The following is a 923,897-nucleotide window of genomic DNA, read 5'->3' on the forward strand; positions in this document are numbered from 1 at the left end:
GTTCCACCTAAATGTAACAGAACTTTTAAGTGTAGTTTTGAGTTACAGCAAGTTATTCAGTTATATATTTTCCTTTCTGTTTTTCTTTCTGTTAGATTTATGCAAAACAGAGAGGGGTAGTAAAGACTCCCATCATTTCTGTGTTACAGTCTGTTTTCTTACACCTCAGTTAATGTTTCCTTTATGAATTTAGATGCTAAAGGAAGGGGAATGTATGAGTGATTACTAATATTGGTTTGTTACTTATGGTTATTTTCAGCATAACAGTTTTTGTGTTTATTCCATTTTCTTTTTTGGGTGTTTTTTTGGGGGGGCTTTGTCAGAGAGCATGATTAGAACTCTTGTTTTTTTTAGATTCATTTGATACATGGTAAAATATTTCCATCTCTTCAGTTTAATTCTATATTTTTATTTTTAAAATACATTTCTTCTAAGCAACAGATTATAAGACTTTGTTTTCTTATCCAATATTCTACTTTTTTGTCTATTAGATTTTTAAAATTTTTTTTTATTTTTCATTTTTTTACACAGTTTATAATAGATAAAACAATTCAGACTTTTGGTCAGGTGATACTTCTTTTTAAAGCATTTACAATATGGACCACAAAAGAATTTTTTTTAAACATTGACCAACTGAGACACAAATAATATTTATGTTACTAACTTCACAAGCTCTTGACTTAATTGTCTCCACAGTATTATTAAGAATTAAAGGACCCTAATTTATTGTTGTTGGTCTAAAGTCCTAAGCCTAATGGCTTAATTTTAGACAACCTCAGATGTTCCCCTACCAACAATCTATAGTTTAAGAGATCTGGTATTAAACTTATAAACCTTTTGACTATAGGAAAATGCCACCAAGAGTAGGGACATTGCAGGGATACAATATCTCCCCAACTTCATGTCAATTCCAGGCAGGATTAGATTGTCCACTTGCATTCAGTCAGGCTTAAAGTCTGTCAGGTGTCAGTGGGGAAACTGAGTCAGGAAAATCCTACCTCAGCCCAGGCTGAACAGCCGCTCTTCCACCCTTCCCATGAGATCACGTTTGGCAGTTCATACCAGCATCTCACAGGCTTACTGGCATCATGGATTGGAGGCTCAGACTGCTTTTCTTGCTATCCATACCTGGAGCTAGACTCAGAAGAACAGTCACTTAATAGTCCCATAGCATCTAAAAATGGCAAGTTTCAATAACCAGGTTTCAAATATGATTATAGTTTCACTTTGGCTAAGGAACATCTTTTGAGGCAAGTCTTTGGTGGCCTGCATTCCTTTCTACACATGTTCTAGTTCCTGATTAAATAGCAATCATAAAATCAAATTTACCATTAAAACCTTAACTTCTCCATCAATGCCAAATTTTACCCGAGGTTACCTTCCTCCAGGAAATTTAGACTAAAATTGTTTTTCCCAAACTAAAGATGTCATTGATTTATTCTCAGTAATTAATTCAGTCAATTGTTGTAATATTAATTGCTTTTACCTTACTTTGTAACATGTCCAATTTTTCTCCCCATCACTCCACTCCCCCCACTTCCTAATACCTTGCATTCTGAATACTTCTTCCCTCAATGTACCCTCCTTTGTATCACACGCCGTTCCCTTATTCCCATCTTCTCTCTTTTCTTGTAGGGCAAGATAAATTTCTATACCCCATTCCCTGTATTTCTTATTTCCCGACTATATGCAATAAAAATTCTCAACATTCATTACTAATACTTTGAATTCCAACTTCTTTCCCTCCCCCCTCCTTCCCCAATCCCACCAAGAAGGCAAGCAATTCAATAAAGACTAAATATGTGTCATTTTGCAAAAGACTTCCATAATAATCATGTTGTATAATACTAATTATATTGCCCTCTGTCTTACTCTATCCCCCCTAATTTTTCCCCCCACAATTGACCTTGTCCCTTCTCGAAAGTGTTTATTTCTAGTAACTCCTTTCTCCCATTTGCCCTCCATTATATTATTTCCCTCATCCCACTTGTCACCACATCCTCTACTTTCCTGTGTCATGATATAAATGTTCACCTCAAATTTAGTGAGCACTTTATTCCCTCCTTCAGCCACATGCGGAGAGAGCAGTTTCATTTTTCCCCTCTCCCCTTCTCCCTTTTCTCCTCCATTGAACAAGATTTTTCTTATCTCTTTTATAAGTTATAGCCTGCCCCATTCCATTTCTCCCTTTCTCCTCCTGGTATTTTCCTCCCTCACCTCTTAATTTTTTTTTATTTTATTGTGTGTGTGTGTGTGTGTGTGTGTGTGTGTGTGTGTGTGTGTGTGGATATCATCTCTTCTGATTCAACACATCCTGTACTCTGTCTATATATGTGTATGTGTGTGTTTGTGTGTGTATATGTACAATCTCTCCATCTACCCAAATACTGAAAAAAGATTCAAGAGTTATAAATATTTTCTTTCCATGTAGTAATGCAAACAATTCAGCTTTAGAGAGTCTTTTATGATTTTTCTTTCCTGTTTACCTTTTCAAGTTTCTCTTGATTCTTGTATTGTGAAGTCAAATTTTCTATTCAGATCGGGTCTTTTCCTCAATATGAATGATTGAAAGTCCTCTATATCATTGAATGACCATTTATTCCTTTGAAGTATTATACTCACATTTGCTAGGTAGGTGATTCTTGGATTCAATCCCAGTTCCTTTGACCTCTGGAATATCCCATTCCAAGCCCTTCAATCCCTTAATGTTGAAGCTGCCAGATCCTATGTTATCTTGATTGTGTTTCCACAATACTCAAATTGTTTCTTTCTAGCTGCTTGCAGTATTTTCTTCTTGATCTGGGTACTCTGAAATTTGACCACAATATTCCTAGGAGTTTCTCTGTTCGGGTATCTTTCAGGAGGTTATCAGTGCATTCTTTCAATATTTATTTTCCCCTCTGGTTCCAGAATATCAGGGCAGCTTTCCTTGATAATTTCATGGAAGATAATGTCTAGGCTCTTTTTTTGATCATGACTTTCAGGTAGTCCCATAATTTTTAAATTGTTTCTCCTGGATCTGTTTTCCAGGTCAGTCATTTTTCCAGTGAGATGTTTCACATTATCTTCTATTTTTTCAGAACTTTGGTTTTGTTTACTAATTGCTTGGTTTATCTCATAGTCATTCATTTCCCTGAACTCAATTCTCTCTTTCAATGAATTATTTTGTTCAGTGAGTTTTTGAACCTTTTCCTCTATTTGGCTAATTCTGCTTTTTAAAGCCTCCTTCTCCTCACTGGCTTTTTGACCTCTTTTTCCAATTGAGCTGGCCTCTTTTTAAAGCTGTTATTTTCCTCAGCATTTTTTTTTTTTGCTTCTCCTTATGTAAGCTGTTGATTTGTTTTTTAAGGTCTTACATTGTCTGAGCCCAGTTTAAGTTCCCTTTGGAGGCCCTGGAGGCAGAGGCCTTGACTTCCTCTGACAGTATGCCTTGTTATTCCTCATTCAAAAGGATGGGGGAGACACCTGTTCCCCAAAAAAGTAACCTTCTATGGTCTTATGTTTTTTCCCTTTTTTGGGCATTTTCCCAGCCAGTTACTTGGCTTCTGAGTTTCCTCTCCACAACCACCTCGTCTCCAGTTCCACTAAGCCAGCACTGGGGGCTGAGATTCAGATAAACTGCTCCTATCCCTCAGGGGCTTTAGGCAGAGGCAGGGCTGCTATTCAGTGTGAGATTAAGATCAGCTGCTCAGGTGGGAGCAGAGCCACCACACAGGGCTCAGTTCCCTCAGGGGTTTTATGATGAGGCCTTCAACCATGGATTTGGGCTGCTGCCTGCCTTGGGAGCCCCCATCTGCTGCTGTCTCTGCTGCCACCACCTGAGGAGGCCTGAGTTATGGGGACACCCTACTCCCTTCTTGGTCAGCCAAAAAGACCCTCTCAGTGACCTTTGGTGCCTGTAGGTTGAGGGATCTGCACTGCGGCTGGAGATTCTATCCCTGAAGCCTGCTCACTTCTGCTCCTCTTGGTGCCATGTGGTGAAGGCTGGGCTGGGCTCTGCTCCATGTCCAATGCACGACAGACCTTTCTCGTCAGTCTTACAGGTCTCTCTGGGCTAGAAATCTCCTCTACTCTGTTGTTCTGTGGCTTCTGCTGCTCTAGAATTTGTTGAGAGTTCTTCTTTACAGGTATTTTATGGGCTGTGGGGTAAGAGCTAGTGCACGTGCATCTTTCTACTCTGCCATCTTGACTCCGCCCCCTCTTAGATTGTTTAAGTACATTCTAAATGATTAGTTAAGTTTCTATTTTCTTCCATTTATCTCTTAACACTTTTTCAGTTTATGATGTTTCCCCTCTCTTTCACTGTAAACCCAATGTTATGTCTCTTTATTTACTTTAATTTTGTTCATAGAATCCTATTCTCACTGCATCTCTTTCCCCCACTTCTGATGCTCCTCCCTTTATTTGTTACTCTTTTTCATTTAGAGTTTTGTTTATTTTGTTTATTTTACTTTTTTTGCTTTTATTTGTGTTTTTTTTCCTCAGTAAGGAAAGTTCTCTTCCCTTCCCTTCCTTTCCCCTCCCCTTCCTTCCCTTCCTTCCCTGCCCTACCCTCTCCCCAAACCTTAAACCTACTGCACTCTGAAGCTCAGAAGCCATTGGATACTTGATTAATAGAGCCTTTAGACCCTCCTACTTTTAGGGTGATTATCAATAGTAACTGTTGCTGTTTCCCTCCCAGCCTGATGTCTTTCTTTTCCTTAGTCTCATTAAAGGAGCCATGCCCTGGCTATTTCTTCAACAGGGCTATTCAATGAATGGGCATGTTGCCTCACCCTAAGTGAGTACTTACAAAGTCCTTGGTCTAAAGGGCCCAAGGTCTCCCAGCACATCCTGAATCATCTCCAGTCATCGTGATGAATATCTGGTCACTGGATTCAGATGGCTGTGGAGGAGAAGTGAAGCTGGTAACCTGCACAGCCCTCCCTCACTCAAAGCAAAGTCAAGTGCAAATCATGTCATCATTTCTCTAATGGCATGGTCTTCTTCAGCAATGAAGGATGAACACAATCCACCATCCTGGTGAAGATTCACATCAGTACTTGCACTATTGCTATAATCTGTTGCTCGGTCCCCCTAGGTTCAGCTGCTGAAGTGATTCTCCCAAAGTACAGGTCTGACCATGTCATGTCTTCTACTCATTAAATTCCAGTGTATACCTACAAACTCCTAGGTTCAATGTAAAATCCTCTGTCTTTTAAAGCTTTTTCACAACCTAATCCTTTCCTACTCTTCCTACTTCCTACTACAATCCAATGACACTGACTTCCTTGCTCTGTCTATTAACTGTATTTTCACTGGTCCTCCACACCTGAAGTGCACTCCCTCCTCAGCTCTACGTCCTGGCTTCCCTGGTTTCTTTCAAGTCTTACCTAAAATCCCCCCTTCACAAAATGGCTTTCTTGATCTCCACAAATGCTATTACTATATTCCCTGAAATTATTTACAATTCTCTCTGTCTTTCTGCACATCTGTCTGTCTCTGTCTCTATCTCTGTCTCTGTCTGTCTGCTATCTCTCTCTCTCTCTCTCTCTCTTTCTGTATGCATAGCTATTTGTATATTATCTCTCCCATTAGAATTGTAAGCTCCTTGAGAGAACTGTTTTTGTGTCTCTCTATATCCCTATAACCTAATGCAGTACCTACCAAATATAAGCTCTCAATAAATTAATATTGACTTGAGTTGATTAGTTATACTTTCACATAAGCTATTCCTCTATGTCATGTCCAAGAAAGATTCTGGCAAATGTCCTTCTGAAATGCAGATATACTATGCTTATAGCATTTCTTGGATCAGTCTTGCTATGCTTTAAAAAAAGAAAATAAGGCAAGTCTGCTATGATTCAAATATCATCACTACCTTTCTAAATATTTATAAGCTCTCATTTTTTAATAAGTTATAGAATTTTGTCAAGAATCAAAGTTAAGCTCCTATGTTAGATGTAGCCTGTCTGGACATGTTTACTTGAACTATTTGAGCATAGTATGATGTTCTATAATCTCAAATATGCACATATTTTTTCTAATATAATTTGCCATTAATTGCTCAACTTAGAAATCGTACTTTCTCTTCTGAAATTTGTTTTGTAATTAGAGGAAGAGGGAAGAAGGAAGAGCATTGTTTAGGTTTCAAAAACCTTGTTTCAAATGTGGTTCCAGACATTATAACCTTTGTGACACTAAGTAAGTCAACCACTTGAGCCTCTCCCTAGGACAAACATAGACAGTCCTATATTCATTGTTACAGAAAGATTTGATGGCAGGAGTTTCCCCACACAGATGAAATTACAAATTCTTTGAATGCTTGTTTAAGCACACACACATATATTTCCTTTCAAACAGATCTCATTTTAAAAGTACAACTTAAATTTGGACTCTATTAAGACCAATTGGGTATTTTGTTCATCTTTTAAAAATATGAAATTGGGTCATGAAGCTGTATCATTCAAAGTTGAGCATTTTGCACTACCTGCCTCAGGCAGTCTTTGCTGCATTCCAAGGGGTTACATATCCATGAATGGATATGTGATCTATAAAATAATTGTTGACTTTTCCATGTACTCACCAGAAGGGCCCAAGGAGCATAAAGGCAGGCTGGCTTTCTCTGGGTCTGTGCTGGCTTGTTTGCTTGTTATTAGAGAAGGAATAGGCATTGCAGTCTATAAGTAATCACAAAATTACTTCCAGATGATGAGTCCCACTCCTGATTATGAAATCAGACTTCATGTTTTTGGTGGACCTGGGAATTATATGGCTCACACCTGATCTCATTAGATGTATGCACCTGGATATATATAAATACATATGCCTTCTTTCCCTCTCTGTCCTCTCTATCCTTCCTTTTCCTTCCCCACTCTTCTTGGACTAATTCCCATTTAAGGCTAAAGTACAACAACAAATAACACTGATTAAGAAATAGTCAATACCGAGCTCCTAGAAAGATTTGGGTCATATTTATGTCTGGTCGTATTACTGATAATAGTGATCAGCAGGAGCTATAACAATCTTGGAGAACCAAGAGCTAGGAACAGATTGTTTTTCTTGAGAAGTTCCTTTGAGGTGCCCTTGCTGGTCCACTCAAAGGCAAGAGGAGGCCCCAGGGAAATGCTAAAATGTTCAGTCACTCAGTCAGCTTTTGTAGTGTTCTGAGTTTTCAAAGCTGCCTGGAGGAATTCTATTTATGTTCAGAGTTGTGTGCTTGAGAAAAGATTATCTCTTGTTGAAAGCAAGGAAGGTTAACAAAATTATCTCACATAAGGAAGCATAAGTAGAAGTCCATATAAATAAAGAGGAGGGAGTAGAGGGGACATTTCACTCAACAGAGAAATAGAGAAAGAAGAGAAGGAAGACATAGGAATTAAGGAGAGGTGAGACCAAGGGATCAACTGGTAAAGGACAGATTTGTTTGGAGTTTTAAAAGAAGGAAGAGAACAAAGCTGTTGAGTTAAAGGCTAATGAATTTTATTTTTTTCTGGATAAAATTCTAAAACACTGTGTAAGGGGACTTGCCCTACTTATGCCCAAATCACCTAACCTGGATACAACCAACATTCTATATTTCCCTACCTGTTCAAAGAGAGTTATGGTTCCTTCAATTCAGTTGTGTCTGACTCTTTGTGACCTCATTTGGAGTTTTCTTGGCCAACATGCTAGAATGGTTTGATATTTTCTTTTCCAGTCCATTTTACAGATGAGGAACTGAGGGCAAACAAGGTTAAGTGATTTGCATAGGGTCTGACAGCTAATAAATGTTTAACTAGATTTGAACTCAGATTCTCTTAACTCCAGGCAGAGCTGGCATTCTATCTCCTGTGCCACCTAGCTGCAGATAAATGGGTGTAACCTCTTTTTGTTGAATGTAGCTAGAACAGGCTGAACCTTTACCATTGCCTGGAGGAGTGCTTTACTGTCTTTCCTGTGTACTTTTTTCTACATACATCCATAAAGCAGAGATCAATCACAGTTCACGCACAGTGTGGGCAACACAAACTGAACCAGGACACGTGGATACATTCTTCTCCTTCTGTCTTTCTACTCTCTGACTCCAAATAATAAGTCTGGGTGTTTCTTTTTCTATTTTTTTCATTTGTCCTCAGTTTCAGGTGTTTGCAGTGAGTGTCATCTGACCAGGAGTTTGAGCCACAATATCTTCCCTGCCATCCTGTCTTCTTTAGGGTTAGGGTTAGGGTTAGAATCGGTTAAGGTTAGGGTTTAGGGTTAATGGCTAAATGGAACTAAGGCATAGGGGACCCCCCACCCCCACACTCATACTTGAGGGAAGTATGGTAACTGTGGGAACTGGAGCCATTTGCAGTCTCAGCACACATCTTTCCCTTAAAGGTACTCAAGAACCCTTGGCGAGAGAAGAAATGCAATATTCTTCACCTCCATTCAGAAGTCAGAAAGACCTGAGTCCAAATGTGATCTCAGACTCTTCATAGCTATATGACACAGGGCAAGTCACTAAAACCCTGTTTGACTCAGTTTTCCTCAATTGTAAAATGGAGATAATAATGACACCTTCCTCCAATGGTTGTTGTGAAGATCAAATAAAATAATATTTAGAAAATTCCAGCAAAATGTTGGTGCATAATAAGAACTATATAATGCTTGTTCCCTTTCTCTTCAGGTGGTGGAGTGAGGGTAGTCAGTACTACATTAGTATTAAAGAGAATAACTGGAAAATAACTAGAAAACACAGCAGGAATCTCAGAGACAACATGATTTTTTTGATGAAGTCATCAAGAAGTCATGCCAGACTCCCCTCATTTCCCTTTGCCTCACCTTTTTTTTGACATGATAATAAGCTGAAATCAGAGAAATGCTGCAAATACAGTTTACTTGCATTTTAACAGAGCATTTGATAAATTCATGTTACTTATTGGGACAAGACAGATATATGGTATAGATCATAATACAGTTAATGGATTGAGACTACTGTATGACTTTTCCGACTCAAAGATTAGTCACTAATGGTTAGATGTCGGCTTAGAAGGAGGTCTCCAGTGAAGTGTGAGATCTGTTCTTGGCTCTGTGCTAGTTGACATTTTATCAATACCTTGTTTAAGGGAGTAGGTGGGATATTATAGAATTTGCAAATGAGGGGAGAATTAATATTATATATAATGACAGAATAAAGCTCTTGACTCCCTAGAACATTGCGTTGAATCCAATAGCATAATAATAACTACTATATGCTAGAATTATGCTAAGTACTTTATATAAGATGGGTTTTAATAGGCAAAATATGTAAATTCTTATTCTCCTTCAATAAGTCAATTTCACCATATACAAGATGGGAGAAATATAATTAGACAACAGATCACCTGAAAAATAATTACAGTTTTTAGTGAACTGCAAGTTCAGTAGAAATCAATGGTATAATACAGAAGGTAGAAAAGCTATTTCAATTTTAGACTTTGTGGTAGAAGCAACATTTATTCCACATATATTGGGCTAGTTTTCCCCCCAAAAGATAATGAAAGATATTTGAAAGTCTTTGAAAATTAATGAGTTCAAAGAATAGTTCTCAGATAATTATACTTTATTGAGATTCTTTAGTGCAAGCACTGGGGAAAACCCTTGAAACAGTAATACTTAAGTGTCTCCAAGACCTCAGACAGATTTTCAGAATTGAGGTCATGTGCAAATAAGCCAAATTCATCCCAGTTGACTTGATAAAGATAGTAAATATTTAAGAGGGGAAAATGTAATGGACACAAAGAAATCACCACCACTCCCATCTCAGGATTTGGGACCACTTCCAGTGCACCCAGTTTAGGGTACAATACTGAAGGACCTGATACTTTTGGATGACGTAGCAAATCCTGTATAGGTCTTTGACTCCTTCACACTCAAGATAGCAGCTGACAATGAAGAGAGTAGAGTTGCTTCATTCGACTAAAAGGAGGAACAACTTCTGTTCTCACTTAGGATTTTTTGACTTATAACTCTGTTTTTCTCTGGGATTTCCAGTGAAGGGTTTGGAAGGATTGCTTATGGAAGCTTGAGCACTTGCACTGACCAAGGTGAGCCTGATGCTAGAGCTCAGGTCTCTGGCTGCCTCTTCTACATTGTTATTATGCTCTTTTCATATGCATACATGCCTGAAGAATGATCCTGAGAGATGGATTTTTGAAGAACAGTTCCTTTGGGGGTCCCTAGGTCCATCCAGTGTTGGCTCCTGTAGAAGAGTTAACTGCCCCTGCTACTACAGCATTTATTGGTAAAGATGTCTACACACAGGAGGAGGTCAACCCCTGTCCTAGTTTGCTAGAAGATATATAATTGGAAGATGCTATCTGGACACTGCAAAGAACATTCCATAGCTAGTGAAAAAAAAGTGTTTGGCATTTACAGGTGTGAAGTAAACCTCAGGGAGCTGATCAAATATTCCTTATTTTTGCCTTCTCAAACAGTAGACATCATAATTGATCAATAGAAGCCCTAGAATCATTGAAGTGCTAGAAAGCCTTCTAGGAGATTTCAAGAACCTTACCACCAAGAAGTGGAATGGAATAGGAACAATATCACCTTACATCATGCAAATTAGGCTACTTTTCCCTGCAAAGGTATTAAAGCTATGCTCAATATTTTATTGGCCTAGGTGGGCCTGTTGATTTTATTTCCTTGTCACCTGAATATAAGACAACCATGAAGAACTCCAGGTACTATCTGATGTTTGAATGGTGGACCATAATGCATAACTCAGTCAATGGAACTTTGTTTAGCTGAACCAGTTTTGGGTGTCCTTAATACATAACTTGGTTGCATATTCTTTTGCCTTACCTAAAAAAATCTTTTTTAAATTGCTAAATGCCCTATAAATGGCTCATTTTGTTCCTGTATTTAAAGTAAGGTGACTGGACTGAGTCAGGACCAGTCCATTTTCTTTTGGATGGCACAGTGCTAGAAAGCCAAGCATGAAGTCAGGAAGACTCATCTTCCTGAGTTCAAATTGGGCCTCAGACACTTACTAGCTGTGTGACCCTGAGCAAGTCACTTAACCCTGTTTGCCTCAGTTTCCTCCTAGGTAAAGTGAGCTAGAGAAGGAAATGGCAGATCACTGCAGTATCTTTGCCAAGGAAACCCCAAATGGGGGTCACAAAAAGTTGAACATGACTGAAAAATGACTGAACAACGTTTGAAGAGCTGAGGCAAGGAAAAGGAATTCGACTTTTTCCATTTGACCCCAAAGGACAGAATTAGGAGTAAAGAGTTGAAGTTGCAAAGAGATAACTTTAAGTCGTATGTCAAAAAAACAAAAACTCCAACAACTTTCTCATATTTAGAACTATCCAAAACTGAATGAAATAATGAGTTTCCTTTAAATAGAAATTTTCATTTGCAGTTAGAATGATCACCTGTAAGAAAAATCTTATTCTGGTGTGAGTTGAAGTTGGTAGCCCCTGTTGAGTAAGGTCCATTGAAACTCTGAGTTTATTACATCTTGGTGCAACTCCAGCTTACCTCACACTATGACAAAGCATCAGAATAGCATATATGTTTCTTTGTCCATATATTTAACTTTCTCATAAAATGGACAGTAAAGAATCAGACTTCCTCTTACTTCCAGAGAAGTAAAAAGACAGAATTTTTCATTAGTCCTCTGAATTATATAGTCCCCTCAACTGTTCCTCCATGAGCAAATGATATGAGCATTCACATGCAGAAAGGCACAAATGGAATATTGTCCCTTGACACATTATTTCTTTTTTTAAAAATTTTTAGCTTTTGCTTAGTTACTATTCACTTTAAATTATGGCTTCCCTCACAAATAATTCATTTAATTTTCAATGTTATACAAATGTAGTTCTTCACAGAATTAATTATACAAAGTAGGCCTGACTTTTGTCACTCGTTGTCACTCAACCATTTATTCCTACATGTGTATGTCAACTGGGACTTAGAACACTACAAAACCTAGAATAACAACACAAAGAAATATGTGCTTACAATATAAATGAGGATCATAATAAAACCAAATGGTTGTCAAATCCTTTTTTAACAGTATTTTATTTTTTCTAATTGCATGTAAAATCAGCTTAATTTTTAAAAAAATTTGAGTTCCAAATTTTCTCCCTTCCTTCTTCCCCACCCCTCCCTAAAGTGGTAAGCAGTTTGATATAAATTATATATGTACAATCATGTAAAACATATTTCTGTTAGTCATGTTGTGAAAAAAGAAAGATCAAAAGGGAAAAAAACATGAAAAAAATAAAGTGAAAAGCATACTATTGTATTCTTCAATCTGCATTCAGACTTCATAAATTCTTTCTCTGAATGTAGATAGCATTTTCCATCATTAGCCCTTTGGAATTGTTGTATTGATGAGAAGAGCTAAATCATTCAAAGCTGATCATTGCACAATGTTGCTGTTACTATGTGTAACGTTCTCCTGGTTCTAGTCACTTCACTTTGCATCAGTTCATGTAAGTTTTTCCAGGTTTTTTTCTGAAATCATCCTGCTCCTCATTTCTTAGAGCATAATAGTATTCCATTACATTCACATGCCACAACTTCATTACATTCCATTATATTCATATGTCATTCTCAAATTGTTGAACATCCCCTCAATTTCCAGTTTTTTTAACATGTGGGTCCTTTTCCCTTTTTATGATCCCTTTGGAACAAAGACCTACTAGTGGTATTGCTGGATCAAAGGGCATGCACAGTTTTAAAGCCCTTTGGGCATGGTTCCAAATTATTCCCTAGAATGGTTGAATCATTCACAACCCCACCAACAATAATGTCCCAATTTTCCCACATCTTCTCCTACATTTACCATTTTCCTTTTTCTGTTATGTTAGCCAGTTTGATAGGTGTAATGTGGTACCTCAGAGTTATTTTGATTTGCATTTTTCTAATCAATAGGTCAGAGTATTTTTTCATATGACTATAGATAGCTTTGATTTCTTCATCCGAAAATTGCCTCTTCATATTCTTTGACCATTTATCAATTAGGAAATGACTTGTATTCTAATAAATTTGATAATTTCTATATATTTAATAAATGAAACTTTAATTGCTATAAAAATTGCTTCCCAGCTTTCTACTTTCCTTCTAATCTTGCTTGTATTGGTTTTGTTTGTGTAAAATCTTTTTTTAATTTAACATAATCAAATCTCTCCATTTCACATCTCATAATGTTCTCTATTTCTTGTTTTGTCAAAAATTCTTCCTTTCTCTATAAATCTGACAGATAAACTATTCCTTGCTCTCCTAATTTGCTTGTGGTATCACCCCTTTATGTCTAAATCATGTACTCATTTAGACTTTAACTTGGGATACTGTATAAATGTGAATCCATACCTAGTTTCTGTCATACCATTTTTCAGTTTTCCCAACAGTTTTTGTCATATATTGAGTTCTTATTCTAGAAATTTGGGCATTTGAGTTTATCAAACATTAGATCACTGTGGTCATTACTATTATATTTTGTGTACCTAATCTATTCCACTGATTCTGCACTCTACTTTTTAGCCAGTACAAGATAGTTTTGATGATTGCCACTTTATAATATAGTCTGAGATCTTGTAAGGATAGGCCACCTTCCTTCGCATTTTCCTGCATTAATTCCCTTGATGTCCTTGACCTTTTGTCATTTGTATGAAAAATGTTTTGTAATTGTGTTCACATAGTTCCTGGATTTGTCTTGGCAAGTAAATTCCCAAGTATTTTATATTGTCAACATTTAATTTAAGTGGATTTTCTCTTTCTGTCCCTTGATGGTGGGTTTTGTTGGTAATATATAGAAATGCTGGTGATTTACATGGGTTTATCTTTTATATCCTGCAACTTTGCTAAAGTTGTTAATTATTTCAAGTAGTTTTTTTAGCTGATTGTCATATCAACAAAGAGTGATAGCCTTGTTTCTTCACCGTCTATTCTAATTTCTTCAATTTCTTTTCCTTTTCTTATTACTGTAGCTAACATTTCTAGTACAATAGTGAATAATAATGGTAATAATAGGCATCCTTGTTTCATCCCTAATCCTATTGGGATGGTTTCTACTTATTTCCATTATAGACAATGCTTGTTGATGCATTGAGATAGATGTTACTTATCATTTTAAGCAAAGCTCTGTTTTTTTCTCTGCTCTCTCATATTTTTTAATAGAAATGAGTAAGTGGGGGATTCTGGGAAGATGGTGGAGTAGGTCAGAGAATCCCAGCTCTCCAAATTATGGTTGCTCTTCAAAGTATGATAATGCTTTATCATCTTCCCATTTGGTTTTGTATCACGTAACATATCTAAAACCAACATTTAAACTACCTTTTTATCCTCTATAAAATATTTTTGGTAGTTTGATTGGTACAGCATTGAATAAGTAAGTTAATTTAGGTAGAATTGTTGTTTTTATTATGTTGACTCAGCCTACTCATGAGCAATTGATATTTTTCCAGTTATTTAAATCTGATTTCATTTGTGTGAAAAATGTTTTGTAATTGCGTTCTGTTAATTTAAATGAAATTTGTCTTTCTATTTGTTCATGCTGGGCTTTTTGTTCTGGGTAAATAATGAATGATGCCAAGCAAATAGCAAATGATACTAATTTCATTCAATTAGAACTATATTGAAAATACTGACATTAAATAATCAGTTAACAATACATGTCACTTCTTTCTGAGTCTAGAATACTATATAAGGTACTGGGGGATGTTGACAAAGAATCTCTAAGTTGTTTCCCTCAAGAAGTTTGCCAACTCAAAACAGAGCCAGGACAAACAGAATTCTATAATATGTAAACTGAGGTAGGAGAAAGTATGTGAAAATATATGCACAACTTAATTGCTATTTTATAGATGTAACCAGAGCTGTCTCTGGACATGCACAAAGCTCTCCATCCAGACTCTGGCTGATTTCATGTCTCACACTTAGTGAGCCTAAATATTTTGAGAGGATGAGGCACTCTCTTTATTTGCTACTGAGCAGGAAGAGCTAATGACTCATTGAATACGAAAAGAAAGTGATCCTATCTTTAGTGCTTTCTTCCCTTCCAGTTGTTTGTGAATCATATTTGCTGTTGTTCAGTCATTCAGTTGTGTCTGACTCTCCTCATGACCCCATGAAGAGAATCACACCAAGGCCTTATATTCTCCACTATCTCTTGAAGTCTGTTCATTTTTTCCATAACACTATCCATTTTTTTTCCTGCCCTCCCCTTTTCCTTTTGCTTTCAATCTTTACCACCTTCAGGGTCCTTCCACTGGGTAGTCCCATCTTTTCATGTGGCCAAAATGTTAAGTTTCAGCTTCAGTATTTGACTTTCCAGTGAATAATCTGACTTAATGTTTTTTAAGTATTGACTAATTTCATCTCCTTGCCACCAAGGATCTCTCAAGAGTCTTCTCTAGTACCATAATTTTAAACTGCCAATTCCACCCCTCAATTTTCCTTACAATCCAACTCTCACAGCCATACGTTGCTACTGGAAAATCTATAGCTTGGACTTTGATTGACAAGGCAACGTCTCTGTTTTTTAACGTTGTCCAGATTTTCCATAGCTTTCCTTCCAAGAAACAACTGTCTTTTAATTTCATGGGAATAGTGGCTATCTGCAGTGAAATTTGAGCCTAAGAATATAAAACCTGCCACCGCTTCCATTTCTTCTTCTATTTGCCAGGAAATGATGGCACCAGTTGCCAAGATTTTAGTATTTTTTTCCTTTTGGTTAAGCATCAAGTCAGTTTTTAAAGTCTTCTTTTTGCCCCTCATCAAGAGGTTTCTTAATTTCTCTTCACTTTCTACCATCAGAGTAGTCTCATATCTGAAATTGTTTATATTTCTTCTGGCAACCTTGATTCAGGCTTTTGGTTAATCCAGCTTGGCATTTCACATAATGTTCTCTGCATATGTTAAATAAATAGGGTGACAATATGCAGACTTGTCATGCTGCTTTTCCGATATTTAACCAGTTATTTACTCCATGTTCTGTTCTAACTGTTGCTTCTTGGCCAACATACAGGTTCCTCAGCAGACAAGTAAGATGTACTGGTAATCCCATCTGTTTAAGGACTTGCCAAATTTTGTTGTGATCCACATGGTCAAGAGCTTTAGTGTACTCAATAAAGCAGCAGTAGGTGCTTTTCTGAACTCACTTGCTTTTTCCATATATCAGTGAATGTTGGCAATTTGGTCTCTAGTACCTTTACCTCTTTGAAAATCAGCCTGCCCTTCTGGTAATTCTCACTTCATGTATTGCTGAAGTCTAGCTTGCAGAATCTTAAGCATGACCTTGTTGGCATGTAAAATGAGCACAATTGTTCTGTAATTTGAACAATCCTTGGCATTGCCCTTCTTTATGTTTGGGAGGTAACATAATTTCCACTATTGGTTTTCCAAATTTAGCAAGACTATTTTAAGCCACTTCCTGTCAGGGGAAGCAGAGGAGTTATTTGCCCCATTTCCCATCTTGGCCTTCAAGCAGCCATGAGCACATGACAGATAAAGTAGTTGATCATACTCTTCTCTTCTGATCTCAGGTATTTATCCTGACACTTGGGCCTAGAGACAACTTTATGAGTTCAAGAGGTCTGGAAATTCTAAGTAAATTTGGTTGGAATTGAATGGAATTTGAATTGCCAGAAAACCAGAGAGGAGAAAGATGGGTAAAGGTTCTAACCATTCTGGAAAGCAATTGAGATCTATGCTAGGACAATAATTAAAATGTCTATCTTCTTTGATAATAGCAATAACAGTTAACATTCACATAGTGCCTTTTAAGGTTTACAATTTGCTTTACAATTGTCATCTCAGTTGAATTTCATAATAGTCCTCCCTAGCAGGTGCTATTATTATCTCTATTTTACAAATGAGAAAAGTGAAGTTGATAGAGGTTAAGTGATTTGCTCAGGGTCACATAGCTAGTAAGTGTCTAAGGAAGAATTAGAACTCACATCTTCCTGACTCTGAGTCCAATATACTATCTACTGTGTCGCATACTGCCTGTGAACCAGAGATTCTATTGTGGATATATCTCAAGGAGATTAAAGACGGAATAAAAGACACTACATGTATATAAATACACACACACACACACACACACAGACACACACACACACAAACATTCATAAGGGTACTTTTGTGGTGATGATAAACTGAAAATAAAATAGAGGTCCATTAATTGGGGAATGGCTAAACAAATTGTGGTATATGGATATAATGGATAGTTGTGGTGCTCTATAAAGAAATTAATATGATGAAATCATTTATTACATATCACATGACTCCCATAATTTTCTGAAAACAATCACATAATGACTACAGTAAGATAAATGTAAAGTAAATATGACAAAATTTAACACTGTTGCAATGACCAAGTTTAGCCCTCTTGAGAGAGTTAAGAATGCACCTCTTTTCCCTGTTTCCAGGGGTGGGAGACAACGTGTGTAGAATATTTCAAGCACTATCATATATGTTTAATGCTTCGGTTTGTCTTATTGAACACTTTTTTCCTTTTCAATTTAAAATTTTTGGTACAAGTCATGTTTGTTGGCTCAGAGAGGAAGCATGTATTTGGAAATCAATGTAATATAAACAAAAGTTATTAAGAAAAGGAAAGTGGATGTTTAAAACACCAGCAGTTATAGAAAGACTTTTTGTAAGTTCAAATCTGAATTTTCCTAGAAACAACTTTCAAAATACCCTGACCTGAATTCTTTATCTGCCTTTTTTTGTGCTACTTCATAATCAAAACCAATATACTGTGAGAATGGGAGGAGATTACTCTATTATCTCATTTTGAGAAAGCAACCCTATACTAACATGGCAATATTCAACTCCAGAGGAGATGGGATACTGCTGCCTTGCAGCTAGCCCTTGACCCTCCTCTCCCAACTATTACAGTGGCATTATCTCCTTCCCTCTGTAATACTCTTGTAACTTCAGCTACACAGTCTTAGCAGTCCCTATAAGAGCACAGTGTTGTCTATATTGTGGAGTTTGAGGAAATCTTTCCAATACATGGCCTATAGTAGTTCTATCTACACAGAACAAAATTGTGTAGATCTTAGGCAATTTTCTAGTCTATTAGTTTCAATGTTAGTTAACAAACTAAATTCTCAATAGCCCAGCTCTTTACTTTGTGATGCCTAAAATCCCTTTTAAAGACTGTGTTAAAATGGGTAAGACTATTTCCCAACTGGGAATTAATAGTTAAGCTTCAAAACTAAATAAAATTATTTTGGCCTGCTCATTTGGGATGGTAGCAAAAGGCAAAATTTCAAGTAAAATGATTCAAACCCTTTGCTTTCTTGTGGCTCTGGAAATCTGGAAGTTTGATTGTTAACTGTGTAACAGGAACATCCATGGCGCCATAATAGCCCCATAAATATCTCCTAGCCAGAGCTGTGTGTCTTAGAAAGCTCTCTTTGAAGTTCTCAAGCAAGAAGTGTACACGTGGAGAAGGTATGTGACTTGTTATTGTCATTATTTGCTATAGCTTTAGAAGCTTTTAAGTAACACTATATTTATCAGATTTTTTAAAAGCAATTTTAGTTTCATCTTGTATTTCTTCTTCTGAAGCCTGAACCTATAAATGAACTCTTCTTTGTAGTTGATCTACTACAGTAGTTCCCACACTTTTCTGCCAAGGGCCCCCTTTGGAATCTGATTTACTGAGTAATACAACATTTATAGCCAAGGAGATCAGAACACCTGGAAGGGAGCCCAGAATTTTCCAATCTCCTAGGGACCTTCTAGAATAGGCCAGAATGGACATCACTGAGTGGCTGGACTGGGGACCTTCTAGAATAGACCAGAATGGACATCACTGAATGGTCTGCTAGAGCAGATGTACAGTTTGGCAGTAGGTAGGGGTCAAAATTAAAATAGGCTAAACTTCTTTGAGTTAGGTTTTGAGTGATTCACCTTCCAAATAAAGCTATAATTAGAGATTTAAACTATTTTTCAAATAAAACATATTTTTAAAAAAGGAAATTTCAATTAATATCAGTTCCACTTATTACTTACAATTTTTATTTCTCATGAAATCACAAAAATTACTTTGCTAAGTAGTACAAGTTTTAATATATTTTTCAGGTTTTCTTTACTGTTTACCTTTAGTTAATGGGATGTATTACACTTCTGGTCAGCAATGAGTTTATCATACTCAGGAATCATGTTAGAAATGGATTTCTTCAGAAATCTGAAGACTAATCTTAGTAGCTGACTCATTTTCTGAGTTTTTTTAAAAAACATTGTTCCCCACTGAGATTTTTCAACAATTCATATGCTTTAATTTGTTTTTCATTGGTGTCCCATTTTCATAAGTCAGGATGTTTTGATTCCAAATGGCAACAAATATTGTATACTTTCAGAGTAGCTATTATTTCTCAGCAAACAAGGTACGATATTTTGTCTCTCATGTAAGTAAACAAGCATCTATTTGTCCACTCTAAATTAAATACTCTATGTTCTGATTTGATATTCTGTTTCTTTTTATTACTCATTTTACAGTCACCCCAAAAACTTTAACGTTCAAACCAAAAAATCTCCACAAGTGCTCACATACAAAGAAATACCGAACTGAGCGTCTGACCCTTGCAGAGAGTGTCAGATACTCATGTAACTTGGAGGCAGCTACACAGCAAGAGAGGGTAGGAAGCCCTCCTGTTGCTGCTCGTTGCATAGCAGGCATCAGTTATGCTGGCGTGCAGCTGTACTCACTTTGTGCTGATCAATGACAGACTGAAAACACAGCAAAAAGATACAACTCTCACTCCTCTCAGACTAGAGACAGACTGAGGATGGTGGATTGCTGCAGGTCACATGCCAATTAGGAGAACGTTACATAACTCAGTGGCAACCCGCTGGCCAAGTTACGTGATGGACAAAAGAAAGGAGGTTATATGGAGCATGGACAAAGCACTCATTACATCTTTACTTTCTTTTATGTCTTCCACATTTTTCATGGGCTGCCTGAAATCCTTTGGCAGACCTTATATTGTGCAACCCTGGCCTAGAGTAAGCCTCCCTTTAATACCCACCTCTTTGATTCCACTCTGTTCTATAACTGCAACTTTGGGGTAAAGTTCCCAGCACTTCATACAGTATTTGTTCAATCACTACTTGATTTGGTTTGATGGAGGAATCCATTGTCCACTTGGCTTGCAGTTGTGGGATGGAAGCAGCACTGGAGCATTACAAAACTAGTTATGTGGTTTAATACAAGGGGTTAGAGTTATTGTGTCTACATCTTCATGAAATCTCCAAGCCCTTATTCTCTTAATCAATTATCACCAACACTCCCCCACTCTCAAGTTTCCAGGTGCCCTATTCTGTAGCTATTTAAGCTACCAACAAACGTTAGTTCCTTGGAAGAGTAATTAAATTATACTCAGCTAAAGTCAGCTGATTCAACAACAATGTCAAGAAAATCTTCCTCTTCCAGCATACCTACCCTTTGTCCATAAGATTACCTTCTTGAAGTATTTCCAGTCACCAATGGAGTGAAACAGAATTGTATACTTGCTCCCATGGTATTTAGGATGATGTTTTCAGCCATGTTGTCAAATGCTTTCAGTGAAGATGAACACCGAATCAAGGTCAACTACCATACTGATGGCAAGTTCTTCAATTTGAAAAGACCAAAGTGCAAGGAGTGTTGGTGCATGATGTTCTGTTTGCAGATGATTGTGTACTCAATGCAGCCTCTGAAGCTGAGATGCAACAAAGTATAGATCAATTCTCTGCTTCCTGTGCTAATTTTGACCTAATAATTAAAACCAAGAAAACACAGGTGTTCCATCAGCCACCACCACACCATCCATATGTGGAACCATTGGTTACAATAAATGGAGAAGTTTTGAAAGCTGTGTATAAGTTCACTTATCATGGTAGTGTATTTTGCAGGGATGTACACATTGACAATGAGGTTGACGCATGTATTGCCAGAGCTAGCTCAGTGTTTGGGAGGTTCCTAAGAAAGTTCGGCAGAGAAGAGGTATTAGATTGACTACCAAACTGAAGGTCTACAGAGCCATTGTGCTGACTTTTTCATTGTGTGCATGTGAAACATAAAGAATCTATCAGTGCCATGCCAGGAAACTCTAATCACTTCCATCTGAACTGTCTTAGGAAGATTCTGCAAATCATATGGCAAGATAAGGTACCAGACACTCAAGTCCTTGCTCAAGCTGAACTGCCAAGCATTCCAATTATGCTTCAGAGAGTGCAATTCAGATGGGCTGGCCATGCTGTTCGAATGCAAAATGTACACTTGCCCAAAACATTATTTTATGGAAAACTCAGATGGGGTAGGCAATCACATGGTGATCAGAAAAAGTGAAACAAGGACACTCTCAAGGTCTCTCTCAAGAACTTTGGATTTGACTGTGCGAGATGGGAGACACTGGCACCAAGACCACTCAGCATGGCATGCCCACATCAGAAAAGGTGCTGTGCTCTATGAGCAAAGCAGAATTGAGCCACTACAAAGTAAACATAGGATGCGCAAATTTGGGGTATCCATCCCAAATATTCACACAGACCGTCTGTGCCCAACCTGTGGTAGAGCATTCCTAGCTTGTATTGGTCTGATCAGCCACAGTCGGACACACTGAAATTTCACTTTATCATGGCGATGTCATTTTGATCGTCTTTGAGAATGAAGGACAACAACCAACCAATCTTCTTGAAGTGGCAGCCTTTGGCTATATATGAGCTCCAGGTGAATGACTGCTCTCCACCCCTTCAGTCCTCTACCCCTTCCATTTTCTATGGAATAAAATCAGTGGCATAAGAGGAACAGGAAAGAATATATTAGAATCTACAGCACAGATCTCACTGTCTTTCCCTAAAAATTCATCTCTATTCCATATTTCGTTATTTATGTCAAAAGCACCTCTATCATTTTGGATAACTAGGTTCACCTCAGTGTCATCTTTGATGATCTCTGACTCAGTCCTCATACCCAATGTCACTGAATCTTGTTGTTCCTACTTGTTCAGGTCCTCAGTAACTCTCCTCTGGGCTATTGCAATAGTCTCTTAATTGGTCTCCTCACCTCAAGAATGTCCCTTCTCCAATCCATTTTCCACGTTGCTGCCAGAACAATTTCCCTAATGTGAAGGAACTCTATTCAGTTAGCTCATGTCACTCCATGGTTCTACTTTACTCAATAAACTCCATTGATTTCCTGTTCCCTCTAGCATCACATGCACACACACACACACACACACACACACAAGTTTGTGTACATGTATTTCTATATATGTGGAGTATATATACTCACATACATACATATATATACGTATATGTACACACACACACACACATTCCTCTTTGGGGCATTTGAAATACTTCACATTCTGGTTCCAATCGATCTTTCAAGCCTTATTTACACTTTGCTCCCCTTTCTACATTCTACAATCCCTCCAAAGTGTCCTTGCTTTTCCTTCCAAACAAAATCCCATCTCCCAAATCCCAGATTCTTCATCGGCTATCTGCCTCTTGGAATTGATGTTTCCCTTCAAGGCTCAGCTCAAATACTGCCTTTTTACATGAAACCTTTCCTAATTCACCTCCACCACCTCCCTTTTAGCATCACCTCAAATTATTTTGTCTTCGTTTTACAAATATTTTATTTGTATGTATATATTTATATAAATATATATGTATATATATTATATATATAATACTATTTCTCTGACAGAAAAAACTCCTTAAGGGCAGGAACCATGTCATTTTTGTCTTTATACATGTCACATGCTACCAAAATAACCCTAGAAAAACCTTCAACCCCCCAAAAAGACCACATATTTCGAAATTTTCTATTTGAAGAGATTCACCAGTTATCTCCTAGTACCTTTACTTAAAAGTTTTCAAAATTAAATTTTACACATTTCCCTTTAACAAAAAGATGAGTGTCTCAAATTTGCTGAGGCACTTTTGGCTAAAGGAGGTGCTTTTGAGGGGCCTTTGAAACATATTCAGATTACCTAACATGGAAGCCTCTGTATCTGCTACCATATGTGTGGGAATAGCCTTCTTTGATTGGCTATCTGAGTCTATAAAACTCAGCTGCCACCCTCTTCTTTCCTTTTTTTTTTTCCTGCTCTTATTAGCTGCATCCAGAGGATGCAGTTCATAGTTCACTCACAACATAGGCACCATGAACTTAACCAGTGAGAGAGAATGGGCTTCTTTCTGCTCTCCCTCTTTTATTCTGGCTCTGTAAAATGAATCTGGGGGTGTCTGCTTCTATTCCATGGTGTTTGTCCTCTTCAGTTTCAGGTACAAGAGGTGATCCTCGTGGGACCTGAGAATTGTAGCCATGATGACTTAGGATTGCAGGCAAAATGGTACAGCCAGCCAACCCAGCATAGAAGCCCTGAAGAGCTAGCAGGTTCCCCAACCCCTGAAGGTGCCTGAGACTCAAACCCAGAGGAGGTTTGGATTTGGACCTGGGACTATCCTCTATAGGAACCAAATTGACCTATAAACAATATCCCCTTTTTCTCCCCAAAGACTGAAGTAGAATGAAGTGGGATGTTGGCATATGTTAGGAGAGTAAGTTTGCTTATTTTGATTATAATTTCTGAAGTCAATATTTCTGTCTAAAGGTTAATCTAATATCAGAGGCTAATATAACTGGAGTGCAGGGAGCTACCTTCTACAGCTAAAGGAACAGTGTCAGCAGAAGGTGAACTTAATTTCAGAGAATCTAGACATTCCTTTTAAAGGTACCAAAGAACTATAAGAGTGATAAGATGGTGAAAAACAACCTATCTGTCCTCCAGGCAGTAGGATCCCAGGTAGTCTATGTTACATATAGGCCTTATCTGAAATAAAAGTGGGCCCTTTGCTTTTGCAGGGACTCCTAGAGAGAATCTCTACCTGGGATTTTAATTTCAGATACCCAAGACAGTGAGATCCCAGAGAAATTTTGGAAAAAAAAAGAATTTAGATGGTAAATGTACAACTATTTTCTTCTGGTAAGTATTGCCTCAGAAGTCAGTTTCATTAGTGAAATTCAGCAAAATTTTCATTTTTTGACTGCTTGACTCTTTAAGATACTTCTTGTATTATTGAATATTGTGTAATGTTTGATGTGCTGATACCTTCTGTATTATTGAGTCCTGTATAAGCACTGGTTTTAGATTGTTGCAAGACATTTGGAATTACTAGATTGCTAGAAATGGGTTTTGCTTTTGGTTTTTGTATTTTAGCATAGAACTAGATTCCTTGCCTTTTGTGAAAGTAAAATGTCCTACAACTTCTTAGGATGAGAATGCCTGGGCCAAAAGTCCATAAGTAAGTGATCTTCTTTACTACTTCTCTAAATGAGCCTATTTGTCTTTTTGGCTAATGAGCGAGTTTGTAATTCCATTTTATTTGCCCTGGAAATAGCAAAGGTCCATGGGAGAATTTCCAAGGATTCATGGTGGATAAGGGACTCAGAAGAAATTAACTAAATCTCTATGATGATTGCCTTTGCTAGAAGAACCCCTAAAGAATTTTCATTTGTCTTGTGTAGAAAAGGAAATTTTTTTGTTGTTTTGGTATGCCCTGTGTGGAAAGGGATGCTTTTTTACCCAGGTCCCAGTTAGATGGCGTTATTGCACTCAAGGAATAATTGGAAAAGTTTTCACCCTAGATAGTTTCTTATTTGAGAAAGAGAAAGAGGCCCAGTTGATCCCAGGTCCCAAATCTTTGTAGGGAGAGTTCCATATAACTTAGAAGGTCAATTTCTATTGGAGAGAGAAGTCAATTTTCTTTGAATTTAATATTTCTTTTCATTGTGAATTTAGAAAGGCCCTGTAAGGCTAAAGCTAAGTAAACAGAGATATTTGGTAAGCTTTATAAAATATTTCTTATTTTGTTGGATTATTTGGAGAACTCTGTGACATATTCCTCATTCTATGAATCTGAAAAATTTGTGTTTGGAAATAACTGTTATTTTTAACTGCATGTGTAGAATTGCATAGGATATTTGAGATTCCTGTATAGCACTGAGGAATCAAGTGAAAGGACTTTGCTTATATCTTCTCAGAGAACATAGAGAACCATTCTGAATTTGGGATGCATCCCAAATGCATCTCTACCTATTTACTGGGGATGGAAACTTTCAAATAAGGGGAAATGTGTAACGCCCAGTTCACTGAACATGAAGAGCCTGGAGCTATTTGCAGAGAAGTTAGACACCCTTTAAGGGCAGCAGAGAGTCCTGGAAATAAGATGAAATCTAATTTATCTTGCCCTCAGGCAGTGGGGGCCAAGGTAGTGTGTGTTATAATTGTTTCCTGGTTCTATCTATTTTGCTTAAGTTTATACAAGTACTTAATTATTGCTGATTATTCGTATGTCACAATAAAAATCTGTAAAAAAAGAAAAACTGAGGAACAAAGTTCTGACAATGATTCATTTATTAACAAGATTAGCGAAATTTTCAATTTCAGAGGTTCTTCTCTGATTTTTTCAGTCATCATTTCTTATAACTCAGCAGTATTCCATTACATTCACATATCACTTTTTTATACATCCCTCTAATCAAATAGCCTCTATTTTGTTTCTTATAATTTCTTAATACAAAAAGTGCTTCCACAAATGTTTTGGTGTGTCTTCGAACTTTCTTTATGTCCTTTTCTTATTTGGTGCTATGTACCTGAAAGTGGGATTCCTGGATCAAAGGGTATGTACATTTTAGTTACTGTCAGCATTAATTCCTAACTGCTTTCCAGAGAATAGTTGAACTAATACACATTTCCACCAATGCTGTATTTAATGTGCCTATCCACAACCATTTCAGCATTGACTATTCCCATCTTTTATCATCTTTACCAATTGCTGGACATTGGGTAAAACCTCAGAGTTGCTTTTATTTGAATTTCTATCATTATTTGTGTTCTGGTGCCAGTCTTCAATGTCATTGTTACTCTTTGCATTTATCTTTTTTTCTAAAAACTATTTGTTTATATCCTTTGACAATTTATCCATTGAGGAATAATTTTTCATGTTTTATGTTTGTATTAGTTCTCTATAGCTTGGATATGAGAACAAAGTGATATTTTAATGAGTGAGAAAGGAACTGCTTTATTTTTAAATAATGGGATACTTTCAGAAGAGTGCTTTTAAATAGTTCCATCATTTTGTGATTTTGTTGCCCAAAATGATGTGTCACCTATTAAAACTCTTTTATCTGCATACTTTCAAAATTTCAAGATAGAATTTTCAAAGCTGTTATAAAAGTTCCAAAGAAAGAGTTTCAATGAGTTTTTAACACATTTGTTTAAAAAGTGTGAAAAATGGGCTTGTTCACAAAAATGACCTACTGACATCAGGGAAGACAGAAATTCACTGGTTGAATGTCAAACAAAACATGATCATAATCAGTGAATGTGATTCTAAAATGAGTGTCATTAATTTTTTTAATTTAAAATTAGAAAAGAAAAATGAATATCTTAATGCATTTCTACCATTTAAAGCTAAATAGCTTTGGGATGTCTCTTTTTTTAACTAAGATAATCATTAAAAACAAGTATAAAACTAAAATAACCTTAGAACCACATACACACATATTATATGTGTGTGTGTGTCATTTATTAAAAAAATATACATACGTAACAGAAATTAATTGGCCTATAGGGACTGTTCCTTGGAACACGTACAAATATTCTCTACCTAGTTCTATTTCACAGCATGAAAGCTTTGGGGGTGGTCTATTTTTAGTCATGTACAGGGGCTTGTAATATGTAATGATGAAGAGTCCTGTAATTGGCTGCTGAGCTGGAAGAATTTATGATTTGGGGGATAGACAAAGCAAGCCACTGTACTCTTCCATTTCCTCCTTTCTAGTTATGAAACATGAGGATTGCATAGAGCTTCATCATGAGAATGAAATCAGATCTAATATCCAGCCTCAGCTCCTCTGAGTGGAGCTCATGACCACGACTGCCCATTTTATGCTTATTTTTTCCTGATTGTAGGTAAATAAGTATACCATGGTAAATATGTGTAGGTCTAGCTGAGACCTTGGGAATTCTGAAAAGTTAGGGGGTTCTGGGAGGCCCAAGATTGTGACGACTGCTGCAATGTCCACTGGGGTAGGTGGCTGTTGATATGATAGTAACCACAATGGATTGAAGCAATGGAAGCAAATATCTGCATTAGAGAAACAGTCACCTGGAAGAGACTGCCCTAGTCTAACCAATTCACCAGCAGCCTTATAGCAGAAGTTACTCTGACATTGGCAAGCCAAAATGAGACATAAAATAATTCATTAACAGACTTTCAAAGTGTTTTATATCCTTCTGAAGTGTAACTATTCGACTTCCAGCAATATGTTGGAATCTTACAGCAACAGTAAGTTGACAAACAGCTGTTTGTCATTATGTATTAACATAATATCAGTTGTTTGTGTTTTGTGAGTCATCTTATCAATATAGAAGAAATTGTTTATCCCATACTTGATATATATTGTGCATTGGGTACCTCTTTTCTTTTCCCCTTTGGAGATACTCAAACATGGCTGATAAACTTTGCTAAACTAGTATTGTCCCCATTTTTTTTAGTAAATCCATGAGTGTAAGAAGATGGAACCTATTCTTAATTTGAAGTCAAGCTTTTCCAGGATTGAATCTAATACAAACAGTGACTGGATACAGAATAGGAAGTGGTTCAAGTCTTCAGTCCCTGGGAGTCCCAACAGATCTACTTTAAGCATATATTGGGAGGACATACTGAAAAACTACATGTGCTGATAAGCCTGTATAATCAAAAAAGTTTCAAAATCATTGTCATAAGCATAAAAATACCAGAGCCCAGTTGCCTTTTCATGTCTCATGTACTGTGGCTGACATTTGATTGAAACCTAAAATCTCTTTTAGGGGATTGGGGGGGGGGGGTCATACTTATAATTTCATTAGTGGAAAACACTCCTACTAAGGAAACTACCTCTAATAACATGGATTGGAAACTTTCTAGGCATGGTTGGTCTTGGAGAATCAGTATTAACACTGACTTGCACAACATCTCAGAAAAAGGACTCTGATGTTCAAGGTCAGTTCTTCATCCATTATGCCATCCTTCCTCTCTCATATCAGAGCAAACAATACTGAATGGCACGATTTAGGAATAGTCCCTTCTGGTAATGCAAATGATTATGAGCATCTCAAAACAGAATTTGACCCCAAAATATTCACAACATCAGGAATATTCAATGTACATTTTTTAGAATAGTAAGAGAATGAAAGTTGTATATGGAGAGTGACAGAATGATAAATGGAAGAAAGTAATGGTCCTTAGTAAATTGTACACTAGCCTTTCAAATTGTCCTAATAGTTGCTGGGCCTTGCCCATCATGGTTGGTTGGTTAGTTGGTTGTTGTCTTTTGTTCTTGAAGAGGACCAAAATGACATTACCACAATAAAGTGAAGTTTCAGTGTGTCTGCCTTGGCTGATCAGACCAATGTGAACTCGAAATGCCCTACCACAGATTGGAAACAGGTGGTCGGTGTGAATATTTGGGGTGAATATCCCAAATTTGCATATCCTGCATTGACTTTGTGCTGTCCCAATTCTGCTTTGCTCGTAGAGCACAACACCTTTTCTCATGTGGGCATGCCATGCTAAGCAGTCCTGTGCCAATCTCCCATGTCACTCAGTCAAATCCAAAGTTCTTGAGAGAGACCTTGAGAATGTATCGCTTGCATCACTTCTTCTGACCATCATGTGATCCTCGGAATCATTCTAAGATGGCTCCATATACCTTCAGTTTTGTTAGTCAGTCTAATACCTTTTGTCTCCCAAACTTATCTTTGGAACCTCCCAAACACTGAGCTAGCTCTGGCAATACATGCGCCATTCTCCTTGTCAATGTGTACAGCCCTGCAAAATACACTACCAAGGTAAGTGGACTTATACAGGGCATTCAAAACTTCTCCATTTGTTGTAACCAATGGTTCTACACATGGGTGGTGTGGTGGTGGCTGATGGAACACCTGTGTTTTCTTGATTTTAATTATTAGGTCAAAATTAGCACAGGGAGCAGAGAACTGATCTATACTTTGTTGTACCTCAGTTTCAGAGGCTGAACTGAGTGTACAATCATCTGCAAACAGAAAATCATGCACCAACATTCCCTCCACCTTGATCTTGGTTTGTAGCCTTTTCAGATTGAAGAACTTGCCATCATTATGGTAATTGACCTTGATGCCATGTACATCTTCATTGAAAGCATTTGTCAGCATGGCAGAAAGAATCGTGCTAAAAAGCATGGGAGCAAGCACACAGCCCTGTTTCACTCCATTGGTGACTGGGAAGGTATGAGAGCATTGCCCACTATCTAGAACCTGGACACACATGCCATCATGACATTGGCATACAATGCTGATGAACTTCTCTGGGTAACCAAATTTTTTCCATAAACCATCATGTCTAACAGTGTCAAAGGCCTTGGTCATATCTACAAACATTGTATACAGACCTCTGTTCAGTTCCTGGCATTTCTCCTAGAGTTGTCAGGCAGCAAACACCATGTTGACTGTTCCTTGGCCCTTTCTGAAGCCACACTGGACAATCTATTCCCTTTACCTTTATAGAGATGGACAATGGAGGCATCCTTGAACTCCTGGGGGATAATCTCCTCTCGTCATATAACCTGGAAAATTTCAGTCAACTTTTTTATGAGGAGTGGTCTCCCTACCTTGTAAATCTCAGCTGGAATAGAATCAGCGCCAGGTGTTTTGCCACATGAAAGGAGCCTAACTGCCCTCAACCTCTTCTTCAGCTGGAAGTTCGGCTAAGGAGGAATTAACTTCAATCTGAGGTAAATGGAAGGGTTCAGTCCATCTCTCTAAAATCATGTCCTTATCACTAATCAATGTGGCTCCATCAGCACTGAACAGATGTGATGCACCCTAGGGTTCTGGTCCATTAACAGCTCTTAGGGAATCATAAAAATGCTTTGGACTGTTAATATCAGCATAAAACTGAATTCTGTCTTCCTCGTTACTGAGCCAGGAATCCTGTATCTTTCTAAGCTTTGGTTGTACTTTGCTTTTGATGGAATAAAATGCTGCCTTCTTAGAGGTGGATGAACTTTCCTGCTGGTAAATGCTGTGGAGTTGTCATTTTTCGTTTAGCAGCTTCTGAATTTCCCCATCATTTTCATGTTTGTGAGTGTTCTGACCCAGATGAGCAAATGCAGTGCTCTACACCAAATCTCTGAAAGCTGCCAACTCATTTTCTGCTCCACTGTTGGCAACTGTGTGTTGGCTCAACTTTCCCTCCAAGTTAGCAACAAATTATTTATGCTCAGAGAAGAGCTCTAATTTGTTGACATTAATTCTTCTGGAAGTCATTTTGCCTTGGTGTGGCACTTTTTAAGAATGTGAATATTTATTTTGGAAAATATGTCTATGATCAGTTCAGCGCTCTGCACCACTCATTGCCTTTGTTACTCTCACATCTTTTCTTTCTCTTCTCCTTAAAATCACATAGTCTATTAGATACCAATGTTTGCTGAGAGGGTGCATCCATGATGTTTTATTGCGTTTAGTTAAATGGAAAACAGTGTCTGTACAAGTCCTCAGGAGTAAATGACCATTGCTGTTGCTGTTTCCAACTCTGTTTCTCCCTAGAACTCCCTGCCAAGTCTAATAGTCTGAGCCTACTCTAGCATGAAAGTCACTCAGAATTATAAGTTTGTCCTCTTTTGGCACATTGATGATAAAGGCCTCTAGATCTTCATAAAATTTTTCTTTGGCCTCATCAGGGTTCATCATGGTGGGAGGATAGGTACTGATGATGATAGTATGGCGTTTTCTTGCAAGTAGCAATCTCATTTTCATGAGCCTGTCATTCACTCCTCTTGGCAGGCATACCAACTTGCTGACTAGATTAGCTTTGATTGCAAAACCTACACCAGCTTCATGGCACTCCCCTCACTGTGACCACTCTGAAAAATGTATATTCAGCTCCAACTTCGGTAAGCTGACCTTCATTTGCCAGCCTTGTTTCACTCAGGGCTGCTCTTTGGATGTGATACCTGTTGAGTTCTCCTGCAACAAGAGCAGTTTGTCTTTCAGGTCTACTGGATTCTGTGTTGTCTATAAGTGTGCGCACATTATAGGTACCAATGGTGAGCAGAATCATCTTTGCAGATGTTTTTGTATATTTTGTACACTTTTTTGTATATAATGGGATTCCCCATGGTAATCAGGCCAGGGTTGGGTAAGTAGACAATTTTTAGGGCCCCTTTTCTAGCCCCCTTCCTCACAGCAGGAGGTGAGCAGTGCAATCCTTAAAAGGCTACTCAGACACCCAGGGGGCTGCCAAGTCCCTCTACTGCTTCCAGTAAGAAATGACTCTATGGCCTGGGCTGACTATGTGCAGGGTTGTGACTACAGTTCCCAGTGTATCCATACCTGCTGCTTCATCATTTGCCTTTCACCTTAGGACTTTGAGGTATAATGGTAAAATGGTATGGGTGATGTCTTTTGATCCGTGCGTAAATTGAATTTAATTGAGGCAGAGTTGCACGCAGTCATCAGCCTCACTCTCTCCTCCAGAGTCATCATAGACCAATGACAGGACAGAGTCAAGACAGCTGGTGGTGATTCAGGATGCAATAAATGACCTTAGTGTCTAACCAATCTCTAAGCACTCTACATTGCCTGCTTCAGCTGCCTTCATGGCCATTGAAATAAATTGTTCTCATCTGCCCATTCTACCAGGGGAAGTCTTCACATGCTTGGGGTAGACACCCCCCAACTCACCAATGGGTTTGAGATCCCTTGGTTACCCTCAACCTGATTTGGCCCATCTGCTTAAATGGTTTACTGGGGTGTGGCTGCTGCAATGCTGCAGCTTCTTGGAGCCACAGGAGAGAGTTGGGTGGAACAGGTGAGCACCAAAGGTGGAAAAAGCCCTGAAAAGGGCTCAACAGCCATCACACCAAAGGTACTGGTCCTCCCTGAAGACACCTTACACCTCTGTCCATCATAAAACTAGGTAGATGGATATGTTGGATGGTTGTGCAGCTATATAATTACTCAATGATAAAAAGCATGATAAAAATATAATATTTAGGAGTATGGGCAAAAAATGTTAGCCAAAGTCAAAGTTAGTGTTTTAGTTAGGGGAAATATGTCACTAATAAAGATCCATCTGCTAAAGAAGCCGTCTACTTGACTTTTTTGTTCCTCTGACATTTCTAGTAAGCAGTTACAGAGGTTATGTGATGGTAATTTGTTTAAAGTTCAGGCTCTTTGGCCTCCCACAGTCAGAGGCAACTGGTTTAGCAACTGACTGGATTTGAAGACTGAGGCCTCCATTTTATATGGTGCAAGTAAAGGATTTCAAAGCACTGGAAGTTTCTAATTCACTGTTACCAGTTCTTAGTTGAGACCATCTTACTCTGGGGACTTCATAGAGATATTTGAACTGAATTCCCCTCTCTCCCTCTTACAGGGTCATAGAATGTTAGAAGCAGAAGGACTTTAGAGAGAAGCCAGAAAAAAATTCACAGATGATAAACTCACATGTTATAAGGTTACGTGACTTGTCCAAAGTCATCGTTAGTTAGTGACAAAACCAAAACCAAGAAGGTTCAAGTGGTGGCGGCAGAATAGAAGCCCAGAGTGGGAGTCTGTCTGAGCTGAGTGAGTGAGAGCCGTGGAAGGAGTCCCAGGTATCAGCAGCCATTGTGCCTGAGATTTTCCACCCTCAAATTAAATGTCTGTAAGTCACGTACTTGAACTTCCAGGAGCCAAAATGGTGGAGTGATAAATAAATGCTTTCTCCCCCTCCCCTTGTTGACCTTTAAAGAACTATAAAATATTTTCCCAGAAAAATCCTGAATCAGTGGTATCAGCAAAAGGGGCAAGCAGTCTCATAGCACCTGAGACTAGGAAAATCGCTAAGGAGTATTCTTCTTACTGTGGTGGAGAACCAGAGCTCCACGGGGTGTGGATCCTCCCAACTAGGACTTCAGGCTTGCCTCAGAGATCCACAGAAAATGGGAAGACACTGTGGCAGCCAGGATCAGGAAGCATTGAGCTTGTCTTTGTTCTAGCTCAGTTGAGGAGATCTTTCATGACCATACCACACCTCCCCCATACTTAACAGGTTAGCTCCAGGACTAATCTGGGAAAACACAAACAGAATTCGCCTGGCCTTTGTTTTCTGGCGTCAGCCAGCTCAACACCAAGTTCTTTACCTTCTAACTGAAAGAACCAGAGGCCACAGCACACAAAGACTCACCACCATGAGTAAGAAGCAAAGGAGGAAGAAAAAGACCATAGAATCTTTCTATGGGGACAAGAATCAAAACACAAATACCAAAGAGGTCAGTATTGAGACTGTACTCCCATGTGAAACTTCAGAAGAGACTATGAACTGCTCATATACACAAAGGGCACTCTTGGAAGAGATGAAGAAGGAAATAGAAGAAAAAATGGCCAATGATTTTAAAAGTATGCAAAAAGAATTCGTTGAAGAGAACAGCTCTTTAAAAGTGAAAATTGGATAAATGGAAAAGGAGCACAAAACCTAACTAGGAAAATTGGACAAATGGAAAGAGAAGTACAAAAACTAACTGGAGAAAATAATTACTTAAAGAGAATAATTGGACAGATGAAAAAGGAGATGCAAAAGTTAACTGAAGAAAACAATTTGATGAAAATTAGAATTGGACAAGTAGAAGCTAATGACTCTATGAGACATCAAGAATCAGTCAAACAAAATCTAAAGAATGAAAAGATAAAAGAAAATGTAAAATATCTCATTGAAAAACAACTGACCTGGACAATAGATCTAGGAGAGAAAATTTAAGAATTATTGGCCCACCAGAAAGTCATGATGAAAAAAAAAAGACTCTGGACAATATCTTCCATTAAATCATCAAGAAAATCTGCCTAGAAGTCCTACATCCAGAGGGCAAAATAGTGATTGAAAGAATCCATTGTCCACCTCCCAAAAGAGATCCCAAACTAAAAATACCAAGAAATGTTGTTGCCAAATTCTAGAACTATCAAGTGAATGAGAAAATGCTTCAGTCAGTCAGAAAGAAACCATTCAAACATCAAGGAGCTACAGTCAGGGTCACACAGGACCTGGCAGCTTCTACATAAAAAGACTGAAGGAATTGGAATATGATATTCTGTAAGGCCAAAGAGCTGGGACTACAAGCAAGGATCAATTACCTAGCAAAGTTCACCATAACATTTTAGGCAAGGAGATGGACAATCAATGAAATAAGTGATTTCCTGACCTTCCTGATAAAAAGGCCAGAAGTCAATAGAAAATTCGATCTTCAAATGCTAGTCTCAAGAGAGGCATAAAAAGATAAATGGGGAAAAGAAAAATTTGTGACTCAATTTGGGCAAACTGTTTACCTCCCTATAAGGGAAGAAGATACTTGTTACTCCTGAGAATTGTATATCTATTATGAAATATAGAAAGGATATACATAGATGAAGGGAGCAGGTATAAAGTAAATGATGTGATAATAAACATGTGATTTAAGCTTGCAAAGGGATTGTATCAGGAGATGCAAAATGTAGGAAGCAGAAAGAGATAAATAATGTCACAGGAAGAAGTACAAAATTATATTACAGTAGAGGGAGATAAGGGAGGGAGATGAGCATTGTTTGAGAGGTACTCTCATCTGATTTGGTTCAAGGAGGGAACAACAAACTTAAGTACATAAATCTAACTAGCTCTATAGGCAGTAGGAGGGAAAGGGGGAAAGAAAGGAGAGGGGAGGCTAAAAGGGAGGGAAGAAGTAGTAAGGGTAAAGGGGAGTAAAAGGGAGGGGGGCTGAAAGAAGAAAGCAAAGACTATGGAAGGTAGTGGTCAAAAATTAAAACTTTATTTTGGAGGGGAAGAGAAAGCTAAAAACACAAATGGTGGGGAAGAGGATGGAGAGAAAGACACAGATTGTAATCATAACTGTGAATGTGAAAGGGATGAACTCTTCCATAAAATGGAGATGGATCACAGAATGGATTAAAAGCCATAATCCAACAATATGTTGTTTACAAGAAACACATTTGAAATGAGGAGATACACACAGGGTAAAGGTAAAAGGTTGGAGCAGAATATACTAAGCTTCTGCTGATGTAAAAAAAAACAGGAATAGCAATATTAATTTCAAACAAAGCAAAAGCAGAAATAGATCTAATCAAAAGAGATAAGAAAGGAAGCTATATATTACTAAAATGCACCATAGACAAGGAAGCAATATCATTACTAAACATATATATGCTCCTAGTGGCAAAGCATCCAAATTCTTAGAGGAAAAGTTAAGGGAGTTACAGGAAGAAATAGACAGCAAAACTATACTAGTGGGTGACCTCAACCTTCCCCTTTCTGAATTTGATAAATCTAACCTTAAAAATAAACAAGAAAGAAGTTAAGGAGGTAAATAAAACTCTGGATAAGGTAGATTTGATAGATCTCTGGAGAAAATTGAATGGGGATAAAAAGAAATATAACTTTTTCTCAACAGTACATGGAACATATACAAAAACTGACCACATACTAGGGCATAAAAACCTCACAATCCAGTCCAGAAAGACAGAGATAATCAATGCATCCTTCTCAGATCATAATGCAATAAAAATTATATGCAATAAAAGGCCATGGAAAGATAGATCAAAAATTAATTAGAAACTAAATAATCTAATCCTGAAGAAGGAGTGGGTTAAACAACAAATCGTAGAAATAATCGACAACTTAATTCAAGGGAAAGGCAATAATGAGACAACCTACCAAATCTTATGGGTTACTGCAAAAGCAATTCTTAGGGGAAGCTTTATATCTTTGAATGCCTACATAAATAAAATAGAGAAAGAGGAGATCAATAAATTGGGCATGCAGCTGAAAAAACTTGAAAAAGAACAAATTGAAAATCCCCAAGTAAATATCAAATTAGAAATACTGAAAACCAAAGGAGAAATTAAGAAAATTGAAATTAAGAAAACTATTGAACTAATATATAAAATTAAGAGTTGATTTTATGAAAAAACAATAAAATTGACAAACCTTTGGTCAATTTGACTAAAAAAAGAAAGAAAAAACCAAATTACCAATATCAAAAATGAAAAGGGTAAACTCACCTCCAAAGAGGAGGAAATTAAAGAAAGAATTAGAAATTACTTTGCCTAACTATATGCCTAGAAGTCTGACAATCTAAATGAAATGGGATGATTATTTTAAAAGATATGAATTGCCTAAATGAACAGAAGAGGAAGTTGAATCCTTAAATAACTCCATATCAGAAAAAGAAATTGAACAAGCCATCAATGAAATTCCTAGGAAAAAAATATCCAGGGCTAGATGGATGTACAAGTGAATTCTATCAAACATTTAAAGAACAGTTAATTCCAATACTGTATAGACAATTTGGGAAGAAGGAGTCCTTCTACATTCTTTTTATGATACAAATGTGGTTTTGATACCTAAGCTAGGAAGAGCCAAAACAGAGAAAGAAAATTATAGACCAATTTCCCTAATGAATATAGATGCAAAAATTTTAAACAAGATTTTAGCAAAAAGAATACAGCAGCTTATCACAAGAATAATACATTATGACCAGGTAGGATTCATAGTAGGAATGAAGGGCTGGTTCAATATAATGAAAACTATTAGCATTATCAATCACATCAACAACAAAACTAACAGAAACCACTTGATTGTCTCAATAGATACAGAAAAAGCTTTTGACAAAATACAACACCCATTCCTATTAAAAACACTGGAGAGCATAGGAATAAATGGAACTTTTCATAAATTAATAAGCAGTATCTATCTAAAACTTTGAGTAAACATTATATGCAATGGAGATAAGCTAGATGCACTTCCAATAAGATCAGGAGTGAAACAAGGATGTCCATTATCACCACTATTATTCAATTTGGTACTAGAAATGTTAGCTGTAACAATATGAGAAGAAAAAGAAATTGAAGGAATTAGAATAGGCAAAGAAGAAACAAAGTTATCACTCTTTGCAGATGATATAATGATATACTTAGAGAATCACAGAGATTCAAGTAAAAATCTACTTGAAATAATAAAGAACTTTGGCAAAGTTGCAGGTTACAAAATAAACCCACACAAATCATCCATATTTCTATATATTAGTAACAAAGCACAACAGCAAGAGCTAGAAAGAGAAATCCCATTTAAAGTTAGGGTAGACACTATAAAATATATGGGAGTCTATCTGCCAAAACAAACCCAGAGACTATATGAACACAACTACAAGATACTTTTCACACAAATAAAATCAGGTCTAAGTAAGCAGAAAAACATCAGTTGCTCGTTGATAGGTCAAGCCAATATAATAAAAATGACAATTCTACCTAAATTAATTTAGTTATTTATTTCCATACCAATCAAACTATCAGATAATTATTTTCTAGAGCTGGAAAAAATAATATCAAAATTCGTCTGGAAGAACAAAAGGTCCAGAATATCAAGGGAGCTAATGAAAAGAAATGGTAGGGAAGGTGGCCTTGCTCTATCAGATCTCAAGTTGTATTACAAAACAACAATTATCAAAACCACTTGGTACTGGCAAAGAAACAAAAGGGTACGCCAGTGGAATAGGCTAAGTACTCAAGACACTGTAGTCAATGAATATAGCTATCTACTGTTTGATAAACCCAAGGACCCCAGTTTCCGGGATAAGAATTCACTGTTCAACAAAAATTGCTGGGAAAAATGGACAACAGTATGGCAGAACACTGCACATAAGAATAAAGTCCAAATGGGTACATGATCTAGGTATAAAGATTGATACTATAAACAAATTAATGGAGCAAGGAATAGTGTATTTATCAGATTTATGGAGAAGGAAAGAATTTTTGACTAAGGAAGAGATAAAAAGCATTATGAAGTGCAAAATGGATAATTTTGATTACATTAAACTGAAAAGTTTTTGCACAACCAAACCCAATGCAACCAAGATTATGAGGGAAGCAGAAAACTGGGAAAAAATTTTTGCAACTAGAGTCTGTGATAAAGGTCTCATTTCTAATATATATAAAGAACTGAGTCAAATGTACAAGAATTCAAGTCATTCCTCAATTGATAAATGGTCAAAGATATGAGCAGGAAGTTTTCAAAAGACGAAATTAAAGATATCTATAATCATATGAAAAAATGGTCTAAACCACTATTGATTAGAGAGATGCAAATCAAAACAACTCTCAGATACCACATCACACCTATCAGATTGGCTAATACAACAGAACAGGAAGATGATATATGTTGGAGAAGATGTGGGAGAATTGGAACACTAATTCATTGATTGTTGGTGGAGTTGTGAGCTGATCCAACCATTCTGGAGAGCAATTTGGAACTATGCCCAAAGAGTTACAAAAATATGCATATTCTTTGACCCAGCCATATTGTTTCTAGGACTATATCCCCAAGAGATCATAAAAATTGGAAAGGTTCCCACATGTACTAAAACATTTATAGCAGCACTTTTTGTGGTGGCCAAAAACTGGAAATCAAGGGGATGATCATCATCTAGGGAATGGCTGAATAAATTGTGGTACATGAATGTAATGGAATACTGTTGTGCTAGAAGAAATGATGAATGGAAAGACTTCAGAGAAGCCTAGACTTACATGATCTGAGCAGAAGAAGGAGACCTTTGTACACAGCAACAGCTACAGTGTTGTTTTCTGGTAGAATTAGAACTTTCTTGTAATGCAAGGACCTTAAAAAATTCCCAATGATCTTTTAAGGCAAACTGCCTTCCACATCTAGAGAAAGAACTATTGAATTCAATTGCAGAATATAGCAGATCATCTTATTTTGTATTACGTTTTGGTTTGTTATATGATTTCTCTCATTCTTTTTATTTCTTCTATGCAACATGACTATGATGAAAATGTATTTAATAGGAATGTATATGTAGAACCTATATAAAATTGTATGCCATCTCAGGGAGGGAGGGGAGACAGAGGAAGGAAAGAGGGAGGGAAAGAGGGAGAGGGAGGGGAAATAGCCTAAGTTAATTAGTAGTGATTGTAGAACAGTGAAAATTAAAAAATAAAATAATTTTTAAAAGTAAATGTTAAAGCCATATTTAAAAAAACAAGAAGATTCAAGTGTCAGGATGTCTATTCTACACCTACTTTCAGATAGCAATAATCACATGCTAATGTGATCAGTCGATCAATAAGCATTTATTAAGTGTCTATTTTCCCCAAGGTACTATGTTAGGCACTGGGGATACAAACAAAAATGATGAAATAATCTCTGTTCTTAAGAAACTTATGCCATATGTCTCAAACTATATTTTTTTTCTTCCTGTCAGGGCAAAAATCTCAAGCAAACTCCTAAGAAGTTGCCATAGGTTAGTGCTTCAAAAGGCTACCATGATTAGTAGCATGATTCTTATACTAAGACTTATAAAGAGGTCTTATTTTTTAAAGACACACTCTTTCAAAGGACATCACCACCTTTGAGGTTTAGCCTGAGTATTCAATAGACTAGTGAATTAGCATAGTTAAATCTCTGTTTAACTTTTCCCTTACTTTTCCAATGAAGAAAAAAACAAAACAAAAGAAAGCCTGACTTTCTGCTCTGGAAAGAGGGAAGTGTCACATTTCATTTTACTCACTAGAAAGCAGTTTCCTTCAGTGTACTAACATCACCACCTGCTGGAATTTCACGTTTTTGTCTCTAAATATGGCTAAAGTCATGTCATTTTTAATAGAAATTTTCCACTGGTAGCAAATAAAATGCGTGAAACATTTATTTTCCACCTGAGAGTTTTCTCCAATTCTATGTATACATCTAAATAGCTACTCTGATTATGCCGTTGATTAAAGTATTTAGGGGAATTCACTAACTGGAAATTTCTGTTCCCCTAAGAAAAATCCTCTCTCTTCCCTCCTTCATGCTTAAAACGAAAACTTCAATCTATGCAAAGTTTTCACTGTGTCTAGATGATACCCTCCATGGGTCAGAGAATTAGGCATTTTGTTTTAAAAGGTTATTTAATGGAGTTTTTCTGAGCTTTCCCTTTTCTCCCTTTCTTTATTTTTTCTTTTTTCTACTTCCTTTCTTCTCTTTCCATTCGACCCCATTCTTCTTCAGTCTTAAGAGCTTACTTTCCAAGGACTCCAAGGCTCAAAATTTGACCAAAATAGATACACCAGAAGTTTCATTGTGTGGTTGTTTGGAAGGGAGGGAATGATGGGAGGCTAAGTGAATGAGGAGAAGTGCTTTCAGGATTCAAGGTGACTCAAGGCTAGAATGCATTTTCTTTCTTTTTTGATCACATTAATTTTTATTTTTGTCTTTCAATCCTTTAATAAAGTCAGGTAATTTTTTAATGTTATGCACTTTAAAAATAAAACAAAATATACATATTAGTATAACTATATTTATATCTTATTGGTTACCACCTCTTTATCCATGTTTGTTCATTTATCTCTATATTAATGTATATAATTTTCCTTTTAAGTAGTCATCATTATTTTGTTATTTTTTTGGTTCTAATTTCTTCATTTTCATTACATCATAAAACTTTCAAATTTTCTTGCGGTTTCTCATATTTATCATTTTAATGGTATTGTAGTATTCTACAACACTGAAATAGCATAGCATATAAAGCCATTTACCAATTGGTAGAAATTTAGATCATTTACAACTCGTTTTAATTACAAATATTTACTGCATTTATTTTTTTAGTTCATATTTTAAATTTAATTCTGAGTTTAAACACTATGGAGAGAGAGACAGAGATGGAGAGAGACAGATGGAGAGATTCCGTGTATAACAATGATCTCTATTTTTAAAAGTATTTAGTGAGTGCTACACATTAATTTCAAAGCTATTCTCCTCTGCGCTTTCTTTTGAACTTCCCTCTGTTCTTTTCTGTGAAGAAATAAATAAATGTTTCAATGACCTGATTTTGTTTTGGTATTACTATTATTTACGCTTTCAACCTCTCTCCCAATTAAAAGCTGAAAGAAAGAAAAAAAAAACATTGTAACAAATAAGCATAGTTAAACAAGACAGTTTACATAGTGGCGGTGTCTAACCTACATGCCTCTTTTATAATTTATGTCTTTTTTCTGTGTCAAGACATTAGTAGCTCACTTCATCACAGATCCTCATTGCATTAGTCAGAGTTCTTAAGGCTTTCTAAATTGTTTTCATTTACATTATCACTGGATTTATTGTTCTATTGGTTCTGCTCATTTCATTCTGTGTTACTTCATACTATTCAGGGTTCTCTGAAATAATCCCTTCATTTCTTATGGCACAATCACATACCAAAATTTATAAATCATTCTCAAATTGATGGGTACTTCCCTTAGATTCTAGTTCTTGTCTTTCCTTTTTTTTTCCTGCTTTTCATTTCCCTGCTCAGGATCAAGAAGTTAAATTTTGTTTGCCATTACTCCCTTCCTCTTATCCAGAGTTCCCTAAATTGGGGGTTCTGAAATGATCCAGGGTGGGTGGTAGTAGCCTCAGGTGCAATAAATAAAAATAAAGAGGCAGTGAAAGTATAAGGAAAGAAGAGAATTGTGAAAAACCGTTCATCGTTCATATATTTTTCATCTATTACGTAACAGACTTAAAGACATAGTGATTATATTATTTTCCAAATAAATACAAAAATGCAAAGTATAACCAATCAGTGGTCAAGTCTGCCTACAGGTCTTAAAAAGAAAGTGAGTATGAGTGTGTTGCCCATTGTCAGGAAGTCCAGCATGCATTGGCAGTAATATGTGTGTGTAATGATTTGTTTATGATATGATACTCTGTGGTTATATGATGCAATATTGCATCATGAAAACTTCAAAGCAGGAAAATAATATGATCACCACAGGGGGCAAAGCCATTCCCAAGCAGCCCCCATCCCTCCTCTGTGGGGGCCTCCTCAGAGGCAAACATTCAGGAGCCTAAGCTGTGCCCACCTGCCTGCCTCTTCTGTCCTCTGACCCCGATCACACTCACTTATTTCCTCCCAGCTCTGATCTACTCATCCTGTTCTACCCTTTCAGCAAACTCCTCCCACTACATGTGACATTTAATTTACATTGTTATAATTATATATTGCTTTCTTGGCTTCATTTACTTTACTCTGAATTATTTCATGTATATCTTTCCAAATTCATTATTTCTTACAGTATATTAATATTCCATTATATTCATGTACCACATTTTATTTAGTTATTCCCCAATTTATGGATACCTATTTTGTTTCTAATTCTTTATTATCGTGAAAGGTGTTGCTATATCTAGATCTAGATCTATATCTATATCTAATCTATATATATATATACATATATATATGTATATATATGTTTTGTTGTACGGGGGACTTTCTTATCAGTTGTCCCTTGAAAGTATAGGCATATTAATGAGATCCCTGGTTCAAAGGGCATCGACATCTTGATAATTTAATTTGCATAATTGTAAATTACTTTTCAGAATGGTTGTGCTGATTCACAACTCCACTAACAATGCATTAGTGTCTATCCACAATTCATCCAACATTAAATATTTCTACCTTTTGACATCTTTGTTAATTTGCAAAGGTTAAGATAGAGCCTCAGGGTTGTTTTTACTTACGCTTATCTTATTAGTTGTTCAGTGCATTCATGTGTGTCTGTATGTGCATATACATATGTATAAATTGTTTGTATATCTTAGATACAAGGACCTCTTTGGAGATATTTGGTGCAAAGATTTCTCCCCATCTAACCGCTTCCTTTTGTACTACAAATGAATTAATTTTGAGTGTGTAAAAGCCTTTCTGTCTCATGTAATTAATGTCCATCTATTTTATCTTTAATAATTGCTTCTATCTCCTTTTTTCATTAAGACTATATTTCCTACCCTTAGTCATAAGAGGTATATAAGATGCTTCTCTTCTAATTTTTTAAAAAATAATATGAACTTTAATATTAAGATCACATGTACCTTGTTGGATATAGTATAAAGCAGTGTTCTAAGCCTAGCTGGCTTCTACTGGGTGACTAGGTGATACAGGAGGTAAAGTGCAAGGTCTGAAGTCAGGAAGACTCATCTTCCTGATTTCAAATCTGGCTTCAGACATTTCTTATCTGTGTGACTCTGGGCAAGTCACTTAACCTATTTGTATTAGTCCCTCATCTGTAAAATGAGCTGGAGTAGGGAAAGGCAAACCACTCCAGTATCTTTGCCAAGAAATAGCCAAATGGGGTCCCAAAGAGTTGGACACAACTGAAATATGACTGAATGTTTTGTATGATGTTTTAAATCTGCTGACAAACTGCTTTCAAATTTTCCCAGGACTATTTATCAGATAGGATCCTTTCTGAAGTAATTTATGTTCTCTGTGTTGAAGGGAGAAGAAAATGCATTTTTTCAAAATTACATCTTATATATTTGCTCTCCTTTAATTTGACCTTTCTATCCCCTTTCAAATAATATTAGCAAAGGTTCATAAATCTTGTTATTCTTTTCAAAGAATAATGTTTTATTTTAATCTATAAGTTTATTGGTCAGTGGTTTATCTCTCTGTACTCTAATGTTTAATATCTCCTATTTAATACTTATATTGTTTATTTGTTGACTTTCTAACTTTTTTTAAGAAATGTATATTTAATTAATTATCTCTTTTTCTACTTTGTTAATGTTTATGAAAATATTATTTTCCCTTGAGGGCAAAGTTACCAGAAATTTTATGTTGTTTCATCTTAGCAATTTTCTTTCACATAATGAATCATTGTTTCAATTATTTGTTCTTTGACTCACTCATTTAGAAATTCATTGCTTGGTACTTACTTACATCTGTGTTTTTTGTTTGTAGTCCCTGAACTTATTACTGTTTTTATTTGATTATGGTCTTTAAATGATGTATTTATTTGTCCTGCCATTTTATATTTGTTTGCAATGTCTCCGTACTCGAATAAATGGTTAATTTTTATAAAAGTTTCATGTGGTACTGAGAAAAATTTATATTCTTTCACAGTACCATTTAGAACATAGCATCATAAGTCTTTTAGCTCTAATTTCTTCAGCATTGTGTAGAGCTCTTCATTGTCTCTTTTGTTTATAATTCTGTTATACTAATCCAAAATCTAAAGTGGGACACTGAAAATTACTGTCATTGTTTATTAATGTTTATATCTTATTATATTTCAATTAATGTTTTCTTTATAGATTTAGGCATTTAGAGCATGTTTTTGTTGTTCAGTCACTTTCAGTCATGTCTGACTCTTGTTTCTCCACTTGAGATTTTCTTGGCAAAGACACTGGAGTGGTTTGCCATTTCCTTTTCCAGCCCATTTTGCAGATGAAGATACTGAGTCAAAGGGGGTAAGTGACTTGCCCAGGATCACAGAGCTGGTAAGTATCTAAGGCCAGATTTGAAATCAGGAAGATAGAGTCAGAAATCAAAGCTATTTGTAGTCATGTGAAAAAATACTCTAAATCATTATTGATTAGAGAAATGCAAATTGAAACAACTTTGAGGTACAACCTCACACCTATCAGATGGCTAATACAGCAAAAGAGGAAAATGGTAAATGTTGGAAGACGTATGGGAAAACTGGGTCATTAATGCAATGTTGGTGGAATTGTGAACTGATCCAACCATTCTGCAGAGCAAGTTGAACTATGCCCAAAGATCATTAAAATTATGTGTAACCTTTGATGCAGCAATCCCACTACTAGGTCTGTATCCCAAAGAGACAGAAAGGTGGCAGAGAGGGAAAGAAGCTATATGAATAAAAATATTTATGCTTTTGTGGTGGCAAAGAATTAGAAACAGAGAGAATGTTCATTATTGGGGAATAGCTGAACAAGTTGTGACATATGAATACAATGGGATATTATTGTGCTATAAGAAATGATGGACAGGATGATTTCAAAGAAAAAAAATCTAGAAATACTTATATTAGTGGATACAAAGTTAAGCGAGCAGAACCAAGAGAGTATTGTATGCAGTAACCGCAATTTTGAATGGTGGTCAATGGTAAATGACTTAGCTCTTCTCAGCAATACAATGATTCAAGACAATTCCAAAGAACTCATGATGAAAAATGTTATTTATCTCCAGAGAAAGAACTGATGGAATATGAATTCAAATTGAAGCATACTATTTTAACTTTATTTTTTTGTGGTTTGTTTTTGGTCTCTGTTTTCTTTCACATGGCTAATATGGAAATTGTTGTTGTGTTCATCCTTCATTTTCGAAGAAGACCATGATATCAGAGAAATGATGACATGATTTGCACTTGACTTTGTTTTAAGTGAGAGAGGGCTGTGCAAGGTCACCAGCCTCACTTTGTTCTCCTGAGCCATCTGGATCCAGTGACCAGATATTCATCAGGATGACTGTGGGGGACCTTGACCTTTTCAGGTATTCACTTAGAGGGAGGTAATGCTCATTGAGTGAATAAGCCTCTTTAAGTAGTCAGGGAATGGCTCTTTTAATGACCAAAAGAAAAAAAAATAACTAAATCACTCTGGGAGGGAAAAAGAAACTGTTACTATTGATAATCACTCTAAGTCAGCCATTAAATGGAGCTTGGGCATTGAAAATGAAAAGCTTTTTCACCATTCACTCCATGGACTCTGCCTGAAATTGAGGCCTAGAGTATCTAATGAACATTGTATGTGCACCCACAAGTGTCCAAACACAAAAAGTGACAAGTCCTTCAGAGACTTTAGAGTCCAAACCCTTTATATGATTCGAAAGGAAACTGAGTCCTAGAAACTTGGAAAGCCCAGTGTAAAATCACAAATAAGATCCAAGGATTAAAAATGTCAAGGATTTCAAGAGCTTTTGAACCAAACCCCCTGCTCTGAGTGTAGGTGAAACAGAGGCCTAGGGAGCTTCAGAAATCTGTATGTGATCAAGGATAATTTCCTAAACCTAGAGGTAAGAAGGCCTTAAGTCCGCTTACACTACAAACCCCTCCCTGGTATCTTTCTGAAACTGAGGCCTAGTGAGTCAAATGACCATCGTATGATCAGCCAGCAGGCTCTGAGGAATAAACAAGACTAGTCCTTCAGAGGCCTCAGAGTCCAAACCCTTTATGTGACTCTAAAGGAACCTGAGTTCTAGAAAGTTGGACAGACAAGTGTAAGAACACTAATGAGATCCGGCATTTTTAATATTTTTATTATTTATAATAATTTGTAATTATTATAATTAAATTTATAAATTTATATATTTACACTTATAATATTTTTCATATGTTTTGTGTGATTGCACATGTTTTACCTATATCAAATTGCTTGCCATCTCAGAGAGAGGGGAGTGGAAGGATAGAAAGAGAAAATTTGAAACTTGAAATTGTTTTAAATGTTTAAAATTGTTTTTATATGCAATTGGGAAGAAATAAATATTATTTAAAAAAAGAAATGCTTATTCCTGCAAGCAATAGAAAAGTGATAGCCCTATGGCAGGAATTTTCCTACACCCTTGATTTTTCTGTTTGTTGTCAATTTTTGCCCTCCCTTTGGTAATTATCCACTTCCTCCTCCCCTCCATTTGCCTCAAAATCTCTGTCTAGGATCTGTGCCTTCCCACTCTTTTGAGTGTCAATTATTCATAGGAGGTCTGATTGCCCTACACCTTATCAAGCAATGCTAGTGGTCTTGCAACGCACCAAATCCTTGCAGATCATAACCGTTGTAAAGTCCCCTTCTTCTTCGATACAGCATGTGTCAGAGGTACCCCCTCCCACTCTTAAACCGAGATTTTCCCTATTTTTTTCTGCTTTTTTCAATTCCTCCCCTTTGCCTCCTTGACCATTTTCTCTCTTCCTGAGAGACTACAGAGATTATTTTCCCTTTATTCTTCATCTTTGACTTAATTAGGATATCTCACACACTGTCCACTTCTTCATATTTCTATTCTTTTCCACCCTCCCATTCTGTAATTTAGTCCCATTTTAAAATAGATTTATTTGTCAGGTGTATGTCGTATGGTTCAAACCACCTTTTTCTTAAACTGCTGCTTTCATCCTTGTCTCAAGTACATTCAAAAAGAAATCTCTTCGAGGCTTGTTGCTATTTTGTTGCTCTCATTGATGCGTTGGTTGTTGTATTTGTTATCTTTGCTGTATTTTTGTTCTTTTCTTACTCAAATAATGGATGAAAACTAGAATATACCAAATTTCTTTATTGTTTTTGCATAATGTTGATCCTGGAGAGGTTTGAGGTGTCATGAGGATCAGAGAAAATGTCTAGTGTTCTACCTTCTTGGTCACATTAACTATTCTATTATTTCCTGCCATATCATAGTCACATTGTATATTCTAGTTTTCATCTATTATTTGAATAAGATTTCACACTTCTTTTAAGCTATTCTTCTCCTTTATTTCTTTCCACCTGGTGTTAAAATTTATTTTCTATCTCTTGATTAATTCCTTCCAGCAATTTGTGTTGTCCTCATGGAAAGTCCATTATATCTTTAGAATTCCTACTTTCAGAATTATGCTTTTTGGAGATCTGTATACAGATTTGCAATAAACTTTGATCCTAATTTGATATGGATTTTCTTTGATTTACTCTTCTCTCTAGCTTTAATTCCTGAATTGGGGCTTTGTACCATGGCTAGCTTGATATCCTGCTCTGATTTTTGAGTAGAGTGACCAACTTGTTCAGTCTTGCTATAGCTAACCTGTAAGGACCTCAACTTCCAAGGTTTAGGCCTTTTTGATTTAGGCCCAATCTTTGAGTTTGAGAGTGCTAGATCTTCAGGACTCTATGCCATCTCAGAACAGAGTGGCAGGGACTAAATTTCCCCTTGGGCTATATATCACTCTGAGCACTATTTCACAATGCTGGTTGATACCAACCTTTTTTCCTAATACTTCTAATGTCCTCACCCTAGGACATTCTCTAAGGAAATCTCTATTTTTGTTATCACCAGACACAAAGCAACTCAGGCTAAATAAGTATCTCCCAGTTTCCAATTATATTTCAGACCACCTTGTCCTGGTGCTGGCCTTGTTGGAATTTTCTTTCCAATTGCCCCCAGATCACTTTTGACTTCTAGCTGACCACTTGTGCACTTATGGTGCAGCAAATGTTATTTGCTCTATCTTCTCATTTAAAAAAAATTATTCAGGCTCAGTAAAGCTTCAAGGTTTTCTGGAATAATATCTGTGACTGGGTGGTCTGTTTCCTGTTCAACAGTCAACTTGGACAGAAATCACTAGGATTTATTTTCACAGGCCTTCGCCATGTTGCACTTGTTTTGAGGGAGTGGATGAGGACAGCCCCAATTTTCTGAGTTATATAACTGCAAGACTCTCAAGCATTCTTTCCAGTGTCTTTTTGCATTTTGTTGATAGAATATTGTCATTTTTATGACTATATTATATGTGTATATATATATATTGTATGTACATATATATATATATATATATATGTGTATATATATATATATATATATATATATATATATATATATATATATATATATATATATATATATATATATATATATTATGACTGGTTCATAAAAGAAACTGGGAATTTTTTTGCAAAAATGTCCCTTAGCACAGACCTAATGTAAGCAAATATGGAAACTATCTTATAAACATGATAAACAGTTGTAAAAGTATTCTAGAGTTCATTACGATTCATGTGTATCCTACTTAGGGTGATCACTTCTTAGTCTGTTACTTTACTTGTTACCAAATCATTTCACACTATCTTGAGTTCTAAAGTAATCTAGGAGTATGTTTAGAAATTTCCTCATTAGTGAAATTGAAATATCTTTCTTAATTAAATAATTAGCTTAGAGTTCCTATATCAGTTTGTTAAATATTAGTTGTTTTACAAACTAAATAAACCTCTTTTCCTATTAACAGTTGCTAATCTGTGTGTGTATCTGTTTGTCTGTCTGTCTCTATCTACATGCACACACACACACACACACACACACACACACACACACACACACACACATACATCCCTAACCTCTTTCCTAGGCTTAAACAAATATCTAAGTTACTGTTCAAATAATTAATTACAATGTAGTTAATGCTATTACAAAGGCCTAAGTAATTATTTTTATTCTTCTATCTGTGAGGAAGATCAAACCTCAAGTTATTTCGATTACTTGTAGCTTCTCACATCTGGAACATAGTACTATAATTTAGTCTCCAGTAGTGTAATCTATATTTTTTAAGAATCCTCTTCATATTTGTTTTCAATATAAGAATTAAATAGTCCTTCCAAGGGATCAGTTTCTTCTCCCTGAGGATAGAGATATTCTCATGCAGTTTCTATCCTGTCACAATAGGCAGATCTTCAGAATGAAGGAAGAGGATGCTTAGGCTAGCTTGCCTCTTGGGTGGAGATAAAGGTCTTAAAAACTACTTGAAAACTACAGGATTTGTAGCTTTACAGAGAGTATTGCTTACAACTTAGAGAGAGAGGGACTTTTATGATCTGTCAGTCAAGAGGCAGGTAAGTCATGCCTGATAATTTTGAAAAAGGAGACATACAAACTCAATTTATGACAGAGCAGAAATGACACAGTACATAGATAGGCAGTCTGCCTAAAGAGAGTATGGGCATGGAAATAACATGGCATAGACAGTGACACTGACCAACAATCTTCCCCAATCTTCCTGAGCGTATAGATGGACATATGTTATATAATGAATATTTGTTTTGCATATCAGTATATAATTATTGTATTGTTGGAAGGAGAAATTGAAGAAGACTCTTTTTCTCCATGAAGAAAGAGAGAGAGAGAGAGAGGGAGGGAGGGAGGACTTCAATTCTGATCTAGGGTCGCAAGAGTGACATTTAATTTTTAAGTCCCCTGAAGCAGTAGAGAATGACATCTACATTGGATCATAAGACCATCTTATAAGGTTAAAAATTATCTCATTTTAGCAAGGTATGACAGTTCAAATGTCAGAGGCCTTGGACAAAACTTCAACCTTTGACACACAAAAAGTAAGGGAAGGAGGAATAGAAGTCAAGGGAATGTCATCCCTTTAAGAATATTCAGTGGGAAGAGTATAAAGAAATATCCATAACTCATCAGGCAAAATGCTATCCACCTTCAGAGAAACAATTGATGGAGTCTGAATGCAGATTGAAAAGTATTTTTTAGGGGGGAGGAGCCAAGATGGTGGAAGAGAAAGCACATATGCTAGCTCTGAACCCACAGCCCATAAAATGTCTGTAAAAAATAACTCCCAACAAATTCTGAAGCAGCAGAAGCCACAGAACAACAGAGCAGACAAGATTTCTGTTCCATAGGGACCTGAAAACCTGCCACAAAAGGTCCATCATGTCCCAGACCCAGAGCCAAGCCCAGCCCTGCCTTGGCCACACGGCACCAAGAGGAGCAGATCCGAGCAGGCTTCAGGGACGGAATCTCAAGCGAGCGCGAGGGTCCCTCCACCCACGGGTGCCAGGAGTGAGTGAGAGAGTCTTTTTGGCTTGCTGGGAGGGGAGCGGGGTGTCTCCATGACTCAGGCCCCCTCAGGAAGCAGCAACAGACAAGGGCTCCCCAAGCAGGCAGGAGCTTGGATCCATTGTTGAATGTCTCTGCATAAACCCCCTGAGGGAACTGAGCCCCCAAATGGTGGCCTTGCCCCCACCTGAGCACCTGAACTTAATCTCACACTGAATAACAGCCCTGCCCCCACCAAAAGCCCTGAGGCTGGGGAGCAACATTTGAATCTCAGATCCCAAGTGCTGGCTGGGCAGATCTGGAGGTGTGGTGGGGGTGAAGAGAATACTTAGAAGTCAAGTCACTGGCTGGGAAAATACCCAGAAAAGGGAAAAAAAATAAGACTATAGAAGGATACTTTCTTGGGAAACAGGTATTTCCTCCCTTCCTTTCTGATGAGGAAGAACAATGCTTACCATCAGGGAAAGACATAGAAATCAAGGCTTCTGTATCCCAGCCCACCCAACGGACTCAAGCCATGGAAGAGCTCAAAAAGGATTTTGAAAATCAAGTTAGAGAGGTGGAGGAAAAACTGGGAAGAGAAATGAGAGAGATGCAAGAAAAGCATGAAAAGCAGGTCAACGCCTTGCTAAAGGAGATCCAAAAAAATGCTAAAGAAAATAACACCTTGAAAAATAGGTTAACTCAATTGGCAAAAGAAGTTCAAAAAGCCAATGAGGGGAAGAATGCTTTCAAAAGTAGAATTAGCCAAATGGAAAAGGAGATTCAAAAGTTCACTGAAGAAAATAGTTCTTTCAAAATTAGAATGGAACAGATGGAGGCTAATGACTTTATGAGAAACCAAGAAATCACAAAACAAAACCAAAAGAATGAAAAGATGGAAGATCATGTGAAATATCTCATTGGAAAAACAACTCACCTGGAAAATAGATCCAGGAGAGACAATTTAAAAGTTATGGGCCTACCTGAAAGCCATGATCAAAAAAAAAGAGCCTAGACATCATCTTTCATGAAATTATCAAGGAAAACTGCCCTGAGATTCTAGAACCAGAGGGAAAAATAAATATTCCAGGAATCCACGAATGACTGCCTGAAAGAGATCCAAAAAGAGAAACTCCTAGGAACATTGTGGCCAAATTCCAGAGTTACCTGGTCAAGGAGAAAATATTGCAAGCAGCTAGAAAGAAACGATTCAAGTATTGTGGAAATACAATCAGGATAACACAAGACCTAGCAGCTTCTACATTAAGGGATTGAAGGAAGTGGAATATGATATTCCAGAAGTCAAAGGAACTAGGACTTAAACCAAGAATCACCTACCCAGCAAAACTGAATATAATACTTCAGGGGAAAAAATGGTCTTTCAATGAAATCAAGGTCTTTCAAGCATTCTTGATGAAAAGACCAGAGCTGAAAAGAAAATTTAACTTTCAAACACAAGAATGAAGAGAAGCATGAAAAGGTAAACAGCAAAGAGAAGTCATAAGGGACTTACTAAAGTTGAACTGTTTACATTCCTACATGGAGAGACAATATTTGTAACTCTTGAAACTATTCAGTATCTGGGTACTGGGTGGGATTACACACACATGCACACACAGAGAGAGACAGAGTGCACAGAGTGAATTGAAGAGGATGGGATCATATCTTCAAAAAATGAAATTAAGCAGTGAGAGAGAAATATATTGGGAGGAGAAAGGGAGAAATGGAATGGGGCAAATTATCTCTCATAAATGAGGCAAGTAAAAGACTTTTTAGTGGAGGCAAAAAAAGAGAGGTGAGAGAAAAACATGAAGTTTACTCTCATCACATCCCACTAAAGGAAGGAATAAAATGCACACTCATTTTGGTATGAAAACCTGTCTTACAATACAGGAAAGTGGGGGATAAGGAGATAAGCAGGGTGGGGGGGATGATGGAAGGGAGGGCATTGGGAGGAGGGAGCAATTTGAGGTCAACACTCATGGGGAGGGACAGGATCAAAAAAGAGAATAGAAGCAATGGGGGGCAGGATAGGATGGAGAGAAATATAGTTAGTCTTATACAACACAACTATTATGAAAGTCATTTGCAAAACTACACAGATATGGCCTATATTGAATTGCTTGCCTTCCAAAGGGAAGGGGTGGGGAGGGAGGAATGAAGAGAAGTTGGAACTCAAAGTTTTAGGAACAACTGTCGAGTACTGTTCTTGCTACTAGGAAATAAGAAATACAGGTAAAGGGGTATAGAAAGTTATTTGGCCCTACAGGACAAAAGAGAAGATGGGGACAAGGGCAGAGAGGGATGATAGAAGAGAGGGCAGATTGGTGATAGGGGCAATTAGAATGCTCAGTGTTTTGGGGTAGGGGGAGGGGACAAACGGGGAGAAAATGTGGAACCCAAAATTTTGTGAAAATGAATGTTAAAAGTTAAATAAATAAATTAAAATAAAATTAAAAATAAATAAATAAAAGGAAAGTGAAAAAAAGAAAAGTATTTTTTTAAATTTTCTTTATTTTTCTTAGGGTTTTTTTGGGAGGTGGAGTCTATGATTTGTTTTACAACATAACTAATATGGAGCTATACTTTTGCATGGCTGTGAATGTATAGCCTATATATTGCCTTCTCAGTGAGTGAGGGAGGGAAGAATTTGGAACTCAAAGTTTTTAAAAATGAATGTTAAAATTTTTTATATGTAATTGGAAATTTAAAAAAAATCCATAGCTCAGTCAGTTTTACTTGACAGCAAGAACTTGTGGCTACCATAATAATTTTATCATCTCTTCACAGATCACATTTAAAATGATTTGCATCCTCATTCTTCTCATACGTCTAAATTAAAATTCATATTCTCAGGCATTGACAGTTAAACTGTCCCTTTTCAAGATTCCAAAGCTTCAAAGAAAGTTGAATAATATCTAGTTTTGAAGCTACTATTACCTGATGAGAAGGAAATGGGGTATACTTCTTTGCCTTTCATTTTTACATAGGGACTTGTATAATTCTTATTTAGATAACATAGTATTAAAATAATTATTGGTAACATACAACACTGGAGCAAAAAGAGACTTTAGACACATTCTAGTCAGAAATAGAGTTTCAGTACTAGAGCTGTGTGACATCAGTGACCCTTGAGTCCAACCTGAAAAGGAATCTTCCCCACACCTTATTGTCCAAATTTAGACTAACACTAGTGCGGTGCTATACTGATCTGATTATCATTGGCTCAAGACTGCCAGTCACTTTTATTATCTCCTGTCATACAGACTAGGCTATCAATGTTTTCTGGGCATCACTTTCTCTCCAGCTATTCCAGTAGCCACTTCTTCAAGGGAATGGCTTTCTTCTCAAAATAGTCCTAGAAAATGAGAAAAGTGGTAGATGCCTATCTCAAAGTCAACCTAACCAATTAAGCAGCCATAGCTCCCATTCATGATCCATTTGCCTAGAAGAGTCCTTGAGAAAGTATTCTCTCCTGCCTGTGACAGATGAATCAACAACTCTTATAGCTTTGAGCCCTTAACCAGAGATAATATTTTGTCTAAATATAAAAGTTATGAATATATCTCTTTCCTCACCTTCATGTTCTCTGGGTATTCTTCTCTTTATCTGAACAGTAAATAACACAGTTTAGCATTGAAAATCATTAGCAGTAACACACACAGTTTAGCAGTTTGCAAGCATGAGAAAAATCATCTGTAAAAATGAGCTTGTTGCACTTCTTTTTCTCTCTCCCTTGGAATTTCAGGCCACAGTACATCAGGGTGACCTTCATTCTGGTCTTTATAGGTCTATTGAAAAAATAATGAAGTTCATAATTCATTTTTACAAGCCCAGGAAGGAGATATTTCACAATCACCAAACCAGTCATTTTCATTACTGTATTAATGGACATCCTAGTAGATGTCCCCAAATTTATTCAATGAGTTTTTCTATTGGTCATACTCTCTACACAGTGATATAATCAAAGTCCTAAATGAAAGTTCACCCCCAACAAGCTCACCAAGTTTATGACGGAACTCCTCTGATGAATCTCATAAATTTAGAGCTGAAACAGCAACAACAAAATATTTTAAATGAGTATTATTTGAGTGAGCAGTGATATTATGTACACATATACATATATATAGTTTATATATACATACATACACTATGAACATATTAAAATATATATATATAATAAAAATATATAGGTATATATCATTAATTAATTAGTGTCCATTAATAACTAACATTTATATAAAGCTTACTATGTGCCAGACACTATGCCAAGTGGTTTTATGTAGATAAGTTTGTACATCACTTTATTCTCTTACAAGATGGAGAAAAATATTCCTACCTAGTTGCAGTCTTATGTCTCAGTATAGTGTCTTTCAAAATGGAAAACAATAATCCTTATCTAATAACTGTATACATATGGGGAAAGACAGAGAAAGAAAAAAGAGAAGAGTAGGGGAGAGGAGGAGAGGAAGAGAGAGAAGAGAGTGAGGAAAAGGGATAAGAGTGGGGATGAGAGAGAGAATCTATACATAGCACATGTATACATGTATGTCTGTGTGTAAATGTTGATATATACATGAACAAAATACATAAGGTCAAGTATCTATATCAATTTCATTCAATAATCAAATATATATCACATTCAAGAGTAGAGCAAATGCACATACACCAATGTTAGGAGTACAAAATGGCATTTTAAATACAACAATAATTCATACATGACATTGCTTACTAGCAAAAGTAATAGTCATAAATGTGTGTATCTATCTATATATTTTATATATGTATATATATAAATATTTCAATGAAGCATGATACAATAGCAATAGTACTTTTAAGTGAAACAAAAAACACAAATCATGTTGCACAAAGCATGTATTTATTCCAGCAAAGAGCATTATCACTGAAATATTTATCATTTCATTTCTCTATTGAGAGAGATACAAATTCAGGCTTTTTTTTTCTAGGATAGAGACATTTTTATGTGCTTTGTTTCCTGGTCTGACATTCCTCCAAGCTTTCCCAATTTGGACACATTACTGACTTTTGTCGGCAAGATGGAGGATCTATTTTCAAAGTTTTGTGATTCACAGGAACTTCCTTTCAACTCCTTCCCTTTAACAGGGAACTTCATCTTTTTCTTAGCACAGAGAGAGACATTAGCCTCATTTCCCATTACTGATGATTCAGTGGGCACAAGTTAGTCAGACTGAGACATGAGAGTCCATTGACCAGTTTTGTTCTAGCACTCTGCCAAGGCCAGAAGGATCTACTGAGGATGAGGTAGAGAACTTTAAAATGGTGGAGAGATCTTTGGGATCTCATGGTCACACATCCCTTTATTGTAACATATCCAATGATTTTGCAGATTCATAGACACAAAACAAGCTGCCAACAAAGTGAAGAAAATACCAAATATTGCTTTTACTGAGTTCTGAAACAGAAAGCCACATGGTTGTGGAATTCCCAGAGCAGCTGGGAGCAATTAAGCTCCTGCTTATGCACTATGCCACTTTGCTAGGTGATTTGCTGCCCAGTTCTGCTGCCCAATGCTAAGGAGAAAGTAGAAGAGAGCCCCCGTCAAAGAATCACAAGTGGTCTGGTGCTGCTAAAATTGGTTTACTCTCTGACTTGAAAATTTATAACTGTTAAAGGAAGGGCTTATATCCATATGGTTTAAAGCTTACCATATGTAATAAATGCGTGAAGAAACTACATACACAAAAATGGACAGAGAAAGGCAAAAGTACCTGTTCCTATATGTCCAACAAACTTGGCCTTTCTTAATTAGTAAGATTCTGTGAGCCTGAGCAGCTAAGCTGGACAACATTGTTCCTGGTGGGGGGAGGATTCTAAAAATAATTTAAAAGATCCCTCATCTCTATCAGTTAACACAAGTTTCCAAATCTTTCAAAGGAAAGTGGTATTAGACCCATGCAAACTTCTATTAAACATTAGAATGCAAATTCAAGATGGCATTATTTAACTGTTAAAGATATATCTATAGCTATCTATCTGCACACACACACACACACACACACATATATATATATGCATATTATCTATATCTGTTTGGGTGTGTAGTTGTGCTCTCCACTTTAAATACAAGCCTGTTAGAAATAATTTAGTATTACTCTGAATCCAAGCCATTTTTAGCTTTGAGAAAGAAATATCCAGACTAGCAAAGGCCACCCATGTCCTCAGATATCTCTGTCCCCCAAGATAGTTTGAGGTCACATATGCTGGAATTTCAAATGAAGAGGTTTATTGCATGCTAGAATATAATTTGATGTTAATAGTTTAATATTTGTTATATCTTTCTATTAAAATTTCTCAAACTGTTTTATGTTCTTTGGTCATTCACCTCAAGGATTTAAAAGACTTCCTTCCTGTGATCAATATCTTAATTACTGAATGGAAAAGAGGATAATACTCGTAGACAGATGATGGTGCCTGGGTTTGTTTTGGCAGGTAGACTCCCAGATATTTTATAGTGTATACCATACCTTTAAATGGGATTTCTCTTTCTATCTCTTGCTGTTGGGCTTTGTTAGTAATATATAGAAATGAAGATGATTTATGTGGATTTATTTTGTAACCTGCAACTTTACCAAAGTTGTTTAATATATCAAGTAGTTTTTTCCTTGATTCTCTAGGATTATCTAAGTATACCAACATGTCATATGCAAAAAGTGATAACTTAGTTTCTTCTTTAGCTGTTCTAATTCCTTCCATTTCTTTTTTTTCTCTTATGGCTAAAGCTAACATTTCTAATACCATATTGAATAACAGTGGTGATAATGGACATCCTTGCTTCACCCCTGATCTTATTGGAAATGCGTCTAGCTATCACCATTGCATATAATGCTTGCTGATGGTTTTAGGTAGATACTGCTTATTATTTTAAGGAAGGCTCCATTTATTGCTATGCTTTCCAGTGTTTTCAATAGGAATGGGTGTTGTATTTTGTTAAAAGCTTTTTCTGTGTCTATTGAGATATTCATATGGTTTCTTTTATTTTGTTGTTGATATGATCAATAATGTTGATAGTTTTTCTAATATTGAACTAACCCTACATTCCTGGTATAAATCTTACCTGATCATAATGTGTTATTCTCATGATAAGTTGCTGTATTCTTTCTAATAGCTTCTTTAAAATTTTTGCATCTATGTTAATGAGAGAAATTGGTCTATAATTTTCTTTCTGTTTTGGCTTTTTCGGGTTTAGGTAACAGAACTATATTCCTATCACAAAAAGAATTTGGTAACACTCCTTTTTTGCCAATTTTTCCAAATAGTTTAGTATTGGAATTAACTGTCCTTTAAATGTGTGACAGAATTCACTTGCAAATTCATCTGGCTTTAGAGGATTTTTCCTAGGGAATTCACTGATGGTTTACTCAATTTCTTTTTCTGATATGGGATTATTTAAGTATTTAACTTCCTCTTCTGTTAATCTGGGCAATTTATATATTTTTAAATTTTCATCCATTTCACTTGGATTCTCAATTTTATGGGCATACAGTTGGGCAAAGTAATTTCTAATTATTGTTTTAATTTCCTCATCTTTGGAGGTGAGTTCACCCTTTTCATTTTTGATAATAGTAATTGGTTTTCTTCTTTTTTAATGAAATTGACCAAAAGCTTATCAATTTTATTGTTTTTTTCATAAATCAATTCTTAGTTTTATTTATTAGTTCAATATTTGTCTTAATTTCAGCTTTAGCTACCTTTCCTTCAGTTTTCAGTATGTTTAATTTGGTATGTACTAGGAAATTTGCAATTTGTTCTTTTTCTAGCTTTGTCAGCTGCATTCCCAATCCATTGATCTCTGCTTTATTTTAGTTATATAGGCATTCAATGATATAAAACTTCTGCTAGGAACTGCTTTTGCAGCATCCCGTAAGGTTTGATAGGTTGTCTCATTGTTGCCATTCTCTTGAATGAAGTTATTGATTGTTTCTATGATTTGTTCATTAAACCATTCGTTCTTTAGGATTAGATTATTTAGTTTCCAATTAATTTTTGGTCCATCTTTCCATGGCCCTTTATTACATACAATTTTTATTACATTATGATCTGAGAAGGATGCATTGACTATCTCTGCCTTTCTGCACTGGATTGTGAAGTTTTTATGCCCTAGTACAGGGTTAATTTTTGTACATGTGTCATGTACCACTGAGAAAAAGGTATATTCCTTTCTATTCCCATTCAGTTTTGTCCAGAGATCTATCATACCTACCTTATCCAGAGTTCTATTCACCTCCTTAACTTCTTTCTTGTTTATTTTGAGGTTATATTTATCAAATTCAGAGAGGGGGAGGTTGAGGTTCCCCACTAGTACAGTTTTGCTATCTATTTCTTCCTGTAACTCCCTTAACCTCATCTAAGAATTTGGCTGCTATACCACTTGGTGCATGTATATTTAATAATGATATTCCTTCATTGTCTGTGGTGCCTTTTAGCAGTACATAATTTCCTTCCTTATCTTTTCTGATTAGATCTTTTTCTGTTTTTGCTTTGTCTGAGATTAGAATTGCTATTCCTGTTTGCTTTTTTTACATCAGCTGAAGCATAATACATTCTGCTCCAACCTTTTACCTTTACCCTGTGTGCATCCCCCTGTTTCAAATGTGTTTCTTATGAACAACACATTGTTGGACTATGATTTTTAAACCATTCTGCTATCTGCTTCTGTTTTATGGGAGAAGTCATATCATTCACATTCACAGGAATGATTACTATCTGTTTCTTTCTCTTCATCCTATTTCCCCTTGTTTATGCTTTTAGTTCTCCCTTCTCCCTTCCCCTCCAAAATAGAGTTTTAATTTTTGACCACCACCTCCCTCAGTCTTCCCTCCCTTCTATCAGCCCCCCTCCTTTTTATTTCCCCTTTCCACTCCTACTGCCTATAAGGAAAGTTAGATTTCTATACTTAATTGACTTTGTAGTTCCCTCCTTGAACCAAATCAGATGAGAGTCTCAAACAGGGCTCATCTCCCTCCCCTCTTTCCCTGTACTATAATATATTTTTGTTCCTCGTTTTGCGTTGTGATTTGCCTTTTTCTTCCTCCTCTTTTTCATATCTCCTGTTACAATCTCTTCACAACCTTATATCACATTTTTTTTATCATCACATCTGTTAACTTATACTCACTCCTTCCAGCTATATATATCCCTCTTAAATATCATAATAAATATACAATTCTCAAGATTAACAAATACCGTGCTCCCTTATAGGGATATAAACAGTTTTACCATGTTGAATAACAAGTTCTTTCTTTCTCCTATTGACTTTTTTATGCCTCTCTTGAAACCTGTGTTTGAAGGTCGAATTTTCTATTGAACTCCAGTCTTTTCATCAGGAAGATCTGGAAATCCCCTATTTCATTGAATGTACAGCCCCTTGCCTTAAATATTTTGCTCAGTTTTGCTCTGCAATTGATCCTTCATTGCAGTCCAAACTCCTTTGCCTTATGGAATATCATCTTCCAGTCCCTTGGATCTTTTAATGTAGAAGCTCCAAGGTTCTGTGTGATTCTGACTGTAGTTTCTCGATATTTGAATTGTTTCTTTCTGGTTGTCTGCAGTATTCTCTCACTTGACAGTTCTGTATTTGGCAACAATATTCCTTAGTGTTTTCAGTTTGGGATCTCTTTCAGGAGGTGATCAGTGGATTCTTTTGATGTTCTAGGACTTCAGGGTAGTTTTCCTTGATGATTTCTTGGAAGATATTGTCCAAGGCTTTTTTTTTTTTTCATCAGTTTTCTGGTAGACCAATAATTCTTAGATTTTTCTCTATTGGATCTATTTTCTAGGTCAATTGTTTTTTCAATGAGATATTTTACATTTTAATCTATTTTTTCATTCTTTAGATTCTGTTTGGCTGATTCCTGATTTCTCGTAGAGTCATTAGCTTCTACTTGTCCAATTCTATTGTCAATAGATTGTTTTCTTCAGGTAACTTTTGCATTGTCTTATCCATTTGCCCAATTTTCCGTTTTATTTCTTCATTGATTTTTTTTCATATTTTTAAAATCATTGACCAAATTTTCTTCTACTTCTCTAATTTGGTTTTTAAAATCCTTCTTGAGCTCTCCTAAGAATGCTCTTTGTGCCTGAGACCAGTTCATATTCCTTTCTGAGGTTTCAGATGTGAGTACAATCTCAATGCTGACCTCTTCTGTATTTTTATTTTGTCTTTGTCCCCATGGTAAGATTCTATGGTATTTGGTTTTCTGGTTTGCTTCTTGCTCAAGATGATTACTTTTTCCTGGCTTTTAAAGTGCATTTCTGCTTCTGGGGCACAGGGAGCTCTATCCCATGGTTCTTGTGCTGAGAACTTGAGGCATTGTGTCTTGTGGCCTCTAGTTCTTTCAGCTAGAAGCTAGAATGCTGCAACTTACCTGGTACTGAGTTGGCTGGTGTGCCTGGCAGAGGCCAGGTGAAGTCTTTCTTAGTTTTCACAGAGTCACCCTGAAGCCTGCTGCATGAGGTGTGGGGAAGGGGTAATCTGGCTGAAAGAGGTCTCCTCCCTTTAGCGAGAGCACACATAGGTGCAGCAATTGGAGAACCCCTTTCTGTGTTGGTGTCTTTCCAATTCGCCTGGCTTTGCTAAGGTGTACCTGGGGTCCTGGTGTTAGCACTTATGGACTTCACAGCCCTATGGCTCAGGATCTCCTCCTGGTTTACTTAGGTGAGGCTGTCTGGAACAGCTCCAGTCCTGTACTGGTCCCCTTCAGCCACTGCAAGAGGGACTTTCCTCGCCTCTCAAGGTGAGAGACTGTTTACCCCTTTGGCTGATCCCACTATTCCAGGCTTTTTCCTGGGAAAATATTCTCTGAGTTTTTCAAGGTCAACAAACAGAGGGTACTAGCACTTACAGATCACTCTGTTATCTTGTCTCCTGTAAGTTCAAGTAGGTGACTTACAAACATTTAATCTGTGGTCTGACAGTCTCAGGAGTGACTGATGCTTTTACTAGGGGTCCTGTGCTTCTCTCTCACCCAGTTCCACTGGCCTCCCATCATGTGCTGATATGTTTGAGATTCCATACTGCTGCTTCTGCTTCAGTCCATCCTGGTGGTTCTGCTTGGCTTTGCTGTGGCGGGGTCTGCCTAGACATCTCCCCAGCTCATTTTTTCTAACATTGGCTACACACTTCTATACCCCTCTTCCAACTAACTGGTCCTGCTTTGGGAAGGGAAGGATTGAAATTCTACTTGCTATCCACTGATGCTTCCAGATTCAGCCCCTACCACCACCACTCAGAAGATTTCTACTCTTTTGAGGTTCATACTATTCAAATTCAAATAATCCAAAATGTAGTACCACCATCTACCAACCTCAAGGACATGTTCCCTCCTTTCTCAATGAGTTTAGTGCCTGGCTCACAGTTTTTATCTCCACCACAAATCTTTTCTAGGGCATTAGAAAAAGTACAGTAGGGCACTTTTCATGGACATTGATGTTCTCTCAAATATCTTAATTTCCCAGTACTTCAATCTACCCATCTCCCATGATCCACTCTTCCAATCTGCCTCAGTGACACTGAGAAATGGCAATATCTTTGATCTAGTTATCTTCCATAAATGATCTATTTTCATGTTCAAAGTTCTCTTTAAAGGATAAAATCCCTTTATATGAGTATGGTTTTTTTTTTCATTCCATCCTTCACATTTCCTAAAGTCCTACAGTCTTATCCTCCTTCTTCATCATGACTTCCATTCCCTCTACCCCTTAGTTATTTCCCAGACCAGGGCAGCTAGATGGTGCAGTGGATAGAGCACCAGTGCAGGAGTCAGGAGGACCTGAGTCCAAATCTCACCTCAGACACTTGATACTCACTAGCTGTGTGACTTTGGGCAAGTCACTTAACCACAATTGCCTCCTCCTGGTTCATCTCCAGTCATCCTGATGAATATCTGGTCACTGGATTCAGATGGCTCTGGAGAAGAAGTGAGGCTGGTGACCTACACAGCCCTCCTTCACTCAAAACAAATGGAGTCTGAGGAAATCATGACCATGATGATTGAGTTCGCTACAATTTTATGCTATCTGATCTCAAATCAGCCCTCCTGGCAAAAAGGCAATCCTCTTGCCAGAGTGTACTGCTGTGCCACTCTTCAAAGTGAGTTCCAAACATTCTAATCTCTTTTGTAGCTTTCCACTGTATTTTCTCCATTCACTGTCTCAGCTGAGTACCTGTACTCAAATTTCACTGAAAATGGAAATCATTTGTGAAAAGCTGTCCCTTCTCCCTTATTTCTGATCTCACATTCTTGGACTTCCCTCCCCCTGTTATTTCCTCCTTCCTTCTATTCTCTAAGGAAGAATTGTCCCCTACTGCCAAACCTAACCCCTCTGCATGAGTTGTTGATCCCAATTCCTTCCACCTTCTCTAGCAGATGCTCTCATTATCATTCCTAGTCTCTAATTCCCAAACTACACCTATCTTCTGGCTCCTTCCCTGCTACCTGAAAACTCACTCATGTCTCCAACTTTAAAAAAGCCATTCTTGATTATACTACCACTACCATCACTACTACCAACACTACCATCTCATCCTATAGCTTTCCTCCCCTTCTCAGTCAAACTCCTTGAAATAACCACTTGTATTCAGTGCTTGCGCTTCCTCTCCCCTTCTCTCCTCTCAATCCTCTTCATTCTGCTTTCTGACCTCATTTTTCAACTGAAACTACTCCCTACAAAGTTACCAATGAGCTATTTGTTGTCAAATCTAATGGCCTTTTATTAGTACTCACCCTTGACTTTTTTGCAGCATTTGCCACTGTTGATCACTTTCTCCTCCTAGATCTTTCTTTTCTTGGTTTTTGTAACACTGCTCCCTCTAGGATCTATTCTTACATGTCTAATCATTCTTTCTCAGGCTCTTTTGCTGGATTTTCATCCATACTATTTCTAATAATCATGGGTGACTTTGCTTTCCATTGTATCTGCAGCACCAATGCAATATTCACCACACTTATGGTGGCTATGAATATGACAGCGTAATTCTGAATTGCAAAATTAACTGACTTTCCACATGGTAGACAGAACCAAAGCATTTATTTAAGCATCAGAAAATTGAATCCCAAACCCAGAAAGCCAAATCTATACACAGTAACAATGTAGGGGGGCACTACCATCCCCAAACCTTCCCCCCTGCTAGAGCCTTCCCACAAATGAACACTCACAGTTCTCTGCCTGCTTCTTCTCTCTCCCTCAGCTCTAACTGCTGTAGCCAACTTCCTCTCAGCTCTTCACTCTTCATGTTCCAGCCATTCAACAAGCTCCTTCCACCACAGACTTATGTGACTCAGGCTTCCATGTGACTCAAGCAAGTCACGGGCTTATTAATGAATGGAAAAGATCTTCCCATTATGCAAAAGTACATTAACGATACAATATCTCACTTGGACATTTTATCAGCTTTCATGGACTCAATTATCATTTCTATGAAGATATACTAAAACCTATGAATCTTGCCCTGCTTTTTCTCCTGAGTCCTTTCATTGACAACTGCTTTTTGAACCTCTCAAACAGGACAGCCCATAGACTTCTCCAATTCAACACTTTAAAAATAAAACCCTTTGTCTTTTGCCTATAAACCTTCCACTCTTCCAAATTTCTCTGTTATTGCTGAGGATGCCATCATCTTCCCAGTCACCTGGGTTTGCAATGTAAGTGTCATCCTTGATTCATCCCTCTGACTCATGCTACATGTTCAACCTGTTGCTGTATTTTGTTATTTGTACCTTCACATCCCTCCCTTCTCAATATTCACACATCACAATTCTACTTCAGGTCCTCATCAACCTCACCTGGAGAATTGTAAAAGACTTCAAAATGGTCTCCCCACCTTAAATGCATCCTTACTTCAGATCATCTTCCAATCAACTGTCTAGATGATTATTTTAAAGTGTATGATTGATCATGTCTGCACACACACACACACACACACACACACACACACACACATGCATCCCTCCTTTTTCTCCTCCCACTATCCATTCTATTTCACTGGCTCCCTATTACCTCTAGGATTGAATAAAAAGTCTTCTATGAGACATTTAAAGCTCTTTAAAACCTGCCTCCTTCCTATCTGATCAATGCTTTTACACTTCATCCTTTAAACAAACTTTCTTATCCAGCTAAACTGACCTACTCACTCTTCTTCTTGCACAACATCTCCATCTCCATTATCATACCTTTGGATCAACTGTCCTCCCATGCCTGGAATGCTTTCCTTCCTTCCCCCTGCCTCTTCAAGTAGCTGGTTTCTTTTAAGGCTGGGTTCAAATGCCACTCTCTGCAGGAGGCCTTTCTATGTTTCACCACCTGCTAGTTCTTTCCTTTCTGAAGTGACATGACATCTAATCTGTATGTATCTCATATGTACCTACTTATATGTCATCTCTTCCACAAAAATGGAAGTTCCTTTAGGATAGGGACTATTTTTTGCCTTTCTTTGTAGCTCTGGTACTTATCACAGTCCTATGTATTTGTCTTAGATAAATAAGAAATAGAATAAGCAAATATAGATAGAAAGAGATAATTTATTGTTTACTATGTGCCATGAAGTATGTAAATATTTTAAAATTTTCCTTATTCACTGAGGATACAAATAAAAGCATGTCAGCAATCTCTGCTTTCAAAGAAGAAGACAACTTATAAAGGAAAGAGGGAAGAGGTTGGCACAGTTAGAGATGTCCTGGGACATGCTGTGAAGGACTGGAGGTCAGTGATAGCCTATCACATCCCATGGTGGTTCCAAGGATAGAGATAAATTTTCCTTTAGAGAGAGAATAAAAATTGATGGCCTGAGTAGAAACTAAATGGCTAGAGGTAACTGTGAAGACATGGTATGTGATAAATATTTAATAAATATTTGTTGCTTGATTATGTGGTCAGAAATTTTATTTCATGTTAGTTTTTACTTTTTGACTTTTATCTTAAAGTATATTTTAAAATTGAATTATAATTCAAAAATTTTTATTGCCAACTTTAATGACCAAAGACTTAAGAATACCAGGTGAAGGACAGATAGCAAAGAAGACTCATACCATGTGTTTGATCTTGCAGTTTTTACTCTAGGCATAGGGGACTGTCTTTACTTTTTTTTGTACTCTTAGTATTTAGTACAGTGCCTGGCACATGGTAAGTAGTTAAATATTTATTGTCTAACTGACTGACTGTCCCTTTTCAGGTGTATGAAATGAGGAATTCTGCATACTTGGCCCCATAAGGATGAATTCCCTTTGCAGTTAGTTTTGTAGTAAAATAAAGCAAGGAAAGACTAATCTTTTAGAAAGAAATGGTAAAATTTCAAAAAGAGATGAGTTTTAGGTATGCTCCCCGGAATTTACCCTCTGTCCTCCTCATAGTCAGCCTACTTCAAACCTATTTAGATATTGTCCCAGGTGAAGCCCCATCTAAAGAATCTCAGGCTTTAGCCATGAGACTTTTTGCTCAGACCACCAGTTACACTGGGGGAAATCAATTGGTAAAATTGGAGAAAGAGATTGGGACAACCTCAGCACCTGTCTAGGTGGTGCAAATAGGACCCCTGGGGATGATAGGAAGAGACTTAATACTATGTTGAGTTAATGGAAAGTAATAATTCTTGTAATGAGCTTTATGTATGGCTTTTGAAGCATAAGATGATTAACCGTCAGCCTCGGGGGGGGGGGGGTGTAAGTAAAATTATACCAGTGAATTACCAGAGCAATATAGGTCTTTTTGCCCCACCAATATCTAGAACATCTTTTAAAGCCCTTTCCTCATATGATCATTGCCCCACCACAACTGTTTATTCTGAGCCACCCAAAACTTTGCATTCAGATTTTAAGTACCTTGGAAGGAAGTTAAGAGTCAAGGTTCTCCCGAGACACTGGGTTCCAACTGCTGGATCTCAGGAAGATTTGAGGCTATATACTCAAATCATTGTGGCTTGGAAAGAGAAAGTGGTGCCAAATATATAAAGGATTAGAGGGCCCTGTCCATAAAGATTAGACTGAGTGAAGCCTTTGACAGACACCTAGAGGTTGCTAGATTAGACAACCATTAGATACCTTGAGACATAAAATTCCAAAGTAGACACTTTTTTTTTTTAAAGTAGTTATTTGCAGCTAGTTGCTACTTACTGAATGGATGACAAAGGGTCATAACAACCACTTCATCCACAGTTACCCATTTTGATTTGGTTTGATGCAACATGGTTCCTTTAATAGTATGAGTTGGGCATACTGAATCTATTATTAAATGCAGTTGATGCATTCAAGATTATAGGAGTCTGGATCACTTAGGCATTAGTGCCCTTCACAAATAGTTTATGATGTTACCAAAAGTTGACTTCCAATGTCAGCCCCAATCCTTTGTTTCCTCTATGGTACCAATGATCCTCTTGTCTGTGAAGATTTAGCTCTTGAGGAACATTGTTTTTCTTGGTTCACTGACAGCTCTGCCTGGCATGAGAGAAGTATACACAACTGTGTTGGGGGACAGCTCTGGACCGGGGTCCCCCGTGAGGACCATGAGATGCCTGAGGGTCCGAACCTGCCCCCTTGTGGGGTGCTGGGATGGCCCTGGTAACAGGCTGGCTCCACCCACGGGGAGGCACTTGGGAGGAGCTCGCCCGCCCATGGGAGGTACGGGGGAGGAGACAGGGGATAATAAAAGGGGATGACCACGAGAGCTGGGGGAGAAGAAATGCAATAAAGCTTGCTGACTGCAACTCCTTTCGGGTGCTCTGCCTGTTTATTGCCCTCCCCCAACCGGGAGAGGGACCGGAGATGTCCGAAGACCGGGGATAGGTAAGTAGAAGGCGAAGGCCCGGGAGTCGCCCCGGGCATCTGGCGCCCGAACAGGGACCGCCGTAGGAAGAGGAGAATCCGCCTTGCCCCGCAGTAGTAACCTTGCTCCGCTACTGCGGGAAGATTCAGGCAGCCTCAGTATTGAGAAGTGGCCTTGCCTCGCTACTGCGGGAAGATTCAGGCAGTCTTAATATTGGGAAGTGGCCAGGATGGGTCAGGGAAATAGTTTTCCCAGTTTAAAGCCCAAAGATAAAGGAGTACTTGCTTGTCAGCTGTATAAGCTTTGTAAGATCCATGGGCTTAAGCCCCACATTCGGGACTGTAGAACATTTGTGGAAAAGATCTGGGATGTCTCCCCTTGGCTAGAGCATTGTGGGTTACGCCCAGCTAAATGGGACATAGTGGGACAACAGATGGTTGCCTATGAGAGGGTGAACCGGGTGTATTAACAGAGGAGGACTTTACGTTCTTTCAAGTGGTCGCCGCACTTTTGTGCTCGGATCCCCGTCCCCCCTGGCGATCAAATGGCGAGACCCAGACAGGGCAGTCCCTTCAAGGGACGACAGAAGAAGAAGAGGAATCCGATGAGGATGATCCCAACCCCAAGCCTTTATATCCATGGGGTATGTTAAGAGAATGTGCAGGCAGGGACTCTAGAGCCCCAGGGGAAGAACAAAGGGAAAGTCTGATGAGGAGGGAACACCCAAGAGGGAGTGGAAGGTCCCCTGGAAAGCCCCCGAGACAAAGGGAAAGTCTGATGAGGAGGGAACACTCAAGAAGGAATGGGAAGTCCCTGAAACAGCAAGAGAGGGCTGGGGAACTCGCAGGAAGAAGTTTCAATGGAATTTGGGAACTCCCAGTCTTCCCGAGGTCGGGCTGAATGCCCTCTCCTTCTCCCCAGCCGCCACGTCCTTGTCACAATCATCACAAGGAGCGCGGTCATTTACCTACGGGCGGTCTGGGCCCTCGGAGCCTCTGAGTGTACTCACTCAGAGCCTATCCGCAGCTTTGGCGGAGGGACAGGAGATAGATTTAGAGGAGTGGGAGGGGGCCGGCGCTTACCCTGTCATTGTGGAGCGGGATCCGATGGGAAACGAGAACCGTTTCCATCGACCGGTGCCCTTCAAATTATTGAAAGAACTGAAGGAGGCCGTCTCCAAATACGGCCCTTCGTCACCTTATGTGAAACATCTCCTTGCGAATACCACAGCCACTTGGCCGTGGGCCCCAGCTGATTGGAAGGAAGTGTCGGGGGCCATTCTTACACCAGGGCAGGTAGTGGCTTATGGCGCCGCCGTTAGACAAGAGGCGCTCAGATATGTCAAGGAACACAATATTGCAGAGACAGAGGACGCTGTGAATATGATAACAGGGGCAGGGCCATACTCGCAGCTTATTGACCAGCTCCAATTCGATCCTCGGGTGATGGCTGCAGTTCAGTATTGTCATATTAGGGGTTTTGCCAAGATTGATGCCCCGGGGACTATGAGGGACAAGTTGGTAGGGCTAAAGCAGAGGGCTAGCGAGTCCCCCACTGATTTTGTGAGTCGGGTCCAGCTTGCGGTCCGGCGGTCTCTTGGCTCGGGACCAGGAACGGATTCCTTGATAGCTCAGCTGGTCCGAGATGGCTTGCGTCCTGAATGCTCCCAAGCCCTAGCGGGCTTGGGGCCTCTCGCCTCCCTTGAGGAGATAGTAGAGAGGCTGTTAGACATTCCACCTAAAGACACCCACCAGGCCATGGTGATGGCGGTGGCCCAAGGGGTGACCCAGGCCCTTCAGGGTGCCAAGGACCAGAGGTAATGCTATCGCTGTGGTCAGATGGGGCACTTTAAGAGCCAGTGCCCTGCCGCTAATGTGGGACCACTGCCCACTTGTTTTCGCTGTGGGAAACCAGGTCATATTGCCAGATATTGCCGCCCTAAGCCACAGCCTCAACCACCTCGGTCGGGAAACGGGAAAGGGGGCCTCCCTGGGCCCCCGAACCCAGAAACATGTCTTCCCAGTGGAGGCTGTAGGCCCTGTCCCTGCCCCCCAGCCGGGGATTCTGCACCCCTGTCGTATCCGCAGCAGTACCAACAAGCCCTCCAAAAATTACAACCTTAGTATGCACATCTGCCACTGATCCCTCAGACAATGATTTAGTTATAAGGCCTTGGCATACTGAAGGGATTGATGTGCCCCCCGCTCCCTTTCCCCGCTTGGTGGTGGGACCCTCCGGCTATGTGCCATTCATAGTCCATACTCAATTGTTGTCCAGCGGGTCCTCCACGATTTATTTGACTAACCCGCATTGTTATCCTATAAATATTGCCCCAGGGACTCCCGTTGGGAGGGGTATCTCCCTGCCTTGGATTGAAGAGCCTGAGCAGAACACCCATCAAATTAATTGGTGCTCTCCCATTGTAGGCGATCGCCCCATGATACAGATTCTGGTTGAAGGGCGTCCAATCATGGGTCTGCTTGATACTGGAGCAGATGTGTCAGTTATTAATGCATCCCAATGGGACCCCAGTTGGGCGGTGAACGATGGTGCTGCCCAGGTTGCTGGAGTAGGGGGTGCCAGTTTGGCACTACGGGCTGCTAAACATTTGAATTGGACCTTTGAGAATCATCAGGGGTATTTTAGGCCTTTGAAATTGACCCGCCTTGCCTACGCCCTTTGGGGGCGCAACCTTCTTCAGCAACTTGGGTTACACCTTACCACCCCAGAACACCTTCAATTAAACATTCCGGGGCCACTGTGACGGTGAGCAGCCCACCTATAACATGGAAAACCGAGACCCCTGTGTGGGTTGAGCAGTGGCCCCTAACCCCTCAAAAGCTCACCGCCTTACGCTTTATAGTTGCTTCCCTTTTGGAGCAGGACCGCATTGAGCCCACCACGAGCCCTTATAATTCTCCTGTTTTTGTTATAAAAAAGAAAAATGGATCTTGGCGCATGCTCATAGACCTTAGAGAGATTAATAAATGCATGCTGCCTATGGGGGCGCTACAACCTGGTCTCCCTAGCCCTGCTGCGATCCCCCGAGATTTTAGTATGACAATTATTGACATCAAAGATTGTTTCTATAGCATTCCCTTACATCCACAAGATAGAGTCAAATTTGCCTTTTCCATTCCCTCGGAAAATTGCCAGCAGCCATATGAAAGGTATCATTTTACCGTGCTCCCTCAAGGGATGGCAAATGTGCCAAATGTATGTCCACGCCATCCTCTTCCCACTCAGACAGTGCTTCCCCAAGGCCATTATCATTCATTATATGGATGACATTCTTATTGCCACACCTAGTCAGGATTCCACGATGGCGCTTACTCAACTTATGGTTGATACCTTAGCTGCCCACGGGCTAACTGTGGCTCCAGACAAGGTACAGACTACACCCCCTTTTCAGTATCTTGGCCATGAATTGAAACAAGGACGGATTGCTCGCCATCCTCCGAGCACTGATCTTTCTCAGCTCACCACTCTCAACGATTTTCAAAAGCTGATGGGCGCTATACAGTGGATGCGGGCAGTTACCCCTATCCCTGATGGTGAATTATACCCGTTGTATGATTTGCTGCGAGGGGATCCCGCTCTGCTTTCACCCAGACATTGGACATCCGAGGCCTTAATGGCAGCCAAGAGCATCCTCAACAGATGCTCCACAGCTGTTGTGCGGCAGGAACCCAACCAACCCATTTATGCCACTATATTAAAAGCCAGTACTTTCATTGGGTGCCTCTATCAATCACATGGCATTTTGGAGTGGCTGTACCCCCCTCGCAACAAAAAGGCCCTTCCACATAAATGGCGAATGGTCGCCCAATTTTTTCTTTTAGGTGCCGAGCGCTGCCTATTGGCTTTTGGCAGATTTCCCATTTTGAATTTAGAGGCATCAGAGGAAGCCTTAAGGTGCTTCTCCGATGAGATTTCAGAATGGGCCTCTCTTTTATGTATGTGTAATACCATAAAGCTTCCGCTCCCCCCAGCGCTTAGAGGATGGGAAGTTCTTCCTATCCATATGCCTTTTACTATTGTATCTCTACAGCCAGTTACGGGACCCACTGTTTTTACGGATGCTACTAAAAACCATAGGGCTGCGGTTTATATCCCTTCCAGGCAATTCTTTAAGGTGTACACCACCGAGCATTCCTCAGCCCAGAAAAATGAATTGCTGGCAATACAATATGCTCTCTCCATATTACCTAATGAGAGCTTTAATCTTGTTACTGATAGCTTGTATTGTGCAAATGCTATTGCTGCTTTACCTTTTGCCCTCATTAATCCCAGTGCTTCAACTATAGCTCAAATCCTATATGATATTCAAGAGTCCATGTTACAACGCTCTACTCTTTATGTATTGCATATTCGCTCACATATGTCCACCATAGGACCCATTTATCAGGGTAATGATATTGTAGATAAAGCCCTTATATTCCCTCTGCATTTAGAAGCACAGGCAGCCCATGATAAGTATCACCTATCTGCCCCATCTTTGCGACGCCTTTATGGATTGTCCAGAGAAAACGCTCGCCAAATAGTCAAACAGTGTATCAATTGTGCCCCATTTCACCCTCTTGCCCGAGACACCGCAATTAACCCCCGTGGTGATCTCCCTAACGATCTTTGGCAAATGGATGTAACACATTTTGGCAAAGTTCTTATATATGTTTGTATTGATACGGCCTCCAATTTTATTATGGCCTCTATACAGCCTAAGGAAACAGCCCGTGCAGTGATCGACCACCTCTATGGTTGCTTTGCCATGGTTGGGGTGCCTCGAGCCATAAAGACAGACAATGGGCCAGCTTATATTTCCTCTGCCTTTGCCGCCTTTTGTAGAGAATTTTCTATTATTCATATTACTGGCATCCCATATAATCCCACAGGTCAGGCCATTGTTGAGCGTGCTAACCGCACTATAAAAACTCTTCTGTTAAAACAAAAAGGGGGAGTAAGGGCGGCGGGGCGCCTCTCCTGAGGTGATCTGGCACAAGCCGTCTTCACTCACAATTTTTTGCAAATCCGAGACGATGGCACATGCCCCGCACAAAGATTTTATCTCCACGAGATGGGAGGCAGAAGGGAAAGGCCATTAAAGGCCCCTACTGCCTGCCTCACCGGAGCTCGAATCCGGTGGAGGGGCCAAGAAGGCAAATGGCATGGCCCTGGAGTAGTTATAGCGAGAGGTCAGGGGTATCTTTGTGTCCAACCAGATGGAGCCAACCCAGGGACGGAGATCTGGATCCCCACATGATGGGCAGTTGAGCTGCGAGAAGCCGAAAGCAAGGAGGAGACAAGGGTGGAGAGGAAGGCACCGTCCAAAGCGGGTGTGCAAACAGCGTGAGATAACCATGCTCACACTTCTGATGGCCTTACAACAGTTCCTTCCTGGGTCCGAGGCTGTCCAGTCCAAATGGTACAACGCCACCCTCGCAGAGCAGCGAGCCGTGGATCAAAGGGGCGACACCTACTGGGCATTAGCACAGAGACTCCCCGCCTTATGAAGAGTTTCAGATTCAACAACTAATAGAGGAAGGACAATTATTAGCTTCCACTCTCCAATCTTTCATGAAATCAGAGGTAGCGGCGTGGCACCGTCAGGACCACATAGACCATCTCCTCCAAAGCCAAATCACCGCCCTGCAAGACACAGTAATTTGGCTAGGAGACCAAATGGCGTTACATCAACGCTATGAGATGTTACAATGCCGTTATAAATATCACCCGCTTTGCGTGCTTAACCTCCCAATTGATTCCTCAACCTTCCCCAATCAATGGCCAGCGGTCGGCAAAGCCCTCCAGGGGGCTATGCTGGCTTACAATGCCACAGATGACATCCATCAGTTGGACTTGCTTATTGATCAGCTGAATAACCTTTCCAGAACGTTTGAGGAAAAGCGTGAACAAGAAGAGCGTTCCATCTTCGATTGGTTACAACGAATCCTGGACTTGCATTGGCTGCCAGGGGTGCTCTCCTCCGTTGCAGTTCTTGTCCTTATGTGTCTCGTCCTGCCGTGCCTCCTGAAGTGCCTCCTGCAATTATTGACACGGGCACTGGAGAGTCTTAAAGGCTATGTCTTGTCTCTGAGACACCGCGAGGGCAGGTCCCCATGGGGGGAATCGCCCAACCTACCCGTGTAAAACAAAAAGGGGGAGATGTTGGGGGACAGCTCTGGACCGGGGTCCCCAATGAGGACCGTGAGACACCTGAGGGTCCGAACCTGCCCCCTTGTGGGTACTGGGATGGCCCTGGTAACAGGCTGGCTCCACCCATGGGGAGGCACTTGGGAGGAGCTCGCCCGCCCATGGGAGGTACGGGGGAGGAGACAGGGGATAATAAAAGGGGATGACCACGAGAGCTGGAGGAGAAGAAATGCAATAAAGCTTGCTGACTGCAACTCCTTTCGGGTGCTCTGCCTGTTTATTGCCCTCCCCCAACCGGGAGAGGGACCGGAGATGTCCGAAGACCGGGGATAGGTAAGTAGAAGGCGAAGGCCCGGGAGTCGCCATGGGCACAACTGGAGTCCAGAGATCATTAACGTAGTAACGGAGCACACCTAGAGGGATGGGAAAAGTGTCTAGGCAAGTCCTCTAAGAGGCATCAATTGTATGGTTGGCATATATGAGGGCTTGAGGGAAAGACAAGAAATGTATTTTTTTATTGTTTTATTCTTGGGTCTAAGGTCTGGAGAAGATAGAATTGTACAAGTAAAGACTCTCCATTTTGGGATCAGGGCCAACATTAAAATTTTGCCAATGCTTCCCACTGCACACAGTTTTGTTTTTCTTTGTTTTTTTGTAAGGAATGTTTATGTTCATTATAGTCATTATATAGTTTCTGCTGAACTGAACAATCAGGTTGATGTTCTCATGAGAATTGCATATTTTGGGTTTGAGTCTAACATCAATCTATTTTGTAGTACACAAGGGACAACAAGATCCTCTTAACCAAGAGTTCAAAAAATGCTCATCATGCTAATCAAAACACCTGTCTTTTTAGGATCAGTGTGAATTATCCTATGTGGCTCTTGGCTTCCCTGGATTGGCAGATTAATTAGTTATATTAACCCTGTTCTTCTCTCTAAGGACAAGAAGTTTGGGTGTGGCTTGCAGTTTACAATTTCTGCTGGGGTGGGGGAGAGAACAAGTTGCTGCTTCCCCACCCTAAGTGAAAACCCAGAGAGAAAGAGATGCTTGGCACACATAAAGGCAGGAAAAAAATGTGTAAGGCAGAAGTTATCTGTCTTTTATAAAGCTGATACAGCCCCTTTTCCTTTTGTTTTCACAAGGCTAAGGCACCAGTATGGGGCTTGCTTTATCATTCCAAAGCACCATAGAATCAAGCACACATGGTTGCCCAGGAGGAGGCAGGGAAACTCTGTTCCAGCTTCATGAGATACAATCTTATTATAACTGAATAATGCATTATCTTGCGATCACTTCTAATTTGATCAATTAAAAGTATGAGAAGAATGAGATAACTATGATAAAAATATTATTTCTTAAGGAGGCCTGTTCACTGAATGGGCATTGCCTCACTCAAAGAGAGAACCTGAAAAGGCTGGTGACTTTGCACAACCTTCCCTCACTCAGATCGGAGTCAATTGCAAGTCATGCCATCATCTCCCTGAGGTCATGGTCCTCTTCGAGAATGAAGGAGAAGCCACAAAAAGAGAAAAGTATTGAAAATCTGAAGAAGGGCGCTCAAAAATTACATTAGCATGTACAGGCAAGAGAAAACATGAACATCATATTGTCCAATTAAAAGGCAGAAAAAAAGAAACACACAAAAAAAGGAATCTGGAAAACAAAATAACACTAGAACATTTTAAGAAACAAGAAAAATTTATTGTGGACTTGAGAGTTATCCTCAAGTCAGCTATCTCAATATAGTCAAACTGCAGACTCATCAAGATATGATCAAAATTTAAATAAACTAGGAAAACTAATAACTGAATATGATCTAGAGTACAATTAAATTTTTACCTTGTGTTAATAAACTATTGAAAATTAAAATTGGGTGATGAACAACACGAATAACATTGCTGTAAATTACAGTAATTCTACCTGGAAATTAAACAGATATAAATTAATTGCCACAAGAAAGAATCTTAGCAAATGATTGACTAATTCCACAATTGAAGAGGAGGACAAAGAAAATATTTTAGAATATAAATTTATCCATATAATCTTACAAAACATTGAAAATTGTGAACAGTATTTTATAAAGCAAAGAGACACAATAGAGAGTAAAATTAGTCTAAAGAAAGCTTAGCAAAATAGTCAACTAATAGTCATGCAAAAGGTATTAAAATATAAAATAGAATAAGGAATAGACATGGAAAGGAAATGGAAATGATTCACAAAATTTTTTCAGTAAATTATTTTCTCCTCAAAGACAGTGGAACCACCACATTTGGACACTAACATCATGGGAAATAAACACTGACTGCTGCTAATAGTGGTAATTCTAGGGAAAGAAATGCCACTAAAGAGAAAGACAGGAAAAGCAATTGAATTGGATAAAATACATAAGGAAAAGATACAGATTGGGGTCTATACTAATTGAAAGAAAGCTGAGGGATCAATATGCAAGGAGGAGAAGGTCTCTAATTTCATCAATATCCCTAAAAATTAATTAAGAAAACATCATTGTCTACTAACCTATATTTTTACTTTCACATCTATGCAGAATCTTTACAAGGATCACCTATGCAGCAATTGAGGTTATCCTTGATGAGATATCAGGCTTTTACAAATCATATTCAATAATTGACTACATTATTACCATATAACAACTGACTGAAAGGTGTAGAGAATATATGATCCAATTGTTATCTATTTATTATCAAAAAAATGCAAGTAAGTAGAATAAAAATTACACACTACAGGTTCTTTTACAAGATGTCTTCCGTCCTTATTTTACAATCCCTCAGGCTACCTTGGAAAATGTAACAATAGAAATAATAACCTTCTTCAATGACCATCTGATAACAAGCACTAGCATAAAACAAGGAGATGTATGCTCTACAAAGGTGTTATTAGGGGTGGAATAGTGAAGGCCTCGTCTTTCAAGAATATGAAAATTTGCTTTTACTGATGAGTTATACAGAATCTATACAATATTCCCTATCCAAAATGTGGAAGCTTGGTGAGTCTGCTTCTAACCATAAGTAAACTGACTGAGAGATCATTATTATCATGACAAAGAATATTCTAACTATGTGAAGATGTGGAACTAAGAGTGAGTACAAAAGGTTGACTCAGTCTCTCATTTTCTCCTTTGCTGGCTTTCCAGTAAAGAGGATCATTACTATGAGCTGCTGGGTGGGGGAAGAGCAATCAGTCCTATCTCCTACAAAACTATGTCCCTGAGTACGCAGAAGCTCTATTTCTTTTGTCTCTTTTTCATTTATTCTTTCCAGATCATGAAGGAATAAGTATCTGGAGATGTAATTGACCAGCTTATGACTATATGAGTTTTAAAAAAGGTAAGACTCCTCAGTAACTGGAGTCAATAACAGAGACTACCAGGAACTGATAGCAGCAGATCTGAGTTCAGTGAAAAATCAGTACAAAGAGCCACCTTTTCCCATTTTATTTTTTTCATATTTTTCTGAACTTAAGAAATAAAACAAGCATTTCCATAACATAGTAGAATAGAAATAAAGATGATTACTTTTGGACCTCCAAATTTATTATGTACGACCAGCTATTCCTTTTAAATATGTAATAAAATTATCATGTGACTTTAATTTTTCCTCCCCCTAAGAGACAGCTGTCATTAGACACAAATGTGTGTGTGTGTGTTTGTGTGTGTGTGTGTGTGTGTAAAACCATTCTATACATACATTTATTTATCAGTTCTTTCTCTGGATATAGGTAGCATCTTCCTTCATAGGTTGTTTGTTGTTAATTTGGGTGTTTACAATAGTCAAAACAACTCAACCACTCAGAGTTGCTCTTAAAATAATATTGCTGTTACTGTGTACAATGTTCTCTTAGTTCCGCTCATTCTTCTTTATTATTTTGTGCAAATCTATCCATGTTTTTCTAAGATCATAAAGCTCATTTCTTTTTTTCTTATTTTTTTGTAAATAGTATTTTATTTTTTCAAATACATGTAAAGATAATTTTTAACATCCATTTTTATAAGATGTGGAGTTCCAATTTTTCTCCCTCCCTCTTTGCCCTCTGCCCTCTCCAAATTGACAAACAATCTGATATATTATTCTCATTTTATAGGTAAGGAAACTGAGATCCAGAAGCGCATGTGTGTTTTTAACCCTTATTAGGTTTGTGGGGTTTTTTTTTTGCTCTAAAAAGTATTTTATTTTTTACACAACTACATATCAAAAACACTCTTAGCAGTCATCTTTACAAGATTTTGAGTTTCAGATTTTTCTCCTTAGTTCCCCTCCCTTCTTCTGAAATGGTAGGCAGCTTGGCATGGTTTATGCACATGCTATCATGTAAAACATATTTCTATATTCATCACATTGTGGAAGAAGAAACATGAAAAGGAAAAAAAGAAGCATGAGAAACAATAAAGAAAGTTAAAAAAATGTGCTTTGATCTGCATTCAGAGTCCATCGGTATTTTATTTGGATATGGATGGCATTTTCCTTCATGAATCCTTTGTATTTGCCTTGGATCGTTGTGCTGCTGAGGAAAGCTGAGTTATTCATAGTGTATCATCACAGATGTTGCTGATGCTATATATACAATATTTTCCTGATTCTGCTTTGAGTCAGTTTGTATAAGATCTTCCAGGTTTTTCTAAAGTGTGCTTGTTCATCATTTCTTTTTGCACAATAGTATTCCATTACATTCATATACCACAATGTGTTCAGCTATTCCACAATTGATGGGCATCCCCTCAATTTCCAATATTTAGCCACCACAAATAGGATTGCTATAAATATTTTTGCACATGTAAGTCCTTTTCCCTTTTTATGCTCTCTTTGGGATACAGACCTAGTGGTGGTATTGCTGGATCAAAGGTTATGCACAGTTTGGTTGCCTTTTGGCCATAGTTCCAAATTGCTCTCCAGAATGTTTGGATGAGTTCTCAACTGGATCAACACTGCATTAGAGTCCCAATTTTCCCACGTCCTCTCCAATATTTATCATTTTCCTTTTATATCATATTAGCCAATCTGACTGGTGTGAGATGGTATTTCAGAGTTGTTTTTAATTTGTATTTCTCTGATCAAAAGTGACAGAGCACTTTTCATAACTGGTTTTGATTTCTTCATCTGAAAATTGTCATCATTTCTTATAGCACAGTAGTATTCCATCACAATCATATACCACAATTTGTTGAGCCATTCCTCAATTGATAGGGTATCCCCACAATTTTCAGTTTTTTGCAACTACAAATACTTTTGCTAAAAAAAATTTTGCTCTTTGCTACAAATACTTTTGAATGTATAGTTTCTTTTCTTTTTGGTTTGATCACCTTGGGAAATAGACCTAGTAGTGGTATTGTTGGATCAAAGTGCATATGGCACAATTCCAACTTGCTCTCCAAAATGGCCAGATAAGTTCACAGTTCTAACAACAATGAATTAATTTTTTAATCTTTCCACATCCCCTCCAACATTTGTTGCTTTCCTCTTCTATCATTTTACTTGATTTGATAGGTATAAATTATCTCAAAGTTGTTTTAATTTGCATTCCTCTAATCAATAGTAATTTAGTGCATTTCTTCACGACTATAAATTGTTTTATTTCTTCAATAGAAAAACTGCCTTGTTCATATCTTTTGACCATATATCAATGAAGAATGCATTGTATTCTTATAGATTTGACAATTTTTTAAATATATTTGAGATATGAGAACTTCCTCCAAGAAACTGCTTATGAAAATTTTCCCCCAGTTTTCTTTTTTTCCTTCTGATCTTGGCTACATTGGTTTTATTTGCTTAAAAAAGCTTTCATTTATTGTAATTGAAATTATCCATTTTATACTTCACACTGCTCTCTAGTCTTTGTTAATTCATAAATTATTCACCTATCCATAAATCTGATAGGTAATGTGCTTCATGTTCTTCAAATTTTCTTGTAACATCTTCCTTTTATCTAGGTCATGTATCCATTTTGGCCTTATCTTGGTAAGTAGTATATCTGAGGCCCAATTTCTGCCAGACTGTTTTCTAGGTTTCTTAATGTATTTTTCTTTTTACCAAATAATGACTTCTTTTCCCCCAAACTTAAATCTTAACACTTGTCAAACACAAGGATATTGTAGTCATTTGCTACTGTAAATTGCATGTCTACTCTGTTCCACTGATCTACCTTTCTATTTCTTAGCCAGTAGCAGATAGTTTTTGATAACACTGTTTTATAACATAGTTTAAGATCTAGTACTGCCAAACCTCCTTCATTTACATTTTTCATTAGTTCCTTTGTAAACCTTGATCTTTTGCTATTCCAAATGAATTTTGGTTATTATTTTTTCTAATTCAGTAAAATAATGTTTGGGTAATTTAATTGGGATGTCATTGAATATATAGATTAATTTGGGTAAAATTGTCATTTTTGTTATATTGACCATGTCACCCATGAGCAATTAGTATTTCTCCAATTATTTAAGTACTATTTTATTTATATAAAAAGTCTTTTTTAATAATTTTGCATATGTAGTTCCTGGCAGCTCCTTGGCAAGTGTATTCCCAGATATTTTTATACTCTCTAGAAGTATTCTAAATGTTTATCTCTGGCTATCTCTTCTTGCAAAGTTTTGTTGGTGATATATAGAAATTCTGATGATTTGTGTGAGTTTACTTTATATCCTCTTATTTTACTAAAATTATCAATTGATTCAACTAACTTTTTAGCTGATTCTTTAGGATTTTTCTAAGTATATCATTACATCATCTGCAAAAGGAGATAGTTTTGTGATCTCACTCCCTATTCTGATTCCTTCTATTACTCGTTTATTTATTATTGCTATTGAGGATTTCCAAAACAACATTGAATAAAATTAGTGATAATGGGAATCCGTGTTTTATACCTGATCTTACTAGGAAGGCTTCTAGCTTATCCTCATTATAAATTATGCTTGATGATGGTTTTAGGTGAATGTTTTCTATCAATTTAAGGAAAAACCCATTTATACCTATACTTTCAAGTGTTTGTTATGGAAATGAGTGCTGTACTTTGTCAAAAGCTATTGATATAATATTCACATGATTTTTGCTACTTTTATTAAGTTTGCTAAGCCATCCTCATGTTCTTGCCATAAATCCAGCTTAGTCATACTGGATAATTTTTGTAACATATTGCTGTAATCTCCTAGTTAATATTTTATTTAAGAATTTTGAATCTATATTCATTAAAGAATTTCTCTATAATTTTCTTTCTCTGTTTTTACTCTTCCTGGTTTAGGTATCAGGATCATATTTGTTTCCCAAAAGTAGTTTACCCTTTGTTTGCCTATAATTACAAATTATTTATTTAATATTGGATTTATCTGGTGTTCACATGTTTGACTGAATTCACTTGTAAATCTCTTTGGTACTGGTGAATTTTTCTTAAGAAGTTCATTTATGGACTGTTCAATTTTTTTTCTAAAATAAATGTATTTAGATATTATACTTCCTCTTCTGCTAATCTAGTTTATTTTTTTTGTAAATGTTCCACCATTTCACTTAATTTATTAAATATATTTGCAAATAATTGGGCAAAATAACTCCTCATAATTGTTTTGAATTCATCTTTGTTAGTGTCATATTCACCCTTTTCATTTTAAATATTATTGATTTGATTTTCTCTATTTTAATCATATTAACCAATGACTTATCTGTTTTTTTCATAAAATCAACTCCTAATTTTATTTAGTAATTCTGTGATTTTCCTATGCTCAATTTTACTTATCTCCCCTTTAATTTTTATGTTTTCCAACTGAGTGTTTAATTGAAAATTTTAGAGTTTTTTGTTTTTCTAGCTTTTTAATTGCTTATCTAATTCATTGGTTTGTTCTTTCTCTATTTTATTGATGCAAACATTTAGAGATATACATTTTCCCTCTGATTACTGTGTTTGATGTATTCCATAGATTCTGTTATATTACTCATTATTATTATTCTCTTTAATGCAATTATTGATTGTTTCTATGATTTGTTCTTTAATGCACTAATTCTTTAAGATTAAATTGTTTAGGCTTTTTTTTCCCATTCTAGTAATGGATTGAGCCATTATCTGAGATAAGTGTTTTGCAAGGAGCTAACTTGACTAAAGCATCTGAACAACTTGCCTAATATAATGTCTAATCCAGAATTGAAGTTGATAGAAAAAAGAAAAAGAGAACAGAACAAAGAAAAAGAAAAAGAGAAGAAAGAGGTCAGACATCATCAGATACCCCACCAGCCACGTTATCCATATATGTATTTGTCTATCTTAGTTCTGGAAGTTTGAGCCACCTGGTCCAGAGACTAAGTGTGTACAGAGGATAATATGCACCCTTGACTTGAGGGTTGCTTTTGTAACTTCTGTCCTTAACCTTCTCAGTTAAGATCCTTTTGTAAAAGCTAATTAATGGCAGCTGGTTGATTTCTATTGAGAGGAGTTCAACAAGATGAGGTTGAATTACTCCTACTTCACCTTTACCCCTACTTTTACCTTAGAGGTAAAGCTACCCTTGAGGAAAGGAGTGGTCAAGTTGCTCTTTGGGAATCCATTCTTATAGAAAAAAGTGAGTTTGGAGAGTGAACCCAGAGGGGTTGCTACAAGAGTATGCACGTCTGTAATAGAGGAAATTGATCACAGTGTCTGAGTTGAGGAGGGTTTCCCTGTGAATAATAAGGTCCCTCACATGTTCCCATTTATAAATGACATTGTATTTGTTATAGCCATCCCAGGGTTGTTCTGGTAAACATTTAACAACCAGTTCTCCAGGGGAGAAGTTTACGTACAACATACTTTTAAGTTTATTTTGCATTGACATTTTCTCAAGTTCAATAATCAACAAAACAATAAGTAAAGATCTAATTTGTAGCATTTGCTTATTTCTGAGGTATAAATTTTCAAACTGAAAATTTAATAATTGACTCTAATGTGAACCAGTTTGAGTTGGCTCCAGTACAGTCCCAAGAAAACCCCATGACATTGCAAAGCCTTGTGGAAAATAAATGCAGTTACACAGAGAAGCATGACCTGTCCTTCAGAGTTGAAAAAGCAGGCTGGTTGTTTTCAGGAAAGAGGAAAGAAGAAAGCAAGGATTTACTAAGTGCTTATTGTGTTTGAGGTACTGTGCTAAGTACTAGGGATACAAATACAAGTGAAAAGGGCAACAGTTTCTGTCTTAAGGAGCTTACACTTTAATAGAGGAAGACAACATACAAAGAGGTCTGGAAAGCAGGTGAGGGAGGTAGAAAATGAAGGTAAGCTGTATGTGGGCATGGTTTCAAACATGAGGCTATGACAGGAATAGGACAAGGAAAGGAATGAAGGAAGGCAGGCCTGCTTCTTCCATAAAATGGAGGTTCCAGGAGGCAGTCACTAATGTAAGAAGTGGAAAGGTCTTACAGAGAGCTATTCTGTGGAGAGTGGGCCATAGATTCAGAAAGTTCTCCCAGGGAGAAAGTCCCCAAGCTTTGAGGGAAGTTCCCCCATGAACCAGCAGTGAGGCATTGACTTCCAGAGGGAGTCAAGAATGATCTATGGAAGGAAAAGGAATTTCACCAAGTTGAGAGCATAGTAACTGACCCCAACCTTTCCATAAAAGCTAAATTCCATATTTATAAAAGAAACATTTTGTTGGTGTTGTTCTATGGCAACGAGCCCTAGAAAAATATTTCTTCTCTGTTCAATTGCTTTTCAGTTGTCTGACTCTTCTTGACCCCATTTGGGGTTTTCTTGGCAAAGATACTGGAGCAGTTTTCCTGCTCATTTTACATGTGAGGTAAATGAGGCAAATAGAGTTAAGTTACTTGTTCAGAGTCACACAGCTAGGAAATGTCTGAGGCCAAATTTGAACTCAGGAAGATGAGTCTTGCTGACTCTGAGCCCCAGCACTCTATCCACTGCATCATCTAGCTGAACATGATGACAGCTAGTGAACTAAAGATGAATATCACATAGAGAACAATGGAAAGGCACGTTGTGATCTGATTGGGCCTCAACATATGTGTTACAAAGAAAATAAAACTATGCTACCATCACTGCAGGATTATAAACATTTAGCACCTACAAAACACCTATCAAGACGTAACCTGGTAGATAGATCATCAGAAGTTCCATATCTTTGAAGAACTTAGAGGCAACAAATCCCCATTCAGATTTTCAAACACCTGGAGAACTCATCCAATAAATTATACTGGAATCAGATTTATCACCGATGAAATGTTTGCCTGCAATAACCTAGACACAATATTGATGCATTGCTACTTGGGGCTCCAGAGATTCTGTTGTCCCATGGCAAGGAATGGGGCTGCCTTATCCACCAGACTGTGGCATAGGCCAAGTGCCAGGAGTTGTTTGGCTTATACCACTCAATCTGAGCCACAAGGTCTCCTGAAGAAGGGTTTATTTCTCTCTGGATAAATGGAGGCAAGGCAGAACTTGGGCAACTTCAAACTATCTTTTATACTTTTCTGCTTTTCAGCTAATTAATATGGGGGGGGAATCTTTATCATAAATATGCAGTGATCATTTTCTTGGAAACAACTGGTGTAGTTCATGCTTTAATAGAACACGAATAAAGTATGACAAGCGAGAGATAATGTTGTATAACTCCCTTCTTTTATTGATGAGGAGGACTGGGGCCCACAGATGGATCTAGCTTTATACTCGTTTGGTTAACACACAATCCTGGGAAGTAGACGCTATTATTATCTCCATTTTACAATTGAGGAATTTAAGGCAAGAAGAATTTATGCACCTTGCCCAGATCACACAGCTAGAAAGAGTCAGAGGCTGAATTTCAACAGCTCTTCTTGACTCCAGGTCCAGTGTTCTATCCACTAGTATCTAGGTGCTCCATGGAACAGAGAGATGAAGAAAAACCCTGCTATGTCTGTCACTTCATTCAGTCTCTTCATCACTTTCCAGCACTTTCCAGCAAGAAGGTCATCTTCTCCCACTTCACCCCCTACAAGTCTCTCTCCCCAGACAAAGGATATTTCTTGCCTTTTAAGGAATTACCCTAGACTATGGTTTCCAAATCCCTTCACACTCAAGCTAGAGATTCTGTGCCCTCTGCCCTCATCATTAGTTCAGACAATGAAAGCTCTTATTTTTTTCTTTAGTTGGAGGTCTGACTGATGCTCCAGTTAATACAGGTCTCACATATCTTCAGTGAAAGAAGAGTAACTTTGGCTACTTCCCAGGTAGTGATTTCTCTCAGCAAGATTTCTTCTCTAGCCCACTTAGTCATTGGACAGCACCACCCTGGCACAGGCACTGCCTCCTGCCCATCAGAAGGACTTCCCAAAAGATTTGGGTCAAGGCCAGGAGGCAGACTTCTCCCTTAGAGAAGTCATTCTGTACTTTCTAGAGCATGCATTCACAAAGGACAATGCAGCCTAAGAAAGGAGATTGTGCAAAGCATTTTGAAACTAGAAAGATTTTCTTGGAACATATTTATAGGTGTGGGGAGAGGATGGGAGGATGGGAGTGATGAGGAAGGAAGGAATAGGGCAGTGAAATTCTTACTCATGTGCTATGGGTACAAATGAACAGTGAAACTCCCCTGAGAAGTCATCAATGACAAGAGAACTATTTGACTCAATCTTGCTGGATGTGCCCTGGCTTTTCTTAAAGATATCAGGGAAGCAAAAAGCCCCGCTGGCCATTGATTTTCTATAAGCTTGCCCTCTGTCAAGTTGGATTTGAGGCAGCGTTAAAGAGCTTTCCTTCCCCATAACACATTTGCCTTCTTTCCACTTGTGTGCTGAAAGAATTCCTTTACTGTCCCCACCTCTCTCCTCAGAGAGAGAGGGAAGTTAAGTGAAAGGGGGAAATTAAGTGAAAGGCAGAAGATTAAGACACTGTCACAGTTGATCAAGGGGCAATGTTTTTTCTCTTTCATTTTGTCTTCCAATATTTCTCATGGGATAACGGGGCAGCAAAGAGTTCTCCATTGTGTTCAATAATTATTTAACTCAGTCTATGAAGGCTGTTGATTTTTTCCTGGGTAAGACACAATTGATCTTATCAAATCTAAGATTCAATCCAGGAAATTTTGTCTGTTAGGGTTCTACCCAAGGGAGTATTTCTTGGAATGGGTTTGAAGGGATCTTCAGAAATCTTTAAGGGAACTGACCTTCTGAGCAGATACTGAAAAATCTGACCAAACCCACTAAATGTTGATAATTTCTGAAGAGTAGATATGTACTTTGGTTGGGGGAAGGGAGGTAGAAGAGGAGACCTTTGTCTATCTTTCCTTCCTCTTCTGAGAGGACAGAGCAAGATATAGGAAGAGTAGGATGTAATTGACTTGAACTCCTTCCAAATAATTAAACTGAGTTTGAAAAATCATTCTGACAGATTTAGCTTCTAAAAGTAAGTTAGGTAGTTGTCAAATCCAAGAAATACTTTGAAAATTCACTTTAAGAAAATAAAACAAGTTCAATGAATTATTTTAAAGAAGCAAACCCAAAATCTAATTTTATTTAAAAAATTGAGCTTTATAATATTTTCCAATAAAAGCTCTCCCTATCCAACCTGATGGAAAATAGAACCAACACTTTTTCAGCCTTCAATGAAAACGAGGAAGGCTTTATGACTGAGGTTAAAAGGAGAGAGTTGGGTTAAGCCAAAGGGGCAGCAAGATTTTACTGTGTGCAAAAGCATTCAGACATTTGGCATTCCTTTTGCAATAAAACTTTATTGATGATCGTTTGAAAGTTATAGCAACTCCAAAGTTATAAAACTTGTCATAAAATACCAAGCAGTCATTAGCTTACCTGACCTCTTCTCAATATAAACATTTCCCTCCAAATGTATTTTGTTCTTACCTATAAGAGGGAAAGGAAAGGGGTTAGAGATTAAAAGTTCTACTCACTGTTGAAGACAAGATATATTAAGCCTCATGTTCTATTTTTATGTCTTTCATTGGACACAATGGAAGTTATACCTATGTATTTATATTTAGTGTTGATAAATCTTTTTGTGAAATCATTATATACTACCCTCCCTTCCACCCCCTTCCACAACATAATATATATTTGTCAGGACTTAAAATGGCTAGAATCATACAGGTTCTCATATATTATGTGTTCTTGGTGAACATGGGAAATAGGGATAGGAAATTAATCATATTTAGGGAACAGAAAGTCCCAGTATCTTTTTGTAAGAGCCCTCTTCGCTCCTTAAGTATGCTTTTATTTAGAAAGGGTGACATACTGCCTGCTATAAGCAGAGCTGTTCACAAAATGGAACTAGTTGCATGTACTTTATTATGTGACTGGAGAAGTAAATTATTTAAAATCTATGGAATATTGTTTTGAGCCACTTTAGATCTCTAGGTAGATTTCAGTCCAAGGAAAGATAAGTCCTCTGCATCTAAAGTAGCAACATGTAATTAATTCGTAATTCTATAACCTATAAAATATTAACGTCAATGGCAGTTTAAAATCTTTGACAAATATCTAAAAGGGTATTGCAGAAAATAACTGAATTTAACTTGATTTCAACAAATATCTAAAGGCTGTATTATATGCAAACTTTTATCATTTCCTATGTATGAGGTTATTAATCTACCTATATGTGTGTAGGTAGGAAATATACTACAGGAAAAAAAAAACACTTTTGAGTAATTCTCATCTCTCAGGTTCCACTTTAATTGGCTTATAGTTACCTAGGATTCTGAAATTAAGTCAATCTACCATTAAAAGGCACCATGAGATATAAAAATGGCTGACCCTTCTTAGCTTTATATTGATTTTTCCAAAGCACGTGAAACTCTGGATAAGTTCTTAAAACTCAAAACAAATAGATACATTTAAGCATTTGTAGAAATAAATTTCAAGAAAAATCAGAACTATATGTTCTTAGCAATCTAATGTTTAATTGATTTATGAACTTACTCAAATTCTTATTAAGCTAATGTCCTATTAAACTTTAAAATCTATCAAAAGATGACATGAGATTTCAACAAGAAAAGAAAGTTTTACCAAAATTGTGTGTAAAATGTTGTTCTTTTCTTTCTATCTTTTTAAAAGAGATAAATGTTGTATCATGAGGAAATATTAGAGGAAGGGAGGGTAAGGTTCTAAGTTGTTATAATCATAAACTAAATTCTCCTCAGTGCCCGAGTCTTTTTCTAGTTTTATGTTGGATGCTTCTTGCAGCAAAATAAATAGTATTTTTTATATAATTGCATTCATCTAATGCACTAATGACCTAAAGGACCAAATCTTCCAGCCCCCGGGCTCTAAGGAGAGTTAGAGAAGAATCCATAAACAATAGAGCACAAGTACAGACAGACACACACACACACACACGTACACACACACCAGACATATGCTGATCAGAATTTCTGTGAGTGTGTAGGACATTCTGAGGATAGTTTTTTTGATTCTAGGACAGTTTTGTCCTAGAAAAGCTTTGAAAAGCTTCTATATCACAAGGTAGACATTAATGAGAATTAAGTTAGTCATCATTACAACTTACTTAAATGAAATTGCCTATTGATATGACTTTTATAAAATGTATAAGGACTATCTATGCAATAACAAAAAAGGAAAATGGTTTGGCATAGAAAACAGCGTGAAAGTACTTGTAGTTCTTTAAATGCCTAGATGGCAGGCTGTAAAATGAAAGATAAAATTATTTCTTTTAAAATAAAATTTGTGTATTAAATCTACACCCATCTTCTCCTTAATTCTTTCAGTTCACTTTCAATAGATTTAATTTCTAAAAAAACAACAATTTGAACTTTCTGTGTATCTTTCCACTCTGTTCCAGTTTCACATATCACAAATGCTGCTGACCTACATTCATTGCTATTGAGCACCATCTTTACTTGGCTGTTGAGGATAATAATAAGTCAGAAGGAATTCGACGTGTTTTCAAATGCATTAGGAATGGCTTATAGAACAGTTATGGCCATGCAATTCATCTTTGTAAAAGCAATTTGATAACTATCCAAATGTAATTTCGGGGGGGGGGGGGGGGAGTTATGTGATAAACCATACTGATAATCTTCCTCCTCTTCTCTTTGTATATTCTGCTTTGTGCATTCTGTGTTCATGAGAAAGGATTGTTTGTTCAAATTATATACATATTTGCTTTCTGGGATGATTCCAGTGTGTCTTCAACTTAATTGTATTTGAAGCTTTCTGTGTACAGTTGGGTGGTAAGATTGTGAAATCAAAACCTGTGTCTTGGAGTTCTGGTGGCATGTACAGACAACAGAGTTCTGCCTTCATCATTTCTATTGACACAAGAAATCCTAAAGAAAAAAAATGCTGTATAAATCAGCACCATGCAATTGTAACTTATGCATTCCTTCCTTAAAATTTAATGTATATTTTACCCTAAGGGTGTTTGTTCCCTGATGAAACTAATTTTCCTCTAATAGTAATAATACCCTGCATGAATATAATCACTTTTTATCTTGGAAGATCCTCAAGTGCCCTAGGAGTTATATGTTAAAATGTAAAGTGTATGTGTGTGTGTATTTATGTATATATATATATATACACACATATATATATATATATACATATATATATGTGTGTATATATATATATATATATATATGGTAGAATTTCCACATATCCATGTTTAACCCTCTATGTTCTTATTTGCTTTCTTCATTTCTTTTGACACAAGAAAATTCTTGAGAAAAATGAAGGAACTTTGGAAAATCTGTTTGAGAGCTTAAGTCCTTTTATCCAAGTTAGTAAAAAGAGATTCATTAGAATATGCAAAGCTACATTAAAATTTGATGAGGGAAGGATGAAGGAGGGAATTCCCTCTGTTTATGCATTCCTTGGTTATTGTTAGCTTATAGATAAATTCCAAATATTTCAATTTTAAGTGCTTTGGATTTTTAGGGCCTGATCCCTTCTAATGGAGGAAAAATGCTTGGTTCTAAATTTTAAAAAATGAGAAAGAGGCAACTTAAATTAATAAGAAAAACTTTGAATAAATTCAGATTAAACCTTTTCAAGGTGCTCTAGGCTGTGTGAAGATGAGGGAAATGTGTAGTTAATTTTGAATGATGTAATTCTGTAAATGGAAATACTTCTATATGGAAATTATGTAAGACTTAGCAGCCTTCCATTGTTCTGCATTAGACACAGATAGAATATCTTGGCAGATAAGAAACTGTTCTTGGATTTTTACATTTTTCCCCTTAATTTTAGACCAATTTGTTTTCCAGTAACTTTAAATGCACATAGTTACACTGTGCAACCATCCTCCAAATAATTAAGCTCTGAAGTCAAGTGAAATAAAGCATTTAGGTTAGAAATAAAAAATCTAAGTCAAGCCATACCACAGTTTTCTCACGTGTAACATAATGACACTGAACATATGTTGTATTTTGGATCATAGGTTAGGCTTGTAAGTGTACCATTTACTATGCAATAGAAGCGAAGATGTGGAAAAGTCTAATGTTGCCATTTCCTGAGTTTCAAGGGTTGAAATTTTTAGCCTTAAAGTGGCATTATTGTAGGTTTTTACATTTAAATAGGGTAATTATTTCTCCTGCCACTGAAAGGTAGTTTCTCCTAGAGGACTGAACCGTGCAGCAGCCAGGGCATTGCAGCAGAACATAATTGTTTGGGACAGGAATTGAATATAAGTTCCGTAGCCAATAAAAGCTGTTAGAGGAATTTATGTAGGCAGAACCTCAGTTGTCAGTTCGCCAGAACATTAGACACAAGAACTCTAGTTCTCCAGAAAGGTGTCAGGGGACTTTTAATGGTCCCCTGTGGTCTAGACCTTTACTTTATCCATGTTCTAAGAGGTGGTTACAGCAAAGGGCCACTCCACTGGAGCTGTGCTTTAGGATAAACTGTAACTAAAGCACCAGATAACTAACTGTTACTGGTCTGCCCAGAAGAATTGCAACAAGCAAAACAGTTACAACAATAGTTGCACAGATTTAGTTAAAAGTCTAGGATCCTTTATGTTTTGTGTGTGTGTGTGTGTGTGTGTGTGTGTGTGTGTGTGTGTTGTGAGAGAACTTACCTCACTTCTGAAGCCTATTAAATGAACTTTCTGGTTAATAACTTATAAAATGCAAATAATTAACTATCCAAAGTAAAATAAAAACTTGTTATTAAATGAATGGATCTAGGAATGAGCAGACAATATGAAAGGTTTTGACTAGACCAAAATGTTTCAAGGTTTTACTTCTCCCTTAAGAACACACTGCTTCCATTCCTGATATCAAGGAGCTGAATTCACCTCTCTTTCTTCCTCAGGCATATTTATTAACAAAAATTAAAATGTGTAACATTTGAGCAAAATTTTGGATCATCTGAATTACAGTTCTAATCTAAATCTAATCTGATCTAAATTTGTGAGTCATTTGTTAATTTGCAAGTATGTTTACAAATTTATTTTCAAGCATAAACAAACCTATTCATTTTCATTGAAGATATAAGAACATTATTGGGCTGTATCAAAATGACAATTTTAGGGTCTTCCTAAGAAGATTTGGAAAAAAACTGTTCTTTAGATACTGTACATTGATTGAAATATGTGTTCTTTGAAGCCAATTGATTTTTTCTTGTTATTTTAGATAGAAGATTGATTATTGTGAGTGAAACTGTTTTATCTTGCATATTTCAGTGACTTCTTCCTTCCTCTTCACTCCCTTTGTAATTAGAAAAGATTATTCTTAATTGTTCCCTTTGATTACAGCATACTGCATTGCTATAATATTTTTCATTTTCACACACTCCAGCATCACACAGAATTCCCTATTTCCTGTAATAGTGGAATCATAGGATTCCAAGACCTCATCTTACTGAGGAAAAATCTGAAGTCCAGGGAATTTGAATGATTTGTCCAAGACATAAGACTTGAATGCAGATCCTCTAACTCCATAACTATTATGTCTTTCAGTTTACTATGCTGCCTCCCCTGATATTTGCCCTGTGCCTTCAAGCCTCATGTCATAGGTGCCCTGAGAGTTTGAATAACTCAGTATCATGTTCCTCTCCTTCAAGGCTTTAAGGAAAGCCCAAGACTGGGTAGCTGCTAGTTACTGCTCCCTGTATGGACTCAGAAAGAGTAGGATTTGACACAATGAGACGGCCTATAACTATTGGAGCTACTTGTAAAAGAAACACAAAGTTACTTGCTTGTAAGAGGGAAAAAGAAACTTAACAACAAAAGTCCCCTAGAGACCCCATGCAATGCTTGCTAGAAGGGACTAGAAAAATCTCGTTAATCTGCCAAAACTAGATGAACTCTTTCTGACAAAGAGAGGCCCTTTGTGACCTGGGGGATGACCCAAGGAATCATTTACCAGACTAGATCTGTCTGTATGAGACTTGAAAATTGAGGTTTAGAATGGCCTTGGGACCCTGGAAGTTTTTATTTTTACAGTTTTAGCTGCACTGGAATGCATCCATTGGACAAGGCTAGTTTCTTGGGAACTTAGCTAGGTGTGGCTCTGATCTCTTCTATCTACTCTCGCTTCCTGACTATACCCTTTCAGAAGATATACCCTAGAAAAAACATCCTTTGGCCTAGGAAAATAAAGATGCAGTTGTTAAATTCTCTTACCTTCACCCATGTCCCTCCAATGTTCTCTAAATTTGTTTTTTTTTTTTTGTTTTAGAAAAAGGAATTAAACCTACCTTCCATTGCTACATTGGTGTAAGTGGAAGAAGGCATTGTGCCAAGATGTAAGGATCGATGCTCTCTGAGACCTGATCTGCCTGGAGGAAGTCACCTCACCTTGACATGCGTTAATTATCCATTTTAATGTTATTGCTTCTCTGATCCTCCTCTGTCAGTTTCTACTTTAACTCTTTAAGAAAGAAAAAATAATAATAATGAAGAAAGGGGATTCTGTTTTTTATCCCTGCATTGGACAGGGTGTGAAGTGTATGGGGGAAGCTGAGGGAAGTTGATACTTAGAATTTTAATGAAAAATGAGAGAGGAACAATTTTGTTATAAGTAAATAATGCCCAATTCTCCCTAACCTCTTCCTTGGCACCCAGCCTCCAACTTGGAAAATTCAGAAGAATGGTTGGTGGATAGAAGAATCAGCTTCATTTGAGGGGAGAAGAGGTGGGCTTAATGCAGAGGTTTGTAACAGAAAGCTCCATAACAGACTTAAGAACTCAAATGGGCTCTTAAGCTCTGGAGAGAAGAATGAGACTATCTTTCACCTTCCCCTGGGGAGGCCACCTCAATATGTGAGAGTAGCCTTCTGTGCCTTCCTATCCTTCCCCCACTTCCACCCATCTAAAGTTTCAGTGTTTCCACTGCCTAGACTGTGAGACCTTTGAGGGAGGGGGAGTCCAGACACTCCGTTTGGTTTCAGTCAAGGCTGCATGAAGGTTTTGAGTCTGAACCTCCTCATTAAGCCCCAATCTAGATTTCTTCCAGGTGAAAGAGGTAGATAGATAGATAGATAGATAGATAGATAGATAGATAGAGGGATAGAGGGATGGATGGATGGATGGATGCTTACAACGTGCCAGGCACTGTACTAAGCACTAAATAGTGACAATAAAGTCTGAGGAAATTTGGAGTTCATTTGTGTGGTGGCTACAATTGAGCAGGGGAGCAAGTACATATTCATTTGAAATCCACGACACTCAACTTATCTCCTGCTTTAATTTCAAGCAAGTTTTAAATTTTGTAACTTGGCAGTATTCAGAATCTTTAAAAAAGCCTGTGACCAGGAGGATGGTCACATCCAGGGCAGGCTCAGGATTTTACAGATGAAGTAATTTGTGATTTCAGGGAATTTAGGAGATAGGTTAGGCCCCGGTAAAAACTGAGGGGAAAGGAGATTCTTAGGCAGATAACTTTAAAAAGTAGAAAGGAGATATACCAAGATGTATTCTGTTCCCCAGGTCCTTCTCAACCTTAATCTGAAGGAATATTTCTCCTATAGATGGCGCTTTGACAAGGTATTCCTTACAGAGCAAGAGAGAGATGAGACCCCGTACACCTACGGATCAGACAGCTCTGGGGTAATAAAGACTTGAGAAAGGGGAAATAATAACAATAATCAATAATAATAATGTGTGTCCCTGTCTCTCCTGGAAAGGCAGATTGTCCAAGTCCAGATCTTGGACATGGGTCTCAGGAATGGTTATGAACTTCTTAGCTACTTTAAGAATTTGACAGTGGTTAAGGGCAGTGGTCAGAAAAACTAGCCGATAGCGTCTTGGTACAATTCTCAGAAGAGACAAACTCAATTCATCAGCACACCTTGACCTTCTTCACCCAGGAGCTGGCGGGCAGATTCCCTCAGCGAAGTAAGGTCAAAGGACTTGGTGGCTATATCTATATTTCTAGAGGGAACCTCAACGCGCGAGGGCGCGGTCTTACCTGAACACATTGTTGCTGATTGTTCATCATTAACTTCACCTTTAAATCCAGACAGTAAAATTCTGGGATGATAGTGGGATTTTGGAGGTGCTGGTGGTCTTTGTCCCGAGGAGGAGCACGACCAGGGTCAGGAGATCTTCCTCAGATGGATTTGCATAAATTATTTCACTTAGTCCGGAGCTAGGTATGCTTGTTCCAACCACATTGACCTCCAGAGACAAGATCTCAGGGTTCTTAACATCTCTGCTCATCCTCAGAAATCCTCTGCTATCCGAGGAGCAAACAACAAACAAACAAAACAAACAAACAAACAAAACAAAACCAAAAACTCTTAGAGCCGTACTGAAAACATTAGTACAGAATCACTTTAACTAAAACGTGTGTCAATAACAAGGTTCCCATTTTCTTTTATTCTGAGAATGAGAGAGAATGCCTCTGAACACAGTGTCCCGACCTGGATTCCACAGAGGCGGGGGAGGTTTTGCTGTAAGATGAAAATGATGGTGGTGGGGAACTGTATTTTAGCAGATCTGCGCCAGTGTGTGTGTGTGTGTGAATGAATTTAATGATTTAATTATTTTAAATGAACCTAGTCTTTAATAAAAAAAGAAGAAAAAGTTTGCCTACTCTGCCCCGTGACGGAGTTCTATAGAGGAATTTGTTTCAGACATCAGTTCTTAGAATCATGAAATCCTTAGCTTTTGGACTTTTAACCGAAAAATCCTTGTAATTTAAGTGGCGTTAGTTAAGAAGTGCAAATGTTTTTAAGACTTCCAGGTACTTACCCTTCATCACAGATCTCCATTTCTGTGGTTGCCATGACACAATAGAAGAAAAAACTAATTTGTTTGGCAAAGCTAATTAAATGTTTGATTTAGATTCCCAGTGTTCCAAAGCCTGAGATCTCCCCTGGTCTATCAGCCCCTTTAAATAGGTATTCTTTTTCTTGTGTCAATCTTACGCTATCAAGACCAGAGGTTTTCCACGGGAGCATATTCGCTGCCATTTAAATATTTCATAAGGGGGAAAAAATTAACCACATAAAATCTGGACCTCAGCAATCCTTTTAAAAACTATTCGGCCTTCAACCAGTGAAAACTGAAATGGGGATGAAATTTAGGTTCAGAAAAGAGTTCTTAGGCATAAAGGCATTTTCCCCTTATGTTTTTAGGAAAAGGTTTACTAGATATTTGCAATCTTCAGAGTAAACCGAACTCAGTTCCCTCTCACCTCGGAATCCTGTTCTCTTGTGAAACACAAATGACGGGGAAGGCGGGGAAGAGAAATCGCAACACAAGTAGATGATGAAAACTCAAAATGAAATGTCCATTATTTTTCATTGGAAAAAGGGGACAGCTGAGGAAAAAAATGGGACGAAGGTTTGGGGAGATGGGGCACGTAATGACCGGAAAGAGAAGAAGAACTGAAAGCGAGTTTCTAGAATTAGTAGGCCCCACCCCTCAGAGAATGAAGCGGAAAGAACAATCCTAGATCAGATCGCAGAGCCGGCATCCAGTTGCACTCTAGATTAAGCGGCTTGTCCCTCCTGCGGCGCTGCTCAGAGTTAAAATTTCATCTCTTGTGGAAAAGGGCATCAGAAAGCACTGGCTCATTCTCTCAATACCGCAAGGCACTTTTCACTGGGAGGAGCTGTTGGGGGAAATGAAAAAGTCAAGAGGATTGGGAGGAAAAGGTGAAGGAGAGAGAAGGATGAGTGAAGTGCTGAGGCATTCCATATCCCATCCCTAAGCCTTTTTCATGAAGTGGCCTCTGTCTTCCTCTCTGGAGTGGAGCTGAGACTGTAGACGGGTAGTCCAGATTGCCTAGGATCTCCTGCATTCGGGTAGTGGGAATTACCTTAATCTATTGTCTATGAGTTGGTGTCTGAGAGAGCTTTGTGCATCCATCTACCTGTGTGTCTAGAGCTTCGTTCAATATTCCCTTTCCTTTTTCAAAGAAATTCATTGCCTGTTTTGCACTTCATCAAGATAATGAGACAGCTTTTTCCCCCCAGATTCCACAATCTCTTTACATTATTTCTTCTTCTTACCTTCCCCAAATCCATCCTCCCCCTAAACTCTTTCCTCTTCTCCCCCTCCCGAAGGCTCTTTGGTCTTTTTCTTGAGTCTGTGAAATTGAAATTGACCATACACACTCACTTTGTGAGCACCCTAACTTCTTCGTAAAAAAGTAATGGCTATTTGGAGTCGCCTCTCAATTTAGAGAAAGGGAGGAGTGGAACTCTGAATTGACCCATGCTAGAATTCGGGGTCATCTGTACGGAAGACCCGAGCTGCTCCCGGCAAGCGGCTCTCCCACACTGCTTCAGTTCTGCTCCTAGCTCACCTTTCATATCTGAAAGCTGCTCCACCGCACTCTAAGCTCCAGGTTGAGTCAAGTAGCTATTAGAGCACTGGGTTTTTTTGTTTGTTTTGTTTTTAGACAACCGTTTGGTTAACTGCAATCTCGAATTCTTGTAAGGCACAGATCACACACACCTGCTCGATTTCAATACAATCCTCTCTCCCCTTCCTCACCATCAATCCTCCCTCACCCCACATTCACTCACTAACAGTTAAAAAGGATCCTTGTTTCATTTTCTTTTTTTGTATTCCCGATAGATCCCCTCACAAACCACAGGAAAACTTTTCTACAGAAATTTACAAATAAGAAGGTCCTGTGAGGAGCTCAGCTTCGACTTAGTTGCTTCCAAAATCCTTCCATCTCCACTTCCAAAGGACTGGGGACAAGAGGTGTACTTAGGTGTTCCTTACAAAGACTTCTCCTAGACCCTGTCATTTGCTCAACAAAATTCACCTATCATAAGTGAGGAAAGATTGAGTATAATATTACCCTTTGGTAATTTTTCTCTGTGTTCTTTAAAAATTCAACTTGGAAACGTCTGGACAAATCATTCCATTCTCACTCCTTTCTCCTCCCCAGATCCAACACATTTTCAATTGGAAAACGCATAAACAAAAGGACTGCTCCAGCCTGAAGCCCGGGGTTTTTCAGACATTACCAGGCAATGTCCCTCTGTTTTGCTTCTCCAGTGTGGCGCCTGAAAAGAACAAACTTGGTGGTAGAGGCTGAAATGGGGAAGGGAGAACGGAGCCCACAGAGATATGAAGAGGCAAACACCTTCACGGGCCTACTCTGCCTAAAACCTTTCTAGAAACCACCAGAGAGTGATCTGGACACAAATGTCTTATCTGTTTCTCCTGAAAAGGTGGCTTGAGTAGGATCTATTGGACCTGGAAAATTTCAGGTAGTGAGGGGGCTTCTCCTCCAAGGCCTCCAGGGTAGTGTGGGGATGGGGTGCATTACAGGTGAAACCCCAGGGGTCTGAGTTTGGTGGCAGATTTATTGAGTTTTTATAGAGTCTCTAGTCAGCAGTGCTGTGGGGGGAGGGGAAGCCAAAGGAGTCACCCAGATTCAAGGCGCTATTAATTATAACTCAATTCTACAGCCGCGGTTTAAACTGGGGGAGGGGGAGGTGGTATTGTCTGTAGTTAAACTTGTCTCTGTGCGCTTCTTCCACCTTCTCCTCCCTAGTATGGCCGAACTTCTCCCCGGGTGAAGGTCTGTAGGCCTTGAGAAGACAGGATTAAGTGGGATGAGGTGAGAAGGCTTCTTGCTCCTGTCTCCCTTTGCCCCTTTCATACTCCTCTTCCTTTCAAGTTGGAGTTCTCCGAAGAGTAAATATTTACATTGAGAACTGAGAACAGGTCTCCCCTAAAAGAAAGCTATCAAGAGAGGAGGGAAAGGTTTTTCTGGCTTCTCTTCAGTTTGAAACTGTTGAGGACCCCTGTTCTGCTGCTTTTGATTTATCTGTAAATTTCTTTCTGGTCAAATTCTTTCAATCCAAGTATTATCTCCAGGACGAGGAGTCAGGCTCTACAAAGCAAGGCGTCAGACCCAAATTGACCCTTCTACCTCCTCACACTGACTTGGATCCCCACTCTCACCTATTTCTTCTGTCTTCCCCTAATAGCTCTCATTTTTTCCCACCCACCTCTCCCAGTCTCTTTTCGCGGTTTCTCACTCTCCGGGAAGTACACAGAGTCTCTTGAAGTAAATTTCTCCAGCCCCCTCATTCAGCTGCTCCAAGAAGGTAAACCTGGGAATTTAGTTCTCTCTGATGATTTGACATTTGAACTTAGGGTCTTTACCAGGCTAGTCAGCGAGAGCAGATTATATATACCTTTTGCCGTTGCCCTCTCCCAGGACTCTCCGCTCCTTGAAAAGTAGCAGAGCTGACCCTTACTCACTGCCTCACTAAGATGGAAACAAGTCAAACACGGTCGCTGCTAAAAAACCTTTTCTCTAAGCCACTTTTTACAAAACATATTGGGAACACTCATTCCGAGCTGGTGAAAGAGGGTCAGAACTTTTGTGTTAAGGTAGTGAGAGCGGTAAATTAGACACAAAAGAAGCTCGTAGCGTAGCGGGTGCACCCAAGGGTGGGAGAAGGGGGGAGGGGAAGGTAGGTAAGTGTGGAAAGGTGTGTAGTAGGCAAAGTTTAAAGCAAACTACAGGAGTAAATAAAAAGTAATAGACATATGGCAGAAAGCATTGGATATATTCTAGATTTCAGAAAGGGGAACCTGTGGTGTAGTCTGGGAACTCAGGGTAAACCCTGAGATTCCTTCTGAACCCCTCTCAAGAAATTTCGAATCCTTCAGTGTGATTCTTTAAGGACTCAACTCTCTATATTCTTTGGGGAAGCGGGAGAAGACTGAAAAACCTACTTGTCAAAGGTATTAAAAGGGAAACCATCCAAGCTGGTCCAGTCTCCCCAAATCATTTACTTTGCAGTCCGGAGAGAAAGGTACTACACTGTGAAGCTGACAATTGCAGTCAACACATGGGGGTGGTGATTTTATATATATATACACACACATAGAGAGAGAGATACATACATACAGTATATGTGTATATATATATATATACATTTGCAGACTAAGAACTTTAAGAATGACACGTTTTTAATATAAATTCTCATATAGTAAAATTTGTCATTTCTTATTAAACGGAAATTAAGTATTCCACTGAATTAAGCATAAGGCCCAAGAAGAAAACTTCTTTTTAAAAATATCTTTGTAAATGACTGAAACAAATTAGTATATTCTGAAAAGATGAGTGTCCTAGTTAGGCATTGGTATGAATACTATAAAGGCAGATTAAAAATCTAGACGACCTTAATAAAAGCAGAATATATCCCAGAATTACTCTAATTTTGGAATTTTTTGTGATATTTTGACTGTAAACCAATAAGCATCTAAATATATAAAAAGAGTCTCGGAATTTGTAGATAAATTTTTGTTTGTTTGTTTGTTTTGTTTTTGCCTTGAGCAGTTGGAGCTTTTGAAAAAAGTATTAAGGGAAACAGTTCTCCTGGGTCTTCTTATTGTATGGGTGATCTGGAGAAAGTCAATTTAAGGTCTCAGTCTCAGACTCTTCTCCTATAAAATGGGAATAACTATATACCTAATTTAACTACCAACTCCACAGGATTGTTGGGAGAACCAAATGATATCCTGGGTTTGGAAGTAATTTTTAAATTGCAAAATGTTTCAAATGTAAAGTACTTATATTATTGTGGTTGAGAATATGTACTCTCTCCGTCAGGTTCAAAAAGATATACTCAATCTTGTTTTCAATTTAGGTAACATCTTCGACAATCTACAAAAACATCAATATTTCAACTCAGTAATCTTGGCCATAAGTGGTCATAGTGACCTTTACAGTTTCTATGTTAACCGCAGAAGTATCCAAAAAGTTAGGTTGTTTGGCTTTATTTGTGCACACATACGCACACAAGAACACAGACACACACGAAAGAAAGCAGGCATGGCATTTTCATCTTCCTTTCACTGAATCTTTCTTATTTAAGTCAAAGCACTTGTGAACATTTGTACCTGAACACAATTATGTTGGTTAAAAATCGGTTACAAACAACAACAGTTCCATGGGAAACAATTTCCAAGTGGGGGAGTTCCACATGGCTGGTTTGTACCAGGTGAAGATTTCACCTAGAGAACTAACATAGCCAAACCCAGCTATCCCGCTACAGCTTTAGTATTGTGTTTCAGTATTGTAAAGACTACTTTCAGAAGCTGGATTCCACTTCCCTCGGACCTGGCCGTTCTTTCTAGCATCAGGTTCTATGTAGAGAAGATAGTCATTTGGTGCGGCCACTGAACTTCTTAAAGAAAAATCGTAAGGTGATGCCACCAGCTTGTCTTCTGAATTCGAACACTTAAACAGTCTCAGGTAAAGCTTTTCTGTGGTAAAGGATACTGGACCCTAACAGTCTTCTCCCGGACACTGAATTTGGGTGGTCTCACAGGGCCTACCTTTCTCTCGCTGCGACGGAGTTTGTAAAGGTGACTCAGTAGAGATTATATAATTCTAAATGCTTTCCTTCCCTCCCCCCCACCCCCAACCAGCACGTTCCAACTAAAGTCTTTTAACTACAGCTATATGATATTCGCCTAAAAAGGTACAGACAATGCTAATCACTCTGAGGTTTTGACCCAACATAGTTGTTCCCTTCTCTTCCCGGTCCCACTCCCCCATAGTGTGGTTTAATGTTTTAATTTGACTATTCGGTATATATTTAGTCCTGATTTTTACCTTCTCTTTGAGTTACAATTGGGCAGATGTTAAATATTCATTTCTATTGTTATTTAGTAATCCAGGTGCTGAGCACGCCTAAAAGAGAGAACGGAAGGAGTTTCCAGGATTACTCTGTCTGTTACCTTCTACAGCCAATCTCAAAGTCGTTTTCTACGAGACCCGCCTCCTTGGAGGTGGGTCACTGGTGATTGATAGGCAGAGACACCCAGCCCAACTCAGCCCAGCCCACTTTACTGCTTAGATTGAAATGCAGAACTCATACCTCTTTCATCGGGGCACAGACTTCCTTTATTCCTTTCCCCCTTTAAGTTCTTGCTGTCTGCTCCTGGGATCAACAGGAGGGACCCAGGTGGCCTGAGGTAGAAGAGACTGAAGCACTGAAGAGGTAGTGAAAGTTAGTTCTTGGGAGTCTGGAGCGGCTGTTCTTTGGTATACTGCTCAAAGCAATGGGTAAGTGGTTGCGTGTAGGATCGGTGAATTTTCTGTGCTGTCAGAATGGGTGGGAGGATAAGTGGCGGGGGGGGGGGGAAGAGAGAGAGAGAGAGAGAGAGAGAGAGAGAGAGAGAGAGAGAGAGAGAGAGAGAGAGAGAGAGAGAGAGAGAGAGAGCTGAGAGAGATACTGGGGAGTCACAACTTGCTTTTTGACTTTGCTCGTGTTTCTACAAGTTGTAACAATGAGTTAAAGGTCAGTAGTACAGAGGAATCTAATGGCTTGGCTGGGTTACTATTAAAGCCACTAAAGTAAAGGAACTTTTACATCATGGATCACTAGAGTAACGGTGGTGGCATTTTATTAGACTAGCACACAACATATTTGGCTTCCCCTCGAATCTGTCTATAGAGGTGGCTGGACAGACTATCAAGCTGAGTATAGAGTATTGAAACATAGGAAGCTTGTGAATCTGATGGAATAATTTAAACCCCAAGAAGTGTGTCCGACTTCCTCTAGTAAGTTTTGAGAACTCCAATGGTCCAACTGCCTCTTATTTTTAAATTGCTTGCGTCTGGAACAATTGGCGAGCTTGGACCGCCGGAGTAGGGTAGGGGATGAAGCAGTCAGACAGCTAATTTCAGTGAGGCTTCCGAACAGTGCGATTTGAAGGACCCTCTTAGGTCTGGGACTTGGAAGAGGAAGAAGTGTCAGTTGATAGACTCGTAGGGCTCTTAGAGCGACCCAAGCCTCCTTTTTTTTTTTTTAACCCGAGAGCTTCGGGAAGGAGGAAGACTGGTGCTCTGACAGTTGTCACAATACTCTGCATGTGTTCGTGTGCGCGCGCGAGCGCGCGCATTGTTTTCATGTATGTTGTTTTGCAGAGCCAGCCTTCGGGGAGGTCAACCAGCTGGGAGGGGTATTCGTGAACGGCAGGCCTCTACCCAACGCCATCAGACTCCGCATCGTGGAACTGGCCCAATTGGGCATCCGACCCTGTGACATCAGCCGACAGTTAAGGGTATCCCATGGCTGTGTCAGTAAGATACTGGCGCGCTACAATGAGACAGGCTCCATCCTACCTGGGGCGATTGGGGGAAGCAAACCTCGGGTCACTACCCCTACAGTGGTGAAACATATCCGGACCTACAAACAGAGGGACCCAGGAATCTTTGCCTGGGAGATTCGTGATCGTTTGCTAGCAGACGGTGTGTGTGACAAGTACAACGTGCCTTCGGTCAGTTCCATCAGCCGAATCCTACGCAACAAGATTGGAAACCTGTCTCAGCAGAGCCAGTACGACTCTTACAAACAGCATCAGCCACCGCCGCAACCCGCCTTGCCTTATAACCACATATACTCGTATCCGAGTCCTATTACTGCAGCTACAGCCAAAGTACCTACTCCTCCTGGAGTGCCTGGAATTCCTGGCAATATGGCCATGCCTCGAACCTGGCCCTCTTCGCACTCTGTCACAGATATCCTGGGAATCCGCTCCATCACAGACCAAGGTAAGTTCAGGCTACTGTGAGGACAGGGTCTGAGAGGGAGGGAATAGTGGAAGCGATGTTCATCTTTTCCTTGCCCCATCCTCACCTCTCCACACACTCCTCTTTAATAGCTTCAAATCTCTTCAGTGTTCTCCACTTGGGGAACTACTGTCTATGGATTGTCTCTTGACCCTTCTAACGGGAAGACCATTTTTATTAGGAAGTATAGCGAGTTTTCCCTCCCTCTGCCTTAGCAATTGCAATTTACCAATTTTAATATATATGTATATGTATATATACATATACATATATATTTGCTTCACCTCGAGCTGCCGAATCCAGATTCCTTACCCATCGAATTCGCGCTTCACATGCTCCTTTTATTTTTTCCTTCTTCCTCTCTTGCTTCGCGATACATTCTAGATTTTTGTTCTCTAGAATTTGGTTCAAATTACGAATTCAAGGCAATATAACTTCAGGTTTAAATAGTAGTGGAGAAGAGAAAACGATCCAGCTAACTCTTCGAAAGCCAAATATAGTCTACTTAACTCCCAGATCCGGACTCATGGAGCTGGGGCTTTGCATTGAAATTGCAGGGTTCCCCTTCTCGGATTCTCGCAATCAGGCCAAATTTGCTCAGACAGGAAGTTCAAATGTCACCTAATTGGTTTCATTCTTATACTTCACTTTATGAAACAGTGAGTGAGCCAAAAAGAAAACCATCGGTTACTTTGTGTGGCTGTCCCTTCCAGGGATTAATTTTCTGCTTTATTACTGTTCTTTCCTGCGTTCTACTTTTCATTTGGGGAGTGATGGAAGAGAGAGAAAGTGGGAGGGAGATAATGTCGGTCTTTACTTATAGCTGTTTCTCTTTACCTAAAATCTTGTTAATAGCTCTTTTAACCATTCATTTTGTCTAAAGCGAAATAAACTAAGGTTCCTTATAGTCAGCACCTTTTCTTTATTTTTTCTCCCCTTCGTATTTTTTGCCCTCCGCTTGTCTTTCTTTTATCTCAGCTTCCTTTGCACCTACATCAGTTCGGCAACCAGAGTAGAGGGCTGTGTTTTGATTTTGCACTTTTAGCCGCAGTAGAATTGTTCCCCTTTCTCTCCTTTTCCCTTTCTATGCCCTGCCCTGGCCCCCACCCCCACCCCCAACACACACACGTTCTTCCTCCCACGACTTTTTCTACATTGATAGACCAGGGAGCGTCTTTTCGGCCAGGCAGATTGGCTCCCCAAGGTCCAAGGCGATCAGTATTTCCGTAGGCGAAGTTTGTTTTCTTTTACTAAGCTGTTAAAACACCGTCAAGTCAAAGAACCGAAGAGGCAGATCTCAAATAATAGCTGAGGACTGAGAAGTGTAAGCCTTACTTGTCTAACAGCTCTCTATGCGTTTGAAAAGAACCGAGGGGCAATTCCTTTTTGGGAGGGGTAGATACCTGCAGTTATTTCCTCCTTTATTAACACCACATTGGCATAGTTGCCTCTCAGTAACCAAACAAGAGTCTTGGATTTTCATTCCCTTGTTGTCGATAATAGTATTTAAAAGACTCTTCTAAAAGCACAATTCTTACCCTCACCAGAGCCAGCCAGGTTAGGGTGAACAGAACACTGGAAGCAGCATTCTGAGGGTTGTTTGCCCTTGATTTATAGGATAAACTGACCTCGATGACATTTAAAGGAAGCTCCTATTCATGGGAAAGTGTGAGATCTGCAGGAATGGGGGCTCTCTGAGAGATCTCAATTTCTTAAGACATCTGCTGGCTGGTGCCCATCGACTACATTTTGCTACGGAAGACGAAGAGATATAGACAGCTCTGAGCTGGAACATAGCCTCAGTCCAAATGGGAACACGACTTAATTCATTTATGGGGAAAACTCATTCAACAGTAGACAAAGTTGAAAAGAAAACTGTTCTCCCACAAGAATCATAGTTAGAATAAGTGTCATTTGACAGTTTCTCTGATTAGTGGGTGAGGAGGGAAAAGTCTTCGTTGTGATGTGGAGTTTTTTGGGTTTTTTTTTTTATGTTCTAACACTGAAAATCTTGTTCGTGAAAAATCAATATTCCGCCTAATCGTTGCTCTTCAGCATTCCCTCGTTGTTACACACACGCACACACATATGCTTGTGTATGGAGGTTAAAAAAACCGCCTAACTCTTCAATCCATATCACTTCAAAATAAAATGTTTCGAAGTGTGCTTGTCTTTAACCTTGTGTCTCTTTTAAAAGAAGTATGCCAACATAAAAGTGCTGACGAATGAATAAGTATAGCTTAATAGGTTTTTAGAATTTTGTCGCTTACGTTTGTGTATGTCAGTTGGAAACCAAAAGAATTCATGAACCTTTGGCTCCTCTTCCTAAAATTTCCAATTATTGAACCTGGATTTATTTCTATTCTTTTTCTCTTCCTTGCATAACCTCTCTTTCTCTAATCCTTTCTATAAAGCCCAGCATTTTAGGGAGGCAGGCGACTTATTTTCACAGTTCCTCAATTTCTCAAAAATACTTCTACTGTTCATATCCGATAACTGACTGGTACACTGATCCCAACATTAACCCCCCTCCCCAATCTGTATAACTGTAACTGTATTAATTAGACAATGTAGTTAGACAATGTGGATCAGGAGTGCACTTGGAAGAAGTGGGCACTCATGTCAACAATTCTAAACATGTATAATTTCTATTATTTGTTTATATGCTTTCAAGGGACTTTGAGAGTATTTATTTATATCCGCAGTTAATATTTTCATGTGCTTTGGCAAGTCTACTGAAACACTTCTTTCTCAGGAGTAATGTTTTGTTTTTTTTTTTAATTCATAGTTGAAGGAAATGCTAAATTTCAGTTCTAGATTAGTGAAAATAAGGATTTTTAAAACTGAAATTCACGAATTCCCCTCCTCCCCAATGGATCGTGTACCCCAGTTTAAAACTCCTGTATTCCATCGATTTACACAATAAATGGGGGATATATTTAAACTCACATTTACTCTGAGACTGATATGTGGGCAGTCTTTTCATCTTCAGCACCAGCTTTCTTGATTTTGGTCAGCCCCCTACCAACTTTGGGTTTAAGATGGAAAAGAGGAGACAGGCTTTGCCTCTTGCCTCTTCGTTTTCTTTCCCTGATTCGGGAAAACGCGCTTTCTCAAGTTTCCTCGTCCAGTTTCTCCACTGAAGTCAGGCGGGAAAATGAAAGTCTTATTAAAAAAAAAATCTTACTGGAGGAGTTAAGGAAAAGGGCCATTCAAGACCCATTTAGAGTGGAGCATAACGCAGACTATACCTTTGATTCGAAAAAACCCAGAGACATGACTTGGCCCAGTGGTGGAGTTAGGTAGAAGACAAGGGAGGAATCTGACTGATTTCTGCGGACTCGGGATTTAGAGGCATTTACTTCGCTCCTTTCTGGGAATTCTATGCTATTGGGAGAAGAGGGTAGATACGCCCTGAGATCACAGAGTCGTCCACATGCAGCCCCAGCCAGGCTTCCAGCCTGCCTAACATTTCTGCCTTTCTCCTGTACTTCCACCGCAGTGAGCGACAGCTCCCCCTACCACAGTCCAAAGGTGGAAGAGTGGAGCAGTTTGGGCCGCAACAACTTCCCCACCCCTGCCCCGCACCCGGTCAACGGGCTGGAGAAAGGCTCTTTGGAACAGGAGGCCAAATATGGACAGGTAAGGAAAGGCTGAGGGACAAGGGGCACCCCTGAAGCTCGACTTTTATGAAGGGTTCAGATCTCCTCGCATACTTCTCAAAGGGGATGCTGGCACACTTGGAGACCGATGAGCCAGGAGCTCCTAGTGTGTATTTTTTAAGCCCAGTGGTACAATGAAAAGTCAGGAGACCTGAGTTTGAATCCTGACTCATTATTTGTGTGACTTTAGCAAGTTACTGTGTCTCAGCTTTCTCATCTGCAAAACGAGAGGGTTGAACTAGGTAATTACAATTATAATAACTGACAAGTTTTACCTTGTTCTTTACACACATTTAATCCTCAAAACTAGATACAATTATCTCCATTTTACAGACCAGGAAAATGAAAGTAGGAGAGATTAATTAAGTTACTTACCAGCAGATAATCTCTAAAGTTCCTTCCAACTCTGAATCCTATGATTATATGATATTTTGGATGGCGAACATTTTGACCCTAATTACTGTCAGGCCCCTATACTGAGTTGTTAGCGTTAAGAGCCAGGACATCCTGTTCCTATTCTTCCAAGGAGCAGAGGCTGAGAACTACCTAAACTCAAAGTTCCCTTTCTCTATTCTCACCTACTTGAACCTCTCCAGTTCCCTGAAGTTCATGTGGGTTAGCCTTAAGTGGGGAATCACGAATGGACCACTAACTCAGGAAATATTTTCTCCATATGACTCACCCCTGCTGGGATAAGAGCCCCAAGAGCCCCAGGATTCACTGAAGTCTTGAGGTTTCCATTCTGCCAAAGCGGGGGGAGGCCCTCTTGCAGCACAAAACTCCTCCACCCTCACCCTTACTCCTAAACCATACCTTCAGGAGGCCTGAGCCTCTATGCAAAGACTTGAGAAAAGACAGGGCTAGATTCAGGCTTTGAGAATTTCAGGATGGCATTTGATAAAGACAGGAGTCAGGCTGTCAGATCTGGGGCCCAGTATCTGGCATTCTCTAGTATTCAGTACTGAATCTAGGGGAGAGGAGAAGGAGGGGATAGAAGATGATACAAGTAATTCCTTCCTGGGGTGGGAAAAATGTTTAAGTCTTGCTCAGCAACCCCTTACATTCATCCCCTGCCAGTCAGAGCAGATGTTTCTGGTAGTTCAGAAGTGCACAAAGAGGAAAGGAAAGAAAGGTATAGAGAAGTCTATAGTTCTAGTTCCAAATTCGACTGGAGTTCTCTTTCCCAACTTGCTCTCCCATTGGTGGTTCTGCTGAAATCTTTAAATAGAGGTTTCTGATTAATGCCTACCCTGGCTGACTTGGGAGTCAAGACAACCAGTCTGCGGGTACTTTTTGGTTTAGGGATTATGCACTTTATTCTTAATTTTAAACACTTCCCGGAATTACTGTGGCCATCACAAACCAAAACCTGCCACACAGGGAAGTGGAGCAACTAGATAAACTTAATAAAATTAGCATTTGTCGATTAAAGGTCAAATCATAATCTCCCAAAAGAAAACCTCAAATTGTACTGAATGGCGGTGGACTGTTTAATTTTTTGTTTCCTTCCCTCCCCCAAAAGGAGGTATTAAGGCACTCATTTTTTCAAAGAAAACCGACCAACCACAACAACAACAACTACAACAAAACCCAAGCCAAATAAAGATTACCACCCTAGAGTTTTAAATCTAAATTCAACAGCTAAGTACACACTCAGCACTTAAGTACATACTCAGGCTTGTAAGTTACAAATATACTCAAATGTTTCTATATTATCCTTACCCCAAACATACCTCAAGTCAGAATTCTGAAAACTCCAAATACCTAGCTTTCACTGAATGCTTTTATTTTTGAGTTTTAAAGATTTCTCTTTCTAGAAAAAAAAATTTCTAATGTAAATTGAGCTTTTTGCTCAATTAAACTCTTGGAAATCCCAGATGACTCTTTCTTTTACAAAAACTTTCCTTCTCCCACTTTAATAACTTAAATATAGAAGAAGAAGAAGAAATTACATACATTATCTCATTATATTCTCCCTACAAACCAATGAGGTAAGCAAAGGCCAGAATATCAAGAGTTTGAGAATCGTCCAAAGTAACACCAATGTTAAATAGCCCAGTGAAGACTAGAAGATCTTTTTTTTAACTCCTTGGTGAGAATCAGAATATTTATTTTCCTTCTTCTGTAACACATAACTCTTACCAAAACATTTATTAACAAGGAAAGAGTTTTCTCTTTGAAGACTCTATTCCTGCTGAAAGTAATGTTGGTAAGCAAAAATTATGAAGAGGACTTTGATGTTATCTTTCTGAACAAGCAGGCTGCACACATATAGTATTAATGCTGATTTTTCAGCAATCGAATTCACTTTTTATGGATTCAATAGCATAACACATTATATCCTTGAGCTCAACCTTCAGGAGGTCTCCAAGGACTTTGATAGACTTTATTATGCATCCTCTGAATAACATGGAGAAATACACAGATGGAAAGGATTTTGTTGTTCTCTTGGGCTGCCTCTTTATAGCTGATGAAATCAGTTGCTATATAGGTAATTTCTCAATACAAAAAAAGACCTTGAGTCTCTTTTCCTGTCATTTAACCAAATTGTAAGTTCTCTTTTGAAATTCAAATAAATTTTATTCATATATGTTACATAAAGGTCATACAACTAAATCAATAAAAAGTATAGAAGTTTCAACTCTGAATTATTTGCTTCAAGATACATTCCAAACCTTTAATAAAATTGCTTACATTTGACAGATTGAATATTCAGATTCAGTAAATCTCAGAACTGAACCAGACATAGAACTGAAAGAAACAGCAAGTCAAATGATAAGTGATGTATGTGTTCAGGAGGAGAAAACTAAAGATGAAAACTGATTTTTTTCACCCCAAAGAAAAGTTGGTATATATCAAAGTAAACAATGGATATTCTTATTTACATTCTACTTTTGTACTGCTAAGGAACCAATTACTACATTATTCTATTTAGACAACTAAAAATAATGCAAATGTTTAAGAAATGAAAAAATGTCTAATCACTTTGAAGACTTTGAGTGCATTGTCATTAATTTTCTAAAGATCTGAGTACTTAAAATGTGCTGAACATTTGAATATTAACTTAAGCTTAATTTAAATATTAAACAATATATCACTTTAACTTTTGCAAAACACTTTATACACTTTATCTCATTTGCACCCATTTTGAGTGTCATACAAATACTTATGCTTAGAATTGTAAATGATTAGCTGATGGTTACGTTGTAAGTATCAGAGGCAGGATTTGAACCCAGCTTTTTCTTACTCAGGAGGAAATCCACTATCACCCACATGATTCTGTAGATCAAAAAGAATCTTATATGGATTTGGAGATTCAAACAACTTTTGAGTCTGGACATGTAATATATTTCCTTGGCTAAAAATTCATACATATATATTTATACACGTACTCGCATAAGTACATATGTCTTCATTATCCAACAAAGCATAACATAATTAATATTACTTTTGAAGATGTCATCAATATTTTCAATCTAAAATACAAAGCTTTTGGTAATATATTTGACCTCCAAGTATGCAACCTTTTGAGGTTGCATGGTAAAAAGGTCATACTTCATAGTATTTACACAATTTGTTACTCTTAAAAGGCATTTATGAACACAATAGATACCATTATTTAACTTCCTTATACTGTGCAGTAGTGGTGTATGTTACACATTTTCTCTCTCATTTTATAAATGAAGAAGTGTAACCTTGCAGGACCTGAGTCATTTATCCAAGGCTAGGCATCAGATCAAGGGAAAAATGTAGATTCTTGAGGCTCAAGTCATTAAACTCTACCAAGGTAACTTTCAAATTATAGTAAGTGCTAGGGAGAAGGGGGGAGTGGTGGTATGGGGAAGTTTCAAAGAGGCAAAATTAGATTTGATGTTAGGAAAAACTTCTGAACAATTAGAGCTATCCAAAAATGGAATAGCCTGCCTTAAGAAATGGAAGTCTCCAGGCAGATCTAGATGATGACTCACTGATATACTATAGTGTGGCGATTCCTTTTTTGTGTGAGTTGGACTACATGGTCACTAAAGTCTCTTCCAACTCTCAAATTCTATGATTCTATATGAGACTGCGGCAACAAAAAGCATAGATTTGATTGGCTCCTGTATGCTGGTGTTTTTGCTTTCCAATTTAAGCTCTAAAGAATGTCTGCTTGATTCCTCATAATTAGAGCCTTATGCACATTTCAGCTACATATTCACATGTGTGAGGGAAAGCTCAGCATAATGTTTTCAAGTGTTTTTTAACATTGCTGCACTGAATGATTGGCATTTTATGGTACCTTTTAGTAGTCCATGTCTCCCACCTCAGACAAATTGGAATGTATTTATTGCACATAAATACTAATAAAATCAGATTGTTTTATCCACAGATAAAAAATCAAAACATTATTACTAAGCTTAAAAAAGAAAAAGACAAACACTCTGCTTCTCACTCTATGAAGAAATTCTTTCTTTTATTCTTTCATGACTAGTTCTTTTCCAACTTTGGTTGGGAACACATAACCCTTGGTGACTATTGTAATATAATATATAAGATTTCACAAGGAATGATAGGAATTTGACTCATATATATATATATATACACATATATATGTATGAGTATAATATATATATATATACCCTTTTACATATTATTTAATGAATTTATTATACCTTATATTAGTTTACATTACTTTGTAAATTATTTGGAGACATTCCAAAGTTTCTTAGAAAAAAATTTTTTTAGTTATTTATTTACTACCTAACTGAAAAGAAACTAAAAGTTAGGTTTTCTGGCTTTGGGTCACAAGTATTATCTTCATTTTAGGATAAAAGAACACTTCTTCCTTAGAATTTGTGATCAACTCAATTATGAAAGTATTATTTAGACTGGTTGGTTTTAACCAACAGTATTAACAAGCAAAACTTTGATGAGGAAATGTCAGATATAATGCTTTCATAAAACTTAATATCTTTAAAAGGTGATGTCAATTCATACAATATTTTAAAGCTGATATGTCATAGTTTTAAATTATGAGATTAAAACACCAGTGCCTTATAGTTCTCAATTCCCCAGTGACATTTAGAGCTGCAACTTGATAACTAAACATAATTAAGATCCTTTTTGATGAATATTGAAATCATAATTAAAACTGTCATTTCATTTTATCAGATTTTTATTTTTAATCAACTCAGTATATACTGGATTAAAGGAGGTGATTGGCAGTCAGAAAAAAAATGACTACACAAAACATTTAGGGATCTTTGTTTATTAATATATCCCAATGCTTTTTCTTGTTTATGATTTTGAGATTGGAATTCTACGTAAAGCACATCTATACTTGCAGCCAAGTTTACTTTACAAAAGTGCCAACAAAAAGCAAACTCAAATGAGTTTGCGGGAATAGTCATTTGGAATTACTGAGTGGATAAAAGATTGGGTAAGGGATCTGTCTCTCTTCCTCTGGATTTTCTTTAAGAGAGACATTATTGGGTGGACAAACAAATCTCAAAATGTAAAGAATAGTCTGTAGCTTCCAGTGGCCAGACGATTGTCATACCACAGGCATCCATTTTTTCTCCCTGAGGCAGGAAAGAGACACAAAGATTTCAGGATCAAATAGGTAGGGCAGAATTTTTATTTGTCAATAGCTCTTATAATTTTGGTCACTCAGAAGATATTGCTTATTCTCTGACAAAGTATGCATACTAGTTCAAAGGCAAAATAGCATATCTTTGAACAAAAATTTCATACATTCAATAATTGTGGTTTTTTAAGGTGACAGAACCATATGAATCTCGGTAACTTTAATTACTTTCTACAATTGGCAACTTACTCCCTTTCATTTTAATAATGACTTTCCTCAACAACAGTGTGTTTTAAAATTTATTTCAAATATTATCCTCCAGCACTGTTGTTCAATCATTCAGTCATGTCCAAGTCTTCATGACCCCATGGACTATAGCATGTCACACTCTTCCATCTTCTACTATTTCCTTAAGTCTGTCCAAGTTCATATGTGTTCTTTCCTTTAACACTGGTGGGTTTTATTTTCTACTTTTTGAGAAATCTCAACAATTAGAAAAGTGCTCTTTCTAAAGGATTCTCTTTTGTCTGTTTCTATTAGGACTAGTAAGTATTGTTTCCAAAATCAGGCAGAAGACAGACTGGTTCTGGGGAGCCTTTTTTTAGGGAAGAGTTGTTGTGGGTCTTTATAGAATATACACATATAAAGAGACTAATGGATTGAGCTTTTATTTATAGCATCATTAGGTAAAGCCATTTTCAAAAATGAAATTTTCATTACTGATATTTCATTTCGCAGATTTGTTTACTCCTCCCTGGGGACTCCATATTATTGGTTGATTTATAAATTGTATTTACAATCTCATTAAATGGAATAATTTAGTGCATTTACTTCTATTATATTTATGATGTACATTTGGGAGTCTTTAGTTAACCTAAGTACAGCTTTTCAGATTGGTTATATACCCTGCATTGAAAACATTAAGTACATAGACCCATGTACTGATTGAGTGGGAAGAATAAAGAAATAGTGTGGCTACCTGTAGCATTGCTTTATTTGCTGTGGAAAATTTTACTCCTTCAGTTGCTGTTTCATAAATATCAATTGACTTTGTCTTATGGAGACCTGTGGTTTTCAGCAGTGGCACTTTCTAAATTAATAGTGAGAAAATGGAAGTGTTTATGGAGTGTCCAGAGTGAATGTATAATGAAGGTGGCAGGGGACAGGCTCACTTTAATGTTCAGAATCTGGGTCCTCATCTTTCCAAATCTAAGTTTATAAAGTTAAGAATGTGTTTAAAAAAACACACAACACTTTCTCAAAAGTGAGGTCATTTTTTAGCTTAACCAAAAAACAAAGACTTTCTGGAAAGCCATTTAAAGAAACATTTTATTATTTTGGGTGGTAGAGAAAGTCATTCAGCCTTTCTATGCTGTTGTTAAAAGAAGATGACAAGGTTAACCTCTCTTATGGGATTTTGGGAGGAGCATATAATAAAAATGACTCTAAAATCTCTAGCAAATTTTAAAGTGCTATAAAATGTTTAATAATAATGAGATTCTTAACAAACACCAAATTTGGGGCCCTGAAGATGCAGAAACTGAGTTGACATGAAAAAAGGAAGCAAATTAGCAGCATACCTACCCTGAGCTAGTAAATCTAGTCATGAAGGGAGGCACCTGAAGGGCAATGTTGGCTAGACTCCAGTGTTCCACATCCCCCTAGGTTCAGAAAGTATTATATGAAATAAGAATCTGATCCAGCATTGTTTCCCAGAGAAACTCAGAGTGAACTTTTTCTTCTGAGAGAAACCCTGGTGTATTTGGTGAGGTGTGGGCACTACAGCAAGATATTGCTTGAAAAGTTTAAATAGAGAACACAGGGAACACAGTGATGATAGGTAAGGAGACATAAGGCACAACGGAAAAGAATACCATTAAGAAAGTAGGGAGGATGCAATTTTTTTTTAAAAGCAGAAATTTCAGGAAAAAAGTTTGTCATGTAGCAGACAAACTAGTAGTAAAAAAAAAAAGCAATAGGCAGAAAATGGATGTTGTGAAGTGGGAACATAGGATTCGTCTGCCTACTTCTTTTTATTCACTGAAAAATTGAAAGGTTTGAAGATAACTGAAGCTTTCACCCTACAAAAGTGTTATACATAATGAATTTTAGCATATGCTAGCTATTTGATGCAGCTATTATTTCAAATGCAATGATAAGCCTTTTCATTTTATGAAAAAAAAAGCTATGCTAGCTTTGAATGTTGAGAGGGGTGCTATATGTTATTCATTTCCCCACAGGAAATAGGATTTCTTGTTTATTATCCGAATACAAAGCACCGATAGTATAAGTTTATATCTTTACTAAGAAATAACTGTAGAACTGAAAGGCGAAATTCAGAGCTTACTGTTCATAGTAGCCATGTAGAAGACCAGCAACAGATGTGAGAAACTTTCAAAAAGGGGAACTGAATTCACCTTAGCAACTAATTTCTCCTAGTCTATTGACAATTCTTCAAAAATATCTTTAAAAATCCTTCAATTTATTATTAGCTAGGTCAAGCCACTCAGCGATCTTTTTGCTCAGAAATTTTTATCCTGTGACTTTTCTCCTAAATCTCCCAGTACTTGTCCTCTTCAGCATAATAGGACTTTCTGGAGAGAGTCACCACGCCACTTCTGGAATAAGCATGAAGAATTAACATTATAGGTCCAGTTTTATGTGTTTCAATTATTAGACAAACAAGAAATTTTTAATGAGAAGCTCCATTTGAAATTTATTTTATTCTAACAGATACCTAAGAAAAGCACAAGGATCCACTTAGTAAAATTTCCTAGTTATACCTTAAGATAGAAAACCATAAGGTGTGTTTACATCAACAAAAGGAGCATAAATCGCTCAACAAGTGATAAATAAAAATTAAGGCAAATTGAATTAAATTATGAAAATTAAGCTAGAATATAGTGAGGATCCTTGGATTTTATCTTTCAGAAGGAATTTAGAGATTATCTAATGGGGAAAAAACTTTATTATTTAAACTTTACTTTTGAATTGATTTTTTTCTATTTAATATAGTATCTTGGACATGTGTGTGAATATGTATACATCCATATATACACATATTTCCATTCTGAAAGATAGATATGTTTGCCTGTATGTATGTATATATACCTAATGCACCCTACATACATTTATGTGTGGATCTTGAATAATAGAAAATTTTCCTGAAAAGCAAACTTCCTCAATTATGCTTTTGTTAGAAAAATATATCAAATTTTAGTTGATTCAAGTCACCATTAGGAAGCAAGATTTATTCTTTGCTTTTTAAACAATGTATGAAGTGATTTGAAGTAGAACTGATTTAAAGAGCACAAAAGAAGTCCTTGCCAGAGTCAGAATTATAATTTAGGATATCTTTTGTGGTGTTAGTAGTAACAATAACAATAGTATTCCAAAAGTGCACCATTTCCTAAGGAGCTATTTCTGACAAACTGCAATATTTTTGTTTTTTTTTTAATTATAATTTTAAATTTATTTCTAATAGTCCATTGATATAACATTAAAATTTATGATTGATTCAAGAACTTTTTGAACGAATTGTCCGAACAATTTAAAATGATCTGATAATTACTTATATTCTAAATGGGTAAATACTTATATTCTTCTTGAAAAAAATCCTGATAGAAAATTAATTTCTCATCTCTACGCCAGTTATGTCAAAGGTTCTTGATTGTTTTGCACGTAGTGGACCGCTTTAGCAATCTGGTGATGTTTATGGGTCCTTTCTGAGGATATTCTTCTTAACAGCATAAATTTACAAAAGAAACCAAAGGTTGTTGAAAATAAATATGTAATTTGTTTCCCGTCCCATCACAGGCCCCTGAACTGTATCCACAGACCATTCCCACTGGCCCTATCACTTGCCTCCAAGGTTAAGAATCTTCCAATTAATAACTCCTGAGCTGCGTAAAAAGCACTGACCAAGACAAAAACAAAAACAAAACAAAAACTCTGTTATTTTCTTGTCCTTTGTCAAGTAGGTATTCATGGTAAGAAAGCTAAAACACTTAACTATGCCATATTTAAGGAAGATCATATGCGTCATGACTTCCTACTGACAGCTATGCCCTGCTGTCTTCTTTATTAGAAGGAAAACATTCACTATGAACTTGTACAAACACTTCAAGGAAAGAGCCAGAGAAAATGAATGGAGGTTGACTTCTGTAGCCAAAATGCTAGGGAGCTTGATGCTAGGGAGCCAAAATGCTAGGGAGGGAAGATATATTTCTTCCCTCATTTCTTCCCTTTCATTTCTTCCCTCACCTAATATCTGCCCTAGACCAGAGGAGTGAAAAATAGTAAGACAGTATTCTTTGGGATTTGTGCTATGCCTTTTGTCTCAATAATATGAAACCAAATCTTCAGAGTGTGTAGTTAAATACTCAAGGCCAATCTCCTATTCATCCTAAGAACCCACTTTCTATTTTTCAAATATAATTATTTTTCTTCCCTCTACCTCTTTTCTTCTTCTGTCCATTTCAGGCACCAAATGGCCTCCCAGCCGTCAGCAGTTTTGTGTCAGCATCCAGCATGGCTCCTTACCCTACCCCTGCCCAAGTGCCACCTTATATGACATACAGTGCTGCTCCTTCTGGTTATGTTACTGGACATGGTTGGCAGCATGCTGGCAGCACTCCACTCTCCCCCCACAACTGTGACATCCCAGCATCGCTGACTTTCAAGGGCATGCAGACAGCCAGAGAAGGTAGTCACTCTGTTACAGCTTCTGCTCTCTGATATGAAGTTCAATTTCGAACAATTTCGTCCCAACCTGTCTCACTCTGCATCAGCCAGTCCTCTTCTTGCCCCCCAAGGCCATACTACCCTATCCCTTCTGTTCCCAAATCTTTCCCACCTCCTTTTCTAGATTCACATCCTTTGTGTTAATGACACGTAAATATTTCTTGCCCTAGCTTCTCTTCCACAGAAAAGCTGAAATAACCTTAGGATTTAAATAACAGAAGCAACATTAAGGAATGAAGACAATTTCTGTTGCCCACACAGTGTTTTTACTTGTGGAAGAAATCTGCATCCCTCAAAGGGCTCAAGAAACTTTTTTGATTTCATTGGTAAAACCACACGTGTATATTTATTCTAAATCAACCTGAACTTTTAAAATGTGCAATTTGTTGTTGAGGTTTGTGAAAATCAATAAAGGAAAATAAACAGAGAAAAATAGTTATGCTATACCTTCTAATCAACCAAGGTGACCGAGTAAACTTTGATTCACAATTTATTCATCTAGAGAACAAATCAACAACCAATCTGTTTGAGTGAACCAATTTGTTTTGACAAATGGCTTAATGGGGGTGTAGGTGGAATTGTATGTAGAACCAAGGCAATATCTCAATTGCTGTTCCTTCTGGCGTTTCAACCTGGTACCAAAGGCATGATTGTTTATATTTCTATCATTTTGTAAATATGGCTTTGGGTAGCGCTTGTGTTTTTGTGCCTTGGTACTTTGATATTCCTCCATGTCCCCATCATCTTCATACACTTTAGAAGAAATTTTTTTTTAAAAAAAAAAAAGGTGACTTTCTGGGAATCTCTGACTTTGGTGGTGGACTACTCAGGCTCTGGGAATATGGACTCCACACCCCACCAATTTTTGTGTATGCAGTGAAGGCTTCAACATCTCATGAAGGACATTTTTTTCCTACAGCAGAGGAATCAAAAGGCAAACAGAACAAGTCAATTTCCCCTACTGTACCTTAACTGAACTACACACATGCCAAGCCTAAAAAGGGAAGCAGGTGGAACATATCTGAACAGCAACAAAAAACTGTAGAGGAAGTCACTTAGAAGCTTAAGTTTAATGTGAAACAAAATGCAAAGACAATTTTTACAATGAACTTAAGTTAAAGAAAAACCACTGTGAAACAAAGTTGTACTTTTATTGTTGACTTACTTGTATGTTCAGCAATTTCAGCTCAAAATTGTGTTGTAATTTAAAGAAAATGGAAAGTTTGGCTCTAGTGAATGTAAAAATGGCTTGCTGTGAAGTTTACATTGTTGTACAGGAGCATGTTTCACTTACAGGTAAACTGGTGGTGGTACTAGATCTACAAATGCTACTTAATTTTTTTTTTTTTTAACAAATTCCCTTTACTAATTTCTGAATTCACAGGAAACTTTTAATTGCTAAATCATTCCATCTCAATTATTTTCCGATTTAATGTTAATTACAGAAAATGTGTGTGTGTGTGTGTGTGTGTGTGTGTGTGTGTGTGCTTGTATACATCTTAACTGCTTTTTTGGGCAAAATTCTACAGGAATTTTTTTCTGTTCTGTTTAGAAACTTATTCACATGCTTGAAAATAGAAGCATGGAAATGATTTGGTTTCTTTTTTGATTGGCAAAATTCATTTATTAGAATGTTAATATATTGTGGGTTTTTTTTTTTGACTTGTGCAATAACTAAAAGGGTATGTCACTAGATATGGATGTCAAAGATTACATTCATAAAATAATCTTGATTACTACATTTCTATGCTATACACAGCTTACATGGCAATCCAGTTCCTGCTACATCAATTTCATGGCCTCATCTTAAACTCAGATAGGTAGATTAGCTAATTTTCAAATTATTCCCACATAAACAATAACCAAACTCCCTACAAAAATTATAACCAAGGAAGTCCTTTCCCACCCCCACCCCATTCAAGCAGCTGTCTTATAGCAGCCAAAGCAACCTAATTTCTGTGCTATAAACAGGCTTATAACTTCAGGGGTACGAGTAAGCAAAAAGGAGCAGTCGAATTCTCAGGGCTTCCTTTGATCTTGTTAAATTCTTATTGACATCTAGGAGTTTCAAGTCTAGTGAAAAAGTAGACTATAAACCAAAAGAATGAGAGGTGCCAGTCCAATGTTTTGTGTACACTTTAAAAATTGTCCAAAGAGGGACTTTTCTGCCTGTCAGAGAAACTGATATAGGTAATAGAATTAATCATTGTCAAATGTTTTGCAGAGTTTTCCAGGTGACATAGGGTCTTTAAATAATGCGAATTGTTACTGGGCAGAAATGAAATCAAATATTTTTATTTCTCATTTTCTGTTCTCAAAAGTCTCTTATTGCGTTGTTTATATTTCTTCTGGTTCTTGTATTTTTTTAATATGGAAAACTTTTTTGTTGTTGTTGTTCAAGGGTTTAACACCAGAGAATTCACATGGTGTAAATTGAAAATGACAAAGCAAACTCCAAACATTATTTGCTAATGGAATGATCTCACAACTTGAAGTCACTCAAAAAACTAGAAAGGAAGGGGAATGCAGTGAAGTTTTTGGTTGATTATTTTTGTTCATTATCATTAACATATTCTCTCTGTTTCCCAGAGGGTAAAAGTATTCTTTTTAAACTGGCAGATATACTCTTTAGATGTATTTTTCCACATTGTCCATAAGGAGAAGCTAATGCTTCAAATACATGGCCTTTATGCAGGCAAAGTCCTCTTTGATATAATTTGGAAATATAACCTGTGTAGCTAGAATGCAATTGGATCTTACTGAAGGCACATTCTCATTTTTCTTTGCATTTCTGTTTTTAATCGTCCTTTTATTGAAAGATTGGGCTGAAATATAATTAAAAAATCATGTTGGAAAGGATGTACAACAGAAGGCTGTGTATGTATATAAGTATATTAAAAGCCTTTTATTTTTATATTTTGAATGCTCTAAATTAATAAAAATAATAATGACAATGTTATCTTTTACTTTTAATTTTTAAAATAATTCTAACCAAAATTTCCTCATGGTATTAGTTAACTAAGGTATGCATTGCCTAGAAGGGGAAAATCTCTTTACTGATTTAAGCTACTGGACTAATATCTTTATATCTATAACAACAAGGTATAGTTACAGAATCTGATGTGACTACACAAAAATCAAAGACATATTTTCACTAGTACATGTTAATGCAATAATCTTTGGAAATGCTAAGGTTGCTTACTGATTCTAAACATTTTCACCTTCATGATATATCATATACAACAGACTTCACACCTGAACTACAAAGCTAATGATCAAGAATGTAATTTTGCTTTGTGCATTTTTCCTAATAATCTCATAGAAATATTCAAAAACCTGGACTCTTATTTATGATTTAGAATACAAGAATTATCAAGAAAGTGTTTCCAAATACAGATTCAAGAAAGGAGAGTTTATTGTATTGAAAAGTAATGTTTCCCAGTCAAGAATTTCTGACATTATGATTTGTAAACTTGGTCCATTTCAAACAACAGTACAAAACAATGTGATAATCGGTTAAATTTATATATACATATATATGAACATATATATGCATATATATGAGAAGAACGTTCATATATATCACGGTATTTATGGCATCATATTCATTCAGATTATTTCAAATAGTGAAAGCGTTACTAATGGGAATAATTAAAACATTTAAAAATTAACTTTGGTATCACTATTCCAAAGGTTTTTGTACAATAAATGTCCATTTGTATGTGCTTGAAATATTTTCACAGTATCTTTAAAAATTAAACCACTTAAGAATTTAATCTTATAGGATATTTAAACAAATTTAAAAAACCTTGCTTTTCATCTAAGCATTTGAGCACTGTTAAAATACCAACAAAATAACTTAATTTTCTTGCACATATTTTTCTTTGACTTTGTACGATAAGGTAATTATTGTTATAGTGAAGATGAAATATGAATTGAGTCAACAAAATGCTATCGAATTCATTCAAGTCATTCCTATAAATGTGGTTTCTATATGAGTATTCTCCCATTCTGATTACATATTTGCTCTAGATTACTTTTCTCTCCATGGTCCAGATGACATGATCACAATTACAGTTTAAAATATATCCAGAGACATATTTAAATAATTTCTAAATGTGTATGTTCTTGAGGAAAGTTGCTTTCTCCTTTATAGTTTATCTGCCTGTCAACACTAATAATAGATTCTGCTCTGATCACTGTGTTATAGAGCAGATGTCCATTATCTCAAAGAAAAAAAGAGATTTTATAAGCAATGCTTGAATCACCAGTTTTCCTGAAGCCAACCATATACATATTCATAAGCCAAAAGCATCACTGCACCACCTAAAAAAAAGAAAAAAAGATTATTATTATTCAATTCTTGTGGTATCTGCAGTCTTTTCTTTACTGTCTTTCTGTGTCTTTCAATGCTCTGCTCAGTGTAATGGAGAAAAACTATAAATAATTATCGATGCGTGTGCATATACATATATGTATATATATACACTCACATGTGTATATTTATGTATATACATATGATATAATCATATATTATACATTATACATGTTATCATAGAAGTCTCATAAAAATCAAGACCACATCAATTTTCATGATTTCCCATCAGACTTTTCAAACCATTTTTAATTTTAAAAAGTAGATACAACCACATTTAATCATGTCAAGATATGGTCTGAATGCAAATACACATTTTTAGAATCTTCAAATGAAATCAAAAGACTTATATTTTTCTTAGTCCATAATTTAATTGTCTCAGTAGTATTCGGGAAAAAGCTTCCTCAAAAAAAGAAAAACATCAGAGACTTTCTCTTACAATGATGTCAAACAGAAGATCGCTTCAAATTGCATTGCAATGAATGCCAGGATTATTATCTAAAACTATAATGCAAAAATGACTGATGTAGTTTAGAAGGATAGTGTTTGACACTTTATTTTTTAATCCTAAGATTTAGACAGAAAGTGATGGAAACTATAAGGGTGGAGAGCTGGGGGTTGGTGATGATCCTGTATGAAGTAAGTCACAGACAGGACAGCTGCTTGAGCATTTTGAAGGGAGTATATTCTCTCTAATACTACTACAGTAATCTGAGGTGCTCAATGCTGTATTTACTCACACTCTATGTAGAACTGTATGAAAACTATCAGAAGCTTACACATACTTTATGCAGAATTTCTGTAACACTGGAGGAGGGAGAGAGAGATGAATGATTTACATTTTATGGGAGAATAGAACTAGACTCTAGTGCACTAGACGTGCACTGCCACAAACTTTTATAAAACTAAGGGCTTCACATGCTTCTGTAATCATATACATAAGATTTTTTCATTTTTAGCTTATGAATAAATTTTTTTCTACTAGATTCCACTCAACTGCAGCATCTCCTTTCTATCATCAGCAAGCTGAAATGATCACATTTCAAGAGGTTAGCAATCTGTAATCTCTTTTTCCTCTATTATAATTATATGTTCACAATGGAAGCCAAGAACATGCAGAATTAGATGGCTCAGATGATGTTATGAGATTAAACTATATACTACAAGATACTTTCTTTGAAAGAAGGACCGAGTCTCTTAGCTACACTGTACCAATAATTTTAAGTTGGGCAGGAGTTGGATTGGATCCTTAAGCAGCATTATAATAAAAATAAACACTGCCCTAGGAGTTACATAGAAAGCCCTAATGTTAAGTCCTGGTTTTTTCATTTACAAGTTGCCCTGAATGGGGACAAATCATTTAACCTTTCTGGGCCTAATTTTCTTTATCTATAAGATAAGGTTCTTCATTTAGGCAATACCTGAATGGTAGGTGATTCTTTAGCCTAGGAGTAATCATGTAAATCCTATGTCCTCCCTCTCTCTTCCTGAGGTAGCATGTTTATCATTACTTCCAAACTTTCACATACACCCCCTCTCATTTTAATTTTCTTTGAAATTGGTGAGGTTTGTGTAATGGGAACAAAAGAAGTCAGATCTTTCAATAGGTATCCAATCATTTAAAACTTTGCTTAGGCTGAATAGTAAGTTGAAAACAATCTTCCTAATTGGTTTTAACACCATAGCAATTGAGAATACCTCATGGGAAAAAAAAAATTCTAAAGCCAACCAAACATTTGCAAGCAAACTTGGGTTAAGATCATTTAAGAGTTTCAGATTAAGGTTCCACTCAATTACCACTTTAGCTAAATTCTCCCTGGTCACCACTGTCTTTAGACCCTTTCCCTACAGGAGTGACTATGATTTGCTCTAACATGAAATCTTTTACTGGGTGGTAAAGGAAAATGTACTTGCAAAACAATTTTTTTTTTTAAAGTCAACATTCTTTACTACTGTGTTAGTGTATGGCGTAATGAAAGTAAGGCAGGTGGACCATATCCTGGCCCAAATCCATCTTCAAAAGCCTGTCTGAAGAAAAAGTTTAAGTAGAGATTTGGGGTGGGGGAGGGGAAGAGGCAGAGAAAGATCATCCTGAATGGATGGAAATGCATCATGATTATTGATTACTAGCTTCTGGTCAGGTTTGGAGGTGGTGAAAAATCAGATTCATAAGTAGAGCCCCAAAGTTATTTCCCTTTTAATAGGGGTGAATGTTAAAAGTAGAAGACAAGTTAAGAATAGAAGAGGGTATTGGAGTAATTAATTTTATTACCAGGGTGGTTGAGTAAATGAGTGTGGGCCGGTAACTAATATGTGTGGTCTACTGCATACTTTTGCACTTATTCACAAGGTTGCATATAATCCGGAGTTATTTGCACAGGGTTGAATCTAGAAGAATATTATTGTCTATTTACATAGGGATAGCTGACTTTCCCTGTGAGATATAACTACCGGAGTGTGTGTGTGTGTGTGTGTGTGTGTGTGTGTGTGTGTGTGTGTGTGTGTGTGTGCTTCCCTCCTTAAGTAAAGAAAATCAAGAGTTTTCACACAGGTGTTTCTGTCTAAAGACAGAGGCAAGGAAAGGTCATGTACTGTATGTATCAACTGAGAAAATATATGTAAAGTGCTTAACTTAAGATGCAATATTATTATCATAAGGTGAATTATTATTATCATTATTATTTAGGACAATTGTAAGAAACAAAATTATCATCTTGCTTGGGTCTGTCCTTTTTCTGAAGTTATGGGGACAAACCAGACATCGGCTTATGAAGCTTTCTTGCAAAGAAAAGGAATACTTCTCTAAGGCAATTTGACATCTTTTCTCTTATTCCCCTCTTCATCCCAACACTTTTAGTGGTTGTTCTCTGAAAATGGAGGCAAGGCAGGATCCAAGAATAAACTGGGAGCAGAAGGATTTTTTGATGGGATGCTTGTTTTCTAATAGAAGATACTCCCTTCAGTATGAAGTTATGAAGTCACTAAGACAGCCCAAGTGTGTGGGTTTTTCTGAGTTGTTGTTTTTTTTCTTTGTATTTACTTAACTTGGTGTTCATCTTCTACTAGGATTTCAGTAAGGTTATAAATATGTTTTTTTGAAAAGGTATAGACAACTGTCTTAAAGATTCACTAATGAATTTAAATCCTCCAGGTTTCTCTTTTTTCTACTGTTTTGCTGTGTGGGGAATTTTTATTGTGTTGGTGATAGGTATGTTTTGTCTTGTTTTGTTTTTTTAAAGAAAGGACACCAGGAAAACAAAGAAGAAAGGATAGATATAATGGAGACATCGTTACCTGGTCCAAGTCTCATAATCTTGGGAAGTAAACCTTTGTACAAAGCAAAAAACCTACAATCAGAAGGATTGAGAAACATTTTTACTACGAAAACAAAATAGGATTGTCTCTAGATGCTAGCCCTGCACTTAAAAGTAATCATTTGAAATTACACATATTCAAAACCAGACAGTACCTGCCTAAGTGGCCTATGCAGTCAATTGGATGAGGAGAAAGAGTTAATCAATGCTCCATTACCAAATCTTTCCTGATCCTGTCCAATCAGAAACATGCCTTTCATCAGTAAGATGGTTTTTCCTTTCAGAGAGAGTCTTATTTTCAAGACAGCTGTTACATGGGCAAAATGACTTCTATAAGTGAATTTTTAAACCTCCAAGTCAATCCTGGCTTATGAGCAAAATATAGCACAGTCAAAATAAAAATGTTACTTTTTAGCTTGAGAGAGATATAAAAATTAGAAAGGCAAAGGAAAGGAAAGATTTCACAGTTCAAAGACATGATGCTCACACTTCTCATATTCACCCTCATAGAAGTATATGGTAAAGGTTATATTTCAATTTGATTTTCAGTCAAACATTTAAATTTTCTGGTCTTACATTTAAACAAAAATCCACTAATAAATATGATGTGAATTGATAAGTAAAAAACTCATCTTGGGCCTCTCAGCAAATATAGGCACTGGAGATGAATGAAGTGTACTGTAGTGTGGCAGAACATAAACTTTGATGGTGTCAGAACCCTTTGCAAACATCAGAGAATTCTCTCACTTTACAGTAAGTTTCTCAGATGTTGCATAGAGCTCCTCAGATGTATGCACAAAGCAAAGGGCTTTATAGCCCTAATAAAAAATGGAAGTAAAATACAGTTTTTACAATAGTTGAACAAAACCATAGGTTTTTGCCATTATTAAAATAGGAATGTTACCCTTCTTCCTGATAGATCATTGCCATTGTTTTAAAACAGGTTCTATACTTGATCTCTCCAGGAACTGGCTGTGGCCCTTGAATCCTACTTTTGGCAACATCAAAAGGAATGTTAATGATTGAAGCGATTATGCCAGAGAGAAGACCAATCCCAAATTTTCTCCAAAACTCCAAGGTTGGATCCTAAAAGAAAAGAAGAATTAACTAACAAAAAAAGGAAACAAAAGCCCCAAGTATGTTTAACACCAGAAAGGAATATGTATCTAAATGGAAAAGTCACACTGCCCAGCCCAAGCACATACTAGTCCAGAGGAACCCGTTAGGATTTCATCGGCTGGAACTTGTTTTCTTGACAATCCCATTGGCTATGTTTTTACACATGGTCTAAATTGCTGAAGTACACATTTCCTCACACAGGATTTATAAACACAGTTCATAAAGAAAGACTGGCATGGCATATGGGGATGATTTGTATAATTGGGCTTCACAATGTACTTAGTATTACTGTATCAAAACAGGAGAAATCCAAGCGCACTATTAGCTAATTGGCCAGAATATTTTACAAATGACAGCAACTTCCACCATGAAGCCTACTAAAATGCTCATTTGTGTGTTGGACCCCCAAATGTTAAATTAAATAAAGGCTAATCTCAGTCTGCTGCTATTCCCCTCCAGGTTTTTTGCATTTATTTTCACGTGTAGCTGATCCACTGTACTAGGAAGTGCTAGCTTCCTGTTATTAACAAACCAACTTGGGACCGCTGCAAAACAGCCTGTGACATTCTGTGCATTATAAACAGTAGTAGCAAGTCACTGAGGTAATTGGCTGAAGAATTTACAACACATTGTTTCTGAATCTATTCTTCCTTCATGGCAATGAAAAAGAAGAGAAAAAAGAAAGACTAGAACAAGAAAAGAAACAAGAAAAAAGAAAACAAATGTTTAAAAGTTCTTCCTCTATTTGAATTTTGGTCCTTCAAATTGGTTTGATTTGATTTCCTTTAACTTGCTTCCCTCCCCTGGTATGCTTTCTGACATCAAAGTACTTAATTAGGGCTTATGTGGGAGTCACTTTCCTTCAGACAAATTCTTAGCCTATTTTTATGCCCAGCAGAGCTCACATTAAGTTCCTTTATAATGAATTTGCTGGGAAGTTCTGATAAGTTTTTAAACTTTCGTTCTTGCACTGCAAGCTGGGTAACAATTTTTTCACAGCATACCCCATGCTGCTTGCCTACCTCCTCTGTAAAGCAATGGTTCAGAAGACTCTTTACATATCATCAGTAAACAGAGAAACAAATACACAGTTATGCTATGATATCACTCTATTCAAGAGAAAGCCCTCAAGGGGGCAAAGTACACCTGATTTCTACTTTAAAAGCAGAAACAAATAACAAAAGAGCTTAACCATTGCATGTTTCCATCTATAAAGGAGGATAATGCCAGTGTTTTCTAAAAAATTCAATTGAATCACTATTCCTACCCTATGAAAATTCCTAAGTGACTAGGAGTATAAAATGTGAAAGTTTCTATAAGACTTCTTGGACCTGGGCCATACAGGTGCCCTATAGGTTTAAAGGGATTTTAGAACCAACAGGGTGTTTCAACAGTGAAAAACAATGCAGCGACTGCAAAATGAGTGAAATGTGCTTACACAATGTCATTCTTTTCTTTTATAAGAAGAGAAAAATACTTTCACACTACCACTTTAAAATTTTGGCAGCATGACCTAATCAAAAAAGTACTAGATTCGGAGTCATCAGATCTGTGTTTGAGTTCCAGTCCTGTGGTTTACTTGCTGACTTGTGTGACCTTGAGCAAAACACAAGGTCTCTGAAGTTCAATTTGTTTCTCTTTAAAAAATACCTAAATACCTACTTGCCTACTTCCTAGGGTTATCGTGTAGATTAAATAAGATAATAAATATGAAATTGCTTTCAAAATTGTTGTCTAAAACCCATTATACTAAAATAGTTTGTGCAGTTATCCATTAACAATATTGTTTTGTAATAATATGAATTTTGTAACATTATATTAGCACTAGTCTTTCAAGACCCCCAAAGTATTAGTCGAATAATCACATAGCATTTGTATGACATTATAATAGCTAACATTTATATAGTGCTAGAAGAGACAGCAGAGTGAGATGAATTAGAGTTCTGGACTTGGAATAGAGTGGAACAATGGAAAGAAAATTGATTCTGGAATCAGAAGACCTAGGTTCAAATCATATCTCAGATGATTACTGTCTAGGTGATTGTGGGTAAGTAATCAACAACTAAACCATCAAAATACTCATTGTCTAGAAATAAAAGTAATGAAAATTTATATTTACAGTTGTACTTTATAGTTGCCAAGCCCTTATGTACTTTGACCCACACAATAACCTTTGAAGGACATAGCTTAAATTTTATTATCCCCATTTTACAGATGAAATTTGCATATTTGCTCATGATGCTTTCTTTAATTAAAACTTTTTTTTATTTGTTTCAGCTAGACTTCTCACCTTCCCATACCAAACACTTCCCCCTACTTGAAAACATAAGAAAAAACCATATAGAGTCAATCAAAATACATTTTCACAATGGTTATATTTATAAAAAATATACCATTAATTTGTTCATCTATTCCTCAATTTATAGGTACCTCCCAGATTACCATCATTTGACATTGCAAAAAGAACTACAAATAGATCTGTCCATCTCTGGTGTTTATTTTGCTTAGCACTAAACAGGGAAATAGGAGGGAAAGGGAAAAAGAGAGGAGGAAGAGGATTTAGCAGGAGGAAAGAATAAGAGTGGTGATGGAGATGAGGGAGGCCAAAGCCAGAGAAATTAAGGGTCACTGTATCCTTAATGTATATGCTTGCTGTGTTTGGACAAAGTAAACCTTCCTTTGCTCAATGAATCACAAATGCCTCATTTTATCCCGATATTGAATGTCAACTAAGAGAGAACTGGGGTAAGAGCACATACAGCAGTTTTTCTTTAAATACATGGTGGCTGCTAAATCATTTGCACTCCTGATTGTGGCTTCTCAGTACTTGAATTCTTTCTGACTGCATGTTTTTCTTTGACCTAAAAAGCTATGGGTTTCAGTTATGATGTTCCCAAGATTTTTCATTTTCAGGTTTCCCTCATGAGGTGACCACTGGATTCTGCCTATTTCCACTTTGCCCTCTGGTTCTAGGAGCTCTAGGCAGTATTCTTTTAAGATTTCTTGAAATAAGACGTCTAGACTCTTTTTCTGGTCATGGCATTCAGATAATTCAATGATTTTTCATATTTTTCTTCTTCATCTGTTTTCCAGGATGGTGGTTTTTGCTCTGTAACATCTTGATATTAGGGCTGGGCTCTTCCACACTTCTGAAAAGAAGACCTGGGCTGGTCTTGTTGCTTTTTTCTTGGGGTTTTGAGCGTTATGTTATTCCAGGATCTTCGGGACAAGCTAAGAACCTCAAAACGATCTGATTCAGTGTGAAGTCTGAGTGTTACTCTGCTGGTATGAGATATTCAAATTTCTGAACTGTGTTTGGGTCAGTGCAGGAATAGACTGCTGGAATCAGCCCTTGTCAGCCAGCTTGAAAGCTCTGTGGATTCAGTGCCACAGAACAGTAGGCTTAACTTTTAGCTGGGATTTCTACCTCAGTTATTTCTTTGTAGGCTGTAAGGAAGACCCTGCTCTGCACCTGGGATCTGAATCATACTGTTGCTGCTGCTGCTTGCTTCTAGACCTCCTCCTTTCTCAGTTCACCACCTACAGTCTCCCTCACCATGGACTCTACCCCTTTTTTTTCAGTCTGCCTTGAATATGTGACCTGTTACTAGGTAGTGTGTGGCAAAGCTGCCAGTTGGCACCTGTCTGGGACCTCTTCTTGCCCTGGTGTGAAGTCTCTCCTTGGATGTTAAAGTATTCCCAGTGTGCTTTGAGATGATCTTATCCCCAGTGTAGATAGACTTCCCTGTTTCCCTATGCTGAGTGGGGTCAAACAAATGATTCACTGGGACTTTTTCTGGATTTGCTCTTCAGGATTTGGTCTGGTGTATTTTCTATATCTTTCTGGAGTAGTTTGTGGAGCTGAGCTCACCACATTTTTTCCCCCCACTCTGCCATCTTAGCTCCAACTTCCCTGACCCCTCACAGTGTTTGGTTTTGTTTTTTATAATTATTGATGCCTTTTGTTTCTGACACCACAATCATTTCCTGTTATGTACCACTCTCATTCCCACTCCCATCCCTAAAGAACACTCCTGTATTAAAAAGAAAAAAAGGCAAACAAAACCAGATGAACATAATGATCACTCTATGAAAGTGTGCCATTTTCTATAATCTGCCTTAAGAAGAGGGAGATGATGAAATATTTTCACACAGCATCATAGTCAGATTAGGTAGATCAATCAATTAACTTCAATGCCTACTATGTTCCAGAAATGGAAGCAGATTGTCAGAGAGTCATTCCTATGGTGATGATAGGAGTTTGGAGGAGATAATTTATTTTTAGAAATTATTTTAAAAAGCCTAGAAAAGGGCTTCTACATCTAGGTCACTAATAGTCATTCCAAAAATTATGTTTTTTTCACTTGTTACCCATTACTTAATTTGTAACAAGGCATATCTGGATCTGTGACCAGAATGAAGAAGGTTTTGTAAACTTCGTTGTTCCTGAATTGTTTCAGTAGCATCTGACTCTACATGACACCATTTAGGGTTTTCTTGACAAAGATATTGGAGTGGTTTGCCATTTCTTTCTCCAGCTCATTTTACAAAAGAGGAAACTGAGCCAAAGGGTTAAGTGACTTACCCAATGTCACACAGTGTCTCAGCCAAATTTGGACACAGGAAGATGAATCTTCCTGACTCCAGGCCTGACATTCTATCCTTTGTGCCACCTAGTTACCTAAACAGTTTTTACACTTACCCCACCTCAAACTGGGCATATATCAAGGGAGATGAGGATAAGACTTGATTTCTTATCACTTTTCCTCTCAAAACAAATAATCTTCTTTGGAAATTAACACATCAAGTTAGAGGGAAATATCTAGTGAAATGCTCTTAGCCTTCAGGTGCCCTCAGCTTTCTGGTTTTCAACATTTTTGTTAACAGCTTTGATGAAGGTGTAGACAGTATGCTTATTGATTTTTTAGATAACACAAAGTAGAGAGATATCACAATAGATGAAAATGTCAGGATACAAGAACAGACATCAGTATACTTAACTGTCCAGTGTTGTACAGATATGGGTAGTCAACAGATAACATTAAAAATGTGGGGATTTTAGTAGACTACAAATATATTAGTCAAATGTGTGACCCAAAAAAGATAAGAAGTTATTGTGAGCTGATGTTAAATTATTAGAGATATAGAAGTAGGTTGTTGTCTTGCTATACCCTGTGTTGGTTAGAACAGGTGTTCTTTTATGGAAACTGTTATGGTTACTGTTTTCAGTTATGGGAATCACGTTTTAGGAAGGACATTGACAAACTGGAATGGATACAGAGGATGATGAAATTGTTTTCATTGTAGAACATGCCATACAAGGATGAATTGAACTAAATGGAGATGCATCTGGAGAAGAGATATTTTTAAAATGTACATGATAGCTACTTTCACATATTTCAAGGGTTGACACATACAAGAGGCACTACATTTATGCTTCTTAGCCCTAGAGGGAAGAAGAAGGACTAAAGAGTAGATGGGGAGGCATATTTAAGATCATTTTAAGGAGAAAAAAATTTCCTAACAACTAGAGCTGTTCAAAAGTAGAATGGACTGTCTTGGGAGGGACTCCAATATGTTCCCTCTCATTAGTGGTATTCAAGTAGGGGCTACGTGACCATTTGTCAGAAATATTTCAAAAGGGATTACTGTTCATATACAGGACAGAGTAGATAGCCTTTTAAATCAATTCTGTTGCTAATATTCTATGATTGTAAATCATTGCTGGCATTATGGCCTGTTCAGATAAATGCATTTTGAATTGAATTGGTACTCTGCATCTAGGAGTTTCAAGTTCTTCAACTTCGGAAAATAGAATATGCTAGAAAATGTGTCTTGAATCTTAGGAATGACCTAGTAGATATATGAGACTACTGTTGAATGATTCTTTGAATCCTAGCATAGTGCCTCTGGACCCTAAACCCAACATTCAGTAAATAACAGTCCAGTGGATCAGGTTCTTTGGTTTGAAAAGGATTCTTCCAATGTTTTCTAAGGGTTCTTCAAGAAATGGTCACAGTTACCATCTCAACATATTGAATCCAAAACAAACAAACAAACAAAAAAAATCAAATAAGCTGCATATTGAGTTTCACGATATTACTACCTTCACAGAGAAAGCAAATGGTAGTCAGAAAATAGAATCTTGTAAAATTGTTCTTTATCATTATTCTTATAAAAATATATAAGAAGGCAAAGATGGTTCAGGGATCGTCATTATGGGGAATATTTGGCAAGTATAAAAAATGTTTAGGTAAACTAGATATCAATGGATAGAATGCTGAGACTGATGTCAGGAAGATTCATCTTCCTGAGTCACTAACCCTGTTTGCCTCAGTTTCCTCATCTGTAAAATGAGCAGGATATAAGGAAATGGCAAACCACTCCAATATCTTTGCCAAGAAAACCCCAAATGGTGTCATGTAGAGTCAGACGCAACTGAAACAAATCAACAACAAAGTTTACAAAACCCTCTTTATTTTGGGTCACAGACCTAGGTGAAAAAGGAGGAAAATAGGAGGAAAAAAAATTAGGCAATTAATCTTATTGCAAATTATTCCTTTTATACATTTCTGGTGTCCTCACACTGACTCCTACCTTCTAAATAATTTGACATGATCTTTAAGCAATAATAAGAATATCCATGTAGTACCTTATAGTTGACAAACTGATTTACATGTTTTCCCATTTGATTCTCACAAAACTACTGTGAGGCTTATTCAGAATTAAAATATTTTGCCCAAAGCCAAATGAACTAAGAGGTTGACACTGGGACTTGAAACCAGGCCCTGTGATTCCAAACTGCTTTTTCAAGTGCCCTTTCCTTTATGTGCTGCTGCCTATTTGAAACAAGGAAAGACTTTCTTGCAGTGAAGATTGGAGTGCTAAGAGGATCAGAGTTGGAAAGAGACCTTAGAAATCATTTAGTCTAAATCCCTCATTTTAAGTATGAGGAAACAGGCTTAGAGAGGCAAAATGTGATTGCATGCTTGAGGAACTAGGGGGATGATACTGCCCTCTATAGTAATGAGAAATGTAGGAGGTTTTCTTTTCTCTCTCCTCCTTTTGTTTCTTCCCCATTGCTTACAATAGAGTTTCGTTTTAAGCAGATTCCCATTGTTTTGCATGTTATTCTTAGCATTTGAACTCATTAACTAACATCCCCAACATCCCTGGCCTATGGACCTCTCCTTATACATAAATGGGATACATAGTCAAGGACTTGACCTGTTGATAGTCTCATCTATGCTGAAGGGATGTGGCACTGTGAGCCAAGTTATAAAAGTCAAGGGTCAATATGGGAAACGTATGTCTTCCCAGAAGAGATTCCCTTGTGCCAGAGGATTGTCACAAAATAATATACATGCAAGACACATACACATATATGCATATATGTGAATATATGTGCACATGTGTATGCATATACACTCATGCATATACAATCTGAGCCCCAAAGACTACTGATTTCAGATTCTTGGTGAATATTAATGCTCTGTGCCTGCATAAGGGGTGGGTTGGATTTGGCAAGAGTGGGAGAGAAAAGCAATCTAATCTCTTCAGTGTCTTCTGGTTTCTAGCTTTGAGAGAGAAGATGTATAATGCCATTCTCTCTTCAACATCCTCCCTAAACCCCCAGTAAGGAAAAGGACTGGGAAGAAACTGACATGAGGAGAGCTGGCAACCTCCATATCTATCATTTAGTCTGCTAGAGACTTTGGGTAACTTCTGCTTGGTGAGAATTGAGACTCTCTCTTGATGGTGCTGCACTACCTCATTCTCACTGGAAGAGCTCCTTCAGTCTATGTTGTCCGGGATATATTCTCATATGTATATTTTCTCTGATTTCTGTTTTGATTTAATTTCTCTTTGCTATTTGCTAAGTATGTTTATTGTGGAACTGGTTTTAGTGGGAAAGGAGTCAAGCTTAGAACATAAAGCTTGGGGCTCCTTTTTTCCAGTAAGAAATAAGAATTTAACTTGAACCTAAAATTTAAATCCTTCAGACTAATAATATTTAAAGGAGCAAAAAGATCTAATTCTAGCCCAGTATCCCCTCTCCTTAAGCAGTAGCTTCTGGCTCTAAACACCTGTTTCCCCTTCTGGTAAGAATGAAAGTTTCCTTTGGAGAAGAGTAGGGGGAGATATCTGTTCTTGTCTCCCCCAAAACCACATGACACTACCCCCTGTTATATACACACAAATATGTACATATATATATGCAAAAGCATTTATGTATACATACTTGCATTACATATATATGCTGTACACATGTTACGTACACACTCATATACATGCCTCTTCACACACTGAATAATTCCTTCAATACAATTGAAAGATAATGTTAACATTCTAGGCACCTGCTCTGGTTTCCATTTTGTCTCTGTTGGGGTTTCTCATACTACCTCTCAACTGGCTGGCTATGTCCATATCTCAGTATGGGGCTGAAGACTGCTCACTTAGTTGTATTGTCATTTCCAAAAAGTCATTCTCTATCTCCACACATGAATATGACTCCTGCAAAGCTTAGAAGGAACCTGGACCTCTACTAAGGCAATTACATAATGATGACTGCTAGTAATACAAAGATGACCAGAAGCAGAAGCAGAATCTGTATTTTTTAATTTTAGGGGCTTTCAGTCCCTCAAAATTTAATCCGTCCTGATTGATTTGAAGATGAACTGAATTCTGACGAAATCCTCCAGTACACATGTTGAATAGTCAGTGCCAATTTATTCTCTAATAGGTCGGGACACCTCCCAGTAAAAAATTACTCTCACTAGTAATTAGTAATTACTAATAATCTAGTAATAATCTCACTAATGTGGTGCATTACCAAAGGCACCACAAGAAGCATGAAAACCAGCCTAGGTTCATAAATTTGTCTTCATTGCTCATTTTCTACTTCAGCAGGATCATCCTGTTCTGATCATGAAAGACCACAGTTGTTCTGGACTGGGTTGAATTTAAATCAGTTCCCTGGTAGTTTATGTTGAATTTTGAAACAAATTAAATCACTCATAGTCCATTCAACAGTCAACAGAAGGACATTTACTTGGACAGAACAAAAGGATAAACAAAGAGGGCAGGCACCAAGGATACCTCAAGATGAATTAGCCAAATAAAACTCCCTCATTTCCTAAGTTCCACTTTGTGGTCCAAAAGCCAAGCATCAGAGGGAACCTGGAAATCCTTGTCACTCTTTTGTCCTCAGGTGAATAGGACACAATGTCAGCAGCCTGAACTTTCAGTCTTCTGATACAACCAAGTCTCAGGAATGATTTCAATATCATGTAAGAAAAAAATTGCTCCAACTTACACTAGAGAAGACATTAAGATATTACTTCTAATATATCTTTGCCAGTGATTTATTACTTAAAATGGTGATAATTATATTTCTTCATTCTATATTATCAAAATGTTATGAAAGTGTGAAAATATATTGAAGTTCTACATGAGGCATGTGATTTGGTATAAAGAGTGATGAACTGAGAGATAAGAGGAACTTGTCTCCAAATCCTGTTTTTCACACATTTTCTGGTCACTAGTTGTGGACAAAGTTGTTGAAAGTATCAGATAAGATAATGTGCAATGCCATTTCTATGCTCATGACTCCAACATATGATGACATTGATAGATTGGTTACCCCAGAGAGGCAACTGTTACTACTTTAGAGGGTCTAGGGGTATGAATAGCTATCCACCTAAAATTATAGCTAATGAGTCCCTACAGCTGTGTTTTCCCTTAACATTAAATTCTTCACAAAGTAATTTATTTACTCAAACAGTATAGCAAGAATAGTATTTACAAAACATCCCACCCCTTCCCAAGCTAGGATATACTCTTCCACAAATACGTATAGAGTCTACAGGAGGAAGAGTAGGCAACAAACTTAAAGTATAATGGTACTGAGGCATGTGTAGGGAATAATCATGGCCAAGGAAACTGACAACTCAGGAATTATAGGACCTCAGTATTCTTTCTCCTGGGGATCCTATTGAAGTTTTCAGTGGGGTATGATGTTAGTGAGGAATAAGGATTGGCCGTACATCTCAAATAAAGTCTTAACTGGATACATTGGTCCATTACTCAGTCTTTCTGGGCAGCTGCAATGTTTAACCACTTTGACTTAGCTGGGTAGTATTGGGATCTCTTTAGCTCGAGTGTTACTCTGCCTTTTTCAGATGGATGGAATACTATTGTGTCCATTCATTTGTTTTTAATCATCCTTTAGAAATCTTCAGAATTTGATAATTAGACTGTCTCACAGGTTGAAAAATTGCATGTCCTTTACACATCTCATTTACTGGTCATTTTTTATTCTTTTCTTCTAAAATCTTTTCCCTTTTCTTTATAAAATGTGAAGGTCTCAAATAGACACATACCCATCAAATGTACAGGTCTCATGTGCACCCAGTCAGTGCTGAATATAACTGAATTTGAATGGCAATTATATATCCTAATTTCTTGCTACAAAACATGCTATTTGGGGGGAATGCAAGGTTGATTATAAATCCCTGTCATTTCTTCATCAAAGAGTACCATAAGTTTTCCTACCAGTGAATAATAAGGGGTCCCAAAAAGAAAAAGGGATTCAGAAAAGATTGTGGAGCCTGTGATAGTCCAAAAAAATCCAAGAGTTCAACCAAGACACCAGAAATGTGATCACAGGCCTCAGAAGAGTTAACAATCAGCACAAAGCAAATTATTTGACCTCAAAATCCCAACTAATTGGACCATGGCATCCAAAGTATATAGCCAGAAGCTAAAGACAGGATCAGTAATTTAATGCAAGTCCACAGAGTGGTTAACATCCATAGAGACAAAAATCTCTTTAGCAAAGCAGCATATTCCTTCTCTTTTCCCTTCCTTTGAATGGCATCTGACAGTACTGTTAGTTACTGGCCAGCTGGCTGAAAGTGTAAGCTTTTGCTTAAGCCTAGTCCCATTTCCCAGCCCTTTGTGATTAGGACTTGTTATCTGCTGAGAGCTATTATTCACAAAGATATGCCAGAAGAGAAGAATCCAGGGAGATATAAAGAAAAATCTCTTGGCAGTCAAATGAAGAATGAATTCAATGAAGAACTGGGGATCTTTTCTTTGCAGTGCACTGATACAAAGATGGGACTTTTCTTAAAGCAAGAGCAACACTAAGATATACATATATACATATACACAAAAATCTAGGCCCTAGAATCTTCTTCCTCATATATAACAGGCAGATGAAGTTTCCTGGTCCTGGGAATCCCTGATTCACACCACCACCACTACCACCACCCCGAATATTAGTTTTGGTTTCAGCTCCGAGCTATTATCACAGAATTCCGTAGATAATTTGTTTCAAGAAAATCCAGAAACCAAAGTTATGTCATCTGTTAACCTGTTTTCCTGGTTTGTATTTCTAAATCGTGGTCCTAAGCAACTAAGAAATATTATTTGAGAGATCCAAAGTTTCAAAAGCTCTGAACTTTTAGCACTCAATTAAGAGTTTTACGATTTCTATTATTATTATCCTTTGGAGACTATTTACTCATGAGACAAAAAGAAAGTTTTAGCAAACTTTTAAGAAAATAAATATATGTGTGTGCATGTGTCTGTACACACACACACACACACACACACACACACACACACACACGGAGAAAAACTTGATATCCATGACGTACATCAGATAACATTACATATAGTTAATTGGGGAGTGATTGAGCATATTTGTCATTCGTCTCAAATTCTGCATAGCCCTCTAGTGACTGCTTGTCTAACATATAAGATACATTACATTCACATGCTCCAACAATACATAAGTAAATATGCATAAAAAGCAATGCAATAAGAACAGTAGAGGGTCTACTTCATAACAGAACATGCATAAAATAGCATATGTGCAAATAGATAAACATAAAAGTGTACATTGTTAGGCAAATCTATGGTATGTAATACATTTATTATGAGCAATAATTTTCAACAATTACCACATATATCAATGAACATGTGCAGTTATATATCAGGTACATCTTATACTCCATCTACCATCTCTGTGCTTTTGCACCGACTGACTCCAGACCTGGAATTTCCTCTTTCCTCATCTTGACTTCTTAGGCTTCCTCAAGACTCAATTCAAATCCTACCTTCTAGAGGAAGCCTTTCCCGGTCTTCCTTAGCTGCTAGTGCCTTCTCTTTTCATACTGCTTTTCATATACTCTGAATTTATATCATATGTATCTGCTTGTTTATTTGTTACTCCCCCTCCCTCATTAAAAGGGGGTAACAAGTTCTGTTTTTGCCTTTTATTGTATCCCCAGTGTTTAGTACAGTGCCTGGCCCATAACCAGCTCTTAATAAATGCCTTTTGGTTGAGTAACCGATATAGGAAAACATTAGTATTTTCATCTGGCTACATGTGTAACCACTTCTACAGTTTCTCTTTTAAGAGCTTAGGTTAAAATAGTCAGAGATCCAACAGACCTAGGTTTTTTCTGACCCAGTTCCTCCTATATCTGAATTAGTTGGTGGTGTGGGTTGGTCATAGTCATCATCACCATAAAGAAACTTTTATTAAATGCAACTATGTAGCAGGCACTTTGCCAAGTGCTGGGGGTATAAACATAGGCAAACAATAATCCTTGCCCTCATGAATCTCACAATCTAATGTGAAAACATGCAAACAAATACCTACAAAGTAAGCTACATACAGGATAAAGAGAAAAACAATTAACAAAGTGAAGGTACTAGAATTGAGAGGGCTTGGAAAGTCTTTGATGTGATTTTAGTTGGGATTTAAAAGAAGCCAGGGGGGTCAGTAAGTAGAGCAGAAGAGGGAGAGTGTTCTGGGTATGGAGAACAGCCAGAGAAAATACCCAGAGTCAAGAGATGGAGTATCTTGTTCATGGAATAGTCAGGAGGCTACTGGATTAAAGAAGATATGGTGAAGAATAAAGTATAAGAATACTGGAGAGACTAAATTATAAAGGGTTTAAAATACCAGAGTATTTGATATTTGTATTTTTGATATATATTTGATCCTGAAGGTTATAAGCAGCTTTTGGAGTTTATTGAGTGGAGAGTTAGACCTATGCTTTAGGAAAATTGTATTTGTGGTTGAATGGAACATAGAATAGAGTGGGGAGAGACTTGAAGCAAGCAGATCCACAATCAGATTATTGCAATACCATGGGATTAAGGTGATGAGGGCCTGCACTACAGTGGTGGCCATGTTGAAGGACAGAAGAGGGGTGAGAGATAGTAAGGACTGAAGGATGACTCCTAGGTTGCATGCCTGAGGGATTAGGAGGATGATATTGCCATCTACAGTAATAGGAAAAGTAGGAAGGAAAAGCGTTTAAGGGAAAAGATAATGAATTCTGTTTTGGATACATTGACTTTAAGATGTTTTCTGAACCTCCAGTTAGAGATATTGCTAAGAGAGTTGAAAATGCAGGATTGGAAGTTGGCAGAGAGGCTTGGGTAAGATGAGATCGCCAAGTGGTACAGAAGGAAAAGAGAAGAAGGCCCAGAACAGAAGCCTGAGAGACACTGATGGTTGTAAAGGGATCTGGATGAGGACTCAGCAAAGAAGACTGAGGAGTGGCTGAATAGGTAGGAGGAGAACCAGGAGAAAGTAATGTCCTGAAAGCTTAGAGAGAAGAAAGTACTAAGGAAGACAGAGACATGGACAGGTGAAATTTGATCACAAAATTTAGACAACAGTGGCCATAAGGATAAATTCAGCTCAATGGCCCCCTGCTTATGATGACCTAGATAATAAGGAGTGTCATTTTGGCTGGTTCATTCCCACATGTCATCTCTTTTTGAGAGGATGAACTGCCTTGTTTTTCTATTTGTACCCCTCAATCTTAGCAAAATGCTTATGTATCATATGACAGGAACTACTATTCTAAGAATAGGGAATACAAAGAAAGCAAAAATCAGTCCCTGCTCTCAAAGATTTCATAGTCTAATGGGGGAGACAATGTTCATATAATTATGTACACATAAGATACGTAAAGGATAAATTGGGAACAGTCTCAGAGGGAAGAAACTAGGATTAAGGAGGACTGAGAGGTTTCTTGAAGAATGTGGGACTTTAGCTCTGACTTGAAGAACAAAGGAAGCCAAGAGTCAGAGATGACAAGGGAAAGATATGTTTATACATATACATATATATATATACATATATATATATGTGTGTGTGTGTGTATACATATATATGTGTGTATAATATATATACATATATGTATATATTTATATATATATTACAATTACTATATATGTTCAATACATATGTTTAATGAATATTTTTTCATTCATTCTTTTATTTTTAAAATACACTAGATGACATTGCAATGTGAATTTAAATTTGGTATGCAGAGAGTATTAGTTAATGATCTTTTGATCCAAAAATACGCCATGATTGATATGCCACAGGAATACCTTTTCAACATTTTTTATCAATAATTTACATAATTTAATGTAACATATTAAATATTTGGATAACACAAAAGTAGGAGTGAAAATGATATGAAAGATAACAGACTTAAGAAAAGGACAAGCTAAAATTATATACCTAAAGATAAATACAATCAAATATCATTATTTTAAAGAAATCAATCACCAAAGTACAGGTTTGACAGTAGTGAATATGAGACAATAATTGTTGCCAGTTAATGTTCCTTAGCAGTTTTAAGCAGAGACTATATGATAAATGGTCAAAGATACTCTAGAACAAATTCTTCCATTGGTTGGTCAGTAAGGTCTTTTTGAATCTAACAACCAATTAACACGCATTTATTTATTTATTTGTTTGTTTCTTTTAAATATATAATTTATTTATTTTTCAGTTCTCCATGTTCACTTACACAAGAATTTGAATTCTAAATTTTCTCCCCATCTCTCCCCACCCCCCACCCCAGGACAGCATGTACCCCATCCACCCTTTCCTCCAGTCTGTCCTCCCTTCCATTACTCACACTTATTCCATCCTCCTTTCCCTCTATTTTTCTGTAGAGCAAAATAGAGTCTATACTCCATTGCCTATATGTCTTAATTTCCAGTTGCATGCTGAAACAATTTTCAACATTCATTATTTAAGCTTTGAGTTCCACATTCTCCACCCTCATTGACAAAACAAGCAATTCAATATAGGTCATACCTGTGTAACAATGCAAAGCACTTCCATAATAGCTATGTTGTAAAAGACTAATCACATTTCCCTCTATCCTATCCTGCCCTCAATTTACTCCATTCTCTTCCTTGACCTGTCATCTCACAATAATGTTTGCTTCTGATTATCCCTTTCCCCAATTTGCAGTCCCTTCTGTTATCTTCTCTCTCCTGCCCCTTTCCCCTTTGCCTTCCTGCAGGGTAAAATAGATTTCCATATCCAATTGAGTGTGTGTTATTCCTCCTAAAGTCATATCCCAAGAGAGTAAGGTTCAATTATTTCCTTTCATCTCTCCCCTCTTCCCCCCCATTGCAAAACTCTTTCTTCCCTTTTTTATGTGAGATTTTTGCTATGTTCTATCTCACCCTTTCTCTTACTCCTAGTGCATTCCATTCCACAGAAAATTTTATTTTTTTAGATATTTTCCCTTCATATTCAGCTCACCCTGTGCTCTCTGTCTATGTGTATATATGTATATGTATACATATATACACACATATACCCACATATATATACATACCCACACATATATAATATACACATACATACAGACCCATATCCACCTATATCTATGCACGTATGTATGTTTGTATATTCCCTCTAACTTCTCTAATACTGAAAAAGGACTCATGAGTTACAAATAAGATCTTCCCATGTAGGAATGTAAATAGTTCAACTTTAATGAGTTTCTTAAGGTATCTCTTTCTTGTTTACATTTTCATGCTTCTCTTGATTCTTGCATTTGAAAGTCAGATTTTCTATTCAGTTCTGGGCTTTTCAACAAGAATGTTTGGAAGTCCTTTATTTTATTGAAATTTCATTTTTTCCCCTGAAGTATTATATTCAGTTTTTCTGAGTAGGTGATTCTTGATTTAATCCTATCTCCTTTAAACTCTGGAAAATTATATTCCAAGCACTTACTTTAGAAGCTGTTAAATTCTATGTTATCTTGATTGTGTTTCCACAATACTTGAATTATTTCTTTCTAACTGCTTGTAATATTTTCTCCTTGATCTGGGAACTCTGGAATTTGGCTACAATATTCCTAGGAGTTTTCCTTTTCAGATCTCTTTCAGGAGGTAATCTATGAATTCTTTCCATTTCTATTTTATCCTCTGGTTCTAGAATATCAGGTCAGTTTTCCTGGATAATTTCTTGGGAGATGATATGCCGGTTCTTCTTTTGATCATAATTTTCAGGAAGACCAATAATTTTTAAAGTATCTCTCCCGGATCTATTTTCCAGGTCAGTTGTTTTTTCCAATGAGATATTTCACGTTGTCTTCTATTTTTTCATTCTTTTGGTTTTGTTTTATAATTTCTTGGTTTCTCGTAAATTCACTAGCTTCCATCTGCTTCATTCTAATTTTTAAAGAAATATTTCCTTCAGTGAGCTTTTGAAATTCCTTTTCCATTTGGCCAATTCTGCCTTTTAAAGCATTCTTCTCCTCATTGTTTTTTGGACCTCTTTTATCATTTAGGTTAGTCTGTTTTTAAAGGTGTTATTTTCTTCAGAATTTCTTTGAGTCTCCTTAGCAAGCTGTTGACTCGCTTGTCATTATTTTCTTGCATTGCTCTCATTTCTCTACTCAATTTTTCCTCCACCTCTCTTACTTGATTTTGAAAATCCTTTTTGAGCTCTTCCATGGCCTGAGACCATTGCATATTTTTTTGGAGGTTTTTCATGTAGAAGTCTTGACCTTTCTGTCTTTCTCTGATGGTATGCTTTGTTCTTCCTCATCAGAAAAGATGGAAAAAAAATACCTTTTCACCTGGAAAGTAATCTTCTATAGTCTTATTTTTTCCCTTTTGGGGGCATTTTCCCAGCCAGTTACTTGACTTTTGAGTCTTTTATCAAGTGGAGGGTATACTACCCTAGGCTTCAGAGGTTTTGTGCAGCTGTTCTCTGAGATATTTCTAGGGACCTGTAAGTTCTCAGTTCCTCCAAGGTGGCACAATCAAGGGAGAGGAGTTTACTTCTTTTCTTGCCTGTGCTCTGGTCTATGAGTAACCACAAGCACTTTTTGCTGCCCTGGAGCTGTGAGTAGGCTTCCCTCTCCATATCTGCCACCAACTCCACCATGCCAGTGCTCCTCCTCACCCCAGGACTGCCACTCAGGACTGAGACCCAGATCAGCTGCTCAATTCCCTCAGTGTCTTTATGCCAAAGGCTCCAGAAGTGGAAGTTATTGCTGTAATGGCTGCTGCTGCTCTGGGGCCAGACCAGGTTTCCCTCTCCCCCAGGTGAAAGAGTTTTCTTACTGACCTCTGAAGCTGTATCAGGCATTTGTGGGTTGAGAAATCTGGGAACCACAGCTGCTACCAGTGATTCCTGTAGCCTGCTCCAGTCCTGTCCATCATGTGACCCAGGCTGGGCTGCATTCTCCCCTGAGCCCAGTGCAATAGACCTTTCCTGTTGGCCTTCCAGGCTGTGTTTGGCTGGAAATCTGTTTCACTCTGTCATTTTGTGGCTTCTGCTGCTCTATAATTTGCTTAGAGTCATTTTTACAGGTGTTTTGTGGGCTAAAGAGGGAGAGCTAGACTAGGTCTGTCCTTCTACTCTGACATCTTGGCTTCTCCCTCTAGACATTTATTTGTTTGTTTGTTGATTTATTTGCTTGCTTGTTTGTTTATTCGATCATTTATTTAATTATTTATTTAAATGCTATATATGTGTCAGGAAGTGTGAAAGGCATTATAGAAACAAAGACAGAAATGAAACAGTCCCTGTCTTCAAAACCCTTGCATTCAAATAAGGAAGATAACATGCTTGTATAGTAATGCACAAAACACATACAGAGAAGATGCAAAATTACTTCAGTGGGAAGGGCACTCAACTTGTGGGGTAAAAATGTCTTCATTCAGAAAGTGGTGTTTAAGCTAAGTCATGAAGAATGAAAATGAAATGAAAATCATGAAAACCAGGATGCCAAGAATCAGAAGTGAGGAGAGAATGCTTTCTAGGTGTGGGTTCAACCAACTCAGAGTAATGGAAATAAGAAATGGAGTTTCAAAGGACAGCAAAGTATTAAACATTTCCTTCTAATATCCTCTGTAGGTGCTCCAGCACTTGGTGGCATACCATTCCTCCAAATTCCTGTAGTACTTATCCGTAGAATCTTTTGTCATATAATATGTTATATAATATCTTATATTGCTATATATATATATGTATATGTAGATATGTATACATGAGTATATGTATATTTATATGTATATTCCCACACAATCTCCCAACTAGACAGAAAGTTCTGGCTTACTCTACCATGCTGGAAAGGCTTTAAGAATATTTTGGCATCAGATTGTCTGTTTTCTGAGGACCAATTTAGCTAAGGGGAGTTACCAGTAGACTGGCTATTTGGTGGTTTTGCTTTGGCTATGGTAACCTATGAAATAAAGAAATATAATGATGGCTCTCAGTTTTACGAGGCCTTAGCTTCCTTGAGATTCTATAATGACAGCGAGAGAGTACTGGAAAAGAAGGCAAAAGTTACTAATATTCACACAGTTTTTAGATCATCTCTAAATATTAACTACTGATACTTAAAATTACACTTAACTACTGTTTGGTGAAACTGTTTAAGCATACTAATGGAGGAAATGAACAAAATCAATCTTCATCTTCTAATCATAAATGAAATGAGAAGAGAGAAGAAAGGTGCAGTTCAAAGATTTTCCTTGGAGAGACAAATTAATGAATTGGCCAAGTTGTGTTTATCATGTATCCAGAGGCAACAGGAAATACAATTTCATGGATCATTTGGTCATTTCATATTGTAGCCCTTATGATATATTTTTTAAAAATAACCTATCAAGATATTTCTGGTTAGGATGATGATACAAACAGTCATAGAAAAACCTACATCTTCCACATAAAAATCAATCGAATATCTGAAAAGAAACCTAGAAAGACCAATAATAAAACTGACAGGAAACAGAATTAAGCTTGTTAACATGTAGCTACAAACCAGTAGAGGTTGACACAGGGATCACAACAGGCAAGCTTACACGAACTCAGGTAAACTTGGAAGGTGATGAAAAGAGCTAAACCAGGAAAGTCATCAAGCACACCTGCAAACAGACCTGAAGTCAGCTGGCCCTCTAAATGGGGAAGGGGGATTCACAAGCTAAGGTAAACTCTAATAATTGGGAACCTGAAATGTATGGAACATGGAAATAGAACATGGAACACTGGGCACAGGATATAGAAATATGCATTTTATAGCATTGTGTCAAGCGGAAGAAGGTCCAAATTGGTGCCTGAGATTCAGTACAAGAGGGACTTGTGAAGGGAACCTGAGACCAGAGTGATATCCAAAATCACACTGGTACCTGTCAGGAATATAGCAAAAGGCAGAACTAACTCCTGATTGTGGATGGCACAAGGAGAAAAAGAAAGAGACTTGCCAAGGCCAAGCTACACAATGAACTACAAGGAGACTGGGATGGAAATGAAGGAAGGAGTCAGAAGGTAGGATTTAATACCAGCCACTGATCAGATATAAAGAGGACAAGACCAAAAACAAGACCTACTTAATACATCCAAGATGAAATGCAAAATCCTAATCTAGGATCTGTGGATGAAAATATTAATAAATAGAAGAAAGCTCTGAACACAGTGAATATATGGTATGGATTAAAAGAAGCAGAAGAAAAGTAAAACCCAGAAGAAGAGAAACACAAGTATAGGCAAAACCTCAGAGGAACAAAATAGCTTGGCTATAAGAATTACAAGAGTAGCTGCATGAAAATTTTAAAAAGAGAGAGAGATAAAAACTAAAATTATAAATGAATATGGAATTTTGAAGAAAATTTTGAGAAGAGAATAAATAGTTTAGCACAGATGAAAGGAGACTTTTCCCAATTAGCAGGCACCTTGAAAACTAGAATAAAGCAAATGGTACTCAATGCTTCCATGAGAAAAAAAAAATATTAAAATAGTCAAAGGACTAAAAAAATGAAGAAAAATTTAAGATATCTATTACACATAAAAAAGAATGGGAAAAAGAATGAGGATAGAGAATTTAAGAATAATTTGGCTCTTTAAAAACTATAACTAAACAAAAAAGGTATGCACATTATAATTCAAGAAAGAAAATTTCCTAGATATATTTATTAGAAACCAAAGGCAAAAGGAAAATAGAAAGAATTCACTTATCACTTCCTAAAAGAAATTCCAAACTGAAAACACCAAGTAATGTCATACCAAAATCCTGAGCTTCAACATCAAAGAAAAAAGGAAGTACTGTAAGCAGTAAGAATTGGAGACTTTAAGCAGCAAGGAATTATAGTCTGTATAACACAATGATTGGCAGCAACCATTATAAAGGGGAAAAAAATCTTGGAATATATCTCCAAATACAAAAAATAAAGACTTACAATGAAAAATAACTTACCCTGAAAAACTAAATATAATCTTGGAGGGGATAAAATGGATTTTTGATAGGATAAAGGACTTTAAAGAATTCCAGATGAAAAGAAAAAAGCCATGTAGAAACTTTGAAATACAAAAATTGGAGTTAAAAGAAACCTTGAATGGTTTAACAATTGGAAAGTACTAAATAATTGCAAAGTACTAAGATTCTACCAGCAAAAGAAGAAAAAAATGAACCTTCATTATTCTTTTGTCTTCAAGGGCCATAAAGACAACTAAATAAGACAAACATATGACCTTAGAGTAGTTTTGTTCTATTTTGTTGGTTTTAACAGAGGAAAGAAAAAAGTGGGAAAGAGAAATACACTTGGAAAGAAATGAGGAAGAATGTAGAAAATCTTAACTAATACAAATACATGGGGGCCACAGAAAGATGATGGCATGTTAGGACTAAAAATGCCCAGATTCCCCACAAACTCTCTACTAAAGCTCTGCAAATGCATCAGAAGGAACAATGACAAAGAAAGCTGTGGATGGCACAAAGAGAAAAAGCAAAACACTTGCTGAGATCAAGCTACACAAAGAACTACCAGGAAACTGAGATTGTTGTTGTGTTCATCCTTCGTTGCTGAAGAAGACCATGCCATCAGAGGAATAATGACATGACTTGCACTTGACTTTGGTTTTGAGTGAAGGAGGGTTGTGCAAGGTCACCAGCCTTACTTCTCCTCCAGAGTCATCTGAATCCAGTGACCAGATATTCATCAGGATGACTGGAGATGACCCAGGATGATGCAACTGGGGTTAAGTGACTTGCGCAAGGTCATACAGCTAGTGAGTGTGAAGTGTCTGAGGCAAGATTTGAACTCAGCTTCTTCTGACTCTATTGGTACTCTATCCACTGTACCACCTAGCTGCCTGAGGATATTGAGATATAAGTGAAGGAAGGTGGCAGAAGGTGGGATTTAATACCAGTCAATGATCAGACATAGAGAAGACAGAACCAAAAACAAGACCTACCCAATCCAAGACTGATGAAGAGGACTTTCTGAAATGCAAAATCTCAATCTAAGATTTGAAGATGAAAATGTTAATAGATAGAAGAAAGCACTGAACACAAGAGCATCAGTTATAAACTGTTATCCAGTCTAGGGCTACTAGAATTTTGGATCTCAGACTATACTACAAAGTGGTAATCATCAAAACAATCTAGTACTGGATCAGAAATTGAATGGTTAATCAATGGCAATTAAATAAGGTACACAACAAAGAGAAGTAAAAGACCACAGTTTTGATAAACTCAAGACCACTAGTGATTGATAAACCCAAACATTCAAGCTATTGGGTAAAAATGTGCTATTCAACCAAAACTACCAGGAAAACTGGAAAGCAATCTGGCAGAAACAAGGCACAGACCAACATTACATACTATATAAAAGATAAGTTCAAAGTGAGTACGTGGTTTATACATTAAGGGTGATATAATAAGCAAATTAGGAGAGCATGTAAAAAAATTACTTGTTGGTTTATGGAGAGAGGAAGAGTTGTTGACCAAAGAAGAGACAGAGAGGATCATGAAAGATAAAATGGAACGTTTTGATTACATTAAGTTAAAGAGGCTTCACAAAAACAAAACCAAAAGCCAAAATATATTACAAAGCAGTAGTTATCAAAAGCATTTCTCAGCAGTTAAAAAATAGAAAAATTGACCAGTGGATGAATTAGGCACACAAGATAGAGAAGTATATGAACACAATAACATAGTCTTCAACAAACACAGTAAGGATGTCAATAAACACAGAAGCACTGTGGTAATAATAGTGATGACTAAAATTCACATGGCACTTTGTGATTTTGAATGTGCTTTGCATCGTATTCATTTGATACTAAGAAAATCCCTGTGAGGCAGGTGCTACTATTATTTCTATTTAATAGATGAGGAAACTGGGGTTGGTTAAGGTAAGTGATTTACTCAGGGTCAGTATTCAAATTCAAGGTCCAACATTGATGGATACTAAGCCTTTTAAATGACTCATTCAACAAAAACTGGAAAGCATTCTTGAAGAAATTAGGTCTATACGATTCTCTACATCCCCTCCATTCAATTAATGTAGTCATAGGACCAGAATGTAATTATAGTTGTTTTAATGAGGTGTTAAACTAATTGTAAAAGATGATTTATTCATTTATGAGGTAGGAACACCTCTGCAACTGAAGGGAAGAATTCAATTGATTGAACAAATTGATTCTTGATGCTTTACCTAATTACGCCCTGGAAGAATTTTAGCACTTCTGAAAAGTAGAAGAGCTTTCAGACCAATAGCTGCATGTGGAAAAGATATGTAGTGGTGGAGGAAAAAATGTCTGTCTTTCCCTCCTACTTCATTTAACATGGAACTTTGAAGGGATGTTGCTAGACTTGTAGGAGACTTTCTCCAGTAAGGAACAGAGATACACCACACTCAACGGACATAGGTTATTGCCTAAGGGAGTAAGCAGCTTCAAGGAGCATGGCTGGTAGCTGAGAAGTCAGGCCATGGAGAGAAGAAGATCCTAGGAAGCTACCTGATTTACCCTCCCAGAAGTGACTGAAAATGCAAGATGTGAAGCTGAATGTGAGCTGTGTGAAGACTATGAATATTGAAAAGTCTTTCAAGCTCTTTATTACCAAGAGTGTGAATTGCCAAAGATTCGTGTGTATCCTACATGTGTATTTGTTAGCATTGTATTCTAAGCTTAAGCTCATTCTTTTCGTGGACAGCATGTGCATTTCTGATACATTATGCCCTAAATATATAGTGGAGAAGTTTTTTTTTAAGACAATTCTTGCTGTCATAAGATAAATGCCTTTTTGTTGTTTAGTCTTTTTCAGTCATGTCTAACTCTTCATGACACCATTTGGGGTTTTCTTGGCAAAGATATTGAAGCTGTTTGCCATTTCCATCTCCAGCTCATTTATTAGATAAGAAAACTGAGATAAAAAGGGTTATGTGACTTGCCCAGGGTCACACAGCTAGTGAGTGTCTAAGGCCAGATTTGAACTCAGGCCCAGTGCTCTAACCACTGAACCACCCAGATGCCCTATGCAAATAACTTTGCTTGAAGCTAATTAGTCTATTGGATGTTTCTCAATATGATAGAGATAGTACTGGAAGGAAACTAAGGCCCAGTGTAGTTGAGTGGCTTGCTCAAGGTCAGAAAGAAAATAAGTATAATAGATTGGATTTAAACCTAGGTCCTTTATTGCCAGAGATAGTGTTCATTTTGTTGTATAATTTTTGTTGTTGTTAAGTAATTTTTCAGTTGTGTCTTACTCTATAGGATTTCTTTGGGGGTTTTCTTGGCAAAGATAAAAAGTGGTTTGCCATTTCCTTTCCCAGCTCATTTTACAGATGAGGAAACTGAAACAGATGGGTTTAAGTGATTTGCCCAGGGTCCCACAGCTAACAAGTATCTGAGGCTGGATTTGAACTCGGGAAGATGAGTCTTAGGGGCAGTGAGGTGGTCCAGTGGATAGAGCAGCAGCCCTGGAGGCAGAAGGATCTAAATTCAAATCTGGCCTCAGATACTTAGAAGCTGTGGAACCCTGGGCAAGTTACTTAACTCCAATTACCAGAAAAAATAAAAAGTCTTCCTAATTCCCGGCCTAGTGTTCCATACTGTGTCACCTAGTTGCCTGCTGTATAACCTTCCTATAACCTATGACTGTTAATGGGAAGTACACCAATGCAGTCTCATGTACTATATGTATTGTCAGGAGCACAGACCAACAGGGTGAGCCCAGAACCTTCCGCAGCACCTACTCTTACAAGCCCCTACCTGAGATGGGAAGTTTTAATTAGGGAAAACATCCTAGAAGAGGAAGAGCTCTAAATATATACATGGCCTAGATGTAAGATTATATACATAAATTATAGAAGCCTATAATGATGCATCTTTTACAATTTTGCATAGGGAAAACAAAGGAAATAAAGGATCATGGGAGAAAAATGGACAATTTTGAATATATGAAATCCAGAAGTTTTCCACAAACAAAATCAATGTAGATAGAAAAGATACATTTAACTATTGTAATTTTTTGTAGCAAATTTTTCTTATAAAGTTGCTAGATATACACAAGCATATGAGCCATTCCAAAACAGAAAGGTGAAGAGAATGTTTCTCAAAAGAAAAAAGGGCCAAGTATTAAAAACTCTGTTAAAAAGCTCAAAATCACTAATGATAAGAGAAATGCAAACTATTTCACATCCATCAGATTGATAGTTAAGAAAAAAATGATAGTTGCTGGAGAGGTCATGGTAGAATTGATGCACTAGTGCACTGTTGGTAAAGTTGTGACGTCATTAAACCATTCTAAAGATCAATTGGGAACTTTCTGAAAGTCACTAAAGTGTGAGCATCCTTTGACTCACTGATACCATTACCAGGCTTAAGTGCCAAAGAGAGCAAAGAAGGATCTTCGGGAATAAGGAAAAATTCATATACACAAATGTATTTATAGTAGCATTTTTTTTGTCATAGCAAAGGGATGGTTAACCAAGTGGGTGTTAATCATTCGGAGAATAGTTGAACAAATTATGGTAGATGAATGTAATGGAATATTACTTATCCATAAGAAATGACAAAAGGGGTGGATTCAGGAAAATTTGTATGAACTTATGCAAAATGAAGTATACAGAACCAGGAGAATAATTTGTACAGTTACTACAGCATCATGAAGAAAAAGAAATCTGGAAGGCTTAAGAACCCAGATAAGTGCAATGAAAAAAGTCCTGACTTCAAGAAACTGGAAATGAATTATATTTCCCACCTCTTGTTATAGATGTGATAGACTGGAATTGTAAAATGAGATACTTTTTGATACAATGTATGGGTTCATTTTCCTGGGATTATGGAGTTTTGGGGGAGAGAATTAGGAAGAAGGGTAAGGGAATAATATTAGTGGTACCAAATAAAACAGGAAGAAAAAAAAGAAACATATGAGTGAATTATTTTTTAAAAATTGGTAGAAGATAAAAAAGGAAGTTCAAAAGTACATACAAACAAGCAGAATGGTCATTGGAACTACCATATTCAATTTTAAATGTACAAATAAAAAAACCCTCAACTCTATAAAGTAGAAATTTGCTCTTTTTTATCCATTCCTCTTTTTCACTTCCTCTCTACATATGGGACTGTTCATGTTTGTTGATGTAAATTTGTTATTTGTAATAATAAAAAGAAAATTTAAAATAAAAACAAAGAAGACCACCATGAAAATATGTGTAGCTTAGGTACCAGCATGCATTTCAGAGAATAAAAAGGTAGATAAATTCTACAAAGAACTTAAAAAAACCTCTCTTAATTAAGTAAACATATGATTTATCTAGATTAATTCAAAATGACTATGATATCAAAGAGGTAATAAGTGAAGATATTAAAAAACTATTGGAAAATATAGGTCAGGAATGAGAGAGTTCGACAACTTGTAGACTACATAGAAACTTCATACATATTCCACATGAACACTTTTCTCTAAAAAAGAATTTGTAGGCACTGAACAAGCACAAAATTACATAAAAAAATTAACTTTGTTTTATTTTAATAGACAGTAAATAACTCAGTACTCATACGAGGATGATTAACAAGTCAGTTGAGTAAGTTCATTTAGAACAGTGTTAGGCAAAAATAAAATACAATACAAATCTAGAACAAAGAATAAAATTGAGAACAGTATATACCACTCAAAGTCACTCTAATATGTCCTATTAATAAAGTTATTGAAATGAGAAATGGGATATGGATGGACAAAGGGATTTTGTCACAATTAAAATAATTTCATTCAGAAATGTAGTTGGTATGTCAATTACCATAACAGGGAGATCTAAAAAACATGTTCATCAGCAATCTTAAAAAAATTGTCAAGCAGCGATATATGGTTGTTGAAGGGCATCATTGGTTTAAAATATATACTTATTTGTTAAAATTTTATGGAGAAAAATTCTGGGAGATTATGAATGATATTACCTTAAAAATTTGCTGGAGGAAATGGACAAGAGTCACACAGGATGGGCAAGAATACTTAGGTTGCAATCCACACCAATGGATAGAAAATACAGATCGATGCAATCACAAGTCATAATTTGAGAGGCATCACAATTTTCTTAACTAAGTCATAGCAACCTTCTATATATGTATAATTAAGATGAAATAATAATTAATAGTTATGTAACCTCTATTATATGAAAGTTTTATGCTATATCTCACGAACAGAAAGACAAAAATGAAACATACCTGCCCTTGAGGAGTTTACATTCTAGCTACATTAAATATTTATTGCAATTTAGTTTTAATATAGTGGTTTTCAGAAGACTTGTCTTAGAAAAAATCTGTCAGAGTGTTTGTTTTCTCTTTAAGTGAGATAATCTTGGGAAAATGCTAGAACCTCACTCCACAGAAGGTCACTAACTCAGAAATAAGATGGTTTAATTGATAAGCATTCTTTATGGAATGTGGAGTATTCCCAAGATTATATTCTGGCAGGGCTCTGGGCTTTGGAATTAAATCAAAGTCCTTTTTAAAAGCTACACATCAAAATGCAGCCATGCAGAAAATAAGCATGAAAATTCCACTTTTTTCTGTTCCTTAAGTTGTCTTTTTAAAAATGTTGTCAAACGTAAGATAGTCTTAAAAGCTTCACCAAAGTAGCACAAATAACAAAATGTTTTTGACATCAAAACAGTCAGAGTAGAATCCTAATAGTAACCATCTGATTTATTAAACCAAAAAATATACCAGACTTCTCACATGAGTGGATATAAATCACTAACATTTATACAATGCTTTAAGTTTGCAAAATGCTTCACATAATTTATCTCATTTGTTCCTCACAGTAACCCCTTGGAGGTAGGTTATTATCCCTATTCTACAGATGGGGAAACTGAGGCTAAGGACTTTGCCCAGGGTCACATAGCTAGTATCTGAATTTTGACCTTAAGTCTTTATGATTCTGAGTAGCGCATTCTAGTCACTGTGCCACTCAGCTGCCTTTTGGCACTACTTTGCAACTTTCCAAGAATGTCTAGTGTAATCTAGAACTTATTAAAAAATGAATGCAGAATTGGTGGTGGCAGGGGATTTGTATCATTCTGACTGAAGGAAGACTTTTATGAATTTCCTTTAGAAGTTTAGCATACTGTTCTAATGTAATATTCCACATCCCTGTCTTGTACAAAGGCTTTGAAAACTAACAATTTAGGATCTGAAGTAAAATAGTGTATGAAAGTCATCTTTTAAGCAAGTTTATTGCTTGACTTGAATCCCCCAATTCTCTCCTTTATTAAACCTTTTCATTCAACCAAAAAAAATCACTATCTTACTATTTTTACTTATATTATGTTTGGTATAGCTATCTACTTAATTAAATATCTTAGAAATGGTAAATTGCTTCCACATATAAATGCATAATAAACACTGAGAATTCAAAGCTATTCTCACCTCATTTCTATCTGCTTGTATAATATTCATCAAGAAATTCCTTTAGGAAAATGACCATTTTTTTCTTCTTTCTTCCTTGAGGTGAAATGAAGTCTATGCCAACTACAAAGTGAAGAGATAGATTTCGCTTCAATCGAAAAATGAGCATCTAACTCAGGATCTAATCTCACATATCTGAAAATTTTATGAATAATATGTAGATTCTCCTTTTAAGAGGAGAAATTTTGGTTCTCAGAAGTAATTTATTGCTAACGAAACCATAATGCCTTTATCTTAGTTTCACTCAATTACCTGTAAGACTTAGTTAAGACTAATTATTATTAGTCTTAGCTAAGACTAATGATATTAGTTAAGACTAATGATAACGAAAAAGGAAGTATATAGACAAGCTGTCATAAATTTAATCTTGCTAATGTCCAATTTTACTCATATTGTTTTCTTTCCAGATGTAAGCAGTTGGAGGTAAGTCCCCTCCTTAGACTGTTCAATTTCACTGAAATCAGTGTAGACTTTAGATAAGTGTACAAAAATGAAGTTCAAAAGTGAAGTTAAAATATTACATCTTCAGTTTGACTCAGCTGAAATGTGTAAAGAGATATTCTTAAACTAAAAAGTAACATGAAAAAATGGGCAAATCATTATTAAAACCAATAAGACACCTCCTAATTAGACATACTCCTAAAAGGCATATGTTACTATGTTAGTTACTAATAAAATGTCTTATTTAATGCTACTTGTACTAAGCTGAACATGTTGTTGGATTTAAATGCTCACCTAATCAAGATAGATTGATTATATAAAAACATTATTCATTATTTAAGTGCTTTTGATTCCTGCATATTGTTTTTATTGTGACAAAACAGTGCAAGAAATATCAGCAAAATAAAGTGAAAGCATCCTGAATTATTATGTATTTTATTTTATTCTCTGCTTAGCACAGTGGCTAGAATACAGCTGGCTCTAAATAAATACTTGTTGCTTATTACAAATGCAATGATCAATGGATGAACATAATGATAAGGACAACTAAATTCTTAATTTCTATTTGTTTTTTTCTACTTATAGTACACGAGGAAATCTGGGAATAAGAAGGCAGTCATTAAAATTATCAAGAAATCCTTATGCATGTCAACACCACAAAATCAATATGATTTGTGTCTCTTTAACTTAAAATAGAGGTTGTTTTTCCAGTGAAAACAAATTCAGAGCATTTGAAATAGATTTTCGTGGGGGTCTTTTGGTGGGTAGGGACTTAACTTTCTTTCCTTATATGCCTGATCCTGTGAAATAAATGACTCACTTTGGGGAGATACAGTAACTTTTTCAGCTGGTGGCTTGGCATTCCACTTAGGTCACTGGCAGATATAATTCAATAGATGGTCATTTGTGGCCTGAAGAAGTTAATTCCTTAAAATAGCCTATTTTCCACTGTAGTTAATTATTTACTGTTCAATACCCTCAAAATATGAACTAGAAAAATATTCATAATCAATAGACCACTTCCAAGTTGATATTTCCTCTGGGGTAATATACTTATAAACTCATATCACTTGCATGGAATTTCCACTAAGGAAGAAAGTTATCATAAAATAGAGTACAATGTGGATATATTTTCCCGGTTTTGATTCAGATGATGTTTTGATGATATTTTTACTGTCATTGTTGAAAAACTTGGTGATTTAGGCTATGTATCTTTGAAGTGAAATGATTTGGCATTTCATCTGCCTTCTAATATATGTGAAAAGGTTTTCAATTATACAAAAAAAAAACTGTGGAAACCCAAATTGGCACATTATAGACAGTTAGCCTGAAGAAATTCAGGTTAAATTTTGTTTTATTAGGGTTTTTTCAGTTTTGTTACCTACATTTTCTATGTTACTGTTTCATTTAACTTTAACATAATGTTGCAAAATGATTTATTGATTTTGAAATGGTTAAAGTACCTAAAATCATACCACAACAGTCAGATTTCGTTAAATAGCCAAATTTCCTTGAAATACCGTCAGTCAATTGCTAGATAAGTAGAAAAGTGACAAAGTAGAAAAGTGACAAAGTGACTCACTAAAGAGATACAACTGCTGTTCAGGTGAATAAATGATAGAAGATAATAGAGAAAAAGTATAATGACATATTTATTAAATTTACTTGTTTTTTAAATCAGAGTATAATCTTCAGACTGAGAAGGACAGAATGAGAAAAGTTGGAATCCCAGATAAATGAAGAGTTAGCAATAAGGCAGCTGGTTTCTTTTGTTGCGTTTGTCATCTGAACTAGAACTGCATTTGTGTTTGTCCTTCATTTTCAAAGAAGACCATGGCATCAGACAAATGATAACATGACTTGCACTTGACTTTATTTTGAGTGAGGGAGGGCTGTGCAAGGTCACTAACCTCAGGGTTTTGAAAGAACTAGTAGATATAATTACTTATTATTTTGTTCAATGATGTCCTGAACACCTATGTGAAAAAAGGGATCAAACTGGGCTCCACATGATCCTCAAAGATGTTCACCAGTACTTTGAATGTGCTGTGCAAAATCTAGATAAAAAAGTGATTCCTTATAGATGTGAGATTCTTCAGATACTTCTGTTTGTGTTGTATTGATTACATAAATCCCCAGAAAACTACAATACTTTTTCAATGAGACATGCAAAAGAGATTAAGCAATTCATGTGGGTAAAGAACCCACACCAAGCACTTTATGACATATAGTTGCAACGGAAATTTCTTTAGTTACTTCATTAGTACATACACTTTGGACCGACAATATATATGGACTTAGAATTAAAGGGAGAGATTAAGTGTGGACCACATTTGTTAAACTAGATCCCAAAGTACTCACTGCTGCAGTAAGTCATCTTTTAAGTACTCTCCAGCTGATGCTATATCGCACTGAATCATGGAAGATTGCTGTCTCAGAAAAATCAAAACTGTAGGTGACCCAAAAGGCAAGATGCATAGTAGGCATAAGTAGGTTGTAGCATGTTACCAATGATTACTTGAGTAGCAATGAATAACCCATAGTATATGTGTGGGGATGTTCCTGTATCCTGGTCCCTTCTAGGGAGCCACATTGGCTCTGGTTTTTTGTAAAGGGTATGCATGACCAGTGCATGGACCCCTGTTATCATGAAGGGTCAAGAGGATTCAGTAAAGGAAGAGCATCCCACTTTTGGAGAAAGGAGAGGTGGCTTCTAGGTTCTTTTGCTCTTTTGAGGTGGTGCCTTTATTGTGACACAGTCATTTATTTATCCTTTTGATTTCCAGGAAGGGGTAGAGAGATTTCTTCCCAATAGACATGGTAGATATATGTGCATGGCAGGAAGAACAGATGCTTGTCTAGGTGAGCTTGAGAATGGTGAAGCATGGTGACAGGGGCTTGTTTGAAGTAGTGGTATCAAAGAGTCAGGTGTTAATTAGGACAACAAAGAATCAGGGTATAAGATTTTGAAAACTTCTTTATGTGATTTTTGATAACATATTTCTTTTACCTCTTATGGCATTAGGAATGGTGATCTCTGAGGATCCTTTCATCTCTAGATGTTCTCTGCCTGAAAACATCTGATATGCTGTGTTTAGTTTGGAGTGTCACATTTAGAGGAGGCAACTGTAATGGTAAAGAGCCTTAGGTTCATGTCATATGAGAATCATTAAAAGAAAATTGGATATTTGGCTTTTAAATGAGAGAACTGAGTGGGGGAGGGAGGTGGAGTTATATAATCTTTTAGCATTTGAAGGACTATGCTATGGAAGATCCAATAGACTTTTTCTGTTTAGTCTTAGAGGACAGAACTAGGAAAAGTGGTTAGAATATATAAAGAGGGAAATTTAAGCTTAAAAAAATTTTAAAAAAAACCTTTTTAACAATTGTTGCTCAGTCATCCAGTCAAGTCTGACTCTTTGTGACCCCATGGATCATAGTATGCCAAGTCCTTCTGTCCTTCCACTATCTACACTATCTGTCCAAGCTAATACTGTACATGGGGTAAAGATGCTAGAGTGGTCTGACATTTCTTTCTCTAGTGGATCACCATTTGTCAAAACTTTTCACTATGACCTGTCCATCTTGGGTAACCCCACATGGAATAGCTCATAGTTTCACTGAGTTATACAAGCCCCTCTTCCATGAAAAGGCAGTGATCCAGGATGATCCAGTGATTCTAACAATTAGAGTAATCCAGAAGTAGTATGAACTGTTTCTCAAGGGGCATATTTCCTTTTTCTGAAGAAGCTAGATAAAAATTTATCAAGCTTGTCACAGATGACATGTTTGTCCAGGTATAGGTTTGATTAAATGGCTCCTGAGATCCCTCTAATTCTGTGATTCTCTCAGTAGAAAAATGTCTCATACATTCTCCTTAGAGAAACTAACAAAAGGGATTAGTGGGTTTGCTTCAATGTTGTGCCAAAAGGTAACAAGAAACATCATTTCCTGGGACATTTGGTCCTTGCATATTGCTGTGTTCATAAGCATGAGCGAAGAGATTATAATGAAGGTAATTGCAAATTGTGCTCCAGCAACTACAGCAAAGATATACTACAAAGAAGTCGACAATATCCTCCAAAGTAAGTCAACACATACTTTGATACTCAGTGAGTTAGATAAGAAGGTAGAAACAAAGAGAAATTATGAAAAAAATATGTTGGAAAATATGACTCAGATTTGGGAAAAAAAGAAAAAAACAAGAGTCCAATTACTTGCATATTACTCAAAAGTTTCACAGCTCTATTTCATGAATATCCTTTTTCCTGATGAAAATCAGAAGGTACAGGATGTGTCAAGCAATGAATAACTGCACAAAAAAAATAAAATTGACTAGATCTTATCACATAGAAAACAACTTGTTATTAATGTAAGAGTCCTATCAACATCACTTGTGTGTAAAACTAGACTACTTTGAGCAAGGAACAAAATCAACATCAAATTAGAAGAAAGGCTAAAGGTAGGAAGATGTTGTAAACAACTGCAGTGGTTCCAATTTGACTTAATCAAATCAATAAAATAATTATAAATAAATATTAATGAACGGGCAATGTGTTAGTACTGAAAATACAAAAGCAAAAATGAATGATCCCTGATCTCCAGGATCTTACAATTCAGTCAAGAAAGCCAATGTGTGTGTGTATCTATTTTTTGTGTGTATGTACATATATATATATATATATACACACACACACACACACACACACACACACACACATATGTGTCTATCTAAAGATATAGATAGATAGATAGATAGATAGATAGATAGATAGATAGATAGATAGATAGATAGATAGATAGATGATAGGTAGTTTCAAGTGTGGCTATGGATAAGAGATACTTAAGCAAGTACTGTCTGACAGTTTATGACATGTCTGAAACTTAGATTTCTGTGCCTGGGTTTTGAAGGAATCTGAGTCAAGTCAGAAGAGGAGAATTTGTTCTCCATATTGGAGCCAGGCAGGCAGGCAAGCAGGTAGTTTCAGAGTACCTGCTTACCTGCTCTTTCCTTCTGAGATTTTCATGGGCTGCTCTTGCTTCTGAATGGTGTATAAGTGCTAAAAAGTTACCAAAGAGACCTCAGAGTAAAGTTTTATGACCCTCACTCAGATGTGCCCACCTCTTCCCCTGTCTCCTTTCTATTTGGAGAAGGAAGGAGTCAATTCCCATGAACTGTCTACGTCCTTCCAGTTTCTGTCTCCAGTTTCTGACTTCCCACAAGGGAAAGAAGTTAAAGGGAGAAAGTGATTCACTTCTACAGAGGCAACCCTGAGTGCTGACTTCTTCCTAATGAAATGAATATTTGCCCCATTGCTTTTCATTCCTGTTGTTTTACTGACCCTTTATATAAAAGAAAATATGATGGCCAATAATGTTTCTGTGAATAATGCTGGTAAGGGTAGAGATTTGAAGAAAGGTTTGGATTTTTGTAAAGGCTGTAGTGAGGTTAAGGTGTGGGGAAGGAGGAGGAACAGACAGTGATTTGATTAGGAAGTGACAAACATAGTAGAGGCACATTGAAATCCTATCCCTAAGTAAGCACAAGTTTCCATAAACAGGAAAGTCTATAAGTAGAGAGAGATTAATAACATAGATGTAAATATACCCTTAGACCTAGTAGAGATAAGATCATGAGGCAAAAGCTAGCCAAGCTGGGGAAGGCAGGCGGGGGGCAGGGAGTGGGGGGAAAGGAATCTGTCTTACCAGTGGAGTTAGGCATAAACTCCTTGTGTTACTTGGTGGGACATCCCACTAAGTGCTACATGGGGGAAACAACCTACCTCTGTATTCCCGAAACATGATAGCTTTCCTTTCCTCTTTTCAAAGATTACAGGTCTTGGCCTGATAAAAATGTTAAATGTAGACCCCCTTTCCTTTTCTTTGCCATTAAAATTATATTCGTCAAGAAATTCTGTATGCAGAATAAATATAAGATAATTTGCATAGGAAGACATTAGCATCTGGGGCAATCAGGAAAGGTGGTTTTCAAGTTAAGCCTTGAGGGAGACTAAAGATTCTAAGTTACAGAGATGAATATGGAGTGAACTTTAGCCATGAGAGATACTCAGTGAAAAGGTATGCCAATTGGAGATGGAGTGTTGTAAATGAGAAGCAGTAAGGCCAATCTGGCTAGACTATAATGTGCTTGAAGGTTAATAATATGTAAGTTTGGAAAGATGTGGCCAGGCTTTAAATGCCAAACATAGGCCTTCATGTTTGATCCTGGAGGTAACAGGGAACCACTGAAGTTTATTGAGTAGGGAACACCATCCTTGTACTTTAAGAAACTCACTTTGGCAGCTATGTGAAGGATATACTGAAGATGAAAAGATGAGACAGGGAGACCAATTAGTAGGCTATTGTTAGATGAGAGGTGATGAAAGCTGAACTAGGGAAGTGTCTGTATGAGTTATTCAAATGAACTTTTGATTATGAAAAATTACTATAACCATATGCTGCAAAAGTTTAGCTAATACAAAAGTAACCACCATGAGTAACCTGAAAATATCTTAGGTAGCAAACATTTTTTTCTTCCCAAACAGAGAGAGATGGCAGCCAAGGTTAGCAATGGTTTAGAATACAAACTAATTTTTAAGTACAATGGAGGAAGATGATGAAAACTTAGAAGGAAAATTGTCTCATAAAACCCTGAAAAGCAGTGGAATCAAAAGGAAATATAAAAAAAAAGATTAGTATGAGAAACACCTGAGACATATCCTTAGAGCATTCATATATTAAACATGGACGTAACAATAAATAGATATAAAATGGAATACATCTGTTGGTGATTCTATGATAAACTCACATCGACCTTAATAATTCAGTTCCCAAGATGGTGTACAAAGAAATATTACTAACATCTAAAGATATTAAATGAGGAGGAGTGACGGGTGCAAAATATATTGAGGAAATTTAGCCTGGAAGTAATACAATCTTGAAAAAAATGGCATAATTACAAGATATCCCCATAAAAGGGAGGTAACAAAAGAATGGAAACAAAATCATGGATGACATTAATAGAGACAGTGTTTCACATACTGCATGCTGGTCATGGAGTCTGATAAACCAGAATTCAAATCTTTCCTCTGACACTTAATAGTTCTGTATTCCTTGGTAAGTGGCTTAGCCTTTATGTACCTTGGGCAACTCTTTAAGAATATCTTATAAATCATAGATGGATTAAAATCTGCTGCTTTGTATTGGTGGTGGGAGCTCCCACCCCAAGTTACTCAAGTCAAAGAAATCAGAGATTCTTTGCATGTTAGAAATTGACTGAGAGAACATCAGCAACTATTAATCCATATAACTTCTTCTCATTGTTAATAAAATCTTTATAAGAATGATGAACCATTCATATAGAGCGAGTATCTTTAATAAAGCTATAAGAATATAATGTGTAGTCTTCTGTGAATTTCTCTCTAGCAGACTGCATTTTCACCATTCAGCCCCAACTAATTTATCCCGTTCCCCATGGGATGGAGAGAATTTAGCCTCAAAAGGGCTTCAGGGATTCAGAGGAAAATTGTTGGGTGTAGGTGTAATTTGTTTTCTACACATGGGCAGAAGGGGAGTGAAACTTTTTACATAATTACAATGAATATAAATTCACCTGGTAGAAAGGGAATCTCTTAGCAGACTTGATGGAAACTCTGAGATCCTGGATAAAAGTGAGGGAGCTTAAGTCTCCACAGAAGAAGGGAATCAGCAGATCCCTCTAAATGGTGCAAACATTTAGTATAATTAGCTTGATGAGGATGAATCTAATTATGTAATAAATCATATTTGGATTCAATTACATTTGATCTAAGCCGGCAAGTATGACGCCTAGCATCAGTGAGTCAATCAAGGAACATGTAATTATTAAATACCAACAACCAATTATTAAGTATCTAATAACTACACTAGGTGCTCAAGGAAGACAATATGGACATATATACATAATTTTGTGGGAAAGGAATTAGCATCTCTTTAAGGGGTTAGGAAAGAGTTCATGTTGGAGGTAGCACTTTAGCTAAGCCTCAAAGGAATCTAGAAATCCTAAGAGGGAGAGGTGAGTGAAGGGGATGCATTCCTCATATGGAGCACAGCCAGCGAGAGGAGATAGAGAACCATTTATAATAAACACTAAGAAGGCCTGTTTGGTAAGAATACAGTAAAAGTGAATAATGACTAACAATAACAATGAGAGTAATAAACATGTATATGTCATTGTAAGGTTTTTACAGTGTTTTTTTTTTTTTTACATGCTATCTCATTTGATCCTCACAACAATCTGGAGACATAACTGCTATTATTATTTTACAGAGGAGGATATTGAGGCAGAATGAAGTGACTTGCCCAGCATTACACAGCTTATATTATGCACAGGCAGCATTTGAATTCAAGACTTCCTGATTGCAAGCCCAACACAATTTATTGTGACACCTAGCTGCCTAAAAGGACAATGTGTAATAAGCCTGAAAAGGTAGGTTGAGGAGAGAAAGTTTTTACATGCCAAATGCATAGTGACACAGTGGCAAGACCACTGGATTTAGAATCAAGAATTTCACCGTACACATTTACTAGTCATTTGACCAAGCATGTAGGTGAATCATTTAAAGCTCTCTGTCCTTCAGTTTACTTCATCTGTAAAATGAGGAGGTGAAGCTTGATTCAGTAGCCCTCTAGCTCTCAGTCTATTATCCTATGATCCTGTAATTGGAAATTGCTGAAGTTTATTGAGTAGTGGAGTGACATGGTCAGTACTGTACTTTAGGAAAATTACTTTGGGAGCTATGTGGAAGATAGATTAAAGAAGGAAGAGATTTATTGCAAGGAGGGTCTGAAATAAGGTAGTGAGTGTTTGAGGGAAGAGAAATGAGGAGATGTATGATATGTACAGATGAAAATGATAATATTTGGAAACTGGTTGGACATGTGGGATGAGTGATAATGAGGAGTTGAGAATAATGCAAAATTTTTGAACTTGGGCTACTAGCAGGAATCTGGTTGCAATAGAAATAGGGAATTTTGGAACAAGTATGTGTTGTGGGGAAAGAAAGTAGGTTTATTTTGAACATGTTAATTTTGAGATGTCCGTAGAACATGCAGAGTGTCCAATAGGCATTTTTTGATATAGAACTGGGGGTGGAGATAGAGAGAACTAGAGATAAAACGCCCAAAGAGAAACTAAAGCTGGATATATAGATCCTAAAGATGAGTTAAACCTATGGGAATTCATAAGTTTACTGAGATGTAGGATATATATGACAACAAAAGAAAGACATTGCATAGATTACCAAACTGTATTAGGGGTAATTTGGCCAATCCTTCTCCAAGGGAGACTGAGATTCCTAATTAGAAGGGATCAGAAGAGCTGGGCACCTGCTCTTTCCCTTTTCTGTGTCCAAAAAGTGTGTTGGGATAGGTTAAGATAGAAATAGATAGGTAGATAGATAAGTAGATGTGTATAGATAGATAGATGTCCGCTTATCTATACATAAATTATATATGTATGTACATTTGTATATGAATACCCCTAAATATTGCTGGTTAATAGATGCAAAAGGAGCTTCCCGGGTTGCTCTTAAAGGTCAGGGTAACTCCAACTTTGCACCAATTAGCGTGGCTCCTTCCCATCAAATGCTGATTACATAAAAGCCCATCACAAATAGCAGAGAGAAAACTCATTTATTCAGGCAAACAGCCAACAGAAAGAGAAGTTATACACATGCATATGTATATATATACATACATATGTATATATATATATACACACATGGATATATGCACATACATGCATACACACACATATATACATGTATATAAAATATATACATACATACATATATGCATATAAATATATAGTATATTACATGTACATATGTATATATATACATATACATACACATATATATTAAAGTATACTAAAAATGCACAAGAACCAATGTGCTCTTTAGGTGGAAGCAAGATGAGATTTTTGTTTAAATGAAGACAGAGGTTATTATATCACTTAACAGAAAGGTTCCAAAAGTCTCTAGGGAGGCAAACAGAAAATCAAGGACAAGTTAAAGAGACAACATTTTTTACATCTCTTCATCTTCCCTAGTCTTTCTGTCTCTCCACATCTCTCCCAAAGAGTTGCTGAAACTGCTCTGTCTTCATACAGTTTTAAAATGTTAGATTGTCCTCTTTTCACCAATTTGGAATTACCTCTCCTTCCACATACTTAGTCAAATCCAAAGCTCCCTAGATTTAGATGGAAATTCAGTTAACAGAAAGAAGTGTGTGCACAGTGATAGGAGTGGTAGGTACAGGGTTAGGCCATACTGACTGACTAGTAATTATCTCCTGAGTAACTTGATTTTTTTTTCAACTAAAACTGGAGTCAGACAGAACTCTGTGTTGGGTGTCCTATACTACCACATATATGACAAAGTGGAAAGACCACTGAATCTGGTGTCAGATCTGAGTTTAAATTCTGGCTCTGCAATCTGTGGTACTTTGGAAAACTTACTTCACCACTCTGTGTCTTGGTTTCCTCATCTGTTAAATGAGAGACTTGGACTATGACAAATCTAATTCAGGCCTCTTCCAATTCTAAATCCTATGAACCTTAATTTTAAAGAGTTAGGAATACAAATCAAACAAGCTAGTTTCAAATATTGACTATGGGAAGCTAGCCAGCACCTGCAAATACCATTCTTTCCAAGCTGCTATGCCCTAGTACCACTCATATTTATCAAGTCCAGTTTGGTGCTCTAGTTTCTCTGTTTGGCTACAAGAAGGAGAAGGGTTTTTGTTGGTGGAGGAATGGGGAGGTGCGGTGATGATGCAAAATTAATTATAGACATTTAGCTCTATTGCATACTATATATTGATTTTCTTTTTATAGAAGAAGCTGAAGGTACTTAGTAGTAATATCTTGCCCCCAAATCCTGTGATTAGAGTAGATTTAATATCTTTATTAACATAAATGATTTTATGCACAATTATGACACATTTACGTAGTACTTTAAGGTATATAAGGTTCTTTTCACATAATAAATCTATAAAATAAAGAATTATTTTATTTTACAGATGGGGAAGCAGAGGCTCAGAAAACTGAAATGACTTTCTCCAGAGTTACACACCTTTTAAGTGTTAGAGTTAGATTTTTGTGAAGGTTAAAATCTCAAGGTGAGAATTTTTCTTCACAGTCTCAAATTTTATCTAAAATATGAAATTCATGATTTGCATGAAGATAGCAACAGTTGTGAGGTAGAAAGACCACGCGGATTTTTATGCATATTTATGAAGTACTAACAGAAATATGTGAGGGGGGAGAAAAGACCATGTATAAAGAATAATGATAGTACTCTTAAACATGGCAGGAAGTAATTTAGGGTCACTTTTTACCCATCAGAAATACTCCTCTGAACTGAAATAAGTGAAAAGAGAGCCACATATCAAATACATTAGGAAATTGTTTTGGCTTTTGTTTGTTTGTTCGTTTTCACATTTCATTCATTAGATAGTTACCTTATTGACAGGAATTATGTTTTTAACATTGAAGTAGAATCCGAAATAAACCATGTTGAAAATGCCATGCCGTCCTAAAGTTGCTGTGAGTCCTTTGTTGAGTCCCTGGAGCCCCAGACCTTTCGTTTTAATGATGTGTCTTGCATAACTCAGAGTGGATGGTTGCTGCAGCAAGGAAATAAAGCAGAAAGAGTCACCTTTGAAGTTATGGAGAAGAGAAAAATTACCTTCTTAGCTTCTATTTAAGTCAGAGGCATTAGAGATTTTTCAACCATGTAACGTTAATAACAGAGTTAAAATAAATGAAAAGTCTAATAAAATCAACAAGGTTAGATTTATTATAATAGATTTTATGGAGGAGTTTGTTGGAAAATAAACAAAAATCATCCTCTAAAGAACTAAAGGACCTAATGTCATCTAATACCTACTACCACCTTTAACAGGTAAATAAATAGAATCAGCTCCAGTTTATCCTCACTAATGGAGGGGAGTGGCAAGGTGGATAATCCAAAGCAGTGGATAACACTTGAGGCATTTATATTTGATTATTGAGTGCATTGTGTGACTTCTCTTGCAGCAGATTTACCTTTATAATTGTGTTTCTTTAAGGTTAATACTAAAATTGCTTCATACTCTTTAATACTTTTCCATAGATAGAAGAAGAGAAGTAAGTGCTAGATTAAAAATTAGCCATGGAAAGTAGTGGTACTCAGCATATCTCATGCTGCAGCACTAAGTTGTAGTGTACTATACCTACCTCACTAGCCACAGATTATAGCTTTGGGCTCCTAAAATCTTCTCTGTGGTGCTTAAATTTCAGCTACTTCTAACATTCACCAGTGAGCTCCCCTTCACTAACACAGAGGCTTGCCTAGTGTTCATTTGACTATTTTTAAATGATCAGCAGGAGAAGGAACATAATTTTCCCTAGCAATAAACATGGGTGAAAAGGGTCCAACATTTGAATTTTTGTGAACTGACTGGGAGCATGAAAAACAGGGCCCCATGATGCAAACAATGGTATTTGTTTGAACCCATCATCTGGAGCAACGTTCATTAGAGAAAGTCATGGAAATATTGAGTTTTTCTAATTAAAGCAGTTTTCTTAAATGTGTAAATAAAGCCAAATCACCAGGATAAACAGAGCAAGTATTATATATAAAGTCCTTTTGAACATCTTACTTTCACAGTCATCTAATTAACATGATGCACAAGAATTAGTCTGGATGGTAAATTCCAACAGTTCCTGCTAATACATGTTGAATAAATTCATAAATCAACTAAAATTCTCTAGTATCACTCATCTCTTCATTTAGATGGATTAGATAGTTTAAATAGGACAAATAGTATTAAATTCAAGGAAATCTTTCTCTCCCTTATAAATCATTTAAAAACCACATGTGATAATCAATGAATGAATGAATAAATCAATGAATTATACCCTGAAATTTGGAGAGTAAAAAAAAAGTATTTTGAGGTTTAAAATTAATTTCATCTCTACAACTGAGACTTTTTTTTGATATGTGTGTATTCTAGTAATTGAATAATAACATCAATTACTTGTTTTTATTTTTAAAATAGTCCCATAACAAGCTGACTAGAGGTTAATTCCTTCAGGGAAGATCCTTGTGTCCTCAAGCAGTATAAACTGTCTATGCCCACTGCTGACTCCTCAGATCAAGGATGATCAAAGGGGAAGAATGAGAAGAGTGCAGTTGTCCTATGGAGAAGAGGTATGAAATAGAAGTAGAGTAAGTCACAGAGTCCCTTCTTTCCAATGCAAACGTTATCACAAATCCTCCTTATTTTGCTGTCAGCAGGATGCAAGGTGTACAAAATGCTTAGAACTTAACCAAAGGACATTAAGAAGACTTCTGCCCCTGGTGGAACTGGAAACTCTCTTGGGTCATAGTGTTCCTGGCTCTGATGATAAACAAATGTTCAACAAGTATTTGTCAAACACTTACCATGAGCTATCACTATGTTGCATTTTGCAGTGAATTCAAAGAAGTATATAGCACATAGTTCCTACTATGAAGGGGTTAATAATAGTTATATTAAAAAGAAACATCAACATTTCTATACTCTATTCTATCCAAAAGGAGGCATTTGCTCAATGGTAATCAATGGTTGGAAGAGATTTTCATGAGAGGGAGAGAAGCACATAGTAGGCACTCAGTAAATGTTGGTTAAATACATGAATTAGAAAATGAATGGGGGGAGGAGCCAAGATGGTGGAGTAGAAAAACACGCATATGCTAGCTCCAAACCCACAGCTCATAAAATATCTGTAAAGAAGAACTCCCAGCAAATTCTGGAGCAGCAGAAGCCACAGAACAACAGAGTGGAGGAGATTTCTGTTCCATAAAGACCTGAAAACCTGACATGAAAGGTCTATCGTGCACTGACCAGACCAGAGCCCAGCCCTGCCTTGGCCGTGGGGCACCAAGAGGAACAGATCCTAGCAGGCTTCAGGGACAGAATCTCCAGTGGCAGCACAGGTCCTTCCACCCACAGGTGAGAAGGGTCGGTGAGAGGGTCTCTTTGGCTGGTCAAGAGGGGAGTGGGGTGTCCCCATAACTCAGGCCCCCTCAGGAGGCAGCAGCGGGCTGGGGGGGGGGAGGGGCAGTGGACAGGGGCTCCCAAAGCAGGCAGGAGCTTGGATCCATTGTTGAAGGTCTCTGCATAAAACCCCTGAGGGAACTGAGCTGTGCGAGGCTGCCCTGCCCCCACCTGAGCACCTAAACTTAATTTCACACTGAATAGCAGCCCTGCCCCTGCCCAAAGCCCTGAGGCTGGGAAGCAGCATTTGAATCTCAGACCCCAAGCACTGGCTGGGCAGATCTGGAGGCAAAGTGGGTGTGGAAAGAAAACTCAGAAGTCAAGTCACTAGCTGGGAAAATGCCCAGAAAAGGGAAAAAAATAAGACTATAGAAGGTTACTTTCTGGGTGAACAGATAATTCCTCCCTTCCTTTCTAATGAGGAAGAAAAATGCTTACCATCAGGGAAAGACACAGAAGTCAAGGCTTCTGTATCCCACACATCCAAAATAAATATACCATGGGCTCAGACCATGGAAGAGCTCAAAAAGGATTTTGAAAATCAAGTAAGAGAGGTGGAGGAAAAACTGGGAAGAGAAATGACGCACATGAAAGAAAAGCATGAAAAGCAGGTCAACACCTTGCTAAAGGAGACCCAAAAAAATGCTAAAGAAAATAACACATTGAAAAATAGGTAACTCAATTGGCAAAAGAGGTTCAAAAAGCCAATAAGGAGAAGAATGCTTTAAAAAGCAGAATTAACCAAATGGAAAAGGAGGTTCAAAAGCTCCCTGAAGAAAATAGTTCTTTCAGGAGGCTAATGACTTTATGAGAAACCAAGAAATCACAAAACAAAACCAAAAGAATGAAAAAATGGAAGATAATGTGAATTATCTCATTGGAAAAACAACTGACCTGGAAAATAGATCCAGGAGAGACAATTTAAAAATTATGGGACTACCTGAAAGCCATGATCAAAAAAAGAGCCTAGACATCATCTTTCATGAAATTATCAAGGAAAATTAATGGTCTTTTTTTTTAATCCTGCTCCACTGAAGTATTCTTCCCATTTCCCATGAGGTATTCTTTTCATTTCCCTTTGTCCCTGAATACTTGTCACTAATCAAAATCTTACAGATCTAAGCTCCTTTGAGATTCAGTCAAGTTTAACCCTTGTTGTTGGCCATGATTTCTTCAGATATAAGAGCTTTTCAATAGGTACCATCCTTTCTGTAGTTCTAGTGTGTATCTTTATGTGGAGATATATATATCTAATTAACTATTTTTCTTCTCTTCTCTCCCAAGGAACAGTTTTTATGGTCAGCCCTGCTTCACCAGTCTTTCACTATAAAATTATATATAATATGTATTATGTATGACCAGAACTTCACAATAAAAATACAGTTGGATTCAGGTCACTGAAGTGCCTGGGATGGTGAGAAGTTAAATGATAGAGCCAGGATATTATGGAGGCAGAAATGGAACTCAGAACTTCCTGCTTCTAAGGTTAGGTTACCATCCACTAGGCTATTCTGCTTTTATATGCATATCTAGTACAACTATATATTCAGTCACTTCAGAGTTTTGGCAAAGAAGACAATTCAAAGAAATTCTTGTAAACTATCCTAACTTGAAGTACGAAAATTTGTCTTTATTTGTTTTGTTCTTAGATACTGAATCATCTACACATAAGCAAATATTTAATTAGAAAGGCAAAATATTACTTTTACTGGGATGCTAAACAGGAAAATATAGATCCATTTTTACTAGTTCTCTGTCAACATGGGTAATTTTACTAAACTTATTTGATTATTGAGCTTTCATTTCAAAACAAAAGATTGACTGATGATTCCAATAATATCCAACTAAAGAAGTCTTTCCTGAGGAGAAGACTGAGCTCAGTTTTCAATATTTATTTTCACTATCATTTTCATATTTGACTGCCAATTTTTGGTCAGGTTGTATTCCAGCTCTCTCACGTGTACCTTAAGAGGAAATGCATGTATAAAAGTGAAAATAAATGAACTACACCAGGCTAATGGTGGAATAAAATCTTCAATACATTGAGACTTGGGAAAATTATTAAAATTTTAAAGGCTCTCAAAGCCCTGGCAACAATGATTTTAGAACTACCAATTACAATAATACAGCAATGACCAGAACTCTTGTGTTTAGAGAACCTATCAGAGTGCTCCTTAATTGTTCATGAGATATGACAGTTTTTAACCTGAAGGTTAATGCACAGTTAATTAAGGCAACAAGTTAAGATGTATAATCTAATTATTGCCTGCCATTTATACAGGAGCTCAAAGTTAAAAGTACCCAGTTTTGTTTTTTTTAAAGCCTTAAGTGGTGTAATCTAATAGACAAGAACCTTTGGCTGAACAGTGCTCTCTGACACCACGCTGGGGCACTGATTCATTACAGACTGAGGGAACAGTCTTACCAATAAATCACTAAGACAATTTATGGCAACTTGCTATATTTTTTCTGGACTCCCTCCACTCAAATGGTGACCATGTCTGGCTCAGCTTAACAAGTGAGCTCACAGTAAGAGGTGTTAGGCTGCAGGCATTGTTCTTTGGGTAAATAACCACCCGAGCTTAGCCAACAAATAGAATCCTATATGATCTGCCAGTTCCAAGATAAGATGCCAGTGGTTTTCCTCCTTTAAGAAGAACCCCTTGGCTCAAGCAAGACCATGTCAAAAGATAGCATGGTTCATATATGTTCACATCCTCACTTCCTAAAAGCAAGGTGAATTTTATGGCAGTCCAAAGCCAATACATCGCATTAGATTTAATTGTGTTACTGAAAAGCAAATCAGATGAGACCTTTACACAACAGACTGAGTGTCCACCTGGAGGCTTTTAAAAATGCTCTTGTTTAAAAAAAAGAGAAAGGAAAGGAGAGGTGAGAACAGAGACAAGAAGAAAGGAAGAGAGAAGAGAGGAGTGAAAAAGAAAGAAGTAGAAAGGAGAGGAGAGAAGAGGAAAGGAGAAGAGAGGAGAGGAGAGGTGAAAGAGAGGAGAGGAGAGAAGAGAAGAGAAGAGGAGAGGAGAGGAGAGGAGAGGAGAGGAGAGGAGAGGAGAGGAGAGGAGAGGAGAGGACAGGAGAGGAGAGGACAGGAGAGGGGAGGAGAAGGGAGGAGAGAGGAGGAGAGGGGAGGAGAGGGGAGGAGAGGGGAGGGGAGGAGAGGGGAGGAGAGGGGAGGAGAGGAGAGGAGGGGATAGGAGGAAAATACTCTTGATTTTCAGCAGAAAGAAGATTATTAGTGTTTTTCTTTAGGTAGGTGAATCCTTAAAAATCTGAAAAAATAAAAATATTTCTTATTTTTAAAAGCAAAAAGAAAATGTAGCTACAGGAAACAAGCAAAAAAATTCTGTCTTTTTATATTTCCTTTAGTTTAGATTTGCATAATCAACTTTATTATATGAAATGTTAAAAATTAAAAAATGACATTATTAAAAGCAACTTTATTTGATAACATGTAAGAACATTTTAAACTAATTAATTAAATCCCATCCAAACTTCTATTATGTTGGCTGGGAGAACAGGTTTTCATAAACAACAACTCCTAAACACAGGGATTTAATACTGTTTAAACACAGGACTGTTGCCTATGCAAACTTGACTGGCTATCTACAAAGGACCACATGGGTCCAACATGCAGGTTGAGTGCTTTCCAAGATATGTAGCTACTATCACTGTTTCTCTGCTCCAGTAACTAGCTACTAAAATTATTTTTAAATGACTTTTTATTTATTTCATTAAATATTTCACAATCACATGTAAAAAATTAATAATAATTCTTTTCAAAATTTTGAGTTCCAAATTTTCTCCCTCCCTTCAGGCTCAATCCTCCTTGAGAAATCAAGCAATTTGATATCTATTATACATGTAAAGTCATGCAAAACATGCTTCCATATTAGTCATATTTCAAAAGAAACCACAAACAATATAAAACAATAAAGTTTTAAAAGTTTTCAAAAGTATAGCTCAATCTACAATGAGTTCATCGGTTCTCTGTCTGGAGGTAGATAAGCATTTTTCATTGTGGATCCTTTGGAACTGTCTTGTATCATTGTGTTGGTCAGAGTATCCGTCTTTCACATTTGGTCAACCATACAATATTGCTGTTATTGTGTACTATGTTCTCCTGGTTCTCCTCATTTCAAGCTGCATGAGTTCATATAAATCTTCCCAGGTTTTTCTGAAACCATCCTGTTTATCATTTCTTATAGCACAACTGAATTCCAGCACAATCATATTACAACAACTTGTTCAACCATTCAGCAGCTGAGGGACATTCCCTTGATTTCCAACTCTTTGCCATAACAAAAAGAGCTTCTATAAATATTTTTGTACATGTATATCCTTTTCTTTTTCCTTTGATCTCTTTGGGATCCAAATCTAGTATTGGTGGATCAAAGGGTATGCACAATTTTATAGCTCTTTGGGCATAGCTTCAAATTGCTTTCCAGAATGGTTGGATCAGTTCACAACTCCACCAACAGTGCATTAATGTGCTAATTTATCCACATCCCCTTCAACTTTTGCCATTTTCCTTTATTTTGTATTATTTTAGACAATCTGACAGGTATGAGGTAATATCTCAGAGCTGTTTTAATTTGCATTTCTCTAATCAGTACTTAGAAATTTTTTCAAGTCACTATTGATAGCTTTAATTTCTTCTTCTGAAAACTGCCAGTTCATATATTAGTGCTTTTGAACATTTATCAGTTGGAGAACGAGTCACATTTTTTCATCAATTTGGCATAGTTGAATACATAATGTAAGAATTGTAACTTTTATCAGAGAAACTTGCTACAACCCCCCCCCACACACACACACAATTTTCCTTCTAATTTTAGCTACATTAGCTTTATTTGTGTAAAAACTTCTTAACTTCACATAATTAAAATTAGCCATTTTGCTATCCAGTAATCCTCTCTGTCTCTTGTTTGGTCATAAACTCTTCCCTTATCCATAGATCTGACAAAGATATTTTCCCATACTCCTCTAATGTACTTGTGATGTCCTTTATATCCTTGTCATTTATCCATTTTGACCTTATTTTGATGATGTAAAATATTGGTTCATCCCTAGTTTCTGTCAAACTACTTTCCAATTTTCCCAGAAATTTTTATCAAATGTTGAATTCTTATCCCCAAAGTTCATATCTATGGGTTCATCAAACAGTAAGTTGCACTACTATGTATTGTGTACCTAATTTATTCCAGTGATCCACTACTCTATTTCTTAGCCAATATTGTCACTTTAATGGATACCAATTTGTAATATAGTTTGGGAGTTCCTGGGTAGTAGAGTAGATAGAACACCAGGCCTGGTGTCATGAAGACCTGAGTTAAAATCGATCCTCAGGCTGTATTAGCTGTGTGACTCTGGGCAAGTGATGCCCCTGTTTGCCTCAGTTTCTTCATCTGTAAAATGAACTGGAGAAGGGAATGACAAATCACTCCAGTATTTCACCAAGAAATTCCCAAATGGGATCAGGAAAAGTTGGACATGACTGAAACTACTAAACAACAACAAGAAAATTGTATTTTGAAATCCGGAACTACTAAGCCACCATCCTTAAATTTTTTTCATTGATTCCCTTGATATTCTGAACTCTTCATTATTTTGGAGGAATTTTATTATAATTTTTTTCTAGCTCTACAAAATAATTGTTTGGTAGTTTTATTGGAATAACAATGAATAAATAAACTTAAGGAGAATTGTCATTTTTACTATATTGACTTGGCATGCCCATGAGCAATTCATATTTCTCCAGTTGTTTAGATGCATCTTTATTTGTGTGAAAAGTGTTTTGTAATTGTGTTCACATAATCACTGGGTTTCTCTTGGCAGGTAAACTAAAGTATTTTCTATTATCTGCAGTTATTTTAAATGGAATTTTTCTTTCTATCTCTGCATTCTGGGTTTTGTTGGTAATATATCTAAATGCTGTTGATTTATGCAGGTTTATTTTATATCCTACAATTTTGAGGAAGCTGTTAATTATTTAAACTAGCTTTTTTAATGATTCTCTAGTACTCTCTAAGTATACCATCATATTGCATTTGTCCTTCATTTTTCAAGAGGACCATGACATCAGGGAAATGATGACAAGACTTGCAGTTGACTTTGATTTGAGGGAGGCAGGGTTGTGCAAGATCACCTGCCTCACTTTCTCCTCCAGAGCCATCTAGAGTCAGTGACCATATGTTCACCAAGATAACTGGAGATGGCCAAGGATGCAATGGGAGATCCTGGCCCTTTTGGGCTATGGCTTTTTCAGGTACCACTTAAGAGTCAGGTAATGCCCATGCCCATTATGTAAATAGGTCTAAGGAGAAAATACCATCATGACATCTGCAAAATATGCCAGTTTTATTTCCTCCTTACCTATTTCTATTTTTCAATTTATTTTTCTTTTCATTGCTTTAGTATTTTCTATATGATATTTCTAGTATAATATTGAAAAATGGTAATGGACATCCTTATTTCACTCCTGATTTTAGTGGGAAGGTTTCAAGTTTATTCTCATTACAGAGAATTGCTCTTGATTTTAGATAGATACTATTTATCATTTTAAGCAAGTCTCTACTGATTCCTACACTTTCTGGTACTTTTAATAGGATGGGTGTTGTATATTCTCAAAGACTTTTTTCTGCATCTATTGATATAATGCTATTATTTTTGTGGATTTTGCTATTGATATGGTCAATTATGTTGACAGTTTTGCTAACATTTAACCTGCCACACATTTCTGGTATAAATTCTACCTGGTTATAGTGTATGATCTTTTGTGATATATTATTTTAATCTTGCTAATATTTTATTAATTTTTTTGCATCAATATCATTAAGAAAATTGTTCTACAGTTTACTTTCTCTGTTTTGTCTCTCCTTAGTTTAGGTATTAAAACTGTGTGTTCATCCTTTGTTGCTGATGAAGACCATGCCATCAGAGAAATAATGACATGATTTACACTTGAACTTTGTTTTGAGTGGGAGGACTGTGCAGGTCACCAGCCTCACTTCTCCAGAGCCATCTGAATCCAGTGACCAGATATTCATCAGGATGACTGGAGATGACCCAGGATGAGGCAGTTGGGGTTAAGTGACTTGCCCAAGGTCACACAGCTAGTGAGTGTAAAGTGTCTGAAGTGAGATTTGAACTCAGGTCCTGCTGGCTCCTGCATTGGTGCTCTATCCACTGAACCACCTAGCTACTCCCTATATTTGTGTCAGAAGAGGAATTTGGTAGGACTTCTTCTTTACCTGTTTTTTCAAATTGTTTGTATAGTATTAGAATTACTTTTCCTTAAATGTTTGGTAGAATTAACTTGTAAATCTATTTGGTCTTGGAAATTTTTTCTTAGGGAGCTTATTGGTGGCTTGTTCAACTTAGTTTTCTAAGATAGGGTTATGCATTCTACTCACTCTTCTGTTAATCTGAGCAGTTTACGTTTTTGTAAATATTAATCCATTTTATTTGGATTGTCAGTTTTACTGGAATATCATTGAGTAAAATAACTCCTAATAATTGTTTTAATTTCATTCTCATTGCTTGTGCATTTATCCTTTTCATTTTTTATATTAGCTATTTGATTTACTTTTTTCTTTTGCTAAAATCAAATAAACCAAGTGGTTTATTTTCTTTTCTTTTAATAAAATCAGATTTTGGTTTTATTTATTAGCTGAATTTTTTTATATTTAAATTTATTTAAGTTTTCAACATTTATATCCGCAACATTTTGGGTTCCAAATTTTCTCCCCATTTCTCCCCTCCCCCACCCCAAAATGCCAAGCATTCTAATTACTCCTATTACCAATCTTCCCTCCCTTCTATCATTTCTCCCTTCCCTTATCCTCATCTTCCCTTTCGTCCTGTAGGACAAGATAACTTTCTATACCCCTTTACCTCTATTTCTTATTTCCTAGTTGCAAGAACAATACTCAACAGTTGTTCCTAAAACTTTGAGTTCCAACTACTCTTCATTCCCTCCTTCCCCACTCATTCCCTTTGGAAAGACAAGCAAATCAATATAGGCCATATCTGTGTAGTTTTGCAAATGACTTCCATGATAGTTGTGTTGTGTAAGACTAACTATATTTCCCTCCATCCTATCCTGCCCCCCATTGCTTCTATTCTCTCTTTTGATCCTGTCCCTCCTCAAGAGTGTTGACTTCAAATTGCTCAATCCTCCCACTGCCCTCCCTTCCATCATCCCCCCACCTGGCTTCTCCCCCACTTTCTTCTATTGTAAGACAGGTTTTCATACCAAAATGAGTGTGCATTTAATTCCTTCCGTTAGTGAATGTGATGAGAATAAGCTTCATGTTTTTTTTCTCTTACCTCCCCTCTTTTTCCCTCCACTGAAAAGTCTTTTACTTGCCTCTTTTATGAGAGATAATTTGCCCCATTCCATTTCTCCCTTTTTCCTCCCAATATATTTCTCTCTCACTGCTTAATTTCATTTTTTTAAGATATGATCCCATCCTATTCAATTCACCCTGTGCTCTCTGTCTCTCTGTGTGTATGTATGTGTGTGTATGTGTATGTGTGTGTGTGTGTGTGTGTGTGTGTGTGTGTGTGTGTGTGTGTGTAATCCCACCAACTACTCAGATACTGGAAAAAGTTTCAAGAGTTACAAATATTGTCTTTCCATGTAGGAATGTAAACAGTTCAACTTTAGTAAGTCCCTTATGACTTCTCTTTGCTGTTTACCCTTTCATGCTTCTCTTGATTCTTGTGTTTGAAAGTCAAATTTTCTATTCGGCTCTGGTCTTTTCATCAAGAATGCTTGAAAGTCCTCTATTTCACTGAAAGATCATTTTTTCCCCTGAAGTATTATACTCAGTTTTGCTGGGTAGGTAATTCTTGGTTTAAGTCCTAGTTCCTTTGACTTCTGGAATATCATATTCCATGCCCTTCGATCTCTTAATGTAGAAACTGCTAGATTTTGTGTTATCCTGATTGTATTTCCACAATACTTGAATTGTTTCTTTCTAGCTGTTTGCAATATTTTCTCCTTCACTTGGGAACTCTGGAATTAGGCCACAGTGTTCCTAGGAGTTTCTCTTTTTGCATCTCTTTCAAGAGGAGATTGGTGGATTCTTTCAATGTTTATTTTTCCCTCTGGTTCTAGAACATCAGGGCAGTTTTCCTTGATAATTTCATGAAAGATGATGTCTAGGCTCTTTTTTTGATCAAGGCTTTCACCTAGTCCCATAATTTTTAAATTGTTTCTCCTGGATCTATTTTCCAGGTGAGTTGTTTTTCCAATGAGATATTTCACATTATCTTCCATTTTTTTCAACCTTTTGGTTTTGTTTTATGATTTCTTGGTTTCTCATAAAGTCATTAGCCTCCATCTGTTCCATTCTAATTTTGAAAGAACTATTTTCTTCAGTGAGCTTTTGAACCTTCTTTTCCACTTGACTAATTCTGCTTTTTAAAGCATTCTTCCCCTCATTGGCTTTTTGAACCTCTTTTCCCAATTGAGATAACCTATTTTTAAAGGTGTTATTTTCTTCAGCATTTTTTGGGTCTCCTTTAGCAAGGTGTTGACCTGCTTTTCATGCTTTTCTTGCACCTCTATCATTTCTTTTCCCAATTTTTCCTCCACCTCTCTTACTTGATTTTCAGAATCCTTTTTAAGCTCTTCCATGCTTGAGACCACTGAATATTTATTTTGGCTGTTTGGGATACAGAAGCCTTTACTTTTATGTCTTTCCCTGATGGTAAGCACCGTTCTTTCTCATCCAAAAAGGATGGGAGGAGATATCTGTTCACCAAAAGAGTAACCTTCTATAGTCTTATTTTTTCCCTTTTTTGGGAATTTTCCCAACCAGTTACTAGGTTTTTGGGTCCTTTGTCAAGAGTAGGGTATACTCTGAGAATCTGTAAGATATCAGTTCCTCCAAGGCGGCACAGTCAAGCATGTACACTGGTCTGGGAGCAAACAGGGATTTTTGTGCCCAGAATCTTAGCAGAGTTTCCTCTCCATGGCCACCTGGCCTCCAGTTCCTCCAAGCCAGCACTGAGGGGCTGGGATTCAGTCAAGCTGTGGGGGCAGGGCTGCTATTCAATGGGAGACAAGGACCAGCTCCCTCAGGGCCTCTACTCAGGGCTGAGGTAATAATTAGCTCCTCAGTGCCCTCAGGGGTTTTTGCGATCCACCAATGGATGCAGGTGGCTGTACAGGGCTGCTGTGGCCTCTGCTGCTGCTGCCTAAGGTTGGAGCTATGGGAAGGCCCTTCTCCCTTCCTGGCCAGCTGAAAAAACCTCGTCACTGACCTTTGGTGCCTGTGGGTTGAGGGACCTGCGAACCTGCTGCTACTGAGACTGGGGATTCTGAGACTGGAGATTACTCCCCAGAGGGCTGTTCATGAGCTGTGTGCCACATGGCCAAGGCTGGGCTGGGCTCGGCTCCGCTTCCGTGCAAGAGATATTTCCCATGGTCCTTTCAGGTCACCCTGGGCTGGAAATCTCCCCCACTCTGTTGTCCTCCACTTCTGCTGCTCCAAAATTTGTTGAGAGTCCCTCTCTACAGGCATTTTATGGGCTGTGTGGGGAGAGCCTGCATATGTGTGCCTTTCTACTCCACCATCTTGGCTCTGCCTGAATTTTTTTAAAACTTTCAGTTTTATTAATCTCTCCTCTGACTATCAGGATTTCTATTCTGATGTTTAATGAGATTTTCAATTAGTTCTTTTTCTAGTTTTTTTTAGCTGATGCTCAATTCTTTGACTTGCTTTTTAACTTTTATATTGATGTATGCATTTAGAAATCAAAATTTTCCTTAAGTATTGCTTTGGTGACATCTCACAAATTTTTGAATGTTGTCTCATTGTTGTCATTTTCTTTAATGAAATTATTTATTATTTTTATGATTTGTTGTTTTTCTTATTAATTTTAGATTAGATTATTTAGTGTACAATCAATTTTTAATCTTTCTACAGCCTTTATTAAATATAATTTTTATTACATTATAATCTACAAGTAGTACATTTACTATTTCTGCTTCTTTGCATTTGATTGTGAGGTTTTTATGCCCTACTTAATAGTTAGTTTTTTGAAGGTGTCATGTACAGTTGACATTCAATTTCCTATTTCTATTCAATTTCCTGCAGAGGTCTATCATATCTAACTTTTCTGAGATGCTATTTATCTCATTATTTTTCTTATTTATTTTATAGTTAGATTTATCTAGTTCTGAGAGGAAAAACGTTAAGGTTCCCCACTAGTACAGTTTTACTCCCTATTTCTCCACTAATTCATTTAACATTTTGAAAAAAATAATTTGGATGCTATTCCATTTGGTACATATATCATTAGTATTGTTATTATTTCATTGTCTATGGTTCCTTTTAGCAAGCTCTGCTTTGTCTGACGTCACAATTGCTTGCCCTGACTTTTTTTACTTCAGCTGATTACTTTCAGCTGAAGCATAATCAATCCTGCTCTAGCCCCTTATTTGAACTCTATGTTTCAAATGTCTCTCTTGTAAACAATGTATTTTGGGGTTCTGCTTCCTACTCCATTCAGCCATTCACTGCCATTTTATTGATGAATTCATCCCTTTCACATTCACAGTTATGATTACTATGTATTTCCCTCTATCCCATTTTCTTCTCTATATCCTCTATTTTTATCCTGTTCCTCCTCTAAAGTTTGTTTTACTTCTGATCACTACTTCTTTTATCTCCCCTCCCTTTTAATGATCCTTCTCCCTTTCTCTTGTCCCCCTTCCTTCTACTTCTTTGTTGGGTAAGATAGATTTCTATTACCAATTGAATGTATATGTGTATGCACATATAGTTATCGATTTATAGATTAGGTTAGATATATAGATAGATATAAATTACATATGTATTATAAAATATAGATTATATATGTATATATTCCATCTTTGAACCAATTTAGATCCAAGCATTCCCCCCCTCTCCATTTCCCCCTTCATTGTAAAAACTTTTCCTAGTGTGCCTCTTTTATATAAGATAACTTCCCCCATTCTTCCTATTCCTTTCCCCCTTTTTACAGGCCATCCCTGTTTCTCACGTATACATTTTTGACATCATTCCAACATAATCAATTCTCTCACATAACCTCTTTTCATATAGGATCCTTTTAACTGCCCAATAGTGATGATATTTATAGAAGATGCATGTATCACCTTCCAACATAGAAAAAGTGAGCAGTTTAACTTCATTGAGGCCCTTATGATTTCTCATTTGTGTTTACTTTTTTAATGTTCCTCTTGAGTCTCATATTTGAAAGTCAAATTTCCAAGAGTCTCAGGTTTTTCATCATGAAAGCTTGAAAGTTCTTTATTTTGTTAAACATCCATTTTTTCCCTTGAAAGTTTATACTCAGTTTTGCAGCGTATGTTATTCTTGATTGCAATCCTAGCTCTTTTGCTTTCTTGAATATAATATTCCTAGTGCTCTGCTCCTTTAATGAGGTAGCTGCTAAATCTTGTATGATCCTGATTGTGGCACCACCATATTTGAATGTTTGTTTCTCTCAATGACTGAAGTAATTTCTCCTTGATCTAAGAGCTCTGGAATTTATTATGATATTTCTGGAAGTTTTTATTTCAAGATCTCCTTCAAATGGTGATTGGTGGATCCATTCAATTTTTATTTTGTCTTCTGATTTGAGGATATTGGGTCAGTTTTCCTTGATGATTTATTAAAGTGTGATGTCTAGGCTCTTTCTTTGATTGTGGCTTTCAGGAAATCCAATAAATCATAAATCATCTCTCCTCAATCTATTTTCTAGGTCAGTAGTTTTTTTTCTATGAGCTATTTCACATTTTCTTCAACTGTTTTCCTTCTTTAACTTTATTTTACTGTTTCTTGATGTCTCACAAGGTCATCAGCTTCCACTTGCCCAATTCTAATTTTTAACAAATTATTTTCTTCAGTGAGCTTTTGTACTTCTTTTTCAATTTGGCTAATTCTGCTGTTTAAGGAGTTTATTTTCATCAGTGAAGTTTTATAGCTCTTTTCTCATTTGGCCAACTCTTTTTTAAAGGTATTTTTCCTTTGATTTTTTTTAATCTCTTTTACCAAGCTTTTCATAATTTTTTCACTTCTTTTCATTTCTTTACCTAGCTTTCCCCCTATAACTCATATGATTTTAAAAATTATTTTTTCAGTTCTTCCAGGAATTCTTATTGGACTTGTGTCCAATTCACATTTTTCTTTGAGACTTTGCTTATAGCTGCAGGAAACAGTGTTTAATTCCAAACCACCAGAACTAGCCCTGAACACACATGCTTTTTTGAATATTTCCTGTCCTTTAATTTCCTGTCCAGACTCATGTGACCTGCTTTGACATTTGGCCCAGCCCACAGTTTGAGTCACATCTAGTCTATAGTGAGAGGAGCTTGCTAAACAGGTAGAGTAGGAAGGGTGGAGCAAGAAAAGAGAGTGAGGCAGAGCTGGGAGAGAGCAAGGCAGAGTTAAGGCAGAATAGCTAGCATGAGTGAGAGAGGGAGGCATTTTACTTAGGGGAGCTTGCTTAGGGGAGGCCTGACAGAGTTTCATGCAACGCTTGCACATGCCAGCCTGACTGGGACAGATACCTGGGAGGAAGACACATGGAAGGAAAATGAAACAAATTTAGATAGGGAGGCTTCTAGGAATGTGGGAACACATCCAATACTACGAAGAAATCAGGAGAATGGAGGAGGGGTGCACACAGTGTTTTAGGAAGTAAGTGAGGATTTTACTCAGCAGGTGGTCACCGATATTTTAAGTCGATTCATCCAAAAGTGGGAGAATCATTATTATTTTGAATGGTGAAAATCAGTGAGGAATGGACCAGAGAAGTTTGGGTAGATAACATATTGTTTGAAATTTATAGGTCAAAATCCTTTTGTACAACAAGCTTTTAAGGATTACCATATTCAAGGAGGTAACAATAGAATTAATTTGTTAGCTTTAACTGCTGGGGATGCAATAAACAGTATCACACTGACTCTATGTGGCCTAGTGTAGACGGACCCTGGTATTCACTTAGAGACCTTGTGAGAAAGTTAAAAGAGGAGTTAATGAAAATTGCAGTTATGATTGGAGATGCAGATGTATATCACAGTCCTCCCCTAACAGTTTCTCAAAGAACCATAATAGTATTTAATAGCTCCTCCTGCTTATAAATAGAGAATTCTGACTCTACTAATTGAGGGAACAGGGCACCCTCTTATGGAGGTGCTGAATAAGATTTCACAGTTATGTAACTCAGGGAAATGGGGAAAAGATCAATTTACTCAAGAGAGAAGAGCAAATAGCCAGTGGATTCAAAGTCAGAATAGACTAAGGAGGAAAGAATCCCTGCTTTATTAAGAACAGGGATACATTTTGGAAAAATAGATGGTATTCCAACTAACGAACTATGTAAGATGTACTAAGAAAAGGGACTTAATAATAGACAGAATAGAGAAGTAAGAAGTGTCCTTGCAGACCCTCCCAAATCATTGTATCCAAATTTGTCACACCTGTATGGAGAATAGGAAAGGGGTCAAGCTGCAGTTTAGATTAAAGAAATACAGTTAGGATTGCAGACCCCATATCAATTTAACCATATACTGGAAAAATGGATCAACTACTGTAACTAGAGCATTAATAGATACTGGGATGGAGGCCTCCATTACATATGGAAACTCTGATAAATTTAAACATGTAACTCCTGTTACCATCACAGGACTGGGAGGGGCTGAAATATCAACTAGAAAGAATGATGAAAATTGGACAATTACCTAACAAAGAATATACCATGGCAATACCCATTCCTGAATACATCATTGGAATAGATATATTGAGAGGTATAAATGGATTATTGAAAGAACAGTTAAGGAAGGTAAGTAATAACAACTATTATCAACATTGGAAAGATAATTTATTCACTGCTTTAAGTAATTTGAATAATAGACCATTGGGGGGAAGTATATCTCTAGCCAGAATGATGACCCCAAATCTGTACATTAGAAAACAACACATAAGATTCCAAATATCGAATATTGGACTATGAGGCGAGATCTCTTAGCACTCTATCCAGGAACATTGGGTTCAGCAGGATATGATTTACATTGTTTAGAAAACTTTGTTTGGATAGAAAAGAAATACAAGTGGAGCCAAGATGACAGAGTCAAAGCAGGGACTTGTTACAACTCATCTCCCAAGTCCAGTCAAATACCTGTAAAATTACTCTAAACAAATTCTGGAGCAGCAGAACCCACAGAATGACAGAGTGAAGCAAATCTCTAGCCCAAGACAGCCTGGAACGTAGAGGGGAAGCAACTATTACACCAAGCTGGAAGCAGAGTGGAGTCCAGCATGAACCACACCAACACAGACAGAACCTGAGCAGGTCTCAGGGGGGACTGATTCACTGGCAACTGTATCATTTTTCAGACTTCATGACCCCAATCCACCAAGGACAAATTGGAAAATCAGTGGAAAAAACCTGTCAGAACTGTGTCAGAGAGTAGAGTTGTCCAGCCCAGCCCCAGGGCTACAGAGAGGGTGGAGGAGCCTAGGGCAGCCATAACAGCCACAGCACCAGCAGAGACAGCAGGAGTAGTTATTTCAGGAGCTCTAGGTCCACATATTGACAGGACTGGGGGGTATAGAGCCACTGACAGTACACTTACCTCAACTAGAAGCAGAGATCTACCTTGACAAAGAGTTCAAAAGTCAAGTAAATGGCTGGGGAATGAGTAAAACAGGAAAAAGAATCAGACTATAAAATCTACCTTTCATGACAAGGAAGACCAAAATATACAAACAGAAGAAGTCAACAAGTCAAAATTCCTACATCTAAAGCCTCCAAAAAAAATATGAATTGAAGATGACAAAGTAGAAGGAGGGACCTACCCTTAGCTCTATTCCCAAATCCCACAAAATACCTGTAAAAATGACTCTAAACAAAATCTAGATCAGCAGAAGCCACAAAATGACAGAGTGAAAGAGATTTCCAGACCAAATCAGCCTGGAAGGCCAACAGGAAAGGTCTATCCCACCAAGTGCAGAGCAGAGCTCGGCTCAACATTGACCTGAGCAACACACCAGGGACAGGACTGGAGCACGCAGAATCCCAGGCAGCACTTGCAGTTCCAAGATTTCTTACCCCACAAACACCAAAGACAGCTTCAAAGGTAAGTGAGAAAGCTCTTTCACCTGGATGAGAAGGGAGCAGGGTCCAGACCTAGCCTCAGGCCCAGGGCTGGGAAATCACTGCAGCATAGCATTCACTTTTTGGAGTCCTCCACCTAAAGACCCTAAGGGAATTGAGCAGATGATCTGGATCTCAGCCCTGAGTGGTGGCCCTGGGGTGAGAAGGAACACTGGCTTAATGGAGCTGGAGGCAGTTGTGGAGAGGGAAACTTACTCACAGATCCTGGGCAGAAAACCTTGTGGTTGCTCCCAGGCCAGGAGAGAAGGAAACCTCTCCCTTGGTTGTGTCACCTTGGAGGAACTGAGAACTTACAGGTCCCTAGTGTATACCCTCCACTTAACAAAGGACTCAGAAGCTAAGTAACTGACTAGGAAAATGCTCAGAAAAGGGGAAAAAATAAGACTATGGAAGGTGAATTTCTTGGTGAACAGGTATTTTCCTCCACCCTTTCAGATGAGGAAGATCAAAGCATACCATTAGAGAAAGATACTAAAGTCAAGGCTTCTTCATCCAAAACATTCAAAATAAATTTGCAATGGTCTCAGGTCATGGAAGAGCTCTAAAGAGATTTTGAAAATCAAATAAGAGAGGTAGAGGAAAAACTGGGAAGAGAAATGAGAGTGATGCAAGAAAATTACAAAGAGTGAGTCAACAGCTTGCTAAAGGAGGCTCAAAAAATGCTGAAGAAAATAACACCTTTAAAAATAGACTAACTCAATTGGCAATAGAGGTACAATAGAGGTACAAAAAGCTAATGAGGAGAAGAATGCTTTAAAAAACAGAGTTAAACAAATGGAAAAGGAAGTTAAAAAGCTCACTGAAGAAAATATTTCTTTAAAAATTAGAATGGAACAGATGGACATGAAGGACTTTATGAGAAAACAAGAAACTACAAAACAAAACCAAAAGAATGGAAAAATAGAAGACAATGTGAAATATCTCGCTGGAAAAACAACTGACCCAGAAAATAGATCTAGGACAGATTATTTAACAATTATGGGGCTACCTGAAAGACATGATGAATAAAAGAGCCTAGACATTATCTTTCATGAAGTTATCAAGGAAAACTGCCCTGGTATTCTAGAACCATAGGGTAAAATAAATATTGGAAGAATCCACCGATCACCTCCTGAAAGAGATCTGAAAAGAAAAACTAGGAATATTGTAGTCAAATTCCAGAGTTCCCAGGTCAAGAAGAAAGTATTGCAAGCAGCCAGAAAGAAACAATTAGAGTATAGTGGAAATACAATCAGGATAACACAAGATCTAGCAGCTTCTACATTAAGGGATCAAACAACTTGGAATATGATATTCTAGAAGTCAAAGTAACTAGGATTAAAACCAAGAATTACCCAGAAAAACTGAGTATAATACTGTAGGGGAAAAAATGGTCATTCAATGAAATGGAGGACTTTCAAGCATTTTTTAATGAGAAGACCAGAGCTGAATAGAAAATTTGACTTTCAAACACAAGAATCAAGAGAAGCATGGAAAGGTAAATAGGAAAGAGAAATCATAAGGGACTTACAAAAGTTGAACTGTTTATATTCCTACATGAAAAGATAATATCTGTAAGTCTAGAGATTGTTCTGAGTATTTGGGTAGATGGGGGGATTATATACATATAGACCAAGGACACAGGGTGAGTTGAATAGGAAGGGGTGATATCTAAAAACATAAAATTAAGGGATGAGAGAGGAATATATTCCCTCCATATATAATTATATATATAATTCCCTCCATATATAAAATAGATCCAGGAGAAACAACTTAAAAATAATTGGACTACCTGAAAGCCATGATCAAATAAAGAACTTAGATAACCAGATAATGTTCCAAAGGCTTTGGAGATTATAGCACATGGAAAAGATAGTAGTGTAACTATTCTTTATTCAGGAGAAAATGATTACCAAATTGTGCCCTTAACTCATATATTTTTGCCATGAAAAAGGTTTTGATAGTGGATTCATGAACTCCAGAAGCACAGCTGATACTATATTTACCCTGCTTCTGGTTATTGTCTCTTTATTCTTTTTGACTTTTGTCTATTCATCTTGTTTGCTAGATTTGCCTCCTGCAGGCTTAGAGCCCTCTACTTGTAGATAACTAACTGCTTGAGCTTGATGTCATCCTTTGTCCAAGACTGAGATATGTCACTCCTGGCCCTGGCATCAACCAATTCTGGATGCTGACTAATGAACTGACCCCTTGAATGGGATCTCTTGATGCAGGCACAGCTCTACTTTCAGTCTCAGCAGGAAGTAGTTATAGAAGAGACTTTTGTCCCTTACCCCAAGGAATTTTGGGTCCCATTCATTTAAGGGGGGAATGATAGGGTGCCTATGTCAAAGTCCCCAGCTAAGATGATCTGTTTTAAGTGTTTTATGTGTTTATTTTGTGTTATCCTTGCTATTTTGTTGCAAATTTATGTTGATACCAGTTACCCCTAAACTCCCATTGACTTGTTAATGGACATGAAAGATCTCGGAGCCAAATGTAATGTTAAGGGAATTCGAAGATCTTCTCTGTCCCTTAATAGGCCCTTGTGACTTGCTTTGAGATTTGGTCCATCCCACAGCTTAAGTCATGTGGAGCCCACTTGCCAAACAGGTGGATCAGGAAGTGTAGAGCAGGAACAGAGAGTGGGGCAGAACTGGGAGAAAGTAAGCCAGAGATGAGGCAGAGCAACTATTATGAGTGAGAGAGGGAGGAATTTGCATTGGGGAGTTAGTTCGTAGAGAGGGAAGGCTTGAATATGTTCATGCTTCCTGGATGTGTATAAACTTCTTTGTTACCGTGGTGGAATTGGCTTTCTAATATCTGAATAAATATCTTGGTTTGTCCTTGAGGAAGAGAGTTATTTGTGTTTTGTGAATTTATCCTGAAAATACGCATGCATATTCATAGAAGCTGCTGTGGATATTGCACTGGCTACAGTATTCAACTCTCCTTTTTTCATCAGGAATTCCTGAAAGTCTTTTATTTCATTGAATAACTATTTTTTCCCCTGAAGGATTATACTCAGTTTTTCTTGGAAAGTGATTCTTGGTTGTAATGCTAACTCCTTTTCCCTCTGGAGGATTATATTCCAATTCCTGCCCTTCTACCCCCCCACCCCCACCCCTTCATCCTTTGATGTAGAAGCTACTAAATATTGTGTTATCCTGACTGTGGCTTCATAATATTTGAATTGTTTCTTTCTGCTTGATTGTAATATTTTCTCATTGTCATGGGAGCTCTGGAATTTGACAACAATATTTCTGTGAGTTTTCATTTTAGAATCTTTTTGAGGAGGTGATTGCTGAATTTTTTCAACTTTTATTTTACTTTCTGCTTCTAGAGTATCAGGGGAATTTTCTTTGTTATTTTTCGAAAGATTATATCTACACTTTTTTCTTGATCATGGCTTTCAAGGAGTCCAATTAATTCTCAAATTATCACTCCTCAATCTATTTTCAGGTTAGTTTTTTTTTCCAATGAGATATTTCATGTTTTCTCTTTATTCATTTTTTTGATTATTTTATTGTTTCTTAATGTCTAATGGAGTCATTAGCTTGCATTTGCCCAGTTCTAATCTTTAAGGAAAATTTTTTATTGAGCTTTTATACGTCCTCTTCCATTTGGTTAATTTTACTTCTTGAGGAGTTCTCTTCGGGGATTTTTGTGCTTCTTTTACCATTTGGCCTATCTTATCTTTTAAGGTTATTAAAGTATTAAGGTATTTTTTTTGCATGCTTAATCAAGCTGATTTTTTTATGCCATTTTGTCTCCTCCCTCACTGTAGTATTGTTTCAAAAGTAGCATGAAAAAGCTTCCTATGTTGGTAAAATACTCAAAAGTTTTGCTTCTGAGTGAAAAATTAGGGTTATTAATAGAGACATATGAAGGACTATAGTTTTGAGGAAATTTTAATGAGAAGTATATCTGGCTAATAACTTAGTTATCACTATGATTCATTTTAATGCCAGGAAAGATCATAGATGGGAGAAATTCATTTCATCTGCTGCTGAGTAATTCTCAGGCAACATTTCATGTACTAAATTTAAAAAATAATTCATCATATATACTTAACATGCTATTGATGCTGGCTACTCAAATTATCTCTAAACAGTATAATAGAATTTTTAAAATGAATAAAAAGTACTTCCAATATCTGCCTTTGTTCAATGTTTGGAGTATTCATGAAACAAAACAACTATTTTTTATTCCTTTTGTGCTGGGCCTATATAAGGTAATTCAAATAAGCAATTCAGATCAAACTTGACCAACAGAAAAGAGTAAATATTTTTCACATGCTTACCACACACAGGTGTTGTGCTATATCTATATGTTTATAGATATAGATAGAGAGATAGAGATAGATAATATGGATATAGATATATAGATATAGATATACACACATATACACAGACATTGATATAGATATAGATACAGATACACACACACACATTAGCTAGGCTGCTCAGTGGATAGAGTGATAGGATGCCTAGCCTCAAGTCAGGAAGACTTGAGCTCAAATCTGACCTCAAATACTCACTGCGACCCTGTTACAATAGGAACAGAGTTAGATATATAAGCATATGTGTGTATGTATGTATGTATGTATAGGTATATGTATGCACATATACACACATATATACCCACAAATACATATATATGCATATGTTTATAGATATAGCTACGTCTATCTTAGCCTTATTGCACATTACACAATTTCAGGTTCTCTTATTCCATCATACTTTCATGACTACATTTTACACCAGTTTTCTTATTTATTGTCCTCCATATGCAACATCTATCTCCTGTCTCTGCCTTTTTGAATAGACCATGTCTAGAATGCATTCCTTTCCTTATCTTAGATTTTTTGAATCCCTATTCATCTCCCAATCTTATGTCAAATGCCAACTCCTATATGAGGCCTTTCTGGAAAATTTCATTTTATTGGAGTACTAGTAGCCATATTCAAAAACACTTCCATCACTACTAATTAGAAATGTGCAAAACATGACTCTGGAGTTTGTATCTCATACCCATCAGATTGGCAAAGATGAGGGAAAAAAAAGGAGTCACTAAACTGACTTTGATCCAATTTTAGCACAACTAGGCCTAGAGATCAAAAAAAGAAGAAAAGGACCCATATACACGAAAGTATTTTAAGAAGCCATCTCAAAGAGGTTATATTCTATGGAAGGGATATAGCATCTAAACTGACAAGTACATAAATACAAAGTATATTTAAAATAATACAAAGTAGTTGGAAGTGGGAGACAGCACCGAAACCTTGTATAAATGAGCACCAGAAAGATCTTGTGAAGAAGATGGGGCATGAGTTGTGCTTGGACAGATGCATCCCAGGCATAGGGAACTACCCTTTAAAAGGCATGAATGTGGGAGATTTTTTCATAACTTACTAGAATTAAAACTTTCAGTAATTAATCAGTTAGTTTTTAGTCCTTCGCCATGCTTTATAAACTACATACACCTCTTTTCCCATAACCTTTCTCGCTCAATGCCCCATAATCTTATCATTTTAGACAAGCATCAGTGTCACTAGCTATACAACTTATTAATAGTGCCATAAATAATACAAAGACATGAAAGCATTTTAACAATGTGTCAGTTGTGAAAAAGATCACAGTCAGAGTCATCTGACATTTTCTAGATGAGTAGATTATGTACCAATGAAATGCAATTTACCTTAGAATGACAAAAGCAGAGAATTCTAGAACTTGTGTACATATAAGGAAAGTATGTACCTTGTCAGGAAACACAAAGAGCCTATGAAGACAATGAGCTAAAGGCACATTGTTTGCCATGACTGAGAATACAAATTTATAACTCCCTCTCCAAAAAAAATAATAAATGGACCAACCAAGCTAAAACCTCCAAAGATGCGAAAGCAAAATAGGATGTTGCTTAGGTTTAATACGAAAGATGGATGAAAATTTGGATCTATTCCAGTATTATTTGAACATTTTTTTCATACCCATTGAACCAAACCATGGCATGACAAAGCTGTGATTACTTTGCTCCAAGCAGAAGGTCAAGCAATATTTGATTTAGAAACTGGTTTTCTTTACTCCCGGTGATTTTTAATACACTAGCCAAGATGCTGGCACTGAAAATGAAGGAGGTGGGGCAGAGATTGTAAGACTGACTGAAATGGTGGTAATTTAAAGACTAGAGAGTTAGACATCTATTGAAATACTTTATTTAGAAATTGAAAGGGATTTTGGAAAGGTCTAGGAGTATCAGAAATTGTACTTACCTTATTTGTACACATTATTTCCAGTCCTTCTTGAGGATATTTTATGGCTAAAATAGTATATGATTTTATAGATACTTAGCTGCTTACTATCTGCCAGAAGTATCAATTTTAAATATATGGAGGAAAGTCATGATAATCAGTATGAGGGAGGGTACCCAAACTGTAGAACTATTAGCAATAGGTGGTAAACAAATCTCACATAGGTATCAAAATGTGATCAACTAAGTCAGTCAGCTACCCCACTCCAATTGAATTAACAGATAAGATTACATCCTAAGAGAGATCCCCACCCTGTGATTGTCACAGGACAATCTATTTCCTTTAGCTTTACAGAGATGGGGAATGGAGGCATCCATGAATTCCTGGAGGATAACTCTTCTTTCATATAACCTGGAAAATTTCAGTTGTCTTTTGTATGAGCAACAGACTCCCTACCTTGCAAATCTCAGCTGGAGTAGAACGCACACCAGGTGCTTCACCATACAAAAGCAACCTAATGGCATCAATTCTCTTCTGCTTGTGCCAATTTTGGTCTAACAATTAACACCAAGTACACACAAGTGCTCCATCAGTCAGCACCACACCATCTATATGTGAAACCATTGGTTGTAGCAAATGGAGAAGTTTTGAATGTTGTGGATAAGTTCACTTACCTTGGTAGTATACTTTTCAAGCATGTACACATTAATAATAAAACTGACACATACATTGCCAGAGTTAGTTCATTATTTGGGAGGATCTGAAGGAAAGTATGGGAGAGAAGAGGTATTAGACTGACTACAAATTGAAGGTTTACAGAACCATTGTGCTGACCTCATTGTTGTATGCCTCTGAAACAGTATACCAGCGCCATGCCAGGAAACTGAATCTCTTCCATTTGAATTGTCTTAGGAAGATTCTGAAGCTCACTTGGCAGAATAAGATACCAGACACTGAGATCCTTTCTTGAACTAAACTGTCAAGCATTCAAAGTTTGCTTTAGAGAACACAACTCCAATAGGCTGGCCATGTTGTTCTAATGCAAAATGTACACCTGCCAAAAAGACTATTTTATGGAGACCTCAAACAGGGCAAGCATTCACATGGTGGTCAGAAGAAGACTCTCAAGGTCTCTCTTAAGAAATTTGGGATTGGTTGTGTAACATGGGAGACACTGGAACAGGTCCTCTCAGCATAGAGTACCCACATTGAAAGCAGAATTGAAACAGCTCAGGAGAAGCACAAGATGTGCAAATTTAGAGAATGCACTTCAAATATTCACATGTGCCTGATATGTGGTAGAACATTCCAAGCTTGCTTTGGTCTGATCAGTCACAGTTGGACACACTGAAACTTGACTCTAGCATAGTGATGTCATTTTGGTTCTCTTCAAGAGGGAAGGACAACAAACCAAGATTATATCCTAATTACTTTATCAAGCAGAACACCTCTATGCTCTTACTACTTCTCCCAGAGGTTGTTTTACAGAGAAGGAAATTGAGTCTCCCAAGAGGAATGTAACTCAAGGTCACAAATGAAGAATTATAGGGTAATAGATTTAGAGGCTTAAGAGACCTCAAAAATGATAAATTCCAACCTTTTCATTTTACACATGAGGAAACTGAGACCCAGATAGAGTAAATAACAGATAGTAAGTGACTCAAGCAGGATACAAATCCAGTATTTTCTGAACTCCAAGTCCACCACTATATTTACTACTTTAGGATACCCTGTAGGCCTCATTTTATTCTTACTAACATTGAGGCTTAATTCTGATGGAGTCAAATAGATGCAAACTTCATAAACTCATTAATTGCTAGAGCTGGATAAAACCTTAGAAACCACCCCCTCATTTTCCAGAAGAAGAAATAGAACAGGGACTGTCAAAATAGGGACTGGAAAATAGGTCTATGACTTCTAACTCAGGGACCTTTAGAAAGGTTCTTGATATATGACTTCCTAAACTAAAACTTACTTTGTGTCACTGGCCTTTCCAAACCTTCAATCCATGGTCTCATGATTAGCAGCTCATCAGGAAGATCCTTGTATCGCTCCTAAGTGCACTCTGTCTTTAAGCTAATACATCCCTTGGAGAACAGCTCAGGAGCCTCCTGAGAACAGCAGGAGTCTTCTCTATAACACTGTTGGAATTCCTAGTGCTGGCACTACAGAAAAGTCTGAACTGATGAGGGGGTTAATTTAAAGGCCCTTTTCCTAAACTTGAACTAAACTGGAACTCAAGTTCTATCAGATGCCAGGGCTACTTCTGGTTTATCTCCATCTTTGTGCACTGAACTTCTTGAGACAGAACTTAAACCAAGGCACAAATAAGCCAACAACTCTGCTTCCCAAAAAGAAATTTCCCTGCATCTGTCCCAATCTCATCATGGCTCCAACCTTCCACAGCTCCTCTGGCTCTGTCTCAATTTCTTAAAGCAATTGAAAAATGGTTTATATCCCCTGACTTGGACAAAGCCTCCATCACCCTACCCTAGTTTTAGGTCTTAGTTAAGGTAGCTCACAAAAAAGGAGACTGCTTACTTGGGGCCTTACATACCAATAAAAATTCTGAGATCTAATCTCTGTTAAGATGGTGATATTTATATAAGGCTTTGTAACCTTCCCTCACTCATATTTATCTTAAGAGGCAAAAGTGAGTGTAAGAACTGATAGGATTTCTGATATTTGGAGAAAAACATTTCCTCTCGGTCATAAGAATTATTTGCCTTTTCTTTGAGTTGAAGGTGGTCTTGAGTCACTTATAAGAGTTGTGGAAGGGATCAGACAGAAAGGAAAGAGCTGGAACTGAATGAGTTGAAGGAGGGAGAAGGCAACCTTCATCCCCCACCAGGACTTAATAATATGAATTGGAAAGAAGTAATGACACAGAAGCAACAGGTGAAGAAAGGGAAAGGAAGGAAAGCTGAGCTCTCAGGGAAAGGAGAAATAGAGGTGAATATCTTGGAATAAAGAACTCACATTGTGGTTGATGGTTGTAAACTCCACTTCAAGGACTGAGGGAAGTTCATTTTCTGGCTTCCCCTTTTTGGGCCTGTCCAGTAAAAGATATTTTATGCTCTTCTCAATTATTTTACCTAAGGATTTCCTGCATGCCGACTTTGCTTCACATATGAAGAAACCTGGGGCCAATCATAAAGCCTTGTCTTACATATTTAGTCTAAGATGAGAAACATGGAATGGAAGAAGCCAGTGTTACCTGGAAATATACAGAATTTAAATTGGGACAAAGAGTCAGACTGCTGCCTGAATGTTAGGATAAGAAGTCCTAACTGGGGGCTTGGAGCTACTGTGATTGTTTTAATAGCTTAATTTGATTCAAATTCTATAAATAACCAGGGGAAGAGACTATGTGGCACCTTGGGTCATTGTAATGTCCCTAGGCTAAAAACAAGTTAATTTTATAACTGAGTATATCAGATTATCTTCAGGAGGGAGGGAAGCAAGGAGAAGGGTACAGGAATGAAGAAAAGATCTCTCCCTAAACTAAGCCATAGAGAGAGGACAGGTTATGCTTGGGAAGGATTTGGCTCCACTCTTTTTCAGAAGGGAGAATGGAGCAAAAAAGGATCAAGTATTGCCCAGTCAACTCTCTAATTATACCCAGCAGTATTACATAAATATCAATTTTTTTCTTGGGATGAAAATCAATAGCATGTAACTTTTGAAACTGTTTCACAATTTTAAAAAATTAAGTTCAACAATATTGTGTCTTTAATGACTTTTACCATAGATTGATCTAGTATACGCAGGCATTTTGCCAAAAACAGAGAAACTATTTCTAAAGAAGCCATAATCGATTATATCATAACTTTAAAAAAATCAATACACATAAATACATATGTTCATTAGAACTCACTGAATTTTGGTTAACTCTTTACTTGAAGAAAGATTTCATTCTTCTTTGAGCAACTTCCTTTACAATAATTCATAGGGACACTATCATTTCAAAAAAAGGAAGAAATAGATGTCACTATATAACATTTAAAAATTAGACCAGTATTTTCTAACAGTATTAAAAATTATTACCTGCGCAAATGTGTCCCGATTGGCCTGCAAACCAACTTTTACAACCTCAAAAGGGTTAACCACAATAGCTTCGGTTAGTCCAGATCCCAATCCTGCAACTGCAAATGCCTAAAAAATTAAATAAATCAATATTTTAAAACAAGTTTCTATTTGTACGATGTTAAATCACTATACTGTACAGCTGAACATTATCATGAATATGGAGAGATCTATACAAATAGACAGTATACCATTACTAAACAGTTTTAGTCCTGATTAGATACTGACAATTCATGACTAAGAAATTATTGAAGCCACAAACCACATTCTAAAAATTCAAAATAAAATATCAAGACTATCAACAGCAACCTCTTTCCCTTAGCCAAGAAAAAGGTCACATTACTGATTTAAGATTCATGTTAAAAATATACCCTTATATTCAATTTGAATAGACTTTGAAATTGTAAAGTGAGGACTTCATTTTTAACATTTATTTAAATGTACTTTTCAGGGCTAAAAGAGCAGAAGTAAAATAAAGTTTGTTTTTTTGCTTAGAATTCAGGTAATCTACAGATTAGTTTGAAATATTTAAGAATGTATTCATAGTGACAATATTTATACTTAAATTAAATATTGTTATAGCTAACATAACTTCCTAATTCAAAAAGAATGTCCATTTACATTTGACTGCCTTAGACTTTAAAACCCTGATAAAATACTAAATCAGGAATAGTTGGGTTTTCCAATGGCATGAAACAAAAAACTGGAAATTTTATGAAAGAATAGTTATAGGGGAGATAGCGATGTTAGTTGTTGATTTTTTCTGCCATAGGAAGGTAGAGTTCTTTGTATGAATATTTTCCATGCACAATATGCATTTGTTATTAAAAATCTTTGAAATTATATGTAATAAAACACATTCAAGAGACAGATTTAATAAGTAAATATATGTATCTTCATAATATTTCATTTCAGAAACATCAACAGAAACATTGCCAATTTTGCATTATATAAAATGAGCATTTATGGAAAATGAGAATTCACCCTAAGAATTGACTCCCTCTTGTGGCAATATAATATAGAAGGAAATGATGTAGATTGGTATCAAAGGTACTAGGTTCAAATCTTGAACCTGCCATTACCTGTGAAATCATGGGTAAATCATTCAACTTTTCTGGGTCTCAATTTTTTTCTAATCTATAAAGTGAAAGAGTTTTACTAGATGATCCTAAAGATCCTTCCACCTCCAAATTTATGACCTTAAATGTTATTTATTTTCTCATTTTCAGTAGCTATTTCTCTTTAGTGTCCATTATTATTGATTATCTCTCTCTCTCTCTCTCTCTCTCTCTCTCTCTCTCTCTCTCTCTCTCTCTGTCATTTTTATTATATCGACTTGACCTACCTGTGAGTGATTAAAATTTCTCCAATTGTTTTTTTTCAATTGATTCTCTGGGGTTGTCTAAGTATCCCTCATACTGTATTGACTACTTCTCTTAAACACAACTACCTCTAGGAATACTTACTGGAAGTTTGATCATCTTGGCTTGTCTTTGGTTGATACTTATGTTTCTGCCAGATTACATGTTTGTACATATAAAAATACCCATGTATACCCACCCATATGTATATATTTACATATGGGTATACATGTGTATGTATCAGAGGTATAACTGATAGCTAGCATTCAAATTAATGTTCTTAGACTTTAAATCCATCACTTTTTTCATTCTGTTCTGTTGCTTCTCACGTATTTGTGAGATTATTCCTTTAGGATCTGTGTGTGTGTGTGTATCAGTTACATTAAATTAATTTCATTTGTAGCAAAGACATCAAATCCCAAGAGAGCAAAAAGGGAACAGAGGGAGATGGAGGAAAAGAGGAAGGGAAGGAATACACATTTATATAGCACCTACTATGTGCCAGACACTATGGTAAATACTTTTTAAAAAATACTCTCATTTGGTCCTCATAGCAACCCTGGGGCGTAGATGCTATTACTATTCCAGTTTCACATTGAAGAAACTGAGGCAAACAAAACTATAAGATAACTTACCCAGCATCATATAAGTAGTAAGTATCTGAATATTAGAAGAGTTTAAATTACTATTCTAATTCAGTATTGAAGTAGTGTTCTAGTGATTCCTGCAAAAGCTTTTGTAATCATTATTTCACAAACTCATTTCACTCCAGAATCCCCAAACCCCAAAGTGCCACTTTCATTACGAGTGAAATAAAGGTTAAAAACAGTACCTGTTTATACATGATCATTCACACACATCTGGGTAATGTAAAGTACATGTGTTTTGTTTTTAAGGTTTTTACATAAATTCTGAATGTATTTTGCATTATTGAATCATATCCATGCAAGTTTTCATATCTAATTTATTATCACTGGTTTGCTTCTAGGATTGAAATTATAAGTTAATAGGAAGATGATTTTTAACAAATTACTCAACATTGAATTACTAGCCTTAATTTTTAGCAGCTAAATTTTAGGAATCAAAAAGACATCTTGTTTTAGATTTTACTTTATGAAATAACATTCATCAAAGTACAGTAAAGACTCTTACTTACCAATCCTGGTGACAATGACACATATCCAAGTAATTTCTTATACTGTTCAAAGGCAAAAAACTGTAAAATAAAATAATACTAGAGATTGGTAAATTTTTCCCCCAGTAAGACATCAAAATGTATCAAATTTCAGGTTGTACTTCTGGTAAAATATTAAATTAATCAGTATGTTAAAATGATGTGCTATTTCATATAAAACATGCCCCATGACTTATAATTTTTAGTCTCTTTTCAAGTAGCAGTCATTTGGATTTTACCCTAACATTTACATTTTCAAATTCTGTCATAACCTGCAAAATAACTGATGGAATCCTTTATGGCAGTAAATGAACCATGCAGCTTCCATTTACCATGACCATTTTCAGTTCAGACATCAATAGACTTCTTTTTATGGTAGTGATTCAAAATTACAGGCTTATAGACCCCAAACGTTTGGCTTTCTATGTTTTCTAAATGAACTGCTTTCTCTACAAATGCTCAAGTTTCTAACCAATGTATGTCAAAATAAATCCACCTCTCTGCCTTAGTTAAATAAATAAATTAAACAAATGAATAAACATTAATTAATTAAAAAATTAAGTTCACACTGCTTTTATTTCCCTACTACTCCATGTATATTGTCATGAATTCAGTGAATGTTTAGGGATGGTGAAGACTCAAATATGTAGATGGAGATCTAAGGTCTCACCTCCAAGCAAGATTTCCTTCAAAGTACATTACAAAGAAAACTATGTATTAATTGACTTAAGATCTTCAAAGGTGGAGACTCTACAAACCCTTATGAAGATGATAGAAATGATGGGTGTGACTTCAATAGAAAGTGAAGAATGTAATTTCATCCTAAATCAATTTCCACATGAAATAGTTCCAACCATCTGATTTAGTCCTTGAGTTTTCTATTTTGGGCAACACTCCTCAAATTTTTATACTCCCAACTTATAACATAGTTAGTTCTAGGGATCAGGGTAGAGATACTCAGGATGTCTGTTACCTTATGTACTATTCTTAGAAGATGTTTATTGGACCCTATTCAATTCATTTTCTAATGAGATCCTTAAAAGATGTATAACTTGATCTAAAAATATCTTACTTTATTATGTTTTAAACTACAGACAGAGCAAGAAACTATATATATATGCATATATATAAATACATTTGTGTGCATATACATACATGTGTGTATATGTGGAGGAGAGAGAGATTTCCATTTTGAGGTCTCATCAGGGTGTGGAAGTGGCCATGGGTTCTTGAACATTATGCCAGTGGACTGCAAGATCTGGAGGGTACTATCATACTAGAAATACTTCAAGTCTGTTCCCAGCAATAGTTTGTGTTTCCAAGGAGTGACTTAGCTAACCTCAAAGAGATGCATCATCAGTGAGTTGGGAACTTGGTATTTAACTCTTTGTCTCTGGATACCCATGAAACAAATACACACACACACAGAGATATATATATATAACTATATAGATGCACATATACATACAGGTATATATATACATATACATATTCATATTTATATATGTTTGAGAATCAAACATTGGATATCTCCTCCCATCCCCCATACACTTTATGTGCTGTCTTCCCTATTGGAATGTAAACTCGGCTCAGACAGGTACTGTCTTTCTGCTTGTATTTGGTGTATTCTAAGTACTTAGCACAGTATCTGTCACATAGTAATCACTTAATAAATTCTTGTTGACTTGACTTGACTCCAGAATAAAATTTGTCTACTAGCTTGTGAAGGAAGCTTTTTTTTTCTTCCTTGAAAATACTAATGCTAATTATTACCTCCTTGGAAAGCTAATCTGCAGAAGATAGAATCAATCAATACTAACAAAGAGAAAATGTAAAAATACTATCAATATATTTTTGTTATGAATTTATTTTCAACAACAGTAAAATAAGGCCTTCTAGTTTGAAAGCCATATGGACTAAAACGATGAATTCATTTATTACTATTTTCTGAGTGTCTACTATGTGAAAGGTATTATAGTAGGTATGAGACAAAAACATTCTTTAGTTTGCTATTTAGTTTTTATCAAGTTAGCACCTTATAATTTTTTTGAGGGGAAAAATGGAAAATTCTAGAAAGTTCTCATATGAGAGTATGGTTATTTAAAATTTTTAATTTTTTTTCTTTAGTTACACTATTCTCCTTTAATGACCATTTTTATTACCCAGTAAACTATGTCTAAATCTTGGGATTAGAATGGCTCTTATGTGAGATTGCTTAGATTTATACATGTTTTTCAAAGCTACCTAGATAGTTAAGGTTTTCATTTAGCACTTAACATGTGCTAGTCACTGTGCTATGGGCTAAGAATATAATCAGGACAGTCTTCGACCTCAAGGAGCTTACACGCTTCAGAAAAAAGTGTAAGGTGGAATTCACTCTCAATAGTAAAGCACAATTAATCATCATTTCCATTTCACACTGTTAATATTTTTTTCAAAACAATTGATAACAAAGGATTCTTAAAATTCAAACATGCCACATTGTTTTATTCAAGTTACATATGAGAATATTTAATGAAAAAATTTATGATTTTGTTATAATCAGGCAATCATTCCCCTCACAAATTCTAGAGTAAATAACTATAAAGTGAGTATTTTCATATATTGTGTCTAAAAACTAGTGCTGTCCATCTGGCAAGTAGGCAATTAAATTCAAGTTATGCTTAAAAAGCTTACCACATGCCTTAATAATTTTCAGGTAAAATGTACTTGAAGCAAGTTGTCTGGTGCCCAGACACAATGTACAGTTGCCCAAAAGTTCATCTGTTAATCATTGTTCTGGCAGCATGCTTTCCCCGCCATATCAGTAGAAACTAACTCAGTTTGGTAAACCTCAACTTTTTTTTTTTTTAACTAAAAAGAGTGCTCCACTTTGATAAATTTAAATCCCCTCAAAGTTCAAATTCTTTACCATATTTAGTATCTAGAAGAACTAGACCAAGAAAATAAATGTTACAATTTTATTTTATTTGTGTATGCAAATTTCTATAGAGATGAATACATTACTTTGCAGAGACAAAGCAATTTTTATTTTAAACAAGAACTCTGCCTTGTTTGATTATCTGGGTATCTTTTATCAGTGAAGCAGTTACATAATTCAATTCAGTCCTTTTGTTTACTTCAGCATACTTTTTCCCCAGATTTTCCACAGTAACTCAGATCATCATGATAAATGCCTCCTGAGGGAATAGTTAAAATATCACAAAAACCTCATAATTTATAATATGGAAAGACATATTAAAGTATTATTTGAATATTTTTATTAAGGTACAATCTTGAATCAAATGATATTGTTACTGTTTTAGTATAGTGCAAGATTTTTCAATAGGTTTATATATGTGTGCATGTGTATTTTCTGAAATGGATTTATTTAGACTTTATTTATTTCCTCTTCTGTTAATTTAAGTTTACATTTTTGTAAATATACTTCCATTTTTCTTATATTGTTAAATTGATTATCATATAATTGGCCAAATAATTCCTGATAGTTGCTTTGATTTCACCTTCATTAGTGGCATATTCACTCTTTTCAATTTTGATACGAGTGATTTGGTTTTCTTCTCTCTTAATTCTATATTCTCTTGTGTTTCAAATTTATATATTTTTCCTCTAATATTCAAGATTTCCTTATCTGGGCTTATTTTGGGCTTGTTTATTTGTTGGTCTTCTAATTGCATATTTAGTTCATAATACTTTTTTTTCTTTTTTAAATTTATTTATTTAACTTTTGACATTCATTTTCACAAAATTTTGGGTTCCAAATTTTCTCCCCATTTCTCCCCTCCCCCCACCCCAAAACGCTGAGCATTCTAATTGCACCTATCACCGATCTGCCCTCTCTGCTAACCTCTCCCTTCCCTTGTCCCCATCTTCTCTTTTGTCCTGTAAGGCCAGATAACTTTCTATACCCCATTACCTGTATTTCTTATTTCCTAGTAGTAAGAACAATACTCGACAGTTGTTCCTAAAACTTTGAGTTCCAACTTCTCTTCATCCCTCCCTCCCCACCCATTCCCTTTGGGAAGCAAGCAATTCAATATAGGCCATATCTGTGTAGTTTTGCAAATGACTTCCATAATAGTCGTGTTGTGTAAGACTAACTATATTTCCCTCCATCCTATCCTGCCCCCCATTGCTTCTATTCTCTCTTTGGATCCTGTCCATCCCCAAGAGTGTTGACTTCAAATTGCTCCCTCCTCCCACTGCCCTGCCTTCCATCATCCCCCCCCACCCTGCTTATCCCCTTCTCCCCCACTTTTCTGTATTGTGAGATAGGGTTTCATACCAAAATGAGTGTGCATTTTGTTCCTTCCTTTAGTCGAATGTGATGAGAGTAAGCTTCATATTTTTCCTCTCACCTCCCCTCTTTTTCCCTCCACTGAAAAGTCTTTTGCTCACTTCTTTTATGAGAGATAATTTGCCCCATTCCATTTCTCCCTTTCTCCTCCAAATATATTTCTCTCTCACCACTTAATTTCATTTTTTAAAGATATGATCCCATCTTATTCAATTCATCCTGTGCTCTCTGTCTGTGTGTATATGTGTGTGTGTGTGTGTGTGTGTGTGTGTGTGTGTGTGTGTAATCCTACCAACTACCCAGATACTGAAAAGTTTAAAGAGTTACAAATATTGTCTTTCCATGCAGGAATGTAAACAGTTCAACTTTAGTAAGTCCCTTATGACTTCTCTTTGCTGGTTACCTTTTCATGCTTCTCTTCATTCTTGGGTTTGAAGGTCAAATTTTCTTTTTAGCTCTGGTCTTTTCATCAAGAATGCTTGAAAGTCCTCAATTTCATTGAAAGACCATTTTTTTTTATTTAACTTTTAACATTTATTTTCACAAAATTTGGGGTTACAAATTTTCTCCCCTTTTATCCCCCCCCCAAACCCAAGCATTCTAATCGCCCCTGTGACCAATCTGCTCTCTCCTCTATCCTCTCTCCCTGTCCATGTCTCCGTCTTCTCTTTTGTCCTGTAGGGCCAGATAGCTTTCTTGACCCCTTAACCTGTATTTCTTGTTACCCAGTGGTAAGAACATTATATTTGGTCCTAACACTTTGAGTTCCATCTTCTTTAGCCCCCTCCCTCCCCAACCCTTCCCCTTGGAAGACAAGCAATTCAATATAAGCCAAATCTGTTTAGTTTTGCAAATGATTTCCATACTAATTGTGTTGTATAGGACTAACTATATTTCCCTCCATCCTATCCTGCCCCCCATTACTTCTATTTTCTTATGGTCCTTTCCCTCCCCATGAGTGTCGACCTCGGATTGCATTCTCCTCCCCATGCTCTCCCCTCCATCCTCCCCCCCACCCTGCTTGTGCCCCTGTCCCCCACTCTCCTGTATTATGAGATAGGTTTTCCTATCAAAATGAGTGTGCATTATATTCTTTCCTTTAGTGGAATGTGATGAGAGTAGACCTCATGTTTTTCTCTTGCCTCCCCTCTTTATCCCACCACTAATAAGTCTTTTGCTTGCCTCTTTTATGAGAGATAATTTGCCCCATATAACTTCTCCCTTTCTCCTCCCAATATTTCTCTCTCACTGCTTGATTTCATTTTTTTTTTAAGATATGATCCCATCCTTTTCAATTCACTCTGTGCACTCTGTCTCTATGTATGTGTGCGTGTGTGCATGTGTGTGTGTGTGTACTCCCACCCAGTACCCAGATACTGAAATGTTTCAAGAGTTACAAATATTGTCTTTCCATGTAGGAATGTAAACAGTTCAACTTTAGTAAGTCCCTTATGACTTCTCTTTGCTGTTCACCTTTTCATGGTTCTCTTCATTCTTATGTTAGAAAGTCAAATTTTCTTTCTAGCTCTGGTCTTTTCATCAGGAAAATTTGAAAATCCTCTATTTCATTGAAAGACCACTTTTTCTCCTGAAGTATTATACTCAGTTTTGCTGGGTAGGTGATTCTTGGTTTTAGTCCTAGTTCCTTTGACTTCTGGAATATCCTATTCCATTCCCTTCGATCCCTTAATGTAGAGGGAGCTAGATCTTGTGTTATCCTGATTGCATTTCCACAATACTTGAATTGTTTTTTTCTAGCTGCTTGCAATATTTTCTCTTTCACCTGGGAATTCTGTAATTTGGCCACAATGTTCCTAGGAGTTTCTCTTTTTGGATCTCTTTCATGCGGTGTTCTGTGGATGCCTTGAATATTTATTTTGCCCTCTGGTTCTAGAATCTCAGGGCAGTTTTCCTTGATAATTTCATGGAAGATAATGTCTAGGCTCTTCTTTTGATCATGGTTTTCAGGTAGTCCCAGAATTTTTACATTGTCTCTCCTGATTCTATTTTCCAGGTCAGTTGTTTTTCCAATAAGATATTTTACATTATCTTCCATTTTTTCATTCTTTTGATTTTGTTTTGTGATTTCATGACTTTATGATAAACCAAGAAATCACAAAACAAAACCAAAAGAATACTTTTTTTTCAATTTTGTTAATGTATATTTTAGGAATATAGTTTTTCCCCCACCTCTGAGGACTACTTTAGTTGCATTCCAAAAATTTTGATATATTGATTCATGATTATCCTTGTATTTAATGTTATTGTTTCAGTACTTTGCTCTTTTGTTTGTTCTAATTTGTTCAGGACTTCCTTATTAAGACACTTTTAGGCCTATGTTTTTCCTTTGTGCACCCTATAATGACTATTTTTATTACACTATGCTCTACAAAAGGTATGTTTGGAATTTCTGGTTTTTTAATGTATACTTACAATTTTTCTGTGCCCTAACATGGGATCTGTTCTTGTAAAGGTGCTTCATTTTGCTGAGAAATACATATACTCATAGACACACACATACACACACATGCATACACACACATATATATATGTCAAGCATATATGTTTGCATATACACATAAATATATACATATACACACATATCTTCCAAGTAGGAGAAAGAGACAGAGAAACAGAGACAGAGAGATAGAGAGAGGAAAAGAGAGGTCCCATACAGAAGATAGCATAATTCCTTTAGCTATAAATTCTCCAATAGCTTGTTCAATTCTATATTTTCTATTTTGTTGATATTTCTGTTAGATTGCTCTAACTCTAAGCAAGGAATATTAAAGTGTCCCACTATTATCATTTTACTATTTTTGTCTTTGTAAAATTCTTAATTTTTCTTTTCAGAATTTAGTGCTATGCCATTTGTTGCAATTTATGTTTAATACTGACAACAGTTTATTTAAGCATAATGTACTTTGCCTGTTTATCCCTTGTTATTAAAGGTTTTTATTTTTGCTTTCAGCAACCACTTTTTTGGGATTCATCCGATATATAGTAAATTTTGTTCCAGACTCTTGTTTTTGTTCCATGTATGTCTTTGCTTTTTAGATGTGTTTCTTTCAAACAACAAATTGTGCAGTTCAGGTTTTTTTTTTTAATTATCATTTATTGTCCGACTATTTCAGATAGGTCCCAGAGATGATTCACTTCATTCTCTACTCCCCGTTATCTTCTCTCCAGCCTCTTCTTTGTCAGAGGCAGTGACTATGCCCAGAAGGTTTTTAACTCTTTCATTACCAGAACTTTTCCCTAAGGCCTTATTGTATTGATTGGTGAGTGCTTACCTGGTCTATTATTTCAGTCAGGTCCTAGCCATACTTAGTTTACTCATGAATTACGAGCCATCTTTTCATTAGCCTCCTTTCTGCCAATGATTGTGTCATGGAAATTTTAACCATTTCATCTCTAAAAATTCTGCCTTGTGATCTGCTATGCTGATTAGTGAGTACAATTCTTGGCATATTATTAGAGGCATATTGCAGCCACACTTTACTTCATTATGTATTTCTGTTGATCTTCTCATCCTTTACCCTGTTGCCCAAATCAAAAATCATGTCCCAAAAAGAAGTTCTGGATTCAAGTGAAGCCTCAGAAAATTATTGTCACAAACTCACTGGGACTCAATTTCTTCAAGTCTAAAATGAGAGAGCTGGATTAGATAGCCTCTGAGGTCTCTTGTGGTTCTAAATCTACAGTCTTATAAACCAATATTCTCTTGATTGATGAGTGCTTCAGACCACTATTTTAGGCAGACTCCAGCTATATTTCCTTTTACTGCCTACTCCCTGGCTGTCTTTTTAATCAATTGAAAATATATTTATTTCTCTATGTTGCCTCCCCTCACATGTATTCTTTCCTTTCTCTCCAGCTCTGAAACCATGATCAAATGAAATCTATTATTTCTAGAAGGTATGTTTTACTCTCCTTTTATCCCTATTCATCATCTTTCCAGACCAAAATTTTTTCTCTAGTTAGATAAACAAGTAAGGAGTTATCTCTAAAAACCAAGGATAGAGAAAGAGTTCACCACCAACTCCCAAGTTTAGGGTTCAAAATTACATGAGTCTTATTCCAAGTTGGGAGATTTAGGACTCAGTGGCTTATATCCATGCCCTGAGTAGCTTTGAAAGAACAAAACTGTTGTGGGAAGGGTGTAATTAACTCCAGTTCCCTCTAGGTCTTGAAGTTCCTGTCTTGATCTTTCTCCTTTCCTTCTCTGGCTATATTGAACCAACATTTACTGTTTTTTTCAGGGTTGAGAGAGTATAAACGGTGTTTTAGACAGGATCTCTTCAGTCTGGGCATGAGGTCTCTATCTAAGGGGAAGCTCCAGAAAAAATGAAGGATGCTTTGATATACCCTTCCTCCTTTGTGACTATTCTGCCACTTGTATTATGGGGTCATGTAGTGGATGGGATTGCTTTCAAAGTCTTTGCAGCAAAAAAGGTTGTTAATATGGTCCCTAGGTACAAAGCCACTGGTGAATGGCTTTGAGTATCCCTGATAAGAGCATAAGGAATGGTAATTAGTATACAGTTTAAAGATTATCAGTCTCTAGTGTTACCACCTAAAGATATTTTTAACATACTGGAATTCTCTCTTTCTCTCCCTCTCCCTCCTTCCTTCCCTCTTGTCTTCTCTCTCTCTCTCTCTCTCTCTCTCTCTCTCTCTCTCTCTCTCTCTCTCTCTCTCTCTCCCCTCTCTCCCTCCTTCTCTTGTGAATTCAATTAGAATCATTTTATACCTGGAACATGATTCCTATTTTGATATTTTAAGGAGTTTTGAGAGTTAATGGGCACTGGAGAAAATGTCCAGTCTGTCATCTTGTCAAACTTTCTTTAAATTAGCTTTACTATCTACTACTTTTTCCACTACGAAATGAAACTAAAAATATTCTGTCTTCATCCCTAAAAGATTTAACAAGTAAGTTCACATTCTAAACTAGCATTACCCTTATTTGAGGTATTTCTCTATTTCTCAATCAAGTCAAATGTTTGTTAATTAAGCTTTTTTTAGACTTTTAAGTGACAGAACAAGCCTCTTTGGATAACTGCTTCAAACAGTTTGGCCTCCCATGCAGGGGGAAAAACAGAAGAAGAATGTTTACTGTTCAGATTATTACATGAAATTAATAGAGTTCATCCTTTTCTCTTTTTCTCTGCCTCTGTAGCTTTTCTTATAGGTCCCTAGTGGAGTCTTCATTACGCTTTTCCTTACTGAATTCAGTCTGTTCTTAGCTCCCTTTATAGATACTGCTATTAACTGCTGATATCTGGAAAATTGTTAGGACAATGATGAAAAATTCCAAATTCTTTTGCCCTCCAAAGTTCATTAGGTCTGTATCCAGTAAAGGGGTGGGGAGAAAGAGAATGAGGCTAAACCCAAGTTACTCACCTTTCCCCTAAGTGATTTGTTCCCTAAGACTTAGCTAGACTTATGCTCTTTCAGCCCAACACTCACTCTAATCTCTTAGGTTTTGAACTAGTTTCCAGTTTTATATAAGCTTCCCACAGCATAACCAAGTCCTAAACCAATTGGAACAAACTGTTTGTTGGCACAACTCCAGCTCATTTCATGACTTTCAAGGACTTTTTCCACTTAGTATAAAGTCTTTGATTGATTAGGACATAGTCTCACCTAAGCAATGTACCTGGACAAAGTATCTTAGATCTCAGAACTTTATCAGAGAAGCTGCTGCCAAAGGTTTTCCCCCTACTTAGTGGTTTCCCTTCTAATGTTAACAGCACTGTTTTTGTTTATCCAAAATCTTTCTTATTTTATTCAATTACGTGTCCATTTTATCTCCTGTGATCATTCCTATCTCTTCTTTGGTCAAGAACTCTTATGTTATCCAAGCTGCAAAAGTTATTTCCTTCCTTGTCTTCTAAATAGTTATGAGATACATATGAGTTACATATCTGTCTGTCTATGTCACACATTCATTTATATCTTGTGTGCTACATAATGTGGGATGTTGATCTAAAAACTTAATTTATGACAGATTGCTTTCAAGCTTTTAAATCAAACATTGAGTTCATACTTGAGTAGTTGAGGTCTTTTCATTTATCCTATGTCATGCTACTATTTTCAGCTGTCTCTGTATGATGTGTACCTAATCTATTTCATTGATCATTTTTTTTTCTATTTTAACTATAGTTTTTATGATCACCTCTTGGTAATACATTTAGAAATATGACACTTCAAGAACATTCCCTCTTTTAAACAAATATTTATACCAAACTCTAGTCTTTTCACCAGGAATGTGCAAAAGTCCTCTTTTCCATTAAAGATTCATTTTACTCCAGGATAATTATCTTCATTGTCATAGGGTAAATTATTCTTCATTGCAACTCTTTATCTACTGTTTTTAAATATTGTATTCCAAGAATTTCTCTCTTTTCTAGTCAAAGCTGCCAAGTATTGTATGATACTGACTGGGGTTCTTTGTTGCTTGAACTCTTTCTGGCTTCTAGTGTGTTTTTTTCTTTCTACTGGAAATATTTTAGCTATGAAAATCATAGTTTTCAATTGCAGTTTTGTTCAGGAGGGGATTATTTGATTCTTTTTATTTTCACGTTTGACTTTCTAATTGTTCCATTTTCATGGATTCATTCTTGAAATACGGTAGCCAAACATTTTTATTTTATTTTTATGTCATGTTTTTCATGTAATCCAATGATTCTTAGAAAAATCTGTCTCTGATCTGTTCTCCAAGCTGTTTTTGATAGTATGTACTTTATAATTACTTTGTGATTTTGTTCTAATGTGCTTCATTGTCTCCTGTATTATTTGTGTACAGTTTACTACTTTGTCTTAAGAGGTATTTATTATTCTTCTAATTCTTTCTGTCAGAGATTTTATTTCTAAATTTTAACCTCTCATTACGCCTTTATTTCATTTATTTATTTATTTATTCCATCATTATATTTTTAAAAAAATATTTTATAAGTATTTATTGACTCTTCCTTTTCACTGCTTCCCTCTTACCCTCCACATATCTATAGAACAGTAAATAAATCTCTCACAATAAATAAGCATAATCCAGAAAAACAAACTCCCACCTTGACTTTGTCCAAATATGCATTTACATTCTGGAAATGAAGCCATTTTTTATCCCAAACATTTAGCACAGTGTTTAACACAAAGTAAGCACTTAAAAAAGTGCTTGTTCATCCATCCTTTATAGATTCATTTATTCTAGCTCCAAATTCAGTTTGTTGTCATTTTAAAAAAATATTGATTATTTTTATGGATTCATTTTGTGTTCTTTACTGAAACTATATTTTTTTCCAGTTTATTTGTGTATTGATTCTCTAGGATTTTCTGGGAAACAGTCATGTCATGTAATAATAAGAATAATTTTGTCTCCTCTTTGCTGATATCTACGCCTTTATATTCTTTCTATTGTCACATTGCTATCACAAGTATTTTTAGTATTATGTTAAATAAAAATAGGAAGGAGTATCCCATATAACAATTAGTAAAATTACTAGTATTTCTGAGTTGTCATATAAGAAAACAGGACCCTGTCATGACTATGTTTTTTAAGTGTTTTCAGTGTAAATGACTACTCTTTTCCTGCATTCATTGACATAATTATGTAATCTTGCTTTTCAATATGATGAATAATGTTGACTATTTTCCTAATATTGAACCATTCCTTTAATCTTTGAGATAAATTAAATGAACTTCTTTATAACACGTCTGAATAGGATAAATGGTGGCAACCTGATACGTATGAAAGATGTTGTAATGATAGAAATTGCAATTAATTAAATTTGAAGGAGTAAAAATGAGTTGAGGATATAACTGTAGTTATAAGCCTGAGTGACTGGGGATATGATATTGCCCTTTGGCGGTACTAGGAAAGTTCAAAAGAAGAAAAAGTTTGGGGAAAATGTGTTTTCCCATTGTTTTTGGAGTATGTATAAATTTGATTCTTCCAAGATCATGGTATTCCATGATTTGCAGCCATATAGCATTGCTCAGAGAATATTAATTAATTAATTAATTATTAAATAAATTATTAAATAGTATTATATTTAATATTTATATACAATAATATTAAATATTAATTAATTCATTAAAGAAATGAATTGAGGATCATAAAAATTACTACACAAATTCTCAAACAGGATACAGCAAACATAACGATGAACCAAATTAATGTGCTAACTGCCTGTTTCATTTACTTTGCTTTCTGGTATGGATAATTAAGGATAATGTCTATCACAAAACCTCAGAGTTTTCAGCATTTAGAATGGTGCCTGACACATAGTTAAGTACTTACCAAATGCTGGTTGATTTGGGAGAAATAGTTGGGTGCCATGATTCAAGTTTAATCCAAGGGATAGATTGTGGGGAGGTGTGTTTGGAAGAAAATTATTCTAAGGGAAAATTGGGAAATCTAATATCTAAACTACTGCCTTATTAACTACTTATTAACAAATTAGTATAATTACTTGGAGAAAGAACCTAAGAGCTGCTAAATATACTTCAGAGAGAAAGGAATTATAATTCAAGGTCTGCTATAGATTTTCAGTGTTACTTTCAGGGCCTTGAAAATAGTTCAATATTTTACCTTTATGACTTTACCCATACACAGGATGTTGAGAATGACTCATATGCAGAATGTTGAGAAATACTATAAAATATTCTGATCTCATAAGTATCTCTATTATTATGAAACTTCTTTTCCAAAGGTAAGGTATATAATGCTCACCTTCACTGCTCTTTTTGGTGTTTCAGCCAAGATGGGTGGGAGAATTCCTTTGTAAAACCCAAACAATCTGTTAGGGATGAAAACAAAGAATTTTCTCTTAGTTATATGTAAGAGCATTATGGAAAAGGCAATTTTGCCTTTGCTTATGGACAAAAGCCCCTTCTCCTAAATCATTTCCAAGTATTCAGGTTACCATCAGAAATAATTAAGTTTCCTTTTGTATTAGTTGAGAAGTGTGTGTTCGTTCTTCTTTGCCAAAGAAAACCATGTCATCAGAGAAATAATGACATGACTTGCACTTGACTTTGTTTTTGAGTGAGGGAAGGCTGTGCAGGTCACCAGTCGCACTTTTCTTCCAGAGTCATCTGAATCCAGTGACCAGATATTCATCAGGATGACTGGAGATGACCCAGGATGATGCAACTGGGGTTAAGTGACTTGCCCAAGGTCATACAGCTAGTGAGTGTCAAGTGTCTGAGGTGAGATTTGAACTCAGGTCCTCCTGACTCCTGCACTGGTGCTCTATCCACTGCACCACCTAGGTGTCCCTAGTTGAGAAGTAGAAATGCTATGAATTCCTTTTACCAGGATCATGATACTTGTAAGGTGATGAATGTGACATTAAATTTGAAAACTTCTTACCAGTAAAATCTGATGAATATAAAACTTCATCTATCTTCCTTGAGCTATGAAGAAAACACTCCTGCTTATTAATTTGCTTTTCCAAGATGCATAGTATATATAAATAGGATCATAGCTTTAAATCTGGCACAGATCATCTAGCATGACCTACTTATTTTATAGGTTAGAACACTGAGAATCAGAGCAATTAAGTGAATTCCCCAAGATGAAACAAGTCATTCATTGTATAATCTTTTAAATATGTCTTTTTAATGAGAAAAGGTAATCTAAATATCTGATATTTATGACACTCTACAATTTATAAAACACTTTATATGCATTATTTCATTTGATCCTAAAACCCAGTAAGATAGGCAGTATAGATATTATTATCTCTGTTTTATAGATTAAGAAATTGATACACTGGTTAAATGGCTTACCAAAGGTCACATAGTCAATAAAGTTAGAGCTGGGATTTGAACCTAGCAGTCACTTGTCTTTAAATTTAGTGGTCTTATGCTGAATGGATGACCAAATAGTTCCCAGAAAACAGGCAATTATGTACTAATCACCTTCATTCTGCTCCTGTTCAAGGGCCTAATACACTGAAATCCGGGAGACTTCCTCATTAAATTCTCTCAGTCAACCTTATAAGGAGATAAAGAAGAAATCCATCCATCTACTAGGTTTGGTTTAAGGAGCTCAGGTCCAACAGGCTTGTTTTGGTATAGTTCTCTGGAAAATTGTGCTGACTGTTATTTTTCCAAATAATTTGGGTGTTGATCATTATTTTTTAAAATTTTATAACATAATTGTACACAATTATACAAACGTGTAACACATTCATCTATTTACTATCACTTAAACTTAAACATCAATTAATCTATTAAATCTTTCCCAACAAAATAGCCAGAAAAGATCAGTTTGTGATAGTGGGAAGAAGGAATCAAAGATCTCCTTGAAGGTGGATAGAATTGAAAAAGGGAGGTGAGAGTATACTGAACAAAATTTAATGTGGTAGTTTGGTATAAATATGAAATATATCTGAGATCACTGGTCTTTTAGAAAGTTATTGAGACCTTTTAGATGTAAATTTTTAGATGTAAATCTAGGGGCAGCTAGGTGGTGCAGTGGATAGAGCACCAGTGCAGGAGTCAGGAGGACCTGAGTTCAATCTTACGTCAGACACTTGATGCTCACTAACTGTGTGACCTTGGGCACTTGCCTCATCCTGGGTCATCTCCAGTCATCCTGAAGAATATTTGGTCACTGGATTCAGATATCTCTGGAGGAGAAATGAGGCTGGTGACTTGCACAGCCATCCCTCACTCAAAAGTCAAGTGCAAGTCATGTCATTATTTCTCTGATGGCATGGTCTTCTTTGGCAACAAAGGACAAACACACTGTTCCCTTTATATGTGAATGGTTTGGTTGCTGAAAAGGGTAGAAAAAGAATATTTGTGTAAGGAAAACTAATAAAATACACTTAGGAAAAGATAAAGTCTCACAGAAAAAAATGGGGGAAAAAACAAAACCTATTATGAGGACTAGCTAGAGAGCAGTCGCTCAGATGAACTGAAGGCAGAGAGAAATGACTGAGATAATGATGGTTTCTGGGAAATGTCTATCAGTTCATTTGCATGTGGATATTTTTAGGTCTTAAAAAGTTATAATTGACAAAAGCATTGATAGCTGTAAACTCTTTGGAAGAGAGTTGAATCTGTTCTATAGTGACATCTATAGAATGAAAGAGGGCAAAACTCTCATGGGTGTTGCTCTCTACAGTCTTACCTGGTTAGAGACAGAAACAAAATGGAAAAGAAGGCTTTGTATTTATTTGCAGTGAGACAAAGTTTAGAATTGACTACTGTTTGTAGATCTGAGAAACTGGAGTTTTGTGCCTATATATTTAATAGATATGAGTTTCTTGAGTTTCCTTTAAAATTACCCAGAAGGAGCCAAAGAAAATAATCACTGGGAGGAAAATATCACTGGGAAGATACTTCTAGTTTAACCCATCCACCCCAGAGGCTGAGTTCAAAGAAAAATGGGCAACTATTTTTTCCTTTCCTTTGGAAAGCAATGAGTGCTAGATAAGTTTAAACCACTCCATCCCCACAGTTTGATTTTTTGTTTTTTGATTAAATAGGCCATCCCTTGAGCAACTACCTAAAGAAGCCTACTCATTGAATGGGTGTATCCCACTCAAACTGAGAATGCCGTAAGACTTTAGCCTGAAAGGGCCAGGGTCTCACATTGCATCCTGGGCCATCTCCAGTTGTCCTGATGAATATCAGGCCACTGGATCCAGATGGCTCAGGAGAAGAAAGTGAGGCTGGGGACCTTGCACAGCCCTCCCTCATTCAAATCAAAGTCAACTGCAAGACATGTCATCATCTTGATGCCATGGTCCTCTTTGAGAACAAAGGACAAACACAACAACAACGCAACAAAGATAGAATATAATCTTCTCTATCTAGCACTTACTGCTCTTCATAAACTGACCCCTTCCTACTTCTCTTGTCTTACTATACCTTACTCCTTTCTACATATTCAGCAGTCTAACTATACTGGCTTTCTTGGACAAGACAATCTATTTTCTACCTCGATGGCTTTGCTCTGGCTGGCCTCCATTCCTAGAACACTTTACCCTTTCATCCTGCCTCTTAGATCCAATGGCTTCCTTTAAGACTCACCTTTAGCAAAAGGCCTTTCTTAATCCTTCCAGCTGCTAGTAGTGCCTCTTCTGAGATTACTTTCCATGTATTATTTACATGTTATCTTCCTCATTATAATGTGAGATTTTTTGAAGGCAGGGCCTGTTTTTGCCTTTCTAACAAAGCTCTTGGTACATAGCAAGTGTTTAATAAATGCTTGTTCTTGGCCTTGAAAGGAATGTCACACCCCAGAAGAGTAGTTGGCCAGTAGGGAATCCATTCTCATATGGAGATAGGGGAATGAGTTCTCCGGGATTGTGCAAATAGGACTCAGGCTCAGGGATGATTGATATCTTGCTTGCCAATGCTGTCTGATGCTTATGTTACATGTACACACTCCGGCTCATTATTCTAGCAATCAGGCAAAATCTGTCCATCAGGGTTCTAGGGCATCCCGAGGGATTTGGGGGTTCTCTTTTCTTTATCATCATCAGCTGGAGACCCTGCATGGTTGAGTCTCTCCCCCTAATTCCCATTGTTAGGTGTTGGTAACTAGCTTCTTATCTCTACTTAATCATGTTGCACTGATTAACATTTTAAAAATGAAATTCACCTTGAATATATAGCAAGAATAAAGTTAAAAAATATATTTTCTATAATACTTTGAGACATATTGTACACCATACCAGGAGTCTGAGGAGAAAGTAGTCTCAATTTACCTCAGTTCCTACACAGCACTGATCCAATAAATTCGTGTTTCTATGTGGCATGACTACCAGATGAGACTGAGTCTCAATTACCACCTGATTGGAGTCTCAAATGTCATTTTCAAAAGTTGCTTCTTTATGTATCAGTCCTCTGCTAGTTGCAAGACCTGGCCTGTACTCTGACTCCCAGATTTCTGTGACTCTCTTACCCAATCTTTCAAAATTCCCAAGGTAGACTCTCCCTTCACCTATAGTGGAAAAAAATAAAAACAACAACAAAAAACAAAGGACAGAGGTTCATTTCTCAAGGTCACATGACCTCTGAGGGGTGGTTTCATGATTTCAGCATGGCTTTTCACCAGAGACCACAAGCAAAACAATCCTCAATATCCCCAGAAGCAAATGAGACATAGAAGGATGATAGAAGCCAACCACGTCCTTTAAAATACTTCCATAATCAATCAAAAGCCTCCTCTTTACCATGTGGTTAGCCAATTGGAGCCAGTTGTAGAATGTCTGCCCATGTTCTGTAGCCTACTCAAAGCACTTTGCTCACCCATTATCTTGGTTTTCCCTAAAGTAAACCCCCTAGCCTCCCTGTGTGGAGAGACACCATCCCAAGACGATCTGTGCACAGTCCTCCATTATGGTTCCATGTACATTTCGCAAGGTACTTTTCTTTACAAAAAACCTTGTGCAAAAAAAAAACAAAACACCAAGGAAATAATTCTTATTTTACAAATGATGAAACTTCAGGTTAGAGTTTAGATTAATTACCTCAGATGACACTTGACTTAGAAAGTAGTGAGTAGAAATTCAAACTCAGTTTTTCTAACTCTACATCTGCAAGTAGCAATATATACATATATATACACACACATACATACATTCATACATATGCACACATGTGTACAGCTGAGCCTCTCCAATTCTATTTCCTCATTTGGAAAATAATGATAATAATGTTACTTACAAGGATCAAATTAGGTAACTGTACATATATGTATACACATACTTATATAAATATATACACAAACATATTTATAGCTTGATAAACTTCATACCAGCTACTATCATCTCCTTAATATCTATAAATCCATGAATGATCTTGATGCCACATGTTACCCTCCTAGTTGTACAGATGGAAAATAGAGTTCAGGACCAAAGTTCACCAGGGTCCTGCTGTCAGGATCTTTGTCATTTTCATATCATTATTAATAAGCAAGAGAGTCCTCACCATGTGCTACAGCCTGAATTCACATTTGTTCTCAATTGTATAACAAAAGCCAAAACCTTATAGTATTTATAACGTGTATAAAATTAAGATCAAAACGTTCATTGCACCCCTTCTCAAAGACACAGCTTGTATACAGCACACTTGAATACAGATTTGTGCCAAAGCCTACAAAATAAATGATTTTACTCCTCATTTCCGTCTCTGTGTGTATGTGTATTGAAACAAATTAACATGTTGGTGGCTCCAAGGTCTTGTCACAGTCAATGAAAAGATGTTGATTGTATGGATGCACAGAAATATGGAATTTCCTGTGATTAACAGCATATACTCAGTCTCAGTGGTTTATTTACAGTCAGCCAAATCTTCAAAGAAGCTTTAATGTTGTCACTCATTAATTGATTCATAGGTTCCCAAGATTTAAAGCACGAACCTAAGGACACTCAGTTCTTCAATATGTTCACTCAGACATCATGTGCCCAATTCATGTTCTTTTGTCTTTTGGGAAGACTGGAGTTGAGGGTATCTAAAAACTTAATTGTATAAATTTTTATAGCTATTTAGCCCAGTTTCAATGTATGGGAGGACAAATACAAAACATTCCAAAGGAATGGAATGATCCAATGTCTTATCTAATGCCTGTGAACCATTTGTTTATTATTTTGGTTCTTTAGTCATTTTTGTTGTTTCACCAATGTGTTCAAATACTATTATTGGTAGAGCAGAATCCCATTTAACCTCGTAGCTCAAATGAGTTAACAGGTTGGACACTTTGCAGTATGATATAAATGCTAGCTTGTTTTTTAAAGAGGCAAGTGTAGTGGATAGAGAACAGAACCTGACTTCAGATCTAGCCTCAGACATTTACCAGTATGACCCTGGGCAAATCACTCAACCTCTGTTTGCCTCAGTTTTCTCATTTATAAAAGGGGGATAATAATAATCCCTATCTACCAGAGCTGTTGTGGGGATCAAATGAGATAATATTTTTTAAAGCCCTTTATAAACCTTATTAAATGTGCTATATAAATGGTAGTAGTAGTAGTGGTGGTGATAGTAGTAGTAGTAGTAGTAGTAGTAGTAGTAGTAGTAGTAGTAATAGTAGTAGTAGTAATAGAAGTAGCAGGAGATTGACCAAGATTCTAAGCTGGTAAGCAGGATTCCAGAGATCAGTAACTACATGTTGCTTTTTTCTATCCTTCTTTTCATATTTGCCACTAAAAATATTGTGTCATTTTTCTAAGGGCTGTCTTTTTAGGAGGTTGATACCTATTGCATAATGGGGTGTTAGAGAAAAAAATGGTCTAAATATCATTTAATAAATCACTATATGGAATCTTAGGATCATAGATTTCTAAGTGAAATTGAAATGGAACTTAAAGTTCTTCCTGCCCAATCTTTCATTTTACTGATAATAAAGGCCCAGGGAGATTACTTGCTATAGTTATACAGCTTATGTGATGAGTAGTAAATGATAAAGCCAAGATTTGAACCCCCATTCTCCAACTCAAAATGCAGGACATGCCCATCTGAACCATCCTGTTTCTGTTTGGCAGAGAAGGGGAAGTGCAGATTTAAAGTGTTACCTATGAAAACCAAACCTTTGCCTAAATTAGGTGGCTTTGTCAAAGATAAAAGACCTTGGGTTCCTGTCCTATGAGATTAGTCAGATTGCTATGACCATTAGGATATGGCAGATTTCAAATGCTAGGGATGTCAGGATAGATCTAGATAGCATTTTAAGGCATGAAAAGGTCAATCAAAGAAATTATTTCCAAGTTCCAAAGCCACCTGTAGCAAACCACATCCAACACGAGAGGAATCCTATCACCTGGATCACAGCTTTTGCCAAAAAAACTGGCATTCAGCAAGAGTCCAGAGCAGCAATAACAATCACCAGTGAAGCATAAAATAGGAATGACAGGTAAAGTGACATCAGATCTCTAGTTGGGGAAATTGGAAAGCATTAACACATCCATATAGCTAACAGAGCACAATTACTACATTTTATTTCATTTCAATAGTCAGGACCTAAATGAACATCACCATTCAATTTTGTTCTGGGCAGTGGCCCAAGCTCATCTTTGGTGAGGTTGATTTTGAAACATTACAGTCAATCATATCTTCACAATTTGTTCTTCCTCCAGGCTTTAGGCATCCTTCTGGTTTCCATTTCTTGTTTGGAAGCCTTGAGTCATCTGTTCTGGCAATATGACCAAACCAAATCAGTCATTTTCTCCAAATTATATTGAAATTGGGAACTTGCTAGTTTGTTGTTTTCGTCCTCTTTCTTCCTTTCACATAATTTTCCCTTTAAGGATCTCCTAATACAAGGCTGATTGAAGGCATACAATATCCTCTTTCTTTTGCTGCTGTCAAATGCAAGTTTCTAACCCACACACTATAGCTCTATAATTAAAACAATGAGGGCCAAATTCAGCCCTGGGTTAAGAGTGAGCAGCTCCCATTGCTAGCTGAATGCATGCAACCCAGGGCAGAATTTTGGCCCTGATGTTCTACCTTGAGGGCATTATTCTGACTTCACTTACACTCCACAAGTCTCAGTGGTTCACAGAGTCTAAATGAAAGAGCTGGGTTTCACGGCTCTGTCATTTGAGTTATGTGGAATCTACAATTTGAAGTTCACAAAATTGCATGCATCTTGGGGTCATTTTCATTTAGGCCTAGGGAAGTGGGAAGATTAGCCAAAGGGAATGAAAAACATTTTTTAAAGTTACATCTATTCTTCTCCCGAAAGCAACAACTAAGTTTTAAGGGAGACAATAAAAGTGCAAACTTTAGCAAATACTTTTAACACAAACTTCCTGCCAATCAACCTATAGAAAGGCTTCAGATGTTAATGGAATAACAGAACTTTTTGTGTTTGCAGTACTAATATGGACTGAATAGTCACCAGTATTCATAGGATTTTAGGCTGGAAGCACCTTAGAGGTTATCTTGTCCAGTCCCTTCATTTTACAGATAAGGAAACTGAGGCTCAGAGAGGTTAAGTGACTTGACAAATTTAGCAAGTATCAGGGCTAGGATTTCCCTGACTCCAAATCCAGAAGGATAAGGACTATTTCATTTTTGTCTTTGTATCTCCAGAGTCTAACACTATTAATGGCATTTAGTAGGTAATAAATAAATGCTTAGTGGCTGATTAATACTTCATCATGTTACAGAGGTGAGTCTTAACTTGTGAAGGCCATGCCAATAGAGCACAAGTTCCGGCTTTTCTCCCAGTAGTATAAGATTTCTTCATCTGTCTTCTGACTTTGTCCTATGTGTCCCTTCTTTCATTAGTTACTTCTTCCTGAAATCTCCATTTTGGATCAAGGATGCAGACCAATCATCTCTGATATGAAAATGATTTGAAATATACATGGTCATTTCAGGGTGGGGGTTGGTACTAGAAGTAAAGACTTTATATAGGGAGATCAGTAAAAACTTCATATAGCATGTGTCAATGGAACTGAGCTTTCACTTAGCCACTATGCCACCATCCTTACCCCTCCTCCCTTCAGCTCCCTTTTATGCTATCTTCCTTCATTATAATTGTAAGCTCGTTGAGGGTAGGGATTATCTTCCTTTCTGTTTCCATTTCCATCTCTAGTGTTTAGCTCAAAGCCTGGCAGGTAATAAATAAATAAATGCTTCTTAACTAACTGATTTATCAGTTTACTGAACTGGAAAGACTTTGAGTATATGACCCAATGAGTGTATGTCTTTGTTCAAGTACCAGCTCAGCTAAGTTTGGAGAGATCCTGTAATTGAAGGTTAGCCAATAAGTTTTTTGTTTTGTTTTTTTTAAGAAGCTAGCATAACATATAAAGACAGTATATTGAGGTGTATAAAGACTGAGATCGCCAATAGTGGAAGGAGTAACTATACTAAGGAAACGTTAGATTCTTTAAGTGAAGAAATAAATACAGAAAAACAGTGAAATGTTTTACATTAAACTGAAATCTTCTTTCCTATGACTTCTTCCCATGGCTACCAGTTCTTCCTTCTGGAGTCAATTAGAATACAATTAGTCATACTTCTGCATGACTTTTAAATATTCAAAGATAATGCAGTACAATGAAAAGAGTAATGGCTCTTCAAAGTGGGGGATTCAGATCCTGCCTTTGATGCTTATTATCCAGGTCACCTTCAAAAAATAACCTTACTTCTCCAGGCCTCAGTTTCCTCAAATGTAGAATGAAAAATACAGTAGATGTCCCCTAAAGTGCCTTCTAAATCTCTTCTTTAAAGTCTCTAGATTCACATTTATGAATGAGAAGTTCCCCATTATAACTGAGCCTATGAAAGGTGGAACTCTAACTATAGGTCTAAAAACCCAAGTTCTGCCTTTCTAAATAAAAAAAAAAATCACCTCAGCTGCCAGTATAATTCACGAGGCAGCCTGATGACTACCTTTCCTGGAAAGTTAGCCAGGGGCAATGCTGCATAGTATGACTCAACAAAAGCATTAACATGGTACAAGAACCTAGACATTTAATGGAAATTTCTGAGAGAGAAGAAGCTACTGAAATGGTGAATAATAATTGTAAAATATGAATGCCAGCTACTAAACCAGGAAAGTACAAGTAGTGTCTAGCTCAACTCAATCCAAACCACAAGTTTCATAACAACCAGTATAACCAAGATAATCTTGCTTAATAACTGGTCAAGTATGACAATTTAATTCAGTAGGAGAAATAAAATCCAGGATATCCACTAAGAAATGTGGACCATTCATATAATTGAATGGGGGCTCTGCATAAATTAATTTTATGGCAGAAGTGATAAGTGATAGAAAGAAAGGAAAGGACTCTTGAAAATCTCAATTACCTCCTGGTTCATCCTGTTGGATCAAGAAGTAAGGATTAGGGACTAGAAACCAAGAGGTAAGGTTTAGTAGAAGTTGTCTTTGATTCTGGTCTCCTCTAAACAAGCACCATTCATTTCCTGCTTCTCCAGCCTATACTTAATCTATTTCTATTAAGCTAACCTAATATCTCCTTGCTAGCTGGTTTCTAGGCCTTTGCCTATCCCTTTCCAAGAGCCTACTTCTTTCTTTGTGTCAAGCTTTGATATCCTCATTCAATAAAGCCTAGTCCAGAGCCCACTTCCCACAGCATTTGCCTTGAGGAAGTAGACAATGACTCTTTTAACAAGTTTCAAATGATTTCTTTCACATCTTGCGTATAGGTTTCATATTATCTTGTATAAACATTCCTGGTTTAGACAATTTTATCACTTGTCTTCATAACTCATGCAATGAAGGAGGGGATTGGTGTTAAGGTATCAGTGAACTTGGCTAATGCAATCAGCCACATAGAAAAGGCTGTGGTATCTGCTACTAAAAAAGCATGATGAGTAATGAAAGTAACTCACTCCCAGAGAGGCAACATATACTGACATTCTTGAACCAGTTCTTGTTTCCACATGATGAAGAGGACTCTCTTTGATTCGTTATGTCTATCTACTATACGAGTTACTCAAAACTGGAGTGTACTCAAAAAACAATAGTCAGCCAGAGCAGTCTTTTGACAAGGACTACTTCTGGACTTTCTGATATTGGAAAAGTAGGATATGGTTTTGAGGGTCTCTATTTGGGAAAGGTACCTTGGGTCTTCTCCTACTGGGGAATAAGTTCATAGCTCAAATCTTTGCTGTTGTGCCTGTTTCTATCATCTCCATTCTTTCTTGCTTTAAGCAGCTGAGAAATAGCTATGTTATGAGTTTGGAAAGGTCAGAAGAGCAAGCCACTAGGAAGTACATAAATAGACTTCATGCTGGACTTAGTAAACAGAGTAGTATTGATGGTTTGAGAAACAGCCTTCAAGATGCAGCAGTAATAGTTAGGACATGTACACATCCAGTGGCAATGCTACATTTGGACATGAACTTGGTGGGATCAATCCTATGTAAAAAAAATATGTTAAGTATGCATTGTCTCCTAGGCTCTCTGATGGCATGAGGGAAAGTATATCCCCCAGCATTTAGGGGAATTTGTTGTACTTTTTGTTCTTGCTATTTCTTTGAAATAAAAGCCTATTTGTAATTGGTTAAATGGAACTGGACCATTACTAGTGGTTAACAAGGTGGTGTAACACATCTCAGAATGTGGGACTTGAGTTGATAGCATAAGGTACCCCTATAGTTCTGAGGGGATAATACACCCTTCCTGCTTCTGAGGGGAGGTTAAAGAATTGCTGCCCTCCAGAGAAAGGCAATATGGTGTAGTGATGGAAAGGCAGTCTTTGAGTCAGGAAGATACACACTAGCAGTGTGACTATGAAGCACTTACTGCCTTTGTCAGCTCTCCAAAATTGGAAGCTAGAGACAAATTGTTAATTTTTATAGATCAGTATAAGTGGGGAAGAGTTTCCACACTGAGAGTTCTTCACACAGATGAAATCATGGGTTTGAATCCTGCTTCCCTCTCCCTCAATTTTCCCCTCCCACAACCCTACCACTCCCACCTTATTTGATAGAGACTATGAGTTCACTGAGGACAGGGATCATGACCCTAATTGTCCTGCTTAACTAATTTTTATTTTTATATAATTATATTAGCCAGTATGCAGGACTAATAAGTATGTAAAATATTCGATTTTTGGTGAACTGTTTATGTCAATAAATTAAAGTAATACATAGTACATATAAATTAATGTTTTGAAGTTTATAGCTGTGACTCTAGCTAAAATTAATTTGCTAATTACAGAGGAAGCATGGCATAGTGAACAGAATTGTTCTCAAAACCAAGAATATCAGAGTTCAGTTCCCACCTCTGATGCCTAGTAACTATGTGACTCTAGGAAAGCTATTTAAGTTCTCAGTGCCCCAACAACTTTCTAAGGCTACAACTTGCAAACAAAGAGCCAACTTGCATCAGTACATAGAGTTCTTTCACTTGGGAGTTCCCCATACCAAAAAAATCATTATCTCACACACTATCCTCTATTTCATGATTCTTCTAAACCATTTCTTGTATTCTGGGGATTGTTCCATTGTCATTTCAGGATAAACGCAATGAATTTTTTCTATTATTTTCATCTTCCCTGGGGGAATTCAATTTCCTTTTCTACAAAGTACCTGTTAGTTTAGAAGGCATTTTCTTTCATTATTAATGTCTTCTTCTTAGCCAATTTTTATCTGTGTTAATTTGTTGCTATTTAGTAGTTTTCAATCTTGCAATGCTTCATGACCTTATCTGGGGTTTTCTTGACAAAGATACTGAAGTGGTTTGCCATTTTCTTCTCCAACTCATTTTATAGATTAAAATACTGAGAGAAACAGGGTTAAGTGTCTTGCCCAGGGTCACACAGATAGTAAATATCTGAGACAATATTTGAATCAGGAAGGTAAGTCATTCTGACTCCAGGATCAGTATTCAATCCACTGTGCCACCTAACTGCCTTTCTGTGTTAACATCATTCTGCTTTTTACTAACAATATTCTTCTTACTGTCAATCATTTCTGTTCTATAGGTCTGCCACTATTGTATCCCTGCACCATTCCTTGATGCCTGTTGTATGTTTCCTCAAGTCACTTGGGTTTAAGGAGATCTATGGTCTTCAGGGTATAAGGGTGACCCACTGAGACATGGAAACTCAAAGAAGCAACTCTAATTGAACCTATTTTCCACTTTTCCCAGTCTCTTCTAGATGCTAAACTCTACTAAACCAACTTTCTTCACTTTCTGGAGTAATCCATCTCAGAATTCTTTAATCTCCATTAAATTGGTATTTTCTTCAAATTTCAAAATAGAGAATATAAATGAGGAAATATAATATGGAGAGGAAGATAGGAAAAGAAAAGGGTGGGGTTGAGGGGATAAATCCCATACAGAGACAGAATGGAAGAGAAAGTCTCTACTCCTTCAAGAGCAGGAAGTCAAGAGAATGCATTAATTCTCTCAAGTCATATTAAAGAAAATAATTTAACAAATGGTATCTTTATGGAAAGAGGTCATATGGGACAGAATGTTGTATCAGAATGGTGAATCAATCAATCAAAGCAATGATTAATGACTACTCCATGTTAAGCAATGTGCTAGACACATTGAGGATACAAAGGAAAAAAAAGAAAAAAGTTTCTGCTTCAAGCAGTTCATATTCTATTGAGGGAGATATATAAATATATGCAAAAGATAAGAAAATAAATACAAGTGTAAAGGAGTTGGTCTTTCACAAAACTAACCACAAGAATGGGACCTGATAACAAGGTGCTAAACTAACCATAAAAATGCCATAAAATGATTCTTTTTGAATACAAATAATTCCTTTGAGGGAATCAGAGAGAAAGTGATGCTATAGCATGAAGAATTACAGCCCATGCCTCTGGATGACCTTTAAAAGTTAGTTTAGTGAGTCTAGAAGACAGACTCAAAGAGAAATCCAGATCCTCAAGAGGCAAGCAGAAGACACTTGGAAGCAAAAAATAAAAAATGAAAGAAGCCATGTAGAGTTCAAATAGTGGAAGCACAGGAAGAGAAAAATACTCCTAAGAAAGGGACACCATTCTGTGAATGAAGCCACTTGAAATAAATCAAGAGACAATAAATATAAAAATAATTCCATAGGAAAAAAAAGCAGGAAAATAATGGTTCATAATGAAACATAGTAAACCCTACCCAAGTAATGACCTTTGAAAGTTAAATTGAGGATAAGAACTTACTATTTGACAAAAGCTGCTGGGAAAACTGGAAAACAGTAGGGCAGAAACTGGGCATAGACCAACATCTTATACTGTATACCAAAATAAAGTCCAAATGGGTACGTGATTTACAAATAAAGGTTGATACCATAAGCAAACTGGGAGAGCAAGGAATGGTTTAGTTGTCAGATTTATGAAGAGTGGAAGAGTTTGTGGCCAAACAAGAGACAGAGAACATTATGAAATGCAAAATGGATAAATCTGATTGAAAAGTTTTTGCACAAAGCCAATGCACCCAAGACTAGGAAGGAAGCAGAAATTTGAGAAAGATTTCTTACAACCATTGTTGCTGATAAAGGCCTCATTTCTAAAACATATAGAGAACTGAATCAAATGTATAAGAATATGAATTATTCCCCAATGGGGAAATGGTCAAAGGACATTGACAGGCAATTTTCAGATGAAGAAATTAAAGCTATCTATAGTCATATGAAAAAATAGATGCTGAGTGGAAAAAAAAAGTGCTGAGTGAAAGAAGCTAAACCAGGACAACACTGCACAGAATAACAGTCACATTTTGTAATGACCAACTTTGATAGACTTAGCTCTTCTCAGCAATACAAGAATGTAAGACAACTCCAAAAGATGTAAAATGCTATCCATATCCAGAGAAAGAACTATAAAATCTGAATGCAGATCAAAGCACACTATTTGTTCTCTCTTTTATGTTTTGTTTTCTTTTGTCTTTCTTGTGGTTCCTCTCATTAGCTGGGATTCTTCTTTACTACATGACTAATGCAAATATATGTTTAATATGAATGTATATGTAGAGTCTATATCAGATTGTATGTGTTCTTGAGGAAAGAGAAGGGGAGGGAGGCAAAGAAAATTTAAAACTCAAAAGTTTATGGAAGTAAATATTGAAAAGTAAAAATAAATTAATTTTAAAAGAAAATTAGAATTGATTAAGACATAAAATCAATAACTCTAAGTGACAAAAAGAAATAGTATCATAAGATTGGAAAATTGATTTAAATAAAAAGTACCTTCTATTTAAAACACCTGGCATGCAAAAGAGATCAAGGAGAGATATTCTAAGAGGCATTGAACTCCATGAAAAATATAATGAAATAAAGGTGTAGATGCTACAATACAAGAAATCATAAATGAAAATAGCCCCGATATATTAAGACCAGAGTGAAAATAGAAATAATCCATTGATCACCTTCTAAAAGAAACCCATAAGAATGTCAGAGCCAAAATCCAGAGCTTTCAGGTGAAAAAAAAATGTCACAAGCAGTGATATCAGAGACATCAGAGAAGGAACCACAGTGAGGATCATAAAACTTCCCAGTTACCACCACAGAAGAGAGATTTTATAATATACTATCCCAAAAGTCAACAAAATGGTCGCAATCAAGAGTAACTTACTCTGAAAAACAGTATCAGCATAAAAAACTTTCAAACATTTGTAATGAAAATATCAGAAATGAGTCGAAAGAAGTAGATTTGCTCATTTTGGTGGACTTAAAAAAGAAAAGAAAAGATGGGGGCAGAGAAAAGAATAAATCAGGGAAGAAAAGAAGGGGGTACAACTTACTATTGTACTATTGGTACAACTTACTAACAGGAGGTAATACACAGATGAAGGAAAGGGTAAAGGTGTTGTCATGACATGACCCCTCACTCATATCTGAACCAGAAAAACAGAGTTAAACACATAAACATATACACACACACACACACACACACACACACACACACACACACACACACAAAGATACACTCAGGAGTAGAAATCCAATAACTATGGGAAGGTGAAGAGTGAAAGGACAAGTTTAGCGGGAGGGTAGTACAAGGGAGGGGAAAATCATGAATAAAATCAACTTCAACTTTAGAGAGTTGATAGTGAAGGGTATTAAAAGGAGTAAAGAAAGTGTGAGATCCAGGAGTCAAGGTCTAGTTAAGGAGAAGAAAGAAAGGGTTGTGAAACAGAAGCAAATTGCATCAATTACTCATGTATAGTGCACTCCTTATTTTTTGAAAAAAAAGATGGAGGATCAAGAGAGAAAAATGAGGTAGAGATGGAGGAGAATATATAGTTAATAGACATGACTATCAATTACCTCACCCACAAAATGGAAGAGAATAGCAGACTGTATTAGAAAGCAGAGACCAACAACATACTGTTTACAAGAAACACACTTGAAATATAAAGATCCACACAGAGTTAACTAATATAAGATGCTGGAACCAAATGTATTATGGGATGGATTTTTGAAAATATATTAAAGTCTAAAAATTATTAGCAAGTAGATTTTATAAAAAGCAAAAATATAAAATATACAGATTAATAAAATGAGAAATATAGACTATTAATAATACAATCGCTGTATAAGAAACTGAATATCAACAAATGAACACTTAAAAAAAGAAAATAAGCCCCATAACTGGATGGGTTGGAAGGGAATTCTATTGTAAACTAAAAAAAATGTAATTATAATATTATATAAGATGCTTACAAAAATAAGAAAAAATGGATTCTACCAAATTCCCTCTATTACAAAAATAGTTTTGATATCTAAACCAGGGAGGGACAAAATAATAAGAGACAAAGCAATAAAAAAGAAAACTAAAGACCAATATATTAATGTGATACTATTAAACATTTGCAAGACTGCTTTGGCAACATATTTAAAAGATTTTATACTATATCAGATTGGATTTACACCAGGAACATGGGGTTGGTTTAATATTAGGAAAACTACATGCATAATGGAACAGCTTGGTGGCACAGTGGATAGAGTGCTGGGCCTGGAGTCAGTAAAACTCATCTTCCTGAGTTCAAAACTGGCCTCAGGCACTTACTATCTGTGTGACCCTGGGTAAGTTTTCCCTATTTCCTCCAGTTTCCTAATATGAAAAATTAATTAGAGGAAGAAATAGTAGAAGACATAGATTGAAGATTAGTGACAGACCAGTGATGACAGAGATCTTTTGGAGAAGCTGGGATCATTCGTGCATGTAGAGAGAAGGAGGAAATAATGGAGTAAGGCATGTGAGTCATACGAGAAGAAGAGGGGAAAAAAGGGAGCTCTTGGAGAATATCCTCAGTTGTTTCAATGCAATATGAAGAAATGTTCTCAACTGAGAAGGTGGAGAGAGATGTTGTGTTTGTCCTTCGTTGCCGAAGAAGACTATGCCATCAGAGAAATGATGACATGACTTGCACTTGACTTTGTTTTAAGTGAACAAGGGCTGTGCAGGGCCACCAGTCTCACTTCTCCAGAGCCATCTGAAGTCAGTGACCAGATATTCATCAGGATGACTGGAGATAATCCAGGATGCAATGGGAGACTTTGACTCCTTTAGTCCAAGGTCTATTCAGGAACTCACTTAGGGTGGGGTAATGCCCATTCAGTGAATAGGCCATCTTAAGAAGTAGCCAAGGGATAGCCCCTTTAATGAGGCATAGAAAAAAAGGACACCAGGCTGGGAGGGAAACAGCAACAGTCACTATTGGTAATAACTCTTAAGCCAAGGGGGTCCAGAAGAGAGCCCTTAGACAGGAGCCTAGTGTTTTCCAATGTATAAGCTTCAGAGTGTAGTAGGTTTAAGATTTTGAGAAAGGAAAGGAGAGAAAAGGAAAGGAAAGGAAGGAGTCTAGACAGTAAAACCCTAATTAACTGGTCATCTTCTAGCCATCCAAATTTACCTTCCTTTGGAAAGAAGGAAGAGAAACAGCAGACAGACAGCAGAGAAGGAATTGAGTTGCCCAGCTAGCTGGGTCCCCATTCAGGCAGCTGTGTCTACTCACAGATGTTGTGTTCATCCTTCATTACCGAAGAAGACCATGCCATCAGAGAAATGATGACATGAGAGGGAGCTATAGAAAAGAGGGATGAAAAGGTTTGGAATGGAATACTGAATAAAATGGAGAGGTATCAAAGGATTGCATTGCTGCTGTGAGGGTCCAGTTGAGAATATGTGATGTAAATTTGTAGTTGGCCCAGTTAGCATCATATTATGATTTTTTGCCATCTCCTTTCAGTAGCCTATTAGGAGTGAAGGAAGAAAATGGCAAAAGTAATACCAGAGTGAGGCTTGGCATGGCAAGAATACTGAGAGGATAAGTGGGCAAGAGACTCAAGAGAAGACGATAACATCAAGTAGAACTGGGAGCATCTTCCCTCTGAGATAATCTTCAATTTATCCTACACGTCTTGTTCATACATAGATATTTGCTTATTGTCTCCTCAATTAAATTGTGAGCTCCTTGGAACAGGTACTACTCTAGCTTTTCTTTGAGTCCTCAGCCCTGAGCCCAGAACTAAGTAGGTGCTTAATAAAAGCTTGCCAATTTGACTTGACAGAATCAATATGAAGAAAGGAAAGTGAAATGTACAGGAAATTAAGTTTTCTGTTTAATGTAATATTCTATTTAACTCAAGTTACCATAGATGTCATACATGGACCACAAATTTTAAAATAGCAACACTAAATTATATTTAAAAGAAGTGAATCTTTCTTTAATAATTCAAGATTGGAGCCTTAGCAACATGAAAATGTCTGTCAATAAATATATCGCAATTCTCAAAGAATCCCAAGAAATCTCATGCTTTAATTTTTCTACCTATTTGAATTCCGTTTAAAAAGATTTCATGGTAAATGCATTCAATAAATGTTTATTAAGTACATATTATGTGCCAAGGCATTGTGTTAAGTACTCAGGATACAAAAAGAGTCAAAAGGGAGTCTCTGATTTCACAGAGTTTGCCAATAAATTATTATTATTCAAGAATTTTTCCACATTATGGGGTCAATAATCTCGGTTAAGTTATCATGTAAACTCAACAAGTGGCCTGTAAGACCAGGCAAAGGTTCGTAACATGATCCCAGGACCTGGGAATATATCTGCAATAGACATTTGCATCTGAAAATCTTAAATATTCTGTTTATAGGATCTTTTTTTTTTTCTCACAAATGACAAAATAAAAAATGCACAGGATCCAAATTCAAACTACCAGGATATATGTAAAACATAGTAATAACAAAGAATGTTACTAATGAGGGAACCTAAAGCTCTTTGATGATAAAATTGAGCCTGAGTTGGTCACTCATCTAGCTTTGGGGAAAGGTTGATCTATTGCCCTGAGCATAGGAAAGTCAATCGGCCTTTAGATTCTACTATTGAGTTATTAGATTTTTCTGTTCTCTTCACTCCCCTGGATTTCTCTATACATTGGAAAAACATATATATATATATATATATATATATATATACACATACATGTATGTATATATATATATAATTACGTGTGTATGTCTATATCTATGTATGAGTGTATATATGTATGTATATTTATATATTTCTATACATACACATATATACACACATACATATATATGCATACATATATCACACCTTTGCATTTGAGTCATTATGAGTTCTTTCAAAATTACAAAGACCTATACATAATATTAAATTACAACTTAAGTAAGAAGAGCAATGAATTGCAATTCTGCCATTCTATAGAAGAACTATAGTTCTTCCTAGTGGGTAGATAAACCTAAATAGATGAGGAATAGGAAAAGATTGCATTATGAAAATTTATCACAGGGATAGTCATAAATAGTCAGTTTTACAAATTGATTTAATTACCACATGTCAATGACAGTAATGAAAATTTATATATGACCTTTTGATTGTCTACTACTATAGTGGTGAAAACTTAATTGTAAAGCTGGATGCTTGGTCATTGAGATAAAAATAAGTTCAATAGATGAGTTATTCAATTGTTTAGTCATAAATCAACCTGGGTGCCTAACTCCATTTTTTTCTTCATTTGGATTGATACATTTATTATTAAGTACTGTTTCCCTGAGCATTTGAAAAATCCAATATTTGCTCTATTCCCTTCCAAGTATAATTACCTACCATGGAGTTTATATTCTGGGGATGATCCAGTTCAGTTGTGAATCTATTTAATTTCAGGCAGAACATTAGCCTTCATTGTAAACTTCAGCCCCTTCCAATATAAACTGCTTCCTTCCATTACCATTTCTCCCCTTTAGAAATCACAGGACTTCTCATTCTTTTGCTTTCCAAGTCTACCAATAACAGGTTCAAGAAGTCTCCACCATGGAAAGTCAACCTATGGCTATTTCTGATTTCTAAGCCAATGTAACTGCTAATTATTTCAGCTAGTTGAAGCCATAAGATGAACAGAACAGGCTGAAATGTCTCATCTCTCTAATAGTATGTAGGTTAGAGGTGCTTCCTTCCTCTGAGTGCTATGTCTCCATATCTACTAGTTTGGGGAAACAACTTTAACACTTGCCAAAAACATTTGCCTACAGGTTCACAAAAGAAATTAGTACTTCATTACATTCATATCTGGCAGAAATCTTTATTTGAAAAGAATGAGATTTTTTTTTTCTGTTTAAACACTAGAACAAAATTTAAATTAGAGTGTTTTCTCTCCTTCTACTGACAGTTGTGCATTCTGCAGAACAGGTGCAACAGGAAGTAGCCACTGCTGTAAAGCAAGCAGGACCACACCTAGGGCTGTTTAAGTAGAAGAATGGAGGAAAATACTTTTCTTATGCTTTTTGGAATGAACCAACCAAAAGTTAAATATCTTTAGTGATTCTTCCATTGATTTCATTTTAATTAACTAGCATTATTGCGGGAGGCTAGCCAAGAATTTTGTTTCCAAAATGATTATTTATACAAGGAAAATGGCCTCTTCTTTGTCCATATTTACATTGATCATGAAAGCCACTGTCTGGGATTTATTTGTGCCTGAAGAATTTTAAATACTTTACAAATGTATGTATAAATTTTTCAAGTCAGATACTTATTATGGTCATTATGATTCAATGGCAAATAAGCAATTGAGCACCAAATATTGGCAACTGACACAGATACTGACTCAGATATTTACGTGAGGAAGAAACATACAATTACAGCATGTCCATGGGACGTACTGCAAGGGAGAGAAGATAAATGCTATTTCTCCCATTTATCAAGTGAGGAAACTGAGGCACAGAAATAAAATGCTTTCCAAAATAAAAAAAAAATAGATAGATGACAGGTTAATTTATTTTCAGTGCTTGGAGTTCAAATTGATCTTACAGTAAAATGTCAATGTCTGAAAGAGAAGAAGACTCCTAGGAAATAACAGTTTTTTTCTGGTGTCTCAACAGGAAAAATGAAAAAGTCATTTTATCCACCTAAGCCTCATTTTTTCCATATGCAAAGGAAAAAATAATTATGTGATATGTGGTATCCTGGAATGCTTTGTGTTTTTAGGAAATGTTGTAAACTGTAGATTTTCTCTCTTTTCTAGAAAATTTAATACAGCAAAGCTTTTTAATACTTTGAAGCAAAATTAGCATTAAGTCCAATATTAAACATGAGTAGTTGCCCAAAGGACCAGTGGTTGGTCAGAGATAAATGTGTTCTATGCATAGAAAAAGGCATTAAATTACTTTCTACTAAATGCTTAGAATAGTAGAAAGTTGACAGTATAGAAAGAGACAGGAAGAGTAAGAGAGGGAAATAAAATTTAAAAAAAGAATAGAAAGAACTAGATAATCTCTGAAGTTCCTTTGTAGCCCCATGACAAGAAAAATAAAAGCAAATTTGCCATAAGATTCATGGCTATAGAGAGTAAGAACTGTTAGAGAAATGCTAGATTTGTGAAAATTACTAACTAGTGTGTCAAGAGGAATGGAATCATGAGGCAAAAGTTGAAAGTGGAAAAAATTGCTCTGATAAGTGTCGACAGGAAAGGAATACATAGTCATTGTGTTTCCACATGATTTTGACTTTTGTTAGATTCTGAAAAAAACATTTGTAATAAATTATAAATGCAGGGATAATGGTATCCACAAATCCAAATTTTAAATAAAAATATGCTCCTGACATTAAGTAAAAACTGCGATAATCAGGACAATAGGAAGAAAGGATTTGGTTTCTTTCTATACCACTCCCAATTATTTTTCTATATTCAAGCCTCCGTTCTAACTAAATAGTTTATATTGAGCAATAGGGGAGAAGGAGGAAGGTAAGGATTGGGAATAGTTATGGTGAAATATGAGAATGAGGCCCAATATGGTAATACATAAGAATGCATTTTGGGAAATTTGTAACCCCCAGTGGCAGCTAGTCAAGGTCATAAGACTTCCATGCCAAAGAAAAAAAGCCATTCTGGACACTGAAAAAGTAACCCCAGTAGTAACATCCAGGAAAAAAAAATATCCATGAAATCCAGGGATGTAGCATTTTTTGCTGAAAAGAAACACTTGCTAGAGGTTTCTTTTTCCCTCCCTATCAGAGCTCTATACACCCCCTTATTGCTTTCTGCTTGCTCTATACACCCATCTGGTTTGCAGCTCATTAATACTATGGCATATTAAGGCTGAGGTTTTAAGTGAAGGATTCAAAGACCTCACTCTCCCCCTTTGGGCTGAATAGACTGTCTCTACAGTGTGTCTTGCCAGCATAGGGAATGAGGGCCTCAGATCCAGAACTGAACCTGGATTTCCTGCATGGCAGGGCTATGTACTTCCAACTGTACAGCCAGATGTTTCTGTATAAGATACTGGCAGCTGTAACTCGGGTGAGTTCCATAGTTTGTCATTATGTTCTCATTGAAAGGTTTTGTGGCATGCCAAGGGGTTTGAGATGGGGGGAGGGGGAGGGTGTGCTGTCCTATAATAAAAGGTGGTTCGTCAGATCAACACATTGTTTTCATTTGTATTGAAAGAACCACCAAAAGGGGAGAGAAGTATGAGCAAAAATGGGTGTGACTATCTAACCATGCCATGGTGCTATCATGCTAGGAGAGGGAAAGGTAACCTGAGAAAAAGGATTTTGAGAGGAAGTTGGTGCCAGATGTTTCTGGAAAATCATGTGCTATTCAACATCTTCACATGTGTGATCACCAGGGAATTGCCTGGTTATGTATGTTGCTTTACATCTGTCAGCTAAATCAAAGATCCAAAGCTGAAGATAGGAAGAAAGGGATATTATGTTGTTTTGCAACACTCCCAGGAAGATTTGTGACCCATAAGGCAATGAATAGAATTTAATGAAACATGAGGACAGAATTTTCATCTGTGACAGATATCTTATTACTCCATCGTTAAAGAGAAATCGTTGTAAAGGGAAATGGTACCTATCCTCTTCGAACCAGTGCTAGAAACTTAAAAAAGAAGTGGAGAGGGGAATTACTTGATTGTGCATAGCATAATTTCTCTGTGCGCTCCACAGTCTTACTTCCTCTGAGAAGCTTCTTTGGAAACCTGTGGAATCCCTGAGATGCAATGAAAGCTACATCTGAAAGTGACTCTTCAGTGGGAATGAGCCAAGAAACATATTTGGTAGTTATGATCATTGATCTGGCACAACTTCTTATGGCTAAATCTCAATGGAAAGTTCTCCTAGAAGGGATTTGGACTAATTCTATGTTTTTTTTTCACTGTTGAGGAGATTGCTGAACACTTAATAAATGTTCACTGGGGTAAACCAGCCTTTTGAACAAACACAAAAACGTTTTCCAGCCCACAGGATTTATTTTAAACCCATCTGGCCTCTTCATAAGAGGCACACTAGTAGACAAATGAATGGAATGAACATTCATGCTACTTTCACCAGGTGTAAGGCATTACTTTTTCTAGGTGAGAGGGCTAGTTGCAATTTGTAAGACTGCTAGTAACAACAGGATGAGTACTTTCAGCAGAAGTTTTTGTCTTTTCATCCAACATCAGGGAAAAAAAATGAACAGTGGAAGTGGGCTGTCCAACATATCACAGAGACCTGACAGGCACTAAAAAAATCCTTTCTATACAGTAAGACTCATATCCTTGTGCAACAGAATCTTGCACAATCTATCTTCCTATTTTGAAGATGCTGGCTTTATGGCAGATTAGATCTTTGTCAGAAAGACAGAAGAAACTGTGTATGGAACATAGGAGAGGAACTAACCCATAAGCCAATTTCCTTATCTGCAGGTTCTTGTTAAAGAAATGAACTAGAGAGGCTGGGGAATTGCCCACATATTTTTAATTCCCCCAATTCATGGGTCTTTAGGTGCCCTATCATGATTACAGTTAGCTTTGTGTGTGCATAATCTGCATTGACAGAAAAAAAAAAAAGGGTAGAGAAGACTAGAATGAACATTGATCCTGGAATTCTAGTTCTAAACATAGAGTATGACCTAAACATAGGGGAAGAATGAGATGAGTATTTTGTCATGTTTATATCTGAGATTTCAATAATGAATCTAAATTTTCTACGGTTTCTGGGCAGTCGTGAAATACTCAGAATGCTCAACCAGGAAGACATGTTTTCTATTCATCCTAGGCTCGCAGGTCAGGAAGAAAAGAAAATTCTTGGGTCATACTTCTAATAATTATAATAATAAATGACATTTCCTTAGCACTTATTATGTGTCAGGCACTGTGCTGTGTGTTGGTCAGTGTAGATAACTGATGGGTTTGATCAGCCTAGACAGCAGAAGATAAAATGTAATAACCACCCTCATAAAATTAAACCTGAGAAAAATTTAAAAATCTTACTTCCTCAAAGATAATAATAGCAACTAATGTTTATATAGAACTTTAGGTTTTACAAAAGTTTATATCTGTTCATTTTCCCCCTCATAACAACTCTGTGAGGTTGGTGCTATTATTATCACCATTTTACAAACAAGAAAAATGAACCTGAGAGCAGGTAAGTGCCTTGCCTAGGGTCATATAGCTAGCAAGTGGTGGAGGCAGGATTTGACCTCCAGTCTTCCACACTCCACATCAAGCATTCTATCCACTATGCCATGTAAAGGTGCCTAAAGATGCTAATAATGTCTATGGTCCAAGCTCATGTATTCACATTATAACTGGAATTTTGAATTGGCACCAGGGTCCACAATCTCATTCATAATTGGCCAAGATTTCCAAGTTGATTTTTATGGGTATCTTTAAATAGAATAATCCAGACTAGAAATCAGAATTAGGATAACTGCAATGAGGTCCAATTTACTGACCCATTTTTTTTTCCAGTGTGAGTTGGAGAAGTTAAAGTTACACCAAGCCCTAATGATAAGGTCAGAAATGGGGTAGTGAACATAGCCCAGATTCCTGCCAAAGTTTTTACTGTTAGTCTGTTGTACAGTCTCTGTTTTTGCCACAGAGTCCCTGGCTATTTTTCTTGCAGAAGGTTTTCTCCCTGTCACCAGTGACATTGTTGGCCACTGATATAGAAGCTCCTGAAGAATTACTTTCTTTTTAAAACCCTGGAAAAAGTCCTTTGAGCAAGCAAACTTGCCTCAGCAGGTCTGCCTTACACATTCCCTTTGAAATGTTTTTTTTTCATTGAATGTATTTCTTTAAATAGGTATCCTTCCTGCTCTCAGAATTTTGTGTGGAAAAGCAATACTAGCAACTGAGTCTGTTAAAAAGTGAAACAATTGAAAATATATGTTTTTTATTATTATTAATTTATTTGTTTGCAATCTTCTACAATAACTTCCATAAGTCTGAGAGGGCATGCAGTCTTACATGGGTTCTACACATAAATTCTTATTAAACATATTTTCACATTAGTCATGTTACATAGAAGAATTAAAATGAATGGGAGACACTGAGAAAAATCTCCCCCCAAAACCCAAAACATGAAAATATATATTTTTTAATTTGACAATTATCTTTAGAAAACAAAGAGACACTCCCCATATTAGCACCACCAAAACAACTTTTAAATTTTTCTCAGGGCATTTTGTTCTCCTGATAAAGATATGAGTGGGCTTTTTTCTAAGATTATGAATCACATCTTAAGATGAGACAATTTCTTTGCTAGGAGCACCAATGAAATCATAAGTCCAGGTGCTACCACCATACTTTACCCTCAAAATGGTCCTACTTAAAATCTCTGATTTTTTAGAATGCCTCATACCAGAGCACTAAATTTCTGCAAAGATTTTTTTAAACAAAGAAGCCCTCATAGTCTTCAGCACCTCTTGTTGATATTTTTTTTACAACATTGCCTCATTTCTAACTTGCAACTGTGGAAATCAAGTCACATGGATTTGAATTGACTTGTTCATTCACCCAATAAACCAATTAATAGAACTAGGATAAGAACTCCTCCTCATTTCTCCTTCAAAGGATAGCTTGATCACATTGCCTTTTAAGAATAATAGTTTAAGGGGTGGAGCCAAGAGGGTGGAGTAACAGCACACACTTTCTAGAGTGCTGACCCCAAACCAGGCCAAATATCTTTGAAAAATGTCTCTAAACAAATTCTGGAGCTACAGAACCCACAGAATGATGGAGTAAGGCAAATCTCCAGTCCAAGATAGCCTGGAAGGTTGCTAGAAGTGTCCATGTTGCCACAGGCGTGGCAGGGTGCAGTCCAGCATGGGTCACACCTGAACAGACAGGACCTGAGTAGGCCTTGTGAAGACTGAATCTCTCACACCCATGGCAATTTCCAGACTTCAAGACCCCAAAATATTGGGGACTAATTGGAAGGTCAGTGAGAAAAGCCTGTGGGACCAGTGCAGGAGAGTGGAGTAGTCTGTCCCCAACCTCAGGGTGCCTGAGCTGGGAGGGGGCAGAGGAACCCAGGGCAGCTACAGCAGCAATGGCAGCTGCAGTCACTGTTTCTGGATCTCTAGACCCACAGTTTGTGAGGGAATCTAGTGAATGACAGTACATCCTCTCACCCCCACTGGAAGCAGAGATCTACCTTGACAAAGAGCTCAAAAGTCAAGTCGATGACTGGGGAAAAGAGCAAAAAACAAAAGAAGAATCAGACTATAGAATCCTACTTTGGTGACAAGGAAGACCAAAACATGCACACAGAAGATAACAGAATCAAAACTCCTCCATCCAAAGCCTCCAAGAAAAATATGAATTTCTCTCAGGTCATGAAGGAGCTCAAAATGATTTTGAAAATCAAGTAAGAGAAGTGGAATAAAAACTGGGAAGAGAAATGAGAGTGATGCAAGAAAATTATGAAAAATGAGTCAACTGCTTGCTAAAGAAGACCCAAAAAAATACTGAAGACAATAACACTGTAAAAACATAGACAAACCCAAATGACAAAAGAGATCCAAAAAGCCAATGAAGAGAAGAATGCTCTAAAAAACAAAATTAGACAGATAGAAAAGAAAGTCCAAAAGCTCATTCAAGAAAATAATTCCTTAAAGATTAGAATGTAGCAGATGGAAGCTAATGACTTTATGAGAAACCAGGAAATTATAAAACAAAACCAAAGGAATGACAAAATAGCAGACAATGGGAAATATCTCATTGAATAAACAACTGACCTGGAAAATAGATCCAGGAGAGACAATTTAAAAATTATGGGACAGCCTGAAAGCCATGATCAAAAAAGGAGCCTAGACATCATCTTTCAAGAAATTATCAAGGAAAATTGCCCTGACATTCTAGAATCAGAGGATAAAATAAATATTGAAAGAATCCACCAATCGCCTCCTAGAGAAGATCCCCAAAAGAAAACTCTAGGTATATTGCAGGCAAATTCCAGAGCTCCTAAGTCAAGGAGAAAATATTGCAAGTACCCAGAAATAAACAATTCGAGTATTGTGGAAATACAATCAGGATAACACAAGCACTAGCAGCTTCTATACTAAGGAATCACAGGGCTCAGAATATGATATTCCAGAAATCAAAGGAATTAGGATTAAAATTAAGAATCACCTACCCAGCAAAACTGAATATTTTGGGGGGGGGGGGTGGAATGGCCATTCAATGAAATAGAGGACTTTCAACATTCTTAATGAAAAGACCCCTCCCCCATCTCTCTCTCTCTCTCTCTCTCTCTCTCTCTCTCTCTCTATATATATATATATATATATATATATATATATATATATGTATATATATGTATATGTAGATAGATAGATATAGATATAGATATACACATATATGTAAAGTTTGAAAAATATTTTTTAAGATTAAACCATTGCTCTTTTTAAAAAATTTTTTCTAATTTATTTTTAGGTTTCAATACTCATTTTCACAAGATTTTGAGTTCCAAATTTTCTCCCCATCTCTCCCCTCCACCCACCCCAAGACAGTGTGCATTCTGATTACCCCTTTCCCCAATCTGCCCTCTCTTCTATCACACCCCTCCCTTCTCTTATCCCCATCCCCTCTATTTTCTTGGAGGGCAAGATAGATTTCTATACCCCATTGTGTATATCTTATTTCCTAGTTGGATGTAAAAACAATTTTTTTGAATAGAATAGAAAATTTGAATTTCAAACACAAGGATCAAGAGAAGCATGAAAAGGCAAACAGGAAAGAGAAATCAAAAAGGACTTATTAAAGTTGAACTGTTTACATTTCTACATGGGAAGACAATATTTATAACTCTTGAGACTTTCCTCAGTATTTGGGTAGATGGAGGGATTATATACATATAGACAGAGGGCAGTAGGTGAGTTGAATAGGAAGGGATTATATCTAAAAAAATAAAATTAAGGGATGAGAGAGGAATATATTGAGAGGACAAAGGGAAAAATAGAATGGGGAAAATTATCTCTCCCATAAATGAAGCAAGAAAAAGCTTTTTCAATGGAAAGGAAGAGAGGGGAGGTGAAAGGGAAAAAGTGAACTTTACTCTCATCACATTTGGCTTAAGGAGGGAATAATATACATATTCAATTTGTTCTTAAAATCTATCTGCACTACAGGAAAGTAGGGTAGAAGGGTATAAGTAGGGGGTGAGTGGGAGGATGATAAAAGGGAGGGCAAGTGGGAGGAGGGGTTAATTAGAAGTAAATGCTTTTGAGGAGGGATAGGGTCAAAAGAGAGAATAGAATAAATGGGAGCCCGGAGAGGATGGAGAGAAATATAGTTAGTCTTTCACATGACTTTTATGGAAGCCTTTTGCACAACTACATATGTATAACATATATCAAATTGCTTGCCTTGTCAGTGGGGACAGGTGGGGAAGGAGGAAGGGAGAGAAATTGCAACTCAAAAGTTTTAAAAATGAATGTTAAAAATTATTTCTATGTGCGACTAGAAAATAAGATATACAGGCAATGAGGTAGAGAAATCTATCTTGCCCTCCAAGAAAATAGAGGGGATGGGGATAAGAGAAGGGAGGGGTGTGATAGAAGGGAGGGCAGATTGGGGAAAGGGGTAATCAGAATGCACACTGTCTTGGGGTGGGTGGAGGGGAGAGATGGGGAGAAAATTTGAAACTCAAAATCTTGTGGAAATGAACAAATGAATGTTGAAACCTAAAAATAAATAAATAAATTAGAAAAAAATTTAAAAAGAATAATGGTTTAATATTAACAAATATTTTTCAAACTTTACATATATGTGTATATCTATATCTATCTATCTATCCATATAGAGAGAAACAGTGAGAGAAATATATCTATATATACATAATTATTGTGTCAGCCATTTCTGGGGCAGAGGGTGGAGGGAACAAAAAAAGAAATTTTCATAATAATTAGGAATAGCAAATTGTGTATAGTAGATTTGCAGTTTAATTTGCAATCAATTTTTTATTATACCATGTTCTACACATGCTTATTTTATTCCATAAATTGAAAAACAAATTTAATAATAAAAAAGAATGGTTGAAATACTGTCATATGATGATTATATTTTTCCTTTGCATTACTAAAAAAAAAACAACAACCCTGAATCCATGGAAATACAAATACAGGCTCTCTTTTTGTTTGTGAGAAAATTTGGCTGTTTGACAATACTACTAAACTCCAAATCAATACTAGTCCCTGGCTGTGCATTTCCATTTCCCTCTTAAACGGATTAGCATCCTCCCTAATATTTGCCATGATTTCAGAGGTGGCGAGTACCATTTCTCCTTGTCACCACAATACTGCTTCCTTGTTCTTCATCATCCCAGAGTATTGCAAAGCTACTACAAATAGCATTTCACTAAGCATGACTAAATGATTACCTGTTACATTATTACAATGTTGATTTATGGAACTGATTAAAAAGATTGTGTGTAGATGATAATTTATATTTAAATGGGAAAAAATATTTTTGTACTGTTTCACTCAGGCAAGGAGAGACTTTTGGCTGCAATTCCCCTGCTTGGCCAAAGTCTCTCAAAACTACTTAGAATAAAAAAGAAAACACAAAACCAAATTATCACTCAAAATTACCTGTCATGAAGATGGAAGATGGAAAATTTCTATTCATAAAGAATAAAGAACATGGGTTAGCCAGAGACATTTGAAAATAAATTGATGTTGCTTGGTACACCCTTCTGATCCACTTTTCCTGGAAATACCATGATATGTATGTATGCAGGTGCATGTGCATGTGCACATGCTTGTGTGTGTGTGTGTGTGTTCATGTGTTCCTGTGCTGGGACTGTCCCTGAAGATTAGTAGGCAAGCACGTGCTGAAGTGCTATTTAACCTTCCTCATTTGATTTGGGGTGGAGTGGAGAGAGGAAAGAAATAAAGGGAAAGAATAAATACAGAGAGAGAGAAATAGAGAGAAACAGAGACAGAGAACTAGAAAAAGACATAGAGACAGAGAAAGGTAAAGACATAAAGAGAGAGAAAACAAAGATTGAGAGTCAAACAGAAAGGGACTTGGAGAGAGGCAAGAAAACAGAAAAACCAAGAGAGGAAGGAGGAAAGAAAGTCAGGAAGGAAAAGAAAGGAAAAGAGGAAGCAAGGAAAAAGGATGGAAGAAAGGAAGAAAAAACAGAGAGGGACAGAAGGGAAAAACAGAGAGATGGGGAAGGGAGGAAAGAATGAAGGAAGGGTGGGGAAGAGGGAAGGTTGAAGGAGGGAAAGAAGGAGGGAATGGTGCTTAGATAAAGCTCATCTTTTTAACATCTCTGCTTTTTCATCTGTTGAATTTGCATGATTCAACTCTCAGTTTTTATGAAAGAATAAACACACTATATCATAATTCAGTTGAAGGATGGTAGGACTTGCCCTATCATGTAACTCTGCCATTCTAAGTGCCCACTGCTTTTCCATTTGTTTGCTGTATGAAAGCATCACATTAGTGTCCTATTCTGCGCCAGATATGTCCTTCACAGGGGCATTTAATTTAGGCAACTTCCTTTAAAGACCTTATTTCTGGCACCACTTTCTGCAAAGGCAGGAAGTTTTAAAAGTACTTGATTTTTATTCTTTTTTTTTTTTAAAGAGATGACACATTTAAAACCTGACCTGATTATGTCATAAGAGCCTTATTGGAAGTTAACTTTGAAAGAGACTAGGAAATAATTATTGAAAGTTGACTAATCTACACAACTTTTCTGTGAGGATTGTTAATAGTCTTTTGTACCTAAGGCAACACAAAGCTCAGTGATTTCTCCAAGGTCACATGCAAGTTGGTGGAAGAAAGGCAAATAAGACTTTGATATTTTCAAATTTCTACTTATTCTTATTCTACAACTGAAGCCTGGTCCCTTTGTGTCAGCAATAAGATACCAGATTGGAAAAGAAGATGGGCGATGGCAAGAAATGGTAAGTAAACAGAGTGTTCCATTGACCCTCTCAAGATATCGGAAGAAAAGGAGGAAAGTTTTCATCATGTTTGGTGGACCCCATGTAGTGAATTTATGTGAGGGTATGGACATCTGCATCACTGATACCTGAATCAATAAGGTAATAGATCCACTTGAATATTCTGAATATTTGAGTACATGGAGGAGTGTAACAATAGGTATACATGGGAGAGTCTCGGGATATAATGTCCTGTGCTAGTTATTTACCTTTAAATATTTGAAAATGTCCTTGATACTTAGTTGGCTGTGGGAACTTAAGGTTTGGTCTATTGATATTGCCTCTATTTGCCTAAGTACAAAAAATTCAATGCCAGAAAAGCTCCAGTCCTTCCCTAAGGCAGCAAAGCTACATGCAGGTATGTCGATACTGTATTCTCACTAAATATACTTCTTTTATGGTTAAGTGAACCTGGATAAATGTTAGATGGACTACAGTTGTCTCATTTCATTCCCATCTCAAAACTGAGGTACTAGAAAAGTCTTGGCTAGCTCTGTCTTACTACTCAGTTGGTCAGTCAGTCAACAAGCATTTATTAACCATTTATGATGGCATAGGACGCCTATGGGGATGAAGACAGAAAGAAAGGCAAAAACACTCTTCCTTTCCTTAAGGACTCAACATTCTAATTTAATAATTAAATACATTCAAGATATCGACAGAAAAGATGGCAGGTAATCTCAATGGGGAAGGCACTAGCAATTAGGAGGATCTGGAAAGGCTTCCTGTAAAATATGGGACTTGATCTGAGCTTTGAAAGAATCCAGAGAAATTACAAGGCAGAACTGCGGGATCAGAGCATTATAGACATGAGAGAGAGCCAGAATATTGGCATCAAGAAAAGAGGTGGAGTCATATGTAAAGATCATCAAATAAGCCAAAGTATTTGGATTGTAGGGTGCACAGGGGAATAAAAGTATGAGATGACTCAAAAGAGGGCCAGGCTATGAAGAATGTTAAATGCCAAACAGACGACTTTACATTTGATCCTGGAGGAAAAAGGGAACTATTGGACTTCACTGAGCAGGGGATGACATGATCAGACCTAAACTTAAGAAAAATTACCTTGGCAGCCAAGTGTATGGATTGGAGGTGGGATATATTTGAATCAGGGAGATCACTTAGAAAGCTATTGTACTATCCCTCAACACCAACTATAGGACCAACACTTCTAGCTTTAGGTTTAAGCTGATATCTTCGTTTTTCTGGGAGTTGTTAAAAGCCTCTTCAACTCCTCTTTGCAAGATTCTCTTACTCTTTATACATCTCTCAGGAACATACAGAGAAGTATCTTCTCTTTTCTTCTCAGAATAAAATTATAATAGAGATTAGAATATATTCTATCTATTTCTTTTTAATATTCATTTCATCATTATAGTTAGAAGCCTTTTTAGGTTAGTTCAGATGAGAGATGATGAGTGGCTGAGATAAGGGAATCATCGAATTGATCAACGGCTCTCTCAGCTTATTCACTACTGCATTTACTCCTCCTGTTACAAATGAAATGTCTATTTAAAAAAAAAACTAGGAAAAATCCTTTTGTCATTCTAATGAAATATTCCTATAGATGACCATTACAGTAATATATTCCCTTAAGAAATATTTTTTCAACAGAACATCAGTAGTTTAAGAAAATCTCCTAATATTTACTGGAAAAAAATCTAATTTTATCTCAACATTAGGCAAGCATGATTTTAAAATAATTTTAAGTGTGTAATTCTAAATTTTTGATAATCATTCATTGTAGTGACTCCTTGAAAGTCATATACTTATGAGGTTAAAATAATTGGAAGGAAGAAAGAAAATAAAGAAGGAAAGAAGGAAGGAAGGAATGAAGAGATGGAAGGAAGAAAAGAAAATAGCATTTATTAAGTGTTTACTATGTGCTAGACCTCATGCAAGCTGAATAAAGTTTGTAGTACTATTCCTTTAACATTTATTGCTGATTCAGAAAGGGTATGTTTGAATTGGTTGTCTGTAAATTGAGATATAAGTCACAGAATTTTAGAGTTAAAAGGTAACATTTATCTTTGTACAAGGAGATCATTGAGTCCCATAGGGACTGGGTGATTTGTCCAAGGTCCTGTAGCTAGTGATAGACGCACTACTATAACCCAAGTTTCCTGACTCCCATTCAAATGTTCTTTTTAATGTAGGAAATAAATAATGAATACTTATACTATAAAAATAGACTACCTATTCCTTTGGGGTATTTTGGAGAAAGCATTCTGCAAGTGTAAAGTAAGAATATGAAATGATGAATTATTATAGTGAGAAAAGTGAAGATCCAATCTTGAAAATTTTTAAAGCCAAAGGTGACAAAGATCATGAATAAATCTCAGGATGCCACTTATTAATTTCTTTCGGTATTTTTGGTATCTTTGAATTCATTATGCTAATATATACACATGAAGCAAAGGTGAAAATTAAGCAGGCTCTGTTGTAACTAAACCTGTTTAACTGACATGATATCAAAATGAAGTTTTTATTCTTGCAAAGCAGGTACCTGGGTAAGTGTTGGGAAGTGATGAATATCATGGTATTTGTCACTAGGTGGTAAAACAAAACTTGAATCTGATGGTTTAACCCTTTTTACTGAACATCTGGAGCTGTAAACTTCCATTGCCATGCTGTTGTAATTCTAAGACACATCTGGGCCAAGTTCTGCAGCACATTTCCATTGAATTTTGTAGTGTGGAAAAACATGTAACTGCCTGCTGTTCTATGATCCAACTGGCCTTTCACATTTCTGTGGCCCTGGAATCAGCCACTGGCAATAGCCTTTGTTTAATGTTTTCAATACATTTGGATGTATTTCATGTTGTAATCACTGGAGAAGGAAGGAGTCCAGGCTAGGGCCTATTTTCTGACCAAGATGGAATGGAATAGAAATGAGCCAGAAGCATTTTGAAAGAAGCAATGTGCTATAGTTCTCACCGTAGTGCGTCAATTAACTGGGGGGCAAAGTAAAATAATTAAATTTATTGACCTGCAATAAAGCTAACAACTTTTTACATCTTTAAAAACAGTTTAAGATGCAATATGGCCTTTTGCTTTAAGTGCTTATTTTACATGATTTGGCACTGCTTTCAGAGAATTTTGACTTATATTCTTTAATTCTTCATGATGAAACCACACTTAGTAATTTGTATATTAAGTATATGTTTAATGAATTGTCCATCTTGCCAAGTCTAACTTTGATTATAGCCAGAAGGTTTTCTTTTGTAATTTTCACTTTTTTTGGTTATTCTGTACTTGACAAACATCATCAGATATAAGCATTTCCACATACACAGAACAGAAAAAGATAATTGCACATGAAATCACAAATCTCTATTATGTATAGTTGATATTTTAAAAGTAACATACTAAATTTAATATTGATTTCAAAACTGTCTTGCTTGTCTGTATCTCCCTCTGAAGGGAAAATTGGTCTTGAGCTTAGAGAGCATATATGGAAAAAAAGGAATCCACAACTTCTAAATATTCTTTTTCTCCCCTTTGCAGGGTACTCAGAACATACCTCTTGGTCATAGTATTATTTTTCTGGTGGGATCCCTGTAGTCTTAAAGCTGCCTTTCCTTGCTGTATTTCATTTGTCCTTTTCTCTCAATATATGCATTCTCACCAGTTGCTGCTATTCCAGGGAAACTCTTAGGAAGTCAAAGCATAAGTCCAAATCACTCCATCCAACAAAAGGTCAGTCTTCCTCTTGTTAAATGAGAAGGGGCAGAAGTGGGGGTGTTCTTCCCTAAGCTGTTTGCTCTCAGGAACCTGGCTTAAATGCCTTCCATCAATAATCTACTAGATGTGCAAATGCTTGAATGTGAACTAGCTTTCTGGTTTTATAAAAAATGTAAGGTATGATGTAGTTCTCTCAGCTAACCTGTACAGACTTCTGTTGAGTTAGTTGTATTTATTTTTATTTATTGATAGATTGGATAGATTCCATGAGTATGACTAGGCTTTTTCTGTGCCTAGTTCATACCTCTACTTGATTCATATATTTCATCTAATAAAAAGTATCATGGATAGAGTATTTTGTTAGTTACTTTACAGGGTGAGGCAATTGATTAACCCATTCAACCTCCTCCTTTTGTGGGGCAAACAAATCAAATCCATACATTGACCATATGAAAAAATGTATATCTCAATCTGACCCCTTAGTGCCATACCTCTGTCTGTGGTATAAACAGTAAGTTTCAGTTTTTAATTTTTATTCTGTGCTTAATAAAGAAAAAATGAGCATTTCTACATGAAGAGAAAGAAGATAAGAATATGATTGCATATGTAACCATAAATCTCTATTATTTATAGTTTGTTTTCAAAAGAATATAGTAGACTTCTGGGTCTTGTGACCAACAAGATATAGGACTAACCATTTTCTCCAATCTTCATGATGTCTCAAACCTCTCCCAAATAAGAATTACATGTAAAAGTAAAGCTAGTGGCTGTCTCTACAGTTTAAGACATCAAGAACCCTAATGACATAACAACCTGATGAATTAATGGAAAGGTAAGCCCTGGTCTCTCATGTGCTCACTCATTTTCCACTCTTTCACCAGAACTCATGTTCTCTCAGTTCTGCAAAGAGAGTGCTCTAGGATCCATTCAACAAGTTCCTTGCTGCTCCTGAAGTCTCTGCCAGCAGACCCCCTCTGCCCCTGTACTCACTCCACTATTCTAAGGAAACAGGCAATACAATAGTTCAGTCTCTTCTGCTCTTGTATGGAGGGAGGAAGGGAGCAAAAGGGATCTGCCTGAAGTAGCAGCATAAATGATCTTCTGGAGCATTGGTCCTCCAGAAAACTATAAAACAGAAAGGACTGAGGTCCTTGATAAGAAGAAAGCACTGATAAGTGACATAATATTTATAACAGCACTTTTTGTGACAGCAAAGAGTTGGGAAAAGCTCATCATTTGGTGAATAGCTAAACAAAGTGTGGTACATGAATGTGATGGAGGATTACTGTGCTATAAAGAACAATGGGCAGAAAATTCATAAAATCATAAAAAGAGTTATATGATATGAGGTAGAGTGAAGTAAGTGAAGACAAGTCTTAATATACATGATAATGGCCACAGTCCAAATTAAATGAACACAAAATATTCAGAAATGAATTTTACAAAATTACAAAAAACAAACAAGTTTCCAAAGAAGAAATATAAGATGATCTCTCCCCACTCCTTTATAAAGTTGAGAGGTTCACAGATATGGTACGTTGCATATATTTTCAGACTTTTTCAATGCATTGATTGGTTTTGCCGATTTTTGTCTCCTCTGGTTTTTTTTTCACTTTCTTTTTTCTTTAAATATATTATTTGTTATATGGGATGGGTTCTCTGAGGTGTAGGAGTAGGGAAACTAGGAAAAACTGGTGATATAGAAAGCAAAATATATCATAAAATTTATTTTTAACTATATAATAAATTCAAGCTATCCTACTTGTCTGTGTGCCTCCTTCTGAGTTCCTGTTCGGTGTTTCCTTTTTCTTTTAACATTTTCTTTTAAATGCTTCAACTGCTCTTTTATTTATTTTTATTTATTTTGACAGCACCATCTTTCCCATATATCCCCTAAATCCTTCACCCACTGCAAAAGAAAAATATCTTGTAAAAATAACAATAGTTAAGCAAAACAAATCCACACAATGGACATATTTGAAGATGCATATCTAATCAATAATACCATTACTAAAATGCTTTAAGATGTGTGATACAGTTTACATACGTTATCTCATTTGGTCCATTTGACAACTGTTTGGGGTATACACTACTTTATCTGTGGCACCACCCAGCTGCCACATTGATGGATAGCTTGTTTTCTTCTTAAGTCCTTTAAAATTACATTTTCTTTGCAATGTTGACATTACTGCAGAAATATAACTTCTTCACTTAAGAAGCCTGTATGTGCCAGATAAAACAAATTACCACCCTAACTTTGACCATCATCTTCCCTAAAATCTTGAACACAAGAACCTTTGGAATAGCTAATCTTCCATCCCATTGCCTATAGCCATCATCCTGGGGGGGGGGGGGGACCCAATAAGATGCAATTTGGAGAATATTTCTGCAGGTGCTATTATGACATCTGTTAGAGACCCAGGAAAGAAAGTTCTTAGTACCAAAGGCCTTGGCACTGTCAAATAGTTCAATATCAGAAACTGATGATTTTATTAATGGAAATGACTTTAAAGAAATATTAACATGTGGTTGCCACTGCATTTCACCCTAAATGGCATGGTACCTTCCCATCTGACATGCAGTGGAAATTTGTATTATTTCCTTTATTAAAATGTGAGCTCTGTAGACTCACTCATGGATAGTCCAGGGACTATCTTACTTTTCTATTTGTATGCTTAACACTGCACTTTGCACATAGTAAGTGCTTAATAAATTCTTCATTAGTTCATTTCACAGTAAATTGGTTCACACATGTTTTCTCAGGTTTGTCTAAAATGATTCTTTTGTTCATTTCCTTTGGCAAAATAGTATGCCTATATATAATGTATATGTAATAATAAGAATATACATATATGATAATTTGTTCCAACCTTCTTTAATGTATGGGCATGCCTTCTGTTTGCTGTTCTTTTATAAAAATAGAGGCCAAAATACTTTTGCACATATGTATGCTTTTTCTCTTCATAAAATTTCCTTGGATTTTATGGGTAACAGTAGCATTGGGTATGCATAGTTGACTGACTTTGAAGGCATAAATAGAAATTGTTACATTTAATTGTAAATTGCTAAATGGGGAATAACAAATTGCAAGTTATTGATAATTCTGTCAATAATGTTTAACTGTGCTTGTCTTCATCAGAAGCCTCTCCAGCAACTGTCACTTTCTTTTTTCATTATCTTTGCCAATCTCATAAGTTTTAATAGGAACTTCAGAGTTGTTTTAATTTGCACTTCTGTAATCATTAGTGATATGGAGCTCTTTTTCTCACATAGCTATTGATACCTTGAATTTCTTCCTTTGAGAACTGCCCATTCATGTCCTTTGACAATTTATCCGAGACAACAAATCTTATTCTTACATACCTACGTCAGTTACTTTCATACATACACACACACACACACACACACACACACACACACACACGTATAATCTTTGATATGAGACCTTTAAGATCCCCTCCCCCATTTAATTCTGTTCCTTGTAATTGTTTTATTGAATTTGTTGGTGTAAAATGCCTTCAATTTTAAGTAATCAATACTGTCATTTTTATTTGCTGGAATCCTCTTGTTGAATCTATTATATCTTGAACATGAGAAATTTATCAGAGAAACTTGCTCACTTTTTCCTCCCCCACAACCCCAAGATGACTTGTTATCCCTTCTAATCTTAGCCTATTTTGATTTGTCTGTGCAAAAGCTTAAAATTTTAAATCAAAATTCTACATATTATCTTTTATGATTCTTTCTGTCCTCTGTATAGTCATGAATTCTTCCCCTATTCATAGATCTAAAAAGTAATTTGTTTCTCTTTTTGTGTGTGTACATGTGTGATATGACTGTTTATGTCAATGTCATGTACCTATTTGTATTCAACTTATCTTAGTATGTGGTATGAGATGTTAGCCTAAATCTAATTTCTGCCAGACTGCTGACCAGTTTTCTCAGTAGTTGTTATCTCAGTAGCTAGGGTCTTTGATTTGTCGAACACTAGACTAGTAAATTAATTTGCTTGAATATGTTTTGTACCTAATCTATTTCACTGTTTAACCTCTCTATTTTTTTTTGATTTTTACTAAAATGTTTTGATAATTAGTGCTTTGTTAAATATTTTGGATGTTCAGTCCCCTTCCTTCTCACTTTTTTTCCATTATTTCCCTTGAAATTGTTGATATTGTTCCTCAGATGAATTTCCTTATAATTTTTTTCTAGACCTATCCCCTTGTTAATTTGATTGGTATGGAACTGAATAAATAAATTAATTTAGCTAACATTGTCATTTTTATTATACTGGCTGAGCCTTCTCAAGAGGAATCAACATTTTTCTAATTATTTAGATGTTTTTGTTTAAAGGGTATTTTGTAACTGTGTTCATGTAGTTCCTGTGTAGAAATCCCAAGTATTTTATTCATTCTGTAGTTATTTTAAATTATTTTTTCTATTTATTCTCGTAGGGTATTGATGATTTGTGCAGATTTATTTTATATCCTACATCTTTACTGGCATTATGAATTATTTCAAGTAATGTTTTAATTGGCTCTGGTGTTTTCTAAGAACACTATCACATCATCTGAAAAAAAGTAATCATTTTGTTCATTTTTTGTCTGTTTACTTTAACTTATTTTTCTTGTCTTATTGCTATAGCTAGCATTTCTAGCAATATATCAGCTTATAGTTGTAGCTATGGGCATTCTTGCATTTACCGTTAATCTTATTGGAAACAATTCTGGTTTATTATTCTCATTGCATATAATATTGGTTCTATCTTTTATTTGTATGCATATGCATGCATATATATGTGTATATAGGGGTATTGTAAAATGTATTATGTTAAAGAAGAGTTCATTTTTCTCTAAGTTTTCTAGTGTTTTTAATAGTGAGATGGTGCAGTAGAAAAAGTCTTGGGCTCTAAGTCAGAAATACCTGAATTTAAATTCCAACGCAGATACTCTCTTCGCTTAAGTTTTATCATCTATCATATTATCATAGTGATAATAGTATGTTTTACCTAACAAGCGGTTGTGAGGATCAAATGGGGCAATATATGTAAAACACATTGCAAGCCTTAAAGTTCTACATAAATGCTAGTTATTAACAGAAATGGGTGCCATATTTTACCAAAGGCTTTTTCTGTATCAATTGATGGAATCACATTATTTTTCTTGTTTTTGTTATTAATATGGTCAATAATATGTATAGTTTTCCTAATACAAAAACTAGTATTTCCTTATATAAATACCATCCAGTCACAGTGGATAGGCTTTGTAAATATGTTTCTGTAGGCCACTTTCTAATATATATTTTTTTATTTGTCTGTAGCTCTTAGGATAACAAGATGTGATACAAAAGGGTGGGTACGGAAGATAGGGTCCTTTCTGTACCTTGGGGTCATGGGGATCCTGTGAGTTATATGGTATTTAGTACTCAATGACATCCCTAATCATGACAGTTTGTGCTGAGGGCCCCTGCCTGTCTTCCCTCTTTTTGGTTTCCTTTCCTTTAGTAAGTGTAAACTTGTAAACTTGAAATGTCTGAAGGTCACGTAATCTACCAAAGCAGCAACAGCAGCAGCAGCAACATCAGGAGGGGTTAGTACTAAAGGGAAGTATCAGGCAATGTCTACTGTAGAGGTGAAATGTAAATGCCTTCTTAGCAGCTGCATAGATAAAATTCTTCTGTATTCTGACTATTGGCTTTCTAGTTAACTGTTTTTACCCTGATATGGTTAAGTTACTGAACTCTGTTTATATTGTTCTGCTTGTTCATATTACATTTCTTCTAGGTTGTCCTTCTCTTCTGTGTAAGAGCATCTGATCTGTTCCACGCCAAATTTATTTTGTGTAGTAGGTATATGTCTCTCTCTCTCTCTCTCTCTCTCTCTCTCTCTTTCTCTGTATCTATGTCTCTGTCAGTCTCTTCCTCTCTTCTTTATTTTTTTCTGGGGAAACCCTTTGACTTTTAAGCCATAATTATTATTCTAATTGACAATTATCCCCAGGAACCCAGAATCATAGCGATAAGTCAAAGAATTTAAAAATGAGAAACCCGATCCCCCAGGGGAAAGGTTTCTCCTAGCACTGAACCAGATACAGGATTGCATGGTTGGGTACAGATCAGGATGGGGAAGGTTGCCAACCACTGTGGCCTTAGTTCAGTGGTGCCTGTATACCATATGCTAGAATAGTTTGAGAAATAGGAATACCCAATAAATAATTGATAAATAATTTAATGAATAAATTCAACAATAATAAAACCTCTTAGCAGGGTGTCATGATGCTTAGAAAGCTGGACTTGGATTCAGGAATATCTGGGGTCAAATACCAATCTAACATTTATGAGGCATGTGAGCTTGGGTACAATAAAATCTCAGTGCTTTTGCAATCTTCTTAGCATTTTTTTCCCACTGAGTCATTGATGGGGTTTAGTTTTGGTATGATAATAGTCCTGATTTTATCCATTCATTTAATATCTTTCTCTCTAGCATATCATCATTCAAATCAATCTAATTCCCTTAAAACTGTGCCCCTTGCCAGAAGGCACTCCTTGTGTTTGAGCTCTTTTTCCCATTTTTTTAAAGTAGCATTCCAATTACTCATGCATCGTATTGAAGTCTGTGATGTTAATGTCTAAATATCATGATTCCAGTAAAACTGATGAAGAAAATAGTTAATTTAGAAATACTGGCACGTCTTTTCTATTTCTTACTTCTTATCTTGACACTTTCTCTTAGAATGAGCTAGATCAGAGATCTGTAAATTATGGTCTGTCGGTCAAATTCTGCTTCCCTCCTGTTTTTGTATGGCCTAGGAGTTTTACATTTTTAAATTAAGTTTTATTGTAACCATTCCTAGATCATGGACAATACAAATGTAGGCAATGGACCAGACTGGGCCCTCAGGGTGTCGTTTGCCATACCAAAAGCTCAATTAGTTGAATCTCATGGCATGTATGGTAGTCTCTTAGCAAGGAAAGAAAGTATACTGCTGTCAACCAGGAGTGCCACTGATCCAGAACTCCACCGACATTCTAAAGGAGAAATCACTGATGGAGATGACTTTAGAGTAGAGCCAAAACAGAATTTTTTCTTAGACATTTAAGATGGGGATGGAATGGAAGCACTGGGAGCCTACTTCCTTTATTGAGGAGGAAACAGGTAACTCCAGAGCAATGAACCCAGGACAAACCACCATGAAAAGTTAAGGACAGGGACTGGTAGAAATTGCTAGTTTCTTTGATCTTTGTTTAGCAGCAATCAGTAAGACATTGGAGGGCTAATACAAGTGTTAGATATGGGAATTCTTCTGTTTTGAAGGACTAGTTCCAATCAATCTTTAATTCCTTTTGAGAGCTTCAGATGATCCTGAATGCTGTTTATTTTTTCCTCTTCTTTTTGAACCAAAGATACTGGTCCTAGTATTGTGGGCATTTGGAATTCCATTAGGATTGATTTGCAATAGCAAGGAAATTTTAAGCACCCTTTGGTATAAGAATTCAGAGGAAATTTGCCTATATATTTATGGGGATTGTCTATGGTATATGGGTTTCTACAGAAATCTTGGTGTGTTATATGTAGAAGGGGACACAGGGATTTTTGCATGCATTAATCAGGGAGAAGTTTTCAGCTAGCACAGTTTGAATTCTTATCTGAAGGTGAGGGAGTGAATTCCAACATATCTCAGTCATGAAAACCCTAATTATAGTCCACATTAGGGCAAGCTCCATGTGCTTTGGGAGGTCAGTTGAGATCAGAATTTCTCTATGAGGGGAAACTTGGCTTCTTATTTGCTCTTTTGCAAATTGCTTGTGGTTGGGATTTTTTCCTCTTCATCTCTATTTTTTTCCCTCTTTTACTATTTTCTTGGGTTGGGACAGGCACTTATTTAGTATTAAACACTCAGTTATTTTTGTTATGTTCCATAAAATGTCATTTGTTTGGTTGAATCTGTATGACTCCATATTGAGGAAAATTATGATTAATGCCTGTAAGGTTGGGATGATATGAAATCTATGTCATTCCAGCTGTTCTGAGATGCTTCAACTTTGCACTGGAAAAGGACAATGTTGAGCCTCTTTGGGATCCCTGAGGGCTGTTCTGGATTGAAGATATGGACAATAAAACTAATAAATGAAATTCTTTGGGATTTGTTGAGGATAGCAAATGACTTAACTATATGGAGGAGTGTAACACCCCTTGGGGAGTACATATTGGTGGGTCTTTCCTCTTAGCTTTAAGGACTTATTTAATTGGCTGTTGAGCCAGAACTCCATTGATTTACTAAAGAAATAATTCCTATCCCTTGGGTCTTTCCTTTCAGCTGTTCTTGAGGTATAAGGACCATTCTTTGAGTTCTAGAGGAACAGTGGGAGGAATTTGTATCTCCTTACCAGGCTGGCCTTGTGAGCACATGATCTTCTAGACAATTCTGTGGATGGTGCCACCTCTTATTTGTGTTGTCTTTCCATCAATGGATTCCTTCCCAAGGACCATGAGGATTCTTGAAGGGAACTGGTATCTTCACTATCCCAAGTCATTCTAACATCAGGGTTTTAGATACTTGAATAGTTGTGGTAGCCACAGCGGCAGAAGCAGAGGAAAAGGCAGACCAAGGAATAAGGAAAGAAGTACCCACACAGAGAGAAACTACCAGAAAGAAAAAAAGCCCACTCGGCATTGTTCGAGCTGTATTCAGTGGTGATAACAACCCTGTTACAAATGATACAATGAGCCTCTCATACTAAGTCTCTGTATCACAAATATTCCCCAATTTTTTAATATTCCCTTGCTGGGTGGAATTAAAACTGTCTGTTCCATACTTGATTGCTATTAGTACTTCAGGCAATTTTTTCTACTTCCTCTCCTGGAACTGCAAAGACTTCCATCATCTTCTTTGGTTGATGTGACCTCTCCATATGGAGGTTGCTTCCAGAATTGTCATAACATGTAAAGGAGGCACCTTGGAGAGACTGGAATAGGCATAGACATTCTGTGTAACTGGTTCTAGTTGTCTAATCACACAGCTGGGAACAACCTCTTTTGGCTGACAGACATAACTGCTGTCATCTTCAAAAAAGTTCTGATGATAATGGTGGCTAAAATTTACTTACAATTTTAAGAGTTGCAAGACATTTTTTACAAGTATTTTATGGTATTCTCATAGCCCTGTGAGAGACATGCTATTGTTATTTCCATTTTACTGAAAGGGAAATTGATGTATATGAATTAAATGACTTATCCAGGGTCCCACAGCTCGTAAGATGCTGGGTTTGAACTTGGGTCATACTGAGTCAGCTTAAGCTATCTCTCTCTCTGTCTCTGTCTCTGTCTCTGTCTCTCTCTCTCTCTCTCTGTCTGTCTCTGTCTCTGTCTCTCTCTGTCTCTCTCTCTCTCTCTCTCTCTCTCTCTCTCTCTCTCTCTCTCTCTCTCTCTCTCTCTCTGTTTTAATGATATCTTGGAGAACATAGTGACCCTCTTCAGCCATGGTGTCTGGTAAAAAACAATGTAATATGGGGAAAGGCCTTAAGGTCAATGAAAAACAGGCTTCGGTTCTTGGAATTTTTCATTGGTTCTTTTCCACTCTAGGTGGAGCAAGTAGAATCTTATGTGAAATCCATAAACTTTTGGATTCTTTTATTTCTTAATTCAGAGCCACACTTTCCATCAAAGAGGAAGAGATACAGGGTAGTATGTTTTACAGGATATTGGACCTAGAGTCAAGAAGGCTTGGGTTCACTGCCTGAATGGAAATTATTATGTGACCATGGACAATTTACTCAACTTATCAATTACAGGCCTGATACTCAGTAATCTAATCTGTCAAATAGGGATAAGAATTACAATTATTATATGTATCATGTTTGTATAAGACTTAATTATAAATTTGTTATGAGGCTCAAAAGCAATAAGGCACAAAAATGTTTTGCAAAATTTAAAACATTGCACAAATGTTAATTATAATTTATGTCATTCTCCTCTATTTCCACTTTATGACTGAAGTCACCAAGGTTTAAAGGATATTTAGTTGAAATAATTTGGAAGGTCCTTTCAAATTATTCATAGAATTTCTCAAACTTTTCATCCCCACAACAAATATTGATTGGCATATATGCTGTAATTATCTTCAAGAAGAAAGTTTTGTTTATGATTATCATGAGCATTCAAAAGAGAGATAATCAAATACAATGTGGGGGGTTTTTTTTGTTTCTTTTTTGCTTTAAGATGTATGATGAAACCAATTTGATCAATTCTTTTGTAAGCCAGTAGGTGGCTCAGTGGATAGAGCCAGGAAGACAAGTTCAAATTCAGCCTTAGACACAGAGGTGTGAGACACTAGGCAAATCACTTAACCTCTTAACCTCAGTTTCCTCATCCATAAATTGAGAGTGATAATAGAACCTAACTCCCAGTGTTGTTATGAAATTAAAATGTGATAATACTTGCAAAACATTTTGCAAATCTAAAGCATCATATAAATGCCAGCTATATTTATTATTTTTAGGATTATTATTATTACCTCTCAATGAAGAACATTTAGTAAATTCTTTCATTTAGCTGCATCTTCCTACATCCTTTTTGTTTTTTTTAATAACAAGATGTCAAAAATCAATCAATCAACAAGCATTTTATAAGCGCTTACTGTGTATCAGGTACAATGCTAAGTGCTAAGCAAAAATCAGTCCTGGTCCTCAATGAGTTTATCTTCTAAAATTGATGATTCAGTTCTTGTCATACACAGCATGTCATATCTTACTGATCATTACCAATGACTGGACAAGAATCTCACATTACTCTTTAGTTACATTTGTTTCTCTCCAGACTTTCTCTACCATTCCATAGAAACCTCTTTATCCTGGAAGCTTACTCTATACCTGCCTTTCTCACACTGGAAGCACTCCCTGCCTTACAGCCTTTCCCACTAAATGGCTGATTCTTCCCAAAATGTCCATTTTATGGAGGACACCCGGGCTAATGATGTCTCCATCCTCTCTAGGCTAATGCTTCAGATTTTCTCTTCCATACCCCAGTACCAAGTACCTTCATCTCTCATTTCATTAAGTATCTTTTTAATGTGTTGCTTTCCCTCATCAAGAACTGTCTTTCTGTCTGTATTTGTATAAAAAGAATTTAGCACAGTCCTTGGGACATAGTAAGTATTTAATAAATGCTTGTTAACTCACTGATTTAGAACTGGCAGCTAAGTTAATATTGACATATATTGTAAAAAAAAAAATAAAGGACTATTTTAAAAAATTGAATTGAATTGAAATATTCTGGGAAGTGGCTTTGATTTATCTACTCTATAATCTATTCAAAACCACTGTACATGCATGCAATTTCCAATCAAATCTCTTCCCAATCTGGCCCCCCCAATTCACAAGTGAGGTATATAAATAATCAAGTATTTAAAATAAGCAACACTCTTACCACTTTCCAAACTTCTTTGGAAAGAATGCTATGGGTCTCTCCTACTATATTTCCCTTACTTGATTTTCAGCACAATGGGAGGAAAAAATGGATACTTTCACCACCTTCCAATTAACCTTATCATTATTTCCTATGGAAGTTTAACTGATATAAAGTATTCACTACAAGAAAAATCCAAATGAGTTCAGAAGCAGTGTTGCTTACAAACAAATGCAATGCAACCAAGATTAGGGGGGAAGAAGAAAACTGGGAAAGAATTTTTGCAACTAGTGTCTGTGATACTGAGAACTGAATCAAATGCACAAGAATACAAATCATTCACCAACTGATAAGTAGTCAAAGGATATGAACAGGCAATTTTCAGAGGAAGAAATTAAAGATATCTATAGTCATATGAAAAAAAGCTCTAAATCACTATTGATTAGAGAGATGCAAATCAAAACAACTCTGAAATACCACATCACACCTATTAGATTGGCTAGCGTGACAAAACAGGATGATGATAAATATTGGAGAAGATGTGGGAAAGTGGGAACATTAATTCGTTGTTGGTAGAGCTGCAAGCTGATCCAGACATTCTGGAGTAATTTGAAACTATGCCCAAAAGGCTACAAAAATATGCATACCCTTTGACCCAGCAATACTGCTTCTAGGACTGTATCTTCAAGAGATCATAAAAATGGGAAAAGGTCCCACATGTACAAAAATATTTATAGCAGCACTCTTTGTGGTGGCCAAAAACTGGAAATCAAGGGGATGCCCATCAATTGGGGAATGGCTGAATAAATTGTGGTATATGAATGTAATGGCATGCTATTATGCTATTGTGCTTAAGAAATGATGAACGGGAAGACTTCAGAGAGGCCTGGAAAGACTTATATGAACTGATGTTGAGTGCAAGGAGCAGAACCAGGAGAACTTTATACACAGCAACAACTACAGTGTGCAAGGTTTTTTTCTGGTAGACTTAGAACTTCATTGCAATGCAAGGACTTAAAAAATTCCCATTGGTCTCTTAAAGCAAAATGCCTTCCATATCCAGAGAAAGAACTATGGAATTCAACCATAGAATGTAGCAGATCATTTTCTTTTGTATTACATTTTGGTTTGTTTTATGATTTCTCCCATTCATTTTAATTCTTCTATGCAACATAAGTAAGAAGAAAATGTATTTAATAGGAAGGTATGTGTAGAACCTATATAAAATTGTATGTGATCTCAGGGAAGGAGGGAGGAGGGAGGGGGGGAAGGAGGGGAAAGGAAGGTGGAAAATCTAAGTTATATGGAAGTGATTATAGAACACTGAAAAAATGAAATAATAATAAAAAAAGAAACTGTGTTGCCTAGAAATACTTAATCTCTGTCAAAAAAAGAAAATAGATATAGTGGCCAATAAAGTTAAATAGTGGCTTAGAATATAAATTTATTAGGAAAACCCTTTAAAAGAGATGAATGTAAGATGAGTCCAAGAGTGAGAGAATTAAGAGAACCTTGACTCTTCTCCCATCTCCCAAAAAAGAACAAATAGAAGAAAAGTGAAGATGAATTTTTTAAAAAGCGCAAGAAAATGAAAACCAGCCAAAAATTAAATTGTCAAAAAAGAATGCTAAATACCATAGAACAACTGAAGAAGCTAAAGCAAGGTCAGTGAATTATGCACACTACTCATTTTTGTCTGCCAAGTGAGCTACACCAGTGAGCTATAAAATTACATTTTACAATAAAGTTTCATAATTTTTTTGAATATAGAAATAGGCAGTGGGTTTAGATTTGGGCTCATGGGCAAAAAAATATTTTAAAAAAGCCATGTGATGTATCTTGAGAATCTTCCTCAGGTAAGCAACATATTTACAGAAATTAAGCAAAAACTGACAATAGTAAGAAAAAGTAAAGAACTTTAATAAATTCAGAAACAACTGTGAAATTCAGAATTAATATACAAAATAGAGTGAAAAGAGAAATTAAGAAAATGATTAACACCAAGAAAAATGTTTTTAAAATTCATAGAACAATACATAATCCATAGCAATACTGCTGAAAATAGCATTGAACACAATGTATATTATGGGGTTAAAAACCATCCAAACTATTGAAAAAACAACAACACAAAAACGAAAGCAAATTAGCAATTAAACATTGCAGGGAAAACTTAGAAATGCACAAGAATCTAAACGCTGTGTTTCAGGAAATAACCAAATAAAGTTCTCAGAATTGACCAAAACAGGCCCACCACAAGGATGAATCCAGAATTTTAAATGTCTAGACACATCATGGTTAGACTCCAGTGCCTTAGTAAGAGCAGGAAATATTATGGTTATAGAATGATTAATAAGAAATGATTTATTAAGGAATAATAAATAGGATCACAGTGGACTTTTTAATGAAGATAAGGATCACATAAAGTGGAATACATTATTTGAAAAACTAGGAAGTGTAGACAATGAACCCAAAATCATCTAATAAGACTGAACATGCTTAATGAAGATGTTTGAGAAGTAAATGCATTTTTATAAGTTTACAGAGACATACCTTCTTCAAGAAAACTTAACAACAAAATATTTAGGCAAAAAGAGAGATACTTAAAAGAGCAAGATAAAACAGTTGCAAATGTAGTACCTGTTCTGAGATGATGATCCTAATTCTTACACAGACTAGCAGATTGAGTCCCAACATTACAGATACTATATGTCCTCAGGACTCCAGGGATAGCTCTGAGGGGTAAGTGTAGGGGTATCTTTATTGGTACCATAATTCATAAGTGTGCATCCTATCACTATTATCAATTAATATTAGTCAGCCAAACTGATTAATGAAAGGAAAATTCTCTTTTAAATGAAATATTTGCTAAGAACAGTTGATATAACATATTCCTCACAAAAGTCTGTGACATACTCTCCCATTAGTATGTGCAGAGTCCAGTGAAAAAGCAGTTTAAACGTAAAGAGTACATGTTGCAGAGAGGTAACTTCACAGTTCCCAAAAGTGCTTTTGCTGGAGCCCCCAATATGTTTTCTTTTGGATTAGTATGTAGAGTGTTTCTGTCGAACTACTTGTAGAGTTGTGAATCTGCTTTCTTCATCTCATCCAATCTATCCTTGGTTCTTGATAAATGACATCAATTGTTACAGAGCTGTTGCTTGGATGCCAAATGGAAGTCCAAAATATTCCCAGTCTTTCAAAGTTTACAAGGTACTCCTCCAACAAATGCTGAGGCTAAGGGATTCTCTTCACACCCAGTGGTTCTTTGTCATGAGTTTGGCTTAAATTCTCTTTTGTGGCTCACTACTTCCTCAAATATGATTCCAACTAACTCAATTTTATAAAGGCCACAGAGGAATGACTAAGTCCTTCATACTCTCTAAATAGGTTTCTGGTGTACCTAGAAAGGTGTTCAGGCCTTGTACACACCTGTTGAGCAAGTATATGTTCTCACCTGATATAAATATTAAGAGGTGAATTCAACCCCACCTTTGCACAAATTAAATGTAAATTTTATAGAATATTATATTAGATAAATCAGAGATATTGGCCAAGATGGCGGAGTGAAAGCAACGACTCACCTAAGCTCCTGGACAAACTCTTCTGGATATCTCTGAAAGGAGAATCTGACCAGACTTTGGAGGTGTAGAATCCAGTGGGTGACAGACTTTGAAAGATTCGGAGCCCAGGTTGGACTGGAAGGTCCACGGGAAGGATCTGTTCCGCGGGGGTAAGCCCCCAGTGCACAGCACAGCGCGGTCAGCGCAGCAGGGCGGAAGGGACTTGAGAAGCCCGAGAGTGGCAGGTGAAACCAGTGGAGCAGGAGACAGGCCAAACCGAGCCGGTGAGAGCCGCTGAGCACCAGATATCAGCGCAGCAGCCCTTGAAACCTTAAGCCTGAAGACTAAACTTCGGTGAGTCACCTACTTGAACTTCCAGGAGCTAGGATGGCGGAGTGATCAGTAAATGCTCTCTCCTCCCCCCTGATGACCGTGAAAGAACCATAAAATTCTTCCCCAGATAAATCCTGGATCAGCGGGAACAGCAGAAGGGGGCAAATAGTCTCATAACACCAGAGGCTAGAAAAATAGCAAAGGGGGATTCTTCCTACTGTGGCGGAGGCGATCTGGAAGGACAGACGACCCAGGGCAGAGAAAATTCGCACTGAGACCCAGGCAAGCCTCAGAGCCGGGAGACAAGCCCCAGGAGGGGTGGGAACACGCATTAGCTTCTAGGCGTGCCCCAGCCCTCCAGGGGAAAAGGGAAGACAATAGGGAAGCTGGGATCACCATCCCCTGACCTTGCCTTTGCCTCAGGTCAGCTGAGGAGATCTCCTGAGACCAGACCACCCCTCCCACACACCTAACAAGCTAACCCCAGGGTTGATCTGGGAAACAAAAAAAAAAAAGGCCTGCTTTTAGCCTAGACACACATCAGCTCAACTTAAAGATCTGTACCTTCTGACTGAAAAAACCAGAAGCTACAACACTCAGCCAACATCATGAATCGGAAAAAGCAGACGAAAAATGAAAAAACCATAGAATCTTTCTATGGGGATAAGGACCAAAACACAAACACCAAAGAGGTCAGAGCTGAGACTGTACTTCCATCTGAAACCTCAGATGGGACTATGAATTTCTCGCAAGCACAACTAGATTACCTGGAACGTCTGAAGAAGGATATAAAAGAAAAACTGGCCAATGATTTTAAAATTATAAAAAAAGAATTCACTGATGAGAACATCACTCTGAAAAGGAAAATTGAACAAATGGAAAAGGATAAATCAGTAATGTTTTGAAAAGGTTTTTGAGAGAAATAAGGGGGAAGACACCTCAAGATATCTCCTCTTGTGTTGGAGGGGGACAAGTGGAATCCTTTATCTAAAAAGGGACAGCCCAAGGTAAAGCATAGGTAATATTGTCATGACAAAAAAGGGGCTTTTTTGGAGTAGTTCTGTTATATAATAATAAAAATAACAAAAACAAGAAAATGTATAATTTTTCTGTTAGAATAACTCAAGGAAAACTACCAATCATAATATCAAGTAAGAGTTTTCTATACATTCAAAATTAAAGGCTGTTCTAAATTTACCATGCTATTGCCAAATCACAAGAAGTAGGAGTAATACTTATGATATAAGATGTTTAATTCTAACCTTGAAATGTTAAAAAAGATAAAGAAAGGCATAATATTATACCAAATTCTATAAAAATTAAAGCTGATCTTAAATGCACACACATCTGATTCTGTAGCAAATTCAAAATTTATTCATATTCTCAGCCAATAGAACTAGGTAAAAAATTAATGCATATGGAACTGATATATATATATATATATATATAAAACAGAGAATACACATTCCACAATGTAGCCATGCTCAAACAACATGAAGGGACAATTTATTAAAGCAGAAGAACAAATGGATAATAACCATGTGAAAAGATAATCAAACTCCCTAGTGGAGGGTTATAATTAAAAATAATCTTATATAGCAAACTGCACTCACTAGAATATCAAAAAATATTTATTTGTAAAAAAAACTAACACTGAATTTACTCTTATTGGGTTGCTAGGCATATGATGATCCTGTGATACACTGTTAGTGTGATTGCAGAGTGGTCCAAATGTTTTAGATATTAATACTAAGGATCAATGATTAGGATAATAGTGCATTTTTCAGAAAGGATGAGAGGATTATAGAAGGAGATATACTATGTTAAAAAGTGTGGACCACAAAACATTGGAGATCATAGGAATAAATGGAGCCTTCCTTAAAATAAGTAGCATGTACCTAAAACCATCAGCAAACATTATATGTAATCGGAATAAGCAAGATGAATTTCCAATAAGGGGGTGAAACAAGAATTTCATTATCACCACTGTTATTCAATATTGTACTGGAAATGTTAGCTTTAGGAATAAGAGAAGAAAAAGAAATTGAAGGAATTAGAACAGACAAAGAAGAAACTAAGTTATCACTCTTTTCAGAGGATATGATGATGTACTTAGAGAATCCTAGAGAATAAAGTTAAAAAAAACTTCTTGAAATAATAAACAATCTTAGCAAAATTACAGGATATAAAATAAACTCACACAAATCATCTGCATTTCTGTGTATTACTAACAAAGCCCAATAGCAAGAGGTAGAAAGAGAAATACCATTTAAAATTATGGTAGACACTATAAAATATTTAAGAGTCTACTTGCCAAAACAAACCCAGGGACTAGGTGAACACAATTGCAAAACATTTTTTTGCACAAATAAAGTCAGATATAAGCAGTTGGAAAACCATCAGTTGCTGAAGGGTAGGCCAAGTTAATACAATAAATATGACAATTCTACCTAAATTAATTTCCTTATTCAGTGCCATGTCAAACTATAAAAAAAAAACTGTTTTATAGAGCTAGAAAAAATAATATCAAAATTCATCTGGAAGAACAAAAGGAATATCAAAGAAATTAGTGAAAAAATGCTAGCAAAGGTGAACTAGGTTTTAAATTGTATTATAAAGCAGCAATCATCAAAACCACTTGGTATTGGCTAAGAAAAAGATCAGTGGAGTAGGTTAGGTACACAAGTCAAGGATTATAGCAGTCTACTTTTTGACAAATCCAAGGACCCCAGCTTCTGTTATAAAAACTCACTGCTTGACAAAAGCTGCTGGGAAAACTGGAAAATACTGTGGTGGAAACTGTGCATAGATCAATGTCTGATATCATGTATGTCAGAATAAAGTCCAAATGGGTACAAGATCTACATATAAAGACTGATACTACGAACAAATTAAGGGAGTAAGGAATAGTTTATCTGTAGGATTTATGGAGAACGGAGGAATTTATGATCAAACAAGAGATAGAGAACATTCTATTGTGCTATAAGAATTAATGAACAGGCAGAATTCAGAAAAAAATGGAAAGATGAACTGATGCTGAGTGAAATGAGCAGAACCAGGAGAACATTATACACAGTAACAGCCACAGTGTGTGAAGATTGATTTTGATGAACTTAGCCCTTCTCAGCAATGAGGAGGACCTAAAACATTTCCAAAGGACTCATAATGGAAAATGCTGACTTCATTCAGAGGAAGAACTATGGAGTCAGAACACAGAATGAAACAGACTATTTCTCTTTTGTTATGTTTTGTTTTATTTTTCTCATGGTTTCTCCCATGCACTATAATTCTTCTATGCAACATGACAAATGTGAAAATCTGTTTAATGAGAATGTATGTACAGAGCTCATATAAGATTGCATGCCATCTTGGGGAGGAAGGGGGGGAGAAAATTTAAAACTTATGGAAGTGAATATTGAAACTAAAACCAAATAAATTAATATTTTTTAAAAGTATGGACCACAAACCTTAAATTATCTAATCAACAATGAATTAGAAATTTGATCATGCCTTTTGGCCTTAGCAAGTCTAGCAACAGCTAGAACTTCTACCTCCAAAAAAATCCTTAAAAAGGATCTAGCTGTACAAAAATAAGCATGGCTATTCCATTTTTCTATTTTAACAGTAAAAAAAGATAAAGGAAACATTTTAACTATCCAAAAACCGCATATGATAATCTATCAAGAGCAAGTATTAAGTGATGGACAGCCTGAAAGCCCCATTACACAGGTGGTATCTAGAAACCTAAAATATTGTCCCCAGAATCATGGGCTTACTCTTTAGAAAGGATTTATGGGGGGGGGGGGGGAAGCCAAGATGGCGGAGTAGAAAGACGCACATACACATAGCTCCGAACCCACAACCCATGGAACAACTACAAGGAGGTAACTCACGGCGAATTCTGCACCCAGAGGCCACAGAACATTGGAGCGAGGGAGATTTCTGTTCCAGAGAGACCAGCAAACCTCTCGCAAAAAGTCCTTCGCGCTGCGGACTAGGCGCCGGGACTGGGAGCTGAGTACAGCCCTGCCGCGGCCACAGCACCGAGAGGAACAGATCCGAGCAGGCTTCAGGGATGGGATCTCCAGCGGCCGCACAAGTCCCTCCACCCACAGGTGACGGGGGTTGGTGAGAGAGTCTCTTTGGCGGGTCGAGAGGGGAGTGGGGTGCCCCCATAACTCATGCCCCCTCGGGAGGCAGCAGCAGAGGTGGGAGCAGACCAGGGCTCCCTAAGCAGGCAGGAGCCTGGATCCATTGTTGAAGGTCTGTGCATAAACTCCCTGAGGGAACTGAGCCTGAAAGGCAGCCCTGCCCCGACCTGACCACCTGAACTTAATCTCACACTGAATAGCAGCCCTACCCCCGCCCAAAGCCCTGAGGCTGGAAGCAGCATTTGAATCTCAGACCCCAAGTGCTGGCTGGGAGGATCAGGAGGTGAGGTGGGTGTGAGGAAAATATTCAGAGGTCAAGTCACTGGCTGGGAAAATGCCCAGAAAAGGGAAAAGAAATAAGACTATAGAAGGCTACTTTCTTGGTGAACAGGCATTTCCTCCCTTCCTTTCTGATGAGGAAGAACAATGTTTACCATCAGGCAAAGACACAGAAATCAAGGCTTCTGTGTCCCAGCCCACCCAATGGGCTCAAGCCATGGAAGAGCTCAAAAAGAATTTTGAAAATCAAGTTACAGAGGTAGAGGAAAAGCTGGGAAGAGAAATGAGAGACATGAAGTCAAAGCATGAAAAGCAGATCAGCTCCCTGCTAAAGGAGACCCAAAAAAATGTTGAAGAAATTAACACCTTGAAAACTAGCCTAACTCAATTGGCAAAAGAGGTTCAAAAAGCCAATGAGGAGAAGAATGCTTTCAAAAGCAGAATTCGCCAAATGGAAAAGGAGATTCAAAAGCTCACTGAAGAAAATAGTTCTTTCAAAATTAGAATGGCACAGATAGAGGCTAAGGACTTTATGAGAAAGCAAGAAATCACAGAACAAAGCCAGAAGAATGGAAAAATGGAAGATAATGTGAAATATCTCATTGGAAAAACAACTGACCTGGAAAATAGATCCAGGAGAGACAATTTAAAAATTATGGGCCTACCTGAAAGCTATGATCAAAAGAAGAGCCTAGACATCATCTTTCATGAAATTATCAAGGAAAACTGCCCTGAGATTCTAGAACCAGAGGGCAAAATAAATATTCAAGGAATCCACAGAACACCGCATGAAAGAGATCCAAAAAGAGAAACTCCTAGGAACATTGTGGCCAAATTCCAGAGTTCCCTGGTCAAGGAGAAAATATTGCAAGCAGCTAGAAAGAAACAATTCAAGTATTGTGGAAATACAATCAGGATAACACAAGATCTAGCAGCTTCTACATTAAGGGATCGAAGGGCATGGAATAGGATATTCCAGAAGTCAAAGGAACTAGGACTAAAACCAAGAATCACCTACCCAGCAAAACTGAGTATAATACTTCAGGGGAAAAAAATGGTCTTTCAATGAAATAGAGGATTTTCAAGCATTCTTGATGAAAAGACCAGAGCTGAAAAGAAAATTTGACTTCCAAACACAAGAATGAAGAAAACCATGAAAAGGTGAACAGCAAGGAGAAGTCATAAGGGACTTACTAAAGTTGAACTGTTTACATTCCTACATGGAAAAACAATATTTGTAACTCTTGAAACATTTCAGTATCTGGGTACTGGGTGGGATTACACACACACATGCACACATACATAGAGACAGAGTGCACAGAGTGAATTGAAGAGGATGGCATCATATCTTTAAAAAAAAAATGAAATCAACCAGTGAGAGAGAAAGATATTGAGAGGAGAAAGGGAGAAATTGAATGGGGCAAATTATCTCTCATAAAAGAGGCAAGCAAAAGACTCATTAGTGGAGGGATAAAGAGGGGAGGTGAGAAAAAAACATGAAGTCTACTCTCATCACATTCCACTAAAGGAAGGAATAAAATGCACACTCATTTTGGTATGAAAACCTACCTTACAATACAGGAAAGTGGGGGATAAGGGGATAAGCAGGGTGGGGGGATGATAGAAGGGAGGGCATGGGGAGGAGAGTGCAATTCGAGGTCGACACTCATGGGGAGAGATAGGATCAAAAGAGAATAGAAGTAATGGGGGACAGGATAGGATGGAGGGAAATATAGTTAGTCCTATACAACACAACTATTATGGAAGTCATTGGCAAAACTACACAAATTTGGCCTATACTGAATTGCTTGCCTGCCAAAGGGAAGGGGTGGAGAGGGAGGGAGGTAAAGAAGTTGGAACTCAAAGTGTTAGGATCAACTGTCGAGTAATGTTCTTGCCACTAGGAAATAAGAAATACAGGTAAAGGGGTATAGAAAGCTATCTGGCCCTACAGGACAAAAGAGAACATGGAGACAAGGGCAGAGAGGGATGATAGAAGAGAGAGCAGATTGGTCATAGGGGCAATTAGAATGCTTGGTGTTTGGGGGGGGAGGGGAGAAAAGGGGAGAAAATTTGTAACCCAAAATTTTGTGAAAATGAATGTTAAAAGTTAAATTAAAAAAAAAGAAAGGATTTATGGGAGCACATGGAGAAGAATTACACTTATTAAGACATCATAAATGTGTTGTGGTACACTATTTGGAAGAAGTATACACATTGATAATATTAAAATAGTGGAATGTATCCCAGCATTTGTGCAGCCTTTCAAATTTTCTAGATACTTACTTAATATAAATTCTGAATGTTATTCACTAATACTAAATTTGACTATATCTTAATTCAATAAATTTCAAGGATTTAAAAATAGTGAAGACAGTACAATGCTCTAAACTTTCACCAGACAATAGCCACCAATATGTCAACAGTACTATGTGACAAACATGAGATTCAGCTTGTCATAATGAATTCAGTGTTGCATTTAGTGTTAGGAAGATCTGAGATCAGATCTCACCTCAAACACTTAATAACTGCATGATCCTGGGCCCTTAAAGGGACCTTATTCTCTTTCCTTTCATTTATAAAACAAGGGTAATAAAAACATATACCTAATAGGGTTGTTGTGAGAATCAAATGAAGTACATATGTAAAAACTACTTTACAAATTATAAAGTACCATATAAATGTTAGCTATTTTTAATATAAACAGCAGTTAGTGGAAGATATAAGCTTTCAAGAAGAATTCCATGATTATTTAAAGATCATCAGGTCTTCAATTTGACTTATATTTAAACCTTCAATATTTTCTTTATTGATTATTCCCCTAAATCTTTAAATCTTATCAGTTCCCAGGCACACCAAATAATTTACAAATTCAGAGCCAAGGCAAAAAAAAAAAAAAAAAAGACTTATTCAATCATGTTCTTGCCATTGTCAGTTTCTGGATTATAGCCAAGAAGAGATTTTCTGATAGTGCTTATAAATGCAAAGTACAACACACTCCATTGTTATCAGAACAAAGATCATTTACTTTGAAAGGCTCAAGATATGTAAACACAGCTGGTCCAATAACTTGCCTGGTAATGCAATGTGCCTACACATAAGGGAGCCTGAGTTAGGTATGACCTCAGGACTCTCATTCCACCCACTCAAAAAGGCTGGAGGCTTTACTGACAAAATGCATCTATTCCTTACTGGGAAGAGGGAAAGAACTTAGCTTACCATGAAAGATTCTTCTTTTCCCCTTTCCCTTCTTGCCTACTGAGCCTTCATAAAGAATCCTCAGTATGATGTGAAATACAATCTACCCAATATCTTCAAATTAAGAAAAAAAAGGAAATGATTATCAATTAATTGTCAGTCACTGTTTAAAGGAGATAGGTATCATTAACTAGCACAGATAAAGGTAGATCTCATAGGTATAAACATGTAAGAAGAACAAAGAGTGGAGCACACCATTTTCTTTGCTTCTTAAATATTTTTGAATGATTGGAGATATTGCCAGTCCATGAGATTTCCATGTGCCTCTCAATTCTGCCCTCCTAATCTTTAGGTGAACTTCATAGTATTGTATGTAAGATTAACAGTCTCTACACACAATTATAAGTGATGAGCTTGATAGATTAAGTCAATCCCAGAATAAACATTTATTAAGCAACTGGTATATGTAAGGCACTGTGCTAAACAATGGAGATACAAAGAAAACTAAAACACAGTACCTGTTCTCTAGGAGCTCATAACCTGATGAGGAAGACAACAGGCAAACCACTATGTACAAACAACATAGGTTGGAGAGAAAATAAATTGGAGATAATTAATAAAGAGAAGGCATTATCATTAAGGAGGATCAACTTCCTATAGAAAGTAAGATTTTAGCTAGGACTTGAAGGTGAAAATCCCCCTCTCATCTTTTTGAGAGATGGTACCAAAAAGCCGTATTTCATTCTCACACTACCCTTGAGAGGTACATGCTATTATATTCCACATTTTACAGATGAGGAAACTGAGGCAGATGGCAATTAAGTGACTAACTCAGAGTCCCACAGCTAGTAAGTAGCTGAGACTGGAATTGAACAGAAGTCTTCCTGATTTCTGGCTCTCCTAAGTAATTCTGACACATGCCTTCCTATACATACTACTTCACAGAGGGTCCATCCAAGTTACATGGATATTAGTCTATCAATCAGGCAGTGAATCAATAAGCATTTATTAATTACTTATATTTTGTCAATCACAAAGAAAGACAAAACACAATTCCAGTACCTTCAAGCTTACGTGATAATGGGAAAGACATGTTTATAACCATACATATAAGGCATATACAGAGTGTAGTAGAATAAGAAAGGCCTCCAAGTAGTAAGGATTTGAAATGAGCCTTGAAACTAGGGAAACCAAAACACAAGGTGAGGAGAAAGAGCATTCTAGGCATGAGGGATAGCCAGCAGAAAGGCCCAGAGGCAGTAGACTGTTCGGTGTGAACAAAAGTACATACCTGAATTACAGTTTGTGTGGAGTGGAGAAAAATGTAGAAAGTTAGAAAGGGACCAACCTATGAAAGGCTTTAAATCTCTAATGGAAGACTTTCATTTTTTTAAAGTTATATTTTATTTTTTTCTAATCAGCAAAAATTCTCCCTTTTTCCTATCCCATGCCAACATCTTCTACACCCTCCCTCCAAAAAAAGGCAATGAAAGAAAAGCAAAACTCCTGTTGCAAATATATGCAGTTAAGATGTCTACGTTGATTACATCCAAATACATGTATATGTATGTATTTATGTGTGTTTATATAGATGCATACACACACAGTCTTATTCTGCCTTCTGAGATCCTTACCTTTTTCTCTGGAGGTGGTTATCATGTTATGTTAGGCTTCTACAATTATAGTTAGCCATTACATTAATCAGAGTCCCAGACTCTCAGATTTTTGTCTTTACCATATTGTGGTCATTGTATAAATTGTTCCAGTTCTGTTCAAATAACTCTGCAGCAGTTCACATAGGTCTTCCCAGATTTCTCTGAAATTTCCCGCTTCATCATCTCTTATAGAACAATATTATTCCATCACATTTATACACCATAATTTATTTATCTATTCCTCAATTTATGGGCACTCCTTTAGACTTCCATTCTTTGCCACTTCAAAAAGAGCTATAAATACTTTTTGTAAACCTTAAAGTTTATTGTACTTAGGACTTTTCCCTCCTTTAACATGCCCTCCATCTAATTTTCCTTTCTCCTTCCTCCTTTTCCCTCTTATTCAGCAGTTTTGTTTATATGTTTGTATCCTTCCTTTCTTTGACCAGTTAAAATAAGAATAAGGTTTGAGTGACAGCATCTTCCCCCCACCTCTTGTTTACATTGGTGTCTACTTGCACACCTTGATTGTGAGATAATTTTCCTTAACCTTCCTTTACCTCTCCCTACTCCTGCTTTCCATTCTTCTCCCAAGTTAAAGGTGACATAACTAAGCCACTCACAGGACTCTTCTAATTGATGATGATGATGATGACAGAAATCAGAGGTGACACATATCATCTCTCCATATTAGAATGTAAGCAGTTTACCTTTAGTTCTTGATCATTGTTCATTCATGTTTACTTTTCTTTGTTCCTCTTAATTCCTGTGTTTGAACTTCAAAGTTTGTAGCCAGCTCTGTTCTTTTCATCAAGTATGTTTGGAATCTTCTATTTCTTTAAAGGTCCATCTCCTCCCCCTTTTGCCCTTCTCCTGCCCCCTCCCCCCACCATAGGATTATACTCAGTTTTGCTGGGTAAGATTTTTTTGGTTGTAAGCCTATATTCTTTGCCATCTTTAATATCGTTTTCTACACCTTTATAGTCATGGCTGCTAAATCATGTGTAATCCTGACTGTGGCTCCTCAGTACTTGACTTCTTTCTAGCTGCTTATAGAATTTTTTTTTTTCTTGACCCAAAAGCTCTATATTCCTGGGAGTTTTCATTTTGGGATGTCTTTCAGGAAATGACTAGTGTATTCTTTCTATGTCCACTTTGACCTCTGGTTCTAAAAGACCTGAACAGTTTTCTTTTAAGATTTCTAGAATTATGATCTTTAGGTTCATGGAGTTCAGGTAGTCCAATTATGCTTAAACTTTTTAGTCCTTTATCTGTTTTCCAGATTAGTTGTTTTTGCTATGATTAAATATATTTTCTTCTATTTTTTCAGTCTTTTAACTTTGTTTTAATATTTCTTGTTGTCTTATAGAATCATTGGCTTCTCTTTTGCCTAATTTTCAAGGCTTGTGTGTGAGTGCGTGTGTGCGTGTACACAAGGTTTTATAAGTCTTATGTCTTGCTGTTAATTCTCTTTCCAATTTTGCTTTCATAGTTCTCTTTTCTGATTTTTTCAAGTTTACCCATTTAATGTGTAAAAAACAGCTGTTAAAAACTCTTTTGCTTCATGTATAAAAATTCGGGTTGATTTTTTTCCCCAAGTAATATTTTTAGATTTTTTTTTTTACATATAATTTGAAAATATTCTTCTTTTTCTTTGTGTTTTGAGCATCTCCATCACCACAATGATGAGATTTTTAATTTTTGCTCATTTTTTCAATCTGTTCCTTGACCTCATTCTCCAAGTTTCTTGTGGGTATTAGGTCTGAGAAACAGTAGTCTCCTGCTCAGACACTATATCAGGTCGCTGGGAAGTTTTTTTGGTTCAAAATGACAAGATTCCAGGATCCCCTTAGTTGTGATTCCTGCTTTGGTTATTCCTATGCAGGCTTCAGGCCAGGCTAGAAGTTGGAAGTGAGATTTTGCTCCTCTCCTGGGATATGAGTCACATTGTTGCTCTTTGCACCTCGTAGGGTCATCATTTGGCTCCTTATCCCAGAATGACGCCTTTGGGAGTTGCTCCCCAACTTGGTCTGCCTTGTATCTGTGATTTGGAAGTGGGTAGTAGTCATGGCATCCTGGTATGATTTTTGGGGGGCGAACTGGTATGAATCACGCTTTCTCTTACCTAGGTGCACAGTTTCTCTTTACTCTGGAGTGCTCTGTGCAAGGCAAAATTCTGCTCAGATCCCATTATTTGTGTCTGCAGACCTCTCTAGCTATCTCTTTATGTCAACTTGACTTGGAAAAGTGGATCACTCTGATGTGTTTTTTTCCCATCAGTATTTGGTCTGATAAACTCACTCTGAGTTCTCTTTCTAGGCATTTTGGAACTAGATGGGCTCAGTGTTCTCTGGTCAGAAAATGAGTGCTAGCTCTGTCTTTGTATCCACATGAAACAGAAGGAGGCCAACACACCATTTTCAAAAATAGTTTTATGGGACACTTACTGGTTTCAGAAAAAGATTGAATTGTTCATGGCTGCTGAATCCACACCAGTCATTGTGGTATTGTGGTATTGTGGTAAGAAAGCTTAGCTTGACATTGGCAGTGTCCTTCCATTTGGCACTATGCCTAAAGGTATCACTGTATGCTGTCTAGAAAAAAAAAAGCCTAGTATCTGCGGAAATCTGGGCATCTTAAAACAATGTCAGATTTACTTTCTGTGATCCTGAAACCAAAAAATCATAGCTCTAACTTCATTTAGTACCTAAGAAAGTGATTTCCTTTGCAAACAGAGCTATGGTTAATATTGCTGCTTGAGAAGGCTAAGATGAGAACCCTGTCCTCAAGGTAGGTCATGCTTACTACCAATATAAACCCAAGAGAAACCACTGATTACATGTCTACAGTATAGCCATTAACTCTGAGGAAAATCCCAGTACAGAACGTAATCACCAGCATATTGAATTCTACCCAAAAACCATTCAAGGAGAAACCTTACTTGGATGTAAGGTTGTCCATCCATAGCACCAAGACTATACAGGGGAAGGAGTACTCTGGAAGGAAGGTAAGAGGTGAGCATTTATATGGTACCTATTATCTACTGGTCACTATGCTAAATGCTTTACAAATATTATCTCATTTGATCCTCACAGCAGCTGGGAGAGGTGCATGCTAGTACTATAACTATTTTACAGTTGAGTAACTGAAGCAGACAGAGATTAAGTGTCACCCAAAAGGGTCACACAACAGCTACCTGTTTCTGAATTTGTTCCTTTCTCAGTACACATTTTAGGGCCCTTAACTGCTCCTAGTTTCAGTGCTACATTTTTACATGACATACGTGAAAGCAATTGGAGGAACTATATTAAGTGGGCATTCTAAAAAAGACTTATGGAAAGTATAGACTGGAATGGAGGCAGCAAGGTGGCTCAATGGATAGAGCACAAGGTCTGGAGTCAGGAAGACCTAAGTTAAAATCTGGCATCAAATACTTACAAGCTATATGACCCTGGGCAAGTCACTCAACCTCTATTTGCCTCAATCCACTGAAGAAGGAAATGGCAAACCATTCTAGAATCTTTGCCAAGAAAAGCCCATGGACAGTATTGGTGTGCTATGATCTATGGTGTCATGGAAAATTGAACATGACTGAATGACTAACAACAATAACACAGACAGGAATTGCATAAGATAAAGGATATAAAGAAGCTGTGATCTCAATGGGCACAGGGAGAGAACCACAAAATCATCAGTTTGTAAAAATATCTTCCTTTAGACTTCAGAGAGGCCTGGAAAAACTTATATGAACTGAGCAAAAGGAGCAAAACCAGGAGAACGTTATACACAGCCACAACCACAATGTGCTAGGATTTTTTCTGGTAGACTTAGAACTACATTGCCATGCAAGGAATTAAAAAATTCCCAATGGTCTCTTAAGGCAAAATGCCTTCCACATCCCGAGAAACAACTATGAAATTCGATCACAGAATCTAACAGATCATTTTCTATTGTATTACATTTTGGTTTGCTTTATGATTTCTCCCATTCATTTTAATTCTTCTGTGCAACATAACTAAGGTGAAAATGGATTTAATAGGAATGTATGTGTAGAACCTATATAAAATTGTATGCTGTCTTGGGGAGGGAGGGAGGAGGGGAAAAGGAGGGGGAAAGCCTAAGTTATGTGGAAGTGATTGTAGAACACTGAAAACAAATAAAATAATAATTAAAAATATTTTCCTTTATTGTAATTAGAAGGAAATCTTAAGAGAAATAAGCTAATTTTAAAACAATATTCATCATCATCATTATTTGTTGATTTCCCATTATGTACATGGTGCTGTAGGTGGAGCACAAGTATTTTGAATCAAGTAACCAGCTATACAATTAATATTACTTTAATGGTAAAAAGTTGTTTCAAAGTTTTTACTTTTAACATGTCATACACCAGACATATAATACTTTTCAGCACACTTAAGAATTTTATGCTCTTTCTAAATAAACTGAAAATATGGTTCTCAGCTGCATATGTGATGACAGACTGAGGGGAAAAATGCTGCAGCAGACACAAGGATTGCTGAAAAAGTAATAAGGAATGTTTGAATCTTCTAAGTTATGAGTGATGACTTAGTCATTCCTTACAACTTTGTAATATAAGTAGTTCATCTGAAAGGGAGTAGTTAAATTTGGAATAGAATATATGGTGGTAAAACATGCTCAGTGATTGACTCATCTTAAATGAATTTCATCAATATTAAATAAAATATAACATTTCAAAGTCTATTCAACAAATACTTATTAAGCATCGTCCAACTCTGTGCCCAGAGCTATGAGGAAAATAAACAAAAGGAAAAGATGAGGTCCCGGGCTTCACTTTCTATCTCATTACAGAACACAAGAGCAAAACAGCTAGAGAACAATGCCTTGAGGAAGCTCGGGTTTCTAGATCCAGGATGTTTGCTGTTGCCTTGTGCAATCAACAATAATTTGAGCATTCCATCATTAAGTTTCCTAACTTCTAAGTGTCTTAAATGGAGAGCACATCTAATTCTTCACTGGCAGTTTAGGTTAATTCCTCTGATGCTGAGAGAATGTCTAAAGGCTACAGAAGTCCTGTGTGACAACTCATGATAAGACCTAAGCGAGGGTCATTCAATAACAAATTATTTGGTGCCACTTTCTTACCTCCCACTAGTGCCTCTAGAGATACCATGCATCTCTACACATAAAAAGGTAGATAAACATTTTATATTGTAGTCCAAATTTGACAGAATTGTAGTGATTTCATTCATTGCTATTTTTACATTTCTAATAATATTTAGATAGAACACCTTAAATATAGAATGAAATATGCACTGTTGTTACTTTATAATTCTAGATTCCATTGATTTTGCATTTTCCTTCTCTAGGGAAGCTAGGGAATGCAGTGGATGGAGTGCTGGGTTTGGAGTTAGGAAGACTCATCTTCCTGAATTCAAATCTGGCATCAGATGCTTACTAGCTATGTGATCCTGGGCAAGTCATTTACCACTTGTTTGCCTCAGTTTCCTCATATGCAAAATGAGCTGCAAAAGGAAATGGCAAACAATGTCAGTATCTTTGTCAAGAAACTCCAAATGAGGTCATAAAGTGGTGGACATAACCAAAATGACGGAACAACAAATATTTTTTTTTCTAAATGATGAATGGCCAGAGGCCATTTGGCCTTTATCTGAACTAATGAACACCTGCACACCAGGATGTTCTCAGAAAAGTGGACTGAACTGTTAAAATTCACAGATTCAAGCTTTAAGGCTTTAGGTATATTTAGCATTAACACAATTGAACCTCAAATTCATATAATAGTGGCATTATATGAAATGCAATTTGAGACATGGATCACAATCATGAAATTTTTGTTACTTATGCATAATACATATATTGCATATATTCATCAAGATGGTTAAGTACAACATTAACTAGATTATTTTCTATTTTTAACCAAAATAACTGTCTAGCTACAGTTTGGTATTTTATCACTTCCATAATCAATTCCTGGTTTTGTCTCATATTTTAATTAGAATGCTCCTTTGTGAGAGGCTCTACTATGTAGTGGAAAGAGAACTGGACTTCAGGAAGAAGGCCTGAGATCAAAGCCTAGCTCTGATACTAACTGTGTAACAGTAAAACCACCATTGATGCTCTTTAAGAAATCTTAGAGAACCAGAAAAGTGCTAGAGGAGTGTACAAGGACATATATTTTTCCATTTTTTTATAAAGAGAAGGGATTTTTTTTCCCCAGAACACCACTATCCCTTCCTTCACTATCTTTTTTTGATTTGATACTGGCCTATTCAATTGCTCTGAAAAAAAGGTTAATACCCCAAGCTCATTCTTAGCTAATCAAGAAGCTTTCTGACTATAGGTCGGATGCTTGTATTCTAACTTTACCTTCTTATATCCCTTCTTTGTGAGAAAGCATCATCTGACTCAGGGCAGAGCAGGACAGGAATGACAATATACAGTTACCAAAATACAGGCAATGTTCTCTTCAAGGGTTAAAAAAAATCTCCCTTTTGTATTACATAACCAATGGTTATTAAACAGTCAACAATAAATATATTTTTCAAAGTTGTTACATGTTCCAGTATAGATCTCCATATGGCATCCAAAGAAGAAAATTTAAGCAAAGTGAAAGTTTCCAATCATGGGAAGTGGAGTGAGAAAGGATAATATTGCAACCAGGGCTGCCTCTACTTTATTTAAAAGTTAAGTAACTCCTATGCTGGAGGGAATTGTAGGTGAGTTTTGGAGGAGGGGAGAAAGGGAAAAAGATGACTGCTAATAAACCACCTAGATAAAAGCACTGGAGACCCCTCCTTATAACTCCTGCCAGACTGTAATTGTTTAAGAATTTAGCATGGTGGCAGAGATCTACTAATAGGTTACATCTATAATTCCAATTTATCCTGATATGAATAATCGGTGATTATATGTCCTGGCCTCCTATTGATAATTAATCATTAATTATTAGGAAACAATTGAATAGATTTGGGAAGAGGAGTAACATGATCAGACCTATGGACAGGAGAGAATAATCTTCCCACAGTATAGTAAATAGACTGGACTGGTGGGAGATTAGAGGTTAGAATATTGGTGAATAACTATTGCTAGGATATAAATCAAAAAGCCTGAATGAGGCATTGAAAATATTTCAGAAACCATCTTTTCTTAGTCTACAAGCCCCTATAAGGAACTTATTCTCAATGTACAATCATCCTGATCATTATTAATGTTTTCAGACTGCTGACATTTGCTATGATTGCCAATTCATATTTCCATTGATTTTGCATCGCTCTATTTCCTTTTCTAATTGATGCATGGCCAGAGAGTCTATTCTTGGCCTTTATCTGAACTGATGAACACCTGCACACCAGGAGTAGGTTGATTGTCAAAAGTATTTGCATATACACAAAAGTGTATTTATAGAATGGCAATAGCACCACCGTTCATCAATAGATTTTGTTCAGTTCAAAATGTAATTCTGACTCCAGCATATGCATGTGTAGGTCTGTTAACCATTAAAGGAGAAAATAAAGTAATTAAGTAGTCTTATTTACTTTGGGACAAGGAAAGGATGCCCTCAATTGTTCTCAATTACTTTACATTAAATTAGGCATAAACTACAGTTAGGTAAATAATGAAACAAAACACTACCATTTTTTTAAAAAATCTAATTGTTCAAAATTATACCAGATTTGTTCAAGACCATATTCAAACAAATCCAAGAGGGAGTTCATCTCACCAAAGAGGAAAACTGAGGCAGAAAGAGTATGGAATTTGACCTAGGATTCAGAGAGAATCAATGTCAGATTTTGGATTAGAGCATTAAATTTTCTACTTAGAACACACATCCTGGGATCTTTAGACAGTGTAATCACATTCAAGTACTGCCCAAACTTGTATTATGTCCCCTGGGAGAAATAATAGACTAACTAAATGGAATATAGATGAATAATGTGAGAGCCTGTGCAACACGCTCTCCTACCTTTTTTTTTTTTTGCTTGCTGTTGAAAGGCTATATCTGTCCCACCCAGAAATGACCTCCCATTGCCTCAAATATTTTGCTGATGAAAGTTATTATTAGTTTTTAGTTTTTAGCCTAGGAGCAACAAAAATGGTAGATGAACTCCTAATGCTAAAAATGAGGGATGTCTAAATCAAATTTTCACCTGAGGCCTTTTTCCAGCATAGAACTGAGTTAAGTCTATTTAGGATCTATTGGTTATTAGTACTAGAAGTATAATTATTTTAAAATTAGGCCTGCTTGATAATCATACCACCTCAATCCTTGGAATCCAAGTTGGGCCATCTACTCTTGCCCAGAGCGTTCAATAATACGGTGCTAATTCTTTCCCAGACTTGACTTAGGTATGTCATTTCTTGGGTTCATATATGGGACTGTGTCTCTTTGAGAGTGAGATAAGATGTTGTTTCTGATCAGTACCATTAAGGCCAGTCTGATTTCATCTACATCCCAGAGTCAACCTCAGTAGCCCTGAAACAGACACAATCTCTGTCAGGGTCATTGATATAGATTCTGAACCAAAGTTAAATGAGATTACAATGGTTTGGAGCAGTTTTCTTCATTTAAATTTCAAGCCTAAGCCATTTCTGAAAACAATTCTACTTCTGGGAATGAAGTAGGCAGTAGAGAAAAGTTTTCACATCAAGTTTATTGTAGTCATGCTTCTCTACTTATGGGCAGGAAAAATCCAGTTTTGAAATTTAGCAGCTTATATAAAAGAATGATTGGGAATGATGCTGAACCTACTAATTAAAATGCTGTTTGGAGGTTGATATATGGTCATAATTTATACATACTCTTTTCTGATTACCATTGGGAAAAATTAGTTAATTCATTACTATCCATTCTGAGGTATGCATGTTTGGGAGGGTGCACTAATGGGATAAGATGAAGCTACTTAGGAGAGCCACAAGCTAATCCACTATAGATTATTGTCTAAGGTGCTTCTGTATGACTATCGTGACTAAGAAGTAATGGGACCAAAAAATTCAATCTAAATTACTATGTATCCTCCATGCCCCATGAGCAAGTTAAAAAGAAAGAAAGAAAAAAAAGCAGAAACAAAACAAACAAAACTTCCAAGCTCTAGCCTTAGAGCTTTGGATGTAGATAAATTTTAGTGAACTGCATGGATCAGATTTTCTCTCTCACAAACACACACTAGCATGCGAGCTCGCACACACACACACATACACACATACACATAAATCCTGGTGACAATCTTTTTATTGATGAAATGGGACTCCTTGAACACTTTGATGCTATCATGCTCCTATTATTATAACTTAGAGTATCAGACAAATCATAGCTACCGTGTATATCCAGCTTGAAGATTTTCAAAGTGCTGTATAGATGTTATATCATTTGATCCTCACAACAACCTTGTAAGGTAGGGGCTATTATTATCCTCATCTTACAACTGAGGAAACAGAGGCTGAGAGAAGTTACAAAAAGACTTTCTTGGAGTAAATGTGTGGCAGGATCCAAACTCAGGTTTTCCCAACTTCAAGCACTCTCACTTGACTCAAAACTCTCTTTGCTTATGGGTTTTTTATGTATGGAAAATGGAGATATTAATATTTTCTCCCCACCTACCCTAAGGGTATAGAATGAGGATTAATGGAGCAACATCCATAAAGTAATTTGAACTTCTTGCAAAAACATGCTCCTGAGATACAAATTAATAACATTATTGTCATTATCATATGGTTTAAGATATTTCCAAATTTAAAATGACAATTTGAAAAGTGATTACATAGAATTATATATATATATATTATATGTCAGTGCACTGCATAATTTAAATTCAATCTGAAGACAGTTGTCTTTGCATGCTTGAGGCCTCCATTAAAACATTCTTTTGACCAGAACATATTCGGTAGACCAGTTATATTCACCACTGCAAAGAATATAATGCAATTACAAGAACAGGCATGAATAGGTAACACCTGTGGAAAATAGATGTTTCAGGTACTCAGTTCTATAAGACATGTTTATATTGCAAAGTCCACCATAGTGACTGTGAGGGACACCAGTAAATTCACACTAAGTGCGGGATACATAGGATATGTGACCTGTTGACTTAAAATTGCACAGCCCAAGAATGGTTGACACCAGATACCATTCTTATTTTAAAAGGAAAAACCCTTTTATTTCTCCAGAATCATTTCTGTATACTACTACTCACACTGACTCTTCCAAACCTTCCTTTCTCTCCATAAGCCCAATCCCCCACTATCGCTTCTCCTACCTTCTTATAGATGAAAACCTCATCTTGTACTTTACTAATTGTAATGGGAGTTAAAAATCTTCCCTGCCATTGATAGGCCTCAAGTGGGGCTATTGAGAGAGGCTTGATTAGGGGAGACTTGTTTCCTAAGAAGGCCCACATACTTCTGCTGATTGCTAATGAGGCACTGGGTCACCAGGGGTTGTGTCCTTTGGCTCTGAAAAGATTTCATATATATATATATGTGTGTATATACATATATACACATACACATACATACATACATATATATATATATATACACTCTGAGGGGAGGTTTTGTTCTTGGAGCATAGTTTTGGAAGAAGCTTTGTGTGCCAGATGAGACTCTACAAAGCCACTAAGCAGCACCCTGGCTTTGAAAACTCAGATGTCATTGCTTCCCCTCTGGTAACTATGTATGTATTTATGTATGTATGTATGTAGTGGTCAGACAATTGAAGCCTCTCTGTTGGTCTTTATTTCTCTGCCTTTCCTTTTCTCTGTATATTGAATGTAATTAAAATGATTGTTGACCCCTCGGAAGTTGCCTTTCCTTTTATAAATCTGTGATAGCAGCCCTCCTGTGTATGTCGGGGTGTTTACTGATACACTAATGTAGCATCTCTCCCCAGGACTCAAACTCACAGACTGGATCCCCAGAGGGTGACTGCTATCTTGGGTTATTGTTCTAATGTAACAGTCCGTGAGGACCAACTGATATGCTTCTTTTTAACAGCCAACCAGCAAACACAATTATCCCTTAGCAAAAGCATTTATTGAAACAGCAGTATAAAACAGTCAGTGAATAAGCATTTATTAAGTGCCTACTATGTTCAGGGACTATGTTGAATGATTGGGATAAAAAGAAGGGCAAAAGATAATACCTACCCTTGAGGACTTCACACTGATGGGAGAGACAACAAGCAAACAACTACATACAAACAAGATATGTACTAGCTAAATTGGAAATAGTAAACACGGAAGACACTAGAATTAAGAGGTATTGGGGAAAGGTGGAGTTTTAGTTGGAACTTGAAAGGGAAGTCAGAAGACAGAGAGGAAGAGGAAGAACATTCCATCATGAGGAACAGCCAAAGTAAATGTCTGTGACTGAGATACATTCCATCTACAAAACACTCCCCCCACATACCTAGGAGACAATGCCCCAGACAGTACACATAATGTCAGTGAGAAGACTGGGCAAAAGAGGGCACAAGGCTAGAGTATGTGCATGCAAAGCATACATGTATGCCATGGCATCTCACAACTTCTGTTTCTGCAGGGCTTAGATATCCTTTCCTTCTATGTAGAGTATTTAAACAACTGACTTTTGGTGGAGTATCTACTCCAGGTAGCTTATTTAGTGTCGTTTCGAGAGTTTGCATCATTTTAGAGTTGGCTCTCTCCTCTGGAACCAGGGATCCTTTCCTCAGAAGTGATTCCTCTCTTAAGTGAATGACTTTCTGCATCTAAGTCTGGTGTGTGTGTGTGTTTTCTCAGTTGTACCCCAAATACTTTCAAACTGATAAACTCTCAAATTGTTTCTTGGGATGTCTTCCACTCCTCTACTACATCCATGGCTTTTGGGGAGGGAAGGAACAAGACTCCACTCCCTTCTCCAACAAGTCTCCACAAAGCAGTCCCAAGCTTGCTCTCTCTTGACTTGAAACTTCTTCCAGCCTTTAGTTTTATCTAAAGTCCTGCAAAAGATGTACCCATTTTTTCCTTATTCAGTGAGGTTGAACCTTTAATTATAGCAGGAAAAGGGCATAAACTTCATAAAGAAATCACTGCAATTTTGCGGATTTTTTAACATCTTGCTACTACCTTCAAATCTCATTTTCTGTGATTGTCTCAGTTGGACAGGGATGAGGATGAGGAATCACATCTCACTCTTTTACACTGAGAAAAAGGAGCCATTGCCATGTGTTTCATATTCTTCCCTTCTCTATATCTCACAAGCTCTTCATGTAATTCCTCCATTCTCTCCACTTTCACTACAATCTCGGAAGAAGTGGCTGTTTCTCCTCACAAAAGCCAACTTATCTACATTTATCCTTATTTCCATCCCCTCCTCTCTTCTTCAGAAGATTGACCCCACAATCATCCCCTATATCTCGCTTCTTTTCAATCTATTCCTGTCTGGTGAATCCTTCCCTGATTGCTACCTCATACCTCTCTTCTATCTTTAAAAAATTTTCCTTAGATTCTAGAATCCACCAAGTTACTTTTCTATCCCTCTTTCTCCTTTCCATAGCTAAACACCTGAGGAGAAGAAAGTGAAGTTGGTGACCTTGCACATCCCTCCCTCACTCAAATCAAAGTCAACTGCAAGTCATATCATTATCCTGATGTCATGTTCCTCTTCGAGAATGAGAGACTAACACAACCTGTGAGTAACAGCTTCTCTCCTCCTCCTCTAGTGTTCTATCCAGGCAAAGGTACGCTCCATGCCCAAAAGCTGCATTTTTTCCTCTGGGTTTACTGGCTACATTTCTTGCTCAAAGATCAAGTCTCAAATCCAATTCACTATGGAGTTCATAGACTGGACAACAAGTCTCCACCCACCTAACACAGAGTGGATGTAAATACTAAATCATAATTGTTTCTCCTTTACCCAGAAGCTCTGAGGGTCTTTCCCTCCTGGTTTGATTTTTTTTTTTTTTGATTAAAGGGTCATCCCTTGAATAACTACTTAAAGAAGCCTATTCATTGAATGGGTGTGTCTCACTCAAAGTGAGAATGCTATAAGACTTTAGCCTTAAAGGGCCAGGGTCTCACATTGCATCCTGGGCCATCTCCAGCCTATTCTGATGAACATCTGGCCACTGGATCTAGATGGCTCAGGAGAAGAAAGTGAGGTTAGTGTTGCTGCACGGCCCTACCTCACTCAAAGTCAATTGCAAGTCATGTCATCATCTTTATGTCATGGTCCTCTTCAAGAATGAAGGACAAACACAACAAGTTAAACACCTAAACAAAAGTCTGCATTCTCTGTCTGTGTTTATTCTCCCCTTAACTATTCAAGTCTTTGTAATTTGATTTCCTACCTCATCATTTAACTTAAACTGCTTTCTTTATTGTCAACCTGATGTCTTTTTCTTAATTCTCATCCTTCTTTACTTCTATGCATTGTTAACCACTCTCTCCAGGTTTCCCTTTTGTTTTGGGGTTTTGTGACACTGCTATCTCTTAGTTCTTCTACTGATCTGATCATTCCTTCTCAGTATTCTTTCCTCAAAGATCATCCAACTCCAAGGCTCTTCTATGTCTACATTCTCTCTTGGTGATTTCACTAGCTCTCATGGCTTTAGATATCATTTCTATGCTGATGACTGGAAAATTTATATATCCAGCTTTTGTCTCTCACCTTAATATCCAGTCACTAACTGCATATGGGGCATTTCACACTGGCAGTCATTAGGAATCTCAAACTCAATATATACAGAAAGGAATTCATAATCTTCCCCCTTTCCTCCAGTCCATCCTTCTTTCAAACTTCCTTATTTCTGTTAAGGACATCATCATTTTTCCAGTCACCTAGAGTGAGTTGCCTCCAAGTTGCCCTACCCTCTTTTTTTCTTTCCTCCCCAGGGCCTGGGCTGTGGCAGAATCTACCAGGATGGCAGGTGAGGAAGAAAATTACCAACAGGGCATCTTGAGCTCCTTACTTTCCCCTTGTCTGTGTTGCTTGACTTCTTACAGGGTTTGAATGAGATGCAAGTCTACAACTTTTGACAAGTGCCTCCCTCACTCTGCCTTACCTTCTATTCCCCCTCATCCCCTTTCTTTCCCCTTTCCCTGCCTACTGCCTAGAGAACAAATTAGATTCTATATCTGAGTATATTATTCCCTCCTTGAGTCAAATATGATGAGAGCAAAGTTCAAGCAATGTTCATCTTCCTCCCTTCTTTCTTTTGACTGTAATATGTCTTTGTACCACTTCATGTGATGTAATTTACCCTTTTCTGCCTCTTCCTTTTCTCCTCTCCCATTATAATCCATTTTCATAAGTTAATTAGGGTTTTTATAATCACGTCAAAGTCATCTTAAACTCACCTCCTTAGTCTATGTTTATCCCTTCTAGATGTCATAACAAAGGTACAGTTTTCAAGAGTTATAAGTATCATCATTCCATGTAGGGATGCAGACAGTTTGCCCTTATTGAATAACATGTTTTGGTTTTTTTCTTTTCCTGTTTACCATTGTATGACTCTCTTGAGTTTTGTATTTGAAGATCAAAAGTCTGGAAGTTCTCTATTTCATTGACTATCCATCTCCTCACCTGAAAGATTATGCTCAATTTTGCTGGGTAGTTGATCCTTTGTTGTAATCTAAGCTCCTTTGCTTTTTGGAATATCATACACCAAACCCTCCAATTTTTTAATGTAGAAGCTGCAAGGTCTTGCATAATCTCAACTGTGACTGCATGAATTATTTCTTTCTGGTTGCTTACAGTATTTTCTCCTTGACTTGATAATTTTTGAATTTGACTACAATATTCCTGGGAGTTTTAAATTTGGGATCTCTTTTGGGAAGAGACCTGTGGATTGCTTCAGTGACTGCTCTCTGGTTCTAGGACCTCAGGGAGGTTTTCCTTTATTTCTTGAAAGATGCTGTGCAGGCTCTTTTGTTGATCATGACTTTCAGGTAGAACAATAACTCAATAAATTATCTCTCCTGGATCTGTTTTCCAAGTCAATTTTTTTCCCCAATGAGGTATTTTATGTTTTCTTCTATTTTTTCATTCTTTTGATTTTCTTTGACTAATTCTTGATGACTCAGAGTCATTAGTTTCCACTTGCCCAATTTTAATTTTTAATTAATTGCTTTCATCAGTTAGCTTTTGTACCTCCTTTTCCAATTGGCCAGTTCTACTTTGTAAGGTGTATTTTTTTTATCATGTTGTCAATCGTATTTTTAAAAGAATTGTTCTTTTACCTCTCATTTGACTTTTAAAATCCTTCTTCAGCTCTTCCAAGAAGGCTTTTGGGACTTGAGACCAATTCATATTCCCCTTTGACATTTCAAATATGGGTATATTGACAATGGTGTCCTCTCCTGAATTTGTGTTTTGATCTTCCCTGTCAGCAAGATACTTCTCTTTGGTCATTGTTTTTCTTTGTTCCTTTTTGCATATGTTGTTTGCCTTTTCTTCTGGCTTTTAAAGTGGATCTCTGCTTCTGGGGCACAGAGGGCAGTGTCCCCTGTCCACAAGGCTTCTTCTGCTGGGGACTAGGTGCCTGGTTATTGGTTTTGTGTGCTGGGGCCCCAGGTACTGAAAGCTGGAGGCTGGTAGCTTACCTGGTACTGAGCTGGATCTGGTGGTGGCTGCTAGTGTGTGCCTGGTATTGCCACTTGCCTGCTTTACCACCCTTGGACTAAGGATCTCCCACTGGTTTGCTAAAATGGGGCTTGCCGGGACATTTCCAGTACTGCTCTTTTTCAGCCACAGCAAGAGGGATCTTTCCCTTAATCGCCTAGTCTCTTGATCTAAAAGACTGCTGCACCACATCTTTCTGTTGATTTCACTATTTTAGGAATTTTCCTAAGGCAATATTCTCTGAGTTTTTCATGGTCAATAAGGGAGGGTGAGAGCAACTCACTGCTTTTGCCACCATCTTGGCTCCCTGATGTCAAAATAGGTGAGTTTCACACATTCTATCTATGGGCTGATAGCTCCAGGAGTAGCTGCTGCTGCTGCTGCCGCCACCACCACTGTCACCACCAATTCAGTCTGCAAGTCTACAACTACATTCTATTTGACAAAATGGAAAAGTACTAGACTTTACCATCTGCTCTGTCTCTACAACTAAGAGTGTATTGGTACTGTCATCTTAGCTTCTTAAGTAATCCAAGGACCTGTGAGGCCTTGCCTTCCACCCTACTCCATGAACCCTTTGCTTTCTATTCACTTCACATTTGAATTTCCTTTTATGTGTTGTGTCCACTAATTAAAGGGTGAGTTACTTGAGAGCAGGAGATTTTCTAGCCTTTTCTATTTGTGTTCTCAATGTTTACCATGTGTTTAGCACACAGTAAGTGCTTAATTCATTCTTTTTTCATTCATTTATTTTCACCATATCAAATTCATCTCACATACCAAATCAGTTTCCACATCCTGTCATTTATACTTCTACAAATCCCTTCCATTTGTTCCTTTCTACTCACAGAAACTACTTTAGCTCAGGTCCTTCTCGTCTCTTGCCTGCCTAGATTATTGCAGTAGCTTTCCCATCAGTGTCCTAAATCTCTCTCTTTTCCAATCCATCCTTTGTTATGATGCCAAGGAAATTCTTAAAGTGCAGGTATGACATTGTTATTACTCTACTCAGTAAATTTTGGTGGTTTCCTATTATCCGTTGGAAAAATAAAAACTTTGTCATTTAAAGCCTTTCACAAATTGACCCAAACCTGTCTTCCCAACTTTATTACACATTATAGAACTTCATACATATTGTTGACTGGTATTCTTACTGTTTCATACACAGTGGATGTGATAAAGGAATACTATTCCAATTTGGCTATAACAAATTATACATAAGAGAATAATGTGATATAAAATAATAAAGGTATCATTAGAGCCAAACTATAGTCCATCCTCATTAAACACCAATGCAATCCTTTACATAACTTATATTTATATGAAAATGATAAAATGAATTTAAATATACAGTAAAAATTTATTTTTCTGCTTGTCAAAATGTTAGAAAGCTTTGGAATATAGATTCTTAATCTGGGGCCTATGAATTTGATTTTTAGAATATTTTAATAATGGTATTCTGACCATTTTGGCCATTCCTTCGTAATCCTACTTATTATATTTCATGAATTTTAAAACCTTATTCGGAGAAGGCATCCAGAGTCTTCATCAAACTACAAAAGGTGACCATGAAACACACACACACAAAAAAAAAGCTTTAAAAATTTGCTTTAGAAAAAAAAGTTTGCCATATCTTATAATAGAAAAATGTGCCTGGTTATAGCTATAGTGAATAGATTTTTGTGTGATGTTATTTTAACACATAAATTCCCTATTTGGTTTTATTCACATGCAAAGAAATGTCTTCCGTAACTAGTCCTTTGCATGCATACCTATTTTAATCAGAAGGCTTATGCAAAACAAAAAACAAAAACTGAGCTATATTAAACTTAGTAGGTGAAACTAGGTACTAGATTCCTTCAGAATAATGTGCTTGATGTGAGACTCCAAAGTGACTACAAACACTAACTTAAAGTACCTTGTTCTATGTATCTCAAAAGAAGGCTTGCTTTCCTGAAACACTGATATATTTCTCAAGAAATGAAAAAAATAAAGAGCCACTTTTATAGTTTGAGCATATTTATGGCCTTACTTTATTTTCTCAAAGCATAACAGCATCCATTCATCACTCAGGAGTAGCAAAGCAGTAACCTGATATATGACAAATATTATGAGCTCAATGCTGATGTCCATTACTGATGGGACCTGCTTACTATTTAGAAAAGATTGGCACTGAAGGATTACTGAGCAAATACAGCACCTGAAAAAACTTGCACTCAACAGTCTGTCATCTAGTCTCTAATCGAGGGCATTACCTGAGAAGAGCAGCTCTTATCTAAAGCTGGAAACTGCTGCCATTGCCAACAATTCTCAACAAAGAGTTTCCGTCATGGAAGGTTGATCCACAGAGGCTGCCAGATGGGGGTCTGTGCTACTCAGACACCTCATTCCTATTTATAGATCACCTGAGACCACACTACTTTTTAATAATTGTATAGCCTCACCAACTGATGACAATTGTCTGTATTCCCTTTTAGTTGTAAGTACTATAACTAGTTGGTATATGTGTCAACAGCAAAGATGGCAATCATTCCCTTTTAATAACTATAAAATATTTATCACTTAAACTGTTTTTGATTTATCATAAAACCAATTGTAATACATTTGAATGTTTAAATAAATCCCTGCAGAAACATTTGGAATTTACTAATTTTAAAAAACACTGCTTCCTTTCCACCTCCCATCACCCCACCCCCTTTCTCTCACTCCTTAAGGGGTCCTCATATTCCTTAGAACTAAACTTGTTTTACTGGTTCAGCCCTCATGAAAAGTAAGCTGCTTCTCTCCCATCATTTTATAATATAGTTTCAGTGTGATTTTTTTAGATTAATTTACCTGTTAATTGTGATTTTTCCCCTCTGGCACTATGATTTCAAAGAATTTAAGAGCTACAACCTATCCTCTGACATAGATCAATATTTCATTTGTAATTCATAATCTTAGAATGTTTTTTGGGTGCACTAAGAGGTTAAATTACTCACCCAGGGTCAAACACAGCATGTGTTAGAGGGGCTACTTGATGTGAGATCATCCCTAGAAGACTGATTTCTATCCATTATATCCAATACCTTCTAAAACTGACTCAGAGACCCAGATTTCTATTCAATATAGTTATGCTTCCTCTCATTTATTGTTTTACAAATAGGGAAATGAATAGGAAATCCCATTGAAAGATTTAGTTATACAATAAATTGTTATTCATGCTTTAAATATGTTTTGAACAACCAGTTCACAAAATATTTAATTAAAATAATTAATGGTCATGTTGTCCAAATAATAAAGAAGATAGGAAGAGTCACTGTGTGGCTTTGTTGTAGTTGTTGTTGTTGTTTGTTTTTTTGTACTTGGGGAAAGAATATATTCTTCCTCAGAGCAACACAGAGGAAGAAAGAACACTTCTTTTTAAAGACACCATTTGCATGTATGAGAACATGGAACAGAGAGCATGGAGCTGGACAGAATAATTCTGTTCTTGAAAACTCCTTTGCACTAGGATTCCATTGTTACGTAATGTCTAAATAGCATGTCTTTTTACCCTAAAATTCTATCTCACATTTCTCAAACAAAACAAGATCCATTCATTCACTGCCCAATGATTACTGTTCAATAGGGAAACAATACATAGATTGGGATAAAAACAAAATAATCAAAAATTAGGAAGAAATTTCAAAAATCAACTATTAAGCTCACATAGAACTTGCTCCTATATTCATGGCTAGAATTTGCCAGACCTTTAGCAGGGATGATTTCCAAATAAAAATTGCTTCCTAATGATATTAATAGACTAATAAGGGACAATGACATGAGTTGTTTGAACTATTTAAAGATCTTCCAGTGATATTTTCTGGGAAGTGATGGATTATTCTGAATTTTAATCAAGAAAACACCTTCCTTTCTTCCCATGATACTTTGCAGCATTTGCTTTGGCTAGGACAAATGCCAAATAGTGAATTTGTTTTGCTTCTAGAAATAAGAAAACAACATCATGAAACTTGCTCCTTTTCTGTCTCCCCCTACCAACCTCTTTGGAGTAAATACCATGGAGAATCTAATCAACAACACAGTATCTTGATTTTATTTTTTACCATTTAGACATGTACAGTACAGATGCTTGATACTGTATATAATTCACTTAATTTGCCCTAACCATCCAATCAACAATGGATGCTTAGAACTCTTGTTCCATAAGGATCTTGTAACTCTTGAGAGAGTGATGAAAAAAAATCACACTAAATCATGGGTGATATGCTGATTGTTTAAAGCCTGGGCTAAAGCAGTAAGATAAGATAGTTCACACATTTTCGCAGTAATAATGACCTTATTTAAAAAAAACAAAACAAAACTTCTGAATATGTATTTCGGTTAAAAACAATAATTTGGAATGGAATATTTTTTAAAGGTAAAGAATGTCACAGAGCACATCAATGACTAGAGCCTTTGTTAGACACAATACAGTTCATGGTGCTGACAGTTATTGGCCCCAGATGACAAAGTGGATAGAGCACTGTGCCTGGAGTGAGGAACAGAGTTCAAATCTTACCTTAGACACTTACTAGCTGTGTGATTCTGGGTGAGTCATTCAACCCTGTTTGCCTCAGTTTCTTAATCTATAAAATGAGCTGGAGAAGGAAATGACAAACCAGTCCATTATCTTTGCCAAGAAAATCTCAAATGGAGTCACAAAAAGTTGGAAAGAATCATATAACAACAAAAGCTACCAATTACAGCTATATAATAATTTTCATTTAATAATAAAAATTAAAATCAAATGAAGCAAGAAGGCTTATGGAAGATCCTAATCCCATGTTTATCTTATAAAATAAATGGAAAGAAATTACTGGGATTAGTAATTCCCTACAGAATTTCAAACTTATCTATAGTCTCATTAAACTAGTTAATCTAACTACTATGCATATTACCAGAAGGGATCCAGTTGAAACTTTCATTCAGAAATATTTTTCTAAAAATATTTGAATTGTATTAAAGATGTATAATTTTCAAGCAAAAAGTTTTCTCATTAACTAATGTTTTTAACTGTGTATTATTTAGAACATAATTTTAATAAGTACCACCCCATTGCTTTTAATAAATATAAATTCTATCCATTATAATTTTGTTGCTCATTATCTGTTTATTTCCATCTAAACAAAAGTACTTTTCTTTATTTATAGAATCTAATTTACTTTGCCTGGTAGAGACATATGTGTATATTCATAGGTAATATATGTATATGTGTCATTTATATTATACCTACATACATTTGCATATCTGGGATGAAATCTCCCAGTTTTGGTAACTAATACCTGTGAAGAAAATTCTGGCTTAATTAGAGTTCTTAGCTTCACCAGCAGCCATTTTAAACAGAAAACTGGTTTAGTTGTGTTGACAATCACATTTTAAACTGATTCTTTCCAGATGAAAAGATACTTTTTCAAACAATGTAATAAAAATGTAAACTCAGCTGTTTCACAGACATAAAAGTGATTTATATCACATGTACTGTGCTCCCTGATTTTTTTTCCTTATACAATGGAAGTTTTCTTTTGAGGAAAAGTTAATAATTAACAGCTAGGAAAATCTCACAATGTAAAAAAAAAATCAACTAGAGAGGCTTTACTAAGCAAACCCTTTCAAAAAGTGGTTCATTTTTTTTTAAATAAAAAAGACAATCTATGATGTGTTTCTTACATTAGTAGCATGAAAAGCTTTCACAACAAAGGAAAGAGGCAGGATGTCCTAGTGGATTATGGACCAGTTACAAAATCTGGAAGAAGTGAGTTCAAGTCTTGTCTCTGACACACAGCAGTTGTGTGATGCTGGGTAAGTGACCAGTCACATAACCAGTGTCTCCAGGCTCCCCAATAAAATTAAAAATTAAAGATAAATCTACATCAGTACACACCTAGGAAAACCCAGGGCTAAATGTGCTGATGAGGCCAAATGTGTAGCTCTGTGGAATTTGATATATACATGATTTAATAAAGTATTAGTGCTAAAATGACCTGTTCTAATTGACTCAGGCTAGTTTAATGATAAGGTCTGAGATTTTCATGAGATTATACACTAATAGACTAAGTGTTAACAACAGAAGGAAGTTTACTTAGAAATAGTAGGGGAGGGATATTCAATAAGGATACAGCATTATTTCTGTTGGGAGTTTCCTTGCTTCCACATTTGTCATGGTGTGCCGTTCAGACAATCCTGAAGGAGAGGTTCCTGATATTTCTTCACCTACTAGTGAAGTACAACAGTACTTAGGGAACCACGAAGTGATGGTTAGAGTCTTAGACTTCTACCAACTTATTCTTGGGCTGGTTTCATTATCTCTGTAAGAAAAATTAATCTATATCTCTATGGGTTGCAGAGGTTGCTCCTTGGTAGTAAGGTTCTAAATTTTCTAGAAGAGCTTCCATTACTTAAAATGATCATTATTCTATAACATTAATTTCAGGAATGTGATAAGCCTGACATAAGCACCATTAGAAGTAGACCTTAGTATCAATAAAAGAAAAACAAAAAGTAGAAAAACAATGGAAACAACAACAAGAAATATAGTGGACCTAGAAGATGTGACAAAAGATGAAGGAAAATGAAGAGGAGAAATCCCGGGCTTCAACTGCTTCCTTCAGGACTGAGTACCAGATCTTCATAATTTTTTGCCCATGTGTGAATGATGAGAAATATCTACAGCTGATAGTGGGTTTCCCACTATAATGAAGTGACAATGAGCAAGAATAGCACCAGGACAATCAAGGTCGTAGCAAGTATGATGACAGATCAGAATAGTTACTGATCCTTGCATGTCCTAGCCATTTGTAATATGATAGCTCAAAGGTCATCATTACCTTCGAGCACACAACCTATCCAAGTGCAAGAGTCAATAACATGAGTCATCCTGTACCACTCAATGAACACTGAACCACTAGTCAGGGCTTCCCCCCTCTGCAAGTCCCACTGGGAGATATCAAACCTTTGTCCTTTTAGAGTCCTCTTCTGAATGTCTTCTTTCATCTAATAAACCTGGGTAGAAAATTAGAACTTTCCTCTGTTGCCAGTAAAGAAGACACCCTCCAAAACTACCCTTTGGTCCTCCAAATCCTTTTTAAGCAATTGTCCAATGACTGGGTACAGTATAGACAGTAATGTAGAGGAAGCTTATCAATTTCAGACTATGTGAGCAAAAGAGTATTGCGGTCTTACTGCTACCTATTCCTTTGGGGGCAGCACTTAGACTCTAGCAGTAACATGGTACATAAGAGAAATGAGAATGGAAGCTACCTAGCCTAAGTGAAGCACATTTTGAGAAATGAGAAATATGTTTGACTAGGTAAGTTGGAATGACATAATTTGAGTTATAAATTGAGGATCCTAGGCTTAATTCAATAGGCAATAGGGAACTGGCTAAGTTCTTAATTCCAGACATAGCACAGAACTTCTAAAACATGAGGATAATTTTATTTAGATTACATATTATATAGGTTAAACATGTATATTTATATCATATATTCACACATATCTGTGTATGGAGAGAAGAAAGGAGGAGGACAAGGATGAGGAAGATGAAGAGGATGAGGAGGGAGAAAGAGGGGGAGAAGGAAGAGGAGAAGAGAGGAGAGAGAGAGAGAAAGAGTAAGAGAGAGAGAGAGAGAGAGAGAGAGAGAGAGAGAGAGAGAGAGAGAGAGAGAACTAAAATAATGACATACTTTCTTGTCTAGTTATTTGTGTACATATCCTAGGGTTAAATTCAATACTCAAAAACTCATGTGCAGTTTCCATGGAGATAAGTGTAAACACCAAGAGGGAAACTAACTTCAGAGAGTCCTTTTTTTTCTGTATTGATATATGATCTTCATTCTTTTCTGGCACTATTTTTGACTGGCAAGTTTTGGCTTGGTTTTATGTATACAAAGAAAAAACCAGCAAAAAGCACACCTTCAAATGACTTTGGTAAAATATTGTAGAGATAGAAAAACTTGGCACAAAGAAACATTTCAAAGAACTACATGAAATAAATTTATTTAATTGGGCAGTGAAAATATATAGACTTAGAAAACAAAGAGGATGTAATATTAAAAAAAATAGTTAATGATGATGTCATTCAGTGGGCACCAAAATATAAATACTGAACAAGCGTATGGGAAGAAGCATGGCCTTGGAATCAAAAAAGTTGGGTTCAAGTCACACCCTTGACATATATTGGATTTTGACCCTGGTCAATCCTGTTCTAAAATTTTCTTTTTAAAATTTAATTCATAGCATTAGCAAAGAAGCATTGTTTTATCTCCTCTTTATGCCTTTGATTTGTTTCTCTTGTTTTATGGTCATTGCTCCCATTTCCAGTACTATATCATATAACAGTGAGGAAAGTAGGCTTCCTTACCTACTCGTACTTATTGAAAAAGTTTCTAATCTATACCTGTTACATAGGAAGCTTGTTTTAAAAAAAAGTCCCTCTGTGCCTATATTTCAAGGTTTTTTTGTATCAATCACTGTTATATGTTTTCAAATGTTTTTCTGCATCTATTAAAATTATGTGGTTTGGGATGTTTTTATTTTTAATATGATTAATTATATTGATTGTTTTCCTAACGTTGAGTCATTCTTGCACCCCTGGAATTTGGTCACAATAAATTTCTTGAGTGAATATTTCATATAATCAGATTTTATTTAATATTTTAATAGATATTCATTGATGATATTGGTCTATAGTTTTCTTTCTGGGCTTCTTTCCTTTCCTGGTTTAGATATTTTAGGTTTTAGGTATTAGACATTTAGGAATTAGGTATCAGAACAATATTTGTCTCATAAAATTAGGGTGGTTTTTTTTTTCAAATTTTGAGTATAATTGCAAATAATAATTTGCTCCTTTAAAGTTTGACAGAATTCTCCCGTGAGTCCATCAGGACCAGTTTGTTTTAATATTGTTACATCCTTTACAATTAGTCTACATCCTTTTCTGAGAATGGGTTATTTAAGATTTTTATTTGGTCTTCTATTAATTTGAGCATATGTTTGAAGATATTTCTTTGTGTTCTTAGTTCAATTAGCATATAATTTTAAGGTTCTGATTATTCTTTTTATTTCTTCTGTTTTTATTATGATTTCACCTTGTTGATTTATTACCTTGCTGATTTGATTTTCTGTCCTCTTATTTTTTAATCAGATCAGCTGAAGTTCTATCAATTTTATTGTTTTTTCAAAGAACCACCTTTTAGTTTTATTGATATTTTTATATTGTTTTTGATTTCCAGTTTGTCTACTTATACTTTAATATTTGTTATTTCTTCTTTTCGGCTTTTTTTAGATTTGTTTATTTGTTGGCTTTCTAATTTTTTAAAAAATATACTAAGCTCATTAATCCTCTTTTTCTATTTTCTTAGTATGTGTTATAGTGATATGATTTTTTTCTTTTGAGTACTGATTTTTTTCAGTTGCATCCCAGATATTCTGACATGTTACATCATCATTATAATTTTTCATATGACTATTTGCTTTAATGCTTTGTTCTTTGGCTCATTATTTGCATTTCCATTGTTAACTCTCCATTTGGGTCCGCATCTTGTCTTTGTGGCCCTTGAACTGATAACTATTTTTATTATGCTATGATCTGTAAATGATATATTGATTATTCCTGCCTTTTTACATGTTAGCAATATTTCTGTGCCCTATAACTTGATCAAATTTTGTAAAACTTCTGCGTGTGACGCTGAAAAATAGATAGTTTATTATCAGTTCCATTGAGACATCCCATAAATCTTTTAGCTCTAGTTCTTTCCACAGTTTGTTCAGTTCTATATTTATCTTTCTCTTAAACTTATCTAAAACTGAGAGGGAGACACTGAAATTTCCTCCAACTGCTATGTTACTATCTAAATCATTTTTAGTTAATGTTTGGTTAACATTCTCTTCATGAATTTAGATACATTTCAAACATATACAATTAATATTGATATCGGTTTATCATCTATAGTTACTTTCAGATAATGTAGTTTCTTATTTACTTCTCTTTATGCTTTAAATGTCTATTTTTTCTTGGTCTTATAGCATGACTATACTTCTTGCATTTGTTGATTCATCTGATGCATAATGAGGAAAAAAATTCCATTCCTTTTATATTTTTCATATTTCTTTGTTTTTCAAATGCATTTCTTATAAGCAAAAAATTGTGGAGTTGTTTTCTCATTCAATTTGTCACTCTTACTATTAGGGTTATTTGTTCCATTCATATTTGAAGTTGAGATGACACAACAGAAGAGTGCAGTACAGTGAACTGTCTTGCCCCCAAAAAAACTCCAACAAGAGATGTAGAAAATGCACCAGACTAATTCCTGCTGGAGAAATCCAGCAAAAGTCACAGTGAATCATTTGTCCAACCCCAGGTCTGCACAGTGAGATAGACAGAGAGGTCTATGGACATTGGGGATAGGGAAAGGCCAGGATCATGCTTCATTTTTAGCATTCTAATGCTCATGGGAAAAGGCCATAAACCCAGGCAGGAGGGGGCCCTGACCCAGGCCAGGGCACCACCAGAATCATACTAGGAATTATTACAGATGTAGGTACCAACTGACAGATTTGTCACCCATTACCAGTTCATGGTCACAGATAAAGGATGGACTGAGAAAGTGATCTTCAATTACATGTGGCAATCCAAGGTAGGCAGTCCTTTGGAAGTGTACCGAGAAAGAAGCAAGCTCAGAAGCAAGCAACAGCATTATAGTTGAGACTCTAGCTGCAGATCAGGGTCTTAGATCCAGAATCTAGTCCAGACTGCAGAGAAATTACCAGGACATGAATCACAGACCAAAGACTAGACTATATTTCAGTTGCTCTGAACCAAAACAGCTTTCCAGTCAGTCTATTAAGACTAATTCCAGTAGCATTTAACTGTTGCTCAAACTAAAACTCAGATTAGGAACCTGTAGTGTTCAGACCAGGAGGAGGATAGCAATCAGACTGTGTCCTGGATCAGCCTACTTTGGACACACTGAAGACCTGCAAGTGCCAAGCCTGTTCCCCAGATCCTATATAGCATTCAAGAACCCAAGAAAGCAACAACAGGAGCCCTCCAGTCCTCTTCAGAAGTGTGCAGAATCCAGTCCTAACATCAAATCTGAAACCAGGAAATAAGCTAGAGGAATGAACAGATAAATGAACAACAACAAAAAGAAAAGGTATGTCATCAAAAAGAACTATTATTGTGGCAGGGAACCACAAGACACAAGAAGAAGGAAAGAAAAACATACACAAAGCCTCAGAGAAAAACATTCCTGGAAGAGATGGAGCAGGAGTTTACAAAAAGAATTTAAAATGTTTTTAAAATGAAATTGGAACACTTGAGGAAAAAATAAATTGGAAAAATGAGAGTAGTAGAAGAAAGAATTGGAAAGGGAATTAACAACTTTGCACAAGAGGTACAAGACTTTGCCCAAGCAACAGACTCCCTGAAAATAAGAATGGACCAAATAGAAGTCAATGACTTCATGAGACTAGGTATGTTAAAACAAAGTCAAAAGATCCAGAAAAACAAATAGAAGGATCTGTAAGCTATCTTGTAACAAAAACAAATTATCTGGAAAACAGAACAAGGAGAAAAAAATTAAAAATCATTGGATCATCTGAATGCCATGATCAATAAAAGAGCCTTCCTCTCTTTTCCTTCAACTTGTTCATTAATGTTTTAAATTTCATTTTCCAGGCCTTTTTCTTAGAAATTGATTTTTTCTCTCATTCTACTCATTATTTATCTTCTTTTTTGGTTTATTATGTATTTTTATTCCTTGATATATGTCTCTTATAGTTATTTAGTCCTTCTGTATTCTCTGTATTCCTCACTGAATTATAACTTCCAAGGAACATGTTTTGGATTCCTTCTTCTAAACAGTTTGTATGTTATTGTCTTATAGATCTTGCCCTGCCCCTTATGTTCTGCTCTGCCTCACTGCCGCATCAATTTCTTCAGTAGGTAAAGAGAATATTGCCCCATGGTAGTTGTCTTCTTGTATCCTTAATTGTGCAGTTAATTATTGGCCTTTGTTCTCCCCTTGGTCATCCACATCCCAAGAAAGAAATATGGAGTCTGAATGCAGAGTGAAGCAGACTATTTTCTTTTTGTTTCATTTTGTTTTGTTTTTCATTCTCATGGATCCTCCCATTCATTCTAATTCTTCTATACAAGATGACTACTGTGAAAATATGTTTGATAGAAATGTATATGCAGAGCCTATATCAAATTACATGTTATCTTGGGGAGGGGAATTGGGGAGGGAGGGGAGAAAATTTAAAACTTATGTAAGTGAATGCTGAAAACTAAAAATAACTAAATTAACTTTAAAAAAAGCTTTTTCTGTGAGATAATCACATGATTTCTGTTTGGTTATTGATATGGTCAATTATGCTGATAATCTTCCTAATATTAAATGAACCTTGTATTCCTAGTATAAATCCCACCAGGTCACTGTGTATTATCCTCATGATAAATTACTGTAATCTCTTTGCTAACATTTTCTTTAAAATTTTCACATCAATATTCATGAAATTGGTTGATAATTTACTTTCTCTGTTTTGACTCTTCCTGATTTACTTATCAGCATCATATTTGTGTCATAAAAGGAATTTGATAAGACTTGTTCTTCACCTATTTTTCCAAATAGTTTACATCATATTGGAATCAATTGTTCTTTGAATGCTTGGTAGAATTCACCTGTAAATAAATCCATCTGGCCCTGGAGATCTTTTCTTATGGAGTTCACTTATGACTTTTCAATTTCTTTTTTCTGTTTCTTTGTCTATTTTTATTTGCTCCTCTATTAATCTGGGCAACTTATATATTTGTAAATATTCATCCATTTCACTTTGATTTTCAGATTAATTAGTATAGAGTTAGGCAAAATAACTCCTAAATATTGCTTTAATTTCCTCTTCATTGGTGGCGAACTCACCCTTTTCATTTTTGGTACTGGTAATTTGATTTTCTTCTTTCTTTTTTACACAAATTAACCAAAAATTTGTTTATTTTATTGGCTTTTGTATAAAACCAGCTCTTAGTTGTATTTATTAGTTCAATACTTTTCTTACTTTCAGCTATATTAATCTCTTCTCTGATTTTTAAGAATTTCTAATTTGGTATTTAATTGGGAATTTAAATTTGCTCATTTTGTAGCTTTTTCAATTGCACGCCAAATTCATTGATCTGTTTTTTGTCTATTTTATTCATGCAAACATTTAGAGATGAAATTTCCCCTAAGTAGTACTTTGTCTTCACCCCATAAATATTGGTACATTGCCTTATTATTGACATTCTCTTTGATGAAATTAGTGATTGTTTCTATGATTTGTTCTTTGGCCCACTCTTTCTTTAGGATTGGACTATTTAGTTTCCAATTAATTTTAATCAATCTTTCTATGGTCCTTTATTACATGTATTTTTTGCATCATGATCTGAAAAGGATGCATTAAATATTTCTATCTTTCTGCATTTGATTATGTTTTTATGACCAAATACATGGCCAATTTTTATGTAGCTTCCATGTGCCACTGAGAAAAAGGTATATTACTTTCTATCCTCATTCAATTTGCTCCAGAGGTCTATCATATTTAATTTTTCCAAAATCCTTTTTTACCTCCTTAACTTCTTTCTTGTTTATTTTGTGGTTAGATTCATTTAGTTCTGAGAGAAGGAGTTGAGGGCCCCCACTGGTATAGTTCTGTTGTTGATTTCTTCTTGTAACTCACCTAACTTCTCCTTTGAGAATCTGGATGCCATACCACTTGGTGCATGTATGTTTAGTATTGATATAACTTTATTGTCTAGGATATCTTTTAATAAGATGCAGTTTCCTTCCTTGTCCCTTTTAATTAGATATAATTTTGTTTTTGCTTGTCTGAGACCAGGATTGCTACTCCTGTTTTTTTTTCAGCTAAGGCATAATATATTCTGCTCCAGCCTTTTACCTTTGCTCTGTGTGTGTGTGTGTGTGTGTGTGTGTCTGTCTGTCTGTCTGCTTCAAATCTGTTTCTTGTAAACAGCATATTGTAGGATTCTGGTTTTTGATCCACTCTGCTGTCTACTTGTTTTCTGGGAGAGTTCACTCCATTTACCTTCACAGTTATGATTACTGTGTATTTCCGCCATTCTATTTTTGCCATTTATACTTTTCTTTCTCGCCTTTTACCCTGTCCTTCCTTATCAGTGTTTTGCTTCTGGCCATCTCGTCTCTCAATCTGCCCTTCCTCATAACGCCCCCGCCCATTTCCTTTTCCCCTTCCCCTCCTATTTCCCTATAGGGTGAGATAGATTTCTCTACTGAACTGAGTATGTATGTTATTCTCTCTTTGAGCCAAATCAGATGAGAGTAAGGTTCAAACAATGCTCACTGCATCCCATACCTTCTTTCCCTCTACTCTAATAGGTCTTTCATGCATCTTCATGTGATATAGTTTACCCCTTTCTGCCTCCTTGTTTCCTCATCTCTCAATAATTTTTCTCCCCTTAATAATTTTTTATCATTACATAAAAGTCAGCTTCTACCTATACCCTCTTCTAACTTCCCTAACAGAGATACAGTTCTTAAGAGTTAAAAATAACATCTTTCCATATAGGGAGGTAAACAGTTTAACTTTATTTAATACCATGGGTTTTTTTCCCCTTCTTGCTTACCTTTTTATGCTCCTCTTGAGTCTGGTATTTGAAGCTCAGATTTTCTCTTGTGCTCCTGTCTTTTCATGAGGAAAGTTTGAGGGGTGGAGCCAAGATAGCAGTGTAGAAGCAGGGACCTATTATAGTTCTCCCCCCAAACCCCTCAAAAGAGCTGTAAAAAATGACCCTAAACAAATTCTAGAGCAGCACAAGGCAAACAAAATGACAGACTGAAGCAAATTTACAGCCCAAAACAATCTGGAAGGTCACCAAGAAAGGTTTATTGCACCAGACTGGAAGCACAGTGCAATTCAGCATGAGCCATGCTGTTGTGGATTGAGCAGGAACAAGCTTTAGGGGACTGAATCACTGGTGACTGCTGTGGGTTCCAGACTTCTCTACCCATAAACACTAAAGACAGTTTCAAAGGTCAGTGGGAAGGGCCTCTAACCTTGTTGAAAGGGCAGCTTGGCCCAGATCCAGCCCCAGCCCCAGCCCCAGTCCTAGCCCTGGCCCCTGCCCTAGCCCCAGGGCAGATGCAGTCACAGCTGAAGCAGAGGCTACTTCTGGAGCCCTCCACTTCACAAATCTCAAAATTCAAGTAATTGGTTGGGAGAATGAGCAAACTGGGAAAAAGAAATAAATTATAGATTCTTACTTTCTCAATGAAGAGGTACCTTCTTACATCATTGATGACAAGGAAGATCAAAATATACAGCCAGAAGAATTTAACAAAGCTGAAGCTCCTGCATCCAAAGCCTCTAAGAAAAATATGAATTGGTCTCAGGCCATGGAAGAGCTCAAAAAGAATTTTGAAAATCAAATAAGCGAAGTAAAGGAAAAATTGGAAAGAGAAATGTGAGTAATGCAAGAAAATTATGAAAAAAATGCTGAAGGAAATAACACCTTTAAAATTAAACTAACCCAAATGGCAAAGGACATCCACAAACCCAATAAGAAGAAGAATGCCTTAAAAAGCAGAATGATCCAAATGGAAAAAAGAAGTCCAAAAACTCACTGAAGAAAATAATTCCTTAGAAATTAGAATGGAGCAAATGGAAACATGATTTTGCAACAAATCAAGAAATTAAAAGACAAAGCCAAAAGAATGAAAAAATAGAAGACCATGTAAAGTATCTTATTGGAAAACCAGCTAACCTGAAAAATGGATCTGGGAGAAAGAATTTAAAAATTATTGGACTACTTGAGTGCCATGATTAAAAATAAGAGCCTAAACATCATCTTTCAAGAAATTATCAAGGACAGCCAAGATGGTGGAGTGATCCATAATTTCTGTCTCCTTCCCCTTGTTGACCTTGACAAGCCCAGAGAGTATCTCACTGTGAAAAACCCTGGAACAGTGGGAGTAGCAGAAAGGGTAAACAAACTCTTAACCTGTGAAGCTAGAAAAATCACTAAGGAGGGTTCCTCTTGTTGTGGCCAAAGGGCACCAGTGCAGGATCAGAGCTGTCCCAGACATCCCAACCTCAACAAACATGGAGAAGATTCTGAGCCCCAGAGGGGTGAAGCCAGCAACTGCCAACACCAGGGCCCCAGCCTTGCCTCAGCACCCCAGGGGAATCATGAAGTATAGAAATACAATTAGCTCCATAGGCAGTAAGAGGGGAAGGGGGAAAGAAAAGGGAGGGGAGGCTAAAAGGGAGGGAAGAAATAATAAGGAAAAATGGGATTAAAAGGGAGGGGGACTGAAAGAAGGGAGGGAAGACTGAGGGAGGCTGTGGTCAAAAATTAGCACAGACGGGATCACCAACTCTGGATAAGGTAGATATGATAGATCTCAGGAGAAAATTAAATGAGGATAGAAAGGAATATACCTTTTTCTCAGTGGTACATGGCACATACACAAAAATTGACAATGTACTAGGGCTTAAAAACCTCTCAGTCCAGTGCATAAAGGCAGAGATAGTCAATACATACTTTTCAGATCGTAATTCAATAAAACTTATATGTAATCAAAGGCCATGGAAATATCAACCAAAAACTGATTGGAAACTAAACAATCTAATCCTAAAGAATGAGTGGGTTAAACAACGATTTATAGAAATAATCAACAACTTCATTCAAGAGAATGACAACAATGAGACAACCTACCAAATCTTATGGGATACTGCAACAGAAGGTCTTAAGGGAAGTTTTATATCTTTGAATGCCTACATGAATAAAATAGAGAAAAAGGAGTTCAACAAATTGGGCATGCAGCTGAAAAAGCTAGAAAAAGAACAAACTGAAAATCCCCAGGTAAATACCAAATTAGAAATACTGAAAACCAAAGGAGAGATCAATAAAATTGAAATTAAGAAAACTATTGAACTAATAAATAAAACTAAGAGTTGGTTTTATGAAAAAACAAATAAAATTGGTAAATCTTTGGTCAATTTGATTAAAAAAAGAAAGAAGAAAACCAAATTACCAATATCAAAAATGAAAAGGGTGAACTCACCTGCAATGTGGAGGAAATTAAAACAATAATTAGAAATTACATTGCACAAGTGTATGCCCATAAATTCGACAATCTAAATGAGATGAACGATTATTTAAAAAATATATATAAATTACCCAGATTAACAAAAGCAGAAGTTAAGTACTTAAATAATACCATATCAGAAAAGGAAATTGAACAAGCCATGAATGAACTCCTTATGAAAAAAAAAACTCCAGAGCCAGATGAATTACAAGTGAATTCTATCAAACATTCAAAGAACAATTAATTCCAATACTACATAGAATATTTGGAAAAATTGCCAAAGAAGGAGTACCATCAAATTCTTTTTATGAGATGTGGTTCTGATGTCTAAGCCAGGAAAAGCCAAAACAGAGAAAGAAAATTATAGACCAATTTCTCTAATGAACATAGATGCAAAAATTTTAAATAAGACATCAGCAAAAAAAAAAAAATACAGCAACTTGTCACTAGAATAATACACTATGAGCAGGTAGGGTTTATACCAGGAATGCAGGGCTGGTTCAATATTAGAAAAACTATTAGCATTATTGATCATATCAAGCACAAAACTAACAGAAACCACATGATTATCTCAATAGATGCAGAAAAAGCTTTTGACAAAATACAACACCCATACCTACTGAAAATACTGGAAAGCAAAGGAACTTTCCATAAAATAATAAGCAGTATCTACCTAAAACCATCAGCAAGCATTGTATGCAATGGGGATAAGCTAGATGTATTTCCAAAAAGATCAGGAGTGAAACAAAGATGTGCATTAACACCACTGTTATTCAATATATTAGAAATTCTAGCTGTAGCAATAAGAGAAGAAAAATAAATTGAAGGAATTAGAATGGGCAAAGAAGAAACTGTTATCATTATTTTCAAATGATATGATGATATACTTAAAGAATCCCAAAGATTCAAGTAAAAAACTATTTGAAAATAATAAATAACTTTGGCAAAGTGGCAGGTTACAAAATAAACCCACATAAATCGTCTACATTTCTATATATTACTAACAAATCCCAACAGCAAGAGACAGAAAGGGGAATCCCATTTAAAGCTCCAGGTAGATACGATAACATATCTGAGAGTCTACCTGCCAAAACAAGCCCAGGGACTATATGAACACAATTACAAAACACTTTTCACACAAATAAAGTCAGATATAAACAATTGGAAAAACATCAGTTGCTCGTGAGTAGGCCAAGCTAATATAATTAAAATGACAATTCTACATAAATTAATTTACTTGCTCAGTGCCATACCAATCAAACTATCAGATAATTATTTCTAGAGCTAGAAAAAATGTCAAAATTCGTCTGAAAGAATAAAAGGTCCAGAATATAAAGGGAACTAATAAAAAGAAATGCTAGGGAAGGTGGTCTAGCCCCACCAGATCTCACATTGTGTTATAAAGCAGCAATCATCAAAACCACTTGGTACTGGCTAAGAAACAGATGGGAAGACCAGTGGATTATGTTAGGTACTTAAGACACAGTAGTTAAAGAATATAGCAATCTACTGTTTGATAAACCCAAGGACCCCAGTTTCTGTGATAAGAACTCTTTGTTTGACAAAAATTGCTGGGAAAAATGGATAACAGTTTGATAGAAACTGGGCATAGACCAATGCCTGACACCATACACAAGAATAAAGTAAAAATGGATATATGATCTAGGTATAAAGATTGATACTGTAAACAAAGTAGGAGAGCAAGAAATAGTATATTTTTCAGATTTATGGAGAATGGAAAAATTTCTGACCAAACAAGAGATAGAGAACATTATGAAGTGCAAAATGGATAATTTTGATTACATTAAATTGAAAAGTTTTTGCACAAACAAACCCAATGCAACCAAGATTAGGAGGGAAGCAGAAAACTGGGAAAGAATTTTTGCAACTAGTATCTGTGATAAAAGCCTCATTTCTAAAATGTATAGAGAATGGAGTCAAATATACGAGAATACAAGTCACTCCCCAATTGATAAATGGTCAAAAGATATGGACAAGGAATTTTCAGAGGAAGAAATTAAAACTATCTATAATCATATGAAAAAATGCTCTAAATCACTATTGATTAGAGAGATGCAAATCAAAACAACTCTGAGGTACTACATCACACCTGACATGACAAAACAGGAAGATGATAAATGTTGGAGAAGATGAGGAAGAGTTGGAACACTAGTCCATTGTTGGTGGAGCTGTAAGCTGATCCAATTATTCTAGAGAGTAATTTGGAACTATGCTCAAAAGGTTTCAAAAATGTGTATGCCCTTTGACCCAACAATATTGCTCCTTGGACTCTATCCCTAAGACATCATTGAAATGGGAAAGGGTCTCACATGTGCAAAAATATTCATAGCAGCTCTTTTTGTGGTGGCCAAAAACTGGAATTCAAGGGGATGCTCATCAATTGGGAAATGACTGAACAAGTTGTAGTATATGAATGCAAAGGTGCTATGAGAAATGATGAACAGGAAGACTTCAGAGAAGCCTGGAAAGACTTATATGAACTGATACTGAGTGAAAGGAGCAGAACCAGGAGAACTTTGTACACAGCAACAACCACAATGTGGGAGGAAATTTTTATAGTCGACTTAGTACTTCATTGAAATGCATGGACTCAAAAAATTTCCAATGGATTCTTGAGGCAAAACACCTTCCATATCCAGAGAAAAACTATGGAATTGGATTGCAGACAGAAACAGACCATTTCCTTTTGTATTATGTTGTGTTTTGTTTGTTCGATAAGATATGTGGAAGTGATTGTTGAACACTAAAAACAAATAAAATAATTGAATAAAAAAACTTATCAAGGAAAATTGCCCTGATATTCTAGAACCAGATGGTAAAATAGAAATGGAAAGAATCTACTGATCACCTCCTGAAAGAGATCCCAAAAGGAAAACTCCTAGGAATATTGCAGCCAAATTCCAGAGTTCCCAGATCAAGGAGAAAATATTATAAGTAGCCAGAAAGAAACAATTCAAGCATTGTGGAAACACTTTCGAGATAATACAGGACTTAGCAGCTTCTACAATAAGGGATCAGAGGGCTTGGAATATGATTTTCCAGAGGCCAAAGGAGATATGATTAAAACCAAAAATCACATACCCAGCAAAACTGAGTATAATATTTCAGGGGAAAAAATGGAACTCCAATGAAATAGACAACTTCTAAGCATATGTATATACATACATACATACATATGAGAGAGAGAAAGAGAGGGAGAGAGAGAGAGAGAGAGGGAGAGAGGGGGGAGGGAGGGAGGGAGCACACAAGATGAGCTGAATATTAAGGGATGATTTCTAAAAAAGAAAATTAATTGTTGAGAGGAAAGTACTAGAAGAAAGAGAAGGGGAGAGATAGAATTCAGTAAATCATCACATAAAAGAGGCAAGAAAAAGCTTTTACAATGGAGGGGAAGAATGATAAGGTTGGAGGGAATAAGTGAGTCTTCCTTTCACTGGATTTGGCTTTAGAAGGGAATAGCATACACTCAAGTGGATATGGAAGTTTATCTTACCCTACACGAAAGCAGAAGGGAAAGGGATAAAAGAGGGGAGATAATGAAAGGGATGGCAGATTGGGGGAAGTGGTAATCGGAAGCAACTACTTTGGTAGAGGAACAAAGCAAAGGAGAGACTTGAATAAATGGATGGTGGGACAGGAGAGAGGAAAATATAGTCTTTCACAACATCACTGTTACAGAGGTGTTTTACACGACCATACATGTATAGCCTTTATTGAAGTGATTACCTTCTCAATGGGAGGGTTGAAAGGAGAGAAGGTAGAATTCAAAGCTTTAAAAATGAATGCTAGTGGTTGTTTTTGCATGCACCTAGGAAATAAGATATATAAGCAATAAGCATAGAAATTTATCTTACCCTACAGGAATATAGAAGGGAAAGGAATAAGGGAATAAGGGGACGGAGGTGATAGAAGGGAGGCAGATTGGAGAAAAGGGCAGTCAGAAAACATGCTGTCTTAAAGTGGGGGTGGGGGGGAAGTGTGGTGAAATTTTGAAATCCAAAGTTTTGTGGAAGTGAATGTTGAAAACTGAAAATAAATAAATTTATATGAAAATTTAAAAATAAATAACAAGAATATTTGAAACTCCCCTATTTCATTGAATGTCCACCTTTTACCCTGGAAGATCATGGTCATTTTTTCTGAGTAGTTGATTCTTGGTTATAATCCTAGTTCTTTTGCCTTACAGAATATCATATTCCAAATCCTCCAGTCCTTTAATGTAGAAACTGCTAAGTCCCATATAATACTGACTGTGGCTACTTCATATTTGAATTGTTTCTTTCTGTCACTGGTAGTACTTTCTCGACCTGATAGTTCTGAAATTTGGCTACAATATTCCTTGGAGTTTCCATTTTAAGATTTCTTTCAGGAGGTAAATGGTGGATTCTTTCAATGATTAATTACTCTGTGGTTCTAGATCAGGGCAGTTTTCCTTGACAATTTCTTGAAAGACATTATCCAGGCTCTTTTTTTTTTTTTAAATCATGGATTCCAGATTGTTTAATAATTCTTGAATTATCTCTTGTGGAACTATTTTCCAGGTCAGTTATTTTCCAATGAGGCATTTTGCATTTTCTTCTATTTTTTCATCCTGTTGATTTTGTTTGACTGACTCTTGATGTCTCATAGTCATTTGCTTCCACTTGCCCAGTTCTACTTTTTAAGTAATTATTTTCTTCAGTTAGCTTTTGTACTTCCTTTTCCATTTGGCCAATTCTAATTTTTAGGGAGTTGTGTTCTTCAGTGGTTTTTTTTTTTTTCGATTTGGCCAATTCTGTTCTTAAGGAGTTATTTCCTTCAGCCAATTTTTGTACTTTCTTGTCCAAGCTGTTGACTCTTTTTTTCATCATTTTCTTGCATAATTTTCATTTCTTTTCCCAATTTTTTTCTACCTCTCTTACTTGATTTTAAAAATCCTTTTTCAACTCTTTCATGAGGACTTTTTGGATTTGAGACCAATTCATATTTCCCTTTGAGGCTTCACATGTAAGTATTTTGATGTTGCCCTCTTCTGAGTTTGTGTTTGGATCTTCCATGTTGTTCTAATAGCTTTCTATGGTCAGGACTCTTTTTTCCCCCCTCAGTTTTAAAAGTTAAGCTCTGCTCCTGGGGTAAAAAGGGCACTGTCCCAAGCTTCTTCCACTGAGAGGCAGAGATGTGGTCATTGGCTTTCTACTCCAGGGCCTTTGAGGCTGGTGTTGTACCCACTGCATTAGGGTGATTGGACCTAGGCACACCCATTGTTTCCTGGGTTCCAGGGCTGGCAGTTTGCCTGCTACTTTAGGGCTAAAGGCCTCATAGCTTCCCTGCTATACCACTGGCCTGCTGAGAGAGGATTTCAAGGCTTTGGATACCGGTCTGTGCTGTGGATTAAGAACCTCCTGCTGGCTTGCTCAGACCCTGGCTGTTCTGGGCTCTGCTTCCCTTTTAACCCAAGTGAAACAGACATTTCCTGAAATCTTTTTAAGTTATTTTAGGCTGAAAAATGTTTTCACTTGGAATTTTTGTGGGTTCTGTTGCCCCAGAATTCTTTTAGAGGCTTGATTTAACATTGTTTCTAAGGTAAACTAGGGAGAGCTCAGGCAATTTCCTGGCTTCTTTTTGCATCTTGGCTTGCCACCTCTCCCCAACCTACCCCCATTTCTAAACTCTTTTACCTGATCTATAGTCCATATTCTCTTCTGTTTCTCATATTTGTCTTATTCCTCCTGAGTTCTCTGCTAGTTTTAGTCCTTCTTTATTTTCCCTTATTGCTAATTTTCTGCCCCCTTTCCCTTTGATGGAAGTTTTCTTGGGGACTGGATGTCAAAGCTATCTTAGTCTGCTCTCATGCTATGCAATCCATGTTTTAACAGCCTAGGTCTCTGTCCCAAGTGACTTCTGGAGCAGGGATAAAGGTGCAGAATCAGCTCCAGAGGGATGCTGGCCTCTTTCCTTCAGGATTAGTGGAGCTTCACCCAGCCAAATACAATCCTACCCCAGTTCTCTCTTTTCCTCAGATTTCCAGCTGAACTCTATCAAAGCACACAGTACTGTTGCAGGTTGAGCAAATTTATGTTGGGATCTTGTAGACACTGGGAGGAGAGGGTAGAGTCTAGAGTTCTGTGGGTCAAGTTGTGCAGCCCTGCTGATGCAATTCCTCAGGTAATAGAAAAGGGAATACTGAGTGAGCATATTAGGGGTTAAGGATTCTTCTTTATTGTTAATTCATTTAGTTTTGAACAACTTTGATTTCTTGGTGTCCTAGACTGTGGAGACAGCTGAAATTACTTTAACTCTTACTCAAAATTCTTATTTTGGAGAGATTTTAGAAGTTACAAGAGTCATAGAAAATGCCTAGTCTTGCATCTGGTTTTTCATGTGACCCCCTACCTAGCATAATTTAATATTCATTAGCATACTTTCTAAATAGGAATAAAACTAAATATGACTTCCAAATTAAAGGCATAAAGTCCAAACATCTTTGCAACAACGCGATACGTAAGGATAATATCTAGCTTTATAGTTCCACTGAAAAACAAATTAAAACTTTCTCCATTGAAGCCAAAATGCCATTAAGATTGGATAAGCAAAAATTACACTGTAATGTAAGGTAGGAAAATCAATAAAAAAGGATTCAAGCTTGAATCCAGTGATCATATTTAACCAATTTATGAAGGTGATATGTATCATACCTTTCCCTTGTAGGAAAGATACTCCAAGCATAAAGACATCAAGGAGAAAGCAGGAGCTGAAAATTGTAAGACACTCTCCAACAGGCTGATCTAAAGAACATGTTTCAACTAATTAACACCTATACAAATCTTAACATACAACATTCTGAATACATAAATGCCCTCCCTAACACTCTTGATGCCCAAGCTTCACAGGAAGCAAAGTTTTCAATATACAGAAAGACTTAGCCAAGGAGATTAAAATCATCTGGGAACAGTATGAGGTGCACAGCATCTCTTGTTATCCTGTCTGCTACTACATTTACACTGAGGATGTTTTCAATATCTTCTAAAACTTTCATTAAAGTATGAAAAAAGCAATTATTTAATTACTTGTACAATGATCTATATAACCCATAAAATAAACAAATAAGAACATGATGACAATTTGTGTCATAACTGAACACTATTGAAAATGATGAGAATGTTGTAAAAGTAAAAATAGGAATAAGAACATGGTAACAATTATTTGAATATGATAAAACCTACTCGAATCCAGAAATCAAAGCTGAATGGGGTGAACACTTATGAAATTTAAAACAATTAACATTATACAATTCTAGCTTTAACAAACCTTAGAAATTATAAAAACAAAAAGGTGAGAGGACTGAAATAGATTTGCAAAGTGTCCGTTTTCAGTCATTTTATTCATGTCTGACTTTTAATGACCCCATTTGGGGTTTTCTTGGTGAAGATACTGGAGTGGTTTGCCATTTCCTTCTCCAGCTCCTTTTACAGATGAGAAACTGAGGCAAACAGAGGTAAGTCACTTACCCAAGATCATACAGCTAGTATGTGTCTGAGAACAGATTTCCTGACTCCATGCCTGGCACTCTGTCCATTGTGCTACCTAGCTGCAAACCCAAAGCTTTATAATATTATATAATGTATATTTTATAATATATATTATACATAATATTAGCATATTATTAATATATATTATATATAATATAATATTAACACAACATAGGCTTCTCACTTTAAGACAGTAATATAAAAACTAACACCTCCTTACCAAAAATCCCATTGAACCCTATTGAATAGAGATAAGAAAAATGAAATAATAGTACAAATAACAATATATTTTAGTACATTAAAATGGATGATGATAAATTTAGAAGGTGTCAAAAAGACTGCTGTGCTATTAATGACATCACCCCAAAGTAGCTATGGAATAACATTAGCTCATCGAATAGAAGGGAAAAGATTGAGAAGTGGTCTCAAAGTACATAGTAATCAGGTTACTATGGTTACTGCCTTGGGAACAAGCAAGATGTCATTTCACAGGGCAATGGCAAAGGCAGATTATTATAACATGCCACTAGGTTTGTGGAATGTAACTTCTCAATGAAGCCTATGAAACAGCTAAGATCCAAGAGTGAAATCCAAAGGATTCCAATGGGTGAACTCAAGCAGCAAAATACAACAACTAAACTTTCAATGACATATCAGTGAACATGCTTTAAACAAATGTCTGTGTCATGTGGACTTTTTTAAAGAAATGTGGAGGGATAAGGAGCAGTAACATATGATAATAAGTAGGAACCAGGTCATTCACCAGAAATTACAACCGAATTACTTTTAAGGAGCCTAGACTTATTATCAACGCAGTTTTTTCAAAGAAATGGTGGCGAATATGTATTATATCACTGCCTTATGCCAAAAATTGGCCTCTAGTGGCTAGAATGCCATATAGACTAACAGAGGTCAAATCCTTATACTAGTAGTACAAATGCCTACATCACTTTGAGAATTCAACAAATAAACTATATTGGAACTAGAGTATTATAACAGACAAAAATATTGCCCATAATTGCTCAGATAGTACATTATCCATAGAAATTTAAGGAAAAATATCTTAATAGATGTTTGCATAAAGAACCCTCACAATTTCCAACCTACACAGAATAAAAGAAGCTTTAAAAATATATGGAAGACATTGAATGGGAATGGGTTGACATGCATATTATACCGATGGCCCTGTCTACTGACGTTATGCTGAAGATGTGTTCAGTAAGTTTATAAACAATTAACTTACATCCAAATACTTTTATTGTTTGACAAAATAGTCGTTTTATCTCCCTATGCAATAGTCCTCAGAACATTTAATATCGAAGAATAAAAGAATGTAGTGACTTTTCCTTATACTGTTTCTAGCTACACTCCATCAAACAGATGAGAAGTTTATATGAAGACACTTTAAAATTTGTAAGCACTTACTTCCCAAGAACTCAGTGAGGTGTGAAGTGAAAGAGTAAAATTAAAGAAAGAGAGAAAAAATACTGAGAATTACCCAGTTACATCTGGATCTGAATTTCTGGTATACTGTTTTATATACAAAAACTTACAACCCCAATTAAAAACATCTATTGGAGGGATATTTCATCACAATATTAAAATATGGCATAGTGCACAGACAGTTAGCTTCAGAATCAGGTAGAACAGTATTTGAGCCCTGCCTCTAACACATGCTAACTATATGACCCTGGGCAAGTCATTTAACTTTCATTGAAACAGGCAGTGTTCTAATACTCTTGATTTACAGAGCAGGTGCTGATCTGTATGCTGGATATGCAAGGGTATGCTGGAGCCAACTCAAATGGGCTGCCGATTGTCAAATTTTCAGAGTGACCATTTGCACCTCAAGGCTTGATTTATTGTTTTGCTGATTGTCTAGATTTAAGAATTGATGTAGAAAATGCTAATGATTCTGATTAAACTTAAAAGTATATCCAGCACACATTTTGTCCAGAAAATAGGTCATTAAACATTTTACCAGCACACCTCTGGTTTGTGCCCTCCCTGAAAGTTTTCTTTATCAATGATTTTTTTTATCACAAGACCCTTCTTCTTCTCCCCGCTCTCACCATCACCTTCCATCTCCACTCTTTCTCACATCCCAGAAAAGGAATTTGAACAAAACCATATTCTCCTTCTCAAGGAGAAAATAATACAAATGTCACCTTTGTCAGGGTTATGTGGCTTTTTTTGATGTTTTATTTTTCACACTGAAGGTGTAACATGTTTTATAGCTGGCCCTTAGGCTTTAGGTGAGGAAACCTGGTTTCCATTTCCAGCTTTACCACTGACTTCCTAGATGACCTTCAATTAGTTACTTAACCTTTCTGCCCCTAACTTTACTGAAGAGTAAAATAGAGGTGGTGAATGGGGGAAGGGTTGAGTAGAACAAGTACTTTTTACCAGCTTGAATTAACTAACATGAAAAGTCTCTTGAACTTTAAAAGGAAAAACATGAGAATAAGAGAGCATTTTAATGCCAGTTACCATCATTTTCTTGTTTAGCAACTCTTCTTTAAAAAAAAAGCTTAAAGTTCCCTTTAGGGAAAGCTCACTTTTATTTTAGAGCTTTCTAAGTTTTCACATTCCATTTAAAAACAATCTCAATGTAAAAATGAGAAAACCCTCAATTCTTACTAAAGACCAGCTAAAATACGTTTTATTTTTTTTTCATGAAAACAATGAATATCAAAGTTCAAGAGACCCAATGCACATCATCCACAGCATATAAGCCTAGAAAATGATCATATTATCTGTTACTCCAATTTTCACAATTTAAATGGTTAAGTGGTTGGATTAGAGACTTTGAGTCACTTTATCAAGCATTCAGCATGTTTAGAATAAATTTTACATAAATGAACCTCCAAGATACTAGCTCATTCCTTTTAAAGGAATCACTTTTACTATCAAATCTTTACATTACCACCATAATTTGGGGGAGTGGGCAGAGAAGGAGGATTAAATGGAAACAATTAGGGCAACAGTGCAAAGGCTATTGGGCACAAAATGTTTTTATGTAGCTGTTCCCAAATCTTATTTGCAAAGACTGAAAAGGATGAAAAGATTTTCTCCATTCAGTAGTTTCAGTTAATCCTCTGTCCAAACATTTGCCCCAATAAACATTCAATTATTTTTATGTTAGCCATAAAGCTGTCAGTCCTCAATAAACAAATATACTCCTGGTGGTTTTGCCTCTGCTGTCAAAGCTTTGTCCTCTATACATGCTGACTCTTAAACTAAAACAAACATGCGGAGATCCAAATGTAAAATGTAATTATGTAGCATAATTTAACAGACAGTTGTTCATCACATGAACAAAATCTAAAGAAATGTTCCACCAAATTTACCACTTCTGCTTTTTCTTAATACAATATTTTATGATCTTTAATATTTAGTGACGATACACTCTTACTTTAATGTCTCTCAATTATATTTGATATCTAAGGTGCCCATTTTCTTGTAATGAAAGGAGACAGTGGCACTTTGAAGATTTTTATTCCCTACAGGAACATTTTTCCCCAGTAGAATATAAAAGTGATGGTAGATTGTTTGTTTTGGATAATCTAATAAGAAGCTTCCCATCAAAATCCTACTCTGATGCCTCACTGAAGTGCAAAGGTGACTTTGGATTTTTGAAGTCAAGCAGAAAATTTCCTCTACTTTGCTGGAGAAGATTCAGATGAGGGCCTGGTAAGGAACCATATATCAACCAAAGATAAAATAAGTTTGGAGAGGTTCCTTTCTATCAGACTTCAGGTTCATGATTTTTTTTTGACAATGACAAGCAGAGACACAGGAGAGTTGCAATCTGCACAACTGGACTGAGAAACCACATTGAATAAATGATGGATTCCTCAAATATTGAAGTATTTGAGGCTAGTAGCCAGTTTGTGGAAAGATAATTAATGGCATTAAGAATTCTACTTTTTTTCTTTTTTCTAATACATAACTTATTTTTCAGTTTTCAACATTCCCTTCCACAAGAATTTGAATTCCAAATTTTCTTCCCATCTCTCCCCACCCCCCCACCCCAATCCATGCACCCCATCCAACCTTTCCTCTAGTCTGTCCTCCCTTCTATTACTCCCCTTCTTCCATTCCCCTCCCCTCTATTTTCCTGTAGGGTACAATAGATTTCCATACCCCATTGCCTGTACATCTTATTTCCCACTTGCATGCAAAAGCAATTTTTAACATTCTTTATTAAAGCTTTGAGTCACATATTCTCTCCCTCCCTCCCTCCCTCCTCATCCATCGTCATTGAGAAAGCAAGCAATTCAATAGTCCATACATGGGTAGCCATGCAAAACACTTCCATAATACTTATGTTACAAAAGACTAACCACATTTCCCTCTGTTCTATCCTGCCCTCCATTTATTCCATTCTCTCCCTTGACCTGTCTTCCAATGTTTGCTTCTGATTATCCCTTTCACCAATTTGCTGTCCCTTCTATTATCTTCCCTCTCCTATCCCCTTCTCTCCTGCCTTCCTGCAGGGTAAAATAGATTTCCACATCCAATTGAGTGTGTGTTATTCCCTCCTGAAGCGAAATCTCATAAGAGTAAGGCTCACTTACTCCCTTTCATCTCTCCCTTCTTCCCCTATATTGTAAAAGCTCTTTCTAACCTTTTTTATGTGAGATGATTTGCTGTATTCTACCTCTCCCTTTCTCTTACTCCTAGTACATTCCATTCAACAGTAAATTTTATTTTTTAGGTATTCTCCCTTTATGTTCAGCTCACCCTATACCTTCTGTCTATGTGTGTGTGTGTGTATTTATATACACACACACACACACATACAACCACGTACATATACATACCTACACATATATAATATGCACATACGTACATACCCATACATACCTGCATATATGTGTGTGTGTATATATCTGTATGTATGCATGCAGGATGTATGTATGTGTGTGTATATATATATATGTATGTATGTATGTATGTATGTATGTGTGTGTGTGCACATTCCCTCTAACTACCCTAATACTGAAAAAGGGCTCATGGTTACAAATATCATCTTTCCATGTAGGAATGTACACAGTTCAATTTTACTAAGTCCCTTATGGCTTCTCTTTCCTGTTTACCTTTTCATCTCTTGATTCTTGTATTTGAAAGTCAAATTTTGTATTCAGCTCTGGTATTTTCAACAAAAATGCTTGGAAGTCCTTTATTTCACTGAAATTCCATTTTTTTGCCCTGAAGTATTATACTCAGTTTTTCTGGGAAGGTGATTCTTGGTTTTAATCCTAGCTCCTTTGACCTCTGAAATATCATAGTCCAGGTACTTTGATCCCTTAGTGTAGAAACTACTAAATCCTGTGTTATCCTGATTGTATTTCCACAATTCTTGAATTGTTACTTTCTGGCTGCTTATAATATTTTCTCCTTGACCTAGGAATCCTAGAACTTGGCTACAATATTCCTAGGAGTTTTCTTTTTGAGGTGTCTTTTAGGAGGTGATTGGTGAATTCTTTCCATTTCTATTTTACCCTCTGGTTCTAGAATATCACGGCAGTTTTCCTTGATAATTTCTTGGAAAGTGATGTCTAACCCTCTTTTTTTTATCATAGTTTTCAGGTAGACTAAGAATTTTTAAATTCTCTCTCCTGGATCTATTTTCCAAGTCAAGTGTTTTTCCAATGGAATATTTCACATTGTCTTCTATTTTTTCATTCTTTTTGTTTTGTTTTATAATAAAGTCACTGGCTTCCATCTGCTCCATTGCAATTTCTAGAGAACCATTTTCTTCAGTGAACTTTTGGATCTCCTTTTCCATCTGACCAATTCTGCTGTTTAAGGCATTCTTCTCCTCATTGGCTTTTTGGACCTCTTTTGCCATTTGGGTTAGTCTATTTTTAAAGATATTTTCTTCACCATTTTTGGGGTCTCCTTTAGCAAGTTGTTGACTCCTTTTTCATGATTTTCTTGCATCATTCTTATTTCTCTTCCAAAATTTTTTAGCACCTCTTTTACTTGATTGTTAAAATCCTTTTTGAGCTCTTCCATGACCTGAGACCACTATATTTTTTTGGAGGTTTGACCTTGCTTTCTTCCTCCAGTTGTATGCTTAGATTTCTGATTGTATGCTTTGACTTCTGATTGTATGCTTCACTCTTCCACATCTAAAAGGATGGAAGAAAATTACTTTTTGCCCAGAAAGTTTCCTTCTATAGTCTTATTTTTCCCCTTTTTCCCAACCAATTTTCCCAACCAATTACTTGACTTTTGGGTCCTTTGTCAAGTGAAGGGTATATTATCTCAGGCTTCAGAGGTTTTATGTATCTGTTCTCTGAGATATCTCTAGAGACTTGTTTTCAGTTTCTCCAAAGTGGCATAGTCAAGGGAGAGGTATTTACTCCTCTCCTGGCCTGCACTCTGGTCTGTGAGCAACAAAAATCACCCTTTTCTGCCCTGGAACTGTGAGTAGTATTCCCTCTCCACAGTCACCACCAGCTCCACCACGGCAGCACTCCTCATCCCAGAACCACCATCAGGACTGAGCTAGATCAGCAGCTCAATCTCAACCCCGCATCTGTAGACCTAGAGCTCCAGAAGTGGCCACTGTTGCACCAGTAGCTGCAGCTGCCATGGTGCAGGGGACTGGGGCTGGGACCAGACCTTGCCCCTCTCTTACCCAGGTGAAAGAGATTTCTCACTGAATTTTGAAGCTGTCTTTGGCATTTGTGGGTTGTGAAATCTGGAAACCACAACAGCTGCCTGTGATTTAGTGCCCTGAAGCCTGCTCCAGTTCTTGTGCTGGGCAAGGCCCACACTAGGCTCTGCTCAACTCAGAGTCTTGTGCGATAGACCCTTCTTGTTGGCCTTCCAAGCTGTCTTGGGCTAGAAATCTGTTTTTGTGGCTTCTGCCATTCTAGGATTTGTTTAGAGTCATTTTCACAAGTATTTTAAGGGTTTTGTGGGGAGAGCTGGAGCAGGTCTGTACTTCTACTCCACCATGTTGGCTCTGCCTCAAAATCCTATTTTATTGACTATTTTTTTTTTGATAGCTCCAGTAAGAAAAGGCTTCAAGGTAAGAATAAATAAGAATAAATCTGAGGTGGCAAAGAGAAATCCTGGAAAGTAGAAGAATGTGACACAGAGAAAAAAAAGGCATCATAACAGTATAAATATGCCGCACACTGAGAGTAGTAACAATACTAGCTAGTGTGGCTCTCTAAAAATTCTGGATAGGAAAGGCAGGGTTATAATTCTGAAGAAGATTGTGTTTAGGTCAAGTAGGGCTAGTCAACTAGCACTTATATAAAAAAGGTTGACTAGTCATGGAAGATTGAATATTATCCAAATAATGACAGGAATCTTGAGTGATATCCCAGTTGAAATGGTTATATATGTAGCTAGATGATGTTGATAATATTTATTCCTCTAAAATGTGGCTTGCACATAATGACATAATTTATTGATGCATGTGTTAATTACTGCATGATTAATATATTTTTTATTTTTCTCCCTTGTTTGGGTTTGTTAATTTTGTATTATCATCATGAATGTATTGCAAATGCATTTTTTTACTAATTAGATTTATTTTTGCTGTTATCTATGTGGAAGTAATCTGGCTATATTTCTTATTTTAAAATCTTATAGGCCTACTAACTTAATATTAAGAAATATTAATATTAACTTTCTTAATATTGAAATAAAATCAAGTTTTTAATATATTTCCACAATAAATATGAGTGTATTGGGAAAATACATGTAATATATCCTGCCTATAATTTAGATCATAGTCACCAAACCTGATTGAATTTTACTATGTCTGTTGCATATGTTGTTGAAATATAATTGCTGTGACTGGCACTAAAGTTATTACTCAGAATGCTAGGTTAACTGTCCTTTTTCTGTTGAATGCTGATGCAATTTGATGTCATAACGCAAAATCTAAGAGGTTAAGTGTGTAGTGGTTGATTTATTTTTTTAAATCAGCAAATTCTTTCCTTCTCACCTTTTCTTCCAACGTGGTGGGGCTGAGAGTGGGGGAGAGAACTTGACACAAATATGCATAGTCCAGCTAAATTAATTCCCATATTAGCCATGTCCAAAAGTATATATCTCATTCTGCATCTTCAGTCCTCTGTCAAGATGAGGGTAGGCCTCCTCTATCATTAGTTCCCTGGATTTGTGATTGGTTTTTTGCACTGATCAAAGTTCTTAAGTTTTTCAAAGTAGTTTACTTTTCTCTTCATTGTCAATATTGTATAAATTGTCCTCCTGGCTCTGCTTACTTCTTTTTACATCAGTTCATACTAGTCTTCTCAGATTTCTCTAAATCCATCCCTTTTGTCATTTTTTATAAAACATTCATTATATTCATAAACCATAATTTGTTCTCAAATTGATAGTTACCCCTTTAGTTTCCAGTTATTTGACACAACAAAACTTCGTTGTTGTTTTTTACTCTGACTTGTTTTAAAGATGAGCAAACTGAGCCAAACAGAGCTAAGTGACTAGTCCAGGATCACACAACTAGTAAACGTCCGAGGCCTTATTTGAACTCAGGTTTTCCTCATTCCAGGCCTAGCACTCTATTCACTGAATCACCTAGACAACACCACTGCAACTGCTGCTGCTTCTGATGCCTCCACCACCACCACCACCACTTCTATTTCATTAGAAGTTTATTTTTTACCAGTATGACTATATTTATTCCTTTCTGGGTAAATAATTCTTATATATAATCCTATATCTTTTGATTTGGGGAATATTTTATTCCAAGCTCTCTATTTTATGGCCATGATTCCTTAAACTTCTGTGTTCTTGACTGTGGCTCTTTGGTACTTGACATCTTTCTTTCTGGCTGCTTGCAGTGCTTTTTTCTTTAACTTAGATGCTCTGGATTTTGGTTATATTGACCCTGCCATTTTTCATTTGGGGGTTTCTTTGAATAGGAGACTAATAGATTCTTCCCATTTTTCCTTTCCTATTTGATTCCAATAAATCTGTGTTTTCTTTAATGAATTCTTGAAATATTGTATTCAGTTTACTTTTTTGGTCATAGATTTCAGGTAATCCAATGTTTCTTAATTTGTCTCGATCAATTTTCTAGAACACTTGTCTAATTCTGTCTTTTTAATCTTTCATCTTTGTTTTAATTTGTCTTGTTTGTTCATGGAGTCACTACCTGCTATTTAGCCAATTTTAACTTATAAAGAGTCTACTATTGGGTAAGGTATTGTTGTACTTGTATTAAATTGTTCATTGTTATTCCAAGTCTGTCCTCCAAAACTATCATTTCTTTTCCTATTCTTTCATCTGTATTTAAACTGTTCTTTGGAACTTTGCTTATAGATTTTGTGTCAGAGAAAGGTCCTGTGTCCTTCTGGAAGGAATGTGTGGGTCTTTTTTGGTTATGATCCTTATCCTCTGAGATAGTGATGCTGCTTTTTCTTGACACTGAGTGCTCTGTTCTTTGAGAAGTTCAGGAACAGCTTAGATTGAGTACCTGAACATTTTCAATCCTCCTTAACCGTTCTCAGTTAGGGTGCAACATGATTCTGCCTTCTTAGTTTTACCTTTCAAGACCTTGACCGTGGTTTTGGTCTGGGTGGCACAATATATGAGTTCAATATCTGGCTTAAAATTTTTTTTTTCTTCTCTCTAACTCTTGCCCTCATGGTAGGAGACTTCAATATACATATCAATTCTCCTTCCTATACCATAACCACTCAGTACTTTTACCTACTCACCTCCATGAGGTATTCCTCTACTTCTTCCCATAAGCACACATAAAGGTAGTCATACTCTTGATCTTTCCATCATCTGCAAATATACCACCTCCACATGCAATAATTCTGAAATCACCTTATCCAGAAAGTCAATTTGTTGACTTTTAATCTCTCCCTCTGCGTCCCTTTACATAACCCTTATCTGCATTGAAACAAATATACATAGTCAAGTATCTTGACTCTTCATCTGCACCATGACCTCCAATTCCTTGATCTTCCAGTTCTTTCCCAGGCCATCTTCCCTGCACTAGTAATTCTCTTCTCTCCTTCCTATCTGGACTCCTTGGTGAACCAATTCAACTTTACACTGTGCTCCTCTCTTAATCCCTTGTTTCCTTATCATATCACCAATTAAACCCAGCCAAGCCTTACCCTTGGATCACTCCTACCATTTGTTGCCTTCACACTTTCATACATGTTGCTAAACAAAGATGGACAAAATCATGCAATTGTTCTGACTGGATTCACTGCAAATTTGTGTTACATAAATTTGGGTTCTCACTGTTGCTTGGCAATCCTACTATTCTTCTCTTATCAACTCACTATCCCACTCTCCCCTCTTTAAAACTTTTTCACTCCTCAAATCTCCCATGGGTTCTCCCCCCAATCTCTCAGCTACGGACCTTGCTTCAAATTTTATAGAAAAAAAAATTGAGGCCATTTTTTTCATGAGCTCCCTCTTCTCCCTCTTTCTCATCTCCTATCACTCATATGCCTTCTTCCACTTTCTCTTCTTTCACATGATAAAGTGGCCTTATATGATCCCTTTCCATCCTGTCTTCTCTAACAGATTTCCCCCTTTGTCATCCTCCCTCTTTCACTTATTTTCAATCTCTCTCTCTCTCTCTCTCTCTCTTTCTCTCTCTCTCTCTCTCTCTCTCTCTCTCTCTCTCTCTCTCTCTCTCTCTCTCTCTCTCTCTCTCTCTCTCTCTACTTGTCTTATATCCTACTGCCTTCAAACATGCCCAGGTCTTCACTAGCCTGAAAAAAAATAAAAAAACAACCCTCACTTGATCCTTCCATCTTTGCACACCATCATCTTCTAGCTCTTCTGCTCTTTGTCATTACTGAACAGGTCATCTACAATAGGTGTCTCCATTTTCCTCTCACTCTCTTCTTCACCCCTTACGACATGGCTTCTGACCTTATCATTCCACTGACACTTGTTCTCTCCAAAATTACTTGATGATCTCTTCGTTGCCAGCTTCAATGGCATTTCCTCAATCTTCATTCTCTTGAGCTCTCTGCATCCTTTTGACACTGTTGATATCCTCTTTGATAGTCTCCTCTCTTTGGGTTTTCAGGACACCAGTGTCTCCTATTCTCCTCTTATCTATATGAGTACTCTTTAGTCACCTTTCTAGATCCTTCAAGATCATAGGTGTCCCTCAGGATTCAGTACTGTACCATCTTCTCTCCTTCCTTCATGATGCTTTACTTGGTGATCCTATTAGCTCTCACGGATTTAACTACTCTCTCTATGTTGATGATTTTCAAGTTGCCTATCCTGCCCTAATTTCTGTGCTGACCTCCAATTTCACATCTCCAAGATGCCTTTCAGACATCTTGAACTGGATGTCCAGTAGACATCTTAAATTCAGTATGTCCAAGAGAGAACACTTTACATTTTCCACAACCCTTCCCCTGCCCCAGCTTCTACCTTCCCTATTACCTATAGAAGGCAGTATAATCCTCCCAGTCCCTCAAACTCACAATCCAGGAGTTATCCTGGATTCCTCACTATCTCTCACTGTCTATCACTATCTCTCACCTTCCATATTCAAGCTGTTGCCAAGGCCTGTTGATTTCATCTTTGCAATATCTCTTGAATATGCCCCCTTCTCTTCTCTGACACTGCCATTACTCTGGTGCAGGCCTTAATTATTACAGTAATCACCTGCTTGTAGGTCTGCCTGCCTAAAGTCTTTCCCTACATGAATCCATTCTTCATTTAGCCACCAAACTGATTTTCCTAAAGTAAAGATCTGATCATGTCATTCCCTCTTGCCCCCATCACTCAATAAATTTCATTGGCTTCTTATTGCCTCCAGAAGCAAATATAAATGTGATTTGGCATTCAAAACCCTTCATAACCTAGCCACCTCCTATACTGCCAGTCTTCTTAGAGCTTATTCCCAGACATGTGCTCTTCAATCCAGTGACCCTGGCTTCCTGATTATTCACAAATAAGACACTCCATCTCTCTGCTCCAGGCTTTTTCTCTGATCTCCCTTGCCTGGAACAATCTCTCTTCTTTGCTCTGAGTACTGATTCTCTTGGTTTCTATTAAGTCTGAACTAAAATCCCACCTTCTATAGGAAGTCTTCCCTGTTGTTATGTTGTTTTTCACTTATGTCCCAAATCTTCATGACTCCATTCGGAGTTTTCTTGGCAAAGATACTGAAATGACTTGCCATTTCCTTTTTTAGCTCATCTTACAGATTGGGGAACTAAGGCAAGCAAGGTTAAGTGATATGCCCAGAGTCACACAGTTAGTAAATATCTGAGGCTAGATTTGAACTCAGATCTTCCTGATTCTAGGCCTGGCACTCTATCTATTGTAAAACCTAGTTACCCTGTAAGTCTTCCCTAAGCTCTCCAAATTCCTGTACCTTCCCTCTTTTAGTTACTCCCTATTTATCTTGTATATGTCTTGTATGATATATCTATTTGTTTGCATATTATCTGCTCCACTAGACTCTAAACTCCCTGAGGGAAATAACTGTCTCTTTCTGTAAGCCCAGAATTTAGCACGGAGCTTGACATATAGTAGATGATCAATAGATGTTTATTGATTGATTCCTCTTGATTTGAATTTCTAGCCCTGGACGTTAAACTCCAGGTCTTATTTGTACAAATGATCCATAATCCACAACCCCATTCTTGAGTCAATGACTCTCAGTTGCTACTTGCTTTTTTTCTGTACCTTGCCCAGTCTACAGCCTCAGGCCAGTTCTAATCAGCTCTTAATAGGATTTGTGACTGCTCCCAACTTTCATGAATAGTAACAAGTGCTCCCTTTCACTCTGTGTAGCTGGTCACATGCCCTTTCCTCACTCTATACTGCATCAGGGACTCAGCTCTGGAGACAGAGCATCACAAATTCTGGCTGTCTCTTTTTACTTTCCCCTGTATGTAAACACAATCTGATCCAATCCCTGTTGGATTTATGATTGCTTGTTTCTCTAATGCACAGTCTCCAGACCCAATTAAATCCCTGTGAGGGTAGGCTCTGTTCAGGATGCTACTAGCTGCATAGCCTTTGGTGCATACACTCTCAGATGGTAGCTTCTATCTTCCTATTCTGACCTGAATAATGACTCACTGTTTCTCCAAGGATTACCTGTTAACTATTTGATGAAGTAGTCTTCTTCAATTTTTATTGAAATTGTTGTGGCAATAGCTAGGTAGTAATACTTCCTTCTATTCCCCACTTTTTTCCAGGTCTCAGCTGCTTTTGAAAGGAGCTTCAAAGTTCCAAAATCCATGGAGGAATGTAACAAAAAAGTTTAAGAACTGACTGGCATCCTGAGCAGTTTAGTTCAGAGGGACAAACTTTCCATCTCAACCCTGACAGTGATTTTGCATTATCATTGTCTCTGAGCTGGAAGCAAACTGAATTATATTCAGGAACTTTTCAGGAGACACACATAAAGCAGACTGAGAGGAAGGAATAGGTATTAAATGAGCAGAGAAGCAGCAGTCATGGAGAGACAGAGTCCCCAACTCTTTCCTGGACTTAATGAGCTGATTTTGTAAGGAGCCACAGCAAAGGAGCATCAGATTGAAAGAAACATTGAAAGGAGAGATGGTCTATGACAGAAAATGGAGGGATCAAAGTGAGCTGTAGGATCCTTGCTGGCATCTCTCAGAAGTTACCAATTTTTCTCAATTCTTCAAGAACTGGAGAAAATTCAGAAAGGTCTAACTTTTCTCCAACTTTTCTTTCCCAGGCCTGTCCAGTAACATTTAGCTTGCCACTTTTAACTAAGAAATTCTTGTGTGCTGGTTTTGCCTCAATTATATAGAAGCCAGGGATTAGTTAGTAAACACCAAATTTAAATTTGGGCAGAGAGCCAAGTCTCTGTTGGAATTTTAGGGATTTGCCTGAGAACAGTATTGTGATTGTATTAATCATTTTTATCTGATATAAATTCCATAAAATCACAGAGAAAGCAACCATGTAGACCTGAGGACAATTATGTAGTCCCTAGGCTAAAAGTGACTTTATTGTTGTCATGAGGTGTGGCTAAGTAACTCTTTAGGGAGGAGGAAGCAGAAAGAATTAGTACCAGCCATCCAAATCTATCCTACAGGAAGACATTCTCTACCGTTTCAAAGAGAAGAAAGACCTTTGAATATGTGAAGTTGTCTTAATATAGTATCTTGCAGAAGAGAAAGCATGTGTATATTGAGAAGGAAGCAATTGTTTATAAAACCTCTAGAGAGAGAGAGAGAGAGAGAGAGAGAGAGAGAGAGAGAGAGAGAGAGAGAGAGAGAGAGATGATTCACAGATACTCTAAAATAAGGAGACATCCAGTAAAAATTAAGGAAGAAAAGACAGATAGTAGAGATTTTGTTTTTCAGGTGAGGAATATTGAAGTAACTATTTACTAATTTGCTAACAATAATAAAGAAGTCTTCCCCAGGCAGTTATGAAGGACATGATAAAACTGGCAGAAATCTGTCAAACTAGATGACTACTGCTCATTTTTGGTGGTTCACATGGACAAAAATAATACTTGTTGAAGTAACTTCAGAAGTAAGACTTACAATAAATTTAAAGCAAGGAATGGAAATTAACTAGTGCTGCTGTTTGAATACAAGAATTTCAGAACAGAAAAAATTCAAAAAGAAGCAGCAAACTTAGAAAACATCTAAGAACAAGAACTTGAATTTTTGAACCATGTCTTAAAACTTAGAAATGACAGGTTCCTGGCCTGTCAAAAGAAGACAATAGGTATAAGGAAGCAGAGGCAAGTGAACTGGATAGTATTCTATATTAAGAACAGATAGTTATATGAGGAAAAGCAAAAAACTAAGGCAGGTATGTATAATAGAGAACATTTGGATGAAAGTCAACAAAAGGAGAAAGTGGTGATACTGTCATCAGTGTATACTACAGATCACCAGGTAAAGAAAAAATTGATTGGAAGATGGGAAAATATGCCACAAATGTGCCAATAATTGGGACTCCAACTATCTGAAAATGTATTGAAGCTTTCTCCCTCTGCTGAAAATAAACTAATAATTTCTTGATTTAGTGATAAATTTATGCTTCAAACACTTGGTCAATTAATAAGGTGAATTTCTATTCTGGATCTTACTCTCACCAAGGAGGTACATGAATTCTTTGTACATTTATATTGGCTTGTTTCATGCCTTTATTTTTAAAGTTTTACTAGTGCCTTTTTTATATCTCAAAAACAACAAAAAAAAAATTGACAGAAACAAGTGACCCAGATAATGTATTCATAGTCAGATATATCCACTCCCTTACACACACACACACAGACACATACACACACACACACACACACACACACACACACACACACACACACACACACACACACATTCTCTTTCCAAACTGTCCAAGAGAAGGAAGCTGTATTTCATTATCTGTACCCTGGCACTGACATTGATCAATGAATTTGATCTTAGTTCAGCTGCCTTTTAGTTTTTTTATTGTTCTTTGCTGGAGAGTATTTTTTTCCTGGTTCTTTCTTTGTTCTGCATTATTTCATGAAAGATTTACCTGAATTTTTATGAATTCTCATATTTGATTTTATTACAACATATTATTCCATTTTATTCATGGACTAGAGTTTATTCAGCCATTTCCCAATTGATAGGCATCTATTTTGTTTTCAGTGTTTCTTTTTATTATTATAAAAATACTGTAATTCATATTTCACAATAGGCCCTTCTTTCTAATTTCTTTCTGCTACATACTCAGAAGTGGGATTGCCTGATCAGAGGGTAGAGAATGCAAAGTAATATTTCTTACATAATTACAAATTGTTTTCTAAAATGTCTGGACCAAGCTGGAGTGTATTTGTGTGCTTATCTTCCTGAATCTCCATCAAGCTTATTGGCATTTTTTGTTATCTTTTGCAATTTGATGGTTGTATGTTGAAAACGCAGAGAGATTTTCCTTTATATTTCTCTTATATTACTGACTTGGAACATATTTTGGTAAGGTATGATTGTTCTGAGCTGCTAACAGTCTTGTGAAAATAATTATTCATATTCTTTGACCACTTTCACATAAAGGAATGACTTTTAATCTTAGATATTTGTTTCAGTTTCTATATATTTCCATATATTTTGGATATCAGATTTTTACTTTTGATGTACAGATTTTTTCCATACTGAATAACTTCTCTTCTTTTTCTACCTTTGTTCTGTTTTGTTTATACAAAAGCTTTTAAATTTTATAGGATTTAATTTATTAATTTTTGTCCTTTGTGATCATTCCTACACATTCTTTGGTGGTGAAATATATTTCCTATGTATAGTCATGAAAGATACAACCTTCTATTTTCCTTTTTTTTTTTTTACTGATGTGACCTTTTCCTTTTAGATAATGTACCTATTGTAGATTATTTTGTTACATAGAATAATGTTCAAGACTAAATCTATTTTCTGCCAAATCTCTCTTAGGTTTTTCCAGCAGTTCTTATTAAATAGGGAGTCTTCCTCCAAGTATTCTGGGTCTATCATATTCATTTAGTTATGGGTCTTGCTTTTATGTAGTTTAGTCTACTTATATACTTTTCCATTTTTAATCAATGACACATAATTTTTATGATTACTACTTTATAATATAAAGATTGATAATCTCAGTCCCTCTTTAGTCCTACTTTTTTCATTATTTTCCTTGAAACTATATGCATTTTATTCTCCCAAATAAATTTCATTAATTTGTTTAGATCTATAAAATAAGTCCTTGGTAGTTTGATCGGGGTAAAGCACCAAATCTGTACACTAATGTAGATTTTGTCATTTTGATTATATTGGCATGGCCTAACCATGACCAATAAATCCTTCTTCAATTATTTGTCTTCCTGTGTTTTCCTCTGTAGAAGTCTTTGTAGTTGTACCACAGTTGTAAGCATTGGATTTGACTCAGTAAGTTGACTCTCAAATATTTTAGGCATTTTAAGCTATTTTTAAAGCATTTTCTACTGTCTTTTGTTAATAATTTATGGAAATGAAGATTTTTTGGATTTATTTTACAATCTGATTCATACATTTTTTAGGTTTTCAATAGGGTTTTCTATGTTAGCATTTGCGGAGTAGTGTGTTTAGCAGGGTTGTTGACCACTTCTATTTATCCCTTTCAACCTACTACCAATCTGTAGGCCAGAATCATTTCTTGGTATAAATCCCCTATGCCTACCCCAACCCCTTTTCTTTTAGGAGCTATATTAAATGATCTGCAATTCTCTCTGTCTTTCATAGCTGTGAGCCTCAGACAGAGACAGCACTCTGGAACAAAACATCAGTGTCAAATGTATCTCTCTCTCCTCCTCCCCTCAATTTCCTTCTTATTTCCAATAAGTAAACTCAGAGTAGCAAGAGATTATAGTCAATTTTTTGCATAAAGACAAAGAAATACTTAATACAAAAGTAAACCTGACTTTCTCATGCCCAGAAAGGCTTCAGGACTTTCATGAGGGAAGTCAAAGAGGGAAAAGAACATTATTAATATGGTAGGATGTAGAAGTGTAGGGTATTTCATCAATACAAGTTCTATCCCAATATTGTTCATGCCCAGTCTACCTATGTAGACCCATTCCTAGAGTTCCAGTCCCCTTTCTTTTACTTCTGCTTGCATTTCTACTCTTCCAGCTCCATGAAGTTTCTCATGACCCCTTTCTCCAGCTGCCTATGTCTTTTACACATCTCTTCAGGAATTGGCTTCCTCTTTGAGTCTCTTTCCTGGACTCATTGGAACTGTCTTTTAAACATCACTTGTAAGTGTGGCCTATCATTTGTGATTCACTCAAGGGATTAATCGGCACCTCATAAAGGTATCACCTGGCTGGCCAAATTTTTACAGTTAGTTTAACACCTCATTAACCAGTCCTATTTCTGTTATTAAGTCTATGAAAGACCAACTCCTTAATATATGTAAACCACCATGTCATCTGTGGATAAGGATAATTTTGTTGTTTCTCTTATGTTACTTATTTCCTTAATTTCTTTTTCTCATATTATTTCTTTAGCTAGTATTCTAGTACTGAGGCAAATAATAATGGAGGAGATTCTTTTCCCCTTTTATTCTGTATTTACTGGAAAAGCTTCTAGTAGTCCTCATTTCAAATGATAATAGGTCTTAGTTCTAGATATATGCTTCTGATCATATTAAAGAAGGGCCTTTTCATGCATATGCTTTTTCTAGGTTTTAAACATAATTAGTACTGTATTTTGTTGAAAGCTATTTTGTATGTCTATTGACATAATCATGTTTTGTAATTTATATGATTATTTATGCTAATTATGTTCCCAATTTGGCCCATCTTGAATTCCATTTAACTTGATTATAATAATTTTGATTGGTGGCTCTAAATTAAAAAAAAAGTTTCCATAAATATTTACTAATGATGTTCAATGACTAACATCTATTAAGCGCATGCTATGTGTAGGCACGATAATAGACATTTGACATTTGAATGTAAAAAATGACCTCATCCCTGCTCTTGATGGAGCTTACAACATAGATAGAGATATTTCAGGAATAAAATTAATAAGATTTTGCAATTTATTGCATATTGTGGGAAAAGAAAAGAATAAAAAATAGATGAGATTTTGAGCATTGCTATTTAAATAGGCCATTTTAGGAGGGATGTATTGTTTTAGAAGTTCCAGGAGAAGAATGATACTGGGGTATTAGAGCATCCAAAGGAAATGTTCTAGAGGCTGTTGGAAGTGCTTGATTAGGACTCAGTGGATAGATCTCCAGGACTGGAGATAAAGATTTTGCAGTAATATGTATAACTGAGTCATTGAGAAAGTCTAAGGACAGAGTCTTAAGAGATTTCAATCAATCCTTCAATAAGCATTAATTATCTTCTATGTACCAAGAACTATGTTTGAGCTTAAAGTGCAGATTAAAGAACTCTATGAAGGAATCAGAAAAGCAGTAAAGAAATGAGTCCTTAAATTAATAAAACCTTCATATATTGGTGAAATGACACTATTAAAGAAGCATTTTCCTTGATTGGTCCAAAACATTTTAGATATCATATATACTGACAAGTATCTATTTCATTGGACAGTGAGGGGGTGCAGTGAATAGGCCTGGAGTTAGGAAGACTTAATTTCCTGAGTTAAAATTTGGTCTCAAATACTTATTATGTGACCCTGGGTAAGTCACTTAACCTTGTTGGTCTGTAAAATGAGCTGGAGAAAGAAATGGCCAATGCTTCCAGTATCTTTGCTAAGAAAACCCCAAAGGGAGTTCACAAAGAGTTAGACATAGCTGAAAAATGACTGGACAGTAACAACATCCATTTCATATGTAACAAGCTAGAATCATTTTGGGAAAATCTCATTTTTTTTCAATTAACTAATCATGCAAATAGAAAAAGAATGTCAGAATCATCTTTCCAAATACACAATTCTGTTCAGTACAGTCAGGCAATCAATAAGTATTTATTAAGCAACTACTGTGTACCTGGTACTATGCTGAGTCCAGGACAGAGGTCATAAACTTTGCTTCTTCAGAATTATAATACAGATTTCACGAAGTTTTGGTTATTGCAATATTTTAAATGGTCGACATTATATTTTATAGAGTATAAGTGTGAAGTAGGTGAGAGAGGGGGAAAAAATCAAAGGAGAATAGAGAAAGAAAATGGGAGGAATCATGGTTTTGACTTCAGAACTATTTTTGTCATAAAAAAATAGGAGAGTGTATTATTTGACTAGAGCTAAGAAATGAATCAAAGTATTGATTAGAATCATACTTAAGTTTAATATAATTTGCTTATAAATCTGGACCAGTCACTCAGTCTCTCTTTAACCATTAGGTGGTTCTTTAATAGCTTGCTGGTTTTCTGTCTTCATTTAGGTTAGGACCTTCAGTTCTCATTTTGTTGTTTTATTTTTTTTTTACATTTTATAGATAATTATCCATGATCTTTAAATTATGTTTTTGTTGGTACATAACTTTGTTGTTTCTCAAAATTCAATTTGTTTCCTCTTTACTAATTAAGACTTTTATACTTTGGCAATTTGATTTTCTTTTTTATTGCTAAGTAACAGTTTGTAAATTTAACTGATTATTTAAAATAATTCTCTTTTCCTTGTTTTCTTTCTATTTCAATATTTTTGATTTTTAATTTTATCTGTATCACTGATTTTGAAATTTTTTTTATGCTTGTTTCATTGTTATTAATTGGCTGAATTTTTTAAGTTTTAAAAACTACATACTCAATACATTAATCCTCTTTTTATATCTTTTGTATGTTTGCAAAGTTAGACATTTTTGTTTGAGAACTGTTTTCACTATATCCATAAATCTTGATATTTTGGACCATAGTTATCATTTTCTTTAATGTAATTCTTCTAGGGCAGCTAGGTGGCACAGTGGATAGAGTATCAGTGCAGGAGTCAGGAGGACCTGAGTTCATATCTCACCTCAGACACTTGACACTCACTACCTGTGTGACCTTGGGCAAGTCAATTAACTCTAATTGCTTCATCCTGGGTCATCTCCAGTCATCCTGATGAATATCTGATCACTGGATTCAGATGGCTCTGGAGGAGAAGTGAGACTGGTGATCTACACAGCCCTCCCTCACTCAAAACAAAGTCAAATGCAAGTTATGTCATTATTTCTCTGATGGCATGGTCTTCTTCGGCAATGAAGGAAGAACACACACAATTCTCCTAAGTTTATGTTATTTCTTTTCATTATTTAGGATATTTTTATTTAGCCTCCATTTAAGTCTGTACTTTTTTCCTCTTTTAAAAAAATGATTATAGGTTTTATTGCATTATGTTCTATAAAGTCTATGTTTATCACCTCTGCCCTTTTGCATTTATTCATTGTTTTTCTGTCTTAGCATACAATTGTCTTATGAAGGTAATGCTAAAAAATATGTATATATTTTAATATTTGCATTTAGATATTTTAAATAGTCTTTCAACTCTAATTTTTTCAAGATTTTTCAGTTCTATATTTTCTTTCTTTATTTTTCAATTTGATATGTTTAAATCTGAGAATAACATTAAAGTCTCCTATAACTATAATTCATATTCAGATATTTGCAATTCACCTGCTACTTCCTTTAGGAATTGAAATACTATGCTATTTTGGTACATATACTTAATAATGATATTGTTTCATTATCTACAGCTACATTCAGTACCCATTTATTGCTCTTAACAGAAACAATTTTTATTGTTGCCTTATCTGAAATCATGACTGTAACTTCTGCTTTTCTGTAAATTATCTAAATATACTGAATTTTCATTATATTTCTTCTTCTAATTTCATTATCTTTCAATTTTGTCCAAATATGTTTCTTACACTTTTTCTATGTTTTTTGTATTAGGTCTGACATTCTCTTTTTGAAGATTCTAATATATTAGAGAATTTCTTTAGCATTTTATCCAAGTTCCTTATTCATTAATTTCTTCTTTAAGATTTCTGATTTTTGCCCTAATTTCCTCCTTTTTTTCTTTTTATCCTTTTATTTAATCTTTAAAACCATGTTGGGGATTCCAGGATTATTTGTATTTCCATTTTCAAGGGTTATTAGGATTTATTACACCTATTTCCCATTATTCCCAAAAGAAAAAATTTTCTCTACAAAAGCAGATCTGAATCTTCTCTGCAACTTAAAGTATCAGGGAGTTACCCATAGCTTTGAGCAGTAAATAACTTGCTCAGAAACACACAGTCAGAATGTGTTAGAGGTAAGATTTGAACGCAGATGTCCTGACTCCTAAGAAGGCTCTCCACTATGCCATGTTGTTCCACAGAAGACAAATGGATAATGCTTCTTACAGCATTATTGGCCTTCAGTATGACCTTTTGATATTTTTTCTTTATGATTTTCCTTGAAAGGAATCATGTATCCTCCCTTCTTTTTGTTTTCATTATTTAATATTGAAATATGATTTCAAGTTTTAAGGAGGTGGTAGCGAAAGAAAATATCAAACATGGGGCAGAGCCAAGATGGTGGAGTAGAAAGACATAAATATGGAGGCTCTCCCCACACAACCCATAAAAAAACCTGTAAAGAGGGACTCTCCACAAATTGTGGAGCAGCAGAAGTGGAGAACAACAGAGTGGAGGAGATTTCCAGCCCAGGGTGACCTGAGAGGCTCACAGAAATGTCTGTTGCATGGGACAAGGAGCAGAGCCCAGCTCAGCCTTGACCCGGCAGCATGGCTCGTGAACAGCCCTTGGGGGCAGAATCTCCAGTGGTGGAATCCCTAGTCCCAGTAGCAGCAGTTCCCAGATCCCTCAACCCACAGGTGCCAAAGGTCAGTGACCAGGTTTTTTCAGCTGGCCAGGAAGGGACAAGGGCCTTCCCATAGCTCTGGCAGCAAGCAGTGGCTACGGAGGCTGCATAGCAGCCCATACAGACTGCTCCATTGTTGGAGCATAAAAACCCCTGGGGGCACTGAAGAGCTGAGTCTTACCTCAGTCTTGAGTAGAGGTCCTGAGGCAGCTGGTCTTTGTCTCCCACTGAATGGTGGCCCTGACCATCCAGCTTATTTGAAAATCAGTCCCCAGTGCTGACTTGGGGGAACCGGAGGCCAGGTGGCTGTGGAGAGGTAACTGCTAAGATTCTGGGCACAAAAATCCCTCTCTGCATCCAGACCAGTACATGCTTGATTGGGCCACCTTGGAGGAACTGAGATCTTACAGATTCCCAGAGTATACCCTACTTTTGACAAAGGACCCAAAAGTCAAGTATGTGGTGGGGAAAATGCCCAGAAAAAGGAAAAAAAATAAAACCATACAAGTTTACTTTCCTGGTGAACCCCATCCTTTCAGATAAGAACAATGCTTACCATCAGGGAAAGACGTAGAAGTCAAGGCTTCTGTATCCCAAACATCCAAAATAAATATTCAGTGGGCCCAGACCAAGGAAGAGCTCAAAAAGGATTTTGAACATCAAGTAAGAGAGGTGGAGGAAAAATTGGGAAGAGAAATGAGAGAGATGAAAGAAAAGCATGAAAAGCAGGTCAACACCTTACTAAAGGAGACCCAAAAAAATGCTGAAGAAAATAACACCTTGAAAAATAGGCTAACTCAATTGGCAAAAGAGGGACAAAAAGCCAATGAGGAGAAGAATGCTTTCAAAAGCAGAATTAGCCAAATGGAAAAGGAGGTTCAAAAGCTCACTGAAGAAAAGAGTTCTTTCAAAATTAGAATGGAAGAGATGGAGGCTAATGACTTTATGAGAAACCAAGAAATCACAAAACAAAACCAAAAGAATGAAAAAATGGAAGATAATGTGAAATATCTCATTGGAAAAACAACTGACCTGGAAAATAGATCCAGGAGAGACAATTTAAAAATTATGGGACTACCTGAAAGCCATGATCAAAAAAAGAGCTTAGGCATCCTCTTTCATGAAATTATCAAGGAAAACTGCCCTGAGATTCTAGAACCAGAGGGCAAAATAAATATTGAAAGAATCCACTGATCACCTCCTACAAGAGATGCAAAAGGAGAAACTCTTAGGAATATTGTGGCCAAATTCCAGAGTTCCCTGGTCAAGGAGAAAATATTGCAAGCAGCTAGAAAGAAACAATTCAAGTGCTGTGGAAATACAGTCAGGATAACACAAAATCTTGCAGTTTCTACACTAAGGGATCGAAGGGAATGGAATATGATATTCCAGAAGTCAAAGGAACTAGGACTAAAACCAAGAATCACCTACCCAGCAAAACTGAGTATAATACTTCAGGGGAAAAAATGGTCTTTCAATGAAATCAAGGACTTTCAAGCATTCTTGATGAAAAGAGTGGAGCTGAAAAGAAAATTTGACTTTCAAACACAAGAATGAAGAGAAGCATGAAAAGGTGAATAGCAAAGAGAAGCCATAAGGGACTTACTAAAGTTGAACTGTTTACATTCCTACATGGAAAGACAATATTTGTACCTCTTGAAACTTTTCAGTATCTGGGTAGTGGGTGGGATTACACACACACACACATACATACACACACACAGCACAGGGTGAATTGAATAGGATGGGATCATATCTTTACATAATGAAATTAAGCAGTGAGAGAGAAATATATTGTGAGGAGAAAGGGAGAAATGGAATGGGGCAAATTATCTCTCATAAAAGAGGCAAGCAAAAGACTTTTTAGTGGAGGGAAAAAGAGGGGAGGTGAGAGAAAAAACATGAAGCTTACTCTCATCACATTCAACTAAAGGAAAGAATAAAATGCACACTCATTTTGGTATGAAAACCTATCTTACAATACAGGATAGTGTGGGAGAAAGGGATAAGAGGGGGGGGATAATGGAAGGGAGGGTAGTGGGAGGAGGGAGCACTCTTGGGGAGGGATAGGATCAATAGAGAGAAGAGAAGCAATGGGGGCAGGATAGGATGGAGGGAAATATAATTAGTCTTACACAACACAAATATTATGGAAGTCATTTCCAGATAACACAGATATGGCCTATATTGAATTGCTTGCCTTCCCAAAGGGAATGAGGGGGAAGAGAGGGATGAAGAGAAGTTGGAACTCAAAAGTTTTAGGAACAACTCTTGAGTATTGTTCTTGCAACTAGGAAATAAGAAATACAGGTAATGGGGTAGAGAAATTTATCTTGCCCTACAAGACAAAAGAGAAGATGGGGATAGGGGAAGGCAGCATGTTAGAAGGGAGGACAGATTAGTGATAGGGGTATTAGAATGCTCAGCATTTAGGGGTGGGGAGAGGGGAGAAATGGGGAGAAAATTTGGAACCCAAAATTTTGTGGAAATCAATGTTAAAAACTTAAATAAATAAATTTAAATTTAAAAAAAGTAAAAAAGAAAATACCAAACACAACTCACTTATTTTGGCAGAAATTTTCTTCCCATTTCTTTTTTTAATCCTTAAAAATTAAACATGCAAGCACCCAGGCAATCAAAACTTCTTTATTTTATTCCACTTGAAAACAAAGGCAAAGTACTTGTCCTTCAGTTCATAAAGAGGCAAGAGATCTCCACCTTCCCCAGGTATCTATAAACCCACTGAGTGTGTGGGTAGACTCCCTCTCTTTACTGTCTATGAGTTCAGAGTCACTGGAGTATTAAGTAGTGACTCCCACCCGCTGGTGAATATTTACTTCTACAAAGAATCCTCTTGAGTTGTAGTAAAGAGAAAGAAATCATGTTGGTAACAGAGGTAAGGTCCAGCATCCCTCTTTTCCAGTAGAACTTATCTACAAGGTCCACATGACTCACAGTTCAATTGCTGCCTCTGATGCTTACTTGTCATTTTCAGGCCATATCTGTTTACTTCTCAAGTGTTTCTTTCAGTGGTTGCAGTAATTGAAACACAGTTGAAACCCCCTAATATGTTTAGTCATTGACTAAAACTTTATAATGCCCAAATAATTACCCCTGAAATTATTCACACTTGTTAAATACTTTTAGGGAGACTAAAGATCAGTTACCTTTTGAATCTCTTTCCTAATCCAATAAAAATCTGTGTCTAAAATCTTCATGGATTAACAATTATATTTATTTTCTTTACATGCACACAAAGTGTTTCTGATATAGCTAGGAACAGCTTGTAACTTGCAGAAAGCAAAAAAAGAAATCTCTAGTTAATTATGTATGTAATGTCATTTGAAGAAATTTTATTACAAATTTGAAGAGAGATTTCCAGTTTCCAGTGCCTCCTATAGTTTCAAGGACTTTATCAGAATATTCTTTGTATTTTTGTTCCCTTTATGGATAATTTCAACTTATGGGACTTTTTTTATTTATATTTTTAAAGTTATGTTGATGATATCCCTAAAAATTTAGAGTACACAGTATTGGACTGAATCAAATTGTATCTCTCCCTCTTTTTAAATTATTGTGTCTTTGTGGTTATTCATATTGTCTCATTTAGAAATACATTGAATAAAAACAAAGAAAATTAGAAGAAATATCTTCACTGCCTAAAGTTATATTCTAAGAGGAAAGCATTTTCAATAACCAGAATATAACTTTACCTTTTTCTTAACCATTATGAAAGCCCTGAGAACTTGGCTAGTTTAATTTCCTTTGAATTCACAATACCATTTTACCATGATTGTTCCATGTTCAGACAGGGGAAATTATGAACATGGTATTCATCAGCAAGGGAAGAAAAAGCAGCTGCATAAAACTGGCATCTGGTCTAGGTTTGTAAACCACATATTTCAACATACATCTGAAATAAAAGTATGAGAGTTTTCATCCTCCCTGTTCCCTACCCACAGCATCTTTATCCAGAGGAAACTTAGCTAAATAAGTTATTTAGTGTTTAGTGAAGTTCTTTTTATTATTAACCAATTTTCCAGTTGAATTAGACAAAGACATCAAACAAAGGTCAAGAGTTAAGTTCATGTGATGAGTCAGTGTCTTCATTCAGAAATGCATTCTGTATCTCCATATGTGAAAGGATTAAGAGACCTTTCAATTACTTGTTTATGATGTAGGACAATGTTGGCAATCTTAAGATACAATGACTTAGAAATCCAATATTTCTTATAAGGCTTTATATTTTTCCCAAAATTTGAAGCCCAACAAACCTCAGAAAAAATCATTGCACTTCTCTCAATTTCACGTTTCTCAAATGAAAACTACATCACCACACTTATTTACTTCATGGGGATGCTGTACAGATAGATGAGATGCTAGATCTATGACCTCTAAGATACTTTCAAGTTCTAGATATATATTTCTATGTTAAAATACTTTGAATTCAAAATAGAAATGAAGTTCTATGGATTCTGGGTTTTTTCATATATATATGTAATATATATATGTACATGTTTACATATGCATACATATATGTGTATACATATATATCTTATTTATTACATAACAACAAATTAGAACATTGCATAACTCTTTTTTGATAACTCAAGAAAGTTGGCCAAAACATCTTGATGAAAGGCAAAATTTTGAGGACATTGGCACGTATACATACATATATATGTATATATACATATAGCCTTCACTGATTAATAGATTCTTGTGGACCCCTGTACTATGCAGGATCTCATCTTAAGTAATATTTACAGAGTACAACAATTGAGAATTTGGGTGAACTTGTTGAGAAGAGTTATGGGATAAAGTTTACATAGTTTCTGACTTTGAAGAATTTCCAACTTCTAAGCCTCATGAAAATAGTTCACATATAAATTTTGATTATCAGTATATAAATTAATCATTAATATTCCAGATAGTTAGGAAATATCCAAATTAACTTTTCTCCCTTAAGGAAAATAAATTGAAGTAATCTTTGATGTAAAAAAAAATCTAGGACTGAAAAAATGAGATGAGAGCAGCTAGGCAGCACAGCCCTCAGAGCATTGGGACTGAAGTCAAGAAAACCTGAGTCCAAATCTTGCCTCAGAAACATATAAGTTCTGTCACTCTGGGTAAATAGCTTAAGCTCTATCTACCTCAGTTTTCTCAACTGTGAAATGAGAACAACAACAGTACCTATCTTTCATGGTTGTTGTGATGATCAAATGAGATATTTGTGAAGTACTTAGCTTAGTGCCCGGCACCTAGTAAGTGCTTAATAAATGAGTATTGTCTTCACTTTCCCTATAGAAACAGAGGAATTATGTGAAGTACAAGAATATATATATATATATATATAAACATTTATGTAAAAAAAGTTACAAAGGATATTTCAAATGCAAATTATCAAAGAATTAATTGATCAATCAACAAGAATTTATTAAGTATACCCAATAGGCATTGTGCTAAGTGATAAATGTGAGCAAAACCAGAGTAGATCCCAGTTTTTCAAATACTTCAATTTTTTAGTTTCTGCAACTAAATTCCAATTTAACAATGACCTTCCACTAAAAAAAAAGTTTGTTTTTGTTGTAAATAGTTTTTCCTTCTCTTTTTTAAGTATTTTATTTTCCCCATCTACACAACAAAACATTTAGCATTCATTTTTAAAACTTTGAGTTCCAAATTCTCTCCTTTCCTCCCTCCACACCCCACTCTCCTTATTGAGAAGGCAAACGAGTCTATATAGGTTATACATGTAATCATGCAAAACATATCCATAATAATCATGTTGTAAAAGAAAACAAAAATATCTCAAGAAAAATAAAGTAAAAAAAAAATGCTTCAATCTGTATTTAGACCCCTGTAATGGTAATTTAAATGGGAAGATCTTTCCCATTCGTTAATAGGCTCATGTGACCTGCTTAAATCACATAGAAGTCTAAGTCACATGTGGCGGGAGGAGCTTGTTGAACAGGCAGAATAGGAAGGGTGGAACAGAACCAAAAAAGAAGTGAGTGATTGCAGTTAGGGCAAAGGGAGAGAGAAGGCACAGGTAAACAGACAGGCTTATGATTGCTCGTTTGTGGGAAGGCCCAGGTAAGGGGGTAGGGTTATGGGGAGTGGGGGAGGATTGGGAATGGCTTTGTCCCATGCAGCAATAATGTGTATTGACTTCTTGGCTACTATGGTGGATTTGGCTTTCTAGTGTCTGAATAAATATTTTGGATCTGTCTTCTATGTGGAGAGTCTGTTGTACTTCGCGATTCAGAATTGTGCCAGGATATTCATGGCTGCCATAAGTGCTGTGAATATCATGCTGGTGCTATAAGACCACCAATTCTTTCTCTGAGAATGGATAGCATTTTCATCATAAGTCCATAGGAGTTGTCTTAGATTATTGTATTGCTGAGAACAGCTAAGTCATTCACTAGTTTTGCTTTATTGTTTCCTCATTTCTCATAGTCATTTATATGCATTTATCATTCTAATTTTTAAAGAATTGTTTTCTTCAGTGAGCTTTTAGACCTGCTTTTCCATTTGGTCAATTCTGCTTTTTAAGGCATTCTTCTCCTCTTTGGATTTTTGGACCTCATTTACCATTTGACCTCATTCTAGTCTGTTTTTTTTAAGGTATTACTTTCTTCAATATTTTTTTGTGTCTCCTTTACCAAATTGTTGACTCTGTTTTTATGATTTTTTTTTGCATCACTGTCATTTCTCTTACCAATTTTCCCCTACTTCTCTTATTTGATCTGAGCTCTTTCATGGCCTAAAACCAATTCATATTTTTCTTGGAGACTTTACATGCATGAGCTTTGACTTTGTTGTCGTCTGAGCATATAATTTGATCTTCCTTTTCACCATAGTAACTTTCTATTGTCAGAGGGTTTTTTTTTATATTGTTTGCTAATTTTTCCATACCGTTACTTAACTTTTTAAATGTTTTTCTATTACTTGACTTTTCACTCCTTCACCAGGATACACCAGGCTTCAAGGGTTTTATGCAGCTGTTTCACAAATACTTCTAGGGACCTGTAAGTTTTCAGTTCTTCCAAAGTGGTAGGAGCTAAGGAGAGGTATTTACTACTTTCCTGGTCTATGCTCTCTCTGGTCTGTGAGCAACCACAAGCACCATTTTCTATCCTGGTACTGTAAGAATGGTCCTCCTCTCTGCCGTGACTGCTCCTACTCACCCTGGGACTGCCATGTATGGGCAAAGCAATAGATTCCTACCCAGGTGCTAGCAAAATGACTGCTGTAATCTCCTTCTGACCAATTGTTCAACAAACTTATCATCTCTGGTCTAAGAACTCCAGAAGCAGCTCCTGCTGCTGCTGATTCAGTCAATCCTAAGGCCTATTCCTGGTTTACTGAGGTTGGGGTCTGTGCTGGTGTGGCTTGTGCTTCACTCTCACCCAAATGTGACAGATCTTTCCTGCTGACCTTCTAAGTTGACTTTGGTGTCTGTGTGCTTAGAGGTTTGGAAAGCACAACTGCTTCAGTGATTCAGTCACCCAGAGGCCTGGTCCAGATTTGCTGAGGGCAGGTCTGCACTGACTCAGCCTGTGCTGGACTACACTCCTCTCTCACCATGGTGCAACAGACCTTTCCTATGGACCTTCCAAGCTGTTTTGAGATGGGAATTTAGTTCACTTGATCTATTTGTGGGTTTTGTTACTCTAGAATTTGTTTAGAGTCAGTTTTAGAAGATATTTGCAGGGGTTTGGGGGAGCTCAGATGTGTCCCTGCATTTACTGCATCATTTTGGCTCTGTTTCCATAAACACTTTTTTGTTTTATCACTGGAAAAAATTTCACCTAGAATTTTGTCTCTGAATAAACCTATAAACTCAAGATAAGTTATTATTTTTTTTAAGAAACTTAAAATATTTTCAGCTGGGCATTTAGATCACTCTATTTTCTCCCACAACTGCCATTTACATGCTATAAACTCATATCTTCTGCTTGGTTCTAGATTAAGAACACCAACCTTTCAGAAAACAAAAACTACAATATCACCCAAATGACAGTCTTCCTTTATTGCTTGTCAACACCATTGACTAAAATGTTTCATTGAATATCTTAATCAGCTCTTGCTGATGATCTGACATCACTGCAAATATTTTCACTTGCTTTTTGGCAAGAGTTAGTACTTTGCCAAAGGCAAATCAGTAAGTCAGAAAATAACTGTTGGTGAGAGGCTAGGGGAAGAGACTTTGTGACTGTTAGTTACTCAGTAGACTATGGTGCTGACAGGAGGAAAAAATAGAAGCCAAAATCATTTTAAAGGTCATTCTGTAGGAGGAACAAAAGATCTCAGATATTAATGAAAACATACTCTGAAATGCAAAAGATCCTAGGATCCTAGTGTCTGAACATCCTGGAAATTAATCAATCATTCCCCTGGAGTTAAACATTGGGGAGATTTTTACAGACCTTTATTCTACCCAATAAGCAACTTAGATAAGACAACTTTTTAGCTCAATTACAATATGTATTATTAACTAACTTGGTAAAATTCAGGTGTGGCCTAAGTAAAGTACCTTTTTTTTTTCTCATTGGGAGTTGAATAAGCCATTGTCTATTCTTCTTCTCTTCTTTCCTTTTCATTTTTTTTCCTTTTTCCTTGTTCCTTATTTTCACATTCAAAATGCTAAATGTAAGTTTAAAGTTCTTTAGGCAGTATCTTATCAGAAAAGTGCTAATAAAATTTAATAAATAAAAATAAAATTACTAATAAACAGTAAAATGAAGACATTGCTGTTAAATGTTTTTGAAGGCTTATAAATTAGATGCAAAAATACTTGACTATCATCCCTTCCTGATCTAAAGCAAAATTAATCTATCTCTCTCTCTGTCTGTTTCTCTCTCTCTTTCTCTCTCTCTTTCCCCTCCCCCCATACACTACTGTCTCTCTAGAACAAAAGAATACATAGAAAAGAGCATACAGTTTATTTCTATTGGGTACCATATTGGGTATGGACTCAGGACTCATCATTCTAATTATTTACCTGCGTCATCTAAAGTAATTATTGTCCTTTCTCCAACATCCACCCTGCCATGAGATTCCTTCCTTTATCTTTCTCCTTATACAGTGCAGAATCTTTTCTTAAAGTTGCGTCTAGAGTTCATGCAGGTTTGTACTCTGTATAGTAATAGTAGATAGTATTTTTGTTCCGTCTTCTTTTCAATAAATGAAAAAGTTAGAGGTTAAAAATCATTCAAGGACATCTTGTAGCTACCTGGAAATTCCTAGGCACTAGGAAACTGATCAGAGTGGTCATACTTTTCATCTGTCAATCAAAACTATATCTGACAAAATAGCCATGTGAATTAGGTAAAGTTTTATTCTACATAGATGATTTGCATTGCAGTTCTGTGTACATCATCTGGGAATAGATTGTGCCTATTCACCTAGACTCAAATCCCCTAGACAATGAGGGATTATGGAGCCAAGTCACAAAGGACAGAGGTACCAGCTGGATGATAGAGAACTATCAGAACAGGGTAGCTGTAGGCAGAGCACTTGGCTAAAAGATTTGCAGCATGTGCTAACTCTGGATATGTGGATAAGATATTCTCTGGGGAACAGATAGTAGCAACATCAGCAGGGCAAGTGAGCATCATGATGGAGAATTTGGTAGCAATAAGTCCATTGAATGGTCATATACCTACGATTCTTAATAGTGACTCAAGCATTCCACTTTCTTACCTCATGTCCACACATAAAGAGGAAAAACATTTCAAGAGAATAGGTTGTTGTAATTTTCCCCTTCAAATAATTTCTTTAAAGGAAGGGCATTAAGCCTTTAGGGACATTCACAAAATCAACTTTACTAAGATACAAAGAAAAAGTTAAAAATCTTTTGGGAATGATTTTTAAAAAGTTAATGACTTTCAATAAACTTGTTAGCAACTTAGAATTGTAAATATTTATGTGTTCTGTATGTCTCAGAAGCTTCTAACTTTCTTCATGAATAAAAACAGGAAGAGATTATGTTGTCTGTAGCTTGTGCTTTTGATGTTATCTGAAGAGCATGTAAAGAGTAGCACATTATCTCACACATCTGGATTTTACTAGATTAGTTAATTATACAGTTTACCAAATTAGTTCATAAAGTGAGACCTTAACTGTCCATTAACTAGGAAATTCTATAATTACTGAGTGGTCTGATTGCAAAATGATACTATTGGCAACAAGATTAGAACACAATTAATGAAATAAAACAATTACAAATATCAGTGAAATGTGTAGTTATCTCTCAACCTCAGATCTTTTAAAGTTCATGGCACACCATGGAACAACTAGAATTCCATGTGTTCTTTAGTTATTCTTCCTGGAGTTAAAGCGTGGTATTGTACCACAGACAAATACCTTTAAGAAAGAGGTTACAATGAACTTAGTTTTAAATGAGAATCAAGTTGATTATTTGTGCCTTCAGAAGACCTCATTTTCTGAACTAATTTGGTATGACAAATACAGGGCCCATCCCTTAGCAACATCCCTTTATCTGGATTCTCGCACATGTTACCTTCCCCTCTTGGACTCCCTACTCTTGTTCAAGGCTCAGTTGAGATACCACTTTCTACGTGTTTTCTTGATCACTCCCAGATAATTATAGCCTCCCTACCCATAACAACTTGTATATACATGCTGTGTCCTTTAACAGATTAAAAGTTTCTTGAGGGTAGAGATTGTTTAACTTTTGTCTTTGTATCCCTAGTCATAACATCTTTTACATCCTTCCACTACACTAACAGCCTAGACCTTTACCACCTGTCACTTGGACTCCTTCCTCACACAAAACCCCATATTTTAAGACAAATATTTTGCTTTGATGTTATATGGTTATGAATCCTGGAATACACATTCTCAAAAGAAGCAAAGTGGTAGGTAACCTAAAGGGCAATAGACATAAAATGGTGGGCATAGGCATCATGAAGCATACTTCCAGAGGTGACCTATATTGAAGGAGTAGACTAAGGAACATTATTCAGGAAATGTATGATTTAAAAGTAAGTTTCCTGATCATGTTGTAAGAGAAAGGGGTGATAGAATAAGCTCTAGAAACCTCACTACTACCACCATCAACAACAACAACAATTGAAAAAAAAAAAACCTAAAGGAAGACTTTCAGCATATAAAGATTACATAGGTAAGATCTATAGGAGAAAATGGACATAAATCACTTAGGACAAACTTTCAGGGGTAAAAGAAAACAGGCATGCATACATTTCTGGTAAAAGGACAATTGGTAAATATTTCTGACCAGAGACTTAACTGTATAAAATGAGAGTTATACCCTTGCCACAGAAATACTACCATTGAAGATATGGACTGAGTGTAATTCCAAAAGAAGCAAATAGTTATACATAAAAATACATTTGTAGCAACTTATTTGTAATAACACAAAACTGGGAACTACCAATGTGCAATGCATATATATTTACATATATATATATATATATATATATATATATATATATATATATATATATATATATATATATATATATACACACACACATACACATATAAACATATATAGATGTAATCTATATATACAAAATCTGTATTTATGTGTATACCTATGCACACATATTTACACATACATACATATGTATGTACATGTGTACGCAGTATTTTAAATGCAGAGCTACAAAGCAGCTCTCTTTGTGGTGGAAAAGAACTAGAAGTTGTGGATATGACTGTCAAATAGGGAATGGCTGAACAAGTTGAATTATATGATAATGACGAAATATTACTGTGGTATAAGAAAGGATGAGCTCAATGATCTTAGAAAATGGATAGACTTGAATGAAATGATGAAAAGTAAAATGAAAAGAACCAAGAAAATGTTGAATACAGTAACAGTAATATTGTTTTAAAAACAACCTTGAAGTGGGGCAGAGCCAAGGCAGTGGAGTAGAAGCAGAAACCTGATAGAAGTCTTCCCCTAAGCTCAGTCAAAAATTGTTCCAGGGAGGAGCCAAGATGGTGGAGTGGAAAGACACACATATGCTAGCTCCGAACCCACAGCCCATAAAATACCTGTAAAGAAGAACTCCCAACAAATTCTGGAGCAGCAGAAGCCACAGAACAATGGAGTGGAGGAGATTTCTGTTCCAGAGAGACCTGAAAAAATGACCCGAAAGGTCTATTGCACACCAGACCCAGAGCAGAGCCCAGCCCTTCCTTGGCCGTGCTGCACTGAGAAGAGTAGATCTGAGCAGGCTTCAGGGACAGAATCTCTAGTGGCAGCGCAGGTCCCTCCACTCACAGGAGCCAAAGGTCAGTGAAAGGGTCTTTTCAGCTCACCAAGAGGGGAGCAGGGTGTTTCCATAATTCAAGCCACTACGGGTGGCAGCAGCAGAGGTAACAGCAGACAAGGGCTCCTAAAGCAGGCAGGAGCCTGGATCCATTGATGAAAGTCTCCACATAAACCCCCTGAGGGATCTAAGCCCCTTGTGGCAGCCCTGCCCCCACCTGAGCACCTGAATTTAATCTCACACTGAATAGCAGCCCCGCCCCCACCCAAAAGCCCTGAGGCTGGGAAGCAGCATTTGAATCTCAGCCCACAAGCACTAGCTGGGCTGAACTGGAGGCCAGGTGGCCATGGAGAAGAAACTCAGGAGTCAAGTCACTGGCTGGGAAAATGCCTAGAAAAGGGAAAAAAAATAACAGATATCTCCTCCCACAGTTTCAGATGAGGAAGAACAATAGATATAGAAGTCAAGGCTTCTGTATCTCAAACACCCAAAATAAATATTCAATGGACTCAGGCCATGGAAGAGCTCAAAAAGGATTGTGAAAATCAAGTTAGAGAGGTGGAGGAAAAACTGGGAAGAGAAATGAGAGAGATGAAAGAAAAGCATGAAAAGCAGGTCAACACCTTACTAAAGGAGACCCAAAAAAATGTTGAAGAAAATCACACCTTGAAAAACAGGCTAACTCAATTGGCAAAAGAGGGACAAAAAGCCAATGAGGAGAAGAATGCTTTCAAAAGCAGAATTAGCCAAATGGAAAAGGAGGTTCAAAAGCTCACTGAAGAAAAGAGTTCTTTCAAAATTAGAATGGAACAGATGGAGGCTAATGACTTTATGAGAAACCAAGAAATCACAAAACAAAACCAAAAGAATGAAAACATGGAAGATCATGTGAAATATCTCACTGGAAAAACAACTGACCTGGAAAATAGATCCAGGAGAGACAATTTAAAAATTATGGGCCTACCTGAAAGCCAGGATCAAAAAAAAGAGCCTAGACATCCTCTTCGGTGAAATTATCAAGGAAAAATGCCCTGAGATTCTAGAACCAGAGGGCAAAATAAGTATTCAAGGAATCCACTGATCACCTCCTGAAAGAGATCCAAAAAGAGAAACTCCTAGGAACATTGTGGCCAAATTCCAGAGTTTTCTGGTCAAGGAGAAATATTGCAAGCAGCTAGAAAGAAACAATTCAAGTATTGTGGAAGTACAATAAGGATAACACAAGATCTAGCAGCTTCTACATTAAGGGATCAAAGAGTGTGGAATAGGATATTCCAGAAGTCAAAGGAACTAGGAGTAAAACCAAGAATCACCTACCCAGAAAAACTGAGTATAATACTTCAGGGGAAAAAGTGGTTTTTCAATGAAATTGGGGACTTTAAAGAATTCTTGATGAAAAGACCAGAGCTGAAAAGAAAATTTGACTTTCAAACATAAGAATAAAGAGAAGCATGAAAAGGTAAACAGCAAAGGGAAGTCATAAGGGACTTTACTAAAGTTGAACTGTTTACATTGCTACATGGAAAGACAATATTTGTAACTCTTGAAACTTTTCAGTATCTGGGTAGTTGGTGGGATTACATACACACACACACACACACACACACACACACACACACACACACATAGAGACAGAGAGCACAGAGTGAATGGAATAGGATGGGATCATATCTTAAAAAAACGAAATTAAGCAGTGAGAGAGAAATATATTGGGAGGAAAAAGGGAGAAATGGAATGGGGCAAATTATCTCTCATAAAAGAGGCAAGCAAAAGACTTTTTAGTGGGGGGAAAAAGAGGAGAGGTGAGAGAAAAACATGTAGTTTACTCTCATCACATTCAACTAAAGGAAGGAATAAAATACATACTCATTTTGGTATGAAAACCTATCTTACCATACAGGAAAGTGGGGGAGAAGGGGATAAGCATGGTGGGTGGGATGATGAAAGGGAGGGCAATGGAAGGAGGGAGCAATTTGAAGTCAGCATTCTTGGGGAGGGACAGGATGCAAAGACAGAATAGAAGCAATGGAGGGCAGGATAGCATGGAGGGAAATATAGTTAGTCTTCAACAACATGACTATCATGGAAGTCATTTGCAAAATCACACAGATATGGCCTATATTGAATTGCTTGCCTTCCCAAAGGGAATGAGTGGGGAGGGAGGGATGAAGAGAAGTTGGAACTCAAAGTTTTAGGAACAACTGTGGAGTACTGTTCTTGCTACTAGGAAATAAGAAATACAGGTAATGTGGTATAGAAAGTCATCTGGCCCTACAGGACAAAAGAGAAGATGGGGACAAGGGAAGGGAAGGATGATAGAAGAGAGGGCAGATTGGTCATAGGGGCAATTAGAATGCTTGGTGTTCTGGGGTGGGGGAAGGAGACAAATGGGGAGAAAATTTGGAACCCAAAATTTTGTGAAAATGAATGTTAAAAGTTAAATAAAGAAATTTAAAAAAATTATTCTAAACCAATTCTGGAGCTGCAGAACCCACAGAATGACAGAGTGAAACAAATATCCAACCCAAGGCAACCTGAAATGTGGATGGGAAGCATCTATTCCACTTCACTGGGAGCAGAGTGCAGTCCAGTGTGAGCCACAGTTGCACAGATTTAACCCTAGCAGCCCTCAGGGGACTGAATCTCTGGGACCTGTGGTGATTTTCAGACCTCACAACACCAAAATGCATAGGACAAAGTGGTCTAACCCAGTCCGAGAGCAGTGGAGAGGGTGAAGGAGTCACCTGCTGTGGCAGTAGGGGAAGAGGCAGTGGCTGTTTCTTGAGCTCTATGCCCACAGATTGTGGGGGGATTGAGCATCTGACAGTACACCCCCATCCTCACTGGAAGCAGAGAACTTCCTTGACAAAGAGCTCAAAAGTCAAGTAAATGGCTGGGGAAATGAGCAAAAATTGGGAAAAGAATCAAACTATAGAATCTGACTTTGGTGACAAGAAAGATCAAAATATACAAACAAAAGAAGTCAACAAAGTCAAACCTTTTACATCCAAAGCATCCAAGAAAAATATGTATTGGTCTCAGGCCATGGAAAATCCCACGCAGGATTTTGAAAATCAAGTAAGAGAAGTAGAGCAAAAATTGGGAAGACAAATGAGAGTGATGCAAGAAAATCATGAAAAACTACTCAACTGCTTGCTAAAGGGGTCCCAAAAAATGCTGAAGAAAATGAAACCTTAAAAAATAGACTAACTAAAATGACAAAAGGAATACAAAAAGCCAATGGGAAGAAGAATTCCCTAAAAGGCAGAATTGGTCAGATGGAAAAGAAGGTCAAAATGTTCATTGAAGAAAATATTTCCTTAAAGATTAGAATGGAGCAGATGGAAACTAATGACTTTATGAAAAATTAAGAAATTGTAAAGCAAAATCAAAGAAATGAAAAAATAGTAGACAATGTGAAATATCTCATTGGAAAAATGCCTGGAAAATAGATCCAGGAGCGATAATTTAAAAATTATTGGACTACCTGAAAAGCCATGATCAAAAAAAAAAGAGCCTAGACATTATCTTTCAAGAAATTATCAAGGAAAACTTCCCTGATAGTCTAGAATCAGAAGGTAAAATAGATATTGAAAGAATCCACAAATTGCTTTCTGAAAGAGATCCCAAAAGGAAAACTGCTATGAATATTGTAGACAAATTTCAGAGCTCCCAGGTCAAGGAGAAAATACTGTAAGCAGCCAGAAAGAAACAATTCGAGTACTGTGGAAATGCAATCAGGATAACACAAGATCTAGCAGCTAGATTAAGGGATCAAAGGCTTTGGAAAATGATATTCCAGAGGTCAAAGGACATAGGATTAAAACTAAGAGTCACCTACCCAGCAAAACTGAGTATAATACTTCAGGGGAAAAAATGGATTTTCAATGAAATAAAGGATATCTAAGCATTCTTTTTGAAAATACCATAGCTGAATAGAAAATTTGACTTTCAAACACGATAATCAAGAGAAGCATGAAAAGGTAAACAGGAAAGAGAAATCATAAGGGAATTACTAAAGTTGAACTGTTACATTCCTAGATGGAAACATAATATTTGTAACTCTTGAGATTTTTCTCAGTATTGGGTAGTTTATTATATACATGTAGACAGAGGGCATAGGGTGAGCTTATATGAAGGAATAACATTTAAAAAAATAAAATTAAGGGGTGAGAGATGAATATGTTGGGAGAAGGAGAAATTGAATGGAGTAAATGGATTATCTTTCACATAAAGGAGGCAAGAAAATGCTTTTTTTCAATGGAGAAAAATGAGGGAAGGTGAGAGGGAAAGAGTGAGTCTTATTCTTGTTGGATTTTGCTTAAAGAAGGAATAACATGCACACTCAATTTGGTATGAAAATGAATCTTACATTACGGGAAAGTAGGAGGGAAGGGGATAAGCAAGGAGTGGGAGGGGATAATGGAAGGGAGGGCAAATGAAGGAGGTGGTAATTAGAAGTAAATATTTTGAGGAGGGACAGGGTTAAAAGAAAGAATAGAATAAAATGGGTCAGGATAAGATGGAAGGAAATATAGTTAGTCTTTACATCATGATTGTTATGGAAGTGTTTTGCATGACTACACATATATAACCTATATTAAATTGCTTGCCTTCTTGGTGGGGATGAGCAGGGAGGGAGGGAGAGAAGTCAGAACTCAAAGTTTTAAAAACAAATGTTAAAAATTGTTTTTACATGCAACTGGAAAATAAGATGTACAGGCAATGGGGTATAGATATCTATCTTGCTTTACAAGAAAATAGAGAAAAAGAGAATGAGAGAAGGGAGTGCAGATTGGGGGAAGGGACAATTGGAATGCACGATGTCTTGGGGTTGGTGGAGGGGAGAGAAGGGGAAAAAATTTGGAACTCAAAATCCTGTGGAAGCGAATATTGAAAACTAATAATAAATTATTTTTTTTAAAAAAAGATAAAAACAACTTTGAGTAACTAAGTAACTTTGAATATTAAAAAACTCAAATTAACTACAAAGGATATATGAAGGATGATGCTAATGGCATCCAGAGAAAGAACTGATAAATATAAGTAGTTATAGAATGATTTTACATATATACATACACATATAAACATAGACACATATAACATATATATATCTATACATATGCAGATCCACATATTTGTGTCTAATGGTAGCTATCTCTAGGGCAATTTTTTATTATGCCCAAGAAATTGTATGAAATATGTATGATTAGTTTCAAGAATATATATGCCAGGAAAAACATATGCTTATCTTTTAGCAAGACTGAGGGTTTATAGATGGAGAGCTACAGTATTCCAATCATAACTACAACATATTAAATGAAGGAACCAGTATGTTGGGGAGAGAATCTACGAAAGATATATGGAATGACTGTGGCATGTACCACAAAATATGAAGGCATGGATGAGTTGTAGTTTGCATGAATGGAGGGAGGAGTCACTTAAATGAGATCACAAAATGCAATTAGTTTTAAACACAGGTTGTTCCAAAAGTTTTACTTCAGTGTTAAGTTTCAATAGCTTTACTAGCTTAAAACTGAACCAAGACTTTTGGGACACCTTCTCTGTGTTTCTATGGGAAGGGGTATTATGTACATCATAAAATTATTTCTTAAAATTAGGTACTTATGCTATACCTACAATCTCAAATCCTACTTTCAAAATTACCTATTTCCTTCTTAGTGTAATTAAAAAGTACATTGATATGGAAGTTCTAGCCCCAACAATATCAGTATCTAGCTTGGGCAAGTCACAACCTCTCTGTTTCTCAATTTGTTTGTATATAAAATGATTAGGTTAAAATCAATGACTTTTAATATCTCATCTAGCTTCTAACATTCAATGAATCTATAAATAAGAATTTTCTTTATCAAACCCAGGTATACTTAATGTGTGTTAGTGTATCTGTACGTGTGTGTTTTTATTTACTGAGTGTCTTAACTAAGGACATAGCTGTGTGAGTAGACAGAAGGCAACTGATACAAGATGTTGTGGAAGTAGAAACAATAAGACCACCTCCCTCCACCCCCGCCCCCCTTAGATGATCTCAGGGCCCTGGAGGAATTTCTAAGTTTATTTTCTTTTTATATTTAGGTTTAAGTGTTTCCATTGATGAAAAAGTTAAATCACGAAGATATCTACAAATGGATGAAACATATTTTTAGTTTTTATCTACCAGTTACACATGGGATTTTCTAAAAATGAAACTTGAATAGTAAACTTTCATCTATTTGCAAACTAATCTGAAAGAGCTGCAGTTTTATATTTTTAACAAAAACAATCAAAATCTACTGAAATTCTGTTGAAATATTTTCAAACAGACTAGAAAATTTCACTCCCAAATATTTAAATGTACAGATTTTGGAGGTGTATGTGTTTTTAAGCAATATACTTAAACTGGAACTGGAAATCAAGTAGTGAATGAAACATTTCTAAACATTAATTTTCAGAATGCTCTCTCCATACTGGGAGCAAATGCTTCAAAAAGCAGTTACTTTCTCATGCATTATTAAAATATTATCTTTGTCTGATATTCAGAGAATATGTAGAAAAACAGCACAAATCCTAAAGCAATTCTCAAAGGAATTGTAAACTATAAATAACCAAATGAGCAAAATAAGAGAAATACAAGTCAAAACAATTCCAAGACTGCATCTCACATCTAGCAAATTGATAAATATGACAAGTTGGGAATGACAGGTACATCCATACATCATTGGTGGGACTGTGAATTGGTCCAACAGTTTTGAAAAGCAATTTGGAATTATGTTCAGTGACTAAAATGACCATAACCTTTGATCTAGAGGTACACCTACTGCAATTATACTCCTAGTGAGGTCAAAGATAGAAAGTACAATATACACCAAAGTACCAATTACAAGACTTTTTGTGGTAGCAGAGAACCAGACACTAAGTACATGATCTTTGATTGAGGAATGCTTAAACTGCCTCTGGTTCATGAATGTGATAGAATATCATTGACTTGTATGAAATGATGAATATGAAGAATATATTGGAAGACTTATATGAACTAGAACTAGCAGAACCAGGAAAACAATAGAAAACAATGAAAAAATAAATGGAAAGAAGAACTAAATTGTGACTGAATGTTACATAATTAAAATAATCAAACATGTATCTGAAGAAAAGATAGAATATATCTCCAACCATTATTTACAGTTTGGTGACCTTAAATTTAGCATACTGGATATACTTTTGGACATCATTGATGGATAGTTTGGCTGAATTACTATTTTTTTCCTTTTCTTTCTTCCTTCTCTTTTCCCTTTCTTTCCTTCTATCATTTCTTCCTTCCTTCCACCTTCCTTCCCTCCCTTCCTTCTTTTCTTCCTTCCTTCCTTCTTTTCCCAAAAGGGATGGTTTTTGAGTGGGGAAGGGGAAACATTAAGAAGTAAGGGTAATATAAAAACCAAAGATAATAGCAATAAATTTTTGATGTCACTTTTAACTTAAAAGGGAAGATAAAGTTTAGTTTTTTCTAAATATCAGGAAACATGCTATGGACAGCCATTAGTTATCACACAATCCTTTCATGATTTGATTATTAGAGCTATATTTATGTCATGAAAAGGGGTTGGTATGTGCATATGTTTTCATCTTTCTAATTTTCAGAATGTGCCATTAAGGCTACTTCTAACTTATCAATTTGTTCAATTCTCCATTTTCCCTTTTGTTTATATTTCTGACTCCTGTCTGGATTCTGAAAGACCTGAGTTCAAATTTGGCCTCATACACTTATTAGCTGTGTGACCCTGGGCAAAGTCATTTAATACTGTTTTCTTCAGTTTCCTAATCTGTAAAATGATCTTAAGAAAGAAATGGCAGATCACTCCTGTATCTTTGCCAAGAAAGTTCCAAATGGGGTCACAAAAACTTAGACATGACTGTAAAACAATTGAACAACATAGAATCTCTCCTGAAAACCTCTGCAATCAACCCTGCTGCTTTTCCCCCAGCACAGCTGCCTATGTGTTTTGATGATGCCATTTGCCTGTGAACTGCTTTCTTCACTGAAATGAGTCCTTTGCAGCTTTGCACTCTCTGCTACATGTCACCATGGTTGCTGCACTCTAATACCCTCTACTGGTCTAGAGCTCCTACGAAGCCTTTTCCCTGGCCACATGTGTCTCCTATGTACATACTCCTCCATTCGTGTTCTCCATCAGGTATTTTCCCTATATATGAGAAGCATCGATTGGTTGTTTTGAGCTCACAGAGGCTATTTCTGCTTTGTGAAGATTAATAATGAAAATGGCTACCATATATGCAAGTTGTGATGCTCACACCACTATTACTGCAAGTGCTATAACAGTATATAGGTTCTATCTCATTTAACTGAGGAAGAAACCGAGGCTTAGAGACATGAAATAAATTAAGACATGATTTAAACTCAGATTTTCCTGAGCTCACATCCAACACTACTTAACTAACCTAAACTTAACCCAAATCTGAATCATAACTACATTCACTAACCCAAACCTTAACCCTAATGCCTTATATAGACTTCTAGCTATGTAGAGAAGGCATTTAAATTTCTATTTTGTCTGGCCTCAGACACTTATTAGCTATGTGACCCTGGGCAAGTCAATTGACCTTGTTTGCCTCAGTTCCCTACATGTAAAATGAATTAGAATAGGAAATGGCAACCCACTCTAGCATTTCTGCCAAGAAAACCCCAAATAAGGTCACAAAGAGTCAGACACAACCAATAATAAAACAATATAGGGCCAGTAGGTACCACAATACATGTCGCACTGGATTTGGAACCAGGAAGACATCTCCCCGAGTTCAAGTCTGGCCTCAGACACATGGTAGCAGTGTGACCCTGGGAAAAGTCACTTAACCCTTTTTGCCTCAATTTCATCATCTGTAAAATGATCTGGAGAAGGCAATGCCAAGTCATTCTTGTATTTTTCCCAAGAAAACCTCATCTATGGCTCATATATGGCTGAAAACAATGAACAATAACTTGTGTGAAAGTGTTGTTGTTGTTGTCATCCTTTGTCTTCAAAGAGGACCAAAATGACATCAACATGATAAAGTGAAATCTCAATGTGTCCAACTGTGGCTGATCAGACCAATACAAACTTGGAATGCTCTACCACAGGTTGGGCACAGATAATCTGTGTGAATATGTGGGGTGGATATCCCAAATTTGCACATCCTACGTTTACCTTGTACTATCTCAATTCTGTTTTGCTCAAAGAGCACAGCACTATTTCTGATGTAGGCATGCCATGCTGTGTGGTCCTGTGCCAGTGTCTCCCATGTTGAACAGTCAAATCCAAAGTTCCTGAGGGAGACCTGTAGGGTAACCTTGTATCACTTATTCTGCCCACCAGGTGATCTCCTGTCCCATGCGAGTTCTCCCTAAAATAGTCTTTTTCTTAAGTATACATTTTGCATTTGAACACCGTGGCCAGCCCATTGGAGTTGCTCTCTCTGAAGCATAGTTTGAATACTTGGCAGTTCAGTTTGACCAAGGACTTCAGTATCTGGTACCTTATCCTGCCAGGTGATCCTCAGAATCTTCCTAATGGAAGATTCAGTTTCCTGGCAGGGCACTGGTAGACTGTCCATGTTTCACAAGCATATAACAATGAGGTCAGCACAACAGCTCTGTAGACCTTCAATTTGGAAGTCAATCTAATACCTCTTCTCTACCAAATTTTTCTTCAGATCCTCCCAAACACTGAACTGGCTCTGGCAATGAGTGCATCAACCTCATTGTCAATGTGTGTATCCCTGGAAAGTACACCACCAAGGTAAGTGAACTTATCCACAGCATTCAAAACCTCTCCATTTGTTGTAACCAGTGGTTCCACATATGGATAATGTGGTGGTGGTGGCTGATGGAGCACCTGTGTTTTCTTAGTGTTAATTGTTAGGCCAAAATTAGTGCAGGCAGCAGAAAACTGATCCATACTTTGTTGTATCTCAGCTCCAGAGGCTGTATTGAGTGCACAATCATCTGCAAGCAGAAAATCATGCACCAGCACTCTCTCCACTTTGGTCAAGGCTTATAGCCTTTTCAAATTGAAGAACTTACCATCATATGGTAGTTGGCCTTGATGCCATTTTATCCTCATTGAAAACGTTTGCCAACATGGCTGAAAACATCATGCTAAAAAGCATGGGAGTAAGCACACAGTCTTATTTCACTCCATTGGTGACTGGGAAGGCACGTGAGCATTGTCCATTATCCAGAACCTGGGCAAACATGCCATCATGATATTGATGTACAATATTGATGACATTCTCCAGGCAACCTAACTTTGACATAATTTTCCATAAGCTCTCGTGACTAACAGTGGCAAAGGCCTTGGTCAGATCTGCAAACATTGTGTACATAACTGCTCTGCTCCTGGCATTTCTCTTGGAGTTATCGGGCACCAAACACCATATTGACTGTTCCTCAGCCTGTTCTGAAGCCACACTGGCTCTCAGGTACATGCTTATTGCCCAGGTGAAGGATCAGCCTATTAAGAAGGACTCTAGAAAGAATTTTGCAGCAATGACTAAGAGAGAGATCCCCCTGTGAATGTCATAGGACAATCTATTCCCTTTACCTTTATAGAAATGGTCAATGGAGTCATCCTTGAACTCCTGGGGGAAACCTCCTCTTGCCATATAACCTGGAAAATTTCAGTCAGCTTTTGTATTGAGCAATGGTCCCCTTACCTTGTAAACCTCAGCTGGAATAAAATCAGAACCAGTTGCTTTGCCTCATGAAAGGAGTCTAATGGCCCTCAAAACTTCTTCTTCAGTTGGAAGTTCAGCTAAGAAGGGATTGATTTCAATTTGTGGTAAACAGTCAGTGGCCTCAGCATTGATTGATGATGGTCTGTTGAGAACACTATGGAAGTGTTCAGCCCATCTCTCTAGGATCATGTCCTTATCACTAATCTATATGGCTCCATCAGCACTGAGTAGTTGTGATGCATCATTGCATTTTGGTCTATAAATAACTTTCAGAGAATCAAAAAGGTGCTTTGGATTGTTACTATCAGCATAAAACTGAATTTCATCTGCCTTCTTACTGAGCCAGGAATCCTGCATCTCTCTAAGCTTTGGTTGTACTTTGCTTTTTGGTGGAATTAAATGTTGCCTTGTTAGAGATGGATGAACTATCCTGCTGGTAAATCCTGTGGAGATCTCATTTTTCATTTAGCAGCTTCTGAATTTTCCCATCATTTTCATCAAATCAGTCTTGGTGTTTGCAAGTGTTCTGACCCAGATGAGCAAATGCAGTGCTGTGCACCAAATCTCTGAGAGCTGCCCACTCCTTTTCTACTCCACTGTTACCAAATGTGTTTTGGCTCAATTTTCCCTCCAAGTTAGCAACAAACTGTTCACACTCAGAGAAGAGTTCTAATTTGTTGACATCAATTCTTCTGGTAGTCATTTTGCCTTGGTGGTGGCACTTTTGATGAATGCAAATATTCAGCTTGGAAAAGATAAATCTATGATCAGTCCAGCACTCTGCACCACACATTGCCTTTGTCACTCTCACATCTTGTCTGTCTCTTCTCCTTACAATCACATAGTCTATTAGATGCCAATGTTTGCTGCAAGGGCTCATTCATGAAGTTTTATTGCATTTAGGTAAATGGAAGACAGTGTTGGTGATGAGGTTATGTGATGCACAAGTCTTCAGCAGTAAATGACCATTGCTTTGGTTCCTTCCAACTCCTCTCCTCCCTAGGACTCCATGCCAGGTCTGGTAGTCTGAGCCTACTCTAGCATTAAAGTCACCCAGAACTATAAGTTTGTCCTCTTTTGGCACATTGACAATAAGGGTCTGTAGGTCTTCATAAAATTTTTCTTTGACTTCATCAAGGTTAGTCATGGTGGGAGCATAGGCACTGATGATGGTGACATGGCATTTTCCAGCAAGTGGCAATCTCATCGTCATGAGCCTGTCACTCACTCCTTTCGGTAGGCACTCCAGCTTGCTGATTAGAATGGTTTTGAATGAAAATTCCACACTCCCCTTCACTGTGCCCACTCCAGAAAAAAATGTATCCATCTCCAACTTCAGTAAGCTGGCCTTCATTTGCCAACCTTGTTTCATGCTGGGCTGCTATTTGGATGTGATACCTGCTGAGTTCTCTTGCAACAACAGCAGCTCTTTCAGGTCTATTGGATTTTGTGTTGTCTATTAGTGTGTACATGTTCCATGTGCTGCTGGTGAGTGGAATCATCTTTGCAGATGTTTGTGTACATTTTGTACATTTTTTTTGTGTTTTGATCACATAGTGGGATTCCCTGCTTGCCGCGGTAATCAGGCCAGGGTTGGGTAAGCAGACAAAGTTTAGGGCACCCTTTCTAACCCCCTTCCTCACACAAGAAGGTGAGCAATGTGATCTTTAAAAGGATGCTCAGACACCCAGGGGGCTGCCAAGTCCCACTGCTGCTTCCAGTGAGAAAAAACCCTATGACCAGGGCCACCTGTGTGCAGGGTTGTGACTACAGCTCCCAGTCTATCCGCACTGGTTGCTTCATCACTTGCCTATGGCTACAGTACTTTGAGGCATAATAGTGAAATGATATGGATGATGTCTTTAGATTCATGCGTAAATTGGATTTAAGTGAGGCAGAGTTGCATGAAGTCATCAGCCTCACTCTCTCCTCCAGAGTCATCATAGTCCAGTGGCAGAACAAAATCAAGACAGTTGGCGATGGCATGGATGACCTTGGCATCTTCAGTGTCTAACCAAGCACTTCATATCACCTACTTCATCTGCCTTCATGGCTGTTGGAACAAATTGTTCTCATCTACCCACTCCACCAGAGGAAATCTTCACATGCTTGGGTTAGACACCCCCACACCCAATTCATCAATGAGTTTGAGAACCTTTGGTTACCTTCAATCTGGTTTGACTCGTCTGCCAAAATAGTTTACTGGAGTGTGGCCATTGTGCATGCTGCAGCTTCTTGGAGCTACTGGTGAAAGTTAGGTGGAACAGGTGGACACCAAATGTGGAAAGAGCCCTGAAAATGGCTTGGCAAGCAACACACCATAGATACCAGTCCTCCCTGAACACACCCTACACCCCTGTGTAAAGGTAGGGATCAACTGAATGAATCAATCCTATCATGCTATCTCATATAATTTCACTGATAGCATGCTATGCCCTAATATCTTAACCCAGTAAGAACACATATTAATCAAAGACTTTAGTGTGAAGAGGTGGGAAAGTCAAGTAGTATAAGAAGTGCATTTTGGATTGCCTGAAAGTTTTGTTCATGTCCTCTGTGTCATCTATAAAAAACTACATCAATTTGGGGTAGAGAGATTTGTGTCTGGTGACAGAAAGAAAATAGAGCCCCATATTAAGAAGAAATTTATGGTAGGGAGAAAGAAGAGTACTTCAGTCTTATCCTAGGTCTGCTCTCTTTCCATGCCCCACTTGGACTAACAAAGTACTTTTTCTGCTTTGTGAGTGGTCTAGAGGATTTTGGACTTCTCATTTTCATGCCAGCATATGAGTTGAATAACTGAAAAAGCTTCTGGGTAGGAAGTCAAGAACATACTGGTTGAGATAAACAAAGAAGATTCAAGGTTCTAAAAAGAGTTCAGCAAAAAAAAACAACACTATAACTAAGGTGGACATCTTGAGGAGTAAATCAAAAGCACTTCTAGGAGTTGCAAATTATCTCTTGGAAATATGTACTCTGGACTAGAGCTTACTTTTTCCTGAATTCTGTGGGAGAGTGTATCAGAAACATTTGGAATTTTTGTGTCAGTTATTACTATAATACCTCAGAAAATACTTCATTATAAAAGTGTATTGTCCTGTTGTCTAATTGATTTGATGGCAAGTATGCTTATGGGGACTTGTGAACTATACAGAATTTGACCAACAAAATCTCAGGGAAAATGTAAGAAACCTGAAGAGAACTAATAGCTCTTGGGACCCTTTTTGCTAATGCAAGTTGGGGTTGATGGCATAAATTCAAAATATACACGTATTACATCAAAAGAAATCACAAGACAAAAAAGGTACTAATTTGAAAAGAAACAATAATGTTCATGTTACATTACTTTTTACATAGTTTTCTATGTGCATGTTCTGCTCCAATAGAATATAATCTCTTGAGCAGAGGGAATGTTTATTTTTGTCTTTATATCAACACTGACTTTTTTCAATACCTATCACACAGCAAGATTTTAAATCCTTGTAATGAATTAATTCCCTAGATATTCCACCTTCTGCATTAATCAGCAAATTCCTCTGTATGTTTTCTAGTTTATTAATGTCCTTCCTCAAATGTTAAATTAAGGTAATATTCCACATATGTCTAGATTCAGCCCAATTCTCAGATTTATTTAAAAATAATGTTAACTGCTACGGGTGATTATTAAATCTTTCAGATCCTTTAAGGCTTTTTGTGGTGTATCTAGCACTAACTCAAAGCAAAAACGAGAAATAAGTAAAGTGGTCTGCCCCAACTTCTCATTTTCCTGGCCTTTTTTAAACTTCAATAGTATCTCCTTGCTATCTCCTTCCTTCCAAAATAATACTTCCCTCCTGACTCCCATCTAGAAGACCTTTCTAGATAAATTCATTCATACTAAGATATCACTAACTGGTGGAGGCTTAGTGTTTTACATTTTGGAGGAATACCTATATTTTACCCAAAGGTAAGGATTTAAACATGAGGCAAACAACAGAATCCCTAATTATGAAACCCCTAATTAAAGAATATAATCCTTAATTATGAAATTTGTAGATAGTAAGAGAGGTATCATATCATACTATAAAATGGCTATCTATCCATAAAGCAGACCCAAAGTTCAAGGCACTGCAGCTATACAACAGATAAAAAAAAGGCAACTAATTTTTGGAGAAGGATAGACATAGGGGTTAATTGTTTAAATATAGTGCTATAGATGTCTATGAATGAAGGCATGAATTCTACCTCATAAAACATTTGTTCAAATTTTTATTAAAAAATAAATTTCAGAAGAATTCCCATGTTAAATGAGGAGTGCTATAATAAATGTCATTGGCATGATAACTAAACCATTTCTTGTTAGTAATTTCAGTGCAAAATTCATCAGATCACCAAGACTCCATATGCTCCAGTGGCTTGACCACTAAGGTGTATAGATCCCAATACAAAAAAACATCTTCCAGTATCTTTTCCACATGTTTCAGTGAATTTAGTTAATACAACATTTGTGCATTTATGTACCTCAGCTTCATGTTAATAGGAATCTGACTTCTGCCATACAGGCCCATGAACCAGACTGAATTTACACTCCTGCTAATAATATTCCATGGTGAGTTTTTTTCATTATGGATTTCAATCCATTCCATCAGAATCATTAATTGAACATTAGAACTGAAAACAAAGTTGAAGGTCAACTACTCCAATCCCCTTCATTTTACACAGGAGGAAAATTAAGCACATAAATCTCAAGTTCATGTGGCTTGTTCAAGATCATACAATGAACTAGTGTCCACTAGTCCAGACATCCAGCGTCTTGATTTCCCAGTGAGGGGTAATTTCCATTGTACTAAACTGTCCCTGTGAAAACAGTTTCCAAAAATGTATCTAAAATATTTTAGCAGTCTGTGTTGAATAAAAACTTGGACTGGGATCACTTGGGAAATAATAACAATAGTAAATTAATATTTGTATAGAGCTAGTAAGGACAAAGATACGATACCAAGGTATGATACCACATAGCGATGTGCCAGGCAATATGCTAAGTACTTTACAACTATTGTCGCATTAGATCTTTATAACAACCCTAGAAGGTAGGTATTATTATTGCACTCCTTTTTGATATGAGGAAACTAAGGGATACAGAGGTTAAGATAGTTGCCTCGGGCCACTAAGCTTAGTGTTGGAGGCAGAATTTTAAACTCAGCTCTTCCTGACTCCAGGCTTAGTTCTCCATCGCCTTCATACCCAAATAGAGAATAGAAACAACCAAACCATTTAGCAAATCTGATTCTAGTGTATTCATTCCTGTCCTTGTTGCTGTGGGGGTGGTATTTATGGATCATCTGTGTGACCTTAGGCAAGTCACTTAACCCTGTTTCACTCAATTTTGTCACTTGTGAAATAAGTTGGAGAAGGAAATAGCAGACTGCTCCAATATCTTTGCCAAGAAAATCCCAAATGGGGTTAGGAAGAGTTAGAGATGATTAAATAATGATTGAACAACAGCATGCTCATATGTTTACATATATATTTCAAAGTCAATATTTATATTATATACATATATATATACACATATATGTACATACATACATACATACCTTTCTGTACGGTAAATTTTAAGAAAACTATCTCCCAAGCTCTTATAGTTGTTTGGATCAGTTGGCCCTCTCTGAATCTGAAACCTAGAGAGAAAAAATAAAAACATAAGTTTACAAGTTTAATGTTATATTAACATTCATAAATTTTAGAGTGCCCAGGAATTCCTTTTTAAAATAATTATCTTACTCTCATTTAGATTTTTGCTACAATTATATTTCATTTTTTCTCCAGTCTTTCCCCCTTTTCCTCTCCTTTTAAATTATATTAGACTGAGACATAGTGTAGATTAAAGAATACTGTTTAATTTATTTTCAATAAACATTTATTTAGTGCCTATTTTGTGTCAGGCACTGTACTAGAAGCTGGGGAAACAAATAAGAAAAAGAAAGATAGGGAGGCAGGGAAAGAAAAAATCTATGTTGTGTGGTAGCAATTGTGAACACTGAGAAGAAAGAAAGGAAAAAAGGAAGGAAGGAAGGAAGGAAGGAAGGAAGGAAGGAAGGAAGGAAGGAAGGAAGGAAGGAAGGAAGAAAGAAGGAAAGAAGGAAAGGAGGAAAGAAGGAAAGAAAGAAAGAAAGAAAGAAAGAAAGAAAGAAAGAAAGAAAGAAAGAAAGAAAGAAAGAAAGAAAGAAAGAAAAGAAGAAAGGAAGGAAAAAGGAAAGGAAGGGAAGAAAGAAAAAAGGAAAGGAAGGGAAGAAAGAAAAAAAGAAAGAAAGAAAGAAAGAAAGAAAGAAAGAAAGAAAGGAAGGAAGGAAGGAAGGAAGGAAGGAAGGAAGGAAGGAAGGAAGGAAGGAAGGAAGGAAGGAAGATATATCAATAAAATTTTCTTTGAAAAAGAAAAAGAAAGATAGTCTCAGCCCTCAAGGAGTTCACAATGTAATGGGGGAAGACTATATAGGAAAGGAAGCTGAAAAGGGAGGTTGTACTTGACCTGAGGGCAGCAGCAGTGCAAAGTGGAGTGAACTGGAAAATTCAAATGCTGCCCTCAGTAAAGGAAAGCTTTGCAAAGAGTCTAGTGCTCCACCCTCCAGCTTTCTATCAGAGGGCAGAGGAAGATGGAAGAGAGGGGAAGGAGTTGAGTTTGCATCATGGCAGAGAGATATAAAGCAAGATAAATGATCTCCAGAAGGATTAGATCTATTCTCTTTGGCCCAAGAAGTCAGGAATCAAGAGAAAAGGGTGGAGTTTATGAAGTGGTAAATTTGGGTATGATACCAGGAAAAATTCCCTAGAATTAGAGGTTTTGGATGACTAATATGAAAATATGTTTAATATGAATGTATATATGGAGTCTATATCAGATTGCATGCCATTCTGGAGAAGGAGGAATGGGGAATAAAAGGAGAGGGAGAAAATTTGGAATTCAAAATCTTATAGAAATGAATGTTCAAAACTAAAATCAAATATTTTTTTAAAAAAAGAATTAGATGGGATTTCTCTTTCTATCTCTTGCTGTTGGGCTTTGATAGTATTATACAGAAATGCAGATGATTCACATAGGTAAATCATCTGCATTATGACAATATCTATACTACCTATCTCACAGGCTTATTATGAGGAAACTGTTTTGCAAATTCCTAAAGCATTATAGCAATCGAAGCTATTCCAACTTTCTTATTTTAAAATGTCTAATAGTTCACATTGTTGGTATGATAGGGAAAAAAACATTCTTGTCAATCATAATAAACAAGGGAAAAAAGAGGGGAAAGCAAATTTACATAATTTTAAAGGAAATATCAAGTTGTACATGATGGAGTTGCAGTTTCACGTGTAATCATTTTTTTTATTACACTGTATTAGGAAAATTGCTTGTTTTATCCCATAAATTAAAAATAAATAATTTTTTTTTAAAAATCATCTGCATTTCTGTATATTACTATCAAAGCCCAACAGCAAGAGTTAGAAAGAGAAATTCCATTTAAAGTTACAGTAGACACTATACAGTATGTCAGACTCTACCTGCCAAAACAAACCCAGGGACTATATGAACACAATTACAAAAAACGCTTTTTGCACAAATAAAGTCACATATAAGTAATTGAAAAAATATCAGTTGCTCATGGGTAAGCTGAGCTAACATATGAAAAATGACAATTCTACCTAAATTAATTTATTTATTTATTCAGATCAAACTACCAGAAAATTATTCTCTAGGGCTAGAAAAAATGATATCAAAACTCATCTGGAAGAACAAAAGGTCCAGTATATCAAGATAATTAATGAAAAGAAATTCTAGGGAAGGTGACCTAGTAACACCAGATCTCAAATTGTATTATAAAGCAGCAATCATCAAAAGCACTTGGTACTGTCTAAGAAATGGGGAGGTAGGTCTGTGAAATAGATTAGGTACACAAGACACAGTAATCAATGATTATAGCAGTCTACTGTTTGATAAACCCAAGGAATCCAACTTCTTTTGTTTATTTTTTATTAGTTTATCTGTTTTCAGTTTTCTACAACCACTTCCATAAATCTTAGATTTTCTCTACCTCCTTCCCCGAGATGGCATGTAATCTTATATGAGTTCTGCACATACATTCTTTCTAATCACATTTTCACATTAGTCATGTTGCACATAAGAATTAAAATAAATGGGAGAAATCATGAGAAAAACCCAAACAAAACAAAACATAACACAAGAGAAAATATTCTATTTCATTCTGCGTTCCAATTCCATAGTTCTTTCTCTGGATGTGGATGGCATTTTGTCTCAAGAGTCCTTTGGGAATGTTTTTGGTACTTGTATTGCTGTGAAGGGCTAAGTCTACCAGAAAAATTCCTTGCCCACTGCAGCTGTTGCTATGTACAAAGTTCTCCTGGTTCTGCTCCTTTCACTCCACATCAGTTGATATAAGTCTTTCCTGGATTTTCTGAAGTCCACTTGTTTGTCATTTCTTATAGCACAATAGTATCCCACTACATTCATATACCACAACTTGTTCAGCCATTCCCCAAATGATGGGCATCCCCTTGATTTCTAGTTCTTGGCCACCACAAAGAGAGCTGCAATAAATATTTTTGTACATGTGGGGCCCTTTCCCATTTTTATGATTTCTTTGGGTTACAGTCCTAGGGGAGCCAACTTCTGAGATAAGAAGTCACTGTTGGACAAAACCTGCTGGGAAAACTGGATAACAGTGTGATGGAAAGTGGGGATAGATCAATTCCGTGATACCATACACAAGAATAAAGTCCAAATAGGTAAATGATCTTGGTATAAAGACTGATACTTTAATCAAATTAGAGGAGTAAGGAATAATTTATTTGCCAGATTTATGGAGAATGGAGAAATTTATGGGCAAACAAGAGATAGAGAATATTATGGCATAAAACATGGGTAATTGTGATTATACTAAATTGAAAAGTTTTTGCACAAACAAAGTCAATGCAACCAAGATTAAGAGGAAGCAGAATACTGGGAAAGAATTTTTTACAACTAGTGTCTGTGATAAAGACCTCATTTCTAAAATATATAGAGAACTGAGTCAAATTTACAAGAATACAAGCTATTCTCCAATTGATAAATGGTCACAGGATATGAATAGGCAGTTTTCAGAGGAAGAAATTAAACATATCTATAGTCATATAAAAAATGCTCTAAATCACTATTGATTAAGGAGATGCAAATCAAGACAACTCTGAGGTACCACATTACACCTCTCAGATTGGCTAGCATGACAAAACAAGAAGAAAATAAATGTTGGAGAAGATGTGGGAGAGTTGGAACACTAATGCATTGTTGGTAGAACTGTGAGCTAATCCAACCATTCTGGAGAACAATCTGGAAGAATGCCCAAAGAGCTATAAAAATGTGCACAACCTTTGGCCCAGCAATACTGCTTCTAGGGTTGTATCCCAAAGAGATCATAAAAATAGGAAAAAGAACCTATATGTACAAAAAATTCAAAGCGGCTCTTTGTGTCATGGCAAAGAACTGTAAATTGAGGGAATACCCATCAACTGGGAAATGGATGAACAAGTTGTGGTATATGAATGTAGTGGGATACTATTGTGCTATAAGAAATGACAAACAGGTGGACTTCAGAAAATCCAGGAAAGACTTATATTAACTGATGTGGAGTGAAGTGAGCAGAACCAGGAGAACACAGTAACAGCCATAGTGTGTGAGGACTATTTCTGATACACTTAGCCCTTCACAGTAATGCAAGGACCTAAAACATTTCAAAAGGACTCATGAAGCAAAATGTCATCCACATCCAGGGAAAGAACTATAGAATCAGAATGTAGAATGAAGCAAACTATTTTCTCTTTTGGTATGTTTTGCTTTGTTTTGGTTTTTCTCATGGTTTCTCCCATTCATTTTAATTCTTCTGTGCAACATGATTAATGTGAAAATGTGTTTAATAGGAATGTATGTGCAGAATCCATATAATATTGCATGCCATCTTGGGGAGGGAGGGGGAGAAAATTTAAAACATATGGAAGTGATTGTTGAAAACTGAAAACAAATAAATCAATTTTAAAAGCAAATAAAAAGAATTAGAGGTGTAGGGTTCAAACTCATTGATGGGCTACAAGAAGAGGCTAGATAACCTCTTATCAGGTAAGTTGTAATGGATGCTTCTTTTGGGTAAGGATTGAAATATGAAATCTATTCTATCTCTAAAATTTTGGAATTCTGCAATTTTGATGAAAACATTCAACATTATTCTTAATGGCATTAGACATGCTTTAGAAGAGTCATAATACCAATTCCATTCAACCTTTTGCTTAGACCTCAGGTTGTTTTTGTTGTTGTTGTTGGGTTGTTTTGTTGCTTTTATTCTGTTTTTGCATATTCAGCAGGGTGTCTTAAAATACTCTGGCCACAATTCTCTTTCAGGATGATTGGTTTACTTGCTTTCTGCCAGGGTAAGTACTTCCTTGATTAGTTAGTTTTCAAGATCTCAATAGTGAACAGAATGTGTCCTATCAGGGACATAACTAACAAATACTTTTCTTGAAACACTTTGGACACCACAGAAGCCTTCTGGTTTCTAACTATTTGGGTCTGTGCATATTGGGTGAAGAGATTCTTCACCAGGATGCTGCTATACTTTTATGCTCCTCTTCCTGAAAAGAAGATATCTGTTCATATTAACACCAAAGTTTTGCTGCTGTTTCCATGCTCCAGGAAAGGAGCTTCAGATGATGGCACTTTCTTCAGAACATTTCAGACACAAGGTCTCACACTTCTTAACTACATTTACCACTGAGGAAGGCCCAAAAGAGAAAGAATGATCAGTATTTGCTCTATATTACTCTATAGAATAGGTGAATCAATTCACAACACTATCAACAACGCATTAATGTCTCATTTTTCCCACAACCCTGCCAACATTTGTCATTTGCCCTTTCTGTTCTAGTAGTCAATCTAATAGGAATGAGGTCGTACCTCAGAATTGTTTTAATTACATTTCTCCAATCAATGAGTTAAAAGTATTTTTTTCATATAGTTTTAGATAGGTTGGATAACTTCATCTGAAAAATGATCATATCTTCTGATCACTGATCAATTGGGGAATAACTCTTATTTTTTGTAAATTTGATTCAGTTCTCTATGTGTTTGAGAAATGAAGCCTTTATCAGAGAAGCCTGTTTCAAGTTGTTTTCACAGTTACTATTGCTAACTGTATTTCCCTCCTTTCTATTCCCTCCCCATTTATTCTATTCTCTCATTTTTTTCATTTTATCCCTCCTCAAAAGTGTTTTGCTTCTCCTCCAATCTGCACTCCCTATCACCCCCCACCCCTCCTTTCTCTTCTCCCTTTCCCCTCCTACTTTCACGTAGGGTAGGTAAGATTAATTTCTACACCCAACTGAGTGTGTATGCTATGCCCTCTTTGAGTCAATTCTGATGAAAGTAAGATTCATGACCTCTCCCCTCCTCTCCACTGTAAAAGTTTTTTCTTGCCTTGCTTGCCTCAGGCTTTATTGCCTGAGACAATTCTACCCCATTCTATGTCTCCCTTTCTCTTTCTCCCAGTATATCCCTCTTTCAACCCTTAATTTGTTTTCTTGATAGCATCCCTTCAAATTCAATTCATACCTGTGCCCTTAAGTTTAAGTTTTCAGTTCTGCTAAGATGGAATGATTTATCTCCTGCTTTGTGCTCTGGTCTGTGAGAGACCACAAGAACTCTTCTCTGCCCTGGAACTGTGAGGAGGGTCCCCCCTCTGCTGTGACTGCAAGCTCTGCTATGCATGTGCTCCTCCTCACCATGGGACTGTGACCTAGGACCAGGATCTGAGTATGAGCACCTGTTAAATGTCAGCCACTCTGATGACTACTGGGAATATACATATAAAAAAAAATACAGCCCCCACCCTCAAGGAGTTTTAAATTGAATGGAGAAGTATAGCACACAAAAGTAAGCTAAAGGAGGAAGAAGGAAGATATCAGGGATGAGGTCAGGATGCAGAAGTCCAGAGGAACACTGAAGAGAGGGAAATGAAGAGATGGATGACTTAGGTGCCCACCTTAAATGGAAGTTCTAGAAGGTACTCTGTCTTCAAATCAGAGGGAGTGCCCCCAGGAGCAGAGATTACTAATGAGGTATGGGTTCCCAAGTTTTCAGTATGAAGAGGTTCAGAGTCTGCTCCCTCTCATGTTCTTAGTTAGGCACAAACCTTCTTGGTCCTGAATATGGTATCTAAGACTAGGTTCCACTTCCTGTAGGAACTTCTGGCTTTAGAGTCAGTCTCCTGGTGACTTGATATAGGTTTTTGTTTTTGACCCTTCTTTTTCTCCTCCTTGCATAATCCCAATCCTAGAGCTGTTTCTTTCCCTTGCTATCACCCTGACTTACACCAATTAGATAGTGATCATGATGTTTCCAGGCCTCTTGCAAGACTCCAGGGATTTTGCTTTTCAAGTGTTGCCTGGCTCTTTGTTCTGCCATTGCTACTATTCAGGAGTGGGATGATAAGGTGCTGATCTGTCCCAATATCCTGTGGTGACATGGATACAATTTGTACTTTGAACTGACTTGGTTCTCAAATAGGCATGGACAGCCCAAGTGCTTCATCACATTCAAGCCACCTGAGAGCTGGTCTGGCCCTGTCGCCTGATGTCATGAAAGGATGGACTGTCTGGGGTCTTGCTTTGCCTGTCCATTGGTCTTTCTCTGCCTCCTACCACAGGGTTTCTGGGCCCTAAACTAGATGCATTGTCTCCTGCTGGTTTGGATTGTTTACATTTTTCCTTCTGCAGTATTTTAGCATCCTTTTTATATAGTACTAGATGATAGAAAAATATAGCTATTCTTCATTGCTTTACTGGGACATGTTTGGGGTAGTGTGGGTTTATCTGGTCCTGACATGCCACCATATTTTTACGTTTATCTTGTTATTATTTCTTGGTGATATATTCACTGTACTCAAATTGCCAATACAATTTCCCTACCTATCCTCTTATTTCCAGGAAATAATTTCTATTCTATAACACAATAACCACAAACACCAATGTAAATATTCACATATGTGGGATGATTTTATATGCACTAATTTATCTGGCCATTGTCTAATTTGGGAGCTCAATTCCTAAATAACAGAGATGGTTTTTGCTCCATTTGACTTGTATAGGGTCTAGCATTGGACAGCACACACACAAGCTCCAGTTAAGTACTATGTCTTTTCTTCATGAATAGCAGCATCAATTGAATGGTCTAAATAAGACATTATATTAATGGAATTTCAAGTAAATCTTTGCAGTACACAAAGTCACTATGCTTAGGACTTCAAAATACCACAGCAAAAAGAGAGTCTGCAGGTTAGTGTTATCAGTAACCCAAAAGAATGGGTGAGTATAATAAATAACTCAGTGAAAACTCTGACACCTTTTCCAATACAACTCAAGGAATAAGAGGACCTGTAAGTCTAGTGATCTATTCTATTTTGCATCTTATGTGGTATATATCTACTGTCTATGCAGGTATATGATGATCATACATTGAGGAGGATAGGCATTGGACCTATGATTTCATTGCTATAGGAAATTCCTGGGAGAGAAAATTTCTTCAGAATTTATAGTCTAAGAGAGAGCTTCCTAGACCAATAGAGTATTAAATGACTTGCTCAGGATCCCATAGTCAGTATTTATCAAAGGTTGGACTTGAAACAAGATTTTCCTTACTCTGAGACTGATTCACTAACCAATTTATCATACTGAAATGTTATAGTACCATAATTTATTTTGATGACAATTGTCAGTTTTTCTAAGGAATCTGTTTCAAACTGCTAAAATTACTTGGTCCAATCATGTTAAAATCCATTTCCTTCTTCACTACAAGCATTAATCACTTAAGAAAGGTTTTTGTTTTCTCTTGGAAACATTATCTGTTTCTTGAGCTGATTTATTTAAAATTTTTGGTCTGCAAATTCTCTTTAAGCTTGGAAAAATAATTTCCCATTTACATAATAAAATTCTTTGGGAAAAAGCTATATGGGCAAAAAGTCATATTTTATTGTATTTAGAAGGAAAGGTTGAACATTTCCTTCTCTAACTCACTTTGAGTGGGTTAAGTGACTTGCCCAGGATCACAGAGCTAGTAAGTGTCTGAGCCCAGATTTGAACTCAAGAAGATGAGCCTTCCTGACTCCAGGCCCAGATACTGTCCATTGCACTACCTAGCTACATGTCAAACTGACAAAATGGAGAACCCTATTCAAATAAGATAATATTCAGGTAAGGAATAATATTTGGTCAGAATAAAACCCTGAGGAAAGACTCCTTTGACAAGGACCAGATTTCACACCACCATCACACATGACTCAGGGAAAAATCAGAAAAAATACATACAAGGAATTGTATGTATCTTTTAAATGATAGATATGACAAGAGAGAGACCAACATACACAATGCACTTTACGCAATTCTTAAGGGCATTTTTCTTGTAAATTACAAAGGCAAAGACTTCCAGTTTTCAATTAAATTTTAAAACATATTTTCATAACCAAAGATTATTTTCACAGAGTAAATATTTCCCACCAACAGTTTGAAGAATTATGACAGATGGAGTAATTCAAATCCAGTTTGTAACGTATAGTATTTGAAACTTCATTCTGTGATTGATTTAGTAGTCTTAAAATCCTGCTTCAAACTTTTAGTTTGCGTGAATTTAAGATGTTTCTAAAATGCAGAACAAATGAATATCTTTAAGGATTTAAAAGCCTTAATCAGTAAGATCTTCAACATATTCTTTCTTGTCCAGAACTGTGATTTTATCTGTCTAAGAAACTCTCTTCAACTATAAAGTTCACTAACTCAGATTTAATTCAATTTAAGAGAGTTGTCTGGCACACCGAGAGTTTAATTTTTTGTCCATAATCACTAAGTGATTCTAAATCAGAGATAGGATTTGAATCCAAGTCTTTTTGACTTCTATCTACTATATCATACTATTTCTCCAACTTACATAGTCCACTTATTTCCAAATCTCTTTCACATTTATCATCTATTTTTATCTCTAAACTTATTTAAGGGCAGAAACAGCTATACACAAAATTGCAAAGGAGGCAAAAGGCATCCTTAGCAAGCAAGTTCCTGTTCTTCTCACTTAGGACTGTCCAGAACACTTTTAACTTTTTATGTTGTCTTCATCTCTACTCGTTAAAACTTTTTTCAGGAAAGGAACTACTGTCAGTCACTATGAAATCACATATTCTTATTTTAGATCTCCTTTCTAGCTATAGAGGCACCACTGAATGATACAGAACTGAGTCTGGGGTCAAGAAGACTGGGCTAACATTTTGCCTCATACTGAACCTCAGCAAACCCCAGCTTCCTTATCTATAAAATGCAACTAATAATATCACCTACCTTACAGGGTGTTTGTGAGGATCATGAGGTAATGAATGTAAAGTGTTTTATAAACTTGAAAGAACCATATAAATCGCAACTATTATTATTGTAGTAGGAAAGTTATTGTTGCCTATTAAAGGAATGCTAGGCATCAACATGCAAATGGTAAGATGTTTTGTTATTTTGTTTTCAGAAGAGAGGCCCCTTTCTGGAGCCCTTTAAATTATGTCATAGAGGGGGGTTGTCTTCTGTACTTGCTCATAAAACCAGGCCTGCTTATGAAGTACATGACAGCAGCTTACCCAAACCCAAACCATTAGTTACTTGATAATTGGTACTAGAAGAGGCCAGGATCGCTTTGGAAGCCAAGACAAGCTAAGGATATAAAAGCAATAAGTTATATTTTCCAGGATACAACTGATTTGTATTGTGAGATTGTCAGAAAAATCATTATTCTTTTATGATTTTCTCTTAAATAAAATGGCACATGGGGGTGGGTAAGAATTATGAGCAGCCTAGTAAAAAAGAGCAAATCTTTCTGTTGCCAGGTGTAATTTACAGTAATGCTTTCTCTACATCTCCTATAATACAAAATTTATTGTTTTGTGTAGATGGATCTTAATTTACATTATATGCTAATAAAAAGTGGTAATATGCTAATAAAACAACTCCTACACAACTGTTTACTGATAAAGTGCTACGAGAGAGGGAAAAACTCTTAATGATAGCTATAGGAATGCCATATAATCATTTAATAAGGTAAAGACATAACAAGCCCTTTAATGAATCAGCAATTTGTAACCTTTACATTTGAAATTGGCAAACACAAAAAGATAATTGCAGAAAGATCAAATAAAGATTTTAATTCATCTTAATGAGCATTCTTTAAGAAAATAAGATGCTGCTACTCCCTAAGTAGCAACTTTATTGGTTTGCTGAGCATGGCTAACATAAAAGTAAATCTGCAAAAACATGTTTGAAGTTATGTAATATACATGCACTTCTGCCCTACCAACTTTGGAGACAGGTCCCAGAAAGAACCTCTTTAGAAAGTACCAGATATTTCTCCTGTATTTCCAAGAAAACAAAAAAAAATAAAAATAAAAAACAGGTCCAACTTGTCAGCCTAAGAAAATAAATGACAACAAATATCACAATTTAAAGATGAGTGCATCTAGAACGACTGAGGTCTATAAACAGGACAACACTGGGGAAAACGTAAGTAGACCAAGTTGACTATTGATAACTAGTTCATTTTGAAGGGGCTGCCTTTTCAGTTTAATTATCAAGTGCTTTGGAAAGCATATTTTCCTAATACTTTGATATTTAATTAAGTAAATAGTTATTAAACCCACATACAGAAAAAATATACTACATGTCAGTTTCTAATTCTCAAATATAATTTAACTCCTACTTTAAGTCATACGCTAAATGGACTTAATGAATTTTTCTTATACACTTAGCTAGTTATTCACATTTTATACATCTCTTTAGATATAATTAAAACTCAGGGGGCAGTGCCAGCGTATTAGCTCCCCTGAAGCAAACAGAGCATATATAACTGATCGACATTAAAATACAACCTGGTTCTTGATGGTAGGATTTGCAATCTACGCTAATCATAAAGATAGTATATAGTCATAACACTAAGAAATTCGTAAGTGTCTTTGAGTAAACATTTTTCATTTCTATTTTACTTGAATATCAACTCCTTTTCATATATAGAATCATAAAACTAGAATATCTTTCATGTATTCAGAAATTATCCAATCCAACCCTTCATTTCATAGATGAGGCCCCAGGTGACTGTGATTTGACCAAAGTCACACAAATAATAAAAACTAGAAGTGAGATTTTAATCCAGATCTTATGACCCCAGAACCAGTAAATACTCTTTCCATTATGCTACATTGTCCAGCCAGGGTTGTTCACTATCATCAATGAAAGCTCTGTTTGTAAAGTGTTGTGAGATTTGACACTCATCTGAGGCATATACAATATATGTGTGTATACACATTCGCACATATATGCATATACATATGTGTGTATATATATATATATATATATATATATATATATATATATATATATATATATATATATATATATACATTGTTCCTAATAATTATATCAGTGTTTCAAAAAACACAGTATTTCATGGATGTGGCTCCTCTCTCCTCCAGCATAGATCTTAATTCCAGCCATGTAGAGTGATTGCTTTTAATGATTAGATCTCAGTTAAGCAACATAGCTTTGTAATTGTCCCCATATCTGTAGCCATTCCAGTTTGGTAGGGCTTCCTAAAACTTTGACATGAGTGCTAAGCACAGTAAAAATTTTTAATGTTAAAAGTGCTTAATAAAGGCTTATCGGGTTGTCTATTCACTGCTCACAGTTTTGAGAGCCAGAATCACCTTCACATCATAATTAGGCAACAAAATTAGATTTTAATGGAGGTTTACCCAATGTAATATTTGTAAAATATAGAGAAATCAACTCTTCTGTAAAAAATGGAGTTTATTCTACCCATTTAAAGGTCTATACCTTTTTAATAAGACAAGTAGGACTAGCTGTGCCTTCCTTGGCACAACATTTAAGATAATTGACTTTTTTAAAAGCCCTATAAATTTCTCTCTGCTATTTTGAAATATGTACTAGTAAAACACCTTACATATTAAGGAAATATGTGACCTCAAGTGCTCAATCAGTCTAGATGTTATTATAGATAAGTTAACAACATTTTGGCATGGTAACAAAAGCAAGTGAAATCTTCTGTGCAATGTAATTTCCAAATGAGTTTTTGACGACAGCCTCAAGAATATTATCTTTCAGAAACATAAGATCAGCACAGATAGCTCGATTATGCTTCAAGTAGTTTCCTGTGATCCTAGACATTTCTAACTGAAGTTGCCTTACACAAATGCTAGGAGATTTAAATACTGATATCATGAGGATACACATTTTACAGGTCAGACTTTAACTTAAAAAATAAATATCCAGTGAAGCAGTCATGTTTTTCCCAGCTAGCAAATTTGTTAATATAAACATTTACTTAGGTGTCCCTTATTAGTGCAATGAAATAAATTAAAATTAGCACAACTGACAAAATTATAACACCTATGGTATCTCCAATACTTAAATATCATGGAACATTTGATATTGTAAAATAGATCTTGATAAGGGAAATTTATTCTATCTGTACTAGCTCCTCCAGTTACATGTATCCCTGTGGAAGAATAGATTGATGTATTGACAATATAAATCTACAATACATTTTACTAACTAGTGACAAGTGATAGCTAGAAATAACAAGCCAGAATTAATTACAATCCATCACAAGCAACAAAGTTTGCTTGTTCATATAACTATATAATTGACAAGGATTATACAAATTCAAAGAAGCCTTGAAATATAAAACAAGCTTAAACAAAATCAATAAGAGCATGGCTTTGAATCATTTTTTCAATCTTTCAATCAAACCACACATTTATAAAGTACATCTTACAGCTTAAAACTAATTTAAAATCAGGATATGGTACTAGAAATTCTGTTTGAACATATCTATATACATACATACATACATACATATGTATGCACCTGAAATGGTAAGAGAATTTGAAGATTGTCTGTGCCCCTTAATAGGCTCATGTGACCTACTTTGAGCATTGGCCCAGCCCACAGCTTGAGTCACATGAAGCCCATGGTGGGAGGAACTTGCTGAATTGGTGGAAGAGAGTGAGGCAGAGCTGAGGGAGAGGCAGCTGGCAGAGCAGAGTAGAGCAGCTACACTAGGTGAGAGAGGGGCATTTTGCCTAAAGGAGCTTGTTAGTGGAAAGGTCTGATGGAGGGAAGGTTTGGGGATGGTGGTCCTCCCTCTATTGGTGGAATTGGTTTTCTGTTATCTGAACAAACATTTTGGCTCTGTCTTTGAGGAAGAGAGTTAGTATCTTGTGAATTTACCTGGAAATATGTCCGCATGTCCATAGTGGTGGCTATGGGTATCACATTGGTGCTAAACACCATACATAAATATGCATTTGAATTTAATTCAATTTTCTTTTTCAATGTCAAGAAAATGTAGTTCACACCTAGATACATTTTCCTACATTCTCCTTTATAATCAGATTTTGGATTCTGATCAATAATAAACATGAATGCTTAAACGAATTATGACATATGAGTTAATAAAATATATTATGTCTTAAAAATCATGAAAAGGTTTGTTAAGATAAACCATAATTGTGTCAAATCAGTGGCAAGTGAGCAGAACCAGAAAATATATGTAGTAACAGTAACGTTGTAAAGAAAAACCATTTGAAAAGACCTAAGAACTCTGATCAACATCCTGATGACCCATAATTCCAGAGGAGTAATAATTAAGTACACATGCAATCCACCTTATAGCAGAGGATCTAAGGTGCAGAATAAAACATGTTTTTGTACATGGTAAATGTGTGGGTTTTTCTATACCTGACTATGCTTATTTGTTATATGGGGAAACGATTGATATTGTTACTCCACCTCCCCCAAAGAATGAAAGAAATAAGCGAATTAGTCAATAAATATTCATAAAGTCCCTAGTATGTGACAAGACTATGGTAACATCCTGGGGATACAAAGGAAAGTAAAAAACAGTCTTTGCTCTCCCAGATCTCACTGTCTAATGAGGCAAACATCATGCAAACAACTACATACCAGCAAGTTATGTACAAGATAAATTGGACAGAGGGAAAGCACTAAATTCAGGGGAGAGCTGAAAAACTTCCTGTAGAAGGCAGAATTTCAACTAGGACTTGATGGAAGCTAAGAAATTAAGAAGATAGAGATGAGGAAAGAGAGCATTCCAGGCATGAGAGACAAACTGTGTACAGACTTTCCCTTTGTCCAGAAAGAAATATTTTAGGATTCCATGAGGAAGCCTAAGGAGAAAATGGAGATGTAGAATTGCCACTTAGGAGTTTATAGTTCAGGATGCAACTTCCACAACAAAGCATCTCCCTGATCCCTTCCACCTACTGGCTTTCACTGAGATCCGTCGCTGTCCTGATGACACAATTTCTCTGGTCAGCGTTCGTACTCACACTTCAATTCAGAAGTGAATTCTGGTGGGTTATTGGAATACTCATTCCCCATTGCATTGTCTAGACCTTCCCTTTATCACTGTCTCTCAGTAACTGCTCCTCATTTGAGACTCATTCAATCTATAATTATCACTCAGTCAAGATTCTGGTAGCTGTTCTTTACCAGATTCCAAGATACCCACCTTTCCTCAGGGTGTTCACCATTTTGCTTATTGTCTTTTTCTCCTTACTTACTCCTGTCTTCAAATTAGGGAACTTCAACATACATATTGATATTCTTTCAAACACCCTTACTTCCTAGTTCTTCAAGTTACTCATTTGCCACGACTTATTCTTCTACCCCATCTTAGGTACATACAGAGATGATCATGCCCTTGACTTTGCCATCATCATCAGGAGTAACACATTTTCATAAACTCAGAAATTCCTTTATCTGATTATAATCTGTTGTCATTTTTCTTTGCCCTCTGCCTTGAAACCCGTAATTCTGTTCTTTGTCCTCCTCCTCATCTTCAATCCTTCCACCCCTCAGTTCTTTTCCAGACCATCACTCTTGCACAGACTACATCCTCTTCCCTTCCCTATATCTACCTTTTGGTAAACTACTTCAACTCTGCACTATCTTTTTCTTTTGAATCCTTCCCTGCCAAGCTCCAGACTTGTATGACTCTCACCATCTGCTGCCTTCACTCCTATTCATGTCCTACTGAATTAACCTGGAAAAAAATCATGAAATCATGCTGAATAGCGCCATTACAAATTATGTTATATAATCTCAACTGGACTCACTGCAGTAAGACAATTCTTTAAGCTTCTCCAATCAATTTAATTTCCAAAACTTGTCATCATTCCTCAAGCCTTACATTGTTTCACCTACCTTCACTCTCAGCTGAGAAAATTGCTTCATACTTCAGCAAAAATTTTGAGGTCAATTTTTAAGAGCTTTCTATTCTCTCCTCCTTATCTCATATCATTTATATGCCTTCCTACACTATTTCCCTCTTTGCCTCTGTCTCAGAAGTAGTGGTTTTCCTCCATACCAAGGCAAACCCTTTACATGCATAAGTGACCCCGTTTCATCTTGTCTTCCTCAGCAAATTACCTCTCCCATTATTCCCACTCTCACTAATTTTCAATCTCTCTCTGTCTACTCACTGCTTTCCTAGGGCATATAAACATCCCCATATCTCTCTCATTCTCAGAAAACAGTCACTTGGTCTAATGTAATGGTAATTTAAATGGAAAAATCTTTCCCATTCATGAATAGGCCCATGGAACCTGCTTAAATCACCTGGAAGCCTACTTCACATGTGGTAGGAGGAGCTTACTGAATGGGTGGAACAGGAAGGGTGGAGGAGAGCTGGGAGGAAGTTGAGTCAGAGCTGGGAAGGACACAGGGAAGCAGATAGCTAGGCTTCTGGGCATTTGTTTGTGGGAAGGCCCCAACAGGGTCAGGAAAGGCTTGGAAATGCCATTTTCCCCTGTAGAGTGAATATGTGTTGACTTCTTGGTTACTATGACTGATTTGGTTTTCTGGTTTGGGTATTTGGCTTTCTGGTGTCTGAATAAAAGTCTTTCTTCCACTTTCTATATGGAGAATCTGTTATAATTTGCCATTGAGAACTATGCTGGCATATTCATAGTTACCATCAGTACTATGAATATTGCCTTGGAGATACATCTGTCCATCTCCACTATCTTTTGTCCTATATTTTTCCTCCTCTTCATGACTGAGCTTCTTAAGAAGGTTGCCTACAGTGGATGTTTTCACTTCTTTTCCTGTCATTCTTTTGGTCATCCTTCATTCTCTTGGCTTCACCACCATTCCCCCTTGCATGCTCATGCTGACCATGCTTTTCACTTCCTTTTTATGTCTCTCCCCTTTTAAAATGTAAGTCCTTTAAGGGTAGGGGCTATCTTTGTTTTTTCTTAGATTTGCATCTTAGGCACATAGCGCCTGGTACATTGTAAGTACTTAATATAGAAGTGTTGATTTGACTTGATTCTGTTCTCAGCTCTCTGCATTCTGGCTTCTGATCTCATCATTCCACTGAAATGGCTTATTCCAAAGTTACCTGTGATCTTTTAATTGCTAGATGTAATATTACTTTTTCTATCCACATCCTTCTTGACCTGTCTTCTGTCTTTGACACTGTCAACCACCCTCTTCTCTTTGATACTCTCTTCTCACTAGTTTTTTGTAACACTGCTCTCTTCTGCTTCTCTTTCTGACTCCTCATTCTCTCTTTTGCTGGATCTTCCATCCAGCATCCAGGTGATGTCTTCTAATTGTAGGTATACCTCAAGGCCCTCTTCTTCAGCTAGACTATTTTGCTTTATGTTATTATCAGCTTCCACAGACTCAGATATCATCTCTATGAAGAGGATTCTTAAATCTATTTATTTATCTATCTGTTTATCCAGCTCTAACGTCTCATGATCTTCAGTACTTCATCTGTAACCTTCTATTGGACATCTCAAACCAGACGTCCTAGCCATTGTGAATTCAATATGTCCAAAATTGAATTCATGATATTTCTCCCTACACTCTCCCTTCTCCCAAACTAACCTATGACTGTCCAAAGTACTAGCACTTCCCCAATCACCCAGGCTTACAACCTTGGTGTCATCCTTCAGTGCTCATTCTATCCACTACATTTATACAAAATCTGCTGCTAAGTTCTGTTGATTCTATCTTAATATTTCTTGCATATTCCCTATTTTCTCCTCTGAAACTGCCACCAGCTCCTAAAGCCATTCATAACTTGCCCTCTTCCTATCTTTCCATTCTTACACCTTATTCCCTTTTACAAACTAATTCAGTGATACTGATCTTCTTTCTGTTCCTTACATGACACTTTGTCTCCTGACACTGAGAATTTTCATTGGTTGCCCCTTATGCCTGGAACTCTCTTCCTCATTTCTGACTACTGGCTTACCTGATTTTTTTCAAGTCTCAGCTAAATTCTCTGCTTCTACAAGAAGCCTTCCCCAGTCCCCCTTAATGCTAGTGCTTTTAGTCTATAATTATGTCCAAGTGATGATGATAGATACGTAGATAATCTTATTTGTATATATAAGACTATGAGTTCTTTGAAGGAAAAGTCTATTTTTGCCTTTCTTTTTCCTCTTCCAGCATCCACTCTCTGGCTTATAGTAGTTGCTTAATAAATGCTTTTTGACTTGAATTTACTAACACTTCTCATCCCTGATCAACCCACACAAACTTTCTTCTGTAATCTTTGAACTACCTCTGGCCATGCTTCTGTTTTCCCAAATTTATGCAATTTCTCAAGGCTACTCCTTCCTCAGCAACTTAGTCCCTAACATGTTCATCACTGTTTCATAGAAAAAGACCGATTTCCTTTGAACATGATAAAATGTAGTTCTAGACTTCTAGGTGACAGTATCATCTCTTTGATAAGTGTGCTTTCAAAGTTTCTCACTAGATCAGAATAGATACTGGTAGGGTATCTATACATCAAGAAATACTTCTCCTCTGATATTTTAGCAACTTTGCAAACTTCTTGTTTCTAGTCAGGAAATTTATGCATAGCTTGTGGAATGATTAGTCACCACCAGAATATGACTTAATGTCTTTACTCCTTTCTCCCAGAGATAGAATGTCAGTGCAGAGAAGTTTCAAAGCTTTTTTAGAGATTACATTCTTTCCAAATATGCAACACTATTTTGTAGTATTTTCCTTTGTACATAATATATGATCTCACATTTTTTAATGACAACTGTTGACCATTTTGGCTCAGTAAAATCTGTTCCTTACCAGCTCTAAAGTCCTCTTTTGATCATTTCCTAAAGCTGCTTTGGTCATAGTGTATATGTTCTATGCAGCGACAACTGTTTCCTGATACCAAGTATAAGATTAATAACAGTTTAGCAAAGTTCTCCATTGAGAACTTCCTACTTCCTTCATTATCTGAATGTTAAAAAACTTTCAAGGATCTAGAGATTGAATTCTTTAACATCACTGCCTTATTTCTTTGCTTGTATAATTTCTCACTCATAAGTCACCTATTCTCATTCCCCGTCACCCACAGACAACAGAGGCAGAGAAAGTTGGTTCATTGAAATAAAGCTCACATACATCTTAGCATACTGTCTGGTAGAAGTCCCAAATTCACATTGCCCAGCTCCCTGTATGTCATATATTGTTTTCACTCTTTCCCTAGGTATTACTATAGTTTAGTAAGTAAAGATCACATGATCTTTAGGTTTGGGTTTCTACTTCCATATTAATTTTCTATAGCCACTGGTGTTGAATAAAACTATTAATACTGTAACTCTATGTTTTAGGCAGAAGTTTGATGGAAACAATTTTTATTAATTTAATGTTATTCTAAGTCCACACATTACTAACTTAAAAGGAGACATATCCAAACTGACATAGCCCTTCCTCCCCCTTGCCCTTGAACATTTTTTTTTTACCAAAAGACAATTTGAGGTAAAATTTATGGGAATATTGAAAGAAAAAAAGGGCACAAGGTGTGGGTAAATATTCTATTCCATCTAATGGAACAATAACCACTTAATCTTATTCTAAAACTACTCTTTTTTTCTTTCATCACTCCCATCAAAGGTTTTCAAGGAGTAAGGAGACTATCTTCCCTGTGATCTATGCCCAAGTGGGGAAAGAGGGGGATGAGGAAGGCAATAGTCTTAAGTACAAATGAGTTATTTATTATTGTAAATTTGGTTATCATCCTTAACCCATTGGCCAATACTAGTTTTAATTCTTGATCCTTTAATCACTTTACTGAAGGGAAGATCTGAAAAGGACTTTAGACACTATCAATGAGTCAATATTTATTAGGTACCTACTATTTGCCATGTACTGTTTCTAAGCACTGGGGGATATAAAAAGAAGCAAAAGACAATTCCTGTCCTCAAGTAGCTTATGATCTAAGGGGTGGAACAACATGCCACCAAATATATGGAAAACAAACTAAATACAGAATAAATAGGAAATAATTAACTAGGAAAAGCACTAGATAAGAGGGGTTGGGGAAAACTTCCAGTAAAAAATGGTATTTTAGTTGGGACTTAAAGGAATGGAGGGAGGTCAATAATTGGACTGAAGGAAGGAGAGTGTTCCAGGCATGGAGGACAGCCAAAGAGAATGCCCAGAACAAAGATCCAGAGTATTTCGTTCACAGACCAGTCGGGTGGTCAATGTTACTGGATTGAGGAATATTTGGGTAGGAATAAGGTATAAAAAGACTGGAAAAGTACAAGGAGGCTTGGTTATGAAGGACTTCGAATGCCAAACAAAGAATTTCGTATTCGATCGTAGAGGAAATATTGAAATTTATTGAGTAGGGAATTAAATGGTCAGACCTGTGCTTTAGGAAAATCAGCTTGGTGACTGAATGGAGGTTGGATTGAAGTGGGAAGAGACTTGAGGCAGGCAGATCTAGCAGCAGGCTAATACAATAGTACAGACCTGCAGCGACAAGGGCTGGTACTAGAGGGATGGCAGTGGCAGAGTTGAGAAAAGAGCATGTTCAAGAGGTAAAGGTGAAACTGGCTATCGTTAGCAGCAGACTGGATATGGGAAAGTGTCAAGAATAACTCCTGGGTTAGAGAATTTTTGTTTTTTTAGTACTTGAAGTTGAAATAGCAATGAGGTTTTTTTTGTTTTTGAAGTGTTTTCACACTAGCATGTGACAAATTTATGATTAGCTAAAGCTACTACTCATCTCTGAGTAGTGTCTAACTTAGAACTAGTTAAGAATAAGTCAGTCCATATTTGAAACTTTGCCTCCTACACAGTCTTTCCTATTATTAGTAATAATCCATCACAAAGCTAAAAACTCTTTTGTCTATGGAGTAAAAAAGAATCTCCCTGTCACTCAAGCTTCTACTACCAAATGCAACTCATTTCAGGTGACCATCACTCTCCTCACATAAGACTGATTCCAAAGATCTGCATAGGCCAATATTATAATACTCCTACCTTTCCAGTCCTTTTTTACCTTACACTGTCTTCCCTTTGCGATTTGATATCTTCAGTTCAGTGACACTGGCCCACTTGTCATTCCTCACAGAAAACACTCCATCTCTTGGATCTAGGCACCTCTTTGGCTATTTCCCATACCTGGAATGCTCCCCCTTCTTATCCCTCCCTCCTGGCTTCTATCAAGTCCTAATTAAAATCCTATCTTCTACTGGAAGCCTTTCCCAATCCCACTTAATTCTAGAGCCTTCTCTCTGTTAATTATTTTCTTTTTAGCCTCTATATAGTTTGTTCTTTTTCAGTATGTTTTCTCCCCCATTAGATTGTGGTTCCTCCAGGGAACTTTCTTTGGCCTTTCTTTGAATCCCTAGAACTTAGCACTTAGCAAAGTGTCTGGCACTTCATAGGTACTTATTGAATGCTATCTGAGAACTGAGCTAGAAAGAACTAGAAGCACAGGTACAGCAAATTAAAGGACAAAGCAAAAGAACAAGACTGAATTGTAGCAGTGAGGGAAGAGAGAGGGCAAGGATGGCAAACAGCATCTATAGGCATTGAAGAACAAAAGACGTAGGCTGAAACTAATGGTTGCACTCCCACATCCCTTGTTTCTTTTCTCCGATATTTTCAGTTTCCTGAATTTTTATTCCAAGCACAAATATGTCAGAGTCTAGCTAGATATAAAATTCAAATTAGGACATGGAGCCAAACCTCTGTCTAAATATTGGGAATTTCCTAACTAAAGGCCTTGAGATATTATGATTGAACTAGTAACCTTTCATTTACTATAAATTCCACAAAGTAGAAGACAAGAAGACAATGTGGATCTGAGTGTTGGATTATATTGCCAGCTAAGCTTTTTTAAAATAATGTACTAATTATTGTAACTATGTGTGACTGATTAAATGACTGGAGATAAAGGGAGTAGGAAAGAGAGGTTATGAAAGGCCAATTATACCCTACACTGAAACACCTACAACCACCAAAATCACAAAATAGTAAAACAAAGCTCTAAATAAATGGCACTTCACAAGTAACAGCAAACCAAATATGTAATTTAGTAGAAATAGGATAGTGAAAGGATTTGATTTCCACGTCAAGAATAGATGATTAAATCACACACAACATTGTGATTTGAAATATTAAATATTGAGAATAAGTCAAGAAATCAAGAAAATAACCATGAGAAAGCAGAAAATAAAATGCAAGCAAAATTAATACCAGACAAAAGGAAATGGAAAATTTTAAAAAGGGTTTTAAAAATAGGCTGTAGAATTTTAGTGAAGAGGGGTGGATTGCATTTTTAAAATGTGCATCAAAATTTTAATATCAACAACCAACATTCTCCCTCAAATTAGCAAAAAATTCAGCTTCCTTCTATTTCTAGCTCAATACGGGAAAATACTGCTTTAAAAGAAACCAGAAGGAAGTATTTAAATAATAATAAGTCTACATATAATAAACAGAAATACATATTATTTATTATATTATGTAAGCACACGTGAATGCATGTACATATTATGAATGTATGTTCTATATGTATCCTAACAGTGGTAGAGTGGGGTGATCAGCAAGGTTCTTCAACTCCTATTTGCTCTTCCTTTTCTACTACTAAATCATTGACTGCTAAGTATGCTGGTGTTAATGTTCATTCTTTGATTAAGGAAGTTGTACCAAAGGATCTTAAAAAAGAAATAATAAGAAAGCTCCGAGTCCTTAGCACTCTGGCATATTATCTCAGGAAAAAGCCTAAAGAGAGAAAGGAAACACAAAATTTACAAAAATTACCACCTTGGTGTCTATAGTTTGAGTTGGAATTTTAGCAACACAGGAGCTGTTTCTCTTTCCAGGAAGTCATCAAAAGTGAGATAACTGACTCTTTGTTCCTCCAGATCAGATTGAACTGATTATTAAAGGCTAATCACTGTTAATCCTATGGAATTGCTACCTTCCTAATAAACTCAAAGTATTTATTTACATTTTATAAAGGAATCACCTGTAATGGCCTTATTTTCATAATTTAGTTTAACACCTCATTATCACCTCCTTTTTTGTGATTAGGTTCTGGTCTTCCAAGGACCAACTTCTTTCGTTTACAGAATTAAGAGAAGATTAGTTTTAGGAGGGAGTATACAGCAGCTGAGGGATCAAGAAAGATTTCTTGTTGCAAGTGGCACTTGAACTGTCTTTTTTAAAAAAATAAGTTTGTGTGAATATCAATGGTAACTGTTTCTCTTTGGAACAGCAACCTTAAGGGTCGTCCCTGCTCAGCTTGATTTTTTAAAATTTTTTTCTAATTAAAGGGGCCATTCCCTGACTCACTTCTTAAGGAGGCCTATTCACTGAATGGGCCTTACCTCATTCAAAGTGAGAACCTGAAAAGACCTTAGCCTAAAAGGTCTCCCATTACATCCTGGGCCATCTTCATGAATATCTGGCCACTGGACCCAGATAATTCTGGAGGAGAAAGTGAGACTGGTGACCTTGCACTGATCTCCCTCACTAAAATCAAAGTCAACTGCAAGTCATGTCATCATTTACCTGATGTCATGGTCTTCTTCAAAAATGAAGGACAAACACAACATTTGTTTATTGCACCACAATAACTCTTCTCAGTAATCCCCTCTCTTTCTTCTTCCAAGAGAACTATCTCATATAACAAGTAATATTTTTAAAGATAAAAAAGAAAAAGAGGAAAAACAGCATAGCTGAATGATACATGAAGAAAAGGATAAAAATTTGTGTAGTATAACAGGTTTATAGATCTCTCATCTCTGCAAACAGGTGGGTTCGGAGTGTTTTTCAATCTAAGATTGTTCTGTGTAATTTGCAATGTTCACTTTTGGGTTTGGGTTGCTTTTTTTCATTTTTCCATTTATGTTGCGGTAATTATGTATATACATACATGCATATATATGTATGTATAAATACATTCATATATTTGGCTCTGCTTCTTTCACTGTGGATCAAATGATGTAGTTCTTCCAATACCTCTCTGTATTCACCACCTAATCATTTCTCATAGCATAGTAATATTCTGTTAATTCATGTACCACAATTTGTTTGGCCATTCCACAATCTATGGGCATCACATTGCTTCCAATTCTTTGCTATCACAAGAAATGGTACTATAAATATTTTGATGAGTTTTTTTTCTTATCAATAGTTTCCTTGGGTTTAAACCTAGATGAAACCTCATGGTTGTTTTGGTGTGTATTTCCCTTATTAGTAGTAATTTAGAGCTTTCTTTGATATGGTGTTTATAGTTTGCAGTTCATTAAAGAACTGTTCATATACTTTGACCACTAGTTTACTGAGGAATAGCTGAGGTGGGGGGCGGGGGTACAATCAATCAATAAGCATTTTTTAAGCATCTGCTTAGTGTTAGGCACAATGCTAAGCACTGGGAATACAAAAAAGGGTCAAAAGTCAGTCCCTATTCTAAAGAAGCTTACAATTATTGAGGGAGACAATATGCAAATAAATACAAATAAAGCGAGCTATTTAGAGGATAAATACAAACTAATTGAAAGAGGGAAGTCACTGGAAATAAGAGATGTTGGGGAAGGCTTTCCCTAGATGGAGAGATTTTAGTGGAAATTTAAAGGAAGCCCAGGAGACCTTAGTTGGAGCAGAGAAGAAAGAACATTCCAGGCATGGAAGAAGAGTCAGAGAAAATACTTGAGCCAAGAGATGGAATGTCTTGTTTGCAGACCAGCCAGGAGGCCAGTGTCACTGGATCAAAGAGTAAATGTTGGGGTGTAATGTATAACATTGCTAAGGTAGAAGAACTTTATGAAGTACTATGAATGCCAAACAGAGTATTTTGTATTTGATCCTAGAAACAATAAAAAGTTACTGGAGTTTATTGAGTGTGGGGCAGTGTGTGCAACATGATCAGAACTTTGCTTTGGGGATGATTGAATGAAGTTTGATGATTGAATGAAGACTGGATTGGAGAGACTTAAGGCAGACAGATCCAACAGCAGCCTATTGCCATAATCAAGATGTGAGGTTATAAGGGCCTGGACTAGAGTAATGGCAGCGTCAGAGGAGGGAAGGGGACATATTCAAGAGATAATACAAAGGTGAAATCAACAGACCTTGGCAAGAGTTTGGATATGGGGGATGAAATATACGGAGGAATCCAGGAGGATTCCTAGGTTGTGGGCCAAAGGGACTGGAGGATGGTACAGTAATAAAGAAGTTAGGAGGGTTTAAGGGAAACGACAAAGAGTTTTATATTGTACATATTGAGTTTAAGATATATAATGGACATTGAGTTACAGTTGTTTGGTTGGAGATGTGAACTTGGAGGTCAGCACAAAGATTCAAGCAGGAGAGGTAGATTTGAGAATCATCAGCATAGAAATGATAATTAAATCAATGGAAGATGATGACATCACCAAATGAAGTGGTATAGAAGGACAAGAGAGGAGGTCCTAGGGCAGGACTCTTACCTACTGTAAGAGGACATTATTTGGAGCAGGATTCAGGAAAAGAGACAGAAAGGGAACAGTCAGAAAAGTAGGAGGAAACCCACATAAACATAAAAATGTATATATATATATATATATATTCAAAAACATATTACATACATATTGATTGTACACGTATATTGGGTGACATTTTTATTAAGGAAACTTTATACAAAGATTTTTTTCCCCATTAAATTATTCTTCTTATTTTAAATGTGTTAATTTTGTTTTATTGCAAAAGGTTTTGAGTTTCACATAATCAAATTATTTATTTTATCTTCTGTAATTGCCTTTATCCTTTGTTTGATTAAAAATATATCTACTGTCCATAGCAGTGAAAGATGTAGGATCTGCTTCTTTTCTAATTTTTACATATTATGATCTTTAATATTAAGGTCACAGTCATTTAGAATGCATAGTATAATATGGCGAATGGGGTGGGCCTACACCTAATTTCTTCCATACTACTTTCCAGTTTTCCTAGAAGTTTTTAATAAAATAAGGTGTTCTTTCTTAAGTCATTTGTTTTTTATGTTCATTGAATATTGGGTTATTGTTGCCATATTTTCTGATTCTCTCTTGTCTAGTCTGTTCCATTTACCTATGACTTTATTTTTTTAAACTAATACCAGATGGTTTTGACGGTTATGGCTTTGTAAGATAGATTGAGGCCTGGAAGTGCTACTTTTCATCACTTCTTTTGACATTAAAGATATTTTATTTTCCAAATTTATCAGCTTCTATAAAGTATCCCTTTAATAATTTAATTGGCATAACATTAAAAGTATAAATTAACTTTGGTAATATTGTTATTTTATAATTTTGATGCAGCCTAGCCCTGAGCAGTGACTTATTCCTCCATCTGAGTTTTTCTTTATTTCTTTAAGGAATACTGTGTAATTAAATCTATGCAAATAACATGAGCTTTCGTAGATTGATTCCAGGTATTTTATGCATTTTGTAGTTACTTGCCTTTCAAATATTGCCTTATGGATTTCGTTATTACTAAATATAGATATTATTGATATTTGAGGGTTTATCTGCTAGCATACAACTTTTGGAAGTTATTGTTCCAACTAGTATCTTTGCTGATTCTCTAGGATTTTCCAAATACATCATCATTTCACTAATAAGTAGGGATAATTTTAACTCCTCTTTATCTTTATATCCTTAATTTTCTTTTCTTGTCTTATTGCTATAACTTTCAGAATTATATCAATTAACAATACTTCTGTAGTACCTTAATCCTGTGTTTTATTAGTAAAGGTTTCATTGTTTCCCCTTTGCATATGATTTTTTTGTTTTAAATAATTTTTATGATGTCAAAAAATATCTTACTATTCCTATACTTGTTAGGTTTTTTGTAATATGAATGCGTTGTACTTTGTCAAACACTCTTCTCACGTACATTAAGATAATCATATAGGTTTGGATATTTTCACTTTTAATCTGAATAATTATGTTGATTGCTATCTTAGTGTTGAATGATATTTTTTCCTTTTTTATAAACTCAACTTGATTATAATGAATGACAAATTGCTGTACTCTAAGAGGATTATTTTAAGAATTTTTAAATTGATATTTATTAATAATGTGGTGTATACTTTTTTCTACTTTATCCTTCCCTCATTTAGAAACTTGCATCATAAAAGGAGTTAAGTAGGATGTTTTCTTATTTAATTTTTTGACAGCTATTTGTGTGGTATTGGTAATAATTGCTCTTTACACATTTGCTAGAATTCTGTCATGAATCTCTCTGAATCAGGAGTATTTTTTTGTTTATTTGTTCATTTGTTTCTAGCAATTCCTTTATGTCTGTTATTTAGTCATTTTTCAGTCATATCCAATTCTTTCTGATCCCATTTGGGGTTTTCTTGATAGAGATATTAAAGTGGTTTGTCATTTCCCTCTCCAGATCATTTTACAGATGAGGAACAAAGGCAAACAGCATTAAATGACTTGCCCAGGGTCACACAGCTAGTAAATGTCTGAGGCTGGATTTGAAATCAAGAAAATGAGTCTTCCTGACTCCAGGTCTGGCACTCTATTCACTGTGCTACATAACAGCTACTTTCATTTCATCTAGTTCTACTTCTTTTTCCGAGATTGAATTAATGTTTACCTAATTAATTTAGTTAGGGATAATTTTAATTAATGTATTCCATTTGATGTCTGTTGAGTATTTTGTAATATTGAGGGTATTACTGTATTTCTTTTGTGTTCTCACTTTTGTTGATATACGTATGTGAATAGGAGGTTCTTCTCTCTGTTCCTTTATTATGGTGACTGTTAAGCAACAACGAATGAATGATTCTGACTGTGGCTCCTAGGTACTTCAATCCTTTCTTCTAGCTGCCTTCAGTATTTTTTCTGATCTGGAAGCTATGGATCTTAATTACAATGTTTCTTATAATTTTTATTTTGGAGTTTCTTTCAGGAACTGACTATTTTATTTTGTCCTATGGTTCAAAGAAATCTGGTCATTTTTCCATTATGACTATTTCCATTAAGATTTCTTGAAATATGATATGTATCTTCCCTTTTATCTTGGTAATGAATTTCATGTACTTCAGTGAATCTTAATTTATCTCTTCTCAATCTATTGGGCATTTGTTTTTGTAATGAGATATCTTAGATTTTCTTGCATTTTTTCAGTCTTTTGACCTTGTTATTGAAATAAATAAAAAGTCCAGTAGACATATTTCTGGGTAATTAATAATCAATTTATTAATTGTGGCTAGCAAATAATAAATTGAGGTCAGTGGTTCTCTCAGAAACCAAAGACAAATCACTGAGATCATCCAATGCTTAAATACCTTTGAAAGAGTGATGTTCACAACCAGCAGAAATCAACTTTGATTTGCTAATAATTAATGAGAGAATCAATATTATAATGAGAAGTGGGTTTATTCTAATGAAGGGCTAGGGGACAAGACTCTAATTATGTTACTCTTAGATAAAGATACTCATCTCAAGCCCAGACCACTCCTGCATTAGGCAATCTAGACAAAAGGATTTGTTCTCCACTCAGTCCTACGTGAATAGAACAATGAGTCAGAATTCACGTAGATTAGATTCTCTTTACTCAGAAATAAATTCTCTCAATTCCCAAGGACTAGACTTTGAATAAGGAAATAGAAAGGGAAAAAACCCTGATCTCGGGGCGGAGCCAAGATGGCGGAGTAGAAAGACACGCACATACACATAGCTCTGAACCCACAACCCATAGAACATCTACAAAGAAGTAACTCACGGCGAATTCAGCACCCAGAGGCCACAGAACATTGGAGTGAGGGAGATTTCTGTTCCAGAGAGACCTGCAAACCTCTCGCAAAAGGTCCTTCACACCGCGGACTGGGCGCCAGGACTGGGAACTGAATACAGCCCTGCCGTAGCCGCGGCACCAAGAGGAAAAGATCCGAGCGGGCTTCAGGGACGGGATCTCCAGCGGCAATGCGGGTCCCTCCACCCACAGGTGACAGGGGTCGGTGAGAGGGTCTCTTTGGCGGGTCTAGAGGGGAGTGGGGTGCCCCCATAACTCAGGCCACCTCGGGAGGCAACAGTGGAGGCGGGAGCAGACCAGGGCTCCCCAAGCAGGCAGAAGCCCGGATCCATTGTTGAAGGTCTCTGCATAAACCCCCTGAGGGAACTGAGCCCATGAGGCGGCCCTGCCCTGACCTGAGCACCTGAACTTAATCACACACTGAATAGCAGCCCTGCCCCCACCCAAAGCACTGAGGCTAGGAAGCAGCATTTGATTCTCAGACCAAAAGCACGGGCTGGGGGGATCCGGAGGTGAGGTGGGTGTGAGGAGAATATTCAGAGCTCAAGTCACTGGCTGGGAAAATGCCCAAAAAAGGGAAAAAAACCAAGACTATTGAGGGTTACTTTCTTGGTGAGCAGGTTTCTCCTCCCCTCCCTTCTGATGAGGAAGAGTGGTGCTCACCATCAGGGGAAGACACGGAAGTCAGTGCTTCTACATCCCAGCCCACTCAATGGGATAAGTTCTGGGAAAAGATCTTAAAGAGCCCAAACAATTTTCAAAATCATGATAGAGAGGTGGAGGAAAAACTGGGAAGAGTAATAAAAGACTTGCAAGCAAAGTATGAACAACAAATCAGCACCCTGCTAAAGGAGACCCAAAAAAATGTGGAAGAAAATAACACCCTGAAAAATAGGCTAACTCAATTGGCAAAGGAGGTTCAAGAAGCCAAGGAGGAGAAGAATGCTTTCAAAAGCAGAATTAGCCAAATGGAAAAGGAGATTCAAAAGCTCACTGAAGAAAATAATTCTTTCAAAATTAGAATGGAACAGATGGAGGCTAATGACTTTATGAGAAACCAAGAAATCACAAAACAAAACAAAAAGAATGAAAAAATGGAAGATAATGTGAAATATCTCCTTGGAAAAACAACTGACCTGGAGAATAAATCCAGGAGAGACAATTTAAAAATTATGGGCCTACCTGAAAGCCAGGATCAAAAAAAGAGCCTAGACATCATCTTTCATGAAATTATCAAGGAAAACTGCCCTGAGATTCTAGAACCAGAGGGCAAAATAAGTATTCAAGGAATCCACAGATCACCGCCTGAAAGAGATCCAAAAAGAGAAACTCCTAGGAACATTGTGGCCAAATTCCAGAGTTCCCAGATCAAGGAGAAAATATTGCAAGCAGCTAGAAAGAAACAATTCAAGTATTGTGGAAACACAATCAGGATAACACAAGATCTAGCAGCTTCCACATTAAGGGATCGAAGGGCATGGAATAGGATATTCCAGAAGTCAAAGGAACTAGGTCTAAAACCAAGAATCACCTACCCAGCAAAACTGAATATAATACTTCAAGGGAAAAATTGGTCTTTCAATGAAATAGAGGACTTTCAAGCATTCTTGATGAAAAGACCAGAGCTGAAAAGAAAATTTGACTTTCAAACACAAGAATGAAGAGAAGCATGAAAAAGTAAATAACAAAGAGAAGTCATAAGGGACTTTACAAAAGTTGAACTGTTTACATTCCTACATGGAAAGACAATATTTGTGACTCTTGAAACTATTCAGCATCTGGGTACAGGGTGGGATAACACACACACACACGCACACACACATAGAGACAGAGTGCACAGAGTGAACTGAAGAGGAGGGGATCATATCTTAAAAAAAAATGAAATCAAGCAGTGAGAGAGAAATATATTGGGAGGAGAAAGGGAGAAATGGAATGGGGCAAATTATTGCTCATAAAAGAGGCAAGCAAAAGACTTTTTAGTGAAGGGAAAAAGAGGGGAGGTGAGAGAAAAACATGAAGTTTACTCTCATCACATTCCACTGAAGGAAGGAATCAAATGCACACTCATTTTGGTATGAAAACCTATCTTACAATACAGGAAAGTGGGGGATAAGGGGACAAGCAGGGCGGGGGGGATGATGGAAGGGAGGGCATTGGGAGGAGGGAGCAATTTGAGGTCAACACTCATGGGGAGGGACAGGATCAAAAGAGAGAACAGAAGTAATGGGGGACAGGATAGGATTGAGGGAAATATAATTAGTTCTTATACAACACTACTATTAAGGAAGTCATTCGCAAAACTGCACAGATCTGGCCTATATTGAATTGCTTGCCTTCCAAAGGGAAGGGGTGGGGAGGGAGGGAGGGCAGATTGGCAGACAAGGGCAATTAGAACGCTCGGTGTTTTGGGGTGGGGGAGGGGACAAAAGGGGAGAAAATATGGAACCCAAAATTTTGTGAAAATGAATGTTAAAAGTTAAATAAATTAATAAAAAATAAAAAAATAAAAAAAACCCTGATCTCCCCCAACTCTGATATTAATAATTGGTTTTAATTACCATTTCTTCCACTATAATATTTCTTGTTGTCTCATAGAGTCAGATGACATATAGTATAGACTTACAAATGAAAAAATATGAATATAGAAATGTATATATATATATATATATATACACATGTACATATTTGTATGTATACACATGTATATGTGAACATATGTGTGTATATGTATGTATATACAATATAAATATATATAAATATATAAACAATAGACTTATAACCAAGAAGAATTTAGTATCAAAAATGTAGTTTATCCCACTAGGAAAAAAAATGGACCTTTAATAATATAGAAGAATTCCAGTCATTCTTTATGAAAAGAACAGAGCTACCTAAAAAAATCTCAAGTACAAATTCAGAAATCAAGAGAAAGATAAAAAGGTAAAAATGAATGAACACTCATAAGAGACTAAACAAAGACAACATATGCAAAGGTGTGCATATATTAATATGTGGAGGTGGTACATAGTTCCTCAGAACACTATCATCATTATACAGAGAGTACAAGGAGAGAAAAGAAGGAAGAGGAAGACGTGGCAGGGGGCAGGGATGAAGAGGAGTGATATGGAAAATTACCTTGCATAATCATGGTACACACATGCACAAAAAGCTATGCAAACAATGGTAGAAGTGGGTGATACTTAAGCCTCCCTCTCATCTGAACTGGTTAAAGGAGGGTAAAAATGCACAAGCAAATGCACACACAGAGTTAGGTACAGAAACATATTTCATTGAACAGAGAAATAACATGAAAAAGATAGAAGGAAGAGGGAGGAATCAGATAAGAGATTTGATTAGAAGAGGGATTAGTCCTAAGCCAAAACTAACCCTGGATGTAAAAAATATATATACATGTATTTATTAGAGCTCTCTTTTTTTGCTGCAAAGACTTAGAAACCAAAAAGAAGCTCATATTTTAGGAAACAGCAAAACAATTCATGGCATATAAATGTGATGGTTTACTAGACAAGTTATGGTAAGCAAATGTGGTGAGATATTATTGCTATTTTAAGAAATGATGAAAGGAATCATTTCAGAGAAACCTGGGAAGAATTGTAAGAACTGCTTCAGAGTGAAATGAGCAGAACTGGGAGAACAGTTTATGCAATAATTACAATTCTGTAAAGACAAACAACTTGGAAAGATGTAGAAACTCTGTTCAATGACTAACTATGATTCCAGAGGACCTAAACATGCTATCCACCTCCTGATATAAGCGATGAACTCAGAGCACATAACCTTTTTTTGGACGTGGTCAGTGTGGAAATTTATATAAATTGATTATGCATGTTCGTAATGGGGATTTTGTTTTTCTTTCTTTTTTTTAGTGAGATAGGGAAAGAAGGCAGACTTTCATTGATAGAAAAAATAAAATTTAATTTTAAAAAATTCTGTTTCAACCAGCAGAACTTTTATTTGTTGTTGTACATGTCACTGGCAGAAGGAAAAATAAGTGCTACACTTCTCCTATTTATACAATTTTCATTAAATGTTCACCACAAATTCAAACATTTCCATAGTCCAGTTTTCAAGAGTAAAACATATTCTTTAAAGTTACTCAAATAAGTACTAACAAAATGCATCAACTCTAAGTATGAAAGGTACTGTGGCATCATTGCAAAACCATTTAAAAATTATTATGAAGAGGAGCCAAGATGGCGGAGTAGAAAGATACACATACACTAGCTCCAAACCCACAGCCCATAAATTACCTGTAAAAAAGAACTCCCAACAAATTCTGGAGCAGCAGAAGCCACAGAACAATGAAGTGGAGGAGATTTCTGTTTCAGAGGGCCCTGAAAAACTGACACGAAAGGTCCGTAGTGCTCCCAGACCCAGAGCAGAGCCCAGCTCTGCCTTGGCCGCACAACACCAAGAAGAGCAGATCTGAGCAGGTTTCAGGGACAGAATCTCCAGCAGCCGCGCAGGTCCCTCTACCCACAGGCCCCAAAGGTTAGTGAGAGGGTCTTTCCAGCTTGCCGAGAGGGGAGAGAGGTGTCTCCATATCACAGGCCCCCTCAGGAGGCAGCAGCAGAGGCTGCAGCAGACAAGGGCTCCCAAAGCAGACAGGAGCCTGGATCCATTGTTGAAGGTCTCTGCATAAACCCCCTGAGGAAACTGAGCTCCTTGTTGTGGCCCTGCCCCCACCTGAGCACCTGAACTTAATCTCACACTGAATAGCAACCCCGCCCCTGCCAAAGCCCTAAGGCTGGGAAGCAGCATTTGAATCTCAGACCCCAAGCGCTGGCTGGGAGGATCTGGAGGTGAAGTGCGTATGAAGAAGAAGCTCAGAAGTCAAGTCACTGGCTGGGAAAATGCCCAGAAAAGGGGAAAAAAAAATAAGACTATAGAAGGTTACTTTCTTGGTGAACAGGTATTTCCTCCCTTCCTTTCTGATGAGGAAGAACAATGTTTACCATCAGGCAAAGACACAGCAGTCAAGGCTTCTGTATCCCAGCCCACCCAATGGGCTCAGGCCATGGAAGAGCTCAAAAAGGATTTTGAAAATAAAGTTAGAGAAGGAGAGGAAAAACTGGGAAGAGAAATGAGAGAGATGCAAGTAAAGCATGAAAAGCAGGTCAACACCTTGCTAAAGGAGACCCAAAAATAAATGCTGAAGAAAGTAACACCTTGAAAAATAGGCCAACTCAATTGGCAAAAGAGGGATAAAAAGCCAATGAGGAGAAGAATGCTTTGAAAAGCAGAATTGGCCAAATGGAAAAGGAGATTCAAAAGCTCACTGAAGAAAATAGTTCTTTCAAAATTAGAATGGAACAGATGGAGGCTAACAACTTTATGAGAAACTAAGAAATCACAAAACAAAACCAAAAGAATGAAAAAATGGAAGAGAATGTGAAATATCTCATTGGAAAAACAACTGACCTGGAAAATAGATCCAGGAGAGACAATTTAAAAATTATGGGACTACCTGAAAGCCATGATCAAAAAAAGATCCTAGACATCATCTTTCATGAAATTATCAAGGAAAACTGTCCTGAGATTCTAGAACCAGAGGGCAAAATAAGTATTCAAGGAATCCATTGATCACTGCCTGAAAGAGATCCAAAAAGAGAAACTCCTAGGAACATTATGGCCAAATTCCAGAGTTCCCTGGTCAAGGAAAAAATATTGCAAGCAGCTAGAAAGAAACAATTCAAGTATTGTGGAAATACAATCAGGATAACACAAGATCTAGCAGCTACTACATTAAGGGATCAAAAGGCGTGGAATAGGATATTCTAGAAGTCAAAGGAACTAGGACTAAAACCAAGAATCACCTACCCAGCAAAACTGAGTATAATACTTCAGGGGAAAAAATGGTCTTTCAGTGAAATAGAGGACTTTCAAGCATTCTTGATGAAAAGACCAGAGCTGAAAAGAAAATTTGACTTTCAAACACAAGAATGAAGAAAAGCATGAAAAGGTAAACAGCAAAGAGAAGTCATAAGGGACTTACTAAAGTTGAACTGTTTACATTCCTACATGGAAAGACAATATTTGTACCTCGTGAAACTTTTCAGTATCTGGGTAGTGGGTGGGATTACACACACACACACACACACACGCACGCACACAACACACACACACACACACACACACAGAGCACAGAGTGAATTGAATAGGATGGGATCATATCTTAAAAAAATGAAATTAAGGGGTGAGAGAGAAATTTATTGGGAGGAGAAAGGGAGAAATGGAATGGGGCAAATTATCGCTCATAAAAGAGGCAAGTAAAAGACTTTTTAGTGGAGGGAAAAAGAGGGGAGGTGAGAGAAAAACATGAAGTTTACTCTCATCACATTCCACTAAAGGAAGGAATCAAATGCACACTCATTTTGGTATGAAAACCTATCTTACAATACAGGAAAGTGGGGGATAAGGGGATAAACAGGGTGGGGGGGATGATGGAAGGGAGGGCATTGGGAGGAGGGAGCAATTTGAGGTCAACACTCATGGGGAGGGACAGGATCAAAAGAGAGAATAGAAGCAATGGGGGGCAGGATAGGATGGAGGGAAATATAGTTAGTCTTATACAACATGACTATTATGGAAGTCATTTGCAAAACTACACAGATATGGCCTATATTGAATTGCTTGCCTTCCAAAGGGGTGGGGAGGGAGGGATAAAGAGAAGTTGGAACTCAATGTTTTAGGAACAACTGTCAAGTACTGTTCTTGCTACTAGGAAATAAGAAATACAGGTAAAGGGGTATAGAAAGTTGTTTGGCCCTACAGGACAAAAGAGAAGATGGGGACAAGGGAAGGGAGGGATGATAGAAGAGAGGGCAGATTGGTGACAGGGGCAATTAGAATGCTCGGTGTTTTGGGGTGGAGGGAGGGGACAAATGGGGAGAAAATTTGGAACCCAAAATTTTGTGAAAATGAATGTTAAAAGTTAAATAAATTAAAATAAAACAAATTATTATGAAGAGGAAGTAACTTTATAAAATATAGGAATAACTATTTTATGAATTCAACATCCTATCTGGATAAATTCTCAAACAGCATTAACAAAGGTAACTTAAAGCTCCTCTTCTGAAAACTGCTCAGGTCACAGTTGAATAGTTGAATGAAATCTACTGTTAACTGATATGTACATATACATATACATATATATATACATATACATATACATATACATATACATACACATGCACATACACATACACATGCACATATACATATAATCTGGGAAAAGCTAAACTAAAGACTCAAAACATGCCCATGCCTTGTATTTTGTTCTCTACTTCTGAGAACATTGTTTTAGTCAGTCTAATAAAACACAGAGAAGACCTAGGAAACATCAGAAATTGTCAGCACCTTTTTACATAGAAAGCATGTTTTTCATTGAAACAAAAATAGCCAGTTAGCCCAGAAAGTGTTGGAAAGAGCTGTTTATGGAGAGACAGTGGCTGGGAATCAGTAGAGAGTAATGAAAATTTTAAAAATCCTTCTTTTCCTCCAAGTCAACCTAATGACTCCATAAAGTGAAGTACAAAACATTTATTATAATGAGTCACAACAACGATTTGTGAGCTTCCCAAGTTTTCATTTTATGTCCCTCTGTTTTCCCTTAGACAAGAGGAGAGACAAAGACTGGAAAGTTTGGGTCATATGGATCACAGCACCACTGCTATGTCTGGAATTTTCTTATAAATATCCTATTGCTCTGAAGTTCATAGACCTGGCTAAAACAGCAGGGACAATCTCATTTGTACTTTTATAGTTGTAGAGGGATTTGCAAGAGTTAAAGTAATTTTCCACAATATTTCTTACTATAACTTAAGGGACAAGAGAAAGTTCCCTTTGTTATCAGTATTTGAAGTGTGATTGTTATACTGGAGTACAATTTTCAACAGACTGACAGAAAAACAAATGACATTATAAACAAATGCCAAGAGGAAGACAGATTCGGGTACTTCAGAAGACCTATTTTGTAACAGATTTTACAATCTGTTTGCAACTTCATGCCTTTTAAAGATAAAGCACACACTATAAATGACTATTTCTAGCCTCATGAAAACCTTTACTTAAAAAGATATATCTTGGGTCTCTTTTTTCCATGTTTGAACAAATTCCCTCCTGCCCCTAAAAATATCTCAACAACCCTAAAGCCTCTTTTTTTGAGGGGAATCAGGTCAAGTGTTACTTCAATGTTACTAAAAGGATATGTTCATTTTTATCAGGAATCTTTCTCTTGTGTTATCCAAATATCTCATCCCAAATTAGAAAATTGTCTAAAATTTAAACTATCTTAGAAGCTCCTCAGAGTTAATCACTCTTATGAAAACTACACAGAAATCTTCTCACACATCACTCTCAGGATGAGAATAAATTTAGAAATAGTCCTTGCCCTCAGTCTCAAATGCAAACTTGGTAATGAAAATATGACTATTTTTCACAGTTATAAGGATCTCTTCACTATGACATACAATAACTTTCAGTCCTCATCCTTCTTGATGTCTCTTCAGATTTTACACTTTTTTTTTGCATTGTTGATTACCTCATCTTCCTAGACACCCTGTCTTCTCTCAGCCTTGGTTACAGCTGCTCTCTTTCATTATCCCACTAGTCTTGTCATGCTTCTTTTGGATCATTATGCTCATTTTACTACTTGAGTAATCATTGCTCAAGACTCTATTCTAGGAGATAATATTTCTAAAGCATTTAGAATAGTACCTGGTTCCATACTCTATCCAATGCATCACTGAGGTGCCCTGCTAGCACATAGTAGGTGCTTAATAAATGTTTATCCTCTTCCCCTTCTCCTCCCTTCTCTCTCTAAGCATTCTTTCTTGGTGATTTCATCAGTTTCAATAGGCTTAGTTGTCATTTACATGCAGATGACTCCCAAATCTATGTATCGAACCCAAATCTTCTCTTAAACTGTTATCTATTACCTTCAGGACATGTCTAGCTCATATACATCTCAAACTTATTACTTAAAAAATGGAACTCATTATATTTCCTCCAAAATTCATTCCTCTTCTAGACTTCTGTATTCCTGATAAATAGCATCACCATCCCATTTTCATAACCTTGGAATCAATTTTGACTCCCTTGACTTCCATATTTAATCAGTCTTGTCAACCCTTCCTTTGCAATATCTCTCTCATCCATCACTTATATCTGTTCACAGCCTCTACCTTAGCTCAGGATCTCATCATTTTTTGACCAACACTATTAAAATAGCTTTCTAATTGGTCTTTCACCTCCAATTTGTATTCCATAAAGCTGCCAAATTGGTATTTAACCTTAAACATAGAATTGACCAGCTAACACTGGTATTCAGACATCTTCAATGATTATTTATTGTTTCTACAATAAAGTATAAAATCTTTAGCCTATCATTTAAAGCCCTAGATATCCTTTATTATTCCAATAATATGTCTTCCTATCATCCTTCACATACTTTTCATTCCAGGCAAATTGGTCTTTGGATTGTTCTCCATATAAGATGGTTCATCTCCTGCTATTTTGTCTTTGCAAATGCCACCCCATTTGTCTCGAAAGCATGCCGTCCTCTGTCCATCTTCCTAGCTTCCGTCAATTCACAGTTCAATAGTCAATCAATAAGCATTTATTAAGTATATACTATGTGCCAGAAATTATGCTAAGCACTGAGAATATAAAAACAGGCAAAAAGACAGCCCTACCTTCAAGGAGCTCACAATCTAATCAGGGGCACAACAAACAAATAGGTACAAACACAATAGCATTCCAGGCACAGGGGACAACCAGAAATGCCCACAGTCATGAGATGGAATATCTTGTGCATGGACCAGCCAGGAGACCAGTGCTGCTATACTGAAGAGCATGTGGTGAGGAATAAGATGTAAGAAGAGTAGAAATATATAGAGTGGGGGGGGCGGGGGGGGGGGGGGAGTTTGCAGAGGACTAGGTAATAAAGGATGTCAAAGGCCAAATAGAGGACTTTGTTTTGATTCTAGAGGTGAGAAAGGAGCCACTGGAGTTTATTAGTAAGTGAGTGACATAGTCAAACCCGATCTTTAGGAAAATCACTTCAGTGGCTAAATGGAGCCTGGATTGGAGTGAAGAGAGACTTAGGATGGGAAGACCAATGGGTAGGTATTGCAACAGCCCCCAAGTGAGAAGTGATGAGGTCCTGCACCACAGTGGTAGCAGAATCAGAGGAGAAAAGTGAGTGTACTTGGGAGATGTTGCAAAGGTGAATCAGCAGGCCTTGCCAAAAGACAGGGTAAGAGGAGGGTGAGAGGAATAATGAGGAGATTCTGAGCCTGAGGGACTAGGAGGACAGAATTGCCCTCAATAGTAATAAAGGAAAGTAGGAGGGAGTGGGGGAGGCTTTAGAGGAAAGGGCTATGTCCAGAACAGCCATGCTAAGTTCAATTAAGAGGTTTACTGGACATCCAGTTCAAGATGTCTGAAAAGTAGTTGACATGTGAAACTGGAGGTTAGCCAAGATATTAGTGCAGGATAGGTAGAGCTAAGAAATATTAACATAGAGATGCTAATTAAATCCATGGAAGCTGATAAGATTATCAAGTGAAATAGTATAAAGAGAGAAGAGAAGATGGACCAAGACTGAACCCTGAGGGACACTTACAATTAGAGAGCATTATATGGAAGAGGATACAGGAAAGACAACTGAGAAGGAACAGTCAGAGAGAAAGGAAAAGAACAAGGAGAAAGTGGTGTCTTGAAAACCTAAAAAGAAGAGAATATCAAGGAGGAGGTTATTAGTATTTTGAGTCTCCTGAAAAACTGCGCTCTGTGTTTGTGTGTGTGTGTGTGTGTGTGTGTGTGTGTGTGTGTGTGTGTGTGTGTATGGTATTTATTTACTTGTGTACATCTTGTATCCTCCCATTAAAATCCTTGAGGTTAGGAGCTGTTTCATTTTTGGCTCTCCTACCTAATGCATAATAGAAACTTAATAAATATTTGCTGAATTGATTTGACAATCAAAAATATAAGTGTAGTACAAGAAAGAGTTTTCTTTGATAAATACAATAATTACATAAAGGCTGTCTTTAGAGATAGGGTGGATCGGTTGATTGAATCAGTAGGTAGGCAAATGGGTGGGGTTAACAAACAGCTTCCTGAAGCAGATGAGCTTTGTGCTACGTGTGATGTTAAGGAAGGAAAGAAGGAAGGAAGGAAGGAATATAATACAGTGAACGGGTTGTTTCATGGGTGAATGGAAAGCCAAATTCGGATAGAGAAGGGCATGGTTGAAGAATCTTAAAAAAAAAAAAAAAAAAAAAAAAGACCAGTTACCAAATCAATTGTGCTCAGTGAAATTTATCCAAGAGTACTCACTGAAGGGATGGATACTGCTAAGGAGTAACTTGATATTATTTTTGAGAAGTACTGAATGCCTGAAAAGGTCAAATGTGACATTCACATTTGTAAAATAATTTTTATTGATCTTTTGTTTTTATATTACCCACATTTCCCAACATGTACTTCTTGATTCCCCTTCCCAGGGGAATAGCATTATTTATAACAAAGAATTTTTTCAAATGGAAAAATAAGTCAGTTCTTTAAAAATAATCAACAAATAAAAAAAAGTCTGGTGACGTAAGCAATGTTTCAGAACAGTACTTTTCACCTCTTCAAGAAAATGTAAAAAGAATGCAATCTCATATCTCTTTTTGGGGGGCCAAGCTTGGTTGTTATTCTTTTTCTGCATTGTTGTATATATTGCTTTCCTGGCTCTGCTTATTTTATTTTTCTCTAATTCTTAAGTATTCCAATGTTTCTTGGCATTCAAAATATGTATCTTTTTCCAAAAAAATTAATTTAAATTTTTCATGTTCCAAACTTGACAAACATCAACAAATGTGATTTTTTTTTCTATCTACATGGTAGAATAGAAAAAAGAACATTGTCCAGAAAACCACAACTCTCTCTCATGTACAGCATGCAATTTTAAAATAGATTCAATTCAATTGCCAGTATCAGAGTCGTCATTCTTCTTTGTTGCCTTTTATGAACCATCTTTCTTCGAAATTAGTAGATGGAGGGAATGTTTCGAGTTTACTTAAATTTTATCCAAGCTTTTGATAAAGTAATATCCTTATAGAAAAAAATAAAAGGATTAGATAATAATACAATAAGACATCTTCCAAACTGGTTGGATGACCAAACTAAAAGAGAAGGTGTTAGTAGTGCAGTGCCAATGCAGAACAGGGTTTCTGGTAGAGTAGCCCAGGAATCTGTACTTGATCCTATTCTATTTCAGTTTTATCAGTAACTTGGAAAATAATAACAAAAATAAGTTGGAGTCTATCAATAGTAAGTACAGCAGCAGCAGCTGAGTCTATCCTCAACTACAAGCTAGAATGTCAGGTTGTAAATCATGTCAGAATATGGGAGTGCTTAGTGAGTGTGTTAAGGATTAGTATTCTCTTCTATTAATTGATAAAACAGGTATCTTATCAGTGTACTTCATGTCTTAGCCTGGGGAGATATCTCATAATTTCTCTAACTCTAGCATAAAGTTGTGATTTGAGGGAGTATTTGAGAACAAGGATCAAGAAAATGTTTATTTTTCTATCTTGTAAATATTCATAATTTCCTACAGCATAGTGATATTTCATTAAGTTTATGTACAACAATTTGTTTACCCATTCCCCAATTGATGAGGGTGTATTTTTTTCTATTTCTTTGTTACAAACAAAATGCTACTACAAATATAATGGTCAATAGGGTCAATTAGTCAATAGCTTTCTTTTTATATTTTTTCTTCTTGGAGTAGACATGCCTTAGAATCTCTGAATCAAGGGGGCAAAGCCACAATGGCAGAGTGAAAGCAAGGACCTTCTTGACCTCTTCCCCCAAATCCTTTCAAATACCTGTAAAACATGACTCTAAACAAATTCTAGAGTTCTAGAACTCACAAAATGACAGAGTGAAACAAATCTGACCAAGTGAAACAAATCTCCAGCCCCAGACACCCTGGAGGGTTGACAGGAGGCAACTGTCCCACTGGGCTGGGAGCGGAGCAGAGCAGAGTGCAGTTTGGGCATGGGCTGCTCTGGTGTGGACAGGCTGGAGTGGGCCTCATGGAACTGAACTATTAGTAGCTGTGGAGATTTCCTGACTTCTCAATCTACAAACATCAAAGAAAACATAGAAAGTCAGTGAGAGAACTCTGTGTGACCTAGTCTGGCTGGAGTCCAGCCCTAGCCCCAGGGTGGAAAAGGAAGGGGTGCTGGCATGGGTGGTGGTGACTGCAGAGTCTGTGTTAGCTGCTTCCAGAGTTTTGGGCAGTGGGGGATTGAATGGCTGATACAAAATCCCTGAATCCTGGGACAATACACCCACCCCCTCCCCACCAGAAGCAGAGGCCTACCTGGACAAAGAATTAGAAAGTCAAGTATTGGGCTAGGATCATGAGCAAACACAGTAAAAAAGAAACTCAGACTATATAATCTTATTTTGGTGACAAAGAAGATCAAAACATACAGCCAGAGGAAAACAAAGTCAAAGTTCCTACATCAAAGCCCCCCAAGAAAAATATGAATTGGTCTCAGGCCATGGAAGAGCTCAAAAATGACTCTGAAAATCAAGAGAAAGGAAAAAATGAGAAGAAAAATGAGAGCAATGTAAGAAAATCATGAAAAATGAGTCAACAGTTTGCTAAAGGAGACAAAAAATTACTGAAGAAAATAACACTTTAAAAATAGAATAACCCAAATGGCAAAAGAGGTCCAAAAAGCTAATGAGCAGAAGAATGTCTTAAAAAGCAGGATTGGCCAGATGGAAAATGAGGTCAAAAAGCTCACTGAAGAAAATAATTCCTTCAAACTTAACATGGAGAAAATGGAAGCTAATGACTTTATGAGGAATCAAGAAATGATAAAAAAAAAAAAAACCAAAAAAATGAAAAAAAAATAGAAGACAATGAGAAATTGGAAAAAGCAATGACCTGGAAAACAGAAGAGAAAATTTTAAAATTATTGGACTACCTGAAAGCCATGATCAGAAAAAGCCTAGACATCATCTTTCAGGAGATTATCAAGGAAAATTGCCCTGATATTCTGGAACCAGAGGGCAAAATAGAAATTGAAAGAATACACCAATCACCTCTTGAAAAAGATCCCAAAAGAAAAACTCCTAGGAATATTGTAGCCAAATTCCAGAGTTCCAGGTCAGGGGAAAAATATTACATGCAGCAATAATTCAATTGAAATAATTCAATAAAAAACAATTCAAGTATTGTGGAAATACAATGAGGATAACACAAGAGCTAGCAGCTTCTACATTAAGGGATCAATGGGCTTAAAATATAATATTGTAGAGGTCAGAGGAGCTAGGATTGAAATCAAGAATCACTACCCAGTAAAACTGAGTATAATACTTGAGGGGAAAAAATGGTCATTCAGTGAAATAGAGGACTTTCAAGTACTCTTGAAGAAAAACACAGAGTTGAATAGAAAACTTAACTTTCAAACACAAGAATCAAGCGAACTGTGAAAAGGTAAATAGGAAAGGGAAATCATAAAGGGCTTATTAAAGTTGAACTGTTTATATTCCTACATGGAAAGATGATATTTGTAACTCATGAGACCTTGCTTAGTATTATGGTAGCTGGAGGAAATAGATAGACAGAGAGACAGACAGACAGACAGACAGATAGACAGATAGACAGACAGACAGACAGACAGACAGACAGACAGACAGACAGACAGACAGATAGATAGATAGATAGATAGATAGATAGATAGATAGATAGATAGATAGATAGACAGACAGATAGGTAGGTAGGTAGATGGCACAGGGTGAGAAATATGAAGGGATGATATCTAAAAATATAAAATTAAAGAGTGAAAGAGGAATATATTGGGAGAAGGGGAAAGGGAAAGATAGAATGGGGTACACTATCTCACATAAAAGAGGCAAGAAAAAAGGTTTCATAGTTTAGGAGAATAGGGAGAGGGTGAGAGAGAATGAGTGAACTTTACACTCATCGGACTTGGCTTCAGGAGGGAATAACATACACACTTAATTGGGTATCTTACCCTACAGGAAAGTAAAGGTGAAGGGAATAAGGAGGAGAGGATGATAGAAGGGAGAGAAGACTGAGGAAGAGGATAGTCAGAAGCAAACACTTTTGAAAAGAAATAGCGTTAAAGATGAAAATAGAATAAGTGGGGGATGGGATAGGATGGAGGGAAATAGTTAATATTATACAACATGACTATTATGTAATTGTTTTGCATAACTATACATGTATAATCCATATTGAATTGCCTGCCTTCTCACCCTCGGTGGGGAAGGAAGAAGAAAGAGAATTTGGAATTCAAAGTTTCAAAAGAAAAATGTTAAAAATTGTTTTCACAGGCAAAAGGGAAATAAGCTATGTAAGTAATGGGGTATAGAAATCTATCTCGCCCTACAAACAAGTAAGGGGGAAGAGGATAAAAGGGAAGGCAGACTGCTGGAAGGAATAATCAGAATGTATGCCATATTGGGGGAGGGGGAGGGGAGAGATAGGGAGAAAATCTAGAGCTTAAAACCTTGTGGAAATGAATGTTAAAAACTAAAAATTAATTAATTATTTTAAAAAATGAATCTGAGTCAAAGGGCATAAACATTTTAATCACTTTCTTAATAGAATTTTCATACTGCTTGTGTTTGATAAAACAAAAGATCTCAATTACTAAGGTAAGGACTCATCCAACTAAAAACTGTTGAGAAAACTGAAATGCAGTCCAACAGAAATTATGCTTAGACAGGAACTTCATAACTACATAACAAGATAAGATCCAAATGGATATATGACAGAAAGGTCATATCATTAACAAGGTACATTACAAGGAAGAAATTACTTTTTAGAACTATGATAATGAGAAGAGATCTTGACCAACAAGGGATGGAGAGAATAAGAAAAATGAAGGAGATAAAATTGAAAAAAAAAACTGATTATAAAATATTAAAATTTTTTCAGAAACAAAATTAATGTCACTAAATTTATAAAGTAAACAGTTAATTGATTTAAAAATATAAAACTTTTTTTTAGCAAATTTCTCTGATGAATTTCTCTCTCATTTTCAAGTCCTGAAGCTCATTGGCATAGGACTTTTTCCTCATCGGTGAAGTTTAATGCCTTGAGCTTGCATGCAGAATGGGACAGATTTGATGAGAGTTGAGGGGAGGGCAGGGAGAGCTCTACTCTTCTCAGGCTTTTCAGGTTTATCAGACTTTGAAATCTCTGGATTCTTCTGTCCTCTAGCTTCTTTTCCAACCTTGAGAGACAGACAGGATGGACAATGACAACTCCATTTCAGGTTGCTGAAGGGAGAATAAGATTCTGGGAAGAAGTCAATATGAGAAGAACTAGGATTCTCTACTATGTCTCTATCTCCAACTGACTACACTAGAAATTTTGGGGAATTTCCCCTTAAGTGAGCTTTGGTATTCAGTGCGTGTGTGTCTGTCTCTGTCTCTGTCTCTCTCTTTGCTGAGCTGAGCTACTTGAGTCACCCTACTCCCAATGAGAGAGCTCCTTCTCTCCATATTCTCTCATGTATGTTTTCTCTGATTTTTATTTTGCTATCAACTTTGATAAACTGATATTTGTTATCTGGTGTGTGCATGCATGCATGCGTGTGTGTGTGTGTGTGTGTGTGTGTGTGTGTGTGTGTATTCTTTATATGGAACTAGTATTTGGTGGGAATGAAGTCAAGGCTGACCCCATTAATGAACAATGATCAGAAGTTTAGCTTGAACTTGAAAATTGCAAATCCTAGAACCAATAATATCTAAGGGATCAAATAGATGCAGTTCTAACTTGGTAATTCTCTGAAGACAGAAGAGTTGTGGCCTTTGGCCTCAACTTCCTAATGTAAACCTCAGCCTTGCACCTCCTACTTTCCCTCCTAGCAAGAATTAAAGTCTTGCTTGGAGAAGAGTTGGGGGAGAAGAGAGTAGAGATGTCCATTTTTGCTTCCTTAGAGCCACACAACACCCCCTTTATTACACATGTGAGGGACATCCTCACTCCATGGGGAGGGGACCTATCAAAAAAGTCTAGGACAACTCCTTACAATCATCACAGAGACCCAAGACCTGAATATTTTAACTGTATACTGTTGAACACGTTAGAAAATTTGAAATGAGAACAAAAATTTGAGCAGAATCAATATGTCTCATTTCTAGCAAAAGCATATAATTTTATCAAGTTTGATGCTACAAGCATTACATCATACATTTTTTCAGTTTGGGGCAAGAATTACATCTACCTATTGATTTATGTTTTGGTACCTCAGATGAAGGAGGTCATATAACTATTCACATTCAATACATCTCTCAGTTTACAAAGAAGCAGGTTCAATTCAGATCTGTGAAAGAAGCAAAAGACATTACGCTGCTAGAGTACGGGGTCAAGACTTTCAACCTGGAAACAGAATTCTGATGAAAAACACTGGCCTTCAAGCGACTTACAAGTTGGCTAATCAATGGAAAGTTTACCCATCCAAAGTTATTGAGAGACTGAGCAACTTGCTTGTTTACAAAATAGTCTCAGAGAATGGAAGGGACCTATTAAGATTATTCACTGCAAGCTCCTATTTATTGTCCAGGGGAGAATTATTTGGCCTTTCTAAAGAGCAGATGAACAGAAATGATGGACACTCACCTACTCCAAGGCTGAGGAAAAGAGATGTCTACCAGAGGTGCAAAGGCCTTCTGACTGAGATAAGAGCACTGAAAATGATGTAACCAGAAAAGGAAACTATATATTATTATAGGGCAAGAGAATTAAACTCAGAGGCAATTCCTTTCCTGCTGAAACTTGCTACAGAGATTGCTAGAGTACAAATTCAACCCAAAGAGTTCAAAAATACTGATAGCCAACCTGGAATGACTGCCAGTCCATATGTAGACACAAGTCTATAATGATCCTGATGGTCAACTCAATAACTGTCACTACGTGGTTGAGTGAATAATCCTGAGAGGGCTCCTTCCAGTCTTAGTATAAGAGCTAAGAAATCAGTCAATGACAAGTCAACCAGTCACAAGGTTAAATTATTATATCACAGGCAAACCAGAAGATAAAGTTATTCATGGATCTAACTGACAATACCAGAAATTGTCTTTGTGAAACTTCCTTCTATGTAATTATTTTTGTTTACTGCTATACATGTGAATTACTGCATGTTTGAGTATGCTTCTTTCTTATTTTACTATTGTATTCATTTCACTATGTTTTTGTGTTATGGTCACGCTACAGCAATGTCTATTTGGTCATTGTTTCTGCATACACTGCATTGCTTATAGTTGAATCGTATTTTACATATAGACGTATTGATAGTGCTTATTTTTGAAATGTATTATATCTGGTATGTAATTAGGTATGTTGTCACTGTAGTATCCTTCTAGGTAATGCTTTGTATGATGCCACGTCTACTGCATGTACTGTTAACGTGCATTTGTTGATTTTAGTTTCAACAATACCAAAGATTGGTTACCTGGAACCCCAGAACGATCTATCTTGTTGTTTTAAAGTGCTTATGGGTATTGCATAGTTACAGGTTCTTGACTCACCCCAGGTGATCCTTGCAAAACCCTAAAAAAATTTAGCCATGGAGAGAATGGTAACCTGGCAGTTAAATGATGCACTGATCCTGAATGCTCTATCTGGATTCAGGAAGTTATGAGTCCAAATCTGCCCTCAGACATTTGCTAGCACACTGGGCAAGTCACTTAACCTTCTTCAGGCTCAGATTTCTCATATATAAAATTGGGGTAATAATAGTACCTAGTTCCCAAGGTGGCTGGGAATGAATGAGATAAGCTAAGCACAGTAATCTGGCACAAAGTAAGTGCTATATAAATATTAGCGATGATGATGATGATGATGATGATGATGATGATGATGATGATGATGATGATGATGGAACTCTCATCATTAGTGTATATCAATGCACCGAGTTTGCATGAGGAGTGAGGCAAAGTTAACGAGAGAGGAGAGTTCTGCTTTCTTTAGATTTTGCAGGTTCTTCAGACTCTTTAATCACTTTGGGCTCTTCTGGCTTTCAACTTCAAGAGAGAGAGACAGGATGAATGACGCCAAAACCATGTCATATTGCTAAAAGGGAAATAAGATTGGCAGGAAGCTCACACAAGAGCAGTTAGCAGTTTCCATTATATTTCTATCCCCAGCTTGCTGCACTAAAGACTGAGAAACTTCCCCTTGAATGATATCTGGGACTCTCTGTCTCTTTGGGTTGAACTGAATTATCTTGCTCTAAATAAGAGCATTTCTTCACTCAGTATCATCTGGTATATATTCTCCCATTTATACTTTCTTTGATTTTTGTTTTGCTAACAACTTGGAGAGATGAGTTTTCTTTGATAAGTGCTATAAATTTTTTATGTTTATTTACTTATTTTTTGTTTTTAACACTCATTTCCACAAAGTTTTGAGTTCCAAATTTTTCCCATATCACCCCTACCCCTACCCCAAAACACCATGCATTCTGATTACCCCTTCCCCCAATCTTCCCTCTCTTCTATCACACCCCTCCCTTCCCCTATCCTCATCTTCTCTCTTTTCTTGTAGGTTAACATAGATTTCTATACCCCACTGCCTGTATTTCTTATTTCCAAGTTGCATGCAAAAACAATTCTCAACATTCGTTCTTAAAACTTTGAGTTCTGACTTCTCTCTCTTCCTCCCTCCTCACCCATTCCCACTGAGAAGGCAAGCAATTCAATAAAGGCTATATATTTGAAGTTTTGCAAAAGACTCCCATAATAGTCATGTTGTGAAAGACTAACTATATTTCCCTCCATCCTATCCTACCTCCCATTTATTCTATTCTCTCTTATGACCTTGACCCTCCCAAAAGTGTTTACTTCCAATTACTCCCTCCTCCCATTTGTCCTCCCTTCTATCATCTCCACCCCACATATCCCTTTCTCCCCTACTTTCCTGTAGTGCAAGATAGATTTTCATACCAAAATGAGTGTGCATGTGTATTCTCTCCTTAAGCCAAATGTGATGAGAGTAAGCTCCACTTTTTCCCTCTCACCTCGCCCCTTTTCCTCTCCATTGAAAAAGCTTTTTCTTGCCTCTTTCATGAGAGAGAACCTGTCCCATTCCATTTCTCCCTTTCTCATTCTATTATATTCCTCTCTCACCTCTTAATTTTATTTTTTAGACATCATCCCTTCCTATTCAATTCATCCTATGCTCTCTGTCTATATACATATATATATACATAATGGAGTCAAGCCTTGGATATAAAGCTCTTGTCCTCTTTTCACCATCAATGAACAGTGATACAAAGTTTAGTTTGAACCTAAAACTATATCCCCTAGACTAATAATATTTTAAAAAGTGGATAGATATAATTCTAATTTGGCATCCCTCTCTTTCAGGAGAGGAGAGTTTTCAGCCACTATTCTCTATGTCCTGCTTTTCCTCTTATCAGGAAATAAAGTTCCCCTTGGAGAAAGATGGGGGGAGAAGAAACTAACCTCTCTCTCTCTGTGTCTGTCTATCTGTCTCTGTATATATATATGTGTATATATATATATGTATATATACATATATATGCGTGTATACACACATACACATACATGCATACATATGTATGCATATATATATATATATAATGACAGAATTTCATAAGACAATTCTTTAAATGATAAATGGCCAAAGGACAAGAACATGAAGTTTTCAAAGAATAAACCTAGGCTATCAATAGCCATGAGAAAAATATTCCAAATCACTAATAATTAAACAAATGAAAATAAAAGCAATATTATTTTGTTTTGTTCTTTCATGTTGGTCATGTCTGTATTATCAGTCCATCCCCTCTCTGGTATGACAGTTGTTAGGGTATTTCATCTTCATTCTTCTGGCATTGTGGTTTATCATAGTACTGATCAGATTTCTAAAGTTTTTCCAGGTTATTTATTTTTCTTTACAGTTTTAATGTAATTATATAAAATGATCTCCAAGTTCTGCCTAAGTGACTTTGCTTCAATTCATAGATGTCTTCCCAGTTTCCTCTAAAACTGTCCAAAATTAAAACAGGAACACTGAGTTTTCAACTCATAATTATCACATTGGCAAAAAAACAATTTTTTAAAGAAATGGTAAATGTTGGAAGGGCTGCAAAAAAGACACATTGATGCATTGTGGGTGGACTTTTTAATTGGTCTGGGCATTCTGTAAGATAATTTGGAACAATGTCCCAAAAAGTCATTCCTCTTGTCCTAGAAATTCCACTGTGAGACCTATATCCCTAAATAAATCAAAGGAAGAGGAAAAGGATTCACATATACAAAAATATTTATTGCAGTTTTTTATATAAAGTCAACGATCTGGAACAAAGGGTATGACCATCAATTGGGAAATTAAATTATCTTATATGATTATAATGGAATACTATAGTTCCATAAGAAATGATGAAAGGGATGTTTTCATAGAAACCTGGGAAGGTTTGATGTAAATTGATACAGATTTAAGAGAACAGAACAACAAAAACAATTCATACAATAGCAACAGCATTGAATATGCTTCAATTTAGGAATGCTCAGCAATGCAACGACCAACAATAATACAGAGAACTGGTGATGAAAGTGGCTACCCATTTCCTGATAAAGAATGATAGCGTTAATTCAGAATGAAATATGAATTTTAAGATGCAACCAATTCTGGAACTTGTTTTGCTGGATCCTACACATTGATTTTGAGGATTTCTATTTTCCTTCTTTTTTTTAACAGGGTAGATGATGAAAAGGAAAGAAAATAAATGTTCATTTATTTAAAAAACCTTATAAGAATAAGCATAAATGTCAACATAAAATTATATTAGCATATTCCATCCATGAGCAATTAATCTTTCCAATCATTTAGTCTTCATTTTTTTTCTATAAACTGTTTTCTAGTTGCAATTATGGGCAGCTAGATGGAGCAGTGAATAGAAGACCAGGCCTGGAGTCAAGAGGAATCTTCTTTGTGAGGTCAAATCTGTGCTTATTATCTAGGTGACCCTGAGCAAGTCATTTTACCCTGTACCTCTCAGTCTCTCCATCTAGAAAATCATCTGGAAAAGGAAATGACAAACCATGCCAGTATCTTTACTAAGAAAAAACCCAAATGGAGTCACAAAGAATTGGACGTGACTGAAATGATTGAATAGAAAAACTGTAATCATATAATTTCTAGGTGTGTCTGCATAAATAGATCATGTATTCTGTCGATGTTGTTGATAGAACTTATTTTTCTCTTTGTGGTAAGTTTTGTTGATGAAGAAAAGCTGTTGAGTTTTGTGGGTTTATTTGTATCTTGCTACTCTTTTGAAGTTAACTGTTTCATTTACTATTTAAATTGAATCTCTAGGGATCTATAAGTAAACTATCATTTTATCTGCCAACTCAGCTTCTTTCAGAGTACACTTAAGTACCACCTTTTCCACAAGGCATTTCCAGACACCCCCAGTTATTAGGGCTCTCACAACAAAATTATTTTCTGTTTACTCAATTTAATCTGAATGTAATCTTTAATAGCTTAAAGCTACACTATTGGTGATATGCTATATACCTATCTACGTATGCATTATTTCCCTCTGTAAGATGATAGCTCCTAAGGCAGAAGCTATTTAATTTTTGTAATAATGATGATGAAGAAGTTGGTGATAAATGACAGCCAATATTTATGTAGTGCTGCGTGTGTTACACGCTAAGAAGTTTACAATTACTATCTGCTAAGAAGTTACAATTACTATCTCATTTGGTCCTCACAACAACCCTGGAAAGTAGATACTATTGTTATCCTCATTTTGCATCGGAGGAAACGGACTGATGGAGGTTGAGTGACTTGCCCAGGGTTAAATAGTTGGTAAAGTGTCTGAAGCCCTATTTGAACTCAGTTCTTCCTGACTCCAGTCCCAGAACTCTGTCCACTGTGTTACCTTGGTGTCTATCCAAAGTTCTCAGAATAGTCTCTTAAATGAAAAAAACTCATTAAATGTGTGGTGAATTGATTTGAATTGAAATCTGTGCTAAAGATAGGAGATTCATCATCCATCCACAGGGAAAGTTCTGTAAATCCTTCCAATAGTCAAAAACAGCAATATGGTACTACTAACATATGTGTATGTGTATGTGCATACACATTTTCCTTTTACATTTTTGCCAACCAGTCATCACTATCTGAGGGAGACTGTAGTTCCACTCTGCATTCTACCTTTTTTAGAACATATCTTTACTATCGTTTCTACTCTAGATAACAGAATTAAGCTAAGGAGTAAGTATGTGCTAAGAGGAGAATGATGAGGATGATGAGGAAATGGAAAGAAGATTGTTTATGAGGAATTGTGAGAAGGATGTAAGATTGTTAAGTTGCTGCAGAAAGGATCACTGTTTTCACATAGGAAGGGCTATCAAGTAGAAATGATTTAAAACAAGTTTTGGTCAAATTTTAGCCACAGATGGAAGACCTAGAAGTCATGGGTAGAAGTTGCACAGAAGGAGATTTTGGCTTGTTATTAGGACAATTTTCCTAATAATTAAAACTGTTCGAAAGTGGCACAGTGGATAGACTGCTACACTTGGAATCAGGAACACAAGTTCAAATACAGCCTCAGTCAGACACCTACTATCTATGTGACCTTGAGCAAATCATTTAACCCTGTTTGCCTCAGTTTCTTCATCTGTAAAATGAGCTGGAGAAATAAATGACAAACCACTCCATTTCCTCTGCCAAAAAAACCCCAAATGGGGTCAGAAAGAATTGAATTGACTGAAATGACTAAACAACAACAGTGAGTTCCCATCACTGGGAAGATCTTAAAGCAGGTGTATTCCTTTGTTAGGGATTTTGTAGAGGAGATTCCTGTTTAGAACCAGGTTTGATCATATAACCTCTAAAGTAACTTTTAACCCTGAGATTATGTGATATACTTTTCAATTTATAACAAACATGAAAAAAAATGGAGGATTTGTTATTACTGAAAACTACATTATACTGAATGCCAAAATATGATAGTGTGATGAAATTAAAGAAGAAAGCATATAGAGTTTTATAATGCAAAATTACAAAATTTAAATTCAGGAATGGAATTATTTTGCAAACAAAAATAGAATTTCAATCAGGAAGACATCATTAGTTTTCAAGTCTATTATTTTCCTTAGGATGAGACATCTTCCTTAACTGGATGCATGAACAACTCTGAATTAATTCCTTGTATTGTAAGGGAGAGAGAGGAACATAAAGCAAGATCCTCCTACTTTTAATCTTAAAACCTTGCTAAAGATTTCCTGATGCTGTAAGAAAGTATTTACATTCACAGTGGATTTTTATTTTGCCCTTTTCCAAAAGCATCAGTTCAAAAAGAAAAAAAAAAGGTCAAGTATCACCCAAATTGAGACTGCAAATTTTTCCCACTTTTTCCATTGTAATTAGGCAGAAAAGGTAAATAAGAATATTAACTCCACAGTGCAATAATAGAATAACAGAGTACGAAGGTATCTTGGAGGTCATCCAGTCCCCTCTCACTTTATGGATGAAGAAACAGAGGCCCAAAGAGGTTAAGAAGCTTGCCTTATGTAATAAGAAGTAGAGTATAAGCCTACTGCTTAAAAGTAATCCTTAGGTCATTTCTAAATTTTAATTTGTACTGAGAAATAAATCTCTGTTCTAATTTAATTCATTACATTTTCTTAAGCAAATATTCAGTGCGCTAAACTACAATTTTATTGCTTCTACATAAAGAGTTAAGAATTGTAAAATGCCTTGGAATTTATTATTTCTAGGCTGAGACACAAGTCTGAGGATTAGTATCAAGCTGGGGGTTAAATTTTACTCCCATGATAGGCCAAATATTGCCTAAGGCTGCACAGATAATGAAACTGCAAAGGAATTAACAAGGAAACACTTGTGTTATTATAAAGCATATACACTTTCCTTTCTAATCAAGTTCATCCTATATGACATTAACAAGTTGCTCTCTTTCTCTCTTACTGCCCAAATTTCAATATAATATGAGATCCTGAACCAATAGGCCATTAGACAAAACTTCTCTATGTATAAATGCCTATTAAACTTGTTGGAGGGATCCAAACCTCCTGCAAGGAGAACTGAGGCATTTTATGTTTCCACTCCGCTGTTTAGGTATATATACACACACATATATATATAGACATAAATATAAATTGTTTAGCATTAGTTTATTTCAACATTGTTCTTAAATTTATTTATTTAGTTTTGATGCAATAAATACTTCTCATTGAACATGCAAACATACTCCCTCACAAAGTACATTCCCTGAATAGCAATTTGGCAAATTTTAAGGAAAAGGAAGAATGTGACTATTTTTTTGTCTTTGATAGTATGTAACTAACACTGACCACTGAGTCAATTGACCAGAGTTTTGTTGCCTGTCCATATTATTTTAAAATTTACATTTTTGGTGTTATTGTGTATTATTTTTTGAGCTGGCTTTATTCACTCTACATTACCTGTATAAGTCTTTCCATGTTTATCTGTATTCTTCCTATCCCTCATTTCAGCACAATAAAATCATAGACTGACAGCTGGACAGTGTCTTAGAAATAATGTATTCCAATTCCTTCATTTTTCAAAGCAGAAAATTTGGGCCCAGAGGAGCCAAGGGATTTTCTCAACATCAAACAAGAAGCAAATGGAAGAATTTAAATTTGGATTCAAATCCTGTGATACCAAATCCAGCACTCTTTCCCTAAATCTTGCTCTTTCCTTATCGATGTAATCTTCAATTATGTTATATATGTATGTATGTATGTATGTATATAGTCATGCCCCAATTGTTTGGTAGAATATTTTGTTTTAGTTTTTTAAGTTGATTTATTTATTTTTAGTTTTCAACATTCACTTCCATAAGTTTTAAATTTTCTTCCTCTCCTCCTCTGCTCTCCACAAGACAGCATTCAGATTGATAAAGGCTCTACATATACATTCCTATTAAACATATTTTCACATAAATCTTATTGTATAGAAAAATTAGAACAAATGGGAGGAACCATGAGGAAGAAAAAAACAGAACAAAACAAAATAGTCTGCTTCGTTCTGTATTCAGACTCCATAGTTCTTTCTCTGGATGTGGATGGTATTTTCCATCATGAGTCCTTTGGAATTGTTTTAGGTCCTTGAATTGCTGAGAAGGGCTAAGTCTATCAAAGTCAGTCATCACACACTGCTTTAGTTTTTGAAATTACAAATAATTTTTTTCTGCTAATATTTGTACATGTAGGTCTTTTCTTGACAATACTTCCATAGCATATGGTCCTGATCAATCAAATATTTATTAAGGCCCTAACTTGTCCCTGGTTCTTTTTTCCTAGAAGCTGAGGATGCAAAGAATAAAAAGTTAATGTTCTCAGAAACATTCTAATGGCATATGCCGCATTTATTCACCCATACACACATGTATAACAAAAGTCATCCCATGAAATATGTGTAGAGTTGCCTTTCCTGGATCCAATCAACCCCAAAGGAGTTTGGGGACCTACTTTCAGCCATTTGATAACTTAGCCCCAAACAGATATGGAATTTTGGTATATGACCACCTGGATGGTTCCTTTGTCTGCACCTGCCTCATGACAGGGGCAGTAGGTCAGGGTGATTTGTCAATAAAAAGAAGAGACAGCTTCTGGTTCATTCTCTCTTATTTCAATACCCTAGGTGGGATCGTGTAACTCTTGTAATCATGTAAGATTTCCAGTGAGGGTCTGAGAGAGCTAAACTTCTCCAACCCAGTATCAAAGTGATTTTGTCTATATGTCAGCTAGTGCAGAGGCATTCAGCCAGGTGAACTTGTGCCTGGGACCCTGACTACCTCTACACCAGACACAACAGAAAAAGAAGGAAATGGCCCATCTACACAAAAATTTAGTAGTTCATTTTTGTTAAATGGCTGAAAACTAAGTAATTGTACATCATCTGGGCAATGTCAGAACAGAGGAAGATTTCTATGAACTGATAGAATAAAGTGAGTAGAATTAAAGAGAATGATATATTCAACAACAATACTGTAAAGAAAAAATTTTTTGAAAGACTTAAGAACACTGCTCAACAATGAAATGACTAATCATGCTTCCTGAATACTGATGAGATAAGCCACCTCCCTCCTGATAAAAAGGTGATGAAAATCAAGAAAAAGACAAACATTTTGGATATGGCCAGAAATTTTTCTCACAAAAGTTTTCTTTTTCTTTCCATTTTTTAAAAGAATTTGTTGGGATAGGTAGGTGAGAGAGATCCAGTTCTTCTTCTCCTCCATAAAAAAGAGGGGCACCAGGAGAAAGGACAGAAAGAATTACAGACAAGTGGGACAATGTTGAGAGTTGAATGTTGAAATCACTTTATGTCTAAAAAGTAAAGTAAAAAAAAATTTTAGAACAAAGTGAGCTCTTTGTAATAGAGATTTGCATTTCCATGCTTAGTTTAAGGGGAAATAATGATAAATATAACTCAATACTATAATGCTGGAAATAAAAAATTGTCTAGAATATCTGAAAATAAAAAAGAAAGATCACCTGAAGGAGATCCCAAAATGAACATTCCCAGGCATATTATAACCAAATTCAAGAGCTTTCCAAGGTCAAAGAGAAAGTACTTCAAACAGCCATTAAGAAACCATTGAAATACTATGGAGTTAAACTCTGGAATACACAAGATGTAACAGTTACCGTGTTAAAGGAGTGGAGGACTTGAAAATATGATATTCCAAAAGGCAAAAGAGTTGGAAATACCAGCATAGTCCTTCATGGGAAAAATAGATATTTAATGAATTACTGAGCTTTCAAATATTCCTGAGGAAAAGACAAGAACTGAACAGAAATTTTGACTTTCAAATGCATGAAAGAGAAGTTATAAGGGACTTAATAAGGAAACTGTACACTTTTCTATATGGGAAGATGACACAGATATCTTCTAAGAACTTTATCATTATTAGAATAGTTAGAAGAATCCTACATAGAAAAAGCATGTGCAAATGGGTCAATTATGTTGTGATAAAGTAAAAAAAAAAAAAAAGAAGGATACCCTTGGAGAAGGTGTAAGGAAAATGATGAATGGAAGAAATTATCTCACATAAAAGACATGTGCAAGCAAGAGCTTTTACAGCAAAGAAGAAAATGGCAGGGGTAGAGGGGATGCAGACAATGCTTGAACTTCACTCACATCTAAATTGGTTCAAAAAGTGTGTGTGTGTGTGTGTGTGTGTGTGTGTGTGTATGTGTGAATTGATAATAAAAATCTATTTTACCAACAGTAAGAAGAAGTAGGAAGAGGAAAACAATAAGAGAAAAGCAAGGTGATGATAAAAGGAAAGAAATATAAAAGAAGGTAGTGGTTAGCAGTAGAACAAACTTTAGAGGAGAGAGAGACAGAGAGAGAGACAGACAGACAGAGACAGAGAGACAAAGACAGAGACAGGGGAGAGGTAGAGAGAGAAAGCATAAACAGAAGAAAATACAATGGACAGAAATGCACAGTTAGCAATCTGAACCGTGAATGTGAATGGGATGAACATATCTATAAAATGGAAGGAGATAGAAAAATGGATTAGAAACTCAACAATAAGCTGTGTATAAGAAACATACTTAAGGAAAATAGTATGGAAGAATCCAGGCATGGGGTTCAATATCTCATACCCTATACCAAAATAAGGTCAAAATGGGTACATGATTTAGACATAAAGGTTGATACCATAAGCAAATTAGGGGAGCAAGGAATAGTTTACCTTTCAGATCTATGGAGAAAGCAAGAATGACCAAAAAAGAGATAGAGAACATTATGGAATGCAAAATGGATAATATTAATTACATTAAATTGAAAGGGGTTTGCACAAAGCCAATGCAACCAAGATTAGAAAGAAAGCAGGGGGAGGAGCCAAGATGGTGGAGTAGAAAGACACACATATGCTAGTTCCTAACCCACAGCCTATAAAATACATGTAAAGAAGACCACCCAACAAATTCTAGAGCAGCAGAAGCCACAGAAGAACGGAGTGGAGGAGATTTCTGTTCCAGAGAGACCTGAAAAACCAACACCAAAGGTCTGTCGCACACTGGACCTGGAGCAGAGCCCAGCCCTGCGCTGGCCACGCAGCACTGAGGGGAGCAGATCCCAGCAGGCTTCAGGGGCAGAATCTCCAGCAACCGAGCAGGTCCCTCCACCCACAGGCACCAAAGGTCAGTGAGAGGGTTTTTTCAGCTCGCTGAGAGGGGAGCGGGGTGTCCCCATGACTTAGGCCCCCTCGGAAGGCAGCAGCAGACAGGGGCTCCCAAAGCAGGCAGGAGCTTGGATCCATTGTTGAAAGTCTCCACATAAACCCCCTGAGGAAACTAAGCCCCGTGTGGCAGCCCTGCCCCCACCTGAGCACCTGAACTTAATCTCACACTGAAGAACAGCCCCACCCCTGCCAAAAGCCCTGAGGCTGGGGAGTAGCATTTGAATCTCAGCCCCCAAGTGCTAGCTGGGAGGATCTGGAGGCAAGGTGGGTGTGGAGAGGAAACTCAGAAGTCAAGTAACTGGCTGGGAAAATGCCCAGAAAAGGGGGAAAAAAAATAAGACCATAGAAGGTTACTTTCTTGGGAAACAGGTGTCTCCCCCCATCCCTTTGGATGAGGAAGAACAAGGCATGCTGTCAGAGGAAGTCAAAGGCCCTCCCTCCAAAGGGGACTTAAACTTGACTCAGGAAATAGCTTAAAAATCAAGTTAGCAGCTTACTAAAGGAGAACCAAAAAAACACTGAGGAAAATAACAACTTTAAAAAGAAGCTAACTCAATTGGAAAAAGAAGTCCAAAAAGCCAAGGAGAAGGAGGTTTGAAAAAGCAGAATTAGCCAAATGGAGGAGAAGCTTCAAAAGCTCACTGAACAAAATAATTCATTGAAAGAGAGAATTGAGTCCAGGGAAAAGAATGTCTATGAGTTAAACCAAGAAGTTAGTAAACAAAACCAAAAATTTTAAAAAAATAAAAGATGATGTGAAAGAACTCATTGGAAAAACAGCTGACCTGGAAAATAGATCCAGGAGAAATAATTTAAGAAAGCAGAAAGTTGGGAAACAATTTTAACAGCCAGTGTTTCTGATAATGGCCTCATTTCTCAAATATATAGAGAACTGAGTCAAATTTATAAGAATACAAATCATTCCCCAGTTGACAAATGGTCAAAGGATATGAACAGGCAGTTTTCAGATGAAGAAATTAAAACTATCAGTAATCATATGAAAAAATGCACTAAATCACCATTGATTAGCAAAATACAAGTTAAAAAACTATTCTGCGACACCATACCTATCAGATTGGCTAATGTGACAGAAAATGATAAATGTTAGAGAAGATGTGAGAAAATTGGAACATTAATGTATTTTTGGTCTAGTAGAGAACAGATCTAAACCATTCTGGAGAGCAATTTAGAACTCTGCCCAAAAGGCAACCAAACTGCCTATATCTTTGATCTAGCAATTACTCTACTAGGAGCGTGACCTTGGGCAAGTCACTTAACCCCAATTGTCTCATCCTGGGTCATCTCCATTCATCCTGATGAATATCTGGTCACTGGATGCAGATGACTCTGGAGAAGAAGTGAGGCTGGTGACCTGCATAGCCTTCCCTCACTCAAAACAAAGTCAAGTGCAAGTCATGTCATCATTTCTCTGATGGCATGGTCTTCTTTGGCAACGATGGATGAACACACACACACACACACACACACACACACACACACGCACGCACCTACTAGATCTATATCCCAAAGAGATCATAAAAAAGGGGAAAGGACCCACATGTACAAAAATATTTATTGCAGCTCTTTTTTTATAGCTTAGAGTTGTAAATTGAGGGGATGCCCATCAATTGGCAAATGGACGAACAAGTTGTTATATATGAATGTAATAGAATATAATTTTGCTATAAAAAATGATAACCAGGCAGATTTCAGAGAAATATGGAAATACTGACATGGACTGATGCTGAGTGAAGTGAGCAGAAGCAGGAGCACATTGTACAATAGTAACAGCAACACTATATGATGATAGATTTAGCTCTTCTCAGCAAGACAATGATCAAAGACTATTCCAAAAGACTCATGATAGAAAATGCTACCCACATGTAGAGAAAGAACTATGGAGTACGAATGCAGATCAAAGCATATTATTTTCATTTTTTGTTTTGTTTCTTTCTCATTATTTTTCCCTTAATTTCTGATTCTTCTTTCACATGTGAAATGGAATGTGTAATGTGTAAATATGTTTAATATGATTATATAACCTATATCAAATTGTTTGCCATTTGGAGGAGGGGTGAAGGGAGGGAGAGTAGTAGAAGAAAAATTTGAAACTCAAAATCTTATAAAAGTGAATGTTGAAAACTGTCTTTACATGTAATTGGAAAAAAATAAAATTCTATTAAGTTGGGGGGAGAAGAAACATACTTGAAACAGAGAGACACACAAAGTTCAGATATAGGGCTGGTTCAGAATCTATTATGCTTCAACTGAAATAAATAAGACAAGTGTAACAATCATAATCTTAGATAAAGCAAAATTAAAAATAGATCTAATTGAAAGTGGGTCAACTACATCTTGTTAAAAGGGACCACATATAATGAAGGAATATCAGTACTAAACATATATGCACCAAATGGCACAGCATCCAAATTCTTAAAGGAAAAGTTGAAGTGAATCATAGAAGGAAATAGTTGGTTGTTGTCCTTCATTCTCAAAAAGGACCAAAATGACATCACCATGATAAAGAAAAGTTTCAGTGTGTATGACTGTGGCTGATTAGACCAACATAAGCTTAGAAATGCTCTACTACAAGTTGGACACAGGTGGTCCATGTGAACATTTGGGCTGGTTACTCCAAATTTGCACATCCTATGTTTCCTTTGTGCCGCTTCAATTCTGCTTTGCTCACAGAGCACAGCACTTTTTCTGATGTGGGCACACCATGCTGAGTGGTCCTGTGCTAGTGTCTCCCATGTCACATAATCAAATCCAAAGTTCTTGAGAGAAACCTTGAGAGTGTCCTTGTATTTCTTCTTCTGACCACCATGTGATCTCTTGCCCTATGGAAGTTCTCCATAAAATAGTCTTTTTGGCAAGGATACATTTTGCATTCCAACAACATGGTCAGCCCATCTGAGTTCCACACTCTGAAGCATATTTTGAATGCTTGACAGTTTAGTTCAAGCAAGGTCTTCAGTGTCTGGTACCTTATTTTACCAGGTGATCTTCAGAATCTTCCTAAGACAGTTTAAATGGAAGCAATTCAGTTTTCTGGCATGGTGATGGTAGACTGTCCACGTTTCACAGGCATACAACACTGAGGTCAGCACAACAGCTCTGTAGATTTTCAATTTGGTAGTCAGTCTAATATCTCTTCTCTCCCAAACTTTTCTTTGGAACCTCCCAAACACTGAGTTAGCTCTGGCAATGCATGTGTCAACCTCATTATCAATGTGTACATCCCTGGAAAGTACACTACCAAGGTAAGTGAACTTACTCACAGCTTTTAAAACTTCTCCATTTGTTGTAACTGATGGTTCCATGTATGGATGGTGTATGATGGTGGCTGGTGGAGCACATGTGTTTTCTTGGTGCTAATTATTAGGCCAAAATTAGCACAGGCAGCAGAGAATTGATCCATACTTTGTTGCATCTCAACTTCGGAGGCTGCATTGAGTGCAATCATGTGCAAATAGAAAATCATGCAACAACACTCCCTCCACTTTAGTCTTGGCTTGTAGCCTTTTCAAATTAAATTACCATCAGTGTGGTACTTGACCTTGAAGCCATGTTCATCCTCATTGAAAGCATTTGACAATATGGGTGAAAACATCATGCTAAAAAGCATGGAAGCAATCACACAGCCCTGTTTCACTCCATTGCTGACTGAGAAGGCACAAGAGCATTGTCCACTATCCAGAACCTGGGCAAACATGCCATCATGAAATTGATGTGCAATATTGATGAACTTCTCTGGGCAATCAAATTTTGACGTAATTTTCCATAAGCCATCATGACTAACAGTGTCAAAGGCCTTAATCAAATCTATAAATGTTGTGTACAGACCTGTGATCTGCTCCCGACATTTCTCCTGGAGTTGCCGGGCAGCACAAACCATATCAACTGTTCTTCAGTCCTTTCTGAAGCTACACTGGCTATCAGATATATGATATCCTCCAGGTGAAGGATTAGCTATTTATAGACCAAAAACTTATGGTACATCACAACTACTCAATGCTGGAGCCACAATGATTAGTGATAAAGACATGATCCTAGAGGGATGGGCTGAGCACTTCCAGCATTCTCAACAGACCATCATCAATCAATGCTGAAGTCACTGATTATTTACCTCACATTGAAATCAATCCTTCCTTAGCTAAACTTTCAGCTGAAGAAGAGGTTTTGAGGGCCATTAGAGTCCTTTCATGTAGCAAAGCACCTAGTGCTGATTCTATTCCAGCTGAGATTTATAAGATAGGGAGACCATTACTCATACAAAAGCTGACTGAAATATTCCAGGTTATATGGCAAGAGGAGGTTATCTCCCAGGAGTTCAAGGATGCCTCCATTGTCCATCTCTATAAAGATAAAGGGAATAGATTGTCCTGCAACAATCACGAAGGGGGGGGGGGTCCCTCTCTTAGTCATTGCTGGCAAGATTGTTGCTAGAGTCCTCCTTAATAGAAGAAAATAGTACCACTATGCTACTGGGTGACTTCAACTTTTTCCTTCAGACATAGATAAAACTAACCCAAAGTTAAATAGGAAAAATAAAGGAAATTAATAGAATCTTAGGAAAGTTAGATATGACAGACATGTGGGAAAAAAACTGACTGGGAAAAGGAGTATATGTTTTCTCAGCTGCACATTGCACCTTCACAAAAACTGGCCATGTTGAGTTGTTTTGGTTGTGTTCAACTCTTCTTTATAGAGCTTGAAAAAATAGTAACAAAATTCATCTGGAAATCAATGAAAAAAGTGTTAAGGAAGGTAGCCTAGAAGTTCCAGATTTCAAACTATATTACCAAGTAGTGATCATCAAAACAATCAGGTACTCACTAACAAATGGAGTGGTGGATCAGTGGAATTGATTAGATACACAATACACAATAGTACATAACGATAATAATGTAGTGTTTGTTTGCTAAAGTCAAAGATATAGGTTTTTGAAGTAAGAACTCAATATTTGACAAAAAATTCTGGAAAAAACTGGAAAACAATTTGGCAGAAACTTGGCATAGAACAATATCTCACATACCAAGATAAGATCAAAATGGTCAAATGATTTAGGTATAATGAATGGGTGATATCATAAGTAAATTAGGGGAGAATTGAAAAATGTACCTATCAGATATATGTGTACGTGAAGAGTTTATGATCAAATAAGAGACAGAAGGAAATCTGGGAAGTAAAATAGATCATTTAAATTACATGAAATTAAAAAGCTTTTGCACAAACAAAACTAACATAGCCAAACATTAGAAGAAAAACAGGAAAATCAGGGGGGAGGGGGACTGTTTCAACAAGTTTCTCTCACAAAGGCCTCCTTTCTCCAGTTTTGCCAGCAGTCTTTGTCAAATAGTGAGTTCTTATCTCAGAAGCTGGGGTCTTTGCATTTCTCAAACAGCAGATTGCTATAATTATTGACTACTATGTCTTGTGTACCTAACCCATTCCACTGATCTACCCATCAATTTCTTAGCCAGCATCAAGTAGTTTTGAGGATTGCTACTTTATAATACAATTTAAGATCTGGTATGGCTAGGTAACCTTCCCTGGCATTTGTTTTCTTTAATTCCCTTGAAATTCTGGACCTTTTGTTCTTCCACATGAATTCTGATATTATTATTTCTAGCTCTAAAAGATAATTTTTTGTTAGTTTCATTGATATGACACTGAATTAATTTAGGTAGAATTGTGATTTTTATAATATTATCTTGGCCTACCCATGAGCAACTGATGCTTTTCCAGTTATTCAGAACTGATTTTATTTGTGTGAAAAGTGTTCTATAATTGTGCTCATATAGTTCCTGGATTTGTTTTGGCAGGTAGACTCCCAAATATTTTACAATGTCTACAGTAACTTTAAATGGAATTTCTCTTTCTACCTCTTGCTGTTAAGCTTTGTGAGTAACATATAGAAATGCTGATTGTTTATGTGGGTTTATTTTATATGCTGCAACTTTACTGAAGTTGTTTATTATTTCAAGTAGCTTTTTACTTGATTCTCTAGGATTTTCTAAGTATATCATCATATCATCTGCAAAGAGTGATAACTTAATTTCTTCTTTGCCTGTTCTAATTCCTTCAATTTCTTTTTCTTCTTTTATTGCTAAAGCTAACATTTCTAGTACTATATTGAATAACAGCGGTGATAATGGACATCTCCTTTCTCAAATGATTGTTTAAAAAGTTTACACGCAATTGAAAAATAGTTAATGAAATAATTTTTTTAAAGTGTGGATCCACATTGCTCTGGAGATGCTAGAGTAGATCTGATTGGTAGACCCCAGGTTTAGGATCTTTGCTTCCTCTAGAAAGACCTTAAGATTGCTTCAGCAGTCCCAGGGTAGTAACCGGTAGAGAAATTATTTTTCCTAAAAGAAAAACACAAAGATGAAAAAGAGGAGTAGACCCATAAAGCAGGTGATAAGGAGTCAAACTGTTCCTGAATAAAGTCAAGGGCATCTAAAGCTGAAGGCAAGAGTTGTGAATTATTATAGGAACATGGGTTTTCCCTATTGTTAGCCTTCCCTATTAGGTTTCCATAAGTTTCTGCCTACTACCCTCTGTGGACATTGATGGAAGAACTGTGACTGCTATTTATGGGTAGACTATTGTGTTATCAGGGGTATTCTGGAGACACCTCAAACTAACTTATAAAGGTTGATAGTTAAATGTTTAATGTGAACATTTATACATCTGAAATTGGCAGACATTAAAAATCAGAAATTTATTTACTCTATTGTTAATTGTCTAGACTTGAGAAATTTATGAATAAAATATTAATAATGTAGATTAAACTTAAAAGTATGTCATACATACATATTGAGGAGAAAACTTTGCTAAATGCCTGCGGCTTTCAAAGTTCTTTTGAATAAAACTCTCTTCACAGGCGGACCTTGGTTACTGAATGCTTCATGTCCGCATGAGGGACAGTGTTGTCAAGAGCTTAAGAGAAGAAAGATACTGGTCTTCTGATTTCTCTCTCAAAGACAGCCTTATGCAAATGGATTTTGAACTATGGGCTACATGTATTTTTTTTTTTTTTATGTAAGTAGGATTCCAAGAAAACCTGGGTCATTTTGCATACTGGTATGTTTACGGAAGAGAATGGTAAAATATTCTGCAGCTTAGTATAAGTGAAAGAATTAGAGTCAGAGACATAGTTCCAGGAACTCTGGGAGACACACATGAATAGAGAGAAAGACTTTGAAAGCAACAAGGAAGCTGTCTTCTAGATATGTCCCTGAGTTCTACTTTACTTCCCTACTGACTTTAGAGAATTTCCATTAGAGTATAACTTTGATTGTTTTTTCTGTTTACTCGGATAAATTGACTTACGTACTATTCACTACTCATGATGGTCTTTTGTGTAATCCGTATACAGTCAGACCTGACTCAATCTGATACCCTACTCATAGCTCAAGTTTGATATTATGAAGAAATGAGGCACTCATTCTAGAGTTAACAAAAGGAAGTTTACTTAGCCACAGTCTAAAAAGGATATTCCCCAAGAATACTCCCTATTTACAGTGAATGGGTATATATCTCCTCATCTCCATATAGGAATGTATCTGATCAATAGAGACAGACTTTCATGGTCTTCGGACACATACCACCTCTTAAGAGCCCATCCTCATGTAATTGAACCTTCTGTGCCTCAAGTGACTAGAAATTTATGTCAATATGTTCAGTCTACTAGAAATTTGTGTCAAGGAATGCGTAGCATGGACCTTAATACCTTGGACCAATCAAGTTCTGCGGACAGGTTTGTCACTTTTTAAGGAAAGAAAAAAAATAGTATAAGCTATGTTCCAAAGGAAGGGAAAAATCTCATTATATATTGGTCCTATCACAAAGGTAGCAAGGTCTTAGGGGTCTTCTAGAAGACCTTTCAATATTTAAATCCATTAAGGACATTTATTGAACAATTAACTTTAAAAAGCAAAAGTAAAACATATGATGAGCAATAATGACAAAAAATTAATAACCTCCCTGAAGGAGTTACCATAAAGAAAGAAGAAAAAGAAAAAGGCATGTGGAAGACAGCATGGAAGACAGCATAAGCCAGAAACTCTATATTTCTCCCTCCTTTCCCTGCTCCCACTTTGTCAGAGAAAGAGGGATATTATTCCATGTCACATCACTCTTCCTATACAGTGACTCCTAAAGCCAAGAAGCTTCTTCCTTGGGTCCTAGATTTTCCTACCTTATGGACCCTAGGAGCCTCTAAAACAATCCATTGTTACCACAGCAAGAACACACAAAGCTCTAATATTTTCTTGACTATAACAAATAATTCAGGGAGCTACTACAAAGTTATCTATACTAGAATATTATTCTGGTTAGTCAGATGAATAATGTACAAAATATTCATTGTCCTATCACATTGTAATACCATCATCTACCTAATTTATGTCTACTATTCAATTTTTAAAAGTATCTGTTGCCTGATACTGAAAATTACCACTTTTCTCAAAGCTAACCAGTTAACAGAGCCAATGTATCACTTATGTGCTCTTTGTCATGGTCTGGATAAGCACATATGCATCTTCTTTAACAAACCAAATCCAACCACCAAATGGTTAACAACTTATCTAGTCCATGTGGACATGCAAGTCAGAGAACCCAGAAAGCAAGATCACATAAAACCATGAAATACATAGCAAGTGTGAGGAAGAGACAAAGCTGATCCTGAAATATGATCCCTCTGCCACACCATAATCTCCATTTTATTTTCTCTAATGAGGCAGGAGTGAAAACAGTTGACCTGATCAGATTCAGATGGAAGCCCTAGAGGAGTAAGACCCCTGCTGCACTCTTGTCCAGACACCCTTTGTTACTTCCAAGTGAGCTGAGACTAGGCTGTGAACCATGTAAATAGAAGGTTTCCAGGTTAATGAAAAGCTGTAGCACCATTTGAAATCCTGGATGCAGAATTGTGTTTTGCCTAATGCAAAGCAACCTTCATGTAGTTCAGTAATAAAGTTTAATGAATGCTGGTGAGCTTGGATCTTGAGAATGAGAGACTACTGAAAGGCTAATAACTACCTTTTCAGTTGAGATTCAGTTGGGATTCAAGCAAAAGAAAGAGAAGAAGAGAAGAGGGAAGGGAAGAGAAGAAAAGAGAGAAGAGGGAAGGGAAAAGGAAAGGGAAGGGAAGACAAACATAAAAATTCAAAATTACATATGAAATGTAATATTCTTTATGACAAAATTCAAAGGGAAGTCTTTCCCCTTGTAAATATTTCTCATGAATTAATATTTATACTGCATTTTATTAGTTATCTATAAACAACTTTCAACACCATATGGAAATCAGTGTATTACAATTGTTTTTTTTTAACAAAATGTAACTTTATTAGTAAAAAGAAATCTTGATGAGGAAAATCATTTTAGCAGTGTTTAATTGTATCTGCTAGGCAACTCACAGGCCTAAAATTTTTCCTAGGGCAGCTGTGGGGAACCATACCCTCAAGGCTGCATGTGGCCCTCTAGGTCCTCAAGCGCAGCCCTTTGAGTGAATTCAGGGCCACATTTGAAAACCTAGAGGGCCACATGTGGCCTTGGGGCTGTAGTTCCTCATGCCTACCCTAGCATACTACATATTTAAATGATATCACCAGGATCACACACAGGAGGGAGGTGTTAGAGATGAGACTTGGATTCTGTTCTTCCCAATAATGAAGCCAGTTTTCTATGCACTGTATCATGTCACTTTTTACAACTATTCTAAAGCATAAAGTTCACTTGCTAAGGGATTTCTTCATTTTAATGGAAGCATATCCACACAAGGCAAGGACTTAACTAAAAAATGGCATTGGGATAATTCACTACTTAGAAATATTAAGCATAAATTCATCTAAAATGATGAAATCCAGCCAACCAAAAATAGGGCTATATATGCTTTTTCAAAATAACAGTCTTAAGACTACATTTAAAAAAAAAAACTGCAGCATTTTTAGACACTTGAAGAGACCTGCGATTTCATTTTATGTGCATAATTAATCCCCTCATCTTTTAATGTCATGAATTACTTTAACAAAAGCAAAACATTTTTAAAAATCACCTGGCTGTTGGTTGCTGTCCTGCGTCTTCAGAGAGGACCAAAAAATTTCAATGTGTCTGACTGTGGCTGATCAGACAAATATGAGCTCAGAATGCTCTACCACAGGTTGGGCACAGGTAGTCCGTATGAATATTTGGGGTGGACATCCTAAATTTACGCATCCTACATTTATTTTGTGCTGTCTCAATTCTGCTTTGCTTGTAGAGCACAGCACCTTTTCTTACGTGGGCATGCCATGCTGAGCAATCTTGTGCCAGTATCTCCCATGTTGCACAGTCAAATCCAAAGTTCTTGAGAGACACCCTGAGAATGTCTTTGTATTGTTTCTTCTGGCCACCATGTAATCTCCTGCCCCATGTAAGTTCTCCATAAAATAGTATTTTTAGCAAGCATACATTTTGCATTCGAACAACATGGCCAGCCCATTGGAGTTGCACTCACCTGGGTTCTCTTGCTTCCAAACTGCAGGTGACAGCAAGATCTTGGTTGCATGTCAATCTACTCAGACTGGCCAGGGAAAAGGAGTTAAGGACCATGCCAGGGGTCAAAACTGGAAGATTTCCCCAAAGAACTGGTACCCCCATCATTACAGAAAGTGGGGCAGGAAGAAGTATCCTGAGGCAGAAGAAGATATGGTTGCCTTATGCTGTATCTACAAACACTGAAGGAGGAGATGCACTCTCTCTCTACTATCCCTCTCAACAAAATAGTAGGAATGAGAGCTTGCCTTCTCAAATCCAATGCTTAAAATATCCCTAATTTCACTTTCATGTCTCAGTGGAGGTTTCTGGCCCCTTGTCTCATCCTAACTCAGGTTTCAAGGTGGATGGGGTGTTCAGGGAGGATTATCTCTTCTGGTGTGAAGACCTGCTGAGCCTTTTTTAGGTCTGTTCATCCACCTTTGGTGTCCACCTTTCACCCAACTCTCACCTGAGGTTCCAAGAAACTGTAGTATGTGCAGCCCACCACACCCTGGTAAAATTATTTCAGCAGATAGGCTAAATCAAACAGTGTCTGGGGCAAGGGGGTTTTTACCCCAAGCATTTGAAGACTTCCTTCGTAAAATGGGCAGATGAGAACAATTTGTTCCAGTGGCCATGAAGGCAACTGACACAGGTGCTATGAAGTACTTAGAGCTTGGTCAGACATCAAAAATGCCAAGATCATCTAGTTCATTCTAGTCTTCTGCCAGTTGTCCTAACTTTTTTTCTTGCCACTGGACTTTGATGACTCTGGAAGAGAGAGTGAGGCTAACAGTTGTGCAGTTCTGCCTCATCCAAATCCAATTCCCTGTGCTGTCACTGGTCCTCTTCTAAAAGAAAGACAACCAAGAACTGGAGTTTGATCTTACTACTACAAGCACAACCCAGGACCTTTTCTGTTTCAGATAGTGGTGATGGGGAGGAGAGGCAGATGAATAAAGTAGGTGTTGCCCTAATTTTTCTCTCATATTCACTGTTCCTAGATCCCCTGGATTAGTTTTTTAAACTGATATTTCATCTCACGCTTCCATTTCACTATACCGGCTATTATCTCTTAAGCCTGTGATACATTCCCTCTTCCTGAATTAATCTCGTTGTTAGTGCTCTGTTTTTCTTTAAGTAATCATGCATATATTTATTTTACATACTGTATCTCTCCAATACAATGTAAGCATTTTGAGGGTAAATACTATTTTTTATTTTGTCAGTGCATCCATAATTCCTAGCACTGTTTTGCACAAAAGTAGGGTTTAATAAAAGTTTGTTGAGTTGAATTAGACACCAGTGAATATTTTTAAGAGCAAGTTTCTCTCTAAGCTTCTCTCTTCCTTTTCTCTCCTTCTCCTCCCCCATACTAGGACATCATGTATCAGTATTCCAGGTTTCATTCTCTTTACCTTCATGGTATAGTAGAAAGAACACTGGTTCTGGTGTCAGAGAGCCTGTGTGACCTTGGAGTAATCACATAACCATCACAAACCTTTGCTTCCTCATCTATAAAATGAAACTTTGGACTAGATGGTCTCTGAAGTCTCCTCTAATTTTAGATCTAAGATCCTATGATCCTATATGAAAAACTTTTCTACCTCATCCTCTGCTGCCAAAATTAAATCTTTGAGGGGAGAATCCTTTAGATACTCATTAAAACAAAGATTTCCAGATCATGTGACCAAGATGAAAGGACTAGACATTTTCTCTGATCTTCAGGACCTCTCAAACCTCTCCAAAGTAAGAATTATGTACAAGATAAAGCAATTCTGGCTGTTTCCACAATCTAGTACATCAAGAACCCCAGTGAAATAACAGTATGATGAACTAAGAACAGAGAAAGCTAATCTCTAACCTCTAAGATGTTCATTCAACATTCTCTCATTGCCCATTATAATTTTGCAGGGTTGCAAAACCCAAACCACAGATTTGCAACAGAACTCAACCTCCTCTAAATCTTTCCAAAGCTATGGAAACCAAGAGGCAGAATCTTGTCCTGCCTAGGGCTCTTTCATGTAATAGACCTCAGTCAGAGATATGGGGAACACATAGAATTGTCCATATGGCACTTACCTTAGAGAAAGAGCCTAGCATCCAGTTGGGGCCACTTTGAGCAGAGAGCTGGTGAAATATGAATTGTCTAGTGTGGGAGGAAATTGAGACGGATTAAGTTCCAGCCCCCAGGGAAACCACCATAAAGAAGAAGGAATCAGAATGTGTGTAATAAGGGAATAAAGGGAAAAAATAGCTAAAATTTACCAAAGAGAAAAGAAGAAAGAAAACTCAATTATGTACCTTGAGCACTATCTGATAAATTAACAGAAAAGATATTAACAGAATAATTATATGCCATAATTAATAATAATTATTATTACAATATTATAATTAATTATAACCAATAACAGAAAGGAATATGGTCTCTAAATCAGCAAAATCAATAAACATAGTAAGAAAAAAGGAAAATGAATAAACAACAAGTAAGGTAGAGGACCCATTGAATTCTCAAGAGAACCTGCAACTACAGAAGGATGTTCCTGAGTGGTTTAAAAGAAAAATAAGAATTATGAAAGCAGAATTTGTGACTGTATAGCATAAATAATTGACAGAACATTAAACAATGAATCCCTGGTGGTAAATCTCAACAAAGAAAGAAAAGAGAAAATAACTGTTGGGAATGTAAATACTCTGAAGTGAAAGATAATCTAAAATAATGGAAGCAAAAAAGCAATAATATTAAAAAAAATAAAAAGTATCTCCATATAATCAAAATTATTGATTATGAACAAAGAAGGCATAGAGACAATTTAAGGAGTAAAAGTCTACCAGAAAAACAGAAATCAAAAAATGTACACCATATACTACAAGAAACAATACAAGAAAACTACCTAAAGATGTTGAACACATAAAACAAAACATCAATTAAAAGAATCCCGAGATCAGGTCCATGGGGGAAAAATAGACAAACTATGTTTCAAACTCCAAGACACACAGAGATCTCATTTAGCAATTTCACTGACAACAATTTATGGAAGTAATCAAAAGAGAGACATTTCAACATAAAGGCAAAATAAATTTGAATAACACAAGAAAATTCAAAGGAGAAGAGAACAATATGTTTCAAAAGCAAAGAGATGTTCTAAAGAAGAGGATGAAAGTGGATCATAAAGTTATGTGCTCTGAAAATCTAAGTCTAACTATGAAAGAAAAAGAGGGATGTTCAATAAAAAAGGCACATTAGAAGCATTCCTAGAAAGGAAACCAGACCTGAACAAATCATTGCTTTGCAAATACCCCAGAGAACAGAAATATAAGAAAGGTAAACAACTGTAGCAACCAAAGACAACAAAAACAAAATAAAAACAGACACTTTTATTTCTAAAAGTATCTATGGAAGAAACAGTGCTGCCTCAAAACAGATTAATACAAATTAAATAAAGAGACAAGATATTATTGGTGTGGAGGAAGAGGGGAAAAATGTGATTGGGGGGGAGGAGAGCAATGTTAGAGACAAATAGAAGAAAATATGAAAACTGTAATCATAACTTAAATGGGAAGATCTTTCCCATCCATTTTCCCATCCATATTACCTGCTTAAGTCACATGGAAGCCTAAGTCACATGAATTTGAGTCACATGAAGCCTGTGGTGGGAGGAGCTTACTGAATGAGTAGAACAGGAAGGCATGGAGCAGGAAGGGTGGAACAGAAAGAGGTAGAGTTCAGCTGGAACTGAGAAGAAGTTGGTCAAACTAGTAAGAGCTTCAAAGGACAGAGGAAGCAGGCAGCTAGGATTGTGTTTACTTGTGGGAAGGCCTGATAATGTGTATAGACTCCTAGGTTACTATGATGGATTTCTTTGTTGCTATGATGGATTAGGCTTCCTGGTGTTGGGATTTGGCTTTCTGGTATTTCAATAAATGTCTTGGTTCTGTCTTCCATGTGGAGTCTGTTGTATTCTGTGATTCTGAATTGTCCTGGCATATTCATGGCTGCCATAGGAGCTGTGAATATTACATTGGTGCTACAGAAACTAACTCACAATGTTAAATGACAGTGAATTAAACAATCCAATAAAATGAAAAAAGACCAACAGATTAGATAAGTAAATAAAAATCCAGAGTTTGTTCCTTAAAAGAAACACATTTTGAAAATAATACATAGAACACAGATGAGTAGCTGGAATAAAATTTACTATAGATCAAATGAATAAAGAAGAAGCTGTAATTATGCCATTAGACAAAATAAAAACCAGCATTCAAAATGTAAAGAAGGAATAATCAAGGAAATGACAACATTCTTTAAAAACCTGTAGACAAGAAATTAGTATCGAGGGGCGGAGCCAAGATGGCAGAGTAGAAAGACATACATACTCTAGCTCTTACCCCACAGCCCATAAAATACCTGTAAAGAAGAACTCTCAACAAATTCTACAGCAGCAGAAGCCACAGAACAGAGTGGAAGAGATTTCTATCCCAGAGTGACCTGAAAGACTGACAGGAAAGATGTGTTCCACCAGACCCAGAGCAAAGCCCAGCACAGCTTTGGCCACACGGCAATCAGAGGAGCAGATCTGAGCAGGCTTCAGGGACAGAATCTCCAGAAGCAGTGCAGATCCCTCAACCCACAGGCACCAAAGGTCTGTGAGAGGATCTTTTTGGCTGGACAAGAAGGGAGCAGGGTGTCCCCAGGCCTCCTCAGGTGGCAACAGTAGAGGCGCAAACAGGGCTCCCAAAGCAGGCAGTAGCTTGTGAACCCCCTGAGGAAACTGAGCCCTGTGTGGTGGCCCTGCCCCCACCTGAGTAGCTGCTCTTAATCTCACACTGCATAGCAGCCCTGTCCCTGCCTAAAGCCCCTGAGGGATTGGAGCAGCTCATCTGAATCTCAGCCCCCAGTGCTGGCTTAGTGGAACTGGAGGTAAGGTGGCTGTGGAGAAGAAACTCAGAAATCAAGTAACTGACTGGGAAAATGCCCAAAAAAGGGAAAAAAATTAGATCATCGAAGGTTACTTTCTTGGGGAACAGGTGTTTCCCCCCATCCTTTCAGATGAGGAAGAACAAGGCATACTATCAGAGGAAGCCAAGGCCTCTGTTTCCAAAGGGAACTTAAAATGTGCTCAGGCAATAGAAGTCCTTAAAAAACAAATTAGAAGCTTATTAAAGGAGAACCAAAAAAAAACTGCTGAGGAAAATAACAGCTTTAAAAAGAGGCTAACTCTATTGGAAAAAGAGGTCCAAAAAGCCAATGAGGAGAAGAAGGTTTTGAAAAGCAGAATTAGCCAAATGGAAGAGAAGGTTCAAAAGCTCACTGAACAAAATAATTCGTTGGAAGAGAGAACTGAGTTCAGGGAAATGAATGACTTTGAGTTAAACCAAGCAGTTAGTAAACAAAATCAAAACTTTGAAAAAATAGAAGATAACGTGAAACATCTCAATTGAAAAACAACTGACCTGAAAAACAGATTCAGGAGAGGCAATTTAAAAATTACAGGACTACCTGAAAGCCATGATAAAAAAAAGAGCCTAGACATTATCTTCCATGAAATTATCAAGGAAAACTGCCCTGATATAATAGAATCAGAGGGCAAAATAAATATTGAAAGAATCCACTGATCACCTCCTGAAAGAGACCCAAACAGAAAAACTCATAGGAATATTGTGGTCAAATTTCAGAGTTCCCAGATCAAGAAGAAAATATTTCAAGCAGCTAGAAAGAAACAATTTGAGTATTGTGGAAATACATTCAGGATAACACAGGATCTGGCAGCTTCAACATTAAGGGATCAAAGGGCTTGGAATGGGATATTTCAGAGGTCAAAAGAACTGGAATTGAAACCAAGCAGCAAATCTGAGTATAATACTTCAAGGGAATAAATAGTCATTCAATGATACAGAGGACTTTCAATCATTCATATTGAGGAAAAGACTAGATTTGTATAGAAAACTTGACTTCCTAAGACAAGAATCAAGAGAAGCATGAAAAGGTAAACAGGAAAGAAAAATCATAAAAGACTCTCTAAAGCTGAACTGTTTACATTACTACATGGAAAGAAAACAGTTATAATTCTTGAATCTTTTCTCAGTATTTGGGTAGATGGAGAGATTATACATACATACACACATATGCATATATAGATAGAGAGTACAGTGTGTGTTGACTCAGAAGAGATGATATCTACACAGAAAAAAATAAAATAAAATAAAAATTAAGGGATGAAGGAGGAAAATACTGGGAAGAGAAAGGGAGAAATGAAATGGGTCTGGCTATAACTCATAAAAAGAGATAAGAAAAATCCTGTTCAGTGGAGGAGAAAAGGGAGAGGAGGAGAGGGGAAAAATGAAGCTGCTCTCTCCATATGTGGCTGAAGGAGGGAATAACATGCTCACTAAATTTGAGGTGAACTTTTATATCACACCAGGAAAGTAGGAGAGGAGGTAAAAAGTGGGGTGAGAGGAATGTTAGAAGGGAAGGCAAATGGGAGAAGGGAGTCACTAGAAATAAACACTTTTGAAAAGGGACAAGGTCAATTGTGGGGGAAAAAAATAAGAGGGGATAGAGTAGGACAGAGGGCAATATAATTAGCATTACACAACATGATTATTAAAGAAGTCTTTTGCAAAATGACACATATTTAGTCTGTATTTAATTACTTGCCTTCTCAGTGGGTCTGGGTAGAGAGGGGGGGGGAAGGAGAGAAGTTGGAATTCAAAGTATTAGCAACGAATGTTGAGAATTTTTATTGCATATAATTGGGAAATAAGAATTACAGTGAATGGGGTATAGATATTTATCTTGTCCTACAAGAAAAAAGAGAAGATGGAGATAAGGGAAGGGTGAGGTGTGATAGAAGGGAGGGTACATTGAGGGAAGGAGTAATCAGAATGCAAGGTATTATGAAATGGGGGGGAGGGGAGTGATGGAGAGAAAAAGTGGACATGTTACAAAGCGAGGTAAAAGCAATTAGTATTAAAACAATTGACTGAATTAATTACTGAGAATAAATCAATGACATCTTTAGCTTGGGGAAAAGAATGAAAAATAAAATTAAAAAAAGAAGTAAGTATCAATATTAAAATTATATGTGTCAAATGTCTCATTATCTATATTTGTAAATGAAATAGCAGAACTACAGAAAGACAAGAAATACAATACAATAGTAGCAGGAAATTTCAATACGGTTCTCTCCATTTTAGACAATTCTAAAAGGAAAATAGGAGAAAATATGAAATTAAACAAATTTCTGGTGAGATGAGAGCACAAATACATATAGCATCTTCTAAATAAGACTGCTAGAGAATATATGTGTGTCTCTGTACCACATATAATTTTTTAATTGATATTGCAAACAAATTTTAAAAAGCTATAATGCAATAAAAATAGTAATCAGTAAAGAAAGCACTAAAAAAAGGAACTTAACCAAATAGATACCTAACAATGAAATCCTAAGTAATAAGTGTGTCCAAGAATAAATATAGAAACAAATAGTAATTGTGTGGTAGAAAATGATGATGATGAAACAACATACCAAAACTTCAGTTTCAGGGGAAAATTAGAACCCTATAAACATACATTAATAAAATTTCAAAAAGAGAATTCATGAACTACATATACATTATAAAGCAAATGAGGAAGTCAATAGGTAAACCTAAAATATGCACAAAAAAATGAATATTAAAAATTAGAGTAGAAATAAGCTGGAATATTTTTAAAGTCCTACAGAAATGCTAACTGAAACAAAAAAAACTGGTTTAAGACTTACAAAAGTGACAAAATTTTAATTGATCTTATTAGAAGAATTAGAGACAAAAAGAAAAGAGTAGAAAATCAAATCAATAAACTATCAGATGAACAAAATAAAATCATAACAAAACCAGAAGAAATAAAGAGAATGATCAGAATTTCAAATGCACAATTATGTACTAACAAAAGTAATAAAAAAAAAAGAATGTAGAGGAATACTTTTAAAGATATAAAATACCCAAATTAAAAGATCAAATCATCTAATATCAGAAGAATAGTACTATTTAAAAACATTTCCCCCCCCAAAAAAATTCTTGTTTCTGATGGATTAATGGGAAAATTCTATGAAATATTTAAAGGATAAACAGTACTATTGCTGTGAAATTGTTCTTTAAAAACTGAGAAATAAAGGACCCTAACAGATTCCTTTTGTAAGATAAATGTAGTCCTAAATTCTAAATCAGGGAAAAATGAAGTACAGAAGAACTATAGATCAATATCATTAATGAACACTGATTCAAAAAGTTTTAATAATAAAAAATCAAGCAGACTACAATAATTTATCTAATAAGTCCCTCACTATGACTTCATCATGAAAATGAATTTATATGAGGGAAGTAAAGATGGTTCAGTTTTAGCAATACAATCAACATACTTGACATATTAAAAACAAAAATATCTAAAACTACATGATTATCTCAATAGATGTAGAAAAAAAAACTTTGACAAAGTATAACCTTCATTTATACTCTTAGCACTCTTTTTAATATAATAAAAAGTTTCCATCTAAAATCAAAAGTTAGCAATAAATGTAATGAGGATACACTAGGACTTTCCCAATAAATAAAGGAATAAAGCAAAGATGTCTGCTTTCATTTTTTACGTAGTTCTGAAAATGTTGGCAATAGCAACAAGAAAAGAGAAAGATATCAAAAGCATAAAGAGAGCTAAAGAAGAGATAAAGCTACTTCTATTTGTTAATGAAGTAATGGTAGACAATCAGAAGATACTAATTAGGATAATTAGTAGCTTCAGTAAAGTTGCAGGCTATGAAATAAATCCTCAAACATCAATAACATTTCTATCTAATGATAATAACACCCAAAGAGTAACAACACAAGGGGAAATCTCATTCCAAATGATCACAAAATACATAAAATAGCCTTGAATCACTCTTTTAAAAAATAACAACTTAAATAGCTAAAAGAATAGTCAGTGTTCATGACTGGGCAATTCTAATATAATAAAAATGAAAATACTACCCAAACACTACAATTTTATTGGCATACTCTCAAATTATCAGAGGAATAGTTTGCTGAACTCTATAAAATGACAATAAAATTCATTTGGAAAAATAAAACATCTACAATACCAAGGAAAATAATGAAAAGAGATGGAGAGAGAGGGTAAAAAGCACCACCACACCTCAAACTATATTACAGAGGGGTAAACATCAAAACCAGCTGGCATTGGTTTAAAAAAAAAGTTATATCAGTGGAACAGATTAGATAAGAAAGAATCAGAAGCAATGGAACTCAATAAACTATGATTAGAGAAACCTGAAAAAATAAATTACTTTGGAAACAAGTCCTTATCTGTTAAAAATGGCTGGTAAAATTAGAAAGCAGGGGGGCAGAGCTAATATGGAAGAGCAGAAAGAAGGATCTGTAAAAACTCCCCCACATAGCCAATAAAATGCCTGTAAAAAATGACTCCAAACAAATTCTAGAGCAGCAGACGCCACAAAACGACGGACTGAAAGAAATTTCCAGCCCAAGATAGCGCAGAAGACTGACAGGAAAGGTCTATCGCACCAGGTGTGGAGCCGAGTGCAGCCCAACAGGGGTCGTGTAACACAGCAGGGACAGGACTCAGAGTAGGCTTCTGGGAGGCACCGGTAGCAACAGTTCCCAGATTGCTCAACTCACAAATGCCAAAAACATCTTCAAAGGTCAGTGAGAAAGTTCCCTCACCCAGGAGAAGGGAATGCAGTCTGGATCACCAGCAGCAGCCACTGCAGTGGCAGCATCCATTTTTTGAAGCCCTCCACTGAAAGCTCCTGGGGGAATTGAGCCACTGATCTCAATCTCAGCCCTGAGTGGTGGCCCTGGGGTAAGGAGGAGTACTGGCATGGTAGAGCTGGAGGCAGTTGTGGAGAGGGAATTCTATTAGCAGATTTTGGGCAGGAAATTTTTTGGTTGCTCCCAGACCAGCACACAGGTCAGAAGAGGAGTAAACTCCTCTCCCTTGATTGTGCCACCCTGGAGGAACTGAGAACTTACAGGTCCACAGAGTATGCCCTCCTCTTGACAAAGAACTGAAAAATCAAGTAACTGGCTCAGAAAATGCCTAAAAAATAAGACTATAGAAGGCTGCTTTCTTGGTGAACAGGTATTTTATTCCATCCTTTCAGATGAGGAAGAACAATGCATACTGTCAGAGGAAGTCAAGGCTTCTACATGGAAAACCTCCAAAATAAATATGCAATGGTCTCAGGCCATGGAAGGGCTCAAAAAGGATTTTGAAAAACATATAAGAGAGGGGCAGGAAAAATTGGGAAGAGAAATGAGAGCAATGCAAGAAAATCATGAAAAGCAAGTCAACAGCTTGCCAAAGGAGACCCAAAAAAATGCTGAAGAAAATAACACCTTTAAAAATAAGCTAACTCGATTGGCAAAAGAGGTCCAAATGGAAAAGGAGGTTCAGAAGCTCACTAAAAAAATAGTTCTTCAAAAATTACAATGGAGCAAATGGAAGTTAATAACTTTATGAGAAATCAAGAAATTACAACACAAAACCAAACAAATGACAAGATAGAAGATAATGTGAAATATCTCACTGGAAAAACAACTGACTTGGAAAATAAATCCAGGAGAGACAATTTAAAAATATGGGACTACCTGAAAGCCATAATCAAAATAAGAGCCTAGACATCATCTTCCATGAAATTATCAAGGAAAATTGCCTTGATATTCTAGAACCAGAGGGCAAAATAAATATTGAAAGAACCCACCTATCACCTCCTGAAAGAGATCCTAAATGAGAAACTCCTAGGAATACTGAAGCCAAATTCCAGAGTTCCCAGGTCAAGGAGAAAATATTGCAAGCAGCAAGAAAGAAACAATTTGAGTATTGTGGAAATACAATCAGGATAACACAAGATCTAGCAGTTTCTACATTAAGGGATCAAAGAGCTTGCAATATGATATTCTAGAAGTCAAAAGAACTAGGATTTAAACCAAGAATCACCTACCCAGCAAAACTGAGTATAATACTTCAGGGAAAAAATAGTCATTCAGTGACACAGAGGACTTTCAAGCATTCTTGATGAGAAGATCAGAACTGAATAGAATATTTGGCTTTCAGTCACAAGAATCAAGAGGAGCATAAAAGATACATAGGGAAGAGAAATCATAAGGAACTTTCTAAAGTTGAACTGCTTACATTCCTACATGGAAAGATAACATTTGTAAGTCTTGAGACTTTTCTCAGTATTTGGATTCTTGGAGGAATTACATACACACACACACACACACACACACACACACACACACATATAGAGCGAGAGAGAGAGAGAGAGAGAGAGAGAGAGAGAGAGCGCACAGGGTGAGTTGAATAAGAAGGGATGATATCTAAAAAAATAAAATTAAGAGGTGAGAGAGGAATATATTGGGAGGAGAAAGGGATAAATGAAATGGGGCAAATTATCTCTCATAAAAGAGGCAAGAAAAAGCTTTCTCAATGGAGGAAAAAAGGGAGGAGGTGAGAGGGAAAAAGTGAAGCTTATTCTCTTCACATATGGCTTAAGGAGGGAATAACATGCTCACTCAGTTTGGTATGAAAATCTATCTTACACTACAGGAAAGTAGGGGAGAAGGGGACAAGTGGGGTGGGGGTATGATAGAAGGAAGGGCAAACGGGTGGAGGGAGTAATTAGAAGTAAACACTTTTAGGAGGGTCAAGGTCAAAAGAGAGAATAGAATCAATGGGGGCAGGATAAAGTGGAGGGAATATAGTTAGTCTTTCACAACATGATTATTATGGAAGTCTTTTGCATAACTCACATGTATAGCCTGTATTGAATTGCTTGCCTTCTCAGTGGGGATGGGTAGGGAGGGAGGAAGGGAGAGAAGTTAGAACTCAAAGTTTTAAGAACAAATGTTTCTTTTGCATACAACTGAGAAATAAGGAATGCAGGAAATGGGTATAGAAATCTCTCTTGCCCTACAAAAAAAAGAGAGAAGTTGGGGATAAGGGAAGGGAAGGTTATGATAGAAGCAAGGGCAGATTGGGGGAAGTAGAAATCAGAATGGAAGGCATTATGGGGTGGGAAGAGGGGAGAGATGGGGAGAAAATTTGAAACAAAATTTTGTGAAAATGAATGTTTAAAACTAAAAATAAATAAATAGAAAAAAATTAAAATATTAAAAAATTTTCTATCAAAAATAGAAAAAAATATAAAGCAATCTAGATTTACACCTTACACCATATTTCATAATACATTCTAAATGTATATATGCGATGTATTATTTCACATTCTGAATATGTATGTGACAGTACTAAAACATACTAATAAAAAAATTAGAAGAGCAGCAGATTATATGCCTCTCATAAATATGGGTAGGAGATGTATCCTTAAACAAAGATATAGACAAGTACAAAAAATAAAATAGATAACTTTGATTAGGTGAAATGGAAAAGCTTCTGAAGAAACAAAATTAATGCACTTGAGACAAGAAAGAAGGTGATTAAATGGAGGAAAACTCAACATATACAAAACAGAACTTCTTATCTTTACCCCTAAACCTTTCCCACTCCCTCACTTCCTTATTATTGTCAAGGGCAACACTATCTTCTCAGTCCTTCAGGTTCATCCTTTATTCCTCACTATCTCTTATGCCCCATATTCAATGTTATCAAGGCCTATCAGTTTCACTTCCTTTCTTCTGACACCGGCTCCACTCTTGATCTCTTGGCTCTAGGCATTTTCTCTGGTTGATCTTCATGCCTGGAACACTCTCCCTCCTCATCAACAACTGATTTCTCTGGTTTATTTTAAAACTGAACTTAAATCCCAGATTTTATAGGAAGCCTTTCAAATTCCTCTTAATTCTTGTATTCTGTTAATTGTTACCTACTTATTCTGTATATTGCTTGTTTATGCATATCTGTTAACTTGTTCCTCCCATTAGATTGTGGGAAGACAGGGACTATCTTTTGCTTCTTTTTGTATCTCAGCACATAGCATAGTACCTGATACGTATTAGATACTTAATAAATGTTTAACAAGTGACTGTGGGAAGAGATGGACTTTAGTACATTGCTGATGGAGCTATGAATCAGTACAATCATTTTGGAAAATAATTTGTAAGTATTAACCTTTTGACCCATAATTCCATTACTAGGCTCATATCTCAAGTAGATTGTAGACATCAAAAAGTTCTCCTATATGCCAAAAATATTCAGGGCAACACTTTTTATTATAACAGAATTAGAAATAAAGTAGATATTACAGTAATTGGTGAATGACTAAACAAATTGCAGTACACAAATGTAACAGAATACTATTATGCCATAAGAAATGATAATTGTGATGAGTACAGAGAAATATAAAATGTCCTGCATGAATTGATAGAATGATGTAAGCAGAGTCCAGAAAATAATATATAGAATGACTACACCTATGTAAATGGAAAGAAAATCACAGCAAAAAAGACTATCCCTTCTTAGCTGCAAAGTCAAGTTGTTAGAAGAGGGAAAAGATGGAAATTTCTTTCTCCTCCCTTCTCCTGTCTTTTCTTTTATCCACTTAGATGGAACTGAGCGGAATATTGTCCTATTTTGACATCTCCTACTGCTAAACATGGTTCTCTTTTTATTAATCAATTTGTTTTCATCATCCATGGGATTTAATCTAGGGGGCAATATATATTTTGGGTAGTAACTATAAACAACGGTTAAAGAATTTAGATTTGAAAGACTTATGTTACCTTCTGAACGGGAACTTAAAAGATTATACATAAACACATATATTCTCACCACCAACTGCTTTCCGTTCTATGACACAGAGAAATTATAAGTAAATGTTTTAAAAGGTGCATCTTTTAGATACAGTAAGGCAATAAAAATAGCAAAATAAATATCTAAGTGGAAACTTAATCATGAGAAGATCAAAAGGCTGGGAGAGGAGGAGGAGGAGGGAGGAGAGAAGAAGAAAAAAGAATCTTGTATGATAGCTTTACTATATGCTTAAAAGTAATAGCATTTTCTATATAACAGATTTGCAGTTTCATGTGCAATCATCTTTTTTTATTCTCCTATATTGTGGAAATGCTTGTGTTATTTCATAAATTAAACATACCAAATTATATAAACAAGTAGTAACTGTGAAAGAGACAATATACCAGAATTTCTGGGACTTAGCTCAAGTTTTTCTCAGAGGAAATATTATATTCCTGAAAATATGCATTAACAAAATAGTAAAATAAGGGTTTAAAACAATTTGAAAATAACCAAATCCAAGATAAGTATAAGAGGAAATTGAAAATTATAAAAGAAAGCAAAAAAGATAGCAGCACAGATAAGCAAAACTAAAAGTTGTTCTCTGAAGAGTAATAAAATTTAAAAACCTAGCCATCACGATTAAAGATAAAAGGAAGAAAAATGAAATTTCAACAATAAAATAAAAATGAACAAGGTGAAATAACAGAGAAGAAATAAACATTATCCATACCTACTATGCACAGAAAGCTGAGGATTTAAAAGACATGAAGTAGCTGCAAAAATACAGTGAAAAGAATTAAGACTTGTGATTTTATAGGTGTCAGATAAGGAACTCCTAGTGAGGAGGGATTCCTAACCACTGCAGATCATTCATTTCTCCTCACATTATTATCCCATGGCTTAATTCAAGAATTTCCTGAATCACTGTAAGGCTGTGTACGTCACAGTTTCCCAAAACCATATGTGTCAGAGGCAAGAGCAATAGGATCTTCCAGATTTGAAGACCAGCTCTCAATCCATTGTACCAGACTGCCTCTCACAAAAATATTAAGATACCAAGGTTAGCAGAACACCAAATAGAAATTTCAGAAAAGGAAATTGAACTAGCTACAAAGGAACTACCAAAGGAGGGGAATACTTGGTCAAGTAGATTTGTAGAATTTATAAAATTTTATTAACTTTTTATTTTTATTATCATTTCATCATTTCAGAGGAACATTTTCTACCAGGGCAAGATTGGCTCCTAGATGCCAAAACAAAGAGGATACACATAGAATAGACACAATATGAGTGAAGTGCTAAGGACAGAATTGGCAATACCCCACTTTCCCATCCCTTGAATCACTCTGACTTTCATAATAACAAGGCCCTTCTGTGAAAGAATAGGGTAAAAACAGTCGCACCTTATTTTAGCTCTAATACCTTTACTATATAAGAACATGTCTCAATCAATCAAGTGTAAGATCTTAAAATGTAAGACTTAAACTAAAAGAAAAGTCTTTTGAAGTTTCACAGGAAGAATATTTGGATTGGATGCAGAAACTTCAGTTAAAAATCATCTATAAATTATCAAGTGTGTTGGTGGTGGTAGTAAAGGGGAATGGGAGGAAGGTGTTCCCAGAAATCTGAATCCTAGTTGAAACCCCTAAGAAGGAATCCCCTGGGGAATCAAAGGAGGAAGGAGGGACCTAGGCCTTGGGCTTAGTTAAGTCTCCTCCTCTCTCCTCCTTGACTAAAGGAAGATTTTCCAGCTTCAAAGGGTTAGGAACAGGAATGAGGAACTTTCAGCCTCAAGGCCACATATGACCTTCTAAGTCCTTGAGTACAGTCTTTTGACAGAGTCCAAGTTTTATAGAACAAATTCTTTTATTAAGGGAATTTGTTCTGTGAAGTTTGGATTCAGTCAAAAGGCCACACTTGAGGACCTAGAGGGCCACATATGGCCTCAAGGCCACAGGTTCCCCACCTTCCCATTGGTGTCTTAGCATTGTGCCCTCAGGAACAACAACAACTCTCATCCAGCATGTCTCAAGTTTGCCCCTGGATCAACTGGAAGCAATATCTACATGCCTAGCAGGCTCTGGACTCATGGCAACACAAGGAGAAAAGTAGAGAGACTCCCTGACTAAGTGTGCTCTTTAATGTTTGAGCCCATCTAGTCCTAAATTCTGTATGGGGGAGAGTATCTCATATTTTTATGAATTGTTTTCATTTTTACCACCTTACTAAATACCCCTTTCTAAAAGCTACTGGAGTCTGGGTGACTAAATGATCTTGAACTGATTAACTTAAAGGCAAGTACACAGATGGGAATTCAAGTCAATAGTATTAGATAATAACCCTTGGTCTCTCAGTTCTATACCTAGAATACTAAGGGGAGATGTGAACAGCTTGGCTGTGGTGAATTGGTTCATCAGGGCATGTGAAAGTTGGGAGAATGATCCTCAGGAATTATGAAAGCTACACCCTGCTGCTCCAACTTTGAGCTTGCTCTCCCTATGTAAGCTGCATTGTATTAACGGGAAAGAGCACCCTGCGTTTATGGGAGGAATGTTTGCTAGTTTCTGTCTTTATTCTGCAGCTTTAGTAGATGCCTTTTCTAAGAGCTAATCATTAAAGCCAGGTAGATGGTACCCTGAATAGTGTATAATACTTGGAATGAGGAAAATGTAGGCTCAAATTCAGACACATGCTAGCTGTATGACTCTGGGTAAATCATTTAGGCTTAGCTTCAGTTTCCTCATCTGTGAAACAAAGATAATTATGGCACCTACCTTTCAGGGCTGCTGAGATCAAATGATCAAATGTTAATTCTGAAATGCTATATAAATGAAAGTTACTAATATTGTATCTCCTGGCTGACTGTAAACTGTATCAGTGAGGACTCATAAGTTTTAGTGTTATGAGTTCTTGATTACCTACAGTATACCATGGAAATAGCCTGGAAGAGTTGCTACACTGTGATTTCTATACATTAAATACAATGTGAGCATGGAATACTTTTCTTAGCTATCAGGTATCCTAAGTATCTCTTTTGATTGCAGTCTCAAAGCTGATTTACCACACTGGCCTGATTCATAATCAGCTCTCTTTTCTGTTGCCAGAGGTTTTGCTCCTGAAAGCTGTCTTCTTCCTCAAGTGATTTACTCCCCATGTCTGGACTGGAGAGTGTTTCTGCTCTCAACCATGCCTCGACTTTCTGGAATTGATGACCCAACTGCAGGATGAAGTGCTTCCTTCTAGACCAGCAGTTCTATTGCTAAATCACATAGCTAATGGAAGTGAAAGAAGGGGAGAATTCCTTTCTTTCCACTAGAAGTATAAAGCTAGGTTCTTCCTTGACTGATGGCCCGCATTTCTATTGACCTACTGTCTCCAGGGCTTAGCTACTGAAAGAGTGTGGCCAATTTTTACTCTCCCAATGAATTTTCCTACCTTCTGACTTTGTAAGAGAGATAGAGATAGAGACAGACAGAGAGAGATGGAGGACTAGACAAAGGAACAAGGAACAAAGTGTGTGTTGTGGGGAGATGCTTGGTAAAGAGTATTAATACCTTATTAAAACATCTAAACTTTATCACATATGATTACATCCTATGACTAAGTCAACCAAACTGGGGCGGGGAGATACTCAAATTCCACTCCCTTACACATACAAAATAAAGACAAGTCAGTTCAAGGGACAGTTGCTGTTGCGAAAGCTAGGAATGTCTTTATGTAGAAGGTACTATTTGAACTTAGCTTCAAGTTTTCAAGGAAACTAGGCATTTTAAGACATGGAGATAAGGAGAGCATGCATTCCAAGCATCAAGCACCAGAATGTCTATTATGGTTTAAGAATAGCAAGAAGGCCAGGTAAGACTAAAAACATAAATGACAGAGGTGTTTGTATCTATGCCTAGAGATAACTAGGAGTCATTAGAGCATACTTCTGAGTTTATAAGTACATACAGAGTATAATCTTCCAGAAGAGGATTGATATGGTCAGACCTATACTTTGGGCAGGATTTCTTAAACTTTTTCCCTTCATGACCCTTAATCAGTGCAGCTGTGAGGAGAATTGGAGTGGAAAGTAGTAAAAAAAAAAAAAAAAAGCCTAAACCAGGGTGACAACTGGGTTACCAGAGAGAAGGCTTCTGGTGTTGGAGAGGTAGCACTGGCAAGACTTGATAACTAACTGGATCTATGGGGTGAAGACTAAGTAACTAAGATGAGTGTGAGATCACAAACATTTATGATTAAAAGAATGGTCCAAGTTGACCATAATTTTGTCAAGGGATGAAGAGTGATAATGAGTTCTATTTTAGACAGGTTGGTTTTTAACTGAATACATGACATACAATTTGAAATGTCCAAATATTAACTCCTTAGTAGAGCTGTATTACAAGTTCTAATACTGGAGCATTATACTCCCCACATATTATATATGTGTGTATGTATGTGTATATACATATATGTGTATGTATGTGTATGTATATGTATATACACACATACATTACAAGTCTTTCACATCCTAGCCCAAACATACTTTCTAAACTTATATATCAGTCCATTTCATGAGCTCTATTGTGTAAACAAACAGGTGCCATCTCTAGCTTTGCACTGACTGTCCCCTCATACCCAGAAAGTACCTCGGCCTCTTAGAATCCCTAGCTTTGTTTAAGACTTAGATCAAGTTGTACCTGCTATATGGATAGCTAGGTGGTGCAACGGGTAGAGCACCAGTGTAGGAGTCAGGAGAATCTGTGTTCAAATCTCACCTCAGACACTTGACACTCACTAGCTGTGTGACCTTGGGCAAGTCACTTAACCCCAGTTGCCTCATTCTGGGTCATCTCCAGTCATCCTGGTGAATATCTGGTCACTGGATTCAGATGGCTCTGGAGGAGAAGTGAGGCTGGTGACCTGCACAGCCCTCCCTCACTCAAAACAAAGTCAAGTGCAAGTCATGTCATTATTTCTCTGATGGCATGGTCTTCTTTGGCAATGAAGGATGAACACACATACGTACATACACACATGGCTACCCCCTCCACTGTAAGCTTGTAAGCTCCAAGGTTTGGTTTCTCCCTAAGGTTAACAGGGTGACTGCAAACTCACCATAGCAACTAGATCTTCTTAGGAAGAATTGCACATGGTCCAGGAAGCTATGGAAGGAGAAAGATTCAGAAACCTGGTTTTCGTGTGTGATTTTTTTAAACTTTATTTCTGTTTAGCTAGTATTTATGTTTTTCTTTTTTATCTGTTTTGTCTTTAAGTTAGGGAAAACCATTTTCCTCATCAAGACAGGCACTTTATAAGTTCTAAGTAAGCAGTAATCTCTGATAAGCTTTGCAAAAAGTTGTTTGTCGAATCTATATTTGGGGATAATTGTGATTTTTTACTTTTACATATATAAGTATGTACCCTGTAGAAGATCTATGTCATATTGATCGTTTTGAGACTCTTCCCTATGTGGAAATGGGAAAACAAATTAAAGCACAATGCTTATACCTATCTAGAACTGTTCTGACTGTGTGTATAGACAATGTGTTAAAAATGCATTCTGATTTGCTAAACATTTTTAAAGAGGAAGAAATTTTTTTAAGAGGAGGAAAATGTAATGGGGGACTGGACCCTAGGCACTCCATCCCTCCCAGAATGCTCTGACTATGGCATACCCACATGGGGGTTAGGTAAGACTACTTCTGAGAATGAATCAGAGAATGGTCTTACTCTCCACTTTGGAACATGTGCAATCACTCTATGATGGTTTCAGGTCCATGAACTTTGTGTCTTTTGATAAAAATAGAGCTCTGTGTAAGAGTACTAATCAGTCAAAATGACACCTCATTCTCCTTCTCCTGCCTGGTTGTATTCAAATGAGGAAGAAAGAACTGACATAAATGATTTACTCTCCCCACAAAGAGGCTTAAATATCCTTGTGTCAGAATAGTCTTTGTGGGTTCTTTTCAGTGATACTTAGAGCATAAAACTAATAATTTGTTAACCAAATTGGTTTATATATATTTATGCTCTAAAAATTCATACTTACATGACAAAAAATGTCAATACAAATGATTTAAAGAGAGGGGAATGAAAATTCTCTTATCAAATGCCATTCTGAAGGAAAATAAAGTGAGAATTAGATACCAACTGCCTCTCATCATTTTATTCAATTCATTTTAATATATGGCTGACAATTAGGAAATGCAATCTTTAGGTATCTTACAATTTCTAAAACCTGAATCAAGATGATATGAGAAAAAATTCTGCTGAATGTTAGAAAAGTTTTCCATAGTTCATCTTGTGGTACAGAGAGATGCTATTGCTGGAAGTGCAACAGGCTCAATGGAACTTTGAGAACTGTCCCACATGTGTATGTGCTCTTATCATCAATAGTTAATATTGGATGTACATAGTAAGATAACTTGGTACAATAAAAAGAACTATGTTTATGATTTGAGAAAATTTCGTGAATCCCAGAAAGCAATGTCGCAGCTAACGACAAAAAATAATATAAAAACTAAGGGTGTTTTGTAGCCCATTCCCTTAGAAATTTTATTTTCCCAACATGCTCAGTTATACAAAAATCCTGAAAAACTGATGAATAATTCATTCATTTTAACATATCATATAACTAGACTAATTGCCTAATCATTCAGAGGTCATAAACCAATTAATCTGAGATTAATAATAATATAATTGATGATACTAATGATAATTTCTATTTATATAGCACTATAAAGTTTATAAATCCCTAAATTAAAGTATCTGAATACAGCTATGATATAAGGCTTTCTCTTATTTTAGAAAGACTATCAATACACTCAACATTTTATATTTAAATATTCACCCTGATTATGCTTTATGAACTTCACAGTTCTCTGTACTTTAAAAATGCATAAATTTCAATGTTCATACATAAGCCAGAGAATATTCACAGACACCATAGCAAGTATCATTGCTTTCCCATACACTCATCCTCATTGAATCAGTTTATGATTCATCCACTGTAATGATGATGGTAAAGTAGGTGATGATAGTAATAACGATTTCTATCAGTTCCTTCAAATTATATCAGAGACATGGTTAGGTTTTAAAGACAAAGTATGGAGAATTGTTTGAAATCTTTATTTAAAGAGTAATTTATTGTTACCATTATAAATTAGCTACCAGAGGCTTAAGTGCTCTACATTCTTTAATAAAAGTTCTTTGATGAAAACAAAACAATTTATATAAAAAAAAAACAAATTGGAAGGTATAACTGTCACATGATTTCTTGGGGGTCCAAGTCTCCTAATTTCATTGACTATGGAAAAAGCAGCAGATAATTAAGACAAACTTTGGTCAGCTTCTGTTAAACCAAGGACCGGAAAATAACACAGCTGGAGACAATTCTGAGCAAAATGATTAGAATTCTTTTTACCTTAACTAAAGCCTTGCTAACAAGTTGATACCAATGATTTTCAGCAATTAAACAGGGAGCATTTAATAAATCAGTAGGACAATATACTTTGAAATATTCGAGAACTACAAACCATTGTCATTTTTGAAGAACAAGAGGTTTTTATATAGTTACAGTAGAAGATGTGTTGATAGACCAGAATTTTTTAAATGAATGATTTCATTTAGTTATTAATAAAACACTATCCAGGTGCCAGCAAACTTAATCAGTTGATGTAGATGCTTGTGGAATAAATTGGTGCATTGTACAAAAGGCGTAAACTAGCAAATGCTAAAAATGAGAATGTTCAGCGTCATAAAATCAAGGTATTTCTAAACACAGCATCACCTACCCTTTTAAAATGTATTACATTTTAATACATATTCTCCAAAATAAGTAGTTAAGAGGCCACTATGACTTGTTAATAACAGTCCCCAGAACCCTGTGAAAAGCTGCATTATAAACACGGATGTTTGCTTGCTTACTTGCCAGCAATTTTTGATGAACACATAAAGCCTTTTCCCTGGGACATATCTATTCCTTTATAGAGGTTTCCCTAATTCCTAAATAATGAACATGGTCCTCTGGAAAACTACCAAGCATATTAAATATTTGGAAGACTTAATGAAAACACTGTTACACATTTTTTCAATAAAAAAATATATCTGCCTGCCTCCACCACCCCACCCCAATAATTTTTGCAGTCCCAGACTAATACCAAAAAGTATTAGAAACACACTCATTGCTGATCTAAATGAACATACTTCATACTCTCTCTTCTAGATGCCCACGGAGCAGCCATTCCTGAGGGACAAAATATAACGAGAAAAAGACGTAGTCTAAACTCAAAGCCAACATAAAAGCTACACTCATTGCCATACACTCATTCTCATACACTCTGAAATCAATTACACAGTCCAATTTGTTTTTACCAGCAGGAAAAGGCAAACCTGGTTAGTGGGCTTCAGCACCCATATACCCTCTCCAGGATCTACATCTTTAGCTAACTATGACATAGCTACTTCGAAGAAACAATTAGACACACCTGCTTAAAGTGCCCTGTGCTCTGTTCACACTCTGTGTAGTATCTTAAAGTGACAGCATATTAAAATGTCAATGCAAATCTTTGACATTCTTTGGCTATTTATAACATCTGAAAGCACAATTAAAGACACAACTGAATTGAATTCACAGCCTAAAAAATAATACAAACTTATTGATAACAACAGTTTCCAAAAGAGGATTAAAAGATAAACTTTACATAAAATCAAATACTACTCACACCTTCAATGTGTATTTGTAATATTTGACATTATCTATGTAACTTCTACCCAAAATATATTCTTTGGGAAGTATGGACAGAATTGTCATTTTAATTACTACCAAGACAAATAAACAAATGTTTCATCTGACCATATTCAGCTCTGAACAACTTTCCATATTCATGAGGAGAAGAAGCCCCCACTGAACTTTTACAATCAAACCAAACAGCCTGAATTTGAATATAATGAAATGGCATCAGCACAAATGAAATAGGATCAAATTGCTTCCATGCACTGAAACCGGAAAATTGTAAATCTGTAAGGATACATATTCTTGGCAATAAATTGTGAAGCTTTTTGCCCTGAAAATCATGACTGCTATAAGAAATTTCCACTGCATAGGTACTGAAGTACTCCAAATAAAACGTTATCAAGGAATTTGGAACTAAAAATCTTAAAACAAGACTTCAAGGAGAAAACATGTAATTAAGTTGTTCCTTTAAAGATGTGAATGATAAGATTTGAATCACATAGTTCAGATAAATCCTTGGCAGGGCCATAGACTTCCTCTGAAAATCTCCCAAGGAAAGCTCTACAGTTTTAAAATGAGAGAAGTTGGCTCAACTTATGTCTTACTCCATGAAGTATTTTCTAACTGATTACCTGAATGACTCACCTTAATACCACACTATTTCAGTTTTCCAACTTTCTGTAAACAACACTTCAAGTATGTTCAAGTGGAGCATTCTGAAGATATCATTTCAATTTCTCTATAACTAAGTATGACAGTTTGATCCCTGAAAAACTGCCTGAAATTCTTGATATATCTCTCTTAAGGAGGTGACATGATCCCCATAACCCCCTAGGATCCATACTCCTAGATCTGATCTCTAAGCACCCTAGCCTCTACCCATTTCTTTTAGAAGGTGGTTCACCCACTGGGACACAATTAGCACACTCCTAGATGCAAACTTCAGCTAACTTTACTAAGTAGTTGGCTATGTAGAGAAACATGCTTTAGTAATTGCAGTTGCTCCATTTTGGCTCTGTTGGGCCAGGGACTCATGGCATAGCTTTTTAAAAGCCTTCCCACTGGCACCATATCAGCCAACACTCTATTTATTCAGAGGTTTTAGGCTGTTCCCTGAGACCCTTGGACAAACAGTGCTGCATTGTACATCTAGTGCTGCTGTTCCACTTGGTTTGCAGAGCACAGTTCAAGCATCCTCTTATTTTCTCTTCTTTTACATGATTTAGGTTGGGGTGATACTCTCTTTAAATATGGAAACCAGAAGCACAAAACTCACCTCCAGGATTCTCTTTAGCTCCTGTTTGACAATCAGTAGTTTTCTATGCCTTACATTTCCAAATGGTTTCTTTAAGGGCAGCCCCATGAAAAGCAAACACTTGGCAATAGTTAGGCTTGGATTGCTCCCAGAGGGTAATCAAGCATTTGCCTAGAGTTATGAGAAGGGAGGTAAACTGCATTCTTTGTACTTTTCCAGGGCAGGGGAGAGAAGGTAGGTATTTGCCACCCTTGGAAACTCTAATTATTAGTAGTTTTAGCATTACAAGACTCAGCCTTGCCTTATTATATGGATACAGTCCAATGATGAAAGCAGCCTCCAGGCTGCAGGAATATAGCTCAATGTGGCAAAGTCCACTTCTGAAACCACCAAATCTGGTCGCAACCATTTAGACACTATTTTAAATGTAAACTGTCAAGGTAGTAAAGGCCAAGTAAGATGCTAAGAAATACTATAGTCTGGCTATATGAAAATAATATGGAATATATATATATATATACATATTTCTGTCCATTGCTTCCTCTGTCTTCCTGTATCTCTGACAATCTTTCTTAATCTCTGTCTCCTTCTCTGTCTGTGTGTGTCTACCCATCTCCTCCTTCCCCCCAAGTTCCTCTTCCATCATTTCTTGTGGCATAATATACTATAATTCTTTTCACTGTTTTCACAACTGATGGTCACCACCTCACTTTCAAGTTCTTTGTCACCACAAAAAGGGCTGCTTTTAAAAAAATATAGAACCTTTTCCTCCTTCTCTGATCTCTATTGGATATAGGCCTAGCAGTGGTACTAATATCAAAGAGCATCCAGAGCTCAGTAACTTTTGGGGGAATAGTATCAATTTCTTTTCCAAATTGTCTGTACTAATTCTTATAGTTCCATCAATAGGGGTGTACCTGTTTTCCTATGGTTTCAACCTTGTTTTCAACATTTGTAATTTTTTTCTTTTTTTCACCAAGTTTGCTGATCAGATATTTGTATAGTAAAAGTTCAGAGTTCCTTTTATTTCCATTTTCCAATTATCAGGGATTTGAAGTATTTTTATGTGGCTATAGATAAACTAGATTTCTTTCCCTGAGATCTGCCTGCTCATATCCTCTAGGCATTTGTCACTTGAGCAATGGCTCTTATTCAACTAAATTTGAATTAGTTCCTCCTATATTTGAAATGAGAAGACCTTTATCAGAGAAACTTGCTGCAAAGATTTTTTTTCCAGGTAACTATTTCAATTCTATTAGTTGCAAAAACATTGAAGGATTGATGAATTTCAGTGTTATTCTTTCACAGGGGCAAGCTAATCTTGTCTCATTTCAATTTTTGTACATGTGCTATGGAAGTGAGCACTATTTCGTATTTTTATCAACAACTTGGATAAAGGCATGGTCAGTTTTCCAGATGACACAAAACTGGGAAAGACAGCCAGAACAGTGGATTAGGATCACAGAATCAGCATCCAAAAGAAGCTTGACAGGCAAAAGCATTGAGATAAAATTAATAAAGTTTAATGGGGGCAAAAGTAAAGTCTGACATTTGGGTACAAAAATTTAACTACACAAATGTAAGACAAAGAAACATAGATGGACAACAGTTGTTCTGGAAAGGATTTGGGGGGAGTGATAGAGGACTCCAAACTCAATATGAGTCAAAAGTATGATGAAGCAGGCAAAAAAACCAGCTGATGCAATCTTCTGCTGTATTAATAGAGGCATAGTTTCCAGAAGCAAGAAAGTTATAACTCTACTGTCTTCTGCCCTTTAAGACCTCAAAAGGAGCATGATTTTCAGTCATAGACATGATATTTATGAAGAAACGTAACCTAGAGAATGTCCAGAGGACAAATGAGATAGGGAAGGGTCTTAAGTCTAGCTTATATGAGAAGGAACTGGACATGCTCATCCTGCAGAAAGAAGATTTAGAGGGAACATTATGGTTCCACAGATATTTTGAAGGCTGTTATGGGGAGAAGTTGTAAAATTTATTCTGTTTTGTCCTAGAAGTAAGAACCAGGAGTAAATACAGTTGGCTAACTAGAAAAGTAATGGGTTCCCACTCCTTGGAGGTTTGCAAGTAAAGGCTAGAAAATGGCTCATCGTATATATTATAGTGAGGATTCCATCATACATGTTTTGGAATAGATGACCACTGACATCCCTTCTAGCTCTGAAATTCTGTGATTCTGAGCTACCAAGAGAATGAAGGGAGAGAATTCTCAGTCACACTGATTTATGAGTAGATTTTATCAAGTATTCAAAGAATAATTAATGCCTGTTACAAAAATCTCAAAAATAGAAATGTAAGCACTGTAGCAAACATTTTTTTATGAGACAAATATAGTTCTACTATCTAAACCAGGGAGAGACATACCCCCAAAAAAGAGCTACAAATTAATTTTAACAGATTTTTAGTGTAAAAATGTAAATGTAGTATTTATAAGGAGACTCCATATAATCAGAAAGTAACTCACTCTACATGCTTGGGAGAGGGGGTATCCATTAATGGCTTGCTCATTTTTTTTCCTGATATATTTTAAAAAATCTGTTTCATACTCTTGTAAATTTAAGGGTGTTATAGTTTATAAATATTCATCTGTGCCTCTAAATGAACAGTTTTGCTACCACATAATTGGGTAAAATCATTTCTGTTAGTTTCTTTTATTTCATCTTTATTTGTTGGACTTTTTTTCATTTTTAACATAAAATTGTTTCCTCTTTTTAAAACACAATAGTTCACTATTATGTAAGCTTAAAAACTAGTTCCTAATTTTATTTACTGATTCAATTTTTATGTCAGTTTTAAGAGTCTATTATTTGATTTTGGTGTTTACTTGGAATTTTTATTTGTGGCTTTTCTAGTTTGTTTTTTTAAGTTATATTCTCAGCTTATTGTTCCATTCTTTTTCTCTTTGTTGAATATGAGCAACACATTTTCCCCTATGGATGCATTAGTTGAATCCCAAAAGTTTTAGTATATGTCCTCCTTGTTGCTTTTTCATTTGATGAAATGTTCTATTACTTTTATGGTTTAGTCTTTGGCCCAGCAATTAGTTAGGATTAAATTATGTTGTGTCCAATTAATTTTTAATTCTTTCTCAAGGGATCTTTATTGAATGTTATTTTAATCACTGCAGTCATTAAAATATGTTTAATATTTCAACTTTATATATTCATTTGTGAGGTTTCCATACTTCCAGCATGGTCATTTTCTGTAAATGTGCCATTCTAAACCAAAAATTTTGTAAATTTTTTTCTACTCTGATTTATTAATCCCCAGAATGCTACCATCTCTGACTTTTCTAAAGTTCTTTTCAGATAATTAATTTCTTGCTCATAATTTTATTAGATTTGTCTATGTCTGGAAAGAGTAATTTAAGATCTCTGCTATCATTTTCCATTTTATGGACTATTTAATCCTGTTCACATTCATACTTATGATTGATAACTATGCATTTCCCTCAGTCTTCTTGGATTTTTCCTCTTTTCTCTTCACCATCTCTTTATTTAAAAAAGAAAAAGATTTCATAAGAGGAATACCCTTAATTCTAATGCTCTATTAGCTAGGTGGCAAAAGGGACAGTGGATAGAGTACTAGACCTAGAGTCAGGAAGACCCGATTTCAAATCTGGACTCACACATTTAATAACTGTGTGACCCTGGGCAAGTCAAGTCACTTAACCCTGCTTGCCTCAGTTTCCTCATCTGTGAAATGAGCCAGAGAAAGAAATGGAAAACCATTAAGAAAATCCAAATGGAGTCACACAGAGTTAGACATGATTGAAAAATGACTGTTAACAGCAACAAATGATCTATAATTTAAATGATCTTTTCTTCTTCATTCTCTTTATTCTCTGCTTCATCCTATATCCCTACTTCCAGGTTTGTAATCTTTCTTTTTAACCTCTCCTCTCATTCTTCCAACTTTGGTATTGGAAATCATTATGTGACTAATTCTTTTATCTATTCTGTCCTCCTTCTTAATCTCCACTTTCTTCCTCTGGGTTCCTACTGTATTTCTGAACCAAAATATTTTTCTTTGTGTATGTAAAATATGCTTTTCATCTCAGGAAACTCTATTAAATGAAATAGTAAGTTCCTGCTTATCCTCCTCTTTCATCCCTACTCTATTCCCTTTCCCTTACTATTCACTTATTCTCCATTGACCATAAAAATGCACACTGATTTTTAGACCCTCTGCTTGCTTTATTTAATTTTAAGCATTACAGTTCTGATGGGACACTTGTTACTTTGATAGCTGTTATAATCAATACATCATCCTATAGACCCTTAAAATTAATTACTTATTATACAATTAATTAAATATAAATATATTTAACTATGTTTCTCTTGACTTATTGTAATGGTAATTTAAATGGGGAGATCTTTCATATTCATTAATGGGCCCATGTAGCCTGCCTGGGTCAGATGAAAGCCTGAATCACATGAGTCTGAGTCACATGAAGCTTGTGGTGGGAGAAGTTTGCTGAAGGGGTGAAAAAGGAAGGGCAGAACAGAAAGAAATGGAGCTAGAGCAGAGCTGAGGGGAAATTAGTGAGAGAGCAATCAGAGCTAGGAAGGAAGCAGGCAAGCAGAATAACTGACTAGTCTGAGTGAAAGAACTTGTTTGTGATTTGTTTAAGGGAAGCCTGATTGTGGTTTGTTTAATGGAACTGGTTGGTGGGCAGTCTAGTAGGGGAAAGCTTGGGGATAGTGTTGTTCTCTGCATTGTTATTGTGTGTGAATTTTTGTTACTATGATGGATTTGGCTTTCTACTTTCTGAATAAATGTTTTGGTTCTGTCTTCCATGTGGCATATGTGGTACTTTCTGATTCAGAATTGTGCCAGGATATTCCTGGCTGTTGTATGTGCTCTGAATATCTCATTGGTGCTACACTCATGCACTTACATTTCAAAGATTCTACTCAATGTTGGCCTTTTTATAAATAATGATTGGAATTCCTCTGTTTCTTTAAAAGTCATTTTTTACCCTGCACAACAATTCTCAGTTATTCTTGGTTGCAAACTGAGCCTTCTGTGATCTTCTAGAATATATTCTATGCTATATATTCTTTTCTAGTGGTGGCTGATAAATTATATGTGATCCTGACTGTGGATTCTCATTACTTGAATTGTCTTTCTGAATGCACACAACACTTCTTTGAACTAGAAGACCCACATTTTGTCTGTAACATTGCTGGGAATTTTCATTTTGTGATTTCTTTCAAAAAGCATCTAATAGATTCTGTTTCCACTTTGCTCCCTAAGAGACTTGGACAGTTCTCTTTAATGTCTAGACCCTTTATGGTTTTGGTCAGGGTATTCAAGTGGTACAATGATTCTTAGTTTTCTCCTCCTCGATCTGTTTTCCAGGTCGGTTGGTTTGATATAATATATCTTATATTTTCTTCTATTTTTCAACCTTTTGACTTTTAAAATTTCTTGTTGTCTCATGAAATCATTAGCTTTTATTCTTTCTGTTCCAATTTGAGCATAGTTTGTTAGTTGAATAAAGTTTTGTAGCTATCATGCCAAGCTATTAACTCTCTTTTTCAATAATTTTTTTCCTTGACTCTCATTTCTTTTCCATTTTTTTCTTTAGCACGCTAATTTTCTAAATGTATGCACTTTTTTTTAATTCTTGCTTTATCTTCTCTAAAAATTGTAGTTGAATTTATTCCTCAGCTCTGCGTATGTGTTAAGATTTTTCTTGTAAATATATTAAAATCTTGCTTTTCTTTGTATGTCTTGAGTTTCTTTGTCACCATAATAGTTATGGGATTTTTTTGGCAAAATTCTTTTTTCATTTCTCCATTATTCCAGTCTAATTTCTGACTTGGACTTTATATTAGAGTCAGGCTCTATACACTTCTGGAGAGAAGGTCTGATCTTGTCCTGCTATTTCTTTTTTAGGGATATTGAATATTGTGTTGTTCCAGCATCTATGGATAACTAAGGCTGGGCAAACTATTGTTACCCAGTACTCTGACCCAGGGGAAATCTCTGATAATTGCCCACTTAATCTGAGCTCTACAAAGTTCCTTAACTGGGTATAGATATGAGAAATAGTAAACTGTTGTGGATTTAACCACTCAGCCAGCTGGGAAGCTCTGTAGGTTCAGAGTGACAGAACTGTATACTATTCTTTCATATGAGATACTGGTCCTGGTTATTCTCCTGCAGGATTCAGTTAGAATCAGGAACAACTAATAGTCTCCTCTGGGGTTTGAATCACATAGTCACTGACTGATTCTAAGCTTCCTCCTTGCTAAAGGCTAGGGACTGTGACCTCTCCTCTCTTGAATACAGGTTGCTTCCTCCATCTGACTTGGATCTATGACTCAGAACTCTGCAATGAGCAAAAGTTTTCCAATACCTTCTGTTCCCACATCCTGCACCCATGCCTCAGTATGGACTGGGACTTAGTCTTCCTCTTGGGCACAGTTTCTGCATACTGGAATTTTCCATATGGCCCATGCTCCTGGCTTTGTTCCAGGTCTCCACAGACCTCTCTGTCTTTTTGTGCCAATCTGGGCTGAACTAGTGACTCACTATGGATTTTCTTGTATTTCCTGATCAGGATTAGATATGGTATATTTTCTATACCGGTTCTAAAAAGGGATTTTTTTCAGAGGAAGAGAGAGGAAGAAGAAGTTCACTCTACTTGTTCCAGCTACTCCACCATCTTGGCTCTGCCTCTTGATGGTTTTCATTTCATTTCTTGAAATATTATAATTCAGCTTGTTTTGTGGTAAAGATTTTGAGGTCGCCTAGTGATTCTTGGATTATCTCTCCTTGACCTGTTTTCTAGGTTAATTGATTTTAATGACAGATATTCTATCTTCTGTTCTTTTCAATCTTTTCATTGGGCTTTAAATTTTCTTATTACCTGATGGAGCTATTGCTTTCTGTTTGAACAATTTCCAAGTTCAGTTTCTGTGTAAGGCTCAGCACCCTTTGTTCTAATCTATAAATTATCCTTGTCAATCTTTCCTCTCTAGTTGTCATTTCACTTAACATTACATATTGTATCTCTTTCTTTCTTTTATTTAAGGTATAGTTAGGTGGTCCCTGAGATGAAGACATTTTTTCCCTCTGAAACTGTACTTAGTCTGGTTGTGGAATTATTCTTTTCTTCTTAGTTAACCTTTCAGTTTTTGTAATTCAAGATATTTCTTTATTATGTTCACTTTAGATATACTTATATATCCAGCATCAGTTTCTGAATTGAAGTTTTCTCTTTATATCATACTCTTCTCCCTTCTGTATTCTAGAGACAAGCTCTGCTTTTCCCTGGATATAGTGGCTAAGATTAAACTCCACTTTTCCCATAAATTTCTGTATTTTATCTCAGTGTCCTAGTGTAACAGCAAGCAAAGAAGGATTTTTTGCTGCTTTTCTGGATTTTTAGTCAATCAAGTGCCTTTGAATGAGTCTTGCCTTTGATTAAATCAATCAAGAATCTTTGATAAGAAACATTATATGTATACACACACGTACAAACACACACACACACACACACACAACACACGCACACACATTGTAGAGAGAGTACAGCATTTAGAAGCAGAGCTGAGAGAAGAGAGTGAGAAGAGATTGAGCAGTCTAAGGGAACTTGCTTGTGGGGAAGCCTCACAGAATGAATGTTTGTGATGTCAGCACTCTGTTAGTATGTGTTGATTTCTCAGACAGAAGCTATATCTGTTGATCTGTGTTGATTTCTCAGACAGAAGTCTTGTCTGTTGGTCTTTATGAGTGAATTGAGATAATGGTTCCAGTAATGTGTATAAGTATTGTTATAGCCCTGTTAAGCTTTTTTACCCTAGAAACAGAAGTTATGGGCAGGAGATCCTGGAGCTTGCTATCAGGCAGAAGTGGGAAGAGTTTGGAGTGGAACAGTCCCCATGAGCTGAGACAAGGAACAGGATCAGAGAGCTACCTACATATGAACCCAGTCAAGAGCTGGGAGTGGTCGGCCCATGAAGGAGAAGCCATGGGGTTTGGAAGTCAGCCTCAAGTCAAGATGAGAGAGGACTTTACTTGGACACTGTGTATCTATTAAGAAGATTGTTCTTACAGTGACCTAGAGGTGGATAGTGTGATATTTTCTGCTACCCCTTAATGATGCATCTTTCTAGGGAAGACCCTGGCCTAGGACTCCCTGACTTTGGGGATACAATGATATATGCTACGTTTCATATGACATACTGAGTGTTATGAGACATATATATGTATTAGATGGTTTTGCTTAAGGATGTTGATATGAATGTTATACTTTACTGTACTAAACATTGTTTTGCTTATTGCTGAATAGAGAGTTCATTATACTATGTGATTAGACCCTTAAAATCATTCACAGCAGCAGTCCTCAGATCTATTGCTGTGAATGATTGTCTTTACACCTGGTATCTCCACTGAGATTTTTGTTTTAGTTCCTTCTTCAGTTACTTCTTGTATGTTGTCTAACTTTGGAGTTGATTTCATCCCTTACTATGATCCAGACAGGGCCCAATCATACATTTTAAATTTTGAAAGTAGCGAGTTTACTGAAAGATCCCCAAGTACTTTTCATTCTTTTTCCTGCTATAGTTCCTCTGTGGCTTGGTTGGGGGCTGCCTAACCACTGTGCTGTCAAGATACTAGTCTGTCTGGCTTTATCTCCTGCTATGATACAAGCATAGCCCCTGTGATTAGTGTCAGTCTGTCCCTGTCTCCAGAGGAGGACACAAGAGAGGAAGAGTCCTGCTTTGGGCTTGTTTTCTCTAGTGACTGGGGTGGGCTTTGTCATGGGCATAGGTTTCTCTCTGCCTCATGATGATGCTTGGGAAGAGAACTACATCAGTCATGGTTCTGACCTTCACACTGGTGGTGGGACCCAGAAATTTGCATATTTTGCCTTCTACTTTCCTTCTTTTATCTCCACTTGGAGTTTTCCCAGCATTCTGGAGGTCTTTTTGTACAGTTCTGGACTAGATGTAGGAATTTCTAGCATTTTCTCTTTGACTTTCTTTATTACTGTTCATTCTGATGAATTTTTAGAATTTTGTCCTGGTGTTTATATGGAATTTGAATACCTCTTCCATATTTTTCTGCTCCCTGATCTAATATGAGAGGATTAATAAATGAAAAATTTAGGAAAGAAGGTTTACTAAGTATCTGCTACATGCCAGGCACTATACTAAGCATTTAAGATACAAATATAAGTAAGACAATACCTGTCTTCAAGAACTTTAGATTCAAATAAAGGAAGTCAACATATATAAGAAAAGAGTATTATGGTAATGATTTGATTACTATTTTCAGAGTCAGAGTTGAAAAATGTGAAGAAGAGAAGGGTACTTAAGCTACAGCATGGCAGGAAACAAAAAGTCCAGGAACTTTTAAGAAAATAACAAGAAAAACTGGGGTGAAAGATTCTGAGAAGATGGCAGAGTAAGTCAGAAAATTCTACAATCTTCAGATTTCTTCCACAAACAAGACAAAATAACACCTCAAGGTGAACATAATGGCAAAAATAAACAAGAATTGGGACAAAACAGTAGTTCTCCTGGAGCAACCAGAGAAGATCTGCAATGTGGTACCTGTGAAATGGAAACAACTCAAGGCTAGTTCTGCTAAAATATCCCTAGGGCTAGTTGGGTTGACAGGTAGCCTTGGGGCCCCAGCCACAGGAATTTTCACTTTTTAGACAGTATAGGGAGTCAGTCTTCTGAGTAGGGAAAGATTGAGGAGACCTCTACTGAAAGGAACACCAGACCCAGCTGTGCTGCTGAGACATGGTCCTGGGCAAGAAGAAACTAATTCATGTCCAGTGAGTGCAGAAGCAGTGAGGTGGGGATGCCCCTGGCTGTTGGAACTTACAGGAGGGAGGAATTCTTGGTGTAGGTTACATGTCAGAGAGGAAAACTGAAGGAGGATCTGCAGCCAGAGACACCACCACCCATGCCCTAGGACTAAACATGATTAGAATAGCAAGCTTCTATAAATTTAAAAAAAAAATTGAGCAGGCAAAGGAGAAAGAAAGTACCATAGAAAGTTACTATAAGAATAGAGGAGGGTGGAACCAAGATGGCAGAGTAGAAAGATGCACATACTCTAACTCTTCCCTCGCAGCCCATAAAATACCTGTAAAGAAAGACTCTCAATAAATTCTAGAGCAGTCGAAGCCACAGAACGACAGAGTGGAGGAGATTTCCAGCTCAGGGTGACATAGAACGCTGACAGGAAAGGTCTATCACACCAGACCTAGAGTGGACTACAGCCCAGCCTGGGCCATGTGGCGCTGGGAGAAGCAGAACAGAGCAGGCCTCAGGGGTGGAATTTGCGAGGTTCACAGATCCCTCAACCCACAGATGACAAAGACACTTCAAAGGTCAGTGAAAGAACTTTATCACCTCTATGACAAGAGAGCAAGATCTTCCCTTAGCCCCGGTCCCAGGCAGTGGTGGCAGGGCTGCAGTGGCAGCAGCAGGAGCCGCAGGCAGTGGCTACTGTGGCCAGGCAGGCAGCAGTCAGCATCCATTGTTGCAAAAAGCCCCTGGGGGAATTGATCAGCTGGTCTGAACCTCAGTCCTTAGGGGTGGCCCCACCCCCACTAAAGTCTCTGGGGAAATTGAGCAGGTGATCTGAATCTCAGCCACCAGCCAGGCCAGGAAGTAAACTCCTCTTCCTTAATTGTGCCACTTTAGAGGAACTGAGATCATACAGGTCCCCAGAGCACACCCTGCTCTTGACAGAGCATCCAAAAGTCAAGTAACTGGTTGAGAAAATGCTCAAAAAGAAAAAAAAAATAAGACTATGGAAGGTTACTTTCCTGGGGAGCAGGTATTCTCTCCCATCCTTTCAGATAAGGAAAAACAATGTTTACCATCAAAGGAAGACATCATCTTTCATGAAATTATCAAGGAAAATTGCCTTTATATTCTAGAACAAGAGGGCAAAATAAATATTGAAAGAATCCAACCTATCACCTCCTGAAAGAGATCCAAAAGGAGAAATTCCTAGGAATATTGTAGTCAAATTCCAGAGTTCCCAGGTAAAGGAGAAAATATCACAAGCAGCTAGAAAAAAACAATTTGAGTACTGCAGAAATACAATCAGGATAACACAGGATCTGACAGCTTCTACATTAAGGGATTGAATGGCTTGGAATATGATATTCCAGAAATCAAAGGAACTAGGATTAAAACCAAGAATCACCTACCCAGCAAAACTGAGTATAATATTTCAGGGGTGAAAATGGTCATTCAATGACATAGAGGATTTTTAAGCATTCTTGATGAAAAGACCAGAGCTGAAAAGAAAATTTGACTTTCAAACACAAGAATCAAGAGAAGCATGAAAAGGTAAACAGGAAAGAAAAATCACAAGGGACTCACTAAAGTTGAACTGTTTACTTTCCTACATGGAAAGATAATATTTGTAACTCTTGAAACTTTTCTCAGTATCTGATTAGTTGGAGAGATTATACACACACACACACACACACACATACGCACACACACGCACACACACACACACAAAGAGAGAGAGAGAGGGCACAGGGTGAGTTGAATAGGAAAAGATCATATCTAAAAAAATAAGATTAAGGGATGAGAGAGGAATATATTGGGAGGAGAAAGGGAGAAATGGAATGGGGCAAATTGTCTCTCATAGAAAAGGCAAGAAAAAGCTTTTCCAATGGAAGGGAAAAGAGGGGAGGTGAGAGGGAAAAAGTGAAACTTACTCTCATCACATTTGGCTCAAGGAAGGAATAGCATGGACACTCAGTTTGGTACAAAAATCTATCTTGCATAACAGGAAAGTAGGGGAGAAGGGGAGAAGTGGTCGGGGAGGGGATAATGAAAGGGAGAGCAAATGGAAGGAGGGAGAAATTAGAATCTTGTGAAGGGACAAGATCAAAGAGAGAATAGAAGAAATGGGGGGCAGGATAGGATGGAGGGAAATATAGTTAGTCTTACACAACATGAATATTATGGAAGTCATTTGCAAAACTACACATATATAGCCTATATTGAATTGCTTGCCTTCTCAGTGGGGATGAGTGGGGAGGGAGGAAGGAAGAGAAGTCAGAACTTAAAGTTTTAGGAACAAATGTTGACAATTCTTTTTGCACACAACTGTGAAATAAGAAATAGAGGTAATGAGGTACAGAAATTTATCTTGCCCTACAGGACAAGAGAAAAGATGGGGATAAGGGAAGGGAGGGGTGTTAGAAGGGAGGGAACATTGGTGGAGGGGGCAATCAGAATGCAAGGCATTTTGGGCATCAGGAGGGGAGAGATGGGGAGAAAATTTGGAACTCAAAATTTTGTAGAAATGACTGTCAAAAACCTAAAATTAATTAATTAATTAATTTGAAAAAAAGGAATTATAAGCAGAATGGTTTCAGAAAAATATGGAAAGACACTAATGGATGCAAAGTGAAGTGAGCAAAACCAGAACATACAGCAATATTGTATGATGATCAACTGTGAATAACTTAGCTATTTTCAGCAATACAACATTCCAAGATATTTCCAAAGGACTCATGATGAAAAAGTCTATCTAGATTCAGAGAAAGAACTAATGGAGTTTGAATATAATTTTTCACTTTATTTTTTAAATTTTTTTTCTTTTGGTCTGTTTCTTCTTTCACAACATGACTAATATGGAAATATGCTTTACATTGATCCCACATATGTAACCTACATCAAATTGCTTACCATCTTAGGGAGGGGTGAGGTGAGGGAGGAGGGAAGAAAATTTACAATTCCAAATTTTAAAAAATGAATGTTAAAATTTGTCTTTATATGTAATTGAGAAAAATATTTTTTAATTTATTTATTTAACTTTTCAACATTCACTTCCCCAAAATTTTGGGTTCGAAATTTTCTCCCCATTTCTCCCCTCTCCCCACCCCAAAACACCAAGCACTCTAATTGCCCTTATCACCAATCTGCCCTCTCTTCTAATGTCCCTCCCTTCCCTTATCCTCATCTTCTCTTCTGTCCTGTAGGGCAAGAAAATTTTCTATACCCCATTACCTGTATTTCTATTTCCTAGTTGCAAGAATAATACTCAATAGTTGTTCCTAAAACTTTGAGTTCCAACTTCTCCCCATCCATCTCTCCCCACCCATTCCCTTTGGGAGGGCAGGCAATTCAATATAGGCCATATCTGTGTAGTTTTGCAAATGACTTCCATAATAGTTGTGTTGTCATATAGTTATGACTAACTATAATTCCCTCTATCCTATCCTGCCCCCCCATTGCTTCTGTTCTCTCTTTTGATCCTGTCCCTCCCCAAGAGTGTTGACTTCAAATTGCTGCCTCCTCCCACTGCCCTCCCTTCCATCATTCCCCCCTACCCTGCTTATTCCCTTCTCCCCCACTTTCCTGTATTGTAAGATAGGTTTTCATACCAAAATGAGTGTGCATTTTATTCCTTCCTTTAGTTGAATGTGATGAGAGTAAGCTTCATGTTTTTTTCTCACCTCCCCTCTTTTTCCCTCCACTGAAAAGTCTTTTACTTGCCTCTTTTATGAGAGATAATTTGTCCCATTCCATTTCCCCTTTCTCCTCCCAATATATTTCTCTCTCACTGTTTAATTTTGTTTTTTAAGATAGGATCCCATCTTATTCAATTCACCCTGTGCTCTGTGTGTGTGTGTGTGTGTGTAATCCCACCAACTACACAGATACTGAAAAAAGTTTGAAGAGTTACAAATATTGTCTTTCCATGTAGGAATGTAAACAGTTCAACTTTAGTAAGTCACTTATGATTTCTCTTTCCTGTTTGCCCTTTCATGCTTCTCTTGATTCTTGTGTTTGAAGGTCAAATTTTCTTTTCAGCTCTGGTCTTTCATCAAGAATGCTTGAAAGTCCTCTCTTTCATTGAAAGACCATTTTTTCCCCTGCAGTATTATACTCAGTTTTTCTGAGTAGGTGATTCTTGGTTTTAGTCCCAGTTTCTTTGACTTATGGAATATCATATTCTATGCCCTTTGATCCCTTAATGTAGAAGCTGCTAGATCTTGTGTTATCCTTATTGTATTTCCACAATACTTGAATTGTTTCTTTCTGCATGCTTGCAATATTTTCTCCTTTACCTGGGAACTCTGGAATTTGGCCACAATGTTCCTAGGAGTTTCTCTTTTTGGATCTCTTTCAGGAGGTGATTGGTGGATTCTTTCAATATTTATTTTTCCCCCTGGTTCTAGAATATCAGGGCAGTTTTCCTTGATAATTTCATGAAAGGTGATGTCTAGGCTCTTTTTTTTTTGATCGTGGCTTTCATGTAGTCCCATAATTTTTAAATTGCCTCTCCTGGATCTATTTTCCAGGTCAGTTGTTTTCCCAATGAGATATTTCACATTATCTTCCATTTTTTTCATTCTTTTGGTTTTGTTTTGTGATTTCTTGGTTTCTTATAAAGTCATTTGTCTCCATCTGTTCCATTCGAATTTTTAAAGAACTCTTTTCTTCAGTGAGCTTTTGAACCTCCTTTTCCGTTTGGTTAATTCTGCTTTTTAAAGCATTCTTCTCCTCATTGGCTTTTTGAACTTCTTTTGCCAGTTGAGTTAGCCTATTTTTGAAGGTGTTATTTTCTTCAGCATTTTTTGGCTCTCTTTTAGCAAGATGTTGACCTGTTTTTCATGCATCTCTCTCATTTCTCTTCCCAGTTTTTCTTCCACCTCTCTAACTTGATTTTCAAAATCCTTTTTGAGCTCTTCCATGGCCTGAGCCCACTGAATATTTATTTTGGATGTTTGGGATACAGAAGCCTTGACTTTAATGTCTTTCCCTGATAGTAAGCATTGTTCTTCCTCATCTGAAAGGATGGGAGGAGATATCTGTTCACCAAGAAAGTAACCTTGTATGGTCTTATTTTTTTTCCCCTTTTTTGGGCATTTTCCCAACCAGTTACTTGACTTTTGGGTCCTTTGTCATGAGTAGGGTATACTATGGGGACCTGTGCCACCTCCAAGGTGGCACAATCAAGCCTGTACTGGTCTGAGCACAGGGAAGGATTTTTGTGCCCAATCTTAGCAGAGTTTGCTCTCCACAGGCACCTGACCTCCAGTTCTGACAAGCTAGCACTGTGAGGGGGTGGGGGGGGATTCAGTCAAGCTGTGGGGGCAGGACCACCATTCAGTGCGAGACAAAGTGTGAGACAAAGACCAGCTCCCTCAGTGCCCCCTGAGGTTTTTATGATCCAGCAATGGTCTCGGGCTGCTGTAGGGGCTGCCTTGAGATCTGCTGCTGCCTGCGCTCCACATCTTATGCAACTGACCTTTCCCGTGGGCCTTTCAGGTCACCCTGGGCTGGAAATCTCCTCCACTCTCTTGTTCTCCACTTCTGCTGCTCCAAAATTTGTTGAGAGTCCCTCTCTACAGGTATTTTATGGGCTGTGTGGGGATAGCCTGCATTTTTTTGTCTTTGTACTCTGCCATCTTGGCTACCCCCCCTTGAGAAAAATATTTTTTAAAGAAAGGAATCATTAAAACCTATACTATAATTGGATACAATTCTACTATAAGAAATGTCAAAAGGGACAGTTTAAGAGAAACATGGGAAGACTTATATAAACTAAAGTGGGGTAAGTAGTACCAAGAAATCAATGTATAGAATAACAACAACATTGTAAAGATAAACAACTTCTAAACACTTAAGAATTCTGATCAGTGCAATGAACAACTATAGTTCCCAGAGAACTGTAATGCCAATGCAATACCCATAGCAGACACTATGTATATGCATGCATATTTCCAGGGCAAATGCACAAAATACAATAAACTGTCTTCTTCAAGGGCAAAACCAAAATATTTGAGACATCATTAGAATACCAGGAGGTAAGATTTAACAGGGTACTTATCACTATTCCTGAGAGTGCCAACATTTTAAACCTTTCTGTCAGGTCACAAAAACAAGTTCCCCTAAACAAATTCCTCTCTCTACCCACTCACAGATTGTTTCTCTGTCTGCTCTGCCTGCTGTCACTCTCTGCTTGCGCTCTCTCCCTCTGTCTCTCTCTCTCTGTCTCTCTCTCTCTGTCTCTCTCTCTCTCTCTCTCTCTCTCTCTCTCTCTCTCTCTCTCTCTCTCTCTCTTCCCCTTCCTTGGGCAAGTTCCTCCCAATCTGAGCTCCATGTGACACCAGGTTCCATGTGATCGTAGGCTCCATGTGATTACAGGCTCCATGTGTTAGGCCTGTCAATGGCCAGGGAAGATCTTCCTGTTCTATTAATATTACAAGACTTATTCCTACACATCTCCTTACAGAGAGAAGAACTTAAGATACAGAATGACAAGTCTATTTTTGAATATGGTTAATTTGAAAATTTGTTTTGGAAATTTGTTTCGGTTGCATATATATATAAAACAGGGATTTTGTTTTTCATTTCACTTTTCACTGGGGAGGGGTGAAGATGGGAGAAGGGGAAATAAATGAATACTAAAGAAAAATAACATTTTTTAAAAGATGGTATTCAAAAACAAGGAAATTTCATCAAAGTCATCACAGACTCTGTTTTATAAACTTATTTCTGTCTCCTCACGCTTGTTGCCAGTGAGGATGATGGACTGAAGTGTTTTAAGAACGAGAATAACTAAAGTTTTCATTTTTTCTAGTCCCCTCTACCATCTATTGTTTTCAGATTTTTGTTTCATCGACATTTTCATATTGAACATGTCAATTGCTGTGTTTGTGTGTATGTGTGTGTATGCCCTCTCTTGTAAAGTATAAAATTCCAAAAGAGACTAATATTAGGAAACTTTATAAGATACTATTTGATCTGTATCAGGGAAAAAAGTAGAGTGAATAACATTTAGATGTTATAATAGAAACCTATTTAATAGATTCAGAGTTAAAAGATAGACCAAACCAATGAACAACTTGGCTTTCTATACTTCCTCTTATTGGGGCTTAATTTTGCTTTAATGGTCTGCTACTTCTGCTTTAATATACTTATCAGTTTATGAATCCAAAGGTCTTGGATGGGATGAAAATTTATATCTATTTTGTAGAAATATATACATGCAAAGACGTTTAAAATCCACTTTCCATATCATTATTTTAAGAGAAAAAAATAAATCTGAGAGCAAGATTTCTTAACTTAAGATAAATTAACATTTCTTAAAGAAAAATTTATTTTGATAGAGGAATTTAAATATAAGTAGTTTCCTTTAGTATCTTTTGTATGTCATTTTATGCATTTAAAAACTTTGTTCTGGAGTAGGGATCCATAGGATTCACAAAGAACCTCTGTCTTTGAGTTCAGAAGCACATTTTAGATTTTTAATTTGAATATTTAAATTTTGAATTTTTCAGTAGCATGTGCTTGTTTCAGTTCAAATGGACAAATAATATTTTTACTAATGAGCAGTGATATAGAGAGGAAACAGCAATAGGACAAAATTTATTCTATATGTTGGATTCATTTTGTGGTTTGGGAGAAAGAGCAGTATGGGAACACTATATTAGTATGCAGAAACAAATTTCCTTAAATGGAGAATGTGATTGGGCTTGATGTCACAGCAGGATGGTGAATATACATGATACATATGTATTTGTCCACTCTGCATTTTCCTAAAAATGGAAATCTGATGATGTTCTCAAATGAGAGGTTTGTTCTTACTAAGAGTAAGGAGTAAAGAATTGGGGGATATACCTATGATTCTTTTACTAAGTAATAATATATATTATAAATAATAACTTAATTTTGGAACTAGAGAGAGGAAATCTAAAAGGTTAACAAAACAATAAAACAGAATTGCTGGAACAAATACAGTAATGATTTTTGTCCTCTTAAATGTACCCATTTTCTTTTCCAAAGGAAGGAATCATTTTTTTTAAATGGGGAAAAGAAGCTGGGGAAGATTAAATAGAATTATAGAATGGAGGCAAATTCAATTAATGGAAATTTTTGAGAGTTCAGCAGCTAAACCAGTTACTTCCATATGTTAATACCCTGAGAATGGCATAAAACATTAAGATCATATTCAGCATTAGACTAAAGTCATACATGATCTCTAGCCAGAAATAGAAATATAAGGTTAGACCACTATCATGGCTGATATGTAACCATGGATATAATGTGTCTGAAGTAAAGTAAGCAAGGAATGGCATCATATTTTTCTAAACTATGTTTGATTTGGGACATTGTCATATATAGAAATCAACCAGATGGAGCAGAATGCTGTTAAGTTTTTACCTACACCCTCATATGCATATACAATGAGGGCAATTTCCATCTTTATTTGAGAGTTGTATTACTATGCTTAAGTCACTCTGTGATTTGTTTGCTTTGAGATCAATTTCGAAAGTACCTGAAGCAAAGCAAGAGAGTTGTGCATGTTCAAACTACTACAGAGTGACTACTCTGTGTGTAAGTGCTGCCCTTGCTCTTTTAGTTATATTTGTCATAATTGACTTGGCTGCATTAATCTAAAATATACATTATTTGGAACACATCCAAAAAAAATTAATGTGTGAGGCAGAGAATATATTTGAAAGCATTTCCCACTGAAACTAATAGCAGTTAATAAGAAAATAAGTACTTCACTGTCTATTTTTTAATGTCCTTCCTTTACATCCTTAAAACCACTTCATTTGCAAAAGAGAGCTAGCACTGGCCAGAATGCAGAGGCTTCTCATTTTTAAAAAGTGATTTCCCTAGAAAGGCTGCCATGTATACACTTAAAATATACCTCTAAAAGTAGGAATAACATATCATCATGTATGGATTTTATAAAACATTGCACCTTTGCATAGAATCTAAATTGATGTACGGAACTGGTAAGGACTTCAGAGATCATCTAGTACAGCCCCTTCTGCACTTGATGCATAAATTCCCTCAGCAACATTCCTGACTGATGATCAAATACTCTTTTTTTTTTTTAGAAGGTTCTTGATGTCTTTTTTTTTTTTAAATTTTTTTATTTTTTTAATGTTTAACAATCACTGCCATACAATTGCGATTTTATCCCTCCCCACCCACCCCCCACTACCTCCCTCCCTCCCCACGACTGCATACAATTCTGTATAGATTCTACATATACTTTCCTATTGAGTATATTTTCACTATAGTCATGCTATGTAGTCAGACTAAGATAAATGAAAGAATCCGTATAACAAATCAGAACATGATACACAAACAGATACACATACACAAACATGATCTGCTACATTATGTGAGTGACTTCCATATTTCTCTCTCTGAGTGTGGAAGGCATTTTGCCTTGAGGTCCACCATTGGGATTTTTTTTTTTTTCAGAAATTCTTGTGTTATTACAAAAATCTAAGTCTACCAGAAAAAACTCTCACACACTGTGGTTGTTGCTGTGCATAAAGTTCTCCTGGTTCTGCTCCTTTCACTCAGCATCAGGTCATATAAGACCTTCCAGGCCTCTCTGAAGTCTTCTTGTTCATCATTTCTTATGGCACAATAGTACTCCATTACATTCATATACCATAATTTATTCAGCCATTCCCCAATTGATGGACATCCCCTTGACTTCCAGTTTTTGGCAACTACATAGAGTGCTGCTATAAATATTTTTGTACATGTGGGACCCTTTCCCATTTTTATGATCTCTTGGGGATATAGTCCTAGTAGCGATATTGCTGGGTCAAAGGGTATGCACATTTTTGTAGCCCTTTGGGCATAGTTCCAAATTGCTCTCCAGAATGGTTGGATGCGCTCACAGCTCCACCAACAATGAATTAGTGTTCCAACTCTCCCACATCCTCTCCAGCATTTATCATTTTCTTGTTCTGTCATGTTTGCCAATCTTGTAGGTGTGATGTGGTACCTCAGAGTTGTTTTGATTTGCATCTCTCTAACCAATAGTGATTTAGAGCATTTTTTCATATGATTATAGATAGCTTTAATTTCTTCCTCTGAAAATTGCCTGTTCATATCCTTTGACCATTTATCAATTGGGGAATGACTTGTATGATTATACATTTGGGTCAGTTCTCTATATATTCTAGAAATGAGGCCTTTATCCCCGAGCTTAGCTGTAAAAATTTTTTCCCAATTGACTACATCCCTCCGGATTTTGGTTGCATTGGGTTTGGTTGTGCAAAAACTTCTCAGTTTAATGTACTCAAAGTTATCCATTTTGCATTTCATAATGCATTCTATCTCTCCTTTAGTAAAGAATTCTTCCCTTCTCCATAGATCTGATAAATACACTATTCCTTGCTTCTCCAGTTTATTCATGGTATCAATCTTTATACCTAAATCATGTACCCATTTGGACTTTATTCTTGTGTACGGTGTCAGGTATGGGTCTATGCCTAATTTCCGCCACACTGTTATCCAGTTTTCCCAGCAATTTTTGTCAAACAATGAGTTCTTATCCCAGAAGCTGGGGTCCTTGGGTTTATCAAACAGAAGGTTGCTATATTCCTTGCCTACTGCATCTTGAGTGCCAAGTCTATTCCACTTGTCTACCTCTCTGTTTCTTAGCCAATACCAAGTGGTTTTGATAATTGCTGCTTTATAGTACAGTTTGAGGTCTGGTAGCGCTAGGCCACCTTCCCAAGCATTTCTTTTCATTAGTCCCTTTGATATTCTGGACCTTTTGTTTTTCCAAATGAATTTTGATATTATTTTATCCAGCTCTAGAAAGTAATTGTCTGATAGTTTAATTGGTATGGCACTAAATAAGTATATTAATTTGGGTAGAATTGTCATTTTTATTATATTAGCACGGCCTACCCATGAGCAAATAATGTTTTTCCACTTACTTAAATCTGACTTTATTTGTGCAAAAAGTGTCTTGTAATTGTGTTCATATAATCCCTGGGTTTGTTTTGGCAGGTAGACTCCTAAGTATTTTATACTGTCTACCCTAACTTTAAATGGGATTTCTCTTTCTATCTCTTGCTGTTGAACTTTGTTGCTAATATATAGGAATGCAGAGGATTTGTGTGGGTTTATTTTGGACCCTGCAACTTTGCCAAAGTTGTTTATTAATTCAAGTAATTTTTTACTTGAATCTCTGGGATTCTCTAGGTAAATCATCATATCATCTGCAAAGAGTGATAACTTAGTTTCTTCTTTGGCTATTCTAATTCCTTGAATATCTTTATCTTGTCTAATTGCTACAGCTAACATTTCTAGTACCATATTGAATAATAGTGGTGATAATGGACAACCTTGTTTCACCCCTGATCTTATTGGGAATGCATCTAGCTTATCCCCATTGCATATAATGCTTGCTGAAGGTTTTAGATAGATACTGCTTATTATTTTATGGAAAGTTCCCTTTATTCCTACGTTCTCCAATGTTTTTAGTAGGAATGGATGTTGTATTTTGTCAAAAGCTTTTTCTGCATCTATTGAGATAATCATGTGGTTTTTGTTAGCTTTGTTGTTGATGTGATCGATAATGCTAATAGTTTTCCTAATATTGAAACAGCCCTGTAGTCCTGGTATGAATCCTACCTGATCATAATGTATTAATCTCGTGATAAGATGCTGTATTCGTTTTGCTAAAATCTTATTTAAAATTTTTGCATCTATATTCATTAGGGAAATTGGTCTATAATTTTCTTTCTCTGTTTTGTCTCTTCCTGGTTTGGGTATCAAAACCATATTTGTATCACAGAAAGAATTTGGGAGGACTCCTTCTTCCCCAATTTTCAAGAATAGTGTATGTAGTATTGGAATTAACTGTTCTTTAAATGTTTGATAGAATTCACTTGTGAATCCATCTGGCCCTGGAGATTTTTTCCTATGGAGTTCATTGATGGCTTGTTCAATTTCTTTTTCTGAGATGGGGTTGTTTAAGTATTCAACTTCCTCTTCTGTTAATCTGGGCAATTTGTATTTTTTAAAATATTCATCCATCTCGTTTAGATTATCGAATTTGTGGGCATAAAGTTGGGCAAAGTAGTTTCTAATTATTGTTTTAATTTCCTCCTCATTGGAGGTGAGTTCACCCCTTTCATTTTTAATGTTAGTAATTTGGTTTTCTTCTTTCTTTTTTTTGATCAGATTAACCAAAGGTTTATCAATTTTATTAGTTTTTTCATAAAACCAACTATTGGTTTTATTTATTAATTCAATAGTTTTCTTTATTTCAATTTTATTAATCTCTCCTTTGGTTTTCAGTATTTCTAATTTGGTATTTACTTGGGGATTTTCAATTTGTTCTTTTTCTAGCTTTTTCAACTGCAAGCCTAAGTCATTGATCTCCTCTTTCTCTATTTTATTTATGTAAGCATTCAGAGATATAAAACTTCCCCTAATAACTGCTTTTGCAGTGTCCCATAAGTTTTGGTACGTTGTCTCACTGTTGTCATTCTCTTGAATGAAGTTGTTGATTGTTTCTATGATTTCTTCTTTAACCCAATCCTTCTTTAGAATTAGATTATTTAGTTTCCAATTGATTTTTGGTTTCTCTTTCCATGGCCTTTTATTACATGTAATTTTTAATGCATTATGATCTGAAAAGGATGCATTGATTATCTCTACCTTTCTGCACTGGATTGTGAGATTTTTATGTCCTAGTACATGGTCAATTTTTGTAAATGTTCCATGTACCGCTGAGAAAAAGGTATATTCCTTTCTATTCCCATTTAATTTTCTCCAAAGATCTATCATATCTACCTTATCCAGAGTTTTATTTACCTCCTTAACCTCTTTCTTGTTTATTTTAAGGTTGGATTTATCGAGTTCAGAGAGGGGGAGGTTGAGGTCCCCCACTAGTATAGTTTTGCTATCAATTTCTTCCTTCAACTCCCCCAACCTCTCCTCTAAGAATCTGGATGCTATACCACTTGGAGCATACATGTTTAGTAATGATATTGCTTCATTGTCTATGGTGCCTTTTAGTAGGATATAGTTTCCATCCTTATCCCTTTTGATTAGATCTATTTCTGCTTTTCCTTTGTCTGAGATTAGGATTGCTACTCCTGCCTTTCTTACATGAGCTGAAGCACAATATATTCTGCTCCATCCTTTGACCTTTATCCTATGTGTATCCCCCCGTTTCAAATGTGTTTCTTGTAAGCAGCATATTGTTGGATTATGGCTTTTAATCCATTCTGCTATCCGTCTCCGTTTTATGGGAGAGTTCATCCCATTCACATTCACAGTTATGATTACAATCTGTGTATTTCCCTCCACCCTCTTTCCCACCATTTGTGCTTTTAACTCTCCCGTCTCCCTTCCCCTCCTCAATAGTATTCACTTTTCTCCCCCTCCTCCTGCAGCCTTCCCCTCCTTCTTTTAGCCCCCCTCCCTTTTAGTCCCCTTTACTCTTATTGCTTCTTTCCTCCCTTTTAGCCACCCTCCCCTTTCTTCCCCCTTCCCCTCCTACTACCTATAGAGCTAGTTAGGATTATCTGCTTAAGGTTATTGTTCCCTCCTTTGAACAAATCAGATGAGAGTACCTCTCAAACAATGCTCATCTCCCTCCCCTCCTTTCCTCTACTATAGTTTTGTACTTCTTCTGTGATATAATTTGCCATTTTCTGCTTCCCCCTTTCCACACCTCCTATTACATTCCCTTCTCATACTTAAATCATATTTTTGCCATGACATCATTTACTTTATGCCCGTTCCCTCTACATATATCCCTTTTATCATAATAGCTGCACAGTTCTCAAGATTAACAGGTATCATCTTCCCTTACAGGGAGGTAAACAGATTGCCCTAATTGAGTTGCAAGTTTTTGTTTTTGTTTTTTCCCCTCTGTTTACCTTTTTATGATTCTCTGGAGACCTGCATTTGAAGATCAAATTGTCTATTGAGTTCTGGTGTTTTGGTCAGGAAGCTCTGGAAATCCCTTATTTCGTTGAATGACTTTCTCCTTGCCTGAAATGTTATGCTGAACTTTGCTGGGTAGTTGATCCTCGGTTGGAGTCCCAACTCCTTTGCCTTACGGAATATTGGGTTCCAATTCTTTCGATCTTTTAATGTAGAAGCTGCAAGGTCCTGTGTGATCCTGACTGTGTGACCTTGATATTTAAATTGTTTCTTTCTGGCTGCTTGTAGTATTTTCTCCTTCACTTGATAGCTCTGGACTTTGGCAACTATATTTCTTGGGGTTTTGAGTTTGGGATCCCTTTCCGGTGGGGAACGGTGGATTCTTTCGATGACTATTTTGCCCTCTGAGTCTAGTACTTCTGGGCAGTTTTCCTTGATGATTTCCTGGAAGATATTGTCCAGACTCTTTTCTTCATCATGGGTTTCTGGCAGGCCAATAATTCTTAGATTTTCTCTCCTGGATCTATTTTCCAGGTCAGTTGTTTTTCCAATTAAATATTTTAGATTTTCTTCTATCTTTTCATTCTTTAGATTTTGTTTGACTGATTCTTGTTGCCTCATTGAGTCATTAGTTTCTACTTGCCCAATTCTAATCTTGATCGTATTGTTTTCTTCAGTTAGCTTTCGCATCTCCTTTTCCATCTGGCCAATTTTTCCCTTTAAGGAGCTATTTTCTCCATTTAATTTTTGTACTTCTTTTTCCATTCGACCAATTTTCCCAGTTAGGTTTTGGGTTTCCTTTTCCATCTGATCAATTTTCCCTATTAGGTTTTGAGTTTCCTTTTCCGTTTGATTAACTCTTCCTTTTAGGGAATTATTCTCTCCAGTTAATTTTTGAACTTCCTTTTCCATTTCTTCAATTTTCTTTTTCAGATTGATGTTCTCATCAGTGAATTCTTTTTTTATGGTTTTAAAATCATTGGCCAGTTTTTCTTTTATATTCTTCTTCAGACGTTCCAGGTAATCTAGTTGTGCTTGCGAGAAATTCATAGTCCCATCTGAGGTTTCAGATGGAAGTACAGTCTCAGCTCTGACCTCTTTGGTGTTTGTGTTTTGGTCCTTATCCCCATAGAAAGATTCTATGGTTTTTTCACTTTTCGTCTGCTTTTTCCGATTCATGATGTTGGCTGAGTGTTGTAGCTTTTGGTTCTTTCAGTCAGAAGATACAGATCTTTTAAGTTGAGTTGATGTTTGTCTAGGCTAAAAGCAGGCTTTTTTTTTTGTTGTTGTTGTTGTTGTTGTTGTTGTTTCCCAGATCAACCCTGGGGTTAGCTTGATAGGTGTGTGGGAGGTGTGGTCTGGTCTCAGGATATCTCCTCAGCTGGCCTGAGGCAAAGGCAAGGTCCGGGGATGGTGATCCCAGCTTCCCTATTGTCTTCCCTTTTCCCCCTGGAGGGCTGGGGCACGCCTAGAGGCTAATGCGTGTTCCCGCCCCTCCTGGGGCTCGTCTCCCGGGCTGCGGCTTGCCTGGGTCTCAGTGCGAATTTTTCTCTGCCCTGAGTCATCTGTCCCTCCAGATAGCCTCCACCACGGTACGAAGAATCTCCCTTTGCCATCTCTCCAGCCTCTGGTGTTATGAGACCACCCGCCCCCTTCTGCTGCTCCCACTGATCCAGGATCAATCTGGGGAAGAATTTTATGGTTCTCTCACGGTCATCGGGGGGGAGGGGAGAGCACTTACTGATCACTCTGGCATCCCAGCTTCTGGATGTTCAAGTAGTGACCCACTGAAGTCCCGTCTTTAGGCTGAAGATTTCAAAGGCTGTTGCGCTGATATCGTTGGCTCGGCCTGGCTTATCTCCTGCTCCGCTGGTCTCGGCCGCCGCTCTCGGGCCCCTCGGGTACCCTCCGCCCTGCCGCGCCGACCGCGCTGCGCTGTGCGCCGGGGTCTTACCCCCGCGGAACAGATCCCTCCCGTGGACCTTCCAGTCCAGCCTGGGCTCCGAATCTGTCAAAGTCCGTCTCCCACTGGATTCTACACCTCCAAAGTCTGGTCAGACTCTCCCCCCAGATATATCCAGAGGAGTTTTTCCAGGAGCTTAGGTGAGTCGTTGCTTTCACTCCGCCATCTTGCCAAATACTCTTTAATAAAATACTTTTAATGATAGGAAACTCTCTCACCTCAGAGAATTCCATTTTGGGTAAATTTAGTTGTTAGAGTTTGTCTTTGTTTGGCTAAATTTATTTCCATATATCTTCCAACTATTGGTTCTAGCTGTGTTATCAGGAGCCCAACAGTATCCTTAATCCCTCTTGATGCATAATTTTTTTTTGATTTAGCAAATGTCATGACATGCACATAACAGGAAAAGTTATTATGAAAGTAATTATGGTGTACCCTCTAAGTCTTCTCTTTTTGGGGCTCAATAAAGCAGCTCCATTCCTCTATTTCTTTGAGTCCCTTCATAATAATCAGTAAACTACCATTTATTAAATATCTACAATATTGCCAATGTCCATCCTGAAGGTGAATATAGTATGGCCTGAAAACAACACGAAGTAATTGGAAGTTGTTACTTCCCTTGTCCTTAATGCTATATTTCTATAAATGTAGTCTAAGATCATTAGCACTTTTTTAGTTAATCGGATCAAATTGTTGGCACATATTGAGCTTGCAATCAGTTAAAACTCCTAATTAGCTTTCATAGGAACAGACATAAAGTTATATCTCCCTCATCCTTTACTTGTCTACTTGACTATCTCAATCTGTATTTATATTTAAGTTAATAAATTTCATCTGATTAGATTTTGGCCATTATTCCAGTAGTCTAGTTGGATATAATTCAATGGTATTTAGGGTGAAAAGGTTAGGATATTTTGTTAATATGATTTCATAGTCCTCTACAAAGTCCTACTCTGATACCTTATCATCATGCAGAGAAGATTCTAGACTCTCAATCAACAGATTTTTTTAAATGCTTAGAAAAATGTCATTATTGAGCTAGGTACTAAATATAAAAAGACAAAACACATTTTTTTCAAGCAGTTTATATACTTTTAAAGGAAACAATGTGCATATGTCCATATAATTATATAAAAATTATATTGTATAACGTCAGTTTACAGTCTAGCCTGGGAAATTTTGCATAAGACTCTCCTAATTGATGGAGAGAATGTTAACACAATGCTGCATGCCTAAATTAAGGGCAGAGTTGAGGTGAGGGCTTTGCAGAGGACATACTTTATTCCTTATGAGACATGTAGTGCTAGATTGTCTTGAGGAGTGAGTCCAGACACTTGGAGAACAGACTTTGTAAGTGCCAGATACATAGGAGAAGACAGCTCCTCAATATGTCTGTGATTTCCAGCTTGCATCCTATACATTTCAAAGAATTCTCCCTTGGGTAAGATGGTCTTTCTTATTTGGTTTAAGCTGAGAGAAACTTGCTTGCATCTAAAGAATTCATTTATTTTCTGTTGCATTCTAATTCGCATAACTATTCTGATTCTGGTTTCTAGTTGCCTGGAAAAGTGTGTTTACTCATATGCTCACAATGACATTGGTCTTTGTGTTGGTCTTTTGTATAGCCAACATTTGATGGGAAGAAGCCAAAGTTACAAATGCATATGAAGGGCACCCTCCACCCTTTAAATTATGGTGGCCATGAAGCTACTGGTGTTGTTCTCAACCATAAGACCAGAGATATTTATGGATATAATTAAAATCTGGTATGACTCTTTTTTTAAAAAAATTTAAATGTTTATTTATTTATTTTTAGTTTTCAACATTCATTTCTACAAAATTTTGAGTTCCAAATTTTCTCCTCCTCTCTCCCCTCCTCCACCCCATAACACTGTGCATTCTGATTACCCCTTCCCTCAATATGCCCTCCCTTCTATCACATTCCTCCCTTCCATTATCCCCATCTTCTCTCTTTTCTTGTAGGGGAAAATAGATTTCTATACCCCATTACTTAGATTTCTTATTTCTCAGTTGTATGTAAAAATGTTTCTCAACATTTGTTCCTAATACTTTGAATTCCAACTTCTTTCCCTTCCTCCTTTCCCACCCATCCCCACTGAGAAGGCAAGCAATTCAATATAGACTACATATGTGCTGTTTTGCAAAAGACTTCCATAATAGTCATGTTGTATAAGACTAGCTATATTTTCCTCCATCCTATCCTGCTCCCCATTGATTCTATTCTCTATTTTGACCTTGTCCCTCCCCATAAGTGTTTACTTCTAATTATTCCCTTCCCCCATTTGTCCTCCCCTCTATCATCCCCCTCACACTTCTCCTTTTCCTCTATTTTCCTGTATTGTAATAAAGATTTTCTTACCAAACTGAGTTAGCATGTTATTCCCTCCTTAAGCCAAATGTGAAGAGAGAAAGCTTCACTTTTTCCCTCTCACCTCCTCTGTTTTCTCCTCCATTGAAAAAGCTTTTTCTTGCCTCTTTTATGAAAGATAATTTGCCCCATTCCATTTCTCCCTTTCTCCTCCCAATATATTCCTCTCTCACCCCTTAATTTTATTTTTTTAGATATCATCCCTTCTTATTCAATTCACCTTGTGTGCGCTCTCTCTCTATGTGTGTGTGTGTGTGTGTGTGTGTGTGTGTGTGTGTGTGTGTGTGTGTAATTCCTCCAAGTACCCAAACACTGAGAAAAGTCTCAAAAGTTACAAATGTTATCTTTCCATGTAGGAATGTAAACAGTTCAACTTTAGAAAGTTCCTTATGATTTTTCTTTCCTATTTATCTTTTTATGTTTCTCTTGATTCTTGTGATTGAAAGTCAAATTTTCTATTTAGTTCTGGTCTTTTCATCAAGAATGTTTGAAAGTCCTCTATTTCATTGAATGACCATTTTTTCCCCTGAAGTATTACACTCAGGTTTGCTGGGTGGGTGACTCTTGGTTTAAATCCTAGTTCCTTTGACTCCTAGAATATCCTATTCCAAGCCCTTTGATCCCTTAATGTGGAAGCTACTAGATCTTGTGTTATCCTGATTGTATTTCCACAATACCCGAATTGTTTCTTTCTAGCTGCTTGTAATATTTTCTCCTTGACCTGGGAACTCTGGAATTTGGCTCCAATATTCCTAGGAGTTTCTCTTTTAGGATCTCTTTCAGGAGGTGATAGGTGGGTTCTTTCAATATTTATTTTGCCCTCTGGTTCTAGAATATCAGGGCAATTTTCCTTGATAACTTCATGAAAGATGATGTCTAGCTTCTTTTTTTGATCATGGCTTTCAGGTAGTCCCATAATTTTTAAATTGTCTCTCCTGGATCTGTTTTCGAGGTCAGTTCTTTTTCACATTATCTTCTATTTTTTTCATTCTTTTAGTTTTGTTTTGTAATTTCTTGGTTTCTCATAAAGTCATTAACTTCCATCAGCTCCATTCTAATTTTTAAAGAACAATTTTCTTCAGTGACCTTTTGAACCTCCTTTTCCATTTGGCTATTTCTGCTCTTTAAAGCATTCTTCTCCTCATTTGCTTTTTGGGCCTTTTTGCCATTTGAGTTAGTCTATTTTTTAAGATATCAATTTCTTCAGCATGTTTTGGGGTCTCCTTTAGCCAGCTGTTGACTTGCTTTTCATGATTTTCTTGCATTGCTCTCAATTCTCTTCCCAGTTTTTCCTCCACTTCTTACTTGATTTTCAAAATCCTTTTTGAGCTCTTTCATGGCCTGAGACCATTGAATATTTATTTTGGAGGTTTTGCACACAGAAGCCTTGCTTGTAGGTCTTCTTTTGAAGTCCTAAATTGTTCCTCCTCATCTGAAAGGATGGAAGAAAATACCTGCTCATCAAGAAAGTAACCTTCTATTGTCTTATTCTTTTTCCCTTCTTTGGGCATTTTCCCAGCCAATTACTTGACTTTTGAACTCTTTGTCAGGGCCAAGCTCAGGGCTGAGATTCTGATCAGCTGTTCAATTCCCCCACAGGCTTTAGGTGGAGGTTTCCCAGAGCTGCCACTCAGGGCTGAGATTCAGATCACCGGCTTAATTCCCCACAGTCTCTAGGCAGAGGTCTCCAAAAATGGAAGCTACCACTGCAGTGGCTGCTGGGGGTCCAGACCATGTTCCCCTCTCCTGGGTAATGGAGCCCTCTCATTGACCTTTGAAGCTGTCTGGGGCATTTGTGGTTTGAGCAATCTGGGAACTGCTGCTGCTGGTGGCTCCCTGAAGTCGCTTCAGAGTCTGGTCCCTGCCATTTCATGCTGTGCTCTCCACTTCCTAGGCTGTGTGCACTCTTCACTTCCCAGGCTTGGTACAACTCTCTTAGAAGAGAACCCTGACCGTCCACTTCTCCTCCTCAAGGCAGGAATTAGCCTCCCTTGGAAAACAGTGTTAAATAGAAATCTTTACATTACTCTTTGTGACCTGCATTTAGAAAGCCTATGCGAACACACACACACACACACACACACACACACACACACACACACACACACACACATTACCTGAGTGGGCAGTAGAGGAGGGCTATGTGGATAGTGGATAAGAAAAGTCTTATGTAGAAAAGTAGCACTGAAATGATCTTTAAACAAAACTAGGAATTATAGAAGTAAGAGGTAAGGAAGCAGGGCACTCCAGACATGGAACCTATGCAAAAACTATCATGGTGACCACAACTTTTGGCAGGTCCTACCATGCTAAAAAGGCTTTGAGTATGATCCTGGAAACATACATTTCTGAGGAATAACATAACTAAGTAGAAAAATGCTTATCATTTGTAACTTGACCACATGGTGATAAATGATTTATCCATGACAATCCAATGAACACTGAAAAATACAAAAACAATCTTTAGTTCCACTTCTACAGTGAGTGGTTAAAAGAATGTTCCAGAGGGTGCTCAGAATCAGTTTTTCGATTGTTTATAAACTTAAGCTTAGTTCTCAAATTAAGCCTTTCCACATATTCTAGTGCACAGATATGGCTTTTGTCTCCTCTGTCTCTTTGCCTCTCTGTGTCTTTGTGTTAGTTTTTCTGTCTCTTTTTTCCACCCCCACTCCACCTACCCCACCATTACTTGTACCACTTACTTGGGCTTCTCACTTCCTCATTTACTATCTTTCATTGTTATTTGACTTTCCTAGTCTGTGTTTTCTCTCCTCAGATAGATTATAAGCTTCTCAAGAGCAGGGACTTTGTCTTATACCTCCAATGTCTTTTACAGTGTAATCATAGGTTCACAGATCTAGAGCTGGAAAGGGACTTTAAGCTGCACCATTCCAATCTCCTCATTTTTACACATGAAGAAACTAAAACCCAGAAGAATTAATTAACTTACTTAGAATCAATAAAATATGTAATAAATGGCAGAAAGACGTTTTGAATCTGAATCTTCCTAGCAAAAATCTTGTACATTTCCCTCTACATCCCATTGTTTCTCCAATGCACAGAAAGTATGCTCAGTAGTGGTTTGTTTATTTTTGTTTGTTTGTTTGAGTGAAAATCAAGCTAATTCTATTTACAAAATAAATACAAGGTAAGTTTTGAGAAACCAACGTACTTTAAAACAAAAAACTTGCCAGGGAGTCAAAAGCCCTGGGATTGAGAAGCAGTTCTGCCACCTGTTTGCTATATGATTTTGAGTGAGCCATCTGACTTCTGTAGGACTTAGTTTCTTCATCTGTAAAGTTATGAAATTATATTAAATGATCTCTGGGAACTCTCATTCTCATGGGAATTAGAAGGGTTTTGATCTTTTTTCAATGGTGGTGAAGGAGAAAAATGGAGTTTTGTTCATTAAAACAATTTCATTTATCAAAGAAAACTTATGGGCACTAGTCAAAGGTCGACTTGGAAAAGCAGATTGTCAAAGGTATGTTTTATATTCAATGTGATGAAAATACAGTTAAGGAATTCAAAATTGTATGAACTCAATGATGTCACATAAAACAAATGACTTTAGCAAAAGGTGATATTGTATGTTTTATTCTTTAATGTAAAAACCAACCACCTATAAAGACTCTAAATGTGATATCTTTATCCAATTACCAATGAGTGGACACATTATTAGAGGAACTGGAGAATATTAATCTTGACCTTCTCAATTTACATAGAGTCACAGAAAAGAAGGAAGTTGTTGTTAAATGGAAAGATGGCTCACAGGTTCTCATTGGAAAAGCAAAGAAATATATCTGTAGAATTGCTCTTATTGTGCATTCACAAGCAACAAGAAACATCATTTCTTGTGATATTTATTCATTTTCTATTGCAACATTTATGATAAGTATTTGCAAAAAATAAAATAACTGCAACTTATGAACTAACGTCTGTTACAGAGAATGAAGAGGTAAAGAAATTCTTCAGAGCAGTGAGTAAAATCTTCCAAATTAAAACAATATGCCCTTTGATGTTTAGTAAATTCAATGCAAAGGGGTGACTATATGAGGATTATGTGAAATATTTTGGAAAATACTCATCAGGGAAAAGGAATGGAAAAAAGGTCAAAGAAATTTAGACTTCTTAGAGACCTCATATTGATGTCTCATGAATAATTTGTTTGAGAAAATAATTTGTAGTTGCTAGAAATGGCAAGAACTGAATAACATCACAACCATACAATGAAATAGATTAAATTTTAATAGACAAGAAATAACCTATTGTCAATATGGGAGTAATTCCTGCTAATTATAACCCCTGTTATTAATAATTCAAGCTAATTAGCTGTATGTATACATTTGGACCACCAAGCTGTTACAGCAAAGCTCAAAAGTTGTACAAAGCTAAAATAAAGAATAGGAATGAGAAAAAATATGGTGCACATTTGAACTCAGTCCAGATGTACTTAAGTAATTAATGATAAAAATGGACCATCAAAAAAGAAAGGAAATAGATATGGACCATAATATTTCATTCATATGTGTAAGTAAAGAAAAGATTATGAACAATATCATCTAATATAAAACATAATGACAGAGGAATATAAAGCCAAATTAAAGGAAGCTTGATGAGAGATCCAGCTAAGTAAAGCTATCCCAATGGTGTGTAAGGATGAAAAAGGACAAAATAAAATAGGAAATATCTTCTGAGGTTTTTTATGTCAAACTTCATCATCAAGGACAGGTGAGTCACTACTCTTGCAATCTTCACAGTCCCAGATACACTTTTAGAAGAAATACAAAACAAGAAATTCTGATAAGGGATATGAATAAAGGTAATTATAATATAACATGGCCATACTAGAGGAAAGCTCATGCACTACATTGATATCTTTATGATGTCAGGAGAAACAAGGCCCCTAGAACAATGAATGAACTACCCTACCATCACACCCACTATGGAAACCTTTGAGAAAACATAAACAGGCATGCATGGTGATTAAACTGAATCACTGGAGAAAAATCTCACATCATAGTGCCATTTGAGCCTTCTCAATATTGCATGAAAATATTTGTCTTTTAAGCATTTTAAGGATCCTTTCAAAACTAACAAAAAATTAGAGCTGTTCAACATGGAAAGTTTCTTTTTTAAAGAACTACTTTCTTAATGCATATGTTATAAATATTCCTTGAATTTTACTGTTGTATGTTACTGCCTTATGGATAGCAAGATATTCAATAAAAAGATTGTATATATGATCTAACTATGCTATTTATATCTCATAATAATGACAGTGTGGCAGTATTCTTAAAGAGCTATCACACCAAGGCAAATAAGGTAGTATTAAAAAGCTCACTGGACTTGGAATTTGAGAGCTTAAGGACAAATCAGCTTAGTTGCAAAGACACTTCTATTAGGTGTCTTACCCTCACAGTGAACAGCAAAGTACATTAATGACCCCAGTGCACCAGTTTTACCAGGTCAGAGAGGTATCAACCATCTCATTCAAATAAAATGTTTACCTAAGTTCACATCTTGAAATGAGGAGGGAATCCACACTCATGGTTCAGCTTATTAAAGACATTTTCAAGGAAATTTAAGAGGATCCTGTAAATTTTGCTTATAGTCACTTATTGTGTGCCCAATATAATACTAAGGATACTTGTGTATATCATGACATAGGAAGTGTTTGATTCAGGTAGCAATTACTGATCTCAGTAGCAGAATATTCATTTGGATGACTTAGAAATTTTGTGTTTGTAAGTATGTGCACAGCACTCAGGGATGATACAACTTCATAAAGTGACATAAATTATAGCCCTAGACAGAATAACATCTCCCACCATTGGAAATTCACCCCTGGATTTCATGCAGTTTAGAAGTTCACTTTCTATAGTGTCTGGTAACCTGATAGCCTGGGCTTCTGACTGATTAACATTCACATTATCTTGGCGGGTTCCAAACCCATCTCACTGCTTCTCAGCCACTTCCATGCCATGTCACCTGTGCTCCAGTCTCCACCTTAGATCCAGAACTCAAACTCTTACCTCCAGTACCTTAGGATTTTGATAGGTGATCATTCATCTTATCTCTTCTAGTACCTAGAATATCAACTCCCAGTCATTTTCATGCCATGACATCAAGTACATACTCAAGAATCAACTAAATCCTACCATTCCATGAAAGGACATGATAATCAGCTGCTCTATGACTCCAGTTATCATGACCTCTAAATTCTATATCCAAAACACTCCTTCCTGGCTACTTCTCCCCTATATGTATTGTCTTCCACTATCAGAACATAAACTCCTTATGATAAGGAATTGTTTTGCTCTCTTGTATTGTAGACCCAATACTTAGCATAATGCTGTTACATATTAAGCTATTAGTGAATATTTTTCATTCATTCATTATTTACTCACTCCATTCCTTGGCCTTTTCCAAAGCTAACTGCCTCTCATCTAGATGACCATCTTCCAGGTGAAGGATCAGCCTATAAAGGAGGACTCTAGCAAGAATCTTGCCAGCGACAACTAAGAGGGAGGTCCCCTGTAATTGTTGCAGGACAATATATTTCCTTTTCCTTTATAGAGATGGACAATGGAGGTATCCTTAAACTCCTGGGGGATGACCTCCTCTTGTCATATAAACTGGAAAATTTCAGTGAGCTTTCGTATAAGCAATGGACCCCCTACCTTGTAAATCTCAGATGGAATAGAATCAGCACCAGGTGCTTTGCCTCATGAAAGGAACCTAATGGAACTCAAAACGTCTTCTTCAGTTGGAAGTTCAGCTATGGAGGGATTGACTTCAATATGACATAAACTGTCAGTGGCCTCAGCATTGATTGATAATTGTCTATTGAGAACAATATGGCATGAAGTGTTCAGCCCATCTCTCTAGGATCATGTTCTTATCACTAATCAATGTGGCTCAATCAACACTGAGTAGCTGTGATGCACCATAGGTTTTTGGTCCATAAACAGCTTTCAGGGAATCATAAAAACACTTTGGATTGTTAACAACAGCATAAAACTGAATTTCATCTGCCTTCTTACTGAGCCAGGAGTCCTGCATCTCTCTAAGCTTTGCTTGTACTTTACTTTTGGTGGAATTAAATGCTGCTTTCTTAGAGACAGATGAACTATCTTGCTTGTAAATACTGTGGATTTCTCATTTTTCATTTAGCAGCTTCTGAATTTCCCCATCATTTTCATCAAACCAGTCTTGGTGTTTGCTAGTGTTCTGATCCAGATGAGCAAATGCAGTGCTGCACTTCAAATCTCTGAAAGCTGTCCACTCCTTTTCTGCTCCACTGTTGCCAAATGTGTGTTGAATCAACTTCTCTCCAAGTTAGCATAAACTATTCACTCTAAGAGAAAAGCTCTAATTTGTTGACATTAATTCTTCTGGTAGTCATTTTGCCTTGGGGGCCACACTTTTGATGAATAAGAATATTTAGCTTGGAATGGATAAGTCTGTGATCAGTCCAGCACTCTGCACCACATATTGCCTTCATCACTCTCACATCTTGTTTGTCTCTTCTCCTTATAATCACATAGTCTATTAGATGCCAATATTTGCTGCGAGGGAGTATCCATAAAGTTTTATTGCATTTAGGTAAATGGAAAACAGTGCTGGTGATGAGAAGGTAATGCGATGCACAAGTCTTTAGTAGTAAATGACCATTGCTATTGCTGTTCCTAATTCCATTCCTCCCTAGTACTCTCTGCCAAGTCTGGTAGCCTGAGTCTTCTCTAGCATTAAAGTCACTCATAATTATAACCTTGTCCTCTTTCAGCACATCAGTGATGAGAGTCTCTAGGTCTTCAGAAAATTTTTCTTTGACTTCATCAGGGTTTGTCATGGTGGGAGCATAGGCACTGATGATGGTGGCATGATGTTTTCCTGCAAGTGGTAATCACCTTGTCATGAGCCTGTCTTTCACTCTTTTTGGTAGGCATACCAGTTTGTTGACTAGATTAGTTCTGATTGCAAAACTACACCAGTTTCACTGCGCTCACCTTCCCTGCAGCCACTCTAGAAAAATGTGTATCTAGCTTGGACTTTAGTAAGCTGGTCTTCATTTGCCAGCCTTGTTTCCCTCAGGGCTGCTATTTGGATGCAATGCCTGTTGAGTTCTTTTGCAGCAACTTTGTGGTCAGAAATGATACAAGGACACTTTCAAGATCTCTCTCAAACACTTTCAAATTGATTCTGTGACATGGGAGACACTGACACAGGACTGTTCAGCATGGCATGCCTACATCAGAAAGGGTGCTGTGGTCTGTGAGCAAAGCAGAATTGAAACAGCTCAAAAGAAATGTTGGATGTGGAAATTTGGAGTATCCACCCCAAATGTTCACATCAACTATCTGTGTCCAATCTGTGGTAGAGTATTTTGGCCTTGTATTGGTCTGATAAGCCACAGACAAACACAATGAAACATGACTTTATCATGGTGATGTCATTTTGGTCCTCTTTGAGAAAGGACAACAACCACCAACTCACTCCATTTATTCACTTACTCCATGCATTCGTTCAGGACTAGCTGAGAATCAAGATTTTTATACCATTTCCAGTAGCATAAGTCAATGAAAGTCTTGAACCAATGATCCTTTCCCACTATAATGCTGTTATTCAAACATTATTAAATGGTACAATGAAAGGACAATCTTAATCGAACTATACAGTAGATTTATTCAGAAGATGTGATCTTGCAATCATATTACATAAAAAGCAAGCAGGGCACAAAGTAGACATGAAATGAGGTAGATTTGTCTTGGGGTAGTAGTTTTATCTGGACTAGATTTGCTATGTAACTACTTATCATAAGTGCTGAAATACAAAATGACTAAATGTCCCCTGAAATATTGTTTTGATGCAGAGGCACTGTAGCATAGAGAATACAAATATTTCGGTCCTCTATACCACAGTTTTAATAGAATGTCTCTACTTCAAGTGTCAGGATGGGTGCCCATAAAAAGGTTGAGCTAGGGGTGGAAGGAAGTATGCTCAATTATGAAGAAGAGACATTCTGCTGAAATTATGCTATGGAGATCTTTAGTGTTTGTATTCTCTTGGTTACAACACCACCATATCCAAAACTCAACTATTTATTCATTCATTTATTTGGCATCAAAATATTTATTGATAAGAGCAATAATATTTTCCATACTGTAAAAATTGATTTAAATTTCTTCCTTTATGTAAAAGTATGCCTCCTGTTCTTTAAAAATATTCACTTCCTTTGTTTCTGGCACATAGTAAGCATTTAATAAATGGTAGTTGATTTTCAAGAAATTATAAGCTAGTAGATGAAATTTACATTTGCTCTCATTAAGTTATTATATTTAAAAGTTTAACTTTTTTCACATGGGAAGGTAATATAAAGATTCAGAAAATTTAAAGGTTGGAAGAGACATTAGCAGGTATAAAGTCCAACCCATATATAAAAGAATGAATACCAATTGTTTACTAGGAAGTGATTGACTTGTCATAAGAAAGAATTTCTCTGGGTGAAAAGTAAATTAATAAAATTACAGTTATACAATATCTTCTGCCAACATCTGGCCAGTTCACACAAGCATATACTGGTCAAGCATGATCATACCCTTGTTCTGGGTTCTCAGGATATAGAAAGCAAGCTAAATCATGACAGATATATTCCATTTAAAAAATGTGCACAAATTGTAGTCTTTTGGGAAAAGGACAACTTTGTCCACTAACTGAAATTTATTTTATGTGTCTTCCTTGTCTGACTCTCTCGAGGACAGGGAACAAGAAGACAGTGGAGTAAAGGCAGAGTCATAACAACTCTTCAAAGCCTCCTCCAAATAATGTTAAGAAAAAGGCCTCAAAATGAATTCTGGAGAGGTAGAACCAAATAAAGGATGAGGTGAAACAATTTGTCCAGGTCAAGAAAACTTAGAAGGTTAGCAGGAAAGATTTGTCTAACTGGGGTAAGAATGGAATGCAATCCAGTGCAGGCCACATAGTACAAGGGGCACCCCAGGCAAGCCAACAACAGGCCTTGGGGTAACTGAATTGGCTTTCAGAACTCTCGGTTCACAGACAGCAAGGGGGTGGGACAATAGCAAGGGAATTGGACAATTGATCAGAAGGAGATTATTTATAAGGGTTGGCACTAGAGCAGGACTATTGCATTACCCATACAGAATTCTGTATTGAAGTCTGAACATGAGGAGGAACACTAACAAGAGGTCAGATCATGGTCACAGTTCCAGGATAGAAAATAGTGCTTGTGGTCATTCACAGACCACAATCGTGGAGAGCAAGGACCATACCTCTCCTTAGACCATACTACCTTGAAAAAAACTGAAAACTTACAAAACTTACAAAACTCTGAAAACTGCAGCATGTGAAGCCTGAAGCTTGGGATAGTCAAACTTTAACGTAAAGTTAAAAGTCAAGAAATAGGCTAGAAAAATGAGCAAAGAGCAACAACAAAAAGAACCTGACCATAGAAAGTTACTATGGTGACAGGGAAGATCAATGCAATAGGATGAAAACAGCTGCATTCAAAGCCTCAAAGAAAAATCTGAATTGGTCTCAGGCTATGGAAGAATTTAAAAGAGATTTTAAAAATCAAATTAAGTCATGTAAATGAAAAATTGGGGAAAAAATGAGAGTGATGGAAGAAAATCATCAAAAAAGAATCAGCAACTAAGAAAATAATACCTTAAGAAACAGAATAGGTCAAAAGATAAAAGGCAGAAAAATCCACTAGAGGGAAGAACTCCTTTGAATTCAGAATGGGCCAAATCAAGTAAGAGGTACAAAAGTTCACTAAAGAAAATAATTCCTTTAAAAATTAGAATCAGACAAGTGGAAGCTAATGACTTTATGAGATATCAAGAAAAAAATAAAAGAAAGTCAAAGAAATATCTCTTTGGAAAAATGACTGGCATTGAAAATAGATTTAGAAGGAATAATTCAAGAATTATTGGACTATTCAAAAGCCATAATCAAAGAAAGAGCCTAGACATAAAATTTCAAGAAATTATCAAGGAAAACTGATTCTTTATTCATAATTCTCTTGCATCACTCATTTCTTTCCCCAACTTGCATTCTATCTCTCTTACATGATTTTAAGCTCCTTTTTGAGTTCTTCAATAGTTCTTTTTGGGCTTGAGACTCCCATTTTTCTGCATCATTTTGCCCATAGATGTTTTGACATTGTTGTCCTCTTCTGAGTTTGTGTCTTGATCCTCTCTGCCACCATAATAACTTTCTGTGGTCAGATTCTTTTGTTGTTTTTTTGCTCATTTTTTTAATTTGAATTCTGCTACTAGGGTGGAAGGGGCACTATCTTGGGCTTATTTTATCAGAATTTGTAGACCCTGGCTGTTACCTGGTGCTGCACTGATGTTGCGCTGAGGCCCATGGAACACCCTCATGCCTGGTGATGTGCTGAGGGGGTGTGGTGGGAGGTGCCTAGTGCTGGTGGAGGCTGCAGGGGTCTTACAACTTACCTGGTGCTGAGCCAAGCTCCTCATGTTGGTGATTGGCATTTACTGAGGCCAGCGGGTTGTTTCTATGTTTCCCCTGGGCTACACTGAAGCATGTAGTGCTGATGGCTGCCTGTTTGCCCAGCACTACACTGAAGCAAGTGGTAGAACCCTGGCAGCTAACTGTTTGCTTAGGCACTTGTAGGACTGATATCTACCTGTTTGCCCAGGGCTGCGCTGAAGCACATAGAGTTATAACTGCTGCAAGTTTCCTGTTTGCCAGAGGCTATGCTGAAGCAAGTGGTAGTTCTCAGAGCTGGAGTCTGCCAGTCCCCTGCTATATTGAAGCATATGGGGTGGGGGGAGGGAAGGTCCTGGTATAGGCACTTGCCTACTCCACCTCACTGGAGGGTCAGAATCTATGACTGATTTGATAAGGTGGGGCTTACTACTGGCTTGTTGGGATGCCTCCTGTCCTGGACTGAGCTCCCCTTTTACCAGAGTGAGATGGACCTTTCCTCTCAATTTTCCAAGTTTCTTGGACTCAAAGGTTGTTTTACCTCATCTTTTTGCTGGTTCTGCTGGTCCAGAATTTGTCTGGGGGTGATTTTATGGTTGTTTTGAGGTAAATATGGGAGAATTGTAGTGATTACTGCTTACTCCACCATCTTGGCTCCCACAAAATTCTCTGTGCATTTTTAAAATTATTACAATAGCTCCCATCTCTTCATCCATAGCCCATCAAATTTACACAAGAGAAACATAGGGGGAGGAACAACCTTATAACAAATATCTGCCTCAGTTTGCTTATCTGTAAAATGGGAGTAGTGGTACTAATGGCACCTATACATACATACATATATATATATATATATATATATATATTTATATATACATGTGCATATTGTAAATGTGCATAATCTGTATAATGTATTTTGATTAAGAAAACAAGAACCACATTAGTCCCAGAACTGTGTTTAGCTAGCTATGTATCCTTGGGGGAAAAAAATCTCTTCTTTAGGTCTGTTTTTCTCACATATAAAATAAGAAAGTTGGAATAAATTATCTCTGTGGTCTTTTTCAATTTTAATATGCTGTGATTTTATAGAATGTATTTTTCATGTTCTTTTCATACCATACTTTGAATTTTAACTGTTTTTTAATTATTTGAATCCATTCAAATTAACATAGTATTTTGTTTTTATATCACTGAAGTTACAAAAATACATTGCAGTAGTCTAGTTATGTGTTTTTTGTCACACAGGCTAAGCAGTATGGAATGTGATGCTTAATGTACTGTTAATACTCTTGAGTAGGAAATCTGGGCACCTGACAGTTTAAAATGCATTTTCTCTCCATTCTCTAAGTGATTATCGCAACCTTTACAGATGGAAATCACAATTACTAATATTCCCTGAATATCTGCAAATTCCCAAAAACTTTTCCACCAGTTGCTCTATTACTCATTCTGGCACTAACTCTGGAGACTACTATTGTGACTTTGGGTAAGTGACTTCACCTTCTTGTACTTAAGCTTTCTCATCTGTAAAATGAGGGATTGGAGCACATAAGGTTTTTGGTCCCTTTAAGGTAGCTTCCAGCTCTGGATCTATGATCCCATGGCTGACAACTTGATACTAGACTATTTAAATCATTTCTTGTTATTTCATTCTATGGACATCACCATAAAATGTCATTTCCTATGTTTTAGCAGATAACTTCCACCTAACTGCTTAAATAAGAAAAGAAGACAATCATGAGCATTACAGCACTTCACTGTTAATTGTTGGATTTTACTCCAGGTTGGTTCCAGGACCTATTTGAAGCTGCCTTGATAAATACTTCTAATGTTTTTAGAATCTTAATCTTTCCTTCTCCAACACTCATGAAACAAACTATTTGATATAAATAATGACAAACAGGGTCTGATCAGGCTAGGAAAATATCTATTAGAAATTCAGAAGTCCCCTCCTCCATTGTTGTTTCAAAAAAGTACAAAGATTTCTATTTCTTGTTCCAATGAAAAAATTCCTCCTAAAATCAGATATTCACAAAATCAGCATAGTAATTAATTCTGTCAATCATATTGAGATTTCAAATAGTTTTAAAAATAGTTATCACCATAATTGCAAAGCCCAATCCTTAAAATGCAATGGTACATTCGCCATAACCTTCTCCTATAGTCCCTCCAAAAACACAAATGGTAAAGAGAAAAGAGAAAAAAGAAGAAAACTAAAAATGGCTTTGAAGTATTTGTCTGAAGTAACCTTAGGGTTTTTCTAATTTTGAAATGAGTTTTTGCTCCCAAGTTTCTTTTCATCCCATGCTTGAAAATTTCTTTACTTTATTGCTTACTTTATTTAAAACTATTTATATACTGAAAGTGGGATATTAATAGATAGAAATATCAAGTACACCGGGGGAAGGGCAGTTCTGGAACATTTATTTCTAGAATAGCAGTAAAGAAAGATGGGAAGCACCTTTTTTGTATATTTTTATTTCCAAATGTGTAGAAATTTCTCCTCTTCAAATAATTATCAAATTCTAATAAAATACTTTTCATTTAAGAAGAAGTTGCACAGGAAATTAAGGTCTTATATGTAGGTTTTCCTAATTTCATAATATTTCAGTGAAATGGGAAAAATACATTCTGTATGCAATGCAGTTATTTTAGGAAATGAGCCAAAACACCTGTGAGGGGTTCAAGGATTGAACAATACAGCAAATTCAGAGGTCAATGTTTCAATCTCATTATGTAAAAGAAAATTATCAAAAATAGTGGACAGAAGAAAATAAGGTTCTGTTTTATTTTGGCTTTTTGTTTTGAGAAACTATGGGATCTCATTCTATAAACTCTATAATTAGGACAAAAATAAAAATCTTTTTCAGAACTGAAACTGATACGTTTATCTTGGTTCATAGTTTAAGTATCAGAAGAATTATTCACCGTTATTTTTATTCCCAAGAGTTTACTTCAGAGAAACTTTCTAACTAGATTCTTTTGTTGGTGATTTTAAGGGACTAGGATGGGAGATCAAGCCAGCTGAAACTACATCACAGATTGATAGATACCAACTCTTTTGAATCATGGGTCATTCCTTTGCAATAAAGAAAAGATACTAGAAAATTTTTGCTAAGAAAAAGTTGGACATTTTTCTCAAATTTCATTTCCTCTCTTTTCAATTTACCTAATTTTGCCAGGTGTCAAATTATAGTCATTTTTGTCAACCACAAATGACTACTCCAAGTCTGAAACTGACATCTACATTTTTACTTGATGATTACATTGTGTTTTCACACAATCATGTAAATATCTTCTTTATCCCCCTCTACTAGCCAATCGAAATAAAGAGTGCCTGAATTACAGTATTTATTTGTAATCACTAACCTAACAGATGCCCAGAGAAGACTAAAGTGATGACTGATGTTAGGTCTGATGATCAGACTGACTATGGATATTTCAAATGAATGACGTTAGTATTTAGTCTCCTGGGGAGAGTTAAGTGATGTCAGCACAGCAGAGCAGAACAATATTTGACCCTTAAACTGCTTCATATTCAAGCAGCTGTTTTCTCTTTTTTACTAGTCCCCAAAGAAGGAAAGTGGGCCAAAATATTTGATCCTTCTTTTTATTCCACTGGAAGAATTTAAAAGTTTAATTAAATGAATATCACTTTGCTCATTGATGTTTTACAAATATGCAGCAATTTTCAGACAACCTGCACAGAATTTTCTTTCCTTTATATCCTAGAAGAAAGAACATGATCTCAATGACTTTTCTTCATACTATTTCAGGGTTCGTAGGCATTCTATATCTTGCCTCTATGACTATGCGCAGGCTGTCCCTCTAACCTGATGTTCTTCCCTCTGATCTCTGCCCCCTAAAACTCCTAGCTCCTTTTAATTGCTACATCTTACACAAGGTCTTTCCTACACCCCCCCCCCATATCTCAGTACTCTCCCTTCCCCCAGAAATTGCTATGTATTTTTTTGTACACATTTTTTATTTAATTATCCGGTTCCATGTAATTTTCTTCCAATAGAATATACTTTGATGGCAGAGACTGTGGTATTTTTAGTTTTGTAACTGACCCATGAAAATGTACAGGATTATAAAAAACATTCATCAGAGATCTATAAGTAGGTGTTTGCAAATTAAATGGCATTTCAAACCAACAGTGAATTGTTTTTCTGGATACTACCAATAAATTTACACTTCTTTACTCATGCTGCACTTATTCCTCCAAGCTACATAAAATACACCAAGGTACTAGTGATGGTTGTTGCACTTACTTATTCTCCATGATTATTCCAATTCTCTCCAGACCTTGTTCAAAGTGCCTTTGTTGGTCACACCTCCATTTCTAATCATCAAGTTTACAATACTGCTTTATCAACATCTGGTTTCCTGAGTCTGGCTGCTCACTTAGACATTCAAACATTAATAGTATTCCACACACTACCCAACTACTACTTAGCATCGTTGCTCTTAATAGCTACATATTTCTTTCCAACATGTTCTCTGCATTCCTTTCTTCACTTGCCTCTCCCTTCTTCAAATCATATCTCTCCAGGAGCACTACGTAAGAGAGAAAAATAAAAGAATTCTCTCTGATATCCCCTTTTCTGGGGCTATGTTGAAACATAAACAAATAATATACAAAAAAGATAAACTCAGAATGAGAACAAAGGTTATAAAACTCCAACTTCCTTCATTAATCAACAATAAATTGGTAAAGTTGGTAAACATTCCTCATTGCACAGCTAGCAAGAAGCTGGGGATTTTTGCTCAATACATTAGCATGGATGCCTGCTTCTCCACCTTTATATTTCCCCAATTCTAATAGGGATATCAGAGAAAGCCTAGACTTTTCAAAAAGTTCAGGAAAGAAAATCATCATTAGAATTATGCGTAATGGGCATAAATACATATATACATGGTAAACATTCATACCTACGTACATGTATATGTGTCACACAAAAATGTAGCACTCACAGTGTTACTGCCAATATCTATTGAGGATCCAGAAAATAAATCTCTTGCCAAACAGGTCTTTGGCATTGTTCATATCATGGTACAATATCAGAAACTGATGTGATTTTATCCAGAGTAATGACATAAAAGATGAGGTATCTGCAATGCTGCTGCTGCATTCTAAGTACCATAGGACCTTTCCATCTGATTTGTACCTGAAAGGTCCAATGTGTGTTGTTTCCCCCTTAGCAGGTGAGCTCCATGAGAATAAGGACTCTCTTCTCTTTTTGTGTCCCCAGCATTTAGCATAGTGTTTTGCTCATTGTAAGTGGTTCATAAATGCTTTATTCACTCATTAGTATGTAGATGTGAAACTTTTAGTATATAATGTCATACTTTGTTGTTGGAAGGATAATATAACCAGAGAAGTTGACCATTTTTAAAAGATAAAACTTTCCTTAAAATGATAAGCAACATCCAAAACCATCAGCAACCATCGTATGTAATGAGGATAAGTGAGAAGTATTTCCAGTAAGATAAAGGATAAAACAAGGATGCCCATTATCAACACTGCTATTTAATATTGTTATAGAAATATTAGCTATAGAAATAAGAGGAAAGAAAAGACATTGAAGGAATTAGAATAGGCAATCAGGAAGCAAAACTATCACTCTTTTAAAGAATCCTAGAGAATTAACTAAAACACTACTTGAAAAAATTAATAACTTCAGCAAATTTGCAGGATATAAAATAAATCCACGTAAATCATCAGCATTTCTATATATTACCAACAAAGGCCAGCAGCAAGAGATAGAAAGAGAAATTCCATTTAAAATAACTGCAGACAATATAAAGTATTTGGGAGTCTATCTGCCAAGACAAACCCAGGAACTATATGAACACAATTACAAAACATTTTTCACACAAATACAGTCAGATCTAAAAAACTGGACAAATATCAGTTGCTCACAGGCAGGCTGAGCTACTATAATAAAAATGACAATTCTACCTAAACTAATTTACTTATTCAGTGCCATACCAGTCAAATTTAAGAAAAAAATATGGAGCTAAAAAATAATAATAAAATCATCTAGAGGAACAAAAAGTCCAGAATATCAAGGGAATTAATGAAAAGAAATACAAGGGAAGGTGACCTAGCCATATCAGATCTAAGAATATATTATAAATCACTAATCATCAAAAATATTTGATACTGGCAAAGAAACCGAGTGGTGGATCAGTGGAATAGGTTATGTATATAAAACACTGTAGTCAATGACTACAGTAATCGACTGTTTGATAAAACCAAAGGCTCTAGATTCTGGGAAATGAAACCACTATTTGACAAAAACTGCTGGGAAAACACTATGGCAGAAACTAGACAAAGACCAATATCTTACACTGTATACCAAGATAATGTCAAAATGGGTACATGATTTAGACATAAAGGATGATACCATAAGCAACTTAGGAGAGCAAGAAATAGTTTACTCATCTGATCTACAAAGAAGAGAAGAATTTATGACCAAGCAAATGACAGAGAACATTTTGAAATGCAAAATGGATAATTTTGATTACATTACATTAGAAAGTTTTGCATAAACAAAGTCAATCCAACCAAGATTAGAAGGAAAGCAGAAAGCTGGGAATTTTTGTAGCCATTGTTTCTGATAAAGGTATCATTTCTAAAATATATAGAGAACTGAGTCAAATTTATAAGAATATATATCATTCCCCAATCGATAAATGGGCAAAGAATATGAACAGGCAGTTTTCAGATGAAGAAATTAAAGCTATCTATAGCCAAATAAAAATGCTCTTAATCACTACTGATTAGAGATGAAATTAAAACAACTCTGAGGTACAATAGCATACCTATCAGATTGGCTAACATGACAGAAAAGGAAAATGATAAATGCTGGAGATGTGAGAAAATTGGAACGTTTATGAATTGTTGGTGGAGAGCAATGTGGAACTATGCACACAGGGCTATAAAATTGTGCATACCCTTTGATCAAGCAATGCCCCTAATTGGTCTGTATCCCAAAAAAAGCATTAAAAAAAAGAGAAAAGGACCTACATGTACAAAAATATAACAGCTCTTATTGTGGTGACAAAGGATTGGAAACTGAGGGGATACCCATCAATTGGGGAATGGCTGAACAAACTGTTGTATATGAATGTAATGGAGTACTCTTGCTCTACAGGAAATGATGAGCAGACAAATTTCAGAAAAACCTGAACTTAATGTGAATTGATACTGAGTGAAGTGAGCAGAACCAGGAGAACATTATACACAGTAATATCAACATTATGCAATAATCAACTATGATAGACTCAACTCTTCTCCACAGTACAATAATGTAAGACAATTCCAAAAGACTCATAATGGAAAATACTATCCACATCCAGAAAAATAAATATGGAGTCTGAACACAGATTGAAGCATACTATTTCCACTTTTTTTGTTTGTTTCTTCTTTCTTATGTTGTTTTTCCCTTTTGTTCTGATTTTTCTCTCACAACATGACTGTACATGTATAACCTATACCAAATTGTTTGCCGGCTTGGGGGCAGGAATGAGAAAAATTTGGAACTAAAATCTTACAAAAATGAAAATGGAAAACAATCTTTACATGCAATTGGAAAAAAATAAAATACTAATAAGTGCAAAAAACAGACAAAAGAAGAAATTTATAAAATATTTTTTAAAAAGATAAAGCTTGACCATCAACCCAAGACCTATTGAGGTCCTGCTGTGATTTGAGTTATTTGACTTATCCAGTTTTGTGTTTTGATATCCACAGTGCACACTAATTACTTTCTTCCTATCTCCAAACTGTCTAGGCTCTATTGCATTTCATCTTCAGGAAATGTCTTACCTTGGTAGCACTGTATCCCTTTCATAGCTGAATGACTCCATCAAAATCTATCTGCTCTATTTCCTCCTCTTACCTACTCTCTTCTACATAATCAAGTAAATTAATCCTTGATAAACTAATTGAACATTATCCAATTAATATATCAATACTACTAGAGTTTTTACCCTACAACTACATCCCTAACAATGGCAATTTCATTTCCCTTGGCAGGTAAGAAGGAAGAAGGATGGGTTCAATGTTTAGATTTTAAGAATCTGAACCTCATTGGTGTGATCATTTCCTTCCAATGACACCATCATCCCTCTCTAGCCTAGTAAATGGAGTAGTTAGTTAAAATTTCCCCCTTTTAGTTATAGTTTTTCTCCAAAGACTGTTATATCTGTATTCCATAAGGTTTAGTATTTGGTGCCCTTTCTATCATTCTCTTTAATAAAACTATCAATCATAATTGCTATGATTTGTTTGCCAGGCCTAGAGGCCTGAGGGCTACCCGAGTCTTACCTTACCTATCGCAGGTCTTCGGCTGGCCAAACCGGATAAACTTATGAGAGAAGAGACTTTCCAGAGTCGAACAAGGGTTAGGCTTTATTCAGGGTCCTGGTTACATGTGCAGGGGGAACTCTTCCTTAGGAGAGAGAGAGAAATCTCCCAAGGAGGCAAGATCTTACAGTAAGAGAATGAAAGCAGAAGTGGAAGTGGGGAGAGAGGGGGGAGGGAAGAGCGAAGAGAGGAAAAGGGGCCTTCTGTCCTGTAAGGGCCCCTCAGCGCTAAGAGAGTCTTCGGGCTTTCCTGACCCTACTTAAGCTCTCCTGCTGTATTGTTTGCACCTCAATACCGTGCCTGTTAGATAACAATAGGTGTGCCCAGATCCGGGCCAGTCTCGAGGGCGGGGATGCTCTCTCCCATCACGTTCTCACGGGAAGAGGCGGAAATACACGAGATCTCACTCCTCAATTCCCTGCTGTTTCCTGGGGGGCCTCATGAGAACTCTAAGGTTTAGAAGCTCTCACCTTTACCCGCCCGAGACTGTCCACATGGAACTGAGCTTACACCCCCAACATTTGTTCTTTAGTCCACTCATTATATAAAATGTCATTACTTATTCTCTATTTGGTTGTGTATCTTTTGCTCATATTTCCTTTATTAATTACCACTTTATTGCATTATTGTCTGTAAAGGATGTTTATTATTTATGCTATTTTATTATTAGTTGTAAGCTAGTTATACCTTAACACATCAGTTTTTTTTATAAATGTATTATAGGATGCTGTGAAATATATATTTTAATATTCCCATTCAGAGGTGCCACAAATCAATCAAATCTAAATTTTCCAAGAATCCAATCAGTTCAGTATTTTCCTTTTTTGTCCTTTCTTTTAGATCCCCTTTTTCAGTTCAGATACAGGAACTTGTAGAAACAGTTTCCAAGAAATGTTTTTAACTCTACTCACTTCTTATTCCTTACCTTTTAGAATACTATAGAGTCTATTCCTAGGAATTTGAATTCTCAAAGGAGGCAATTGGGTACAGTAGGGGATTTTTTTTTCAAGAAAATAAACAAAAGAAAGTACTTTCCCATCCCACACTTATGTCGATTTCTAGCCCTATCCACAAGAAAACAAACATTTCATTTCTTAGTCTTACATTAAGTGTTTAACTTGGTTTTGTTTAGTTTACATGTTGAATACCCTGCTTTACTCTTAGTTTTCCTAAAGGAATGTCATGGTATTTTCTTTTGTTGAAGCCCAATTATCATTTTTGATAAATAGGCTCAGCTTTATAGGCTATTTTAGGGGGATGTAAACCAAGTATTTTGGTTTTTCCTTTTTTTGCTTTTCAAAATGTCATATTATGATTTTTTTTGATTTATTATAATAAATAGCAATAGTGTCATGTTTTGATTATTTCCAAATTTGTTGTTTGATGTTATAATTCTGAAATTAGACTATGAAAATATCCCAGTGAGTTAAACCTTGGGTTTCTTTTTGTTAGCATTCCATACAGTCTCTCAAACAATACCATCTGCTTCTAATATTCCTGTTGTTTTCAAACATTTTTATGATAATTTCTTAGATTTTTCTCTTCAAATTGGAAACCCAATAAAAATATTAATCTAATTATGTCTAAAATTGAACTCATCCTTTTCCCTCTAAATCTTCCCCTCTTCCAAAAGTCCCTATTTTTGTTAAAGGCATCAGCAACTATTCAGAGGCTCAGACTTATCATCTTTCATTTTCTTCCACTCCACATTCTTTTTCACCTCATATATTCATTCTAGTACCAGATCTTACCATTTCTACCTCCCCAGCATTTCTTGCATCTGACCCCTTCTCTCTACTCACACAGCTATGATCTTGGCTAAGACTTCATAAACTCCACCCTTACTGAAATTATTACAACAGTCTTCTAATTGGTGCCCCAAGTCTCTCACCACTCTAATCAATCCTTACTGTCAAAGTGATTTTGAGAAGTGGCTCTTGTTTTATTAATTTGACTCAGTTACTTATATATTTGAGAAATGAGGTCATTATCAGAGAAACTTGTAAAAAAATTTGATATTACTTTATTACCTTTTAGCAAAATGTAGTTTCCCAGATTTCCTCTTATAATTATCTATTTTTGCTATCATTTTGGGTTTTTTTTAAGATCATCATAACTCTTGCTGCTACTGCTGTTGTTGTTGTTCAGTTGTTCAGAAAAAGGAAAAGATCCAATACATACAAAAATGTTTATAGCACTTCTTTATATGGTGGCAAAGTATTGCAAATTGAAGGTATGCCTGTCATTTGAGAAGTGGCTTAAAAAGTTGTGGTATATGATTATCATGGAATACTAAACTATAAAAAATGATGAGCAAGGTGTTTTCAGTAAAATCTAGAAAGACTTATCTGAACTGATGCAAAGTGAACTGATGAAGGGCAGAGATTATTGTACAACTAACAATAACACTTGGTGATGATCAACTGTAAATGACAACTATTCTCAAAAGTACAATGATACAAGACAATCTTGAAGGATTTATGATAAAAAAAAAAAACAGTGCCATCCATCTCCAGAGGAAGAACTGATGGCATCTAAATGCAGATCAAAGTATGTTTTTACTTTATTTGGGTTCCTCAATGCCTATTTTTATTCCTTAAATTTCTTTTTTTGGCTCTTATATTGCTATAGCTAGCATTCCTAGTACAATACCGAATAATAGTGGTGATAATGGACATTTTTTTCAGTCTGTGTTCTCTTTGTAACATGGTAAATATATAAATATAATTTACATAACTACACATGTATAATCTATATTAAAGTACTTGCCTTCTCAAGGAGATGGGAGGGGAAGGATGGAGCAAGAGAATTTGGAATTCAAAGATTACCCAAAAAAATGAATGTTAAAATTGTTTTTACATGTAATAGAGAAAAAATAAAAACATTCTTTAAAAAAAAAAAGAAAGAAGAAAATCAAATTACCATGATAAAAAAAAAACAGTGAATGTACCACCAACAAAGATAACATTAAAACAACTATTAAACACTATTTTGCCCAATTATTTGACATTAAATCGGACAGTCTAAGTGAAATGGATGAATATTTACAAATGTATAAATTGCCCAGATTAACAGAAGGGGAAATAAAATACTTTAATACAACTAAATAAGGAAAATAAATTTAGCAACCCATAAATGATCCCTCTAAGATAATTTTTTTCATAAGAGTATAGATAGTTTTTAACTTCTTCAGAACATGTCTGTTCATGTCCTTTAATTACTTATCAAAGGGGAAATGGCTTTTATCTTTATGGATTTGACTGAGTTCCCTATATATTTGAGAGCTGAGACTTTTAATAAAGAAACTTATTGTAAAAATAAGTAAACCATTGGTTAATCTGAATATTCAAAAGTAAATAAGAAAACTAAATAAACCATATAAAAAGGGGTGAATTCACCACCAATGAAGAAGAAATTAAACCAATTATTAGAAAGTATTTTGCCCAATTATATGCCAATAAATCCAACAATCTAAGTGAAATGGATTAATATTTACAAAAAATCAATTATTCAGAATAACAGAAGAGGAAATCGAATAAATAAATAACACCATCTTAGACAAAAATTGAACAAGCCATCAAAAGATATTGAACAAATCATCAACGAACTCCCTAAGAAAAAATTACTAGGGCCAGATAGATGCACAAGTGAATTCTATCAAATATTTAAATAACAATTAATTCTAGTACTACATAAACTATTTGAAAATATAGATTAAGAAGGAATCCTACCAAATTCCTTTTCTGATGCAAATATGGTGCTGATACTTAACCAGAAGAGCAAGAAACAGAGAAAGAAAACTATAGACCAATTTACCTAATGGATATGGATGCAAAAATTTTAAATAAAATACTAGCAAGAAGAGTACAGCAATATATTACCAGGATCATACATTATTACCAGGTGAGATTTATACCAGGAACATAGGACTGGTTCAATATTAGAAAAACTATCAGCATAATTGACCATATCAACAATAAAACCAACAGAAATTATACGATTATCTCAAAAGATATAGAAAAAAAATGACAAAATATAACACCCATTTTTTTTAAAAGCACTAGAGAGAATAGGAATGAATGGAATTTTTCTTAAAATTACAAGTAGTACCTATCTAAAGCTCTAAAGCTATCAGAAAGCATTATATGTAATAGGAGTAAGTTAGAAGCCTTTCCAGTAAGATCAGAGGTGAAGCAAAGATGCCCATTATGATCACTATTACTTTGTATTGCACCAGAAATGCTAGCTATGGGGTGGAGCAAAGATGGTGGAGTATAAGGACAGACCTCTCTTAGCTCTACCCCCAAAGCCCATAAAAATACCTGTAAAAAATGACTCTAAACAAATTATAGACCAGCAGAAGCCACAAAACGACAGAGGGAAAACACATTTCTAGTCCAAGATAGCCTGGAAGGATGAGAGGAAAAGTCTATCACACTGGAATTGGAGCAGAGTGCAGCCCAGGCTTGGCCACAGGGCACAGCAGAGACAGGATTGGAGGAGGCAGAACCTTGGGCAGCAGCTTTGTTCCCAGACTTTGTAACCCACAAACACCAAAGACAGCTTCAAAGGTCAGTGAGAAAGTTCTTTCACTTGGGTGAGAAGAGAGCAGGGTCTGGCCCTAGCTTCAGGCCCTAGCCTCAGGCCCAGGGCAGCAGAAGTCACTGAGGCACAGTGTCCATTTTGCAGATCGTGGGCAGAAAATCCTGTGGTTGCTCCCAGACAAGAGCACAGACTAGGAGAGGAATAAACCCCTCTCCCTTGATTGTGCCACCTTGGAGGAACTAAGAACTTGCAGGTCCCTAGAGTATAGCCATCATTTGACAAAGGACTCAAAAATCAAGTAACTGGCTGGGAAAATGTACAGAAAAGGGGGGAAAATAGCACTACAGAAGGTTACTCTCTTGGTGAAAAGGTATTTTCTCCTATCCTTTCAGATGAGGAAGAACAATGCATACCATCAGAGGAAGACACGTAAAAAGTCAAGGCTTCTTCATCCAAACCCTCCAAAATAAATTTGCAATGGTATCAGGCCATGGAAAAGCTCAAAAAAATTGAAAATCAAGTAAGAGAGGTGGAGGAAAAATTGGGAAGAGAAATGATAGCTATGCAAGTAAGTAATGAGAAGAGTCAGCAACTTGGTAATGGAGACTCAAAAAAATGCTGAAGAAAATAACACCTTTAAATATATACTAACTCAATTGGCAAAAGAGGTTCAAAACACCAATGAGGAAAACAATGCATAAAAAAGCATAATTAGTCAAATGAAAAAGGAGGTTACTAACTCACTGAAGAAAATTGTTCTTTAAAAACTAGAATGGCACAGATGGAAGCTAATGACTTTATGAGAAACCAAGAAATTACAAAACAAAAGCAAAAGAATGAAAAAATTGAAGACAATGTGAAATATCTCATTGGAAAAACAACTGACCTGGAAAATAGACCCAGGAGAGACAATTTAAAAATTATGGTGCTATCTGAAAGCCAGGATTAAAAAAAGAGCCTAGACATCATCTTTCATGAAATTATCAAGGAAAACTGCCCTGAGATTCTAGAACCAGAGGGCAAAATAAATATTCAAGGAATCCACAGAACACTGCCTGAAAGAGATCCAAAAAGAGAAACTCCTAGGAACATTGTGGCCAAATTCCAGAGTTCCCAGGTCAAAGAGAAAATACTGCAAGCAGCTAGAAAGAAACAATTCAAGTATTGTGGAAATACAATCAGGATAACACAAGATCTAGCAGCCTCTACATTAAGGGATCGAAGGGCATGGAATAGGATACTCCAGAAGTCAGAGGAACTAGGACTAAAACCAAGAATCACCTACCCAGAAGAACTGAGTATAATACTTCAGGAGAAAAAATGGTCTTTCAATGAAATAGAGGATTTTCAAGCATTCTTGATGAAAAGACCAGAGCTGAAAAGAAAATTTGACTTTCAAACACAAGAATGAAGAGAACCATGAAAAGGTGAACAGCAAAGAGAAGTCATCAGGGACTTACTAAAGCTGAACTGTTTACATTCCTACATGGAAAGACAATATTTGTAACTCTTGAAACATTTCAGTATCTGGGTACTGGGTGGGATTACACACACACATGCACACACGCACACATACATAGAGACAGAGTGCACAGAGTGAATTGAAGAGAGGTATCTTAAAAATACCTCTTAAAAAAATTAAGAGATATCTTAAAAAAAATGAAATCAAGCAGTGAGAGAGAAATATATTGGGAGGAGAAAGGGAGAAATTGAATGGGGCAAATTATCTCTCATAAAAGAGGCAAGCAAAAGACTCATTAGTGGAGGGATAAAGAGGGGAGGTAAGAGAAAAACATGAAGTCTACTCTCATCACATTCCACTAAAGGAAAGAATAAAATGCACACTCATTTTGGTAGGAAAACCTATCTCACAATACAGGAAAGTGGGCGATAAGGGGACAAGCAGGGTGGGGGGGATGATAGAAGGGAGGGCATGGGGAGGAGAGTGCAATTCGAGGTCGACACTCATGGGGAGGGATAGGATCAAAAGAGAATAGAAGTAATGGGGAGCAGGATAGGATGGAGGGAAATATAATTAGTCTTATACAACACGACTATTATGGAAGTCATTTGCAAAACTACACAGATTTGGCCTATATTGAATTTCTTGCCTTCCAAAGGGAAGGGGTGGAGAGGGAGGGAGGTAAAGAAGGTGGAACTCAAAGTGTTAGGATCAACTGTCGAGTTATGTTCTTGCCACTAGGAAATAAGAAATACAGGTAAAGGGGTATAGAAAGCTATCTGGCTCTACAGGACAAAAGAGAAGACGGAGACAAGGGCAGAGAGGGATGATAGAAGAGAGAGCAGATTGGTCACAGGGGCAATTAGAATGCTTGGTGTTTGGGGGGGGAGGGGAGAAAAGGGGAGAAAATTTGTAACCCAAAATTTTGTGAAAATGAATGTTAAAAGTTAAATAAATAAATTTAATTAAAAAACTGTATTTCAAACTGCATTACAAAGCTGTGATGTGACTCTGATAATATGGTATTCTCTAAGAAATAGAGTGGTGGATCAGTAGAATAGATTACATTTAGATAATACACAGTAGTACTCCATAGTAGTGTATAGTAGTCCATAGTAATCTAGTGTTTGATTAACCTAAAAACCCAAGGTTTTAGGAGAAAGATTTCACAATCTGACAAAATCTGATGTAAAAACTGAGAAGTAGTTTTACAGACACGGGATATAGATGAATATCTCACACTATCTGTCAAAATAAGGTACAAATGGGTATGTGAGTTAGACATAATGATTGATATCATAAACAAATTAGGAAAGTACGGAACATTTTACCTGTCAGATCTAAGGATAAGGGAAGAAGCAAAATGGATAATTTTGATTCCATTAAATTAAAAAGTTGTTGACAAACCAAACAGCCAAGATAAGAAGGCAAGCAAGTAACTGAAGGGGGAATTTAACAGCAGGTTTCTCTGATAATACCCTCCTTTCCCAAATATATAGGGAACTGAGTCAAATCTGTAAACATAAAAAAATAAAATCCATTCCCCAATTGATAAATAGTCAAAGGATATGAACAGTTTTCAGAAGAAGAAATCAAAGCTATTTATAGTTATATGAAAAAGTACTTTAAATCACTGTTGATTAGAAAATGTAAATTAAAATAATTCTGATTACTATCTCATATCTATCAGATTGGATAAAATGACAGAAAGGAAAAATGACAAATATTGGAGAGGAAATGGAAAAACTGGGCCACTAATGTACTGTTGATGGAGTTGTGAACTGATCCAGTCACTCTAGAGAACAATTTGGAACTATGTGCAAAAGACCCTAAACCTACATGTACCCTTTGACTTAACAATATCACCCCTAGTTTTATATTCCAAAGAAGTGAAAGAGAAAAAGGATCTATATGTACAAAAATATTTATAGTAACTCTTTCCATAGTTGCAAAGAATTAGAAAATAAGGGGATGTTCATCAATTGAGGAATGGATAAGCAAGTTTTGGTATATGATTATGATATAACATTATTGTGCTATAAGAAATTATAAGTTGGATGATTTCAGAAAAACCTAAGAAGAGTTATATGAACTGATACAAAGTGAAGTCAGCAGAACTAAGAAAATATTGTACACAGTAATAGCAACATTGTACAATGATCAACTTTAAATGACTCAGCTATTCTGATCAATACAATGATCCAAGACAGTTTTGAAGAACTAATGATGAAAAATGCCATCAACCTCCAGAAAATTAGCTGATGAAATCTAAGTAAAGACTGAAGAGACATCTTGTTCTGTGGAGTGAAAGTCAAGCAAGGCAGGGGATGCAAATTCGGAGAGCAGGGTTTGACACAAGGTATTGAGTGTTGGTAATGCCATTTGGAGTGCCAGTTTAGTGAAATGGTGGTCAGTTATTTTTTTCTCTGAGAATTTTTGTGGAAGATTGCTTTAATTTCTCTTCTTCCTATCAGTAATGGTCTTGCCATATTTGAGGGTATTTTTCTTGTTTAAAAATTTTTCTTAGACTTTATAGCATAATTGCTATTGCATGTTACTGTTTTTAATAAGCTCTTACCTGATCAAGGTCAGAATGCAAGTTAAAAAGGAATCTTTCCAGGTAGAAATGTATACTTTAAAGACATATAGTACATTTATTATTTTCATCTTTGTAATTTTGCCTTAGGATAAATCTTTTTAAAATTCCATAGGTCATAACCCAATAGGTCATGCTGAACTTATTTTGTACAGGAGGAAAACTACTCTGATTTTTATTTATTATCCTTGGAACCATTTTATACTGGCATATAGGTTCATGAGCAAACTCTCTGAACAACATTTGAGTCACCAAATGCTAACTACAAAATGCCATTAAATGACAATTTGTTATATACAATTCTATGTGAAAATTTTACTTCATAATTAACTGTCACTTTGATAAATTTAGCATTCACATGAATATATCCACAATATTATCTTATGAAGACAGTAAAATATTGAACACCTTCATATGACCCTAACAAAGGAATGTCTTATGCTCTGCAAATTTGGACTGTCATGTAGTATTTTTGTTGAAAGAAGTAACTATAAATGCCATTTGAAGGAGAAGTTACCAGACTGAGACAAGTCCTGGCATTTAGTTTTCTAACAGATCTTAATTTGGATATCATCCAAAGTCAATAAAACTTGTTTAAGCAGAATCTTACCTGGTTTTCACCACATCTAGAGGATGCATCAGGCAGATTTCTATAAGACCTGAAAGATGATAAAGAAAAGGCTGGTAACCATTTATATAAACACCAGTTCTTATTTCTTCCAACTCTTCAGTTATTACCTATGAAGAATGATCTAAACAAGGAACTTTGGAGAACAGTTGTGCCAATTAAAGTAAATGGCTAATGATGAAAAATACACATAGATAAGGTTTCAGCCAAACAAATCATATTGAATACTTGATGAAGAAACAATTTTCAGTGAATTCAGTTAATTTTCAGTGAAAATTCAATCATGTAGATATGCACATCTATATGTACATATTACAGCTTATTTTCTGGAAAATACCATCACACAAACAGATATGTCTTTTTGTCCATATACTTAAACAAACCCTACCCAGGTGTGGAGAAGAATAATATTTGACATATATAGTACTTAAAAGTTTGCAAAGCATTTTACGTACACTATCTCTGTAATATTGATACTGTGCAATAGGAAAACAGTCATTTGGGCATGTACTTCATACTCTACCTGTTGCCAAACTACAGAGGGTGGTTTGATGACCATATGGGCAATGGTGTATAATGAAGGGGTCTGCCTTCCAGTTTAAAGCATATGCAGTTATTCTGTGATTATTTCCTGTACACTTACTTGCATGGTGATGAAAAGACTTTTACTTGTCTGCTGAGCCATGACAAAAGACTCCAAAAAAGAACTCTAATTGGAATTCTTTTTGCTGATGGGGAGTAAGGAGGAAATGTTATAACACAGCCCCCAGGGGAAAAAAAGAGATACCAGGAGCTGCTGCTGCTAACAGCTTTACCTCCACACTCAGGATGTGGTTGTGATCATGCTGTGAAGACAATGGCATTGATGTTTTTCTGTCTCATGTTTCACTCTTTTCTGCTCTTGGGAGAATAAGTGTAGAGAGAAAATAGACTAGCTTATGAACTAATACCATAGAAAGGTTGGAAGATAAGGAATTTAGGACAGCAGATGTGCCACCCTCAAGGAAAGATAAATGAAGAGGAGTAGTCATATAGGTAGGGAGATAAGAGATTAGTGAAACAGAAGCAGAGGGAAGAGAGAGTAGTCAAGAAGCCATAGTCAATAGTAAGAAAAGCAGCACTGAAATTCAGGAGAATGGGAACAAAGAAAAGGCCATCAAATTTTGCAATTAAGAGATTATGACTAACTTTGGTATCATCAGCTTTAGCAGAGTAATAGAATCAGAAACAACATTGACTTAGATATTCATAAATCAATATGTATTCATTTTTATTTTCTCTTTAAAATCAAATTATTATTACTATTGCCCAACATGATCATTTTCAATATGTACAGAAAAACTAGTGGAAAGAAGGATGGTATATAAAATCGAACTTCTGGGCCATATTTTGTTTGCCCTTTTAATCCTCTCTCTATATATACTTTGAAATATGTTTTTATTGTAATTCAAAATTAACATGGTGCTTCTGACACTCTTCTGTTTGTGTCCCTTTCTGAAATTCCTTCTGTTCTTTTCTATTTATTTGCTTAATGATTCATTGATGCTATTGTATTCCTTTAGTATCCCTACCATTTCTGCCAAATCTTCCCTAAGTCCCTCACTACCTCTCTTATGTCAAATAAACAGAGTCACACAAAACAAATCTCAGATATATCCAAAACATGTTTATCATTTTCACTTCTAGTTCATCAAATCCCAGTGAGGAGGTAGGAATAATTATTCATTAAAAGCCTTCTGTCAAGGGTCATAATTGGTCATTGCATCAAACACTGCATTGAGTTTTTCATGGTTGTCAGTGTACAATCCTATCTCCTGGTTTTTCTAACTTCACTTACCAACAGTTCATTCAAGTCTCTCAAATTTCTCTAAATCTTTCCTTTACACGATTTCTTATGGAATAATATTTTCCATTACATTAATTTATCATAATTTATCCAGTCATTTCTCAAATAATAGGGCCCCATTTTATTTCCAGTTCTTATCTATAGGTCCTTTTACTCTTCTTATGATATCTTTATGGTATAAGCTAAATAATAGTACCACAGGAAATATACAGCTTTAATGATTTTGAGGGTATAATTGCTTTCTAGAATAGTTGGACCATTTGATAATTTCAGCAATAGGGCATTAGTGTACCTATCCTGCAATAACCCTTCCAACAAGCACCGTTTTCTTTTTCATCATCTTTTGCAATCTGCTGGATGTGAGCTGGAAACTCAAAGTTGTTTTATCTTGTATTACTTTGCATTTCTCTTATTATTAGTGGTTTGAAGCATTTTTTTCATATGGTTGTGGATATCCTGATTTTTTATTTTGAAAATTGCCTATTCATATCCTTTAGCCACTTATCTGTTGGATAATGACTTTTATTCATTTATATTTGTGCCAGTTGTCTACATATCTTGGATAGCAGAAATTTGCTGTAAGATTTTTTTTTCCTTAGTTCCTTTCCAGTTCTGACTGCATTTATTTTGTATATGCACAAACTTTTCAATTTCATGGAATCACAATTATGTATTTCATGTCCTTGAATCCTCTCTGTTTGACCAAGAAATCTTCCCTTATTTATAGTTGTGAAAGGTATTTTCTCTTATGATTTGCTTCTCATATGACCTTGTAATAATCTAGATATTACATCTATTTGAAGTTTATTGTATTATGTGGTGTAAGATTTTCCTATTACACTAATATCTGCCATAATGTTTTGCTGCTTTCCTATCATTTTTTTCAATGAATACCTCTTACCCCAGTGGTTGGAATTCTTGAGTTTATTAAATATCATGTGACTGGATTTGTTTGGTTTTGGATCTTGTAGACCTAATTTGTTCCACTGGTTAACTTTTCTATTTTTCAACCAGTAACAGATTATTTTGATGATTACTGCTTTGTCGTAATCTTTAAGTCCTAGTAAAATAGGGTCATTTTCTTCCCATTTTTTTCATTATTTCCCATGAGATTCTTTGCCTTTTGTTTTAGTAGGTGAATTTTTATTCTTCAAATTCTGTAAAATCACCTTTGGGTAGCTGATTGGCATAACATTGAATCTACTATGCATTGAAGTAATACTAACATTTTTATTATGTTGGCATGCCCCAACTCTGAGCAAGTAATATTGCTTCAATTATTTAGACCAGTCTACATTCCTGTAAATAATATTTTTAGTTATATTCATATAATTACTATGCTTATCTTAGTAGGTAAAGTCTCAGATATTTTATGCATTCTGTAAGTATTTTCATTTAAATTTCTTTTTCTATTTCTCACTTCTTGGTTTTGCTTGTACTACACAAAAAAGTCAATGGCTTTTTTTAGGATTATTTTATATTCTGCTTCTTTACTGAAGCTATTTTTGCTTCCTTTTTTAGTATACTCTATAACTTTCTCAGTTAATGGCTTATTTAGTGTTTCAGTAGTTTTTTTAGGCAATTTACAATTTGTGTGAATATTTGTCCATTTCACTTAAGTTCCTATTTTATTAGCATATAATTGGAGAAAATAGTTTCTAATAACTCCTTTAATTTCCTCATTGGTCATAAATTCTGGATTTTCATTTTTTACATAGGAAGTTTTTTCTCTTTTTATTTGATGTTTTATATTTTTAAATCACCTCCTAGCTTTATCAACTCAATGAATTTGGGACTTTTTTGGGTTTCAATTTTGATTTTTCATTTGACCTCCAGAATTTTTTGTATTTGTTTAAATTTTTTATTGACTTTCACTTTTGTTCATCTCTTATCTTGAGAATTTCTATTTTTCACATTTGTTTATGTTTTTTTGTTTATTGCTTTACTGATGATTTTTCAATTGCACACCAAATATTTTCTTTCTTCTATTATTTAAAGTTTTAAATTTTCTCCTAAGGCTTCCTTTGTAGCCTTCCTTGAAATAACAGTACAAGGTCTATACTCCTGAAAGACATCAAAGAATGAAAGAAAAGATCTATATGTAACAGCAACAAAAAAAAAAACTATAGAAGTTCTTTTTATAGTGGCAAAGAATTGAAAATTGAAAGAGTGCCCATCAATTGGGGAATGGCCAAACACATTATGGTATATTAATATAATGCAATACTACTGTGTTGTAAGAAAAGATGAAGAGCAAGGCTTCAGCAAAACCTACAAAACTTGTAAGAAAAGATAAAGAGGGAAGTGAGCAAAATTAGAACAATTTATGCAATAACAATATTGTAAAAACAAACAATTTTGAAAGACTTAGGAATTCTGATGAACAATGAAGAATTCTGATGTTTGAGGTTTCATACCATAAGCTACTTGCCTCTGTAGAAAAGTGACAGACTCAAAGTGTATAATAAGACATTTTCAGGACAAGGCCAATGTGAGATTTTTTTTTCTTGACTATAAATGTTGTAACAGGGGTTTTGTTTCCCTTATTTTTTTATGGAGGAGTGGGAGAAAGGGAAAGAAGGGAGACTTTTTCTGATTTAAAAAAAATAATTTAACAAACAAAAGAAAAAAATCTCACTGAGAACTTTATGCACAGCAACAACCACAGTGTGTGAGAGTTTTTTCTGGTAGACTTAGATTTGTGTAATAACACAAGAACTTCTTACCAAAAAAAAAAAAAAAATCCCAATGGAGGATCTCAAGGCAAAATGCCTGCCATACTCAGAGAGAGAAATATGGAAGCCACTCACATATTGTAGCAGATCATGTTTGTGTATGTGTATGTGTTTGTGTATCATGTTCTGATTTGTTATACGATTTCTTTCATTTATCTTAGTCTGACTACATAGCATGACTATAGTGAAAATATACTCAATAGGAAAGTATATGTAGAATCTATACAGAATTGTATGCAGTCGTGGGGAGGGAGGGGGGAGTGGGGGGTAGGTGGGGGGATAAAATCACAATTGTATGGCAGTGATTGTTAAACATTACAAAATAAAAAAAAATAAATAAAAAATAAAAAATAAAAATCTCACTGAGATATCCCTAAATCAAGATGCTGTGGCATTCCAGCAACCTTGGGTTACCCCCAGTCAGAGTACTACTGCAAATGTCAGGCTCTTGCAGAACATCCCAGCCACTTATGGAAAAATATTTAACTTAATAGGACCAGAGTCAGATCCATTAAAGACATTCCTCCAAATTAACATGGAATCATTAACAAGCCTAATCATTCAAACAACAATAAATCTACTTCATTGTATTGTCATCTAGTCCATTTTATTTCCTTGTTCACAAGGATACCATAAGACACTTTACCAAGGGTTTTGCTAAAAATCTGAGTAAAGACACTACCAGTGAGATTGAACATCATCAATATCCATATAAAATAAGTTGTCAGCTTATTAATAATAAAAGTAAATCAAATAAAAACATCCAGAATTTGGCAATGTTAACATGGTATGAAAATAGTCAATGTTGAAAGGTTTGTGGGAAAACACACTAATGTACTACTGGATGGAGTTGTGAATTGGTCAGATCTTTCTGGAAAGCAGTTTGAAATTATTTGAAGAAAGTGACTAAAATCTCTTTTAATTCACATATTCCACTGCTAGGTATATGCCCCAAGGAATTTCATGACAAAAAGGCAAGCCCTACATACAGCAAAATGTTTATAGCAGCATTTTGTAGCAAAGACCTGGAAAAAATTGAATGCCCATCAATTGATAAATGACTAAACAAATTAGGGTACATAAAAATGATGGAATATAACCAAGATATAAAAAACAATAAGTATAATGACAACAGAGAAAAATACATGACATATATGAACTAATACAAAGTGAAATTAGTAAAACCAGGAAGACTATTATGCAAATCAAATCAATCAAACTTAATACTATGAAATCATAACGAACTAGCTTGGCCCAAAAGAAGAGACACGAGAAGTTACCACTCCTCACTTTTTTTTTTTTTTTTTAGAGTGGGAAGGAATTATGACTGTGGAACACTGCATATTACATCAAATTTTATGAACATATTGGTTAGTTTTGCTTAACTACTTTCTTGGTTCTTTATACTTTGTTATAAGTAATTATACTCTAAGAGGGATAAAGTGATAGAAGTAGGTAGGATAAAGGCAAAAGATAGCAATTAAAATCAAATCTGAGTAAGGAACATTATGGACTGAAAGATGGCAAAGTAATTGTTTTCCATTACTTTTCCCACTTTAAAATGTCAGAGGAAAAAAATATGTGCCAAATTTAGAGCAGGAAAAGCCAATTCCACAAGATAAGGAAATAGAAAAGGGTTTCTAACTTCTGAGAGTCAAGGTGGTGGAGTAAGTAGTAAATTACCATAACTCTTACACATTCACATCGAACAACCATAAAATAGCTCCCCAAAACAAATACTATACCAGCAGAATCAGCAAAAAGATAGGGTGAAATAATCTTTTAACCCAAGAAACTTGAAAGATTGGCAAGAAAGGTCTGTCTCACTCAGGTAAAAGGGGAGCACATTCCAGGACAGGAAGCATCCCAGCAGGCCAACAGTAAGCCCCACTTTAGATGACCAGTGGGAGATCCTGAGCACTAGTGGAGTGGAGCAGAAAGATGACATCATCAGGACCCCCTCACCCTCCCCCCAACATATGCCTCAGTATAGCAGGATAACAGGCAGACTCCAGCTCTGAGAAACATGGCATGTTTCAGGATAGCCTTTGGCAAACAACTAACCTCCAGCTGCCATATTTCCACAGCAGCTTAGAGCCTAGAAAACAGACAGCTTCCAGCAACCAGACCACCACATCCTTCTGTGCAGCCCAGGGAAAACATGAAAACACCCCACTGGCATCAACACATGCCAGAAACCAGCACTAGGTCCCCAGCTTAGCACAAGGTAAGCTGTCAGATCCCTACAGCCTTTAGTAGCAACAACTACCTCCCACCCCACCAATTCATCTCATCACCAGGCACAAGGGTCCCCTGTGGACCTCAGGGCAACTTCAGTGAATCACTAGGTAAACATCCAGGGCCTCTAGCCACTGGCACAAGAAGCCTGAGACAATGCCCCTTCTGCTCAGGAAAGAGAGGTCAAATTTAAAAGTAAGGAAAAAGGCCAAACAAGATGACCAGCAAACAGCAAAAAAAAAAAAAAGTATATGACCATAGAAATTATTTTGATGACAGGGAAGACCAAGTCACAAACTCAGATGAGGACAACAATGGCAAGATAGTGACAGGGAAAACCCCAAAGAAAATGAGAAGGGGTCTCAAGTTCAGAAAGAACTCATGAAAGAGCTCAAAAGTAAACTTAAAAAATCATATAAGAGAGGTAGAAGGCAAGTTGGGAAAAGAAATGAGAATATCTCAAGAGAACAGTTTGGAAAAAGAAAACAACTCCTTAAAAAGTAGAATAGCCCAAATTGAAAAGGAGTTACAAAAATTCACTGAAGAAAACAACTTTTAAAAAGTACAATTGGGCAAATGGAAAAGGAAGTACAGAAGCTAATGGAGGAAAAGTACTCCTTAAAAGTTAGAATGGGACAAGAGGAAGCCAATGACTCTATGAGACATCAAGTAGTGAAAGAAATTCAAAATAATGAAAAAATGGAAGAAAATGTAAAATACCTGAAAGGGAAAACAACTGACCTGGAAAATAGATCCAGGAGAGACATTGTCAGAATCATCGGACTATCAGGAAGCCATAATGCAGAGGACATGGACAGCATCTTTCAAGAAGTTATCAAGGAAAACTGCCCTGATGTCCCAGAACCAGAAGGCAAAACAAGCATTGGAAAAATCCACTGATCACTTCAGGAAAGAGATCCCCAAAGAAAATTGTAAGGACCATCATAGCTAAATTTCAGAACTATCAGGTCAAGGAAAAAATACTGCAAGTGTCCAGAAAGAAACAAATCAAATATTGAGGATCCATAGTCAGAATTACACAGAATTTAGCAGCTGCAGCATTAAAGAATTGGAGGTCATGGAACATGATCACATTCCAGAAGGCAAAAGATCACCAGTTAATGAAATTAAATATAATAAATCAAGGGGGGAAATGGTCATTCATTGAATTAGAAGGATTTCAAACTTTTGTAAGAAGAAGAAGACCAGAATTGGAAAAAATGATCTCCAATATTAAGAACACCAAGAGAAACCTAAAAGCGTAAAAAGCAAAAAAAAAAAACATAAAAGATTCCTACTGTTTACATTCCCACACTGGAAGCTGATAACAAGGTAGATAAATTAGAAAATTTGGTAGTGAATATCTTTTCTTTAAAGTTAGAGGTTCTGAAAAATAAAACAATAGATTTAAATTGGAAAAAATATGGAAGAACATTTAGACAAAGAAAATCAAAAGGCACTGTGATAGAGTAGCATTAACATACATTTATTTTATGTGAATTAAACTACATATAAAAAGACAAATAACAATTAAAGTAGTTCAGATGATTTCATTTGCTATTCAATTATAATGTGCCCTCAAGCGTAAGATGATATGGTTCTGCTGCTGCATTAATTGGTCTCAATTCTTGAGGATTTCTCATAGTATTTCTCAAGTGAGCACCTTGCCATGATAATTCTGGAATTTTTTCATCATACCAACTCATGGTCTATTCTGCTAATAAAAGAGACAGATTTTGTTGTTTTCATAGCATTCCTGCTCAGCTGGAAGGCCCCATCTGACTGCTTTATGTCCTCTTTTGTCTCATCGTAAAACATTCAGCCAATCAGTTAATAAGCACTTTTTAAAAGTTGTCACTGCAACCTTATGTTAAGCACTGGGTATATACAAAAAAAAGGTAAAAATGAAATCCCTGTCCTCAGGGAATTCATCTTTCAATGGGGGATACAACACGTAAATATAAGGGGCCTTGGGAACGTTCCTAGATCTCCTAACATATAGGGACCCTGAATTCTGCACTTTCCTACTAAGTGGGTATGAGTAGACTTTGATGATTGGCTACATAGCCCAAATAAGGTGCGTTTTTTTTAAACTGGTCACGCTAAGACAGCCTCTCTCTTTCTTCCCTATGTAGTCTTTCCTGATGCATCGAGAGAGCAAAGATCATGGTTTACTAACTGTGTAGATGCCATGAACTAACCTGCAAATGGGGATACCTTGCCACATCCCTTTCTAGCTCCAAGAATTGGGTCTAGGGATGTTTCTTTATAATGTCTCATTTCTCCATCTCAGTTTTACACGCTGACATTGATCTCCACCAGACCAAGAATTTGACCCATGGTGAAACTGAAGCTAGGATTTCAGTTGGGATATCTTAGCCAGTCTATCGGGAAGGCAGAATGTCTGGAATTTGAGCCTAAGAGTGGTTTCAGGACTTGGAATTTGGAATTGGGCTCTACAGAAATGGAATTAAACTATGAATCAAATCCTCTTCTTCTCCCCAAAGACTAAGGTGCTATTAGGGGCTGAGGAAATAAGATTCATGTATTGGAGGAGTCAGCTTACATACTTATGATTGTACCTTTAAAGTAAACATTCCTTTGTAAAATCTAATTCAACTGTTAGTGTTTAAATGGAATTGGGGTTTAGGAGACCCATCCTCTATACTCAAGGGAAAATCACTGGTGGAACTGGAAACATTGTCAAAGAAACCAGACACCCTCAAACCTCCTTAAGGGTACTGGAGAACCTCATATGAGTGAGAAATGTAACATACCTGACCTTCAAGCTGTGGGGGCTAGGGTAGCCAGTATTACAGAAATAACTTTACACACAAAAATTACATACAGAGTAGAAAGAAGTTAATTTCAGAAGCAAGGAACTAGTAGCAAGTGTAACTGGTAAATGTCTCCTGACGAAGGTAAAGTTTTATTTAAGACTTGAAAGAAAACAGAGAAACTAAGAGCAGGAGGCAGACCATCCCAGGTGAAAAAGCATGGATTTGGGGATGGATGTCATGTGCAAATAATAATAAATACATCAGTATAGCTGGATCTTAAAATATGTGTAAAAGAATAAATTAGAAGAAGACTTGAAAGGTAGAAATGGACCAGATTATGAAGGATTTTAAATGCTAAACTTCATATTTTACTTTATATTTGATTCTGGTAGCAACAGGGAGTCACTGGAGCTTGTGAAGTATGGTGGAAGGGAAGGGAAGAGATGACAGGCGTTAGATTTAGGAAAATTATTTTGGCAACTGAGAGGATGATAGATTGGAATAAGGGAGACATAAAACAGAGAGACCAGTGTGAAGGCTTTATTTTAATAACCAATATTGCAATGTCCAGGTGAGAGGTGGTAAACCTGTACTAGAATGGTGTCTATAAGGGTAAAGAGGAGATTTATAAGAGATGTCCTGAAGATGGATATAACAAAATCTGAAAAAAGATTGGATATGAAGAGTGAGTACAAGAAGACAAGGATGACAACAAAGTTGTGAGCCCTGGTGACTAAGAGGACAGTGATACATGACAATAATAGGAAAGTTGGGACTGAAGAATGACTTGGAAGGAAAGACAATGAATGAAACCTGTTTGAGATATATTGAGTTTGAGATATCTACAGGACACTCAATTGTACATGTCCAGAAAACAGCTGCTAATGTGAAACTGTAGTTAATGATAGAGATTAGAGATGATAGGAATCATCTACATAGATATGGTAGAAGAAAAATTTATGAGATGATGAGATCACCATCCCATAAAATTACACCTTAATGATGTCTTTTCAAGAGCCTTTCCCCATGATCCTCAGTTTTCTTGCAAGCTATATGTTTATGTTTTTGTTTTCATCTCTTTCAATAGAATTCCCAGTTTCAAATTTTCTACTAAACAATAAAGAGCTAGTCAAGAATAGTGAAAAATAAACTTTACATTCATTTTCATAGAAATCACTCATCTATTCTCTGACATAGAATGTCTTCACACACACATATTTCCATATATTGTGTATGTGTATATTTCCTTTTTACATAGCCTAAATTTCTCCCTTGTATCTTTGTGACTTCCCTTCTCACTTATCCTTTATTATGAAGATTAAAAAAAAACTAGAAAAAGAGGGCAGCTATGTGGCACAGTGGATAGAGTGCTGGAGTTGGAGTCAAGAAGACTCATCTTTCTGAGTTCAGATTTGGTCTCAGATACTAGCTGTGTGATCCTGGACAAGTCACTTAACCCTATTTGCCTCAGTTTTCTCATCTTTCAAATGAACTGGAGAAGGAAATTACAAACCACTCCAGTTTCTTTGCCAAAGAGACCGCAAATGGGATTGGTCATAAAATGTCAGACATGACTGGAAAACAACTGAAATGTAGAAAAAGAGGAAGAGAAAAAGGCACTAAAATTGAGCAATACACATTATGTGCAATGCAAAGTAGTGGAAGCGGGTATCTTCTCAATCTAGAATGCTTTCTTTTTGCCCCTTTCCAGCAACAAGTTCTTGAAGATACTACATTGCACTTTCTTAGTAAGATACTGCCTTTTTTTCCTAACTGTGATACTTCTACTTCCTGCTATGCCAAATGTCAACCCTCTGTGTGAAAAAGTGAGAAAAGACATCACCTTCTATCCAACCACCTGTCTCCTGTTCCCTGTGTCCACTGAAAGGAGAAAAAAAAAAAGGAAAGTCAGTTGTACTCAAGACAGTTATCTTATGCTGCATCGATTCAACTTCCATCTCCTGCCTGACCTCCAAAGTTTGGCAGGAAGAGGAGAGGAGAAATGATAGCAATCTTTCTGCCCATGTGCCTTCCATGTCATGTGATAAGTACCTCATGTCCAAATTCCACTCTCCTCTTGGAGGCAGAGAGGCATCTTCCACTTAATAATTTATATACACCTGGTAATACCCTAAACATTATAGTGATTCTGGAACTCTATGGGTCATTATCCAAACCCCATTCCTCATTCCTCACTACCCCTTTACTTCTTCTTATCCCTCAAATCTCCCACCCTAAAGTCAATGGATCAATAAATAAATGTTTATTAAATACCTACTATGTACCAGGAACTGCACTAAGAGATGGACCTACAAAAAGAGGTAAAGGACAGTCTCTGTCTTCAAGGAGCTCACAATCTATCCACCTCTTCAATTTTCCCTCTAGAATACCTGTTTCATAGACAACAAATTTGCCTTCATCTTAAATCTTTTCCTCTTTCACTCTTTCCACCTTTTGGCAGTCACAGAGACTTGAAAACCCTACCCTACCCTAATGACACAGCATCTGTGGTCACCCTTTCTAGTATTGGCTTTAACTTCAATCATTGCCTCTGGCTTAGTGGTTAAGGCAGGCAAGTTGGAATACTCCTTGTTCTCTAGATTATCAGCCCCACCTCCTTCTTCTGTAACCTCTTCTCCTTTGAGAGTCATACAAACCACATCTTTCAATTAGTCAAATCTTGATGGCTATTATCTACAGACCCCTAGGCCACTATTTCTGAATGAGGCTCATAATCTTTCTCTCCTCCCCAACTACTATCCTCATACAAAGTGAATTTAGCATGCCTATTGATACTCTCATAAACATGTTAACCACTAAGTTGCTCAACCTACTCATTTTCCATAACCTACTTCTTCACCCTACAGTAGTCACAAGTTAACATAGTACCTTGACATACCCATGGCCTTGTCATTACTCACAAATACCATCATATTCAAGAACTTGGAAATTACCTTATTTGATTGTATTAGTTCTCTACCTCTCCTTCTGTATTACCAAACCAAACCCTACTCTTCATCAACACTTTGACCTCCAGTCCCTCAACCCCTACTTTCCCTGTTACTGTGAAGGGCAATATCATCTTCCTAGTCCCTCAGGCTCACAACATAGGCACCATCCTCAATTCCTCACTATCTCTCACTCTCCATATTCAATCTATTGCCAAGGCCAACTGATTTCACTTTTGTGATATCTCTTCTCTCTTTCTTCTGAAACTGCTACCACTCAGGTCCAGACCCTCATCACCTCATGTCTGTATTACTGCAATAGTCTGTTAGTGGTTCCACCTATCTCAGATCTCTTCACACCCCAATACATTCTCCATTCAACCAATAAAGTGATTTTGCTAAAGCACCAGTTTGACCATGTTACTCCTTGACTCAGTAAACTCCAGTGGCTACCTATGACCTCCAGAATAAAATCAGAAATCTTCTACTTGGTGTTCAAAACCCTCCATAACCTAGCTCCCTCTTACATTTCCAGTCTTCTTACACCTCATACTCTAGCATGAACTTGGCAACATATGGACACTGACCTCCTTGCTGTTTCAAGAAGAAAACACTCTGTCTCTTGGCTAATGGTATTTTCTCTCTCTGTCCCCCATGCTTATAATGTTTTCCCTCCTTATCTCTTTCTACTGTTTTCGTTGACTTCTTTTCATTCTCAACTAAAATGCTATCTTCTGAAGAAGCCTGTTCAAACTCCTCATTCTAGTGCCCTCCCTCTTTTAATTATTTCCATATTTACCTGGTATCATATATAGCTTGTTGATATTTTACATATTTGGTTGTTTGTCATCTATCCTATTTGATTGCAAGCTCTCTTAGGGAAGGAACTATCTTTCAGTTCTTTATGTATTCCTAAGTGATTATCAGTTTTTCACATATAAGCACTTAAAATTACAGATTGATTGAGGGCAGCAACTATCTTTTGCTCCTTTTTGTGTCCCCAGAGATTAGCATAATACCTGAAACATGCAAGGTGCTTAATAAATGCTTACAGACTGACTAAATAAAGGAATTTTCAAAATCATTTTGACTATGTATGAGTTCAAAATAATTTGGGATTATTTTGTAGACATAAGGAATATAAGAAAGGAATTTACTAGGATAAGTCAGAAAGGAAAAGTGCAGAATTAGCAAAACAGTATATTTTTTAAAGCTAAATCTAATTATCTAAGAATTTTTAATGGGACATTCAACTTATGAGATGTTAAAGGAATTCCAAAAAAAGATAAAAGCAAAATTACAAAATTACAATTATCAGAAAAATACTAAGCAATGAAATAATTTTTCTACAGTTTATATGCTATTTATAAAAGACATTTTTTCAAGGAAAAAAATAAGAGCCTATAAATTTAACGGTATCTTAAAGAATCAAGTGAAAGAAAGGAAGATCTGAATAAATATTCCATGGACAATATCTTATACTTCCCAATAAGTGAATTAGTATATTTTGTGGGAGAGATAATACAATGGGAAGTCACTTGAGTTAGGATATAGGAGGCAAGAGACAAAGGGGTCCTAGAGATGTACCCTGACACATTCCAAAAGAAAGAAGGAAAGGAATAGTAACTTATGTAGTCTCTTAACAAGACTGGAGGAGGTTCTGAGAGAATAGGAGAAAACAAAGAAAGAGAATGACTAGTACAGAGGATAGGGGTAAGTCTAGTCATCATCAAGGAATAATTCTAAAGTTGGGGAGAGGGAGAGTGAACATCTAAATTTGTGGGGGGGGAAAAACAGTAGCTTTATAATGTGTTCCATTGGGGTGGAGGAAGGATTGGCACAATAAGGAACCATTATTTTTTGGGAAAAGGTTATACCTTGAAAAATTAAATCGTATCCCAAGTAGAGGACAAATATAAGTCCTTGGTGGCAGTTAACCTGTTGATAAAAAAAAAAAAAGACCTGAGATAGAATACCCTGGTCTCTGGAGTTAGAAGTGATCAAGGTAAGAGGGAAGGGGAGGAACAAGTCTCATGACTCACAGTACAGAATTACCTTTTCACACTACTTCCTCCATGAGTTAATATTTTTTTAATTTTAAAAAAATTATTTCTATTTTGTTTGGAAATACAGTTTGGCACCTGATATTTGGGAAATTAATTTTCAGCCAAACAAGATGAAGGTAAGTCCTTATCTTTAAGGAAACTACAGACTCAGGAAGGTCTAGAAAGTTGTCCCACCTTGCTTCATCAATCCCCTTCTTCCTCATTCACTCTGTGCTGGGAATAGACACATTACCTTGGGTGTCTACACAGTAGCAACCTTTGCAAGTCTTTCTTTTGTCTGTTTCATACATTTCTCTGGGAAAGTCTGATTTCCCAGCTCTGCTGGGAAGTGGGCTATATGCAGGTGAATGGAAATCCTAGAGAAGTCAGTGAAAGGCTAAGTTGTGGTGACAATGTCTGCACTGTGACTAAGGCATAGATGGAACCGAACAGACATTAAGGAGTCCCAATCCCAAAGCAAATCCCAATCCTTCTTCTCATCCAAGAGAGCCATGGGAAATTGCTAATTTTCCTTTCACTCCCCCTTCTCAGCTTCCATCCCAGTCTCAGGCAGAACACAAGAGGGGAAAGGGGTTTGAACCCCACCTCAGAAGCCTGGAGCTTTTTACTTCCTTGACTTACTGTGACTCCTTCCTTTTTCCTTGTACTTCCCATCCCATGAACATCCCAATAGAAGAGTTAAGGTGGACATTTCCTGGGGGGAGGGGTATCCTCTTCAATCCCCCTAAACCAGGTTGTGAACAAGGGTGAAAGGATCCTACCCCTAGCTAATGCCCTATAATGGCACCTGGTCTCAGCTACTCTACCAAGCTCAGTTCTTCCCTCAGCCTCTGGAAAGAGTGGGATAGAAGCAGGGAAAGGTGAAATATGGGAGGCCAGGATCTCTGGGAAGGGGTTCACATTGCTCTGATCTCTGGCAGGTGATTCCAGTATAAAAAAGAGCTGGGTAATGTGGGAAGACAGAAGGAAAGACCAGGAGAGAACATTTGAGACCCAGGAGCAGCATGAGAGTTGAGGCAAAAGATTATGGGGGCGAGGGGGGAGAAACACTTAGACCTCAATACCATCACAACACACAATTTTACCAACTCTTGGGGAGGGGGCAGGAGGATAGAACAAGTCTTATAGTCTGAGGACAGCATTCACAAGGGGTAGAGTCTGGGCCACCACTGGGAAGTCACACACTAGGAGACAGAGGCCCCGAATAAGACAGGGCTGGGGTCATGCAGCAATGGTGACTATGTTGTCTTCCCTAATTCAATTTTCTTTTGGATGGCTCGAGCAGAGTGGTAGATCAGGAAGTCGATGAGTCCATGACTATGAACATGCCTCCAACGATGGCACAGACACAAGTAAGGAAGTGAGTGAAGGACCTGTGCTTCTCTGTCAGTTTGACCATCATGGGTGAGAGCTCATACAGCACAAAGACTCCAGGAAGCCCTTGGTCCCCAGTCAGCCCATTGACAACTTTCTCATGTCTTGTCACAGAGAACTGATCTGTCCTCAGCACCTCCCCGTTCACTTTCATGTATACTGTGGGAACTACCTCCACAAAATACTGGAACATCATGGAGGCTTGGGGGGCAGTGATGTTGGTATTATCCATTGGGTTCACAATTCCTGGATAATCTTCCCCAAATGACAGATGTCTTATGTAGTGAGTCACGTTGGTATTGTCTAGTCCAAAGCTCTACAGGTCATGAATGTGCACATGTGACTGCTGGAAACTCTTCCTAGGTCCAAAGTGAAAGTTCCCAGCCACCTTGTTAACTTCTAGGAAGCCATACACCTGGCAGCCTTCACTCTTCTATTCTTGCATCTTTTGGCTGAAGACGACACTGCTCAATGGTGTCTAGGTTCTTGAAGCCCCAGTCCTTCTTCCCGCACATCTTCACACATGTTACAGCACTTGTTATCCTCAGGCTTGGCACCATAGCAGCTTTCACAGCGCTCAGGATCCAAGGAGCTGGGATCAAACACCTTTTCCTCCTCCTTCATCAGCTCAAGACACTCAGCTTCTGTGGTTACAGGGTGGCCATCCTTGTCCAGATGCTGCTTGTATAGGTTGTGTTCCACATCCAACTGCTGTTCCCCAGCCACATCCCTGATATCAATACTCAGATGGGCACAAGGCATATGGGGAAGAAAATATCAATGTTGACCAGTTTGTCTCCCCGGGACTTGTCTAGTAGAGTTCAGGACGAACCTAGGCCGTAAGGTAATATTGCAGTTCGGACAGAAAGAGCAGGAGCATTAGGAGACTGCTGATGATGGTCACTATGGGCAGAAGGGGTCAAAGTTCAGCAGGCCCCTTTTTCTCCATACTTGACTCATCTTCCATAACCAACCCAGGCCAGTGCAGGGCCTGATGTCAGGCAGGAGCAAGGGGGAAAAGGGGAGGGGCTCGTGAGGGTCACCCATCCCCTGCCCCGACCTCTACCCCCTTTCCCTACCTGTGGCCCCTCCACATCTCCATGAGTTAATATTTATAAGAGTGAGGCACAACATAAAAAACTCCACTTATCAAAAAAAAAAAGGAAAATACTAAGGATAGATTGAGATCTACAAGATCAATTAAAAAAAGGAAGAGGGCACTGAAATTTGAACAGGGCACTAGAATTCCGAACAGACGCTAAGAGGATAGCTGTAAGAAAGAGAACAAAGAAAATGAATACATCTTGAAAAGTCACCAAAAAAGAATGATATTTAAATTAAGTGCTCAGAGAGTGTAGAGAAGAAAGAATTTTGAACTATAAAATATCATATACAGAAAGGGGAGAGTAAAAAGAGGGCTGAAAAAACAGATAAAAAGAAAAAAAGTCAGCAATTTAAGTAAATTCAAGGACTTCAGTACAGGGCAGTAAAAGGGAGGTGGGTGTGGAAGCCTGTGGGAACAGAAGAGATCTTAAGTATCATACTCAAAATTAAACCAGGAACAAAGCACTGACTTAAATGAAAGAGAAGATTAAAATAAATACAAAAGACCTAGCAATATCAAGTAAATATTTTTAAAAATGAATACTTGTGTTGCTTAATTTATTTTCAATAATGAACAATAAGATGAATCCTATGAAAATTCAAGTCATGATCTATGTTATAGGGAAGGGGCAATGGCAAATCAAGTGAATTCCATAGATTGGGAACTCAGTTCCCTATGACAGTTATGGAATTATAAAGGCCTGTCAGGAACTGTGAAACACTGACCAATCAGGATCTGGCAAAATCATTGACTGGTTTATCACTGGGCATAGTAATCAAATCAGTATTATAATGAGTGCTATTGGGCAAAATGCCACTTCACTAGACATCAATTTCCTCAGCCCTAAAATAAGGAAATGTATCTATTTTATCTCCAAGAATCCCTAACTCTAAAATTTTGTAGTAATATGATTTTCTGACAGGCCCTCTAGTAGATTTTAAGAACCTCTAGTAGAACCAAAGTTTCTTGGCACAAAGTGTATAATTCATTCCTCTAAAATACATAGTAGCTATATTAAAATTTTAATTTGTGAAGGTCATAGGTATGTATTTTCCACATAAAGTTGTTAAAATTTATATAGACTAGTTTCAAGGTGTTTTTTGCAATTTGAAAGCATCACAAAGATTATCAAATGCATTCCACTCATTTTGCAGAGGAAAAAGACTGAGACTCAATTTACCCTGCATAACACACAGGGATGTGAAACCTGGTCTCTTCTCTCCTATCTCAGGGTTCTTACCACTGAACCACACTGTCTCTACTTGTCATCTGTGATATATTAAACATTATTATAAATTCCTCAGCAAACATTATATTTCCCTCAGAGAAAGTCAAGACTTTCTGGCAGAAGAATGAATAGGAAGTTTTAAAAACATGATTGTAGAGCCCATTCAGGTTAGCTCTGACTAACACTATAAATCTGCCATTATTGGAGGACCAAGCTATCTTAGTGCATATTGAACCAATATCCCTGCCATGAAACTGTAAGCTATATCCTTTGTCATTGTAATAAAATGCCCCCTCAATAAACTTGTTTTCGCAGGACACTTGCCCACTCATCTGTCCCAAAGGGGTTGTGATCTTCATTGTTGAGTCTGATCTAAAAACAGGAACATCATTCTATTTTTGACACATTTAAAGTTCTCTAACAAATAAAACTGACAAATTATGGCCTTTTTGACTGTCATTTAATTACTTCAGAGGAATTTTTTTTTGTCTTTAAAATAGGCCTCCTAACTTTCTTTTTAACTACCTCATCCACAGAGGTCTAAACAGATCAAAGATGCACTGGCAGTGTAAAAAAGCAGCTGTTCTTGATTAAGGGGAAATGAAGGACATCTGACCAGATTCTTTATGAGCTTTCTTGTCATACATCCAATAGTCTATATTCTCTGTGACTTTGTCCCTCAGTATTGGACAGTCACCAAAGCTATAGGCATAAACATTTCTCAAATTATATATGAATGGAAAACAAGAAAGGAAGTTTTCTTTTTTTTACAGGGAAAGTATAACTCAAAAGGAGGAAAAACTGAGACTGAAGTAGGATAAGGCATAAGTGCACTGATCTGAGATGCCCAGATTATGCCAGCAAGGTTTTTTTAAACATGAAGTAATGAGTGTGATTGTATTCTTTTGACAGCATAATCATTTAATTGAAAATTTGCTGAATGTGATTAAGCTTTATTCTAAAACTAACCAATTGCCTTCTGAAGGATAAATAGATGATTTGATTTTAAAAGATTGTGTGACAAATGACCCAGAACCTGAGACACTAGCTTTAAACAGGTTAAGTACAATCTTGAAGGCTTCTTAACAATTATTTAAAATGTAGGGGAAAGAGAGCTGGATGTGGAATCAGAGAGGAGTGACTAGTGTTAGGTACCTAGAGAAACTCAGATCCACCACAAATACCTCAAGAAAGTTTTTTAAAATGTAACAATTATAAAGAAAATAGCATTGATTAAGAGAAACAAAGACAAATCACTATTAGATCTTCTTTTTATAGTCTCTTTTGCATAGTAAGGGACTATACAAAATAGAATGCTTGAATGCCACAGAATCTCTGAACAGAGACACTCCTTAGTTGGTGAAAGTCTAAGTATTTAAATGCCTCAGACCCAAAGCAGGAACCAGGTCCAGAACAGCAACCAATAATTAGTAAAAGCCCCATTCTATGATCCTTATCCCCCAGGCTGCAGGCCAGAGCTTCAGAAGCTGAGCCATAGTGTAGGTGACAAAACCAGAACAGGGCTCAGCTCAGGACCTCCTTGTAGACTCCATAGGAAATAGGTCCAGACCAGCACCTTGACCTAGCATCCAGGCAGCCTATGATCAAATTAAAGACCAGAAAATCCAGACAGAGTAATAATAGAAATCAAGACTTATATTCTTATGTATAGAGAGGTTTAATTTTTATTAATAAACATGCATTATATATCTAACAATAGAATACCTGGGATAGATATTTTCAGCCTTTTATTTACATAATTCCAATTTTTTCCCCCAATTGCTGTACTAAATCACACAACAATGCATTAAGGTGCCTGCCCTCTATTCCCTCTCCAACATCAATCTCTGTTCCACTTATCATATCACTGACTGTACCCAGTCAAGCTTCATTCTTAGATCATTCTCAATATCTACCACCTTCATTGATAAGCACATGGTGCTAAATGAAGATGGAGAAAATCATGCAACCATTCTGGCTAGGTCAACTACAAATTGTTACACAACCTCAAATGAGCCCCAAATACTGCTAGGCAAACTAACCTTATAAATTCACTGCCACCCTCTCCACAGCAGTTCTTCCAAATCTCTTCATCCCTCCTCCAACTTCCTATAGCTCCCTCACCCCATACCCTCTCAGCTGAGAATCTTGCCTTATATTTGACTTATAAAACAAACACCTGAGATTACTTCTCCTCTCTTTATCATCTCATATCACTCACATGTCTTCTACCACTATATTCTCCTCCATCCTTGTCTCCACACAAAGATTACCCTAGAGTATACCAAGGAAAATCCCTCTCCGCACAAGGAATCTCATTTAATTCCCTTTCTTCCAAGACTGTCCCCATCTTTCATCTCTCCCTGGCTTTTGGTTCATTTTTTATGGCCTACAAACATGCTTACAAAATATCATCCAATCAAAAACAATTAACCAGCTCAGGCACTGCACTAAGTGCTCAAGATAGAATAATAAAAGTGAAAAAGACAGTACCTACCCTCAACAAACTTGCAATCTAAAGGGGCATATAAACAGAAAAAAACAAGTAAATGAATTGTTATTATTCCAGTTGTGACATTGTGAGCTCATGGAACTTGTTCACCAAAACACATACATATCTTTTTTTTAAAAGTTGCATATTTATAATTGTATAATTAATAATATAAATAATAGATTAAAAAGTAATTAAATAAAAAGAAGAGAGAACTGAATTGTATTTGTGAAAGTGTGCAACACTAGGATCTCAATTTGGTCCCTTAACCAAAATCCCACATTTTTAACATAAATTTTCTTCTGATGAAGCTATATGACTCTAAATTATATAATATCAAATATAACCATCAAAATACAGGTTTCTGTAAGTACAACAGAAAGATGAGTGATGGGCATAAATAGATTGCAGCACATTACTACTGATGAATTGTCTACAAAAAAAAATGTGTTACGATATATTTCAATAAAGACATGTAAGTAGAAAAGTAAGTGGGTCCATCATAAAATAAGAATATTAACATTGATATTCATATAATATCAATAGACTTATGACATAAGTGTGCATGTTATATGTATGTATGTGTGTGACCTAGAAACTTTCTCCTGACCCCTATAGAAAATTATAGGAGGACAGACAAGAGTCAGGTGATGTGGAATGGATCTTACCTTATTAAAATTGTCTTATTAAAATCACAAAATACTTAGGGAAATAGTATATTATAATAACTCCTGTTTTCACAATGTATACAATTAGCTTTTTTTAACTGTTTCTTGTAAATAATGTATTGCTGAATTTGACTTTCTAAAGAATTCTGCTATTCCAAATAATAAAAACTTAAAATTAAGATGTCAGAACTTTAAAGGGCACTACAATAACTACTCTTACTATGGCAAAATAATTGTTTTATTATTTTATCACTATTTTTTAAATTTTATTACTACTAATTAAAAACTTGATCAGCTAGCTTATTTTAGCTAGCTAAACAACAATCTAATTCTTACAATAAGACAGGATGATAAATATTAACGTGCTCTTGCCTTTCTTGAATATTGACTGTACATAAAGCAGTAGAGTTTAGTAGTGGTGAGTTCTCTAAGTGCCATGAGACTGTTCCATAGTGGGTTATTGTTTAGTTTTCTTTGACCCTTAAAATTTGAGATGAATGTCTATTTTTTCTTTGTTTTTTCTTTGCACTGAAAAAAGAACATAAAATAAGTGACAAGTAATAATCAAGAATAACTGGCAGTTGTGAGGAAAGACCAATACTTTTTATGATTAGTCAAAAGCATAGATTATAGAAATAGGATATTTATATCTGGTATTTATACCAAATAACCATATGAGTGAAAACAAATTAGGCTGTATTAATAGAAATATTTGCTGGTTTCAGTTTCAGTTATTGCAAAAGGTTTTCATTTATATTAAATGACCTAGATATAATAAAACAAGTGTATTTATATTGTCTATTTTCTGAAGAAAAAAAATTCTGAAAGTTGGCTTCAATCCCCAAGAACAGACACAAGAACTGTATAGAAAAAGAAATAGTTTGAGTAAAGAGGGTTCCACAAAAGGTTCAAGCTGAGTCCAGTGATCTAATAAATCCAAAGGGAAAAAGTAAATTCCTCAATCCTGTCCAACATTACAGAGATCAGTTGGAATCAATTGGTCATAAACCTGCTAAGGGAGATTTTAAAACAGCACAATCTTAGTCACAAAAGTTAAACTAGATCTTGGTAACTTACAAATAGATAAAACTGAGTCAGAGGTATTCAAGAAATTTGTATCATGGGTTCTCTAGAGTCCTGGAGTCAATATGATCTTTGATATCCATTTGATATCTGTCAGTTCCTGGTAGATGATTGCACAAGGAGAAGGAAGTGGACCAGAAGTACTTGAGAAGCCAGATCTGGGGTCCACTGGGAAATCTGAAACTTGAAGATATTGACATTTCTGATCATCAATACCTTCTTTGACTCTGTCCAGGGTGCATCCAGCAATAATATAAACTCTAAGTTGTTGATTCTCCTGGAAATGAGTGAAGCCTGGTCTTTTCTCAAGCTTCACCTACTGGTCCCAGGCCAGGGTGGAAGAAGACGACTGGCATAGGGAACAGGACCCCTTTCTGCAATGCGAGATGGCAAAAAGCAGCAGCATCAAGACTTCAAAAGGCACAGGTGTACCAGAGTGCCACAGAGGTCAAAGTCTAACCCTTGTGCAAAGTCCTGATCCAAGAAGTGAGTTTAGAAACTTGAGTAAACAGAAGAAAATTCTTAACAAATTGAAGAAATTCTGAGAGTTAAAAGAAGCCCAACCATTTAACTCAGAAGAGAGAGTTTCCACAATAAGTAGAAATAGAGCACCAGGGGAAAAAAATAGCCTGGCAACAAGTACTCCAAGGATTAATGGAAATGTGAAGAGATGTGAAAAATCAATTTAGAGAGCTTGAAAAAAGATAGGAAGGAAAGCATATTGGTTAGAACAAGGACATAGAAAAATGGAGTTGTTCAGTCATTTTCAACTTGTCATGATCCCATTTTGGTTTCCTTGGCAAAGATGCTGGAGTTATTTGCCATTTTCTTCTCCAGATTATTTATAGATGAGGAAATCGGGGCATAAGGTGATTTTGTTTTGCCCAGTGATTTGCCCAGGGCAATATAGCTATTAAGTGCATTAGGCCAGATTTGAACTTGGGTGTTCCTGACTCCCAGAAAGTAGCATATCTACTGAACCACCTATCTAGGATAAGCTTTAAGAGGAAGAATACAGTTGGAGAGGCTATAATCACAAGCAAAATCAAATCCAACTGCATAAGTCAGATCATGATCATAAAGTAGCAGGAGGGGCAAAAGTATACAAAGAAAATATAAGAATCAAGAATCTGAGTTTAGACTGGATATAGAGGAGGGATTGAGGAATGAGATCAGAACACTCCAATTACATATTACTACTTTTGAGTCCATTTCTTTTCCTTCCCCATAATCACCTGTGTTTGAAAAGAAGGGAGGGGGGATAGGAAACAGTGAGGAAAAATTGTGAGAAGAAATCACCAATGGAAAAAACACATTTTAAAGTCAAATCATATCACAACTATGAATATTAATGAGTTAAGCTCATGAAATAAAAGGTAGCAAAATGGTTCAGAGGTTAGGATGGTAAAATATGTCATTTAAATAAAAGAACTTGGAACACAAAAATTCTAATAAAGTTTAAAAAACAAACCTGGAGAAGAATTTATTATGTCTCCAGTGAATTTTTTTAAAAGGGGGGAAAATCATGACACAAGACATTCTGAAAACATGGTGAAAGATAAGAAGTGAGTCTATTTTATGCTGAAAGGCATCATAGACAATGAATAGTACTTAACATCTAACTACTAAAACTAATAGCATCTAAGTATCTAAAAGAAAAAAAGCTAGGAAAGTTGGTGATACCAATGTACCTTCTTTCAGATATATAGTCATAATTGAACAAAAGATAAGTAAGAATTAAATTAAGGATCTGAATGGAATTTTATGAACATTAAATTCAATAGAAATCTGGTCATCATAGTGGCAATAGAAAGAATATACATATTCTCAACTTTCTATAGTGCAATTAATAATTTTGACCATGTGCTTCAATATAAAAGCCCCATAACAAATGCAGAAAAAAAGAAATATTAAACATACACTTTAATGACTATAACACAATAAAATCACAATTAAAGGGCATTTGAAGAAAGGATTGAAATCTCATTTGAGAATAATATGCAATGTAACCCTAGAATATATAGGTCAAGGAAAAAAGCATAGAAATACTAGATAACTTCACTGAAGAAAATTGCAAGACACCACAATATAACTATTGAGATGTAATCATTGAAAGAAAATTTATACCTTGAAACATGTATATCAAAAAAGATAAAATATGCATCAAACAATTGAAAATGCAAGTGGAAAAATGAAGGAGTAATAAACTAGAAAGAACACAAAATAGACATATTAAAAACCAAAGGAGGGAAGCAATTTTTTTTAAAAAATTCACTTGAGAGAGAGGATTCTGGGAAGATAGTGGAGATGGTCAGAAAATTTCAAACTTTCCAGATTTTCCTATACAAAGGAGATAAAATAGCACCTCTGGGTGAACATAGAGCTGTGAAAAATATAAGAGATGAGGCAGGACAGGGGTCCTGTAGAGACCATCTGAGAAGACCTGGAGAAAAATCCCAGGACTGGATTTCCTCCCTGTGAAGAATAAACACCTCCAGGCTAAGGTCTGTTTAAACAACAAGCAGCAAGCCCTATGCTTAGCTGGGTTGGGAAGCTGCCTCCTCCAGCCACAGGAACTTTAACCTTCACACACCCCACACGCACCCCACCCTCCAACAGTGAGGCATCTGACCTGGGGAAAATCTAGGGAAGCTCTGCTGACAAGAAACAAAGGACCCAGTTGAGCTGCAAGACATGAGGTGAGGATGAGAAGGAGCCAGCACTGTCCCAGTGAGTGCAGAAACAGTGGAGTGTGATGCAGTTGTCTGTGGGCACCTACAGGAAACTGGAGGTCTTGGTTTGAGTTCAAAGTCATAGGGGAGAACTGGAGAGGATCAGAGCCCAGAGGCTCCATCCCTCATACCCAAGTACTAGAGATGACTATAAAAATTAAATTATTACCAAAAAAAAAAAAAAAGCACAGGTAAAGGAGAAATAATCCAACCATAGAGAGCTACTATGCAATAGAGAAGACCCAGGTTTGTCTTCAAAGGAGGATGCTGAAGCAAAGAAACCTTCTTCTACCTCAAAGAGTAATGTCAGATGGTTATTTGGTCAAAAAGAATTCATTGAAGAACTAAAAGAGACTTTAAAAGCCAAATGAGAATGATCAAGAAGCAATTAATGAGAAAAATAATAGTAATACAAGAAAAACAAAAAGATTATGACAAGAAAGTCAACCAATTAGAAAAGGAGGTCCAGAATCTTAAGAAACTGACTACTTGAAAATCTAAATTTGGCAAGGGGAAGCCAACAAAGTTATAAGAGATGAATAAATAAAAAAACAAAAGATAAAGAATAAAAAAATAGAAGAGAATGTAAAACATCTCACAAGACAAAGAACTGATCTAGAGAAAAGATCAAGAATAGAAAACAGAAGAATAATTGGACTACCTGAAAATTCTGATTAAAAAAATCATGATATAATAATACAAGACATAATTAAAGAAAAATTGTCCTGAAGTATTAGAACAAGAGGGGAAAGTGGAAACAGAAAAAATCCACCAATCACCACCTGAAAGAGATCCTACAAGAAAAACTCATAGGAATATTATACTTAAATTCTGAAACCCCCAGATCAAGGACAAAATATTATGGGCAATAAGTAAGATACAATTTATGTATGATGATACAACAATTAGAATCACACAAGACCTAGCACTGACAACACTAAAAGATCATAGGTCTTAGAGCACTATATATCAAAGAGCAAAAGAACTGGGTCTCCAGTCAGAAATATACCCAGCAAAGCAAAGTATACTTTATAAGAAAGATTAGGGTAGACATGAGCATGCTATGACTTTTAGAAGTAAAATCATTCAAGAGCAATTAAAAGAGCAGCTATCTTATACAAATGAAGTGCAAGAGGAAGAACCAATACAAAAGAATTAGATGGAGGGTGGGATGGTGATTGTTGGTTCTGGAATCCTACTTTCATTGGGAATGGGTTTAAGAGGGGAAAATACATATAAATCTAGACGGATATAAAAGTCCTCTAAACTTAAAAAAGAAATAAAACTCTAAGGGGATAGGGAAGGAAGAGAAGAAAAAGAAGGGATCTTTAGAGGGGAGGGTGAGGAAATAGGTTAAAAGAGGGGTATAGAAGGGTGTTTTGATTTAGGGGAATGAGAAAATAAGGGAGGGATTGCTGGAGTGGGGAGTAGGTTAAGGAATAGGAAGGTAAGGTAGCAGGTAGAAGTAGAGGAGTTAGGGGAGATAGGAAAAAAGAGATGCAAAATCAAAAAAACAAGATTAGAAGTAGAATCTCTTAGGGAAAGTATATGTTTATATAATTTGTATATATATATATATGTACATGTGTATGTATATATCAATACCTATATATAAATATATCCATACTCAGTTATAGTCTTGGAGTGGTAGGGAGGGGGGAAAAAAAGGGAAAAAAGAACAAAGTAATAAGTGTAGAGTAGAGAACAAAAGAAAACCTACAAGGAAGCAAAGAAAAGATGGACAGCTTTCAATATAACACATAGTATTTAATTTTTAGATTTTCTTGAAATAAGTTATTGCTATATATTCTGAATCCTCTCCTATATTCTGCTGTGCACATGACGTCTTTTGTTATTTCATATTAAATTTTAATCTTTAAGTTTATAATATTTCTTTTTTTCTTATAATGTATTTAAGTTTTAGTATTTGCCTAAAATAAAAAAAAAAAATAAAATTCAGTTGGGTTAAATAAAGCTGAGCTGTTTTTTTTTAATAGGCTAACAATTAGCCTGTTTGGTCAAGAAAAGACAGAGAAACCAACTTACCAAAGTCAAAAATGAAAAAGAAAAAATCACAATAGAAGAATTAAAAATAAAGAAAAAAATTTAAAGCTATTTTTCACAATCATACGCCAACAAACTGATAATGTAATCAAAGGAGTGAATATTTGCAATAACTATAAAATTTCTGGATTAACAGACAAAAGAATAGATAATTTGAATCACTCAATCTTAGCAAAATAAATTGAACTCCAAAACTGAAGCCAAAATAAACTCTTACAGGGAGAAGGGGGAAGGACAATATCAATTTAAAAGCAAATTCTATTAGGCATTTAGTGAATAAATGACTCAGTTATTGCAATAATTGCTTTCTTTAAACACTGGAAAAACATCCTACCAGACTCCTTTTATGAGACAAAATGATCTTGATACCTAAGCCAAAATAAACAAAGTGGAAAATGACTATCATATGAATATCAATACAAAAATGTTAAGTACTATATTAAAAAAAGAAACCACACAAATATACGAATATATATTATTCTCTCTGTCTCTCTCCGTCTCTCTCTGTCTCTCTCCGTCTCTCTCCGTCTCTCTCCGTCTCTCTCCGTCTCTCTGTCTCTCTCTGTCTCTGTCTCTCTCTCTCTCTCTCTCTCTCTCTCTCTCTCTCTCTCTCTCTCTCTCTCTCTCTCTCTCTCTCTCTCTCTTTCTCACCAGGTAAGATTTACATCAACAATACCGCATTGGTTGAACATTTGGAAAACAATAAATCCAACTCATCATATTAATAAGAAAAACAATAAAAATAGTAATAGATAACATTAAGAACTTTGGATAAAATACAACACTTATTGATATTACAAACATTAAAAGCATAGGAAAAATGGACCTTTTTAATATGGTGTACAATATGAAACAAAAATAATTGGGATTGTTTGTTTTGCTTATTTTAATAGAGAAAAGTTTGAAATATTTCCAATAAGCCTCAGAGGTGAATCAGCGATGCCCACTGTCATTACTATTATTTGATATTGTTCTAGAAATGCTAGCTATGGCAGTCAGCATAAAGAAATTGAGGAAACAGACATTAGGAAATGAAATTATTTATTGTAGATTAATATGATAGTTTGCTTAGAGAATGACAACTAAAATTATTTGAAAAATTAATAACATCAAGTTAGTAATAGGATATAAGATAAACACCTCCAAATCATTAACTTTTCTATGAATTACAAAGAAAACCCACCAGGAAGATAATATAAAAGACATTTCATTCAAAATAACCATAAGACATATAAAATATCTAAAAATTAAAGTACAAAGAAATATGTAAATACAACTACAAAGCAGTTTATACATATATGAAAAAAACTAAAATGATTGAAGGCATATAACAGTTAAATATTGGACCTTGAACTCAACCAATATAAAAATGATGATAATGCCTAAATTAATTTAAAAGTGTTAGTGCAAAACCATGATAACACCTGCTGGGAAAACTGGAAAGCAGTCTGTGAGTAATTAGGTTGAGACTGGTATTTCATATAATATACTCCAGTAAGTTCCAAATGGTTACATGACCACAATATAAAAAATAATATCATAAACAACTAAGAGAAAAGAAGATAACAATTTTTACAACCATGGAGAAAGGGAGAGTTCTTGACCAAACAAGAGATCAAGATTATCATAAAAGATAAAATGGAAAATTTTTCTGCACAATGAAAATCAATGTATTTAGAATTAAAAGAGGAAGGGTTAATTTGAGCAGGAAATCTTTATAGGAAATATCTCTGGTAAACTCCTGATATTGAATATATATGAAGCATTTAACAAATAGATGAGAAAATACTTCTCAACAAATTATCAAGACATTAACAGTCTATACATATATATGTGGTATTGACCTTTTGAGAAATTATCCAAATTACTAATAGGAAGAGGAACACAAGTTAAATAAACTCTGAGATTTCATATTTATTGGCAAATTAAGTAACACATTCCATCAGACTGACAAGAAGGATAAAAGCAGGAAGTGTAATTTATTGCAGGAGCTATATGAGGATGAGTATACTGATAAACTGTTGGTAGAACTGTAAATTGATCCAACTAATCCGGAAAACAATTTGGAGTTAAACCCCCCAAAATACTAAACTGACTCAGAGATCTTCTGACTCAGAGATATCACTACTAGGCATATGCTTGTAAGAAGTCAAAGTAAGAGGGAAAGGGCTCATATATACAAGCCTTTTTAGTACTATTTTTGTTATGGTAAAGAACAGGAAACAAAATGGATACCTATCAATTGGGGATTTACTGAACAAATCACATATGCCTGCAAAGGGATATAGTTCAAGCTTTATGAAATGGTGAAAGAAACAGATTCAAAGAAAACTAGAAAGATCTTCATAAATTGATGTAGAATTGTGGCCAAATGCAGGAGAAGAAATTATACAATGTCTAAAATAATATTAAGGAAAACAAATTTAAAATGCTAAAATACTTTGGTAAATATAATGATGTCAATGTCTGAATATCAGAAGACTGATGAGAATTTGCATGTTTCTCACTTCTTAGCAAAGAGGTAATGAATTAAAGGTACAGAAGGAGATTGACATTTTCAGGCTCAGGGAATATGTCAGTTGTTGTGTTGTAAATTATTGCTGCATTGCAAGCTATATTTATTTCTTACTGGGCAGGGCTTCCATGGGGATGGGTGAAAGGAAGGACTTCTGAGAGGTTGGTGGGTAATAATAGGGAAAAAGATTAAGAAGTATTAATGAAATATAAAAAATACACAGAAGAGATTAGAGAGAATGTTAGAAGGGACATACACAAGTAGGGTAGTTTTGTTATCCTGTTTAATTGTGTATACACTTTTAAAAAAGATAACTACATAACAAAAGTTCACAATTTCACGTGCAATCCTCATTTCCCTTGTATGACAAATGTGTTGTGTTTCTTAAGTTCATTAAAAGGAAAATTTAATGTACAAAACAAATGAACAGTGACATTAGATAAACTGCAGATTTGTCAGAATACTTGTCTCAAAAAAAAATCACTTAAATTTCAATATTAAATGCTAAAATCTTTTCCCCCCTCCATTAAAATTGTGCAAGGTAGCCATGATTCCTACAGTATTATCAAATATACAGGGGTCTTCTTATTTCATGGTTTTCTTTTTTCTTTAGTAAGGTCTGCTTCGTGGAAACAGGTGATGACAGCAGAACTATTTTGTGTTATTTTAGCAGTCACTAGCCTTACTAGTATTTTTCACCACTCCCACTTGCTGGCAGTATATCATGGCAAAGTTTCAACAGAAATCCACTATGAGCTATGCACTAACTGGGAAATGTCAACATGTAAAGCCATGTCTAGAATTAACCTGTCTTTAACAAGGGCAAACTCCCACACCCTTCCTTCACTCTCAAACTTAATTATACCAGCAAGGGGTTGGAGGGCGGGGAACAGAGACAACTCTATAATAAAAAGGGAGGACAATAACACAACATTCGTCATGAGCATTTTACCAAGGCCCAGAAAATAATACTGTTGATCTTTTCAAGGAGCAAACCCTTCTAATTAAAAAATGTATGGGCATCCAAGTGGGAACAATAATCCTTTAGACTGAAAGGGTGTGTGCGATGTCCATTTCTCTGAAAGAAGAATTGAAGAAAGCATTGAGGTTCCTTTTCTCACATCATCACACTCTCAGACATTTTCCTAGGTGGTAACTATCTCAATTATCCTCTAAAAGGAAGAGGTCAGTCTTCAGTCCTATGTAAACTTATATATGGTGAATTCTCTCAGCCTAGACATATATGTCTTGTTATTTACAAGTGATCAATCAACACAGATATAATCAAAGGTGACTCTAATGATCTACTCTCCCTGCTGTATAACCATACCAATGTAACTGAAGCAGAATTTCTAAAACATTTTTCAGAATCAAATGAGTATGAATAATATACCAAGGAGACCATGCTATTTTACCACTTCATGCTATCTTCTCAACAAAAGAACCACATCCAGTGATACCCAAGATATCTTAGTTGATCTCTCTGACCTTCTATAGAAAAGCTATATGATAGAAATCCATAATATTTTTATTTAACTTGGGGAAACACAGTGTAATTGATGCTTTCTACTTATTGAAAAATAGTTGGGTCAACAAAAACATATTATTTATGAAAGATGTAAAATGAAAGGACAGGAACAGGTTATGGTATAATGACCATTAATTTCCTTATCAGTAAAGTGGGGAGAATAATATTAGTACTGCCTACTTCACAGAGTTGAAAAAAAGATGCTCTATAAACCATGTGAGTTTATATTCCTATAAAATGTTATTCAACTCTATTTGAACCTCAGAATTGTGTGCAAACTGCATTGGAAGAAGAAGAATTTCATAAAGTATTTGTGTGTATGTTCATCCTTCATTGCTGAAGAAGACCACGCCATCAGAAAAATAGTGACACGACTTGCACTTGACTTTGTTTTGAGTGAGGGAAGGCTGTGCAGGTCACCATCCTCACTTCTCCAGTCACCAGATATTCATCAGGATGATTGGAGATGACCCAGGATGAGGCAATTGGGGTTAAGTGACTTGCCCAAGGTCACACAGCTAGTGAGTGTCAAGCATCTGAGGTGTAATTTGAACTCAGGTCCTCCTGACTCCTGCACCGGTGCTCTACTCCACCACCTAGCTGTCCCATATAGTATTTAAGAGACCCATAAATATTACAGCTGCAAAATTAGTAATAATGATGGGTTAAATAATAAATTCGGACATTTTCCAGTGATGATATCAGAGCATTTATTTTTAAATCTTTCATCTTCTCAATAGACCAAAACGAAAACAAATTGTACAAGGAATAAACCTGTTATGCTACCATATAATGTGTACAGATATGTTTTTATTCTTCCCTATACCTTTATGGTACAGAGTAATTAAAACTGGTACACAAATATTAGAGTACAGCATAATGAAACTGGAAACAAATTTAACCTGCTGCAGGGAGGGGCTTCATACTGTTTTTTCTTTTTTTTTTTTTTACCTGCTACCCATACTACATTGGGCTATTTGCCAGTAGAGGTAACTATAAAGCAAAGCATACACAAAAAAAAAAAAAAAACACAAAAAGAAAACAATTAAGAAACACATTTCATTCATAAGGTTAGATTAAGTGAAATAAGAGATGAAATTGAGGAGATACTAAAATCTGAAGAGGGAAAAGTTGAAAAAATTGAGGTCACTGATAATCTCTATTATATTCAAACTCCAGAATTTAGAGCTAATAATGAAACAGATGACAAAAAAAGCTCAGCTATCTCAAATAACTTTTAATATGAGATATACATACTTAATATACATACTTAATCTGGAATTCTAAAAAGTACCTTTTTGAGTTTGATGGCATGAATCCAGCTGGAAGAAAAATTATACAAAGACAGAATAATTCAAAAATGTTGATATCTATTATGACCATGGATGATCAGTTTTTGACAGAAAGCATAAAAACATTTCACAACCTGCCTACAGAAGTGCAGGTGGTAGATGATAACATGGTGAGAAATTTCAGAGGAAAGATAGAGCTATCAAGCAATAACTTGTACATACAGGAGTCATACAGCACCTCAGCAGAAATTATTTGAATGAGCTATTGAAGATTTAAGGAAAGGCATTGAAACATTACGTCAATATCTACTGTAGCTGACAAATACAATTTAATACTTGAATACTATATTGCCCATTTAAAAGTAACAACAAGAAATATGCAAAAAAATCTGGAAAATTAAAAAATAAATATCAGAAATTATAGATTCAATTAATCACCAATTGAAAGCAAAATATAAAAGTTAGGAGAGTCAAAGCAGCAAAATAAAATAAATAATCCAATATGAAAAAAAAATTACTCAAGAAACTTGGTAAACAAAGAAACCAGAAATCAGAGAGAACCTTTGCACAAAGAAAAATGCTGGTCACCTGTACAAAAATCTACCACATTGAAAATGCAAATCCGATTGAAAAAGAAGTTAAAAAAGCAGAATAATTATGTCAAAGGGCGACTAAAACTTTTACTCCTCTACAAAACTGGGAAGCAGAAGGGCTAGATAAGTGCCAAAATTATTGGCTCATATGCTTCATAGTGGCACATAAATTACCAGTTAAGAATTTTGCCAGCATGTTCTCAGAGGTAAGACTAATGTCGCCTTTCTTAATCCAGACTCTGGAGTCTGTTGTCTACCAACATCCAGGATGTTTTCTTCCTCTAATGAGTTCAGTGCTTAGTTCACAATCTTTCTATCCTTCTCAACTCTGGCCCTCGTAGTCAGGGACTTTAATACACATGTTAATACTCAAACACCTTAACTTCCCAATTCCTCTACATATTCATTTCAGATGACTTACTTCTTTACTCCTCCTCACCTACACATAGATCAGATGAAACGGTACATACAATATTCCCAAACTTTGAAGAACTGAATAAATGCTAGTTATTATTACTATTGCCCACCCATATACTTCTTTATCTAAAGATAATTTGTTTTATCATTCCATACAGCCTTGAATAATGACCATCACCCACTTTCTTCACTTCTATTCAATGGCCACTGAAAAAAGCTGGAGAAAATTGCAAAAGTGTGCTGACTGTGTCTGCTACAAATTTATGTTATATAATCTCAACTGGTCCCTTTCCACAGCAAGACAATCCTTTTACATCTCTCTAATCAGTTCACTATCTCGCTCATTACAACAGTATTCCCAGACTTTTTTCTTCCTTGCTCAAACCTGACGTTACTCCCAATTTCCTAATTGTCTCAGCTGAGAACCTAGTCTCATATTTCATTGAAAACTTGAACCTAGTCACCAAGATAGCATTCTTTTTTTCCCTCCTCCTCATCTCACATCATTCAGATGCCTTCTGCAACTATCTCCTCCTTCACCTTTCTTTTACATAAAGAGGTGGCTCTTCTCCTTGCTGTATCACCAGGGCAATATTCACAGCACCAACAGCAACTATGAATATGCCAGTGTAGTTCTGAATCACAAAGTATTGCAGATTCTCCATATAGAAGGCAGAAAAAAAAACGTTTATTCAGATACCAGGAAGCCAAATCCATCAAGAAGTCAATACACATTGGCACTGGCGGGGACAATGACATTTCCAAGGCTTCTCCTCCCACCCCCTTCCACTGCCTTCCCACAACCAAACACTCATGAGCCTAGCTGTGTCTGACTGTGTCCTCTCTCCTCTGCCCTAACTGCTCTCACCAACTTCCTCCCAGCTCTGTTCCATCCTTCCCGTTCCACCCATTCAGCAAGCTCCTCCCACTACATGTGACTTGGGCTTCCATGTGATTTAAGCAGGTTACATACGCCTATTAATGGGTGAGAAAGATCTTCACATAAAGCAAAAATACATTAATAATATTTGCCAAGGCAAATTTTTCTACATGCACAAGCAATTTCATTCCATCTTGCTTGCTCATCAAACTGTTTTCTCTATTATCCCCAACCTCATTAACAATCTCTCCCTGTCTGCTGGCTGCTCCTCTGCTGCTTACACATCCATGTATTCCCCATTACTTGATCCCTCACTTGAGTCATCCATCTCCACAAGTCTGTCCTATATCTCTCCTCTTATTTTTAGCTAAACTCCTTGAGAAAGTCAACTACAATTAGTGTCTCTCCTTTCTTTCCCCTCATTCCCTTCTTAACTCTCTACAGTCTGACTTCTGACCTAATCATTTAGTTGAAACAGCTCTCTCCAGTGTTAACAATGATTTTTTAATTGCCAAAGCTAATGGCCTTTTCTCAATCCTCCTTCTTGACCTCCCTGCAATATTTAACATGGTTGATCACTCTCTTTTCTTTGATACTCTCTTCAAGGTCTAACCACTTGCCCCCTTCTCTATTTTTCCAGTTTACTTACATCTTACACCTTCTCAATATATACTATCAGTATCTCTGGCTTACTTGACATGCCGTGCATAAGACACTCACCACTCACATTTTCAATGACTGTCCCTCATGGTTGGAATTCTCTCCTTTTCACTTTCACTTCCTGGATTCTCTAGCTTTTTTCAAGTCTTAGCTAAAATCTCACCTCCTGCAAGAAGACTTTCCTGATTCTCCTTAGAGTTCACTGTTGAATTATCTCTAAATTGTTCTGCATAGATCTTATCTGTGCATAGTTTTACATGTTATCTCCTATCATTATATCATGAATGTCTTGAGAGCCAGGACTATGAGAGTGTTTGGTTTTTTGTTTGCTTGTTTTCTTTTCTTTGTATCTTCTGTGCTTATTTACAGTGTCTAGTACATAGTAGGTACTTAATAAATACTTACAGACTTGACGGAGGTCCTTGTCTCCCCCTGAACTCTACTCCCTATATTCAGTCCTCCCTCACTCAAAAACAAAAGTCAAGTGGGAGTCATGTCATCATTTCTCTGATGGCATGGTTTTCTTCGGCAATGAAGGATGAACACACCACTCTCTACACTGATCACTATTGCCTTGGGATATCACAAACTACCTGAGAGGAGCGTACAATCTAATGGTGGAAGAGACAGCCTACAAAGCTGAAAAGCAAAGAATGAAGGGAAAAGATACCAGCCACGGGGCATAATAAGAGTGGAATCAAATCCAAGGAGTTGGTAAGAAATGGCAGGAAATAACTGGGCTGTAATCCCTCTTTAAATGGAGGCTTTGGGGATGGTTTTTTATTTTGTTTTTCTTCTCCTCATATAGTAGAACGGCTTCGGTGCATGGAGGGTCTTCACTTAAGCAAGTCAACCATTATAGAGCACAAAATGGACCAAATCTATGAGTCTTTCTAATGTGCCAGTACCATACAATTAAAAAACTGAAAAGGGATCTCACCAGTCATAGACAAGAACTTCTTATGGCTTTTTGTAATGATATCTAAGCTAGAAGTTATACAACAAAGTATTTCAGATCAATACAGGGCAATTATGAGAAATAACTTCATTCCTAAATCCAGATTAGAAGAAATAAGAACAGAAATTCAATAATTACTGTAAATCTGGAAGAAAATTTGAAGAATCTGAATGTAGTTAAAAAAAAAAAAACTACACTTATCACAAACTCCAGACATGCAATCTATAAATGAAAAAGATTGTAAAAAAAAAAAATGTCAAAGTGTTGAATGATTTTGAAAAAGTGATAGGTATACTTAGAATTTCAAAAGACCCTTTTTGATCCTGGTGACACAAATCCAATTAAACCAAAATAGAAACTGGTTTAAAAGAATTTGGCATATGTTCTAACTATGATGAATGTATATATGTTTTCACAATAAATGAGAGTATAAAAATAAACCCCTAGTACCCCAGGTATTAGTGTTTTATTCTTCAAAGATCTCAGGAGCACTTCAGGCTAGGAATATGAAAATTTTGTTGACCCTAAGAATTCTGATCTAAGGTTAAATATTATCACTTCTTTCCTGGTATGAACTTTGGAGAGTTCTGTTTCCAATTTGAATGTGAGCAACAAAACTGAAGGCTTACCTCTGAGACTCCAGGAGACTTTTGCTAGACTTACCCCTCTTGATTAGCTGAAGCCAATCATTCAATAAGCATTTGTTTAATTATTATGCAACAAGCATTATGCTAAGGGCTGGGGCTATGAAGAAAGGGAAAGCCATAGGGAGCTCTCTTAACAGTGCATTCTAATGGAGAATAGCTATGCACATGAAAGATCTTATACACACACACATATGTACATATATGTGTGTATATATATTACATATATGTGTGTGTACATATATATACACACATATCATATATAGAGTAGACAGAAGGTAATCTCAAAAGGAAAACAACAGCAGGAGAAAGCTGATAAAAAAATTCTTTCAGAAGACAGAATTTTACTTGAGTCTTTAGGAAAGTGAGTACATAGAAATAATAAGGGAGAAAGGAGAATATTCCAGGAATAGAGGACAGCTATTAAAATACACATAGAGTTTAAAGATAGAGAAGTTGTGTGTGAAGGGCAACAAGAAAGTATTTTTATATTATAAAGTATGTAAATGGTTTACTTGTTATTCTTATTCTTCTAAATGCTTTACTGGAAAAAGATCATTTTAATTTTGTCTTGTGCTTATGGTTTTTTTTCCAATATAAGTGAAGTAAGGTGGGTGAAAGACACTTACAGATAATTTGTGACAACAAATTTAACTGAGACATCATTTTCCTACCTTAGCAATCAAAAGTTTGCTGCAGAGATCAGAGCATGTTGTGTACTTTATTTACAGTCTGTATATTTAAGCTTTCTAGTTTTACAGAGAAAGGAAGCTGTGTGGAACTGAAACTTTTTCTCTACTATTAAAATTCCCATAATCTAATCTCACTATCTCCAAGCAGACAGGTTTCTGTGGGTTAGGGTACTTGGGGCTTCTCCCTATTCATCCAAGGTGAGACTAGGGGAGAGGAAGCAGAAATTCAAAAGAAAGCCATGCTCTGGGTGGGAATAGGCATGGTCCATTCTGTCCAAAGGGAGGAGTATGTAAATTAGTCCTCAATCAAACTTTCCACCACAATAATCTCTACTGAGTATGAAATACAAAATAATTACAAATCTGTTTCCAGGAGAGCCTTCCAGAGACTGTGATTGGCAACTTCAGTATCATCCTCAGTTCGTTGCTCTCACTCATCTGACTCAGTTGCTTCTATCTCCCCAACATTTCTCATATGCATATCCAAGACCTACTTCTTCATTTGCAATATCAATACCCCAATTCAGGCCCTAACCACCTCTCATCTAGATTACTGCATTAACCTGTAGAAGGTAGCATTTGAGCTCAAACTTGAGGAAAACTAGAAATATTAAAATAGAGAGATAAGGAGGGAATGCATTCCATGAATAGTAGACAATATAGTCATAGGCATAGAGGTAAAAATGGAATATCATGTGTATAGAATAAAGAAAAGTACTGGAGGGCTGGATCTCAGAGTACATAGAGGGGAGTGGTATATAAGATGACTAGAAATGTGGTAAGGGGCCACTTTGTGAAAGGATTTGTATACCAAACAAGGGAGTTTATAATTGATACTAGAAATAATAGTGAACTACTGTTGTTTACTGAGGTAGAGAAGTGATATGGTTAGAGTTACACATTAGGAAAATCACTTTGGTGGCTGTAGGGAGGATGGATTGATGTGAGGAGAGGTTTAAGGCATGTAAGACAAAACGTGAGGTTATTGAAATAGTCTAGGAAAGCAGTGATAAGAGCTTGAACAGTGGTGTTGGCTATGTAATTGAAAAGGTGATGGAAATGAAGAACATTGTAGAACTATAAACAAAAGAATTTAGCAAGGGACTAGATATTTGAGATGAAGGAGAGCAAGGATCAGAGGATGACACTTAAGTTGTTGACCTAGATAACTGGAAGGATGATGATGCCATATAAGGAAGTTGGGAAGGTGAATAAGTTTTTTGGAAAAAGAAAAAGTTCTGGCTGGATGTCTACATTGGATATCTGTTCCATATTTAAAACATGACCAAGAAAATGTCAAGAATAAATGATTTATGCATTTTGTCACTGAGACAATCATCATGGTTCATTTAATCTCATCATCTCTAGATTAAAACTAAATACAGATAAGAAATTTAAGTGCAATTTGTACCAAAATAAATCCCAATTCTGATACTTAAAGCCTCTGTGACCTTGGATGATTCATTTAACTTCTCTGAGTCTCAGTTTCTTCATTAGTAAAATTAGGACTAGATGCCTCTAAGGTTCTTTTCATGTTCATGTCTATGATCCTAAGATTTTATGATCCTATTTACATGGAAAATATCAGGCTATACAGCCCCATCAAAAATATTCCAGAATCATTCCATCTCATAATATCTCTCTCCATTCACAAAAAAATTCACTTTAAACTTGTGAAGTATAAAGTTCTTAATGTATACCAAAGATGTATAAAGAGTGTCGGTTCATATTTGGATTCAGAAACTAAACTGAGCCAATGGATGAAGGCAATACACAAAATATTTGCCCCAGGCAATCTATTCCAGACAAAACATAACATAAAACTATCAAGGAGAAAGCTATTATTGAATATTTTAAGAAATTATTGACATTTGAAATTAAAGCTTGACAGGAAAAAAAACACCTTTAAAACAATTAATATCTACAAAATACAAGTCTTGATATTTACTTTCATCACAAAAAAAAAATGGATCAAACTATATTTGGAAAGTATCCTAACCAACAACCATACAATCTTAATAAAACCCTAAGCTAGCTAGACTAACATTTCTTTGCCACTAAACAAAGCAGATTGCTAAGCATTTTCACAGGATATGATAAATAAGATCTACAGATATACACCATTACATTTGTCAAAGGTAACCAGAAGTAGCTTACCTAGAGATACAGTCTATGAAATGGTTAAGATTCAACATTGTGTAAGGGTCTCTTTGAAACTACCTTGCTCCATTTTAGTTTGATGTCTAATCAAAGAACCTTAGACTAAGTGTGAATAGTCTTTGAAAGACATTTAAACATGGACAGACTTGCATAAAATATTGAAGCACAAATAAGCAGAACCAAGGGAATATATACAGTAACAGCAATATTGTTTTAAGAACAACTTTGAGTGAATAAGACATTTTGACTGTTATAAATACACATATTAACTACAAAGGACATATGAAAGAAGACACTATCTGCATCCAGAGAAAGAAATAGCAAATAGATGTATAGAATGATTTTATATATATATACATATATATGTATATATGTATACATATATATATAATATATATAACATACACATATGTTTTTGTCTAATGGTAGCCATTTCTAGGGTGAGGGAGGCAGAGAAGAAATTTAGGGGGTGGAATCAAGATGACAGAGTGAAAGCACCTGAGTTCTTCCACAATTTCCTTCAGATACCTCTAAAAAGTGAATCTAAGCAAATTTTAGAGTGGCAGAATACACTAGGAGATAAAGTGTGGCAGATTTCCAGGCCAGGACAACCCAGAAGGGAAGAATCTGTCACAATGGGCAGGGGGAGTGCAGAGCATGTGGGCTGCTCTAGGGCAGACTCAACCATAGTGGAGTGGGAACAGGCCAGGCAGACTGAATCACCAGTGGCAGAGTCAATTACCATACTTCTCAGCACAGGACAGGAGAATGGTGAAGGTAGGTGTGTGAGAGAAGTGTAGGGCCATGGCAGCAGCAACTCCTGGGATTATCAGCCCATAGACTAAATGTTTGAAAGTAACCTGCCTGAACTTCTGGGAGTCAAGATGGCAGAGTAAACTGTAAGTGCTCTCACTGTTCCCTTGTGGACCTTGAAAAACACAGATAATATTGCTCTAGGAAAAATTCTGGAATAGTGGGACTAACAGAAAGGGCACAGCACTCTTTTAGCTCAGGAGGCTATGGAGATCAATGGGAAGGGTCCCTCTTGCTGTGGTTGAAGGGGACCAGTGCAGGACTGGAGGCATCCCAACAAGCCCCACCTCAGTGTACCAGTAGGAGATCCTGAGCCCCAAGTGGGTGGAGCTAGTCAGCACAAACACCAGGACTCCAGGTATTCCTTAGCACAGCCAAGGAAATTGGGCAGACACCAGTGCAGACAGGGATCCACCAGCTGCTAAGCCTGTCCATACTCTAGCACAGCCCAAGGGGAGGAGGAAACCTCCAGAGACCAGCCCACGTCTCCCTCACACCTCATGCCAGGAACTTTAGTGTAACCCTGTGTGAACTCAGAAAGATGTCACCTGACCTTGGCCTTGGCACACCAGCCAGTTCAGCACCAGGTAAGCTGCAGCATTATATAGCTTCTAGCTGAAAGAATCAGAGACCACAGCATGCAAAGCCAGTAACCAAGCCCCAAGGTCCCAGCACAAGAAATGTGGGACAGAGCCCCCTGTGCCCAAGAAGCAGAGATCTACTTTAAAAGCTAGGAAAAAGACAATCACCATGAACAAGAAGTAAATTAGAAAAGCAAAGGCCATAGAATCTTATTACGAGGACAGAGAAGATCAAAATATGAATTCAAAAGAGGACCACATTGACATTATATCCACATTTGAAAACTAAAAAGGGAATATGAACTGATCTCAAGTGCTGAAAGCATTCTTGGAAGAGCTCTAGAAGTATTTCAAAAGCCAAATTAGAGAGGTGGAAGAAAAACTGGCAAATGATTTTAAAAATACAATTGACAAAATAAAAAAAGAATTCACTGAAGGAAACAATTCCTTAAAAAGTAAAATTAACCAATGGATAACGTGGTACAAAATATAACTCAAGAAAATAACTCCTTAAAAGGAACAATTGGATAAATGGAAAAAGAGGTACAAAATCTAACTGAAGAAAACAATTCATTCAAAACAAGAGTTGGGAAAGTAGAAACTAATGACTCTATAAGGTATCAAGAATCAAACAAAATTCAAGGAATGAAAAAATAGAGAAAAAAATGTAAAATATCTCATTGGAAAAACAACTGACCTGGAAAATAGATACAGGAGAGAAAAATCTAAGAATTATTGGTCTACCAGAAAGCCATGATGAAGAAAAGAGTCTGAAGAGTATCTTCCAAGCAATCATAAAACAAAACTGCCCTGAGATCCTAGATCCAGAGGGCAAAATAACCATTGAAAGAATCTACCAATTACCTCCTGGAAAAGGTTCTAAATTGAAAATGCCAAGGAATATTGTAGCCAAATTCCAGAATTATCATGTCAAGAGGAAAATACTGCAAGCAGTCAGAAAGAAACAATTCAAATATCGAGGAACTACAGTCAGGATCATACAGGACCTTATAACTTTTACATTAAAAGACTGGAGGAACTGGAATATGATATTCCATAAGGTAAAGGAACTTGGACTACAAGCAAGGATCAACTGCCCAACAAAATTGAGCATAATCTTTCAGGCAAAGAGATGGACATAAAATGATATAAGGGATTCTCAGATCTTCTTGATGAAATGGCTAGAGCTCTATGGAAAATTTGATCCTCAAATACAGACTCAAGAGAGGTATAGAAAGGTAAACAGGAAAAAAGAAAGGAAAAAAACTTCTCATTCAATAAGGGCAAAGTGCTTACATCCCTACATGGGAGGATGATACTTGTTAAATTTGAGAATTGCATATTTACTACAATATTTAAAAGGGATATACATAGATAGAGGATGTAAGCATAAATTAACTGAGGTTATGATAACAAACCTAATTAAGTGGTGCTGGATTGTAATGGGAGAAGAGAAAGAGGGTAAATTACCTCACATGGAGAGGCACAAAACTGTAGGAGAGGGAAAGAAGGGAAGGAAATGAGCATTATTTTAGCTTTACTCTCATCAAATTTGGTTCAAGGAGGGAATAACATTCTCAGTTAAGGATAGAAATCTAACTTGCCCTACAGGCAGTAGGAGAGAAAAGGGGAAAGAAAAGGGAAGGGCTGTTAGAAGGGAGGGAAGATTGAGGAAAATAGTGGTGAAAAGTAAAACTCTTGAGAAGGGAAGGGAAAACGGAGAAATAATTTCTGCATTAACAGGGTAAGGAGAATACAGTGGAAAGACACACATATAATAAGAATTGTGAATATGAATGGAATGAGCTCTCCCAGAGAACTGAGGGGGATAGCAGAACACACTAAAACAAGAAAGAAGTAAAGGAGGTGAATAGAATTCTGGAAAAGGTAGATATGATAGACCTCTAGAGAAAACTGAATGGGGATAGAAAGGACTATACCGTTTTCTCTATGGTACATGACACATACACAAAAATTGACCATGTACTAGGGCATAAAAATCTCACAAGTCAGTGATGAAAGGCAGAAATAGTCAATGAATCATTTTCAGATCATGATGCAATAAAAATTATGTATAATAAAGGGCCATGGAAAGCTAAACCAAAAATTAATTGGAAACTAGATAATCTATTCCTAAAGAATTAGTGGGTCTATCAGTATATCATAGAAACAATCAATAACTTCATTCAAGAGAATCAAGATAATGAGACAACATATCAAAACTTATAGTGAAAGCAGGTCTTAAGGGAAGTTTTTAATCTCTGAATGCTTGTGTGAATAAAATAGTGAAAGAAGAGATCAATGAATTGAGCATACAACTGAAAAAGCTGGGAAAAAAACAAACTGAAAATCCCCAATTAAATACCAAATTAGAAAAATTGAAAATCAAAGGAGAGTCCAATAAAATTGAAATTAAGAAAACTACTGAACTAACAAATAAAACTAAGAGGTATTTATAAAACTATTTTTATGAAAAAATAAGGAAATTGATACACCTTTGATCAATTTGACTTAAAAAATTAATTAGCAGTATCAAAAATGAAAAGGGTAAATTCACTTCCAATGAAGAGGAAATTAAAATAATAATTAGAAATCATTTTGCCCAATTGTATGCCCACAAATTTGACAATCTGAGTGAAATGGATGAATATTTACAAAAATAAAAACAGAAGTGAAAGTGTGATACTTCTATAACCCCATCTCAGAAAAAAAAATGAATCAGCCATCAGTGAACTCCCCAGGAAAAAAATCTTCAGGGCTCAATGGAGTTTCAAGTGAATTTTGCTAAACATTTCAATAACAGTTAATTCCAATACGATATAGACTATTTGGGAAAATTGGTGAAGGGATCCTACCAAAATTTTTTTTATGTTACAAATATAGTGCTGATAACTAAATGAGGAAGAGGCAAAACAGAGAAAAAAAATTGTAGAACAATTTCCCTAATGAAAAGTTAAACAAACATTTAAAGTAAAATATTAGCAAAGAGATTACAGCAACTGATCACAAGAATAATACAATTTGAATAGGTAGGATTTATACCAAGAATGTAGGATTGGTTCAACATTAGGAAAACTATCAGCATAATTGATCATATCAACAGCAAAACTAACAGAAACCATATGATTATCTCAGTAGATAGAGAAAAAGCTTTTGACAAAATACAACACTCATTCCTACTGAAAACACTGGAGAGCATAGGAATAAATGGATCCTACCTTAAAATGATGAGTAGCATCTACCCAAAACTATCAGCAAACATTATATGAAATGTGGATAAGCTAGATGTATTTCCAAAAGGTTATAAAAATGTGTATACCCTCTGACCCAATAATACTGCTTACCTCTAGGGCTGTATACCAAAGAGATCATAAAAATGGGAAAAGGACCCACATGTACAAAAGTATTTATTGCAGCTATTTTTGTGGTGGCCAAAAATTCTAAGTTGAGGGGGTGCCCATCAATTGGGGAATGGCTGAAGAAGTTGTGGTATATGAATGTAATGGAATACTATTGTGCTATAAGAAATGATGAACAGGAAGACTTCAGAAAAACCTGGAAGGACTTGTATGAACTAATGCTGAGTGAAGTGAGCAAAACCAGGAAAACATTAAACACAGTAACAGCCACAGAGTGTGAACACTGATTTTGATAGACTTAGTCCTTCTCAGCAATGCAAAAACCTAAAACTTTTCCAAAAGACTCATTATACAAAATGACATCCACATCCAGAGAATGAACTATGGAGTAAGAACACAGAACAAAGCAGACTATTTTCTCTTTTGTTATATTTTGTTTTGTTTTTCTCACAGTTTCTCCCATTCATTATAATTTTTCTATGCAACATGGCTAATGTGAAAATATGTATAATGGAAATGTATATGTAGAGATGATGTAAGATTGCATGCCATTTTGGGGATGAAGTAGGGGGGAGAAAATTTAAAGCTTATGGAAGTGAATGTTGAAAATGAAAACAAATAAATGAATAAATTTGAGGAAAAAAAGAAATTTACCTGATAACATCATATATTTAAAAGAAATAGCAAATTGTACATGATAGATTTACAGTTTCATGTGCAATCATCTTTTTATTATACTTTGTAATGGAATTGCTTGTTTTAGTTCATAAACTAAAAACAAAATAAATTTTAAGAGCAGAAAGACATCTGATCAAGTTTAATTATGACAGATATGAGATTTCAACTTGCTGTGGGATTTAATTACACTTTCTGGGTCTTGTGTAAAAAAAGCTAGTTACTTGAAATTATTTGTTATTGTTTTATATTATTACATGGTTATTGGAGTAAATGGAAAGAGTACATAGTTTTAGTTGAACAAACTGAGTGGTATCCATATGAAAGAGGGAAGGGGGAAGCTTGGCTTCAATCTTTGTCCAGCTTACATTCAGCTCCTCTTCTTCTTTCACTGTAGGAAGACCTTAACAGCTTTAAATGGTTGTAAGGATATTGTACTCCCATATTGTCCATGCTGTACTAGCATTGAACCTCAAAATACCAGCAACTCCCAATTCCCTTTTGGTGTTCCAGTGGTCTCCCAGATCAGCTGACAGTAGTGTCTATATGTGAAGGAAAAGTGGTTGTAAGATCACCATGCTTAAAGGGAATTTATTGAGTACCCCACAAATAAGAAAAAAGGACTTCCAACAACAAGGAGATTTGAATAAACACATTGCCACATGTGCTCTCCAAACTCAAGACCACTTTCCCTGGACTTGGTATATATTTTAAGAAGAGTATGTCACAAACTTTTGAGGTAATGCTTTGTGCCACCTTAGTAAGTACTCCTTCCTAAAAGCCACTTACACATGGAATTAAAATGATTCAAAACTGACAATCTTGGGAAGGGAGAATGTTAGTAGGAGCTTGAGCCAATGATATTAGAACAGGTGTTCCTATATAGGAGTCCATAGACTTCTAAGGGACCTATGGATAAATTTTAGAGGGTACGTGAATGTGCATGGGCAAAGATTATTTTCCCTAGCTATTCATTTGATAGCAAAATAGCATTTCTTTCTCTTATGAAGATAATTAACAAAACATTATTCTGAGAAGGGGCTCATAGATTTCACCAGACTGCCAAAGTAGTCCATGACACTGTGGTTAGTTGCTCTAACTTCTCAGGGTCACATATTAATTAACAATTAGAGCTATCCAAAATAGACAGTTGTCTTAAGAGAGTGATTTCTTTTCTCCTTGAAGACCTTCAAGCAAAAGCTTAAAGAAAGGGAAATCATTAAAAATCTCTTCCCAGGCACTGTGCTAAGAGGATTACAAATATGTCATTTGAACCAAATAATTCTGTAAGTTAGGTGTTATGACCCCAATTTTGTAATAGGTGACATAGAGGTTAAGTGAATTGCCCAAGGTCACACAGCTACTTAAGTGTTTAAAGCTGGATCTGAACTCACATCTGCATGAATCTAAGGCTAGCACTCTATACTATGCCACCTAATTGGCTCTGTTAAACAACTCCTTGTTTGGTATATTACAGTGGGAGTTATCTCATATCATATTCATGCATAGGTTGCACTAGGTGGCCTCAGACATCCATTTCAACTCTCAAATTCTATGGTTCTGGGATCATTAATTGGAGGGGGGAATATTATTTTTTGAACAAGTCAAGAGAATATCAAATATAAAACAACATTAACAGAAAATAGCTTGATTATTGGTCCAAGAACATTTCTATCATAATTCCATGAAAAAGATTTAACATAATAATAATTAAATGTGCCTACAGGTTAAACTGCATTTCATCAATGTCACTTGATTACAACAGTCATTTTATCTAACTGTGCAGTGGCTCCATAGACAACAATAACAAAAAAAAGAACAATAGTATGATTGGCAAAGACTATATTTATATCAGAACTTTATGGAACACAAGGAAGAAAGCCATATCTTCACTTTTTTGTGTTATGGACCCCATTGGCAGTCCAGTAAAGACTAAGATGTCCTTCTTAGAATATTTTTAAATGCATAAAACAAAATACTAAGATTACAAAGGAAACAAATCATATTCAAATTAATATTTTTTAAGATCTTGGGTCACTTTACCCTCCTTTAGCTAAAAGCTTTTTTCTAAAATTTTAGGCATACTATTCAAGGTCTAGTTTACAAAATTACAGTTATCATTGGAGTCTCATGTTGGAAATGCTGGAAATTACTCTTTAGGTTTAGAGAGACAGTGACAATTACAAATCTAAAGACTGTGGCTCATGAATTAAAGAGAAAACCTTCCTCAGGCCCAAGGATGAAAGGAAGGGATGAGTAAAAGCTAATGATGAGCAAATCCTAGGGTGAACAATGATTTACTTAATCACATCATGTTGCTCTATGGTGCTGAGGGGTAGAGAGAACACTCCCTGCCTAAGTAATCCAAAGGTAACCCTACATTTGCATTTTATGGAGTCTGCTTGTATCATTTAAAAATTATTTAATTGTGCTATTTTATTTTAGATCCATGTCTGGATTTTTATAAGGCTAAAGTTTTTTTAAAAACTATTCATTTCCCCAAATTTCAGGGAATTGTTTTCCTCCAAAGGCCATCAGAGATAACTTTCACTATGCCATTTAAAAAAATCAGGCTTCTTAAAGGCTGACAATATTTGCAATGGCATTACCACTTATTAGACTGAAGTTTTATATAAGAAGGAAATACCAATAAATCTAGCCAGGAAAATGCCAGGCAAAGCAGTTTTTACCAATCAGTAAATTTTTACCTTTCAAGCCCTTCAATAACTTACAGACCTCTAAAGAGTTATTGACCTCTTAAAACTACTCTAAATGGTTCTTCAACTTTGCTGAATAGATATGTAATTATTAGAAAACTGGAACAGAGTAAAGGGAAGAATTATTAGTTATTGTCACTTAAATGTGGGCTAGTTTTTTAGATTCTTATCCTCAAAAGACCTAAACAATTTTTTTTGGTTTCAAACCTACCAAGCTTTGCAGTAAATACATGGAGTGTTTCCCCATTCAAAATAAGTTGAATGATCATTCATTATGATTTTCTAGATGACTAAAAAATATTTACACTGAATTTCAATAACATTTTCATAAATGTTATTTCCCAAATGTTATGTTCCCAATAAAAACACATTGAAAATGGCACTAATAATAATGATCATGATAATTCACATTTATATAGTTCTATAGAAAGTACTCTCCACACAACCATTCTATGACACAGGAGGTAAAAGTAATGTTTCCCATTTCACAGATGAAGAAACTGAGGCTCAGAGCTTAAATAAGATGCCCAATCTCATATAATCTAGACCTAAATTTCAGTTCTCAATTTTCAGTCAGAGTTCTGATCAATATACCAGCCTGTTTCTGAGAAGATGGCCTTCCAAGGATACATTATCTTCTGCATATCAATTTAATATCAATTATTATTATTCAAATGTGTTATTTAAAATGTCATTGACATCATGATTTAAACAGGTAGACATATATATGCAAATGTCTGTGTAAATGATAATGGCAGAAAATATTAATTTTGCTGGAATATAAAAATGAGGATATTATTTTTAAACAGGTGCAAATCATTAATGGGTCATAAACATTTAATAGGCAAAATACTGTTGCTCAAGGGACCAAGCACTGAACCCTTTCTATCTCCACTAAAGAAGATTCTCATTGATACCATATTTTAGTTCTATGCCACATTCAGTCCTAGGGGGTTGGGTACTTCAATGAGAGTCATCAGAATCTTTTTTTCATACTCTAATTTTATACAACCTAATCCCATCACCCCAGGGAGAAGTTACTTAAAGCTTAAGTTTGGCTTATGTCTAGGATCTCCCAAAGAGTAAAGTAGAAAGGCAGTCAATGTGCAATAAACTAATTATTGAAGAGGTATTTGTTTCCTATATATGAAAGAAAATATTTTTTTCTACACAAAAAGATCCTTACAAATGCACTGATAAAAATAATTAAAAACAGAGGGAGCAGAGCCAAGATGGTGGAGTAACACCACAAACTTACTAGTACTCTCCCCTCAAACCCAGCCAAACACCTGTAAAAAATGACTGAAAAAATTCTGGAGCTGCAGAACTCACAGCATGACAGAGGGAAAAAAATTTCCATCCCAAGACAGCGCAGAAGGTTACCAGGAAGTGTTTATTGTGCTGCACTGGGAGCAGAGCACAGTCCAGTGTGGGCCATACCAGCACAGGAGGGACCTGAGCAGGCCATGGGGGGGACTGAATCTTGGGCACCTGTGGTGGTTTCCAGACTTCATGACCTCAAAATGCTGAGGACTAATTGGAAGGTCAGTGGAAAAAAACTGTTAAATCTGTGGGAGAGAGTAGAGTGGTCAGGGAGCAGCCACAGGGCAATGGAAGGGGTACAGGAGTCCATGGAGGAGGAGCCTGCAGCACCAGCAACAGGGACTGTTTCTGGAGCTATAGGACCACAGATTGTGAAGGGATCCAATGGCTGAGAGTAGACCCTCCACCCCCACTGGAAACAGAGAACTACCTTGCAAAGAACTCAAAGGTCAAGTAAATAATTGGGAAAATAAGCAAAAACCAGAAAAAGAATCAGACTATAGAATCTTACTTTGGCGACAAGGAAGACAAAAGTATACAAACAGAAGACAGTAAAGTCAAAGCGCCTGCATCCAAAACCTCCAAGAAAAATATTGATTGGTCTTGGGTCATGGAAGAGTTCAAAAATGATTTTGAAAATCAAGTAAGAGAAGTGGAGCAAAAACTGGGAAGAGAAATGAGAGTGATGCAAGAAAGTCATGAAAAACAAGTCAATTATTTGCTAAAGGAGACCCTGAAAAATGCTGAAGAAAATAACATTTTTAAAAATAGACTAACTTAAATGGCGAAAGAGATCCAAAAAGCCAATGAGAAGAATGTCCTAAAAAGCAGAATTGTACAGATGGAAAAGGAGATCCAAAAGCTCACACTGCAGAAAATAATTCCTTAAAGATTAGAATGGAGTAGATGAAAGCTGATAACTTTATGAAAAATCAAGAAATCATAAAACAAAGCCAAAGAAATGAAAAAATAGAAGACAATGTGAAATATCTCATTAGAAAAACAACTGACCTGGAAAATAGATCTAGGAGAGAAAATTTAAAAATTATTGGACTACCTGAAACCATGATCAAAAAAAGAGCCTAGGCATCATCTTTCAAGAAATTATCAAAGAAAACTGCCCCAACATTGTAGAGCCAGAGGGTAAAATAGATATTGAAAGAATTCACCAATCACCTCCTGAAAGAGATCCCAAAAGGGAAAACTCCTATGAATATTGTAGCCAAATTCCAGAGTTCCCAGGTGAAGGAGAAAATATTGTAATTAACCAGAAAGAAATAATTCTAGTATTGAGTAAATACAATCAGGATAACACAAGATCTAGCAGCTCCTACATTAAGGGATCACAGGTCTTAGAATATGATATTCCAGAGGTCAAAGGAACTAGGATTAAAACCAAGAAACACCTACCCAGCAAAACTGGGTAGTTTTTTTTCAGGGGAAAAAATGGTCATTCAATGAAATATAGAATTGTCAAGCATTCTTGTTAAAAATGACCAGAGCTGAATAGAAAATTTGACTTTCAAACACAAGAATCAAGAGAATCATGAAAAGGTAAACAGGAAAGAGAAATCATAAGGGACTTACTACAGTTGAACTATTTACATATTTGTAACTCTTGAGACTTTTCTCAGTATTAGGGTAACTGGAGAAATTATATACATATAGACAGAGGGCACAGGGTGAGCTGAATAGGTAGAGATGATATCTAAAAAATAAAATCAAGGGGTGGTAGAGAAATATATTGGGAGGAGAAAAGGAGAAATAGAATGGGGCAAATTATCTCACATAAAAGAGGCAAGAAAAAGCTTTTTCAACAGAGGAGAAGAGGAGGGAGGTGAGAGTGAAAGAGTGAAGCTTACTCTCATCATATGTGACTTGAGGAGGAAATAACATACACACTCAATTTGGTATGAAAATCTATCTTACACTACAGGCAAGTAGGGTGGAAGGGGATATAAGCAGGGGTGGAGGTGGGGAATAACAGAAGGAAGGGCAAATGGGAGGAAGGGGTAAATAAAAGTAAACACTTTTGAGAAGAGATAGGGTCAAAAGAGAGAATAGAATAAATGAGGGGTAGGATAGTTTAGATAGAAATATAGTTAGTCTTTCACAATATGACTGTTACGGAAGTGTTTTGCAAAACTACACATATATAAACTATATTGAGTTGCTTGCCTTCTCAGTGGGGATGGGTGAGGGGTGGGGGAAGGGAGAGTGGTTGGAACTTAAAGTATTAAAAACAAATGCTAAAAATGGTTTTTATATGCAACTGGAATTAGGATGTACAGGCAATGGAGCATAGAAATCTATCTTGCCCTACAAGAAAATAGAGGGGATGGGGATAAGGGAAGGGACGGGTGAGATAGAAGGGAGGACAGATTGGGGGAAGAGGTAAACAGAATGTACACTGCCTTGGGCTGCGTGGAGGGGAGAGATGGGGGAGAAAAATTTGATATGCAAAACCTTATGGAAATGCCTGTTGAAAACTAAAAATAAATTAATTTTTAAAAAATAATTAAAATAGGATTCATCAGTGTAATGGTAATTTAAATGAGGAGATCTCTCATATTCATTAATAGGCCTATGTGACCTGCCTGGGTTACATGGAAGCCCAAGTTACATGACTCTGAGTCATACGGAGCCTGTGGTGGGAGGAGTTTGCTGAATGTGTGGAATAGGAAGGGTGGAACAGGAAAAGGGGGAGCTAGAGTAGAGCTGAAAGGAAATTAGTGAGAGAGCTATCAGAACTGGAGGAAGCAGGCAAGCCCACAACTGGCTTTGAGTTTGAGAAGGGCATTTTGTTTAAGGGAAGCCTGTTTGTGATTTGTTTAATGGAGCTGGTTTGTGGGAAGCCTAGCAGGGGTAAGGCTTGGGGATGATATTGTCCTCTGCATTGGTATTGTGTACAGATTTTTGTTACTATGATGGATTTGGCTTTCTGTTGTCTGAATAAATGTTTTGTTTATGTCTTCCATGTGGAAAGTCTGTGGTATTTTGCAATTCAGAATTGTGCTGGGATATTCATGGTCAACATAGGCACGCATTAGTGCTCCAACTACCATAGCTATTATGATCACTATATAACCTATGGATATGAGTGGAGCAACTAGATCTCACCTCTATTCCTACATCAAGAGGCTCAAAGGATTCTCGAAAGGTCTTCAGTGAGGAAGAGAATAAGGAAGTTGAGGGTTTGTCACTGCCTTTCTTTATGATTCAGAGAGTCATTGGCTAGTCCTGCTCAGTGGTCAATAAGGACATTATTTTATAATTTGTACTGAAGTACCCATTCAGTGTGATTCACACATAACCAGGGAGAGGCACCCAAGGTTTTCATCATTCCCAAAGCATCAGAATCAACCCAGCACATATGAAGAACTAGAATAGTCAGGGAAGATATGTAAATGTTATGTGCCTTTAGCTGTTTTTTTTTTCTCCTCCTAACTGAAGATCTTTTGAATACAGTCTTCTGAGCCTCCTGACATATGAGTAGAGATGAATAGTTGCTGTATTCCTACCCATAGGTTATATGATCATCACTTATATGCGGCAGCATGAACAGGGAGACTCAATTGAGCCTCAGCCTTTGGCTATCTCTTTTAATTCTTGAAAAAAATTATTAATGATTATAAGATAGCTACACAAATGGAGATCAATATAGAAATCCTAGCTCTGTAACCTTACCAAATCCAAAAAAAAGAAAAAGGAAAAATCAGTAAGTCAGAGCTTTAAGTGTGTGTCACAGAACAACAATAAAAATAAAAACACTTTAATTTTTGTCAGATCCAAAGTATTTGGCCTGGGTGGTAGCATAAAGATATGATTTGTGGGAAGGAAAGTTGTTATCTACAATATCAACCTCAAAGGGCAATGGATGAATCTCAGCCAAATTCTTAATTTCTTTAATAGATTCTTACAAATGTATCATCCATGACTGTAACTAAATCTTTCTTTAAAAATCAGTCAAATCTAAATGCCACTAACAAAACCAAAGTTTATATTAAGGGCATTCTCTTGTCTCAAATTAGAATTTTGCAAAATTGCAGAATGAGATGGAAAAAGACAATGCACCATAAAGAAATTTGCAGGAAGGAAATTTACCTTCCCTAACTATGCACATCTATGCACACATGACCTATGCTGATTTATATTAAATAAGCCTTATACTTTCACATCACATATACACCAACCAAAACACAGTTGTAAAGAAGAAAAACTGTAGAAGCTAAAACTTTGTCACACATCTTTACTACCTTTTAAAAATAACTAATGAAAAACACACAAAACAAGAAAATTCTCTCTCCCCACCCCCACCAAGTGAAGCTATAAAAGAAAAGCTTAAAAAAGGCCTTTTAAGTGTAAAGACACATAAATTTCTTTCTTTTTATTTTTTTTACAACTTTTCTCTCTGGTATGAAGAAGTTTATATGATCATTTGCAACCACTAGGGTCCAACTACATACACAGAAATCTATAGACACTTTTTTTCTTCCCATTACAGCCAAGAATATTTACCTTAAAAAAGAAAAAGGCGAATCTCTTATCCCCATAAACTCCAATTTTAAAATACCCTCCAAATCCCTTTCAACTGAAGTTCCTTTAACAAGTCCTCTGGGCCCTGAAACATGAAACTCTAAATTTATTTCATTGTGAGAAACATGGAGCTAAGCCTTAAACATTCCCATGTTTTGATATAGGATCATTGATTATCAGAGTGTAGCTTACTGAGACATATTTACTAATGTTTGAACATTGTTTAATTTTGCAGCCACTTTCCAAGGTTTGAAATCTCAGGGATTTAACCCTAAAGATCTGAGTCTAATGAATTTTTGAAGTACTAAATGACTTTGAGGATTTGTAAATGCTTGTAATACCTACTTTAAGTACTGCAGCAAAGTGACAATAGAACAACCTACCCCCTGGTGGTCAGCCTCCCATATTTCAGGTTCTTATAACAAAAAGTAATTTCTCTTTCATCTTCTCTATCTTTCAATGAGGATGTAATATCTTCTCTTATTAATGACATGTTATGTTCCTTCCTTACCTACCTCTGCCCCTTGATGAATCACTTTTATCTATTTGTTCCTTCACATTTTGCCAAACTTCACCATGAGGTTACTCCCACCATCTACTTTCATTGTCCCTGTGCTACTGAATGGAGCTGGCAGATATCATAAAATTGTGCTGATTGGGTCCACTATTAAATTTATATTATTTAATCTTAACTGACTCCTCATTGCACCAAAGAAATCACTCTACTCCTTCCTATTCAATTTGACATCCCACTCTCCACAGTGAGCATTTCACATTTTGTCTCTTCTCCGGCCTTCCTCACCAGCCCTCCCACATCTTCTCAACTAATGGCTTCATAAACTACCACCCAAATAAATTTGAGACTATTTACTAAGAATTCCTGCTTCTGCCCTCCTCATCTTGCATCACTCAGGCATCTTCCTCCACTACCTACTTCACCCCACCTCAGATAAAGAGGGGGCCCTTCTCCTTGCAAAGGTCAGTTTCTCTACAAGCACACTTGATGCTTTCTTCCCTTGTTTTCTCTAGCCTATTGTCCCCAATATCATCCCCACTCTCTTCTCCACAATTTCTGTCTATGTGGGCTCCTTCCCTGATACCTTCAAACACACCTATCATTTTCCCATACATTAAAAAAAAATCACTTGATTCTACCAACCCCATTATCTATCTTTGACTAAACTTGTTCAGAAAGGCTTCTACACAAGGTATCTCCACTTCCTCTTCTCTAACATTCTTATGAATCCCCTACAATCTAGCTTCCAACCTTAAAATCACTCTAATTATGCATACTTGTGAGGGTTTTGCTTTTCTTTTTTTTTCTTTTTTACTTTTCAGTGGGGGGAGGGATAGGGAGAGAAAAAAATGTATTTTAGTTGAACAAAATAAAAAGACTAAAACAAAATTATCAGGCCCACTACTTGTGTGTAACTCTAAGGTTGTATGTTGGGACCTTTGCTTTTCTATCTTTATACTCCCACTTGGTGATCTCATCAGATTAATTATTATCTCTATGCAGATAACTCACAGATCTGTCTAACTCTAATTTCTTCCCTGAGCTCCAGGCATTCCCTTACTAACTGCTTACTAAACATTTCAAACTGGATGTCCCATGCATATATCAAACTCAAAGAGTTCTGAAAAAAAAAACCTCTTTATCTTTCTCCATAAATGCATTCCTCTCTCAAATGCCCTCATTGCTTGGTATGACCATCCTTACTAGGATCACCATTAGAGTTATTCTTGATTTTGCATTCTCTTTCATCCCACCCATCCAGTTACATGCCAAATCTTGTTTTTACCTCTTCAACATCTCTAGGATTTTTCCTTTGCCCACTGCTTACACAGTCACTACCTTCATTCAAACTCTCATTACCTCTCTTACCTGGACCATCAAATGATGTTAATCACTCTGCCTCACGTCTCAACCATTTCCAATCCATTGATTGACTGATTAAGTAAGGGATTGTATTGGACTCTCTGAAAGACACTGCGGTGCAAGTTTGGATATGATAGGATTACTCTCCCAGAGGAGATTAATCTATGAAAAATGAACCACAGTCAGTGGGAAACCTGTACAGGTAAAGGTCATAGGAGGTACAGAATTGATTCAATGTCAACAGGACATTCTTATATATAGACTCAACAAATATAAGAAAGGATTGTGAAAAAATTCTTGCATTTTACTGATTCAAACCAGTATAAATTTGTTTATATTTACCTCAAGGTAAGTCATGAAAGGCAACCCATTCTTTAATTAGAACATCTTCCCTTACTTTTACAGTCATTTTTAAACTATTTGTAAACTGCTTAAATCTAGAATTTTATTTCTTGCTATTGGCAGCAAAACTAATTTAAAATATTGTCCACAAGATGTTGTGGGCAATATTTTTCATATTTGATAACAGATAATGGCAATGTCCATATTACTGCAACCCTGAAGATTTTTCATAAATTTTATCCTGCATCAAGCCAAAGAAAATCCTGTTTTATTCTGAGTAAATAAGTATATACTTACGAAAACTTCTTACTCATGTTTTTGTCTAATATTCATGTTGTTCAATAGTTCATACCTGAAATTCATCTCTGTGAATACAGTTTCGGTTTGAAAGGTAAAGGAGAGATCAAAAGTAGTTTTCTCATATATTTTACTTTCTATAAAAAAAATATAGAATACTGATAGTAAGCTGGGTGGAGAATTCTGGGCAATAAAAAAGTATTTTAGAGTTTGTAATATGATTTTTATTATATTTTGATATGACACATATTGATGAACAAGTAGCTTCATGAATAATGATGATAAAGATAAAAATGATAGCTTACATGGTGCTTGATGGTTACAAAGCACTTTTACATAGAATGTAATAGAATATAAGCTCCTTGAGAGCAAGAACTGTTTCTTTTTGTCTAGCATAGCAGTCAGTCAATCAATGGTCATTTTTTGAACATCTGTTACGTGCCATGAACTAAGAACTTTGATGAATGTTTGTTGAACTGAATTTATTTTTATAAGGCTAAGGGGCATAGTGGATAAAGTCCTCACCATAGAGTCAGGAAGAGCTAAGTTAAAATTGGGCTTCAGATACTTACTAATAGTGTGACCCTGAGCAAGTTATTTAACCTCTGTTTGTCTCAGTTTCATCATCTGTACAATGAGAGGAATAATAGCACCTATTTCTGAGAGTTGTTGGGTGATTCAAATGAGATAACGGTAATGTTCTTAGTACTAAATGAATATTAGCTATTATAATTCTCATGTTTTTTTCATTTGATTTCTTAAAAGAACCCTGTGCAAAGTAGGTAGTACAAGTATTACTATCTCAATTTTTAGGTGAAAAAAACAAGGATCAAAAAAGTTAAATGACATCAAGTTCATATAGCTAACAAATGGTAGTCAAAATTGAAAGGAGACCTCTGACTCCAAATTTATTGTTCTTTACCTGACATCAGACTCATTTAAGAAATTTTTATGATGTAAAAAAAAATGTATCTTTCCAAAGGTATTTGAAAGAGTCACAGTGCCTTTGAGTATAATCTAAAGAGAAAACTAATGGTCAGACATAGATCAAGTGTTCTTCTCAATTCTCTTAAATTTGACTTTGTTCACACATATCTAACATATATATGTGTGCATACATATGCATATATGTGTATTTATGTATATACATGTGTATACATATATATAAAACACATATAATGAAACGTTCATTTTGGTGTTGCTGAAAAAACAGCTATAAAACCTGATAATCATATCAATGGTTGATAAGTGGCTATTAAAAATATTCACCCATTTCCTTCACTAAACACAAATCAGTCCTTCATTAGGTCTTGTGAATAATCAACAAAATGATGGGGAAAGTGGCTGTTGTAATTGGGTAAAGCTACTCTAGCAGCCTGGAAGAATTCAAGCAGCTTTCTTAGATGTCTAACTTGATCCTAGGGAGTAAATTATTGTCTCTGATAGTCTGTCTCATTATGACAGTCTTGACTTGATGTCTTCATCTGATAAAAGGTAGTTATTTTGTGTGCCTAAGAGCCATAGTAAGAATATTCTTCTTTAAAACAGAGAGAAAACTTTAACAAAAATATCTTTAAATTTTGCTCTTAAAGCATAGGACCAAAAAAATAAAATTGATAGTTTTTCTGTGTTTTAGGGGAGTTACCTTTTTCGTTGCCAAATTTCAATTACTTCCATGACAGGATTAAACCCTTAAGAAAAGGTCTTTATAATGAAAGCACTTATCCAAACTTCACTGTAGTTAACCATTGGGAGGTTAATGTTCACCATTACAGATTAGCATGCCCTCAGACATACTTATGCACAATACATGTACATTTAGGTCTGTATTTGAATGTGCAGGTATGTGCATTGTGGACTCTCATAAATTCATAACAGCTTAGGCTGTGATTTTTATTTGGCATCCTACTGTGGAACCCAGTAGAGAATACTAAACTGTTCAGCTAAACATTTTCAAATCCATAACTTTCCATCTGGTTATTCAATCAGAGCAAAAACTTTGCAAACAAATCCTCTTCCAAAATGTACTCCTTGCTCCCATTTGTATTCCTAATATTGTTTTTAAACAGAAGAAAACAAGTTGTTCATGGAGTTTATTTGCAGAAATAAATTAACACTGTGAATGTCAACCCCATTTAGTAAAGATAACTAAGAAATCTCTTTGAACAAGTATCTTCTCTCATGCCACTTGTTTACTATGAGTTTAATTTAGAAAGAAAAAAATTGAATTCTGAAATGGAGAGTTAACTTGATTTATTCCAAGTTTCAAATCATAACATAAACATTACCTCCCCCAACTAAATTCTACCAAATACATTAATATCATGTCCCATTGGAAATTAAAGGACAAATAATTTAGCCCTAAACACATCTGGGAGATTCAATAGTTTATGATAAGAGCCTCAATCTGCCTAAAGCAGGAGAGTGATAAGGTTGATAATAGCATGCACTTCCTGATTATTCTCTCAGTAGAAGGAAGGTTTTACAAAATAATAAGGTGCAGGGCTGCTTACAAGCCATATGAGCTAAGTAATAAATGGGAGCAGGAAGAACCAAATTCTCCAGAATGTACTTCTACAATTTTTTTTTTCATGTAGATACACTGGATGAAAAATAAGCCAATAATGTATTTAATGTGTGCCTGGTTGTTTTCCTAAATAGACTACTTCCCCACTTAAAGAAGAATAAGACAAAAGGAAAAACTAGTTTTTTAAGAGATAAATTTGTTTCCAGTAGCACAATATAAAAAAGCTTATTATTTTAAAAATAAATGATTAATTTATACTAATACTAATATATGTGTATATATGTATGTGTACATTATAACACTGACCTTTAAAAAATTAATCAGAAAGGTATTAATTTAATTTCAGATTGCTACTGGTCCTTGGTATGACCTCCAAAAATACACTTGAAATTTCAATACCGTTTAATGTAATCAGGTTTCTGTTTATCCCTTTATTGGAGAAAATTCATAATGGATTTTTTTCTTATTTCATTTTTATTACATATGCATTATTCTTCCTTTCCACTGCCCCTTCCCCACCCCATTAAACTTTTTTCTTTTTAGTTGGAACTTTCTGGCTCAACTTTCTGCCAATAAAAGTGAAGATGTAAATGAAATGGATGAATATTTGCAAAAAATATAAATTGTCTAGATTAACAGAAGAGGAAATAGAAGACTTAAATAACCCTATCTTAGAAAAAAAATTGAACAAACCATAAATGAGTCCCCTAAGACAAAATAAAAACAACACCAAAACAACCCAAGACTAGATAGATTGACAAACAAATTCTACAAAACAATGAAAAAACAATGAATTCCAATACCATATAAATAATTGAAAAAAAAAGGTAAAGAAGGCATCCTACCAGATTCCTTCTAAGACACAAATATGACTTGAATACCTAAATCAGAGAGAGCTGAAACAGAGAAAGGAAATCATAGGTCAGCAAATTCTCACATTGGTCATAATAGGGTATAAGTCTCATTCCAACTTTTATGTCCATCATTTCTCTGGCAGGAGGCTGATAGCATGCTGCATCTTCAATTCTCTAGACATATAGTTTATGATAATATTAATAACCTCGAGTCTTTCTTAGTTTTTTTTTCTCTTTACTCTTGTTATCATTATGTAAACTATTCTCCTACTTCTGCTCACTTCATTCTGAATCACAGAGATTTCATATTTTCCCTCTAGGCTTTTCTGTAGTTTTTGACACTATCAACCACCGTCTTTTCCTTGACACTCTCTTCTTTCTAGTTTTGATTGTGTGTGCTTGTGTGTGTATGTGTGTGTGTGTGTGTGTGTGATTTTGATCTCTCCTAGTTCTTCTCTGACCTATCTGGGGCATATGTGATGTCCAGGGAGGACTACCGTCTTTGGTGTAAGGGCTTGCTAAGCCCTTTTCAGAGCTGCTCATCCACCTTTGGTGTCCACCTTCCATCTACCTCTCATCTGTAGCTCCAGGAAGGCCACACCGCAGTAAATCGTCTCAACAGGCCTCAAAACCACTGGTGAGTAGGGAAGGTGTCTGCCCTAAGCATATGAAGACTTCCTTGTGGAGGAATGGGCAGAGGAGAATAATTTGTTTCAATGACCATAAAGGCAGCTGAAGCAGGTGCTGTGTAGAGCTTGGTCAGACATGGAAGACACCAACATCATTCAGTGTATCCAAAGCCATTGCCAGTCATCTTGACTTTTGTCTTGCCACTGGACTTCAATGCCTCTGGAAGAGAATGGGGCTGATGACTTTGTGTAACTCTCCTTCACTTAAATCCAATTCATACACAAGTCAAGATGTCACCCTGTGATGTTATTGGTCCTCTTTGAAATCAAGGAAAAAACATCTGGTTACTTCTTGGTTTCCCTTACTGAATATTCATCCAGGTCATGCCTGCTAATGGTCTCTCAAAGTTCTAATTTGTGTCTTCTTCTCATTCTGTGTAATTATCAACTCCATACAGATGTCTGCTAGTTCTGTTTATCCAGTCCTAACCTCTCTCCTGATCTCCAGTTTCACAGTTCCAACTTCTTGTTGAACCAGATGTCCACAAACATCTGGAATGCAACATATCCAAAACCAACCTTCTTATCTTTTCTTCAAAACTCTTACCTATTCTCAACTTCCTTATTACTGGCAAGGGTGTCACCATTCTCCGAGTCAACCAGAACATGACACAATGCCTAGAACATAGTAAGTGCTTGATAAATTCTTATTCTTTTATCTTCTTCCTTTGACCAGTTCAGATGAAAGTCACGCTAAATAATGCCTGCTTTCTCTCCCATTTCTTCCTTTTCCATACAGTCTTCTCCTTCTATTAGCTGACTCTGTTATAGTAAAAATACTTTTCCTCTACGTTTCCTCCCCCTTTATTAACAATGCATTCCTCTCCCAGTGTAAACAAATGTGTCACCATGTACTCTCTTCCAAATAATCAAATGGGTTAACTTTTCTTTGTATTCCTTGATACCTGTGATTGTGCCTCAAAGTTTCTCCTTAGTTCTGACTTTTTCTAGAAATAATTGGAAGTCCTCTACTGTTCTAACTATCTAAGTTCTCTCTTAAGTTTCTCTAAAAGTCCACATTACCCTGCAGTGGGATTCTAATCAGCTTTTCTGGATACATTATTCTTGATTGTAATCCTTTAGCTTTTACCATTTGGAACACTGGATTCCAAACTCTTCAATTCTCAAAGATGGCGCCTACAAATTTTTCTGTGATCCAGACTGTGTTTCCTCAGTACCTGAACTCTTTCTTTTTATCTGCTTGCAGTGGTTCATCTTTGACATTGCACCAGTTAACCTGGAAGCTCTCAATTTTGACTTATGAAATTACTAAGAATTTTCATTTTTTTTGCCTAGAGGAGAGTAAGGGTGGAGTTCTTTCTATTTTGCTTTGTCCTCTGTTTTTAATGGGTCTGGGTCAATTTTATTCAAGATTTCTTAAAATATTATACCTAGGCTCACTTGAGAGTTATGGTTTTCAGGTCACCTATTCATTCTTAAATTTCCTCTCCTTATCCTGTTTTCCAGGTCAACTGGTTTTTTGGTTTGTTTTTTTTTTTTTTGTATGTAATACCTTATATTCTATTTTTCAGTCTGTTTATTTTGTATTAACATATCTTGTTTTGTGTCATGGAGAAATGAACTTCTATTTTTCCATTCAAATTTTCAGGAAGTCTCTTACTTGAGAAGGATTTTGTATCTCTTGTAATAAACTTTCAATTCTCCCTTAAAGTCTTTCCTCTGGAATTTTCATTTATTTTCTGTTTCTTTCTACTGTTTATGATTACAACAGAGTTTTATGATTAGTATTACATTTATGATTACAAATTTTTTAAAACTTCTTGCTTCTTTTCTCTCAGGAATTCTACTAACCTTGTGATCAAGTTGTTTTTCTTTGAGGTTTGTAGTTGTTCCTAGCTGACTTTGAGTTTTTCTTTTCTTCTAGATTTGTGTCTTATGAATCCTCTATTCCAAATTGGATCTTTATCATGGGTCTTTGCCTTACTTTCTGATTTGTGATTTTCTCTTAAAATCAAACTCTTTACACATGTGAAGAAAATAGTAGGGCCTTGCATGGTTCCGATCTCTATTATTTAGTCTCTTGCTACATTGTCCTCTTGATTTTGAGAATTATATTCTTCAAGGGTCTCAACTGTAGCTTAGGGCAAGGGCAAGAGTTTCTGAGGGGATGGAAACTCTACAGGCCCTAAAGAGTTTAGTTTGTAAGACACTGTCTTATCACTGCATACGTAGTCTGAGCATTTTACTTTCTCATCCATAGCTGTGTTTGGATATTGAAAATGGTTTGGAGATAGAGTAGAAAGTGTTGGGCCCATCCCCTGTCCACTAGTTAGGAATGTTCCACAGGTTTCAAGCATTAGATCTATAGGTACATCCTTGTCCATAGTCCATAGTATATAACCTTGTTAATCAGCTGCAGACTTCAACCTAAGTGTCAAAGCAATAGGCTGATGCATACTCTCTAGTCTAGGGACTCCGGTAACCCTGGTTACTCACCTGTAGGCTAAATCTATGATCTTTTTTATTAAAAAATGACCTGCTGTCATCCATTTTTTAGATTTTCAAGTCACTACTTTGTCTCCTGCTCTTTGATCATTGTTGTAGCTGTGGTAGAAAGTGTGGATATACTTTCTTTCTCCTTTACTCTATCTCTGTGAACCTATTCAGTCTCAAGAATAGTTAAAATGTCTTTTAAGGAGAAACTAGCCTAACTGGAATAGAGGCTGGAGGTTAGGATATTTCTTCTAACACCCTGGTCCACAACAAGAACTCTTGTAGAGAGTATATAGGATAACCCCAATACCTGGTTGCAAAATGCACCAAAATTTCATTGAAACATCTCAGTCTTAAGTCTATAAAATTGAATAATTTCCTCATGTATCTGTATCACCCAAGCAATATTCACAGCACCAAGGGCAACTGTGAATACACCAACATAATTCTGAATCACAAAGTATAAGAGACTCTCCATATAGAAAGAAGAAAATCATTTATTCAGAGACTAAATCCCAACACCAGAAAGCCAAATCCATCATAGTAATGAAGAAATCTATATACAGTAATGTAGAGGGCAATACCATCCTCAAGCCATCCCTCTGTTGGTTTTCCATAAACCAGCTCCCTTAAGCAAATCACAAGCAGGTTCCCCTAAACAAAATCGCAAACAAGCTCTCTCACTTACACTAGCCAGAAGCCTGCTTTTCTCTCTCTCCCTCAGTTCTGACTGCTCTGATCAAATTTTCTCTCAGCTCTGCTCTAGCTCCCCCTCTTTCTGTTCTACCCTTCCTGCCTCACCCCTTCCTGTTCCATGTGACTTAGACTCACGTGACTCAGGCTTCCATGTGATGTAAGCAGGTCACATGGGCCAATTAAAGAATGAGAAAGACCTTCCCATTTAAATTACCATTACAGTATCCTGGATAAGAGAGCTTTCTCAGGGAAACTTGTTACAAAGATTTTTTTCCCCATTTACCTGTTTCACTATGAACTTTTACTGCATTAACTTCTCTGCATGTTTTTTCTTGCTTTTATAATTTTATAATAAAAATTGTCCATTTCAAATTGTGCAAACCTTCCTCTTCCTTGTTTACTCATGAACTCTCCCTATCCATAGATCTGAAAGATGAATTCTTCTATATTACTTATGATATGAATTTTTATGAACTATGTAGTTCATATATCAATTAGGAGCTTGTATTTCTCTGTGGTGTGAGATATTGATCCAAACCTAGTTTCTGTAGGTGGCCAGTTTTCAAAAAAAGTTTTTGCCAAATAGAAAGTGTTTTCCCTAGAAATTGGGGTCTTTGATTTATTGAGCCTACTATGTGTGGGTATATGCAATTGTGTTCAGTCTTGAATGTGAGAATCAAGGGATGCCCATTTTTCCCATGCCTTTTTGCAACATAACACACTCTTAATCTTCTCTACTTTTTATATAATAGTATTTACCTCCCCTTCTTCTTCATTTCATCTCCAGTTTAGTCCCTGTTCCTGCCATTTGTATCTTAACTTAATAGCACCCAAAATAAAAATAACCATAGACCTTCCCTTTTTACCTTTCCCTATGATACTTTAAAATGCAAGGTTTCTGAGATGATTTTGTTGCTTATTTCCTAGTTAAAATGTAAGTGATTTTCAAATATTACCTTCTAATTCAACAAATATGTATACTTCTGTGTGTTTTTCTTAATACCTTCATTTCCATCATAAAATACCTACACAGCTCTTGTCTCTTCATCAAGAATGATTCAAAACTGCTTTCATTAAAGGCATATTTATTTTTCCTGGGGATGACCCCTTTGATGAGGCAAAGAAAAATGAAGACATCAGGCTGGGAGGGAAACAGCAACAGTTACTATTGATAATCACTCTATTTCTTAAACAGGCCTATTCAATGAATGGGCATTACCTTACCCTAAGTGAATGCCTGAATAGACCTTGGCCTAAAGGGGCCAAGATCTCCCAGTGCATCCTGGGTCATCTCTACTCATCCTGATAAATATCTGGTCACTGGATTCAGATGGCTCTGGAGGAGAAATAAGGCTGGTGACCTTGCACGGCCCTCCCTCACTCGAAACAAAGTCAAATGCAAATCATGTCATCATTTCTCTGATGGCATGGTCTTCCTTGGAAACGAAGGATGAACACAACAATTTATTTTGCCTTAAAAGAAACTTATTTTTTCTGAACAGTGTAGCCTTAGTTGTAAGCCTTTATCTTTTGCCTGAAATACTGTATTATAAATGCCATAAATGTGTTATCCTTCCTGTGACTGCTTTGTACTTGGAAGATTTCTTCTTGGTTACTTGCAAAATTTTGTCCTTTACCTAAAAGCCTGGGAGTTTTGATTTTAGAAATTCTTCCCAGGGCTGATTCTTTGTATTTTCATTTTATCTTTTGGGTTGAGGAGTTCTGAACAGCTTTCATTTATAATTTTTCAAACTATGACATTAAAAATTTTTTATTCATATTTTTAAATAGCTGAATGATTCTTAAAATTACTTCTATCTGGGATCATTTTACCATGGAAGAATATTCTGTCCACTTTATCTCCTGCAGGAATTGATGATTCTAAAAGTAAGGAAAAATTGAAAAGGGAGAGGGGGTAAAGATCTACAAGGAGATATAAAAAAATTGTTTAGAAGGGGAGATTCAAAACTTTGGAAATTTTTGTTCCTTAAAGAACATACATACTAAGCAAGGAGCAAATAAATGTAAGGACTACAAAATAAAGAATAAAAGTTTAGAATAGATAGAAAGGGAAGAGAAGTAATTAAGAGAATGATATAAAGAAATCTTTTTTTAAAAAAGAAGTGAAATGAAATGAAATTTTCAAATTTGAATGAAATGAAATGAAAATAAAAAAATGAAAATGAAAAATGAGAAAAGAACCTAACAAATAAAAAAAAGTTGAAGGAAAAGAGAAAAAAGGATATTAATTACTTAACTGAGAGAAAATAGCAAGGAAGAATTAACTAAGTAAATAAAAGGAAGAAAAAAGAGAAATTAATAATTTAAGCAAAACTCCAAAACTGGAAAAGGGGTGACAAAATGGGCGAGGGGGATTGATAGTGAGAGGAAAAGAGCCTGTGATGATGGGGTTGCTTTAAAATAGATTAAGCAAACATAACTGAAGAGTCAAAGTATTTCTTTTATAGAGTAAAAGGAACAAAAACATTCATAATTCAGAAAAATACTAAAAAAATGGAGAAAAAATATAGACTAACTTAATTAACTTTAAATGTGAATGAATGAAACAATCCAATGAAATGGAAAAAATGACAGATTGGATAAGAAATTAAAATCTCACTATCTGTGACTTATAAGAAATGAACCTAAAAAGCACACACATACCCAGAATTAAAATGAGGGGCTAGAAAATAATTTACTATGCATCAGGTGACTTTTAAAAAGGCAGAGTTACAGTCATACTATAAGACAAAGCAAATAACACATTTCATAACATGAATTGATATAAGCAAAAAAATATTATGCTGAAAAGGACCATAAAAAACAAATGCATAGCATTCTGAGAAATATATGTTCCAAAAGCCTTACATTATAAATTAATAAAGCAAGAATTAACTGAACTACAAGAAGACATAGACAGTAACACAATAATAGTAGGAGAATTTAAAGTTCATCTCCCAGACTTGGACAAATCTAATAGAAAGACAAACAAAAAGGAAGTATAGAATAGGGCAAATTGTTGGAAAAAACAAAACTAAAAGACATGTCATCATCTGCTAAATAATGTACATATTTCTTAACACTATCCTAGAACTTTTATAAAAACTAACCACATAGTAGGACACAAGGATATTACAAAAAAAAAAGTAAGGAAGATCAAGGATAGCATTTGTTGATATGTTGCTTGATTTCTGATAACAAGAAAGAGTACCTACTGACCCTGCATAGACAGAGGGGGCGCAGGGGGGGGAGAACCCTTCAGAAGCCTTTAACACATAAAATTGCTATACTCCTCTTCCCATTTGGCTCCCAGGATAAGATCTTGGCTCCTGAGTCACAGAACACTAAGCAAGTAGCAACACTGGGCAATTCTCCTTGACTCTTGACCATACAGTAAGTGTTATCACATTCCCTGTACCTCAGATGGGCCTGGTGCTAATCCTACTCATGGATCTTTAAAACAAAAGATCCACTGTAAAATACAAAGATTTAGCATTGTCTAGTACATGGACCAGATGATTTATATCAAAGACTTAGTCTTTCTATAGGGGGAGAGATAAGTATGCAATGAAACCTGGGATTTCTGGTCTTCTTTTTCCATATTTGGACATTCCCTCAAAGACCCATTGTCTTTTCATCATTACTTATTGTCACTTGTTTTATGTTTTCTTGCTATTTTGGCTTTTCTTTTTCTCCCTTAGTCCTGTTTATGCCAGTTTTCTCACATCCTCAAGATCAGGGTTATCCATTAGCAGCCCTAAAACTATGTAAGTGATAGAAGGTCCTCTTGAAGGTCTTTAGGATCTTACTTCCAAAAGGTGTAGTGTGATAAGAACAATATTATCTACCAGTCCCTCAGTGTGGGATTTTTACCTGGTTTTACCTAAACCCCTACCCCATGCAAATTACTACAGTATTTCTAAACTGTCCTTATAAATTAGATAGGTTCCAGTGAATAAGGTTTAGGTGTTTGTTAAAGCTTGCTGGTTATCTAAAAATATAAAAATGGCCTCACCCGTATGGAATCGAGATCTTCAGAATTGGTGCATGACCAAAGGAATCACTACAGTGTGCCCAGATAACCAGACACATTTTATATAGAGATGACTTGGGCCTTGAATACTCAAGCGAAGCGCTATATCATTGTTGAGTATCTTTTTCTATGCTATGTCCAAGTAAAACTCCTTTTTTTATTTATTTGATTTTATATGTTTTATCATTTTCCAATTCTAAACCTAGATTACCAGTCTGGTAATTACCACACAACAGGATTCCAAAAATCTCCAATTTCAATCTCTAAAGGCTAAACTGTTCATCAGCAAACCCTCATTTGCCCAATAACTATCAAATTGTTCTAAAAATCAAGGTTTCGTAATTTTTCAAACCAAAAGCCCTTCTGTTCTTCCATATAGGTGAGTGAATTGACAAAAAAAGGGGGAAAAAAGGCACAAAAACAAAACTAAGCCCTGAAGACAAGGTCATTGTCTCTTCTACCAGTTTTGCCACATTCCTAGACTTTACATATGCAGATGTCACCAGCCAAAGCCTGAAAGGGGCTTTGAGGCACACCCTTGCAGCTTAAAAAAAAATCCTTTTTTTTGTCCTTAGATTCTTCACTGGCTTCAGATCATTTTGAGCTTTAGCATTCAACACTCTATACTCAAAGGATCATAATAATGCTTTTGTATTCATTTTGGGTTAACTGACCTTGCTTCCATTTTCTTTACATGTCTTTTTGACCTTCATGTTAGCAAATGAGTCCCTTGTGCATCCAACAAATAGTGAAGGATAACTTTCTCACCTGGAAAGTATGAAATGGAAATGTATTTTACATACTGGAGCTATTCTCTTCATGTTTTGTACTGAGGACTAAACTATTTTTGTCAAGTACAATAAATGCTATAGGAAAGTTCCTTAAATTATCCAGCCTATGGGAAATTGTTTTTAACAAAATGAGGCCTTGAAATCTACCTATTATTCCTTATAATATTTTTCAATGCCTTGCTAACCATTGCAAGCTGACTTACTATCAACTTACACGTAACTTGTCATGTTCTGAGAATAATGTCCTTAACCTGTAAAATTCTATTGAACCTGTTTGAATAAAGTCCTCCTATACATACAAAAGGGATTTTGAGATTCTAGCAGAGAAGTATTTTTCTTTATATCTCCAAAATAATCTGCATTTTGATTTCTTACCTATCTGGTCATAGGTTTGTCTCTTCCACTCTATTTTTGAACTCAGGTTGCTTTGAAAGGTAGACTATTCATTAAAAGTTACAATATTTCGAGATTATTTTCTCTAATAGACAGCCCTGACATAGACCAAAGAGTTTAAAAAGCAAAATCCTGCTTCTTTGTTTCCATCCTCCCCCCAGTGGCAAGGTAAATTTGTTTACTCAGTATTATGTTTATTCAATACAGACAACTTATTCCCAAGTTAGGAGACACAATTTCAGTTTTCTTTAACTGCCGGTAATGAGGTTTTGTCTATCAGTGTATCTACTGTATCTATTTCTAAGTGTTTTTCCCTCCTCATATAAAATACCCTCCATCACTGGGAGCAAGTGCTAGAACGTGTTCACATGACTCTAATCACAGCTAAATTAATCTGCATCTTGACTTATTCCAGGCTGAATCACAAACAGTCCACGCCCTCCATGATCCTTCTACAAATAATTCCTCATTTACCTGTGTTATACTTCCTGAGAGTATGAATAGACTTGACTTGATGAATTATTATCTCATTAGGACTTGTTAAGCACTAAACAGATTGGAATGCTTTTCAACCTTTTCCCTCCCCATCTCCCTTTTTTCATACATGCTAGTCAGAGTTTGCATCAATATTTAACTTTCTGTTAGTTTTATTTTGTTGGTGTGCTTTTCAATGTATGTGTTTTAAGTCTTAAAATAATTAATATCTTCTTTTTCTTAGCTTTCATAATTATTAAGAACTTTTCTAAGTTTAGGAACTGATTTGCGATACAAGTGCTAGTGCAAACTAAGACACAGACACTGGAAGCAGTGGGAATAATATGAATTCGTTATGGTATCTTTCATGTCTTTGGAACTCCTCATACTGGAATGTAAAAAATGTGTACTGAAAGTCAAATTCTACTTTCACAGTTAATGTATTAAAGTACAGAAATGCAAAGACATATAACTTTAGGATTTCATGAATTAAACCCTAATGTTCAAGACAAGCAGGTGCTGTGAAGAGGTGAATTTTAAAGTCAGAGGATGTGGGTTCAAACCTGTTTCTGCCACTTTTTACTTGTGTCAGTCAATCTGTTTAGTCTCCAGTTTCTTCATCTCTAAAATGAAGGTATTAGATTAAATGTATTTTGAAGTCCGCTTGAGTTTAAATCTATCGTCAAAATGAATTTATGTATTTTACTTTTCTCTTTTATACACTATAAAGACAATGTTTCTATTTTTCGTATCTCAGAGAGAATAAGTGCTATTTGTTGTTGTTATATATGAAATAAATAAATGCTCATTCATGAGAGGTCAAAGTAAAGTCCTTTCCCTTATCTTCGTTACATTTATTTGCATGTATGCTGGTTAAGGTTCATTTACGATAGATTATTCAGAGATATACTGACAAATATATTTAAGCTCTGTAGACCAGTAGAAGGCAACAGTACAAGAAGACTTTGCTGCATATTTGCTTCATTTCAATGTGCTGCTAATCTTTCAGTAGTTGGCTGATTGAAAGCCTTGAAAAACAAACAAAAAATTGTACTTAAGCAACTGATGTGGCTACAAAATCAAGACCCAAAGGTCAGGACAGTGAAGGGCCTATGTTGTAGTAGATTTAAGCCTTAGACTTGAAGAAATAAAAAATTACTAAAAAATCTACAAAATAAAATTGCTGATATGTTTCCCAATTTAAAAAATATTTCACTTACAAATGAAACAGAGGAAGAATGAAGAGCTTATTAACCACTCCATCAGTCTATAAAAACTATTCTTACTTTATTTGAAAGACATCAATATTTCTAAATATGAATGGATAAGGTGCCCATTTGTCACAGATAAATGCTACATTTGCTCTTATTCCATCTAAATAAACATAGGTAAAAGCCTTATCTTGTGATAGTATGTTGAAACAAATGTTTGAGCCTAAAGATCTTATTATGTTTTGGCTACAGGTAAATAAATAATTCTCTGATTTTCCATAAAAACAATACAGATTTTACCCCTATTTATAATACCTTCTTTGTGTAAAATGGGATTTTCTGCTACAGCTTTTATAAAAACAAAACATCAATGTCTTTGAAAAAGAATTGTGAAGAAAAAAACTCATTAGTTTCACTACATTTGTAAAATTTTGTGCCAAAAAACCAAGCCCGTCTCTAATATTATCATTTCTTTTTTAACCAAACCTGTGATTTCATCAGCATGGTAAACTCCTGGAAATTTGTCTACCAACAAAGATCATAGACCATGAGAGATGAAATGACTATTTGCCTGACGCAAAACTTGAACCCAGGTTTGTCTGATTTGAGTCAGCTCTCTGTCCACTACACTGTGCTTAAAATTGCAAAAGATTTTGTGCCAAATGCTTTGCTTTATTTTGCTACATGCTTCTAAATTTGGGGGTATTATAAAATTTCAATAAATTCTTTATTATATTTTAATAACTTATGAGCTAAGAAAATTGTTGAGATTACTTCATAAAAAGAGTCAGGCATGACTTTTTTGTAAAAAGGGAAACATCACTACATAAAGCCTGGAAATAAATAAAGCAGATGATTACTAAGGTTCCATCTGTCTTTAAAATTCTGATAGTAGATGAATAAAAAGTCCTTAGAAGGTATTTTTTACTTATTTTTACTCTGATGTCTTTAAACAATTAAAAGAGATTAGGTCTTCTTTGTCTGATCAGATAATTCTTTGCCCTTTAATGCACATTAGTAAATCCCATTAAAATTAGATATTGGCAAAATAAAAATATTCATTTATAAGCAGAATACAATGACAAGTACATAAAACAAACTCATTGGGTAAAAGCATATAGAAAGAACTTTCCCCCTGAGTAAAGTTTCATTGCTATGAAACATTTAGAGGAGATGGAATTAGGGGACATTCATCTTATCCATTCATCACTTCCCCCAAATCTGGATGAAAAATAAAGTATTTTATATGGAGCAATTGCTATTTTGGGGTTAAAGAAAACAAGTAGAATTCACTTTACAATTATGTGTAGCACATTGATTTTTAATCAAACTATGACTGAACTGATTCAGAATATAAGGAAAGACATTTTTAAAAATTGATAAAGCAATATGGTTCTGTTTTCAACAGGTCTTTTTTTGTACTTGATGTACTCAGTAAAATTTGAACCATGTAGTTCTTAATTTTACTGTGTTTATTATTTGTCTTGGGACTATTTCAGAGTTTGTTAGGCTTTCCCTCTCCCCCCCACTTAAAAACACAGCATATTAGATCTCAGTTTTCTTGTTTTAAAACCATCCTTAATTCACTTTTCTTAGACAAAATTTCTTCAGTAAACTCTTTATTCAACAAAATCAGCCCTCTATATTTGGTAACAAATCAACCCCTAAAACATAAGGAGATCTGCTCCAAGACCTTTGACAAAGTTGCACAGGGAATGCATTGAACTGAGACAATTTACATGTCATTTATTCTTAGCAGCACTGCATTTCTCTTAATAAGACAAATGGTACTTTGGTTTGCATCTTGTGGTAAAGTACTGCCTGGAATTATTCTGCTTTATATATCAATTGAATAGAAATCATTGCATCATTAGGATTTTCATGTTATCCTTGAAAAGACGCTGTGTGTATGTGCGTGATCAAATCAACTTTTTTTCTGGATGATTGATTTTTTTTAATTGTAAAAGCAGACTATTGCCAAACAATCAATTGGATCACTGCACAGCCAATCTGATTTGATCACTAAGACCACATCTGGTTATTTTAGCCATCTTAATGTCCCAAATTCAATCAATTACAAAACATTCTGTTTCCTTAGAAATACACTCTTCAGAAATGAATCTGATGAGAAAAGATTCACTGTGGTATGTACATCTGCATGACCTGTGGTATAAATCCATTTTAATAAATAATTGTATCAGCGATATAGAACTGAATGTTAATGCTGAAGCACAAGTTTAGCTGTAGATGTGGTTATATTGTTTGTAAGCAAATTGTATTTTCAGTGATCTAGGTGGCTTGAAGCAAAGAATTTGCCTCCCCCCCAACAAATCAATTTTATAAATTTGAAATCGTATATGTAAGGATCACTTAAAAGTGAGGAGCCCTTTTATAACTTTTCTTCCTGGTCTCATATTTGCCAATTTTTCAGTAGTCAATATTTTTTAATAAAATTTTTATAAGTCCACAGAGAGGAGGTTCTTTTCTATCTCCTCACACACACATAGCTCTGAACCCTTCCCTAGAAAATAATTTCGGAATAGGGAAGAGAGAAATGAAAAAGAGTTACTAACATACATATTTCCTTTTTTTTTCTTCTTTGATGGATTTGACTGCAAAATGATTGAATGGGGCAAATTCATGCGCACTGCTTGTTAAGACAGCATTTTTTGGAAAAGGGCTCTGTCTAAGTAAACATGATTTAAATCCTTTTTTTTCCTCTTACCCATAATCTTCTTCTTGTCTGACTAAATCTTTCTGACATACTATCTGCAGAGTACTTGGAAGGTTCTTGTCATATCTCAGCAACCCCAATTTCTTTTCTTCCTCATGCCATCTCCAATAATCTTCCTTTTATAATACATGGGAAAACAAATTTTCTTTCTCATAACAATTGTGTCAAAAAAAAAAGAACAGTGGTTTCTTTTAAAGTATGTATATGTGAGCATAGAGATATTCATGCATATGTGTTAAGGTATACATTTATATACAGATATACATATATACGTACATATTTATGCTTGTGTTTTTTCATCTAATTTCCAATAAGTACAAAAGGACAATATTAAAAACAATAATAACTAATTAAATCTAATGCAATTGTCAAAATCTAACTAGTAACTCTAAAATATGTTGCTTTTTTTGCCCCACATATTTGTTTCATGTTTAGCATTCTCTTTTCCACAGAGCAGAGATTGTAGGGGTTTATGCTAACATAAACACTGTATAGTTCGGTGAAGCCGTATTAAGCTTATAGAATTTACCAAAGTCTAAAAGCATTGAATAGAGGAGAAATCTGATTCTAGATTTTAAAAAAATCTATGCTATAAAATATTATATTTTAAAAGTCCCATTAGCTATTAATCTGAATGCTTATGGTTAAGAAAATTATTGACAGTAATGACTTTGAATACAAAGCATTTCATTTTATAAAACACTTCTTGTTTTAATTTGGAAAAGAGCAAAAAAAAAAAAATACCCCATAGCAGTGATGTCTTCTTCTGCACATTTTATTTCAAATTTTAAAGAGGGGAAACAAGAAAAATTAATTCACTCACAGATTTAAATTCATTTCCTCACTAAAAACTTAGCATTCAGTATCAGACTTCTAGGTTAGGTTGTTTTTTTTTTTTTTTATGGTTGAGTTATAAAGTAAAACTCCTAAAAATAGGAATTTATGGTACAAATGACAGATTTTAACAGTAAAGGCATAAACAGTGTATCTTTGCAGATGCTTAAATCAAATATGGGGTGAGGGTTTGAGAGGAATGATGTATTGCCAGGACACTGAGTGTGCGTTATTTTAATTGGCCATATCTAGTTAACCATCTTGTTTTCTTTAGAAAACAAATAACAAAGTTGCAAGCAATTTGATTACACAATTTTTTTTACCATAAAATATATCAAAAACAATGAATTTAATCATTCTGTGGTCTGGGTTGAATTCAAGATTGTGATCTTTTATTGAACTCCAAAGCAACAAAGAATTACAAACTTACTGATGACCATCTTTGAAGTTGAATGACCCATTATTATTGTATGATGCTACAAAAGGACAAAGTCCAAAATTTAGAATTTTATACGGGGTTTATACTTATCTAAGAAACCCAAGGAAAGTTAAGGAATTAAGTACTGAATTAGTGAATATGTCATTTGATTATGATTCTGAGATTAAACTTTAAATCTGTTTCATATTAAACAACACTTCAATTTCTTTTTGACAAAGAAATGCTTATGCAAATTAAAAAGAAACAATGCTAAGTTAAACAGAACAGTAGTGAATAATACATAATCATAATCATATATGTGTGTATGTGTATATATATATATGTGTGTGTGTGTGTGTGTATATTCAGTTACTTGAAATATAAACAACCACTAGTTTACTCAAATGCAAAATAAATTAATATCCAACACAATTCTGGATTTAAAAAGCAACTCAATGCCATGAATTCTTAAGCAAAGTCAATTTTCTTAGTTAATCACATTTTGATACATGCAAAAAGAAAGTTCTATTTCACAATTATTCTAAGACAAGTGAATTAAATTAGAAATCCTCAAAACTGTAGCTATACATAGCCATGAATTGATGTTTCTCAAAATCTGTTTTCAAACATTATATTCTCTGTCACTGATGTTTACGGAAACTTTCCATTACATTATCAAAGTAGTATCACCAAACTTTATTTTTATGATCAATATGAAATGTAATATTTAATCTTTTCATCCTGTTTAAATAAATGCTCATTTCAATGTTTAGCTAGCATCCTATTAACACCAGTAGCTGTATATGAGGCACTCTGACTTTCCTTAGAGAATTGTTTTTGATGTATCTATCCCTTTATGACAGGAGTTTAACATATACAATTTGTTTCATCTTTCTATTCTTGCCACCCCAGAATACACTGTTCTTCCATGCTTTGCCGATATATCAATTACTAGTTCTGATAAAAACATGGGAGTTTATTTCAAAAGTTTAATAAAATCAAAATAAATACTATGGTGGGAGGAAGTTACAATACCATCTGAAAGGTAATCAACCTAGTGGAAAAATTGTTATTGTCATACATGTAGAATGTTACATGAAAGCTGAAAATAAAAATTTCAATGCTATGCTCATCGAAACTTTTCCACGGCATTAATATTGTCATGTATTCCATTTAATACATTTGAGGCATTATTCTAAATTATTTTTAAATGAGGGAAAGAATGGAAACAATTAAAATAAACCAAATTAGACCAACACACAGCAAAGAGTAATAGTTCTTTGCTAATATTGTGCAAACAAAACCTACTGAAAATATTATGTTGGTAAACTCGTCTAGTGACAATCAGTTGGTCTCACCCCTTTCCAAAGATAACCAACAACTAAGGCTCCTTCCACTATTTTCTTTAATGTAGACAAATGGGTTGTCTACAGTTATGTTCTCTACCACTCATCCAGAAAGCTGTGGTCCTGACTTGGTAGTCAAAAGATCTGGGTTTTAATACTAGTTGTTCCGCTCACTAGATGTTTTCTTGGGCAAATCACTTCATATTTCTGGGTTACAGTTTCCTCATCTGTAAAATGAGAAGGACTGGAAAAAGATACTTCTAACGTTCTTTCCAGTTCCAACATACTATGATTCTGCAAATAAGAGTTCTGATCAAAAAACAAAAAATTAACCTCTTGTATTATACAAGTATTGTGTCCGTTTGTTATACCAAGATTTTATTTTATTACTTTGTTAGAGTATATAAAGCTCTAATTCTAGTACTAAATCTTTCCCTATAGCTCTTTGGAACTGACAAAAACAAGCCACAACCATTTCTGATGTAAATAAAAAACATTACTCTGCATATCGACAGACCAAATAAAAGTTCTGCTTTTACTTGAAGCAGAAAACTCACCTACAGAAAACTACAAAAAGCTGTGCTGGCACCTAGTGGATAATGGTTGTAGCAAATTCCACCTTCTACCCAATTGTACTGTTGTTGCTAATAGGATGTATTTGAATTACTTTCCACTACCTTTTCTATTGAAAACTTCACTATGGCTGAAGGGCCAAGCCCAATGAATCACCCAGAATAAATTTACTACAGCTATATAACTAAATATTCTGAGTTTATCTTTGGGTAAGGACAGGAAGAATTTTGGGAACTACAAGGCACAGAACCCTGTGGAAACAAGGCACGGTCCCTGCTGATGTGCATTGCCAAACCTTGTTACACCAAGTCCAGTTCTCTCCACAATAAAGACTTCTGATGAAATCAAATGGCACCTGTAAAGTATTATCTCTGTGGACAAAAGGTACTCTTCCTATGCACTACAGGAAAGCAAGCTAAATGGAGTGCATAGCAGGCAGATCTTGGAGCCAAAAAGACCTTTATTAAAGTCTTACCTCTTAATTCTTACTGACTGTGTGGCCATGGCCATGTTTCCTCAGATCATAAGGTGGTTTTGTAGTCAACTAAGATATGAAGCTTCAGACAAATTGCTGATTTGCATGAGGGGAGGAAGTTTCCCTGCTAAGAGTTCCTTCTCTTGTGGAGGCCACATTTGTAGCAAAAATAATAATAATGATAATACACTTCAGACTTTCAGTCTGCCATTAAATTTTGAGGTTTCAAATAACCACATTTATTTACTTATTTGCCCTTTAAAACATTTGGTCACGGAAGTGCCATTTTAAAATTGGAGCATCTGCCCCAAGGTGAGCTGAAAAGCAGCTAATGAAAAAAGTGTTACATGGGGACAGTGGTCACAATTTATAACTGGGAGAAATCTCATAGAACATCTATTTCTAACCCCTCATTTTTATACATAAGCAAACTGAGCCTCAGAGAGGTTCATAAGAGAGATTTTGAACTACAGAGGACCTTAGAGGTCATCTAAACCCACCATTTTAAAAAATGAGATAACAGAAGTCTAGGAATGTAAACACAGGTAAGGAATATCAGAGACAAGGTTTGAACCCACATCTTTCGATTTCAAATCTAGTGTTCTTTTTAACTATAGCATGCTACAATTTTATTACAGTCCATTCTGTCTGAAGGAGGTTTCAGTTCATTTATGAATTTATCCACTCTCTATAGCTCCCCTGTCTGGGCCCCAAGGGTTGTAGAGTCTACTTGTTCAGGATCTATTACCACATTTCTTAGTAGTCCATGGATGGTAGATAACTATTGTACAATGGAGTTCACAGAAAGATCAAATTACTAGGGTTAAACTAATTATAGCACTGAAGTGGATTAAAACAAAGTCAGTCAAGAATAAATTTGTAGTTGTTGTTATTGTTCAGTCATGTCTGACTCTTCATGACCTCATTTGGGGTTTTGGCAAAGATCCTAGAGTGTTTGCTTTTTTTTTTTTTCTCCAGCTCATTTTACAAATGAGGACGCTGAAGCAAACAGGGTTAAGTGACTTGCCTAGGCTCACACGCTAATAAGTGTTTAAGGGCAGATTTGAACTCAGGAAGATGACTCTTCCTGAGTCCAAATCTAGCACTCTATCCACTGTGTCACCTACTTGCCCCTAAAAATAAGGTTTTCTCCAACATTTCCTTCTTGCCTAGAGTAGCGCAGAACAATGCTTCAGTCCAGTGAGCTCTAGATTTGCTTTACCAAAGTGTCATATTTAGGAGCCAATCCATTTCAGCAGAGTTTTATTTAGCCCTTAATTTGTGCAAAGCAATGTTTTAAGCACTAGAGAGATGAAGTCACAGATAAGGCAACACATCCAAGGGCTGGGGAAAGTTTTATTCAAGAGAGGATAAACCAGAACTTAATTTACCTGAACCAGGGCACAGTGAGAGGAAAATTTTACAATAAAGAGAATGTGTTTACATTCCTAGACTTCTGTTATCTCATTTTTTAAAATGGTGGGTTTAGATGACCTCTAAGGTCCTCTGTAGTTCAAAATCTCTCTTATGAACCTCTCTGAGGCTCAGTTTGCTTATGTATAAAAATGAGGGGTTAGAAATAGATGTTCTATGAGATTTCTCCCAGTTATAAAAGAACTCATCTTAATTCTGAAGCAGAGAATAAAATGCAATAGAATGTAGAAATAATCTCTGCCATTATCAGTTTTACTGATTCATACAACTGATATGACTTTGTAGATCATACACAAAGGCAAACTTTTAATTACACATTTTTAGTGTATTTTCATGTTTTCAGTTCTCACGTGTTTTTTCTTCTAATTGTAGGGTTATCTACATTGATTTTGTCTTGTACTTTTGTATGAGATCCAAGTGGATAGAATGTGTGTACACTCTATCACTGACAAAACAGACCAGGATGTCTTTTAAAGAGATAATTAAAGTATTAGATTACCTGTCACTTTTGTACTCAATACTGTCACCCTGGATTCAATGCAGCAAATACTCATGTTGATTTTTATGTTGGAATAAGTAGCTGTATTTACTGAACACAAGACCAGGTTTCAGAAATGTCAATAAATGTCATTATATATAAATGAGTCAGAAGCTCTTAGAATAACTAGACTGGGCATCCCTAAATACCTACATCTTAAAATGAGTATTTTTATAGACTAAGAGAAACAAGTAACCAAAAAGTAAATGATTATATTCAGGAACCTCACCCTTTATATATGCTATTCACTATTACTTCAACGTTGATTTTAGGGTGAAAATCAACATTCAAATCTGAGCTGAAGTAAAAGTAAGAATGAATAAGTATTCTAAGCATTCATATATATAAATATGTACGTACACATATCTATATCTGTTGAGAATGTGTTAAAAAGAATATGTAAGTACTAAAGAGCTTTCATTGAATTTACTAAATCAATATTTTCGTTACTTCAGTAAAGCTAAATTTAAAGATTTATGGCATAATTAGTATAATTAGAGTTGCCTCTCACCTTTATAATTCATGCCCCAGTACTCCAATCTCTGGGCTTACAAGGACAGGGTTCAGTCATGGGGCAGTTACCAAAGTAGGACTCTGTCTCATATTGCCCCCACCTAGAGTTGTCTCTGGGAAATCTCAGAATATGACTTGAATAAAGCCTGTGTATAAATCACTATAAACACGTTGAAAAGAGCCCTCAAATATTGTACAAACATTCAATCTAACAATAAGTACAGGACAACCTTTATTTTATCCCACAGAAAATGTAAAAAGGACTCATGGTAGATTATAGTAACTGATGTCCCTCTAAGTATCAGTGGAGTATATTTATATTTCCTTCTGGTGTGCGTGTGCATGTGCATGTGAGTGCGCATATGTGTGTGTATGTGTGTGTGTGTGTGTATGTGTCTCCTTCTGATGGGAATCAACTTGTGCCTTATAGTCCTCCAGATTCATAGCACTACCCTGAGCTTTAGGTTACCTTCAGAGTAGTTCCAGTAAATCCTACTTTTGCCTCAGAAATGAATGCCAGCCTTCAGCCTTATAGTATTACCCTGAGATCTTGGACTCCCACCAGAAGAAATGCTCTTGGAGCTATTAGGCCATTCCCAATCAATGAATTAGTATTTATTAAGTGCACTGAGTATACAAATTTGAAGGATGAAACAACTTCTATTTTCAAGGAGCTTATATTCCCATGGAGAAGACAAGTACATGTATAAATAAATACAGAAAAACACAAAGTGAGTAAATGCAATTAAATAAAAATGTTTCAATAGAAAGTAGTTTGAAAAGGAGAGCACTAGCAATTGGAAGCAGATCCTAAATTGCTTCTTTCAGAAGGTGGGGCTTGAGTTGTATATTAAAGGAAGAGAGAGACTCAATGAGGTAGAATTAAGGCCAGTATAAAGGCACCGAGGTAGAAGATGAAATGTTGTGCATGAAAAGCAAAGTGAAGGATTTGGAGGAGGGGTAACATCCAAGGATTCTGGAAAAATAAGGACCAGATTGTGAAGAGGGATTTTTAAAGCTTAAAAGAAGGATCATATTTTGTCTTAGAGGAACTAGGAAGCCCTTGGAGGTTATTGAGTAAGAGAGCCACATGACCAGAGCTTCCCTTAAAGAAAATTACTCTGGCAACAATGTGTAGGACAGACTGCAGTAGTGAGAGACTGGAGGTACAGTTACCAAATGATGCTGCAATAATCCAGGCAAGAAGTGATGGAGGCTTGAACTGAGATACTGGCTGTGTGCATGGAGATAAATGATCAAATGTGAAAAATATTGTGGAGGCAAAAATGTCAAGATTTAGATATGTCTATATAATATCTTAGATATTACCAATTAGATATGTGAGGTGAGGGATAATGAGGAGTTAAGGGTAATGTCAAGGTTACAAACTTGGGAGAGTGGAAGAATGGGGCTGCCTTCTGTAGAAATAGTGAATTTTGGAAAGGAAGAGGGTTTTGAAGGAAAGAAAATGTATTTAGTTTTGAATATGTTGAATACAGGATGTCTTTTGGACACCTGCTTTGAAATGTCCAATAGACAATTGATGATGCAAGCTTGAAGCTCAAGGGAAAGACTATGGCTACATATATGCATACACCTACATATATACACCTATATGCATATATCCTCTTAGTAGCCTCTTCTGCTATTATAGGTTTAATTATATTTGTTTGTAAGTATACATATATATATATATATACTCACACACAAATATATTCATATATTGTGTGTGCATGTATAATATGCACACGTATATAAAGGATTCTGTCCTAGGCCTTCACCTTTTCTCCTTCTGAACTTCCAATAGCCTCATCTGCTTCTAGGTAATTAATATGCACACACACACATATATAATTAAACTCATAGGAGCATATATATTACATAATATAAAATTAAACACATAGGAGCAAATGAAGTTACCAAGACAGTGTATAAGGGAAGAAGAGATAAGAGCCTTAGATGGAGTCCTCCCAATATTCTAGTGTGTTACACAATCCTCCCAGAGGTCCACCCTTGGTCCTTAGACTGCTGTAGGACTTAGAGTTGCTAGAGAGGCAACTTTTCCCTATGTATTCTCTACATAATTATTCAGCAACAACAGATGGCAAAATCCAGGTACTTTGTTTGTCTATATAGTGGTTATATTACCTTTCTACTTGAGTTGTGCAGGTATAAAAAGGTCATTCTATCTAAAAGGATAGATTCTAGGATTCTACTGCACAGAAAATCATTCCTCCTCTGTTCAGGTAACTGGAGTTAAATTCTCAACATCCCTTCAGAAAAATAGGGTTCAGAAATTTCTACCACTTGCATTATGTGGTTTTCCTCCCGTATCAACAATCTGTCAATGAAAGCTTAGACTGTTGCCTCTCGTTGATAGGGTCCAGGTCCAGAAATTTTCCATTCAGGACTCAGGGCCTCATAGATGAAAGGATGCACAACTCATTTTTGTCTTTGACCCTTGGGAGTCATTAGAGGCTGTTGGGAGACAGAGATTCTACACTCTCTAGGACCCAGGTTCAGTATTTCTACTACTTTCTCAGGTCATCACTGGAAAAACAGAAAATGGGGTCAGGGTGGGAGGGGCAGGGAACAGCAAAAAAAAAAACAAAGATCAAGTTGGAAAAGTTGGCTCCTTTTTTATAGTCCAGCACAAAGCTACTTCAGTCCATCCAAAAATAGTCAGAATTAATCAGCTTCTTAATTAATCCACACAATGTTAAGAATGAATTAACTGGGTATCTCAATACAGAAGAATACAAAGGCTCAGTATACAGCAGTATACTGTATAAAGCTAGCAGTTATCAAACTTGTCTCAGGATCCCTTTATGCTCTTAAAATTTGAGAACCATAAAGAGCTTTTAATTGTATGAGTCATATCTATCAGTATTTACCATATTAGACATAAAAATATTTCTATAATGATAAAAATAATTTTTACCTCAGGTATCCTGTGAAAGGATTTTAGGAATCTCCAAGGGACACTAGATCATTCTTTGAGAAGCTTTGTTGTAAACTCATCAAATTGATCATGGAACTAACTGGATCAACTTCTTATATCATGTTTTGGATACCAGGAAGTTTCTTCTGGAGGACTTGAAGGAACTGTTCTAAGTGTTATTTTCCATCTATAACAGAAAGATCAGAACAATGTCTTCTAATGGATTCTAAGATATGCTGGGGTGCCTTCTTCCTAGAAAAGTAGATCATGAATTACTCCTCCTAAGAAACTTAGCAAACCATTTTTCAGGCCACGCAAGTAGTAGAGAGTTATCCAATATCTATGATGGCCCAATGTGATTCGTAAAAGTTGTATTACTTTCTCTAAGAGTACTAGAAAGGAAAAACCTAAAATGACTTACATGAACTGATACAAAGTGAAGCAAAGAGAACCAGGAGAATGTTGTACACAAGTAACAGCAATATTGTAGATGACAAACCATAAATTATTTAGCTCTTCTCAGCAATTCAATGCTCCAAGACCAAAGGACTCATGATAAAGCATACCATCTGCTTCCAGTGAAAGAACTGATATTGTTTGAATACAGATTGAAGCATGCCATTTTCATTATCTTTAATTCTTTTTCTCTCATTTTTTATTCTTTTATTTCTATTTATTTTATTTGTACTTCTTCTACAAAATGACTAATATGGAAATGTTTTAGATGACTACATATGTGTAACCTATATATTTGATTTCTTACTGTCTAGGGTAGGAGGTAGAGGAGAGAGTGAAGAAAGGAGAGATAGAAAATTCAATACAAAAAAAAAGTTAAAAATTGTTTTAACATTAGGACAACTACATTTTTAAAAGAATAATACTAGAAAATTATATCAGCATGAATTCTTAAGTCTTAAAAAAGAGAACAGGACTCAAGAATTTCCTCAAGCTACCTGATTACAACTTAAAGTCTACTAGTAACAATTTTTATAACATTTGGAAGATTGGTTTGCTACATATTTTTTGGAGAGGACAAAACTGAAAAAATATTAACATAAATAAAGAATATTTTCAGTCTGACATGGTAGAAAGAGAACTAAATTTGGATTCAGAATACATCAATTCATATCCTAGATCTCAGAATCTAAATCTATGTCATCTTAGGCAAGTCCCTTAACTTCTGAATTCTTTTCTTTTGTTTTGGGGGAAAAATTCAGTCTTGAACCCCTCCCCTGGTCCTTGACTTAAATCTCTGCATTTCAGGTGGTTAGTTAAGTACATGAGGTTGTGACATAGATAGATAGATAGATAGATAGATAGATAGATAGATAGATAGATAGATAGATAGATAGATATCTCCTTTTGAAATAGTTCATGTATATATGAACTATTTCAAAAGGAGATTTTTTTCAGAATTACTTCAATAATAGAACTTTGAATTATAAAATTCAGTTAAAATATTTTAAGCAATCAATTAAAATAACAATAGAAAAAAAAATCTTTGATTAAAACTTCTGTCCTGGACACCTGGACTATCACAATAGCCTCTTAATTGATTTTTCTGTGTTGGATCTCTTCCTTCTCCAATCAGTCCTCCACAAAACTGCCAAAGTAATATACCTAAATCCAGTGATGATTATATCTCTACCCAGTTCAAAAGGCTCTCATGATTCCTTATTTCCTATAGGATATTATAAAAACTTCTCAATTTGACATTAAAAGCCTTTCAAAGTTGACCCCAGAGGACCTGTCAAGTTCTACACATTACTCCTCTTCATGCCCTTTCTTTTCCAGCCAAATTGGCTCTGCATACACACAACAGTCCCCTCTGCTTATTCCCACCTTTTTTGCATCACTAGTTCCTTTCAAAGTTCAACTCAAGTGCCATCTTCCAGTCAAGGCCTTTCTTGGCATCTTCCCGCCTTGAACTTCCTGCTCACTCAGAGATTACTTTGCATTTGTGTATATAACTGCATGTGTGTATACTTAAACACATGTAAATATGCATATATGTATGCACACACATATCTAATTTCTATTTTAAAGGTACACGTATTTCTTTCAATTGAAAGTAAATCCCCTGAAGGCAAGGATTGTTTCCTTTTTTGTCTTTGTATCCCCAAGGCCTAATACAGTTGACTGAATTGCTGGACTTCATTTCCTGATCTGTAAAATGAGGAATATAACCTGCAACCTTTAATAAAAGATTGATCCTAATTCAAGAGAAAGAATAGGCTGGCATCAAGGTACACAATGTAACCTCAGCCTCCCCATAATACACTGAGAAAATGATAAAATCAATAGGGGCCTAATCCCATCTCAATAAAATAAATAGAGCAGGAAGCATACAATGAGATCCTGTAGGAAATGATTTTATTGTCACAACCAGTTCTTCTACCCTACTGAAGACTGGCAGAACCACCCTGGTAGCTCTAAACTAATCTCCCCTCCTGTCATGTTTATGGCTATGCCAAATAAAGAGGAGAGAAAGTATTCCTTTCCAAAACCAAAGTTGTAAGAAGAAATATGCTACACAGAGTCATAGGAAAATGCATTGTGAATCTTAACTCATCACATAAATATGAGCCATTATTCCTACAGAGAGGGGTTGAGGCGTGTACTCCAAGCGATGCGTCCAAATCCTAGTTTTGTGAATCAAATTAGCCTATTTCAAATCTAGAGTAAGAGTCATGTGGGTATGGGTTGGTTAGCTAGACAGATGTGAGTCAATAATTCAACCTCCATCAATTTGATAGTACAAGGCAATCCCACAGTAGATAGAAGAAAAAGAAATTAAATAGCTAATGGTTCATTAACTCTAACCAAAGACATTATTTTTATATATGTCTATATTGAAAGACATTGCACAATATGAGAGGAAGAACACTGGCTGAGAGTCAGGAGATTCCACACAGCTTGAGTGCTGGCCCTGATAACTGCTATCTGTATGAACTTGACAAATCATTACACCTCTGTGAGACTCAGTTTTCTCATCTGTAAAGTAGGGATAAATATTACTCATACTATTTAATTCTAGAACTTACAATAATACAAGATAATGATTACATAATAAATAAGTGTATAAAAATAATGTTAAACCAAGTTAGAAAAAGAAACAAAGCAGGGCAGTTTCTGGAATTTCAGTATGTTTTGAAGCACCATTCACAACTATGACAATAAGTAAAATGTTGTAAATCTGATAGTGTTATACATTTCTAAAATGTATTCCTTATTTCAGATGAAAGAATTTGTAAATTATCTTCTTTGTCCCCCCTGCATTAATTTTGGATTTTAATTTTTAACAGCTTAAACACATAACAATATTGTTATTCAGATTTACTCTTCCTTATTCATAAATTGCAAATCTGACACAAATATTTGGTTAGAGAGTAATATTCAAAGCTTTTTTAAATGCCAGGGTTTCAACAAGACTGAATGGTAAATGTAGAAAGAGTCATGGAAAGGCACACTAACGCAATGTTACTGGAAGTGTGAACTGGTACAACAATTCTGAAAAGCGAATGGAAATTATGTAAATAACATGACTGAAATGTCCATACCCTTTCAATATAATGTAATATTAATGTACTGTGATAAACAAGCATGATGAATACAGAGAAGCATGGAAAGACTTATATGAACAGATGTAAAATGGATACAAAGTAGCAGAGCCAGATCTCTAGTACAAAAATAATGTAAAGAGAAAGATCAATGACAAAACAAGTAAAACTAAATTTTTCAATATTATAAAGAACAAGGATGTTCTAAAAGAAAAAATATGAGAAAACACCTCAATAGATGTCAGAACTTTTCATATAACATCAGATATTTGTTGATGTGCTGATTAGTTTTGTTGATTATTTTCCTCTTCCTTTTTCTTCCTGCTTAAAGAAGGAAGTAGCTAGGTAGTCCAGTGGAAAGAGTGTTGGACCCTGAGTTAAGAAGACCCAAGATCAAATGCAGCCTCACTTGCTTACTAGCTGTGTCGCCCTGGAAAATTCTTTTAACCTCAGTTTCTTCATTTGTAAAATGGGGATATTAATAACATATATCATCCAGATCGTTGTGAAGATCAGTGCTTTGCCAACCTTAAAGCATGATAACTATTAAAATTGAAAACAATTTTGTAAGGGAGAAGGAAGGATACAAAGGGAAGTTTAGGCAATTTTAAAAGAAAATATATTAACAGATATGATCAGCATAAGAGAAATTTCCAAAATTATGCTTTAAATATGCTCCAGAGATACTTCACATGTGATTAGATTTCTATATAACAAATCATATGAAATATGTGTACATATGCTCTTCATTATAAATAAAACAATATTAACACAGGCTAAAAAACTATAGACTTAAAATATTGAAAAACGTCATTTAGCTTCTATTTTTACATGAATTCAGTTATCCAATATGTTTGGTATCAATAAAAAAGAGCCACTCACCCTTAGATAAATGGCATTTATCATATTGTACTCATGAATCTGAACATGTTTCTTAACTCCTTTTACATTAATTAATAAGACATGTGCAGCTATATCATATCAGGTCAAAGAAAGATGGCTACTGCAATCTTAGGCAGTACCTATATATTCATTGGGTGGCACAATTTGAACATGAAACCTAATAAAATGGACAATAGACACTGACATAAACCCTAAACACTCTATGCTACAATCTTGTTTTACTACTACATGACAAAAGTTTATTGGAGGTAACATAACAACATAGCAGAGTGGATAGTGAGCCAGCTTGGGATTCAGAAAGACCTTGATTGATGCCCTTTCTGTGATACATCCTGGATGTATGACTCTGCAGAGCAGCCAATCTGCCTTGTGACAGGCATTTCCTTTACTCAAAGTTCCCTGCTTCCTTACATAGAAGAAATTACAGGTCTCAGAAAAAGAAAAAGTATTTTTAAAAGTATTGAAGTATTTCTTAGGTTATCAACTCCATTCAAACAAACCTTTTTACTAAGTCACAGAAAACCGTAAAGATTTCTTTAATTCCTTTATTTTTTCCACTTATTTTTAAGTAGACAGGTAAAGTTTGTGAAAGTTAGTTCTTTGCTCTTATGGTGTTAAAAATGCTTTATCTTTGCTCCTGAAGCTACCCTCAAGTAATAATGAAATCCTTAAAGCAGTGAGAAAAATAAGCCTATTCCATCTACCTGCATAGTTAGGCTAGATACTGAGTAAGTAACAACAACCTAGCAATTTTAAGTCACAACATTTCACTGGAAATGAGGCAGAACTTGTGTATTTTAACAGCTTTTTACAACCAGTAACCTCTACTACATTTATTTTACTTTCTGTGAGAAGACCAGAGAAGGTCCGTAATTTAAACCAAAGGGCCTTTTCAGACCTAAGGACAAAAAACATTTCTGCTTAGCACCTGAGTAATAATGTGGGATATGTACAGGTGAATCAAAGATAGTTTGTCTTCAGCCAGTCTGAAATGTGTGACTCATTTCCAGTCCTGTGATCATTTATTATTCAGTAAAGAAAGGCAAGCTTTTTGCTCTGCAAACACAGTGGTGGTCCTCAGGTCAGAATGATTTACCATGTCTGCTCAGAAATACATTACCTAGGTATTTATAAAAAGGTCTCACACAGAGACATACAGATTGGATGTTCTTAGCATACTAAGAAAGTTGAAGGGTTAGTTAATGAGACATTTTTTTCATTGCCAATAATTATATACGAAGTACATTTTAAGAAGTCCTTTATTTTAAATTGTTTTCGTTATAAATATTCACATTTTATTTAAAAATAAAGACATCAGCTTTTGATGAAAAAAAGAGTCCCTTGTTATTAATTTTTGAGAGCTAAAATAAAGGAAATTAGGAAACTGAAGCTCATGAAAACTAGCTTAGAAATTTTATATATGTGTGTGTTATATTTGCATGCACGTACATGCATATATTTAACTGAATAGTTGGTGTAATCACCAACAGTTATCTATAATTACATGTCTACATATAAATTTATGTATTTTAATTTAATATAGTCATGTATAACTACATACATAGATATTTCAAATAAAATATATTTAATTGAACAAATAGTTTTATATAGGTCTCAATATAACTATATATTTAATTAACGCATATATATACTTACAATAATATATAACTATATACAAATGATATATTTTATATTTATATGAATCTACAAACTAATTAGTTTTTATTATTTTTTTCTAATGTCCTTTGTTCTAGTTCTGACATTAATAACTAGGGGGTCTGAGTTTCATACTTTACTCTCTTACACATATTGTGAGAAAGACTATATATAATCATATATAAATATATACTTATATATGTAATAAATATATTTATGTAGACTAGACATGGAATTTCTTTGGTATGGTGAATATGTTCTGCGCAAAAGTGTGAATTTTTTTTTGTCCTGAGCACAGTGATGATCACCAAGTGAATACCACGTCAATAATGGAGTTCACACACTTGAGCTGGCTACTTGGTCTTTAAAAGGAAACAGGGATCTACCAGTGTCCGACTGATAGGGTAGACAAGCAAACTGGGAGAAGGGAAAGTGGAGGAAGAGACCAACATAGACATTGACACTAACATGGGCAAGGACACAGACAAAAATACAGACACAGGCATGGACATGGACACAAACCTAGACACAGACACAATCACAATCTATTGGGTCCTGTGTATGTGTGTGTGTATGTGTGTGTGTACACACATAAATGCTTAAATACATTGTGTGTGTGTATATATATATATATATATATACACACACATATATGTGTATGTGATGTGTGTATATGTATATATGTATGCGCACACACATGTGTATACCTAAAAAAAAGAAACCTATGTATCAATATGGCTTCTTCAAAGAAGCATATGTACATAAAGGCTCATGACAGACAAGGAAGATAAAAGAAAGATAGAGCTTCATCAGGGGAGGGAAGAAAGGAAGGCTTTCTGAGAGAAAGTGGGAATGGTAAAACAGATGCCCAGTCTTACATATAGAGAAGGACTGTAGGTCATGACACCTTCATAGATGCAAAAAGAAAGGATTGGCACAGTGCATAAATGTCAAGCAGTCCCATGGACTCTGTGTGAGGGTGTGTGAGTGGAGGATAAACACACACATATATATATGTATGTATGTATGTATGTGTATGTATGTATGTGTATGTATGTACATATATGTGCCATTACCTTCTTACCTGTCCTTATGCCAGGATCTAAACAGAGAATCACCCCCACAGCACCATCCATTCAGTGTTCTGCAACCAATCAGCTAGGATCTCCTCTTTCTGGAAGTCTCATTTGTCAAATTTTTCCCTCTGTTGGATGACAACATGGGTATATTCTAGAAGGTATTCTTTTACAGGCGTAATTTTGACTAGCCAGCCTCTGGCATCTCTTCCAATTCTGCTTTGTATAGAGCCAAATTAGTTTTAGATTTTTTTTAACATTTTACTAAATCAATCTGAAAAATATTGAGTCCCTGATGTAATTCATCTTTCAAACTACCTGCAGGCTTCTTCAAATGATCTATAATATGGTTATAATAACATTTATCCCAATTATCTACATTCCCTCACTGTCTCATCAAACTGGGTATTTTCTTTCTTAGGTTATGATGGAACATCTTTCCATTTTAATTTTTGCTGTAATTACTGTGAAATCAAGGTTTCAGTAATATAGGTATACAAAATCCTAGTGATCTTGGCTAAATACCAGGGGTATAGTGAGTTGGTCCCCTAAACAGGTAAGTATACAATGAAAATAAGTATAATGAAGAAATAGTTTGTATTTCAGTTTTCCTTAAAGGTTTTCTAGGGATGGTTTGAGAAGACTATAGAACCTTCCATAATATGAAAAAACCTTACATTATGAAGCATTATTTTTCCATTTGGGCATAATCATTAGATAGTCTTTTGCCAAGCCTTTTGAAATATGATCATTATTGGAAACACCGGGTATGTAACGACCTATATGTGGCTTAGTAGTAATAGTTTCATAGGCATCTCAAAATTTTCTATGGGAGAGGCTCCCTAGTAATTAGGGAAATCCAAGTTATATAGTACCCAGATCCTTACTTGAAAAAAAGACTAGAGTAAGGCAATTTGCTTATTCTTGCTTAATTCTAACCCTTTATCAGATGATAAGTTCCCTGACACTGTGAAAGGAAAACTTCCTTATACTTCACCAAATAGTGAGGAATCACCATCCTACTAATCATTCCAAACAGCTCTCCAAAGTTCAATGCTAAAAGCCTAGAAACATAAGGAAAAGATAGATCCCTGCTTTAATCCATTCCATAGAAACAAGATGGTCATGACAGTGTGCAATCTATTCTACTCAGGGAAGACTCAAGTGAAATGACATCAGTTATAAATTGGTTTTGATATTTACTATTAATTAATTATGTTTAATTGTATCTCATGCATGATAGTGTCAAAGAAAAACTCAGTAAGTTATAAGCCATATCTCAAGTCACTAGTTATTTACTTAGAATACATTTAAATTAAACTGCTCCTCTGTCACCCAGCTGTGAATAACTGGTAACCATGATAGCCATTTGCAATGATATGGAATTTGCTTTTATCATTATGTTTTTCAGTTTCTAGTTTCACCTTTTTTATTAGTTTTGAAATGTAAGACATGTATAGCAGAGTCATGAAGTGCCTATTTGGGGTTGACTAAATATAGATATTTTTTAAAATTATCTTTAAGGTTTAACCACCAAGAAGGAAGAGATGTTCAGCATGACACAAGAGCATTGTGCAAGAGATCATTTTTGCTGTTTTGGAAGAGGGTGGGGCATTTGCAGGAATTCCCAAAGAAAACTTTGACAGAAAGACCCTTTTTCACCAAGAAATTCACTAAATAATTTTGCCTAATTTTGAGCATGATGACCTTATGACTCTAATTTTTACCTGTGCTAAATTAGTACTAGAAAGAGCATTCCAGTAAGCAATTTGGGGCTGACATTCAAATAGACCAATTGACTTACTGAGTCTTTTCCACCTCAAATTTTTGTGATTTTAATCTACAAGTACTTTTAGTAATAATTCACTTTTTTTCACTGAAATTTTAGCTGCAGACACACTCACAATTGGCAAGCCATGATTAAAGACATTATGTACTGAAAACCTTACCCTCTAATTTTTTTTTCTAATTTACTTATGAAAATTACCCAATAATGAGTACTTGCGTTGAAGTATGGATTGGGTTTTTTTTTAAAGTGAAAATGTTGCCATTGTTTTAAGGCAGCAATCCATCTTGGAGAATACCTGTGAAAGAAATTAAGAACTTTTGCATGTGAAGGCAAAAATACAGGGACTTGGAGAGAGGACATTTCTAACGAAAGAGAGAAAGTCCACTGTTTAAAATCCCAGTTTGGTCATACTTTTTGGTACTAGTCAATAAAATCAAGGACCACGTATAAACAAAACATTCCATTCGACATTATGTCAACCTTTAACAAAAAGATCATCCATCACTGTAAATGAATGTTCTGTGCACCTGTTTAAGTTGATGTGCATTCTTTCAAGTTGTTTTTTTTTAACCTTGTGTCTGTTAGAGCTACACGTGAGCTTATTCTATTTGTGTGGGAAGTAGCCTTCTAAATTTCACCATAATAAATTGTATCACACTGCATCTGTGAGTTGAAAGTGCATTTATGTGTTTTCTCTTCTCTAATACTGACACATTTATATCTTTTCCATGTCTGCTTATTTAACTATGACAGTGACAAAATAAAAATTTATTCATATGATTTTGCCTAAAAAATACACAGGCCAAAATTATGATGCCCATTAAAGAAAATCTAATAAAAACTTCTCATATAAATTGTGCAAAATATAAGATATTTATTGCATGGATTAACAAGTTTAGTAATGCATACTATATTTCATCCCACCCAATAACATCAAACTAATGAAGTTAGTTTTATATTTTTTTTAGAATCAGCATGATTTCTGCAGATAGGTACTCTTAAGCCCCTGTCCTCCCTATCCTTATTGTGTATCTGAGAAAAAACTATTATACTTATCTATATACAATTAAGCCTCAAATCATTATCAATCAGAAATTTTTAAAACATTTTTTACCTAAATTTCTCCAAGAACTTTAACAATATTAGCTCACTAACTATTGTAGGTAGACATTTTTTGACTCTTTTGTGGTTTTGTTGGGGTAGGGGGAGTAGGGGAGGTGATGGTTGTTGGAAGAGAGGATTCTGTAGCTATTATTTCTTCAGTCTGAGGAAATCCTGGTGTGCAAACTCCAAAATAAGATTCAGTTCCTTAACTAATAGCTTTGGAGAATTGCCTAGAATCACTGAACTGAAATATTAAGTGACTTCTTCTGAAAAAGAGACAATGGACTGGATATGTAGATTGAAACACATTTTTTGGACAGAGTCAATGTGGGCTTGTTTTGGCTTGCCCTTAAGTATTTGTTGTAAAGATTTTGCTTTTCTTCCTTTTTTTCATGTATTTGAGGGAGGAGAGTGAGTGAAAAATAAAGCATTGATCATTCCAAAAAAAAAAAAAAAGAAATTGAGCATTTTAAGTTAAGAGACATGCCCATGATCACATAGTGAGTATATAGTTTGAATTTGGGTCTTCCTGACTATGATGTCAGTCCTCTATCCATTAAGCCATACATTTCTCATTACTACACATGGAAAAAGTAAGGATGAGCTCACATTACATAGCTGCTACATGACTGTAATATAACAGGTTAACATTCACTTGTTCAACGGATATTTGGTTTTACAACATCATTTTGGGAGTAGAAGAGAGATGTGAAATAAAGTGAAAGTGATAAAAATGAAATTGCATTCACAGAATCATAAAAGTTGAGAATCAAAAGGAACCTCAAAGGCCATCCATACATAAAAGGAATCCACATTATAACATAATCAATAAGTAATCATTTAGTCTTTACTTAAAGACCTGCAAGGAGGAAGAATTCACTAATCCTCGAGGCTGCTCTTTCTACTTTTAGAAAGTTCTAATAATTGAAGGGGAAAATATTTAATACCAAGCCTAAACTGGCCTATTTGCTACTTGCATCTACGGTTTCTAGTTCTGCCCTCTGGGGACCAATGAAAAAATTCTAATTCCTCTTCCATATGACAGAGCTTCGAATAACGTCCTCCTGAGTTTTCTCCAGATTAACATTCCCAGTACCTTCAACTGGCCTCCATGTGACATGGACTTAATGTCCTTCACCATCCTGATTGCCCATCTCTGGACACTGTCCAGATTTTTACCATCAGTCTCAAGCTGTGTTGTCAGTCAGTCAACATACATTTGTGAAACGTACAGACATTGCGCTCAGCACTAGGGATACAAAGAAAGGCAAAAGATAGTCCTTTTTCTCAAGGAGCCCATAATCTAATGGAAGTAAATAACTACATAGAAACAATATATGTAGAGGATAAGCTGGAAATAATCAACAGAGGGAACACACTAACATTAAGAAGGAATTGGGAAGGGCTTCTTGCAGAAGATGAGCCTTTAGCTGGGGCTTAAAGAAACTCAAGGAAGCCAAGAAGCCGAAATGAGAGAAGACAGAATTCCAGACATGGAGGACAGCCAATGAAAATGTCCAGCATTGACAGATAGGATCTTTTATTTGAGGAACAGCTCAAACAAATTTAGCTAGATTACTGAGTATGTGTGGAGGTTAGGGGATAGAAAAGCAGGCAGAAAAATATAAGAAGACTAGAAAGGGAGTAGGACGTGATGTTGCAAAAAAAGCTTTAAATGTCAAATACAACATGTTATATTCAATCTTAAAGGTGGTGGTGGGGTCACTAGAGTTTGTTGAATGGGGAGTGACATGATCAGACCTTTGCTTTAAGATCAATTTGACAGTGAAGTGAAAGAACTAGAGTGAAAAGACTTAAAGCAAGGAGACGAATCAGAAGGCTATTGCAATGGCCTAGGCGAGAAAAGATAAGGGTCTGCACCAGAGGGGTAGTAACATCAAAAGAGATAAAGGGGCATACATGAGAGGTATTGTGAAGGGTAAATCAATAGGTTTCTGCAACAGATTGGATATGGAGATGACAAAAAAGTGAGGATTCAAGGATGATAACTATATAACTAGGAGGACAGGCTAATAATTTCCTCAGCAGTAACAGAAAAAATTTGGAAGAGGATAAGGTTTAAGGGAAAACATAATGAGTTCAGTTTTAGAGATATTGAGTTTAATAAGTCTATGAGACATCTAGTTCAAGATTTCTAATAGGCAGCTGAAGATATGAAACTAGAAGTAAGGAGAGAAATTAGGACTGAATAAATAGATCTGAGGATCATTTGCATAGAGACAATGGAATCTTTGACAGCTCATGAGATTACCAAATGAAATAGTATAGAGGAAAAAGAGAAGAGGGGCTAGGGCAGAGCACTGTTAACAGAACTGGAGGAAATTTCCTCAAAGGACACAGAGAAGGCACAGGTAGAAAAGTAAAAGACTAGAATAATGTCAGAGAAATCTAGAAAAAAGACAGTATCAAAGAGTAAAAATGTGATTAACAGTGTATAAGTCTTCAGAGAGGCCAAAAAGAAAGATGCTTGGGAAAATGACTTTAGGTTTGACAATTAGGAGATCATTGATAACTTTGGAGGGAGCAGTTTCCCTTGAATGATGAGAAGTCAGACTAAGAGAGTTTGAGAAGACAGTTGTAAGTAAAGCAAGTGAAAGGACTGATCACATATGGCCTTTTCAAGGAGTTTAACCACCAAAGGGAAGAGGCATATAGGATGACAGTGGGGTGGATGGATGGATGGATGGATAGATGGATGGATGGATGGATGGATGGATGGATGGATGGATGGATGGATGGATGGATGGATGAATGGATGAAGGAAGGAAGGAAGGAAAGAAAGATTTTTTGAGGATGTAAGAGAATATTTGTAGGTAGCTGGAAGCATCCAGTAGACAAAAAGAGATTGCAGATAATTAAGAGAGTGGTGATGATAAAGGGGGGAATCTACCAGAGACAAGATAAAACGCTATCACTTGTATATTCAGAGAGGTTTGTTTTGGCAAAGAGAAGGGCTACTTCTTCACATGATACCCAGGTAAAAGAGATGGTAAGGTAAAGTGATAGGGTAAGAGTGATTTGAAATGTGAAAGAGGGAAAAAATAAAGCTCAGTAAATGGGGTCAATGCTTTTAGTAAAATATGAAGTAAGATGTTCAGCTGAGAGGGTGGGTGTGAAAAGGAACTATGGGAGGTTTGAGAGGAAATGAAACCACTGTGGTAGGCTGGGATAGTGAGTCAATTAGGGAAATACAATGAGGCCCCTGCTGAGGTCATGTAATTTAAGTGTAGTGGACTCAGTAGGCATTTTGTGACTTGCTGCACTTTTCATTCAGTTGCATGTGAAAGTGATCCAAGGCTGAGACTTGAAAACAAGATTGACAGTAGGACACTGGACAAAAGGATTCAAGAGAAGAGAAAATATATTGAGTTAAAGTTATTCATTAAGGGGTCAAAATGGCAAAAAGAGAAGAGTATAAGTAGTACAAGAGTTTTAAAGAATTTCAGGTCATGGTAAGGATGAGTTATACAATTTGGAGTTGTAAAGCAGAAGGAGAGGTTAAATGACAACAAACTGTGATCAGGTAAGGAGTATAAAGAAAGGGAATGATAATCATCAGGCACTGTGCTAAGCACTTTCACAAATACCTCATTTTAACCTCACAACAACCCTGTGAAATCAATGTCCCCATTTTACAGTTAAGGAAGCATAGAAGTGAAGTGACTCACCCAGAATCAGTAAGTATTTTAGGCTGAATTTTTACCTAAGATCTTCCAGGACCACAACTCTGTCCATTCTGTCCCCAGCTGCCTCTGAAAGGGAGTTTCAGAGTTTGTGAATATGCAAGTGAAACACTTATGGATGATGGCAAGATTAAGGTGGGATAGAGGAGTGGACTATGGCAAGTGATTAAGTTGAGAAACAAAAGGTGAGAATGCCTGATGGAATATGTTGAAGTGTCCTGGCATGAGGACAAGAGAAGGGGAAGAAATTCTTTGAGTCAGGTAGCAAAATCTTTAAAGAAAGAAAGGGAATGTCCAGAACTGAACACAACACCCTTAATGGGGATCTGATGAGGGCAGAGTACAATGAGACTATCACCTCTCTATTTATGGTAACTATGCCTCTAAATGAAACCCAAGGTTGCATTAGGTGGTGGATTTTGCTTTTGGGGGTTTTGGAGGGTTCCTTGGCTACTCCCTTACAGGACTGACTAGTATGGACTACCCAGTCCCACTGAAACCATCAATTTTCATGAAACATTTTAAGACTGATCAATGATGTTAAATCTCGTAGTTTTGGGTTCAGCAATTCATGAAATATAAGTCAAAAGTAGTCCATGTGGTGACTGTTAGTAGCACAGGTCCTGGCACTGTGAAAAAAGATATTCTTGAACATCAAGACTTGCCCAGCACAAAACTTTATATTAGATTACCTCTCTCCTTCTTCCTTACTTCATTTGTACTTGCTTCTTATTCCTTATTCTAATATTCTGCACCTGTTAAAAATTCTGCTAACATGCTAAATAAAAACTGAACGTTGAAGCTTAAAGATGTAAAAAATGAATTGTCTCAAGGAGATTTGCATTTTAATAGAGAACAAATAAAGTCTGTTCTCTGATACCCAGGGCAGAATCATAAGGTTGATCCTGACAGGTGAGATCTTGCCTGTTTAAGGCAACTTGCCTGATCAGTTTCTGCTCTGGGACTACTGGCACCTAGACAAATAAATAGTCTAAGGCTAGAATAAAAAAAGATTCTATCTGCATCCACCACTCTCCTCACTTTTGAAGAAATAACTGATATTACTAGAAAGGTTGCCAACTTCTGGTCAAAACTGACACATATAGGTAGATTTCCTATTCAGCAGAGTTTGGAATTACATACAAATCTCAGCAAAAATGAGATAAATTGCCACAGTGTACAAAGAAGGCATTGCTAATTTTTAAAAGCTGTTTTAATTTTGTTTCTATAAGCACATTTAATTGCTTAAAAACAATATTTAAAAAAACAAACAATTCAATTCAACAAATATTTATGAAGTTCTTAGTACAGGCTTACTATATGCAAGGAATTGTATTATGCATGAACTATGGATAGAAACATTTTTAAATGTCAGAGTCCTTGGGAAAGTGTTGAAAAAAACAATCATATTCTTTAGCTGCATCTCTCTACTATAAACTCAATTCAATATAATTGGACATGTTCTAAATAGCATTTAAATGATCTTAAAATATTGCATTGATTATATTGAGGATTTATATATACATTCATATATATATGCATATATATTGCATATAACTACAGAAAATAACTAATATAATATTATGAAAAATATTTAAATGCTTTTAAGAATATATGTACATGTGTGTATTCTTTATAATCCTGATGCTTATTAGTTTGAAGTTCATTGTAAATCAGAATGTTGAAGGTTCAATCTTATTTATCATAGTAATAAGTTCTACAAAGAAAGAGAATAAAAAACTCCACTCTCAAAGAACTTACAGCATACTGGAGGAGAGAACATGTACCTATACAAGAATATATAAAATAAAAATGAAGAATAAATAAAATTAAACAATACTTATATAAAAAGTAGATTAGAAGGAAGGACCCTAGCAGTTGGAATGATGCAGAAAGGTTTCATGTAGAACTTGGTGATTGAGCCACCTTGAAGGACGGGAAGAATTCTGAGGCAGAGGTGCAGAGGGAGGACATGCCACTCAGGGTCAGTCAATGCAGAGGTAGTCAGGAGCTACAGTCTGAGTGACTTTGGAGTGGAGGAAAAAGGAGTAATGAATATTTAATAAAACTGGAAAATATGTTGCTGCCAACTTGTGAAGGCTATTAAAAAGCTAGGGTTTATATTTGATCTCAATGCTAATAATCACAGGAGTTTATTAAGTAGGGGAGTGTAATGGTCAGATCCACAGTTAAAGAAAATAACTTTGGCACCTAGACAGTGGAAGAATTGAAATATGCACTAAAATACTCCAGGTGGAAGGTGATAATGACACAAACTAAGGGAGTGACTGTGTATAAGCAGAAAGGGGGCTCAATGAAAGAAACTTTGTGGATTTAAAAACAAAAAGATTTAGAGAAGTGATTGGATATAAATAAATCTGCACTCTAGCTGAAAGTGAATAGTGCGTTTCATCATGACTCCTTTGGAATTTTGGTTAGTGGTTGCATTGATAAGAGTTTCTATATCTTTCAAGTTAATTATATTTAACACTATTGGTGTTACATAAATATAAAGTTTTTCCTGGTTCTGCTCACTTCACTTTGTAATAGTTCATGAAAGTCTTTCCTAGGTCTTTATGAAACTATCTCCAGTATCATTTCATATAGCGTAAGAGTATTCCATCACTTTCATATACCATAACTTGATTAGCCATTCCCCAATTGATGGGCATCACCTCAGTTTCTAATTCTTTATCCCCTTAAAAAAAGGCTGGTAGTAATAGTATCATCATACATATGAGTCTTTTTCCTGTTTTTTTGACCACTTAAAGGTATACATTGAGAAGAGATATTGCTGAGTTGATATGAATCACAGTTTGGATCATAGCTCCAAATTGCTTTCTAGAAGTGTTAAACCAGTTCACAGCTCCACCAGCACAGCATTAAAGTACCTGTTTTTCCACAACCCCTCCAGCATTTGTCATTTTCTGTTTTTGTCAATTTAGCCAATCTGATGAGTGTGAGGTGATACCTCAGAGAAGTTTTAATTTGCATTTCTCTAATTATTAGTGATTTAGAGCAATGATATCAAACAAATAGAAACAGGAGCCAATAAATTATACATGAAGATCCCTGTGGGTCATATATTTACTTGGAAAACAATATATTAACATCTATGATCTATGTTTCCAAAACACATTTTAATCTAATTCAGATTGAATTCAGGAGTGTTTGGGGTTGCATGAAGCCCATGGTCCATGTGTTTGCTATCTCTGATTTAGAGCATTTTTAATGTGGTTATTGATAGCTTAGATTTCTTCCTGTGAAAATCACCTATTTATATCTGTTGTCCATTTATTAATAGAGAAATGGCTCTTATTCCTATAAATCTGACTCAGTTTCCTACATATCTTAGAAATGGGGTCTTTACCAGAGAAATTTGATGCAAAGTCTTTTCCTGATTTCATGCTAGTCTTTCTGTTTGTTTGTTTTTGTTTTTGTTTTTTAATTTATTTATTTAACTTTTAACATTCATTTTAACAAAATTTTGGGTTCCAAATTTTCTCTCCCCTTCTCCCCTCCCCCCACCCCAAAACACCGAGCATTCCAATTGTCCCCATCACCAATCTGCTGTCTCCTCTATCATCCCTTTCTGCCCTTGTCTCCATCCTCTCCTCTGTCCTGTAGGGCCAAATAACTTTCTATACCCCTTTACCTGTATTTCTTATTTCCTAGTGGCAAGAACAGTACTTGACAGTTGTTCCTAAAACTTTGAGTTCCAACTTCTTTTCTTCCCTCCCTCCCCACCCACTCCTTTTGGAAGGCAAGCAGTTCAATATAGGCCAAATCTGTGTAGTTTTGCAAATGACTTCCATAATAGTCGTGTTGTATAAGACTAACTATATTTCCCTCCATCCTATCCTGTCCCCCATTACTTCTGTTCTCTCTTTTGATCCTGTACCTCCCCATGAGTGTTGACCTCAAATTGCTCCCTCCTCCCCATGCCCTCCCTTCCATCATTCCCCCCACCCTGCTTATCCCCTTATCCCCCACTTTCCTGTATTGTAAGATAGGTTTTCATACCAAAATGAGTGTACATTTTATTCCTTCCTTTAGTGGAATGTCATGAGAGTAAACTTTATGTTTTTCTCTCACCTCCCCTCTTTATCCCTCCTCCAAGTCTTTTGTTTGCCTCTTTTATGAGAGATAATTTCCCCCATTCCATTTTTCCCTTTCTCCTCCCATATATTTCTCTCTCACTGCTTGATTTCATTTTTTTAAGATGTGATCCCATCCTCTTCAATTCACTCTGTGTACTCTGTCTCTATGTGTGTGTGCGTGTGTGCGTGTAATCCCACCCAGTACCCAGATACTGAATAGTTTCAAGAGTTACAAATATTGTCTTTCCATGTAGGAATGTAAACAGTTCAATTTTTATAAGTTCCTTATGACTTCTCTTTGCTGTTTACCTTTTCATGCTTCTCTTCATTCTTGTGTTTGAAAGTCAAATTTTCTTTTCAGCTCTGGTCTTTTCATCAAGAATGCTTGAAAATCCTCTATTTCATTGAAAGACCAGTTTTTCCCCTGAAGTATTATACTCAGTTTTGCTGGGTAGGTGATTCTTGGTTTTAGTCCTAGTTCCTTTGACTTCTGGAATATCCTATTCCATGCCCTGCGATCCCTTAATGTAGAGGCTGCTAGATCTTGTGTTATCCTGATTGTATTTCCACAATACTTGAATTGTTTCTTTCTAGCTGCTTGCAATATTTTCTCCTTGACCTGGGAACTCTGGAATTTGGCCACAATGTTCCTAGGAGTTTCTCTTTTTGCATCTCTTTCAGGCGGTGATCTGTGGCTTCCTTGAATACTTATTTTGCCTTCTGGTTATAAAATATCAGGGCAGTTTTCCTTGATAATTTCATGAAAGATGATGTCTAGGCTCTTTTTTTGATCATGGCTTTCAGGTAGGCCCATAATTTTTAAATTGTCTCTCCTGGATCTATTTTCCAGGTCAGTTGTTTTTCCAATGAGATATTTCACATTATCTTCCATTTTTTCATTCTTTTGGTTTTGTTTTGTGATTTCTTGGTTTCTCATAAAGTCATTAGCCTCCATCTGTTCCATTCTAAATTTGAAAGAACTATTTTCTTCAGTGAGCTTTTGAACCTCCTTTTCCATTTGGCTAATTCTGCTTTTGGAAGCATTCTTCTCCTCATTGGTTTTTTGAACCTCTTTTGCCAATTGAGTTAGCCTATTTTTCAGGGTGCCTGCTTGGGGAGCCCTGGTCTACTCCCACCTCTACTGCTGCCTCGCAAGGGGGCCTGAGTTATGGGGGCACCCCACTCCCCTCTCGACCTGCCAAAGAGACCCTCTCACCGACCCCTGTCACCTGTGGGTGGAGGGACCCGCGCAGCCGCTGGAGATTCCGTCCCTGAAGCCTGCTCGGATTGGCTCCTCTCGGTGCCACACGGCCAAGGCAGGGCTGGGTTCGACTCCGTGTCCGCAGCTTGAAGGACCTTTTGCGAGAGGTTTTTTGGCTCTCTGGAACAGAAATCTCCTCTGCTCCGTTTTTCTGTGGCTTCTGCTGCTTCAGAATCAGTTGGCAGTTCTTTTTTACAGATATTTTATGGGCTGTGGGTTCAGAGCTAGCGTATGTGCGTCTTTCTACTCTGCCATCTTGGCTCCGCCCCCCATGCTAGTCTTCTAATGTTAACTGCATTACTTTGTTTGTGCATTTAAAAAAAAAAAGTTTATGTAATCAAAATTGCCCATTTTACCTCCTATGAAACTCTCTGTGTCATTTGGCCATAAACTCTTCTCCTATTCGTAGCTATGACAGGTAATTTCTTCCATATTCCCCTAGTTTCTTTAGAATGTCAACATTTTTGTTTAAATCATGTACCCATTTGGAATTTATCTTGCTATACAATATGAAATATTGATCTGTATCTAGTTTCAGTCAGAATACTTCCAGGGTTTTTTAATAGTTTTTTGTTGACTACTGAATCCTCTTCCCAATAGCTATGATCTTTGGGTTTATCAAATATTAGATTATTGTGCTCATTTATTTCTGTATGTTGTATAGCTAACCTATTTCACTAATCAACCCCTCTGTTTCTGCTTGAAATATTTTCTTCTTGACCTGGGAGCTCTGAAATTTGTCTACAATATTCCTAGGAGTTTTCTTTTTGGAATCTCTTACAGGAGGCAATCTGTGGATTCTTTAAATATCTATTTTACCCTCTGGTTCTACAATATCAGGGCAGTTTTCCTTGATTTCTTGAAAGATGATGTCTAGGCTCTTCTTTTGATCATGGCTTTCAGGTAGTTCAATACTTTTCAAATGATCTCCCCTGGATCTATTTTCCAGGTGAGTGGTTTTTCCAATGAAATATTTCATGTTTTCTACTGTTTTTTCATTCCTTTTACTTTGTTTTTAATTTCTTGATTTTTCATAAAGTCATTAGATTCCATCTCCTCCATCCTAATCTTTAAGGAAATATCTTCTTCATTGAGCTTTTGGATCTCCTTTTCCATCTGGCCAATTCTGCTTTTTAGGGCATTCTTCTCCTCATTGGCTTTTTGGAACTCTTTTGCCATTTGGGTTAGTCTATTTTTAAGGTGTTATTTTCTTCAGCATTTTTTGGGTCCCCTTTGGCAAGCAGTTGACTCATTCTTCATGACTTTCTTGCATCACTCTCATTTCTCTTCCCAATTTTTCCTCTATCTCTCTTACTTGATTTTCAAAGTTCTTTTTGAGCTCTTCCATAGCCTGAGACCAATTCATATTTTTCTTGGAGGTTTTGCATGTAGGAACTTTGACTTTGTTGCTTTCTTCTGTTTGCATATTTTGGTCTTCCTTGTCACCAAAGTAAGATTCTATAGTCCAATTCTTCTTCCAGTTTTTGTTCATTTCCCCACTCAAACTTGATTTTTGAGCTCTTTGTCAAGGTAGTTCTCTGTTTCCATTGGGGGGGAGTACTGTCAGTTGCTTGCTTCCCCCACAATCTGTGGGTATACAGCTCCAGAAACAGCTACTGTCTCTGCCTCTGCTGGTGTGGCCATGAGTTCCTCACCCCCTCTGCTACCCTGAGGTTGATGCTGAACCACTCTACTCTCTCCCAAATGTCTGAGGGAATTTTTTTCCACTGACCTTCCAATTTATCCTTGGCATTTTGTAGTTGTGAAGTCTGGGAAACTGTCACAGGTGCCAGAGAATCAGTCCTCTTGAGGTCTGCTCAGGTCCTATCAGTACCTGTGCACTTGTGCTGGACTGCTTTGCTCCCAGCCTAGCACCATAGATACTTCCCATTGACCTTCCAAGCTGTCTTGTGCTGGAGATTTGGTTCACTCTGTCATTCTATTTGTTCTGCAGCTCCAGAATTTGTTTAAAGTCATTTTTACAGATATTTGGCTGGGTTTGGGGGGACAGCTCTAGCAAGTGCCTGCTTTTACTCTGCTTTCTTGGCTCCACCTCCCTCTGTTTCTTGCCCAGTACCAAACTGTTTTAACAACCACAGCTCTACAGTATAGTTTGAAATCTAGTACTGCTAGGTCATCTTTCTTCCTATTTTTTTTCATTGATTCCTGTGATGCTTGTGACCTTGTTTTTTTCCTTCACAACAAAAGCAACTTGTTCCAAATGCTATTAAACTGTGCATATCCTTTATAACTCTAATACAAATAAATCTTTTAAGAAGAAGAAAAAAATCCTTATGCAAAAAATGAATTTTGTTATTTTTTTCTAGCTCTATAGAGCGATTCTTTGGTAGTTTGATTGGCATGGCACAGAATAAATGATTTAATTTAGATAGTATCATCATTTGAATTATTCCACCCATGAGCAATTAACATTTTTTTGTAATTATTTAGATTTTCTCTATTTGTATTAAGGCTGCTTTATAGTTATCTTCATATCATTTCCGTCTATGTCTTGGTAAATAGATGCCCCAGAATTTTACACTGTCTGTACTTATTTTTAATTGAATTTCTCTATATCTCTTACTGATGAATTTTGTTAGTAATATACAGAAATGCTGATGACTTCTCTGGGTTGATTTTATATCCTACAACTTTGTTAAAAGTGTCATTTGTATCAGCTTTTTCTTTTAATTGACTTTTCTAGAGTTCTCTAGTTCTCATGATATCATCTGCAAAAAAAAATTAAAAATATTTTTATTTTTAATAAATATATAATTTATACATATATTATTATATTAATATTATATTAATTGTTATATATTATTATATAATTATATATAATTATTATTATAATATTATATTTATATTATATTAATATATAATATATTAATATATTATATATAATAAATATAATAAATAAATAATTTTATTTTTCTTTGCTTATGCATGTGCCTTTAAGTTTTCTTGTCTTACTACCATAGCTAGCATTTTGATTACAATATTGGATAGTAATGATATTACTGGATATCCTTGCTATACCTTGAATCTTTTTTGGAAAAGCCTCTAGCTTATCCTTATCACAAATAATGCTGGTTCTTAGCTGTATATAGATTCTACCTATCATTTTAAGAAAAGCACTATTTACTTTGATCTTTTCTGGTGTTTCAAGAATGGGCATTTCATTTGGCCAAAAGTTTTCTTATGCATCTATTGAATAATCCCATGATTCTTACGTTTTTTTATATTAAAAATGTCAATTATATTCATAGTTTTCCTACTAGAAATTGTCCTAACTGGGGCCACTACAAATTTGTTACATAACTACAATTGAGCCCTTAATGCTATTAAAAAAAAAACCCTTTTGTTTAGACCTCACTAATCAATTCATCATTCCATTCAGCATAGTTTTCAAAAATTTTTAGGCTTTTCTTACCTTGAATCTTTCTTTTTTAACACAATATTTTATTTTTCCTTCAATTAAATGTTAAAACAATTTTTTTAAGGTTCTGGTTTTTTTAATGTTTTCAGTTTCAGATTCTATCACTCCCTCTTTTCTCTTACCGCTCCCTGAGACAATAAGCACTCAGATATTTATACATGTGTAATCATGTAAAACATTTCCATATTAGTCATTTTGTACAAGAAAACTAGAACAAAAGAAAAAGAGTGAAAGTGAAAAATAGCATGCTTCAGTCTGTACTCAAATAACATAATTTCTTTCTCCTCTTAGTGAATAGTATGCTTCATTATTAGTTCTTTGGGATTGTCTTAGATCATTGTATTGCTGAGAATAGTTGTCATTCATAGTTCCTCATCAAATAATATTGCTATTATTGTGTATAACATTCTCCTGGTTCTGTTCACTTCACTTTGCCTCAGATCATGTAAGTCTTTCCAGATTTTTCTGAAAACATCTTGCTTGTTATTTCTTACATGACAAAAATATTCCATTAAAATCATATAACACAACTTGTTTAGCCATTCTCCAACTGATGAATATCCTCTCGATTTCTAGTTCTTTGCCATCACTAAAAGAGCTGCTATAAATATTTTTATACAAATAGGTCCTTTTCCCTTTTTTGGGATGTCTTTGGGATATAGACCTAGCAGTGCTATTACTGAATCAAAGGGTATACAGTTTTGCAACCCTTTGGGCAAAGTTCCAAATTCCTTTTCAGAATGGTTAGGTCAGTTCCCATCTTCACCAACAGTACATTAATATCCCAGTTTTCCCACACCTCCTCCAACATTTTCCTTTTTCTGTCACATTAGGCAGTATGATAGGTGTGGGTGGTACCTCAGAGTTGTTTTAATTTACATTTCTCTAATCAATAATGATGTAGAGCATTTTTTAAACCTTTCTTTTATGTCTCTCCTTAAATGAGAACACTCCCCACCCTACCCCCACACCTCCAGCTGAGAACCTAACTTCATTTTCATTGAAAACTTAAGCCCTTGCCCCAAGAGTTCTCTATTCTTTCCCCATTCTTCTCTCATATCACTTGGAAGTCTTCTATTACCATCTTCTCTTACACTCCTGTCTCACATGAACTGGTGGTTTTTCTTTTTCCTTGTCAGAGCTAACACTTCTAAATACAAAGTGTCTTCCCCACAAATGATGGGAATATGATAATGATTCAATCTGGTTGGCACATGCTGCATCCTGTCTCTCCTTAAGGAAGAAGAATGATTTTCTATTTTACTACTATACTATACTAAAAGGAATTTATTTGCAAAACTCAATTTTAAATAACTTTCTTATATTCAACTTTGTAAAAATTTGTCAGAACAATTAGGAATAGCAACTACAGTGGAATTAAATTTTTAAAAATGTATTAAGTATTTGATATGTATAAATCACTGTACTAGGCATAGATGATATGAAAGGTATCATCCTTTCCTTCAAGAATTATAGTCTAACTGGATGATACACAACTTACTATAGAACAAAGTAATTCACAAACAGAGTTGGAGAGGGGGCAGTAAAGAGAGGGGGTGAATTCAAGGAAGGTATCTGTGATGGCAACCAAATTAGGATCTTTTGCTGTTTTTGCTTTACTACAAGTGCCTCTGATTGAAACATGTGATTAAAGAAGATCTTTCCCCCATTGATGGGTCTGCCCATTGTGAGAAGCTTGATTAGGGGAGTTGTTTTGTAGAAGGGTCTCAAGTACCTTTTGCTTTTTCTACTAAGGCACTGGGTCAGAGGGTTATTGCCCTCTGGCTCTAGAAAGTGTATAAATACTCTGAGGGTAAGGTTTTACTTTGGGGTTTAGTCTTTGTAAGAAGGTTTGAGTGCCAGATGAGGATTCTGGGAAGCCACTAAAGAAGCCCCCCTAGCTTTGAAAACCCAGATGTCAGTGCTTCCCTCTCTGGCAACTATGGTCAGACAGTTGGACTGTCTGTTGAATTATGGTCAGGCAAAGGAAGCCATGTCTGTTGACTGTTTTGATTTCTCTGTATTTTCTTTGAAGTTCAGGGTGCTGACTCCCTTGTGAATGATATATGTGCTTGGTTAAAGGAATGATACATATGATTGATTAAAGTGATTGTTAACCCCTCAAAAGTTGCCTTTCCTTTTATGAATACAGATCTAAGAATCTATAACAGCAAGCCCCCTTATGTATGTTGAGGTGCTTGCTGTTACAGTATCTTAAAGGGAGCATCATTGCAATAAATCTTTGAGTATTACAGCTCTGTTTTTTTCTATCTATATGACTTTGGGATAATAAATGAACCTCTTTGTTCTTTGGTTTGAATTCTAAGGTCCTTTCTAGAGTTGAATGACATGATCTTATATATCAACCAGGATTCAGTAGGAAGAAAGTCAGTGGAGAGTATGCCAGGCATAGTGGACAAACAGTGAGAATATGGGGAAAAGAAAGTACAAGGTATGTAAAGAGAACACTTAGTAGTCTAGTTGGCTGGGGTCAGGAAGTATCTATGGAGGAAAAATGAGAAACAAGATTCTTAATTGAATTGTATCAGATTGTAGAAGACTGGTATAAAAAAGCTAAACTTTACAGAGCAGCCAACATGAACTTATTGAAAGTTTTTGAGCACAGAATAATCATATCTATGCAGAAGTCACATATATTTGACAGTTGTGTAAAGGGAAAGAGAGGTTAAAGAGAAGCAGGAATACCAGTTAAGAGTCTACTGAAGTGGCCAGCTAGTAATGAGTGTTTCTGCGAGAGTAGAAATAAAGAAGATGGGACAAATGTGAGAGATATTACAGAAGACATTCCAATTATATGTTCCCCAAAGTATCAAACCTGCATAAAAGCATGTCATCTTCATCACACGATGTTTGGTGCCAAACAACACAATTCAAAAAACCACAAAGTCCCTGATCTCTCAAATTTTATAATCTAAGACAGACAGCATTGACATGAACAGACAGATACAAAGACAATCACAACTGTATATAAGCATTCAATTAAAGTGTTTTCATTACACATAATCAGTGGAACAAATGTATTTCACATGGTGAAAAGTGAAGACTGTCTGGACAGTTATGTCCTGTATAGTAAGAAAATGAGTTTAGGAGAAAGGCCTTATATCTCAAAGACCAAATATGACCTTTGGTCAAGTGCAGCTATTTGTTTTAGCATGGTTTTGCATACAGATTTTATAGTAGAGAAAGGGGGAATTTATGCAATTCACACAATGTAATAAATACCAAACAGGGTTAGTGAGCAAGTGAGCTTCTCCAACATTCTGATATCACTGAACTCATTAACATGCTCCCTGCAGAGAATTCTCTTTCACAAAGGGCTGAAACTTTTCCTTGGATCTGGGAAACTGAAACTCCAGTCTCTAGTCATACTGCTAATGACTCACAGATTCATGGGACAGAAGGAAGGATTACAGGTGGGAGAGAAGGAAGAAGAGTCACTAAGGACTACTTGGTAGAGAATTTAGAAACTGTACCAGAATGGGAGACTAAGATGAACCAGTGACATGTTAGTAAGAGACTCTGAGGAGGTAGTCATTTCACATGAGGCAGTACACTTAAAGCTGTCCTTCTGTGATCAGTTTCAGTTATGAGCTAAAATTTCTTATGTTTTGTTTGTTTAAATCAATAAATATTAAATAAGAGCCTACTATGGGTTATGTGCTAGGTACTGAGGATACAAGGACAAAAATGAAATAATCCTTGCCCTCAACAATATTTCATTCTGTTTGGTATGTTGTGTTGATGATGTATTTTTGCTTAGTTAATATAATTTTGCTTCTTAATGGGAAGATCTTTCCCATCCATTAATAGGTCCATGTGACCTGCTTAAGTCAATGGAATTCTGAGTCACATGAGTCTAAGTCACATGGAACAAGTGGAGAAGGAGGGGTGGAACAGGAAGAGGCAAAGCTAGAGTAGAGCTCTAGGAAATTGGTCAGTCTAGTCAGAGCTAGGAAAGATGTAAGCAAGCAGGCTTGGCTGGTATGAGTGAAACAGCTTGTTTGTGATGTTGTTTAAGGGACCTGGTTTGTGGGAAGGCTTGCAGGGGGAAGGCTTGGGGATGGTGTTGTCCTCTGTACTGTTATTGTGTAGAGTTTTTTGTTACTATGATGGATTGGTTTTCTGGTGTCTGAATAAATGTTTTGGTTCTGTCTTCCATGTGAAGAGTCTGTTGTATTTCATGATTCAGAATTGCTCCAGGATACTCATGGCTGCTGTAGGTGCTGTAAATATTGCATTGGTGCTACAGAGATAAACAGTGTGTATGTCTCCATGAACTTCATATGTATTTATAAAGTGTATAAATATATACAAGTCACATAGACATATACACTCTCCAGTCATGTTAAACAACTTAAGGATTTTGAAAATGAAGCACATGGAGAAAGGCTTCTTCATGGTAGTGACTTATAGTTGATGCAACGTGGCAGTTCCTTTTCTCAGCATATAGCCTATGACAGGAATAAGTGAACATAAGTATCATATATCAAAATAGAACACTAAAGTTTTCAAATCTGGCTCTTATATTGCTCGGTCTGTTGGGTGGCAAATGTTTACTGGTCATACATCATCATCATCATTATCATACTTTACATTAATGTGACACTTTATTGCCTACAAATTTCTTTCTTCAAGCAATTAGTATAAATATTACTATTCCCATTGCATAGATGGAGAAACTAAGACACAAAGAGGTTATGATTTGCTCACAGTTGTATGGCTAGTGAGTCGAAGCTATGACAGAAGTCTGAATTCAGGGCTCTTTACACCATGCCATTCTTCCTCGCAAAAACAAAGGACATTGTAAGAATTTATGCATCATAACCTGTGTAGAGTTCATCTCTGCGTTGCTCTTATCTCAACAAATGCACAAATTCTCAGTCTAGCATTCTGAGAGAATGAGTCAAAATTGATTTAACTCCTTTTGGTTTCTTAGTACATGATTCTGTCTCTTCCACATTATATTTGAGTAAAGGGGACCAAATTATCTCATTCTTCCTTCTTCTATCCTCCTTAGAAACTCTGGGATAGGATGAAGGTGAATTGTTTTCAAAAGGTTCAATAGCTAAGCCCTTACCAGTGTAACATTATTGGTTATGAGTATAACCATAGAGTATGAAGCTTGCTGAAGATGTTATATCACCATCCTCTCCTCCTTTGTCTCCTAATTATCATTAATTATCAAATATATGTTACAATTATTAGATTTTCTTAAAAAGCTGGGCAAAATAAATACCCCTCAGATCGATAGAGCCTTCTCTTCTACTCTTTTATGAAGCAAATATCATGGAAAAAATTAAGAGTACAATCACAATAGCTCAGAGCCCCCAGTTAAGAAAATATCTAACATTTAGACAGAAATTTGCTCTCTGCCCTAATTTAAGTTTATGTTTATCTCTAAGCTAACTCCTGGCTTCTTTACTGTTCAGCAAAAAGGTTACCAGAAACACTGGGACAAAAAAAAAATCAGTAGGATATATTGCAGAGTCTATAAAGGATAGGCTCTGGGAGGGGAAATTGGAGGAAGAGCAGACTTTTTCTTGGAATTCCTACATTCCCTAGAGAGCTGAGTAAAAGAAGCAGATTTTCTGTTTCAAGGTGCCTCTAGGGGCTGATGTGCCTCTTGTTCTCTATGTTCTCTACTGCAGTTCAGCCCTGCTTTTTTTTTCTCTTTTCACCTGCTTCCCCTTTGCATCCAATTCTTTCTAGTTGAACTCTTTAGGTCTCCCTTATTCCTCTTACTCTATCTCTTGAGGACTATGTGTGTCTTTAAAAACTCCAAAGTTTGACTTGATTCTGTAATCCAACTCAAACATCTTGATAACTCCCAAAGAGCTCTCAGGATTGAGAAATAATGTTTATCCCCTTGAACTCCAAATTCTGGGATGCCATTCAGTTCTCAAAACCCTATTACACTAAAATGACAATTCATTGAATCTGATCTCACTCATTCAAAACAGCCCACATTCATTTCTATAGTTTCTAAAAACAAACATTGAGAATTTTTAAAAATTCCTAATCCTTTTTAATCTCTCACTGAATTATGTGGAATAGTAAACGCCTCACCTACTTGTATAACCTGAGCTTTATGGACCAGAGTCTGCTCCCAATATTTCTTAGAGTTCTTAGAAATGGGAGGTTTCTGCTTATAACAAGGGAAATAGAATTGCAGTGAGGGCAACTGGCTCGTGCAATTAGTATGGTATGAGAGGGCGACAGAAAGGTGTAAGGAATAATGTATTTTTACCTATTTTACTGCAACCTTGTTTATTCCTGTAGGTATAGATTTTAGAATTTATAATATAATGATCCTGTAAACTGTGTTCCTACACACGGACTACCTCTTTATTAATGTTCAACAAACTTTACAATAAAAATAACTTCCCAATATGATAATATAGATATCAGAAAGGAGTGGGTCCTTTCTGAATATTTATTTTAGCTGCAGAATCCTAACTCTTTATTTCTAGAAAAAAACTGAGGTACTGTTAATTTTTATTAGTTACATATATTTGATATAATGCACATACATACATACATACTTCCATATATATAAACATACATACATACATAGTCATTCTTATCCCTATCAAATTAAACTCTATTCCTACACAACCCAACCTTTCCATTTCTATACCTCAGGAAATTACAAAACCTAAGGATGCTCTTGAGATGTTTGTTTTAGAGTTCATAAGGGAAATAAGAAAATCAAGAAAGGGATGAGAAACTTGACAGATTTTTAAAAATAATTGGATAACAAGATGAACTCTACAGAAAAAAGCCTAAAATTATATATTTGAAAGGCAAAATTGGCAAAGTAGATAAGTATCTCTTATAGATAGGGATACTGATTGAATGACTTACAGGTTATACAGATAGCAAATAAAAGAACTGGGACTTAAACTTATTTTTTCTGACCCTAAGATCAATATCCTTTCTACTACTATACCTTCAGCTCATTTTATAGATGACCTGAGGCAAACAGGGTTAAGTGACTTGTCCAGGGTCACATACAGAGCAAGGAATTTTTGGAGCCCACATTTGAACTTATGAAGATGGCCAGGCATTTTATCCACTGCACCCAATGGTGCTGTCCCAATGATCTTGTTTGAACACAATTTAATACTTACTATCTATGTGACTCTGTGACAAGACTATTCAGTCTCAGTTTTCTTATATATAAAATGGAAATGATAATTAAATTAAATATATGTTTAGTACCTATTATACACAAGACACTCTACAATGCATAAGGGATATAAAGGATTTTTTTTAAATGCCCTAGTTCCTACTGTCAAAAGTTTACACTATCTGCCTTGAGGAATTGATGAGAAGAAAATACTTTGTAAGCTCTTAAGGGCCACAGAAATGTGACTTATTATTATTACAATTTATATTCTCTTGAACTAAACTTATGTCTCTTCCATTCTCAACAGCACTTTTTTTGCTTCTGACTTCTCTGCCCCAGCATGCTAAGCTATTCCTTTCCTCCCACACCCTAGACCCATTCAGAAATCTCAGTGTGCTCAAAGTAGGTGGGAAGGAAAAGGCAGAAGGGTTGATCATTCTCCCTAAAGGAAGAAATTTTAGTTCAGGAGGTTATTTTCTGACATACTGCTCAGCAGCAGGGAATGTAGTCATAGCCAAGACAAGCAAGAGAGTCAGTGGGAAACACCTATCCAAACAGCAGTGGTGATTCTGTTCTCCTAGCCATCAAAAACAGGGAGTCATTTTTTTCCCCTGTGTAATTCTCACCTTTTGGGTAATGAGAATGGAAAAGCAAAACTAATATAGAATAAAGTGATATAATAGCTTAAGAGTCACAGCCATTGAAACTCTTCAAAATATACTGCTAGAACAGATAAGAAGAAGTCCTCTAATAAAAAGTTCTCATTTATATTCAGTTTAGAATTTTCTTTATAAGAACCCAGTGAGGTATGCAGTTAAGGTTTTGCCATTTAACAAATGAGGAAACTGAGAGATTAAACAACTCGTCCATCATCACCTATCCAGAGTATCAGAGCCCAGATTCAAACCAGTTCCACCTGATTCTAGATGAAGTTTGCTTTTCATTCATTCATAAAACAATGTCCCTCCCAAGAAACTACCTTAATAACGCAGGGAATGAGAAACATTCTGGAATTTCCTTCTTGGTCTGGTTGGTGTGGCTATGGGGAAGCATATTATCTTATCCCTGCATGCTGTAAATTATATTTTCCCACAACAATGGCATTATAAATGGAGTTTAAGTTCCAAGGTTATCATGCCAAAACCTGTTTAAATACATAGTGACACTAAAAAATTTTTTTAAATTCCAAATAATCAATGTAACAAACTACTTATTAATTTGTAAAGTGGATATTTAGAAACCAGCCAAAAATGGTGAAATAAGATGAAGCAGTACAATTCAACTCTCTCCCACAACTATTACAACAAAAGATAGACTATAAAAACAATAGGGAATTTGTGGGAGGAGTGTGAGTCACTTGAGCCTCACTTTCTAGAACATGCTCACACACACACACGCACAGACACATTTTAGTGAATATTCATATTAACTCAACAGGGAAATAATAAAAAATAGTAGGAGTGAAGAGAGCTGAAATAAGGATGAGATTCAGAGAGAGATTATTCATAAGCAAAATAAATTCCAACCTCAGAGAGGGAATTGTGAAGCGAGATTTGAAAGGAAAGAATGAAAGACTAAGAACCTGTCACTGGAGTCTGGGTCAGGGGAAGAGAAGAAAGGCAGAGAAGCAAAAGCAGAATGCATAAAGCAGAGAACACTAGTTCTTTTCTCTCTCCTACTTTGTGAAAAGGGAAGAAGATACAAAAAAGGGGGAAAGGGTAAGAACAAGATCAAAGGAAATATACAATTAAAAATCATAACTGTGATGAGAATGGAGTGAACTTACCCATAAAATGAAAGAGGACAGAAGAATGGATTAGAAAGCAGAATCCAAATATATGTTGTTCACAAGAAACATATTTTTTTTAAAAAATTCACACTTGGTTAAAATAAAGGGATAGAGAAAATTTTATTATACGTTAGCTGAAGTAAAAAAAAGCATGGGTAGTGATTCTGATTTAAGACACAGAAACAGAAAAAACAAACTTGATTAATAGAGATTAAAAGATGACACCATTCACAATGAATTAATGTCAACATCATCTAATATCATCGCATCTAAATATTTAATGGAAAAGTTAAATGAATTGCAGGGACAAATAAACAAACAGTAAAACTGTGATAATTGGGGAACTTAAAGCATCCTTTTTAGATCCAAACAAGTCTAACATTAAAACAAAAGAAGGATCTGACTAGAATTTTTGAAAAGTTCACTAAGATAGAGTTTGGGCAATATCTGAATAGGAATAGAAAAGAGTACATAATATTTTTTTCACCAATGCATGTATTAAGACATAAAATCTCACTAAAATATTCAGAGGAACAGAAATATAAAACACTTTCTTTGCTGACACAAGTAAAAGACCTTTGGAGAAAGGATTAAAATTAATTGGATGCTAAATAACAATTCTGAAGAACTGGTTGAGGAAAGAATCATAGAAATAATGTATCATCAGAAAAAAATGACAATGAGATAATATACCAATATTTTGGTGATGTAGTCAAAGCAATTCATACAGGAAAAAATTATATCTCAAAATGCTTTGACCAACTAAATATAAAAAAATGAGATCAATAAATAGGGTATGAAAATTTTTTAAGTCCTGGAAATCCAGGAAATAAAAAAACTCAATTGAACATAAAATAAATTATCTGAAAAGCAAAAAAAAAAATTAAAACTGAGATAAAAAGTTCTGACTTAACAAAGAACACTAGGAATACTTCTATGAAAGAAAATAGAAAATTATTTACTAATTTGATTTTTTTTAAAGAAAGAAGAAAACTAAATTACCAGTATCAAAAAATGGACAAGGAAATTGCACAGCAAATAAAAAATAAATAAAGGAAATATTAGAAACTTTTTCATCAATATATCAGTAAAACTGTCAACTCACATTAAATAAATGAGTATTTACAAAAATATTGAATCCTCATAGTAATAGAAAAAACCTCTAAAATTCAGTTTTAGAAAAAATAAACTATAAACTATTCAAGGATTTAAAATAATAGGACCATGTCAATTTAAAAGCAAATTCTACCCCAAATTCAAAGAATGGCTTACTTTAATATTGGATAAACCATTTGGAAAAAAAAAAAACAGGAAAATAAGGTATTACACCAAACTCTTTTTGTCATACAAACTTAGTCAATCAGGGAGAGTGAAGTCAGAGAAAGAAATATATAGACTAATATTCATGCAAATATTCAAGTAAAATACTAGAAAGAAGCTACCATAAGAGTATACTGATAAATTTTAACAACTATTTTTCTGAAAATCCACTACATATATTTTGAAGTTTAATCTGCATTTTTAATACTTTCTCCATTATTTTCAGGTGTCCAGATGGTGAACAAAATAACAATTCAAGTTCTGATTTGTGGTGCTTGCTAATTTTGGAGGTTAATGTTCTCCAGTAAAAATTTCATAATCAACTCTTAACTATCTGGAACAATCTGTATCCAGCATAACAATGGGCTATTGAACATACTAAAAAGAAAATTTGCTATGATAAGGTTGGACCCATATCAGGAATGAAATATTGGTTCAATTAGGAAAATGATGAACATAAAAGACCATATTAATTATAACAAGATTCACATGCTTATTTCAATAAAGAAAAAACTTTTGACAAAATAGAATGTTTATTTTGAATAAAAAAACTAACAAAAAATATAAAGATAACTTGATCTTTCCTTAATTGTTAATGGTCTCTATAACATAGAGCCAGTATTCTGTTCTGTGGGGGAAAATAGAAGTTTTTCCAATACGATCAAGAGTAAAACAAGGGTATGAGTTAATATGATGCTAGAAATGGTGATTGTCCAAATGTACTATTTGCCTATGCCAGAGATATTTATATCTCCATCTGTCTATCTATCTTTCTTTCTCTCTCTCTCTCTCTCTCTCTCTCTCTCTCTCTCTCTCTCTCTCTCTCTCTCTCTCTCTCTCTCCACACACACATATATGCACATATGCATATATGTGTATTATATATGTATAGAAAGATATCTATCTCTGGGATAGAATATGTATATGTGTGTGTGTATATATATATATATATATGTATATATATATGTATCTGTGTGTGTATGTATAGGTATGCATTTGTACACATACCTATACATGGATAGGAAATCTCTGTAAGGTGTTCATTCAAATATTTGAATCAAATTTTGAAATCTTAGCAATAGATATTTTTCACCAACTTAGTCTTTCCTTTTTGAATGGAGAAAACATCCTCAGTCATATTACATCATATTCTTAAAAGCATTGCATATTCACTGAATGCACACCCAATTCTTCCATAGTTCTTCAAGAAGCAGCATTGCATCTTAGATAGAGTAGGGACCTTGGAGGCAGAAGACCTAAGTTTAGGTCCTGCCTCTGACACAGTGGGTGTGGAAGTAAGTTAAATAATTCAACATTTTAGTGCTGCAGGAAATTCTTTAAGAATATAATTTGCAGAGAAGGCACCAAATTGCATTGATAAATGGAAGTTCCTCATCCAGGACTGTATTCCCTATAGCAATGAAATCACAGATATAATCCCTATCCTTATCTTCTATCATAGCATCTGAGCAATGTAAGTTTAGTTTATCAGAGGACCTCAACACCTACTGCACATGCACATATTTAATGGTGGTAAATTTAGTATATAGTATAATATATTTTCTGGGTTTGGGTTGGGGCTACAACATATTTAATAATGAAGTTTTATGCTGCTTCTTGAATATTATGCACTCGAAATTGCTTCTGGATACCTTTGGCAAGAGTTACCAGTGATAAATCATGCATGACTGTTTATGATTATGATTATGTGCAATAACTTTATATAAGTTTAAGAACCCTGTGGCCAAATTTCCTGTTTGCTGGGTTCTGAACATTCCCTCATGGTGTAACATTTTGAAGGGATGTATTACCAAAGAATTTCAGAAACAAATTGGAAACTGGTGTACCTCCCAAATAGGAATCACTGTACTTCTTATGCAGATAAGTATCTATTCAAAAAAATAACTAGACATATAGAAAACACACATATAATAATAAAAGAGTTGTAAGATCACTGTGGCCAAACACCACATCTAAAACTCCTTAACCATGATATCCTTCTCAATAACATTATTTATATGCTTAAGTAATGACCTAAGCTTTTATATCATGCAAAAAAAAAAAAAGGAAAAGCTTCTAACAACCCCTATCTGTTCTAGCTCTTCTTGTCCCCAGAACTTGAGGTGAAAGTGATGGACAAAATATCGAAAACTGCTCAATCATCCAGTCTCTTTTTGCCATAAGGGTAGCCCCATTGATACTAGTAACATTAGCTTGTTCTTAGCACAGAAGTTACTATGAGACTTGGACTGGCAGCCCTTGAGCTTTTATATCATTATTCCACAAGTAGTTTAAAAGGTTGAGAAAAACACAAAGTGTTCAAAAATATTTTCCACAATTTGGGTATTATAAAATAGGCCTCCATTCTCCACAAAAGGTTAGCACATTTCCCTCCACAGTGCATTAACACAGTTAAAGAAAACATAATGGAAAGTGTCATTAAATAGGTTCTATTTTTAAAATTTCCTCTTTTTCCTGTTATATTCCCTAAAGTCATGCAAAAATGTTACTAGAGCATATGAAAAGAAAACATAAAATGGCCCTCCCAAGACTGTAGAGATTCTAAACAATGTGTTCAGCAAAAGAAGGCATATATCATTGACAATGTCAATATGAGAATTTGTGTTGTAAAATGTTTTTTATCAAGTTAGTATAATAGCTTAGTCTTCTGCTAGTATATGGACAGAGAAGAGTGCATTTTTATTATTTCAATGGAAGGATTAACCAATAGTTAGGTATGCATATTGTCCCTTGATTAACTGGATCATATTACATGGGGCTTTACCAGGCAAAGGCAAAGCTACAGCAATCCTGAAGGCATCTATTAACTCTATTGCCATATAACTTTCATTGACAGTAACAGCCAAAAGATTATTGGGAGACAGAAGTGGTGTTTCAATCACTTGTGTGAATGATTTCCATATCATCTCATGGTCTGACAGCAATGGCGGATTACAGTGTGTTACACTGATACTAGGCTAACTCAGAACATTTCATCTTGATGAGATGAAGCCAGAATGAGGTCATTGCTACTACAGCTTTATGGGAGAGCTAAGTTGCACAATGGATAAAATGCTGGTCCCGGAGTCAGGAAGATGAGTTCAAATCCAGCCTCAGAATAGCTTTGAGACCTTACTTTGTTCAGGACATATAGTAGGTGCTATTTAAATGCTTATTCCCCTCCCATCCCCCTTCCTTTGACGAGTGGTCAGATTACAGTGTGCTAAGCCTTTTAGAAATATTACCTCATTTGATCCTTACAATAACTCTTAGAGATAGCTAATTTTATTATCATCATTTTACAGCTGAAAAAGCTGAAGCAAATAGCGATTAAGGGGCTTGTCTTGAGTCACACAGCTATAGAAAATCTGAGGCTGAATTTGAACTCAGGTTTTCCTGACTCCAGTCCTAGTCTCCATCTACCGTTAGCATGAATAAGTTACAATATGAGGAGTAGAGCTTCTCAGGAACACTCTGGCAGACTGAGGAAGAACGTCAAATTAGAACTGGAACTCTGGCAGTCTGGTGAAACTTTTTGATTATTATTTTTATCATCTCTTTTCCAAATAACATTTTAAAATGGATGAAATAAAATGCAAAGTATCACAAAAGAAACCAATTATATCAGTGATTTTAAAAAGTTCATAGACCATAGGTTAAGAATCCCTTCCTTATACAAAGGTTATTATCATTAGCATAATAGTAGCAAAGACATACGGAAACAATGTTTCAGTCCTCATTAGTATTAATAATCAGATGATTATTAAACAAAGTTTTTCTGTTATGACCTTGACTTCTACACTCTATGAAATCAAAAGCTATTTTATAATCAGCAAACAATAAGCCAAGAAATATCTTGTACTGTTTAAACTTTTCAGTCAGACTATACATGTCTGAGTTCTGCTATAAAGTAATATTCAAGAAAGTTAATGCGCTAAATTTTTACATTTTCATCAAAAAATTTGATATGTGATTTGATACTTATTGGTAGTTTCATGACAGCTTCTTGGGGTGTGTAAATATTATTTGATCTGTTCCAGTAATTTTTTTCTTTCTTATTTTAGATACCTTAAAATATCCTTATTTGCACTAATCCCACATATCTAGTCTTTTCTCCAGTCTTATCACTTCTACCTTCTACAGGAGGTTATTTCTTACCCCTCCACCCATATTCTTTACCCACCTTCTATCTATACTGTATACATGCAGCTGGTATGTACATAGTTATTTGCATACTGTTTCCCCCACTAAAATATGAACTCCATGAAGGCAGGGATTGAGACCATGTTTTTGCCTTTGTTAGTATAAACAGAACTTAGCATGCCCCCCTAACACATAGTAAGCACCTAGAAAATGTTTGTTAACTGACAATTCATTTTTTGGCCGATTGACTGACTGAAGCAATTCTATTACTTAATTCACTATTTATAAAATATAGTTTCTGATTATGATGTATTCTGTATTTTATTCTTTTTTATTCTAGTAAGATCTTACTCAATTTAGAAAAAGTTGTAAATTTTTTCATTCCATTTAGAAACATAATACTCTTTAAGGGTAAGAACTATATAAAACATAAGTGGCTTTGGATGTGCTTTGCACATCTCATTGGAATCTCATTGGAATCGCACAAATATTTTGCAAACAAGTAAGTAACTAGCACTTATTACACACTTACTATGTACCAGACACTATGCTAACTGCTGGAGATACAAATATAAGAAAAAAGAAAAGTAATACCTGATAGTACCTTCCCACAAGGAGTTCACTTTCCAAAAAAGGAAGACATATGCAAAGGAACTAAAAAGCAGGATGGGTGGAGACTAGAAAATGTAGAGACATGGCAGCAAAGTCCATGGAGTCAGAAGCAGAGACACAAGGATAATGACGCATGGATGTCCTAGGACTATTGCCAAAATGGAAGACCCAAAAGAAAACCACCAATTGGAGAAGAGGGTCAATATAGCCCATATATCTAGGACTATATGTCACACATAAATTTACTGACAAACTATAGAATGTCCACTCAAATGCATAGGATAATGTGGGCAAAATTATTCCTTATTTACTTGTTCTTTTATGTATTAATGGGTAAGCCAATTTTTTTGTGTGTTGAAAGAAAAGAGTGTTCCATATCCCAATGCCAATGTAATGTAGCTAAAAAATGTTCTAATTTCTGATAACTCTATAGGGTAAAAATGTCTCTTTACTGAGTTATAGAATCAAAAGTGTAAAATAAGTGTGAAAATATCTAGTTGCCTCTACCAAACCAAGCTATCAATCATAGTCATAAACTGGATTAAACAACCTAGTTAATCAATTTGGGAAGGAGTAATATGCTTTAAGCCACTGGATGACATCAGATGATGAAATGTATTGGGACTGGTCTAAAGAATCAGGCATATCTCTGAGCCTAAGTATGTGAGAGGAGAGTTCTGCAGAAGCACTCATTCTGGCATGTACTACAGGAATCATTTAAGTCAGTTTTTTTACAGAAGAAGGCACCAAGATATACACTGATGACACACAACAAAAGTGCAAATGTAAATGTGAAAGCATCAATTGTTACCTAAAAGAAAGAATAATGGGGGAAGAAGTAGCCAGTAATTTGTAGGAGAAAGTAGTAACTATTTCTCTTTTGGCCAGGAACCCTGAGGGTCTTCCCCTCCCAGTTTGATATTTTTTATTAAAGGGGCCATCCTTTGACTCACTTCTTAAAGAAACCTATTCACTCAATGGGCATTACCTCACTCAAAGTTGGAATCGGAAAAGATCTTAACTTAAAAGGGCTGGCACTGGTTCTCCCAATGCATCCTGGGTCATCTCCAGTCATCCTGATGAATATCTGGCTACTGGACCCAGAGATGACTCTGGAGGAGAAAATGAGGCTGGTGACCTCGCACAGCCCTTTTTCACTCAAAACAAAGTCAAGTGCAAGTCACGTCATTATTTCTCTGATGGCATGGTCTTCTTCAGCAATGAAGGATGAACACACACACATAAAGTTACAAATTCTTTCAGGGCTACAATTGTGTTTAGTTTTATGCTTCTACATGGCATAGAGCTTTTCCTGTAGTAGGCACTTAATAAATTTCTGTTGAATTGAGTTGAATCAAAAATAAAATAAGCAAATTGAGCTTTAATCTTAAAAGTTCCCTACAATGTAATCTTTTTATTTGTGACATGCTTCTGAAGGGAAGCAGCAAGTTTCTACTACTCTAAAGTTATACAAAGTCAACTTTCAATTGCCGTCATGTTACCATGAAGTAAAGAGAAAATATTTTTAAAGACAAGGAAAGGTCAAACAAACTTGAAAGCCACTTCTTTTGTTTTTAATTTATAACTTTTTCTTGTCCCTCATGACCTTTTTGCTCTCTCAGCACACAACACAGCTGCATACCTCTTCTGTGAACAGAAGACCCTACTGACTGACAAGCTACACTATTGACATAGTGTCCCCCTTAAAATTCAGTCCATTATTAAACACAGTGTGGCAGAGAATTCACTGAGTAGGACTTATATTAGAGAGATGCTGTGAGAAACTGGGAATCCAGGTGAAGCAGCTAAGGAAAACCATCTCCTTGGTACAGGAAGTTCTTTTTCTTTTGGGGGAGTCATCCATCAAGTTGAGGAAAACTGCAGGAACATAACCTACTACTTCTTAATGGGCTTCTGCACAGAAAGCTGCTTTGAAGCAGCAGCTGCCCACAGTAAATTTCATTGACCCATGGAGCCTTTTCTAAGTTTTTTGACTGCTTTGTCTCTTGAGCTACAGCTTAGTGTTGGGTCCAAGTTATACCACCTGACAAAACTAAGCAGGCTCAACAATATGAGAATTTAAAGCTTTCAGTGATGTTATCTTTTCCAAACTATAGCATCAGTAAGAGATGATGCTATGCCATCCACCCATAAAGTGGATTCTCTCTCAGGAAGACGTATCCAACAAAAGGTTTCATTTGGGCATCTGGTATTTTACTGTATACTTATTAATACATATGCAGTGAAATGTGGGGCCATTCTAAGGCAATATAATAGAGCAGACCTGCACAACCTGAAGCCCGCAGGCCTCTTTCAGGATGCCAAAGGATTTCAGGCAGCCTGTGAAAAATGTAGAGGAAATGTAGAGGAAAATGTAAAGGAAATCCTTTGGTGAAATAGCCTGCAAGCCACAGGTTGTGCAAGCCTGTAATGGAGTATATAATTCATTCTCAACAATTAAGTAATTACTACTTTACCAGAACCACTAACCTTTATGTAACATTATTTCATTTAATTTTTGTTAACAATCTGGAACAACAGAAAAAAAAGGTAGTTGGAAATAATGAATACTATATGGATCACTTAAGAAAGAATATCAATGAGTATTCTTAAGTGCATCTGTTATTCTCTTAAGTGCTGAAAAATTCTCCAATTCATGTTTATTTTAATCAGCCAAATTTGAGAAAAATTTAATTTTGGTAAAAAATAGGTGCTAAAAAAACAGGATGACTTTAATACACAAAGATAATGTCCTTTAGATCTTTTTTTTTTAGTCATGACGATGAATTTTTCTAAACCTATCCATAACCCTTAATTTCCCTGCCCCACCTTGTAATCAAAGGAAGTAATTAATGAGATACCTAACCATGGGCATGTGTATTATTTGGTGTTATGCGGGCCCAACCACATCATGTCTCAATTTTTTTTTTATTTTGTATACCACTTTTTGTGTTTTTAAGTAAATTTTAGTTTTAAAGTTTTGTTTTTAGTTTCCTTAGTTTGACAAACAAAATTAATGTCTTTTTTTATTGAGTAGTCAGTGAACTTTAGCCTTAAAAAAGTCTGAGTATTTTACCTTAGTGATATTGCTGCATATAGATGGGTGACTACAGATTAGGAATATAACCCATGACTTTGTTAATCTAACTAAGCCTGAGTAGAAATGAAATCACAATATTGCTTTTAGTGTTACCATTATTACCATTTATTAGAAGTATGGTGTTGTAGAAAAAGTGCTGTACTTAAACAGTCTATTCTTTTGCTTCCTAGCTATACAATTATGGGCAAGTCACTTAAGCCTCTCAACTGTTACTTACTTATCTATAAAATAAGGATAATCATACACTGCCTGCATCATAGGGTATTTGAGGGAATCAAAAGAAATAATGCACTTAAAGTGCTCTATAAACCTTAAAGAATTGTACATGTCCCCTGTATGATAACCAACTTAGCTAAATAACTGATGAGTTAACTCATAAATATGATCTAAATGTATGTAATAGGTAGAAAATTGTTACGTAGTCACTTAGGAATTTCTATCCCTCCATCATAAGTAGAATATTGGTATATAGGACATCTGATGGCTCTGTACTTGGATAGATAAGGTCTTGGAGCTGAAACCACACTTGAGGTGTCTTAACAAGTAAGGTAACAGGGTGGGGTAGTGAAGATAATTCCTGGTTGCTTGCAAAGGGACAGAGATTGTTCAGAAACACATGTGAAAATCCCATGTCTCTAGTAATCTTTATGCATAAGGCCAAGTGGGTTTCTATAAAGTTGAAATAATAGTGTACAAATTTAGTAAAAATGGTTCAGAATATTGTTATTGTATAGTTCTCTTGATCACTGAATTTTTATTAACAGAACTCTCAGGAGAGAAAATAATATGCCAAATTATAGTTTAAAAAGTTTATATATATATATATATACATATGTAGTCATCAATCTCAGTTTCCCAATTCACTAAAAATTTAAAAATGTTACTGAAGTATAGCTACTGTATCTTTATCAGCACAGCTTCCAGGGAAAGGAAATAACATTTTATATTATTTTCTCTTAGTATAGGCTGAGAGGGGATGAATGGGTTGTGAACTGAACAGATGGAGAAAGTTCATAGATTCACTTGGAGTATGGAAGCATAATTTAATCTGAACTAATTACTAACGCCTATTAATTACCAGCAATTGGTGGGGAACAACATTACTAATTTGCATTCTGTAATTACCTCCACCTGCTCAGACAAAAATAGAAATAGGAATGAGATAAAGTAGAAATAGTAAGTCAGCTGGAATCAAATAGAGAAAAACCCCAAACAATCAATGAACATTTAAAATTTTTTACTATATGCTATGTTGATGTAACAAGGGATTGGTGAGCAGGCATGCTTCCCCCATTATGGAAAAGACTGGGGAATTTGTTTTTGAAAAGGTATGATGTCATGTAATAGTAATGCCTTGGAGAAATCTGGAGCATGTACAGACATTCTGTAACTGGTGCTAGGCAGCTAGTCATGGGATGATAGTTCTAAACCTCTTTGATTGGCTCTAGAGTTGGAACGAGGCCATTTTCAAAAAGGCAATACTTGGCCAGATTCTGCTACCTTGGCTTCAGCTTTTTCTAGAGTTGCTGATATTTGAGATCATCAATATTTGAGATATCCTCCTTGATGAGCTGCTCAGGGCCCTCAGAGAAAGGATATTCAAGCCTCTCTCAGCTTAAGCCAGTATGAAGCTGAAAGTGCATGGCCTACTATTGTTTCTATCTCTGTTCTGTCTGTTTTTTCTAACTTGCAGATAGAGGAGAGTGAAAATGGTTTTAACTTAGTAAGCTTCAATAGGTAAGGAGACAGTGCTACCAGGAGGAAAGATCACAGAAGGTTTTGTGGCCAGCTAGTCCAGAAATGAATCCTCAAAGTTAAAAATAGACTCAGCCCATCTATGACTAAGATGAGGAGCCATTCAAGGGCAATCCTACATTTATATGTGAACTTAGCAGAAACACTGCTAGGTAGAAAACAAATTAAGGCTGAGACCACTTTCCCCAGAGACTATGGAGAGTGTACTCCAAGGTGTTGAAAGGGAATTCCTATATTTCTGTTCTTGCCATATTTACATAGTAAATATCCATTTGTAAACGCTAATTGATTTGGATTAAATGGAATTAGGGTGTAAATTTCTCATGGTTAACACTGATCGGAACACATTGAAATGGAGACTAAAACCCATAACATTAGAGGAAAGATATTCCGTCTGTACTCAGGTATATTCCTAAAAACCTTGAAAGAACATATAACACACACACATACCCCCCCACCCCGGGAATATAAGTGCAGCGTATTCTGACGTTAATATTTATGTTCAAGGAGCCTGTGTTGAAATTCAAGCATAAATGACAAGAATATCTCAATCTTTCTGAGACAGGATTCAACAAAATCTCTCTTCACGTACTCTGGACTAGCTTTTCCAAAGGCCCTATCCAATAAACTTAGGGTAGTTTTTCCTTTAAAAGACTTTAAAACTGTCATTGAGACTAAATTAGTTCAGTAGACCAAGGTTTGGGCTATTACTCAGCTTCATGGTCACCTAGGGGAGAGGGGAGCCAGTGCACAAAGAGTCAGGAGGTCCTGCCTCAGGTTTCTGATTTACCCGTCAGCAGCATGGTCAGCTCTAGAAAGCCATGTGCAGCTGAACCGATGCTGTATTCTTTCCCTGCTCTTAATGTCTTTATCCTACCTCAGCTAAACGCACCTCCTTTTGTCAACTGTTAGCTATGTTAAGAAACTACCCTTTTGTTATGTGCAAGTTTTGGCTGCTGAAACAAGCAAAAAGAAATTTGTGTAAGGAACACTAACTGGTAAAAACAGGTGGAGAAAAAAATGCTTGAAGAGAAGACCTGAGAAAAACCTTCCTCTCAGATAAATGTATAGATAGCTCTCACTTTAAATAAATCCACATTACACCAATTCAACTTTACTTAAAGAATTCTAAAAGAAATCTGTATAATCCACCCCCCAAAACAATCTATGTTAACTTTACTGTACAGTATTTTATGCTTTCTCCTCATCCTTGTCCTCCTCATCTTTCTCTGTGTCTCTGTGTCTCTTTCTTTGTGTCTCTGTCTCTGTCTCTGTCTCTGTCTCTCTCTCTCTCTCTCTCTCTCTCTCTCTCTCTCTCTCTCTCTCTCTCTCTCTCTCTCTCTCTCTCTCTCTCTCTTCCCACTTCTGCCCCTCAGCTTGAGAATCTCCAATCTCCCAACCAACCCACCATGAAGAAAAACCCTCCACAACTGAGACGACTGCATGCCTGTCTTCAATCGCCCAGGCTTGTTTGTAACTGCCCATTCACCCTTCAGGCCAACGCCTCATGTGTTGCTTTTTCTACTCTAGCTTCTGTGTCCCTGACCCCAATATGTTCTTCAACTAGTATGGCAACCCTCTCACTCCAAGGGAGCGTTCTGGCCCCCTCTCACCCTCCCTTCCTTCCTTATGTCCTGGGCAAATTTGCATTACTAAATAGAGGTTTGCAGAACAATCCACTAAGGTAAAGTGAGAACCATTTATAGTGAGATCTGAAAGCAACTCAGAGACAAGAGTACTGACTAAGGTAGGGATAATCACAGCAAATTATTGTCTATCAGCTAATTTGTATGTGACTTTTTTCAGAGTTTTGAAGTCTAAAATTGAGAAATAGTAAATCAAATAACTCTCAGGGAGAACTACGAAAAGATTGCCGCATCATGCCTGACAAAAGACACACTTTAAAATTTAGATCGTAAGTACTATAAGGAAGAAATTAGTTATCACATACAAGGTTCTGATTTGAAGTATTGATGGCTGTGACAGATGGGAGAGAAGTCAGAAGCCAGAGTAAAGACATAGAAAAAAAGAAAAGCTGCTTACGGAAGATGCTGCAGAAGCTGAGAGGAGCTGAGCAGTAACAGGCAGGTTTTACAGCTGATTTAAGGAACTATTTGATTGGAAGAAAGTTGATTGGAAAAAGAAACAGAATTCGCCTCCTGTGTGAAGAACTGATTGGGCTTTAGAACCATCAAACAATCCAAGAGAGGGGAACTATTCCAGGATCTTGAGGGTGTTGCACTTTACTGCCTTCCATGACTTGAGAGAAAAAAGGAGCAAAGATGCTTTGCTTTGCTTTACATCTGCCTTGCAGTGGGCTGTGTTTATTGGAGAAGAGGTTTTGCATTGGCGAAACAAACATCTCCCTCATATTTGAAGAGCTGACTGTGGAAAGGCTTCATGGTTTTTTAATATTTACAGCTTGAAAGGAAGAAATTCCATAGAGCCCCACAGCATATCTGAGGAGCTTTGCAGTTCTCCAGATTGGAGGAACTGCTCATCACCATAATAGTTTAGTACTGACTGCTTCAGCTCTCTGTAAGTAGCAAAGATGTCATTTTTCCCTGCAATATGCCTATGAGGCCATAAAAGAAATAGCGAGTAGAAAAGTGTTTTTTCCTTGGAGATGGTATGTGATGCAGACTATTCCAAAGCCATCAAGAACATCAAACTCTTAAGTTTGGAGTTCTCTTAAATCACATGGGTTTTCCTCTTGTCTCTCACTGCTAGGTTTCTGTAATGTTATGCCCTCTCCCTTCCACAGACATTGCTTGCATTTATGAGGAAGAGGCATCTGGATTTATGTATGGTTGTGACATTTCAAATATCCCTGCTTTTTTCTATTGAATAAATTATTATTTTCCTGGCTTTCTATTGAATAAATGTTATATTATTCCTTTTGCCTTACTGATTAGTAAATATTTGATGCTTCAGAGCCAATATCATTGTAATTATTTTGTGTAAATAAGCAGCACACCAAAGGTACCCTTCCAAAGATTAACTCTGGTACCCTAAAAATTGAGCATAGTCATAAAGACAGGTCCTACTAAATTACAATAATATCGTTATGGGGTAAGGATTATATTTTGTTAATCTAGTTCCTCCATAACACCAAGTACATTATAGGTAGTTGGGAAGTATTTTTGAACAAATGGAAGAAAACATTTTGACATTAAATATTCCTGTTGAAAAAAAAATCTGCACACTTCTTGAATAAGGATGCTTGAACCATTACAATTCTCTCAGGATTTCTGGTAGTTAAATAGCATTAATAGTTCCTTCTCAACTCTCACTTAAAAGGAAACCCTTGATTAGCAAAGTAGAAGAGGGAAATAAATGGATCTGAGGATATTGTGAAAACTAAGGTACAGTGGTTGTGGGCTTTGTGGAGAGAGTGGGGATAGAGTGGAAACATTAAGAGAAAATGGCAGAAATTCATTTTATGTATAAAAATTATCCATTGACTTTGCATATAAGTTCAACAAATAAGAGGAAATAGACACTTTCATTAAATTAAAGTGGTCTAAGATGTGGAGGTGGGGGGGATGACTGAGGGGAGGAGGAGTGCAGGAGGGGTAAAGTAAGCTGTGCCTGTTGATTTCAATGTGAGTAGAATTCCCAGAATGGACACTACCTTTGGCAGTCAATAATAGCAACTTGTGTCGTTTATGAAATTACTTACATAATAACTTATGCAATTCCTGCACAATATCCTTCTCCTGTCCAACTGATATCTCCTTTCCCTACATTTTTTCAGATCTCAAAGTACCAAATAAGATAAAGTGCCAAGCAGAACAGATCCAACTCTCCTGTAAAAGGAAGCTCTCAAAATCATGCTTAGTCATACTCCCAGCACCGCTTTCAAAAAGAAACACAGCTTTATTGCAAGAGCTTTCTGGCATCTGTTCTCCTGGCATTTTCTCTTTTTTACTGACTTGAATTCCTGGAGTACCTGTACCCCAAGAATAAGAAAAAAACATTTGACCCATGAGCAGCCTGAGGTGAGAGATCTTAGAACCAATCTATGGAAGTACCAATCATGTTTCCCAGTATCAGTGATACGTTGGGTGAAGACTCAGAAAAAAGAGAAATATCTCCCCATTCCAATCTATTCTGCACATAGCTCCCAAAGTGCTTTTTCCTAAAGTGCATTTCTCACTATGCCACTTCCCTACTCAATAAACTCCAGTGACTCTAATATCTTTAGGATCAATGCATTTGTGTTTAGTCCCCTGCAATCTAGCCCCACATTGTCTTTGCAGTATAATTGCATACTACTCCTCAGTTTTATTTCCCCTTCATGTGGCATTCCATCTCCTGTCTCCATGCCTTTGCTTTGGCTGTCCCCGTTGCCTCTTCTCCTTTACCTGTTGAAATCCCTATGTCCCTTCAAAGATTAGATCAAGTCTGATATGAAGTCTTTTCTTGCCCCATGGCTTCTAGTTCTTTTCACCCAAATCACTCTTCTGCATATATATATATATATATATATATATATATATACATATACACACAGCTAAGGATTTTTATTTCAAGGAATTGACCCTAAGTATAAAGATAAAGATATTTTAAGAGTATTCAACAGCACTGTAAAGGATATGGAGCAATGTGAAGTGATCACTAACAGGTGTGAAGAAGAAGACAAGACCCAGTCTGTTTTCTGTAAATTGCCAGAAACAGTTGATCATTCCAAAATTCCTCGTGAGGCAGGTTAGGGAGAATATTTGAAAAATGATCACTAAACTTCCCTCGGAAGACAAAAGTTTGTTTACACAGTTTCAAACCATAACGGACTAAGAAGGTTTACCTATAGGCATACCATGACATTTAATTGTTAAAAGATTAGCATTTTTTTTTCAAGTCAGAGCTTCCATGGATGGCAAGAAGTCCTCAATTCATTTTAAGATAAGTTTCTCAAGGGCATCTCTGGGTACCCCTGAAGAAGAACCATTTGAATCTTGTAGTAGTCATGTGACTAAACTATCATAGTATTTTAAAAATTCAATTTAATTTAATTTTCAATTCCAAATTCTCTCCCTTCCTCCTCTATGACTAAAGATTAAAGATACTGAGTCTGTCTACAAAACATCTCACCTTGAATATCTTATGATCAACTCAAAATCAAAATGGCCAAAGTTGAACTCATTATTTTCCACTCCTTTCTTAATTTTCCTACTTATGTAGAGTACACCATCATCCTTCTGGTCACTAGTTCTTCAAACTCAGAGTGGTCTTTGTTCTTCACTCTCCCCCTTTTCCTCAGCCCCTATATTCAACCAATGACTAATTCTTCTTAAGTCTATGTCATAACATCTCATATCTATCTCCTTTACTCTCTACTCACACAACCACAACCTTAGTTCAGATTATTATATTCTGTCACCTGGACAATTGCAAAAGTCTCCAAATTGCTGTCCCTGCCTCAAATCTCTCTGCTCTACACAGTAACCTCTTCAAAGATGACAGTTTTTATTAGGCAAGATCTAATTATATCAGAATACTGGAGTTATGATTTCATTGCATATATGGAACTCTGGGGTGAGGAAACTCCCTTTACCATTTTTACTTCAATTTAGATGTAAAGACTTAAAATTTGTCTAGAGCACTAAGAGGTTAAACAACTTCATATGATCAAAAGATTCATAGATTTAGAGCTGGAAGTAAACTTAGACTTCATTGTACCTAATGTCTTCCTTTACAGATGAGGAAGATGAGGCAAAGAGAGATTGATTTGCCTGGGGTGACAGAAATAATAAGTTTTTGAGGAAAAATTTTAATCCAGGTCTTCAATAAATTTGAATAGTTCTTGATTACTGTTAGGATTAAATATAAATTCCTTGTTTGAATTTAAAGTCCTTCACAACTTGACCCCAGCCTACCTTTGAAGTCTTCTAGCACACTATTTCCTTCATACAAACTATCAGTAGAATTGGATCTTCTATGCCTCATACATGTCATTCCATGGCACTCCATCTTTCAGCTCCACACCTTTGTGCTGACTCTCTCTGTTGCCTGGAATGTACACCTCCCTCACCTCCATCTACTAAAATTCCTAATTTTCTTCAGGACTAAATTCAAGCACCACCTTTAGCACCTGAAACCTTTCCTGATTGATTCCAATCAGGAAGTCATTCAAGAAGTGTTTCCCCCACAAATCCCCTTGGATCCATCATTTATATATCTATATGCATACATGCTATCTCCCCCAATAAGACTGTGTGGTCCTCAGTGGCAGAGATTTTTTACTTTTGCTTTTGTATATTAAGCACCAATAATAGTATACGACAAATAGTGCTTATTGCATGCTTATTGATGGGTTTATGTATATTTGGGCTATATCAGAATGAGCTTGACATTTTCTGAGAAAGTGATTGATGTCATAAGAAGGGTGGTATGCAATGAAATTTTAGTATTTATACATCTACAGAATATCTTCAGAGTATCCACATTGATTCAAACCAATTCCATTCTATACAAAATACTAAAGAAATATTGTTGGCAGTAATCGTGATTCAATACTTAGGCACCTTACTCATCTACAAATCCTTTTTAGATCCTCGCAAAAAAGATTAAAATGAGTGCTGGCAGGATATATTCATTAACAGAGCACTGATTCTTTCAACTCAGGAATGGATCCAGATAAATTTAACATGGGTAGCTCTTTAGTGCCTTAAAAAAGAAAGCATTGGTTGAGAAAATAACATTGGCAAAAAGGTAGGCATATTCAAATTGCATAAGTAGGATGAGACATCACATGTCCAAGGAGGTATACCAAAATTTCACTTCAGTGACTCCCAACCTTTTTGATATTGATCTTGGATGATGACCCCAATTCTAATAGAAGATCTCAGGGAAAAAATTTGAAAGAAATATTATTCAGTGATATCTTAGAGTACAGCAAGTCTAAATATATTACTCCTATCTCATCTGGTTTAGAAGAATAGGAAACTATTAGAGTATTAGGCCTTGAACAAGAGAACAAAGTAGACCTGCTGGTCAGTGATTTTTAGTGTTGGACTTTTGATGCTGTAATATTCTCATCTACCTATGGCAGATAAAGACAAGGAAAAATCAATTCTCATCTGCCTAACTGCATTCTACAAGTTTGAGTATATGCCCTGTGGCACATTAGGAGTACCTACTGCTTTTCAAAAGCTTATGGTTTTGAACCTAAGTTCAAAGATACATGGATAACCTCATTGTTTTTAGAAAGACATTGGGAAAACATGGCTTTGTTATTGCGGTCAAGAACATTTACCACATAGTATCACAAATAGGAGTGAATACTGACACAGATTAAAATGAAGCAATCATAAACCAGCCAAGTACAAAAAAAGTGTGAGCATATAGCTATTTCTTAAATGGGGCGGCTATTATCTAAATTTCATGAAGAATTATAGTTTCATTGATAAAAACTCTTAATGTTCTCACTTATTTTGTAATGATTAATGAGAACTGGAAACAAAAGGTCAGAAAAGATCGGTTTGGTCTGAACTATTTAAATCATTTGACATTTGTTGAAATAAGATGTGAAAAATCTTTAACGAATCATTTGCAAAATTTTCACCAATGGTTGCACCTCTAGAACAAGTACACCTTTAGGTCTATTTAAGAGTAATAATCTTTTAGTCTAGGAAACAGCATCACACCAAGAGAGTGACGGTTACCAGAAACCAATAGTATTTGTCAATAGAGGACTTACTGAGAGTTGAGCTGCATTACGCAGAGAAATTGACTTTAACTGAGAAGTTCAAAGACTATGTATTTAGAATTATATTTCAAGAATGAATATACAACAATTTACTAATCAGCACCAAAAATGATCTAGCACAAGAAAATAACCAGTTTCCTAGATTCAAAGGCAGAAGCTTCTAGGAAAGAATGAAGGCTATCTGTGATACCAAGAGGATTGGTTTATAGTCAAATTAAAATAAAATGAGAATCTAGGATGTCTACCAGATACTACAACTACAATGCGCAATATTGGCTTATAGTAATAGCAAGAATTTATATAGCTTTAAGGCCTGAAAAGCACTTTGCATATATTATTTCATTTGACCATCACAACAATCCTGGGAGGTAGCTGCTTTTCTCATTTCCTCTTTTTTTCTTTTCTTATTCCTCCCTTTCTTTTTCCTTCTTTCCTTTCTTCTTTCCTTCCTTCCTTTCTTCTTCTTCCTTTATTTCTTTCTTTCTCCCTTCCCTCTTTCCTTTCTTTTTTTTCTTTCCTTCAACAGATGAGAGCATTGAGACTGAGAGAATTTAGATGACCTGATCAGTATCACACAGATAAATAAATGTTTGAAGTGTGATTTGAACTCAAGTCTTCTTGACTCCAAAAAAGGAGCATTATCCACTAAGTCACCTACCATTAAGACACCTGCTTGCTTAATCACTGAGAATTTTGTTTCACTAAATCAATCTTATTTTCCTCAGTAGTCTCTGTATAGTTGTGGCCAGATCAAACGATTGACATAAGATAAAAAGCAAGGTGAGGGGTCTTTGGTAGATTGAAGTTGTATTTCTATTGTTAAAAAGGGATATAATATGGAGCTATGCAGAGTGCTGTAACAAACACTGTAACTCACTAATGCACCAGGAAACATTTGATGCTCCTTATGATGCTTTGTTCAGTGGTAATGAAAGTATTAAAAGACTTCAGGCATCTGGGCCAAAATATTTGAATTTGTAAGATACAGTTTTTGGCTGCAGATATGCTTTTTGTCATTAAAGAAAAGTGCAAGTAATATCAATACTAAATTTATAAGCACCCAAGGCCTAGCATCCAAATACTTAAAAGAAAAATTAAAGGAATTATAGAAGGAAATGATAAAACTATACTAGTGGGGGACCTAAATTTTCCTTTCTATTAGACAGACAAAACTAACCATAAAATAAGTAAGAAAGAAGTCAAGGAGATGATTAAAATCATAAGAAAATTATATATGATAGACTTCTGGAAAAAATTAAATGGAAATTAAAAGGAGTTTTTCTGTTTCTCAGCTGTACATGGCACCTTGACAAAAACTGACCTTATATTAACCATATGCAGAAAGGCAGAAATATTAAACACACACTTTTCAGACCACAATGCAATAAAAACTACATTTAACAAAAGGCTGCAAAAGCACAGATTAAAAGCTAGTTGGAAACTAAAGAATCTAATTCTGAAGTGGGTCAGAGAACAAGTCATAGAAACAATCAACAACTTCATTAAAGAGAATGACAACAATGAGATAATATTCCAAACTTGGTGGAACGCAGCCAAACATACTGCTTAGGGGAAAATTTACATCTCTAAATGCATACATCAAAAAAAAAGAGAAAAAGATCAAATCAATGAACTGAGCAAGAAACTAAAAAAATAGAAAAAGAACAGATTAAAAATGCCCAATTAAACAACAAAGTGGAAATCCTGAAAAACCAAAGGACAGATTTATAAAATTGAAAATAAGAAAACAAAAACAAAACATTGAACTAATAAATGAAACTAGGAACTGGTTTTATTGGGTGGAGGGAGGGAATAAAATAGACAAACCAGTGGTTAATTTTATTTTTTAAAAAAGAATAAAATCAAATGACAGTATCAAAAATGAAAAGCGTGATCTAAGATGGTGAAGTAAGCAGTAAACCACCATAAGTCTCCCATATTCACCTCCAAATAACCATAAAATAGCACCCCAAAACAAATCCTGGAACATAAGAACCACCAAAAAGACCAGGTGAAAAACTTTGAAATTTGTAAGATCACAAAGAAAGTTCTGTCTCACTCAGGCACAAAGAGAATGAAGTCCAAGACAGAGAGCATCCCAGTAGGTTAGCAGTAAGCCCCACTTCAGCAAGGCAGTGAGAAATGCTGAGCCCCACTGTAATGCAGCAGGCAAACATCAAAAACAAAACCACACCTCCCTGCCATGTGCCTCAGCATAGCCAGGAGAATAGGTAGACTCTAACTCCAAGAACTTCCACATGCTTCAGCATAGCTCCAGACAAATAGGCAACCTCAAGAATCCAGACAACCACATGCTCAGCATAGCCCTGGGCAAACTGTTAGCACATGCTTCTTGTAGCCCTGGGGAAACACAGAAACACCCCACTGGCTTCAATATATGCCAGACACCAAAACCAGAATTCCAGCTCATTACCAGGTAAGCTGCCATACCTCCAGCAGTACCAGCCACTCCCCACCCTGCCCCCTCAGCATAGTACCAGACTTCAGGGTCCCAAGTGGGCCTAGGACAACATCAGTTCAGCATCAGGTAAACATCCAGGACCTGTTGCCCCTGGAGCAAGAAGCCTGAGACAGTGCCCTTCCTACCACAGGAGCAGAGCTCAAATTAAAAAAAATAAAGAATTAAAAAGATGAGCAAAAACAGCAACAATAAAATAGAATCTGACCATAGAAAATTATTATGGTGACAGAGACAATCAAGACATAAACTCAGAAGAGAAAATTATGCTAAAATGCCTATGGGCAGAACCCCAAAGAAAAATGGGATGTGGTCTCAAGTCCATAAAGATCTCACAGAAGAGCTCAAAAAAGGAGTATAAAATCATATAAGAGAGATAGAAGAACAACAGGGAAAATAAATTAAAATTGTACAGGAGAATTATGAAAAAGAGAGTCAAGAGCTTGTAAAAAAAATGCTTAATAAGTAGAATTAGCCAAATAGAAAAGGAGATACAAAAATTCACTGAAGAAAACAGCTGCTTAGAAAGTACAACTGTCCAAATGGTAAAGATAGTACAAAATCCAGTAAGTGAGGAAAATAACTCCTTAAAAGCTATAATTAGGCAAATAGAAGCTAATGACTTTATGAGACATCAAGAGATAATCACAGTAGCTTTAAAAAATGAAAAAATAGAAAATACCTCATTGGAAAAACAACTGACCTGGAAAATAGATCCAGGAGAGACACTGTCAGAATCATTGGAAATGATCATTTCATTGATGCAATGATCATTTCCAGAATCATTGAACTACCTGAAAGCCATAATCAGAAGGAGAACCTGAACAGTGTTTCAAGAAATAATCAAAGAAAACTGCCCTGATACCATGGAAGAAGAGGGCAAGATGAAAAATGAAAGAATCCAGATCAAGTAAAGAAAGAGATCCCAAAATAAGAATGTTCATGTATGAAATATAATTTCATACCTGAACAAATACAATTTGGCTATAATGTAAGGAAACATTATAGCCAAATTATAAAACTATCAGGTCAAGGAAAAAAATACTTCAAGTGGCCAGAAAGAAATAATTTAAATGTGGGGAAGTCATAATGATTACAAAGAAATTGGCAAATGTAATATTAAAGAATTGGAGGACACGGAACATGTTATTCTAGAAGGCAAAGGAGCTAGGTGCTAGGACTGCTACCAAGAATCACCTACCTGGCAAAATTAAGCATAATACTTCAAGGGGAAAAAACAGTCATTCAATGAAATAGAAAGATTTCAAACTTTCATAAGACCAGAACTGAACAAAAAATTTTACTTCCAATATCTAGACCAAAGAGAAGCCTAAAAAAGGTAAAAAGGGAAAAGAAAACATAATGGATTCAAAGGAGCTGAACTATTTACATCTCTACAAGGGAAGATGATACTTGTAATTCTTAAAACATTGTACAGCTAGAAGGAATATACATAGACAGAGGGTACAGATATAAGGTGAATTTGAGGGAATTACATTTTTGAAAATTAAGGCATGAGAAAGAAGAATACAAGAGAGAGGTAGAATGGGGTAAATCATCTCACATGAAAAGGTGAGAAAGACCTATTACAGAGGAGAGGAAGATGGAAGGTTGGACAATGAGCATCTCTTGAACCTTACTTTCATCAATATTGGCTCAAAGAGGATATCATATAAGCAATCAGTTGAATATAGAAATCTCTCACTTGACAAGAAAGTAGGAGGAAAGGAGATCAAGTGAAAAGGGAAGTCTGGTTGTTATCCTTCGACTTCAAAGAGGACCAAAATGACATCACCATTGTAAAGTGAAATTTCAGTGTGTCTCACTGTGGCTGATCAGACCAACATGAGCTCGGAATGCTCTACCACAGGTTGGGCACAAATAGTTCATATGAACATTTAGGGTGGATATCCCAAATTTGTGCATCTTGCATTTACTTTGTGCTGTCTCAATTCTGCTTTGCTCAAAGAGCACAGTACCTTTTCTTATGTGGGCATGCCATGTTGAGCGGTCCTGTGCCAGTGTCTCCCATGTTGCACAGTCAAATTCAGAGTTCTTGAGAGAGACCTTGAGGGGTCCTTGTATCGTTTCTTCTGGCCACCATGTGATCACTTGCCCAGTGCAAATTCTCCATAAAATAGTATATTTTGCATCTGAACAATGTGACCAGCCCCTCAGAGTTGTGCTCTCTGAAGCATAGTTTGAATACTTGGAAGTTCAACTCAAGCAAGGACTTCAATGTCTGGTACCTTATCTTGCCAGGTGATCCTCAGAATCTTCCTAAGACAGTTCAAATGGAAGCAATTCAGTTTCCTGGCATGACACTAGTAGACTGTCCATGTTTCAAAAGCATATAACAATGAAGTCAGCACAACGGCTCTGTAGACCTTCAATTTGGTAGTCAGTCTCATACCTCTTCTCTCCCAAACCTTTCTTTGGAGCTTTCCAAATACTGAGCTAGCTCTGGCAATGCATGCATCAACCTCATTGTCAATGTATACATCCCTGGAAAGTACACTACCAAGTGTAACTGGTAAGTGTAACTTATCCACAGCATTGAAAACTTCTCCATTTGTTATAACTAATGGTTGCACATATGGATGGTGTAGTGGTGGCTGATGAAGCACCTGTGTTTTTTTTGGTGTTAATTATTAGGCAAAAATTAACAAAGGCAGCAGAGAACTGATCCATACTTTGTTGCATCTCAGCTTCAGAGGCTGCATTGAGTGCACAATCATCTGCAAACAGAAAATCATGCACCAACACTCCCTCCACTTTCGTCTTGGCTTGTAATCTTTTCAAACTGAAGAACTTACCATCAGTACGATAGCTGACCTTGATGCTGTGTTCATCCTCGTTGAAAGCATTTGTCAACATGGCTGAAAACATCATGCCAAAAAAGCATAGGAGCAAGCACACAGCCTTGTTTCACTCCATTGGTTACTGGGAAGGCACAAGAGCTTTGTCCATTATCCGGAACCCAGGCAAACATGCCATCATGAAATTGACATGCAATATTGATGAACTTCTCTTATTCTTATAATTCTGGGAGACTTTAATGCTAGAGTAGGCTCAGACTACCAGACTTAGCAGGGAGTCCTAGGGAGGAATGGAGTTGGAAACAGCAACAGCAATGGTCATTTACTGCTGAAGACTTGTATATCACATGACCTTCTCATCACCAACACTGTCTTCCATTTACCTAAATGCAATAAAACTTCATGGAGACACCCTCGCAGCAAACACTGGCATCTAATAGATTATGTGATTGTAAGGAGAAGAGACAGACAAGATGTGACAGTGACAAAGGCAATGCGTGGGGCAGAGTGCTGGTCTGATCATAGACTTATCCTTTCCAAGCTAAATATTCACATTCATCAAAAGCACTGCCCTAAGGCAAAATGACTACCAGAAGAATTAATTTCAACAAATTAGAGTTCTTCTCTGAGCGTGAACAGTTTGCTGCTGATTTGGAGGGAAAGTTGAGCCAACATAGAGTTGGCAACAATGGAGCAGAAAAGGAGTGGGCAGCTCTCAGAGATTTGGTGTACAGCACTGCATTTGCTCATTTGGGTCAGAACATTCACAAACACCAAGACTGGTTTGATGAAAATGATGGGGAAATTGAGAAGTTGCTAAATGAAAAATGAGAACTCCACAGGATTTACCAGCAGGATAGTTCATCCATCTCTAAGAAGGCAGCATTTAATTCCATCAAAAAGTAAAGCACAAGCAAAGCTTAGAGAGATGCAGGATTCCTGGAAAAAGGGAAGTGGAGACTGACAGAAGGGAGGGCAGATCAGGGAAGGTAGTATACAGAAAGAAAACACTGGTGAGGAGAAAAAGAGTGAAAGGAGAGAGAGGCCAAAAAGAAGAAAGAATACGATGGAGGGAAGTTACTATACAGGTAGTAATCATAACTGTAATGTGAATGGAATAAACTCTCCCATTAAATGGAAATGGATCGCAGAGTGGATCAAAACCCAAAATTCTACAATATGTTGTTTACAAGAAACACACTTGAAGCAGAGAGACACATATGAAGTAAAGGTAAGGGGCTGGAACAGAATCTATTATACTTCAGCTGAAGCCAAAAGAAAAAAAAAGCAGGGGTGGTAATCCTGATCTCAGACAAAGTCAAAGCAAAAATAGGTCTAATTAAAAGAGATGAGGAAGGAAACTACATCTTTGTAAAAGGTACCATAAACAATAAAGACAATGAAATCAATACTAAATATATATGCACCAAGTGGTATAGCATCCAAATTCTTAAAGAAGTTAAGTGAGTTACAGGAAGAAATAGACAGCAAAACTATACTAGTGTGGGACCTCAACTTTTCCCTCTCAGAAATTTATGAATCCAACCAAAAAGATAAACAAGAAAGAAACTAAGGAGGGAAATAGAATATTAGAAAATTTAGATAGACAAGATTTGGCAGGATTTAGCCATAAAGGGTGATACCATAAGCAAATTAGAAGAGCAACGAATAGTCTACCTGTCAAATCTATAGAGAGGGGAGGAATTCATGATCAAAGAGATAGAGAGTATTACAAAATGTAAAATTGATCATTTGGATTATATTAAATTAAAAAGCTTTTGTACAAACAAAATCAACAGAACCAAGATTAGAAGGAAAGGAGAAAGATGAAAAACAATCTTTACATCAAGTACCTCTGATAAAGACCTCATTTCTCAAATATATAGAGAACTAAGTCAAATTTACAAGAAAAAAGCCATTCCTCAATTGATAAATTGTCAATAGATAAGAACAAGCAGTTTTCAGGGGAAGAAATCAAAGCTAGCTATAGGCATGCGAAAAGTGCTCTAAATCACTTCTGATTAAAGAAATGCAAATTAAAACAATTCTGAGGTACCACTTCACACTTATCAGATTGGCTAATATGACAAAAAAGGAAAATGATAAATGCTGGAGAAGATGTGGAGTTGCAAACTAATCCAATCATTCTGGAGAACAATTTGGAACTACGTCCAAAAAGCAACCAAAGTGTTCATACCCTTTAATCTGGTAATATTACTACTAGGTCTGTATCCCAAAGAGATCATAAGAAAAAGGAAACAGCCTATATATGCAAAAATCTTTATAGTCATTCTTTTTGTGGTGGCAAAATATTGAAAAATGAAGAAATTGAAAGGAAATTGGAGCAAGAGAAAAGGACTGATAGTTAATGAAATTGACTCTAGGGAGACAAACCCATTCATTAGGTGCAGAGAGACTAAGATGAAGCTGAGGAAGAAAGGTATTGTGTACTGTCACCTGAGAAAAAAAGTCAGTCCAGAAATGTAGGGAAGGCTGAAGAAAAAAAACTGCCCCATCCATGAATCCAGATTCTATAGGTCAGTAAGTACGAGGATGCTGATAGTCAGCTTAGATTGTCAGTCATTTAAGGGATGGATACAAAAATGGAGAAGGATATAAAAATGCTAGAACCATATGGATAGTAAGCAAAACAACTTCTGATATTGCAGGGTAACTGGAATTGTTGGCTACCCATGGTATATGTGCTAATATGTGTGGATGTAATGTATATTTTTCATTCAACTGCATGTGCTACGTTCTGTATATAATACATATGCTGGCTGTTCAGCTGGCTTATTTCACTGAAAATTTGTTTGCTAAGGTACATATGTGTATGTCATAGTTATATTTTATATGTTACATGCTATATGCTTGCATGTATCAAACACTAAGTTGCTAAAGCAACTCTATAAAGTGATGCTTTGAATTTTGCTATTTGCTCATATTAATGCTATGTAAATTGTGCCATTAAAATTTTATATATCATTGAGATATTTGCTCTAGATATATTAAATTCTGTTGCCTACCATGAATTTGTGCAGCCATCTGCAAATGGCATTGCACTTAATATTACCAGAGCTACAAAATGTTTCACTGAGCATAGATGCTCTTTCTAGGGATAGAAACACTTCCACTGCTTTATTTTCCAGATTTTTAAATGCTAAAGAGACAAGGAACTACGAAGTGGAATAAGCTGAAGAGTACCATAAAGAATAATTGCTAGGGTCATAGTTGGTGTTATTTCTTTTCTAAGAAGGTTTTCTGGCACAGACTCTCCTGTTGTAAACTTTTTTGACCAATACTCCTTAGACAAAAGTTTTACTGTGATGCCTTATCATAGTAGAGTTATGCCAAATGAACACAAGGTCTGACAGGTTCTGATATTCCAGAATGACTTAGAGCAGTGATGGCAAATTCAAACAGAAATTGATCTAAAGCTGAATATTGACTTAGATAACCATTAACATTATATCTGTCCTACTACAATTTTATTTATTTTGTTAAACATTTCCCATTGATATTCTAATCTGGTTCAGGCTGAGAATTGTACAGCCTGCTGCAAGTTTGAGACCTCTGGCTGAAAGCATGATCATGGGAACAGAATGAATCTCTTTTCTGAGGATCACCTTGGATAGTCAAAGAGAGACATGTTATCAGTAGGGGCAACCTAATAAAGAAACTGTGGGAGCCATAACAACCCATAAAGAAAAATTTTAAATGGCCCTCAAGCCTGCCACTTCTCCAGTGGCAGTAGTGGACTAGAAGGAAATGAGCAGATAATCACATCATTTTTAAGCCACTGGCAATCTTTAAATCAACTGTGAGCATTGTAAATGTGAGATCCTTGTCCATTGATCAAGGAGTGGACATATTGTGGATGGAGATGATTTACATCAACCTTGAAATTCTGACTTTAACCATAGCTATATGAAAGAAGGAACTTGTAGCTAAATGAAAGGATGTATCACAGGTTCTCCTTGGAAAGGCAAAGAAAGAACTTGGAGGAGTGGGTTTGATCTTATACAAAAAATATCATTGGTGGTATATTTGTGATTTGTGATTCATTCATGTCATTATGTATGGCAGTGCTCATAATAAATATTTTCAAAAGATTAACCATATAAATAATTGTAGCTTATCCATTAACATAGGTTTCTATACTTAAAGTAATAGAGAAATGCTATGAAGAAGTAAAGTTACTCATATTAAACCAAAATATACTTTGATATGTGGTAAACTTCAGTGCAAAGTTGAGACTGGGAAAAATATATGGATAAATATGATTCAAGAGAAATGATAAATATGATTCAAGAGAAATGTCAAAGAATTGTATGATTTTTAAAGAAGCCTCATGCCACTATATCAAGAATGCTTCCTTTAAAAAAAAATCAGCAGATATTCCACGTGATGAGTACCAAATAACATTAGAAAAGATACAATTCAGTACATTTTAACAGAAAGAAAAAAAGATTAATTTTAGAAATGGTTATTCATGAGTCAGCTGGTTTGTGTTACAGTTAGAGCTAAGATCAGGATATATAATAAGCAAGAAGAAAAATGGCAATGAGAAAATAATATGGCATGAGAATAAGAAAATTTAACCAGATTTATTTGGTTAACTGAAAAATCAAAAATTGCGAATAAACTGCAGAAATGGCATGCATATCATCTATAATAAATTCATCCAAAAATTTTAAAAATATAAATTAATTGTTACAACAAAAAGAACTCCCCAAATCACTTTAATCAGCACATGTATGACTTACTTGCCAAACAGAAAGAGATGGCCGTCAAAAGCACCAGTGAAATGAAATACAAATTCATCTGTAAAACCTCAGGAAGAAGGATGATGGATGATTATGAACAGTATCATTTGATAAAGCAGAGAGAAAAAAAATTGAACCAGCTTAGAAAGATAACTAAGCAAAGTCATTAAAATGATATTCAAGAATGAAAATGTAAAGTGAACTACAAACAGAAAAAAGTGGGAACGATTTGCAAAAAAAAAAATAATATTTACAACAGTTTTCATCATCATGAACAGTAGAAACACGACCATTGGACCCTAACATCATAGTCTCTGATTGATTACATGGAAGTTTTGAAGTCTGCTTCTGGCGATTTGTGATCCAGTAATAAAGGGCTCACACTTTGAGGTGATAAAAAGTCTCAGTATTGCCTGTAGAACTGGAAGAGCTGATATTTAAAAGGTAGCAGCAAACCCCCTTGACTTCTCTCTTCCTTTGACTCTTCTGATGGTAAATAGTGCACTCTGTCTCTATACTCCCTTGGAGAAAGGTGTTGAGATCGATTGTCTTCTTTCCCTTATCCACCATTGGGAGATATTGTGAAGGTTAGCATGACAGGACTTGACAACAGATTAGATATGTGCGAGTTAGTACGAAGTTAGAGGGAAGCCTAGGTTGTGAGCATGGGTGATTGAAACCATAATCATTCCCACAGCATTAATAAAAGAGCTGGGAAGAGAGAAGGATTTAGCATGAGAGATGGAGTGGGGAAAAGATAATGAGTTCTGCTTTGAACACAGTAAGTTTGAAATGTCTGTGGGACATCCAGTTTGAAATGTCCAAAAGGCAATTGATGTTGTGAAACTAGAGCTCTAATGAGAGATTACTGGTAGATTGATCTGCAAATCATATATATGAAGATATTAATGGTGTCTGGCACCTAATGAGATTGCCAAATGAGAAAGCAGAAATGGAAGGGGAAAAAAAAAGAAAGCCAAGGACAAACTGATGAGAGACACCTATGGTTGTTAGGCATCATCTAAAGGAAGACACAGCAAAAAAGATTAACAAGGTATAACATTAATAAGGCATAATAAGGAAAGAATGGTTGAGAGTGTCAAAGTTTAAAGAAAAGTCAGCATGGATGAAGATTTTAAGAGGGCTTTAGATTTGGCAATTAAGAAATCACTGTTAACTTTGGAGAAAACAGCTTCAATTCAATGATGAGGCTGGAAGCCATATTACATGGGGATTAGGAGGGATGGAGTGGAAAGTAAGTAAAGTTGCAAGAATAGGTGGCTTTCTCAAGGAGTTTAAATGGCAAAGAGAGGAAAGATATAGGAGGTTTGCTTGCAGGTATAAGTTGGATCAAGTGATGATTTTTTAAGAATGGGGGTGGGTGAGATCCAGGTATATTTGTAGGCAACAGGGAAAGAACCAGTAGATGTGAAGTGATGGAAGAACAGAGAGAGATTAGAAATAATAGAGAAGGCAAGTTGAAGAAGTAAAGAGGAGACAGGATCAAGAGGATGTAGAAGGTATTGCCTGGGCAAGGAGAAGGGCTGCATCTTTATGATAGATGATAATGAAGAGGGAGATTAATGGAGTAAGATATTGAAGCAATGTGAAATGAAGAAGAGGTAAGAGGGAGATCTCAGTGAATAGTCCCATTTTTGTCAGTTTCTTGGCTGATAGCACAGAGGGAGGGTGGTGTAGTGGAAGAAATGAGAATGTTTGGAACATTAGCTATGTGGAGCAGGAGTGCAAATTGAATAGGAAAGCATAAAAGAATTGCCTTGCTATAATGAGGCCCCAGCTGAGATTACGTAGCAAACATTTGCTAATTGAGGGCTTAAAAATTGAGTGAATCTTAGCACCATCTGACTGCTTTCCCACCATTCTCTGACAATCACTGGGAAACAGAAAGGAGATAGAGAACTAGAGCTGAAGAAAAATTGGACTTGAAGAAGAAAAGGGAAAGAGAAAGACTTGATCAGAAAGATCCGAAAAGAAAGAGGAAAAGTAGCAGGTGTTAATGTAGAAAGACCCAAGTAGAAAGAGGGGGAGGAGGAATAGAAGGAGGAAGAGAAAGAAGAGAAAGGGAAGAAAGACATCAAGTGGGAAAGGAAAAGAAGGTGCATGACAAGAGAAATAACACAGTTGTTTAAAAAAAGGAAAACCATGTAGAACAAGAGAAAAGAAACTGGGTACAGTCATCAAAGGGAAAAGGCATTAACTTGGTAGGATGAAGCTAAGGAGGTGAAAATCAGGCTGCCAACTCCAGATTCTAAAATCCCTACAAGAAGTTTGCCACAATCTTGCTCTAAAGGAGCTACTAGCAAAGAAAATAAAGAACTAAGGATCTCCCTTTTAGGAAGCACCCAGAGCACAGAAAATTATACTGGTATCTGCATAGAAAGTGTAATGGTTGTTGATATTCAGTGACAGTATTCTGGTCATATAAATGTTATCTATATTGATAATTCTGGTTAGCATCCCTATCGGATTAGAAGGTAAGGGGCTCAAGAAACACCTACCTATTCTGCAGGTTTTGAAGGAGAATTATACTAAAAAATAGAATGGCTTCAATGGAAAAAAACAAAGAAAAATGAGAGGTGAAGGGAATGCGTCAGAAGGTAGGATGATAAAAGGTCACAATGAGGAAAAAGAGGAAAAGAACCACTGAACCTTTGGAGATGGTATAAGGCTTTCAAGAAGACAAAAGAGTGGTAAACTGCTTTTCCTCCAAGAAGTGATGGCATGGATCTACTATACAGATGCTACCAAGTTAAAATTTAGTCCCTTTCTTTGACTAGCAAAGGTCAGAGGAAGATGAGTGAAGGTTGTTAGAGGTAACAAGATACTATTTGCCAGAATGATAGTAAAGTCTACCTTTTTCCCCGGGACATGTATCTCAGGTATGATCAAAAAGTTGCCAAGACTTTTCAAACCAAGGAGAAAATGGAAAAAAAAAGATATGGAGGACTTACTGAAGTTGTTACAGGCAGAATATTTTTCAATCCTTAAAAGTAAGACAAGAAAGTATTTTGTTTTTCTCAAATTTACTCTGTTTATACTGAGATTTCTAGATCACCTTACAGTGTTTGGGGGACAAATATAAAACAAGCATATATGTGTTTAAAAGTTAATAACAAATACAGACTTAAAGCAAGGTAGTTTAAGTGGGTACTTTCTCAAAGGGGAAACACCAACAAAGTCAATGATTATGCCTCAGCTGGTGGCCACATGATTTACCATATTTGTGGAATACACAGATACATTCCTTAGCTCTCTTTCACAGTTTAATGCCCTACTCCACTTCTCTTAAGACACGGAAAACAGAGAAGGAAATTTAGGGGTCCTGATAATGACTGCTCTTAGAACTGCAGGAGAAATACCCTAAGAAAGCATACATCTAGACACTATGCAGAGTCAGAGAAGCAAATAGAATGAAAATGAGAGTTGCAGAAAAAACATCTGTAAGCAGTGCTACTGTTGGGGGAGGTACATCCTCATGCACACCACTGCCAAGTAGTCTTCAATGTAAACCAATACCATGGCTATGGAATTTTTTTCTCTTTGGATCAAAAGGACAGCAGCAATGCCATCTGCTGTTTTCTTAGAAAAATGAATAGAGCAGATGTTACCATGCACAGACCTGCCATCCTTTGACTAAAAGGCTACATGAAAAATAATCATGAAATAACATGGGAGAAACATCTGCATAGTGTATAGCAGACCACCAATAATGCAACAAAATAGGGGAAATCAGACAGGAGACTGGAACAGTTCAACTGTATCCACAAATAGACCACAAACAGGACACCACCAAGTGGCACTGCTTCCATATGTAACATATTTATATATGTTTCTTTCCAGTAGTGGGCAGAAACCAGATAGAATTCTCATCCAGTCTTGATTAGTCTCCTTGTTAGAAGAGAAAGTAAGACACTAAAGGGATACCTCTTTATTCTTCAAATTATCAAGGAAAATTTTGTTTCTAAAAAATGAATAGACTTTAATGCAGGAATAAAGAAAAAAATGAGAGGTAAAGGGAATGTGTCAGGAAGTAAGAGGCAGGAGAGTAATAAAATGTTATAGTGAGGAGAAAGCGGAGAAGAATCATTAAACCTTTCGAGCTGGTATAAGGCTTTCCAGAAGAAAGTGCATCAAGCATTAAGTGCTTTGTCATCAGTACATTTAAGAAGAGGGATTGTGAAGGTGGGAACTTATCTAAATATAAAAGGCACATTATTTTGCCTTTAAGCCTATCTCTTTTTCTCTAAATTATCTACAACATCAGGGAATTTTGCTTAGCCCAATCTTAATCATCACCTAAATTAATCAGCAATACCTTAAGAACATGCTATAGCTTGTGGTCCAAAACTCCAAGCCTATCCAACATGGGTCATGGCATGGTTAAAGACCTTACACCAGAGGGTGTGACATAAATCACAGGTCTCTTCATGCCTGGAATGCACTCCTTTCTCACCCTCACCTTATAAAATTCCTTAATTCAAAGCTAAGCTGAAGTATGACTGAATACAGAAAGTCTTTCCTGTCCCTCTCCCCAAAATTCTAATTTAACTATACTGTGTTTATTTTAGTATGACTATCCTCCATGCCTGGAATGCTCTCCCTCCTCTTTACTGTCTCCTCTTTCTTCAAGTCCCAGATAAAACCTAGACTTCTATAGGATAACTATCCCATTCCCCCTTAATTTTAATCCCTTCCCTCTGTTGATAATCTTTAAGTGACCCTGTAAATAGCTTGGTTGTCCATAGCTGTTTGCACCTCTTCTGTCCCATCAGACTAAAATGTTTGAGAGCAGGGACTGTCTTTTCCCTCTCTTTGTATCCTTAGAGTTCAGTACTGTTCCTGAAAATCTTTAATAAGTATTTATTGACTGACATACTATATGTGCATATACTTGTCTACCCTGATAGTATATAAGCTTTTTGAAAAAAGGAACTGCTCCATTTTTTTGCCTTTGTATTGTCAGTGCCTAGCACGTTTGGCACATAGCAAGCAGGTAATAAATACTTGTTGATTGATTGATTAGGGCAAAAAATTCTTTTCACAGTATATGGCATTTATTCTTTAAAAAATTAAAACTTAAACACAGGAATTTAAGAACTTTAACATTATCAAAAGGAAGTATCTAAGGTCAAGAGTTAGTAAAATAAATGGTAGTAAAACAATGGAAGTTTTCCCCACAAGTACAGATTATCCCCACTGGTCCTCACTATTCTTTGACATATTTCTAAAAAAAAAAAAAAAAAAGACAGAAAGAAAGGAGACATCAACTAAAGATATAAAAAAGACAAAGGATCCTTATGTGCATACACAATGTACACAATGATGATTTATTTAGAAAAGTCCAGAGAAGCACCAAAGGAAGTATTTGAGGAAAATGAATAGCTTCAATAAAATAGCACGATAAACAATAAATTTCCCCAAATTAGCATTTCTATTCAAGAATCCAGAGAAAGAAAAATTCCAATTAAAATAAATGGTCAACACACAATATATCAAGTGATCAATGAATCATTAGCTAAGAGATACACCTGAGTGTAGGGAGATGATAGATTGTGGAGAAAGAAGGATAGACGAGGATGATGATGATAGACAGATAGACAGACAGACAGACGGATAGATAGATAGATAGATTCATTGTTCATGGTTAGACCATACTAATATAAATGGCTATACCACCTAAATTAAATTGCACATATATTTTCCACCAAACTAGAGAAAATAATAACAAAAATCAGTTGAAAAATAAAAGTTTTAGAATTTCATAGGAAATATGAAAAAAATTAGAAAAGAATGGAGTATGGCATTGCCAGATCTCAAATTTTTATTATAAAGCATAATTTTGAAAACTACTGGTAACTAATATAAAATAATACAGATCAAAAGAACCTGATTAGTAAGCAATAATTCAACTACTTTCTGACAATTGAATATGGCAGTCCAATGTTTAATAAATCCAAGAACATAAATTACTAAGAAAAATATTATATTAGACAAGAACTACTGGGACAACTATAAGGAAATTTGACTGAATGTAAGCTTAGACTAACAATTTACAATATATTCCACAATAATCTGTAAAGTGATGCATGAACTAAATATAAAAAGTTATGACATTGCAGAATTAGAGGATAACTAAAGGGATAACTTTTACAATTATGACTGGGAGCAAGTTCTTAACTGAGTCATAAAAAAAATGTGATTTTACTTATATAAAGCTAAAAACCCTTTATACAAACAATATCAATAGAACTAGTATAAAAGGAAAAGTGAGTTAGTGGGAAGAAAATCCCAAAACATGAAGAATTAAAAACTACAAGCCTCCATGTGAAAGATTAATCAAAATCAATAATATGATAAATAAGAATGAAAATAGTTTTAGAGTAACACAACATATCCCCCAAAGTGAAAAGGATAATAAAATGTAGAAGCAGTTAACATTACAAGGGCAATGCCAGGATAGCCTTACCAAGGAATTATAGCTAGAGTTAGTGCAATTTAGTCACAGTATGTAACCTTTTTGATGTGATGCTTCTATCTGACATTATATTTAATATTTTTGAATTCATATTCATTAGTATTGCTCTACTTTAGATATCCAGATCACATTTTTATGGATTTTGGTACAAGAAATTTCATAGGATCACTTCTTTATTATTTCATTTTTTGAAATATTAGAAATAATTTTTAATTATAGAATTCATTTCTGTATTCATATTTTTCAACCCAACAATTACCTTTCTGGAAGCCTATCCCTGGGAGATCAAAGAAAGAGAGAAAGGTAAAATATACATCAAAATATTTCTACTAGATCTTTTTCAGTAATGATAATAGCAACAACAAAATAAAAAGGTATGTTTTTTAATTTAATGTGGCACTAGAATTGTCTGTTTAAAAATGTAATGAAATATTATTGTACCATAAGAAGTTATAATTGTAAGTATTTTGGAGAAACATGGCAGGACTTGTACAAAATGGTGCTAAGTGAAGTAAGCAAAAGAAACCAGGAGAAATATATAAATAATGACTACTAAATATATAAATAATGTGTATGAAAATAATAATAAAAAGCTTGATTAATTGTTATGACCGATCTTGGCTCTTGAGAGGCAAGAAACTGTTGATATGGGAAGTAGAATGTGCTATAAGACATCCGCTATTAGGTGGTTTTGTCTAACTATTTTACTTTGTTACAAGGGAGCAGGGAAGGAAAAGAGGCTTTAAGGAAAGTGACAGGTCAAAAAAAAATTTTTTGCCTGCTTGTTTGTTTATTTTCAGAGAAGGATGTGAAGGGAAAATAACTTGAAGAGGAAAGAGAATTATTGTGAAAATTTATTTCAAAATATATCTTTCCATACCTCAAAAAATTTATTACCTACAGGGTCCAGAAACATGCTGAAGGTCTTTTAACATTATGAGGGTAGATTTCTGGCAGAGACGGTTAGGGAAAAGGTACCGGCCAATCCCAGTTACTCTGCCTAGAATCAGTGGGGGTGTGGTAGATAGGACCCTGGGCCTGGAGTCAGGAAGAGCTGAGTTGAAATATGGTCAAAAATTTATTGATGTGTGAGCTTGGGCAAGTCACTTAACAACTATCTGCCTCAGTTTCCTCAACTGTAAAATATGTATGATAATAGTTAATAATCATCATGAGTTTCAAATGAAGGAATATTTATAAAGTGCTGACCATAGTACTTTGTACGTAGTAGGCACTAAATAAATGTCTCCTTCCTTCATTATTCCCTTCCCTAAAAATCATGTTCAGTAAAGATTCAACAAAACCAAAGAGAGTCACATCAGTAAGCTATTTCATCCAGTTCAAAATGCTGCCAGAAGCCTATGAATAGCAAGGTCAAAGGGTGCTCCAGTTAGGATCTCTAATTATGGCCTGAAAAGGGGGAGTCAAGACAACAACAGAGGACAAGGTCTGAAAGTACAGACCTCTCTGTAGGTGATGATGAAAGGAAATGGAGTCAGGTCAGCAACTTTCTAGTTAGGGGCCACCAAGAGACGAGTGAAAGCCCTGAGGCAGTAAACAGGGCCTGGCCATAGTTCAATGTCCAGCCTCTGGATTCCAGCCCAGGACTGACGTAAAAAACAATTCTAGCCAGGGACATGTGGGGAAAGGACAAATGCCAAGCCCCTCTTGGAAGCAAGAACACTGTGACTATGCAGCATCGTGCTGATTGCCGTGGGGGAGTTAATGAATCCTGTTACAATAGCATTCTTCTCCAGAACTAGAGTCACCAGTGGAGTGAAGCAAGACTGTGCTTGCTTCCATGCTTTTTAGCATGATGCTTCAAGCAATGTTACCACATGCCTTCAATGAGGAAAAACCCAGTCTCAAGGTCAGCTATCACACCGATGGTAAATTATTTAACTAGAAAAGGCTACAACTCAAGACTAAAGTTGAGGGAGACTTGGTGCATGACTGTTTGCAGATGATTGTGCACTCAAAACAGCCTCTGAAGCTGAGATGCAACAAAGTATGAACCAATTCTTTGCTGCCTGTGCTAACTGTGGTCTAAAAATTAACACCAAGAAAACACAGGTGCTCCATCATCCAGCACCTCACCATTGATACGTGGAATCATCAGTTACAGCAGATGAAGAAGTGTTATTTTGGAGTATACTTTCCTGAGATGTACACATTGATAATGAGGTTGATACATTGCCAAAACTAGCTCAGAGTCTCTGAAGGATAGAGTGGGGGAGAAGAGGTATTAGACTTCTTATCATACTGAAAGTCTACAGGCCTGTTGTGCTCACCTCATTGTTGAATGCCTATGAAACCTGGACAGTCTACCAGTGCCATGACAGGAAACTGAATCACTTCCATTTGAGTTGTCTTAGGAAGCATTTCAGAGGAACATGGCAGGACTTGTACAAAATGGTGCTAAGTGAAGTAAGCAAAAGAAACCAGGAGAAATATGTGAATAATGACTACAATAATGTATATGAAATCAATAATAAAAGGTATTATACCTGATTAATGGTTATGACAGATCTTGGTTCTTGAGAGGCAAGAAACTGTTGATATAACAGTAGAATGTGCTGTAAGACATTCACTATTCACTATTAGTTGGTTTTGCCTATACCTGGCAAGGTAAGATACCAGACATTGAGGTCCTTTCATGAACTAAATTGTCAAGCATTCAAACTCTACTGCAGAGAGAGCAATCCTGATGGGCTAGCTATGTTGTTTAAATGCCAAACATACACTTGCCTAAAAGACTTTTTTATGGAGAACTCATGTAAGGAAGGCACTCACATGGTTATCAGAAGAAGCAATATACTGACACTCTCAAAGTCTCTCTGAAGAACTTTGAAATTAATTGCATGGCATGGGAGACACTGGCAAAGGACTGCCTACCATGGCATTTCCATATAATAGAAGGTGGAGTGGTCTACGAGCAAAGCAAAATTGTAGGAGCTCAAAAGAAACATGAGATGCCCAAATTTCGATAATCCACCCCAAATGTTCACATGAACTATTTATGCCCAAACTGTGATAAAATATTCTGAGCAAGTATTGGTCTTATCAGCCACAATCAGACATGCTGTAACTTGACTCTAACATAGTTACATCATTTTGACCCTTTTAAAGCCCAAGGTACAACAATCAACCGGTGGACAATAGGCCCCCTATCCTTTCCAAGAATACCAGAAGGGACAGAGCCTTTCCATATGACAAAATCTTATTCTATGAACTCAGACTAAAGTAAGAGTAAAAAATTCCTAACAGGAGTTGAAATAATACCTGGTTATATTAAAATGCCATGATTATGCAAAAATTAGAAGAACTGCTGAAAAATATTAAATTAATCACAAAGAGTCCAAAAGAGAAGAGAAATACTACAGAAAGTGGAAAATCTTATTCAAATAGTAGGCACCCTTAAAAATTGAATCAGGTAAACAAAATACAACAATTCTATGAGCCAACAAGAAATATTAGTAAATAAAGGAGAGGATGATCCTTTTTACATGTAAAATTCCTCTATTCTTTTAAAGGTCCATTTTTCCCTGTAAAATTATGCTCACTTTTAAGTGATAAATTAATCTTGGTTGAAAGCTTTTTCTCATGCCTTTTGGTAAACTGTATTACAGCATTTCCTTTCATTTAAGAAACTGTTATCTGTGGTCCTGATGGATTTGTTTTTTATTAAGTATTTGGTCTTTTTTTTTCCTAGTTGCTTGCAGAATTCTTTTCCTTTTTTCTGGACCTGAAAACTTGGGATTTTGGCTTAGACATTTCTGGATATGATCAATCTTGGGGTTTCTTTAAAGAGAAGACTTTTGAATTCTTTCTATTTTTATTTTGCCCTTGCATTCCAATAGTTCTGGGTAATTTTGAATTATGATTTCTTGAAGTATCTGTATCTACATTTTTTTGTTAGTAGTTTTCAAGAATTTCAAAGAATTAAATTATCTCTGTGTCTTGTTTTCCAAGTCATTTGTTTTTCAGAATAGAGAACTTATATGGTCTTCTAATTTCCTGTTGAGAAAAATAGAACTTTGTAGAATCTTTGAGTGCAAACATAGGAGAAAAGAGTAACTTACAGAGGAAAATACATTCTAATAATTTGGAATGACTTATTGGTAAATGCTTGAGTGTTTACATCTTAATAGAGGAAGAAAATACTTCAAAATGTCCCTTGAAAACTCCATTGACTTCCAGAGTCAAAATGGGAGCAAGGATACAAAAATTTGCAATGAATATGAATTAAATTTTAGAAAAGTTAGAAAGAATAGGGCTCTAGCAATAATTGACAGGAATTGAAAAGCATATACAAGTGTTGAATTACACTTATATAAAAACTGCCTAGGTGCTAGGGTAAAAAAAGTTATGGAAAATTAAGAAAAACAAGTAGGTTAAATATATCTTTTGCAGCCCACACACAAGAAAAATTATAATCAACAAGGAAATTTAAAGAAAAGATTCAAACACATGGAGACATAATATAATAATAAAGAATGAGTGAGTAAAGGATTAGAAACAATAATCTTGTCAAAGTAAATGATAACAATTAAATATTACACTAAAACATACATGATGACAAAACAATTGAAAAAATATATATCACTGAACATATTTGTCAGTAAAAGAGAAACAAGTGATCAATGAATGGAGTATAAATATAAAAAAGAAGAGAAAAGCAACAGATTGGCAAATTCCAAATAAAAACAAAAATTGAATTCTGAAAATCAAAGACATAAAAATGAAAAAAAACTAAAACAAAATACTGAAAACAATAATATGACTAAATAGAAGTAGGAGCTTATTTCTTAAAAGTAATTGAATAGATAGAACTAGCAATTTCATCACAATAGAAGGAAAAAATCAAATTACCTAAATCAAAAATAAAAATGAAAATTCACAACAGATGATGAGGAAATAAAGGAAATTTTCTGAAATTATTTGGCACAGAGACCAACAAAACTGATAATATAAACAAAATAGATGTGTACAAAATATAAAATATACAAATAAAATGGTACATGAAATAGATAATTTAAATAAACCAATTTCACATAAAGAAATAAAACAAGCCACAAATTAATTCCTAAATGAACAAAAAGGACTATATCAATTTATAAGTGAATTTTATAAAACATGGACTATATAATTAACTATTACAAACTATGTGAAGGTGGAGCCAAGATGGCCAAGTAGAAGCAGAGACCTGCTTGAACTCTCCCCCCAAACCCCTCAAACTACCTGTAAAAAATGACTCTAAACAAATTCTAGAGTGGCAGAAGCCGCAAAATGACCGAGTGAAACAAATGTCCAACACCAGACAATCTGGAAGCCCAAGAGGAAGGGTCTATTGCACTGGGCTTAGAACGGAATGCAGTCTAGTGTGGGCTACACTGGCACAGACAGGACTAGATCAGGCCTCAGGGGGCTGAATCACTGGCAGTTGTAGTGCTTTCCAAAGCTCTCACCCCACAAACTCCAAAGAGAGTTTCAAAGGTAAGTGGAAAAGCTCTCTCACTTGGGTCTAGCCCCAGCCCCAGGGTGGCAGCAGTCATAGTTGCAGGAGTAGCTGCTTCTGAAGCTCTCAGACTACAGACACTGGGGGAATTAAGCTGCTGATCTGAGTTGCAGCACTGCCATGGTAGAATTGGTGGCAGCTGTGGAGAGGAGATCCTTCTCACAGTTCCAGAGCAGAAAAGAGTGTTTGTGGTTGTTCACAGACCAAAGGGCAGGCCAGGAGTGAAGTAAACACCTCCCCTTTCATGATACCACTTTGAAGGAATTGAGAATTTGCAGGTCCCTAGAGATATCTCTGAAAACAGCTGCACAAAACTCCAGAAACTTGGGACAGTACACCCTCAACTTAATAAACAGCTCAGAAGTCAAGTAATTGGCTGGGAAAATGAACAAACAGGGGAAAAATAAGACTATACAAGGTGACTTTCTTGGTGAAAAGGTATTTGCTTACATCTTTGAGGACAAGGAATATCAAAGCATATAAATGGAGGAAGACAACAAGGCCAAGACTCCTACATTAAAAGCCTCCAAGAAAAATATAACATGGTCTCAGGCCATGGAAGAGCTCAAAAAGAATTTGGAAATCAAGAGAATTAGAGAAGAATTGGGAAGAGAAATGAGAGTGATGCAAGAAAATCATGAAAAATGAGTCAACAGCTTGCTAAAGGAGACCCAAAAAATGTTAAAGAAAATAATACCTTTAAAAATAGACTAACTCAAATGGCAAAAGAGGTTCAAATAGCCAAAGAAGAGAAGAATGTCTTAAAAAGGAGAATTGGCCAAATGGAAAAGGAGGTCCAAAAGCTCACTGAAGAAAACAATTCCTTAAAAATTAGAATGTAGCAAATGGAAACTAATAACTTTACTAGAAATCAAGAAATTATAAAATGAAACCAAAAGAATGAAAAAAGAAGACAATATGAAATCTCATTAGAAAAACAACAACCTTGGAGAATGGATCCAGGAGAAACAATTTAAAAATTATTGAAAGTCATGATCAAAAAAAGAACCTAGACATCATCTTTCAAGAAATTATCAAAGAAAACTGCCCTGATACTCTAGAACCAGAGGGTTAAATAGAAATGGAAAATATCCACTGATCACCTATGGAAAAAGATCCCCAAAATAAAACTTCTAGAAATATTGTATCCAAATTTCAGAGTTCCCAGGTCAAGGAGAAAATATTACAAGCATCTAGAAAGAAACAATTCAAGTGCTGTGGAAATATAACTATATAAATATAAATTAGGATAACATAGGATTTAGCAGCTTCTACATTAAGGGATCAGAGGGCTTGGAATATAATATTCCAGAGGTCAAAGGAGCTAGGATTAAAACCAAGAATCACCTACCCAGCAAATCTGAGTATAATGCTTCAGGGGAAAAAAACAACCTTTCAATGAGATAGAGGACTTCCAAGCATTCTTGATGAGAAGACCAGAGCTGAATAGAAAATTTGACTTTCAAATACAAGAATCAAGGGAAACATGAGGAAAAAGAAGGTATAAGGGACTCATTAAAGTTGAATTGTTTACATTCCTAGAAGGAAAGATGATATTTGTAACTCATGAGACCTTTCTCAGTATTAAGGTAGTTAGAGGAAATCTCTGTGTGTATGTATGTGTGTGTGTGTATATACATATGTGTATATACATGTGTGTATGTATGTATATGCATGCACATATATACATATGTGTATAAATCTATGTATGTGTGTATATGTATATGTGTGTGTGCATATGTATGGAGAGAGAAAGAGAAGGGAGGGTGTCACAGGGTAAGCTGAATATGAAAGAAGGTTACCTAAAAAACAAAATTAAGTTTTGAGAGAAATGTACTGGAAGAAAGAGAAAGGGGGAGGGAAAATGTAGTAAATCATCTCACATAAAAGAGTCAAGAAAGAGCTTTTATCATGGAGGGGAAGAGGGGGGGAAGTAAGAGGGAATAAGTGAGCCTTATTCTCATCAGATTTGGCTTAAGGAGGGAATAGCACACACACTCACTTGGATATGGAAATCTATCTTACCCTGCAAGAAGTCAGAGGAGAAAGGGATAGGAGAGGGAGGACAATAGAAGGAATGGCAGATTGGAGGAAGAGGAATCAGAAACAAATACTATTGTGGAGGGACAGGTCAAGGGAGAGAGTGGAATAAATGGAGGGCAGGATAGGCTAGAGGGAAGTGTGATTAGTCTTTCACAACATGATTGTTACAGAAGTGTTTTGCATAGCTACACATGTATGACCTATATTGAATTGCTAGCTTTCTCAATGAAGGGGAGGGGGAAAGGAAGGAAGAGAACTTGGAACTCAAAACTTCAAAAATGAACGTTAAAAATTGCTTTTGCATGCAACTGGTAAATAAGGTGTACAGGCAATGGAGTATAGAAAACTATCTTGCCCCTAATGGGGGGGGGGGGGCGGCGGGATGGGAGAAGGGAGTAGGGTAATAGAAAGGAGGGTAGATAGGGGGAAGGGGTGGTTGGGGTTCATGCTGTCCTGGGGTGGAGGGAGAGGAGAAATGGGGAGAAAATTTGGAATTCAAAATCTTGTGGAAGTGAATGTTGAAAGCTGAAAATAAATAAATTATATAATAGAAAAGAAACAAAAATAAGCTATGTGGAAAAATAGAGGTTTCCTATCAAATTTCTTTTATGAAGCAAATAGGGAAAGAAAAAAATAAAACTACAGATCAATATCTCTAATGATAATATATACAAAAAATTAATTAAATATTAGCAAAGAAACTAGAGCAATATATTTTAAAAGATGAAGAGGGATTTAAATGAAGAATGTAGAGAAAAAATAATAATAAAATAACTTCTATAGCACTTGCTACACAGCAGGCACTGAATTTACACTTTCCAAATATTAATTCCTTTGATCCTCCCAAGAACCCTGGAAAGTAAGTACTGTTATTAATCCCATTTTACAGTTGAGGAAAAAGGCAGCAGTTAAGTTAAGCTATGTTTCTGAAGCAGGATTTGACTCATATTCTTAACTTTAAGCCCACCATTCTGTGATCTAACTACCTCTATAAACTTCATAAATTATAAACATTATATACACATGAATAACAAAATCTCAACCAAAAAAAACACATATTGCATCTATAGACACAGCACAAAAACCCTGAAGTTTGGGACAGTGGCCCATCCACTTGAGAAGTACACCCTCACAGAGCATAGAATTAAGAAGTAAGAAATACGGGGGGCGGAGCCAAGATGGCGGAGTAGAAAGAAGCACATATGCTACCTCCGAACCCACTGCCCATAAAATACCTGTAAAAAAAAGAATCACCAGCGAATTTTGGAGCAGCAAAAGCCACAGAACAATCTCTGGAGATTTCTGCTCCAGAGAGCCTGAAAACCTCTCGCAAAAGGTCCCTCACGCCTGGGACCTGGAGCAGAGCCCAACCCTGCCTCGGCAGCATGGCGCAGAAACAAGCGGATCCGAGCAGGCTTCAGGGATGGAATCTCCAGCAGCCGCGTGGGTCCCTCCACCCACAGGTGACAAGGATCAGTGAGAGGGTCTCTTTGGCGGGTCGAGCGGGGAGTGGGGTGCCCCCATAGCTCAGGCCCCTTTGGGAGGCAACAGCGGAGGCGGGAGCAGACCAGGGCTCCCCAAGCAGGCAGGACCCTGGATCCATTGTTGAAGGTCTCTGCATAAACCCCCTGAGGGAACTGAGCCTGAGAGGCGGCCCTGCCCTCACCTGACCACCTGAACTTAATCTCACACTGAAAAGCAGCCCTGCCCCCGCCCAAAGCCCTGAGGCTGGGAAGCAGCATTTGAATTTCAGACCCCAAGTGCTGGCTGGGCTGATCTGGAGGTGAGGTGGGGGTGGAGAGGACACTCAGAAGTCAAGTCACTGGCTGGGAAAATGCCTAGAAAAGGGGAAAAAATAAGACTATAGAAGGTTACTTTCTTGGCGAACAGGCATTTCCTCCCTTCCTTTCTGATGAGGAAGAACAATACTTACCATCAGGGAAACACACAGAAGTCAAGGCTTCTGTATCCCAGCCCACTCAATGGGCTCAGGCCATGGAAGAGCTCAAAAATGATTTTGAAAATCAAGTTAGAGAGGTGGAGGAAAAACTGGGAAGAGAAATGAGTGACACTCAAGCAAAGCATGAAAAACAAGTAAACACCCTGCTAAAGGAGACCCAAAAAAAATGCTGAAGAAAATAACACCTTGAAAAATAGGCTAACTCAATTGGCAAAAGAGGTTCAAAAAGCCAATGAGGAGAAGAATGCTTTCAAAAGCAGAATTAGCCAAATGGAAAATGAGATTCAAAAGCTCACTAAAGAAAATAGTTCTTTCAAAATTAGAATGGAACAGATGGAGGCTAATGACTTTATGAGAAACCAAGAAATCACAAAACAAAACCAAAAGAATGAAAAAATGGAAGAGAATGTGAAATATCTCATTGGAAAAACAACTGACCTGGAAAATAGATCCAGGAGAGACAATTTAAAAATTATGGGCCTATCTGAAAGCCATGATCAAAAAAAGAGCCTAGACATCATCTTTCATGAAATTATCAAGGAAAACTGCCCTGAGATTCTAGAACCAGAGGGCAAAATAAGTATTCAAGGAAGCCACAGATCACCGCCTGAAAGAGATCCAAAAAGAGAAACTCCTAGGAACATTGTGGCCAAATTCCAGAGTTCCCAGATCAAGGAGAAAATATTGCAAGCAGCTAGAAAGAAACAATTCAAGTATTGTGGAAATACAATCAGGATAACACAAGATCTAGCAGCTTCTACATTAAGGGATCGCAGGGCATGGAATAGGATATTCCAGAAGTCAAAGGAACTAGGACTAAAACCAAGAATCACCTACCCAGAAAAACTGAGTATAATACTTCAGGGGAAAAATTGGTCTTTCAATGAAATAGAGGATTTTCAAGCATTCTTGATGAAAAGACCAGAGCTGAAAAGAAAATTTGACTTTCAAACACAAGAATGAAGAGAAGCATGAAAAAGTAAATAGCAAAGAGAAGTCATAAGGGACTTTACAAAAGTTGAACTGTTTACATTCCTACATGGAAAGACAATATTTGTAACTCTTGAAACTATTCAGTATCTGGGTACTGGGTGGGATTACACACACACACATGCACACGCACACACACACACACACACACATAGAGACAGAGTGCACAGAGCAAATTGAAGAGGATGGGATCATATCTTAAAAAAATGAAATCAAGCAGTGAGAGAGAAATATATTGGGAGGAGAAAGGGAGAAATGGAATGGGGCAAATTATCTCTCATAAAAGAGGCAAGCAAAAGACTTATTAGAGGAGGGATAAAGTGGGGAGGTGAGAGAAAAACATGAAGTTTACTCTCATCACATTCCACTAAAGGAAGGAATAAAATGCACACTCATTTTGGTATGAAAACCTATCTTACAATACCGGAAAGTGGGGGATAAGGGGATAAGCAGGGTGGGGAGGATGATGGAAGGCAGGGCATGGGGAGGAGGGAGCAATTTGAGGTCAACACTCATGGGAAGGGACAGGATCAAAAGAGAGAATAGAAGTAATGGGGGACAGGATAGGATGGAGGGAAATATAATTAGTTCTTACACAACACTACTATTATGGAAGTCATTTGCAAAACTACACAGATTTGGCCTATATTGAATTGCTTGCCTTCCAAAGGGAAGGGGTGGGGAGGGAGGGAGGAAGAGAAGTTGGAACTCAAAGTTTTAGGAACAACTGTCGAGTACTGTTCTTGCCACTAGGAAATAAGAAATACAGGTAAAGGGGTATAGGATGGAGACAAGGGCAGAGAGGGATGATAGAAGAGAGGGCAGATTGGCACACAGGGGCAATAAGAAGGCTTGGAGTTTAGGGGTGGGAGGAGGGGACAAAAGGGGAGAAAATTTGGAACCCAAAATTTTGTGAAAATGAATGTTAAAAGTTAAATAAATAAATTTAAAAAAAAAAAAAAGAACTGTATGCCCAATGGCAGCCCCACTCCCTGCTCCACCCCACAGCCTACTGCAGTGGTGGCTCACTGACTGGGCTCAAAAGTAATCTTGGGGATAGAACGGAATATTGCTTCAAATATTGAAATATGAAATCTGCTATTTATAACTTGTTCATGAGCCTCTACCCTGTGCACACTGTGATCATGTAGTTTATTATACATAAAATAAAGTGAAAAGGAACTCGAAAAAAAAAGAAGAAATAGGCTGAGAAAATGAGCAAACAAGAGAAAAAAATTCTGATCACATTAAGTAAACTATGATGAGAAGGAAGATGAAAACACACACTCATAAGAAGACAACAAAGTCAAAATTCCTGCATCAAAGTATCGAAAAAAATGAATGGATCTTGGACAATGGAAGAGCTCAAAAAGGATTTTGAAAAATCAAATAAGATAGACAGGAAAAATTCAGGAGAAAAATAAGATTGATACAAGAAAATAATGGAAAATAAGTAAACAGCTTGGTAAAGGAGGCCCAAAGAAAAACACTGAAAAAAATAACACCTTAAAAAACATAATAGGCCAAATGATAAAGGAGGCACAAAAATCCAATAAAGAGAAGAAGGCCTTGAAAGCAAAATTGGCCAAATGGAAAAAGATATACAAAAATTCACTTGAGATGAACTTAAGAAGGAGAACTGGAGAGGGTGGAGTCAAGATGGCAGAGTGAAAGCAAGGACTTATCTGAGCTTTCCCTGAAACCCTATCAAACACCTTTAAAAAGTGACTCTGAACAAATTCTAGAGTGGCAGAACTCACATAGAGACAGAGTGAGGCACATTTCCAGTCCAAAACAACCTGGAAGGTCAATAAGAAAGGTCTGTTGCACAAGGTGGAGGGAGGAGTATAGTCCTGCACAGGTCATGCCAGTACAGACCTGGCCTAAGCAAAGCTGGACCAGGACTTGAAGGACTGAATCAGTGGCAGACGTGGTGGTTTCCAGAATTCTCAGCCCAAAGACAACAAAAACAAATCAGAAAGACACAAGGAGGGGTCTATTGGGCCAAGATGAGAGAGAAGCACAATTCAGCACAGGCTGGACAATAGAGCCCCAGCCACAACAAACAAGAAGCATGTGAGTGACAGAATTGGGAGCAGCAGTGGCAGCAGATGCTTCTGCAGCTCTCAACCCTGAGATGAAATGCTTAAAATCACCTATTTTGACTTATGGGAGCCAAGATGGCAAAGTAAACAGTAACTCACTCTCACCCTTTCATACTGACCAGGAAAAATCCAGAGAATATTGTCCCAGGAAAAATCCTGGAACAGGGGAGTCAGCAAAAAGACAGGATACAGCAGTCTTTTAGCTTGGTAGGCTAGAGAGATGAATTGAAAAGGTCTTGCTATGACAGAAGGGGACCAGTACAGGATGGGAGACATCCCAGCAAGCCAGTGGCATGCTCCAACTCAGCAAACCAGTGGGAGATCCTCAGCCCCAGGAGCAGTGGAGTAGGCAAGTACCAACACCATGCACACACCAGCCACCATCAGCAGCTCTACCACAGCACTAGGTCAACTACCAGATCTCTACAGCCTCCAGATGCCAGCACGTCATGCCCAACCACACAAAATCCTGTGCCCTAAAAGCAGAAATCAACTTTAAAAGCCAGGAAAAAAGCAAACACCATGAAGAAAAAGCAACAAAGAAAAACAATAACCATAGAAAAATATTATGACAATAGGGGAGATCAAAACACAAATTCAGGAGAAGACAATATTGTCGACATACCTACATCTGAAATCTCAAATGGGAATATGAACTGATCTCAGTTTCAAAAACAATTTCTTGGAAGAGCTCAAAAATGATTTTAAAAGTCAAATAAGAGAGAAGAAAAATGGAACAATTCTTTTAAAAATACAACTGACAAAATCAGGGGGGGAAAGTACACTGAAGAAAACAACTCCTTAGAAAGTAGAATTGGCCAAATGGAAAAGGAGGTACAAAAGCTAACTGAGGAAAGTAATTTGTTAAACACTAGAATTGGGCAAGTGGAAGCAAATGACTCTGTGATACATCAAGAATCTGTCAAACAAAACCAAAAGAATGAAAAAATAGAAGAAAATACAAAATACCTCATTGAAAAAACAACTGACCTGGAAAATGGATCCAGGAGAGGTCATTTAAGAATTATTGGTCTACCTGAAAGCCATGATCAGAAAAAGAGCTTGGATGGCATCTTTCAAGAAATCATCAAGGGAAACTGCCCTGAGGTCCTAGAATCATAGGGTAAAATAGTCATCAAAAGAATCCGTCAATCACGTCCTAAAAGAGATCCCAAAAAGAATACATCAAGAAATATTGTAGCCAAATTCTAGAATTATTAAGTCAAGGAGAATATTCTACAAGTATCCAGAAAGAAACTATTCAAATATTGTGGAACCACAATGAGGATTATGCAGGACCTTGGAATTTCTGCATTAAAAGACTGGAGGGTTTAGAATTTGATATTCCATAAGGCAAAGGAACTTGGATTGCAACTAAGGATAAACTACCAAGCAAAACTGAGCATAATCTTTCAGGGGAGGAGCCAGACATTCAATGAAATAGGGGACTTCAAAACTTTCTCATGAAAATTGGAATGCAATGAAAAATTTGATCTTGAAATTCAAGACTCAAGAGAGGCATAAAAAACTAAACAGGAAAAAAAAAGCATGTTACTCAATAAAGACAAACTGTTTACATCCCTACATGGGAAGATGATACTTGTAACCCTTAAGAAATATATCTTTATTATCACATTTAGAAGGAATATACATAGATAGAGGGTATGGGTATAAGCTAACTTTGATGTGCTGATAGAAAACCTAATTAAGTGGTGCAAAGGGATTATAATGGGAGAAAAAGAAAGGAGGAGGCAGAAAAGAGTAAATTATGCCACAGGGAGAAGCACAAAGACATGATAGTAGAGGGAAAGAAAGGAGGGAGATGAGCATTTTTTGAACTTTTATCAGAAATGGCTCAAAGAGAGAATAACATACTCAGGTATAGAAATGTAAGTTGCCCAATAGGGAGTAGGAGGGGAAAGAAAAGGAAGGAGATTGATAGAAGAGAGGGAAGATTGGGAGAGGTGGTGGTCAAAAGCAAAACTACAGTGAAGAGGTAAAGGGAGAAAGGAGAAAAAAATCATAAATGAAGGTTAGGGGTAGAGAATAGGATGGAGAGAAAGACACAGATAGTAATCATAACTGTGAATGTGAATGGATTGAACTCCCCCATAAAACAGAAATGGACAGTAGAATGGATTAAAAACCATAATCCTATAATATGTTATATACAAGAAACACATTTGAAACAGAGACATACACACAGAGCAAAGGTAAAAAACTAGAATAGGGATATATTATGCTTCAGCTGAAATTTAAAAACAGGGGTAGCAATCATGATCTCAGACAAAGCAAAGGCAAAAAATAGATCTAATTAAAAGAGAAAAGGAAGGAAACTACATCCTGCTAAAAAGCCATCATAGATAATGAAGTTATAACATTATTAAACATTTATCTACCAAGTGGTATAGCATGCAAATTCTTACAGGAGAAATTAAGGGAGTTACAGGAAGAAACAGACAACAAAACTATACTAGTGGGGGACCTCCTCCTCCCCCTCCCTGAACTAGATAAATCTTACCACAAAATAAACAAGAAAGAAGTTAAGAAGGTGAATAGAATTTCAGAAAGTTAGATAAGGCAGACCTCTAGTGAAAATTGAATAGGGATAGAAAAGAATATAACTTTTTCTCGTGGACCATGGTACCTATACAAAAACTGACTATGCACCGGGGCATAAAAACTTCACAACCCAATGGGAAAAGACAGAAATATTAAATGTATGCATTTCAGATCATAAAGCAATAAAAATTACATGTAATAAAGGGCCATGGAAAGATAGGCTAAATAGTCTAAATATAGAAATAATCTAATCCTAAAGAATGAGAGGATCAAACAATAAATCACAGAAACAATCAATAATTACATCCAAGAGAATGACAATAATGAGACAACATAACAAAACTTGTGGAATACAGCAAAAACAGTTCTTAGGGGAAGTTCTATATCTCTCCATGCTTACATAAATAAAACAATGAAAGATGAGCTCAATGGATTTGACATAAACTAAAAAAGCCAGAAAAATAACAATTTTTTTAAAAAACAATTAAATATCAAAATAGAAATTATGAAAAACAAAAAAGATATTAATAAAATTGAAGTTAAGAAAAGAGAAAAAAATTCAAAGAGTAATACACTATGACTAGATAGGATGAATAACAGAAATGGAGGACTGGATTAATATTAGGAAAACTATTAACATAATTGTCCATATCAACAACAAAAGTATGATCATCAAAACAGATGCAGATAAAGCTTTAGACAAAATACATTTATTCTTATTTGAAACACTAGAGAACATAGGAATAAATGGAATCATCCTTAAAATGATAAGTAGCATCTACCTAAAACAATCAGCAAGCGTTATATGTAGTGGGGATAAGCAAGAAACATTTCCAATTAGATCTCGGGCCAAACAAGGATGCCCACTACCACCAGTGTTGTTCAATATGACACTAGAAATTTTAGCTTTAGCAATAAGAGAAGAAAAATAAATTGAAGGAATTAGAAAAGGCAAAAAAAACAAATCACTCTTTGCAGATGATATGATGATATGCTTGAGGAATCCTAGAGAATAAAGTAAAAAACTCCTTGAAATAATAAACAATTTTAGTAAAATTGCAGAACATAAAATAAAGCCACATAAATCATCAATATTTCTATATATTACTAACAAAACTCAACAACAAGAGATAGAAAGAGAAATTGCATTTAAAGTTACTGCAGACATAAAATATTTGGCAGTCTACCTGCCAAAACAAACCCATGAATGACATGAACACAATTACAAAACACTTTTCACACAAATAAAGGCAAGTCTAAATAATTGGAAAAACATCAGTTGCTCATGTGTAAGCCAAGCTAATATAATAAAAAATGACAATTCTGCCTAAACTAATTTACCTGTTCAATGCCATACCAATCAAACTACCCAAAAATTATTTTATGGAGCTAGAAAACACAAAAACAAAATTCATCTGGAAGAAGAAAAGGTCCAGAATATCAAGGCAATTAATGAAAAGAAAGGCAAGAGAAAGTGGCCTAGCCACACCAGATCTTAAATTGTGTTATAAAGCAGCAACCATCAAAACTACTTGGTACTGGCTAAGAAACAGAGTGGTGGATTAGTGGAATAGTTTAGTTACACAAGACACAGTAATCAATTACTACAATAATCCACTGTTTGATAAATCCAAAGATTCCATCTTCTGGCATAAGAGTTCACTCTTTGACAAAAACTGCTGAAAAAACTGGAATATAGTTTGGCAGAAACTGGGCACAGAACAACATCTTATAATGTATACCAAAATAAAGTCAAAATGGGTACACAATTTAGACATAAAGGCTGATACTATAAGCAAATTTGAAAGGCAAAGAATAGTTTCCTTCTCAGATTTATGGAGAACAGAAGAATTTATAACCAAACAAGAGACAGAGAACATTATGAAATGCAAAATGGATAATGTTGCCAATGCAACCAAGACTGGAGGGAAGCAGAAAACTTGATAATAATTACTACAACCAGTGTCTCTGATAAAGGCCTCGTTTCTAAAATATATAGAGAACTGAGTCAAATTTATAAGAATACAAATTATTCCCCAACTGATAAAAGGTCAAAAGATATGAACAGATAGTTTTTGATAAAGAAATTAAAGCTATCTATAGTCATATGAGAAATGTTCTAAATCACTATTGATTAGAGAAATTCAAATCAAAGCAATACTTAGGGACTACATTATATCTATCACATTGTCTAACATAACAAAACGGGAAAATGAAAAATTTGGGGGAAGATATGGGACAATTGGAACACTAATACATTGTTAGTGGAGTTGTGAACTGATCCAACCATTCTGGAAAGCAATTTGGAACTATGCCCAGAGATCTATAAAAATGTGCATACCCTTTGATCCAGCAATACTACTTCTAGGTCTGTATTCCAAAGAGATCATACACCTGAGAAAAGAACTCACATGTACAAAAATAGCAGCTCTTTTTGTGATGGCAAAGAATTGGAAATTCAAGGAATGTCTATCCATTGGGGAATGGCTGAAGAAGCTGTGGTATATAAATATATTGGAGTATTATTGTGCTATAAAAAATGATGAGCAGGCAGACTTCAGAAAAACCTGGAAAGACCTATATGAACTAATGCTGAGTGAAGTGAGCAGAACTGGAACATTGTACACAGTAAGAGTCATACTGAGCAATGGCTAACTTTGATAGACTTATCTCTTCTTAGCAATGCAAGGATCTAAGATAACTCCAAAGGACTCATTGTAGAAAATGGTGTTCATATCCAGATAAAGAGCTATGGAGTCAAAAAGTATATCAAAGCATATTATTTGCTCTCTTTCTCTTTTCATTTTTTTGTTTGTTTCTTTTTTCTTTTGGTTTCTCCCATCAGTTCTAATTCTTCTTTACAACATGACTAATATGAAAACAGATTTAATATCAATGTATATGTAGTGCTTATATGAAATTGCATGCTGTCTTGGGTTGGCAGGATTAATGGGAAGAAAATTTTGAATTCAATGTCTTATGGAAATGAATATTGAAAAACAAAAATAAATAAGTAAAAAGTAAAGTTGGCTAAATGGAAAAGGAGTTACAAAATCTCACTGAAGAAAATAATTCCTTAAAAGTTAGAAATGGGCAAGTAGAAGCTTATGCCTTTATAAGGCATCAAGAAGCAATCAAATAAAATCAAAAGAAGAAAAAATAGAAGAAAATTTGAAATATTTCATTGCAAAAACAACTGACCTAGAAAACAGATCCAGGAAAGAAAATTTAAAAATTGTTGGACTACCTGAAAACCATGATAAGAAAAAGAGCCTGTACAGCATCTTTCAAAAAACTATCAAGGAAAACTGTCCTGAGATTCTAGAACCAGAGGATAAAAGAGAAATGGAAGGAATCTACCAATAACCTCCTGAAAGAGATCCCAAAATGAAAACTCCCAAGAACATTATAGCCAAATAATTGAGTTCCCAGACCAATGAGAAAATACTGCAAGCAGCCAAAAATTAACAATTCAAATATGTTTGAGCCTGTCTGGAAAACACCAGATTTAGCAGCTTCTACATTAAAGGACTGAAGAGCTCAGAATACGATATTCTGAAAGGCAAAAGGTACAGGATTACAATAAAAAATTACCCCTTAATAATTCATTAGGGGAAAAATGAACATTCAATGAAATAGAGGACTTTCAAGCATTCCTAATGATAAAACCAGAGCTGATTAGAAAATTAGACTTTCAAATACAAAATGCAAAAAAGCATAAAAATGTAATCAGGACAGAGAATTCATAAGGGATTCAATAAGGTTAAACTGTTTATATTTTTATAGGGGACATTGATATTTATAACTTCTAAAAATTTTCTCATATTTAGACAGTTGGAAGGCATAAACATAGAAAGCAAAGTTTAAGTTGGAATGTGACAGTATGATTATCTAAAAAAAATTAAGAAATGAGAAAGAAGAATGCACTGGGAGAAGGGGAAAGTGAGAGATAGAATGGGATAAATTATCTGACATAAAGAGGCCTGACAAGGATTTTATAGTTGAGATAAAAATGGGAAGAGAGGGGAGCATATGAACCTTACTCTCTTCAGAATTGGCTCAACGAGGGAATAATACACACACTTGGGTACAGAAATCTATATTACTAAGCAGGAAAGTAGGAAGGGAAGGGGATAAGAGAAATGAGGGGTGGGAACTGACAGAAGGGAGGGAAGTTTAGAGGAAGTCAGAAACAACACTTTTGAAAATGGACACGGCGAAAGGACAGAGTAGGATAAACAGAGAGAAAATAGGATGGAAGGAAAGACATAGCAGTCATTACTGTGAAAAAAGTTTATTACAATGAGCTTCTCTGATGACTTCATTTCTCAAACATTGAAAACTGAGTCAAATTTACAGAATTTATAGAAATAAGAAATAATGTGTAGAAATAAGAAAATTTATAGAAATGAGTCATTCCTCAATTGATTAATGGCCAAAGGATATGAACAGGCAGTTTTCAAAGCAGTTATCTATAGTCATAAGAAAAAAGTGCTCTAAATCACTATTGATGAGAGAAATATACATTTAAAACAACTCAGCTACTACCTCACATCTGCCAGACAGACCAATATGACAGAAAGGGAAAATGACAAATTTTGGAGGTGACGTGGGAAAAACTGAAACACTAACGTACTATTGGTGAAGTTGTATACTGCTTCAACCATTCTAGAGAGCAATTAAGAACTATGTCCAAAGGGCTATAAAATCACGCATACTGTTTGCCCAAGCAATATCATTACTAGTTCTATATCCCAAAGGGATAAAAAACAAAAAAAGAAAAGGATCTACGTGTACAAAAATATTTATAGCTGCTCTTTTAGCGGGGGCAAAGATTTCAAAATTGAGGAGGTGTACATCAATTAGGAAATGGCTGAACACATTGTTGTATATGATTGTGATGGAATAATATTGTGCTATAAGAAAGGATGAGCAAGATGCTCTTTGAAAAACCTGGAAAGACTTACATGAATTGAAATGAGAACACTGTACACAGTAACAACAATATTGTATGATGATCTACTATGAATAATTTCACTATTCTCAGCAATACAATGATTCAAGTCATTTCTGTAAGCCTTATGATGAAAGGCGTCATCCATCTCCAAAGAAAGAGCTGGTAAAGCCTGAAAGGAGATCAAAGATATTTTTTCCTCGCTTTTCTTGAGGTTTATTTTTCTTTCTGTGTTTTTTTTCATAGAATAACTTATACAGAAACGTGTACTACACATATATAGCCTATGTTAAATTGCTTGCCTTCTCAATGAAAGGAGAAGGAGAAGTGCTGGGGTTGGAAGCTCAATTCCATGTGGACAGTCTCGGGCGGGTAAAGGTGGGAACTTCTAAATCTTAGAGTTCTCACGAGACCCCCCAGGAAACGACTGGGAATTGAGGTGAACCGAGCTATCTCGTGTATTTCCGCCTCTTCCCGTGAGAAACGTGATGGGAGAGAGCTCTCCCCACCCTCGAGATTGTCCCGGATCTGGGCACACCTAACAGGCATGGTATTCAGATGCAAACTATGCGACTGAAGAGCTTAAATAGGATCAGGAAAGCCTGAAAGCTCTCTTGGGCGGAGGGGAGCGGAGCAGACAGGACAAGGCTCCGCTTTCCCTCTTTCTTCTCTCCCCTCCCCCTCTCTCCCCACTTATACTTCTACTTCCAATCTCTTATTGTAAGATCTTTGCCTCCTTGGGAGATCTTTCTCTTTCCCTCCTAAGGAAGAATTCCCCTGCACTTGTAACTAGACCCTGAAATAAAGCTCAACCCTTGTTCAACTCTGGAACGTCCTTTCTCTCATACGAGCATCCGGTTTGGCCAACCGAAGACCTCCGATAGAGGTAAGGGAAGACTTGGGTAGCCCACAGGCCTCTAGGCCTGGCAGAGAAGGAGAGAGAAAATTTGAAACTCAAAATTTGAAAAAATGCTAAAATTGTTTTTACAGGTAATTGTGGGAAAATATTAAATAAGATTTTTTTTAAAAAAAGCAACTCTTCCAGACCTTTTCGTGATTGTTGCTGCTACTACTCTAGTTATTACTAACTCATTTGCCCAGGGTCACATGTGTAGTAAGTAGCAGAGCTGGGATCTGAACCCAGGTTTCATGACTCCAAATCCAGTACTCTTTCAGTATAACATGATTTTATTTTTAATAGAACTACTAAAATCACTTTATTTAGCCTTCTATGAATAAAATGTTTTGCTTTATGTGAAGTTTAAAATGGAAGAACAAATTTTTATCTGAAAGACCCTATGAAATTGTACTAATTAAAAACTTCTGTGTGCTCTCCTAGGTCATTTTCCCTCCAGTTGTGAAATTGACTAATGTTCTTAAAGCCTCAAGGGAGTTTGGCCCACAGTTCTGTTAGTAATTTCAAAGCAGAAAAAAAGCAGGAGCTGATGATAGGAAGTTATTAAGAAATATATTTTATTGATTTTCTTTTCAAAGTGAATGGCTTTGGATTGATAAATAAAAGATTATAATATAAGACTAAATACAGAATCAATAAATACTAAATATAATCAATAAATAGTGAATGCAAAAATAAAATGAACGAGAACTCAGGAGCAGATCTTATTTATTTACCTTTTTGATTAATCTCCTCTGCAATGAAGATTAAGACCTTATTTTAGAAATTTCTCCTGTGATCCTTAACTTTTCACCCAAAACAAAATTTTTTTCTTATGTATCATTACCTGTTCAATCAATCACACTACTAGTCATTATTCTTGTAACATGCTTTTCAAAGGTTTTTACAAAAATTAGCCCTAATATTCAACTTCTTTAGTGATTTATAAGATGATTATCCTTATTCTATAGAATGAAAACATAAAGATCAGATTGATTTAGTCTTTAATCATTTCTATAACTAATAGAAATATGTCTTTATAAAGTAAGTTAAAATCATATGAAATTCCCACAGTTAATTAATTGGGTGATTTGACCAAAAATAAAGGCAGTAGTCCCCAAGCAGCACAAGCAACCTACCTAAAGCATTGATCATCATGCTGCTTGGCACTCCTCCAAATTTAAAAAAGATGCTCTGAATAACTATTTCTCTTGAATTCAGCCAAATACATTACAATAATTCTATGTGATGATATACCAATTAGTTGTTTTCCCCTTGTTCATTTTACAGTTTATGTAAAGCAAGAGCTAGAACTGACGCATAGCTTTCCAAGAGAAGATTATGACATGTCTTTCCTCTTCCTCTTCATCTATTCAAATCTTACACACATTTCAAGAACAAGATCAAAGCTTCAGTAGAACTCGCCATATCATTCCACTATTCAATAAACTCCAGGGGACTCACTATTGCCTTCAAAATCAAATATAACTCTCTTGTTTGGCTTTAAAGTCCTTCATAACCTGGACACAAGCTATCATTCTCTACAGCATGCTAATTCTAATCTCCATGCTCCTTCATCTGTGTACCACTGCTAGAAGGTACTCCCTTCTCACCTCCACCTCTTAGAATCCCTCACTTCCTAAAAGACAGAGCATGAGCACAATGTTCTATGCAAAGCCTTTCTAGATACCACCAACTGCTGTTGCCTTCCCTCCTTAATTACCTTGTATTTAGATTGCTATATACATATGCAAGTATTGTTTTCTCTGGTACAACATAAACTCCATTTTACCCAACTTTGCTCTCTATCTCTAGTTTATTCATAAATTTTTGCTTATCCATCAGTCTAATAAATAATATGTTCCATAGTCTTCTAATTTTCTTGTATTATCTGTCTTTGTATCAAGTATCCATTTTGATCTTATCTTAGTAAATGGTGTAAGATATTGGTCTATACCTAGTTTCTGACATATTTATTGCTTTCCAGTTTTCCCAACAATTTTTACCAAATAATGAATTCTTATCCTGAAATCTTAAATCTTTACACTTGTAAAATACAAATTCATCCCATTCACAAAGTTGTAATTACTATTTGTGAATTTCCCTCCATCTTATTCTGACTATTTTCTTCCTCAACCTCTCTTTTTGCTCTATCCCTGTGACCTCATCTTTTTCCTCTTACCTTCCTACTCCTTATTTTTACCCTCCCCTCTAAAAGTCCCTCCCTTATATTTCCCCTTCTTCTTACACTAATTCGTTTTTGGTGCCATTGTGAACTGATCCAACCATTTTGGAGAGCAATGTGGAATTATGCCCAGAGTTATTAAATCCCCTATAGGCAGTTTGACCCAGAAATATCACTACTAGGTCTATTTCCAAAGATGATGAAGAAAAAGGGAAAGAACCTATATGTTCTAAAACGCTATGTAGCAGTTTTTTGTGTGGTGACAAAGAACTGGAAATTGCAGGGATGCCCACCAACTGGGGAATGGATGAACAAGTTGTGGTGTATGATTGCAATGAAATATTACCGTGCTTTAAGAAATGATGAGCTCAATAATCTTACAAAAACATGGAAAGACTTCAATGAAATGAAATAATGAAGAGTAAAATAAGCAGAACCATGAGAACATTGTATACCATAACAGCACTATCGTTTTAAAAATGACTTTGAGCAAATAAGTCAATTTGCCTATTATAAATATCCAAATTAAATATAAAGGACTTATGAAAAAAGATTCTATCTGGATCCAGAGAAAGACCTGCTACATAGAAGCATGTACAGAATAATTTTACATATCTATCCCTATTTCAGTCTAATAGTGGACAACTCTTTGAGGGGAAGTCAGCAATGTCACTCCGGTTGCAAGAACTTCAGGCACTTAATTTAAAACCCCAAAATGGGATTTATTTGATTGGGCAACTTATCACTTACTAACGTTGTTTTACCATACTTAATGTATGTTAAATCGACTGATTTAAGTAACTCAATCAATCTTACTCTAATGCCAGATTTCAAAGTTGGAAAGTGTGACAGCATGATGTAGTAGAGAAGTAGTAAGAAAAAATTTGATTTTGAATTGTGCTCCTGATACTCTCTGCATGATCTCGGTGTCTCATCTATAAACATGAGTATCCTAGTAAGAGTAATGCTTAGCTCACAGGGATGCTAAGATTGGCAAATTTAAACATACTATTTTTTTATCATCATGAACTAAAATTCTACAAGGGAACGTGACTTATGTGGCAAGAAATGCTCTCACAAAGGAAATTCTGATGATGCAAATGTTAGTGAATCTGAGGAAGAAAAAGAGAGCAACTTATGTGGGGAACTCACTAACCAGCCCCCATCTTTTAAACAGACAGAAGCAAGGACAGAAAATTGAAGATGAATTCCAAAGATCACCATCTCCCTATAGGATATGAAATACTGAAGTCCAGAACAGAAGAGTTTTCTGCTCCCACAAACATACTAGATATACTCTAAAATCTCTTGTTTCTGAGATTCTGCTCTTTGATAAGATATGGAAACAAATCTGTAAATAGTTTTTATACATTTATATAATACATATAAAATACTACATGAACATCAGAGAAATTACTATACTCACATCTGTAATAGTCTCATGAAGAAATCAGAGAAGTGTCACATGTCTTTCACATGGTAAATAAGCTTGTTTGCCTTCTGAATTTTTCAATCAGCAAGATTATATTTATTCTCAATATAAAAATTCTTCTTTTATTTAGCCTCTCTTAATGGAGCCTCCCCTTGCCCCGACAAAACTAGTGTGTTACTTCTATTTGCATAGAGATAAATATATTATGATTATTTTAATTATGACATTATTCTAACAACTCCTAAATGGATTTTTGTGCAGAATGTAGGATCTATCTACCATTATCTTTCCCCCATTGATGTTTAATTTAACGGTTTCAGAATAGGTCTTTTAAGCTTTGAAGACTGCAGAGATGCATTGTCCCCAGCATAACAGTAGAGGGGACAGGGCTAAGGTCAGAAAAACTAGGTGGGCAATTGTATTGGACAAAGTGATTTTGTAAATGTCTCCACCGAAATTATGGATAATTGAAGAAACTGTAACCCTAGGTCGCTATGTTAGGACATGGCTATTGTTCAATTGAATTCTTGAACTTAACTTGGAGATTTGTATACAAGTGGACAGTTCAGAAGAAAAGAAATATTTATATATATTTATGTGCATATTTATATATGTATTTACATATATAATTACATAGATATCATCCATACACACACACAGTAATAATTGTCAATGAAGCTTCAACTCCTAATTTTCCTAAGTATGACTTCATTCTGTCTTCCAGAAAAGAATTCATTCTATAATAGACCTTCCAGAAAAATTTCAAACTGTGCAAAAATGTCTATCTAATTTATTGATTCATTTGAGGATGTCATGGGGAATTTGGGGCCTAAGAATATTTTACCTATTGGCTCCATGTTCACATTCAAAATGCGCTGAATGCTCTTGGTGATACTAAAGGCCTTTGGTACCACCAGATATAATTTCTTTCTAGTATTTTTCTTGGATTGAATTTGTAGCCAAATGGTTGTAACTGACCTTCTATTGGGACATGTTAGATATAAGTATATGCCTTTCTTTTAAAAAGGTGGGGGAGGGGGAGAATGAGAATGACAAAAAAACAAATTATTTTAAGCTCACTTCATTTCCAATCTTCCTGGCAGCCAGTCAAGCTGCTGTCATAATGCAGAGCTCTCCCTCCCCCGCTCTGTCTCTCTGTCTCTCTCACTCTGTCTCTGGCTCTCTGTCTATCTGTCTGTCTGTCTGTCTGTCTGTCTGTCTGTCTCTCTCTCTCTCTCTCTCTCTCTCTCTCTCTCTCTCTCTCTCTCTCTCTCTGTACCTTTCTCTCTAAATGTGGGTCATTGGAGAAAATATACCACTTGCTCTCAAATCTACTTTACAGACAAAATACAATAAGGCAGCAAAGTTTTCCTGCCCTTTATTGTACATAACACACCTGAATATTAGCATAAAACTGGGCTTAGCATCTGAAATGCCAAGCTAGCTCTTCTCTTTTGGGCAATCATTAGTCAATTTGTCATACACCATACAAATACAAATTGCTGAGTTATATCTGCAGATTTGAAAATCTCCAATGCTTCTTTACTCCAGGCCAAGTATTTCCAGGCTAAATTACCTGACACAGGCAATAGTAAAATCCCGTAGGGCTCCCCATAGACACAATCTTTAAGTCCATTCAAAACTACAAAAAATGTGCTTCGATTTATAAGGGCACTGCTCAAAAATATTTTCTGATCAAAATTTTACACAAAAAGTGAAAAATTTGTATTAAGATTTTTTTTCAGGATAATCCTCCATGGTGGTTTTTAAGAACAAGAGATGGGAAATTAAAATAATTCTCTTCCTGTCAGCATGTGAAATGTTAACCAATCCAGTTTCAAATGAACACATTCTGTCTTCACTATGTCTGTATCTATAAAAATTGCAATTTCATTCAAATTCTGAATTTTTAAATTCACCCAACTCCTTTGGTCTTCAGTTTTATTCCTTGTATTATAAAACTGATTAAGGAAATTATTCTATTAAATAACTGTGGATTTTTCTTCAAATTTACTTTAAAGTTAAAATTTTCTGAAACCTGCTTTAAGTTCAGTTTCCAAAGTAAACATTCACATGGTGAATTTTTCAACAATGGTTCATTTAACTTGCTGCTACACCAAGGCTGCTACTGACTGATATGTTCTATGTAGAAAGGAGGGCCAAGAAGAAAGAATACTCATCTGGTTAAACATTTATCAACAGAAGTGAAGACATCTTTTAGCAGGAATCCATTATTAGAGGACAATTAATAATTAATTATGGGGGTGAGCCTTTTAGTAGTAGACTATTTTGATTTCCCAGGTATCCAACTAGGTAATTTAGGGCAACTCATTGCAAAGAATTTGCTCATGAGTTTTTGGTCCCAGAAATGCATGAAGACCATATTCTGAGATTAAAAGGTGTTATACCAATTGTATTTAGTAGAGGTAGTACCTATATTGATGAAATTATGAATATTTGAAGTAGTTGTAACTCTAGATTTCTGTTAGGACCTGGCTGTTACTCAGTTCAGCTCTTGAACTTTTCTTAGAATTATATATAAATGGACTGTTCAAAAGAAAAGAAATATCTATGTATGTATATGTATGTGTGTATAATTATATACGTTTACATATATAGTTCAGGCATGTAAGAAAAGATGAGTAAGAAAGAATTAGGAAGCTGTTAAAGTAGGGATATTATATGTTTGTAGGTAGAAAATAATATTTGAAAGAAAATAGCTGGTTAACCAACACCTTAAAAGCAATAGTTATGCAAAAGTCTGTGACAGATCTTATATACAATGAGAATCCTTGCCTTCTGACAGCTTACAATTTCTGTCAGACAGCTATTCAGCTTACCTGCTTCTGCTGGAGAGAAGAAAACACTGGAATTCTAAAGTCAAACATATGATAGCTCTAGTAGAAGCAGAAAGAACAGAATTCTCCTCATCCTGTTACAGGGACAGTTCTCCTACCTTAAACTGTTATTTGAAAAAACAATCCTTTGGACATCTTCACTGTTCTTTTCTAAGAATTTGGCACTCTTTGAAAATATCGTTTAATTTTATACTCATTAGATTTCCATGAGATAAGCAGGGTTTTTAACATGCTAATCTTACTAAGGGACAAATAAAGCACAAAGTCATTAAGCCGTTGCTCAAATCTCGTAGTCAGTGATAAAATCAAGACATGAAACACAGGTGTCTCCATTGGTTTTTCCCCAGACTGATGGGGACCAAATGGTAGTTGCCAATTCATTCCTTCAACTACAGCAGGAGATTGATCAGGAAACCCCTGATTACTTGAGTCCCTCAGTCAACCTGATGAAAATTATAGGATGTAAAGTAAAAGAAAATGAGATTTTAAGGAGCACTCCTTTTAGATTCTTTATGGTCACATTTGCAGGTTGTAGGATGTACCCCTTTTAGAAATAAAGTGACCAAGAAAAGGTACATATTGAAAATGTGCAGCTCAAGAGATATGAGGTCAATGTTAAGAGAAGACTCAAAACCTGGGTTCTTCTTCCCTAGCTGGCTTTTTTCTAGAATCTACCAGGGTCTCTTCTTCCATTTTAAAACTTTGTCTCTTGGGTTTTTCCACATAAAGAACCTGAAGGTAATTGTGCAGAGGCAAGTCTATTGTCTTTGCTAACACTCAGCAATAATTCCCAAAGTTTCATATGTAATATGCTACTCAAGATCTAAAAGGCACAGATCCTTTCAAGGATCACAGAACTGGAATGGAAAGGAACTTCTGAGACCATTAAGACCAATGCCCTCCTTGTCACAGATAAGAAAACAGAGGACCAAATTGCAGATGAACTGCTCAAGTTAATATAAGCAGTTAAAGAATCAGAGGCACGATCTGAGCCCTGGCCCTGTGACTGCAGCATCTGTCTTTATAATGCAGTGCTGCCTCTTTTCTCATTGTCTATTGCCTGTCTCTTAATTCTGTATTACATTCAAAAATTTGAAGAATTCAATCTATCATTATATAAGAAGTGATGGTACATAACTATATGCATAGCATAAAGGTAAGATTAATTAGATAAGATTTTTAAATTGTTTTTCAGTGTCTCCTCTTCCCCATACCACCTCTCCTCCAACCATTTAATAAGAAAAAATAATCCGTAAAAAGAAGTACAGTCAAGCAAATCAAATTTTATCATTAGCCATGTTAGGAAAAAAAAAACAATTCACATTCAACCCTCTGAGACCACCTCTTTTATCATGAGATAAGTAGCACATTTTATTATGAGTCTTCTAGAATCAAGGTTAGTCATTATGCTGATCAGAGTTTCTAAGTCTTTCAAAGTTGCCTTACAGTATTGTGGGTTGTAAGTCTATTTCCTTGTGGAAAAATGTATTCCATGCTTTTCTTTAAAGCATGTGTGATATTGATTAAGACTGCTCAGTATTTACTATCTTTCTTTCTAGCTAGTTGCAGTATTTTTGTTTTATCCCAGAAACTCTAGATTTGAGTTATAGAGTTCCTGGCAATTTTCATTTTGGTCTTTATTTCAGGAAGTACCCAGTGTCGGGGGTGTGGGGGGTTATTTCCACTTTTCCCTATGGTTCTAAGAGATCTGGGTAATTTTCTTTTGGATTTCTTGAAATCTAATATCTAGGTTCTTTTTTTGGTCATGTCTAATCCAGTGATTTTTAAATTATCTTTCTTCTATCAATTTCCAGTTCAGTTTTTTCTACAATATAACTTACATATCCTTCTATTATTTCAAACTTTTGACTGACTTTTAGTATCTCTATTTGTCTTGTGGAGTCATTGTTTTCTACTTTGCCCAATTTAATTTTCAAGGAATTTCTTGGTTGGGTAAGGTTTTTTTTTTTTTTTTTGGTCTAATATTACAATCTGTTAAAACTCTTTCTATTCTTTCTTCCACAGCTCGAATTTCTACTCCAATTTTTCCTGTCTCCTCATGCTAACCTAATCTAGAAAAAAGTGACAGTAATTATATTCTTGAATTTCCTAATTAGAATTTTGTCTGATATGTTTTGGGCATAGTCTAATAAGATCACTTTTAATAAGCTTATATAGAAATTCTTATACTTAGGTTCTTAAAACCTATTGCACAAGTAGAAAACTGGAAATGTGTGCTTAACAAACTGCTTTATGTGGAAGGAAAAACCTGATAGCAAGAACCTGGAAAACAAAGCAGGTACCCACTGAAAGGCAAATAATTGAACAAATTGTAGCATATTTATATAATGGACTTAGAAAGAAATGAAAGTAAAGAATTTTAAGAACTGATACAAAGCAGAGAAAGAAGAACCAGAAGAACAACATAAGCAATGACCACAATGATATACATGAAAAGAATGCTAAAACTAGGCAAAGTGGTGTACACCTAAATTTCAGGTACCAGGGAGTCTGAGGCTGGTAGATCTCTTGGGTTTAAAAGTCCTAAGATTTGGTGGGCTGTGCCAATCAGATGCATATCTTAAATTGGATATCAGTATGGTGTGCCCCCAGGAGAGGGGAGCCACCAAGTTGCCTAAGGCAAGGCAAATAGATTGTGCTGATCAGTATTGGGATTGGGTCCATTAGTATTTCCTGAACTTCCAGCTTGAGATGGGGAGACCCAGTCTCAAATAGTGGTAGTAATACTACTAATAGTAGTAATAATACTAATAGTAGTAGCAGTAGTAGTTAGTAATAGTAGCAGTAGTAGTAGTAATTGCAGTAGTAGCAATAGGAAAAGGAGGAGGAAAAGGAGGAGGAGGAAGAGGAGTTAGTAGTATTGTTAGTAATGGTAACAGTAATTTTTTAAATAAAGTACGTTAGAACTCAGATGGAATTCCATGACTAATCTTCATTCCAGATGACCAATGATGAAAAACATCTTCCTCCTCTCATTAGAGAGGTGATGGACACCAGGTGCAGAATGTTGTAGAAATTGTCAAATGTGGTTGCTGTAGTGATTTCTTAATTGTTTTTCTTTCCTACAAGAGAGTACTCTGTGGGGGGAAGCAGTTATTGGAAAGGGAGAGTATTTTTTTAAGTATCAATAAATGTTTTCTTAAAGAACATGAGATTTATGTGTACTTCAAGCTCAATATTAATCAATATTGTAGGCTGTCAGACCAAGAAAAACCCAGCAACAATATAATGCTATCTGGAACTGAATTAATAGAAGAATGATATCCAGAATGACAGGTTAAGGGTTTCAGATTGCAGTCCTGAAGCACTCTCTCTTGGTGAGACAACTCTAGTGCTGTGTTTAGTTCTGGGTGCCATATTTTAAGAAAAATTTTAGCAAGCTAGAACACATTCAGTGGAGAATGACCAAGAAAGTGAGGCATGGTATGGTCAGAATTAAATTTTGCCAATTTCTTTTGAGTTCTTGTGTCTGTTACAGCTTTTTTGAATGGTTTTTATTACTATCTTGTTCAAAATGCCATAATGATTTCTAAAAAAAAAAGTTAATATTGGAGATTTTTGCAATAGAACTATAGCACAAGATGTAAAGCTATGAATGTTTCATAACATTTTGGATGTTTAGCTTGGAGAAAAGATGTGAGGGTGACATGATAGCTGCCTTCAAGAATTTGAAAAGCTGTCATATGAATAAGAGATTAAGGTTTCTTTCCAGACTCCAGAGGGAAGAACCAAAAGCAATGAGTAGAAGTTAGAGAAAGGGATCTTGTGGATAAAAATATGGAGAAGTTTCCCGAAATTTGGAACTCTACAAAAACGGAACTGATTGCCTCAGAAGACTATGAGTCATCTGCTGGAAGTTAAATGACCATAACTAGGGACACTGTAGAAGGAGTCCCTTTTCAGGAATGGGTAAAATTAGATGGCTTCTGAGATTCATTCAAAATCTGAATTTTTATAATTCTAAGATGATTTTAATCCTCTTCAAGTCAAAACTGAATGGCTATTGAGGATCTGCCATGGATACAGCAAGGCACTATAGTGTTAGACCTAGTGAAGGGGTGTCAATCTATATTACAGATCCCTTTATCCCCCAAGAAATAAACCACTATTTAGAGTACAAATATGCCATAAGAGATAAAGTTGATCATGTCTCCTCTATAGCCAAAACATTAAAAATAGCAGCCTTCACTTAGGCAGCTACTGATAGAAAAGAACATGTTTCTATCTAGCTAGAACTCTCCATGTGCAACAGGATACTTACAGACTGTATGCCAGAGAAAAAGAGAGACTATTAACCATGCAAACTAGCCCCAAATGGCTTTTCTGATTATTTGTTAGAATGCAGGTGGTTTGAGGCAGAGAAATGCAATTCTAGAATGTTAGTTTATGTAGGATGAGAAAATTTCAACCTCTTTTTTTCCCCAGGAACTAAACTTCTTCCACAGATTTAACATAATAATGTGTTACAGGCAAGAGGTTTATAGGGGCCGTGTTATCGAAGTAAGAATCATCAAGAAATTCTATCAGAAGACACAGTGTTTAACTATAAGTCTAATTACGGCAATCATTTCTTTTTTTGTTTCCTTTGCAGAGATCCACTTAATCCCATCTCTTAGTGTGGGCACAAGCTGACAGTTGCATGACAAGGAATGTTTCCCTTTGTAAAAAACCCACTTCCTTTCTGTGTAGGTTTAGTCTAATTGAAATGTTTCCTATTAAGTTCAATCAAGGCAGCAATTATCTAATTACTCACTTATGCTTTTCCAGCCAAAAATTTGACCAAGGCAGTATATTAGAATGAGTTAGCACACATCTATTATTGCTTTTACATTTTCCTGTTTGGCTTTAAACAATAACTATAAATATTTACTTACAGTTCATTGGAATATTCCTAATTAATTCTTTTATTTCCTACTAACATTTTATAGGCTACTTGATCATTGCAAACTAAAGCAAAGCCAGAAATCTGGTCGGGCCTACAAACTGCTCTTTCTAAGAATTATATTTATGGTATATGAATGGGGTGATTAAGGAAAGATAGCAAGGAAAGAGACTATTGGAACAAATCACAAACATGCATGAAATCTTTTAGTCTTTTCAAAAGCATGAATTTTTATGGTTTTAGAAATACATAGTAAATCACTTAGATAATATTGAGAAAACAGTAATTTTTTAAAAATCTTTTTGAAAAAATAGTATGTGTTCTGTATATCTGGATTTTCTCTCCATATAAATGGCTTAACTCTCTAGATGACTACAATCAGTCAACAACCCAGGTGGTCTAAACTCTTTAGATATAAATTAGTGGCATATATCATTAAAACCAGAATTAATTTTAGAGTTATTGACCCTATGAGGTCACTCATGATTAACTCCATTTTGATTTGGGAAACAGATCACAAGCCTCACATGGAGCCAAGACATAGTAGTATTGGGAGATTTCAATTATCCAGACATCTGCTGCAGCTCTTTTGCTGCCAAAAGCAAAGCAGCTAACAATTTTGTAACTTGCCTTAATGATCATTTCATATTTCAAAAGGTGGAGTAACCAATGAGAGGAATTTTTATTTTGGACCTGATTCTCATCAACAAGGACGTTTCCAGGATGGAAATGATGAGAACATTGGCAGGAAGAAACTGCTCCATCTTAGAACTTGTGATAGAGGAGAGAAAAACTAGACATGGTTTTTAACATGTACCCTAGGTTGGGGAAGAACAGATTTCAAACGATTCAGTGGTAGAATAAGAAACCCTTGAACCACAAATAGGATAAATAATCCAGTTCAGAAAAAAATAAGAAACTCTAAAGAATTAAATTCTGAAGAAACAAAAGAAAAAATTCCAATGATAACAAGCGAGAATTGTCTAAAAATATGTCAAGGGTGTGTAAACAGCTGATTTACTGTAGATTTTTAAAAAAAAATACACACAGAAGATGGAAGCAAGAGCAAGTATAAGAGGATGAATGCAAAAACATATCATGGTCCTATAATGATAGTGTAAGAAACAATAAAACTCAAAATGAATTAATGGATTATAAATAAAAGAATAAAAAGAATTTATTAAATGGTTGTTAAATATAAAGCACTTTGTTAATCTCTGGGAAAACCAATCATAAAGTAAGACAGCTGTAGCTATCCAAGAATTCACACCCTAAAGAAAGAGACCGTACATAATGAATGTTTCAGCTCCAAGTCCAGTGGAAAAGCACAGTGGTCCTTACTATACAATAGCAAGAAAGATGGTACTTCTTCCACAGTGTCATTTCCATGACATAGTATCATATGCATTTTAATAGTGAGTCATTTGATGGCTCAACATTAAACATTAATACATAAAAACATTAAAATATGGAAAAAGAACTTTATTTTTTATGTCTTTAGTAATGGTAGCTGTTGAGATGAGGCCACAGGACCTGCAGAGGCAACTGCCAGGTTGCATTTCCATAAGCTTTGCTTCCCTGGATGATGGCTGAGAAGAAAAAAGGGGTAACCTAAAAGTATGACTAGTGGTCTTTTGTGGGGAGTAACTGCTATTCCCAGAGTTCTTAAGCTTATCTATTCCTTAGTGGTACCTGGTCATAGGCTGGTAGTAGTGATGGCAGGGATGACAGGCCTTTTATCCATGACAGCTACTCCTGTGGTTTATGATTGTAGACACAAAGCTGAAAGAAGAGTTGGTGGACTAAGGAGTACTACAACCCCTGGGCCTCTTAAGTAACAGGATCTTGGGTGATCTGCACTGAAGGGTGAGGGGATGGAGTAGTTAAGATGGTAACAACGGTTTGACTTGTCTGGCACATGTTTCCTCAGAGCATCTGGGTGCTTCAGGTGGGCTTGCTTGTATACCTTAGTCATGACAATTTGGCAGTTTGTGTTGGTGGTGACAAGAATTGAATGCCCCGTCTCCATAGGAGCAATGGCTTTGAGAGTAGCCTAGAAGAAATGAAACTGATATTCCTCAAAGCAGATTAAGATTGGCAAGAAAAACTAAGGATAAAAGAGGATTTTCTTAAGAAAAATTATAGGAAAGAAGAATCAATCACTCAAAGAAGATGAAAGATGAAAGGAGAAAGCTATTTTGCTTCTGTTCATTTTTTTCTGCTAAGGAGAATAATATTTGAACTAAAAAAGACTGAAGAAAAGTGATTCATTGGGGATTTGTAATGAAGATGAGTAGGCAGATAGTAAGAATGTACCTAGATGCCCTTGATAAATTTAAGTGAGCAGGCCTAGAGGAAGTACATCTTTAGGTACTGAAATAAATTATAAGTGCTATTTCTGAGCCAGTAGGTGATCTCTGAAAGATTTTAATGAACAAGACAAGAATGGGGAAGGGCAAATGTTCAATTTCTGCTTGTTATGATGTTGATTGAGTTCATGTGATTATTGCCTTCCCAAGACTCCTGAACTATCGAGGAATGGAGAGGAGGATGGATTTGGAATAAGTAAAAGAAAAAGAATGAATTTGACTGGCTGATGTGGATTTATTTGCAGAAATGGAAAGGTTTATGAAAGCAGTTTAGGATCAGGTCACTAAAGTTTGTTTTAAAAAATTATTCTTTAGAAGCGAGGACGTATTGATTTGTATACATAAAAGAATGAAGTGGGACAGAAGGGATATGTAACATCATATTTCAGACTCCAAAAATTTAGCATCCATTGCACATCCAAAAAAGATATAAGATGGCTAGAATTATATACCTGACATTCACTAATATTTATAAATTATCAGATTATAAATTCCAATGGTAAATATAAAAATCCATAAATATCCCTGAAAAATAAACCAATAAATTGGACTTGAATGAGAATATTGACACAGCTATAACCGTCATCTGCAATGGTTCTTAGATTATTTCTACCTGAATTCCATTACAAAAAAATATATAAGAAAAATAATATAACAAAAACAATAGCAATCCAAAGAAAAAGAATAGTTCTTTTTAAAAGTGAGGAAGAAGATGAATAGGCATTTTCAGAGCATATAACAAACAAGCCAAAACATATATAAATATTTTTGGAAAAGGCAAATATCACCTTACCAGGTTCAAATAAAGGTTAATAAAAGGAACATACCACTGAATTTATTGACTGTAAGTGCTAGAAGGATATCATTAAGCAACTAAAATCCAAGAAGAGAATTACATTCAGTTGGGAATGCCTGCATATATTCAGTCAACAATATGATGGCAAAGAAGAATCAATCAAATGTCTGGGTCATGCACAAGGTCAGTGTCACCAGAAGTTACAGAAGGGTTGTCCTTAAGAAACTGAGCATAGTGATCCATGGGGTCTATGCAAGGAAATGGTAGAAATTGTGTGACATGGCACAGGAAGCTCTATGAATTTTGCACCTCCCTACTAACTAGCAAAACACAAACTGGTGCCTAGAATTATGTATCAGAAGGTGGCAGTCTCTCATGGATTAACAGACAAGTCCCCATTACAAATACGGACTTCATAATATCCTGGAAAATTCAACCGATAAATTGTAGGGGAACTGGACAATAACTAAACGTCTGTTACAATCACCTGAATATGACATTGATCCATGCTATTTAAGAATTATATTTTAAATGGATGTCGCCATGCCAAATAATCACAATATCAAAGCTGCCTGGAACAGAAAGCTTTTAAAATACAAAATCCTTGCAGAGCTGATAAAAAGCATATGGGAACAAAATGAGGTATATCTAGTCCTACTTGCTACTGAAACTGTACTGAAGATGTTTTCAGTGAGTCTACTTTATATCTTAATACTTTTATTTAATTACAAAAAGATGGTATTTTACCCACATGAGTAATAGTCCAGAGAACTTTGAATATTAAGGAATAATAGTAGAACAATGACATAGATGATTGTTATTTTGTTTAGAAAATAAACACGTTTACCTTTTGAATTTTTTAATCACAAGGATTATATATGTTCTTACACTTATATTTTTTCTATATTTCCTTAGTCTGTCTCATTTGACATGTCCTCACACAAATTTCCATGACCTCTTTTATCTACTTTCAGATTTCACCAAGACATTTATGAATTTTTAAAGTTTATTATAATTAATTTTATGATATCATTATTTCAACTGCCAATTTTTTTTTAATTTGAGACCTATTTGCTCTTCCCTTTCCTTCATAAGTGTCCTTTTAATATATTGGTTTAATGGTAACCTTTTCTTAAGCTGTGATATCATCAATACGTTCAATCACAAGAAGAGTAGAAATGGAATTAATGGCAGTGAAGCTATGTGGGAAATGTATTTTACAAAGTCATGAAACTCATGAAAAGGATATGAATGATATAATATAAATAATAATAAATAAAATGTGATCAAGCTCAAAAACTAACAACTGATGAATTCATACACCAAGAAAACAATTCTAAAACTATCCTTGAGAATTTACCAAATCAACTGTATTAGAATTTGCACATTATCACAGGTGACAAAAACTATAATAGCTAACACTTTTACAGTACAAAGTCTTACAAAGTACTTCACAGCTATTTGATCTTCACAATAACCTTGTGAAGAAAGTGCTATTATTGTCTCCATTTTACAGGTGAGGAAAGTTAAGCAGAGACAGGTTAAATGACTTGCCCTGGATCAATTCAACTGGTGAGAATCTAAGGCAAGATTTGAACTGAGGTCTTTTTGACTCCTATGCCCAGACATATCACTGATCCAAAGTTTTATAATACATGTTGTAATATTCAAAACTTATGACATCCAAGATAGATGAAATTAAAAGATTTCAAGATGTTAAGACCTAACAAAAGATATTAAAACCATCTGAGGAAAACAAATACACATCATCCCATCACCCCATCCACTATTGGAGTTGTCCCAAAGAAGCTAAACCTTCAACCAAATATTTTCATTTAATTTTTTTAAAAAAACCTGTTTATCTCTCTATGCCATATGTTGCCAAACATTGAACATAAAAGAATGAAAGCACTGTAACAGTAGGTTCTTCCTCTAAAATTATACTCACATTCACAGCTTGGATCTCCAGTGAGGTAACTGCTACCTTGAAATCTAGAGAAAAACCTGAGACTATACTTCTAAGGTCATAGGTCATGACACTGTGCTTCCCATTAACAATCAGCCACTAGATTTAGTTAGCTTTTAGTAAAATTGTTTATTAACGTGATAGAGAACAGTTGGTCCAAAACATTCTCTCCACAATCCTGGTTCACACTTTCCCAGAAATTCATACAGGTCTATAAAAGAAGGCTTTCAAACTTGAAATAGAATGGTAGTCACATCCTATGATGAAGGCAGCCATGTGCTCATGGCTAGAAGGAGGCTGTGCAGAAGACAGGGCAGTTTCACTTTCCCTACTTGCCTCTTGAGAAAAGCTCAAAGTAGTCCACATTTCCTACACATAAGAGAAAAAAAACTCCAAGAGTCCCACAATTTGTCATGACTCATGAGTCATGAGTATTAATGACACAGCAGACAACTAAGGGGATTCTTCATCATCAGAAAGGGAAAGACCACCTACTCATACTCAGAAGTAGCCCCTCCTCCTAATTTTCCACACAGTGGAGTGGAATAAGGTGTAGAATATCCATGCATACTCCAAGAAATGATTTCCATAGGTCAATTCACACATATTATAGTAGAGCAACTTGTTCCAGCACCACTTCTGAGTTCCAATGATTAGAAAGCTGAGAATAATTAATTTAAAATATTAGCTAAATTTTATAGTGCTTTAATATGTTCATTTGGTCTTCACAAAAGATCACTAACAAATATTACTATTTTCATTTTACAAACAGTGTTAAATGGCAGTAGAAGCTAACAGGACATTAAGATATATAAAGAGAAGCATGTGTCCAGGACCATGGATTTGATATTGGTACAGTCATCTTTATTGGCCAGATGACATCTCACCCAGGCAGTGATTCTCAATATACCATAAACTGAAGAGTATCCAGAAAGGGAAAACAGGATGATGAGGATCTTAAGATCTGAATGGTTGAAGGAACTATAGAGATGCAGCCAGGAGAAGAAAAGATTCCATAGATATATGAGTATTGTCTTTAGATATTTAAAGGGCTGTCATGTGGAAGAAGGATCTCACTTGTTCTATTTGACCCTAGAGGGCTAAATTAGGATCAAAGTATAGAAACTACAGTAAGGTCAATTTAGGTCTGACATAAAGAAAATCTTTCTAACACTTAGAGCTATCCAAATGAAGAATGAGTTTTTTCATAAAGTAGTGGGTTCCACTTCACAATAGATCTTCAAGCAAAGGCTAGATACTCATGTTTATTATGTATGTTGTAGAGGAGATTTTTCAAAAATATATTATAGCTAGATGAACTCTGAGGTTGTTTCTAATTATGAGATTTTGCAATTGAGGTTATAGTAAAGTACAAGTAAAAATTACGTATGAAGGACTGGTATTTAAAAAAAATTCCAGAAGATTTTTTTTATTGATAAGAGATGTGAATATGATATTAATAAAGTACTCCATATCCAGAATGAACCTTGGAATTAATTAATTTATTTAAATTAGGAGCAAATGGCTCCCTTCCAGGAGAATGTAAGCTTCTCAAATGCAGGGACTCTTACTTTTATCACTGTATACACAGTACCTAAAATAGCACTTGCACATAGTAGGTACTTAATAAGTATTTGAAGGAATAAACTGAATTTATTAACCTTTGAATGTTGTGGAATTCTCTAGTAGAATTTGAAAACTGTTTAATCACAGTTGAGATAATATCTCAAGAATGTTTGCCAAAGAAAAAGAGATAGCGATGTTCAATTGAAACTTCAGACAAATTTTAGAATATAGAAGACTAGAATCCATCCCAGAGGAAGACAGACCAAGAAACCACAATCTCAACATTATAGGCACACTTGAAAAATTAGGAAAGCAAAGTAAACTGAATACTTTCTAAGAGGTGGTGAAAAGAACAAATTACAAATAGAAAGAATTCACAGGAATTTGGCAAGGAAGAATTCAAGGTTTTAAAAGCTGAGATACAAGGGGTACACCCAATGCACTAGGTGCCCTTCTCTAGATCTTCTAAAAATCTGTGTTGTTAATTCATAACAGTTATCAGTCAATTACTCCTCTAACCCCAATTCCCATCATGTGGCCAACTCACCTTTTTTCCTAGTCATATCTTTGATGGCAATAAGATTACCAAAAACTCTGAAATTTATAGTCTTAGGGAGTTGTCAGGGGCATTGAGAGGTTAAACAACTTACCTCTAGCCACATATTCTGTATTTTTCAGAAGTAGAACTTGAACCCAGGTCTTCCTGACTCCTCTATCCACAATGTTAGGCTGTCTCATATGGATACAGAGGTAAATTTTCTTTATTTAACTTATGGCAAAGAGGTGACATTTTGGAATATTACTTAAAAATGATGGTTACCAAACCTCGTGTTTTATGCCTTTATTTTGTAACCCATATTTTTGGTAATATTTTAGAATATAACTTAAAAGAGGTAGTTACCAAGTTTTCTGTTTTCATGTTACATATTTGCAGAATTGATTTAAGATATATTGTAAAATATTAATACCAATGTAAAAATCACAAAAATTTCCTTTGAACTTTAACAAAATGAGTAGGTGCCCAATTACTACAGTTTTTTTTTCTATCTATGATTAGAAAATTGATACAAAGGACACAAGATATGTACCAACATAGATAGAATGTGCACCAAGCATGCAAGCACCCCTAGGCACACCCTGCCTTAAACTCTATGCACTCCTGTGAAGATGATCCCACAAAATAATATCAAAATTTCTATACTTAGACAATAAAAATTAAAGAATATTGAAAGAAAAAACATTTAACTTACAATGATAAAATGTTTCAAATGTGGGCTATTAACTTATCATGACTTCTGACAACTATACAAAGTTAACTTTAAATGATTCTGACAAAAAGCAAGGAATTAACCGATGGAAAGTGATCTATGTTATTGTCCCCCATTTCTGCAATTTCTCTATCCTTCCATAGGTGGCCCAGAGCTCTAGTGCTTAGGATCATGCCTAGTATATAATAGGTATTTATGAAATGCTAGTTGACTGAATATCCACCATGTTGGGAATGTACTCCATTCTTAATTCCACCACTTAGAATCTTAGTCTCCTTCAAAATACAGTTCAGGTGACACCTCCAACAAAAGACTTTTCCTGGTGCCTAAAATCAGTGCACTTCCTGTCTTTACTTTATATTACTTTGTATGAGAGGAAATATAGTGTGGTAGATTAATACCCAACAATGGAGTGAGGAAGACTTGAGTTCATGCCTTCCTTCTAACACATATTCACCTTAATGGCCAAGAAAAAAGATAATTTGCTACTCAGTGCATGAGGAAGCACTCCAAGTTGTGGTCAATTAGTATAAGTGTAGGGAATTTCCATGGAATTCCTTAAATTGATAAACTCATAGGTCCAAACCAAAAAAAAAGTTATCATATATACTCTGTCATTACTCATTTTCTATGTACATATAATCCCTTCACCTTAAGATTTTTGGATTTTTTCATTGAAAACTCAAAGTCCAAGGTTTAATAAACACAAAAACTTAAATTAGTGAAACGACTCCCTATCTGACAAAATAACATAAAATTTTATATTTTCTTCCTGAGAATCTCTGCCATGGAAAGAAGATATAATATGCATGAAACTGATACAAAGCAGAATTTGGAGTCAGGAACAGCTGGACTTCAGTCTTCCCAGGTCATTGAGGTATGGGATACCTATCAAAATATGAGTTACTACCTCTGTTGCTTATTAGCTGTGTGACCCCGAGGAAGTCACTTATTTTGATGTGTCTCAGGCAACTGAACATAACAACTAAGTCATAGGTAGGTTGTTATAAGAAATGCCTAACTCAGATCAGTCTTCTGGAAATTTAAGTCTAATACTACAATGAAATAATACATTTATAGAGCATTCAACAGTTTCTGGTGTTGAACAGGGACAGAGTGCAGCCACATGCCAACACAATTGAGACCCACTATGCAATGAGTGCCACAACAGGAAGGCTTCTTTCCCTCCCTCACTGTGCAGCCATCCTCCAAGTTACATGAGGGTCTTGTGCTTGCTCTCTCCAAAGTCAGACACTCAGTTTAGTGTTTCTTTTGTATGTGAGCAGTTACTGTGGAGATTTTTCGGCTCTTACATTAAAGTTTTGGGGATAATTTTGTAAAATGAGTGATAAAAAGAAAGAGAAGATCGAATTAGAACGTAGAGTGTTTAATCTGGAGTTGACAAACATGAGAGAAAATACTGTGCCTTGTTTGCCAACAAGTACTAGTTGTTGCAAAGAAATACAGTCTTTGTCACCATTTTGAATCAAAACATCTTGACTTAAGCAAATTAGACACGAATGAAAAACAAATTAAAGCATCCAAACTGTTGAAAAATCTTGGTAGAGAACAATGGTTTTTCAAGAAAGTAAACCAGAACATGAGGTGGCTACTAAGGTTAGTTTTCAGATTTCTGAAGAAATTGCAGCTACTGGAAAGTCTTTTACTGAAAAGACTTTTATAAAGAAGTGTTTGTTGATTGCAATTTCTGGATTATGTTCCAATTTTGAGAGATAGTTTAATCATAGTTGAGAGATTTTTGAGAGATAGTTTAATCATTAATTATACCTTTACTTATAAAGTGAGCTACTAAAAACCTGTCTGTAACCTAAAGAAGTTTAGCCTATTTTAATTTGGGACCCTACCTACTGCCAAATTGTGTAGGTGTGATTTAACCCATAGCAAAGAGATAACAGTTAAAAATATAATTTAAAAGTGGTGGTTACCAAATTTCCTTTCTAAATGAATTTATTTTGTAACTAATATTTGTTTTGTCATATTTTAGATTATAACTTAAAAGAGGTAGTTACCAAATCTTGTTTTTATGTAACATATTTGCAAAATCAATTTAGATGCTTTTTTGTAAAATATTAATACCAACATACAAAATCATAAAACTTTCACTTAAACTTTAACAAAATAAGAGGCAAGTATCAATTATTACATAATTTTCCTATATATTCTTAGAAAAATGAGTCAAATAATACTTGTGAGCAATTTGACATGAAATAAATTGTATAAATTATAAATGCAGAGAGAGGCAATGAGCAGTTAGTAGAACAAAGATATCCAGTGAATTTCCTTTTTAAAAAATCCAGAGAAAACTTTTAGTACATTCAAGAAATTCGATAAATAAGAAATCTTTAGTAGAATTTTGATATGTGACTACTTATTAATTCACTAATATTGAGTATTGGAATTATTTAATTATAAACAATGTGTATATTGAAATAAAAGTGTTTGCATATTTGCACATTTGGCATTCAGTTTTCAAGATTTAACAATAGCTAACCCAAGGACCCCAGCTTCTGGGATAAGAACTCATTGTTCAACAAAAATTGCTGGGTATGGTGAAAACTAGGCATAGACCAATGCCTGACACCGTACACAAGAATAAAGTCCAAATGGATACATGATCTTGGTATAAAGATTGATACCATAAATAAATTAGTGGAGCAAGGAATAGTGTATTCATCAGATTAACAGAGAAGGAAAGAATTTTTGACTAAACAAGAGATAGAAAGCATTATGAAGTGCAAAATGGATAATTTTAATTACATTGAACTAAAAAGTTTTGCACAACCAAACCCAATGAAACCAAGATTAGGAGGGAAGCAGAAAACTGGGAAATAATTTTTGCAACTAGTGTCTGTGATAAAGGCCTCATTTCTAAAATATCTAGAGAACTGAGTCAAATTTAGAAGAATACAAGTCATTCTCCAACTGATAAATGGTCAAAGGATATGAACAGGCAGTTTTTAGACGATGAAATTAAAGCTATCTATAGTCATATAAAAATGCTCTAAATAACTATGGATTAGAGAGATGCAAATCAAAAGAACTCTGAGATATCACATTACACCTATCAGATTGACTGACATGACAAAAGAGGAAGATGATAAATGCTGGAGAAGATGTGGGAGAGTTGGAACACTAATTCATTGTTGGTGGACCTGTGAGCTGATCCAGTCATTATGGAGAGCAATTTGGAACTGTGCCCAAAGGACTACAAAAATGTGCACACACTTTTACCCAGTAATACTGCTTCTAGGACTGTATCCCCAAGAGATCATAAAAATGGGAAAGGGTCCCACATGTACAAAAATATTTATAGTAGCACTCTTTGTGGTGGCCAAAAACTGGAAATCAAAGGGATGCCGATCAATTGGGGAATGGCTGAATAAACTGTGGTATGTGAATGTAATGGAATACTATTGCGCTATAAGAAATAATGAACAGGAAGACTTCAGAGAGACTTGGAAAGATTTATATGAACTGATGCTGAGTGAAAGGAACAGAACCAGGAGAACTTTATACACAGCAACAAACACAGTGTGTGAGGAATGCTTTTGGTAGACTTGGGACTATATTGCAATGCAAGGACTTAAAAAATTCCCAGTGGTCTCTTAAGGCAAAATGCCTTCCACATCCAGAGAAAGAACTATGAAATTCAATCGCAGAATGTAGTAGATCATTTTCTTTTGTATTACATATTGGTTTGTTTTATGATTTCTCCCATTCATTTTAATTCTTCTATGCAACATGACTAAGATGAAAATGTATTTAATAGGAATGTACGAGTACAATCTATATAAAATTGTATGCTGTCTCAGGGAAGGAGGGGGGAAAATCTAAATTATATGGAAGTGATTATAGAACACTGAAAACAAATAAAATAATAATAATAAAAGATTTAATAATACTTGTTTAATTTAAAGGCTCTAATCTTCATAAGAGACTACTACACTAGATAAAACATTTCATTCAAAACAAATGCTCTTGAAAATAAAAAGAAGAGTCAAGAAAAGAGCCCATTTTTGACCAGTAAGAAAAAAATCTATTTGATTTAAATGATCTTTGAAATTACAAACTGTGATGTACTACCAGCTTATTAACTTTTAAGATATGCTACAATGTCTGTTTCTAAAGGATATAGAGGATTATTTAGTGATGTGGGAAATCTTGTTGAATTAAAATGAAATAATTCTCTTCATTTTAAAATCTTTGCCACAAAAAAGAAACTTTGACAGCTTGCGTGATTTAAAATAACATATACATGCAATTTTAAGGTCCTCCTCCCCATCTTAAAATAAACCTCTAGGGTTGAGGAATGAAATAGCAAGTTTTTACCAATCAAAATCTGAGCTCTAGAGTTCCAAATCTTTGTCTGTTGGTTATACAGATAGAGATCAACTCCAAGGCATTTTAGAAAATGAGTTGCAGCTAATCCCCAGTGTCCTACTGAACATTTCCTTTCTTAATAAAACAGAATCTAAATCTTGATACATATGTCTGTGAGTGACCTCTTGCTGAGCTAAGGGTGATTTTTTTAATAGCCTGCAAAGTATACAATTACTCTGAAGGGTTTGTTGGAGTACTAGAAATTTTTAACAAGTACTTTATCAAACCAAACCTATAATTTGTACTTTCCTTTTTAAACAACTACAAGAATACCAGTATCACTTTGTTTGCAGCATTCTTTTAACATGTATTATTAAAATAACAGCTAAGCTTTTCAAGGATAGTACAAATTTCTTCCAGAAGCAACTTGCAAATATGTTTTCTAATATTGTCTAGGTGTGAAAATCAAGCAAGAAAAATAAAGACATTGATTTTTATAAAATATTGACACCCCTTTCTCCTTCCCTATAACACATACACCATCCCTCCAATATTGCACATCCAATCTGCAGAAAGCATGTTGGACTTTGAGTTTTTATTTTATTCAAGAAGGAGGTGGATTGTAATATACGGGACCCTGAAATGGCCAAGATCAGTGATAGGGAGGAGACAAATCCAGATGTACTGGCCTTAGCATTTAAGTGTAGTCATGGTAAAATCAAAGGTAGGATATCACTCAGGATAGAGTGACTCCCATCGCACCTTAATGAATTTAGATTTAAGAGTGGGAGTCAAAAGCGAAGGCTTCATAAAGAAAAAAATAATCCCAATGTCTAAAAGAGCTAATGAAAGAGTAGAGAGACAAGTCTTGTTTTTGCTTAAAGGATCTCTGATAAATGCCTAGTGGTTGACATAGATACATAGATATACATACATATACACACAATATATCATAATATAATATACACATAATATATATAATATATAATAATATATACAATAATGTATACATAATATATAATATGTAATTGTATAGATATTGTCATTATATATATAATTTTATATAATATAATATATATATAATTGATTGATACAAACATATAAGAATGAAACAATTCCCCAATACACAAAAAATAATATTTTAAGAAAGAGAAATGTAAATTTTCAATAACTCCATAAAAAAGCATCCTAAATAATAAGGGAAATGTTTCATTTAAACAACGTTAAGATTTTATATCAGACCATCAGATTGGCAAAGATTACAACAAAAGGAAAGTACAATTATTGTAGGAGATGTGGTAGAACAAAAAATAACGTGTTGTTGGTAGAATTGTGAATTAATCTGTCCATTCTGGAAATTTTTTGAAATTTTGACCAAGAAATCACTGAATGTTTAAGTACCTTTGACCCAGTGATAGATGCCATTACTTTGCAAATGTGGATAAATGAACATCTCTATGAAAAAAATCATTTATCAAGGACATGTTTTGGGCTACGTGCTGGTTTGTAAAAGTAAGATAATAACTGCCTTCAAATAGTTTACATACCAAGAGGGAACTACAACAGTTATAGGACATTGATATCAAGGGAATAGAATTTTGTTCACTAGAATCATAAAGATAGTGTTTGAAGCCATAGGGGTAACAATTATCATGCCTTTTTTTAGAAGCAATAGTAGCTTGGATCTGATTGCTGTTCTTAGAGAAAGAATAAAAGGTTGAAAGGGAGGAAGAGAAAGTAGAAGAGACTGGTGCATGAAAAGGTCCTGGTTTTCTAGCAAATGGGTGGATTGGATCTAAAATATGTTCTGGGACTGGCTAGATTGTGTGTTTGTCCTTTGTTGCCGAACAAGACCATATCATCAAAGAAATGATGACAAGACTTGCACTTGACTTTGTTTTGAGGAAGAGAGGAATGGAAGGAGGAAAGAAGGGAGGGAAGAAAGGAGAGAGGGAGGAAAGGAGGGAGGAAGGGAAAGAAAGGGAAGGGAAGGGAAAAGGAAAGAAGGAACACAAAGAATAAGGAAGGGAGGAAGGAAGGGAGGGACGGAAGAAAGAAGAGATGAAAGAGGGAGGGAAAATAGGAGAAAACAAATACTTATAGTAAATGAATAGTTAGGATTAATTGATCACTTTAGTCCTCTAAAGTTGTTCAAACTTATTTACCTATCTACATTTCTTTCAGCTGCCACATTACTTTTAGACAATTTTGTCCTGATTTGGTTTTGTTGATATAAATGATTGAGAGAGAGGGAAGGAAAGAGGGAGGGTAGAAAACAAACAGTTATTATGAATGAATGGTTAGGGTGACGATTAGGGGATTAGGGTTCATATATTTGTTATGTTACATATATACATATATAATCTTACATATATTTTACATATACCATAAAATATTATACATTTATTAATATGTTTATTATTTTAGGGTTGTATTTGTTAAGTGCTTCTTATGTGCTGGGGCCCTGGGAATACAAATACAAGCAAAAAAGACAGTTCCTGACTTCAAAGAGTTTATATTCTAAAGGAGGAAAGCAATACCCAAAAGAGAGCTGAAACCTAAGGCAAGGGATAGTAGATGAAAACATCTGGTGTGGGGGCATTGGTATGAAGTCTAAAAGTCAGCAAAAGAACCAGGTGGGAAATGAAGGTCAGCTTGGTCCTTTCCACACAATCCCTGGAGGAACTTATCAATCACAGAAGGGGGTGGGTCTTTGAAAAGATATTCAAGATTGAATAGCTCACAGGGGTGATGGAATGTTCTAAAACAGGCCTGTACAACCTGCAGCCCAGGAAAAAGGTAGGGTTGCCACTGAGCACTTCGTTTGCCATGTGACCAGTGGCAACCAACCGTTGTCAGTTTCTCTCTATTTTAAACAATAGGTTAGCCTGAAGAAGTTTATCCTATTTTAATGTTGGCCCTTGCCTATTGCCAAGGTCTGTTCTAGAACAATGAAACTTCAGGTGATGAGAAAAGTTCTAGGACAAGATAGCAGTATGGTTTTGAAGTTCAGAAGTCATGAAGAGGGCCAGGAGGGGAATGAAGGCTCTCTTGGGCATTTCTACAAAATGCAAGGAGTGGGAATCTCATGAACCTCATTCTAGTCAGAGGTAGAACTGGAAAGGCTTGAAAAATATTGTAGTACTTCCCAAAAACTTCCGTGAACTCATGAAATAGCTCTCTGAGAGAGGTAGATAGCTATCATAGTTATGAGGAGTTTAAGAAGACAGAGGATGAGATTTTGCGACTGCACAAAAGTTTGGGGGCACTGGGACACAGCAAGGGAAAAGAAAGAAAAAACTGTTCAAGACCAGATGTGCACTGCAAGCAGAAGGGGTACCAGCCACCAGAAAACAGCACCTAAATGGAAGCACTAACAAGCAATTAGTGTTCTTAATCCCCATTTGATTCCGGACAAGGGGCTCCCCTTCATCTGCAGATGGAGAGCTTTTTTCCCCTAAAGGTTTCTATTCTGTCACATGAATCTTTCCCAGTGCAAAGTTGTCTTGTTTTGTTTTCTTTTGATTTGGGTAAAGCTAGATTGATTTAAATAAAGAGCCCATTCTCCAATTTTGCTATGTGATTGTAAATGTGTGTGCTAAGAGCAGGAGATGGGAGCTCTAAGGAGGTTTTATATTTCATAGTATATATAAGCCTGGACCTCAGTCCTGGTCTGGTGGTCCAGGAGATGACCTGGGGGCATACTTTATGAGCTATTTATCATATATGTTTCATACCTAAACTCCCAAGAGTAGAATAGGGAAAGAACTTTGGACTTTCTTTCCATCTGCTTCTCAGCACAGGAGACTATCTTTCATTTCTGTTGGTTGTAATCATCCAGTGTGCCTCCCAGAACTGCCTAAAGCCTGAAACTAGGTGTTTCCCCTCCCTTCCAGTCTCCAGAAAGAGAATGGGAGAAATAGTGAAGGAGGTAAATGGAGGACAAAGTCCCAGCCCAGATGGTCCAAGAAGTGGAAGCAGAGAAATCTAGAGGGTTGTGGGGTTTTTTTAAACCTTTCCCTTTCTAGAGGGTGAGGATAATAACAAAGAGAGCTCAGAGAATCCATCAGTATAACACATCAAAAAAAACTTTAATTACATAAAGCTGATTGCTGTGGTGGAGAAGGGGATTCTATAATAAAAGAAGATAGGAAGAAGACAGGAATGGCAATGTTTTATTCCAAATAAAGCAAAATGCAGATGTTTAATGCTGATTTGATAACTTTTTATTTCTCTACTTTGTCTTCTAAAGGCAGAGAAGATGAGAGAGGAAATTTTTTTTAAAAATTTAATGTATGGGAGAACAAAATGAATGATCATGATCTTTAATGTGGATGGGATGAATTCACTCATAAAATGGAAGGCAGGAGATCAAATTAGAGGGAAAAACCCCAACAATTTGCTCTTGGATATTCCCTGCCTACTACCTCCACCTTCTCTACTCCCACTCCTCCCTTTACCTTCCCCAGCTGGGTTTCCTTCTTTGCTTTATTTTACTCTTAACACCCACCTTTTTTTTTAAATCACTTCTTTAAGAAAATATGAAATAATACCCTATCCTTTCTCACCCCTCTAATTTACTTCTACTACCTTACTCTCCTATTTCTTAACCTACCCACTCCTCTAAGAGTCCTTCCCTTATCCTCTTCCCCCACCTAATCCCTTTGCCCTCTAATTTTTTTCTGAATTTAGAAGATTTTTATACCCTTCTAGATAAATATGTTATTCCCTCTTTAACCCATTCCTGATGAGTAAGGTTCTGGTGTTATCAGCTCTCCCTCCAACTTGCTTCTTCTATATCTTCTATATACTTCATTTGTATCAGATAATTACTCCTTTTTATCCTCCCTACACAATTTTATTTTTTTAGAATCACTCCCATCATACACAGCTCAGCCCAAGCCTTTCTTTCAAACTATCCAAATAATGATGACAGTCATGACCTTATTGAGTCCCTTATAATTGATCTTTAATACTTATCTTATATTTCTTCTGAATCTTTTATGTCAAATTTTCCATTAAGTTCTGTTGTTTTCGTCACAAATACCTGAAAGTCTTTCAGCTCATTAAATAATCTTTTTTTTTCATTCAGGGTTATACTTAACTTTGCTGGGTAAGTTATTCTTAGTTGTAACCCCAGCTCTTTTGCTCTACAAAATGTAGAGTTCCAAGACCTACAGTCCTTCAGCATAGTACCTGCTATGTCTTATGTAAATCTGATTGTAACTCCCTTTAATTTTTTTTCTTGTTACCTGCAATATTTTCTCCTTAACCTGGGAGTTTTGAAACTTGAAAATGATATGCCTATAAGTTTTCCTGCTGGTATCTCTTTCAGGTGGGTGATCTATGAAATTTTTTCTATTTCTACTTTACCTTCTTGTTCCAGAACTTCAAGGCAAATTTCCTAAATAATTTCTTGTAATATTGTATCAAGATTCTTTTTTTATCATAGCTGTCAGGCAGTCCTGCAGTTCTTGTATTGCTTCTCCTCAATCTGTTCTCCAGATTTGTTTGTCTGAGATGTTTCATATTCTCTTCTGTTTTTTCACTCTTTTGGTTTTGTTTTATGATTTCTTGGTGTCTTATAACATCAATAGCTTTCCCTTGCCTAATTCTAGGATTCAAGGAATTATGTTCTTCTTTAAGCTTTTTAATTTTCTACTTCAACTTGGCTTACTTTGTTTTCAAAATTTTCTTGGTTTTCTTGGAGTGATCTTATTTTTTTTTCTAATTTTCCCTAGATAGTTATTATTTGATTTTTAAAGTCCTTCTTAAGTTCTTCCAAGGACTCATTTTGTGCTTGGGATCATTTGATGTTTCTCATTGAAAAAGGAGTGACTTTTGTAGCACCACTAATCTTCCTCTGAATATGAACTCAGATCTTCTCTATTTCCATAGTATCTATCTGTGGTTGGGTTCATTCTCCTTCGTTTATTCATTTTTACTTTTATTTTATTTTTAGCAGCTGTTAATATGATCAAGCTCTGGTCTTGAGAAATGATGCCCCAACCCTCAGGTCCTTCTGACTGTTATTTTCTGAGGTCTAAGGCTAGGGCCCCCAACCACACTGTCCTACAAATGCTATTGCTCCCTGCAGTCTCTCCAGTAACTATCCTCTCTGCACTGGAACTGAAACCAGGGATTCTGCCCTCCTGCAAATGCCCACAGCCAGCAGGATCTCTGCCCCTCTGCTGCCCCATTCACCAAGCATGTCAGTACAGCTGTGCTTGGTGTCTCTCAACAGTGGAAGGTCCTTCAATCTAAAAGTTCCTGAGTTTAAAGCTGGCTCCCAACCCAGCTGCCCCTAGGGCTTATTGTTTGTCGATTCTGCAGTCAGCTTGGAGATGTTGCCTTTCGCTCAGGATAGACCTTAGCCCCTGGAGTCTTTCCTGGAGCCTTCTCCTGGAGGACAACTGCTTTACCCCAACGCCTGTTTATTTTTCTGCTACTCTACATTCACTTGGGGGATGTTCTGTCTTTTATTTTTTTGTGGAGGAATTTTGGGAAGCTTTTCTGACCTACTCTTCCCAGAATCCTCCCATGGAGAAAGTTTTGAAAATACTTGGGAAGACTTATATGAATTGATGTAAAGGGCAAACAGAACCAGAAGAACACTGTAACAGTAAAAGCAATATTGCAATCAACTGTGATACAGTGAGGAACCCTGATCTGCCACAAATCCAAAAGACTCAGGATGAAAAAATACCATCCACATCCAAATGGAGATTTGATGATCTCAGAAGGCAGACTGAAGCAATTTTTTTCATTTCTTTATTTTTCTTTTTTTTTCCTGTAACATTGCTGATGCAAAAATGTTTTCATCACTATATGTATAATGGCATTGTATTTCTTGCCTTCTCAATAGAGGAGAAAGGGAAGGAAGGAGAAACTTTGGAACTGGAAATAAAAACAATTTTTTAAAAAAAGACAAGCAGCTAATAACCAAGAGAAGCAACTGCTCAGTGGAGAATATACCTTTAGCTAAAGCCATGTAGGAGGCAGGTCAGCAAAAAGCTACACTGTGGTTGATAACCAGTAGAAGGCAGAAGAGAGCAGTAGCATATCAGAGATACTAGTAGAGCCCAGAGATCACCACAATGACATCAACAAGAGACTGATATAGAGACATATGCCTCTTTGGTTAAGATCCTTATTATCTATATCTGTTACCCTACATGTACTTCCTGACTACACATATAACATGTTCATATAACCATCTATTAAAGTGTTTCACATTCAAGGAACACAAATTGCTGAAAGTACAAAAGCTATGAGTAGACAGGAAAGTAATTTGGCAGAAATTAGGCTTATATCAACAACTTACACCATATACCACAGAGAGCATCAATTATATACATGACCAAGTTATAAAAAGTCACATCAGAGGAAAAAGATGAAGAGGCAGAGGAAGAAGAAGAAGAAGGAAGAAGAAAGAAGAAAATATTTTAAAAATCAGCCAAAAATGACTAGAAAGGAAATTTTTAATCAAACAGTGGATAGAGTATGTAAAAATGATAACAGATCATTTTAATTACATACAATTTTTAAAACTTATGTATGAAAAATACATGTAGGAAGAAAAATATTTGTATGAATATCTCAAACAAAATTCTTATTTCCAAAAAAATTGGGCATAGATTAAAAACATCAACAAAAAAAGAACCACTCCCCATTAGAGACATAGTTAAAATATGTTAACTGTTCTCAAAAATACTGTCAACTACTATTCAAAAAACACTAAATCATTAATAATAAAGGAAATGAAAGTTACAGCCAACTCTGAGGTTTTATCTTCCACTGACAAACTTGGAAAAGGTAATAAAATTATTAAGTAGTCAATGTTAGATGGATTTTAAGAGAAGGGGCACACTAAGAGATGGATTCTAGAGCTGTGTAGGTCCAACCATTCTGGAAAAAACTGAATGCAAGTGAAGTCACCAAAATGTCCACACACTTTGACCCAAGAATTCCACTGATAATTCTATGCCCCAAGAAAGAAAAAGACCAAAATTCTATTTTGATAGATAGCAGTAGAAAGAGAAAGAGAGAGCAAGAGATAGAGAGACAAAGAGATACAGAGAGAGAGAGAGAGAGAGACAGAGACAGAGACAGAGACAGAGACAGAGACAGAGAGACACAGAGAGAGTCATAGAGAGACAGACAAAGAGAGACAGAGGGGTTCACAGCAGTCATTTTGGTAGCAAAAAAATGGAAATAAAGTACGTGTCTATTGAATGGAAAATGGTTAAATATTGTAACATGAACAATATGCAATATTGTGATATGACATATATTAGTGAACTCTGAAATTTCTCTATTTGAAAATCATCTGTTGTCATTCCACGTCTTTTCTCCACTGCAACTTCAAATTCTGTTTTTTGTTCCCACCAACACTTTTCCAAATCTTCTACCCCTCAGTTCTCTTATAGACCATCAATTCTATGCTGGCAACACTTTCTTTCCTATCATGACTTTTTAGGGAATGAGTTCAACCCTACACAGTCCTCTTGACAAACACCAACCCTGGAATACTCCCACAATTTTATGCCTTCCCTACTATTCATATGCTGCTAAATGAAGCTGGAGGGAGTCATAGAATTATGCTAACTGGGTCCAATATAAATTTGTGTTAAATAATGTAGACTGGGTACTCACTGCCTTATGGTAATCCTTTTACACCACTCTAATCAATTTATATCACTCATTACAACAGCTTTTCTAAACCTTTTTCTCTCTCCTGAAAGTTCCCCACTTTATTTCAGCTAAGAGGTTTGCATCACATGTCACTTGAAAAAAAACTTAAGCAGTAAACTGAGAATTTTCTCTTCTCCCCTCCTAATTTCACATCACATTATTCTTTCACAATCTCCTCTTTCATCATCGTCTGACATGAAGAGGTGGCTCTTACCTTTGCCAATACAAATCTATCTACACATATAAAAGTGTATTTAATATAAATGATATTCCATTTCATTTCAGATTGCGACTTCTATGAAACTTACTCTCTCATTAAGAGTAAATCATTTCATGTCTACTGGCTGCTTCCTGACCACCTACAAAAATGTCTAACTATCCCCTACTCTCATGCTATTTTTCTCCTCCCTTTTGCAGCTAAACTGATTTAGAAAGTCACCAATAAATGTTTTCACTTCCTTAAACATAAAAGAATCACTCCCTATGTCTAAATAGACTTTCTCTATGATCCATGACAATAATAGACTTCTGAGTAGCTCTACGTATTTTCTCTCCATATAAAATGGATACAGTGTAACTTTGTTTAGTCCCTTGTGATTGCTGGCTCTTATTTACAGTTTTAATCTTTTCTTGACACCTAATATTCTTCTGTCACATTTTCCACTTAGCTCTTAGAAGTCTTCTACTTCATTAAGGGTCTATTTTTCCCTCTGAAGAATTATACTGTTTTCCTGAATGGGTTATGTGACTGTATGACAAGATCTAGATCTTTTATTTTCTGGAATATAATATACCAATCTCTCTCCCCCTTCTTAGATGTGGTGACTAATCTTGTCTGCCTCCTAGTTTGTGAATACTTTCTTCTTACTAATTAAAGAATTTTTCCTTGCCTTGGAAGTTGTGAGTTTTGCTTATAATAGTCCTAAGAGTTTTCATTTTGGGATTTTGTTCAGGAGGAGATAGTAGGTTCTTCTGATTTTTATTTTATCCTCTGGTTATAAAATATCTGGACAGTTTTCTTTTATGATTTCCTGAAAAATGACATCTAGATTCCATTCTTATTCATGGGGAGTCCTAGAATACTGGAAAAAATCTAATAAGATTAAATTAAATAGTGATAAATTTGTACACATTTAAAAATCAGCAGTACTCATAAGATTGAGGAGGCACCACTAGATAAGCAGTTTGTCAGGAAAAGAATCAGCTGGGTGATTAAAAGAATAAGAAAATGCATTCTTAGTTTGCATTTCATGGAGAGGCATAATATGCTAGATTAGGAAGTGATAGTCCTGAAATACTTCGTCATGCTCAAGCCACATCTGGAGTAATATGTTCAGTTCTGGGTGGTATATTTTAGGGAGGACACTGATAAATTAGAGAGCATCCAAGAGAGAGTTACCAAGATGTTGAAGGTTCTTGCTATATGAAAATCTGTTTAAGTCACTGGGGATATTTAGTTTAAAGAAGAAAATAGTTTGGGGAACATGATGAGTGTATTCAAGTATGTAAAAGGAAGATGGGGTTTTTTTTCTGTTTGGCCCTGGAAAACTGAATTAGCAGAGTGCGTAGAAGCTGAAGATTTAGGCTTATTATATGCAAAAATTTCCTAATTAGAACTATCCAAAAACAAGGTGAATTGTTTTTGGAAAGTAGCAGATTTCTCTTACTTTAGGTCATCATGCAAAGACTGGGTAGCCTTTTTTTCCAGTTTCTGAATTCTTTCGGGGGGCATATGTTGAACCGTATGGCCTCTGAGGTTTCTTTTTACCACTTTTCATCTGTGTGGAAATATAAATTAAAATCTTGTCATTTATTTTATTTGTTATGTATGTACTTATATGTATGTATGTATGTATGTATGTATGTATGTATGTATGTATGTATTTTGACCTAAATGTGTATGTACACAACTTTTAGAAAACAGGACTAAGAGATGGTAAAAAGGTGGAAGAAATATAGCCATATTTCACCATTGTATAGCTGTGAATTTGTCAAAACGTTCTGGGCAAAACTTTGGAATTATATAGGAAAAGTGACAGTCTAGTACAATGATTGCCATATAGTAGGGCTGACTGATTAACGCTTCATAACTTTTTATCCAACCTTTGACTTCACTTCGTCTACTCCATCTACATCTACTCCGCCAAGATTAAGGATGGCAACTAAGATCAATGTATGCCAAAACAGGCATCACATGTTTTGTGGCAAAAAGAAGTAGAAATAAAATGAGTACTGCCCAGTCAAGAGGTGGTTGAACAAATGGTGGTATGTTGATGTGATAGAATACTATTTCATAGAAACATATTCAAGAAAGAAACATGAACAGATTTATTTGAATTATTTAAGAGTGAAATAAATGTCAATACTACAACACTGAAATTGTTGAAATATTGACTACAATAATGAAAATGAAAAGATCACTAAAAAGAAGCTGTACTCTGAGCAAAGAGAAAGGCAATAATGTTTCAGAATAGATAATATACCTCACCCTCCCATTACCAAGATGTTACATACATTGTTGCTCTAGTTGTATTGAATGTTTTTGCTTGATTATTTTTCTTGTTGTAAATAAAACTTTTGGGAAATGGTAGGGATGTCGTGAATAAGCAGTATATCTAGAAATTACTATAATGTAAAAACAAAAACCACAAATAAAACTTAAAAAGAAAATAATACTACTTCAGACCTAGACAAATCTAACAAAAAGGTAAATTAAGAAATTAAGAACATGAAAAGAACTTTAGAAAAGTTAAATATAATGTATTTTTGATGATTGCTTCTGATTATTTCTGATGAGAGTAATATATATATATATATTTATCCACTGTGCATCACACATTACAAAATTAGATGCTGAGCTCTGATATAAAAATCATTAACATATGTAAAAAATCAAAATCATTAATTACATCCTTTGATGACCATAACAATAAAATTATAATCAATAATGGCTATTTGAAGAAAGGATTTGAACTTAAATGGAAACTAAAGAGCACAATCCTAAAGAATGTGTAGGTCAAAGAACAGATCACAGAAACAATTTCATCAAAGAAAATCACAAAATGGGTTAAATATCAAAATTTCAGGAACACAGCTAAAGCAGCTAAGCAAAAATTTATATGTTTCTAATGCTTTCATCAATAAAAGAACAAGCAATGAATTGAATGTGTAACTAAAAAAAACTAGAAAAATATAAAAATACTAACTATATACAAAAATATAGATTTTGAAGACTGAAGATAAAACCGAATTAACAAGTAAAATTAAAAGTTAATTTAAAAAACAAAACTGACAAATGTTTACTTTGATGTTTCCTGCCTTTCATAAATCAGGAAACCCAAAACAGAAAAATAGAAAATGGAAAAGGAGAATTCACAACAGATAAACAGGGGGGAAAAATAAATATATTAGAAACTATTTTACCTAATTTTATGCCAGAAAACTGAAAACAAAACTAATAGGTGAACATTTATGAAAACATAAAATACTCTCATTAATAGCACAAAAAATAGACAAAGTAAATGACCTAATCTCAGAAAAAGACATTTAATGAACTAGAAGAGCAATTCTAAAGAAAAAGTAAAGTACTAGATGGATTTCCAAGTGAATTCTATAAAACACTGAAAAATAATCTAAATAATGAATTGTTTACAAACATAAAAAATGTATCGTACCAAATTCCTTTATTTGACAAATGTGATTCTGATACCTAAACAAACAATAGATAAAGTGGGGAGAGAAAACTATAGACTAAAAATTCTAATGAATGCTGGAGCACAAATGTTGATTGAAATATTGCTTCAGTAAATGAAATAAGAGTGATATATTTAAATTATTACATATTATGATTACATTGGATTTATACCTAGAATGTAGGCTTGATTGAGTATTAAGAAATCTAAAAACATAACAGGCATGTTAATAACCAAAAAAAACCAAAAAATCACATGTCAAAAGATGCAGAAATTTTTTAAACAAATTACAGCACTTATATCCATTAAAAAATATTTTAAACAATAGGAATAAATAGACTTTTCCTCAATATGGCCAAAAGCAACTTTAAAAAATCAGGAGCTTAGCATTTTCAGTAGTTAAAGAAAGGAAGACCAGTATCAATACTATTCTTTTACATAATCCTGGAAATGCTACTTATACCAATAAGAAAGGAAAGAGAAATTGAGAAAATAAGCACAAAAGAAAATCATTTACTTCTTTGCAAACGATTAAATGGCTTACTTAGTGAGCCCTAGAGATTCAAATGAAAAATTAATTGAAACATTAACTTCAGTGACATATAAAGACCATCAGCCTTTCTCTTACCAACAAAATCTAGTGTGAAGAGATAGGAGAAGAAAAAAGCTGTTTACAACAGAAAGAGAATGAAACAAATTTGTGCAAGTTCACTTACCAAAACATACAAACAACAAAATATTATGATGACAAATGACAAAATCTACAATCTACAAAATAACATTGAAAAGTTATTTCACAAACAAAATTAATGCATTTAGAATTAGAAGCAAAACAATTAAGGGGAAATTTGTCTAATAAGCACCTAACATCCAGAATCCATAGAGAATTGATACAAATGTGTAAAACAAAAAGCCAGAACCAAATAGGTAAATGGTCAATAGATATAAAATGGTAGTTTTCTTTTTTTCCTCTTTTTTAATATTTAATTAATTTGTTTTCAATTTTCAAGAATCACTTCCATAAGTTTTAATTTTTCTTTCCCTCTCTACCCCCTTCTTCTCCAAGATGGCATGCAATCTTATATGGGTTCTACACATACATTCTTATTAAACACATCTTCATATTAGTCATGTTGCATAGATAAATAAATGGGAAAAACCATGAGCAAAAAACAAAACATAACACAAGAGAAAATAGTCTGCTTCATTCAGTGTTCCAATTCCACAGTTCTTTCTCTGTATATGGATGGCATTTTGCCTCAAAAGTCCAAAAAAAATGTAGTTTTCAAAAGAAGAAAATCAAACTATCAAAAACCACATGAAAAATGTCCCAAAACACGAATGAGCAAGAGCAATAAAAATGGAAACAACTGAGAAATTCCAGCTAATATACATCAAATTGGCCCCCAAAAATCACCAAAAAAAAAAGGAAAAGAAAATGACAATTATGGGACATGATGCAAGAGTACACATTAATATTCTCTTACTAGATCTGTGAATTAATCTTATCATGCTGAAAAAGATTTCACAACTTTACTTAGAAAGTCATTAAACTGTGGCTCAGCTATACTATAACTAAGCAAAGAGGTCAAAGAAAGAGTAAAGGGACTCAGATATGTAAAACAATTTATAACAGCCCTTATTATTGTCGCAAAGAATCGGAAACAAAATAGGTTCCTATTATAGCAAGACTGGCTGTGTAAATTACTACATATGAAGAGAGGCAGTCATGGTGTGGTAGAGAGAACAAGTTGCCCTTGTCGCCATGAAGGATTGAGTTCAAGAGAAGCTTCTGACATACACTGGTAATGTGACCCTGAGCAAGTCACTTAATGTCTCAGTGCTTGAAACAACTCTAAGCTTCAGGCAGGGTTCCTGCCTGCATCAGTAAGGGGAGTTTTATGCATCAGTGAAATCACAGGTCTAGACTCTATCCCTATCTATGTGAATTTAATGAAATGTTGCCCCATAAGAAATGGGGAAAGAAACAAATTCAGAGAAACCTATGAAGACTTGCAAAAATTGATGCAGAGAGAAGTAAGCAGAATTAGAACAATTTATGCAATGACTATGTAAAAGTTTAACAACTCTGGTGAATGCAATTAATAGTCACAATCCTAAAAGACTAATGGTAAATACATTTCCCTCCTTTTAAGCAAAGATCTCTGGACAAGAAACAGAGTTAGACATACATTCTCAGGCATGATCAATGTCTGAATTTGTTATGCTTTGGGTGGGGGAAAAGGAATATAAAAAGAAGGGAGAAGGAAATAAACATTTATTAGCATCTACTATGTGTCACGTAGTATGCTAAATGCAAAGGGGTGAGCTGGCAAGTAGTTACACTGATGCAAAAAAAAGATAAAAAGGGGGATGGGGAAGGTGTCAATGAAACAAAAAAACTATAAAGAGAAAGAAGTTCAAAAGTGGATTTTGACAAGCAGAATAGTTTAATTTTAATACTAGTGTTAATTATGATAGTTTTTAAAACTATATAATAGACATTCATGCTTTCATTCATAATATTTCTTGTCTGTTATGTATGGAAATGTTCACACTTGTTAGGCTCATAGTGAAAAAAGAAAATTTAAATAACTAAAAGGGAAAATAAATTTTTCGAGTCTACCTCTGACGTACATATTGAAACTTGGTTCTGGAAAAAACATAGCTGTATTTTTTAAGTGAAGAGCATAACTTAAACTTGAGAGATATACTAGGAAGCTATTTAGGAAGCCATTTGATATGAATTTAAAGTAAAAAGAATGTAAAATTTCTGAATGAAATTGAGTGCATTCACTTCAGTTTTTCCTACAGGAGTAAAAGTCATAAAATTGCTAAGCAAAAATCAATGCTACTACTATATTCGATAAAGAAACAAGGTGAAATATTCAGCTACTTAAGGCACTATGGAGGAATGACTGACGGTTACTTTAATAAAGTCATAAAGTTCCAATTATTGAAGGTGCAGTAGAGTGGGGGAGGGGTGAATTTCTAATACTTAACAAAAACCAAAAATCAACAAATTCCAAAAAAGTAGAAATAATGTCCAGAAGAATAAATTCAGATCTCAGTATTTCCAAATCAGTTCTTCATTATGAAGCTAAAATACCTACAGCATATATGAAAAAGCTATATTTTTCAGTTATAAAGTTTGTATCTGACCTGATCTGACCTGGATTCTACTGGACGTTTTGTTATAAAATAATCAGAAATACAGAGTGTGCTTGTTCAATTTGTCTGTACTATGTAAAATTGATTTTTTTTTCTTTAACACTAAAATTCGGGCCATCTGTTGGGAAAACAGAGAATGTTCTAAATATATACAAAGAGTGGAAATGCTTCATTCCATTGCTGTATCCTGGGGTAGATGCATTTTCATCCGTATGTTTGTCTTGCAGACAAAATGAATATCAGATGGTGGTTTTGAAAAAGGGCAGACCTAACATGTGGTGATTAGTTTCAAAAACAGATTTTTATTCTTGATAAATTATTACCAAATACAGTCATCTGTTGATTGAGGATATAAAACAGATTGGTCATACTACAATCCACAGGTTAAATGAAAAACGGAAATAATAAGTTTATTTAACATGATCTTGCATCAAGTTCCCAGCAGTGCGAATCTAAGGCAAATAATTAGATTTCCAATTTAAAGATATACATTTGTTAAGCCAGACATTTCCTTAGGTCATCTATTTCTTTGTTGGCAACTCTCTGTGCACTGGCAGCATTTTCAAGACAAAAGTTAGAACTTTTGATTAATATACCTTAAACATTATTTTGATCAACTAACAGTGTATTTTGATTTAGTTATAATTCATCCAGGGTGGCAGAGGCTAATAATATGATATGACAGCTGGATGCAAATCAGAAACAAATAAGTATCATAGTCCTATAGGAAAGTGAACCACAGAAAGCTAAGAAAGAAAGGATTTAATGAGAAAGCTTAAAAACAACACAAATAAAAAACGTATTTTGTCAAAAAAAATAAGGCAACAAATAGAATATGCCTCATCTTTTAAATGTCTGCCTTACAAAACTTGGGAAGTTCTTTTATTTCCTGAGTATTATCATCATGTATCTTTGTGATGAAAAATTTTGAAAAATGGAAAAGTGACTGCTCTGATTATAGTGCATATTATATTTCCCCTCACATTTTACTGAACAAATTGTGGCTCTGCTCCTGAAAGTCTCCTGAGGGAGTTGAGATTCCCATTATAAAGAATTCTTTACATATTATTGTGCCTTGAGAAATAATGAAATAGTTTCAGAGGAAACCAAAAAGATCTCTAGGAACTGAGAAGAATGAAAGGAACAGAACCTAGAGAATAATTTATATAATAACAACAACATTAGAAAGAAAAACAACTTTGAATGAATTTAAACATCTGATCAATGTAATGATAACCCACGAGACAAGAGAACTGAAGATGAAACTTGCCACACACCTCCTACTGGTGAAATGTTAGACGTAAAATGCATGGCCACGGTGAAAATTTATTTTGTTGGACTACACATACTTGTTATGCATGATGGTTTTTTATTTATTTTACCAAGAGCTGAGGCTGTGGGAAAGATGATGAATGCTTATAAAAACCAACTAATCAATTAATTCTAAAAAGCAAAAGACTCCTCCATTAGGTATATTAATAAGCAGAGTTTTCTAAAGATTTTTAAATCCTTGAATGGGAGAGTCTGAGAGGCAAAGACTGAGAGGAAAGTGTCAGACACCAGAATAAACTTCTTGAAAATAGGTTACAAAATAACTAATGTAAGTTATTCTTGATTTTTTATGCTTTTCTTGAAGTTATATGATCTTTAACTGTTCACTGTGCATTTTGTCTTTGCGGTAAATTGCTTTTGCTTATATAGTGATCATGTGTTCTCCTAACATTATTGTCTTCTTTTCAATTGTCCTTCACATAAATATTTTTGTATTCTAAATCTTAAGCTTTCTTTTTTTTCTCTTTGAAGATTCTCACTGCTGTGGTTTCAAGGTGTTTTTTTCCTTAACTGAGATAGTTTTTTTTGCTACAAATGCTCCAAATTGGGATCTTGTTTTCCTTTATCTTTTTCTGCCTTCTATTCCATTTTTAACAATTCTGGAATATATTATTTCTGATCTATGCTCTCTCAGATACTACAGACTTCATTGATTTGTATTCCTTTATCTTATAATATTTATTGGAAGATCTTTAATTCCTTTGAGAATTTGATACTCATCCTTCCTTCTAATAGCCTCTCTAATTTACCTTAGGAGCAGCAACTATATTTTTTGCCTTTGTATAGTACGTGTTTCTTATAGTGCTTAGTACACAGTAGGTCCTTAATAAATGCTTATTAATCAACTGACTGACAAAAGCACGGGTAATTTTACCTTCACAAAATTTCTTGTATACTCCCCTTTTTCTCATTTGAAATGGCCACAACCATGGATCAATCCCATAGATTATTTATTGCATCAAACTACTTGTTAGTGTCTCTGCGTCAAATCTGTCTCCATGCCAGCCCACTCTCCACTCAGACGTCAAACTGATCTTCCTAAAGCACAGGTCCCACCATGCTATTTCCCTTTTCAACAAACTCTAGTGGATCTCTGTTACCTCCAGGATTAAATTCAAAATCCTCAGTTTGACTTTTAAGACCCTTAAAAACTTGTCCTCTTTTACCATTCCAATTTATACCTTTGCTTCCACTTGTGTTCTGCAATCCAGTGTCACTAGTTTCCTTGATGTTTCTCATACAAGACACATCTCCCAACTCTGGGCACTTTTACTGGCTGCCCACCATGCTCTTCCTCCTCATTTCTATCTCCTGACTTCTCTGGATTTCTTCAATTTCCAGCTAGTATCCCACCTTCTACAGGAAGCTTTTTCTTATCCCCCTCAGTGCTAATGCCTTCCCTCTAGTAATTATCTCTGATTTATTCTTGTATATATCTTCTCTGTACACAGTTCCTTGCATATGGTCTCCCCCATTAATCTGTGGCCCTCTTTTAGGAAAAGCTTGCCTTTCTTTTTACCCCAGGAATTATCATAGGGATTAGCACAGAGTAGGGTGCTTAATAAATGCTTGCTGGGAGACTATTAATTAGGCTCTAACATTAACTATTTAACTATGAACAAGTAATTTCACATCTCTGTGTGAAATCTATTTCCTCATCTATAAAATATGAATAATAGCAGTTATAATATTTATATAACAGAGTTATTATGGGAACATGTTCTATAAACATTAAAGTACTATAGGATCATAAATCTTAAACTACAAAATACTTAGATGCCATCTAGGCCATTCATTTTAAAAATGATAAATTGATGACCATGGAGACTGTGGTTTCCTCAAAGTCACATGGATATCAAGCATAAGAGGGAAGATTTGAACCCAGGGCCTCTAAATCCAGAGCCAAAATTTTTTGGCACTGTACAATGCTGCCTCTGTAAGTTCCTGTTGCTGCTGCTGCTGTTACTGTATTAAAAATGCATACTATACATAAGGTCAATACTTACTATTTCAAAAACTAATTTTACTTTTGCAAATATGCCTTTGCTACAAATCAGACTCTGCTTTGAGCAATTATATTGTGTTCAGGGTTTATGAGCTGTTAACTGGATGAGACAAGGGAAAGAAAAGCATTTAGAAGCTAGGCATTTTATAAATCCATTACAGAAAGCAAGAGTCTTCAAAGATTACTAAAGCTATTTTAATGTAAACTTAACAGAATTTTCTTCTCATGCTTTCAATTCTCATTGCTACCCTAATGAAAGTTACATCATAAGCCCTAACTTCTAAACAAAGAACTAAGCTTATAATCCTCATAGTTCTTCTACCTCATTATATCATCTGACACTGGGATGTAGGATATGTTCAGGGAAGATTAGTACCTCTAGTATGAGGGTTACTGAGCCCTTTTCAGGGTTGTTTTTTACTTTGTTGTCCCTATGATCCATCTAACTCTTACTTTTGGCACCAAGAAGCTGTAGCATGCCCAGAGGTCAGACTCCAGTAAACCATTTTGGCAGAGTGCTAAAACAGGTTGAGAGTAACTGAGGGGTCGAAAACCTCTCAGTGAGTTGGGGTATGTTTAGTTCAAGCATGTAAAGACGTCCCCTAGTGGAATGGGAGGATGAGAACAATGTGTTCCACTGGCCAAGAAGGCAGCTAAAGTAGGTTCTGTGAAGCACTTGGAGCTTGGATAGATGTAGAAAACTCAAAGGTCATCCACTGCATGTCGGGCCATCACCAGTCATCTTGACTCTCTCCTATACCACTGCACTATGATGACTGAGAGAGTGAGGCTGACAACTTCATACAACTCTGCCTCACTTAAATCCAATTTATGCACATATCAAAAGATATCACTCATACCATTTTACCATTTTTACCTATCTCAAAGTCCTGTGGTGTCAGGCAAGTGATGAGGGGGTGGAAACACTGGGAGCTGTAGTCACAACCCTGCACACAGGTGACCCAGGTCATAGAGTCATCTACTCATTGGAAGCAGCAGTGGGATTCAGCAGCCCCCTGGGTGTCTGAGCAGCCTTTTGAGGATCATACTGCTCACTTCCTAGTATGAGGAAGGGGCTAGAAAAGGTGCTCTAAAAACTGTCTGCTTACCCAACTCTGACCTGATTACTGTGGCAGGTAGGAATCCCACCCTGCCATCGAAACACACAAAAAAATGTTCAAAAACTTCTACAAAAATTATTTCATTCACTATTGGCACATAGAATGTGCACATACTTACAGATAACAAAAAATCCAGTGAACCTGAAAGATGAACTTCTCTTGTTGCAAGAGAACTCAGCAACCTTGATGGGAAAAGGACACACATGTACAAAAATACTTATAGCAGTTCTTTCTACAGTGGCAAAGAATTGGAAATTGAGGGGATGCTCATCAACTGGGGGATCGCTGAATAAGTTGTGTTATATGAATGTAATGGTATACTATTATTCCATAAGAAATGATAAGCAGATTTCAGAAAAACCTGGAAAGACTCACATGAACTGATTTTGAGTGAAGTAAGCAGAACCAAGAGAACACTGTACACACATTCTTAGACTTAGCTTTTCTCAGCAATGCAAGGATCTAAGACAAGTCCAAAAGACTCATGATGGAAAATGCTATCCACATCCAGAGAAAGAACTTTGGAGTCTGAATACAGGTGGAAACACTTTTTTCCCTTTTTTTCATTGTTTTGTTTTCTTCTCATGGCTCCTCCCATTGGTTCCAATTCTTCTTTACAACATGACTAATGTGGAAATATGCTTCATATGAATGTATATGTAGAGCCTATAACAGATTGCACACAGTCTTGGGGAGGGTGGTGGAGAGGGAGGGAAGACATAAGAATGTTGAATGTTGAAAACTAAGAATAAAATAATTAATTAGAGAAAAAATAGCACCCCTGAGTGAAACAAGACTGGCAAATGAAGGCCAGCTTACTGAAGTCAGAGTTGGATACATGTTTTTCTGGTATGGTTTAAGTGAAAGGGAGCTAAACTAATCTAGTCCACAAGTTCATATGCCTACCAAAAGAGTGAATGACAGGCTCATGACAATGTGATTGCCATTTGCAAGAAAATATGCCACCATTGTCAATGCCTATGCTCCCACCATGACAAACCTTGATGAGGTCAAAGAAAAATTTTATGAAGACCTGGAGATCCTAATCCTCAATGTGCCAAAGAGGACAACCTTATAATTCTAAGTGACTTTAAGGCTAGAGTAGGCTGAGACTAACAAACATGGCATGGCACCCTTGGAAGGAATGGAGTTGGAAACAGGAACAGCAGGGATCACTTACTACTGAAGATTTGTGGATCTTATGACCTTCTCATCATCAACACTGTCTTCTGTTTACCTAGATGCAATAAAACTTTGTGTATGCACCCGCTTAGCAAACATTGGCATTTAATAGATTATGTGATAGAAGAGACAGGTAGGCTATGAGAGTGATGAAGGCAGAGTGCTGGACTGATCATAGTTCTTCCTCTGTAAGCTAAATATTCACATTCAACAAAAGCAGCAGCCCCAAGGAAAAATGACTACCAGAAAAATTAATGTCAACAACATTAGAGAACATCTTTGAGCAGGAACAGTTTGCTGCTGACTTGGAGGGGAAGTGGCCAACACACAGTTGGCAATAGTGGAGAAGAAAAGGAATTGGGCAGCTTTCAGAGATTTGGTGTATAGCACTACATTTGCTCATCTGGGTCAGAACACTTGCAAACATCAAGACTGGTTTGATGAAAATGATGGGCAAATCCATCAGTTGGGGAATGGTTGAATAAATTGTGGTATATGAATGTAATGGAATACTACTGTGCTATAATAAATGATGAACAGAAAGACTTCAAAGGGGCCTGGAAAGACTTATATGAACTGATGCTGAGTGAAAGGAACAGAATCAGGAGAACTCTGTACACAGCAACAACCACAGTGTGTGAGGAATTTTTCTGGTAGACTTAATACTTCATTGCAATGCAAGGACTTAAATAATTCTCAATGGTATCTTAAGGCAAAATGCCTTCCACATCCACAGAAAGAACTATGGAATTCGATCACAAAATGGAGCAGATCATTCTCTTTTGTGTTATGTTTTGGTTTGTTTTATGATTTCTCCTATTCATCTTAATTCTCCTGTGCAACATGACTAAGGTGAAAGTGTATTTAATAGGAATGTATGTGTAGAGCCTATATAAAACTGTATGCCTTCTCAGGGAGGGAGTGAGGAGGTAGAGGGGAAGAGGGGGAGGGAGGGGGAAATCTAAGATATATGGAAGTGATTGCAGAACACTGAAAACAAATAAAATAATAAAAAAAAGAAAATGATGGGCAAATTCAGAAACTGCTAAATGAAAAACGAGAATTCCACAGGGCTTACCAGCAGGACAGTTCATCCATCTCTAAGAAGGCATCATTTAATTCTATCAAAAGTAAAGTACAAGTGAATCTTAGAGAGATGCAGGATTCTTGGCTCAGTAAGAAGGCAGGTGAAATTCAGTTTTATGCTGATAATTACAATCCAAAGTGCTTTTATGGTGCTCTGAAGGCTATTTATGTGCCAAAGACCTACAGCACATCTCAACTGTTTAGTGCTGATGGAGCCACATTGATTAGTGATAAGGACATAATCTTAAAGAGATGGGCTGAACACTTCCATACTGTTCTCAACAGACCATCATTAATCAATGCTGAAGCCACTGACCATTTACCTCAGCTTGAAGTCAATCCCTCCTTAGCTGAAGCTCCAATTTAAAAAGAGGTTTTGAATGCCATTAGGCTCCTTTCATGTGGTAAAGCACCCAGTGCTGATTCTATTCCAACTTAGATTTGCTAGGTGGAGGATCCATTACTCATACAGAAGCTGACTGAAATTTTCCAGGTTATATGGCAAGAAGAGGTTATTCCACAGGAGTGCAAGGACATTGTCCATCTCTATAGACTGTCCTGTGACAATCACAGGAAGATCTCTCTCTTAGTCATTGCTGGCAAGAATCTTGCCAGAGTCCTCCTTAGGCTTATCCTTCATCTGGAAGATGGTCATCTGCCTGAGAGCCAGCGTGGCTTCGCAAAGGGCTAAGGAATAGTTGATATGGTGTTTGTTGCCCAATAACTCCAGGAAAAATCCCAGGAGCAGAACAGAAGTCAATGGATCTGACCAAGGCTTTTGATATTGTCAGTTGTGAGGACTTATGGAAAATTATGGCAAAATTTGGTTGCCCAGAGAAGTTGATCAGTACTGGACATCAATTGCATGAAGGCATGCTAACCTGGTTCTGGATTATGGACAATGCTCTAGTGCTTTCCCAGTCACCAATGGAGTGTAAAACAAGGCTGTATGCTTGCTCTCATGCTTTTTAGCATGATGTTTTTGGTCATGTTGTCAAACATCTTCAATGAGGATGAACACAGCATCAAGGTCAGCTACTACACTGATAGCAAATTTTTCAACTTGAAAAGGCTATAAGCCAAGACTTAAATGGAGGGAGAGTTGGTGCATGATTATTTGTTTGCAGAAGATTGTGCACTCAATACAGTCTCTGAAGCTGAAATGCGACAAAGTATGAATTGATTCTCTGCTGCTCTTGCTAAGTTTAGTCTGGTAATTAACACCAAGAAAACACAGGTGCTCCATCAGCCAGCACCACATCATCCATGTGTGGAACCATTGGTTACAACAAACGGAGAAGTTTTGAATACTGTGGATAAGTTCACTTACCTTGGCAATATACTTTCCAGGGATGTATACATTGATAATGAGATTGACACACACATTGCAAAAGCTAGCTCAGTCTTTGGCAAGCTCTGAAGGAAAGTATGGGAGAGAAGAGGTACTAGACTGACTACCAAACTGAAGGTCTACAGAGCTGTTGTGTATGCCTGTAAAATCTGGATAGTCCACCAGTGCCATACCAGGAAACTGAATTGCTTCCATTTGAATTGCCACAGGAAGCTTCTGAAGACTATCTGGCAGGATAAGATACCTGACACTGAGGTCCTTGCTCAAAATAAACAACCAAGCATTCAAACTATACTGCAGAGAACGCCGGCCATGTTGTTTGAATACAAAACATACACTTGCCAAAAAGACTGTTTTATGGAGAGCTCACACAAGGCAAGAGCTCAAATGGTAGTTTTAAAAAGAGATACAAGGACACTCTCAAGGTGTCTCTTAAGAACTTTGGAAGTGTTTAGGTGATATGGGAGACACTGGCACAGGAACTGCTCAGCATGACATGCCCACATCAAAGAAGGTGCTGTGCTCTGACCAAAGCAGAATTAAGGTAGCTCAAAAGGAAAGTGAGATGTGAAAATTTAGAGAATCCAACCCAAAAGTTCACAATGACTAGTTGTGCCTGACCTGTGGTCATTACAAGCTTGCATTGGTCTGATCAGCCACAGTCAGATGCTCCGTAACTTGACTGTAATAGTGAAGTCATTTTTGTCCTCTTCAAAAATGAAGGACAACAACAATCATCTGACACTGTTGACCATCCCACTTCCAACACACTCCTCTGAAATGCTTCTTTTCTTCTCTGTTGAACTGATCTTTCTTGGTCCCTTTTGTCTTGCCTTCCTATTAAAGAGTTCTGCCTTGAGCCCTCTTCTCTTTATTCTTTCTCTTGGTAAACAACTCCACCTGGATGTCCCATAGGCATTTTAAATTTAACAAGTTCAAATAGAACTCATAATTCATCCTCCAAATCTCATTATTTGTTTTAAGGGCAATACCATTCTTTCAATCATCAGTTTTTACAACCAGGAATTATCATTGATTTTTCTCTGTCCCTCACCAAACATATTCATTTAGATTCAAATCTTGTGAATTCTATCATCAACATATTTTTCTCTCTACTCACACTATAACCAACACAGTATAGGTCTTCATCATCTTAGTTAGACTATTACAATAGCCACTAAATTAGCTGCTTATACCCAGTTTGTCCTTTCTCCTTTGGACTAGGCAGATACAGCTGACCAAATGATATTACTAGAGCAAAAAGTCTTGTCAAGTTATTCTTCTTTTTAAAAAGATTGATTGACTTTTCACTGACCTTACAACAAAATACAATCTTTACTGTTTGGCATTCAAAGTCCTTTACAATATGGCTCCAGCCTATCTTTCCAAAATGATTACATAGTACTCTAAAACCACATTCTCACACATTCCATGTACTCCAGGAAAATTGGCCTACTAATTATTCCTCATACATGACATTTTACCTGTCACTTCCATGTCTTTGCAAAGCTGTCAACCAAAGCTAAAATTATCTCTTCCTCATCATTAACTTTTGTAATTCCTATCTTCTTTCAAGGCTGAGATTAAAGTTCCACCTATTTCAACAGTCCTTTCCTGATTTCCCTAGTACTTGGTACCCTGCTCCAGTCATCCATAATTATTTGGTAAATACTATCTTTCCTTAACTGTGTACATGTCACATCTCCGTAGCAGATCTTTGAAGGCAGAGTATCTCATTTTTGTCTTTGTATCTGGAGGGCAAAGCCTGGTGCTTAGTAAATGTTTAACTGACCGACTTAAAATAGGCTGTTTTATATTTCACTCAAACTCAGCATATTACAAACTAATCTTATCAATTTTTGACCAAGATGGTAGCATGGCAGGTCCTAGAAGAGCCCAGTAATTCCTTTCTCTAATCCTTGACACTAACAGCCAAGCTAATCTTGAAAAATGCAACAAAAGAATGAGGAAGAAAACCAAATCAAAAGGGCTTCTTGCTCTCTAGATTTTTTCAACCATTCCACTGTAGCTTTTCCACCCTGGAAGTTGGACAAGCCATTTTTTCTTTTCTTGTCAGACAACTTCCCAGTCTTTCTACTGAGTCACAGGTAGGTTGTAATCAGCATTACTGGGGGGAGTTCCCATGCTGAGTATTCTCTATACTGATGAAACTCTAGATCCTTATTGTGCTAGCGTTGTTGCTGCTGAGTTGTTTCAGTCATGTCTGACTCTTCATGACACTTCTTGGCAAAGATAGTAGAGCAGTTGCCATTTCTTTCTCAAGCCCCTTTTACAGATGAGAATGGAGGTAAATATGGTTAAGTGACTTGCAGAGGTTCAAACAGCTAGTCAATATCTGAGGATGGATTTTGAACTCATGAGGATGTCTTCCTGGTTCCAAACTCTGTACTCTAGTCACCATGCCACCTAATTGCCCCAATCTTTATCATATTAGCATATTCATATTTTTAGTTCATGTATCTTGAAAATACATTGTAAATGGACAACAAGTTGGGTCTAGAGTTGAACAGGAAGAAGACAGCAAGATCAGCTAGTTGTGGGAAATTCCACAGTTCTTTAAGTGATCACAAACTTCTCGCTGAAAACAAGAGTTCACCTTTTTGATGACCAATATTCTTCTAGAGATATTCCAGGAGTGTAGGTCATAAAATACTACACACTCCAAAGAAATAAGTTGAAGATCATCCAAGCCACAGTATATTAAAAATGAGGAGTGATAGAAGAGAAGCAGTCCAAAGGGTAGCATCAGAGAAAAGATAATACTGGGAAAAAGAGAAGCTTATCATATAGGAAGAACAAGAGATATCCAGCTGATAGACTGCAAGCTCAATTAGTATTTATTAAATGCAACGAGAACGATTCATGCCTCAGGTTTTAGCTGTGTCACTGATTTCAGATAGAAATAAGTAGAAATCTGATCTTTGTTACTTCAATGAGAGAGTGGCTCTATTCACCACTCATCTTTCTACATTTTATAGCAAGTACCTGGTCTATTTTATTCAAATTGAAAGACAGCATGGCAAATGGAAAAAAACACTGGATTTAATTCAAATGACCTAGGCTTAAATTCCAAATTAGTCACTATAGAGTGACTCTGGGAAAAGGATCCCCAGGAATTGACTCTTTGTGACCCTGGGAAAGTCACTAATCTCTCTTATGCTCAGTTTCATTTTCTGTAAAATAATAATAATAATATACTTCTTACTTTACTGTGTTATTATGTAAAAAGTTTTATGTAAATTAAATTATATAAATGATAGTGTTATTATAAAAATATCTTAATTTTATGAGTGAAACATAAATTATGCCCCTAACCACCATAATCATCTCACTCTAGGGAAATAAGACAAGAATTTTAATAGTCTAATAGAACTACTAAAATCTAGAAAGCAAGGTGGTATACTGAATAAAGAATTGGAACTATAGCCAGGAAGATGGGAATTTAAATTTAACCTCAGGTGCTAACTAGCAGTATGACCCTGGAAAAAAATCACTTAACCTCTATCTGTCTCAGTTTGATCATCAATAAAATGGAGATAATAGTGCCTACCTTCCAGAATTGTAATAATAAAATGAGATATTTGTAAAGAACTTTGCAAATTTTAAAGAGATATAAATGCTACCTATTACGGAACCCATTATCACTAGTACAAAAATAACTTGAAGTAATGTTCTGGTAAGTTAATCACATCATATTTATATGTGAAAGATTACATGTTAAATAACAAAGTGATTCCTGCTTCAAATGCTCCTCCAAATATCCTGGATAATCTTCTGAACAGCAAAGACAAATGGGGTTCCTAACACAAAGTACTCTTTCGATTGAAGGAATTTGCCCTGAGTAATTATTTTTTTAAGGGCAGACAGAGTGCTCATAATTTTGCTTCTGTGTCCATAGCTATAGAATCATTTCTTTTTAAATAAGCAAATATTACAATTTCTATTTGCATTGTAAGTAGTGCTTTTCCTCTTTTTAAGTGGGAGTCAAAATATGAGCTGCAACATAAGTAAAAAGACTAAGCAGTCAGTTAAAAAAATTTCAAATTCTATTTTAATCCTTGTTTTGATGTCATATGACACTTGACAACATCTTTGTACACAAGTTTCTTATCTAAAGAATAGAAAAAATAGCATTGATTTTATTGAGTTCCTATGAGAAGAAAATATCAAATGAAAAATGCTGAAGAAGCAGTCAAAAACATGTCTTCAAAAGTAGATCCAATATTCAGGCTTGCAAATATCTGTGATAAAATGCAAGCTCTAAAGCAAGGTTCAATGCCGATATTTTCAGTCACATTATTCACTTAGGGTCAGGGCTTGAAGAAAATCAGATTATATTTAAAAATTTTTAGGGGACAACTAAGAATTTTAATGAAAATTTAAAATGTGCTGAAAACTAGTACTGTACTTCTATCCAGTCATACTGGACATTACATATACAATTATTTGATTTTAGGAAATAGATGAAGGGCTAAAAACCATGTTTGTAAACGGACTGATTTTTCTAAAGTTATTTATTAAACAGAACACTTCTTTTTTGTAACTGGTTAGATGGAAATGAGTGGAAAACAACTTTAAGATATTTTTTAAATGAATAAATTTGAACAGCTATAATAAAAACTGTATCAATAAATAACATAGTTCACATTCTTTGAAACACCAGAATCCTCCCTGCTCCTTCATAAATATGTTATCTGATGTCAATCATATTTTAATTAAATTGACCATGAAAAAAAAAAACTTTTGACATGATTTTTTCAACATCTGGCTCCCTTGACCTATATATTGCAGATGAAATTTTAACAACCCCTGTTTATGCTTCATGAAAAATAAATGTACCTGCAAAAAGCCAAGAACAGCTGTATTTTTATTAAGAGGTAAAAGCAAGAAACTATTAAGTAAAGTCATATAAAAGTTAAAACATAAATGAAAAATACCAGAAGTTGTGGTAAATGTGGCAATTCTGGAGTTCAGTAGGGGCTCGATTTGCTTTGTTCCTGGTAAAGTTAAGCAGCAAACTCAAGGAGAAAGTTCAGGTTCTTTTCTTTGGCCAAGCTATCATCTGAACTTTGATAAGAAAACATGCTGAGAATACTATCTATTCCTAAAAAACAGACTTCCTTAGTAAGGTTCAAAGCATTCTCATGAAAGAAATAATCTCTTTAATTAGTACTGCTTTCTAGAGCAAAACAGGTAGGAATGCTAATGACCCAAATAATTTCCCTCCTTCACATTACTCTTGAGTTTTGAGCACTGCAAATAATATTTAATCATCCTTTATTAATCAATCAACTAGTATTTAGAAATACTGTGTGTGTGTGAGGCCCTAAGAATAAAAAGACCAAAAAGAACCACTCCCTCCTCCTTAAGGAGTTTACAATCTATCTAAGAAGACAGTATGTACGTGATTAAGCATATATGTATGTGTGTGTGTGTGTGTGTGTGTATAAAACAAAAGGTAAAATTTTTAACAGTTTTGAAAGAAACACGGAGTTCTAAGAACTAGAGGTGAATTGGGAGTAGTACATTTCAGTCGTGGAAGACACTGTGAAGGCATGGAGATGATAACAAGACAAGTTTGGCTGGAGGAGTTTAGGAAGGAAACAGAGGTAGAAAGGGAAATTGAGGCTAGATCATGAAGAGCTTTAAAAACTAATCAGAGAAGCCTATAATTGATTCTTTTTCAAATAATATTTTTTTCCCAATTACATGTAAAAACAGTTTCGAATATTTGTTTTTTACAATTTTAAGTTCCAAATGTTCTCTCTGCCTCTCCTCCATTCAACCTTCCTGAAACAGCCATTTGATATGAGTTATATATGTGTGATCAGGCAAAACATATTTCCATATTAGTCATATTCTGAAAGAAGACACAGAGGAAAAAAAAGGAAAGGAAAAAAACTGCAAAAGAAAAAACAGTGAAAAATAATATGTTTCATCTACATTCAGGCTCCATTAGTTCTTTCTCAGAACGTGGATAACCTTTTTACTCATGAGTACTTTGCAACTGTCTTAGATCATTGTATTACTGAGAATAGCTAAGTCATTCATAGATGAACATTATGCACTATTGCTGTTATCATGTACAATGTTGTTCTGGTTCTGTTCATTTTGCTTTGCATCAATTCAGAATTCTTTCCAGGTTTTTCTGAAAACTGCCTGCTCATCATTTCTTATAGCGCGATGCTATTACATTATAATCATATACCACAAAAGCTGGGACATTTCTAGTCATCCTGATGAATATCTGGTCACTGGATCCAGATGGCTCAGGAGGAGAAAGTGAGGTTGGTGACCTGCACAGCCCTCCCTCATTCAAAACAAAGTCAAATGCAAGTCATGTCATCATTTCTCTAATGTCACAGTCTTCTTCGAAAATGAAGGACAAACACAATACTACCACAATACGTTCAGCCATTCCTTGAATGATGGGTTTCAATTCAATTTCCAATTCATCATCAATATAAAAAGAGTTGCTATAAATATATTTATAAAAAAGATCCTTTTCCATTTTTTTAATCTCTTAGGGATAAATACCTAATGCCTAGTAGTGGCATTGTTGTATCAAAGGGTTTGGTTATCCTTTAAGCATAGTTTCAAATTACTCTCTAGAATGAGTATATCTGTTCACAACTCCATCAACAGTATATTAATGTCCCAATTTTTCCAAATCTCCTCAAATATTTATCATTTTCCTTTTCTGGCATATTAGTCAATCTGAAAGGTGGGAGGTGGTACGCCAAGGTATTTAAATTTGCATTTCTCTAATCAAATAGTGATTTGGAGCATTTTCATATGACTACAGATAGTTTTAATTTCTTTCTCTGAAAACTACTTGTTCATATTCTTTGACCATTTATCAATTGAGAAATGACTTGTATTCTTATAAATTTGATTCAGTTCTCTATATATGTGAGGAATGAAACCTTTATCAGAGACACTTACTGTAAAAATTGTTTCCCAGCTTTCTGCTTTCCTTCTAATCTTGATTGCAATTGTTTTGTTTATGCAAACACATTTAATTTAATATAAAAATACCAAATTATATATCTAGTTATAGATACATAATACCAAAATATCAAAATTATCCATTTTACATCTTCTAATGCTATCTATTGTTTTGTCATAAATTCTTCCCTTCTCCATCAATCTGACTGATAAACTATTCCTTGCTCTCTCAATTTGTTTATGGTATCATATATTATGTCTAAATCATGTACCTATTTCGACTTTATCTTGATCTATAGAGTAATATGCTGGTCTATACCTAGTTTCTACCATACTTTACGGTTTTCGCAGAAGTTTTTATCAAACTCTGAATTTTTGCCCCAAAACCTTGGGTCTTTGGATTTATTAAACACTAGATACTATGGTCCTTTATTACTGTGTCTTGTGTGCCTTACCTATTTCACTGATCCACCACTCTATTTCTTGGGCAGAACCAGATTGTTTTGATGATTACTACTTTATAATGTAGTTTGAGATCTGCTACACTGAGACTACCTTCTTTTATTTTTTAATTAATTCTCTTGATATTCTTGGCCTTTTCTTCTTCCAGATAAATTTTGTTATTATTTTTCCCAGCTCTATAAAATAAATTTTGGTAGTGTGATTGACATAGCACTGAATAAGTAAATTAATTTAGGTAGAATTATCATTTTATTATATTGTCTCAGTCTACCCAGGAGCACTTGATATTTTTTTCATTGTTTGGACCTGACTTTATTTATGTGAAAAATGTTTTATGATTGTGTTTCTGTAGTTCCGGTTTTGTCTTGGGAGGTAGACTCCCAAATATTCTATATTGTTTACAGTTATTTTAGTGGAATTTCTCTTTCTATCACTTGCTGCTGAACTTTTTTGATAATATATAGAAATGCTGATGCTTTATTTAGGTTTATTTTATATCCTGCAATTTGCTAAAGTTGTTATTTCAACTAGTTTTTCAGTTGATTCTCTAAGTATACCATCTAGCAATAAATATGGCCAAAAGAAAAGATCAAATATTTGATGAGACAGAGAAACCTGTGAAATTGGAGAACATGTACAACATGCTGAAACAGAGTAGTTCAAAAGAGAAATGAAAATTACAGGAGCAGAATTTATGCCCTGCACAGCAAATATAATGAGCAAAATAGAAAAATTGTAATCTACAAGTGCAAGCCTCTCCAAGGAAACAAAAGAAAGAACAGAAGATTAAGAACACAAAAATACAGAAGTGAAGGACAATCTAAAAGGAAAGCAAAAAAAATTTTAAAGAAATATGCTCAATATGCTAGCAAAATATTGATCCTGAAGACAAGATACATACAGGCAGTCTAAAGATCTTGGGTCTCCCAGAAGAGGGCAAAAACCCTTAGCATAATAACAAATGAAACAATAATAATAAAAGCATTGCCTAGAATTTCTGGACATAGAAAATTAAATATCAATAGAAGGAAGTCACAGATCACCTTGAGGGGGAAAAAACAAGCCTAAAAACTCCAAGATGTGTAACTAGAGGAAATTTTTTAATAAATAAATGCTTTAAAAAGAAAGTCCAATACATACAGTGGGCAAATTTAATAACTCAATTCAGATGCAAGTTCTTCAAGCAATTGGAAAAAAAGATTTTCAAATAGAAAGGAAACCAAATAATACAAGATTATTCTATACACACATATAAAATATGTGAATGGGAATGAAATAATATACTCCAGACAACAAAAAAGCTCAGGAGGAGTCCAGGATATGCTCCAAATCTGAGCTTAACCATACATGAAAAAAAGATAGATGTTCAATAATAAAGACCTATTCAAAAATTATTACAGGGAAAATTAGAATGGAGGAGATTATTTGCTTCTCAAATACCACCAAACAATAGAAATGCAGAAGGAATCAATAAAGGCAACAGGCAAGGATAGAAGAATTGACAGAGTGAAAGCACAGAGACTAGTAAAGGACTTCTTTCTAAAAGTACACAAAGAGAAAGTGGAGCTAAGATGGTAGAGTAGAGAAGCACTGAGCTAAATCCTTCCAACATTCCCCTCCAAACAACTTAAAATAAATACCTTAAGTCAAGTTCTGAAGTAGCTAAGAAGAATGGGCAATATTATCACATAAAGGTAGCAAGCAAGGAAAACTTTTTTAAATGATGGGGGGCCAGGCAATTCTTGAACCTCACTTTCATCTAAATTGGTTCAAAGGGTGAATATGCATATATCTACATAGCGATAAATAGATTAGATAGGTAGATAGATAGACAGATAGATAGACACTCAGTTGGGTATGGAAATCTATCTTATTCAACAGAGAAATAGGGAAAGAAGGGGGGAAAGCAAAAAGGGATAAGAGAAAAATGGATTTTAAAAAAGGCAGTGGTCAGAAACAACACAGACTTTAGAGGAAGGAAAGAATAAAGAGAAAGATAAAAAGAAAATAGGATAGAAGGAAATATACAGTTAATAATCTCAACTGCAAATATGATTGGCATAAATTCACCAATAAAACAGAAGCAGACAGTGGAATGGATTAGGAACCAGAAGCCAACAACATATTGTTTACAAGGAACAAACTTGTAACAGAGACACCTAGAGTTAAAATAAGGAGCAGAAGCAGAATATATTATGCACTAGTTAAAGTTAAAAAAAAAAAAAAAAGGCAGGAATACTTATCATAATCTCAGCGAAAGAAAAACCAGGTCTAATTAAAAGAGACAATCAAAGCAACTACATATTGACAAAAGGCATTACAGACAATGAAGTAATATCAATACTAAACATATAGCACAGCCTTCAAATTCTTAAACAAAAAGTTAAATGAATTACAGGAGAAAATAGATAGCAAACTATACTAGTAGGAGATCTCTGTCAGAGATAGATAAATCAAACTATAAAATATATAAGAAAGAAGTTAAGGAAATGAATAGAATCCTAGAAAAGTTAACCATGACAGACCTCTGGAAAAAACTGAATGGTACTAGAAAGGAACATATCTTTTTCTCAGCTGTATGACACCTTCACAAAAATTGACCATGTATTTGGGCATGAAAACCTAGAACCAAATGTAGAAAAGCAGAAATATTAGATGCATCCTTTTCAGACCATAATGCAATAAAAATTACATCCAATAAAGAGTTGTAAAAGCATAGATTAAAAAATAATTGGAAAATTAATAATCTAATCCTAAAGAATGAGTCAAAGAATAAATCATATAAACAACCAATAATTTCATTAACAAGAAAGACAACAATGAGAACATTCTGAAATTTGTCAGATGCAGTCATTTTGTACATCTCTAAATACCTACATCAATAAAAAAAAGAGTAAATCAAAGAACTGGGAATGCAACTTTAAAAAACAACAGAAAAAGAACAAATTTTAAATCTCCAGTTAAGCACCAAAATGGAAATCCTGAAAATCAAAAAAGGGACACATAAAAATGAAAAATAAAAACCACTGAACTAATAAATAACACTAGGAACTTGTTTTTAAATAACACATACACAACAAAATAGAGAAACCATTAATTAATTTTAATAAAGAAGATAACTAAATTACTAGCATCAAAAATAAAAATAAAATATGCCATGATGAAGATTAATTTAAAGCAACTATCAGCAGTCATTTTGTCCAACTATATGCCAATAAATCTGACAATCTAAGTGAAATGGGTGAATATTTCAAAAAATATATAAATTTCCAAGATTAAGAGAAGAAATAGAATACATAAATAGCCTTCTTAGAAAAAATGGGAAAAAATCAATAAGCTCCCTTAAAAAAAAATCACCAAGACCAAAGCATTCAGTGAATTGTGCCAAGCATTTAAAAAAGGATATACAAACCATCTATCTGAAAAAATATATAAGGGACCCTAACAAATCGGAACCATATTTGTATCACGAAATTAAACAGGGAAAGCAAAAACAAGAGAAAAATATAGACTAATGTGCTTAATGAATATCAATGACAAAAAAAATTTAAATACTAGCAGGAGGTTAGGTTGTAGCAAAATATCACCAAGATCAAACACTATGACTCCATGGTAGTTATACCAGAAATGCAGAGCTAGTTCAATACTAGGAAAACTTTAAATCATATGATTCCATCAATCAAAGTAGAAAAAGGCTTTTGACAAAATACGATGCCTATTCCTATTAAAAACATTAGAAAACATAGTAATTAGTAGAGTCTTTCTTAAAATGATAAATAGCATATATCTAAAACCAAAATAAAGCTTGATCTATAATAGGGGTAAACCCAAAGCATTCCCAATAAGATCAGGGTTAAAGCAAGGATGTCTATTATCACCACTACTATTCAATGTTGTATTAGAAGTGTTAACTATAACAATAAGAAATTGAAGGAATAAAAATATATAATGAGGAAACAAAATCATCACCCTTTGTGGATGATATCATTCTATACTTATACAACCCTTGAGAATCAACTAAACAACTAATTGAAACAATTAACAACTTTAGCAAAGTTGTAATATTTAAAATAAATCTACACAAATGATCAGCATTTCTATACATTACCAACAAAACCCAGAGATTTAAATTTATATTCTCTTTGGGCAGAGGACTGGCAGGTCTCCTATGTGGAGAGAGAAGAAAGAAAAATGGAGGGGGAGAGAGAGACAGAGAGACAGACCAACAGAGAGACAGAGAGAGAGGGAGAGAGAGAGAGAGAATACCTCATATATATGGGGATATACTTCAAGAGAAGACCAGGAGATGGACAGGTTGAGAGACAGACAGAACACGTGCACACTTGTGTATGCACACACATTAACAGGAAGACGGAGAGAGAGAGAGAGCAGGCATTTAAATAATGGACTGTAATTCTGGAGATTCAGAAATGTAGAGGAGCAAGCCCCCACCTAGTCCCTTGTCTTTCAGCATTTGTAGCCCTAGATACTACTGAGAATGAAATTTCCCCCCATAACATTGTTCTTTCTCTCCTGGTTTGAGTAACTTTTATATTCTGTTCCCAGATGATAATCTATATAAATTTTTCTAATTTCTGTGAATTACTTTCTTTAATAAAGAAGTTTACTAGTTATTCCTTAGATTTTTGTATTACTACTGTTTTGTGGGAAAGAAGTTAGAGAGTGTAAGCAAAGAGTGGAAGTAGCTTTTATTCTGAACCCAGATTCATACCCCTAGATAAGAGATACTAGAGGTAACAAACAGATATAATTCTCACCCAATACCTCCCTGGGAAATTAGTGAGAAAAGGAATATCAACCAGATTCAGTGATCCTAGACCCACCCTACCTTTTCCCTATTGAGACTACTGGGATAGCCCTACTCCTATTCTCACCCCAAATCATATTGATCTGTGCCTTTGGCCACAATTTAGCTCCCGAATTAAGCAGAAGGAGTCAAGTAGAATAGATTAAGTGATTTCAAAGGTATTTTAATGACCTCAAAGTTTTCCCTGAAACAAAAGTCATCTTCTTCTATATCGATATTCTACAGTGAGAGGTAATGTGGTATAATGGACAGAAAAACTACCTTAAAGCCAGGAAGTCCTGGGTATTACTCCCACTTTTGACATATACTTGGCTATGTAATCCTGGAGAAATAAACCTAACCTCTTGGTGTTCTAGGCAAATTTCTAAGACTAAGTTCCAGAGAAGCAACCAATCATCATTGGTAGAGGGTATTTCCTTTCCTAGGAGTTCCCTAATACTATCCTCTATTGTTATAATATTGTTATATAGCTGTGAGTCATTTAAAGAATTAAAATTGAGGCTCAACCAAAGGGCAATGATATCATGTAGTAGCCACGTGGAGACTTGCAACATTTATGAACAAAGGCCTATAAAAGAAAAGCTGAATAAAAATAATATCAAAGAAACTATATAAATCAAAGAAAAAAATATATATCAAAGAAATTAAAGTATCAGAAAAGTTAGAGGCAGTGTAATATAGTGGGGAAAATATTAGAATCGGAGGAGCTGGGTTCAAATTCTATATCTTTCACTCTGTGTGACCGTAGGCACTCTGAAGCCCATAGATTGGACAACAATAGGTCTTACCCATGCTCTACTTAATGACTGTTTTCTGGACCCTCCTGGCTTAGCGTGATGATCAATAGTAACTGCTTCCCTTTCTCTTCCAACTTGATTTAGTTATTTTTTCTTTTGCTCATTAGAGAAGCCATTCCCTGACTACTTCTTAAAAAGGACTATTCACTGAATGGGTGTTACCTGCATCTAAGTGAGTACCTAAAAAGGCCTTAGCCTAAAAAAGGCCAAGGTCTCCCATTGCATCCTGCGCCATCCCCAGCTATCCTGATGAATATCTGGTCACTGGATCCAGATGGCTCAGGAGGAGAAAGTGAGGCTGGTGACCTTGCACAGCTGATCTTCACTGATTGATCCCTCTATGTCCATTTCCTCACATGGAGTTTCTTATACAAATAAAGAGCACATTTCAGATCCTGTCTCTCTCTCTCTCTCTGCCAAAAGAAAAATATATATGTACAGTCAATTCAACTATAATAAATTCACCAAAGCAGAGTCCATTCACCATAGCAAATAACTGGATGAGATATTTCATTTATTTAAAGGGCATAAACAGTGACAATCTCTAAGTTAAGAGAAAAATCAACTAAACCCAGGGATCTTACTTCTGGTGAGAAAAAGTCCTTCAGGTATGGAAATCAGGTACCTAGAGGAAGGCCTACAACCCTAGATATTGCTCCACATTATTTTTTTAATCGGGATTGATATATTTATGTGATCGTTTCAAGAGCCACATTGGTTGAAAAAGATACATGAGTTCCTCTATAGCAAGAGTGCCAAGGAAAAGAATTAGCAACCATCTTAGCTTCTGAGCATATTATATTAGGGCTTACTATAGGAAGTAGAAAAATACAGGAAGGTTTTGTTTGGTTTGCATCTATGTGTTGGGGGGGTGGGATGGAGAGGAGCACATTGGGGTAGGCCTGGACATGTGATTTTATCTCTATGGGGAAAACTCCTGGCATGGAAACTCCCCCTACTGTTGCAGACCAGCAATACATAATCTCATACAATCACCTAGGACACTGAGAGGTTAAATGATGCTCATGATAACACAACTAGTATCAAAGACAGGATTTGAACCCAAAAGGACCTGAATTAAAATCTTATGAGCCGGGTTCAAATTCTGCCATATCACAACACTGCATTTAGATTCTTTACAAGGCATTAAAGATTACATAAAACAGCTAAATCCAAGTAACAATAAGCCATGTCATAATTTTTGGTCCTAATACCTAGAATTCTGACCTAGTCTAAGCTATACCAAAGGCTGACTTTTAATATGGCTGTTACCACTACAAGAGCCTAGTCTCAAAGTCAGAAAAATGATAGCCATTCACTTTTTTAAAAAAAGAGGAAAGAAGAAAGACTTGATTTTATCTGCTTCTGTAAAATCCCTCTACTTCGGATGAAGCAGACATCTTCTCTAAGACCACAGTAGCTCTCTAGCATGTTCAGTGGCTGTGACAGTTCAACCATGCAATTTTATAGCAGGCAGCAAACAAGGTAGAGAATTTAGGGTTAAAAACTCAAGTGAAGTTTTGTCTTCTACAGTAATGAAAGCTGACTAAACGAGTAAATCAAACGGATCTCCTAACAAAATGAAAACAGCTGTTTGGCCTAAGTTGGTCTCTGATTTAGGTTAAAGAATTATTGCTCTAGTGTGGTTCAAGGTTTTTCTGTATTAGTGAAATAGGATATCATATGAAAATCATCCAACTTTTTAATTTACTGTAGCATCAGAAATTCCACTGCATAAAAGAAATTCCAGAAACATAATCTTTTAAAAACTTACCTATAAACCTTTTCAAATACGAATTGATTAAATCTTCTAAGACATAATTATACTATCCATAATTACATTATAGTAATAATCTTCAGTGTATATTTACTGAGAAAATATTTGAGATTTTAACTCTTAAGCATTATTATTTTAATTTTACTGAAATGATATATGTCAATGTATTATACAATTGTAAAGACAATACCTTTTTTTAAAGTATAGCTGATGAGTAATGATAATAGGATAATAGTCCAACACTTGAATAACAACCTTCAATCTTTATTTCGCCAAAGGCTATATATCATGATTCACAAAACAAACCTATCAATATATTATAAATGTCTTTGTTCAACCTTTGCACATTGAACTAGTGAAGGAAAAAAGCTATTATGGTGAAGAGAATTCACATTAAAGGTCTGATTCTTGAGGAAGACACTTACAATGGTAAATACTATTTTACAGAAAAAGACGCATAATTCAATTTCAATATTTTGATGCTTCATTCTTGTAGTGTCTTTACTCCTATCATTCCTCTGGCTACATAAATTAATTTTAGAGACATTACTTTATCTAAGCATTTTAAGTCTGATTCAGCTTATCTGTGGTAATTTCAATTACACCAAAGACAGTTTTTAATGATGTTTAAGTAATTTCTAAATAGAAAATAAATAACTATTTATCTGCACTTATAAACAAAAACTAGAGGATCTAGAATTTATAGCTTAAAAGAGCTTCAGTGGTCATCTAGTCAAACACTCTCATTTTTGGATAAGGAAACTGAGGAAATATCATATACTCAAAAGTTTCTAAATCTAGAAGAAAGCTACCATCAAAAGTTTTGGCAATGCTCTTAATCAGACTGCTAATTTTTTTAAAGCAAATCTCTATTGCTTCTCTGGACTGTTTCTTAATTGTTATGCTTAAAATAATTATGAGTATTTTCATAATAGGACACTTCCCATTAAATTCCATCAGATGAAGAAGTGGTACTGTTTAGATATTTGACTCAAATAAGACAAATAAAAATAGATATGGATGATTCAGTTCAATAAAGAGGCAAGAGTTTATCCATATCCAGAAATTAATATTTCAGGGAAAATTAGTTGGGTCCTGAAAGGCAAAGGAATGATCCCAGATGGTCTTATTGTAACTAGTTGCTGGACACAGAGAACACTGAAAAGTAAAAGTTATACATTTTATGGTATCAAAAACTTCGCTGCATGACAATTCATTTTCAGCTCCTATGTTCCTTGCATAGGACAAAATTGTTTGTGCTTTCATTTGAACTCACAAATTTATCTTGTACAAATATACCAACTTAACATATATTACAACAATATTAGACTTTAGTGAAAGTTAAAAAGAGAATTTTAATTTTCACTTTCAGACAGCTAATTCAAATCCTTCTTACTATAGATTTTTTAAAATGATAGGCCAAAATAAAGCAGTCTACATTCTTCCCTGTCTGCTATTTGAGGAGGGTAACAGGGAAATAGTAACCATACTTTGTACAGTCACAGTGTTTTTCTTGTGAGCACAAAGTACTCTGCTGAAATTCTATGAGTCTCTACAAGACAGAAAATATATGGAGTAAAATGACTTTGTTACTGGTATAGAAGTAGGACAAAGGTTGTCAGTTCCAATCAACCCCTTTCAGGATTCCAAGTAAAGGGATATTTGTATGGACCACATCTGGAGTTTCTATGGAGTTTCCAATGTTTCTCCATTGGAGTAGAAAGAAATTAAATAATTGGGGGGGGGGGGGGGTGGAGGAAAGGCGACTGGGTCTCACTATCTCTCCCTAGTTGAACATATAGTTTTTCATGGGCTTGACATCATTACTCATTAACACAGGAGCTTGACCTGATTTGCTTTTTGACATGGACCAGTTTGTCTAGTAGTATGCTGTAAGGAGAAGGAAGAGGGGAAAAAGGAGAAGAATGAACAATACACTTTAAAATTTAATGTGCATTGTTAACATTTTCTCCATTAGTTTCTGGATGGAGAACAAACAACAAAAAGAAAGTGACTTGTAGCGTTTATTGATTTCTGAGTTGCGAATATTCACAATGAAAATTTTAAAACTGCTAGCCAGTTCTAGACAGCTCCAGCATATCCCTGGGTTTGCCCTTCCTTAGGTAGCCTGGTGGTCGTAGCCCACTATAGTTCAAAACTCCCAAGCTCAAGCAATCCATCAGTCTCAACCATCTGGATATTACAGGACTGCACCGCCACACCTGGCTGAAAGCTATTTTCTAACTTTCGTAGTTGCAAGACGAGGCATAAATTACGGAATGAAAAAATAGACTTAGATGTTTTAGAACTTCTCAAATTAGTTGGCTAGGTGCAGCTGGCATCCACATCACCAAAAAGGGTTGGAACAGTCATTAATTAAGCTCTTTTAATTAAAGAGAAGAGTCCTCATAGCAGGTAAAGATCAGTAGATAGGAGGGAAAAGTATTTCAGTGGAGATATCTGTCAGAGAACAGCTCAGCCAAGAGAACAGATGGGGACAGAACTGTAGCTAACTTGAGGAAACAGTTCAAAGCCTAGTGACAGGACTAGAAGTCAGCAACAGTATCACTGGGAAGCATACAGCATCTGAAGCAAAAGGTTTCAATGGATATACAACAGTAGGATCAAGAATCACCCCGAAGTAGAAGGAGTCCCAGATACCCATGATGCCCACTCTCTACTCACTCCCTGGGCGTGAATGTTCCTTGGCTATATGTCAAAACCTCCCCCTCTTTCCAGATCTGCTTCTAACTTAACAGACTTTGCCAGCAAGATGTCTCAATTGCCATCTCACCATGAAATTTGCCTTAAAATCTAGGACATTTGCAGTGTGTTCCAGTCTGGTCATTTTGGTCCCCTTCTCCCATTGGTGAATTCCTCTTGGGACATTGATTTTGGGGAGGGACCCACACCAGACAATTTTTGTTCTCCTCCTGGGTCTGCTTTTGACTTTCCCAACTTTGACAACCATTTCCTTCTACACATATCTTTACTCCCCACTGCACTCCTCACCTTGCTCCTTGCTTTTTAGCTGCTTGTTATGTGTTACCTTTTCCCTATTGGAACATTAGCCCCTTGAAGGCAGGTACTGTGTTTTAGCTTGTATTTGTATCCCAAGTACCTAGCACAAGGCCTGGCATAATAAGCAGTCAATAAATGCTCACTGCCTTGTTGTCTTATATTTGTTCCTTATTTATCCCTTTTCCATTGACAGTGTGATAATCATTCAATCTACAATATTTCTTTTAAAATAGAGAAAAGTATAAAATTTAATGTCTTAGTAAATTTACAATCATCTTAATCAAAGGAAGTACAATGAAATCTTTTGTGACTGAAATTCTCTATTTTACAATAAGGTGGATAGTAGACAAGAGAAATGGAAGCTCATACATGTATTTCTGCACTAAGTGAAAAATCTCACAGGGCCTTCTAATATAGGAATGTGGAGCTTAACTAAACTCTAATTCCCTGAGCAAGATTAGTGGAAGTGGGATGAATAAAGTAAGTGGTGATTCCAAGTGAAGATTTCCTTGCCCTCATGAGATACTTAGACCTATAAGTTCATGCCTGAAATCCCTATAGCTCAGTAAAAGCCTTACACAACCACATTAAGATGTTAACAGAATTCATAGATTTATCACCTTTTAGTATTAGAAGGTCTTAGTGGTCATATAGCTCAGTTTCCTGTTTAACCAAGCTGGTCATCAAATCTATACTTGAACACTCTTGGTTGCATTCACTATCTCACAAGATTGTCTGTTCTATTTTTGGATACCTCAAGTAGTGTAATTAGGATAATTGTTATTGATCATATTATTCTTCCTACTGAGCTACTTTCCTATAGATTTTACCCACTAGCCACTCAGAATAACCACAGAAAAAAATATAATTAATCTTTCCTGTGACATCCTTTCAAATATTTGAAGAAAACTGTCATGGACTCCCTAGTCTTTTGCCCAGACAGAACAACCCTATGTACTTCCAATATTCCTCATATTATATGACATCCAGCTCCTTTATTTCAGTCACTTCACTATGGGTGCATTACATTTTGTAAACATCCTTTATAAGATGTGGTGCTTAGAACTATCTCCAAACTCCATATGTGTCTGATCAGCCCACAGTATGGTGGAACTAGCAGTTCCTTTGTCCTGGGGATTAAGCTTCTATTAATGCCATTTAAAGTTTCAGGAATATTTTTGGCAACTATATCATCGCTGTTGACTCATATTGAGCTTTCAGTCAACTAAAACCCAGAGATCTTTATTTTATGAATATCTTTTACATCACACACCACCTATTCTATATTTAGCTGATTGTCTAATTTTTAATTATTCTGATGATAATAAACATGATCTTTTCCATATACAAAGAACAAAAAAAAATTGAAAATGAAACTCTAAATCTACATTTTGTTTAGTTTCTTTCATTTTTCAAAGTACATAGGCAAACCAGCACATTAGTTTCAATGCTGTCTTCCTTGTCTGTGCCTCCCTCTGAACCCTCTGGTTTTTTGGGTTTTTTGGTACATTCCTTTAATGATTCACTGAGGCTCTTTTCATTCTTTTTCTCTTTTTTTACATCTATCACAAGTCCCCCCTCCCCCTAATTTTCCCCCAACCATTCATACACTCAATTTTTAAAGCTTCCTTTGCAAAAGCAAGCATAGTCAAGCAAAACGTATCTACACATTGGCCACATATGAAACCATATCACCAGGGAGGATTCTTTTTCTAAGAGCGAGAGGGAGTAATTGGTGGGTGGCAATAAGGTCGAAAAGCATTAACAAAATAACAACAAAAAATTTCATCAATAAGAGTTTATTGAGAAGACTTCCTTTTTGGAGCCCCTGACCTATCTTTTTTTGCACACTGAAATATACCTTCATAAAGCTTATTATATTCACTGTATGTCTGATTTTACCTGGCATTTTCTTCCTTAGCTATCATGAAACCTTAGCTATTACAAAACCTTGGCATTTTAATGACTCAGTGAAAAATCTCAGCTTTTGGAAATCAACATTATTTCAGTGATGCTATTTGGATTCAAAACATGTAATACCAAAGTTACTGAAGAATTAAAGTTTTAAACCACTTGAGGGGCAATGGAAAAGATCATATTGAGTGGATGAAGGATGCAACGTATTACCAGTAAAGAGCTGTGTGGAAATACTACAAAAAATGACATCAGAGATGTATATGTTAGAAAAGAACATGAGAAGGTAATATAAGAAGAGTTAGCGATAACAGATTAATAGTCAACATCTTTCATTGCTATACACATAAGTTTGAGAAACTTTCCTTGATAATGTATTTACAAATCAATTTCCTTCCTTCCTGCTTTCTTTCCTTCCTTCTTTCTTTCCTTTCTTTCTTACTTCCTTTCCTCTTTTCTTTCTTAGCAACTTGTCAGCTTAGAGAAGAGTTTACCAAGTGACATTTTGATGTCCGAAAAGAGTCAATTTCCTGAGTAAAGCATAATATATCAGCATATAAGATGGTTTTACTCAAGTTGGTCCAACATAGGGTTAGGTCCAACTAAAACCACATGAGTTTCTTGGTCACTAAAGGCTACTGTCGCATTATACTCAGACACTTTTCAGTTCAGTCTCTAGTTGAGTCTCTAAATTCCCCTAGTCACCACTCCCTCGGGCTCTCTAAATTTCCAGGAGTGGATTACACAAACTGATTAATGGTGGAAGGCCGAGTGCATGCTGATGTCAGTATACAGAGCATCCTGTATATAAATGACAAATATACCCATATGCATTGACTGACCTGTTCTCGTTCACAGGGATAATATATTCATCCCAGAGTGCAGTCAGCCATCTGCTATTTATTTTATTTTCTTTAGCCATTATTTTCTGCACTTTTTTAAAAGCCAAAATGCAGGTAAAAAGAGGTAAAAAAGCAAAGGGGAGTTACTGTTGTTGGACACAGAGATGGGGAGTAGAGTTCCCTGGGGGGAAAGCACTAAGCTCTGTAGAAAGGGTCTAATTGCAACCCTGAATACTTAAACCTCTGTCTAATGGAAATGTTTGGGACGGACCCAATCATAACCAGCTAAGACTAGACCCCTGCGGTGGGAAGTGTAAAGCTGGGAAATTGTGAGTATCCTTAATAGTAGCACTGTAAGAAACTGATACACTGAAAACCCAGGAAAAGACTGGGCTATGAATTTTGTTTGGTTAAGTGACTCATAAAGAGACAACCACCTGATTTCATACATGTGTTTTTGGCAGTCAACAAGCTTGCTAAATTAGCCATGGTTCTATTTTTAGTTACTTTCTTTCTCTGCCTAAAATACAATATATCTGTATAGTTTTATAACCATGTCCAACAAGAGCTTAGAAAAATAGGAATTTGATCTCTCTCTCTCACACATGGGGTAAAATTTAGAATTGTGCCTTTTTTGAGTGCCTGAACCAATGAAACAATTTTTTTTTAATATTCTGACCTGGCTTTAAGATGTTTTTTTTTTTTAAAGCTATAATGGATTGTTTAACTTAATGTGTTTTAGATTGCTGATAAGTGCCAATTATTAAAAGCATAACTCCAAGTATTCTCAGCTTATTTTTACTATAAACTATTATAGTCCATGTTATTATAGGGTAATAAAGGAATAAGGAATACTTTTTTTTCCTTTTGGAGGAACTGAAGTATCTTCTCTCTGGAGAATTTCAGTGTTTATCCCAGGAACTTTGGTCAAGCTGGTGTTTGACCTTTGACAGGGAATTTGCTATTCCCAATGAGGCCAGCCTGAGACAATAAGCTGCTTTATAGTTGTTAGCCAGATCAATGTGTTTCTCCAAGGAAGACCTCAAGCTGAAAAGCCAACATGCCTGACAACCACAGCTAAGATACTGAGAGCCCAAGTACTAGACACTGGGAAACAAATGGAAAAGCATACATGGCCACATCTGGAATCTTAATGGGCCACCAATGGTTCTCAGCTAAAGGAATAATTACCAGTGTTATTTTATCATCCCTTGTGCTTAACTTAGCTGTTTATATACAGCAGTAAATGATTTTTTAAAAACATATTTGGGTCATTATGTCATATACCACCAGCAAGTAAGATTGTTTTATTGTGCTTGATACTACTTCTGTATTCATTCTTATTAGACAAATGAGTGAAGTTTTTAAAAGTGAAAGTAAGGGTTTTTTATGGCCAGAACTCCCAACTCACTAGTAACATTTGCAACGGTGTTTTTCTACAAGTCACATTTGCCCAGCCAACACTAACACCAAATACTAACAGAAAGCAAAACAACTTTCAACCAACAGGAAATGCCAGAGATTGTTTTTAAAGCTTTTCTCTTTTGCCAAGTTGGAATCTTCTGCCAGGACTGTGCTTACTCTTAAGAAGCAACTGCTGGTCAAAAAGAGAACAAAACATGAAATGAAGAACCGTTTTTCACTTTAATTCCCCAACAGGTACTAATTCAATACATGATGGGATGAGAGAGAAGGAAAAATTGAGATTTTTTTTTTATCATGCATGCAGCTTTAAAATATACCTGTACTGTTAATCTCCTAAATGCCTAGAACTTCCCTCCAATATGGATAAATATACCAGCTAGAGTTCCAAGATCTGATTTTTTAAAGTCTCTATCTCAAATGCTTTCTTCTAACTTATTTTTGTCTGGTTTCTTTATACTTCTTTCTCGTCCTTCTACCTGAATTCCTTCCTCCATTTACTCTAACTTCAATAACATCTGTTCACATTTTCCTATATGGAAACTTCACTCAGAAGATTACAAAAATGAACAAAATTAAGGATTTCATACATTAAAAAAGAAAACCAGAAGGTCAAATGTATGCCAAGACTAGTCCACCTACCATGAGATTGCGCTATTGTGTGAATGTTTAATTTCCTAAGCAGGAGATACTAACCTTCCTGTTTATTTAGGAAGTCCCTGTGAGTGGTTTACAGATGGCCTGGAAAAAACATTAAGAAAAAAATGTTTTCTATACTCCTTTCTATTTCATGACAGATAGTCTGGTATAATGGTTAAACTAGATTTAGACTCAGCAAGACCTGAATTCAAATCCTACTAGTAATGTGATCCTGAGCAAGTCACTTAATCTACCTGAGCCTCCCTGAGTCTGCCTGAGTTTTCTCAGCTGTAAAATGAAGGTGCTGGACCTTCCTTACTGAATATTCTATAACCTATAGTGAATACTACATATAATCCTGGGGAGTGGGGTCAAAGCAAGCCTCATATAAAAGATGGGAAAGTGTTGGTGATTAGGAGCTGAGGAACTTTGCTTCAATACTCACATCCACATTCATGAACCTTTACCAAAGTGTTTAGTTTTTCTTACCCATCAGAAGATAAAATTAATCCAAAACAAAGATTTTTAATGAAATAGCACAATAAGAAAAGTAGAAGGTCTTCCCAACTTCACGCCCAGGTGTCACCTATTGTACTACCTATCTGCTTCTGGTTGCCAACATTTTGAATCTATCACATCTTTAAAAAAGAAAGCTTGCTATACATAATCAGGAGCTACAGTTTCATGAACAATCCTGTTTTTCTATACTACTCTGTGTACAGAAATACACATTTTTCTTGGTATTTTTGAAGTGCAGAAAAAAAAGTTTTTTTGAAAAAACCCACTGTCCCCTTATGCTAACAGCAATCCTTATACTATGCTCTAAGATTCCCTACTGATACAAATTTTCTCACTGTGATCTCTTCCGTCCTCTGACCTTTTCCAGATCTTTCCTCCTCCTTTTCCTCAGCCACCCATTTCCATGAAGATAATGCTATTGTTACCCAAACAGGCAATTCAAGGTCAGAGTTCCTGATGTTTCAAACCATTCTCCACTCAGGACACCCAGTACCAACATCAACAGCTAGAAGCAGTTGCTCAAGAATCCCTCAAGTTAGACTTAAGGATGCATACCAGTGGGATAGGAGTACATTGACAGAAGAGGAATCTCAGCCCTGGAAAATGCATACTAGGAGAAGGTCAGAGAAAACTGTTTGAAAATATGATTTAGGACTTTTATAAAAAAGGATCTTTCCAATTTATATGTGGGGGTATATATGATGATAATAATGATGATGACTAGTAATTAAATACAGTGTTTAAGAGGAAAAAAATTAACATCAGTACTGAGTCTAGAGGCAATGAGGTATGGTAACAAAAAACAAAATAGACTTAGAGTCAGAAGAGATGAATTTGAGATGTGACTCTACTAGCTATGGATGGCCAAGCACTTTAACTCTCTGGGACACATTTGCCTCACCTATAAAAAGTCAGTTCAATCCAAAAAACAAGTTGAGGATTTTAAAAGCACAAGACACTGGCAATACATACCCAAAAAAGAAAAAGTCCCTAACCTTAAAGAGCTTCCATTGAGGAGGGGAGGAAGTTACCCATGAAATGACCTATCTATTTTACAGGGTGGTTGTGAGGAAAGTATTTTCTAAACTAAAAAGCACTACAGACTACACACAGATGAGCTATTATATTAGAATTTAGAGAACTAAAAAAAGTGAGAAAGAACCTAAAAACTTAGTTCACTATAAAAAAGCAATAACTACAGTAATTTAAGCAAACTGTTTGCCATTCATGCCTAACTACCATACTGATCATTATATATCATTAAATATTTTCTTTTTCCATAGTTTGCTCTATGGCTTTCTACTCAAAACTTTTAAAAGCAGAGGAACTACTGTTGGTGTTCACAAAACAAAAAAAAAACTCTCTTTACTTGTCTTAAACACATTTTGAGCTACACTGTGCTAACATTAATCTATCAGCTTACAATATTTTGGAAGCTTGAGATAGAATGAAAAAATGCAAAAAAAATGTTTTAAGTAATTTTGGTAGAACTCTGACAAAATAGAGATATCTCCATAAAAGTCTCATTCATAGCATTGAAATGACACCAATTTGTCAAATGCTATTCCAGTGAGGAGCAAGTTCTGGAATATTCTTCCAAAATGGAAAAGCTTCTAGTACAAATATATTAATTGTCTATCATCAGACGACTGGCCTATCTAAATTTAGTGATGCTCATCCCAAGAGAGCTGGCCAGAAGATTAATAATTACTAAGATAATAATATTTTACTTTTTGGCAAAGCAGCTCACAAAGACCATTTACTAGGATAGAGAAGGTTGTGAGACAAATCAGCAGAGGAAATACCCAGCAGAGAAAATCATAAAGCCTTTATATACCTACCCCTGCTTTGTGTGTCTTTACTTGATTGTAGGTGATAAGAACAACAAGTCTGAGACAGACACGTCCAGACATTGAGGTCATCTTCTGAGTTCGAGGGTACTAGGGATTCTATTTCCTCAGTAGGTGTGGAAACAACTCTCTACATCCACTACAGTATTTCTTAGAAAAGATTATCACCACCTGGAAGATGCTTGACACATAGTAAGTGTTACATAAATGTAAGCTATTTTTATTATGAGGACAGCTGCTAGCTTGGCAAAAGACATGAATTTGTAGGAAATTATTTGGACAGTGTAAAGAAGATATAAAACTAAATACCTATTTAGCAGTCCTGCAAATTGCTTTGTAATCTGCTTTTTATGTCAATCTCTCAGGAAAATGTAATAATAACTATGTTACTGTATCTTATTTTAAGACTTTGTTAATTCACACTATGAATTGTTTTGTATTTGTTAGAAATCCTTTCATGTGGAAGAAAAATAGTTGTCCCATACCTGATTTAAATTGTACGTTCAGTTTCTTTCTATTTTGAAGAAACGCTAGAAATGAGCCAAAACCTAAACTTCAAGTAATGTTCCCCAGGGCTCCAGAGTTGGGTTTACAGGGCCAAAGAGTGTAAAAAAAGAGCCTAAATATTTATTTCATAAAATTTTAACATATTTTGGGTCATGTTTTAAGAGTACCATGAAACTCTGAACCCGTTCTCAGCATAATATTTCCAAATGCATGAAACAAAATATATAGGACTACAAAGGAAAAAAATATATTGAAATGCAGTTAGCAAATATTTTTTAAAAGCTCACAAATGTCAGGTTAAGAACCCCTGTGTGAAGTGGTCAAGCTCTGCTAGAAAGGTATTCCAACCCTCTGGGTCAGCAATGGTTTTTACTGCTATTTTCTTCATGTCGATATGTAATTTTCCCAAATGTATTGTTTACGTTGCTTGAAGGAGGGAATCCTGTCACTTACTTCTTTTTTACCCACCTACTCCAGACCTTGCACAGTGATCTGCACATGGCATGCCCTCAAATATTTGTTGATTGATTAACTTCTACACATGGTCACCTACCTGGGGCAGCCTTAGGAACCTGAACCTTATAAGAACTACCTCAGTGCAACTGACCCATGTCAATCACCAGGAGAGTCAAAATTATTAGACTAGCTATGATAGTCTGTTGAAGGAGCTGCATAAAGACAAATTCTGTTTCTGTTCACCTTGATCCTGATTACTTTGATGCAAGTTTTCCTGATATTAGACTTGAGTCAGAAAATTAAAAGCAGAATTGTTTTTCAGATTCAAATACTAATAATATAACTTCTGCATATTTCATCATACTATAATCCAGCAGAAAATACATGGTTAAATGAAAATTATATAACAAGTATCTAATCCCATGAAATAACCAACTGGATGTATTTTGCTTAAATTATTAAAGTCGCTTGTATTCTGAACAGAATCTCCATTCTCCTCACCACTAAAAATGTTGGAAAGGACAACATTAAAAGAAAAAAACTAGAGATGGTAAATTTTTTCTAATTTTAAAATATATTAATTTTAGTTAAAGTTTTCAGAGGAACACTGGAATACTTTATGTCTCCTACCTCAAGCAGAGAAACTGATTCAAGGTACTTTAAGGTAAAAGAAAGTGCTTTCCATACACTTTTCCCTCTCTATTCTCTTCCTTATTATATTTTGTGGGGTTACTTGTACTTGTCATAGAAAAACTAATGTGTGAATTCAGTACCCTAGGGTCTTGATGGATAAGTTCTTGAAACTGGCTAACAAACAAAATATGCAATTTGAAATATCCATGATTCTACTACCACTTAGAAGGGCTAGACCTGCGATCTCATTAGAAGAGGGAACTCCCAAGTTAGGAAATTCCCTCTACCAATATAGGCTTTCACCACTTCTGCAATTTATGAGTACTAAGTGATTAAGTGACCTGCCACAAGGGACAGCTACTGTGTAGTAGAGCTAGGATTTGAACTGGGGTCTTCATATCTCCAAGGCCAGTTCTATATCCACTATGCTATGTTTCCTCTTTTTTACTGCTATAGAGCCAGCTATAAATTAGCTACACTATAAATAATTAAACAGTAAGATATCTCTCCAGAGTCCCAACTTCCTTCAGGCATATGACAAAATATGGGGGAAAATAAGAACCATCTTATTTTATCATTTTCTAGAGGCATAAAACAATTTACAAAGGCATTTTCATATTGTTGTACTTATGAAGTTTTTATTTTAGTTAAAACTAACATCGACCACTAATATCTTCACACTTGTTTCCTTGTGTTTTTGTTTGCAGAAGTGTCATGCAGATGTGCCTTCAGGTTTAAATAACTTTATCACAGAAGGAGTTTTCACTTTTTCAAAGAGAATTCACCACAAGGTTCATTTAAAATTTGAGCTCCAAAGTACACTTAAAGTAAAAGTATACTTTAAAATAAAATTTTATTTTAATCATTTAATTACTTTTCATGAACACATTCATTATAAATGGCAAGGCAAATGTTAATTCTCTTAAAACAATAAAACACAAAACACAAAATGATTTGAAAACAGATAGTAAGATAATGTTCAATAAACCAAAGATTGCAACTACTGGGGTAAGGCCTCAGCATTAAAAAAAAACTGTAGTAAAAAACTGGAAATGTATCTGTTAGAAATAAAGTTTATACTATCATCTTACACTCCATATTACAATAAGCTTCTAATAGACACATATCATACCATTTATATATTATATTCTTTAATAAGTTTAGGTCCAATTATTCCTACAGTTTATATTTATTGTGTAAACAAAAATAGGTGTGATATTTTGCCAAAAAATTTTTTTAAAACATGTTGCTATAATCACATGATTTTTTTTGTTTAGTTGATGTTTGCTTAGTTATGTTTATAATTTTCCTTATTATTGAACCAACCTTACATTTCTAGTACAAATGCAACCTAGAGTTCTTTATTAACTTTTTAATACTATTGAAATGTTGCTGTAGAATCTTTGTTAATAGTTAATTCAATATTTTTTTCTTGATAATCAGGGATATTGGCCTATAATTTTCATCCTCCATTTTTTCTCCCAGATTTAGGTGTGAAATTCTCATATTTTAGCAATAACCTTTCTTTTCCTATTTTAGCAAAAGTTTACACTATAATGTAAGAATTTTAAAGAATCCATTTGTATCCTTTTGGTGCTGAGTTGTTGCTTTTTTCTTTTACCTGTTTGGGAGTTTATAGATGGCTCGTTCAATTTCTTTTACACGATTGGGCTATTTAAATTCTATATTACTTGCTTTGTTAATCTTGTTGTTGTATTTTTTAAGATATTCGTGTATTCAAATGGTCAATTTTGTTTTTTCATATCATCATCTTAACTGGAACTGTTACATATCCAGTTTGAGCAAACTATACTATATAATACACACTGTTGATATAAACTTGATTTCTAGTTCTTCCCCATTTAGGGAGTAAGGGGAGGCATTTTGCCAAGTAACTTTATTCCCATATTTATGAAATGCTGTTATTAAATGTAATTTTTTTTTGCTTCTTCCTTATTGAATCTGTTGAACTCATAAAATTTTCTATTCTTAACCACTATCTGGCAATTTGATTATTCCTGTTTTATCATATAATTTAAGATCCATAATCACTCTTTTCCCTTGATTCCAACTATTTTCTTTTTATTTTTTTCAAAATTTATTTTATTTTTAATTTATGGAATAAAACAAGCATTTCCATTACAGAAAAATAAAAAAGATAATTGCACATGAAATTGAAAATATGTTAATATTAATGAGATTATTAATTAACTCACTAAATATTAATATTAATCAAAAGAGATAAACAGAATAACTACATTTCTACTATTTCCCCCATTATTTCCCTTAACATTTTAGACTTTTTCTTCCTCCAAACTTTTTAGTCAATGTAGTTTTTTTCCCCATTCTGTTTCTCTACTGTCTTATAAGATGATATTATTACTGATGATCTTCCATCATCCTCTTACATAAATGTCTTACACTTTAAATACAGCCTGGATGTGCCCTTGGTTGACATATATCTCTTCTTAACAATGAGATAAAGGGTTTATCTTCCACTTGTCATGACTCTTTTGAATCAATTTATCTTTTCTAGGAAATAGTATCTATAGCCTATTTTTCCACATCAACACCTTGCTTAAAGAAGTCAGATTGTAATAGCCAAGATTGCATGCTATATCTTTTCATTTTTATTCTTCCTTGTAATTTGGAATTGATTTTTGTCTTTCTGGTAACAATATGACTGTCTGCCTAAATGTAGCTGATTCAGAAATAAGTTCATTTTTAATCTAGTCATTTCCTGTTTATTAAATTTTTTTATTGTTATTTGGTACTCCCTATGTACAGCATCTCCAGAACACACAACTTTCTCAAAGAAAGTATTCACTAGGGCAAGAAGCACTGAAAGTATCCCTTATACATGTACTATATATACTAAAGGATATATATCATCCAATTCAAGGAGACAGAAACCCAAGGATAACACAAGTTCTCTTCTGGGGAGATGTTCTATCCCCACCACCTCAACCATTTGGCAGACTCCTATAAAAACTAATTCTTGATAACTAAATACTAAGGGCAAGTCTTTATACTTTACTCCTCTAAGGTAATTCAATCTTGAGGACAGTTTGAAAATATTTTAAAGAAAAAAACTTTAATTTACATGATTCAGAATCATAATTTTTATACCAAATAGATAGATGAGGAGGCATTGAGAGAGGGCTTAAAACCAACTTCTGTAAGTCTTCAAGATACCACGTTAGAGGCAGAAGGAACATTAGGAGTCATTCCTCTTCTCTATTCTCCTTGTACTCTATCTTGGTGATCTCATTAGTTTCCATGGATTTATCAAATCTATGCTGATGACTTCAAGTCTACATGCAACCCAAGTTTTCCATCTCAGTTCCAGCCCTGCATTACCAGCTGCCTATTGGATAATTCAGATTAGATGTTCTAGAAGCATCTCAAACTTAACTTGTCCAAAACAGAACATAAAATATTATCCCCAAAACCTGTCCCTCTTTTGGACTTCTTCTATTTTTTATGACTTCACATGAATAACTGATATCACATTGCTTGCCCAATGAGTGGAAAGAGACTGGATGGAGAAAGAAGATTGGAAACTTGAATTTAAAAAAAAAATGAATGCTAAAATATAGCATAATTTTAAAAAAAACAATTTATTTCTGTTAAAGGCAGCACCATCATTCTAGTCCTTCAGGTGAACAACCTGTGTTATTCTCAACTCTTCACTCTCTTCATGTTCAATGAGTTGGCAAATTTCATTGCTTCTGCTCCCAAAACATTTCTTGAATTTGATTATTTCAATATTTATAGGCGTACCCTTTGTTTAGGTCTTTTCCCTTGGACCATTACAGTAACCTCCTAATTGGCCTCCCTACTTCTGATTTCTTCCCTCTCCAATTCATCTTCCACATAGCTGCCAGAGTGAATCTTTTTTAAGTACAAGTCTGACCATGTCACTCCTCTACTAAATAAACACTAGTGGCTACCTATATCTTGTAAAATTAAATATTTTAAAATATAAAGTATGAAGTCTTTTAAACATCAAGTATTATAAATAATATAAACTATGAAGTCTTATAAAATAGAAAGTCATCTGTTTGGTGGTTATCTCTTCACTATCAGGACTCAACCTACCTTCCAATCTTCTTAGACACAATGCACTTTCTTGCATTTCATAGTCCAGTCAAGCTGGCCTCCCTGATATTCTTCCTGCTATCCCTCTTCCCATCTCTGTACCTTTTCTCTGCCTATCCTTCATTCTGGAAATGCCTTCTCTCATCTCTTCTGTCTCAGAATTCCTTGTTTCCTTAAAAACTCAATTCTGATCCTCCTAGCTTCTATTGACCTCCCTCCTAAGTTTCTTTGTATTTAATATGCATTCTCTCTGTGTATGTATATATGTAGCAAATATTTTATAGATAATATACTTACAGTACATGTATTATATATTATAAATATATCATAGGTAGATATTATAGATATATAATATTTTATAGATTATATATTTTATAAATTATATACATTTATACATACCAGGTTGGATTTATACCAGGAATAAAGGAAAATTATAAATATGCATTCATATACATATACATGTTATACACATAAAACAAAATAAAAAGCGCATGATAATATAAATAGATTCAGGGAAAACTTTTGACAAAATATAATAAATATTTCTGCTAACAACCTTAAAAAATGGAGAAATAAATAGATCTTTGCTTAATACGATGAATGTCTCTCTAAAATTAAGAACTATCATTACTAATAATGGGAAAATACTAGAGGCACACAATGTCTACAACAAGATGAGCATGAAAAGAAAAGCCAAAACTGAACACCTCACAATTGTAATGAACTTGGATCCTGAAGAAGTTCTATGAAAACACATTTTCTTGCTTCTTTGCATAGATGAGAGGCTATGAGTGATGTAACAGTGAATACATTGTCTGCATACATTACCCAACTTGGCTGATATTTTGGTTTATTTTATTCAACTAGCACTTTTTTCTTTTTCTCATTTTTATTTATAAGAATACATAACTGAACAGGGAAAAGATAAATATATTAAGAAATGAAAGTGATATAAAAACAAAAGCTTTAATTAAAAGAGACATTTAAATGTATATTTCATGTACCAATAATGCTAATTACTGGTCCTGAAACTATAACAAAATTTAAGATGTAAAAGAAAATAACATTACTTAAAGTTAGTGTGGTAATGCCACTGAATGCTTCAGTAGAATCAAATGGGGAAATTACATGTCTCATCAGATCCAGATGTTAAACAGAAATAAATGGATGCCAATTAATTATTTTTCAAAACTTAAGTTTATTCCAGAAAAATAGAAAATATATATCATAAGAATTATTAAATAATCTCTATAGAATTTTAGGACAACAATGGAAGCTGTATTTATAAAAAATTAAATTAAATGTGACTTCTATTTTTAAAAACAATATTTACCTAGCTCCCAAAAAAAGCATTTTTAAATATTTAAATATGATTGTATCAGGGATTTTTTTTCTTTAATTTACTGAGAAGTATGTGGCTTTTTAGATGCATTTCCTTCCAGACTTAAATGTGTCTTTATCATCTTTACATGGAAAATGATGATTATGAAAAAAAACAATGGCACAGAGTATTAGATCTTGTATTTCATTTTAAACAGGAATTTACAGACAAATTTGGCAAATAAAAAGTATTAGTTTAAAGAAAGACATAATGTGAACAGTTATTAACGGAGGTCTATCAACTGATCCATTATTAAGAGGAAATTATCTTTTAAAAAAAAAAGACAACAAAGTTCTTACACTGTTTACAATGTTTGTGCAAGTTATTTATGCTCTCATGAACAATGATCATTCCTTCCATTAATCCCTTACCATACTGACTGAAATGAGGGCAAGGAAAACCTCAAGGGGAAAAAGTACTGTCTCCTGGGTATAGAATAGTAGCACATTTAGATTTTACAAGATTAAGAGAGATGTCCCAGAGGCTCTGTCAGTCTTCTGAACATAAACCACTTGCCAGTAATACAGAGATAGGAAACTGCTATTATCATACGTTGGTTTACAATCTCAATTATCTGTTTTGTAATATGTTATTTCTAAAGGTGAGAGATACCATATCTTTTTGATCATACAATAAGTATACACATAAGGACCAGTCCTTTATAAATATTGACCAAACACTCATAAGTTCACAAATACAGTGAAGGTTGTTTTTCTAACTAGATATATGAATGGTGGACAAACAGATGGAAATATTTCAGAGTCACAACCAAAAATGATCAAATCAACTATATTTGTGATTAAAATCTTCATAGCAAAAACAAACAAGAAACCCAAGGAAGCATTCCTTCCTTGGGATATCCATCAGCTTGCACTCATAGGTTGGAACTTCTGAGGGACATCTGTCAGGTTCCAGATATTCTGTGGGTTGTACCTTCTAAAATTATAGCCCACAAGCTCCTACCAGTGCATTTACCTTTAAAAGGCAGCTAGTAGTCATAATAAGCTCAAAGCAAATAATGACACCGTAGAAATCATAGCTACAAAAAAAATTCCCTTGATAAATCTGAAGTACGCTCTCCTACAGCATCAACAGAAAGAGTGGCCTCACACCTAGAGTACAATAATAGAAAGACACATAATTAGGGAACATATGTGGCTAAAACAAATCATTTCTCTGGCCACTCTCCAGGACTTGGATGTCCTTTTCTATATTGTGGTATGTTCACACTTCTCTCCTTAGCTCACTTAGCAGGGCTCTCTTGGGCCTGCTCAAGTCCCATTAGTCTCTGACTATTGTCTTCTGACTGAGCTCATATTCCTCAGAACTGTCTTTTGCCTTGACTCACTCCTACCTTCCTTCTGGGTGGGATTTCTGCTACTGTTTGAGTAGCTCCATTGCAAGATATAATAGCTGTCCCACAAAAGAGCTGAAAGGGGAGCAGAAAGAGAAATTCTCTCCTCCCCTCCAAGAACGTAAGAATTATTTTCTCTTAAGGGTTCTGTTCCCCTTCTATAGCTGATTCTAAGGAGGCATGGAGGAATCCTTGGCCTCACCGTGGCTAGCTTTCCTCTAATTCTAACAATATTGATCAGAAGGAGGAGAAACTTCTTTGAATCTTGTAAAGGGTTAAATGAGTATGAACACTTCTTTGCACTTGGTTTAATTAACACCTCATTGTCTTTGTTGCCTACCTCTTATTTTCTGTGATATCATAAACTGGGCTGGGAGGAAATCAATCAATCGCAGGTTCCTGATCAGCTCCAACTATCTATCCCTACTCTATAAATATAAAAATCAATGAGACAGGTTCTTGGATCTATAAGTTTAATTTAGAAGAGTCTGAATATAGAAATGTAAATGTTTGTAGATGTTTGTTATATTCACAGTAAAAAAAAAAAAAAAAAAAAGCTTAAAAGTCAACTGAGTAGAGGATCAATGATGGAGCATGCTACTCATTTCCAGAGACGTGATGGATTCAAAATACAGAAAAATGCAAATGTTTTCGTATACGCCCAAAGAAAGAATTTGTTTTATTTAACTACACATATTTGTTACAAGGGTTTTCTTTTGCCCTTAATTACTTTTGGGGGGAGGGATATGTAGAATGAGGAGGGCAATGAAATATATGCTTCTTAACTGAAAAAATAAAAAATTAAAAAGACTGAAAATAAAAGTAAAGCATGAATTCTATGTATATGTTAATATAAGTGAGATAATGGACTGCTTTACACTATAACCATTATGACATATCTTGACATTAAAAAGGTTGTTGGAAGAGTATAAGGAGAACCAAATTGTTTTTTTATATTAAAATGTAGAAATTGGGAGGCAAATATTCAAAATATACTTGTAAAAAGTTTTCTATACACAAAAATTCAGGGCAAAAATCATGGATCAAAAACAGTAGTAACTGCTGTGGCCTTGGCCCTATTTTGAAAGGTGTCCATATAATTGATCAAAGTATCCCTACTCACTTGTTTCCTTACTTTCTAACACAAATGGTCTTCAACACCACCACCACCACCCCCAACTTTATGGTTTTTTTGATTCTGTTCCAAACAAGTTCTTCCAAGCATAGAAGTTATTTAATTCTAAAGATACAACTTTACACACATAGAGGTCCTCTTAACTACTGACTGTATCAGCCTCTAGGCACCAGTCCCCTCAGTGGTTAGTGTAACAAGTTTAAAGAAACTGAAGGTTTAATTGTAGTCTTTAATAGAAGCAAAAGGCCAGAGTAGAAATTCATTCATTTGAGAAATATTAATTGCTCATGGGTTAGACCAAGCCAATAAAATAAAAATGACAATTTTTTCTAAGTTCATTTGCTTATTCAGTGCCATACTAATCAGACTTCTAAAGAATTATTTTATAGAGTTAGAGAAAGCAATAATAAAATTCTTCTGGAAAAATAAAAAAGTCAACAGTATCAAAGGAATCAATGACATAATGTAAAGGAAGGAGGCCTGGCAGTACCAGATTTCAAACTACATTACAAAGTAGTAATCATGAAAACAATCTGGTACTGGTTAAGAAATAGAGTAGTGGATCAGGTACATAATGTTGTTCAGTCATTTTTTCAGTCACGTATGACTTTGTGATCTTATCTGGGATTTTCTTGGTAAAGACACTGAAGTGGTTTACCATTTCCTTCTCCAACTCATTTTACAAATGAGGAAAGTGAGGCAAACAGGGTTAAGTGACTTGCCCAGGGTCACACAGTTTCTGAAGCCAAATATTAACTCAGAAAGATGAGTCTTCTTTACTCCAGACCAAGCACTCTATTCATTATGCCACCTAGCTGCCCCAGGTACATAATACATAGTAATAAATAACCACAGTAATCTAGTATTTGATAAACCCAAAGATCCAAGCATTTGGGGTGAGAAATAAACCATTTGACAAAAATTGCTGGGAAAACTGAAAAGCAATTTGAAAGAAACTAGGCATAGAACAATAGTCCATACTGTATATCAGGATAAGATCAAAATGGATGATTTAGACATAAAGGGTGATAACATAAGCAAATTAAGAGAGCATGGGAAAACGTACCTATCAGATCTTGGGATAAGAAAAGAATTTATGTCCAAACAAGAGATAAAGAGTATCATGGGAAGTAAAATGGTTAATTTTGATTATGTTAAGTTTAAAAGGTTTTGCACAAACAAAACTAATATAGTCTCAAATTAGAAAGAAAACAGGAAATGGGAGGGGTTTGAATTTACAGCAAATTTCTCTGTTAAAGGCCTCATTTCTTAAATATATAGCTATCAATAGTCATATAAAAAGTGATCTAGATCATTACTGATTGAATAAATAGAAATCAAAACAATTCTGAGATACCATCTCATACTCATCAGATTGGATAACATGACAGAAAAGGAAAATGACAAAAATTGGCACAGTAATGCAGTGTAGTTGGAGTTGTGAAATAGTCCAGCCATTCTGGGGAATAATTTGGAGCTATACCCAAAGGGCTATAAAACTGTGCACACCTTTTGACCCAGCTACACCATTTCTAGGTCTGTGTCCATAGAAATCAAAGAAAAGGGAAAAGGACCTATTTGTACTAGTATATTTGTAACAGCTCTTTTGTGGTAGCAAAGATTTGGTAATTAAGAGATGTCCATTGATTGGGTAATAGCTGAACAAGTTGTGGTTTACGATTGTGATGGAATACTATTACAAGAAATGACAAGCAGTATGGTTTCATAAAATCCTGTGAACTGATCCATGAACTGATACAAAGAAGAGAAGAACCAAGAGAATATCGTACACAGTAAAAGAAATATTTTAAAGATGATAAACTTAGCGACTTGATCAAGACAATAATCCAAAACAACTTCAAAGGGCCCCTGATAAAACAATGCTATCCACTTTTAAAAAGAGAACTGATGAACTCTGAATGCATATTGATGCAGTTTTGTTTTACTTTCTTTATCTTCTTAGGGTATTTTTGTCTGTTTTCTTTTGCAACATGGTTAATCATATTATGTTTTGCATGACTTCACATGTATAATCAATATGAAATTGCTTGCTTTCTCAAGGAACAGGAAGGAGTAGGGAGGAGAAAGAGAATTTGGAACTAAAATTTTAAAAAATGAATGTCTGAAATGTTGTATATGTAAACAGGAAATATTTAATGAAATGATAATAAAAATATTTAATTAAATAAATTAAATATATTGGAAAAACACTCTTCTTGTGGAAAAAAGAAAATCATTCATTTACACAAATCATTCCACAAATATTTATTTATTACCTACTACATATATGGCATCATAGAAATAAGTTATACCAAATATAGCAGTTTATCCTAACAAGAATCAAACTATATACTTTAAATTTTACAAAATTATATATATTCATACTTTCATAAAAATATTTCTTCATGTTTATAAAATGTGTTTACTATTTTTCCATTTAAAACATTAGGGGAGAAACATACACACATGACAGAATTGCTCTATACACCTTATATACCCATCTTTATGACATTGTAACTGGTATGCAGCGCTGATAATTAAACACATGCTAAGAATCTGAAGCCAACACAACGATGTTAGATAATTTATTTTTTCACACAAGGGGTAATCGTTCATCCATGACGATCACAACTTCAGAACTTCTCAGACTTCTGTTTCTCCCATATGAACTTCTAAAAATATTGATCTAGATGTAAGTTAGACTTACCCACAGAATCAACAAAAATTGAAGACACATCTAAAAACCATCACAAAAAAAGGGGGAAATAAAATGGTTCCCTTCCCAAAAAATATTTGGAAATTATTCCCATTCTTTGTTTCCTGGGTGACTTTTACATCTCTCAGGGGATAAAGGGTTTTTTTAACTTCTCTTTCCCTGTGAAAGTGAATTACCATTTTAGTAGGTTTCATAATATTTATGTTTTTATTTGATATTTAGGCGTAATTCTTCATATCTAATTTTTTATTACAGGCCTTTTATGAAGAAACTGTTTTGTAAATTTTTAAATACTATATATGAAATATATGAATTTAGTAATACTAATAATATTAATAGTAACTCCATAACACCCAATCCATCATCAGTGCTTTGAGGGATTGAGGGAATTTGACAGAGAAGTATGATGTGTATCAGGATGACGGGCATCAGAGACTCCCTATGACTCAAGACCTTAGATTTATATAAAGACTGGCAGTAACCTGAAACTATTTGAGTTTTGGTGATATGACAGATAAAATTAGCAGACCAGTCAGTGTGACTCCTAAGACTCAAAGAAATAGACTGGCACAATGATACATTCCAGTCCAATTCAAAACCATAGATATGATCAGCTTGACATGGAAAAGAACAGACCAAGTGACACTCCTTCATGTTGTGGTACCACACAAAGTCTGGGTGAGAGGGGAGTGGGGTCCCATCTCCAGACCCAGGGTGGTGGCAGCCACTGCAGCAGCAGTGTCCTCGGCCTGAAGACCCTGGGAGAATCAAGCAACTGATCTGGGACTCAGGTCCAAGTGGTAGTCCTGGGGTGAGGAAGAGCACTGGTGTGGTGGAGCTGGTGGTGGCTGAGTGAGGGAACTCTATTGGCATTTCCAGGGCAGAAAAGAGTACTTGTGGTTACTCATGGAGAGAGCATACACCAAGAGATGAGGAAATTCCTCTCCCTTGATTGTGCCATCTTGGAGGAACTGAGAACTTACAGGCCCCTAGAGATATCTCAGAAAACAGCATCACAAAACCTCTGAAGCCTAGGGTAGTATACTTTACATGTGACAAAGGACTCAAAAGTCAAATAACTGGCTGGGAAAATGCCCCAAAAAAGGGAAAAAAATAAGACTATAGAAGGTTACTTTCTTGGTTACACCCTTGCGTGGAAGAGTGGAAGGGTGAGAAATAAAAGGGAAGACAAACAGGAGGAAGGTGTGGATGGAGTGCATGCTGTCCTGGGATGGGGGGTAGGGACAGATGGGAAGAAACTTTTAATTTAAATTCTTGTGGAAGCGAATATTGAGAACTGAAAAATAAATAAATTATATATATGTATTAAAAAGAAATAAAGTAGATCATTATCTTTTACTAAATCACCCAGAAAGAAAGATTCCCCCAAAATTATCCTGCTCCAGTACTCCCTTTTCAAGATTCCCAATAGGTGGAGTTGATGGTGGCAGCAGCAGCCGATGCAGCCACTAAAATATTGGTAGTATAAACCAACTCTCTCTATGCCATTGCCTCTTTCCCTCTTCCTTTCTAACTTTCTTGAGTCATTCATGCTCTCTCAGTCTTCTCCTAAATCATATGTAGCTTTACCCCAATTCATATCATTTTCTCTCCTAATAGCTTCTCCTGCAGCAGAAAAGAAAAACAACACTGTCCCTTTAAGGTATAACCTTTATTTAGGCTGTAAATCAAAACAGAATAATAAATTTCTGACAGAGAGCATAATGGATTACTGAAACCTAAAAAGTAAAATGGGTCACAAAAATAATGTCAATATTTCAAATGAATTTGAAGAATTAAAATGAAATTTCAAAAAGCTGAGTTTTGATGGCACAACTCCAACTAGCAGACCAACTCTGCCAAAATAGTTTGATTAAATTCAGCATTTGTAAAAACCATCCTGAAAGAATACATTGCCCCACAATATTTGACAGAAAATGTAAAACATCAAAGGAACTTCACAAAGAAGAATATCTAATAACTATGATCTCAGTAAAAATAAAACAGAAGGAAAAGTGAATCAAGGATTATTTTTAGGGAGAGACATCAACCACCACCATGTCAAAAATATCTTGAAAAAATATTGAAGACTCATGAAAGGGCACTTAAAATTTACATCTAGCTGGCAGGAAGAGAAGAAAAAGTAAATATCATGTTGCCCAAATAATGCCAACAAAAAGTAATGTGGGAAACAAAAATATATTATAAATGTAGATTCCCTTAATCAGAAATTAAAAGGAAAAGTCAAAAGTTTAAGGCAATACAAGGAATCAAAGCAGTAGAAAGAACATGACAAACAATTCCATATCAATCAACAACTTTGCTACAAAGGCTTGAGAAGCAAAAAAGCAGAGAAGAAAGAGAACATCTGAAGAAAGAGGATGTGGAAAATGTTTGGTCATCAAAATGGCTGCAAGAAGTACAAACAGTGAAAATAGGAACAAAGAAGAAAGAAAAGTTTAGACATCATCAATGTAATATAACAAATGGCAGAAGTTATGTCAAGAGAAGTGACAAACTAACTTCTCTGCAAAACTCAAAATTATTGCCTCAAATTCTTCATTGTGGCACAGCAATTGTGAGCAAAACACTTTCCCAGCATACACTTAAGAGCAAGTCTTATCCCACCTTGATTAACAGGAGGCATTTCATACCTCTTAACAAAGGATAATCCATACCAATGATTCCTCCAAATACAGAATAAAGTATATTTGTGTATTTTTACAAGATATTCACAGTTTATATGACCAAAAAACCTTACAAACATAATAAAACAATAAATTGGCTGAGTATGCCAAAAACATCCAAGGATGACAAGAGAAATTTATTAGTCAGTCAACTGATAAATATTTATTAAGGGCCTATCGGGGGTCAGGCACTGTGCTAAGTTCTAGAGATACAAAGAAAAGAAAATGATAAACCCTGCTCTCAAAGAGCTTATAGTTTTAATGGGCAAGACAATATGCAAGCAATTACGTGCAAATGAGCTATATACAGAATAAATTGGAGGTAATAAACAGATGGAAGACCCTAGAACAATGGGCAATTGGAAAAGGCTTTCTATATGAAGTAAGATTTTAACTGGGACTGAAAGAAATCCAGGAAAGTCCAGAAGGAGGAAAAGAGTTCCTGGTGACAGCCAGTGAAAATGACCCGAGTCAGGAAGTGGAGTATCCATGTTTGAGGAACAGCAAGAAGACCAGTGTCACTAAATCAAATAGTTGGAGGGAGGATGAGAGAATATATAGGAAGATGGGAGGAGAAGTGCAAGTTTTGAAAGGCTTTGAACACTAAACAGGATTTTATATTTGATCCTGGAGATGATAAGAAGACCTTGGAATTTATTGACTAGGAAGATGACATGGCTAGACCTGCACATCAGGAAGATCACATTATCATTAGTGTAGAATGGACTGGAGTAGAAAGAGTTTTGAGACAGAGAAACCAAACAGCGGGCTATTGCAATAGTGCAGGTGAGAGGTTATGACAGTCTGCACCAAGGTTGTAGCTGTGTCAGGGGAGAACAGGGGAAATATATGAGAGATATTGCAAAGGTAAAATTGACAAGACTTGGCAGTTGAATTGATACTAAGGATGAAAAAGAGTGAAGAAAGGAGGATATGATGCCTATGTTGCAAATTTGGATGACTGGGAGAATACTGGTGATGCCGTTTGGGGTTGCTAGAAACCCCAAAATGTCAGGGTATGGGGTGATGTCCATATGGAAAGAATTGACACACTCAAACCTTCTTCCAATCAAAGTGGGGGCTATGTAGCCAATATAGACAGATCTAGATTCCTAATGAATCTGTAACTTAAAGGGGATGAGACTGATACTTATATACAAAAAAGAGGCAGTGGATGAGACCATGTCACCATTTCTCTGATGTCATGATCTTCTTTGAAAACGAAGGATGAGGGGGATGGAGCCAAGGTGGCAGAGTAGAAAGATGCACATACACTAGCTCTTCCCCCACAGCCCATAAAATATCTGTGAAGAACACGAAGGAGGAACACAATCTGTGAATAGACCAAGCTGCCTGAGTGGGGACCCAGCTAGCTGGGTAACCCAGCTTATCCTCTCCCTTCTGTCTCCCTATCCTTTTCCTTTGGGGTTTACTGGCTTGATATCCTCCTTTCTTTCTCTCTTTCCTTCTTTCCTTCCTCCCATCCTTCCTTCCTTCCTTGTTGTTCTCAAAATCTTATACCCAGTGCACTCTGAAGCTCATAGGTTGAACAACAATAGGTCCCTGCCCAAGCTCCACTTAATGACTGGTTTAGAGTGACTATCAATTATAACAGTTTCTCTTTCCCTTTTCCCTTTCCCTTTCCAGTTTGATTTAGTGATTTTTTTTTACTTTGTTCATTAAAAGGGCCATTACCTGACTACTTCTTGAAGAGGCCTATTCACTCAATGGGTATTTCCTCCCTCTGAAAGAGTAGGTGAAAGGGCCTAGCCTAAAAAGGCAAAGGTCTCCCTTTGCATCCTGGGCCATCTCCAGCTATCCTGATGAATGTCTAGTCACCAAATCTAGATGGCTTAGGAAGAGAAAGCAAGGCTGGTGACCTTACACAGCCCTCCTTCATTCAAAAAAAAATCAAGTGCAAGTCATGTCATTATTTCTCTGATGTCATGGTCTTCTTCAAAACCAAAGGATGAACACAACACAAGCGGGGGTGAGGCAAAACCAACTATAAAAAGAATGTGAACTATATAGTTGGGCTGGCATGGGCCAGATGCCACAGGTAAGAAACCAGTGATCTGGGCTGCTGAAATATATAGGAAAATTCAGGAACTGAGTTGCTTTCAAAGACATGGTCCTTTCCTTTTAAGGGTCCAGATTTCATCATTCCTTCATTCTCCCCTCAAACAAATGGGAACCAAAATCTTTTTGGGGTAAGGGGTAAAGGTCTTGGCTTCTGAAACTGCTTCTTGCTGGTAAGGGGCATAGAGCTATCCTTGCCACGAGGGGGTTTGAGGGAGAAGGAAGTGAGCACAGGGGATAATGGTTGAATATGGGAAAGTACCCACTGTTTGCTACCAACTGTAGATGAATGGCCTGTAGTCTGGAAGACACAAATCTGGCAAGCAAGTATAATATGTAGAGCCTAAATATAGGGAGAATTAAAAGTGATGTCAGAATGAAGGAAAAGAAATAAAGCAAGAGCCCCATTAGAATCATTTACATTTGAGATACAAGGTTATGTGATCTTGTTACTTTCTCAAAAGTTTCTGCTCTGATTCCAATTCCTTTAGGAGGATCAGATTCAATCCTATACATGGCTTGAGAGGGTCAGGCAATTTCCAGTACAAGGTCACTAAAAATGATGCAGTTTGGGATTGCTGGGGAGCCTGAAATATCAGGGTACAAGGCAGCATCTATGGAAAAAACTCACACACTCAAACCTTCCCATCAGAGGTATGGCTTATTGTAATGGCAATAGAGGGGGCTAGATTCCTAGTGAATCTGCAACTTAATGGGGATGAGACTGATACTTATTATACCAAAAAAAAAAGAGACAGTGAAAAGATCTGGATGGGATTTAGGAGTGGTAAGTGGTCTGGGATGGGCCAGATGCCTTGGGCAAGTTGCCAGCTGGGCTGCTGAAATTTATGGGAAAATGCAGGAACTGGGTTGCTTTCAAAGACATAGCCTTTTCCTTTTAGGAGTCCAAGTCTCATTATTCCATCAGTAGTACCCTTGACAGTAATAGGGAAGTTAAGAAGGCTTGGGGTATAAGATAGTAAGTTTGGTTTTGGTTCAACACATAGTTTAATAAGCAGCATGAGAGTTGAGTTGGGCAGTTAGAAGAGGGATTAGAACTAGAAAAGTAGATTTGAGAATCAAACATAAAGATTATAATCGAGGCCATAGACACTATAGAGTTCATCAAATGAAATAATATAGAGGGAGAAAAGAAAAGATGCCAGAAGAGAATCCTATGGGAAACCCACAGCTAGCAGACCTGACATGGATGAAGATCCAGCAAAGGAATCTAAGAATGAGTGATCAGAGAGGTAGGTGGAGAAGCAGTAGAAAGTAATGTCAGAAAAACCTAGAGAAAAGAGAGTATCACAGAGGTCAGATCAATAGTGATCTGATATAATGAAAAAAAACAACCAAAAGTGCCATAACATTTAAATTGCCTCTGTAATCACAAAGTCACAAAACTTTTTTCTCATTTCCACACTGATGGCTTATTAATGTAGTTGAATATATATTAAATAGACCCAAAATTTAATCAAAGATATTTACTTCTGGATGAAGCCTTAAAAATAGTTAGAGGAGCATCAAAAGATCCTCCATTGGTGACCTCAAAATAAACACAAAGAATAATATGTTGAAAAAGAAGAGTCTAAACAAGGACTGATCCCATGCAAATTTGTTTATAGGTGGAAATTCAAGATCAGTTTATCTTGGCAAAGGAGCCCAGAATGTAAGTTTAACATGTGTTCGGGTTGGGAGTGTACAGGTTATCAGAAAACTCACTTCTCTCTTATGGATGGCATCCACCTTCATATAGACAGAACCACCCTTTACTAATTTTCCCTTTGGCCAGCTTTCACTACACCACATACTCAGATGGGGATAGTGACTCTGCTAGGAAAAGACAAGAGAGGGGGTAAATTTGTGTAATGTGCACTTCTATTTACTAAGCCTCCTCACTCTGACGCCACTGTTTTAATTTGTTGGTATCCAGTGAAGATTCATGAGGTCTAGGTTCATGTGGTTTGTTACTCCAAATTTATCCTATTTATAGATTGTTTGTATGTTGTCTTTCCCATTAGGTTATGTGCTTCTAGAAGGCATAGATTATCTTTTGTCTTTCTTCGTACCTCCAATTGTTAGCACAGTACCTGGCTCTTAAGTCATGTTATCAGCTGATCAACTGATGGTCTTCCTGACCATTTATGTCTGTCTTTTGAAGGAATGGGGTCAGAAGGCAGACCCCTTTCTTGGTCAGAAATTAGGAGTAGGAGGAAATATGAGAAAAACTTTCACTCTGATAATTACACAAATAAATCCCATTCAATTCCATTCACTGTGGCTGTAAAAGTCACTTCACAGTCCTTTTCTCTAAATTCTCCTTCAAAACAATTTAGAAAATAGACTACAAACAACCATGATGAATCATTTTACAATACCAGCAAATTAAAAATTAAACAGAAAACAAAAAAAAACTTAAAAGAATAAATAAGCTTTAGAACATCACTGCACTCTCCCTGAGAGGGAAGAGAAGTTGAAGGGGAAGACACTTTATCATCCGCATAATTCCTTTATCCGAAGTCCATCACTGATCAGACATATTTCTTGCTCTAATTTCAGGCTGTTTCATCTGGCTGTGACAGGCGAAGTGATGGTGGAAATGACAGCATTTGTCTTCAAATATCCACCAGAGTAGCCGCTCCCCTGCTTTTAGTCTTTCCATTCTTTTTCTTTCCTCCTCCTCACTCCTACTTATCTAATTCCATTTGGATTACAAGCTCAGCATCTCCAGTCATCCCTATGTCATCATGCACACTTTTCACTCTTCCTGAAATTTCAACCCTCCTCTTTAAGGACAAGGAAAGAGCAAACAGTCCTCTTCCTGGGGCAGTGACACTTTGGTTGTTTCTGGAGGCTAACACAGATGGATACCCTTCTACCTTCAGATAATTGGCATTCAATTCCTCTATTACTTAAGAAAATAGAAAAAAATTCTGCCAGTGAATGGAAGAAACTGTGAAACATCATGGCAAGATAAAATCCGGTGGGCAGAATTACAGATCGTACAGACCTTAGAGTGACACTGAGAATTCATGCAAAAAAACGTAATAGAATTAGATCTTTATTGGAGACAGGACTGTTGCTCTTGTGATCCTTATTTACAGATGGTAGTGCTAGCAGTAGTTTGTTTCTTAGGCTTCTGTTTAGCATAAAGCCTCAACTCAAACAGAAAACTGCCTCCCCACATCCCTTTACACTACCCTAATTATTGCACACAATTATTATACATAGTCTACTAATACTATTTACCAACATTTCATATCACTTGAAACATTCCCTTAGTAGACAATGCTTTCTGATTCCCTTTCTTGCAGTTGCCTAGAACAACTCACCACAGAAAAAAATGTTTGCTAGTCTTACTTTTAAGGGAAACAACTAATAGATGCACTATTTGTGTGTGTGTGTCTGTGTCTGTGTCTGTGTGTGTCCATGTGTGTTTGTATGTGTGTTTTGTGGAGGATGGTGTCCTGGCCTGCCAACACAGAAATTACCACTTGTTGTTAGGTTAGATCTTTCATTACAAGGAGATGACTCTGACTTCAAGCAGGCATTGTGTTTTTTAAAACTTGATTTCTTTTTTCTACCCCTAAGACCTTTGAAATAAATCTTTCAACTCTTTGCTGCCTTGATTCCTGAAAATGTAAGCTTTTCACTACCTTAATGGCATGTAAGCATTATCTGAGTCTTAGGAACAAAGCAATGTCATTCTGCTCTTATATAAAACATCAAATATTCTTTGCATTTGTGGTCTTTACTCAGAGTTCAAAAGAAGTATGTCATGGAGCAGAAGAAAGTCCAGAGGAAAAATTCTTAAATGACTAAAAGAAAATAAGAAGCTGCTGTATGATGACAGACTCAAAAGATCATGATGAGCATTTGAAAAGACAAAGACTAAGTGGAGATATGCTCATAGTGTATAAAAATCATAGGAGATATAAATTGAGTGATTATGATCATCAAATTCATATTTACTAGAACAGATATTTTTGAAAAAGGAAATTGGAACAAATATAAGCAAGTCCTGTTTTATATAGTGAGTAGAAACTTATGGAACCAATTACTTCAAGAAGTTTTGCAGACTGAAAACATAAGTAACTTTATAAAAGCTTTAGCTAAATTCTTCAATAACAGATTAGGGGAAATGATGATGCTTTGGTATATACTCCTAATTTTTGTCATCAAATAATATAATTGGACAGGTGAAAGAATTTCCCAGGTACAGGAAAGAAATTAGGATCTGTCTGGATTGTATTGGCACCTCTACCTATAAATTCAATTGCACTGATATTTAAGAGATTGTTAATGAGTGATAGACTTGGTCTATTAAAATTTATTGCTCAAGAATAACATACTAGGATATATAACGGTACCTTAAAAAAAGCATTGACTCTAAAGTCAGAGTTACATGAATTTCAGTCTCACCTCTGATGATTACTACCTGTGTAACCTTGAGCAAGTAACTTCACATTCTTGGTCCTCAGTTCTGCATCAATAAAACAAAGGGATTAAATTAGATGGCCTCTAAGGTCCCTGCTGGCTCTAAATCTATTATCCTATGTTGGCCATAGAGTGCTAAGAAATAATATAGACCTTCCTTTTCACAGACTAGCAGGCTGTATTTTGTTGCTTTGTGTCAAGTCTTTGTTACAAGTGAAAAGTAAGATTTTTGTCTACAAATTAGCTCATAATAAATGAAAGCCAATTATATATTTAAAAAGAAAAACAAAATAAAATGTTGAAAACTTTTCTTTAAACCGTGCACTTTAAAAATGTTCCTGGAAAAGGGCCTCCATTCTTTTATTTAAAGAAAAACTGAAGATGTGGTAGAAATATTTTTGTAGCAATTTTTATGAATACATTTTATTGGCATTCTTTGTGGGCCCTCCCAGTATGAATTAGTTCCTTACATGATTTACTTCTCTTTTCAACAAAGAAGGCTGAAACTAATTTAATTTAAAACAGTCTGCATTTTTATTACGATGTGTGTGGTAATTCTCACCTTCTATCTTTACCAATTATTGTATTTTTTTTCTTTTTGCCATCATGAATACTTATATACGTATATATTCACACACATATTTACATACATATATGTAATATACATACATATGTATGTACATGTTCAGACTTTCATATTACTTCAAAGAAAGGCAAACAAGGAAATGATACAGTCCAGAGCCTGCTGATGCTACAGACATCTGCATAAGTACACAATGCAATTTCGTTTGAATCACAGAGATTGGTAAGAATAGATACTTTTAATAATGATTATCTCTTGGGTCGAAAATACAGTTAGTGATAGCATAGTTTTCACTTAAAGCGTTGAAAAAATATGGTCTATGAATACAATGAAATATTATTGGGCCCTAAGAAATGATAAAAAGGGATAGTTTGAGAGAAAATTGGGAAGAATTGTATGAATATATATGGAGTGAAGTGAGCAAAACAAGAAGAATGATTTTGTATTTTGTATCTATACATATTAGCACATCTCTTGGTACAAAGTCCTCAAAATGTTTTTTTCATTCACTCTTACATTCATTTAACATCTCTGATCCTTACAACAATTTTGTGGGTACTGAGGATTATATTATTTCTATTTTACAGAGAAGCAAATTGACATATGAGAGAGATTAAGCAACTTGCTCCTGGTCAGTCATTTATTATAAGGGTGCATTGAGAACCTGGTCTCTCCTAACTCCAAGTGCAATGTACTTTCTATCTATCCAGGTAGATTCCACCTTCTTTGAAGGCAGGGACCAGAAAAGACAGATTTTGGCTTGATGTAAAACAGGTCATTTAACAAAAAAGAAATTTCCTAACAAACAGAACTATCCAAAAGTGGAATGGGATGCCTTGGGAAGAAGTGAGTTCCTGATCACTAGAAATCTTCAAGCAAACACTGGATGATCACTTCTCAATATGCTGTAGAGGAATTGCTTTTTAGGTATGGGTTGAACCAGTGGGCTCCAAAGTCCCCTGTAACTCTAAAATTCTGTGGTTTTTGTCACAACTGATCTTAAAATCTAGCTATGTACCTGGGTAGAATGTTACCAGATATCATCACAATATATTATTCCTCTGGTAATACTGGCTTTTATATATTTCAAAATATTCCCAAGTTTAGTAGGATTAGATTGTTTCTTATTTGTTTTGTTTCTAAAATCTTTAATAAGTGAAAAAATTGGGCTATGGATATAATATTATGTCTAATTGGAGACATATAGAAAAGTTTGTTAGTATCAGAGGTAAAAAGAACCCATTCTGTAGTGGGAAAGCACTCGGTCAATCAATAAACATTTCTTAAGCACCTACTATATACCAGGCAATGGCTACAAAACACTAGAATACAAAGAAAGGCAAAAGGGAGTCCTGGACCAGAAGACCTGGGTTCAAATACAGGCTCTGACAAGTTACTTTAAGGAAAGCTCACTGAAAATTTTAAAGTGAGGTATTAATAACAATAGTCAATGTTTTTTTCTTTCAAGGTCCTAGTCTGTCTTTAAGAACACTGAATGAAAGGCAACCAGCTTAAATCAAATGCCTGAATAGAGTTACTCATCCCTTACTACATAGACCCATGAAAATATTTCTTGGTTTTACATTTTCTGTTCTTTGTATTTAAAGAATTTGGATAAAATTAATGAAATAGTTCAATTTGTACACACATGATTTGTTTAATTATAATATAGCTAAAATGGAAGAATGATCAAAACAAAACTGTTGTAGGTATTTTGCATTTTGTTATATTTTCATGGATACTCTTTGCACAGAGAAATTCAATAATGCAATATTTTAATTGAGCTTCTGCAATGGAACCAAATTGTTTCTCAACATTTTCCCATAGGTGTTGCCAGCCTTAACAGTGCCCTATTCTTTTATGTATACTTTCAGAGGTGTCTTTCTCAAAGCAATCATTTTGAAGAGCATCTCAAGTACAATCAAGTATGTTACTATGTTTTTCCAGAAGGAAAACTGAACCACAATTTCTGAAGTATGTACAGCTTTCTAACAAAAGCATGTCATATATCTAGATATATTCGACATGTTTTTCATTATAATAACACAGTAATACAAACCTTTCCAAATGATAGGGTAAATTCATTGAGACTGTTTTCTTATTCATTTCTTTCACAACCCACAGTAAATACTTTAAAATTTGATGTATTAATCCATTTTCTATATTGTTGTTGCAATGTGTTCTTTTTCTTCCCTTTTTTCTATTTATTGGATTTTCTGTGAATTCGTGTCATCTAATATATAGCAGAAAAGTCACAGTATTATTGATTTTACCAAAGTGCTTGATTGGCTTAAAAGAAGGATTCTTCTTGGGTTGACTTCAGAGAACCAAAGGGTTAGTGAATAAGAGAGAAGTTACATTAAAAAGATAATAATATTTAATCAAGAAAATTAGGGATCTTTATTACCATGAATAAAGGAGATAAAGCCTATTTAAAAGAAACTGGGAAGTCTACGCATAAAGAAGTGTATTGAGCAAAACCAGCATTCTGGAAACTAGTCTAAATATTGCTACTTTAAATCAATATTTTTCATAGGTAAAGACTTTGATTTACAGAGGTTGTTCAGTGTTTCTTTCATTTCAGTAAAGTCTGCCTTAATCATTGCCTGCAATTATCTCTGAGATCGATTACTCCTGACTTTGAATGATTTTCATGAGTTCTAGAATGCAGATATACTTCCAACCACAAATAATCAGATTCCTTGACCTGGAATTTCTTAGCTTTCATAACTTGTCCTACTTATTTTGACCATACAGAGACAAGTATTGAACTATCTCAATATTTTGAGGCATTCTGATCTCCTTTATAAGGCTATTTCATATGGTATAGAGTGGAGTTTATCCAAAGTCATGCAGTGGAATATTCATTCATGTCCTCCACCACATCCTTTATCAGACATTACCTAACAGACTGGAATTTTTCTATCTGGCTTTTAAAAATCACATGAACAAAATCATATGACCAATAATAATGCTGGAATAATTGTTTTCTGCAAAATGCTACAATTCCGAAACTATAAAAGAAAGAAATTATGTGATTATTAAAATATCCATATTAAAATAATTATGTGATTCCCAAAGGCAAGTGAGGGGAATACAAAAGAATAGTAGAAAGATTAAAATAACAAGAAAGAAAGACCTAAGAAAAACCTAGGTCAGAAGTGTATATACTCGGAGAAAGGATCATAAAAAAGGAAGAATGAATAAACCCCCAAAGAGAAACCAAAGCACTTCAAAAAATATCATAAAGGAAAATGAACCAATAATTTTGATGAAGAGAATTATGTAAACTCCTTGAGATCACACACCAACAGAAAGAAACTATAAAATAGTGCAAAAGAAAGTCAAACTCTTAGAAGTTACAATTTAATGTAGCTTGAAAATCAGAAATCTTAAGCCCAAATTTATAAATACAAAGAACTTATAAGGAAAAATAAGAATGCATGATGGAAGAATCTTGCCAAGGAAGCAGAAACTGAGAGAAAATAACAGATTTAGAACTCAAAAAGTACTAAGAGAAGAGAAGCTAATGGCAAGATATAAACACATAAATAAAGCAATGAAAAACCAGTACAAATTCTATATAAGCCAAAGTAATTGAACTAAAGAAAGGATGTGTAAAGAAAACCTAAGGATCATACTCTCCCAACAGAAAATGACAAATGAAAATTTTTTGAATAACATAATGAAGGCAATTATTTAAGAAGATTGTCTAGAACTTCCAAATGCAGAAAACAATGCACTGATCAAATCAATGTCACTGACAGAAAAAAATACTGCTCTTTAATTTCCAAAACATTTAAAAGATGTTAAATTTCATAACTTGATAACAAATAACAAACTTCTCAAGCAAGTAGATCTTAAAATAGAAAGGAAAGCCAATTTCAATAATGTAGAATTATTCTCAATTCACAAAAAAGCAGGTACTGGAACAGTATATTTCAAAAAATCAAAAGAGTATAAGCTGCAATTGTTTCTTCCTTTGAGAACTTTTTTTTTCCACATGCTTTGACCATTAATCTAGTGGGGAATAGCTCTTGGTCTTATATATCTGAGTGTATATCATGGGTATCAGGCCCTCATCAGAGATATCTGATGCAATTATATCCCCCCAGTTGACAGCTTTCTATTTTATCCTAATTCAATTGATTTTGTTTGTATAAATTTCAGATCGCCAATTTCATATAACTGAAATTATTTATTTTATCTTTTGTGGTTACGTTTATTCCACATTTGGTTAAGAAAACTTTTCTTAGCTATAGCTATGAAATGTACCTAATCACATTCTTTTCAAATGTTTTATGATGTGAACATTAATATTTAAGCTTCATGGTCATTTTGAGCTTATTTATCAAAAAATAAATAAAATAGATTTTTTTAGTATATCAAACTGAAAAGTTTTAGCAAGAACTAAATCAATGTGGCTTGAAAAATAAGGGAAACTATCAATGAGGAAAATAACTACATCAAATATCATTCCAACATATACAGAGAAATAGCACAGGACCAAGAACTATTATCCCAAGGATAAGTGACATAAGAATATGAACAAGGAGTACCCCAAAAATGAGCAAACATGGGAAAAATTACTTCAAATAAAATAACAGAAATGTAAAAAAAACAATTTTGAGGTTTTCTCTCATAACCAGAAAATTGGCAAGATGACAAAAGATGGAAATAATCAGTGCTGAAGAAGTTATGGGAAGATAGGTTGTAGAGCTGTAAACTGGTTCAACTAATATGGAATATAATTTGATATTTGGTTTAAAAAATGAGAAGTAGGTCAAAGACAGACATGTCCTATATACTAGAAAATATTCAAAACATCACTTTTTTGTGGTAGTAAAAAGAACTTGCAACAAAAATAGAAACCTGTTGATAAGAGAATGGCTAAAAAAAATAAAGCTTAATTAATGTAAATGAATACTACTTATTTACAAGAAATGACAAATTTAAAGAATTCTCAGAAGATTCATATAAACTGATGCAAAGGAAGCAGAACTAAGAAAACAACACACACTATGATTAAAATAATGCAAATGAATTAATTAAAAAACTGAAACTGAATCCTGTGTAATTATAATGACCACATTTGTTCTGGAGAAGAGATGAAAAATGTACTTTCTTCCCTTCTTTGAGGTGTTGGAGGACTGTAAGTGTGAAAGACTGCATTGGTTTATAAGGTTGATTAGTGCTGACAAACTATTTTTCCTTTATTTCTTTTTTATAGAAAATAGTTCTTTAGCAGAAGACTAGTGGAAACATATATTTGGAAATGATAATGATATGAAAAACAAAAGAAATACACTTTTAAATTGCATAGGCAGCTCACAAACTATTCTGTCACCTCTCATTCTCATTACATGGCAAGGCTACCTCCTCTTCAGGTGGGATAGTGCTGGATGTTTTGTGTAGACAGAGGCAGCTGGTGGAGCAGTGGATAGAGCACCGGATCCAGAATTTGAATCACTTGAGTTTGAATCCAGCCTCAGACACTTACCAGCTATGTGACCCTGGGCAAGTCACTTAATTTCCGTTTGCCCGAGTTTCCTCAACTGTAAAATGGAAATAATCATTGTTATGTACCTCACAGGATTGTCATGAGGATAAAATGAGATAATATTTGTAAAAAGAAATGCTTGGCATAGTATCTGACACATGGTAACTACTATATAAATGCTTATGCTCTTGCCCCTTCCCTCTTCCCTACAAGACAGCTATAGCATACTTATATCTACAATACAGTTATTGTCCTTTGGATGACCTGAAAATATCATACTTTGGAGATAATGGTATTTCATGATTTATAGCCATAAAGGGGAGGGGAGAGTAGAAAAATGATGTCTGTTGTCCAGATTATGACACAGAGCTTATCCAAATATATCTAGGACAGATAATATAAATGGACAGTGAGTGAAACCTAGAACTAAATGGGGAAAGGACAGTATTGTCTTTAGGACATTGCAAATAACCATGAGTGACTCAAAACTAGAGATAAAGGCCACATTTTTTCAGTCCAATACAGAGAGGTACATGGTGGTTATGAGCAGGTTGCAAATAAAGAATTTCAAAGAATAGGAGTAAAAAGATGTTATCAGGGAAATATAAGAGGGATGGTCACATGGTATGAATGAATGACAATGTGGGCAGCACAAATCCTTTATTAGTATCCTTGGAATGAAGGAAAACACTTAGCACATTTCAATAATTCCCTATAGCAAACTTATGAGAGGGTATAAACAGGAAAAGATGGCATGTCATCTGCATCACTTGAGGAAAGATTCGGATCAATAAAGTGCACATATTTGAGAGTACAGCTCTCACGTGAGCTTAGAGTATTGAGTTCACTATCAATAAAAGACTAATGAAATTTAAAATAAGTGTTTTTACTTAACCTAATTCACTATTCCTTAATAGGTCGAAGAACTCCTACCATAGATTAGACCCTAGACAATATCCATCCACTTATTTTTTTTTTGTCTGTAGATTGTTAAATTGAAATTTTTTTGAATGGTGGTAAATCTTATTTTAGTTTTGTTGATTTTGTTATAGAGATTGATGAAATCACCAAAGTATCAACTATAAGCTGTACATTCTGGAGAAATTTACAATCTACGAGGAACCTCTCTTCCATTTGGACTTTGTACTATCTCTTACATAATGGTGGCAAACTACTTTGGCAAGCATATATTGTAGAGACTAAACTGCGTACACACTTGGAGCATTCTGGAAATGCCAAAAGACTTCAGGGACATTTATGGTGACTCGGAATTTGAGTGAGTTATCTATAACGACCTCCCTGGATACTTCCAGCTATGAATCAATTTATCACTGCTGTTTATTACTGGGCATTTCAAAATGTCGAATTCCTTCATTGGCTCCTCTGAGTCAGAGTGAAGGGAAAGGGAAGAGAAAGGAAGGAAGGAGAAGTGATGGGGGAGAAGAGAAGGGTGGTGGTTGTGTGAGTAGAAAAAAGGGAATGAATATGTGATGTTATAGCAATAGAATTGACAAGGCTTGAAAGTTGATTGTATTCACAAAGTGTATTGAAATGAATAATCAAAAAGGACCAAATGTAAACTTTATGAAAGCAAAACTTGCTTCATTTTGGTCTTTGTATCTCCTGGGACTAGCAGAAGCCTAATAGATGTTTAATAAATGCCTTTGGATTCAGATATCTCCATTTTATGAATGAGGAAATAGACTGAGAGATGATAATTGCCTTGTCCATAAGGTCATATAGCTCATAAACATCAGAAGAATTCAAGACTGGGTCTTTTATAACAATGCCTAGCATTTACTCTTTCTAATAGTCTAGGCTGCCGCATTTGTGTATTTCCATTGGTGTTTTTGACCAAACTCATACAACTATATGCAACTGAATATGCAATTGAAATATTATTTATATATAAATGTCTCATTGAAAGATGTTTTTCATTCTTCTATGAGTTTGCAATAAAGATGAAGAGGGAAGCAGTAGGACCATGCTCCTTAATATAATTATGGAAAATATTCACTCGGTTGGCTATCTTAAGTATCCAAAAACATAAAATAATAAATTCCAAAAGCATTAGGAAAAATTGGGATTTAATATTTAAATTCTGATAGCAAAAAGAAAATGCTTAAGCTGTTTAGCATTAAATCACAAAGATCTAAACAAATAGACCAAATAGACATAAAAGTGACCCAGACACTGCAAGTAATGTTAGCATTGTATTTGCCAGAAGATATAGTCAGTTGTTTAACCACACCAGATATCAGTTAGTCAATAACTTAAACAAGCATTGATAAAGTTTTTTACAAAAGATGCTATCAAGTAAAACAAACAGGGTATTTTGTATTACTTCAAAGCTTATTTATAATGTGTTTAGAAAAAAAATCAATGGAAACAGGAAAATAATGTCTTGATTTTCTAAACTTTACAACATCTGCTTTTACTTACTTTGCAGTATTGTAAAGTTCACTGAATTTCAACTGGATAACTTTCTATTTACTTTTTTATTTGACTATCTCCACACTACCCTATATATACAAACACAATCTTTAACCATAGGAAAATCTATATGGCATCTATAACAAAGAAATTTTTAACATATCTGACTTAGAACATGGAAAAATGTGTAACTAAAAGACAAGACAGTTGCATAGTGAGAAGACTACTTGTCCAATAAAAAACAAATTCAGAAAATTTTCTCTATTTTCCTCTCCAGCCACCCAGTGCTGAGTTACTTGTATATCTTTTACAATCTAAACTAGGTATCATTCATACAATATTTCCCAAAGGAAATAGCTTCTGAAGGGCCTTTGTGTATATATGTTGAACTAGTGGCTTCCCTGAATCAGTATGAGTATTGAGGCAAGTATGTATTCAGTAAAGGTCTATGTTTTAAGAAGCATAATCAACATATCTCTCTCAGTTTTACCAGCTGAAATGTATGGTGTTAACACAGGACTAAAATCTAAAATTTGGAATAATTAAATTTATTAGTTCCATAAGAATTTCTTTCTTCCTGAATCCATCAAAAGTAAAAACTTCAACATCTTTTTTTTTCTTCCTTTAAGAGAATTTCTCTATAATTAATGAGTAAGCATAATAAAAGACAAGTACAGTTGTATAACAAGTCAATTCCAGGTGCTTTGAAGAGGTTGTGAATTTCTCATCCTATGACAGTTACACTCTGACTCTGCATTCCATTTATGTTATTTTAAAGTGGCAGTTACCTTAAAGAAATAAAATCACTTTAAAGATATATACAAGATTAAGGCTTTTAAATCCAAGTTCACTATGAGGAAGGGAATCTTGAAGGAATGTGTCAAAGGTATTTTATCAGATGTAAAATTGTGAACAGTACAGCTAAGCGGTGAATTCAATTCATTTAAGTTTTTTTGCTCATTCTCATCCAGTGATAGATTAAGATATTCTAACAGTTAAAACTAGTGATTAATTTAGAGGAAGTATGTCATAAAAATGTGCCCATCCTATTTTTAAAACTACTGCATTCTAAGATTCCAAAACAACCACTCTATATTTGTAATAAATCATTTCTTTTTTATTAACTACTATAAATTCACTTCCTTCTATTAAAAGTGCTACTCTGGTGTTTTGTTATAGTGTGGAGTTGGCCCTTGGTTCCTGAAGGCTATTTTAACAAAGCATAAACTATGATGGATCTAAATAAACTAGAAAGGTTTCAAGACAGGGGCAGCAATGTTATCTGAGAAAGACAGAGAGTTCAGAGGCTCATTACCAAACTGACCACAGGGTGATGAATTTTTCAACCCCTGCAATTAATTAAAACCATCTGCTAAGGCATAAAGGAATTATGATCTATCTCCATGAAGGGAGGAGCCACAGAAATGTAATTATACACTGCTCCTTGAAATCAAATGCTAAATATATGATTATGTAGTGAGACTAAATGAGTCTATGAGAGTCATCTGAAGAAGTATATAACCAGAGCTTCCCTCAGTGTCTAGAGACTCCAAGGCCATGGAACCCATTGCATTGGCCTTTGCAGATGATGAACCTCCTGGCTGTTTCTATTTTCCATTGGCTTACTGTATGGTCATGAAAACCCTTTTAATTTGATGCTGAGACAAACCTAATTGTGCATATGAAAAGTTTCGGTATATAATACCTTTCTTACTTCCTTGGAAGCTTTTGAGTGGAAAAGAAAATATGCTATGAACCTTCAGGAAAGGGGAAGAGGTAGACAAACTACCTTAGTGCCATACTCAACCCCCAAGTGACCATGAAAGCAGAGAACCTTTGTTTCATCTATCTCTGTGTGTTATTCTTTCCTGTCATGGGTGAAAAAGTATCAGAGGAGGTAAAAACCAACTTTGTTCAACTTTTTAAACTTCAGAAGGTTAGAAGAATCACCAAAGGTTCCACCAACAACAGAAACAAATAGTTTCTGAAGCCAATAGCTCCCAGAGCCAATAACCAAGTAAGGTGAGGAATGAGCCCTAGGAAAAGCCTGCTTGGTGTAGCCCAACACTGAACTAACCTAGCATCCAGGCAAGTAAACAATGTATCCATTTGTTATGCTGCACTCAGAAGTGAACTTGGTCAAGATGCTCTGAGAAGAGAAAAGTAGATTTCTGAGGTCAAGCAGTACCCCTCCACCTAGGCTGAGTTGGGAATGTTTTACAGCAACTCCTTTAAGTTTGAGTCCACTCTACCCAGAAACTGAGTAGTTAAACAGAGGGGAAAGTGTACCTCCCACTTTGAATGGAATTTTACTCTAGTCTTAGCTATACCTCCTCAGTGAATATTCCTTTGTAAAAGCTAATTTATGCTAATTTGTTTATTTATATTGGGGAGATGTTAACTGGTTATATGATCATGGGAGGAAGAGACCAAGTGAAAGCTCAATATTAGAGGTATTAGAAAACCTCTAGCCCATCAGTTACACCTGAATCCTGAAAGCAGTAGTGGTAACCAACCTCTGGGGACCAGACCTGTTAGTCCAAGTGGAGTTGGAAGAACTAACCCCAGAATCTACCCTACATATATTTGGAGAAGCATAAAGAGACCTCCCCCAAATAAGCTTACAATATCTTCCTCAACAATTTTTTCTGTTTCCTTTAGAATGCTGGATTTCAGTTATTTCTGCATCACCAAGGGGCAGTCAGTAGAAGGCTGAGCATATATTGGTGTTCATAGAATTGAAATTCTATAGGGAACTTTCTTGGAAACTTTGCTGAAATGCTTTGAACATTTGTTAGTGGCTTCTTGAGAAGCTGGCTTAAACATTGTGGGTTGTTATTTGTGGTTAATACATGAAAGGAAAAAAAAGAAAAACAAGGAGAAAATGGCCTTTAAGGAGCACACTTGTGAGGTTCCACCAGTGGGTTAGTTGCCATTCTTTGCTTCACTTCCCTAGTTGTCCTGACCTCAAAATTCTTGATGTCCAAGACTTCTAAAAGAATGTAAACCACATTATCTTCCCTGGAGGGGAAAACAGAAACCTACTTGGATGGTTTGCCAGGGAAAGAATAGGTCCACCATGTGTTTAAAAGAGAGAGCTTCCCTACAATCAGACCAAAAATCAAATATTTTGTGGGTGCACAGCTTGCTCTTTCACATAAGAAAGAAGAACAAATCTAATATAATGAGAAGAATATTGAGAGTCATTATTCTTGGTCTTTGCCACACCTGCCAGTCCAAGCTGGAAAACAGGCTAAGATTCCTATCTCCAACGAACTTGGAAAACAGCGGGATATATGAAGCTACCAAGAAGTAGAAGTGGGGAAGCAATCGTGGCAAAGTTCTTCTTTAGTTATCTATCACTCATTTGCTTTTTTGGTTGCTTTGATTATGGACCAAATTAAAAGAAATGCTAAACCTGGCTAATGCAATGCTTCAGTTTTTAAAAAATGGTTTGTGCTCCAGAATGACTTTAACCACATCAGAAGAGAACATGATTTGGAATTTTTATAACTTCACTGACATGGAAATTTACTGATGGAAATCGGTTCCAAAAAAAAAAAAAACAAGAGAACCTCATAAGCTTTTTCTCCATTCCAAAAGCAAAATTTATTCTCATTTGAAAAAAAAAAGTATATATTGCCTAGCCTATTCATTTCATTATCTCAATGGGAAAAGAGAAAAGTAAAAAGGTTTCTTTCCAATGTGGCTTAACAGGCCATTCAGGCTTCTCTATGTTTATCTACGACTGGTCTATTTAAAACAAATTCAACCAATTAAGCAACAGACATTTATTAAATGCCTACTATGTGGCAGGTGCTGTGCTACTTCTGTGTTTTCAATTCAAGATTTATTACCTACTCTGTAAAGGGTATTGTTTTAGGTATGTGATATAAAGGCAAAAATTAAACAGTTCCTATATACAAGGAGTATGTATGTTGGGGGGAAGGGGGAAAGTGAGGTAAAGAGTAAGGGAGATATATAATATGGATGAGATATTCCAGACAGCAATTACTGAGAATGCTATACAATCATGTAAACTTTAGGTATTCAAAAGTATACTATTCCAAACCTCTTATAAGACCAATAATAGGATTTTCCTTAGGATTTGCAAGGGAACAAGCAAATATTCCTCCAGAGATATCTAGCTATATAGGTAAATCAGGTAATTAGGATTGAACTTTACTACTTAATCAGCTAACTTGCCTCTTATAGGGTAACTTTGGGGGAAAGGTTAGGGAGGGAGACTTACAGGGCAGGAGTGAAAGTCTGACCAAGGAAATACTAAGTTGGGAAAATACGGAGTGATTTGTCCACCTTTGTTGCCATTTGCATTTTTCTTCCACAGATAAATCATATTGTTAGAAAGAAACTTTTCTGAAAGGCTTCCCTACTTCATCTTCAGAAGAAAATATTTGAGATTAAGCAGGTCAAAAGAACTGCTATTGAGTTGTGTGCTTTATCCTCAATTCTGCTCACACTGATGTCTGTCAAACCTAACTCAGGGCTACTGGGTATGAGGTACAAGTAGTTCTACAAATTATGGGAGTTAGCACATCGATTCTGTTACACCCCCTCCAACCCCACCTAAAGTATTAGTAGCCCTAGTCAACAGCTCTGTTTCTAAACAAAAGAAGATAATGATTGGTAAAGGAGTTAATCTTCTATTGAACTTGAAAAAGTTAGATTAACTCTGAATAAACAAAATGTCTCAAAGAAATGGCTGTATGCTAATGCTTCACCACAGCATGAAGATCATCTGGTGTTCTTGAAAGTTAGGCTAGTGGAGTTCAGACTATAGTAGGTTCTATCAAGTTTTGAGCATGACTCATTTACAAAATATTCCTGCCTTCCAAGAACCAGCTTGACTAAGTGCACATAGACTCATTGCCACTTAGCTGGCTATGAGGTGATAAATTCTTTGGTCATGGCAACAACCCGTGAAATAAAGACAAAACTCTAAATGGTTCTCAGTCCTCTAGAGACTCCATTCCTTCCTCCAAAATCTGCAGTGATGATGGCAAAGTGGTGAAAGAGTGTAGAGTGGCAAAAAAAAAAAAAAAAAAAAAAAACACCACAGTTTGGGAGCACGTATGAATATTAATTTAACAGTAAGTACTTGTGAAAACTAGATCCTTGACTAACAACCAATGAGAGGTCATATCTGGATGAAATGAATCATATTACTATGTGATATTCTTGATGTAAACAAAACCAGAATGCTCAAGACAAAATTGAAGTTAAATATCAGGATGGCTCAAATGTTCTACTTTCAGAGACAAATAAGGAAGTTAGCAGAATTAGTTTCATTATGCTGAAACTCTTGGTCATCTTGTCTATAAGTAAAAAGAGCAAATGGTTATTATTGCAGTTTATGGACCAACAATTGTTAGCACAAATCAAGAGGTAAATAAAGTCTAGGAAAATCTCAGCAAGATCCTCCACACTAAATCAATATACCCTAAAACTCACGGATTTCAGTTTAAAAAAGTAGATATGGGATAGTATCATGAGAAATACAAAGAGCTTATGAAAAATATGGTTCATGATTTAAAAATTAAACAAGAAGGCTCATGTCTATGTAACATAAAATCTTCATTCAAAAAAGAGGATCAAAGTTATAAGACATGGAAAGTATTGAACAATATCACAAATAATTAAATCTTCTAGTTACTAATGTAAGAATATAGTCAGATGACTAACTTGCTAAAGATAATATCATAATTAACACTGAATCAGAAGAGTAAAGGAAACAACACTTCATGAAATTACAACTCCAACTTAATCTATTAAAACATTAATGGTATGAAAGTTGGGAAATGGATAAATATTCGTTACAATTATCCAATCCAAAAAACATTTATAGACCACTGCCATTTGCTAAAAAATTCAGGAATATCCTCAGTCAAACATTTTACTTCTTTACCAAGGAGAGTAACGTGGAAGAGAAAAGTGGCAGTTTAGAACATAAATTAATTTGTAAAATTTGATGGAAGAGGAGGGTGAAAGATTTTAAGCACTGCCTCAAAGAATAGTGAAGGGAAAAATTTCTACAGAAAACTTACCACAAGATTCAGTTAAATCAGTTTATCCCAAAGATATTTAAATATGAAAATAGAAAGAAGATACCAAAATATGAAAAATATTTCAGCTTAAGAAACTATTTTCATCAACAGTAAGTCAAATCACCACATTTATTCCTAACATCTCAATTTCTGATGAGAATTACCACTAAAAGAAGACAAAGATGAGAATGGTAAGATCAGCTCAAGTACACATAGATGAAACCATGGTGGAGCCAACTCAATTTCAAAAGAATTAAGCAATCAGTCAAGATATCAGAAAGAGAGAAAGATACCAAATAAATTTATAAAATCCTAGGAGGAAATACTACCAAATAATCAAGAAATCATCAATAACTGCTAAGGAATGTCCATTTGTCATCTGTATAAAATAATTGTGAATATATATACATGAGTTTGTGTATATATTTATTGAGGGCATCCTTAATAAAACTATTAGAAGGAAATAAGTTTTCATAACTCATTTTCTACAGCAAACATCTTCAAAATTACATGATTGAAAGGAGAAAAGAATATAAGATTCCATTGTGGTTTTTTTCTTTGTAAAAATCAAAATTTTAGCAATATTTAGGAAAGTAAAGCAATGGACAAAGTCATTCAGTGAACCTCTAAGGCTGAGATGCAACCAAGTATGGATCAATTCTCTGCTGCTTGTGCAATTCTGGCCTAACAACACCAAGAAAACAGAAGATTTTCACCAGCCAGCACCACACCATCCATACATGAAATTACTGATCACAGCAAATGGAGAAATTTTGAATGTTGTAGGTAAGTTCATTTACTGTGGCAGTATACTTTCCAGGGATGTACACATAGATGATGAGGTTGGCGTATGCTTTGCAAGAGCTAGCTCAGTGTTTGGGAGGCTCTAAAAGAAAGTGTAGAAGAAAAGAGGTGTTAGACTGCCTACCATACTGAAGAACTATAGAGTCATTAGGCTGACCTCATTATTGTATGCCTGTGAAACCTGGCAATCTATCAGTGTCATGCCAGGAAATTGAATTGCTTCCATCTGAATTGTCTTAATAAGATTCTGAATATCACCTGGCAAGATAAGATACTGGACACTAAAGTTCTTTCTCAAGATGAAATGCCAAGCATTCAAACTCTACTGCAGAGAGCACAACTTCAACAGCTGGCCACATTGTTCAAATACTGAAAGTACATTTGCCCAAAAGACTATTTTGTGGAGAACTCACAAGACAAGCACTCACAAGGAAGTCAGAAGAAATGATACATGAACACTCTCAAGGTCTCTCTGAAGAACTCTGTGAGACATGGAACACAATGGCACAGGACCACCCAACATGACGGCACTCTATGAGCAAAGAAGAATTATAGTAGACCAAAAGAAATGTGAGATATGCACATTTAGAGTCATCTCCATTCCAAATGTTCATAGGGACTATTTGTTGCTGACCTGTGGTAGAACCTTCAAAGCTTATACTGGTCTAATCAGCCAGTGTTGGACACACTTTACCTTGACCCCAACATAGTGATATCATTTTGATCTTCTTTGAGAACAAAGAACAGGAACGAATTCTTATGGACAAGTTAGAGGATATTGACTAGCCAATACAGCGGATACAGGGAGAGAGGGAATAAGTATCTACTACATGCCAGGTCCTATGCTAAGAAATTTTTACATATATATTCCCATTTGATCTTCACAAAAACCCTCTGAGGTTAGGTGCTATTACTATCCCCATTTTACAGTTGAGAAAATTGAGGTAAATAGAATTGATTTGCTTACGGTCACATGACTAACAAGTGCCTGTGGCTAAATTGGAACTCAGATCTTCCAGACTCCAGGCCCAGCATTCTATCCACCATGTCACTTGCTGCCTATACAATACAGCAAAGTAGATTCAGAACAGTTTTATGGCTTGCCCCAAGGAGTAGTCTTTGGAAGCCCAAGGATTCTGCATTTGGCCCTGTACTATTTAATACTTTTATCAATGAACTGGATAAAGGCATAGTCAATATGGTGACTGGTGAAAATCTTCTGTTTTCTTGGTGTTGTTAGGCCAGAATTGCACAAGCAGCAGAGAATTGATTCATACTTGGTTGCATCTCAGCCTTAGAGGTTCACTGAATGACTTTGTACATTGCTTTATTTTCCTAAATATTGCTAAAATTTTGATTTTTACAAAGAAATTTACAACAAATTTGTAGGTTACATAAAGCTAGGAATAAGAGCTATCACTGTAAGTGGCAGAGTCAGGAATTTAAAAAAGAAAGAAAAGATATTGACAGTCTAGAACATTAGACTGAATCTAATAAGATGAAACTTAATAAAATCAATACAAAATCTTGAACTTGATTTCAGAAAATGGACTTCACAAGAACAATACGGGAGAAGTATGGACAAATAGCAGTTCATCTGAAAAAAAAAGTTTGCAAGTTTGATATGAATCAGCATTATAATATGGCAGCCAAGAAAGTTAATGCAATATTAGTCTGTATTAAGTATGGCATTGAAGATTATGTACTGTTGATAGTCCAACTCTTCTTGCTCTGATCAGACCACATATGAAATCTTGTGCTCAGTTTTAGGTGTCATAAAAATATGAAAGGAAGGAGACTGTGTAGTGAGAGTAAAATGGAAGGAAACTGATGAGCTGGGAGGTCCTTAAGAAGGCAACCAGTATCATACCTTCAAGTTTATGCCTTATGAGTAAAGCCACAAGGAGCATGAGGATTTTGCCCATGATGTCAACATCCTAGGGTAGTGATTCATCCCTTCACCCCTTGGGCAAGTCTATCCACTTCTAGCCCCAGCCTCTCAATAGCTCATTCCTTCATATACCCTAGATTGCCATGCTACCACCATGTCCATCAATGCTTCCTCTGCTCTGTCTCTGAACAGCCATCTGGTCTGAGAACCTGTGCCATATGCATGCCCAAGTTTAGGTTTGGGATCAGCAACAAAGATGGTTCACTTCCTCCCATAGTCTATCTGTAAAATACTGATAATAATAGGATTGCCATTACAGAGTTAAGAGAATCAAATGAGATAGCATATGTAAAGTGCTGTGCAAGTATTAAGGTAGTATATAAATGCTAGCTGTTACTAATACTTAGCTTTCTCCTACTCATCCTCCACTGTCTTCTCTGAGAACCTTCCTCTGTTGTGACACAGGGCACAGTTCACTGGATATAGCCTCAAACTGCCTGAGTTTGAATCTTGACTGCCATTTACATATACAGCAGCACTGGGCAAATCATGTTATCTTGTTGAGTCTCATTTCCTCAGTTATAGAAAGATAAGTTTAGACTAGATACCCTCCTACGTTCCTTGTAGCCCTTAATCTATAGTCCTATGACCTTGTATGCCTTCTGTTCATGCTATTTCTATTTTCTTGTTCCTACTGAAATCTAGTTTCTCCTTCAAGACAAACATATTTGTTGGCATGCTGTCAAATGCCAGCTACTCCTCTCATACAAAATCTAAGATTTTAAGATTTGGAAGAAACCCCAATGGCCATCTTGTCTAACCCATACAAGGAAGGAATCTGCTTTAGAACATACACAGTGTCCATATAGCTTTGGTTTAAAAAACTCCAATGAAGTTGCAATGCAAGGACTTAAATAATTCCCAATTATTAAATAATGATAATTAAATAATTCCCAATAATAATAATTAATAATAATAAAATAATTCCCAATTAAGGCAAAATGCCTTCCACATCCAGGGAAAGAACTATGGAATTCGACCACAGAATGAAGCAGATCATTTTCTTTTGCATTATGTTTTGTTTTGTTTTATGATTTCTCCTGTTCATTTTAATTCTTCTATGCAACATGACCAAGGTAAAAATGTATTTAATAGGAATGTATGTGTAGAACCAATATAAAACTGTATGCCATCTCAGGGAGGGAGCAGGGAGGTAGGAGGGAAAGGGGGGGGAGGGGAAAAATCTAAGATATATGGAAGTGATTGTAGAACACTGAAAACAAAATAATAATAAAAATTTTTTAAAAACTCCAATGAAGGAGAAATCACCACCTCTACAGATAGCCCTTTTATATTCTTGAATAGTTCCAATTGTTAGGAAGATCTTTCTGACATCAAATTTAAATTTTCCTCATAGCATATGTTCCTGGCTCTGCCCTCTAGGGAAAAACAGAACAAGTTAAATCTCTCTTTCACACATATGACAATCCTTCAAATGCTTGAACACAGTTATCATGTCCCCCCTGAATCTTCCTTTCTCCAAACTAAAGTTTCTTCAACCCATCTTAATATATCATGGACTCAAAGCCCTTCATCACCCTGGTTGCACTCCTCTAGAAACTGCAATTCATCAATATCCATCTTAAACTATGGTTTCCAGAAATGAATACAATAATCCAGATGAAGTCTGACAAGGAAAAAATACAGTGGCATTATCACCTCCCTATTTCTAGAAGCTATGCCCCACCTAATGCAACCCAAGATCACTTTAGCTTTTTTGACTGCCAGATCACATAGCCGATTCATGTTGAACTTGTAGTCTACTAAAACCCCAAATTGTTTTTCAGATCAGCTTCTGTCTATTCATGTCTCCCCCATATTTGGGAAATTGATTTTTTAAACCCAAGTGTGAGACCTTACATTTTTCACTAATGAATTTTACATCTTTCCTCTTGCCAAAAGGGGAAATTGGGATACTTCTTTATCTCCACTGCCACTTTCAGATCCTTCTTTTCCCACAAGAACTCAGTTAACTACCTTTCTCCCTCTCAACTTCACTTGAATCTGACTAGATCTAAGATGCTGTCATCTACAATCTTAAAGTTACTCTACCTCCTAAAAAAAGTTTAGTACCTGTCTCATAGTCTTCTGCATCCTAACTGCGCCCCCCCCACGCCCCACTTTTAAAAACACCATTGCCTCCTCAGATCCTATGACCTCTGTCTCACAAGGGGAAAGATCAGGAAATTAGACATCATTGGGTCCAACTTTCTTACTTTAGAGTTGAGGAAAATCAAACCCAGAGAAGTTGAGTGATTTGTCCAGGGTTGCACAGAAACTATTAAGTAGGACTCAAATCTGAAACTTCCTAACTCCAAGTCCAATGACCTATATCACACTACCCCTCCAAATCTCCATCTCCAATCTACATCAACCACACACAGAATAATAATAACTTAGGCATTCCTCTTCATCAATTTTACCTCCCCCCATCAGCCTGCATTAAATTTTTCCCCTATAACAGAATTCCTACTTATGGTTCTGTATATGTAGATCAGCCAAAGGAATTGAGAATGAAGAAGAAAAATATGCAAGGGCCAGCGATAATTGTCTTCATATATCTTTTAATCTTTTTAAATTAACAAGCACTTATTTTCCCTTTCTTGCACCTTTCCTGCTTTGAAAAAGAAAAACATTGTAATAATCCTGCATAGCCAAGCCAAATCCCACATTGGACTTGGCCAGAATTGTCTATCTCATTCTGCATCTCAAGCCCATCACTTCTCTGTCAGGAAGCTTGCAGCATGCTTTTTAATGGGCCCTCTGGAATCATGCGGCTTGTTGCATTGAATGGAACTCTGAAGTCTTTTATCTTTACAATGTTGTCAATGACACATAAAATTGTTCTCTTGTTAATTTCTCCTGCTTATTTAATCTATATCAGTTCACAAAAGACTTCCCATGTATCTCTGAAAAGGTCTCTTTAATTACTGCTTTCAAATATGTGAAAACAGAAAACATTTAAACTTAAGTCATGAAATTATCAGAAGACAATTGTTTACATAATCACTCCAGCTCTCATATCATGTAGAAGGGTTAGTTCAAAGTCTTTTCATTTACCTTCTTCACCATTTCTCTATGTAAATATCTATTTCTCTTCAGAATATTTTGCTCTCATGTTGTTCAAATAAAAACTGAGGGGAAATAACAAACTTTTGGTAAAAAAAAAAATTGATTACAAAGATAATAACAAGTACCACAATATGACAACAGTCATTCCCTCAAAGTCCAACTTATCCCTTATGACATGTGGGATGGGAAGGCGGGTCTAAGGAGAGGTAACAATAGAAAAGTAAGAGAATGACATTCAGTGGGGACTTCACGTGCCCTTGGGACTTCTATAGTAACGGTGAAGGCCTAATGGGAAACTTGAAACACTGGAGAATTGGGCTCTGACAGTGGTACTGACTGGCTCAGCATCCCTACCAGAATGATGCAAGTGCTACTGACCAAAAAAATAGACAATGAGGGATAAATTTGTAGGTTCAATCTACTTGAAATCATTATAATTATTAACTTGACAAAGAGGACCATAACACTAGTGACACTTTTTCATGTTCTGATATCACATGAAAGCAAGAAAAATTGGAATGAATCTGAAATATCAAATCCTTCCTTCTAGAAATGCTTCAGCACAAATTGTGTTGGTCATTAGACCAAGTAAACCATAGGTGCACATGAAAAGTGCTAAAGAAATGATAACTTTCACTATGCACTAGTACAATTTCATAACAAATTTAAAATAAAATTAAAAACGCATGTAGGCAAGGGTATCATGCAGCTTTTTATCAACGATACTCTCTGATGAAAACACAGACACACACACGAAACAATGTATTATTGATAGGTGAAAGGCAATAATAAGAAATAACTTTATCCCCCAATCCATATTAAATTAAATAAATGAAATTAGAGAAATGCAAAAATCTAAGACTATTTAATATAATGCTCCAAAACTCCTACCTAAAAGAATAGAGAATGAAAATAATGTTGAACTTTCAAATTATTTTCAAAAGGAGGTGGACATATTTACACTGGAATTTTTAAAGTCTTTTTAAAACTTAATCGCATGAATATAATGAGCAAATTAACTATACCAAAGGAGAGTAATTTTTAAAACTGGAATTAGCTAATAATCATAAAGGAATTCATTCTCAGAAAATATTTGATAGAAGGTGAGAGGGAAAAAACACATTTGAGGACTTACACACAATCGAATATGCAGTGGCCATTGCCATTATAAGAAACATAAGGAAAGATGTAGCCAACAAAGAACACTCCTGAAGCAAGATGTGAAATACCATCAAGGCAGAAATGACTACAGAAAACAATGGAAGGTCTATGGAAAAGAACTGGAGAATTACTTGAAGACCTAGCAGGTACATGCAGTAGAAAATATGAATACCACACTAAGAAATTAAAGTAAAAAACTCATATACACTGAAAAGTAGAAAACTAGTCAGAAATTCCAGATTCTCTTAAGCCAGAAATTAAAGGTAAAATTCAAAAGTTTAAGATAATACAAGGAATCAAAGCAGCACAAAGAATAAAATAAATATTTGGCATCTATCAAAAACTTTACTATAAAAGCTTAAGAACCAAAGAAAGCTCCACAAAACTTTCTACGTGTATACTGATCTTTATATTGAAGATTATACAATAAAATAATTAGAAGTAGATCATATGTTTCTCGTAGTTATGGGTCTGAAATCTATTTTAACTCAACAATAGACAGAAGAAATCAAAAGATATAAAATAGATTGCTCTGATTACACGTGTAACCCAACTTTTGAGCACACCTAGTTTCCCTAGCAAAGCCTGCTACAACCCTGCCAATTGACTGCCTCTGTTTTTAAAAGTAATGTGGCCAAGCTGTTTACTACTAGGTGCTATGCTCAGCCCAGCTCAGACTGTACTGCAAAAAGGAGAAGGATTCCCTTCCCCTACTCTCTCTTATGCAAGCTCTGAGAAATAGACCTGGGGGTTGCTTCTGCTATTTGTTATTTGTCCTTGGTATCAGGCAATCCTTACTCAGGTGGTAGGGATTCAGCAAACTCCATCTCCAGCAAAATGGGCATACTCAAAAGCCAGGTTACACATGAAACTGATTACACATGAAAAGATTCTTCACAAAAAATATTAGTATGTCTAAGTAAGGAGGGAAGTAGATGAATAGGAAGAAAACATCCTTCTATAAATTTTTTCTGATAAGAGTTTATTATTCAAGATATGTAAACTATATTTATTTATATGTATATAGATAGATAAACGTGTGTGTATGTGTGACTTACAGCCATTCCCTAATATATAAGTAGTCAGAGGATATGAACAGAAAAGTTCTCAAAAGAAAAATTGAAAAGATTTCACAAACCACATGAAAGAATATTCCAAGCCACTAATAAAATAAGAAATTAAAATAAAAATAACCCTGCAATTTCACCTCACACCCCACAAATTGATGGAGATGACACAAAATAGCAATAATTGATGTTGGAGGGGTTGTGAAAAGACAGGCATACTAATACATTTTTGGTGGAGCTGTGAAATGAGTTTTGGAAAGCAATTTGGAAGTAAATGCCTAAAATATAAATACCCTTTGAACCAGAGACCCCATGGGACTTACACCCCAAGGAAGCCAGTAATAAGAAAAAAGTCCCTATTTAAATTAAAATATTTATAACAGCACTTTTTGCAATAGCAAAGAATTAAAAACAAAACAGATGTCTATCACTTGGGAGATATCTGAACAAACTGTAGTACATGGATTTAATATAATATATAATTTAATATAGCACATTATATAATTCAATAATTTAATATAGCACAGTAGTGCTATATATTGTATGTGCTAAAATCAGAGGATCATGGAAAAATCTGTATGAAGTGATACAGAGTGAAGTAAAAAGAACCAAGACAGTATACACAATTACTGCAACAATGTGAATGGAAGGAACACACACATACACAAAGTGAATGTATTGAAATTATGAAGATCAAGCATGAGTCGAATGAAGAAATATGAGAGGACACTCTTTTGCGGATGTAAGAGGTCAACAGATGTTAGACCTAGCACATGTTTTCTGACTTCTTCGATGACTTGATCAGTTATATTGATTTTTTTCCCCTCTTTAAACGTATTGCTATATGGGATGGCTCTCTGGAAAAGGGAAGAGGAGAGGACACTGGTGATGACTATAAAGACATAAGAAACAGAAGGCATCAAATAAAAACTTACTTAGACAAGGATTTTTAAAAATAAGCAAAAAGGACAAAGTGAGACAACCCCCAAAACAAAGAAGATTTATAAAATTTCTGGTTATCTTTATGATCACAAATCCAATCCAATGAAAATGCAAATTGGGTCAAATGATAAATAGAATGCTTGTATATCATTAATATAATTAGCAATAGAAGACTTATATCTAGGGAGATGCAGGTTCATTGTTGACTACTAGCTTCTGTCTGGGCCCTCTATGAAGCCAGCAAGCTAGCTTTTCTTACCAGGGTATATCATCAGTCCTTTAGCCAATCCTTCCTCAGTCAATGACTAGCTTCACTTTCCAATTCAATCAGAGTTATGTTTCACATTTCATAATAGGATGTCAGAGCATCTATATATCCTTACACTTAGTGTAACACATCTCTTCCTTTCTTATATAGAAACATGAATATGAGCTATTATCATTAATAATTTTTGTTGATTATAATTAAATATGAATAAAAGGGGGAATATTTCAAAATTTCCCTCCAATTTTAAAAATTCATTTCTATTTGAAAAGTAAATAGTGTGCTTATCTCCAGCACTAGTTTTTGTATTTATGCCACCAGGAAGCTATGCCAATAAATGGTTCAAGATTTGGTCTCTTGAGCCAATAAAGTCTCAAGGACAGTTTCAGTTCCTTTGAAGGAAAAACCAGCCTAGCCTACATGGCAGAGACCCAAGTAGATATTGCTCCTACTAGCTACTCTTTTTTTTCTGATTTAAGTGACACTACTCTTTCCTGGTTCTTCATCTACATATCTGACCTCTCTTTCTCAGTTTCCCTTGAGCTGTCCCAGAGACATCCCAAATTCAATACAAAATTATCTTTTCCTCTATACCACTCCTCATTCAAACTTCCCTGCTTTTATCTGAGGCAATACTATTCTTTCAGTCTCCCAGGTTTAAAGCTTTGGCATTATCCTCTACTCTCCATTCATTCTCACCCCGCATATCCAATCAGTAGCCAAATTTTAGCATTTCTCCTTGAACATTTCTCACATCCTACTCCTCTCTATTCCCAAATCTGACACTTTACTTCACCTCATACAGATTATTTCAATGGCTTAATAATTGAGGTCTTCTTGATTCAAATCTCTCCCCTCTCCAGGTTGTCCTTCATTCATCCTCCACATGCTCCTAACAAAATTATTTTCATTAAATATACATCTGACCATGTCATGTCCTTATTGTAAACTCCTATAGTTCTCTATTGCCTCGAGTATACCTGATGAATATCTGGTCGCTGGATTCAGATGGCTCTGGAGGAGAAGTGAGGCTGGTGACCTGCATAGCCCTCCCTCCCTCAAAACAAAGTCAAGTGCAAGTCATGTCATCATTTCTCTGATATCATGGTCCTCTTCGAAAACAAAGGACAAACACAACCTGTGAGTAAACTGAGCTGCCTGAATGGGAACCCAGCTAACTGGGTAACTCAGTTCTTCCTCTCCCTTCTGTCTCCCTCTCCTCTTCTTTCTCCTCTCCAAAGGAAGGTAAATTTGGATGGCCAGAGGCTGTCCAGTTAACTTGGGGTTTGCTAAGTAGATTTTCTTCTTTCCCTTTCTTTCTTTCTCTCTCTCCCTCCCTCTCTCCCTTCCTTTCTTTCCTTCTTTCTTTCTTTCCACTTTTCTTTCTTTCTATCTTTCTTTCTTTCCTTCCTTCCTTAAACCCAGTGCACTCTGAAGCCCATAGACTGGACAACAATAGGTCCTGCCCAAGTTTCACTTAATGGCTGTTTTCTGGACCCTCCTGACTTAGAGTGATTTCAATAGTAACTGTTTCTCTTTCCCTCCCAGCTTGATTTAGTTATTTTTTTTTCTTTTTTTCATTAAAGGGGCCCTTCCCTGATTATTTCTTAAAGAGACCTATTCATTGAATGGGTATTACCTCACTCTAAGTGGGTAACTGAAAAGGCCTTAGCCTAAAAGTGTCAAGGTCTCCCACTGCATCCTGGGTCATCTCCAGTCATCCTGATGAATATCTGGTCACTGGACCCAGATGGCTCAAGAGGAGAAAGTGAGGCTGGTGACCTTGCACAGCCCATCCTTACTCAAAACAAACTCAAGTGCAAGTCATGTCTTCATTTCTCTCATGTCATGGCCTTCTTCAAAAATGAAGGACGAACACAAAACCTGTAGTATAAAATATAAACTCTTCTGATCAATTTCTAAAACTCTTTACAATGCAGCCCCTCCTCATCTTCCTAGTCTCATTGTCCATCTCTTCCCCTCTCCTTATTCAACAACTATTAGCCCTACCTTTTACCCACATGGCATCCCATCTCCTATATTCATGCTTTTGTTTTGACCACTCCCCAAACTTGGGATGTACTCTCTCCTTATAACCATATGACAAAACCTTCCTTCTAGACACAACTCAAGTGCTATCTTCTACACGAAACCTTTCCCTGACTAATCCAACTGCTAGTGCCCTCTCTCTCTGGCTTTCTTATACTTATCCCTTGGAGAGTAATATCATGGGTGCCTTGTACATATGCCATAACCCATTAAGTCTACTTTGTATTTATATGAATACATATCTATATATAAACATACATACTTATATATGTATATGTTGTCTCCCTCTGATACAATGAAAATTTCTTGATAGTAAGAGTGTTTTCTTTTTTATAACCTTATTTACTGTACCAAGCATGGTTCCTGGAGCACATTAGGCACTTAACAAATGCTTGTTAATCAATTATTTGATTAGTTAGATTCCTTGCCTCATTTTTTCCCCTACTGTAATCCATCCTCCACAAATCTTAAATAATAATTCTGATCACGTCATTTCTATGATCAATAAACTATAGTAAACTTATTACAAGTCACTCCCCTTCTTGCACTCTGATCTAGTGCCTAGCACATAATAGGTGCATAATAAATGCTTGTGGATTAAATGACTGATTGATTATTATGAAATAAGAATAGAAAAGTGACATTATTGTGGAAGATTTTGAATCTCAAACAAATGCATTTTAACTTGTAGAGAGGTGATAATGATGTCTAGTGGCTTCCCTATGACAGTACAAGACAAATGTCTGGTATTTAAGGCCCAGATGGTTCCAACCTACTTTTCCAAATGTATTACATACCTCTCCTTTATGATCTACCCATACTGGTCTTCTTGCTGCTCACATTCAGTACTCCAGTGCTTGTCTCCGTGCTTTTTACAGGCTTTCCCCTGTATCTGAATTACCTATCCTCCCTTCTCACTTCTGCCTCTTAGTAACCCTTATTTCCTTCAAAACTCAGTTCAAGCATCACCTTCTACATGAGGCCCTTCCTGATTTCCTACTTTTAATGTTTCTTCTTGAACTTATCTTGAATTTGTTTTGTGGATATTTTGAATATACTTCTATGCATACATATTATCTCTTCCTATAGTATGTAAGTTCCCTGAGAGCAGGAAGTGCTTCATTTTTGTCTTTGCATCCCCAGTGTTTAGCAAGAGCTAGAATATAGATGGCATCTAATAAATACTGGATTTATTTTTTTAATTGATTGACTTGTGAATTTTTTAATGAGCAAAACAAATTTAATATGGTAAGTGAAGACCCTGTAGCTTCATTTCTTTTGTATACTTGCTTGAACAAATTTACTTATGTCACCAAATACAAGCAACTGTCTTCACTGGATGAGAAAAGAAATAAAATTCTATGGGAATAAAAATCAAAGATGCCAGATTGTTTCCTTCCCTATTTCCAACTGTATACACAAATAGATAGATTTAGCAAAATTCAATGGTGGTAATAACTACAAAAAATTTTAACAACTCATTATATTAATTTTTAAACAGAGATCCAAGGTTCTTAGTGCAGTTTTTAACCATAAAAGCTTTGAATTGCTTTAAGACTTTTAGGACAAGCTCATTGATCATAAACATTTGCCAAGTGTAGCAGTAGTTTTCTTTAATAATTATTAGTTTCTGCTTCTTGGTTCTTAATTTTCTTTCTAAACTTTGGAAAAATGTATGGTGATAACTTCCATTCCTTAGGAAGTGCTATCAATGGCATTCTTTATAGTTGGTCAAACTATCTCACAGATAACTTCTTATTAATTTATAACAAACCAGAACATAGACAAACAATGATAACAACAATAACTGTAATTATGCAATATGCTTTTCAAATACTATTTCATTTTATCTTTATACCAACCCTTTCAAACTGGATGTCCCAAAGACATCTCAAATTTAATGTGTCTGAAGTAGAGCTCACAATCTTCTCGCCTTTCTTTTTTAAGGCATCACCTTTCTAGTCTCCCAGGTTTTTCATTGCAAACACCATAACATCAACTCCTTCTCATTATACACACAAGCCACCGTCTTGGTTTAGGTCCTCATCAAATCTCACCCCACCCACATTTGTTACTTTATTTAATCCATATAACTCTGTAAGGGGAGTTCTGCTATTATCCCCATCTTACAGACGAGAAAACTGGATCTGGGGGAAGTTAAATGACTTGTCTACCACCACACAGCTTCTAAGTATCTGAGGTAGAATTTGAACTTCTCTTCCTGGTTTCTCTGTCTTCCTTCGGGACTCAGATCCACTCAAACCCTTCATTATAAGAGGCCTTTCCCAGTCTTTCTACCTTCATTCTTTCTGAAACTGTCTTCCATATATCCCTTGTATGTACATAATTATTTTCATGTTTTCTCTCCTATTAGAGTATGAGCTCCTTGAATTCAGAAATTGTTTTTGCTTTTTTTTCTGTGTGTTTAATATTTGGCACATAATGAGTGCTTGCTGACTGGCTGCCTGCCTCCCTTTTGGCTCTAGTATCAAACATAAATGCCTTCATTTGGTGGTTAAAGCCCTTTATAATCTGACCTAAACCTACCTTGCTAGCCTTATTAAAAATTACACCCCTTCTTATACTCTTTGATCTAGTGTCTCACACATAAAAGGTGCATAATAAATGCTTGTGGATTAAATGACTGATTGATTATTATAAGATAAGAATGGAAAAGTGGTATAATACCATACTGTGGAAGATTTTAAATTCCAAGCAAATGAGGTTTAGCTTTCCTCACTAGGCAATAGAGAAACATTGAAAGATTTCAAGCATAGGAGTGATATGACTTGATCTTTTCATAAGAAAGATAAATTAGGTTCAGAGGGAGGCAAGAGAGGAAAGATCTTCTAGAAGACTACTATAGGGAGGTGATAATGAGAACCTGTACTGCTAACAGTAGGAATAGAAAGGAAGAGTGAGGTTAACATATACTACTAAGGTAGTATGATAGAGGGGTGGCTAGGTGGCCTAGTGGATACAGCATTGGGTGTGGAATTAGGAAAACTCATCTTCATGAGTTCAAATCATACCTCAGACACTTAGATGTGTGATCCCGAGCAAGTCACTTAAACCTGTTTGTCTCAGTTACCTCATCTATAAAATAAACTGTAGAAGTAAATGGCAAACAACTACACTATGTTTGCCACAAGAACCCCAAATGGGGTCATGAAAAGTCAGATATATTCGAAAAGCAACTGAACAGTGGCAACCAAGTTTGACAGAACTTGGTAACTGATTGGATATGAGAGTTTAGGAAGTAAAAGAGTCAAAATTATGTTTTGGCGAAAAACACTTGTAGTAGAGAGAAGATTAAACACACTGTAACAAGGTGGGGGTGGGGTGGTGATGACCAGAACTTTCTAACTAAATCAGTCAGAAGTACGGCCTGGGTGTGAAGAAGGCCTAAATATTTCCATTGAATCAATCAATCAAAGGCACTTCAACTATGTCTGACAAGAAGTATGTTAAGACTGGCTAGAGAAACTGGGTCATGTCCCATGGGTTTTATGTAAAATAGCATACCACTCTGAATGCAGAATTTAATCATCTGGCAACCTAGAAAAGAAAGAAGTCCAATAAAGCCTTTCAGAGACAATTGCTTCAGGAAAGTGGGGAAGAATAGATCCTGTCTTTTTTCTCTGCTTGACCACAGAAGAACCCTCTGAACTTCTGGAGGTTGGAAGAATTAGACCTCTCATCAGCATCTTAAAAGCATCACCAAAAGAGCAGCTATGAGTGATACTGCCTTTGTAGGAAGCCAAACTAAACATATTGAGGAAATGCCGCTATAAGAGGTCAGGAAAGCTGCACCATGCCTAAGGTACAAAATAAGAACTACATGAAACCCAGAAAAGGACTTCAAGAAGCTGTATTACCCCCCACATACACACACTACATGTGCTTTCTAAACTTTACCCCACTTTCCCCAGGAATGGTTATATATTGGTGGGAGAGTGTGTCACAGAATTGGGGTACGGGGAGAGGATATTTTATACAAACTATCCTTCCTATACAACCTTAGTAAATCTTAAAATCTAATTAAATCTGACTGGTTAATTAATATCATTTATAATTAATAAGGGGAAAATATCAGAGGGCATTTGTAAGAAATAGCAGTATAAAGATATGTTTCCTCCAATCCTTCAGGATTCTGCATAAGCCTAAGGGGAGAAACAGTAGGTACCCTGGGGACTCAATCTTGCAGTGTGAATGGAAGTTGGCAAAGTATAATATACACTATAACAAAATCAAAGGATCTGATTTCAAAAACTAGTAGAGGCACTTATTTAACTTGAAGGCCATGGGCAATATATTTAGTAAATATCTAAATATAGATAATAGAAAAGATTTTACAAACTCAAAGATTCTTGAGTCTTTCTTTCTGAAGGTTGTAGACAATATTTGTGTTACCTGCTTTGTATATTTAGTTTGAGTAATGCTTTTTACTCATAGTAAAAGGCTATAAAATGTCATTATTAATATTGCTAATAATCTTAATAATGAAAGGTAGCATAGCATAATGAATATAATGTTATAATGGTCTCATAGTTGGGAAGATTAGGGTTCAAGTCCTAATACTGACAAATACTGGATTTTTCAAGGAAAAAACTTCTTAAGGTCAAAGAGAATTCTATGGTGCTATAAACCGTATTGCAGTTTTCAATCTTCATAAATGAAGAGTTTTCATACAACAAAGAAAATATAGGTTCAAATTTTTTTTAAAAAGACCAGAAGGTTAATGATAATAACCATCATGCACTTGCATAATCTCAAACTTCTAATTATCATTTGACTACTTTATGTACATTTTCTTTAGTTTTACAAATAAAAAATTGGACAAAATATTAGAAAAAATGCTACAGTAACATATTTTAAAAAGACTACTAGGCTGGGATGGAATGAAGTATTGGTTCCATTTGTAAACATAATAGATCTTTTTAAAAAAAAATTAAAAATCATATGCTTATAACAATAGATTCAGTAAAAGTTTTTGACAAAATACAATGTTCTTTCCAATAAATTAAGGAAGAAATCAAGGATGTCCATTATCACTACTATTGTTTGATATGTTATGAGAAATGATAACTATTACAATAAGACAAGAAAAATAAATTAAAGGAAATTTATTTAAAATAAATTTAAGGAAAAAAGAAACAAAATTATCACTCTTGCAGATGATAAAATAGTTTACTTAGAGAACCCTAGAGATTCAACTAAAAATTAGTTGAATCAATGAATATTATTAGTAAAGTATCTGGACATAAAATAAACTAACAAAAATCAGTAGGCTTTGTGTATATTATCAAAATAACTCAGCAGGAAGAGATAATTACAGAATATATAAAACATCTGGGAGCCCACATACCAAGACACACAGAGGAATTATATGAATACAAATACAAGGCACTATGTACAAAAATAAAGGATTGATTAAATATTTAGGGAGATTCATTGCTCAGAACTGAGCCATGTTAACATTTAAAAAATGACAACACTACTTAAACTTATTTGAAGATTTTGTGCCACATTAGACAACCATCAAAAGGTCATTTAATAGAACAGAATAAAAGAATTATGAAATTCATCTGAAGGAAGAAAATATCAAGAAAATCAAGTGAAATAATTTTAAAAGTAGGAAAGAAGGAACCTAATAGTACCAGACATCTCAGACACAGAAAACTACATAATGTCAGAATTTTTTTTATCAATGTGTCAGTTGGTTTTGCTGAATTTTTTTCTATTCTTCCTCTTTTTGTTTTTATCATTAAAAATTATTATTTTAAAAGAGATGGCTTTTTGTGGAAGCACAATAAGATACACAGAAACAAATCTAGGTGATATAAATGCAAGAAAATTAATGAAAATATATTTTAAGTGAATGAAAGTTAATGTATTAAGCACTTGCTATGTTCCAAGCACCATACTAAGAGTAGGAGATTTAAGTACAAAGTGAGTGAGTGCCTGCCCTCACGTGTCTTAAATCAGGCCTACATAACCTGTGGCCTATGGGCTGCAGTTGTGCAGGCCTGGTTTAAATTATTATGAGGAAGACAATGAATGTGAAGTAGAGGGGATTATGGTCAGGAAAAGAAGTTAAGGTTTGAAAAGTTACAAAGATTCAGAGCAGAAAATAAAGCCGTCCATTTATCCACCCTTTACAAAAGCAATCTCGTAGTGTTATTTTTATTACAATTTTCAGAGAAAAGGGAAAATAGCAGAAATGATTGAGGTACAGATGAAGAAATAAGATTTGAGGGAGTACAGAGCTGAGTGGCTTGGCTCCTTCTAAGGCAAGCCCTCCAGCAGCCTAGTCTGGAGCAGAAGTAGGAGCACTAGGCAAGAAATGGTCAAGTTGAAGACGAGGAACCATGGTACCAAGGAGCGCAGAGCTGAATGGATTAGGTCCTGCCAAGCATGGCCTCAGGTAGTGCACCTGGGAAGGTGGAAAAGCAAAGCAGTAGTTATCAGAAGCATTTGGAATTGAGTACAAAACAGAAGAGTCAATGGAGTTTTAAATTTTTTTAAGGGATAGTGAGGAGTAGTCCTACTAAGGATGTAATGAGCAGATTTGAAAAAATTAGTGGCATAGGGGCAACAACTGAAAAATAAAAGTAGAACTGAGATGCAGCAGAGAAGATAAAGATTGAAGTAGGTCGTTGGATCCTAAAAGCATCTCAGAACTGAGGGCTTAAACTGAAATTATTGATTATACTCACCTGTTTAAGAACTAAAGGATGTTCCCCCAAAAGGTCTACTCTTTCCCTGCTTTCCTCTTCCCAAGTCTATTCAGGAAAAAGTGCTATAATATACTCTATTGGTTTCTTTTGCCTACAAATTTCCTGTATCCTAATGTTTCAAACATAAAGAGACTAGAGATTAGCCAGTGATAAATAAAGCTCTAAATCATAACAGAAAGCCAGTCTTTCTCTTAATATGAGGAATTTTCTAAGGTGGGGGCTCTGAGCTATTGTGATTAATAATTTTCTGTTTCATATAAATCCCATAAGACAGTAGAGAAAGTAGTCATGTGGACCTGAAGGCCATTATTTTGCCTCTTGGACAAAAGTAAATGAGTTCTAACAGGATGCAGTAGTTAAATCTTCACCTACCAAGAAGAGAAAGGAAAGAGGGTTTCTTGAAAACAGAAGGGGTCCAAGTGAGATTCAGTTCTGTCATTTTTGGAACAGAAAAAGAAAACAGAAAAAACAAATTACCTTCCTTATCAGCATCTGCCAGTGTTACGTATTTTTCAAAAATACAAGATATAAATAATAGATTCACGGTTTCATAGACAATTCTTTTTTTCTACCTTTTATGTGGAAATTTTAATGTTTGTTGATCATTCCTGAGTTCATAAAAACATTTAAAATAAGCAAATATAAATTTAAAAAATAATTAAAACTATGGTCAGGATAATGACCAACCACCCCTTGGTAGAAAGGAGATGAACTAGAGCTACAAGATGAAATATACATTACCACAACCAATATTTGGATTTTTTTTTTACTATGCGTACTTTATAATAACAAGGCTTTAATTGGGGAGAGGGAGGGCAAAAGGAGAGATACAGTAATAGAAAAAGAAAAAAATCACTGAAAAATATAAATACAAACCTTAAAATACACAGGAAAAAAGCAGAAGAATGATTGGAAAGTGACACAGACAAGCAGAATAGTATCAGAACTACTATTTTTTTTTAAATATAAGCTCTATCTAAGAAACTCACAGTTCTATATAAAAAGATAGAATGAAACAGCAGTATTTGAATTAAATTATTCATCCCAGTATTGAGAATTTGTATATTGGTTGGTAATCATAAAAATGATCATAAAAATATTAAGTGTTTTTTCCTTTTAAAAATGTATCTTAGTAAGTGTTCTCTCATATTTTTCGTTCATCAATATTCTTCTATTAGAAGAGCACTTGTGTCAGTTTGTTGCTAATGTGTATAGTATGTCCAAATTCAGATGTTTGCAACCTGCATCAAAAATATCCTTACTTGTTATTTTAAGGAATTAATGTTTTAAAATTTTAGAAATTAGAAAGTTACTACTATAAATTAAAAATCATTAATAACCCTTTGTTATTTCAAAGGCAAACAATTATATAAGCATGTAATTCAGAAGACCAGAAATGCCTTTATTTTAAAACTCACAGTTCATTATATGGATATTTAGGCACTTATTCTTTTGCATACTTTTTTTTGTTAGACAAAGTCTCAAAGTTGAGAGTGGGTTTTTGCCAAGTCTCCGAAAAATCTATTGTTCAAAATTCTTAATTATAAGAAAGTAAACAATGGACCAGTTGAAGCAGAGCACAGTTCTAATGAGTTAATGTAACAAAACACAAGCAAAAGCAATTACCTGCAAAGTTAGAAGGCTATTCTCTGACAGTCATCCATCAAACCCCAAGTCTCCTTAATAAATGACAATTATGGGGCAAATATGCACAAACATGGATAGCATAAGCCATGGGATCATTTCCTTCTGAGAAAATTAGTGACCAACAAAACACCCATGTAGTGTAAACCACCAGACTGCCCTACAGCAAGGCTCACTCCTGACCAGAATACTAACTAGCAGTTTCATTTTCTCTCTTTCTTTCTTTCCTTCTTCCTTCCTTCCTTTCTTTCTTTCTTTCTTCCTCTCTCTCTCTCTCTCTCTCTCTCTCTCTCTCTCTCTCTCTCTCTCTCTCTCTCTCTCTCTCTCTCTCTTTCTAACCTTTAAAAAGTTCAGAACCACACAGAATTTTGTTTGGGGTTATACAAATTCCTTCACAATTTGTATAGAAGTCTAACATAACTTTTTAAAAGCCGTGACATGCCCATAATGTATACAGAGTATCTGACTTCCGCCGTTAGCGAGGCTTTTTCCTAACTTAATCATACTCAAATTTCACCCCTTTTAAAGATCCTGATTCAAAAATGTTCACTCATTCTCCACAGTCCACAAATTTATACCATCTCTTCCTGTGGAATGTTATGTGCATAAATGAAAAAAGAATGGCCTACAATAAGGATTAATAGGTTAAAATCATAGATATTTTAAAATTTAGTTTCACTTTGCTTATTTGAAAAACTAAAAATGTAGGTTCACACAAGCATACGTATTTTTACATACTCTCACAAAATTACCCATTCGTATCAACTGCATTACCTAGAAGCTGAACTGGGGTTCTGTATAGGAAATGAAAATATCCAAAGCTACAGGGGAAAAAAATTATATTATTATTCAAAACAGATTAAAAGTGAAATAAAATGAAAGCTTTAGCTAAAATACTTTCAGTTTGAACACTAACTCATTGCACATAAATAATGTGTATCTTTATATGGCTGAAATTTTCAGTGAGTGTCTATTACCCACCTGACCACGCTCTAGGTTCTTCCTCATTTGCTATTTGATGTCTTTGATGTATAACTGAAAAAGAGCAAACTTTCTTGAGCAGTATTTTGCAAATCTTTAGCCCAGAGGTCAGTCAAGACCCAAATTTAATAACAAAGTACCATTTCATTAATGGTAGTAAGTGAGCTTCCAAGTAGTAACCATGTCTCCTGCTGTGATGACAGAGATAATTAATGCCATAAATGAGGATGTACATGTTTGATATTTTTATACAAATGGATTAGAAAAGTCTGCATTATTTCCAAGTTGATGTCTTACCTAATTGCTCTCTAAAGTGACATTGCCATTTGCACATAGTGGACCATGATAAATTCATTTATTTCCATCTTGTCCGAGATTATGATGAATGGTCTGAGCTCCATTCAATTATGTTAAATGTGCAAAGAAACAGAAACAATGAAACTGGCAAAGCCTGCTACATTCTTAGGAACAATTTAGGTTAATTAGCATCAACTTCTCCCCCATTCATCATACCCCTTTAGAAATATAAACAAACTGTCAGCTCTAACCTAACAAACAGATCACTGAGCTACTTAACACAAATTATTCTTACATGAAAAGCTCCTTCTCAGGCAATATTCTCCTCTAGGGCATCTGGGAAGCTGAGCTATTAAAATTGAAGACATATGTTGCAGTCAAACTTAACTCCCAGATTGTAATGATCGCTGTTGTGACAGTTTTCAGTCAACATATTTGCTGCTGGCAATGTAGTCCCAATCTCAAATGAAACAAAAGTCAAATGAAATGATGCAACCAAAGCCCTGAACGTGAAGGGTTCCTTTCTCACAGAACCGATCAATGTTTAATTAGTAGCTCTCAAGCGTATTGACTTCAGGAATTCAAATGCTTGACTTGTTACAATTCAACATTTTGTCTTGTACATTTGAGTATATAAAGGGGCAAGAGAAGAGTAATGTGTAAAGGAGCTATAGATTCCATATGACATTTTTGCTAAAAGCTAGGAAGCTGCTTGTACTTCCAGATAGAATATTATTAGGAGTTCCCAAACCATACTCTATCAATTTTGGTCCATCAGGGAGTAGAATTTGGAAGGTACTAGAGGGAAGAAAATGTGCCTTTCTTATATTATGGATATTCTTCTTCAAAGATAATACTAAGAATGGAAGGAAAGAGGAAGCAAGGGGAAAAAAGAAAGAAAGAAAAAGAAAGAAAGGATGAAAGGGAGAAAGAAAGAAAGAAAGAAAGAAGGAAGGAAGGAAGGAAGGAAGGAAGGAAGGAAGGAAGGAAGGAAGGAAGGAAGGAAGGAAGGAAGGAAGGAAGGAAAGGAAGGAAGGAAGGAAGGAAGGAAGGAAGGAAGGAAGGAAGGAAAGAAGAAAGAAAGAAAGAAAGAAAGAAAGAAAGAAAGAAAGAAAGAAAGAAAGAAAGAAAGAAAGAAAGAAAGAAAGAAAGAAGGAAGGAAAGAAAGAAGGAAAGAAAGAAAGAAAGAAAGAAAGAAAGAAAGAAAGAAAGAAAGAAAGAAAGAAGGAAAGAAGGGAAGAAAAAAGGGAAGGAAGGAAGAAAGAAAGAGAGAGAGAAAGAAAGAAACAAACAAACAAACAAAGAGAAAGAGAGGAAGAGAGAGAGGAAGGAAGAAAGAGAGGAAGGAAGGAAAGGAGAAAGAGAAAGAAAAGAGGAAGGAAGGAAGGGAGAAAGTAAGAAAAGCAATGTTCTTTATTCCAAATGGGAAGAATGATAAAGACATTTTGTGTGTGTGTGTGTATATATATATATATATATTCATAAATATATTTCATATATTTTGGAACACTAACACTGTAAATGAACCTATGATGTTTTCTCCCTTCACTTGCTCCATATGCAGCTAAGTATCACAAATGGATAAATAGCTAGAGTCACCGGCTAGAGCATCTGATTAGCAAAGGACACCATGTCTGGATTTAACATATCCCCATCCCACTCATAGGTACTCACCTTGCCAATTCTCAGAAATGTTCTTCTGCCTTGATGTACCTTACCCCACCTTGGAATCCTGGATTTTTTTCTGTGCTTGAACCCTAAATTCAGTTCTCAATCTATGATCCTATGAAATGGTCAAGGCAAGGGACCCTTACACCAAGGTAAAAAACATTTGTTTCTGTATAAGCATGATATGACTGGAAATATTATGTTTGAGTAGTACTTCTTTCTCATTATGACTGGCCAAACCTTAAATGCTTACCCACATTAGTCATTCTCAGGCCCTACTATACTTTTTCTTTGAGATATAAAATTATTTCTTTGAAGCATGTGATTGTGCTGATCCATGCCACTTGAAACTTCATAAAAACCAACACTGCTAAGAGTTCTTATTTTCTTATGTTTTATACCCAATTGAACATAACATTGAGAAAAAATTGTTAAACTAATTCCACTGTTATAACATGGTTTGTTGGGGCCATCCATAACAGAGAGGTTTCCTCCCACCACAAAGGGTTTCAGTGATGCTGCCCATCTAATGTATTCCACTTTCCTAGAAGTATGGAGATCAATAATGACTGCTAACTGAAAAGGGCATGTTCTTCTCAAATATCTTTCACTACTAAACAGTCTGAGAATAACTATCTTCCTTGACTCAAATCCAGCCTACCAGACTGGCATTGAAAAAAAAACAAAACTTATTGGCCTGGCTTTACGGACTTTGACCCCACCCCCAACATATACACATACATACACACACATCCCTCAGGAGCAGTTAAGTTCGTATGTACAGCCCCTAGGTGTCAATGTGGTGTGTGGCTGTCTGTGTTCTCCTTACTCATGATCCTCTGTAACAGAAAGGAATAGTGTTAAAAATCTCAAGCACTAATGTCTCCAGTTTGTGGACTGGATGGACTTTCACATCTAGTCAGAGGCCATGTTCTCTCATCCTGGTGATGATAGCCAAACAGAAATGAAATTTATCTTGCAGTCTGAGGGGCAGAAATTCCCAGGTTCTGTTCAATTCTGTATTTGTGAGTGTGATAGAAGGAGTGTTTTCCTGATTGCTCTGGTTTGTCTAATGTAACTACCTTCCCTCCTACAACCAGCTAAACCCTGGTTTCCTCATTCTCCCCTAAGATAAAAGCAATTATTTCTAATGCAAGTGGTCCTTGCACTCTCCTACTTTAGGACAAGGGTTCTGTCCCTTCTGATGAACAGCAGTATCATCAACTGCCCATGTCAGATCTTGGAGGTTACTGCAAGAAATGATGTCCCCTAATATTGATTTCAGGGAGGGGATATTTTTGCAGGTAGGCTATGGAATGCTGAGTGAGTGGCAATTCAGGGAGAATCTTAGTTTCAACTTAGATCCTGGGATAAATTGTATATGTGGCTTATGACTTCTTAGCTACTTCAAAACCTGATACAAGATGAAGAATTAAATACTGTGTCAGAAGTAGCCATGTAGAGGCTCACATTCCTCATGCTTATTATCATTACCACCTCACATCAGGAGAAGACATCTGTGGCTATACTGGTATCACCATCTGTGCTGTGGTGCTGATCTAGGTGCTACTCTGGCTTGTCATCACCATTTTATATTAGGAGATCTTAGCACCAATGCAATATTAACAGCGCCTAGGTGGCCATGAATATCCCAGCACAACTCTGGATTGCAAAATACAATAGACTCTCGGCACGGAAGACAAAACCAAAACATTTGTTCAGACACAAGAAAGCCAAATCCACCATGATAACAAAAATCTATACACAATAACAAAGCAGAAAACACTATTCCCAAGCCTGCCCCCTGCTAGACTTCCCACAAACCAGCTCCATTAAACAAATCACAAGAAGCCTCTCTTAAAATCATAAATAAGCTCTTTCACTCACCTAACCTAACCAGCAGCCTGCTTGCCTGCATCCTTCCTACCTCTGACTATAATCTGACCAATTTCCTCTCATCTCTGCTCTAGCTCCGCCTCTTCCTGTTCCACCCATTCAGCAAGTTCCTTCCACCACAGGCTTCATATGACTCAGACTTCCATGTGACCCAGTTAGGTCACATGGGTCCATTAATGGATGGCAAAGACCTTCCTATTTAAATTATCATTGCAAAGACCTACTATGAACTTCAAAGATGTGGCATCATTCATGACATGAGACTTTGTCTTTTGGAAGGGTGAAGGAAAGGTTTTTGGTCTCCTCATATTTTTGTTTTATTTTTGTCTTATTTTGGTTAGGTTTTTTTTCTTAGTACTGTCCAAATAAGAAGATTATCCAGTAAAGATCTGAGACTGGATCTTTCCCAAGGGAAGGAAAAAAATTTACAAATTCTGGTTTTTGTTCTCTACCTCCTTGCTTTTTTTTTTCACTTTCCTCCTTTTTCCTGGTCCTTGGTACTACCATGACAGGAAGACCATTCAGTTGTTTAAATGATGGAAAATCTTCTAAAAGATCATTAAAACCTTGCCATCAAGAGGTAAAATATAAGCTTTTTGCTCTAGTGGCAGAAAAGGTGCTAGTCACATGCAGTTAGGGCTTCTCAGCATTGGTGGGTACTTGAGAACATGAAAGATACCATACCTTAATGGCTTACTGACCAGACTCATTTCTGAATGGAGACAGGGAAGGGCACGTCCAGAGAAGCTAAATACCACTGTGTTTTTGTTGCATAATCTTGCTGTGTTAGAGTAGAGTAAACCTTCTTTGTTATATGTTCAATGACTCATGAAGGCTTCACTTCATCCCAACACTGAGCCTGAACTAAGAGGGTGCTGGGCGTTAGAGCCATGCCTATGAGTGTGGGTTTAACAATGAAAAATGTATGGAATAAATAATTCATTAAAATACGCCCCCACATAGTTGCCCTGACCACTAAGCCAGAACACAGGATGTTAGCTTATATATTTTGTTAAATATGAAGAAAAAAATTTCTCAGAGTTTTTCCTCACTCTAAGTGCACTTGGGTGGTATTTGCAGTCATACTCAGCAAAACAATGGAGAACAAACTTTCTTAGGTAAACAAATCAAGCTTAACAAAGACAAAAACACCATGGTGAAAGATCCATGTAAAGAAGGAAAGTCTCCATAGGGACTGAAGCAAGGGAAGGAAGAGTGGACCCAGTTAGTATGGTGTTGTGATTTCCTGCAGCTCTGTTCAGCACAATAATAGGAACAAAAAAGCAGCTAATGAGGGGAGTAATCTAGGGTTAAGGCATAGCAAAGCATCAGATAAGGGGGCAAGAGACTCTAGAGTAAAGATTAACATGTTTTACCCTATTTCAAGGCATCTTGCCCAAGGAGTCAAGAGGAAAAAGTGAGAAGAGAATAAACAAGCAGGAGTGATGGTCTAGAAAAAAACTGAAGGGTAGAGGTATGGGTGATCATAATGAGAAAGAACAAGGTTTGGAGTTGCAAGGTAGAAAGAGAAATGGAAAGACAGAGTATGATCAGATGAGGGAATTTCAGACTTCACAAACACGGAAATGAAACACCTGAGATTGAAGGATCAAGGTCTGACCATCTCTGTGTGTTGCTAAGATTGGGTGGAGATCTCTAAGAAAAAAATAAATTGAGGAATTAGAATGTTAAGGTATTTGAAGGAGTATCAACAAAAAATTGAGTATCAACAAAAAATTGAAGATCACAGGACTTGAGGAAGACAAAAACACTGTGATCTAGACACTGAAATCATTGAGGAAGAAAGGACAGTTGATTAGGTGATAAATATCAATTGAAAGAACTGTCAGTCATGAGTGAACAGCCATTTTCAGCATTATTTCAAAGATTTTTGGCAAAGCCTAGAATACATTATTAAAAAGTTGGTTAATGAACAGTTAAGAAGGAATCATTTTATTTGTCCAGGATGGCAGCTAATGTATGTCACTAATAAGTGTTAAATTGGTGTCCAATATGTTAAAAGAAAAAATGATAACTCCTGCTAAATTTGGAGAAATTAAGAAACAGTGAACTCTGGAACTTGTCTATGTTAACTTTCTATTTCTGGAAAGAGATAGCCCTAGCATAAGTCATCTGTTAGAAGTGGATGTTCATTTCACCAAGTTTGCATGAGTACACTCAATTAGGTACCAAAAAGCATCAATAGTTATTACAGCGTGATGGAATAAGTATTTCTCAACCTACAGATCTATTCTGACCAAGGTAGAGATGTTAAGAGCATGTTAGACAAAGGAAAAGCTATATTTGGAATGAGTCAAGAAGTCAGGAACTACATCTTATCATGTCCAAGGAGAAACGCAGACTGACTATATATTGTTAAATATTTTAGGAACTTAGATGAGGATAAAAAACATCAGCAGTGTCAACATGTGGCATATATCTAGTGCATGCTTACAACTCCACCAGGCAGGATGACATGTCTGTTTCTTTAAACCATATGACTTTGCTGACTTACTTTATTGGCTAATACATGTACCATACCTATCTACTGACATGCTTTGAAGACTCAGAAGATGGAGAGGATGTCAACACTCCTAACCAGTATATCACTTGCATGACACAGCCTGAAACAAGTCTGCCAACCATGACATCAACTCAGAAGAGTTCTAACAGAAGCAATCGTTTGATACCCAAGTATATTATCAAAACAACAAATAAGGAGACAATTCTCCAGAGAAACCAGGATGTTTTTTTAAGACATTGTAGGATTTGCATCATGCGTACTGCTAACACAAGTTAGAAAATTGATGAAAAGTCACTCCACAGCCAAGTTGTTGGGAGACTGGCAATGAATCTCTTTACAGAATAGTCCCAAAGAGTATCAGGGGCTCTATAAAGATAATTTACCACAACCATTTATTGCTCACAGGGTAATTGGTTGGCTTCCTTGATAAGCAAGTAGAAACAAGTGATAGGCACCTCAAAAAACTCTAAGCAACCTGACAGTTGAACAAAGATTATCTGACTAGAACCTAGCTCAGAAACTGAAGAAGATACTGTAATCTAACAAGTTTAGGTAGTCCTAATTCTAAAAAGGAAAAAATATTCATTCTAAGGGTAATAATGTTCTTGGCCAGAGCTTTAGAATAAAGAATCTTAAAATATACAGACAACCTACAGAGACCAAAACTACAGCCAACCAGAATGTTCTTCAAGTTCAAGTTTATGAATGCAGACCTATAGTTCTGATAAGGGCTATGACCCACCATATCATCAATCTGCAAAGGTATAAGGGCAGATAGAACAACAGATGACATGACTTAGATCTATTCAATTTATGACAAGACTAAGTTATGATGTTGCAGGTGAAATTGAAAAACTAGCTGCACCAGAAGCCAAGCAATAATGCTAATAGCCAAGTAATATATGCCTTGAACTTAACTCCACACATTTATAGATTCACATTTTAAGGACTGCATGTTCTGTGTTATATTGTTGTTTTTCTGTTTATCTCTATTTGATCATCTATTTGTACCAGTATTTTCCAAGTACTGTAGTTGTATTTTTCTGTCAGTTATACATTGTAATTCTGCTTCTTTATTTGGATACATGCTAATGCTTTACCATGTTCTCTTATTTTATAGGATTTGCATCATTTGCTGCTATGCTTACTTACTTATGTACTATGGATATGCATGTATTGTTGTGATATGTGCATGTAATTTAGAAGTTTGGTTACTGAAGTAGCCTGTCAAGCACTGCTTTACATTGTTCTCTATTATGTGTACTGTGGATGTATATTTGTTGTGAGTGGCACCCAAAGATAATTACTTGGGATAATCACTGTTTTCCTTTTAAGTGTTTATATTTTCTTTGATGCTTATAGTATACACTTGCAAATGTCAAGTATACCATGACTGATTTTGTAAGGGACTACAAAATGTTCCAACCCTGGGGAGGATTGTAATCCGCCTTTTAGGCTCTGCTCATAAAGGATTTGCCAAGGAGCAGGGAGTGCCAGGGATCTGTCTAGTAGCAGGCAGTATCCCATGTTGTTCCATAAATTTGCTGTAAGGAGGAGCTTATGCATAAAAGAAAAAGAAACCAGGCAAGCAGGATGTAAGAGAAAGCCATTGTAGTGAAAATACACCCATGAGATATAACTGGGAACAGCTGCTGAACGATAAGCAATGAGTGCCTGCAGGAGGGTGAAGACTGATCTCTGTTGTGACCAGGCACCAAAAGGAAGAGCAGAGGTAGGGATCTAAAATCTCATGTTGATGAGAGCCAACCAGAGAGTCAGAACTGATTCTGTGCCATAATCAGATGACAAAGACACCTTTTACTTTTTAGCAAAGCTAAATGTCCTCTTGGGTTATTTACTCAGTTTAACCTATTGCTCCCTCTGTCTGTAACATATCTCTTACCCCTACCTCTCAACAACCTCTTTGAAAAGGGCAGCTAAAAATCTGGGAATATTGTATTTTCTTAAATGTTTGCTACTATGCCTAGTCTTTAGTTGTATGATAAAACCCTTTTGGTCAGCAGAAATTCCAAGCTGGTGATTTATTTAATGCTTAAAAATATGGAGAAGATAAGAGATGGTAGGAGTGGGATGAAGTATTCTTTCCATAGAAATAGATTGCCTAACTGCTCTGGGCTGAAGGCTTGGAGCTAATTTAGAATGACTGGGAATAAAATCTGTAGGCCTGTATTATGCGTTGCATGCTTATATAACACTTTGCATGCCTGAAAATGAATTTGAGATTAAGGTACTCCCAGTAAAATAAGAGGGATATAAGCCACAGGAAGGCCATTTTGTCAAAGTGAGCTTGAAATGCAACCATATCTCCAAGAAGAGAGGAGAAATAAATTGGTAAGGATTTTTGCATAGCCCTGTACTGTTTAACATTTTCATCGATGACTTGGATAAATAAATGAAGGGCATCCTTATCAAAACTTGAAGATGGCACAATGCAATGAAGAAAGTACAATATAGTAAAACGGTAAATAAAAGTGGCAAGACCTAAAAAGAAATCCTGACAAGTGAGAGGATAAAATAGGGGAAGCATGACTGGATAAGTTTGTCTGAAAAGATGTGGGGGTCTCAATGGATTTCAAACACAACAAGAAGCAAGAGTTTAGCAAGCCAAAAGGATTATGTATCGAATTATGTTAAGAAGACAGGCACAAGGACCAGAACCAGGAAAGTGATAATCCAATTGTACTCTGTCCTGGTTGGGAAACATCTGGATTAAGCATTGCATTCTGTTCTGGATGACACATGTTAGGAAGAACATTGATAAACAGCAGAGTATTTATAGGAATGCACTCAGAAGGCTGAAAGTCCTCATGATCATGTCATATCATTTAGAAAGAACCATTTGAAAGAAGGGGATATGTTTTATCTGGAAATGAGAAAATTCAGGGAAGGCATGATAGCTGTCTACAAGTATTTGAAGGGAAATGGGAATAGATTTGTCCTTCTTAGCTCCAAAAGGAAGAACTCAAGAGTAATGCGAACTCAGAGTTGCAAAGGGGCAAATTTAAGCTTGATGTCAGGAAAAACTTCCTACCAATTGTAATGCCAGTGCAATATTCACAGTGCCCACAGCAGTCATGAATATCATGGCACAATTCAGAATCATGACACACCACAGACTCTCCACATGGAAAGCGGAACCAAAACATTTATTCAGACCCAAATCCATCACAACAACAAAAATCTATACACAAAAACGATGCAGAGGACATCATCCCCAAACCGACCTCCTGCTAGGCTTCCCACAAACCAGGTTCATTACCCTCATCACAACCAGGCCCTCTTAAACAAAATTACAATCACAAAATCACTCGTGCTACCCAGGAGCATGCATCCTTTCTAGCTCTGAGTGCTCTCAAGACGACCTTTCTCTCTGCTCTAGCTCTGCATCTTCCTGATCCACCCATTCAGCAAACTCCTCCCATCACAGGCTCTATGTGACTTAATGGACCTATTAATGAATAGGAAAGATTTTCCAATTCAAATTACTATTACACTAATTACAGTCATCCAAAAGTGTAATATATTGCTCAGGAGGTGGTTAGCTCACTGGAAGTCTACAAAGCAGACAGCGTAACCACTTATCAGCTATGTTTTAGAGGAAATTCTTGTTCAGGCATGGACTAAAAGTGCCATGACTAGGATATATTACAAGTGAGGTCACTGTGACATCATTGCATTGTTTTCTAAAACTTTTAAGTTTGCTTTAAAAAAAAGGGAATTAGATGATAAAGACATTTTGACTCATTCCACAGCTGATAAATGGTCAAAGAATATGAATGGATGGTTTTCAGAAGAAGAAATAAAAGCTATCAATAGTCACATGAAAAAAATACTCTAAATAACTACCAATTAGAGAAATACAAATTAAGACCACTCTGATGTACCACTTCACATCTATCAGATTAGCTAATATCAGAGATTGCTGACAGAAAATGACAAATGCTGGAAGGGATATGGAAAAACTGAGACACTAATGCGTTGCTGGCAGAGCTTTGAACTGGTCCAACCATTCTGAAGAACAACTTGGAAATACACTCAAAGGACTATAAAACTGTACATACTCTGATGTTGAGTGAAAGGAGCAGAACCAGGAAAACTTTGCACACAGCAACAACCACTGTGTGTGAGGAATTTTTCCCGTAGACTTAGTACTTCATTGTAATACAAGGACTTAAAAAATTCCCAGTGGTCTCTTGAGGCAAAATGCCTTCCACATCCAGAGAAAGAACTATGGAATTTGATCACAGAATGAAGCAAACCATTTTCTTTTATATTACATTTTGTTTTGTTTTATGATTTCTCCCATTCATTTTAATTCTTCTATGCAATGTGACTAAGGTGAAAATGTATTTAATAAGAATGTATATGTAGAACCTATATAAAGTTGCATGCCATCTCAGGGAGGGAGTGGAGAGGTGGGGGGAAGAAGGGGGAGGGAGAGGAAAAAAAATCTAAGATATAGGGAAGTGATGTAGAACACTGAAAACAAATAAAATAATTTTAAAAATAAAATAAAAGAGGAAAGCAAAAAAAAAAACAAAACTGCATACTCTTTGATCTGGCACTATTAGGTTTGTAAATCAAAAAGTTTAAAGAAAAGAGAAAATGGTGTATTTGGAGTAAAATATTTATAGAATCTCTTTTTGTGTTGGTAAATAATTAGAAATTGAGGGAATGCCCATCAAGTGGAGAATGACTGAACAAGCTGCAGTATATGATTGTAATAGAATATTATTGTGCTAAAACAAATGATGAGCATGATGGTTTCAGAAAACTTGGGAAGATTTGTATGAACTCATGCAAAATGAAGTGAAAAAATTAGGAAAACATTGTACACATACTGTACGCTAAACAATACTGTAAGGATGATCAACTGTGAAAGACTTAGCTACTCTGATCAAAGTAAAAGACACATGAAGAAAAATGCTATCCACCTTCAGAGAGAACTGATGGAGCCTGAATGCAGATTAAAGCATATTTTTTTAATTTTACTTTTATTGTTTGGGGGTTTTTTGCAACATGGCTAATATGAAAATATGTCTTGCATAACCACAAATATATGATAAAATCAAATGCTTGCCCTTTCAAAGAAGTGAAAGGGGCAAAAGGGAGGGAGAAAATTTAGAACTAAAAAAAATTTTTTTTAAAGATTGTTAAAAATACTTTACATGTAATTGGGAAACATTTAGCCAAATAAAAGTAGTTTAATTTTTAAAATGATATTTTAATTCATTGTAAATATTGTCTTGTTTTCTAGATAGTTGATTAGCAATATTTCTAATAAAGTCAGAGAATGTCAGGAGTTGACGTTAAGCTCATTGGCTTATAATCTGCAGACTTTATTCTCTTCCTATTCTGAAAATGAATACAATATTTGCCCTCATCAAGTTGTACAGAATTTTTCATATTCCCTGAGATCTTTTCAGGGGTTAGGGGAGAAAGGCAAGGCAACTGGGTTTAGGTGACTTGCCTAATATCACACAGCTGGTGTCAAGTTTCCAAGGGCAGATTTAAACTCAGTTCTTCCTGACTCCAGGGCTGGTGCTCTATATACTGCACCAGCTAGCTACGCCACTCTGTGATCTTTAAAAAATAACTGGCAATACCTCAGTAAAATCAAAAGCAATATAAGATAACATTTAGAGCTAGAAGGGATCTTATAGGTCATTTAATCTAACACCTTTATTTTACAAATAAGGAAACTAAGACCCAAAGAAGATAATTGATTTACCCAAGGTCACAATCTGCCAGTTCTCTCAGCACCTAAGAAATAGTTGCCATGTCACTTGAATACATCAGATTCTTTCCTACTCTCACCTTATTTTCCTTGAGTATTAACTCTTTATTTGCTATTTTTTGTTCTATCCTTTCCATTCCAGAGATAATTCTTCGTTGTGATGTAGCAAGGAGCCACCCAATAAAACATTTTAACAGTAATCAAACTTGTCACTAAAGCATTGGAAGAGGCTACTTTCCACCTTGTGTGACTTACCACTAAGGAGTGTGCATTTTAGTGTTTTAATTTCTAAAATTATATTTCATTGTAACCTGAAAAATTTTACCTTCTCTCCCTCCTAACCTGAATGTCCCTCAACTGAGAATGAAAGAAAAATAAAACCCTCACAATAAACATGTACAATCGAGTAAACCAGTTTTTTCATGAACCAGGTCTGTCTATCTTTCTGTATGTGTGTCTGTGTATGTGTATACACACACACACACACACACACACACACAAATATATATATATACACATATTCTTATTTTTTGATAACTCACAAAGAACAGTAAATATTTTTAAACATCCTTAGTTGGAGTTTGTTTTGCTTATGACTAATTCCTTTCTTAACCTGCCCTCTCTAATTTTCCTGGGTTTGGGTCTAAGCAACAGAAGACTTCTGTTTGATTCCGCCTTTATTAATTGACAGGGAAGTTTTACTGATTCAGAACTGTAGGCTTTCCTTTGGTCTGGGATTCTTGCCCTAGTTATTGCTCCACTGGCTTCAGATTTGGTGAGAGGCCACAATTGAGACCCTACCCTACTCCTGAAGTCTATGTCAAACAGCAGCTTCTTGGTTCACAGGCTATGACTCTCAACTGCTCCTTACCCCTTTGGTGCAGGTCTCCTAAAAGTTGTGACCTAGAACAAGGTAGTGGGCAACAAAACTGCCAAATGACAGTCATCTCCAACATGGTGTTCAAAAATGGGTCTAGGACCTCCTCTTGCACTGGTACACAGCTTCTTCCTGCATGCTAGAGTCAGCTGCTGGCCAGAACCCTTCCCCAATATCTACAAATTTCACTGTCTTCTTATGCCAAGATGGGCTGAAAAAAAATGACTCACTGTAATGTTTCCTTGTGAACACCTAGGTGGCACAATAGAGTGCTGGGCCTGGAGACAGGAAGACTCCTCTTTGTGAGTTCAAATCCAGCCTCAGATACTTACAATCTATGTGAAGCTATGTGACCCTGGGCAAGTCACTTAACCCTATTTGCCTCAGTTCCTTATCTGTAAAATAAGTTGGCAAAGGAAATGGCAAACCACTCCAATATCTTTGCCATGAAAATTCCAAAAATTGGGTTACAAAGAGTCATACACGACTGAAATGACTTAACAACAAAGAACATGAATATCATATTTCAGGAAATAATACAAAACTTTACCTAGAAATATTAGAATTAAAGGGCAAAGAGAAGATTGATAGAATACACAGAATGTCAACAGCTCCAAATTCAACTCATTCCGAGGTCCAAGGACCTTAGGGTTAATTTTTAAAATAAATAAATAAAAGTTTTTTCAAGTTGCTCAGAGAAGCAATGCACAATTCACTTATCCCAGAATAACAATTTTAATTGCACAGGATAAATCATTGACAATGTGACATAAAAGAAAGGAATGGAATATGATGTACTTTTTGGTATTGTTGTAATTATTCTTTAGTATTATTAAGTATTTTTAGTATTTTGGGGGGAATTTAGACTACAAAATTAACCATATTCTAATTACAAAATTATAGAATTACAGACATTACCATTGAGAAAGTCAGAGATGAACAGAGTTTATTAAATGCATTATCAAAAATGTGTATTCCAAATGTTAAAAATAAATAATAATTTTTTTTAAAAAGTCAAACTTGATATTTCCTAAGCACCACATTGCTATTCTTATTTCCATGTCTGAGGAAAGACTGTCCACTACTCAAGCCTGAAAGATGTTCCCTTCTTATGCTGCCTTAAGAATCTCTAATTTCGGGGGCGGAGCCAAGATGGCGGAGTAGAAAGACGCACATACACATAGCTCCGAACCCACAACCCATAGAACAGCTACAGGGAAGTAACTCACGGCGAGTTCTGCACCCAGAGGCCACGGGGCGTTGGAGCGAGGGAGATTTCTGTTCCAGAGGGACCTGCAAACCTCTCGCGGGGGGTCCTTCGCGCTGCAGACTGGGCGCCGGGACTGGGAGCTGAGTGCAGCCCTGCCGCGGCACCAAGAGGAAAAGATCCGAGCGGGCTTTAGGGACGGGATCTCCAGCGGCCGCGCAGGTCCCTCCGCCCATAGGTGACGGGGGTCGGTGAGAGAGTCTCTTTGGCGGGTCGAGAGGGGAATGGGGTGCCCCCATGATTCGGGCCCCCCCGGGAGGTAGAAGCTGAGAGGCGGCTGCAGACTGGGACTCCCCAAGCGTGCAGGAGCCTGAGTCCATTGTGGAAGGTCTGTGCATAAACCCTCTGAGGGAACTGAGCCTGAGAGGCGGCCCTGCCCCAACCTGACCACCTGAACATAATCTCATACTGAATAGCAGCCCTGCCCCCGCCAAAAGCCCTAAGGCTGGAAGGAGCATTTGAATCTCAGACCCCAAACGCTGGCTGGGAGGATCAGGAGGCGAGGTGAGTGTGAGGAGAATATTCAGAGGCCAAGTCACTGGCTGGGAAAATGACCACAAAAGGGAAAAGAAATAAGACCACAGAAGGTTACTTTCTTGGCGAACAGGCATTTCCTCCCTTCCTTTCTGATGAGGAAGAACAATGCTTACCATCAGACAAAGACACAAAAATCAAGGCTTCTGTGTCCCAGCCCACCCAATGGGCTCAGGCCATGGAAGAGCTCAAAAAGAATTTTGAAAATCAAGTTACAGAGGTGGAGGAAAAACTGGGAAGAGAAATGAGAGAGATGAAAGAAAAGCATGAAAAGCAGATCAGCTCCCTGCTAAAGGAGACCCAAAAAAATGTTGAAGAAATTAACACCTTGAAAACTAGCCTAACTCAATTGGCAAAAGAGGTTCAAAAAGCCAATGAGGAGAAGAATGCTTTCAAAAGCAGAATTAGCCAAATGGAAAAGGAGATTCAAAAGCTCACTGAAGAAAATAGTTCTTTCAAAACTAGAATGGCACAGATGGAGGCTAAGTACTTTGTAAGAAAGCATGATATCACAATACAAAACCAAAAGAATGGAAAAATGGAAGATAATGTGAAATATCTCATTGGAAAAACAACTGACCTGGAAAATAGATTCAGGAGAGACAATTTAAAAGTTTTGGGACTACCTGAAAGCCATGATCAAAAGAAGAGCCTAGACATCATCTTTCATGAAATCATCAAGGAAAACTGCCCTGAGATTCTAGAACCAGAGGGCAAAATAAATATTCGAGGAATCCACAGAACACCGCCTGAAAGAGATCCAAAAAGAGAAACTCCTAGGAACATTGTGGCCAAATTCCAGAGTTCCCAGATCAAGGAGAAAATATTGCAAGCAGCTAGAAAGAAACAATTCAAGTATTGTGGAAATACAATCAGGATAACACAAGATCTAGCAGCCTCTACATTAAGGGATCGCAGGGCATGGAATAGGATATTCCAGAAGTCAAAGGAACTAGGACTAAAATCAAGAATCACCTACCCAGCAAAACTGAGTATAATACTTCAGGGGAAAAACTGGTCTTTCAATGAAATAGAGGATTTTCAAGCATTCTTGATGAAAAGACCAGAGCTGAAAAGAAAATTTGACTTTCAAACACAAGAATGAAGAGAACCATGAAAAGGTGAACAGCAAAGAAAAGTCATAAGGGACTTACTAAAGTTGAACTGTTTACATTCCTACATGGAAAGACAATATTTGTAACTCTTGAAACATTTCAGTATCTGGGTACTGGGTGGGATTACACACACACACATGCACACACGCACACATACATAGAGACAGAGTGCGCAGAGTGAATTGAAGAGGATGGGATCATATCTTAAAAAAAAAATGAAATCAAGCAGTAAGAGGGAAATATATTGGGAGGAGAAAGGGAGAAATGGAATGGGGCAAAGTATCTCCCATAAAAGAGGCAAGCAAAAGACTCATTAGTGGAGGGATAAAGAGGGGAGGTGAGAGAAAAACATGAAGTCTACTCTCATCACATTCCACTAAAGGAAAGCATAAAATGCACACTCATTTTGGTAGGAAAACCTATCTCACAATATAGGAAAGTGGGGGATAAGGGGACAAGCAGGGTGGGGGGGGATGATAGAAGGGAGGGCATGGGGAGGAGAATGCAATTCGAGGTCGACACTCATGGGGAGGGATAGGATCAAAAGAGAATAGAAGTAGTGGGGGACAGGATAGGATGGAGGGAAATATAGTTAGTCCTATACAACACAACTAGTATGGAAATCATTTGCAAAACTACACAGATTTGGCCTATATTGAATTGCTTGCCTTCCAAAGGGAAGGGGTGGAGAGGGAGGGAGGTAAAAAAAAAAAAAAAAAAAAGAATCTCTAATTTCTTTCTGGATTTAGCTCACGTGTCACCTTCTACACACATTCCTCCAGATGGCAAAATTACTTTGAATTTGCTTCTTATATATGTTTGTGTTCATGCATCTTTATTCATTTCGTCCTCCCCACCTACTCCAGTAGAATGTAAGTTTGTGGTAAGCAACTTTACCATCTAGTACAGTGGTTGATACATAGTAATCATCTAATAAATGTTGAATGAATGAAGGAGCAAACAGCAAGCAGACAAAAAAAAATGATGTAGCCAAATAGGTCCATATAGCATTAAAGAGTTAAGCAATGAATAAGACTCACTGTTTTAATATTGCAGGGGAAAGGGGGTTCAGGGGGCTTAGAATTGCCACCAAGTCTAGAGGTAATTAAAGAAACAGAACAGGTAAGTGTTCAAGTGATCTGATAAAAAGTATCCTAGAGGAAGGAAAGGGCCCAGATGGAAACAAAGTAATTCAATTTTTTCTTAATATTGGAATACCATAGGTTAAGGTCATTAAAGTAGCAAGGTATGAGCAAGAGGGAGACTCATGAATCATCCATATATCTGGGCTGAACATGGGAATTATGGAAAAATATATCAGTAAAAGTGAGAAAATATGAAATTGGGCTAAGCATTTTATGGGAAAAGATTGAGAGAAATCTGAATCTTTAGGTGAAGATGAGCATTAGATTGGTAAAAACAAGAAAAGGAGTATATAATTGGGATCTGGGGGGAAAAAGACCAGATTTAGCCATCTTGGTTCAAGCTAAGAAAAAAAGTAAGAAAGAGAATTTTAAGTAAAGTAAGTTATTAGTAATTAATGATTTTTTGAGGTAATACATCAAAGTATTGTAGATGGAAAAACAAAATTACCGATTATAACCTACTATGTAAACAGGATAGCCATTCCCATAAAATGGAAGAGAATGGATTTGAAAATAGGACCCAATAATTTGCTGATACAAGAAATACACTTAAATATTAAATAATTTGCTTATATAAAAAAGAGAGAAAATAGAAAAAATGAAGAGATGGAATAAAATTGATTTTGCTTCTGGTGAATCAAAATAAGAGTGGCAATAATGATTTCAATTCAGAAAACTATAAAAAGAGAGGCAAACTGTGGTGCTTAAAGACATTAATAAATATATGTATATATAATATATGTATACATATATACACATCAAATAGAAATACATCTAAGTTTTCAAATACTTAACAGAATCTGTGATCTGATCAATCAACTTTAGATCACAAGTGACTCATGCCCATCCCATGCAATTTTTGTAATTGTGTATGTTTAAGTACTTATAGAAAAAACTACTGAAATACAAAAAGACCTATAAAATAAATGAATAATTATAAGTTCCTTTACTATGCCTCCTTCTTTTTTAAAAAACATGTAACAGAAAGATAAGAAAGAAAACTCAGTAAAATGTTGGGAAAAATAGATATGATAAACATTTGGTGGCAAATGAATGGGAATCAGAGAGACAGAAATAGAGATATTATACATGTGTATGTGTAAGTATATATATATGTATTATACATGCACACATTTACATAAGTATATAAATTTGTATAATTCAGCATTAGATGGCAGCTTTCCAAAAATTGATCATGTGTTTGAGCACACAAGAACTCACAAAAAAATGCAAAAAGAAAGAAATGTGAACCATATCTCTTATGAGTCATAACAATAAAACTGCTATCGATACAGAAAATATGAAGGAAGAACTAAGACAAATAGAAACTCAATAACTATATCTTTAAAAGTGAGTATTGAAGAAAATAATAGACTAATACTAATAACTTAAAATATAGAAATAATTATAAAAAACAAAAATTGTAACATGCAGCTAAAGAAGTCTTAAGAGGATAATTTATATATATGAACCCACACTAACCAGAAAAAAGAAAGTAAATAATGAATTGATCATGAAATAAAAAATTAAAAATTAATAAATCCCCAAATAAATACAAAAATGTTTGTTTTTATAATTGAGAACAAAATAGGCAAAACTTAAAACAAAAATACTATTGAATTGATAAATAAAACAAAGCACAATTTAATAAACCCCAGCAAAATACACAAAGTACAAGGTAATTTTTTTTAAAAGAGGAGGAAACCTAATTTAAAAAATGAACAATCAGATGAGGGGAATTCACAATGAATGAAGAGGAAATAAAATTATCACGAACTATTATAACCAAGCATACCCCATCAAAACTGAATTATAGAAATGAAACTGATAAATAGCTACAAAAACATAAAATACCCAGAGTAACAAAACAGAAAATATAGCATATTAAGCAACCTAATTTCAGAAAGAAAAGTTGAGCAAGCCACAAAAGAATTCTCAAAGTTAAAAAAACCTCCCAATCCAGACAGTTTTATAAGTGAATTACATGAAATCATTAAGTAATATATGCTCTCCAAGACCTCTAAGTGCTTTTTTATATAGAGAAAACGTTATCTTAGCAAATTCCTTTTATGAGACAAATATAAGCCTTATATTAAGGTACTACCCAAAACTAAAAAGTATAGAGCAAAACATGAGGATTGTTACTGAATGTCACTAATGAATAATGAATATTGATGCAAAAGTAATCAGTAAAATATTAGCAAAGAAGCTTCTGAAATATATTTTAATGGAATGACAAATTTTTATTCATACCAAAAATGCAAACATGGTTGAATATTAGAAAAACTAATGGCATAATATTAACAACAAAAACAAAAGTAACATAATTATATCAATACATGCAGAAAAATCTACCATAACACATGACACTAATTTGTGTTAGAAAATATTTTCAAAAGCATAGAAATGAACAGATTTTAATAGTTAAAGCATCCATCTAAAACCAAAAGCTGTCATTTCTGTAATGGAAAAACACTGGCATCTTCCTTAATAAAATCAAAGGTGAAGCAATAATGACCATGATTGCACTAATATTTCAAACATTTCTAAAAATGCTAGCTATGGAATTAATATGAGGTATTGGGAAATAATAATTGTTAAAATGAAGTTCAATTAGGAAATTCCACAGAATCAACAACAAAAAAATAATATTAATATTTGAGACAGTAAAAGCAAAGAAACAGGAGATGGAATTAAAAGGAAGCCACTTCGATTGGACTGTCAATATAGTTTGGGACCAAGTTGTGAAAGGCTTTAAAGCTAAACAAAGGAATATATTTTCTCTTGAGGTAAGAGGGAGTTGCCGAAATTTAGTGAGCAGAGAAGCATGGTCAGATCTTCACTTAAAGAAAATCATACTGGCAGCAGTGATTAGAATGCACTAGATGTGTAAGATACTTCAGATTGGGAGTTCAGCCTCAGTTGTGGGGCTAATGGAATAATCTGGAATTTCCAGCCCCATGTGTTAGGAGGGTTGTCATTGAAAGGAATCTGAATAGACATCTCTAGACTCTTCCCTCTAATTGTCCTTCTCCAAGGAAGACTTTAATCCCTACCTGGAGGAGAACCAGAAAGTGGAGGCAGAGGCTTGGCCACTTTGCTCTCTTCAGAGGAAGGGGGTACTGGGATAGAATTATATTTGTCTGTTCCCTTAATTATTATTAGTCTAATCAAGGGATTAAGTTTCAAGTTCAAGCTAACTTCTGATGACTGTTTTAATATTGAAAGGAGAAGGAGGATACCAAGCTCTATATCAGCGACTTGACCCAAACTGCACAGCCCAAAGAGAAAGCTCAAGGAAAAACTGAAGGCTTTCCTTTCTGCAAATTCAGTCTCACTTTTCAAAGAGGCACAGGACACTCATCTCCATCAATAAAAGAGAATTCCATGCCAATGGACATTGGGACTGGAGTTACACTAGGAAAATGATGATGAGGGCCCGAAGTTAGGTGTGGTTATATGAGTAGAATAAAGGGGTAGAGTGCAAGAGATGCTGTGGAGATAGAAATGACAATTTGTAGCTAATTAAATGTGGAAGGTGAGGGATAATATGGAGTAAAGGATAACACTGAGTTTGTGAACCTGGGAGCCTGGAAGAATGGTAGTTCCTTTGAGAAAAGAAGTTGGAAAGAGGGCTGATTTTGCAAGGAGAAGAGGGAGAAAACAAAGAGTTCTTTTTCAGACATGTTGAGTTTAAAATGTCTTTGAGCCATCCAGTGTGGAATATTCAATAGGCAACTAGGATGTAGGACTGAAGCTTATGATAGAAACTGCAGCAAGAGATACAGATCTAGGTAACCATCTTAACAGGCTGTGCCAGGAATTCTGCTTGATGCTAGCAGTACAAGTACAAAGGATAGAACAACCTACCTGCAAAGACCTTACATTCAAAGGATGTAGATAACAACTACATACAAAGCATGAATAAATAACACATATAGCATATATAAAGTCAATTAAAAAAGATATTCAATATAAAGTAGTTTGAGAGGGAGAGTAATCATGGTAGGGAGACTGATGAAAGACTTCAAGCAGAAGGTGGTGATTGAGCTGCATATTAAAGGAAGAGGGGACCTCTGTGAGATGGAGACGAGAAGACAATACATTCTAGTCACGGGGGATAATAAGTGCAAAGGCACAGAGATGGAAGAAGGAATGTTGTGTGTAAGGAACGGAGAGAAAAACAATTTGTCTGGATAACAGAATTTGGTAGGGAGATTAATGTTCAATGAGACTGGAAAGATAGGTTGGGGCCTGGTTGTGTAAGGCTTTAAAGGAGTGTATATATTTTCCTAGAGGCAATTAAGAAGTCACAGGAATTGATTGCAAAGAAGAGTCACATGATCAGATCTGACTTAAGGAAAATTACTTTGGAAGCAGTGTGTGTGAAAGATTGAAGTACTGAGAAAATTGAAGTAGGAAGATTAGTTAGGAGACTGTTCCAATAATATAGGCCAGAGGCAATGAGGGTCTAAACTCAGGTGGTAGCTGTGAGACTGGAGAGAAAGAGTCAAAGGTAAGAGGTGTTGAGAAAGTAGGAAAAGCAGGATTTGGTAACTGATTATATAGGGAATGAGAAAGACTGAGGAGTACAGGACAATTCTAAAGTTACAAATCTGGGATACTGGGATGATGGTGGTACCTTTGAGAGAAATCAGGATTTAGGGGAAAAGATAATGAGTTCAGTTTGGGACATGGTGAATAAAATGTCTCCAGGATATACAGCTTGAAATGCCCAATAAACACCTGAATAGTCATCTGCAAAGAGGTGATAGTTAAAACCCATGGGAGCTGATAAGGTAAGTGGGAGACAGTATAGATAAAGAAGAGAAAAGGACCTGAGGGTCAGAATGTTGGGGAATTTTCACAACTATGGGGAATGATATGGAAAAGGCAAGCAAAAGAGACTGAAGGGCTATTAGGCAGGTGTGTATGTTCGTCCTTTGTTGCTGAAGAAGACCATGCCATCAGAGAAGTGCCATGACTTGCACTTGACTTTGTTTTGAGTGAGGGAGGACTGTGCAGGTCACCAACCTCACTTCTCCTCCAGAGCCGTCTGAATCCAGTGACCAGATATTCATCAGGATGACTGGAGATGACCCAGCAGGAGGCAATTGGGGTTAAGTGACTTGCCCAAGGTCACACAGCTAGTGACTGTCAAGTGTCTGAGGTAAGATTTGAACTCAGGTCCTCCTGACTCCTGCACTGGTGTTCTATCCACTGCACCACCTAGCTATCTGTTGTTAGACAGGTGGAAGTAAAACCACGACACAATTGTCCCATAAACAACCCAGAGAGGAGTGAATAGCCAGAAGAACTGTATGGTTAACAATGTCAAATGCAGCAGAAAGGGCAAGATGATATCTGAGAAAATACCATCAGATTTGACAATTAATAAATAACTGATAACTTTGGAGAGAACAGATTCAACTGAGGGATTAGTTAGAAACCATATTACAAAAGGTTAAATAGTGAGTGAAAACAGATAGAGAGGAAGCAACAAGTGTAAACATCTTTTTTTCCCCTAGGTGTTTTGTTAAGACATGGAAGAGACATATGTGACAATAGATTGAAGAGATGTTAGGGTTTAGTGAAGGTTTATTAAGGATGGAGAAAATTTAATAACATATCTGAGGTTAGAGGGAAGGAACTAGAGGATAAAGAGGAACTGAAGATTAGAAGAAGATAGGGGATGATTGAGGTTGCATTATGTTAATGAAGACCAGAGGGATGGGATCCAGGGAACACAAGTTGGCTTTAGCAAGATGGATGATCTTGTTGTTGACTAGGCAAAAGAAGGACTATGTCCAGCAGTTTTGAGATAAAAAGAAGAGGAGAAGAGGGTGTTCACATCAAATGTTAATCTCAGTTAAACAAATAAAAAGTCCTCAAATGAAAGAGAGGGGTCAGGGAAGTTGTGGAAAGCTTGAGGAAAAAAAGAGGTTTGGAACAGCTTCTATAGGGATTAAGATAGGGATCTATTACAGAAGAATAAAAATATGACCTCACTGCAATGATAATACAATTGAAGTTAGATAATATGAACTCATACTTTTCCCGGTAAGTTAATTGTGTAACTTCCTCCAGCTCTGTTCAGCAGCAGCAGTAGAAGAGTAGATGGTGGGGGCACTTGAGGGCTACGATCTGACAAGGGACAAGAGCTAATAAGAAAAGAAAATGAAGGGTTTGAGTGGAAAGAATAATGTGGAGTTGAGATGGCAGGAAACAGGTCAATATTAGAAAAGGAGGAAATATAAATAAAGCTAATGGCAAGGGAAAATAATAAGATGCTGAGGTTATTTGATTGGATATGAGAGGTAGAAGAGTTGGAAGAGGGTACAGCTACTCCAATATTATGAATGTGGTAGACCATGACCACTCTTACTGCTCATGCCACAGGCAGAGAGAGTCAAGTTAGGACTGTATCAAGAAGGAAAGTTAATAAGCTTATTATGTGTTTAGTTTGAGGTGTTGGTTTTGTTGTTGAGATATTTTCAGTTGTGTTGAACTCTGTCATCCCATTTGGGGTTTTCTTGGCAGAGATACTGGAGTGATTTGTCATTTCCTTTTCCAGCTCATTTTATAGATGAGGAAACTGAGGCAAACAGGGTTAAGTGACTTGTCCAGGGTCACACAGCTAGTAAGTATCTGAGGCCAGATTTGAACTTAGAAAGATGAGTCTTCCTGACTCCAGGGTTAGCACTCTATCCACTGTGCCACCCAGCTGCCCCCTGAGGCGTTCACAGGACATTCACTTGAAGATATCCTGTAGGCAATTCAAGATAGAGATCTGAAAATCAGAAGAAATATCAGTATTAGACAAAAAGATTTGGAATTCATCTGCATAGAAATGGTAGTTGAAGGCATGAGATTGAATGAAATTGCAAAGAGAAAGACTGAAAATAAAAGATAAGGTCAAATATATCCTTGAGGAATATCCAGATAAAAAGTTAGAGGATGAGGACCAAGGGAAGAAAACAGAAAAGCACATAACAAATTTGCCTTATAAATGTGTACATAATTACTGGTAAGATGTCTTAAAGAGGCATCTTTGAGACAGATATTGAAAATATTTTTAGATATCATTAGAATATAGATAAATAAGTATTAGATGGTAGAAAAAACAGTCTAAACAACATAATGCAAAATAAAAACTTCTTAACATATCCAGACACTTTTATTCAATTTTAATTGTTTTGTATCCTTTTACAATAATGAAATATGGAACCACAACTGATATGTAATGATTCCAAATGTAATGGTACCAAAGTCTACATCCCTCTGAATATTTGTAAATTGGAAAAAAAGATGTCATCAAGTATCCTTCCGTAAAAGTAGGATGAATATTCTGGAGAAAAGTTCATACTATATTAAGCCTTATTTTGAAAATTTGAAAGTGCAACCAGGTTCCAAACCATGCCTGCATGGCATTGAGGGCATTGTAGTACAAGGGGATTCTATTATGGGTTCCTCTCCTGTGGAGGAAAAGGATTATGGGCAAATGCAGGCACAAGCAGTAGAATGAACTGCTGTTGTGTTATAAGGTTTTAAAATAAAGTTGTAGAAGCATCAAGCAGCTATGTGATGTATAAAGAGGAGCTGTGGGAGAAAACACTGGGTTAGTCCACGAAAGTATGCTAAGAGTATGGGATATGTCTAATTCTTATCTCTACCAACTCCCTTCTCAATGAAAATCTCACTTTCTATAAGAAGCCTTTCCCATATTCCCTTTATTCTAGTTCCTTCTCTTAATTATTTCCTATTTATCCTTTAAAATAGCTTATTTGTATATATTTGATTGTCATTTCCCTCATTAGATTGTAAGTTCCTAAAGGGCAAGGACTATCTTTTGCCTCTTCTTTGTATAACCAGCACTTAGCACAACGCCTAACACAGAGTCGAGTGCTTAATAAATGTTTATTAACTGATAGGTCAATTGATCATTAGTAAACTTGCTCTGGGCTGAGTAATCAAACAGGATGTGAAAACATTTTTTCTTCGTTCCATGTTCCCTTTCTAGATGGATGTATAAAACAGTTTTCAGTCCTTAATGGTAATTTATTTTCTACTCTTAATAATGCTTTTAAAATCTGTGACCTATGTTTAAAATGTGACCAATTTTAACTGTCTTTCATTCATGTATATGTTCAAAAGGATTACTATGGATGAAACCAATGAATAGCTTGGAATACACAGAATTAAAACAGGACAGAAGTGCAAACATTGGTTGAAAATGTTAAGGTTTTTCATAGCCAAGATCTCTAAGCAAAATAGTGAGAATCTCAGTGATTTTTTGATTCATAATTTTTGATAAGCAATCTGAAAGGTGGAGCTAATTGGATCTGAGAATTTTTCCCCTTTGCCCCAGACTAAAACTAGATAGAAGCCTTTATTTTATTTTCATCTGAGACAAGGCTAGGGCTATTGAATCATTTCCTCATTTCCTCATTTGGTTGTTGTCCTTCATTCTCTAAGAGGACCAAAATGACATCACCATGATAAAGTGAAGTTTCAATGTGCATGACTGCAGCTGATCAGACCAATATGAAGTCAGAATTCTTTACTACAGATTGGGCACAGATAGTCTGTGTGAACATTTGGGGTGGTTACTGGATTTTGTGTTGTCAATAAGTGTGCATACATTCCACATGCTGATGGTGAGTGGAATAATCTCTGCTGATGTTTTTGTACATGTTTTTGTGTTTCAATCTCAATAGGATTCCCCATGTGCCGTGGTAATCAGGCCAGGGTGGGGTAAGCAGACAATGTTTAGGGCACCTTTTCTAGCCCCTTCCTCACACCAGGAGGTGAGCAGTGTGATCCTTAAAAGGCTGCTCAGACACCCAGGGGGCTTCGAGTCTCACTGCTGCTTCTAGTGAGAAATGGCCCTATGGCCTGGGCCACCTGTGCAGGGTTGTAACTACAGCTCTCAGTATATCTGCACCTCTGCTTTATCACTTGCCTGTCACCACAGGACATTAAGGAACAATAGTAAAATGGTATGGGTGGTGTCTTTTGATTCTTGCGTTAATTGGATTTAAATGAGGCAGAGATGCACAGAGTCATCAGCCTCACTCTCTCCTCCAGAGTCATCACAGTCCAGTGGCAGAACAGAATCAAGATGACTGGTGATGGCTCAGGATGCAGTAGATGACCTTGGTGTCTTCGATGTCTAACCAAGCTCTAAGAGCTCCACATCACCTACTTCACCTGCCTTCGTGGCCATTGGAACAAATTATTCTCATCTGCCCATTCCACTAGGGGAAGTCTTCACATGTTTGGTGTAGACACTTCCCTAACTCACCAATGGGGTGTAGGGTGTGCTCAGGGAAGACCAGTACCTTTGGTGTGATGGCTGCCAAGTCCTTTTCAAGGCTCATTCCACCTTTGGTGTCCACCCGTTCCGCCCAAGTCTCACCTGTGGCTGCAGTATGTGCAGCGGCCACACCCCACTAAACCGCTTTGGCAGACAGGCTAAATCAGGTTGAGGGTAACCAAAGGGTCTCAAACTTTTCCTCGTTTACTCCTTTCCCCTATTCCCTGTAATCTCTGCAGTGGTAAAGTTAAGCGTGTTAAGTAGGGAGGAGGAACCACAAGGCAGAAGAAGAAAGAAATATGGCTATATCTGGCTGGTAATGCCACAAAATTCCTAAGGTGGGAGCCAGAGAAGTGAGTATTTTTTATTTCAGCTTTGCTTATAAAGCCAAACACTGCCAGACAGCTCCACCTGGTGGTTACCAAAGAAGAGGAGACAGAGACAGACAGAGAGAGACAGAGAGACAGAAACAGAGACAGGAGGGAGACAGAGACAGAGACAGACAGACAGAGGGAAGGAGGGAGGGAAAGAAGGAAGGAAGGAAGGAAGGAAGGAAGGAAGGAAGGAAGGAAGGAAGGAAGGAAGGAAGGAAGGAAGGAAGGAAGGAAGGAAGGAAGGAAGGAAGGAAGGAAGGAAGGAAGGAAGGAAGAAATCTATACAAGTAAGTGCTATATCAGCCACATGAGTTGGAAAGTGTAGTTTTTCCAACCTAAAAATTGATTGAAGTATTCTTAAATTCAGGTGGTAAAGGGAGTCAGAGTGGGAATACAGGTATGGAAGCCCAGTGGCAACCAGTCATAAGTGAACGAGTGTGACCCCATAATGACCAAAAGCATAAGCCTTGACTTATTTCCTTATCTCTTTGTAAAGTGATCTTCTTGGAAAGAAGCATGTATTAAACACTTACTATGTGCAGATATTGAAAGGCAAAAGTCCTTATCCTCAAGGAGCTCATGATCTAATGGGAGAGAAATAAAGAATGAAGGAAACATATGCGAACAACTATGTCAAAACAAGCTATATATTAGACAAATAGGAAGTAATCAACAAAGGAAAAGCCAGAACTTGAAGGAAGCCAAGAGTGAAAGATGAAAGTGAATGTGTTTTGCAGTGTCACTAGATGGAAGAGTATATGGTGGGGGAGGACTGAAAGGTATAAGAACCATGGAAAGATGTGGGGAGGGAGGAGGTAATGAAGGACTTTGAATGCCCAACACAGAATTTTAAATTTGATCCTGGAGGTGAAAGGAAGCCACTTGAGTTCACTGAGTCTGGCAGTAACATGGCTAAAGCTGTGCTTTAGGATAATCACTTTGGTGGTTGAATAACAGATAAAACCTATACACACTTTGACTGAATAATGCTTTTAAAGAAATAAAATAAACAAGATTACAAAGGAAACTAATTACACTGAAATATTATCTATAGATATGAATGTGATTATCTGGGATCACAGCAGCTCTAGTAACTACAGTTATTTTAAAGTAGTGATAAAGGTAAATGGCATTTGAGGGTATCTGCAACAACTATAACATGATATGAAAATATCTCTTATTTCCACTGTGACAAATACAGAGTACTTACCTTCCAGGGCTGTTGTAAAGATCAAATGAGATAACATGTGTAAGGCATTTTGCAAATCTTAAAGCATTGTGTAAATGTTAGCTGTTAATATTATTATTAATACTACTCTAGTTTGTTGCCTGTAGTCACAATTAAAGGCAGTGTTTTAGCACTTTCAGTTTTCTTCCAGTTAGAAGGAAAAAAATATATATATATATACATACATACATACATACATTTTATCACAACTAAATTCAGGAACCTCTGGATAGCCATTCGTATACCTCAGGTTACAAATCTTTCTTGTTTAGTGAAGTAGCTGAGAAAAAGATGGGATTATATCAGTACAATATAGGGTAGTTTAAGCTTTCTTTTTTAAAGAAAAAATATGCCGTTACATTTTCCTTCCCTTGCACAAATCGGCTTTCCTACCTAAAAGAATGAAGATAGGCAGAACCATTCAGTGGATGTGGCCTCCTTGGGGCATACCTGATAACAACTGCTCTAGCCAGAATGAGAGGAAAAGAGTGATGATTCAGAACAGTCTCGTGATCCAAATGTGGGATGGACAGATGCCAGTAGATTATCAACTTTCTGGCTATTATATGTAGCCTGACCACTCAATCAAGAATACTTTCTCTAAGGCCAAATGTCCTAGACTCTTTGGCGTCTTTTCCCCTGGGTTATATTCTGAAGAGGCTGGCTAAAAGAGGTGGCTCTTTATATATCATAATGAGGCACAGGTCTACGGGAGGCAGCACTGCCAAAGGATCCCATGAGGTTTGCCAAGTACTGATGTTGCCTAGTATTGAAAACAGTGCCTATGCAAGAGTCTGATAATCAACATCTGCACAAACAACATCAAGAGGATTTACTTTCTTTAAAGAAACACCTATCAGCATTAAAAACACATTAATACTGACAGCATCTGGGACACCAGAAAGACTAGTTGGAAAGGGGGGTACGGGTGGGAAAGTATGCTAATTTTTTAACCTCATCACATAGCTCCAAAATATTCAGAGGCTCTCCTCTGGTGATTTATTTACTTTATACGTAAATGCTAACCTCACAAGTACATAGTGTAACTATACTTGTCTTTCTCAGGAATTTAGCAAGATCTAATGTTTATTTATTAAACTTCTACATCATATTAACTGACAAACCATTGTGAAAACAACAGAAGAAAAAAATTCTACTGGCAACCATGTTCAATTGTAAAGAATACTTTAATCATTAAATAAAATGCATGAAGCCAATAACATGCCATTTACATTTGAATTAAATCAATTGTGCCATTCAATTATCAAGGTTTTATATTCATATGTCTTTATACTTTTATTTCAATTGAAATGAAAGGCAACAAAGCTCTGGTGATGACTATGGTTGTAGGAGTGCTTCAAGTGCAGTATATGTGTGTATTTCAAGTATCTCTTCTGCCTAAGCAACATTTTTGTCAGTCCTGTTAAAAACAGCAATATGAATGGAAAAAAAATGCCACATTTATGTTAAGGTATTTTAAATAAGGGATATGTTTATGCAGAAGAGCAACTGGGGGGGGGTGGAATTCCTACTAACAAAAAGGATAAAAGGGTAAAGTTGGACTCAAATGAGCCTCAAAAAATTAGAGATCTTAGGGGCCATTCAGTCTAACGCCCTCATTTTATACCTGAGAAAAATAAGTCTCAGAGAAGTTAATTAAATCACCCACAACAATAGAATTAATAAGTGGCAAAGATGGGAGTCAAGCCCAGTCCTTCCGCTGTACCATATTGCTTCAACTAAAATGCTTACCTAAAGATAGTCTTTAAAATCTCAGTCAGGGTGGTGGAGGAAGGGAAAGTGAATAAGTATTTATACAGCTCCTACTATGTTCCAAGCACTTCACTAAACATTTTACAAATATCTCATTTGATTTTCACAACAACCCTGGGATGTGTCCCCATTTTATAATTAAGGAAATTGAGGTAAACAGAGGTTAAGTGATTTGCCCAAGTATCTCGGCTGGACTTGAATTCAGATTCTCCTGACTGATCCTCCAAACACAGTAAACTCTGTTCATTGTGCTATCAACTGTCTCTCAATAATCAAAAGTTTGTCAAATGTCTACTTTGTAAGAAACATTGCATGTTCTATTTTCTTCCATGTATTTTTGTTACTCCTAGCATTCTGAAAGAATCTATTGACTTCATTGAGGATGCCAAAGCCACAATACATCTATATAGAGTCGTTATATATAATAAAGATGGAAATATGGCTAGGCAGGGGTGAGATAACCACTTGATTTCATTTTGTTTCTGCACCTTTCCATACCACCTTCATCTACATGAGAGATGTAGATGTTATAGAATTGAAAATTTGGGGAATTCTGAACCTGGAGAGTCTTTGACAGTTTGTTGGAAAGGAACCTCTTGAGCTGATCAGGTATAGTCAAGCCATGGAACCTTAACAGGGAAGCTAACCTCAGGAACCAGAAATATGTTTTGAAAAATGGAATGGAACCGGAGGAAACAAGGGAGTTAGGGGCTCTACTCTTTGGTCTAAAGAGCTTGGCCTCTGGGGCAAACAATATATGTCTAAAGATGAAAAGCCAATTTTAGCCAAGACTCTAAAGGAAAGAGACAGTTAACTTCTTCAGGAAAAAAAAAAGTTGGGAAGATTTTTGTTACCCTTAGAATGACTCGACTGTCTAGTGGTTGAGTAGAGCAAGGAGGGATACTGCTTTCTTAAAGACCTGAAAAACAAGTGAAAAAGCATGGAAGATTTGACTTCTCATTAGGAAGGGACAGCATTTCAACAAAAGATTGCAGCGGAAGTGAGAAACTAGAAGAAAAGCCATTGAACCCAGTGAAGCCAGGTCTAGCAGCAGACAGCAGCAATCAAAGCCAGGAGAAGAGAAGCTTCCAATACAAAGCTCAATTGTCCAACAGAGACTGAGGAGGACAAGGATCACGGAAGCAATGCAAGATCCATGATCCTGTGGCTTTGGAAGTGTGTTTCTCCTATTTATGTGTGTCCTGATCATGCATATTCCCTTTGTGAGTGTCTCCCAAAACATGTATATCCTGTTCACACATGTTTCATCATGATTCCTTTGACTTGGTTCATTGTATTACTGAGAATAGCTAAGTCATTCATAGTTCTTCATCATATAATATTGGTGCTATTGTGTACACCATTCTCTGGTTCTGCTCATTTTACTTTGCTTCAGTTTAGGTTTTTCTGAAATTATCCTGCTTGTCATGTCTTATAGCACAATAATATTCCATTACAATCATATACGAAAGTTTATTCTGCCAATTACCAGTTGAGGGGCATCCCCTCAATTTCCAATCCTTAGCCATCGCAGAAAGAATAGCAGCTCTTTTTATAGTGGAAAAGAACAGGAAACTAAATGAATAACCATCAGATGAACAGTGGCTGAACAAATTATGGCTGTTTGTGTGATGTGTGGTATGTGGCAAGAAATGATAAAAGTGAAGATTTCAGAGAAAAATAAGAAGATGTATAAAGTGATGCAGAGTAAAGTTAGCAGAACCAGGAGAACAAGTACATCGTAACAAGACGGTAAAGAAACACTGAAAGAATAAAAAACTCTGATGAGTGCAACTAACAAATGTGACTCCAGAAGATATATGAAGCATGCTACCCACCTCCTGATAGAGAGGTGACAGACCCAAGGGGGAAAATGGGACGTATATTTGTGAACATTGCAAATGTGAGAAGGTGTTTTGCTTTAGTATGCTTATTTGTTACAGGGATTGTGGCTTTTGCCTCTTCTGTTGGGAAGGGGTAGGCTTTGAGAGGTAGAAAGAAATAGTAATAGCTTTGCAAAAGAAAGAAAAGGAAAGGAAGGAAGGAAGGAAGGAAAGAAGGAAGGAAGGAAGGAAGGAAGGAAGGAAGGAAGGAAGGAAGGAAGGAAGGAAGGAAGGAAGGAAGGAAAAAAGAGAAAGAAAGGTCACTGAAGTATCTCATCTTTTCAAAACATGCACAGATGAAAATCAAAGGAAAATGAATGAGAAACACAGAAAAACAAAATAGTTTTGACAGTAACATGTTGAATTTATTTTATACTTTTTAAAAAGTGAACTGTATATTATAAAGACTCATAGTTTTGCATATAATATTTTCTATTGTACTTTAAGTATAGAACTAAAAACTTGAAACAAAACCAAAAAAAGTTGTTTGCTGAATTATATAATTCACATTTGTAATGGGAGGGGGGGATTTAATGTCCAGTTTAATCTCCAAATGGTATGTCTGGGAGCTCACTCAAGAATGTTAATTTGGCAATTGTCTAAACAGACTGCTGAGACCTCTGTCTGGCAATCAGGTCACTAGTAAGAAGTGTTGAGACTCTCATGAAAAGCCTTGGAAGAAGGCAGTCAAATGGATAATTCATTAGCCTACCCACATCCCCAGAGAAGTTTCCACAATCAGGGATATAGATAAATGTTCCAAATAAACTTCAGTTGATTTGTGGAAGATGAGAAATACTTAAGTGAGAGGGAATCCTCCATTTTTACTAGACTTGGGCATCTCCCCACGTGACCTGGCACGTGCTCTGGCTCCAAAAGAACAGCCATGTGCTCTGACTTAGTGCTGAAGAATTTGTGCTGTGGAATGATGTGGCAATTCTTCACTGGGCCTCATAACTAGGAATGTGTTGAAGATGGTTGATGATTGAGCTGAGAAGAGCCATTCACCCAACAGGCTCCAATTCCTTCTTTCTCTCTTTTAAATATGTCACTCATAGGACTCTACCATCTCTCCCTTAGACTTCCAATGAATAAGCAAAACAATTTGCTCCCCACCCCAGCAGCCACCATGACACTGAGCACATGAAAAAGGGAACGTGAGCTTGTCTAGGTGAGCCTTAGACTGGACCTTGAGACCACAGCTGCCTCTTCTTTTTTGTTTATTTTTCTAAGTCCAGGTCAAAGTCTATCCTAAGAAATGAATGTTCCCAGTCCTGTTAGTAATATTGGTTGGGTGCTGAGGTGTCTCCCACAATAGCACCACTTTTCAGGAGGCAAGAATCACTGCCAGAAAATGCTGCAGCTGAAAAGACAAAGGAAGATTAATCATCCCCTAGATTTCCCAGGAGATCCAAACTTATGAATTAAATAGAAAGCTGCAAGTCAGAGGTGAAATGACAAAATGTACAAAATGTAGAAGGAGAGAACAATAACAACAATGACAAAAGAAACTGATTACAATGACCAACCTTTTCTAGAGAAAAGAAATTAGAATACATCTCCCTTCTTTGAGGAAGTAGGTTACCACTGACGCGAAACACAGTATATGCTATTGCAGCTGACTCATGTATTGCTAAGTTTTACTGAACTGAATTCTTTTTTTCTTTTTCATTCTTGGTTGTGAGAGATGGTTCTCTAAGTGAACAGGAAAGGAAATATTAAGAAATAAGGATATTTTTAATAGTTTAAAAAACTTCCTTCATGAAGACTATAGATACCATTACTGTGGTTTTAATAGACTTTGGAATCTTGAATAGTGACATATTAATGGCCATTCCTTCAAGAGAGTGAGGAAATAGTTTATCGTGATTTTGGAGAGACTGTTAACAGTGGCAACTTGAGAGAAACTGTGAAAAGACAGAGAAAAAGAGAACAAAGAAAACTTCTTTCCTAGAACTATTTTAACTCTTACCCTGTGAAGAAACATTATAAAGAGACTTCCTCGATAATATGTAAGGAGATTGAAGAATTTTATCTGCCATTTTGGAGTTAACTATCATAGCTAGAAAGAGACTATGAGAGGACAGAAGGAAGTTATTCCATGAAAGAACTGAGTCTAACCCTTATACTGCAAATAAATAAGAAGATTCTTAAGATGCTTTGCTGCAGTTTTGAAAGCTGAACGATAGAACTGTGTGACAGAAGTGAGAAGTCAAAAGTTGCAGTGCCTCTAACTAGGATCTTTCCATAGCTAAACCACTATAAATAATTTCTTATATCTTTGTGCTATTATTGGTTATATTGTTCATAAATTACTGAGCCAGTAACCTTGATATTTATTTAAGGCTAAGAAATTTGGGATTTTCTTCAAAGAAATGATCTAATACTTACGGGGAAAAATTTTCCAGCTTATTAAATAAATAATATTGCTTAAATACAGAGGAGTTCAGAACTAATTGATTTTCTGATAAGAGACATTGAAGGGAGCCAAGATGGTGGAGTAACAGCATGGACTTGCTAGTGCTGTCCCCCCAAATCCAGTGAAATACCAGCAAAATGTGTCTTTAAACAAATCCTAGAGCTGCAGAATCCACAGAATGACAGAGTGAAGCAAATCTCCAGGCCAAGACATCCTGAATGGTCACCAGAAAGTGTCTATCGCACCAGCACTGAGAGCAGAACACAGCCTAGTGTGGGCCACAGCAACACAGATGGGACATGAGCAGGCCTTGGTGGGACTGAATCTCAGGCACCCTTGGCAGTTACCAGACTTCACAACCCCAAAACACCAAGGACAAATTGGAAGATTAGTGGAAAAAACCTGTAGGACCTGGGTGAGGGAGTAGAGTGGTAGGCCCCAGCCTCAGGGCTGTGGAGGGGGTGGAGGTGCCTGCTGAGGAGAAGCCCATGGCAGTAGCGGCAGGGGCAGGGGCAGCAGAAGCAGCAGCAAAAACTATTTCTAGAGCTCTAGGCCCACAGACTGACAGTACACCCTCCACCCTCACTGGCAGCAGAGAACTACCTAGACAAAGAACTCAAAAGTCAAGTAAATAGCTGGGAAAATAGGCAAAAATCAGAAAAAAGAATCAGACTATAGAATCTTACTTTGGTGACAAGGAAGACCAAAGTATATAAATAGAAGACAACAAAGTCAAAGCTCCTATATCCAAAGACTCCAAGAAAAATATTAATTGGTCTCAGGCCATGGATGAGTTCAAAAAGGATTTTGAAAATCAAGTAAGAGAAGTAGAGGAAAAATTGGGAAAAGAAATGAGAGTGATGCAAGAAAATCATGAAAAATGAGTCAACTGCTTGCTAAAGGAGACCCCCCCAAAAAAATGCTGAAAAAAATTACACTTTAAAAAATAGACTAACTCAAATGGCAAAAGAGATCCAAAAAGCCAATGAGAAGAAGAATGCCTTAAAAATCAGAACTGGCCAGATGGAAAAGGAGATCCAAAAGTTCACTGAAGAAAATAATTCCTTAAAGATTAGAGTGGAGCAGATGGAAGCGAAATACTTTGTGAAAAATCAAGAAATTATAAAATAAAGCCAAAAGAATGAAAAAATAGAAGACGATGTGAAAAATCTCATTGGAAAAACAACTGACCTGGAAAAATAGATCCACGAGAGACAATTTAAAAATTATGGAACTACCTGAAAGCCATGATCAATAAAAGAGCCTAGAGACCATCCTTCAAGGAAAACTGCCCTGATATTGTAGAACCAGAGGGTAAAATAGATAAAGCAGCCAGAAAAAAACAGCTTGAGTATTGTGGAAATACAATCAAGATAACACAAGATCTAGCAGTTTCTACATTAAGGGATCAAAAGACTTGGAATATGATATTCCAGAGATCAAATGACATAGAATTAAAACCAAGAATAACCTACCTAACAAAACTCAGTATAATACTTCAGAGGAAAAAAAATGGTTATTTAATGAAATAGAGGACTTTCAAGCATTCTTGTTGAAACAACCAGAGCTGAATAGAAAATCTGACTTTCAAAAACAAGAATCAAGAGAGTCATGAAAAGGTAAACAAGAAAGAGAAATCATAAAGGACTTACTAAAGTTGAATTGTTTACATTCCTACATAGAAAGATCATATTTGTAACTCTTGAGACTTTTCTCAATATTAGGGTAGTTGGAGAGATTATATACATATAGACAGAGGGCACAGGGTGAGTTGAATAGGTAGGGATGATATCTAAAAAATAAAATTAATGGGTGAGAGAGGTATGTATTGGGAGGAGAAAGAGAAATGGAATGGGGCAAATCATCTCTCATAAAAGAGACAAGGCAAAGCTTTTTGAATGGAGAGAAAAAGTGAAGCTTACTCTCATCAAGTTTGGCTGAAGGAGGGAATAGCATGCACAAATTTAGTATGAAAATCTATCTTACACTACAGGAAAGTAGGGAGGAAGGGAATAAGCAGGGGCAGGGGGATGATAGAAGGAAGGGTAAATGGGAGTAGGGGGCAATTAGGAAGGCAATTAGGAGGAAGGATAAGGTCAAAAGAGAGAATAGAATAAATGGGGGCAGGATAGGATGGAGGGAAATATAGTTAGTCTTTCACAATATGACTATGGAAGTGTTTTGCCTAACTGCACATGTATAACCTATATTGAATTGCTTATCTTTTCAGTGGGGGTGGGTGGGGAGGGAGAAAGGGAGAATAATTGGAACTCAAAGTTTTAGAAATGAATGCTAAAAATTATTTTCACATGCAACTGGGAAATAAAATATACAGGCACTTGGATATAGAAATCTATCTTGCCCTACAAGAAAATAGAGAGAATGGAGTTTTTTTATGAGAAAGGAGGGGTGTGATAGGGGGGAGAGCTGAATGGGGGAAGTGGTAATTAGAATGCACACTGTCTTGGGGTAGGCAGAGGGGAGAGATGGGGAGAAAATTTTGAACTCAAAATCTTGTGGAAATGTATGTTGAAAACTAAAAACAATTAAATAATTTTTTAAAAAAGAAACAAAATTACATTAACAATAAGCAAAAAAAGAGGCATTAAAATTTTGGTAATCAATAAAAAAAACATTTAGATATATTCTTATATTACTCTAGAATACAGGATAATGAAAACAAGTATGTTGATGAGTCAAGTTGAAAGGTGATTAACCTATATATGATATATTTGAGGCGAGTAGACGCTGAAACTATTGCAAAGATACTAACAAAATAAAAATAAGCAATTCTATTCTCATTTTTATATTTCATAATTAAAACTTACAATAAACAAATCCAAAAGGAAGGAACTTCCATTTGGTTTCAAAAAGGTTTAACAAAATGAAATTATTGGTTCTCTCACCTATAATACAAACCAAACTTGCAAGATTGGTCAAATCTCTAAATTATTATTGGTCATACATTTCAATAACAGTTTTAACAAACATATAAAAATTAAAGCAATAGTTCTTTGGCTATTAAAGTCAACAATAATAGAATTATCAGTCACTCTGCTGGACTCTATTCTTGCATGGTCCACTACTTTTTGGGCATCTCCAATTTAATGCCCCATAAGCACCTCAAATTCAACACATCCAAGACAGAATGAATTAACTTTCTCCCAAAACTTTCCCAAATTTCTGCTGACTATTGAGGATACTACCAAACATCTTCCCAGACACCCAGGCTTACAGGACCATGACTGACCTCTCACCCTATGCTTGGTCTCATTCAACATACCCACTCTATGGTTAAATCTTGTCACTTTTACCTGCACAGCATCTCCCATGCATGTCTACTTCTTTCCACTCATGTAGCTACTACTCAATGAATGAACATTATCACCTCTCAATTGGACTATTATTACATTATCCTTCTAATTGGTCTCCCTCCACTCTAATCCAGCCTTCATTCAGCTGCCAAAATGAGTTTCCTGAAGCACAGTCAAGACATGTAACTCTCCTACCCAAAAAACTCCAGTGGTTCGCTATTACCTCAAGGATCAAAAATTAAATCCTCCATCTTTTTACGTCTTTCACAACCTTGCCTCTTTCTGCCTTTCCAGTTTTCTTCCTCCCTTCTACAAACTTGATCCAGATACCTTGGTATAAATTCTGTTCCTCACACATGACACTGCAACTCCCTTTTTCATGACTTTTCATTGGCTATGGGAAAACAGGCATACCAATACACTGTTGATAGATCAAGGAATTGGTCTAACCAATATGGAAAGCAATTAAAAACTATGCACTTGTTAGATGAGGTGAAGAGGATCATGACAGCAGACTTATAGGAAGTAATAGAGACAAATTCTCCTTCACAAAACCCTCCAAATGGGTTTAGAAATTAGCTAGATTGTATACTGATGGGAAACCCAAAAAAAGTGACAGTAAGTCATTAGATTATAAACTCTTTGAGGGTGAGGACTGTTTTTTGTCTCTTTTTGTATCACTAGAACTTGGCACTGTAAATGTTTCATAAAGGTTTATTGATTTAACAAGCCCAGATTGGCATAAATAGATAGAAGTTTTTGCATACCAGGGATGAGTTGAGCCAGGAGTATACCACATGCAGCGCTCTAGTGTCTAAGGAAAGGCTGTATATTCAAGCAAGAGAACATCCCATACACATATCACCACATCACTAAACTCATACCAGATCAGTGTCACAGGGACAGGTGTCAAAGGGAAGTTACATTGCCCATTACTAAGTTCTGGCTCACAGATTAATGGCAGGCTAGGAGAGGAATCTTAATGTGAGAGTGCCATGCTCGAGAACGTAGGCTCTGAGCCCTATACTGAAAAAGGAAGAGGTCCAAAACCAAGCAACAGTGGAGGCTCAGACCCCAGGAGCAGAGCTGGGTCTCAGTTCCAGCATTCAGTCTAGCTTTCAGAGGAATAACCAGGGTAAAGGGGAGCCTGCAGTTCTTTGGCTGAATCAACAAAGCTTTCCTAGGGCTCAAAGGGGTTGAATCCAGAAACATCTATTATGGCTCAAATTGAAACCCAGGTCAGGAACTTGCAGAGCTCAAACAAGGAGAGGAACAATCAGACTGCTTTGGGAGAACTGAATTGAAATTATTTTAATGCTATTTTACAATTTTAATGTTTAAAACTATTGCCAAGCTTTTGGACTTTACCTTAATAAGATGGTTTAAGAATCTGAAGCTATTTTGATCTTCAAGAGTTATGTCTATTTTAAGACAAAAGATCACTTAATAAAATATTTGCTAAAGACCTATTATATACCCATATCCATGTTATGAACTCAGTTTTTAAAAAAGAAATTCATTTACTGTAAACATTAAAACACTTGGCTTCTACCTTTCTCTACTTTGCTTCTTTCAATGTTTTCCCCATCATTCTTTTAAGCTATTCTGTCATATAATAAATATTTTTCCAACTTTCATAAATGCTAATTCTAATTTCTTATTTATGGAAAATATATCAACAATTTTTTCTGAGCATAAAGTTTTTGGTCCTATTTATACATGTTTCATTTACAAATAGTTTAGAATAGTATTTCTAATTATTTGCAAGTGAGTAATATACATTGTACCTTGGAATACTTTGGGGCTTGAAATATACTGATGGAATCCCAAAATCTTGATCTGGAATAGTAAATTATCTAAGGGCATGGAATATATCTGGGATTAAAGGGGTTGGGGAAATTTTGATACAGATTGTGGGGACCAAGCTTAATTTTATAATTTAAAAAAACTGCTACTCCTAGTGTTTTGATACATACAAGATTTTATATTTTAGAGAGGAAATATTATTAATATTTTAATATTCCCAAAGAACCCTAATTATCAGCAAATGTAGCACCAGGTTTCCACCAAATACAATTTGAGTAACACTCGTTTATAAGGTACTCGTGGTTTGGTCAGCAAGATAGCTTAAGCAGAGACATAAGTAGGATGGAGCTATAAGATTTTTGCTACTAGGCAGGAACTTTTAAGGGAAGAGATAGCACCATCCAAAGGCATTCTTCCTCTCCTTATGGTCACAACCCCTATTCTTCTGTCTTTCCCTCCTCTAATGTCTGTTATTGTCTTGGATGTTTGCCCCAGGTACAAAAATTACTAGTTGCTGCTCTGTAAGACATTATGTAAACAAATCTCTTTTAAGTAGCTATCAAATTCATCCTAATTGGAGCTGTTTGTTTCATTTTTTGCATAAAAAGTAAACAAGTAAGAACTAAAGTATCTGAATACTGGGATAAAAGCAATCACAATTATAATCTAATTTTAAGTGTTACTTGTAGTATATCTAAAGCATGAAATAATATAGAGAGCCTCCAAAACAAAGGACAACTTGCTAAAAATAGTCCCATAGTTCATAAATATCAGTCAGGACTTAGACCAACATCAGTTTTATTTTAGATTTGTAGTATCCTTCTGTGTGTGTATATGTGTGTGTGTGTGTGTGTGTGTGTTTGTAGAAGGTTTATGTCAATAAATAAATCTCAATGGTAAATAACAACTGACATCTAGACATATCTAGACAAAAATACTCCAAGTATTTTAAAGATTAATCATCCATTGCAGACACTTTCACCAATCTCAAGAGAATATTAATTTACAATTTATTTGCTTATGTAGTATTTCTGCATTTTTACACTTACATTTTGCTCATACATTTTGTAAGCATTTTGCAAGTTTCACCTGTTTCTCTTTTATTTGAATTATTATCAACTAATGGGTATAGAGTCAGATGTCTTACTGAAAAGAAATTTAATCTCAGGTGATAAAAAAAGAGCTACTAAGGAAACACAATCCAATTGTCAAGAAAACTGGCAGAAAAAGACAATGAAAAGTAGGGTAAAAAAAGAACTTAGATCTTAAGTGGAAGTATTTACCATTATTGGGTATGCCATAACATTCTGCAAATATGCTTTGTTCTTTATTTTACCAAAGAGGAATATTAAAAAACATAATAGGTCTGCAAGGCCATAATTTAATTTTAATTGTTACTTTAGATAAAAGAAATCTTAAAGTTTTCTTTAGCAACTAAAACTAGAACTAAGTAACTGTGTTTATCAGTATAGACCTCTGCATATCAGAGCACCATTTTTTTATAAATTTTTTAAACTTACATCATCATCATCATAGATAACATGTATATAGTGTCTTATTATGTGCTAGGCACTGTGCTACATGCTTTATTTACATTATCTTTTCATTTGATCCTCACAACAACCCTGGGAGTAGGTGTTATTATTATCCCTACTTTACAGATGAGAAAACTGAGATAGAGAGAAAGTGACTTGTCCAGGGTCACACAGCTACAAAATATCTAAAGTCAGACTCCTGGCCCAGTTCTCCAGTGAAAAAAAAGTCAGTTTTACTTTTCAAGATGACTCTCAAGTATTTTAATTATTTTTTCATTTCTCAATTTGTAATTCTCTATATGTTTTCAACAGTACAGTTTTGCTGATCATTACTCTTAAAATAATTAAGTGTTACATTTGGAAGGTTGTTAAGTACAGCAGAAATAGTCAAGCTTATTGGTCATGATGTTGATTTCAGCCAAGAAAAAAAAACAGTTATTCAGTGAGGGAAAATGATTTTTAAAAAGTTTTCACAATATTATACAAAATAGTCTTCAACTGAATTTGTGTGATCAGCCTCATTGTAGGCTTTTACCAAACTTTTGGGGGATGGTATAAATGATATGGTAAATTTGTATTCAAATTCATGGAAATTTTCAAATCTGTTTCTCATTTAGTTGACCAGCCAAAAACAATATTTTCATTTGTAAACAGCTGTTTCATAATCAGCCCTGTTGTACTCTGTAGAATTCCATTAAAATAGAACATTTTATTTGAAAAAAAAATAGAAATTGTATTAATCCAATGCATTTCATTGATTAGTTTCTGCATCCTAATACATAGTCTAACATAATGAGAGATTTAAAGGAGAATTTAATCTTGTGTCCAAATATAACATTACTTTAAACATGAGGTCATCTAAACATCTGTCTCCAATATATCCCTAGGGATTTAAATCAAAAGTCTGCTAAACATGTACAATCATTTTGAAAATAAATAACAGAACAAATTTTGTCTTGATTATGATTATCATGCATTTTAAAAGGAAACATTTATTTTAATAAGAAAAGTTTGTACTAATTTAACCTCTATTGACATTAAGTTAAAATAGTTTCATACAAGGAGGAAGAAATATATTTCACTTTATATGTTGCTTAACAATATTTATTTTTAACATTTAAACTTCTAAGCCCTATACCCTGCATTCTTATTCCCTCTTCCCAGTGAGGTCAAAAAAAACTTTTAAATCATTATTAATGTTTTATCACTTATTTATTGAAAGGCGCATAAAATGCTTAATAAGTAATTCTTTTTGAATCTGACTTCCCCTGAGGTAAACGAATCCTAGACAAGAAGTGAGATATTTTACTTAAGTGCCTCTTGCTCCATTCTAAGAAAAAAATAGAAGATATCTAAGTGCAAAATAAAGCTAAGGTAACAATATTCACACCAAATTTTCCTATCCAGTAGGGGGAAATAGGACATTTCTACAACTGTTATTTATTAATAATGCCAAATTTACAACATTTACTAATAAGCATCTGTCTAATGTGTGTGTCAGAATTAATTTTAAAAAACTCAGCAAAGCTGAGGCTGCCTCAGAAACTAAGTATTAAATGTGAGTTAAATTTAAAATAAAATAAAAATCTGAATGTACCCATCAAAATGAAAATGAATGTTTCCTACTGATCACCTGATGAAATAAAAAATTAATTGCTGAAGAATCTGAAGACATAAATAAAGGTTAAGACTGTATTCTTTATTGTAGTAGAAGGCAACAAAGAATTCATTTGTTAGGTGTATTGGTGTGTATGATTATTAAGTGTCTGGTTGACTATTATACAATATGTCTCTGCAGTATATGTATGACGGCAGTAGTGTGCCCCCAATAATCCACTTCAGTTCTCTGCTCCTTCCTGCCAGTGTCAAATGAAAAAGACAACTGTGTAACTTCTAGCAGAGTTGGCAGTGTGAAAAGTTCCAGTTAAAAACAGCACCCTCTAGACTAATTCAGAAACATGGAATGAAGGCCAAATAAGCAAAGGATGGACAGATAAGAGATATAAGCTTCATTTCATAACTGTGAAACAATCTCACATGAACACACACACACACACACAACCACAACAAAGGATCACACTGTAAGTTCCTAATGTGAGCTATTAAGGAGGATGGCCTCTGCCGCCCCATCTCAACCCAATCTCTAAGACTGTGAGAGGGGGCATAGAATGGACTCAGCTCAATGTCCCTAACCCTAGTGACAACCACCAGACTCTTCTGCCCCACTCATTTTTATAGGAGAAGACAGGGTTTGGCAGATCATCCAGTATTTCTGTGGCAGTAGGTATATATTCTGGCACTGATTATGGTTCTGCTTCCTGATCTAGGACCACAGATAGCAGTAGACAAGTACTAACAGATCATTATGCCATCCAAGACCATACCAGAGAGTAGATCACAGATACAGTCTGTACCATGATGATACAGAACAAGATTATGGCAAAGTAAACTGTTGTTAGCCAGGCTTTTTGTTGTTGTTGTTTTCCTACTCCATACAACTCATTAAAAGCTGAGTGTGGCTGCCTATCACCTTTCACTCACACCCTAACCCAAACTGACAAGCCACAATGACAGTAACTCCAGCAACTGCAGAACAGAGAAAAGGTTGGAACAAAACTGAAAATGGAAAATCTCATCACACATCTCTAGCAGAGAATCTAAAGAAATGAGTAAATCAGAAGAAAACTAATACAATGAAAAAAATACAATAGGTTAAGGAGGAAAATCTGCTATAATGAGCAGTCGAAACAGGAAAATAGACTGTCTTTACTGCAAGTACTGTAGGAGTGGGTAGCAAGGGTATTAGAAGCAATGAAGAAAAATTTAAAAGAAATAAAGAGCTAAGGAAAAGCTTAGCAGGAGAATAAACAGCTTAGAACAGAAGCTGAAAAGTATTCCAAAGTGGTAGCTATCTGAAAAGTTGAATGGAACAAATGGAAATAAAAAATTCAACAGGAAATAGCAGAACAAAGTTAAAAGATCCCAAAATTACAAGAAGAAGGAAATACAAGGACAGAAAGTATTCACTATATTTAAAAATTGACTTGAAAAAGAGAATGAAAGATAATTTAAGAATCATTGGGCTCTTTGAAAATCATGATAAAGCATAACATTCTGTATATACCATATTACAACAAATCATGAAAGAAAACTGCCTAGAACCACTGGGAAAAAAAAATAGGTTGAAGCCATAAATAAGAAAAAAATCCATCTGTAAAGAGCAACCAATTGAATGTAACCAAAAATGTGTTCACCAAACTCCAGTTTCCAAGACAAAGAAAGGCACTTCTAGGGAGCCAAGAAGAGGTAGGTCATGTACAACAGAACTACAATCAGAATCTCACAAGATTGCACACAGTTAAAACCTATTCCCAAGGACTCTCCCAGAAGCTACTGCTGTTGTTGCTTTAATTGTAAGGATCAAATAGAATGCTGAGCTCTTGGCAACTGAACTTGCAAAGAGAGAGCTAACAGTGATGATTTAAGAGAAATTGTAGAACAGACGGAAAGGGAAAAGATGAAAAAAACTTTCTTGGCAGAATCATTTTTTTCTGAAAACACATAGAAAGAATTCTATATAGATTCTGTGATGCACTGGTAATTAACAACATTTCCTGAAGAGTCCTATGCTGGTTGAAAGGAGAAAAAATCAAAAAGAATTAAAATAACATATTTCACCAGGGATTGAATTTGAGTCTTATCTTAAAAAAATAGGAAGATGATACTGAAAGACTAATCAGCGGCAGAAGTGAAATAAATGGAATTTTGTTTTCAGAAGAAGTAATCTGTGGTTAATAGTGATGTCCAAAGGTAACTCTGGCAATAATCTTTCTCATAGCTACAATATTGTAAATAATCATACTATATACATATATATATATATATATACATATGTTCAAATATGATTGCTTCAGAACATGGGGTGGTGAGAATAAATACAGAAATGAGTAAAGTAACAGGCAGATGAATAAACTAGAATGGAGTGTGGCACATTCATTGTAACATTACTATATGTTAGAGCTTGTCGTCCTAACTCTGATATAGTAATAAATATAAAAAAGAAAATTCAATATTAAAATACAATACAACAAAAAGGGAGAAAAAGTATCCATATTATCTTTAAAACTGAGAAAAGGAAAACCTTGACAGGAGAATAAATAGCTTAGAACAGAAGCTGGAAAGTATTCCAAAGTGGTGGATATCTGAAAAATTGAATGGAACAAATGGAAATAAAAAATTCAACAGGAAATCGCAAAACAAAGTTTAAAAACCCCAAAATTACAAGAACAAGGAAATGTAAGAGAAAACATGCCTTTAGTAGAACTTTTCAAACATTCCTCTCAAGAATACCTGAGTTAGATAGAGTCTTTAAAGTGTAAATTCATGAGATGTGAGAAACTTACAAAAGTAAGCAAGTCTGAGCAGCTTGAAAGATTAAAATGATAATCAAGCACTTAGATTCTAAGCTATCATCTTTTCAGAAACCCAGCATCTTCAATGATCAAAGAAGGAATGAAGAAGGATAAACCCAGTGGTTGTGTGTTAAAATAAGAGGAGACAAAAGGGAATTCATGAGGGAAAGAATTAAGAAGAGAGCGGAACTTGATAATTCTAGAAAGTGAGTATGATTGGATAAGCTCAAAGTTAGACACAAGTTGAGTGAACATATTATGAACATCGATTTTGCCTAAACCAGTCAAGTGAAGACAGAGTGATTAAGAGACTTGTATAGAAATACAATAAACTAAAATGAAGGCACCAAGTAAAACCAAATTATCAAAATAAAAATAAAAAAATAAAAGGAATTCATAACAGATGAAGGAAATTGTTAAGAATTATTATACCAAACTAAATTTTAAACCATCCACACAGGAAAAACCAAGTGGATGAAGAATGCCCATCATTCAGATTATGACATTCAGACAGACAATCTATAGAGTGAAAATATGTACGCATATAGAGATAAATACAAGGCAAACCAAGGTAACTGTGGAGAAAGAACTTCCCTCCAAATTGAAAGAAGAAGCACAGACAAAGACATCAAATTATTTCCATTTATAGATGATGTGATAGTTTATTTAGAAAAGCCCAGAAATTAAACAAAAGGCTAATATCAAAATAATGATCAACCAGTAAAATAGTATGATATAAAATAAATTACAGAAATCATGAACCTTTCTAATTAGTACTAACAAAAATTTAGCAAGAAGAGATAGGACAATTAATTCTACTCAAAATAAGCATAAAATGAATGAAATATCTGAGATCTAACCTACCAAGAAATACTCACAATTTGTGCTAATAAAACCACAAAACAAGCTTTACTAAAATAAAGGAAGATTTAAATAGTTGCAGAGATTTTTGTTATTCATGGTAGGGCTATGCTAGTATAATAAAAGATGACAATACTACATAAATTAGTTTCCTGATTTAGTGCTATAATGACCAAATTACCAAGAAATTACTTTATAGAACCAGAAAATATGATAATGAAATTCATCTGAAAAAACAAAAGTTTATGAATCTCAAATGAAATAATGAGAAAGAAAGCAGATATAAAGGGGACCTAACATTATCAGATCATAAATTATTATATTTTTACCAATGTCTTTTTTTCAAATCACAGTCATTTCTGGATATACATTTCCTTTTAACAAGTAAAAATAGATAAGCAAAATCAACCAATACAAAGACACGACTGAAAAACCCAACAATAAAGATCAAAAAAGAAACACAGAGACAAAACACCAAAGCCATTCAGTCATGGCCACATACAGGACTACATGGAAAGATCAGGTCAGCAGCAGCAACCCTTACTAGCTTTCTTCCTATCCAGAGGTTTAAAGCATTTTTTCCTCACTAATCACTAGGGAAGAGAGAGATTATGCTCCTACACTGAAATATTTTGTGTGCACACTCATTTCCAGCTCAGTAGCCAATAAAAGGTTTTTCTTTGCCAAAAAGTAAATAGTCAAGAAATAGTCAAAAGATACCTGCATGGATGGTTTCAGAAAAACCTGAGAAGACTTATATGAACACATACGATGTGAAGTGAACAGAACCAGAACACTGTAAATAGTAACATCGAACAGATGATGAACAATGAAAGACTTAGCTACTCTGACCAAGACAAGGATCCAAGACATTTAATTCCAAAGGAACGATGATGAAAAATGCTATCCACATCCAAAAACCTGATGAATTCTGAATGCAGATTGAAACATATATTTTTGTTGTTTTCTTTATTTTTCTCCCTTTTTGTTTGTGTTTTCTTTTACAACATGCCTAATATGGAAATATGTATTGTATGATTTCACATGTATATAACCCATAACAAATGGTTTGCCTTCTCAAGGAGGAGGGAGGAGCATGAGGGAGAGAGAATTTGAAACTGTAAATTTTTAAAATAAATGTTTAAAAACATTTTACATGTAATTGAGAAATACTTAACAAAATAATAATATATGGGGAAAAAAGATAACCTGCATGTCCTTTTCATTGGAAATACAGACCTTTTATTTGATGTATCATCACACATGGGAAGCAAGTTTCCCAAGCATCTACTTAGGGTGACCTAAAGCAGAGAAGACTGGCTATTTCCTTGCTACATACATTTTTGTAATTTTGGGAATAATGCTCTCCTGGTACTGCTTACTTTACTGTGCATCTGTTCATTCAAGTCCAAGATTTCTTGTAAGTCAATACAATGTTGATCCTAGAATTGAATCTATACCCTCAAAAAGGTTTAAACTTCAATTTAACTTTATATTAAGCTATATAATATAACTTTATATTAAGTTATATTCCTATCCTGAGACACTGCAGTCTAGCTTCTATTGTGCTGTAACTGTTTTTTTCCCTGAGATTTATATGGGAAGTCCTTGTTTATTCTGTACTAGTTTTTTTTTTTTATCTAATTACTTCTATACTCATTTTTATTAATCATTTTACTTAATTGAAATTTAAATCGTAATTTTATGAAAATTAAATCATAAAATTTATCTTGCTCCTGATTGCCTTGCATTGTTCTTACTTTATGATATATTCAAAATTCAAGGCTCTGTTTGTTAAATTATGTTCCTAATTTCCCTTTCTTGTTAAGTTTATAAATACATAGTACACTGAAAAACTCTTTGAATGAATTGTACTCCATTTGTTTACTTAACAAATCAGAAACATTACCATCTTAGCAATTATTTTCCTGATATCAATTGTATCTTTTCATCTTGAAAAGAGCTAGCATGGTAAGAAATTAACACTTTTATTCTACATTTTTTGGAAATAGCAAAGTATACCTGGAATGAAGTTAAATAAGGGAAATAGAAGGGAATTCCCCAAAGGTTACAAGGATTTTTGGGTGATTAAAATCAAAATCCTTCCCCCTCCTTGATCTTTCTTCTGCCTCTAACTGCCAACCAGTGTGAATGCCAGCTTTTTCAAAGTAGCATTTGAGGTAATGAAGGTAAGCAGCTTCCTGGCCTGACTATGTAACTCCTGGTTCTCATGAACATAATCAGGAACAATGAAGTCATTATCCAACTATTATTTTCTAGTGTCTAGTCAGCATATGTCTGTCTACAAACCACATCTTTGTACCCCCTGTGGATGAGGTGTGCTATGTCTATTTTTAGTGGTAGCAGAATAACCACAAAAACATCATTCTCTGGAGAAAGCTATCTTTATCTGTCAGTATTAATCAACCACAGAACAGTTCTGAGGGCAGCTGAAAAAACAGCTTCTCAACTGTTTTAAGCATATAAGTAACCTTATATTGGAAAGTTTAACACACTAAAATTTCTTCAAGGGTAGCATGCTTTAGAAACATCTGCACATTTTTAATAATCAATGATTAGGGATAAAATTTGACTAAATGAAGGACAGTAATTTGAACATGGTGGGTTAGGAACATAAGTGCTTAATAAATGTTTGCTGAATTGAACCAAAAGACCTCTTATCTTTTAGAAAGCATTATATTTAAGCATAGGGAAGTAATGTAGCTTAAAGAACTAAGTAACAAAACTCTCATAATCTCAGTTCAGCTCCTGTGTCACCTTGGCAAATTGTTTAACTTTTTTATGCTCCAGGTTCCCTGAAACAAAGACCCATCTTCTTAACACCAACATTCTTCTGGTGATGTATGACTATAAGTCAGAGATCTACAGTCTCTGAAGCACTCAAGTTAAGGATCACCCAAAGGGCAATGGAAAGGTGCACAATTGGATGCAAACATCACAAAGTAAGAATTGCATGAAAAATGTCATCAGAAAACCATATGACTAGGGGGGAAAAAGATGAACTGTCTATGTAGCAAGATTTATGATAACATGTGCCACTGGAATCCACCCAATGATGAGAGAACTAGAGCAAGTTCTTTCACAATGAAGAGACATGAATATGATGGAGGCATGGGAAGACAAAATGCTGTTCTGATGCTTGCTTGGGGAAGAGCAGTACAGTGATTTCAGATTCTCAAAGGCTATACCAGTAGAGTGTAAACTGTGTATTTACCTCTCTAACATAAATTAAGTCTCTCTGCTTTTGGGGGACAAACTTAGCTATGGATAGAAAAGGATACTGAGCGCTTGGCAATGAATGCCTTGGTCATGGAAACTCTTAATACAATGAAAAAGTTTAAAATAACTGTATTTGTTTTTTGCTTAAAAAATTTTGCTTAAAAATATATTTTTTTTGCTTAATTTGAAGATCTTTCCTGTTCATTAACAGAGCCATGTGACTTGCTTAAATCATATAGAAGTCTAAGTCACATGTGGTGGGAGGAACTTGCTTTAACAAGAAGGGTGGAGCAGGAAGGGGGAAAACAGGAAGAGGCAAAGCTGGAGCAGAGCTGAGAGGAAGTTGGTCAGAGTAGTCAGAGCTGTGAAGGACAGAGGAAGCAGGCAGTTAGGACTGTGAGTGTGTATTTCTGGGAAAGTCTGATAATGTGTATAGACTTCTTGGTTACTATGATGGGTTTCTTTGTTGCTATGATGGATTTGGCTTTCTGGTGTCTGCATAAATGTTTTTCTTCTGCCTTCTATATAAAGAGTCTGTTATACTTTGCAATTCAGAACTATGCCAGCATATTCACAGTTGCCACTGGTGCGGTGAATATTGCTTTGGCGATACGATAACCCTCAGTCCTATGAAGATATGCTTTGTGTCCTCCCTTTTCCCCATCATTGCCCCATGCTTCTGTAATTACAATGGTAGAGTGGTGCAAAAGGAGACAAAATCACACGCACACCTTCTTGATTGCCTACAATTGTTAGCTCAATTGTAAATACAATGAATGCAAGATACATGTCTGACTGTAGTGACTGAATTGTACTACTCTAGTCATTCTCAATCTAAACAAAAGGAGAATACAAAAAGACTTCGCAATCAAATGGAAAGTTCTCCTTGGCAGAGCTGGAATTCTTAAGTAGCACAAAACCTCAATTCATAGGATATTTGGTTATTTTATATTTGAAAGCTCATAATAAGTATTTGCAAAAAAAACACTATAAAAATAATTGCAGATTATATGCCAACATTTGTTAGAAGATGAGGTAGAGAGATTTTGTGAAGATGCTGGATAACTTTAATGCAAAGGTATAGTGGTAAAAATATGTTGGGAAAATATAGATCAGGAGTAAGGAAAGAGATGTCAAAAGCTTGTGGTCTACACAGAAGTCGATTATCAATGTACCAATCACATACATCCTGAGTACTTAAAGAATAGTGATATGCTAGACATGCTGAGTAACAAATATCATAAAAATTAAACTAATTATACTTAACAGAAAGGAAATGAATGGTTATTTTATTGAAAACTGGAGTCATTCCTAAATGAGATGTTCATGCACATTAAAATACTCATTTGCTAGAGCAACGACTAATACAAAACTAAAATACAGTTTATTCTTAAAGTGAGAATAAAGATAAGGAATTTAACCAAAACAACTCCAATTTAATAAGTTATTAATGCCAAAAATTGGGAAATGGATGAAGGAATGGATGCTGACATGAATTATAACAATTCTCTTAAGAAAATTTAAACAAAGCAGTTGCCCTAACAAGGAAACTAAAGAGGCTATATACAAACAGCTGATTTGACTCTGTCAGAAAGTGCATGATCTCCTGCCAAGCAGAACAATATGGCAGGAAATTTTTTTTAACATTAACTTATTTGAAATTTTCTTTTACAATAAAGAATCATGGAAGATTATCAGTAGTACTGCCTCATAAAACAGGAAAAAGAGGGAGTGGGCGGAAGGTGTTGTGAGGGGAGGAGTTCAAAGTCACCTTGGCAAGAAACCAACTAACAGTCAGTTAAAGGTCAATGAAGTATAAAATTGGAAGGAAAATAAGCAGATAAAAATGAGAAAAAACCTGAAAAATGTTTATTACAGACTCTTTTCACCATCTAGAATAATAGAGCCCCCACATTTGGACACTATGTTCACAGACCCAAAATGCTACATAAGAAAATGGAAATAGCATTGAAAAAATAAAGATGGGAAAAGTAGATGGATTGGACAAAGTATAGTACTAGAGATGATATAATTTTGAGGTTTTGAAGAATCAGTGCTGAAGATATCAAAAGCAATGTAGAAAAATTTCGGAACTTACTACTACTCCCTTAAAAAAGAGAGTAGAAGAATATCAATAATTAATCAATCAACAACATTTAATAAGCACCCAAAATATTCCAGGAGTTGGTCCAGACACCAGGAATATAAAATCAAACTTTTCTATCTACACAAAACTTCTCTGGGAACAAGCTATGTCTACCTTGAGAATAGCCCTGATAAGGGAAAGAAAAGGGAATAGACTTTCACAAATAATATTCCATAGTAGCCTGTATCTTTACAATCACACGTGTATCACTTTACAAAAAAAGATATAGAGAATACATCATCCTACTACGCTTACTGTTTGCTGACTATTTTTTAAAATTTACATTTGATTTGGAACAGCAACCCACTTTAAAGGTTCTCCTCCAATCAAGTGTCTCCTATTTATATCTCAAAATCATACAAGATTTAGAAACTTGTAACAATAGAGATAACTTCGGTAACCTTCTGATTATTAATGTCAAAGAAAGCATAAAATTCATGTTTGCCAAAGGTATCTCCAACCAATCAGTCAACAAGTATTTATTAAGTACCTACTATACACCAAGTCTGGAGAAGGAAATGGCAAACCACTCCACTATCTTTGCCAAGAAAATCTCAAATGGGGTCATGAAGATTTAGAAATGACTGAAACAAGTGAGCAACAAAAATACACCAAGTACTATGATGGGAACTGGAGATACAACGACAAAAATGGCATAGTTGCTGCCCTCAGTGATCTTACATTCTACAAATAGAAATAATATGCACACACATAAATACATATGAAACATATGTAGAACACATACAAAGTAATTTGATGGGGGCAGGGATACAGTAGCAGCTGGAGGAATTAGGAAAGGTCTCATGTAAGGAGGAGGCATTTGAGCTTCACAGGAAACTACGTATTCTAAGAAGCAAAGGTGATGGAAGAAAGGAGAGAAGTCTAGCTAAGGAGGACAAAATGCAGTCATAAAAATTCGAGACAAAATGTCGTGTATGAGGACAGCAAGACCAGTTTCACTGAACCACAGACATAGTGATAATGTCCACTAGGGAGATTCTTCGGTGAATTAAAGATTATTCAATGGACCACATCAGCCTCAAAATACTTCTCTCTACCTGAACTGGTCTGCCACCACAAGTCCCTTTATTTTACTAAAATTTAAACCCCAAGATCATTGTCTCATTATCAAGAAAAAGATATGTTAAAGAAAGAATAGCACATTGACCTATAAACATCCACTAAGGACATTAACAGTTTATTAGATTGGCAACTGCTTCCTTAGGAGTCAAGAAGTTCTCAGAAATATAGAACATAGGACAAGTAAATTTTTTTTGTTTGCTTTTAGTGGGGAGGTGAAGGTAAAAGGTCAGGAAAGGACAGTAGGTCATGGTGAAGAGAGGAGGCTGTACTAAGAAATTCCAAAAAGAGCAGCACTGAGCACATGGATTTGAGGGTGAAGGAACACCAAAAATTAGGAAAAGGGGTTTTAATCACACAGTTCATGTACTTCAAAAATCAGTCTAAGGTTAATCTGGGGAGCAAAACTTCGTTACATCACATGATCCAGGTTATGACCCCACTGATAGGGGTGCTTTTTGTACAAGGATAGTTCACAATGCATCCATGGTTTGTAAGAACAGCCTGTCCACGGCACCGTTTGTTACTCATTAATGTTCCCTAGCACATTAGGCAAACCTCCTGGGAAGGATTTACTGGAGGAAATAAACAAAGAATTGAATAGGATGAGAGGAGATGGATGAGTTGTTATTTGTACCTGTGGAGAAAGTACCCATATTACTGAGATCATGGTTCCGTTGAACTGTATCAAGTATATGTGATTCCAAGACAAATAAGGACAGATCTTAAAAATAAATAGGGAGCAACTTTGGTAAATATTTTAAATGTTTGTCGTTACTGTTTTTAGTATCATTTTAGCACATAGGGATGGACCATTTATCAGGTTAGGTTGGGAGAACCTCACACGTGTGTCTTCCATTATTTATGTTCTACAAATGAAGGAGTACCTTCCTTATCCCTGAGAATGCTTACTTGGATTAAAATAAATAAGGATTGATCCAACTGATCATTTTTTTAAACATTTAAGGATCTTAATGTATGAACTGATAAGCAAATATAATTAAACTATCTTCTGCCATCTTATTTTCTGTACAAAACATTTTAGACAGTTAAACACTGAATTTGGTTAAGGTGTGATTCATAATATAGTTATGTGACTATATTAGTCATGTGACTAAATCTGTTTTTAAAAGAACAAAAATGTTATCCTGCCATCTTGTGGATAAGCATTCACTCAAACTAACTAATAACTGAAGATTTGTACTCACAAGATAATAGATCCAGAGCTTATAGGGACCTCAGAAGTCAACTGGGTCTTCTTCATAGTGCAGACAGGGAAAGAATCAGAGGCAGATAGAAAAGCATCAGAGACAGAATTTGAACCCCAATCCTCTGACTCGAGAGTGAGTACTCTTTCTAATATACCACTTACTCTTCAATTAATTCTTAAATGGCACAAAATCAAACAAATGTAAAATTGTTTACTTGGTGCATTTTACAACATAATTTTCTACTTGAAAGATTACTAAACAAAAAAGTCAGTTTCATCTCAATTTAACTTAATTTAACCTGTATTCATCATCTATTGTGTAGAGAGAGTGCCCTATGTAGATAAAGTATCTAGGTTAAGACACATTCCCCACTTGGTGTAAGTCTGTCCCAATATCATAGGCTTAAAAGAAGAGGCATAGGGCAGTCTGGAGTCAGAAGGACTTGATTTCAAACCAGCCTCAGATACTTAGTAGTTGTGTGACCCTGAGCAAGTTAATGCAGAGACGGGGGGGGGGGGGGGGGGGGGGGGGGGGGAGGGAGAGAGGGAGAGAGAGAGAGTCAGCACTTTTAGGAAGAACTAATAGTACTGGATATGAATACACCATGACTTCTAGGAATGTGAGGAAGAAAGTGATAGAATTTTACTCCTGCAAGGTAATGTTCAAAGCCTATTAGAAGTTACCATGAATTCTACTTAAATGTGAAGCACACCAGCTTTATGTGTCCATATGTGTTTTTCATGCAGAACTACAAAATGCTAAAGTGCAGCTTCTCATAAAGAAAAGAAATCAACTTATGGCATAAAAATAATGATCTATTTCACCTCATCTCTCTCATGCAAACAAGTTTTTCATCACTGACAATTTCCTAATTCATAGACTTCCCCCATTCTATCCTTGATCTGCACAACGAAGACCTCCTGGAATAACAGGAATCCAGGCAGAAATGCATCCACTTTTCAGCACGATTATTTTCAGACACTGTTCTTTCCTAACAACTCATACAAAATATAGGAAGACAGCACCATCTATAGATCAAAACAAGAGCTTAACTGCTGTCAGTGTGCAAAGCAGACACTAAGACCTAGAAGGAACACTGAAATAATTCAGACCATTATCATTCTAAGTAGAACTATGTAATTTGTTCATTTTCTTAACCTATTTAGACATTCATCAGCAAATAAAAACTTTAACTACTGCTTCATCAATTGCCATTGCTTTATAGCTTTGGTACATTTGGTGAGCAAAGCATTGATAGAATCTGAAAAAATACCAGAACTATGAATTTTATAATAATCACAATTGTTGCTATTATTGCTATTTATTTGTTTTGTTTAGAACCCAATCTAATTTAATTCAGGAATAGGTTTGGGGGTGTTTTTAAATATAAAAGGGGAAATAATTTACATTTTTACTCAGTAGCCTAATTTTAGCATGTCTCAACCCTTAAAAATGAATTGTTCTTTATGCTAACCTAAATCCACCAGACATAAGCAATTAGGAACAAAATGAACAGAATGAATATACATACCTATAGCAAAATAACTGCCTTCCATTTGCCTACCTGAAAGTCATTTTAACAACCAAACATTAGAGCGGGAAAGGTGAGTTAGAACTATTCATTTTGAAATCAGGCTTCACTCAAATGAAACTGGTTTTTCCAAAATTACCAATGATTTCTTAATTGACAAATCTGAAAATTTTTTCTCAATCATCATCCTTCTTGAGCTCTCTGAAGTGTTTGAGTTGCACCACTTTGACTGTTGACCACCCTTTCCTACTAGATATTCTCTTCTATAGGTTTTCTTGAAATAACTTTCTTCTGGTTCTCACCATACCTACCTGATCACTCCTTCTCGGTCTCCTTTGCTGGTTTATGAAATTATTCTGGGTGTCCCTCAAGGCTTTATCCTGGGTCCTGTTCTTTTTTCCCTATGCACTTTCTCACTTGGTGACATTTCTAGCTCTCATGGGTTTAATTATCATCTATCTCCATGCAGATGACTCTCAGATCTATGCAGCATGTCCCAAAAGGCTTCATGCAATTTTAAGGTGAAAACTGCACAAAGCCTTTTAGGATGTCTGTATATCCAGCCCCAATCTTTCAAACTGAGTTTTAGTTCCACATCAATAACTGCCTTTTGAACATTTAAAAATGGATATTCCAGAGGCATCACAAATCTAACATGTCCAAATCAGAACTCATTATCTTTTTTCCCCACAACATTTTCTATACTTCCTTATTTCTGTTAAGAGTAGCAACCTTATTCCAGTATCCCAAGGCCTCCTCTTGGAACACCTCACTTTCTTTCATCCTTCATCTTTAACTAGTTGACAAATCCTGTCATTTGTATCTCTATAACATCTCTCATGTATATTCAATTTTCATTATTTACAAAGCTACCTATTAGCTTAGGCCTTCATAACCTCTCACTTGGACTATTGCTATAATCTCCTCATTTTCTCCCTGTCTCAAGTCTCTCCCTGCTCCAATCCATCCTCTATATAGATAGCAAAGTAATTTTCTTGAAGCATAGCTCTGACTGTCACTCACTTATTCAGTAAACTCCAGTGGCTTCCTATTGCCTCCAGGATCAAATAGTAAATCCTCTGTTTATCATTTAAAGCCTTTTATTACCTGGTCCCAACCCACCTATCTAACCTCATTATATATTACTTATCTTACCATTCATTATGATCCAGCTAAACTGGCCTTCTTGCTGTTTTTCACACATGATTTCCTGTCTCTGTGCCTTTGCACTGTTTGCCCCCAGTGTCTGGAATACATTCTCTCTTCACCTCAGAGAATATCTTATTATTTTAGCACTCTCTCTGTGGCCACTCCTTCAACCGACTCTCCCTGATTGGGGTCATCAGACAGTAGCTAAGTATTACTCTCTCTGAGTTATAAGGGTAACCCTTTATAAGTTGGATTTCTAGTACTGTCACTCAAAAGTCCCCACTAGCATCCTCACCATTAGCAACAAGAGAGCTTGACAAGTAGCATTAGGAAAAGGTATTTACAAAAGTGGTTATAATAAAAATAAATGGTACAAAATGTTCGCCTTGAAACCTGGAGCATATTCTCTCACAAATACTAACTGTCCATGGGGAGAGGAGGTACAATCTTAAAAAGTATAATAGTAATGAGACACATAGAGAACATTTAGGGTAAAGCATTTACTCATAACTTTTGCACTTAAAGTTCTTTTCTCCCTTCCTAGAGTTGTCATGAAGTTCCCCTATGCATAACTCTCTTCTGGGCAGGCCACTAAGCTGGGATCCCAGAATCTGTACCTTTCCAAAATTCATAGCTTGTACTGCTCTCTAACATGGGAGATCATACTTCTTTTTTAAAAAAATCAATTTATTTAATTTTAATTATCAGCATTCACTTCCTCAAGCTTTTGAGCTTTAAATTCTCTCCCCCTCTTTTTCCTCCCTCCTCTCCAAGATGGTGTGCAATCTGATAAAAACTCTACATATACATTCTTATTAAACACATTTTCACATTTGTCATGTTGTAAAGAAGACTTTGAATAGAATGAATTGGAGAAACCACTAGAAAGAAAAAAAACAAAACAAAAAAGAAAGAGCAAATAGTCTGCTTCGCTCTGCATTCAGACTCCACAGTTCTTTCTCTGGATGTGAATAGCATTTTTCATCATGAGTTCTTGGGAGTTGTCTTAGATTCTTGCATTGCTGAGAAGAGCTAAGGCTATCAAAGACAGTCACCACAAAATGTGGCTGTTACTGTGTACAGTGTTCTCTTGTTTCTGCTCATTTCACTCAGCATCAGTTCATATAAGTTTTTCCAGGTTTTTATGAAGTCTGTCTGCTCATCATTTCTTATAGCACAACAGTATTCCATTCCATGCAGATAGCACAACTTATTCAGCCATTCCCCAATGGATGGGTATCCCCTCAATTTCCAATTTTTTGCCACCACAAAAAGAGCTGCTATAAATATTTTTGTATATGTGGGTCCTTTTCCCTTCTTTAATATCTCTTTGGGATACAAACCTAGTAGTGGTATTGCTGTATCAAAGGTTATATGCACATTTTTATAGTCTTTAGGGCATAATTCCAAATTGCTCTCCAGAATGGTTGGATCAGTTCATAATTCTACCAACAATGCATTAGTGTTCCAATTTTCCCACATCCTCTCCAGAATTTATCATTTTCTTTTTTGTTATGTTAGCTAATCTGACAGGTGAGATATGGTACCTCAGAGTTGTTTTAATTTGTATTTCTCTAATCAATAGTGATTTAGAGCATTTTTTTCATATGAGTATAGATAGCTTTAATCTCTTCCTCTGAAAACTGCCTGTTCATATCCTTTGACCATTTATCAATTGGGGAATGACTGGTATTCTTATAAATTTGAATCAGTTCTCCATATATTTTAGAAATGAGGCCTTTATCAGAGATAATGGTTATAAAAATTCTTTCCCAGTTTTCTGCTTCCCTCCTAATCTTGGTTGCATTGACTTTGTGCAAAAACTTTTCAATTTAATGTATTCAAATTTATCCATTTTGCATTTCATAATGTTCTCTGTCTCTTGTTTGGTCATAAATTCTCCTGTTCCCCATAAATCTGACAGGTAAACTACTTTGTGAGAGATCATACTTCTTGATGCTGCCATGATCCTTGTCAGACTTCCACATCCCTTATAGGCCTTCTGTCAGTCAGTACTACTTATTTTAAGCATTGCTGCTATTGCCACTCAGCTCCAACTATGGATTGGATATCTGATGGAATCAATATATCTCTAAAATTCACAAGGTTGCCTACATTTCTACCTTATTCTATCTAATCTATCATTAGCCTAAAATCAGGATACAGCTGAAACAAAGAGATAGTCATGCTCACTGCCACCACTGCCAGGTTGGAAGTACAGTAGCTTCTCTCACCCTACCTGATTCTCATCAAGGTGACAACTCTAAGTTGCCTTTCAGCAACTCCTTTCAGCCTAGTAAGAAATTCATCATTTTTCTTTCACCATGATTCTGCAAATGCAAAAGAATAACATATTGGCAGATTGCTTCATTTTCACACCCATCCATTTCTATCCTGTGTGCTAGTTCTTGTCTTCTAGTTCTACCACCAATTAGAATTTTCATCATCACATCATATAAGTCCTTTAGTCACACATGGCTAGAAACTGGTTTCCCAAAGTTCCACAAAGTTGATTGAAGTTCTGTATGGCCAATGAAGATGGGTAAAATGATTTGAGTCAACTATCTATTTTTTAAGGATCAGCCTTAAGGCTCCATCTTTAATATGAAGCCATTTCTTATCTCTCAAGGTGTTAGTACTTTCCCTTTGAAAATTATATTTATTTTATATCTCTTCTTTATATACTTACATACATGCAGGTTATCTTCCTCTGAGAGAATGCAGTGACGACTACATTTTATTTTTGTATCAGTGTCTGGTACATAGTACATGTTTAATAAATGCTTGTTGATTGATTCATGAAACCTAATTTAATTAATGGCTCGAACTTAGGAGGGGGACTATCAATTCAATGCTATATGATAAAACCACTGAAGGACGTGTTTAGATGGATGCTTAAAAAATAAAGGACACAAAAACACGTTATAGAATCACATATATATAAAATTTAGGTGAATGTATAGAAAATTTAATTTTACTTTAATTTTAATTTAAATTTACTTGCCAGAGTTTAAACAAGGAGTAGGGAACCTGCAGCCCTGAGGCCACATGTTCAAGTTTAGTCCACATGTTCATATATCTTCAAGTGTGATCTTTTGACTAAATCCAAACTTTTCAATTCTGTGAAGTTTGGATTCAGTCAAAGGGCCACACTTGAGGACCTAGAGGCCACATGTGGCCTCAAGTCTGCAAATTCTCCACCCGTGGGTTAAACAATTAGTGTCAGTACCAGACTTAGACTTCAAGTCTCCTGAGTCCCAGGTCATGTTCTTTCAACAACTTAACCCCATTTCTCAGCTGAATGCATTATATTTTCCAATGGCAATTAAGCTTATATCCTCCTTCCATTCATACTCACTCAATGAATAAGTTTAAATCTTGTCCTTGCCTGATTCCACCTAATGTCTCTTTCTCCCTTGAAATTGCTTTGTACCTGTGTGCATGTTTTATCCTCCAGTAGAATGCAAGTTCCATGAGACAAAGACATGTTTCATTTTGTCTTGGTATCTTCAGCACCTATAACAGCACATACTAGGTGCTCAATAAACATTTGTTATTGAAATATTGAAACCTTATTGAACCCTGTTGTAATCTCACTGCTATTGAAATATTGAATTAAAGCATGATATTTAGTTACTTGGACCTTCCAAAGAAGCGCTAATTCATTGGATTTTTGAAACTACAGGTAACAGAATATGAAATTTCACAGATCTTATGATGCCATAAAGACTGTAAACACAGGCCCATGTTTGTCAAAACAGGACCACATTTCATCACTAGAAGGTAAGTCACAAGGTGTTCAATTTCGTAATGTTCCCTTAAACTTATGATGAATGTCTTCTAAGACTGAGAGAGCTTTCAATATACATTAATAGAAAAATCCACACACTCATGAAATTACAGATTTTTGAACTAATGAATAAAGCCTCATTGACTAAAATTGCCTGAGAATTTAAGTTGTGAAAATATGAATGATAAGAAAAGTCATGGGAGTTATTAGGAGTTATCGTACAAATTTAAGTATAACTGCTGTAAGAAATTCCTTAAATTCATCTTTCCTTGTTATTACTACCCATAAAAATGCACAATAACAAATGACTAGTTCACAAAGTGAGGGAAGTGGAGTCTATTCTGGAATGCTGGAATAAAAGGAACTACAAACTTTTGCACATAAAGGCTTCACATTGCCAAATGATAGTAATATTCAGTTCATTTGCTATAAACTCCATGAAGGAAAGAACTGTTTCATTTTGTCCTTGTATCCCTAGATATAAAGTCCCTCAAAGTATGTTGATGTTGATGGCTCTCTGAGCTCACTGATGTATTTCCTTTTAATAAACAAATCATAGCTAACCCATGTCTGACCATTCTGCGTGACTCTTGTCCATACGCAAAACCACACAGACAACCCCCAATTTCCTCAAGTTCCCTTGACATTATGTGGATAATAGCCACTGTCTATAGGTTGTCTCACACTCTTGCTACATGATTCACCCTTTTTTTTAATCAGAAATGTTTCTGATGACATAGTTTACTCTCTTTCTCTGAAATAATTCCTCATGTTTAATGCTTTCCAACAGTCAGCTCTCTTTGCACAATTCCACCACATTACCACACTTTCAGCCTTGTCCAGTTTCTATAACTGACCATTTCAATGTCCTAAAGAAAGCTGAGGTGCTAACCAGATCCAGCCTATGCTCATCTACTAACTCTATCCTCAGTTTCTTATTTGGCAAGAGAAGATTTTCCAGTGTGCTGGTCACTTCTGGCCTCTTAACTGCAGGTGGAGGAAATATCAGTGACACTCTGTCTTCATGCAGTGTCAACTTTGCAATGGTCTCTTCTGCTAGAGCCATGAGCCAGAGGTTCTCTGAGCCTTGTGAAATGACATATGCCAGAGAATAGGTTCGGCTGCAAGATCAACATTTTCATCAGGTGGTGGCACAGAGCCTTAGTGTGTTCTTTTAGAGAGACGCAGCCAGGAGAACACAGGCCTGCATCACACAGCTTCTCAGCAAAGTCTATCAGAAGAGTAATGAGAAACCCAGTGGCTGCAAAGGACACTCAACCTTCAGAAGGCAAGGTCCTGTCACTTGCAGTTGCCTGGGGTATAACACTAATTTTAAAAACCTTTATTTTGGAGCTCAAGATCCAAGAAGTTTAAAACAAAAAGGAGCTGATATCATAGTCTATGTGAGGGTCTTAATGTGAACCAACGAGAGCTTTCCCTAAAAACACAGTGCAACTCTATTTCCAGTTCTCAGAAACTTTTCACTTGATGATCAAAACCTGTGTGCTATCTCTCCCTTTTCCTCACACCACAAAAGCCATTTCGTATCATAACAAAATGAGAAGCAATGCATACGGACTACTGGTTTCAACCATTGCTAAAAGTTAATTACATGTTAAATAATTGGCAATTTTACACATAATGCATTATCATAAAAAATACTGAATAGTAACATTTAACTTACAATATGCTACAGTGAAATATACTGCATACGTATGCATACATACATATACCCTGTTGGAAGGACATACAAACTGTGTACTCTAACCCCAAAGTGAACCCAGTTCCAAAGTGCAGCTCCCATGCAAGGATGCATGCATGCTTCCTGCTTTAGGAGAAACAAACACAGATACAACCTAATTCGATTTGTCTTTCTTAGACCAGACTCTGGGTTGACTATTAATAGGTAGTGTGGAAATTATTACCCACAGGTAGAGAAATCTCGATGTGAGCCACACCTAAGATTTATTTTTAAAGATTTCCCCAGAGTAAAATCCTTTGGCATGAGTCAAAGAAAGAAGCAGACTCTTTAGGATTGGGTCCCAAGATAGTCAACAAGTACATAGGATTTAATTACTGAATCAGAATACTATATTAAACACAGACTACTCCAGAATCACCTTTTCTTTGCCTGACTGTGGAGTACTAAATCAGCCCAACCACAGCCAAACAGCACCGAGAAGTGAAAAACACAGGTCACCTTCTCTATTTGCTACTCCTCTACTTACAAGGCTGTCTCACGAAGGCAAAGGTACCAGAAACTGTAATCAAGCAACCAGAGAAAGCAAAATTTCAAGGTAGAAGTGACTCCAGGAAGCAATGGCCCTCTTTTAGGGGGAGGCATTTTATCTTTTCTTTAAGGGCCCCTCTCTTCATGGGTCATTGGTGATGAGGATGACAGGGTCTCCTTTTCCTCTTAATAGACCCAAGGTTACCCTTTCTTCCTGAGTACCAGTAAGTAACCAGCTTGCTATGCCAGGACTTAGCCTCTCTCCCTATTTCTAAGCCAAACCAAACTCAAAGCCAGCTGGCCAAAACCTATTCCCTCCCTTCCTGCTTACCAAAGGAAACCGGGGTTTCAGTCAAGCTTCCCAGGGAAGGCCTACTCTTCTATCTACTCCCCATTCTGGCAGTCTCACCCTACAACCAGGTTCCCATCCTGACTTCCTCTTTACTGGAGTACTAGGCATTAAAGTGTTCCTTTACATTTCCAAAACATTGTCAGATACAGTTTTTGCCCCAGGTTATGGATTTCCTTCTAGTTGGGAAATTCAAATTGATCAGGAGGTGGAGCGGGAAATGACTATGATATAAAGGCAAAAGGCATCAATAAAGTGTATATATTTTTTTTTTATTTCCAGACATTAGGCCAAATTTCCCACCTGTAGAGAAATCCACAGCTTGGGACAACACCTCCTCTCTGCCCCAATCCTACACAAAACCAAATCTTCTACCAAGGTTATGACAAGGGAGCTTACTTTTGTAGAAACTATGTTTCTAGTACAAATATGCTTGGTATTCATTCTCTCCAATCACTTGAAAACATTTCAAACACACAAATAGTATCATCTTTTAACATAAAAGTTGACAATATATGCCCTATGCATAGATGAATTCTTCTGAATGTCAGATTCAGTACAATTCACGTATTTAACAAACATTATTAAGTAACCACTAAGCTCCATGATGCTACAGATACAGAGATGACTCAGTCCCAGCTCTCAAGAAAAAAACATCTAATATAATCAAGAATGTCATTTGAATTTTTATTAAAATTCTGCTTTTTTGTAGCTTGAATTAGTTTAGATACTGGGTGAAGTTCAATAAAACAGAAAAGTGTGAGAAGCCAGAAAAACATGTAGCAGTAGTGATCAGAGGAACTCCCTGATTTGCTAGACTACAACACTTCCAATGGAGGCTCCCTATGCCAGAAAAATCACATCCAGATACAAACAAAAACCCGGCATATCATGCTCATATTCTAAATTTTCACAAGAAACATCATTGCATTCAACAAAATTTATATTAAATGTTAATTATATGCTCTATAGCTACAGAGATGAAAAACACAGTTCCTGCCTTCAAGGAGTTAGTAGAGTAAGCTATCAGAACCAAAAAAGTAAGCATAAATGCAAACCAAGTACAAAATAAATTGATCTAGTCAGAAAACAGAAGCAAAAACAGAATTTGTAAGGCAGAAGAAAAAAGAAAAGTAGAACCAAAGAAACCTGGATTTAAACTCTAGAGGAGATGGATACAGGACTATAAAAGAAGATAAATGTTTAAACAAATTATTATTTTCATGAGATGGAGCTATGGAATAGGACAAGACTTCCTCATCCCGGCAAATTCCACCTCTTATACTTACAATCTGTGTGACCTTGGGCAGATTATTTGACTTCTCCAGGCTTTCTCCTCTTTAAAATGAGGGAACTGGACTAATTATCAATTCTAGATCTATAATTCTACAATGTCCCTATAGAATATCAGCTCCTTGAGGGCAGAGAGAGTTTCATTTACATCTTTTCATCTACAGTGGGTTAGCTAGGTGGTGCAGTAGACAGAGCACCAGTGCGGGAGTCAGGAGGACCTGAGTTCAAATCTCACCTCAGATAGTTGATACCTAACTGTGTGACCTTGGGCAAGTCACTTAACCCCAATTGCCTCATCCTGGGTCATCTCCAGTCATCCTGATGAATATCTGGTCACTGCATCCAGATGGCTCTGGAGGAGAAGTGAGGCTGGTGACCTGCCCAGCCCTCCCTCACTCAAAACAAAGTCAAGTGCAAGTCATGTCATCATTTCTCTGATGGCATGGTCTTCTTCAGCAACGAAGGATGAACATACACATCCGCAGTGTCTAGCACAGTATTTAACACACAGTAGGCATTTAATAAAAGTTTGTTGATTGATTCTGTGGCCATCTAGTCCAACCCATATCTGAAAGAGTCCCTTCCACAGCACAGCCATGAAGTGATCATTGGTCTTTGTTTTAAGACTTCCAATGAATGGGAACCTCTTATCTCCTGGAACAGAGTATTCCATTTTTTGATAGCACTAGTTGTTAGAAAGTTTTTCTGAGTATTAAGTCTAAATTTACCTCTTTGCAGCTCCAATCATTGCTCCTAACTGCAGTCTGGAGCTATGTTGTACAAGTTTAATCCCTCTTTCATGTGACAATCTTTAAATACTTGAAGATAGGTGTCATATTTCCCTACCTTCTCTTTGAGACAAAAATCCTTAGTTTGTACAACCAATGAATTCCTTCACCACCCCAACTGCCCTATTCTATCAATATTCCTCCTGTACTGTGTTGCACAGACCTTTATACAATAGTCCAGCTAAATTATAATCAGGGCACAGTACAGTAGGCCTATCGCCGTTTTTCTTTTTTCTCTTAATGCAGCTTAAGTTTGCATTCAGTTTCTCAGCTGCCATATTACCTCTTATTGAGATTGCAATCCACAAAAAAACCCAGATCTTTTATATATAAAATACTGTCTGGCCGTGCCTCCCCTAACTCTTATTTCTAAAACTGATTTGCATGATACTAAATGTAAAGTTTGGCATATATCTCTATTAAATTTCTTCTTAGTAGATTCAGCCCAGCTTTCTGGCTGATTAAGATCATTTTGCATTTCAGCTCTGTCATTAATTGTTTGTGTCAGAAATTTGTATAACCAAGGTATCTATGTTTGATCCATGTCACAGATGGAAATATTAAACAGCACAGGACCACCTACAGATTCCTGGGTCACTCTTATGTTAGAAATATTACAAGATGACATTACACAATTACTTACTATTCTTTGAGTATAGTTGTTCAAACAGTTTGCAATCTATCTAATTATACTATTGTTTAGTAAAAGGATTATATGTATATATTTGTATACATAAACACACACAAATATATATATACATAGATTGATAGATAATTAGATACATATCCTTTTCACAAGAATAACATGAAATATGTAATCAACTGCTTTACTAAAAATCTAATTAAATTAGGTAAATCTAGAAAATTTCAAGAAAAGAAGGAAGAAAAAGAGGAAGGAAAGAAGAAAGGAAGGAAGGAATTTGGAATGACTTGTTCTAAATGAAGCCATGTGATCTTTGTGATCACTATGTTCTTTTCTACACAATACTGATTAACCATCCCTTTTAATAAAACAGTTTAGAATTTTGCCAGATATCATAGTTACTTAAGATCAGTAGACTATTGTCTACATATTCTATTCTATTCTCTTTTTTTTGTTTTGTTTGTTTGTTTCAAATTTGGAACAACAGTGGCCCTTATCTAACTCTGTTTTATCACCACCATTTTCCATCTTTTAAAAATCTCTCACAGTGGTTCAGAAATCACTGTAGTTTAACTGGGCCAGGGGATTCGAACTCATCAAGAGATGATAGTAGGTGCTCTTGCATTATCTTCTTTTTTTTAATCTTTAATTATCAACACCCTTTTACCTATTTTTCCTGTCCTTTACAGTTCAAGGGTCCTTTTCCTTGCCAAAGAAAATAGATTTAAAAAAGAACTAAGTAGCTCTGGTTTCTCCTTATTGTCAGTTATTATCTTCCTTTTCTTTCTGAACATTGTTCCTATCCCTGTTTTAATCCTGTTTTCCCCAGTTTAATTTTATAGATCCTTCATTGTCCTCATCAGTCTCAGTTCATTCTGAGCTTTAGCACTTCTGACACTATTCTAACAAGTTCATGTTACCAGCTAACTTGTGTAACTCTCTTTTAAAAATCTTAACTGGATGGTGAATTTCCATGCTGCCCTCAGCAGTGTATTCAAGCAATATGTTAATAAAAAAGAATCAAATGGAAAAAGAAATAAAAAACTTGCAAATACAGTGTGGAAGATTAGAAGGGGGTATGGGTACACGTGAGTAGTGACATAGGACATGTGTCCATGTGTGACAGGGAAGCCTTTCTTAGTGTGTAGCTCAAAGGGAGACCAAATAGACATCTTTAGTCCATTCTCTCTCCCCACTCTTTCTCCTGCCCAGGAGGAAAAGTAGAAGGTTGAGGTCAGAGGCCACCATTCTGCTTGCCTCAAAGAGAGGGGAGTAACAGTCTAGAAGTCTATCTATTTTCTCCCCTAAATATTGTTCATCTATTCTAGGAGATATTTTGAAGGAAAGAGAATCATCAAGCCTTATATCCAAGACTTGCCCCCTTTCCCACCTAAAACCAATTGCACAATGAACGCACATCGAGAATAGCAAAACATAAATAAATAATCCATTTATCCAAAATATAGCAAAACAGAAATCAGAGAAAGTATTCATAAAACATATATATCACACAACATAGAGTGAAGGAGGTCTCAACCAATGAGACAACAGCTCAACCAAGAGAAAGTTTCTTTGATCTCACCCAAAAGGAAACTACCCAAAGTCTCTAGAGTAGCAAGATGAGAATATGGATATGATGAAAACTGCCAGTTTCTATCATACCTTCCTAGAGACTTTTCCTCTAACAGCCTGAAATGGAAACCAAGAGCATTCAAGTAATGAATCCTCAAAGCAGTGCTAGCTAAGGCTGGAGCTCTCTCACCCCTTGCCATTCCACTCTACCCCTCACTGAGGGCACAGTACTTATATCCAACAAGTAGAGAGTACCGTACCAAGGGGCTTTGGGACTAAGAATACACAAGAAAGGCAAATCCCTAGTTATGGTTACTTATGATCAATTTCAGTCCAGCCATCAAAGTGATTTTCCTAAAGCACAAGTCTGACCAATTCACCCTCTCCTCCACTCGATAAATTCTTTTGGCTCCCTATCACCTCCAAAATCAAATATAAAATCCTCTATTTAGTATTGAAAGCCCTTCATAACATAGCCTCCTCTCATACACGCAACTTTCCAGTTTTCTTACCTTATCCCCTGCCCCTCCCACAGCGTTCGGCAAGTCAGTGGCACCGACTGACCCTTTTGATGTTCCTCTAACAAGAAGCTCTCTCTCCCAGTTCTCTATCTCCTACTGTTATCTATGTCTAAAGTGTTCCCCCTCCCCATCTCCACCTCCTGGCTTCCTTCAAGTCCCAGCTAAAATGCCACCTTCTACAGGAAGCCCTTCCCAATCCCTCTTAATTCTAGTGCCTTCCCTTTTTCAATCATTTCTTATTTATCCTTATTACCATCTTATCTTATTCATTTATAGCTCATTTGTACATAGTTATTTGAATGTTGTGTTCCCCATTAGACTGAGGTTTGCCAGAGCAGCGAATGTCTTACTTTTCTTTGTTTCCCCAGAGTTTAACACAGAGACAATAAAAAAATAAATCAAATTAGCACAGTGCTGCCTGGTGAATAGTAGATGTTCAATAAATGTTTACTGACTGATTAATAAATATATATTTATACTACAGCGCTGCAATTAACATTTTATAATAAGGCTTTCACTAATCCAAAGTATATGTGTGTATAAAATAATAAGATTTTACATATATCTATTCATGTATATGTTCTAGTCAGATGGCTTAAGTGAATATCTATATAACAGTGTTCATATAATAATAAGCTAAATACATTGAGAGATGGTATTGTTATTATTGTTGTTATTGAGTCCTAACCCCATTTGGGCTTTCCTTGGCAAAGATGGAGGGGGTTTGCTATTTCCCCCTCCAGTTCATTTTACCGATGAGGAAACTTAGGCAAAGAGGGTTAAGTGACTTGCCCAAGGTCATACAATTAATAAGTGTGGATGCCAGATTTGAAGTCAGGAAGATCAGTTTTCCTGACTCAGATCCAGCAGCTGCCCACATTGTTACTACTACTACTACTACTATTACTACTACTACTACTACTACTGCTGCTGCTGCTGCTGCTGCTGCTGCTGCTGCTGCTGCTGCTGCTACTACTACTACTATTACTAATGTAAATATTTTTATTCAAAATATTTCATACAATCCAACATTAAATTTTCATCAGCCCATATACTATATCAAAATTTTCCGGGTTAATAATAATCTATCAGGCCACAATTTAAAGGGTTTGGGTTTTTTCAGTGTTTATAAGTTTTCATAGCATGAATCTTCATGAAGTGTGTGTGTGTGTGTGTGTGTGTGTGTGCATATGCGTGTATGCTACGTTAAATTTATGTTTTAGTTTATGCCAACCAATGCAGAGTGTCTCTAAGCAGATCCTGCCCAGGGCAAAATTAATGTAAAATCTTGTGGTGTTTCTGCTAAAAGAATTGTAAGCACTATTCAGCTTGAACTATACTTTTTGAAGTGAGGAAACACTTGCTGCCTAGATAACTCAAAAGTAAAAAGTCTACAGTAAACAGAGGTGCATCCTGCGTCATCTCCAGTCATCCTGAGGAATATCAGGTCACTGGATTCAGACGGCTCTGGAGGAGGAGTGAGGCTGGTGACCTGCATAGCCCTCCCTCACTCAAAACAAAGTCAAGTGCAAGTCATGTCATCATTTCTCTGATGGCTGGTCTTCTTCACCAATGAAGGACGAACACAATGACAACAACAGTAAACAGGGAGGGACTACTGACTCAGCCCCGTGAATGCACGTTTGAATGCGCCCTTTCCTGCCAGGTCCCTTTCTTTTCTAGGTCACTAGAAAACGGTAAGACCAGCAGCAAGGCTTTCACCTGCCGCCGAGGTAAAATCTTGTGCTTCCCGTAGTACACGAAGAGCCAGCCATCCCCCAAACCAGAAAAACTTCCGCTACAGGCATTAGTAGGAAATGAGTGTGCGCAGAACCCCTGGAAAGCAGCCAGAGATGAAGCTTTACTTGGAGAATTGTAAACGGGAGTCTCCGGGACACCCGTCAAGTGCGCCCAATTCGCCCTTACCCGCTGAGCCTCCGGCCAGGATCTGCTGAGAAGCTTCCCTCCCGAAGCCTCCTCCGCCAGTCTTTGTAGGCATCTTCACTTTCGAAAAGGAGGCTTAGGAACTCAGTAAACAGGGACAGGTCGGGCAAGGGGGCAGCCTCTTTAAGGAATGTGGGGAAGGAAGTTTGCTAGTCCTTGAAGGCGGGAAGAGCGTAGCGTTTGGAGATCCTAGTGCTGCCGCAAGCCGCAGCAGCAGTTCTCTGCCCGTACTCCTTGGTCAATTATTAGTCCCACTTGCCTGTTGCGCTCCCTCCAAGTCAAACTTCCAGCTGTAGCTCACTCTCTGGCATCTTAAAACAGTGACATGACTTCAGCAAGGAGAGGGTTTTGCTGATGCTTGATGCTGTATCTGTCTTGTGCCTTCTAGCTTGGATCACGTAGTGTTTCCCTGTCTGTTCTCTCCTGCAGTGTCCTGTAAAGCTGGAAAGGTTTGTTTGGTTTGAACAACATTAATGAAAAAATGCCCCTGGCTTGGAAATCAAACTGGTTTGACCCTTGCCCCACTTGGTTTGTAATTATTTTACACCACGTGACAAGGAAAAAATAAATCAATAACCTTCAAAGATACTTCTCAGGACTTTTGCAATATCTAGAGATCAGCCTTGCATGGAAATCAGATATTTGAATAAAACACAGAAATGCCACTTTCTTTTTATGTCTTATTTTAGATTACTTTGGCTGTCTGTTTATTGTAGATTTCTTTCATGTTAAATACTTCATAATATTTGACATTTATAAAGAGCTTCAAATTACATTGCACACACTACTTCTTTTGAGCCTCAGAGCAATCATGTAAAACAGCCCATTTTACAGATTAAGAGAACTCAGACTTGGGGTATCTAAGTGAATGTCACATTCACTTTAAGTGAATTCACTTTACATTAAGTGTAAGAGAAAGAAGTTGAAGCCATGTTTTCTGAAATCTAGGTACTTTGCCCTAGTCCCATGACTCCATGACTCTACATTCAACTTGTAGCAGCACAGGCTTCAATATCATACCCAACCATTTTACTTGATCTTTATGTTTCAGTTTAATAAAATATAGAAATTATACCATGGTCTAGGAAAATCAAATTGGCTATGGTTTGTAATTAATGCCCAAGGATGCCATGAATAGGAAACAGAGCAGGCTTCTTTCTCTTTTACTCATCTCCTCCTCCAGAAGGAGGAAAAACAAGAACTGTTTTGGACAGATGAGAGAGGGATGTCTCTCACTAGAGATGGAGAAGGGAAAATTGAGGGTATGAGGTGCTCAGTATAAGTGGCTTACCAGCCTTTCCAGCACCTTCGGTGGCTTCCGTTGTCTGACTGTCCTGCATGGCTCTACAAAATAATTCTCTGCACCTCCTCTGTCTCTCCCAGCATTTTCTTTTAGTGCCAAGTACTTGCCATTAGAAAAGGAGAAAGAAAGAAATCTTCCTGTGCAGCACAATCCCATGATATTATCACCAAGAAAGAATACTATGTCTACATGTTTTAAGATTGCAGTATGTGAGCAAATGATTATTTTTCCATCTTGCTCCCAAGATGGGAGCCTCATTTTCAGCCTTTTTAATCTCTCCTCACTTCTCCCAATGACTACACATTGTGGGAGATGAATGAAATAGAGTATCACTAATCTATAAGAAATTATGAACATTAGATACATAGAGAATTTTGGAAATCTTTGCATTATCTGATGCAAAGTAAAGTAAGCACAGCCAAGAAAAAAATTGTACTTTGATTATTATGGTAAATGGAAAGAACAACCACAAAACAATCAAAAGTGAATTATGCAAAATTACAAGGAACGAATATGACTCCAAACATAAGATATGGAAAGACACTGCCATCCCACTCCTTCACAGAGGTGGGAGGTCCCCAGGAATGATACACTGCAAATATTCTCAGACTTTTTCAATGCATGGGCCTGTTTTGCTAATTTTTTGTCTCTCTTTTTTTTCTTTAAATATATTATTTATTATATAGGATAACTCCCTGTGATGTGATATTTTTAAATATATATATATTTATATATATTATATAAATGAACATGTATTGTTTACAAAAATTTCCCACCTCCAAGACTCTGATTGAAAAGTTGATGGCTGCCTAAATACTTCTTCTAAATACTTCTGTGTGATTCTAGGCAAGTCACTAACTTCTCAGCATCAGGCCTGTGAACAGGTTGTTGTTTGTCTTTCATTCTCAAAAAACATCAAGAAGTTATGATGCTATGACTTACTAATGAATTGGATTTTATTGAGTAGTAGTAGTGGTGGTAGTGGTAGTAGTAGTAGTAGTAGTAGTAATAGTAGTAGTAGTAGTATTGGTAGTAATAGTCGTAGTAACATCATTCAATGTCCATGTATTTGGGGAGTCTGCAAGAAGAGCTAACTGCTCAAATGTTCAAATATTTTAAAAGATTTGAATTTTTACAATGTTTGGCATTTCCAAACATCCTACTATAACTGCATTCTTATCCCAGCTGGGTTTTCTAGGGTATGAGGAAATTCTGAGTTTTTCTGACTTTCTCTTTGAGAATTTCCTTTCTCTAAAGAGATAGACAGTGACAGTAGCAAGGATAAATATATGGACTTCTCCTGTTACTATGGTCAAATCTATCTCCGATTTTTTTTCCTTGTTAGATTTTAGATTTTAGATTTTGGATTCTTCCCCAATAATTTCTGGCAAGAAAATAGAAGAATCCTAGAATGCCTGGCTCCTATCTGGTCACCCTGTCTTTTATAAGCTTACCCAGCATGAAGAACCACACTCCAGCCTTGCAAAGAGTCCCCTGACCACTGCCTCCAGGGTGATACACAATCAATGCTGAGTAAATTGCAAAGGATGTCCATTTGTTTTTGTTTTTTGTTTTTTTATAGTAACCAAATCACATCTTGCCCAAAAGCAAGCAAATAGAAATATTAGTAAAGGAAGACTGAAGAGACAGAAACACATGTGGCCACAGGGAAACTTCTTTAAGAAAGCATACCTCTGCCACCTTTCTCTTACAGATCTTAGAGGAGTCTTATATTTGAGTGTAATGGATGATCTGGCATATGTACAGATACCATCAGTTTGCCAAGATGGTATCAATTACATGAAAAATACTAGAGAACTGCTTCTGGGAGGCTGGAGCATTGGTGTATGTATTGACATTCTGTACTGGCCCACCACGTGGTAGGGAGAGCCTTTTTCCACTGGCTATGTTGCCAAACCTGTCAGCATCTTCAAAAATGGCTAGTCATGGTTGTTGTGGCATTAGTAGTAGTAGTAGTAGTAGTAGTAGTAGTAGTAGTAGTAGTAGTAGTAGTAGTAGTGGTGGTGGTGGTGGTGGTGGTGGTGGTGGTAGTGATAGTAGTAATAGTAGTAACATCATTTATGTAGCACCTACTATGTGCCAGGCACTTTACAAATTTTATCTCATTTGATCTTCACAACAACCTTCAGAAATAAATGCTAATATTATCCCTATTTTACAGTAAAGGAAACTGAGGCAAACAAAGGTCAAATGACCTGCCCAAAGTCACATGTCTAGTGTCTGAGGATAGGTTTTTAACTCAGGTCTTCTTGACTCCAGGTCCAGTGTTCTAACCAGTGTCCTGCCTAGCAGTCCATTTGTGAAGGAGATGATTCCTTCACTCATACCATATAAGGGGGAAAGTCCTTAGAGCTTCCTTCTTCCTCCTTTGAGGCCAGGTGGCTCCAACAAATGGTCTTGGGTCTTTGATCTTTTTTCATTCATTCTTTTTCCATTCTAGGTTCTTGGAGTTGAATGTTCAATCCCATTTGGGAGCTCAAGCCACAGGGATACAGGAATCCACAAATCCAAAGCCAGGTATTGCAACGAGCCTAGCAGAAAAGTCCTGAAGAGCAAAGACGACAGTCAGCAATAATGCTGGCTTTGAATATTAACCTGATGGGACCATGCTACATAGAAACAGAGCTATAATGTGAGTCAAATCCCACCGAACCACCCCTTTCCCCCACACAAGTGATATAGGGAGGATTACACTCCTGAGGTTGGGAGGGGCAGAATGTTGCTATGTTTGTTCTAGCTTTGAGGTAAATATCCCTTTGTAAAAGCTAATTTGATGCTGTGATTAAATGTTAGTCACCGGATCCCCCAAAATGGGGGTAACATTTCTACAGGATGGTTAAGCATCTAAGAGAAAAGGAAGCAAGTATCAACCTCTTCACACTACCTGAGAACCTTGAGTAGGATAAAATGGTAAAACATAACAGGCCTGGTTAGGAGAGACAGAGAGAGATAGACAGAAATACAGACAGAGATAGACAGACACACAGAGAGAGACTACAGTCAACTATCTTATTACCTTTAAAATTAGGCTAATATTGTATTTCAGTATTGCTGAAGAATTGTTATCATGGTCTAGCCTTTCACAAGAACTGTGTTTTATTGCCTAATGCAAAGAAGAGATAAAGAAAGAACTTTAAAAAAATACAAAGAGGTAGAAGAGGAATATATACCTCCTATCTATATATGAAATGAAGGACAGTTTCTAAGATGAAGTCATTCATGTGAAGGAAAACTAGGGAAGGTTAGATGGCTTTCCCCTTGCTTTGCCTCCTTACTTTCTGCTTTGAAGTTACTTCAGCTTCAAAGATTTTCCTCTCTAATAAATAGTTCTCTAATCAGTGTCTTCCAAGCTAAAGTTTCCAGAAGGGGCACTGGTCACAAACTTAGAAATCTGTGGGGGAAAGGAGAGAAACCAAAGTACAAAGGATATGGGAATTAATACAGATGTTGTTAGAGACCTGGGATAAGATAACTGAGTCAGGAAATCTGGAAAGTATAGTTTATCTCTCTGATTGTCACATTATATTTGGGTATAAAGTCCCAGATGTAATGGAAGTAAGCCAATATGTCCATTCTAGGTTCCTTCTTCTTTGATTCAAGGAAGCACATTGGAGCAAAACAGGAGACCGTGATAGGCAGTGTCAATGGTGGAAAATCATCATGTGATGGCCTTGGCTGGACATGACAATGCTGGTAATTAGCAAAACCTGAATACACTCCTCCAATGGGAATGATAAGCCTGCTAATGATACTTCCCGCTGATGGGCCTGGTTTTCTTGTTGAAGGTTTAGGCAAGAGAAGTTAAGCACTGAGGGTAGAACTTCTGATGCTTGTTGGGGGTCAGATAGTGCATTTCATAGTGCCTGACTATTGTTAATGAGGTCTCATCTTCAAAGTCAACAAGCATTTATTACATTTCTAGTATGTTCCTGGGATGTTACATAATATGTTAGAGATCTATGATATATCAGTGTCATGTGGCACTAGGCTTATGCCTTCTGTTCACAACATTCCCAAAGAAAATATAAGTGAAAAAGGAACATCAAACCATTTAGATCAAATCTCAGCACAAATATTCATTATTATATTTTTGAGAATTAAATTTGGGCACTGTGTTGAACTTGCAAACTCAGGCTGGTATGGGCTGTAAGAATGCTGATGAATCTTCAAAATCTCAAAATTTCCCTTATAATCTTTTTCTGTAAAAATGAGTTCCTATGGCACTACTCGTAAACAGAGGAAAACCGAACCTGAGAGTAAAGTCCCTTAAAGTTTTGTAGTAATTATAACAGTATCTTCTTTCTCACAAGAAAAAAGTTTACTTCATCTTAAATGTTATCAAATAATTATAATTTGCCATTATAAAATCATCCTAGGTGTTTACCAAAGGTGGAGCTTCTTTCATCTTTATAGGCTTCCCAATTTGTCTCCCAGATAGAATCGTTCAAATATTATTGCTGGATTTACAGAAGAAAATTAAAAGCAACTAATATTCTCTATATGTTTTAATTAATTAATTTTAGTTTTTCTTTTATTTACTTTTTAAACTTGGTAAAACCAGAAAACATGGAGATTTCACCACAAAAAAAAAAAAAAAAACAGAAAAAATGAACCACAAGTAAAACCATGAACCTCCACTATGTAAAGTTTGTTCTTTAAAACCATAATTTAAATATAATATGTTCTAGCACTGCTCTGTTTGTCTGAATTCCCTTCCTTCTTTTGTAATTTTTAGTAATACATTAGTTTTTTTCTTTCATTTCTTCTATTTCCCCATTAATATCACTATCCTTATCTACCAACCACTCTCTTAACCCTCTTCCCCAAATGGAAGCCCTTCCTTGTAACAAATAAGTATTTTCAAGCAAAACAAATCCATACATTATATCTGAAAATATATGTCACTCTTCTATATCTAGTTTAGTGCTCTCAGTCAAGAGGTGGGAAATATGATTATATCATCAGTGTTCTGGAGTATTGTTCATTGTTGCTGTTCAGTCATTTTTCAGCTACATCCAACTTTTCAGGACCCTATTTGGGGTTTTCTTGGCAAAGATACTGAAATGCTTTGCCGTTTCCTTCTCCAGCTCATCTTACAGTTGAGGAAACTTAGGAAAATAGGGTGAAGTGACTTGCCCAGGGTCACACAACTAATAAGTAAGGCCAGATTTGAACTCAGGAAGACGATTCTTCCTGACTCTAGGTCCAGCATTCTATCTACTAACTACCTAGCTGTCCCATTGGTCATTGTATTTACCATAATTTTTAAGACCTTCGCAGTAGTTTTACTTTACAATGTTAAAATCATTGTATAAATTGCTCTCCTGGTTCAGCTCATTTTACCTTGCATCAATTCATATAAGTCCTTTTAGGTTTCTCTGATTCTGTCTTTTGTCATTTCTTTTGTCACAATAATATTCCATGACATAATTTGTTCAACCATTCCTCAACTGACAGACACCTATTTTGTTTCCAGTTCTTTGCTACAACAAAGAGTGTTCCTACAAGTATTTCATACATAAGTGATTCCCCCCCCTTTTTTGATCTTTTTCATTTCCTTCCTGACTATGATTCTATCTGGACTTCATCATAATGATTCAGCTATTCTCATCCTAAGACATCCTTCCACCCTGCTGGTCCTTTTCTCCCATTGGCAAGTTCCTTCTAGGAACTTCATTGTGAGGAGAAACCTAGGCTGACCATGTTTCATTATCTTCATATTTATGATTCTAAATGACTAGACTTTGCCATTAAGCCTTTCACATGGATACCTTTTTCTCTCTTATCCCCATCTCTGCTTTTCACCCCTTTTTTATTTTTATCTTCCCTCATTAGAATGTATGTTCCTTGTCTTTGTACTGCTAGCACAATGCCTGCCACCTTATAAGTGGTTAATAAATGCTTGCTGCCTACCTGTCTTTGGGGTATTATGTCCAATAGAGGTACAGCATATGTTTTGGACTCACTCCCTCAAATCACACTCGTATTTGCCTATTGAGTCCCTAGTGAGGTAACTGCTACCTCAAGTTCTGAAAGTAATCTATAGTTAGAATATATCTAAAACTATAGCTCAAAAGACCTTATCAGTGTGCTTCTTCTTAACAGTCATCAACTAGCTTTTACAAAATACATTAGGCCTTTTGGTTACTGTCCCACTACCCAACATGTCTCTTTACATTATCATTTATACATATTTTCAAAGGTGATATGAAGCCATTCAGATGCTGCTGGTTGACTATAGTCAGACCTGAAAAGATGATGCAGTGACCAAAGACATCTGGATCATGGCAACCTCAAGGCTTCTGTAAAAATTTAAATTACTGATTGATTAATGATTAAGAGTAGTAGTTAATCACTAAAATCAATACTTCTGGATCAAATGTAGATTTGATTGTATAGGCCTCAATGGTAGAGTTTGTAGGAGTTTAATTTCTTCATTCTTATAGACTACAACTTGACCACAAATACTTAAAATTTGTATGCCTTTATTTACTGCAGAATAGAGGAGAGGGGAAAGGGAAAATGAATCTATCTGGTCATGACATATTTTGCCTAACATCATGTCTCTCTGTGTTATGTGGTACCTGACATGGGACTTTCCAGAGGACGTTGACCAGTTCTGTATTTTTCTCATTGCCATGGGCCTTGGAAACTCCCTCTCTGGATAAAGCCAAATGTAAGCTCACTCACCGATCTTTGTGCTAGATCAATTACAGTCAGTTTAGTTTGCATCACTGGGCCTTATGTAATCAATTGTATAAAAAGCTTCTCTGAGTGTCAGGTACATTCCTAGCTACTGAGGAAGGAGCCTGGGATCTCATTTTATTGTCAATTGCTAGCATTGCTAAAAATTGATTGTATGTAGACTTTTGTGCCTCAGTTTCTCTTTATTGCAGATTCTTATCACAATTGGTGAACCAGCCAGGAGGTTGAGTGTGGGACCTGGACCCTGAGGCCATCCCTGCTAAGGAAGTCTCTCAGAGCACACCAGTAGGATTACCCCTAGGATCAGATTTTTACCATTGGCCTTGATCCAAATTTCCTCTGAGTCAAGGTAAGCCCCTGAATGGAAAATTTTGCAATCTAGACAAAAGTTTTTTTTGACTTGATAGAGCAGGCCTTGATAAAGGAAGAAGCAGACTTATTGAAGATATAATAATCTCTCTCATAAGAAAGGAAAGGAGAAATATTTCTCCAACAAACTAAAGAATCTCCTTTTCAGATAGAACAACATCTCCTGTACCTAGGAAAAGTTTTGAGGTACTTAGACATTATTATGTAAACAGAATTATAAAACACAAAAACGGGCTTAAAACTTATTGTTCACATAAGGCTTTTAACAAAACTGCACAAAAGAATGTAAAAATTTAACAGGGAAAATTGAAGGGAAAATTTCTAATACTAGCAACTCCCTTTTTACAAGTGGCAGTTTGCCAAGGCAAAATAGTATTCAGCTGATAAGACAACTGGTCCCTTAAACTCTTTTTTTAATCATTAAATTTTATTTTTAATTATTGAATAAAACAAACATTTCCATAGCAGCATAATAAAAAAGATGATTGCATATGGAGCTGCAAATGTACTGTGCACAATTTTCTGTTCCTTTCAAATATACAACAAAATTATCATGTAAATTTCTTTTTTCCCTTCCCACCCACCCCACCACTAGACACAAAAAGGCATATGTATATATATATACATACACACACACACATATGTGTGTGCATGTATGAATGTACAATATATCTGTACATATACTTGTATGTATGTTTTTATATGTGTATATACATATATATTACATACGTGTATGTGAAATTATTCTATACATACTTTTGTTTATTAGTCCTTTCTCTGGATGCAGATAGCTTCTTTTTTCATACGTCTTTCCTTTGTGGTTAATTTGGGTATTTATAATAATCGAAATAATTTATTCATTCAAAGTCTTTCTTAAAACAATATTGATGTCACTGTATTCAATGTTCTCTTGGTTCTGCTTATTTCACTCTTCATTATTTTGTGTAAGACTTTCCATGTTTTTCTAAATTTATTGAGCTTATAGCACAGTAGTGTTCCATCACAATTATATACAACTTGTTCAGCAATTCCCCAACTGATGGGCATCCCAGCAATTCCCAGTTCTTTGCCACCACAGGGAGAGATGCTATAAACATTTTAGAATATATAGGTTCTTTTTCTTTTTCCTAATTATCTTTGGAAACAGATCTAGTAGTAATATTTCTGAGTCAAAGGGTTTAGGAAGTTTAATAACTCCTTGGGCATGATTCCAGATAATGCTCCAAAATGATTGGATCAGTTCACAATTCCACCAACAATGGATTAGTGTCCCAATTTTTCCACATCATCTCCAATACTTGACATTTTCCATTTTTATCATTTTAGCTAATTTGGTAGGTGTAAAATGATAACTCAAGGTTGTTTTAATTTGCATTTCTCTAATCAACAATATTTTTTGAAAGTAAAAAAAATAGTATGGTTCAATCTGTATTCAGAAACCATCAGTTCTTTCTCTGGAGATGGATAGCATTTTTTAACTCAAGTCCTTCAGAGTTGTCTTGGAGAGTTGTATTTCTGAGAATAGCTAGGTCATTCATAGCTGATCATCATTCACTATTGCTGTTACTTTGTACACAGTACATTTCACTTTGTATCAGCCCATGGAAGTCTTTCCAGGTTTTTCTGCTCATCATTTCTTATAGCCTAATAGTATTTTATCATAATCACATACCACAACTTGTTCAGTCATTCCCCAATTTATGGGCATTCCCTCAGTTTTTAATTCTTTACCACCAGAAAAGAGCCACTATAAATATTTTTGTACATATAAGTCCTTTTCATTTTTATTTTTTTTTATCTCTTTTGGGGTACAGACCTAGTAGTGGTACTGCTAGGTCAAACTTTTATAGTCCTTTGGACATAGTTCCAAAGTGCTCTATAGAATGGTTGAATCAGTTCACAACTTCACCTACAGTGAATTAATGTCTCATCTTTCCCACATCCACCCCCAGGATTTGTCATTTACTTTTTCTGTCCTATTAGCCAATCTACTAAGTATGAGGTAGCACCTCATAATTGTTTTAACTTGCATTTCTCCAAGCAATAATGATTTAGAGTATTTTTTCATATGGCCATATGATAGTGTCATCTGAAAACTGATCTTATTCTTTGATCATTTATCAATTGAGAAATGGCTCTTATTTTTTATAAATTTGACTCAATTCTCTATATGCTTGAGGAATGAGGCCTTTATCAGAGAAATTTGTTTCAAAACTTTTTTCACAGTTGTTATTGTAAACTGTATTTCCCTCCATCCTATCCCCCCATTTATTTTATTCTCTTTCCCTTTTCATCTTGTCCCTCCTTGAAAGTATTTTGATTCTGACTACCCCCTACCCCAATCAGCCCTCCCTTCTATTGCCCCCTCTTCTCTTAACCCCTTCCCTTCCTGCTTTCCTGGAGAGTAGGATAGATTTCTATACCCAATTGAGTATGCATTTCCTCTTTGAGCCAATTCTGATGAGAGTAAAGTTTATCCTCACATCCCCCCTCTTCTCTTCCACTATAAAAGCTTTTTCTCACCTCTTTTGTGTGAGATAATTTACCCCATTCTACCTCTCCCTTTCTCTTTCTGCTGGTACATTCCTCTCTCACCCCTTAATTTTATTTTTTTAGATATCATCCCTTCAAATTCAATTTACCCCCGATGTTCTCTCTTTCTCTCTCTCTCTCTCTCTCTCTCTCTCTCTCTCTCTCTCTCTCTCTCTCTCTCTCTGTCTCTCTCTGTCTCTGTTTCTCTTTCTGTCTCTGTATATATATATATATATATATATATATATATGCTTTTTAGCTACCTAATAATAAGAAAGGTCTTATGAGTTACAAAAATTATCTCTCCACATTGGAGTGCAAGCAATTTAACCTTATTAAATCCCTTATTATTTTCTTGTATCACTCTCATTTCTCTTCCCAATTTTCCCTTTACTTCTCTTACTCAATTCAATTCAACTTGACCAATTCATGTTTTTCTTGGAGGCTTTCGATGTTGGAGTTTTGACTTTTGTTTTCTGAGTGTGCACTTTGATCTCCCTTGTCACCATAGTAATCAGAGTTTTTTTCTGTTCTTTGCTTATTTTCCCAGCTTATTACTTGATTTTTAACTCTGTTAAAGTAGGGCTCTACTTCCAGGGTGAAGGACATGCTGTCATAAGTTTCAGGAGTCTTGTACAGCTGTTTTCAGAGATACTTCCAGGGACCTGTAAGTTTTCAATTCTTCCAAGATGGTATGATTTAAGGAGAGATGTTTACTCCTCTCCTGGCTTGTACTCTGGTCTGTAACTGACCACAAGTAGTCTTTTCCACCCTGGAACTGTGAGAAGGATCCCGCCTCCACTGTAGCTGCCAACTCTGCTATTCTAGTGCTCCTCTCACCCCAGGACTGCCACTCAGGACTGTGACGTGAAGCTAAGTTTGGGCAAAGTAACAGTCTTGTCTCAGTGCTAGCAAAAAGACCCATATGATCGTCTTCTGAGTAGTTATTTGACCTCCTTTCCATCTGTGAGCTGAAATCTCTGGAAAGAGCTACTGTCACTGCCACTACTTATTCAGTCACTCTTAAGGCCTGCACTGGGTATGCAGGGCCCTGGTCTATGCTGGCTTGGCCTGCTGTGGACTGCACTCCTTTCTCACCCTGGTGCAACAGACCTTTGCTGTCAATCTTCCAAGTTACTTTAGGCTGGAAATTTGTTGTACTCTGGCATTTTGTGGGTTTTGCTGCTCTAGAATTTGTTTAGAATCATTTTTAAAGGTATTCGAGGGAGATGTCAGGGGAGCCCCTGCGTTTATTCCACCATCTTGGCTACACCCTCTCTAATCAATAATTATTGAGAGCTTTTTTTCCATGTGTTTATAAGTTGTTTTGATTTCTTCGTGGGAAAACTGCCTGTTCATTTCCTTTGACTATCAACTGGGGAATGACATATATTTTTATAGATTTGACAAAGTTTTTGATATATTTTAGATAGGAGACCTTTATCTGATAAACTGTCTATAGAAATTTTTCCCCAATTTTCTTCTTTCTTTCTGATCTTGGTTATATTTGTTTTATTTGTACAAATCCTTTTTAATTTATTATTATCAAAATGATCCATTTTGCACCTGACTTTGCTCATTTATTTGCTTATCCATAAGTCTGATAAGTAATATGTGCTATGTTCTTCTAATTTTCTTATAAAATCTCTATGTCTAGGCCATGTGTGCATTTTGACCTTATCTTGGTAAATAATATAAGAAATGTTGGGGTTGGAAGCTCAATTCCGTGTGGACAGTCTCGGGCCGGTAAAGGTGGGAACTTCTAAATCTTAGAGCTCTCACGAGACCCCCCCCAGGAAACGGCTGGGAATCGAGGTGAACCGAGCTATCTCGTGTATTTCCGCCTCTTCCCGTGAGAAACGTGATGGGAGAGAGATCTCCCCGCCCTCAAGATTGTCCCGGATCTGGGCACACTATTGTTATCTAACAGCACGGTATTTAGATGCAAACTATGCGACTGGAGAGTTAAGTAGGATCAGGGAAGCCTGAAAGCTCTCTTAGCACGTGAGGAGCCAAAGAGGACACAAGGCTCCGCTCTTCCTCTTCTCCTTCTCTCCCCTCCCCCTCTCTCCTCACTTGTACTTCTACTTCCAATCTCTTATTGTAAGATCTTTGCCTCCTTGAGAGATTCTTCTATCCCTCCTAAGGAAGAATCCCCTGCACTTGTAACTAGACCCTGAATTAAAGCTCAACCCTTGTTCGACTCTGGAACGTCCTTTCTCTCATACGAGCATCCGGTTTGGCCAACCGAAGACCTCGGGAGGTGAGGTAAGAAGACTCGGGTAGCCCACAGGCCTCTAGGCCAGGCAAAGAAAAGTATATGCCCAGTTTCTGCCATAATGTTTTCCAGTTTTCTCAACATTATTTTTTACCAAATAATGAATTCTTTTCCAAAAATTTCAAGTCTATACACTTGTCAAATATAAGGTTATTATGCTTATTTGCTGCTGTCAATTTTTGCTTACTCTATTCCACTGAGCATCCTTTATATTTCTTAGTATCACATAGTTTTGATAATTACTGCTTTATAATATAGTTTAAGATCTGGTATTGTTAAAACTCTTTTCTTTACATTTTTTTCATCATATACTTTGATATTCTTGACTCTTTGCTTTTCCAAATGAATTTTGTTGTTATTTTTTTCTAATTCAGTAAAAAAAATTCATGATTTAATTAAGATGGCATTGACTATATAAATTAGTTTGGGTAAATTTGTCATTTTATTATATTGGCCCTGCCAACCCATGAACAATTAATATTTCTCCAATTATTTAAATCTGATTTTATTTGTATAAAAAGTTTTTTTATAATTTTGTTTTTGGCAGATGTACTCCTAGGTTTTTTGTAATATCTATAGTTATTTTAAAAGGGTTATTTTTTTTTATCATTTCTTCTTGCAGAATTTTGTTCATGACAAAAAAGAATGCTGATGATTTATGTGAATTTACTTTATATCTTGCTACTTTGCTAAAATTATTAATTGTTTCAACTCATTTTTTAATTGATTCTTTGGGATTTTCCAAACATATCATCATAATGTCTGCAAAAAGAGATGGTTTTACTACCTCATACCTTATTTTGATTCCTTCTTCTTTTTCTTCCCTTATTGTTATTGCTAGTGTTTCCCATACAATATTGAATAGTATTGGTGACAGTGGTACCCTTGTTTCCCACCTAATCTTATTGGGAAGGCTTCTAGTTTATCCCCATTACAAATAATACTTTCTGGTGGTTTTAGAGAAATGTTTTTTTATCAATTTAAGGAAAAATCCTTTATATTTATACCAATGCTTTCAAGTGTTTGTAGTAGAAAGGAGTGTTGAACTTCATCAAAAAGTTTCTTCTATTAATATAATCATATGTTTTTACTTTCATTGTTGATATGATCAATTGTGTTAATAGTTTTCCTTATGTTAAACTATACCTGCATTTCTGGTATAAATCCCATTTGATGACAATGTACAATCTTTCTACTATATTGTTGTAGTCTTTTAGCTGATATTTTATTCAGGATTTTTGTAACCATATTCATGAAATTGGTCGATAATTTTCTTTTTCTGTTTTTACTCTTCTTGGTTTAGGTATCACTATCATATTTGTTTCATGAAAGAAATTTGGTAGGATATCTTCTTTACCTATTATTCCAAATAATTTACTTAATATAGGAATTGGCTGATCTTTAAGTGTTTAATAGAAATCACCTATAAATCCATTTGGCCCTAGTGCTTTTCCCTTAGGAAGCTCATTTATGGCCTGTTCAATTTCTTTTTCTAAAATAGGTCTATTTGGATAGTCTGTTTCCTTTTCTGCTAATCTAGGCGATTTATATTTTTATAAATATTCTTCCATTTCCTTTAAATTTTTAAATTTAGCGATTCATGTTCAGAGAAAGAACTATAGACTCCAAATGCAAAATGAAGCATTTATTTTCACTTTTGAGGTTTTTTTGTGGCTTTTGTCTTTTATTCTGTTTTTTTTCTTTTTACAACATAACTAATGTGGAAATATATTTAATATGATTGGAAATTTATAACCCATATCAAATTGCTTGCCATTTTGGGGAGGAGAGTGAGAAGGAAGGAGAAAAATTTGGAACTCAAAATCTTATTAAAAATGAATGTTGAAAACTAAAAAATTAAAAACAAATAAATTGTTAAATTTATAATTGCTTTAATTTCATCTTTATTAGTGGTATATTCATCCTTTTCATTTTTGACACTTGTAATTTGGTTTTCTTCTCTATTTTTTTAAATCAAATTAACCTATTATTTACATATTTTGTTTTTCTTCATAAAAACATACTTACATTTTTAGTAGTTATTTGGCTGGTTTGGTTTTTTTTTTTTCAACTGAAAAATTCAGAATTAAGAATCAGTCTTCAGAACCTCCATTAAAAATCATTAGTCATAAAATAGCCCCCCACCCTGGCACTACAGTTAGTGGCAACCACCCAGAATCCAACTTGAGCATGATTTTGTGAATTGTCTCAAAAAATAAAGGGCTACAAACTGGAACACTTTGGCTGCCAAGAGGAATTCCCTAGAAGGGGATTCATGGGTTTCATTCATTCATAAGTCAAAGACAAAGTCTGTGACTAAAGCTCCAGAAGCAGGAACACTTAACCAGGAAAACTGAGGCATAATAGAGAATAAGGGCTGAAGATCCAGCTAAACCACGTGGTTCCTTGGAAGAGAAATTCTGAGAGATAAGAAAAAAACTAGCAGGAGGTTTTTACCTCCTACAGCAATCCTGAAGTCTGTCTCTATACAATTGGTCATATGCAAACTGAAAGGAGAAATATAGTTCAGCTAAGAATGAAAAAAACATGCCTTATTAAACAGAGAGGCCATTGGTACAGGATTGCTAGGGATTCAGCTGATGAACTATTCTGACCAAAGTATGGCACCTTTGACTACTGCATCTTGGAAAAATTAGAATTGGCTATTGACAGTTCTCACCCATATCAAATAAATCTCTCAGTGATGAATTCTGACCACAGTACCAAAAAGGGCCTTTTTCTCTCCTCTTACCTGTGATGCCAAGGAACTGTAGTAGACACAGTAGCCACACTGTGATAAACCAAGTAGATAAATCAAGTAGAAGGTAACCAACAGGTCTCAAACATGTAATTGATCTAGGGAGATGTTTACAGAAGTCTGTGAATACTTCCTCTAGCAGAATAAGCAGATGAGAACAATTTGTTCCAATGGCCATTAAGGCAGTTGAAGCAGACACTGTGGAGTGCTTAGAGCTTTCCAAGCCATCACCAATCATCTTGACTTTTGTCCTGCCACTGTGCTTTGATGACTTTGGCAAAGAGAGTAAGATAACTTTGTGTTACTCTGCCTCACTTAAATTCAATGCACATGAAAGTCATTACTCATCCAGATCACATCATCACTATTTTACCCAGCATCATGATGTCATTGGTCCTCTTTGAAAATGAAGGGTGAGGGTGATAGAGCCAAGATGGTGGAGTAAGGTGCTTGCCTAAGCACTCTCAAATTAACCTCCAATCAACAATGAAATAATGCCAAAAAAAACTAATTCTGGATCAGCAGAAGCAACAAAAGAATGAGGTGAAGCAATTTTCTAGCCCAAGAAAACTTGAAAGGTCAACAAGAAAGGTCTCACTCAAGTAAAAAGGGAGTGAAGTCCAATAAAAGGATTGTAACTTCTTTGCCTTCATGAAGACAATAAAGGTGAGACAGCAGCAGAATGCAACCCAGCAAGCCAGCAGCAAGGCTCCCTGGCCACTCCACAGGCCAGCAGAGAGGTCCCATAACCCCAGCTCAGACCAGCAGAGACCCCACACTTCCAGCTCTGGCAAGCAACAAGGTCCCACACTCCTAGCACAGGGCAGCAGCAAATCCCTGCACAGAGAGACCAAACAATACCACTTCTACCCCAGGAGTAGAGTTCAACTTTAACATAAAGTTAGAAGTTAGAAAACAGGCTGGAAGAGGGAAAGTAGAGGTAGAATGGGCCAAATTATCTCTCATGAAGAGATGTGAAAGGCCTATTATAATTGAGAGAAACATAGCAGGGGTAACAGGCAATGTTTGAATCTTACTGTCTTTGGAATTGAGTCAAAAAGAGAATAACACAAATACTCAGTTAGGTATAGAAATCTATCTTACTATTTAGGTAAGTAGGAATAAAACGGAAGAGATACTGGTAGAAAGGAAGGCAGATTGGAGGAGGCAGTGGTCAGAAATTAAACACTTATGAGGAGGGGCAGAATGAAAGGAGAGAGTAAAGGATAAACTGGGAGAAAATAGGATGGAGAGAATTACACAGTAATCATAACTGAATGTGAATGGGATGAACTCATTCATAAAATGGAAGCAGATAGCAGAGTGGATTGAAAACCAGAATCTGAAAATATGTGGTTTACAAGAAACACATTTGATGCACAGAGACACAAACAGGGTAAATAAATGTAAGAAGTTTGAGTAGGATCAATTTTGCTTCAGCCAAATTAAAAAAAAAAGCAGGGGTAGCAATCATAGTCTCAGACATAGCAGCAGGAAAAAAAATACATCTATTTAGAGAATATAGTATTCTTTAATTCTTTAATAAAGAAATAGGGAAGGGAACTACATCTTGCTAAAAAGTACCACAGACAATGAATTAATATCAATGCTAAACATATATGAACCAAATGGTACAGTTGTTGTGTTCGTCCTTCATTGCCAATGAAGACCATACCATCAGAGAAATGATGATATGACTTGCACTTTTTAAAGACGTTAAATAAGTCACAGCAGGAAATAGACATTAAAACTATACTAGCAGGAAATCTCAACTTTCCCCTCTCAGAAATGGAAAAAATCTAATTTAAAAAAATAAACAAGAAAGAAGCTAAGGATGTGAAAAGAAATTTAGAAAAGTTGGATATAATAAAACTGTGAAGGAAATTGAATGGGATTAGAAAAGAATATACTGGCTTTGCTTTACTTCTCCTCGCTGAGGTCCATTTGTGTCTTGGCTTCCATCATGGCTTCGGTTCTCTCCGTGCTTGGGTGCTTAGGGAGTGACAGGGTCTAGAACCTTGTTAGTTTCAGTTTCCTGTCCATGGTGAAGCCTCGGGCTGCAGATGGTCTCTTCTCCCCCCCCTTTCCTCCATCCCACTCCCCTCCTCACAGAAACCCAGCTGTCTGTAGACCCTCTGCATGAGAGCCACTTGGAATTCTTTGCTAGTCTATCACTATATGCAGAATGTTCCCTTTTGACATCTTTGTCTTAACTGCATAACTTCCATAGACTTTGAGAATCAGAGTTCTAGATACCTATCTAGAGAAACACCTGGATCACAGTCTTTCATGGCATCATCCAGAGAGCCAGATGTGCCTGCTATTGAGCACAGTACAGGTGGGCTTCTAGGCAAGATGTCTTTGTCAATTAGAATGCATAGTTGGGCATTCAGTTATGATGATGTCCTGGAGGATCCCACACCGATGACTCCACCTTCATCTGACATGTGCAGTAAGGTTCTATGGAAAAAGCTGGTCATCCCAGATCAGAAGTACCAACAGCTTTCCAAGGTTGAGGAAGGAGAAAACAGTTTCTCCGTAATCCCCTCAGCTTCCAGTGACCAAATGAATAAGGCCTCAGTGGTGGAGGCCAAGGCTATGCCCTTCATCATGAATTCTCTAATTACAAAGCAGTCGCAAGAAAGCATCCAGCGATTTGAGCAGCGGGTAGGGTTGACAGACTCGAGATACACTCCCCATAAAGGCCTCACCACAGAAGAAACCAACTACCACCGTGTAGCAGAGGCAGTCCATAAATTGCAGTTACAAAACGGAGAAATAATAAAAGAAGATAGACTGACTGCTTCAACCCAGTCTTCTCCAAGTAGCATACCCCATTCTTCTCCCAAGCAAAAGCCCAGAGGCTGGTTTACTCATGGATCTTCTACTTCCTAACCTGGCCTAGATGTCAGCAGCATGGACTCTGGAAATAGAGATAGAGACCAACCTTCATCTGAAAAATGGAGCCTGTTTGGACCAAAAACTCTTCAGAAATCTGACACTGGTTTCAGTGTCCAGTCCTACGGAGGTACTCAGAAGCCATCACCAATGGAGCTCATTTGGGTTCAGGCTACTAGAATTGCAAAAAGACCCAGCAGCCTTCAAGCCACTTAAGATGGACCTTCCAGTGATGCAAGGGAAGAAACAACCTCCACGAACCCATAACATCAAACCAAGAGACATGAATGTGTTGACTCCTACAGGGTTCTAAAGTTCCCTTTTCATATAAGCAAAGTTGCTTTTGCTGGTGAACCCACTGTTATGTAGAGAGAGTATCTTAGACTTTTCTTTCTTTCCCATCTACCCTGCACTTGACATAGGAAAGATGTCATCCATTTACAATTCTGCTGAGGATAATATTCCCAAGGAGGTAGTGATTGTTTCTTTAAATATTTGTAAAAAACTTAAATTTTTCCAACGTAGGAAGGCCTATTCTGTAACATCCCAAAGTTAACCTGAATGATTTCTCAAAGTACAGTTGACTATAGCCAATTACTGATCTATAGAACTAGATTGCAGGAGACAAGGGAAATGATTAAAATCTAGTAGAATTTGTTCTGCATATTTTATACAAGATAAAAAAAGAAAGACTATACCTTTTTTTCCAGTAGTATATGGCACCTACACAAAAACTGACCATGTAATCAGGCATAAAAACCTCACAAACAAATGCAGAAAAGCAGAAATATTAAATGCATCATTTTCAGATCATAATGCAAGAAAAATTACATTCAGTAAAGGGCCATGGAAATATAGATTAAAAATTAATTGGAAACTAAATAATCTAATCCTAAATGATGTGTAGGTCCAAGAACAAATCATAGATACAATCAATAATTTCACTAAAGAGAATAACAACAGTGAGCCAACATGGCAAAATTTATAGGATGCATCCAAAACAATACTTGGAGGAAATTTTATTTTTCTAAACACTAGCATCACTAAAATAGAGAAAAAGCAGATCAGTTTATTGAGTATGAAATTGGAAAAAAAAATAGAAAAAGAACAAATTAAAAATCATCAGACACCAAAATGGAAATCCTGAAAATCAAAGGAGAGGTTAATAAAATTGAAAGTAAGAAAGTCATTAAATTAATAAATAAAAGTAAGGATTGGTTTTGTAAAACAAAATAAAATAGATAAACCATTGGTTAATTTGATTTAAAAAAGTCAAATACCCAGTATCAAAAATTTAAAAAGTTTAATTTACAACCAAAGGAAAAAATTAAAGCAATTTCTAAAACTATTTTACTCAATTATATACCAATAAATCTGACAATCTAAGCCAAATGAATGAATATTTACAAAAATATAAATTGCCTAGGTTAACAGAAGAGAAAATAGAATGCTTAAGTAACTCCACTTTTGAAAAATAAATTGAACAAGTCATCAGTAACTCCCTAAGAAAAATTCCTGGGGCTAGATGGATTTACAAGTCAATGCTACCAAACATTCCAATACTATATAAGCTATTTGAAGAAAAAGGCAAAGAAGGGGTTCTACCAATTTTTATTTTACAACACAAATATGTGATGCAGATACCTAAATCAGGAAGATCAAAACAGATAAAGAAAACTATCAATCAATTTCCACAATGAGTACTGATGGAAAATTTTAAATAAAATACTATCAAGGAGAATCAGCTATAGAGCTAGCTGAAAAAATGAACTTTAGCAAAGTGGCAGGATATAAAATAAACCTACATAATTCATCATCATTTCTCTATATTACCAACAAAATCCAGCAGGAAGAGATAGAAAGAGAAATTCCATTTAAAATAACAGGAGAAAACATAAAATATTTGGGAATCGACCTGCCAAAACAAACCCAAGACTATATGAACACAATTACAAATTATTTTTCACACAAATAAAGTCAGATCTAAACAAGTGGAAAAATATTAATTGCTCATGAGTAGACTGAGCCAATATAATAAAAATTAATTTACTTATTCAGTGCCATACTAATCAAATTATCAAAAATTATTTATGCAATAGGAAAAATAATAAAATTCACTTGAAAGAAGAAAAGGCTAAGGATAGCAAAGAAATTAATGGGAGGAAATGTAAAGGACGCTGGCTTTATAATTGCATTATAAAGTGGTAATCATCAAAACTATCTGTCACTAGCTAAGAAATAAAGTGATAAATCAGTTAAATAGATTAGGTACACAATACACAGTAGTAAATAACCATAGTAATCTAGTGTTTGATAAATTCAAAGACCCAGACTTTTGGAAGAAGAGTCACCTTTGACATAAACTGCTGAGAAAATGAAAAAACAGTATTGCAGAAACAAGAACAACACCTTATATCATATACTAAGACAAGATCAAAATGAATGCATGATTTAGACATAAAGGGTAATAAAATAAATAAATTAGGAAGGCAAGGAATAATTTACCTGTCAGATTGATGAATAAGAGAAGAATATGTGAGCAAACTAGAGAGAGAGAACATCATGAGTTATAAAATGTATAATTTTGATTACATTAAATTTTAAAAGTTTTTTCACAAGGAAAACCAATGCAACTAAGGTTAGAAGGAAAGTACAAAGCTGAGAAACAATTTTTATAGCAAGTGTCTCTAATAAAGGTCTCATTTTCAAATATATGGAGAACTGAGTCAAATGGATAAGAGTACGTCATTTCACAATTGACAAAATGGACAAAGAATATAAACAGGCAGTTTTCAGATGAAGAAATCAAAGCGATCTATAGTCATATGAAAAAATATCACTTGTAATTAGAGAAATGTAAATTAAAGCAACTCTAAGGTACCACATCAAACCTATCCAATTGACTAACATGACAGAAAAGGAAAATGATAAATGTTGGAGAGGATGTGGGAAAATTGGGGCATTGATGCACTGTTGGTGGAGTTGTGAACTGCCCCGGCCATTCTGAAGAACAATTTGGAACTTTTTTGTTTTCTATTTTTTTAATTTATTTTTATTTTTCAACATTCACTTATATAAGATTTTGAGTTCTAAATTTTTTCCCCATCCCTTCCCTCCACTCTCTCCAAGATGATGTGCAGTCTGACATAGGCTAAACATATAGATTCATATTAAGCATATTTTCACATTAATCATATTGTAAAGAAGAATTAGAACCAATGGGAGAAACCATGAGAAAAAAAGGAACAAGAAGAGAGCAAATAATATGCTTTGATCTGCATTCAGACTCCATAGTTCTTTTTCTGGATATGAATAGCATTTTCCATCATGAGTCTTTTGGAGTTGTCTTAGATCCTTGCATTGCTGAGAAGAGCTAAGCCTAGTTAGTCATCACACAACATTGCTGTTACTGTGTACAATGTTCTTCTGGTTCCACTCATTTCACTCAGCATCACTTCATGTTAAGTCCAGGTTTTTCTGGAGTTCACCAGGACATGGAACAATATTACTCCATTACATTAATATACTGCAATTTGTTTTGTCATTCCTTCAGTTTTCAATTCTTGGCCACCACTAAAAAGAACTGCTATGAATATTTTTGTACATATGGATGTTTTTCTCATTTTTATGATCTTTTTGGGATACACACCTACAAGTGGTAATGCTGGGCCAAAGGGTGTGCACAGTTTTATAGCCCTTTGGTTATAGCTCCAAAATGTTCTGCAAAATGTTTGGATCAGTTCATAATTCCACCAACAATTCATTAGTGTTCCAATTTTCCCACATCTTCTCCAACATTTATCATTTTCCTGTTTTATCATGTTAGCCATTTTGATAAGTATGATGAGGAACCTAAGAGTTATTTTAATTTGCATTTCTACAATAGTGATTTAGAGCATTTTTTCATATGAGTATAGGTAGCTTTCATTTCTTCCTCTGAAAATTGCCTGTTCATATCCTTTGACCAATTATCAACTAGGGAACAACTTAGAAATTCTTATAAATTTGATTTAGTTCCCTATAGATTTTAGAAATGAGGCCTTTATCAGAAACACTGGTTGTAAAAAAAATTGTTTTCCAGCTTTCTGCTTCCCTTTTAATCTTAGTTGCATTAGCAAATTCAAAGACGTTGCTCAGTATGTTTATTAAAAAATCCAAAGGAAAAAACAAAAAAAGGCAACACCTTCAATTTGGGTTGCTGCCCAAGTAGTCCCAGCTTCAAATTACCAATGTGCTTTTATTATTCTAAAAAAGCACGTTCATTTTAGGAGGGAATGCATGAAGAAAAAACATGATTTACATTTGAGGAACAGAGTTGGCTTTTAGACCTCAGTTTCCAAACAACGATAGTTTTGTGAAATTTCCAAGAGAGTCTTTGGCATGAAGGTACAAAGGAGAGTCAGGAACCATGGATTATAGCGAACATTTCATTACTCCTGAACCAGATGTATTTGCCCTTGTTACCCGCATCTTGGCCTCTGCCTGCGCTGGAGAGCCTCCTGTCACTTTTAAAATTGGTGATGTTTCTTATGATTTTTTAATAGACACTAGTATTTCTAATTTAATTTTGAAATGGAACTCAAGTCCAGGGTATATTTCTACTGGATCCCAAACCATTATAGGAATTGAAGGAGCATCTCAAAATGGTATGTGTTCTATTACCACAAACTTTTATTATAGGCCCTCTTTCAGTGCAGCATTCTTTTTTGTTGATGCCAAAGGCATCAGATAATTTGCTAGGACAAGATCTTTTGTGTCGATTATGGGCTACCACATCATGGCTTCCTGGCAATTCCTTGTCTCTGCACCTGTAATGGTAAGGGAATTTGAATATCTTCCCTGCATCTTAATAGGCCCATGTGACCTGCTTTGAGCTCTGGGCCAGCCTATAGCTTGATTTACATGGTAGGAGGAGCTTGCTGAATGGTTGGAGCAAGAACGATGGAGCAGAAAGAGAGCAGCCAACTTGAGTGAGAGAAAGTGATCTTGCCTAAGAGAGTTTGTGGGGAGGCCTGAAGGAGGGAAGCCTTGGGGATGGCCATGTTCCCTTCTTTGATAATGTGTATAGATTTCTTTGTTACTCTGATGGATTTGGGTTTCTGGTATCTGAATAAATAAATTGGTTTCCTCTTTGAGGAAGAGAGTTTATATTTTGCGAATTTACCCTGGAAATACACATGCTTGTCCATAGCAGCTGCTGTGGGTATTGCATTAGCATTACACTCCCAGAAGATTCTTGGTCAATGATCTCTGTATTAATAGACCTCACTAATGATGATGAGGAGATTGTCCCACCGTTTCCTGTATTGCCTTCTGCTATCCAGACAAAGAAAGGCAGGAACCACAGACACCTACCAGTCATTCCTGACTCCTTGTGGGTTAATCTTCTCACATGGGACTTTTAAAATACACTGTTCCAGTTTAAATTACTACTAAAAGGAGCGCGTGCGCACACACACACACACACACACACACACACACACACACACACACACACACACACACACACACCCTCATTATCTGTCCTTTAATACCCTTTGCCTTTTGAGGCTGTTGAAGGAATCTCACCTATTATTGATTCTCTTAGGAAACATGTATTAGTGTACCACTCCTATTCTGCATGTTAAGAAACTCAAACCAGTTCCAGATTGCAAACCTTTTTAACACTTTGTATAATTTCTATGTGCTTATAATGCTTATGTTACACCTAGACATCTGAGAGTATTTAACCCTGACATCATTGCCTCTTCTATCCTCTGTGAAGCTATCTGTTTTACAATTATAGATTTGTACTCTGCTTTCTTTAGTACCCCTTTCCACCCAGATTCCCCATACCTACTTCCCTTCATCTGGAAGAATACACAGTGGACTTGGACACATTTGTTTTAAGGGTATGTAGAAAACACCACCTTGTTTTACCAGTTATTACAACAGGATCTAAACTCCATTACTTTTAAGAGTTCACTTTGCTCCAGCATGTAGATGACCTTTTGTTAGTACCACCTACCTGTGATATTTGCCAAGAAGATAGCCAACACCTTCTTCTTCAGCTTCATCTATGGGGCTATAAAGTCTCCATACTAATGGTACATAGTGCCTCCCTCAGGTGGAATATCTTGGTTTCATCTTGTCTGCTAGTATTTTCTCCATTTCTAAGTGCATATAGGCTCTCCAGTAACTGTCTGCTCCAAGGACCAAGAAATAATTGTGAGCTAGTGTAGAGGCTGTAGGGTATTATAGCCAGTGGATTCCATCATTTGATAAGATTACCAAACTCCTTACAATCTTGACTAAGGATTCAATTCCAGAGCTCTTACAACAAGAGCCTGAACACCTTATTGTCCTTGCTGATCTCAGGGAAGCCTTGCTGTCCACATCTGCACTGGGACACCCTGACTATAGTAAGCCTTTTACTTTCTTTGTCCATGAGTGGAGTCCAAACTTTTGGACCCACTTCACACCCCATTGTTAACTATTCTGCTCAATTGGATTCTGTGGCCTTGGGTGTTCCATTCTGCTTAAGGGCTGTGGGTTTCCCAGTGCCCTTTTAGTTGAAAAGGCTAACGACTTAGTGTAATGGTAATTCAAATGGGGAGATCTTTCCCATTCATTAAAAGGTCCATGTGACCTACCTGGGTCACATGGAAGTCTGAGTCATATGGAGCCTGTGATGGGAGGAATTTGCTGAAGAGGTGGAACGGGAAGGATAGAGCAGGAAGAAGCAGAACTAGAGCAGAGCTGAGGGGAAATTAGTGAGAGAGTGGTCAGAACTGAAGGAGGCAGGCAAGCCCCAACAGCTAGCTATGAGTGTGAGAAGGGCATTTTGTTTAAGGGAGGCCTGTTTGTGATTTGTTTAAGGGACCTGGTTTGTGGGAAACCTAGCAGGGGCTAGGCTTGGGGATGGTATTGTCTTTTGCACTGTTATTGTGTATAGTTTTTTGTTACTATGATGGATTTGGCTTTCTGGTGTCTGAATAAATGCTTTGGTTCTGTCTTCCATGTGGAGAGTCTGTGGTATTTCGTAATTCAGAATTGCGCTGGGATATTCATGGCCACCATAGACAGTGTGAATATCACATTGGCGCTAGACTTAGTTATGGGAGCACCTTTAATAATGCAGTATCCCCATGAACTTGAAACCCTTCTGCATCACAGAACTCAAGTTCAGAATGAAGACTAACAAGACATAAAGTGAATTTACTAGGGAAGGAAAATATGACTCAGACATTACCCTATTCTCAACAGGCAACTCTCCTCAATCTACTTATTTCTAATAAACCCTTGCACAACTGTGCTTCCATGGCTAAATGGCCCTGCAAAGAAAGATCTCACCTTTATACTGATGGCTTTTCTTTTATTAGAAATGGTACTTGCTATACTAGTGTAGCTGTGGTCTCTGACCAAAACACTGTATGGGCAGCTTCACTGCCACCCAGCGTCAGTGTTCAAGCTGTTGAATTAGTGACTCTAATTCAGGCATGCCACTTTCCTGTTAGTAAAAGCATGACTATACTGACAGCTTCTATGCTTTTGGAGTCTGTCATGTCATCAGAATGCTGTGGTTTGAGAGAAGATTTCTTACTTCCTCCAGTAAGGTCATTGCCAATTCAAAATTTACCAAGGATCTTCTTTCTGTTATTCATCTACCCAAAGCACTTATTATCATGTACTAATCTGCATACACTAAAGGCACTGACTCTTTCTCAAGGCAATCATATGGCAGATGAGGCTGCCAAGTTGACTTCTTTAAAAGAACCTTCTTTTGTATTCCTTTAATAATTGAACTATGGCACCTTCTCTGCTACAGCACCTCTGAGATTGGGAAGTAGAAATATCAATACAAGGCAAAGCAGGTTTCTAGAGTCTATGTAGCTGAGGATGGTTTCAGAGTTTCAATTACTGAGTATCTTTTTATTCAAAAGGGGATAGCATTTTGGTACATAGGGAATCATAGACACAATCAAAAGAAGTTTGGCTGCTCCAGGTATTCCTCCCACTGTGATCTGAATTTGTGCAGCCTGTCCTACCTATAAAGCATTCTACCAACATATTTTCAGTACCATAGCTTTTGGCGGTTGTCCATTGGCCTACACTCCTTTTGATCATTTATAAATTGATTATGTATAAATTCCTAGACTAGATCATTACAGGGTTTGTCTTGTGATTGCTGATCAACTCATTTGTTGGGTGGAGGAGTTTCTTGGCTCCAAAGCCACAGTTGCCTTTGCGGCCAAAATATTTCTTAAACAGATAGTCGCTTACTATGGACCTATATGGCTCATATAGATGCAGATCATGGTTCTCACATCACAGACTCTGTTAGTCTATTCTAACTTGGAGATAACTCCTAAATTTCATACACCTTATCATCCCCAGAGTTCAGATCAAGTAAAGTATATGGAAACTCATCTGAAATGGCCAGACATCCTCCCCTTTGCTCTGTTCTACTTGAGGAGTAGACCAAGGGGGAATTATATGTTTCTCTTTATGAAATGCTTTTTGGACACCCTCTCATAAAAGCAAAACCTTTTCCTCAATGTATACATCATTCCTTGGAGAGGATACTTCAATTGCATCTTATATATGACAACTACAAAATAGACAGTGAGAACTTCATGATGCAGGGATCATAGTTCAAACCCAGTCTTTGGATTTTTTGCTTCATGACTACCAACCCAGGGATAGAATCTATTTGAAGAACTTCTAAAGAAACAGAGGAGTTCAACCTGCCTGGGAAGGGCCATTTCAAATATCACTGACTATCCCAGCTGCAATCAAGATTGGAGAATAGGATTCTTGGATTTACTGTTCACAGGTAAAACCTGTATCACATTCTGATGCACTTTTTACTCTGTTGGATTCCTCCTCACCATAATAACACCAGAGAGAAGATAAGGACATACAGATTGCCTTTATTTTACTGTTTAGTAGGTCTCATAATCCTTGAATTTATGATTTTTGGACTAAGTCCACAACCCATATTTTCTCTTGCCCCTATCTTTGTTTCTTTCCTGATTATGAATAAAGCCAAATATAAGCCTGCCCCCCATCACAGACCAATCACAATCTTAAGTTTAGTTTGCATCACTGGACCTTATGTAACCAACTGTGTAAAAAGCTGCTCTGTCTGTCAGATGCATCCCTGGTTACTGAGGAGTCTGGGATCTCACTGGCAATTGTTACCCTTGCTAATAAATTGACTGTACTCAGACCTTTGCACCTCAGATTTCCTTTATTGTAGATTCTTATGACACCCCTGTGTTCAGATCCCCAAGTTCACCAGTGGAAACCACCTTATACCACAGCAACACTATTCCAAGTCATCTGTGATGAAGCATGGGAGAAAGAAAGGATCAGTCTGTAAAGAGAATGAAAGAGTAAAGGAACAAGAAATTTATTACACACCTACTGAGGGGCCAGGCACTGTGCTAAGCACTTTATAAATATCATCTCATTTAATCCTCACAACAACCCTGGGTTATTATTATAGTAGATGGTATATGCCATTAATCCTATTTTAAAGTTGAGAAAACTGAAGTAGAGGTTCAGTGACCTATACATAGCTAATAAGTTTTTTAATCCAGACTTGAACTCAGATCTTTTTGACTCCAGACTCAGTGCTCTATGTAAAGAACTTCTCCATCCAGTTGAAACCTTTTGAGACCCTGCTGATCTAGAACCAGGGTACTGGCCCAGAACCAGGGTGGCAAGGCCTTCATCAGTGAAGAATACATATCCTTTGAAGACAATAACCTGCTGGATCTACTACAATTCACCAGATTCTAGTCCCTTGATGGCTAGAGGCATCCTCCTTATTCTCTACCAATTTGGCCTGGCTCTTTTAGCAAATCTTGAGGCCTTCTAGACCAGCACATTGCTCTCCCCATAAATGACAATAGTATACAGTGAAAGTCTGACTTTGCACTTCCCAGTCAATAATTGTTTGTTTGAAAGAGAGAAAAGAAAAAAAGTGAAAAGATAAACTTTCAAATCACATGTTTGTTCTTTGTTCTAGAAGAGGACCACAATGATATCACTATGTTAGAATCAAGTTAAAGTGTGTCTGCCTGTGACTGATCAGACCAATACAAACTCAGAATGCTCTACCACAAGTCAGGCACAAACAATCCATATGAATCAAATAATATAACAAGAATAATAGTTATGAAGTATTTCTCCCTAAAACCTAAAGCACATTTATCCATAAAGACACAAGGAGTCAGGAGTTCAGAGGAGGGGACAGGCAAGGGGAATGAATATAAACAAAATAGTGAGGCACACATATAGGAAACATAAGTGGCAAGGGCAACTCACAATTCAGGATGAGCTAGATGGCCTTTTGTTCTACAGAGAGCTGTCACAAATTTCACTACAGGGTGAAGCATCAGTGGACAAGTGATGCTTGTCCACTGCTTAGTCTGGCTTTTCATATCTGGGATTACTTTTCCCAGAATGTGGTATCTCTGGTGGATAGTTTGATGTACCTCCAGGACATACTGGGTTGTTTACTCAACCACTAGGATGATTCTGCATAGGACACAGCTGCTGCCAAGCTAGGACATACATACAGGCTACTTGGCTGTTACAGTGTCTCCTCTCTGTTGTATGTACCAATCTGCTGGACCCTTTGGGCTTTCTTTTCAACGGGCAGCTATATTATCTACCACCTCCAACCTAGTCTTAGGTTAGTATTACGTGTTCTTTCAGGAAGGATGTTATGATGCTTTTTTGAGTTCTACTGTGCTCTTTCAGAAAGAGTAGAGACTAAGCTAAGATTTAGGCTAGAACTGACAAAAGCCGTACCAGTTAAGCTTCTTCAGGTTTGTCAATTACCAGCCATCTGAATCCAGTGACCTGATATTCCTCAGGATGACTGGAGATGACCCAGGATGAGGTAAGTGGGCTTAAGTGACCTGCTCAACGTCACACAGCTAGTGAGTGGCAAGTGTCTGAGGTGAGATTTGAACTCAGGTCCTCCTGACTCCTGTACTGGTGCTCTATCCACTGCACCACCTAGCTGCCCCTCAGCTTTGACTAGTAATTATTAGAGAATGACTCTTGTTATTATATATTTCAAACGATTCAATATATGCCTTGGATGCTAGAAAATTTATTTACAAAGTTCCTTTTCTCCAGGTCACAGTTTCCTTTCTAATTTTAACTATGTTGATTTTTTGTCTAAATATTTCAAGTTTATATAATCAAAATTGTCCATTTCCTGTGATCATTCAACAATCAATCAAGTATTTATTAAACATCTATTATGTTCCATGAATTGTGCTAGGTATCGATGATAATACAATGAATGAAATGGTTCCTATTCACAATGAATTTACATTCTGATTGGTGAACAATAAAGACATATATAGAATATGTAGAATAAAAATGAAGAGAATGAATACAAAGTAATTAAATACAAGATACCTTGAGAGAGAAAGCATCTGATTGCTTTACTAAGGTTATTATTTCAATTAATTTATAGTTGAATCTCTAAAATTCTTTATGTAAGTCATTATATCATCAGCAGAAAGAACTAATTTTGTTTCCTATTTGCACTCAATCCTTCAATTTATTTTTGTTGCTTGAATAGCATTGCTACAACTGTATCAAATAGTAGTGATGGCAATGGGCTTTGCCTGATCTTATTAGAAAGTCCTCTAATGTAATTCTACTATAAATAAGACTAGCTCTTCTTGTTACATAGATATGATTTACCATATTAAGTAAAGGTCTTTTTTTCCCTTGGATTTTTAGTATTTTTAACTTAAAGAGGTTTTGTCAAAAGCTTTTTCTGCTTGCTTCTTGTAATTATATTGTCTTATGAGTTTTGCTATTAATATGGTCTCAGATTTTTAGTTTTCCTAATATGGTCTCTACACACATCCTAGAAAGTGAAGTCAAGTGACCCTTAGAAAACTTTGCTAACAGTAAGGCTAGTAGAAGTGGTGGAATACCACTGAGGTATTTAAAATCCTAAAAAAAATAATACTCTTAAAGTGCTGTATTCAATTTGCCAGCAAATCTAGAAAACTCAACAGTGGCCACTGGATTGGAAAAGACCAGTTTATATCCCAGTCCTGAAGGAGGGCACTGCCAAAGAATCAAATTACCAAATTGCATTCATTTTACATGCAAGCAAGGTTATACTTAAGATTCTGAAAGCTAAGCTTCAGCAGTATATGAACCAAGAAGTGCACACTGGTTTTTCAAGAGGAAAAAGGAACTATAGACCAAATGGCCAACATTCTCTGGATTATGAAGAAAGTAAGGGCATTCCAGAAAAACATTTACTTCTGTTTCATTGACTATACTAAAGCCTTTGACTGTGTGAATCATAACAAATTGTGACAAGTCCTCAAAGAGATGGAAGTACCAGATCACCTTAATTTGTCTCCTGAAGAACCTTTTTGCAGGTTAAGAAGTAGCAGTTAGAACCAATCATGCAACAACTGATTAGTTTAAGACTGGAAAAGGAGTACTACAAGGCTGTATGTTGTCATCATATTTATTTAACTTATATGCAGAATACGTCATGCAAAATGCTGGATGAATCAAGAGCTGGAATTCAAAGTTGCTAGGAGAAATATCAACAATTTCAGATATGCAGATGATACCACTCTGATGGCAGAAAGTGAAGAGGAATTAAGAAACCTCTTGATAAGGATGAAAACTGACCACTTCAGATTGATGCTTTTAAATTGTGGTCTTTGAGGATACTTTTGAGAGTCCTTTAGACAGCAAGAAGATCAAACAAGTCAACAATAAAGAAATTAATTCAGAGTATTCATTGGAAGGACAAATACTGAAGCTGAAACTTAAATACTTAGGCCACATAATGAGAAGACAGGATTCACTGCGAAAGACCCTGATGTTGGAAAAGATTGAAGACTAAAGGAAAAGGGGGTGGCAGAGGTTGAGATGGAGAGACAGTGTCATAGAAGCAATGAACGTGAGCTTGGACAGACTTCAAGAGATAGTGGAGGATACAAGGGTCTGGTGAGCTATTTTCCATGGGGTCATGAAGAGGTGGACATGACTTAACAAGAATATCCAAGGATAAATTAGTAATGATAAATCTAAGACACTAGAATTAAGGGATGAAAGCATCTATCATCTCCAGTTTTTCTAAAGTTCTCTTCACATCTTTAATTTCTTTCTTGTTTATTTTTTAATTAGATTAATCTAGGAGTAAAAAGGTTATATTGAGATCCCCTACTATTCTGGTTTTTCTATTTTTTCTTTTGTAATTTGATTATCTTTTCCTTAAAAGTATTTAGAGCAGGGGTAGGGAACCTGCATCCCCAAGGCCATGTATGGTACTTGGATTCAGCTTTGAAGCCACAGGTTCTCCACCCTTAATTTAGAGGTGATGTCATTTGAAGTAAACACACATATATAATCTTGATATTGATGTTTGGGTTCTTGGGTTCTCATTTATCTTTTGAACAGGTTAATCTAGGGCTGAAAGGATTACACTGAGGTCTTCCCACTATAATAATATTACTATTTCATTCTCTCTCAGTTTGATTGACTTTTCCTCTAAGTATTTAGGGGCTAAGCTATTTGATAGATACTCACTTGCACACATCATGCTTTCGATTAAGGTTATAGTCAATGCATACATGATAAAAAGAAAAAAACAGGCAAACTGCATTATGTTTAAAGATATAGATCAATCAACATTGGCATACACACACATTTACTGTAGGCTTAATTGAAAGCATAATAACTACCTTTGCTTTTTTGAGTTCAGTTGAAGTATAATAGATTTTGCTCTAACATTTTAATTCTATATTAATCCCTATGTTTCAAGTGTATTTTTAAAAACTGTTTTCCAAGTCATTCTGCTATATTATTCCATTTCACCCAATTTACATTTATATTTATAATTGTGTATTTTCCCCATCCGGAGCTCTTGAAGATAAACTAAAGTTGTCTTTATGTAATTTCCATTTAGGTTAATAAGCAGAAAAAATCAAAATGCAGTCACAATTTACAAAAGGTAGGATTCAGTGATGTTATTACCACATACCATGTGACAAGTCTTTTACTTTACTTTTATTTAGTGTATGGGTGCACTTATTTGCAAAGGACAATTTGTTTCTGTCAGGTTTATTGTTGAAATGGTAGAACAAATTGATTTGTATTTTTATACTTCCATTATATACCAAGCACAGTTCAATGTATTTTCCATACTATAGTTCAATCCATAGCTTTCAATCTCTAAATAATTGAGATTATATATCTGATCTAGTTGTATTAAGTATTTGCAGAATTATTCACAACTCAGGATTAAAACCTGATTAAAAAAATAAGCTGCTAAAAAGATAATGAAACAAAATAAAAATGAGTAAGCAAAGGAAAAAGGACCAAAATATAGATAGCAATTTTGGTATAAAATAAAATCTGGGTTCATATACAGAGGAATATAGTGAGGTTAAAAAAAAGCCACTCCTTCCCCAAGGAAAAATGTCAAATGATCACAAGCCCAAAAGCAGTTCTTGAAAGAATTTAAAAATAACTTCAAAAATCAAATAAGAGAGATCAAGGAAAATAATCAGAAAAAATAAAAGTAATACAAGAAAATTATGAAAAGAAAAATAACCAATTGGAAAAAGAAGTCCAAAATCTCTTTCATATTTTATTTTCCCCCCAACTACATGTTAAAATGCTTTTTTAACATTTGTTTAAGTTTTGAGATCCAAATACTATTCCTTCCCTTATTCCCTTCCCCCTCCCTACAATGTTAAGCAATCAGATATATGTTATACATGTGCAATCATGAAAACATTTCCATATTACTCATTATGTACAAGAAAAATAAATAAAAATAAATTAATAAAAATAAAAATAAAAAATAAAAATAAACAAATAAAAGAAAAAGAAAGAAAGAAAGTGAAAAAAGCATGCTTCAGTCTATATTTAAACAATATTGGAGCAGATAGTATACTTCATCATTAGTCTTTTGGGAATTGTCTTAGATCTTTGTATTTCTGAGAATAGCTAAGTCATTCATAGTTCTTCATTGCACAATATTGCTCCTACTGTGTATGATGTTCTCCTGTTTCTGTTCACTTCACTTTGCATTAGTTCATGAAAGCCTTCCTGCTTGTCATTTCTTAAAGCACATTGATATTCCATCACAATCACATACCACAGCTTGCTTAACCACTCCCCAATTGATGGGCATCCCCTCAGTTTCCAATCCTTATCCACCACAAAAAGAGCTGCTATAAATATTTTGTGCAAATATACACTTTTCCTTTTTTAAAAAAATAATTAGACAAGATAAAGAAATTGAAGGAATGAGAATAGGCAAAGAAGAAACTAAGTTATCACTCTTTGCAGATGATATGATGATATACTTAGAAAATCCCAGAGATTCAAATAAAAAGCTATTTGAAATAATAAACAACTTTGGCAAAGTTGCAGGTTACAAAACAAACCCGCACAAATCTTCTGCATTTCTATATATTAGTAACAAAGTCCAACAGCAAGAGATAGAAAGAGAAATCTCATTTAAAGCTAGGGTAGACACTATAAAATATTTGGGAGTTTACCTGCCAAAACAAACCCAGGGACTATATGAACACAACTACAAGATACTTTTCACACAAATAAAGTCAGATCTAAGTAAGTGGAAAAACATAAGAGGCTCATGGGTAGGCTGAGCCAATATAATAAAAATGACAATGCTACCTAAATTAATTTACTTATTTAATGCCATACCAATTAAATTATCAGATAATTCCTTTCTAGAGCTAGAAAAAATAGTATCAAAATTCATCTAGAAGAAGAAAAGGTCCAGAATATCAAGGGGACTAATGAAAAGAAATGCTAGGGAAGGTGGTCTAGCTCTACCAGATCTCAAATTGTATTATAAAGCAGCAATTATCACAACCACTTGGTACTGACTAAGAAACAGAAGGGTAGACAAGTGGAATATGCGAGGCACTCAAGACACAGTAGACAATGAATATAGCAATCTACTGTTTGATAAACCCAAGGACTGCAGCTTCTGGGATAAGAATTCACTGTTTGACAAAAATTGCTGGGAAAACTGGATAAAAGTGTGGCAGCAACCAGGCATAGACCAATGCCTGACACCATACACAACAATAAAATCCAAATGGGTACACAATGTAGGCATACAGATTGATACTACGGACAAATTGGTGGAGCAAGGAATAGTGTATTTATCAGATTGATGGAGAAGGGAAGAATTTTTGACTAAAGAAGAGATAGAAAGCATTATGAAGTGCAAGATGGATAATTTTGATTATATTAAACTGAAAAGTTTTTGCACAACCAAACCAAAGGCAACAAAAATTTGGAGGGATGTAGAAAATTGGGAAAGAATTTTTATATCTAATATCATTGATAAAGCCCTCATTTCTAGAATGTATAGAGAACTGAGTGAAATGTACAAAAATACAAGTCATTCCCCAATTGATAAATGGTCAAAGGATATGAACAGGCAATTTTCAGAGGAAGAAATTAAAGATATCTATAGTCATATGAAAAAATGCTCTAAATCACTTTTGGTTAGAGACATGCAAATCAAAAGAACTCTGAGGTACCACATCACATCTATCAGATTGGCAAACATAACAGAACAGGAAGTTGATAAGTGTTGGAGATGATGTGGGACAGTTGAAACCCTAATACACTGTTGGTGGAGCTGTGAGTTGATCCAACCATTCTGGAGAGCAATTTGGAACTATGCCCAAAGGGTTACAAAAATATTCATACCCTTTGGCCCAGCAATATCATTTCTAGGACTGTATCCCCAAGAGATCATAAAAATTACAAAGGGTCCCACGTGTACAAAAATATTTATATCAGCACTCTTCGTGGTGGCCAAAAACTGGAAATCAAGGGGATGCCCATGAATTGGAGAATGGCTGAATAAATTATGGTATATGAATGTAATGGCATACTATTGAGCTATAAGAAATGATGAACCAGAAGACTTCAGAGAGGTCTGGAAAGACGTATATGATCTGATGCTGAGCAAAAGGAGCAGAATCAGGAGAATTTTGTGCACAGCAATGACCACAGAGTGTGAGAGTTTTTTCTGGTAGACTTGGAACTTCGTCACAGTACAAGGACTTAAAATTTCCCTTGGTCTTCTAAGGCAAAATGCCTTCCATATCCAGAGAAACATCTATGGAATTCAATCACAAAATGTATTAGATCATTTTTTGTGTGTGTATTGCATTTTGGTTTGTTAGATGATTTCTCCCATTCATGTTAATTCTTCTACACAGCATGACTATAGTGAAAATGTATTTAATATATGTAGAACCTATATAAAATTGCATGCCATCTTGGGGAGGGAGGGGGGAAGTAGGAGGGAGGGAGGGAAAAATAATAATCTAAATTATATGGTAGTGATTGTAGAACACTGAAAATAAATAAAATCAATTTTAAAAGAATATCTTTGGAATATAGACCTAGCAGTGGTATTGCTGGATTAAAGAGTATGCACAGTTTTATAGCACTTTGGGCATTGTTGCAAAATAATCTTCAGAATGGTTAGGTCAGTTCACAGTCCCACAAGCGTATTAGTATCTCAGTTTGCCCACATATGCACCAACTTCCATCATTGTCCTTTCTTTGTCATATTAGCCAATCTGAATTGGTACCTCAGAGTTATTTTAATTTGCATTTGGCTTATCAGTGCTGATTTAGAGCATTTTTTTCATATGTCTATAGATTGTTTTGATTTCTTTGTCTGAAAACTGTTCATATCCTTAGAGCAATTATCAATTGGGGAATGACTTGTATTTTCATAAATTTGACTTTGTTCTCTACAAATCTGAGAAATGAGTCCTTTATCAAAGATACTTCTTACAAAATTTTCCCAGTTTTCTGTTTTCCTTTTAATTTTAGTTGCATTGTTTTTATTTGTGCAAATTTTTACATTTTATATAATCAAAATATCTATAGTCTCTATATTTTCTTTGGTCCTAAATTCTTCCTTTATCCATAGTTCTGTTAGATAAACTACTCTGTGCTCCCCTAATTAGATTGTGGTGTCTTATTTTATGTGTAAATCATGTACCCATTTTTATCTTGATATACAGTCTGAAATGTTGGTCTATGCCTAATTTCTGCCATACTGTTTTTCCAGTTTTTCCATCAGTGTTTGTCAAATAATGAGTTTTTTGTTCAAAAAACTTGGTTTGGGGATTTATCATATACTAGATTACTACCTTGTGGTGGGAATGCTACCAGCAACTTCTGTGGAGGTGTAAGACCATTAACATCAGCACACAAGAGAACTGCAACACAGGTTCTTGATCTGCTTTTCTAAAGGAAAGACAGTTTCAAAAGTGTTAGTAATCTTACTTTAATTTAACAATGAGAAAGATATATAAGTAGAGAGAAGTGAGTATCCAAGAAACAGTACAATAAACAGGGTTCCAACTGTCTAAACAAAGTAATAGATACATGATCACCAGACCAGGGAGCACTAACATCTGGGTTCACAGTGGGGTGGGGGTGGGGTGGAGAGGGGCCTCTTAGCAATGGCTAACCAGAGTCTGGTCTGGCCAAATCACAAAGACCTCAGGTGAACATTCTTCCCATGAGTGAGCCCCAAAGCAAACTAACCTCTCAGAATACATATACACACTTTCGACTAATAGGCTCAATGTAATGCCAGAAGGCATTACAAGACTCAGTGCCAAAAAAAGGTGTGAAAACCTGTATAACTCAGCATGGAATGTATCACAGCTGTGAACTGGGCCAGAGTTCAAAGAAGCAAGACATCCATGATTGAAGTTTTTGTGTACCTTTTGACCTGGGAACACAGCCCCTATTACAAGGGGGCAAAAAAGGGAATGTATGTGGTCACATTGGCCTACAAATGCACAGGGAAGATCTTATGTTCCCTTAACCCTTCATAGAGTCATTTATTACTGTGTGTAATCTATTCCACTCATCCATCACTCTATTTCTTAGCTAGCTCCAGATTGGTTTGATAATTACTACTTTATAATACAGGAGATATATATATATATATATATATATATATATATATATATATATATATATATATATATATATATATATATATATATATATATATATACATATATATATAGGGATATGACTAGACCACCTTTCTTCACATTTTTCATTGATTCTCTTGATATCCTTGACCTTTTGTTCTTCCAGATGAATTTTGTACATATAGTTCCATAAAATAATTTTTATAGGTTGATTGGTATGACTAAATAAAGAGATTAATTTAGGCAAAATAGTCATTTTTATTATATTGACTCAGCCTACCCATAAGCAATTAATACTTTTCAATTGTTCTGATCTGACTTTATTTGTGTGAAAAGGTTTGTAGTTATGTTCAGATAGATCCTGGGTTTGTCTTGGCAGGTAGACTCCCAAGTATTTTATATCGTCTACAGTTATTTCAAATGGAATTTCTCTTTCTATGTCTTTTGTTGGACTTTGTTGCTAATATATAGAAATGCTGATGATTTATGTGCATTTATTTTTCTATCCTGCAACTTTGTTAAAGTTGTTAATTATTTCCACTAGCTTGTTAATTGATCCTATAGGATTCTCTAAGTATAACATCATGCATCTCCAAGGAGTCGAGGTCCAAAATCTTAAGGAAGAAAATAGCACATTGAAAACTAGAATTGGGCAAGGAGAATTGAATGATTATTATAAAACACCTAGAAACAATAGAACTAGAAAAAATAGAAGAGAATCTGAAAAATCTTATCAGAAGAATAACTGATCTGGAGAACAGATTGAATAAAGACAGTATAAAATTTGTTGGATTATTCCTGGAGCCATGATGGCAGAGCAAGCAGTAAATTGCTGTAACTCTCCCATATTCACCTCTAAACAACAGCAAAATAGTGCCCCAAAACAAATCCTGGAACAAGAGAACCAGCAAAAAGATGGGGTGAAACAATCTTCTAGCCCAAAAAACTTGGAAAGTGAAAAGAATGGAATCAAGAAAACATTGTATACAGTATCAGCAACATTGTGTGATGATCAATTATAAATGATTCACCTCTTTTCAACAACACAAAGGTCCAAATCAGTTAAAAGGACTCAAGAAGGAAAATACTATCCATATCCATATAAAGAACTGATGGACTCTAAATGAAGATCAAAGCATTTTTTTTCACTTGCTTTATTCTTTCTTGTGTTTTTTTTCTTTTGATCTGTTTCTTCTTTCACAATTGTGACTAATATGGAAATATGTTTTACATGATAGCATATATATAATCTATTTCAAATTGCCTACCATTTTTGGAAGAGTGGAAGAAAGGAGAATAATTTGGAATTCAAAATCTTGTAAAAATGAATGTTAAAAATTATCTTGACATATAATTTGGAAAAAATAAAATAGTATCAATTTGTAAAAATAATTTTTTTTAAATTTATAAAAAGAATTGTCAGATTACCTAAAGTTATAATAAAAAAGAATCTTAATATGATATTAGAAGAATTATTAAGAAAAATTGCCCTGAGGTTCTAGAACAAGATGGTAAAGTGGAAATAGAAAGAATCTACCACTCACCATCTGAAGTGCCAGCTCTGTGGCCCTGAAAAATTCTTAAAAATGGACAGATAACTTTGATATAAAGTTATCTGTTAAGTTTGAATAATGATGCCAAATAATGACTATTCTGAATTTGAATTTCTGTTACCACAACAGTTCATACTATAATTATGCAAAACTACAAAAATATAGCATATACAGTATAAATAGGAGCACAATTCACTAAACAAATAATTTATATATTATATAAGCAATTTTTTTCACATTTTAATTGAGTTGGAAATAGTCACAATCCTTGTGAATTTTACTGACTTCAAGATATGTCCTAAATGACCAAGTACTGTCCTCTGTCCACCCCCAACTATAGTAGGTAGGGAAAAGAGACTCAGGTATTGTATCATATATACATAGATACAATATGTAGGACAATTATACATATAAGCTTATAGTTAAATATATAAATTCACAAAACACAGAAAGCCTTTTACAATTAAGATTAATCTAAAACTTTAAACAGTTTCCAAATTAGTATGATTCGTATTTCTAAATTTAAAAATTATTAAGACATTCTTTTACCTCACATATTCCTACAAAGCTAGTTTTTTTCTCTTACATAAAAATTTTTTATAAGTACTTTTTCAGACCTAATCAGGGTTTGATAGAGTGTCTGCATTCTAGTACATTTTTTTCTCTGTCATTACTTAATGTGTCTAGATTAAGTATATCAAATATTTAAATAACCATTTGCAGAGAAGGCATCATCTTTTAATCTCATTTTCCCCATGTAGGGTTACACAGATTCAAGTATTGTTTTCTCAAAGCAGCTTGGCTTTTAATTTAAAATTATAACCTAAGCATTTTAAAGCATTTCAAAATGTTGCTTAACTTCTGAAATCAAGATTTTCACTTTTTTCCCCCCAAAACAATAATTCCCAGAAGAATGGAACTGAGAGGGAGAAACTTCCCACCCTTTTCCTTGCTTTCCTCTGTGTAGTTATCTTTCTTTTCCCTATTTCATAAGCAAAGGTACTGCGAAGGTGAAAAAAGACCTGTCCATGAACTCATCAGTTGGAAACAACAATAGTTTTGTCCAGATACAATTCCAACTCATTTCCCATTTCTGCAAATCAGCTTGAATCATTTTAATTGGCTTGGGGCTATTTTCCTCTCCTGATAAAATATATATTGACAGTTCTTGGAAGGGGAAGTTTATTAACCAGTTCATAAATTATCAAAGGATATGAACAGGCAGTTTCCAGAAGAAGAAATAAATCACTAGGCACAAGAAGTAATTGTTCTGAATCACTACTTCTGAGAGAAATACAAATGAAAACAACCCTGAGAAACCACTTCACCACAATCAGATTGGCTAACATGACAGAAAAGAAAAACAAATGTAGGAAGAGCTGAGGAAACTTTGGGACAGTAAAGCACTGTTGGTGGAGTTGTGAACTAGTCCTGGAGAATAATTTGCAACTATGCCTAAAGAGCTTTGAAACTGTGCATACTCTTTGACCCAACAATGCCTGTACTATGTTTGTATCCTAAAGAGATCAAAGAAAAGGGAAAAAGGACTTATTTGTACAAAAATCTTTATTGTATTAGCAAAGAACTGAAAATTTAGGGGATGCCCATTAACTAGGAAATAGCTGAGCAAGTCATGGTATATGATTGTGATAGAATATTGTATTATAAGAAATGATGGGCAGGATGATTTCAGAAAAACCTTGGAAGATTTTGTAAAAATAAGCGCCCTGACATACACAGGAGGGCCAACTATCACACGTTCTTTGATCTGCTTTTCTAAAAAGAAAGGTAACTTTTGAGGGCTCAACAGTCACTTTAGTCAAGCACATATATATCATTCACTTAGTTCAGGGAAAAACGTCAGCACCCTGAACTTCAGAGAAAATTGAGAAATATAGACCGATAGCACTTCCAGCTGCCTGACATAAGGAATACATACATATATCATAGATCAGCAGACAACTGTCTGACCATACATACATAGTTACCAGAGAGAGAAGTACCATTGAGAGAAGCAAATGGTTGTACGCTGCCTTTAATTATATTTCCATGGATAAAACAATACTCATTCTTAATGTTGAATCATCTGACAGTGCCAAGGACTTTGATAGTTTGATTTCTTTCTCGAGTTTTCAGTAGCTGTGGCTGCTGATGATCCAAAGCTGTAGAACCTGCAGATCAGTATGGTTGTATCTGCACAAGGGTTGCTTCCTTGGGTGATAACTGAGGGATATGGGTTAGAAGCAAGGTCAATAAGTCAGAAAGGTGTTGCTATGCCTAAGGCCCTGGATTATCTTCCCATTAGTAGAAATTGGTTCTTGGTTGGTTCTGGTGATGGTGAAGATGTTGGGGCCCCTTCTCCACAAGGTTTGCTCCCTTCAATGATGTCTGAGGAGGGGATTGGGCTCAAAGAAGATCCTTCACAGATACGTAGAAAAGACAAGGAAGAATTATTAAAGGCTTCCTACCTCTAAAGCCACTTATGTACATATGGGAAGCTTCTGCTGGGGTGGGAGTAAAAATCCTGAAGCAAGATCAGAAACTAGAAATTCACAAGGAGAGAGAGGGTATTGTCTCTTCACAGACATGAGAGGAAGACAAAGAAGGTATATTTAAGGCTCCCTAGCCTCACAGCTACAGCAGTTCCTCGGAGAAGCTGGAGTCAAATTGCAGTGGAAAACTAGAAACCAGAGAAGGACAAGGAGGGGGGTTGGGGGAGTTCAGAGGAAAACATTCAGATGGAGTCTGTTGTGGCTCTCCAAGGTTTAAAAAGTCACATACTCTCAGGGACAGACAATACAGATTTAAACAGACAAATCCTCCCACAAAAGTTCCGTGGAGGTGATGAAACGTGTTTTTTTCTTACAGGATTTTACCCTTAGGAATGTCAACTGCCCTGAACAAAACAAAACAGAACTCTTTGGCAGCTGGTCTTTGCCAAACAAAATATAACAATAGAAAGGAGAAGGAGAAGGAGAAAGAGAAGGAGAAGGAGAAAGAGATGGAGAAGAAGAAGAAGAAGAAGAAGAAGAAGAAGAAGAAGAAGAAGAAGAAGAAGAAGAAGAAGAAGAAGAAGAAAATGCATATAGCTCAAACCTGGACAGGGCAACTTTTCTGTGAAGTCCCAAAAGAGATAAATGAATGAAAAAGCACTTATTAAGTACTTACTATGTGTAAAACACTGCTCTAAGCACTTGGGATACAAACAGAGAAGGGGAAAAACTCTGCTTTCAAGGAGCTCACATTCTAATACAGGGAAGGTAAAACATATAGGAGGTTTCAACTATAAGTCAGATGGAAAGAGTCTATGACCTTTAAAGTATAGTGGAATAAATATAAGGCAATCATATTTGTTAATATAATTTTCACGATAAAACCATATCAGTTTCTGATATATAACCATTTGACAGTACCAAGGACTTTGGTGCTAAGAACTTTCTTTTCTGAGTCTTCAACAGTTATGACTATGGAGAAGGCAGGGGCTGATGCATTTACAGAGGTAGTTGTCATAATGTCTGGAAGCAGGATCTATGGGTACTATCATTCTTGGGACTCTTGGGTTTACTTTTCCATTGATGGTTATTGGTCTCTCTTTTGTGACCCCTTTCTTCACAAGGGATACACTACTAATCATTGGCTGTGGGAGGTGCGTTGTAAGTAGGGTTAGTGGTGTGAAGGAACTGCTATTTCAAGAGCACTGTCTCCATCAGGTGGCATTTAACTTATCTGGTATATGCTATCTTCTATTGCTTCCTCAGAGTACCTTGTTACTACAGCTAGTCTGACTTGCTAGGCCCCATTAAATTTTTGAAGACTCTCTGACATTCCGGTAGGGCTCCAGAGAGCAAACAGTAGTCTGTGTTCAATCTTTCCTGAATTCATGTATTGGATTTCTCAGTCAAATTTTATCACGAACTTGTGATAACAGGACCACATAATTGCTTATAAGTAAGCTAGTAGGAACTTTATTAAAACATACAGAAGACAAAGAAACATGCATGGCTAGCCACAAGGAGACTCCTTTAGGAAGGATTTCTCACTTTCAGGGCATAGGTGGCATAACAAAATGAGCCCTAGACTTTAGAGTCAGGAAGTCACTTCAAATTCTGCCTGAGACACTTGCTACTATGTGATTATGAGAAAATCATTTAACTTCTCTCAGTTGCAGGTTCCTTAATTTATAAAATGTATAATAATACCTATCTCACAAGATTGTTGTATCAAATAAGACAACAACCATAAAGTACTTTGCAAATCTTTAAGTACTATATAGATGCTGAATATTATTACTATTATATACTCTCAGGAACAAAAAGATTTTATTAGCCTTGCAAGTGGATTAATCTTGCATTTCAGTATTGCTGTTGAACTTCAGCATTGTCTAGTTTAAAACAAGGACTGTCTGTGTTATAGATCTAGGGTGGAAGGAGTTTTAAAGGACAGATATGGAGGGGAAGATGTGCCTCCTTGAATTGGATGGAATGAAAAAAATTTCTAAGATGAAATTGTTCAAACCAAGTTATGTGATTGTCTCCTCTCCTTGCTCTATACTTTTTTAATTGTGTAGAAATTATAGACAGATAAAAAGTCAGGTTTTGAATTACTTCCAACAGTTACTCAAGTTCTTTTATTTTCTTCTCTCCCCCTCCCCCTTTTCTCTCTCTCTCTTTTTAGTTAACTGATAAAATATATAACCTTGTCTAATGATATAACATTTTAGTCCTGTAATTTAGTCTTTAATCATCTAGTTTAATCCTCTTATTTTATAGATAAAATGAAGTCTAGAAACCTTAGGTCACTTGTCCAAGAGCACATAAGTAATTCTGAAAGAATTACATTATGCCCTGTAAAATACAACATTACTTATCATAGTGACTAAATTAGGGAAGATTCAAGATGCAGAAAGTTTGAGGTTGAAGTATTACTAATCTGCATGCTCTATAATCCATAGTTAAGATTGTAAACCTAAAAGATACTAAGTTACATCTTTTCAGATCTGCTTTGGGATTTGGTTTCCTCATCTGTAAAATAATGGGGTTGAATTAGTAGCTTCTATGGCCACTTTCCATACTAAATCTGTGGTTTAAGACCCATGACAAGTCATTATCCAACATTACAAGTTATCTAGTCTTTCTTTTGAAATAGTCAAAATATGTCACAAAGTCCATGAAACAAATGTCAAACATTTTACTCATGGGAGAGGTCCTTACTTCGAGACTATTTTAGACAGAATTCTAACAAAATTGGTTGTCTGGTTTCCTACTTTATGGCATATTAGAAACAGTCATTTAGAAGAACAGATGAGGGGTAGTGGTGGTGGTGGTAGAAGTGTAAGTGGAATTTATAGAGCCCAAATATCCCGATTGTAGCAAAAAGTGACATAACAGTAAGGGACATATGGTAAGGAAAAAATTTGCCAGTCCTTTTGTCATATAGACAAAGTTGTTTTCCTTAAAAGTCACTGAAACAGTGCTTGTTTCAGCAGCCACTTATACTAAATACAGAGAAGATTAGTATGCTTCCAGTGTTGAGGTTTAAGGCTGCTCAGGACCCCCAAATACTGACATGCCAGGTCCTGACTGAATGAATTCTTCTTAAGCCTTCTTTCAGCCAAGGAAAAACAAAGTTTATTTAAGATCTGCCATGTTGGCCAGACTCTTAAGAAATCTGAGCATTTGTGATGCTTATATTGACAGGCGAGCAAGATAGATTCTGAATTAGATTGAATCTGAGCCCCTTCATGGAGGCAAGATGGAGCTTCTATACCGAAATACTGAGAGGGACCTAGGGTTGGCCAAGTAGTCTGTGGTGACTGGAAGAGGGGATTGGGGAGGGTCTTGATGGGAGTGGTCTGTAGACCAGGGTAATTAAAAATCAGACTCCAGGAACCAAGAGAACAGGATTAAGGTTGAGAAGTAGCTGAATGCTACCTGGAGGTAACAGAAAACGGAGGGCTAGGATAGGTTAAGGATAACAGAGATTGGGGCATGTCAGTAATGGAAGGCTTATGGTCTCAACTGAAAGCCAGAACAAGTGGGAAGATTCAAGAAGCGTCCATATCTTGAAGGGGAAAGAAAAAGGCATTGAAACAATCTTCGCAAAACCCAATTGGTGCAGAGTATTAAAGCTTCTGGTTTCCTGAGTATAAATGGGCCAGGGCACAGTGAGCTTCCTGAAGTTTCCGAATGGCATTCCAGCTTGACCATCACTGACACAGAAAAGCTGCCCTCAGATGAATCAACACTGTATCCTAGTAGAATATCCTTCCCCTTTAAGGGTAAATATCCTTTTGTTAACCGTTAGATGGAT

The 923,897-nt window shown here is 36.0% G+C and overlaps 2 protein-coding genes, 1 non-coding gene and 2 pseudogenes across 6 annotated transcripts; 2 read left to right on the forward strand and 3 right to left on the reverse strand.

Moving 5' to 3' along the window:
• Positions 1–97,066: 97,066 nt before the first annotated feature.
• PAX9 (paired box 9) lies at positions 97,067–119,152 on the forward strand. 2 transcript variants are annotated; one of them, XM_072629744.1, is made up of 5 exons: positions 97,067–97,247; positions 100,323–100,718; positions 101,583–102,209; positions 105,730–105,869; positions 115,938–119,152. In XM_072629744.1, exons 2-5 carry the CDS (start codon positions 100,715–100,717, stop codon positions 116,190–116,192), a joined length of 1,026 nt encoding a protein of 341 aa, XP_072485845.1. In that variant the 5' UTR covers positions 97,067–97,247; positions 100,323–100,714; the 3' UTR covers positions 116,193–119,152. The 2 variants fall into 2 exon arrangements, with proteins under 2 accessions (XP_072485845.1, XP_072485846.1); XM_072629745.1 differs by lacking the exon at positions 97,067–97,247 and having other exon boundaries at positions 100,154–100,718.
• A 443-nt stretch (positions 119,153–119,595) lies between these two features.
• SLC25A21 (solute carrier family 25 member 21) lies at positions 119,596–878,655 on the reverse strand. Of its 3 annotated transcripts, none has more exons than XM_072629748.1 (11): positions 878,135–878,222; positions 591,801–591,987; positions 509,636–509,684; positions 360,357–360,440; positions 209,629–209,695; positions 196,583–196,642; positions 194,027–194,134; positions 164,995–165,159; positions 124,792–124,973; positions 123,868–123,920; positions 119,596–120,524 (listed from the first exon to the last, which is right to left on the reverse strand). In XM_072629748.1, the coding sequence occupies exons 3-11, from the start codon at positions 509,662–509,664 to the stop codon at positions 120,463–120,465; spliced, it is 810 nt and encodes a 269-aa protein (XP_072485849.1). In that variant the 5' UTR covers positions 509,665–509,684; positions 591,801–591,987; positions 878,135–878,222; the 3' UTR covers positions 119,596–120,462. The 3 variants fall into 3 exon arrangements, with proteins under 3 accessions (XP_072485849.1, XP_072485848.1, XP_072485847.1); XM_072629747.1 differs by lacking the exon at positions 591,801–591,987 and adding an exon at positions 599,004–599,123 and having other exon boundaries at positions 878,135–878,219; XM_072629746.1 differs by lacking the exon at positions 591,801–591,987 and having other exon boundaries at positions 878,135–878,655.
• On the reverse strand, positions 453,765–453,866 carry LOC140521807 (U6 spliceosomal RNA). Its single transcript, XR_011973098.1, has one exon. It is a non-coding gene; the product is annotated as a U6 spliceosomal RNA (small nuclear RNA).
• Positions 525,505–526,729, reverse strand: LOC140525619 (endoplasmic reticulum-Golgi intermediate compartment protein 3 pseudogene; annotated as a pseudogene).
• Positions 878,656–896,331: 17,676 nt separating the features above from the next.
• Positions 896,332–897,335, forward strand: LOC140525623 (putative monooxygenase p33MONOX pseudogene; annotated as a pseudogene).
• The last annotated feature ends 26,562 nt before the right edge of the window (positions 897,336–923,897 follow it).

This window comes from Notamacropus eugenii, chromosome 1 (assembly GCF_028372415.1).
Source record: "Notamacropus eugenii isolate mMacEug1 chromosome 1, mMacEug1.pri_v2, whole genome shotgun sequence".
NCBI lineage: Eukaryota > Metazoa > Chordata > Mammalia > Diprotodontia > Macropodidae > Notamacropus > Notamacropus eugenii.

What these genes read in the sequence shown, in the direction of transcription:
- PAX9 (XM_072629744.1), top strand. An exon ending in CCGCTCCATCACAGACCAAG is followed by an intron (nt 102,210 to 105,729) that starts GTAAGTTCAGGC and finishes CTTCCACCGCAG; the next exon opens with TGAGCGACAGCTCCCCCTAC. An exon ending in AGGAGGCCAAATATGGACAG is followed by an intron (nt 105,870 to 115,937) that starts GTAAGGAAAGGC and finishes TGTCCATTTCAG; the next exon opens with GCACCAAATGGCCTCCCAGC.
- SLC25A21 (XM_072629746.1), bottom strand. Translation starts at nt 878,207, where the DNA reads ATGCCTACAAAGACTGGCGGAGGAGGCTTCGGGAGGGAAGCTTCTCAG. An exon ending in CACCAAAAAGAGCAGTGAAG is followed by an intron (nt 196,643 to 209,628) that starts GTGAGCATTATA and finishes TTTATTTTACAG; the next exon opens with TTTTTTGCCTTTGAACAGTA. An exon ending in ATGATCTATCAGGAAGAAGG is followed by an intron (nt 123,921 to 124,791) that starts GTAACATTCCTA and finishes TTCTGATTGTAG; the next exon opens with GTTTTTTGCTTTGTACAAAG.